At 39.2% G+C, this 956,714-nt stretch overlaps 72 protein-coding genes and 9 long non-coding RNA genes across 195 annotated transcripts; 38 read left to right on the forward strand and 43 right to left on the reverse strand.

Moving 5' to 3' along the window:
• The first annotated feature begins 21,244 nt into the window (after positions 1-21,244).
• RpS11 (ribosomal protein S11) lies at positions 21,245-22,744 on the forward strand. Its single transcript, XM_031977646.2, has 5 exons — positions 21,245-21,379; positions 21,641-21,766; positions 21,855-22,060; positions 22,256-22,402; positions 22,599-22,744. Exons 1-4 carry the CDS (start codon positions 21,368-21,370, stop codon positions 22,377-22,379), a joined length of 468 nt encoding a protein of 155 aa, XP_031833506.1. The 5' UTR covers positions 21,245-21,367; the 3' UTR covers positions 22,380-22,402; positions 22,599-22,744.
• A 78-nt stretch (positions 22,745-22,822) lies between these two features.
• LOC116427374 (lysM and putative peptidoglycan-binding domain-containing protein 3) lies at positions 22,823-25,324 on the reverse strand. 4 transcript variants are annotated; one of them, XM_076369917.1, is made up of 4 exons: positions 25,035-25,295; positions 24,666-24,750; positions 24,185-24,395; positions 22,823-24,111 (listed from the first exon to the last, which is right to left on the reverse strand). In XM_076369917.1, exons 3-4 carry the CDS (start codon positions 24,389-24,391, stop codon positions 23,575-23,577), a joined length of 744 nt encoding a protein of 247 aa, XP_076226032.1. In that variant the 5' UTR covers positions 24,392-24,395; positions 24,666-24,750; positions 25,035-25,295; the 3' UTR covers positions 22,823-23,574. The 4 variants fall into 4 exon arrangements, with proteins under 4 accessions (XP_076226032.1, XP_076226033.1, XP_031833503.1 ...); XM_076369918.1 differs by lacking the exon at positions 24,666-24,750 and having other exon boundaries at positions 25,035-25,324; XM_031977643.2 differs by lacking the exon at positions 25,035-25,295 and having other exon boundaries at positions 24,666-24,810.
• On the forward strand, positions 24,826-25,477 carry LOC116427378 (cytochrome c oxidase assembly factor 5). The gene is made up of 3 exons (XM_031977647.2): positions 24,826-24,976; positions 25,144-25,245; positions 25,318-25,477. Exons 1-3 carry the CDS (start codon positions 24,869-24,871, stop codon positions 25,357-25,359), a joined length of 252 nt encoding a protein of 83 aa, XP_031833507.1. The 5' UTR covers positions 24,826-24,868; the 3' UTR covers positions 25,360-25,477.
• A 510-nt stretch (positions 25,478-25,987) lies between these two features.
• On the reverse strand, positions 25,988-40,653 carry LOC116427369 (uncharacterized). The gene is made up of 13 exons (XM_031977623.2): positions 40,499-40,653; positions 39,599-39,936; positions 39,376-39,516; positions 39,237-39,296; positions 39,063-39,127; positions 34,244-35,373; positions 29,241-29,541; positions 29,039-29,175; positions 28,744-28,965; positions 28,491-28,672; positions 28,209-28,401; positions 28,064-28,145; positions 25,988-27,969 (listed from the first exon to the last, which is right to left on the reverse strand). The coding sequence occupies exons 1-13, from the start codon at positions 40,503-40,505 to the stop codon at positions 27,768-27,770; spliced, it is 3,060 nt and encodes a 1,019-aa protein (XP_031833483.2). The 5' UTR covers positions 40,506-40,653; the 3' UTR covers positions 25,988-27,767.
• On the forward strand, positions 26,538-27,489 carry Saysd1 (SAYSVFN motif domain containing 1). Of its 2 annotated transcripts, XM_076369920.1 has the most exons (3): positions 26,538-26,762; positions 26,827-26,950; positions 27,166-27,489. In XM_076369920.1, the coding sequence occupies exons 2-3, from the start codon at positions 26,849-26,851 to the stop codon at positions 27,487-27,489; spliced, it is 426 nt and encodes a 141-aa protein (XP_076226035.1). In that variant the 5' UTR covers positions 26,538-26,762; positions 26,827-26,848. The 2 variants fall into 2 exon arrangements, with proteins under 2 accessions (XP_076226035.1, XP_031833505.1); XM_031977645.2 differs by lacking the exon at positions 26,538-26,762 and having other exon boundaries at positions 26,786-26,950.
• Positions 30,207-33,865, forward strand: LOC116427373 (uncharacterized). 8 transcript variants are annotated; one of them, XM_031977641.2, is made up of 7 exons: positions 30,207-30,341; positions 30,802-31,030; positions 32,263-32,393; positions 32,901-33,038; positions 33,107-33,277; positions 33,349-33,525; positions 33,598-33,865. In XM_031977641.2, the coding sequence occupies exons 3-7, from the start codon at positions 32,283-32,285 to the stop codon at positions 33,655-33,657; spliced, it is 657 nt and encodes a 218-aa protein (XP_031833501.1). In that variant the 5' UTR covers positions 30,207-30,341; positions 30,802-31,030; positions 32,263-32,282; the 3' UTR covers positions 33,658-33,865. The 8 variants fall into 8 exon arrangements, 7 of the variants coding, with proteins under 7 accessions (XP_031833501.1, XP_031833495.1, XP_031833502.1 ...); XR_004235064.2 differs by lacking the exons at positions 30,207-30,341; positions 30,802-31,030 and adding an exon at positions 31,037-31,198 and having other exon boundaries at positions 33,598-33,709; positions 33,807-33,865; XM_031977639.2 differs by lacking the exons at positions 30,207-30,341; positions 30,802-31,030 and adding exons at positions 31,055-31,198; positions 31,276-31,619.
• LOC116427364 (uncharacterized) lies at positions 35,269-36,174 on the reverse strand. The gene has a single exon (XM_076369915.1). It carries the CDS (start codon positions 36,172-36,174, stop codon positions 35,398-35,400), a length of 777 nt encoding a protein of 258 aa, XP_076226030.1. The 3' UTR covers positions 35,269-35,397.
• On the reverse strand, positions 36,254-37,621 carry LOC143174791 (uncharacterized). Its single transcript, XM_076369913.1, has one exon. The coding sequence runs from the start codon at positions 37,493-37,495 to the stop codon at positions 36,254-36,256; it is 1,242 nt and encodes a 413-aa protein (XP_076226028.1). The 5' UTR covers positions 37,496-37,621.
• A 157-nt stretch (positions 40,654-40,810) lies between the features above and the next one.
• RpA-70 (replication protein A 70) lies at positions 40,811-45,369 on the reverse strand. Of its 7 annotated transcripts, none has more exons than XM_031977615.2 (14): positions 45,263-45,369; positions 43,959-44,011; positions 43,637-43,778; positions 43,526-43,573; positions 43,252-43,448; positions 42,881-43,041; positions 42,715-42,802; positions 42,483-42,645; positions 42,213-42,417; positions 42,027-42,139; positions 41,563-41,964; positions 41,409-41,492; positions 41,148-41,342; positions 40,811-41,063 (listed from the first exon to the last, which is right to left on the reverse strand). In XM_031977615.2, the coding sequence occupies exons 3-14, from the start codon at positions 43,664-43,666 to the stop codon at positions 40,950-40,952; spliced, it is 1,800 nt and encodes a 599-aa protein (XP_031833475.1). In that variant the 5' UTR covers positions 43,667-43,778; positions 43,959-44,011; positions 45,263-45,369; the 3' UTR covers positions 40,811-40,949. The 7 variants fall into 7 exon arrangements, with proteins under 7 accessions (XP_031833475.1, XP_031833473.1, XP_031833472.1 ...); XM_031977613.2 differs by having other exon boundaries at positions 45,227-45,276; XM_031977612.2 differs by lacking the exon at positions 45,263-45,369 and adding an exon at positions 45,122-45,242.
• A 95-nt stretch (positions 45,370-45,464) lies between these two features.
• LOC116427368 (uncharacterized) lies at positions 45,465-58,514 on the forward strand. 4 transcript variants are annotated; one of them, XM_031977621.2, is made up of 8 exons: positions 45,465-45,629; positions 52,920-53,056; positions 53,132-53,256; positions 53,690-53,829; positions 54,700-54,911; positions 55,582-55,798; positions 57,231-57,493; positions 57,634-58,514. In XM_031977621.2, exons 1-8 carry the CDS (start codon positions 45,620-45,622, stop codon positions 57,862-57,864), a joined length of 1,335 nt encoding a protein of 444 aa, XP_031833481.1. In that variant the 5' UTR covers positions 45,465-45,619; the 3' UTR covers positions 57,865-58,514. The 4 variants fall into 4 exon arrangements, with proteins under 4 accessions (XP_031833481.1, XP_076226027.1, XP_031833480.1 ...); XM_031977620.2 differs by lacking the exon at positions 45,465-45,629 and adding an exon at positions 49,682-50,000; XM_076369912.1 differs by lacking the exons at positions 54,700-54,911; positions 55,582-55,798 and adding an exon at positions 54,217-54,243.
• On the forward strand, positions 45,645-49,352 carry LOC143174792 (uncharacterized). Its single transcript, XR_012999143.1, has 3 exons — positions 45,645-46,813; positions 47,017-47,066; positions 47,142-49,352. It is a non-coding gene; the product is annotated as an uncharacterized LOC143174792 (long non-coding RNA).
• A 242-nt stretch (positions 58,515-58,756) lies between the features above and the next one.
• Positions 58,757-61,864, forward strand: Mon1 (vacuolar fusion protein MON1 homolog). Its single transcript, XM_031977619.2, has 7 exons — positions 58,757-59,266; positions 59,506-59,828; positions 59,898-60,141; positions 60,243-60,527; positions 60,608-60,798; positions 60,876-60,978; positions 61,044-61,864. Exons 1-7 carry the CDS (start codon positions 58,994-58,996, stop codon positions 61,182-61,184), a joined length of 1,560 nt encoding a protein of 519 aa, XP_031833479.1. The 5' UTR covers positions 58,757-58,993; the 3' UTR covers positions 61,185-61,864.
• Positions 61,865-61,906: 42 nt separating this feature from the next.
• Positions 61,907-63,265, reverse strand: Prp38 (pre-mRNA processing factor 38). Its single transcript, XM_031977625.2, has 3 exons — positions 63,025-63,265; positions 62,443-62,810; positions 61,907-62,375 (listed from the first exon to the last, which is right to left on the reverse strand). The coding sequence occupies exons 1-3, from the start codon at positions 63,186-63,188 to the stop codon at positions 62,002-62,004; spliced, it is 906 nt and encodes a 301-aa protein (XP_031833485.1). The 5' UTR covers positions 63,189-63,265; the 3' UTR covers positions 61,907-62,001.
• Positions 63,266-63,378: 113 nt separating this feature from the next.
• Positions 63,379-78,955, forward strand: Lhfpl (LHFPL tetraspan subfamily member 5 protein). 8 transcript variants are annotated; one of them, XM_031977628.2, is made up of 7 exons: positions 63,379-63,473; positions 63,565-63,779; positions 67,838-68,055; positions 68,697-68,891; positions 74,343-74,430; positions 75,035-75,189; positions 75,772-78,955. In XM_031977628.2, exons 3-7 carry the CDS (start codon positions 67,839-67,841, stop codon positions 76,002-76,004), a joined length of 888 nt encoding a protein of 295 aa, XP_031833488.1. In that variant the 5' UTR covers positions 63,379-63,473; positions 63,565-63,779; position 67,838; the 3' UTR covers positions 76,005-78,955. The 8 variants fall into 8 exon arrangements, with proteins under 8 accessions (XP_031833488.1, XP_031833490.1, XP_031833494.1 ...); XM_031977630.2 differs by lacking the exons at positions 63,379-63,473; positions 63,565-63,779 and adding an exon at positions 64,408-64,510; XM_031977634.2 differs by lacking the exons at positions 63,379-63,473; positions 63,565-63,779 and adding an exon at positions 65,529-65,570.
• Positions 78,956-79,259: 304 nt separating this feature from the next.
• LOC116427426 (cilia- and flagella-associated protein 36) lies at positions 79,260-85,136 on the forward strand. Its single transcript, XM_031977754.2, has 5 exons — positions 79,260-79,610; positions 80,266-80,441; positions 80,860-81,050; positions 81,987-82,275; positions 83,822-85,136. Exons 1-5 carry the CDS (start codon positions 79,334-79,336, stop codon positions 84,083-84,085), a joined length of 1,197 nt encoding a protein of 398 aa, XP_031833614.2. The 5' UTR covers positions 79,260-79,333; the 3' UTR covers positions 84,086-85,136.
• A 6,855-nt stretch (positions 85,137-91,991) lies between these two features.
• flfl (serine/threonine-protein phosphatase 4 regulatory subunit 3 flfl) lies at positions 91,992-97,328 on the reverse strand. 2 transcript variants are annotated; one of them, XM_031977597.2, is made up of 6 exons: positions 96,097-97,328; positions 94,392-95,990; positions 94,156-94,307; positions 93,947-94,047; positions 93,645-93,844; positions 91,992-93,132 (listed from the first exon to the last, which is right to left on the reverse strand). In XM_031977597.2, the coding sequence occupies exons 1-6, from the start codon at positions 96,292-96,294 to the stop codon at positions 93,046-93,048; spliced, it is 2,337 nt and encodes a 778-aa protein (XP_031833457.1). In that variant the 5' UTR covers positions 96,295-97,328; the 3' UTR covers positions 91,992-93,045. The 2 variants fall into 2 exon arrangements, with proteins under 2 accessions (XP_031833457.1, XP_031833456.1); XM_031977596.2 differs by having other exon boundaries at positions 93,645-94,047; positions 96,097-97,327.
• A 1,388-nt stretch (positions 97,329-98,716) lies between these two features.
• LOC116427476 (uncharacterized) lies at positions 98,717-101,399 on the forward strand. The gene is made up of 3 exons (XR_012999230.1): positions 98,717-99,002; positions 100,917-101,117; positions 101,310-101,399. It is a non-coding gene; the product is annotated as an uncharacterized LOC116427476 (long non-coding RNA).
• sip3 (septin interacting protein 3) lies at positions 100,149-103,524 on the reverse strand. Of its 5 annotated transcripts, none has more exons than XM_076370214.1 (9): positions 103,333-103,524; positions 102,768-103,043; positions 102,480-102,572; positions 102,181-102,333; positions 101,818-102,108; positions 101,528-101,742; positions 101,214-101,431; positions 100,757-101,129; positions 100,149-100,660 (listed from the first exon to the last, which is right to left on the reverse strand). In XM_076370214.1, exons 2-9 carry the CDS (start codon positions 102,894-102,896, stop codon positions 100,354-100,356), a joined length of 1,779 nt encoding a protein of 592 aa, XP_076226329.1. In that variant the 5' UTR covers positions 102,897-103,043; positions 103,333-103,524; the 3' UTR covers positions 100,149-100,353. The 5 variants fall into 5 exon arrangements, with proteins under 5 accessions (XP_076226329.1, XP_031833730.1, XP_031833729.1 ...); XM_031977870.2 differs by having other exon boundaries at positions 102,768-103,049; XM_031977869.2 differs by lacking the exon at positions 103,333-103,524 and adding an exon at positions 103,044-103,290 and having other exon boundaries at positions 102,768-102,988.
• Positions 103,525-104,026: 502 nt separating this feature from the next.
• LOC116427472 (uncharacterized) lies at positions 104,027-108,486 on the reverse strand. 2 transcript variants are annotated; one of them, XM_076370213.1, is made up of 6 exons: positions 107,617-108,486; positions 107,381-107,543; positions 106,969-107,143; positions 106,752-106,824; positions 105,938-106,668; positions 104,027-105,849 (listed from the first exon to the last, which is right to left on the reverse strand). In XM_076370213.1, exons 1-6 carry the CDS (start codon positions 108,310-108,312, stop codon positions 104,601-104,603), a joined length of 3,087 nt encoding a protein of 1,028 aa, XP_076226328.1. In that variant the 5' UTR covers positions 108,313-108,486; the 3' UTR covers positions 104,027-104,600. The 2 variants fall into 2 exon arrangements, with proteins under 2 accessions (XP_076226328.1, XP_031833727.2); XM_031977867.2 differs by having other exon boundaries at positions 107,345-107,543.
• A 238-nt stretch (positions 108,487-108,724) lies between these two features.
• Positions 108,725-111,290, forward strand: LOC116427475 (aldo-keto reductase family 1 member A1). 3 transcript variants are annotated; one of them, XM_076370216.1, is made up of 8 exons: positions 108,725-109,036; positions 109,555-109,643; positions 109,736-109,900; positions 109,957-110,166; positions 110,249-110,365; positions 110,433-110,827; positions 110,900-110,963; positions 111,145-111,290. In XM_076370216.1, exons 1-7 carry the CDS (start codon positions 108,907-108,909, stop codon positions 110,946-110,948), a joined length of 1,155 nt encoding a protein of 384 aa, XP_076226331.1. In that variant the 5' UTR covers positions 108,725-108,906; the 3' UTR covers positions 110,949-110,963; positions 111,145-111,290. The 3 variants fall into 3 exon arrangements, with proteins under 3 accessions (XP_076226331.1, XP_031833734.1, XP_076226332.1); XM_031977874.2 differs by lacking the exon at positions 111,145-111,290 and having other exon boundaries at positions 110,900-111,049; XM_076370217.1 differs by lacking the exon at positions 111,145-111,290 and having other exon boundaries at positions 108,726-109,036; positions 109,542-109,643; positions 110,900-111,049.
• LOC116427473 (DNA replication licensing factor Mcm5) lies at positions 111,136-113,990 on the reverse strand. Its single transcript, XM_031977868.2, has 8 exons — positions 113,738-113,990; positions 113,407-113,662; positions 113,151-113,323; positions 112,720-113,054; positions 112,289-112,635; positions 111,787-112,220; positions 111,445-111,716; positions 111,136-111,365 (listed from the first exon to the last, which is right to left on the reverse strand). The coding sequence occupies exons 1-8, from the start codon at positions 113,893-113,895 to the stop codon at positions 111,136-111,138; spliced, it is 2,205 nt and encodes a 734-aa protein (XP_031833728.1). The 5' UTR covers positions 113,896-113,990.
• Positions 113,991-114,237: 247 nt separating this feature from the next.
• Positions 114,238-118,366, forward strand: LOC116427461 (uncharacterized). Of its 4 annotated transcripts, none has more exons than XM_031977841.2 (4): positions 114,238-114,359; positions 114,724-114,914; positions 115,078-117,627; positions 117,713-118,366. In XM_031977841.2, exons 3-4 carry the CDS (start codon positions 115,099-115,101, stop codon positions 117,920-117,922), a joined length of 2,739 nt encoding a protein of 912 aa, XP_031833701.2. In that variant the 5' UTR covers positions 114,238-114,359; positions 114,724-114,914; positions 115,078-115,098; the 3' UTR covers positions 117,923-118,366. The 4 variants fall into 4 exon arrangements, with proteins under 4 accessions (XP_031833701.2, XP_031833703.2, XP_031833702.2 ...); XM_031977842.2 differs by having other exon boundaries at positions 114,248-114,359; positions 114,804-114,914; XM_031977843.2 differs by lacking the exon at positions 114,724-114,914 and having other exon boundaries at positions 114,243-114,359.
• LOC143174813 (uncharacterized) lies at positions 118,216-123,604 on the reverse strand. Its single transcript, XR_012999188.1, has 2 exons — positions 123,437-123,604; positions 118,216-120,962 (listed from the first exon to the last, which is right to left on the reverse strand). It is a non-coding gene; the product is annotated as an uncharacterized LOC143174813 (long non-coding RNA).
• A 24-nt stretch (positions 123,605-123,628) lies between these two features.
• LOC116427352 (Hexamethylene bisacetamide inducible) lies at positions 123,629-125,391 on the forward strand. The gene is made up of 3 exons (XM_076370054.1): positions 123,629-123,795; positions 123,862-124,058; positions 124,364-125,391. The coding sequence occupies exons 2-3, from the start codon at positions 123,876-123,878 to the stop codon at positions 125,336-125,338; spliced, it is 1,158 nt and encodes a 385-aa protein (XP_076226169.1). The 5' UTR covers positions 123,629-123,795; positions 123,862-123,875; the 3' UTR covers positions 125,339-125,391.
• Positions 125,392-126,214: 823 nt separating this feature from the next.
• On the forward strand, positions 126,215-131,857 carry pic (DNA damage-binding protein pic). Of its 3 annotated transcripts, XM_076370052.1 has the most exons (6): positions 126,215-126,370; positions 126,468-126,725; positions 126,800-126,948; positions 127,231-129,977; positions 130,050-130,446; positions 130,529-131,843. In XM_076370052.1, exons 2-6 carry the CDS (start codon positions 126,656-126,658, stop codon positions 130,610-130,612), a joined length of 3,447 nt encoding a protein of 1,148 aa, XP_076226167.1. In that variant the 5' UTR covers positions 126,215-126,370; positions 126,468-126,655; the 3' UTR covers positions 130,613-131,843. The 3 variants fall into 3 exon arrangements, with proteins under 3 accessions (XP_076226167.1, XP_031833697.1, XP_031833698.1); XM_031977837.2 differs by having other exon boundaries at positions 126,215-126,725; XM_031977838.2 differs by lacking the exon at positions 126,800-126,948 and having other exon boundaries at positions 126,215-126,725; positions 130,529-131,857.
• On the reverse strand, positions 131,334-131,966 carry LOC116427462 (ADP-ribosylation factor-like protein 16). The gene is made up of 2 exons (XM_031977844.2): positions 131,760-131,966; positions 131,334-131,654 (listed from the first exon to the last, which is right to left on the reverse strand). The coding sequence occupies exons 1-2, from the start codon at positions 131,964-131,966 to the stop codon at positions 131,334-131,336; spliced, it is 528 nt and encodes a 175-aa protein (XP_031833704.1).
• A 74-nt stretch (positions 131,967-132,040) lies between these two features.
• On the reverse strand, positions 132,041-148,763 carry LOC116427459 (uncharacterized). Of its 5 annotated transcripts, none has more exons than XM_076370048.1 (8): positions 148,625-148,763; positions 135,564-147,305; positions 134,804-135,010; positions 134,612-134,731; positions 134,255-134,512; positions 134,059-134,175; positions 133,915-133,986; positions 132,041-133,819 (listed from the first exon to the last, which is right to left on the reverse strand). In XM_076370048.1, exons 2-8 carry the CDS (start codon positions 147,135-147,137, stop codon positions 133,748-133,750), a joined length of 12,420 nt encoding a protein of 4,139 aa, XP_076226163.1. In that variant the 5' UTR covers positions 147,138-147,305; positions 148,625-148,763; the 3' UTR covers positions 132,041-133,747. The 5 variants fall into 5 exon arrangements, with proteins under 5 accessions (XP_076226163.1, XP_076226164.1, XP_076226162.1 ...); XM_076370049.1 differs by lacking the exon at positions 148,625-148,763 and having other exon boundaries at positions 135,564-145,006; positions 145,061-147,892; XM_076370051.1 differs by having other exon boundaries at positions 132,048-133,819; positions 135,564-145,187; positions 148,625-148,681.
• A 557-nt stretch (positions 148,764-149,320) lies between these two features.
• On the forward strand, positions 149,321-152,816 carry LOC116427363 (dihydrolipoyllysine-residue succinyltransferase component of 2-oxoglutarate dehydrogenase complex, mitochondrial). 2 transcript variants are annotated; one of them, XM_031977602.2, is made up of 10 exons: positions 149,321-149,500; positions 149,931-149,955; positions 150,096-150,147; positions 150,255-150,325; positions 150,408-150,535; positions 150,607-150,954; positions 151,058-151,233; positions 151,305-151,755; positions 151,835-151,974; positions 152,065-152,816. In XM_031977602.2, the coding sequence occupies exons 1-9, from the start codon at positions 149,426-149,428 to the stop codon at positions 151,967-151,969; spliced, it is 1,461 nt and encodes a 486-aa protein (XP_031833462.2). In that variant the 5' UTR covers positions 149,321-149,425; the 3' UTR covers positions 151,970-151,974; positions 152,065-152,816. The 2 variants fall into 2 exon arrangements, with proteins under 2 accessions (XP_031833462.2, XP_076226168.1); XM_076370053.1 differs by having other exon boundaries at positions 151,835-152,816.
• A 308-nt stretch (positions 152,817-153,124) lies between these two features.
• On the forward strand, positions 153,125-155,250 carry Rpt2 (26S proteasome regulatory subunit Rpt2). Its single transcript, XM_031977687.2, has 5 exons — positions 153,125-153,260; positions 153,519-154,080; positions 154,251-154,637; positions 154,720-154,955; positions 155,031-155,250. Exons 1-5 carry the CDS (start codon positions 153,258-153,260, stop codon positions 155,163-155,165), a joined length of 1,323 nt encoding a protein of 440 aa, XP_031833547.1. The 5' UTR covers positions 153,125-153,257; the 3' UTR covers positions 155,166-155,250.
• Positions 155,251-155,262: 12 nt separating this feature from the next.
• Positions 155,263-156,399, reverse strand: LOC116427399 (uncharacterized). Of its 2 annotated transcripts, none has more exons than XM_031977690.2 (3): positions 156,062-156,399; positions 155,728-155,808; positions 155,263-155,653 (listed from the first exon to the last, which is right to left on the reverse strand). In XM_031977690.2, exons 2-3 carry the CDS (start codon positions 155,739-155,741, stop codon positions 155,263-155,265), a joined length of 405 nt encoding a protein of 134 aa, XP_031833550.1. In that variant the 5' UTR covers positions 155,742-155,808; positions 156,062-156,399. The 2 variants fall into 2 exon arrangements, with proteins under 2 accessions (XP_031833550.1, XP_031833549.1); XM_031977689.2 differs by having other exon boundaries at positions 155,263-155,664; positions 156,062-156,300.
• Polr3F (RNA polymerase III subunit F) lies at positions 155,879-157,371 on the forward strand. Its single transcript, XM_031977688.2, has 4 exons — positions 155,879-156,029; positions 156,214-156,832; positions 156,900-157,061; positions 157,142-157,371. Exons 1-4 carry the CDS (start codon positions 155,950-155,952, stop codon positions 157,214-157,216), a joined length of 936 nt encoding a protein of 311 aa, XP_031833548.1. The 5' UTR covers positions 155,879-155,949; the 3' UTR covers positions 157,217-157,371.
• Positions 157,372-157,813: 442 nt separating this feature from the next.
• Positions 157,814-165,638, forward strand: Acf (ATP-dependent chromatin assembly factor large subunit). 7 transcript variants are annotated; one of them, XM_076370183.1, is made up of 14 exons: positions 157,814-158,303; positions 158,730-158,868; positions 158,943-159,154; positions 159,343-159,553; positions 159,627-159,856; positions 159,923-160,593; positions 160,665-161,120; positions 161,195-161,688; positions 161,779-162,552; positions 162,626-162,840; positions 162,908-163,089; positions 163,237-163,383; positions 163,887-164,238; positions 164,707-165,638. In XM_076370183.1, exons 1-14 carry the CDS (start codon positions 158,191-158,193, stop codon positions 164,909-164,911), a joined length of 4,401 nt encoding a protein of 1,466 aa, XP_076226298.1. In that variant the 5' UTR covers positions 157,814-158,190; the 3' UTR covers positions 164,912-165,638. The 7 variants fall into 7 exon arrangements, with proteins under 7 accessions (XP_076226298.1, XP_076226299.1, XP_031833617.2 ...); XM_076370184.1 differs by having other exon boundaries at positions 164,719-165,638; XM_031977757.2 differs by having other exon boundaries at positions 163,237-163,350.
• Positions 165,639-166,300: 662 nt separating this feature from the next.
• Positions 166,301-167,333, reverse strand: roh (reduction of Rh1). Its single transcript, XM_031977768.2, has 3 exons — positions 167,170-167,333; positions 166,563-166,736; positions 166,301-166,480 (listed from the first exon to the last, which is right to left on the reverse strand). The coding sequence occupies exons 2-3, from the start codon at positions 166,732-166,734 to the stop codon at positions 166,404-166,406; spliced, it is 249 nt and encodes an 82-aa protein (XP_031833628.1). The 5' UTR covers positions 166,735-166,736; positions 167,170-167,333; the 3' UTR covers positions 166,301-166,403.
• Positions 167,334-167,415: 82 nt separating this feature from the next.
• Gnpnat (glucosamine 6-phosphate N-acetyltransferase) lies at positions 167,416-169,321 on the forward strand. Its single transcript, XM_031977763.2, has 5 exons — positions 167,416-168,053; positions 168,288-168,408; positions 168,485-168,547; positions 168,628-168,755; positions 168,830-169,321. Exons 1-5 carry the CDS (start codon positions 168,039-168,041, stop codon positions 169,070-169,072), a joined length of 570 nt encoding a protein of 189 aa, XP_031833623.1. The 5' UTR covers positions 167,416-168,038; the 3' UTR covers positions 169,073-169,321.
• Positions 169,304-173,079, reverse strand: yata (N-terminal kinase-like protein yata). 2 transcript variants are annotated; one of them, XM_031977761.2, is made up of 12 exons: positions 172,929-173,079; positions 172,488-172,634; positions 172,246-172,374; positions 171,968-172,179; positions 171,640-171,730; positions 171,091-171,573; positions 170,800-171,021; positions 170,473-170,725; positions 170,210-170,380; positions 169,866-170,137; positions 169,685-169,790; positions 169,304-169,600 (listed from the first exon to the last, which is right to left on the reverse strand). In XM_031977761.2, exons 1-12 carry the CDS (start codon positions 173,040-173,042, stop codon positions 169,449-169,451), a joined length of 2,352 nt encoding a protein of 783 aa, XP_031833621.1. In that variant the 5' UTR covers positions 173,043-173,079; the 3' UTR covers positions 169,304-169,448. The 2 variants fall into 2 exon arrangements, with proteins under 2 accessions (XP_031833621.1, XP_076226304.1); XM_076370189.1 differs by lacking the exon at positions 172,929-173,079 and adding an exon at positions 172,816-172,925.
• A 257-nt stretch (positions 173,080-173,336) lies between these two features.
• Positions 173,337-174,947, forward strand: LOC116427436 (centrosomal protein CCDC61). Its single transcript, XM_031977769.2, has 7 exons — positions 173,337-173,505; positions 173,581-173,663; positions 173,726-173,877; positions 174,036-174,232; positions 174,291-174,587; positions 174,664-174,741; positions 174,816-174,947. The coding sequence occupies exons 1-7, from the start codon at positions 173,337-173,339 to the stop codon at positions 174,890-174,892; spliced, it is 1,053 nt and encodes a 350-aa protein (XP_031833629.1). The 3' UTR covers positions 174,893-174,947.
• Positions 174,228-176,576, reverse strand: LOC116427351 (optic atrophy 3 protein homolog). 3 transcript variants are annotated; one of them, XM_076370192.1, is made up of 3 exons: positions 176,291-176,576; positions 175,976-176,175; positions 174,228-175,827 (listed from the first exon to the last, which is right to left on the reverse strand). In XM_076370192.1, exons 2-3 carry the CDS (start codon positions 176,115-176,117, stop codon positions 175,304-175,306), a joined length of 666 nt encoding a protein of 221 aa, XP_076226307.1. In that variant the 5' UTR covers positions 176,118-176,175; positions 176,291-176,576; the 3' UTR covers positions 174,228-175,303. The 3 variants fall into 3 exon arrangements, with proteins under 3 accessions (XP_076226307.1, XP_076226305.1, XP_031833447.1); XM_076370190.1 differs by having other exon boundaries at positions 176,278-176,576; XM_031977587.2 differs by having other exon boundaries at positions 176,258-176,573.
• A 480-nt stretch (positions 176,577-177,056) lies between these two features.
• Sptz (zinc finger FYVE-type containing 26 spastizin) lies at positions 177,057-187,477 on the forward strand. The gene is made up of 13 exons (XM_031977755.2): positions 177,057-177,220; positions 177,355-177,520; positions 177,602-178,201; positions 178,263-179,597; positions 181,014-181,160; positions 181,230-182,057; positions 182,142-182,672; positions 182,745-183,932; positions 184,004-184,507; positions 184,594-184,958; positions 185,066-186,642; positions 186,733-186,986; positions 187,058-187,477. The coding sequence occupies exons 1-13, from the start codon at positions 177,057-177,059 to the stop codon at positions 187,223-187,225; spliced, it is 7,827 nt and encodes a 2,608-aa protein (XP_031833615.2). The 3' UTR covers positions 187,226-187,477.
• Positions 179,536-180,984, reverse strand: LOC116427437 (uncharacterized). Its single transcript, XM_076370193.1, has 3 exons — positions 180,522-180,984; positions 179,894-180,453; positions 179,536-179,830 (listed from the first exon to the last, which is right to left on the reverse strand). Exons 2-3 carry the CDS (start codon positions 180,441-180,443, stop codon positions 179,622-179,624), a joined length of 759 nt encoding a protein of 252 aa, XP_076226308.1. The 5' UTR covers positions 180,444-180,453; positions 180,522-180,984; the 3' UTR covers positions 179,536-179,621.
• A 45-nt stretch (positions 187,478-187,522) lies between the features above and the next one.
• On the reverse strand, positions 187,523-189,399 carry LOC116427432 (uncharacterized protein C14orf119). The gene is made up of 4 exons (XM_031977765.2): positions 189,384-189,399; positions 188,933-189,234; positions 188,562-188,845; positions 187,523-188,326 (listed from the first exon to the last, which is right to left on the reverse strand). The coding sequence occupies exon 4, from the start codon at positions 188,316-188,318 to the stop codon at positions 187,965-187,967; it is 354 nt and encodes a 117-aa protein (XP_031833625.1). The 5' UTR covers positions 188,319-188,326; positions 188,562-188,845; positions 188,933-189,234; positions 189,384-189,399; the 3' UTR covers positions 187,523-187,964.
• Positions 189,400-189,440: 41 nt separating this feature from the next.
• Positions 189,441-190,561, forward strand: Srp14 (signal recognition particle 14). The gene is made up of 4 exons (XM_031977766.2): positions 189,441-189,869; positions 189,930-190,002; positions 190,080-190,192; positions 190,272-190,561. The coding sequence occupies exons 1-4, from the start codon at positions 189,846-189,848 to the stop codon at positions 190,386-190,388; spliced, it is 327 nt and encodes a 108-aa protein (XP_031833626.1). The 5' UTR covers positions 189,441-189,845; the 3' UTR covers positions 190,389-190,561.
• Positions 190,562-191,038: 477 nt separating this feature from the next.
• Positions 191,039-194,935, forward strand: LOC116427446 (uncharacterized). Of its 2 annotated transcripts, XM_031977803.2 has the most exons (11): positions 191,040-191,410; positions 191,504-191,566; positions 191,657-191,716; positions 191,837-191,919; positions 192,046-192,187; positions 192,257-192,557; positions 192,633-192,735; positions 192,811-193,074; positions 193,341-193,662; positions 193,741-194,084; positions 194,164-194,935. In XM_031977803.2, the coding sequence occupies exons 1-11, from the start codon at positions 191,395-191,397 to the stop codon at positions 194,407-194,409; spliced, it is 1,944 nt and encodes a 647-aa protein (XP_031833663.1). In that variant the 5' UTR covers positions 191,040-191,394; the 3' UTR covers positions 194,410-194,935. The 2 variants fall into 2 exon arrangements, with proteins under 2 accessions (XP_031833664.1, XP_031833663.1); XM_031977804.2 differs by lacking the exon at positions 191,837-191,919 and having other exon boundaries at positions 191,039-191,410.
• A 194-nt stretch (positions 194,936-195,129) lies between these two features.
• Positions 195,130-196,794, forward strand: LOC116427448 (RRP15-like protein). 2 transcript variants are annotated; one of them, XM_031977808.2, is made up of 4 exons: positions 195,130-195,474; positions 195,663-196,122; positions 196,205-196,421; positions 196,513-196,780. In XM_031977808.2, the coding sequence occupies exons 1-4, from the start codon at positions 195,420-195,422 to the stop codon at positions 196,633-196,635; spliced, it is 855 nt and encodes a 284-aa protein (XP_031833668.2). In that variant the 5' UTR covers positions 195,130-195,419; the 3' UTR covers positions 196,636-196,780. The 2 variants fall into 2 exon arrangements, with proteins under 2 accessions (XP_031833668.2, XP_031833669.2); XM_031977809.2 differs by having other exon boundaries at positions 195,452-195,575; positions 196,513-196,794.
• A 931-nt stretch (positions 196,795-197,725) lies between these two features.
• LOC116427447 (uncharacterized) lies at positions 197,726-204,582 on the reverse strand. Its single transcript, XM_031977806.2, has 6 exons — positions 203,029-204,582; positions 202,636-202,928; positions 202,130-202,554; positions 200,601-200,948; positions 199,518-199,752; positions 197,726-198,838 (listed from the first exon to the last, which is right to left on the reverse strand). Exons 3-6 carry the CDS (start codon positions 202,206-202,208, stop codon positions 197,977-197,979), a joined length of 1,524 nt encoding a protein of 507 aa, XP_031833666.2. The 5' UTR covers positions 202,209-202,554; positions 202,636-202,928; positions 203,029-204,582; the 3' UTR covers positions 197,726-197,976.
• A 128-nt stretch (positions 204,583-204,710) lies between these two features.
• LOC116427449 (lysophospholipase-like protein 1) lies at positions 204,711-205,968 on the reverse strand. Its single transcript, XM_031977810.2, has 4 exons — positions 205,594-205,968; positions 205,403-205,527; positions 205,064-205,324; positions 204,711-204,992 (listed from the first exon to the last, which is right to left on the reverse strand). Exons 1-4 carry the CDS (start codon positions 205,679-205,681, stop codon positions 204,771-204,773), a joined length of 696 nt encoding a protein of 231 aa, XP_031833670.2. The 5' UTR covers positions 205,682-205,968; the 3' UTR covers positions 204,711-204,770.
• A 336-nt stretch (positions 205,969-206,304) lies between these two features.
• On the forward strand, positions 206,305-265,621 carry pnut (septin 7-like protein pnut). 9 transcript variants are annotated; one of them, XM_031977798.2, is made up of 12 exons: positions 215,966-217,088; positions 217,433-218,613; positions 248,715-249,192; positions 251,698-251,905; positions 251,984-252,236; positions 252,614-252,803; positions 252,913-253,078; positions 253,554-253,595; positions 254,164-254,299; positions 254,537-254,700; positions 256,358-259,698; positions 259,770-265,621. In XM_031977798.2, the coding sequence occupies exons 2-11, from the start codon at positions 218,527-218,529 to the stop codon at positions 256,515-256,517; spliced, it is 1,884 nt and encodes a 627-aa protein (XP_031833658.1). In that variant the 5' UTR covers positions 215,966-217,088; positions 217,433-218,526; the 3' UTR covers positions 256,518-259,698; positions 259,770-265,621. The 9 variants fall into 9 exon arrangements, with proteins under 9 accessions (XP_031833661.1, XP_031833658.1, XP_031833651.1 ...); XM_031977791.2 differs by lacking the exons at positions 215,966-217,088; positions 217,433-218,613 and adding exons at positions 221,609-222,237; positions 223,780-224,256; XM_031977793.2 differs by lacking the exons at positions 215,966-217,088; positions 217,433-218,613 and adding exons at positions 222,266-222,854; positions 223,780-224,256.
• LOC116427450 (uncharacterized) lies at positions 218,468-220,862 on the reverse strand. Of its 2 annotated transcripts, none has more exons than XR_012999200.1 (3): positions 219,912-220,862; positions 218,717-219,102; positions 218,468-218,617 (listed from the first exon to the last, which is right to left on the reverse strand). It is a non-coding gene; the product is annotated as an uncharacterized LOC116427450 (long non-coding RNA). The 2 variants fall into 2 exon arrangements; XR_004235070.2 differs by having other exon boundaries at positions 218,717-219,159.
• Positions 265,622-267,583: 1,962 nt separating the features above from the next.
• Positions 267,584-272,107, reverse strand: Rab19 (RAS oncogene family member Rab19). Its single transcript, XM_031977648.2, has 5 exons — positions 271,671-272,107; positions 271,304-271,388; positions 271,126-271,224; positions 270,864-271,021; positions 267,584-270,789 (listed from the first exon to the last, which is right to left on the reverse strand). The coding sequence occupies exons 1-5, from the start codon at positions 271,878-271,880 to the stop codon at positions 270,682-270,684; spliced, it is 660 nt and encodes a 219-aa protein (XP_031833508.1). The 5' UTR covers positions 271,881-272,107; the 3' UTR covers positions 267,584-270,681.
• Hmgs (hydroxymethylglutaryl-CoA synthase) lies at positions 267,990-269,735 on the forward strand. The gene has a single exon (XM_031977750.2). It carries the CDS (start codon positions 267,990-267,992, stop codon positions 269,349-269,351), a length of 1,362 nt encoding a protein of 453 aa, XP_031833610.1. The 3' UTR covers positions 269,352-269,735.
• A 6,891-nt stretch (positions 272,108-278,998) lies between the features above and the next one.
• Positions 278,999-279,819, forward strand: LOC143174755 (uncharacterized). The gene is made up of 2 exons (XR_012999053.1): positions 278,999-279,233; positions 279,334-279,819. It is a non-coding gene; the product is annotated as an uncharacterized LOC143174755 (long non-coding RNA).
• Positions 279,600-281,321, reverse strand: P32 (complement C1q binding protein P32). Its single transcript, XM_031977749.2, has 5 exons — positions 280,998-281,321; positions 280,624-280,774; positions 280,307-280,521; positions 280,130-280,218; positions 279,600-279,905 (listed from the first exon to the last, which is right to left on the reverse strand). The coding sequence occupies exons 1-5, from the start codon at positions 281,206-281,208 to the stop codon at positions 279,756-279,758; spliced, it is 816 nt and encodes a 271-aa protein (XP_031833609.1). The 5' UTR covers positions 281,209-281,321; the 3' UTR covers positions 279,600-279,755.
• On the reverse strand, positions 281,280-336,900 carry TTLL5 (Tubulin tyrosine ligase-like 5). Of its 4 annotated transcripts, XR_012999052.1 has the most exons (16): positions 336,727-336,900; positions 313,540-313,709; positions 311,513-311,596; positions 311,312-311,435; positions 290,704-290,810; positions 290,251-290,464; positions 288,706-288,962; positions 288,389-288,588; positions 287,911-288,140; positions 287,647-287,842; positions 287,403-287,565; positions 287,187-287,327; positions 286,931-287,081; positions 286,699-286,865; positions 282,307-286,618; positions 281,280-281,378 (listed from the first exon to the last, which is right to left on the reverse strand). XR_012999052.1 is itself a non-coding variant. In XM_031977668.2 (15 exons), exons 1-15 carry the CDS (start codon positions 336,730-336,732, stop codon positions 286,399-286,401), a joined length of 2,430 nt encoding a protein of 809 aa, XP_031833528.1. In that variant the 5' UTR covers positions 336,733-336,900; the 3' UTR covers positions 281,715-286,398. The 4 variants fall into 4 exon arrangements, 3 of the variants coding, with proteins under 3 accessions (XP_076225734.1, XP_031833528.1, XP_031833529.1); XM_031977668.2 differs by lacking the exon at positions 281,280-281,378 and having other exon boundaries at positions 281,715-286,618; XM_031977669.2 differs by lacking the exon at positions 281,280-281,378 and having other exon boundaries at positions 281,716-286,618; positions 313,540-313,713; positions 336,727-336,898.
• On the forward strand, positions 288,036-288,882 carry LOC143174756 (uncharacterized). Its single transcript, XR_012999054.1, has 3 exons — positions 288,036-288,177; positions 288,264-288,624; positions 288,750-288,882. It is a non-coding gene; the product is annotated as an uncharacterized LOC143174756 (long non-coding RNA).
• On the forward strand, positions 300,327-311,226 carry LOC116427391 (uncharacterized). 5 transcript variants are annotated; one of them, XM_031977671.2, is made up of 2 exons: positions 300,327-300,511; positions 308,766-311,224. In XM_031977671.2, exon 2 carries the CDS (start codon positions 308,783-308,785, stop codon positions 310,523-310,525), a length of 1,743 nt encoding a protein of 580 aa, XP_031833531.1. In that variant the 5' UTR covers positions 300,327-300,511; positions 308,766-308,782; the 3' UTR covers positions 310,526-311,224. The 5 variants fall into 5 exon arrangements, with proteins under 5 accessions (XP_031833531.1, XP_031833535.1, XP_031833534.1 ...); XM_031977675.2 differs by lacking the exon at positions 300,327-300,511 and adding an exon at positions 307,772-308,297 and having other exon boundaries at positions 308,766-311,226; XM_031977674.2 differs by lacking the exon at positions 300,327-300,511 and adding an exon at positions 308,326-308,407 and having other exon boundaries at positions 308,766-311,226.
• LOC143174766 (uncharacterized) lies at positions 318,260-323,026 on the forward strand. The gene is made up of 3 exons (XM_076369679.1): positions 318,260-318,505; positions 320,117-320,282; positions 322,521-323,026. Exons 1-3 carry the CDS (start codon positions 318,260-318,262, stop codon positions 322,925-322,927), a joined length of 819 nt encoding a protein of 272 aa, XP_076225794.1. The 3' UTR covers positions 322,928-323,026.
• A 274-nt stretch (positions 336,901-337,174) lies between the features above and the next one.
• Positions 337,175-339,872, reverse strand: Mocs2B (Molybdenum cofactor synthesis 2B). Of its 3 annotated transcripts, none has more exons than XM_031977660.2 (9): positions 339,478-339,872; positions 339,240-339,278; positions 339,016-339,162; positions 338,645-338,948; positions 338,030-338,330; positions 337,832-337,917; positions 337,522-337,769; positions 337,391-337,444; positions 337,175-337,327 (listed from the first exon to the last, which is right to left on the reverse strand). In XM_031977660.2, the coding sequence occupies exons 1-9, from the start codon at positions 339,496-339,498 to the stop codon at positions 337,256-337,258; spliced, it is 1,272 nt and encodes a 423-aa protein (XP_031833520.1). In that variant the 5' UTR covers positions 339,499-339,872; the 3' UTR covers positions 337,175-337,255. The 3 variants fall into 3 exon arrangements, with proteins under 3 accessions (XP_031833520.1, XP_031833521.1, XP_031833522.1); XM_031977661.2 differs by having other exon boundaries at positions 339,240-339,323; positions 339,478-339,870; XM_031977662.2 differs by having other exon boundaries at positions 339,240-339,326; positions 339,478-339,870.
• Positions 339,873-340,535: 663 nt separating this feature from the next.
• On the forward strand, positions 340,536-372,601 carry pasilla (RNA-binding protein Nova-1-like protein passilla). 9 transcript variants are annotated; one of them, XM_076369807.1, is made up of 7 exons: positions 340,536-340,679; positions 340,763-341,380; positions 346,160-346,306; positions 346,374-346,531; positions 346,698-347,049; positions 347,159-347,914; positions 351,722-352,902. In XM_076369807.1, exons 2-7 carry the CDS (start codon positions 341,347-341,349, stop codon positions 351,799-351,801), a joined length of 1,527 nt encoding a protein of 508 aa, XP_076225922.1. In that variant the 5' UTR covers positions 340,536-340,679; positions 340,763-341,346; the 3' UTR covers positions 351,802-352,902. The 9 variants fall into 9 exon arrangements, with proteins under 9 accessions (XP_076225922.1, XP_076225919.1, XP_076225918.1 ...); XM_076369804.1 differs by lacking the exon at positions 340,536-340,679 and adding an exon at positions 343,803-343,986 and having other exon boundaries at positions 341,265-341,380; XM_076369803.1 differs by lacking the exons at positions 340,536-340,679; positions 340,763-341,380 and adding an exon at positions 343,384-343,986.
• A 5,917-nt stretch (positions 372,602-378,518) lies between these two features.
• LOC116427387 (putative maleylacetoacetate isomerase 2) lies at positions 378,519-381,613 on the reverse strand. The gene is made up of 5 exons (XM_031977667.2): positions 381,439-381,613; positions 381,047-381,098; positions 380,630-380,778; positions 380,347-380,551; positions 378,519-380,274 (listed from the first exon to the last, which is right to left on the reverse strand). The coding sequence occupies exons 1-5, from the start codon at positions 381,454-381,456 to the stop codon at positions 380,045-380,047; spliced, it is 654 nt and encodes a 217-aa protein (XP_031833527.1). The 5' UTR covers positions 381,457-381,613; the 3' UTR covers positions 378,519-380,044.
• Positions 380,949-383,873, forward strand: LOC116427388 (uncharacterized). 5 transcript variants are annotated; one of them, XR_012999110.1, is made up of 5 exons: positions 381,647-381,716; positions 382,488-382,519; positions 382,614-382,710; positions 382,802-382,988; positions 383,067-383,873. XR_012999110.1 is itself a non-coding variant. In XM_076369822.1 (4 exons), exons 1-4 carry the CDS (start codon positions 381,299-381,301, stop codon positions 383,168-383,170), a joined length of 384 nt encoding a protein of 127 aa, XP_076225937.1. In that variant the 5' UTR covers positions 380,949-381,298; the 3' UTR covers positions 383,171-383,873. The 5 variants fall into 5 exon arrangements, 1 of the variants encoding a protein (XP_076225937.1); XM_076369822.1 differs by lacking the exons at positions 381,647-381,716; positions 382,488-382,519 and adding an exon at positions 380,949-381,361 and having other exon boundaries at positions 382,681-382,710; XR_012999109.1 differs by lacking the exon at positions 382,488-382,519 and having other exon boundaries at positions 381,614-381,716.
• On the reverse strand, positions 383,195-385,660 carry LOC116427385 (protein salvador homolog 1). Of its 4 annotated transcripts, none has more exons than XM_076369820.1 (7): positions 384,957-385,660; positions 384,770-384,846; positions 384,582-384,709; positions 384,226-384,459; positions 383,931-384,173; positions 383,561-383,698; positions 383,195-383,487 (listed from the first exon to the last, which is right to left on the reverse strand). In XM_076369820.1, exons 1-7 carry the CDS (start codon positions 385,045-385,047, stop codon positions 383,385-383,387), a joined length of 1,014 nt encoding a protein of 337 aa, XP_076225935.1. In that variant the 5' UTR covers positions 385,048-385,660; the 3' UTR covers positions 383,195-383,384. The 4 variants fall into 4 exon arrangements, with proteins under 4 accessions (XP_076225935.1, XP_076225934.1, XP_031833525.1 ...); XM_076369819.1 differs by having other exon boundaries at positions 383,561-383,866; positions 384,957-385,652; XM_031977665.2 differs by having other exon boundaries at positions 383,561-383,866; positions 383,931-384,146; positions 384,957-385,650.
• A 259-nt stretch (positions 385,661-385,919) lies between these two features.
• On the forward strand, positions 385,920-387,309 carry LOC143174778 (uncharacterized). The gene is made up of 2 exons (XR_012999113.1): positions 385,920-386,046; positions 386,247-387,309. It is a non-coding gene; the product is annotated as an uncharacterized LOC143174778 (long non-coding RNA).
• Positions 387,310-387,821: 512 nt separating this feature from the next.
• wdb (serine/threonine-protein phosphatase regulatory subunit widerborst) lies at positions 387,822-440,079 on the reverse strand. Of its 3 annotated transcripts, XM_031977656.2 has the most exons (10): positions 439,543-440,079; positions 438,720-439,433; positions 390,678-390,874; positions 390,403-390,597; positions 390,193-390,323; positions 389,982-390,099; positions 389,625-389,900; positions 389,313-389,542; positions 389,027-389,181; positions 387,822-388,876 (listed from the first exon to the last, which is right to left on the reverse strand). In XM_031977656.2, the coding sequence occupies exons 2-9, from the start codon at positions 438,856-438,858 to the stop codon at positions 389,031-389,033; spliced, it is 1,437 nt and encodes a 478-aa protein (XP_031833516.1). In that variant the 5' UTR covers positions 438,859-439,433; positions 439,543-440,079; the 3' UTR covers positions 387,822-388,876; positions 389,027-389,030. The 3 variants fall into 3 exon arrangements, with proteins under 3 accessions (XP_031833516.1, XP_031833515.1, XP_031833517.1); XM_031977655.2 differs by having other exon boundaries at positions 438,720-440,079; XM_031977657.2 differs by lacking the exons at positions 438,720-439,433; positions 439,543-440,079 and adding an exon at positions 391,729-391,750.
• Positions 440,080-440,111: 32 nt separating this feature from the next.
• LOC116427455 (JNK1/MAPK8-associated membrane protein) lies at positions 440,112-443,418 on the forward strand. 2 transcript variants are annotated; one of them, XM_031977822.2, is made up of 5 exons: positions 440,112-441,558; positions 441,622-441,788; positions 441,863-442,032; positions 442,102-442,178; positions 442,257-443,418. In XM_031977822.2, the coding sequence occupies exons 1-5, from the start codon at positions 441,316-441,318 to the stop codon at positions 442,470-442,472; spliced, it is 873 nt and encodes a 290-aa protein (XP_031833682.2). In that variant the 5' UTR covers positions 440,112-441,315; the 3' UTR covers positions 442,473-443,418. The 2 variants fall into 2 exon arrangements, with proteins under 2 accessions (XP_031833682.2, XP_031833681.2); XM_031977821.2 differs by having other exon boundaries at positions 440,122-441,788.
• Positions 442,563-447,120, reverse strand: CD98hc (CD98 heavy chain). 2 transcript variants are annotated; one of them, XM_076369802.1, is made up of 10 exons: positions 446,947-447,120; positions 445,802-446,258; positions 444,940-445,315; positions 444,618-444,859; positions 444,414-444,539; positions 444,107-444,333; positions 443,837-444,020; positions 443,536-443,762; positions 442,870-443,019; positions 442,563-442,782 (listed from the first exon to the last, which is right to left on the reverse strand). In XM_076369802.1, the coding sequence occupies exons 2-10, from the start codon at positions 446,024-446,026 to the stop codon at positions 442,707-442,709; spliced, it is 1,833 nt and encodes a 610-aa protein (XP_076225917.1). In that variant the 5' UTR covers positions 446,027-446,258; positions 446,947-447,120; the 3' UTR covers positions 442,563-442,706. The 2 variants fall into 2 exon arrangements, with proteins under 2 accessions (XP_076225917.1, XP_031833679.1); XM_031977819.2 differs by having other exon boundaries at positions 445,802-446,304.
• Positions 447,121-447,280: 160 nt separating this feature from the next.
• On the reverse strand, positions 447,281-449,105 carry LOC143174777 (uncharacterized). 2 transcript variants are annotated; one of them, XM_076369824.1, is made up of 3 exons: positions 448,237-449,105; positions 447,740-447,903; positions 447,281-447,642 (listed from the first exon to the last, which is right to left on the reverse strand). In XM_076369824.1, exons 1-3 carry the CDS (start codon positions 448,328-448,330, stop codon positions 447,640-447,642), a joined length of 261 nt encoding a protein of 86 aa, XP_076225939.1. In that variant the 5' UTR covers positions 448,331-449,105; the 3' UTR covers positions 447,281-447,639. The 2 variants fall into 2 exon arrangements, with proteins under 2 accessions (XP_076225939.1, XP_076225938.1); XM_076369823.1 differs by having other exon boundaries at positions 447,713-447,903.
• LOC116427458 (uncharacterized) lies at positions 447,900-715,022 on the forward strand. Of its 2 annotated transcripts, XR_012999112.1 has the most exons (4): positions 447,900-448,306; positions 478,995-479,041; positions 562,563-562,625; positions 708,343-715,022. It is a non-coding gene; the product is annotated as an uncharacterized LOC116427458 (long non-coding RNA). The 2 variants fall into 2 exon arrangements; XR_004235071.2 differs by lacking the exon at positions 478,995-479,041.
• LOC116427454 (maltase 2) lies at positions 449,397-453,921 on the reverse strand. The gene is made up of 9 exons (XM_076370007.1): positions 453,750-453,921; positions 451,472-451,651; positions 451,243-451,397; positions 451,045-451,179; positions 450,766-450,971; positions 450,492-450,687; positions 449,957-450,411; positions 449,748-449,888; positions 449,397-449,673 (listed from the first exon to the last, which is right to left on the reverse strand). The coding sequence occupies exons 1-9, from the start codon at positions 453,919-453,921 to the stop codon at positions 449,472-449,474; spliced, it is 1,842 nt and encodes a 613-aa protein (XP_076226122.1). The 3' UTR covers positions 449,397-449,471.
• Positions 486,525-727,881, reverse strand: Calx (sodium/calcium exchanger 3). Of its 3 annotated transcripts, none has more exons than XM_076369801.1 (10): positions 725,816-727,881; positions 717,546-717,818; positions 662,993-663,085; positions 658,031-658,047; positions 600,438-600,629; positions 579,599-579,763; positions 524,186-524,344; positions 499,502-499,673; positions 490,976-491,279; positions 486,525-487,921 (listed from the first exon to the last, which is right to left on the reverse strand). In XM_076369801.1, exons 1-9 carry the CDS (start codon positions 727,156-727,158, stop codon positions 491,075-491,077), a joined length of 2,619 nt encoding a protein of 872 aa, XP_076225916.1. In that variant the 5' UTR covers positions 727,159-727,881; the 3' UTR covers positions 486,525-487,921; positions 490,976-491,074. The 3 variants fall into 3 exon arrangements, with proteins under 3 accessions (XP_076225916.1, XP_031833671.2, XP_031833672.2); XM_031977811.2 differs by lacking the exon at positions 658,031-658,047 and adding an exon at positions 620,942-620,962 and having other exon boundaries at positions 662,994-663,085; positions 725,816-727,880; XM_031977812.2 differs by lacking the exon at positions 658,031-658,047 and having other exon boundaries at positions 662,994-663,085; positions 725,816-727,879.
• Positions 727,882-729,978: 2,097 nt separating this feature from the next.
• LOC143174779 (uncharacterized) lies at positions 729,979-731,960 on the reverse strand. The gene is made up of 3 exons (XR_012999114.1): positions 731,905-731,960; positions 731,140-731,262; positions 729,979-731,049 (listed from the first exon to the last, which is right to left on the reverse strand). It is a non-coding gene; the product is annotated as an uncharacterized LOC143174779 (long non-coding RNA).
• A 522-nt stretch (positions 731,961-732,482) lies between these two features.
• LOC116427350 (uncharacterized) lies at positions 732,483-735,973 on the reverse strand. Of its 3 annotated transcripts, none has more exons than XM_076369814.1 (6): positions 735,813-735,953; positions 735,448-735,690; positions 735,022-735,387; positions 734,058-734,417; positions 733,127-733,844; positions 732,483-732,725 (listed from the first exon to the last, which is right to left on the reverse strand). In XM_076369814.1, the coding sequence occupies exons 2-6, from the start codon at positions 735,459-735,461 to the stop codon at positions 732,711-732,713; spliced, it is 1,473 nt and encodes a 490-aa protein (XP_076225929.1). In that variant the 5' UTR covers positions 735,462-735,690; positions 735,813-735,953; the 3' UTR covers positions 732,483-732,710. The 3 variants fall into 3 exon arrangements, with proteins under 3 accessions (XP_076225929.1, XP_076225927.1, XP_076225928.1); XM_076369812.1 differs by having other exon boundaries at positions 732,484-732,725; positions 734,058-734,494; XM_076369813.1 differs by lacking the exon at positions 735,448-735,690 and having other exon boundaries at positions 732,491-732,725; positions 734,058-734,494; positions 735,813-735,973.
• Positions 735,974-737,228: 1,255 nt separating this feature from the next.
• On the reverse strand, positions 737,229-741,357 carry LOC143174776 (podocan). Its single transcript, XM_076369818.1, has 2 exons — positions 741,193-741,357; positions 737,229-739,768 (listed from the first exon to the last, which is right to left on the reverse strand). Exons 1-2 carry the CDS (start codon positions 741,288-741,290, stop codon positions 738,445-738,447), a joined length of 1,422 nt encoding a protein of 473 aa, XP_076225933.1. The 5' UTR covers positions 741,291-741,357; the 3' UTR covers positions 737,229-738,444.
• Positions 741,358-741,791: 434 nt separating this feature from the next.
• On the reverse strand, positions 741,792-748,213 carry LOC116427349 (uncharacterized). The gene is made up of 4 exons (XM_031977585.2): positions 747,848-748,213; positions 745,921-747,231; positions 743,317-744,676; positions 741,792-743,110 (listed from the first exon to the last, which is right to left on the reverse strand). The coding sequence occupies exons 2-4, from the start codon at positions 747,217-747,219 to the stop codon at positions 742,995-742,997; spliced, it is 2,775 nt and encodes a 924-aa protein (XP_031833445.2). The 5' UTR covers positions 747,220-747,231; positions 747,848-748,213; the 3' UTR covers positions 741,792-742,994.
• A 1,381-nt stretch (positions 748,214-749,594) lies between these two features.
• Positions 749,595-752,938, reverse strand: PNPase (polyribonucleotide nucleotidyltransferase 1). The gene is made up of 7 exons (XM_031977815.2): positions 752,647-752,938; positions 751,626-752,534; positions 751,372-751,545; positions 751,108-751,301; positions 750,881-751,038; positions 750,493-750,804; positions 749,595-750,397 (listed from the first exon to the last, which is right to left on the reverse strand). Exons 1-7 carry the CDS (start codon positions 752,802-752,804, stop codon positions 749,999-750,001), a joined length of 2,304 nt encoding a protein of 767 aa, XP_031833675.2. The 5' UTR covers positions 752,805-752,938; the 3' UTR covers positions 749,595-749,998.
• Positions 752,939-753,009: 71 nt separating this feature from the next.
• Positions 753,010-754,546, forward strand: CIA30 (complex I intermediate-associated protein 30). Of its 5 annotated transcripts, XM_076369821.1 has the most exons (4): positions 753,010-753,028; positions 753,132-753,210; positions 753,284-753,855; positions 753,942-754,546. In XM_076369821.1, the coding sequence occupies exons 3-4, from the start codon at positions 753,563-753,565 to the stop codon at positions 754,462-754,464; spliced, it is 816 nt and encodes a 271-aa protein (XP_076225936.1). In that variant the 5' UTR covers positions 753,010-753,028; positions 753,132-753,210; positions 753,284-753,562; the 3' UTR covers positions 754,465-754,546. The 5 variants fall into 5 exon arrangements, with proteins under 5 accessions (XP_076225936.1, XP_031833690.2, XP_031833691.2 ...); XM_031977830.2 differs by lacking the exon at positions 753,010-753,028 and having other exon boundaries at positions 753,036-753,210; positions 753,656-753,855; XM_031977831.2 differs by lacking the exon at positions 753,010-753,028 and having other exon boundaries at positions 753,036-753,198; positions 753,656-753,855.
• CLS (cardiolipin synthase) lies at positions 754,530-756,523 on the reverse strand. Of its 4 annotated transcripts, none has more exons than XM_031977827.2 (5): positions 755,977-756,523; positions 755,713-755,762; positions 755,242-755,573; positions 754,921-755,178; positions 754,530-754,856 (listed from the first exon to the last, which is right to left on the reverse strand). In XM_031977827.2, the coding sequence occupies exons 3-5, from the start codon at positions 755,557-755,559 to the stop codon at positions 754,608-754,610; spliced, it is 825 nt and encodes a 274-aa protein (XP_031833687.1). In that variant the 5' UTR covers positions 755,560-755,573; positions 755,713-755,762; positions 755,977-756,523; the 3' UTR covers positions 754,530-754,607. The 4 variants fall into 4 exon arrangements, with proteins under 4 accessions (XP_031833687.1, XP_031833686.1, XP_031833685.1 ...); XM_031977826.2 differs by having other exon boundaries at positions 755,717-755,762; positions 755,977-756,522; XM_031977825.2 differs by having other exon boundaries at positions 755,713-755,809; positions 755,977-756,521.
• A 98-nt stretch (positions 756,524-756,621) lies between these two features.
• Positions 756,622-767,632, forward strand: Syt14 (Synaptotagmin 14). Of its 8 annotated transcripts, none has more exons than XR_012999106.1 (9): positions 756,622-756,970; positions 760,040-760,228; positions 760,825-760,959; positions 761,035-761,093; positions 761,556-761,732; positions 761,811-762,131; positions 762,193-762,546; positions 762,713-762,985; positions 764,356-767,632. XR_012999106.1 is itself a non-coding variant. In XM_076369816.1 (8 exons), the coding sequence occupies exons 1-8, from the start codon at positions 756,937-756,939 to the stop codon at positions 762,923-762,925; spliced, it is 1,476 nt and encodes a 491-aa protein (XP_076225931.1). In that variant the 5' UTR covers positions 756,622-756,936; the 3' UTR covers positions 762,926-767,632. The 8 variants fall into 8 exon arrangements, 3 of the variants coding, with proteins under 3 accessions (XP_076225931.1, XP_076225930.1, XP_076225932.1); XR_012999107.1 differs by having other exon boundaries at positions 766,590-767,632; XR_012999104.1 differs by having other exon boundaries at positions 756,623-756,970; positions 762,713-763,334; positions 763,581-767,632.
• A 449-nt stretch (positions 767,633-768,081) lies between these two features.
• On the reverse strand, positions 768,082-769,515 carry LOC116427394 (pre-mRNA-splicing factor ISY1 homolog). Its single transcript, XM_031977683.2, has 4 exons — positions 769,162-769,515; positions 769,067-769,089; positions 768,670-768,988; positions 768,082-768,587 (listed from the first exon to the last, which is right to left on the reverse strand). The coding sequence occupies exons 1-4, from the start codon at positions 769,162-769,164 to the stop codon at positions 768,216-768,218; spliced, it is 717 nt and encodes a 238-aa protein (XP_031833543.1). The 5' UTR covers positions 769,165-769,515; the 3' UTR covers positions 768,082-768,215.
• A 457-nt stretch (positions 769,516-769,972) lies between these two features.
• LOC116427348 (uncharacterized) lies at positions 769,973-923,609 on the reverse strand. The gene is made up of 6 exons (XM_076369800.1): positions 923,381-923,609; positions 798,883-799,165; positions 795,867-796,347; positions 791,593-791,894; positions 785,806-786,061; positions 769,973-781,491 (listed from the first exon to the last, which is right to left on the reverse strand). The coding sequence occupies exons 3-6, from the start codon at positions 796,125-796,127 to the stop codon at positions 779,113-779,115; spliced, it is 3,198 nt and encodes a 1,065-aa protein (XP_076225915.1). The 5' UTR covers positions 796,128-796,347; positions 798,883-799,165; positions 923,381-923,609; the 3' UTR covers positions 769,973-779,112.
• On the forward strand, positions 837,396-841,441 carry LOC116427347 (uncharacterized). The gene is made up of 2 exons (XM_031977583.2): positions 837,396-838,077; positions 840,765-841,441. Exons 1-2 carry the CDS (start codon positions 837,396-837,398, stop codon positions 841,439-841,441), a joined length of 1,359 nt encoding a protein of 452 aa, XP_031833443.2.
• Positions 923,610-933,147: 9,538 nt separating the features above from the next.
• Positions 933,148-937,192, reverse strand: LOC116427345 (uncharacterized; the record flags this gene model as incomplete). Its single annotated transcript, XM_031977582.2, has 3 exons — positions 937,144-937,192; positions 934,651-934,941; positions 933,148-933,389 (listed from the first exon to the last, which is right to left on the reverse strand). Coding segments are annotated over exons 1-3 (582 nt in total), but the record flags the coding sequence as incomplete, so codon positions are not given.
• Positions 937,193-937,925: 733 nt separating this feature from the next.
• Positions 937,926-945,688, reverse strand: LOC116427344 (uncharacterized). Its single transcript, XM_031977581.2, has 4 exons — positions 945,548-945,688; positions 941,300-941,665; positions 939,175-939,601; positions 937,926-938,448 (listed from the first exon to the last, which is right to left on the reverse strand). Exons 2-4 carry the CDS (start codon positions 941,658-941,660, stop codon positions 938,058-938,060), a joined length of 1,179 nt encoding a protein of 392 aa, XP_031833441.1. The 5' UTR covers positions 941,661-941,665; positions 945,548-945,688; the 3' UTR covers positions 937,926-938,057.
• Between the last annotated feature and the right edge of the window lie 11,026 nt (positions 945,689-956,714).

Below are 956,714 nucleotides of genomic sequence, written 5' to 3' on the forward strand. Positions count from 1 at the left end.
CGTCTAAAAGCCTAATGGCCGTTTCCTAGAGACGCGCCAGCCCGAATACAGAACGAATTAGAATAATTCGTTCCGTCTGGCTGCGTCATCGTTGCCAGATACTCGCGTCCTTCTCTTCCACCCTCGTCTTCGTCCCATTCCCAAGGAATTGGTGATTTCACTACAGTCCCGCCACACTGTTTCATGTATTTTTTAACCGTTCGCACTCGGAAGTATTTCACTGGAAGTGTTTGAACATTTTCTGACGAGATACAGACGATATTTTGTGAAATTACATTGAGGAACAAGGATAGTTTATTTTGATATTTCTCGAATTGATACGTTATACGAGATATAATATTAAATATCAAATTTTATAGGTTTACTGTATGAAATCGAGAGGTGAGAGTCACCTCTCGAGTGCAAGGGGTTGAACTAATTTAGATTAAATTGTCGTTTCTCTTATATTATTCAGCAGCGCGTACCAGGAAAGAAACAATCCCAAATGTAGAAGTGTCTTTGATAAAACAGAGAATTTCAGTAAATTTCTCATCAGAGAATCAAACGGGGACGTCTATTCACTGTAAATTATTACTGTTGGTATATATTATTTGCATAACACATCACAGTTTAACAATGTACATCAGCAAAAGGAAACATTCCCAAATGTAGAAGTGTCTTCGATAAAACAGAGAATTTCAGTAAATTTCTCATCAGAGAATCAAACGGGGACGTCTATTCACTGTAAATTATTACTGTTGGTGTATATTATTTGCATAACACGTCACAGTTTAACAATGTATATCAGCAAAAGGAAACATTCCCAAATGTAGAAGTGTCTGATAAAACAGAGAATTTCAGTAAATTTCTCATCAGAGAATCAAACGGGGACGTCTATTCACTGTAAATTATTACTGTTGGTGTATATTATTTGCATAACACGTCACAGTTTAACAATGTACATCAGCAAAAGGAAACATTCCCAAATGTAGAAGTGTCTTTGATAAAACAGAGAATTTCAGTAAATTTCTCATCAGAGAATCAAACGGGGACGTCTATTCACTGTAAATTATTACTGTTGGTATATATTATTTGCATAACACGTCACAGTTTAACAATGTACATCAGCGAAAGGAAACATTCCCTTTAGGAGTGGTTCTCGAATTAGCGCGGTCCGCGACGCGTTAATACGTCCCGCGTTTTTTCGCGGCCACCATTTTCATCCGGCCGCGCTTTTTCATTAAAAAACGCGACATCGCGCCGACCGAAAACGGTTGTTTCGTCTTTCGCCGGCGCTCGCAGCTCGGAACGTAAATATTTGATATCCGCGAAAAGTGGTTTTCCCGTGCACCGGCGGAGATACTCGTCCTATCAGATCAGTCGGCCCCGTTGCGTTTTGTTTCCTTCCAAATTAAACCGTGCGTTAAGAGAATTCTAGACGAGTATATTTCGAATAGAAACGCGCCACGAATGATGGAAATTTTCAAATCAATTTCCAGTAAACGTAAAACCGTTTGATTTCCTTAGTTTCCGTTTTCCAAGCTGCTAATGAAAAAAATAAGTATAAACGATTAGGAAGAAAAATAAATAAATATGTAAATAAAATTACATCTCCCTCTGACTTACCAACAAAACTTTCCGTTTAATCCGATGAATGAAGGAATGAAGCGAAACATGGCGAATGATGGAAATTTTCAAATCAATTTCCAGTAAACGTAAAACCATTCGATTTTCTTAGTTTCCGTTTTCCAAGCTGGTAATGAAAAAGATAACTATAAACGATTAAAACAAACAAATAAAGTCAATTTAACCCTACGAACCCATAGACTGTCACTTTTAGACAGCACGTAGCAGAGTTTAATTTGACTCACAATATCAGACTCGTGACGAAAATTTTCATCTGAATTTCAGAAACCTAAGTACTCATTTTTTCAAAATATAAATTAACCCTTAGCACTCCAGATTGTTTTGTAATCTATCAGCAACTGCAACTAATTTTTATAATATGCCTAGCGACAATTAGAATAATTTTAGGGTAGTTTCTTTAAGATTCATTAAAATATTTAATATTATAACTGGTGCAATATTGGAGCCTACAGAGTTCAAAGGATTAAGTACTACCATTCTATCAATAGTTAACCTTTGGAGTAAACGTAGACATAGAATAAACATCCAAATTTCCTTTTCCTACTAAATTATTAACGATAAAGTAGCTGTATCAATTATACCTCAGAAATAAATAATAGAGCAAGGGGTTGATTAGCGTAACAAATAAATTTTTACATCCTCCGATTTACCAGAACTTCCTGTTCAATCCGACGAATGAATAAACGAAGCGAGGAAAAAAATAAAATTGAAGAAGCATATCAATTGTACTTCAGAAATAAATCATAGGGCAAGGGGTTGATTAGCGTAACAAATAAATATTTATATCCTCCGATTTACCAGAACTTCCTGTTCAATCCGACGAATGAATAAACGAAGCGAGGAAGAAACTAAAATTGAAGGAGAATTCGATATCGTGGACGTTCTTGGAAAAGCCAGGCCATTCCCGAATGCCCCGACGATCCTTTCGAGATCGAGATCTCCCTCTTAATTTCTAATTTCATTACGGCTACTCGACCGGCCCCGTAATGGGCTCCATAAACCCATAGGCCATCTGGCACGATCTTCGGGAGGATCTGTATATCTACATACCGATCGGATATAATCGATCAAGGATCGATCAGCGGAACGACGTCTAGCTGGCTGGTCACCGGGCCGCCCGGCCGGCCGGTTCCACCCGAAACCCCGTGTAATCATGCTGCTCGATCGAATTTACATGGCAAATTGCGCGAACCGTCCCTTTCCTGCGGTTCCACGGCGAGAACAACGATGGATCCGGTCTGCCGAGCAATGACGGACGCGTTTGCGGAAACGCGGATTCGACTGGCACTCGAATGTTCCTTCGGCGCTTGACGTTTCCCAGTGAAATACAGATTTTACCTTCTAACCCTTTGCGCTCGAGGGATTACAGTCGCCATCTGATTCGACGCAGGAAACTTATGAAACGTTCGATTCGATGTTAAACCTTGTGTAATGTATCAACACGTGAAACATCGAAGTAAAATAGTTCTGTCTCTTAATTTATATAAGGTAATCGATTGTGTTAGTTCCGAATATCGTTAATATTTAATCAGAAAGTAATGAATATTTTTAATAACAAAGACAAATGATATAAATATAAATATAAATATAAATATAAATATAAATATAAATATAAATATAAATATAAATATAGATATAAATATAGATATAAATATAGATATAAATATAGATATAAATATAGATATAAATATAGATATAAATATGGATATAAATATAGATATAAATATAGATATAAATATAGATATAAATATAGATATAAATATATTTACATATCATACAAATATAATTATATAATTAATATAAATATCAAGTTTTATAGGTTTACTGTATGAAATCAAGTGGTGAGAGTCACCTCTCGAGTGCAAAGGGTTAATAAGGGTTATAAAGGTTTTCTTTAACAATAATCTCACGCAAATGCTACGTGGCACTCGTGGTGGGAGAGAGCCGTACAAAGTGGGGTAATTAAGACACGCGGCTAGTCTGGGTCACATAGATGAATTGGGTCTAATATTTTCTTCAAAGCGTATGACATACGGTTTTAGAGGAAACGCTAACGCAATTATTACGTAACGTAATTATAAAACCTGACACACAGAACACCGTTCGAAGATAACATAAATTACTTCATTCGTTACATCGACTTACTAACAAGTAAAATTCGACGCTTAACATCTTATATTAACACTTTAAGCATTGAATATTTAATTCATTATCATTACCATTATTATTATAATTTTCAAGTTACTGATTTACAATTCAGTTTGCGTACTGCTGAATTACTGTCTTCAATCATTTCTCAGAGAAACATTTGTTATCTGTAATCCCGTGTAACTTTGAAGTCACACATCAATGGACTGGGTTAAATTGATTTATTTAATTGTTTCTTGCAAAATGACGAATGACATTAAACGATTAATCGACATAAACTTTTATACACGCAGGCGTTTACGTTCAACGTCGTTGCAGCTTCAAAGTTACAAAACATACTCGTTTTAATGAAACTATTAAAACTATCGAATGCATTTTTAATTTGTGTTCGTACGTTGATATTGTGGGAGAAAGAGAATTTTATTAGAAACAGTATGATTAATAAAACATTAACTAACTGAAACAACGCACACGCTATTTATATACTCAGATGCTCTTGTCTCACTCACACACTTTCTAGAACATTCTTTCATTGTCATGCGTTAACTTCACATATATTTCGAATATTCTAGATTCATAAAAAAAACGAACATTACTAACATATAGAGAAAATCAATATAATCTAGAATATTCCAATGCTTTGGACATTCATTCAAAACGCGCTCGCACACACAGTCATTCGTCTATCGCACACAGATTCATCACTCATCGATATATCTATTCGCACACTCAAACACGTCCATTCCCACAATATTTATTAATTTCATAAATTTTGTTATAATCACGAAAGAAAATTCGGCCCACAGAGGTTCAATAACTGCAAACAATGAACAACGAGAGTGGGTAATTTTGAGCCGTCCGGTAGTTTTAGCGTTAACTAGCGAAGAATTCGAAAAAAATAAAAGAAGGAACTCTCGTTCCAAGAATCGGCGTTCAACGAATCCCGCGAAGACCTCGATCGTCGAACGATCGAGGACACGTGCAAGATTTAAAGGATGCCTCGTCGACGGAACGAAGATAACGAACACGATCCGAAAAGCTGCGGAGCAGGAGGGGCCGGGGAGTGTTGCGTTCCGTGGCCACGGAGCCGCTGAATAAGACTTTCTTCCAGGGTGGGACCGTACTGGACGCGGCCAGGAGTCTCGCGGGCGTGTCGATAAGGCACACATTAATTGAAGAACAACATCCGGAGCGAGGAGCCGGTGGCCGGCCGTCGGCCGCGTGACATCATTGTTTACGGCGGGAAGAAAATGGAAGTTAAACGAAGCCCAGCCGTCTGACTGATTATTCGGGGCAGGAGGTAATTTTAGAGTGATAACGGTCGCGGGAACCGCGCGACAACGTCCTGGAAGCCGATTTACCGAGAACCGTGGCACCGTTCGCCCGTCCGCATCGACATCGCTTAGACGCCATTCATGCTTCTCTCTTCGCGGATGTTCGTTCGAATTCACCTTTCGAAACTAACCAGTTAACCAAATAATTAATAATAATAATAATAATAATAATAATAATATATTAATAATTGTTAACCAGTTAACGCATCGCGTACCGGCTAATTTTCAGAAAACTGAATTGCGGAGGGCAACTTTCACTGAGGTCAACTCATATCACTATACATAGAAAAACTTAGATATCATATTGTTGTGTAATATATTTTAAATAGGTAATCAATTCGAATTAAATTTTAAATTTTTCAATGCTGCGGTAATTGGCGAAGTTGCATAGCTAAGTGTCTTTGTATAGAAACGAGATTTCTCGTTACCGGTCAGCAATGTGTTAACTGTGTTTGACGAGTATACGCGTCATCGTAAAGCTTGTCATGACACTAATTCTTACAGCGATGAGTTCTTTTAACACTTTTAATACTAAAACTGTGCAGCATTTAATATGGTTGACATGTGATCCTTATAAGGACTGCAACAATAGAGTATTTTCAGGTTTTTTGGATATTTCTTAGAGAATTCAAGTGAAACCATTTATTTTCAAGATCACTTCGAATATATAATACTTTGACACTAGAACTATACAGCATTTAATATGGTTGACATGTAATCCCTGTAAAAATTGTAATAAACAGATTGTTTTCAGTTTCTTTGGATATTTCTCAGAGAATCAAAGAGTTGCAAAAAATATCATTGGCATTTCATCCGAAAGTAATGAATATTTATTGAGAGAAATATTCTCGAGTGCCAAGGGTTAACAAACAAAATTGGTGTACATATCAGCGTTATACAGGTAAAAACAAAATTCATCCAGTTAACCAGTTAACAGTGTTTGACGAGTATACACGTCATCGTAAAGCTTGTCACGATGCTAACTCTTTCAGCGATGAGTTCTTTATTTCTCCACATAAACGTGTAATTCTTCTTTGTTTCGCTTTGATCTTTCATTAAAATATACTCCACGTGCGTTCGTCCTGCGTTCGACGAGTACACGCTCCGTTTTTCGATTTTATTGCGCGCAGAACGAGAGGTTTTTCCAACTAAATTCCACGGTTAACTGGTTAACACATTGCACTCGAAAATTTTTTTACTAGAAATATTCAATATTCTCCGATGAGATACAGACGATGTCCTTTGAAACTAATTAATGAGAGAACATATATAAATTAAGAAGGAAAATTATTTTAATTCAATATTCCATATATTGATGCATCATATAAAGCTTAATATTATATATAAGACTAATTTTGCAAATCAAATTAAGTGGTGACTGAGAGTCACCTTTCGAGTGCAAAGTGTTAACTTAGTTACGTTATTAAACATTTTGATTTGATGTTGATTGTCTTCCATGTTACGATTGTTTTCAAATAATTCAGAAGCGTCATTCACCGGTGATTAATGTGCCGTGTAAAGTGAACCGTTTGTCCTATGACTTCTCTCGCAGCTGTGCTTGGGTTACGCCAGTTGCAAAGCTCGCGAAATAACAAAACAACTCCCACTCATTTTTTAAAGTAACACGAGATGGACCACGAAGCGTGAACAGCTTCGATTATTCTGCCGCCGGCGGTTCGACCCGACATATTTTTAGCTAAAATAACATGCTTCGAGATGATTGTAGAAAATTTCTTATCAACCCCTTCCTCCCAGAGTTGTCAAGGTTTAGCGAGAGTTTCGATGAAAGTTTAATTAAACTTCGTGACGAAAGATCGATTTCAGTTTTGATTTATTTTAAACTCGATCCATTGATGTTCTATATCATTCGATACGGCTGTCTCGTACGGAGTATTCTTCGGATGCAATTTCGTACGACAATGGCGACTTAAAAAGCTCGACAAATTGGATAGTCGTAACAATGTAACCTCGTTACGAAACGGCGAAACGTGGAACACTTTCTAAACGGTGTATTTACATTTTAACAGGCTCGATCATCGGTTCGCCGATGGTCGATCACGAGGTTCGATCAGATCGATGCTTGTCCACCTGTCGTATCCAATGGCGGAACTAATAGTTTCGCAAAATAGTGCTCGTAACGTCCCTCCATTTAATTACGAAACTGTTTCGCGTGCGCTATTCGGTTTCACGCAGCTTTGTTACTTCGCCAATTCGAGAAAGACATCGACGCCTGAACTTCCGAACAACAAACTGATTCAGATAAACGCAAACTAGAATATAAGGAAATCGAACGCTCGATGAATATATTTTATACATTTTATAAGGAAACAAACGATCGATTCAACTGCTCGGCAGTTCTAGCGCTAAGAATGAAGAAATTCGAAAAGCGTTCATCGATTTAACCGGCGAGCAGCTGGAAATGTCCGATCGCAAAGGTGCGACGGGAACACGTCGGTTCCCTGAAAATCGAATCGTCCGATCGATGTATTTGCGGCGCGCGATCGCGTTCGTGAAGAACCTACCGAGAGCCGAAGGGGAGAAAGATAGTTTCGCGGGCGAAGCCACGGCGGGAATGGTTAGTGCCTATATATGTGGAGCAACCGCGTTTCAGGGTCGTCGAAGAGGGTTCCAGTTTTACGAGCTTCTTTCGACCGACAGAAGCCACACGATCTGCGCGCTCGTTGGGGATCGGCGAGAGAATGGGAGAGAAACGGAGAGAGAAAGAGAGGGAGAGCGAGAGGGAGCGAGGGGAGCGACGGAGAGAGGAAGGAGGACGGTGATGAGGAAAAGAGTTGGGAAGCCCCGGCTAGAACCGAATGGCTCTGCCAAATTAACCATGATTTATGAGAACCGCCGGCCAATATTCCATTCTATTAACATCACATTATACGTCCCGTGAAATTACACGGCAACGACCCCGGTATTCGGGAGTCGGTCCCCGGGCACAAAGTAATCTCTTCACGTTAATGCGGTCGTTCGCGTTCCTCTCGACGACCGGCTTCTCGCCTCCCGTCTCCGTCGATTGATCCCTTGGCGAAAGGATCATTGCTGGATCTAATTCTCTGTAATCCTAGCATCGATATCATTTAAATTTCCCCTACAATCAATAAAGAAATAGAAAAATATAAACATAGAAAAATAGGAAAGAGTCATCGACGAAACTAGCTGCAGCAAGTTCATCGTCTACCCCAAAAAATCTGAGGTACGATTGGTGGTAGCACGGTTGATCAGCTGGGTAGGGGGTCAAATCTGAGTGTCATTTATTTCTTTTCATAGGGATTAAATATTAGATTTCAATTGTTAATCGTTAAGGTTTTGAGTAATCGCGAAACGCAAATATCATTGCCAGATTGTTGATTTTTCAGAGAAACTTAATATTTCATGGAATCGTTGAACCTCTTAACTGGTTTCAACATTTAACTCAACCTCTTCACCTACAATATTGTATCAGGCTCGTGACGAAGATTTTTAACTGGATTTGCCAAATCTGAGTGTTATTCATTTCTTTTAATAGGGCTTAAATATTAGATTTCAATTGTTAATCGTTAACGTTTCGAGTAATCGCGAAACGCGAAGATCATTGCCAGACCAGAGTACTCCTCGAGCAGACTATCTCCGATACTTCAGTAATTACTTCTCACACCCGCGACAACGAAACAAAGAAACAAACTCCTCAAAACATGAATACCGCACTAACGAGATTCCAAAAAAAGAGATCAACCGATCGAATCCGATAGTTTCTCGATTATTCAACACTCTAACGACCATGGCGGGCGTATACGCCCTTCCGAAGCCGATCGCGCCGCTGATAATCGGCCGAAATCGGTCGGCTTCGTGAGCGGGCGTATACGACTGCTGTCTTATTTTCGATTTTACCATGAAAAACTTGACATCTCTGTGAAACTTTCATCTCGGGCATTCAAGAGACACTATTTCTAGATCGTGTGAGTGAAAATACGTGTTGAGCCCAGGTGATGGTTTTGCAAATTTAAGATTGTCGTTACAGTGTTAAATCGCGACTATCCATCCAGTTCCGTTCATGTGTCAATTAACCGTTTGCACTCGAAAGTTTCTCAATGGAAATATTCAACATTTTCCGACGAGATATAGGTCATATTGTTTGAAACTAATTCAACGACAATTCATAGATAAATTAAGCAACAGAGGTGTTTTATTCAAATATTTCACGTAGCAATGCACACTTTCATTTGAAATATTAACCCTTAGCACTCCAGATGATTTTGTAATTGATCAGCAGCTGCAATTTCTATGGTATCTCCAGTGAAAATGAAAAATGCTATAGCATTCCTTCGATCTTTTATTTTCCTTCTCAATACAAAATTTCGATGCGTGGAGAATCTAAGAATTTTAGGGTAGTTTCTTTGATTCATTAAAACATCTCATATCATAACTGGTGCAATATTGAGGCCTACAGAGTTCAAAGGGTTACACATTCAAATTCATAGTTTCGTTGCATAGAATCACGTGGCGACTGAAAGTCACCCCTCAAGTGCAAAGGGTTAAAAAATATCAATCGGATTTAACGAATTACCGCGTGGAAGCCGACGATATTGTTTATCACTGCCGGCGGTGGGGCGTGTTCGATGTACGATTACGGATCGCGGGGATCGACGGTTTATAGTCTCGAACGAAACCCCCTAGCACCTCGATAATTACCTTTCGCGCCCTTGACAACGAAACGAAGGAACAAACTCCTCGAAGCATAAATACAACGCTAACGAGTTTCGAGAAAACAGATCTGCCGATCGGCGCCGACAGTTTCACCGCGGGGAGCTCGATTATTTAAATCGCGACTTCTTTTCCATCCGGTCCCGTTCGTGTGTCAATTAAAGATATCAATCGGATTCAACGAATTACCGCGTAAAGCCCGGCGATATTATTTATCACTGCCGGCGGTGGACAGGCGTATTCGATGTACAATTACAGACCAGGGGGATCGACACTTTATAGTCTTGAACGGGGTTCCCCGGCACAATGTTGCATTCTATTAGTCGGGTACGCGTTGCAATATTATACGCGCACGCGGGCCGAGCATCGAATTGCAGGCCGGACGATGCGTGCTTGTGTTCAATTAATTCCCTCATATCCGGTCCGACACGCCACGTGCGACTGGTTCCGTCCGCCGAATTTCCAAACGGCGGAATAGTAAATATTTCTGTTATTCGAATTTTCGGGGTGGTGATTAATTAAATTCGATACAGTGTTATCGATTAACCGGATTAAACCGGCGGTGGCCGCCGGACGCGAAATAATGGAATCTTCGTGGTCGCGGAACGAATACACTAACGCGACCCTGTAACGATGATAACGATGACGGCGATGACAATAGATGGTAGTCCTCTGTGTAACTTCGAATAGTTGTGTACAGTTTCGAATGGATATTCCATATTACCTGCTATGAGGACAGCGTTGTATTAACCCTTTGCCGACGAATGTCGGCATTCCGCCGAGAAACTTCCATATTTAACACCAAGTGAACAATTGAACTACTCGAACAGCAAGGAATCACGGTTCCTATGGTTTCAGCGTTCAGTTTAATTTAGCAGAATCTGCGAAAGATTTTGCTTTCGCCAATCTTAACGGTTAACCGAGATGAAACGATCTTGAGTGATTCCATAGAATTCCACGTTGCAGATAATTACACGCGAGTAGCCCCAAGTAATAAATATATCCGAACTAATAAGCGCCAAGTGTATAATTGTTCAGGCGTAATTAAGTATATTATATCAATTCACGATCGCACGGTAATGCAACGGATATTACACGAGCACAACTGAAGCTCGTCTAATTACGGTAAATCCTAATTAGCGATCGCGCGTAGCTCGCTATCATTATACCCGGTGTCCAATCAAACGTTTCGACTGTTCCACCCCGATCCCAGGAATCGTTTTCCAGTCCTTAAATCGTCTTGCAACTGAAATTCACTCGACTGCGGACACGGAGTCCAAGATCTCGTGCTCTTTGCGAGATAATCAGGTCCGATAGTCGCCGAAAAACCAGCGTACACGTCGAAACTGAAAAATTTCGGTCCGATCGTGCCGGAACGGCGAGGAGTGGAGCGAAGGGAGCAAAGGCAGCGTCGAAAGGGGCGCTTGTAGTTTGCGTCGGGTGCCCACCGATGCGGACGGTAGCCATTTTGAGCGAGGGGCCCGGTTTCGTTGCCTCTTCTTCTTCTTCTTCTTCCTCTTCTTCTTCTTCTGCTTCTGCTTCTTCTTCTTCTGAGCTGCGAAACGAGGAGAGAGAGAGAGAGAGAGGGAACGCGAGGATGAGGGCACCGAGGGTGGCTTCTAGCTCATTGGTCAGCCGTACAAATTCGTCGCGACGTATCCGTGGATTACGTGAGGGGGCCCCCGTAACGTTGGTCCCCCCGATGTTTCGGTACCACTTCGGGCCAGGAGAAAGGGACACGGTCCCCCGTGCGCCCCCTCCACGCCACTGGTCCCCTTATCTTGGACATCGGGCCCGAGCTTCCTTCTTAACGGCTGATCGGACACGAGCTACACGGATAGCCTTTGAGTCTGCGAGTACACGCTTGTAAATCGATGTGTGCGTGTGTAGAATTGCGTAATTTAGAGAGTAACGATCGTGTAAGCTTGGAAACGGTGTTCGTCGATTGGGAACTGGATTGGTGGAAATGGAGGTTCTTCGGTTAGCGTTTAGCTCGTATTGTGGAGTTTCGGTGACTTGTGTTCTCAGCGTTTGTTTTAGGAAGCTTCGTGGGTAGAACACTTTGTAGAATCCGACGAATTGTTTTTCTTGGAGAATAATAAATTTCAGCAGTAATCAATTTCATCGCGCAGGATACGTATACCCTTTGCACTCGGAAGTTTTGTACTAGAAATTAGAATGTACTTTAACATTTTGGATTGAGGTAATTGGTGCATTACATGAAGTATAAGATTAAATAGCACATTTTACAGTTTTACTGTATGAAATCTAGTGGTGAGTGAGAGTCGCCTCTCGAGTGCAAAGGGTTAATTGCACTAATAACTAATTCTAACCTTGAACTGACTATACTTGACTTCTAGTCAATCGTAGATCATTACTGAATCACAATTAAAATTCTCGGAATCACGGTGTATCGAATATTCGATTAATCTTATCTACTGTAACCTAATCTATACGTCTTAATTCTAACTCTCGATAATCCCAGCATCGATATCATCTAAATTTCACCTAATATTAAAAGAAAAATAGGAAAACCAGGAGTCATCGACGAAACTAGCTGCAGCAAGTTCATCGTCTACCCCAAAAAACCTAACCTATACATTTTAATTCTAATTCTCTGTAATCCCAGCATCGATATCATCTAAATTTCCTCTCAAATGAAAAGAAAAATAGAAAAACCAGGAAAGAGTCATCGACGAAACCAGCTGCAACGAGCGAGCTCATCGTCTATTCCAAAAAACCTAACCTATATATCTTAATTCTAATTCTCTGTAATCCTAGCATCGATATCATTTTAATTTCCCCTAAAATCAAAAGAAAAATAGAAAAACGGGAAAGAGTCATCGACGAAACTAGCTGCAGCAAGTTCATCGTCTACCCCAAAAAATCTGAGGTACGATTGGTGGTAGCACGGTTGATCAGCTGGGTAGGGAGTCAAATCTGAGTGTCATTTATTTCTTTTCATAGGGATTAAATATTAGATTTTAATTGTTAATCGTTAAGGTTTTGAGTAATCGCGAAATGCGAGGATCATCGCTAAATTGCCGATTTTTCAAAGAAACTCAATATTTAATAGAATCGTTGAACCTGTCAATTGACTGGTTTTAACGTCTGATTTAACCTCTTGACCTATAATATTGTATCAGGCTTTACGATGAAAATTTTTAACTGGATTTAACAAATCTGAGTGTTATTTATTTCTCTTAATAGAGATTAAATATTAGATTTCAATTGTTAATCGTTAAAGTTTCGAGAAAAATAGAAAAGAGTCATCGACGAAACTAGCTGCAAGTAAATTCATCGTCTACCCCAAAAAATCTCAGGTACGATTGGTGGTAGCACGGTTGATCAGCTGGGTAGGGGGTACACGGTGGTCCAGTTGAAAACGAGCGGCAAGGAGGGGGCGGCGGAGGTCGGTCGTGGAAGAGGGACTGAGGTGGAGGGAGGTCCATCGATGGTGGGAGAGAGAAAGGAGAGCACGGAGCTCGTGTTTCCGGCCGGGTGAACAACAATGCCCGCAGACAAATGAGCATCCCGCCTCCATTGTTCGCTTCATCGGCACGGCGCAGCCTCTCCCCTGGTATCCACCCCGGTTCCGCTTGCGCTCCCTTCACCCCGCCCGTCAACGCACACCCGCGACTCTCTTTCTCTCTCAATCTCTTCCTATCAATTCCTTTCTCTCTCTTTCTATCCCTCTCTTCAATCCTCTCTCTCTCTTTCTCGCTGTCTCTCTGAATTTCCTTGTCTCCGTCAATCTTTCTCTTCCTCTCTTTTTTAACCAATTGGCTGTTTTTACCAGTCACGAAAGAATGACAAGATTTTGAGATGCGACGTGTACACTCGTCGGAAGTAGTTACCATTTAATGTTTTAATTGCGATTTTAGTGGAAACAAAAATGTATTTCCTGTCAATGTTCAAATTGCGTAAATAGACTAATGTCAATGACAAAATTAAAAAATAATCTTTCCCTTCAATCTCCCTCTCTCTCTTTCAATCTTTCAACTTTTTCCAATGCGTCTCCTCTTTCGATGCTTCTCGTTCAATCTCTCTGCCAATCTTTTTCCAATCTTTTTAACCTCTCCCACTTTCTCCTTTCCACTCTCCCAATCTCTATCAATTTCTGTTTCCTCTAATCTTTCTCCCCCTCTTCCCCTCTCTATCAATTAGTCGCTTTTTCTCTCGCAATTCCTTCGTCCTCGCTCACTCTTTCCCTATCAATTTCCCCCCGTCAGTTTTTCTCTGTTTCAATCCCTCTTTCCCTCTCTCTCAATTTTTCTTCCTCCCTCTTCCTCTCCAGACTCTTGTCCTCAACGTCGTCGTCGACGTCACAGCCGAACACCCGGTTGTGGGGGGCCCTCGATCAACCTGATGCGGGCCAACACCGATTAAACATCTCTGCTTCGTCGAATCTCCGTCAACGGGACCCCCTCACGTCTCCCGTATATAACCGTCGTCCGTCCGCCCGTCCCGCGCCCATTCTTTTGTCTCCTCCTCCGGCGAGATATTCTCTTTCTCTTCTATTAACCACTTCAGCTGGAAATGAATTCCGAAATTTGGCAAAGTCTGCGACGAATTTTGCCTTCACCTATTTTACGCTGATACGTACGCTTATTTTGCTTCTTAATCGTTCTGTATAGAGCGATACACTTCGAAGCAATCTAATAGGCGTAATGCAACAGGATTATTAACCCTTTGCACTCGAGTGGAACTATAAAATTTGATACTCGATATTAAACTTCGTACAATGCATCAATTTATGCATCAATCTAGTGTTAATGGAGAACTTTGCGAATACGTTGGTTGGTGTTACAAGGTTTTATAAATATCTTCAGATGGTACTCATTGAAACTACTAAATTAATCAGTACTAAATAATAATTATACATTTATATAAAATTTGATATTTAACATTATACCTTGTACGATGCATCGATTTAACAAATATTCCATAGTCGAGAAATAAATCGTAGGGATTAACGAGAAAGTAGTTCTATCGAGCGCAGTTTTGCGACGTTACGAAATTTGCATTGAATAACTGGGTTGAGATTGAAATAGGTGTTACAGTTGGAAAATAAATAAATTAATAAATAATTCAATACATATACGTTAGAATAGAGATAAATTAATTACAAGGGGATATCTGAAAACAATGAAGTATTACACTAAAGAATTTAAAAACATACATACGTAGAGGCAAATAAACGAACAAGCAAATGAATAAACATAAAAATAACTAAATTAATAAATAATTAAATAAACAAACCATCGTAACAAATGGAAAACTTCGCTCGAAACCAGGTGGATCGCAAAGGAGAAACTAATAAACACATACACAACCGTCGCAGCGCGTCGTGACGGATGATTCGGAACACCCGCTAACTTTGCAATCATTTTTCAAGAAGCTGGAGCTACGCCAGTGACACGGACGAATGTCCCCCGTTTCCCGCGAGATTTGTCAACCTAATCCGCTCCCTCTAAACGCCCGCGTCGTGCGTTTAAAGATGCGCGCTGGAGTGGCAGTAAAGAGGGTAACGCGAGAGACCCGCGGACAGAGGAGCAAGAGGAGGGCCAGATGTCGTGTAAGGATCCTCAGCATCCTCGGGCCCATTCATGGCTCCTATGGCAGGGGGTACCTCGCGTCGGACCGAACAACGTCGACCGCCTGCACCACAGAAATTCGATACTCCTCGGAACCACGGAACCGTGAGTTATATCCCGCTCATCTATATTCTAACTTGTTCCAATTTCCAATTCCACAGGTCGGGAGCGGCGACTCGGCCGAATACAACGCGACCGGTATCTCGGAACCGCCGTGGCCCCGCGAATAACTGGACCGGAGGTTTCCAAACTGTGGCGAACCGATGTATCCGATTCGACGGGAAAATGGCGGAGCGCGGGCCCTCGTATTCTTTCGTCGTTCACTTGTTAACGCTAAACGTACCGCGAGGGGTCGTTCGACCCTTTACGAGATAAACGTTGATTTCCAGAAAGAAATTCCTAATTTATTTACCCTTCGAGAGTATCTGGTAACAAGGCTAAATTTCAGCTACTAACAACGCGAGGTGATTACATTGATGCATCTTTAAACATTGGACCAAAATGTCTACGGAAGAGAACGAGGAATTCGATTTTGTAAATTTCACTTTGTATCTGTGTTGTACATAGAATGTTACATGAACGCAGCAATTAAACGATAGACTAAATCCCGCATTATCGCGGGGCCGGCGTTAAACGTGTTAATTGATTATTTCGATTATAGAAATAGTATGTGTTCGATTATTTGATTAGAAATCAGAAATTATGTTGCGAATTATCGACTTCAACCCTTTGCGCTCGGAAGCTTTCCACTAGAAACATGCGACGATCTCCGATGAGACATAGACGACGCTATATTCATAAACGAAGCTGTTTCATAGAAATATTCCACATATTGACGCATTATACGAAACTTAATATTATACATAACACTTTGTAACTTTATTATATCGAATAAAATGGCGACCGAGAATCACCACTCGAGTGCAAAGGGTTAATGAAATTTGTTTCACTTGATGGATCATACTAAAAGTTCATTCTCTGTTTGCGTATGTTTATGTTACAGTGAATTTCCCTAATCCGCCAATTATACATAATGTACATGACCCCCTGGAAATTACGCATAATCGCCAGTAACATTGGAGAATGATTATACGTAATCACCGAGGGATTATGCGTAACCCCTTTATCACATTGCCCGGAACATATAGAACAAGGTGATTATAGTCATCGGGTAAAGGAACATCGTGATATTTCTTGTTTCCTTTTGCCATCGTTTTACGCTTTATAGTATTTTTACTATAAAGTAAATAATAAATAATAAATAATAAATAAAAAAATTAATAAATAGTAAATAATAAATAATAATAAAATACTACTTTATAGTAGTTAGTTTATCTTCAAAAGTTTTCACATCGTTCATCAGTTCTTCGTATGGCTGTTCCACCGTGTCAGCGAATTCCGAGCACCTGTCCGAAGGGAAAAGATAAATAATACAATTTCACTTTGTTTTACTTAGAGATAATTCGAAGTTACCTGTCGGTGGCCTCGACGCTGCAAAGTTTGCAGACTTCGGTTCCTGTGAGCGCCGCTTTGTCTAATCCGTGCTCCCGGAAAAGCCTGAGTTGCTGCCGCCACATTGTTTTCGGTAACTCTGGGGCATGTTTGCCGTTATCTAACTTCTCCGTGCGATCTTTATCTGAAAGTTTCAATAACCGTGAACTGTAATTAACGCGTTGAACGCCGTGGGGTCACCGGTGACCCCAACCAAATCGAATTACTATAGTTCGTTCGATTAAACGATGGTTATTCGAAAATCTTTCTATATTACGAATAATGCTACCTAATACGGTGACATTCAGCTAGATCACCGCGCAATAATAACAATGCAATTCAATCGAAGGATTCAACCCTTTGCACTCGGAAGTATTTCGTCAGAAATATTTAATTTAAAAAGAAAGATTTACGAAACGAGTCAATTTAAAGATTGAGAATTTATTTGACGAATTAGAAGAATCTTCTAAGTATTTATTAAGTATAAATTAAAAAAATATTAAAGATAAATTTACAGTTAACACTAGACTTACGAAACGAGTCAATTTGACTCGTATTGAATTTTATAAATATTATTTGGTCAACATTTGGATGAATTTTACAATTACACGAATGTATACTGATCGTCTACTTTTAACCCTCTAATCTCTGAAATCTAAATGAATGGATATTCATTCTTCTAAGAACGATGTAACAAACTGTACAGTAAATGTCAGTATACATTTAACATTTTCTAACTAGACACAGACGATATTTTTTGAAATTAACTCAACGAAAAATTGCAAGTGAATTGAGAAACAAAGCTTTCTTATCCCAATATTTTACACGCCGATGCATTATATACAGTTCAACGTTGAATATCAAATTTTATAGCTTTACTACGTGAAATCAAGTGGCGACTGAGAGTCACCTCTCGGGTGCAAAGGGTTAATATCACATTTTTTTCATTTTGCGTATTTTACTGTACAATATTAACCCTTCGCGGACGAAAGTCGACGTTTCGGCGACATGAAGTTTTCGTGTTTCGAAGAGTAAGTTGCGGCCGAATGATTTAATTACTCAAACAGCAAGAGATCAGCATGTGGTCTCCTTTTTTCATATTAATCAAGCAGTTGATAGGTAATTCAGTTTCATCTGCTGAAGCTTTTGTGTATTTCGAGAAATCTTCGTTAAGAAACAAAGCTTTTTCATCCCGATATTTCACGCACAGTTCAATATTGAATATCGAATTTTATAGTTTTACTGCGTCGAATCAAGTGGCGACTGATTATCACCTCTCGAGTGCAGAGGGTTAAGTATCCAATAATTAACGAGAAAGAGGATACACTAATTCTCTGAAGAGACTGTGTCCGATAGTCTGAAATACCGATCGTGTAAAACGAACACGTTCGATGTGCCGTTCGACACCCAAACGAACCGAATTACTATGGTTCACTCGATTAAACGATGATTACTCGAAAACATTTCTAGATTCTAAAGAACGCTACTTTATAGTAACGAAATACTTAACCCCTCGACGTACAAATAAAATGCGAGTCGACGCGTCCGAAGAATATCATTTAATTTCACTCAACTGGACGCTCGTGTGCAAGCTTAGAAACAGAACGTTTTATTTTCAAATTTAACATTCAATATGGTTGATGTATAATATTAACGTACAATAATTAACCATTTGAGTGCTGAGGAACGCTATAGCGCTCTTCTTGTTTGTTCTTCTTCCTGTTTATCAGTATCAATTATAATTCTCTTACTATGTTTTTCAAGAAACAGATCGAAGTAAATTTATTTGAATAAATGTTATTTTTTGATATTTTTTTGTAATAACACAATATTTGTGATCTCATTAGATAAGTACTCTTGTTAATTTTTTTGCATACACACCCAATCACTACCGCATTTTTGGTAAACATCCACAAAAGTTGTTTAGCATCCAAACGGTTAAGTAATACTATGAAATAATAATTTAGTAGTTCTGTAAAGTGTGAAACATCTCAAAACATTTTGAAATATGTGGAGCACAGTTCTTGGCGTCTCGGAGACGTCAAAATCTACAACGGCACATGAAATGAATGATGTCTCCGAGACGTCATTGTATGTCAAGGGGTTAATTAATTTTTTCTCAATAAATATTCATTATTTTCGGATGGAATATCAATATTTTTTGCATAAATTCAGTGACAGAACTATTTTACTTCGACGCTCCATGTGTTGATGCGTTACATAAAAATTTAATATTGAATTTGGAATTTTATCATTTTTTTAGGTCAAATTAAATGGCGACTGAAAGCCATTTTCAAGCAAAGGGTTAACAGATTTCATACTACTAGAAGAGATACGAGTCAAGCTGAATCTAAACTTGATCGATTGATAAATTTGTTAAACAAATGGAAGTTGGAATCTGAATGTGACACAAATGTAAGTTAGAATTGAGACTAATACCTGCGGATACAGTGTATGGCTTCAAATGAGTCTCGGAGTCGAGAAATCTCCAAAATTCTTTGACTTTCTGCCGTTGACTGTAACTAAGCCGTTGATTGAACGATAATTTCATGTAAACTTTATCGCTTTCCGACATGACGCTTCAAATGTGAACCGCCAATTCTATTAAACCACTAAATGGCACTTCCGTTGCACGCATCCCTAGGCAACGCATGTGAATCGGTGTCTGGTTACTTTCATTTTCACTCAGTCGGCAACGCAGATTTTCAACTCGACTTGTATACTTACCGAAAGAGAAAGGAATTTTTTAAAGAACGTTGGAAGATTGAGAATTTATTTGACAAATTAGAAGAATCTTCTAAGAAGTATTTATTAAGTATAAATTAAAAAAATATTAAAGATAAATTTACAGTTAATACTAGATTTACGAAACGAGTCAATTTAAAGATTGAGAATTTATTTGACAAATTAGAAGAATCTTCTAACTATTTATTAAGTATAAATTAAAAAATATCAAAGAGAAATTTACAGTTAACACTAGATTTAGAAAACGAGTCAATTTGACTCGTATTGTATTTTGTAAAGATTATTTGGTAAACATTTGGATGCATTTTACAATTACACAAATGTATACCGATCGTCTATTTTTAACCCTGTAATCTCTAAAATCTAAATGAATGGATATTCATTCTTCTAAGAACGATATAACAAACTGTACAGTAAATGTCAGTAAATATTTAACATTTTTTAACTGGATATAGACGATATTTTTTTAAATTGATTCAAGGTGAAATCGTAAGTGAATTAAGAGACAAAGTTTTTTCGTCTCAATATTTTATACACAGTTCAATATTGAATGACAAATTTTATAGTTTTACTGCATCGAATCAAGTGATGACTGAGAGTCACCTCTCGAATGTAAACAGTTAAGTATCCAATAATTAACGAGAAAGAGGATAGACTAATTCTCTGATGAGACTGTGTTCGATGATCTGAAATACCGATCGTGTAAAACAAACACGTTCGATACGCCCTCTACGATTTAAAGTGGCGAGGTTAAAATTTATATTCGAACCGACACAGACTCAACACTAGACTACCGAGTAATTCATTTCGATTTTCTAATTTTCCTATGGAAACTCCAATATTGTGTCTGTTTCAGTCGATTTGTAATGTGGGTTGCGTACTTTTAACACGTAGAATGCCAAGTGGGTCACCGGTGACCCCGACCAAAAATCATTTAAACGGTGATTATTTGCAAAAATGTTTATATTATAAATTATGCTATCTAATGCGTTGAGATTCAGCTAGATAAACGTGCAATGATAATTTTTTTTTTATATAAGATAATTTATATAATATTTATATAATACAATATTTATATAATTTATATAATAAATCTAAATGTTGTAATTAATTGTCCATTATCAAGTATGTAGTGAATATTTTATTAATAACACAGAATAGTCGTGAGTAATCTATTAAAAAGCCGTTAAGATAATAATTTTTAAAAATACCGACACCATAAAAAATCCTTAGCGGACTCTACCTAAATTAAGTTAACTTACTGAACTATATAAGACTGCAACATGAAAAGTATGTACTTGAAAAGCCAATTTTTAGTATTACCAGTTCTAAAAATTATATTATTATTAAGTTTGCAGAATTATATAGTCCCTCATCAGTGATTATGGTATTTTTTATATATCAATAGCATTTGTAATTTTTTGTGTAACTTAGATTATGGAACATAGATGGCATCACTACTTATTTCTGTACAATTGGTAAATACGGTAAAAAGGTAAGATATTGTTACGTTATTCAATGCTCTATGACCTTTTTTGTAGACGATATTCATACTCCACTAAAAGTAGTGTACGATTGTAATTGCAAAAAGTTTTTCAAATAATTTAAACCAAACTTAAATCTGCAGGTCCTGTTTACTGACATATTACCATTTTATGTTGGCTGACCTGAAGATTCGAATATGCAATATGACATTGGTCGTGTTTCCGGTTTCGGTCGTTCTTTCAGTAAGGCAAGATGGCTGATCAGGTACGTGTTGATTGTTAACGAGAGTAATGTGTACAATATTTCCTGTTTAATTGAATTCCTCGCTAAATATTCTTACTGTTGTCATTACTGTTAATATAACTGTTCATAATGAGAGAAAAGAATTTGTTATCTCAAATTCCTATGAAAAGGTTATTACCTTTTGCATAAACGCTACACGTGGTTCGTTTGTTGAACCAGTCTACGCGTTTGATAATTACCGGAGAAGGATGGTAGACTTTAAAATATATTTTTCTGTTTTAGAGTGAACGTTCGTTTCAAAAGCAGCCCACGATCTTTCTTAACCGCAAGAAAGGTCTGGGCCCTAAGAGAAGGAAGCCCATGAGATACAGCCGTAATGTTGGTCTTGGATTCAAAACACCTCGTGAGGTATGTATCCTGTTTATTCATTCGAAAAGCAACATAATTTAAAGAATTCTAAACTCTTTTTAAACATTGTATTATCAATGTTTTCTAGGCTCTTGAAGGAACTTACATTGATAAGAAATGTCCATTCACTGGCAACATCTCTATCAGAGGACGTATTCTCACTGGCGTTGTACAAAAGATGAAAATGCAAAGGACCATTGTTATACGTAGGGATTATCTGCATTATATTAGAAAGTACAATCGGTTTGAGAAACGTCATCGTAACATGAGTGTCCACCTTAGTCCTTGCTTCAGGTTAGTATCAACGCATTTTGTAATGTGTAATTATTTTACTTGAATGTATGTATGAATTGTATGATGATATTGACGACGGTCTTCTGAAGAATGTTTTGAAAGAGATAATTCGTCTACTGAATATTGTTTCTTTCTATATTCATTTAGTTAAAAATGGTTCTATGTTGTTATTGCTATTATTATTTTCTACTACAGAGACGTGGAAATTGGTGATGTAGTCACAATTGGAGAATGCAGACCCCTCAGTAAAACAGTCAGATTCAATGTTCTGAAAGTATCCAAGGGAACTGGATCAAAAAAGAGTTTCAAAAAGTTCTAAGATTGCAGGAAATACAATCAGTGGTCAGTAAGATATTATAACTTCAGTATTAACACTTGATATTAACAAAGTAACTACAATATGATGAAACTAACGACGGTCTTCTGAATTTATTAGATTGAACGATATATCGTGTTCTGAATATATTATTAATTACGGTATTTTTTCATTTGTTTACAAATGGAAAACTTTGTTTCACCTACATTTCATTTGTTATAGCAAATCGCGGAATGAATATAAAGTGGAAATAGAAGGTGAGACACATCAGGCTGATAAAGTTACAACATACATGAATCACCACTTTGATTTGTAACTTATGACTTAAAAAATAAATAAAGAAATAAGAAATATTTCTACTGAAACAATTTTGGACTTATTTAGTTTCTATAGTATAGTTCATAACTAAGGAATGAGTGACAAAGGATAGAATAAACGAAGCATAATTTAATGTTAAAAAATATATTTCTTAAAGTTTTCAACAAGAAAATATCAAATGCACAATTTACATAATATCGAATAAAATAGTTATTGTCATGATTACATAAAAATGTTACCATATACATAGATATTCCATCCAATTCCTATGATTTGTTTATATTTTATTAAAGCAAACACAATATTAAGGACATAAAACAGTTGATTTCATCAGTGTTAATCATATGTATATATATATATTTTTTTAATACTGATAATATAAAAAAGTGCAATTAAAAGTCGTTTAATATCATGTGTGCTTGTCAAGGCTTTAAAAAAGAATATCTCGTATTTTTTTCTGTACAAAATCCTTCTCAGCAGTTCAACTGCCAGTGGATACATCTTTGGCGATCTCTCAATTATATGTACAGTACTCACATAGTACTCAGTTTAACAATATATATTCATACATGCAAAAACATTCACAACTTTTTTATACAATATTAATGGATTTAATGCTCGCAAAGGCACTTTAACTTATATATTGTAAAACTTATTTACCATTCAATAAAAAATATATCCTGTTTATGTACTATTAATATAAGAAAATAACATTTTCAGATCTTTCACTGAATATCTTTTTCATGCTAAGATCAGTCATGTAATGGCAAGTAGACAGAGACTTTAAATTTATTATTTTACTATAATGTCATTGATATGAAAAAGCTCTTAATATTATGTCATTGTTGCAACCTTTGTGAATACTTTTGTTAAAGTATTATTAGTGATTATTGGTTGAATGATTCTTAGATGAGAATTCTGCTATATAAAGTATATATATAATAGGCCCTGCAAAACCTAATAATAGGGAAAACCCAAGGAGCTGTGTCCAGGATAATCCACAGTCGTCGCCAGAACATTTAAATGTGTCTGTTACATGAGTGCCATTTGAATTACTATCTGTTGAAGTAAGCAATTGGTCAGATTCTGCGCTAACTATCTCTAAAGAATTGCTATTATTGTATGACGATAAAGGCTCACATACTGAATTTAATATTATTGCATTAATCTCTGCCTTTGGCAACTGAGTTACAACTGGATTCTTCATTATATTCAATAATGGATTTTGTATAGATGTACTTATGACCTCTTCGTTAGCAGTAGACATACTTACTTCACTGGAACCTGCTTGTTCACTTTGAATCTCTTCCACAGTTTCAGTTAACAATGAAAACGGTTGAACTGGTATCTTTATGAAGCGCCTTGCATGAATTTCATTCTCTTTATGAATTTTGTTAATCCTTTTTATCTCAGATATCTAGAAGCACAATTTATAGATCATATTTATTAGCACAATTTATATTTGATATATTTTCCTTTTTTATAATTACCGTGCATCTGTATCTCAATGCCAAAGCTTGTAAAGTATCTTCCGATTTCAATTGCACATTAATGACTTCCACCTTACGTGGTAAGGATGCAGTCTTTTTTCTTGGCTGCAGAGGAATGTTATCTTCATCTTCACTAGTTTCATCATCGGAATATAAAAACACATAATGTGGGGAGCCCTCCCTTTGACTTCCACGTTGGTAAACCATTTGTCTGAAATAAATGGTGCTATAGGTCATCCTTAATAATACTACAATGACATAAAAAATGCAACAGTGATGAAGAAATTACATAGCGAAATGAATATGAAGCAAAAATTTGTCGAGAATTATGTTAATTTTTAAATAATCCAACTTGATGCATTAAATATGTGAGCTGTCAAACGTCATCAGAAAAACAACCAAAACTGTCACTGTCGTCATTTACATTTAGCCCTTGTTATTTCTTATCACTCGTTATAAATGTTATTTAAAAATAAATTACATTTCAAGATTCGATAATTATCCGGATCTCAGCTCGCTCGAGCACTGAACACAACTGCTTTCCGTTGACCATATGTGTTGTGTTTCTATCAGAATTTCGTCACAAAGTAAGGTTAGGTTTCCGTCCATGAATAAAAGGAAACATAATCAGTACATAATATAAACAATTTTTCAAGAGCATTTTAATACCAAGTAGTATTCAAAATGATGAAATTTTCGGCAGAAGGTGAACAACTAAAGGACAAAACAAGATGTGCGCATTTACGTGCAAACTTAAAAATGTGTTTATTAGAAACTGATTGTTGCAAAATTGTAAGTAATTATACTACGCGCTGATAGATATTCTAACCTCCATGATTATATTACATACTTAGAAGTTTGTATTGATTCGTTTACGTATGCAACTTTTTATCGTTAGGTAGACAAAGATATGATTTGAAACAGGATAGTTGGATGATAATATTATTAATTTATTACAGCATAGAATTACACCCAAGCAATGCCTCTTACAAGGGCACCCATCTGTGCCCGATGAGTGTTATTCATTGCGTCAGATGTTTTTTGAGTGCAAACATTCAATAGTAATTATTAAATCATCATTTTTTATATACATGACATAGGCATGATTATATATATTCATATATATGTTTTAGATTGATGGAAGAAGAAGATTCAGAGGACCAAGGGGTTACTAAAAATACGAAACGTATAAGTAATATCTACGTATTCTAAGTTAGTTTTAAATTTCCTACTTATAATGTATATTGATCTTGCTGCTTATAGTGAAAATAAAATTACTATTAATAAACTAAATCTATAATTTCTGAATTTCTTCTGTAATGTTTTTAAATAACCATGGACTGTATAAACTATGGTAAATAATTTATTATAATTGTCCCAGATTTTTTATAATATACTATTAAACAAATTCTGGGTCTTAATTGTTATACAATCATTTATAGATAATAATAATAATTGTATTATACAATTATGTATAATGTTATTTATTTATCTGTTCCAATATTAGTGTTCTTCAAATAATTGTTGTCCATAAGAAGAAGTTGTTGTAATCAGTCTGAAAATTCTAAGTCGATAAGTTAGTCTGGTATGGTTCACAGAAATCTATAAAATGTTGGTATGCAAGTACTTGCTTACATTACAGACGAGGTATAGGATAGCATACGTGCAATGTAAAATTTTACCCTTTACCATTTTCATATCACGCCCTATCATATCGACTAAGGTTGTTTTGCATGGCAACGCTATGGGTGATAGGAATGAGAATCAAAAATATTGAAATTTTAGATAACAAGTAATACAGAATTGCCGATATAAAATATTCTTTATTGATTAAATTGAATATCGCGACGTGACGTTTCAGCATTAAATTAATACAGTAACTTAGAACCAGTAACAGAAATTTAAACACAGTTAAACAAAAAGGAGAATAATTTCAATATTGTTCACCTGTAATTATGGACATAATGTAGAACAATTAAATAAACGGTTACCAGACATAGCAAATAAACGGATTTTAATGATTTATATAGTTTTCATAAATAAATGACATAAATGAATCTTCCATAATGAAAGATTTGTATTTTGACATTTGAATGAATTCACTCTGTTAAAAGTAATAATCAACATTGGATAAACTGTGATATTACTCAAATTTATTATTAAAAGCTTATTAAAATCATAAATTAAATAAGAAGCTATTGGTAAACAATAACCTATTATGATCGAGTAAAATATTCAGTATGTATTTCTATACAGAAAAGAAATAAAAATGTTTGTGTCGATGTAATAATTTGTTAACGGTGTATCGTGAAACGAATGGAGTTCCAATTCTCCACACTTTCTGGATATATGGGAAATATAGACATGTGACTCCTGATGATGGTTTGAAAGTATTGCTGTGACGACAATTATTGATTTAGTACATAGATAAGGTGCAATGAACGACTAATCGATTGGGTTCCAAAGTAAATTGAAATTGACTGTAGAATGTTCTGTATTCGAATTAATTAGCGAACTTGTGTACGAACAGATGATTTTTGGAGTATGAACGTAGCAACTCGATTGATTTGACAAGTAGGCAAGTAACGTCAAGCGGTCGTTATGAACGAGGCCAGTATAAAAGAGAGACTCAATGCTTATAGACGTCAGAAATTCAGGGAAGGAATGACGGAATCCCTTAAACACGCTATACAGACTGTTTTACCATGGAACCAAAACGAAGATGCCAAAGAATTGTTGCTGGTAGCGTCACCGAACAACGTCGAGGTAAGGTTATACTACTTATGCGGTGCGTTAAAGTAAACTTGAAATGACAGTAGTCTGACAAACGTATTTGGCATGTATGTGGAATGTATATTGTGGTGATTTAAAATTTGAACCTTTAACATATAATAAACTTTCCTCGTGAAACGAAACTAAAGTGATATTTATTGTGAAACAAACACGACAGATTGGTGTGGTTAAGTATTGAAAGCTTACAGGATCTCCAGGATACAGAAAGCAGCTGTTCGGATGATAGCATAGACCAGTCTCAATGTACGTTACTCAAGACAATAATGTACCTGCTCTGCTTCCTTCTCTGGGTTATCTTATATGTAATTGCAATTGAATTTGAGTTCGGAACGGTATATTTGGTCTTATCTATGTTAATATTTATTTGGATAAATACTCACACAAGACCAAAGAAACCAGGTGAACTGAGTGCTTATTCAGTTTTTAATCCGAACTGTACAGCTATTGAGGGAACCCTCGAGGCTTCACAGTTTGAAAGAGAGATACGGTATGGTATAGGGTATGTTCGCTGATACAAATTTTGGAACTCTTTGCATCATCTTATTTATCACAGGCAGAGTAATACATGCTTTGTACTTCCTTGTATATTTATAAATGTGTATCTGTGCAATTAATAATGATATACAAATGGAAAATAGGAACTACTGAATGTAAAGTTAAACTAGGCATATGGTAAAAATGTTGAAAATTATACATCAGTGTGCTATAGGTTTCAGTGGTAGTCTGCAGTTACCACAGTCATTTTAAAAGAGAATTTTATACCTAAACTTTTTATATTTTTGCATTTTTCCTATCTATTTTGTAATAACTGAATTACAGTTTCGTAACACTTTACCATCTCTTTAAGATACATTAAGCTTATGTTATAAGGCTTGTGATTTAGACTAAAAAATTCTGTCCAATTAGTTTTGGATCGAAAATTTTCATCAGGGCATAGAAGAGCTCTATCCAAGTCCATCATTAAATCATTTAATATCCTTGTATTGAATGTACTGTAACATACAAAAAGGATAGATTCTTTATTTTCTTGAGGTATTAATATATTTATAAATACTGTAAATTTATATAAACACTAAAATTTCGTACTTGGTGCTATCAATTGTGTCAATCCCTCCATTTAAAATCTGAACATTATTTAACAGTTTGACTGAAGTTTCTTGTATTTTTTCTAAAAAAAAATATAATCTTATTTAATGTTTTCAAACCTGTTTTCTCTAAATATCCCCAATACCTTTGGCTTCTAAAAATTGCGAACTATTTATAGATTTCAATGCATTTGAGACGGTATCATTAAAATAACTTGGATCCCATTTCATGATTAAACATTCAGACAGTCTCCAAACAGTTTGACTAAGAATTTGCGCTAAAATTACTTTATGTAACTCATTTTGATGATCATCATCATCGAATGTAAAGCTGTTATTCTATTATCATATAAAAACAATATTAAACATCATAAAAAAAATTTAAATTACATACTGCAATAATTGCACTTATTATTGCTGTTACCTACCATGAATGATAATACTGCATGAGGTATATCTAATGCTAACTGGGAAATTGTTGAATTGTAATACATATTATTTAAAAATACCAATTGATCATCGTATGAATACAAATTCTTTACAACTTTGGCAGCTTGTAAAGCAACAGATTGTACTACATCAGATCCCGACAAAACCAAAGGACCTCTACCTACAAACAATTAGAATTATATAAAAGAATCCCAACGTACATCCTCATGATACAAGCCAATGTTACCAAACCTTGCAGTGCTTGATAAGGAACCGCGATATAAGCTAGAATTCTGTGTCTCATAAAACCAGGCAATGTTTCAACGCACGGATCCACAGGACCAAAGAACAGACAAAAAACAAGAGATCTGCGAGGTTTCCAGCCATGTTCCCTTTGAATATCATTAAAAATTTTCGCCAATTTCAAAGCAATACTGACACCCTCGTCGCTCGCTGACAGAACGACATACCTGTCTAAACATTCAACACGAAATGAAACAAAACCTTTAAGAATCCAAACTACACCAAAGTGTAGACTTTCAATCACCAGGTTCTCTGGATCCTTGAACAGTTGCAACGATACACGATCGATATTCTACGACTCTGTGAATCATCGAGAAATTCGACAGGATCCCATTCGCTCGGTGCACATCGTCCTCCCGCGAGGTGAATGATTTCCATGTTCTGTTTAAATGAAAATAAACACACTTAAATCCAATTAATAATTCATAAATAAAAACTGCACGTACACTTCGAAATCGTCATCGAGTGGGGTCGATTTCAGCTTCTCGAGGATCAAACGCTGCAGGTACTCGTTGCTGTCCAGGCCATTTCCCGCTAATTCGAGGCGTTTCTTTTCCGCGCGAAACTCGAAGGCCCTTTGCGTGGCAAAACGACCCAGTAGGAAGCCGCAGAGGAGACACAGAAACCCGACGGAAAAGAGGAACGAAAAGCACATTCGTTTCGTCACTAACTCGCTGGACTCGGTGAGCCCGCGAGCCATTTGGAAGCTAAGGACTCGCTGCATGTCTGGCACCTTCTTCGAAGGAACTCAACGGCTCACAAAGATCATCACTAAAGATCACTGACCGGTTTAAAACGCTAGTTTCAATCAATTAATTTGAATTACTTATTTAGGATACGACGACTGGTGTAACGTCGCGAAACACGTGGTGTCTCAGTGTAACGCGTTCGAGTGAAATCCTTCCATGACTGCAACCCCAAAGTTGTCTTCGGTTGGCTACTTGCTTTAAAACTGCGTGGGACAGGACTGATATATTTGTCAGTCCGTCTCGTCGTCGTCGGGTTTCCACCACTCTGTCGACACGGCGATTATTATATCCCGATTAAACATGTTGGAATCAAATTTTTGATGGACGCTGGATATTAACACTAGAATTGCCAGATGGCTCAAAATCACTTATTTCTGATTTCTTTTTTTATAATTACTGAGGAGGTACGGATACTTCTATGAAGAATTATTAATGAAGCTAATTAAGTAATACCAAAACTGAAATATAGCTCAATTGATACCCTAACACGTTCGCGAAGTAAAAATTTTAATGAGCTGCAAATATGCAAAAAATGCAAATTTAGTTCTCCGAAAGTAAAGTGCATTATAGTTTCAAAAAATTAAGGTTGTATAGAATTAAATGCGTGGTAATGTGGCTTATAAATTTAAATGTTATAGCATCCGAGTCATTTGGCGTCACAATGAAGATGATTGCTATAGCATTTCACGTCCGCGAACGTGTTGATGAACGCACGCTTATGGTTTTTATAAAGAAGTTTGTAAAAGTCAGTTTTAGTGATCAGTAGTTTTAGTGTTAATGATTATTATTGTGAACACCGTGCGTATAAGTAGCTAAACAACACAGTGTCATGTGTCATCATATTTCAAAGGGGACGAGACAACACGAGTTTTAGTATTTATTTATTTATTTGTATTTACTTCGCTTATTCTTATTATTTGATTTTATCTTTCTCTACCTACTTGATATTCTACTCGGTGTATTTATAAAATTTTGTCTGACTATACTATACTGTGTACTACTGTATTTTATTTTTACTACAGTATATTACATTTTTTTTCGTTTCGTTGCATATATCATTCAATGTTGCTCATAGGTTTTATTTAATTCTGTATTGGCAAATTTATACTTATATTTACTATATTATTCTATATTGTATTAAATCATTTATTATTCTATTCTCATTACTACATTATCATTCTATTGTCTCCTTGCTATTTCTAAATTGTATTCACCCCCAGTAAGACCGAAGACGATTTGAAAAATAAATTGTTTCCAGATTGGTAAAATCGATATACAATCGATTCGAATTCCGCGGTGGCGGAAGTGTCAATTCACCGCCAAACCTATAACTTTCCATCGTCGTAACATCATCGATGACTTCATCATTTGCGAGAAAAGGAAATAAAAAAAAAAAAGAAAAATGAACGTCACATAAATGATATTTTCGATCGTAACACCATCGCCGCAACGTTAACGTCAAGCAACTTATTTCGGGCAATAATAAGGTGACGATGTTTCGCGTATAAATAGTTTTCGATGTGTTACGTGCACGTGCAAGGTTGTCTCAACTATATAGATGTGCCGTTTCAATCTCGAAATACGCGAAAACCACTTATCCAGACTTGACGGTTACCCTCGTGTTCCTGTTCCTCGAACAAAGGGAGGAAACAGAGGTATTTTCATGGAACTACGTTCACGGTTAACATCGCAATTTCCCAAACGTATCATGTTTCAACGTTGTGTCGTTCAGGTATAAAATATAATTGCGGCGGGCGCACGGTTGACATTGAGACCATTTCTCAACAATGATATTTTTATTTTACGGAAACGGACGCGCAAGGAATCCTATATATGCTATTCGCGGGCACTTTATTATTAGAGCGAATAGTAAAAACAAACGCTTGTAAAGCAATGAAATGAGTTACCGTTGCGGCTCTCGGAAGGGAACAAAGCTCATGGATTTAACCGGAGGAAGTAAAAATAAATTTCGAAACGAAAGATTTCCGTCTCTGCAAGAACGCCGGCTTAACGGTTTCCCGTGGCGCACATAAAAATACATTTCGTCTTTTAAGTATTCCCCCCAACGAGAGAAAAGTATGTATATAACGTACCACTTCGGTTTCCTTCTTTGTTGTTTCCACCTTTTTTCCTCCTTCGACAATTAAATAATCCTCGTGACGTGACACTGCATCCGTTTAACCAGTTAATTGCGTTTGACGAGTATACGCTTCAATTTGAAACACAAAATTATTTATTTTTTCGGATGAACATGTCAATCTTCGTTTTGCTTTAGTTTTCCGTTAGAATATTCTATATTATATGTGATTTTATTGCGCGCAATGAGAGATTTCGGAAACTCACAGTTAACAGGTTAATCTCTTACGACTTCTTTCTGAACCGTGATCGATTTCACTACTTTGTTATTAACACGTTGAATGCCGCACGATTTTATAAAGCAAAATACACAAAATGGAAAAATATATGATACTGAATCATTTGATTGAATTGCATTATTATTATTGCACGTTCTAGTTGAATGTCACGGAATTAGGTAGCATTATTTGTAATATAGAAATGTTAGAATAATCGTTGTTTCTTTGAATGAACTATAGTAATTCAATTTGGTTAGGGGTCACCGGTGACCCTCACGGTCTTCAGTGTTAATAATTTATTAAAAATAGAATAACGGAGAATAATGGAAAGGACTGCTTATTGAAAACATGTTACTCTTTTGTAGCGAGAGTCTTGTTTTCACGGATGTTAGGAAATCCCTCTACCGGAAGATCCTACGACCACAGAAGCCTTCTTTCATCCCGGAGCTGCTTAAAAGCACCACGTGGGTGCACATTCATCGTTTACAAAAGAGAAGTATGAATCTATCGTTTGTCACTTGAATTCACGAATTCAGTTTTGATTTTGTTTATATCAGTTGCTATTTTGTTGTATTATTTACGTATTAATTTAGATTTTACGTGTCAACGATGAATTTAATCGTAACGTGCCCGTATGATAACACGCATCGACTTCGCAAAGACACGTTGCCTTATCATCTTGTACGTTGCAGTAAGAATAATTCGTTAAAAAAAAAACAATGCCCCTTTGATGCGTGCCATATTATTGACGAGGCTTATTTTGAGGTATCAACAAATTTATTTAGATCACTTTTGATTGCCAAATACACGCCGATTGAGACCGAGTTCAATATTCCATGTTTATTGACCTCTTTCCATTCTTAACGTGATTAAGTGTAAACATTTTCCATTGAAAAAAATGGATGTAATCCTATTTGTTTATATTAATTGGTACAATCATTACATAGAATATATTAGATTGCATATGAATGATATGAGAATTAATGAGAAAATTAAATTTTAGAAACATATTATAAACTGTGCAAGTAGTGGAAATATAAGGAGATTTATGTATAATTTAGAACCATCATGCGAATTGGGCACAGTACCTTTAGAATCAGTTCGGAACCTATCAGTGCCTATTATGAAAGATTGGATAGAGGTTTGATGAGTATTTAATATTCGTTTGGCTTGAGTACAGAAATTAATTCAGGTTGTTTAATATCTAAGGAACCTGTAGAAACGTACGATCCTTGGAAAAGTACTGAGAACAGAAATGTTATACGTTGTAAAATAGGTGGATCAAAGTCACAGAAAAAGCAATATAGATTGGCAGAGCGAAAGAGAATAGAAACTATTCTGAGAGAAAATGCATTTAAACCAAAGTTGGCAACACGTCATGTAAGTTTCATTTCTTAGCTGTGAAACAATAGGTCTATATAACTATGTTCATATTGCTTGCTTACTTTCAGAAACCTAAAATGACAAAACAATGTTCAAATATTTCACAACTGATTCAAAGCTTAAAAAGATTATCTGTGGAAGACTTTGATGCTCTTTTAGAAAGTTTTAACTTCAGTAATTTATATATTAGTGACATAAAAGATACCTTGAATAAGCGAAAATGCATATCACAAGTTATAAACACGGTAACAAATATCATGTTACATTCGAAAAAATATGATTACTTTAAAATAATAATAATAATAAAAATTTGGCAGACATTGGCGACGAAGTTTAAAGACATGCTGCTATACCGTTTGAAGGAAAGTATTTCTTAAGAAAAACACAAGAAAAGGGGAACTACAGTGTTATGAAAGTATTACATATTAGGTACTGGATTACCTACCATAAATTATATTTTTTTATTTTTCTAATTTTTCACAGTTATAACGTTACCGAATGAGTTACTTATTATTAAAATTTATAGGAACTAGCGTTGCTTCTTAATTTTGTTTTATCCGAGTAAAAATATTAATTATAATAAGACGAGCATGAGAGTCAATTATTCATTGTAAATGTACATGATTCTACATTTCCCCGCGATTACCGTATACTATTTGTATTGATTTTAAATTATTTATTACTATTTAAATTATACACACTCGATACACGTTTGTTCTATTCACCAAACAAACTCGAGGCAAGTATCAAATGTTCTGGACGCAACAAGGTCGAGGTTGTACAAAACAACACATTGCTACCATGTAATTCAATTGGTTTCCGGTGTGTAATTATTCTGAACAATCTTTTATCGTACAAAAGTCACATAACAAATACAATGCACGTATCTGACTGTACAACTGTCTCACATGATATTCATAAAAACAAGCTCCGTTCTAAATAACAATCAACGACTCGCGTTTCAGTTATTTCCCAGCAATTCCTCCAGCAGCCAAGAAGACGCCTCTTTGTGATGTTGTTTTATGTGATTCCTCAGGTATCGTTTCTGCCCGAATTTCATACCGCAAATACAATCGAACGGTTTCTCTTCGTTGTGTATCGCGCGGTGTCGAACCACCTCTCCTTTAACCGAGAACGTTTTACCGCAGATCTCGCAGGGGAATGCTTTAATGCCCGTGTGCGTAGTCTCATGGTGAGTCAGCCTTTGCCTGCTCCTGAAATACTTGTTGCAGTACGAGCATTTATGAGGTTTGTAATCGGTGTGCACACGATTGTGAATATAAATGGAATTTAAAGTCCGGAACATTTTAGGGCAGTGTTCGCACGCGTACGGCCGCTCTCCTGTATGGATCCTGCGGTGGTCATCTTTCGTCCCTTTATTCGCGAACGCGCGGCCGCATATGTCGCAGGTGTACTTCTTCAAACCCTCGTGAACGTCTCTTATGTGCCTCGCCAGATCCTGCTCGATCCTATAGGATTTCCCGCACAGGTCACATTTGCACGGTCGTTTGTCGGAATGAACGCGAATATGTCGCAAGAAGCCTCGCTTCGTGAATATAACTTTCTTGCAGGTGTCGCATTTGTAAGAGACGCGGTCGTTGATCATCTGCTTCGCCTTATTCACCAGCTCGGTCTCGTCTGGATTCTCGATTCGGTTCACGTCGAAATGTCTGTTTATATGCTTCTTCAATTCCGACTTCTTCGTGAACTCTTTCCCGCATAGGTTACAGGTAAAGAAGCATACAGGTTCCTCGGCGATCTCCGTGACAGGAGGTTCCACGTTCTCTGCCGTTCCTTTTTTCAAACTGGCCGTCAACCCCATCTCATCCGCAACGGTACTCGTCTCCCCGACGCCGTCGTTGTGCATCAACATGTGCTCTTGGAAGTCTTTCTCTCGGCTTTGGTACATCAGCTTGCAATACTGACAGTAATGCATCTCGGCCTCGTGCACGGTGTTCATGTGCTCAATGAAATACTTCATGTTCACGAAGACGACGTCGCATTGAGTGCACTGGACGTACTCTACCTCCTCGCCGTTCGCGGTATCGTTAACCGTTGGTAATCGCGCAACGCCGTCGGCCTCGTTCTTCCACCTGCAAAACAAACATATTCCGACATCATTCCAGCGAAACCGAATCCTCGTGGAGGTTCCTCGCGTGGCTCTTCAGGTAACGTTCTTGGCTGAATCTCGCGTTGCATACGGGGCAAACGTGCGGCTTCTCGTGATCGTTACCGTGGATACGTTTGTGACGGCTAACGCAGCCTTTGCTACGGAATCGTTCGCCGCAGACCTCGCAAGCGAACGGCCTCTGTGCAGTGTGGCTGTGAACGTGCTTATCTAACTCCTGCTTTCTAGGGAAACACCGACCGCACATAGGGCACCGGTGCGAGAAGCGTTTCGAGTGGAACAATCTGTGAACGTGCAGAGATGCCTTCTGTTTGAACAATTTCCCGCAAGTCTCGCAGACGTACGGCGTTTCCCCGGTGTGGATGCGCCTGTGCTCGTCCCTCGAGACCTTCGAGGCCAGACAACGACCGCATATGTCGCAGGCGAATCGTTTTACTCCCGCGTGAACGTCGCGCGTATGTCTGTTCAGACCTGACCCCGAGCGGAAGCCTTTATCGCAGACGCGACACACGTACGGCTTTTCTCCGGTATGGGTGTTCCGGTGGATCAGAAAGTTGTACGACGTGGACAGCGTTTTCCCGCAATCGCTACATTTGTAAGACATGACTCCGTCGTTGGTAACTTTCGCACGTGCCAGCTCGTCGCGTTGTTCAATGGTTCGTTTTAACGGCCGGCTACTTTTCTCTGAAATGGTTCTTGGATCCTCACGAGCGGTTCTAACGTCACTGACCGGTACGCGGTCCCTTGGACCAGCCTCAGAGACCATTCGCGCGGCGAACCTATCGTTTGATTTCTCATCGAGCCCGGCCGGCCGATCTCTACACCTGAAAATAGAGTTGTCCCTGTTACTCGACGGCCGGCGTGAACCGATACGTATGATTAATTCTCTTATGATTAACTAAGTAGCGTTTCTGCCGGAAGGTGAGGTCGCACTCCGTGCACCGCCACGGTTTCTCGTCGAAATGGATCAACCGGTGGCGTTTCAGCTCGTATTTAATGCGGAACCGGCGGTCGCAGATGTCGCACGCGTGCGGTTTCTCGCCGGTGTGCTTCGTTATGTGGACGGCGAGCGGCGGCCTCGTGCGGAAGCTCTGCTCGCAGTAATTGCACTTGAACGGGAACACGTCTGAATGTGTTCGGTTGTGCACGAACAGGGAGGCCTTCTGCTTGAACGATTTCCCGCAAACGTTGCAGACGTACGGCCGTTCGCCGGTGTGTATCCGCCTGTGATCCTCCGCGTTCCGTTTCGTGGTGAACATCCGGCCACAGATGTCGCAGGGGAAGTTCTTTATGCCGGCGTGTGTGTCCTTCAAGTGCCTGGCTAGACCCTGGTTCACGCGGAACTGCTTGCCGCATAGGTGACACGTATAAGACCTTTCGCCAGTGTGTATCCGTACATGCCAGTAGAAGGTGTACGGGGAATACAGGTTCTTTCCGCACTCGTCGCAATGGTAGTACACTTTCCCGTCGACCTCCATCTTGGCGCGCGTCACCAACTCACGATCGGCGCACCGCAGCTTCCTGTCCTTCTTCCCAATGAATTCTGCGTGAGACTCCATTAGATGAACCTCCAACAGCTTCTTCCTCTTAGACGTGTAATCGCAGTACATGCACGGGTGCGTCTCGTGTCGTTTCCTTTTGTGCCTCTCGTACGATTTCCGATTTTCCCTGTCGTTCGCCTCGATTTTACTCTCGTTTTCAGTCGAATCCTTTGACACGCTCTCGTCCGTTTGGTCGATACTATCTGCCGTGCTGTTTGTACATTTAGAAGAGTGTCGTGTCAAGTGACATTCCCTTTTAAAACTTCTTTGACACGTCGCGCACGTGTGGAGACCGTTGTCTCGTGAACCAACACACTTCTGTGTTAACGGTACCGTTTCTCTGACGGAGTCTTTAGGGGAAAGCGTGGACGTCGTTACAGTGGATACACTGAACTCTGAAGTAGCTGAATTGCTAAACGAGTCGGTGCTGTCTTCTTTGCGATCTTCCTTCGCCGCATTCCCTTCACCGATCACTTCGACGAATTCCTGAGGAACTGTACATTTGTTATTGGTCTGAATAATATTATTTGAGCGCATCGCTGTCATATGCCACGAGCAGTATGCCGCGAGGGATTTCTTCCGAGGTAGACCAAACCTGGAAAAATAATAAATGTACCAGATTTGATTGTTTCCGCCTCGTTTGCGAATAGTCAGACTATCTGTGTAGGATATTCTAAGGCGCATTATTAGCATGCTCGCAATGTTTCAACGTGTCTGCTTTTAATGTGATTATTCAGATATCGTTTCTGCCGGAAAGCGAGGCCGCATTTCACACAAACGAACGGCTTATTTTCGGAGTGGATCAGCTTATGCCTAACGAGCTCCGACTTCACCCTGAACCGTTTCGAACAGACGTCGCAACCGTAATTCTTCTCGCCGGTATGCGTGGTCACGTGGGCCAGCATCTCCTGCCTTCTGCGAAACTTTTTGTTACAATAGGAGCATGGATGCGGGAACTCATTTGTATGCAGTTTACTGTGAATGTAGAGAGAAGCTTTCGATTTAAATGTCTTCCCGCACGAGTCGCAAATGTACGGTCTCTCTCCTGTGTGCGTTCTGCGATGGTCCTCCCTGGTGGCCTTCGACGCAAAGGATTTCCCGCAAATGTCGCAAGTGAAATTTTTCAGTTTCGCGTGTACGTCTTTCAAGTGCCTAGAAAGGCCACCGGAATCACGAAATTGCTTTCCGCATACGTGGCAAGTGAACGGTCTTTCGTCTCTGTGAATCCTCATATGCCTTAGGTACGAATCCTTCAATTTGAAGCATTTGCTGCATTCAACGCATTGATAAGATTCTTGAACCTCGCCGGAATTCTTTTGTTTCACGTGCTCACAAGGATCTCCATTGTTTCTGACATCGTTGGGACAGAGCTTACATTTCCCTCTGATTTTTTTGTCGCCGTTCCTTTCATTCGAAGGATTCAGTTTATTTCTATCGTCTTTCAATTTGAATTTTTCTAAGCTGTTCGAATCGTACAGACGGGAAGCCTCTTCTTTCACGTCGGCATCGTTATTTTGTGTCAGATGTTCGGTCACGGCAGACTGATCGAGCGGTGAATTCATGACACTGATCCACACCGAATCGCAATCTCCGTTGTCTGCAGGCTTTCTTTCTCGTAGCTGGTATTTTACTCTGTTTGGCTTCCGAAATACATTCTGCATGTCTAAGAACACCTTAAATGGTGTCCGCATATTACTGGACCTGCAAAACAGTCAGAACTTGACTCCAGATTTTGCAGTTGTGGTCTATGCAGAAGTTTGTTTTCTTGTTCAACCCATCTTTACAGTCGTATCTATACAAAGTTCCGTTTTTCTCTGTCTTGTTCCATATTTCGTACTCGAATAGGTTATAATTATCCATATTTCAAACAGGGATAACCAACGTGTAAAGTTTTCATTAAGAGCATTCAACTCTCTGTTTCGTACAGTGAGTATATTTTATACAAACGAAAAGCTTACTTTTATCGTACTATTATGCGCGGAAATGTTTGTACATATTTATTATGCTTAGATATATTTATATAGGGCATGTTTTCTGCACGTTCGATTGCACGTATTTAAGCTCCAATGTATTATTAGTTTCTGTGTTTTCTTTAAATAAAGAGAGTTATTACCTGTTCAAGTCATTCTCAGCCACTTCCCCACAATCTTCTTCCTTCACAGTTTCCTGCTCTTGATGCTACAATTAAACACGTTATTATACTATTAAGATAAACAGCACGGTTAATTGACATAACAGAGACCGCATGTAAAATAATATCAATATTAAATATCATTTTCACACTTACCAGAGATTCCGTTACATTGGATACCGTTGTATCTACTGATACTTCTAGACCTTCTGAACTCTGTAAAATTATACATATCAAAGAAACATTATTTTCATATATTAAAACTTGGAGTAGTAGGATACATTAAAAAATATACCTGTTTCTCCTGCAGACTATCCTGCATCTCTAATAACCGTCTTTCCGCAGTCAAGCATCCTTCTAAGAGTTCGTGCCACGCTAATAACGTAGCAGCACAATGGTAACACAATTGCAATGGAAGCACATCTGTCTCGGATATCTATAAGAAAAAATTAACAAGTTAAGAATAATATTCTATATATGCAAACCTAAATTAATTGTAAAACTACTGAAGCACGTACATGTATAGGTAAATATTTATGTATTTTATTACTCAGGTCATGTTGCAATCCTTCCCCTTCAAATATTGGAATTAAATGATCATTGGTATTAGCACATATTCTGCATAAGTTGGTCCAGGATATTCGTTCGTCATTTTCAGTTGCAGCTGATTCTTCATTACATACTTCTATTATATTTTGTTGTGCGTCTTCAACATCTGTCACAACAAAAAACTCCTCTTCCTCGCTTTCCAGTTCAGCACGTACATCCTCTGTGACTATGTTTTTCACAGTCTGGATTAAGATTGAATCATCTCCACATGATTCCAACATAACAGCACTTTCAGATTCCATTTTATCTACAATATTCAATGTAACACTGTTCTTGTTAAAACCTGATCGAAAAATATCATTTCACTGAATGTTTATACGAAACGTACTTATTAAAAGAGAGTAATACAATTCATCAAACTAAGTTTCTTTGCGGCAATAAGATAAAGGAGATACGTTAGACACTTTGCGTGCGTACAACTAAGTAAGCACTCTTAATTACATTTCTCTTTTGTTATTTCATTTCCGGCTAAACGTTACAGAACACTGCATCACTTTAAATTCCAATTATTTGATACGGTATTCCTTCGAAACACAAATCGCCATTTTCGCGCCTGTTTCCTCCTGACTCATTCCAACCGAAAACAAATTCTTTTAGTACTTTCTAATTACCTGACAAATATCATAAATATTTACAAACGTTAAATTGCTCGAATATCATTTTTATGTTGTTCACTTTCGTTATATAACCGAACAGACGAAAAATAATTTATTGTCGTGTAAAGTACAACGTATGTTCTTCATTTATTATTAAATGAATTTCAGTTAAATGTTACACTTTATGTTCCCGTAAAGTATTTTAAAGCTTACGAATCATCGGGGACGCCAATATCTGCTACTTAAAGGGAATACAACTAGATTTCTCTTCTTGATTGCTGCAGCGATACGTGCTAGTATTATAATAAAATCCCTAGCAAAATAATTTAAAAAGAAAGGAAAGTTCCAATAGGCCTGCGAGAATTACGTTATGAAATATCAGAGGAAATGAGACATTAAGATGACAGAAAAATCAAATAGAATTGTGACTATGAAAATTACGTGCTGATCAATAAAAATTAATATCATAATCAAATACCAAACTACTCAGAAAACATTAACTGATTTCATTTATAATTAAGCTGGGGAACATTTTAGAGATCACACATCTGTTTTTATTACATACAAAATGAATTAATAATATAAAAAATACTCGCTTTATAAATACAAAAATTGAACTTAGAATAATTATACAGCTGTATTACAAATACAAATAACCAAAGGTTTAAGCCTTCCCGATACCAGCTAGTTCCTTGATTTGAGTTAATAAGTGATCATTATAGACTTTGTAATCCACCGGGGATACACCGAGGCAAGTTGCTTTCAACCTCTTTTCATCCTATAAGTACAAATCAATCAAACATATTTTGAACCCATCTGTAATCTATGTTTTTGTATGTAATACTTTTATCAATAAACTCACGTTGAATTCTTCCATTTTAACTCGTAACTTAAATATGAAACTCTTAAACGTTGCATTAGCGAATTTTTCGAGAAATGCTTCATTATCATTTTCTTTTAATTCTCCAAGTTCTTGAGCTGTAATACCAATCATTTTTTCTGCCTCCTCACTGAATGCTGTGGCCCATTGATGACCTGTCCAGTCTGCTAAACTTAACTAAAAACATTAAATACTGATAAATGCCTTGTTCATTGTAAAAGGTAGAAACATTCCCATACTTACGCTAGCTAATAAACGATATCTGTAATTGGGGAATTCTTTATCACATTTCTCGCATCTGTACATATCGTTAGCTTGATCAATTAACTGTAAAGTGCAAGCAGTTAATTAGCTTGGGTCTTCTTATGCTACAAAATGAAGTTAACAAAACGGTTACCTTCTTTTTACAACTCTCAGTAGGGCAGGATTTGTAAAGAGAATTTTCAACGCGAATCATATTCACAGTTGCTTTGACTGTGTATACATCAGGACCATTGTAACCTAACTCTTTGTCTTTAGCTTCCTTGAATGTGAGGAACGGTCCACTTACACCACCCCCAGCATCTCCAAGTCCTCTAGAAATTGCTCTGATTTCTTCATTGCGGCCGACTGTATTGAACCAACCACGTAATCTGTGCGCCTCTGGGATATCTGGATCAACTTGAAGAACTGTGGAACTAATAGTAGATAGATTTTTCCCTCCATTAAATTCACCAACTCGAGCTCCTTTTATTGCTAGAACCGGATTCATGGATCCATCAAAATCTTCAGCTTGTGAACCCCACAATGTAAGACATACCTATAAATGTATAAAATGTTTCTATATACTTTTTACTCTCTGATAGTTAAATGAAGATTTACCATCGTATTGCTTTCATCTACAAGATTAACATCTTTCTTTTTCATTTCTCTACCCGTGGTTCGTGAAGTTAATACTTGAAGATCACTACAAGACTTAACAACACCCAAAATATCTGTAACATATCAATATTACATAATGTATGTAGTGAACATTTATAAATCATAATCAAATTAGTATATAAATACCCATGATATCATTTTTTTCTTTATTTTCGACTTGACTTATTGGCATAAAGTCAAACCGAAGGGAAGGAATTTCATTTCCAGCATCATAACATGGAATGATTTCTGAGTCTCCGATTAGAGTCATTTCATAATCATTTTTAAGATTGTTAAACTGTTTATTCGCTGTTTTTAAAGTGGCTCTAGAAATATAATATACTTTTCCAACCTGTAATAGACATTCTATATTATGATTTGCAAAGTGTATATAATAACAACCAACAAATAGCATACCTCAAGCATATCATAGAATTTATCGCACTGATCTCTGAATGCTGTACACCTGATTTCCCCACTCTCATCAACTATATCCATGGAAAATAACTTTCCTTCACCACGTGAGTTGCTCCATGTTCTAATACCAGATTTACTAACAACTCGTGCTTTTATTACCCATCTGTGAAATATACTATCATTTAGACTACTCTGACATTATAAAAATACAGTAAGATCATATTAAACTTGCCTATTCTGATAAGGACTCAGTGCAACAATTGGAACTGTTGATATATCATTCGTAGAAGCTTGGTTTGTGCTACTCTTTTGTGCATAATCTATTAAAATAACAATATAACTTGTAATTAGTTTTTATCGACAAGGATTATTTAAGTTAGGTTATTAAATTATAGTACTATTTTTTTGCTTGGGTGGAGACTGTACTGATCGTCCTGGTTGTGCTGATTGTGCTGGCTTAGAATCACCTTCAAAGTCAGCATTAATTGGATTACCAATTCTATGGCCAACTTCATTACCAGGAACCTTTACATCGATGTTTAATATCACCATCACACGTCTAAATACAGATACATACATAATGAATTATAATTTTGTTTTACAATTGTATCAAAAAAATTGTCTACCTCTAAATAAGATGAATCAATAAAATGAAATAGGATAAGATCAAATAAGACAAAACATTTAACATAATATTAAAAACTATTAAAAACAATCTGATAGATACGATTAAATGTTATTATTATGATATCATATTAAGAATACGTACTTTTGTTTCCCAGCATTGTTCACCATACTTATTGCATATCTATTTATCTGACAAATAGAAAACTCAGTTAGTATATTATCTGTGATCATTGAATTTAACTGAGTAGCTAACATTGAAAATGAGTTTATGCTTTTTCCATCGGATACAAGTAGTCTATAGCGTTCCCCACTATTTGTACTTGCAAGCTTTTTATGTCCCTGTACATAAGAAATCAGAAACATCAATAAAGTAATTAATTAAAAAATATATACATACCCTAATACAAAATATTTACCAAAATTTGGAGTACAGGCTTATCAACATCAATGCCATTCATTATTTTCTACAAGTAGAAATCGTATAAAATAAATAAATTGTTAGAAACATAATAGATCGAAAAACTTACATCTAATGCTCCTTCGGTAAGCGAATGCATTTTGAACAATAACAAATAACAAAACGTGCTCAGAAATCAGTGATGTTTTCACCGGTTAATGTATAACTTTTTGATACGTAATTGAATGAGGTCAACGTGATGACAGCTCCCCCTACGAATCATACAAATAAGTAGTACCAAATTTATTGTTAGTTTTAGAAGAAGTTACCTACATTACAAGTAGTCTCTTCTTTATGTAACTTCACAGGACTAACTAACAATCATATTTCTTAACAACCAAACTATATGAGCAAATAATAAATAAGAAATTAAGGTTCAGTAAAATACTTACACTTTTAAGATACATTTCCTAGGTTGGGCATATTGATTAATATCACCAGGCGGCTAAAAGCAAAACATCATATTAAAATTCCCGCCAAATTTATTGGCGCCAAAATCCCTTCATTAATATTTGTGCATATATTATACATAAATGTCATAAAAGTGAAGACTGCAATAGAAGACGTAGTAATTACTAACACTTCTTTCAATGTTGAAATTTATGATAAGTCAATAAATATTATTAACCAGATCATGTTAACTAACACATAACCTAATTGATTCTAATACCAAGATTTCCAAGATTATTGTAAATGTCAAAATGAATTCAAAATTTCAAGCTGTAAAGTTTTTTGAAATCTACTTTAAATTGGATGAAATAAATTTATATTAACTAAAAGTTATTTTGAAAATATTTTGACAGTGATGATTTAAATAAATATCTACATTATTACAAGTCGATAGTCTTACTTTGTTACATAAATTAAACGATAATTGTAATATTTTTTGATTTTACGCTAGCATTACGAATGTACACATGTATATTGAATTATTGTTTTGAACTACTCAAGAATCACCTATTTAATATTGATGTTTATACATGGATTACACATTATGAGTATTCGATTCCTTATTGGTTTCCTTTATCAATAACCGTGACTTACTGTCAAGCACATGAAACCACATGTCAAACAATTCCATGTATAATCTTACAGCGTAATATAATCTATTATAGATTCTATGGCGCCTACGTATTCGGAATGACTCATTGGAATAGTTATTACGTAGTAACGTATTATTGTTTGACGAGGTCACCGAAACTATGAATATATGAAATTCACTTCGCCAGTGAGTTATACACTGCTATAATTAATTTCTTCGTAAACGTTCTATATGATTATTAATTTACGCAAATGCATTCGAGTTTGCTGGATTTTAAGTTATTACGCGTTGCCACCATAAAGATGAACCTACATATATACGCAAGCAGATCTTCACTGATTTTACGAGTGCTCATAACAATGACATCATTAATATTTCCGTCATAATTGAAGCAATCTAACGACTGAACTGATTAGTCGCGGTTATATTGGGATGTTAAGTAGTGCAACGTGTGCATTAATTATTTAATATACCATGGTAGACACACATATAATACAGAAAAATATTGATAACCTTCCTAATACTTTTTACGTCGTCAACACATAAGTTGCTTACGGTAATCCTCAGATGCTAACAACATGATTAAAAGAAAATAAATTGCATTTCAATGAATCATACCGCACAAACATTCACCGGCAACATTGAACCACTCACCCGTGCTGCAGTAGTTATAAATACTATAACGGTAACCGTTTATTAATTGCATATATATTTCATTATTAAAATATTCTTCTCTAAATATATGTGCACACTGGCAAAAATAATATTCATAAAATTTGTTTTTAAATTTAAACGCAAATTTGCATTGATAATTTATGACTCATCCCATTCGCCTAATTATCACTTGCAAATTACCGACGTTTACGATGCGCAATGCGCATGCGCGTCCAGACCGTTTCGTAAAGCGTCAAAGCGACGCGGTTTAGCGCAGTACGAATTTAGTCCTCGAAGTGAGTTCGTCGAAACCATTCCGTGTTAAAGACTGTTTATCGTTCCTTTTAAAAAGGCAGCATGGCTATCTGTAAGTACAATTTCATTAATAACAAAGTTTCTCCCTAAATATTTTACACAGCAACGAAAATCGTAAAATAATTAATTAATCACGTTTGATCGCCGGTATCGCCAAAAGTCGTTAAGTCCGAATGTACTTTACGAGTATATTTTATATAATTATTTTACAAATATATTATTTATACCATATGTTCCTTACGATTAAGTTTAGTAAATGATGTTAAAGTATCGCGTATTAATGTTGCGTATATACAAACCGCAACGGTAATAACACACCAAACAAGTTTCCTTATTTGAACATTCCTGTTACATAGTTTAGTTGCACGTTCTACGTAGTGGACCACTGGTTTCCGGGTACCTGATTGTATGCAGCAATACCCTAATCCGGTAAATGACGCTTGCCCCATAAATAGGTGATTATCATCGTACCACTTAAACGGATGAGAACATGCAATATTTTCGGAGGGAAGCGGTGACCCAAGAATTCCTCGCGTGACTCTTGGAACTTGTCTATATTTATCAGATGGATTCAATATTGCATTGAATTCCAGCGTGCCACGACTATGCCCTATTTCTTGCAACACGAACCATCCTGTGCGACGGAATTATTCCTCCACGAAATTCTCTGTATAATTTTCAACATTGTGTTCATTCTTTTTGGCACTTTGCTAAAAAACAGGTACCCAAATTCATTTCGTTTGTGGCACCATCGTAGATGGCAAAAATCATGCAAGTTACAGTTTACATTTCAAGTGTAATGATTATTGCTAGAGTTTATGTAACTTTGGGATTTATTTGAAATGAGTTATGTCATATCGATCCATTGGTTTTATAGCTACATTGATCATTGGTTTCTCGTTGAGAAGGAAGAGCACCGTTACGATTTACACGCGAGTGCTTCCGTGGACGGTTCCCTTTCTAGTGTTCAGCTAAATATAGTAAGCGGGTGCGGTCGTGTTGGTTTGACAAGCCGGCCGGCCGGCCGGCCGGCTTTCTTTACTTGCAGTACAATTTCACGGAGTCGCCTTCCAACGGAAGCGTGTCCATTAACCTAGAATTCTAAAATGTCGCGGGAACATCTTTACAACTGCAATGGCATGCAGTGGTTGTCACGCGTTCTTCAGTCCCGTTACAGCGATATTCCGATTCCTCGGGACCGGATCAGTGCTGGATAGTCGGACTATAGCTACACGCGTAATAAAAATGGAATATATCATTTGAAAGCAATGAGATGATACGTATTTAAGAAAATCTGTGGTGGAAAACATTTTTAAATTTTCTTTGTTCATAGAGTACGAGGCAAAAATGGAAAATATCATTTGTCAACAATGAGATAATACATATTTAAGAAAATATGTAGATGTAAAAGATTTTTAAAGAATTTTCTTTGTCTACAGAGTACGAGGAAAAAATGGAAAATGTCATTTGAGAACAATGAGATAGCACAGTAATATGATTTATTAACGAAAATCAAATATGTAGATGGAAAACATTTTCAAACAATTTCTTTCTTTGTCTACAGAATACGAGGCAGTTTGAATATCGCAAGACGGCTGTTTAAATAATGTCCTTATAGCCAGCAGAATTAGGTTCAACATATCACCGAGGAAATTTATTTTTAAATAATTTATACAGAGAGTTGTCAATCGAGGTCGGTTGAAATGACGGTCAAAGCGATCATTCCAATTTGGCGTCACCAACGCTGTCGCTTCTCGGCGTCTTCTAGATTGTTTCGCAACAAGAGATTCCACTATTACCGGTAATCTTGCGTTCCATCTGAAGTCCTGGCCATAACCGTGTGAATTGTCCTCGTGGTGACGTCATACGTGCCATTGAATTCCTTGGCTACTTTTTTTTTGTTTCATATTTCTTCAACTACTTTGTTGTCGAACCTCTATGTCCACGTATGTTTCCAGCCTATTGCACGGATATTATGGACATGTTATGAATATATTTTTATTTTCATGTAACACATGACCAAAGGGCAACTGTATTTACAACGCGCTTCATGAAACAAATATCGTTCAAGGAGTATTTAGGTTATTTCATTAAAAATTTGATATTAATCGAATTTAATTGGCGTTCCATCAGTTTAAATAACTTCTAAGAATTTAGTCGTTTGTAGATGAGAAAAACATAGGTGGAGTTAATCGACCTTTCGCCGACTGAAATTATAGCGGCTCGTGGCCACCGGCCATGTGTTCACCTGGCTAGCAAAAGGAAGACAGTTGCTATGCGAGGTGAATGACAGAGAATTGACGGTGGACTCGATACGTTAGCAACTAGCTATTGCCAGTTGTTTTTCTTGTAATCATTACAATAGATTCGTTAACTAGAATCGCTGCAATTTGTCGCATCGGTTATTACCCGAGCAGCCATTTTGATTATTCAGAGCACCTGTTGCTGCAACTGCCATGGATAGATGAACTCATTGGCAAATCGGTGAACTCTTTAAATAATTATCATTACCGTACTTTTTATGTAGCCAAAAAAATTGTTCTTATTTCGCAGCGCTGAACCCAATAATATTTTATAAAGCAAAATACACAAAATGGAAAAAATATATTTATATATAGCATTATTTGTAATATAGAAATGTTTCCAAATGATTGTTTCATTGAGTGAACTATAGTAATTCAATTTGGTTGAAGGTCACCGGTGACCTCCACGGTATTCAACGTGTTAAATGTAAAAGGTCAAGCTACAGCTTGGATGATAAAATTTCAAAAAATTTACTGTCAATCGATTTGGCTAACGAGCGACTCATATTTGTAATCCGTATAACCATGTTAATGCCGAGTTCAGTCGAATTAATCGAATGAATGATGATCATAAAGAAATTTCGAATAGCATCGGTCGATCGTTGAAACGAATTCATCGAGATTCGTACACCGTTAGCAAATTACGTTAGCGGTGACGACATAACCTGGCGAATGGTTGCGTAATGGGAAATTGACTGAATGGTTCTAATTTTCGCATTGTTATGTTAATTGTAACACGCCTCGCGCGAATGCAGGCTCCAGTCTAATCAGTTCGCCGGGATATTAACATTCTGCGGCCGATTACGATCTGGCCTGCCATCTTTGCGTTACACCGAGGCCGGAAATTAGCGGTAATGGAATCGGAAGAGCGACTCGGCGGGCACGAGAGCGGGCGCGAAATTTGCTTAAATTCGCGTAATTAGACACACGCGAGGATTAGACGTGCAGGTTAATGACTCATCGGCCACGCGAACGTCTATTTTATTTTGTATAGAGGGAAGCCGATTATAGCCTACCGATCTCCAGAGGAAATCTCTCGGTTTCTAACTTCAACTCTTTTGGAATTATTTCGAACGTCTACCATAAAAATCGCATTAATTCGTTGACTACTTGGTTACTTTGTTACAATCATAATCAACACTGTTAACACGTTAAATGCCATGTCAGTCACCGATGACCGACGCTCCTGAATTACTTGAAAACAATCGTAACACGCAAAATAATCGATGTCGAATCAAAATGTTTAATATCGTAACTAAGCTGATAATAATGTAATGTAAAGATTGTAACGCGAAATAGTGAATAATTGTTGTTACTTTTCTTCGCTAAAACGCTTAACGCGTTAAGAAGTAAAATTATTGATTATTAGAAACCGGTTTAGCAATACGCGAACTAAATTATATATGAATTGCAACCTCGATAGAAAAAAGTCAATTTAATTTCTCGGTAATTTCAGTGTTAAGAATGTTCTCTAGATTATCGATCGCGACCGGAACGATCTCGCTGTGAAAGTTTGCCGCGCCGATCGGCTTGAATCATCCGCGTACCATGATGTGAGGTAATTGGCATCGAAGTAGCAATGACATCAGCTCAATGACGTTTCCAACACTGCTTAACATTGCTTTCTATTATCTCTGATTCCGTTATCGGTTCGACCTGCAATTTTAATATATGTGGGAATCATGAAACAACATTTGTTATTTATAGCAACGTCCGATGACTACTGTTCAGCGAGGGAGGGGGCCGTATACGACCCCTACTTAACAAACCTAACCAATTTGAGCCGTGAACACATCGAATCGGATAGTCACGTAAATGTGGACATTTTTCTTGGTATCCTTCATTTAAACTGTACCTTCGTACCAATGATCACAAGATCATCTGACTCAGACTAATCCTATGAAGGAAGCGAATCAGTTCGAAATTAATTCTAACATAGTTAATGTAGTTAATTATAATGAACTCTCGAGGCAGTAAACTATTGGACTTTTGCCGTCACGTGTTACCAGAAAACTTTCTATTGAAAGCCGTCATAACGGCGATGATTTTTTACTTCACGGATGTGGCCAATCAGTTGCGATCCTCGTTCGAACCTTATTCACCGGCTCTTTGCTCAGCAGGTAAATATTTATCGTCAACTTCCTGCTGTCTCGATCAAATGTTAACATTCGTGTACTCTTCAATTTTGTATTAATTATTATCTCGTTTATTCACTGCTTCATTAATTTTCATGAAACTGTTCGTTTAATTGCCTAGAGGATTTCGAGCTGATCTAACATGTTGACTCTCATGGTGGTCAACGGAGCTTCCAAATCGAAAACCAAATTCTTAACCCTTAAGAAAAATTCGATACTTCAGGATGAAAACTAGACGATGTTATATGAAACGAACTAATGAGAAAACATACGTAAATTAAAAAGCAAAGCCATTTTATAGAAACATTTCGCATATTGATTCATTATACAAATTTTGTTGTATCAAATCGAATGGCGAGAGTCACCTCTCGAGTGCAAAGGGTTAATTATTTCTAATGCGAGTTATCTTTGCTGTGAATGAATGTATAATATTACATACAGAAATCTTTAAGCATTTCCGTGACTATCTACGCGTTGACTTAACATTATGATTATTAGACTGTGAATTCGCATTGATGAGAAATTTGAAAAATTGCGCGGGGTGATCCCGATGTGAAGGAATACATAGTATCATTTTCCATCGTGATTCTAATCTTCTGATTATATTCCGAAAAATTCAAATTTCCATAAAGATCTACAGTCCGATTATTATTTTACCTTCGCAACGTTGACAAACGGACCCGTGGCCCGCCGAAGGTTAAGCGCGTTAACGTTCATCGCTCGGACATCGTTCAATCGTAAAAACGGATATTTACTAATTAAAGTTCCTAGTCCATTCCGTACGTCACGGACAAGTTGAATTTATGACCGTACGAAATCGCTTGCAGCCGGCGTTTCAGCTTGGAAACAAGCAGATAAAGAAGATGAAGATGATGAAGAAGGAGAATCTGACTCGTAGACGCCGGCATTCCATTTCCGTCGAAGAAAACCCGCGGCGTTTAATTAAAGACAATCAAACTCGTGGACGTGAATTCCGTCGCTGGAACTAGAAATAGAAAGGATCGAGATCGGATGGTGAACTTGTAACTGAACTGAATGAACATCTTTCTGGATCAGCTTCTCAATGTTATTCGTTTAACGATAGGACTAACGAGCAGTCGAATCGCTTGAAAATCATAGAAATGCATTTATTAACCCATCGCACTCGAGAATATTTTTCTCGACAGATACTCATTATTTTCTGATAAAGTATCAATGATATTTTTCGCAACTAACATGGAGATATACCTTGTACAAATTAAATGAAATATTGAATTTTCAATTTTATCAGTTTGCTGGGTCAACTTAAATGGCGACCGAAAGTCGCCTCTCCGCAAAAGTGTTAATACTAGACATTATCTCATTTTCTTGTAAAAACTCGAAAACAGATGTAGTATTTCTAATTCATATTAATAATCTGCATCAGCGTTTTTAGCAACAACGGCATGAAGTGTACAATAATTGTCCTTAAACCTAGTGTTAACCCTTTGCCCTCGAGAGGTGACTCAGTCACCACCTGATTTGATACAGCAGAACTATGAAGTTGAATATTTAATGTTTTAAATTAAACTTTGTATTGCTATGGGAAATATTGGAATAAAATAGCTGTGTCGCTTAATTTATCTGTGAATTATCGTTAAATTAGTTTCAAGCAGTATCGTCTATGTCTCGTCGAAGAATGTTAAATATTTCCAGTGGAAAACTTTCGAGTGCAAAGGGTTAACGCACCAGCAATTTGTAAAAACTTCGTAAAAGAAGGAATCCAAGATGGATCATTTCGATCTGACAGGTAGTTGTAGCGTAGTCTTATCTTAGTGTTGAAATTGAGCATGAAATCATCATCCCGTTTTCTCGTCCTTCAAGCCTCGAGCACGCTTGGCCAACCTTCCGACCGTGTCTAGATCATCAACGAAGATTTCTAATCGCGCGCGATGTGATTTAGACGCGCTATTATCGCGAGTACGGGATATTGATCGATCCCAGTCCTGCATTGTCCTAGTTCCGTTCGTTGTGTCGACTGAGTGGCGTCCAGACGTCTGGAAGTTTCGTGGAAAAAGCCTTGCCCCAGTTTCTTTCGCTCGAGAATTGTCCTGTTTGCGCGGACTGAACGATAAATCCTTACGCTATCTAGGACGACGGTCGTTATTCATTTATTAGACTCCGAAATTCGAAAGATCGTTGTAAGATAATGTTGACGATATTTTAATGGTACTACTGGCCTTGGAGAACAATATTCTTCAAAAGTTAATGATACTGAACTAATCTTGTATTTATTTAGAGATACTAGATGCAACATTATTGAAAGTAATAGCTGCATTACGCTGTAACGAAGCCATCAATCCTTCGCACTGAATAGGCGACCTTTAGTCATCACTCGATCTGATGCATTATAAAGTTATAAGTAAAGTGAAAAATTAGAAAGTTCAATGTTTACTAGTAAACTTAGTATAATGCATCATTGCGCGAACTATTGAAGTAAAACGATTTTGTTTCTTAATTTGTGTTCAGCTAGTTTCAAAACACATTGTCTGTGTCTCGCCAAGGAAACGTTGAATATTTCTGGTTAAAAACTGTCGGGAGCAAAAGGTTAATTTCGATCGAATTCAGATACGGTGATGAGAGTACACATTACTGCGAGGATCGATCGAAGCCTTCCAGGCTTTGAGACCTTCCGCGTGATGTTAACTGGTAGCTGTTGATGACGAAGTCGAGACTTGTTCGATTACAGTTCTTGTATTTTTATTCTTCGTTAGAATCTTTGGATGTCTGAAGGGACTCGATCTTCCAGTGATTCCGTCGTACGATTTCTCTATAATTGGAATGGGAATGTCGAGAAAGAAATTCCATTGAGGACGAAGTCCTGTGATCAAGTGTGACGATCAAGATCACACGAATGTAACAATTGGTGCAATCATTTTGTTCCAGCACTCTCCACCGAGGACAAATTGCAATATAATTTCTACCCGGTTGCCAGTTGGCAAATTCAGTTTCGAGTGAAGGCGGCCAATGATGCTCACATCGCTCTTACCACCGGCCCTGAAGAAGGAGAACCCATGTACGAGGTGAGTAACACTTAAAGAAACACCCGTAAACCTTTTGGATTAACAATAAACTTTAACATCGTTCTTAACACACAGGTTTTCATCGGTGGATGGAACAACGCCAAGTCCGTGATTAGAAAGAATAAAGCCAAGCCTGAAGCCGCAGAGGTAGAGACACCGGGTATACTGAGTGCCGACGAATTCCGCGGTTTTTGGATCAGGTGAAGTGTAGATTAATGAATACTGATATTAATACCGGGAATCAGGAGAATGTTGTAATAATGTGGATACTGTAGTGTATAGTGTAGATAATACCAGTATATATACTGGTTATGGTATAATTTTAGTTTTTATTTATAATTATGATTGTAGTTGTATTATTTAATCGTTAAATAATACTATAATTATATATTAATATTCTATCAATAAATACTGTATTGTATTAATATCATATTAATTAATACTGTAATTATATGGTATACTAGCGTACAGATATACCATAAGACGGCCTCTAGCGGCTAGTCACGGTTTACCACGCATTGAAGTCTCCAGTACTGCTATATTTCTGTACCCGCTTTATTAACACTATTCCCAGCTGCTGAACTGGGATTGAACGATTTGAAATTGGTTTCTTATTTAATGATTTTTTTTTAGATGGGGCGACGGTGCTCTTTCAGTGGGCAAAGAAGGCGAACCAAGCGCATTCCTCTATTATACTGATCCAGAACCCTTCGGAATCGGTTACTTTGGTGTGTGCACTGGTTGGGGCGCGACCGGCGAATGGCAGATCGAAGGTAGAACATCCTCTTGATCTTGTTCTTGATACTTTCCTAGGGTTTAGGAGGTTCCTACTATAGTTGCTTTCCTTCTCAGTTCTTTGGTACACTTCGATTGTTCTATTTAAAAAGTACTCTCTTTATTGAAGCACAGGGATCCTTTCTTGTACCTTGATAGATGCAATTGAAAACCTCAATATCGCGAATGAAAGGTATATTGTTCTGCTGCTTTGGATAATGTAGAATTACTTTCGCCAATAGTGTATATTATAGTAGACATGTCGTAGCAGAATCGGGTTTTTCGACGAGATATTTAAGTACCTATCGCAATTTATTAACACAATCTTGTTCCTGGTTCTTAATCGGATGTCGGATGGATCTACTAATACATCATCGTCCATACAGCCATCTGTGTTGGTGGTCAGGAGCGTTGTACGTATAGTATATAAAGTCTGGTCGAAAAACGTAGTTGCATCCCTTAGATACTTTCAGCTTTTCTGCTCGAGTATGTTTGATATGATCCAAGCACGTTGCATCCTTCCATATTTTTTTTACAAATCACATAGTGCTGTGATGTTATTTAATTCGGCATCGTTCAGTTCCATTAAAACGGTACGTATGCACAAGAAGTGCTTGTTTAGCGTTAGTCACGCTTATCACTTCAGTCCCCGTCGTTCACATTCTTGTAAAATCCTACAAAGTGTAAATGATTGAGGTTAAAGGCAACGGAGAGTTAATTGGTTACACAATTAAGACTGAAAGATGCCTGGAAATGTAAAAACAGGCGTTACCGAAACACCAGAAATAATTCCATTGAATCCCTGGTTGATCAAAGCTTTCTCGTTTAAGTGCTTCGAGTTTTATTCCATTTTCTTTGGTTTCTGCAAGGACATGGCCCCATATCAACGCGGAACCAGTTAGTGTACCAGTTTCGAAACATACCCAGCGGTTCAATCCTAGTCGACGTGAAGGCTAAGAGCAACGCTCACGTTGCCTTGACCAACAAAAAAGGCGAATCGACCCCTATGTATGAGATCATGCTCGGGGGTTGGGAGAACACAGCATCGGTGATCAGACACGATCGCAAGCAACCCGACAAGGTTCGAAGCTGAACTTGAAGCAACATTCCTTTAACCCTTCAGTTCTGTCTTTGACTTTATATATTATATATTTCATAACAGCGTTTTAAATGATACTTTGATGTGTCCTCAGCAGTGGCGGCTCGTAGCTAAAATTAGTGGGGGTGCTGCTCCAGAAAATGTTTAGCCTTTAGTTTTAAAATGTTTGTATCTTTTTCATAAACTGGGAGATCGTTACTGACATTAAGCTTAAGGATTATATATTGTACAAGTATAAAGAAAGAATTCAAGAAAAAAGGACTCATTATATTAAATGTTATCTATAATATCAAGCCGCCACTGGTCCTCCGGGTATAAAGAATCAACCCTTTGCGGTCACTGACACGATCATTTTGAGCTTTGATGTTTAAAGTCGAAATCTGCGAATGAATAATTCAATTATTTAAATAGCAATAGATTGATACATGATTTCTTTCTTTCCTTGTGTTTAAGACTTCGATGCATAATTCAACTTTTCATGAAGAGTTCCCTGAAGCTTCAAAGGTTTTCGACCGCGAAGGGTTGAGAATCATCAAACCTTTGTCAGGCAGGCGCGTTACCAAAGTAGAAAGGGTTAAAGGAATCCACATAGCCGCGTTTCCTTATGTCGCGGGGAGTCCCCTGTCCTAAAAGGCTGATTCTACACGGACAGGTGCGCGTGAACACGCCAAACCTGCTGAACGAGAACGAGTTCAAGAAGTTCGCTATCTCTTGGCGCGACGGTCTGATCACGGTCAGGACTGGTGATCTAAACGGTCCCGTGATCATGGAATGGCGAGATCCTAAGCCGATTGGCGTGAGCTACGTGGGCGTGCGCACCGGTTGGGGTTCAACAGGGAAATGGCAACTTCGTACGCCCCCAGTGAAAAGTAATTTTGCCTGAACATCTTTTTTTTTTGTTTTTTCTTCAGTGTCGGGACTTGATCATCGAATCGATAATGCGAATCTTTCTGATCATCGCTGCGAGCACACGGAAGCTTCCTGATCCAGAATACTCTACAACTAATGATCATCTCTTGAAGACTAAATACAGTACAGTATTGCCTCGTTATTGGATGTCTCCGAATGTGGAATAATACAACGAGGATGCTTGATATCTTTCTGAAGAAGAACTCTTGGAAATGTTAAAAATTTCAAAGAAGAAAATATATTAACGCTAGAACTACTAGATGGGTCAAAATGAACCATTATTAAATTCTTCTTTTACAATTATTGAAAAGCAATAAATCCTTCTCTAAGAAATTTCTAAAGAAATTGTTTCAGTAATACGCGAACTGAGTTTTGAGTGATGGAAGTCTCGATAGATGCACTCTTGGGTTTTCTGTAGAAAAAGTTTGAAAAGTTGACTTGACTGCTTGGTAGTTCTAGTGTTAAAAACACGGGATTGCGTAACGAGGGAATACTGTACAAATTGAAGGAAGAGATGGGATTCTATAAACTGAGAAACACTTTTATACACTTTTATACAGTTTCACACACCTAATACACTTTTTTCTATTTTTTAATGAAAATGTGTTAAACGTGAAGAGAATCCTATTTCGGGGTCCAGTTTTCTTTTTCACTGAACGTTCATTTACTGTACATTATACGAAGATGCCATTTGTATTCCCTGCTTTCCCTTCTGCGGTGCGTCGCAGGAACTTAGGATCATTGAGCAAAAAAGAATTGTTCTCGCTTGGGTAGCGACGCGGATTTAAACGCCTTGTATGGAAATGAATTCTGCGAAAGTTTAATATCGCAATCGCTGGGAACGATCAGGGGATATGGTCTTCAATGGTCGATTGAGTTTGCTGTGATTGTGTTTGACATACTAACCGCACGCTCGACCGCATTTTTCTAACATCAACACGTTGCGTTGTGTGCGCCGAGGTCATCGCTATTATCTTTCGCAGACATGACATTTTCATCGTAACTTTCACTCGTTTTAATGTGTTCTCCGCAAGTCATCTTATCGTTTTGTAATTTTTCAGTAGATTCCGTTAATGTACTTAGAAGATTAAATGGAAAATAGCCGGGATTATTTGCATCGATATTCATCCATCAATACTTTACTGTCATCATTAATAGGGGGTTGCTATATTCATAAATGTTTTTGTTCTAATTTTTCTGTAGCATGTTTGTGAACAGAATATCGAGTTTTAAATCGGTGGTGAAACCTCTCTTTCAATCATTCACTTGATATTTCAAGTTGGAACAGGGATCAAGGTCCTTGGATCCCGTTTTCGTTGTCTGTATTACACCACCGATTATTTCGTTCTCTTCTGAATGTATACATTAATGGGTTGATGCACCTTCTTCTAGATTCAAGCCCATCTGCCCCATCTGCCCCATCTGCCCCATCTGCTCCTCCGGTACAAGGTTTGGAAGTGGGCCAGGAGTGCTGGTGTGACGCAATAGGCGGGATTGTGCCTCCAGGTGCAGTAGAAGGCGGAAATGACGGTGAGACCTTGTACGTAGGGAGAGCTTTCCACGAGGGAGCTCTTTTGCCAGGCAAAGTGAAGCCTAGCCACTCCGTTTGTTACGTTGCTTGGGGTGGCGAGGAGCATGGAAAGGCTGAGTATCAGGTAATACTGGTAAAATAATCTACTAAAACATATAGGATGATTAATCCGCCCAATATTCCTGTCTATTATATAATTACAGAACCTAGAGAGCACCTAGGAACAAATAAATGCAATTACTAAAATCAAATTATTCTTATTAGGTTCTCTGTGGCTGTAATCCCGCATGGGTACCAACTAGCGGAGGTAGCATTCCTCCCAATGCGATTCCGGGTGGCGAAACCGAAGATGGAGAAGCTCTCTACGTCGGCCGCGTGAATCATGAAGGCACCGTGACAGTTGGCAAGGTGCAACCGTCTCATAGCGTTTGCTACATCCCATATGGTGGGGCAGAAGTCGCCTTCCCTGAATACGAAATCATGGTTTCAAAATAATCGAGCAGACATTACATCATGAGAAAGGAGAATTAAACACCGCACCGACTTGTCGATGAGTTTCAATAATTGTTTCAAATATGGTACTATTTTTGAAAGGCTGTATTGAATGTTAAAAAGGAAATTGGTAATATTAGACAACACTGACAGTATTAACGGAAATATTACAGGAAAAGATTATTTACATGGAAAAAGTATCTGCAACTAAGCGATATTGTTCCCTTAAACTAGAGAATCTCAGTGGTCTGTTGATATTTTTATTAAGAACTGGAGTGGGGGAAGTAGATTAGAAGACTATAAAGAATCTCATATGTGTGCAAACTAGTCTAGTTATGAGCGAATTTATCGACGAGTCGGTGCGGAACATGCGTCCACTTCTGCACTTGAATTCTTGATGTAGAACGCGCAAATCAAACCGGCAATATATGTAGCTCAGCTATATATACAGATTATTTGTTAATTCCAGTTGGATGTGTATGCCGTTTAAATGATCGTTGCCTTTAAATCGTTCCTACTAGCGAACGAGAGCATCGCTAAAATGTATATTCGACAGCCACATAGTTTTTTATCGCACGACACTTTTCGCTTTATTGAAGTTATTTTTGGATTCTATATTGTTATGAAACAATAAATAATATAAATCAAATAAAGATTTCAATTCTTTGATAGGTATCCTGTACCCTCCATAGAATAGTATCTATCTTAAACGCCGATTAATTTTTTCAACCTTACAGTTCAGTATGAAAGAATCTTGAAAATATTAATAAAGTAATATTCTTATCTTTTCTATATAATTTCTATATTAATATTTTATTTATGCAAAAGACAATTGTTCTATTTCACAAAGTGTATTATTGATTAACACAGTTTCAAGTGCATGAAACTAAGAGCAGTTCAAAATAATTCAAAAATATGCAATTAAAGGTATGACCAATTTTTTGGTTTGTACAATTATAGTAACTTTTTTTCAAGGTCTTTAAGGCTGGTCAGACTGTTAGTCGGCCTGTGTGTATTCTAAATAAGCCGGACTTCAACAATGGCGGCTGATCCGTCACGACTAGCCGTTAAATGTCAACTGGAAGAGGAAGTTTTAAAATAGTGGTAGGATAGTAGTGTTTTATTGAGAATTATGGCAGCAAAGGAACCTGCTACTATTGACGATGAAATCGCTGAGCCTGGCATTGAACCAGGCGCTTCTGCGGAAACGATGCTTGTCACTACTGATAGTTTTGAAGAATACGAACAAGAGATCAGCAGTAGCATCGACGATAGACAAATGAAAGAAAGCACTACGAGCACCATCTCAGAAATTCAAGAAGACACGCAAGACATTCCAACAACGCCCACCGCAACAAATTCACGAGATCTTCAGAAAACAGCTTCTCTTGATGATTCGGAATTAGTACGTTTTATAACCTCTGTCGTAAGAAATGCCGCAGATGCATTAAACTTAAAAGCAATTCATCAAATAAAGATGACAATAGTCCGTTAAAGTAATAGCCAGAAGAAGATGTTGACTATCATTGAAAATTATGGGATATAGATTGTTATCTGTTTCCATTAAGTCTGAGCTACATTATTTTTTTTTTGCGGTAACACCCACTTACTAATGTCAGATACTTGATATCCTTTATGTTTTAGGAGGATGTCACCCATCGGTTAGGTCAAAGTAGTTTAGAGTCTGATCCCTTACGCTGCAAAACATGGTTGGCTCAAAGGAAACACATATTTATATTGAGCCAGGCTGGAAAACCCATATACTCTAGATATAGTTCTGAAGATAAACTAGTCACAGTAATGGGTGTCATGCAGGCCCTAGTTTCATTCGTCCAAGCAGGCAGTGATATGATCAGATCTGTGCATGCAGGAGATACTAACTTTGTATTTGTTGTCAAAGGTCCATTAATATTAGTTGCAGTTTCAAAAACACTTGAAAGTGTACCTCAACTTACATTGCAGTTAACGTATGTGTGTCACATTAAAGCAAGCGCCAGTCCGTTTTATTGTGTTTTAACATATTTTTGTCATTTCAGATACGTATATAATCAGATAGTCTCTGTGTTAACACAGTCACAATTAACTAGAGTATATGATCAACGTAGGAATTTTGATTTGAGGAGGTTGTTATCTGGTAGTGAAAGACTGATAGATCATTTACTAAATTTCATGGACAGAGAACCAGCATTTTTTCTAGGCGCTATTAAATGTTTACCTTTACTTCCTTCAATGCGAAGTTCCATTGCTCAGACTATCATTCAGACGTGTGGTAAAATCAAGGTATATTATATTCTCCAAATGAAATTTTATGTTCACCGTAGAATAGAGTACACTGTCCTTCTTAAAGATCATACTAATAAGACTCATCTGACACTTTCCAGAATTTAGTGTTTGCAATACTTCTAGCTAATAATCAACTGGTAACATTAGTCAGAATGAACAAATTTTTTTTACATCCAGTGGACTTGCATATAATACAAAATTTGGTCGACAGTTCAGAGTCACTTAAAACAGCCGAAAGCTGGACACCAATATGTTTGCCGAAGTTTGACGCTAACGGTTATATGCACGGGCATGTATCATACTTGGCCGAGGATTGTCAAGCATGCCTATTATTGCTTACGGTCGACAGAGACGTATTTTTTGTACTTTCTGAAGCAAAACAAGTAAGCGAGTAATTAAAGAATCTTTCATTTGATATCGATAAATGTTTCAGTGGAAAATACTGAACAATTTTTCTTTCTAGAAAATTGTAGAAAAATTAAGGCGGACAAACTGCTTAGAAGCGATTAACGAATCCATGAATAAACCACCAATTACAACGGCTGATATCGGTTTGCCAGAAATGAGACACGTTTTGTACAAATGTAAAAGTACAGCTCAGTTTTGGAGTCCTGGACTTCAACCTCCATACACAAAGGACGAAGAAATCGAACGGTACGTACAATATATTTTACAAAATAATATGTTTTATAAATTTATAAAAAACGATTGATATACTTTGTTCTTTTCAGATTGTTGGGTCTATATCAGTGTTTACATCACAGATTGTATGCTCCTAACCGACCACTGAAACTTATATTCCAACAATTAGATAAAGAGACCATGTTGGCATGGGTAAGTTGAAATATATTTGTGTAGTTCACAATGTTTGTTTTAATTAAATTAAATATATATTCCAGGTAACAATAAGTTTTGAACTCTATGTTACATTTGAACCGTTGGTAACCAAAGCCGATGCCATTGAGGCAGCGAGTAAACTGATAAAATGGATTAAAAAAGAGGAAGAAAGGTTATTTATTTTAAATCCACCAACATTTTAAAAGTCCTATAATAGTGGTGATATTTTTAAAAGAAAATTCATTCGTCAGACGAATAGAATTCGAAATGTGCAGTGCATTGTTTGATAGTGATTTATATTGACTAGATGGAGTATTGTTACAAAATAATAGAAAACACAAACTGCATCGTGAGTTATGTGATGCATTCATGTTTTTTTCTCTCATATATCGACACTATACTTTTGCTCATTATTTTTAATTACGAAAGTACTGTGCAATATAGTACTATGTGGAAATGTATATATTTAAAAACACTACGCGTGTAATCGTATAGATTATATTTATAGACAGGCTATGACATTACCAATTTATTTTATTACATGGTGCTCGAGGAAATTTGTCATTGTATTGTTAAGGAAGTCACTTTGGAAAGCATCTTTTTATAGTTAAGAAACGTATCCTTGAAACAATTCTTCATCAACAATCGCAATGATAAATATTCTCTATTCTTTTGTAAATAATACTTACATTGTAAGGTTTGAATCGAAAAAAAAAGAAATGATTCCAGAACAAGTGAATAGTGTAATTTTATGATGAAAAAATATTGTTACTAGGAACGCGTAACGTACGGGTACTTTATGCTACTATGTAGCGTTTCTATCGACGAGTACTATAATTTTAATATGAAACTATTCCCTGTAAATGTTACACGCTACTGTTAATTTTGACCGAAGTGCTGTATACTGGATAAACGAATTCAAGACTTGTATCACGCAGATTTTTTTATTCGTCTGATAATTAGAAACGTTTGTTGTTACATTCAGTAAAAAAAAAAATAATTATGCCACAGCATATAGAATTAGTGTCTAGCTCTGTCGCGGTCCCGTCTTCGATCCCGATCTCTGTCTCTGTCTCTGTCCCTGTCGTCTCTTCTATGTCGATCTTTATCTCTATCTTTATCCTTATGTGACGAGGAATGACTTTTCGGTGATTTACTTCGCTTCCGTTCACGTCTGTCTCTGTCTCTATCTCTGCTTCGTGATCGCTGTTTTTCTCTGTCAGATTTTTTGTCTGATCGTGAATGTCTCTTGTCCCTGTCTCTATGTCTGTCTCTTTCTCTGTCGTGATCATCTGTTCTCTTTCGTGTGTCTTCTTTGATAGGTGGAATATCTTCGTCCTCTGAGGTTTCTATACCTTCATCCATATCATCCTCTAGTGCTGACACTTTTGCTTCTGTAAAAATATTTTGATAACCATTCGTTCAAGTATAGTAACAAGTTCTATATAAAAGTTTAGTTACCTAATTCATTATTTTCTTCTAAAACATGCCTCTTCTGTATCCTCGGTAAAATAACATCACAAGACCTCTCTTCTCTTAATAGTTCGTCTATGAATTCATCCATATGAATCAATTCAAATTTACCTTGCTTATTCTGTTTCCTTAGCTTTCTGTTGTCATTAAATAATGGTTCCAAGTATTTATAACAATCCAGGGATGAGCCTGTTAATCTCATATATAATGCTCCTAGTGCACGAACATATTTGAACTCTTCATTTTTTATAAATTCTACTATAATGTCTTTTTCTGGTTGGATTTGTAACATTTTCAGTATGAGACAAAGGAATGGCGTTGGTTTCACATTTCCACCAAATACACCACCTATAAACCTAAAGTAAAGCATGATTTTTAATTTACACGGAAGCAGGCATGTTTGTTTACATTAATGGGAAGCTACATTTTATCAATTATTAATTATTTATATACATCTAGTCGATTCTTATCTACAGTATACCTAAGAGAAAAGCAAGAAAATAAAATAATATGCAAGTGAACATAATTATACGGTTTAGAACGAAAAATTCAATGAAAACATTAACTAACCTCAATTCCATAGCTTTGTCTACTAAAAGTTCTGCAGTTAAGGCGAAACATTCTTCCTTCCAATATTTTGAATCGTACACCCGAGATCTAATGATTTTCTCCACTAAATACTGAGGATTCGTACCTCGAATCGATTTCGCATCTTTCACAGTTCTATTTGCCATTTTTTCTCACTTTAAGGTTAAAAGTCTGTTTTGAAACTTGCTCGAAAAACATGGATAGATGACACGATACTGGTATTCTGTAAATTAGAAAAATATGATTGGTGGTGACATCTAATCAGAGGAACGGTGCACTATTAAGAAACTTGGATATTTTGCCGTAGATGGCGCTAAATGTAGATTCCAACAAATGATCACTTACAAATAAATTAACTCAGCAACGACTCGACTTTCAAAATTGTAGAAATCGGAGCAAGGAAAGTCGCACGTTTATGCTTGAATATAAAGGTACACGTAGCAACATCTTAACGATAAAATTATACTAATGGCCAATAAAGCTTAAAAACTATCTCTTTCCACGTCGTCGTTGACATTTCAGTTAAATCGCGGTCTATCTCTGAATCCCAATGAAATTGATGAAACTCTCTCAACTGTACGGTTCAACGGATCGCGATAAAGGCGTGCAGCCAGCATTGTCAACGCGTCACCATAAAAGTATGCAGAACGCTGTACCGCCCAAAGAACAGGTTGCAGAGAGTCTGTGCGACTGGTGGATTTTGAAGCGGATAAATAAACAGCTGAGTGGTCAAATAGGTCAACTGCACTTTTCGAATTTTTAAAATTTTATCATTCAACTGTTCGATTGACTTTGAATATTTTATAGTTGAAATAGGTTTCATTATTATGCTGGGTTTAGTACCAAGAAATAACAATTCTATAATGGTTATTTAATTTTAAATTTTAGGGGAGTTTGGAAATAACAATTCTATGTTTATTTAATTTTATATTTAAGGGGAATTTGGAAAGCCACTGTGAATACAGAATTGCATCATTTCTCTTTACGTTTCGTTTTGGAGTTAACTGATTCGGCAAATAAGTGGCTCAACTGGACAGTATAAAATGTTTCCTGGTTATTTATTACCACATAGACTGCGGAATTTCATGGGAATTACAGATGTTACGATTTCAGTTTTACTATTTCCGCCTTCCACTAATAAACCAGTAGCCTCCGCCGTTCGAACCCATCAGAAACTTTCTTCTTCCGTCACATCTAGTTCTTCTCATGATTTCCGTCGATGTACAGTTCGTTACATCACATGTAAACGTTAGTGTATTGTTAGCTGGTCACTGGAAATGCAGATAATCATGCAAAGTTTTATTTTCACGGTTCGTTCGAGCGAAACCGGTTACATGGAAAAACAACTGCTCAAAGTTGACGTTACCACGACAGCGGTCATATTGTTTTTGATAAAAGATACGTCCAGTCGTCAATGTTCGGACAAAATACGCAAAGTATCAAAATATTAACAATTCCAGTGAAGACAGTAAGTGGCAGAAATCAAATTTTTCAGGGGAACGTAATAAGTTATTTCATTCGATACTAGTTATAAAATTGGATTTTCTTTTTGTCGCTAAACGCGACTAACAATGCAATGACTCGAAGTATAGCACAGTATTTTCTTTAAATAACAAATACCGAATTCTATATTCTATAATAATCCCGAATTATTATTATTATTACTATAACTATACAGGACAATTACCATTAGAATTATCAACTACTACAACTATACAAGACGATTACAATTTCTCGCGATATTAGGCATTTCCTCAATTATTGAAGATTATCAGTTATAATCCTTAATTATTATTATTATTACTACAACTATACGAGACAATTACCATTACAACTACCAACTACTACAACCATACAAGACAATTACAATTCTCCATGAAATTAAACATTTCCTCAATTATTAAGGACTGTCAATCATAATCCTCAATTATTCTCATTACTACAACTATACGGGACAATTACCATTGCAACTACCAACTACTGCAACCATACAAAAAAATTACAATTTCTCACAGAATCAAACATTTCATTGCTACCAAAAAAACCAGCGTATCTCCATTTACCGTTCGAGTGCCACGGGTCTTTGCAAAAACCCGGTCGAAAAGCGCCAAGCGGCGCGATCGAGCTTCTGTCGCTTCAATTTAGAAACCTATTTACGCTTTCCTATTTTTACATGGAAAGACTGTAAGTAGCGCGACCGTTCCGTTTACCATTTCCAAGCGGGTAACAACAAAAATGAATAATTAAAAGGAAGAGAAACAAGTAAAGCCAATTCGATTCTACGAGCGGATCGAGCGACACATTTAGACAGTGCAACGTAAAAGCGCGATCGCGCCGTTTACAAAACGCTGCAGACTTTCGGCCAGCAAAACGGTTGCCCACTGCGCGACGTCCCCACCGGCCTATCGCGTTCGCGCCGCCTTTCTCTCGGGCCCCGTAAGAGGCCCCATTCACAGTCCCCGTCTCTTTCTTCCGTGCGCCCCCAGGCTTCTCGCGGCTGCTCGGCTCACCTGGACAGCCATCTTGAGGTGTGTTGTAGTGGTACGCGCAGCGACGATCGCGGTTCGCGTCCTCTTTAAGACGTTATTTCCCATTCGGCCCGTGGTGATCAGCCGCGTCGACTCGCGCCGCGATGCAACCCGATGCAACAACCGATTGAAACGATTCCGTCGAGGCTGGTCCAGCTTCTTCCCGACTTAGTCCCCCGCTGAGTGTCACCCGCGAGTCTGTGATCGGTGGACCTGGTGCGTCGATGGTTACCATAGTGTCTTGAAGAGGATCGATCAGCAAAACGAAGAAGGTACGCCCGGACTGAACGCTTCAGGGATTTCTAAACGATCTTGAATATCGTGCACGAGCAGTGTTTCGGTACGCACGGTACAGTTGCGACTTGGTGTCTAGAATGGCAGGGACGAAGAGGTGTCCTATTAGTCCAGAGTTTCGATCGGTTCACATCGACGGTAAATCAGTGATCGAAGATAGAAATTAGGAAACAATCAAATTGGATACGAATAAATACTGATCGATCGGTAGGATTTCTTAACACTAGAACCACCGAACGGTCAAGTTGACTTTTCGAAATTTTTCTGCAGAAACTCCGTCAGTGGTACTATTGAAATTTCTGTCGATTTGTAATTCAGTTTGTCTATCGCTGAATCAATTTTTACAGTAACTTCTACGTGAGTTATCTGTTATCTTTGTGATAATTGTAAAAGGGAATTAGGAATGGGTCATTTTGATTTCTCTGGTAGTTTCTGTGTTCACCTAGTCGTTAAGTCACCTCACTATTGGCAGAGTGATCGAATCAGTGATCGGAGATAGAAATTAGGAAACAATCAAATTGCGAACAAATAAATACTGATCGATCAGCAGAATTCCTCGGTCGAGTCGTTGACTCATCTCGCTGTTGGGAGATGACTTGGTGTCTAGCGGAACGACACAGAGGCGAGAGGTGTCTTTCGTCGAGTGTTTTGTTTACGGTTCCGGTTGCTTGCGTGTAACCGACGAACAACAAATCGGCGATTGAAAATGTCAAGAGTTAAGGAATAAGACCTATAGGATAATAGGCAGAAAGAATGAAAACTGACCAGTGAGAACCGCATTCCTCGGCGTCAAGTCAGCTCACAGCATTACATAGAATATTCATTTTCATAACTTAACGCTAGAACTACCAAGCAGTTAAACTGTATTTTTGAAATTGTTCTGTAGAAACCTCAACAGTGTAACTACTGAGACTTCAATTGGTTTGCAATTCAGTTCGTGTATCGCTAAACCAGTTTCTCTAGTACTTTTTCAGAGAAGCATTATCTGTCGAAAAACTGGAGAAAATGAAATTCGGTAGTTCTAGTGTTAAACCATTAAAGAATTAAAAATAAATGACTCATGTGTTGCTAATTCTGTGTCTCCGAAATGTCAACATTCGTCCTCGGAGTATTAATAAACAATGTCCCGAAGACGTCCAATCAGCACGTGATAAGCAATTATCCAAGAATCCAGTTTATAATGATTGTATATCTATCTTGCTCGATGCATTAATTATTCTAACACGAGAGATGAACGATAATATTCACCCTTTTTCGTAGTTAAACGAGTAAACGATGATTAGGTTTGTTTTAATACGGTCGTTCTATTAACATATAATCGCGTTCCGATCTTCCTTGCATCGAGCCACGAAACTGAACGAACCGATCGACGGCGAACGTGCCGATGTAAATGTCACAGGCCTCGCTGGCATCGTTTTTAAACGTGAGAACCGAACGCCCCTTCGTCGGTGATCACGATCGTGCCGGAAGTCCCAGAGATTCGCGATACGAAGAAAGGGAAAGGATTTTTCCCTTCGATACCACGCGGAAACTATTCTTTGCAGTTAGAATTAGCTTCAGGGATCCTCGGATGTCGATATCGAAATCAACATCCGTGGATTTTGCCACGAAATTCGGTCACACCTTCCCCAATCAGTCTTTCTAATCGATTTCTCTAATTTATTGTTAACCCTTTCCACTCGAGAGGAGACTCTCAGTCAGAAAACTATCAAGCAAAACTACGAAGTTGAATATATAGTGTTTTAAATGAAACTTCGTATTTCTATAGGAAATATTGAAATAAAATAGCTTTGTCGCTCAATTTGTCTGAGAATTATCGTTAAATTAGCTTCGAACAATGTCGCCTATGTCTCGTAGAGAAATGTTAAATATTTCCATGGAGAAACTTTCGAGTAAAGGGTTAATTATCGAAGAATTTTGGAATTGCTGGAACTGTTGAAGTGACAGTAGAATATTGTGGTTTCTGTGAATAGAATGGGGTCGAAGATAGAGTACGTGGAGTCCTCCCATATGTACGCGACGAATTACATTCGCAATTCGAAGGCTATCGGTGTCTTATGGGGTATCTTCACCATATGTTACGCCATTATCGGTGTCGTCGCGTTCGTTACGCCGGAGTGGCTCGGCGACTTGGAGCACGAGAATCCTGGGAGGTTTGGTCTGTGGACCAGATGCAGCTACGGTGGAAATGGTAAAGATTCTCTCAATTATTATGTTTATAGTATATTTCTTATTAATTATTTATTATGAATCAAGAGATTCTCAGTATATACATCATTTATTTATATCGTGCCATACCAATTTTTCGAGTAGACTTCAACAGTTCTAAATGTCATTCGATTGTACTCTGTTCGAATTAACACTAGAACTATCGTACCAGTTAAAATTTATAATATATTTTGCATTAATTACTTATTACGAATCAAGAGATTCTCAGTATATACATTATTTATTTCTTTATTATCTATTTATATTGTATCATAGCAATATTTCAAGTAGACTTCAACAGTTCTAAATGTCATTTGATTGTTCTGTATTCAAATTAACACTGGAAGTACCATACCAGTAAAAATGACTGGTTTGAATTCGTTTGTTTCGGAGTATTGATATCTTTAAAGCATTGAATATCCGTAATAATCTTGAAAATAAATAGTTCCACTTGAATACTATAATGAATGCCCGAAGAACATACATATAATCATATTAAACGCTCGGTAGTTCTAGTGTTAAATATTACTTTTCTCTTGTCAACCGTTGATCCTCGTGTTAAACATAGTTTTTCCTTGTTCTCGCTTGTCTCTTCTCCTAAAAAAGTACGTGTCCGTTTCTCAGGTGAGCTGGGCGAGGAATGCATCGGCAGATTGGACGACCTGTCGACGATCGTGAACGTTCCATTCAGGGCGAGCACGATTCTGGTGGGCGTCGCAGTGATAATAGCATTACTGACGATTTGCGCGATGCTTCTATTCTTCTTCTGCCAAAGCACGACCGTGTTCTACCTCTGCGCCTGGATGCAGGTCGTGTCAGGTAATAATTGTCACCCTGCTTCACCCTTTTTCGCTTTCGACCCTAAGCGGACCGAACGGTTTTTCCTCGAAAAAAACAATCATTCGTTGTTTCCAACAATACGAAACCACCACAGTAGAACCTTCATTATCCTATCGGATTGATTAATTACCGGTTCAGATGAACAGACACTTGAAAAGGAAAACAATAGGTACAATTCAATCATTCGGAAATAACGAGCTATAATCCAAGTAACATTGGAAACAAATGATCACGCTGCCAAAGGAAATTTACCCTCGAGATCCGGTCTGTCCGAGGTTAATCCGTTCCCAACCGGATTAGTTCTACCTACTACAAGCGGATTAGCCCATTGTATTCTAATTAAACCACAACAGAATTAAAATAAAAATTCCTTTTATTAGATAACGAGTCCCTTCTCGAGATACATGAGAATTAGAATTATAGTTAATTTGCGCTCGACAGGCGACTCTCAGTCATCATTTGATTTACAACGAAATTACAAAGCGTTGTATATAATATTAAGTTCTGTATAACGCGTCAGTACGTGGGATGTTTATATAAAATAGCTTTGTTCCTTAATTCACGTGTTTTCTCGTTAGTTCGTTTGTCTATGTATTTAGTGTCGTCTATGTCTCATCGGAAAGTGTCGAATGTGTCCAGTGAAAAGCTTCCGAGTGCAAAGGGTTAACATTATCCGAAGAACTACAGAATTCTAGTCGATATACATGTTTTTAGTTTGAAGTTCCGTGATCGGCGACTACTAGAGTTAAACATTGAAACCAGAAACAGGTGTAATTGAATAGACAAATTGTGCTGGACGATCAGAGCAAATGAGTTAATCTCGCGAGGAAACGTTTACCGACGTCAAAGAAATGCCGTTGATGAATCCAGTACATCGTTATCTTTTTATTGCGCGTGAAAGTGATCACGCCGCGCGGCGCGTCATCCGTGACGGGTTCGGTTAACGCGATGACCGCCACGGTCATCGATGACCGGAGCGTCCAAATTACTTGAAAACAATTGCAAGAAGAAAATCGATGCTGTATCAAAATATATAGTTACGTAGGTAGCTGAATAATAGTAGAACTTAACACTAGAACTGCCAAGCGATTAAACCGACTTTCCCAAATCTCTATATAAAACTTATATTTTCTAACTTATATTACTTCATAACGTATAACTTACATATTTTAACTCATCTTACTTTATATTTCAGTGTAGATATCACTAAATCGGCTTCTTCAACGATTTCTCAGAGAAGCATTTGTAACTTCTCGGTAATTGTATAAAAGGAAACCAATTATGGGTCATTTTGAACCATCCGGTAGGTCTAGTGTTAACTATGATACCAAATCATTAATAACTAAATCTAATACCATTTGACGATGAGACCGACATACGAAATCATCGCGGCGCAATCGTTTTCGTTTCCCATGGCGCCCGCGACAACGTAACGGGAAAGGGTTAAATTATTTCATTGAATTGCGTTATCATCAAGTTTGTCTCGCTGTCATTAGGTAGCGTTCATTATAACACAGGAATCTTTCCAAATAATCATCGTTTAATTCCGAGATGTTCAGTAACAGAATTTCGCCGGTGTGCTGGCAGGATAAGTAATGTCGTACGAAACATTCTAAATTCCCATAGCGGTGAACGTGTTAACCGACGATGAGACCGACATACGAAATCATCGAGGCGCAGTCGTTTTCGTTTCCCATGGCGCCCACGACAACGTAACGGGAAAGAAACGCACGGACACGCGATTCAACGTGATCGCTCGGGGTTGCGTAAACCGGCGCGCCAAAGGCAGGGGCAAAAATTCACGGTGACGCTTGTCGAGCACCGTTTTAGAAAGTGTAACGCGCGCCGCCCGTTCGCCCCGCTGCGCCGGCCGGCCGGCCGGCCGTCGTTGCGGTAATTTTCGCGTAATGCCTTATCAGCGCGCGGTGCAGCTGAAAATTGCAGCGATGCACCGCCCGGCCCGGTGCCAACGGGTCAGGAAGTGACGCAATCGTGTGCACGCTCTCGTTGCGACAGACCGCCCATTGTTGACTACCACGCGTACGAGTCCGATCCTCAGAGACACCGTTAACCCCTTAACTCGATCGCTGCCGGAGAAAACAGTGGAGCTACCAGTTAGAACGACTGGTTTCCTTGTTTCGCAATTATCGACGCCTTTGACACGTGAAACGCCATGTCGGTCACCGATCACTGACGCTTCCGAATTGAGAACAATCACAGGATAATCGATGTGGAATCAAAATGTTTAACGTTGAGTGCACGGTTTCATAGAGGAAAGTATGCAAAATGAAAATAATCAAAGTATGTTATTGGGTTATTATTATTGGGTTTATCTTGTCGAATGACGGTACATTAGGTAGTATTACTAGTACAGAAAAGTTTCCAAATAATCGTTTAATTGAGTAAGTTATAGTAATTTTAATTGAGCGTTAATAGCGTGACTGAGTTGATAATTTTTGCTAAAAAGAATAACTGTACAAATAGTCAAGATCCTCGTGAGTAGTTTACACTGTCTACCATTTGACGGCTGAACTCTCAGAATTGATGGAAATATTGAAATGATCGACAAGTAAATCAATGTTTAACTATATAGTAACGTTCTCTAATTGTCAGAGCATTTGAAATGATAGAATAAGTATATATTTATCCATCGAACGCTAGGGGCCTGTTTAGGGTTACTTCCGGCGGAGAGTATTCATCATGGTGATGATGATGAGTCGATAATATTCAATATCATCGAGGAACGGTACACCGGCGGCCGAACGACCAAAGCGGCTACTGTCGTTTGTAAAGTATGCCCGCGTGTACCGTTGACCCAGTTGACGAACACTGACACGCTCGATTCGTCCTGCAACAAGTTACGTGCGCAACGTTCGCGCTCCGCTGAACAGACGGTTTCATGATTTCCTGGATGATGGGGAATCAAGTGGCTCACACGCTGTGACGGGTGCGACTGTTCGCCAGCCTTCTAATCGTCGGCTCACGGGCTCGCACAAGTTCCGTTAACCCTTCGCGATCGGCACATTTTTCTCGCGACTGTACCAACTAGTTGATTTTAAAATGTTTTTTTTCTATAGGCGGACACTTCAGGCAAGTGAAAAGTAACTCTTCGAGTTCTTCGAATTTCTAGAGAATAAACTGCAAATTTCGGGATATTCGAATCTATCCAATTTCAGCTACTTTGCTGAAGGTGTCATGGAGGTTCTTATAGGTTTCCGAGATGCAAGCTACGACATCTTACGAATTTCTGATATTTCATCGACAGGAATCTTTAGTATTCAGCTGGGAGTCTAAGTGAACTTCCGAATTTTTAGATAAGAAATTATTCGTTTTTAGATACGATGATCAATTTCAGATACTTCGCTAAAACTCTTCAAGCTTTTGGAGATCCGAGCTTCCAAATGGTCCAATTTCTTAAGCTTCCAGATAAGAAATTACTAACTTTATAGTCTCCAAGTCTATCGAATTAGAGCTACTTTGCTAAATGTCTTTTGGAGATCTGAGCTACCAAATGTTCCAATTTCTTAAGCTTTCAGATAAGAAATTACTAACTTTAGAATCCCCAAGACTATCGAATTAGAGCTACTTTGCTAAATATCTCCTAGAGGTCTTCGCAAAGATCCAAGCTAGCAAATCATACGAATTCCCTATGTTTTATTAAAAGTCCGCAGCAATATTCATTTTCCCATCTATCTCTATCAACTCAGAACGCGACGCGATGTTGTAAAATCATTCTGATCGCGAATTAAAGGAGAAAAGTAAACGGACTGCGGGTTTTACGTAAGAACGGCTGTGATCGCGGCCGTGATGAAAGTTGGGAGGCCCATCGGTCGTCGATCGTGGCTCGTTCGTACGCCGTCAGTGAAAGTCACCGACTCGAAATGTGAAGCAGCTCTGTTCAAGAGGAAAACGGTTTCACCCAGAAGCTGCCCGGCTCATTGTAACGCGCGCCCGGCGATCGTGGAATAGGAAATGAACACTTCCTGTCCGCGCGTAACCGCTGGCTTCCGTAAGATCCCGCTAAGAAAGTTTTGCGATTCGATTACCTTTGCACGGGAAGACACGCTTTCCACTGTCGGGTCAAGTTTAATTACTTGCGCGCTTTCTCGTTTGATTTTATTTTCAAATCTCTTCTCCGAACGCTGGAACTAGTCAGGACTTACTTATAATTTAACCCTTCGCGGACGAAGATGCTTTCAAATATACAAAACCTTCAGCAGATGCAGCTTAATTATACATCAGTTGCTTAAATAGAAAAGAAAGGAAATTACGTGCCGACTTCTTGTTGTTCGAGTAACTGAAACATTTGTTTGCGACTTAGTCTTTCGGATGTAAAAATTTCATTTGCCGAAATGTCGACGTTCGTTCGCGAAGCGTTAAAGAGAGACGTTTTACCAAATTCCAAGCTATTCCCAGTGTTTATCTGTACAGATACGTCAATCATTTCAATGAGTTCTTACAGAGGCAACTATGCAATTCGAATAATTGCGAAATAAACGGTCTAAACTGAGTCCGTTCGAGCTGCTCGGTAGTTCTAGCGTTAAAATGTTTCAAAGGCACTCTTGTCTTTAGTGGATCTGCTCAAATTGTAACTGGTTATCCGACATTCACGCCAATCTCCGATTAATCGATCGCGTATTCTGTTCTCGCGGTAATTCAACAACGCCCGAAGATGTTTTCCTTTGTTCGGAGAAGAGAGATCGCGCGGGATAGCCGGGAATTCCTCGCGAAAAGATAATGAGCGGAGGAAAAGCCAGCGGTTCCAGCTAGATACCTTTCACTGTTGACCTCTCGTTGTGCGTGCAACATCCGCGAGGAGAGAGACTGTTCGAAATGCCAGCGGTGTTACGCGTTTGAATTCGACGATAGCTGTGCAGCCATCGGGAGAACGTTGGTGCCCTTTGGCACAGTGACCCTTTGACAATCTTTCAACGCTAGAACTATCGAGTAGTCAAACCGATTATTCGCAATTTTGTTATGCAAACTATAACTATATAGACTTATATCCATAGTGCACGTGTTACCGAAACAATTTATTCCGTTATTCCTAAGGAAATCGTTTGTATCTTTCCAATAATGGTAAAAGAAGAAATCCAAAATAGGTTATGTCCAATCAAATTCTAGCGTGTCTAGAAACTCTTCTTGTAAGAAACTGAATCATTCATCGAAGTTTCGAATGTTAGGAAAGGAGATCATCTTCATACCGACCTCTTTTCACTCGAATAATTAAGTTCATCGTTTCAAGCTTCTAGCTTTAGGCATCGGAGCGCAGAGTCGCCATTTTGTCGGCGGTCGTTCGGTAATGGCTGACGTATACGGAAACTCTCCGCTGGAAAAAGTAATCTGCTCGGTCTACTTAATGGAAAATGAATATTCTATAAGTGATCGTGTTTTATTTAATTTAGCTAATGAGTTATTGTCTTGTTACAGCGATATCCATGGCCGTTGGTGTCTGCGTTTATCCTCTCGGCTGGGACTCGACGATAATCCGAGCCGTTTGCGGCGCAGCTGCATCCAGGTATCGATTACACGCCAACACGATCCCCAACAAACACGTTCCAACACGAGAAGAATTAAATCCGAATCATGATTGCTCGAAGCGTTACCGAATAGAGCGTTCCTATGCGAATTTAAATGAATTCTTTATCTATTTCGAATTCTTCGTTTCGAATTCAGTCGATCGAGGTGTCCTAGTGCATTAAAGGTGCCAGTCTACTTGTAGAGCCAAATTAAGTTTATCTATCTACTTTACTTTCAATTATTTATTTCTATTTTCTTTATTGCCATACCCATTACAAATTACCAAAAATGTTCAAATTAAGTTTATGTATTTACTTCACTTCTAATTATTCATTATTTTCTCTATTGCCACATCAATTACAAATTACCTTACAAAAATGTTCAGGTTAAGTTTATGTATTCACTTCACTTCTGATTATTTATTTTTATTTTCCTTATTCCCACGGCTGTTATAAATCACCTTACCAACGTTTTCTAAAGGAAAGTTCTTTCGTTTCGATTACACGATTCCCTACGGGTTAATCGCAATACAAGTACCACGCGTAGGCTTGTTAAGGGTTAAACGACAGGTAAAAAGAAATAAATAAATTTTCCTTCGACAGGTACAATCCGGGGGCCTGCGCCGTTAGATGGGCGATACCGTTAGCAGCGATCGCGGCCCTCGACGCGGCCACCTTAGCCGCGCTTGCTTTCATTTTGGCGTCGAGACACGTCAGACTCCAGCCGGAGCCTTTCAACAATGGCTCCCTGTACAAAGGTACAATTCCCGAAGAGAATAATTTTACCTTTCAACGCTACACCTATCACATAACTGAAAACCATCTATCTATATAACTTCTGTAAAAACATAATGGATGCTTCTCCAAAGAATCATCGAATCCTCCGCAGAACAAATCGAGAAAGTTGACGAAAGTTGAAGCTTACCAGCTGCTAACACATTTATATAGATGTTGCTATTAGAAATTATAAGCTACAACGTTATACGTAGGAACTCACTGACTCAGTTTCACTTTTCCGGAGGAGACCGTCACCGAAATAGTGGCAGCGAACGTTAACACTAGAACCAAGTCGACTTCAAAATTGTCCTATAAAAACCCCAAAAGTGCATCTATCACTCTCATCGCTCAAAACTTAGTTTGCGTATTGCCAAAGCAATGTCTTTCGAAATTTCTTAGAGAAGGATCTATTGTTTTCTCAATAATTGTAAAAGAAGAGTTTAGAAATTGGTCATTTTGAGCTATCTGGTAGTTCTAGTGTTAATCAATGCTTAGTAGATACAGTGCTCCGAATCGTCAGGCCAGTCACGTTGAAGAATCCTGATTTCTCTTGTGGTTTTCAGGCGAGGTGAATCCAGGATACGTGAACGAGGCGCAGAGCGTCGCTGGATCACGGAAGTCCTTGTCCCTGAGACCGGTGCTGTTGGTCGCGCCACCGGAACAGGACCGCTACAGCGAGCTGTCCAGAGCGAAGTCACATTCCCACCATAGTTTGTACACGCCCGCGCCCTCCCATCCGGCCCACACGATGTCCACGAACACTTTGAATCACTCCCAGCACAATTTCCAATTGTAGGATAATTGTTAGTGAACGACGTTAACGCTGCAGCCGATGGACAACGTCGGGAGCCGTGCTGGCTTGAAGCCTGGATCAATCCTTCGCGTTTCGAATCGAGTTACTCGCTGGTCAAAGTGGTCGACCCCGTTCTGATAACGCTAGGCTTACGTACATTTATTACGGTTCATCGTTCGTCGAAAAATTGACGGTCGTTCGTCTCGATCTTGGGAATTAGGGGTTTAACACGTTGAACGCCGTATGATTTCATAGAGCAAAATACAGAAAATGGGGAAAGTGTAATATCGAATCGTTTCATTGAATTGCATTGTTATCAGTACGTGTTCATCTAGCTGAATGTCAGCACACTGTATAGTATTATTCATAATATAAACATGCGTTTCCTAACGTGGGGGAATTTGATTTTTAAGCAATTCGAAATTCGAAGTATCACTTCATGTGTTCCACAATGTTTACGCGCGTAAACAAAATAGCAGAAATATTATAAATATTATAAAAATATTATAATGTAATACTAAAAATTATATATACATAGGGGGCATAAGAGTTTTAGAAAGGCTCGAGTGGGGCATGGCACAAGAAAGGTTGGGAAACACTGAACTATAGTAATTCGATTCTGTTGAGGGTCACCGGTGACCCACGTCATTCAACGTGTTAAGAATAGACAATTGGGAAACGTACTCTTGTAATTGCATTAGTCAAAATCAACGTAAACATTTGGCAAGTAATATTTATAAAAGTCGATATACATTAAATTGACACATTAAGACTTAAATGAAATGATGTCTATTCGGATATTTTCTAATGTTAGTAACAATCGATCGGCTCTTTATACATTAAGTTTCTTAAATCTTTATCCTTGAGTTCTGTAAAAAGTTCACTTTGGCAAGTGGACGGCTCGATTGCGTTACGCTCACTTCTCACTGCCATTTCATTGACTGGAGAGTTCTTCAAGACTACTCGAATAACTGATGCGATCGCGAAACAGAAAACCGAAGGACGTTTGCTTCTCGGCAGTGCTCTCGTGAAAATGGTACTCAAAGGGTACCAAACAGCGCGCGAAGGATTCATTTAGGAATAATATGTTGCTCGTGAACCGAATGCATTTTCTTTGTTATCAAGAACTGTATCATCTATACTTGGTGAATTATAAATTATAATTACACAGCTGATTCACTTCTCGCCTATTAACAAGCTCGATTCACCGAGTTAGTCGCGTGTTGTACATAATGTTTTCTTGAACTCACAGGAGCGACCGGGAGTGTTGTACATAAGAGTTCTCGTAATCCTCATGTGTATCAGCGTTTTCTATTTTGTAATCGATTTCGTATGAATTAATACTCGTTGAGCGTTCGGAGACGGTGGCCCGCAGGAGACGTGCGCAATTGCGGCGTCGTCCTGCTGACGATAGTAAATTTCTTACTGATGTGTCGCGTGTATGTACATATGTTCACCGATCCTGTAAACCGACGCGTGTAAAGCACTTGACACGTTGATAGCCTCGAGAGTCTGGAATATTCGACGAACAGAAACATGTATGGATTATTTGCTACCATTTACTCTTACGTTACACTATCATCTAACCGTTTACTCTATTAAACGTTTTTATTCGACGAGAGTCGTCTCAGATATTCGAATTCTTCTCAAGCAATTTGGAAGTGCTGATCGTCAACGTGTCAACTGCTAATTAAGCCAACAGAACTACCGGATAGTTAAAAATATCACTTCGGATTTCTTTCAGATTATTAGAGAGATGCAAATGATTTTCTAACAAATTATCGAATAAATTGTTTTAGTAATGTATAGACTAGAACGTAAGTCAATCGGAATTTCAATAGACTCTTATAATTTGTAGAAAAGACATTATAGTCTATTCGGTAGTTCTGGGATTAATTCACCCTTATACACAAATGTTTACACGGTATCCATTCGTCGAAGTGATCATCTCCAATAATGAAAACGTGGGATCATTGATGACAATTATACATAGAATCGTCGAGTGTTTCAACATAAAAATTGAATAAAAATTCCGAAACTGGAGTTGGTCACTTTGACCACGATTTATACACCTCCTTATTGCTGTTTCCCCTTTTGTTCTCTCTTTTTTTTACTTTTATTATAAATATGTAATATAGAACGTTACTTTACAGAGAATGTTACCCAACGATAGAACATGAAACGCCAGACCTCGACCTTGCGTTTCACACGCGAAAAAAAACGTTGTCCCAATAAATGGAAATTAGTAAATTTTCAACTAAATATAGACAATTATATATGCTTCAAATAAATTCCGGTTATTGGATATTACGAATAAGCATCGCTAGAGTAAAACTCTGACCTATGTGTGATTGTTACTTAAATCGAGTGAGTTAAACGTTCGAAAGTTCGATATTTAATATTGAGCTTTACAGAATGCATCGATACGTGAAACGTTTCAATAAAATTACTTTAACGATCGCACGTAAGTTAAGGGACAAAGTTATTCTTTTGAAATATCTCACATATTTATAGATTACTCGAACCTTCATTCCTTGGGAAAGACTTTAAAATTTCGAATTAACCCTCTGTTGGCCCATGTAACTTTGAAGTCACCCATCAGTATATTGGCATCTTGTTGATTTATTTCGAATAAATTATTTTGAATAAAATTAAGTAATCAGTTAACTTAAACTTTCATACGCTCAGAGAAAGCTTAACGTCATTGTAACTTGAAAGTGACAAAATATATTCGTTCGATGAAATTATCTGTTGAATACATTGCCAACCCTTCGCACTCGAAAGTTTTTCACTCGAGATATTCAATACTTTCTAATTAGATGTAGACAAGATTCTTTAAAATGAACTTAACAAGAAATCATACATAAATTCGGCGACAAAACTATTTTCTTTTAATATTTCACGTACTGATACAGTATACAAATATTAATGGTAAATACCAAAATTTATGGTAGTATAGTAGTCGCCTGTCGGGTGCAAAGGGTTAATTCGTATTCGTATGCGGATATTTATTAATTTTCTACTGCATAGATTTTGTTATAATCATGAAGAAAAATTCGGTCCACGGAGGGTTAAATGACAGTCGCCTGCCGAGCGCAAAGGTTTAACACGTTGACTGCCGAATAAACGCTCAATGAAACTCTCATACAAGCGGAACAGTTTTCTTAATAGAACGGAAAGCAAAAAGTCAAGATTCTTCGTAACAATTGTACTGCTGTCACTTCTATATCCGAGAAAATTCATTGTTCAGTTGATGTATAGAACGCTGTCACGCGAATTCGGGTGACGCAGCAGTCAAAGTGTTAACAATCGAATTCTAACAGTCAAATCGAATGTATTCGTCATTCCCGATTCGTCGTTTCGAACAACGTTCGCCCAACGCTGCGCGCAAGCTTCTGGTCAACGTGTTTTGCCATTTGTCGCTATGGCTACGTTGCGACGAAGGCGAACGTACGCGCACCGAAGTCTGCGAATTCTGTGGATCATTTTCGTGCAGCGGAATGAACGACAAAGACGACAGCGCTTGGGTCTTCGACTCGTTGATCGGGTTCCTCCAGGGTCCGATCTGGTCCGCGCCCTTGATCACCTTCATAGAGGAGAAGTCGTTGAGTAAGTTCCATTCGTCGACGTACCAATACGAGCCGAGATGCTGTTTCACTCTTTCCGTCCGTTTACGTAATGATCGATTGATAACTGATAGCACGACTGCGGATTTTCTACGTTTCAATCTGAAACACGTTCACGCGAATTCTGATTTACGGGAGATCGAGAACTGTACGGATTCGAACGTCTATGGAGACTAACGCGTTAAATGCCGTGTCAGCCACCGATGACTGACGCTTCTGAATTGAAAACAATCGTGACGTACAAGAAATGCTTAATAACGTGACTAAGTCGATGATATTGTAATGCAAAGATTGTAAATAGTGAATAATTGTTGCTACTTTTCTTTGCTAGAAAGAATAACGGTGCAGAGAAATGGTCGAGATTTTGCGATTAACGTTGTTAAATTTTCTTCGAAACTGAATCTATCAGGAAGATTAGAGTCTCCCCTTTGTCAGGTTCACTTGGTTAACTTGAATTCGACGGATATTCGATTTTGCAAGCATTATTTCGTGAATGTACATTTGTGAATGAAACGAACTCGCCTTTGAATTGCCTTCGAAAAGAGGAATCGGAAGGGAAGGGTTTCAGGGTTTTCGATTATTCCGATCATTCGTCCTCGAAGAACTTATTGACTTACTTATTGAGTGATTCGATCAAGTATTCGAAGCGGACGTCGAGGACAACGATGAGTACCGTAAGATCTACCAGGAGTATAAGAACCTGGTGGACCTGTTACTCGGCTGTTTTATGGAGGACATGAGCATCACGCCGGAACAATTCGAGCACGCCTGCACTGTGAACAAATACACGAGGATGCCGATACAGTTCCAACAGGTAATCGTCGAAGAGTCGTCAACTGCCTCGAATCATCCTAGTTAGAGCTACAGGCAAAACTCACACTCTAGCGAATCAAATTCAAATTTTTACGAATCACCCCTTTGCAATTCGAATCTGTAGCGAATCATTCAACTATGGATCTTTATACAAATTCAAATGTTTACGAATCGCCCCTTTGCAATTCGAATCTTTGGCAAATCATTAAACTATGGAACTTTATGCAAATTCAAATTTATACGGACAAAATCACCGCTATCCGAATCTTTTTATAAAAATACGTTGCCAAGCTATTTATAAGGAACATAAAATCCAATAAAAAGTTTCTGCGAATTGCCTCGAAACGAACAATTGCATTGCACGCGCGTAACAACGAACTTCGTCAAAGATACCTGCGTATTTATCGCGCGTGTTTCAGAACCTGTTCGAGCAGATATGGGCGGCGAACGAGTACGAGATATTCAAGAGGATGATGACGCAGAAGAACCTGGAGCTGCAGCTGCAAGCGTTGAACATGATCGAGCAGAAGTACGGGCTGACGCCCGCGTCGCTGGTGTACGAAGCGGACGGATCGAGCGACGACACTTTGGTCATGGAAGAGATCATTCAGTAAGCTCTCTGAATACTCCCCCGAACCCGAGAAGTACAAAACAATGTAACAGGAAATTGAAATTCAATTATGTTCCGCCGAGACTGCGAAGAGCGCGATAACGCTACTTCGAATCGGTGAAAGTTGTCCGGTAAAGCTCGTTGCGTTTGCGGAGCATATGATTTTTGTTTTAATAATGTTACATACTTCAAATCGGTAAACAGAGGAGTTACACGTTCAAACTTAACCCTTTGCACTCGAGAATATTTTTCTCAACAAATATTCGTCACTTCTTTACGAGATATCAATATGTTTTACAACGTAGAGAAATACCTTGTAAAAATGAAGCGACAGAATTATTTTATTTCGAAGCAAAGGGAGATGAATTCTATACAAACAGTTAGATATTAGCTATTATATATATAATGCACGTTATATATTATATGTTATATATATTATAATATAATAAAATTTCTAATGAGAAGTTAATGTTCACACCATAATATGTACAAACAGATAAACTCCATATCATAACGTAACAGTACAAATTCACTGAAGTAACGTTCATTTTGTAATAAAGTTATTACTTGAAACGTGTCTATATTATTGTATCTATTAAAAGATAGGGAGAAAAAAAATTTCTTTTCAGTTTAAATAATATTGAAAATATAGTAAATACTGATATCTCGCTGTTCGAGGAATGAAATAATTTATCTGCGACTTCATATTGCAAATACTGCAAAGAAGTCTGCCGTAAAGGCTCTAATCTCGAATGGGTTAATGACGTTTTACATTGTGGTTCAATAATGAGTCATTAAGAAAAAGAAAACACGGGGGTGCAGATGTTTGGTCATTCTAGGCGCTGAACGGCTGATCTTGGCAAAAGTGATCCCTTCGATGTCGCAATGCAGTCATTGCGATTGGGGTCCTGAACTCATTGATCGTTTCTTTTATAGGAAACACGCTTTGGAGGATGATCCAGACGAAGATCGAGATTTATCGTCGGAAACCTCGCTGATCAAAGAACACGAACGCCTGGCGGAGAAGTACAACAACGAGAGAGCCTTATTGGAGGAAGCTTTAAAAGCCTCGCAGGAGGAGAAGAGTCCAGAGACTGATTCCCTGTCGCCACCGGCGGAGGAAGAGGAAGTGGAAGATGAACAACCGAAAATCATTGGGAAAATCGAAAGAACCACAACGCCTGCCTCGATTTCCCCGGACGAGTCGAAGCCGGAGGAACGAAACGTATATACTGTTCTCGAAAGATATTCTTGAAAATCTTCCTGGGAAAAAATAGGAACTCTGAACTGATAAAAACTTTTTTAACACGTTAAGAAAATCTTAAACATTTCATCGTAGGGTTCTTCTTTTGTAGCAAACAAGAGCAGGAACAATTATTGATTATTTAATGTTACAATGTGTGCATTACACTATTATCGACTTAGCCACGTTATTAAACTTTATCATTTCACATCGGTTCTCTTATATGTTACGATTGTTTTCTAGTCGTTTAGAAGCGTCGGTCACCGGTGACTGACATGGCACTTAACGTGTTAAAGGGAAATCTAGAGTTGCGTGCAATTTCAGGCTCGTATTGGTTTAACCCTTCACGAACGAGAAATCTTCGAAGTGCTCGAAACCTTTAACGAAGGAAGATAAATTGTATAGAAACAGTTAGATATTAGAGAAAGAGAACTGCACTCGTCTCTTGTTACGCGAGCAACTGAACTATCCGCTTGCAACTTTGTATTCCTATGTATAATAAAGAAAAGATTCTTCCTTCGCTAAAGGCTTCGAGCACTTCAAAGATTTCTCATTCGTGAAGGGTTAAACCGATATGAGCCTGAAATTGCACGCAACTCTAGATTTCCCTTTATAAAAGTTTTTAGAAGTTCAGAGTTTCTTTAAAATTCTGAACTTTTCTTGGGAACAAAGAAGCTCTTATTAGATTGTGGATTTTTAAGTAAACTCGAACTGTTAACCCTTTGCGGATGAAGATTCTTCGAAATATCAATTGCCTAATTAATAGAAAAAAACTACATGCTGATCTCTTGCTGTTCGACTAATTAGATCATTTGTTCACTGAAACTATTATACATTTGCGATTTGTAATTCTGTGCATTAGTAATATTTCTAGTAATTCATAATTTAATCATTCATGATCACGTAATGTTTCTGATAATTCGTAATTTAATAACTCGTGATTACGTAATATTTGTAATAATTCATAACTTAATAATTCATGGTTACGTAATATTTCTGAAAATATGTAATTTAATCATTCGTGATTACGTGATATTTGTAATGATTTATAATTCAATAATTCACGGTTGCGTAATATTTCTAATTCGTAATTCAATCTTTCATGATTACGTAATATTTCTAATAATTCATAATTTAATAACTCATGATCACGTAATATCTCGGATAATTCGTAATTCAATAACTCATGATTAGGTAATACTTCTAATCATTCATGAATAAATAATATATATTTAATATTTCAAATATATATCATTAATTAATAATCACGAAACATTGACACACTTTTAATCCTGTGCAATTCCGCGCTTCCAAATTGCCTGTAAACGCATGAAAATCCGCAGTCTAGTTACGCGCCTCGACACGGTGACCCAGTGACCGACTAACCGGTCAACCAATCTACCCAACAATGAGTGATTTTTTCTGTCAACCAAGCATGCGATCCTTCGTTAACCGTTTGAGTTGAGAAAGTCTTCGAAAAACAGTCTAGCAGGGAACGTGTTAAAGATAATGTTCTCGCCTGTCGCAGGTATCGGAGGAGGACATCAAGAAGAGGCAAGCCTACCTGAAGGCCAGAAGGGACAAACTGGTAGCCCTGAAGAAGGAGGCAAGGAGTCACAGGTTGGAGATGAACTCGACGAGGCCGAGTTCCGCCAGAACAGTCGCCGAGGCGACCATAAAAGGGGAACAAGAGCTAAATCTACCGGAACCCCTGGAACCGTCCATCCTCCAAGTGCGCAAAGCGCTGGCAGCTCGCCTCCAAGCGGAAGTAGTTCGCAATCAAACGAAATAATAACGACCCGACGAAACTGATCTATTCTAACACGTTGAATGCCGCACGATTTCACAAAGCAAAATACGCGAAGTTAAAAAAATAGAATATTAACACTAGTTTACGGTGAAATTGACGCATATTGGATTATAGAAATACTATTTTGTAAATGTTTACGCCGATTTTGATTGATGACACTGACATGTACACCAGTTACCTATTATCGAATCTCCAGTTTCCACGATCTAAACAAACGAGCATCAATTCTTTTAGGAATAATAGAATGAAGTGTACAATAAATGCCCGTGAACCTAGTGTTAAATCATTTGATCGAATCGCATGATTATCACACGTTCATCTGGTTGCATGTCAAATTAGGTAGTGTTATTTATAATATAGAAATGTTTTCAAATAATCATCGTTCAATCGAGCGAACTACAGTAATTCGATTTTGTTGGGGGTCAACGGTGACCCCCGTGGCATTCAACGTGCTAAGCGGAACGATATCGTTTCACCGGGGCATAACAATAATAATAGGGTAATTCCCGGCGAGATGGCCCCTCGTTTCCATCGCCAAACGTCTATTTTTTACGATTGTACGCTGAATCTTGTATAGAGGCCTATTTAACCCCTTGAAATTTTGAACTGCGTTTGAGAAATCTGCGTGTTATTTGGTTTCTTTAAATATAAATTATTACTTTTCTATTGTCAATCGTTAACTTCTGGAGTGAACGTAGAGATAGAACGAGCATCGAAATTATTTCTTTTCCTAATTAGTTTCTACAATTATTAATGATAAGTGCAGTCGAAACTATTTTTTGATAAAGCAGAAAGTTAAGATTCTTTTCTGGTAGCTTCGATTGCCTGGTGTCTTCGTGCCTCATACATCCAAGAAAATTCAGTTCTATATGAAAATTAATGTTAAAGTTTATAGTGTGATATTAAGTTTATTTATCTGGCTTAGTGGCAGTCAAAGTGTTAACTGTTTTTCCTGTATGTTTGCTTTTATCAGTATAAATTATATATTATATATAATTAATATAATATATAATATAATATAATATATTATATTATATATTATATTAATTATATATAATATAATATATAATATAATATATTATATTATATATATATATATTATAATATATATAATATATTATATTATATATAAATATATATATTTCTATTTTTAGGTGTCAATGATATTTATGAAGTAGTGCTTTTAAAAGAGTGGGCCATCTCTCCCAGATTTACCGTATTCCTTAGAACATTACCAGGGTGATACAATAAACAAGTTGATCTCGTAGATTCTACATAGAACGCCTTAGAAATCAAAATCAGATGAATCAGAGCTGAAGGTCTATAAGAGTTGAATCTTATACAAGTCGTTTCATATTCCTCGTTGTTTGTAGCTTGTAGATGACTGTTAAGTCCCTCGCAATCCAGATTAATCATAATATAAAATAAAACGGATGGTAAACGAGTGAGGTGTCACATATTGTTTTCTTTAACACTAGAACTACCGAGTCATTCAATTAGATTCTTTCATTTTCCTATAGAAACTCCAATATTGTCTCTATTGAGATTTCAATCGATTTTAAATCAATTTCATTGTTCACTTCCCTACGAATCATCTGTTACTTTTCAATGGTTACAGAAGAATCTAGGAAAAGTCATTTCGACCATTCGGTAGTTCCAGTGTTAAACATAGGCGAATCGTTTTCGTTCAACCCTAGAACTTTCAGACCTGCTCGACCATTAAATCAACTACAGTAATCTAATTCCTTTTATTATTGTATCTGTACAAGTGTACAGAATTATCTTACAATTTCAGCATCACTCATAATTTCAATAATTGATAATTGTGTAGTAACAGTTTTCAAATGGTCTGATAGTTCTAGTGTTAACCCCTTGCCCTATGACATATCACTATACTTCTCTATATCATTATTACTATTTTACTACGTTAGTTCTTTCAAGTCCAAATTAAATATCTTTCCATCATCAATTGTAATGCTTTAGAATGAATGTAAACATAAAAGACGCATGAAATTTTATGAAAGCATAGTGCAAGGGGGTTGAAACCGATTCCTTTGTTTCAAGATCACCATAACAAGTTGACAGCGTGTCGGTGGAATGAAATCGAGATACAGGATAAAGTCCATCTTTATAATAAACATTTGCTATACAAATAAAGGAAACAGTTGGCCTACCATTCGGATATAGCGCTAACTCACAGAAATCTCGTCCAATTCTCATCCCCCCCCCCCCTCTCTCTCCGTCTGTTATAATACAATCATCTATAATATATATATATATAGTAACGCAAAGTTAAAGAACACACCTCGGAAAATAATCAGCGTGGATACGTTGGAAAAGTCATATTTTTTTTTTACATATAATTATCTAGTAATTATCATAAATTGTATAAATCACAATGACAAGTAAAAACTAAAACCGGTCGAATAAGATTTTCCATCCATACAAAGGAAACACGCCCTGCTCCTCCTCCTCCTCCTCCTCCTCCTCCTCCTCCTCCTCCTCCTCCTCCTCCTCCTCCTCCTCCTCCTCCTCCTCCTCCTCCACCTCCTCCTTCGGTCACCGAATTGAACATTGAGGTAAGTTACAACTCCGTTCGTGGACCAATTTCGTCTAATTTTAGGTTTTATTTAATTAAATATTCTCCGCACTTCTACAACACACTTCTATTCCGCGTGGCGCACATTTATCTCCATTCTCGCTCGTCTTGGCTGTATCCAGATTACCGAAAACACGGGATTGAATTTGCGACGAAACGGCGCGGTGTCGTTGCAATTAAGCTAAATTTAAATTAAGTTCAAACAAATCACTCGCGAAACGTTCAGAGACAACGTTGAACGCATCGTTCGCTCCTATCGGTGAACATTGATCGGTTTCACGGTTTAGTACGTTCGTATTCAACATTGGAACCACCAAATGCACCGGGATGATCTAATTTTGATTTCCTCTTAAAGCAATTGTTAAAACAAAAAAGATAAGCGTCCGACAGAGAAATCTAAATACTAAATTTAACTTAGTAACAGTCGAATCGGTACTACCAAATTGAATTCGGTAATAGTCCAATTAATATACAAGTGAATAGAAACGTTGATAAACACGTTTCTACGGTTTCTATAAAAAGTAAATGAGAAATAGAAAACTCGCGTGCTTGGTAGTTCCAGTGTTAAACGAGAGAAAGGTTTCAAAACGTTCGACGTATTCGAAATCCGCCGCAAATTCAACAGTTTCCATCGTTATAGCTCATTCGATCAACCATACCTTTTTTCTTTTTATCGGAATAAAATGTAAAATATTTTTCACGTGTTCTCCATTCAACTATTACCATACTACACACAGAACAGTTCATGTATTTTTTGTTTGCCCCTTATACTTGCTCTTAATTCACATATCTTTATGAATAGCTTCTCATATAAAAAGGTGTCTTTTTCTGTGTATATATACGTATGAGTTTTTATATATTTATATGTATATATATATATATACACATACACATATGTATGTGTATAAATATATATATATATATTTATTTATATGTATACACATACATACACATACATACATGCATGCATATATGCTTGCATACATACATTCATACATGCATTCATACATGCATTCATACATACATACATACTTACATACATACATACAATATAGATACATACATACATACATACATGCATGCATATATGCTTGCATACATACATTCATACAATATAGATACATACATACATACATACAAACATGCATACATACATACATACATAGATATATATGTATACATATGTATATAATTAGAACGCATTATATTATTAACACGTGGTATTGTACAATGTGTGCAATGCTTTTTTTTTCATTTATCATGTAATTAATATTACATCGATGTGACGGCTGTAAACGTTTCTATCTTCCGCGAACCTCGGCACTGATCTTACACAGAATGTTTTAGAGTTTTTCTCCATCAGCAAGGAAACACCGAAACAAAAGGAACAATCGTCAACAACGTCGAATCGGGGGCTCGGTTACGTGTTTACCAATCACTCTCTGGAACAAATAATTCCGTATACCGTGTGTAATGCAGTGTTGGGAAAAAATTAATCGCGTCAACAATCAACAATTAAGCGACGACACTAATCGAGGCTGCAATTGACTTTGCGATTATCGAAAATCGTTAATTGTTAATTGCACATCAGCAATTAATGGTAATTAATAGAGTTACTTATAATTACAAATCGAACGTTACAATTCATTTCAAAGAGATATATTCTTTAGGATAAACGCAAACGTTCACTAAATTATGTACAATTATATCCTCGCGTATACGACAAGCAACTTTTAGTACAACAAACACGTTTCTCGAACATTTCACCAGACGCTTGTTACTCTAGATAAAGGAAATCCTCGTTAGATCGTTAACCGTCGATGCAATTCATTTTGCCTAACGCTGTTCACAATTAACAATTAAATCTTTTTTTACAGATCAACCCCTTGGCCTACAATATAGTGTCAAACTCATGGCGAAAATTTTCAATTGTATTCGAGAAATTTAAAAATGTTACTTATCATTTTAATCAATTAAATATTACCTATCATCGATCGTTACCCTGTAGAGTAAACGTAGACATGGAACAAGCATAAAAATTCTTTCTTTCCCTGATAAACTCTTAACGATGAAATAGTTGTGTCGATTATAGTTTAGAAATAAATCATAGGGCAAGGGGTTAACCGAGACAATTGAAATCCAGTCGCGACCGAATTTCATTGCATTTCATTGGGTACAATTAATCGATTGACAAATCACAATGGATGTTAATTAATTGTTGCCCAACACTGTGTGCATCTATACGGTTGAGTACAGCTTCGGTTTCCAAAGAAACAGAATTAAGGGAGGATCGGATCCATGAAACCCTTACTCGCGTATACACGAACAAAGACGAACACGATTTTTTTTTTATCTACCTCAGTCGGACAACGAATTAACGCAATGATCTGCAAGGGTTCCGTCACGATGTTCACGCAGTTCGCACGCCGGAAAATGAAATGTTCCTCGAAGCAGGCGCAGCGCGAGTCGTGGCGTCCCTTCACGGAGAAAATCAACGCTGTTTTCATCCCTCCAGTCCCTTAGTGCTCGAATACTCGAGTAACGTGTTCCTCTTAGTAACATAGGGGAAGCTTCAGCTTGCACCAAAGAACGCTTCATCGGTGCGGGTAAAAAAATATATCAAAGAAATGATGAATCATTGATTACGCGGCTTGAAAAGCACCGGCAGAAGCACGGGCACTATCACGTTAAGGGGTCTTCCTGCTTCAGGCTGAGAAACGGAATCTTCTTTTCTCTTTCTTAACGTTGAAACTACCAGTCACAGTGACTCGTTTGAAACTCCTTCACAAAATTAGGAAGCGCACACATTCCTTGAGATTCGAAGCTCTTCTCCATCGTTGTGCCAGTACAAATGTGTGAGTTCATCTTGACATTTCCCATGAGAACATTTTCACAATACCAATTTAACACTAGAACTACCAAGCACTTAAACTGACGTTTCCCAAATTTCTTTATAAAACTTACAACTGTATTAAGGATTTCAATTGGTTTACGTTTCAGTGTAGGTATTACTAAATCAGCTGCTTTAATGATTCCTCAGAGAAGCATCTGTACGTTCTCGGTGATTGTATACAAAGAAATCAGGAATAGGTCATTCTGACCCATCTGGTAGTTCTAGTGTTAATTACAAATGAAATGGAAATTTTGAAATTTATTTTGATATTGTCTGGTAGTTCCAGCGTCAGTACTCGTTTGGAATCGTAACAGCGAAACGTTAATATCAAAATCAGCGAACGACCCTCGGGTTCTCTTAAGATGCTTCCAATTAAACAAATTCTTTATATCCATGTTCATCTGAAGATTCTAAAACACATAAGGAGATGATTAGACGGTGATTTTAATTGTAGGCATTGAAGAAGATTGTTTGAAGAATGAGAAAGAACGTGTGTAACATTTCAGAAGCCTCCAGTTTTCATTGGAAAGGAACAAAAAAATTCGAATCAACGAGCCATCCAAGTTGAAGTAGGAAGACCGCTTAAATAAAAGAGCAATGAAAGCGACGCGACAACGAACAAGTCTGAAACACTCCATATAAGTATTGTGTTAAATTTAGCTTAAATAGCGTACACGCGCTCTTTTACTCTAGTATCACTTAGATATCAATTCATCGCCCCTTTTCCCTCTTATTTTGTCTCTCCTTATTACTTACATATCTCCGTCCTTACGCCCAAAGCGTAATACGTTCATCTCTTCTCTAACTTTTATCGTTTCGTCCCATTTTTATCGGATATAAATTGTGAATATATGTAAAACACATAAAGAACAACATTACTCGATATCCTCTTAATCATATTAATAATTAATTAATTAGCTTTTTGTTATATTCCACTCTCACCTTTATTTCTTTCTCTCTTTTTCTCTCTCTCTCTCTCTCCCTTTCTTTCTCTCTAACACACATTCTCTATCTTTCTCTCACTCTCTCACACTCTCTATTCCCATTTTTCTCTCTGTGATCAGTCCAAGTTGCACTCTTCTTTTTTTTTTTATTTTATTTTATGTACATATATATCGTATTCAGCTCCAGTGAATTTGCCTACTTTGATATTCACAGGTTCTGCCTCTATGACATGACTGGAATTAACTTCTAAGATTCATCGTTCAGAAGTTAATATATAGGGTGTCCCAGGTTCTAACTGTTGGCCTGTTCCAGTATGATCTACAGGTGTGAAATAAAGAGAACGTTACATAAATACAACTGCGTGGAGTGAGATCAAACTTTTTTTTTTTCTTGAGACTTTTGATCGTCTCAAAGTCGATTAAAGTTTTCATTTTATCTTTGATCTGATGAGAGAAAATTGAAAAATGGAATAATACCTGGAATAAGACAAGAGAAGAGAAATGTTCAACTTTGTCTCCGTGATGTGGAAAATTGGTCTATGAAAATTGTTAACGAACACTCATAAGCTCATCTTTATGTATCTTTTTCCTTTTATTTTTATCCATAGAGCATACTGGTGTGGTTTGAACGTTAAAACCAGCAAGACTCTATATATGCATATGGGTTTACAGACGTATGTATGGTATTTACGAAATGTTCAACATACATACAGTTCTAAAGCAGTCTTAGAAACTCTGTTCGGTTTATCAGGGCGTCGTGAAAAATCTATACATTAGCTTATAATACTTATCTCATTTTTTTTTGCTTTGTCTCGAGTTAACTCAATCAGTCTGGGCGTGCGTTGAAACAATATTCAGAGAACAGTGAGATGAATTGTTAAATTAGAAAAAAAAAAAGGAAAGATAGCGTAGACTCTCAATACCAGCTTTCTCGGTTGTAACAGTAGTTATTCAAATTAAGTAGACACTTTTATCTGGAGCTGAGTTAGATCAATGAACTTTTTGTTTTATCATGATATGACAATCGGCGTGTTAAAAATAAATTTTGGTCTAAAAGATCCACCTAAGAATTTCATGGTTCGTCCTTCGTTTCGATCTGAGTATTCATTGAATCTTTGTTATTGTTAATTAAAAGAAAGAAAACGTTTCGTATTTCGATTGAAAACAATTTAGATGGAACTGCGTGATATCATAAACGATATACACAACGTAATTTCACAAGGATGAAGTTACTATAAATAATTGGATCTTCCTTTCTCTTTGTAATGCACATTAACGAGAAACGGCTCTATTCTGCCCATTATAATTTACGAATAATTTATACGAATAGGATAATTCATATTTAATGCTTGAAAATTGCAAGACACTTTCGCGTTATACTTCATTCGTTTGTTTTGTTCGTTTCTTTACATCGAGGAGTAATATCGGGCATGAAGTGCATAAACTGATAAATATACACAAATCAAATGTTTATTGTACAATTTCTACTACTTACATTGACAACCGAAAAGCTCGTTGAAAGAACCTTAAAAGGGAACTGAATGTAGTAAAGGAATCGCATTATACTCTGCTTAACCCACGAATGGTTGTTTTACAATCGTTACAAATATACATATATATACAAACTAAATACTACTTCTGTTTTAAATTGGATAAAGTTTCATGATGTTTAACCCCCTTTCATCGAGGATAGGTCCTTCAATTGCCTATCGACATGAATAAGAAATTGATGGATGGCGAAACAAAACACTCAGTTGTTTTTTGTGCGGTACATCATGTACTTTTACATGTGATTTTTTCTGTTGTTTTTACATAATAAGTTTCTTTTTTTTCCTTAATAGATGTGTGTATAACATACAGCCACAATCTTTCTTTTTCTTTAATTATTACACAAATCTAAGCACACGCTTAGAACTCTCTGTACTCGTAAGAACCACTAGGCCTGGCTAGAGTTTCTTAGCCTATAAATCGTGAAATAATTTCTCCTAGTACAATGTGGGGTGTTTCCAGACAGCGTGGAATGGACTATTTCATTTTTTAAAATCTTTTTCTTTTTTTTTTTTATACCGTTAACACTTATGTGGTCATACAATATTTATGCCACAACTTTTACCATCGTATGTGCTTGTGTAAAGAAAGTTCTATCTTTCTTTGTATCGCGTATTGGCTCGTCGTTCGTTCCTCTTTTTTGTTTTCGTTTCTCAATTCTATACGCCTCTCATTTCTTAGACCCTTTCACCCACCTGCGTGTTCAATACCAATTGCTTTCATGTATAATATACACAACCCAACACAAAGAGGTATATCAATTTTGTTCCACCACTTCATTTTAAAACACGTGACTCCTAAGTGTTCACTCACTTAAGAAGAACTGCTCTTCTTTCTGTTAAAAAATGTTGGTTGATTGTACGATCTCTTGATCGAGTCCTTTGTGCACGTAAGAGGGCCAGAAATGGTAGTAGCGATTCAGAAATCACAAGTTTCTTGATCGTTTCCTGTTTGCCTACTATGACAATCTTTGCCGCTTTGGGGAAGGTGTAACCTCAGTGTCCTCGTCTTCTTCGTCTGAATCTCCTTCGTAATCGACCAAACCCTGGAAATTAATTTGTCGCATGTGCATCTTAAACGAATAGAATCATCTTAATCACAATATGAGAAGTGAAACTGCATCATGCAAAATGGAAGGTGTACAAATTGCAATTCATTATTGCGCTTGTTTCTTTTCTAAAGTTATTAAGTTAATTATGCATCTCGACACAATTTATTTTATTTAATATTTCATAAACACGTTCAACTTTTAAGATTCAGGAGCAAACCTTGTGTCACCCATAGTGGTGTTAGTATGCAAACCATTGCAGTTCCAATGAAGCAGTTGTATTACCCTAAGTTAGCAGCTTTGGTATCGAAACTAGTAATGAAACATATTTGCAATTTAGCTTTGTCTATCTTTGAATTGTTTTATTTGGTCTTCTTAAAAGAAGTCGTGTGCTCGTTTTTAAAATCTGTGTTGGAGTAATTCGAGTCGCCTCTTTAGATAAAACTAAGATACCCTAAGGCCTTCGTGATGAAGATAAAAGGTTCTAAATACGATGAAAAGAAGTATACCTTTTTAAATAATGCAGTACCAGTTTTCTCCACTGTGCCGGTAGCCGAATTGGGATTTACTTCCGAGGTAATCGGAGATTCGTTCGTTGCTGTTGTACTGTTGTTGATTTGCGATTGCTGCGAGGTAATGTTATTGTTAGCAGTGTTATTGTTCAATACGGACTGCTGTTGCTGCTGCTGCTGGTGATGGCTTTTAGAATCTGCAAGAGCAGGATTAAGTGCAGAATTTGAAGTTGACGACTGTTTCTTAGCAGAAGCCGGAGGCACAAGATCTGCTGCTGCTGCGGGTACGACCGCCTCACCCTCATCAAAGTCTTCCTCTTCGTTAAACCACATTTCCTCCTCTTCATCTAACTGTCTCTGGTCCCTTCTGTATCGACTATTTCTCAATATGGATGGAACACTGAACAACCATAAATGTTAATATATTAATTTTACATTATATTCTGATAAAATTGATTAAAGGTTAAAATTAGTTAAAATTATTGGCAAAAGAAGCGAACATATATACCTGTCAAGAGCTGCTCTGTCTCGATCCTTTAATTTGTCTTGATGCTGTTCGTACCTTAATTTCAGAGCTTTAAACGTTTGTACATAATCAATTGCTTCCAGTTCTTTGGAGAAATTCTCGACAACGTGTGAACATAAAGATTTAATGTCCTCCTAAAATAGAGTTAACAAAGATATTAAGTAATCAAGACACACTGACTTCTACAAAATATTCTATAAAAATTTGTATATACTTACCAATTTAATGAACTCAAACATTTCAAGAATAGCTGAATCTAATAGATTATATCTACCATTATTCCTTACAAATGCATCGAATACAGGTGCAAATAAATTTCCCTTGATAATATATCTATTATAAAATTCATCCTTCAAAGCTACGATTTTCCTCATAAACCTTAATGCGCACAGCACTAAAAATGTATGCGTTGATTTCATTAAAACCAGTATCCGTTTGAGCAGATCCTTATTCAGTATACAATTTTTGATGTGGTACGTATGATGCTCTACGCAGAATGATAGTAATTCTAAGATCAATCCTAAAAGCTGTACTGTTCTATAATCTTCTCTCGCTGGTCGATCTCCAATCGTATTTGCCAGTAGTGGTGCTATTAATGTTCCAATACTATTTTTGTAGAAATAATTCAAGAAATCAGTCTTTTCTGATTTATTAACGGAAGCCAACATGTTCTCTGGATCAAGGAGCAGACGTAATACACCAGCTAATTGTACTGCTCCACCCAACTCTGGATCGCTGTCGCCAACGAGTTGAGCAACTATTACATTTATTAACATTTGGTCCTGTTCTGTATTATTTATTTGTTGCAGTGTATAATCTCGAACAACGCTTGGAGAATACTCCACTATGTAAGTCAATATATCTATACTGGCCGTTTTCGTTTGGGCATCGTTCATCGCCAATGTGATTTCTAGTGCTGGTAAAATACCAAGAGCTGTTAAAGTTTTATAAAAGGCCTCCTTTCCTTGCGGTTGCAGATTCTGAGAAAAGTTACAAAACTCTTTTAAGAAAAGAACTAGATCACGTCTTTTACTATCCGATGTTGCTTCGTCTGTCAACTGACGAAATAATTCAGTAAGAAACTTCTCATCATCCTGTATGAGAGTCACTATTTCAACCTTATTAAAAAATATAAAGCTGCTCAGTGTGTTTAACGTATTATCCTCAAATACGCTTGGTGTTGGTAAAACTACATCCTGAATGTATTGAACTCGATACGTCTGATGAATTTTAGCTAGCAGTTCAGCATTTGTGATAGGAATCGCTTGCTTAAATCTGGCTAACTGTCGCAGGTATTCTCTATGCCTCTTTGGCTGAGGTAATGTCGGCTCATACTCCAAGCATCCAACAACATCAAAAATCGTATCATCGCTAAACATAACTTCAAATAATGTGTTCTTATTAAGTAAGAAAATATTCTTAAATATGTCATAGAGATGATGCAATCCTTCAATGTTTTCCAAGTCTTCGCAAGTATGAAATAGATTCAATAGCTTCTTGATATAGCCCTCCGATTCTAATGCTAATGCCAACTTATCTTTTCTCATTTGAGAGGATAAACAATTTCCTATTAATTCATTAATATCTTCCAATCGACTCAATTCACAAGGAGGCAATTCTATAGGAGGCGCGGTATCTGACATATCATCAAACCGTTCATCTTCAGATTCTTCTACAATATCCTGGGTAATTTCAACTGAAGGATCTTTGCCCTGGACTTGACAGATTTTCTCCCAAATCTCATCACAGCCAGCCTTTTCTTGGAAACTTAGGGCTAAATCAAAATTATCTCCTTCCGACCAAACTATTAATGTATCCTGAAATAAAACACAAATTACATTCTTTACCCATAATTTATTTAATTCTTCATACATTAATCAATATGTATTTCATATTAAAGGAACAGTTCATAATAATAATTACCTGCTGTTTTTGATATGCAGTATCAGGTTGTATTCTACTTTCCAACAAAACAGAACCGTCGCTCTCAGCTCTGACCAAAAGTGAAATTCCTTTCAATCTATCTACGTATGAAGAGGATACATGACCTGTGCCACGATCATCCCACTGTCTATCCGCATTGAGCGCGTATAGCTTTACTCTTCTACGTGTATCCGTCATATTGTAAAACTAACTTATGCACACTATTCTATAATATCACCAACAATCTCGCATCCCTTTCGAATTCCGCAGACTCTTTGGTTTTCTAAACTATCCGTATCGATATTACCTCAACTCTCCGATAAGTAGACAAATGCGCAACAGTCCACATATATCGATCCGTTGATTGCTCTCTTGTAACCCATTAAGACTTATTAAAATATCTATCGTACAAGTCACAAACAACTGTTCAATATATGGTTCCCTTAAGATCTGTGCAAGCAGTTATGCTTGCCTGATGATTCCAGCGAATCAATGATACCAGTTTGAATGAGTAAAAACTCCATAAGAGAATCCGTTCTTGTTTGCAATAACAGTCACTGACAGACTCTGCTAGCCTATGCTCGTCCACTTACTTTATTATTATTTTTTTTTTTTTAATAATTGTAAAATACCTCCTGTTTGCACGATATCGACAATTTCGTCACTGTCAAATTACAATGATACGATATGAGCGACGATGAGCCGTCACGTAGCTCGCATGCCTCGGGCCTCGGTTGACGGAACGGGATTGTTTACCGTAATAGATGTTTATGCGCTCTTCGTTGCATAAGCCTTGATTCTTGCGCCAAGAAAAGCTCACGGGACGCGCGGGAAAACTTCACGTCGCGCGCGTTTTCGCTTTCACGTGTCGTGGTTACGCGAACCTAAGGGACCACGAATATGCGTGGAATCGTTTCCGCAAGCCAACTCGTTCTCGCTGAAAGCCGGGAGAGAATTTCGTTATTGGGAAGACGGCACTCTGCGTGCTCTCTCGCCGCTGTGTACAGTTCCCGCGACAAACAAGATCCGAATTAACGTCGATTCTTTCACGATACAAATGCTCGCGAACGCACGACTATTTCGCTCGATCCTTCGCGGTATCGTGATCGCCGACCATGGCAGTTTCTTCGTTCTTATTAAGCAGAATCACTCTAAAATTGACATAGACACCGAACAGCCACAACACTACACTCCGCCATGTTAGATCACAACAACGCGCTACGGGGTTCGCCTCGTGTGTCTCAAGGATTTCAGCGCGCAATTCGATATTACGTACGTCTATCGTAATGATTTTTAATATAATTATTAATAATCGACCTACTGAGCCGTTGAAATTATCGGTTAATTTGGATGAATTATTAAAGCGCATTTTTTAACATTTTCCATGACTTTCGGGCTGTTACATGTAAACAGGAATTAATTTATTTACCAATTTACGACGGAAATACTTTCACAATTCTAGCAATAAAACAAGAAATTGTTCGGCTTAACTAATCAAAATTATTGCAAAATTAATGTAAATTATTCATTGTTTGGAATATTATTTTTTTTATAAGAAGTTCAATTATCTGGGAGTATATTTTGTAACATTCACATATACGAAAGTAACTTCACACGATTGCACAAGTATGCATTCGTCACTTTATTTGTTTGAAACAATTCTGGATTATTTACGAGTACGATATTACAAAGTCAAAAGAAAAATAGAGAAGTATTATATATCTATCTGCAACAACAAAATCTATTGGTATTCGGATATTCATGGGATTAAATGAAATTGATCAAACAAGAAACAGAAAATTGTTGAAAAGAATCAGCGATGACAAATGAAAAGTGAAGAAATTTATTTACAGAATATTTTATGAAATTATAGACAATATAATGAGAATTTTACGTTAGTAACTGAACTTTATCATTTACCAACATTTTTGCATGTATGCATAATTTATCCATTTGTATGCATTTCAAAGCGTTTACGTATGTCAAATTGAGAAAGTATTTTTCTTTCGTCAAGAATGATATTTATTGTTTATAAATAATAAAAAATAAACGTAGTACGAGATCGGATCTACTTTCTATACGTTTACATGGAGTTTGCGCACCTCCGATGTAGAAAAATGAGGTTATAATTATCTATTAACTGATCAATAAAAGTTGGCGAATAATACTGATTGTTTTTATACATTTTTTCTATCATTCTTTAAAATATGTAGATATAAATGCTGCAAACACAATTGTGTTGATTTTAAGCTCTTAATGCTAATTGCAAAACAAATGTATTTCATATACTTAAATAATATTATAGAATGCAAAGTATTATTTCGTTTTCTCGTCAAAATATATGTATGTAATCATTGTACGGCCTTCTTAATGATTTTAAAAATTGTTTTAATCCACTCGGTGTCGTAGTTTCTCGTACAAATTTTACCAGTGCGTCCCACAAGTAAACATAAAATTAAAATGTCTTGTAACAAAGAATCCATGAAATGCTTTATTAAAAAATTAATGCGTAAATATCAAACATAAAAAATACTACAACACATCTAACGTGTAACACTTTTAACAATAATACATAATATTCTTGTTTAATGCGAAATAAAACGAGTTAGGTAATGTTTATGTTGTACCTTGATATATGATATGTTTACTGTTTTTATACATGATTTGTAAGATGACAAACATACAGTGTTCACAGTACGAGGTTAATTTCAAATTCATTCTGGTTTTGTAAACCAATAGCTTACGATCTCATTGATGCTGAAATATTTAAGAATGAAAAGTATATAAACGTGCATTTGTATACATGGTTTGTGTGCTTGAAGTTCTGAGGTTGCTGGTAGAAAGTACTGTGAAATTATTCCTAATAAAACAGTACTGCATCGCATAATATTTACTACTATTTATCGGCAAGTACATCAAACGGGTCCTTTCTATCCACTGTGACAAAAAGGAAATTTTTAGTTCTACACGATCAATAACAATCCGATATAATCTTAAATTATTCGAGAAATCAGTCAATGGAAAGCATTCATTATCAAATGATTTCATTAACAAAAATAACTTTCTTCCATCACAAGTATTATGGATTAGCAAGGCTATGTTCATACGAGAAGGCATATTTAATAATTCATGTATAGACAGAACAAAATTTATTTGTTATACAACGAAAATTATTTTATTAGTGATCTTTTAATTAGGCCATATATTCTCCTTAAGTGATTGATAGAAAAATCTTTTTTTTTATATTTTTAATGAACGATTTACGGTATTGTTGGAAAATGGGTCGATATCACTTTCGTATCGATAAAGACGTTCCATTTTTTTCTTTTCTTAAAGGCATTTTAATCTTATTTTTATTGATAAAACTCGTTATCAACGTTTGTATAGAAAGTTGTAGATCATCCTATATTTATAATTTAAATATTAAACAGATTGAAATTTCTAAAAATAAAATTGTATTTACCCTAATATGAGTATGTTCATTATTTTTTAAATAATATAATTTATTTTATTTTTATTACATTCTATAGTCTCATTTAGATTTATTATTTAAAATTATTGCAAACATTTTTTTTTCTTTAATGAACCATACAAATGGTGTATAAATCTATACAATGAAAATAAAAATATTATTGAAGAAATAAATTTATTACATACAATGATAGTTATCTAAAATAATTGTCTGCTCAGTCATGTTATACTGACTGATATTACCACTCTCATTTATAAACACAAGTATTTCTTACAAAATGTAATGACTCACAAAATCTGTATTCTGATCTGAATGTAAAACAATGAAAATCTGTTAAACATTTTAAGTTAAACTTTTAATATAAATATACAGGATTGAGAGTGATGAGTTTTAATAACTATCAGACAAATAATACAGAAGCAATTTAATGAATACAAAAGTTCATTCCGTAAAACACTTTGCAGAAATCTGTACCATTGTGTAAAGAGTTTATATACACATAAACTAACTGGTACACAATGTATTCATTGAAATAAAAATTTGCCTGGTTATTTTTTTTCTATAACAGTTTATATGTATATATGTATATGTAAAAAAAAGATAAATTTATTTCATACACTTGAGATTATTGATATCGTAAAGACAACTTTGAATTTGAATTTCAAACTCTTAACCATAACCGTTACACATTTCTCAAATATTAATTACATCTGCAAACCATGCCAGTCATTAATTGAGGTACAGATTATTATATTACACAAGTTATCACATAATTTTATGAACTTTTACTCTGTCGTGAGTTGAGTTGAAAATTTTTGTAGCCTACGTCTCCGCAAAATTTCTGTTACGGCTGTTGGTTCGGTTTCATTACTAACTGATGATTCTGGAGTTACATCATTACCCTCTGTACCCGATAATGTATTCGTACTTTCACTGGGTGTAGTTGTAGTACTAGGAACGTTTATGTCAACTTTACTTTCTGAGTGAACATTCTCAACTTCAGAACTTGTGTTTTTAGATGTCCCTGGTTGTGCTAATGAAGAAACATCTGTTGTAACATTCACATTACTTGTTGCAGTTGGCACTGGAATGCTGTAACCGCGAATATTAAAATAGTTATGTCTTTCAATAAAATTATTGAAAAGTTACATTATTATTATTATTATTAAATACAAAATTTATACAAACTTAGCAGTAGCTGCGGCTGTTTGATACTGGTTCATCATAGCACTGGCAGCATCTAGCAAGAGCTGAATTCGCTGCAATGTTTGCATTCTAGCTTCTACAGCTTGTCGTAAATTACCCTCCATTGCTCTAAGCTCTTCTTCACTCAATTCTGTTAAATTAGGTGGTGGAGTAGGAAACGGTGGTAATGGTACCATAGAAGGAAATGGTGGTGGAAACAGTGGTACACCACCAGCTGCTAAATTTTGGAATGACGTGGTAGGAGTGTTTGTAGTAGTACTTTGACCTTGTTGTTGTTGCGTTGCTGGTGGAACTTGTTGTTGCGGTGCAGCTCCTGGAGCTTGTAGCCCAGCCCAGAATGCTGGTAAGACTTGAACTGTATTTAATAAAATATGAATGCAACAATCTCTCTCTCTCTCTCTCTCTCTTTCTATATATATATAATACATAAAATACATACCAATTGGATTAAATCCTGGTGCTTGAGGAGGTTGAGGTACTTGTGGTCCTGGCTGAGGTTGATTTTGTTGTCTATTGCCTTGATTATTGTTAACAGGTCTTAAAATGTTTAAACGGCAAGTGGGACATGTTTGCTGACGTTGAAACCAAGAACGAAGACATGCAGTATGAAAAATATGATTACATGGTAACTTCTTACTTGCCGAAACCATTTCTTCCCTTCAATATTAATATATATGTATATATAATATGTAATGGTGTCTATGCCATACTTATCAAATTTTATTTTAGAAAATGGAATATTTTTGTAATTACCTGCATATTATGCATACATTGTCAGCAGCAGCTAATTCTTCTGCTGTTGCATCTGGATATAGTGTATTCATGTTTCTGATAGCTCTACGAGACATTACAATGTCATGGAAAGCTTTTTTGAAATCTCGCATTGTATAATACATTGGTCGAAGTGCGAACAACGGTAAAGTATATAATTTTATCATCAATGTAACAAAAGCAACATATAAAATGACCTTAAACGAAATATATTATTGTTAAACATTAAGTATACAGTTCAGATACGATTAAAAAGAGAAATAATCTCTCACCTTCAATAACCCAATTATCAATTCAGTATATAATAGAAATACTGGTTTGTTATCCCATGGATTTTCACTTTGTAGATCTATTGTATGCAATATATACTTTATTTCTATATTGAACACGACAGTTAAGAGGATCGCATATTCAAAACCGAATACTAATTGCACGGAAGGACCTTTTGTAGTTGTTGTATTATATGCATAACGAATCATAGTTAAATTTATAGCAAATAGAAGAGCTAATAATGTACCAACTCTAAGGTGAAACAACCATGTTATCACCGGACTTCTTTCCATCTGAAAAATTAATAAAATAAAACATTAAAGGTATTTGAATAATATAAATTATATAAATGTTATATTACGTACGTAGTCCACACGATCTTCTGCCAACCAATGAAATGATTTTAAAAATAAAAGAAGCGTAAATAATGCTATAAATTTGGGACTGAAGTCATCTCTAAATACGGTAAATGCTAGACAAGTTTCAGTTACTGCATACCATACTCTTTCTAGTAGATGCTGCAAATAAATAGCTGTTAATACAAAAGTATATTTTGCTTATTATAAAAATCATCTATTAACAATATCTTTATACATAAAAGATTACAACATTTTGACTTTCTTAGGTACTTTACTTTTAAGATACAATACATAATTTTGCTTACCTCAAGTTCAGTAGCACGTAGTGTACCAAAAAATATTTTTCGAAGAAAAGCATTTAGCATAAATACTAGAATTAATCCTTGAGCATAAATCACCTAAACAAAAAGCAACAATAAGATACATGAAATCACAACATTATTCAGAATACATTGATCCATTTCTCCTTATGCACTGGGCAGTATTAAAATTAAATTTCAATGTCTAACAGACCAATAAAGTGTTAAACATTTTATTTCTGAACAATAAAATTTTGAAAGAATATTTAAAAATAGAAAGATAGTTAAACTTACTGTCATACTAGGATTGGATTTGGTTATGTGAACTACTGTCGGATAAAATTGTTTTCTTTGATAATAAGCATTGCCAATTACAGCGCATGTTAACGCTGTACTTATTAGCATTATACCAGCTTCTCTCATTTTTGTGCCGGTTATCGTATCAGGCCAGCGGCTATGTTTCTGAACGAAATATTCAGTGACACTTTTTCTACCAATAATTTACGTATCAACAGCTGTAAGATTTAACTATGTAGAATGAACAAGGCGCTGCTATCAAAACGACGATACCTGTAACTACCAACGAATGCATTTAGAAGCGATCGCTACATTTTATAAGGAGAAGCGTTCGTTAAATTCTACCACTCCGCCCAAGTTTCCGTTATTTTCAATTAAACGAAGCTTCGGCTCACAGAGAGTGCAAGATTTCTCAGTCATAACCGTCTTGTTTAAGTGTAATGAACGTGTACTGTTTCTACTCGATAGAGTCCGGTGGGACAGACGGTACAATCCCATTGGTGGAACGTGAGATAAACGTTATTACCACAGAAGAGATATATGGATAGACATTACAACTTACGGGACGTCATGCACATGTTCTGAATTACCGACTATGGAAAAAATTACAGGTTTTGCTCTGCCCTGTACACCTAGAGAACAATAAATAGGAAAACTACATCACAAACTTAAGATCCTACAAACGTTGCTGCTTATGGAAATTTTTGTCTATGGCTTCGTGAGTCCTCAGGACCCTTGTACAATTTTGGTATCACGCTCGACATTACCGATAATACAAGTATTCAGGCTTGTTAGCAGGAATAGGATTAAGTGTATACTTCATTTTTGCTACGGATGTGTCATATGATTTAATGACAACAAATGTATAAGATGCGTACATTTAAATGATGGAAGTAGTATTTACATAACTCTCCAAACTCAACACAATATAATTTTTAAAATCTGCACAATGTAAAAATTGACCTCCCAAGACACACACTTTTCATGTTGCAGTCTTACATAGTTCAGTAGTTGACCGTTTGGTTCGGGTAGAATCCGCTAATGTATCTGAGTATTTTCGATAGTGTCGGTATTTCAGAACAGTAAACGAAAAATACATTGTATGCACAGTCTGTACACATCTTAAGTCTGTGACTACATCAAGCAAAATAATCGAAGGTGACCTTTGACCCTCGAGAGCTTTTTATAAAATTTTACGCAATGTTTGTCGTTTTATTTTCACTTATCTTATAGGAAAGAATTTAAAAAACAGTTAATACAGTAAAAAATATATATACATATATATTAATGATTTAATTAAAGTCTAGCAAAATACTGTTACATTAACATAGTTGAAATACATGGCACAAATACAGGAGTACTAGATAGCAGTATCTGAGTTAAAAATTAAAATATTTTTGAACATAGTTAAACATATTATGTATAAAAAAAAAACAAAAACGAATACAGTATATGTATATAAAACATTATGTAAAGTTTTGCAGCAAGAGTTCTATATTTTTATACAACTCTGCAATTGATTGAAAGTGCAAATTTGTTTGCTGAATTTAAAAAATTTTCAATGCTTTTATATTGAAAAATTATTCCTCTTACATACACAAGTATGTTCGTACTGAAGAATACTGTAATATATCTGATTCAACAACCACTTACATTGTAAGTATAAGAAAAATAGTATTTCTGTTAAAGTCTAAATTATAAGTGTCACTGTTGTATTTATATTATAGTTATGGTTCAATATAATGTAAATCATTACTTTGAACATTCAAAAGCTTAATAGCATAGATTACAAAGTTGAACACAGTTTTAATAAATTTGTACATTGATAGCTCAAGCATGTCTAATACTCCTTGGTGTTTTCAAGATACCTTTGGGGCTCTGATATTTTGGAGTACCTAATTGACCAACAGCCTTTAACGGTGTTCTACGAGAATCTACTATAGGCCTTCTCACTAATGTTCTAGCACTTTTTGGTGTTTTTATGGTTAATGATTTTTTGATATGTGGAGTTCTACAAAGTGAACTACCATCTGGTTTATACACACTTAATTTGGAATCATCTAAGATCGTATTGATAGGTACTTGTTCCAACATTGATGGTGTTTTCACAATCACATTTTCTTTCTGACAACGTGCTACGTTAGATAAAACATTAATTTGCATATTCGTTATTACTCTCGGCGTATTAACGATTATCTCTGAATTCTGCGAAGTATAATATGGTTTACCGTCATACTGATTTAAAGGCGAGATGCCTGTCTCCACAGTAACATGAGACGGGGAGTTCTTACATAATAATTTTGTATTTTTATGTTTTACATTTTTACTCGATTTCCGACATACATCTGTCTTTTCCAAACAATGTTTTAAATCGTTTGAATATTGATTATCATTTATATTGGACCAATTATGCCTTTTATTTGGTTCAGCATTTTGAGCATACATTTTTGTTGTACATTCGTCAAATAATTTTGCTTTGGCTAGTACCATCCCAGCATTCTGAGTTCTCAATTTAGCGATTGACGCACGACCAGTTTGAGTTACTGGAGTATTAGTTTGATTTGTTGATTTGAAATATCCTTCAGCATCTTTCCATGACATGGCTGATTTCTTCCAATCAAGTTTGGGAGTTAATGTACCGATAACAGGTGTATTACACACAATGTTTTGCTGACTATTCGTTTTCTTTAGTTTTTCAATCTTCTCATCAGAAAAGATATTTGCAGTATTCATTAATTCGTTGCCATGAAAAGACGATACCCGTCGAACCGTCGCATGTGTTCTATTTTTTATTGGTTGCAGTACTTCAGTTCCAAGAGAAGTTAGACTATGTTTTGTTGGACACGTATTTATACCATTGAACTCTTCGCGTACGTTGTTTAGAATAACATTATTTTTCTCCTCTTCCCAAAGAGAAGTGGATACAGGTCTTAAATAAATCTCGGTGTTTTTACAATTCGATGAAGAAGTGTTTTGGTTACGATGGTAACTGTTATTTAATTCCTGATCAGATGGTATTTGAGTGTGTACATCTGATCCATGAGAAATGTGCCAGGAAGCAGTTCGTCTAATGCGTTTACTGCGAATTTAAAAATGTAAACCAAGAAAATAAGAATGAAAATGTTAAAATTTGTATAGATATTAAAAATGTTGGATTATAATTTTACCTCATAACCCTCTCCTGCGATCTCCTTCTTAGATTACCTATCTTCCGAGCACTAGGAGATCTTATGATTTTATGTTCACCGGATCTTCTAATTTTAAGCTCCTTTCCAAGTTTTCTAGCTAAATAATCTGTACTTGTTGTGTTTTCTATGCTAGCCTCCTCCAGAGTCTTTTCATATGCAGTTTGAACTTTCTTTACGGAAGGTGGTGACAAACTAACGTTTTCTTCATTATCCACGCACGCAAATTCTTGAGAAAGGCGAGATTCAATTGCAGAAACTCTATTTTTAATATCTTCATATTCACTTTTGGGTATTGTAACATATTCTTCAGATTGATTGTCCATAGATGAGACCTCGATGTGCGAATATGTTTTAAAATTATTTAAAGTTAATCTTCTTCTCAGTGGGTATGAAAAGTTATCTAATTCCTTTAATTCCTCTGAACTTGAACATTTTCTAATGTTAATATCATCAGCTTTTGTTAACAAGACCTGCTCGTCGCTATCATCTGATAAATTAACATCTGCATCAATGAATAAATTGTTATATTCCTTCTGAAGTTCATTTGTTACTTCGCTGTCTTTTAGAATTAGTTTCAATTGCGATGAATCATTGCTATATGTTCTGTAGTTTCTTTGCGAGTCACACGCGTTTGAAATAGAACTCCAACGGCGTTCTGTGTAGGTATTAAAAGCGTTTGTATATGATTCTGGATCTTCATCAACGGTTTTCTAAAAAAATATTAAAATGTTATATAAGGTAAATCATATAATAAATGCTTGTATTATCACATGGGATATAAAAATGTTCTTACTGGTTTCCTCGGTACAAAACGATCTAAACTAAGTCTTAGTTTCTTAGATTTATCTGATTTATCTACAACTCTTCTGCAACACAGATTAAATTAGAAATGCATAATTAATATTTATATATAATGTATACCAGGTACGCTAATAAAAAACAGCTTAAAACAACCCTTTATTAAGAAAGGTTTCAAGCTTTTGAACAACAATGTACACTTTAATACACACTTTTTCTTGGTACTTGATGGATCCACTCGTTCAGCAACTTTCCTTTTCTTTGTGTACTTATTATTTGACACATGTAATGGATCACAATTTTCAGGAACTTGTTGGTTATCAAGCATGTTACCTTCTTCAGATACAGCAGCTTTACCAACAATCTTCTTTAATCCATTAAACATTCCTAAATATACACATTATACACATGTAATAAAAGCTATATATATTTACAAATGTATTAATTAATTAAGCAAATAAATTGGTGAGTTAGTTAAAAGATGTATGTGTTAAGTCAAACTATTTGGTTTTATATCAATTGCAATGTAATTTTATTGATGTTAATAGAGCAGAGAATAAATTATTATTAACAGATTTACAGACATACTTAGATTGAGGTTGGAGGCACTTAGGTGTGGCTTACGTGTAAGACTTCCACTGCGATGTTTCTTTTTCCTTGATTTGAAACGCGAATGATTATCATATACATCTAACTCATTATCCGTACTTCCAATTGTTTCCATAGAAATGGCTTGTGTTATATGAACTGGCAAAACACCGATATTTTCTGCATTTTCAATTAGAATCTATAATATTTTTAAAATGTATTATGTATTTATTATATGAAATTTATATAATATTTAAAAAGAAATCTATTACCTTTACAACAATCAAATGCAATTCAAGACGCATCTGCACAGCGGACATGGTAGTTTCTTGTAAGGGCATAATATTTGGCCCAATGACCTTTGCTAAGTTATCAATGCTCATTTTATTTTGGTTTTCATATAATGATATTTTTCTTAGGAACTCCATAAAAAATGCTAAGGTATTAAGATGATGCGGTGGTAAAAGAATGCAGGCTAATAATAATGCTTCTACGCGATAGCTTTTGAGCATGGCACAATGTATGAATAGATCATGATACGAGTAAGGAATCAATGGCTCTGGTAGATCTCTGAAGAAGGTTTTTAAGCAGTTAGCCACATCAACTGCATGATGTTTCTCTCCTAAAATCCCACCATTGTCCAAGCGGTTTATTAATTCTTTTTGTCGAAGTTGCGATCCTGCTTTTCTAAACAATCCTTCTTGAGTGGCATGCTGCTCTAAAAAGGCAGATGCTTGACTAACGAAAACGGGTACGTGTACAATACCACCTGATGACAGATTTACGACATCCAACGATTGATAAGATAGAGGCGTTTTAAATATTTTCTTCGTGATTTGCTTAATTCCCTCGAGCCTTTCAGTTTTGAACATACTCTTCTTGAACCGGTATCTAACCCCATAGTTTCGAAGCTCACTAACAACGGAATGATACACTGTTTCCTTGTGTAAAACATCGTATATCAACATGTTTCTACTATGAAAATCTAGATCATCGAGTCATAAATTATAGTAAAATATTTTGATACTGAACTACGACCGAGTAATCCACTGTTTTCATAATAAGTTAAAATGTAATCAAACACACATTTGAACTGAACTACATCATATAACTGACACGCAATGGTGCCAACTATTTTAAACGAGTTATACTGCTGTATGTTAATATGGAACTTCTTCACAAAATAAATTTATATGTTATAATATTTTTTCCTCCTTATTATTACATAAATTAATATACATAATCATGTAAAAAAAACAATAAAACTGTTTTTAATGAATACAACTGTAAAATAATTGTACAAATCCCTTTATAGTTTATCTTATTGTACCATCCTTTTAACTTCTTCATGTTACAGATTAAATAATTAGTATTATAAACTCTAGAATCATTAAGTTCTGTGCCATCGAAAGTCAAAGGAAGGATATTGACACAGAAATATTGATAAATGTCATTACTAAGAATATTGTAACGCGGGAAAGATAATTTCATGTATCTTATTTTCTGTTTATAAATCATTTATTTTAAAAATCATAACTAGTTAATATTTTCAAACATTAATCATGTATGTGAAAAGTATCTTTCAATATCAACAACGCTCATTTCTTAGACCAATATATCGATGTATAAAATATCAGTTTGTCAAATGTTTCTTTGTAATAAATCAACAAGGATACTCGATTAAATCAATGTGTACGTATTAAATTTAATTTATTTAACTTCTTCAATTCTGTTATTTGTTTAGCAACTTTTCACCTATTTTAAGTGTTCGGCAGGACCTAAAATACTTCGTGAATCACAGTCGCTTAACCGGGTGATTTAAATTTTCTTTTTCCTTTATATACAATAATATTCAAGAATATTTTAATTTTGAGGATACAAAAGTCGGTTACCGTATAAACAATGATTTTCTAAAACGTTTAAATTGATATTACGTATAAAACTCGCCACAGATCAATACGTGACTTCGCGAGATATATGCGACAACCCCTATTTCTCTACAAACGTGGACTTATGTATTCAGAACAGTACAAGACTGATCTAACTTTAGAAATTGATTTTATATTTAAATAGAATCATCAGGAAGTAGGAGTAGTTAATTCTTGAATACTTACAAATAGTATTTTATAGTAACCATATGAGTAGTTGTAATCTTATGACAGTTTATAATATAAAACATTATTGAAAGGATATTCAGACTTACTTTGCAGCATTAGGTCAGTCAAAGAAAAGGACAATGAATTCAGTACGATTGTTGTCTGGATACGATATGCCTACTGTAGGCTTAGGTACATGGCAGGTAACTAAATATTAAATAAAATTATAGTCCAAATTATTATTTAAAAGAGTAAACTGTACTGACACTACATTATTATACATTAAACATTATAGGCCAAGCCCGATGAAATTGAAAATGTTGTGACAGCTGCTCTAAATGCGGGATACAGACATATTGATACTGCATTTAATTATAACAATGAAGATGCAATTGGAACAGTATTAAAAAAGTGGTTTGCAGAAGGTGGAAGACGAGAGGATCTCTTTATTACTACAAAGGTGGTAGAGGAATGAATTCTTTTATGTGGATTCAAAAAATTATTTATTATTTTCAGTTACCCCACTATGGTAACCGGCCATCAGAAGTAGAGAAATATATTAAGTTATCTTTGGAAAAACTTGGTTTGGATTATTTGGACATGTACTTAATACACATGCCTTTTGCTTTTAAACGGGATGAATCTGGCACCTATCATGCCCCAGCTACTTCTGAAGATGGAACTTACATATTAGATCTTGATATGGACCCTGTCTCAGTGTGGAAGGTTTTACATTAGACCAAAATTAATGAACAATATAAGTGAAGCTTAAAATATATTGCAAAGCAATTTTGTAAAAAATTTGTAGGAAATGGAAGACCAAGTAAGAAAAGGTCGTACAAGATCCATAGGTTTAAGTAACTTTAATGAGAAGCAGATATTAAGTATATGGGAAAATGCACAAATTAAACCAAGTAACTTACAAGTAAGTACTGAATAGAATAAATTCTGCAAAAGAAATTACTGATACGCGATTTCATAATTATTATTAGATAGAGTTACATGCCTACTTGCAACAAAATTCAATTAGAGAATTGTGCAAAAAGCACAATATTATTGTAACTGCCTATAGTCCCTTGGCATCTCCAGGAGCCAAAGTACACTTCAAAACGAAATACAATATTAGTATTGAGGAATATCCAGACCTCTTGGGACATCCAGTAGTACAAAAATTAAGCGCAGAATACAAACGAACAACGGCACAAATTTTATTGCGTTATTTGTTACAATTAGGCGTCGTTGTAATTCCGAAAAGCGCCTCTCCAGAAAGGATCAAAGCGAATATTGAATTATTCGATTTTGCATTAAACGAAGATGACATGAAACTTTTGAGTACCTTGGACAAAGGTACACGTGGGAGAATTTTTAATTTCCTATTCTTTAAAGGGTAAGTTTGATATACGTTTCATTCTCCTATAGAAATATAGCACTATAACGTTTCTTAAATTAATTCTTTTAGAGTTGAAAATCATCCGCATTATCCATTCAAAGATGAACTAGTATCATAACTGAAAAAGTTATAAGTACGTAGTTTGTGTTCATATATATATGTATATTTATACATTGAAAACTAATGAAATACAGTACAAAATGAGAAAAACATATAATAACGCATAAATGCACAAGATCATTATAATAAAACAACAAGTATATAGTATGCTAAATAAAAAAGAAAAGAAAACTTATAATTACATTTTAATGCAGTCTGTACAACATTTTACGTTGCATACGATGTTGGAGTTCCCCGCGACGTATCATTGTGTGTATAACTTTATAAACCGCACGTTCCGGATATGCTTGTTTTACGAAATCTTTGACAATATTCTGTTCTGATACTTGATTCCCAATAGGGAATCTACGTTTCAATTGTTTCTCAATACGAGATAACATTTCGTGATCCTCGTCCGAGGTAAATCCTTCCGCTCCTATTCGGAAATTAGATTATTTAGAAATAAGTAACACAGGTATACGTGCATACATATTAGTTGTTTAATTCTAGATTACCAGCTAATGATCCGGACATCGCAGCATCCAAAGTTGAGACTTGAAACAGTCTTAGCGCTTCGTTGACATGGACCTCCGTGGCAAAAGCCTGTAATTGCATTTTAGCTAACGATTCTGAAATTCTTATAACGGCTTCCAACTGACGAACAGTTATGGGAATAGATAGTCTCTTCTCTGTATCCTTCTCATGCTCTTTGGTGCTAGCTCGCATTACTACGTAACGATTTTTCAGTTTTTCTCCTGCTTCTACACTAAGTCTCGGGCCGCAGCGTCTGTGGAAGGAAAGGTTAATTCAGAATAAAGAATGTGACTCTTCTATATTTTAAGGTAACAGGATCTTACGTTCTACAATAATGAATATATTTCTTTAGTATATGCAACGGCAACTCTCCTTCTGCAGACTGTTCTGTAACCTGACCAGCATTAGTATGAATGCTCATTACATGTTTTGCTAATGTTACGTCCTTATTTTGATCGTGTTCGTCTTTAACAATAAATATCATATCGAACCGCGACAATATAGTTGGCATGAAATCTATGTTCTCTTCTCCCTTTATATCATCCCAACGACCGAATATAGAATTTGCAGCCGCCAGAACAGAACATCGAGTATTCAATGTTGTTGTGATCCCCGCTTTCGCAATTGATATTGTTTGTTGCTCCATAGCTTCGTGTATTGCAACTCTGTCGTCCTCTTTCATTTTATCGAATTCGTCTATACAAACAACTCCGCCATCCGCGAGAACCATAGCACCTCCTTCCATAACAAAATTTCTCTGTAAATCAAACGAATAGAAAATAGATACATTTTTATATATAAATTAATGATAATTGAGTGATTTACCGTAACCGGATCTCTTAAGACCGATGCTGTTAAACCAGCAGCTGAGCTTCCTTTTCCAGACGTATAAACTGCTACAGGTGCGACCCTTTCGACAAATTTTAGTAGCTGTGATTTGGCTGTGCCAGGGTCACCTAACATTAAAATGTTAATGTCTCCTCTTCTACAGAGACCGTCGGGCATTCTCTTTCTGGCTCCGCCGAATAATAAACATGCTATGGCCTTTTTCATATCTAATGCACCAAAAATGCTTGGAGCTATACTTTTTGCAATCCTTTCATATATGTTAGAATCTGCTGCTAAACGTCTAAATACGTCTTCTTCTTCAATTGTAACACATGGTTGAGTACCTGAAACCATGCAAATTAAAATGAGTGAACACAATCTTACGAAAAGTTCTGTAGTTCCATGGTGTCTGTTTATTGTTAACGTACCACTGCCTGAATTTTCTCCATCTACAGAAATACCAATGACTCTTATATATGGAGCTCGAACACCAACCAGTGGTTTCTCTTTTCCTGTGCCTCTACCACCAGTTTTGGTAACCTTTTTAATAGAATATATTCCCAAAATAAGAACTCTATTGCCTGGTACGACTCTGTCACACAAATAACGGTCGCAATACAATTGTAAATGGCGTGGCATTTCACCTTGTGGAATATGATCTGGCAGTTCTTGCAATTTAAGAACTTGAAAATCTACACAGTGACATTTGTCTGGCATTATGAAAAACGGATCCAATGGACATTTTGGTCGACCTGCTTGTTCTCTGTTGTAAATTGTTTATAAATACTTTGAATATTTTTCATATGTTATATTTATAAATATAAAATTGATTTTAAAATATACTGTTAATGAAACATACGTTGTACATTTTCTGGGTAAAACATATCCTTCTAAGCCAGGTTTAATGGAAATATTGGTTTGTACACTTCTACACGACCGACATTGTATGGCAATCTTTGTTGCTTTAGCTCTAATTCCAGATGCAGAAATAACGATACCAGGTATTTTGATGAGTTTAGAAACTGCATCGGGCTAAGCAAAGATAAACAAACATAATATAACAACTGTTGTATGCTTTGTTATATATCCAAAAAGATTTTGAAATCTAATCATACTTTCATTCCCCTTAATGAACTTGGATGTGCATCTGAAGACAATAACACTTGTATATCTTCCACTTTTTCTTCACCTTCAAGTCTTGGAGCAGTAAGTTCATCAGCCAAGTCTTTTGCAGCTTCTTCCAGAATTGGCAAATATTCTGTTGGATGTTTATAAACTTTTTCTGCCAGAGATTCATCAAAAGCTGCTAAATCTTCTAAATTAACTTCTACCCAATACTGACCAAGATTGTAATTTCGCTTTAAAGTATCTCTAAACAATGATTACATTATTAACATAGTTAACGTTAATAATAGTGAAGTAAATAGTGTAATATATTTAAAGTACCTGTATTTATAATTGAAGTTTCCCTCGTGAAATTGTCTAATAAATTCCATAAACTTCTTTTTGTAAAACTGGAGATTGGTCTGTGATTGAGTTTCATTAGTATCACCCACTGAAAAATTGTCAGAAAAGAATATTCCTGGATCATCGAATCCTTCCATTTTTTCAGATAATTTGCGTTAATTCTTAATGTAAATAAAATTAGTATTCGTCAGCGACAATTTGGCGGGAAATACTTAAAGTATTTCTATTTAACGTACCGGCATAGAATAAGAATTCTGAAGATTCATTTCCAAGAGTAAATATAATAACAAGAGTAAAATATAATAATGATAATTTAATTTTCTAGAAAATTATTTATTTTATAAATAACTTTAAACATATATATGTTTGTAACGAAAAAAATGAAAGATAAATTTTAATGGTAAAATACGTCTGAAAATGTTTAAACTTTGTGTGTCGTATTTCCAAAGCTATGCATTTAGTATTTAATGTTGTCACATAGCGACGCCACTGATGCTTCGGACATGTCGGTTACTTATATACTTAGTCATACTTGACGTACGCAGTATTTAACCGGTTTTATTTGCGTCGTACGAGCAAACATCGTCGGTTACAATGAAAGGTTCTTTTTGTGTTTTGTTTGTCGAATGTGGAATACTTTGTGTTGAATGCTCAGTGTCGAATCGTTTTCAACGTATATAGAAGAACCAGTCAGCTACGTGATCCTATTGAATATCAAACGAATCATTACATATAACCTTACTTCGAATAGCGACATATGTTTCTGTTGATAATACTGTTTTGGTATTATTATTTCAAATTTATAAATTCTTTAAGTCAAACTATCGGTATTAACAAAATTAATTTATAAAGAATATTACGTGGGATTACTTTCTGTCATAAATGTAAATTATTAGTGATGCCTTGGTTCTGTTGTTAAGTTGTTGAAAACGCGGGAATAATGTAACTTGCTGGTTTCCTCATAGAAATTGACGCGAACATTTTATTGGTGTTACATTTTTAAATGATGTGTGTTTTAATGTGATTTTAAAAAATCATATTAAAGAAATTCGTGGAGTCAATGAATGATGACATGACACTGTTACGTCACATATTACGCCGGATCGTCGCATTTGGATTTTAACATTTTAATTGAAAATATTTACTATTTACACTGGTTGGTAATTACTGAATAATATAATATAATTATTAATTTTTATTATTGTTGTTTCATATATTTGTATGTTTAATGTATGTTATGTTGTTGTATGTTAAAAACTTTTGTAGAATTAATAAAGAATTGTACCAAATCATTTTTATTAATGCATATTTTTTTTCAGATTTATTTATGATATAAAGATATGGGTCCTTATTTAACACGAAAGCGTACTTTGTCGACAACAGAGTCTCAGAAATCACAAGAGAAGAAGGAAACATTGGTTACGAAAACAATATCAAAATTGAAATCAAATACCAAGAAAGAATCAGAAACAAAAGATGGTCTTAGAAGAAAAAATACAAGAGCAACTGCTTTAAAAAATTCATCAATGAAAAAGCAAATTGATCATTCATCAGAAACAATTAAAAATGATCATAAAGAAGGTAAAAGGATTACTAGAAGAAAAATTATTGATAAGAAAGAACCTGAACCAGCTATTGAAATAGTGACAAATAATAGTTTAAGCACAAATAAACAAGAACCAAAGAATATTAAGAGACGAAAAATTAAGAAAACATTAAACAAAAATGTATATAATTTAAGACAAACATCGTTAAAAGAATCCTTTCTAAATCAGTCAAAAAAGAAGTTGTTGCGTGCTAGAGAAAATATAAAGTCATCTGAAAATGACTTGCCATTGATAACACAACATCTTTCACCTAAGAAACAAAATAGCGTAGTATTGGTAAAGAAATTGAGTACAAAGAAAGAAAAGGTGCCAGTTTACAAGTGTATTTCACCTGAACATCCTGTAAAAAATACAAGTGAAATATATGAATTCAATTTCGATGTTAATGATTCTAAGGAAAGATTACCTAGAAAACAAAGAAAACGAGTAATCGCAAAGAAAACATTACTACCCAAGAAAAAGAAAATTATTTCCAAAAAATACAATGTACAGAATGTGGTGGATCACAAAACAAAACCAAGTAATGTTGAATTTAAGAAAGGTAATATTAAATCTACTAATGTAAAACCCAAAGAAAGTGATACTGGATCTATTAATGGAGCACCTAAAGAGAGTAATATTGAATCTACAGCATGTACAGAAAGTAATATTAAATCTACTAATGTAGTGTGTAAAGAGAATAACATTAAACCTACTAGTGTTACATGTCAAGAAGTTAAGGAAAAGAAACTTGATCAGCCATTACAAGTTAACATTTCTATGGAACCTTCAAATGAAGTTCCATTACCGGAAAATGGTGAGAAGAGCATCATAAATAATACAAAGTTAAATACAGAGCCATTAGCACATCCTATATCAGATGGCACCAACACAGAATCACCTGTAAATAATATAATTAAAAAACTAACAATTGTATCTACGCAAGACTTAAGTAACCAAAAAATTTCTATAATGGATAATTCACAATTCTCCAAATCGAATGATTTTAAACCATTTAGACCTACAAATATTTTTAATAATAAGTTAACAGTCCATCAAAAAAATTCATTCAATAATTCATTGTTTGAAAAATCGTTGTCGCCCATCACTAAATTATCAGAAAATTGCGAGTATAACAGCCCCTGGAGAGTACCACCTCCTTTGTTCACGTTTTCTCAAGTAAGAAATGTGTTTCAAAGTACACCACAAAATAAGAAATATGACATTTTTAGAAAAACACTATCACGGGTAACAATGAATGAATCTAAGAATAATGAAAATGCTGCAAGAGGAAAAGATGTTTCATTAAGGAACAATGAAAATGTGAGTCTAGAAGGATATAAAAATACTAACTATTCCAGAAAAAAGAATTCTACAACATCAAGAAAGTTCGGTACAGAAATTACGAATATAGATCATTCTGTGCCATCCAATGTAGGGGAAGAAATAAGAGAACGAATATCAAATGAAATAGAAAATGTACAACCAAATGTTCAATCGTCGAATAGGGTTAATACTAGTGTAGATCATTTTTCTACACATCATAATATTGAAAATAGAGTAAACAATGTAATCAATCCTCGTTCACCTAAAAAAGTTGTTAAAATAGACAAGAATAAAATTCGAAGTCCACAGAAGATTGTAGAAAACATACAAATGCATGATCGAAAAGAAAATTTGGATCCTCAGCCTGGTCCATCAGGTTTGCAAAAGAATAGAGTTCTTAGTGAACAGAGGAATGTATTGAGGCAATCAAACTTAAATAACTTTTTAAATATCATGGACATGCCACAAAGTACGTCATTTAAAACTGCTCATGGAATCTTTGATGATGGTCCATCAACGCCAATTAGTGCCAAATCTACAAAACAATCCAATAAGTCTAATTTAGATGTACAGGATGCATTTGGTTTTAGCGATGATGATTCTAATGAGGATATATCCCCTGTTAAACATAAAATCACAACAAATGAAAGCCAAAAGAGGAAACCTTTTACAACAAATTCAGAAAATAATGAAAAACTGTTTACTAAGTTCCCAATGAGTAAAATAGAAAATAAATTGTTAGTTAAAAACCCATTAAGAGATGTCACACCTGTAAAAGATATAAAAAATGAAGATGTAATTAAAAAAGTACCTCTTAAGGCAAAACAAGATATGCACATTGATACTTCAAATTTTTCCGATACGTTTGATGTTCTTTCTGAAATGGGTGAAAGTTCAATGGTAAATACATCTGAACTTCCATTGTTTGTTGACCCAGAACCATCCCATTTTACTGAGGTATGTAATTTAGTTACCTACTTAAAATCAAATTTACATAATAAATAACAATGATTACATATATGTACTTATATATTTGTTGCAGCCTCCGAAACATTCGTATAAACGGAAACGTAATGTAAAATTCAGTTTTTCGGATGAAGAGTATGACGAAGAGGAGTTACCACAGTACGAAGTAAAACGCATGAAAACACACAATATGAAAAAGAATCAAGAGAAGAGATTAATTGAATGGGTTGAGAACATTAATAAAACGTTTGATGAGATAGATCAGTACGAGCTTTTGATTGAATAAATATACAACCACAAGAATAGAAGACATGTGACTAATAGTATTCCTAAGGAACCAGTAAGTGTATGTTCTGATTGTATTTTATAACAATAACTTTTAACGTTTTTGAATGCACATAAATGCCCATTTTAGATCTTATATATGTAAATATTTTTTTGTATTAATGTATAAATTTACAAAGTATTATAATGTGGCATTTAATATTTAATTTCTGTATGTATGTGAAGTAAGAATATCAATTATATTTTGGTTTATATTTGAAGGCGAGATACTAGTTTATATTGTAAACTTTATGCTTTTAATACGCGAAGGGATTACAAATTTTTTTTTTTATAGTCGATTATAGATTTCAATATTAATACCGTGATATTAAAGTTGTATCTTTTACATGATTATACATTTGCTAAGCATATATGAATGTAAAATAAAATGCATCCATTTAGATAATGTTGTATCTATGTATATCATTCTACCTTAATATAAAATTTATTACCGCAATAACGTGGCGTTTAACTTTTAAATTGCCCCCGGTCAGTTGTCTAACAACGCGTTTCCATTTTTTTCCTACAGATAGCAGTATACCCAACATTTACATTAAAAAAAAAATTTACTTTATATACATTATGCGTCATTATCCAAACGAATCACCGTTAAATCTTATAGAATTATTCGTGTGAATATCTATCTCTGTATTCGTGTATGTCTCTGCATATGCATTATATGTAATCGTATTGATCTTAAGCAAAAGGTATTCGTAACGTGTGCACATGCACACAAGCTGCACGTTATCATGTAAATTTACACACATATCTATTCTATGCTTGTTTTGCATAAATGTTAACTATCGGGCTTAATTTCCATTGTCCATTATTCCTTTGTTACAATTTTTAAAATAAATGTTTGGACGCATACAGTAATAATATGCAATAAGGGAAAATATGCGATGTTATACGACAAGCATTGATAAAATCGAAATATTTGTTTAGGTTACGGCACAAGGATTCGGTAAGCCTTGCCAGAATATCGTATATCGCCCGATGATCAAGCTATATTCTCATTCTCTTTAATTAAATACCACGAATTATATTGATATCAATTCAAAAAATTCCATTTAAGATTACTTCTACATAATTAATCATAAAGCAACTTCCTAAATTGATTCACAACATTATATACCGTGTTCGTGCCATAATAATAATAATAATAATACGTTCCACAAGAAACGGCGACTTCGTAACACCGCGTATTAACGCGTTTAGTTGTAATTTATTATCATTCCCAACGAACTGGTTGTTGACCTTATACCTGTTACAAGTCGGACTACAGTATACGCGTGTCCATTACATAAGAAATAATCGGTGGGTTAAGGATAGTATTTCGGAAAATCGAAAGTGCGATTTCTAAAAAGACTCTGCTCCATGTACAATTTCTGTCGTTTTTACATGGCGGAGGGGCATTAATGAAGTCAACATTATTGACGATTGTTTATGCACAGATCCTTTTGATTGCTCCTTAACACTATTTCCACCGAAGATGTTAAAAGACACATTTTGAAGTTTTTAAAATTATTTTCTCAGTTTAATAATTTGTCCTCGATTAAATTTTTGACACTTTCTGCAGTTGACTTTACAATTGTTATTCGAAAAGTCGAAAAGTCAATTCAATATACAACTAAACTCGGAAAATAATTTTAAGAGAAAATTTCAGGTGCCATTTGACACTTTCGGTAGAAATGTTAAATAATACACGAAATATACCAAAGGAAATATTTGTATAAATAGAAAAAAAAAATAAAAATATCGTTACGCGTTTGTAAAAGGGACAAAGATACTTGAAATACAAAATTCCTAAAAGAAAAAAACGAACGTTTTTAAGTTTTGTAACCGGTCGTACTGGTACGATCCTTCGTCCAATGGAATTACGCGTATAATTCATGTCGTGGCTGGGTCTTCTTCCGATTACAATTATGTAAGCTGGAATTACATTACGAAAGTGGGAGGATAGAGGGGATGATTTCTGTGTACGGACTGAGAACTACGAACGGTGCATTTTGCACGGAACTGTAACATTCGACTCTTGACGATTAGCTACGGAACAGCTTGTTCTCTGCTCCCTTCCACTAGAATGTATTTACATCGAGAGAGCTCGACGGAAAGTAGGTTCGAAACGAAGATAGCGCGTGGAAGAAGAGGCGCATTTATGTATAACCAATCCACTCCGGTGAAGTGGCTACTACATGTACGTAGATTGCACCGTGCGAGACAGTATCTCACGCATTTTCTTCGTTTCGTTCATCGTGGCGTTCCATGGACTTTAACCTTCTTATTCTTGGACACCACTATGCCACGCTATACTGGCTGTCGAATATTTACTAGTCAGTAATTATAGTTGTACTACTCGATAGTTGTTACTAGTGGTAATAGTTACCAAATTTCATAGTAACGAAGACTGAGCAATAACTAAGCCAAATTTTGATACTAGTATTTACCATAATATTATTTAATTTAATATTTAACATTCATCCAGACCAAGCAATTTGATAAAACTCATTTTCCTGAGCAGTATAAGCGCAGTTATTTTTGGTTCCAATCGCTGCGTTTAAGAATGCATTTTTGCATAAATAATTCACGTTAATATGAACCTGAAGATAAACTTCGTCAAAGATCATTGATGTTATTACTATATCGTGTTTACCAAGCTTGTGCGCTGTACATATAAAACGGTTCTGGATCTGATTATTAATTCCGATGGCAGCAATAAATTGTGGATATTATGCGTGAGACGAGTGTAACACAATAGTGTGTACCACCTATTCAAGGATGGAACAACACTCGTACGTGACTAGCGCAACTATAAATACGTCTTCTATGTAGGAGACTCCTGTACCACCTTCCTAGGACTTTTTTCTTGAAATGTAAATTCTTTGTGCTTGAATTGGTCGCGTTACGTGCGCGAATATATGTTTCGCGCTTAAGTTGCTCGCGTGCCTGTACACTTATATACACAGATATACACGTGCAGGTACAGAGACGTATACCAAAATCTGAAACGTTAAATTAGCATATACAATTAATGAATGATCGTACACTTAATCCTACGTATCGTTGAATAATAAAAATCTATATTTATAAAATACGACGCAGCGACAATTACAAATGAACAGAACGCAATGTTTTCATTTCACGTTTTTGCAAACACGTTTGTCTTCCATTAAGGATGAACTGTTATCGAGTTAATTAATCGATAAAAAATAAATGGATATTAATTTATAACTGGGAAACGCGAATCCTGGTGTACATTTCTGTTTGTTCTATAGCTCGGGGAATAAATTGAAATTTGCATTTACAATATCGATGTTATTCGACTGAATTTAACATTAGTTAGAAGAGGAGGTACAAAAGGAAATGCACGCTCGTCGGTCCGCGTACGCAAGCTCAATGTTTTCAATTACGTAATAGAAACATACCAGTTATGATCGATATTTCTATTAAACAGAAGGGCAAGCAAACCGTTGGCAATCATTCCCCGTTGTTTCTGCGTTTAAAGTAGAAAAGCTCATTATTCGGAATTACACGGGAGCAAGTATGGAGCAAGTGCTGGCATGCATACGATCGATAATGCTCGTATTGAGCGGACTCAAGAAAATCTTTCACGCGCACTCGCTCGTTTTCCTTCCGAAAACGTGAAAGCCTGTTTGTTATTTTTCATTGTACGGAGGCGAACGTGTAATTACCGCGACCCGCTTGACTGGAGCGAGAATTTCATCGAATTAACATTTCAAAAGGAAAAAGTATTTAGCTGCTCGTAAGTACATTGTGGATTATGATTTCTTTTGTTATATTATCGATTCCAGCGTGTACGAGACTACTGACATTACAATTGTTATTATTAAATTATACTGTACCATTAAATTGTATTATATCAATGTTAATAAATCGATTATTATTAAATACAAACGATCTATGTTGAAGAATTTCGTAGGAATTTCCCTGTCGAAATTATCATTTAATTATGCTACGTGTAATATTCGTTCTACATTTTGGACAGCCTATTTTAATTTTGCTCTTGCTACCGTCTGTATGTTTCCACGCTGAATACTTGTCACGGGTTGCTTCATCGTTGCTTACGTTGCCATGTGACTTATAACAATGTTGCGTCGAACATTTTCGATTGTAGAACGTTGTTCATTTGTTTCATTTATTTAATTCGATCGAATTAAAAATTTCACTTGACACTCGTGGTGAAATCATCAGGTGACATATCGTTTAGATTGTTCTACGGGAAAACAAGACGTCTCAACGTCGCTAAATCAAAGCTCGAATCAAAGATATTGTTTCCCTGGTACTCGTGAAAGGAAACACAGTCCGCGGACCTATCCGATTGCAGGTACGAAATTGAGTAAGTGTAATATGCTATAATATAATTATATGTAACTGCGTGCAAAGTAGGTCGACTCGTATGTGTCACACGAAACACACCATTTCGAATTAGCGAACGATTTAGCTGCATCATTTTACCTTTAAGGAAGTGGTAACACTACTGAGGGTTCGCCACACGCATACGGTATACAAATTATCAAATTCGGTGTTTGGCTCGCTAGAGCCAGTTGTAAATTTCAATTAAAAATATATAAAAGAAAAAGAAGTTTACCTTCGAGGTAAGCTACTTTTAGGTATGCTACCTAATCCTCGTTTCTACGGTTCATGACCTTCCAATCCCGTTCGTTCTGCTAATAAAATTGTTGATTAAAACAAAAAAAGAACAAGGTAACTAACATTTACAATTTTCGACGATTAGTTCAATTAGTGTGGGAATCAACTAATGTTTACTCTTTGTTATCACACGCGAGCGATAAAATGGAGGGAATAATCAGAAAAACTATTTATATTTGGAAAAATATTAGTCATCGGTAGTGGTTACTAGAAAATGTCTCGAAAAACGAATTTCCACGAATGTCGACGGTATGGAAAATTAGGGAAAAAGCGTTTATCGTTCGAAATGTACTGAAAACATGAACGAAGGAATGCGACTGCAACGAAGTCGATTCTACGTTGTTTTGCACAAGATTAGCAGGTGTGTTGCTTCTAATCAAATATCAGTAGCCTCGTGGAAAGACAGCCACTTTCTATTTGCAATTTACGGGTCGGGTTTGCCTAATTCAATCACGCATGAATTGCTAAAACCAAAAGTTACAAGGCAAGTGTAGTGAACCTAACAGACCGATGCCTGTATGTATCAAACGCACAAATAAATGTAATTGGATAAATAACGTCTCAACGACCGTGTCTCCAAGAGATAATGCTCCAATAAAAAAATAGAAAATAAAAAAACAAGGTATAAGCCGACGTGTTTGCAATTATCGATATGACAAATTTGATTATCGATCACTATTCGTTACCTGTTTCATAATTGTACTGCGAGTTAAACCTGTATTTTATATATATGTATATATACATATATATATACATACGTGCATATATATATACATATATTAATATAATTGTATGAAAATCCTACCAGTATTCTAACATGCTACGCACTCGTGGTATACGCTTATCGTTCACTTCGTTCTCTCCTCGTAATAAACATTAAATTAACGGTGTAAGGGTGCAGCGTGCAAGAGACGAGTCGCCGCCATGGTCTCTCAGGGAGTCGAATCTGAAGGATGAGTGGGGAACACTAGAGAAGGAAGGGAACACGATGGCGACATATACGTTTCCTCCCTCCCTGCTACGACACGATCTCCCTACTCCCCTGAAACGTTAGCACGTCGCGCTTCGCTATCGCACGGAATCACGGACAAATCAAACATGGCGATTCAGTCGCTGTTTGCGGTGAAGGTGTACGGTTTGTGGAACGGGAGTGGATAGATATCGGTGGGTTCGGACAGTGTTTTTTAACGGTAACGTGCATCTGTACCACTGTAAACCGTTGGATTTCAGTTAACATCACGAACATGGAGGATCAGAATGACAAGACGCCTGTGGAGAAAGTGTCGGTCGGCGTTGACGAGGTACATGACGTGAAGGGCGTAAAAGCGGAGCCGACGCCTGCGGCGTCATCGTTGCCAGCTTCAGAACAAAAATCGCACTCTACTGGCGAAAACATCAACGAGGGCGCCTACATCAACGGAAAAACTGTAAGATACATGTCACACCGTTCAAAAATATTTCTACGAGTACAATTTGAAATGTTAAAGTCCCGTTGTATGAAATTTTGCGAATTAATTTTTTTTTATATATGTATATATAAATATATATGTATATAAAGTATCTTATCCGAAATCGGTGACGCGACGAATAATTTTTAATCATAGTAGAGAGCAATATGTACATTTTTTTAAATGTACACTCGATTCGCGCGCGCATGAAGTTCTTATTTGACGGAGTTTATAAGATTTATGAAATGAGATATTGATGATAATTGATCTTTTTTATGTTTCAGTGTGCTAAAACAATAATAAACCGAGCAGGGAAAATTGAGAGTGGTAGTGGTAGTGGAGATCAGGAAGGATGTCATCATGAAGATGGGAAAGATAACACAGCTAAAAAAAGAAAAACTCGCAGAGGTAAACCTAAGCATAGAAAATTAAAACCGTATTCAAAACAGCAGTTATACTATCAACAACAGCTACGGTATAGATCAAGAGGTCGATTAGAAAAAGCTGGTAGACAACCTACAGCACCATATAACACTACTCAGTTTCTTATGAATGATCATAGTGATCTTCCAGACCTTGATCAAAAGCTTTCAGAAGCTGCTTCGACAGATACACCTGCTACATTTCAGAAACCATCAGCTCCATCTCGTACTAGAGACTCTAGTTTTAGCGTAGATTCTGATGAGGATTATTTTTATTCGTCTCCAGAGGACGAAGAAGAATTTTTAACGAAGGAATTCTCAACAGCATATGAAGATCTTCATGCTGAAAGGTTGAGTACGTTAAGTAAATCAGAATTAATACAAGAATACCTACAGTTAGAGGCCAAAGTAGATTTATTGACGAAACGGTTACGCGGCAAAAATTTTCATCAACCTGAAGAGAGAGATTTAGAAACCCAAAGTAGTAGTACAGATTCAGAATCGACAAAGAAATTAAAAATCTGTCAACAACGAATCGATGATTTGATGCAACAGAATGAACAGCTGAAACGAGAAAATGAATCATTGAGAGCTCAAAGACATGGTAGTCCAGTTTCAAGTGTTGATAGCGAAAGCGACAGTGACAGTACAAGTAACGGAAATAAAAGCAGATGTGATTGTCCCCTTTCAAGTTCTAGTTCTTCTTCGGAGCATGTAAAACCTCGGTTTATAGTAGAAAAAAACAATTTGGCAAGTACCTTGTATGAGAAGTATAACATGACATATTTGAACGATCATATTTATGATATTTATGATGGTTATGATTCCTCCCTGTAAATTATAAAGAGCTGTTTTTATATTAAAAGTCTATTCAATGTTTTGAAAATCGATGTGCAAGTCATGTTAAAAATGTAATTTGTCCTACATATTTGTTTCAATCCTACCAATTTAACAAGACTGGCTTGATTTCATTTGGTTGCTGCATTTAAGCAACGAGCAGACCCATTTCTTAATATCAGTTATACATTGATTATGCTCTTACAATTTACTTCCCATATATCTTTTAAGACTGTTTTGTATAAAAAGAATATGTAAGAAATACATACCCAATCTATCGAAGGACAAAATTTATGTTTGTGCAGTTTATATTGTTACTTGCTTAATGAAATTAGCAACATTTGCACACTTTGTAGTATATATTGTATAATATTACTTAATCGTACTTCATTTGGTACTAATCACAATGCAGTGGGACTAATTTCTCTTTGATATCCCATTCATTTTAAACTGCCATTTAAGAATGTAGAATGTATAAATTTTGCGTTTCACAGACCATCAGCTAATGAATTATAATATACCGATCTAGGTATACAGCAAAAAAATACAGTGATGTGTTAAAATGATGTAATTATGTTATAAAAATTAAAATACCATTTAATTTTACAATTGTATAGATTTATGATGTAAGATTAGGTCTTAGTTTATGGTCTGAATGTACAATGAATGTACAAAGTATTTCACAGTTAAAATTTTTAATAAATTAAAGATTTTTCTTTCTTTTATATGGTTATTTTCCTAAAATGTTGTACAAAGAGAACAAACTGCATTTTAAAATTTTGTACCGTAGGGATATGTTCAGATATGAAATTTCTCAGATATTATATTTTTTAATGAAACCATAGTTCTTAAAATTAATAAAAACGTTTTTAACGTCTTAAATTATTATGAGCTACACGTAACGTAAAATTGCCTTAATTCTTAAAGAATACATTAAAAATATGGATAAATGGAAAATATTTTTACCAATTGATTATGGTCATAAGATTGACTTAAGGATCAAATGACTATCATGCATTTTCAAGATTAAAGGTATTCAGTGAATAGAATTCCATCATTATTGATAATTTTATCATTCCTATATTTTCTATTGCCAGTATAATCATTATTTAAGTCTTCGGTTGAGCAGGAATGATACCTAGAGGATCACCTTAAAATATTTGTGACCGTTATGTGAACTAGGCTTAGTTCCTTATAAAATGTTGCCAACTTCATGGCGCGTCAAAGTAAAAACCTCGCAAGGCCAGTGTTTTGTCGTGTGTAAATCTGCTCTTGAATTGTTAACAAATATAGAAAAGTTGTGTCGGATAAAATAGTATGAAAGCAATGTCTCATCATTATGTTGTGACGGCACATAAGCCTACGGCTGTCACTGCATGTGTGACAGGTGAGTAAGAAAGTTTTTTCGTTAAGTGTAAATGAGTACGATAATAAGCGATTATTTTATTTTTACCAATCAAGGTAATTTCACTTCGCCCACGGATTTGAATCTGATCTTGGCAAAGAATGTCCGATTAGAAATTTATTTGGTTACTCCAGAAGGTCTAAGACCAGTGAAAGACGTTGGAATTTACGGCAAGATTGCAGTCGTTAAATTTTTTAGACCGCCGGTAGGGTTATACTAGCATTCTCATTTTAAGATTATTATAAATTATGTATTTGTCTCGGTATTTACCTATCAAAATTCAGTTTATTAGTATTTATTTGTTATATTGAATGTTCGTTTTCAATTTGAAAATAATATATCTATTTAATTACCCCTATTGTTGTACATGACAATACATGAAAGTGTTAATGTATAAAACTTTCATGAATGAAATAAGTAAAATATATTGTTTAAAAAGGATGATGAAACAATAATATATAATTAACGAATTTCATTATTTCTACAGCATGAGAAAAAAGACTTGTTGTTTTTATTGACCACAAGATATAATGCTATGATTTTGGAATGTGTTGGTGAAGGAGAAGATATAGAAATTATAACGAAAGCACATGGAAATGTGGCAGATCGAATTGGTAAAGCTTCAGAAACAGGAATTAAAGCTGTAATCGACCCCAAAGCGCGTGTGATTGGTCTTCGTTTATACGATGGCCTTTTTAAAATTATACCACTTGAAAAGGATAATCCAGAGTTAAAAGCATCATCGATACGTATGGACGAACAACAAGTACAAGATGTAAATTTTCTTCATGGATGTGCTAATCCAACCTTAATTTTAATTCATCAAGATATTAATGGCAGACATGTTAAGACCCATGAAATTTCTTTGAGGGATAAAGAATTTGTTAAAATACCTTGGCGACAAGACAATGTGGAACGTGAAGCTATGATGGTTATTCCAGTTCCTTCCCCTATCTGCGGTGCAATAATAATAGGTCAGGAAAGTATATTGTACCATGATGGAACCACATATGTTGCTGTTGTACCTCCAATCATTAAACAAAGTACAATTACATGCTATGCTAAAGTTGATAACCAAGGGCTTAGGTATTTATTAGGTGATATGGCTGGACATTTATTCATGTTGTTCTTGGAACAAGAAAAGAAACCGGATGGTACCCAAGTAGTGAAAGATTTGAAAGTTGAGCTTCTAGGAGAAATTAGTATACCAGAATGTATTACATACTTGGACAATGGTGTGATATTTGTTGGTAGTCGTCTTGGTGATTCGCAATTAATTAAATTAATTACAAAAGCAGATGAGAATGGTTCATATTGTGTTCCAATGGAGACTTTTATTAATTTAGCACCAATTGTTGATATGGCTGTAGTTGATCTCGAAAGACAAGGTCAAGGACAAATGGTCACATGTTCTGGAGCTTTTAAAGAGGGTTCTCTTAGAATTATTAGAAACGGAATAGGTATTGAAGAGCATGCCAGTATAGATTTACCAGGCATTAAGGGTATGTGGGCGTTGAAAGTTCGCGGCGGCAATTTTGACAATACTCTAGTTTTATCTTTCGTTGGACAAACTAGAATATTAACATTAAATGGAGAAGAAGTTGAAGAAACAGATATTCCTGGTTTTGTTGCTGATGAACAGACGTTCCATACGGGAAATGTTACGAACGATTTATTTATTCAGATAACGCCGAAATCTGCCAGATTAATATCACATGAAACGAAAACAACTGTTTCTGAATGGGAACCAGAGAACAAAAGAACCATCAGTGTAGTTGCTTGCAATGGAACACAAGTACTTTGTGCAACTGGTAATGATTTGTTTTATATGGAAATTACGGATGGACAGATTGTACCAAAAGGGTTTGCAACTTTGCAATACGAGGTGGCATGTTTAGATATATCTCCATTAGATGGCAATACTGATGCAAAAATTGCTGCAGTAGGATTATGGACAGATATTTCTGTTCGCATATTAACATTACCTGTTTTAGAAGAAATCAATAAAGAATTACTTGGGGGTGAAATTATACCAAGATCTATTTTAATGACTTGTTTCGAGGGTAATACATATCTTCTTTGTGCTCTTGGAGATGGTAGTATGTATTACTTTACTTTACACAAACAAAGTGGTATGCTTTCCGATAAGAAAAAAGTTACTTTAGGCACACAGCCAACGGTCCTAAGAACTTTCAGATCACTCTCCACCACTAATGTCTTTGCGTGTTCTGATAGACCTACTGTAATTTATTCATCAAATCACAAACTTGTGTTTAGCAATGTTAATTTAAAAGAAGTAAACCATATGTGTTCTTTAAACGCAGAATCATATCCAGACAGTTTAGCATTAGCAACTGACAGTACCGTGACAATTGGAACAATCGATGAAATACAGAAATTACACATTCGAACGGTTCCTCTTGGAGAATCACCGAGACGCATTGCTTATCAAGAAAGTTCTCAAACGTTTGGAGTAATAACAATGAGAGTTGATATTCAAGACAGCAGTGGTGTCAGTATTGTAAGACCCTCTGCATCTACGCAAGCAGCTTCAACATCTACTCAAGCAACCTCTACATCTAGTAGCAGTTTAGTTATACCGCACAATAAACCTACAGGACATACTGCTAGTGAAATTGGCCAAGAAATTGAAGTACATAATTTACTCATCATAGATCAACATACTTTCGAAGTTTTACATGCTCATATGTTAATGCCTACTGAATATGCATTATCATTGATATCAACTAAATTAGGAGATGATCCTACATCTTACTATGTAGTTGGAACTGCACTCATTAATCCAGATGAAACTGAACCAAAAATGGGTAGAATACTACTATATCATTGGAATGACGGAAAACTTATTCAGGTTGCTGAAAAAGAGATCAAGGGTTCGTGTTATTCTTTGGTTGAATTTAATGGAAAACTCCTTGCTAGTATTAACAGTACTGTACGTTTATTCGAGTGGACCGTAGAAAAAGAACTTAGGCTGGAATGTAGCCATTTCAATAATATTATTGCACTCTACTTAAAAACAAAAGGAGACTTTGTTTTAGTTGGAGATCTTATGAGATCTCTTACATTGCTACAGTATAAAACAATGGAAGGTAGCTTTGAAGAAATTGCAAGGGATTACAATCCAAATTGGATGACAGCTGTTGAAATTCTAGATGATGATACTTTTCTAGGCGCTGAGAATTGTTTTAATCTGTTTGTTTGTCAAAAAGATAGGTAAATTTTTAAATACGTACATTAGTTTTTATTATAATGTTATACACTTACTAAAATATACATTTTTTTTAGTGCCGCAACTTCTGAGGATGAAAGGCAACAAATGCAGGAGGTTGGACAATTTCATTTAGGTGACATGGTCAATGTCTTTCGGCATGGGTCATTAGTGATGCAAAACTTGGGTGAATCAAGTACACCCACACAGGGTTGTGTATTATTTGGAACTGTTAGTGGAGCGATTGGTTTAGTTACACAAATTCCATTCACATTTTATGAATTTTTACGAAATATCGAAGACAAATTAACCAGTGTTATAAAGAGTGTTGGTAAAATAGAGCACAACTTTTGGAGAAGTTTTAATACCGAGTTAAAGATTGAACAGTGCGAAGGATTTATAGATGGGGATTTAATCGAAAGCTTTCTTGATTTAAGCCCAGATAAGATGGCAGAAGTTGCTATGGGTCTTATGGTAAACAATTTAATTTCTAGTCAATTTGTATTTATGTATGTTGTTCTGTACTTTTAACTCTGTATCTTTTTCATCTTTGCAGATTGATGATGGTAACGGTATGAAGAAAGAAGCGACGGTAGATGATCTTGTAAAAATAGTAGAAGATCTTACAAGAATACATTAAAAATTTATACTTCATTAATTTGTATAGTTTATTATATTTTGAGAAGTTTATAGATGAATAGATTGATAAGAAAACTCGAAAAATATTTGAGAAACAAATGAAAAATGTACATACAATTACCTACTTATCATTGATAGTACAAGAAAGCAAGAAAGTGCATTTCCTCTTTTTTCCAGTGAAAAATTATTTTTTATTCGTGTGCATTTTTGCTCTTGTACTCTGATTCGTATTACTCTTCTATAATAATGTACTTCAGTTACTTGTATATGTGTATGTGAAAGATTTTCTGAAAATGTTGACATACATCAAGAATGCATTCTTTATACAAACGTATGACCTAGTTCTCTTACAAGTATTTTCGAATTCATATAAATAATAACGTATTTTTTATGATATTAAATAACAATCGCGTAATAGTACTTACTATTAAAAATGTTGAAAACTTATTAATTAATAATTATTTAAAAAATATCAAAGGCACGCTAAAAATTTGTAAAGTTACTATGGTATGAGATTATTAAACGATTACTCTTTCCGCTCAGCACTAATTATCGAATTTCTGGTTTGACGATGTTTTTATTTCTGAACGTAATAAACATGATAATGCGATACACAATTGGTATAACAAGTTATTTAAAAACAGCATCCGTAGAATGTTTGTAAGATCGAGTTGAACGAATATATAATATATAAAAAGAAATGTCCACTTGTTATAATAATTTTATTTATTTGCGTTGATTGCAGCTTTTAAAGTGACAGGATCGAATAACCAGTTTCTTAATTCTTCTATACCTTGACCAGTCATACCACTAGTTTCAAATACAGTGAGCTCTTGTGTAACTTCTTCTTGTAGACGTGAATATTGAAGCATTAATAAGGCTTCATTACGCATTTGACGATAAGAAAGATCCATTTTATTCAGCGTTAATGCGATTTTTATATTTTGCAATTTGGGGTCTACTAGCAGAGTATAAAGTAATACTCCTGCCGCACTTATTTGACACAGATTGCTTGTATCCACGACATAAATGATTTTCCCTATCTAAAAGTTAACATATAAATATTGAAGAATATTTTCAATGATCGATCTGAAATTACTAGTAAATTAATTCAATTTATTATATTTTTTTTATCCATTAATATTTACCTTATCAAAATAATGCTTCCATATTGGCGCCATACCACCACCAATTTCTTTAATAATGATGTCAAACTCTCCGGTGCTATTTTTTATTGTAAAAAGATTTATACCATTAGTGTTAACGGTATGTGTCGCATCGTCCATTTCATCTCCTTGTAAACGCTTCAACAGAAAAGTTTTGCCAGATTTAGCAGGACCAAGACAAATACACATTTTGTAACATTTATTAAATCCAAAAATTCTTGATATCTTGTATTTTATTTATTATAATTTCATTATAAATTGATGATTCGTTTTATGTATACATGTAGAAAGCTTATTGATTTAACAAATGTTTCTCTAGGAAACACGCATAATTGTCGGACTATCAAAAGTAAAAACCATAAAATATATATTTTTGTACATTCTTTAATTAAAAAAACAAAAAATTGTAACAATTCATGGTATAGGTTCCTTATAAAACTTTTTATAACGCTTTTGTACAATTTAATATACAAAATTTTAAAATTGTGTACAATGCTATTACTATTTTACATAGAAAATACGTGTCTGAGAATAAATGCTACAAAACTTTGTCTCAGATGTGGGAACAATTTTATTATTACACGTAACAAATACTAGATACACAATGAACTTATACAAACTACAACACAGTGTAATCATTGGTTTGCAAATGATTGTATAACTTTATAAGTACAATGTGCATTGGATGCAAGGATATATGTTGAAAGTAAACCATACCAGAAAATATCGAATCGTATACAATTTCTTTACATCTGCTATTTTCTTTAAAAATTTTACATTTCATGTAATTCATGATGTGGACAAATTGTCTTAACATATACATTTCATCACAATCACATTTTAAGGTCTCCCACTTATAACACTGGTAGAAACGCATCTTCCTTTGTTTTAATTAATAAATAGAAAAAACCGAGTATTAACAATTGAGAAATACTTTTCATTAAGCGTTGCCTAATTTAAAATTACGCCACATGGTAAGGAAAATATAAATATTTAAAAATATTTAAAAATATTAAAAACAACAAACATGTCATAAATAGAAATCGACAAAGAAGAAATTAATCAATAGTAAAAAAACATATGAACAAGTTAAGAAATTTATGAGCCTATAAACAATCACAATTTGAAACAATAAATATCTGAAATGATACCTAAGAATTCTTTTGAAACAATCAAAAATCAAAAGAAAATTATTTGTATTTATGTTATTGAAGTATTAATTTTACATTAATTGGTAATTATATCAACCTTTGCTCTCATCAAACAAACTATGAAAACTATTGCATCACCTATGAGTTTGTTATAAAATAACAATTAATCTAGGACTGACAAGATACTGTTTTACTGCTTACTAAGTATGCAATATCATATTAAGAGAACATCTTAGTTTCGTGTCTAAACGTGTTTGCAAGTATAAAAGAAACAAGTGCAAAGGTTCAAAAATTCCTTTTCTCTTATGGCAATGGGTGCATTTTTTGAAGTTGCGTTTACGTTGTTTGTGTATTTCCTTTTTCTTTTTTTATTAAAGAGTTCCAAATAAAAAATATCTTGCAACGCGCACAAGGCACAGGAGGTTTGCCCTCGGTAGCGCGAATCGATAAATTGGAATAAAGACCTTCCTACCACTTTTTTACAAACAAGACTCTAGTATGATTCTTGACTATACTGTAAATATTTTAATCTTTCCGCAATACCAATAATTTAATTTACCTATGTTTCTGTACAAATGTATTTATACCGTTTATGTGCATTTTTCGTAAATAAGATCGTGTGTGTGTATATTTATACTTCATATACATATATGTATATACATATATGTCATATGAATATATATACATACACATCTTACAAATTAAGTTCTCTGAACCTGTACAGTTATGTAGAATGTACTCCAAAGTTAATCAAGTTAATCTTTCTTAGGAGCACGACTAGACTAGGATATTTCAGTTCAAGCCTTGATTCTCCAACTTTTAGAGTAAAGCTCGCACTTGACCTGACATTTGCCATGACTGCAAACGTTTATCTTTGCTACCAGCTATGATCTGGAAAGATAAACGTTTATATTTGATTAAATTGAAACGTAGACGACAGCGTTATGAAAAATATAGAATCATTATTTAATAATTAATTCAAATACCTTATTGTCTATGATTTCCATACTTAAAAGCATGTTTCCGGGTCCAGGTATGCTGCATACAAGTCGATAATCCTATGAAAAAAGTGTGTATCTTCAAGCATTGTTATTATCGTCTTTTGAATTTTATTTTAATTTGGTACCAACCTTTGTGTCAAATATATAAATATTCCCATCGTAACAACCAGCAAATAATAATTGTTTATACAGTCGCATACATACGATTCCTACTCCAGCGTCGTATTGTGTAATTTGTTCACCATTCTGAAAGACGGAAATATAGTGAAAAATATTGTTTATGCATAACGTAATATTAAATTATTTATTGCAATTTGTTACGAACCGTGAAATCAAAGACAAGTATGGATGTGGTGCTTGTGCCACAATAAATTAGATTATGATCACGCATCAAACTGTACACCGTATGACTTTTTTGACCACATATAGTGCGAAGAAATAGGCCGTTTTGTGCATCACGTATTGTTATCGGTTGACTACGAGACGCTACAATGAGTACTCTTCGTGGACCCTCGTTAGTTGCTTTTAAAGCTAGTACAGACTTATCTGAAAATTGTATGCTATTCCCTTTTATAACTCCTGACTGAAATAATAATCAATTGTATCTTATTTTATACGAATATCGTGATTGTTATACTATATGAAAACATTTGCATGGAGAAGATACATTTGTTTAACGTACCTTTATATGATAACGAGACACATGACCAGATTTAGTACCTATAAAAATGATTCCCCAAGCTTCATCCATACATTGTATCGGACTACCTATATCTGCAGTGTCCCTCAATTGAAGTCCAGTCTAATAAATTTATTTATAGTATGTAATAGTAGTATACAATGGCAAACTTTATTGTAAATAGATTTTACTTACCGTTATGTTGTAACACCTTAAGGTTCCATCCAATGAACCGGAGAACAACCATTCTTTGTTAACATCTGTGCTATTTGGATTATACACGTATAAACAAGTTACGGCTGCTTTATGGCCTTTATAGATGTTTAATATTCCATTTGAAGCTTGACTGTATCTATATATTCTGCCATCCTCGCTTGCAGCCAGAAATGAATTCTCGAAAACCTAAAAGATATTTCTTTCTATAATTAATCTACAGAATGAAGTAAAATCTTAAAGTTTTAACATAGACTATCAATGTACAGCTACAACTTATTTTTAGAAACATTCAATTGATTGAAAAGTAAATTAAAACATAAAACAATAAAAATTTATGATAAGGATTAGAAATATCTATAAATTAAAGCTGAGGTGAAGGAGAATAATAAGTGGAAAGCTTTGAAACTAGAAACATTGGTGGTTTTATTAATACTACTCCTAGGTAATTGTACACAATAAATGCAAAAATAGGTTCATTTAGAGGCAAAACCTATCAGTAAAAAATTAGCAAAATAAAAATTTATAATTGAAATATGTTATACCCAAAACATAAGTATGTTTCATAGAAATTCAATTTACACAGTCAATTTTAATAATAAAAATATTTATCTATTCTATATGGTTGAAAATGAAATCATGAATAAAGCAAAATTTATTTAAACAAGAAAATCAAGAACAATCATGCACTGCTTTAATAACGACATCTTTTTCTTCTGTCACGATACGGTCGGTCCTTTACCTTAATATCTAAAATAGGACCTTTATGGACCGTATATTGCGTCCTTGGTATTTCCTTATCATCCTTTGTTTCTATCACAGTCAACATTGATGCGGAATCATTTTGATGTTGATTCTTGGTAACTATCATTTTCTCTTCCACAATTTCGATATCCGGTTTCTCACGAGCCTGAGAAATGTTTATGTCCTGTTCCTTTGTCAAAATCTGCATAACTTGAATATTAGATTCATCTGTAAAATCGTCGTCTTTGTCATCTACGGGCAGATTCATTTTCATAGATTTTGGACCTCTTCTCACTTTATTAAAATTGTCCAAATAATTAATGGATTTTGTTACATCCTCTGTTTTTCTAATTAACTTCGATACATGACCCTGGGATGATTCAGTTGTCGAAGTTGCACGCTTTGCACAAGTCAATGAGTTTTTTAATGTAGACTCTACAGTCAAACAGGAATGATTTACCTGATCGGAAGGAAGTTGTGTAAATAAATTAATTGCTGAAATTCCATATTTTCGTAATACATTAGGGTGTACATTTGGTTTCAGGATTGTATGTTTACTGTCCACCAATCTTACTTTGCAATTCATCATTTCTGGCATCGTGTGTTGTTTACATTTTTTAATATCTTTCAAATCATTGCTCGAAGTTGATGTATTTAACTGAATTTCAATTTCTGAAGGTATACATCGTTTCCTATTCACAGCCGTTTTCTGACTACGGCTTTTCCTGATGTTTGATGATGTATTTTCAGTTTCCTCGTCGTACGATGACAATGACGTAGGCGACATACTAGAGAATTGGACTTGAATATTTTTTTCTTGAGATTCTTGCTCTATAAGCTGAACAGCTGTATCGACTTCAAGTTTTATTCGTTTTGTCACCTCCTCTGTATATCGTGAACTCCTCCGAAGAGGTGTCCTACTACTTCCCCTCTTACGTTTAGGTAGCTTCTTACTCGACACTTCATCCCTTCTGAACGAATCTGTAGTTTCACCGAGAAGAGGAACGGGAGTTCGATTACGATTATTATTTTCTTCGCTGGAAGATTTATTAGATCGTTCGGATTCTCTTCTTTTTTTCAGTGCCTTATGATCCTTCAAACTTATGAAGTGTTCATCTTTGGATGGATCACTTCCTCCTTCTAAATCATCTGCTGTATACTCTTTTTCATAATAAGTTTCTTGATTTTGCGAAGAATCTTTAGATGATTCTTCATTCATATTTTCAAGTTCACAATTAGAACTTTTATTTAAAACATATGGAGGAGTTTGACTAATAGTTACCATAATGCCATTATTGGGTTCAGTTACATCATCATCACTTCTTTCAAGTGTATCAGACATTGTTGCTACTTCTTCAGAGTTTATGTGTTTTGTTTTATTAAAATCAACAATTTCTTCTTGCAAGAAAAACGCTTTGTCCTTTCCATCTGTGTTTTCTTCTTCTATTTTCTCAATATTTACATTGACTTCAATATTATTTAAAGTAGGTTGATTATCAAATGCATCGTTAGCACCTGGTTCCACCAAACATGTAGTTGGACTTTTTATCGAAACGGTCTGATTAATTTCTAAATTCCTGTTTTCTGTGGATTGTTGTACAAACTCTACTACATTTTTTTCAGTAGTCATTGATATCTCAAGTGGTGCTTCTATTTTCTGTGTTTGTACATTGATCAAATTTCTTTGAGGCTGTTCTTCATTATTCGTTAGAGCTTGAGTCCTATTAAGAGATGTTAATTCTACATAATTATTTGCTTTGATTTTCTCACCAGAAGATGTTGGATTCTTAGAATGTTGAGTGTAAGCTTCTTCAATACTCTTTAATGGGACAGAAACTACTATTTCTTTTGCTTCTTCCAGTAATACTTTGGGGGGTTCTGAGTTTGATTTCAGATCGCTAGTCTGTTCCTCATTCATTGATGTGTTACCTACATGAAGTATGTTAATTTCATTGTTTTTATGTAACTGTTCTACTGAATTTTCTATATAAAGATCTTCTAATCTGTTTTCTGCTACAGCATTTATTACTTCGTCAACATTCTTCCAAAGTCGTTGATCATTATTTCCTTTCTCCTCCTGTTTGTCCACAGAACTAATTTTCTTCTTTAAATGTAATTTTTTAACATATAATGCAGACAATGGTAATTCCTCTTCCTCAATGGTCAGAGGGCTTACAGATTGTAATAATTCTTGCATTCCTTCTTTCTTTTTCTTATTTCGCAATTCAGTTTTTATTTTTCGCGTTTTTGCCATTTCCTTCCTATATGTTTCCTCCAAAAGTGCAAGACCAGTAGTTGATTTTCTTTGATCGTCACTATGAACCTGAAGAAATGAATCCCAAGTACTGTCATCTGAGTATATAGATGATCTTTCTGGTGTTCTATTCTCGTGTGCTTTTGTCGTAGAATTTGCTGTATCTGCATCACTGAACAACAATTTGTCATTAGACTGTTCTGTTATTGATTTACCAACTTCATTGGAAGAAACTTGAAATTCTGTTTCTTCAACAAGCTTTTCATTTTCTTTACAATTAAGTGTAGATAATTTATCCTTAGGAGATGAAGATTTTGGATTCGATAACGCATCAGCTAGTATGTCGTTTAGATTTTCTTGAGATCTAATTTCATTAGTTAGTGCCTGATCAAAGTCTTGTTTAGTTCCCTCTTGTTCAGCGTTAACCTTTTTTGCAATTGATTTTACTATATTGTTGGCTTGTTTTTCTTCTGTATTAATGTGTAATATCTCTTTAATACATTTAGACTTATTCTCCCATTTCACTACTCTTTCAGGTCCTCTTTGTTTCTTTTTCTTTTTGGAAGGTGAACTTGTGTTAGTATCAATAACCTGATGTATGGACTCTTCATTTTCAGAACTGCAAGTACTAATACTGCTAATTCTTTTTTGAATATGTTGCTCACATCTGGACATTTTAAATTTGTTTGGTTGGGCAGGATTCATTAGACTATCTTTCGCATTCTCTGTAGTTGTTTTGGCACATTGATTAGTTACAGGACTAGTTTCTATATTCTGAATTAATTGTGACATTAACGCGGATGGAGTTCGCGGTCTAACCAGGGATATGTCGGTTTCTTTATGTGTATATCCTTCATTATTCTGTTCTAAATCATTGTTTGTTGGTAAAGCATCATTTGTAATCATTTGATACAAAGTCATTTTCTCTGTCATCAATTTGTGAATTTCAACATCGATTTCTATCATCCTAGCCATGATTGCTTCTTTAGAAGTTGGATACTTGGTTTTTGCTACATCTGTTGCTATTGCTTCTTCTATCTGATTTTTGGAAACATTGCACTTCTTGCGCTGTTTGGATTTCATTTTAGGCGTGTTTTTTATTCTGTGCAATGTTTCATTCTCTTTTTCTTGACTCAATCTGTTTGCATGTTCTGTTTCAAATATGTCATGCAACTTTTGTATTTTCTCTTGTTCAACGGTTATATTAAAAAGTATATCTTGATTATCGGATATTTTTGTATGAGAAGACATTGAAATTATTTTAGCCTTTTGTTCTTTCTCATTATTTTTGTCAGAACTACTAAATTCTTCATTCAACACTGGTAATTCAATACTTGTTTCGGATGTTGGCACGTTAACCAAAGACAAATTCTCCAATGATTTTCGCAAAGCAATTTTCTCTGGAATATCTGACTTTGCTGATATTTTGAGACATAGCGAAGAACCAAAATGATGTGTACTCCTTTCCATTTCCGTGGATGATTCATGAGTTGAAGATTGTCGAGGAATATCATCGATTGACACATCCTTTTGTGAATATGCTTCAAGAACTTCTGAATCTATTGAAACCATTAATTTGGATTTTTGTAACGATTGCACATTTGATTCACTGTTACTTGACTCATTCAAAGAAAAAGAAACATCTATAATCTTCACAGTATCTTTTTCTTTATCTTTAAACGAAGTTGTATTCGAATTTGTTTTAGCCTTTGTCTCAGTGAATGTTTCATCACTTTTATCAAAGGCTTCTGATAGTTCTTTAAAATCAATTGAATTGAAGTTCGGTGATCTTAAGTTGTCTATAGAATTTTTTTCATCTTGCTTAGATTTGCTAGCAAATGCATCAGTATCTCTGGCAATACAGTCTTCTAGATCCAGCTCAAGATTACTTAATTTTCCAAGAGATCTTGCCTCTGTTTCGTCTATGTACTCATCCAACACAATAAAGGGTTCTCCATCTTCATCAAATGTGTCTTGGCTAACTAAATCATGAGCTGTTGAAAAGTGTGTCTCCATGACTTTAGTTTGAGATTCTTCTAATACACTTATATTTTCCAGTTTTAATAATGCTCCATTATTCTCTGTAACATTGGAATTATCATTGATCTTTTTCTCAACAGAGCTGTTTTCTGTAATACCCGGCTGCTCTAAAACCAACTCATAAGTTAATGTTGGTTCATCAGACTCCTTTACTTTTTTAAACCGATTATCATGATTTTTATCGTCATTCTCTTTCACGTGAAGTTTATTCCTAATATTCATCTCAATTATCTGCTTAGAAGTTTCCATTACACTTTCTATTTCATCCTTATTTTCCATTTGTACCCCATACAACTGAGATACTTGAGGATTATTATCTTCAATGGACTCCACAAAAAAACCTTTAAATGGACTACCAGAACTATCAGGAGATCTTACTTCGCTTGCTTCAATTTTATTGCAAGTCCTTAAAGTCTGGACATCTTCAATTATTTCAGCAATTGATTCATCCTTCTCCTGATTTTCATTTTCCACTCCAATTTCTAAATTTTTCTCATTTTCAAAGCCATCTTTTATATTCTTATTTATATTATTGGATTTATTTTGTTGTGGAGTGAAATTATTATCAGTTACAGCATCCTTTGAATCATCTTTATTATTTAAGCAATCATTTTCGTCTAAAGGACATGGTTCTTGATTATGATGATCTGTATCCATTATGGAAAGTATTGTATTGCTTGTAGGTTCACCTCCAACAGAAGCTAATGAGTTATTGTTTATAGCTGTCATTTTTTCCATTACAATTTCCTCTCTATTTAATGTTTCAATCATTACAGATTCACCTTGTACTGCATTTACATCAGAATTTTTAAGGCTGTTATTTTCAGCATTCTTAGTACTATTTTGTTCAGTTTTTGAGATTAATAAACATTGAGTATCTTCAGTCTTTAGTTCTCCTTGCTCCATACTCTGTACTTCTATGGTGTTCTTGTTAAGTGAATCTACTATTTGTTGATTATTAACATTTGTTACTTCTTTATTATTATCTGTAGGCTTTTCATTGCCCTTTCCTACCCTAAAATTAGTATTAGTTTGTTCCTTACTCATTTCAAATGTACTACTAGTCTCTATTGTAACGTTTTCAGCAGGCATTGGTGATTCTCCACTTTGTGGTAATTCAGAGGTATCATTATCATTCATCTTTTCAATTTCAGTATGGTAAGTGTCATTTGCATTTATTGCCACTGACTTCTGTATTTCCTCAGTTTTTTGTGAATGTTTCAAATCTTTTTCTCTTGTCGAGGACTTTGATTTTGTCGATTTTTTCTCCATTGATTTTCTCTCTTTCTTTAGTTTTAGTTCTTTGCTTCCCTCCGATCGGATATTTTTAAATTTATTAAATTCGGCTGTGGTCAATTTCTTTAACCTTTTCTCGTCCCCTTCTCCTTTAGATCCAATTTTGTTTTCCACTTCCCGTTTAGTTATCCTTTCTTGTGAAGATGATTTATCATCATTTTTGCGGTCTTTTGATTTAATAGGTTCTTCAAGAAGATTTGTACTAGGATCCAATTGTGTTATCGTTTTTTCTTTATCCCTAATTTCTACTGATTCATTGGTATTCTTCAGTTGCGTAAAAACAAAAGGTTCTTTACTTTTTTTATGCTCTTCTTCAAAATCAATTTTTTCCTTTACCCCTTTTTGAGAAGGTAACCAAGAGGAATCTATTGATTGAATCGATCTTTCTTTAATTAATCGTGGATCTTTCAAGAGAGCATCATTTTCCACCTCCGTTGCCTTAACTTCTTTTTCTAAGTTTAATTTTTCAGTTTCACTATGAATCTTATCAATGGGTAAAGCAGATTGAGACAAATCTTGTGACACAGAAATAGGATTTAAATATTTTTCTTTCAACTTAGCTTCCTCTTGCAAGCGTCTCTGGAGAGCACGTTCCTTATATGCCTTTATATCTATCTTTCTGTATCCACTTTTAGTTTCTGTTGACGAAGTACCTCCTACATGTGTTTTTTGTTCACTTGTCTGATTATTTGCATTCGTCTCAGTAGTAGGATGTACACAGTTACCAGATGTATTTGGTGCATTGGTGTTACTAATAACTTCTGTGTGTGATTGCTCGATAACATTTAAAGGTACATTGGTTTGAAGTACAGAGTTGCTTCTACATATGGAAGTATCCACACAATCATTGTTATTTTCAGTTACTTCATTATCCTTACTTTCTTCCATATGCTCATTCATCTTTTCACCATCAGTGTTCGTTACTCTACTTTCATTAATTCCACTCCCTGCTTCAGCTGATTTCTCCGTGATTTGATTTTGTTCTGATTCACTGGATTCTGGCATTTGTTTCAATTGAGCCTTAGTCTTTGGTTGTACAGTCATTGAAATGATTGCTGTCTTCTTCTTAGGCTGCATTGATGTCTTATCACAAACAACTGTAGGAATTTGTTTTTCCATTTGCAAGTTTTGCAATTCGATCCATGACCTAGTTACTGCAATTTTATTGCTAATAGTAGGATCCGATTGACTGCTGTTAGCTTCATTATTAAATCCTTGAGAAATACTATCTTCAAATGTACTTAATGGCTCTTCCTTGACAGTTACCTCTTTTTTAATCTCATCCTCTGTTAACAAACGGAACTCTTCAGAGAGTTCACTAGACTTTGATGTGTTGGAATGAGAATTTCTCTTCTTCTTCCTCTTTTTCTCCTTCTTTCGTTTTTCCCTTTTATCCTTTTTCCGTTTCTCACGTTTGCGAAATTTGCGTTCCTTATATTTACTCTTTTCCTTCCACTTTTTCTCTATCTCAGCTGCCACCTCGTCTCTAATAGTTTCGTTAAGCGACCTTTTCTTAGCGATTTTCTCCTTCTCTTTAATCACTTTTAACAATTTTGTTACATTAGGAGCAACGGTCTCTTCGTCACTATCACTTGAACTGGTTGTACTAGAATCGTTACTGCTTTCAGACCGTTCTATTGTTTTTGATTCCTCTATTTCGTTACAACGAGTTATGCACCTATCCTGATTATGCATAGAAACAGACTCGTGTGTTAAGGGACTTATACTTACATTTCTCATTGGTGAATCTGATGAGCAATACCTTTGAGATTGGTAATTTTTACTATCTCTAGTTAAGTTTTCAGCACTGTTGGATACAGTTTTCCATATAGTAGCTGATGTTACAGAAGCATTCATTGTTCCATACTTAGCTTCCCATTCTTCTTTAGTTAAATTCCTGAATGAGTCTGGATCTTCACGTTCCTTTCTACTCCATTTCTCATATCGTTCACTTCTAAAAGTATTTCGATCTTCGGAACTTGATTTCCGTGTTCTTGAAGTATCTAATTCTGCATTTTTGTTAAGTGACTTAGCTCTTGCGATACCTGCTGAAAATATATCATCGAGGTCAGCTACTGTTGCATGGGAAATCTGCGAAAAAGTATTGTGCTCAAAAGTTTCCCTCGCTGGCTGCATCGAAGTTTTGTCCCTTTCTATGCTAGTCTTTGAAGTTGCATTAGGTAATGATTTTGTTCTCTCTGTCACTTGAGATAAGATGTCATCCAGATCAGCTTCATTAAATAATGGCTGCTGTCTTTTATGTACAGTTTCTGTTTCAGAATTTGACTTATTCACATTTGACTTCCTCGATGAACTGTCTTGTGAAAGTTGTGTGTTTAGAGAATAATGAAAAGGTTCTTCTTTTGTCTGCGAAGACTTGTTTTCTACTTTCTCTATACATGTATCTTCATGTTCTTGGTAACTACATGGTTGAATTTCCATATTTTCTTCATTGAAATATTCTGAGGTACATATTTCTGAATTATCGCTCTGACTTATAGTTCTAACTTCATCAATATTTGTATTCTGTTTGTCAGATGACTCGAGATCGGAGGGCATAGGATCTAATTGTAAAACCTCGCTTAAATGATGAATAAATTCAGTGGGTAAATCTGTAATACCCACCACAGCACCTGGGTCCAACATTGCGTTTAATTGATTCATGAATTCTTCTCTGTCATACTCTTTCATTTTTTCATCCTCAGTATTTCTCATTTTTAAGGATAGCGACGACCTTCGTTCTTTCACTAAATGTTTCATTGCGATATCAAATTTACGAAGACTCGAATTGTTGACCATATTGCAAATATCATTCTTACTCATTTTCAAAAAACGACTGATTACTCTGTTCTTCCACGATGATTCAGAGGTAGGGGCTCCTAATTTTTTATTCTCCTTCTTAGACTTTTGATTCTTCTGTGTGGCAATATCATTTGGCAATGTTGCTGGTGAGGAGCGTATATCAGATTTCTCTGAACTTCTGTTAGGATCTTGACAATGAGATGTATCTGTTGATTTTTCAGACACAGGAGCTTTCGCAATTTCCACGCAACGTATTAAACTTGACTTAGGATTGTGTTCTCTTTGTGGAGTTTTAGTTTGATTATTTCTCTTGCAGTCAGAAGAATACATTTTAGCTTGCCTTCGTTCTTTTTGCGAATTCTGATGTGTGACTTGCTGAGAACTTTCTTTATCCTCAGAAGTATTCATAGAAGGCCTATGCCATTCTTCTGGTTTTTGTAATACTTTTGTTTTGGAACTTAAATTAAATACTACTTTTGGCCGAATTTGATCACTTGTTAACAGTACATCCTCACTAGTTTTACTTTGACTTTGCGTACTCTGTTCATCATTCGTTATCTGAGTTCGTTCCTGTTTTTGGATATGTTCTGGTTCACAAATTGTATTTTGTTTTCCTTTTTTACCTTTACTTTCCTTCTTCTTCTGTTTTTTCCCAGTATTTACAAGTAGTTGATTTACCAACAATGCGCAGGATACATCCTCTTTTGGTATAGGAATTTCTGATGGTGTGAATTGCATTTCTGATAACGCTGACGACGCGCCTCGATTATTCTTCGGCTCTACCGACATATTCATTATTTGCTTTGCAAATTCCATTGCTTCTTGCATGTCTTCTAATCCATCATCCATACTTATACCTTGCTGATTATTAGAATTTTTTTCTAATGGAACTTCCTGCGGTAAGGGTGGAGGAACTTCGGTCATGTTTATAGATGGTGGAGGCAATCCAAAATCTTGCAGCATCATTTGTCCATTATTTGTTTGGGGTAGAACAGGTTGAAAATTTACCGGTAGACTAGGCATAAACGGTGGTGGTTGTGAAAAATTTGCTGCAACAGGATTTATATTAAAGTCTAATTGCGATAATTCCATTAAATGCGTACCTATCATGTGAGATTCTGAAGTGTTTAGTGGAGCAATCAGCTTAGAACGTTCTTGAGAGGACAGCCGTGGATCGAAGATTGGCGGTGGTTGAAGAAGTTCATCTTGTTTGTGAATTTTTGGTGGTGGCTGTTGAGGATTAAATTCAGGTAACTTTTCATTAGCTTTAATTGGTGAGATCCTAGGAGGTGGTCCCCTAGGATCAAAAGAAGGAGGTGGTTGCGTAATGTCCATACTACTTTGAGAAACACTTGTTATTTGATTCCTTGAATCTAAAGGAGACATAGTTCGCGTAATTTCTTGTCTATTGGATGATTCAGTCACTGATATCGAACGTATATTTGGCGGAGGTTCACTGGGATCGAACGCAGGAAGTAAATCGTTCGAAGAGAATGGCACTAATGTATGGTGCTGAGAGTCATGGCTCGAAACAGGTACATTGTGTGTAAATGGCGGTGGTGCGCATGGACCAAAAGTAACTGGACCCATGTCAGGTGGTTTGTATGGTGCAATGTGTCTTGGTAGAGGCATTCGATTTCCATGGAACGGTAATCTTTGTGGTCCCCTAAAAAATATATTTTTCCCATTTTGTTGAAATGACCACCTGCATCTAAGTCCAGGAAGAACTCTTGGAGCAAATCTAGGAGGTGTATTAAATGCCCTTGAGTGAAAAATAGGTGGATTACATAATTTCGTGTCATCATTGAATTTATGTACTTCATCATAAGGTGAACATGTTGGAGATTTAGAATCGAAGGCAAAATTTAATTGAATTTCTTCATTAGATGATGGATGAGTAATTGAATTATTTTGAGTTGAATTGGATATGCTGCTTGTTAATTGACAAGCTTCTTCTTGAGACACGTTTACTTGTGTGCTACTACACTGGTTCACATTTACTTCTAAATGATCATTTTCATTTGTATTTTGTGCAATAATTGTATTTTTATCATGCAATGTGCTCTGATTTTCCAAAAATCCTACTTGCAATACATCCTGACCATTTGAAGTTGATACAGATGTGGGAATTGTCTCTGCATTGTTAAATACTAAAGCATTTTCATTTATTAGGTCATTCACTTCTCCCGCATTTAGATTGGCATCGGTATCCAAATTACAAGACTGTAAACCTTCCGAAACATTGTCATTTTGCAAATGCAAGTTTTCCAAGTCAGAATTAGGCACCTCGTGGAACATCTGTTCTTGGCATTTGTCATCTTCCAACATACTCGATTGATTTAAATTATCATTATTCTGTAAAATTTCTGAAATATTTAGGGGATTTTCGTGATCTTCATTTATGACAATAATATTGTTTGTAGCTGCAGTTCTATGTACACTATCATTTTCACAAATGATGGTAATATCATCATCGTCCTCTCCATCTTCTATATTATCAAATTTTGAATTATTACAGTCTACCCTCCCTATATCTCTAAAGTCAGTAAAAGTTAAATCAAGTTCTGGAGGTTCATGTCTGAGTTCAGGAATACCCTTTTTCACAGTAATTCCTTCTTCAGAGCTACTATTTGGTAAAAAGGATAAATCGTCTTCCCAAAAGTTTGTAAGATCTTCTTCTGTTATGGAAGATAATTTTTCTTTTAATTTGTCAGCTGTCTCAGTAATTTTTTGCTGACGTTCTTCTTCAGATCCAAGCAACGGAGTCTGTGGTATCATCATAGACTTTTCTTCTTCTTGTATTATTTGTTGTTCTTCTTGGGGCAATGGTATCCTGGGCCCAGGATTTCTTGTAAAACCCATACAAAATTGAGGACCTGGTGGTCTACCAGGTCCAGAAAACCTTACAATTCCCCTGCCATTAGCTGCTCTACCCCTAGCATTTGGTCGAAATGATAAATTACCCCTATATTGCGACCTTGGAATAAACTTGTTGTTCTGTTGCCATGGAGCAAAATTTGGACCGTCTACCCATTTGTCAGGTCCAGATAATCTGTGTGGTGGCCTTGAGTGATTAAAATTAGGATGTGGAAACCGGGGTCCGCTAAAGCCATTGGGTGGACCATTCGAACGTGCACCCCGTGGTCCAAAGCCTCTTCCTCTGAATCCACTGCCGCTCATCACACTGTTAATTATGATACTCTAATTTCTATTGCACATTTGAGCCTACAGTTCTTTTAACAGTTATGCGACTCTTGAAACGCACTAACTTGCTTGTACAAATGTTCACATACCGCATAGTTTATTTTGTTATAGTCTCATTGTCCCATAAAGAAAACTTCTTATTACCTGTTTGACAATTTGTAATAATGCACATTTTAAAACTGTTCGCGGCTACAGCCACAACCATTTGAAAAATTATAATCTAGAATAACGATTTAAAGCCGTCCAAGAAGTAACATCAACATACAGAAGTATGTTCTATCACAATATTTTTAACCTTTCCGTGTAAGATTACTTAGTTATTGTGAACCTTACACGCAACGACACACAACACGATCAATGCATATGAATATTTCATATGCTATCGTAATGAAATATATGGAATCTTCCCGATTCAAATGAAATAATAACAAAACGACGTGCACTTATCATTCAAATATAATCGCCATGTTGCACAATAAATCTCGTCAACCTCAATAAACAACGCACACTTCGCTGTCAAACAAATATGTTCTGCGAAAAAATGTTCTTTAAATACTTTGATTTTCACGGGATAATTAACAGTCAAACCCTGTCGCGCGTTATGTTCATAACAAATCTGTTCCGATACACGATCATTGCTCCGTCCTCGATTCCATTCAATTAGATCTTCGCTATTCACGCGTTTAAAAACCCAAACTTGGTCACGAACTCATGAACCTAGTGGAGTTCATTCGCTGTACCTTTGAACATTGCGTTGACTCTGTGTTAATCTCTCGATTAAAAGATGCTCACAGGATTCATTTATGAATTGATTAATTTAGTATAAAATCAGGCGTAAAATAATTAATCATAGGTTTATTTTAAGTGGAATCTGTTTTCTACGATTGAACGGTGTGAGTTGGTAATCTACTTAAGAAATAGTCTCAGAAGTAACCTTAGTGATATGATTATCACCATCAGCTGTTACAATTCGCACCATTACATTCGATTTAAATTATAGCGATTCTTTTGCAATATTTAATCATGTAACATCAGGATCGAATAATAAAGCAGTTTCTACAATTCTATAATTTCATAATGGATTATTAATACGATAATATTTATCATAGATAATATAATAAAATCAAATGTATTCATTAAATTACAATTTAATCGCAAAACTATTCTTGCTTCTCGGAGACAGAAAACTTTATTTAGGCTTTTTTAAAAATTTCTTTCATGTGAATTGTCATCAACAGATTGTTGATTCAGGCAGAATTTCAGAAAATCAGTGAAATTCGAAAATTCAAAGATTTTAAAATTAATATGTATGTATTAGAAAAATGATGCCGTTCATAATCATCTTCGAACTCATTGAAATCCATTTAGGCTCTGATATTACGTTATAATAAATAGGATAAACGATACAGAAACTTAAAACAATTTTATTGAACAAATTCCAAAATATGCATATATGGTCTTACCCTTATAACTTCATAGTTTTGCAACTCCTTCAACATTTCATTTCTATGCTCGGTGTCTGATGCCATAATCTGACTTCGAGAAAAAGGAATCATGAGAAGTATCAACGATCTTCTAAGAATCATTGCAAAAAATAGCATTCGTATCTATGATATGATGTTTTGTGGTATAAATTGCGAGGCATATCTTTGCATAAAAAGTCTCATCGGAAATGAGTTCGCTAAATTTCAACTTTCCATTTCTGCATGCTTTTATGAACATACATCATTTTTATGTATTAACTATTTAAATATGTATTTTGCGTATTTATCCTTAATTATATTTTTCATATTTTTAATCGTATTAACACATTTTGCATGTTTCACATATCACATTTAAACTGTGTATAAATAAAAATGTTATATTTAACACACGATTTAAAATTGATTATATAAATTATAATTATAATTATATATAATTATATTATATATATATATATATATATATATATATATATATATATATATAGTACTTGTAACCAAATTTTTTTTATCAACGCTGAAATTCCTCACTGAATTTTTAAATTTGAATAATGGTACAGCAATCATAATTTTTTTTGCATTACAATTTATACCATAGAACATTATATTATAGATAGTCATACTGTTTTTCGCAACATTTCTTAGGAAGCAAAGGTGGGGCAGGTTTATTCTATTTTGTTCTGCAGTGTAGCCGTAGCCCCCACTGTTCGTACGGCCCTACACTGCTTCCTCGCCGTCACGAAAGTCGTGAACGAACACCTGAGTATAATCTTCTGTTTGAGGATGGCCGCGATGCTGTCTAACTGTTCGCGGCTTATGCCTCGTGCAATAACCCGAATTAGTATAACACGCACGAAGGTGAGTTCTTCTTTGGAATTATCAAGTACATTTTCCTATTAGTCTTGAAACATCTGTAACACATACATTAGGTAAGAAGTACCGAACGCCCTTTTCAAGTAGAATCTGCCAACAAAATTGTTGCAATACTACCCTTATCTGTCGCATCGATTATATAATAGCATCTTAACGCATATCATTCTCTTGGTCCACCCATATGATCTGTCAATGAAATAACGATTAATTACTTGCAATCGTCAGATACATGTAAACTCAAATGTCTAAATATCGTCAATTGATTCGTTGCTGGTCAATTTCTAGTTATGATTCTTGTTTTATCATTTTCTTGTTATCCCGTACGATTATATTTGAAATATATTAAAAGGACACTTTGTTAGGATTTACTTTGTTTAATTGGGATGGAACTTAAATGTAACAATGATTTTTTCAGGTTGTGAGATCGTTTAGTAGTCAAGGTAAGAGCAGTCACAGATAATACATTAAAGAAAGTGGTGAGATATGTTGAAAATCTAAACATTGTCTTTATAGAGAGGCATAGCAACGTTGGAGATAACCATGAACATAAACTACTAATTGTATCAAATCATTTTTGTAGGGCGCATACTATTTATCCACACCGAACATGTGATCAACAAGAATTCTGAATTGTAAGTGGAAAAGTATACGTACATATATATGTGTATATTTTTTCTAAGAATGATTCATGAAATTAATACAAGGAAAATTTTATTTTAATTTCAAATGAATCATTTAGGTGTACAAAATATAAGAAATTTAATTATTGGGTAGACCAGGCAAGACATATTCATTCAACACCTTCGTTATGTAAGTCAGTTTCGAGGCATTCAAGAACTAAGCTAAAAATAGTATTCTAAAGTCATAATAATACTCTCGTCAATGACAATAGGGGAAATAAAGGAAGTTGTAGTCCCGGCATTTGCGGAAAGTGTAAGCGAAGGAGATGTAAGATGGGAAAAGAAAGTTGGTGACCAAGTTAAAGAAGATGATGTCCTGTGTGAAATTGAAACAGATAAGGTAAAATTCTGAATGAAACAAATAAAATATTGAGTCTTTTAACTGATGAATTTATGGTAATTTTTTCATAGACTTCAGTTCCTGTACCGTCACCTGGTGGGGGTGTAATCAAAGAAATTTTTGCTAAAGATGGTCAAACTGTAAAGCCAGGACAGAAATTATGTACCATTGACATTGGTGCTACTGGTGGAGCTGCACCAGCAGCGTCGAAACCTGCTGCAGAAGCACCTTCTGCACCTCCTCCTCCTCCTCCCACAGCAACTCCTCCACCTCCTCCCACAGCAGCTCCTCCACCACCACCACCTCCACCACCACCACCACCACCACCATCAGCAGCTGTACCACCTCCAGCTGCTAAACCTCCTCCTCCACAAGCACCTACAGCCTCAATGCCAGTTGCTGCCATTAAACATGCACAGGTAATAATTACTGTACAAATATGATTCAACTTTAGTAACACACAGTATCTTGTCAATCATTACATAATTCTTTGCACTCTAAAAATTAAAAAACTTTCTTCAGTCTCTAGAAGGCGCTAAAGTTCAATTACCTCCTGCTGATTATACACGCGAAATAATTGGTACTAGGACAGAGCAGCGTGTGAAAATGAATAGAATGCGACTACGTATTGCAGAACGATTAAAGGAGGCTCAAAATACGAACGCTATGTTGACGACATTTAATGAAATTGATATGAGGTTGTTATATATTGTATTTTCTTCATTCTTTTTTATTATCACCGCCTAATTAATTTTTGTTTCTTTTACAGTAACATTATAGAATTCCGTAAAACGAAGCAAGAAGGTTTTACGAAAAAATATGGTTTAAAGCTTGGATTTATGAGTCCATTTATTGCAGCAAGTGCCTATGCTTTAAAAGATCAACCGGTGGTAAACGCTGTAATAGACGGCACCGATATTGTTTATAGAGATTACGTTGATATTAGTGTCGCAGTTGCAACGCCGAAGGGTCTCGTGGTACCAGTACTTCGTAGTGTAGAAAACAAGAACTTCGCTGAGATTGAAATTGCTCTAGCCGCGTTGGGCGATAAGGCAAGGAAAGGCAAAATATCAGTGGAAGACATGGACGGCGGAACCTTTACAATAAGTAATGGTGGTGTCTTTGGTTCCCTCATGGGAACACCTATTATTAATCCACCACAAAGTGCAATTCTTGGAATGCATGGAGTATTTGATAGACCTGTTGCAATAAAAGGCGAGGTAGCCGATAAGTTTTATTTTCAGATTGTAATTTTTCTTTTAATAATCATTATTATTAATATCATAATATACATTCCAGGTAAAAATTCGTCCAATGATGTACGTAGCTTTAACATACGATCACCGATTAATTGATGGACGCGAAGCTGTATTGTTCTTAAGAAAGATCAAGGATGCTGTAGAAGATCCCAGAATTATTTTAGCTGGCCTTTAAATACTGTAAACACTTTCATTGAATCGCTTCGAATACATCTGTCATCACTTCTAAAATGTTTTCTGAACACGTTGTATTATATTCTGTTCATCTAGGCTTTTGTTTACAAACTGGAGATACTCTTGAATATATTTACCGATCATTGTGATAAGCGAAAGTACGGAAAAATATCACACGAATACGAAATAGCATCTGAAATGTTTTTATTCGAGAACTTTACCATGTATCGAAGTATTATTTTAAACAATTGATATCTCAGTATTCAACTTTGAGATCTCTATGACACGCGTTACAATGCAGTTAAACTGATATATATATATTTTTTTTTTTATTTCAGTTTTATGCTCTAAGAGCGCTATGTAAAAAAATTATATTAGTATCAAATGTGTACTTTAAAATTCTTGTGGCTCAAATTTAGAATACACTCTGTAAGAATTAAAAGATAGCAAAGAAATGAAATATAATATTAAGTATCTTTGAATTAAAATAACAAAATAAGTGAATAATATAAAAAAAATTTCCGTTTTATAAAATATTTAAAATTCAAACCTAACTATTGTCTCATGAAATACTGTTTTTTATGATTGTCAATCATATTACAATTGTGTTTATTACCGTTATTTTTCGAATCTCTTATATTGTCGAACAATTTTTGTTATTCCAATTTTACAATATGTGATACAGACACAGTGAAATAGTCTCTTTTCTAAATGTGTTTTTATTCGAATGATTTTTAATTACCAAGATGTTAGTCAAAACAAACAAACGTTAGTAAAAAAATTAGGAGATACTTTATTGCAGGAATAAATGTACCAAAGTAATTGAAATAAAATTTCATGAATACGTATGTTGTCACATTGTTGAAAGGATAAAATATAGAAAAAATCATTTTTATATTTTCTGCACGCGTGATATTAATTGAAAGTTTCGCGCCTTTTTAATGATATATATATATAAATATATATATATATAGTGTAAATTATTATTGTTACCAAATAAAAAACCAATGCTAAATCAGTCCCACTATAAATTACCCAATTTTAAAATACATTATCGAGAATTCTTAATAAATTGTTTAATTATTATTAATCAAGTATATTTTTAATAAATATTATGTAATGAATCCGTCGATATAATTTTAAAAAGTTGCTGAAATTTTCATCTTCGAGAATATCGCATTATTCGATACACTACAGAGGAAGAATATCGAATTCAGTATCGATTCTATTCGTACATACACTGTGGATGACTTCGCCGTTTCGCTTAATGGTCAAACAGTGAACGTGAAATGGTAATACTTACAATCTTTGTTATTTCATTGCGAATCAATTAATTATATATTTTATTCAATTGTGCGCAACGAAATGTTAAAATTCTCGTCTGTATAAAATATATATTTTGTTCTCGTTTGACATTTTAGGTTAACTTTGTGTGTAGTATTAACTTTCTCGTGTTAAACTGCATGTTCTAATTTTTCAAGCAAAGTACTTTGTACATTCTCAGATATACTGAAATTTAATGTTTTTTTCTGTAATATTAATCAAAACAGGGGCAGAATCAATCTGGTACTGGTGGTACAGGGGGTGACAGGAAGGATGACAAGGACAAAAAGAAGAAGTATGAACCCCCAATTCCAACAAGGGTGGGCAAGAAAAAGCGACGTATAAAAGGACCCGATGCTGCTTTGAAATTGCCACAAGTTACTCCTCATACACGTTGCAGATTAAAGCTTTTGAAGCTAGAACGTATAAAAGATTATTTATTGATGGAAGAAGAATTTATCAGAAATCAAGAAAGACTGAAACCTCAAGAAGAAAAGAATGAAGAGGAAAGGTCTAAGGTCGATGACTTAAGGGGAACTCCAATGTCTGTTGGAACATTGGAAGAAATAATTGATGATAATCATGCCATAGTTTCAACATCTGTTGGTTCTGAACATTATGTATCAATTTTATCATTTGTGGATAAAGATCAGTTAGAACCTGGATGTTCCGTCTTATTAAATCATAAAGTTCATGCAGTTGTTGGAGTTTTGGGTGATGATACAGATCCTATGGTTACTGTAATGAAGTTAGAAAAGGCTCCACAAGAAACTTACGCTGATATTGGTGGTATGTATTAATAATATTATTAGAATTCAAAATAGACATATGAGCTCATTGCTTATATTTAAAATATCCTTACTCTTCTATAGTCTTTTAAATTTCTTACTTTCCACAATAGCATTATATACTTATATAAATGCTTAAAGGAAAAACCTATAATATGTTTTTGTATTCAGGGCTTGATACGCAAATTCAAGAAATCAAAGAGTCTGTTGAATTGCCATTGACTCATCCAGAATATTATGAAGAAATGGGTATTAAACCGCCTAAGGGAGTCATATTGTATGGACCTCCTGGAACTGGAAAAACATTATTAGCCAAAGCAGTAGCTAATCAGACATCAGCTACTTTCCTGAGAGTTGTTGGCTCTGAACTTATACAAAAGTATTTGGGTGATGGTCCAAAACTTGTGAGAGAATTGTTTAGAGTTGCAGAAGAGCATGCTCCTTCAATTGTATTCATAGATGAAATAGATGCTGTAGGCACAAAACGATATGATAGCAACAGTGGAGGAGAACGTGAAATACAGAGAACCATGTTAGAACTCTTGAATCAACTTGATGGTACATAGTAATTCTAATCTCATTGTATTTTATAAAAATGATATATTTTAAGTAATCATTAATATTTTTTATATTCGTTTAGGTTTCGATAGTAGAGGGGATGTTAAAGTTGTAATGGCAACAAACAGAATTGAGACCTTAGATCCAGCATTGATCAGACCAGGTCGTATCGACAGAAAGATAGAATTTCCGTTACCAGATGAAAAAACAAAAAGAAGAATCTTTAGCATTCACACCAGCAGAATGACTTTAGCACCTGATGTTAATTTGGCAGAATTGATTATGGCTAAAGATGATCTTTCAGGTGCAGATATAAAGGTAATGTTCTATCTGAACAGTATCTTGATTGAAAGGAACATATATAAGACAATAAAATTCAATTCTCATTTGCAGGCTATTTGTACTGAGGCTGGTTTAATGGCACTACGCGAACGCCGTATGAAAGTTACCAGTGACGATTTCAAAAAGTCTAAGGAAAGCGTTTTGTATCGGAAAAAAGAGGGTTCACCAGAAGGATTGTATTTATAAAAGTATTTCGATTAATATTCTTTACTTCCAATTCAATCATAAAGTGTTACAAATACTAATAAAAAAATATACAAAAGAATACAAATTGAGTAGTAATTTAATTATCATTGGATAGATTTGAAATATCATTTGGTATTTCTAATACATTTGACTCGTTAATATTTAATTTTTTCACATGTGGTTGGAAATATTGACATAATCTTTGGATTACTTCTGTAGAATGGTTTCTTTGTTCATCAATGACTTGTGAAAATGGTTTCTGTGTCTCATAGTTCACATTTTGAGATTCCATTAAACAGATGTTACATACTCCTCTTTTAGTTTTATTAAGTATTTCCTTTATATCTTGAGGATGCTCATTAACTTGTGGTACAGTATTTAATAAACTTTTAAATTTTCCTAAAATGAAGCCGTTTTTAAATCCTTCTTCGTATCCTTTATCAAAACCTTCTTGAAAGACAGAATCTGATCCATTTTCTAATCCTTCTCTATAACCGACCTTAAAAATTAATAAAATGTATGAAGTAAATCTATAATTTATATAATTATGTATAAATAATACCTTCTTAGCAGCATTTATAACCCTATTCCAATTTTTACCAGCAATGTCCAAAGATTCTTCAGTCTCGTACATATTTAAAAACTGATTCACAAATATAGTGTTTAATATCTATTTCAATTAGTAGTTGTTATTTAGAAATAATTTAAAAACACAACGATATAACCTAGCGACCATAATAAGTAATCAGATAGACATTAAAATTGTTTACGCTTAAACAGTTCAATGGAATCGGAACCAAGTACTTCGAACGAACAAGATGGAAATACTACAGAAACGAATTCAATGGATACGATTGAACAAAAGTAAATTTTTCTGTTTCTTTACTAAATTATACCTTACTATTTGTTCATATGACTTATAGGTTATGTACACTATTGTTTATACATAGAATAAACCAAATAAAAAATGACATAATTATTTTATTGCATAATATAATATAGTATAAAGTTTATATGTCAAGTTAACATGTTTTATTTAAAATTTCAGAATTATTGCATTGGCTCAAACTCGACCGAAAGGTATATCTGACAAGGATTTGACAGCTGAAATGCCAAACTTACAGCCTGCTCAAAGAGCTCAAATTATAAATAAACTTTTATCTCAGGGTCACTTTGATTTATTTAAACAAGGTGGTTCCTTATTATATCGTTTAAAAGATCCTTCCAAAGCAAAAGTAGCTAAAGGTGCAGACAACGAAGAAAAAATTGTATATACCATAATCGAAGAAGCAGGAAACAAGGGGATATGGATTCGAGATATAAGATTTAAGTCTAATTTAATGCCAACTCAATTAAACAAAATCCTAAAAAGTCTGGAAACTAAAAAGTTTATTAAAGCTGTTAAGTCTGTGGCAGCAAGTAAGAAGAAAGTATACATGTTGTATAATTTGGAACCAGACACATCTGTAACTGGTGGTGCTTGGTATCAGGACCAAGACTTCGAAGCAGAATTTGTTGATGTTCTTAATCAACAATGTTATAGATTTTTAGAAAAAAAACGAGAACAAATAAGTTCTTGCAGAGGTGGACCAATTGCAGCTAGAAATATCACATTTGCTTCATCCAAAGAAGTATGGAAGTTCATTTCTGATTTAGGAATTAGCAAGGTTTGAATGCTACAATGGTTGTCTACCAATGTATATGTGATTATAGGTAAAAGACAATTATTTATAGGTAAAATTATCAGTTGAAGATTTGGAAATGATATTGAACACATTGGTTTATGATGGGAAAGTTGAACGTATTCTTTCAGAAGATGGAAGTAATTTGTATAGGGCAGTAGAACCTTTATTACATGCACCCGGATTAATTAAATCTACTTGTGGTGTCTGTCCTGTAAGTACTTAAGAGCTTCAAATATAATTTTAATTATAAGATTACTTGTTTAATTCTACAATAAAAATATTTACATGCAGGTAAGAAAAAACTGTTGTGACATAGGCGACATTACACCTACAAAATGCCAGTACATAACACAATGGTTGGAATAATTTCTTTGAATAAAAATGTATTTTAAATAATAATTTATTCGTCTCCGAATCTACACTTTCTATTACTTAAATATAAAATGTTCAGTAATTAAATCGACAAACGTCAAAAATATTATTAAAAGTAAAGAATATTACACAGACAGTGGCTTGATTAACATTCTTTCATATTCTTGGAACGTATAATATTGATCAAAATAAGTAATAAACAATCAGACGTATTTCATTGATTCAATATCCATGTAATAAAAAAATTACATTATACAGACTTCGGGTAATTATATAAGACCCGAATTAAAATTTTCAAAAATAAGGTCAAACAGATTTCCACGATCATCCGTTCCCGCCAAATTTACCTACGTTACATGTAATCCGGATACCAGCTACCAACGGCAAAAAAAAGTATCGCATTTATTCCTCCATGATTTTTTCACGAGAACGTACCGTATCGTTAATATTTTCGCAATATACGAGAACAGAAAAACCTGTAAACATTTAAAGAACGCGAAACATTTAACCTATCGATAAAAAAAAGAGCGTACCGACGTTGTCTCGGTTTCCCGCGTTTTGAATCGCAATTCAATTAAGTTGGCAGCGTTCACTTTTTATTGGTTTCCGGCTTCGAAGTGCCAGATGTGAATGTGCGCTTCCACGAGCACCGTTAAATTGTGCTTTTGTGTAGAACTCAAGAGATGTTACGCGAATTATTTTCAAGATTTCACGTTCGCAACGTGTGAACGAGTCGAGTCGCGGGAATTCGCCGCGTTCGTCGATCGATCGTGACGCGGGGTTTCCACGGTGGTCGGTGATCCTTCAAGTTTACGGCTGTAAATTGGTCGCGTGCGTTGCATGTGCCTGCGGTGTCCCGGAAAAAAGCGTAGTATACCGTCTTCGACGACGTAGAATTGATTTCCCTGAGCGGTTCGGCACCGCGCGAAGATCTTGGTTTGGTCGTTGACGGGATAGAGAACGTTGACATGCCGTTGCTCCGTAAACAGCCGTTTCAACGACTTCACGTCTCGTCGGATTTCAAAGACGACGATGAGGTGTTCCATTGCGAGGTTACCAACGAAATCTTCAAGGACTACAAGTAAGACCATGACAGTCAAGACCGTTCCGAGACGTGTCCCTTAATCCGGTCGACGCGACACATTAAACGCGATTGTTTCGTTTTCTTTCGGCCTCGTTTTATTCGGTATTAGTTGTGCTACCGAAAAAATGCATAAACGTGTCATAGTCGTTGTTTTCGTTCTCGTGTATTTTGTTGCAATTTTCAGCAAACCGTTGAGACGCAGTTTGTCACTTACAACGCGACTGAATATTTGTATACATTGCCATTGTTTAAACGTAGATCGACCGTTCGAATGTACACGTGTTGTGCTGACAGTCCGTTTTGGTTTTTGAATGTTTGATAATTGACGTTTGTTGTTCAAGTATTTTTGTATTTTGAAAATTTCATTTTTTTCCTCCGCTTCTCGGTAATATTATTATTCTCTTTCCTGTTTTATGATTGCAGTGAGTTCTGCGAGAGAATTATTTTGTGCAATTCACTTATATGGTCATGTAGCATTACTGGGAGAAGTAACATGACATTCGAAGAGGCGTTACAATGTGAGGAGAACGCGAAGAAAAGTCTTAAAGAATTTCCTATGGAGGTAATGTGTATTATCAAAAATGGGCTTTCATGTATTTTTAGCATAGAGCGTATAATGTGTATTTTATATTGCAGTTACGCATTCCTATATTATATCTTGCCAGTAAAACGAACAGATCTTCTTTCAATGAGATGATAGAGGATGTGTATCAGTTTGCAAGGGATCGTTATTTTGTTGGGGAAATGGTAGAAGCAAGTTTCACAGAGGATTCCTGGTGTGAATGTCATGTACTCCAAGTTATTGCGCCTTTAGAGCAGCAAATAAAAGCATATATAAAAGAAAATAGGTATTAATATATTTAGTTTGTTTGTAATGTTTTTCACCGGTTCACAATATTAGTAGATTTGTGTGTTCAGTAATTGTCAGTATATTGAAATATTAGTGATTTGTCTTTAATAACATGAATTGTCAGACAGAGTTGTATATATAATATGTATTGAAATAGAATTCTAATATAATGCTCACTTCTGTCAGAAGTCCACAAGAACAACAGTATCATCCACCAGCGAAATTGTTTCGTTATGAAGTGGAACAATTAGACTGTGGTGATTCTGATGTCAGTCAACTAATGATTGTAGAAGCAGCTCAAGTAAGAAGGAGAAAGCAACATTATAGCAGAGAACGTAACAAAATATTTCTACGCCAATTGTGCGAGCAGAATGATAGCGGCATATGGATTGTTAAAGTTAGTAAGTTTGTTGTTATTGTATAAATTATTTACATAATTTATTAATAAAATGTTTGTTATGTAATTTCAGGATAGTGTTTTACAAAAGTATGGAATTAATAAAGTACGTTTCGATACCATATTTGCTGGCCCTCCTCCTGATTTCACGTCGCGCATTAAAAAACCTATAAAGCATAAACAAGAATCGATAGAAAAATTTCTTACCGCGGACATTTCGAAACAAAAAACAATGGAGAAGCCAGATCCTCTAAAAAAAGTAAATCAGACAGGGGTAGACATAAAAAAATTTAGAAAACCAAGGTAAATAATCTAGTTGTATTAAAAGTATAAACTTCTATCAGTATGTTAATGCTATAATTTATCTAGAATGAATGGAAAATTCAAAGAGGAGCTTAAAGCGAAAGCTCTTGAAGAAAAAGCAAAACGCAAAGAGGAGAGAATATTAAAGAGTGAACAGAAAAGGGAAGAGAAGCAGAAACTAGCCGCTTTAGCTGCATATGTGAGACAGTGGAACAAACCCAGAGAAGACCTTGAATGCGAAGATCTTTCTCCAATTCCACAACCTGTACCAGTTAATACTGTGATACCAAATGACAAGTTTGGTGACTGTTGCATGATTTTAGAGTTTCTAGAGTTTTTTAATGAAGAATTGGAAGTTTCTTCATATTTTTCAAATGGATTTACTTTGGATCTATTGGAAAAAGCATTGTTAACTAAGGAAGCATCTGGACCTTGGAGTGATCTCTTACAATTGCTACTATCAAGCATCTTCAAGTATCAATCAGATGAGGAAGATGAAATTCAAGCATCCGATACAGTAACAAACGATACTACTACCAATGAGGGAGTGTCATCAATAACAAAAACAGTGAAACTTACTACAGTTACCTCTACTTGGAGTCCAACGTATCACGGTTCTAAATTATCAGAGCTAACATTGGATCATTCGACTTTGAGCGAGATCTTGAGGCAACATTTATTAAGTTCCGGTGAACGAATTGGCGAAGCTGCTTCTAAATGGAGATATTCTCAAAGAGGTTGGCTTTAAAACGTGATTAACAAATTGAAATGTTACAAACGTTATATAATATAATGGTTTCTCTTCTAGGTGGATACACGAATCAAGACGATCCTGCAGTTCTGATGAGAAAGAAGGAGGCGCATATTTTGAGACTGTTAACCCATCGTAGCGTTCACGAGCTTGACTTCGACGATAAATTGAAAGTAGCCGCATGCCTCATCAATCAGTTACTCACTTTCGCCTCAGTACGAGATATGATTGAAGAGAGACACGAGAAGCTTCATCAAGCAAAAAAAGAACTGAGATCTTTTATACTAGCGGAGCAGAAAAAGGAGAGGGAGGAAAAAGAAAAAATGCGAGAGCGCGATAAGGATAATAAAGACATGAAAAGTGCACCGAAAAAAGTAACACGTGGTAATTGCGACGAGGAGAAGAAAAAGAAGCTAAAAGAACTTCAGGAAGCATCCAAAGATGACCAAATGATGCTCTACTTGGGTTCCGATAGAGCTTACCGTAGGTACTGGAGACTCTTGTCGGTACCAGGTAATTACATATTTCTTAACTTATTGTCAAAATTGAACAATTACATTGGATAAGTTATTTTTTTTTCTGTTCAGGAATATTCGTGGAGAATGATGGATCTGGAGTAGGTACCTGTCTCCCCGAGGGTACACCTTATCAACCTGAATTGCAAGACGGAGAATCTACATATGCATATTTAAGGAACAAGTTTGAAGATGAATTCAGTGATAAGGAAAATAGCTTTAAAAAGACGAAGAAATCTCCTAAGAAGGTTTCGTTTTCCGATAAAAACGGACTTAAATCTCCGAGGAAAGATGTGATTCCTAGGAATGAATTTAAGCAAGAACTTTCCGATGTGAGGAGGAATTTAATGGCTTGTACAGGGGATAAAGAATGCCCGGTGCATTGGAAAAGACCAGAACCAAAATGGAGTTTCTTCGGAACGCAAAAGGACATTGAAACTCTGGTGAACGGTTTGAGTAAACGAGGAATTAGGGAAGGTGAACTTAGAAATAATATTATCCAAGAAATGACAAGTGTGATGTCTGTTATCGAAGAATGCCCGAGGCATAAACTCAACCCTGACGTAGTGAGTATTTTATGACGCGCTTAGAATTTGAATACGCTTGTAGTGTTTCTTAAAGCACAGTTCAACGTTATGAACAAACTTTGGATACAGTTTTCAGATCCGATCAAGGAACATCCTAATAAAACGACAAAGAAAAACAAATATGAGAACGCTAATTTAAACTATCCTTCTGAGGTGCCTGTCGGAGATGTTTTTGAGTTCACTTTGAGAGACTTTATCTTAGACCTCGAAGATAAAATAAAAGCCGGTTGTTTGGGAAGTTTGAAAGTGAACAATCGCGATACGTGGAGGCATACAATTGATAGTAGATCCTACGGTAAACAATGTGATAAATTAGCGTACGGTACAAATGAAATAAATACAGATAGTCCCAACGGGTCACAGGATAAAGTTAAAAACGAGACTAAACATACTAGGTCGGATACTCCAAATTCCGAGATAGAAGGCCTTACTGTAAAGACTTACAAACACTCAGAGAAATCGTTAAGTACACTAAATGAAACTGACTTACTCCCTGACCCTAAGCAACAAGAAACCATTAAACAGTTGGCTTGCGCTATTTTGCAATTATCTCAAGCCATTGAACAGAAGTACTTAGTTAAACCGCGAGGCGTTAATGAGAAAGATAGAAAACACTTCACCGAAGAGAACAGAGAAAGATGGGAGCAATCACTTCTTGCGTCTACAAGCTGGTCACAGTTGTTCTTGCATTTAACCATTTTAGAAAATAACATTGCTTGGGATAAGAGCGCACTAAATGCTCAATGTTACATATGCAGACGACGTCGAGACGCTGAGAAGATGTTACTCTGCGATGGTTGTAACAAAGGTCACCATTTGTATTGTTTGAAACCAAAACTCACTGTAATTATCCTGTTTCTTATCCTTAAATGCGCGGTCCTTTAGATGCACCGATTAACATTGCGTATGCTCGTAGGCTGTACCAGATGGAGATTGGTATTGCAAAACATGTAAGCCACCGGTTAAGTCAAAATCGAAACTTAAGAAACGAAAAAAATTCGAGGACGAATTAGAAGAAGAAGTAATATTGACCAAAGAAACTCGACACAATCGAGCGAGACGTGTTCTCGAAAGTGAAGAGGAAGAGGACCGTGAAGACGATGAATTGGAAGATGAGAACTTTGAGACCATGTAAGAATTTTTTTTTTACGTGTACAGCGAATTGTTAATGTCAATCACGATAATGATAATATTTCAGGAGTAGTCAAATGAACGTGTGCACTGCCTGTAGAAGCGGTGGAAAGTTAATCAATTGTGATTTATGTTCGAACTGTTATCACATAGAGTGTATAGATCCCCCTATAATAAGAGCACCACGTGGAAGATGGATTTGTTCAGATTGCAAGGACAGGAAAGATAGACGGACCAATATAAAAAACGGTAAATAAATAGAAATGGTAATAAAAACACAATGATAGCAGAAACACTGTAGTAAGTCTCGAGAAATCTTTATGTACCACGTAGTATACTATTAATGTTAATTGTTAATATAATAAATCAGTTTCTTAGTTTTAATTGTGTTCTTAGTGAGGGGGCGCGAAAGGGAAAGGGACAAGGAGAGACTGTGCGCTGCAGCAGCACGCTCTCGCATCCATGGCTTTGCCAAGAGCCTCCTCACTACAGAATCGACAGACTGGGACGGTCTGTATCGAGATTCTATTCTACTTTCTTTTGGTATTCACATTTTTTTGTCTAGAAATTCACTAATGTTAGGAGCATTGTGTAGTTCTACACATTCATTCGTTATTTGCTAATGCAATGTACAGCGAATGACAAATAAGTAAGGCTTCGTTGCATGTCTTGGTTAGAAATCGTTGTTTTGCTACCAAAGTAAAGTAGCGAAGAAATTTACTTGGTTTATCTTTTCTATCGGACAGTGCAAGAAAATGTAAAATTCCTTTTAGAATAATTTTCGGGGTTAGAGTATGTATGTTTATGCAACAGAAATGTATTCATTTGCATTAAAGGTTTTGTCGAACGAACGATATCTATTGCCCTGTTGCAATATTGCAGATATACAAAAGCCAGATGATAAAAGAAATTTGTATTCTTTGTCGTAAATCGATTAACACATTTTTCGTACACTTGTGGTAATGCTTTGCCTGTACCATTAATTGTGTTCAAATTGTGTTTAGGTAAGAAACTTATGGTTTAACTGTAATCAATTTAACATGCAGACAGCAGCAATTCAGAAGATACTGAACCGAGACAGACTAGACGGGCTGCGAAGAGGGCTGCTGAAATAGAACAAGTAGAGGACAAGGGAACAATTAGAGGATCTATGACACGATTGCAGGATTTACTTACCGACATTAGACACCACAGAGATTCATGGCCTTTCCTGTCACCCGTTACAAAAGACGAAGTACCAGATTATCATGATATTATTTCTAATCCAATGGATTTCGGTACAATCAAATGTAAACTAAATAATGGGGAATATGAAACATTGGAACACTTCTTTAGCGATTGTCAATTAGTCTTCGATAATTGTCAAGCTTATAATGAAGAACACAGTGCAGTATACAAGTAAGTATGAATAATATAATGACTACCTGTATATAGTTCGGATGCCAGAGATTGCGAGATAAGCTTGCAACATTGAAATACTAGATTCGTACTGTTTCTCCCAACCATTAAAATCCTATTACGTAACATGGAAATTCAATAAATTCAATAATGACTTAAAATATAGAATATACAAAAATTACAGACATTTTAAAATAAAAACAAGTGCTTTATAAATATATATATAACTGTTTAAATGTATCATTTTAATGTCTCTATTGACTTTTTAACTTAGAACCTTTTCTTGAAATTTAATATTTAATACACGACTTGGGTAATTGTGAAACTGAAAAAAATGAAATCAATGAACGAAATTCTTGTAACGAAAATGTTGGTCAGCAGTCGCGAAAGTATAATCAAAATCTTTGGCCTCCGAACATTCAAAATAATATAACGTTTAAGAGTTCGACTATGTCATTTTAAAATCAGTTACGTATACAGAGCAGGTATGAGGCTGTTGAAGTACTTCGAGAAACGGTGCAAGGAGCTCAGTTTGAATTACGAAGAAGAAACAGCGGTACGGCCACCGGACGCGAAAAAGCCGAGAATGATGGGAATCGATGTCGATAGCAGCGAGGAGGAAGACGAAGAAGATGAAGAAGAAGAAGAAGAAGAACTTCAAAAGACAAGATAGAGTCGGAGCATATATTCCAATGTTATATACTTATTGGGTATTAATTTTTTTTATTCCCGATACGTAAATTGGATGTACCTTGAGATTGCGTGCGGGTTTTTACACTAATGTCGAGAACAGTGTACAAATTCGTGTTACAAATGCGAAAGTTGTTCTGTAAATTATATATTACTGAAAAGACTTCATTTCCTAAGGATTAGAAAAATGCTATAGATATATGTATAATTGCAAGCTTCACATATGCGTTTAAAGTCTCTCTTCTTTCTTTTCTTTCTCTCTCTATCTCTCTATCTCTCTGTCTGTCTCTATCTCTCTATCTCTCTATCTCTCTGACTGTCTCTATCTCTCTATCTCTCTGCTTCTCTAAATTTCTCTAAAATCTTTCTATCTCTATTTCTAGAACATTATTTATCGAATATGCTCTGAATTATTTTCTTAGGCTTGCTAAAATAAAATCAGGAAAAAACATGCACAGTATTATTCGTAGAATTTTACTCATGGTGTAATTACTCTTGCGTACTTGTAAGAGTCTTTAAGCATAGAGCATTTTATATAGAGTGAGCGAGCAAGCATGCGGAGGCGGTGAATTCTTATCCGCTCGAGCCAGTACAAGATACGAGTCCTCTTTTTTTTTATTTTGAATTAGTATTATTACAGAGAAAACAATTTTTTGTTATACCAGACAAGTCTTTTTACACTATAATAATTATTTATTATTTTAGCACTACTTATATGATTGTATCTTATGTTCTTTTTTGAAATGTTTCAATGATTCTCCTAAATGTAGTCCCAGAATTTCAACACATTTTACGCATACGTAGTCCACACATTTACAAAATGTGTTATATTCATTGCCTTCCTTTTAGATAGTGTATTTAAAACATACCACGTGCGATAACGTGATCTGTGACTGCCTTTTTTTATTATGAAAAGTCATATATATTTCAAATGAATCCAAAATGATACAACACTTTTGGTACATTTACTCTGATATTTATTCAAAACAAAGGTAAATTTTACTTGAAATTCAAATGCGTCACAATATTGCACCATATATATTGGTAATAGGAAATTTTATTTATATAATTCGTGTGTTTGACGTTGCCAAATTGTTAAATGTGTTAAGTGGTACTTATACCTTTTTTCTTTTTCTTTTTTTAATTTTGTTCTAAACCGTCAGCCTATTTTAAGAAAGTTTAAAGGTTTAGGCTGGCCCTACAAAAAATCTACGGTACAAATTATTATTATCTTATATATTGTACAGCAGTTGTAGCTACAGTTCTTTGTAATCATGTACGTTTTATACGATTAATTTGGTAATAAATTTTTAAAATAGATTTATAATTGAAACTTGTTCATAACATAATGCTTTAAAAAATATGTAAAAAATATTGGAAAATATTACTAATTTTAATGTTATTTTGTAGAGGTTACATGTATTTTATTCATACACTCTTCTTACATGTCATACTAACAAACTTTCAGGTATTACTTAATGATGCATCACCTTCCCTGAAAATTGTTCCCTTCTGACTTCTTCCCATTTCTTTACATTTTCAGGAGAATAACCTTAAGTAATAAAGGGTAAATTACAATATTATCTCTATAATGATAAAAATACTTTTAAATGCTGTTACAATTAAATACTTACTGAGTTTTTGTATTTTATAGAATATGGGCAAAGTCATAAGAATACCAAGTGGGAAAAATCTAAATAACCAAGTATTTTTATGAGTTAAATACAATTTATATGGAAACTGGGCAATCTTTGCTGATAATGTGTATGGATATATCATACGCCGTGGAACTTCATCTGCAGACATGTCTGAAAACAATTTCATATTTATTTTTATTATTAAATCTCTTCAAATTCAATTCCAATTTGGAATTAATATTAAATTTTCAAAATTGATTTTTGTGAATACGTAACGAAATAACAATTATCCTCCTTTTTATTATACATATAAAAATATTTAATATATTCATTACTTGTAACACTTTTTAACATTTTTACCTGTATGAAATATTAAAATACCTTTTTATTTATGATAAATATATCTGCATTTCATTACAAATTAGTATGGTCTAAATAATTAGATACGTAAATATATTACTGATACGTCTACGTTAGTGTCATTACGTTTCATTACATTTTTATGAAATTTCTATTAAATAATTCAATTGTAATAAAATAATTCGTGTCTACACTAAACGGTTCTTAAACGCTTAAAACCTAAGAAGAAAATTTGCTACGATACCTGGTTATGTCTTAGACAAGGCAGAATTAAAAATCGTACTCCCAAACTCTGCGATGTGCACGCTCAGCAGCCATAGAACAGTATTACATAATTGGCATTTTACTAAACATATCGAAAGATACCGAATCGAAAATTCTTGTCGATTGTGGTTCGAGATGTAACAATTCTATTGGTTCAAATTTGGATGAATTTCAAGAAAACGTAACGTTGAGAATTGTATAGTACAGTTTTTGGAAAAAATATATATTCTTCGGATAATTACTGCAAATTAGAAATAAGTACATTTAATTTCTTATCGTGACAATAAAAATACTGTTTTGGTATTAAATGATTATATTCATCATGTATTTGTATTTTATGAATATTTTTCATAATATTATGCTCAGAGTGATATCATTTTTGCATTACCATTAAAATCAGTGTAAAAGTTCCAGCAGTTTATTAATAAAATATACCACGTGTATGGTACATTGAGTTCGCCTTAAAATACTTTGTGTTATAGATGGGAATCTCACTTTTTATCGCATCCTACGGATAACAAGAATTAAGTATACATTAAAACAATATATATTGTATTCAATCGTGAATTATTAGATTATGTTTAAAGGTGTACAGTTATCCATTCACTTCGCGTTGATAAAAAAAAAATTAAAAATTTCAATGTCAACATGATGTCGAGATATCGGTAGTAAAAGACAAAAAAATATCAGATACTACCTTGTGAAAGTGTCAGTTTATGCTACGCAAAGATACCTGCGAGGTATTCGTATAGAACTATATGGATAACAAGATCCTGAACGAACGTGATAAATACAAGAATTGAATTGAAATCAATTAAGTGCAAATCTGGAAGTGTGCCTGCAGTAACCATGAATACTATACAGGTTGCGCATTTTCTTATTTAATTTTGAATTTCAATTAATAAATAAAAATTAATAAAATGTAATTTACGCGGTAAGTAGTTGACAGTGATGTTAGCAATATGTTAAGCATGATGTCAAAGCATGATGTCAATATGTTAACAAATTCCTATCATTTATGAATTTATGATGGTCTTGTTTCATCAATTTTATGATTCATATGTTAGCATTTTAACTGACATTGAACATACTTTCCAGGGTCCAAATATTGGAGATGCGGAAACTGAATTGTTTAATGCAAATATATTGGAGCGATTATCACTTTCTCAGATTGAAGGCTTTTTAATTAGACCATTGAAATCTGGAGATTATGATAGGGGTAAATGGATTGTAAAAGAATTTTTTAATAAGAATATTTGTTCAAGATCATTAACATTATTCTATTCGTTTAACAGGTTTTCTTCAGCTCTTAACTCAATTGACGGAAGTTGGAAATATTAGTAGAGAACAATTTCTAAGTAAGTTGATTAAAATTTAATTTTACTAACAAGCAATACTATTATGGAAAAGTGTGTGACATTGTTGTTTATACATATAGAATGTTTTCATATGATGAAGAGCACTGGTAGCTATTACATAGTTGTAATAGAAGATGTGAACACTAAAAAAGTAATAGTAAGCGCGACGTTAGTTACAGAACAAAAATTTATTCATAACTGTGCTATGGTATGTATCCTATCTTTTTTCATTTTTCTTGTTTCAATAATACTTATATAACTAAGATAGTACATCTCTTACAGAGGGGACGTTTAGAAGATGTGGTAGTAAATAACAAATATCGGGGTAAGCATCTAGGAAAATTAATAGTGAAAATAATATGGCAGTTAGCAAATTATTTGCGTTGTTACAAATTGTCATTAGAGTGTAAAGATCATTTGATACCATTCTATGAAAGTATAGGTTTTAAACGTGAGCCTAGCAATGCTAATTACCTCAATATGAGACTTCCTAATGACAGTACTACAGAGCAATCTCACTTATGACGATAAACATTGAAATACGATTTACAAAAAATTGTTGTTCACAGAAGAAAACAATAAAATCTTTTTACCATTTTCATAAAACCATGAAATTCATTTTAAACTTTATTTTGATCAGTCTGAATAAATGTTTATATTCTTTTATACAAGAATTATGAATGAAACAAATTGTAAAAATAATATGTAATTATATTTTATTGAATAGATGTATAATATTTTTTAAGAACATATAATAAACAATGTTGCAAATAATTCAGAATCGACCTTTTCGACAGTAAAATCATAGCATTAACAGAAAAGAAATTTCTGTCACGTCTAATTCGTATTTAAAATTGTGTTGTGTATACCTGAATGCAATTAAAAAATGATGGAATTTCAATTAAATTTTTTTTGCGGTGACGTTACTTCTTAATTTCACTGCTCTCTTTGCTTCCATTTGCCTTTGCCTGGCTAATTTGCGTTCTTCTCGTTTCCTTCTAGCTTCCTCTAATTTATTATTTCCACTAAGTGTATTGGTACTTTCGGTATTTCCTTATAATAAAAAAAACCAGTTACATGTAAATAATTATGTGTATGTTGTATAAATGAAAGTATACTTTATTGATACAATTATACCTGGTTCCAATGGTTGAAAATCTTCCAAAGGTTGAAACTCCGAGTCCTCCCAAACTACCTCGGAAGATTCATTTTTGTCTTGTACAGTTTGTGCCGCTTCTTCTTCCTAAAAATAACATTGAAATTTTATTTCTTCTCGGAGGTGAAAGGAATGCATATTTAATCTATCAAAAAAACAAACCGGTTCTTCCTCTAAATTTGTCCACTGATCATTGGCCTTCGGAGAATGTGACGATGGTGAAATGTTAAGCGTTCCAAGTGTAGAAGTGGTGGAAGATTGTTGCTCCATGTCACCCCAGTTGTCAGCGTCCCAACAGTCCCAATCACAATCGGAATTGGTATTTGCAGCGTTTTGTAAATCGTGTTCATGATCGTGATCTAACGATGTCATACTTGTAGCACTACTTGTCGTTGCTGTTGTGCTAGCGCTACTTTGAGAACTGCTGGCTTGTTCTGCAATTCAATTGCACATTAACGATAATGTACAATGACTGCGTGCGATATACAATTATGAATCATAGATACCCAGAGATGCTGGTTTATTTAATAAAATTCTCGATCCGCCATGAGGATTTGATGATTTCGGTGTGTCCGATTGACTGCGATAAAATTTGGCTGTTACTGCCGTTACAGCCCATCCTGCCCATGTAGCTGCTGCATTACTAAGACTAGGTGTTGCTGTATTTACATCTGCCTCTAAAATCAAATTGTTTAGATTTAATGAGGTGTTAACAATTGCCTCGTAATACTTCCTATTTGTGTAACAATTTTAGTTTTAATGTAAGTACCCATAGATTCCCGTAACCCAGGATCTTCTGATACCCTTTCAAGCTTCGATAGAAATCCTCGAATGGTTCTAAATGCATTGTCCCTCACTCCTTTGTCTACATCCGTGGTGAGTGGACACAAAGCTGGTAAAATCCGATTCGCTACTTCTTGCAGTAAAAAGTATTGTTGCGTCGCAGCCAATGCTAAAATACCCGCAGTCCTAGCTGGTGGAAATGTGTCTCTTGTACCTCTTATAAATGCTCCAATCAATACCTATAATTGTATGATAATTAGACTTTAGTCTGCGATAACTTGATCAAAGAATTTCATATTTAGATTTCAAATACTTTTTGTCTAATCTGAGGATGAAGATGTTGAGCAATTTTCCCTAAACAGACTGTCGTATTAGTGCGTATACCACCATGTTCATCCTTGGATTGAAGTTTAGCAAAATATCTTAACGTTTCCACGTTAAGATTATTATAGTCTAATTTTGGTGCTAAATGTACAACAGACTTTATTGTTTGTTCCCTAATCGCAGGATTTGTATCTAGAAATCCTCTGGCTACCTGCAATTAATATTGAAATATATATCAAGTATTTTGTATTGTTCGATAATAACGAGAAAAAATAGTGACCTGTGGAAATATAGCTTCATTAACTGTTGCTGGTTGTAAATGGTCGACAAATCTGTCCAACTGCTGCAATAATCTCAATCTGGTTGCCCTATCGTTTGATGCAAATAATTTTATTACACACGGTACAACTCTTTTCTGATATTCAGCATCAGGTAATTGGCAACCTAGTTGCAAAAGAGGTGGTAATACCGCGCTTCCAGCATCACCAAACTCGAAGGCTGCCAATAATTGAGGCAGAATTTTGTATCTGCCAACACCGTCTGGAAATGATTCTAACTGACCAGCAAGTTGAGAGAAAAATCGACCCTTTTCTCCCCTTTCTTTCATTTGAATTTCTTCTAAGAACAGAAGTGCGTCTACGAGATTATTCTTAAAAAATCCCCCGTTACTACGACAACGCGCTATCACATCAGCAGGGTTTGGTCTTCCTTCTGCATTGCCGCTTGTCAATTCCCGGTATACTACTTGCAACTGTTTCGGAATCTAAAATAGAAATTCATATTTGTAAATCGACAGTTTGAAATCGTGAATTTTAGTTTAGTTTCTTACTTTGTCCGTGTTTTTAAGTTGTGTACTTGTATTTAGCGAACCATTATATGTCTCCCAGATCAGGCATCCAAGTCCCCACATGTCAACCGAGCTGTTTTTTTATTTATTCATCAGTTTCATAGCGTTAACAATAAACCTAAATGTTTACATATAGAAAAGCTAGTATTGTAATGTAAATTTTGATCAGGAGACAACTAATTTTTATTATTTACCAAACAAGAGAATTTACATTGTCAATACTTTACATTTGAAATAAGTGGTATAGCTACAAATAAAAATAATTTAGTTTTATGGAAAGTTGTCGCTTTTTCCAAATTCAAATCTTTACCATTTAGTAGCTGGCTTTACATTTTCTTTAGCATCTGGAGGATAGTATGCTTGGAATGTTGATGGTAAAGTAATATAAACAGCATCTACAGTTGTCATATATTCAACTCCTCCCAGTTTCCATTCTCCACTTTCCTCATTTACAAAAACTGTCCATAAATTGACATTGTTATGTCTTAGATTACCATCATTATTTAAGAAGTTCAATGCTCTCTGTCAACGTTACAAATTAAAATTTGTATTTTATGACATCAGGAATTGTTTTACTTTGATACATACTGTAATTTGAAATATTCCCCAAGAAAAATACAATTCTTTTTTTGACTCTTCATCGTTCTCCGATTTTCTGGTTAAGCGGTTATACAGAGGCTCTACACGTTCAGTTGCTAAATAAATCATTTTGTCAGTCTAAAACAATAAAAAATATCTGAAACATCTATTTCTTAAAGATATTACAAATACAACTATTGGACAAATTTCACATTCATTTAATATAATATTTCATAACATTATATTTATACCTCAAGACTATCAAGATATGCAAGTATACTAGGATGCCTAAGAGTCTTTAATCTTTTCACTGCTGAGCGTGCCAAATCTAAAAAATATTCATTACCACTTTTAGACTCAAAGACAAACACGGAAACATCTTCGCCTCCTCCAGAACCCTGTATAAAAATATTTTATATTACATATATACATATTTTTTCAATAGAACAAGAAAAAATATAATAATCAGACAACGGAGGTTCTGGCGAACTTCGACGTTCATAGATTTATCACAATTAAACTAGTACTAAAAAAACATTCATTCTGTTCTATTAAATGAAATATAAATTACAAAATTACGCTCGTTTATTAAACTTTTTTCTATTATCTTTCACATGCTTGAAAGTTCCATAAATACACAAAGTTTGCGATTTAATAATAATTTAAGATTGTACCGCGTCAGGTTATGGTACCTTTTTTTTGGCTCTGTGCAACGTCCAAATGTTTTTATCATCTAAACCCGGAACTGGTTCTCCAATTTCATATGGAAAGTCTTTGGTGGGATCTCTCGAGAAAAATGACCACATTTTGGCGGTTTAACTATTTGTTAAAGTATAAATCAGCTCATCCTTCGACTAATACCACATTGTGATGTCATTGACAGCTACGCATCAACATGTCTTCAACTAAGTTGCTACTTCGCGACGATACGTTCTCATGTTGAGTGTGTATCGACGTTGCGTCAATTAACTTAAAATTTCAATACGTGTGCTGATTAATTTATTTTATTCTATTTCTATGCCATAGAATTCCTTTAATAGTTTTCTTTCATGTTCATTCATGTTTAGTGCTCATTGTCGCATTAATGCTCGTCTTTCAGTATGAACGAAGTTGGCCCATCGTTAGTGACAACTTACAAGTTCAAAAATGGCAACGAGTATATTGTCAAGATAAAAGTTATTGCTTTTAAAGGGTGCCAGCGAAATTTGGAACTGACTGTTACTGATAAATATACCGGCGAAAATTGGCAGTCCTCCTATGACGCTGCATGTTCGTTATTTAAATCTTATGGCTTATACCGAGCGCTTATTGTTTTAAGGTTATGATCTTTCTTCGCGTTTTAAGATATCGAAAAGTTGACGCACAAAACTGGGAATTATAAGCATTTTGATGTATTCCTTGCTATGTTGCAGTCAGGATTGTTAAAAGTAAAATTTATAACCTAGGAATTTAAGCAAGGTAAATAAAATTTTAAAAAAGTTAATTGCAGACTAGTGAATGTATTACCTTGGATCTCCTAACATTTGAAGATCTAGAATTCTTGCGTACACGTAAACTTGAACGTACCTCGAGTTCAAATTTGGGTAATGTGACAAACAATCGTCGGTATCTTATTTTAACTTACACAGTAGAGTTCGATCGGTATGTATTAGTTTTACAGATTTTGTGAAACCTTTACACAGTGACTGTTATATATGTTTTTTTCTGCATAATACATAAATACTTTAAGTGCAAAAAATTTAAATAGAATTTTTATAAATGAAAAAAGAAATGTATGTTAACGTAATAACTTTCTTAAGAATTCATTATCCATTACCTTTGGAATACTGTGGTTTACCTGATCCAATAATATTGCAAACTACCATCAGAAGATTACAAGCTGAAATCGAAAAGTTACAATCTGTGGAAATGCATAAAAATTTCCAGAAACGTATAGAACAACTTACAACTGCAAATCAAAAACTTATTCAAGAAAATCAAAGACTTTCAACTGGAGGTAATTTCAAATGTATTAATTTTTTGTAAATGAATCTTAAGTACATATTAACATTTAGGAAAAGGTTTAAGACACATATTAGGAGCTATCAAGTCCTTAGAGAATAGTGTTACAAAAGAACGTATATCTTTTCGGACACAAATTCAAAAACTTAAGGCTGAAAATGCAGCCCTATTATTAAAAGTACAACAACTAACTGCATCTGCCAGTAGAAAACCTGGAGATGGTAGTTCTGCATTAAAACATAATAATCATTCTTCTATACGAACAAATGATGCAAATTGTAGACAAAGCAGAAGTCGTTCTTCTTCCATTTCTAGTCACATTAAAACTTATAGGTCTAGTTTATCACCAGGTATTGATAAACACAAGAATATTTTCCTTAACAGAAACAAAATTTAGTTTTGATTATAACATATTAATATGTATAGGCAGTTCGGTGGAATCATTTAGAATTCATAACTCTTCTTCTCGAAACAAAAAAAAGTTTAACAGAGCAAAAAATTCAAGTTAGTATTAAAAAAATATAATAATAATAATATATGAGATTTCTATTCGTAAAATAAAAAAATTTTCTTTATAGAAATTGATTTTGAAAATTTGGAATCAAGAATTCATACACTGCAAAAAATGTTAAAGGAAGGAATAAATTTAAATTAAAAGTATTTTTATTAATATATGCAGTATTGAGTATGTATATACTGAAACACACTGTTGTTTTTGTCAGTGTTGTTATTATACCAGAACGACTTTAAGTAAATTGGCAGAGCTATAAACAAAATAATTTCTTATTTAAGCCATTATTTAAAATAACATCACTTTAAAATGTATAATAAAAAAGAAATCAAATATATAAAGATACAAGTAGAAAATACTGGATATTTTCTGAACTATTATAAAGACATTTCTGCATGAAATTGTACCTTCAATTATATACAAAATCTTGCAATGTATGTACTGTGGAAAATATTTCTTATGTACATTGTAGCATTGTAAATGTATTTGTTGTTTTCAATAATACCAGGTTACATCTCTACTATCATATTTGTTAATAAAATTATAAAATTACAGTTAATTAAATTTATCTGCTTTTACATCAGTTTGATAATATACTATAGCCTTCTCAACCAACGACTGTTTCTCATTTTCTCTACCATATATTTCCATGTTTGTTCTTACATTTGTACTTGTATCTTGTTTTCCATTTGTATAACTTTGATCTTTTGGATCACTTGTTTCTGTGATTATACGTTTGGAAGGCAATTTGTGTTTTGTATGGTTTGACAAAACTTGAACAGCTTCTTGTAGGTATTCTATTTCAGCTTGTTGTCGAGATGTAATTTTATTTAAATTTTCAATATCATCAGTAAACTTCTGTATCTGTTCAAGACGCGCTTCTTCCTTTTTCGTTTCTTTTGCAACTTGACGATTATATTCTAACACTAAGCAACCACCAGCAACACTAAAAATGATAACCTCACCCATCAGATTTGCCCCTAACTCTATTGCCATAGCCTCGTTTAGTTTGGCAACTTTTGTAGGTTTACCAAGATTCATTACATACATCTTGGTTTTAACTTCAGCCCAGTGATAAACTGCAAATAAATTACAATTACAAAATATTTAATTATACAATTATGAAGTATTCTCATAACTATTATTATTAATGACATCAATGTAGATTACATCACAGTAATATCAAAAAACCACTCTTCATGTACCTTACAATATTTTGTTACTTACACTGTGCTGGAGGTATAATAAAATAGGTTCTAAATACAGGATGATTTTTCGCTTGACTAACGAGAAACTTTGCTATAGGTTTACTAATTTGTTTAACAAACAACACTCCTAACTTGAGAGCTGGAAAAACGCCTACTACCATTTTTACTTATTATTTTCACTACCGCTTAATGGTTTGCGTAGTTACATCCGATAAATATCTATAAATTATAATGAACATGTGAAGAAACATTGTAATGTTTCAAATGTATTATATTTGTAGCTGATTTTCATAATAAGTACATTGATCGTTTTTAACGCACATGTCACTCTTACTTCAGAGTGTAGCAGACGGCCACCATGTCGTGTCAGGGAGGTCGTGCAATCAATGTGACCCGCAATACTGTAATTATCTATTAAAGGTTAAGAGAAATTACTAGATATATATTATATATTTTGGTAATAGAGTAGTTCAATAGATTTATTTCAATGAAAATTGGCATATGATTTTTTGCATCTCGATAATGGAGCTGCACTCATTGTTTATGTTAGAGGTTTTAACTTATTCCCCTCGCGTTAGTAACTTGAAAATAATGTTCCCCACTACCTCTACTTTAATAGCTAGCCGAGATTGAGTATGTAAGCAGTTCTATATGATGTTCAATACAAACAGGTAAAAGTAGGTATGAAGAGGGAAGCTTTTCGTGAGGGGAATGTCTGTGGTAACGCACAATCTACACCACAAAACTTCATGATATAGATGGCAATACCATTTTTCGTATATCTCTTGGGAGATAAAAGTGGCGCGAAGTGTAACTCTACATAAATGAAAACCATGCTTGCAGTGATTAATCTGAGAATATATTTAATTTCTGATTGTTTGAAAAAAAGTAATCAATTGCTCAATACTGTAGATCAACAAGCAATTATTATTTGAAGAAATTATGTCTGAATAAAAACTAGTGGGATATAGAAGTAAATATTTACCTTATTACGAATGCTAATTGAAAATTCATTGTTATCTGTTCCAATGTTGACGTATGGTTAAAAGAATGCGTATATTATTTACTTCTTTATGTCATGACAATTAATATTTCGAAAAATGTCGGAACCTGTGGAGATGTTACAAATAAATAAATGTGTTTTATCAAAATTATGGTATACATCTCTTATTGCTTATCAAGAAGCCAACGGTGATAAGTCTTTTTCCTGTCAAAATGATATTATAAACTTCCTTGAATCTGAATTGTCAATTGAAAAGTTAATGTAAGTATAATAAAAGTGTGCATACAATACAAATAAATTGTTGTATATACAATTCTAATGTAACATAAAAATTTGGGTACATTATGCATATATGACAATTTTTTAATTTACTTTTATTTATTTAATCTTTTTAGCTGTGCTCAAGAAAATAGTCAACAGCAATGGATCGTTCAGATATTATTTCAGAAACTTATTGGCAACACAGCTTCAGATATCAAAAATATAAAGAATTATTCCAGTTGTATGCAAATGCTACACGCTCTGCAATTATGTCAAAATTTAACAATAGATTTGCAACAGGTATTTCAATAATCATTCATTCTATATGTCCTTTCGATGATTAATAAGATTTTTACTACATTAAAAAAATATATTTTATAGAGATTATTGATGATATATGAAAGTAATTCAAAACAAATAAATTCAGAAGTATTTGAAAAACTACGTGAAGAATGTTTCGTATTCTTAAGAGAAAACATTTATGATAATTCAGTCATTATTTGTTGGATCATTAATGAATTATTGTCTTTATATTTTGATATATCATCCAATGTTTTTCATAGTTTCCAAGACATTTACATGTCGTTTCTAAACGAATTAGTGGAATATAAACCAACAAATAAACAACTAATTGACAATTCTCTTGGATGCGCATTATGTATTATATCTAAAATGAATATAGTTGACTCTAACACAATTGAATGGTTAAAGTTATGTTTTCCTATGCTGTTAAAAGTATGTAATATCCAAGATATTGAACTTGCATTGTATTCAAGGATAGAAAGAAACCCTTTTAACGCGTGGTGCACATTTTTCAATGAAATATGTGGACGTTTTAAAGTTATTGAGCATTTGGATGATGCATTGAAAATCCAAGACGTATTATTCCATTATACTTCTACGACAGTTCCAGTTGTAAATATAAGTAATCTTGCAGCAAGAGTAGTTAATATGAAACTGCATTGGGTAACAGATATTTTGGTACGTAACAAAGAAATAGATTATATCATCATTACATCATCTGATATTATGTTTGTTTCAGGATATTTGTTATATCTTAACGATAAATGGAAAATATGATAATGTTACGTTGATATTAAGTTGTAAATTATTTAAGAATTTCTGGCCAGTTTTACTGTTTAAAGTTTTAAATGATTGTACTAATGAAGAAATTGTTTCAAACAAATCTGAAGAACATCATAAAATGATATGTAACTCAATTCAATTTTTAACATTAAAATGTAATTTTGATACATTTTATGATTCTCTTTTTCAAGTACTTAACGTTTCATTGAACAAATGTGTTAAAATTGTGGAGTACATCATAAATTGGATGAAAGATAGTTCTGGTATGAATAATGATGATCAAATTCAAGAACCAATTAAACAGAGAATTTCCATAAAACAGATATTTAATCTTCTACTACATTTTAATAGTCTTTCAGTACTGAAAATGACAACGAATATTCATGAACAGCAGTATGATAAAATCAGAAACTTATTACAGGATCTTTCAGAACCTGAAAATATTTTTTATGCATATTGCAGCGTTCTTAGCGCTTTAAAAGCTATTTTATTATGCGACAATTACGATACAAGACGAGATATTATTACATGCCATTTTTCTGATATGAAACATTATGTACAAATGGTATATCCACTGAAGTTGCGAATAGATGTAATAAAGGATATATTTTCTTTACTTTTCTTGAGACATGAAGACTTTGATCATTCACAAAAGAATTATAATAAGAGCAGCAAGAGTACCTCGAATGAACTAACAAATTTTGAAAATAAATGGTTGGAATTATCTTCAACAGGTTTTTTTTGTAATAAATATATTATAAGAGATATGTTATATCATTTGAAAGAAATCATGTTAGCCACAGAAGTTGAATTTACAAAAATGAAAGATAGTTATACAGAAGTAGATCAAATTCAAAAAGACATCTCATCTATTAATGCAGCAATTGCAGATGCTAGATGGAGGCTGGAAATTTATACAAATTTACAATTTACAGAAGATATTAATATGTGTAAAGATACAAATAAAAATTTGTATACTAAGCATAAGATTCTGTTAGATGGAAAATTAATTTTAAATCGTTTCAAAGAGAATGTGCTTTTTTACCAAAAAGTTAGTACATCGGATGATACGAAAATTCGATCTGACAGTAGCTCAGAATCGGAACCAACACATAACAACATTAAATGGAAAAAACGTTCTAAAAATACAACATTGACGATAGATGCTACGGCAACCAAAGATGTAACACACAAACCAATGTTTATAAACTTTATGTTAGCAACTAAAGAAAGCCTGGTTATTCAATGTTTGTGGAAAAATGATTATGTAAAGGCACAGGATATTATTGAGGTAAATAATATATGTAAAATATATTTATATATTTCTTATTACAGTTTCAAACTGTTCGAACGTATCTTCTTCAAATTCAGTAGGTTCATATGTAATCAATTGTTGTGTTTCACCTTTCTTCTTAACTTCAGTGACTAAAGTACCAGGAGGATTAATCGCGTAATACTGTTTCGAGAATAAAATTCTTTTGTTAGGGAAACAAAACTTGCAACGAAAGCAACAGCAACACCAACCTACAGAACAATACAATGCTTTCATAAATTTGTATTATTGTATTAAAAATAATTGCAAATTACCTTTTTGACACCAACACGGAATTGCAAGACATACATAAATGAAGAACCAAACTCTAATAACCAACCACATTTTCTGCACAGGTTTTTTCAATGCAGGTGTTTTATGTTCATAATTATATATTAAACAATCTATAGCTTTAATACCCAACTGTTTCGACGTTTCCGTGCAATTTTTGAAATCAAGTAATTTTTGTAACATGTCTTTAGGATATTCTTCCGATTGCTCTTTATAGGTATAATTCAATAATTTGTTATCAGTTAAGTCTTTTCCTAATTGTTCTTCATATTCTTTTTTAAAATTTTCATAATTGTATTCTTCTTCACCTGGTTCTGTTTCTTCTGTGTATACTGTAATGGCTTTCATATTAACATATGTATTTTGTGGAGGACTGTTTGTTATTTTATTATAGTCATTGGTGTTAGGAATACTATTTGTTGTTACTAATAATGAAAGATCAATTGGTTGCATTTGGAAAAAATCTTCAGGTTTAGTTTGATACTGATATCGCTTACTTTTACGTTTTATTCTAGAGACTTTTTTGTTCTTCATCTTTTATAATCTGAAAATAGGTAATCATCAGAAGAATACTAATTATTTTATACCTTTCATCAAATGATCTTTAAATACTTTATCTAAGTCTTCTTTGAAACCAGCCACGAATGGTTCATCATTTTTTGCTGTATTGAAGCTTTCCCATACAACTGGTTCGAATTGATTAAGCGTACCAGTAATTTGTGCTTGATTTATACTATTACGTTTATTATAGCTTTCTACTAAAGAATGCAGTGGTTTGTATCTATTTTCATCTTCCATATAAAGTTGGAGGGCTACAAGATCTACAGGTTGAATCATTTCATTCTCATTTTGTTCATTATAGTCTTTAGTATCAGATGCAATCTCAAGTACATTTTTATCCTGGAAATTAATCTATATAAAAGCATGTTAAAATAGTATTTATATACTTCTAAGTAGTAATAGTTAATAAAACAGTATTATTCGTTAATACTCAACTTTATATGACGATGATGAATTAACAGTAATAAGTAAAAGGAATAATGCAATTAACATTTTTTCGAATAACATATTTGATGGCATGTAATATCTTTTCTTACATTGTAGGCATCTGATATGAAAAATAATAACTTAAATGGAGAACTACAATTTTCTAAAGCATTATACATGTTTAGAGAAAATATATATAAACAAGGAAATACTTTACAGGATAAAAACGAATTTAAAAAAAACTTACAGCCTTCTACATTAGAGGTATATTTTATATATTCACTTGTATTAATTGTAGGAAACGTATTTAACGTAAAAATTATATTTTTGTAGAATATAAGACAAGTTGCACAAGAAGGAATACTTTCTTCTAGACAAACTAGTCAACTGGAAACTTTCTTGGCATCTCAAGAAATTAATTTACGAATGTTGAACATGGATATCCTCAATAGTAATGAAATATTAACAATATGTGTACTAGATCTGGCTTTAACTACAAGTCAGATTTATTCTATTTCAAACAATCTTTACGACGTCGCAATGAAATATTTGAAATTATGCAAAACATTTGACAATACAGAATATGAGCATTTCTTTTCTAAAATTTATCAGTTGTTACATGAAAAAAAAGATGAGATAACTGTGGAAAATATACTCTGTGATGCGAAAGTTCCTCTCACCATAAAGGAATTCAAAGAGACAGAAGACTTTTGGCATAATATCGTGATCGAGCATCATGAATTTAAAGAATCTCAGACAAATAAAAATACAATTAATAACATTTTGAAAGATGGCCATTACTTGTCAGGTTTAAAAATTCTGAGCAAGATGACTGTTATCTCCAATGAAACTGAGAAATATATGCAAATAATCTATCTCCATTTACAACTTTTGCATACAATTATTCCAACTGATCAACAGATACTTACAGTTTCTGACTTACTAAAATATCCATTACATTATTATTTTGGTCATCAAATTTTTGATCTTAATGTTGAGCCGGATAAGCTTGAAATAGTTGCTCATAAATTGCAAGTTAATTTAGTGTATAGCATTCTTACCAATGCTTGTCCTATATTTTTGTATAAAAGAAATATAAAATATCCTATTAATAATAAAGAAAGTGGATGCATTATTTTGAACAAAGCATCGTGCAAATTGGTAGGTGGTAATTATCGAAAGTAATTCTATAAAACGGTAAGAGAAACCGTAGAGAGAGTTAAAAAAATTCTGTTGTTATTTTAGGATTTAAACCATAAAATACAAGGTCCAAATCAGTGTGCTTCAGAGGTACTAACAGAACTTTTACAAGTCTTAGAAAGTATGGATGTCGATCAATTTTCCTTGAATCATGACATTTGTAAATCTATTTCAAAAAATCCAGCTATTCAAGATGTATTAAATAAAACGTCTCGTCTTATAAACTTAGATTTGAGTGAATTATCCACAGGAGATGAAACATTGACTTTTCTGTTAAATGTGTGGAATCTTATGTTTCTTCATGCCAGCTTAATTATCTGGGTGGATCATCCTCCATTAAATGATTTGGAACATGCGATTTCATTAATGTCAACTGGTTATTTAATTGGTGATTTGGGTTTAGTCACACTTGCTGCGCTCAGATCGAAATTGTTCAATAATATGATATTAGATGATACATTTTTTATGGAACTGGAAGAACTTAATGAACCAGTGTGGCAAGATTTAGACATCACCCATGACCCAAGAGTAATTTTTATAATGGCCAGTGAATTTTATGGAACACCTTGCATTCGAGTAAGTTACATTTCTATTTTTAGCTTTAATTATATATTATAAAATAATTCGTTCACGTATTCGTATTATTAGATCTGCAGTCCGGAATCGGTGAACGAAAGTCTAAGGAAAGCTTTCCTGGAATATATTGATTATTATTCACAGAGACTCGAGAAGTCTGAACAAGTCACCGAAACGCAAAGAGTAATTTTATTACCTGATACTGTGAAACAATATCAAAATTTTATTTCTGAGAATGGCAAAAACAATATTTACGATATTCATAATACTGACAATTTATTAACAGTAGATGATTATTTTAAGCATTTTAAGGAGAATATAATAATACAATACATGGCACCTTCGTATTCGTATGATGTGATATTGAAGTATAAAAATGTATCTTATATGCAACATCAGAAACAAACCAATTTGAATAAGAGTATTCAGAAAGTAGATACTGTACGACCAAGTTTATTACAATATTTGGAAAACTATTGTTGGGTTGTTTCTTATCTTCTACAAAGAATATATAATGCAAATCCAACTATTTTAGAAAATAACTGTGATAATTTGAAACGTACTGCTTGTCTTGAAAATCTGTTAAGTTCATCTTGGGTAAGAGATATGAAACCCCTTTTCGAATGTAATCAAGCTCTAGTAGCTATTCTCGAAATAATACCAATACAGAAACTATGGTCACATTTCGAGGTGATGCTAAAAGCAAATGAATGGCATAATTGTTTAAAGCTTATAAATGCTTTGCCAGATAATCTGGTTTTAAGTATGGAATTGCAATATTTTAAAGATAAAGTTCTAAGTTATATTGTTTCCAAAGAAGAAGACTCCAAAATATTGCAATATGTGTATCAAATCAAAGATATTTATATATTAAGTCAAACAGTATTATATAATGTCAACAAATGGCACGTGGATATTTGTGTAAATGCTTTACTTCATTCAGTGCATCACGTGGATAGTTACAAGTTACCTACACACTGTAAATTACAGTTAAAAGAAATTTTACATAGAGTTCTCCTATTTCACAGAATAGTTCCATATTGTATGACTCGTGGCTCTTGTTATAACATTGCCTATTGCACAGACAAAATTGACCCACTTCAACTTATCAAATCATTAATAAATGCAAATAAATTCGAATTATGTTTGGAATGGTTAGAGAGTCAAGCATTTTCTTTAGAAATACACCTTTCTATGGAACAAGATATTTTGATGGGCCTCTTAAAAAATGAATCTCAAAGCTTTAATCAAACGTTAAAGGTAAAATATTGCATGATTTTATTATAACAACTTATCCGATTACTCTAATTAATGCTGTTTTTTTTTTTCAGTTTCTTCAAGCTTTACCTTTGAATCAATCGGTTAAACTATGCGAGACTGTGTTAGAAAAATTGGAATCTATCAACGCATTGCAGTTTATTTGTAATTATTTACTGGAGCATTGTAAAGCAACTGAGACCATCAAATATAGACAAACGTTAATAGGAATTGAAATTTTACACATGTTGGAAGCTCAAGAAAGATCATTGCATATTCATCTCATAAAAGAACCATTATTAATGTTGGAACAGTTGTTGATGAATTGTAAATTTGACAGTATTCAAAAAATACTAAATAGAATCGCAGACAAACTACCGCAAGCAGATATTTCAAGGGACAGTTTAGATAAGATTATAAGATTTTATGCACAGAAATCATTGGATTGTCGTGTATCTTTGCAATGTGATAACATTGAAAACAAATCCAAACATGTACAGTATTTAGAGGCAGGAAGTAATGAATTTGTTATGCCCGTTCTGGTTCCTACTAAAGAAGAATGGGTGCCCAATGATAAGGTACATAGTTACTATACATATATTACATTGTTTCGTACACTTATGATATAATAATAGATCTTCTAATTCATATTTTCCTGTAACAGGCTAGGGAATGCAGTTGTTGCAAAACTGTTATATTTTCCATGTTCAACAGACGACATCACTGTCGTAGATGCGGCCGTGTTATATGTGCTCAGTGTTCTCAACACCGTATGCAAGTACCTGGTTACCCGTCGTCTGTGTTAGTGCGTGTATGTGATGACTGTAAACGGCTGACAGTACTACAGACACGAGCACATCAAGGAACACCATCTACTGTCAGTAGCGAAACGTTTGACTGTTGGAGATTAACGAAAGATGAAAAACACAATGAATCCATTAGAGAAGAATTTTCATTCGAGTATGCACCAAACATTTCTTTGTGTTTGGCAATTCTTAATCTACATTCTGATCATAAAACATATGCCAGGTAATAATTATATCTCTAATTATCATTTATTGTAAATTCATTCTACGAAACAATATATTCTACATAGCTTTTGAATAATATTTAGTAAAACTACATTGTCATTACAGCTTTTTATTAGACCGTTGCGATGAGATGAAACGTCTTTTGCAACCTGTTAGCGGAGGAAAAGTAAATCCAGAAGTCGATCATACTGTAATCATCAAAATGATACGTTCCCTGTTGGTTGCTGCAAAAGTTAAGTGTGCCAAACTTGGTCTTAACATTGGATTGGTACATTGCGATCGTTTTTTGTCGCAAGTAGACCTTATCGCTAGTTTGGTTCAGTCTGACTACCTGCATCTTATACCTTCCGACAATTTGGATGGGCGTGCTTTAAGAAAACTTAGAGATTTGCTGATTGAAAAAGAACAGTGGACCCTTGCTCTAGACGTGAGTACCAAAGCAGGGCTGGATACTCAAAGTGTATGGGCAACCTGGGGTAAAACATGTTTAAAAACAGGATACTTCGATCAAGCTCAGGAAAAGTTTTGCCATTGTCTTGATAAAGTCCAGCATGAAGATTTTGACGATTGGGTGATTCTATCATATCCGAAAGATTCGACAACTGAAAGCAGAAGAGGAAACCAGAAGTCAATGACTGAAAATAAAACTGATAACGATAAAGAGTTTACAATGGACGAGTTAAACATAAGAAAAGCAGAATTCTCGAAAAATCGTCCATTAAAAGATCCACCATTACTTACGGAAATTCTTCAAATATTGGACACTTTGAGCACATACAAACAGTACCCGCATTATCCGCATCAATATAAGTCTAGTGCCCCACAAGAAATATCAACTAATTTTGGATACCTTAAAGTGACAAATCATGGACAAAAAAATACACTCTCAGCCATGCATTATGTTTATTATTACGAAAGTTTGTATTATTTGTTAACATATGGAAGTTTTAATTCGATTCTGGAATTTTTCTTAAAACACAATGAATTTAGCGAATGCTTGACATTCACTTTGGAAAATGATTTGGAACCTGATTTATTTTTCAATGCGATTTACTTGTATTGCTTGAAAAATGGAAAGACTGAAAAACTTCACGAAGCTATGAAAAATAAAGATTCTAGTTTACTAATTTGGAAAAAGTATTTAATATATATTTGCTACAACTTGGAAAAAAAACAATATCTGCATATTTTGTATCAGTTGCAGTTATTCATGAAAGACTCTATAAGAGCTGCAATGACGTGCATTCGTTTTTACCGTGACGAAGTAAGTAATTACACAGATTTGTGTGTCAGAGGGAATTTCTTGCTCGATGCTCAGAAACACTTGGAATCTGAGCTACAAATTGAAAATTTAAATAGAAAAAGGAAAAAGAGTACAAGTTCCATGCACAGCAATCAAGGAATTTTAACGATGGAAATGGAACCTCCTGAAATAGATAAACATATAAACACCATCTGTAGACAAATGGAAATTACAAAATTCCTAGCAACTTGCGAGAAAGAGGGCAGGGCACCGGTTCAGTTTTTAAATTTGTTTCCGGGTAAAGATACTGATAGTAAAACTCTCGAACTACCAACGTTATTTGGCAACCAGCAGCAGAAAATAGATCTGGCTGTTCTAGCAATACTCTGTGGTCACAACATTGAAGAAGGATTTGGGATCGCATTCAGAATAATACAAGGTTTTCCGATAATTACACACAATATAAATACCTTCTGAATGCTATAATATATTATTTATATTAGTGATATATATATATATATTATTTCAGATTATAATCTACCACAACAGAAAGTGTATTCTTTAGCTGGTCATATCTTGACACTGAGATATGATATTCCTGGAATAGAGCAATTGATTAAATGTTGTCACACTTCTGGAATACCAAATTCATATATTATATCAGATTATGTTCTAACACATTGTGTAAAATTGTTATTGAATCGGTTACACGGAGAACTAGAATCAACTTCGAAAACTGATGTAAATAATCTTATCAGATTAATAACCGACATAGAACTTAAAGTAAGATTGCAGTCTGTACATTATAATATTTTCATATTGTTCAGTGCATCATTTGAATTTCGCAATTGTAGATAAATGCGTATATCGAATGCAAGCAATTAAAAGCTGCATATTTATTAGCTGTGAAACATGCAAGAGCACAGGATATAAGAAAAATTTTGAAAGAATCTGATAGACTCGGTCAAAATGCTATTAAAGCAATATGCATGAAATGGCTTCAACAAGAACCAAAATCATGACTTCAGACTGTCTTATAAAAGTAAGTAATACATTTTAAGTTCCTTTATTATACATTTTTAAAGGCTATTGAAGAACTTTATACAAACATTAGTTAAATAACTCTAAATATCAAGTAAAAATCTTCCATTGCATTCCACAAATATTTATATTGTATAATATATAAAGCGATTTCACTTTTTACATTTCTCCTTTCTTTATAATTGGAAGAAATATATTTTTAGATTATTATGCGATAAAAATTCAAAGCTTTTAATTAGATAATAAGATGAAAGATTGTAAGATGAAAAGTGCAATAGTTGCAATGTTTGATGAAAATTTATTGAAGTATATGTATGATAATAAATAACATTGAAATAATTAATAAAATATTTTCATACCTATTTTTATAAGCAAAATAATACATCTATCTAATAATTTGTAATCATAGTGATTACAAAAATATATACTTAAAAAATCCTCTTTCCTTGCTCCTATATGTGCAAGAAATGTCTAATAAAAATTTAATGTCATGAGATAGTGTTGGAATGTACGTATACATATTAGAAATCCTATGTTATAAACAAATTTTACAATGCGTATAAATACTTTCAATTACCCTTTACAATAAATTTCATTAAAAGTCAATATACCTTCCATTTTATAAATATAAATAAGAAATCCTCTGATAATAAGTCTTTTCAATTTAAAGATAAACCTATTTTACAATATGACAGAATATTAGTTATTCTACACATTTATTCATGATTTTTTATCTTCACTCACTAGAGCTGACAGTTTTTCTTCGTACTTTTCTGCGAATACAGGATCTGTATTCTTAATTGAAGAGAGTAAAGAATCCTTTTCTTGTTGGGACCAATTATTGCTCCATTCTCGAAACAGTTTCACCCGACATTGAAATATACTTGGAGGTCTATCAGATCCTTCAGAACACCCCAGTGTTTCCATTCTGGAAACTAATCCGTTCACAAGACCTGTTGGTCCACATTGTTCCAAAAGTATACTCAGAAAATCACTTCTCTGCATTTCTGACCATTCTTGAAACCATTCTGTTACATAACGCAGCTGAGCTTCATTCGACAGTAAAGCAGACATGCTTTATTCTAAAAAAAAAGGAAACAATGGTCAACTAATTAATTATAAAATACTACATTCAAAACATGATTGATATTTATTTTAAAATTTACAGAGGCAAGAAAAGTGAATAAAAACTAAGAAAAAAAAGTATTGTTCAAAAATTAACATGACATATTAGACTGCATGAAACACAACATTTTTAACCCTAATTATTATTATTATACACTGTTAAAATTTATACGATAAAAAGGATGTATTTACCGGTGACGTTTTCTTTTACCAGTGATGTAATTCTCGTTCACTTATAATCGATTTATCGCTTTTTGGCATCACAAAAATTTGGGGGCAAGTTACTTGTCAACACAGTTGTAATGACAAACTTATCATATTTGATGGAAAGAATCTGTATATTACTTTAAAATGCCATAACAAAGGGTAATAAGTAATTACAATATACTATTAGTTGATCAATTTGCATTTCTTAGGGTTAACTTCGATCTCTTCATCAAAATCCGACTCGCTTTCCGATCTTGGCAAATCTAAAACTGATAAAAATTTATTAGTTTCCACGATCTGTCGGATAAATAATTTAGACAAATGTGCATATGTATATAATTTCTGTGTTTATTTACGTTCACTATTAGCAAGGCTGTCTTGTTCTTCTATAATGCTAGTCAAAAAATCATTAATTTTGATTTGAGTCTGCTTCAAAGACAAAATTAAGCTGCTCAAATTATTTTCGCTCGGCTCAATATTACTATTATTTTCATAAACGCACTTATCATTTTCACTAATTTTTACGGTCAAAGTTGTACCAGTCATTGTGATCTATTTTCGTTAGTTTTTCATTCGTTCGTAGAAATATTTACATTGATAAATGTACAACTTTTATATCGCAAAAGTTTCGGCTATCTGTTAACGGCGCAGTAGTTTTCTATAATATTCAATCATTTAAATAAAAAATCTTGGATCATAAGAATTTGATACAGAAAATTACTGAAGCTTTTTTAAATGATCGTTAAAAAGATATAACGTTTTTAATTATTTGAATACAATTTTAAAAGTGTAAATGGAAATACTTGCAATAACATGTGAACGCGCCATAAAGTTATATTTGCTGGATCCCAGCGCCACTTATATGTGGCCATTCTGTAAGTAAATGATTCATTCGTTTAAATATTTTATTTCTAATATAATAAAATTTCTTTGACTTTTAGGATAAATTTGTGAATACTCATCATAATATTATATTTCCTTTATTATCATTTTTGTAATAGCTTTATTGTTAGTATAAAAGTTTACGTTCTTTTAATTTGATCAATAATTAAGTAAATATTTAAACGAATCAATTACGAACAGAACAGTCACAGAATTTTGTATCACAGACAGGAATGCTGTTTTTCGTAACACTTCTCAGAAAACAAGCATGAGTTTGAGAACTAAGTATTATGTTCAACCGCACATAAATATACTTTATAACCTGTAAGGCAGCTAACTATACCTTGTACTTGACAGACCATAAAGGCATATGTTAGGATTAGCAAAATGGTTCTGCTGGAGAATGATGTGGTAATTTTTGGAATCCAAAGTGTTATTCTTTTGTACTTTTTATATTAATTTTAATTTTAGTTTCTAGTCGAGCTAACACGACTTTTCGATAAATCTCGTCTTTCTGGTTCAGTAGTACTCACTATTAAACGATGTAAGTATTAGTATTGTTACTTCTTTATATAGTTTTAATATTGTGTGTTCTATAAATTATTGTTATTGTCTATTTAGTTAATGGACACAATAAACCAGTACCCAGGAAAGGCAGGCCGCCCTTACCAACACCAAGTGAATTTCTTTGTTTAGTAAGAGCTACCTTAAGATCTAAGAAAATATCTACTGTTGTACGTATCATTTTACATTCAAATTGTTATAAAAACAGGAATAAGGAATTAAACCTAAATTATATATTTTGATTTTCAGATTCATTCCAAGGATGTAAATAAATTTCAACAAGCGTATTGGAATCTATTGAAATCAAATGTCAATGGCCTCAAGAAATTAAAGAAAGTAAAATCTGCAAAGCCAAAAGTTCATTGACAGTATAACATAGATTATTTAACAATTATATATTATTATTATAATTATAATTATTATATATATATATATCTGGTATAGTAATAGTAATCATAATTACTATTGACCTCTTGTATGACACAAAATACATTTTTTCTAATGTACTATATGATATTGTCTAAGAAATAAATTACATTTTGTGTAAATAGTATCAAAACAAATGATTTAGCAAACTTGTTTACTTGCTTTATACAAAATATAACTATAAACTATTCACCTTTATAAAATGTTTCAAAATAAAAACGTTTCTTAGGATACCGAGATTTTTGGAACACCCTATAGAAATTAAAGACGCGTCAACTCACCAATCACCGATCGGCAATCAATAATACACCATTTATAGTTGAATTTGTAATTTTCGATTTTGTAAACGATCTTTAAGTACTTATGCAAATTGCATTATGATTATTAAACGTTTAATTCAAAAACAATTCTAATTCAAGTAATTTTAAAAGCAACATTTTACTAAATCTTATACATTTTGTAGTAGTGCAAAATTAATGACATTTTTTTCATTAAAAAAAATAAAAGAGAAAGTTTATTTAAAAAATAAAAAGCTGATATTTATGTCCCTGGAATAATTTTAAATAAAATTAATCACAATTTATAAGAAATATGTTGGACAAAAATACGTAAGGCGTGCCCCTTGACGTAGGCCATTTTGTTGTGCGTTCAGGCTTACAGGGATTATCCCTTCAGGGGCAATTGAAAATGATCGAAACAAGTTTCGAATGGTAGTGTAAAAGTGTCATTGGTTTATTGGAGAAGGTGATCCTACTTTCGCTCTTGTTTTAAAGTGACGATTTTTTTTAATAAAAATATAACCGTCGAGCTATGAATACAATTGTTATACGCGCATTATAATTGATGTGCACGCCTCGTAATTCCGACCTGTGATTACACGATTACATTTTATTCTCGAATAAATCGGACAATCTGTTTTTATTCGTAATTATAAAAAAGAAGAACGATGGAAGAAGTAATGGGTATGTAAAGCTTTCCTTTTTTTATCGAAAACATTATGTGCTTCGTACCAGATGATGTCTAGTACACTATAATTTTTATAATTTTTGTTATAGAAATTGTGAAAGTTGAAGATATTATATCAATGAAAGATACATCTTCGGTAGACAATTTATTTGGTAATTTTTTTACCTTTGTATTTGTTTATTAGTTTGTAATACTTATATATCCATGATAATAGGTTCAGTATTAATTCTTGATTATTACAGTTACGGATAATGTAGAAGAGGCCATTGTAATAACCACTGATACAGAACCCAATATGAAAGGTATACATAAATGAATGTAGCTTTTCCTGTAATAATATGTAGAAGAGATAACTTTCTGTTTTATGGTACTTGCTCTGTTTGCTTTATTTATTATAGTACTTTCTTATTACATTTTTACAGTTATTACTGACGGTGATCAGATTATACAAATTATAACGGATTATGAATGTGTAACATGCCGGCGAGTCTTTAGGTCTCAGGATGTAAGCTTTATATATTTCATTTGACAGTACATACCAATGTTAATTTATAACTCTTTTCGGTATAAACAATGTAAGCAATTATATTTTATATGAAGTTTCTAATAAAGTTATTAATCATTTTTATAGATGTTAACGGAACACTTAGATACGTGCAGAGAAGAAGATGACTCTATGACTCTTGTAGAACTTCGTAATGTAGACCATTATGATTCAGAAGAAGATAAAGACGATGATAATTCAGAATGTGTTGATGATATCAGCATGGAAGGTATATTATAGTGTAAATATTATTTTATTATAATAACGTTATTATTATATTGTAAAATTATAATTATAGATTCAAATTCAAGCAAGCAAAAAAATAATCGCAGACCACCTAAACCAGTAATTATGCCAGTACCTGAATCCCAATGTCATTGTTGTGCAGAAGACTTAAGTACTGCTCACAGTGGTGGTGAACATAAATGTTCAGAATGTGACCTCTCATTTAAGAAAAAATCATCTTTAGACAGACACATAGTAGTAATTCACTGGAATTATGATTCTTGTGTTTGTAAAGAATGTGGACATTCATTTAATAGTAGGAAAGCATTGAATAAACATCGTTACACTACTCATGGAGATAGAAAAATTTTTAGGTATATATAGATTTTTACTAAAAAATAGGAAAGGGATAGTAATGAACTATGTGAAATAATTTGTTTTAACTCTAGATGTGAGCCTTGTGACACTTACTTTTCTCGAAGCTACCATTTAAATCGACACATAATGCAATCTGGTTGTCATGGTAACATTCTTAATACATTTAATTGTCAAGTGAGTGTTTTTATTTATTATTAAATATCGATGCATAAGTAAATGAATTATTTAATTTTATACGTATTGCAATAGGTTTGCCAAAAAGGTTTTACACGTAAGGATAATTTACGTGAGCATTTACGTACGCATGCTGGTGAACTTCAGAGACCGAAGAAACCATGTAAATACTGCCCTAAGGAATTTCACACTACTCAACAATTAGTAATTCATGAACGTGTGCATACAGGAGAACGTCCAGTTCAGTGTGATTTATGTCCGAAAACGTTTTTATCAACTCTCGCACTAAGAAAACATAGACGCGTGCATACAGGAGAAAAGCCATTCGAATGTCATTATGTAAGTATTGATTTCATAACTAAAGTTTAACTTTTACTGGTAGCAATTTATTTTCATTTGAAAAATGTGACGTCAGTTTTTAAATCTCTCGATAATAATTTTTTTGTATAATTCTATTACAAGCATACATTATGGACAGGGAGTATTGTGTAAGTTTTAGCAGTTCAGAAATATTGAATATTTCCAATCTGGAATGCAAAATTAATACAGAATTTTTTTAATTGAAATATTTCTACCTCCTATAAAATGCTTCTTACTTATTTTAGTGTCAAAAGAAATTTGCTGCTCGTGAAACATTAAATCGTCATGAGAGAACCCATACTGGCGAAAAACCTCATGTTTGTCAGTATTGCAACAAGTCATTCATTCAAGCAGCTCAATTGAGAGCACACATATTTCATCATACCGGTGAAAACGGTTTTTATTGTGATGTATGCGGAAAAGCGTTCAATCGGAAGGCTCGCTTGAATGTTCATAAAAAGTTTGTCCACGAAGGAGCGACCCCATTCACATGTGAAGTTTGTGAGAAAAGGTTTATAAGAAGAGAAGATCTTGTTAAACATTCATTACTTCATACAGGCATTAAACGTAAGCTACAATGTCTTTGGTTTGAATATTATAATTTTGATGTGTCATGTACATAAGCGGATAATTTCTTTCATATAGCTTTCAAATGCGACAAATGTGAAAAAGCATTTTCCACTAAATCCTCTTTGCAAGCTCACTTAAATACTCACAGAAGGGAGCCACCACAATCTTGTCTTGAGTGCAACAGAGTGTTCATTCGGCAAGATTGTTTAATGAGGCATATAAAGGCAAAGCATCGTGAATTGTTAGAGGACGTTATGAACGAAGTGGAAAAGAAACATTTGCAAACGCAGCTGTACAATATTGCAACGCTTGCAGCCGAAAAAACGAAGAATGGTGAATCTAAAGAACTCTCTACCGATGAATTATTAACAGCTATTTCGGATCTATTAAAAATATTAATCGATGATGAAACTCTCCAGGTATGTAATAAAATAAAAAATAATTTTTAATTATAATGAATGTGTAACATAACATATTTAATTAATCTTGATTTTGTAGCTGTTCGGTTGGCCTGAAGCTCCCATTCAAGATATCCTTGAGGCCGTAATTAGAAGGTGTGGTCATTTACCAGTTACATCAGATACCAATTTTTTCTTCACCGAGCGGTTAAGAGAAAACGTCAAACTTTTATTCAGCGTTGTTATAGAAGACGATCTAGTAAAATCTCTTTTAACAACGAAAACAGTAGACGATGTAATTTTACATGTTTTGAAACTTTCAAAAGAATATACATCGAGTTCGTAATTGTATTAAAAGAGATACAATATTACTTTCCTCATTTTTAATGAATATGCGACAAATTCAACTTTTATAAACAAATGAGATGTTCCATACAGTGTGAAAGAAATGGTACTAATAGAATTGGAAAATATCGCCAAGCTGAAAAATTACAGAGGCAAGAAGAATCAAATAGTGTCCTAATACTTGCGAGCAGATCAATGCATAGTATAATTTACTCCATATTACTGTTATGGTGTACTATATAATGTTATGATTATTAAAAGATTACACATATCTAGAATATTTTCGTGATGTATTTTTGATACGAGCGTTTACTTTGTTTTTATTGGAGATCTTTTGAACCATTATCGTTACATGGGAATCCATACTTACGTTACCTAGGCATTTTATATTACAGTAATATACATTTTTTAGGATGTACGTGATTACTTGAGAACTACACCTATTTTAATGGATTGCAAATGGTGTCTTAATTTCTGTATTTAATTATTCCACATTTTTCATTGTTAATAAATGCTCTTGAAACATTGCAACTGTTCATTGTTTCCATGTCACATCATAAATTATATTTTTCTTATTAAGGGTGAGATATTTGTTTCATAGAATGCATACTACTAACATCAAATTGTTAATTGAATTACCATATTGCAATATGATAACAATTATTGTTGTATTCGTAGATTAATATCTTAATAATTTATTAAAGTAAGAGCAGATGTGCTAATAGTTTCAGTATTATACTGTCGATGGCGCCACGTACACTTGTGTCTAGTTTAATAATTTCTTATAAAAAAGTTAAATGTTCATAAAAAGCATTAAAACTAGAAATTCTTAATATATAAAATTCATCCAGAGATATATAACAAGTAATTTTACAGCATCGTATAAGATATATAATTGTAATTATCTTGATTTTGATTCCAATCAAGACAGATAACACGTGAGATTATCTGTTTATAATTTGAGCTGTGCATTGTTGATATTTGCTTATATTGTTTATATTTAAATCAATAATGATTGCATTGGATACATCAGTCAAACTTGGAAAATCTCCAAAAAAACCACAAGGTTTGAAATCAAATTTATGTAATTATTATTTTTATGTCAAGAAATATTGTTCTATTTGTCTACTTAACCTTTTTGAAATTAGTTTGTGTGTTAGCGTACTGGTAATATATTTTCAAATATTAAACATCGTAAAATAGAAAATTAATAAAGTGAGTTTTGAATTAATAAATATTATTTATTAAACACAGTTGAATTACGAGAAGAGAGTGATGACAGTGGGCAAGACAGTGATGATGATACCATGGAAACAGAAGCACAAGAATTGGAAAGTGCAGGGAATGGATTCAAAGAAACTGAATTCAAAGAAGATGAACACAACAATCACAAAATTGGTGGAAATCCTAATTGGGCAGATGCTATGCAAAAAATTCTTAGAACAAAGAAGCCAAAACGTAAAAAAACAATAGTTTTGTCTAAAGCTAAAAAGTTATGCGATGTTATAAAGACAGAAAAGAGTGAAGAGCTGTCTTTTGAAATTAAAAAAGTGAAAGACGAGAAAGAAGTTGATCACTCAGAAGACATTGATAATAATGTAGAAAAGCCGTTAAAACAAATAAAAGAAAAAAGGAAAGATCATTTGGGTATTAGAGTGAAGCCAAATATAAGAGATAGAGAACGTGAGAGAATGTTACAAAAGATTGCAACAAAGTAATTACATTTGATTTTAAATGTAGAGATAGTACTTTAATGATTTAATTAAAGCATTTTATATTGTTTCAATTCTTTACAGAGGTGTAGTACAGTTATTTAATGCTGTAAGACAACAACAAGGTGAAATTAGTAAAAAGTTAGTAGAAGCTGGTCCATTGGAGAGAAAACGTGAGCAAGTACTTAAACACATCGATAAAAATTCATTCTTGGATGTTCTTATGGGTGGAAGTACAAGTATTCGAGTAGATAATAATGTGAAGGATAAAGAGGAAGTTCATGAAGAAAATAATGAAAAGGTAAATATATCATATTGTATATAATATTGCACATCGTATTGAAATATTATTATTTCAAACTAAAACTATAATAAAAACTAATCATTAAAAGGAGAAAGAAACATGGAGTGTTTTGAGGGATGATTTTGTAATGGGGACAAAGCTAAAAGATTGGGACCGCGAAAATGAAGATGAAGACTCATCAGCACCAGAAGATATGGATAGTGATAATTAAATTGTATAAAAATAGTTAATATTTGTGCAGACTTTAAAGAATATTTGTATAAAAATAATTTAAAGGTATGTTAATATTTTTCATCTTATAATATAATTGTTATCCAGTATGGCAGAAAAAATTGAGTAAAACTATTATTTTAATATTCCTTGAATATATTATAATCCGATATATTATTAATCCGATTTTTATTTATCCATTTGAACGTATAAAATAGTTGTCTTTTTTCTCACAACTATATGGTATAAAAAGGAACGAATCATTGATTTCATATTAAATTTTTTAAATTTATATTTGATATTTTTTGAGCTACCCAACAACAGTAATAATAACGTGTACAATGTATAATTTCTCATAATTTACCATATGTTTATAACGCATACATGATCCTATCTAAAATTAATTCCTAACGTTAGTTTATTTATGCCACATAATTATGGCTGCAGAATAATGCCATAATAGTTTTTTCGTTAAAGTGACACAGTGTATTCCTTGTGTATTGAAGCCACAACTTTAGAATAATTAATTCAATTTAGGGATATGGTGACATATACATAATCTGTACATAGGATTTAATGTGTCCAACAGTTATTCTATACACATTTTATTTTTATTTGTCTTGTCTCCGTCATTTTTAACGATATTAACATGTTATTGTTTCAATGAAGACGCACGAATATAAATTATAAGCACCTCGTGCTGTTTGTATGTCACATATCCACCATATTATATTTTATAGTAAAGTAACGCGAAAAGCAAATATATATATAATAAATAGGTTTTAGCATGATTCACTAATAATATGTACAAAATATTTAACTTGATTTGTGGTGATTATTTTCTTAACATATATTGAACCTAGTGTGTAGATTAACCCTTGGACGGACTGAACTAACTTTACTTTATCATTTCCTTTCAATTATTGTGCCACAATTAAATTGATTGTACATTTTTTGTATATAAAATTATGTTTAGAACTTTGCTAACACTACAATTCATGATTGTGTTCGGTAGTTGCAGATAACGTTCAATTATCCGTACGCTTTGTAGTAGGCTTTTCGAAGATATCAACAATTACTGGAACAACCAATTTAAATATTTTCTAATCCTTTTATTTAACGTTCAAATCAACAGCAATTAAATTCAGTCATGAGTTACTACCATTAAATTTCATTGGAACCTGCAATTCAGAAGATCAATTGTTATAAGCACCAGTGTATTCTTTCGTGGGGTTCAATTATCAATATATATATATATTTGTCAGAGTTCTCCGTGTCTGACATTGTTCCGCGCACATTTTCAAATTAAAATAGACTTCTCTAAACTCGTACGTTTCGCACATTATACCCGACTTTCACGGATATCCGCGAGAGCTCCAAAATTCCTGGTTTCCTCGTCGGAGTAATTTGACTCGGTTTCCGCCCCCTGCGATCTAGTTGCATCGTCAGAGCTTCTGTTTCTAATATAATATCCTGATACATTAGATTCGTTGTTGCAATTAGTTACGTTCATTTCCTGTGCACTCTCAAAGTGTGCGTTCCTAAGGCCGGATGATTCTTCCTGATCCACCTGCGACCTCAATCTATCAGTCTCATTGCACCTGTTTTGCGAGGAGGATTGGCTATGACAAACTCTTTGCGAATTCTCCGCATTGTTTCTGCTTTCTTGGCTGATCCTCGACATGCTGCGCACCAGGTTCCTTGTATTCATTAATTCGTTACCCGGGTTTACGTTTCTGGACATGTCGTCCTGGTTGCTCAGACCTATTCTTTCGTTGTTCCGGATAGTGTTATCAGTCGCACAGTGGTTCCCGTTGTTGGACAACGGCTCGTCGTCCCGTTGCTGGTTCTCGTTCCCATTGATCACGTGAAACGAGGTTTCGTGCTGGTAATTTCTAAGGGCCTCGAAGTTCGCGTTGCTGAACACTCGCGGCACCATCCCTTGGCTCATACGGTACAGTTCCAGCTCGTTGTCCACGTAATAACTGTCCAAAGGGTTGCTGATGATCGACGGATTCCTCGAGACGTTCCTCCGCGGAAAGCTTTGACTAGAGAAGTTCGTTATCGTCGCGTACGGATACGCCACCGTGTTCATCGGATTGCCTAGTATATGAGGACATCCATCCAAGCTCTGCATCTCGATCTCCTCTTTACCGTCGTGGCAATAATTATGCATGTCTATCTCGTGTGGAAGATTGGCGAACCTGCGAGGAAGATCCAATTAGATACAAAAGAAAAGGAGGAAGGCAAAATTACACGGTATTTTGAACTGGTACGACTGAGCAAAAATTGTGCAACAATCCACTCGGGCTCATTATAAAGGAAGATTCTGTTTTCACAGTTCTAAGTTCGTCTGCCGTCAAGATGCTCTTACATCGTGCAACGAATAGAAAAGAGAGGATAACTTTCATTTTCTGAATTCTACAAATTCGAATGTCCAACACTAGAACTACCAAACAGTTAAACTGACTTTTCCAGATTTCTTTATAAAACTTATACCTATTTATTAAGATTTCAATTGGTTTATATCTCAGTGTAGGTATTACTAAATCAGCTTCTTTAACGATTTCTCAGAGAAGCATCTGTACCTTCTCAGTAATTATAAAAGGAGATCAGGAATGGATCATTCTGACTTATCTGGTAATTCTAGTGTTAGAAAGGCTGACGAATTTTTTGTACGATCGAATTCGCCATGATCTTGAAGATTGAAGTTTCCTCTTTACAATGACACCCTGAAGCTTGTGCAATTTTTCTGTTCCGCCGAGTTTATGGAACTTTGAGTGTACCTGAAAACGAGGAGAACTCGACAAGATCTTAGAATTCCTTGAACTTTTGTCGTTCAATCCCAAACTTCTCTTTAATTCGTAGTGTATATACATATACCTGTGCAACAAAATGTCGGAATACGATGGTGGCATGTCCGATTCCTCCTTTCCGTAGATACTTTCGTACGTCGGGGGTGGAAAGCATCCTACGGAGCCTAGACTATCCTTGCTGGGCGTTTCCGCGTCCATCTCTAATATGCTACCCTGGCTGTTCTGTAACTGATGTCTGTTTATACTTCGCGGATTCCTTTGCGCGCGGAGGACGCTGTCGCCGAGTTCCACCAAATCTAGACCTGATGGGAAACGACGAGTAATCACAACTAATCAGAAACGCTTCTCGAATGATGAAGACACGATGTAAATATTCTACACGATAATTCCTACCGCCGTTAACCCTTTGCACTCGATAATCTTCAGACGTAGACAACATCTTTTGAAACTACTATTAAGAAAACACGCATAAATGAAAAAACAGATCTATTTCAGCGTTCCACAATTTATACTATACGAAACTTAACCCTTTGCGGACGAAGATTCTCCGAAATATGCAAACACCTTCAGCGGATCAAGCTAAATTCTACGTCAATTGCTTAATTAACAGAACAAAAGGAAACTATTGATCTCTTGCTGTTCGAGGAACTAAATCACTTGTCTTCGACTTAGTCTTCCAAATATGAACATTTCATCTCGCCGGAATGTCCGCATTCGTCAGCGAAGTGTTAATATTATATACAAGACTTTATAATGCTGCTATATCGAACCAAGTGGCAACAGAGATGCCTCTCAAGTGCAAAGGGTTAACAAAAAGCGTTCTAGAGTCGTGAACGTGATCGCCGAAGGAATTCTTTGTATGCATTCTTCTTGCACGTGTGAGAAGCTATCAGATACTAGTATAGGGGTGACATGCCAGTGACTTTGAACCGAGAAAGGAGCGATACCTTCACGTGCGAGGAAACATGTCGCAACCAGGGTCGCCTTAAGGTCCTCGTTAGGTCTTAAACCCTGTGACATTGTATTTCAGCTCATAAGGTGACGGTGGTTGCGACTGTACGTACGCGGTTACGATACTCAATGCATTCGAATGTCCAGGATCCAAGGTGTTGACGCGCCGACAAAAGCTAATATCCAGTTGCAATCTCACCAGTGGGATCGGTTTGGAACTGCGTGAAGATTGTGCCGTCCACAACGAGCATCCTACCGTGCGGCAAGAGGATGATCGTCGGTGTAGCGACCATCGCCTGATCGCTGTTGCCGAATCGGGAGTCCGGCTCGGGATCCTCGAGTCGGCAGCAACAGTGGCGCCTGCACAGCGACCTGCAGAACGGCGCGCCCCAGCAGCAATACGCGAAGATGAAGCACAGAACTGCCAGCATCACTAACAAGGCAGCCACCCCTTGGCCTTGCTGAGCCGCCGCGAGTGTTGGCCCGCCGGCGACACCGACGCCAACGCCGACGCCGAATCCTAGCCCACCGCTACTGCTCATCTCGCCTGGAACGTCACCGAGAATTCAGTTCGTCGATTAACACTTTAACACGTTCGTTACCAGCGTCACATATTTGTAACGGCCGTAATCCTATATTTTACATAATGAAAATGAAATTAATCCTATAGATACTGTTACTAGAAATTATAAACTACAATATTATATTTAGGAACTGAATGACACGTTTCTGTTTCATTCTTCTAATATTTTGTTCAGAAGATTCATTGGATTGAAGAAAATATCATAATTGAGAAGACCGTCGCCGACATGAGCGCTGGTAGCGAACGCGTTAAAGAACTTGCGCTGTCCTAATGGCCGCGAAGTAGGCGAAGTTTGTAGATCTGGAACCGAAAGTTGCAATCGAAGAATTCGATGGCTAAATTAGTAACGCTAATAAATAAGTAAATTTTAATTTCCAATATCTAAATGAATGATCAGTTTACGTGGGAACGATAGAAATACATTTTTTATGAGGGTCGCAGTCCGATCTAGGTTTCGATTAATTTTTCATGAGAACCGCGAAGGACATCCGAACCATCCATTGCTCCTCGTTCCTGTTGGTCCCGCGATTACGTGATAACGATGCGTCGCGTCTCGCGAGTGATAAAATACTTGAATCCGCAATGCGGAGTACACGGCGATACTAACGCACGCGTTCCTGGCAATAGTCCAGTGATGATGAAGTTTTCTAAGCCTGACTTAAGCTTGCTCCTCGTTCGTCGTCATTGCTGGTCTTACTTGTCCCGCGCGAAGACAACGCGCTTCTTTCTCCTATGAAAGTGAGCGTTGCTTTCGGGCTTCAAGCATCACTCTCTCTTATGCTAATAGAATAAATTTCGTTTTCGACTCGGAAGAAAAGCGAGGTGAAAGTAGAAGAGTGTGATAATCCAGTGATATCGTAGTTGACGGCAGTAGGTCACCCGTTGAAATCTTTGAAAAATCGTAAACGGGTTCCAGTTTGATTCCGATCTGATCCAGTTTAGAACAATTTTAAGATCTCGCTCTATCTCCATGTTGAGGACACCCTTCACGGAGCGAACAAGTTTCTACTTCATCCTAGTGTCTATGAATTTGATCTACAAACCCTACCCCGTGTACATCCATAGGTTATAAACGTTGCCCGAGGCAAGCCGAACGTGTATCAAACGTCAAGATAAATATTAAAAGAAATAAACGCTCCGTTTACCTTGGGTGGTGATGTTGTAGAGCCAAGTGGTGCCGGTCGTGGTCGCCGGTTCCGTTGCCTTGCGCGTCCCGAAAACCATCTATGCAAGAAAGTCCTCTCGTATCCCCCGAGAAAACAGATAACCCTTCTCTTCTCAACGGTGTTGAAACGTGACGCGATCACATTGACAGTCGTCGCGTGTCACGGCTCGCATCACGCGGTTCCATCCGAGTCTCTATACCCAAAGGGGACCCAACAGTCGGAGGAACGGTACCAAAATTGAATATGGCGCGGCGGCTGGATCTTTAGTCAGTCGACTCGATGGCACGTTCCCAAGTCCCGTCCCATCAGCGCTATCATTCCTCTCCTGATCACTCGATGTCCTTAATTCTGCGAATTCTATTCTTGCCAGGCGATGATTACTTTCCCGCGATTAAACTGGAACTCTGTAAACCGTAGAAGCGCAGTTAACGACATGGTGAACCGTCGATAACTAGAACCAATGGCTACCGTAACGTTATTCGTACCTGTCTTTATTTATCTTCTTCTTCAATGATTCTGAGGTCGGGTCCGTGGAAGGGTCAATTCACGAGGAGACGGTGGGCTCGAATTCGAACAGCCGCACGCTGTCATTGCGAAGACACTCTTGACCCATTTCAAAGATCTCCCCACTTTACGTCAGCCCGCCGGTTTTCGCCTTCGACGCCTCTATTTCGCAACAGGGAACCTCCTTGTCCGGTCGGCTCAATACGTTTCTTCATCTGTCCCTTTGGCCTGCCTCCATCTCTCAACGGCCGCCTTTGTTCTTCGTCCTCGAGATCTATTGTTATGACAGAATATTAATTCCCTCGCGCTCTCCCCCCGTTACCATTTTCTTGCTCCTTCTTCCCTAACCTCCCCCCGCTGCTTCCCTCTCTTACCATTCGAGCATGTCCCTCGGGTCGCAAAGATTCAATCGCTGATGAGATTTAGACGCATTGCAGTGTTTAAATGACATCGGGGTTGACGGCGGCCCTCGTTCCCGGCGATCGGGATGGCGTTGCTAATTTTCCTTGTCGCGTGATAAACTTTACGGAACACTCGATAACGTCACGTATATCTTCCATCTGATATATATTTAATTTCTCATGAGTACTGTGTTCTATATACTGTCACCTGTTATATCTGTACAGGTATATACATTTTTCTGTACGTCACGCAGAATTTAGTTTCTCGTTTATCCAACGAGTTACTTTCCAGTTAACATACGTGTCTTTAATTTACAATGTTCAACGGTCTCACACGGTGAAGAGTTTCTCTGCCCCTGAATGTCAGGCATCGTTCAACCGTTCCCGTATCGAATCACTGACAACCCCTTGCGTTTCGTGACTTTGACGTCACCGACTGCAGATGAAGCCGCGCCATATTATTTACCATCGATGCATTGTGCGTTCACGCGATACGCCTTCGAACGACTGCCTCCTGACAGCGATGCTCGATTACCGCGCGCGGTAACGATTTAGGCATTTCGCGACACTGTCATTTAGAACCGAACGAAAATTCGTCCGACGCTCGCCACCCCTGATGACGATGGTCAACAACCCCTTCGACGTTAACATCGATTTAATCACAATATCTTGTCTTGTCTTTTCGACGTGTGCTCGCGAAAATTATCCACACGCACACGTAACGATCACCCGTGTCCGAAGGGATGTTCGCACTATTCCCACGTTAGGTCCATCTACGCGGCGCCCCGATTCGCGATTACAATTATGGATTCCGAGGTACTTAAATGCTCCGCCGATACTTTTAACCTAAATCCTTTTTATTTTCGTTCGGATACACGTATGCCTCTGTTTCTTCGTTGAAATAGAAGGGAATGTTGATCACGATGATTATGTGGCACCTTTGTCGCAGGTTTGTTAATATGTGGGTTACCATGGGGTTTACCAGGCCAGTGTGTCAAATGTGCGGACTACCCTCGAAATTCTGTACAGTTTGTAGGGCGCAGCAATCTTCCCACAGCCCCTCGAGACACTGGCCAACGATTCGTCGATGGCCTCCTCGGTGGCGCTTCTTTTATTTTTCCCACCCCTCTGCACGGGATGAAAGCGGCCGTCACTATACCATTTCTTTCACCCCTTCCTTGCTCACCCCCTCTTTCACCCCTGCGTCTCTTAGCTAGTCTTAAACCCCACTTTTCGTTAACCTGTTAACCCGGCCTCGAACGCGCATGTGAAGATGCGATTAACTATAAGAAGTCCAAGCCTCCGGAGTAAAGAAGTTATCTATATAAGGCAGTGTTCAGTTCCAACGATTTTTTTATTTTAAATAACGTCTTTGTCAATGTCACTGTCGGAAATATAAGCGACGATAAATGATTTTTTTAAATGCTCGGGTAGCTGAGATGATACGACACCAGAAATACGCCGGGTTAACTGCATACTGTTGGGTTTGCAAGTTGTGTTTAATCATAATGTAGATAGCGCTATCGTTTACGTCATTTCTATTTGAAAAACGATAATTCGATCTTATCGGCATGAATTATATCTTAGCGTTTATAAATGTTTAATAATAAGTGAAAGGTATTGAGATGGTGAAATTTACTTGAGATATCCATTACTATGCTTGAGAAGTATGTGCATACTTGTATTTTATATTGCTATATACAAAAAAGGAAATTTCATTTTTCTGGTAAAATTCCTAAAATCCAGTCTCTGAAGGACTTTACTTCAGATTCAACTAATTCGTGGTCAGCACCATTCAGTTCGATAAACCGGCCACTCACACCAAGTTCTTTTAAGTTGGCATAGGTTTCTTCTCCCCACTTTAGTGGTACCAATTCATCTTCTGTACCATGGTATTGAAGGAAAGGTGGTGTTCTCCCTGAATTTGCTCTTAGAGACTGAAAAAGTGATTGTATTATTATCACCAGGAAAAGAAATATTAAAAAGCTTTCTTTAGTTGCACGTATACCTCGTATACTACTGAATTTTTATTAAGGAAGCTAGACATAGCAGTACATCCAGCTAAAGACCTTTTGTATCTATATGCCAAATGCATTGACAACACTCCACCCATTGAAAAACCAGCGACAGCAATGTTTTCATATGGAATTCCTTTAAAGACCTCTGCATCTATCAATTCCATTACATTTTCGCACATTGAATTTATGGATTGTACTTCCTCAGCTACTTCGATGCTTATACTCTTCCGGTTGAACCATACATTGGTGGACTAAAATAATAATTATTTTACACAAAACTATTAGTTCTTGTTTCACAGATTGAATTACATATTCCACAGTTAAATCACCATTCCATAATTAGGTGTATATGGCTGTGCTGGCGCGGTAGGATAAACAATTTTTATGTGTGGAAACTTCAACTCTTCCCTGAGCATTATATCAACCCATTTTTTCAGACTATCCCCACAACCTCCTACAATGGAGTTGCACAAAGAACAATTAAAAATAGGATCCTCATACCTAAGTAATGTCACCTTACCTGAACCATGAAAGAAAAATAAGGTAGCACTGTGCGCTTTTGTAGCGTTCACAATATTAAACTTCCGTATCTTAGTACTTCCAGACATATTTCCTCATCTATTGTTACATAAAAGCCCATGGAAAGAGCAAGTTAATCGACGAATTATCGCTCCGTCTATCATCATGATCCGGTGTTTGGATTCGCGTGAAGCATTATGTCCAACGTTCCGATATCATAGTTCCCAACTGAACGTAGTCAAATATTCCTATGTCTTCAAGGTAGTCCGCATTGCGTAATATCATTTTTCCTCAAAATAATGTTACAAAATAGTAATGTTGTCACAATAAACAATATAGAAAATTAAGAGAAAAAGCAGGCAATATGTCGTCGCAAGTGTCAACGGAATTCCCGTTGAACTTCGACTTAAACGGTGACGTAAAACTGTCGCGTTCAAATTTCAAACGGAACCTTGGTGCGCGGCTAAATTTACTTCGTTTATTTGATATGAAAATATCATTAAACGAAACACGTCAGTTTCTGTCGTAACATTTGAACGACGAGCAGCTCGCGGTTAAATTTAATCGTGAATTTGAACCGTTCCGCGGTAGATTAGTGGAGGTCCAGTTGTTTATGGGAAGTCGTTGCTCCGCGAGACCGTCGGCGAGCCGTTGACACAACAGCGTTCCTGCGCACGCATGTCTCGATTTCTGCTCGAGCCTCTTCGAGATCGTTTGAAAACGCTTGCCAGACGGACTAGCCGTCGCTGTGTTGTAGCACGAGTGCACACGGTTGCGTTGACAAGGATACTGGTGTCGCGTCAATGGATACGTCGGTGGTGTCTCGCTGATCCCCGTCTCTCACGTTGCCCGGTCGACAGAGTTATGTTTAATGAGTCGCCGTAACGATTCAACGAAACGATGCAGAGAAGTGGTGAGTAACGAGAAATCTCGTTCGATTCCGTGATAATCGTGGAAACTCGACGGGCGGCGAACGACGACCATTTTGAAGGCGCCAAATTTTTGTGTCAATACACAGCGCCGTGGACTGCTGCCCGGTCAATACGACAGCCAACCTAACCTACCAACTTAATCTACGAAACGGTCTACGTACTTTTAATTCAACCATTTACGATCGTGTCACATTTCCATTGTTTCACGACCAGTTTCCATGATCTCTGATTCAAATATCACCCTCAAGCTCCGTCGTCTCGCGTCGTTCGATGATCATTGGTTTTTTTTCTTTCTTTCGTGTATCATGCGCATCGTGTTATTTTCTTTCTACCTTGGCTCGGTGACCAGATGAATTTCACAGGAATATTGTATGACAGTTGTGCCACCGTGACTGGTTAATGATACGCGAAACATCGCTACGCAATAAGAAATATTTTTTCCCCGTTGCCATGGACTTTAGTTGAGGGTATTACGACATCGATTGCATCCTGCAGCGGGCGAACACCTTAAGCTGGGCTGGGCAATTTGAACTTGACGTTTGCAAGGACCCTCATCTCTGACATTTTTTTCATTGGGAGGGTTGGATAGTTCACCGTAATTTTAACCCTCGTGAACTGTGCCCTGTTATTCAAAGTTATGCTTCCTACCACTTATCGCCGACACTTATTTGGCCGTGTGCGAGTAGTCTAAATAGCCTGGCGTAGATTACCAGGCCGACTCAGGCGGAAGGGAAACCAAAACAAACGGCTTCGGAGCAAGGATCTCTATCGCCTTCCTGTTTATCTCGAGTGGATTCTTGTAGTCTCGACCCGCGCGACCGTAGTGGCATGGGATCCGAATGCGTTTTGAGAATGCATCACTATGGTCAGTGAATTTTCCATTTTTAAATAATTGTACATATAATTTGAAAAATATTATCGATGGGCGTAACGATACGAACGATATTTTAACACGTTGAGTGACGCGCGATTTTATCAAGGAAAATATAGAAAATGAAAATAACGTAATATCAATTCAATTGAATTACGTTATTATTATTGCAGGTTCATCTCGTTTAATGTCACTGCATTAGGTGGTATTATTTATAATATAGTTATTTAATTTTTTTTGTTGAGGTCACCGGTGACCCCCATAGCATCCACCATGTTAAGTAAATCATATTTTCCTGGATATACGAAAAACGCGATCGGTAATGTCACCCACGACATTTTCGCTTTTGCGTTTCGCTAGCCTAGAGCTAGGTTAGAACCGGGCTGGTTTCCTTCGACGCGTGAAACATTAAACTATTATTCTACGTGGACCGGTGAAATAGGATCTGTCTCCTGCGCGCCTTGTTTAGAAGTAACGCAATAAGCGACGGCGTGCATGACGTCTCGTTACAACTGTATTTTCGCTTTCTTCTAGAGAAAGAGGCGCGCCCGTTCGTTTCGCAACGGAAGAAAGCTGCGCGTGTGATTTTTACGGGCGCAGATCGCTTTTCCGTTTCGCGATGTGAAGAAGCCAGGGGGCACGAAGACGACGGCTGGCCGACGTCGTTTGTCCGCGGCGCATTCCGGGCATAGTTTATTGTACACTCATTTATCTGACCTCGAAGCTGGAGTTGAATGAATAGCAATCTGTATTTTAACCAGTTAGCTGTGTCGCCCTCTTTTAAAAGCGCGTGGCTAAATTGCCTATTGTGTACAAAGTTACTTTATAATGGTCATATTTATTTATATAATACAATATACATAATGATTCATCCGTTTGCACTCCGAATATTTTCGTTCGTTTCTATAGCGAAACGTTGAAGAAAATTTCGTTTTGGAAAAGGGAAATTACAGGTATATATGGATTCACGTGTTTTAATTTGTTCTGTCAATTTGCTGTATTCGACAAGAAAGAAGAATTTTAGAATTTGAAATTAATGTAACATAATATCTTTGATGCAAATTATGTCTCCATGGCAGAGCCAACGGAGTGCAAAGGGTTATATAATTTATATAATATAAATAATATAAATATACAGTTTCTTTTTGTTCATTCTATTTCGTCTCTGTCCGTAAGCATTATAAATTCTCGAAACTTACGAATGTATTTTAGCTTTCATGGAAATGTTCATTTTAACAGCAAATGGTAATTACTTTCAACGGATGACGAATATACTCGTCGTAACGTAAAAAATTGTTATCTCTTCGTGACGAGTACACTTGTACACTTCTAACTGGTTAAGATTATCTCGGCGGTCTCGTCGCGTATTCCAGTTACATCGCGTCGGTTATCTGTCACACGCTGATAACCGATTGATGTGGGCCGTTGAAATGCCGATCACGAAATTCGTATTTACGTTTCGCGCGTCGTTACGTTCACGATCGCGGTTGCAACTCCGATACGAATGCAGTCGGAGCTGAAATTCCGAGTGTGACCGCAACCGCAACGGTGACCGCGATTTCCAAGCGCAGTTGCAACTGCGATCGCGATCGCAATTCCGACGGGCAACTCCGACGCGATTACCATCAAGATCCACGGGGCAATTCCAACCTGCAGCCACGATTTCGACGCGATTCCCAAGGGCAGTTGAAACCTCGATCGCGGTCGCGATTCCAACGTGCAGCTGTGCCGCGATTACCATCTAGATCCTCGGAGCAATTCCAACGAACTGCTGCGATTATCATCGCGATCAGTGTACAAACTTCTAATAAATGTTCTCGTGATCGCGATCACAAGATAGGATAGCCATCGCAATTCCAAACTAAACCGCGATCTTCAGCGCGATTCTAACTGCAGACGCGCCGCGGTAGAAAAATCTCGAATAGCTCTCTGCCAGCGCGGCGACAAAGTGGAGTTGCGATCGTGATTCCATGCGCAGCTGCAATTGTAATTCCAGCTGCAATTGCGCGGTCGCAATTTCAGGCTCGCGCGCGATGGTATCCGAGCATTGAAATCTTCGCGAATCCCGGCGACTGAACGCTGGAACTACCGAGAGCAATTACAGCTGCTTACGATTCCCCTTAAAAATGAAGATTCCGTTTTCTATGCGACCTGTAGCGGCTCTTATCGTTGTGCTCATTCAAATGTATGACTTTATCTCAGCTGATTTCAAAAATTTTACACATAAATTTGTTTCACCGTTTTACATTTTTTTTTTTTTTAATATTTCCAACCGCGTCGTTTCGACCTATCCAGTGGTTCTGTCGTTAACCCAACGACAGTAATCGCGAGAAAAAGAACGATCGCGACGCCTTGCGCAGGGATTCCGGTGCCATCATCAGGGAAAGAGAGGATCTCGTCGAAGACGACGAACGGTACACGCGTTGCTCCCACCGTGAAATCGAACGAAGGGAAGAAAGAAAAGGGTCTTACCGTAGCGGGGATCAGAGAGGGGGGGGGGGATGGGGAATAGTACCGTGCGTTTAACATTATAATTGTCTCGCGGCTCGGAACGGTCGTGCACTTCTTCGCCGGCACGTGAAACACGCGGAGAGGCCCGAGAGGAGGCCGGCCGCCGATCGTGAACCCCGCGAGAGCCTCGAGATTTTAGTACACTTTCTGTATTCGACGTGTAAACACACCTCGGGACCGATCGTTCGACGACACGCATGGTAGACACTCGGTCCGGGCCCTCGCGTTCGCTCGTGTGTGAACAGAACAGAAGTTTTTCCTCGTTTTCGCTCTCTTCTGCTTCTTCTTCTTCTTCGCTGTCCTTACCCTGTCCCACCGCCTGGTGTTCCTCTGTGCGCGTATTCAGTCGGAAAGACCGGCGACCGCTACTCGGGTCCGCAGACTTAGCTACTCCGCGTTGCTCGGGAGAAGAGCTTTGAAAGTTGGATTCCGCGAGTAACGAAACGACACTGGGTCCGATCAGTTGTAGTGAAACGTTCTTTCCGAAGTGAAGATCTCCTCTTCTCATGCGTTCTGGAACTAATTTGCTGGCTGATATCGTTATATGGTGAACACTATAGCTACCTGATAGGTGAGATCACTTGCTCCTGAATTCTTGTTCTGTAGCTACTGAGTGGATGATTGCTTCTTGGGGAAATTAGTTGGAAGACTGATTTAGGAATACGATTGATATTTAGTTATAAGTAATTCGAAAGTACAGTAGACTGATCGGTAGTTCTAGTGTTCATCGATACCACGAACAAAACAGAGATCTTTCCAGCTTCAGTGCTACCCGGGTGCCAACTCCCTATCAACGCGCGGTAGCCGGCTCGCTGATCCCGCAGTGGTGTCAAAGGACCCATTCGTCGCGCGAGCCTAAATCGGAGCAAAACACTAGCATAAAACTGTACACTGCTAGGAAAAACCTCGCTGTCCCCCTGTGCCTTTGCTCTCGAGTGGATCAAAGGGTTCAAAGTATCGACTGGAACGCTCGTATCCGTTTCTTCCATTGAACGACGTAGTGTACTACGAGTTCCTCGACACTTTAGACTCGATACACGTATCGGTCAGGTCTCCGATCAAATGTTTTTTACATATTTTTATTTAAATAAACATATAAATATTCTTTAAGTAAATACTCCAAACATTCTGAACCCTTTACAGTCCTACGTCGAGTTAGACTCAACATTTATTTTACCCAAATAGTTAAGTAGTTGATGAATTCCCTAAAATTATTTGTAACATCACAATTACACGATATATAACTACAATTTAAGCTTCTAAAATGTCTTCAAATAAACAATCGAAGTGAACAAACGACACCTACACTCAACTTAAAGAACATTCATACAAGGTCCAGTGAATAACTAAGAACTGTTCGAACCGCAAAGTGTTATACTCTATCAAATATTCTTCTTCAGTTTACAATCCTTCTGTCCGCACTATGAATCTCAGTTCAACCTCACTTTATCCTTGCTCGTCGAAAACGATAGGCAACGAAAGAATTTTCATCGAACCGATAGCGTGTATCGAGCTTCATCGTTCTTCCGCTTGTTCCCCGTTCACGTGACCCGTGCAAAAAGGTTTTCGCCGCGGCCTGCTCCCGTTCCCTTTAATCCAATTTCAACTTTCCCGCTTCCGCAGCGCCGCGAAACCTTAGGAGAACCTCTCGCGCGACTCCACCGCGGAACAGTTATCCTGGTAGCAAGCGTGGATGCGTGTCGGGACACTCGAGATCGATCGTCTCGATCACGCGCCGCGATCAAGATCGTTCCGTCGCTTCTTCCCGGCTCTCTCGCGGACGAGTCTTCTCGGAGCACTCGGTACATATTCGCGCCTCCTTGTTCCTGCGCTCGTCGAATCGCTGGAGTGCTGGCCGGGATTCCCGACGCGTTGACTGCCACGGGAATTTTCATTTCCAATCATCTCTTTGTATTTCAACTTGTTCTTTCTCGTTCATCTCGATTGACACGTTCGCTGCCAATGTTGAACTGTAGGGGATCATTCGATGGCTAGCCTGAGGTATGTGAGTCCGATTGGTCAGTTCTCGTCTCGTTTACGATGTTAATTTTCTAGTCGTCAGTACAGTTAACCGATCGAAGCTAAAAACGCGAAAGGCCTCTCTTGCTTATGTGCTAGGTATCCAGTCATCTGCTAACAATTTAGTCCTGTACTTTGGTGAAAGTAAAGATACCGTTGTAGATGTTGTTAGTCGAAGATAATAGATACATTATATTCGGTAACTCAATTGTTTCTAATTTAATTCTTTCAGTATTCTATGTCGCAGACTTGTTTGGCAATCGAATATCACAGATCATCGCCGAAGCGATCGGTGGTAGTTAACGTGTTAATCTTGCTCGTTCTCGGCAGAGGTGGAATGCGTTAGAAATAATTGTCAATTCGATAGCACAGTTCTTGCGACGTTCAATCGCTTGCGTCGCTAGATCATTTTATCCGATCGATTGATCGGTGACCGTGGCAATCAACGCGTTAACAGGGCCCGGATTGTCGTCTACCAACCAGCCCGGTGTTCTTTGGACTTTCCAGGCCCTCTGCAAATAAGGCTACGTGGTGCGTGGTCGTCGCCATTCGTTCGAACGAACGCGACGGGATTCAGAGGATACTTGAGATCCACCGGCGGACCCTCGCGGAATTTTCGCGGTTCTCTTTACTTTTTGCGATATCTATTTTCGGTCGGTGGTTTGCCCGCGGCGGTCGCAGCCGGTGCTCCTCGTGATTCCAGCGGACGCGAAGAGAAAAAGGTTCGATCCGCGCGGCCCGATAAAAGGGGAGTCCCCGCTGCCTCATGATCGAAATGGAGACGCCGGCCGTGGTCCTCGTCCCGCAGAACACACGTAAGCTTTCTTCCTATGGTCTCGTTACCCCCTTGCCGCGCGATAACGAGCGGCGAAGGTTGCCGACTCGATTCGACGGACATCAATGTTATTGAATTCGTTCGTTGAGAAACGAGAGATTATTTTGGTATTAACGAAAAAAGTAGGTTCGGGCTAATTCGGGGTGATCGAGACTAAGGTGGTTCGAATAGTTGAAAAGCACAGTGGAACCTTGATCATCCGAACTAATTGGGACCAAGGTTCAAACAGTCGAACAGTACAGAAGAGCTTCGATTATCCAAAATTGGCGCTGAAGTTTGGTCGGTCAGTATAGTAGAACCTTCGTTATCCGAGATGATCGGTACCAAAGTGGTTTGGATAACAGAGGCCTCATTTTGAGAAGCAAAATAAGAACACGTTGGTTGGTCTGAAAGTATCGTTCGTTCGTTACGTGTTGTGAGCAGTATCGTTTATCGGACGATCGGTTAATTGCCATTAAGTGCCCCGCGAGAGAGTACCATCACAGGGGAGAATTAAGGAGATATTCAAGAGTAATCGCGGCGCGATCTTGCAAGCTGACTTAACGTTCCGCCTCGGGCCGTCGTTTCCGCGGAATCGAGCAAACACAGTTTATTGGTGTTTGTCTCTAATCGGGACGAACGGACGGATGGATGGACGGAACGCGGTGCATTATCGGTATTTCGATTAAATCGTTCGCCCCGTGGCAACGTTTCAGTCGAGCTTTTTAAACGGCTCGTCGTCGCGCTTCGTTACGAACCAAGGTACATTTTAACCCTTTACGATCGAGCGTCGCTGTAATTCTTCGTGCCTCGACACTTGAAACCGAAATCCATAAATAAATAATTGAATTATTCGAATAACGAGAGATTCGTGCGTGGAGCTGATTCCTTTCGAATATTTCACACATTAACGCATTATTTGGATTTTTATGGAAAATATTGTCAATTTGAGAAATCTCAGAAATGTTTGAGAAGTTCTCGACCGCGAAGGGTTAATTGACGCTAGGACTACTTAAACAGACTTTCTCTAATCGAAGTGTGTATTCATTAAGATTCCGACTGGTTTATATCTCGGTATTACCGAATCAGCTTCTTTAATCATTTCCGAAGGAAGCGTCTGTGCCTTCTGTTGAATCGTGTGAATCTCTGCTTTGAAAATAAACAATTGACACGAAAGTATTGTAATACTGGAGTTCGAACGAATGCAAACATATTAATTGCTAAGTCAATAGCTAATCACTCTACCAGCGTTCGTGTTTCCCTTCGTTCCTGTGTTCGGTGGGAAGCATTCGTTGTCCAGCTTGTTTGTCTTTATTTGATAGCCAATCATTCAACCAGTTACGATAGCAATATGTGTATATACAGTAACGATACGTCCGGCGTTAGTGCACGCCGATCGCTTCGGTGTTCCGAATAGTTTCGATTTTTCTCATTTTCTTTCGATTTCTATTCATTGTATCGGAACGACGGGAGACTGTTACTTACCTTAGCCGGATAAGGATCACCTCAACTCATTGCCGGCACCGATGACCCCGTTTTCAGCTAGATCGAATAACATCCGTCGGGTTAACGGAATGGTTCCTGAACGTTTATCGATTTCGCTCGCGAACGAGTTGGACGTGTTCACTTATTAACCCGTTAACCGGGGAACGCGAGTTCACGCTACATAGTTCCAAATGATCCATTACTGACTTCTAATTTCGCAATTGTCGAAAAAGGTACAGACTTCAAGGGATCATTGAAGAAGTTGGTTAGGTCGACAGCCGCAAGAATTTTAAGGGTTTCGTGTAACGTTACTTATTCTCTTAAGCAATTGATTATCAATGATCAATTGATATTAGAATTAGGTTACAATATTATTCAGTTATCTACGTTGCCAAGTATTTTGATTCAACATCTAGTCCTATAGTCTCCACACAAACATTCGCAAAAATCAATTTAACAGCTCGATAGATCCAGTGCTAACTCATCATTGTGTAACCGATCATTTATGAACACAGCAGAGTATGAAATTACGAGTGAATTCTCGTCTTTCCTGGTTAGCAAAGGAACACTCGGTCATCTGCTGACATAACGATATTTTTTATTACAAGACGCGTCAAGGTTGCATTGTGAGGTTCAAATTGTATTATCTCCGTGTTAATGATCTCCATCTATAAAATTTACATTATACTTACTTCACTCTGTACTTTACCTTTTTTCGAAAGCAAATACACATAAGACGAGTAGCCAGATCTGTAAAATATTCAGTTTACCACGATATACAATCAACGATTTAAATGACATCGAGCCATCTTACTCGGAATTACTCTACTCCTAGTAATCGATCGAATCATACGTCTAAAGACTCGTCTAAATTTACTCGTCCGCCGCAAGAATCTCGGGTAAGGGGTATCAATAATTAATATCGATGCCAGAACGCGACCATTTCTGGGTGACACGATTACCCCCTTTGCCAGCTAACGCGTTAAGTGCCACGAGAATCTTAAGCATTTTACATAACACTTATTCTTTCGTAGTAAAGACAAACAGCAGCAGTTAATTACTTCTACCTCGATTCTTATCTTTTCACTCAACACCGATCATCTTGCATATTACAATTGTTCCCAAGCAATTCAGAAGCATCGGCCATCGGTGGCCATGTCAACGCGTTAACCCTTCGCGGCGCTACTAATTCTTGCTGCAATTACCTGTAGTATCGTAATTGAACCCAATAAATTATTATAATCACATTTCAATTATAATTGTGTTCAGTGCTTCCCAAGTGTTCTCGACGATATTAAAGAACTACATTAAATTATAACTTCCATTAAATAACGTCGATGTAAGCTTCCGAATGATTAATATAGGACACCTTGCACTGCGAAGGGTTAACACTGGAAACGACACGGAAAGATAGAGAAAGCGCACCACGACTCAGGACTAATTAAAATCAATCCTTCCGATCCTTGCCCCCGTTCGATCTCCCTTTTGCCTTCGTCCCTCTTATCACCTCTGGTGTGTTCTCTTATCATCCATCCCCTATCCTTCTCCTCTATCCTCTATCGTTCTGTTTCCGGTTCTCTCGCGGATGTTGGACAACCGCACGCACGACGATAATCGGTTCCACGCCGACGACTGCGACTACGACGACGACGACCACGACGATGATGATGATGATGATGATGATCATGACTGCGGGAACGTCACGTCGGTCGCCACGGCAGCGGTAAGTCCCACTGATAAGGCTAGTCACATTCCAATTGCCGAGCGACACGCGCGCTAGCGCGACACCGTGATCGAAATACTAAAATCGCGGCGCGTTCCGTCGGCCGCTCGTCGATCGACCGTCGAGAGGGAGCCAAAATCATTTCGCCATTGTTCCCTTGCCACTGGCCGCCTCTCGAAACTCGAAACGGAGCCGATTTAAGTTCGACCGAGCGGCGGACTAAGTCGCGCCGAACGCGTTTGCTGTCCAGTCGCGATTATTCTTTTCTTTTTTTTTTCTTTTTTTTTCGAGGATCGTCGTTTCCTCTTGGAAGAGAAGGTATTGAAATTTCGGAAATTCAAGGAGTTACTAAACTTCGCGGGTATGTGGAGAAAGTCTAGCCTAACGTATAGCTGTTTCTCATTTGTGCCGAATCTCTGTTTTGGAGAGTGTGAAACCACCCCTTGAGGAAAATGAACAATTCTATTTCATGTAGATCGTCTGGGTGAATTAAGAATCGTGAGGTATAGAAACTAAGTTTATCGAAATGTATTATTCGAAATTACCAATGAAGATATTTTTGTATTGCCAACTCTTATTCTGAGTTTCGAAAGCTTCGAATTTTTCGATAATTGTTCAGAGCTTTGTGGATTAGAAAAGTGATGCATTTTTTGGTTAATTCTTTTTTTAACAACTCTCGTCGTTCTTGAGAAAAATTCTTCAGATAAAGATGAAAATTCTTTACTTTTTCTCAAGGTATGGTTTCACCCGCTAAAACTGAAATTTGGCACGAATAAAAGGTAGCTATGTGTTATGCTCGACTTGCTCTACGTACAGACGAAGTTTCGTAATTTTTTGAATTTCCAGGTTCGATACCTTTCCCTGTCAGTTCGAACGTTTGGAAGACTCGCCCCGAGCCTTCGAATGGGCGTTTCCCACGCGAGGAGCCAGAGATTCTTTCGACCTGTTAACTGGGCCGGTTATTCGATTGTCTTTTAGAAATTTATGAATCATCGCTAAGGACTTGTTGATCTATCTTTCAATGGCAATAGTATCGAGTATCGTAATCTAATCGCTTCTTTGGGAATTCAACACTACAATCGTCGAGTAAATCGATTAACCTTTAATCGATAAGAAAGTGGATTCATTGAGATTTCTAATAGTTCGTAATTTGATTTTTGATTAAAATTTGACTTCCATTTGTACAGTTGCCCTTGTAATAATAAAAATATAATATTTCTTTCATTGACAAAAGAAACTCCTTTTTAATACTACGAATAAAAATAAAGTAAAATAAAACGATAATAAATGTAATAATAGCAACAATTGGATCTGTAATAATTTGGTCTGCCCGGTAGTTCTAGAGTTGATGATAATGATAATGGCAGAAGCAAATGACAATGAGAATTTGATTCGTTTTTCGAGTAAATGAATGCAAAATTGACAATCAATGTTGAATAAAAAGAAACACGCTGGACGAGTTAACTCGTTTTCCTCGGTTAACAGGTTCACTCCGCAGTTTCCGCGATTCCTGCTGACACATTTAATAGCATTCTTGGAAGCCGATCCTCTAAACTGTGATTCACCGATCGACGAATGATCAAGGCGACTGACTAAGGTTTAAAGCGCGCCGGTTGTGAGTTTTAATTTAAGGGATAGTTCCTGTAGTGGGAGCGTGATAACAGCGATAATTGCGCCGGCAGTGTAATCTTTCGCGAGATAAAGGACGGCGAAGGCACAGTGTCCCGTGGATCGTTGTTTCGTAGCAGGGTCGATTCGCGAGTGTTCGTTGAAAATTCCGCAAGTGTACGAATTCGTTCGAACGATACACGTGAACAGTGATCCGTGTGTGTGTTTTCTATCGTATCTTAACACTAGAACTACCGTTATCATACAATTGTAATTCTCACTCGTCTCACAGAATTTTAGAAATAAATTTTATCATATCTTAGGTCATCCCATAAATAATACAGTTGTCGTGCACTTTTACTTACAGAAACTAAAACACAGACAAAACTTTTTTTTAATATAATTACAATATATAGATCGTCTATACGTAACGAAGGAAAATATATTTTAGATTGAACAAAGTTTCTTTCGTTCCAATGTTTAACAACCATAAGATTAACAATTTTGAATTAATTACATTAAAAATTTAAGATTTTTTAAGTATACAGAACCGTGTTGTTTATATAATTACGTAATAATGTACAATTATCTGTACAATTCTCTATACAAGTTTTATCGTTATAATCAGCTTTCACATATCAACGTGATAGCAAAGTATCGGTACTCGGTTACTATGCATTGAATTTCAACACAGTTTCGCGAAAAGATTGTTAATGTAACCGTTGTGTGAACGGAACTTTATAGTTCGAGTTTTCTGATTGCGGATGAGATTGATCGTTTCGATCTGTCTGGTGGTTCTAATGTTAACGCGGTACACGGTGCTACACACTGGGTAGTTCGAAACGCGCGCAGCAGATTCGTCTAGAAGAACCCGCGGAATCGGTGTTTGCTTCGATGATCGCATGGGATCCTGACAGCGAGACCAACGGAATTAATAAAGCAAACGGGAACGGTGCCGTAGGATCGTTAAAATGTCAACACCGACGGCAGTGAGACGTCGTTTGAACCCGGCGGTCCTCGCCAGATACAATAGCCAACAACGCGGTCCCTCTCAACAGGTAGCTACAACCAGAGCAAAAAAATGTATTCACATGAGACACGATATCTTTCTCCAGGCAACGATTAAACTTAAAATTATTCTCGTAAAATGAAAATTCTTACACAGCTAACATCATAATACGTATAATCCTTCTTTCTTTCGATTTTGAGAAAACAGGTGACTATGTCGCTATTGAATGAATACATTTTACTTTTATTTTTTGTTTACACGCCTCTCATGAACTAAGACATCGAAATATAGCTAAGGTTTCGATTAAATGTTCTTAAATTGCTGTTTTTAATATTCTACGCACTTTGGTTGCTTGTGAATGCGTAAAATCTGCCGTTCGTTACTTCTATATCGTTGGAATATCTTCCTGTATGGTCACAGACTGTTATCGCGGACGTACCACTGAACCACATTCGCCAATGACCAGTGATATCATAAATTATACAATGATTCAGTATCCATCAGTGACTCCTTTTGGTGGGGATAAACTTCCTTTGGCCTGAACGCAAATCGTCCCATGATTGAACCGTAAAGTATACTACCAGGCTGCTAAGAACTGAATATGAACTTATTTCTCGGTTACTTTAGTTGTACTATTTATTTTAGTTATAGAAAAGGAATAAAAGATATTAGCTCTAACTACACGAGTAATTGTGAACTCATTAACACTAGAACTACCAGAAGGGTCAAAATGACTCATTCCTAAATTCTTTCACAATTATTGACGAAATAATAGATGCTTTTTTAAGAAATTTCAAAAGAAATTGTTTAGTAATACGCAAACTAAGTTATGAGTGATCGAAGTCTCGATAGATGTACTTTTAGCGTTACTACAGACAAATTTTGAAAAGTCAACTCGTCTACTCTAGCTCTCGTAGTTCTAGTGTTAACCCTTTGCACTCGAGGGGCGCCTTTCAGTCGCCATTTGATTTGACCGAACAAAATTATAAAATTTAAAACTCAATATTAAATTAATTTATGTTAGTTGTAAAAAATATCGTTGATATTTCATCAGAAAATAATGAATATTTTCCGAAAAGAATATTCTCGAGTGCAAAGAATTAAATGAGAACATTGGAAAGAGAAGAATCTGCCGCTATTCACACTGCGCTTATGACCTTAGCGGCAAGAATATATTGCACGTCAGTCTTGCAGTATTCACTGACGCGTCTGATTCTCATACCACATTTGTCAGAAGCTATTTTGTTTCTCATTCATTTTCACGTCACGAATATTAGGACAGTGACGGATAAAATAATAGAACATTGGAAATAATTTAATGATAAAAAAGAAAAGAAAAATAATTACTGTTCGGGAACGTTTGGTTATCTTGGAGGACGATTGTACTTTTCGAGTGTCCTTCGCGGGATAGCCTTAACGAGACTGATCCGCATCTTCTTGTGCAACTTCATTTTTTACGGTGTCAACGGTCGTCGTCGGCGTTCCCTTGCTTGGTATTCCAGCGCGACACTAGGAAGTACGCGGCAGAATGCATGGAGTATCATTCTGGCCTTAATTGGACTCCGAGCTAATAAGAGCATCGAACTATTAAGCTACGTGTATCGTTGTGTTCGCGAACGCCACCTGCATTCGCTCGCGTGCTATTTCTGCCGCCTCGGTACTTCCCCTTCGTGAACCATTTCCCTTTTCTTCCTATTTCGTTCGGGAATGTCGCACCGAAACATTGTCAGCGTTTCAAACCTGCCACGCGTTCTCATTTATTCATGAGAAATGTCTCCGACTTTGAAACGACTTCAAACAGATCTGGAAATCAATAATTAAAACGTACGATCGTTAAGTTAACCCCTTGACGTGTTATTCACTTTCTCTGCTAAGCTCGTTTAACACTTTGCTATCAGCCATTTGGAAGAAAAGCAGCAAAATTTTCTGCTTTACGCAGAAATTTCATTGGAATATATTACATTGATAATAGCAAAATAGTTTTTTGCTTCGACCCGTGAACAATGAACAATATTGTTTGTTAAATTAATCTAGAAATCTTCATCGCGAGTCTCACTCGTCATTGTACGGCAAGGGGTGGAGGAAGTTATCATATTTTTAGTTCAACCATCTGATCAACAAAATCAATTTTCCTTCGCTTGGGAATATTGATTTTCCAAACAATGTGCTGCGGAGTTGGAAACAAAGGGTGAGGAAATTTTGCACGACTGAAAGTGCAAGGTGTTTTTAATTGCAACGCGCCCTTCGCGCGTGACATTCTCGCTTGTTAACGATCGAGCAAGAAAAAATCCCCGGCTAGTGCACAGCGCCACCAGACTCGACGGCTGTTGCGGGAACTTATATTTTCCTCTGCGTTCGCGAAAACGGCCGGTAAATGAGAGCAACGTCTGGCGTCTATTTCCATTGTTTGACCTATATCATGCTGAACGGTACTTCTTATTCTCCGTTATTACTCATAGTTCATAGTAGTCATCCTCAACTTATCATCTTTACTTAAAATTTCACCTGTGTATTTGAAATCTCGACAATCAGTATTCAAAAAGTATTATCACCAAAGTATACTTTCATTAACCACCAGCAGAAAAATTCAAATAAAAAATAGTATCGTGTAACCAGTATTAACAAATTAAGGGGCTGCCAAGGATTCCCGTGGAATCATTGTGGCAAGCGTCCCGTGGTCGTTCAGCGATGCGTCACTCGACGGAAAAGTGGTTGGCTTGCCGAGAACCTGAAAACAAAAGAAAAAGGGAAAATCCTCGGTTGCATTCGCACGGCAGATGCGTGCTCGGTTTCGAGCGTAGATAAGCGATTCGAAGGAAGACGATTCGTCGTGGAGAAACTGGCCAAGCTGTGCAGCGAGAACAATATGCTCCGTGATCCGGCAGGCTGCTCGTGGCGGCGCGCCGCGATTGGTCCGCGTTACTCCGCGAACACATGCGCAGAGAAGAGAGGCAGCCTCGTTGGTTTATTCGACGGAGCACGGACACCGGTGTAGTGGATTTACCCCCACCAAGGACGGTGGCTGCGTCAGGCGTGGTCGTTCGTTAGAGACCGCAGTATATCCGAGTCGGGCGCGTCGTATTTATCGGTCCGCTGTCGCCTGTCTCAACTTTGTTGGGCGAAACTGTGTGTGTGTGCGTGCGTATGAGAAAAAGCGTGAGAAAGAGAGAGGATAGATCTGTGTGTATATACATACGCACGTACGTGACGCGCGCCCGCGCGCGCGCTAGCCGGTGTACAGTGTGCGTGGTTCGCTAAAGGTCGTTTAACTTCTTCTCCCCTCCCCTCCGCCCCCACCAGTCCCCCTCGTTGTTTTCTTTGATTTTCCGAACTGTGATACGAACGAGTCGAGGCCCGTTGCTCGGTTTAATTCGCACTGGTAGAAACTCGCTACCGGACAATGAAACAATGCACAGAAAAGTGAGAGTGAACGTGGCCACGTTCGGCCGGTTCGCCGACAGCGTGAATCACCAGCAGCACCGGCGTTCATGAGCCCACGCACCCGCGACCCGATGCACGACTTCTCTCTTTCTCTTCCCTTGTTTTGCGCTTTTTCGTCTACCCCTCCCCTCTCGCGTCCCGCCGACGCGAGTGTGTGCGTGCGTGCCCGTGGCACACGCGACGCGAATTTTTCCTTCGGGCCCGACGGATCCGGCGCGTGAAGCGTGTACAAGTGAGTAGCCTGTTGTTTTCTTCCGAACGATTAACCCCTCGAACAAGACCGTATCGAACACGCGCGCGAATACCTCTGTGTGCGCGAGTGCGTGTATATCCATTGCGTTCAGTTCAATTTGCGGGTTCGCGCTCGTCGTGTAACATTATACGCCGAAGTCTATGACCGTGATACGGTTTCTGTTGATCCTAGCCGAAGGCGTTTCCAAGGGCAAGCCGCGGTGGCTTTCCAGCCGCGCACAGCCGAGACACACCGTTTCGAGGACTCTCGAGCTTGCACTCTCTCGGCCCATTGTTTCGGCTCCGTTGGACCTGTTTGCTTTTCTTTTTCTTCTCTTGTCTCTAGCGTTTTTTCTTTCCGGCCGGGGGAAGGAAGGGACGGTTTACTCTTGTCGCAAAGTTGCGAGTGAATGACTGGCACGGACGGCTCCGAGCCCTGACGGCGTTGCGTACGATAATATTTCACGGGGAATCGATCATTGTGCTTCTACGTCTTTGTCGCGATTCGGTGAACCTCTCGAGCAACAGTTCCCCGGCTCGCGGAAACCGACACGGAGAGTCGGTCGGGCAATCGCGTGACATATTTCTGTCCGTTACGGCGAAAGAACACCTTTTATGGTAGACACGCCCGTTCGTTTTCTTACGTTGCCCCTCGCGATTCCGCTTCCACGGAATCGGCCCAATAAAAGCGGTTACCTTTGCGCGATGCGTCCATTGGAAATACGCCTTCACCGAACTCTACTAATCTACGATTCTCCTTTTGTGCTGGACATTAATGGGACCGATGAAGTTTTTTATCGGAATTTTATTTTTTCATTCTTAAGGGTAATTTTGAAATTTATAATTGGAATATTGAAAATTTCATTAAACATTGGTATGGATTGAATATCGGCGTAGACTGAACGCGTTTGTTCCCCTTGGAGACGCTTGTTTTCTAGAAATATAGCTGGGAGATTTGAATTTGGGTTGCAGCTATGTGCTAGAAGTGCTTGAGACACGTACTCCGTAATAGTACCGTTTTAAAACCCTTTCAGACTTTCCGTAATTCTTTCTCGGATGGATCTTTCACTTGTTTATTAGAAGCACGGGAGTTGTTACTATTTTCCATAGAAACGAAAGCCAATAGGGGAATAGATTACTAGGGTTTGTTTCCATGAAGCGTCCGATTCGACGATGCTGCCCGTTCAACTTTAGATTACAGCAAAACACAACAGAACCACGTGACTGTTCGAATCACGATTGTTATCGTTCCATATTTTGCATAAACAATGCCCGGTCCGTTGAGAACCGGTTCGCGCGAGAGCACGAGCATTCTGAGCGGAGCTTCTCTTGTTAATAATTAAATGCCCGTTAACAACTTTCGCAAAAGTTAGCCCTGTTCGTTGCGGAATGGACCAGTGAGTGATCCGTCACGTGACCAGGCTCGCCGCCATTGTTGTAGTGTTTTGCTGTGATCGTAAACCGAATGGACAATAAATCTGCTCGATTAAACCGAAATAAAAGGGAATATCGAGAGAATGCCAGTTTAATCGTTCTCCGTCAGTTTGCCCCGCAATAGAAAGGAGAGAGAGAGAAGGCTGCGCCGGTGAAGGACAGGGGGGCGAGAGAGCGAGGGAGCGGACGAGAAAGAGATAGAGAACCGTGTTGGCCCTCGAGAATAGTCACGTGACACCGGTTGAAAATGTCGACCGAAAATCAAAACGGTTCCGCCGGCACGCAGAGCAACGGGATAAAGGCGTCGATCGGCGTGACGTCGACGACGAGGACCGTGGCGAACAATTCCTCGTTCCTGTACAGCAACAACTCGATGCTGAACCGTGATAAGCCGCGACAAGTGCCGCCGCCGACGTTGCCGAAATATACGTCCAGCTTCAACGCCGGTTCCAATGGCAGCGGCACGACTGAACGATTGAACAGAGATCGTGACGTCGGCGGTAGTTACAGGCTGACGAGCCTCGACAGGCTTGCCCTCAGGCAAAGGATACTAGACGGGGAAAAGGCGAACGGCGACACCACGTCGGTAAGCTGGAACATTTTTCCCCGCCATTTTTTTTCCTTCTATTTTCCGTTTATCTCGCGCGAGAAGAGAACCTCGCAACGGGTACACTTCGTTTAACGAGATATTAACTTTGTTAACTTTGTATTGCGCGGTTCGATGTGCATCTATGAGTTTATTACGAAGTACTAGATCTATTCGGTTAACGTTTCTCTTACGAATTACCGCCTTAACCCATTGCCCTATGATTTCGTTCTGAACTGTGACCGATAAAATTACTTTGTTATTAATAATTTATTGGAAATAAGAGAAAATTCCAGTCTTATCCTATGCGAACGTGTGCCCTAAGGTGTAATCCTTGATAACAGAGGAATAATATGTAATTTGCATTCAAACGAATTGAATAATATTTATGTTTGACATGATAGCGTAACACAAGGGGTTAGGGTTTAACACTAGAACTACCAGGTGGGTCGAAATTACTTATCTCCGAGTTCTTCTGGCATAGTTATTGAGAAGGTATGGATATTTCTACGAAAAATTATTAACAAAACTTCAGTAATAGCAAAACTGAAGTACAACCTGATTGAAGTCTTAATAAACGCACTCTTATGGTTTTTATACAGAAATTGGCAAAAGTCAGTTTAGTGATCGGTAGTGCTAGTGTAAATATTGCTAGATCAACTTTTTTAACGATTTCTCACAGAAGCATCTGTACTTTTTCAATAATTGTAACAGAAGGAGTCAAGAATGGATCATTTTGATCTATCTGGTAGTTCTAGTGTTAAAATTCATGAAGATTGTGGAACAGTTCCTTTCGCCCACTCAATCAGCGGAAAATGAATCCTTAATCCAGATCTAGTATCGATCAAATTCTGGCACGTTTAACGGATCAGGTCGTGAAACTTCTAACCTCAGATATTGTGCGAGTACTTGTCCCCGTAAATCTAAAATCGATAAGTCTATAAAAACCAGAGGCTCTTTAATTATAACCGGGATCAGTTACCTTAACCGGAAATTGTAGTGAATTTTAAATGCAAGCGCGCAGCGAGGGGCAGATCTAGCGGTATTTTCAGATACCCCGATTAAAATGGCGATTAACGACATAACCTATTTATATGCTAAACGATTCCTTATTTAAAGAACAATTTCCCCTTTGCTTTAAGCGTGCTCAAGCAGTGTAGAAATATGGATCTTCACATATTCGATCAACAACGAGTTAACAGATTGAATTCAAACATGTCTGCTTGACAGAAAAATTTCACTTAAAATATTAACCCTTTGCACTCGGAAGTTTTTCATTAGAAATATTGTAACATTTTCTGATGAGATAGAGAGGATATTTCGTGAAATTAAACGAGAAATCATACATTCAGGGACGAAGCTATTTTGTTTGAATATTTCTCAAATTGATGCATTATAAGTTTAATATTAACCCCTTGGTATATTATCTACTTTCGTTACTGAGCTCGTGTAGTATTCCACTATTGACAATTTGGAAGTAATATAACAAAATTTTCTGTCCTACTTTCATGGAAATTTTATTCGAAGATAAATTGATAATAGCAAAATAGTTTTCTTCTTTTGATCCGTGAGAAATGAATATTGAGTTTTCTTAAGTTAATCTAGAAATCTTCATTCGAAAGGTTAAGTATCAAATTTTATAGTTTTACTGTATAAAACGAAGCAACGAGTGAGAGTCACCTCTCGAGTTCAAAGGGTTAAGTACTTTCAGGAAACAATAGTCCAACACGAAGTTGCAACGTTGATTACACCGTCCGTTACAAGCGGAGTTGCAAAATCAACGTAGTAACACGGTGTAGTCGTAGCTCTGTGAAAGTTTTCAAATGTGACCGTTATAATGGCGGGCTTTTTGAACGTGACTCCGGGGAATACGATTTCCGACGAGGATCGTTAGAGATTTCGTGCTGCGGGGAGTTCTGTCGCGTACCTCGTGACTCGGTAACTCAATCCCGCTTCTCGAAGAATCAAATTTTATACCCCTGGCGCGCACACAGCGGCGATGGTGGTGGTCGTGCTCGTCCCGGTCGCTCGAGGACCCCGCATAAAGGACCACGTGATCCTCCCGTTTATTCCGTTCTCTCGTGGCTCCGTGAGAAAACGGGCTATGACTCACGGAATCCAGTCGAGTCGAGTCGAGGTCTCGACGACGCTCCGCAAAAACGACGAATTGTATACCGTTTCTCGATCCACCTCGATATACATATAACCATGTACAGGGTGTCCATTTTAATTCATAAACGCAATTACCTTTGGAATTACTGGCTTATTTATAACATCTCTAAAATGCAATTTTTCCTATTTTGAGATGTTTGGTTTGGTTAGTTTTATTTGGTTCGTTTGATTCATTTATTTCGTCTCTAGGCGATGTGTGCTAGAGGCATCGAGGTCTCTACTATTTTTTCAAGTAATAGCCCACAATTTTTACTCGTGTAACAATTCATTCATCACTATTCAGAACTAATAGGTTTTCTACTGATTTCGATGTATTTTCGGTTAGTGCGATACTTCAAACAAGATAAAAATCTGGACCGTAGACCTTTCAGCAGATTAAAGTGCCCCATCCCTTTCCTCAGTAATAAAAATTGTACTCGATGTTGCATTGAATTCGCCGTAAATCCATAACAGTATTGATAGACGACAGGATCGTTATCAATTAAAGTCTAACGATTTATGGTCGCATTAACAGAGTAATTGCACGACGCGGATGACTCAGAGAGAGAGACTGATGAGAATCTCTGTCACGAACACGTGGCAAGTTTACCCTGCTTGGCCCACTCTATCACGCTGTTGTGCGCAAAAGAGCGAGGGAGAGTGGTGTTCCAGAGCGAAGAGAAAGAGAGACACACATACGCGCGCACACACACACACACACACACACACACACGATTATGCACAAAGCGAGGGTGGGAAGGAGAGAGAGAGAAATGATCTACCAGTGGGATACAGTGCAGAGTGACGGAGAAACTCGGCGAGGGAGGAACATATGGCTGCGTTCTTATCTCAATTTTCATGGGCTTTTGCGAGAGGGACTTAGCTTTTAATTCCTCTAGCCGGCTCTTTCGCGTCAAGCATGTGCTCTCGATTCTTTAAACCACGCCCCTCCAGTGTTATTTTTACTCCCTTTGGAGAAACGCTCTTTCAATCCCGGCCTATTTATTCCGGGAAACGTTCGTTCTGTTTAGAATCAGAGGTGATTGAGCGTTCGGTTCCTCTTAATTCGTCGAGCACCTCGCAGAAGTCGAGTGCACGCGTCGACCCGTCCGCGATCGAAGCGCGTGAAATATTTTCCGCGCGAGCATCGAACGAGTCGTTCACTGCTAAAATTGTTTACCTTATGTTTGTTTCTCCTATTGCTCGAGGTTTTGTTGACAGTCTCCAGTCAAATTCGAAACAATTGTGATGCGATTGAACTGCGATCGGTGTATGAAACCTCTATGTCGAGTTCGAACTAAGTGTATCGAACCTCCTTCATTCGAAAATTTGATAAGACGAAATCAGATTTTCATCTGTTGAACCTTCTTTATCACCGAAACTCGATAAGATAAAGCATCTACAGCTCGAACATCTTAAGTCATCCCTTGCGATTCCACTTGTCAAGGTTTGATAGTACTTCGTGCGATCTCTCGGGACAACTGTTCCGAAGTTTTTTCCGATGGCACAGGCAGTTTGGAATGTTAGCAACTCGCAGCGCCTTTTCTGTCTGGACTCGAGGTTGACAACCACTAGCGGAGCGCACATGGCCACCCCTCGCCGCATATTCGGTCGAAGGGCCCCGGTTCGTGTAACCACGGGGGCGAGGGTCCCACCCTGCGTCGGAGAGACAATAGGAAAGTACACTGTAACTTTGTGAGTCACGGGACGAACGAAGGTGATCGAAGCACTGTCGGTCAAATAAATAGATGTATTCTTGCACATCGGAGGGTTGGTATCCACAGAGAGAAACAGGGCTGATTCTTTTTCGGGAGATGGGTTCTTGGATGAAAGACGGATTGGCATGAATCGCGTTGATGAATCGCGACGAAGCTGCTAAATTTGAAGACTAAAAATAGAAACTGATGTAACTGCCATATGAATGGTTCATATAGAAAATCGATTAGCTCGACAAAACGAAAATAAAAAAAACGATATTTTCCAATTAAAACACACAAGTGTTTGAACATTAAAGCCTGAAGACATTCAAGAATTTTATCATATTTGACGTTAAGTTTATATTTATTCGATTTTGCATTTAAAAGAAAGTGTTGAGGATCAGCAAGTGCTAACGTATCATTGATTTTCTCTACTTCCCATTTTATGAAGATAACCGATTTGGTCAATAAATGACTCATGTGTATTTCCTGATCATTATTTTCTGGGCTTCGTGGAAAATAAAATATAGAGGCTTATCCCTCGATAAGGAGGAACATTCACGCCGATAGCTTGATTGCCAGTCGCTTCGATCGCGCGTGGAAAGACGGCGAACGCTTTATCGCGGCGAATGATCAACCCTTACGACTCTCTTACCGGCCACGAAACATGTACCGATGATGAAACGGTCGGATATATGTACAAGTTCCACGAAGGACAGAGAAGGCCCGGCTGTGTGTCGATAAAATGGAAATTTATGACTTCCGTGGCCTCCGTGGCTCTTAAACGAGATCATTGTTCTGTCTTTGATAAGGGCGCCCTATTAAAACCGTTTTTTCTTTGGTAGGTTGCTTTTTCTTATCGGGTTGCTGTGAGATTTGGAGCATGTACAGGATGTTCCGTACAAATTCGTGGAATTTGAGAACTGGGCTGCGGGAGTATCGATCGTTTTAGGGGATGAATAGTCATAATAGTAGTCGTCACTTGATTTGATACAGCAAAACTATAAAGTTTAGTATTTTACATTATACCTTGTATATAATGCTATGTAAAATATGAAGTAACATAGTTTTATACCTTAACTTATATGTGAATCACCGTTCAGTTAATACCAAAGAACATCGTCTGCATTTCATCATAAAATTTCGAATATTTCTAGTGAAAAACTTCCGAATGCAAAGGTTAAACTTGACTTCGCTAACTAGGAGTGTTCAGGGTTCAAATATTCACAGCACGAGAAATACCAGGAAGAATTGGTAAAGATTAGAGGGTTTATCACTGAACTAGCAAGGTTCAATGAAATAAATCCCGATTCTTCGAATTCCTCGCAATTCCAATTCTTCCTACGTTCGTTTTTCTAATCCTAGTATACCGGAGGCTGTAGCAAAGGCTACAGAAATATCCTCGTTAAGGAAGGTACACAATGAGACGGTAGCTTTCATCGTCGAACGCGTAACAGTCTCCGAGAGCCAAGGATTAATTACAACGCTCAAACCCTCTGACGAGAGGTCGAGCCCTGGTCGTTACCTTTTCTTCCTTCCCCCATTTCTCCCTTTCTTTCTCTTTTTCTCGTAAGAACCTTGAGTTTGGGTTTCGCACGGGGAAAAGAGAGCAAAACCCCCTCTCTCCCCAGAAAAATGTGTAAATGCATGCGAGCGACCCTGGCTGACGATCCCGCGGAACACTCGAAGGGAAACACAAAGTACCCTTTCAGGAAAGCAGGCCGCGTCCCACTTTCTCTCCTCGTTTCTTTTGCCATTCCCCAAACAACGCGGGGATTTTTCAACCCCCTCGGAACCGCTTCGCATCGCGTTTGATGCTGGCTCGTTGCGGATCAACGCTTGCCAGGGTTTTCGCTTAGCTACCCAGTCTTCCACGTTTCGCGTTGTCCAAGCGGCATTAGTTGCTCTGGCTCGGTAAATGTTCTCTAATATTATGCAACATGTTCTTTCCTCGTTCAGTATCTAGGAATAATGAATTAAAAATTATTCAGAAGTACTTCCAACCCTCTACGAGGACTTTGCTAAGTGTCCAGGATCTTCAGCTGGGAGCTAAGCTACACGTCGAACTCTTAAATAGCAAATCACGTTATTTTTCTAACAATGGAATTATTCGCAGCTTTTCATACTACATACCAAATTTCGATGTCCGTAAACTGCCAACATTCGTCTTCGGAAGGTTATAACATCCACCAGAACGGCGGAAAACGGTTTCCGATGCATGGATAGCGTATGGAAACGAACACGAATTGAAAAAAGAAGGTGTAGGGGGTGGGAGAGGAAAGATTGCAGCCACCCCCGATTTCCAGGATCGCGCGGTGCTGCAGCCGACGGAGCGGGGGGGATTTTTCGCGCGCCAGATCCAGCGAAGCGGATTTTTCGCGTGGCGGAGCCCAGCGGAGAGGGATTTCTCGCGCGAAACAACACCAGTGCCAGGGAAAAGGATTTCTCCGTGAAGTGGAATTCTTTTTTCCATTCTTTTCTCTCGTTTTTCAACGAAACAATCGCCGGAGATTTTTCGCGCGAGCTAAGCTGCTAGGAGAGGATCTCTCTATGGGAAGCGTTTCTAGCTCGAGGAACGGCGGGTGCGCGCGTAATTGAGCGTTTTCTGGCCTGGCGCGTTCCACCCGGCACCCTCATTAATGTAAACGTACTCTCTCCTATCTTCGAGTTACCGGAAAGTTATCTTCGCGCATACCTCCGCGCAATTTGCGAGCCCGGCGAGATGGTTTCGCTGTTCGCGGAACAATTATGCCGGCCGAATGATTATTGCCGGTGGTATTTCGGTTCACCGACCGGTTTCTCGAACCTTGCGACTCGGTTGAACGTTTGTTTCGTATTGTTCCTTTGTTCTCGGCGCAATATTCCGCGAGTAATGGAAGAAATGGGGGAATTTTGGTGGTACCACCTGTGTAGGAGAAATTGGGAGTTTGAAGATAATTTTCATACAATAGGAACACGTGGGGTGGTAATAAGTTGTTTCTAATATTCTCGACTTAAAATTGTAATTATCCCAGAAAAATATGACCCTAATTTACTCGTAGAAGACTAAACTAATTTAGATTACGTGGAATCTAGATTGATACGAATTTGAAACAGAAAATGATAATATAGATCAGATATAACTTAAATCGCTAATTCAATAATAATGTCTGACAGTCTAACAATCGCTGACGAGATCTTGATAACTTTTCCCCGCGCCAGGATTGAAGCACTCAAACGTGGATCATGGTTAGTGCCTATTATAACTAATTCCGTCGCTCACGGTAATACTCGGCGAATGTTTCGACACCGTTACCTTAATCGGTCGTCTACGTAACGGGGGAACAATTCATCAAAGATTGACGAGACCATTCCGAGGAGGCGCGCCGCTTAATCTCGCAACCGTGGCTCATTTGGAAACGCCTATGTCCTCTAGGGCTGGATGTTAATTGAACGAAATTAGCCAAGACGTTGCGCCGGCACGCGTCTCGCCCGGCAGAGAATTTCACGGGGGCGTCGCGCCCTTACAAAAGAGCTTTAATTAAGAAGATATTCGTGTCCGGGTCGAGGACACGGGAAACGCGAGACGACTCCACCTCGCAGAACCTTTGACCGGACCGAATTTCGAGCGAAGTGGGTCGCGCATTAAGAACTTCCCTTGGTTTGCCTGTGAATTTGAGAATTTTTTTAGGCGAAACTCGCGATGTTATCAAATTCGAAGTCTGGGGATTCATTTATTGATCTTTGGGGAATACGTAGGAATTTTTTCGTGCGTTAAAAATGATTTTGACAAGACTAATAACGATTTTTTCAGAGTACTTTCCAAAGTTGTTTGTTCCTGTGAATGTTGCAGTTCCTAAGATATCGGAATTTTTTAAAGCGAAACTAGCAATGTTATCAGATTCAAACTTTGTAGGTTTGTTTGCTAGTCTTTGAGGAATGTGTAGGAATTTTTTCATGCGTTGAAAATGATTTTGGCCCAATTTACAGCAATTCCATCGGGGTATCCAAAAAGCAGCTTGCCCTACGATACACGTAGCATTCATTCGACTCACCAAAGTACCAAATATTCAAATTGCTTTTTTAATTCGACCGTCGTCATCGTCGGAACCGAATGAATAAAAAACAACGAACGGTAAACAAATTTATCCCGTACAGCGGGGTCGGGCGTTTGATCACAGGGGATCGGAGCACATCGCTCCGAAAATTCCATTAATCCCCGATGAGAGGGGTGGCTGCTAGATCCGTGGAAAAAAATTGGAACGAGGGCGGTCTGGGTTCGGCTCTTCTCGAAATCCTCCCAAATTCATATGAGTCACCTTACGCAATTCATTCCACGTTATGAACACCCCGATCGATTGCGCGGACTTGGAACATATTGCGTTTCAATATTTTACGTCTAATTATTTTAGACAGAATGTGATATTGAATGTTGAATGTTATAGTTCTGTAATTTTATAATTTTTTCAATTTCATAGTCTTGTAATTTTATAGCTTTGCGATTTAATATTTTTGAAATTTTATGCTCTTGTAATTTTATAATTTTCGCAATTTTAGTTTGCCATATCAAAGCAAACGGCGGCCATGAGCCGCCGGCTTTCCGAGTCCAAAGGGTTAATCCTGGATCAAGGGATGATTTGATTCAGAAACAAACGGAAAAATTTGATTTCTCTAGTACGACGCGAGGTGTTATCGTTCCACGTTTCAGAATCGGGGTTTTTCGGTGCGCGGCGCCTAGCCTTTCGGGGGCGGACGCGCGGCCAAAGGGATGGGAAAAATTGAAGAACGCTGCGGGTAAGCGGGGTGGCGCGCCAGTTATTGGGTTACGAGGGATATATCGTGTCCCGGAGCGTGGACCTATTCGGCCGCGTGGAAACCGGACTGGGCACAAAGGCGATTTCGAATATTCCCTCTTCCTTGTCCGCGATCGCGAACGTGTATCGATCCTGTGGTTGTGCGGCGATCATCCACACGCCGCTGTTGTTTGAACAACGAGTCGAACTCACCTTGCGTTTCCGGTTCGTTGCTGTGTTTCCCAAAGACACACGGACCATTCTGTCACAAAAACTGCTTTTTTTCCTTCTTTGTTCCAATTTTATGTGTTTTTGTTACGCTATAAGTTTCCCTTTTATTCGATGTGACGTCTACTAGACGAATTCGCCGTGTACTTTTGGTTGGTTCTGAAGACAGAACATTTTGATACCACAGAAAATGTTTGTCATTTTAATTGTTTGGCTCCTTCGTTGCTCAAGGTTGAAGATCAGGATGAAAACTACCCCTTTTACCTGTTACAGCGGTTGGTGCAAGGATCTATACTTGGTGTTTCCGAATTTTACAGGGGATCTCTGGAAATTGATTATATTAGGAATTTTCTATCTCCTTTCTTGTAATATGGTAAACTAATCTTGACTGATATGTTGCTTTACGATTCTATTCACAATTAAACGTTCCTCAGAGAACATTAGGACTCGACGGATTAATCAACATCGACCTAACTAGCAAATAATTATGTTAAAAGTAATGGTAATTAAATCGAATTAAAAATAATCCAGTGATATTTATTTAAAGATCTTCGTCACGCGTCCGACTCGTTATCGTAAGGCGAGGGGTTAAGGGAGCCGATTCGGAATTCCAGCAGAATCTGTCCTTATCATTGCAGCGCAGCAGGTCGAAGGTTCCCGGCGGTGGGGGCTCGTAAATCGGCCGTGTTCCCCGCAATTATCATTGACGGCCGCGTGACTCGGATTTATAGCGTGCGCGGGTCCCGTCGCGGTCGTTTAATTCGCGCGGAATTCCACGGGAACAGTGGATTCCGCGTTCGTCCGGTGTGCACGCCTTCAGGACACGCGCGTATAGGTCCATTTGTATTACCCGACCGGACGCGGAACTGTTGTCGCATGGTTTGGCTCGGACAAAGATATTTAGCGTTTCTATTATTTTGTACATTTATATCCAAGGTAGAATTATATTTGTACTGTTAACTTACAGTCGTTTGGGGCTTTTGGGAGTTAGCCGTGTCTAATAGGAAACATTTTTACGTTACGTGGTTGTAGTTGGATGCATTAGGAAAACTGGCAGTGCATCTAGAAAATTCTGTGTAGAGTATTATATGTAATAACAGTGTAGTAATAATAATATAGTATTATATATAGGAATAGTGTAGCACCGTAATAGTAATATAGTGCAATACACAGGGATAGAAATAAAATAGAAATAAAAAGCAATAATATATTGTATCATAGATAGGAATAATAATAGCATAGTAACAGTAGTAATATAGTGTTGCATATAGCAGTAGTAGTATAGTACTAGAAATAATAACAACACAGACGTTGATAATAACAGTTCTTTCACTCAAAACATAGTAATTATAATGTGGTACTATACATAGTAATAGTGACAGCACAGAAACAGTAATATACCACTAGTAATTACACGAACGTCGCAGACTTCAACAATAACAATTGTCTTTCAGTCAAAACCCAGTAACGTAGTATTAGTAATAATAGTAATGATACAGACTTATCCCCATTAACGGTACACGCAAACAATCGCATGCCCTCCAAGAATTTTCCCTCGCAACGGATCCGGTTAATAGAAATCAGCCTTTAAGCCCTGCGCCGTGTCGAATCGATCCTGTCGCGCTTTTCGAAAGTCCGTCGCGCGAATTCACGCCCCGTGCCGTCGCCGTGGCGACCAGCACGCGAAAAGAGTTCGTCGCGCGCGACTTTTGCCGCACCGCGCGGCTCCTCCTTCGCCTGCAGTTAATTAGATCGCCGGTCACGTCGGATTAAAGGCGGCCGGAGATAAAGGGGGATCGACTCGAGGATAACGTTGAAAATAAAAGCTCTTCCGGGGGTTTTAAAGGTTTCGCTACGATCACGGGAACCCGGGGCGCGGTTTCCCTTTGAAAACTAGATCAAAGCTGCACGGCTTCTGCGCTTCCGAACATTTAACCCCTTGCCCTGTGATCTCTTTCTGAACCGTGATCGATCTAACTACTTTGTTATTAATAATTTATCGGAAATATGAGAAAATTCCAGTCTTATTCTATGTCGACGCGTGCCGTAAGGTGTGAGCATTGATAACAGAGGAATAATATATAATTTGCATGAAAATGAATTGTAGGGCAAGGGGTTAACGCCATTGGTCAGATTATTTAACATTACTGTAGAACGAATTTCGCGTGAAATTCCTCTTTCGAATACTGGTCCAACTTGTATTAATTTATCCTCTGTCGTATCAGTTCCTTATGGGAAATGTGACTTTGATAGTAATGTGCCGACGATTTTTTAAATCGCATTATAGGGGATCATACTGTACTCTAACCGGTGGTACCAAAGTTTCATGCATTAAATGTAAAACTGCAGCAACTCAATTATTCAAATGACCAAAGATTAAAGAGTATAATCCAGTTAGCTCATAGTTCTTCCTTTGATATTTCAAAGTTCGATCATCAGAACAATTTAGCTTCCTCCACTGAATGTTTCGTATACACCGACAGGGATTAAATCATTCCCAAAGGGTTAATCATGGAAACGTACAAATCATCTTGAATCAAGAAGGAAACTACGTACTACTACCAATAAAAATGTAATGAAACGAATCTTGCAAGAATCAATAGTGTTCATCATTCTATATCCAGCATGCAGGGTGTGCATGAAAATTCATTACACCGTTCAGTTAACGGAGCATTGTTCCTCTCGATGATAAATAAGCGTGAATTAATCGGGGCCGATTGTACAGGCAAACAAGCGCGTGCGTGCACGCGCCCGTTTTCGTGATCTAACCGTTCGTATCTCTCGTGCATAATAATTCGCGTCACATCGTCGGCTATTATCGCGTACCAATGACGGTAATGGGATCGCGGCGATGATTGCGAGGCCTGGATTTTTTCGCGGTGACGTTTATCGAACGCGCTCCACATCGGTCCACTGTCACCGTGTCATTTTTCGCGCCTCGGCACGCGCTTCACGCCCTTTTTCCGTCTCCCTTGTGCTCGGAGGGATTGAAGAGGGTAGCTTCAGACCTTTCCCTCTGTTGGGTCGCCGTTCACCTTGCGGGTAACTGGATAACGTGCTGGGTATTCGTTTCGACCCTTTTATTTGGGAAAATTGCAGGAAAGGAGGTTAAGGGAGTAGTATCAGGGATGAATTTCTAGGGGAATTTAGGTGTTTTGGAACAGAGAGAATTCTGCTTCGAAGTGTGGTTGTCTCGACCCTTTTATTTGGTAAAATGCCAGGTAAGGATGTTAAGGGAGTAGTTTTAGGGGTGAACTTCTAGGAGAACTTGAGTGTCTTTGAACAGAAAGAATTCTGCTTCGATGTGTGTTTGCTTCAACCCTTTTATTTGGGAAATAAAAGGAAAGGAGGTTAAGGGTGTAGTTCTAGGGATGAATTTCTGGGAGAATGTTTGGGTGTTATTAAGTAAATGACAATTCTGTTTCCAAGTGTGTCTGCTTCAACCCTTTTATTTAGGAAAGAAGAAGAAACAGAGGCTGAAGGGGTAGTTTTAAGGATGAATTTCTAGGTGAAGGTTTCACGTGTCTTCGAATAAAGAAAATTCTGCTTCGACTTGTGTTTGTTTCAACAATTTTATTGTGGAAAATTAGGGAGCAGTAAAATGGGTAGTTTTAGTGATCAGTTTTCAGAATCTTTCGGCAAAAGCAGAGTTCTGCTTCAAAGTGTTCGTGCCAGTCATTCGCAAATTCATAGCATCAAATTTATACGAATATAACAACATTTATATTTTTCAAGCCGCGTGAAAAGACATAAAATTTCCGTATAAAATCCTCTGACGAGATTTGAAATGTAATAAAGATAGTTTTGTCGATATTGTTACACGAAACACCCTGTATTTATCGTCGAGAGACACGATGTATCGAGTTCAAGCGCGTCAACCGGATTATCCGATCGATTCAGTCTATCAGCGTGAATTGAATCTGATCAGGATTGCATCTACACAGTGTTCGGATATTCCTATCAGAGATGTTTCCCGAGAATATCCACTCGACAAGGATCCGCAGGATCCCACAGCGTGTTTGCACGCAAAACTTGCTTCGTTTGTCTCGTTCCTCGGAATTTCCTTCGAGCAGTTATCCAAGATGTTCGTTTAACTTGTGCGTTGCTCACGAAACTCGGCAAACTTTGATAACAATCCTTAACCCTTCCAACATCGATTAAAATGATGGATTCTTAGAGAAAATTCATTGTTTTCGTGTATCTTTCTGCTGCACACACTTCTAAATTTTATAAATTTTTGTGAATTCAATATTTTACTATTTCGATATTTCGATATTTTAATATTGCAATATTTTATATATAATTGATTTTATGAAAAATATTAAACCAAAGACTGAAAATTGCGGTTAATAATGATATTTTCTGTCTATTCTTACTCCTTCTCCCTCAGTTCCAGAGATACCGGGTTACCTTTGACCCGTGTTTTCACCTGTTATCCGCCGGAAAAAAGAGTCGAGATTGCATTATCGTTTAGTAGTATCGCGACCGGAAATTTTGAACTTCCTGGCATCGCCCGGAGCCCCATTTTCCCACGTGCGCGCGGAAAATCACGTCGCCTGATTTTCCCCGGGGAAATCGATGGAATTATCGGAATATTTTCGCGCGGACGTTGCATCCCGCCCGACATCGCCGGGATGTTTGCGATCGCTGATGAACATTCAGGATAATTAGTGGACAGTTTTATCTTGACGATGCTCATTCGATCCGGTGAAACGGGATAAACAGAGATATGAAATTCAGGGAACGGTTGATTTTTAATTTTTTGACACGTGTAAATTAATCGCATTGGTAACATGTCGAGTTATCAAGAAACGTACAATTATATCAATTTCAAATATCTGTGTCATTCCCAGCTTTTTCACAAAGTTGCTATTCGAATTTTGAAACACCAACATTAGATCTACCCAGCGGTTAGATTACCTTCTCCTAGAATAAGTTTTCCTAGAAAATACGAGAATAATTAAGATAGAATAGAATACACTAGAAAATTTGTCAAGCTTCGAAGCTAATTTCATTGTTCCATTTAGATACATTATTTTAACAATTTGTCACAAAGGTATCTTCATAATTTCAGTAATTACGAAGCAAAACGTGCGTCATTTTGACTCGTTTGGACCTTCTATTCGCTGAACAAGTTGGCCAACAACTGATCAAAGTTTCAATTTCATCTTATAATTCAACGCTCTTGCAGCCAAGCTACTTTTGCTCGCGTTCACTCAACATCTGCCCGAAAACTTAACATCTGTCCAGTGGAAACGCGTGTTCGAGAGTCGAGAACGCGTGCCTTCGGCCTTATCTGCGCGCACCTCGCCGAGCAGAGAGAACGCGCGCACGACAGGTGTTCCGCGATCACGAAGCCCATCTGCGCTCCCGCCTGCCGGCCTTTCGAGGCTCCATTGTGTCCACGATATCAGAGCCACGGAGTTTCACGCGTGACGGAGTCACGAGAGGAACGAAACTAGTTCCTCGAGTAACCTCGTGCGCGTCCACCGATCGCTGGTACGACCTTTTCGCTGTTTTCCGCAACTTTAACGCCGGAACTACCGCCAACCGATCGAAATAACGGGTTTCAAACTTCTTGTTCCGCTTTCACCGAAGCACAAACCTGTCGGATATCCGAAATTATGTTGAAAATTAAGAGTTTCAGTTGCGGAAAGCAATGCAAGTAGGCTAATAGTGTCTGTTTCTATAACAGACGCCACAGCGATGGTATTTTCCTGAATTCAACGTTTTTTTCTTTAATTATTGAACCCTTTGCGAACGAGAAATTTTCAAAGTATTCGAAACCTTCAGAGGAAGCAAAATTATAAGTTGAACTTAAATATGAGAGAAGAGATCTATGCAGGCATCTCTTGTTAGTAACGCAATTAAATTATTAATTTACCACGTTCTATTTCAAATATGAAAGTTTGATGTCACCCACTCCGCGATATACAAAAATTAATCGAAGGTTTAAAGAATGTAAGAAGGTTTTTCGACAAGAAATAGTGGAAGAACTGGATGAACTTTTCTCGCGTAAAGTGCGATATAATGCAGCGTTGAAAACCCGACTGTTGTCTGTCCGTGTAACGTATTGTCCGGTCGTGACGACGGATCCAGCAGAGAAGGAAAACAGCGAACGTGAATTATTTAACCCGACGCGCCGGATTCCTTTTCTTTCAGTATATTTTCCTGCGGAGTTACGTGTGGCTTGGACGCCCCGACGCTCCCCGCGCGGCCCGCAGATCTGTATTACAAATTACGGGAAGGAAAAATGCGATTCAACCGCAGCGACCGCTAAAAATAACATCCTCCGCGGGATATTCGAAACTCCTGCGGATGCCGCGAAGAATCGTCTCGCATTTTATGTGCTCGTCTGCCAGCACACTCGTCGACTGCACTCGGCTAATCATTACCTAATGGCGGGACCATTGAATAATCGACTCGGCTGTTTTGTAATTTTTCACGACAATTGGAAAATTGTTTTTTCGTAGATTTTTCGTAGAAACTTGGGGGAAGATCTGGTAGACTCCGCCCAGATCAGTGGATTGGTCGCTTTGGACCAATGATGTGGCATGGTATGGTGGAAGGGGAACCAATGCACCGCCTTTAGTCACGTGACCTGTCGCACATGCGTCTTGGAGCTGCACGTTTGTTTTGTTAGATTGTAGTGATAATTATTCAGGTTTATCTTTGAAAATATGTTATTAAATCATTAAATTATCAAATTATCGATTCGCTAAATAATCATATTACTAGATTACCGAATTACAAAATTTTCAAGAATGTAAAAGAATATTTCGTTCGCGGTAAATGTACATTCACTATATAGCTGAAGCATCGATAACGATAAAATAGTCTTTCACTTCGATCCGCGTGCAATGAATAAATATTAATCATCCTCGGATTGACCTGGAAATCTTCGCCGCGTCATTGCACGGCAAGGGGTTAAAAAGGTTGCTAGCAAGGGCTTGCCTCGCGGCCGGTTATTGTCCCGATTATTATTCGCGGAGCTGAATCTGTAGCCGCGAGTCGCGTAGCTACGGGAAATCTGATAAAACCCGGCCGATTCCCCTCGAGGGTAAAGCTGCTTTCAGCTGACGGTGCAAGAGTTAGAGATTTAAGTGCAAAAGACAAGTCCGCTCGAGTGACGATACTCCTCGTGTCGCAGCGGTACTCCTCCGCTCATTGCCAAGCGGTTTTTTCCGGTGAAAAAGTGGTCTCGACGAACAGGCTTAACGTTTCTCGACGGAGTAATCCGGACGCTAAACGTTCCGAGAAACCACGCGACTCGATGGACTGATCATGGGCATTTGTTAACCCTGGCAAGAGTAGGCGGACGGATTTCTTGACCTCGCCAGTTACGAATTATTAAGAACATATTACTCTCCTCGAGTGGAATATTTTAGACAGGTCATTTACATTGGCTTGAGCCGTCAGGATCGCAATTTGTCTGGGTTTAATCCATAACATACGAATACTTTTTAGCTCTAGAAAGACCATTACTTTTCTCACGTAGAATACTTTAAACGGATCATTTATTTTCACTTGCACCGCAAGGATCTCAATTTTTCCACGTTCATCCCATATCAAATGAACGATTTGTTAGCCCCATAAACACAGAATGAAACTCACAACCTTATTATTTGCAGACCATTCAGAACACACTTCTCTTATACAGAATACCTCATACAAACTGTTCTTTGCAACCTGCATCATCAAAATCCCAATGTTGAATCTTCCCGAAGCCTAATACACTTTTCAACCTGGTTTCGATCAGCACAAACAGTTGATGCACCGATTGGAAGTGGAATCTAGGGAAATAATCCACTGTCGAGTCGCTGCACTGAACCGAGGATCGATTCACTGGCAAAGGCAGCCAGTTCTTGTTCATCCAGGTCCGAGTCCCTTTTGTCCGCGAGCCTCTTCTCGAGGAGTGGCTCTTTCGTTCCAATCCGCAACGATTCTCGGTCGAATCTAGCAAACTCTTAATCGTCAATTAAGATATTCAATATTAAATCCAACCCTCCCTTCGCGTTGCAGCCGTTTCATCATCCCGCTCGACCAGCCCCCTAACCGACATCTTATTCCAACGTAAACGTCACCGATTATTTATTAGGCCGTGAATCACCGCGGTTGCTCGAATAAAAGTAGCCCCCGAGATTGCGCCGTAACGGGAAACACGCTCGGATCTGGTGTCCTATTTTTTCCCTTCACTTCACTCTTTTTTTTCCCTAACAATCTCTTCTAACAAACGCTTCTCGCACTAAATGCCTCGTGAAATGGGACTCCTCTTCCTATTACCAGGGAAATTTATCTCTCGAGCTGCTTCGTTATTCGATTTCTCCGAGCTGCCTCGAGCTTCAGCAATATTCTGTTCCCTGAAATGTAACCCCATCAACTTCCGTCTTGGAGAACTCTATTTGCGGAGGAAAGGGATTTTTGATGTCTCCGAGAAAGGTATCAGTTGATGAAATTGTTCGTTGTAGTGTAGTCTGGTTTCTTCTTTGCTTTATCATTGACTTATTACACTTATTATTATTTATTATTTATTAAGTCGAAGCTATCGTAAAGAATATTTTCTGGTGTTTCTATACGCTGCTCCACAAAGTTTACAGGATCGCTAATTAACTCGTATTGATTCTTGGCGACTCCAGTTGTAAATTCGAACTTCAAATACACGGTGTAACGTATAGTTGAAAATGGGTTAACGTAAATCGTGAACGGCGTTCTTCGCGGTGAGAACGATTTCCGCGGAAAAATCCTGGGGAACGTTGATTACGACGAGGACGGCCTTTATTTACGGGACAATGCGACAAAGGGGACGCGGCGCGCGTGTTTTATTCCGGGAGGCATCCCTGGGAAGCGTCTGCGGCTCCTCGTTCGAACCGAGTGCAGCATCGCGGAACGGAAACCGGTCCAGTGCGCAGAACAGGCTGCAACGCGAGAGACACGCCAGCCAGCCAGCCAGCTAGCCAGCCAGCCAGCCAGCCTCCTTCTGGAGTCGCTGGTTGAACAGGGTGGAATCTGTGGAAATAGAAAAGCGCAGACTTCGAAAGGAAGGATGTACGATTGGAGAGCGATAGGTGTGCGAGTAGAGGGATAGGGATATGTCTGTGAGGAGTGGCTGTGCTGTGAATCGAGAGAGTGGGTCTTAGTTGTAGAGACTCGCGACGTTGTGCGAATAAAGGATGCAGAATGCTATGAGTAGAAAATAAAAGGGAAGATGAGTAGACATGTAGGTGAGTGGATGAGTAAGGAATAGATGGAATGAGTTTGGGTTGGGCGAAAAATAGAAAGAATGAGTAGATGTATGGATAATAGAGAAGATAAGTAGGTGTGAGTGGAGACTAGAAAAGTAGACGAGTAGATGGCTGGAAGGTACAATAGACGAGTAGAGAGTAAAGAAGATGAGCAGGCAAGTGAATAAAGAATGCAAATAAATAGAAGACAATGGCACACGCGAGTAAACGATAAGAATACACATAAGAAGAAAACAAAAGAAGACACGAGCAAACGATAAGAGAACGTATGAGTAGAAAATACTGTATAATTATAAAACGAAAAGCTACATTTGATAAAGTATGTGAACAGAAGCAAGACCGAAGCGGCGAAAGATATTAGCCCTGTTCCGTTATGATTCCTTCCTCAAGCTACTCATCTCTCCCAGATTACACCCGGTACAAGTACATGTCCGATGGTTGTGGACTCGCCACGACAATTTACGACTGGCTTCCTCTTCTCCGAGAACCAGCCAGAGAAAGAGATGGAGAAAGACAGCTAGAGAGAAGCTGTGCGCAAGCTAGAAGCACGGAACAATGGAAAATCTTCACGGAATGTAAGAATATTCCAATCTACTCTCCGCCCCGCGCGCCGCCGCGGCTTGGGACGGTCGAGGATGAGCTTTCAGACGAACAATGCAGCCGGTGACTGTTACGTAACCCGGCCCGCGTGTCGGCGCAATCAACGAAATGGTTAGAGGAGAATAAATCGTGCTAATTGCCGTAAACTGATAACCGTGCCACTCATCGCCGCCCGACCACTGAGTCAATAAATTCTTGAGTATTTGCGCGACGCGACGGCATTCGGTGATCCGTTCCGTCGTTGCGTGTAAACAGTCGTCCGCGTAATATTCCGCGCGTCTCGCGACCGTAAATCTTGTTTGCCGGATTAAAATTCGCGCGTCCCAATTGGCACAGTTTTGCGGACGCTTTCGCGGGAATTGATGCTGCAACTATCGTACCCATCGAAATGGGCTTTTGAAAGTATTCAATATCCGAAGTGATTTTGAGAATAAATACTAAATACTGTAACGAATACCTGAAGAAATCTTAAACAAATGTACCGTTACAATTTTTAGAAGGATCATACACCAACCCTAATAAATGCTTGAATAAATAAACTGTTCGAAAAATAGAAAATTCAGTGGAAACTTCGATAATAAGTCGTCTATTTGAAACGAAGATAATCGAATACGATAAACACAAAAAAAGACTCGTTTGCATGGAACAAATGTAACACGGAAATCTCGTTCGCTCGTTCACAAGAAAATCGGATAAGAATGTACTTCGGCAGCGTGGTATTGAATGGAACTCCAATGTCTGGCCATCGCTCACCTTTTCTACTTACGGCACACACCGCCACGCGAGTAACCGGCGAATCCTCGAACTCGGTTCCCGACAAAATGGCGTCTCGCGTTAAATAGTTCCACTCTGGATTTCCTATCTACTTACACTGCAGAAATCATTTTCTCACTAAAACGGCGAATGAACTAAACCACTGAACTGCAAAGTTACAAATCGTTCAAAAAAGAAATACGACTAATCACAAAATTGTATTTTATAAATTAACAACTTGGAAATTGATCATCTTCATCAATTCGGCATCGTAGTATTGAACATTTTCGAAGTTTCTATTAAAATTTCATTTGAACTCACTAAAAGGATTGCTGCTGGCTGATATAGAACACGAAAGATAGAACAGTAGCAGCCGGAGGAGCGACGATTCAAATCTAATCGCAACTTGCTCTAATTTTGTTGCGAATGGCCTGGCTGCAGCACGGTCGAGGAACGAAGTTCCTCGGCGGAGATGAATATTTCGAAAATCGATTGCTCCACTGGCGTTTCGTCCGTGAAAGTCGGCGCGGTTGTACGCCCACACAGGCTCGTGTTTCTTTTCCACTTTTTTTTGTCAAGTAGCCCGCATCGCGGCCGCAGTCTGCCGTCGACTGCGGCGCGTGCACGTGTAAAATACCTTTAAAGTGCAATCGTCGGTTCGTTGACTCTGCGCCGCTTCCGTAAGCAAAGCGTTCCTGCCGAAACGGAGTTTTCATGTGCGCGACGAAACGAACGACACATGGACACACATTCACACACACCGACACGCTTTCGTCTGCTAGCCGAGGAGTCGAAAAACTAACGAACTCCTTATAGAACGATATTACCCATGGATTAACGATCAATAATCGAATGGAAGTGATTCGAATGAACGTTAACTTGTGTGGAAGAAAATTATACGGAAGTGGGTTCCACTGAATGATGCTTATTACGAGGGAATTATATTCGCACATGGTTGGTCAAAGGGTAATTCATCAAAATCGTTTTGTAGCATCGTTGGTACGCTTCGTGTACCGAGAGAATTGGTTCAGTTTTAATATAAAAATTTAATTCATTGACGAAGAGGCTGCGAATTGTTGCTAATGAACTTAGATTTCACTCGGAGTTCAACATTGAATAGAAATGAATGTTTCACAGGTAAAAATGTGGTCTTTGAAGATAGAAAACAGTCCTTAAAAGTAGAAAATCCATTTTTCTTAGCTCCTAAGTGACTACGTCCTTTTGTAATTTTCATTCTGCGAGCGCTGAAACACAGGAATTCAAGCTCGAACAACAAATAAGAGCATCAAAGAGGATCTTGCAAAAGCGAAACCGAAGAAGGAAAACGAGTTGACTCATCTAGCCTCGATCAAAGGTTGAGTCGTGCTCAGCTGTTGCTTAAAGGAATCGTCCCTTATTTGCAGTGTAAACGAGAACAGTGTCCATACTGTCGCTCATTTCCATCTTGTCAAAGAATGTCCCTTAAACATAGAAAATCAATCTTTTAATCTCCCAATTCACGAGAATCTCAAACCAAGCAACAAAGAAAGAACAATGTCAAAAGAGATCATAGAAATCCCAGATCGAATAACACATTGATTAACACGTTGACCGCCCCAATTTTCGTATAACATTACTTACCGCATCATAACCAAAACAAATCGTATTAGAATTAATTATTACTATTATTTAGTTACATTAAACATTTTAATTCGATGTCAGTTTTCTTGTAATTGTTTTCTATGGCTTTGAAGTTCTGCTCATCGGTAATCATCGTAACAGTCAACGTGTTAACAGAGGTCGAGCCATAAAAAGCTTGTGGATTACTCTGGACAAAACGGGAGTAGCGTTCTTAGACAGTGTCCATATCGCTGGTTTCCGTCTTGACCTGACACACGTTCAGCCGCGCCTTAACGAGCCCGAAACGGCTACGGCGATTTATATTCCGCGCCGGTAGGCCACGATCGAATCGTAACGGAACACGACCGCGAGCATTATGATTCTCCACGCGCGCGTTTCCTTTTTTTCCCCTCTTTCTCTCTCCCTTTCATGCCACGCGTTCGGCGTTAAAACGACGGCTGGACCACAGGAAAATTTTTCTTTCCTTTTGTTCCTGGCGTGGCACGTCTAGAGACCGGCGGTCCCCTTTGACGCTGCGAGAGAACTTCACGCGGAAACGCTTTCCGCGGAACGGCTCCTTTATTTTCCCTCTCTTGTGTTCTCCGACGTACCCATTTCGGCGTACGTGATGCGAAATTTCCACGTCTCCAACATATATTCGCGCCGAATGTGCGAAACACCGCGCGAATTATTGTTGTCGTGTCTCCGTCGCGTGGGCGTTCCTATTTTTTAATCTATTCTCTGCGTTTGCCAGCCTCTCTTGGTCACCTTTTCAGTTCTCGAGATCATTAAGGTTGCTCGCGGATTCGGAAATGCGGCGAAATCCTTGTTTTTAATAGTGCAACTGCTGGATAGACCATAATGATGTAATCTTGAATACTTCTTTTACAATGATTGAAAAGGCAACAGACACTTCTATAAGAAACAGATCAAGAAGTCGATTTAATAAGCAAATGGAATTACAAGTCAATATCTTCATAGTCACATCTCATTTAGCTCTCAATAAATTAACTCTTCAGATAAAAGTAGCGCAGGAGTCGAGGGATAGAACTATTTTATTTCAACACCTCATGTTTCATTCCATTGTATACAATAGGATATTATGGCTTATAATATAACTAAATAGCATATAACTAAATGGTTAATAGAAAATAGAAAATACTCGATGAATCCTCATCAGACCTAACACTAAAGGAGACAAGCTTGCTACCCCCGAATCCTATGTAAATTTCGCGAGCCTCGTGCGTCCATCATTCGACCGCGTCTGATCCGCCGTTGCCCGCGAATTACACGCCAGAGGATTGTCGAAGCGTTATTGCGGTCCTGTATTTAGCGTTTCGGACGGTGGCCACTTCCGGCCGGATGTTCATAAGACACTGCGCCACTCGAACCTGACCCACAGCCCGCCAACTCCGCGCCTCGGCTAGCTCGTCACATGCAAAGCATATCGATCGCTGGCAATGCCGAGGCAGGTTGCCTCCCCGCGATGCAGTGTTATCTTTTTCCCTTGTTTGTGTGCTTTTTGCGCGCGTCTGTTGATCCTACGCCGCGATACTAGTCGTTCCTCCCGTGCACGCGATTAACCGGCAAAGAAAAAACGAAGGGATAAGGCAAAAGGAGAAAAATCGGGGAAACCGACCGCCCCGGACGGTGGCCGGGCAACTCGAGCGATTTTTTTGCTTGTGGCAAGGTTCTTTTCCCTGCATCCGCCTGTTCATTAGTAGGCTGCGTAAATTCTATTAACCTTCGCCCAAGTAAATGGTCTGACAGCTAGTTGATCGATCGAACGCGACTGCCAAGGCTGATTCGTGTCGCTGGCGAATGAAGAAAAAGTGCGGCGCGAAGAAATTAGCTGCCGTGCCGTGGAATCCCGTCACGAAAAACTTCAAGATTGGAGAGAGAACTTGTATATTTTAGGATTCACGATCCTCGAGAAACAAATTGATCGCTAACGCAGGAATGAGAGAGAGTCTTGAGAAAGCAAGGAGTTCCGGGAAGCAATTATTGATGAGAATTGGAAGATTTGTTCTTTGGTACTTGAAGAAACTGCTTCCGATTCTAGCTCTTCGGTGAAGAGTCGAAGGAACTGGTTTTTCGTCTCGTTGCGTTTTAAAATTGAATTTTAACATTAGATTTACGGAACGAGTGAATTTGACTGACATTGAATTTTATGAGCCTTATTTGTTAAATGTCGATTTTTATTAACGCAGTTATGCAAATGTGTATCCTAATTGTCTACTCTTAAACCTCTAATTTCTAAGATCTAAATGAACGGATAACAATTTTTCGACGAACAATAGAACACATTGTACAGTAAATATCAGTAAATCTAGTGTTAATCGTAAGACGATAAATTTGTAAAGCTGACTAGACGTTAGTCTAAGTATAGTTCAAAATTGGAAGATTTATTAACTCTGCTACTGACTCTAATTCTTTGGTGGAGGTATAGAGGAAACGATGTTTCGTCGGAAAATGATTCCAGTTCTTTGGAGCGTGTTCTATGCTCCAAGGTTCACTACGTAGAAGCGGTAGAAGCTAGGCACGATCGGGACCGACATAATTCGCGGCAGTTGGATCAATGTTCGCTACTGGGTTAACGCTATAGCGGTCTGGAAACAATTGTACAGTCCTCTGTACGAACAAACGTCTCGTTATGCAGTCTGAAATGAAACCGGCATCGAAACTAGATCAAACGCCATTCTGATTTCATTAAAGCAGGCGGAAAGGGGCGGCGGGGGTTGGCTTGGTGGTAGAAGCGGGGCGTCGGAGGGGGTTGAAACACGGTCAGATCGAGCGTGACATTTGCTTCGTTGCTGCGCTAGTTTCGTTCGTCGTGGTACGTCTTCCGCAAATTCGATTTTCCGAGGGCTGCTTCGCGAGACGTGCATTTGCTGCCATTGTTTACGCTTGTCCGCCATTTTTAATGGGATAAGAACATCGAGTACGATAGGGAATACTGTTATCGCCATTGCAAATGAAATTCGTATCAAATCTTTATAATATTAGACGAATCCCCAGTAAACAAATATTTTAACGTTGATCGCCAAATTGTAATTAACGGAAATCTCACAAAATAGAAGTAGATAATTGTACTTAACAAAGCCAAAGAAGACTCATTAAAATGCACAAAACTTGCAGCACATGAAATTAAATGGTACATCTCGCCAAAATGTCGACATTCGTCTACAAAGGGTTAATTTCTTTACATTGCCGTGTCTTATAGATCTAAATGAAACTTTCCTTCAATAAATCACGAAAATTCATTTCTGGATGTAACGAAGAAGTTGTCACTCGAATCCCGATACCAGGTGGATAATAGAATATTCAGTAGAATCGATTCACGAAAATTTAAGAAACCATCTTGTACTTTCGACCCACCCGGTGTACAAACATTTACAAGGCTCCTTTGCTTGCAGATATCGACGAAGCGTGAGCTGTTCTTCAAAGGGGACAACGCCGGACTAATATCGTCGCCGTCCGTGCCGTCGGTGCCGCCGCCCCAGCCGCCGTCGCAGGCACCGTCGTCGGTGAGCACCTCGTCGACGACCACCACCACGACCACAACCCTCGCATCCCCTAACACCGCTCCGCCGGTCGCCTCGTCGGTCTACACGAGCGTAACATCGTCCGCGGCACCGATCACCAAGCCCAGGCTACCTCCGTCCACGGTGATCCTCAACCAGAACGATGCCACCGAGATCGACAGCAACAAACGGGACTCGAACAGGACCAGCAACGACACGAACAAGGAGGCCTCGGTGCTACATCATCCGCGGCCGACCCCGCCGACCAAGCCCAAAGAGCTCGACGGCTACGTGGGCTTCGCGAACCTGCCGAATCAGGTCTACAGAAAGGCGGTTAAGAAGGGTTTCGATTTCACCCTGATGGTAGTAGGTCAGTGTCCGCTCGGCCATGCGAATTCGCCTTTTGTCTTAACGCTAGAACTACCGAATGAGTCAAACTAACCTATTCCTGAATTCTTTCCTAATTATTGAAAAGATAACAGAACTTTCAGAAATAGTTTAGTACTGTGCAAGCTGAATCATAAGTCGATTGGAATCTCAGCAGCTGCACTCTTAGGGTATCTATAGACAAACCTGGAAAAGTCAGTTTGACTGCACGGTAGTTAGTGTTAAAAGTTTGCGCGCCGTTTAGGAAGAATAGAGATAAGATATAGTTAACGTTATTGATTGTATTTCAAATGAACTGTAGAATTAAAGAACGAATTGCAGAATTGGAGAGTTATCTCCAACAATACATTATCTTTCGTTTGCCGGGTGAGAACTACGGAAATAGGAGGTAGTGTTTAAGAATTCCTGTTAATGCGCTTCGGTTCTATCGCTGTCGTTTTAATTGGATTGGTGATGTATTCGTACACGGTATTTGATAAGAACGCTATTCTAAGCGGAACAATTTTTGCGCAGCAACGACGAGTGACTATTATCACGACGATTAGCCGGCACATGTATTACTTGGCGAAGCGTAGTAGAGTTTTTTTAAACGGAGTGAGTTGTGTGTGACGATTATGACTTCTTTTCCTTGTTTATATCTTTCTCTAATTTGATTTTCTGCTTATTCTTGATCGAGAATCGTTTCTATCTCACCGTAGATTAACTTGTTGATAATTTACCAATAAGTGTAGGTCTTGAAGAACGTCCCTGTTTTTCGAGGGTCAAAATCGTCCACTCGGCCCCGCGAAGCCGTGTGCTCTGTTTATTTTAAACTGAATTCATTTTCGCATATATACTGGAACGCGGCGGAATTGCATCGCACGACGTCCTGCGACTCCCTTCATTAACGTCCATTGTGTAAATGGACGTACAATGGCCGTTTGTGTTTTTTTTCTTCTCCGAGCTTCCCGAGATCGAGAGACAAAGAGATCGCCCTCCCCCCACCGCCCCTGCCCGGTTGGTATTTCAATTTCGTCGAGGATATTGCCTTATGAACTTCCATCTGCTTAACACGTGCAGAACGCTCGTTTCACCCGGCTGGATTAGGGCTGTCTTCAAGTAGCAGGGGTTCTCATTTGCATTCCCCGTCGTTCCTTGTAACTCGTTAACCCCTTGCTTTAGGATTCCTTCAGCAATTTACCTCGTTGGAACTATTTGTTCATTAACTCTTTCCACCTGAAAGTTGTTGCCATGTATATATGTTCATTAATTTCTAATAAGGCATTGCTTAAATCATTGTAAAATAATTTAATCTTATTAGATAGAAATGATAGATGGATCAATGAATAGAACTATTTTGTTTCAATGTTTCATGTCTGATCACTACATTATACAAAATATGATACTGAATGCTGAATTTTATAGTTTTGTTATGTGAAAGTAAACGGTGATTGTGAGTCAGCTCTCGAGTGTGAAGGGTTAACGATCTACTAGAAACAAAAAGGAATTCCACGGTTACCCGATGGCTATATTTACTCCGGAGATTGACAGTTGATGTAATAATGTAAAAATTGTTCCGCGAGTCGTGTATGTTTATATTGGCAGTGTCAGGGGACAATGTACAGAGCAAGTTCATCGTTCTCTTCGGCGTTCCCTGGTACCGTTGATCCCGTAACGACGGGCACACTGGCGCGAAAGTTATCGCGACGAGCACTGGCCGGTATGAAAGTTTGAAATTTGAGAATATAGGCGGTCTGCGGCTATTATTAGCGCCGTTATAAACAGCGCCGTTTCTCCGCAAATAGAGCAATTGAAGTGCTTAGCCTTGGGAGAGAGAGAAGGCGCGGCACTTTAGACAGTTCAAGGTACGCCAGCCGAAAGGTCAGGGCACCGTTTGGTATTTAGAAATCGTGCCCCAAAAAAGAAGGGAACGACTGGACCCTCGGTGGACTGCGGATTTTATGCGTCCGCGGAGCATACTAGATTGTCAAGAATTCAATTCTGCAACGAATTCTAAAAAATGCAACAAATATGCAACGATTTAATACATACAATATTATAAAATTTCATATTTAACCCTTCGCACTCGAGAGGTGACTCTCAGTCACCACTTTATTTGACACAGCAAAACTATACAGTTGAATATTTAGTATTTTAAATTAGACCTTGCTTTGTTGCTTAATTTATCTGTGAATTATCGTTAAATTAGTTTCAAACCATGTTGGCTGTAGCTCGTCGGAAAATGTTGAATATTTCCTGTGCAAAAACTTTCGAATGCAAAGGGTTAATATTAAGTTCTGCATAATACATCAATACGTGAAATGTTCGTCTATATTTCATTAGAAAATGTTGAATAGAAAGGGTTGATCTTGATAGAATCATTTAATATCATGAGCGAATTTAATTATTGTCATTGTAGAACAGTCTACGAAAAAGTTATATTTGCATCATGGTTCTAACGGTGACAGTGCGGTTGCATTTTAAACTTTTGTTTTGTGTACGTTTTCAGGGGAGTCAGGACTAGGTAAATCAACTTTGATCAATTCAATGTTCCTCGCCGATATATACAGCGCAGAGTACCCGGGTCCCAGCCTTAGGATTAAGAAGACTGTAGCCGTAGAGACTAGCAAAGTGTTGCTGAAGGAGAACGGTGTGAACCTCACATTGACTGTTGTCGACACACCGGGTTTCGGCGATGCGGTTGACAACAGTAATTGGTAAAATATAGTCTCATTGTTTATAATGAACTGCGACAATTTTATTCAGATACTATAAGAGATGCATCCTCGTTGCAGTTGGGTGCCAGTGATCGAGTACATTGAGTCAAAGTATGAGGAGTTCCTGAATGCCGAGTCGCGGGTAGTCAGAAGACAGATACCGGACAGTCGTGTCCATTGTTGTTTGTACTTCGTTGCACCCTCGGGTCACGGTTTGAAGCCATTGGACGTTGAATTCATGCAGCGTCTTCACGACAAAGTTAATATTATACCTGTCATTGCGAAAGCAGACACCATGACACCCGACGAATGTGCTCACTTCAAGAAACAGGTATGTACCTTGCCATTTCCAAATTAAGATTCATGCTGTATAACTTTCTCTTTATATGTGAATATAGGTCAGCTTCCATTTAAATGTGCCAAACGTCAATTAACACGTTGACTGCCACGAGAATTTCTAGCGTTTTAAATAGTACAAACAAATAAACAAAAGCAAAAGAGATTGAAAATAATTATTAATGATTCAATATTACAGTCGTATTACGCTATGATCTAGCTACTTGTGTTACTGAATATTTTTATTTAAAATCATGTTTTGTATTGTAATTGTTCTTCAGCAATTTGGAAACTCCGGTGATCAGTGATCACCGTGGCAGTTAACGCGTCTCCATCAGCAAAATCAAAACTTTTATTTTCGTTTCTTTTTAGATTTTGAATGAGATAGCGCAGCACAAGATCAAGATCTACGAGTTCCCCGAAGTAGAGGAAGAGGAGGAGAGTAAACTGCACAAAGTTCTTAGAGATAGAGTGCCATTCGCAGTGGTGGGAGCGAATACCGTCGTTGAACAGGACGGTAGGAAAGTTCGCGGAAGAAAGTATCCTTGGGGAGTCGCAGAAGGTGTGTTTTGATGAATTTAAAATCGACTTGGAGTATGATAGTATTTTCTTCTTTTATATTATTATTTTTTTAAACTTCGGAGCAACTCATGTTCGTTTTCCTTCAATAGTGGAGAATTTGGAGCACTGCGATTTCATCGCTCTCCGAAATATGGTAATCAGAACGCATTTGCAAGATTTGAAAGACGTAACGAACAACGTGCACTACGAGAACTTCCGGTGTCGCACATTGGCGGGCGTCGGAGTGGATGGAAAGCCGACGAAAGTCTCAAATAGGTAAGCGTATGCAATATTCAATTCGTACCTAAGGCAAACATTGTATACGTCCGTTGAAAAAAATGATACCATTAAAACATCGTTTTCATAAATTAAATATGCGCATTCAGGTAATCAATAAATACAGAACAGATACAATATGAAAAGTGTAACACTATGATGGTCCTGTAACAACTTGATTACATCAATTTACGTTACTGTTTTTTTTTAGCGCAAATGATTGGTTACAAATGCTTGTAGCGTGTTCGTTTTACGTCTCGTTTTTTTTTTTACTGTGAAAATTTCAAAAAAGCTTGTGCATGCAAACTATTAAGAGGTAAAGATCACCTTCGTACGTTCGAATCGTCGAATAACGTTAGCGATCTCGTTAAGGCGTATTGTATAGAATAAGCTAGAAAGGAAAGCGCTCCTGAAAATACATTTTTTGATAGTACATCCTCTACTTGAATTTTAATGCTGATTTCTTATTGGTTAGTTTGTGCCCCCCAGGAGTGATGAACAGTTTCATGACAGTGTGGTAAGTCTTTCAATAAGGCCAGGGTATCGTGTAATATAGTTTTGTGTGCACAAGCCTTGTCCAGTTTCCATTTACTGCGTATTAGTTCTAGGTGTATTTAGTTTAAGGGGGATTCACACCAAAAATAAAGCACTTAGATTTACACTGTTTCATGGAATAGACGATTGTGCTTATTCATTCAGAAGATAGATGAATTACATTGGTAGTGAACCCTCTAATCGAGCGTTTAGTTTCTGTAAGTAGATTGCATTAGAGAATATTTTTCATACCGTTCGTATTTTCGGTTTATCAGACAATATATCACATTGCTGGCTATATTTAACAGTGCTAGGTATATCATACGAACTCTGCTTGCTTTCTAATTCACACTTCAACTTAGTACTTCCAAATGAATTCCATGATGCCCATACAACCAATACAATTCTTACTCTTTACCCATCCCCTTTACGTGTAGATAGATCATTCAAAATACACATATACACAAAAATGGAAAGATTTATAAGAAGAGAAATAAATACCTGTGTAGTATGGTTACTTCGAATTTAAATTATGTTTATCTATTTTGTAGGAACCCTCTGGCACAATTAGAGGAGGAAAAGAGAGACTATGAGAATAAGATGAAGAAGATGGAGATCGACATGGAACAAGTGTTCGAAATGAAAGTCAAAGAAAAGAAACAGAAGCTGAAAGATTCGGAAGCAGATGTGAGTATCTGGTATCCCTGTAACGAATGTACTAGTGGCGGTCTACTTGTGGGAGTTGAAAAGGGTAGAACCAGTTCTTTCAGAGACTCTTGTCTAATAATATGATTACTTAAATATGCTATAACCTCTCAAGATTTACCAATCTTCAGATTTAATATTTTCAACTTCCATCGACTACCATATAATCCTTCAAATGTAGACGGTTCCTTAATGAAAAAGAAAAATTTTCTTTTTCAGTTGCAAAGAAGGCACGAGCAGATGAGACGCTCTTTAGAACAGCAGGTCCGTGAACTGGAAGAGAAAAGGCGAGCATTCGAAGCTGAAAAGCTAGCATGGGAGCAAGAAACTGGTCGGAGTATCGAGGAACTACGTAGACGCAGTTTGGAGGCCAATTCAAAAGAGTAAGTATTATTCGACTGTAACAGGTCCGCTTTTTAGTTGTTCAGATTCCGATGATCATAACGTTGCCCATTCCTATCGGCGTAAAAGAAATATTGAGAACTGAAACGAACTGCTTTCTGCACGGATGGAAAGGTATTTTAAGAAGGGCACATAGCTTTATCATATATTGTATATTCATAGGTAAATGGACAAACTGCTTCGATAAACTGTGTATTTACAAAGATCAATTGTTTGCAAACATACGGATTAGCTTGAGTCTTTGCTTTGGAAAATCATTCAGCCAAATATGTGCAATAAAAAAGCATTTACAATTCAGCTTGCAATATAATTAATTGTATTTTATCATATTTCACTGCTACTAATCAGCTGGACATAATTAAAAAACAAATCAGAATTCTGTAGAAGTTGTTCCATGGCATAGCTTGTAATTGTATTTGTAATTTGCCTCTAATAGCAGGAAAAAACTAATAATTATTAATGAGCATGTTTAGTATAACCGTCTTTCTAATTAAAGTCAATTCAATGAATATTATCCATGAATGTTGTCTCGCTCTGAGTCAATCAGTTGCAGTCGGTTAAACCTGAAAACGTCCTAGTCCAATATGTTTTTGTTTCCATAATATGAGAAAGAAGGATCAAGATTGGACGTTATTTTTTACAATAAATATTATTTTCCTAGATTGTATGTCATGTCTGTTCAATATTTGCACTACGTAACGTGAAACCGCAAAAGACGTATAGGACGGATTCAGTATTTTGCGTGACATGTCCTGAGCTGAAAAATCTAGCGCTCGTTGCGACATCTGCAAGGAATTGCGTTGAGATTAGAAACTAAATTTCATTCAACAGCTACAGCTTCTCTGAACCATAAAATTTTAATAAACTTTCATCAATTTTAACATCATGAATCTGTCCTTCACTTCATTTGTGGGAAAATTACGAAAGATTTCGTGAATACACGGTGTCTCAGTAATCATGTTACAACCAAAAATGCACATATCATTTTTATAAAAAAGAAAAATTCTCTTTAATTTTGTTCACACTTGAGTAGTTCCCCATTTTATGGAAAAGTTCATTAAACGTTCACAAAAGTAATTACACCAAAATTGCTAAGACACCTATGTTCTCCGGAACGCTTCTTTAAAAGTTAGCCCTGAATGTCTCGTGCGGTGTAACACGTACATAAATAATACGCACAATGTTCTTTCAGCAAGAATCAATTGTCTAGAATTTCCTAAGTCATTCTGCAATACAGAGAATACATTTTTCCTTAATATACTTTCACCTGTATGCCTTTACATTTTTATATTTTACTGTTATCTTTATGCCAGTCGTATCTACATCATGACTGATCATGACTGATCATGACTGTTCAAACAGTGCATATATTCAGAGTAAATAAATTCTTCCAACAATCCTGAAGACATCAGTTTCTGTAACTTCAACCAAATTTTAATGCACTCGATTCATAATGATATTTTCGTGAAATTAATACTTTCAAGTATTATTACAACTCAAAGGATTAATTTACAATACACGAGAGAGCACGGTGCGTATTCAAGAAAGCTTTTTTTTTTAAAGGTACGAATGTTAAATGTCATGCTTGCGCTTGTTTGTTTGTTGTGTGTATACCATATCGGGGTGTCCCTAATTTAGGACGGGATCAGTGTCTTCCGAGGGATCTGGAGGTGGCGGGGGTACATTGAGGGGTTCCCGAGGGATAGGAAGTCTCCTACGTCGTCACACCAGTTTCAAATCACCTCAAGACAGCCCTACACAGATACAGCTTGTCATACAACATCCCGAGCATCCTTAGTAGATCGTAGAGAGAATCTGTCTACATTTACTTACAAAAAAGAGAGGGAGAGAGAGAGAGAGAAAAAAAAAGAAAAACAAAAAACATATGAGCTGTAACGCCGCTATGTCGAAGAACTCGAGACAATTCGAAATCCGAGAGCAACGTCGATCTCAAATTCACAGTACACGTTCGATGCGCTTAACTAATCTATCAAACGGATATCAACGATGCGTACACTTGCTCTGTTCTCTTTTGCTCCACAGCAACAAACAGTTACTCTAACGTGGCCACACGAGAAAAAGAAAGAAAACAGTCTCGAACGTCTTGATTTTTTCTGTTTCGTTTAACGTCGGTTTAAGAAAAACAGTGAAAATGGATCTCTACAGTTTTTCTGTTCACGTTGCGGGCAAAGAGATGCTGTTGTGACCGAAGCTCGTTGAGGATCCTCGAACGCTATGGCGTCGAACTTGTCGATGCTATCAAAAAAGAGTTATCGGCGTGCAGAACACCGATTACTTATAATTATCAGCTGTTGTTCACGTAAGAGACGACGTTTCGTCCCGATCGATTCGAGAATTGAACGCAGACGAGAGATTTTTTTTCCATTGCAGCGACTAATATTCGATAGTTGACGACATTTATGTACGGAACGAAAGGGAGGAGAGGTGGAGGAGTGTAGGAGACTTTGTGTTTTTGCGTGAGCAGCTAAACTTTAGATTTAATAATGCAAAGAAACAAAAGAGAACGAAAACACGGAATAATTAAGAAAGTTCATATCGAAGGGGGAAGAGGAAAAGAAACAAAAATGAATTTCGATAGCATACTTACGTTAGCCCTATAGATATATATTTAGAGGGGCGTATTTTTGGCACAAAAGTTTGATAAACTTTATGTAAGAGACGCGGAGGACCTTTATATTCCTATATGAATGTCACTGTTTTTTATATTCATCACTGCAACTGTTTGCGTTACGCTCGTACACACATAACCGTCTGTATCAAACCCGAGTAACACATAACAGAACACATTGTTAGAAAGTACGGAGAGCTATTGTAAACTCTGACCAAGCTGTCTACAGTTTTTCCTGTTTCTTTTTGTAATATTTTTTTTTTTGTTTTTTCTTTTTCGTTTTGTACATTCCAGTGTTTACTGACACGCGTCGCCTCATTCCCGTGTAATTGACGCGTTGCATCGCTGACGAACGTTCTCTTATTTTTTTTTTTTTTTTTGTTCTTCCATTGCGTACACATTTTTATTAATACGCGACTGAGAGAGAGGGAGAGAAAGAGAGAGAGAGAGAGAGAGAGTGCGAGAGAAAGAAAGAGAACGAGAGAGACAGCTTGATAAAGGGTAAACGCCAGCAATTACACGACCAATAATAAAATACTCGCGCGAACGACTTATTATACATTGTTAATTGACAACAATTGAATCTTTTTTTCGCAAATAAACGTAATGCTTTCCTAAAACATCTACTAACCATTTTCGTCCTCATTTTTAGCCTTTCTGCAACATATTTTTTACACGCGATACCCACGGACAAGATGTCGGAGACGCATTATCCTACGCTTAACTTTAACCTGTTAACCTGGGAGGACGAGTTGATCCGTCGCACGTGTATCATTTCAGTTTGTTACTTAATTGTTTATATTGCTGCATTTCATTGTACCGTATCGTTGGCCGATCAGGATAAACTGTACATTCTGTTCATATTTTGTTGCAGCGGAATCGTCAACGGTTGGATCCATTTGCTTCGTCATTGACTATACAGGGTGTTTTTTTTATTAACACTTGTGACCTGCATCTTACGTAGAAACGCTAAAGCAACGAAAGAAATCTTTTATATAAGCGTGTGCCACTATTCGACTTCGTATCGAGGTTACAGCCATCTTTGTACCGTGGTATAGTGCAATTCCGTATAGAAGAAATCGAAATCTGCATAACTGAATCGAGAAAAAGAGGCCCGATTAGATTATCGTTGCGATCAAGGTGTATTTCTTTATTAACTGTTAAGAACAATCTCATCAGGATTATCTCGCACCTGGGAGATTAGTATTTATGCGCTCGCTCTTTTAGATTGTACCAACACGATATTTTTTTTTGCATTTATTTAACCTTGTAGAGTGTACGAATAGCTGATTTACCCCTTGCATAATGCTGTATGCAATTAAGAATCACTGAAATGCAAAGCATAGTTGTAACTCGTAAACGAAGTCCAAGGGCACATGTTTCTATGAACTGTTACCATTGTTTTCATGTTCTATTGAAATGAAAATGATTTGTTCGAAGCACCCTTTATAGACACTCATGATAGAGAAACCGTCCAATTAACAGGTTAACCTACCTCCGTAACTATTAACTCTTTGCAGGCGAGTATATCGTCAAATATCATTGTTATTCATTTCATGCGAAACATAATTGTTTTTTCTTAATTAAATCCGTGACATTTGCCCGCAAAGAGTGAAACTGCAAGAAATCGCAATGACTCTCCGATATTGTTTCATATTGCGTTTTTGTTTGTATACTAGATCGTCGCATAAAAACTAGTTCAATTCTAATATTCATTGCATCGCTTTAATAATTTATTCGAACCACAGGAAGCTGCTGCGGACCGTCGTAAAAATAAATCATACTGCGAAACGAAAGTTTAGTATGTTTCCAAGCACAAACAGCTCATTAACGTTAGCATACGAGCGATCGAAATGATAACATTTTGCCAAAGAGCATGGCGGTTTTAATGATCGATGGCCCGTGAAACATCGTACATTTCTGAAAGCATGATTTTCGCATGATTAGACGTTTGTTTTACATTGCTGTGTTCACACGATCATAGACCAGAGCGCACGATTCCGCCGATGCTCACCCCCAAAATATTTATCATCGCCGATGAACAATAAGGTGTAATATACGAACGGCCCCGCGTTTGAACGTTATGCACAGCGAGTTCGCAATGAGATTCAAATTCGTTCTGCGGATCACAATCGATAAATATCCGAGTGTATTCAATGTCGAATTTGCCTTTGATTCTAACGTGTCTGCTACTTGACGACCAAACGATAGTGTGTGTATCATGTGTACGTATAGGAAAGTATCAGTATTATTTAAAAAAAAAAAAACAGAAAAAAGGAAAAGGTGTGCAACCCCTATGGTAGTAAACAAAAACAAAAAACAGAACTGCAACTTGTAATTCCTTAACACTGTAAGTGACGCTGCAATCCGATCGCTCCTGCAGTGAGTATCCTCTTCTACAGATAGTTTCCTCTTTTTCAGGGCCGTCGATGGTAAGGATAAGAAGAACAAGAAGAAAGGACTCTTCTAACTCGACTCTGGAAAGGCAACGTGCGAAGAGCGAGCTTTTCTCGGTGTAATCAAGCAGCGAATTTTTTTACAGCTGATCATATAGAAATAAACATGACTCGCTATAAGATAAGTTGATGGATTTGTTGATCGTTTTCTGAACTATCAGTCTGTCGTATCGAGATCTTTCACTGCGTCGTTCGGTTACAGTGGCGGGTCACAGAGAGAAGTTCAGGATACTCTAAAAGAGCTTCGTAATTTTACAGTTGCATTTTACATTGCATTTCTTTTTTGTTTTTTTTTATATATATAAATAATTACTTTTTTTGTATGATCTCGTATTGGTGTAGGAATAAAGGTAATTATTAGAATCAACGAATGCACACGAACGAAGGAGACAGTCGACGCGTGTTCATTATTTTATTGTATTATTTACGTGCCATGTCAACATAGTCGTACGAACGAAAAGATATTTACGCTGTACAGAACGACTGGAATCGTTAATACTCGTGGACACGAATGTCAATTTGAAGCATCTCCTTTGACCGCCATTGTATGCCAATCAGTGCTACTTAAAATTATAGATGATGGAGCGTGGTTCAGAAGATTCGTTAACAAATGAAAGGGTGAATGTGTGTTGCTTAAAAACACAGACACAGAGTCGACGCGTATACTGTGTATATCGCTCCCACGTTTGTACCGCTTTCTCGTTTCTCCACGCGTAACCGTACGGGTTATGCTTTCAGGAGCGAGGTGTGAAAGAGTGTTTCTTCTATCGTGTTCGCCTGTGCTTCTTCGCGCTTCCTACTATTACTACTCAAGAAATCACACTAGCATAATTCGAATTATGATACTGTACAAAATGTAGACATAACTTCTGTGAACGTGATTTTTGTTTAACAAGAGCGATCAAGGTACGAATACGTAAAGCCGGGAAAAGAAATTCAATACTCTACGAGTCATCTTCTTTTAGAAAATTCTATACATCTCGTGTTTATCATTGTATTGAACATTCGGCGGAAGGTATTAACGGATCAATGCGCTCTGGAAACTGATTATTAATGTTTCAAATAGGATAGCAAAATATTACAAACAGTTTTGTATTGTCCGATGGAAAAAGGTGACGATTGGAGTCGTCTGCAACTTTCTAGAATTCTTATCGATAGTCGAACGCTTTCTCCGGTGACTGTTTGAACGTTTCATTTTAAACTTGGTGCGCAAAGTTTCAGTTTGTTTCTTTCGTCATCGATGAAATCATATTTTACGTTGACAGAAAATCAAGTTACCTTCTGCCAGGGTTGCCATGCAAATTCTCTATGGTAAATGTATCAACGACGGTGAAGCCAATTCGATGGGACAGTGTGTTGATCGCTCTTTGTATAATCGTGTGTACCATACATAATCAGAGTAACAAGTCCAGGTGATCGTGAATTCGTGTGTCTTCGCCGAAATCGTTTCACCGTGGAACCTTACCGCATGGTCTGGACACTCGAGGACAAAGACGTGCGATATATCGTCGACCTAAATGTAGGTGTGCAAAAAGTCTCTATGTCTAGGTATAGAATAAACGAATCGCATCGATGTTTAAATATCATTTTCGTATCGTTTAAGGTAATTAGAGAGAGAGGTCGGTTAAATGTAATACTTGTCTTAAGGAACAACAAATTGTACAAAGAATTCTTTCGCCACTGATCGCAAATCTTCCATACTCGGTACGCATCTTGTAACGACTGCGATGGATCTATTGTCGAACTAAGCGACGTCAGGAGTACTTCGAAGTGTACCATCCCCGGCAAAAAGTACTTCGTCACATAATCAAAGCATTTGTTAGAGAAATTATTGTTACGTTGAGCGCGAAAAGTGTTTTCAGCAACGGTAACGAACAGACTGCGGATTTTATGCACTTATAGCATGCGCAAACATATACAATACATGATGAAATAAAACGATTTTACTGAAATTCCAAATAGTTTTTATATTACTGACATAATAACGACACCCACGGTAGCGAAGTAAACTTCTAGTCATCCCAATTTTCATGAATCGGTTCTTGCATATTTGTATTCGCGCGGCGAATCCGCAGTCTGCCTAATGGGAACAGAATCGACTCCCCGTTTTTTATGTGAACAAAGTATTAACGCAACATTGAACATCTTTAGTTATTTATAAAATACAAGATAACTATTGGTGAACCACCTTCACTGATCACGCGGAACAATTTTAATTCAGCACATTTCGCGAAGAAAATGGAGCTCGCGATCGAGTATTACGCCCATTTTCTTTTCGTTCAACGACAAGCTCGTCGTCCCGCGACGGAAGGTTGAATGTAATTATAAAATAAACGCAGTGGCCATATATATATACATATTATACATATATACATATATATACATATAAATATATATTTATGTATAAATGAATCGAGGGAAATCTTAAGGATAAGTCCGATTCGTGTAAATCTAAGTTGTATCGATAGGATGGAAAAGCAAAATTGATCGCGGCTAAGATAAAATTGTATAAATATATTCTAAGTGTGATTTTTTTTCGTCGTGGTCCGGGACGGTGCGTTGCCATATTGTTTTATTTTTATCGTTACGTGAAATGTATTTATCTGTTCGTGCCCGATAAGGATAAGAACAGAATGTTCAAATAACGATTGAACGATACATGGAACCTCGTTAGCCCGTTAATCGGTTGACTTTTGTACTTGTATTGACTTTGGAAATCTTCAGTCGTGCCGAGAAGCTAATTCAGGAACGACTTCGATGAAGTTATCTCATGGTAAACGTCAACCTAGTCGCCGACACTTTGAAGGGAAAAGATAATTGATCGGTTAATACGTGGTCTCCGATTAACGGGCAAAGAAACGCACCGTCTCGAATCCGTTCGCGTATACGCGTCGGTATCCGCAACAAGAATGGGCAAATACGCGTACACTTCTGCTGTAATTTTTATAATACGCGCGTCGAACAAATTCCTTTCTATTTTTCTTCTTTCTTTATTCCCTTCGTTCGCCAATTTTCGCCGTCGCTGCGTCTCAAGACTCGTTTGCCCACTCTTGGTCCTGTACTCTAAGCTAACTGAATTACTCGTGTGCCAAGACGAAAACGGAGAAGCATTTTCTAACGCTAGTTACGTGAGACTCTTCAGTTACTTGTAAAATAAGATCCGCGCGGTTCTGCGTAAACACGTCTCTGAAATTCAACAGGGATGAACCACGTGTCACATTCCTATTTTGTACGCGTTTTTCCAGTTAACCCGTGTCGGCCAGATGTTCGCGCGAAAACTAGAAGCCGCGGGCAAACAACTTTTTGCGAAACGAACGTTTTACGACGTTCTTTTATGATCGAACAATTCGCGTTACTCTGCACTGATAATGTTAAGCTCAATCGTCGAAGTTCAAGGCTCGCCGAGCTACAATATGCAGGGTAGACTATCTTGCACGCATATCTGATGACTCCTAAATCACGCGTTGACGAAAGTGTCCAAGACCAGCCTTGGATAGTGGCTGAAATCGCCGTGCGTTTGAAACGTGACCCGAAACAGTTTTTCCCGTTCGGTTCGTCGAAATATTTTCAATTTCGACGGATTGTCTGTAACGTTTGTCCGGCTGACGCTACTCAGGAATGATTCAGGTGTACTTAGTGGATGGTCCACGCTATATATTTTCGTCCAGACACGCGCTAAACGCACAGAATTCGCGACATTTCTTTCCCATTAGTCGCGTAGAAATTCAGATTCCTGGAAGAAGATCTTGGACAACCAGAGTATTTACTTTAATGGCGATTCTAAATGCAATTAAAACCATACGTTCGAAGTACAAAGATAGGAAAGGCGGAGGTTAAGATTTTCGTGAGATAACATTTTAACTTCTCTAAGGTTTAATACAGCGAAAGGTCACGTACTTAACTTCAGTTTTTCTGGCATTCTTTTTCTCTTCTTCTGAAGTCCAAAATCAAAGTTTAAAAATGGTTATTAGTTTCAGTGGATGTACCACTATTATTGTTAAAAGTATTACAAAAACTGTGTTGTATACACGACGCTTATATTTTTTCATTTACACTCCTTTTAAGATGAATTTCTTTCCTGGGAGCTTATCAAGATCAATTATAAAATATACTAATGAATATAAGGGAATAATTTCTCCCTTAAAATCCCCCAAGATCTTCTCTTTAGGGATCCAACAGTAGGGATTCTTGGTGTTCTTATCCTCTAAGAGAGGTCTCAAATAATTTCTGGGTTTTCATCAATCCAGTAGGACCACTTATAAATAAATAATTTTAATAGAGCTTCTAAAGGTGAGCATGACAGGCTGAAAATAATGAAAGATGTGAGATAGATGCAACGATAAAGTAATTTATTAAAATGATAGGGAACCAAGGAGCAGATCAAAGACCAACAAACATCATCATGTGCAGATGATTCACATTTCATTTGACTGATTAGTTCCACAGGTTCTGGTGTGGACTTGAAATAATTGGGACCTCTTTTACTAGGATTAGAGACAGCGGTGAATTAAAATGAGTGTCTAAACGCAGTGAATCCTTTGTATAAGTCTTGATTAGAATCATGACTACTTTGTTTCAAGATGTACTTGTAGGTAACAATATATTGGGATAGTAAAACACACTGTGACCGTAGGACGATCCTTCATCCGGATCCTGCTCGATTTACTATCTCAGTGTATTTTTACCTTCAGGTGCACATCAGATCTTGTACTTTAAAGTAGAGAGAATCATCGATATTAACGCTAGAACTACCGAGTTAAAAAGTACGTCTGAACAATTGCAAGGCTGTACCTTTTAAGATTCTGTTATACTTTGTTTCGTACGAACACAATCAATATTAATCCAATTAATTCATAAAATCGGAATACAACAATTCTCTAATCAGCACAAGACTTGTGATCTCGCTGGTAGTTCTAGCGGTAATATAAAAGATATTAGGCGACCTAATATCATCTCGGCAAGAGGGAGAAGGTGATAGCGCTTATCCCGTCGTTGAAACGGTGTCATAAGACTTGTCTGTGGTCCCTACGCGTACGCTTAAGTTCACAAAAAAAAAAAAAAAATAACGAAGCTTTTAAAATACGTTTCGGTGTTTCGTCATGATCAACGTTAGCCGTTAAGATTCCGAAGATCAACGAAACGGAACCGTATCGATTATTGTATGTTGTACTTTACTCGGTGACACTTACAATATTACCATAGCTACTCGTCACGTTCACATTGAACAGAATGGCATTTAAAATCACACGTGTTGTATAACAGAGGAAGAAAGAAGCATTCGGACACCCCGGATTGCTGCAATTGCACTCCAGTTCAAGAGAGTTCTGATAAAGTTAACGCCACTGCTTCCCCCAAGTGTAACGGTAAATTAAAAATCATTTGTACCAGGCCGTCTCGTAGGAACTGAACTCCCCCTGAAACTAAATATAGTCAAATGAAATTTCTGTTTGATTTGCTGATACGAATAACGTATAATTTAATTCGTGATTTGAAAATCGTATCCTTCATTATAAAGAAGGGCCAGACGGTGTGCGAATACTTTTTTCTCGCAGTGTATGTGCTCGCGTGAATCACAGAAAATCGAGACGAAAAAGTAGATAAAAGACAAAAAAAAATACAAACTATATTTTGCCGTGCCAGACGAAAACGAAGCTGCCGCCGCTACTTGTAGAACACATTGTAATGATGATAATAATAATAATAACAACAACAACACAACAACAACAACAACAACAACATTAATAATAACCATGAGATCACGATTAGTATATTATTATACTTTAGGATTATGTATTCAGTAAATTATATATAAAATTATCATCAGTGTTTTGAACCGTCTTGACCCTAACGTCACGTTTGCCTCTTTTTAGCATAATGATATTGCCTACCGTCTTCGTTAAGGGCAATACTTAAATATAAGTATTCTTTGGTAATAAGTTTGCTTCATATCAAACATTTCAATTGAATTTTAATTATTCAGGACCTCGGTTGTTTTAATCACCTTCTCTTCGAGGCCCACTGCAACTAAAAATAAAGTGAAAGTCTTTTTAAAATACATTACCTTATTCTTATCTTAGTTATTACAATAATACAAACATTCTTTTAGATAAGCAACTATTGTTGCAACAGAACTTGCTAATCAGTTTAAATATGTCACTAATTCAAGGCAGTTTTAACATTTTGTAATTATACATTCGTTTGTTTTTATTTTTTTTTGTACTTCCGCTCTTATTTTCCATATAACTTGGCGAGTACAATGTTTGTTCGTCGTGTCAGCTTGCACGTCGTGAATTACCACAAGAATCCTCAGTAGCGGGCCCAACGTTCTCGAGGCATTTGCACTCTGACACGGATGGTCCCACGAAATAAACGTTCAGCTTCATCCGATAGTATTCAGGTGCAAAGCGGTCTAGAAAAAACATGGTTTTTTAACAATTTTCAACTTCTATTGAATTATTTATATTAGATGTTAATTCCAGGATACATATATTTCCATTCAAATCGAGAACGCGATTTTAAACTTCCTTTAACTGCGCCAAGCAAATTTATATTAATATTGATGAACCCACCTAGAAACACTTATCTTCTACTCTTTTTGTAACACCTTCTCATCAAAATTTCCGCTGTTCTGCAGTAATTTTATTCTCAGCATATTTTTTTTTTTTTCATAGAATTTCCGTCATTGTTGAATCGGCTCAATTATCATCGAGACGACTCTGCTTTTAATTGATCGAATGCCACATTGCCTTCTTGACCCAATTCAACCACCGTAAAAAGTCCCGTAGATCCAAGTATGAAAAAAAAAACATAGAGCGCGTAACATCTTCCGTCGATAACATTGAAGTATGCATAGTGAATGTGCTAATTTTAAATTCAATGCAGAAGGTAATAATAGCCGACGAGCAGCAGGACCACCGTAGTAAAAGTGAGATTTTTTTCAGGACCGGTCTAACGTTTAATTCCATTCGGATGGGAGACGCGGGGCGGTCGCTTCCATCCAAGGTGGTACCGTTCGCTTTCACGAAAATTCATTCCACACGATGCTTGCTTATTTTCATTAGTACCGTTACGTGTTACGTCAAAATGTGAGTCGCGGTCCAAACTAAAATATACAAATCTATAATTAATTCCCATGAAAATCCTCGGTGGAAAACCAAGACATTACCAAGACAGACATTACCAATAATTTCCTTTGGCGAACTCGACGGCAACGTGTAACGACAAATTCACGTTTTCCTCCGAAATTGTTTTCAAACGCCTCGTGTTCCATCCTCGTAGCTTGACCTATAGTCCCGAAGGTGTTCTACAGCGGTTCTTATGAAAATGGCAAAACATTCAACTGATAATTCCAACAACGAAATATTGTAATTTTCAAAACGAATAAATATGAATGAATTATCATTGTTTTGTACGCGGATCGTGTCAAATGATTTTTATTCCTCGTTACGACGCCGTGAGTCAAATTCTAAACAATACATATATCCCTAAGAATGTTGGGATTATAGAAGCGGTTCATGTAAAATTCATATCGAAAATTTCGACCAAACCTTTTTGACGTACTCTCCGCATAATAGTACCGCAAATACGATCAAACGAATTTGTTATCCCCTCCAAACGATCCAGCAGTTGGTTGAATAAGTGGCGGCAGCTCGGAGAGCAGCATTTGCGCGTGGAACGTTAGTTTGTAAATTCACGTCTTTAGAAGACTGATTTAGTCGGGCAAGTCTGACGAGTGAGAAACGAAGGACAGACGAGCTTCAAAGCACGCAATAGGAAACGATTCGGTGACCGTAATTTTCACCTGTCGAGTTTCACTTCTAACCTGAATTCATCGGTGTGCTTGCTTCTAGTAGTAGACTGCCCGCTGCCCTCGAAGCACACATTTTCTTGGCCGAAAGGTACGAACCCAAAGAAAGGAGAATTGCTCGTGGCCAATATATTCGAAGGTACCCCGGCTAATTTCTCTGTTACCATCATCATTATCAATTGCCAGTGAGGGGCATTACATAAACGCAACAAAAAGTTCGGACGTCATTTCTCAATCAACCGGTGCTACGTGTATACATCGAAAACACGTTCGCAGTGTGTTGTCATGAATAGAGGTTTTTAGTAATCGCAAGAGGAAAACGTTTTTCGAAATATTCTGTATCGGTTGCGAATAGAAAATCAAGGAAAAGCAAACATCATGTGGCCGAGAAACGTTGGGATCAAGGCGATGGAAATATACTTTCCTGCCCAGTATGTTGACCAAACAGAGTTGGAAGCATTTGACGGAGTGGCTGCTGGAAAGTACACCATTGGATTAGGCCAGTCTAGGATGGGTTTTTGCAATGACCGTGAAGATGTTAATTCGCTGTGTTTGACAGTGCTGCACCGACTAATGGATAGGTATGACATAAAACCAAAGGATGTCGGCAGATTAGAAGTTGGAACAGAAACGATATTAGACAAGAGCAAGTCAATAAAATCTATCCTTATGCAGTTGTTCCAACCATTTGGTAATGGAGACATAGAAGGAGTGGATTCTACCAATGCTTGTTACGGAGGTACTGCTGCCCTGTTGAATACTGTGTCTTGGGTAGAAAGCAGTGCATGGGATGGCAGATTAGCTCTAGTTGTCGCGGCTGACAATGCTGTGTATGCTCCTGGAGCAGCTAGACCTACTGGAGGTGCTGGAGCTGTTGCTATGGTGGTTGGTCCAGATGCACCTTTAGTAATTGATCGTGGAATACGATCATCATACATGGAACACGCATACGATTTTTATAAGCCAGATTTAAAATCTGAATATCCTATCGTGGATGGACAATTATCAATTAAATGTTACCTTAGTGCTGTGGATAATTGTTATCAGACTTATCGTGAAAAGGTCAAGAATAAGCATAAAGAAAATATAAGTTTAGATAGCTTTGATGCATTCTTGTTTCATTCTCCATATGGTAAATTAGTACAAAAGTCATTTGCTAGAATAGCTTTTAATGATTTCCTAAATATGCCTAAAGATAAAGTAGCTGAGCAACATCCAGATTTAGTAAAGTTTCACAGCAAAAAGCTTGAAGATACTTATTTTGACAGAGATGTTGAAAAAGCATTTGTAACGTTAAGTAAGTCAGCATTTAATCAAAAAACCCAACCTACATTGCTTATATCGAATCAAGTAGGAAACATGTACACTCCTTCTGTATACACTGGATTGGCGTCTTTACTTATTACTAGGCCGATAAATGAATTAGCAGGTTGTAAAGTAGGATTGTTTTCCTATGGGTCAGGTCTTTGTTCTACTATGTATTCAATAACAATAGCAAAAGATTCTGCTGGAAAGTCTAAATTGTTGGAAATGATCACAGCCTTATCATATATAAAAAATCAGCTGAATGCTCGTCAGAAAGTTTCTCCTGCAGATTATACAAAAATTTTGGAATGGAGAGAAAAGAATTGTCATACTGTACCATTCAGTCCTATTAGTAGTATCGATAATATGTTCCCAGGAACATATTATCTTGTTGAAGTGGATGAAAAATATAGAAGGACTTACAAGAGGGTATGAAACTTTCGATAGTCCTGAATATTTAGCTAACTGTTAGATAATTTAATTAACGTGGTAACAAAGGAATAATTGGGGGCCTCAAACATTATTGATCACAAATTTTAAATGGTGCATAACTTTGTTTATTTATGAAATCTGAAACTGGTTACTGTTAAATCAATATTTCCTTAGCATCAAGATGGTACTACAAACCTGTACTAATACGCATTAAGTTAATATATATATATAATATATATATTATATATATACGTTTAATTTTTTAATTATTTTATAGATAAAAAGTTACTAAATCAAATTATTTTTAATATACATGTAAAGAAGATACAATTATACAAAGAAATGTAAAAAGTACAGAAAGTATAAATGTTATTCTTACAACAAGAATTTGTTTTATACGTTTGTTTGTTATGTACATTTTCGATCTATTTATTATGTACATTTTATATTTTTAGTAAAAAAAAAACAAATATTGAAATCAGTGTCTTTTATTAATATGGAAACATTATTATATAAATAAAACATACACTATATTTATGTGAACTGAAAAAAGTACTTTGTGTAATAAAAATTCCTAATAATGTATTGTTTCTTACAATACTTTGATTGTATCAAGGTGCTACAGAACTGCCTTAAAATGTTTTACACGTGAAGCATACTTCTTATCCTCTAGCAATATGATAGAATTAAAGCAGTTAACATGTAAAAAAGTAATTTGGTATATTAATAAAAAGAGACCAATTATTTACGAATCATGTGGTGATGCAGTTTTATGATAATATTGTTTTTATAATACTTAGGAAGATGTTAGTAAATAACTACTATTGTTTAATACACATACCAAAGTTTTATTCCAATAAAATCAATGTTATAACAATATTTAAAAATTGTACAATAGTGAAAGATTCACCTAAAAAAATATATTAATATATTAGTTTATATTTTGAGATTCACCATATACATACACATATGTATATATAATCCATGAGTTCATATTTACAAGAGTGTGTTTTAAATATTTCATCTAAAATCTGTGATAAAACTGTATAGTCATTCAGCAATAATTTATCAAATGAGTATATGTCTAGATAATTAGACAATAATTAGACAAGAAATATGTAAAGTACTGGTTCAAAACTATTGTCTTTGACAATGTAATCATGTGTAGCCCCAACACCTTATTCCATCTAAGATATTGGGTACAGAACGTTTGAAATAGTTAGTATCACATTTTTTTTTAAATGTTTATAAAAATATTGTACTTCTTTTTTCTTATTAGGTACAAATTTGAACTTCAAAGTGATATGGAAGTTATTTGTTCAAGGGCCATTGTTTAAAATATTTTGTAAGAGCAACCAGAGCAAGAAGACAATTTCCTTCCTGAACCAAGTCTAACAACTTCATCTTCGTTAGCACTTATTTGTCGGTTCTCATGCCGTCTCTAGAAATAAAGGAATGAATGTTTTACATCTTCATTTTCTTCAATACGATTAAAAACAAAAGCTGTTAACTCACTTTAAGCTCTGATGCCAAGTAAAAGAATACAAAATCTATGTTGGTATTTTCTTTGGCTGATGTTTCCACTACTTGTAACACTTCAGGAAGATACTCGCGTAGAGCTTCTGCCTCTTCTTTTTCAACTTCGCGTAAATTTTCTAAATCACATCTATTACCTGAAGTATTACACACGTGTCCACACATACACAGAGACATATATATCGATCAGATTCGATTGATCATATTGAAATATCTTGCATAATATTGAAAATTGCCTTACCAACTAAAACTAACAACACGTGTGACGAAGTATACCTTCGTACTTCTTCAACCCAATGTTGTAAACTTAAGAAAGTAGATCTCTTTGTAATGTCGTAGACTAAAATGCGCACATGCCATTATAAAAACGAAATGTTCGACAAATTAAACTTTATAAACTACAATTATGTGTTACATACCTACAATAACACCATTGGCAGATCTGTAATAACTCTGACGTATCGTGCGAAATCTCTCTTGACCCGCTGTATCCCATATTTGTAACTACAACATTAACGAAACAACTTTGCATTATTTACCGAAACAATTGAAACAATTTACCCTTTCGTTACAAGCATGTTAATATTAATAATATAGATCGTCATAGTCGGTCGATCGTGACATACGATCTGTGCAGAGAAAAAACTTGTTTCCAATGCAAAACATACATTCTCTTTTCTTCTATGTACAAAATAAAAATATCATTTTCGGTTGATTTTCGATCAACTTGCGTTAAGTATTAAAACGCTTGTAACAATTGATCGAGCATAGATCGTACGGACTCACCTTGACTTTCTTGTCATCGATCAGTACAGTTTTCATGGAAAAATCTACACCGATTGTGCTTCCGTGTGTCTCGCTGAACGTACCAAATCGAAACCTTTGAACGAAACATGTTTTCCCTGTACCACAGTCGCCGATAAGCACAATTTTAAATAAGTAGTCAAAATTTTCGTCATTCGTAACCATTAAATTATCCGGATCACGGTTCGACATTTCTTTCTGATCGTCGACACAATTCGCGAAATCGACGATGCTCTTCGTTCGCGCATTCAGATCTACTATGAAGAGCTGGAAAGTTGGTGTGTCTAAGGTAGTGGTGTCTATAACTTAATCCCCTCACGCTAGTAACTCGAAACCACCGTTTCCCCACTACCACTACTCGTAGAGTTGGCTAAGACCACAGACGAGGTACATGCAATGTAACATTTTCTCACATACTCTCGGGAGGTACTAGTGCCCCTTACCATTTCCATGTCACGCTCTGTCGTATCAGCTAAGGTAGGTTTTGCATCGCTATAAGCGATAGGAATAAAAATCAAAAATATAATTTATTAAATTAACAATAAATTAAATAAAATTAAATGTAATTTATTAAATTAATAATACATGAAATCAAATAAAATATAATCCATTAAATTAATAACAAATTAAATTAACTATAATTTATTATATTCTTTAAGTGCACTTTATATGAGTACATACTACAGCAAGAATTATCTACTCCTAAAAATCCAAGTTTTTGACTGGTGGCGCCATCCGTGTCAAAACGCTCAAACTGGTAAACAAATGTTACCGATGTGGAAATTCACACGGAATGACTGTGGCGCCCCCCGTGGCAAAATGCTCAAATTGGTAGATAAATGACCGATGTGTGAGTTACATGCCCCATGCAAGTGAAAAAAACAGCAAAATCGACAGCAAATTCATTAATAACTCGTTACCCACGAACGATTCGTTAACATGTGCCATTTAGAATCATAGAATAGATCTTCCCCCACCTTCTCCTGTCAGTTTCGACGGGATTTTGTGGCGTGTTAATTATTTACTAATTATTTTTCGAGACGATGATCCAGGATAACGTAGAATTTTTTGACAAGTGTTCAGTAGATAGTTAAGTTTCTCACTTAAGAGGCATAATTGGTCAACATTTAAGACTGAAGAAATTAAAGTTGACTCTTAGGAACATATTAGTAGCAGCTTCAATAAAATTTGAGTTGTAATTAATGAGTTATTAGCGATTTTCGGAAGTGTCGATTATGTTCCGTAAGAACGCAACGAATAAGGCAAGGAATGGACTATGGGAGTGAGAAAGACAGTGATATTCTCGCGTTTCTTTACTCAACATATTTATCTATGTTCGCCATCCACGGTAAAGTGGTCAAAATTAGACGGCAAATTTTATCTTCTCAAATAAGATCATAATATGAATAATATAGTTTTCTAGTTCTCTTTTTCATTTTCATTTTTTTTCCTACCTAGCAGTAAGAACTTCATGTTTTAGATTTATAATTATTCATCCAACCGTTCTATGTCTAATTAATAAAAGAAATCAAAGTTCCTATAATATTATCGAGCAGAAATTGTTAAACGAGGCATTGTTTTCAATGTTGACGTCAAGGAGGTCGCGACTGAGGTGGGGATCTTCGACCTTATAAGGACAGTCTTGACAGCCGAGGGCTCAGTCCGCCGCGAACTCCCAAACTGGGAGGATCGGGGAGGACCAGCAGACCCTCCTGAGGTCGCCTGGCCTACCATGGCCTACCTTCGGCTACCCTGGCCTACCCTGGCCTACCTTCGGCTACCCTGGCCTACCCTGGCCTACCTTCGGCTACCCTGGCCTACCCTGGCCTACCTTCGGCTACCCTGGCCTACCCTGGCCTACCTTCGGCTACCCTGGTCTACCCTGGACTACCTTCGGCTACCCTCGACTACCTTCGGCTACCCTGGACCTCTCTGGTCTACCCTGGACTACCTTCAGCTACCCTCGACTACCCTGGACCTCTGTGGGCATCAGTGGTCTACTCCTACCTTCACTCTGAGGCACTGGTGACCAGTACTGACTACCACCGATCAGTAGAGAGTAATGCAGATCCATGGTGGCCAGTACTGATGAATGCCAATGGTCCTCGGCTCCTGCTAAGCTACGTACCGATTGCGAACAGCGATCGGTGAGTCGCATGCTCTTTCTTTTTAACTCCAGTCACCGATCATGTCGTAGGACGAATGGTTCGAAACGACACCGGTGACTGGTAGTACCATTTTAGTAGTTTTTGATTTTGTGAGTGCAGTGACCTCGGATATGCCTCTCGAGGCATAACTGAGAGTAGTAGCATTTTTTGATTTATTTGTTAGATAGGATAGGGTTTTCTTGTACGTCGCGTTTAACGTTAACTGCAAGTATTAGCAACAATGCTCTGAATTTTTATCGGATTACAAGTAACGTAACTTAAGACGTAACAACATTGAATATTAAGATAATATGACTGAGAACTTAGTGGTACATTAATTGCATCAATAGGTTCGGTCTAGTTTTCGGTTCCTACAGTTCGACTAAGATACAATACATTGAAATGATTGATTATTCGCGTTAAAGTTAATTTACTCGCTGGAATATGATAGTAAATATCGTACAAGAAAACATTTCGCGACGGGTAGGTCTCTGAATCGAAGCAACTACTTGTAAAACATTCGTCCTATAGTAGAAACAGCTGCTTCGACAAAGGGATCACCCGAGGATTTTTGAAAATGTGTTAAAAGTTTAAAATAGATTCATTCTTATTGAAATTGTACTTAAAGTCTCATTTTCCATTAAATTTCAATCTCTCTTATTCTTTTTTTGCATATTACAGTATTGATATATTAGTGGTTTTATCATTTATAAAGTTAGAGAATTAAATTCTTAATTCTGAGTCAATTACAGTCACTATTAAGAACCGAAGAACATTAGTCCGTTAGAAAAATCAGAAACTAAGATGATTTTATAGCTAGGATTTTCAGGATATTGTTTCCATGCTCGTTGCTCGATCTTTCTCACGTGCCCAGGTGCTACTTGATTGAGTGAGAGCAATGGGCATGATGAAATTGTTATTATTTAAACATGTGAGCGATGGGCAATGGCTAACGTATCGTGTCCGACGTATTATCCACTTATGTGTGTGTGGTTAGGAAATGGGAATGCGTCGGACTTTATAATATAATAAATGCTCTTTATACGTATATATTCCAGTTACTGTAAATGAAATAAATCAATTATTTATGGAATATATACACACTTTTCCTTATTCCCTTACTCAGTAGAGTACGAATATTAACATATTAGAATACTTTGATCGTCCATACGTTACCAAATGACATAAAGAACAGTAGAATTATATTAATTTCGATTAATTGTTCGTGTCAAGTAAAATATTTTCTCAAAGATCGTTAGCCATTGCCAGTCGATTTCAGGAATCGATAAATTAGAGTATGAATGTAATTGTTAGCTAACGTCCCGGGACGTTCTCTCTAGTCGTTAGGTTCTTTCGCACTCAGGTGCATCAGTGACAATCGTGGAATGATGTGTGTTTGCGAGAATGAGTCTTTTGCTCCTTTTTTAAATATAGCTATAGGTAGGCAGGTAGCATACTCTCTGGAATGAATGTTAGATTTAAGTAGGCAGGGGCCGGTGCTGGCCGTCGTTTCTGCACGATGGTCAGTTACCGGGGGACTTGAAAAATCGGTTCAAAGTTGGTAGCAAAACGGAGCATGCCGTTTGCTGATCAGCCTTGACCTCGACTTTTTTAGTTCCACGTAAATTCCGCGGTCGCGATCGGTACTAGGCTCGATTAGGCGAAACGTTCGAAATTGCTCGATTGCACTGTCGAATGGTCGATGGCTGCTCCCGAGCCATTGGCCATTCGCTAGCGAGCAAGATCAGGGTTTCAGAAATGGCGGACGGCCGAAGAAACGAAGAGGCGTATGCCGAAGAGGCCCCGACAAAATGTCGCTCAAGAGGGCAACTATTAATGGCGCTCCATCTTAGCATGGAGATGGAGCGTCATTGTATGTTACTACTTTGTCACTGCACTCACTTTAGCTTCAGTAGAAATAGTAGTAGTAGTAGTAGAAAAGTAATTGTAGTTGCATCGGGCTAGCCATAGCCGCCCCAACGACCAGCAATGAGCATTTCGCGATTTTTAATTAGCGTTGCGAGACAGACATTACGGTTTGGATTAGAGTTGCGAATGATAGAATCGCGATTTCGATTAGAATTAATTTTTATACTTGCTTTTTGAAATTACTGTAAAGATAGCTTTGCGTATGACAAACGTCGATCGCGTTTGATTTTAATACTATTAAATATAAAGCTCAATTATGTTAACTAACACGTAGTTCTCTTGATTTTGATGTAGAGTTGCGATTAATTGAATAAACGTGTTTGATAGAATACACTTTATTAGATATAATTCTCATTGATTAAAGTAGCGTTGCGATACCGATCTTTCGCGTTCTTCTTAATGTGGCGACAATAATTTATCGCGTTGCCTTAGAGTTGCGTTGTATTAAATGCTCAAAAATATGCTGGAACCATAAGAACCACAATGCAGTTTGCATTACTGCGAACAGTGGTTCTTCGCAGCTGAAATAGCTGCACATTATTGCCCGCAGCGGAATTGGCTGCCCCACGATCTTAAACGTAGAGTTGCGCATAATGAAACTGGTGCACGCGAGTTATTCGTTTTATATTAAATAAATTAGAGTTGCGATAGATACTGAAACCCCCGCGTTTTAATTTTATGACATTTCTACACTAGCGTTGCGATTAATTATACAGTTTTCGCATTTCTTACTGAAATCTTTGCATATCTTATTAATTAGCGTGGCGAACAATAACGCACCCCTCGTGTTTATTATTGAAATATTTTTATATTCCCTAAATTAGTGTTGCGAAAGAAATGGTCCACTCCCGCGACTTTCATAGTACATATAATATACCTAGTGGACAGTCCCATTTTTTAAACATCCCTCCTTCTATTCAATTTTATGTAATTGAACGAAACTTACTATATAATGAAGTGAGTTTCTGTTTCAGAGGAATTTGAGAGGGATACGAGATGGCATTCTATGGGAAAAGTGGTATACATTTTAATTTTTATTTTCACTTAATTTATTTAGCCCTTTGTGTTTCTGTTTCAGGGAATATTATAAATATAATGGTAGGGAAAGATTGTAACCCTCTTCTTAGGTTCCATTTCTTAAATTATATTCATCTACTAATCGAATAAGTCACTCTCTGTTGCAGAGAGGACTGAGAGGATTAGAAGATGGCATTCTCTGGAGGTAGAAGGCAGAAGCAACGATTTAACATGCAACTCGGCTGTTCGAAGAATACGCTCGGTCGAAAGTTCTTTCCCTTTTTATCTTCATTTACTTTAATCGTTTCTGTTGCAGGCGACAAAATGTGTTACTACATATACACTTGTAACATTTTAACATTGACATATTATTAACTTATTGCGAATACAATTCTTATTTAATGTTCTATTTCAGAATAGGCTCAAGAAAGAAGACAGCCGCCGAGGGATTCGTATAATATTAACTGCGATAGGAATAAGTGCGTTAAATATAAGCGCGTTAACAATAAGTGCGTTAAATATAAGCGCGTTAACAATAAGTGCGTTAAAGATAAGATTTAAAATTAGAACGGGAGGTCGGTGGAATTGAATGTCCACCCACCTCCCAGGGTCTCCTCGCAGCAACCTCCACGTGGTGAGACCTGGGCAACTAACATTCTCCTGAGTAGAATGTTTCCTATGAAGGATTATGTTAGGCTAATTGGCTGCGATAATATTGTAATTTAAATGCAAAGTGTGCAATCATCGGCAGGGAAAGTATTTACACAATATCTACGTTTTTCGTGGATGATGGAGAGAGTTGTTTAACTTGCTTAATTTTTAGGACATTCACTATTCCGGTACATAATTAAAATAAGCTGCGAACTATGCAGTTTACAGATTAGTAATTAAAGGAAAAGAATTTCACGGAAAATAATTTTCAAAACTTATATTGGACAACGCTCTGATTCTTCGAAAAACGATAAGAACTTCGCCGATGATATTATTGAAGTAAACTGTGTTCATTTTCAGTATTCCTATTATACTGTATTATATAATATATAATTATACTATAATATTTTTATCGACCAACTTCTGTGACAGCTTGTTTCTTGCTAACAATTTACAAAAAAAATATCACGAATATTAACAAAAGAATTTTAACATGTATAATTAAACGATTTATAATAACATTGGCTATAAGAACGCGACTAATTCGCCGTCTAGCGATAGAGCATTTTCAAAGCTTCTCCCTAACCCCGTAATGTGTAAGACAAAGACAGAGCTACTGTCTGACAAGGACAGAGACAGGTTTCTCGATTCCACCTCGTTCGAAAGAGCATCTCATCGGTCCCTGGTACGTATGCGCAAAGCATCAGGACCAAGGAGGTATTCGACAAGGACAGACTTATGCGTTTCTCGATGTAAGACAAGGACAGAGATATACATGCCGCCATCTAGCGGTAGCAACGTAGAATTATATGCGTCTTGCAAATAGGAAAAAACAAAGGGATCAGCAGCTAATTCATTAATAACTCGACTTCCACGAGTGATTCGTTAACATTTGTAATGTCAAATCATAAACTGGATCTTTCCCTACTTCCTCACATCGCTTTGGATAGGATTTTGTGCCGCGTTAATTACTTATTAATTATTCTTCTGGACGATGGTCAAAGAGAATCCAGAATTTTTTGACCGATGCCAAGTGAATTGTTCAGTTTCTTACTTAATAGGTATAATTGTTGAACATTTGCGATTGAAGCAATTAGCGGGAACTCTTAGAAATATTTCAGTACCAGTTTGAATCATATACGAGATGTAATTAATTAGTTATTAGCGATTTTCGAATGTGCTGATCGCGTTCCATAAGAATGTACCGAGTAGAAGGAATGTTCTATGGGAGTGAGAAGGACAGTGATGTTGTACCGTTTCTTTATTCAATATATATTTGACTTCAATGTTCAATAAATTATAATGTTGAAATATTTTTACTACCAACTCCTATGACAGCTTGTTTCTTGCTGACTATTTACAAATAGAATATCACGGATATTAACAGAAGAATCTTAAAATATATAGTTAAACGATGTATAATAACAAACATAAATTGACATTATTTGCAATTTACATTATCGACACGTTAGCCACAGCTTATGACTCGTAGCGCCATCTATGGCGAAATGCTCGAACTGTTACATAAAAAAGTTCACGCACTTCACAGGAGATGGCGGTAACATATCGTTGCGAATTCAAGACGCAATGCGAGTGCAAACGTTTAAATAACACATTATGTTCCATGGCGAGTGTAAATATGGGGCCGATACAATGTGTATAATATATAATTCTATGTAGCGTTCAATCACACAGATAAAAGTTGGTATGGAGAGGGTAACATCTTGTGAGGGGAGTGACATTAGAGTGCCTACGAGCACTGATTTAGCATGCTTGGTCTAAAAAATATGGAATTTGATTGGTTAGTTGGGCACACCTACAATCCAGGGCAAAATAGTAGCCTCTTTCAACATAATTTAATTGCTGTTTATTAAATGATGTAAATTTATTATTTTTTATAGGTATATCTACATGCAATAAATTCTGACAAGTAGTTAATATTTCTGATCTACAACTGTACAATTGTTTGTTAGTTTTGAAAACATCCATAGTACAGTTTGCCTCTTCCCATTTGGAACTTGCTCTTTGGAACTTGGACTAGATTTTTATACGTTGTATGATATGATTGATAACAGCTGCACTATCAGTTATTGGAAGCTATTGTAATGATAATTTACATTGATTATTTTAATTAGTATGATTCGATTTACGCAATGAGGATAAAGAATCTGTTGAATTATGTTTATTTAAGGGCTGAAATTATTTAATGCAATGGAACAAGTACATGAAATTATCATATATGATTATTACGAAGAGAGTCTTAAACAACTATGTACTATTTTTAAACAGTTAAAAATATAATGGAAATTTTGTGACTGAGAATTTACTTTCCTGAAGTAAACTTAGAAAGACCTTCTAGCAAACTAACATATGCTGTGTGTTCATAATTTGTACTAAGTTCAATTAATTTCTCTGCGAATTCGTTTGAAACACCCTTCTCTTCTAAGTAGTTCATCAGCAAATCATACAGATACTGGAAACAAAAATATCATATAAATATTTGAGTATCAAAATTGTTAAACGTGAAATTAATTTGTTTGTGACATCCTCTAAGTGTGATCTTTTTAAACACAATAAAAATCAACAAAGAAGAGAATGCATTACTTTTCCAAAGATTAATATTCAAAATGGTTATCGAATATTCCACTTTGTACTCAACTCTTTGGGCAGAATAAAGTAACTAAAGCTTTGACTTACCCCATCAATAATTTCACCAGCTACTGCATATATTTTGTCGTTATGCTCACCTTCGTACAAAGTGATTTCGTCTATGCCAAAGATATCATCTGGAATCAAATATTTCTGTGAACTACTTTGAACAATATAATTAAATGCCTTGTAGATTGCAATTAGTAACAAAATAATTATATTTACTGTAATTGTCACTAGCACCAGATGCACCAGGTTCATTGTTGTATGAACAGGTGAATCCAAGTGTCTGGTTTCCTCTTAGTATATCTACAGTGAAATTTGGTTTACTTTTCATTTCACCAATATTTGCTGAATCATCAATAGCAGTTCTGTTTATGTCAAGTTGTTCGTCAGGGTCGGTATCCACAGTATGATTTATGTTGAAAGATATTTTAATTCTAAAATGCATATTATTTATAAAGTTAGATACATACTTCGATTTAAACACTTCACTTTTATTACTATATATTAATGTTTAATTTTAATCAAATCTGCCTCACATTTCATTGCCTTCTTTTTTCTCTAAATTAACATCAGCTCCATCAAGGGATACTTTGAAGCCATGTAGTTCGGTGGGAATAGTTTTCAACTTCTGTGCTTTCTTTTCTGCTACTATTTCTTCTGCTAAGAATTCTACCAGTTCCTTTTCAGCTAATAAAACAAAGACAATTCTTCATTTAAAAATACATATCTAAAGTTTACGATTATAACAAAAACTAAAACTCATTAAAATCCGTTTCTGAAACACATTAAGAGTTTTTTTCATCGATTCGTTATACCAAAATCACCGAGATATTTAATATAATAGAATAATAAATTTCATATTATTATCTCTACAATAAATAATATTACACTGTAAAAAACATTTGTATACCTTTTGTATGACTGCCTCTACAACTGTTACAATTGCAGAGGAAATGTTGGTGCTTCGTTTTCGTTACACCGAAAGTGGTTAGTTCAGTTTGCCGTGAACACACTCTCCATAATGACCTCAGTTGATTTTTCGCGACTCCTGTTCTGGAGGATGATGAAATAAAATTCCTAACTATCGCTGACCGCAGCGTATTCCTTATAATACCGTTCATTTTATTTCTTTCGTTTATTAAATCCTCACCACGAGATAGCCGGTTCAGTTACAAAATGGCTTCGTAGAAGTGTTAGGCACGAGGAAGGAACAATTGCGTCATTGATCAACCAAAGTTTTGATTCATTGCCAATTCTAATTTCCGTAACGTAAAACTTTCCATGATGCTCCCTGGTGGATATATAGGGGAATTGTAAATATATAATTTTCATTAAGCGATATCATTTTAATTTAATTATTAAGTACATTTAAAGTCATTTGTATAAATGGAACGTCTGCTTTCGTTTCTTGCGAATACAATTTTGATTCCTAGTAACTTTTTGTTTGGCAAAGTGATTGGAGCAAAAATAGATAATACGTCGTACATATTCTTCTTAATTCTGATTTATTTTTAAACAAACAGAAAATAAATAGTAGGCTTCAGGGTAGATTTACTTAAATAAAAGACCTCCTGACATTAACTTACATCAAAGGTAAAAAATTGTGGCAAATTATAAAAGGGAGAATAAATTCTTTCAGAATCCCTGAAGTCTTAGAATTAAATGAATATCCTTATTGGATACAATCATTTTGAATAATCATCCGAGGAACAGAATTTTTGCATAAATAATTCTTACCATTATATGCATTAGGTATTTATTATAGATACCTGAATCAATAAATATTATAGATACCTAAATTAATAAATATTGATTTAACCCCTAGCCCTACGACTGATTTTTCAACTATGATCGACGCAACTTGTCATTAATAATTTATTGAAAAGAGAGACAGATTTTAGATATATTCCATACCCGTTTGATCTAAACGGCAATAATTGATAACAGAAGAATAATATTTAATTTAAACTCACAAACATTGAGTAATATTTTATTATATAATATATATTTTATTTTATAAAGCAAGGGGTTAAAAGCTGAATCCTTGTAAAATAAAAATACTGGAATATATCCTCATAATTAGGATCACGGAATCTCCATAGCAACCAAAGGAGAGAAGGAGATCAAATGGAGATTCCGATTTATTAAGTTTTATTCTGAGTACTTCAATTCGAAGACAATTTTACAATGCGAAAATACGTATGCTCGTAGATACATACAGTCGATGCACTTTAATATCATTCAAATGTGTAAGTTCTAAGAAGGCTGCGCAATATTCGGGCCTACAACAACTGGCGAAGCGACAAACGTTAATGAACGGTAACGAACATTCCGTTTGATCGCCACCCCCACCCGCGCCCCCCACCGCACGCACAGTTGTCGAATGTCTGAGTAACGGTCGTAATATATACTTGATTATAATAAAATAGTTGTACACAGCAATTGTTTTATTTATAATAAATGCAGTAAGCTGACTAGTAAATTTTACAAATCACAGGTAGGAAGGGAGTGTCGCGTACGCAACACAGAGGTATATTATTAACAATTTCTTTTCTTTTTTTTTTCTTCTTCCTTTTATGTACATCGGCTGATTTTCACCGCCTTGAACAGTTTCGTTTTGTCGACTTTGATTCAATGTCTATCTTTCTCTCTTTTTTTTGTTTCTGTCTCGGCGATCGAGTATTTTCCAATGTCTTCCTCTACTATGCTTTTACTCAACGAATTCGTGAAATTCACCGCTGAACAGGGAACAGACTGAAAAATACCGATACAACAAAACCATTGATTACACCGACATGATCTGCAAAGTTTTACGAGCGGTCGCCCTCAAAATGGATTAACTTACTGCATAAGAATAGAAAAAAGAAAGCAAACATCGTCGTTGTTAAGCATTAATTCGCGTGTGTGCTTTCCATTGCATCTTAGTTTAGCACGAGTCACATTCGAACACAACAATTAGCTCGCAGAAGAACGCAATAATTACAAAAGGCTTCTCTTATCCACTGAACGGTTCGCGGAATACTTAAGCAAAATAAATAACGTGTAATATAAATTCCGTATTTGCGACACATTTAAAAGCTACGTTGATCCTCGCGCGTTCTTCGTGTCCGCTTAAACACAACGGACGTTTAATCTACTAGACTCGCAACGTAGACAATCTTTAATTATCTATGCGTGGTCCGCGTTCGATCGGGCACCCTATTTGTCACTAACGTACATTTTACTCCGTTCGGTCCGCATCCTAGCCCTTACGTATGTGACTCGTTCGGGAAAGTTTCACAAAGAAAATCGGAACTGCGGTAAGCGACTTAAAATTAAGAATTGAAAGGTGCCATTTCGAGTTGCTGGTATCCTCGCGTTTACCGTTGTCTTATGAAACGAACATCGTACAATTAAGAGCCTATCTTCCTTTCCTCCTACGAATGAAACAATAAATCTTAAATTGTACAAGTACACGTTTGTGCATCTCCGCACGACTCGTACGACTCGCACGCACGCACGCGCGCCTATGGTACTCAGAAACGTGTCCCATTCAAATGAAATCGTCCGGGATATAAAAGATATCGTTTAGGATAGATAAAGGAAAAAGATATGTTTTATAAAAAGAATGGCAGTATGTACTTTACGCGTGATCATCTTAATTTAAGACGTCAAGCTCTTACACATCTATAATGGACGCAAATCTCGAAGTGGAATCGATATGCCTGTCGTTTCAAATAAATAATTCCCGTGCAGTTTGAAACAATACGCTGATCCCAGTAATCGAGCTATGAAATGCAACGAATCAGCTACATTAGTAACGACAGTGTGTCCTATGGATCACGCGACCGTCTGTCCACGAAGATATATTACTTGCTCTGTTATAAAATAATACTTTGTCTACACTATAAATAATACAATGGATTACTAAAGATAAAGAGAAAATGAGAGTAATAATACCTAACGCAACGGAAGAAGGTGAGAGTGATCAATGCGCATGTAGTACCATACTTTTAAGTCTACTCGTTGTATCTTTTCTTCGCATGTAGGTTTTAGTCGGAAATAGATGATCGCAGTGTTACACTGAACTGATTACAACGCATCACGCTATTAATATAGTAACGTTAATAACCAGGCCACGGATGTTTATGCATTCACAAGTACAGGTGGTAGTGTAACCGTATTTAAGATGCACATCTTGATAAGATGGAATTCTTCTTTTACTCCCAATTGTCTCAACAGGCTTGATGGAAACTATAAATTTCTGTTTATCGTTTCATCTTTTCAAATGAACGTAATGCACAAACATTCGTGGCCCGATAATAACAATAACCATTCATGGTTCAATGAATGTAAGTAAGTATCTCTTTGTGCCTAGCAAAGAATAACGTTAGAACCGTTTTTATTCGTCTCGCGTGAGATCAACTCACCCGCGACACAACGTGTAAATATATTGAACAATTACGATGCAGGATACTGCGTTCAACTAATTGATATTCGTGTCGACGCATGCATTCGTATCACAGCAAACGAGTTGAATTTCTTTTTTTCTTTTATCTCTTTTCGCCGCATTGTTGTTCGCCAATCGTCCGGATTCGAATCCGAATAATACGAAATGAAAAAGTGTACGGCCCTTTCCGGGCGCGGATATTACAAAGCCCGTAAAACGCGAATGAAATATATATGTACCCAATTTTTTTTTTTTCTTTTTCGGAAGTAGAAGCTGCATATCCTTGTTTATTAAATACTGACGGCATTGCATGGATGGATACGATCTATGGTAATTTTATACTAACCGATTGGTACCTGCCAACCATACCGACAATCTTTCTCCGATGCATGGTGCAACTTAACATCATCGAGCGTTGTTACGTGTTACTATGTAGTACCCATGACGTAAATCATTGTGCGAACAGGTTTACCATTATTACTAAACTGCAGATTTTATACGTTTGCGTGTCGTACATTAGTGTCTAACATTTGTCACCGGTGGTAAAAAATTTAGCGATGTTTAACGAAGTTACTCCTTGGCGGTGAACAGATATTTTTATTGGATTTTAATTACTGTAAGTTAAGCTAGAAATATATATGTATGTATATATATATATATTTCTCGCATAAATATCTGCAGTCTATTTATTGCTATACACAGTACAATTTGTATCCTACAACAACTCTTGTTCGATTCTCTCAACATCCTTCTTACGGTTATTGCACTTGAAAGGATTGACCCCCCAGAAATTCTTAATCTGACTCAACATCACTACAATGTGCTCGCAATAATTCAATTCGTTGAACGTTCCATGTGTAAATTGTTTTAGCGTCTATATCTTATGCCTAACTACTGTATCCTTCTTGGACGAATTCAATGTCTCAGAGGAGCTGTTGTTAAACAGTACACAATAGAACTTGAGAAGCAACAAATAATAGTAAAAAAGAAAAACGAAGTTAAAACACAGTAAGATTCATGCGCCTTTGCCGTTTAAGTTGACTAGACAAGGAAAGGCTTTCAACGAAACATATACGAATAAAAAAATCGCTTGCATCAACCAAATCAAAGTATAGATTAATTAGGAACATGAACAGTTAAACTATTAAACATAATAATTATAACTAGTAATCTGCCTCTGAAATTGGTGGTACTTGATTAATTGATAAACGGGTAAAGAAATCTATACGCCCTACGGATCGGTTTAAACGAATCATGCTTATCTAAAATACAAAGCGACGCAAATCGTTTGTTAAAAAAAAAAATAAGAAACAACTAAGAAGACTCGATAAAATATAATCATTAAGTTCTAAGAATTAAAATTAATCACCGTCAAGTATGCCGATACAATACGTCTTCGTTAAACTTTAGTAATTGATACGTTCACTTTTTAAAATATCTTGCTTTACCCTACGAATGTTTCAATTTTAATTGGCCACCTGTTTCGTACGATAAAACTCGAGAAACCCAAACCCAAGTCACTTCTACCATCAGACTACTTCTATCTAGCTTCGACGAATCTTTGATGCTGAAGACTAGCTTCCAAGATTAAAACCGTGATGTAAACTTGCATCAAGAAGGCTCGATATTATTCGTTGGAAGTATCGTGTAATGAACTTTTTCTAGCTTAATAAATACAAGCGAATATATTAAAGCGCTTTCAAAGCGTACCCAAAATATTAGTTCTGTGACGGTATTTTCTGTGCAATATTCGAATGGGAAACGTTACGGTTACGCGTGGATGATTGTCCACCGGTACTGGAAAGAAGTCCTAGGCAGCCGTACTTAAATACCTTAACCAACAAATGTAGCGGCTAGAACAGTGTATCCACATACTGCGCAACTATGTACACGACGCTTTCGTAGGCCTTGTAATGGACTGATTGCATTTACATTGCTCGCTATTAGCAGCATTCGAGAACACACGTGATGTGATGTGTGGCAGAGAGCCTAATAAGTTAGGACCTGGTAGGCTACCTGCGAATCCGCTTCTGCCCAGGAAGCTATGAGCACATTTGTACAACCTCGTTTGAAGGATCAATATGTCATCCAAATCTTCCTCGCTGTTCACGAATGAAATTTTTAAATGAAAAAGATACGACGTGGAATGGAACGTAGAAAAAAAATTCAGATGTGAATTTACCTTGCAGAAGCTAGAAATTTCTGAAACAGCCGATTCGGAACGGTACGAGGACGGTCTACGGTGTCCGCGTAAAGATCCGTATCCCGATTGTACAGATGTAAAAAATCAGATAGTTGTTTAGCGGTTATTGCGGCGCGATCCTTGTCGCTGAGTTTACTGCTCGGTAACTGCACGTGAAAATAATGAAATCAGAAAATACTATTGCACGAGAAACGATATTCGTACAACTTACCGCAAAGAAGAAAGGCGTTCTTAAATTACTAGCCGACTGCTGAAGAAATTTCATCACGAGATCGCAACACGCTGGATCCGCGTTAGGCTGTGATATCTTGCGCAATATATGTCCCAAATATAAACCAAAGGCTTTTCTAGCTTCTCCGGGACTAAAACGGTAGAATTACATAATAAACGTGTCTTCGTATTCGTTCAGAAACATTTGTAACATTCTTCAATACTTTTATTCCTTTAAACGCTTAACAACGCCTTACCTAAGTTTATTTCCGTCGTGCATGGCTTGTACCACTTGACTTTTATATTTATGCTTATCAATATCCATATTTTCCTTACTGTCGCCACGATCTAAGCTCTGCTTATGCCCTTTCACCAATGCTCTCTCGTACCTTTCGTATCTACGGTGAATTACACAAATCTTGTACCACACTCGAGGAGAATTTATGAACCTGCCAATGTTTTAACTTAAGTACCTGGAGAGTCTGTCCAGTGTGACTTCAGGAATGATGAAACCGGTCGTACGACTAGCCGCGGGGAATAATTGTTCGTGTAACATAAGATTGTGATTCGTGTTGATGTGCTGGGCTCTGCCGGGTCCTAATGGATCTGAGACCACCGGTATCCCCGTCGCTGGATCTACACATAAAGTAATATTCTTTGTGAAATCTAATCAAGTATAGTATACGATAACAAACGGCAGAATGACATTCGATTTACCCAGATATTGCGAGTACATCTCCCACGACTTAGGACTGGGGAATATTCGAACGAACCCTCCCCTTCTTTCAAACTGTGCTTTCGCCGACGCCACTATACGCTGCTGCTCAGTAGTCAATCCCGACTTGTTGATGTTACTTTTGCTAACGTTTTTCTTCCTTTGCGACAACGTCTCCGCCGAATGTACTCTTCTACACTATACAAAAAGACAAGTCACTATCGTGCACCGATCGCTGTGAAAGAAAACTACAAGAAATCGCTTACGCTAGCTGTCCTCTTAGTAGTGATGACTGTCGATCGGTTTAGGTGCGTGGTTTGCGGCCGCGACACTGGATCCACCGCTGGCACGCCGACCAGGGTAAGCAGATCAGCAATTAACGCTGACTTCAGTCTGACGTCCAGCGGCGAATCACATCCTAACGACGGTGTCAGATTTACCTCCAACAGCCACGGTTTTAGCGTGTCGTCGATTAAAATATCGAAACCGAATAGCTCTGGAACCAATCGTCGAGTATGTCAACGTCTAATCAGGTACTATTCGACTTTCAATTGAAATCTCGACATTATTGGAGTCTATAAAAAATTGTCAAAAACCCAATTTGACTTCTTAATTCTAGTGTTAAAGGTACGCGACGACCCGGACAGTATGGAGTAATATCTAAATCGACCAATAGGCCCTAACAATTTCTACAACCGTTAGGGACTTCGGGTTTCCCAGACAATCTAAGTTAAAGATAATTACCGAAGCAAGTCTCCGGGTGCTTAACAAATTGTTTAATGCCGCTGACGATGCCGGAGGCGGTCGCAAGGATTGATTTAATTATAATATCTTCGATGCGTTGCATCAGCAACTCCGTGTCTTGTCCGATGGAGCGCAGGTGTCTGAGCAAAGCTGACAGTGTCCATTTATGGCCTACATCCTCTGCGTCTGGATCCTCGCTTCTAGACAATTGAAAATAATCGAACAGTCAGTGAGATGTACGCTACCTCTCTCTTTCTCTCTTTATACATATATACATATATACACATGTATAAACTACACGAGGGAACAATTCTCACTTCACGTAATCCACGTGGAATTTATTGATGCTGTAATTGCACAGATGCATGCAGGGATTCCAGACGTACTGATTGCCGCCGTCGTATTTCACCGTGGCGAACCTGACCAGGCCCTCCTCGTACAGGTATATCAACAGCGGATCATAATTCGTCACCGCAACGTACAACCGTAGATCGCATTTATGCCCGTCGACGAGCAGAGGATTGTTTATGTATTGTGCGACGATCACCGACTCGTCCGTGAGGATCTTCTCTGGCTGGAAGCAAAGGATTCGATGTCATCAGTTAGAAGCTGCTAGACACTTAACTGTTTTCAACACTAGAACTACCAGACTATGTATAAAACGAGCCACTTCAGAATTTCTATTCCACGATTTTATTTACAATTTCATTCTACCTTCTCTTCGAATCTCACTGAGCGCGCTCTTCTAGTTTCGATAGAGAAAAGTTGTAAACAATTCCCTACAATTGCTAGGTGGTTTCAGTGTCAATTAAAGAAGCGAATCTCTCGTTATTTGGATCTCACGAGACGCACCTGAAGTATATAAAATTTGTATCGATCAGAATGAAACTATGGTAGCGATCGATGAACAGTGGAGCTCGTGAGTATCCACGGCGAGCCAAGTCGGAAGCCACAAGGAGAACGGTTAAACAGAATAGCCATGGATTCATTGTGTTCGAGTTCGGTGGAGTAAGGATTGAACTTAAGAGGCGGTGGCAACGTTTGTTGAGATCCAAGAAACGGTAACAGAAATTTCTTCAGCGGCCGGTGACGAATGCAGCCGAAAAAGGTAGTGAATCACCGAGATATCGATGCATCTAATCGTCGACTTTCACATTCGAACGTGTACGGAAACGCGAACGAAGCGGCGAGGAGCAACTAGAACACGATGAACGGTGTCACAGAGGCAGGCGGGAACGGGCCAGCCTCGCTGGCGATGCGTGGAGGACAGAAGCATGTGGTGCGTAGTAGAGCTGTTACTTATGAAATACCCGGGTAGAGTAAAATTACATAGGTGCATAGTAGAGCTGTGACTTATGAAATACCCGAGTAGAGTAACATTACCTGTCTCATGAGTCAGCCGAGTACCCGGGTACCCGAGCATCTCATAAGGTTTTGTAACTGACTACTACAGCTATTGCTACCCGATCCAGGATAATACAGAGTGCTTCAGTAAAATGTACCAAGGGACTTTTTGCATATTCGGGTACCGTGCGAGTACCTGAATACTCGAGTAACCGTGTGACTCAGTGGGTCGGATAGTCAGATGCAGTAGCCAGTTAGAGGATCTCTAGAGATCAGCTAATTCCATTGGGTAATTTTGCTCTACTCAGGTACTAGGGTACCGTTCCAGTACCTGAATACCCGTGTAACTGAACGACTCAGTAGGTCGAGTAGTCAGATGCAGTAGCCAGATAGAGGATTTGAAGACAGGTGATTCCATTAGGTAATTTTACTCTACTCAGGTACTCGGGTAAAAGTAGTAGCTCCAAAGTCACAGGCCCACGTACTCTAAACTTATACCTAGAAATTCTTATGCTCACACTGTTAACGATATAAATGCCACGCCCGCGGGAACTGGCTTTCGGTTTGACAATCCAGGGCCCGCGATACCTGAAATGCGCAGTGAGCAGTTCCCGGGACTCGCTGGGCAGCAGGAACGTTTGCGGTATGAAGTCCAGATTTCTGAGACCTTTGCTACGTTGCATCGCCTCGATGTTCTTGTACAGACGGTCCTTCCTCGTGATCTCGTACGACCTGCGATGGGAACAGCGTGTTAGATTCATCTCTGAGAACGGAAGTAATGAAAATTTAACACATCGACTGCCACGAGAATCATTTTAAACAGAACGTAGGGTCCATGATTCGACCAAGTTGGTATTTGGCAATTAGAAGACATTTGTTTCTTTACAAAAGTAGAAGTAGATCATTAAGAGAGTTTCAAATCTGGGACACCAGCTTGCATTTTTCTTAGGGTGCGTGTTGTGTCTGAGTACCTAGGGAAGTGGTTGACTTTCTGATGCGCCATTAGGTTCCGCAGAATGTCCGGTTTAGGGTGGTTCCCCATCCAGAGGATATTAAACTCCGTTTCGTTCATAGGCACCTGGAACAGAAGCGATTAACCCTTTGAGCATCGTGAACTTAGCATTCGAATATGAAAGTGTAACTTCATTGGTTGTCAAACTTTAATATCCTAAAAATTATTATATCCTAAACATTAATTAATATAATTCAATATAATTATAATAATATTCTGAAAATTATTGTATCTTAAATATTGCGATGACGCCAGTAATTGATAGATTACAGTATAACAGACTGAGAGGCTGCGAAAGTAATTAATAGACAATGCAAAGGTGATTTCAGATAAATTATTGCATCATAAATGTTGTGATGACGCCAGTAATTAATAGGCTGCAAAAGTAATTAATAGGCAATGCAAAGATGATTTCCGATAAAATTAGACTGTCCCCGTTGATCCAGACTTTCTCGAACGTCTAGCTGGTCGATACAGCGATCGAAGTTTACCAGAACGTGGAAGTGTTCCCATCACGCGCGACTTTTTAATATTCCAGGTGCATCGGCGTTCACGTGTATCGCCTCCGTCGACCTTGCGGTCACTTTTCGTCGGAACAATATGTGAATACACGCGGACAGACTGTTAATCGGCCGACTGGACACGCTTTTGTCTGATAACAGCGGAGTGGCGCGAACATGATGACGCACTGAGTCCTTAAGACTTCCTTTAGTCGCCGGTCTTTTAAGGTGTCGTAACGCTTCGACAAAAAAAAACATTCTATCTTGATCCTTGGACCATCTTCTTTGAAACGTGTGTTTGGAGACAGTCCTACCGGTCTTGGAAATATTCGAGAGAGAAAGAAAATGGAGTGAACGAGGATTCCTTTTGAGGACTCGTTCTATGGTATCGGTGAAAAGTGCAAATGATAAATTAATTGTTGTATTTCAAATTGGTTCGGAGATATACAATATTTTAAGATTAATATTTTGCGACATTGAATGTTTCAAAGAGAACATCTTAAAATATGAAATATTTCAGAGTTAATATCTTGAGATACTAAATATTTGAAACTGAACATCTTGAGATATGAAATATTTGAAAACGAACATCTTGAGATATGAAATATTTGAAAATTACTATCTTCAGATATGAAATACTTGAAAATTACTATCTTGAGATACGAAATACTTCAAAGATAACATCTCAAGACATCGAATATTTCAAAATTACTATCTTGAGATAATAAATACGTCAAAGATAACATCTTGAGATATTAAATATTTCAAAGTTAATACCCTGAGATATTAAACATTCCAAAATTACCATCTTGAAATATTAAATATTTCAAAATTAACATTTTTAGATACCATAATTCTGTAAAGGCCACAATTAAACACCTAAATTCCCTGGAAAGAGAAAGTACGATTTCCAAATTGAAACGCCGATATTTCTCAAAAACTGCACGATCTTTCAATATACCGATTCACCCGTAAACATCTCTAATCTTTAACGATCCGGTATCGCGTGCACGCGATCATTTTCCACGTGCTCCTCGCGACTTTCCGGTGCAGCGTTCGGCGTAACGAGATTTAAAGTGAACGCCGCGGATCGGATTAATTAACAAGCCGATTTTAATTAAGACGGAACAATCGAACGCGACGAGGGAAAAGATTAACGGGCGTCTCGGCGGCGATTAAACCGAGCAACGATAATCAGCCAGCAATTTGCGGGTAATATATGCTGTACAGTATCGTCGAGCAGCATATCCGCGGTAATTGCTATTTAGATGAACTGGAAACTTTACAATCCGGGAAGCGCCGCGTTAACCAGCGTTTAACCGTTGACGATGTGTTAACGTTCCTATACATCAACCATTTCTATCCCGCGAGCAATTTCGTTTCTGAGAAGTTCGACGAAAATAGCTTTTCTCTTCTGATCGAAAGCAGAATTTAAAGAATAATATATTTCAGTGTTCCGTTCGTTCACAAAATTGAAATATCATCAAAAGAGGAGAACACGGTGTAATAATAAATTGAAAGTACCTTTAACAGAACTGGAGATAATTAAACGAACAGAAAGCTCCTACGAAAATGAAAACGTGATCATCTCCATTATTCCAATTCGAGTTGACGGTGAATGCGTTAATAAATCAAATAAAATCCAACAATTTATATAGAAAATTCTGTCATCGCAATTTCAGTCAACAGTTGCGAATTGCTAACGAATGAAAATGAAATTACAACAAATTATGATGAATTCTTGGGACAATCGACCGGATACGGTTCGCCATTACGAACAAGCAAGTCGCAGGCAATTTCCATGAAAATGGTACGAAGTAAAAGCTAAGGAAAAGAGAAGGATGGAGGAGTCATAAAAAAGGAAGTAAATCGAGCGTAGAGATAAAAAATAGCTCGAATTCCGCGTAAATAACGCATGCAAAGCGAATTCGTCACGTGGAGGTCAACGTGTTAAACGGTAACGGCGTGTCTAACGTCCGCCACAATCGTTTTTCACGTTCGTGTATAGCGTGGTAATAATGACCATAAATCTGCGATGGATGCTCGCCGTCTTCACGTGAGTCACGTCGGTGCGGTGGTTCCCCGGGAAAGTTTCGCAATTCGAGCGCGATACCATTCGCGAATTCAGAACCGATGATCGGCGATGGGAATCCATCGAACAGCATTGGGGAAAAATGAATCGCATCGATTCAGTGATGATTTTAATTGGAATTGTAACTAACTTTGCAACTGTTTTTACTGCTAACCGTAGGTCGCATTTTTCCTGTTAATAATGGATAATTGGTCATTCTAATTGCAACTAAATGCTACTGCATAATATTAGTATTTGCAATGTTGCACTGTTATAATGTTATAGTATTAGACATTTGTATTGTAATATTCTGGCCTCGCAATATTGGAAATTTATATTATAATATTGAACATTTTTAATATTGTAATATTATAATGTTACAATATTACTGTTGGTAATATTATAATGTTACAATATTACTGTTGGTAATATTATAATATTATAATATTACAGTATTACTATTTATAATATTACAATATTATAATACTGACAATACTATTATAAATTATTATTACCATTACAAAAGTTATTATTATTTGCATAGCCGGACGTGATCCAGGCGCCTGGCGCATTTGCGTGTGACGACCTTACGGCCTGATAACGGGCGCGACATAGATCGTTCACGTGATCCATCCGCGAATGTAGATCATATCAATTGACTCCGATGAAGATCGACCTCATCGTAATTCGATGCCGTTCGACGGCGATTCGACGGCGACGCTCGGAGATTTTAATTGAACCTCTCAAAATCTTACAGCAACCTTTACAGACAAGTGTCAAAAATGAAACAAAACTCGTTCTCAGTTAACACACAATTGACCGGTCACGAGTCAACTCGTGTTTGCACTTGCATTGGCTACATCAATTTATGAAACGCAGGACGATACAGAATGTTGCAAAAGCAAAATATTAAAAGTAATATAAAACCGGTCACATGAGAACTTTATAATTCTGCTATATCAAATCGCCTCTCGGGTGCAAAGGGTTAACGTTACATTATAGTACTTTAACCCTTCGCACTCGAGAGATGATTTTCAGCCACACGATTTGACATAGCAAAATTATAAAGTTTGTTATTTAATATTAAGCCTCATATCGGTATAATAATTATTGAAATGAAATAGCATTGTTCTTTAATTTTTTGGTGATTTCTCCGCGAATAAAAATTATAATGTTACATATAGTACTTCATAATTTTTATTCACGGAGAAATCACACACAAATTGTGACAAGTGACTTGTAGTCAGAATTACCAGTTAATCCAATATAACAAAATTCTACAGTACTATATGTAACATTAGAATTCTGACTTTTGTTACATATAGTACCTCAGAATTTTGCTATAGAATTAGAATTCTGACTTTTGTTACATATAGTACTTCAGAATTTTGCTATAGAATTAGAATTCTGACTTTCGTTACATATAGTACTTCAGAATTTTGCTATATTGAATCAACTGGTGATCAATTCTGGCTAAAAGTCACCTCTCAAATCCAAAGGGTTCAACCCTCCCTCTTCCATCATAGCCCCACTAGAAATGTCCTCGTGCAGAGGCTCGATTTTTCGAGCATCATCCGATGTTATTCACAGCATTGTCCTCTTCTCCACCTCTCGCGTAGCCTGAGGCCTCTGTCCTTCGCGGTGTCCCTCTCGCCGTGCACGAGCCCTCCCATTTTTCCGCGTTGTCCCGTTCCTCCTCCTCAGCTCCGCGGTGTGGCTCGCTTTGTCCATCTCGCTGGACGCGTTAATGGTCCCCGGGTTCAACGGCACAGCGAGCGGAACGACTGTCTCGCTCGCTCCGTTCGCGAAACAAGACGATGTTATAATTCGGGTGTCGTATCCGTCGGGGCGGGGAACCACCAGGACGGGTCCGTCGTGGATCGCATGCGGCGCGAGCGTTCGATCGTTTGACCCTTTCGCTGCCAATCACGAGCAATGACTGAAGAATGATTAGGGAAGTGTCTAGGATCGTCAACACGAGTATCTTCGCTGTATCAATGAATTCGCTTGATTTTTATCTGGCACAGGGAAATTAGAAAGTCTGATAAATAGTATTAAGGTTTGTATAACGCATCAATACGTGAAATATTTAGATAAAGCAGCTTTGTTTGAATGTTTATATCTCGTCGGAAAACGTTGGATGCTTCTAGTGAGAAAGTTTCGAGGGCGAAGGGTTAATAATGGTAATGACGAGGGTCATTACGATAAACGACATTGTTGAGCAGTAGATAAATAAAGAAAGAAAGAAATACTTAGAGTAGTTATTTAATTAATTCATAAGTAAGTGAAATATTGGAATAAAATAGCTTTGCTCCTCAATGTACTTGTGATTTCCCTTCGAGTTAATTTTAAGGAATATCGTCTTCGTTGAAAAATGTTAAACATTTCTAGCGAGAAACTTCCGAGTGCAGAGGGTTAATAAACGAGTAAATAAGTAAATAAGCGAATACGTAAGTAAATAACTAAATGAATAAGACCCCCAGACTCGAATGCTCAATCGAAAGGAAGAACGTCGTCGTTCATCTGGAATGGCACCTCCCAAGGACCCAGCGTCGACTCGATTCGACTCGAAGGTCCCTGGCCCCGTCACCAATCCGCTCGTTTCCAATCGGTGTCGAGGATCGACGATCGAAAGGAAACGGCCTGGGCCTAACGCGGAAATCGAAGGGGAAATCCGACAGGCCCCGGCCAGGGACGTGGTACACATCGTGCGTTTTCAGCGAGTCATCGGTTAGCTTTTCAGTCACGGACCTTCCCCGAGCGACGCGTGACCCTCAAACCTTATCCCCCACCAGGTGCATGTGGTGTCCTCACCTGTTGTCCGCCATAATCTCGACGCAAGAACCCGACAACGCCGGCGTTCGGAAAATTACGATCGCTTTTTATCGTCTTCCATGCGTTCGGCGTTCCTCTTTTACAGGTACACCTCCTGTTTTCTAGTGGGTACTGATGTTTTTCATATTTTTCAATTATATCGACTTGTACGTGATCCTCTTTCTAACTGGGAGGTTGCATACCGTGACTCTTGTGTTGCCTGTCATCCCCAAAGATAGAATTTGCTAATGATTCCCTTAGCTACTAGTCGCTTAGGTGGTTTAATCACTTGCGCTGGAAAAACGTGCCACGCATGTCGAGACGTTTCTATCCCAAAATTTTGTGTCTTTTACACATTGATAATCTTATTACGTTACACCTATTAGATTACTTCGAAATGTATCTCTCTACACAGAATGATTAACAAAGTTAGTGTACATATCAGTGTAAAATAGGTAAAAACAAAATTCATCGTAGGAAACTTTGCCAAATTCATTTCCAGCGCCAGTGGTTAAGGCATTCGTGATGATTCAGTAATGTGGAGTTTGAATTTGAGACATCTTCACGTGTTGAGTAACCGTGTGATTCTGATCAGATTCGAATTTTTCGAGTGACCATTGACTTCTTTGACAATTTCCTGGTTAACTTGGAATTGATCTTATTTCTAAATAGGGGGTGTGCACATTCCTGCGTTGTCTATCACCCCCAAAGTTAGAAGCTGCGAATGATTCGACTATTAGTGGCCTACGTGATCGATCTTCCGCGACGATTCGCTCGTACCATTGGAATTCAGAACACACACGACGACTATCAGCGTCTGCAAATCAGTTTTCGAAGGTTCACGACGTGTAGTTCGAAGAACCTCCTCGAAACAAACAAACCAGAGAACAGTTATAGAAGGACAACCGCGAAGACGAACAACGAGTTGACTCATCCCGAGACTGCCTGCTAAATAGTTGAAATCGTGTCCACAATTCCCGGAAGATAATAACTGAATGCATATTCAGTTTCCTAGATCACGTCGGATCACTTTATCCCTACACCTGGCGATTCTCGCCACGCGGGAATGCGTTTTCCTTGTCCGAACGCGGCGTCCAAGGAGACGACGCGTCACTCGTTCCGTGTTCTGGATCCGTTTTCGCGATTTATTGCGGACTACCAGTCTGACGAACGTCGCAGACGCGAGAAAAATGCATCCCCACCGGGAACGGGCTGCGTAATTGGCACGAGAAAAACGATCGGGTCGGAAACGACGCCGAAGCTAACGTTGTAAAATGCTTGAGTCCTCGAAGCTTTAAGTCTTAACTTTAAAAGCTGAGTCTTGAAGACTTGGAGTTCGATAAAGCTTTAACTTAGGAAGCTAAAGCTTGAGAAGCTAATGCTTGGGAAACTAAAGCTTGGAAGCTAAAACTTGAGAAGCTAAAGCTTGAAATAGCTTTAACTTTGAGAGTTAAAACTTGAAATAGCTTCAATCGTGAAAGCTCAAAGATTAAGCTTCACCTTGAGTCTTCAAGCTTACGAAACTAAAGTTTCAGAAGCTAATGCTTGGGAAACTAAAGCTTAAGAACCTATAGCTTGGAAGCTAAAACTTGAGAAGCTAAAGCTTGAAATAGCTTTAACTTTGAGAGCTAGAACTTGAAATAGCTTTAATCGTGAAAGCTCAAAGATTAAGCTTCACCTTGACTGTTCAAGCTTAAAGACTCAAGCGTTGAAGACTTCACATTTTAGTGCTCAAGGCTCGAGTCGCGACTACAGCTCTCAACAAAGCTCGAGGCTCAGAGCTCGTTTTTACAATACTAGCCGGAGCATCTCGACGGAGACGTTAATGCTTTGCGTATTGGTTCGCCGCGCGCTCCGAGCGGTCAGCTCGTTATCCTTGATCGGTAACGCAATATGTGTCTCACGTAAACCCGGCGAGCCGAGGCGGTAGGCGGCTCGCGAGTCACGTCTGTGCATCGACAGCTTCCTTCGATCGGTCTCGATAGGACGTCCGATCGTCACCTTCGCGGCCATCATTCGATCACCGTCCGTCAAGTAGACCGGTATCCTTCGATCATCGGAAAAACAGTCTTTCCCTCTTTAACCATCGACTAGTCGAATTCTATATTCTTAAGGAGAATCGAAATCAGAGAAATTAAAATGATCAAGGACAAACGAAGAAAATAAGGAAAACGTCTAAGACTAGCTGTAAAGATATAGAGGTGAAAGGTCTTTAATACGACACTAAACGAAGGTAATGGCTGCACCCTTTGAAATTCTATAATGCCACCGATCCTGTCAAAAGAACGAAGTTGTCTTTAAAATAAAACAAACCTAGATCTTCGCTGTCGCAGCTCTGGTACTCTATGTTTGGAGTCTTCCGGACTTTTTCTATTCCCTTTTCATTTGTTTCCGATAATTTCAATTTCTCTGAGCTCTCTATGAACGCAGAACACGACTCGAAGGTTAGCTTAGAGACTAGATCGGTTCTTTGATCAAAAGGTACGCTTGCACCTTTGAAGCTACAGCTCTGGCAGCTCCTCTATCTTCTCCCTTTGTCCTTGATAATTCCAATCCCCCCGAGTCCCCTAGGAATGCAGAATCACAGAAGCTTCCGTTCACCGATGGAACACCTTCCGAGCTTCATTCCCTTCGCCGCGGCGCGAAAATAGAACGGAGGCATGCGAACGCGGCAAGACCTTGCCGCCAAGTCCCGAAATAGTCGAATAAGTCCCGAGGCTTTCGAACCCTGCAGCCTTGACTCGGAAACAGGCCAATGGCGACTGAGCTTTCGGCGCGCTGGCAGCTCCGAGACCTTTCTAAAGCCGCGGAGATTAAAGACAATGGGAAAGCTGTCGGGCTTTCGGGCCACGGTGCCCCGAAGCGAGATTCTGGACCTTGCACGGGATGAATGGCGGAGCCCTGGGCCAATCACCGCGGATCGTTTAACAGTTTAAACAAGCCCGTGGCTCCGCGAACGAGGATTTCGAAGCAAGAGTCAATTTTAGATGTTCCTTGATATCGGGTGAGCCGAGAACGGTGATGTAACACACTCCAGACGTCTTGGAAACGTCACGCTGAATTTGATTATCCGCAAGGTTTACGCTTCATCAAGTTGATCGATGCTCGTAAGAGTGGAATTAATTTGAGTAAAAATGATTTGCAGCGGTTTAACGCGTTGGACATGGACTCGGTTGTCCTGACATTAAGGTAGTAAATGTCAAATGTCTTGACCCGTTTTTCAACGCGGCGTCTGTGTTATAAAGTAAATCAAAAGACAGGAAATTTCTCGAATAAAATATATAGCTCGATGAGGGTTAATTGGATATTAATAAAGACAGCATCGGAGAATGAAAGTGGTTAGAATATTAATATGTCCGCTGTAAACGTGAATATCAGCAAAGCAAGGGTAAGGGTGCTTTGATCACCGTCGCGTGCTTCGTCCCAAGTGACTGGTAATTAACGCGCTTTTCAATCTATCGCTATGAATCACGATACACAACGCCGTATGGTCTCGGAGATAGATGGAGCTGGCACTAATCGCTATCGGGGCATCCGCGGAAAGCCAAGCACTCCTCTAATTCGATATTAGGGCAAAGTCGAGTTGAGTCACGTCTGACACGAAAATTCTGTTGTGCCTCTAATAGCTTGTCTCCGATAGAAATTGAAAGTAACTTCTGTCTACCCTGAAGATCAATGTTAACCTTAGAACTAACATTCTCAGTGATTCATACTTTGGACTGCTTATTGGCAAATCAACCTTTTATAGTTGTAACTAATGCTATAACTATTGCTATAACTACATCAATATAACACTATTGACGCAACTATTAAACAACTACATCAAATAACCATTACACTAACATAGATCAATAGTTCAATTTCAATCGATAGTTCAATGAATAGTTACAATTTTTCAGCATATACATCTGTACAACAATCGCAAAAGAAGAAATCCCAAAACGAGTCATTCTGATCTATCCACCGCTGTAGCACCGAACATCTAGAATCCTCTAAGTACCCTACAGCTCTGTCTACAATATTCCACGTTCATGGCTGATTTCGCTATGTCCCGATTAAGCTAATTAGCGCGATGAATGGTCCGTAGCGCGAGTACGCGGATCGCGGGAGACAACAAGCGGCGCGCGTCGGTAAATAAACGAGGCGAGCGTATTTTTAAGGTGTTCAGGGTCCGGGGCCCGGGACGTAGACGCGTGGCGTGGCGTCGAGCCACGCCGTGGCCGTGTGCGTGACTCCGAGCAGAAAGCTCGGCCCGACGACGGAGGTCGCAAGCCGAGCCGAGCCGAGGCGAAGCTGGCCAGCGTGTGCGGTTCGCTGCGCGGCGGCAGTCTAGCACGAGCCGCCGCTCAGGAGACACCCGTAGGGGACTTGCTTGTTTCAAGGTAGGCAGCCAGACAGCGAACACACCTGACGCACCTTCAGACATCTCCTTTACACCTGTCTCTAATCACTAACGACGCGCACTGGCCCATTAATTGTATCCTTTTAATCCTAAATAAAATCTCATTGAAGGTTTTTGTGGTCGTAGAATCTGATTCTAAAATTATTCTTTCACTGGGATGGAAAGCTACTCTTATAGAGGGTGTTTAATTTAACTAGGGCGTTCTAACTTAAGAGAATACAATCTCGCCAGCTGATTTAGAACGTAATTCTAAAAAAATAATGTTGTATAAGCTTATCCTAGAAACTCGACAGAGTTATTGTTAACGAAATTTTAGGCCCCTGCTGATTTGACATAGTAAGGCATAATGAAGCTACTGTGTTGTATAAACTACACTTTACTGTACTTTCCACTTCAGCAAGAAATTTTTACGTGCTTAAGTATACTCCGACGAATACACTCATGCAAATTTCATCGTAAACTCTCGTGAACTCCGCTTTGTAGATGTACATATATAAGAAAAAAGAAGAGAAAACAGGACTTTGCGAAAAGGTGTTTAACATAAAAATAAGAATATTTCAATAAATTTTGCATACACTTATGGGTAAAAAAATGTCTTTTGTCACTGTATCATGAAGTTAAACGGGACTGTTACCTATGAGGAAATATCATATGACGAAGTACGGTGTTTACCGAAAAACATGTGATCTTTCTGAGACAGGCATTTTTCCTCAATTTCGCTGCTCTCTTAATCAATGTCGAGTGAACTGTGCCATTTTTACACCAATAATTACTCTCTACATTGAAAAATGAACAGCCTAAGTTTCATTAATTTCTAGCAAAGTTGAAAATTTGACTTCTGTGCGTGTTTTGACGCTTTCGGAACACTGTGCGTGTTTTGACGCTTTCGGACCACTGTGCGACGCTTCCTCCTGCTAACCGGACCGACCACTATTCTCGGACGTGTAAATACAACAGTGGCCAATAAAATTGCACCATTGTCATGCACTTGCGATATAGCCGAAAACGGGGATACTTTCGTTTCGAATGTTCAGTGATCCCTTGTGATTAAGTGGTCACTACTAATTGCTTCGGAATTTCGGTGATTCCATGCGACAAGGTGATCATTACTAATTGCTTTGAACTTTCGGTGATTCCTTATAATAATGCGGTCACTAGTAATTGCTTTAAAATTTTGGTGATCCCTTGCAATAAGGTGACTTACAGCTACTTCGAAGTTTTAATGATCCCTTCGAACGAAATAATCACTTCCAACTACTTCGAATTCTTTGCGATCCCTGATAGCAAGTTATACTTTCCCTATCGCGTACCAAACCTATAATACTAGAACTACCAGGCGGAGAAACTGACTTCTAATCTCCATCTTCTCGACAACATTGACACAAGAAATCAGGAACGAGTCATTTCGATCCAACCGGTAGTTCTAGCGTCAATGCCCGATAACGCAGATTGCCACTGTTCACCTCGATAAACTCGAAAACCATGTACATTTTGAAAGTGGTTCAATTTCTATAGCCATTACTGCGTGATCTTTGCTCCGCGCAGAAAGACCGGCCGCCGCCGATTCATTGAATCGGTCGCCGCGCTCGGTTTTCCATCCTCCTCGCGGCCACCTGTCGAGCCTGCCTCGCCTCCGCCGTCGATCTTGTATTTTCCTTTTCGTTTCTTTTTCCTTCCCTTTCTTCGCTCGATTAAGTACTCCGAGTTTCTTCCTCTCTTCGTCGATACTCTCGATCGTTGGTGTCCGCGAGGCCTCGGCCGCTGGTAATTGGAGCGACGGCGCTCGATCGTGATTGATCGATCCTGTCCCGGTCGCTTTAAGGATCTTCGCGCGTTAGAGGATGGAGTCCTGTGAAATGAAGACTCTTAAACGCTGATGAAAGAGTTGATAGGCTTGTTTACCTGACGACAGTGCTTGTCTGGGCAGACAGCTTCTAGCTAACCGTGTCTTCGATTACCTCGGTCCTTGAAAAAGTGAATTTGCATGTGGGTTTCTTCCTCTTAGCGTTGCCTGGCTTTTCGAATCAGAGGATCGAGCAGTTGGTTAGTGGATCATCAACTCCTGGCACTTGCGGTGTTCAAAAAGTTGTCAAATACGATGAACAGGATGATTTAATTTCTCGGTGAGACGCGACGCTTCATCAAATAAATCAAAATTACTCATTTCTGTTTTTTTTTATCAATACCTTATCTCTTATCAAAACCTTATCTTGGAAACCACAAAATGAGATTTCACGATTCAAACTAGAATACAAGTCAATACAAGTCAGAAGACAAAGGGAAGTCAATTTGACTGCTCAGCAGTCTCAACGTTAACTTACATTGGAGAGGCGACTATCAATCGCTATTCATCAAACAATAGTTATAACAAATAAACGTTAGAATTCAATATTAAATTTTGTACAAGGTATCAACATACGAAACATAACATTAAGATTGCTCTGATCCTTATTGTATGGAAGATTTGTCTTTATGTTACTTGCAAATAGTATTATCAATATTTCATCGGATCATAATGAATATTAATAATGAAAAACATCGTCGAGTGCAAACGGTTTAAGGAGTCTCGCAATCACGTGAGAAAATCATGACTCTCGGCTTCCGTTTCGTTAGGAAAATCGCTTTCCTCGTCCGCGTAATTTGATGAATAATCTGATCGACGATGAACACGTTGAACGCGTCTTCGTTCGCCGAAGGTATCGCACCTGGGTTCACGCGGGATGCGTCCGACCGCAGCCGGAGATGCCGGTGAGAAAGAGAGATCGTTATCGGCCCGTTAAGAAACTCATTTATACCAAGATAGGAAATAGGAAAGCTGATTAGATCGCGAAGGGTTAATCGCCGGCGGTAATCGACGTCGGCCGGACAGGAAAAAAATCGGAACCCGTCAAGGTAAACGGTCCCCGTCCACGTGCACAGCACGAAAGACGCGGCTCGACCTGTTAACCAGAGAGAGAGAGAGAGAGAGAGAAGTCTGTTAATCGCAGCCGACATCGATTATCGCTTTCTTTTTTACCCGATCAATGATCCTGTCGTTTTATCATGGCCACTGCTAATGGAAACTGTGTCGAACTTGGATTTATTGAGATTGAACTTGTATCGATGTTGCTTGATTCAGCTGCAATTCAATGTGATACTTTAATCCTCGTTCCTCTAGATATAGAAGTCTACTTAGACGCGATACAACAGTAATATCGTGAATAGTTTTCACAATCATTGGCAAATTCTATTGTTTTAAGGTGGCTATTAGCAGAAACTGTGTCGAACTGGCATCGATGCTGCTTGACTCGACTATTCTTCCTTCCGTCACTTTAATCTTTCGTTCCTCTAGATCCTCTAGATTCCTCTACGATCGTACTTAGAGAAGATGCAACAGCAATATTCCAAACAATTACAATAAAACGACGGTCGCGTTTCGATCGATGGATCGTCTAATTATTCGAAGCCGAGACGCGCAGGAGACACGTGCACGCGCCGTCGCGTCGGGTACTTTTAAATACCGTTACTAGAAAGTAGCGAGTAGACTGTACGACGGGAAAAAACGGGGGAAAAAGAAAAGAAAAGAGGAGAAAAGAAAGAATGAAAAATGGTCCAGTGAAAGTGTCGCGGCGGTGTGTTCGGATTCGGTTGTGTTTGCCTTTATGTAACTGGGAACGTGTGAACGACTGGATCGCGACGGCGCGCGCGTGTTCGCGTGCCTTCTGTAGATTTCGTGGGCAGCCTGTCGCGTGCGCGGCTTGTGTTTTTAAGTTCGGAAAGCCGAACGACCCTGGATCACCTGGCATCGGCGCCGCTTCATTCGATTTTCACTCATATTCAAGACGCAACAATTCCGACGCTTTCCCGGAGCAAGCAAAAACGTCATTGGATTCATTTTTCTCTTCGAAATTAAGTTTTTAGAATGATGGAACAGATAAGTTTATAAAACGATGAAAATTACATGGTAAATTGAAGAATTAAAAATTATAATAGAATAATTACACTGGAGGCTGATACAAGATTATCGAACGATAATACATGATTCAGCGAAGAGCAATTTACATAATTCAGTGAGACTCGTATTCAAACTTCTTAGACAAATGCTAGAGTCTATCTCCAGCTTATCTCTAGCTTACCCAGCTCTAATTTCCTTTTCCTTCGATAAAATTTCACCCCTTGGCGTCTCGAAGGTTCCGTAAGAAAGTTTCACGAGAACCGAGCACGAAGGAGAGATGGAACTCGGAAAAATTCGAGAATCGTCGGATCTGGCGATTTGTTTTCCTTCGCGGAGCTTACGTAACGGCGAAACGAAAAAAATTGCTTGTTATTCTTTATTTCTACTTCTGTTTATTCCCGCCGAGGCTCCGGACGGCATAAATTCAGCGTTACGTCGCCGCCTGATCCCGTTCATGGGCACAGATGGCTATCTCGCGAAATTACATTAAAGTCCGAGGCGTTCGTTAATTAACGAAAGGTCGCGCGAAACCGTGCCGCTGCCGACGACCGTCTCTTCCTCTGTTTAAGACGTTTTCACAATTACGACCGGTGCCACCTTCCTATCGCTTCTACGACAAATCCGCGGGATAGAGTAATCTCGAGTGAGATGACTCGATCTCGTTTCGATCGTCGAATGTCGGTGTTTTCTATTGTTTTTAGCGGTATACTGAATCCTGCGCGCAGATCTATTTAACCGTTTGCTATCGAATGCCGCCGTAATGGCGACTTCGAGCTTTCGTATCTGAACGGGAGAACGATATGTGATTAAGACTTCATTTTCAGTGTTTTATGGGAAGAGGTTCTAAACATGTTGACACTAGATTTACGGGACGAGGTAGTTTAATTCATATTGAATTTTATAAATATTATTTGATACATTTTCACATGGTTAGTTGTCCACTTTCAAACTAATTTCCAAGATCTAAACGAACGAGTATCAATATTTCTAACAACGATAGAAGAAACTGTACAATGAATGTCCGTAATTATAGTGTTAGGAACGCTGGTCCGCAAAGGGTTAAAGTTTAACTACAAAAAAATTTGAAATTGGTGAAATTTACTCGAATCTCTTTTTTTCTTGTACCGGGGCTCACAGAATTGGTCGTTCAGCCTCAGACACGCGAACCGGTATAAATAGATCGGCAATGATTCCAGTGATTTCCGTACTCGAAATACGTAGAATCTATATTGATCCCGAGCGAGGAATCTGTGGCGATCGCTGCGCAGATTTTCTCAATAATTCCTGTGATTGTCGTTGCTATTCCTGGCGCCGCGATTTCGCGGATATCTACTGCATGCTTCAGTTCATCAACCAGTGTTACTCTTTCATCTTGTTGCCATCTTTCTTGTTACCTGAAGCTTCAATTTACAGTCGGAAAGAAGCCGGACCACTCGAAACGACTTGCCTCAGTGTTCTCATTTTCTTAATTATTGATATTTTCAAGGCATTAACTCGTTAACTGCGGTGGTCACTGACGACCGACGCTTTTGAATCGCTCGAAGACAATTACAGTGTTCTAATACGTTTAATGATGATTAAAAATGTTTGATATTCTGAGTAACTAGATAATAGTGTACCGTAAGAATTGCGGCACGAAATAGTTAATAATTGCATTGAGAATAATTAATAGCTGTGTTAAACATTCGAAATGATTTTGATACTCTTGTTACTACAATGAATATCCCCAGAAATCGAAGAAATCTGTTGTTACAATTTTTGTAAGGATTACGTGTATCAGTCGTACTGAACACTCGGTGGTCCCAACGTTAATTTGTGAAACGCTACGTCGTTAACAACGTTGTTACAACGTTAAAACGTCTCGACCACGTTTTCCAGTTTCCCTGATTGATGTGACGTGCAGCATCGACTCGCGAAGGAGAGGCGAGCACGTGCGCGGCTCGCATGCGAGCATTTAGCAAGTAGTTGATCTCGAATCGATTGATTTCTCGTTTGTTCTTGTTGACTACGGAGTCAACAGGATGTTTCGTTCATTTACGATACTTTCTCGTTAGTAAATACTAACAGTACGATTGTTGATCATTCAAGGACTTTGATAAAAGAGCACCAGGCATATTAGAGTCTCTTTCTTTTGTTTCATTCGACACAGATTTATTGTAATATTTGTTAATGGTGCAAGTTAAAATGATGCTAAGGTCTTAAAATAACGTGTCCGTCTCGTGGTGAAGATTTTAAACAGAATTTAACACACACGAACATTACTCGATTTTGAATCCGAATTGAATATTATTCTTCTGTTATCAATTATCATACTTTGGAGTAAAGGTTGATATAAAAAGTGCTTATCATTTTATTCTTTTTCTTAATAAATTATTGACGACAAAGTAGTTGTATCGATCAATGTTGAGAAACAAATCGTAGGACAAAGGGTTAACTGAAAATGAATCGAAAAAATTTTAATGATCTAAACAATATTATGGTAACATTCTGACTAGAGATGGCTCAAAAATGATCTTGGTAAGAATCCTCTTGTACATTCAGAAGGAAAAGCGTTTATGAATGGCGGAGGAGCGTGACCTCCTAATTGTCCCTAGCAGCAACATCGAAAGCGTCGTTCGGCTCGCTGAGCGAAAACAGTCAAAGCATAAATTTACATTTTAAGTTAAATGTCAAGGTACTGGTTTCGTTGTCTCGTTGAAAAATCGTCTATAATGCCAGCTGCGCGCGTATCCGGCCAGTTTCACGTATGCGGTAACTGGTTTTTAACCTGTTAACCGGCAAAGACGAGTTAACTCGTCGCTTACGATTCACCATACATTTGGATAATTCCGTTTCTATCGTTGTACCCACAGCCCTACTAATTAAAGTGATGTTTATATAAAAATAATGACCGTGGATCATTTTTATCTATCGTTTAACCCTCCAAGATGGTGGCTGGGTCCATCTCGATCGAAATATTCAAGAAATATGTTTATCCTTACAATTGAAAACGATGAAATTGCAGTCATCGATTATTTGCGTCAGATCTCATAAGAAAATTGCATGAAATTAACAGTCCAAAATGTTGTATATTTTATAATAAGGAATACGTGTAACAGAGCTAACCTAGACACTAATTTTACGTGCACTGTTTCTTCCTCGATGACTATTTTTCGTCGCATTGATAATCTCTTTGCTAATCGCTCTTTTCATAGACAACGCAACGATAAGCTAGCATGGATAATAGGGCAAATTACTTTTTAAACTTGGTATTAATTAAATATTCAATGCCGTTGCAGGCTGTTAGAAGTCGTAAGATAATCAATCATCGCAAATCACCTACTATTAACTGTGGAAAACACGGTCTGGTCGAGCAAGCGTCTTTACGATCTCCTGGTTGCTCGTTTACTTAATAAATAATTCTTGCATTTATACTGCACGGAAATGTCTATGCTAGTGTAAACATTTCATTCATGCTTAAATAGTATAACAGAAAATGGCAGGGAATAGCAGTTAGGTTAAATAGGTTTCGTTTGTCTGGCAGGAAGCCTATATACAGGGAGGAGAAATGTTTTTGCACGTAAATGATTCTAGTTATCAATTAAAATCATTACCTTCGGTATACATTATTCAGTTGAAAATGATTATTTTCTAGGTATTTTGTATTATTCTAGAGTTGTATCGTAATTACTGTGTAAAACAATATTGTTGATCGATAGTAAGTTACCCTAACTTCGTCTGTTCTTTTCGAATCGATAAAGACAAACGTTTCGGGAACAATGCTTTAGAAAATTAATCTTTGGTAAAGGGAAAATGGAGGAAATTTGATTATGAATATTGTCAACCGAGGACGGTAATTTCAGAAAACAATGCATACAACTGTTCGAGAAAAAGCGTCGGCGCGTATAGTCACGCGAAAGTTTACTCGATTGGCAACAACAGTTTTTTACTGCTGATAATTACGTATGAAAGTTGTTTGTGTGGCTTCTTTCAATTAACACTGTCCTGATAATATGTTCGTGGCGTTTGATGTGATGCCGGAAAAGGAAACTCGTGCCAAAACCAACTTTATATCGCGGTTGAAGCATAGTTAACCTCAAATTCAATCCACTAACATTACTTCAACCAACGATCATGCATGTATAATTTCAAATATCCTGTAGTACTTAACGTAGATTATTTTTTTTAAATTCTAACATATGGTACTCTCTGATTAAAAGAGTCCTGATTAACAAGTTCTAATTAATTCTCTTAATTGAACTTTATTGTTTTTAATGCGACTTTCTTTTATCAGTTCTGATGATTACAATAAATATTACAGTGAATGAACAAGAGAAGATGCCTGGCCACCGTCAGCCTAACTCCCTAGAGGGACTTAGTTTGGGACGTGTGTGTCAACAACTCGACGGGACGTGCCGAAGGCTACAGGTGCTTTCACAAGAGTCATCAGCAGCACAAGTTTTGGCTTATGCGAAGCAGACTATCAGGCCATATTACATAAATGCTCTGCCAGCTTGTTTACGGTCTCAAGTTATAGAAGAAACTTCAAAAATGTTATATGGACCTGCATCTGATGGATCAACTTTAATATCTGGACCAGCACCCTTATATCTATTAGCCCTCCTGCTAGGACACGATATAAAGCAGTTGAAAGTGTATCTGTGTTGCTACTATGGATGTAGTCATCAGACATCATTGTTAAAGCTGCTCGCATCTGAAGGAATTGGACTTGAATCTTTGAAACTGGCTCGTTCTGCTTTGCTTAGATTAGACTGTAAACTACTGAAATCTGCTCTTATGAATATGAAAAATCTGATAAGTCTATCTCTTCGTAACATAGCCAGTGATGCTGTACTTCAAGTAGTGGGAAAAGCTTGTCCAAAACTAGTTGTTCTGGATGTTGCTTGTTCCAGACAAGTCACAGATGTAGGATTGAAGCAATTACTGTTGCAAGTAGAACTCAGAGACAAAGTGCCTCATGCTGCTATGCAAGAACCCACTAGTTGGTCCCGTTTAAAAATATTATTGTCAAAATTGAAGATGAGGAATTCAAAATCGGAGAAAAAAGAAAAGCAAGGAGTATTGTTGGAATATTATGAAAGTAGAAACCTTCTCTGTGATACACTCAGAGTACTTAATGTTGCTAATACTGGAGTGACCAGTGCAGGAGTATTGTTAGCTTTGGTGCATGTGCCAAGATTAGAGTCCTTGGCAGAATATTGTCACATGGGAAGAGTAGTGGAAATTATGAACAAAAGACTGATTGAATTTAAAACTCCATTTAGTTTGACTCAGGCAAGAAGTTGTAGAACTACACCAGTTCGTTTGGAACTTTTGGCACAAGCGTGTCCAAAAGTGGAAAAATTACATATCTCAGAGCCTCATCATCCCCCTGAAGCATTAAGACTATTTCCCTATGTTACCTCCCTAAGTGTGCGCAATATTCCATCTCAAGGAGAATGGCTAGATGGGTTCTATGAATATCTTCGTACAAACGGTCACAATTTACACGAACTCAATCTCAGAATAACTCAAAACGAAAATCCTATTCAAGTGGACCTAAAAGAAATATTTAGCAGCTGTTGTAACCTTAGAATATTTACTAGTGATGGTTCCAATATAACTTGGAAAGAAGGAAATGATCCACCCCCACTCAAATATTTAAAAAGAATTAAACTGGGACGGATAGTGAGTGCTGTTGCCATTACCAAAATCCTTTCGTTAGCACCAGAATTAACAGCATTACATGTTCACAGTTGCTATGATTTGACAAATGAACACTTAGAAAAATTATTGAATGTATCCGCAAAACCAAAAAATCCACGAAAGTCTGATAAATGTGAAAATAGTCTAGTACAAAATTTAACATGCTTTTACATATACGAAGCTAGTAAAGTGTCTGCAACTACTGTGCTAAATATGTTTCAAAACTGCAAGAGATTAAGAAAAATTGGAAATTTAGCCAATTGGGGCTTAGACTGTGAAGGTATTAGGATGTTGAGAACAACACTGATCCGGACAAATTTGGATGTGGATTTGTGCCCAGGAGAACATTGGTTTTGGAGTAACTGTATCCAGTGATATATTTTTCACATTTCTATACTAATAGAAACAGTTATAAAAATGTTGAGTCTATGACAAAAATAGACTGCTGTTACATTTGAATCTATTACACTCTAATAGACTGTAAAATTGTCAGTATTAAAAGTTATCTTAATAAACATAGAACAATTTATATTTCGGAAAATTCAAAGAAACATTTATCGCATATTAAATGAACATGCACACAAAGAACTAGCAACAGTAATTGGTCATCTAATTAAGTCAGAATCAATTTATTTGCATAATTATACATACACTTATAAGCACTGAAGTACTATGCAATAATAATGTACTGAATATAATATAAAGAAAGGAAAAGTATATTTTTATGCCATGTTAAACAACTTACTCCACAGTAATGTACTGTTCTAACAAATAAATCAAAGTATATAACAATAAGCTACTATGCAAGTTCTTATATTACTAGTACCATTGTCTATCCGTCTAACGAATGCCAGTAATTAAGCAGATTCGTAAAGTGTAAACTGTACAACTATTTTTTAATTATCTAATAATAAGTACTTAAAACTTCAAAGCAAGGAAAAGAAAATGTTAATTTGTATTATAAAAAATGATTAACTGCAATGCAAATTTTATATATATATATATATAAATATATTCATATTGAATTAAAAATTATACAGCACAGACTATGCATGTATATTGCGGGTTCTGATTACAATAAAGAATTCTTTTTAAGAAAAAGACCCTTCTGTTTTATTACATAAAATAAATTATGTCGATGAATACACACAAACGACTTACCTCGGTTAAGCCGTGGGATTGCAACAAAAGATTGATGAGCTTCGTGTCCGTTTGAAAAATTTTATACGTCATATGCAATTGTTTCGCAGGTGCTTCTTCCGGAGGAGTGGCTAACGCGGAACACCTGAAAAATAATAAACATTCTTTTTACGTGTCGCACAGGTAGGGCAATACAGAAAGATGCTATCTTTCAAAACTCACTTGAAGCGTAAAATGGATGCTTTATTTCCGGTTGGTCCGTTCAATAGCCATTCGTTGTTCGGCGGACTTTTGTCCTTCGTTGTGCTGCAAAAATATATTACACAAACAACATTAACGTGCCGCCAGGATTTCACGCGGGAAAGTACCCCTACAAAACTAAGGGCGGGAAATTTGAAATAATCGTCGCGACAACAGAGACACCTACGAAACCTCCTGAAAAAAGATCCCGGACTGTAGCGCCATCAAACACTGATCCACGGTCGGTAAAATAGTACTCCCACGTAATTCGAGTCGTTACAATTCAATTTCACTTTTCCACGATTCTTATGATCGGTAAAAGAGCGATAAACGTAAAACAGCATCGTGGAAATGCTGCTACGAAACTCGGGTCGAGTGTGAACGCCACTGTAAGCGAGCCATAATCGTATCTTCGTGCATTTTACAATCAGCCGAGAGTACATTGCAGTGAAATAAAAAAACGATCTAACAAATCTTTCAAACACGTTGAATGCCGCACGATTTCATAGATCAAAATACACAGAATGGAAAAAATACAATATTGAATCCTTTGAGTTGCATTATCATTGCACGTTGATCTAACTGAATAGCACCGCATTAGGTGGCATTATTTATAATATTCAAATGTTTCCAAATAATCATCGCTTAATTGAACGATATAGCAGTGTTTCCCATCGTGGCAGGGCAATTTGAAATTAGAAATATCACTTCGTATATTTCACAGTATTTACGCCCGTAAACAAAATAACAGAAATACTATAAAAATATTATAATATAGGTGGGGCATGGCACAGAAAAGGGAAACACTGATTTATAGTAATTCGATGGGGGTCACCGGTGACCCCCATGGCATTCGAAGTGTTAAATTTTGGTTTCAACTCTACCGGTTCGCGTTCACGTTGTTACCATGATTATTCAAATAACGTGTTCGTTAATTTCCATGTTATAGTTCGCGAACGATCGTTAGTGCGCTCCGCGAATCGCGCTTTCTATTCAGCGCTGTGGCGGCGGAAGAAAAGGAACGAGATAAAGGGGATTCGGAACGAGACGGGCTAATAAAACAACGGGCGCGTTTCCTGCTTTCTGAAATCAATCTAGAAAGTTCGGATAACGGCGTACACTTTCGCGGTGTCCGGTCTTAAACCAATTGTATCGCGCGATTATCGCGTTCGACGATTGTTCGCGGCGCATCCGACGTGGCCGGTCTCGTTAATCTCCCTCAATTAGTTCGAGCACACGTAGCCGAGGAATAATTGGACAGGCTTTATCGATGCCTCGGACGATAACCGGTAGCAGTTTACCTTGTCCACGTTAATTGGATCATTTTTTTCGAGACCCGATGCCCGTACGAGCGTGACTAACGGCCGAACGCGAACGATCCGCGAATCGGACCCACGGGAAACGTCGATAAATTATGCGCCGACGATCATTGCCGCGATTATTGCCGTCCAGATAACACCGGGGAATCCGTAGGTTACGGGTAATTATCGTAGAAATAAAGTTGGACGCAAATGAAAAGGAAATCTTCACGCTGATAATTAGCGAATGGATTACATCGAACCGTTTTCTACGTCTTCTTTTACGTTTGTCGGGTAAACACTGTCATTAAGTAGATTTAATGTCCAGTTAAACTGCAAACGAATCGAAATCTCAATCATTGTTGCAATTGGAGGGTGTATGACATACAAAATGGCCGATTTGAATTAGATCGAACCGCTTTTCCTCGTTTTCTTTTACGTTTGTCGGGTAAACACTGTCATTAAGTAGATTTAATGTCCAGTTAAACTGCAAGCGAATCGAGATCTCAATCATTGTTGCAATTGAAGGGTACATGAAATACAAAATGGCCGAATTGAATGTAGTTTTAGTATCGAAGCAGTAGGGCTGGCACTAGGTTACACCGATTAACAGATTAAGGGCGCCTAATCGTGCACGAAGAACGGGTTCCGGTGAAAGTTCCCTAAGTGTTTATTGGCCGAACGGTCCCTCGAACTTTCGTGTAGGCGTACCTTTCCGAAGTTTCCGATTTGTGCGGTTTATGTACAAGGGGCTCCAGAGTCTCCTCGCTGCTGTTCGACAGTTGCGACATCCCGGATAGGCTGGAGGACGACATCAGCTCCTTCGGCCGTTTGCCTTCCAGTTTTCCAATCGTGTTTGTTTTCATCTGGGACAGCATAATCTATCTGAAACAGAAAGAATGTTCGGTCGATCCTCGGAGAAGACAGAAACTGGTTTCGTTCTTGATCAAGGCGGCAGACGCGGAGGAACTTTTCCTCGTCTTTCGTTCAGGTTTAGAATAACTTTAACACTAGAACTACTAGTAAAATTGATTGTTCTGCATTTTTTAATAGAACTTATAAAAATACATTTATTAAGTTTTATTAAGTTTTTGTATTTATCTAAATCAATTTCTTGAATGATTTCTGAGAAAATCGTCTGCGCCCTTCCCCATAATTGCGAAAGAAGAGACCCAAAATGGGTCATCTTGACCCATCTGGTAATTCTAGCGTTAAACTAGAACTACCGAGTACTTAAACTAACTTTTAAAAATTTCGTGAGAGCCACAAATGTGTAGTTGCTAAGATTTCAATCGGCTTATACATTAATTTAGGTATTACCAAATCGATTTCCGCAATAATTTCTGAAACAAGTATTTGTGCCTTTTCAATAATTCTAAAAGAGGGAATCGGGAATGGGTCATTCTGACCCATCTGGTAGTTCTAGTGTTAAAAGGTCCTTTTCTCTTCATATTTCGGAGCATTCGTATCTATTCAAATGCCGAAAACTTCGTGCGTATACACGACACGAACCGGCAGCGTGTATCATATGTGTCGCACGAGACGCGGCAAAACAGAACGATGTGCACATATGACGGACGAGACAGTGAACGCGTTAAATAATGCATAAGCTGGTTCATAAAAAAGCCGGTCGTATTTTATATTTGAGGAAGGATCAATCGGATCGACCGAGGAACGGCCGTTTTAATATTTCCACCGGGTCAGCGTGGGCGGCGGGTCTTGTGTCCGTAACGTAACGCATTCAATCATTCAGATAGCTATCAAGGGAGAAAAGGAACTCGGCTGGACCGGGGGAGCTAATTTGGGACACGTGAAAACGAGAAATGAAAGGTCTTGGCATTCCTTTTTTCTAGGTTCCGTTGGATGACCAGTCACTGTTTATTCAGTGACGATAAGTCGTGCCATAACAACTGAATCACAGCGACGTCGACGTGCGGTCTCTTGATCGTTGAATCATCTGGGAGCCAGGTACCAAAGCAGAATTGTACCTTCGCATCAGCCCTTATTCAAGGTTCGAATCGTGTTGTCTAAACCAGTCGAAATTAGGCGGTACGTCGACTGCGTATTACCTTCACACGATAAACCTATATTCGAACCGATTCCCATGTGTGAAAGTGCGAAGGTCGCGTTCATTTCAAAGAAAGCAACAAACAGTGGACGAAGTTTCTGCTCATCCTTGCTCACCGAGAAGCATGGAAAGAAAGTTTCGAAATCGAGCTTCGCGTTTCATGCTCTTTCGCAGCGCACCTTGATCCGATTACCCACATAAACTTAGCGAGACTGGTAGGAGTCAAGGCGCATCTACAACGCGGTTATATTTGCTGTCCATTAACATTCCAGCATCGAGAGATTAAAGTGCACGGCTACGCGGAAAATCGATGCTGGTCTATAATTATGGAGCCCGCCCTAAGAAAAGTCATGGCTGCGGCGGCGTTTAGCGCGCGTCGATTTCGGTTTCGTTCGATTCGCGGCTTTGCGTGCGTCGATTGACACTGGAACTATCGACTGGGTCTGAATCAACCGTTTCTGAAGTCCTCGATGGTCGTTGTAAAGATAACCGATGATTCTCGGAGAAATTGGGAAAGGAATTGGGTTGGCAACGAGTAAATTGCATTATAAGTTAGTCGAGGTTTCGGTAGGACTGCTTGGTAGTTCTAGCGTTAAACGTTTCGGTCTGGGTTAAGTAAATTTAAAGTTCTACCTTAGGAGCTTTTAAAGTTTTCATAGAAAAATTGAAGTCAATTTGTCTGGTCGGTAATTCTGTGAAAGAATTTTTCTAATGTGAAAGGTTTAAGTTAGGCCTTGGTTAGTTTTTAAAGTTCTACCTTAGGGATTTTTAATTTTCTATAGAAAAATTAAAGAAGCCAATTTATCTGGTCAGTAATTCTAATGTGAAAGGTTTAAGTTAGGTCTTGGTTAGTTTTTAAAGTTTTACCTTAGAGACTCTGAAAGTTTCTATAGAATAATTAAATAAGTTAATTCGTCTGGTCAGTAATTCTAATGTAAAAGGTTTAAGTTAGATCTTGGTTAGTTTTTATGAAAAAATTGGGAAAAGTCAATCAGGCTCTCCGATAATTCTAGTATCAACGCGTTCTAGACTTCGACAACTGTCTGAGGCGCGTCGGTAAAAGTTTGTTTCCCTGATTTTCACTTACCGGGTTATCGACGTTTCTGTCGAAAGCGAGTACCACACGTTCCGCGAGAGAACAATGAGGAAAGTCGCGCGAACGCTAATGCTCCCTCGTTACGCTCAACCTGTTATCTTTTCGCGTGTCACAAAACCGAGCGCCGTTATCCGTCTTTGTCACGGATGGGAAAATCCAACGTTGGATAGTCTTCTCGCGAATTCCGATTTTCGATTAACGTGGCTCGATTGTGGTTAATAATAGCATGTATGTCGTTTAAACGAAACGGAGGCGATGGCGAAAGAGGAAGAAATTGTACCGTCTCTTCGGGTATGGTTTACATTGCAATCTACTGGAAGACTTGAATACTACGAAAGAAGAACTCAAATAGAAGAGAAACTTTACTAGAAGGCTATTAGAAGAGAAAAAGAGAGGAGCTCGAGTATCTACTAGAAAATAAGAAATGAAGGACTGGAATCTTTTTTCTAGTAAATATTTGCGTTTCTCCTTTTCCTCTTTTGCAGTGGATATTAAAGTTCTCCTGTTTTAAAAATTATCTGAGTTCTTCCTTCCTTCTTTTCTAGTAGATATTTGAGTTTCTCCTTTTCCTCTTTTGTAGTGGATATTAAAGTTCTCCTGTTTTAAAAATTATCTGAGTTCTTTCTTCCTTCTTTTCTAGTAGATATTTGAGTTTCTCCTTTTCCTCTTTCCTAGTAGATATTAAAGTTCTTCCTTTTTAATAATTATCTAAGTTCTTCTTTTCTAGTAGATCTTGAGTTCTCCTTTTCCTCTTTTTGGTAGACGAAAAGGAGCACTCCTATCTCCTAGAAAAGAAGGAAGAAAAAACTCAAATACTTACTAAAAAACGAGGACTACTAGAAAATAAGAAAAAATCTCGAATATCCATTAGAAAAAAGGGAAAGCAGAACTCAAACAACAAATGACCCATATACAGATTTCTCGTTGTTCAAATGGCAAAACTCTTCCCAACTTTATGTACCAAACATGGAGATCAAATGTCGTCGATAGAGCGATATTCGTCCACAAATGATTAATACGCAGACAGGTATCCACCGTGTACTACCGCACGTATCGAAGTACTCGTACGTGTGTACGCATCATCGAAGTGGACTCCCTTCGATCAAGCCCGGTGTATTACGCACGCCCGACGCGTGGCCATTAGAGGCACGCACACACGCTCGCCGAAAAAAGCGGAATTCGCCGCGTTGTTACGGTACCCCACGGTCGACGTTAACGGGAACGAAAACCGGGCAACGCGGCGAATGGTCAACGCGTGAGTCACTGTATCGTGATTTTCGTGATCGGCGAGGCTCGCGCAACAATGAAGGGAGATTGCGATCATTCGGGAATTCAGGCACCGTGTGCATTACACGTGCGGCGCGTGCTACGACGATGACGAAGTTTATTTTTTGAATTTACCGCCAACCGCTGTGGGAAGATTGACCGAAGTTCTGGGGAGGCAACGCTTTGGAAACTTGTTGCACTGTATCCGCAGTGTTGCCTGTAATATTTTATCAAATTATGGAACAGTTTCATGATTTTAATGGTATTTCCAACGTACGCGATACAGAGGAACATGTAGAGTGGTTGGAAGGATTTTGGTAGTCGTGTTAAACAAGCTTGCGACCGATTTCTATCGAAAATTTGGAACCGTTAATAATACTTGACGAAAATTATACATAGATATATCTGGCAGAGAGATATCATTTTGGCGATTGAATCAGCTGAGCTTTCGACAGTTCTATTCCAATTTACGAATCCCCATTCACCCTCGATGCCCAACTTGATCTTTGCATCGAGGGTGAATGGGGATTCGTAAATTGGAATAGAACTGTCGAAAGCTCAGCTGATTCAATTAGAAAAATTGTATATAGATATATTTGATAGAATTCTGTTCCAATTTAGGAACACCCATTCACCCTCGATGCCCAGGGTGAACTTCGCGGATAACTAGGTTCCAAAATTACCAAGTGTCACCGTCGAATACTATAACAGAGTACAGATGTCCACTATAGATATCGATAGAACGTTAACATCTACTAGCCACGAATTCGATAATTATCGTTCGAACAAAACAAGATCGATGCATTCGGGCAACGTCAAAATTCCCAGTCTCGTCGCGGTAACCCTAAAAAAACAGAGAACCCGAATATTTAACTCGGCCAGAGGAAGTGGTTAGGCAACGGTGACCGGAAGAATTCGCGGCGACAGCCTTCGGCCGGTGTACAATGTGAGAGCCGGCAGGCCAGCGCGTTGGCAATGCCGGAAATGGAAACGCAACGAGAATGGACGACGAGCTTGCGATTACACGAGAGCCCATTAGGAAGCATGCCAGAATTGGTAACAAGTGTGACGCGCAGCCTGTGGATTCGACGCGGCTGCCCCCGCCCGTTGGAATCGCTTCGTTACCGGTGGAAATTATTTTCGTGATCCTGTCCTATCTCACCAACAACGATCTGCGTGCCGTTCGACGCGTGTCCGTCTTCTTCGAGCGGATCGCCGGCGACCCGTTCCTCTGGCGAACTTACGAGGTACGCACGTCGATCATTAACCCTTTGCACTCGGGAGGTGACTCTCAGTCACCGCTTGATTTCCTACAGCGAAGCTATAAAGTTTGATATTTAATATTATACTTCATATAATGCATTGATCTGAGAAATATCGACGTAAAATAGCTTTGTCCGCCAATTCACGTGAATTTCTCGTCGAGTTGGTTTTACAAAATATCGTCTTCATCTCATCAGAAAATGTTGAAATATTTCTAGTGAAAAACTTCGGAGGTGACTCTCAGTCACCACTTGATTTGCCGCAGTAAAACTACAAAGTCTGATATTTCACGTAGAACTTCGTATAATGCCTCGATGCGTGAAATATTGGAATAAACTAGCTTTGTTACTCAATGTATTTGCGATTTCCCTTAGAGTTAGTTCCAAAGGATATCGTCTTTGTGTTGTCAAAAAATGTTAAATATTCCTAGTGAGGAATTTCCGAGTGCAAAGGGTTAACGTTAGAACTAGCGAGCACTTAACCCTTTGCCCTATGATCTCTTCCTCAACTGTGATAGATACACTTTACCATTGAACATTTATTGGACAAAGAGAAAAATTGCAGGTATATTTTGTGCCCGTGTCTGCTTTAAGGTATAGTGATTAATAACACAGGAATGATATTTAATTAGAATTCAAAGGAAAGGAGTTAATTACCGGACATACGATCTGTTCGACTAAAGCGTGTCAGATTGACGACGATGAGCAACGGCATTTAGATCCGCCGATGATCGGTTCAGTAGTTGTGTCATCGATTAGTAAACATTGACGGAATTCGCGCTGTGGCTTCCGTTAGCACATCGGGCTTATCTCCAAGCTGTATTGATAACGACAGCCTAGCGATGATTTATGGTTCAAGTGAAATTCGCTATCTTCGTTTATGGGTGGCTAACCATTGTTTAATTGTCCGGCTCGAGGACACTGAACAACGGCTCCTTTAACGAGGATCAGAAAAAGATAGGATCAGCAGAGAAACTGGTAAAAAGGGGATGACCCAATTTAGCTACAATGCAGTACAGACTAATCTTTCCGCAAAACCGGAGGATACACCAAGTCACAGAATATTAAAAATCGCACTATTTGTCTGGAAGTGTACAGAACTCTTTACAAAACGATTGTAAGATTTCTCGTTAAATTCCACAAACATCGCCTTTCGGACTATAAATTCCACAGACTCACTTTCATAGTTACTCCTCGGCAATTGTTTAACACTAGATTTACTGGCATTCATTCTACAGTTTGTCCTATTGTTCTTAGAAAACTTTTCACCCGTTCATTTAGATCTTAGAAATTAGAGGTTTAAATTAAGGCACATATTTGCATAACTGCGTCAATAAAGTTCGACCGAAACGTTTACCAAATAATGCTTATAAAATTCGATACGAGTCAAATTGACTCGTTTCGTAAATCTAGTGTTAAACAGTTTACAGGAGGGTGCACTGTTCGTTAAAAATGATTGATCGACGGCCGTGTCTTTCGCTGCTAAAAGACGAGGGGATAGCGATTTCACTGGAACGTCAATGTGCACCGAATCGAACTGAACGGTTGAAAATTGAAATTGAATAACAGAGCAATCGTTTCGCGTCGGTGAACCAGGTGACGAACGACGAGCAGACCACGACGGATGTGCTGATGGAGCTGAAGAGAATGCCGATGCTGAGGAGGCTCAGCATAAAGATGCGGCCGGACTGCGACGATATCCTGCGGCAGCTCTCGGTGACGAACAAGAGCCTGGAGGAGCTGCGCGTCGCTAATTGCACAGGTCCCTGTCTCCGCGTCGTCATCGTCTTTTGCTCCTCTAATTAAATTTTTATCCGCCGCGGAGTGGTATCGACGAGCCGGCCAGCCGGGAAACCCCCTTTTGGCTCGGGTTCAAAAAACTCTGCCCGCCGGAATTCCTTTTCCCCCGGTTCTCTCTCGTCTTCCCAACAGCCACTACTCTTTTTCCTCTTAGCCTAGCCGGGTCCGTCGTGTCCGTTGTCGCGAGGAACCGGTAAAAATGATGAAAGAGACGGATACCGGCGGAAAATAGAATAACAGGGCAACGGGGCTGGGACGGAGAGGGTTTTGGCCGCGCGTCAAACGAGAGAAAGGGCGCATCGCTGTAGTTACCATTTCCTAATGGCGCATCGGGCTTCTCTTTTTGACGTAGGCCCAGATTTCTTCGTTTCGCTAACATAATATCGGTGATCCGACGAAAATGATTTAAACGTCAGGGAGTAGAAGCTTTGTTTCGTATGTAAGATGCCCGGATATACGTACAAACGGGAATTGATTCGAAACGTTTGACACGTTCACTACGACGGCCACCGATGACGGAGCTTTTAAAATGCTTGGAAACAGTTAGATACAGAAAGCTGATGTCGAATAAAAATATTCAATAACACGAAGCACCGAATAATAGTCTAACTCGAGAACTACGATACCAAAGCATTAATAAATAATTCCAATGCTTGCCTTCATTACGAAAGACCAAGTAATATATTATACAAAACGCTCGAGATTCTCGTGGCGGTCAACGTGTTAACGCCTAGAACTGTCGAACAATCAAATAGGATTTTATTTTTAATCAACTAAAGATTCTAAGGTTTCTGAAGTGTCCTGTAACTTCTCGTTTCTAACCCATCGTAGGATAAAGGTTGCTAAGCACTGATACAAGCTGGTAATAAAACATTTCTAATGTAATCGCTGAAGTAAAACAGCAAACAGGATAGTTAGTGCCTGGCAAAAAGCTACACAGCCAGTGAAATGTAACAACGAAAGGTAATTCCGATGCTTGTTCCCGGTGACAAAGGGTATCGCTTTAACAGGGAGGGTGCCAATTTGGGGACACGGTCCCCCGCAGGGTCTTCTCGCCGGCAACAATGCCGCCCCCGGTTCTCGCGAGGGGATAGAAAATTCGTGGCGTATCGATTCGCAGGGTGTTACCGCGCGTATGATTCACGAACGCGATGCACCGTCTCACCTGGCAACCGTATTTACCGCGGGTTCAACGTAATTAGCATACGTGCCGGCCGCCTCCGTTCGTTGCATTCGTCCGCAATCTCCTGGGACGCGGTCTTCGCGTGGCAAGGTAGCGAACAGACGCGGTTATCGCATCACGCGACGAATTCTTCACCCCTCGAGCACGGAATAAATCTTAATTTAGGGCGCGGCCCAGTCCGAAGTCGAACGGTTTGTCAAACAACAGGCGACCCCTGATCGATACCGCGGCGACAAATTCGCGAGCAACACCGTGAACGCAGGAAAACCATCTGTCCCCATTTGCATGCCAGCCCAATGACTAACGAAGTCGAACGCCGAGAACACCGCGCCGCGTTTGCATACATCTCCATACAATCTCCGGCCGAATGCGATCGGACGCTCGGCTGGGAACTCCGAAGCCTCCGTTTCCTCGCATTTCTCGCACTCGTGACTGGGAAACTTGGACCATTAGTCTGACGCGGTATCTGCATACCGTAGGATCCTTAATATCGACGTTCGATCAATTTGATTTCATCGGATTTTACAAGGAGAATCGGCACGATCTCTAACTGTTCGAGTAACTCTCGTTCTTAGTCTCGCAACTTGTCTGAAGTGTTTACAGACCCTAAACGCTGCGCCTAGCGTGTCTAAGAGATAAGATAGACCTAGCCCAGAAGATTAGAAGCAACAACCAGCTCTAAAGCTACACGCCTACAATCAAAAGTCAAATCGACCCAGTTAATCCTCCTTTCCCACTCTACTTTCGTAGCTCTCGCAATTCTAAACTCCTCGTAGACCCTACACACTGCGCCACGTCCGAAGAGTAAAACCTACCCCTAAATGCTACTCGACAACTACTTCCAGACCTAACTCTTCGAGGCACGATTAGAACAAAACATCAACCGATACCGAACGATTCCGAAGACACTGTAAACTCTGACTCATAGTTACGCGAAAAGACACCACGATAGTCTCATCGCGCACTCCGTTCACGGCAGACAAAGCGCTAATGCGTACCCTAAACTTTCCCCCGTAGGCTCGACGTCCAAATTGTACCTACGCTCGAGCTACCTGATCCGCATACTGGAGAGGTGCCGCAATTTGCACACGATCAATATACTCGGGAGCAGATTCCGCGGACGGAAGTTCTATCGGCTGCTAGGCGCGATGGGCCCGCGGCTCCGCGCGGCGTGCACGCCGGCCACCGGGCTGCAGTTCCGCACGTTCATCGAGCACGCCCGGCAGATCGGCGAAGTCGACCGCGAGAAGATCTGTTCGATGTGCACCGGCGCGAAGAGTTGGGCGCCTTTGTACTACCTGGTCACGAAACAGGCGAGCCGCGTGTGCACCGCGCTGATCAGCTACCTGCACAACGACGTCGTGCTGATCAACGGGAACAGGCCCACTCGCAAGCTCACCGTCGCCGAGGGAACTGGTCCCTGAACACCCTACATTTGTCCCTGCTTCTGTATCGCGTGTATTTAATTAACCCCGTCAGACCTAACGTTACAATGCACACTGTGTTGCTACTTTCAGTATCCGATAAAATATTAGGTCGATGCAAAAGTTTGGACGTTTTCTTCTTTTAGAGGAAACACGAAGAGTTCTCGACTGTTCGCCGGCTGAATGAACGCTGAGTAGATAAAATAGATGGAAGTCTACTTTATGCAGATTATCGTAGTCTGAAAACAGATGTTATTCGCTTCGAAGAATAAAAGTTGTTTGTTAACCGTGTGTAAGGGACGTCGAAATTCTTGCATCAACCGAATATTGGAACTACGGAAGGCAACACCGGCGGGCACCGACGTTTCCGAATTTCTTCGGGAGAATTCACATTTGTGAGATGATTGATGTCGAATAAAAATGTTGAATAGTGGAAAAGTGACTAGATAATGGTTGCAGAAAGATCGAACCAGAGCTGTTCGCGTGAAATGCGAAAATAAAGTTTGATAAACTAGTTGTTGGGTCGCCAGACACGGCGATCGTTTGACGAATCGCGTCGTTTCGTGTTTCTGGTTGCCCGAAACCGTATTTTCCATTGCGTCGTTACGTGTACACGTGTATACACGTGTTTCTAAAAACGACTCAATTTCGTTCAATCGTTTCCGTGATCTAGGCTACGGACAATCTTCGCGGCGATCTACGGGGATCGATCCGTACGGTAACGCGGGGCCGGCACGACGGCGAGTTTCCATGAGATTTAAGGGTTTCTCGAAGCGATGTGAAATACCTAGCCGGGGATTACAATTTATTCTTATTCCAGATATTACTATTATTTTTATTTGCCTCGAACTAATGTTTTTCCTAATGCGATCGTGAAATATCGGAATTTCGACTGTGGAAGCATAATTGCAATGCTGCCAGTAGGAAAACAAATCGATATTTTCCACGGCTAAGAAAAAGAGAACTCGGGTTGGCGTTATAATAAAAATTAACGATAAGACCGAGGGATTAATAATACGAGAAAAGATTGATATTAGGTAATAACGGTGAGAATAAAGATTAATATCAATGAAAGTAATGATTAATACTAATAAGAATAAGAGTAAAGACTAATATTAACTACGAAAATAAAGTTTACCTGTTAATCACAGAAAACCAACGTTTAATTCCAACTGAACCGACACGATACAAGACAAAGGGTTAAACGCAACACGACTGAGCGCTCGTGACCGGTGAACACCGCATTAACAGGAATTTTTCGCATCGATGTGAACGAACGGGTAATTGCCGCGAATAATCGGTTTACCGTGGATCCTTCGAGCAAATAAATCGAACGAGGAAGCCCGCGAACGCCGATACGAGACAAGACGGGCGAACAGCGAACGTCTGACCATAGGTGTTTCGCGAATAATTACACGACCGGTTTAACTCGGACCAATTACGGTGTAAACGTGCCGTGGAAATCGGAACGAACGACGCAGGAGAAGAGGATCCATTCCTTCCCCGAAGAAAAGCTAAAGGCTTTACTTCTTTAACCCTATCCATGGAGCTTTCAAATCATATCAACAGCGACTAGTTCCTCTCTAACAGTTGAGTTACAAATTCACTAAATACAGGCATTCGCTTATAACTAATCAATCAAATATTAACGTACCTATTACTATTTACATAATAAATAATTATACGAACTGCTTTAGATTAATTTAACATAGCAAAACTTCTACAATTCCTCTCCAAAAACCTGCATAAAGATTCCGCAACCCTTTACACTCCTACGTTGAATATAACTCAAATGAGTTTTTCAATTGTACTTTCAATGGTATTAGTAAGAAGAATTGTTTACACTGTTTCTTATCAACTACCTTGAGAAATACATTTCGAATAAGATACTTAAAAGAACACAGAACTTATTCGAATTTAGAAAGACACTCGAAGCGCGAAGGGTTAAGAAACGAACGACCGGCCATCCATTCTCCAGGTGTTAAATCCGAAACGCGATCCGTGTCGCGTAGAATCCAAGGTATCCTATTCGAAGCGGACAAGTAAAGGAGACAAGGGAAAAAAAAGGGAAGAGGAAGTTTTCGTGCAGTCTGATACCGGTCTATTCAATTAAGTGAATTGTTAGCGGCGCAAGGAGGTCGATTAATGGGGGCTGTTAGACTCCGTTTTCGACGGGTAATTAAAATCAAACTTTCCCCGATGGTCGGGACACGCGATCCTTCAGCCTCCCGCCACCGTTCCGGCCAAGAATTCTCGATCGATTTTCATTACGCGGGCCGAAACGGTAACCAGTTACGGTGAGATATTCGCGGTTCGTCGACCCGCCCCCGTCTATGATCATTTGCATAGCACCATGCACGATACACGGTCAGGTAATGGCCGCGGTTTATCGGACGAAACGTGTATGGACGATTTCCATATTACGGCTCTTCCCGGCGATATTTCACGTGCAATTTTCGAATACGCCGGCGTACAACACCGGAGCACGGCAATCTCTTACGGGGAACGAGCGCGGACCGCGCGGGCGTGTTCGTTTCACAACGAGGACAATGGAGGGGGTCTTTAAAGATGAAGAATCAATTTCAGTTGGATAAGTTCGGGAATTTTAAGTTCAGTGAAGGGCCAGTGCGGAAGAGTTTCCTGTTCGAGTGATTAGTAGTTCCACTGTTTGCTGAGTGTCTGTAGGCTTTATGAGGATGATTGGAAGAGATGATTGATTGCGAAGATCGCTGGATAATTAAAAGCAAGTAGGTTTAATTTAAGAGCTTTTAAATTTTTAATTTGTAATTTTTAAATTCTCAAATTTTTAAATGTTCAAATTTTCAAATTACAAGTTTCAAAATTTAAATTATAAGCTTCAAACTTCTAACTTCTAACTTCTAAATTCCTAATTTCTAATTTCTAATTTCTAATTGTACATTTACAAACTTCAAGTTTCTAACTTCTAACTTCTAACTTCCCAACTTCACAACTTCCAACTTTGTACTTCAAACTTTCAATTCTCAACTCCCAATCCTCAGTCTCCAACCCCATTTCCCAACTCTCACCACAACGAACTCGAGCACGCCCAGCCAAAAGAGACCACGGGAATATAAAAGGGGTTAACCGGACGATTCCATCCGTGGAACTCGAACGGTGATCTTTCATACACCCGGTACACGTGATCCCCGAAACACATTCGATTACAGGACACCGAATTGGCTGGCGTATGAGACTGCGGCTTGTCTTGAGGCCGCAGTACACAACACAGAGAGAAACTGAAGGAAGAAGGAGACATATCGATTGGTGCTCGCTTTTCGATTTCCGGCGTGCGGAAACAGCGGCGTCGGCACGCGTGTGTATCGCCCTACCGTTCGGGGCCGGGAAATTGTCGCAACGCGTCACTTTCCCCGGCGCTTTTCCACCCCCCTCCACCGTCTTGTTCCCGTTCGATCGTTGCCATTAGCTCGTGGCCACGCGTCGAAATCGCTAACGAGAGCGACAGTAGGAGGACTGGCGAGATAAAATGGTTTTTCACGTAATCTACAGCCAGTCGACCATCTTTCCTAACGGAATAGTTAGGTACCTACGAACATCGCAAGGAGTTATCAATTCTCATGAATTTCTATTTGTAATAACGGTGTAACTAACGCTTTCAACTCTTCGGTAGCTTACTGATTTATTAATCAAATTAATATTATTTAAGCAAAGTTTCGTTTGATAGAGAAAGAAATTGACACGATATAATATTATTTCCAAAATACTCGCGCTTCCTCCGAGTCCTCGTTAACTCCCGCTTTCCACAGACCTCCCCCTTCCTCTTTCGACCGCATCGCGCTCCAATAAGTCGCGTTTTAACACGTCCAGGCGCAATGTACGTCACCGCGCGGACTTCGGAATCGATGTCCTTTGTACTTCTTTTTTCGTAAAGTAAGGAAGTGAGTAAGTGAGTCAGTATGCGAGTAAAAGGGAGGGACGAAGCGGGGGGAAGAGTAAAATAAATAAGAGAAGCGGAAAGTGTAGGTCGAGCCTGGCATGCAGGGGCAGGCGGCGGGGATCGATCGAGGCGTGACCCAAAAATTTACGCCCTACGAGACGAAAGAAAGCCGGTGTAACGCGTGTTTAAGCGGCGTGGGGTAGCGTAATTAGCGAGCGTCGCACGATTAAACGGGGGCGGAGAGGGTCGGGGCCGCTGCTTCGCGACGCGACGCGGTAACTACGTGACGGGACGGGCCTCTCGTCGAGATGGAACGCGGGGAAAGTCTGGCTTTTCCTTTAGAATGGAAAACTTGCGTCATTTCGCTGCGCAGCGATGGGCAAACACTTTCGAGCCTGTGGCTCGGTACTTTTTGGAGCGTAGAATATTCTTTCGGGGAACGTTCGACGGTTGAGTTTCGCGGGAAGATTATAACGAGAGGGGGTCGAGCTTTCTCATTGGGTGCCGCGTTGGTAAGCTTTAGAGAGGAGACCGTGGTGTCTGTGGTCTACTGAGAAGCTCTCAATGAGAGGATTTTGTTGTTTGTTGGTTGAAAAGCGTTTAACGAGAGAGGATCACGTTTTTCGATTGTGTTCCATATAATCTTTATCAAAAGATCCTGTTGCATGATAAGATCAGTTGGAGTAATGACAGAGAATCGTATAAGAAGCCGTTGATCAGAGAGAAGCCTCTAACGAGAGAGGGCCAAGATTTTCGATCGGACAATGAGCATCCTTTAACGAGAGAAGATTGCACCGCCTGCTTCGAGTAGTCAGAAATATGCTTGATAAAAGAAACTCGTACTAATGACAGTGGACCGAAGAGAAGCTTTTAACGAGAGAGGACCGCGAACATTTAGGAACGAGTCACAGATTCACACCGCATATCGCGCAACGTGTCGTGCATCGATCATTTCAAAGCTCGGATGTAATTACACCGAAAATACCGAACGGCGGCGGATTAACACGAGTGCCGGCGGCGGAGACCACAGGTGCTCGTGGATAGCAATATTAATCAAAGGCAGTTATCGCCGGAACACGGTATTAAATCAACGTTGCAGCGGATCGGGCGCCTCAAAAGTGGTCGGTCGGCCGTAACGGTCGATCGAAAAAGGCTCGACCCGGTTGGAAGGCCGAACAATTTCCTGTATCCGAACTGTGCTCGTATATGCGATGGTCCAAACAAACCCTAGTGCATCGCGATTACAAAAACCGGAGACAAATCAGCGTAAAATAATTGAATCACAGGGTCGAAGTTTCGAAATTACTGGACAATCAGTGAAAACGTTTGTGGTTCAGATCAGTTATAACTTTTCACTGTCAAGTGAATTATGAATTATAATAGTTTGGAAAGAAAGATCATATTTTTAGCGCTGTTACGTTATTTCCCTGAGATTTGCATTAGTTTTCGTCTGTTGCACCTACAAGCTGCTTATAGTAGCACACTGAACGCTATCGGATACAGATCTCTCTCGTGCAATCAAGATCGTCACGTTACTCCGTCGATCTTCACCTCGCTTTATTCATCGCTCGAGTAAATCTCTCGTCGATTTTGCAAAATTGTTTCGCCCGATTTCGCGACCAGAAGTCCAACGCCATCGATTCCGATATAAATAGACGGGGACCAAGGTCTCGACACTTCGTGCCAAAAAAAAACTGCACAACGATCCGAACGACCCGTTCCGGAACGATGAAGACATTACGCAGTCGCTAATGAGCCGAAGACACTGCTTCGTGCTTCGCGATGTAAATCCTGCAGAGGATCGGGTCGCTGCTTTACATTCGAATCGCTGAATTACCGGAGAATACCTGCGCGCACTTTCCTACGTGAAGACTCTATTACACGAAATCCACATTTCCCGCGGATAATGGTTTAACAGGGCTTTTCCCGGTTCAGTCGAACGAAAACCATAGAGGAATCCTATCGATCACGCGCAAAGACACGCGAAAAATGCGGCGTTTCATGAATATGCGGAACGTTTCTTCCCACGGCAACCCCTACGCGTCTGAGTAATCTCGTCTCGATCGAGGTGCCAGTTGAAACTGATCGGGGCATCGATCAGTTTGCATCGCTACCGATAAACTAGGCCGCGGATTCTATGCGTTTAAGAGGAACACGAGTGAGTGGAGCGTGAAATAGAGAAGTTTTTGTAAAAACTTGAAAATAGCGTTGCTGTACTTTTAGGATAATAAAATTCTTGACATTAGAACTAGCAATCATCTACCTCCAATTTCTCATGAAAGTTAATAGAGTACGTTTTTTCTTGAGATTCGAAGAGATTCAGTCTAGAATTCCTAGCAAAGCCAACTGAATTTCAATAACCATAAACTAGAAATTTTCAAATGGCTTGTTTCGATTCGTGTAGTAGTCCTAGGTGCCAAGAAATCAATTTCCATTTAACTCTTATTTCCCCAAATTCAGAGATGACCGATTCTAAGCAAGCAACCGTACGGTCTAGCACGATCGCCATGCGATACAAAGCCGAAAATCCCGAGTGACACATGCTGTCCTACCTTGTCTCCGTTCCCTGCGTCAGGTCCCGTTCCTCTCGCAACTGGAGTTCACGAAACTATCGATCACCGGTCGAGATACGGCCGTAGGAGAACGCGAGGCGGCCGGTTTCGGGCTTGCGGGTTATCTATGCAAATGCGGCCGGGATCCCGGTCGCGGCGGTCGCGACGATCACGGCAGCCCGTGGCCCGCGATATAGACATCGAATCCTCCCACTCATTCACGAGACCGCCAACAGGTATTTCCGATAGCTCCTTCGTCGAATAACAAAGTGCCTGGCGGCGGGAACCGTGTAAACGGCCTTTGCGACCGCCTGCTCCTCCCTGTTCCGCGTTCGGGCCACTGCGGACTGGCCCGGAAGTGGGCAACGGTATAACCGCTTCGGGTTACATCATCGGATGTGTCCAGCGATGCTTCTCACGGCGCACAATTAACTGTAACCCGTCACCGACCGGTCAATCGGATCGCGCCGCCGTTTCATTTCCGATTTTAGGTCGGTAGCAAACGCGTTTAGCAGTGATGAGCTGGCGCGACGACATAGGCTTTACGTAAGTCAGTTTCCATTGTATATAAATAATAACCTTTCTGTTGACACGTTGATCGCCGAATGAATGCTCACCTAGATTCCATACAGAGAGTTTTGTTCATGAAATAGAAACTATAGAAGTCAAGATGTGCTATAGCTACAGCTATTGTTCCACTTGTCTCTGATACACCATCAAAATTCGGTTCGTTCGATATGTTATGAGGTGAATTAATTTTGAAACCTATGCAAACATATTTTTCATCGGAATTCGGGTGATGTGATAGTCGAAGTGTTAATGAATTTAAGTATTTAACACCGGAAATAATGCATGGGTTGTCTTCTAGCTTTTAGAAGAAATGCTAGGTTATTCTAATTGCTCGATAGTTCCAGTGTTAGATATTAAGTATTAAGCATTGCGTTGGTCGCATGGAATATCACTTCGACTTAGGCCACTGTAAAAGGAAGGTTGCTCATCACAGGTGTGTAGTATTCAGCTGTCGTGTACCCTCACAGGCAAGGTGTGTAGCCTATCATGGAACAGGTGCAATTCAGGCGAGGCTCGCCGAGATCATACACGAGATTCGGGCGCAACCGGGGCGCATTTCATGTAGGAACCTTCGAATCGTGGATTTGATTGCGTGGAAAGGAAGAAGATGATCAAAGAATGGGCGAAATGGTGAAAAGAGGCAACAATTGTGTAGGGTGGTGAAAAGAATAGACAGAAGTGGTGAAAAGAGACAACGATCTTTCAGAGGATATGGAGGGAGGTAGAAGGAGTGATAGAAAAACTAGGGGGCGAGGACAGTAAAGAAGAATAGAACAGGACGATAAAGAACAGGAAGAAGAAGAAGATGATGACAATGAAGGACCGCGGACAATGAGCGTCGCGTTCGAGAATAAAGAACAAAACGCTCGACAGAAAAGCGACTCACCCTCGTTGCATCCACTCAATGGACCGCACCGAGTCAACGGATCGCGAAAAAATATTTCGTCGAGTGCCGTTAGGCGAGGTTCTCCCTGCGAAGAGGGAAATCGAGATTGCATAGAACGCAAACGCATTTTACATGACCGCAACCTTGGAATCTCTCTCGAGAACGCGCCCGATAACCATAGCAGAACTAGGGACCGTTTAAGAAAATTGAGCCAGCGATGTGCAGCTTTTACGAGCCCGTCGATACGGCGTTCCGCGGGGACGAGGCCGTCGACGGATCGATTCAATTAAATAATACGCGAGGTTCGTTCGCGAGACGGTTACCGCGGTTGAACGGGTAATTAGCTTTGATGGTGCGCGCTTCGTACGTCCGATTAGCCGGCGGCAAACGAATTTGCGCGATTAACGCGCCGAACGCCGGCCGATTTCACCGAGCAAGATGCACGAAATGAAAGGGATACGATATCGCGTTATTTAATTGAGCTAAGTTGTCTCTATTGCGCGTTTATCCGGCAGAGTACCGATACTTCTGGATTGCTTGAAAACAATAATAAGACGATTGATGCTGAATAAAAGTGTTTAATAATGCAAGTGAGTTGATAAGCGTTATATTAACCTTTCACACTTCAAAAGTATTTCACCAGTATTCGACTTAATCAGAAATTATACATAGATTAGGTAGCAGAGTTCTTTGTTTGAATATTGCAGACGATGCACTGTGCAAAGCTTAATATTAAATATTAAATTTGGTAATTTCGTATATACGTATAAAATAATATATTTTATATGGAAATCAATTGCCATTTGAGTGCAAAAGGTTAAGTTATATTAGAGCTTATTAAGATCTAAGTATAATAACTGTATTAAGCTCAATATTCTCCTGACGATCAACGTGTTAATCGAGCGAATGACAGTAAAACGATTTGGCTGGGTGTCACTTGAGAATTGGCTCGCGGATGAAGGAGCAATAAGAATGTTCACTGGTTTCGCGGTTGGATCGTGAACAGCGAGAGATCATCGTGGTGCTTGGTACCCCGGTCTGCCACCGTTCCATTATTGAAATTCTGTTTACATCAGCTAGGTGGAACGCGTTACGCCACTCGCGCGTTCTAGCGTGCCGTGATTAAGAGAAATCATGTTTCCACCCGTGGCGCGGCCGCCATTAGCCTATTCAACGACTGGCCGTTGTAGGAAAGAAAGCGTCAGCGGCGCGCTGACGTTGTTGTTAACAATCACGAAGGCAGCGCTGTGCAATTCCCGGTGGAAATACGGTAGCAGCGTGGCCAAACCAATCGCGGTTTGCTGGCAACCTTCTCCGCGATGTTGATTCCCGTTCAAACGTTCTTCGCTGAAGAACTTCGCAAGATTGTGGCGTGCCACGTAATTTCCGATGGGAAAATGGGCATCGTCGTGTCTATGACATTTACAATTTAGTTGCAACCTTCCGCGCAATGATTGCTTTGACTCTAACGTTTCTCTAAGGAAACTTAGCACAAAGTTGCGCCGGGACAAACAACTCCGACAAGGGAACGAGTAACGATTCTGCTTAAAATGTTGACAAGTCGATCACGATCTTTTCTGCAACGGTTATATCCGTTTCAATATTTCCATAAGGAAACTGTACAGAAAGTTGCGCTGAGGTACACGATTTCCAAACGAAAAATGAATAGTCTTCTATGTAAAGCGCCCGCAATTAAATCGTGACATTGTCCACGATGATTACTTCCATTTCGAAGTTCCTTCAGAGGAACTTAGCGGAAAGTCGCGTTGCGTTACACAATTTCCGAAAGGAAAAATTGGTAGCTTAATCTGAACCGTTCGCAATTCAGTCGCAACCTTTTCCACGATGATCACTCCCATTTCAACGTTCCCTCGGCGGAAATCGGCGACCTTTTCCACGCGCAACGAGTAGGTCGTCGTCCACGGCGTCAAACGGAAAGGAAAACGACGCGGGGCGTGAATTACATTCGCGGCGCCGCGCGTTTCGTGTATCCGCACGCGCCCCGACGATTCGATCCGCCGCGGAAAGGTCAACGCGCCTAGGGACTCCTGCCGGTGGAAGAAAGCTCGTTGCCGGTCCCTTTAAATTTCAGGTGGAGTCGAACGAGGTCTGCGCTGGCCCCCAGGGGATCCGCTTTTGTTAAAGGGGAGCCTCGAACGAAACCGTGCGTTTAAAGACGTTGGAAACTCGCGAGAAATTCTCGGGTCTGCCAAAGATCCGATCTGCTTCGCTGCAGCCGTAAGTAGACTGCGGACTTTATGCGTCCCCAAACGACGGAATTGAGCGAGGATGGATGTAACAAGGAGCTTGACACGATATGAAGAGATTTTCACTGAAAAACCATATTTTGTATTCCAGGTTTTAGCGATTGATTCCTGGGAATCGTGTTTACGTAAAAGTCTCTAGCCCAGTGATAAGGAAATATATTAATTAAAAAGCTCGAGCGTCATTCGCTCTTGTAAAAATCGCTAAGGTAGTTCACTGTTCATCGACTGTTGCTGAAATTAATTAAATAAACGGTCAACTAACCGATCGAATATCTTTGGAAAGTAATATACAATGTGCCTCTGTCGTTCGAAGTGTTAAAAAGGTAACTGTGCGATGAAACGAGCCAAAAATTTAGCTTTCCTGTTCCTTGCTTTAGCGCGGCGCGTTTGCATAAGTGGACTACGAGATTAGGCTACGCGATACGCTATCAGGTAATAAGAAAGGTAAAATTCACGTGTACAGTCTGGCCTGGCGAAATAAACTTCGCGAGACCTGATACAGATCAACGGTCGGAATGAATCCTTTACGTTTAAAACTTTTTGCTCTGCATATACTCATCAGTTCCTAATAAAGTACCGATTAAATCTTGATTTATCACGAAATGTTAACGTTGATTCTACTGTATTAAAATAATACGCGAATCTATGGTTAGAACTGCTTTATTTCGATATCTCGTGTCGAATCACATCGCACAAAATACGGTGTCGAATATTGAATTTTATCGTTTTGCTACACGGAGGAAAGGGTTAACTTCGCGTGTAAGAATTCCCGCGAGCATCGCGGCGCGGAACGATAACATTCGAACTTTCGAATCCCTCCAGGAGATTCCTATCAAGATATGTTGTCGCGATCCGCGGATAAAGCTCGAATGGTAATCGAATCGCGCGACGGCGATCGTTTCGTGACCCTTTGCTTCAATTAGAATCGATTAACTGCACGAACGGATCGCGCTTGTCTTTCCGTGCGCCGAGAATTCCGTATTGGCCTAGTGCGGGATGTGGTGGTGGAAAGAAACGCGGAAGAAACAAGGAACGGGGATACCGTTTGTCGTTTAAATCGCACCACGTAACACGTTTTCGCGAAGGGTTTCCTCACGTGACCCGCGAAACATTTCGCGTTACACGGTAACTCATTTTACGAACGGCGAACGCCCGACCGGCCGGCACGGCGTTCTCCCCGCGCCGGTCACCGCATCGCGTTCCCTTCCCTTATTTTTATTTCCTCTTTTAACGCGTTTGAGTCGGTAAAACTTAAATTTGCACAATTTTCACGGTGGTCTATTGAATGTTCTACACTATCCTACAGATCCATAACCAGATTGAAAGATCTTTCATTCGACGCGGCTCCGCAATTCAGAGATATTGCTAAATTAATTATTTCTCCAACATTCAGTTCTTGTCGAAGTTTAATAACGTCATTTAAAATTGATTGGAACGTTTTATCTTCTGTTTCATGGAGTAAATTACAGTAGGACACTACTTTAGATTTTTTCAATTCTTTTTTCATATTGAACTCATTAGAATCGTGAAGAAATGTTTGACTGTGGTGCTCATAGAAAGGTAGACGTTCTGTATTTAAAAAAACCCTCTCCCTTAAGATCAATTTCTAATTTAACCGTACGAGGCACTGATCAATTTAATATACAAGGTAGACTTTATTTTCAGTTGTACTCTGTTTTATACAAATGTCTATTACTTTGCATGCTACTGATTGAAATACTCTTTTCTCTTATCAGAAAATGTGTATAGTTTGTTCTGTGGTTATTGTTTCACAGGCACATTTCTATTTTCTAAATCGTGTGCTCACAATGAAATTATTGTAGATGAGATATGAAATATCTTCGTCTTGAATAATAATAGAACTTATGGACGAAGGATGAAATACCTTTATCTCGAATTCTCATTTCGCAAGCCTGGTTTCGTAGGTTGCAGGCACGGTGCTTAAAGTGTCTAACGGATAAGATGGCCTTGCGAAGAACTCTGGTGCAACGCGGTAGAAACTAGAGGCACACATGCACCGACTTTACTCTGGCTAGCTAACGTTATCGTCTAGGACATCGGTTTTAATTGGCATTGTTGCAAAATTTAGGAAACCATCATCGGTAAAGAAAACAGGCCAAGCGAGTGTTGTTTCGTTTCACCCTCTTTCTCCAGGCCCACGCTGAATACGAAGAGGGTTAATTGATTCACCGGGGTGAATTAATTATTCGCGTTGAATTTCCTAGGAGAAAGTCTTATTTATACAGGCTTGAATATTAAACGAACGAGAAGAGCTCTATCAACTTTCATATTAACACGTTGAATGCCACGGGGGTCACCGGTGACCCCCAGTCAAATCGAATCACTATAGTTCATTCAATTAAACGATGATTATCTGGGAACATTTCTACATTACAAATAATATATAACGCGGTGACATTTGGCTCGATGAATATGCAGTAATAATAATGCGATTCAATCAAATGATTTAATATTAAATTCTCTCCATTTTGTATATTTTGCTCTATGAAATCGTGCGGCATTCAACGTGTTAACGTGACGCTTAAGGTGTCTCGTGAGGCCGATTGAGAACCCCTGCTGAAGATAAACATGGCGTTAAGTAACATGTTAAAAGCGATGGTTTATGTCAGTCACGGAGAAACAATAGTTGGCTAGGTGGAATGCTGTTCCAAGTGATGAATAGTAAACGGTAAACAGTGTTCGAAATCGTGCATTCATCATTCAAAATAAAAGAAAATAATCTGGCTTTTTCATGACAACATTCGAATAATAAAAGTGTCGGTGCAGCAAGGTTACGCACAAACGATCGTGCCCGAACTACGAATAGATTAATAGCATTGAAAACTGCGACGCTTTCCGCGGGGAAACTATAACAATAGGTACGCTTGTATTTATGGACACGTTACGTTAAAAACCGCCCCGGTTTTTGCTGTATCTCGTGTTTGTAAACACGTGCCTCGTTCATCGTAATTACTGACATTCGCCCCGTAAGTACACGTTCCTCGAACCGCTCCTCTATGCCTTTGTTTCGCGAAGGAAACGGGCGGCTCGTCCGCGGGATCGTATCGCCGAAGAAAATTCGTGACAGGATCGGCGGGTCGCGTTATTTCTCTAACGTTTGAGAAAACTGTTAGAAGAAACCCATGTGCCAGGACGGAAATAGATCGCGTAAAAATAAACGATGCTTTTGGACGAGGACGTCGGATACAGGGAAGCGTGCGACGTCAGGCGTTTCGGGGCGGGATAATTAATTTAATTAGGGTGGGCAAGGATAATCCGACGACTGGAAAATCTCCAAGATGGAGAAAAATCGAAAAATTCGTCATAGAAAAATAAGGGTGGCTGTACTTTGGCGAAATGATAGCTCGATCGGGCGTGCTGGTGTGCGTTGACGATACGCGTTTCTTTCAATGAAACGCGTCAAGTCGAAGCCGCTCGAGGAAAACGGGAAACGCCGCGAGAAAAACTAATCCGAAGGAAACGGTCCATTCGGCCAGCTGAGAGGAAAAAGGATGATGCTTGTCAGCCTGGCAGACGACGTGCAGCCCGCGTGTTCGGCGAACACACCGAAGCCGATGTATTTAAAGAAATTTTCTGACAGTACTCACCAGCATACGAGAGCACGATCAGTTTTTATCGAGCCGCCGGACAAGTAAAACATCACTATCAATGATTCACTTTAATTTATAGCGGGATAAGGAGAAAACTTGGACGAACCGCAGCCATACCGTATGGCAGCACGACGAAGACTGCCTCTAGCAACCGAAAGACGAACTAATGCGAGTACATGCCCGAACAAAAGTTCTGACCTTGTTGTGGAAAGCGGTAGCCCCGCCTTTTATTGTCTGTGCGGCAATGCCGACCGCTTGCACGATGAAAATTGTATTTATTAATTTATCGGAAATTTCTGATGCGATCCATAGTAACAGCTATAGATTATTGTTTCGTTAAAACGAAGTACAGTCACTTGCAATATTGTCCATTTTATATATTTGATTATTTGGTGGGATAGATAGTGGGGATGGTATTTAAGGAAACTGCTTATTCAAAATGCTATACGATATGTATCTTTATTATACGTGAACAAGAATTACAATATGTTTACAGGGAATATATTAATGGTTAATTAAATATAAATTATTTCATCTTTTTTGCATATTTGTCTTCTAGTTCATGTAATTTCGTGTCTAGTTCTGCCATGGAGTAGGTCTGAAATTTATTAGTTATATGTTAAAATTTGGTATATAAAATCAGTGTTAAAATTATACTTACTCTTTTTCTAATCGGTTTAAAGGTTCCTTTCAGGCTATTAATGTCTTCTGTCCTCTATAAATAAATGATATTCAAGGCATAAATATTTTGAAGCAAAGTAAAATCATTTTCGTATGTATTCAGAATGTTACCCAAAAGTCTTTATATTCTGGAGAAATGCCTTCTAAGTATAGTATTCTGTCCTCAATATTTTTTAGTCTTTCATACACATCTTTGGGTACAGGACGATTGAGCCCAAGAATTCTTTCAGTAGTTGAAATTCTGTCATCCAACACAGATGAATAATGATTGTTCATTTGACTTATTCCTGACATGGTTGCCTTACGGAAAATTGATTGATCAACCGTTTGTGGTCCCCATGTGTTAAGCACTCTATGCACTAAACATGTATGTTTAAAATTTGTAATATTCGTAAATGTAACTATAAATATTTTCACATACCTTTGACATGGCTTTTAGAATCCTTTCGTCTAATGAGAATTGCATCTACCCTTGCACAAGAATCCTCGTTTTCGTCGTTTTGATCTCTGCATGTAAAAATATTAATTTTATCAATGTTTTTAAGAAAGAGTATCTACTTTTTAAATACATTTACATACTCGATATTTGTGTTGATTTCAGCAATAATGATGAACCAACCTGTGGTAACAAAATTCTTGTACGTTCACCATATTCACTTGTTGACGTTTTCTTTCAATAAAAGATGCTATTCTATTGTTCAGTTCCTCATTTGTAGCACGAATTTGAACTAAACTTGGATCTATCTCAATGGTAGACGCATCTTCCTCTTCCTCTTCCTCTTCCTCTTCCTCTTCCTCCCCTTCTTCTTCTTCTTCTTCTTGATTTTCATGTACTTCAATATTCTGTATCACAGTATCTTCAGTATCACTCAATATAGTAATTGCATTTTCAGATACTGGGAAATGTCTTGTATCAAGCACTGGTAAAAATAAGTACTGGGTGTATAATCTCACATTGCATACAATTCATTGAAGTAAAGGATAATAATTATTAGTACAAAATGGGTAAATGGTAATAAAGTTATAAACGTTTCATTAACGATTTATTAAAATTTATATAAACTTTATATAAAATTTACCTGTCCCTTTTAAAATCTTAAAATGTTACAATACATTATTTAAACGTAACATGCATTATTCTGCAAACAAATGCTTTAACTTTAGACAACTTTGGTGTCTTTATAGGATGTTGATACTGTTAAAAATGAAGATAACAAATCAAAATATTATTTACTCTTAGACCAGGCACATTCTTGATTTTCCTTCCATTGAGCCTCCTGCGTGTCGTACACTTCTTTTTTCCAAATAGGAACTGAAGCTTTAAGTGTGTTGATAGCATATTCAACAGCTTTTAATGATTCGTCTCTGTGAGGAGATGAAACAGCAATTACTACACTTGCTTTGGATACAGGTACTTCTCCTAATCGATGATATATAACAATATGATGAACATTCCACTGCGAACGAATTTTTGCACAAATATTCTTCATTTCCTTTAAAGCCATCGGCTCATAAGCTTCGTATTCTAATTTTAAAACCTGTAATAACACATGTATGTAAAACTATGCTTACGATTGTACTTAAAACTTAAAAAAATATATGTACCTTTTTATTCTCAAAATTATCCCTAGTAATGCCAATAAAATTTGATATGGCTCCACAATTCGGAGATATTGCTAAATTAATTATTTCTCCAACATTTAGTTCTTCTTGTTGGAGTTTAATGATGTCATTTGGTTCTCCCATCTTAACCTGAGAGTGCCATGTTTCTCATGAATACATATAATCATTTCTATATTCTATATATTTATATAAAAAACATAACAAACCTCCACTAAGCGGCGGAATAATAGCAATTTCGTCCTTCCCTGAAAGTGTTAAAGTAGCGTCCGGAAGTACAAATTCTTCGTTTACTGCTAAGATTAAAGTGTCACGTATACTTTCCAATTTGAAATGATTAACTACTTTATCTATTAAATCAGCATATGACACCTTCCGTGGAAGTGTAATTCTACATTCTTTTTTACCCGTCAGTTCTCTGGCTTTAGCAAAAAATAGAATCTTCACCTGTGTCTCAACGTCATCCATTACAAAGTGTTTGGTTGAAGTAACAATGTAAGATTACGAAATACTCGTGCATCTTCATCACTAGCATTCTAAAATATATGCTATCAAGATATCAGGTTACATAATTATGTTATTAACCAAAGATTACTACTACTTTATCTGAAACTTGAAACATGGTTATGTTTTCCATCAGCGACTCGCTGAGTCAAAGTAGCATCTACATAGATTGAAGAAAAGGTTTTGGAAATATTTTATCAAAGAATAACACGTACGTGTGTGAATGCAAAAACAATTAAACATTATATGCGTGCGACATACATTGGGAATGAATTTTTTTATTATCATTCACGAATAGGAGCAAACTGTGAAGATTATTTGTACTTTGGTTGTATACAGAATATACGAGCTATTCACTTTTACGCGGGTAGGATATAAATTAATGAAATACTTAATTACAAGAAGAAAAACCGTGTATTCTTTTATTAAAATTACATTATCCGTCAAATACATTCCAAACATGATAAAAGTATACTCATGTGGGAAATAGGTTCCCGAAAAGCTGATAGGTACTATATAGATCGACTTGGAGTACCTTGTGTGATATTAAGGTCAAACGAGAAATGGGGTCAACGTAGCAAGGAATCGTACTGTTCCGCTTGCATAATATTCAATGCACGGAAACTAATATATTTGGTAAATTGCTTTACTCGATTACACCCCAAAAAATGCAGTTTCAGCCTGGAATTCAAATCGTTATTCCATTTTGTGAAATATCCCAGTCCTGTACATATTACATCACTCTATGATATAATAATATAATTTCTGTAACCAGAGTCTAAAACGCATGAAAATCTAATCAGAACAGCATCAGAAGTGAGAAACTTCAATCGAGACATGACCCACGATTTTACGAGTATTGTATTAACAGTAGTATGTCGATGTGTCAGTATGCAACGGCCTTGGATAAGCATTTAAATGTATGCATCGTGCGTGCAGCACAATATGCGCTCACGCTTAAGTATAGATGGACAGCCTGCTAACCCGGAGTCTAAAAGAGTGCAAGGGATCTAGCTCGTTCACTCGAGTCGGTGTGGGACAAGGACAATACGTTAAAGGAACTTATGTTCCTTTAACGGTTAGGTAACAGTCTCCTGAGAACCATCTACGTATCACAATCGGAAATCACATCGCACTCTAAACCGGTTAGGAATAGTTGTACATATATATGTATATATGTATATATATATGTGTGTATATATATATATATATATATATATTTATTTAGAGCCACCTCATCCTAGCGCTGGACACATGACGCAACAAAGAGAAAAAAAAATTCCAAGATCGTTACTCAATCGCCAAGCGGTTTGAAAAGGCCAATGTCTCCGTTTAAGTTTTCTGTTTTCAAACATCGTTAATCGTTAATTTCCCAAAGAAAAGTATTGGTCACATCGGGCCGAGCACCGTCTAGGAACGGCGGGAATGTAAAGAATAAAAGTTTCCGAGCGGGACTGGTGTCGTGCGCCCGTGGCTCGGCGGTGTATATACCTCGCGCAAAAGTTCGAATCGGCAGCGAAGCTCGGTGCACGTCATACGGGAGAGAAGTGCAATCGAGCGAGGTCGTGCAGTGATTATATACCGAGCAACGCTGCTAGGCTCCCATCGCTCGAAAAATTCATGACAGCATACGTGTTACATGCACCTACACTAATGAATTCGGGGAGACAACCGTGAGATTCCGTACACAGGAGCGAGAGCGGCGGTCGGTTGGTCGGTCGGTCGGTCGGTCGGTCGGTCGGTCGGTCGGTCGGTCGGTGCGTGCGTTTGCGCCTCCAGTTCGAACGAACACGAGGACCTGAACAGGAAGCGATGGGGAACGGGATGGACAAATTTGTTCGTACAGGTGAGACCGAAGATCTCTCACGGCGGGACATCGTGTGCGCGCGCGTGTGTGTGTGTGCACGCACGTGTCGGAACGTGGTTCCTCCTGGCATTATCGGGTGAACGTTTTAATAGCACTCAGGAGCCACCTCGTGGCTTAAAGACAACCTTTCGGTAGGGAAGAGCCCGCGCAATTCACGAATTGTCGCTGTTGTCGATTCGACGACAGCCACGACGACTACGTTGCATTCACGGGTAACAAGTAACAGCATTGCGACACGCGACTGTTGACTGAACGCTTCTCTGTGTGTATATAACGCCGTCCTCTGCTCGCAGGGATTTGTAAGACTATTTGTAATGCGAAATAAATTTTTATCTGCGCAATTACGTATCGCCTGACGTCGGCTGCAACTTCGGACTTTACTCTATTCGATAGTGAATCAGTTGCCGTTCGGAAGAAAAACTACAGTGTACATATTTTATCGGGCAGCTAGATTATTTCCACGTCGAAATTCCCGTCGACACGTCTCCAAACACGTGTGCGTGCAATCGATATTAGAAAATAATACGTGCAAGTTCACCGACGGCCGCATTGTTTCTGCCTGTTGTTGCAAAATAAAAACACCCATTGTGCCGTAGCAGACGTAACTCGATCGTGCACGCCGATAACACGATAATTATTGCCAATCTTCTTCCTCCGCGCGTATCTACTACGTCGATTTTCAGCCTCATGGAAAAGGAAAGGAAAATTTTGAAAAACGACCCGTCGCTTCACGGCACGCGTGGACGGTGAGGATTCACCTGACGCTCCCGTTCGTGGATCTTTCTTATTGAAAAGTTTTATTTTTACCTACGCGATTTGTTGAATATTAATGGAATACGTTATCTGCGTATCTTTCTGAAGATAAAGGTTTTAAAAATACATTCTTGGTAACATGAACCGTATATGCGGCCAATGAAATATTCGTAACGAACTGGTGCGTACACTGTATTCTACGATAGTCGGTTTCAAAGAAAAATGATCGTGCTTCCCCCTCACGCTGTCGATAGATAAGGAATCATGGTATCTCGTAATTTACGGTTAACCGATATTTCGACCAATGGCACGTTCATTTCGAAGATATACTACACGAATGTTGCGCTTAGAACGGAACTTCGTCACGACAGTGGACAATTGCTCATCTATAAGAGAGTAACGAACGACGACGTGCTATTAACCGAAGTTGTTATAACACGCTGGCATACGGGTAGATAAAAGGCAATCCAAACATCGAACCCGATAATCGCCTCTACGTTTCGTATAACTCGAGCCGCAGCTAGAAAATCAAAAACATCTTTTCTATCCGTTTACACACGCGGGCCATGATGTCATACCGCAGTGCGCACCAACGGCAACGAGATTAACGGCCTTGGCGGGGAAAATAGTTTTTACAGCGAAGACAGTTTTCCCTCGTCCACGGGCAGGACGGATTAATAAACCGGACAATAACTACGCTATTCCCCGATAAAAACCTATGAATCGCTTATGCGCAGTATAGAGTCCGCGGGCAATTCACGAGACAGACGGTTAACGATGAAATCAATCGATAGAGCAATTTATCGATCCGACTTCGTTTCACGAAAGATCAAGTTCCGTTTAACGGCGGGACGCGATCGTTTAATCGTTCCATCACGGAACGCGTATCTATCGGATCGGTTGGGCAAGCTTGCGAAAGCGGCGAAGCGGTACTAATAAATTATATAATATAGAATAATGAATCCTTGATCGTGAGGAACATGCTAATCGCCGGGTAGAAACGTTTTTCGGATCGATGTCGAGAACGTACGACGGGCCAGTCTCTAACGGTCGATTCAAACGTTCCGTTCGAACGTGAAAAATCCGGATGAGAATCGACGCGTCCGAGAAGCGGCAAGGTAAGACGCCCCTGGTGCAGGTCGAACGGTACGTCCCTGGTGCACGGAGCCCGCGAGGGCTGGTGGGAAAGAGAGAGGCGGACTGGCGATCGGAACCAATAGTGGCGAGAGCGAGACGGAGGGAGCGCGAGAGAGGAACGCGAGGGCCGAGGCACACACCATCGAGTATCAACCAGCTGGTTGGCAAGGGAGCCGCGAGCAGTCGCCAGTGAGACGCGGCACCCCGCGAGACAGCGTCCGTCGTTTGTTCGTCCGTACGTGCGTACGTACGTCCGTGGTCGGTCTCCCTCTTCCTTCCGTTCGAAACCAGCAATCGTGGTCGTGCGTACGTTCGTTCGTTCGTTCGTCGTTCGGTCCGTGAGTGGTGCGTCTCCTCCGCCTTGCCTCTGCTTCTTTGGACGACACTTGCCCCCGGTCGCGGCCATCGTCTCTCTCTGTGGTGTCGACCAAGTATATACATCTCCCACTATCTGTCTCTCTCTCTCCTTCTCATACACACATACACACATACGTGTACACACCACATACAGATACGTTCACACAGTTCGCTCCCCGTTTCACTCGTCTTGTGTGTGTGCGCGAACGAACGAGCCAAGATGGCCGCCGACTCAGGAATGGAGACGTGTCCCTCCCCGGAGATTGCAGACTCCAGGAAGCGGCCGCTCGATTGCGACACGGAAAATGGCGCGACGAAGAGGTCACATTACGGATCAGGTATTTCCATCGCGCGTTGTCAACCGCTTTTATCTATTTTCCCCGACGAAACGGATTCTCCCATGGTGCCTTCCGTCAATCGTGTCCCCCACCAGCATATATACCATACACATATATCCCAACCGATAAAATATACATGTACAATGATTTTCTCTGTCTCCTTCTCTCTTTCTATCCTTGCTAGCTGTTCATCCATCCCTCTCCCTCTCTTTCTCTCTCTGTCTCCCTCTTTGTTCCCCTTACATATCGTCGCACTCTTTACTCTCTCTCGCGCGCCTTTGACAATCTTGTCTTGCTGGTGCTGCTGCTGTTGACACAGCGAGCGAGCGAGCGAGCAAGCAAGCGAGCAATCGCTCGCTAGGCCGTTCCCTTTCGTTTCCCACTTCTCGAACGGCTGGCGAACGCGAACACGGTGCACCGCACAGCGGTTCGCGCATCCTCTCGTGCCACGTCTCCTTCTCTTTTCCTCTGCCTCTCGTATCTCCCCTGTTTTTTTCCTCGATCCGTTCGAGAGCCCGCTAATCCAGTGACCGCGAACTTTATATACGCGCGGTAGCCGTAACGGTGGTCGTCATTTTTCCCCTTTTTCCTCCCGCATATTTTTTTTTTCTCTTCGCTCCCCCGTTCATACATTGACGTTCGCGCTTCGGTTCCCTCGTCAACGTCATCGTTGTCATCGTCGTCGCCTCCCCCCTCTCCTCCTCCACCTCCTCCTCCTCCTCCTCCTCCTCCTCCTCCTCCTCCTCCTTCTCTTTTCCTTCATCTCCACCCTTGTCATCGTCATCGTCAACATCGTCGTCGTCGTCGTCGTCGTCATCGTCGTCGTCCTATTTCTCCTCTTCGTCTTCCTGATCGCCCCGCTGTCATCGTGACCGAGCCCGTTGCCGTTCGTCGTGTTCCTGCGTGGGCGGTCGTGCCTCTGTGGACGTTGTTAATGGAGAATCGCTGCCGTGGCGGTGGCCGTCGATCACTCTCAGTGACTCTGCAACTTTGTCCCCGCCGTTGTCCCGTCGGGCCGCCAACATTGCGGCGAGAACGGGTCGGAAGTGGTTCTGTATCGCGTTCCGTCATCCGTAACCTGTACTCTACGCGACCGTCGCCGCCGTTTTCTCGCCGCGGCGCGGTTCCCGATTCGCGGCCAGTGCCAGTGCCCATCGCTACGCCCGCGAAAAGCCCCGCACGAAGGAACGCGGTCTCTCTCTCTCCTCCGGGCCGTTTCGAGCAACGGTTACTAGGATGTGGCGTATCGGTGAGTTGTCAGGCAGGCAAGCACACCGTTCCGCTACCGAGGTTGCGGGTCAAGGTCGCCGCGCGAAGCGAGCGAGCGCGAGCGCGCACAGGGCTTCCATCTGTCAAACAGCTGTTCGCCCTCGACGCAGAAGAAACTTCGCGTAGTTCCGCGTCACGCTCGCCGCGTTATCCTTTGCTCGCCAATTACGCGACAACCCGTCGAGGCCCGTGCCCGTCCGTGTTTTCATTGCCGCCGATCCGTACAGCCCGCGTGCCTGTCACCCTGCGCGCGTCTTCGGCTTCGAATCTTCTCGGGACTGCTCGCCGAACGGATATTACGCGTTGCTTCGACACCCCGTGTCCTGGGGACACTTTTGGTGTACCGTGTCTCACGAAAATGCTACCTTCAAATACGCTTTTATCTCATGATGAACTTTCACGGTGTTCGTTGCAACTTCATGTACGTTTGTGACCTAATTATCGAGGGATTGCGCTTCTCACGTGGTTATTTGGGGATATTTGAATTATTTAAGGTAGAAATAGGCAGTGAACTATGGGAATGTTAGAACTGTGGTCGTAATGAGTTAAACTTGAATCAGTGTCTGTAGATTTTTGTAGTTTTGGAGCTTGAATACTATATTTGTTTTTCATTGGTGTATCCGTTTGATGAAAGTGAGAAATATTTATGCACACCTCTGGGATGTTGTTGTATGTTTATTCCTCGTGACGGATTGGTTTGTTTCCTTGTACAAATTAAAGCAAATGAAACTGTACACTGTTTCCTGCAGTACTTGGCTGCCGATGGCAAATAAATCTGGTATAAGTATTGTGGAATTGAATTGGATAATAAAAAGTGGAGTGTGTTGTAAATGTTTCTTGCTTAATTGAGTACCCTTTGAATCGAGTCGTTTAATGGTTCCAATGTGAATTTGATATTTCGTAGGAGGAGATGGATCGTATCACCTCAAAGTATTGGTTCCCGGTGTGGCTGCAGGAGCTATTATTGGAAAAGGTGGAGACACGATTGCCCAACTACAGAAAGATACAGGAGCCAGAGTCAAAATGTCCAAGTCTCATGACTTCTATCCAGGTATTTTGAAGAAATGCATGCGCAGAACTGTTATCCTTACAGAAATACAATATACTCTGCTTTACAGGAACCACAGAGAGGGTATGCTTGATAACAGGCAGTTTGGAAGCCATAATGGCAGTTATGGACTTCATTATGGATAAAATTCGTGAGAAACCAGATCTCACGTTAAAAACAACTGTTGATTTTGAATCTGGAAAAACCACAGCAGAGAGGGATAAGCAGGTACAGATATAGCCCATTTATCTTTTTGCATATGTGTTTTTATTGTATTGTAATATCAGCATTGATAATCGTCTGCATATCATGTTGGCTTGTTCTTGTTAGCAATGACCTAGTTCTTAAGTGTTTCATTAGTAGTCTACATAAAATGATTGATTTATTCTTTCAGGTAAAAATCCTAGTACCTAACAGCACTGCGGGAATGATAATAGGTAAAGCTGGGAATTATATTAAGCAAATTAAAGAAGATTCTGGCTCTTATGTTCAAATAAGTCAGAAAGCGAAAGATGTATCATTACAAGAAAGATGCATAACGGTTATCGGAGAGAAAGAAAATAATCGTAGTGCGTTAATGATGATATTAGCAAAAGTGGCGGATGATCCACTAAGTGGCACATGCCCCAACGTTAGTTACGCTGATGTAAGTGGTCCTGTAGCTAATTACAATCCCACAGGCAGTCCTTACGCTCAAGCTCCAACAAGTACTCCCACGTATACTTCTACAGCCGGCATTAACACAGGTAAGGCTCCAATAGTTTGAAACAAGTAACGTTTGTTTAGCGGAAGACGAACGGCGTTCGCACGAACGAGTGAGTTTAATTATCGTGATATTGCTAATTTTTATTCCAGTAAGTCTCTTGAATGGTGCTGGTCTCAATTTGAACTTGGACTTGGAAGCTGCAATAACAGCGGGTACAGCACCTGTAAGAACACAGCTGTTGGAACACATAAAGTTAAATTTACGGACTATGGGTTTTGTGGAACCAGCTGCTACCGAAATTTTATCAGCGTTTGCGACTCTTGCTAAGTATAACATTCTTGGGATGACCATCGGGATGCCTTCCAGTATGAGTTACCTTGGAAACCCTATGGACAGTACTACAACAGCGAATGGCTCCAACAATAACGGCGGTGTATTCGGGCCAATTGGAACGGTTCCTGCTCTCGGATCCACGTCTCCTACACCACGCAATACACTTGACAGATACGAGCCGTTTGATCCATTCAGACAAAACAACACAGCCGCCAGTGCTATTCATCTAAACAACAATTCGTTTGGCCTGGGCACTAACCAGATATCACTTGTAAGTAAGAGTCCTACACAGGTAGACGCCAACAGCAAGGAGACCAAGAAAGTAGACATGGAAATTGCAGAGGTTATAGTGGGAGCTATTCTGGGACCCGGTGGTCGTGCCCTCATTGAGATTCAGCACCTAAGTGGCGCCAACATACAAATCTCTAAGAAGGGCATGTTCGCTCCTGGTACCAGGAACCGCATAGTGACTATCACGGGTTATCCTAATGCAATCGACACTGCTCAATATTTAATTGAGCAGAGGATCAGCGAAGAGGAGGCAAAACGAGCACGTCAGAATGCCCTCGCCAGTATGATCCATTGATTTCAAGTACAGCACTTTTGTTCATCCCCATTATTGAGCTCCGTTATTCACCTCTTCGCATCTTGAGATGATGCTGCGGTAGCTCTCTTCTCCCTTCTTTAAACACTCGCCCACCACCAACCACCACCTACCACCCGTTGTCATCTATCGCTACATCACTATAGCGCTTGCATTCTCACATCACTGTTCATGCATCCATCATGGCTCGTCAACATTTATCTATCTTTTAAGATTATTACGATATATGAATATTATATGTTATATGATAACTACTACAATTGTTCTGTGATACACCACGTTACGGGGCTTTATCACGAATAACACAACACGTACCACATCAGAGTCACATAATATATCTAGTTGTATGGTATAGCATATTGAAAGATGGCATGAGTAAAATCTATTGTTACATTAGAGACGATATGGCGCAATTCGGCCATAATATTGTTCTTGGAAGATGATCGAGTCGGAGATGTTAGAAATGGGTAATTGTTTCGTTTGTGAAAAACAAATCTTTTCTTTTTTTGTTTTCTTATATATACATATATAGAGGCATAATCTAACTCGAACACACTCTTAGTTACAAGGTCATACAGAACTCACAATTGAATGACTTCAATCAGAGGAATTAGCACCCCATATATGTCTACTTACATTCGTTTTTATAAAAGAATTCCGCGACTTATTGTATTGAACTGTTCCTTGAACTACGAAATGATTAGGCTGTTTTAAGCGACCTTACTCTTGCTTAAATATGTACTGTTTGAACACGCTTCTCAAGTACAGAGCAACACCTTGGCAAAACCAAAGATCTTACATTTATGAAGCAGAAATAACTTGGCTGGAAGATGAATATACATATAAAGGAAGATCTATTCTACGTATAAACATATATTTATATATTTACAATGCTGGCTGGTCCAGCAAAAATGAATAACATAATAACCTTATTGCCAAGTTTTATTCTCAATCCCAAAGCCTTTATTTCTCAAAAATCTTCATCCATCTATATCTCGTAGCGTTTAGATTAATGTACACAGAAATATATTAGCGTCGAGTATCATTCTTTCTTACGTATGCCTTAAGAATGAAGAATTTATTTTGCTAGGATGCTGGGGGAAAAACCACTCGACTTTATCATTTAAAGAAGGTCCTCGAGAGAATAGTTTCCGTACAGTTAACAATACGACACTGTAGATATACATCATACACTAAAACATTTCGTCTAATTATTTTTAGTTTCAAGGTATATCAGTTGAATACAATTCGAATTTAATGCAGTTTTACATTCGTCGACACTTTTGCCGAGGCAAAGGCTGCGACATAGAAACCTTGTTTTCGTCATTCCTTTATGTTATAGTTGCACGGATACAGTTTTTATTATCACGTTGAAATATTTATATTTATATACATGTGTTTTGCAATAGTTTAATCATCAAGTGTCTTTCTTCCTAATAACATATTCGTTTATCGTTTTCCAAAAATATTTTACCGCAGTTTTTATTAGCGACGTATAGATATTAATCGATAAAACACATAGAAAAGGAAATGTTTCTCTGTTCAGTAAATATTTCTTTTCTGTGCAATTATTAAGTACCTTAAGTGTGAAGTATGAAGATTGAGATTATTTTATTACACGTGTTTACTCTTACATAAAGTGTCTGCTGTGGTCGGCAGTCATGTCATACATCCTTGGGTTCTGTATGATACTGCTTTATATCGGATTCTATTTAAGCCAACCAAATCTGTAACGATTGCACTTTGACATTGAATCAAATCATTAGTTAGAAAATGGATTTTTAGATAGAAATCTTGTTTATATTGATAACCCGTCGATATAAATACAGCTTTTACTCCGTTGCTAGATGAGAGGAGAATTTACCATCTAGTTATAACAAACGTTTCAAATCATTGTTTTTCGTTGGGGGGTAGGTATTAGGAAGGGGTGATATAAGGGATAGGCGGTAATCAATAATGGGTTTAGTTAAAATAATTGAAAACGTTAGCTGTAGCGTCAAATAAAATATATAAGTGTACATGAGTACAATTCATAGCTGGAGGCGCTGGCTCACCGCTCTTTAAAATAACTTGTATATTTATAAATATCGCATAACATGAGTAATAATATATTACACAGAGAGAGAGAGGGAGAGAAGAGTAAATATGTATATGTATATATGTATATATAATATATATATATATATATATGTATATACATGAAAGGTTTGAATTAGATTATTACAGAAAGAGAATTCGTATATCTAAAGTATAAACATACATATATATATATATATATATATATATATATATATATACACATATATATATATATACATATATATATACATATATATATATATATATATACATATATATACATATATATATATATGTATATACACATATGTGTAGTACTATGTGTGTATATATGTATACACATGGAATGGAATGATATTATAAACATTGTTGACAAAATATTTTTGCGTCCGCGAACGTGAAACATGGTTTTAAGTTTATCCATAAATTCTATGTGAACTATTATCAATGAACTTCACTGTGTTGCCCAAAGGCATTGAAAAGTCACAGATTACGATAAAGATGCAAACTATTGTTAGGTTGCTGTAGATAGATCTATTCGAGAAAATTTGAATAGAGCATGTTATGAGCGTCGCATATTGTAATTAACTTAATTTATAAATTGATTTATTTTAATGGCCGTCGCGCTGTTAAACACTAATGACAGCATAATATTTCTTTACCATAATTAGGTACAATAATTTTGTCATTAATTACTCGTATATCATCACATTAGATCTATCCATTGGATATTAATGAATCTTGTATCCTGTTGCCACCACTTTCTTTCTACTTCTACCTTGTATAATTCACACATCCTGACCGCCGGTAAGGCGACGGGTGTGTTCTAAATAATTCTGAACAGGCTAAGACTTACCAAAAGATTTTATATTTCGTTCATTTATGCGTCGTTTCATCTTTTCGTCATTTTGTAACGCTCATGGATGTACTAGTGTACCTAAATCTAGTATTGCACGAAGTTTGTACATTACAGAGTTAGATTAAAGGAAAAAAGGAAACCTTACATTCGCTTTAACGAGAATTTTTATATATTTTGTGCTTGTTGCAAGTAACACTGATCTTATCACCGTGAAAATGAAACAATTAGACTTTTATCTCATAACATTTTTCTTAAATCTCCTCTCTTTTTTGCTTCTTTATAAGCAGCAAAATGTTCTCGTTTCATTAAATATAAAGAGTACATATTACTATCGTCTAAACATGTTTCTAGTAAATAGATTAACATTTTTTGTGTTGCATCGTTAGAACCACAATGTTTCTAATATTGTCGCTTCATCGAACAATCATTCTCATAACTTTTCCTTTCTTTTCTTTTTTTTTCCTATATATATATATATTTTTTTTTTTGTTATCTCATTTCCTTTGTTATCGAAATCGAAGCCATTAATTATTTTTATTCAATTCGATTAGGATATAAATATGAGATCATAACATGCACATTGATAAAAAAAAAAAGAAGTAAGAAAAGCTATATCTTGCAAGTAAAATCTCTATGCCAAACAACTTGTAGGTAGCACACAATAATTAGACTAGGTTACGGTTTTCTCAGTAAACACATTCCTTAGTAGAACAGATTACGTATATAAGACTAGCTGTGATGGAGTTGAGGGAGAGGGATATGTTCGTCAGCTGCCAGTACGTGAAAAATGCCACGATACATTGATAGCGTGTAAAATTAGAGAATTTATTTGCGCAGGAGAAGAAACACGATGGCATACAATAGTTCACCAGGACAAGGAGATGCCGAGAATACGGATGCTTCTTTCTGTTGCATGATCCGACAGTGTTAGTGTTTAAACGTGCAAAATTACAATTACACCGTAATGAACAATCGTACGGTTGAACGTTATCGGGACGTTATCTGGAACACTACAGTCTCCTTGTGTTTGTGGTGAGAGCTAAGAAGATACGTGTACAAGCCATAGCAATCAGCCACCTTAAACTAAGTATTTTCCTTTAGCAGTTTATACATCTGTACAATGTTTAGTATCTTAAAAGATCTTGTTCATCTGTTATAAAAAGAGTGTTCGTACAATTAATACAAGTGAATGTTGATTAGACAAACTTTATCATCATTCGAACACTAGATCAGAATACGAAACCGCGTTCGAGTCTCTTTATAGAATCTTTCTGTCCTATTTGGTTCAACATAATTGCCTTGTCGCTTGTTGTCCGGGACTCCCGTCTTTCCGATAACGAAGACAGAGAAAAAGAGAGACAGATAGAGAGAGAAAAAGAGAAAGGAAAAAAAAAAGAAAACAAATTAACAAGGTGAAGAAGACGAAGAGGAAGAAGAAGATACACAAATACCTCTATGCAAGTGGCAAAACAGTATTGGTTGGCCAGTCAATGTTACCTACGAGTTGTTTAACAAGAGGATACACACTGTTAGTCTAATTAAGCCTGGCAGTCGCCAAACACGTTTAGAGAGAAGGATCTTATTTCGTATGATGCTTTTGTTTTTGTACAGTTCAGAGATGACACATATATTTCATTCGCTCATTTTCCTCTTAAGGTTAACAGACAAATGGAAAACGACGGTTGCGCGACGCGACGGGAGTGGTTCGCGGCCGCGGGCTAGGTGTACACGATTAAATAGGCGTAGATGTGTAGATAGTGTCTTAAATCTCTTATAAAGGACAAAAAAAAAGATAATTAACAGTCGTCATTACAGGTTCAACATTTCGAATCCCAATTAAATCGATCGATCGAAGAGAAGAGAAATATTTACGGAACGGTTGAAAGGGGGGCGAGAGGTAGGGATAGAGAGGGAAAGGAATAATCAATTACACTTTTTTCGCGCGTGGAGAACTTAGAGTGTAGTAAATAAATAAATATAATCAGGGGAGTATCGAGAGAGAGAGAGAGAGAGAGAGAGAGAGAGAGAAAAAAAATAACGGGGGAAACGCAGAAAAGGAGAGAAATGAAATAACAAAATAATAACGACGAATTAAAGAAACAAAACAAAACAAAAAAAAACTGTAGGAATTGCATTGACTCGCCTCGATTCTAATTATGACTATTGTTAACAGTAACTGTAATTGAATTTTTGACGCACGTGCCGCCGCACGGTGCGGCGGCTTGCGTGTCGGCGTTACTTGGCTGTGTGTGCTAGGCTACATCGTATAATTCATGTTCCATCATCCATCACTCCACTCGCATAGACTCCATTTTACCTGTATAGAGCGAAATAATACACAAAGATTATATTCGGGGGTTTAGAGTTTAGCGAACAAAGCATGCGTCGACTGCCACGAGGATATCGCGCGTGTCTCATGTAACGCCGCTTATTCTTTTATAACGATGATTATGAATTGTATTTAAACGACATGGAAAAAAAAAAGAAAGAAATAATTACCAATAATTTGGTACCACAGATTTTTATATTACACTGTTGTCTAGTTACTTGCGTCACTGCGTACGCTTTTATCCAACATCGATCTTCTCATCGCGGTCATTAGCCCGCGGACTTTTACGCGTTCACGGAGAAATCGGAGAGCGCGAAGTTACACAATGTTTTTCCTCTGTTTCCTCCTCTTTTTCTTTTTTTTCCTTTTTTTTTTAAGAAAGAAATCATTTCCATCGTAATTCTGTTCCCTCGAACATCTTCGTTAAAGATTTTAATTCGCGCGAAAGTCCGCGGTCCAGTGATTCCATCGTCAAGCGATCCGGAAACTCTCCGCCATCGACGGCCGCCGTGGCAGTCAACGCGTGTCGAAGGGGGGGAGAGTAGAAGAAAATAAAACGGGGGGAACTCGGGGGAAAGTCGGAAATTGCGTGAAAGAGACGCGTGAAGGGCGACGACGATTTATCATTAACGTAAATTAAGTAATTCTCGGGGAGAGGGAGAACCGGAAATGGAAGGATCGGCGCGCGTTTATCATTTGATACAATAAAGATGTCGGGAAAGAGGAAAAGCGGGGGGGAGAGAGAGACGAGTAACACTTTTTTCTTGTTTTTTGTTCGTACGACATTCACACGAGACACACACGTACACACACGTACACGTACACGATTTCATCCAATCACTTTAGTGCCATATTGATATCCCATCAGCCACACTTGTTGACGTTTTGACGGGGAAACGGTGTTGTTAAAGATGTGTATATTCTGCCGGTAACGAGCGGCAGGTTGTTTTCTCGAATAAAGTCGGAGAGTACGTTTTATTTCACATTGAATATGTATATATAGATATATATATATATTAAATTATATTACACAAAAATATAAAATTATATATATATACGTATATATATATACAGATAAAAAATCGTTAATGAAGTATTATAAAATCATTACTACACCACCAACCACCACCACCACTACTACTACCACCACCACCACCACCATCTTGTACATTGCTTATTTAGGTTCTCGCCGGGTGTACAAAGAATTGTTTCACAGCTGCGGAGGAATTTAAGGGAAATGAAACTGAAACGGAACAGATATATGTATATATATACATACGTGTAGAGATAACGATCACACCACCAACACGACGAAACACGGAGAGCTGTTCGCGATCGCTGGCCCCTAAAAGTTCCCTCGAGCCGAACTTCTTCTTTACGATCATACGATATTCTTTGTTGGAGGCGTGGAAATTACAAGGGAAATATGTATGGAGGAACGAGGAGCGTGAAACCTGTTGGTTGGGTATCGGGCGAGCAACGCGTGTTGTTTGTTCGACGTGCCGTTCTCGCTGGCGTTAGGCAGATGGAAAAGCGTCTCGCGTGCTCTTTTTTCTCTTGGATCCTTGGTTTTCGCGGTTTTAACGCGTTGACTGCCGCGAGAATTTTAATATCGACGCTGAACGACAATATTATTGGTTTTAATGTTATCCAGATGAATATAGTGGGAATATTTTAATGTTAACGCGGATCGATAGAATTGAGGTATTTTAATGTTATCGGAGTTCATGTAATTCAAATATTTTACTGTTACACGGGATCAATGGAACTAAAATATTTTAATGTTATACAGATTGATATATTTAAAATATTTTAATATTGCCCGAATGAATCACTATGCTGTTCGTTCGCCCGCAACCGAGGCGAATTCTATTAGAAACAATAATTATCGATGTAAGAGAGAGAGATTATCAGTAATTTCGTGTCGCGGCTCGTTACACTGAAATATACATTTCCATTCGACGTCGATCTTCCGGTCGCGATTATTTCCAAAATCTCCGGTCGCCGCTACCTGTCGCAGTCAACGTGTTAACGAAAGTCCAAACTCACGTACACACGCACATACATATACACACGGAAACGATGATCACGAAAATTAAATGGCTGTGTTGTTGATGGCCTAACCGCAACGATCGAACGTTCTCGATCGACAGGGATCGCGGAAAATCGGCACGTTCTTTCCTTTGGAAATGCTTTCTCCGCGCGGGAGCCGAAACGGTCGCACTCGATCTCGGTGTCCTTGAACGGTTTCCTCCTTACTGCCATTTTTCGCGATCGTTCGCCTGATAATCAAACTGCAAGCGGAGGAAAACGACGGCTCGCTATCGGCGACGTCGAATTAAGATGAACGGGACACGTCGACGTGGGAAGCGTCGACTGTCATTGAAGGGACGCGGAGGAAAAAGGACACCGTCGCGAGAAACGATCGAGCGAAACGCAGATTCGAAGGAAAACGGTAACCGATCGCGTTGCGTCGAACCGACAATAGAGCGGAAGTTAATCGTTAAACAGTAGGGAACGAGAGTGAAAAGGAGAGAGAGATAACATTGGAGGAATAGAGGAAGAAAGGAGAACAAACGAAGAGAGAAAGAATCGAAAGAGGAAAGAGCAGCGAAGGACGCTTTCGTCGGTGAGAAGAAAATCACCAAGTTCGTCTGGATCGCGGAGCTCGTTCACCGGGTGACTCGATTGAAAGACAAACGCACCCAGGAATTTCACGCGAACCACCATTGTGCGTTGCCATTTTGTATACAACCGGGAAACCGAACGAATCTCGCGTCGACCGATCGGAACAGCCGGAGAAATCGAAGGGACTCCTTCGTTCCCATGGAGAATCGCGTTGGCCTCGGCCATTTTCGATTCTCCCGTGATACAGGGCGTCGCTACACGTTCGAAATTCGACGATTATCGCCTGGTTTTTGTTTTTTCGCCGATCGCCGCGGGAATCTCGAGCTCGTTTCCATCCGACGAGGCTGCGTTGCCCTTAGACGAGCGCGGATGTCGAGATCAAACGGGGAAACAAGAAGAAGGAATAGAAAAAAAAAAGGGAATACACTTGGCTGTAAATATTTTATATAAAAAGATGAAAGAGTTGTTGTATAGAGAGAAAGAGGAGGGGGTGAGAGATGGGCAAAGTGAAAACCGAACGAGGAGAAATTCTTATTTTTGTGTAACGCGATAGAATTCCTGGCTTTGCTCGATTTCAGCGGATAAGTGTGTTCACCGATAAAGTATTATCGAATCGTTCGCTTGTATACGAACGAGCAGGCACATACACGATACACGTTAAATGAAAACAAGGTAGGAATCAGAGGCTCTGGGAAGCGTATTCAAAATAGCAATGCATATACCGATCGTCGAGGGAAGTCTTGATCGGTTTGTAGATCAATTGATCGATTCGTCGATTTTAGTCATTTTTAACGTGCCGACTGCCAGGAGGATTTTTAACGTTTCGTATAATAATTAATTCATTCATTCATTAATGATTTGATATCACCGTGTTCGCGTTACACTATTGTCTAGTTACTTGTGTCGCCAAATATTTTTAATCGATGTCAGTTCTTTTTATTGCAACTCGTTGAATATATTCTAGAAATTGATGTCTTAGACGTTTTTTCTATCGCAAACTTGCCCGACATTTTTGTAATAGGAAACGTTCAGAATATCAATTTCTACAACGCAACTGAACTTTGTACAGCTTGTTTTGTTAAAAAAATCTCAACGTTTTTAATATTTCATTAATATAAGTGAAATGCAAGTTCGACATCATCGTTGTACCACTATAATTACAAAAATAGAATACACTTGCTATTTTATCGAAGATCGTTTCCGCGGTAAAGTAAATTCCAACCTAGCTAGTTAAAAATCACAAGAAATCGGTGAAGGATCAATTGATCTACAAGTCGATCGAGGAAACACGACGATTTTCCTCGAGACGATCGCTACGAGAAAGCAAAATCTATTTCTATGGGAAACGCTGGAGGGAACGTAAACGGGAACGCAAACGCTGACGCGGAACACTTCGAGGAAACGGCTGGGGCGCTCGTAAATTAAGGGGGTTGTACAAAAGAATTAAAGCAGAAAATAAAAGAAAAAGAAGAAACTCGTGCGTAATGTTATTTTATTGGAAGTGAGACTTCTAGAGTTTAGACTGTTAATACACGCGGTAATATTATTTTGGGTAAGCGTCGTGTAATTGAATAGTTGAAAAGTCGCTGTAAACAGGACAAGGAGAAAAAAAACAAAATGATGATGATTATGATGATGATGATGATGATGATGATAAAGAAGATGAAGATGATGATTATGATGATGATGATGATGATGATGATGATGACGATGATGATTATAATTATGATGATGATGATGATGATGAAGAAGAAGATTATGATGATGACGATGATGATGATGATTATAATGATGATGATGAAGATGATGATGATGACGATTTACGATGACGATGAACACAGAATACTATGAGGAGTAATGTTAAACGAGGAACTTGGATAATATGGGGGATCGTTGTTGTTCGAGGTAGAAGTAGCGCGTAGCAGCTCGGGGGATTCGACGAGGAGGGAAGAGATGATGAATATATTAAACAAAAAAAAAACTATTAAGTACCTTGTTGAGTATAAGTAGACTAATAAATCGCTAAGTCGCGAAGTGAAAGAAAATATTATCGTGCGCCCGACGGCGGTGCACTTGTGCACATTCATGTTCATTAAGCTCGACTCGACGTCATGTTCAACGCCACACTCGCTCACGTGAAACACACAGAGGACACACACACACACATACATACACAAACAAACATACACGTGGGGAAGAAGCAATCGGACGTAGAAAACGAATTCGACGGTTCGACTCGAGTAAAACCATCAGCCGTTCGCAAGACGGAATACGTGTTTTCTGCGACTTCGTCCCGTCGTCGTAGACGGAACTGGAAAACCTCAAGGTAAACCGAAGGAAACACATTTGAATTTTAAATCGTCGCGCGATCACACGAAGCCGTCGAGTCCGTTTCCGCGTCCGACGCGCCGACACAAGTTGTATAACGCGAAATATTGCATGCCTATTACACCTAAATGAAAACAAAACCACAAAAAAATAATAGATGAAGAACGAGAAAGAGAGACAGAGAGAGTGATAGGGAGAGGGAGGGAGAAAGAGGGGGAGAGAAAGGAATACGATTAAATAGAGGAATTTCACGCGAAACGCAGTGCCGCGCGTTGTGCTTTACCTTTGAATTAAGGGTCGCGTCCGACACGACCGACGCGAAGATTGCGTCGTTCACGTTGGACAGGACCGAGTAAATAGCATTATCTTCCACGAATATTTCGAATTATCGAGAGCAGCTGGCTGCGAGTAACAAAGAAAAGAAAAAAAAGAGTTCTTAGGAAAAAAATAAAGAGAGAGAGAGAGAGAAAGAGAAAGAGAGATGGGGGGGCAGAGAAAGAGGTACCGCGTATATTAGATGGGACTCGTTCGTCACTGATGATGGGAATATACGATCAAGTATTGTACCTTAACATTCCTTTGGCTATAAAGTAAAGATAACGATAAGGAGAGAGGTGCACGACGACCGTGCGCGCGCACCGCGTTGTTCCAATTAGAAAATCGTCCCTCAGCGACGGAGAAACACCTTCCCTTTCGAGCTTCGATCACGTGACCGGGGGGGTCGGGGACGTTTCGGAGTGGGGGGAGTGGTCGACTTTCGTGACCTTGAACGGGACGACTTCTCTCGGCCGAGCTACAGCGTTCGCGTTCCCCGCGCGTTACACTTTACGGTCCGCCATCGTTGGGGCAAAATCTGCTGGCAACTTTAATAATTAGGATATCTAATCTCACGATTGATCCAATTAGAAAGTGAACGCTAGAACTACCGGATGAATCGAAACGATTGAATTCTGATTTCTTTGGGATTACTGGAAAGATGTGGATGTTTTTTCCAACACGTTCCGTGCCACGGAAATCTCGCTCATATTTTGCTTACGAACTGTATTGATTTTTTAAATAAAATATTCAATTATATTCAAGTTTTTTTTTTAAATTTTGTATATTTTGATATTGTTTCTTGATGTTTTCGGTGTTTTGTAACGAATGCAGCTATCCTTGACCATGTGTCCCTTAAAAATATTTTGTTACAAAAATTAACGTGTATCACACGTGGCACTGGACGTGTTAAGGGATTATGGGAAACATTGATTTAGCGATGAAAGCACGCTTATAGTCTCTGCTAAAGTTTAGCGCTTGGTGGTTCTAGTGTTAACGCGTTGACTGCCACGAGAATTTTGAGCGTTCTGTATCAATTATTTCGTCATATCGAAAGTAAATCAAAACGAGTTACTAATGATTTGGCACGGTCCTTAGGTTACACTATTGTCTAGTTATTCGAGTAAATATTTTTGGCAAATATTATATGCTCGACCACTATGGCAGTCGACGTGTCGAAATTGTTTGAATTGATGGTTTTAGTTGTGAAATGTTTGTGCTTTTGTTCTTCTGAAAATATATCAATATCGCTGACACTAGAACTGCCGGAGTCAAAATGACCAAGACTTCTTATTCCGCTGTGGTTCAAGATACAGAAGTATACTATCAAAAGAAATCTTTTCTGAACGGAATAATGAAAATCATAAAATCTCGAGAAACGTGGAACCGAGTTTTCCGAACTGCTGGTTCCAAACACTTGGTGGTTCTAGTGTTGATTTCAAAAGCTAGAGCACGCTATTTAAATATTCACCTGCTGAGGGAGAGGCGAGTCGAATTGGTTCACCGTTTGCGTCTGTCCGACCCTCGTCGAGGGTTTGAACAAAAGTGATCCTTTGATAATTGTACATTTGTTATAGCCGAGTCGCAGATACAATTTTCCCCTTACCGTTAACCCTCTGCGGACCGAATTTTTCTTCACGACTATAACAAAATCTATCCAGTACAAAATTAACGAATACCAACGAACAATATGAATATTCAATAGCTTCAAATATATCTTGCAACTTTCAAGTTACAACGTTAAACTTTCACGCCTCGGCGTGTAAAAGTTCAAGCCGACCGATCGCTTAATTTCATTCGCCGCTTCGAGCGGAAGATGAAAGAAATCAACGAGATTCAACAAAAATCAATCGATTATGTAATTTCAAAGTTACACGTGCCTACAGAGGGTTAACTTCGACCTCGAATCCAGTTCACGCAATGCAGTGTTCCCCTAAAAGTACTGTAGAAAACGGGCGAGGGTAGTTAGACGATTTTGCTCCAGTCGAATAGAGGCTGGCACAGCTCGCAGACGTGTCCGTCGTTGAGCGGCTCAATCGGAACCAAAAATGGGGCAAAAACGGAGGCGTAAGGGCAACGGAAAATTGGAGAAAAAATTCCGGTCGCGTCGTTCGCGAAAAATAAATGGAGGACAAAAATACATAAGACAAAAGTGAAGGGCAGTTTTAGTCGACGCGCGTGTTAGCTGCACGGTCGATCATCCGTGTTTCTGTTTTCCGCGTTTGATTTTTTCCTCGTCAGGATACATAACCTTTAAACCGGAGAGATAAGGGGAAAACGGTGCATAAAAGAGCAGCGAGCAAAATTGTATTTTTTAATATATATATATATACATAGATTATATATATAGAAAGAGAGATATAATATATTCCGAGGGTCTCACCTCCGAAAAAGGGTATTGCGATTCAGCTTTGAGAGAGATTGATAGAGAGAAAGGGAGAGAGAGAGTGAGAGCGAGAGAAAGAGAGAGAGAGAGAGAGGACGGTTCAACAAGGAATTTTAGATTTAATTGAGACTCTATATATATATATATACATATTTGATTAATGGTTAAGTTGACGGCAAAGGGAGAGAGAGAGAGAGAGAGGTTAGTGCGTTGTTCTTTCAATGATATTGATGATAAACCACGTGTGTACATATTATACTTATATACATATTGTATGTGTGTATATACATATAATATGTACACCCCGACTACCATTATACATAACACACACACACATTACCTATAGGCGTGTAAGGAAAACAAACTCTCTCGGTGGATAAGATTAACTATCTCTAGGGCTGTTAATTCATTCTGAGGATCGTCTGGCGCGGTCATTTTAGACGAGAATCGTATATATATATATATGTGGGATCTTACGTGCACGCGTGTCGTCGATCTTGCGAGGAACGTGTATACCGTACACGATATTACCTGTCGTCCGTGCATACGTTTGCGTCGCGGTCGTTCTATAAAAATTCACGACACACGAAATCGAAAAGAAACTTCACGAAGAGGGGGGAAAACATAGTCGCGCGTAGGTTTGGATAATAGTCACTGCGGGAAAGGAGAATATGAAGGAACGAAATGAAAGAGCAGCACGTTTAGATTGTAAAAGAAGGCGTCCCGCGTTGCTTTCGTTTCATTTCGTTGCCACGCCGCCATCGTGATCCGCGCGAGAACGATGACCGTTCTTTCGTCGTTTTCCGTCGTTTCTCATCATTTCGAAACCGAGCCGCGCTCCTCCCGGCGGATATGTACGCGTGCGTGTACCAGGTCATCCCATAAAGTCATGGCGAGGCTTCGTTCACCCCCATTCACACCCAGTGTTCCGAGTTTCCACTGGACTGCCATTTTTTATGCATCCGTTGCAAGCCGAGGTGAACGTTTCTCGAGACTTTCCGTTGGAAATGTTTACTTGCCGCGGAAATAAGTTCGGCGTGCTTCTGACCTTTCGAACTCTGATCTCTTTTATGAGAATTTGGTACTTCTGATTAACTTGAATATCAACCCTTTGCACTCGGAAGGTTTTTAGTGGAAATATTTGAACACTCTGACGAGATGAAGACGATATTTTGTGGAGAAGTTACATTTGTGTCGAGGAACAAAAATATTTTATTTCAAGATCTCAACAATTTCGTTATAGGTATAATGTTAACAATTGGCTCCACGGTGGTTTCCGGAACTTCGAAATGACTCGGAAACAATTATAATTCATAGCCAACTGACGTCGGGTAAAAATATTCGGCAACGTGAATAACTAGATAATATAACGTAAGAATTGTGGTAGCATGATTAATGACTATTCCTATTTATCTGTGTTACGAAGGTGTCAGTGGAACGTAAAACGCTGTTTATCGCGGCAGTCGACTAAACATCAAATTTCATAGTTTTACAAGGTGAAATCAAGTGATGACCTCTCAAGTGCAAAGGGTTAATTACTTTCTTCATCGTCAATTGAACACATTATAGTACGAAGGTTCAAAATAAGCTTACTACTCGCTCGCAGGTAATGTGTTTTTGAATTCTTGAAGCATTCAATTCAAAATATACCTAACCTCGATCAATCAGATGCGCCGAATTCATTTCTAAATTGAATGTACGTACGTTGACCTTTTCGCAATCTGTTATTTTCCTCGATATCTCATAAAAATCTGCAGTCCATCGAGAATTCCTTCTTATCGACGACGCTGACTTTTCGAAAGTTAATTAACAGTTCTGCAGGAATGAAGTGAAGGGCATAAATAATTTGGGTGTTAATGGCCGATCGGATGATTCTCTAGACTTGTATCGACGAGTTAACTCGTCGCGCCCGGTAAACAGGTTACATAAAACACTTGAATCAATAACCGATGGCTACCTCGTAGTGCCGCCGAGTAGTCGCAGTAGACGCTCGTGGCCGAGAACTGTTCGGTCCCATCGATTCACGGTCAAAGGTACATCCTCTCGAATATTATAGCTCACCCGAGAACTCTGCATGCCTCCGAAACTGTTCAAATTTCAACGCGTCGAACGATTCTCCGTGCACGTAACATCGTCGGATTCCGTCTGCTTTCCATCCCGCGGAGTTAATCAATTTAGCAAATAAACGGCTCAGGCCCAGTTGAATTTGACAATTGAATTCATATCTGGCTATTAAACGATTGACGTCATCGGTTCGCCGTTCCGGCGGCGATAAATCGGTTTCCATTGAACGGCATTGAACGTGTCTCGTCGTCGTTGCCCATTTCAGCTTTTATTGATTCAATCTCACCGTGTATTGGGAACGGGTACGTTCCGTTACCGGGCCGCGAGCCAAACACGAAACGTTCTGTGATCGTTCTTTTCACCAGGATTAAGGAAACTGTGTACAAATGATCCCGGCACGAGCTTATGGGACGACCTGAACGTCCAGCGAGAGAAGGGAGCACTCGCAGACCGCTGTCCCATGATTTCCACTGAAAATACAATCCACCCACGATCGATCGTGAGATTTTCCAGATTCGTTCGACCCCTTGTATTTGAAAGATGGCCGTCAACCGATTCGATACGACGAAACGAAGAATATTTTATCAATGAAATAGTAAACTTTGAAGTTCTGTTCTAGAAGAAAATGATACAGTTCTACGAGTAGAATTCCTCAGGAACGCAGCGATATGCATTGTCGGAAGGCTTACGATAAGAATAATTTACGATCCATTGGATCGGTATTCTCAGTTAAAGCCAGGGGACTACTAAATTACTCCCTCCTCTCGCTGCGCGCGTAGAAGAGCGAAGAATGGTGGTTCGTTAAACCCCTTACCTTATCCACGGAATTTAACGAATATATATTACTCGATTCTTCTGACTTCTGTTTGCCTGTTATCGATATTAGATGAACATTTACAGCGACATTGATAATCCAGAGTGAACGCGAACGTAGAATTCCTCTTTCTTCTAGGATGTTAACGATGATGAAGTAAGCTCCGGCGAGCGGCAGTTGCGAAAGGAATCGTAAGGCGAGGGGTTGCTTGTGTGTCCGATCGTTTCGTTGACCGATCCGCAAAAAACAGCGACCGTTGCGAGAAAGAAAAAAGAAACAAGAGAAGTGTGAGCGAACGATAAGCGAGAGAGCGAGAGAGAGAGAGAGAGAGAGAGAGAGAATGAAAGAAAGAGTGGGAGAGTGGGAGAGAGAGAGAGAGAGAGACGGGATCGTTCTCGTTCGCGATTCTTTGTCGATTCGACAAGGAACGAAGAGGACGTCGTTTCGCGACGCCATTTTTGCTTCCATGTCGACACGATGAGAACTGTGCGCCAATGGATAAAAAACTGAAAAAGAATAAACGAAAGAGAAAGAAATATCGGAGACGAATTCGACCACGAGTATCTGAAGGAAATTGGAAAAAATGGCGCCGAACGGACGAATAACGAACGGGATTGCGAGCTAACACGGAAACGACGAGAGGAACACGCGTGTTCGTTCTATCGCGCACGCGCGAGGGCTAGAGGTGGGTTCGAATTCAAATTCTCAACGTTCGAAATTCGAACAAGGAACTTTTGAAACCTTCGACATTCGAATATCAATGTTTCCGGAACCTTCGGGATTCCAACGTAGAATCGTCGAGACCTTTGAAATTCACGTTCTTGGAGATTCGAGATTCGAGCGTGATATTTTTTCGGGACCGTCGAGGTTCGAATATGAATATTTTCAAATCGTCGAGATTCCAATGTAGAATCGTCGGAACCTTTGAGACTCGAGTATGATATATCTTTTGAAACCTTCGAAATTCGAATATGACAGTTTTCAAACTTCCAACGTTCGAGTATTGATATTTTGAAACCTTCGAGATTCCAATGCGAAACCGTCGAGACCGTTGAAATTCGAGTGTGACATTTCGGAAACCTTCGAGATTCGAGCATGACGCTTCTCAAGCCTTGTTAAATTCGAGCATGACACGTTTTTGGAAACCTTCAACGTTTGAGTACGAGACTTTTGAAACCTTGAAAATTCAACTACATTTCCGAGACCTCTCGAAGTTCGAGCATGAAATTTTTCGAGACCTTCGAAACTCGAAACGCTGGTTTTTTTGTTCGCCGATTGGAATATCGTGTTCAGTCAACGTTTCCTGCATGTACCTCCGTTGACTCGATAATGCAAAGGAAAATATAACAGTGTCAACAAATGTCTATAATTCCGATTTTTGTTTAGCATTAACATTCACGCTACGAATCATTCTTTGTTCGATTTTGTTCTTTCGTTTGTCTCGGTCTCAGGAGAGTCCTCGAGTGACGGAACGAAAATTCCAAATTCTCCTCGAAATCCGTCGAATTGTCGGGTTTCAAGGTTTCGGCCGACCCGCCCTTAGTAAGAGCAACAAACGAAACGACGCGTTCGCTTTTCTTTCTCTTTTTCCGCGGTTTTCCTTCTTTTTCCATCGGAGAGAAAAAAAATCGGACAGCTTTTTCGCTTGTTAACCGTGATAATAAAAAGAAACAGAAAAGAAAAGAAAAGAAAAGGAAAGAAGAGACCGATTCGCGGAGACGTTCGAACAAAATAGGGTCACCCTCCCCGCCCTGACCGAGTGACCTCTTTGGGCACCACTATTAATATATACGTGCGTATACATGTATCGTCGCACCGGTCAAAATGTACATGTATATACACGTATGTAATGTGTATATATATTATACATATACATATATATATACACACACCACACACAAAACACATAGACACACATTTACATACCCACACGCACACACATGATAAAACTGCAGAAGATTTTAATTTTCAAGAGAAAACTAAAAACAATGAAGCATACATAGAACAAACAAACGAACTCTTTCGAGAAAATAGAAACGGCGTACGAGATACACAGACGAAAGAAAAAAACAGCAAAGAACACACGTTGAAACGAATGAGTAAGAAAAAAAAAAAACAAAAAAGAAAAGGGAAGAACATACGGTAATTAAGGAGAAGACGGTAATTAAGAACTTTACTTTTAGACACTCTCTAAACCACATTTAGTTGCATCCGCATTGTCGAATTGTTAATTCTATTTCATCGTCGAAGTTATTCCATTTCAATGTTAAATAATTATAAAATACGAGAGAAAACAGGAGAGCTCTATTGCTGAGGGAAAACGCTAAAAAAAAAACAAAGAGATACAAACAACAAAAACAAACATAATATATTAACTATTTTCACTCATGAGAAAGCATCGTTACCTGTATGACAAGTGACCATAAGAGCATAATAAACAATCGCTCATTAAATGCATTCTGTTGTTCTTCATTTCATGACCTGGCCACACACGTCCATCCATTTGCTCCATCGATCCATCCATTTCTCCATTTCAGTGTCGCTGTATGATCATCGTACACATATATTCTCTTTCTCTCTTTCTCTCTCTATCTCTCTCTTTCTTTCTTTCTCACTCTATCTTTCTCTTTATCTATCTCTTCCCCTTTCTTCCCATCTTTCTCTCTATAGCTGTCCGTATATACCCACTTCTCTACCCATCTCCGTTTCTCACTTGTAATATACTTCTATGAATCTCGTCGAGATTCCACGAGTCCTCTCCATTCGTCGACAGCTTCTTTCTCCATCTCCATCTGCCTATTAGCCGTAGAAACGAATTCGGTGCCCCTTTAACCCATCGCGGACGAATTGAAACCCATTTCGATGAAGTTCTCATGTTTCGTAGATCAAGCCATAAATAATTTAATTACTCGAACACCGAGAGATCACGTGGCTTCTGTTTTTCCTATCGTTTCAGTGATTCATGTATAATTTAGCTTCATCTGCTGAATATTCTGTATATTTCAAAGAATCTTCGCCCGCGAAGGGTTAAACAATTTCTTCTCTCGACCTTATCTTCGATAACGAGAAGTGTTCCCAATCTCCCGAAACTGGCGAACGAATTCTGGGATAATCGTTGAAAGAGCACCGAATTCATTTCCACGTTTAACGTCTATCTTCTCTGTTCCCCCGATTGAGATCCGATGGTTCAATTGTAATTCCGTCGAGGTTCGAGAACGTTCATCCTCGCGTTCACCGTTTCTTTCGCTCCGTCTCTGTTAACGAACGAACGATGGACCTTCTCGAATTCCGATCGGAAGAGACCGTTCGATTAAGCTCGACTGTTCCCGCAAACCTGTCGACTTGTGCCTCGTACTCGACAGTTGTAGTTGTTACTATTATTCGTAATTGTTCGTTTATTTTCATTCACCCGACACCGAGGGTACACGAACAATCGATTGTGTTTGCCCGTGCAGATCACTTCTATTCATTCTCATTCGCCGCTTCGCCTCCCGGAAGTCTAGCGACAATGTATTGAAAATTCTTCGGATAAACTGATTAACACTGGAACTACTAGACCGATGAAGGAAGCCATTTTGAATTTCCTTCGTAATGATCGAAAGGGTACAGACGTTTCTTTAACACGTTAAGCGTGAAAATCTTGACCTCTGTAGAATCATTCTCTTAGCAAAGAAAAACAATTATTAATTAGCATTGCAATCTTCGCATTAGACTATTATCAGCTTAGCTACATCATTGACACGTCGAATGCCGCGCGATTCGAGCAAAATACGCGAAATGGTGAAGATATAGTATTAAATCATTCGACTGAATTATCATTTGCATATTCGTCAAGCTGAATGTTATATTAGATAGTATAGCAAATTTACAAATAACCATCGTTTGAGTGAACTGTAGTCGCTCAATGTGGTTGCGGGTCACCGGTGACCCCACGGCATTCAACGTGTTAAACATCTTCATAGGTTATCCTATATATTACAATTGTTTTCATTCCATTCAGAAGCGTCGGTCATCATTAACATTAACGTGTTAAGAAACTGTTCAGCTAAATTGATTCAACACGTACTCTACATTCGAATGAACGCCATCTTGCAATTTGTATCAAAGAAATACATATAATTAAATTGTTCAGTAGTTCGTTGGTCGAAGACTAATCGTTATGGCCAACGCTGGAACTAATTAACTACCGAGCAGTTGAATTGTCTTTCTGGCATTGTTGTAGAAACCTGAACAGTGCGATTATTGAGACTTCGGTTGGTTTGCAATTCAGTTTGTGCTGAATCAATTTCTCCAGTAGTTTTTCAGAGGCATCCGTTGAATGACTGGAAAAAATGAAATCGGGAGTGAGTCATTTCGACCCATCCGGTAGTTCCAGTGTTAAAAAGATTGCAATAAGTTTCCGGAAACTATGACGACCGGTAGGTAAAGCGTGTCGATGCTAACTGCACACGTTGACGCCCAGTTGACAGGTCGAAGCAGGTCAGCGATGCGTGTGTACCTGTATGCGCGGAAGATGCGACGATTCCGATTAGTTTGTAAGTCCTTTTATACAAACGAGCCGCTCACTGGCCAAATCTGTTAACTTCGATTCAAACATTCTCTTGACCTTTTAACCCCTTGCACTCGAAAGGCGACTCGATTCGACATGGCAAAACTATGAAGTAGAATATTTAGTATTCTAAACGAATCTTGTTACTGGAATATTTAAATGAAACAGCTTTGCTTAATTTATCTGTCGGTAACACGTTGAATGCCGTGGGGTCACCGATGACCCCGAACCGAATCGGACTACTATAGTACTACTATAGTTACTCGGTTACTATGATTATTTGAAAAGATTTCTATGTCATCAATAATGCTAACGCTGTGACGTTCAGCTGGATGAACATGCAATAATAATAATGCAATTCGATCGAATGATTCAATGTTATATAATGAAACGATTCAATACAATAAAATCGTGCGGCATTCAACGTGTTAAATTTCAATCGTCTATCATCAGAAAATCTTGAAATCTTAGAAATAAAACGAAATCTTTATCTTCCATTCGAAGGGAAACACTTGAAAATTCACGCGCCATTTTTCAACTCTAATCTAGACCTAACCGAGACGTCGCAAGGCCAGATTCTCTAGGAACAAAGCGCTTTTATTTTTCATTTTATCGAGGTCAACCGATTTGGCCAATGAACGGTTCACACACACATATACACACACACATACACGCGTGAGTACACGCACGAAGGGAACGAAGAAGGAAACAAGAAACAAAGAAAATGCGTTTTGTATTGCGACACGGCGAGGTGCGTCCTATTTCTCGTTTAATCTCGTGATCTAACGGTGTCCAAGGACGAGTTGAGCGGCGCGACTCGAATCTCATATCTAGGCGCGAGTGTTCTCGAAAGACGAGGCACGAATAGAAAAAGAGGAAACGACGCGGCGGATAATGGAACGCGGAGGTACATTAGAATCTAATTAATATTTAACGCCCGCGTGGGCGGGACACTCGGTCTTGCCCGTGCTCTCGCGTTGTTGTCCGTTCTTGTTATTGTTGATCGTCGTCGAACGTTGTTGCGTGTACCCCGCGTTCGAAATTAGCATATCGTCCACCAATTTCCTCGCGCGCCTTCTTTCCGTCTACAGGGAGTTTCAAAAGTACGCCACGACTGCTACAACGGGATTCTACGGTTTCTGTTTAGACGGCGATGATGAAAATGGTTTATCGCAAAATTCATTGTAACGTTAACACGTTGAATGCCATGTCACCGGTGGCCATCGAATCGACTTTAGTTCGCTCAATTAACCCTTTGTCTGCCACGTAAACGAAACTATCGTGTACTTGAAACAGTTTTTTCCACTAACCAGAAACTGAGAAATTAAAATTCTTAATAATTGCTCCACTATCTTTCTCGTATTTCATGTATCCAACGAAATTCGGTTTGTTCGGTGCGTCATCGAAAGAATCGATGTACAAGTTTCTGTAAAAACTGTCACCCGAATTCGGGTGACGTGGCAGTCAAAGTGTTAAACGATGTAATGCAATTCAATCGAATGATTTATTCCATTTTTTCCATTCTGCTGTACAATGACGAGTGAGACGAAGATCTCTAGACTAATTGCCCTGCGATTTAGTTCTCTGTGATCGACAAAACTACTTCACCGTTAATGATTTACTGAGAAAAGAGAAACTTTAGGTATATTCCATGCCTATAATTGCTTTAAGCTGTAATCATTGATCACAGAAGAGTAATGTTTCGTTTGAATTCACAGACATTGAGTATTTATGTTTGTTGAGTTCTATTTCAAATCTTGCTAAAAGTATGTCACTGTTTCCATTTGACAGCGAAGAAGATAATGGTTGATCGCAATATTCATTCTAACATTAACCCCTTGTACAATGACGAGTGAGACTCGCGATGAAGATTTCTAGAATAATTTAACAATCAGTGTTGTATATTACCCACGGATCGAAACTGTTTTGCTATTATCGACGTGTTATCTTCAAATGACGATTTTGTTGCATTTCTTAGAAATTGTCGATGGTAAAATTACACGAGCTTGGTAAAAAGTACGTCAAAGTACGTTAAGTTAAGGAACAAAGTTATTGTTTCTACATTTCGCGTGTTTGTGGATTGTACCGAATTTAACCCTTTGCACTCGGAAGTTTCTCGCTGGAAATATTTGAACGTTTTCTGATAGCGAAAGCGAACGGTACGCCGAGGGGTTAAGGAAAGAGGTTAACCCTTGACCTACATCGTGTCAGGCTCGTGAGAATTTTCAATTTCGAGAAACCTGAATATTATTTGTGTTTTTAAATACATAAATACTTTTCTGTTATCAACAAGCAACAAATTTTATTTTCCTAATAAATCGATGAAGTAGCGTCGATCGTAGCTAAGAAATAAATTGCAGGGGTTAACACGTTCGGTGCCACGAAGAATTTCCGTAAGAGAATATTTTTAACCAACAAATCTTCGACCAAATCGAATTACTATAATTCATTCGATTAAACGACGATTGAAAACTTTTCTATATTACAAGTAACACCACCTAACGCAGCCACATTAAACAATTCAAACCTGCGACAATAATGTAATTCAATTACACAAGTTGATGCTACGTCATTTTCATTTTCTATACTTCTCTCGGAAATCACGCGGCACTCGACGTGTTAACAGTTTCCACCGAAAGTATCGAAAGTCATCTGAAATTCGATTTTAAAATTATTTTTCAAGTTCAGTTGCACGCTGAATCGACTTTCCGACTTTTCCGACGACAGCTATGAAACGAACCACGGGAAACGTCGAGAATTCAACGACTGAGAGTCATCTCTCGAGTGCAAACGGTTAATGTCGTGTTCCTCCCATTTTCTGTATTTCGGTGTGCATCGCGCAACATTCAACGTGTTCGCCTAATTGTTAAACGCAAGAAATTCCTGCGTATTGTTACATGTAGCGTGACACTATTTTGAAACACCCTGTACAAAGCTGCGGCGCACGAAACGAAGCAGGGAAATCCCCGAGCGAACGGAAGGAAAAACTAGAGGAGAAGATGGCAAACCAAAGAATGCTGTTCTAACTAGTCAAGTTGTAGGACGATCAGGGAATGTATTTTTTTACACGATATGGATTTGTAATAAAGACAATTGATAAACGAAAACATTAAGCGTCGATGTTCAGATGAACGGGACGAGACAACGACGAGAGATTCGTCGCGTGTCACTTGTTCTTTGACTTTTGTTTCTCTTTTCATGCGAAACGCCTCGACGGAGGAAGCGTCGTCGAGCTTCGCCGTCGACGTTGCGGAAATTCTTTACTCGGTACCGTTCCTCGGTGGGACACGGATCTTTGTTTTTTTTTTCAGTTTGAAAATTCGAAACGCTCCATGGCCGGAAACCGTGCCGAACTTCTGTTGCCCGGGTAAGTTGCATTTTAATTTCAGTTTCACGCTTATTTTCATTCTCTGTTTTCTCTGTGCTCGGTCCACCCATGATTCCGGTTTCATTTTGTACATCGACGTCGGATTCGGAACGCTTGAAACCCTCTCGGACATCCGGACAGTTTCTTTTCTCGTCGGAAAGACAAGCTTTTCCGTTTCGAGCATCCATTGCTGAAGTTTCTTTTCATTCCAAATAATACGAAATCTCTCTCGAGACTTCGTTTCCCTGGGATTAACACTTTGCACTCGAAATATCAATGATGCTTTATGATTAATCTTAACCGTAATCGTGCCACATGACTCTCGGTCACTTGCGAGGATAAAAGGAACGATGTTGTTTTTGTTTATAGGGCCGAAATTTTAAACCTTTGCGGACGAACGTCGACATTTCGAGATCAGATGTTCATGCTTGCAACACTAAGTCGCAAACAAACGATTTAATTACTGAAACAGCAGGAGATCAGAACGTAGTTTCCCTTTTCGAATTATCTAAGCAACCGATATATAATTTAGCTACATCTACTGACGGTTTTCTACATTTCAAAGAAGCTTCGTCCGCAAAGGGTTAAAAGCCCAAGAAAATTATTGGAAATGCTATATGAAATAATGAAAAAATTTCAGTAAAAAGTTCAAATGTCACTCAAAGTCGCATCGTGGTCCGATTAGGGTTAATATAAATAATATAGAAATTAAGGGATGGAATTATTCTATTTTAATATTCCATGGATGATTAGGTTAAATGGACTTTAATATTGAACATGAAAGTTTGTAGTTTTACTGTATCAAACAAAACGGCGGCTCTTGGTCATCGCTTGATTTGATGTAACAAAATTATAGAATGTCATATATAATTTAAGCTTTCTATATTATATCAAACGTGAAATATCAAAATAAAATAGCTTCGATTCTCCATTTAAACATGTTCTCTCATTACTTAACACTAGAACTACCAGATGAGTCATGACATATTTCTGATCTCCTCTTTTACAACGACTGGAAAGGTACAGATACTTCTACGGAAACTAATTAGAACAACTGATTCATTATAGAAAAACTGAAATGCAACTCAATTGAAATCTCAATAAATGCCTACGGTTTTTATAAAGAATTTTTCGTTTAGCAATTATTGATATCTTCGAAGCATCGAATATTCGAAATGATTTTGAACATAAATAGTTTCATTTCAGTACTATAACGAATGTCTGAAGAAACTGAAAATAATCTATTGCTACAATTTTCACAGGAATTGCGTATTAACCCTTTGCACTCGAGAGGCGACTCTCAGTCACCGCTTGACTCGATACAACGAAACTATAAAGTTGAATATTTGATATTTCAAACGAAACTTCGCATTGTTACGTGAAATATCGAAATAAAACACCTTTGTTGCTTAATGTATCTGAATTATCGTTAAATCAGTTTCAAACAATATCACCTATATCTCGTCAAAAAGCGTTGAACATTTCCATTGACAAACTTTCGAGTGCAAGGGGTTAACCTTTGACTCTCAGTGACTCTCAGTCACCACTTGTTTTGATTTGCAAAATTATAAAGTCTTATATATAATATTAAGCTTTAAGGAATATCGAAATAAAATAACTTTCCTTCTTAATGTACATATGTTTCCCCATTAATTAATTTCAAAGAACATCGTCCGTATCTCATCGTAGAATATCGTACATTTCCATTGAAAAGCTTTCGAGTGCAAAGGGTTAATCGCATTAAATCGGTAGTTCCAGCGTTAATCTCAAAGTATGTTGTCCTCGTTCCACAGAAAAACGTTGAATATTTCCAGCGGAAAAGCTTCGAGTGCAAAGGGTTAATTCTGGCAACAGCGACGAGCTAGACTGACGCAAGAAATCGACGCGAAAGATTGTATTTCACGTTCTCATTGTGCTTCGGCCGAGTTGGAACCGGTCGCGAGCCTGTTCGTGACAACTGTAAGCGATGAATGTACCGTCGACGTGTCAGCATCGCATTCGTAAAGTTAATTAATTAATCGATATAACTGGACTGCGGATTTTTATGCGTTCACGGGGTAATTAGAGATTAATAACGTTCGACAACATCCACCTGACACAGAGAAATAAACGATAGCAACATAAAGTATCATGCTTTTTATAATTCCCATTACGAACAATCATTTTCTATCGTTATTCCATATTTATCCGATAACATCCGAAGAGATCCGAATAAAATCCCACGGTCCAGATATAACCATACGTACACTATGACACAGAATTTATTATTCCTCGTAAGCAGCGAACGTACATAATTCAATTTTTCACTTACAAAATATCTATGCGTATTTATATTCGTATTCGGTCTGTTTTCTGTTTCCGTTCAGTGTATCCATTCGTGTGTCGCTTCGTGTCTGTTAATTATTATACATAATCGGATCTCGCTTTCTCTACGGAGGCGGTTTCACCGCGCGTCCATTTACGAACGGTACGCGCCACTACCTAATTAAACTCTACTTAGGACCGTCGGTAAACGAACTTCGAAAAGAATGGCTGTCCCTTGTTGCCCATAGCCTGACGGACATACACGGAAAGTAATATCTCATTTTCCGTTCTCGATTCGGTGTCCCATAAACCAGTTTCCATTGTGTGCAGGACCGACCACGCAAACAGGAACGCCTAAGTGATTCTGTCGTTCCTAGATGAACGAGCGAACGGTTTAACCCCTTGCCCTATGGTTTATTTTTTAACTGCGATCGATGCGATCATTTTATCTTGAAGATTTATTCGGAAAGAAAGGATTTCGATATTCTATGTCGTTTACTTAAGTTTCACGATTGATAATAGAAAAGAAATATTCAAGTTAACCTTTTTCAGTTCGACCCATGAAAATGATGAAATTTAGAATATTAAATTTTTATATAATGCAACACATCGAAAATAGTTCTGTTAATTTATGCAAGGTATTTCTTCGTATTAGTTGTAAAACATATTGATATTTCAGAAAATAATGAACGTTGAGAAAAATATTCTCGAGTGCAAAGGGTTAACAAAGAAATAAATAATACTATGTCTGCCCTGAGGTTTAACGATTGATAAAAGAAAAGTAATATTCAAGTTATATTTAAAAGAAATAAATAATACTTAGATTTTCCAAATTCAGTTTGAAATCTTCGTTACGAGTGCGACACGATATTGTAGGTCAAGGGGTTAATCCTTAGTCCTTGCATCGTTCGGGTTTGTTCGATGTGAGGATCGAATAATAAGATATATTTTACACAATGAGAATGATTCCTATAGGTGTTGTTATTAGAAATGATAAACTACGACATCGTATTTAGGAACTCAATGACTCGTTTCAGTTTCATTTGTCTAATATTTCGCTTAGATTCGTTGGATCGAAGGAAATATTAGAATCGAGGATGATTCCGGAATAATGATAGCGAACGTGTTGACGCTAGGTTTACGGGCATTTATTGTACAGTTTATTCTATTGTTCCTGGGGAAGTTGATATTCGTTTTAGATTTTGGAAATTGTAGATGTAGAAATCAATCAGATCAAAACATTCACCAAATAATGTTTATAAAATTCAATCTGCGTCAAATTGACGCGTCCCGTAAACCCAGTGTTAAACAATGACACTGAAACGTTCCCGTTCGCGTGGCACACCTGTACAATGGTAAAGACATACCGAAGTAGAAACTGCAGCGAAACCATAAACGAAACCTCGTTTCTCAGCTACTCGAAGTCCTCCTCAAGGCCAGGACTGTCTCCATAGTTTCAGAAATTGTTCAGACCGTAGGAAAGTGAGCAATTGAACACGTTGACTGCCACTGTGGCCACCGGTGGTCACTTCCAAATTGCTTGGAAACAAGAAAATTGATATTGAACGAAAATAGTAACACGAGAAGCTAACAGTGTAACATGAGTACCGTTATACCAAAACGTTAACCCTTTGCCACTCGATTTGACACAAAACTATAAAATATTTAATATTGAACTTTGAACTTGATAGATTGGAATAAAACAGCTTTGTTCATGTACTCATGAGAAATCGTGAAATATTTCTAGCAAGAAACTTCCGAAATTTTTCACTGGAAATATTTCAACATTTTCTGACGAGACGGACACGATATTTTGTAAAACCAACTCGACGAGAAATTCACGTGAATTGACGGACAAAGCTATTTTACGCGAATATTTCTGATGCGTATGAAGTGTAATGTTAAATATCAAACTTTATAGCTTCACTATAGGAAATCATCACGTCCCGAGTGCAAAGGGTTAATGATCACTTCTAACGCTACTTCCCTCTGTTACGAAGGAACAAATACCGTAACAAAACGCTCTGAACTCTTCAACGTGTTAAAAAAGCCCTGGTCCGCGCATCATTACAGTTTCTCGTTTGTCAGCCATGGGACCGAAGCTCTGACGGTCCCGCCAGCTTAGCTACTCCGCTAGATCTTTACTTCCAAGTATGTTCCCGTCGGGCTTTCGTGTGTCTTCAAGCCGATAGCAAGAAGGAAGCGGCGTGTACGCCGAAAGTAAGCCGTCGGCACTCCATCGGAAACGAAACTCGCGTTGTGCAGAGAAATGGAGAATTCGTGTGACCGATGATCGACGGTCTTCCGCGAGTTCTGGGATTCCTAGACCCGAGTCGTCAACGTTCCCTGGAAATTATCCATTTCTCGTTGCGCTCGATATTACAAGAGAATAACGAATATCTCACGACATCTATGAAAAGAAAACGAAGAGTTCCCGGCTGGTCGTGTAGTCATTGGGTCGCAACGAATCAAGCATTATGATCTCTACGCTACGCGAAGCTACGCCACGCCTAGCGGGTACCGGCGTGTGAACGAATTAATCTGGTTCCGTGCGATTACGATCGAAGGGTGTCTACTTGTTTGCATTCCTTCCTTGTTGCCCCCCTATTCGAACTGTACACCGTGTGTGTGTGCATGACGTGCGAGATCGCTGTTCGTCGACGTCGGCGGTGGCACGGACGGCCGTTTCGATCGGCGCGGCTCAACTCTGCACGCGACAGTGCACTCGTTCGAACGTCTTGTATAAAAATTATATATACATTATTATCTAATCGCCCCACTTGTACGATACACACATCTACGTATGAAATGTATAACTCTCTGTCATCTCTCTTCTCCGTCGTATATAGTTATAAATTATAACAATTCCTAGCCGCCTAGTCGAAGAAGCATGCAAACAAATACCCCTCCGCTTATCACCCACTACGGTACGGTATTCCTCGTGTGGTTCCCAACGAAGAACGTTAAACGAACAGTGAGTAAAGAACATTGTAAGTGATCGAATTACAAGAAGGGCCGCCGTCGAAACGTTCGATTCGGGTAGATACGGTTTTCTCGGCAACCTGTTCACCGGCGCGAACCGACTCGCTCGCGTTCGCCTCTCGGCGACTGCTGGTTGCACGCTCGACGTGTTACTCTTACGTTCTACTGTATAATATTTTTAGTTAGAATGCACTACGTTGCATTCGCACCGGTAAATGTTCGTCGAGTCGGTTTCGCTTTTGTTTCACCCCTTAAGTGTCGGCTCGGTGTTCGAGTATAACCCTTTGCACTCGAGAGGCGCACATTTCATACAGTAAAACTGTGAAACTTCATGTTTAATGTAATTATACTGATTATATAATGTGAATTATACTGCGTACGATGCATCAATTTAGGAGACATTGAAATGAAGTAGCTTTGTTGCTCGTGATTCGAGTTAGTTTCAGAAAACATCGCGTTTTCGTCAGAAATGTTCAAATGCTTCCAGCGAATAACTAGAGTGCAAAGGGTCAACCCCTTGATTTTCAACGTGATTCGATAAATGTATATATTACTCGGTTCGTTCGGATTCGAAGTGAATATTATTGATTATTATTATTATGATTAACTATTATAATTCGAGGGAAATACAAGCGTGTGGTTAGAATTTGTCTTCCTTTCCAGTGAATTATTAATGACAAAGTAGTCGTATCGATCAGAGTCGAGGAGGAAATCATAGGTCAAGGGGTTAACTTCGATGTTGACAAAATATAGGTTAACACGTTGAATGCCGCGGTCACCGATGACCCCGATCAAATCGAATTACTATAGTTCACTCGATTGAACGATTATTGTCTGAGAATTAATTAAGTTCAATTAATTCGAAACAATTCAAAATAATTCAATTCAACGATTTGATGTTATATTTCTTCCATTCTGTGTATATTGTTCTATGAAGTCGTGCGGCGTTCAATTGTTAACTTCAACCCCTTCACGTATTATTCACTTTCTCCGCTGAGCTCGTGTAACATTTCACTATCGACAATTTGGAAGAAAACCAACAAAATTGTCCATTCTACTTTAAGCGGAAGTTTAATTTGAAGACAATACATTGATAATAGTAACAGAATCTTCTGCTTTGATCCGTGGCCAATGAACGACATTGATTTCAGTTAAATTAATCTAGAAATCATCGCGAGCCTAACTCGTCATTGTATGGCGAGGGGTTAATGTTGCTAAAATACAGGTCAATGCGTATAATCATGAAACTCGATAGAAATTTCTGTAGCGACATGTGCAACGCTACATTTCCGTTCGAATATTTGTCGCCATTTTAAAATGTATATACAGAGCAAAATCTTAAGGGGTCCGAACGAGATCATCAGCCAGTTAACAGGTTAACGAGTCGAGTATTCGCTTTCGCGGGAATAATAATGGCAAGAAGGAACCCGGCAATAAGGAACAGTGTCAATAGATCAAATCATTGACAACGCCTGATACCGCAATTCAGTCATCTTTGTCACGCATAAAACGTATTAGCTCTGTGTATAAAACTACAAAATATATAGACGTTATACAATTACAGACGATACGATAAAAAATTGTATCTCTATATAAGATTACGTCTCGCAAATGATACAGTAGAAATTATACAAAGTGTGCTCAAGATTGAAAGACGAATACACTCGGAGGAGAACTTTTCCGAGTGGAAACTTGAGTCGTCGCTTTCTTTCAATCATTTTCCGTTTAGTCGGCGTATGGAGATCGTATGGAATGCATCGGAGGTATTATTGTCTTCCATTAAACTGTTAACCGTGCGCGTGCAATTGTACATCATCCTATGGCAATCTGTTTCTCATTCGTTTGCCTAAAAGATTAAACAATTTAATACCTAAGTAGCTACCATTTAGTAAGTAGTTATTATTTTTTTGTTTGTTTGTTTTATCTTTAATTATGTACGTATAAATATCTATCGTAAAAGAAAAATATCAGCCGGTTAACAGATTAAGGTACGCGGTACGAGATCTTTGATGGGCGTCAACGTCGAGCACACCTTCGTTTATCTTCTCGAGCTAAAAAATACTCGTAGAATCGAAAGTTACATTGTATCTAGTATATCTAGTAACGCTTACTCATGGACTGACATAATTTTATCAGGGGAAAAATGAAACGTACAGAACGAATAGAAGTTTTAGAAAAGGAATTTCATTTGTACTCTTCATTCCTCAGTATTTTGTATGGAGTTTCTTTTTTCTTTCTTTTTTTTTTTGAGCAGATTGCATTCCCTTATTTGCACGTTTCCTTTTTCTTGTTTCGGTCAGTGTACGCGGGTACGCGCGCCACGCCACGATGTTCAGATCTGCTACATTATACACTCGGTAAAGAATGTCCAGTTATTATCTAGTATTATTTAATAGCAACACTTCTTCCTTAGTCTATGTAAGCTAAAGTAATCGAAAAATTATATTATCGTAAGTATAAAAAGTAAACTTTTGATTTCAGACAACAGAACCTATTTATAATAGGTCGATACACTTTACAAAGTAATGCGTAAGTACTGTACGAAGACGAATTTTCACGGTAATTTTGATTGTGCGTACGAACCAATGGAAAAACATAACAAAATTAAAAATAGGCCAACATTCCTATCATCTGAGTAAGTACGGAAATGGAACAGTGTTCTCCCTCGTTATGGAATAGATGGCAGAGGTGCGTGGTTTTAATTTTATAATTGAAAGTTATAGAGTTGAATATTCTACTCTACACTGTTTACCATTTCAGTACCTAAGTGTGTAGTTCGTAAGTGATAAAAGGTGTATTCATCTCGTATATCACAATCCAGAAAATATTTCAAATCATGATTAACATCGGATAATATGTTTAATGATCTTCCGAACGTGTAACGCAATTACTAAAAAAAATTGCATCTTTAATTTTCAAAAAATATATAGATGCTAATTATTATCAGATTCTAATAAAAAAAAAAGCTTATGTTATTAGTTGAATAAAAATAAATTTGCACCACCTTTTGTCACTACAGAACTACCAAATTTGGACCACCTCCTTTCTTACTTCTAAAATCTTAGAAGAGAAAGAGGGTGGTCTGCCTTGCTTGCTACTTGGTCGCCTCTGGAGGGCAATCAGGCTGATTATTTGGGTGAGCAGCGGTAAACGCTGGATGATTCTCTAAATGTCGATCTACCCTTAAAATTGTAGGGAATGGTCTGAGATCAACAAGAAACCTCCTTGCATTAAATATCTGTGGTATCAAGCAGCAGTCTGCTAATGTAATTTCATCCCCTACACAGTACTTTCCTGCACTCGATGATAATAATTTCTCTACAGCTGAAACGGAATAATTTTGGTAATTCCCATACTGTCACTAGCTCCTAACTATTTATTCGTTTCTATCACTACCTGTCAATCCTCTGGTAATCCAATGTTGTGCCCATTCTTTCTTACGTTCCTCTCCAACGTATATCAATACAACTAGATTCTGCAGTGGTTGAATGCCACTTGCAATTACTTCACAAATCTCTCTGACCCTGGCTCTTTTCACTGGATCTGCAGGCATCAAAGGTCGATGTGGTCTGGTCTCCTCCAAATATTGTAGAATATTCAACTGTAACAAATATGTATGCAATATTGTCTATCATTTTTTATTAACAAGTAACCACATACAATTACTGAAAGCACTCACAGACTCTATTAGGGTATGATTGTCAATGTGAAGTGCAGGCACCTGCTCCATTGGATTAATTTCACGAAATTCATTGGAATGCTGTTCTCCTCCACCCTTGATCAAGCTCACTGGTTTTATATCGTATGGAATTTCTTTCAAATTCAGTGCTGCACAAAGATATTTCAACTTACCATCAAATCTAATTATTACAGATATTTCTTAAACTATAAATTAAAAAAATTAATTCTCTCAAATATCAATAAACATTGACTACTATAAATAGATAAAAAGACATGCTACAATAATTATATACAAAATAAAGAAGAAATATATTTAAAAAAAAAAAAACAGAACCAACAGTCAATTACATGTTCATCCAAAAGGGAACAATATTTACACAATCTCGAAATCAACTAACATTTATTTTTCACTTACCAATTCGCACTCTCCATGAACACGAGCTCCGCCAATAGGAGTAAAGAACCGGCTGTGAATGAAAGAAGTGGTGAAATAAATAATTCAGCAAAAATTTAACGATGTTTACCGGCTTCGAGCGGCACTTTGACAAAGCTATCGTCAGTCCGCTTGAGACCGGTGGAACCGAAGCTTGATTTCGATAGTTACGAAAGAGAACAACGTCCGCGTAGAATGGCAAGCGGATCGTTTACAAGCTGTACGAGGAAATGAATGAATTGCAGAATTAAGGGAATCCTAATCGAACAACAGTGGCAAGAGTTGGTCTCGCCGAAGGTAAGGAACCATAAAAGCGAGACCTCCGGCACGGATGTCGGCATCAGCGGATATCAAGTGTATTAATTTATTCCTACCTTTCCCATCACGGACATCTCGTTAACTTTTCACGGACGGACTCGCCTGCACGGTTCTGTACTCGATCAATCGACAACGACAAAGCTGCGGCTTGCGAATCTCTTCGAAATTATTCGGAATCCGTTCAACGCGCGAAATCACTCCTCCCTCCCCTTTTATTCGATTGCCAGACTTCCCATTCCAATACCTCATTCTGCTCGGGGTTCGCACAACCAATCACCGTTCACTTTCCGATAGAAGGCAGTGCTGTACAATACGAACAATATCTCCTCGACGGGTTCGTGAATTTTTATTAACCCTATCCATTGTATTTTATTAGAATTCAATTGTTTCGTATTTATTCGCAATTCCATTTCTTGTTGAATTCATTATAGCTGAAAACATCGTAGTTTCCGATAGCTTGTACGCGAACGTTAATTTTGTATCTTGGTAATGTACACGTATAGCGAGTTCGTATTGATGGGATACTCTTGTATTTATCGGTTTATTCATAGAACAAGATCACATTTTTTTCCTGATAATTAGAAATTTTAATTTTCCTGTTATGCAACGTGTTGTTTGGTTCTAGATCATTAGCTGAATTAGAATTAATGGAACGTTTCCGTAATGATTGAGGTTTTAAACTGGACACATGCGAAATCATTGGTTTTCGTTTATGATATGTATGATTGTGTTCGATATAAATATCTGCGTAACGTTTTTCGTTTGAAGGTAGATTATAATGATATATAAATATTAAATGTCTTATTCGGAAGAAATTTTTCAAATATTGTCCGTTAAATGCAGTATTTAGCATGTAACTATGAAGAAGCTATAATGAATTAATTCTAATCAGTTATAGTGAAATCTTATTGCTAATTCAATTTATTCTATATAATAACAGCTGATAGTTATTTCACCTCTTTTATATTTTATTAAGAAAACTAGACAGAAAAACGAAATCACGCGCTATGAATTCCCTACATTTGTTAGATATCACAATTATACTGTTGTCAAGAGAAAATTATACTAGATAACTTTCGTTTTTATGTTGTTGACCTTTGTCCAGGATAAAGATACTGTCTTTGTATGCGAGAGCTGGTGAGGGCTTACAATTATAAGTTTGCAATAACATGAATGATAGGAAAAAATAGTGTTTTCAATTGATATCTAATTTTTTCATGCTAAACGAAAGATATGTTCAAGGAAACCTGTAACGCCATCTATAGTGAAACGAATAAACTAAAATGTACTGTATGTAGGAGTGTCCATCATGTAAGCATGATTCTATGGTAAGCATTTATTTACGAAATTACTATTTTCAAGAAAGGTTAACTATTAATGTTATCACCCTTGAAATATATGGTACGTAATAAATAATAGGAATTTCATCTCAATATGGAAAATGTAAGACATATAATAAAGTGGTTATGCAAGGAAAGAGGTCCAAAGAAGATATCAGTCAGAAAAATTGCAGCCGTGTTATATGGTATCATTTCATGGAATATGGTTATATATATCCTGTATTGTAAAGCAAAGGAGGACGGAGTCTTAGGATTTGAAGACCAAAGTATATGACTTGTAATTATACTTTATTATTTCTCATGTTAGAAATGATCATATTTAAAGTAAATTATATCTGTTACAGAATCTAAACTAATCAGTCACCGCCCAGATGCGAATATCCATGTGATACGTGGTAAACAATTCAAAGTAGTAGAACAAGAAGCAATAGTTCCGGAAAGTGTTTAATCTAAAGAAATATCTGAAGAAATATCTGACAGTTATTACTAATTTATTAAATGATAATTTATAAAATAGATTAAAAAAAATATAATTTTACTAGGTTTATCCTATTTATATGTATAATTGTAACAATATCCTGGTCTATTTCTTTCTCTTGCATTGCAGGAACTCTTGTCAATTCATAAAATATAAGAAACCTTAAAATGCTCTTTGTTCTTATTCATGGAAGAGATTGTCGTAGGGCAATTGCTCCAGACGAGGAACTAGAAGTTTCAGGATTTAGTTCTTTTAATCTTTGTTCCATCTCGCATAACAAAGCTGACCTAAATAAACAATATTAAAGAACACAGTGCCTTGTTTACCACTAGTCTTAGCGAAACAAGATTTTCAACAAACCTGTATTCTTCATAACGCATAACGACTTCCTCTAGTTCTTGTTTATACAATCTTGTAAGCATGGCATTGAAACAGTCGAGTTCAGGTAAACGAAAGAGTTCCCATCGCAATTTACGATCTAACGCTACCGAAGCTCTGCTATATACATACAACCAATGAGGTATTTCTTCGTTAAGATAAGGATTAGCTGGGACTAAGACACTATGAGAATGAAAATGCGTATGGCGTGGCGGTGACACAACGCGGACTGCTTGTATTTCATGTGGATAACACGGATGCTCGTATTGCGCTTGTCGTGTGATATGACTGAAATTAAGCAGTTAACTTCGATCACTGTTCACTTTAAAATCAGAATTTTCATTATACTTACTTAACATAATAAACACCATATTCGGGTGACTCTATTCTTTCCCAACCTGTGGGCAAACCTTCTTTCTCAAGAGGATGAGACCAGTGGGTAGTTTTTGTATTATGATCTATGTAATACTTTCTACCTCTAAGGGTAAAATCAACAGACCATCCGGGTGGTAGAGGAAGTTCCTCCTGTTGTTCATTCCTAGAACTGGATCTTTCTGAGTGACATCGACTGTATCTTAAAAAAATAGTGAAACAACTATATATTTTTTTTTATCACAACTCATCTGAATATACTATTATTATTATACCCTGTATTTTGACGATATACAGAGTGATTGTACTCTTCATAACCTGAGTCGATGTCAAAGGATTTATAAGGCATCTGTGGTGTTTGAACTCTGTCTAAGTGGTATTCAGATCCTGCATATTGATTAACATAAGTGTGTGATATAGCAGGCGATAGTCCAGAATGATACATTGGTGTCGCTGTACGAGATGGCAATCCATCCCTTGTACTTGTATTAACAGAGAGACTGGCAAATCTAAGAAAAGTATGTAATAGATTCTTTTTAATCTATGCAGACATTGATGAATATATTGGGGATATTATGCATTTATAATATCGATGATTATATTCATATAATATAACCAACTCATAAACTACCTCTGAGCCAAATCTGGAACTGAACTATTAGGAGTATATTTTCCCTCGTGACTGCCTAAACCTACAGCACTCATTGTTGTTTTAGTGTTTCCAAACTTTTGTACCATACTGGGTTGTTGTGGGATGGACTATACAAAAATGAATGTTTATTCTCTTACAAAAATTTGATGTGCACGATTACTATTTACCATAGATGTGGGAATAGTTGGATGATTATTACGATTCCTTGTTCTTCTATTAGGTTCTGTGGTCCATACATTAATAACTAAAAGTATAAAATAACTCAAAAAACAAGGAGACTGATTCGAGTAAAAGGTACCATCAACATTTGAAAGTAATACATACGTAACTCGAACGAAAATAAAAACAACTTACTGGGCATTTCAGGCGGTGTTTCCTTTTTAACATATTTTCCAACAACTCCTTCCTTGATTGTTCGCAAATCTTTATTTTTCCGCGACAACATAACGACAACGAATAGATCGAACGTCAAATCAATAGATCCTCGATATTTAAAAAGAACTTGTAACCTATATAGGTGCAACGTTACTAATGTCGCATCAATACAAGCGTATTTAACGTGTCCAGTACCGAAAGGCAATTGTTAATTTTTACATTTTTACAACGATTTATTTTTCGGATAGCTCCAATCTGTTGGAGCTCTTTAAACACCGTGTTCAACGAAGGCACATAATCTTTCTTTCCATGTTACGAACATTCGTGAAAGATTGGTACTACCCATGAGTAATCGATCGTACATTTGGTATGTCGACAATTTAAAGTACAGAAAGCCAATGAAAAGTTTTCGGATTCATTTTAATCTGCTAATCGGTTGACTTTTGACCGTACAAATCACTACTGACAAATTACAGACGAATAAAACCTGTCCGATGCCACTCAGTCCGTAATGAACGTGTTTACGATGTTATTTAAACTGACGCGGATATAATATAATTGTTAACATGTTTACACAAGCAAAGGAAAATAAAAGAAATTATGGGAGAATAGCATCTGGGTTATAACTTATATTTGTTTATTAGTCTATTCTTTTTTAAAGCTTAACCTGTTAACTGCGTAATTTTTTCAACTTCAATGTTTACACGAACATTTTAAAAGATGAATAAAAATGATTTAATGCTTTTTACTTAAACAAAAAAAAAATGCGAATATGATGTAATTTATACTAGTATATGTATACAAGAATTTGCAAAGAAATGAATTAAAAAATAATCGGTAAAAGATATACGTAGTATATACAGAACTAGATATAGACGATGAATTAACTTGTCTTTTTTGATTAACAGATTAAAATTAAATGCTTTCGGCATAATTTAAATGTTACATTTAAGTTATTTCGACTGATTTGTCAATGAATTGTTAATTTGACGTACCTACGAGACTCTAATTATTTCATGAAAGAAATACTCTGTCTTTCAAGGATCCTATCAACGAATGATAAATAATAGTAATTTTTGTTAATATCTTCCGATGTTTTTAAAGACACGTTCCTCTCTATATACGTGAGGACTTACTCAAAACTTTTTGCTATTTTGTCTACATATACTACTGGTTTTTTTAAATTTTTATTCGCGAATCATAACCTATCTCAATAATTAGTATACTATGAAATAAAATGTATAAGCGCGTATATTCACTTGTTTACAGGATATACAAGGTTTCGTGTATCAATAATATACATGTGGCAATAATATGTAGACTAAAGGATACTCTATTGGTTGATTGCATGATAAAATTTCCAAAAAATCCAAACAAAGAGAAAGATGTTTTTTTTTTTCATGAATTCAGCCATGCAGCGACAAATTATTAGATAAATTCGTTAAGACCTTATTGGAAAAAGTACCTTGATTGTTCATGTAAGTAGATTTCTTTTTTTTTTTAGAAATACTCATCACCTTTAGTTATAATTATTTTAACGTGTACAAATAAAGATAATAATCTTATTTAATTACTGCACTTAAATTTATTATACGAACAGCTAATCACTCTTATGCTTAATATGATAAGGATAAATTAATCAACTTTCATTTATGTTACTCTTTTTTACATTCTAAAATCAACTGTACAACTGTTGGTTTTCTAACAGTGATTAATACGAGTATCTGAAGTATATATCTATTAAATCTATATATACAATGAAATCATAATCGTCACCATAATTCATACTAATCATAAATGTAGTGAGGTTGCTGGGTCGTAATTTGCATAAGGGAAAAAATCTAATTATAATAATCGCTAATGATTGCGTTTTGACGATAAATACGTACGATAGACTATCACAGTGTAGCTCGGGTTTGTATTCGTAGAATCTCTATTGTTCTAGCCTTTTGATTATATTCCCATTTTTCGCAAACTGTGGAAGTATATTTTGTTTGCAAACGTGGCGTATCCGATTCTTGTAATCATGCTGTCGTACAAATGCGGTTGTCACAATATATAAAAAAATACTAATATATTATCAAGAATTCATTGTTATAATACATTTGAAATAGCACTAAAAGCTATGTTAGCCCAGAACGTAATAGTTATCAAAATGCTCTATATATCAGTATGAAAAAGGGTGGAGAGGGATACTTTTGCGAACTTAAAAGAAAATAGGCCACGACAAACAATTAGCAATCTACTGATGTTCGACTAAGCAAAGTGTTGAAAAAAATAAAAAAAAATAAAAAAATAAAAAAAAAATAAAAAAAAGAGAAAAAAAGATAATTAGAGAGTAGAAATAAATTAGACGTTCGTTTAATAAAGTGTCTATTTATGCGTATAGAACTCTTATGAATTTATCTATGTTGTTCTTCTCGAGTCACATTACAGCATTTACAATAATTATATACTTCGATTTACCTTTGAACTAATTTTCATGAAGTGGAGATAAACAGTGTACAATGTAAACAAAGTGTACTATGAGTAACGAGGTAAACATATTCGACACAAGAAAACAAAGGATGGAAAAATAAAATGTAACAAGTCTCTTCTCGACTACTTCATGAAAATATGAGCAAGCACTCACTCATTTTGTTAATCACCTATTTATTAAGAGCTACTATTGTTTATCATTATTATGCAATGGTAAGAAACTTTAAAAACGATCCCACGTCTCTGCGGTGGCCTGTGGGAGCACAGCTCCGAATAAATCTTATGCATTGTATCTCTATTATTTATTATATTTATAAGCAATGGATATTTTGGTACAATTAAATTTTTTTATTGTATACTTGCCCCTCGCTTCTTCTATTTTTTTTATTTTATATTTTTTATTTAAAAAACAACATATATTTTTACGTTTCTTGTTTCAATGAATTAAACCTTATTATTCAATAATATTATTTTTTGATATGCTCGTCGCATATCATCACGGTTCTCACCTTCCTCGAAAACATTTATTCCATTTGCTGCGGGCATACAGTCAGCGTAATGTTAGTATTTGTAGCACATGGGTCTGTACGTTACACGTGTTAACCACAGTTCGGTGTATTCGTGTATGTGTGAATGTGTGACTTGTCGTATCGTCAATACTACTATGTTTTTATCATATATTTATTTATGTATATATATACATATATATGTATTTTTATATATATATATATGTACATATACATATACATATACATATACATATACATATACATATACATATATATATACATATATATATATTTATATATTTACCTAATTTTATTATGTTTTGTTATAGTTATCATTATCATTAATACGAATATATGATACATTTCAAACAACGCCCCTGCTGGCTCCGTTGGAGGCGAGAATCAGAGTAAGGTGGGTCAGTCATGAGAGGACATTAGCCGTTTAATAACCGAAGCGAATGTCACATGCAAAAATTAATATTATAACGATATACTTCATCTATTCGAATTTACACCTTGATCATCGTCTCCTACCGAGCACAGCTGAACCTTAGTTAAGAAGGGACTAACATCCTAGTATTACGTGCTGACACTGAGTACATTATACAACTTAAATCATTGCTGTCAAAGAAAAAGGAAAAAAGAAACGTGGAAATTAATGTACACAATAAAAATATTAGAACTCATCAATCATCAAGAACAATATTGTGATTACTGCTTCCTTCTTTTTTTTTTTTTGTTTCTTCTCCGCTTCGCCCTTCAGGCGTAACTAATAAAAGGAATTACATTACGTCAAGAATGCCATTGTGAAACACTTTGCTTTGCTAACAACAGTAATTTTTGCATGTAGTATATGGACAATCGACGTAAACTAAGGACTAATGATCGGGCAGCGTGGTAGTGTATTTCCACCTGCAATTAAAAAGTATTATGGTATTTGGAACATATTTATTATTCATGTTTATTGGAAACATTTACAATTTTTCTTGATACTGTAGGCGTTAAATTGATTACCACTGATGTGAGTACTACCGGAATTATTGAATGAGCACGTTTACTCACCAGCTCAGGGGCGGACTTGTGTCGTAGGTGCGGTAGTGGCAAGAACTGGAGTGTTGAAAGAATTGGAGTTCACTGTAAGGGCATTACGTCGTTCTACCTCCAATTCATTCAGTCTCTTCCACATTTCGTCCCTTTCCTTTTCTCTCTTCCTTTCTCTGACAAAATAATATATTTCTATAGATAATGTGAAAACTATCCGCACCCAGTATGTTTTATATTAAGTAAAGAAGATAATCACACCATTTACTTTATATAAATTTTTAATTGACAATGAACCAATACTTACTTTTGCCTTTCAGACTTATAGCTGGCAGTAAGTTCATCAAAAAGCCTGCTATTCATTTCCATAAATGTTTTAAGAACATTATAAACAAGAGCTACAATTGTAGGATTCCAGTGTTCCTTGCTAATTCTATACAAGGCCGGGAACATAATTCCCATTATAACATGATTGTTTTCTTCAATTAAAGACATTATATACTCATTATTCCAAAGATATAATGCTCTTTCAGCAACCTGAAACAATAATATTTTAATCATTATTTCGAATTATTCATTATATTTGTCGCTTATGGTATTAAATCGATATTTCTCGTACCTGAAAGTGTGGCGAGGATACGCAACGTGCAATTTGCCTAAACAAAGGTTCTTGTATTTTAACAAATTGGGTAGGTTCTATGACATCCAAGATTTCTTCAATTTCACCAAGGAACATTACCTCCTTCTGGCTATATGTTTTAGGCCAGAATTTAAGGAGGCCTCGTATAACAGGTTCTGTTAAAGTAGCATCCTTTTCAAGAAACTGTACCACACAATAAGCTAACTGTGCATGGTATAATGATAAGCACTTCACTTTATGTAGTGGTAACAGCACCTGAACAATAACAGATTTTTCATCAATCTTCAAAATCTATTTTACATATTACATTCTCGTCTTTATACAAATAGTTTTTACCTTAACCAGGAATTGCTTATGCTCAACTTTTAAAGGAAGAGCAAATCCGTTTATAATGCTACCCAAAATTTCAAGAAGTTCTGCAACTCCATTGAAATGCTCCGTTTCATACACAAACCTGAAATAAAAAAATATACATATATATATATATAAGTGAAAATCTATTATCTACACAATTTTATAATTATAAGAAAAATACATATACACATACCTCAAAAAAATATTATTGATCTGTTTGCGTATGAAGGCTCTAAGGCCAAGGAACTTCCCATAAATACGATGCAAGACAGTTTTTAGCAACTCCCTTTCTCTAGGATCTTCAGAATCAAACAACTCCAATAACTAGGAAGGAAAATGATTTATTACAAAAATATTACAGAAAAGAATATTATATATCGTGTATAAAGGCTATTACTGATACCTGTAAAACAAATTTTTGGTCAATAACTCTTTTGCCAATTGTAGGTTGAAAATCTGAAGATTCAAGGAAACGTAGAAAAAATTCATAAACCGGCTGAAGGTGGGGCCAGCTCGCCTCCAGTGTCGGATCGTCCTCTTCTGGATCAAAATCTGGATTTTCACTAGGTGGTAATGTGCGAAACAGATTTGCAGAAATCTGAAACAGACATAATTTTATATTAATAATATTTCATTCTTAGCTTAGACTACAGATGCTAGCTCTCCCAATGTGCTTACCATTTTAATGATTTCTGGGTAGACAGGTTCAGTAAGGACTCCCCGGCCAGTTGTGATGTATTCCACCATTTCAGTAAGTGTACTACGTTTAATTTCTTTACCCCTAAGATCTGATGTTGCATCCATAAAATCGAAGGTCACACAACATTGTCTGAGCTTTTTGATGAACAATTCTTCTTGCTCTGATGATACAACATCTGCAAAACATAAATAATTTCATGTAAATTCAATTTATGTCATGTTAACTAATGAATACTCATTATATGTATCATAATCATTCAAATAATCAATTTTTTCTATGTTAAAAGTTATTCCATTAATTATTCCAGAATCACTATTGATTTAACAACCACCCAATCATCCCGAAAAGTGTTAATATGCTGTAGGAATATTTTTTATTGACTAATACCATCGTTTTGCCATTCGCAATATTAATCATCCGATATGCCACCTACGAAGAAGCACGTCAATCCCGGTATAGTGAGATCAGCAGGCTGTAGAGTTATTTTTGGGTTTGCCTATGGTCCGCGGTATAAAATCCTTAGGATCTACTGCGAGTACTCGGCCCAGATAGAAATCGGGACACCGGTATCGAGACCTTCTTCTAACTATCAAATGGATCGACGTGACCGATAATGTGGCCAGGGTTAGGTCTGGGTTAGGTTACATTGTGTTTCGAAGGTCATGAAAGATATTTCATTATTGTTAATTAAAAGAACTCTATGTGTGTACATAATTTTATTCTAAATGATGTGAACTTGAATAATATTACAGTCCAAGGATAGTGGATACTTCGACGCATATACAAAAGTAGAGGACGTCTACGTGTACGTTACGCTTTCCACATCGTCGAAGTTATATTTTTAGTTGCTCGAAAGTAATAAAAATTTAATTTTAGGCATTCTAAAGTATAGTTTTGTTTCGAATAGAGCCTTAATAGCGTATAAATATAATAAAAGCATGAACGCGAAAATTCTTGTGTTTCCGATAACCATTTTAAACATTTGTTTAAAGTTTAGCAGTAGTTCGGATGAAATTTAATTCCGCTTACTTTCCATCGCTTTACTTTAAAATATTCGATATGATTCGCAAATATTATCCGCCTAATTTAAACTAGCCTGGATGATGACTCTTGGCACAATTTCACGTGAATACAAGAATAATAACTTGTAGGTTGTAGACAATGGCGTGGGTGGTTGAAAATTCTTTTATTTTTTACTTCTTATATCTTATAATCGCATACTGCTCGTTTTAATTTAATCCTATTGAAACTGCATCAAAGAATCATTACTAAACCGTAACTACTGCATTGGCCATTAGAATCTTATACCAATTGTGCTTATATCTCTAAACAAAATAGACCTAAATAAACTAATTTTTTATCGAACTGTTGACTGAACATAATCTTATAAATATATTTATAAACGCAAACGCACGATAATGGTTTCATAATATTTTGATGCCATGCCGGCAACATATATGCAACGCTCTCTTTGAGGTTATGTCGGATAAGGTTATGTCGGTTGAATCAAGCAGCACGAGCGCCATGTGGTATTCGTGTGGTGAACCGTTGGTAAAAGTGCAGGCATAATACGTTTCTTCAAGTATTTCGGTACCTTTAAATACAAGTTTATTTATTTAAATATAAAATTTTAATATAGATTCAAAAGTTCGTATTAATAGGAAAGGGAACACAAATATTCAACGAAATGGAACTCCCCACGTAACACGAGGAAGAACGACATAAACCATTTTGTTCTTCACTGAGCCATTCCAAGTGACAAAAACGTTCATCAAGATGCAACCAACTCGATGACGTCTCATCGCGAAACTTTATTGGAGAATTTCTTACGAGAAAATAGCCGTGGTGTAAATTACAGGTCTATATTAGCGTGTCCATTTCAGAGGTCGATCGTTTTCCTATTGGATTGAGTTTTCATTCACATTATGGAGAGCAAGGAAGAGGGGCAAGCAGGATAGAAGATGGAACAAGATTCCTTTTCTTCGTTTTCCATCTCTTTTTCTCCATTCGTCAACCCCACTCTTTCATTTCTCGATTTCTATCCCTTTTTGCTCGTGGCGTATTGATTTGCCAGGCGCTGAACTTTAAATTCGCATCTCTCGGCTCGTACCCTCATTCATCTTCAGGCTATGATGAAAGTGTAATGAAAATGGGATTCGCTGCGACAGAGATTAGCCAAATTAATCTGTTATAACCCGGATGAACGAGTTAACTCGTTTTTCGTGTCACGCCTTATTTCTCGGTAACCTTTCATTCTCTTATTTATTCAATGAATAACTTTTCGATGAGTTATATTTAAACTATTATAGAGGATCGTTACGAAGTCTTTGTAAATGTGGTAGTGTTGTTCGTGTTGAGTTACGTTTCGATGACTGTACATTTGAATAATCATCTAGATAATAGGCTGACACGTTACCTATATTTTACGTAACCTATATTTTACGCAATGAAAACGAAATTAATCCTATGGATATCGTTATTAGAAATTATAAACTACGACATTACGTTTAAGGACTCGATTACTTGTTTCAGTTTGATTTTTCTAATATTTTGTTTAGACGATTCAAAATTGCTTGACGCTATTTCTATCGGAGGTGTCAAAGGACACCTTTTGAAGTTTTATTTTAAAATTATTTTCTTAGTTGAATTATTTGTCCTCGATTGAATTTTGGACATTTTCTGTAGTTAATTTTATAATCGTTACTGGAACAGTCGGAAAGTCAGTTCAGAATATACGAAACTCGGAGAATAATTTTAAGTGAAAATTTCAGGTGTCATTTGACAGCTAGAAATAGTGTCGAATACAATTACAATAAGAAAATTGATGTCGAATAAAAATATTTAGTAACACAAACAGATGATAGTGTAACACGTGTACTGTGATACTAAATCATTAACCCTTTGCACTCGAAAATTGTTTCGCTAGATATATTCGTCATTTTCTAATGAAATATCAATAACTAATATTAATATAAATAATGTAGAAAATAAAATAGTTTCACGGATAATTACGTCAAATGAACTTTAATATTACAACTTTGTAATTTTGCTGTATCAAACAAAATGTCAAAAGGATTAATAATTATTTCTAATACCATTTGCCTTTGCGACGAACATCTATCGTTACACAGAACGTCCGAAATTCTCGTGGCAGTCAAAACACTTAGGCAATCGGCTGAAAAGGACTATGACTTAACCTTCATTACCTTCAATTGAACTTCAACTGATTTTATCGCGAACATCGTTCCATAAAATCGAGGAAGATGTCCGACAAATTCCAAATAACTCGAATTCAATATTAAATAACGAAAAAAGAGAACTGAACAAAATAAAAGGCAATGCGTTGCCAAGGGAACAACGGGAGATCTCCTAAGCGTTAACCAATCGAAACCGACGGAAGAAAATACATGTTCACTTCCGTTGCCTCGAGACGTCGAAACTCGCTAAGATAAGCGACATCGATAAAAGTGTAAATTTATCCTGTCGCTGTACATTTTGATTCTTCGTTGGCTCGCTGATCCGTGTCGAGTCAGGGCACGAGACAGACCCCGGACAGTTCTATCGAGCCGATAATCAGAATTCGATGATCGTATCGTCGCCGAGGCGCAAATACGTTCTCGCGAGAGCTTTTGAATCGTAGATTGCGCTATCGGACAAGATAATTAACGTGGAAGGCCGTAACGCTGAACCAATGTCGCTATTTGCTCGTTAAAGCGAACTTCCGCGATCCGCCGTTCTGTTCCCCTTTATTACAATATGGAATTCCGTCCCGCGAAACCGCGAAACGTAATAAGACGGACGATTAATTCCGCGCGTGCAACGTCACTTCCGCCGATTAATTAATAAACACTCCGATCCGGGACCTGCCACCTGAAAACCAGTCGTTCGCGATATAAATCGAAAGCTCGACCGATGTCCGTCGGTCGAGCTCGATTGGACGACTCGCGCGATACGTATCGTGTCACTTGACATAACCTCAAAAATAACGGAGAGGTTATCGTTATTTCCCGTTCGATTTTCATGGAAATCTGGGATAATTGAATTCCAAGTGAAGGACGTTACGGTAGAACACGATCGATACGATTTCGTAGACTGCAATCGAAGCGTCGGTTGAGGGAAGAGTAAGGTTATGCATCAATATGCCATGCCAGTTGTACATCGCGTTAAATTAATCGAAGTAGAAACGTCGATATAAGATATACAAATTTATATTTCAGTAAGTTACGTCACCCGGGGGGGGGGGGGGGGGTAATTGTAATGGCATGTGTGCAATGTAAGAAAATCGATAACGTAGTTGCATGTTTATAGGCCATCTCACGGATGAAACGACAAACACATAAACAGACGAGAAGGTGTGCGAGGGGGTTAAGTTCCAAATTCAATTTCCCGATTTCCTTGTGAACCGTGTCATCGAACTTGCGAAATAATTAAGTCACTGTGAACAGTACCGATTGGCGCATCGACGGAACAAGGGGACATAAGAAAATCAATCGACGGTCGGCGAATGCAACAGATTCGACTGCAAACGACGCCAACCAGCTTAACTCTTTCGGTCATGGCGTCATCATATAAGGACGTAGTAAATAAATTCTTGGTGTATCTGAATTCTAGATTGTATTTCATTAATATCTGATCTAAATAATAAATTATATTTAATTACCATATAATCGAAATAATAGATTATATTTAATTACCATATAATCGAAATAATAGATTGTATTTGACAATGTTGTCGACCTCTCTTATCAAATTGTGTTATCACAAAATAAAACTACTTCTATTTACATCTGATTTCTTCTTTTACAATTACTGAGAAGGTGCAGATACTTCTACGGAAAATTATTAACGAAACTAATTCAGTAATAGCCAAACTGAAATGCAACTGAACTATATGGTTTTTTGCAAAGAAATTTGTGGATGCTGTTTAACACTAGATTCACTGACATTTACTGTAGTTTGTTCTATTGTTCTTAGAAAAATTGTTATCCGTTCGTTTAGGTCTTAGAAGTTAGATTGTTTAAGAGTAGACAATTAGGATACGTATTTGCATATCTGCGTTAATGAAAATCGACCCAAAGGTTTGCCAAATAATGCTTACAAAATTCAATATGAGTCAAATTGATTATATCATTTTCAATATTATTAGTAAGAAGAATCGTTAACAATGCTCTCTACAAACGAACTATTTTTTCAAATGCATTTCAAATAAAATATCGTAATAATACAGAGTTATCGAGGAGAAGATGCAAAAGAAATTTCCTGATTTCTGTTTTTGCATTTATTACAAATATAACAGATGTTTCTCTGAGAAATTATTAAAGGAACCGATTTAGCTGTACGCAAACTGAATTGTAAATCAATTAAAGTCTCCATAGATGCACTCTTTGAGTTTCTCTCAAAGCAACACTTTGACTGCCACGTCACCCGAATTCTTGCTGACGTATCGAACAAAGTTTTATTGACCGTATGAAATATAAGAAAAACAGTAAACTAATCATTACGAAGAATCTTGACTCTTTAGTTTTTGCTTTATTAAGAACACTGTTTCGGTTGCCTGGGAGTTTCGATGGTTATTACTTCGGCAATCAAAGTGTTAAGCGATCGGTAGTTCTACTGTTAACTCAGTGAACTATAATAATTCGATTTGATTGGACGCCACCGGTGACCCCCATGACATTCGAAATGTTAACAATAGAACTACTGTACCTGTCAGAACGACTGGTTCTGGTTTCTTTGTTTCGCAATTATTGATATCTTCGAAGCAATGAATATTCGAAATGATTTTGAAAATAAATAGTTTCACTTGAATACTATAATGAAAGCCTGAAGAAACTCAAAATAATCTATTGTTACAATTTTTCTAAAATTTACATGTCAATCGTATTAACACTAGAACTACCATTAACACTAGAGCATTTAATACGATTAATATGCAATTTCTATAAAAATTGCAGCAATAGATTATTTTCAGTTTCTTCAGACATTCATTATAGTACTGAAATGAAACTATTTATGTTCAAAATCATTTCGAATATTCCATGCCTCGAAGATATCAATAATTGCTAAACGAAAAAATCGAAACCAGTCATATCGACTGGTACGGTAGTTCTAGTGTTAAAGTGACTTTCGCAAATTTCTTTATAAAAACCGTAGGCATTTATTGAGATTTCAATTGAGTTGCATTTCAGTTTTTCTATACTGAATCAGTTGTTCTAATTAGTTTTCGTGGAAGTATCTGTATCTTTTCAGTCATTGTAAAAGAGGAGATCAGAAATAAGTCATGACTCATCTGGTAGTTCTAGTTCTGGTAGTTATTTTGTTATTTCACGTTTGATATAATATAGAAAGCTTAAATTATATATGACGATCTATAATTTTGTTACATCAAATCAAGCGATGACCAAGAGCCGCCGTTTTGTTTGATACAGTAAAATTACAAAGTTTCACGTTCAATATTAAAGTTCATTTAACGTAATCATCCATGGAATATTAAAATAGAATAATTCCATCCCTTAATTTCTATATTATTTATATTAACCCTAATCGGACCACGATGCGACTTTGAGTGACATTTGAACTTTTTACTGAAATTTTTCCATTATTTCATATAGCATTTCCAATAATTTTCTTGGGCTTTTAACCCTTTGCGGACGAAGCTTCTTTGAAATATAGAAAATCGTCAGCAGATGAAGCTAAATTATATATCGATTGCATAGATAATTCGAAAAGGGAAACTACGTTCTGATCTCCTGCTGTTTCAGTAATTAAATCGTTTGTTCGCGACTTAGTGTTGCAAACATGAACATCTGATCTCGAAATGTCGACGTTCGTCCGCAAAGGTTTAAAATTTCGGCCTTATAAACAAAAACAACATCGTTCCTTTTATCCTCGCAAGTGACCGAGAATCATATGGTGCGATTACTATTTTCTTGGGCTTCAGTGTTAAAGAAAGAACATTTAACTTGAGCGTTCCGGTTTCCTTCGGTCGATGATCGTTTCCTATAAAAATCTTTACTGAATGGATTGGTAACTGAAAATCGTTCGGAGCGTTCAGGCAAAACGGAATTGGCGTGAACCTGCAGCTACGGCCGTTGAAAGGTAAAAAGCGTGGATGCTTTGACACTCAGGAAAAATACGAGAAAGAAGTCGGGACGAAGAGCAGAAGAGGGAGAGGCGGAGAGCAAGTGAAATGGGAGCGGAACCTTGACAACTGTTAGGGCTGAAAGGATACCGAGGTTGTAAATGACGAAAGTTGAGTACACACGGGTTGTACGGGTTAGGTCGTTGAGTCGTGTACCAGCGGGAGAGTGCGCGTGCACGCGTGAACAACGCTACGCCGCGTGCAACGCTGCACCGGAATCATTAAAAATATTCTCTCGCCAGAGATCGCTTTAATCGTTTCACCGTGTACCTAGCGTGGAAACTATTCGATCGATTTAACCTATTCGTCTAATTAATTAACCTTCTGTAGACGAAGCTTGTTGAAGGCACGCGAAACCTTTTGCAGACACCGCTAAATTAGATACCGAACGCTTAACATTAGAAGAACCGAGCACTGACGCTGACTTTTTCAAATTTCTGCATAGACATTCTAACACTTAGGCGACCGCTTAAAAAGAACTATAACCACAACCTCCTCCATTATCTTCAATTGAACTCGTTCAATCAATTCGGTTAGAAACCGTGTTTTGTGAAAACAAGAAGCGCATTCGATGGACTGCAAATAATCCGACTTCAATACTTACCGAACAACAAAAGAAAAGATAAACGGAATAAAAGGCAATACGTTGCTAAGTGAAAAATGGGAGATCTCCCCGCTCGGTCGGCTAAGTGTTAAGAGTGTATCTATTGAGGCTTTAATTGGCCCGTGATTCAATTTGCGTATTGCAAGGTCAATCTTTTTAATAACTCAGAGAAGAATCCGCTATGTTTTTAATGATCGCGAAAAGAAGGAATCAAGAGTCATTTTGACTCGTTCGGTAGTGCTAGTGTTGAATCGTAGAGAATAAGAAAACTGTGTATCGATATAGTTCAATCGTTTGTTCAACTTGGTATTCGAAACATGGAATTTTTATCCCAGCGAAGCGCCGACATTTGTTGGCAAAGGGTTAAATAATCCGAAAAGGGAATATTAACGATGAGATAATTAGTTTCTCATCGGATTAATACGCCAAAGCGAAATACTCGCCAGGAGATTCGACCGATAATTGAATATTTAAATGCAGCACCAAGTCGATTGCGATAATTGGAGGCATCGTTCCAAAGTACAGAACTTTTGCCACGTGTCGAACCATCGATTTCGAAAGTGGCGGTTGGCTTTCACGAGCGATGCTTTTAAACTTTTGCTCTCGCCTACGTTCACGGTCGATAGAGATATTCGGCAAGCGTTCAATTATTCAGCTGTTCGATGGTCCAATTATCTCCTAATTAATTGCCAGAAAATTCATTAATGTTTTTTTTTTTCAATTTTAGGAAAGTATCGGATCCCGGCTATTCCAAGGGACCAACCGGTCGCCGCGTTAAGCGTTTCATTAAATAACGAAAAAACGAAGGGGAAAATGGAGATGGTAAAAAAAGAGGTACCTCGAGTGCTAGCTTCTTTCATGCGTTCAGACACAACCTCGGCATTTTCGTGTATTTCCAACCACGAGCACGGCCTCCGATTATTTCGCTTCATTTATTTTAGGCCCCGGTGAACGCGTCGCTCTACTGGCCGACATTCTTGCGGTAATTAAAAAAGGAAGAAACGGAGGAGAAGAAGAAGAAGAAGAAGAAGCAGAGAAACAGAAGAACAAGGAGGAGAAGGAGAACACGAAGGAGAGGAACAAGGCGAAGGGAAAGAGTAACGCGGGGAGGTACAAAGCGACAAAGTTTCGCAGACCAGCGACGCCGAGTTGTAACAATCGAGAGCTTGAACCAGGGGGACCTCGATCGTCGATTAAATTGGTTTCACTTTATCGACGCATCGTCGAGGCATAATAATCATCCTCGGGGAATGGACCATCGTATCCCAAAGTAACTTTGCTTTCTGCGAGGCCGCGGCGCGGCCTCAATGAATTTATCGGATTACATCGACTCCCCGCGCCACCCTCGCCGCCCCGTCTCTGGCGCGGCATAATAGACTCTCACGAATGCAGAACCTAGTTGGTTAACTGCCGCACGTTAACCGGCAACGTTGAAAAAAGCGAGGAACGCCGTTAGACGCCATCCCGAACTGTCTTTGTCCGATGACCCGCCGCCGACCAACACGACCTAATTTCCATCTAGACCTCGGCTTTCGTATCTTCCAAAGATCACTCTGTTTTCATCTTCATTCACCTTCGTCAGGTTGGGCGCTATAATGGTCTTCGATTTATTTTTGAACAGGTAAATTTGGAAGAACCGGAATCGATCCGCACGCTGTTCCCTCTATTAATAGTTTCAATGGACCAAGAACGATCTAAGCGGCGCGCGAGGTTTAACGCTACAACTACCAGATAGGTGAAAATCACCCGTTCCTGAATTCTTCCTTTACAATTATTCGCGAAACGGTAGATAGTCTTCTAAGAAATTTCTAAAGAAGCTGTGTCAGTAATACGCGAACTAAGTTGCGAGTGATCGAAGTCTCGATGCACTCTTGAGGTTTCTACGGACAAATTTTGAGAAGTCAACTTGACTGCCCGGTAGTTCTGGTGTTAACTCTTCGCGCTTGAGAGGTGACTCTCACTCACTACTTGATTTCATACAGTAAAACTATAAAATTTTATATTTAATATTATACTTCGTACAGTGCGTCAATTTGAGAAATAATGAAATACAATAGCTTTGTTCCTCAATGTACGCGTGATTTCTCTTCGAGACTCACAGAATATCGCCTTTATCTCGTCGGAAACTGTTCAAACGTTTCTAGTGAAGCACTTCCGAGTGCAGAGGGTTAACCCTTTCGCGACGGCGCACCTGTACCATTCTTCGCTACTTTTCGGAACAGTGCGACCGACTTTGTCACTTTTTGCGACGGCGAGACTGACCATACTTTGTCGTCGTTCGCGAAAGCGCAAGTGAACCATACTTCGCCACCAACGTATTTATAGCTTTATTTTGAGTTCGCTATTGAAATAAAATAATAATATAAAAAAAACCAACAGGTGACTGCCGTATCTAGACTGCCGAAGTCAGCCTCCGTGGACCAAAAAGTGGCTGCAGTATATACACGGCGTCAGCCGCTGTGGTGCACCAAGTGACTGCCGTATATACACGGCACCCGTCGCGAAAGGGTTAAGGGATCCATGGTCCAGGAGCAATGTTGCGTTTCCGGCCAGTCGACGAACGCGCGTGCACGCGACATTGGAGGAAATCCGTGTGCGTCCGCGTCTGGCGAAGAGAGGAGAGATCCACGCCGGAGGGACGGATCACGGGGGAAGAAGGGCGATCGATTGCCGTGATCGAGCGTCATCCACGGATGACGACATCCGCGGCACGGGAATTGACACTGTGCCCGGAATGAGTGGTTGCGACTCGTCCAAAACATAATTAGAATTTCGCCAGCGCCACGGTGGCTGCGGCATGCGGCATGCAGCACCAGCACGCGGCGTCGCATGTCGGAAGCGTGATTTTATTATCTGTTAACCCGCGAGGCTTGAATTCGCGGAAAACGATCCGGCCGCGAGCGAGACCGGCCTCGTCGACGTGTGAACCGCCACGGAAATTTCTGGCGTTACGCGTGTCGCCTACTTATTCGTATCCGTACCGAAGACAAACGTCTTATCGCAACTTGCGAGCAATTGTAAGCGCCGGTGACCGGCGACCACCGTGCCAGTTAACACGTTAAAGTGGCCCATAATCAAACGCGGCTGTGATTTGCCGAGCAACCGAGTTGCGCAACTTTCTTCGATCATTCCGGCGATAATTGTAACGCGAGGGTAGCGTTCCACCGCAGTACGGCTCTGTCGTAAAATCTGTCGTACTGGAAATGTACGGTCAACATGCATGGTAGATTACACCATGGCAGTTCCGCATTTTAAAATACCTTCTAACCCTTTCCACTCTAAAAGTGTCTCTCAGTCACCACTCGATTAGTGCATCAAAATTGTAAAATTTCGTATTTGACGTTAGGTCTTGACTAATCTGTCGATACGTGAAACGAGGAAATAAAATACCATTGTTCCCTTTATATTGTGAATAGATTCCACGTTAAGTTCGTTGAAAGAAATGTCATCTCGTAAAAATAAGTTGGATGTTTCTAGTGACAACTTTTTGGAGTGCAAAGGGCTAATTCGACCGACCACCCACATCTTCGAACCTCAAAGTTTGTTAACAGGCTCTAGTCACTATGTCTGCTACGGTTCAAACTTCAAAGCGGAAATGCAATAACTGTTTATCGGCGAAATTTCGAGCTTGCAAACCCGATCATCGCCGGATCGGGAAAGAAAGATTCGCACTTGCGGAGAGACGCGTTGAAGAGAGGCAGATCGCAATCGGGTCACCGATTCGACTCGATTAAGAGGAGAGCGCCGGATCGATCCGAATTTTGCGGCGAAACTCGAGGAACCGGAATCGGCGGTCGCGAACCATTCCGAAAATAGAGTTAGGCGGCCGTGCGCCGCTCGTTTCCCGAGTCACGTGAACGATCATCTAGCATGCCACGTATTTATAATTCCATTCATAACGCGAACGCCGGTACTTTCACGTAATCGTGCCGGCCGTAGTACAACGTTCCCGCGGCCTTGCAGCGCGCGAACACGTCGGGTTTTACGATTATTCGGCCGTCCCCGCACCGGTGCGTTGCGTTTATCGTCGGACGCTATCCCTTCGAATCGTTGTAATCCACCTTGAATTGCGCCGCGCGATTAACCTTCCGCACCAGAAAGGCGACTCCCGTTTAGTCTCGGACGTCCCTTTAATCGCTTCTTTCTTTCTTCCGAGCAAAGTTCGGCAGGCAATCGGGAGGAAACAAGATCCAATTACGTTTATTTACGAGTGCCGGTACCTCCGCCGGCACGAAAACATTGGGCGAAGCTTGACTCGGAGCTAAGTCATCCGTCGCGAGCAGATTAATAGAGCTAAGACCGTCGACGAACGAAGAAGAACGAAGAGAAACGAGGAGCAAGCGTGGCCTCGCCCTTTCTCTTGTTTACTGAAGTCGCTGGGAACGAAAATCGGTGGAAAATATTACATCAAGTAACTGCGAATAACGGCGCATAGAGATTGAGCGAAGACTGATAGACTGATAGATTCCTGCTGAGAACAGTGTTACGAAAGCAGACTGCGGAACAATGAGGATCGCGCGTCAAGTGTACTTAGCGTTCGGTTTAACGGAAACGGTCGGACGGGCAAACTTGCGGTAGCTAGCGGGTTCAACTCGAAGGGCGCGACCAGCAACGATGGTCAGAACGACGAGAAACTTTGCCCGGGGACGGAACCCGTTCATCGAATTTTCGTTGCTCTCGCGAGGATCTGGCTCCGACGCTCAATAGCCGATACTCGGGACCGGAAGTCGATCTGCCCGCGAACGGGGGGGCTAGACCGGGCTCTAACGTAGATTAAATTTCGCCGGACCGTGGGGTGCATTTAAGGACCATTCCATACTGTTCGCTTAAGTGCACGCGACTTCCCCAAACTTCACAACCCCGATTCCAGATCTACCGCCTCCGACCCCTGCGCGACTCGCAGAAGTCGCCCGGCGAGATGGAAACTCGATCAATCCTCCATTCACCTATAGACGAAGAGCGAGCGCGCGCCGACACGGCTCTAAGATCCGACGATCAAACGGATCCACTCGGGGAATCCACCGGAGAAGGCTCGAAGACACTTTCCAGCCAGAATCGTACCGAGACGCACCGCGAGACACAGGAGCAATATCTCCCGGCCCCGTTTTAATATTCTCGAAGGAGCCCCGGGTCGGGGCGGCGAGCAGAGAGGAAGCGCGAAACTCGAGGACGATCGCGAGTCTGAAATCGGGGACGAGCCGAAGGGGTGAACGAGCAATTCGTGGTTTAGTTAGGACGAGGGCGGAGAGGCGTCGCGCGAAGACGCGGGCGAAGAGGAGAGGACGAAGAGCAGCGGCGACAGGAATAGTTCAGGGGCCGCGGGGCGCGGACGTGGAAGGATCGCTCGGGAGGCGGGCGGAGGGGAGGAGGAGGATAGTGAAAGAGAAGGCAAAGGAGTAGCGCGGAGAGAGCGTTCCAGGCGGGCGGTCGCCGGCATTCCGGATCAATACTCCCACCGCCGGTCGCTCCTCTGGGGGTTCGTCGGGTGTCCCGGCTCTTTCTCTTTCCCTCGTTCCCGGCCGCCCGCCCGCCCGACCCGCCGTTTCTTTTCCTCGCGAGCGCGTGCAGCGGATCACGGATCGTTCCGCATCACCCTGCCGCCCCAGCTGGAGATCCCTCGGTGATCCTCTGCCATCTTTTCCGGGATATCTTAGCATCCAATTCCGCGTCCCGCTCGCCCCCTGGTCGATACACAAGCTTACCGGAAAGTGCACGGCGACATCATGCATTTTCAACGACTTCGTGACAGGTTGACCCCTGGCGTGCACAGGTTCCCTGGGGTCAGGACTGCCTGACTAGGCTGGAGGGTACGGCAATGGGACTCGGCTCGCAATCATCCATGTATGTCGATTTCTGGATTAATGTAATTGATACTGTCGGCCAACCGAATGTTTTCAGCCTGCTGTCTGATGATGGACTCCGTTGCGCGAAGCGCGATTGATTGTGGCTTTTATGGACTTATGTTAACCCTTTGCGGAGGTCGACATTTTTCGAAGATTATGTCGCGAACGAGTTATTTAATTAGTCGAACTGCAGGTAATCGGCACGTAGTTTCCCTTCTTTTTATCGTTTAAGTAACTGATGTATCATTTAGCTTCATCTGCTGAGGATTTTGTATATTTTGAAGAATCCTCGTCAGCGAAGGGTTAAATTTGGAAGTTTTGGTTAAATTTGGTAGTTTTTATAGTGTTCACTAGGGAGAATCTGTTTCTATCGTATGTCTACTCTAATCACGCCCTTGCCACTAGAATTACCGAGGACTTAGACTGTCTTGAGAATTTCTTTGTAGGAGCTGAAAGTGTGAATTTATTAAGATTTCAGTTGGTTGTATTTCGGTCTAGGTATTACTGATCGAATTCTTCAGTCTTTTCTTAATGAAGTGACTGTAGCTTTGCAGTAATTGTAAAAGAAGGGATTAGAAATTGCTCATTTCGACCCACCTAGTAGTTCTAGTGTTAAGCATTTGAGTTTGCACGAAGAACCGCAGTCTAAAGATTAGGTCGCCATGCAGCTCCTCGGTTTGACCAAACTGAATAACGCTAAGAAGCAGAGAATTAGAGTATGTACCTCTGTAATTGCGTTAATTAACACGCCGCCGCACAATGTCACAGAGCAAAACACACAAAACGGACAAAATATAATATTAAATCATTGGATTGAATTGCACTATTATTATTGCACGTTCATCTGGCTGAATGCTACTGGATTAGGCAGCATTATTGATAATATAGAAACATTTTCAAATAATCATCTTTCAATTGAGTGAACTATAATAATTCGATTTGATTGGGAGCGACCCCCATGATATTCAACATGTTAAAATCGACGTAGACCTCAAATAATGCTTATAGAAACTAGCGTCCGCCAAGTTCTGCAAATCTAATGTTAGCGTTCTATACATCAGACACTATCCCTTCATCTCCCTGAAGGTGTTGCCATCGGGAATCCTATAATAGGAATTATTTTCAAATAATCATCGTTTAATCGAGTAAACTATACTAATTCGATTTGACTGGGGGTGACCCCCACGGTATTCAACATGTTAACACTAGGTTTACGGAACGCGTCAATTTGACGGATATTAAATTTTATAAATATTAATAAACGTTTATGTCCGTTTCGATTGACGCAATTCCGCCAATATGCATCCTAGCAATCTATTTCTAAATCCCTAATTACCAAGAAATCAAATACCAATTTTTCTAGGAACAATAGAATAAACCGCACAGTGAACGTCCGTAAGCCTAGTGTTAAAATCGACGCAGGCCTCAAATAATGCTTACAGAAACAAGTGTCCAAGTTAGGTTCCGTGAATCTATTGTTAGTGTTCTACAGATCACGCATTATCCAATCCTCGCACGAGGAGGATCATCTCCGTGAAGGTGTCTCCATCGGGAATCCGATCCCGTTCCACCGAAACGGCTCGAAGTCGATTCGGAATGCGTAGTCCCAGTGGACGGAGTCCACGCGTGCCGTTACGTAATTCTCATTAGCGGAACGGGACGGGACGAGACGAGACGACGTAACGCGAGACGAGGAGATCGTCTCCGGGATATCTCCGGGAAGGTCGACGTTCCGATGATGTCACCGGCACCGGTGCACTCGCCGGCTACCTCTTTCTACCCTGTGTGTGTGTGCACGCCGCGCGATCGATTCCGCGATTCAACCCTCTCGGTCGGCTCGGATCTGGGTTTACCGGCTTTATTGCCCCGGCACGGTTAACCCGTCTCCGGCACGGGACCTGACCTCGCGCGCCGGCCATCCGAACGGAACGATTTTTCCATTCGGTTTCGCGGCTGGGATGAATCCCGCTGAAACAACAAACTAACGCAGACCCTGATTGACTCCTGAACCTACAAAAAGACTTCGCTGGAAGGGAACTGTGACGCAAGAGTCTGAAATTGGGGAAAGGCGCTACACTGCATACGGGAAACGGGCGATGAAATAATGAAACAATACATTCTACAGTGTGACTTTATTGTAACGACTTTGGAAAACTCTGTAGCTCTCAAGTTCTCGAATGCGAATTCGAACGCTCGGAAGTCAGTTGGAATTCGCTTTTCTTTGCAAGACCCTTTATGGATTTGCTTGGGGAAGAGTCTCTTGACATCTGGCTGCCTTTCTATCGCCTTTGGTTAGAGTAAAGATGTATGCGCGTTGGGCATTTTTGCTTTTGCTCGCTTAACATCAGTAATAATTCACTGCACGTTCGGTATTGGGGTAAATTGGGGAGGTGGCTCACTGGTTTAACCCTTTGCGGACGAATGTCGGTATTTCGAGATGAGATGTTCGTGTCTGGAAGACTAAGTCAAGACGAATGATTTAATTACTTGGACAGCAAGAGATCGGTAGTTTCCCTTTTCCTCTAATTGCTGAAGCAGTTGATGTAATTCAGCTTCATCGGCTGAGGGTTTAGTATATTTCAAAGATTCTTCGTCCGCAAAGATGAGTACCACATATGGTACACGTCGATTTTAAGGAAATACTTTCAATGAATACGTGGTCACGGATATCGGTGTACGCTATAAACAAACAATATCAAGAGAAAAATTACCGAAAACTCGAATGTAACTTGTTATTTCATTTAAAGAATCAATACAGTTCATAAGCAAAACATAACCGAAGTTTCCGTGGCACGGAACGTGTTAATGCGAAGAAATAGATGTAAGAGGAACAGTCGAGTAGGTTCAGTGTACCAAAAACAGTTGAAAATATAATAAATAACACGACATAGGACCATCTCACCATCTTTCGCGAATTTATCGGTGAGTGTTATTGACGCTTGATGTCCTAATTTGCGTCGAAGAATGATTGTTCACATAGAAGTCCTTTGTTTCCAGGGGAAATATCCCAACGATAGATTGGATAAACGTTTTTTTACGAGAAGACAGAATGCCTTTACTCTTTGTTCTAGGTCTGGGTTATATTCTAAGTGTACGTTAGAGGTCTCACCGCCATTCCCGAAAAAGAATGCTCTTCCAGCCCTGACACGATTGATCAGCGGTCTAGATTAGGTCTAGGTTACGCTGGCCGATCGAATACTACGCCGTACGCATAGGCAACTCAGTAATTTAGTAGTTCGGAAAGAGTGTATGGAAGGGAGCGCGGTTCGCGGGATAGAAGCTACCGCAGCGAAACGGTTAAGGTTTCCGTAAACCTTAAGTAATCTTGTTATTGCGATCTTGATCTTAGGATCAATGCTGCGTAACTTCCGCGTACTAGAGATAAACACGCGTTACTCCGAAAACTGAACCGTCCCACGCCTAAAACGGCTAATGGAGGGAACGATCCTGTGTTCGCGAGACTCAAGGATTCCCGGGGACCCATTACGCCGCCGTAAACCGCGGAACGGCTGTTCCTTTGTTGTCTTTGACGCAGCCGCCGCCGCGAGTATCTTTTGTTTCGAGCGCTGACTATGAGGATCGTGACTCCGCCGCGTTAACCCTCCGACGTTATCAAACGACATCGCGATAACGTTTTCCGGTAAAGAAATCAAGGTCGCTTTATAAGATGATCGATGTCTTTGTCAACGAACTTGGACTGTCGTCCAAGGAAGAAGCGTTACTCATTAACGCCTAGACCCGGGAGACTGTGATCACGGTCTTGAATAGAACAAACGTAGAAAGCGAAGGAATGCAACCTCAGTGCCACTGACGCAATAACTGGATTTGCCAGCTACACGTGCGAAAACAGTGAGACCACCATCCTACGAAACGTTGAGTTCACCCAAGTGCTGGCTCATTGTTCCGAGCTCTAAACGTTGTTCTAAGGGTGCAGGATTTCAGCTAAACAAGGCGAAGACGTCGAGAATAGCGCCAGCCTGTGGAGTCCGAGGTTCAAAGTTCTTGCGCATTCTTTGAACCGTCAAACGTTCAAAGGGACGAATTTACCTAAACGAGGCGAAGACAATCGGAACACCTAGAACTGAGAAGTTCAAAGTTCTGCGCCCATTCTTTGTGCCTTTAACCCTTTGCGGACGGATGTCGGCATTTCGATGAGATGGAAAGTTCAGATTTGGAAGACTAAGTCGTGGACAAACGATCTAATTAGTCGAACGGCAAGAGATCAGCACGTGGTTTTCTTTTTCTCTATTACTTCAACCTGACCCAGGCCGAACGGTTAGGTAACTTCACCCTTCGAACGTTTAACTCTGCGGACGAGGATTCCTCGAAATGTGCAAAACCTTCAACGTATGAAGCTAAATTATATATTCTTAAAGGTTTTGCATATTTCGAGGAATCCTCGTCCACAAAGGGTCAAACGTTCAAAGGGTGAACAAGTTACCTAACCGTTCGGCCTGGGTCAGGTTCAAGTCAAGTCGCACGAAGGAGCCAAGGGTGCAACCAAGGAAAAGACGAGAGACCGTTCGCTACTGCGTGTTTGCGGAACGAGTTAGCATTCGCCTCTTTCGCGAAGGCAGCCAGGGAGCACGGGGAATCCCTGACCTTCTTCAATTAGGAAAGCAACGACAAAGTTAACGGGCGAGAATTAACGAGCCCCGGCCGCCCGTTCACGAGGAACGCGAAGCCAGCTCGCGGATCACTCTATTAAGATCCTCGCCTATCAGCGTCCTCTTTCCCTCTGCATCCTCTTCGCTCTCCCTCTACCCAGCTGAACAATTAATCGTCCGCGCAGTAAACACACCGCGTAATTCTTCGGAGTAACAAGCGAGGAGCAACTCCTCTCACCGATCCTCTGCCGATAATCGCTCGCTGTCGTACGGTAAACGTTGAGCGTCAATGTTTCCGGATCATTTCTCTTGTTTCCAGTCGACACTCGAGATACCAAGGAATCTCCTGCGATTTCTATACACGTAACGATCAGCTTCTTTTTAACCCTTCGCGCTGCAATGGCTACTTCCTGTGGCCACTGGATTTCACAGTTTAACGAAACTGTGGACGAATGTCCACGTTGCCGTGAGATGAAAATTTCATGTTTGAAAGACTGCGTCGCGGACGAATGATTTGATTATTCGAACAGCAAGAGGTCAGTACATAGTTTCCCTTTTGGACAATTAAGCAATTGATAGGTAATTCAATTTCATCCGCTAAAGGTTTTATGTTTTATAGAATCTCCGTCCGCAAAGGGTGAACCCTTCGCACTCGAGAGGCGACTCACCACTTGATTTCATACAATAAAACTATCAAATTTGATATTTAATATTATATTTCCTATAATGCATCATTTTGAGTAATATTAAAATGAAATAGCTTTGTTCCTCAATGTACGTATAATTTCTCTTCGAGTCAGTTTCACGAAATATCGTCTTTATCTCATCAGAGAACGTTCAAATATTTCTAGTGAAAAACTTCCGAGTGCAAAGGGTTAAAGAGTATAGGGGATCAACCCTTAGCACTCGACGATATTTTTCACTAAAAATATTCATTACTTTCTGAGTAAGTATTAACGATATTTCTCGCAACTAACGCACTTGATTATCATATATAAATTAAGAGACAGAACCATTTTACTTCGATGTTTTACGTGTTGATACATCACTCGAGGTTTAATATTGAATTGAAAATTTTATAAGTTTGCTGCGTCGAATCAGGTAAGGCGCCCCTCGAGTGCAAAGGGTTAAAACAGACTTATCGAAAATAGGGAATCCAACAATGAGAATGTTTTATTTTCGAAGCCCAAATCGATAATCGTCGAAAGAATTGAAATCTGCAGCGATCCATACAAGAGAATGTAAAAAGTATAAGGTTAATGAGAAACGCGAGGATCAAATGAATCTGTAATCGGCCCGAGGGGAAAGTATTCAGTTAATTGACACTTTTACTGTTCCATCCGCATAAATACACGAATTTGTTTAATAATTTCCGTAACCGTTCGTTCCGACTGGTAACTCTATTGTTAACGATCACTCCGAGCCGCGAACGGACCGAGTTCTAGATATTAATACGCGTCAATGAAGCCCGGCGTCCGCTCGAAATGTCAGTTAATTAATTCGCGGCTGGGTCGAACCGGTGACACGGAGGATCGAATTTCGGATACAGTCGAGTGTATCGAACCTGCGGGATTAAACGTAATGCGCGACACGGTAAGCGGAGCCGCGCGCGCGACAGCATATGTGCTCTCCAGTCAGCGATAAACAGATACTCCGATAAATAACCGAGGCCCGATGATAAATGCGCTGCGCGTTCTTCGCGATTGTAGGCTTTGTACGGTTTCTCGGTAGTCGCAGCGTTAAAACGATTAGGAAAGGTTGAAGAGCCTTCTCGGATCTCGCATGAAACGCGATTCTATTCGCGACAGAGGGAACTGCTGTCGAACTTACTTCGAAATCTGACTATTCCTTGATCGGAGATTAACCCCTTGCACTCGAGAGGTGACTCTCATTCACCACTCGAGATAAGAAAGTTAGAAGGTCTTACGTGGAGTATTCAGTTTTGTACGACGCATCGGTACGCGAAATACTGAAACATAACAGCCTGTTTCCTTAACACTAGATTTACGGACGTTTATTCTACACTTTATTCTATTGTTCCTAGAAAGTTACGTGTTCGTTCGTATAAATCGCGAAAGTTGTAGCTTCGAAAGCAAAGCATTACAACGCGTATTCGTATAATTGCACGAATCGAAATCGACTTAAACTGTTACTAAATAATGTTGAAATAATGTTCTATTAGTTATAATTCAAAGAATGTCGTCCATGTTTCATAGGAAAATTTTGAATATTTCCGGTGAAAAATTGTTCGAGTAACACGTTGACTGCCACGAGAATTTCGAACGTTTTGTGTAACATATCCTTTCAGGACAAAGGCAGATGGTAGAAATAATTATTGATGCCTTGGTACAGTACACGTGTTACACTATTATCTAGCTGTTCGCGTTACTGAGTATTTTTAATCGACGTCAGTTTTCTTATTGTAATTGTATTTAAGCAATTTTGAAGCTCCGGTCTCTGGTAACTACCGTGGCAGTCGTGTTAACACGTTGAACGCCGTACGATTTCTTAGAGCAGAATACACAAAATGGAAAGGTACAATGTTAAATCATTTGATTGAATTGCATTACTATTGCACGTTCGTCTAGTTGTACGTCGCATTATTTGTAATACAGAAATGTTTCAATTAAACGTAGATAATCATCGTTGACTGAGTGAACTGAGTGAACTATAGTAATTCGATTTGGCATTCAACGCGTTGAAGAGTTTTATTCGACATCTATCATCTTACATATTACAATTGTTTCCAAGTAATTTAAAATTCTCAGTCATCAGTGTATCACTTATTCTTCCCATATCAAAGATACAAAGCAAGAATGATTAATTCTTTGATATGAAAATTCTGATATTACCCTATTGTCTAGTTATTTAAGTCATAATTATTTCCTTGTAATTTGAAATCTCCGGTCGTCGGTGACCCCCATGGCAACCATGTTAATGGTTTTTTAATAGTTGTGTTAGAGACCTGTGCGAGCTAGGGCCTCGTTCATAGTTAGAGGCCACTGCGTTCTTGGAAATTCCTCGTTTACTAGGATTTATGTGTTTTTAATAGGTGAACTGGATCTAGGTGTGCTGGAGACTGTACTTTGATCGCAAAAATTTGTTTTTCTAATCGGTACGTTAGGATCTTGATCATAAAAGATTGAATAAAAAATATTCAATGAGGTAAATAACTAGATAATATTGTAAGGAATTGTGGTAGCAAATAATTAACACGTTGACTGCCACGGCGGTCACCGGAGCTTCCAAATTGCTCGATAACAATAACGATAAGAAAATTCATGTTAAATAAAACTATTCGGTGACACAAGTAGCTGAATAACAACGTAATAAGGGTACTATAATACCAAATCATTCATAATTATTTCTGTTACCATTTGCCTCTGTTATGAAAGAATAAGTATTACGATACAAAACGTTCGAAATTCATGGCAGTCAACGCGTTAATAATTATTCCTATTTGTCTTTGTTAGGAAGGTGTAAGCGGTACGTAAAACGCTGATGTTTTACGTGGCAGTCGACGTGGTGACCCCTTGCCTTACGATTTAATTTCGTAGATGCATTTCTTAGAACTATCTATCATTAACCCCATGGCGTACTATGTACCTTCGCTACTAAGCTCGTGTAACATTTTATTATCGACAATTCGGAAGAAATGCAACGAAATTTTTGATTCTACTTGAAGTGGAAATTAAATAAGAAATAAAATTAAAATAGTTTGAACAACATCGATCGTTGTTAAATTGGTCTAGAAATCTTTATCACGAGTCTCACTCGTCATTTTACGGCAAGGGGTTGATAATACACTGGTAAAAGAAAACATTCCATGCTCTTTCTACGTCTAGATTCAGTATAAACCATACGAATTGCTAACAACGACAATAACGTCTTATTTAAACTCGACACAACTCGATGACATTTAACCCTTTGCACTCGGAAGTATTTCGCTGAAAATACTTACCGTTTTCTAACTGGAAAGACGATATTTCTTTAAACGAACTCAAAGAAAAATCACAGAGCTTTTTTATCCGAATATTTCACACACCGACGTATTATACACAGTTCGATATCGAATATCAAATTTTATAGTTTTACCGCATCGAATCAGGCGGTGACTGAGAGTCACCCCTCGAGTGCAAGGGGTTAAACCGTATTAGAAATTTTCGCCTCGTGCCTGACACGACATTGTGAGGCAAGGGGTTAATAGGTGAACTGGATCTACGGGTATTACGGTCTTCCTCGTAGTTAGAGGCCCTGTGTACCTAAGGATTTGGGGAGCAGGTGGAGCTCTCCGAACAGGTGGGCCCCCAGGAGTTGCACTCCGAAGGAATGAACAAGTGTTGCACTTCGAATTTCCATTAGCTTCACTTTAAAAATCAATGTACCGGAAATGGGATACCGTGTACAGTCGAGTGCAATAATGCCTTCCAGGTCAAACCTCAAAACTTACCGCTTCCAGAACGGCCTGCTGCCTCTGTTCCCCAGAGCCGTTGGCCTCCGGCTGTACGCGTTTACCAGCAACGGGACAGACTCAATTGAAACGCTGACTTTTTAATGAGCTTCCGCGGGTTGATAGGATTTACCGTGGAGCCCCCCGTATTCAAACATCCATTATTAGATCGCGGATTTTATGCGCTCGTATCATTCTTATAGAACTCGAGACAGGTTATTTTAATTAAAAGCATTTTATGTTATCGTTCCATTAACACGTTGAGTGCCACGGTGGTCACCGGTGAGCTTCCGAATCGCTTGAAAACAATTGCAATGAGAAAATTGATCAATGAACCAAAATATCTTGTAACAAGAAGCTAGATAATAGTGTAATATGAATACTGTAATATCAAAATATCAATAATTATTAATACTATTTTCCTCTGTTATTAAGGAATACTATAATATCAAAACATTAATAATTATAGTTAATACTATTTCCCTCTATTATAAAGGAATACTATAATATCAAAACATTAATAATTACTAATACTATTTTGCTCTGTTATAAAGGAATACTATAATATCAAAACATTAATAATTATTAATACTATTTCCTTCTATTATAAAGGAATACTATAATATCAAAACATTAATAATTATAGTTAACACTATTAAGTGTGACACTCATGATAACAACTAATGATAACACTCTATTAAGGAATAAATCTCACTATAACAAAACGCTCGAAATTCTCATGGCACTCAATACGTTAACGAAACGTACAATAATTAAAGAGAATCTTCGATTATTCTTTACACGCATTGCTCACGAGAGGACATTTAATTAGATCTACCATTGAATGATTTACGAAACGAAAGTTGTATTTGAAGCCATTCGATTACAGAGCTATGAGGCTAGGCAAAGGTGACCCTGTTACAGTGATTAGGCCACAGGTATCATTGTTTAGAATAAATTCCTTTCATTTTCCACAATGAATTTCTCTTGTTGCAACACCATTCCCACCTATCCACTTCCTTGGCGTACGCAAACGCGGAAGGGACGACTGAGAAGCACATTCAGGACAGCCCAAGAGTTTGGGGGTCTGACCAGCAAGACGTTATTGCTCTCAAGTACACGGCCCCGCTGACTTTACTGCCCCACAGTGTCGTTACTTCCGAGCACGCACGGTGCATACCCCATTTACCTTCGCTGCTCTCGACCCGTGCAAACCGAGACTTCGAGAAATCCCACCCCGTGTACGGGGTGTCCCACTTAAATCGATCCACTCGAATACTCACGAAACCATTTATAGCGCAGGGAAACGTTTAGGATAGAAGCTGAACAGTGTCAAGGGGCACGTGACGTGACAGTCTCTGTCTTGCAACCGTAGGGGTTGTACGGAGGTCAACTGCACTTTTCTATAATTTCACGAAGTTCGTTATTTACTGTAAAGTATTAAATTGTTCGCGTTAACCATCAACCCTTTGCACTCGGAAGCTTTCCACTAGAAACATAGACGACACTATTCGCAGCGAACTAATGAGGAAACACACGTAAATTAAGAAACAAAGCTATCGTATATAAATATTTCACATATCGATGCATTACACGAAACTTGATATTAAATATGACACTTCGTAATTTTGTTATATCAAATCAAATGGCGACTGAGTTACCTCTCGAGTGCGAAGGATTAATTCAAGAGATATTTTGATAAGAATGTAATCGACCTTCGTACCTCTATACACAGCAAAGAGAACTAGCGTCATTTTTCGTTTGTGCTTCATTTTGTGCTTTCTTGTATTACAAATGAAACAGCCCTTTGCACTCGAGAGTTTTTCACTTGAGATATTCAATACTTTCCAGTTAGATGCAGATAAGATTTGTTCGAATTAATTTATCGAGAAATCACACTGTTGTCTTTCAATATTTCACGTATCGATGCAGTGTACAAAGGTTAACACGAGTTTATCATTTTGTTGTATCGGATCATCCGGCGGCTGGGAGTCGCCTCTCGAGTGCAAAGGGTTAAACGGGACACCCTGTGTATCTCGAGCCCCCGGCCGTGTTGTTCCTCCGAAGAACGGTCAACCGCGATTAATCGCGTTTGCGTTACGCGCCGGCATAATCACGAAGGGGGAAGAGGGGGGAGAAAGGGAGGTGTAATGTCCTCTCCCTGATCGTTGCTACACGAAGGGGACTCCCCGCTGAAAGGAAGTCCCTTCTGGTTCCGCGACGAGTGTGCCATTGTTAATGCTAGTTTCACCGAGCGGTCGAATCGGTGAGATTTTCCTTCTTCATTGAAACGAAAGTGGATTCATTGACACTGGCTTGTCTTTCGGTTTGCTTGCTGGTACGTCAACACCGTTCAACCCTTTGCGGACGAACGTCGACATTTCGACGGGATGAAATGTTCATATTTGGAAGGCCTCTCGGTCACCACTTGATTTCATATAATAAAACTATCAAATTTGATATTTAATATTATATTTCCTATAACGCATCATTTTGGGTAATATTAAAATGAAATAGCTTTGTTCCTCGATGTATACGTGATTTCTCGTCGACTTAGATTCGCAAAATATCGATTTTGTCTCATCGGAAAATGTTAAAATATTTCTAGTGAAAAACCTCTAGGGTCACAAAAAGGTGACTCTCGGTCACCGCTTGATTTGATACAGCGAAACTGTGAAGTTAAATATTTAGTATTTTAAATTAAACTTTGTATCGCTATAGGAGGAATTTAAATAAAATAGCTTTGTCGTTTAATTTATCTGTGAATTGTCGTTAAATTAGTTTCAAACAATGTCGTCTGTATCTCGTCGAAAAATGTTGAATTTTTTCAGTGAAAAACTTTCGAGTGCGAATGGTTAATATTCTTCTTCGTCTGATAAAACGTTGATGATACTTGCAATTAAAACGCTGAGCGCCGGGCTCCGCGATAATGCGGGATTTTTATCTTTTAATTGCAAATCCTACGTTCGTGTAACATTTCAGATATGTATAACTAATTATTCTTATTCTTCTTATTATTATTATTATTATTATTATTCTCTTCTGTAAGTTAAAAATTTTGGTTTAATCGATGTTTAAAAATGTATCAATATAATCACCGACAATGTGTTAATATCAGCGAGAACGGTACGATTAGGGACAGGTTTAGTTAATTGAGATTCAATAGAAGAATCGATTAAAATATAACAAGAATCTGAAGCAAAGGCAATAACAGAAAAGACAGGAATATAAAGTAAAGTAAATTATTTCAAGATTCCACATGAACCGCAATCGAAATACGGAATCATTGGAACAAAGTAGAGTTATTAACCCTTTTCGACGAGATGAAATGTTCATATTTGGAAGACTAAGTCGCAGACAAATGATCTAATTACTCGAACAGCAAGGGATCAGCACGTAGTTTCCCTTTTTTCTATTAATTAAGCAACTGATATATAATTTATCTTTATCTCTGGAAGGTTTTGTACATTTCAAAGAATCTTCGTCTGCAAAAGGTTAACACTAGAACCACGGGTTGACAAAATGGCAGTTCCCGATATGTTCTCTTCAAATTTGAAGGGTGACAAATGTTTCTCAGAGAAATGAATGAAGCAATTGATTTAGTAATAGGCAAACTGAATTCCAAACGAATTATACAAAGAAATTAGGAAAAGCAGTTTAGCTCGGTACGTCTAGTATTAAAGATGTTTGAGCGAACTTATTACAGGACACATTTGGTAGCTTCAATGTTAATGTATTCATTGCTGGACGTAAAGTTCCAGTTGAAGCGCCGAGATTCTTATGCAACGGCGACTCGCCGCCGCAGAACGGCAGATATTCCGCGAATAGTGGTTAATCGTAGTAATCGGAGTTACGATAGTATCGCGTAATCGCTGCTATCGGCTCTTATCGACGCGGGAATGCGAAGGAGACGTGTTTTCTATCGAATGTGCTCGATTTTCAGACTGCTCGAGCGAGCTTCGCTCTTCGGGAGCTAGAGTCCACCGGTAGATACACGTAAGTAAATTTCAGTCCACTGATCGCGATATCGAGGATGATTTTCTATCAGATGCATATCTACGGGAACTTGTTTCCGAAAACTGGAAATCTAACGTTCACATCTTACTCGCGATCTACTTAGCGTCAACCGTATAACAGAGATTTCTAACAAGTCTACAGTGATCTCCGATCTTTTCACCGATCGGCGCCAGCCAACCCGTAAAAAGCTAAAGTCACTGAACTCAAACCGACCTCGATGCTTCTGAATCTTCCTGGATTCACTCAACTTCTCGAACTCTAATCTCCAATACACGTTTCCGAGACGATCGTCGAACAGGAGCCAACGACAAGAAACCAATCAGCTCGAACCAACCCCTAGAAATCCACGAAACTCGCAGAGTCCGAGCCAGACCACAATACCCCCGGTTCTCTCGTTACACAATACGGTTATAGGATATCGCTTCGGCGACCCTGAACGATCAATCGATTGCATCGGAACGAGGAGCAGGTGTGTCGCACAGCGTTCCAATATCGAGCAGCCTCGTGTCCGTCTGTCAGCGGCGATGTACCGAATTTCATAACGACACGTCCGAGCGTCTCCGCGTCTCCTCTTCCTCGTGTTCTACGACGTTACGAGATTATCATCGAGACGGAGATCCTTGACCCCGTGTCGTGGCCGGGCGTGTTGCTCGGCCAATACGTTTGGACCGGGTCCAATCTTTGATCAACGTACCGGCGCGGCGGGACCGGGGGAAGGGGGTGGGGCATCTAGATACTCTTCTGGGGAAGCGGTGTTCCGCGGATGGACCGCTTCCAACGCGGAGGAGAACGCTCGCGACTACAATGGGGCGTGATTGCGGAAGAAACGGACCGGATTTACGAGGCGGCCGATTCCGCGATCGCTGCTGCTCCCTTTTAGGCCGGGACCACACGGCCCTTCGTTGCGACTGGCGTTCGCCTCGGTGGCAAATATTCGTAGTTGCAATATTTTATTCGCCCGTCAACTTCCGGCGGCGTCTTGAAACCACGTACTTCGATACCAATGAAATCATTCGCCTCTTCGTTACTTTGGGCACGAATCGAATGCAATTCTTCTATTGCCAATTGTTATGCTCTAAAGTACAGCGAGGAGGTGATTTGATATAGTTTTAACAGTTTTAACGCAACAAATTAGAGTTACAGAGGATTAACCCTTTGCGAACGAAGATTCTCGGAAATATACAAAACCATCAACAGATGAAGCTGAATTATACATCGATTACTTGAACAATAGAAAAATAGAAAACTACGCGCTGATCTCTTGCTATTCGAGCAATTAAATGATTCGTTCACGACTTAGACTTCCAAATATGAAAATTTCGTCACGCCGAAATGTCGACGTTCGTCTGCGAAGGGTTGAATGAGAAAGGATGGAGACTGATCGATCAGTTTGTTTATTAGGAACCATAGGACAAAGGGGTTAAGTATCGTGCATAAAGTGATGCAACGTCGCTGGTAGGCCGGTGTGACCGCGGCCTTAGGCTTCGGAGCCGTCGCCGCGATCGCGACACGGTGCTCCACTTTTTTTTCTCTCTCTCCTCTTTTCACCCCTTTTCCTTTTGTCACCGGGTCGAGGAAAATCGGGCTCGGCCTCTCGAGCGTCACCGGCTCCGTTTCGACGATGCCGCCGCCGCCACCGCCGGTATCGACGAATATCGCTCGAAGAGGGGAGGAGAAGAGACCGACCGATCGGGTCGCAGGCTTTGACGCGTTAATTGCGATCGCCCCGCTCGAGTGGAAGAAATTGGGCGACGAGGAGGAGGATCGATCGATCGACCGGCTCCCTCCGTCCTTTTTGGCCCGTTGAATCGCTGTTGCTCGCTCGGCTTCCGGGGAAATTCGGCGAGATGCCGCGAAAATCTCGTTTCAAAGGAGTCGTGATGTTCGACTTCTCGCCGCATTGTTTCTTGGCCGAGTGTTGACATTGGATGAGATGCTCGTAGCGGCATTTTAAACTGTGGCACTGAGAATTATGACCGATAATAGCATCTTTTCATCCGGATCGTACTGATAATGTTGGCATTAGGGATGATTGTCGTAGTACTGTGATATTTTTGTAATAAGCATTGTAATATCGTTATAGTTACGGTACTACAGTTATCATGACTAAATATAGTAGTATCATAGTTATTCTGGTGTTAAACATTATATTGTTAGCTGTGATTCTAGATGTTATAGCGTTAAACATCATAGTGTTATAGTTAGTACAGTGTCGTAGATATTATTGCGTTAAACATTATAATGTTATAGTTATTATGATTCTAGATATAATACTAAACAATATAGTACTGCAGTGAGTATAGTGTCCTAGGTATTATTGCGTTAAAGATTATAATGTTATAGTTATTATGATTCTAGATATAATACTGAACAATATAGTACTACAGTGAGTACAGTGTCCTAGGTATTATTGCGTTAAAGATTATAATGTTATAGTTATTATGATTCTAGATATTACAGCAGTAAACATTATTTAGATATTAAAACAGTTCTTCTGGCACCATGTGTACAATACAATAAATTCCCGCGACATTATAAACGATCGAATGGAACATCCAAATTTTCAATAAAGACAGATGAAAGATTTACCAGTACAAAGCATAAAACGAGCGTTTACGTGGGCGATCGACGAATCACAAATCACGAAGAAAAAAGAGAGACGCCAATGGGAAATAACGCGGAGTCGCTAAAACGGAGGCTATAATAATAAAAACCCCTCTGTTCGCTGAAACTGGAGAGGAATCGACGAGTCGGTTCCGAATAACTCGTAAACCGTCGCATCGGCCCGATCCATCGCGCGCGTCTCCCGTCTATTATTCTCCGCGTTAATACGGTTTCAGATGCAGAACAGTTTATTGTCTACTAGCCGGCGAAGCCGTGCTTAATCTTCGGACAGGCGGAGGGGGATTAATTGCTTAAACCCGGTGATCCGAGTTGCCGCGAGATTTATTCCTCGACTTCGCGACCGATTGCGCTCGATCGATGCTGACGTACCGTAGACAAAGGAGAGCCGATCGATCCACAGTCCGCGGAGCTGGGGAATTTTAGGGCCTTTCCGGGACTTTCAGCAATCGTATCTTGATAACCTGCCGATTTCCTGCGGTGAATCACGCGTATCATTGATCGTTAACTCGTGCTTTGTTCGCGCGGAGTAACTGCCAGATGTCTAATCACCTTTGGATAGAGGATATTGGCCGAGTAGAAAATGTTTCTGCTTCCACACCTTCGGATCCGTTGTTTACTAGAGATTCGTGACTAATGTAATTAACGGGGACATTGATTGCAGCCGGAATCGATAGGTTACTGGGTTGAATAGAGTTTAGTGTTCTAGGATTATCTTAATCGATACGATTTCCCTCTGTTAAAGAGAAAGGAGGGAATGGAGAAAAAGCAGGACGACTGTGATGTCGATTAGACGTCGGATGATGTTCAACTGATTGTTTGTTGCCGCTATTATTTTCTTCTTATTTTATTGTACTTTACGGATTGTATTTTTGTGATTGTAAAGCCACGGGACGAGCTCAAGTAAAGAACATACATAATTTCATCTTCTAAGGTGCACGCTCTAGAAGTTAGCTCATCGATATCGAAGCGTTCATGTGTTTCGTCAGAATAATTCCATTTTGAACAGTGGATAATAATATTACCGGAAAGCGTGGCTTCTGCGCTTTGCTGTCGGCTAACAGCAACAGCAACGATAACAACATCGAAGTCTAACCCTTTGCACTCCAAAGGTGCGTCTCAGACGCCACTCGATTGGCGCGTCAAAATTGTAAAATGTCGTATTTAAGTAATTAAGTCTCGAGTAATCTGTCGATACGTGAAATGTGGAAATAAAATGCCATTGTTCCCCCTATTTTGTGAACAGATTCCTCGTTAAGTTAGCTTTAAAAAAATGTCATGCAAATCTCAAAAATAAATTGAACATTTCCAGTGACAAATTTCTGGAGTGCAAAGGGTTAACAAGTTTCTGGATCTCGAACAGCGACCGAGCCAAGGATAAACATGGCCCTATTTCGTAGCTCCGCGACCGGTATGTCCCGTGACACGAGAGATCCGCCGCTGACATTCGCGAGCCACGTCTGCAGCCGTGACACGAACAGCTGCAGCTGCTGCTCCGACTCGAATGTTGGCTATCGGTTTGACCTCGGCAGTGACTCACGGGTCACCGGTGCCGATCGTTTCTCTTTCACCTAGCCGCAGGACTCCTCTGCCAAGGATTCGAATAGCTTGACCCAAACCTGGATATAACCTAGAGAGATCACGGTGACCTTAAGAAGCAGCGCTGTAAATGGAAGATGGAGGAATTGGGAAACAGTGTGTAGATAGGTGAGAGCGTTTCGACTGGGATCCATTGTCCGTGTACTATTTGAAATCTAGCGGGATGGTACAGGGGCAAGTGGAGTCTCACTGCGTGTTTATGATTTTGATTAATCGCGTGTAAACCGTATCGACGAATATGTACATTGATATCGAGAACGAGACGAGGGAAGATGAAAACTGACCAATTGGACTTGCATTTTATAAATTGGTCATTCAATTGGTAGACGTGACAATATCGGACTCATCAGTACGGTGTCTTGGTATAGTAATTTGTATAAATTACTGGAGGACTGAGCAGTAGCGAGAAAGACTCGTGAGTCTCATAAGTCTCGTAGGTTTCGTAGCCTTCTAGCAAGTGCTAGGAGTCACAAAGACACGTAAGGATTAACTAGTCAGCTAATGAGAAAACATGCCTAGACGAAAAGACAAAGCTATTTTATCTCGATATTTCGTACATTAACATTACACAAAGCTTTCTGACTTTGTTGTATGGAATCAAACGGCGGTCTCTCGACTGCAACCGATTAATTGCGTTGGCTACCTAACCTGGACTCCAGTGGCCATCCAACTGTCCAGCTCCTCCGAGCATTACATAATATCTCGAGTAGCGAAATGCCCAGTGCGATACTCGAACGGTACCGGGCAGGCCGCAAGAAACAGAGAAACCGATGGAAACGTTTGAGTCACGCGAGGCGTATCAATGTTTATATCTGGAAAAGCAAACACAATGTTGGCCGGATCAGCTCGCTTTTTCTTGGCTGGCCAGGTTCGAGGAGAAGAGTCCAAGGTGACGCAGATCGGAATCGAAGCTCGTGGACGAGACACGCGCGTAGATCGCCGCGATGAAAACCGACGAAAATTAGTAGCGAGCCAGTGGCTCGGAAGTCCTCTTTCGCTGGAGGAGAACCGTCCAAGGCGAAATTAGCTGCCGGTGATCGATGGAGCTGATCCCGCGGATTGTTTCTTCGTAACTTTGTTTTCACTGGAGCGTGAAGAATGTTCAACGCGACAGTTGTCCCGACGTTTCGACATCATTGCTGGTCCCTTCATCGGGCGTCCAAGATGCAATGATACTGACAGCTAATTTAGGACCACCCTGTACACGAATATCGATGAAAGAGAAAGAAGTAGGCCACTACAATGGCGTACCGTTCGAAAAGATGGCACCCGCGGAAGCTACCGTAATGGCGTGCGGTAAAAAGAGTGACACATTTGCGACTGCACGTAATTTCGAGTGTGCAGATGAATGTAATTCCCATTCGAATGTATATGAATATAAAAAGTGTATCATAGAACTACTTCCACTAATTGAACTAATTTCTATTATATAACTTGTCGGTACCAGCTTCGAATGAATGCAGAGTTAACCCGCGGACGAAGATTGTTGAAAGTATGCGAAACCTTTTGCAGATTCTGCTGAATTAAACACTGAACGCTTACATCATAGAGAATAAGGAAACTGTGTACTGATTTCTTGCTGTTCGAATAGTTCAAACATTTGTTCGCGACTCGCTATTCAAACTATGAAAGACCGATCTCAGCAAAATGCCGAGGGGTTAAGCGAGGGCATTCGGAAAAATGTAAAATTCCGCGCCAAAGGGGGCCGCATTGAAGCAAGAGATTCATTGAGAAGCGGAACTGGCGGAACGAGTGCGACGTGAATCCAATTGCAGCGAACATCGCGGTTCATGCGTGCCAACGGAACAGCGTAGTAGCGCCGCGGAGCGGAGGAGAACGTTTGTGTACGGAAACCGAGAACTTCAGGGACGAGGCGCGATAAGGGGCGACGGTCGTTATCGCGAAGGGGGAAAGGGCGATAAGCGGATAAACGGGAACAGACTCGAAACGGAGTCGATCCGCGAGCGGTTTCTTTTTTCCCCGAGACCGACAGCCGCTTTGAATCCGCACCGGGAATCGCGGAGAGGCTGCTTTCGCGGACGGTTCGCCCGACCCTCAACGTAAATAGCTCCGTTCTCGTCGGGGCTCTTTAACCGTTCGGATTCTAAACAACTTTTGTGGATATTTACCAAAAATGCGGAAGTGATTGGGTGTGTACGCAGAAAAATTAATAAGAGTACTTATCTAATGAGATCACAAATATTGTGTTGTTACAAAGAAATATCGAAAAGTAACATTTGTCCAAATAAATTTACTTTGATTTATTTCTTGAGGAATACAGTAAGAAAACTATAATTTATACTGATAAACGGAAGCGCCTCCGCGGTTTCCGCAATTTTGGCACAGCACAAGAGCGCTCCTCAGCACTCGAACGGTTGAGAAACAGCTATTTAAAGCTTTAAAACTATGAATATTTAGTATTTTCAAAGAAACCTTGTATTGCTATGTGAAATATTTGAATAAAATAGCTCTGTCGCTTAACTTACCCTTGAATTGTCGTTGAGTTAGCTTCAAGCAATGTCATCTATATCTCGTCGGAGAATGTTGAATATTTCCGAAAATGTGAAAAACTTCCGAGTGCAAAGGCTTAATATTATATACAACGCTCTGGTTAACAGTAAGAGCACCGACACACGGCTCGTGTATCTCTATTCGAACCAATTAAATAACTGGTTAGAAAATAAGGGCGAACAAGTTGGATAATCAATTTTCATTCGCGAGAACAGAAATATATGATTATATATAATTACGCGCTATTAATGCGGAACTGATTATATACCACGAAATAAACTGTTCATTTTCGTTAAACTTTGCAGCTAGTCACGTTCGCCAAACTACACGCGATTTACCTAAAATAATACCCGCGCCATGTGCCATCGCAGCCGCCAGCGTGGCCAGGATTCGCCGGTTCTCATCGGTACTCTGAAAACAAACCGACGCGCAGAGCGTCGACCGAATCGAGTTCAATTAGCGTAAGCTCGACACGCCGGTTCTATTCACGCGTTTCCCGCGACAGCTCGTTGCGTGCATTGATTGTTGCAATTATTGATGACAGATGATTTCTTGAGAAATTCCTGCACAAGGTGGAGCGGGGTAAGTGCGCCCCAGTTTTTAGTAAGTTTGACTTTCGACCCATATATCTTTAATTTGTTTTATAACACTTTTCACTTGTGTATTTTAATTTTTTTAAGAAAATTGTAAAAAATCCAACAACTCTGCACTTTCCCCGAAAATGGGGCATGTGCACAGCCGACCATTAAAACCGATCTGAAGCCTTTTATCACATGCTACGAGTATAACTATTGACGTGTTGAAATATTGATACGATACGCATTGAAATATGTTGTTTAGTAGTGTATAATCTATTTCGTAAGTAGACGTGCTCTTTACGTGCGGCGCTTTCGAACTGGTTGGCATAAATTGGGGATTCCTCTCGCTAATTGGGCGACATCTGCGCGAATAGTATTAACTTTGAGTAGATTACTACATATTAGATATTGCAATTTCTCTCATATTATATCAATAAGAGCCCGTTCATGCACTTACCCCGCACCACCTTGAATAGATCTCACGATGCCACGAAATCTATGGAGATTTCGTGAGATCTCGGTACATCAACCCCTATAATTTCTACAGAACAATAAGAAACAGCCGTTTGGAGTTTCTCTACTTCCAATGTTACTGTTCATGTTTTACCGTCTTCCCCTCGGCGCCAGCGTAAGTGTTTTACTTTCAAGGCGAAGCTCCGCGACGAACCCGAAGTTCCTCTGTGATCGCGCGAATTATTGAAAGTAAAACGAACGCCACTATAGTCGCGGGGAAAATCGTTCGGCAAGTTTTCCCATTCTGAATGGGAAATGATTGGCTGTGAGCCGCGAACAATAGCCGCGTTATCCGCACGTCCGCAAACGAGGACGACCGGCGAAGGACCAAAGGAAACACCGAGTGGGAGGCGCTGGCGGAAAAACGCGCCGCATACGCGTCCGAACGTCAATGCGGTCCCTAACCTGACGCATACACGTCTTCTCCCCGACGTAGCATCGCGTTAGAATAGAAGAGAGGCAGGTGTGAATGATTAAAACGGGGAACGCGGGTGAAATCTGTGCTCCTCGGACTAGCGACGAATGGAAGGATGAAGTTGCTGCTGCAAGATAGATCAAGATCAAATCGTCTCTTTCATAACAAAGGCGTGAAAATACTTAACGAGTTGACCTTAAAAAACCTTTCGTTTTAATTAAATTTTGTCCAATTTCGTTTACAATTAATGGAATTATCGAGAATACATTAGAAATTATGTATTATACGTATATAATTTGATTTCCTTTTTACACGTACGCCTGCAGGGACTGTCATGGTAGTTAACGTGTTAAACGTCATTGACAAAACTAAAAAAGGACGTTTAAATCCTTCGTTTGCGAATAAGAAACGATAGTATCTTGTTCCGATTCGATGAGGAACAGTATCATAAAGAGTCAGTCTGTTGTGATATTCGAAAGGATTTGATAATGGCAACTTCAGTACTATTTCAATAGCTACAGAAATATAATAATATAATATAGTAATACCGAACAAGCTTTATCGATCTTTAACCCATTAACCCCTTGCCTTATTACAATGTGTCAGACTCGTGATGACGATTTCAAACAGAATTTAATAAGCATAAAACTCGATTCTCTTGAATTTAAATTAAATGTTATCCCTGTGCCTAGAATTTTTGTCTTCTCGATAAATTATTAATGACAAAATAACTGTATCGATGAAAAATAAATCGTAAGGCAAAGGGGTTAACGGCGAAATTTCAGTTTAAAATTCTTCATTCGCACGTGTAATCGTAAACAAGATGGTTACGCCCGTTAAACGCTGTTAAAGGTTGACAGGAGCGTCGAACGAGCATCGGTAGATGACGTACAAATTTGCCAGAACTTAAGTAACTGATGCAACGGTAGCCCGAAGTGACCGTCGCGCGTTGCGGACGCGGCTTAACGATCGACATGCCGCCCGCCGACGACTGCTCGCCCGATCTCTCCCTCTACCGCTCTCGCCCACTCCCTTCGGGAGCGGAAAACTGCGCCATCATCCTTTCTGCACCACACGATGATCTTGACAGTGACCGTGGCGATCAATGGCGCCGTCAATTAGGCGAACCGCGTACCTACTCGACTTTGCGGCCGGCGAATCGGGGGCGGCGGCGGCCGCGCGTCCCCCGGAAAATGCGGGGGACCAGGCAGAGCGGTGCGAGGTTGGTCTTCGTTTTCATTTGCCTGAGTTGCCGTTAAGTTTCCGAAAACTTGCGGTTTTTATTTTAGTCCGTTAGAGTTGACATTGCATTTTAGGAATCTTTTGGTTCTTCGATTAAACTTAGCGCTATCCTTTTGTGGGAACTTTTCGTCTTCGCTTCGATTTGCTAGAGTCAGTTCACTTTCTGGAAACTGTTGGTTTTTATTTCGGTTCGTTAGAGTCGCTGACTTTCTAGGAACTCGGGTTTTTATTTCCATTTGTCAGCGTTACCTTTTGGAAACTAAAACTCGTGCGGCCATTAGAACTTTGGTCGCTGGAGCTTAGGTGGATCAAGTTGAATAATTACCAAGGTCAATGATGAATGGTAACTAATCAAGGAATTGTATCCAATCACAGAAATCGTGTTTGTTGCGACAGACAGCTAGCATAATAGCTCCTTTAGAAAACAGCTTCGCAAGTTGGAAACAATGGACTGTCATGCCCTGTTTATAATGCTTCCCTTAAAAAGCTACGTTCTCATTACCCACTCATTAGAACCCTTATTTTTCTCAATCTTTTCAATCGCCGCGGCAATGAACCGTTTCTCTATTTGTAACTTCCATGAAACGCGGCAAACATTCTTCCCCTGTACACTCAATCAATTATCTTCCTCTTTCACTATTTTTTGCGAACGTGTTACCAATCGGTGAGACATTCCCGCGTGTTCCTTTTTCCCTAGGCATTTCCACCCGCGAACCGCTCGACAAACAAGCCCCGATTCCGCCCCGTCCCGTACCGTCCCGCTGCGGAACAAAAATGATCGCGCGCTGTACACTGTTGATTTTTGCCCCCGCCACAGGCGCACGGTAAATAAACAAGCGACACGGAAGAGGCGTCTCTCGCCTCGCCACCCTCTCGTGTACCTGATTTCAGCCCTCTCCCGCTGCAACGGCCAACGATACATTAGAACCTTGTTTATGCCAATCAAAATGCCGAACCTTCAACCGTTTGCGAACGAATATTAGCATTTCGCCGAGGTCAAACTCTCATATTTGTAACGCTAAGTTGCACACGAACAATTTAATTACAAAAACAGCAAAAGATCGGTACATTGTTTCTTTGTTCTCTGTTATTTCAGCATTCGATGTGTAATTCGTCAGGATCTGCCGTAGGTTTCGTATATTATAAATAATCCTCGTCCGCAATTCCTAACCTCTATCATCCGAATTACTGCCGAGCGTACTCTTAGTTATACGAACGAGTTATTCCATGCACACGAGTAAAACGAAAGTAAGGCTCTACATGTGAAAAACGAATCAAACATGTAAACAACCTAATGTTTGAACGACAAGGATAGAGTTCCTTTATCGGAACAAATAAGATCAAGGGGTGGGGACAGTAAGCCAGCCTCCATTATCTGAGCACAACTTGTCCTCCGACGTGTTCGAGTAAGCGAAGTTCCACTGTAGTCGTTTAGAAGCGTTCTCCCGTTGTCCCCGTTGTTTCATTTTTGCCTCGTTTATTCGCTAATTAACGCACGTCTGGTTTCCTTCTCCCGTATTCGCCGCGTGTATCGCGGCGATGTCTTTTTGTTCCGTTCCCCCGCCGCTCTTTCCCTCGCGAATCTTTTTGATTCTCTTTGGTGCGTGAAATGAAGACGTTGCATGGTTATTGCGCAGGCAGAGCCACGTTCATGGGAATATTTGAATATCTTTAGCCGTAAGGATGCGTAAAGGCGCCCCTCTTTGACCCAGTTTTTCGCAAATCCATGAAAATATTCGGCGTTCGCGTGCTTCATTCCGTGCAGCGGGATTTACTGGAATACGCATTGTTTCGGCGAAATACCGTCTTAGGTTATTCTTTAAAGAGAAACCAAGAGGGCTTTATTAAAAATTCTATGGCAGAATTATTTTGAGATTTCTAGTCGTTTCATTTCGTCGATACGTTTCATTATTCTCTCGAGGTTTCCAGTTGATTTCGTTAAAATTTCGAATTATTTCGTTGTTCCCGGTTATTCTATTTCGTTAAGCCCCGCAGTATTTCACCTCGCGTGTTACCAGACCGATTCACTTAACAACCTTTCAGAAGAACAGCTGTACCCATTCAGCAATCGCAAAAGAACAAGTCAGAGGCGAGTCACTTCGGTCCACCTGGTAGCTCCGGTGTTAAATGCGGCTACTCCCCATTTTTTTAATAGCTTTAATTAAGATAGCAGACTCGAAGACGCCAGCAGATACATTCCGCGATAAATACTCCCGACGCCACGGAATTACCGTTTCGCGACGGCGGCGAACGGGATGATTCTAACCGAAGCAAAGGGGTTAACAACCCGGCGGATCTCGTCGACGCGACTGTGTCGAATGACGGATTAACGAGGAAAATGATTGCCCCGAACGAGCCAATGAAACTCTAATTACCAATATCACTTCTCGATCGTGTAGGAGTGTATGTATTTGCAGGGTGTTTAAAAAACTTGTCGCAACTACCATAGCGCGATACATTTTGCATGTAATGCAAAGGAATGTAAGCAATTGGTCGCAAAATTTGCCTTGAAAAAAGGGTTGAAATCTGTTATTACTGCACTTTAATTACGAGGTAAATAGTGTAAAAGGAACTATGGATCGGAAATGAAATCTAGTGCCCTTTCCGACAAATCTAAACGTTACGTATTTATTTTTCATATAAATGAGATGTTATCTGTTCATCGTCAATCTTTAACCTTTAGAGGGAACGTAAATACAGAATAACTATAACGGTTTTTCTCTTCCTACTAAATTATTCATGATAACGTAATTTTATCAAGCACAGTCGTGAAAGAGATCATAGAACAAGGGATTAACTCTATAAAATTAGAGCTTCAAACACGGAGAATGAAGATTCGTACAGTTGCACTGATCAACAATCGACGCAAACTTCCACCAAACGATGTTTGTTAAAGTTAATATCCGTCAAATTAACAGGTTCCACGAGTCTAACGTTAATGCGCAGCACGAGTCCGCTCATCACTCGTTTCAATGAATATCGAATGATCGTAAACCCTAACACCTTGTCCTTCGGTATTGTACGAATCGCGTATTAATTATGCAAATGCATTCACGCGCGACAGAGACGCCAAGGAGGAAAGAAAACCGGCCGGTTAACAGGTGAAAACGTTCGTCGCCTCCCGTCGCGATATCGTTCGACCGGTCGCGTACCCGCTAATGCACGGTCACAGTTTGTTCCGCTTCTCGCGTAATAATGTTAATGCATCGCGACTTGCTTTTTCTTTCGCCCACCGCGTCGCGCGGCCTTCGCAGCCGCGGCGAGAAGCCGGAATAGGCGAGAGTCACGGCGTTTCTTTCGACGACACGCGTCAGAGAATCATCGGATCATCGCAGCAAAACCTTGTCCCCCGATTCGACAGCCTTTTTTCCCGGTGAAACGAACGATCCTCTGGGTTAGATCCTCACGATGCAGTGGCAGAAGAGCGCGACAACACGAAATTGTTCGAGATCTTCGAAAATTTTTAGGATTAAGCGGCGAGGAACCGCGTTCAGATTCGTTACGGAGCGTCTTGAAATGTCCATTTAGTCCTTAATCTTCCGGACTTTTGGAAATTTCGAGTATTCTCGGGAACTTCGAACATCAGCGAAGATCCTGGAACATTCGAGAACCAGTTCTGATCCCGAGAAATATTCGATGCTCCGGTTTAACCCGATATTTTCGGGTTCTCGCGCACCTCCGGGCAGAAGGATGCCGCGTGAGAACCCTACAGGAAACCGGAAGTGTACGAAATTAGTCCAATTTCGTGCGCGACAAGTGGAAAAACGTTTGCCGGTGGACGCGACTGGACGTCAAGGACACGCGCGTGTCTCACCGGGAATCCGCCGAGCGGCTCACGCGTGTTACACGCTTCGAGGACGAGATTAGCCTTGCGATCCAACGGTTTCTTGCCTCTTAATTATCAATTGATATTCAAGATTTTAATCTGACACGATTGTTCGCGTACAATTCCGCATCAGCATTCTTAGGATGCATCGAATGAACCAGATTTTCTTGGATCTACAATATTCAACAAGGATAATGAAGCAGTTTCCAATTTACTTAGAATTTCACACTATTTCTAATTCACACTTTAGTCTCCGATTAAATTCGACAATTATTTGGAAAAGTGGTCTAACCGATCTCAACGATTCTTGAAGAAATTAATCGAGAGAACGATCGGGAATTATCAAAGCCAGTGAAGAAGCCCTGAATTGAGGGGTTTTCTGAATAATTTCTGTTCTAAACAACTTCCTCGGATCCGATTTGAACGATGTGCTTTCTCCCACAGCGATACTCCTTTGATTGATCCACCGTGGAAGCAATAGTTTGTCCCCGGGCAAAAGGGAAAAGGGACGGAGATCGATCGAACGGGAGTGTCGCTCGAAACGCGAGTTCCGTTTTATCGTCGCGTGCGTAGCTGCGCGACGCCGGACGAGCCGTTCTCGCCGCGGCGATAAATCTGAGGCTTCTTATCTGTCCACAGTCGATTATCGCGATCGTTCGTCGGCGCAACGGCGACGATACGGCACGAACCGGCGATGATACTTGACCGTAGACTTTCTTTTTGAACCGACGTCGTCTAGGAATGCGGGCTCGCCTTGTGCGTCTTTGCACTTTGGGGCCTAAGGAAATTTCAAGACCCGCGCAAGCTGATCGATAAAGTAGATTATACTTGATATCGAGTATAACATTCATTATCCGATTTGACTCTGCAAATGACTCAGATGTTTTTCGATTTCTGACGTAGGATATTATGCATGTTTGTAAAATTATTTCTAGTTTTAATATTTATTCCAAGGTAGCTATATTGATACATCTATGGGAATATTGGCATTACATGACATTAATATTGGCAATATCATCGACAAAATGGGAATAGAAGATATGAAAGATAGTAGAACAATTAACACTAGAACTACCGAGCACTTGAACCGTCTTCTGAACATTTCTTTATGGAAGCTGTAATCGTGAATTTATTAAGATATCAGTTGGCTCATATTTCAGTTTAGGTATTGCTAAATCAGCTTCTTCAATTGTTTCTTAAACAAGTATCTGTACCTTTGCAGTAATTCTAAAAGAAGAAATTAGGAATTGGTCATTTTGACCCATCTGGTAGTTCTAGTGTTAAGAATGGAAACACTCAATTTATGAGACGTTCATTAACGGGACATCGAATGACTACGACGTATTAGTTATAAGATAATAAAGCAAACTTCATTGAAACTCATAGTTCGCAGTGATTGCTGTTAGCATGTTAATCAGAACAAGTTTTCGAGTAACGTTCGTCCGTTTTTAGTGACGCTGGGTTCCAGAAAAACGCCTAGGGCCAACGGAAACTTGGTACATCCTTGACCTACGGCATCAAGTACTGGAATCGGATTCGTCACCGAGCGTGAAACGAAAACGCAAGCAAAATTTAGCCCAGCGTTTCAAGCGTTAACCGTCGTCCCGACGTTTCTTTATTTGCGATCCGACGGGTATTGATCAGAGATCGTCGGCATCGAGAGGCGAGCTGCATTGCTCCTCCGGGGGTTGTGCTTCATGAATATTCCTCGCGAATTTAATCGGCCACGGTAACAGCCGGCACATAAACGTGAAATATGGAGATCGATCAACGACTCGGACGACTGTTACATCACCGCGAATCCATAACCAACGAAACGATCTCTTAAAAGCAACTACTCTTGCACCTGGTTAAATTCCTTAATAAAAACTGATATTTTTACAAAATCTAATGACACCTCGTAGACCCCACCTGACCCCGGTAGGGGTTAAAACTGTTCGCTATTAACACTAAACCTACCGATTAAATTGACTTTTTGAAATATCTCTATAGAAACTCCAAGAGTGCATCTGTCGAGACTTCGATTGATTTACAATTCAGTTTGCGTGCTGCTGAATCTACTTCTCGAATAATTTCTCCAAGAAACATTTATCTTTTTAACCCTTTGCACTCGAGCGGTGACTCTCAGTCACCACTCGATTTCATGTAGTAACTATAAAATTTGATATTCAATATTCAACTGTATATAATGCATCGGTGTGTGAGATAATGGGATAAAAAGCTTTGTTCCTCAATTCACTTGCAATTTTTCTTCGAGTTAATTTAAAAAAATATCGTCTGTGTCTAGTCGGAGAATGTCAAATATTTCTAACGAAACACTTCCAAGTGGAAAGGGTTAATAATTGCGAAAAGAAGATACTAGGTATGGGTCCTCTTGATCCGTCTGGTAATTCTATTGTTAATCGCGTACCCACGCTTCTTAGACTAAACACTGCTATTTTATCCTCGTCGAACGGCCATAATCTCGAAGCTCCCCGGTGCGAACAGCAACTTCGCTATCTTTTCAAAAAGATCTCCGTGCCAACAACGATCTTCAAGTTTATCGGGATACCGACATACCAATGCCGCATTGTACCTACTATTAAAGGGTACCTTGTTCGCACTCCGGATCGATAGCCGGCGAACAGAGATTTTAATTGGTCAGCTGAACAATTACAGAGGCCCCGACACTGGGAACTATGAAGCCACCATACGCGGAAGCCTTGGATCGTGGGGTCGACCCAGTATTTTTCAAGAGATAACGAAACATCCCGTGAAGATCGGGAGTTTCGACTCGATGTTTCGTTTCGCATTAACAATCGGGAAGCTTTGAAACGCTGGTGCTCGCTTTCGGTCCAGTCGAATCCGATTCAATTAAGGCGAGTTTCGACGAGCGAAGTTTCCCGGCCGGAACTTCGGAGGACCTGGATGCAGCTGGGCGATCGTGAGCCACGCGAAACGTAGGCAGATGCCGGCCGCACACCTACGTGTTTCTAAATAAGTCTTATTCGTAGGTTGGCTGCACCGCGAACCGCGAAACGCGCGTCTTCGCCGATCCTCCAGCCGGTCAACGGTTCCACCCGATCGTTACTATGTGGATCTAGAAAATAATTCGAGAAGGATATCCATCGGCGATCCTAACGCAACGTATAGAATCCTGTGGGACGATTATCGTAAGAAGAATCGAGTCTTGCACTCGGAAGCTTCTCACTCGATGAGACACAGATGACACTATATGAAACGAACTAATGAGGAAACATGCGTAAATTAACCGTTTGAATGCTAAACAACTTTTGTGGATATTTACCAAAAATACGGAAGCGATTGTGTGCAAGAAAATTAATAACAGTACTTATCTACTGAGATCACAAATATTGTGTTATTAGAAAAGAATATCAAAAAGTAACATTTATTCGAATAAAGTTACTTTGATTTATTTATTGAAAAACATAGTAAGACAATTATAATTGATACTGATAAATAGAAGCGCCTCCGCGGTTTCCACAATTTTAGCACAACACAAGAGCGCTATAGCGCTCCTCAGCACTCGAATGATTAAGAAACAAAGCTATTTTATAGAAATATTTAGCATATCGATGCATTATACAAAACTTAACCCTTTGCACTCGGGAGGTGACTCTCGGTCACCGCTCGATTCGATACAGAAAAACTATGAATATTTAGTATTTTCAAAGAAACCTTGTATTGCTATGTGAAATATTTAAATAAAATAGCTTTGTCGCTTAATTTACCCGTGAATTGTCGTTAAGTTAGCTTCAAGCAATGTCATCTATATCTCGTCGGAGAATGTTGAACATTTCCAGTGAAAAACTTCCGAGTGCAAAGGCTTAATATTATATACAACACTCTGTGATTTTGTTACATCAAATCAAATGGTGATTGGAAGTCAACTTTCGAGTGCAAAGGGTTAACACTAGAACTAGCAGTTAAACTTTTATAGCAAAAGATTTTTTAACCTGTTATTCGGTTCTATAACTGAATTTTGTAGTTTTACCGAGTCCAATTGACAACATCACGTTTAGTAAATAAACTATTTATCACAATATAGATACTAATTTTTCTCTCGGTTAATTCTAGCAAGACAATGGAAAAATCTCTGTTTTCCATGTTTATATTTGCGAAGCTTTCACCGATGAATTCCATGAGACCTCTCCGGTGAAAATGGGACCAAAGGCGACGTCATTTGAATAACTTTCTGTTCTGATAATATATGGTTCATTGAATGCCGTTAGCGATACAATTTTCATTCAAAATCGTTCGAACAATGATAAAACGTTTGATCCCGTTCTCACTGGGAAAACCTAGTTAATTCATCGGTGAAAGTTCCGTAAAAGTGTAACACCGGGAATTAGAAAATTCGCACGAGAACATCAACTGTTCATAATCGTCGATAACTGGAAACAATGGATAGCTCGTTCCATTGAAATTATCGTGTCATTTCAATTATTCCCAAAAAATCGGTTATCGTGGGCCGCTGGCATTTCTACGTAAGCGGTCTTTCTGGAAATCCTCTCAAGCATCGCAATCGTCTGTGCCGTGCTCCCCCGAGTACCTAACCGGTCCGAAACACATTTCCCTGCCTTGGTCTTGCACCGCAGACTCTATGCAGTACATAAATCCCGCATGAGACCCGGCTTACCTACGCGAGCGACCCTACTACCCGGAGGTATTACGACCCACCACGTAACACGGAACGTCTGTCGCGACACGTATAATTCTGAATTAATAAAAAGCCAAACAGAACAGCCGCACATGCAAACCATACACGAGAATTCGCTGGCAGAACAATGATAAACTCTCGGTCTGTTCTCACGAGCGATTTTGAGGTTAGCTTGATAACCGACTCGCTCGAAATCCTGCGAAGCACGATTATATAACGTTTTCTCAGTATTTTTAAACCATCCGTTGAAATCTCAGTCATCGTTCAACGTTCAACGAACGAAATTATGATTCTGCGAACCATAGAAACGAACCGTTAAGTTTCTTGAATTCGTCTGCGCGGGAAGTTTGAATTGCTTTCGCGAGTCGGTTGCTCTACAATATCGTGTCAGACTCGTGGTGAAGATTTCAAAATTTAACAAATGTAAGTATCGTTTCACTCTCTCGTGTCCGAATTGGATATTATTCTTCTATTATCAATTATAACGCTAAGTAAACGTAGACATAGAATAAGCATAGAATTTTCCTTCTGTAACGAACTACGAATAATAAAATACATCTGTGGAGCGCAATTGGGAAAGGAATTACAGGGCAAGGGGTTTAAAATCACAATCCGTTGAAATCTCAATCGTAGTTCAACGTTCAACGAACGGAATGATATTTCTGTGAACCATAGAAACGAACCGTTAAGTTCTTGAATTCCTCTGGGCGGGAAATTTGAATTGCTTTGGCGAGTCGGCTACAGCGGGGACGAATTAGTTTGTCGTTTTGTGTTCATCGTTGAAATCACTTTTAGTTTTCTTTGATTGCATTTGCAGAGGCGGTTTTCGTCGGAAGCTGTACTGGATAAGAGGTCAATTCAATATTTACCCGGTTTGTAAAACGCGTGGCACTGCGTGTCAATTGGCAAAACGCGTACATGATGCTCGAGAGGGAAACACGTGCGTATAGGTTATGTACGCAACGCCGTGCGAGAAAGAGACGGCCGAGAAACTAACGTAGAAGCGAAGAGACAGGAAACAAGTGCGAGAGGAGAAGGAGAGAGCTAGAGGAGGCAGTGCGCAAGCGAATGGCCGAGAAAGATAGACTAAGGACTACTGCCGTTTTATTGGCAGAGGTGAACGACACTGCCTACTGCAAGGTGGATGCCTGTATTTCGCATAACCGCTCGTCGTTGGAACGTGCCACAAGTTTATGGGTCACTACATACTGTTTTCAAGTATGCCTTCATGCGAAAATAGTGTGGCTTCTCTTTGAGCTGGTCCTAGACGATGATGATGATAACGGAGGTTACTTTGTCAATGTAACCCTTGCTCGCTCATTTCTGGATCAGTTTTCACCCATCCCGCGTGTATGTTTATAAACAATTAAATATTTATTTCTTTACACTGTTGCATTGTTTTAAGGTCGATTGGGAGCTCGTTTCATTTTTTTAAACTGTGCAGATAGGAGATAAGAAAAATTGATTTTCTTAATCATAAATGACTCGGCGTCAATTTCCTGCGTCAGTCGATTGGTCGTTGGCAGATATTTATTAATTTCCATGCGAAATAATAACGTGTAATTAATTCGTTATTGCGTTCATCTGCGATCTTCAAGTGTTGTTTATTTTCTTGTTTATTCGCGTGGAAGTTCTACAATCGATTTTCGTGTAGTACAGAATGAATTCTTTATAATCATATTATATGAATATTCATGGTTAAGAGGCACTTTAGTTAACGAGCGAATATTTCTATTTCGAAATCGCGAACCCGATAACGTGTTTTCTGTAGATCAACAGCCCATGCTGTACGTGACGTCCAACTGTAAAAGCTAATAAGCTTGTACAGGTTATGTAAGAGTGATTCGAAGGACGAGCAGAAGGGGAACGGCCTAATCAACAAGAGCGGAATCAGAATTCACAGCTAATCTGATTTTGCAGCTAACCAAACGCCATTCCGTCATCGTACAGGGTTTACGAAATGCACAAACAGAATCCCTGGCCGCATAATGAAAAAGAAACGTGACGTAAAATGACACGCACATGGCGCGATGGAAATTTGCAAGTGGCAAAATGTAAATTTCGGTTTTTAATTCGTCGAATTATACGACATCGCATATATGAATTGGAAATGACTTTCAGATCAAAAGCTGTTCGGAATATAATTCTTATAAAATCGACATTTTTTTCTGTATCTCATAGATTATGGTTCATCGAGAACAGTTCGAAATTTCTGTTCGAGGAAAATCTCGAGTAACGCGAACTGACCTCTGCTTTACTACTCCTCATCGATTTTCAGAATATACGTCAATACGAACATACGCCGAACAGTATTCACAGAGCGGAATGCCATTGCTTAAAATAGTTAATGGATTTAACTTTCGGTTCTATCCTATTCCGATTGTATCACGTAAACAGAAATAAGCGAGAAACTTTCGTTTTCGGTATGAATGGATCTTTCCCCAAAATTTTGAGGTTAGTTTTAGTCGTTTCGGGCATCGGTATACCGAGCAATCCATTGCATCGGTCATAAATACAATATCGCATAAATGTTATCTGTGCATGTCGTTTAATATTACGTAACATGGATTATTCAAACAATTTGATAAACTTAATACATGTTTCAAAATTATCCCAAGTATGGAAATAAATCTGTGAGTTAATATTAATTAGAAATTACTTAATCATTTGAAGATGGAATAGTAAATTATTTTATAATTAACTCATTACATATTTCTACTCAGTGGTGCAATTAGTTGAAACAATTGCAATTGCATAAAGAAAGATTAGATTGGAATGTATCTTGAGAATGTACATGTTGAAATCATTAACATATCAGGCAGTAACTTTGTTTACTATCAAAATGTAATTCTACCTCATTTATATATACTGATTGCTTAATCTTAAAATGACAAATGCATTGCCAATACTCAGGTTCAAGGATGCATGCATCTTAAGTTTGTCTCTGATATAATAATACAATAAAGTAATAGCAATCATTATTGTTGAATATATCACATACTATTCAATGAAACAAAAGTAACTCTATGAAAAGAAACAATCTCATTTCTCGAATAATATCACGCAGGACAGATATCAATCTAATATCCAATCATGAAAGTAACTACAATAGGACAAACTGATACTGTTACAGAAGTTTAACTTGTTTGAAGCTATTGAAATATTATAATACTGCGTATCAGCTTAGAAGCAAAGAACGAATCAAGACTTTCATTAATATACCTAAGACTATGTAACAAACAATATTACCTCCATTCAAAGACTCAACGTACTTCGCTTTTAGAGTTACTATATCAGCATTCATAATCATTGTCCTGGTGACGTTATCACAAGAACTTGATCGTAGGTAATTAATATACTATACGAAACATAGTACAGCAACCGTAACAAACCTTTGAACTGCGGTAACTGTGGAAGCTCAACTTCTTGGCAGGTACGATAGCGTGATGAGCCCTGTGACCTCTTGGACCTCTTCTTGAGAGATTTCTTGGAGAAGGGATCTATCCGGTCCACAAAGTTCGCTGACGACATGTTGGTATTAGCAGAGGCACCGTGAGAGCTGGAGGGAAGTTGAACGCTGGAGATACGTTCGTTCCTCTGCTGCCCTTTACCGGCGCTGGACGTGACTAAAGAGGCTTGCGTCCACCCCTAGGAGGCCGCATTCCGCGTAGACGAGGATAAACTCACTACACTCACAATGGGACAAAGCGACACTGCACGAGTTACGAAACCGCACGTGGTGTGTCCCTGGACACGGTAACCTACTGTTCAGACGTTCCTGAGCCGGAGAGGGGTGAAACTTAATGATCGCGCGTGCATAGCACGAGGATATTTTTCCGTGCGGCAGGACAACGTGCTGGCCGAGGGTGACTTGCTCAATCGACGAGATCCATTAAGTTTACAAGTTCGATCGAAATTCGCAAGGGAATCGCCCGGCACGTCTCCTTGTATCGGGCTGCGAGTACAGGGGCGCGATCGCTTGTTAGGCGTTGTCACACGCGAACGCACGCCCCGTCGTCGTACGTCGAATCTCCCACCTACACCGTGCTGCACAGAGAAGCGATACCGTGTCTCTCCTCGCTGGTCGTACGTGGATTACGCGTCACCTGAAATCCAGACACCGGTGATGATACGTTGCAGTGCTCAGCCACACAATTTTACGTATATTCGATTCACAGCGTTGGAGAGGAGAAAACGGCTGTGTAGCAGGCTTACCGTGTTGTGCCTGCCTGCGTGTCGGGTTCCGAGAGTCGCGCGAGAGAAAAAGCACCGTTACGAAATAGCTCGTAGACCCGTCTAGGAGGCGGTCCTCTCGCCGACGCAAAATCTATCTTTTAGCAGAATTATCTTTCTCGTACCGCACGCGGTAACCGCACTCCGTACGCGCAGCCGAACGCACACACTCACTTAAACGCCGCGATGGGGGACGACACAGAGGCTTGAACAGCACTCGGCCGCCATCAGCTGCTCGGACCGACGAGCTTCTTTCATTTTTGCCGGAACCGACCGACAGACTGTTACGCGTTAAGCATCGACGAGATTTCCTCGAGCATCGTACGTTTTATCGCGTACGCACCCACAGCCCACTATAATTTCAGCATCCACCGCACGTAAAAATTTCAATGAAAAAAGGAAAAAAATCCAGGTCCCTCGCACCGTCGCCCTCTTCACTTATTGAAAACCCGTCAAGAGGTGCCTTGTGTGCCTGAAAATAGTAATGTGCGCTCGGCAATCGTCGGCCGGAGATTGCCGATCGAACACGAGTCCGCACGAACGTCCTAGGTCGCGCCACTTTACAAATCTTTACCCTTTTGCCATTGCACCGTTGCTTTTTCCACTAGAAACCCTTTACGTTTGTATTTACATTTAACCGATCACCGTACTAACATTATTCGATATTGCGAATATTCTGTGTGTGCTTAGGGCTCTGTGTATATTTGTATATCCGCCTTAACGACCCTTGAACGTTGCATGTTCGCTTTAATATTACATGGATATGGGTGCTAATTTGAATTTAATGTAATATTTTCATTAGAGATAATAGATTCACGTCGTGATTGACCTACTATCATTATTAGGATTATTATCTATATATTTTCAAAATGTGTGGTATTAAATACTATTGTTTGTATTTATTTTAAGTATTCTTGTGGTAAGCACTATATTCCTGAAAATTCACGCATTAGATGATAGTGATAAGTTTTTCATGTATGTAGTTCATATGTTTTAATCGCTGTTTATTGTTATTAAGTGCTGTGCATAGTATCTTAGTAATTTTACTTTTATGAACCCGCCTTAAAGCAATTAGATGTGGGGTATTTTAAAATCAATGAATCGACTTGAATTCGTAAGTCCCAACCCATAAGTTTGGAATAACTAGACTATGAATGTCTGCTTATTACTCAGTTTTTAAAATAAAAATATCTATAGTCAATATACAATAGAAATGTATTTTTTTTTGTTTAATGAGTTTCACGGTTATTTTATTATACATTTATGCGCAGACGAATACGCTATTAAGGCAATTTCGTATAATGTTTATGAATGATTGTTTCTATCTCTCTTTTTAACTCGGTTTTTGACGTCCGAATCATAATGCAATTAGCAACGACCATAATTAATACAACGCATGTGATTTTACCGATTTCCAATGTTTACACTATTCGATGTTTAACCGTGAGATGACGTTGCACACTTCACCACAGTTTACAAATTTGATTGTTATAACGATCTATGATATTTTAAAAACAGATTGTATTTCTAAGCTGTGAGCCAGTGAATTGATATAATAAATTGCAACATTTACAATGTAAATGTTCATAAAATTATGTCCGACTGCTGTGTTTGTTATCCTTCGCGTTTAACCTTAAAGTATTTATACCGCGCCGCTGTTGCGTTCGAAACATGTATTTGTAATAATATAAATTGACATACAAGGCAAAAAATATTTGACACAAATTTTATTGATCTTGTCAAAGCAAAACCTAGATGTGTTCAATACCAAAGGCAGATGCCTTGAATTCATTTACACGATGTCCTGGACTGTACTGTGGAAGGGAACTGTTACCTGATGGGAACTGGACAGATTGCGGTGCATGTCCTAGAGGATTTAGGGCAAATACTTCTTCAATATGTGTGCCTTGTAACGATGAACCTATGTTTTATGACTGGTTGTATCTTGGTTTTATGGCATTGTTAGCTTTAGTGTTACATTGGTTTTGTATCGATAAGGTATCTATGCGACGAAATATACCTAAGGAAGTGATAGCATTGTATTTGTCTGCCTTATTCGAGGTTGTCGCTGCATCACTCATCACTTTGCAAGTAACTGAACCTATAGGTACTTTCAGAATTACATCATGTAGAGCTACTAAACTCTCAGACTGGTATACATTGTTGCATAATCCTAGCCCAAATTATGAAGAATCTCTACATTGCACACAAGAAGCTGTTTATCCATTGTTAGTACTCATAATATCTTCAAATTATTAGATACCTCTCTGTTACATCAATCTATTAACCATTTAACTTTTAGGTACACAATGGTCTTTATTTTTTATGCTCTAGGAATAGCTATTATGTTATTGATAAGACCATTAATAGCTAAGAAATTTTTACCAGTCCAAGGGAAATTTTCAATTTATGCTGCTCTTTACTTTTATCCAATTTTAGCATTGCTTCATGCAGTTGGTGGTGGTCTGATATGTGAGTAAGAAATATTATATATCATGGAAAAAAATATATTTATCTAAACATCTTCATTCTTTTTTATAGATTATTCATTTCCACATATAACAATAATATTATCTGTTTTATCTAATGCAGCACACTTTGCATTTAAATTAAATCAGGTATAGTTTTTATACTTACAGTTAAGTACATTCAAATATAAAGTTTCAGTTATTACATGAAGTATATGTTTGTTTTAGACAATGAAATCATTATTGGTGAGTTCTGTATCGAATATGAAGAATGTGATAGTTATTCTAGGTCATTGGCTCTTACACGGATACGGTATCGTTTCCATCGCGACTTTGTACGGTCTCAACATTCATCCAGCGATGCTTGCTCTAGTTCCGTTACCTGCGTTATTTTATATTCTTACAGCCAGATTTACAGATCCAGAAAAACTGCATACCGAATAAATATTGTTCTAAAAATTGAGTACCAACATAATTGCACAAAATATAATTATCTTTAAAAATAATATAATGGGAAAATCATAACACTTCATGTCTTTGCTATATGCATATTTAATTATACACACTTGCAGTTGGCAAAAAGAATACATGATTGGATTAAATAAATGCCATTACATAAATATATTAAACAAGTGGTTATGCTTGATAAATAGAATGGTTCATCACACAGCGATTAACTTAATTCTTTGGCACAAATGTTAGAACAACAGTGCTCTTTCCAGATATAGGAACCTTGTTAGAGGACAGCTTTGTTCTGAAACAAAGGATGAACGTATTATACAATAATTATTTTTTATTGTTTCGAAAAGTAAAAGAAATACATAGTTGTATAGTAATTTACCTTATTGTTTCACCCTCTTGTACATAATTAGGGCTGTGTGCTACCACACTGACTTCAGACGAAACTTGTGGTAATGTAGACAAATCCACTACTGTGGGTTCTTCTGCTGTTTGATATGCTACTAAGTAGCCAGGATTGCCACTCTTCAACCTAAACATTTAATTATAATTGTAATATTAATTTAATAATTTGACAATAAACGAAGAAAAACAATTAAAGCAATTAATTAGATTAATTTACATGTATACTTGGTTAATTAAAACGAAGATTATTACACAATTATTTCTACAAAAGATGGATTTCATGCAATATGTTAATAAGTTAGAACTCACCAGCTCCTGTGTAGTATAGAAGGAAGCGTGAAACATGGTAAATTAATCTTTGGTTAGCAAATTACATAATACATTTTTGTAAGGTGTATGTTACTTAAGCTCTAGGTATTATTGTTAAACGATAATTCTAATGTTTGTAGCAATTGAAATTTAAATCGGTATAATATTTTTCTTATGTATGAATAAATTTAATTAAGTCAATTCTACCTCTTAAAAATAGTTAATGTTATCTATAAAGATTTAATTTATGTTACTCCTTATTATTAAGTTATAAAGAAAATGTAGTGCATGTGATGAATAATTTTGAATATTAATAGTCAATTTTTTACATTACCTTGTGTACGCAAATACTGTTCCGTTAACAGTCCGAGGTAACGTCTCTCCATAAAGGAATGTTACACTCTCACGTGCTTTGGATAAAGTTGCAAATGCATCCTTTGCAGATAAAGTATCGTTTAAGGTGAGTATTGGAGTACCAGGCAAAAGTAAAGTCATGAGCGTTAAACTGTCTGCTATATCTGCAGGCATTCTCTGTCTCAAAGTATTTCTTTTACCATTGAGCTGAAATGTGTATACAAGATTATAAACTAAGGATCACGATTGAAATCTTATCGACAGATATCACAGAAACTTACATCCCAAGCAGGCCATGAAGTGAATTCTAGCCAATGCGAGATACCTTTATGTAAAGTTGTGGAATTTATACTACTATTAGCAGTTATAAGAAACTGAGAACTTTGTGGGATGTCGATCAGTCTTTTCTTCTCATTGTAAACTTGTAAAATATCAGTTCCAATGTCATCTTGAAGAGCAAACAATCTGGCAAAAAAATATTGTAATTATAGATTTGTTATAAAATGCGTTTAGTAAGCGCAATACAGTTTTCATTAAAAAAAATGGCTGACCCTTTATTGTCTGTTTCATTATAAACCCTTTCCTGCCATTTTGATAAGATTGCAGCATTCTCTGGGCGATCTCTTGTATAAGCATGTATTAACGAATTATAATCGTCTGCTTCAGTAGGAATAGTACTTCTGAATTCATCATTAAGTTCTGGATGCACAGTTAAGTATTGAGTGTTTGCTAACCGGAAACCACTGATTCCCAATTTTACCCAATGATTCAGAACATCCTATATCAATAAAGATGTTAATTAATGTAATATGAGATATATAAGTACATATATGTGAAATATAAGGATAATTGACTTACAGCAAATTCAGTAACTACAGCTGGATTATTGTAATTCAACTGAGGTTGGCTGCTATTGAACTGATGCAAATAATATTGTCCTCTTTGCTCATTCCATTCCCATGCAGACCCTCCAAATACACTTAACTAAAGGCAGAACACATTCATGAAAAACATAAGTTGTAACTAAATGATAAACAGATTTTATTTTAAAAAGTAACTAACCCAATTATTAGGTGGATTACGTCTACCATCAAATGTTTTTTCATCTGCCCAAACATAGTAAGATGTGAATGGATCTTCTTTCTCAATAGAACGTTTAAACCAAGGATGTTCAGTTGATGTATGAGTTGGATCTAATTCCAAAATAATATGTTGATCTCTTTCTTTTGCAGATTTTATAAGAGCCTCTAGATCATGGATAGTTCCAAATTCTGGTTGAATATCTTTCATATCATCTATTCCCCCTATATTTAAAAGTACAATGCATTAATCTTTTATTACAAGAACATAATGAGTTATATATTACAAGTACATCAACACATACTTGGACTTCCTTTAACCACTGATGCAAGGGAAATTGCATCTATACTTTGCCCTTTCAAAGTATCCAAAAGAGCTTCTACACCTTTCAAATTATGTGTGCTAGTCTCAGCAGGATCTAAGTGGACAATAGGACTTTTCTCCCACCATTCTTTTGGCTTCGGTGCTGAACATTTTGGAGCCATTACCACAATAGCTATTGCACCGAACAACATAGCAGCCCATAATAACCAAAAGGTAATGAACAAAAACCATCTCAATCGAACCCAAAATGGATCATTAGCAAACTTCATTAATTCCTCCTTGCCCATTCCAGAAAGAGCTTGTTTAACTGTTTCGATATCGATCTTAGTATCACCATTCTCAGAAATAAATTTCACCTATTTATAAAAATAATCTATTACTACAAAAATATCATACAAATATACATCTTACATTGTTTACTTAATCATACAATGAATCACGGTGAAGTTCCCCAGGTTAAACCCGAGATTTTTCCTCCAATTTAAAGATGATGCAACAGGGAGAAGCTGTTACTCGTGAACACTATATTTATTCCGGTACACGACAGTCTCAACATACTTACAACGAACGTTGACAAGAAAATTAGAAAGTTGTTCGAAATCGTATCGATCGTATCCTACCGAGCGAACAATTGATCGTCGGAGCGGAGCAAAGTGCACACGAGACAAAGGAAATTCCTTAACAAGTGTCACCCAAATATATGAATAAAAAGATGATCGTACAAAGACAAAAGGTAGATTTTTCAAATTGTAAACGTGAATAACATAACGTCTCATTGATCTCACGCGGGAATAGGCGTGTCGGCTAGAAAGCATGCTCATTTATGGATTTACGGTACTCACCTCGGTCGCATCTTTCGTGTTGGAAATTTTATTCTCCTCATTGAGCATCTTCTCGTGCGCCCCATCGTTGATCTCGTTTTCATTGTTCGGCTTACCCATCGCGGTATTTTCTGTTGAGTCGCGCTTGTCGTCGTCCGGAAGCGGCTTATACGTGGCAGCAACTGCCGCTTCTTTCGCGACACCGTTCGCCTCGGCGCTATCTAAATCCAACCTCCCACTCTCCATTGCGACCGCGGAACAGATTCCAAGGACGTGTATAAAGTCTTACGCAACGGGGATGCTCAGAAGCAAGGAGAAAATCCTTTCTCTTTTGGCGAAGACTCGACGACCCTTACGCACCACCGTCCCTCAACCTTCCAACGCTAAGAATGACCGAGCGAATGCGTTTTAACCCTCCCGAGATTGCTGGTTGGTTCCCTCGGCCCCCTTTTTGTCCTGGACCTACTTACTTTTACCACTACAAGCGCACAGCACGAGATCACAATCAGGGCCGACCCTTGTCCCTAAAAGGTTCCGTGGCTTTGAGGTCCAAATATTTATTTGATTGTTCAGGTACAGTCGCGAAAGTATGTTTAAGTAAAATGAAGTATTTTTTCCAGTTTTTTGCCATTTAATGTGTTGGTATTTCCGTGTTTAAAAGGGGTGGTTGGTTTTAACAATTAGATGTAAATAGAAGTAGGAAAAGATATTAGTTTACCAATGTTTCTTGGTTTCCATTGATTGTTAGTATATTAAAACTTCAAGAACAAAGGGAACATAATTGGACTGAAACGAAAGGATCAACATTGAATTGACATTAAAAATTGTTCTGACCAGGGTACCACGCTACCGTAGCCCAGAACTGATAGTGCTCTGATTTCGATTGAATCGATTCAAACGACGAATGGGACAGTTGCTTCGAGCAGCACACCAACGCAAAATGCCTTTTCAGCCTTCGGACGTATCATTTATATTTACAATTGTTAATTTCAATGCTATCTATTTCAATGCGACAATTGTATAACGATTAAGGGTGTCTCGCTGCGACATGATTCATATGGAAAAATACATTCGCATTTGGGGTAGCGTATACTTTTCCATCCAAAAAGAAAAATGGGCGTGACTATCAGAGATTTAACGAACAAAGAGAATCAGTTTATACGAACCTTAATTTCCAAGATAATCGATTTCTCGAGATCTTAATCGATCGAACCACTCCAGAGATTCCGATCGAAAGGAAGCACGTTGGACCGCGATTAAATACCACAGTATTAACGAGCAGATGTCGATTATGAATTCAGTGTAGTATTAACGTGCAACTGCACCAGACCAATTTTCAATACTAAGCACTTTTACACGAGAGTACGCGCGTTACGTCACAAATTGAAACTTTGTTAAGCGAGCGTCCGTTTTCCCCCGCGCGTTTTTAAAATCGATTATTTGCCCGGTGAGTTGTGATTCGAATGACAGGTTTGTATATATTTTTCATTTATTTTATTATAAGAAAACATACAATACATATGTCCCGCAGACTATACTACATAATCCGTATATTATAATCACTTATAAAAAATAATTTCTTATCCTAAGAAATTCCTCTACTTTCTTTACTTATATGCTGTTCACTTGCTTTCAATTATTTACCTCATTCCATTTCTTATTTCGCATTTGCGTTGAATGCTAGCTAACGCGAGCAGAGGAATCCAATGCTTATCTTCTATCGTGCTGATAGCACAAAAATGCTACATTTATCGGTCTAGACATGTACACTGTTTGTTGGTAGACTTATTTGGTAAGAGATTACAAGCTGTATATAAACGCGTAGTACATATTTCGCGTAGTTACGATGTCCGGAATACTCACTGCAACAACGTGGTAAACATAAATATTTCCGTCAGTTAAAACCCGTAGAAAACGCTCGTGTATACTCACTGTGTTTGTCGTGTTCGAGATACGTACTTCGCCAGATCTTGTGCAAGTTTGCGGCAGCAGGCAGCAGTAAGATAAAACCGATGCAATCAGCACTACTATTAACATGACCCACAGAAACCAGAACACGAACAGACGAACGTTCATCCAAACCGGATTAATAGTGTAATATCGGAGATTGTCGTTCATCGATTCTGAAAATAAGTGCGTTAAGTTCGGTTAAGTTCCAAAGTGCGTCAAATGTAAACAAGTCAATCCAATAAGTTTTATATCCATCGAGTTTGTTTCGTTATATTTTACGAGAGTGATCGAGCATCGAAATTCGTCGATATTTTGATTCGTAACTTCACTTCGACCGATCGAATTTCAATAAACCGACGCGTAACAGTGCGCGGGCATGCAAACAATAGACAGGTGCGCGGTGATTGGTCGAATTCAAATTCGCGACTTTGGGAATCCGTTAACGACTCGAGCGTCGCGGGAACATTTCACGGTGATCGTATGTGGTGATGATGAGTATAGCAAACCTGCGTCCCATCGCTTCTCTTTGGTCCCGTTGATTCGTATGGCGTGGTAGACGGGCTTGCCGCAGAATAGGTGAGTGGTTTCTTTGGATTCCATTGTTTTCACATGCTACCTTTCTTCTGCCGTGCTCGCCGTTTACTATCTGAGTGGCCGACTAACGGATTTCTTGAATCATCGTCTCTTCCGTTACACATTCGTTTGTTTCCCGATATGACGACAGAATATATACATATGTAACGTTCAGTTGTGTTTACGAAAGCCGAACCGATTTGGGCTGACCGTCGACGATCGGTCTCGCTTAATAGAACAATGAAGGCGGACGCGTACGCACGAGATAAATATAGGCACGAATAGATACCGATTCAACGGCGAAATTGCTTTTGCCACCCCTATTGTTGTTTTTCCGTTACTCTTATCGGCGCGCGAGATACGCTCGCGGCGTTTCCAATATATTTGCGTCCCGTCCGACTCGCCGCTTCAATTAGAAGACGCTCGACTCGTAACAGATAATTTTAGTATACGATGTTTTTAACCCTCGTCCACTGCAGATACCGAGTCGCTCTTGACCTGTCTCTTTGTGTTCGAATTGCTGCGATGTTAACCGTCGAACCACCTAACTCGTGGAACGTAGATTTCACTCGTTTGTTTTTCACGTTTTTAATTGCAAATGCCGGTTGTATGCTTCTTTTTTATTGAACCGACGTTTAATGGTCGGCTAACGTATAATTTTATTATTATCGAGTTTGTTTCCAACACGGTTTCTTGTGTTAGACTGATTTACATTTTGAACAGTGGACGATGCATTCCTATCTGTACTACTTGAATATCTACACTGTCGAAATATCATGACTGTTCATGATATTGGTATATATGCAACTGGCTTCTGAATGACACGTGCCAGCAAGTCAGTTTATATAACATGCGGTGCTATGAGTCATTTCACACATTCTCGAATTTGTGAGTATACTTAGATAGTAGGAGTATTTGTGTTATCATTGATATGGATTACAATGGCAATGCAGACTGGGGGGTTCAACACCTGGGGCCAATGTCTCGCAACAAAAATAGATTCATTATCTATAGATCAACGTGGGCACATGTACTACAGGTGTGGAATGAAATATGAATTCATGTACTGTGGTTCTTTTTATAGTTACAAGCGTTTAATGAAGAAATACTTTGTCCACTACAATTAATTTGATTCTTATATAAGGAGGATTTATGCGTATAAAAATATTTAACATTTAAATAAGAATGTTACAGCTAAAGTTATGGTTATTATTAATTGTAACATTGTCGTTGAATCAGCAGCAGAATTATGCCCTGGCTTTTTAGTAGTCGATGTTGGAATTGTTGGATCTGGCTCCATTATTTCTGTAACTTTTAAAACATATGCAGCATTGGCACTGAGTATCAACCTTTCTGCAGAAACAGTTTTCCTAGGGAATGCAATTATATGTTACTTGTAGGTACCACAAGGTTCATAATAGATTGAATGCAAAGTTCAACTTACATAGTTACAACAGCATTGCTAGAGGCAACAACAATCTCCATGGAATCCTCTATGTTTGGATATATTGAAGTTAAATTAACTGTCTCTTGCCGCAGTCCCAAATTAACAATAACAACATAAGTTGAATAATTCTCCAAGAATCTAAGCACAAATGAAAGAGGCTCATTATTGAGCATCTGTATTTGAGTCTCTAAATACTGCATACAAACCTTTTCAAAATAAATACAGAATCGTTATTTATGGTTGTTAACTCATAATTGCCATGAGTGAACTCTTTTCCTTTTCTGAGAGTAGAAAGTAATTTATAAGTGTTCAAGTTACTCTGGTTCATGTGCTTTTGCAATTCCACATTTCTTGTTGCATAATCAGGATGTATAGGAAGATACGTATTCTTAGTGGTTGAGAATCCTCCAGATGTACTGGAGTCCCATTGCATTGGTGTTCTTGCTGGGTCTCTAGAGTATTTTTCATAAGTGTTTGGTCTTCGCGATTTACCCATAGGATCAATCGTGTCAGCCCATGAAATTTTCCTATCTAACATTGCTATTTCTTCTCCGTAATAAGTGTATGCCTGGCCAGGCAATAATAAATTAAGCATATTGAGACCATCAGCACGATTTAATCCAATTCTCGAAGCTGCTCTAGGATTATCATGATTGGAGAGCTGAAAATATAGAAAAAAATATGTCCTTTTTAGACCAAATACACAGAACAGGTATGAATTATGATCATATATCTTTTTACCACCCAGTTTGTGCTTGCGTTATTGGGAATCATTTCAAGCCAGTCTTGTATAACACACCTGATATCCCCAGCTGTGCTAGTATTTTGAATAGAGGTAATAAAATGAAAATTAAATGGGGGAATCCCCTTATTATTACGGTTACCATAATATTTCACTAATGTTTCATCAGAATCAAAAGACTCTACAATCAGCAATCTACAAGCAAACAATTATGTTAGATTAATATCAGTACCAAGAAAGTAATTCCTTACAAATCAACATCTTTGCATATACTTTGAAGTACTCTTGAATTTTGCTACCCAATTATCAATATACGATCGAATTCTGTATACAAAATCCCTGCTCTCAGGTAGTCCTTTAGTGTAATTTCCATTCCCGGCAACAGGTTCATTTCTTAAATCCTCATCTTCGAACAAATATGACACAGCATCAATACGAAATCCATCAACATGTCTTTCCAACCAGAAGCGAAAAACACTCTGCAACGTTGAAAGCATATCAATGTCTAATCGACTTGCAAAGTGTAATATTATCATAGCATTAATAATATACCTCTAATTCTTTTATCACATCTTTGCTTCTTAAATTGAGATCAGGTTGGGATTGATGAAATTTATGATAATACCACTGTTTCCTTATTCTATCCCATGTCCAAGCAGAACCCTCCTCCTCGCTGTAGGTGCTCACCTGAGATAAAGAACAAGAGTACCAATATTACACCTTCTAAAATTATCTCAGCATGTGGCATACCCAATTATTAGGTGGTATCCGTTTCCCCCATTCCACAGATCCGTCCGCCCAGACATAATAGTTGGTATATGGTTCGATTTTATCAACAGACCACTTGAACCACCAATGCCTGTCGCTAGAATGGTTCGGTACTATGTCCAAAATGACTTTTATATCTGCGGAACAGTACCTCGTACAGAGCAATGCTTTCTTCAATTTCAAATGGAAATTGTTGACACACGAAACTCACCACGCTCGTGCGCCTTCTTTATCAACAAATCAAATTTATCCAAGTTACCAAAAACTGGATTTACGTCGGTGTAATTTGAAACGTCGTATCCAGAATCGATTAAAGGCGATGAGTAAATAGGGTTCAACCAGATAGCATCAACCCCAAGTTCTTGGATGTAGTCGAGGCGACTGATGATACCTGTATTCAGAATCCATACATTTCAGGGTCAACTTAAGTATACAAAAAAATTACATAATTCTCCAAATTTTCGTTAGATCGTCGTTCGAGCTATATAACATTTTGTGGATCGAACTCCGGAGATAATCAGCTTCAGAAAGATTAAACTGAACACTGACCATTGTTAACCTTCAATTTTTTTTCTTGAGTTAAAAACAATCCAGTAATAATCTTGAAGATACAATGTAAATTTTGTGTATTTCATACGAGAAGAAAATATAGTTTCAATGTCTTGTACTCATTATTCATAGTGTAGAATCCTAGAATAACTACCCCTTCGGTTATTTTAGAGGTAATCCTAGCTCGAATCGTAGGATCATAATTTTTGTAAATTTCGACGTTTTCAATTGCGAATTCCTTTCGTCGAACGCACCGGGAATAACGATTCCCGTCGAACGATAATGTATCGATGCCTCGTTATCGGTGACTCGCCGGGAATGCTGAAGTAACTTCAATTGGTACATTGACCAGCGAATGATAAACGAGACCGACACGGCAACCCCGTTCTCGGAGCGACCTGATACCCCGTCGATATTACGAAAGTAGGCTGGCCCGATCGGCAACGTTAGTTTAAACTTCTCTCTCGCGAAGGTTGTAATGTTTCTATTTTATCGAAGACTTTTACCGTAAAACATTTCGTGGAAATTAAAACTAGATAAAGATTAACCTAATAAGCGTTTCGAAAATTCCTCTATATCGTTTTTAAGACTACCGACCAGTTAAATTGACCTATATTAATTCTTTTTAGTTCGAGCGATTATATAATCAACTAGTTCAATGATTTCTCAGAGAAGCATTTATGTTTTTCAATATTTCTGGCCCATCCGGTAGTTCTAATGTTAAGCAGTTTACCGTATTAAGTTGCGAGTGAAATAGGTCCATTGAATTTTCCTAAATATCAGACTACATTTCTACGCAATCTCCAATCAATTAACGACCATAATTAACTGTTCCACAATTATTGTAAAACACAGTGAAAATCATCGGTAATTCAACCAAAATCCATTCGTCCATTTGCGAGTCTCCCAATATTCATAGGGTAATTTCATTGGTCCGCAACGTACGATCGAACACCATCTATTACTACTATTGATTAACTGGCTAAAGGACTCTTTGAAATGCCAGAGTAATTACACTAGATCACGGGGCATTATAACACCTAGTTAGTTTCAACTAGCTACCTAACTAAGCACTAGTCAGCTAGTCCTTCATCCACTTTCTCCTCAAGATTACCATTCAATTCTCCTCCATTTCTGCCAACAGTTACATCAATCAAACATTCATCCCAAATTTTGATGGAAAATTCTCGATCGTAGACTAGCAGTCAGAAATTTTTAAGGTCTCGGCCACGTATCCGCTGCTCGGACCTAGCCGAGGCCGTTTCCGCTGAATCGAGCGTCCGAGTCAGCACGTCGACACTAGGTTCACGATGTCAGCATTCTGGATGACGTTCCTTTCCATAATCTGCCTGAAATGGCATACCCTACCCTCTCATTACGGTGTATCTATACGTTGAGTAGCGAACTCCGAGTAATGTAGTACCTGATGTTGAGACAGAAAACAACTCTGCCAACTTCTAAGAAGCAGTCTCTGTTTCCGGGTTGGAGTTTCAAGCTCTTCTAACCGTAAATAATGAAACTACCATGCACCTACTGCTGCACACTTAATGTAATTCCGAGTAAGATGGCCTGATCTCGTTTACATCATCAAATTTCTCTATTTTCATCTTCAGTGGTATACTCAATCTTAGCTTATACACCTACTTAACTATTCTTATCTAGATTTGCTATCATAAATATACATCTTCTTTCTACAGCAATGATACCTATGATCATTCTTCCAAAAAAACAACCATCCCTCCCCGACTTATTTCCCAAAGATAACAGAAACCACGTTAAGCCTCCTAATTTAAGCACTACATTTTCACCGCACGTTACTGGAGTTCCCCCATTTTCGAGCCGTTCGTTCCTCGCGCCGCAGCCTGCGCTTAGCTACCACACGAAGGGGTTAGGCGTTTCTAGCAACACCTGTGGATTCCCTGGTGAACCGTTCCACGTACCCTCCAAGTCGCCCTCGCCGTCTCCGTCGCTGTCCTGGAAGCCCCTTGGCCAGACTTGATAGACCAGCGCGGTTTCCCACCATTCCTTGTCAGCGATGTTCTCCGTTCGGCAGTCAACGCAGCACAGCGCCGCCAGGGCCAGCAGCAGACGTAATACGCGGCACCCGGTCATGTTCCGGCCGAGGAACGAGAGTTTCGCGGCGACCCGCGATTTCGTCCTGTTATATATTTTCGCTGGGCACTGGGTTATCGAGCTTTATCTCCGCTATCGGCGATGACTCCCAGCGCCCTTATCGCGCGCCTGTTCCTTGTCCCCGAATCGACGAGGCCGCGCCATTGTTTACGCTCGAAGCGTTTCTTCGACGCTTTGTCCACAGTGTCGGCCGAATTTCGGTGACGTAATGTTTCATAGATCCCGAAATGGATCTTCGCGTTCACGAGTTCGGCGAAGAAACGTTCGGGATCTGTGAGATGCGATTGACCCTTTGACTACAGCAGCGAATGGGCTTTTATTGCCAATCGTTGCGTTTCCAAGCGAACGTGGATGTAACTGAAATTTCTTTCTAGTTTCAGTGAATTGTCAGCGAGACAGTAGTTCTAGAGTATAGTCGTGAAGGAGGTTAAGGGATGAATCGTCATTGGAATCTTGACTTCTCGGTTTCTGGGTTGTAAAGGGGATGGTATCGGTTGTCAGAGGATTAGACGAAATGTGTTTTCCTAATCTTCGTAAGAAGTTAGGAAGAATGCTTGAATCGTTCATTCAAATGTTAGCTGCAAGTGTCATGGAATGATGGATAGGGGATTGCGGAGATTGGGGATGAAGGAATTTGCTGGAAACGCTTTCACCTGCTGATCTTCGTTGCTGATGGAGTACAGCTGCGAATTGCTGTGTTTTAATCTAGGTGTATCAAAGTTGCCTCTGTAACTTGGTTTTCATCTGGAATCTTTATTATTTAATCTATTCGTTAATTTATTAGTCAATCGTTGGAGTACCTTGAAATCTAGGATACCCTATCGGAATACTGTCCAGAGAGTTTGCTCGTGAAATCTCGTCATTTACTGTGTCGGTGAATTGTTCAAATATTATCGCAAGTGGCAGTGCAGCGTACTCGGTTGGAACGATTCCGCAAACATTGCGGTTCCTCGCGATTTATACCGATTGAATTATCAGAACGCTTCTCGAACTACCAACGGCATAGCAGACTTTTGTTTCGGGCACCTATCTGCGCGATGCGATCGCAGGGAGCACGGTCAAGGGGTATCGGATGTAGGAACGTAGTAGCGAAGGCTCGCGATTCTTGCCAAGGGGAAGAGATCTCTTGGCATTGTAGATCTTGGCGCCTGTCCTAAGTAGTTTGGACGCGGGCACGGACGATCGGATTGCATCTCTCGGGGCTCCTCGAAGGAACGCACGAGATAACTTGAACGATAAACAGTCTCTATGGAGATAGACACTAACATCTAATAATGATTAGAAACGGGTTGTTGGTTATCATAGAGATTTAAGTATTGTAATTAATTAAAGAATCGTTACGTTCGTTACGTATAATAGTTACAATCAATTGCAGAAATATTTATTAAGTTCCATTGAAAATTTGGTACTTCAATTTCGACATTTCAATTCTAATATTTCCAACATTCTAACTTCTATATTTCAATTTAATAGTATTGTAATTGATTAAGGAATTGTTATGTTGGTTACGTAAAATAATTACAATCAATTATAGAATTATTTATTCAGTTCCACTGAGAATTTTGATATTTCAATTTCGACATTTCAATTCTAATATTTCCAACATTCTAACTTCTACATATCAGTTTAATAGTATTGTAATTGATTGAGTAAAGCAATTAATTAAGGAATTGTTATGTTGGTTACGTACAGTAATTACAATCGATTATAGAATTATTTATTAAGTTCCGTTGAAAATCTTAATACTTCAATTCGCATATTTCAATTTTAATATTTCCATTTCAACATTCCAACTTCAATATTTCAATCTAATAATTACAGAGTTTTAATAATCATCACACCACGTTAATTCGGACAGACTTCAACGGGGACTCGCCGCGAAAAAAGTTTCCGCCAGACAGGCGAGACGTTGGGAGCTAACCAGAGCGCACGAACGACGAGTTAACTCGTCCCCTTTACTCCGCAGTCCGACCGCGAAGTTCCTTAGCCAGGAAAATGAATCGGGACCTCCGGCCTCCGTTTTTCACCGTGCTCGGTAGCATCGGCGGCACCGAGCGTCGGCCGTAATTAATTCCTGGGTCCGCCGGTTAATTAAAATTCCCCGCGACTCGTAAAAACGATGCGCCGCCGTTTGAACGGCCCACGGCCCCGAGCTGTCGTACGGAAAATATCGCCCGTATTTCACCGACCGCCCTTAAACGGTCTCTGAAATAATTCATAGCCGCGGTTAACCCTTTGCTCGCGGTCCAAGGTGGCGCGCTCTGAATACTTCGACCACAGTGGCGCGTCGGGGGTGCGTTTGCGGCGGGTCTGCACGCGGAAACATGTATTCTTTTGTTTTCTAATGGGAAGTAGCTTTGTAATTTACGTTGGAACACGAGTAGCTACGTTCAGCAATCGATTAAGGATATAGATAATTGCATGTCGAGCGCATTTTTCGTTCGCAGCAATCTTTTCGAATGATGAAACGATAAATAATGATTTAACGCGTTGAATTCCGTGGGGGTCACCGGTGACCCCGACCTAATCGAATTACTGTAGTCCAATTGAACGATGATTATATGAAAACATTTCTATATTATAAATAATGCTACCTAATACGATGACGTTCAGGTGGATGAACGTGGAATAGTAACAATGTAACTCGATTAAATGATTTAATATTATGTTTTGTCCATTCTGTGTATTTTCCTCTATGAAATCGTGCGGCGTTCAACGTGTTAATAGCAATTTTTGTTTTGTGACTTGATGGCGAAGGGAATGAGGGAGAAGAATGTGAAAAATTTGGCACGTTGTAATGATTAATAATTGTAATATTGGTAATGTTAGTTGTTGGTAATCGTAATAGTGGAAATAATTGTTAGTGATAATCGTAATTAACAATTGTAGTGACAATTATAGTTGTTAGGAAATGTAATAGCTGCGATAACAGATATCACCAATTACATTAATAGTAACAATAATTATTCGCAAATCGCAAAACAAACAGCAATCGCAGAAACAACAATAATTATTAGTAATTATAAAAGAAATAACAATAGTTATTAACGATTATAATAATAGCAATAACACTTATTAGTGACTGTAATAATACCTATCGACATCGTTCGATAAGCATCGTAACTTCGAAAACGAACGCGTCGAAGATATTTCATCGTCGCATTGATCGCCGATACAGCTCCCTTAGCTTCCGTCGCAGCTCCGCTGTAAATCCGCCCTAATTCATCTCCTCGTGCAAGGACATAGGCGCGGCCTCCGTTATTTACCGGGCCAGCGAAAATTATTGTAAATTGGGGGCCGATGCGGCACGGCTCGTATCTCGCGAGGATCGTTACGTCGGGATGGTTAGTATTTCCCGGCGAACGGTTAGTTTATCGCGCACCCATCGCGAATCGCTGGACGATGGGTCGATAACGTAACGCGTTTAGTTAACCCGGTGCAACCTTTCGCGGGGAGTAAAGCGTCGCGACGCGAGCGTGCAATTAGAGTTGTTCGGCGTACGAGTTTCGCATTTTCCGGCGAGTTATTATCGTGTATATTTTATTGTTCTACGTACAGTTGTTATACACGGGTTGCCGCGAGAGTTTCGGGAAAGAATGAGAAATGTCAGATAAGAATAAACTAATGATTTGATTGTTTCTCAAAATGTTCTTCTTTAACATTAATGCATTTCCAATTGAGTTGTACCATTACTTCTTAACTTAAAAATGTGAAGCATTATGAAAATATATGGTGAGGCTAGAAATGGATTCCGAAACTTCTGCGGCAACCTACGTAGTAATACTGTGCGGTTAATGTAGCAACGGACAGTTTAAGTTTTCAAGCTTAAGGACTAGAACATTGAAGGTTCATAAGGGTCAGGTTCAGGTTTCGAAGCTTTAAGGTTGAGTCTTGAAGCTTCGGTCACTCGAAGCCTAACTTCAATCATTGCTGTAACAGCGAAAAGTAGAACAGTAACTCTGAAAACGGTAGAAAGCAATAATTTTGATATAAGATGCAGAACAACGAAGGGGGCAAGGATCAGAAAAGAAAACTTCATCTACAAACTGTAAGTGTTAGATATCGAAATATGTCTTGCTGACATTTATCTTCCCGAAAAACAGGGACAAAACTCCGCCATTTTTAAATATTTTGAAAAACAAAAAATACGTTGTAATAGAGAAAGAATATAATAAATGATAACCAAAGTTTCAAAAATGTAAAACAATCCTTTCCTGTACAAAAAAATTCATAGAGATAAGCTCGTTTTCATCCGTCTAAAGGTATTTCCCCCCTTAATTCTTGAGAAATCAAGACCCATGGAAAAGGGTAAAAAGGGTATTCAAGCCGCCGATAATTAATCGGCAGACCCAAGCGTGCGCATGAAATATACCTGAATAAATTCTCGTGCTAACTTCTCCTCCACTTTCGAACCCAATAAAACCTTTAAGAAGTTTCCTAAAGGCAGGGATATTTAAAGCCTTCGATCGAGCCCGTTTCAGTGAATCGAGGAGTCTTTTACCTCCGAGACGCTTACCTTCCGGTTAATCCCGCTTCGGAGATTAGTCCTAATTTTCTCTTGCATTTCCAGATGTCCAGATGGACAAGCAAGATACGTCGAAGCTGAAGTCTGTTTACCGTCAAGCGCGTTCAACTTGACGAGACAAACTAATAGCGAGTAGTGTAATCTGATTTGGACTTAGAACTATGACCTGCACATCTGATATGGTCCTGTAGTCGTCTAATAAGGCTGTGTAGTAGTCGTAAACAAAAGATTGAAACAAAATGATCTAAGCACAACACGCTTCGCCCTGCTCCACTCCGCTCCGCCCTGCCTTGGCCCATTGTTCCTCTGACCGGCAGGCTCCACCTCCTAGAAGTTTGGGCCCTTCCCCTTCCTCAGTTAGCTCCGCCCTCTGGAGGTTTGCTCCTCCTTCTGGGCGGCTGGCTCCACCCCTACAGCTTTGGCCCATCCCCTTTCCTCAGTTAGCTCCGCCCTCGCCTCGCCTCCTTACCAGTTAACCCCTCCCCCTGGATGGCTTGCTCTTCTTTCTAGGCAGTTGGTACCCCCCTTTCCCAGTGTATACCCCTTCTGTCATAGCAACAGCCTTACAATGCACATTAACCCCTTTGCTTCTCGTGTCACGGCGCCATACGCTTTCTGCACAGAATTTTTTCCATAAAAATCGAATGTAATTCCCATAAATTGTCTACATCATGGACAAATACAAAATCAGCGCGTTTCATTTTTTAACGCACCGCAGTTGAGTGGTTGAGGTTTAATAGAGGGAACAAATTTTATACGACAGTATGTATAATTTATATTAATAAATTTATTGTTACATGCCATATAGTTGTATATTACTGTATACGGTTGTATTACATTCTCGTATTTGTTTGTAAAAGGTCGATGTAAACCTCTCTTTAATTTCGGCCGTTCTGATGGAGCAAATACCACATTGCGTCGGTTAGCGCTTTTCGATCGGAGGATCCTCTATGTCCATCCGGACACTCGACGCACACGCGTAGTGTGCATCGGGATATCGCTCGTCTCTCGGCGAACGGCCACGGAAATATAACGATGTGCAATTTGCATAGCTAGCCGGATAACGACGGGCCCGCGAACGATCACCGCCGCTTATTTATTTCCCCGTCTGTCGTTTCGAGACGAAGCGAGTGGCTCTTGAACGGAGGAATGGGGGTGGAGCGACTCGGAGACAGAGGGTTAATCGTATTCCAGTCAACTTGTGTGCGGATCTTCTTCGTTAATTCTTCGTCTTGGGCTGAACAGATCAACGAACGACAAGTATACTCACTGTCAATCGCAGCATTGTTTTGTTCCCCGTGTATAAATATTATTCGGGTCCTTTCTTTGGGTAACAAACAAGGGAAAGAAAGATTGATGGCTACCAAACGAAAGTTGTGGTTCGTTGCACTGAAATTTGAATCATTTTCTCATCACCTTTGGATTATTCTTTTGAGAATCTCTTATTTAAAAGGAATAGTTGGGTGCTATTCATTATATTTCTACCGATCGAGCATCTTCATTTTCTGTCGAACCAAAGGTGTTCTTGGTTTTTAGAGAAACTGAATTAGCCAAGCTTCAGTATGCTTGGCAAGAAATCTGAAACGCCGTCGTTTCCCGCGATCCAAGGTCTCTAGTTTCTCGAATTTCCCGGAATTGATAGAAAACGATCATTCCGTCGAACGTGGAAAAACCGCGTCGGAAAACAGTGCAACGTCGTCGCAGCGGATTGCTAGTTGGCCAGAGTCAGAGGTTAATTCGTTTATCTGTCGGTGTCCGCGCGAAAACAGCCCGCTTATCTGTTTTCTCGGCGCGCCCCGTATCTCCGAGCAATAACGCTATCTTTCCATAGTTCGGCCAATAAAACGACCAGTTGGCTGACTTGTTTGCGCCCGGGGGATGGCGAGGAATCGAGAATTCTGGAAAGTCTTCTGACAGAGAGACCAACAAGTTTCTCAGAATTTCTGATTGCGAGAAATCGAACATTTCTGACGAATTTCCGGCAGCAAGGAATTGAAAAATTTTGAAAAATTTCTGAAAGCTGCGCATATAACTATAGTTATACGAATTGTAGCTATGCGGAAGTATACGTTGCGTATTTCATTCGAAAATGTTCTGTCGTCTTTTAATTCGTCAATCAGCAATGTTTATTAGAACATTACAGGTAATATAGACGCAGCATCGCAAAAATAAACGACAAAACGTTTCAGCCAACCTAATAGCAATTGTGCACCCCGTATATACAGAGTGGCACCTGACAACTTTATAACCGGCGGGACGGGCTCGTTTTCGCCGCGGCTTTTCGACAAACAATTCATCCCTCCTCTGTCGGCCTCTTTTTTTCGGATCTCGGGCAAATATCGAATCGCTCGTAATTAAATGGAATGGAATGAAGAATGAGGGATGGGGGGTGGGTCGAATTGAAAACTTGTGGTCCCGTTGATCTCGATCGCTCGGCGTTCTCGATGGATTCGATCGAAGGGTCGCAGTTCGGACGAGTATGAAACTTGAAAACCGATTCGACACGAGTGTAATTTTTCTCGGTGAATTGGACCGGACGAAGGGTTGTCAAATGAATGTTACATTTTCAGCGTGAAACTTGAAAAATTGTTCGACGTGTGTTTCATTTTTCAGCTAGTCGTATTCGAAAACTGCACGCGATTTCCGGCGATACGTTCAACCATGTTTGTTTCGTTCGTTTTGAAAATCAGCAGTTGAACTTCGGATTCGTATGGACGTCCAAATGTTCACTAGAAAATAGAACTATATAATTATACACATAACTGGAACTACAAGAAAAATATTGCCGAGTACAAAGGCTTGATATATGCACTTTCGTCATTTTCTCGAGAAAATAGTAGATTTTATTGCTCGATACTTCTGTTAAGAATACAATAGAGAGACTAAAATTATTTATCCCGATAAACATTGCACAAACATTCTAAATACTCGTTATTTATTATTCCCTAATTGTCTTACACGTTCGTGTTACACGAGTCGCGTGTGCTTTTCGGCGCAGAATTAAGCCGCTGTAAGCGGATTATTGAAAGATTCATTCGTTTAAGGGGCGCGTTAGGTAATTTCGGATTTCGGGGATCGTCGGGACCTAGGCAATCAGCGGAAACATGATTTGCCACGCGGCGGAAAGCGACGAGAAGCCGATGAAAGCTGTGTACGAATACTTAAGGGTGGGAGCGCGAGCTCAGACGGATTAACCGTGAATAACTCTCTCCGTCGAGTGTCGGCTTATCTTTCTATTTATTTATGTAACTTATCGTGAATTATCTCGCGACACGCTCCTCCGGCGAATTCTTGGTAAAATGAAAAAGAGAGGAAAGTGGAAATGGGGGACGGAAGAGCGCGCGACGGTGTTCCCTAATCGCCGAAAATTGAGATCGGCCGCGCCGATATCGCGACCGTGCAACACAGGAAACTACTTAACGATAAAAGAGCGGCATTCTTCGCGAACCTCGTTACCTTCCTTATTATTTATCGGAGAACTGGTTCAGCGATGATATAATAGCTGGATCGACGGCTAGCGATGGGACCGACTGGATCCTTCGGACATTGTGGTTCTTCGATGTTTCTGGAAATATTTAGTCAGCACTGGTACGAATATAAATCTAAATAAATTTATTAAACAGAAGTTTAACGGTATTTTTTGGTTCAAGTACGTGTGAGTTGTTTTGGTATTTTCTCGTTTGATGTGAAAGATATCTAAACATATGAATATCCGAACGTTCGAACGAACAAACGTCCAAATATCCAAGTAGCCCAAGATCCAAAGATCCAAGCATCCAAGTATCGAAATAACTTCTATAATACTTAAAGAAAAAGGAGAAGGTACATCTGGATTCACTTTAGCAACCAAATACCGAATATTTAAAGGTCTATCACTTGTAAAGCATTGCCGAAATAAAAAGAAGTTACAGATGAAGATTGCACTATCCACAGAACCTCCTTCAGCTGAAGGTTATAACTTCTCTAAATAACTTCTCGAGTTCTGGTAGCTAATGCATATTCTAATTGAAAGACCAAGCGACCACAGAGTCTTGCAGCCTCAGTTTAGCTGCGGCAGCTACTCAGAAGTCTCCTTGATCGAGACCAAGCGGACGTTTGATCCCAGTCCTAGCCCGGAGAGCTCTGTAAACCGTCCTACATATTATATTGTGGAATGCAGGCGATTCAGAGCAGAGGTCTATTGTCCGGGCAGCACAATGGGGCCATTTCGACGCCAATCAGGCCTTTCTGAAAAACAATTAGCGCTCTCGTCGCGACACACCGGCCGACTAATTCGCGAGTCCCCCGTGTGACGACGAGCACCGCGGTAGAATCGCATGAAACGATTATTATCGTTCAACGTCTATGACGTTACGTTGAACAAAAGACACTCCGAGCGGAGAGCAACGAAACAATCCGGCCGGCGCGACGATGCAATCGATTCTTTGCCGCACAGTCGGTTGTTCCACCGATCAGCCCGGCCGAAAGATCATTTGAACTATTTTACCTGTACCGAAAAATTGTTGCTGTTCGAGATGGCTGAATACGCGGGGAACGATGTTCCACAAATTTCTTTATCCTTGGAACATTCGAAATGTGCCGAGCTATCCCGAAAGTCAGGCATTTTTCGACGCGTTTTACTTTTAAATTTCGTTTAGTATCAAAGTTTTTATGTAAGTATACGTTCTACCTTTAATGGTTTACCTTTTTACCATGAATCTTTATGCAAATCATCGATATTTCATTCAGTCGTGCAATTTCACGAATGATCTTGTCACAGATCAGGTGTCACGATCTGCAGTGTTTCGAACAGATATTTTCTAAGGACGTAAGGTTTAATACTTCGAAACGAATTTTTTATAAATTTATGTCACTTTCAACTTCAGCTATTTCTCAGCAGAAATGTTGTGATTCTTTAATTTGCTCAGTAGTATGGAGAAATTGCAGAAAATCAGTAAATTAAAATCGGTAAATGCTTCTATGAAGCTGTATATGATTTATATCAATAAATTTATTGCTGTATGCAATATAATTACACACTATTGTATACTATTACATCTCATTCTCGTATTCCCTCGTAAAAAGTCTATATAAACCTGTCTTTAATTTCAGCCGGTCTGATCGAGCAAATACCCCACTGTGCGCCGGGGACACGATTCGTTAACTTTCATTCTCTGCAGAAGCAGGTGATTTAGCGACCCGTGAGTACGTATCGTTCGGTACAGCTTCAAAGTTTGGATTGCTTCGTTAAACCATTCGCATTCGGATGACGTGCTCGTACAGTAAAAAAACTCGTCGCTGGTTTCAAACTGCGCTCGCGACATCACGAGCACACCTTTTGATTTCGGTCGAATATATTTAACGATCGTTTGGTGTCTCAGATCGATTTCAGACCTCCATTATAGAGCTCGAAAGTTCTGGGTAGTTGTCCAGGCGAAAATCACGAAATGTTCGATTTCCTAAATAAATCGTTGTCACTCAGAGAATCCAACGTTAAAACAAATATCAAGAAAATTAATGTTCTGCCTTCTGAAATTATTATTCGACGCATTCGGAAGCTATAAAAAGGACTTTTTAACCCAGAAAAAACGGAGAAACTAGTAATAACTAATAATCCTTTAATAACTGAACGGAAGATTATTTATCTCATTAATCCTTTGCACTCGGACATCCTTTCACTAGAAATATTCGACACTTTCCGATGAGACATAGACGACGCTATTTAAAACGAAGCAATGAGGAAGCACACGTAAATTAAGAAACAAAGCTATTTTATAGAAATATTTCGCGTATTGATGTATTACACGAATCTTAGTATTATACGTAACACTTTGTAACTCTGTTACATCGAATCAAATGGTGACCGAGAGTCATGTCTCGAGCGCGAATGGTTGAAATCGACAAAAATCAGAGAATATCAAAAAATCGACTCAACACCGTGGCTTCTGAGCGACTCGAATGTATCTGTGCATTCTCATCGTCCGTTCTGCTAACAGGATACCCACCTTCATTGAACGAGACGCGCAGATTCAGCGTCAGGTTGCTTCGTTAACAGCACTCCGGAAGTTAGCCCGTCCGTCGGACAAACTGGTTGTCCGCGGAAGTTCGAGGACGGATGTGGGGATCCGATTGTCGGGACAGGGTAATTAAGCCGCGCTCGGCGGCACCACCGAGCGCGGGCTCTTAATGAAACGGCAGCTGATGTAAATAACATTTAATTGTCTGTATATTTTTGCACTTTCGACTCAATTACAACGAATTGATTCTTACGTCGGTCGCTCGTCACGCTTCTCACTGATTGCTCGCGCGCCACCTGCGATCGGGCAACGAGGTCGGAAAACCGGAAACGATCGACGCGTCCTGTAACCTCTTACTGGCAGCTGTGATCTACACCCGGAAATAATAAGTTTTTGTACATGTACTAATTGTATATTTGATTTTTAACCGATTAACATAGGTTAAAAGTACATTTTGAAGCTAAATCTCCACGATTAAGTGATCAAGATCCAGTGTTATTTGCTTGTGACTTAAGTGAATTTTGCAGCATCTGTATACGTTGTGTATTTAATTAGTATATTTAATTACATCGTGTCGTTCTGTGATGATTCCGTCGTCCCATAAGTAACGTCGTTTCTCATCTTGCCGTGTAAGATTGTTCGATGCCACTTCGAGGATGCCATTGGGAAAGTAATCGAGAAATTGGAATGGGTTCTACACAGGATGGTCAATATGTGGGAGAGTAAGGAAAGATAAGTATTCATTTTCCATACTAGAAGTTGGCATGGAAACGACATTGTTTATGGGATGACTTAACAAACAATTTGTGGGGCATCACGGCTGAGGTTAGAATTTAGAGCAATGCGAATCTCGTTAAAGTTCTCTCCTTTCCGATCGAGCGCCTTGCTGTTCCTATTAATCGACTCGCTTTTAATGATCCATCGATCGCTCGTTAGACGGTACGTCCTCCATTTTGGAATTTCGTTTCGCCTCGTTGCGCCGATAGCAAGCGGCCGCCATCTTTCTCGAGGAGCTTACCTCGGTTCTAGTTTTCTTAGGGGTTCTCAACGAGATCGTACATCAACAATTAACACGTGTCGCCAATCAATTGGTCGTTCGATAACTCTTACATCCTTTCAACGCCGGAACTACCAAGAAGACAAATCGATTCTGTAATTTTCCGTTAAGAACTCGAAGAGTGCGTCTATTAAAATTTCAATTGACTTCGGTTTCCATCATCGCCGCATCGAAACGTTCAACCATAATTGAAGAATATCTATTTCTGTGATCTTTCGCATTGCAAAACTGCATTTTACGATACATTTCCTGTAAATGTGATTTATATATTTCGATTAATATTGAATATAAATCTAAGTTCTTCTTTCAAAGCGATTTAAAATTGAAATCTTCAATCTTGTTCCGTATGGTAGTTCGAGCGTCCATTGAAGAGAGAAGTCTTTCTCTTTTCTCTTTTAATTTTCGTTCTGATCGATTTCGAGGAGCCAACGCACGACCAATTGGCAGCTTAATAATGCCAATAATAATGAGCATAGGCATAAAACGGCTTAACGTCTCACAACGATTTTACAAGGGAGACCCGGTCGACCCGAGTGCTCCCACGCACTCCTGTACAGTAGGAATTATACATAGAAGACGGAAGATAAAGCTTTGTCGCTCCGTGGTAAGAAGAACGCCGCGGGAAGATCGATACCTCGCGTATAATCGGACTCCGTTCGAGGCGATCCTCGCGTGGAAATATTCTCTCGCTCGTAATCCTTCGGGAGATGTTTTATTATCGGTGTTCGCGGATTTGATTCGCTTGCAAAGTGGATTTTTAATACTCGCTGCGAGCTAAGATTACGGGACACAATGATTTCGTCGATGAATCTGAGATTCGATGGAGTGGACTTTCTTTTTGGTACCAGCGAATTGTACATTGTAATGTGTAACTTTGAATATTGGTAATGAAGAAATAAAAGAGAAAACGAATTTATTTTTTAATTCTAACTTCACTGAATTGCACAACTTTTAGTATTGAAAAAGAAGAAGCAAAAGTGAAAACAAATTTATTTTTTAACTCTAGCTTCAATGAATTACACAACTTTTAGTATTGAAAAAACGGAATAAAAGAGAAAACAAATTTATTTTTTAATTCTAGCTTCAATAAATTACACAACTTTTAGTATTGAAAAAGAGGAAGCAAAAGAGAAAACAAATTTATTTTTTAACTCTAGCTTCAATGAATTGCATAACATTTAGTTTTGAAAGAGAAAAAATAAACGAGAAAACAAATTTATTTTTTAACTCCAGCTTCACTGAATTGCACTGTAAGACTTCCAATATCAAGAAAACAAGACGCAACTCTTCTGATAGAATAGACGCATCCACAAATTTCCGGTTCGTGACCAGTTTATAAATTGAAACCTGAAGCATACTATGAATATCAATGAAATTTCAGTATAAATGTTAAATATAAGCAAATATAAATTTAATGTGTAACATCGTAATGCCAACAAAATGTTATATACCAAATTTCCCTCAAATTCAAGCATGTTCCATTATCTATCGAGTTGCAGGAAAATCCTCGAGGTAGCTGCATTATGATCTAGACGCAGCATCTTGCTTCTATCGATGATCGTTTACAACGTTATCCCTGAAGGAACTCTATCAGCGTTGCCGATAAGTCTATTCCGCGCGATAAGCCTCGACCTTCCCGTCTTCGGGTTAGTTAAACAATTTTTCCCGGTGATGCAAGCGATACGTAGATGAAAACGTAATCGCATTTCGTTGTACGGCGCGAATCGTCGCTGATAACGGAGGTTCGTGCGTGACGCGTGTGTCGAAAACACGGGCAGGGTTGGAACGGAAACGACAGGGGGCAGGGGGAAGATGGAAAAGCGATTTGCTTTTAACCGCTTGCCTTGCGATCACCGATCGTGCAGACTTCGAATCGAATTCAATAAAGGAACTAATCGTCGAGTCCGGCAAATGCTTCAAAACAGATGAACGTGTCGTGGTTCGGAAATGTTTCATAGTTTGTCGCGTAACGAACGCGTTGACTGTTGCGATGGTTATTAACGAGCAGAGCTTTCGAATTAGTTGCAAGTAATTTAAAGAATAATACGAATGTGAGATTGGAAACAAGAATACTATTGACGAATGAAAATGTTTAATGAAATAAGTAATTGGGCACTGGCGCGAACTCAGGAGAGTGATATCAGGTCGACAGTATTTGTTTCTGATTTATTTATAATTTACCTGTGCCATGAACAAACATTGCATAAAGCACTTGAAATTCTCGTGGCGGTCGACGCGTTAACTTGGCACTTTCAGCGAAGGAAATGGGGATAAATGGCACGACTGTGCGTAAATGAAGCTACAATTGACGGGAAATGATGAAACGAGGATTATAAGCGAGCAACTACGTTATCTTGCACTTCCTTCTGTGCTTTTAGATCGAGACCGGTTGAATATTCAATTGTTAATATTATATTTGAGCGACAGATTGACTCAATCGTGGAACCGTCGACTGTTTCAACGTTGCTTCGATGTCGAACATCTCGTAGAAAATTCAAAACGAGAGGCTATATGTAACAGAATCTTCGAGCAAATCGCAAGGCGAGGGTTTAGCAACGATTCACGTGAACGTTGAGGGGCCGAGAAAAAAAAAGCGGACAAACGTACGAAGATCGAAAGCGTAAAGAACAAACCGAAGATACCGTGAAGTGTCGACCGAAAATCACGGACAGCGTACATAGTTTCTGCGATGTCGTTCGCCACATAATCTCGTTCAACCGCGCGTTCCTCCTTCCTCTTACAATGCTACGTTCAACTTCTTGGTTTACCTTGGCTAGGACTTAATCTATCGGAATTCCTTACACGCTAATCGGGACCTGGCGTCCACCAGTGGATCTTAGCAATCGATCGAACAGCGAGAATATTCGAGGCCTCTGAACGACCTGCGAAGAAACGGTCAACGAAACGACGAATTCCGCGTGGTCGACGGGAAACCGGCGGCAGCTGTTCCCTCTGTCGCATTCCCCAGGGTCGGTATCTCTTTATTCTCAACGGAGACGGCCAGTGAACTGCAGCTCGCCTCTCGCTTGATTAAAATCGAACGATCGGGACACGTCGCGTTCGCCCCCCGGTTTCCCGTCCACGCCGCGCTCTATCATAAAATCAGCGATTTTTCATCATCTATTTACAACAGGACTATTTATATTATAATCTACAATCATCCTAATCACCGGACAGACGATCCTTATGGCGAGGAAGAAGAAGGATCGAACCGTTCCAACGTTTTCACCGAGAGATCGTCTTGCTACGATCTCTCGCTGAAGACGGCCGCGGTTCGTCTCTTCGCGATAACGTGACCTATCGTTAACTTTAGGCAAATAATGCAACAATACAATATATATTATATATACACGCGTGTGATGTCTAACTACTGGCGAGCAGAACTTGTGTTGTGTTTCGCTTCACGGTACAAAACTCAGATACAGTGTGCAACATCCGTCTCGTCTCCTCTCGTTCTTTCACCATGTTCGCGTTCGCTGAGCGCCTCGTGGAAGGGCTAGCCCCTTCCCGCTATGTTTCCTATACTTTACAAACTTCTCTATATCTTACAGCGTAAAGTTCGGCTCGCGGAGACGCCGCTGAAAAACGCGACCGCTCGGCGACCGGGCTTCCCTTTCATGAAACTTTCATAAACCCAATTGGTTAGCCGGACGATCGCGACCGCCGCGGCGAGAGACAAAACAGCGGCGAATGATTGCTCGCCGGTCTCTAGTCGAGATCATTTTCTTCGGGCCGCAAAGTTTCGGAAACACGGTGGATCCGGGCTGAGCACTTCGGGAAGATAATCTTCTCCTCGACGCGGTTACGCTTTTTCTCCGCGAGAAAGCCACTGTTTGTCTCTCGGACGAAGTTATTTCTCCGCGCGAGCAATCCGAGTTTCTTTCGGGACGAGATGTTTTCTGCTTTCTCAAGGTAGTTATCTTTTCCCGCCGCGAGAAAACTACTGTTTTTACTCGCGAGAGGTTCACAGATTGCCTCCGTGAGACAGCTATTGTTTTCCTCCGCGAAAGAGCTATCGCTTTTCCCTTTAAGAAGGCCGTCGTTCGCTTCCACGAGAAGGCTAATATATTTCTCCGCGAAACAGCTACCGCGTGTCTCCTCGAGGAAGCTTCCGGTTCCCTCCGTCAGAGCGCGCTCGCTTTCTCCGCGAAAGAGCAACAGTTCTCCGCGAGAGAGCCACTGCACCATTTCGCATCGTCGAAATTCGTATCTTCGCTCGCTTCCGTGGTTATCCCAATTTTCATTAGATCCACCATTCCTGGAAACCCACGCCGAGGTCTGAAACTTCAGCTTTCTCGCGCAGCCCACCGCAATTCGAAGTGGAAACGGTCACTCACCGGTCGCCCCGCGTTTCCAGCCGCAATTCCGTGGCCCGACGAGGACGAGGCCGACGCCCGAAATCTCGGGGGCGGTCTTCCGCGCGTTTAACCACTTGGCTTGGAATTTAATCGGCAACTATGCGGGCCACGTGCGTCTATTTAATTTTGCTTCGTTGAGAACGATCGTCCAACGTTTCCTTCGCTGCAAGCGGATAGTGGACGAACAGCGCTGCTCTATGTCAAATAAATTGAAAAAGAGAGAACCGCAGGGACTAATCGACTCCAAGCCACGCGGCCAATCGCGCGCGCTCCTCCTCCTCTCTACGAGTTTATCGTGCAAAGTAGCGTCGCTGTGGAGTCGCGAGCCGAGACAAAAGGACTAGAACGACAGATCAAAGAGCGTAGAGTAGAGTAAAGTTTAGAGTACAGTAGAGTAGAGTATTTATATTTGGTAATTAGAGCATAGGGATACGTAATCCATAGGTCCGCCGTGCGGAGAAAGAGAGACAAAGTGTATTTTATGTATACTCAAGGACCCCCTCTCGGTAAAATCGAATAGAAACCTCGATACGTGTTTCAGAATGGGTCGTCGTGTATTTACAAAGAAGTACATGGCCAGCCCCCTGGTCGATCATTCATTGTCGACGGATAAACCGGTTAAACAAGGGAAAAAATTGTTCCTTTCGGTTATGTTTCTTTCGTTTTTCTGCTCTAACGCGGCGCGGCCCGGCGCGTCGGAACCTCTAGGGGGTTCCGCGCGCGGCGCCCTTTTTTTTCTTATTCTTCGTTTTTTCGTTTCGTTCGTTGGTCCGGATCGAATGTTTCGCAGTGGAAGTTGGTCGTTTCGCGCGTACGGTCTCGACTAATCGCGCAAGAAAACTCTAGAGCGTACATTTGTACCGAACGAGCTAGTTCTTTTTTTTTTTTTACGGAGAACAGACGGTTCCTCTTTCTTCAGTCGTGCGAATTGCGAACTGAGGGCAGCGTTGTAAAAACGAGTCCTGGCCGCCGAGTCTTGAAACCTGTAGAGCTTCGGGCTCGACACCGGAGTCTTCGGCGCTCGAGTATTTACTTTAATCGTTAAACTTAGGAAGGTTAACGTACTTTTTCGGGGGAAAGCCATTTTTCTCCACGAGAGAGCTACTACTTTTCTCCGCGAGAGAGCTATTGCTCGCCTATATTAACACTTTCATTTTTAAACTTTAAGCTTGAAACTCTTGAGGCTTCTTCTGTATTTGAACACGAAGACACGAGCTTCATTGAACTTTAACCATTAAGGACTCAACTTTTAAGGTTACACCTCGAGACGACGAGAACTCTGTCGGTTCACAACGCTAACCGAGGCTACTTGTTTTTTTGCGTTTTTTTCCTTGTTTTTCGTTAATTTGGTTTACGCGTAAACTGGTCCAGGCTGTGCGTATCACCGTTACGTGTTTTTGATCTTGATCGTTTCGGTTGATCGATGCAGATACTACTCTCTCCCTCTTGTTTGTCTTCGTATGAACTGAATCGAATTGAAACTGGAAACGAATCGTTTCGTCGCTGATCAAGCTCGATCGTTCTTCTTTCGGTTAAAGGATCGCAACGATAGACAAAACACCGAATACAACCAAGTGAACAGGCGGCGATAATCGGATTACGTGATTATCCCACCGACTGTGATTCTCTTAATTGATTACAATAAATTGATCCTTGTTTGATTGTCGTATAAAGAGGTAAGAATTGAAATCTTCACTTAAAGGTACGGGAGACTGAACTATGGTGAACAGAGAACGCATCGATCGTTTCCTGTGATGCATATCGATGCATCTGTCTAAAAGTCTATCAAGCCACGCTTTAATTCCAATGGACCGGGCAATAATATCAACAATAGAATCAACAGTTCATTTATATTTACCTCACGCTCTACTTATTACGTTTGCTTTCATGTTTTTCATCTTTTTCCCACTGCAATTTTTCCACGAAAATCATAACCTTCTAGGAAATAACTTATCATTCTCGTAATCCTTCCTTTAACACGCGTTTCCCTAAAAAATTACAATTATCCAGGAATCAAATCCGATCGTCACGAATCATTTTATCCATACAAAACACACATAAATGCCACTGAAAACGATGACGACACGTGATTCGTACGACCGTCCCAACAAACGACCGACGCGTTTCCGTCTGTGTAACAAGAACATAATAGCTACCGATATGTTCGAGAATGGTGGCAAGTGTTCGGTCGAGAAAATTCGACAACGATCTGCATCTACCGCGACTCGTCGCGAATCGGTCCGGTTCGTCCCTCGAGCGACAACGAGACCGCGAACTCCTTTGCGAAATCTACAGTCGCCTATAATCAAATCTAGAATCGCCAATTATTCTAAACTAAAAGTCCTCCTCCGAATTCTAAATCGTCTGGCCTACTTCGACGCCGGTGTCAATTACGTTAAGTTATGTCGATTAACGTACGCTTCATAGAAAAACATTAGAAAAACCAGTTACAAGTAGAAATTACGGAGTGCAATTAGCACGCTCGCGACCACGCGTCACGTATGCATGACACACCGATCCGTTTAGAGACGATTACCGTTGCTATGACGATGTCGCCGCTTTGGCAACAGATCGAAATATCACACATGCATGACATTCGTGTGAAACACTTTGTCTGGTTTGTTTGCTACACTTTCAATCTGTACAAATTATACGAATAACGTGTCACGCGAAACAATTGCAAGAAGGACGCGATCCATTTGAGATTTGACCGTGGTCGCGAACATGTTAATCCCCAGCGAGCCAGATCGCTTCGCTGCACCGTGTTTAGGTAAATTTGGCAAACGGTTCGTTCGCGATCGTGTCCGATCGTGTCCCGTGATCGATCGATCGCGAACCGCTACTGTGTATCGTTTCGACGTCGATCACCCGGTTGTCGATAGAGATTAAATAGGGCTGAGGGGCTGGCCACGCGGAACCGCATCCTTAGGTTCGAGCAAACAGAACTGCCTTCGCTCAGTTTACGGTCCTACTTGTCTACGTTTAATTAGTTAGTGTTGCCGGGCTCACTCGGTGGGACCCTCGAGCGTTACGGTTCTACCTTCGGACGATTCAATTTTCAACACCGATCGATACCTTTGGTTGGCGTTTTCTCAGAGATTCTAGCGATCAGTTGGGTTCGTCACTTAGATCTAACTTATATTGTTACCTTAATTTGTAATCAATATTTCAATATCTACCCCTTTGATTCCTCGCTTTATAGTATCGAGTGGGATAGCTGTGGAATTGAATTTCTCAAACGTAAATGTCATCCTCCTCTTTCAAGTCGAAATTAAGCATCTTCCTCTCGTAAACGTTCGAGCGTTTTAGAGTCAAACTTTAATCTATTTAATCATTAAGCATCGATGAAATGTGAAGTTCTTCTTGTTCTACATATTCATTAACCCCTTTTCCTAGACTAGTCACAGAAATTTTCAGAATTCAACAAATCTAAAAGCTACTTATCTTCGTTTCAAACGAGTGGAGTGTCAGTTGTCTATTATTAATCTTGAACTGTTAGAGCGAAGACACAAAATAAGCATCAAATTCTTTTCTTTTTCTGATAAATTATTGATGACAAAGTAATTCTATTTTCACGGTTGTGAAAGAAATCGTAGGATAAGGGGTTAAAGATAACGCAGCGTCGAACAGAGCAGTTGCCAAAGAAATCACGGTGCCAGGGGTTAAAAACCTCGACCTTTCCTCCGCACCTCCATTGCGAAAGGAACGGGTCGAACTTCCTAAAAGAGACGCGGGAACAGGAAAAATGGTTATGTCTCTTTGCGATCGTCCGTCGAAAACGCGACGAATTTTCTCGTTGGCCGGGACCCCGGCGCTAAACGGATTACCCGAAATTCCAATCGGCGCTCGAGCCGTCCCACCACGACCCGGCTCCCGCCTTAATTCTACCGAGCGAAAATATTTGTCCGCGAGCTGTCGTTCGTCGGACGCGCGTGGAATTCTCTATCCGAACGAAAAACGGCTAGCAAAAAGCGGCCGGAAAACGAGGGAGGGGCTGGGAAAATAGAAAAAACGAAACATTCGGTCGTTCCCGCGTGAAAATCAAAGGACTTTTAACGGAATTAAGATAGCGGGATGAACTTCTTTTTAAATGAAAATTGAAACGCTGCGAGACGAGAGAAAAACACGCAAAAACCGCGACAATTATGTATTAATCTTGAAAAAATTGATTGAAACTTTGCCATTGCAACGCGTGGCTGAATTCGGTGAATCGAATTCAGCGTTCAAACATTTCTGAAAATAAACCTATCGAACGAACGGTAATCGATTGAACGAAAAGTTCACCTCCATTAAAGTAGATAGTCGAACCTTCTTCCTAAAAGATATCAACCTCAATCAATTTTTATTCCCCACCATCCCAGCTTTCATTTCAAAAAGATTCTTCGCTTTGTTTCAATTCTATCAAAAGTTCTTCGACTTTCACGTATGACCTGACGCTCCCAGAATTTCACGAGCAGGATCGAACTCGTTTGTTTCGCGGGGATCAAATGAAAAAAACGCGTGCCACGAGCATGAAGGGGAAAGGATGATCGCGCTGTCTGAGGGGAAAGTGAAAAAAGGGACAATCGCCTGGCGAATAAGGCTGCGTTCACATTGTAACGAAGAGATCGTTGATCACAGAGTCGGTAGAAACTGTCTATGATAGCTTCCCATGGTGCATTTATAACGGAGCTGCGATGTTGCGTGGTTTCAGTTATTAAGTCCATATAGTAGACCGAATAAACATGTAATCGGTTAATTCATTTTTTGGCAATTAACTTTCCTGCGTCCGTTACGAAGACCACCGGGGCTAAAAAGTAACAGGCATCGACGCTTGGATCGCTGATCGTCGCTTCAGTTGCGGTGTGTGCGCAGCCTAAAACGAGCGTGGTCGAACGGCCGAGTGCGTAAAGATGGCGGCTCGTTCGGGCCTCGTTCGATTCGTTTCGCTCGCGGCCGACCGCCCCTGTCGGAGTTGAAAGGACTCGCGCGGTGAAGAGTAATTGGAGTAAATGCACGAAGAAGAGAGATCGTACGTTCCCTGAAATTCCCGGTGACGCCGCTGGACGGATTTGATCGTCGCGTTTCGCCGTCTACGCCCGTTTTATCCCTTGAGTTTGGAATTGAAATGTTCACGTCATATGCTGAACCAACCCCGGAGTTTCTATGTTTCAGCATTGATTATTCATTTTTAAATCGTGAGTTGACGTAATAGTTGAAACGTAATTGTCGTAATTCGAAAAATGGAGATCTGATGCGTTTTTGTTAAGTTATCGCGAGAACGAAAATGTGTGCTGTCGGAAATATTGCTGATATAAAGTCAACCGCGGTGTATTGGGTTCTTGGTGTTACGAATACTTCTTAGGAGACATAGATTTGTTTGTCCAACGAGATGATGCAGTAGACACGAGCAAAATATTCGCGAGCTAAGCACAACAATCGACTGACACGCGTGGTTATCTCAGTCGCACCTAGCTATCGCTTTTGTTTGCTTCCATTGTTTCGTGTTGTTGGACAGACTCTAGGGAAGGATTTTAATTTCCATTGATGTCTGTAGATTGGATAATTATCTGTCGAATAATTTTTCATTCCGTGCTGAGCGATATTTGCGATTGACGCAGGGATTGGACGAGAAAACCGACGCGACACGTGTCCTGTGACCTGTTAACCGCGTATTCACCCTCGTGAACGTGTAATGCGATTAACCCCTTTGTGTTAAGGGTATCTGTTACTAAGTGGAGACCATTTTATCGCCGTTGTTTCGCTACAATCGCGAACGAAGCAAAGAATTGTTGTATCAATTTCAAGTTTACGAAACGTGTTCGTGTTCTCATTGTGCTTCGTTTCATCGTGATTTCCGAAAGACCATCGATCTTCGAGCAAACGTTTGCGAAACAATACGCTACGGTTCACCTTCAAACGTGATAAAGATCTCACTGATAAAATAACATAACGAAACGCGAGAGTTATCGATCTCGCGCGAATAAACGAAGAAAACATCGAACGAACAACGGAGCGAACTCGGTTAACAGGTCAAGAAGAAATGCGAAAAAATGATCGGCCAGCAGCAGGGCTCGACGGTAGAACTACCGGGCAGTCGAGTCGATCAATCATTATGTCTCAATGGTAACGATGAAGCTGCATTTATCGAGATTTCGATCCACTCATATTGTAGCTTCAGCGTTGCTGTGTCAATCCCTTTACTGGCATCTCGGAAAAGCATCTGTTATCCTTTTAATAATTATTACAGACTGCGGATTTCTATGCACGGGAAAAGTTGGACAGTTTGGGAAATTTCCATTTGAAAAATATCCAAAGTATACTGCTTCCTATAAAATCTGTTAGGTAACGCGATTCCTCATCGTAATCATATTTCTGTAATTACGTTTCTAAACATATATTCAAATCAATTATACAACAACTCAGATACCACTTCTCTTAACCCTTTAACTGTGTTTTATGATTATACTCGTGAATATTCTCAATTACACAAGAAAACAGATAATTTAAAAATGAGAAAGTATAGAGTAGAACCTCCAATAACGCGATTAAAGAATTATTGAAAAATAATTATGAACCTGCAATTCTTCGTTAGAAAGTGATACGAGAACGACGTTGGTTCGATATCAAAAAATGAAATTCAACGCGAGATTTCTGAACAGAATTCTTTAACGTCTTGTCTTATCTTTCGTAACTGTGTCTGAAATCGCTGTTTTATCGTTAATAATTCAGTAGAGAAAGAAAAGTGTTCCACGCTTATTCTGTGCCTGCGTTTACTCCGTAAATTGAAGACTGGTAATAGACAAGTAATATTTCAGTTCTATTAAAAATAAATAAATAACGTTTAGATTGGTCGAATTCTACTGTACACGTCGAACACTGCTAACGGGTTAAAGAATGAACGACTTGTTTTACTCGATTGGTGTGTAGTTCCATCGTTAACGGTCTGCTGCCGTCGAAGTCGTGCGTCCGATGCGCCGGCTGGCCTGCACGCTGCACTTTTTCGAATGAATTCCGTGGAAGGGCGGACGCGTTCGATGAAAATGGCATCAGGTACATACTCGGTAGCGGAACGTATTCGCGGACGCGTGGGCCGAAGCGGCCCGTTTTTTTAACGTGAAGCGTGTCGGCGGCTTAATCCCCTTGCCGTACAATATCGCGTCGGACACTCGTGAGCAGGATCTCAAACGATACAACCCTTTGCAATTGAGAAACGAATTTAAATTGTCGCTATAACAGAAATATGAAATTTGGAGCTCCGTTCTGTATAATTCAATAATATAGGAAATATTGAAATCAAATGTCGAAATTTGATATTGGATACTAAATTTTGTATGTTAGATTCGTAAGGAAATGTTTGAGACAAATGTGATAAATATCACTCAGTTCCTTCGAATTCGAATGAAACATTCTTCTGTCATCGATAAATACTTTAGAATAAACGTAGGAATAGAATATACCTAGAATTTTTCTAATTTCTTACTAGTGGCAAAGTAATCGTATCGATCATAATTGAGAAATTCTGAACGATGTTCGTCAAATTCCAACCATCGAGTTTATTTCTTTGCAATATTTATTATAGTATAATTCAGTGGTTCCCCAGAAGGACGTCCATGTTTCGAACAATCGTAAAAAGGGGCAGACAAGGTCGGTCACTTCGATCCAGTTGGCAGTTCGAGTGTCGAGGCAAACGTGGGTGTGGGTGAAACGTGAGGTGCTGCTCTGTTTTCGGTAAATTAACAACAACAAAGTGATTCCAGCAAGCGCGGCTGTGAAAGAAATCATAGGGTAAGGGGTTAAGTGATCGCGTCGGTTCTCTACGTCGACATCTCGCGTCGACGACGACGCCGGCGAAGATCGTTCCACCGTTTTCTTCCGTCCAGCGCGCGAACGTCGGGAACACGGCAACGTCCCGGATCCCGTTTACGGTTTATCACTTCAACGCTTTGCTATTGAGTGTTCGTCTATTGTACGTCCTACTATACGTACATATATTCATATATGTATAATATACATATATATATATGTATATATATTAAATCTCTTTTGAACGATTTCTCTTATTAAAATATCTATGCTCGTGTGTATATACGTACACTATATACTTCTTTTTCTCTTTTCTCTCTCTCGTTTATACATGTGTCCGTACCGGGTGTCCCTTTCGAATGAAACAAAGTGCCACCGCAAAAAATCATACCGGAACGCAACGAAAATACCAGTGGTTCGAAACGTTTTCAATGAAAATATCCAATGGAAACGTTTCTCCAATGAATCTAGTTTTTACCGAAAGCGCGGTGCAACCCCGATTATCCGATTTACTTGTATCAACGGGAGATTTATCGAAGTATAATCTAGAAATCTGAGTTATCGGATGTATTTCACCGATCAACGCTAGAACTACCGACCGTTTGATGCGATTAACGTGTGATCCTTATAAAAATTGTAACAATAGATTTTTATCGTGTATGTTTTGGATTCTTCACCCTTTCGAGATATCGGTAATCGCGAAATAAACTGGAACGCGTTTTAATATAAATTGTACCGTATTAATTATGACGCTGCGCGCGTTACGCTGTATCAATTGAAACGTTACAGAAATTGTATTTCAATTCAGACGCGGGATCGAAAACTCCGGTGGTCACTTTCAAAAGGGACATCCCGTGTATTTCTCTGTGTGATGTTCGGCTGGCGTCACGACGACGTCGTCTCCCCGATGTTTCCACTGCTCCTATCGTATATTTCATCCCCCTACTTTCGCGCCGCTATCAAATGGAGTGCTAAGAATCGGAATTATGTAATCACGCGATGCATCCCTCGGAAAGGTGACCCTTTCCACATATTCTTACGAATCCCCGGAAGTATCCGGGACCTTCGGCGGAACCAGCTGACTCACTGGACCGTGGATTTTCATGGGTTCCCGAGGAATTTGAGAAATATCTAAAATGTCCGAAGTGCAGCGCTTCTCACGGTATTTCCTTGGAACAACTATTTTCCGTTGTGACTTCGCTTCTCCAATTATATTCGGAAACATTCGAGTTTGCACGAAGACCAACAGTTTGTGAATCACCTGTCGTTGAGAACTAGACTTCCGGAAGTTTCGGAATAATTAAATCATCCCTTGGAACTTTCTGTTCCAGATGCGAAAGTTTGATGCCACCTGGATGCCGTCCTCGAAGGGGGAGGGGTGAGTTTTTCTGCCTCGGTTACCAGAAACTCGGGAAATATTCTTTTCCCCGAACGGATGTTCAGCGACTGGTTCAATTGTGAAATACCGGTCGCCGTTGGAATGAATATAATTAAGAGATAGAATGAATAGAGTTAAGAAGGACCGAAGGTCATCGTTTTCAGAGGAGAAAATTCCCCTCGTCTCGGAATGCTTCATTTGCACCGTAATTCTTAGCAAGCCAAATTTCAAGTAGCTTCCCTCTAAAACGCGAAGTCCGTGGAACGAGCTTCCTCGGGTAATTGGCGGTTTTTTGGCCCATTTGGGAGCCATCGTTTGCAGGCAGACAGGAAAGGGTCATTTGAATGTTTTTAATTTCCCAGTGGCCGCGGTACTCGAAGTTTTTTTCGACGGCTAATTACCTATTTGCACTGTATGTGCTCCGCTGCTGCTCAACGTTTATGGTATTAAACGTTGAAACGCATAAATTTGAAGAAACTACGAGATCATTGCATTCGATGTGCATGCAAATGTCTTACGAAGTGAAATGTAAAATCTAGCATAACGAATTTGATAACATCGTTGAATTGAAGAATCTAAATGAAATAATGAGGTAATGTAACATAAGATAATAGTATAACGAAATGATATAAAATAGGAAGGTAGAAAGATTATTCTAACCTGGTCGAGGTGGATTTCGCGATTCTGATTTGCGTCTCGAGGAAATCAACGTGTCAGTCGTTAGTAGTCTATCGGTGCGTCGTGATTCATTTTTTTCAGCAGTTTTTCGTCTAGCGGATTGGTTTCGCTGTGGTTTCTTTTTAGAAGAAGAGTCGCAGACTACGGCGACAATGGCCATGCAATCTATTTGTGTTGTCCACAGCTTGTAGCGAGGGAGGCGGGATGGGCAGCTATTGTGACCGGAGTTAATGCATTCATAGCATCCCTCGACATGCACAATTGAGTCGGGTTTAATTGATGAGAGCAGAAATTGCAGCAGTCGCTTTTTATCTATGTTTCAGAGAGCTACGAAGAACGTGAAATAATTTAACCAGTGTTTCAGCCTGTTGTTTCTAATCCGATTAATTCGCCTCGCGTTTCGAAGTTTCAAAGTTCCCGAGTTTCGTCCCGATTTATTTGGAACTTTCATAAGATTCAACGTTGAATGGATCTCGCTGGAAAGTTAGTCGAATCGAATCAGATCCCGCCGAAAACGAAATTTAAATATTCTCTTTCATCTCGATTTACTTGAGAGTTTCAAAAAATCCAATCTTACACGAATCTCATGGCAGAGACAACCAAATGATAAAACAGAATAAACAAAATCGAAAAATCCCAAAATCTGCATCAATATATTCCTCTTCATCTCGATTGACTTGAGATTTCCGAGGGATTCAACCTTACATAGATCCCATCGCGAAGTTAATCAAATGAAATCAAAGAACACAATGAACAACAGAAAAATCCCAAAATTAGCATCAATATATTGTCCTCTCGATTCACTTGAAGTTTCCAAAAAATTCAATCTGATGTAAATCCCATCCTTAATCGTATACTCAAAGAATATAAGAAACAACCGAAAAATCCCAAAATTAGCATCAATATATTGTCCTCTCGATTCACTTGAAGTTTCCAAAAAATTCAATCTGATGTAAATCCCATCGTTAATCGAATACTCAAAGAACACAAGAAACAACCGAAAAATCGCAAAATCTGCATGAATATATATTTTTTCATCTCGATTCGCTTGAAGTTTCGAGAAAGTCGACATGATATAAACCCCATCGTGAATCTAATCGCTGATGTAGCTTCATCTAAGATTTTTCCCTTGGCAGGGCGGGCAACGATTCCCAAACGATCGATCCCCGGGATACAGGATAAAAGGAAGACTCTATCCAGTGTGCGTGACGTTCGTCACCGTTAACGGCCGTTACCTCGCGATTGATGGATCGTTCGAGCGCACACAGAGAGTGGCCCGCTGTCTTCCGCCGGAGCGGAACTACGCGATCCGCGTTGTAGATACCCGCGACGCTTTAACATCGGATTCGTAAAGAGTAAATGTCTCCGTCGCGTCGGCTGTGTCGCCGGGACATTGAAAGGCATCGGAAACGGATATTCGATCGACAAGCGGCGATTCCGGGGATTAACGGGGTCGCGAGGTCCGAGCGATGATCGTCCGTAAAAATCCGTCGCGTCCGTAAACGGCGTGCCATTCCGTGTTCCGTCGATAAAACGGAAGCAAAACCGTGAGCCACGCGTAACTGACATCGCCGGCAAGACGATCGGCCGGAAATTTCGGGATTAAAAGCGATCCACGGGTCTTTATGCGCGAATTATGGGAGGTTCGTGTTGGTTCGACAGTTTGCGGATGAGGACCCCTTCACAGTAGGTTCACGGTACGAGTCAATTTGACTGATATCGAATTTTACGAGCGTTACTCGACGAATCTCCGGGTCGATTTTGATTGATGCACTTATGGAAATGTGTACTTTAATCGTGTACCTTAAGCTTGCGATTTACAAGATCTAAGTGGACGAATACCGATCTTTTTATGTGCGATAGAACATAGTGTCAGTGGATGTCTGTGAGTCTAGTGTTAAAGCGTTCGATGTTGCAAGAGTTGGACTGTGTATCGAACTCCGAAATTCTGGAATGGAAGGAAATCATGAATTGAGTTGTTGAGGTTTGAATGATTGAATTATAATAAATTGATAAATATACACATTATTCGCGCGTAGAATAGAATGTTCTGAATAGGAAGGTGGAAACGTCACGCGACTGGACTTCTGAAAAGCGATCTTTTCATCCTTAGAATCTTTTCCAGATTACGCTCGACCAGGTTTATCATATTTAGATTCGCAGGTTAAAAGGATTCGAAAGGAGGAACATCTTCCAAGCGGAATCTTATGTTAACGCTTCCTTCCGCGGATATTTACGCGAATTGAAATATTCCGAGGCTAATCTGAATTTCTTTGCTCCATTGAAACCTTCTATCGTATTAAACCGTACACAATCATGGATGCTATAAATGTGTCAAATCGATTCAATGCTTCAAATAAACATGTAATCCCTTTCCATATTGCTCTAGATTAAAAGGGAATTTTCTGCCTTTAGCTTCCGTTAAAAACGTATTCCAGCCCCCGAAGGTTTCTAGATTAATTCAATAAAAATTCGTTATCCACTGAAGCGAACTGCTACTACCAATTCATTCCCAAATCAAATGTGCATTCACAGTAGAAAATTTTGTCCTCCATCTTGTCGGCAGTAAATCGTTGCACAGCGAAATAGCACGCCACGGTGTTAACGAAAAGAAATGTTTCAGACTAGATTTCACGATCGACAGGTTAAGAACATCTTGCGCACCCCAGAAAGAACGGGAAAAGCGGGGTCCACCGGAAGGGGATGGTTCCGAGGCGAACGATTCGTGGTTAGTTCGATTTTCCAGCGAAAACGGGTCAGGAACGGGGTCGACGGGCGTCTTAACCGGAAATCCGGCGTCCCGGGGATCCCCGCAAAGCCCTGTACCGTCGTTTCTCGCTTTGGATCGCGCAAGTGACCCGCGTTTATCCCGCTGATACCTTTTTTTCCCCCTTCCGCCCCGTCCGTTTCCCCTGCCTGCAAACGATTTCGAGGTCGCGCCCGATTGATTCGTCCCCCGTGAAAAACGGTCCCCGTACGTTCCCCGACTGTCTCCCACGGGAATTTCCTCTCGACTTCAATTTCCTCCGCGCAATGCCCGCCACCTTTCGCGCGGAACCCTCTTAGAGGGTGGCCGGCGGGCGGACTACACGCGTGCACCGCGTCCGGAATGATTAACCCTTTGTGGACGAGGATTTTTAGAGGCATTAAAAGATCTCACTCGGGAAAATTGTAGAGTGGACTTCTGAAGTAAATTTATTCGGATGGGTTAAGTCTCCGCGAGTGAGGATTTTCAGGGGCATTCAAAGATTTCATTGTAGCAAACCGTACGGTGTATCTTTGAAATGAATTTGTTTGGAAGGGTTGTCTCTGCGGGTGAGGATTTTGCGGACATTGAAACATTTTGTTAGGATACTATAGGGTGTTTCTAAGTTTTTGGAATTTCCTTTGGGAGGATCATCTTTGGCTGAGGGTGTTTTAGAGGTGTTAGAACAGTTTGTTGTAGGAAACTATAGGGTGGTTTTTTGATATAAATTTATCCTCTGTTTAAAATCTCGTGTACCTTGGAATCCTCGAAATATTTTCTATTGATTTTACTGAATTCGTTTCTGCGTTCGGTAAGCTAGATACTGAACTCTTGAATTTTGAAGGATAAAAAAGGAGCTATCGATTTGAGTCGATTGAGTCTAAAACTGAATGAATTAGACGTCGATCTTTCGAATACTAAGTATAAAAAACTGTCGAATCACTGATATATTAGTGTTTACACAATCAAATTCTGTGATAGCAACCCTCGGTTCTAAATCTCCAAACCTGACGCACCCAATAAGGCGACATTCCTCCCCAAAGGGTTGAAAAGTCGATTCGAACGCTGCCAGCCGTGAATAACGCTAGGTTTCCGCCCTTCCGTTTCGCTGGATGTGCGAGGAATCTTCGGCGATTCTTCGGAAGAACAGGTATTAGACAATAGGAGTTAAAACGGACGAAGAACGGTGGCCGGCACGCGTGAATGCAACGGAATTCCTCGGCGAGGATCGGTCCCGTTCTCTTCGACGCGTGCTGGACGAATTCGGGAGGATAATGCTGTTGGGAGTCCTGCCAACTCTAAATAATACGATCGTCCTTCTTGCCGAGTTCTTCCGTTTTCCTTCTGGAGTTCGCTTTTCCCCTCGGTGGCGTCGATTGCCCTGGAACCGTTCGACTTAATCGAGGATTAGTCGATTGAACAACTAAGACTCCGAGACTGAGCACTCGCTCTCGATCGTTCGAGAAACAGTGTCTGCTAAATTGGAGACAATCTAGATATTCGAAATTCAGATATTCAATTCGATTTTCGATTTACATTTAAATTTATATTTAAAATCAAATGCGTAAATCCCGATATTAACCCTTTGCACTCGAAAGTTTTTCACTGGAAATATTCAACATTTTTGACACTGTTTGAAACTAATTCAACGATAATTCACAGATAAATTAAGCGACAAAGTAATTTTATTTAAATATTTCCTACAGCAGTACAAAGTTTCATTTAAAATACTAAATATTCAATTTTATACTTTTGCTGTATGAAATCAAGCGGTGACTGAGGGTCACCTCTCGAGTGCAAAGGGTTAATAAAGATGTCAAAGATTCTAACTTTAATATCGGTAGATATCAAAGATACTAAAATATCAATAAAGAATTTCTCTCGACCCTTTCCTAGATTTGAGAATCATCTCGAGGAACTATCATTTCTATTTAAACAATCTTTCTCCAGTTTTCCGATACACTTGTAATCTAAACCAACAAATCAAGCTTTCCAATTGTTCCTTCCAAAGTTTTCCTGCACAGTGCTTCGGGAGTATATTTAGCACCAGAAGGGTTGAACACCAGGAATATCTTCGATATTTTGTACCTAGTTCGAAGGATCACCTAGGTCCTAGATCTTTAGGGTTAATCGACTCCAGAAGTCGAGAGGAGATCCACCGATCCCCTGATCCTTGGGGCTCAGCCGAAAACAATGGAGAGAACTACTCGATGATGGTCTACAACCTTTGCAGTGTCGGTGGGGTCGGTTGGCTGTTGCCAATCGCGGGATTCATCGAATTCTGTGGTTCTCACTGAGAACATTTTTACGCGGCGACGCATACCGTGACTCTCTTCAACATCGAATCGGTTGGATTGGGTAACATCGTCGCGCGTTGCTGTGGTTGGGATAGAGCATCGGTCGATCAACCCTTACGCTGCTGTAATCACTTCTTTGGGCAGTTGCGGTTTTCGAGAGAAATATTAGACTGTAGAATATAGAAGTTGAAACTATGAATATTTTTCTATTCGTTGCGGTATCCAATTTCGAGAATCGTTACACTTTGAAAATAGCGTTACAGTTCGGAAAGAGAAATTGATTTTTAAAGTAGAAAATCTTTGTAAACGATAATGTAGATTAGACAATTGACTGAACGTGATTTTGTAATTAGTTAATGGATACAGCAGAAGAATATTTCATTTCGAAAGAACGTTGAACTCGTTTATTTTACAACCTAATGTTATTTAAAGCTCATTCAAGACTCGGATACCGAATGTTCACGTAAATTCGATGTTTCGCGGCGTAAGGGTTCTGATTATGAGACCGATATTCCTTGTTTCAGTGGCAACGAGAGTTGTCTCCTTTTTGCAGTGTTGCACGCGCACAACGTGCGTCCTAGAATTTCCCTAACGACTTTTGATAAGCGCGACCCTCGATCAAAGGCAGTGTACACCGATGAGAACCTAGACGTTCGAGCGAAGGCCGCCTGCAACGGTTGCGAGTCGTGATCCTAATTAATTATGTTCATTGGGCTATCCTAACGATCCTTCAACAAACAACAAAAGCGTCGCGCCGCGATTCGATGGATGACCGAGTCGACGAACTTCTCAAGTTAAACGTTTTTGAGTTGTTCAATTTTCAAACTTCCGAACTTTCAAATTTTCCGATCAGATTTTCAAACTTTCATACGTTCACACTTTCAACCTTTGAAATTTGTATACTTTCAACATGTCAAGGTTTCACATTTTCTAATTTTCACTGGTTCAACCTATCAAAATTTCATATTTTCAAATTTTTACGCTTTCAACCATCCTAGTTTTGAAATTTTCGAATTTCGACATTTTCAATCTTTTAAATTCTCTGTTTCAACCTTGCAAATTTTGGTTCATCTTCAATCAAAGCTTCACATTTTCAAATTTTTATAGGTTCAACATTTCAAATTTTCGTATTTCCAAATTTTCACACTCCCAAGCTTCCAAGTTTAAAAATTTTCGAATTGTCACACTTTCAAACTTTCAATCTTTCGATCTTTCAAATTTCACTTACGAACTCCCAATTAAAGAATAAGTAAATTCCCCGTCGAAAGCAACGATCTCACCCCCGATTAAACTTCCCCATCCCTCTCCGCATAAACCTCGTTCATAAAACTCCTGGATCCCTTTTTACGACCCAGTATTCACAAAACAAGATTCCCTTTCTCGGAACTACTTGGAAAGCGATTCAAAGGAATCCCCGCGGACTGATTTTTACGATGCCCGATCTCTTTTTCAATTCTCCGTCTCCGTGAAAAAATTCCAGCGTCGATTGCACATTTCCCGTCGACTCGTTCACTGTTCGAAACTCGCGGCGCTCGGACTTTGCGATGCAAATATCGACGCGATCCGATGAAATTCGGCCTTGCCCGGCTCCTTTTCCGACAACGCATGGTCGCCGCATCGCGGAAAACCATCGAAGAGCCACGACAAAGCCCATGGAAAAGATCGGCCCCTAATTGAGCCGTTCATTTGTCGAATCGATGAAGTCCACCGAACGAGAACTAGAAAAATCATCGTTTAATCGATCTTAAGAACAACCTATTAATTCGATCAAAATTATTTAGTAGATACTATTCGTTACATCCTCTGACTCGAATCATTACCTAAATTACAATATAACAAACAATACGACACGATCGATGAAGCGACGAAACATTGTACACGCTTCAAATTTCTCGCGTTCAATTATGAATTCCAATCACTCTGGCTTCTAAAACAAATTGAAATTCGTATACCACCTGAAGAGGTCATCGTTCGAAAAACTTCGACTTCGCAGAACAAAAACAATCCAGTGACTGAATATCAACTCATTTAATCTACGAAAATCACTAATCGAATTCATGAAAAATCTAACAAAGATTCTGAACGTGAACTCGATCGATCGCTGTGAACAGCTCAACCGGTAAATACACGTTTATAGAAAATGAACATCGTTCGCTACTAAAATACCATAGAAACCTGTGTTCCTCGTGTGACTGAATAAACAATACGCTATTTATGTGTGTTCATGTGTTCGTGTACGCGTCTACATACGTGTCACATGTACGTTAACACAATATATATATATATATATTTATATATCTTCTATACATATATCAATATATTAATATATTTTATATATTACATTAATACTTAACCGTTTGGATGCTAAACAACTTTTGTGGATATTCACCAAAAATGCGGAAGTGATCGAGTCTATGCAAAGAAATAAGAGTAGTTATCCAATGAGATCACAAATGTAGTGTTATTGCAAAAAAAATATCAAAAAATATATTCAAATAAATGTACGATTTATTTCTTGAAAAACATAGTAAGAAAATTATAATTTCGGCACAACGCGAGAGCGCTATAGCTCCTCAGCACTCAAACGGTTAATAACGACGCAATATATATATCAATATATCAGTATATTTATATTCAGATTTCACTCGGTAACCGCCGTGAACGTACGAGGCACGGCTCCCAAGACTAGATCGCGTTTTAACCCCTTATCTACTTGATTCCTCCGGTAACTCGTGTACCCGTTGGATTAACGTTAAGGCAAACTCACTGTTCTTCCTCACACGTTTCTCTCGTTTTTCCGTTCGTCGTCGTCGTCGTCATCATCCTCTTCGTCCTTTCCCTCTTCGATTTCTCCCTCCGTGATTTCGCCCCGTAAGTCGCTCGATATATTCATACTCGGAACACTCAGGCACTCGTTTTCGTTCGTTCGCTCGTTCGCACGTTCGCTCGCTCGCTCGCTCGCTCACAGAGATTGTTCATTGTACACGCAGTCACGCACTCGCACACTGTCCTCACGCGATCCCGTTCGTTGTTGATTCGTCCCGGATACGGGGGATGGGGGTGGAAGCTAACAGCGGCGGAACGTGCTTCCGGCGCGGGGGCGGAGGGTCCGTTCGCTCGGCGGGAATCGCACCCCTTCGATTCCGCTTCCCTTTCGTCCTGGAATCAAAGCGTTCGTTCGTTAGATTAATCAGTGTTTCTTTGTGCTCCCCCTTTCTTTCGGGCAACGGCACGTTGAATTTACGACAGCCTTTCAATGAATGATGGTCTCATATGGAATTAGTGTTACGTGAAATGTTGGTGGCGATCGATATTATAGTGTACGATGATATTAACGGTGTGTCGTCGACACTAGATTTACTGACATTTAGTGTACAGTTTGTTCTGTTAGAAAAATTGTTAATAATAATAATAATTTCGATCTTAGATGTTAGAGGCTTAAGGGTAGAGAATTAGGATACGATTACCAATGCTTGTAAAATTCAGTATGAGTCAGATTGACTCGTTTCGTATATCTAGTGTTAATATAATATCGTTACTATATAATTAGGATTCAGATGGTGTTGATATTATTATTAGTATAATTATTAGTATAATATTATTAGTATATTAGTGTCTAACTAATCCACATTTCATGAAAGCTTATCCTCTCGAGACCTCAGAAACAGAAATTGAGCTACTATTATTCTAAATTAAACATCATTGACCTTTTAACGTAGTCATCATATAATACCACATAGTTTCATTAACTGTTCTTCACATTCCACTATTAATATCTCGAGATCTTATCAATATTCTCCAGATAAAAGATATCAATGCTCATCTTCCATTGACAGTATCATTTACTTTTGTTACCAAGCTCGTGCGAAATGTTTCTATCAGCAGTTTAGAAGAAAACGCAAAAAGTTGTCCACTGCACTTTATATACAAATTTACTTTCAAGATAATATATTGGTAATAACAAAATAGTTTCTTGCTTCGATCCATGTTTATTAAACTAATCCCGAAATCTTCATCACGAGTCTCACTCGTCAAACTTGACTCCTACGAGCAACGAACTCCATCTTTGCCAAGTGTGAGTCAAGTTGAATTGTTTCTATTCAGAATTCCCGCGTTAAACGGAACGTGAAAATGTAATATGCATTTCTACGAGGGAATCGTAGACAAAAACTATTTTTCCCGGTGTTGACGAGCGGCGCGGCGCGGCGCGATGCGGCGCCGCTATATTTAAGTCCGCCGCAGGCAGGAGACAACGACGCGAATAGCTCGAAATTTTTCGGCGCGACCGGCTCGTTAGCGACCGGCTGAAAACCGTGGGCCACGCGTTCCAGCGGCTGCGAAAATAGCGGCGCGAATATAGGACATCGCCCGTTGTCCCGACACACCTTCCTGCGAGCCATTAAAACTCCGCCGCCCCTGTTGGACTCGTTCTTTCAGCGTTCTAACGCGGAAACTTTGAAAATTCGAAAGAAATTGCTCCATGTTCCATGCACCTGCACATTTAAGTTCACTTTGGAAGTGAAACTTACGGGACGCTTTTATTTTCGGGCTCGTTTAACGCTAGACGCCGCGAGCTTCTTGGCCAGCGGACTTAGAGGATCGGCTTACAAGCATTCTAGAGCCTGAGGTGAAGCCGTTGGCAATTAGAGGATTCGAAGAGTCTTTGTTTCTTTTTGCGAGGCAGTCGATAGTCTAGATCTAGCAGTTTCAAACTGTCACGTGAAGAAGCAGTAGATATTATAGTAATAAATAACAAATATTGAATATTCTTTGGATCTTGGAGATACTGAAGCTATGACGATTGAGGTAAACAGGATATAAGATACATAAGTATTTTAGGGAACTACCAAGTTGGTTAGAATGGTTCATTTAACGTTCTTTGAAGAAGCAATAGATATTACAGTAATAAATAATAAATATTGAATATTCTCTGGATCTCGGAGATACTGAAGCTATGACGATTGAAATAGCAGGTCGTAAGATACATAAGTATTTTAGGGAACTACCAAGTTGGTTAGAATGGTTCATTAGACATTCTTTGTTCCACAATTATCGAAATTGTAAAGATGTTTCTTGCAAACGGTGAGTCATTCATAGAGTAATCGAAGTAGCCCCTAGAAAGCTACATTCGAATTTTCTGTGAGAAGTTACGTATAAGTTGACACTAGAACTACCAGATGGCTCAAACTGACCAATTCCTAATTTCTTCTTTTAGAATGACTGCAAAGGTACAGATACTTCTGTATCACATTAGACAGTGTTGGCTCATTAGACGGTGTGTAGCATCAAATATGTGGCTCGTCAAGTGGTTTGGTAATTAGAGAACATTGCCACATAGTTGAGAATTAATTTACTTATTGATCATTTCAATATTTTTATCAATTTTGAGAATTTAGTCACCAAATGGGAAAGAGTGGAAATTACAGCGCCGGTGTGAACGTGTTAAAGAAGTTGATGTAGCAATACCTGAACTGAAATCTTAACACGTTCAATGCCATGGGGGTCACCGGTGAAACGATGATTATACGAAAACATTTCTATATTACAAATAATGCTACATAATACATTCAGCTAGATGAACGTGGAATAGTAATGCAGTTCGATCAAATGATTTAATATCATATTTTTTCCGTTCTACGTATTTTCCTCTATGAAACCGTGCGTTGTTCAACGTGTTGACCCTTTGCACTCGGAAGTATACCGCTGGATGTATTTAACATTTTCTAACTAGACAAAGACGATGTTTTCTTAAACGAACTCAAAGAGACATCACAAGTGAATTGAGAAACAAAGCTTTTTCATCCCAATATTTCACACACCGATGCATTATACATAGTTCAATATTAACCCTTCCAAAGGTTCCTCTCAGTCACTCGATTGGTGCATCAAAATTGTAAAATTCCGTATTTAACATTAAGTCGTGAATAGATTCCACGTTAAGTTAGTTTAAAGAACTGTCATCTACATCTCATCGAAATAAATTGAATATTTCTAGTGACAAATCTTCAGAGTGCAAAGGGTTAAATATCAAATTTTATAGTTTCACTGCATCAAATCAGACTGAGAGTCACCTCTCGAGTGCATAGGGTTAATAAATTCACGCTTGTATCTTTCACGAAGAAATGTAAGACGGTTCGAGTGCTAGTTCTAGTGTTAATTACTCGGTGGCTCCGATATCGAACTGTAACAGAAATTAGAATTATTTGTACTTGCCGAGAGAACGTTTCGTTGAGCACACGCCTTGGCGGACGCAAAGAGTTAAGATATACGCGCAGCAGCGGGTAGGCCGACGTTTCGCGCCTCTCGGGCTCCTTAGAAGCCCTCGATCACGCCGTAGGCCTCCAGGGTCGACATCACGAGGTAGAACACCCACAGGAAAAAAAGGATGCTGGATGTAACTATCTTCGGTACAAAAGGCCCGCCCAGCTCACCGCCGATGCTCTTCGTCCGCCTCAGCAGCAGCACCAGGATCACCAGGCAGGCTTCCGTGCAGAACAGCGTCACGGAGAACGCCAGGCTGCGGCAACAGACAATTGCATCTGATTATCGTTTCTCTCGCCACTTGGACAATCCTCTGCATGCAGCAATTTTAACCCTTTGCGGACGGACGTCGACGTTTCGACAGGATGAGATTCCCATGTTTCGAAGATCAAGTCGCGAGCAGATGATCGAATTACTCGAACAGCAAGAGATCAGTACGCAGCTTCCCCTTTTTTATTATTTAAGCAATCGATGTATAATTTAGCTTCATCTGCTGGAGGTTATTCGTATTCCAAGGAATCTTCGTCCGCGAAAGGTTAACTTATAATCAATTGCCGTATAGAAATTAGCGGAATAGTCTTAGAGTGGATGAAGGATTTAGGTATTTAGGCTTAAATTAATTTAGCCCTTTGAGGACGAATGTCGACAGTTTGCCGAGATCGATGTTCGTATTCGCAACGCTGAGTCGCAAACGAATGATTTAATTACTGAAACAGCAGATCAGTACGTAGTTTCGCTTTTCCAATTATCTAAGCAGTCGATGTATAATTTGGCTTTACCTGCTGACGGTTTTCTATATTTCGAAGAATCTGCGAACGAATGTCGACATTTTGGATGAAATGTTCGGATTTGAAACATGATGATTGATTGCTTAAGCGATTGATGTATAGTTTAGCTTCATCTGCCAAAGGCTCAGTGTATTTCAAAGATTCTTCGTCCGCAAAGGGTTGATCAGTTAATAGTCTTAGAGTAGACGAAGGCTGAATGCAGAGAATTTTTGGAAAATTTGCAGCAGTCATTGGATCGGGTTTATTAGTATTATATCAAACGTCTACCGATCTGTTTCATATCTAGGTTTGTCTGGAACGTCTACGTTATCAGTAACAGTTTATTAAACAAGAGGAAACTTAATCTTTGTCACAGATCAGAACTTAATCTCTGAAAGTTAAGTATTAACCCTTTGCACTCGAAAGGTGACTCTCAGTCACCGCTTGATTTGATACAGCAAAACCATGAAGTTGAATATTCGGTATTTTAAATTAAAATTATATCTTGCAATGTGAACTATTTAAATAAAATAGCTTCGTTGCTTAATTTATCTGTTATCGTTAAATTAATGTCGTTCAGACAATGTCGTCTGTATCTCATCAGAAAATGTCCGAATATTTCTATTGAGACACTTCCGAGTGCAAAGGGTTAACGCTTCACACTCGAAAATTTTCCACTAGAAATATTCAACGTTTTCTGATAAGATATAGGCGACGTTCTCCGAAGGCAATAAGAAAACTTACATAAATCAAGAAACGAATCTACTTTATTCCAATATTTCACGTATGCATTATACAAAGCTTAATATCATGAGCTTATAATTTCAGTACATCGAATCGAGTGATGAGAGTCACTTCCATAGTGCAAAGGGTGAACGCAAGGAGAACAAAGCAAGATTTCTCCTATAAAGTGAGATTTGTACAGCTAGTCTGAATGTAAAAGTATGTCTAGAGCGTTACGGGTCAGGCGAACTATCCCAAAGGTCAGCGAATCATCAAACAAATCCGTCGATCTCTGCACTTGGGACTCGTTGCACGATTATCTTCGGCAGTTCATAAACATGGCACGATTATTCGGTATCTGGAGCATTAAGTTGTCCGTTTATTGTGCAACGATCGGTGTCAACGAAGAAGTCCCCAGTTTATCAGACATTTTTTCAAATTCCGCGGATAACTTCCGGTACCAAGATCCTATAGAAATGGCGGCCGGGTCGGTTCGATCGATACATCCCGATGCAAACGATCGAGGACACGACGGCGCCATCTGGGTTTGCCAAGAGCAACTGCGATCGCGTTTGCCCGCGGAAGCATCTGTTGCAGCTCGAATGATGTATGGCTTTGCGACGGCGGATCAACGTCGGACAATCTCGCGCCGGGGATCAATCACGCCGATGCAGCTGACGCGTCAGCTCTTTTTTGTTCCCCTCGCTAAATAAACAGCCCCTGGACAACATCGCGTTCCACTGCGCTACGGCTTTTAGTGATCGAGCGTTGCCGATCAGGGCCCCATTTAGCTCAAATAGGTCCACTGTTCTGTTGTATAGCCGTTTAACAGGTGTCTGTGTTCGGTAAATTCTTCAGTTGTGTCGATGGACGGCAGATGGCAACGCTTACTGGTTAATGGAGGCAATCTGCTAGATTAGATTTGGAATACTTGGATAATTGAGTAACGGGTTCCTTCCAGTGTACTTGGTGGCGCGAGTTTAAGTGTTCCGAATTATACTCGAACGTGTTGTTGTCTTCGAAATGTTCTTTGGAAAGATTCGAAGATTCGGAGATTCGAAGACTTAAACACTCAAAGACTCAAAGACTCAAAGACTCAAAGACTCAAAGACTCAAAGACTCAAAGACTCAAAGACTCAAAGACTCAAAGACTCAAAGAATCAAAGACTCAAAGACTCAAGGAATCAAGGAATTAAAGATTCGAAGACTCGAAGACTCGAGGACCCAAGGACTCAAAGACTCAAGGAATCAAGGAATTAAAGATTCGAAGACTCGAAGACTCGAGGACCCAAGGACTCAAAGATTCAAGGGTTCGAAGACTCAAGAACTCAAGGACTCAGAGACTCAAGAACTCAAAGACTTAAAGAGTCAAAGACTCAAGGAATCAAGGACTTGAAGATTCAAGAACTCAAGAACTAAAGGACTCAAGGACTCGAGGGCTCAAGAACTCAAAGACTCAGGAATTCAAGAACACAAAGACTCAAAGACTTAAAGATTCGAAGACTCAAGGACTCAAGAATTCAAAGACTCAAAGAGTCAAATCTACTCGTAAATAAATCAGTAACTCGCCTAAGACTAAACAGCAAGCTTCCATTATGACAACATCAACGAAACGATTTCCCCGAGAACCGGAAGCATCAATAAAACTGAACTTCCCCTCTTCCGCCTGGGCGCAGTTCAATCATTGCCCGCATCATCCCCACAGGCAGACCTCGTTCCGAAAACTGCTCCCTCGACCCAAAGACATCGAAAGACTGCGAAAGACACTAAATTCCCGTATACGCCTTGGGACACGCTTAAAACGTCTAATGGATAAGACGATTCTGTTCGCGACACGTTGACGCACAGCAGCGGCTCGGTGTTACGAGGATACGGGGGCGTGTTTCGGATAAGACGACCGAGATACGTTCTCCCCGGCTCGTGAAACTCATGCGAAGCCGGATCTCCCAGCAGCGAAGCCGGCAGCGGGGAAAATTGAGCGAGCCGTGGAAACGCGTCCGCGGTCTCTCTCGCATAGGAAACGGCTGATTACCCGGAGCTGAGCCACGCCGGCAGTCTGCGCCGCGTAAATATTCATCACCGAATCGCCGGGTCGCGAACTTTCCTTCCGGTTCCCGGCGGGAACAAGCGGATTCGACACGCGTACCGATTGGCCGGTCGCCGATAAAAACCGAATTACTATTCCGCGCGAGGCGTTCCCGCGGCTGGATCTTATCTAAGATGGATCACGCTGATCCGCCGCGACTTTCGATGGATATCTGTATACTTCCCAGAGTGTTTCGAGTTCTTTGGGATTGGTCCTCGGGGATAGACGTCGAGGAATGGATAGGGAAGTGGGGGATAACGTGGGAGTTCCAGATTAAAATAGAGATACGAGTAGGGGAATATGAAGATGAAATGAAGAATGGGGAAATGAGTATAAAGAGAAACTGGAAAATAGCGGAATAATATGGAAAATAGGGGATGATCGTGTGGAGAATTGGAGAATAGGAAAATATAATTACGAAGTGGGAAACAATGAACTGCTAAGTATGAAAATGGGAAAACAGGCCGAGGTCGAGGAATGGATAGGGAAGTGGGGGATAACGTGGGAGCTCCAGATTAAAATAGAGATACGAGTAGGGGAATATGAAGATGAAATGAAGAATGGGGAAATGAGTATAAAGAGAAATTGGAAAATGGCGGAATAATCGTATGGAAAGGAGGGGACGATCGTATGGAGAACTGGAGAATAGGAAAATATAATTACGAAATGGGAAACAATGAACTGCAAAGTTTGAAAATGGGAAATGATCGAAGGAAAATGTAGAAATGAGAAAAAAGGTCGAGGTCGAGGAATGGTTAGGGAAGTGGGGGATAATGTGGGAGTTCCAGATTAAAATAGAGATAGGAGTAGGGGAATGGGAGATGGAAGGATGGGAATATGAAGATGAAATGAAGAATGGGGAAATGAGTATAAAAAGGAATTGGAAAATAGGGGGTGATCGGAGAATTGGAGAATAGGAAAACATAATTACGAAATGGGAAACAATGAACCGCAACGTTGGAAAATGGGAAATGTACAAAGGAAAATGTGGAAATGGGAAAATAGGGAAACCGGAGAAACAGAAAAATCGAGAATTGAAAATAAGTTCAAGTCAATTTTCCCGACACAATGGTAAAGCATTGTAATGTAAATAATTATACTCATACGACAATGCATCCCTCTGTGCACCCCTAAAAATTCTCTCCCGCTCTCTATACTTAACCGTTTGAGTGCTGAGGTATAGCGCTCTTGTGTTGTGCCAAAATGGCGGAGGCGCTGTGTATCAGTATCAATTATAATTCTCTTACTATGCTCTTCAAGAAATAAATGAAAGTAAATTTATTTGAATAAATCTTATTTTCTGATATTTTTTTGTAATAACACAATATTTGTCATCTCACTAGACAACTACTCTTAATTTTTTTGCATGCACGCCCAGTCGCTTCCGCATTTTTGGTAAATATCCACAAAAGTTGTTTAGCCTCCAAACGGTTGAATAAAAAAACCTCCACGTCGTTCTACTCGAGAATAAAAGAAGCTTTCAGTCCCAGCGACGTCGAATCCGTCAGCAGCTCGTAATTCGATTTCCGTCGGAGCGTGACACTCGATCTTCCCGGCAACAATATTGCCTCGCAGTTCAAACTCTTCGAGAGGACCAGTCACCCGTCCCAATATCGGACGTCCAGGCGACGTATCGATATCGCGCGCATTATGCCCTGCAGAATATTCCTGCCGATACGTTGGGGATAACCGTTTCCAAACCGACGGGTAGTGTCGTCGTCATTGGCCGCGTTCCGACGAACGGTAACGCGAAACCAGACCCAGCGTTTGCTAACCCTTTGTACTCGAAAGTTTTTCACTAGAAATATTCAACATTTTCCGACGAGATGTAGACGACATTTTTTGAAACTGACGTATCGAGAAAACAGACGTGAATTGACAAAAACTATCGGACGGGTCAAAATCACCCATTACTAGTTTCTTCTTTTAGAATGATTGAAAAGGCACAGATACTTGCTTCAGAAGTTATTGCGGAAACTGATTTAGTAATACCTAAATTGATATATAATTGAAATCGTAGTAAGTACACATTTGTGGCTTTCACGAAGAAATTTTCAGTTTAACGCTAGAACTACCGAGTATTTAATACAATTAATATGTAATCCCTATACAACTTGTAACAATAGATTATTTTCAGTTTCTTCAGACATTCGTTGGAGTATACAAATGAAACTATTTATTTTCGAGATCATTTCAAATATTGAGTGTTTTTAAGATATCAATAATTGCGGAACAAAAGAATCGAAATCAGTCAAATGACCAATTCCTGATTTCCTCTTTTTATGATTATTAAAATGGTAACAGATGTTTCTGAGAAATAGTTAAAAGAATTGATTCAGCAATACTCAAGCTGAATTGTTGATCAATTCGAAGTCTCAGTAGGTGGATTTTTGGAGTTTGTATAGATTCATTTCAAAAAGTCAATTTAATCCTTATTCCTTATTATAATTTTTATTCCGTGTTATTGCTCGGTAGTTTTAGTGTTAAGGAACGAAGATACATTATTCCAATATTAACGCATTGTGCGAATTATAATATTAACCCCTGCTTTACGATTCATTTCTCAAGTATGATCGATCCAACTATTTTGTAATCAATAATTTATTAAGAAAAAAAGATTCAGAGGCATATTCTATATCAATCTTTGCTGCAACGTATAATAATTGATAATAGAAGAATAATATTAAATTTGAATTGAAAGTAAACTAAATGGAAACTAAATTATATATTAATTGCTCAACCTCTTGCCTTATAACAACACGTGAGACTCGCGGTGAACATTTTAACTAGAACTTAACAAACATAAATATTACTTAATTTCTTCGAATTCAAATTGAACATTATTCTCCTGTTATCAATTATTATATTGCAGGACAAACGTGGACATAGAATATGCATAGAATTTTCCTCTTTTTTCAATAAATAATTACTGACAAAGTTGTACCGATCACAGTTGAGAGATAAATCATAGGGCAAGGGGTTAGATAATAGTAAAAACAGAAACTACATGCTAACCTCTTGTTGTCCGAGTAATTAAATCATTTGCCTGCTACTTAGTCTTCGAAATATGAAAACTTCATCTCACCGGAATGTCGACGTTCGTCCGCGAAGGGTTAAAATCTACGCTACGCGACAGGTTATTGTAAGGCAAGGGGTTAAATGTCAGACTTCATGATTTCGCCGTATGAAATCGAAGGGTTAGAAGGTCGTTGACCCCTGTCCTGGAGGGTACTCCGGTGCTAGAGAAACTGCTAACGGGAAACGACAGCCAGTTATCGTCGCTGCGTCCGACTGATCCATCCGATATTGTTTCGTTTCCAGTCGTCCCGGTGTCTTATCCGATCCCGTCGCGACGAGACATCGCGGCACTGATAACTATCAAGAACTTTAAATCTACCTCCTGACGTTCCCGTGAAACATCAATCTTGCAGAAGAGCTCCGGACGTGATCGTCGAACTGCGATTCGTGAAAAGTGGGCTGCCAGATTTGAAAAAGTACTTCGACGGTTGTTTTATGATGAATTTCAGTGATAATCGGACACGACAAAATCTTGATTACCCGAATCAAGCGATCGGCAGGCCAGATAAACGAAGGAGACCGGTTAGTGGTAACGCGAGAAATTGTTTTCGAATATTGAAATTGAATGTTGGCACTCGAATTTTCCAGCGTATTCGTCAAGCTTGATTTTATCGGTCGGGACTCTGGACGATCTGGATCAAGGGAAACGAGGGCGCGACGCGACGGTGAAGTGTCCTCGACGTTGTTATAATAAATGTGAGTTCTGTGAAGCGCGTTAGAGTTCTCGCGAAACTCCGGGCGAAACGAGCGAGCGAGGAGTTGACGTCGAGCGTCGATCATCTTTCTCGAGGAAGTTCGAGAAGATAGTCGTCCGCGGAAGTTTTCTCGTTTTCGTATCGGTCTCCTCGCGAAAATCAACTTTGGAGGGCCCACGTGGCGGGCAGCTCTGTCTCTTTACGTTCGAATAAAAGAAAGAGTACCTCCGAAAGTTTCGATTAAGTTTCGAGGGTAGAAGGCGCTTCAAAGTGCGCGACGGGTTACCTAACGCGAAAATACGATAGGAAGGTAGAGATAAGATGGTGGAGGAAAGATTCTTAGGCGTTAAGGGAAAATTTAGGTATAGCGTGTTTCGAAGTCTGTCACATTCTAAAGGGGCGAAGCTAAGTGAGCTATGTGTATTTTGAAACATGCTGTACAAAGAGAATTAGTTGAAAAGTCAGGGGCAAGTAGCGCAAGACGCAATTTCAAGAATATTAAGATGAAGCTCCGATGTATAGGAGGTTCCGAAGTATATATTTCAACGATACAGGGGGTTCCATAGTTTACAATATTCTAAAGGGGCGGAGCCAAGTGGATCACGTATACTTTTAAACATACTGACTAAAGGATTTTAAGAAAAATTAAAACTCATCGATACAAATAACAGAGTTAAGGAATATTAAAATTAAATTCCAACGATACAGGGCGTTCCAGAGCTTACAATATTCTAAAGGGGTGGAGCCAAGTGAATCACGTATACCTTGAAACATACTGACTAAAGAATTTTTAAAAAGATTAAAATTCGTAGATATAAATAACAGAGTTAAGGAATATTAAAATTAAATTCCAACGATACAGGGCGTTCTAGAGCTTACAATATTCTAAAGGGGTGGAGCCAAGTGAATCACGTATACCTTGAAACATACCGACTAAAGAATTTTTAAAAAGATTAAAATTCGTCGATATAAATAACAGAGTTAAGGAATATTAAAATTAAATTCCAACGATACAGGGCGTTCTAGAGCTTACAATATTCTAAAGGGGCGGAGCCAAGTGACTCACGTATACTTTGAAACACGCGGTACAAAGAAGCATTGAAAACAGTAAGGCTGAATCGGTACTGACTTGCCGGGTTCCACTTCGAACCGCTCGCCATGGCAGGCATGGTAAATGGCTGCGATGCTCCACGCGATGCCGATCCCCAGGAAGACGTTCACCGCGTTACTTCCGGTCACGTTCCCCACGCTCGCATCGGCGTACTTGTCCTGGCAGGCGGCCACCTTGCTCGCGAACGTGTCTGCAATAAAAGTCACATGCTCAGATTTTCCCTTTGCAGCGGCCGCAACTATTTGCTTCCGTTTTGTCCCCCGGCTGCCTCTTTGTGTATCGATTTCTATGGACCAGTCTCCTGGCTTTCCTTTCAATTTCTGAGACTCTATGAGCTCCTTACAATAACATTCTCATTCAATAGCTGCACGATACTTAAAACTGATGACACCCAAACTTACACCTTCACCCTTCGCACTCGAAAGTTTAACTCGAAATATTTAAACTTTTGCACTCGGGAGGTGACTCTCAGTCACCACTTGATTTGATTTGAAAAATTCTGAAGTCTTATATATAATATTAAACTTTGCATCATGTACCAATACACGGAATATTGAAATAAAATAACTTTCCTTCTTAATTCATATGTTTTCTCATTAATTAGTTTTAAAGAACATCGTCCGTATCTCATCGGAGAATATCGAATATTTCTAGCGATAAACTTTCGATTGCAAGGGGTTAATACTTTCCAATTAGATACAGACAAGGTTCCTTAACACCAGAACTACCAGAGACGTCAAAATTTAAAATTCTCTCTATAATTATTACGAGGATAACATAATTCTCGTCGAAATTACCGCAGAAATTGATTTACAGGCAAACTGAATGGCAAATCAATAGAAATTTCAACAGCACTGACGGAATTTCTACAGAAAATCCTCGAAAAGTCAGTTCGACTATTCGTTATTTCCACTGTTAAAACGACTTAATCGATAAATTACGGAACAAGCTCAATGGTAACCAGCGGAGTACCATTCCGCAGTATCAAACGATCCGGCTGGGAGTCGCCTCTCGAGTACAAAGGGTTAATCCTCTATCCGACATGAATTAACGTCTACAAACCCTCGGCGCTGCAAGCTTCTACAATCCCGCCGATTAAACCTCAAAGACCTTTCATTATCCTTGTCAAGATGCACGCGTAACGCAACAATTTCAGCCGTCCCCGTGTTTTCCCGACTATCCAATACCAGAAACGTTACCTCCGTTGCGGCGGAGTGCAAAAGGTTAATTTCAAAGCTAAACCACTTCCCGCACGATCCGCCAAGCTCTCGTTCGTGGGGCCAGCGGCTTCACAATCGAACGCAATTACATTTCACCGGGGACCACTGGAAGAAGCCCGGACACAGTGCTCTCCGGTTACCCCCTGAGCCAAATTGAATGGTACTCCGGGACAATACGAGGGGCGATGGCCGGCCACGAACGCCTCCAGGAACAGAGGCACTGTACATCCTCGTTACACGATACTCGACCTTCCGTCCTCTGCCTTCCACCCCCCCCTCTTTCCGGGTTCGCTTTAGAGGCTAACGTACGACTGTTCGAACACCGTCCAGGCGTCCGTGGCACAGAGGGCTCGCCGTTCGGAGGTGTAGCGCTAAAGCTTGCGGCGCGCCGCGATTTGCGGCAACACCTTCGCACAACTCGAACACGTCGTCCGTGCCAGTTTGCAGTTTACGGTCAGCGGCTCGTCGCGTTTAACTAGGCGTGCAAATACGCCGAGCACTTGTTTCAGTAAAAGCTTCCGCGGTCGGTGTACTGTGGACGTTGTAGCCGTCCGCGCGGCGCGGCTGTCACCTTCAGGAGCAGATGAATTTTGAACGTTGGATTTTCTGAGGTTCGAGCAGTTCGGAGGAAGGTTTAGGTACTCGAGATTCGAGAGTAATTGTCGTCGAGTGCTATCTTTGGGAGTGTACAGTGGTAGTTTGATAAGATCTGGTAGCTTAAAGAACTGTAACTACAACTTTCGTTATCTTCAATCGGACGAGTTCGATTGATTTGGTTGGAAACTTTGTTTTTACAAACTGTATTCGATTGCGAATAATCTCAGTTTAAGGCTCGCTAAACGACAAAAGAAAGGATAAACAGAGTAAACGTTGCTAAGTGAAAAGTGGGAGATCTCCCTAAACAATTCAGTTTCACTTTTCAATCGAACATCGAAGGTCTGTAAGTTTGGATGTGATTGGGCGTGTATGCAGAAAAATTAATAAGAGTACTTATCTAACGAGATCACAAATATTGTGTTATTACAAAGAAATATCAAGAAATAACATGTATTCAAATAAATTTACTTAGATTTATTTCTCGAAGAACATAGTAGGAAAATTATAATTGATAAACAGAAGCGCTCTCCGCAATTTCGGCACAAAGCAAGAGCGCTATAGCGCCTCAGCACTCAAACGGTTAACCCTTTGCGGACGAATGTCGACACCTCGCCGAGATCTAACGTCGATGTTTGTAATATTAAGTAGCACACAAATGATTCAACTACTCGAACAGTAAGAGATCAGTACATAATTTCCTTATTCTGCATCATTTTGGCATTCGATGTGTGATTTGGCAGAATCTACAAAAGGTTTCGTACACTCTAGAGAATCGTCGTCCGCAAAGGGTCAATCTATGCGGATAATCAGTCCTCTAATACCTGTATCTAGTAGCTTAACACTTACCCTCCTAAAAAGAACTAACTACAACCTCTTTCATTATCTTCAATCGAACTTATTCAATCTGGTTAAAAATTCTGTTTCGTACAAATAGTCTCAGTTTGAGACCCACTGAACGACAAAAGAAAGGATAAACAGAGTAAAGGGCAATACGTTGAAAAGTGGGAGCTCTCCCCAAGCAATTCAGTGATTCATCGATTAGTGAAGTGAATCTATGTGGATAATCAGTCCTCTAATACCTGTAACTAACTGACTACCTCTTCCCCAACTCGGTCCTCCCAAATATTTACTAATTCAGCAGCAGAATGCACTCGGATCGAATAAAAGCAGCCGCTGCCAATTCACTTTTCCCCGATGCACCGGGGGCCGTCCTCGCAAATACCATAACGCCGCTTGGCAAACGCATAAAGCTTGATCAAACGGACGTCCAGTGGCATTGCCAACAGCCCCGGAATAATGACACGCGGGAACGTGCGACGAACGCGTAATAACCGACCGCACGCAGCGTAAATTCGTTAGGCCGGGTCCGCGCGGCTGATCAAACCGCTCTTCATCAACGAGCGGCTCCGCAGCCCCGCCGCGGCGGCCGGATGTTATGGAACATCGGGACAACCGGCCAACTTCGGTGGACCGTTGCCCGGAAGAAACGGGATCGGGTTTCCGGGGGGAGGGAGCTCCGTCGCCGCGACATAAATTCCGAGCGGCGCGAACAACTTTCAGATTTACGGAAAGAAACTTACAGATAGCCACCCCCGGAACTTTTAAAACGGCACCACGGTTTTGTTTGCGTCTCCGGCCGCAACTTCGGCGTAACGGCGCTCCTTCCGCTCTTACCTCCGCGATTTGTCATCGCGCCGATACGATACTTTCGAGCTCGATGCGCTTCCCGTTTCCAGACCGGCATGCCAGCCGGCTCGGATCCGAGTTTAATTCGATGGTTACTGTTGTTCCACTAAATCTTGCTCCTGATCGCCTGATCCTGCGGCTAGTTCATTCAATTTGTTTTTTTGGAGCTGCTCGTGGTCTACTTTTGCTTCGACCCGTTTGATTTACGTAACTGCATCCTCGGGTTATCGGTGTTATCCGGTTTAACCCTGACGAATGTCGGCGTCTCGTTAGAGGAAATTTTCATATTTGGAATACTGAGTAGTTCCATTTTTTACTATTGAATTCGATGTATATGTTGCAAGCTTCGCGCACTTCAACCCAATCACCACGTGTTGTAATGAATCGTAGTGACTCTGTCACTTGTGAGAATAAAATGAATGAGTAAAGTGTTACTCTTTTTGTTTATAGGGCTCACGTTCTAAAAGCGAAGAATTCTAGGAAATGCGATATGAAGTAATCAGAGAATTTAAGTAGAAAGTTCAAATGTGAAGTCCGTGGTCCGATTAGGGTTAGTGTTCGTCCGTAAAGGGTTAGTCTTTCTGTCTATTCTATTTTTCATAGAATTTTTATCTTCCGTTCTCTTAGTGTACCGTCTAGTTTCTTCGTTCATTAATGAACGTTGCTCTCAAACTTATTTACGTTTTACCCTTTACGCCTCGATATTCAATTTATCGTTCGCTTTGTCTACCTCACGGAAAGTCGATTAATCTCTTGTCGTAAATTAACTCCGCCGTTACTTTCAGTTAAGGAGAATATTGTTATTACTGTTAGCTACTCGCTGCAGGCATCAATAGGTTAGTACCTCCGTTTAATCGCGAGCTGCGCCGCGGCTCACGCCCCGCAGTTTCCGCTCGACGCCTCCAGTTATTGGCCATTGCGCCGACTAGAACGACTTGTGTATTTATGCGCGCGAGAACCGGCTGACGCGAACGCCGGAATGCCTTTAACTCGAGGTCGTATCGGCATCGCGCAGCTCGCGTGTACTCATGGATTAACCGTTTGCGGACGAATGTCGGCATTTTGCTGAGATCAAACTTCCACGTTTGTAATACCCAGTTGTGAACAAATAATTTAACTGTTCGGACAACAAGAAATCAGTACACGGTTCCCTTATTCTCTATGATTTAACGCTATTCCTACCGCGACCAGTCAAATGACTGGTCTTTAGCACAACTTATATTTTTTAATATAGAATGAGGATAACAGCCAATTTGACAGTATACAAATATAGTTTCTTTTATTTAGAAGTATATAATTTACATTTTATTCGTCTTCACCGCATTTTTTACAAATAGGTTTGTCGATTGTACATTTCCCACACACGTACTTTTTACATTTTAGACAGATTTCGTTAGTCTCATTGTTCGTGCAATATCTTATTTGGCATGGTTTCCGTTCGCGTGAACCTCTACTTGTATTTGTGACGGGTGTTGCTTGATTTTCTTCGCCTAACTCTAGTTCTTTTTGATATTCAATGGCGAGTTCTTCTGCCAATTGAAAGAAAAATTCCTACCTCGAAATCTCTTCTCCCGTGGATTCTCTATATAAAATCCATGCATTTATCCCGGCTAAATCTAGGATACTGAAAAATACCTGTAAAGGCCATCTCCGACATTTAGATTTTACCGATTTTACCGAGGCCGATAGGCGAGCGGGAAAGGCACTTTTTGGCTAAAAACATGCCGCAACTGCATTACCTTTCGTTCGTAACGACTTTATAGTTTCGGAATTGAGTCTTTGAGAGAATACTATTACAAAAAGATATAAATCGTTCTACCGGTCAAACGACCGGTCGTGGTTGGTAAGACAGACTACAAATTTCTCTCGGAAAATAAACAATAAAAAAAGGGGTGAATATTGAGAAATGTTTTATACATATATTTTAGGAAAAGTCGTGAAGTATAAAGGCGATTCAATTGCGTCCTATAGGAAATTCTAATCGAAATTTTGAAAACAGTAATTCGACTGGTCGCGGTTGGAATAGTGTTAAGCATTCAGTGTTTAATTTAGTAGAATTCGCAAAGGATTTTGTATACTTTCAGCAATCTTCGTCCGCAAAGGGTTAAAACCTGCGCCAGGCGCGCGCCGTGTCGTTTTTCAAGGCTCGAGCGAAGAATTTTCTCCTTTGGGCATCGCGAGTGGCTTAATTAGTCGGCTCTTTGAATTGGAGGTTGATTGGTTAGTGATCGTCAAAGGGGAATCTCGTTTTTATTGGTCTTGCGAGAGGCATCGGACAACTTTGGCATTTAACCCTTTGTACTCGAGAGGCGACTCTCAGTCACCTGATTCGATGCAGTGAAACTGTAAAATCTGATATTTAATATTGAACTGTACATGAAAAATAATTAATATTGAACTGTGGCTAAAATAGCTTCCTCAATTCACTTGCGATTTCTTTTCGAGTTAACACTAGAACTACCGGATGGGTCAAAATGACATTCCTCGACGTTTTCTTCCGCGACTACTGAAAAGTTACGAATACCTCTTTGAGGAGTTACTAAAGAAACTGATTAATACCTAAGCCGAAGTTTAAACCGATACGAACCTAGATAGATTCACATTTGTAGCTTCTGTAAAGGAATTCTCAAAAGTTAATTTAAGAGCTTGGTAGTTTCAGTGTTAATCTAAACGAACGTCTTTGTCTAGTTAGAAAATGTTCTAACGAAATACTTCCGAGCGCAAAGAGTTAAGTTTGATAGTTTAGAACGTTGCAGTTGTTATAGTTAGGTGTTTGATTTTCTATATATTTAAGGCAGTTGACAGTATCACGTTTTGTTGCTGTATTAACGATCGCGTAGAAAATATTTGAGTTTCGTTATTAGAATTTGAAAATTCTGTGAGAAATATTGCACAGTTCTGTCATTTAAATTTCGAGATTCGAAGAGTCGCCGTTATTAGATTATAGTTAGGTATTTGATGTTTTATATTTTCAACACTGATGACATTGCTTTGAAAAATTCAGTGGCGCGATAAAACCAGATATTCGCCGCGCGGTTTTTAAGACGTGACATTTCGTTCGGTGGTACCGGCGTTCGAGGGCATTAGTTTAAACAACGACGGGTATTTTTTAAGCGCGAGCTCGCCTCGATGATAAACGACCGCGCATAATTCGAGACTCGGCGAACGTTATGGAGTTGGCCCGTGGCAATCATATTTCGTTTTTATCGTGCGTGCAATGCCGGTCAGAAATATGAGAATCCGGAGTCCGGGTGATTAATGAAAGAGAATGGCATATTATTTTTTAACCGTGCAACGAGACGCGCGCGTCAGATTTTTATATAATATCAACGATTCACGAATATCAACAAACGAACTGAGATAATCCTGCTAACAAAAATACATTATAGCCTTCTAAAGCTACCGATCATCCAGATAATTTCTAACATCGAATCTACTCTACTCCAATTACGATGTTCGTCACAAATAGGCACCTTTTCTACTTTCCTCGAGATAACTTGCAATTTGTCCGCGAGAACATTAGCTGGACTGATATAACAAGTTAGATTACCAGCTTGTAATCATACTTTCACTACTTCATGACACGGAATTAATAGATTCACGTAAACGAGCAATCATTCAATCTAGTACTCACAAACATAACTTACGCCGCGATCAAAACGAACGATCAGCCACAACAAACAACAATAGCACTAACTTCTCTCGTTAATAAATCGTGAGTACATCGCGTTTGCAGCGTTAGCCGGCAGCAGAAACGTGCAGCGACGTTGATTACGCGGACACGCGAGCCAACGCATTTTCTTTTAAAGCAAGGTAGTTTGTAAATTAACACTTCGAGGCCATCGAGTCACGGAAATTGATCGTCGGGATACCGAAAATCACGGTCGATCCAGGGACCGTTTTAACCCTTTGCGGACGAAGATTCTTGGGAATATACGAAACCTTCAAGAGATAAAGATAAATCATGTATCAGTTGCTTAATTAACAGGGAAAAGGGAAACTACGCGCCATTCTCCAGCCGTTCGAGTAATTAAATCATTTGTCTGCGACTTAGTCTTCCGAATATGAACGTTGCATCTCGTCGAAATGTGTTCGTCCGCGAAGGGTTAAGCTACCGTTCGCATCGCAAAGCGTCAGAGCGTAGAAATATTAAATGACAAGAAGACAGTAGAAACAGTAAACAAAGTAACATTTCAAAAATATTTCGATTAAAGTTATCATAACTGAGCAGTAGCTCTCTCGTGGAGAAAAATGGCGTCAAGCAATAGCTCTCTCGCGGAGAAAATCGGTAGCTCTCTCAGGAAAAGATTGTTTCCACTAAGCCACCTTTCATACGCATAAAATGCAAATATTTATGTATCCCTCATTAATAATCATTATCGAATACACACCCTGTAATCCCAGCGCAAATAAAATTACAAATTCCCGACATACTCGTCGATCTAAGTACTTTTCGCGATCCTTTTTTCTATCGCTGATCTCGTACATATTTCATCGCCATGATCGATGCTCTTTTCCTTGGCATCGAAGCTGCGACGTTGAGCGCACCCTTATCCGCGAGCCGTGTTGTTCCTTCTATAATTAAAGTTATATCGGCCGGCGGTATCCTGAAACTTTAATTTAATCGCTCGGTGGAACGGTACGAGCAGGATTATCGCGGCGATTTGCATATTCCGTGACTCCGCGGCGTCGTTTCCTCGTACACGCTCGTAAAAATCCATGGAAAATATGTGCGCGGGCGCGCGCCTCCGATTTTTTCGTTCCGCGACGGTACCGCGACGATTCGCGGACATTCATGGCCTCCGCACACGAACGACGCGTGCTCCCATCGATTCGCGACAATAATGATATATATATATATATATGTAGTGTCTAGAATTTTTCAGCGTAGGTTAAAGTATTTTTAAGAAGAGTGAATGTAAGAATGAGTGTGAGCGAAGGACAGGCTGTAAAACGGACTGCAGTATCTATAATAATAGTAACACCACTATATATGTGTCTCTTTTTTCTCATTGTGTACGTTGCGTAAGATGAAATTTGCTCCGTGTGTATGGTACATGCACGTAAAATCGTCAGCGTCAACGACTGGCTTCGCTCGTGTGCATAGACCCTTAGACCGAGCGAAACTATGTCGCTGACCGCTCGTTCGCTACCCCTTTCTCCCCTGTTTTTGTTGCGACGAGTCGGCCGACCGAAAGGCGGCGCGACGTTTTTGTGCTTGGCCCCGGTTCTTTGTCCCCCGACTGAAATTGCGCAGGAAATTCCGGTTTCGGGGGATGGTTTCGGAGGGAGCTGAGGTTATCGCGTTAAATGCTGTGTCGGTCATCGATGGCCGACGCTTTGGATTGCTTGGATAAATTACAATATGCAAGATGAGTGCTGTCGATTAAAAATATTTAGTAATACAGATAAGTTGACAATGGTGTAATATGATTATTAGGTAAATAATTAATAATTGTTCCTATTTTCCGACGTAGGAAGGAACTATGCGTAGAATGAGATTCTCGTGACGTTGTTAACTCGGAACGATCGAGAGCTTTTGGTGTTCTGCTTTGTAAGATAACAATGTTTGATAAATGTGGAGACGTTGATGGGGATATGGATGTAATAAAATAAGAAATAATTAATTGCATAAGTGGAAGTGAGAGTTGAAGCTTAAATGAAAGTTCTGAGGGACGATTTCGTTGAAAATTAAAGTTACCTAATGGAAGTTATCTCAGATTCTTAGTAATAGCTCTGTGAAATGAAGATTGGTGAAGTGATGAGGAAACATTGAAACTTTTAATACGGTAAGTGAGAAGGTACATTGCAGATTATAGTTGTGGTAAATAGAAATGAAAGTTGAAGGTTAGAAACTCCAGTTTTCAGGGACCACTTCGTTGAAGGCTTTATAAACGGATGTTCGTAAGATTGTTCATATAACACAATATTAGAAAACAAATCAGAAATGAAGTTAGTATAATAAATACTAATGAAAGCTGAGGGTGAAACGAAAACGTCAGTGTTTAATTTAGAACGAGCGATTACGCTCGATCGAAAAAGGAACGACGTTCGTGTCGAGGTTCGTTAGGGTTTTCCTTTTAATTGGTTCCACTCAATCGCGTCCGATGTAAATGCAAACGATCCGCAGTCTATCACCTTTAACCTTCCATTGAAATTCCCTTCTTTTTCGATCTGCAATTCGTTCCGTTGTTTATTTTCCCCTTCGTTCATTCTCTTTTTCCTCGCGCGTACATCTACCCTCCATATTTCTCTGACGCACGATTTTAATTGTCATATAGTCTCACTCCACAAACTCCATTTAATCATTCACAATCGACAGAAATGGAAACAAACTATTCCCATGAAAGAATATCCTTCCTCCAGAAACGAATCAACCTACAGCTTACATAATTACAAATCGAACAAAGTGAAGACCAAGAAAATCCCAGAAAATCAGAATTCTACATCGATACCTAAAATACTAACAGAAACGAACAGAAAGGCCTCACATCGATCCCTCGTTATTCAAGCAATTAATCCTCTGTGCACGAAGATTCCTTGAAACGTACAAAACCTTCGGCAGATGAAGTTAAATTATACATCGATCGCTTAATTGACAGGAAAACAGGAAACCACGCGCTAATCTCTTGCTGTTCCACTAATTAACCCTTCGCACTCGAGAGGTGGCTCTCAGTCGCCGCATGATTCGACAGAACAAAACTATGAAGTTCTATATTTAATATTTCAAATGAAAGTCCGCATTGTCACGTGAAATATTTAAACGAAACACTTCTGTCGCATAATTTATCTGTGAATTATCGTTAAATTAGTTTCGAACAATATCACCTATATCTCGTCAGAAAGTGTTGAACATTTCCATTGACAAACTTTCGAGTGCAAGGGGTTAACCTTTGACTCCCAGTGACTCTCAGTCACCATTTGTTCTAATTTGCAAAATTCTAAAGTCTTATATATAATATTAAGCTTTGTACGATGCATCAATACGTGGAATATTGAAATAAAATAACTTTCCTTCTTAATTCACATATGTTTCCCCATTAATTAATTTCAAAGAACATCGTCTGTATCTCATCGTAGAATATTGTACATTTCCATTGAGAAACTTTCGAGTTAAGTCATTTGTTCGCGAGCCAGTCCTCCAAATAACGTCCGATCTCGCCGGGACGTCGACATTCGTCCGCGAAGGGTTGAACTCTTCCATTTCCAGCTCTCGATCGTAGATATCGAAGCTCTCCCCGCCACGTCCTGTTTACCGCCGAGCGAAATCGCGCACGTGCGCCGTTGTCCTTGGAGTTAATGAAATCCCAAGGCTCGAAACGGCCTCGCGTCGCGTCGCGTCGCGGCGGCTGCATGCGGACTGCGTCCCGGTCGTTCGAACCAATCGCGCGTTTGTTCCCGCTCGTGATTCGATATGCCGGTGGAATTTCTATAATTCACGGGCCGCCGGCATTATTTAAAGAACCCGGTCGGCTTCCGAGCGCCGCTCGTGGCTTTCGCGAAGCCAGCCGAAAGTCCCTCGAAGAGCTCATCAATATTTATGCGGCGAGCCAAGATCCCGATATCGGGGCTGTATCGGTTCCCGTGGGCTCGCCGCAATCTCCGAACCGGGGATTCCCCGTTATCGTTCTCGTGCCATCGCCCGGCTACCTTTCCAGCAGTTTCCGCTGTAGACCGTTGCGACGAAACGCCTCTAAAGTCCTCCGAGTTACGAGCCGCGCAAGCAATTTCTGATTTATATGGCCGACATTATTGCCGGAACTTTGGCCACTGATGTTTGAGATCGTAGCTGATGGCGCTTTCGGTTCGCGGGGGACGGGGCTCGAGGATTGTTGATGTTGGAACGGAACGTTGGTAGGCGAGGCGTGTTACCAGTCGTTCGTAGTGGCTTCCACGGATGTTGGAGACTGTTTGTAGAAAGTTACGGTGCTTCGTGCTAGATTCGCCTGAGCGAAGGGGATTTCTTTGGATATGATGGATGGCCTTTGAGGATAGCTGTTGGATAATGATAACGTATTGGATCGGGAAGCCAGAGTGTGTACGGAGTACTATGAAGTTTGGAGTAAGTTTAGTGTACGGTGGACTATGAAACAGCTTTCAGGTATATTCTTAATTAGCACGATAACTATGCTAAGGTGACAGTTAACACGTTCCGTGCCACGTGTACACGTGGTACACGCCAATGTTTGTACCAAAATATTTTCAATTTTATGGTCACGGTCGGTGTGCGTTGCAAAGCGGTGAGAACATTAATAATTATATTTAATACTATTTTCCTCTATTATAAAGGAATAAATCTTACTATAAGAAAATGCTCGAAATTCTGGCAACGTGTTAAAACTCTAGCGAAGACCTGAGTGCGAAGAGTTCAAATGAATCATCTCGATACTTGAAGTATTCGAATAAAATAACTTCGTTCACTATGCTTGTGATTTCTCTGCGAGTTTCAAGGAATACCGTCTTCAAACAATATCAAACATTTCTAACGAACTTCCGAGGGTTAAAATGAATGTAACCAATGAGACCTTCAGTCCGAAGGGAAAAGATCGAAGTATGTTCAAAGTCGAGCAGAATTCTTTTACAGAGAGCCTTCGATCATTCGCAAACAGTTCTCATCCTCGTGCGACCGATAGGTCTCAGCATTCCGCAACAGTCGAGATCCAAGACATACATTCCCAGGGAATTCGAAAGCAGGAAACTATTATCCTTCCGCCGCAAACATCGAGTCTCCATCGAACCGAGCCACTCAGCTTCCACCGTGACAGCCCGCGCAGACCTTAATAATCCTCGGAGCTCCCAGGTTCCCCGAGACCAATGTAAATGCGAAAGTCTCGTAGCAACTTCCCCCGAGCCCTCTTCCGTCGGGGAAAGGAACGCAACGATTGATCGATACAGCGCGCGAATCGTTAGGCGGCGCGGTCCCGTCCTCGAGTCCGAGCCGCATAAAATTGGATAACCCGGTTTCGGACGCCGCAGCCCGGAGCGAATTCGTTCGGTTAATGGTGTCCCCGATCAAGGACGGCTATAAATTCAACGTCGAATAAAAGTTGTCGAAACGGGCCGGCCGGGGCTTCGATATTATTTCGCCGGGTAGCTTTTAATAAACGTTATCGGGCTCGGCGCCGCGCGATTACCGTGGAAACCGGCGGTCTAGCCGGATCGTTTCGCTTCAAATCAACCGGAAAACCGAATTAAACTGCCGGCGAAATCTCTTCAAGCTCTGACCCCTCGTTTTCGTTTTTTTCCTTTTTATCTTTCGTTTTGTTTTTCAACAGCCACCGGCGTGGCGGATGATGTTCGACAGCGGTGTTTATTTCGACACTTCGATACCGAACGGTTCTTTTCATTTCAATATGGCGGACTCAATGGAAGGATTAAATACGTTTCACTTCCAATGTGGATCGAGAAAGGGAATTATTTCACTTCGATGCTAGAAAATACGTGCTAGATTCGATACTGAATATTCTTGATCGATCGTCGTTTATCGGAAAGGGTTAACCCTTTACGGACGAACGTCGACACTTTGAGGAAAGCAAATGTTCTTATTTAGAATATTAAGTTGTAAACGAATAATCTAATTACTGAAACAACAAGAGATCGGTACGTAGTTTCCGCATCTACTATTGTTCAAGCAATCGATATGCAATTCAGCTTCATCTGCTGAAAGTTTTCTATGTTTCAAAGAATCCTCGTCCGTAAAGGGTTAATAATTCTGTAATTTGTTTGACGAAATTTAATAGAATCTCGTATTAACACTAGAACTATCGAGCATTTAATACGATTGATATGCAGTTCCCATAAAAATTGTAAGAATAGGTTATTTTCAATTTCTTCAGACATTCATTATAGTACTGAAATGAAACTATTTATTTTCAAAATCATTCCGAATATTTAATGCTTTGAACACTAGAACTATACAGCATTTAATATAGTTGACATATAATCTCTGTAAAAATATTTAACAATAGATTATTTTCAGTTTCTTCACATATTCGTTATAATATTCAAATGAGACTATTTATTTTCAAAATCATTTCGAATATTCAATGCTTCGAAGATATCAATAATTTCTAAACAAAAAAATCGAAACCAGTCATGTTGACTGGTAGTTCTAGTGTTAACCCTTTGAACCCTGTAGGCTCCAATATTCCAGCAGTTATAATATTAAATATTTTAATGAATCAAAGAAACTACCCTAAAGTTATTAGATTCTCCACGTATCCGAATTTTGTACTGAGAATGAAACTAAAAGATCGAAGGAATGTTATAGCATTTTTCATTTTCACTGGAGATACCATAAAAATTGCAGTTGTTGATAAATTACAAAACCATCTGGAGTGCTAAGGGTTAAGATCAGTTACTAGGTAGAGACAATATAACTTCAGATTTTAAATATAATCGATGATCCATCGTTTAAATTTCCTATTGTTCATACGACTTACTATCCACTTATCAAAACTACTCGATCATTTCTTCCCATTTTTTTCTATTTCTCGGTTCATTAGTCGACGGACAACAAGAGTCTCAGATTTTCCTGATGTTCGTGGCTTTTTAAGGAGACAGTTCTTCTATCGGCGATTCGGGGAATGTCTCGGGTAAGATTTTCTTCGCGACAACGTTTCGAGAATACGTTCGCGATACGACTTATCGTCCTCGTAAATCTACCGCGGTTAATTATGTTGCTTTCGTACCGGGCAGTAAACGCGAACTCGCGAAATTACGGCAGTAAACGCGGGAACTCGGCTAATAAAAGATCCCCGCGCCCCGCGGATCCTTATTTATTTTCTGAACGGAAGATTTTCGCCTTCAGCCGATACCCTTGTTGTACCTACAACATTTACGAGCCTCGCCCCTCGACATTGTGTCGAAATCTTTTCACCCTTATCTGTCCTACCCTTCCTTCCGCGTGATTCATCTTTCGCCTGTCTTCGAAACGATGATCTTGACGTACGACGTATTTTTTCATGTCGACACGTTCGAGAGGGATCCTTTGAAACGGAAGTCTGTTTAGAAACGAAACTGAATAGGTAAAATATCTTCTGGATAATTGCCATTGTCATCGACTGAATATGAAAAATATGCGTGAAATATTCGGACAAAAAAGCTTTGTTCCCTGATTTAATTTCAACAAATTTCTCCGTATAGTTGGAAAATATTCGAAACACTTCCGAAATTCATACGGTGCAACAATAAAATTTCATATTCAATGTCATACCTTGCGCAACGCGTCAGTTCTATAAATATCGAAATAAACTCCGTTCTTAAATATCCATACGATTTCTCTTCCAGTCAGTTCCACAAAATATCGTCTTTGTCTCATCGGAGAATGTTGAAACATTTCTACCGAAAAACTTTGCGCCGAGGGTCGATCGCTCGGACCGCCAAGGAAATCGCCCCGAGTCGTCCCGAGAAATCCGCGGTCCCCATCGTCACCGCTCAATTAAACGAGTTCCCGGAGCAAGCTGTAGGTACGTTCGAGAAAACATCATCAGGCGAACGGATCGTTAACTAAGCACCGAGAGAGGATCCGGCGTGGATCCTCTATATAACCTATAAACCGAGCTCGACGGCGCTATCCGTCTCCGGGGGTTAATAAAATTTTAGGTGCGCGCCCGGTCCGCGGTGATCCCGAAATTCGAGCGTCTCCCGGCGTCCCCTTTTATCCGGGGGAGGTTTCGAGTCGACCGACCCCCGAAACTTCGGTCGCATAGTTCGCCGGACGGGAATTGATCGTGACGCCCACGCGCCGGTCGAATAACTTCTTACGCGGCCGGGTTGTCGAGGGTCGACGGACATTCTTAGCCGGGCAATATTGAATCGACCGGGCACCCTGCATCGCCGGGGGTGCAACGGGACTGCATTGTTCCGCCGCACAAAGAGCGACGAGTAATAAATTATCGGCACGCTATGGCCGCGCGTATTATCGGGCCACGCTCCGGGTGCTTCTGAAATGCCGGCTCTGGCCGGGATGGGGCTTGTTTTGTGTGACGGTGATATGTGTATTTAATGTAATTACGTGATATTGTGTTTTATGCTGCCGCGTTGTCTTCCGTTGGGTTGTTCGAGGAATTTGTATTCCAGCGAAAGAAATCGTATTAGGTTAACCCGGAAGTTTTTCAGTAGAAGTATTTTAACATTTTCCGATGAGATAGAAACGATATTTCGTGAAACTAACTCGGAAGAACAAAGCTATTTTATTTCAATATTTCTCAAATCGATGCGTTATATAAGGTATAATATTGAATATCAAATTTTATAGTTTTACAGTGTGAAATCAGGTGAGCGAGAGTCACCTCTCGAGTGCGAAGGGTTAATAATTGATTGCGATTTCTTAGATACCAATTATTAACCCCTTGCGGGCGAAGATTCTTTGGAATGTACCAAACCTTCAACAGATGAAGCTAAATTATACAATTGTATAATTGATAGAACGAAAGGAAACTGCATGCTGATCTCTTGCTATCCCAGCAATTAGGTCATTTCTCTGCGACTTAGTCTTCGAAATATGAAAATTTCATCTCGTCGGAATGTCGAGATTCGTCCGCAAAGGGTCGAACGCGGGACAAGCGAAACCGGAAGGCAAATTCGTTAATAATTCACTTTAATCGCCGGCCAACCGTGATTCCCATTAGCAAACGTTCCGATCGACCGGCTCCGCGCGATCGAAAAGGAATAAAAAAGGGGAGTAAATATGAAAGAACGAAAATTCACTCGGCTCTCGTTTAAAGCGGTCTCGACGAGGAAAGCGTGGCGCTCGACTGATAAGTGGTGGTTTACGGTGACGCGTGTTTCATCGTGTTTTATCGTGCGGAGTCGGCCGCGGCCCCGGTTTTTCGTTTTACAGGACTCGCTGGGCGCCGAGGATACGGTTAATTTGCCGCGGCCGTATCGACGTTGCGGTTAAATATTAGATCACCGCGTGAAAGCGATGCAATTGGCCGCGACGCGACTATCTATACAAATTACCTTCCCCCTTTTTTCGTTTATCCTGCGCCGATTGTCCGATACTGTTCCCCAGGTGCGCACGTTGGCTCCAACTGCCGGCGAACACCCCTGGCGCGCGGAGAATTGAAATCACGAACCAACTTGTTACTCGCGTTACGCGTAACATTCGCTCTCCCGCTCTTTCGTGGGACAATCGTTCGGCAATGGGACGAATTGTTCGAATGACAAAAGAAGCAGGAAGGCTCGACTAGAAACGAGTGGTTCCTTGAACTTCTGTGCTTCGTAGACGAGCCGTTCATAAAATAGATCAAACTGTAACCTGTTAATCGTTCGGATGCTAAGCAACTTTTGTGGATATTTACCAAAAATGCGGCAATGATCGGGTGTGTATGCAAAAGAATTAATAAGAGTGGTTATCTAATGAGATCACAAATATTGTGTTGTTACAAAAAATATTAAAGAATAACATTTATTCGAATAAATTCACTTTGATTTATTTCTTGAAGAACATAGTAGGGAAATTATAATTGATACTGATAAATTATAATCTACCAAAACTTACGATCTCATCGAATTTCTTTACCCGAATTCTCAAAAATCTGAAGAATCGCTGAAATTATATAAATAAAGGACCAATCGAATGTTTCAGCGATGTGAAACCGTAAAACATGGCGTTATTCGCGTGATCTTCATCGAAATACACTCTGAATATCCTTTGTCATTTTAATTTCATTAACCGGTTAACTGTGTTTGACGAGTATACACGTCATCGTAAAGTTTGACACGATACTGATTCTTTCAGCGATGAATTCTTTATTTTTTCACATAAACGTGTAATTCTCCTTTGTTTCGCTTTGATCTTTCATTAAAATAGACTCCGCGTGCATTCGTCCTGCGTTTAACGAGTGCACGCTCCATTTTTCGAGTTTATTTCGCGCAGAACCAGAAGTTTTTCCAACTAAGTTCCACGGTTAACTGGTTAAATCGTTTAAAGATTTCACTTACTTAAGGATTTACTAGAAATCGATTTTTAAGCTTATTATTCTTTAATATACGTTACGAGAGGAACAATGTTTCCTAGATTTTATCCGCAAGGAACGGTTTCGGGGACGATACGCGCGAATAAAGCGGATTTCACGCTCGCGCGGGAATCGGTGTTTCCGGTGTCGGTTTGTTTTCCCTGGCGGAGGCCGGCCGTCACCCGGAAACGGGCCGAATCTCGTCCAGGAAGCGCGTCCTTCCGTGAAAACTACGACCGGCCGTGTCGGAGTCTTTGTACGGTTCAATGGGCTACTTTTGTCGGGCCGGTTGCGGCTACCGGTATGAATCGGGTCTTTGTCGAACCGTGAGTCCATTCTTCGCGGTTCATCCCTTGCGTCCTATTTTCAGGTTGGCGTTTGTGCGGATGAACTTTTAATCCTTCCGCTAGATCAACTAATAAGACTCCCTTTTCACAGTACCTTAAAATGTTTGTGCATCAAATCTTCGCCTTTAATGAATCTTCTAATCATGTTTTTAGGGTAGCTTTTGTATGGATACACTTTCAGCCCCTTGCCTTATAATAATATCCCTGAATTCCTTTGAATGTAATTATTCTTCTGTTAGTAATTATTATAGTTCAAAGCAAATTTAGATATAGAATATACCTAGAAATTGTGAAATAAATTACAGAAGAAGGGGTTGGTTCTTCCACTAGATTAAGATTTAGATATTGGCATCTTGTTGATTTATTCCATTAATAAATATCCACATATGAATACGAATTAACAATATATTCAATAGTTTCCATAATTTCATCAAACGAATATATTTCGTAACATTCAAGTGACAATGACGTTAAACTTTCACGCCTGAGCGTATAAAAGTTGCAGTTAATCCATTACCTCATTTTATTCGCCACTTTGAATGCAAAGATAAATAAATCAACAAGAAGCCAATATACTGGTATGTGACTTCTAAAGTAATGTTCAAATTTTTTTTTAATTTTATATATTTTGATATCGGTGGTTTGTAACGTATACAGCTATTCTTGACCATGTGTCCCTTGAAAATATTTCGTTAGAAAAATTAACGTGTACCAGATGTGGTACACGTGGCACTGAACGCGTTAACGCGTTGACTGCCACGATAGCCACCGGTGACCGGAGCTTTCGAATTGCTGAAGAACAATTATAATAAAAAACTTGATTTTAAAGAGAAATATTTTAGCATAAGTAGCTAGATCACAGCATAATGTTACTCTGATACTAAACTATTGATAATTATTTTCCTTATTTGCCTTTGTTATTAAAGAATAAATATTACTATTTACGCTAGAAATTCTTGTGGCAGTCAACGTAATGATTGTACGACTCGAGTGCTACATCAATCTCACGAAAAATGTTGGAATATAAATTTCGTCTCAGTCAACACCTTAACAACGGGTTAAGATAAATCTCGCACGCGCTGCTTCATCCGCATCGTCCGAACTCATTCAGTCATTCCTCGTCCAACCTCGTAGAAAAATTCCGCAACACTTCTCCCTGCTAACCGCGCGCGAGTGCCTACCCGCAACGGCGACTCGAGCCTCTCTAAACTGTTTCAAAGACTCTCCAGCCTTTTCTAGCGAAGAATCGCTCGAGTGGCCGCGCGGCCGAGGGAAAAATCCACAATAATACGGAAACACTGTTCCCGCGTACGTCGACGGGGTAAACAAGCTACGCCGCGTATAATCCACAAAGCCCCTAAAAAATCCTCCGTCCGCCGGAAGTTTCGAGTAGCGAACAAACGGCCGGGAAATCCTCGAGTAGCCAGCCGGGTCCGCGTTCAAAGGAGCTGAAAGGCCGCGCCGCGATTTTCACCGCTGCTCCCCGCACGATAACTTGATACTCCGCCCCGTGAAAAGCCTTCCGGCCGGTGAAAGGACGCGTCTTGACCGGTTACAAATCCCTCGAGCTCCCTTTCTCTCTTTCAAAATGGCGGGCCGAACCGCGCCGGGTCGAGCACCTCCGTGAATGGCTCTCTCTCTCTCTCTCTCGCGGCTCCGGAGATTCTACGCGGTAATTAGACTGCGGATCTTTTTATGCAAATTGAAGAATGTAAATGTTACATCGTGCCCCATTGCTGCAGCTGTTTATGTATCGTTATGCGTAGATAGCATCTTGGAGTATCCTCTTTTTTCTTGTTCTCCTTGGTCTTTTTCTTTGTCTTCTTATTATTATATGTGTCGTTATAGATAAATTCTTGGACCATTTTCTTCTTCCTTGTTTTCCTTGCTTGTTTTCCTTACCTTCTTATTATTGTTATACGCATCGTTATGAATAAATTCTTAAACTATTTCCTTTTTCATTTCCCTTGTCTTCTTCTTATTGTTATATGTATCGTTATAGATAAATTCTCGAACTATTTTCTTCTTCCCTGTTTTACTTTTTCATTTCCCTTGTCTTCTTATTGTTGTATGTGTCGTTATAGATAAATTCTTGAACTATTTTCTTTCTTCTTGTTTTCCTTGTTCGTTTCCCTTGTCTTCTTCTTACTATCATTATCAATATTACTATCGCTGTTATTATTATTCCATCGTCTTTCCTCAGTCGTCATTTTTAGTAATTCAGAAACTTCCTTACCGCGTTATAGGTTTTAATTATACGTTCTAGTATTTTTATTTGTGTTCGTATGCTTCTTTTTGAAATTGCGATAGTCTTTTGGTATCATACCAGCTGGCAATAGGATTATTATTATTATTATTATTATTATCATTGTGTTTATTTACGTTAGGTCGCGTTGACACGTTGGCCACGGTGACCAGAACTTCGAAATTGCTTGAAAACAATTACAATAAGAAAATCCTATAGTACTCTAATACCAAATCATTACTAACCCCTTCTAATATCATTTGCCTTCAGTACGAAGAAATAAATATTTTATTGAATATTTATAATAATAGACTGTACATTGTTCAGAGAAGGTTAAAGACAGCATTATTTAATTTTTTGTAACGGGTTCATCTCAGAAGAGGAGTTTTGTCAGGAGAAATTATTGTTATTCTCATAATTGTTATTATCTTTTTCACTAACATTCCAGCTCGACGAATTAACGAAAATTCCAGTTAACGAAAATAAAAATCGTTGCACGTGTTTTCTCGTGTTTCGAGAATTCCCCAAATCTCCTTTAAATACATTAAAATACGTAGTCCGGTTGCACCGTATGATTACGAAAAAAGCTCGCCGCGGAATTGTACGAGCGATTCAGCTAGAGCTGTTCAGGCTCTCCGTTTTCGGGGATTCTGACAGTTGAATGTGGAGCAGCGGTTAGGGGCGAGTGCGCAGGGGATGCTGTTTCATTTATGTACGGACGGGCGATACGGTATCCGCTCGAGTGCGCTAATTCACTCGTTAATCCGGCCATGGATCGCGGATGGAGCAGTTCCGCGTTGCGAGATGGAACGCGCTCCCATATAGTTTGTAATAATTATTGTTGCTGGCCTGCGTATAGCCCCTTAACGACGGTCTCCACGCTCCGCGGATAGATATTTGTGACGGTACATGATATTTGGAACGATGCTTCGAATCTCTCGTGGAGACTGCAATTTTTGTAAATTCTCCTGTAAAACGGAACGTGTAATTATTGGAAAATGAACTTGGTCTGTTTAGACAGACATTGCTCTCTTAACCTTCTCGTATCTAATAAATCCAATAGAATTTTGTTCGTCCGATTTGCCAGCGGGAAAAACGAATTAAGGGACACAGTTGTTTTATTTCAATTGTCCGATAAGCTTTGTAATTTAGGTTTGTAATTTTCGATTACTAGCTTTACAATTTAGCAGCTTTTTAATTTTCGATTACTAGCTTTACAATTTGGTAGCTTCCTAATTTTCAATTACAAGCTTTACAATTTAGTAGATTCCTAATTTTCAATTACAAGCTTTACAATTTAGCAGATTCCTAATTTTCAATTACAAGCTTTACAATTTAGCAGATTCCTAATTTTCAATTACAAGCTTTACAATTTAGCAGATTCTTAATTTTCAATTACAAGCTTTACAATTCGGTAGATGCCTAATTTTCAATTACAAGCTTTACAATTCAATAGCCTTATAATTTTCAATTACAAACTCTACAATTTACCCGCTTTCTAATTTTCAACTATAAGCTTTACAATTTAACAGCTTTCTAATATTCAATTACAAGCTCCACAACTTAGCAATCTTCTAATTTTTAATTACAAGCCTTACAATTTAGCAGCTTCCTAATTTTCAATTACAAGCTTTACAATTCAATAGCCTTATAATTTTCAATTACAAACTCTACAATTTACCCGCTTTCTAATTTTCAACTATAAGCTTTACAATTTAACAGCTTTCTAATATTCAATTACAAGCTCCACAACTTAGCAATCTTCTAATTGTCAATTACAAGCCTTACAATGTAGCAGCTTCCTAATTTTCAATTACAAGCTTTACAGTTCAATAGCCATATAATTTTCAATTACAAACCTTACAATTTACCAGCTTTCTAATATTCAATTGCAAGCTTTACATTTTCCAAAGGGGTCAACTCTGTTGAGCCATCCACAAAGGTAAATCGCGTTTGCCCGTGATATTTTGCTAGACCCGAGGTCAAATCCCCAGGGAAACGCGGTCACGAGCTAGAACCAGGCCCGAATTCGAAGGTCATCCGAGTCAAGGGACCACCGTTCCTTTTCCTCGTTTTACTTTCAGTTCCAGCACGTTTTCACGATGAATCCCTCGTGTGGTCGGTCTCCGAAAAGCCGATGCCCGATGTCAGCCGAACGGAGACCATTCAGAAAACCGCGAGACGGAAAATTCTCGACGGCGAAGCGATATTGCGAGAGATTTATCTTGCCCGGCCGATTTTCGACGGTCTCCTTTGTTTCTTTCGCCTACTGACCTGACCCTTGTTTCGAGGGCGAGGGCTCGAGGGGCAAAAAGTCGCATGGAAAAGGGTGGGATTTCCGTGGAGTAATTCGCAGATGACAAATGCATCGTTGGGATAACTCTTGACAGTTTTGTCGTCGTTTCATCGCCGAGGCGTGTTGCTTCCACTGTCATTCTCTCGAAAAATAGAATCCTCCCTGTTTCCCTTAATCCTTTGGGAATTTGTCAAACTCTTAGAAACCCTGTCTATAACAAATTTAATTATCCGTCGAAGTGTTGTAAGAAAAAGACGCATCAATTTCTCACCGTTTGAATAATTGAAGTCGTTCGTGATCGTGGATTTTAGATATTACAGCTCGAACTCGTCGTTAAGGTGACGTTAGGACGAAAGGTTAATGTACACGAGATTTTTGAAACTTATGAGAACTCGTCCACGAAAATGTTGAGTAATCGATGCCTTAAACGCTAGAAAAAACGAAAGCCACGTATCTCTCTCGTTATTCGAACAATTGAATTATTCATTTGCAGCGTTCGAATTCAGATATCAAAGCTCGAAGGCGCCATGGCATTCGACCGCAAAGGGTTAATGCTTAATATTTGAGAAGATGTAGTTATGTAGAAGGTAATGAACTTTTAATGCTCTTTTTACGATTGCGAGAGGTAAACAATGAATTTGTGAAGTTGGTAATTGGCTAACGAAGGAATGGAACTGGGAATGGTTCGGAGTTTGCGGTTTGATTTTCGTGAGCATCGTGTTTGATATTAGGACGATTAAATATTGGATTAGCATTATGTTCTGGGAAAGTTACTTCTAGTACGCTCTGTTTGTTCCGTTGAAGGTATTTTCTTTACGCAAAGCTGGTTAAAGGTCGGTGATCTATTAGGCTACGGAAATCCTGTTAGTTCTTTGGAAAGCAGCTCTCATATTATTTCCCTTTCCACGGTTTTAATGAATGAATACGGGTCAAATTGAATTTCAATTCGAACCGTTTGTAATTTACTTAAATATTGTGTATGTTATTATATTTCCTATTTCTATTATTTCATATTCTCTTTCCTATTCATACCCATCGCACATTACATTCTACCTTTCTTCCTTCACTTACGTAATTCCGCTAATTTTTCACATAATCCTGCTAATTCTTTTCATAATTCTGCTAATTTCCTGTTTCTTTCTTCACTTATTTCCACTGCTTATGCCTTTCTCCCCTTCTGTACTTACTTTCATTACACATTCCTCCCTTCACCTCCCGTTTCTTACCACCATTCCTTTAACCTTTTAGGTACGGCGCGCCTGGCCGCGGATGGCACAAAAACCGTTCATAACGATTTCCACTGCGACATTACTCGGGAGAGTTCTAAATGAATATATTATGATTTATTTATATGTTTTCAGCTAACGGCATCGAAAAACTTTATTAATTAATTATAATTAACATGTCGCATATAATAATAATAACTTCTGATTTTTACTGGGTGTACAACTGTGATCTTCTCGTTTATATTTATACTTTTTCTAAGCCAAAATTCTTCAAGAAGATTAGGAAAGGAAAAAATTGATTCCTTCTATACATCTAGGCGATGTTCTTACTTTTCAAGCTTGTTCTTATTTCTTTAAATTATTTCGGAGATTCCATTTACACGACAGAAGTTATTCGACGTTGTTTGATTATTCTTGCTATAAAAATCTTCAGATCTTTGGATTCATGAGGATGTATTATATTATGCAAGAAATACACACACGCACAGTAGGTTATTCAATGTTATACTTTACCAAAGTATAAAGTTTAAGAATCAATTTGTGCCAATGTTCTGACAACTATAAGACTGTATTCAGGAAATAATAGTATAAGCAGTCAAATTTATTTAAAGAATCATATATATTAAATGAAATTATCTAAGAACAGAATGTATATAAACAAACTTGCGATAGTAGTTACCTAACGTGTGCAAATTCTTTGAATATAATACCGTCCAAAATCATGACATCCACGAAAGTCACTATAGTGGCGTACCGTACCTAAAAGGTAAAATCCGAAAAGTTCATCCCCGAACATACCGAAAAACAACCAGCTCGACGGAACTTCCAATTAATCCTCCAACTTTAAGAACACACCGAAGTTACCAACGAAACACTACGACACCCGCCGACGAGCGAATCTTGTTAACGCGAATCGCGTCGACGTCGTCGTCGTCGTCGTCGTTCGAAGCGACTCGCACTTAATTAACGTTAATTGTCCCCGCCTCGGCGGTCGTTCATTGAGAACAGGACTTATCGCTTAACGGGATTTTATCGCGCGGAAAATAGTTGTCGGCTCACGAGCTGTAAATTACACGCGTTTCAGGGGTTGCGGGGGCGTGAACATTGAGTGCTCGACTTACCGGGGATGCTGGTGCCGAGCGCGACGAACGCCACCGCGGTGACGGAATCCTTGATCCCCAGAGTGCACCCGAAGTAGGATGCCACGTCGCCGATTACCGCCGTCACCACGCCGATCCCGCATATGCTCACCACGAAGCACAGGTAACCGCCGGCGATATCTGCAATCAAAGGGTTCGACTTTCAAACTGGCTGTTTCGCTTCTCACGATTCTCTACTGTTTAGTTTGAGAATTTGTGCGATTCCTATGGACCTTTGTAGACGCTTCTGGAATAAATATCAGGAGGAAGGGTATACTCGATTTTATGTGGTTCAGTTCGAGCATTTGTACCGTTGCAATGGACGTTTGTAGGATTCTTGGTCAAATATTCAACGAAACTAACGCTGCAAACGGCATAGAATGTCTTTTTGGCAAGAAATAAGTCTAATTAGAATAAAATAGAGTGTACTATTTAGAAGGAAGGGTATACTCGATTTTATGTGGTTTAGTTTGAGCATTTGTACAGTCGCTGTGGACGTTTGTAGGATTCTTGGTCAAATATTGAACGAAACTAACGCTGCAAACGGCATAGAATGTCTTTTTGGCAAGAAATAAGTCTAATTAGAATAAAATAGAGTGTACTATTTAGAAGGAAGGGTATACTCGATTTTATGTGGTTTAGTTTGAGCATTTGTACCGTTGCAATGGACGTTTGTAGGCTTCTGGGTCAAATATTCAACGAAACTAACGCTGCAAACGGCATAGAATGTCTTTTTGGCGAGAAATAAGTCTAATTAGAATAAAATAGAGTGTACTATTTAGAAGGAAGGGTATACTCGATTTTATGTGGTTTAGTTCGAGCATTTGTACAGTTGCAATGGACGTTTGTAGGCTTCTGGGTCAAATATTCAACAAAACTAACGCTGCAAACGGCATAGAATGTCTTTTTGGCAAGAAATAAGTCTAATTAGAATAAAATAGAGTGTACTATTCAGAGGGAAGGATATACTCGATTTTATGTGGTTCAGTTTCAACATTTGTACAGTCGCTATGGACGTTTGTAGGTGCTTCCGGTTGAAAACCTTTTCAACCAGCACACGTGGATTTTAACATTAACCGTACCGAGAACCGATCAAATAACCGGATTTAAAATTCCATGTTTTCTTTGTGCATGTAACATTAATATTAATTCCTATATTGTCTATTCAGTTTCTCAATTCCCATCCTATTGTTTCTGTTTTCGCTACAAAACATTGATCCAACCTGTCTATCTTCATTTTACAGCCAGTTATTTGACTGGTCACGGCAAAAGAAATGCCGGTACGGTTAGCGTTGATGAAACTTCTTTGAAACAGTTCCCCAGAATGTATTTCTCACGTATTTTTTCTTATTGGCCAACGTCCACTTTAAAGGCGTGAAAACATCCCTCGAAGAGGACTGAAAGTATACTTTTGTATAAACCAGGGAGTGCAGAAAGAATTGTCCAGTTTCAGAGATATCCTAGAAGAGATAGTAAAAATTTGTGCTGTTTTCTATGGATTGGTTTGCCATATTTGTGATATATTTGCTATCGACTAATTTTATTTCTGAATATTTCCGACAACACTTGTTACAATGACGAGACCCCCGACTTCCATTCTCATCAATTTATCGCAGGCATTTACAATACATTTGTGGCGTCGGTTATTATCATCGTTTATCATCAATTCCCATTATCCGTCGCATAATACACGAGTATATAATTACTGCACGACGGTAAATCTCCCTTCAACAATTTCAATAAATCGAAACCACGTTAATCCGTAGGTTCACGATTTATCTAAAAACTTGCCAACAATAATTCCTCCCCACGATATCCTCGTAATTCCTCGGCGCGGGGAAAATCTTGCATAAGTACTTATTGCAGAAACTTATTGAACAAACTCTCCCTCCAATGGGCATCTGGAAATAAGAATTCCCTCGCTGGAACCTCTTAACAGTTCCCCGTGGAATTTCACTTAAAAAGTCTCTCGTGAAATAGGCAAAAAGAAAATTGGCAACAGGGCTTTGCCAAATCTGAATGAATTTCTCGCGCAGGTCACGCTGGTCTTTGCATCCGTCAAACGCAGCAAACTGCGTTAACTATGTGTTCATCGATTAATCCTTACCATTACGATTTAATCGCGAGACATCGTGCATGGCTACAAATTTCTCTCAGAAAATAAACAACAAAAAAGGGTGTGAATATTGAGAAATGTTTTATACATATCTTTTAGGAAAAGTCGTGAAGTATAAAGGCGATTCAATGACGTTCTATAGGAAATTCTAATCGAAATTTTAAAAACAGTAATTCGACTGGTCGCGGTTGGAACAGTGTTAATGAGTCGTGGAATGGACGGAAATGTAGAACAAAACGACCATGGAAGTCGTTCGACGTGGACAATGGTAACCCTTTATCAGAGATATCAGCGGTGCCACGGGGAAGCCGCTCAATGTTTGTTTGCGTAACGCGCTTGCACGCCGGCGCGAGCGGGTTAAAGCGTTAATTAAGCTCCCCGAGCGGGGGCGTGCGTTTTTTCCCCGGGGCCTCTTGTGTTTTGGTTAACTACGCGTTTCAGAGGTAATTAAGTCGCTCACGATTAATCTCTGTCTCCTCTTACGGCCCCCGCACGCGATGTTGATACTGCGAATTACGAAACGTGAGGAACGTTGGCCGGCGGATAGTCGTGTTACCTGTTCTCATCTTTACTTTTCCTTTTTCGTGAACGTCTGATCCTGACCCCTGACCTATGGCTTCGTCCTCTCTACGTTCGGCCACCGTCGCTCTCGGAAAATCAGATTACTGCCTTCCGCGGCGTCGAGTGGCTGTTTTTGCCGTTGACGGCGGAGGATTTTTGAATTGATCTTCACTGGATTTAGCTGATGCTTAATCATTTCTATTTAAAAACCGGCATTTTTCGTTTAGCCGAGTAAATATTGAATGTAAATATTCGAAACGTACTTTTCAATATTCATGGTTCAGTGTTTTATTATTGATATTCATTTTCCAGTTAATACTCTGCACTCGAGGGGTGACTCCCTGTCATCGAAATCATAAAATCTTACATATAATATTACGCTTCTTATAATCCATACGAGAAGTATTGAAATAATAACTTTTTTTCCTAATTTATGTATATTTCAAAGGGTTAAATTTGAAGATTTCGAGAGCTCCACTCGATATTCGTATGCAAAGTTTCATTAGACCCCTATTATTTAATCTTATCTCTAGATTCAACCCTTTATCACGAGTTTCCACGGTATCTATCATAGATTAATAATATCAAATAACACTATTCAATATCTATATTAACAAACTGTCCATTTTGTTTGTTTAATACTAGAACTACCAGTCAGAATGACTGGCTTCGATTTTTTGCTCAGCAATTATTGATATCTTCGAAGTACTGAATATTCGAAATGATTTTGAAACTAAATAGTTTCATTTGAGTACTATAACGAATGTCTGAAGAAACTGAAAATAATCTATTCTTACAATTTTTCTAGGAATTGCATATTAATCGTATTAAATGCTCGGCAGTTCTAGTGTGAAGAATCATTCACTTTCATTTCATTCAAAATTTGTACAAAGCATCAACAGACGAAGTGTTCCTAAAGTTGTTCCATCCCTTAACTTGCACGAAAAATTCCTTTGTATCAACTACAAATGATATCATCGAAGTTCCATCAGGAAATAAGGAACATTTGCAACAAAAATGATCGCCGAGTGCAAATTCGTTTAATCTTATCTCTAGATTCAATCCTTTATCACGAGTTTCCACGGTATCTATCATAGATTAAGAATATCAAATAACATTGTGCATCTACAATATCTGCATCAACAAACTGACCATTCTCTGTGTTTAAAAATCATTCATTGAGCATCAACGCACAACTAAAGTAGTCTCTCAACTCGCACAAGACACTCCTTCATATCAGCTGCAAATGTTATCATCGAAGTTCATTCAGGAAGTAGGGAACATTTGCAACAAAAATGATCGCCGAGTGCAAATTCGTTTAATCTTATCTCTAGATTCAATCCTTTATCACGAGTTTCCACGGTATCTATCATAGATTAAGAATATCAAATAACATTGTGCATCTACAATATCTGCATCAACAAACTGTCCATTCTCTGTGTTTAAAAATCATTCATTGAGCATCAACGCACAACTAAAGTAGTCTCTCAACTCGCACAAGACACTCCTTCATATCAGCTGCAAATGTTATCATCGAAGTTCATTCAGGAAATAGGGGACATTTGCAATAAAAATGATCGTCGAGTGGAAATTCGTTTCGCCGATGAATCGACGAGCGAAACTCGCGAGCCAGCGAACGAATGCTCGCGACGACATTATACGCGAGCACGGCCTCGGCCGGTTTTGATCAGTGCAAACTCCGGCCGTGTGTTTGCTAATCAGCATAAGCCTTCTGCCTGTTAGTTCAAACTGAGTGAACGCGGCCGGTATTAAGGATTCCTCGTTATCTCGACGCCCGGAGAATGATGCCGAACTCCGGCGCGCGTCAAACACCGGATAATATCCTGAAATTCGCTGCGACTAAGCTGTTCGCAGCTTCCCGGCGCTTGTTCCATCGGCGCGGGCGTCGTTAGGAAACGAATTATCTTAACAAGCTCCGGGTTAGCGACGTTAATGCGCTCGGGACGCTGCGATCTTGGGTCTGGCAGCGTTGGATTACGGAGAATGAAGATTCCGGGTGGAAAGGTGTACTGCTCGCGGACTTTTCTGTCGTGAGAGTGTTTGGGTAGGATCGGGGAGGTTGTGATCAGGTTAACCCTCTATAGGCTCGTGTGACTTCGAAGTCACACATCGATATACCGGGTTGAACTCGTTTATTTAATTTTTTATTGCAAAATGACGAACGACATTAAGTAACTCAAACTTTTGTGCACACAGGCTCGTGTGACTTTGAAGTCACGCATTAATGTACCGGGTTAAATTGATTTATTTAATTTTCTATTGGAAAATGACGAACGACATGAAATAATTAATTAACTTAAACTTTTGCACGCACAGGCATTTACGTTCAACGTCATTGTAACTTCAAAGTTACAAAATATATTCGTTTCAGTGGAATTATTAAAGCTACTGGATACATTGTTGATTTGTGTTTATATGTTGATATTTATTAATTTTATACCGCATAAATTTGATTATAATCACGAAACAAAATTCGGCCGATAGAGGGTTAATATTGTGATGATAATGTTCGGGTATTATATTCTTCGGGCAGTGGGGAGTTTAATCGGTGATTGATGGATTGGTGAGGGTAGTGAGTTAGGTATAGATGTTTGATGGGTGGCTGCTGTGGAAGATGTAATTGTGTAGCGATTGTGTAGAGATAGGGTACTGGAGAGGTAGAGTTCTGTAAAAATAGGGGTCCATAGGAACAGAGTTTTATAGAATTAGCATTTTATGATAATAGAGCTTCATAGGAATAGAGTTCTATGGAATTGTAGAGATCTTTAATAGTAGAACTTCATAGAAATAGGGTTCTGTAGGATTAGAATTTTATAATAATAGGGCTTCATAGAAATAGAATTCTACAGAATTCTAGAGTTCTGTAGTAATAGATCCGTATTATATAGATGTATCCATAAAAATGAAGTCCTATAAGAGTTCCATAATAATAGAGCTCTATAGAAAGAGAGTTCTGTGGAATTAGAGCTCTATGAAAAGAGAGTTCTATAGAATTAGAGCTCTATGCAAAGAGAGTTCTATAGAATTAGAGCTCTATAGAAGGAGAGTTCTATAGAATTAGAGCTCTATAGAAATAGAGTTCTAATAGAATTAGAATTTCATAATAATACAGCTTCATAGAAATAGAGTTCTATAGAATTCTAGATTTCCTTAATAACAGATCCCTGTTATATAAAAATCTATCCATAAAAATGAAGTCCTATAGAATTAGAGTTCCATAATAATAGAGCTCTATAGAAAGAGAGTTCTATAGAATTAGAGCTCTATAGAAAGAGAGCTCTATAGAATTAGAATTTCATAATAATACAGCTTCATAGAAATAGAGTTCTATAGAATTCTAGATTTCCTTAATAACAGATCCCTGTTATATACAAATCTATCCATAAAAATGAAGTCCTATAGAATTAGAGTTCCATAATAATAGAGCTCTATAGAAAGAGAGTTCTATAGAATTAGAGCTCTATAGAATTAGAGCTCTATTGAATTTGAGCTCTATAGAATATCTATACCTTTTCAATATCTATAATAATAGTAACCACTATACTACCAGATACCAAAATCAAGAAGAACAACTGTAGAATTCTTCTTCCAAAAAATCAAGACGCGCAATACGCTGTTTACAAGCAGTCTCGCGAACATTGTTTCTCAAATCGAATGTCCGATACTTCCGAGACACCGATAACCGAGTAAGAAAACTATAAACAGTCGTTTCGACTGTTACGGCAGTTCTAACTGCGAACTGCACAGCGGGCCGAGCCGAATGTCGTGCACCGGAGCGCTGCGCCAGCTGCATTCGTAGATGCGCGAGCTTCGCGGAGCAGCTACCAGAGCGTCGCTCGTGTAACGAGCTTTTTCCACGAGCGTCATCGATTGCGGGAATGGTACGGTAAAAGCGCAACCCGTTGCGAGCTTTCGTGTCCTAACGGTAGTGAAGAATGTTCGTACTTAACACGTGTGTTACTCGAACTCGGTGTAACTGCGATAAAAATGAGGGGGAGACGGCGGGGATGAAATGGTTTGGCACGTAAAGAATCAAGTAACAAGATGATAGAGATGATGTAATTTGGAACGTGAAGGATTACTGTAGAGAATGGCGAAGTTAGGACGATAATAATCGCGAGGAATATTCATAGTTAAAACGCGTGATGTATGAAATAAGAGAATCTGCAATAAATGTAGCAAGAAAATGATGGAAATGATGTCGTTCGGAACGTAAAGGATTACTGTAGGGAATAGTGAAGCTGAAACGGTAATGATCGTGAGGTACATTCATAGTTAACACGTGCGATATTTCAGGTAAAAGAGTCTGCAATAAAAGTAACAGGAAAATGATGGAAATGATGTCATTCGGAACGTAAAGGATTACTGTACAGAATAGTGAAGCTGAAACGGTAATAATCGTGAGGTACATTCATAGTTAACACGTGCGATATTTCAAGTAAAGGAGTCTGCAATAAAAGTAACAAGATGATAGAAATGATGTCATTCGGAACGCGAGGGATTACTATAGAGAATAGTGAAGCTGAAACGGTAATAATCGTGAGGGATATTCATATATAACATGTATGAGATATGAAATAAGAGAATCTGCAGTAAACCTAACAAGAAAATGATGGAAATGATGTCATTCGGAACGCAAAGGATTACTATAGAGAATAGCGAAGCTAGAACGATAATAATTGTCAAGAACATTCACACTGAATACTTGTATTACTTGATTATAAAATCTCCATAATGAAGGCTAAAATGAAAATGATAAGAACTCCTATATCTCAAGACTTACAGGTTTACTCTACATTGATACAATTAAGAAATAATGTAGTCTAAAACCTACTGGATTATCCTGCAATGTATATTGCTTAGCAAAGTGAAAGCCAGAGCAAGACGGAAAAAAACGTTCGATCCTGTTTCTATAGGCCCCGGACACCCAAAACCTCCTAATGGATGGAGGCACGCCTGATCGATGTAACCGCAGGGATTAGGAGCGGATTCCTTGCGCCGTGAACGCGGCCTGGTTGTATTGGACCTGTCCTCCGCTTAATCCCCACGATACCTTGGATCCTGATCCCCCCCCGCCAGGGATCCGGCTAATGGAAAATTCCCCGGAAACAAAGGAAAATTTCCGAGATAGGAACCACTCCAGTTGACAATCTTCGCTGTACTTAGATTAGGCAGGAGTTGTCCCCGTGTTTCATGAAATATTTCGATTTAATGAGATGTCTGATCTTGAAATATCATTTGATTAGATTAAACGTCAATTTTAACCCTTGGCACTCCAGGTTGTTTTGTGATCAGCAACTGCAACTGATTTTTATAGTATTCCTAGCGAAAATTAGGAATGCTATAACATTTCGGTCTTTTATTTTTCTTTTTAGTATAAAATTTGGTTGCGTGGAAAATCGAATAATTTTAGGATAGTTTCTTTGAGATTCATTAAAATATTTCATATTGCAACTGGTGCAATATTCGAGCCTACAGAGTTCAAAGGGTTAACACTGAAACTACCAGACCGGTCAAAGTGACACATTCCTGACGTTTACTTTTCACAATTATTTAAAAGACGAATGTTTCTCTGAAAAATTATTAAAGAAATTGATTCGGCACCACACAGACTGAAATCTAAACCAGTTGAAGCCTTGACAGATGCACTCTTGGAGTTTTTATGGACAAATTACGAAAACTCAATTTAACTGCTCGGTAGCTTTAGTGTTAACGGGAGAATTATATACTGAGTATTTAATGTGGTTGATATGTACTTATTATAGAAATTGTGGGAATAGATGGTTTTCAGTGTTTTTGGATGTTTATTGTAATATTTGAGTGGAACTATATTTTTAGAAGCATTTCGAATGTTTGATGCTTTTAATGGTTCAACTACTGAGTATTTAATGTGGTTGATATGTAATTATATGTAATTATTTCTTCGCTCTTTTATTTTCCTTCTCAGTACAAAATTTGGATGTGTGGAAAATCGAATAATTTTAGGGTAGCTTCTTTAACCAGTTAAGCGTGGAATTTAGTTTGAGAAATGCTGAAATGTATACTCGTTAGATGCAGGCGAAATGCACTTAAAATATATCCCAACGAAAAACTAAAGCGAATCGCAGAAGAATTACACGTTTGTCTCAAAAAATAAATAATCGTTGAAAATGTTAGCACCACTAAGAGTTTTAAGATGACGTGTATACTCGTCGAACACAGTTAACTGTTTAAGATTCATCAAAATATTTCGCATTACAACCGGTGCAACATTCGAACCTACAGAGCTCAAAGGGTTAAAGATTCAGCATCGAAACACTTGTCACTAGACTTCCAATGAACGTCTAGCCGACGATGTAGACGTTGGGCAACGTGTACACGGTTCTCGAAGTTCGTAAACAGACTCGGTTAACCGGCGCGGCGCTGTTCTGGAATCCGCATCCGACGTCTGATCCTCCCGGAGATCCTCGGGATCCGGCTCGGCCGGGGCCAGCAACTTTCTTGCCGGGCTTCGAAACTTCGTAACGACCGTCGTTCCCCCGACCGCGCGAAAACGGCGGCGCGACTGCTCGAACGGAACAATTGCTTGATTCCAAGTTCGGAGGGGAATGCGGGGAACGACTCCGCGCGTCCCGGATAAATCATAGCCGGCGCTGCGGGGCTGAGATTGTCCGGCGAAGTTCGCGTCGGGTGGCTGTGTCTTTATTAATATCGGACGTCGGACTCCGTGTTCCGACGTAACGGAGTTCTCAAGTTTTTCCCTGACGATCTGGACAGTCGGGGGAAAGTATCTTGTCGTGGAGATTTGAATTGCGGGGTCCGCTTCTTTTGCAATGAGATTGGATTGTGCAGTGGAGCTACTGCGGAGGATTACATCGCTTCGTTGTTCGGTTCATCGTTTGTTGTTAACGCGTTGACTGCGAAACACTCATCGGAACACCTATACGGTGAAAATAATTTTCTTAAAGTAGAAACTGAAAAGTCAAGATTCTTTGTAACGACTGCTCTGCTGTCCCTCTTATATCTCATACGTGCAACAAAATTCGGTTCGTTCGAAACGTCACCGAGAAAGTTGTTTGAGTTTGTTGACGCTCGGTGTTCTACACTGAAACACCGTCAACGTTCCTCTAAATCTTTCAAGGGATCGTAGCTCGAATAACTCTATGAAGCCATCGACCATTACCTTCAACAACCCTCAGCTGTTCGAGGATTAGCATTTTCACATTTCAGACATTTACTCTTTGCATGTTTCATTAAGGTCAAGGCGCTTCATACAGTTTTTTACCTGCTACGGTCGAGGCACGCGGAGTTTCCATGACGTCACGCGAAGGTACTCTCGATACCTGCAGGTGACCGATGGACTTGGAGGCGGTCAACTTTCCGGTGACTGTCACCAATCAGGAAAAACGGCCTCCTCCCTGTCCAAAAAGTAGAACTCTAGGAGACCACCAATCCGCGTGTCTCATCCCCCGACGCTACCCTTACAGCCACCTTTTAAGGGTAGATCTTAGCACACAACGCCGAATTTCTAACCGAGAGTTCCACGGAGTCTGACGAAGAGTTCCGCCACAACACATATCGACGGAATTTCTCGTCAAGAGTTCCACAACGCACATCGACGGAATCTCTAACCGAAGAGTTCCACCAACACGCATCAACGGAACATCTACCGAAGAGTTCCACGAACAACACGAATCAACGGAATATCTAACGAAGAATTCCACAACTTAACGTATCGACATCGATCCAATTACAACTCATCGAAAATCTCATTATTTCATTCAGGCTCGGCATCGCTAATCTGAAACTGAGCCAGAGCATCGCCGTAACTAACTGCGAAGCTCAACGGAGTTTATGTAAAAAATTATGTCACAATCAAAGTGTTAAGGTGGAGTGAGGCGAGTGCACCCCAGTTTTTAGTTTGACTTTCAATATTTCGTGCTGCACACCGTCTAATGAGCCAACACTGTCTAATATCTTACTGCGAGCCACCGGTACACGCCGGCGTGAACGCGTTAAATAACAATTCCTAAGAAAATCGCGATAACGGAACGCGAGCTTATCCGCTTTCTCCCAGCATAATCCAGGCGGACTGCAGCCGAGCGAGAACGAGCGCGCCCAGTTTTCGAATCGATCTCATTAAACGCGGGGCTATTTACCGCGGACCGCGGCCGCGCGTGTTTACGGACACTTCCGGCGTGTTTGCCGTTTCGTCAGTCGGAACACGACCGCGGCGGAATCGCTGAAATAATTCTGCGCGCTCGTCACGTGAGCCAGGCGCGAAATCCGCTTACCGGAAAACGGCTGCGGCCGTTGGAACCCCGGAACCGTCGAACTCGCGGCATTTCGTCTCTAGTTTCGAAAGTTTCCTGTTGCGACGGATCAGGGAATCGCGCGTGAAACGTGTCGACGCACGGCATGATCGTCTGTGGACGAAACACTAGAATTCGACTATTCGCATAATGAAAATTTATTTATTTATTTAGTAGAGGGGCTTCAATCCTTTGGTACACGAAAAAAATAAATAACAGAGACAGATGGATTGTACAGGAAGGTCGTAGGAGGCTAGAAATCGCACGGTATTATTTCTAAAATAAGGGAGGAAGAAAAATTGAGAGAAGAATGGAGTCTATTGACGTTGATAAAAATTCTATTTAGACTATTGAACTGACCGTAAACTAAACCAATAGACTATTGAACTGACCAAAATATAAACCAATTTTATAAATTGTTTGGAATACATTTTTATTTACCTATATACGTTTTTGAGTAATTATTAATATTAGAATGAAATCTCACTATATATATATTTTAATAAAAATTTCGTATTGATCAATTTTTCATTAATAAAATAAATCCCCTTAAATTTCATGAAATCAAAATATAAACCAATTTTCTCACTATATATATATATTTTAATAACAATTTTTTATCGATCAATTTTTCATTAATAAAATAAATCCCCCTTAAATTTCATTAAATGAAAATATAAACCAATGTTATAAATTATTTAGAATACATTTTTATTTACCTATATACGTTTTTGAGTAACCATTAATATTAGAATGAAATCTCACTATATATATTGTAATAAACATTTCTTATTGATCAATTTTTCATTAATAAAATAAATCCCCCTTAAATTTCATTAAATGAAAATATAAACCGCTTTTATAAATTTCCTATGCCGGGAACATAACCTACATCCGCGTGAAACTGTCGAGCGTGGCGCAGATGGATTCCAGCGGATCCAGAGATCCGGGGATCCCCTCTGTCGTGTCCGTCGCAGTCTTCTTTCGTTTTTCCCCGATGACGGGGCCAAGGGGCGAGTTTCTCGCGTTGTCGATAAGACGACGAGTTTTCTCGTTACACTCGTCTCCGAAGTTCGAACGACCGACTCGCAGGTGTGCGTATGTTTCGAATTGACAAGCGGGTACGTCGAGCAGCTGCGGTCTCTCGGCAGACCTGCCACTCGTTCGATGAACGTGACCCGATTGCATCGTATAAATTATACCGGGCACACGTGACGGCCATCCCAACCCCGTGTTATACGGTTTCACTGATGCCGGCCATCCGGTCCCCTCGATCTCGCCTTCGGATCGCCGATGTTTACGCGAACGAGACGTCTATCAATCTATCGACCCCTTTACGGACGAAGGCTGTTTAACCCTTTGCACTCCGGAAGTCTTCCATTAGAAATACTCAACGTTTTTTAATCAAATACCAACGACATTCTTTCGAACTGACTTAACGAGAAATCGCACATAAATCAACCCCTCAACTTGTACGCCTTAATTCGAGCGCGCTAAACAGGCCAAACTGTGCACACTCGATTCTAACAACCCTTCGATCTTTCATTTCCCTTCTCAATATAAAATTTGAATGTATGGAAAACCTAAGAATTTTAGGGTAGCTTCTTTCATTCGTTAAAATATTCATTACATCTGGTGCAATATTAGAGCCTACGAAGTTCAACGGGTTAACACTAAAACTAGCAGACCGCTCAAAGTGACCCATTCCTGACGTCCTCCTTTTGCAATTATTTAAAAGATGTCGAATGTTTCTCTGAAAAATTACTACAGAAATTTATTCGGCACCACACAAACTGAAATCTAAATCAGTTAAAGTCTCGACAGATGCACTCTTGGAGTTTCTGTAGACAAATTACGAAAACTCAATTTAACTGCTCGGTAGTTTTAGTGTTAACGGGAGAATTATATACTGTGTGTTTAATATGATTGATGTGTAATTATTTGTAATTATTCCTTCAATCTTTTATTTCCCTTCTCAGTACAAAATTTGAATGTATGGAAAACCTAATAATTTTAGGGTATCTTCTTTGATTCGTTAAAATATTCATTACATCTGGTGCAATATTCGAGCCTACAGAGTTCAAAAGGTTAACGCGTTGACTGCCACGAGAAACATCAGCGAACCCGCGTGATTCTTGGAATAAAAGTGGAGTCCGGCTAATCGAGAATCAATTGGTAGATCAGGAATGAACTTGAATTTCGTCGTAACGACGGCGAACGCGAGCATTCATCCGTTTCGTGTAAAGCCAGCGTAATATCGTGTAATTCGTGGGCGAGAACCAAGGGCGCCGTCACGCGACAGAGGGTTAGGGAAATTGAGCGTCGCGGCGCGATTTATAAGGCGAAGTGGATATCCCGGTCGGCCGGCGATTACGATCGGTAAATGGGCGTGAACACGTCGGCAGATGATTAGTACCTTGACACGCTCGAGGACAAAGCGACTGCGTGATCCTCGGCGTTGCCACTCGAATAGATGGCTATCTCGTTAATTGTATCGGTCGGCAATACGTTATCGCTCGAGGTGTGTTATTCTCGTTGTAATTACAGGAATTATTCTCTCTGCTTTGAGAATCGCTGCACAGTTATTTCCAGACACGTCCGCTTCTTTGGGTCAAGGTTGCGGGTCCATGTCGATCAGGATGATAAAGGGACCAACGAAATTGTTGCAGCGTTGCCTGTAGATCAAACGTTAATTTCTTTCGCTGTGATTTCAACCTTCCGTCCGCGGATTCAACGCGTTCACTGCCACGAGAATTTCTAGCGTTCTGAATAGTAATGTGGAGGAACTGGTGAAGGCGAACGAAATGAATTATAAAAATACCTCGACACTGTCGCTAAGGCCACTTACAGCCTTCCAGTTTCGTTCGGGTCTTTAGATCACCGTAGCTTTAGATTTGTATACATTTTATCTTTCCTTGAGAATTATTTGCACATTCGTTATGTAAAGTATTCCGTAAAGGCTTCCGAGTGCAAAGGGTTAAATTTGAAGATTTCGAGAGCTCCACTCGATATTCGAATGCAAAGTTTCATTAGACCCCTATTATTTAATCTTATCTCTAGATTCAACCCTTTATCACGAGTTTCCACGGTATCTATCATAGATTAATAATATCAAATAACACTATTCAATATCTATATTAACAAACTGTCCATTTTGTTTGTTTAATACTAGAACTACCGTACCAGTCAAAATGACTGGTTTCGGTTTTTTTGTTTAGCAATTATCGATATCTTCGAAGCATCGAATATTCGAAATGATTTTGAAAATGAATAGCTTCATTTGAGTACTATAACGAACGTCCGAAGAAACTGAAAATAATCTATTGTTACAATTTTTATAGGATTTGCGTACTGCAAATAATAGAGAGCAACTCAATACGGCATTACAATAAGAAAACTTAGCAACTAATAATACTGCGTTACAATAGAGAGCAACTGGACAACAAAACCGACAGTCGACGCTAACTTTCACTTCCACCGACAAAGGTAACGTAAGAAGACAGACTCTACCCATCTTTCGTTGAATTTTCCACTGAGTAACTACGTTACGTTAGACTGCAATGTGCACGGCTATCGATGACAAAGAATTGAGTCGCTGTTCATTCTTCGTTCGAAAAAATGACGTAGATGAAAGCCACTATAGTGACGTTTCGTTCAAAAAGATGACATAAACGAAAGCCACTATAGTGACGTATCGTTCAAAAAGATGACATAAACAAAGTCATTATAGTGACGTGCCGTTTAAAAAGATGATATAGATGAACACAACTACAGTGACGTACCGTTCAAAAAGACGACATAGATGAGAGCCACTACAGTGGCGCACCGTTCAAAAAGATGACATAGACGAAAGCAACTAAAGCGGCGCACCATTGAAAAAGATGATACACACGAAAGCCACAGCAGCACACAATATCTAAACGTTTATACCCACAAACTTCCACCTTCCAGTAACCATCTAAATTCCGCTCAGCCTGTGATACTAGGATCTTCGAAAGCGGCAAGCCGCGAGCAACAACAAAGCTTCCGGCTGAATACAACGATGAACAATGCAATTTAAACGGCGGCGATCCGTCATTGGTTCCGGGGCACCGGCGGACAATCGAGCCGCGCGCGATTATATCTCGAATGGATATTATCGTCGGCCGGCCGCGAACAAACGGCCACGGCCCGATGAATTTTAAGTCGGCACGATGATCGTTTATCCGACCGATGAATCCGCGATCCCGGCGTGCCCGTGGGAAAAAGTTTGGCCGGCCGATGATTGATGACGCCGATGATCCGACCGACGCCGCCCGGCTCATCTCGTTCGCCGTGTTCTCAGGTCGGCTCGCGCGGGCTATCGATCTTCTAGCTCGCGCCCCTGAATATTGCTCGCGTCGATGGGCCAGCTTGATTTATCGGATCCCGTGTCCTGATCACCGGCGGATTCGTCCTGGGAGGATTCGCGCGCCGCTGCACGTCAATTACGCCTGTTTGGCCGAAGCAGGATCGATGGGCGGCCTGGTGAACCCCGCTAATGAACTACCGCGCGACACACCGTTGGAAAATCGAGGGACCGTCTGGGGGAAAAAGGTTCCAGGTCGGGGACACGTAATTTGATCGAGCATTAAAGTTCGAATGACGGGGACACGGCCTTCCGTTTGTTCGACGGTTCGCTTCGAAACTCTGTGACTGTTAACACTTTGCGCTAGAGAGGTCAACTGTATACCGTGTTTCGAAAATACATATACCACAAACACTGTAACATGATTCTACAACTTTCATTCGATTGAAAACTATATGATGGAGTGATTGGAAAATTCGTCGTGACCTTAGGAAGAAGGGTTAACCCTTTGCTTTCGAGAGGTCAACTGTATACGGTGTTTCAAAGAGACATGTGCCACAAACACTGTAACATGATTCTACACCTGTCATTCGATTGAAAACTATATGGTGGAGTGATTGGAAAATTCATCGTGACCTTAGAAATAAGGGTTAACCCTTTGCTTTCGAGAGGTCAACTGTATACCGTGTTTCAAAGAGAAATATACAACAAACACTGTAACATGATTCTGCACCTGTCATTCGATTGAAAACTATATGATGGAGTGATTGGAAAATTCATCGTGACCTTAGAAATAAGGGTTAACCCTTTGCTTTCGAGAGGTCAACTGTATACCGTGTTTCAAAGAGAAATATACAACAAACACTGTAACATGATTCTGCACCTGTCATTCGATTGAAAACTATATGATGGAGTGCTTGGAAAATTCATCGTGACCTTGGAAAAGGTTAACCCTTTGCACACGAGAAGTGACTCAGTCATCGGTTGATTTCACACAGCAGAACTATGAAGTTGAATATTTAGTATTTTAAGTTAAACTTCGTATTGCAATGGAGAACGTTGTCGCTTAATTTCTCTGCGAATTGTTATATTAGTTTTAAACGATGTCTAAACCTCGTTGGAAAATGTTGAATGCTTCCAGTGAAACACTTTCGAGTGCAAAAGGTTAATTCATTGATAGATTTTAGTGACAGTGTTTGTTAACCGTTTGTCGGGTGTTTACAGAAACCTGGTCGAAAAGTGGCAAGCGATCGCGCTTCGTTTCAATTCAGAAACTTCCGTCTTTATACGAAAAGATTGAAAATAGCGCGATCGTTCTGTTTTCATATTTCTAAGCAGGTAGTAAAAAACGAATACTTAAAAGGGAGAGAAATAAATAAAGTTAATTTGATACTAGGAACCAATAGAATAAGGAAGTTAGACAGCAATAAGAAATGATGCGTTATTGAACCGACTGTCGATTACTTTTTATCAGTTCGATCAGCTTGGTCTGCGATTGTAGACCAGTAGCAACTGAAATTATCGTCCCTGATACGTAATCGAGTTACATTTCAACCACAGTTTCAAGTAACGCGAAGAATCCGTGGTAAGCGAAGACACATGGTAAGAGAACCTGCTGTGGAGTCGAATGATCCGAGTAATGGAGAGACCGCCACGAGAAAAATTCCGTGGAGCAGGGAAAGCTGTACGGAGCATATTACAAGCCGACGGTGCTATTTATCCTGCTCGTTCACCCCTAGCAAAGGTCTCCCCTACCTATTTTCCCAAGTAAAAGCATGTAGCCCAAGGCCCGAAGTGTTCCAAGGGTTGCTATATCCAACCCTAAACGATGCTAAATGTTAAAGGTACATGAATCTAGGTTTACGAAACACACCCAGCATCTCCCCGTGTTCGAGATTAGGATCTACCATCCGTGGCTCGATACCTCGTATCGGTGGTTCCCAAACCATAAAAGCCCCAGGATATTATCAGCTATAAGAGATTTAACCCTTTCCGGGCGAACGCCGACATTTCGACGAGACGAAGTTTTCATACTTAGAAGTCTAAGTCGTAAACGCATGATTTACTTAATGGAGTCACTAGAGATTAGCACGTAGTTTCCTATTTCTCTATTGTTCAAATAATTGTTATATAATTTAGCTTCATCTGTCGAGGGTTTTGTATATTTCAGAGAATCTTCGTCCGCAAAGGGTTAAATACGTACAGGGTGGAGATTATAAAGCGTTGCAGTCGAATATCTTCGAGAATATTGATTGCACGCAAAAATGTTTCAGACGAAAGTTGTTCGATACGGAGGGGGACATGTGGTGGAACTTTTAGTTTTCCTGGTGGACACTCCGAGGTGAGGTGAAGGTCAACTTTCTTTTTTTAAAGGGAATGACACGTTTCTTTATCCACCGTCAAATAGTGAGTTTCAAGACGATTTCAATGGCCTATGACTCAAGGTCATTCAAGGTCAAACTTGCAGGGAAATGGAGAAAGGGTGTGAGTAGTTTGGGAATGTTTGAGTAGTGTGATGAGTAGTCTGCTTTGGTGGGATGGAGAGCTGATATTTGGGATTTATAGAAGTCTCCGTTGTTGAGTGTTTTTTTAAGGTTGCGACGAGTAGTGATTGGTACTAGTTTCATTAGTGATTATAGTAATTTTAGTTGGTAGACCAATGGTGATGGTAATAGTAATAGTAACTTGTCATAATGATAGTGATAATATTATATTAATAATGTAACAATTAGTAGGATTACTAGTACTAGCTTCATTAGTGATTATAGTAATTTTAGTTGGTAGGCCAATGGTGATGCTAATAGTAACAGTAACTTGTCATAATGATAGTGATAATATTATATTAATAATGTAACAATTAGTAGGATTACTAGTACTAGCTTCATTAGTGATTATAGTAATTTTAGTTGGTAGGCCAATGGTGATGCTAATAGTAACAGTACTTGTCATAATAATAGTGATAATATTATGTTATCGTCGAAGACGATTCTGGGAGGTGCAGTCAGTACAGACTAAGAAGTAGAAGATAGCAATTTCGATCAAGCACATAGTACAAGATTACAGAGTATCAAGTCACCGCAAGAGTCAAAGTCCACTTCACCTCCTACTCATTTTCCAAGTTTGTTCCCGATCATGTCGGGTGGTCGTTCGAGACGTACAAGTTTTCTAAGTCGGCACACCACGCGCAAACGCCTGCAAAGCTCGATCACCATTACGGTAACCACGAGTACCTAACATATACTATAGTAACGCTATACTATTTCAAAACACGAAGTCCTCTCATTTACTTCATGAACATCGTCCACTCGCAGCCAAATAAATCTTCAACTTCACATTCCGCAGCCGACCACGGTACGCCTACACGGCAAGCGGTGTCTGCGCGCGACCGGAAACTGTCCCCAGTATAATCACCGAATTGCCGGGACTCGAATTCCTCGATCGCCCGAATCGGAAGCGTGAACACCGTGTCGGCGTTGTTCGCTCGATAAACAAGCGTATTTCACGACGATCGTCCAACTTTCATGAAAGTTTAATACGTTTTCTTGCGGCGCGGTCGCGACGGCCGCCAGCCAGCCAGCCGGCGCATTAACTTCGATCCCCCGATGAGATTGAATTTGCATGTTCCGCGTGCTCCCCGAACGAGACCGGAACCAGCCTCCTCTTCCCCGCCCCCCCGCTTTCCTCTCTTTTTTCCCGGTACCGGGGACCATAAATCTGCCGCATGAAAATTACTCGAAAAAGACTCGTCGAGCGCGCCGCGCGATAAATCCTCGGCGAGATTTCGGGGCGGGACGCCGTTCGTTGGGTTCTCTTTACGCGTCTCGTGAAACGCGAGACGAGGGATTTGATTGGTTGCGGGATAGGGGATGCCGGTGTCTTCTAGCAGGCGCGATATGGAAATGAGAGAAAATTTTCGGCCCGGTAGAGATGACTGACGGGTAGGAGAAGAGCGAGAGGGAATGAATACTAATGTGGGCTTGAGTTGAGATTCAATTATAGAGACCTGTGATGAGGTGTCTGCGCGATTTAGATGTCAAATTTATTAATTTGCTGGTTTCGAGATGAATATTAGTTGGTCAACTGCTCGAAACTTGCTTCTTTAATGCCTTTGGGGTGGATAGGAGTTTCTAAGAGTGAATTCCTTTGGGAGTTACAGTGAAGTGGAAAGTGTATTTGAGAACTGCATCTTGGAAGCGGTATAGTTGTCTTGGGATAGTGTTGCCTTCGGAGATACAGTGTGATCTTGGATCTATAGTATTGTTTTGGGGCTGAAGTATCATCTAGAGAAATACTAGTGTAGCCTTTGGAACTATAGTCTTGTCTTGGCAGTTGAAGTATCATCTAGAGAAATACTAGTGTAGCCTTTGGAACTATAGTCTTGTCTGGGGAGCTAAAGTATCACCTAAAGAACTACTACTCTAGTTGTTAGAGCTATAGGATTGTCTTGGCAGTTGAAGTATCACTTACAGAACTACTAGTGTAGCCTTTGGAACTATAGTCTTGTCTTGGGAGCTAAAGTATCGCCTAAAGAAGTACTATTGTAGCTTTTAGAGCTATAGTCTTGTCTTGCTAGTTGAAGTATCATCTAGAGAAATACTAGTGTAGCCTTCGGAACTATAGTCTTGTCTTGGGAGCTAAAGTATCACCTAAAAAGCTACTGTTGTAGCCTTTAGAACTATAATCTTGTCTCGGGGGCTAAAGTATCACCTAAAGAACTATTACTCTAGCCTTTAGAACTATAGTATTGTCTTGACAGTTGAAGTATCACCTAAAAAGCTACTAGTGTAACCTTTAGAACTATAGTATTATCTTGGCAGTTGAAGTATCATCTAGAGAACTACTAGTGTAGCCTTTTGAACTATAGCATCGTCTTTGGAGCTAAAATATCACCTGAAAAGCTACCAGCGTAGCCTTTAGGACTATAGTCTGGTCTTGCCAGCTAAAGCATCACCTGAAGAACTAATACTCCAACCTCCAGAACTGTCACCTTAAGATCTACATTGCCTTCAGCATTACATTATCACCTCGGAAATCACACTACTTTCAAAGCCACCACTTCAAAGCCACATCCAACCAAAAATTTCAACTCCTTTCGCAAACCTCCAATTCCATCTACCCCGAATCGACTACCCTAACGAACCAAAAGGACACTGTCACCCAAGCAACCACCTCACACACCATCCCAACTCTCGTCAAAAAGTAGGTCCGGTCACTTTGGGAACCGCTGGCCAGCCCAGCGTCACCGGTGCCTCATCCGGCGTCGCGATTCCCGGCTTCACCCCTTCCCAGAAGGGTAGAAAGCCGCCGGTCCGCGCGGCGCGCGGCTGCATTCACCGCGCGACGTTGATTTATAGAGGACCGGGCGGCGTCTGCGACTACGACCAGCGCCGAAGAACGGGAATAAACAAAGTAAAAGCTACGGCAGCTTGATACAGTACTTTCGAGGGCTTTTGCCAGTTCAGCGGTCTCTCGCGCCGTTGTCCGATTGTGCCCGGCGGAATAAAGCGCGGCGTTCTGCGCCGCACCGACCGGCTCGGTATCCTTCGCTCTTTTCGACGCCCTTTCTTTGCCATCTCTCTCCCCTTTCCGTTCGCCGGCGCTCGGGCTCGGGATTCCTCGGGGGAAGATGTATTATTCACCCTCGTGCACCAACCCCACGCGTTTTTCTCCTCTTTTTTTTGCCTCCCTGTGTCTTTGTCCTTTTCTCCTCCTTCTGGGGGCTAAATCGTCGGTCGGTTCTGAAGGAATGTATGGTGTATCGTGGATCGTCGTGTTGTCGGTGTCGAGTACAGTTGAAGAAAATACTTGCAGAGTATCGGAAGCGTCGATCCGAACGTAACGATGCGATTAATTTAGTGTTTTCTTGTTGCTTTCTCTGTGGTTAGATTGTTGATCGATTTCGAAGGAATGAAAAATGTGGGTCGTGTTGTGGGTGTTGGCCAAAGTTGAAAATGAAACTGCGGGGTTGCAAAGTACCGATATCGTCGACTGGAACGTAGTGATTCGATTACTTTACTCTTTCCTTGCTTTTTCCGTTATTAGATCGTCAATCGAGTTTAAAAAGGAAACTAGGGAAATTGGGTTAATCAGTATTGACAGTAACGATTGAAACGTGTATGTTAACTGCCTTAAGAACTGTCTCCTCCACTTGATACGATTAATTAGTGCAATTCAGTACATCTAGCTTGAAGACTGCAAGTTAGATAGAATTAACAATTGCAAGTAACTCGCGAGCTAAGTCGATCACGTTCCCATTCAACTCCAATGGGGATCGTCGAGAATTCTCCAATAAGAGATCAAAAACAGCTCCCGTATCGCGTATTCAATCAGCTAAACAGGAAAAGTTGGGAAAAGTCGGTAAACCCCACATTTATCAATGTCACCAAGCAATTCGGTAGAGCGAGCGATCGGTGACCACTGCGACAATCAAAGTGTTAAAGTATCAGCTCCCGTCCGGACGGGTTCAATCGCATTTTTCCGCTCCCCCAACCCCAGACGGTGCTGCGCGGACCCGAAACTCCGTTCCCGAAGAGTCCAGCCCCGTGGCTGGTTCAATATCCGCAAGGAACCGCATTGTGTATCGGGAGCCGGCTGGCCGGCTATGTGTCCGACACAACGCGCACCTATACCACTGCCAGAACCCGTAATAAGAGAAAGACGAGTACGGCCATCGGCTCCTTTGTCGTTTGATCCCGCGATTTCGTTGGGACCTCGGCTGAAATCGTATTTGCTGGACGGTGAACTTTGGTAGTAGCGAAAGCAAGGGGACACACCGAATATATGGGCGGCGAATGACAGTTCAGAGTATAATAGTGTCGTTTCCAGTGTCCTTTGCGTGTTCAGTTCGTAAGGCGACCAATTATCTAAATGCATCCGGGCGAACGTGTAAGGATACAATTACGATACTTAATAATGTATAATCACTCTCCACACCCTTGATCCTCATCACCAGAAAATAAGCGACAACCATATCGTCTCAAATTATGTCTTAATCAATTCATAAAGTGACCAATCATCTAAATGCATCAGGGTGAAAATATAAGGATCCCAGACTTACGATACTCAATAATGAATAATCACTCCCAATACTCTTAATCCTCATCACCAGAAAACAAGCAACAACCATGTCATTTCCAGTTATGTCTCTTTTACATTCAGTTCATAAAATGACCAATCATCTAAATGCATCAAGGTGAAAATACAAGGATCCTACAATTACGATACTCAATAATGTATAATCACTCTCCACACCCTCGATCCTCATCACCAGAAAATAAGCGACACACGAAACGAAAATTGCCAGGGCACTAACGCGTTAACAGCTCAGTGTCCTGGCTAGTCTGCTCGCCACCGAATCCTCGGCACGAACCACGCGGGGAATGGAACTCGAAGCGAGAACGAGAATGACGCGGGACGGAGAGATGGGAGGGGTCTCGAGACGAGGAGAGGCCCTTCATCCATTGTGTACCATGCAATTAGCCCGGCGTTTACGTCGCGGCGTTCGGGACCCGGTGCAATCCGCGCGAACGCCTCCGCCTGTATACCTCTCGCAGGACACAGGATCCTGACATACCGTGCCATTCCGGGCAGGCGCTACTGCCATTGCGTCTGCTACCGCCGCTGGAACTATTGTCGTGTAGGTATGCTCGTCCTCCGCTGTGTTACCACTGGATATCGCGTATCAGCACGGGCCAGCCAGTTTCCGGGACTGCGATAGGTATAGCGATCATCTACCGATTAGCTGCTCGAATGGATTCGTTTGTATTATTTGTTACTTACGGCGTTGAGCATCGCAGTTATTTACAGTTTCAGACTAGCGATGCCGAGCCTGAATGAAATAATGAGATTTTCGATGAGTTGCAAGTGGATCGATGTCGATACGTTAAGTTGTGGAATTCTTCGTTAGATATTCCGTTGATTCGTGTTGCTCGTGGAACTCTTCGGTAGATGTTCCGTGATGCTTCTTCTTTCTCTCTTTTACTCCTTTTATATTTTTCTCTCACACTTTCAAGCTTGACTCTTTTATTCTTGTATCTCTCTCTCACACTTTCAAGTTCCTCTCTCTCACTCTTATATTTCTCTCTCACACTTTCATGTTTCTCTCTCTTTCTCTTATTAAATGTCTCCCTTTCACTTTCATGTTTCTCTCTCTTCCTCTTTTCACATTTCTCTCACATTTTCAAGATCCTCTCTCTTACTCTCGTATTTCTCTCTCACACTTTCAAGTTCCCGTCTCTTATTCTTTTCACATTTCTCTCTCACACATTCAAGTTTCTCTATCTTTCTCTTATTAAATGTCTCCCTTCCACTTTCATGTTTCTCTCTCTTCCTCTTTTCACATTTCTCTCTCACATTTTCAAGTTTCTCTCTCTTCCTCTTTTCACATTTCTCTCTCACATTTTCAAGTTTCTCTCTCTTCCTCTTTTCACATTTCTCTCTCACACTGTCAAGTTCCCGTCTCTTACTCTTTTCACATTTCCCTCTCACACTTTCAAGTTTCTCCCTTTCTTATTTCTACTACACTTCTCTTTCCCTTTTTCCACATTTCTCTCTCACCGTTCGTTTCCCCCACTTCCCCGACCACCCAAAATCCCACGATTGACAACGATCTGCACGTACATTCAGAACCCAGTAACTCAACAAATCCTACCTACAATTCTACCAGAACGTACAACCGTCCCGACGCACAGTCCCAACGAACATCGCAAAAATCACAATAATAATCGCAATAATCTACAACAAAGTAAAACGATCCGCTCCTTCGACCGCCGCCGACACCTGCACAACGGACGCGCTTAAAGCCGATGGAACATTGAACGCGAGATGAAGGGTCCGGCTAAACGCTTCACGCTCCGGCTAGTTTGCGGACTGGACGAGCTGTTTAGCGAGTCTTGGTCAATAGACGCCCGGAAGATGTGTACGCTGACACGAGCGGCCGTTTAGGGCGAATGTTTATTGAACGCGAGGCTCTTGATACGTGAACTTCGCGCATTACCGGATGCCTTCGAGAATATTCTCTCGAGAATCGTCGCGCAGCTGAGTAAACTATACGTTACATCGGCGTTGCATTCGAGCGAACTTTACAAGGACCTCCACGATCGTGCACTGTTTTCCAGCTTGTAACGAGCAAGTGTTTGCTCAACATGCTTCCTCGAGAAGAATGGCTTTCGACGAGCGTCTCCTGAAAGTATTTGTACAGCGTGAGACCTGGGACAAGAGGAAATTGTAGCAAATTGTCTCTCCAACTCCGCGAGAAAATGAAACGTCACCGCAATTAATTTGCTTCGCCGAACTGCAAATATAGTGCACGATCTGAGAATCAGCTGCGAGTCGCGGCGCGTCGTAGTCAAAGCGTTAACCCTTTCCCGACATTTCGGCGAGATGAAATTTTCATATTTGGAAGTCTAAGTCGTAAACAAATGATTTAATTACTCAAACAGCGAGGGTTCAGCGGGTAATTCCTACTTTTTCTATTATCTAAGCAACTGTTATATAATTTAGCTTCATCCGCCGAAGGTTTTGTATATTTCAAAGAATCTTCAAAGGGTGAACTACCGAGCATTTAACACTATTAGCATGCGATTCCCATAAAAATTGTAACAACAGATTATTTTCAGTTTCTTCGAGCATTCGTTACAGTACTCGAATGAAACTATTTATTTTCAAAATCGTTTCGAGTATTCAGTGCTTCGAAGATATCGGTAATAGCTGAACAAAAGAACCGAAGCCAGTCATTCCGACTGGTACGGTAGTTCCAGTGTCCATCGAGATTCCGTAGCGCCGCGTTTTTCGTCCGCTGCAGGTGAGAATATCGGTAATCCTCGGATTTCAGCGTCCGCGATGTGTCTATCTCGCTGCATCGCGCTGTGTTCATCCTGTAATCGCGTGGATCTGGCGCCAGTGTCGCGTGTCGGGGTCGGTTCCGTCCCATTTTTCGCGACACGAAAGAGTTATCCGATCCTTCGCGAGACTGCGCGAGATTCGCGGCAGCGCATACGGAAAATTCCTCGCTCGCTTTCGCTGGATTTTCAACGGAACGCCGGATGCGGGTTGAGTCGAGCTTTCCGATATTGAAACTAGCGACGAAGATTTTAATCGTTAACCAGTTGACGGATACAACAGCTTCGTCCGTAATGACTTATTGGGAAAAGGGGAAAATTCTGTGTGCATCCTATATCTACGTTTGCTCTACGATATAATAATTAATGACCGAAGAATAATGTTTCATTTGAATTCAAAGGAATTGAGTAATGTTTGTGTTTGTTGAATTCCGTTTAACCAGTTAACTGTGTTCGACGAGCATACACGTCATCTTAAAACTCTTAATGGTGCCAACTTCTTCAACGATGGATTATTTATTTTTTGAGACAAACGTGTAGTTCTTCGTTTCGCTTTAGCTTTTCGTTAGGATATATTTTAATTTTATCGCGCCGAATGAGAGATTTTTCAAATTGAGTGCCATATTTAACTGCAGGTGGTTTTGTAATCTATGGCGGAAATTTGAAAGATTGATTTGTCAAAGACATTTGTTACATTGTGACATCATCTCCTAGATTTTTGATCTTTCTTCAGACGAATCATTCCGATTTGTTCGTAATATTTACTGCTATAAATAATGTAGTCTACACAGTGTCAAGGGTTAAATTGAATTTAGAACATCCGAATGTCACTTGTTCCATTTGAATTCTAATTTAACCTTTGCACTCGAGAGGTGACAGTCACCGCTTGATTTGATGCAGGGAAACCATGAAGTTGAATATTCAGTACTTTAAATTAAACTTTGCATTGCTATGTGAAATATTTGAATAAAATATCTTCGTCGCTTAATTTATCTGTGAATTATCGTTAGATTAGTTTGAAACAATGTCGTCGATATCTCGTCGGAAGGTATTGAATATCTCCAGTGAAAAACTTCCGAGTGCAAAGGGTTAATATTATTTTATTCAGATTGTTTCTAGAGTAAGAATATGCTGTATAGACTGACGATCGAATCATCTTCAATTATGTCTATTGCGTTCAAGTATTCACTTCGAAAGTCACGCGGTGGAACTAGATATCGCTGGGGCTCCCAATGCAATTTACGAATTTGCGATCGGCGTTTAAATTCAACTTAGACACGAAACAAGCACGGAATCTTCCCTTTGTCTATTCGTTATACGTTTCCAACTGGGTTCCTTGTCATGTGATTCTATGCTACCAGCAGCGAAACACCTCCAGCGAGTGCAGTCAATTTCGAGCTGACGGAAGGTTCGTTTCTTTGACAGCATCGGTTATCGCTTCGCTGCCCGCCTCGCGCGTGACGAGCAAAACCCCGTCACGTAAAACAGAATTTATCGTGGTGTTCGCTGCCCCAGGCCGGCTACATTCGCGGGCTTAGAACACGACGAAATTGAATACGTCCCCGATGGGATAGGCGACGCGATAAGCAGGCAATAACGTTCGGCAACACATGGCAGGTCACCTCTTGTACGCAACTGTACACGGTGTTTCAAAAATATACATGCCGCGACCAGTATAACGCGATTCTACACCTTTCGTTCGATTGAAAATTATACGATAAAATGCTTGAGAAATTAATCGTGACCTTGGAAAGGGTTAACCCTTTGCTCTCGAGAGGTCAACTGTATACGGTGCTTGAAAAATACACGTACCACAACCATAACATGATTCTACACCTTTCATTCGATTGAAAATTATACGATAAAATGCTTGAGAAATTCATCGTGACCTTGGAAAGAAGGGTTAACCCTTTGCAGACGAATGTCGGCATTCTAGCGAGATGAAATTATTGTATTTGGAAAACCAAGTCGCGAGCAAATGATTGAATTAGTCAAACAACAAGAGATCAGCATGTAGTTTCCTTCTTTTCCTGTTAATTAAGCAATTGGTGTAGAAGGGTTAACCCTTTGCACTCGAGAGGTCAACTGTATACGGTGTTTCAGAAAGACATGTATCACAACTACTATAACACGATTCTACACCTTTCATTCGATTGAAAATTACATGATGGAGTGCTTGGAAAATTCATCGTGACCTTGGAAAGAAGGGTTAACCCCTCGCACTCGAGAGGTGACTCAGTCATCGCTTGATTTGACACAGCAGAACTATGAAGTTGAATATTCAGTATTTTAAGTTAAACTTTGCATTGCTATGGGGAATATTGAAATGCGATAGCTTTGTCGCTTAATTTATCTGCGATTTATTATTATGTTCCTAGTGAAACACTTCCGAGTTCGAAGGGTTAACACTTGTTATCTAAGTCTCTATCGAATCTATGTTGAAGTGTCCATAGGACACTGAAGGATAGCGATATCTAGTGTCTGTTTCTGTTATACGATGATTTACTGGACACCGTAAAACTTCGTCCTGTATTGAACTGTGTCATATTTCGTCATTTTGCACTATAACGCAGTCGTTGTACTCCACATTCGGAGTAACCGAGTTTCGTAACGGAAAATGACATTGGATATCCTTTATGACAGTGACTCGCAAGCGAATTATTCACTTCTGATATATCCAGATGACAATCCAGTGATAACAAATTCTATTTAAAGTCAAGATGAATTGGGGTATTTTATCAACCCCTTGCCCTACAATATTGTGTCAGACTCGTGGCGAAGATTTCAAATAGAATTCAACGAACATAAATATTATTCAATTTATTTAACTGCAAATTACATGTTATTCCCCTATTATCGATCATTACATCTTCAAGCACACGTCGACGTGGAGTAAGACTGGAGTTTCCTCTTGTTTCCGATGAATTATTAATAACAAAGTAGTCAGATCCCAGGGGATCTAAGTAGCAAGGGGTTAAGTAGCTTTATGTAGAATGGAAAACGTGGAGCCGTGTTGCGGTGGTTATGAGATGTATTTTTGATACGGCCTGTACAAGCCTTGACGTTTTTTCCTTGTCGATGACGGCGCGCGCTGCACGCCATCCAGCCGAGCCGTAATGGGATTCGCGGGTACGGTCTAGCTGCAGAGGGAAGCGTGGAGGATTTTTAGCCTCCTTTCGCTCTGTTCGCTGATCGATCGATCGATGTGTTTTGAAATTGCAGCTGTGTTTGCTGAGCCTGGCGTTGAAGGGTACTCGGGCTAGGTTGTCTCCGCTTGGAAAAGCGAATGGAGGCCTGGCGTTGCGAGTATTGTTCCGTTTGCTGATTGTTTTATCAGTCGTGTAGGGTATCACTTTGCTCCTTTGTTTGTTCCTTTGACGGTGGTCTCTCGCTGGCGGTGTTCTTGAGTGCGTGGTGTTTGAAACGTCGCTTGTGGGGTGGCAGTCGGCGGGGAAATTGGAATTGGAGAGATTAAAACTTGGGGGCTGCAACTTGAAGAGTTATGGCTGGAGGCGTTAGAATTTGAGAAGTTGTAACTTGGGAAGCTAGAAGCGGAGGTAGCAGAACTTGGGAGATTAGAACTCGAGAGATTAGGAGTTGGGAGTTTAGGATTTGAGGAATTGTAACTTGAGAAGCTAGAAGTGGAGAGATTAGGACTTTAGAGTTTTGAACTTGAGAAGTTACGACTGGAGGCATTAGAACTTGGGAAGTTGTAACTCGAGGTGTTAGCACTTGAGAGATTAGAACTAGAGAGTTCGGAACTCGAGACATTAGAACTTGAGAGTTCAGAACTCGGGGCATTACAATTTGAGAGATTAGAACTTGAGAGTTCAGAACTTGGGGCATTAGAACTTCAGAGATTAGAACTTGAGAGTTCAGAACTCGAGGCATTACAACTTGAGAGATTAGAACTTGAGAGTTCAGAACTTGGGGCATTACAACTTGAGAGATTAGAAGTTGAGAGTTCAGAACTCGAGGCATTATAACTTGAGAGATTATAACTTGAGAGATTAGAACTTGAGAGTTCAGAACTCGAGGCATTAGAACTTGAGAGATTAGAACTTGAGAGTTCAGAATTTGAGAAGTTAAAACTGAAGGCAATAGAACTTGAGAAATGACAACTCAAGATATTAGAACTTGAGAAGTTACAACTGGAGGCATTAGAACTTGAGAATCTGTAACTTGAGAAGTTAGAACTCGAGGTATTAGAACTTGGGAAATCACAATTCGAGATATTAGAACTTGAGAAGTTACAACTGAAGGCATTAGAACTTGAGAAGTTATAACTCGAGGTATTAGAGCGTGAGAGATTAGAACTTGAGAGTTCTGAATTTGAGAAGTTATGACTGGAGGCATTAGAACTTGAAAAGTTAGAACTGAAGGTATTAGAACTTGGGAAATCACAATTCGAGATATTAGAACTTGAGAAGTTACAACTGGAGGAATTAGAACTTGAGAATATGTAACTTGAGAAGTTAGAACTCGAGGTATTAGAACTTGAGAAATCACAACTCGAGATATTAGAACTTCAGAAGTTACAACTGAAGACATTAGAACTTGAAAAGTTACACCTTAAAAAATTACAATCAAGAAAAACGAAACCACATACACTACTGCCATAAAACCACAGTCTCAACCATCCTTGACATCAATCCTACCATCATCCAATCCCCCAGAACCTTCCCAAAAACTCCCAATCTTTATACTCCCTCTACCCAGAAGAGAGCCGATGAAAGTAACCGGATGAAAGCATCGTGAGCCCTTGTCTCTGCAGCTATTACAAATATTGTACACCGAGGAGTCCCTGAACCGGAAACGGTTGGAGTTTATTAGCATGCCACGGAGAAATCTCGCAATCTGCATTAACAAGAGCTTTCCGATTGATCGAGTAACGAACCACAGTGGTACACAGACCGCAGCGGAGTGTACCGGATGGGACGGATTCGTAATCGCCGGGATATTTTTCTCAATTAAAACCGTAATTCCCCTAAGGGGCGTAAAAATGAGCGGCGGCGGTGGCGGTGGCGGCGGCGGCGGCGGGCGTTCACGGGGAAGCGCCGATCGATATCCGGCCGGCAAGCTGGGATTGCGGCCCGCGCGGAAATTACCTGCGGAAATTTCATTTCGCCGGGTTAGGCCCTAATACCGTCCAGAAGAGGTATTGCTGTACACTAGATCGTAATAGGAAGATACGATGGACCTACTCCGTCGGATTATTACTACTTATCGTTCGCCGGAACGATGCGAATTTCCTGGCTGCGAATGGACCCGCTCGAGCCGATCGGCCGTCACCTTGCTTGGATGTTTTCGTTTAACACGTTGACGTGAATGGCGTCTGTAGACGTCCGTTGCGTGTGCTTGTAGATGCAAACGACTTCTACAGCAGTCCTATATTTTTAGTATTGTATAAAACAATTGAAAGAATGTATATCACTGTTGAATTTATTACCCACTAAATCCTCTAGCCTTCTTTTAATAATTGTTGAAGTAAAACATCAGTTGAAGGAAACTCATACAACAAAAATAATTCGTAGCCATTGTAAAGTGCTGAGGCGTTCATGTAAACCGCGGCAGTGGGCACGCGATGAACGAGGGAGCATTGTCTGGAACGCGTTCGCTCCCGTGTTTTTTGTTTTGTTTTATTTTTTATTTTTAACTACAAAACTACCAAGCTACCAAACTACCAAACTACAAATCTACCAGGCTACCAAACTACCAAACTACCAAACTACCAAACTACCAAACTCTCAAACTCTCCAACTCTCAAACTACCGAACTACCAATCCCCCAAATTCCCAAACTCCCGAACTACCAAACTCCCAAACTCCCAAACTACCAAACTACCAAAGTACTAAACTTCCAAACTCCCAAACTACTAAACTACCAAACTACCAAACTACCAAACTACAAAACTACAAAACTACAAAACTACAAAACTACAAAACTACAAAACTACAAAACTACAAAACTACCAAGCTACCAAGCTACCAAACTACCAAACTCTCAAACTCTCAAACTACCAAACTACAAAACTACCAAACTACCGAACTACCACTCCCCCAAACTCCCAAACTCCCAAACTCCCAAACTCCTAAACTCTCAAACTACCAAACTACCAAACTACCAAAGTACTAAACTCCCAAATTCCCAAACTACTAAACTACAAAACTACAAGACTACAAAACTACCGAACTACGAATCCCCCAAACTCCTAAACTCCCAAACTCTCAAACTACCAAACTACCAAGCTACCAGGAAACTAGACCATTAGACCAATAGATCATTAAATCACTAGAATACTAGACAATTAAACTATTAAACCAGTAAACTATCACAACACTAGACTATTAAACCACTAGACCCCTAAATTACTAGCTTACTAGGCATTTATAAAACCATTAACTGCACTGTTACAATACGCTTAACGAACCAACTAATCTCCACTTGACAAACGAATGAACTCAAGAAACCTTCAGAATGTTTACGATGATGGCTAGAAGCTGAACAGGAAGCTGACGAAATACGTGTTCTCGTCAGGGCCGTGTCACTCCGAGAAAAGGAGGCTAGACGTAAAACTGTGGCGAACGGTCATCGCCGGCTGGCCCACGAAATTTCCGGTTTCTGAAGTAGTAAATTGCGAAGCAGCTAACTGCTCGTTATTCGCCTCTCGCGCCGGACTTCATTAGCAATTCCGGGCTGGCTTATGATAAACCGGTGGATCATAAACCCTGCTGGTAACTAGGCAAAGGGGAGGGGGCTAGCTGTCAGATAACCTGCGACCCTGATTAAATTCAGCACCGGGTGTCACGGACGACGCTAGAGTTTTCGTACCCGCTATACAGGGTGCGTCCGAATAACGTGTCAAGATGGCGATTTCTTAAAAAAAAGTATGAAAACTGTAAAATAACATTTCTGTCTAATATTTAATTTTTGAAAAAATTGAATTATGGAATTCACTATAATGATCATCGATGAATTCTTCCTTCATCTGTATATTTCTTCTGTTTTTTGTTCTTTTCTCTCACACTCAGAACTTTTGAACTTTCCTGAAGATTTATTGATGCACCCTCCAATTAGTCACGCGTGAACACAGTAACGTTATGAAATTCGCTATGAAAAAGTTCGATCATGAAAAAAACAATGTTGGCTATGAAAAATCGACAAAAACTAATGGTCTAGTTGCCTGGTAGTTTGGTAGCTTGGTAGTTTGGTAGTTTGGTAGTTTAGTAGTTTACTGGTTTAATAGTTTAATTGTCTAGTAATCTAGTAGTTTAATGATCTATTGGTCTAATGGTCTAGTTGCCTGGTAGCTTGGTAATTCGGAAGCTTGGTAGTGTGGTAGTTTGGTAGTTTGGTTGTTTAGTAGTTTACTGGTTTAATAGTTTAACTGTCCAGTAATCTAGTGGTTTAATGATCTATTGGTCTAATGGTCTAGTTGCCTGGTAGCTTGGTAGTTGGGTAGTTTGGTAGTTTGGTAGTTTAGTAGTTTACTGGTTTAATAGTTTAATTGTCTAGTAATCTAGTGGTTTAATGATCTATTGGTCTAATGGTCTAGTTGCTTGGTAGTTTGAAAGTTTGGTAGTTTAGTATTTTTGTAGTTCTGTACTTTTGTAGTTCGGTAGTTTGGTAGTTTGGTAGTTTGGTAGTTTGGTAGTTTGGTATTTTGGTATTTTTGTAGTTCTGTACTTTTGTAGTTCGGTAGTTTGGCAGTTTGGTTGTTTAGTAGTTTACTGGTTTAATAGTTTAATTCTCTAGTAATCTAGTAGTTTAATAATCTACTGATCTAATGATCTATTAGTCTAGTAGCGTAGCAATCTAGTGGTTTAGTGATCTAACGACCCAATGGTTCAGTGACCCAGTGACCTAATAGTCCAGTAAAATACTAGACTAGTAGACTAGTAGACTAATAATCCACTAATCTATACTCAGAATTTGCTGTTCTCAAATGTCCGCGGGACATTAAAATCCTCGTCCACTTGACAACAACACAGTCGATTTGCCCGACGGCGTAAAAGGTCCAACAGCCGCAAACTATCCCGCGCGGAGGCCGTTAAAAACGAAAGAAAGCTTCGACCCCGTTGAAATACGGGCCATGAATTTCGCGAGCGTACCGCGGGACGTTTACGCCGTTGCCGGTTCCCCGGGAACATAAATCGCCCGGACGATCGACAACCTATTTTCCCGTGCAAAGAATTCGAGGCCGGCGTTCAAAGTAACGGGAAGATTGCGGGAAATATTATTGCATAATATCGCCGCGCGAACGACCGCCCAGCGTGACCGTAAATCTGCGGACAGCCTTACGGAACCGAACGAAATTGGAGCAACGATCAAACGTTCGATCAAACATATCGTTAACCGGGCTGCAACTTGAATTTCGAAGAATTATTTTTATCGTTGCGCACTTCGAACCGGGGGCAACGTTATTAACGTTCATTTTATCACGCCGCGCCGTGTTCCCTAGAGCGTCGGTAGTATCTTGATTAACCCTGTGCACTGTAATTGTTTCTCTAGCTTGTTCTCGGGCAGCTTTCGTTTTGTTGTCGGGTATCACTGAAGTTACGAGATGATCATGGAAAATGTTAAAACTCCATCATTCTTCCTGTTAACCCTTTCGCGACGGGTGCCGCCTATGGCAGTCTCTTGTTGGCGAATCATAATTATATTGTAGTAGAATATTTAGCGTAGATCAAAGTATTGTAGGATGACTGGTTTGTTGTGCGTGCGTAAGGGCGACCAGTAACATTCACTGCTTGACCAGCTTCATTTTGAAAAGGAATGGTCCAATGATGCCTCCAGCCCAAAATCCGTACCGAACAGTGACACGTTGATGATGCGTTTCTTTCGACAATCACATGTGTGTTCTCTGAACCCCAAATGCAATTTTGACGATTAACACTAGGTTTACGGGCATTTATTGTACACATCATTCTATTATTCCTAAAAGAATTGATGCTTATTTAGATTGTGGAAACTGGAGATTCGATAGTAGGTAATCGGAGTACACATCAGTGTGATCGCATCAATCAAAATCGGCGTGAACATTCACAAAATAATATTTCTAAAATCCAATATGCGTCGATTCGACGCGTCCCGTAAACCTAGTGTTAAAGCCATCAAGCTGAAAATGTGCTTCATCGCAGAAAATGATTTTCGAAAAATCGGCATCCATTTGCTTTCAATACGTTGTTCTATCGTGTAACGCTCCATTTTTACCAACCCTAAACTATCAACTACCAAATAATCCTTTCAATAGGGTTGTAAACACTACTGCACGAATGGCGGCAAATTCGAATCTTTCCCGAATCTCGGGACACCCTTTACAACCCGGGGAACAGAGGGTCCCGGGAATGAAATCGCGACCGGTCGCTTCCGTTCGTTTTTCCCCGGCGGTCTCCCTTTTATCGCGAGGCTCGCGCTCGGCGCTGCGTTTTTTAGCTCGTTCGCCCGTGTTCCCCGTGTACCAAATAATTTATGCCCTTTTGTTTCACCCTCGGCGTCGCCGGCCGTTCATTTCCAGGTTATTTTATTATACTCTAAATTCTCCGGCGCTCGCAAACAGCTTCCTGCGCGTGTCAAAGGCGACGCTGTTATTCTTATTGTTGTAATTACCGCGGCGACCGCCGGTCCCCTGGCACACGCGCCGCGTTTTAACGTGGCGCGTCCCCCCGCGGGTCCCTCGGGCGAACTCGTTCACGGTTCACGTGGCGGGCGCACCGAAGATCTCCCTTTCGGAGGTTAGCTTCGATGCCGGTTTCAACTTCCGTCGAGCTGCTGTCGATTTATCGTTGCGCTCGCCCCTTGCGCACCTGGGATTCGTGTGTTCGCCAGTATCGATATTCATCTTCGCCTGATGGAACGTTCGTGATACTTGTAATTAATGTCGGCGAGAATCGTACGAGAGGTGGGTTTAATTAGTTGAGATTTGATTGGGGAATCTATTAAATGTAACGAGAATCTGAAGGTTTTTCTGCGATCCTTCTCTATGCGATTTTTTTCATGTATATGAATTCCATCAATGCTGTTGTTTCTCGAATCACGAAAGCGACTTTGAACCAGTTCATCGCAAGAAGATAAAAATCATGAAATCAACCATAGGAAACATCGAAAAATTCAATCGAGGAAGAATAATGAAACTAAGGAAATGATTTTAACCGATTGCGAACGGATGTTGGCATTTCATCGAGATGAAATGTTACACAAATATTAGAGTTAATTAACAATGATTTCGTATTGTAGCTCTCAACTTACGCTATCGTCCGTGTACCTACACAACTAAATACTCGGACCATATACCAATTTTCTTCTTCGAATTATTTCCAAGTAATTTAACCCATTGCGAACGGATGTCGGCATTCAGATGAAATCTTCAAATTTGCAAGACTGGGTCGTGGACAAATGATCTAATCAATCGAACAGCAAGAGATCAGCGAATAGTTTCCTTTTTTTCTATTAATTAAACAACTGATATATAATTTAGCTTCATATGTTGAAGGTTCTCAATTGACTTTTCAATCTTTCCAATAAAAATGATAAAATCAACCATAGGAAACATCCGAGGAATCTTCAAATTTGCAAGACTGAGTCGTGGACAAATGATCTAATTAGTCCAACAGCAAGGGATCAGTAGTTTCCTTTTTTTCTATTAATTAAGCAATTGACACGTAGTTCAGTTTCACGTGTTGAAGGTTGTATGTTCAGAATCTTCGTATGCAAAGGGTTAACCCTTTGCACTTGATTTAATTAAATTAATTTAATTCTTTGGACGTCGTCATTTCGGTCGGAATGCTCGTATTTGGAAGACTAACTCGCGAACAAATGATCTAATTAGTCGAACAGCAAAAGATCAGTGGTTTCTCTATTAATTAAGCGATTGATACATCAACGAAAACATCAACAAAAAATAACAGATTAATTTTTAGTATTACAATCGTTATCGAACAAGTGATTCAAACGGAATAATTCTCTTTCAGCCTGCTCGATCAGGTTGTACATTCGTCGCGAACACCATCGAATTCCCCCGCAACGCGTCTAGTTAACGGGGGAAAAAGGAGAGCGCGGAATTGGCCGGGTCGCTCGGTTCGCGCCGAAGAAGCTCGCGCGTAAATACACGGGGCTCGTTCTCGCGCGGATCGGAATTTTATTCGCTTAAAAAGCGAGGTAGCTCGTTACGGTAACTGCGATGTCGCTCCCGCGAGACGGACGTACGGACGAGCTTCCCTCGTTTTTCGGCCCGCCGAACGTCCGGGGTGGTAAAGTATAATATAAATAAAAGTAACGAGCGTCGGTGCACGCCGCAGAAATTAGAACGCGGCGTGTGTGCGCGCCAGATTAACCCTTTGCGCTCCTGTGTCGAATGTGACTCGACAGTAGGTTTATTCAGAGGTGTGACGTTTTTTAACCCTTTGCGCTCGTGCGTTGAATGTGACTCGACAGTAGATTTATTCAGAGGTGTGACGTTTTTTAGCTCTTTGTTTTTCTCTTGTGTCAACAGTGACTCGACAGTAGATTTCTTTGAAACTGTGTCGTTTTTTAACCCTTTGCGCTCCTGTGTCGAATGTGACTCGACAGTAGATTTATTCAGAGGTGTGACGTTTTTTAAACTTTTGCGCTCGTGTGTTGAATGTGACTCGACAGTAGGTTTATTCAGAGGTGTGACGTTTTTTAACCCTTTGCGCTCGTGCGTTGAATGTGACTCGACAGTAGATTTATTCAGAGGTGTGACGTTTTTTAGCTCTTTGTTTTTCTCTTGTGTCGAATGTGACTCGACAGTAGGTTTATTTGAAACTGTGACGTTTTTTGACCATTTGCGCTCCTGTGTCGAATGTGACTCGACAGTAGGTTTATTCGAAATTGTGACGTTTTTTAGCTCTTTGTTTTTCTCTTGTGTCGAATGTTACTCGACAGTAGACTTATTCAGAAGTGTGACGTTTTTTAACCTTTTGCGTTCTTGTGTCGAATGTGACTCGACAGTAGATTTATTCAGAAGTGTGACGTTTTTTAACCCTTTGTGCTGCTGTGTCGAATGTGCCTCGATATTTGCTTAGACATTCTTAACTCTAGATTTACTGACATTTACTGTGCAGTTTGTTCTATTGCCTTTAGAAAAATCGTTCATTTAGATCTTGGAAATTAGAAGTTTAAGAGTAGACAATTAGGATACATGTTTGCATAACTGCGTTAATAAAAATTCACCCAAACATTTAGCAAATAATGCTTATAACATTCAATATGATTCAAATTGACTCGTTTCGTGAATCTAGTGTTAAAATAGATTATCCTATTATATTATTTTCAATATTATTAGTAAGCAGAATCATTTACAATGCTCTCTGCAGATGAACTATTTCTTCAAATGCATTTCAAATAAAATATCTTAATAACACAGAGTTATCGAGAAAAAGATGCAAAAGAAATTTCCTGATTTTTTTTGCAATTATTACAAATATAACAAATGTTTCTCTGAGAAATTATTAAAGGAATTGATTCAGCTGTACGCAAACTAAATTGTAAATCAATTAAAGTCTCCATAGATGCACTCTTTGAGTTTCTATAAAGGAATTTGAAAAACCTGCTGGTTTCAGTAAAAATATATCTTTATTCCGGTTTCTGAAGTAACTAACGCTTTGAATAATTACCGACTGTCTAGGAATTCTATAGAATTGTTTATAGCCACAGAATTAACGGCAGATTTACGGGTAATAATTTATCGCTATATTTTCGAAACTCTAATTTCCATATTCACGCGAACGAATGCTTATAGTTTCAGGAGCGGCGCGTAAAATAATTATATCGAAAGTTTTCGAATCGGAAATGGATATTCAAATAGATAAAACGCGGGTTAACATAAAACCCGAGGCTGAAACTACTGAATAATTCTCTAAATGATAATTTATAGATTCACATATCGTTTCCTCCTCGCTCGAACGCATTCGAACGGGAGTTAAAGCTACCGGACTGGCTGATAAACTTTATTTCGGAGAAGCAAATACAATTTTCCCCGTGTAATAAATATGTCTGCGAATTTCAATGCGACCCCTAAACTTTTACGGTCTAATATCCGAGAATTAATCACCGTTGGTAATAAAAGAGCTACTTGAAAATTTCGGTAAAATTGTTTCTTTTATTGCGCCGCGCGCACTCGTGGACAGTAAACCCGTAGGATCCGTAAATCACATTATAATCCTAAAATCGTGCATTTTTATAGGTTAGCCTGCAGTGGCCCGGAATAAAAGCGAGGGAGAATTGAAGATTTCTCGTGGAGGACACCGTAAGTGGCAAAACTAAACAAATTTCTATGGTTCTGGTAGCTTCGTCTCTTTATTAGAGAGTTTTCTTTCTTTCGTTCGATATAACTCATCGAATTTGGCGTTCATAACATTAATCCTTTGCACTACAGAAGTTTTTCACCGGAAATATTCAGCATTTTCTGATGAGATACACACGACGTCTTCTTAGATTGAATTAACCCCTTGTCCTACAACGACGAGCGAGACTCACGGTGAAGATTTTCAACGTGATTCGACAAATATACGATATGTTCAACGTGTTAGAGTTGTCAACTACTGGTTTCGTGTTTTTTCGTCTTCTCCAGCACGGTTTCTTGGATTTCGGACTGATGGGATTAGGGTATTTGGCTAAAGTAAGGCAAGACGAAGGCTAGTAGCTGTTTCATTAGCGACCAAGCAGGATTAGAGTATGTTTCGATCGATTTCCATGGTTCTGGTAGCTTCAACTCTTGATTAGAGAGTTTTATTTCTTTCGTTTGATGTAATTCATCGAATTTGGCGTTCGTAACATTAACCCTTTGCACTGCAGAAGTTTTTTATCGGAAATGTTCAGTATTTTCTGATGAGATACTCACGACGTCTTCTTAGATTGAATTAACCCCTTGTCCTAGAACAATGAGCGAGACTCGCGGTGAAGATTTTCAACGGGATTCGACAAATATACAGGGTGGAGATTATAAAGCGTTGCAGTAGAATATCTCCGAGAATATTGATTGTACGCAAAAATTTTTCAGACGAAAGTTGTTCAATACCGAGGGGGACATCGCGTGGTGGAACTTTTATTTTTCCTGGTGGATACTCCAGGGTGAGGTGAAGGTCAACAGTCTCTTTTTAAATGGAATGACACGTTTTCTTATCCACCGTCAAATAGTGCGTTTCAAGACCAATTCAACGACCTATGACTCAAGGTCATTCAAGGTCAAACTTGCAGGGAAATTCGTTCATTAATTTTTTATTGTTCGAATGATTTAATTATTTGATTGACGTGAGATTGAATGCTGGATGAAAGGGAAATCATATATTAACTTTTTATTGTTCCAATCATTCAAATATTCGATTGACATTATTTTCTAAATAATATTAGACAAAAACTCAAATGCAATTTACTCTTCTCTACGCAGAATATGAAATGTTGATCTGAGATCAGTGACATGAGATTAAATGCTGGATAAAAGGGGAAACATTCAAACATTTTCTGAATACTGTGTAAGCGAATGACGATATATTTAACGATTACCATTGAAACGCAGGTACTTTTCCATCGTAGGAGCCTTTTTGTAATTACACTCGACATGGTTTATAAAGAATATATAAAAAGTACAGTACGGTTCGTTTCGATGATCTCTGGCTCCGCGATTTTAATTTCGTCGAGGGTGCTTCCGCGTTTTCTGATTATAATCAGCAGTGTACTCGGGCTGGAGATACTTTCGTCGCGAATTATTTTAAATAGCAAGGTTCTGGATCCGTTCCGAGGAGCCAGCAGCCAAATAGAGATCTGTAAATTGTTTTTCGCCGGCGGGAATTAGAATTTCATTGCGCCGTTGCCTAGCGCCACGCTTATACTGCTGGTAATTAAACTTTTTGCCATGGAATTTTGGAACGCTTCTCGCTCGCCGGAACTATTAGTGAAATTTACTACTTTATTATTAGTTTTGTACAGACATCGAGAGTCCGTTCATTGAAATTTTGATTCGCTTGGAATTTAGTTTGTGAATTATTGGGTATAATCATTTTGTTGGAAAGTGGTTATTTCATGTTTTATAGGTAGAATATTTTGTGTCGCAAATATATTAGTATACAATAATGTTTAGAGTCATGATTATTAGTATGTAATACTTAGTGTTAAAATATATTAGTATACAATAATATTTAGTCTCATAATTATTAGTATATAATAAGTAGCACAATATATTAGTATACAATAATATTTAGTGTCACAAATATTAGTATGTAATATTTAGTACCACAACATATTAGTGTACAATAATATTTAGTGTCACAAATATCAGTGTGTAATACTTAGTATCACAATATGTTGTTATACAATAACATTTAGTGTCACAATTATTAGTATATAACACTTAGTAACACAATATTTTGTTATACAATAACATTTAGTGTCACAATTATTAGTATATAATACTTAGTGTCACAATTATTAGTATATAATACTTAGTGTCACAATTATTAGTATATAATACTAAGTGCCACAATATATTATACAAATAACATTCAGTATCGCAATATGTTTACACCAATTTGTTTTCAAAGCGGATCTCGACAACGAGATGCTAAAAAAAAGAGAGAAGAAAAGCAATTTCCTCAAGTTTCCACGAGAACGCGGTGAACTTCATAAAAGAATAGAATAATTAGTAGAAAAATCAATCCTAATTAGTTCCTACAAAGTATACAGAGTCTATAGCCCCCATTGTGCGACACTTTTTTTCCCATCAAAACTTCCACTCCACTGAGCGCCTTATCTCAAACTTTTCACCGTGGTTTTCCTCGCTGGGCCAGAAAACGCTCGTGGAAAATTGCCCGAATAAAGTTTCTATTCACCGGCGCAGCGAGAACGACGCTTTGAGAGCTGCTTATCGATTGAGTAGCCGAGGATCTTCGCAGGGGATAAACGTGCAACGGTGAAAATCGTCGAGGGGACCGTCAGAAGCAAAACTGGTTCATATCGACGTAACGAGAAATCGTTTGTGCATCGAATCCCGGACGAAGATCGGAAAATATTGTTATTATCGGCAGACAAAGAAAGTTTTTTCTTTGTCAGTGAAGTCTGTTGTCTTGTTGTTCATTATTTCTTACGGTTTTCGTGATTTTTATTGGTTTTTATTGTTTTTTATTGTTATCGCGAACAAGAGGAAATCGAAGACGAGTAAAATGAGTATTTCAGAGTTGATCGAATAAGAATTTATTCGTTTGGAAATTATTTATTAATTCGTAATTACGAGATTGTGATTTATCAACACTTTGAAACGTTGTTACTGAGAATCTCGGTTCTAACATTTTACGATTCAGCAGCAATTCGTACCATGATTCCGAACTTCCAGCAATTTGACAGGGTTCCCGGTAATTTAGGGGTGCAGTAAAATGCTAATACACTTCTGTAGAGTTCGCGCAAGACTATAATTCTCGGTGGAAGGGACAGGAACGAGTCTTCGGGGAACAACCGGCAGGAATTGATTACTTTTCACATAAGAATAACAGTACAAAGAGAGACACAAACCTTTAATCCTTTGCAGTCGAGTTACTAATAGATGCTTCTTAATTAGTCGAAGGAAGTGTAATTTGTTGGATGATTGACGTTGAGTAAACATACTTAATTTGTGGTTGAGAGATGACTGTCAGTCGTCCATTTGATTTGATAGAGTAGACTTATAAAGTTTAATATTTAATATTTAATATTTAATATCTAATATTCAGTACTTAATATTTACTATTTAGTATTCAATATTCAATATTCAATATTCAATATTCAATATTTAATATTTAATATCTAATATTCAATATTTAATATTTAGTATTTAATATTTAATATTTAATATCTAATATTCAGTACTTAATATTTACTATTCAGTATTCAATATTCAATATTCAATATTCAATATTTAATATTTAATATCTAATATTCAATATTTAATATTTAATATCTAATATACAATATTTAATATTTAATATCTAATATGCAATATTTAATACTTCATATTTAATATTTAATATGAAACTTCACACAATCCATTCAATTCCACCGAAACAAAAAGCAACTCCAGCCAAAATCCACACACGAGTAATCCTCAAGTTACGTCCAAAACCCATCGCCACGTCTCACCAGTGAATCCCGAGCGTGTCCGTCTCAAAACCGTCGAGTGCAAAGGCCTAATAGATCCATCGCCAGTGAAAGGGGAGAAACCAGAAGAATCTCCGATGGAGACGATAAATCAAAGGGGGAGAAATGAAGACAACGCAGGGAGGTCGCTCGATATTGCTGGTACGGTGGCTGATGACTCGTCCAGAGAGAAAGAAAAAAATGATACGGTAACGGTATCTCGTGATTAACGTGATAGATCACGTTGCCGCTATCAATCACCGCTAGCCCAGGTGCCGCGCGAGGGAAAGTAACCGGCGTAGAAGAGGGACGAGCTGTTTTTTCCCGGCTAATGTCCGTCTGTTCCTCTCTGATCCTCTACTAAGAGAGAAAAGGGTGTTTCCCGGGCGGGGAATTAAATTGATCTTGTCCCGTGGCGGGTAAAAACGGCGCGCCGGAATGAAATATAAGACGAAGATCGGCTGGCTAGGCGGGTTCACGGCTAGATAACCGGTGTACCCTAAAATGATGAGCTTTATCTTCGAGCGAAGTGGCTTCTAACTAGCGTCGAGTAACTCCGCGGCGAGGGAGGATCCTCCGGGGATTTGCGGCCGCTCATTGTCTACTCGGCCGGGCCCTCTGTTCACCGTTTTTGCGTCTGGCAATGATTTAGCGGTTCAGTTTTACGGGCACGGAATAATATTCTGCTGGAGTCGCGTTAACCCCTTGTCCTACAACGACGAGCGAGACTCGCGGTGAAGATTTTCAACGTGATTCGACAAATATACGACATGTCCAACGTGTTAGAGTTGTCAACTACTGGTTTCGTGTTTTTTCGTCTTCTCCAGCATGGTTTCCTGGATTTCGGACTGATGGGATTAGGGTATTTGGCTAAAGTAAGGCAAGACGAAGGCTAGTAGCTGTTTCATTAGCGACCGAGCAGGATTAGAGTATGTTTCGATCGATTTCCATGGTTCTGGTAGCTTCAACTCTTGATTAGAGAGTTTTATTTCTTTCGTTTGATGTAATTCATCGAATTTGGAGTTCGTAACATTAACCCTTTGCACTGCAGAAGTTTTTTATCGGAAATGTTCAGTATTTTCTAATGAGATACACACGACGTCTTCTTAGATTGAATTAACCCCTTGTCCTAGAACAACGAGCGAGACTCGCGGTGAAGATTTTCAACGTGATTCGAGAAATATACAGGGTGGAGATTATAAAGCGTTGCAGTAGAATATCTCCGAGAATATTGTGTGTACGTAAAAATGTTTCAGACGAAAGTTGTTCGATACCGAGGGGGACATCATGTGGTGGAATTTTTATTTTTCCTGGTGGACACTCCAAGGTGAGGTGAAGGTCAACAGTCTCTTTTTAAATGGAATGACACGTTTTTTTATCCACTATCAAATAGTGCGTTTCAAGACGAATTCAACGATCTACGACTCAAGGTCATTCAAGGTCAAAGTTGCAGGGAAATGGAGAAAAGGTGTGAGTAGTTTGGGAATGTTTGAGTAGTTTGATGAGTAGTCTGCTTTGGTGGGATGGAGAGTTGATATTTGGGATTTATAGAAGTTTCTGTTGTTGAGTATTTTTTTAAGGTTGCAACGAGTAGTGATTAGCACTAGTTTCATTAGTGATTATAATAATTTTAGTTGTTAGGGCAATGGTGATGGTAATAGTAACAGTAACTTATCACAATAATACCGAAAAAATAATATTAATATCATAATAATTAGTAACACTTATTACTCCATTTCTATTACTACCTCTATCAACACCTTAATCACGAGTTTTTAGAGCGTCCCATATAACACTATTCACCATATCACAAGCACAAATATTAGAATTAATTAACAATGATTTCGTATTGCTCTCAACTTACACTATCATTCATGTACCTACACAACTAAATACTCAGACCATATACCAATGTTCTTACAATTATTTCCAAGTGATTTAACCCTTTGCGGACGGTTGTCGAGATTTCGACGAGATGAAATGTTCAGATTCGGAAGACTGTCTCGTGAGATGATCTAATTACTCGAACAGCAAGAGATTAGTAGTTTCCTTTTTTCTACTAACTAATCATTTGATACGTAATTTAGCTTCATATGTCGAAGATTTCGTACGTTTCGTAGAATCTTCGTCCGAAAACGGTAAAACGCTCCGCCCACTTGTCGCCTAACTACCACTAAAATCCCATCCCTTTCCGTCGCCAATTCTCACTCAAAACTATTCACAGCGCCCGAAAAGCTGCACGAAATCCTTCGAAGCCCCATCCGTCCCCCTAAAACCACTTTCACCGCGCACTCCGCCGTCCCGTGGAAAAATCCGATGGCAGGACGTGACTAAAATAATCAACCCCCGACCTGTTCCCCGCGACATATTCGCCTTGGCCGAAGATCATCCGATAAGACCCCGCAAACTCCATCAAAGGCGCGTCTCGCTTCGCGTCCGCCGAACGAGACTTCCCCGGCTCGAGAGCCGTCCCAGCGGAAGCCACGAAGCTCGGCGCCTCCGTTTCCGAGCGCCGATACAAAGGAGGTGGACGCGAAATCGCCGAGCCGGAGCCGAGCGCCGGGAATTCGACGCACGGACGCGTGGCAGGTAACTCGCCGCGCGAATTATTACCTGGAGCGCGTGTCGGCAACACACTCGAGCCGCGCGGAGAGCCTCCGTCGAGTGGCTGTCGACCCGGCGCGATCGAGCGCCGATCGAGAACCCACTTCTGCGCGGCGCCCGTTGCATAATCCGCGGGCAACGCCGGAAAAAACCACTTTATCGGCCCGCCAGCCGGAGGCTGGAGCATCCTCCTAGCGCCTAGTCGATCGTGCGTCGTGTTTTATCGCGATCTTTCGTCGAGCTCGCTGTTTATTACGCTCCTCTGCAGTTTGCCGGTAGTTAAACTCTTCGGGGATAGTGGCACGTACCGTGTTTCTCTCGCTGAGGAATGTTGCCGTGTCGGTGAAGAGAGAGAAGAGGCTCGCGAGAGGATTTTTCTTTAGTGGCGATGCAATGGTAGGGGCTGAGAGGTCGTCGGAAATATACGTGACTATGGATTTACGTGGACTTTATTCAGTGTGATTGAGACTAGTTTGTGATTTAATTTCCAACAGGTAGTTTGGTAGTTTGGTAGTTTGGTGGTTTGGTAGTTTAATTGTATAGTAATCTGGTGGTTTAATAATCTACTGGTCTAATGATCAATTAGTCTAGTAGCGTAGCGATCTAGTGGTTTAACGATCTGTTGGACTAATGGGGTAGTTGCCTGATAGTTTGGTAGTTTGGGAGTTTGGGAGTTTGGGAGTTTGGGAGTTTGGGACTTTGGGAGTTTGGGAGTTTGAGAGTTTGAGAGTTTGAGAGTTTGAGAGTTTGAGAGTTTGGTAGTTTGGTAGTTTAGTAGTTTTGTAGTTTTGTAGTTTGGGAGTTTGGAAGTTTGGGAGTTTGGAAGTTTAGTACTTTGGTAGTTTGGTAGTTTAGTAGTTTGGGAGTTTGGGGGATTGATAGTTCGGCAGTTTGGTAGTTTGGTAATTTGAGAGTTTGAGAGTTTGAGAGTTTGAGAGTTTGAGAGTTTGAGAGTTTGAGAGTTTGGTAGTTTGGTTGTTTGGTAGTTTGGTGGTTTGATAGTTTTGTAGTCTTGTAGTTTTGTAGTTTGGGAGTTTGGGGGATTGGTAGTTCGGCAGTTTGGTAGTTTGGTAATTTGAGAGTTTGAGAGTTTGAGAGTTTGAGAGTTTGAGAGTTTGAGAGTTTGAGAGTTTGGTAGTTTGGTTGTTTGGTAGTTTGGTGGTTTGATAGTTTTGTAGTCTTGTAGTTTTGTAGTTTGGTAGTTTGGGAGTTTAGTACTTTGGTAGTTTGGTAGTGCGGTAGTTTGGTAGTTTGGTAGTTTGGGAGTGTAGTACTTTGGTAGTTTGGTAGTTCGGTAGTTTGGTAGTTTGGTTGTTTGAGAGTTTGAGAGTTTGGTAGTTTGGTAGTTTGGTAGTTTGGTACTTGGTAATTTTGTAGTTCTGTAGTTTTGTAGTTTGGTAGTTTGGTAGCTTGAGAGTTTGAGAGTTTGGTAGTTTGGTAGTTTGGTAGTTTGGTACTTGGTAATTTTGTAGTTCTGTAGTTTTGTAGTTTGGTAGTTTGGTAGCTTGGTAGTTTTGTAGTTAAAAATAAAAAATAAAATAAAACAAAAAACGTGGGAGCGAACGCGTCCCAGACGATGCTGCCTTGTTCATCGCGTGCCCACTGCTGCGGTTTACATGAACGCCTCAACACTTTACAATGGCTACGAATTATTTTTGTTGTATGCGTTTTCTGGAGTAACTGTTTTACTTCAACAATTATGAAAAGAAGGCTAAAGGATTTAGAGGGTAATAAATACAACAGTGATATACATTTTTTGAATTGTTTTATATAATACTAAAAATATAGGACTGTTATAGACGTCGTTTGCATCTACAAGCACACGCAATGAAAGTCTATAGTAACAAACAAATCTAACTGAAATTAAAAGTTCCTTCCTTTCAATCTCTCCAGCTTTCATCTTCCCTGAATGTTTACTTTATTCTCACTTCATTAAAACTTGTGTTCCCCGGTACTCTTTGAAGTCTTGCTGCCTTACGCTCTACCCTCGTTAATTATTCATCTCCGGGATCGACCCCTTAATATCTCTCGCAGTAAAAGTTGAATAATATCGAGAACGTCTGTAAAAGTCCAGTTAATCGTCTCTCTCCGCCTTTAACGCCTGATCATTATTTAATCGGACCGCGGGGGTGTCGCAACTGCCGCAAAAAGAATTTAAGAGTCTTGGTACATTTACCAATCCACAGAAGATTTTTATATTGTTCGCCGTCGAGCGTTTTCCCTCGTAAATTTTTATCTCGCCTCGGTTACAGTCTCCTCGGAACGGCATGTAGAAGGACTCTCGGTAGATTAGCGTCCTCCGACGCGAATTTCGCCGGGATTCCTTCGGAAGGTGTCTCTCCCCTTCGACCGTATACTCCCTGGAAAGCATGTCGCAAGCCCGGCCGTGTAAGAGGAATTTTTATCCCCTTCTTAGGGGTATCTTTTACGGCTGGAATTACGGGCTCGTGATCCACCGTCGGGTGGCACGTTAATTTTACAACCAGTCGTTCGTCCCGTTTTTACATCGGGACATGTAAAACATTCCGCCTCCTCTCCTTTTCTCCTCTGCGCCTGCGTCGTCCCTTTTGGCTGGTGCGTTGGTAAGATTCTCTCGATTTTTTGGGGAATATTGAAAGAGTACGGACGAAATTTTATTTCTGCGTGTTGGTGTTTAGGTAGTTTGATGTTTGGATGTTTGGATGCTTGGGTAGTTTGATGTTTCGAGATTTGGACCTCTGTATATTTGTATATTTGTATATTTGGATGTTTTGATATTTGGAGATTTGGAGATTTGGAGATTTGGATATTTGGATGTTCTGACACTTAGATATTTGGATATTTGGAGATTTGGATGTTCTGACAGTTAGATATTTGGAGATTTGGAGATTTGGAGATTTAGATATTTGGATATTTGGATATTTGGATGTTCTGACACTTAGATATTTGGATATTTGGATATTTGGAGATTTGGATGTTCTGACACTTAGATATTTGGAGATTTGGAGATTTGGAGATTTAGAGATTTAGAGATTTGGAGATTTGGAGATTTGGAGATTTGGAGATTTGGAGATTTGGAGATTTGGATATTTGGATGTTCTGACACTTAAATATTTGGATATTTAGATATTTGGATATTTGGAGATTTGGATGTTCTGACACTTAGATATTTGGAGATTTGGAGATTTGGAGATTTGGATGTTCTGACACCTAGATATTTGGAGATTTGGAGATTTGGAGATTTGGAGATTTGGAAATTTGGAGATTTGGATATTTGGACATTTGGATGTTCTGACACTTAGATATTTGGATATTTGGATATTTGGAGATTTGGAGATTTGGAGATTTAGAGATTTGGAGATTTGGAGATTTGGATGTTCTGACACTTAGATATTTGGATATTTGGATATTTGGATGTTTGGATATTTAGATATCCTGATATTCTGATATTCTGACATTCTGACATTCTGACATTCTGACATTCTGACATTCTAACAATAGCTGCCCCGCTATTTCGTAATTTCGTCACTTTGCAACCTAAATACCCTGCCGTTCCCTACTTCGCAACCTCGTCACTTTACCGCTCCGCTACCTCTCAGCCTCGCGACTATGCAACCTATTCACCTCCACCATTTACATTTCCCATGAATACTTATCCAATTCCACTCGCATGAAAACGTTTCAAGTGTCACGCAAAAACGAACCACAGATATCATTCAAATACAAACGAACTCGTGGCCATATCTGGTACATTCTCCGAATTTCAACAACTCCGAAGCGAAGACCGTTTCAATTTCGCTTTATCCATCTCTATCCTTCTTTCTCTCTCCGCACGATAATACAAAAACAAAAACCGATCGATCGTAGAATCGATCAGAAGCCTCGATGGCGAATTGATCACCGGCTCCCCGGGAACTCGCGTTTCGTTTTCGCGTTTGGAAGCAGCGCAGCCTGCGCTTTTCAATTAATTACTCATTCCTCGTCGTTCGAGGCGAGTTTCTTTCCCCGTTTTCCGCGGGAATTAGTGGCGTTTCACCGAAACGAACGGCGGGAATAGTTTATCGTTATCGAACCTCCATAGGAAACCGGCAAGATTGATTTCGCGATTATTGGGAACGGCGTGCCGTCGAATGCGCTGATAATTAGCTTTGTCCTTCGCTACATTTTCATCGAAATCCCCCCTCCTGAGCGAGATAATCATAGCCGGCCTTCTTTGTTCGCGGTCGAACGTGTTCGGGAGTACGTTGAATCCACGGGACGCTCGCTTGTTATTCACTGCGACTGGATTGTTCGGTTTTATCGATGCGTTCGTTATCGTTAGATTGCGGATTGCACATGATTATACCGTATTGTCGCGGCTTTCCGATGGTAAAGCGTAATCAACGAATTATCTCGGCAGAGTTTATTGCGATGACGTCCCGTTTTTATTCAAATCCGGCGATCGCCGTTGGAACACGCGCTTTGCCTTTGTTATCGTTGTATTCGGTATACTGGACATTGTTTGGATATCAAATAATTATAATTAATTTCAGAGATATCATGTCTCCTTGAAATGCTAAAGACACTATCTCTGATATTAATTATAATCATTTGATTGTATTATCGAGTTAACTGCCATTTCATTGCCAACCTATATAATTCGAAATTTCCATTAATACCTAATCTTTCAAATAAAAATCCATAAAATCTACCAGTCATGATTATTCATACATTCATTACTATATTATTACAAATTCAATTACTCAATTCATTCGCAATTGCCATTCAATTCTTCAAACTCTTCAGTTTTCCAGAAATTTATTATTACTCATTCACAATTTGATTTGATATAACAAAACTACGAAATCGTATACATAATATGAAGTTTTGTATAATGCACCGACATGCAATATTTATATAAATAGCTCTGTTCCCGAATCGACGTGTTTTCTCGTTACTTTTCAAACATTGTCTGTGTCTCATCGAAAAGGGTTAACACTTAACCCTTTGCACTCGAGAGGTTACTGCCAGTCGCCATTTATTTTGACACAGTAAAGTTACAAAGTTTGATATTCAATATTAAAGTTCGTTTAACGTAATTATCCATGAAACGTTAAAATAGAATAGTTCTATCTTATTTCTATATTATTTATATCAATATTAATTATAAAACACATCATTGATATTTCATTAGAAAATCAGGAATATATCTAGCGAAATAAATATATCTCGAGTTCAAAGGGTTAACATTTAATCCTTCGCTTCAAACTCCTCTCGATAAATCAGTCAACCAGTACATCCACGAAAGAAACGAAAGTAAAGAAAGTACATCTAAGAAAAATCATTGCGATAGTCGCATCTGCAGCACGCGCGCGTCGTACGAGTGCGTTTCCCTCGCCGGAAGTGGCTCGAGTCGTCAGAGCGGCGTCCGCCGAGCCAGAATTCGTTTCTCGAATGTCTCAGTGTTTTCCGGGCAATGGCGTCTGATTTGCTGCGACAGGAATGGCCCGGCTGCGCCGGTCCTCGCTCGGAACGGTAAACAGCCATTTTCTACGGACGAGCCCGGCCCTCCGATATCGCAGGCTCGTAAACATCCCGTTAGGGCTTCCTTTCCTGCGGAGCTCGCCTCGCAGCGGAGCACTACCGCGGAAAACTTTCCGCGAAATATGGCCGGGCCACCGATCTCGATCGGCCCACGGACATCTGGGTACCCGGCGAGACACTTCGCCAGACGAAAATTACTCGGGAGTATGGAGCACCCGGGAATTCCGTGTTTTTACGCGGTGCCTTTTACGAGGGTAGCCGACTGACGGAATCTTAGCGTTTCAAAGTATACTCCGCGAGTGGTTTTATCATCTGTTTCGGCTGTTTGTCTTTTTATCCAGCGTTTCTTGCGTTTATCGCGCCCTTCTTTATATTTGTCATTGATCGAGTTTGTACGTTTACTTTTCTGGAACATTGAATTTTCAAGTGTTTTGTTGTACGGTGCGATTCATCGTTGCGAGATATCGAGATCTTTAACCATTTGCGAACGAACGTCGATGTTTCGGCGAGATGAAATTTTCATATTTGGAAGTCTAAGTCGTAAACAGATGATTCAATTACTCAAACAGTGAGGGATCAGCGGGTAATTTCTGCTTTTTCTATTATCTAAGCAATTGTTACATAATTTAGCTTCATCTGCCGAAGGTTTTGTATACTTCAAAGAATCTTCGTCCTCAAAGGCGAGATGAAATGACGTTTCGATGCCTAAGTCGCCAACACGTGATTTTATTATTCGAATTTTCACACTTCCAAGAATTCCAATGTAAGCTTTCAACATTTCAAATTGGAAGCTCTAAAACTGTAAGAATTTAAGGTTCCAAGGTTTCAAATTCGAGGCTGAGAAATTGCAAAAATCTAAACTCCCAACGTTACGAGCCTCCAAGCTTCCCCATCGGGGAATCTCGAATTCCAGCGTTGACAACGTTTAACCCTTTGTCGAATGTCGTCATTTCGGTGAGATGAAGTTTTCGTATTTCGAAGATTAATTCGTAAACAAATAATTTAATTATTCAAACAGCAAGAGATCAACTTTCTGGTTTTTCTACTATTTGAGCCATTGGTATATGATTTAGCTTCGTCTGCTGAATGTTTTGTATATTTCGAAGAATCTTCGTCCGCAAAGAGTGAAAGCTCGCGTGACAACGATAATCATTGTTTTCACTTTTCAATAGAGTAGTACGGATTGTCAAAGGTCGAAAGGATTGACTAATATTTCTTCTAATATTGACTAATATATTCTTGACTGATATTTACTGAATATGTTCTCAATATTTTTCAAAAATTCCACAGAAGCTATAAACAACGTTCATAAAATATTTTAATATTCTTCGGACGCGTCGACGCGCATTTTATTTGTATGTCAAGGGGTTGAAAAAATATTATTCTCCTGCAGTCAATTATTATACTCAAGAGCAAACGTAAGCATATTCTATGCTCACAATTCGTCTTTCTCCAATAAATTATTAGCGACAAAGTAGCTATATCGATCAGAGTTGAGAAAGAAATCATAGAGCAAGGGGTTGAAAAAATATTATTCTGCAGCAATCAATATACTCAAGAGCAAACGTAAGCATATTATATACTCACAATTCCTCTTTCTCCAATAAATTATTAGCGACAAAGTAGCTATATCGGTCAGAGTTGAGAAAGAAATCATAGAGCAAGGGGTTGAAAAAATATTATTCTGCAGCAATCAATATACTCAAGAGCAAACGTAAGCATATTCTATACTCACAATTCCTCTCTTTCTCCAATAAATTATTAGCGACAAAGTAGCTATATCGGTCAGAGTTGAGAAAGAAATCATAGAGCAAGGGGTTAACATGTAAATAGCGTGGGATCCCTGCTAGCGGAGTCTGCAGGAGAAAAAGCCGGCGGTAACGGGCGCGAAACGGCAGAATTAGGTGCGCGAGCAGCCGAAGAAGCGGCGAGGGGCGAGGGAAGCAGGGGCGCGGCTCCCGGCTCGAATTTAAAGGACAAACACGGTCGTCCTGGGGAAAAGGGGTGCGCGAGGGGTGGATCCTCGATTTCCATTTCCCGCGGGAAACTCGCTCGCGATAAAATTCTCCCAGCCGCATCGCGAGTCGGGCGTTCCCGCCTGCACACGTCCCGGTAACTCGCTACCTGTCCGCGGTAAAACCCGCGGGAATCCCCCCCGACCCCCCTTCCCGTGAAAGGAATGTCCTAGCTCGCGGTACTTATACTATTCCGTGAGATCGTGCGGATTCCTTGTGCACGGAGGGCAATGAAAGATCGCGTTGAACGGGTTTTCCAACGGTAGACAGTGTCTTTAACACTGAAACTACCAGAGGGGTCAAACGACCCGTGCCTGATGTCTTCTTTTTGCAATTATCAGAAAGGTAAGAAATGTTTCTCTGAGAAATTATTAAAGAAATTCATTGAGCACTACGCGAACTGAATTGTAAATCAATGAAAGTCTGAACAGATGCACTCTTGGAGTTTCTATAGCGAAATTTTCAAAGGTCAATTGAAGTGCTCGGTGGTTTTAGTGTTAACCCTTGGCACTCCGTTACACGTTCGTCAAGCTGAACGTCACTGCGTTATGTAGCATTGTTTATAATATAGAAATGTTTTCATATAATCGTCGTTTTGACTGTAATTCGATTTGGTCGACGTGAGTCAGTCAACGTGTTAACCCTTAGCACTTCGGGTTGTTTTGTAATCTATCAGCAACTGCAACTAATTTTTATAGTATTAGCGAAAATTAGGAATGCTATAACATTTCTTCGATTTTTATTTTGCTCAGCATAAAATTTGGATGTGCGGGAAAGTGAATAATTTTAGGGTAGTTTCTTTAGGATTCATTAAAATATTCGATATAACTGGTGCAATATTGGAGCCTACAGAGTTCAAAGGGTTAACACTAAAACTAACAGACCGGTCAAAGTGACCCATTCCTGACGTTTTCTTTTTGCAATTATTTAAAAGATGAATGGTTCTCTGAAAAATTATTAAAGAAATTGATTCAGCACTGAAACTGAAATCTAAATCAATTAAAGTCTCGACAGATGCACTCTTGGAGTTTCTATAGACAAATTACGAAAGCTCAGTTTAACTGCTCGGTATTTTTAGTGTTAACGGGAGAATTATATACTGAGTATTTAATTTGGTTGATATGTAACTATTGTAGAAATTGTGAGTGAGTGATTAATAGTTCAACTACAGAACATTTAATATGATTGATATGTAAAATTCTTATAGAAACTGCAAGAATAGATTATTTTTAGTTTTCTTTAAATTAACTTCTCGAAGTTCCTCCACAGCAACTCGAAACCTGCATCTATCGAGACTGTAATCAATTGACAATTCAATTCGCTATTACTAAGTCGATTTCTCGAATAATTTCTCAGAGAAATAACCGTTATCCGTTCAATAATTACAAAAAGCATTACTATCTAATAGTTTCATACTTAATAATTGTTAATACACTTAATGTGTAATTCCTACAAAAATTGTGAACACCGATAATTCAATATTATCTAATTAACCCCTTAACTTGCACGCTCGAGTTAATTCGAACGCGCTAAACAGGCCAAACTGTGAGAACAACAATGTGAAAGCAAAGAAAAAAAATCGTTTTATTGATATTTATCATTTATATGGGATTGTAAACTACAACACTTATTTATTCCAGAATAAAATATAGCCTTTTTCCATGGAACAAAAGTGCAGTGTATCAAAATTGATTTTTTTTGGCTGGTTTTTTAAAAAAAAAAAAAACTGTGCGTTAAGGGGTTAATTGTTCGTGTAGATTTATTTTCCTGCCGATTCCATCGCAACTTCGGGCACTCTTTATATACGGCGGTGTGCGAGTTCCGCGAGGATTTTCACGAGCGACGATATTTTCTTATGGGCTGGGATAACGCGACGATGGACCGATAATAACTGTCCGAAGCGGGAATTATGTCTAACCCTCGCCCGGTCGATAGCCGGCCATTTTTCACCCTCGTGTTGAGCGCCGACGAAAGGTTGCGCGCTCGACCTTTGTCCTCGGTCTTTTTATACTTTTTTTTATACTTTGGGTACTGCACGTTGCGGAATGTATTGGAAGAATCGTTAAAGAACATATTGTATAGAGCTGCTGGCTCTTCGAAAAGGGTAATGAGGGTTTAATTTGACTCTGGTTAAATGACTACCAAGCAGTTAAATTGACTTCTCGAGATTCCTCTATAGAAACTCGAAGACTTCATCTACCTAGACTTTCATTAATTTACAATTCAATTTAGGTATCACTAAATCGATTCCTTTAATCATTTCTCAGAAAAACATCTGTTATCTTTGTAATAATTACAAAAAGACGTAATCAGGAAGTCATTCTGACCTATCTGATAGTTTCACTGTTAATTATGTATTATTCCTATCATTATTCTCATTATCGTTTATTATTCAGTGTCATTCAATTTATTATTCTCATTATTATTATTCATCACTATTACTCTAATCTATCATTCTCATTACCATCATCGTTAGACTGCATCTACCTAGACTTTAATTCACAATTCGATTTAAATATCACTATATTCCAATTTCACTGTTAATTACGTATTATTCCTATCATAAATCATCATTATATTATTCACTATTCACTACTACCCTTATATTTCCTATTCTCATTATCGTTTATTATTCAGTACCATTCAATTTATTATTCTCATTATTATTATGCATCACTATTACTCTAATCTATCATTACCATCGTTACTAGCAACCGCCAACCGAAGAAATCCGAAAGTGATCCATTCCCAAGAAATAAAATTCCTCCGAAATCGATCACAGATCGCTGGCAACCACGATATTTCAGCTAGCGCGGGGTGCCGCGTGAATAAATGTCTGCCATCCCCCGGCAGCGTGAACAAACATAACTCTCGCGCGTGCCAGAGCCAGGCGAATGCTCCGCCATCTTTTCCTAGAGCTCGGCAAATTCGAGCCCGACACTCGATACACGTCTAGCATCGAACCAACGTGAAAATTTCGGGGCGAACGATGACTCACCCGTTGGTGGGACGAACGCGAATAGCACCTTCCAGAATATCGTGACGGAGTGCATCAGATAGTCCATGGTGGACGGCGCGGCCGGCTCGCCCGCGCCCTCGTCGTCCTCGTCGCCGCCGCTGACGGTCAACGCCTCCGTGAACTGCTCCTTCCAGGAGCTGGTGCCTGCAAACAGGGAAAAGAATTTCCATTAGATCAGTGTCTCGCGAGGGGTCAATTTGATTTTTAACCCCTTGACTTACTGTAAAGTACTCCGATTGTCACGAGCACTTTTGAGTATATGCTGAGTTTCTCGAAGGACCACCCAATGTTGGGACTAAATGACTGATTGACTGATAGCTGCGCTGATTTCAACTGAGTCTGATTGAAGCTGAGCTGATTCTCAACTGATTCTCACCCAATGTTGGGACTAAATGACTGATTCACTGATAGCTGAGATGATTCTCAACTGAGTCTGATTGAAGCTGAGCTGATTCTCAACTGATTCTGACAGATCTTACTCGAGTTCCGACGAATGTCATTCTATTTACCAAGTAACAGAGAATTCAACGAACCAAAATTCAACTTCCATGTACGGCAAAATCCTCGTAAAGCCAGTAAAGGCAACCAATTCTGCCGTTCGTAAAAATAGGTTTCGGTCCCGCAGATTGTGCTCCCGATTTCAAATCGTAAAGGTTTCCGCAGTGAAAGAGTAACGAAGAACTACGAGTTATAAAGTTGCAAAGGTTCCAGCGAGCGTGTAACAATATAAGCAGCAACATCCGAGCTTCTGGAACGCCGCGCGTTCGATTTCTTTTCGAGTCTCGAGATGAACATCGCCGTCACGGGATTCGACTGCGTCGAACGTCGAGCCAACCCTTTGAGATTCGAAGGTTTGAAAATTTGAAAATTTGAAAATTTGAAGGTTTGAATGTTTGAGGATTAGAAGGTTTGAAGATTTGAAGATTTGAAGATTTGAAGATTTGAAAATTCGAAGGTTTAAAGATTTGAAGATTTGAAAATTTGAAAATTTGAAGATTTGAAGATTTGAAGATTTGAAGATTTAGAAATTTGGAGATTTGGGAACTAAGAAATTTTACAATTTTGCAATTTTGCAATTACTCCCCACATAAGGAATAAAACTGTTATCGAAATGTGGTGACGTTCAGCTAGATGAACATGCAATAATAATAATAACTCACTCGTTTGCGACTCGGTCTTTCAAATATGAACATTTCATTTGGCCAAAATGTCGACAGTCGTCCGCAAAGGGTTAAACTATACACCCTTTCCTTGATAGTTATGATTTTTGCATTATTTTAATCATTGTAAGGCATACTCCAGAAACAAAACGCGGCCTGAACTAATAGTCTTCAAAAAACGGTCTGGCAAGGAACGTGTCAATGCGCGTCGCGGACCGTCATTCTTCCCCAGCTTCGAGTTCCCGCTGAATTTGCATAGTCCCTCGCGTGAAAGTATTCGATCGGCTGTTCGAGGAAACTGGCTTTTAGAGAAATGAAATGTTAATGACCGCTGAGGATTTCGCGTGAGAGCTACTCACGAAATTCTAGAAAGAGGACAGATTATGGAAATTTCTACCTTTCTTCTTGGGTAGATTCTGTTAGAATGTTGACGATTCTCTGGAAATTCAGATTTTAAAATATAATTATTCTATACAACTTCAATAAGGTTATAATTCTATGACAATCGCTTTTGTAATAGTCACAATAATTTCATGGTAATTATAAATAATAAAACTTTGCAACGATAATTCCGTAAGTGATCTTCACATAGCAGTCACAAGAATTTTATACAATTTCGTAAGAATAATTCTAAAATAGTTTTCTGAGTCACAATAATTTGATGACAATTATGCTGTTATTTTAATAATAAAACTTTGCAACGATAATTCTCTAAGTGATTTTCATGTAGCAGTCACAAGAATTTTATACAGTTTCGTAAGAATAATTCTAAAATAGTTTTCTGAGTCACAATAATTTGATGACAATTACGCTGTTATTTTAATAATAAAACTTTGCAACGATAATTCTCTAAGTGATTTTCATATTGCAGTCACAAGAATTTTATACGGTTTCGTAAGAATAATTCTAAAATAGTTTTATAAGTCAACAACAGTAAAGAATAATTCTATAACACTCGTCACAAGTATCATTTGTAATCCGAATATCTTCCAAATTCCTATCACTTCTATAATTACAAGCATCACCTAAATTGCGATGCAAAGAAGGGTTGCCGGGCGAAACGAATGAAAAATCCTCGAATTCCGAGAGATCTCTGACAGATGGGACAGGAGAAGAACTGAAACCACCTTTTCGAATCATCTATCCTTATTTTCTATCCGCTTGTTTCCCAAATTGCCCAATAAACTCCCGTACAAATTATCTGCTCACCCTAGGAGCGTCTACCCTCCGCACACTAGCAGGAATCAAATTCCCCGAGGAACAAAGTCTCTCTATCCCCCGTCGCGCAGCACGGATCACGGGTGATCCACCTATCGCGAACCGTGTCAAGATTGGCTGGAAGCTCCGGAGTTCTCGGAGGTTGAACGCCTCGAAATCGGGGAAGGGTTGGCTCGACGTTCGACGCAGTCGAATCCCGTGACGGCGATGTTTATCTCGAGACTCGAAAAGAAATCGAACGCGCGGCGTTCGAGAACCTCGGATGTTGCTACTTATATTGCAAAATTTCTTAGTTTTCAAATCTCCAAATTTCTAAATCTTCAAATCTTCAAATCTTCAAATCTTCGAAGCTTCAAATCTTCGAATCTTCAAATCTTCAAATCTTCAAATCTTCGAAGCTTGAAACCTTCAAATCTTCAAATCTTCAAATCTTCAAACCTTCTAATCTTCAAACCTTCTAATCCTCAAACATTCAAAGCTTCGAATCTTCAAATTTTCAAATCTTCAAATCTTCAAACCTTCTAATCTTCAAACCTTCGAATCTTCAAACCTTCGAATCTTCAAATTTTCATATCTTCAAAGTTTCTAATCCTCAAACATTCAAACCTTCTAATTCTCAAACATTCAAACCTTCGAATCTTCAAATCTTCAAATCTTCAAACCTTCTAACCTCCAAACCTCCAAACCTCCAAACCTCCGAACCTTCAAACCTTCAAATCTTCAAACATTCAAATCTTCAAATCTTCAAATCTTCTAATCTTCAAACCTTCTAATCCTCAAACATTCAAACCTTCTAATTCTCAAACATTCAAACCTTCGAATCTTCAAATCTTCAAACCTTCTAACCTCCAAACCTCCAAACCATCAAATCTTCAAATCTTCAAATCTTCAAACCTTCAAATCTTCAAACCTTCAAATCTTCAAACTTTCAAATCTTCAAATCTTCAAATCTTCAAATCTTCAAATCTTCAAATCTTCAAATCTTCAAACCTCCGAATCTCCAAACCTCCGAATCTCCAAACCTCCAAACCTCCAAACCTTCAAATTCTCAAACCTTCAAATCTTCAATCCTTTGAACTATATTATTTCCCATCAAGCTCCAATCCAACTTTCCCATCTCCCATCGTTTCTCTATCACCAAAAGCCAATAAAACATTCAAACATTCGAACACTCAAGTCAAAGATGCACCCACACCTAGACACCACCATAACCTACGCCATTGATTTCAATATAAACCATTCCCGACAATCCCCGACGATCTAATATAAGAAGAAATCGCAGCGGAACGTGTTCAGGAAGTGTCAAACTTCCGACGTTCGATGCATTTGCATTCTGGCACCGCGGAAATCCCGTAACGGTGTCGGGCTGATTTATTGCCTCGAACAAAAAGCCTCGCGGCAGCCGGCGGCTGCTGGCAAGAAGCTCCCCAAAGGTTCATCGACGAGCCGTAGGCTTTTTGCTGAGAAATCCGTCGACTTGGCCGTCAGCCGCGGTTCCCTCGATTAGAAAGTTGTGGCGTATCGCGGCTGCAATCCTCTTAACACGTTCTCTTAACAATTGCATTATTATTATTGCATGTTCATCTAGCTGAATGCCACAGCATTACTTAGCATTATTTATAATATAAAAATGTTTTCAAATAACCATGGTCTAATTGAGTTGGAACGTTGAATTAGAATTCGCTAAAAAATCATATACTTCAAAAAGGAGGTACAATATTTGAGTTATTTGATTCGAGTATCTTATTATTTTTGATGATAGGAAGAAACGACGAATGAAAATGAGAAAGTTTAGGTAGTTCAACAATTAAGGGGACACAATATTTATGAATTATTGAAAATTATAGTCTCGAGAATTTATCAAATCTGATTTAGTCGAATGAAAGTTTATTTGTTCGATTGAAACTGCCATTATTGAATTTGAAATGTTGAAAGTACTTCGGCGTTTGGGATACCGAAAATAACGAATTTCACTGAAAGCTGAGAAAGGAAACTTCAATCGGTTCTTGCCGTTTAAAACTTTTTCAGAGCATCGTTGAATTGAATGCAACCTTTATCTTATACATTCTCGCACAAAGAGATTTATTCAATACCTCTACGAGCAAGATTGAAAGACGGTTGTGATTATTGTCTTAAAAAAAGGGGATACCTCTCTCCTCTTTTCCATGAGTAAGAGCTACACTCCTCGAGTACTCGTACTCCCGCTCGTTGAGCGACCGACGATGCACCGACGGAATGCACCTTTCAAGCATCAAGCTAGGAAGGTGACTCCTGCTCGGAGAACGAATTAATGGAGGGCGAAAAAAAGACAGTCGCAGAGTTCAAATATTTTTGTGTCGTGAAACTTTCGTGCTGCTGTCGCCTTGTTATTCCTCGTCACAGTTAGACCATTCAGATGATAAAATCGAGCTAAATGTCTAAATAAATTTCATTACAGTAAAGCTTAAATTGATAATTGCAGGTAGCAACCTGCAATCGAATAAGAGTTGCATTCTAACTGTTAGCCTTGATATGTAAGATTGCTGATAATTATTTAATTATAATACTCGATTAAATTATAAATTACCTATTATCATATTTAGTTATTATTAATTCATCATTGAAATTGATGTAGTTATAACGAATTCTAATTAGTAATTACAGGTGGTGAGTTTCTAATGAAATGAAAGTTTCATTTTAATTGTTAGTTCTAATGCATGATTGCATTACCGACAATTATTTAATTATAATACTCGATTAAATTACAAATTGTCTGTTATAGTATTTAGTTATTATTAATTCATCATTGAAATTGATGTAGTTATAACGAATTCTAATTAGTAATTACAGGTGGTGAGTTTCTAATGAAACGAAAGTTTCATTTTAATTGTTAGTTCTAATGTATGATTGCATTACCGACAATTATTTAATTATAATACTCGATTAAATTACAAATTGTCTATCATAGTATTTACTTATTACCAATGCATCATTGATATTGATATAATTATAATGAATTCTAAGTAGCAATTGCAGGTAGCGACTTTCCAATAAAAGTTTCATTTTAATTATTAACCCTAACATACGATCATATGATCGACAATGATTCAACCATAATAATCGATTAAATAACAAACTATCTATTACAATTTCCAATTGTTACTGATCTACAACTGAAACTGAACCGGCCATGACGCATCTCAATTGACAATTCCATGCAGGAACTCGCAAACGAAAATTCGATTTTAAACGTTAGCTTTAATATTAGATTACACGCTTTCAACATTATTGGATGATAATCCTTTCCAGCATGACCAGGGAAATTGGCCCGCGAGCTGAGAGAAGGAAGCTGAAGTAAGAAACGATATCCCGCGAGGGGATTGCAGGACGCGGGCGAGTTTCGCCGCAAGAAAGCTCGCTTTGAAACAAGGGCCAGGGAAAGATTCTAGCAGGATCCTCGCGTATGTGGGTCGGTGTTTCTTGTGGCCGATACGATCTTGTCCACCGTTGAAAAGATTTAGCGATTCTCCTTTAATTGGGAGGCGGAAGCGGGCTTCTCCGCTGGGATTAATCGTTTCGCTACGAACAGCGTCTGAGTGCTATCTTTGAGAAGCATTTGATCGTCCGTAATAGGTAGTTTAGAATGGAAAAGGAAATGGAGGATTATCTTTATGTATTTTTCATTTGCCACAATTGGGTCGTTTATTAGTCATTATTCAAGAGACGATTTCACGTCTTCGAGTGTCTCTGTTAGGCAAATATTTGGAGGATTCGAGGTCATTTTTTATGGTCGCTTTTAGGAATGTAGTTTTTAATAATTTAGGTTGTACCAATCTGGGTTTCCCTCATTTATGTCTAAGTTTTCTAGAATAGGATTCTTTGATCTAGGTTTTCCTAGTCTAGGATTCTTTAAGCTAGGATTTGCTAATCTATATTTTCCTACTCTAGATTTCCCCAATCTAGATTTTTCTACCTCAGATTTCCCTAATCTAGGTTTTCCTAGTCGAGGTTTCTTTAATCTAATTTTTCCCCATCTAGATTTCCCTAATCTAGGTTTTCCTAGCCTAGATTTCTTTAATCTAGTTTTTCCTGATCTAGATTTCCCTAATGTAGATTATCCTAATCTAGGTTTTCCTAGTCTAGATTTCTTTAATATAGTTTTTCCTAATCTAGATTTCCCTAATGTAGATTTTCCTAATCTAGACCTCCCTAATATAGGTTTTCCTACTTCTGTTTTTCCCACTCTAGATTTCTTTAATATAGTTTTTCCTAATCTAGATTTCCCTAATGTAGATTTTCCTACTCTAGATTTCCCTAATTTAGTTTTTCCCAGTCGAGGTTTCTTTAATCTAGTTTTTCCTAATCTAGACCTCCCTAATATAGGTTTTCCTACTTCTGGTTTTCCTACTCTAGATTTCTTCAATATAGTTTTTCCTAATCTAGATTTCCCTAATGTAGATTTTCCTACTCTAGATTTCCCTAATCTAGGTTGTCCCAGTTCGGATTTCCTTAATCTAGTTTTTCCTAACCCACTTCCCCATTCTAGTTTCTCCCACTTTAGGTTTCTCAAATCTACGTTCCCCTAATCTAGATCCCTTTAATCTATCGTTTTCCTAAACCAGATTCCCTTAATCTACGTTTTAATCTAGCTTTCCTCAGTTCAGATTTCTTTAATCCAGTCTTTCCTAATCCAAACATCTCCATTCCAGTTTAGCTTTCTTTAGTCTAGCTTCTCTTAAGCCAGATTCCCTTAATCTAGATTTCCCTAATCTAACTTTCCTCAGTTCAGATTTCTTCTAGTTTTCCTAATCTAGTTTTTCCTAATCCAAACATCTCCATTCCAGTTTAGCTTTCTTTCATCTAGCTTCTCTTAAGCCAGATTCCCTTAATCTACGTTTTAATCTAGATCTCCCTAGCCTACACCATCTCACATCAAACTCTCCATATTAAACCATCCGCGTCCAATACCTTCTCCATACCCATACAAGCGCATACACAGCGAAAACGAGTTAACTCGCCGGCAGCGAACAACAAACGCCAATTGAACCCATCCAGTGTACTAAGAGTTTCCATATAAAACGCGAGAAACTCGTGAATCGGGCCATAAAAGCGACGAGCTAAATAATTCGATCCCAGCCCGGGGGCGAGACACAGAGTTCACGCGTTTTTACGTGGACCTGCGCTCGCGCGCAACTTGAAAATTACCTCGCCGCCGGCCAGACGAGGGAAGAACATCCGCGCCGGTTCTTCAGCGAAACTCTTTTTTTTTTTCCCCTCCTCTTTTCTTTGCGCTCGCTCGGCCCGCCGGATCGAGCAAGAATCGTCTCGCCTCACAAAGAGCCACTTGCTGCCGCGTTGAAAGGGGACTCTTCAAAGGAACGTCGGGATAAGTTTGAACGGCGCGGCGGATGCAGCCGCGGTGCATCGATGTCCCCGAAGGCTCGTACCCGGAAACGGAATTATCAACGCTGCTTCATCAAATTATTTCCCCGGCCACCTACAGCCCGGCCGTTTCTGTCTCTTGGAAATTACTTCGGCCGCCCTTTAATTCGCTTACCCCGGAAGACGAGTTAACTCGTCGTTCACGTTTACTAGAAACTTTCGGGCAGTTCTGCTTTCGCGTAATGTACTTTGGAGGATTGTTGTTTAATCTGATTCGTGCCCGTTTGTGGTGGAGAATGATTTGTTTGAGGTTTTATGCTTGAGATTTTTGAATATTTACGCCTTCAAAGTTCTTGGTCGTTTGAGTGTTGACGTTGCTGGGTTTTTAATGGTTAACTGTTTAACCCTTTGAGTCTTTAATCTTTTTTTTTGTTTAATCCTTGAATTATTCGAGTGTTTGATGATCAAATGTTTGATCTCTCGATTTTTCAATACTTCAAACATTTAATCATTCTGCCTTTGAATCTTTCAAGTGTTTCACTGTTCAGAAGTTTGAATGTTCAGCACTTCAATTTTTCAACTCTTCAACTCTTCAACTGTTTAATCATTCAACCCTTGAATTCTTCACGTGTATAATTTTCCAAATGTTCAAATGTTCAGTGCTTCAACTCTTCAACCATTTAATCATTCAATCCTTGAATTCTTCACGTGTCGAATTTTCCAAATTTCAAATGTTCAGTCCTTCAACTCTTCAACCATTTAATCATTCAATCCTTGAATTCTTCAAGTATTCAATTCTTAAAATATTCAACTGTTCAGTCCTTCAACTCTTCAACTCTTCAACCATTTAATCATTCAATCCTTGAATTCTTCAAGTGTTCAATTCTTAAAATGTTGAACTGTTCAGTCCTTCAACTCTTCAACTCTTCAACCATTTAATCATTCAACCCTTGAATTCTTCAAGCGTTTCAATATTCAAACATTCAACTCTTCAACCCTCCAACTTCTCAAACACTCAAACACTCACCTCTCCAGCTCTCCAACCCTCAAAACCCTCACCCCGCAACCCCTCAGTCCCTCAACTTTCAAACCTCCAAACTCCGACACTCCCAACTGATCAAACCGCACCGAAGTACGCAAGAACCGCGTGCAATAATTCCGAATCTCGTTCACACGTCCGGCGGTAACCGGTTAAACAGCAAAGAGCAAGTTTATCAGGGAGGAATCCGATACGGCAGCATCCCTCGAACCATAGAAATTGTTCCGCTCCGGTTCCCCCTCGATCGCTTTATTTTATAACGAAACTTGCTACGAAACTTCCCAGCGATACGAGCCCGTGGTGCGTTCACCGCAAACAACAGTAGGCGAGCAGCGCCGAAACTCGAACACGATCCGCGCGTAGTAAAGTTCTTTGACTTTCACAGTTCAACGGCCACTCTTCGGACGCTTCTCACTTTCCGGGCGAATGACGCGCTCGTCTTCCGTTAACCGTTTGAGTGCTGAGGAGCGCCATAGCGCTCTTCTTGTGTTGCGCCAAAATTGCGAAGAGCGCGGAGGCGATTCTGTTTATCACTACCAATTATATTATAATTTTAATATCAATTATATTATAATATGAATATATTATAATATATTATCAATTATATTATAACATCAATATATTGTAATGTATTATCAATTATATTATAATATAGTATTAATTATATTATAAAATAGTATCAATTATATTATAATATATTATATCAATTATATTATAATATAGTATCAATTATATTATATAATATATTATCAATTATATTATAAAACATTATATCAATTATATTATAATATATTATAATTTTCTTCCTATATTCTTCAAGAAATAAATCAAAGTAAATTTATTTGAATAAATGTTATTTTTTGAAATTTTCTTGTAATAACACAATATCTGTGATCTCATTAGAAAACTACTCTTATTAATTTTTTTGCATACACTCTCAATAACTCCTGCATTTTTGGTAAATATCCACAAAAGTTTACCATCCAAACGGTTAAGCAACCGTCGAACAGATTCTCAGGGGACGCTCGATCGAGCGTGGGATCCAGCGTCGCGACGCCTTTGCTGTTTCCGAGCAACACGCCCCGCTGCAGGAAGATTCCCGGAGATTTACATTGGAACTCGGCCCGCGGTGTCGCTGCGCCGGCACGTTCAATCGGAATCGTTAGCGCCCGAGTTTGCTCGCGTGGTTCTCTGTGTCGCGCGGTTTGATCGCGACGAGTGCGTCGGTGTATCCGTTCGATCCGCGACGAGACGCTCTCCTCGTTGTTGCGAGGCGGGCTTGGAACTCCGGGTAGACTCGGTGGAACGAACGTACTCGAGATAATCAGATTCTGGGATAGATGTTTGGAGAGCAGGCAGATGCGTCGAAGAAGTGTGTTGGTTTCTCGTTTCGATGGACTGGCGGGATTGTTTCTTTTTTCAGTACAATGAAATAACCATTGTTCAGACAATTCAGCATCCGAATACTTTCAGTGTTACAAATATTCTCGCTAACTTTTCGTTTACCAGAGAACTCGATTGTTCTGCGTAGAACGAGTCAGAAGTTACAGAACTGAATAACTGAATAATTGAGTAGAATCTGTGTTCACCGAGCAGTATCGACTTCTTGATTGTTCTTCGTGTTTGGAATGTAGGGAGGGGTTCTGATTGTTTATATGTTTATGTTTTAGGGCATTTGAAATAGTAGTTGAAGAAGTATTTGGGGTAGTTTTGAAAGGAGCGTTTGAAGTACTTTGTGAAGTAGGATTTGAGGTACTTTGGGAAGTTGTGTTTGTGGTGTCTGTGTTAGGGTTTGAAATACTTTTGGAAGTAGTATTTGTAGTACTTTTTGAAGTAGTATTTGTGGTGTCTGTATTAGTATTTGAAGTATTTTTGGAAGTAGTATTTGTAGTACTTTTTGAAGTAGTATTTGTGGTAATTGTATTTTAGTATTAGAAGTACTTTTGGAAGTACTATTTATAGTACTTTTTGAAGTAGTATTTGTTGTAACTGTATTAGTATTAGAAGTACTTTTGGAAGTAGTATTCATAGTACTTTTGAAAGTAGTATTTATAGTAATTTTGGAAGTAGTATTCATAGTATTTTTTGAAGTAGTATTTGTGGTATCTGTATTAATATCTGAAGTACTTTTTGAAATAGAATCTGTATTAGTATTTGAACAACTATCAAAGATAGTATCTCTATTAGTATTTCAACAACTTTCAGAGCTAGTATCTGTACTAGTATTTCAACAACTCTCAGAGCTAGTATCTGTATTAGTATTTCAACAACTTTCACATACAGTATCTGTATCACTATTTCAACAACTTTCAGTATTATTTCCATATCAGTATTCTTAATACTAATACACCTTCCGCTATTATTTCAAGTACCACTCACAGCAATCCTCACATTAATAATCCTACTCCTCTCCAAAGCAACATTTCCATATCATATCATCATTTCAATATCATCGTCTTAACCAACACTTCACCTACAACATTCGAATTAACACAAAATCAACCTACAAACTCATTCTCCCCCATCTCTAGAATAAAACATTCATTCCCTACAATCCCCTACAACCCTCATCCCCTATCCCATCCACCTCAAATAATCCAACCACACACACACGTCCAAGAAAATCGAGTTCAAGATCGCTGTCCCAGAAGACGGAGACCCACAAAAAGAAAGCTCCCCAGTGAGAGCAAAAACCGTCCGAATTCCACGAGCAAAATATTCAACACGATCCGAAAGTTCGTCGGAACTCGGTGTCGCTCGGCTCGAGGAGAAGTCGCCGTCCATTACGGCGGCCCGATCCTTTTGTTCGACGGCCCGTTTTGCATTTCACGTCTCGCCCGGCTTTTGTGCTCCGAAATCGCGGCCCCCGGCCCCTCCCCCCGTTCACCCCCGAGCCGCTTCGGTGCCGGGGACACGCCTTACTTCGCGCCGCTCCGATAAACCGCTCCGTTCGCCGATCTTCGGCTCGTCGCTCGTGAATTTTCAGCTCGACGAGCCGAGATAGGCGGTTTCTCCGCTCCTTTTGCAGCTCTTTGGGGCCGCCCGAGGAAAACTCCGGCGTCCCAGCCAGCGAATCGATATGTTTTTAGGGAGAAAGTGTCGTTGATAAGGGGATAGCTCGATGCTGGATGCTTGAAAGCCGGCTTTCCATGGAAAGAGTGATTCGATTTCGCCTGTTCGCGCGAGACTGGCTTCGGTATACCTCGGTTGGCGAGACTGAATCTTTCTTTTCATAACGTTTCGAGTATGTAGATTTTATCTTGGAGCTGATAATAACTCGAGGTGCTGGATTATTCTGTTATTCTCCCTTTGCGTAAGGTGGAGCGGGGTAAGTGCACCCCAGTTTTTAGTCAGTTCGACTTTCAACTCATCTTTAATTTGTTTTATAATACATTAACGTTTATTGAAAACGAATACTTGAGTTAATACGCTTTAATTAACATTGATAGAAACGACAGTTTCACTTGTATATTTTAATTTTTCAAGGAAATTGTAAAAAACCCAACAACTGTACACTTTTCCCGAAAATGGGGCGTGTGCACGACTGACCATTAAAACCGATTTGAAGCCTTATATCGTGTGCTACGAGACAAGAGTATAACTATTTATATGTTTGCTATAAAATACTTCCTATTGTATTCCAATATGTTGTTTCGTTTGGGAGTAAAGCAAATTAAAATAAATAAATAAATACGAAGGAATTAGTGGAATAAAGTCCTAATATAAGAAGATCTAAGATATATTAATAGTAATGGTACAATGTTGAATGTTGAAAAATGATATTTTCGAACAAATGTATTAATCAGAATAATGGTAACGTTGGAACGTAGTTGTATACAGTTTTAAATTGTTTTATATAGTTTTATATAATTTTATATAGTATCTCCCCTTTTTATATTGTTTTATATGGTTTTATATAGTTTTAAATAATTTTATATAGTTTTATATAGTATCTCCCCTTTTTATATTGTTTTATATGATTTTATATAGTTTTATATAGTATCTCCCCTTTTTATATTGTTTTATATGGTTTTATATAGTTTTATATAGTTTTAAATAGTTTTATATACTTTTATATAATTTTATACAGTATCTCCCCTTTTTATATTGTTTTATATGGTTTTATATAGTTTTAAATAGTTTTATATAGTTTTATATAATTTTATATAGTATCTCCCCTTTTTATATTGTTTTATATGGTTTTATATAGTATTGCACCTTTTTATACAGTTTAATTCTCTGGCAATCCTCTCTGTTTCCTGAATACCGTTACATCAATTTGCACATTGAGGCTAAATACATTTAGGATACTGAATCTCGAGCAAACGTACAGAATTTCGATGCCAGCGCGAGCTCACCCTCGGAGTAAACAAAACAGTTCAACCTCTGAAATCCCGAGCAACTTTTCTATCATGGCATCGCAATTACGAGCGTCGCGCGGTAGGACATCTTGATTTAATTGAGCGCGACGCGATGGTCCAATTCCGCGAGCGGAATCGTACTTCGGCGTGTTCCGGCATCGTGACCGAGTTTACATCGGGCCCGGTGTAACTGCCACTCGTTCACGGGTTTCCAAACGAGTTTACGCCTGTCGCATTAGCCGTCACGCTATAAAATTCTGGGGTTAATCGCACGATACACTGGAATATATAATTCCACCAAGCTGTTTACGAGTCGCCGGGAACGCTGATGTTTCCCGGCGAATTCGTTAGCCGTGCTCGCGCCAGGACTCGCTGTGTATGTAATCGTTTGTCGCTCTTAGGGACAATGTAACTTGAGAATGTGCTCTGCTTGTTTGGGAGTGCTGCACCGCTTCATTTGACTGGAGGTGAATTTGAAAACTTGATGGTTGGAATGTTGGAGAGCTTGAGCATTTGGAAGTTTGGAGGTTCAAATATTTGAGCGGTGGATGATTTGTGGAGTTTCAGGATTGGGAGGATTAGTGATTTGGAGATTTAGGGGTGTGGGCATTTGGGGTTTGGGGATTTGAAGGTGTAAAGGTTTGAAGGTTTGAAGATTTGAAGGTTTGAAGGGTTGAAGGTTTGAAGGTTTGAAGGTTCGAGGATTTGAAGTTTTCAGGATTTGGAGGTTCGAAGGTTTGAACGGTTGAGACTTGAAACCCAGAAACCCTGAAACCCTGAAACCCCGAAACTCTGAAACTCTGAAACTTTGAAGATTTGTAGATTTGAAGATTTGAAGATTTGAAGATTTGAAGATTTGAAGGTTTGAAGGTTTGAAGGTTTGAAGATTTGAAGATTTGATGGTTTGAAACTTTGAAACTTCGAAACGTTGGAACTTTGAAACATTGAAACATTGAAACATTGAAACATTGATACATTGAAACTTTGAAGCTTTGAAACTTTGAAACTTTGAAACTTTGAAACTTTGATATTTTGAAACTCTGGAACTCTGAAACTCTGAAACCTTGAAACCCAGAAACCCTGAAACTCTGAAACTCTGAAACCTAGAAACCCAGAAACCCTGAAACTCTGAAACTCTGAAACTTTGAAGATTTGAAGATTTGAAGATTTGATGGTTTGAAACTTTGAAACTTTGAAACTGTGAAACATTGAAACATTGAAACATTGAAACTTTGAAGCTTTGAAACTTTGAAATTCTGAAACTCTGAAACTCTGAAACCCTGAAACCCTGAAACCCTGAAACCCTGAAACTTCGCAACTTTGAAGATTTGAAGATTTAGAAACTTAGAAACTTTCCAATTTCCCAATTTTCCAATTACTCCCCACATTACGAATAAACCTGTTATCGTTTTCAAACAGTTATATGATTCGATTTCCATCGAATTATCACAAGAACGAGTAAGAAATTCCGTGGAAAACAGTTGAAAGACGGGCACCAGGTTGCTAACACCAATATTAATCCTATGCGACGTTGTTGCAGTTTTGCACAGGGTACTGCAGAGCTCGCTTTCAACTCGGGGCGAGCGTCGTTGTCCAATTACGAGCCGGGTAATCGAATTTGCGACGCGCTCTAGTCGCGTAACGAGCCATCGTCCGGGATTCTTTCTTCCGTCGGTGCTCGATATTCGAAGGGGAACTGGACACGTTCAGGAAGAACCGGCTCGCAAAGAAACGGCTGCTTGATACGCGCGGACAACACGGAAGGATCCGGCGAAGGATAAAATTTGAATCTAAATTTATATTCAAATGAAGTCGGACCCGGTTTAAACGAAGCATTGTGATGCGCGGGCCACGTTCTGCTTCGGTCTCTCTGTTTTATGTTCGTGTTACGTTTATGTTTGTATTAAATGTATATGCGTGTATATGCTGACCCTAGGATGTTCAGGATCTCTTCCAGTATTCATAATTCATGAAAGGAAATCGGATGAAAGATAATGTTGTTCGGTATTTTTTTTGCTTTTCGTGGGTTTATTAGATATTCTCTTGTATAATCATTGTGTATGCTGTTGGGAATAGTCGCATTTTGCTTGGGGCTGTTGTATATAGTTGTGCATATCATATTTCCTGGATTTGAAGCATTTGGAGCGTGAAGGCAGAATAATGATATATTTTGTTTAAATTTCCAAATCTCCAGATTTTCAGATCTCTAAATTTTCAGATCTCCAAATTTTCAAATTTCTAAATTTTCAAATCTCTAGATTTTCAGATCTCTAAATTTTCAAATCTCGAAATTTTCAAATCTCTAACCTTTCAAATTTCTAAACTTTCAAATCTCTAAATTTTCAAATTTCTAAACTTTCAAATCTCTAAATTTTCAAATTTCTAAATTTTCAAATCTCCAGATTATCAGATTTCCAAATTTTCAAATTTCTAAACTTTCAAATTTCTAAACTTTCAAATTTCTAAACGTTCAAATCTCTATATTTTCAAATTTCTAAATTTTTAAATCTCTAAATTTTCAAATCTCAAGATTTCCAAATTTCTAAACTTCCAAATCTCTAGATTTTCAAATCTCCAGATTTTCAGATCTCTAAATTTTCAAATTTCTAAATATTCAAATCTCCAGATTTCCAAAGTTCTAAACTTCCAAATCTCTAGATTTTCAAATCTCCAGATTTTCAGATCTCTAAATTTTCAAATCTCCAGATTTTCAGATCTCTAAATTTTGAAATTTTTAAACTTTCAAATCTCTAAATTTTCAAATTTCTAAACTTTCGAATCTCTAAATTTTCAAATTTCTAAATTTTCAGTTCTCCAGATTTCCAAATTTCTAAACTTCCAAATCTCTAGATTTTCAAGCTTACAAATTTTTTAATTCCCAGGCCTCTGAATCTCAAAAAATTCTTAAACCAAGTCCGCCAATTTCCAAACCTCCAAACTTCCAAATCTCCATATCGCAAAACTCCTGAATCCACTCGTTTGCAAATTTCCAAATTTCCGAATTTCCAAATCCCCGAATCCTGAAACATCGCAATCTCAGCAACCATTCGCTGTCTAAGTGGCATCGTATAGCGGATTACGCAAGCAACTCGTTTACACATCATGTGCACACAGTTTTCCGACAAACGCACGAAACATGCAGTGCACGGTAATCGTTGTACCGTTCACTGGATTGTTTCGTCGAGCATCAAAACAGTCTTAACTAGAACCAAGTGGCCATTATATCGAACGACAGGATGTAAAAGCGTTAATATGCTATAATGTCTGATGAAGTAACTACCGAAATGTGTCGCGAAGATACATTAAAGTTATATTAAATGCGATAACCGCGATAATATCGAATGAAATAAATTAACCTACATCCCAGAAGATCTTCTGTGACGTTGATTGCCCATTGAACGCGTGAAACTGGCGAAGAATCGCCTGTAAGGATCGATGATCGTGAGAGTATAATGAAGTAGAATGAATCGGCATTGGTCAGACATCGATCTAGACCAAGGTTTCTCAACGAGAGCCATATGGCTAAAAGAAACTTTTGTGCCAGCTGAAGGAAAGGAAGAATTAGTTATTGAAGAATTAGTATTTAATTATAATTAATCCTTTGCACTCGAGAATATTTTTCTCAACAAATATTCATTATTTTCTGATGAAATATCAATGATTACAACTAACATAAAGAAATACCTTGCATAAATTAAGTAACAGAACTATTTTATTTCGATGTTCCAGATGTTGATGCATTATAGAAAAATTTAATATTGAATTCGAAATTTTATAATTTCGTTGACTTAAATCAAATGGAGAGGAAAATGTGCCTCATATATCACTTATCATTTATAGCAAAGATACAAAGCAAAAATGATTAATTCTTTGATATGAAAATTCTTATATCACTCTATTATCTAATTATTTACATTACGGAAAATTCGTATTCGAAATCAATTAACTTCCAAGTCGTAATTATTTTGTTTTTGAAAGAAGAAAGATTTTTTAATTATTATTTTTTGAAGTTCTTATATCACCCTGTTATCTAGTTATTTATATTACGGAAAATTCATATTCAAAATTAATTATCTTCCAAGTCGTAATTATTTTATCATTTCCAAAAGAAAAAACATTTTTTAATTATTATTTTTGAAAATTCTTATATCACCTTATTATCTAGTTATTTACGTTACAGAAAATTCATATTCGAAATTAATTATCTTCCAAGTCGTAATTATTTTATCATTTCCAAAAGAAAAAACATTTTTTAATTATTATTTTTTGAAGTTCTTATATCACCCTGTTATCTAGTTATTTATATTACGGAAAATTCATATTCAAAATTAATTATCTTCCAAGTCGTAATTATTATATCATTTTTAAAAGAAAAAAAATTGTTTAATTATTATTTTTGAAAATTCATATATTACCTTATTATCTACTTATTTACGTTACGGAGAATTCATATTCGAAATTAATTATCTTCCAAGTCGTAATTATTGTATCATTTCCAAAAGAAAAAGAATGTTTGAATTATTATTTTCGAAAGCTCTGGTAATCGGTGACCACCGTCGCAGTCAAAGTGTTAACCATAAGGGAAAAAAGGGTTGAGAAACCCTGATATAGACGTTTCCGCGAGGAAGCTCCGAGCAAGAGGCTCGAATTGAAGGGAAGTAACCCCGAATGGAGAATTATCCTCGCCGGAAGAGGAAGGCGCGAGACTGACGAGACAAACGCGCGCACAAAGGCCGACTTTCTTTCGTCCAATTGCTCTTCACCGGGGGCATTTCCGTTTCGTCTCGTCGTACGGTAGGTCAGCGGTCTCCCCGAACGTCTCGTTTCAATCAACGTCCATTCAGCGTTGAATTTACGACCGCCGACCGGAACAAGGACACCTTCGGCTCTTATTTAACGCTATTTTTACCGAAACCGTCGAGCCGCTTTCGAAATTCTCACTGGAAAATTGTTTTCCGTGTTGGATCGTGTTCTTTCGATCTCGATCTCTGGCGTGACGAATGTTGTAATGATTATAAAAGAAACGACATCGAGGAATAATTAAAATTGGAGAATTTCCATGGGTAAACATTTGAGAACGTGTCTATAATGTTTTGTGGGTTTAATGATTTTTAGAAGAAAAGTTGTAGGTTCGATTGAGGAATAATTTTTAAAAAATAATTTTCAAATTTTGGATTCTGTTTTCTGACTAGTTTCACGTTTTTAAGATACTAATTAGTCATTGTGGATATTTATGGTGAATATAACAGTAATGATTAATATATAATAATAATGTAATATGATAATGATTAATATATGATAATGATATGATACGATAATGATTAATATATAATAACAATATAATATGATAATGGTTAATATATGATAATAGTATGATATGATAATGATTAATATATTATATTATTATGATATATTTATCATTATCATATTATATTATTATGATATACGATTAATATACAATAATGATATAATATGATAATGATTAATATATAATAATGATATAATATGATAATGATAAATATATAACAATGATATAATATGATGACGATCAATATACAATAATAACATAATATGATAATAATAATTTAATATGATAATTCATGACCATTCAAGGTTTATTCACTATTATTTATAATTTAGTCTAACGTGAATAAATATGATCTAAAATCCACTTTAGATTCAAGACACGCGAACGAAAAACGTTGAAAAATTATAGAACGCCGAGGAATCGAAGGGCTTGCCATTTCCAAAAACTGTTATCGGAGTCAAGGGAAATTCGGCAGAGTCGAGGAAAAAATTTTGCAGGTTTCTCGAAGCTCAGGGTTGAAAATATTCAAAAGTTGGTCAGACCGGGGTGTGTATTTTCGAGGAGCCAGGCGAGATACGAGTTTCGGAGAGTCTGGAAGTTGCGCAGCGAGAGGTTCTTTCCAAAGTGAACACGTGAGAGGGTTGCGAAGTGGCTGTTTAACCTTTCCGCTTCTAACGTCGACTTAACTCGTCGTTTACGGAAGTTTTCGGAACTACCCTGCTGCCGGTAGCTATCGGCTTCATCTGAATTTAATTGACCGGAGACAGAAATTGGAACGTTCCACGTGCGAACTTCTGGATGCGTCTAAATTAACTATTGTAGAGTCCTTTGATTGCGACTTTTGAAAGAATATACATCGTGATAAGTTGTTAGCTATGTTGATTTAGTAATATATATCCTGAAATGTTAGTTAATTAAAATTTCAGTAAATTTCGAACCTATCAAAATGATCTATTTTAGGTTCCTCCGCTTGAAATTTTTGGGAAATATATATTTCTAGAAAATTGTTGTATCTATCGAATCACTGATTCGTATTACAAAATAATGTTAATTAAAATTTCAGTAAATTTCGAACCTATCCAAACGAGCTGTTTTGAGTCCCTCCGTTTGAAATTTTGGAAAATATACATATGTAGATTACTGATTCCATCGAATCACTGACTCATATTCTAAAATAATAATTAAAATTCAATGAACACACTATTTTAGTTTGCATAATGGAACACAAACCAATCAGAATACCCAATTTTAGACTCTTCTCAAACTCATTAAAAACACATACTTCCCCAAGAATCTCCCAAATACATTAAACCACTAATTCAAATTTGAACTTCACTGAAATCAATCGAACTCTCAATGAACACATTTCCCTAATTAGTACAATGAAATAACCATTATCCAGACAATTCAAGAGTCGAATACTTTCAGTGTTACAGATATTCTCACTAACTTTTCGTTTACCAAAGACCTCGATTATTCTCCTTAGAAAGAGTCAGAAGTTGTAAAATTGAATAATAGAAATAACCGGAAACTGTTGCCGTCTCTGTTATGATTCTAAACTGTTTTCTAACTGTATTGATGCTGTTTCTAGTCTGATTCTAAACTGTGTTCTAACTGTACTGATGTTGTTTCTGTTCTGATTCTAAACTCTAACTAATGCTGTTTCTGTTCTGATTCTAAACTGTGTTCTAACTATACTGATACTGTTTCTGGTCTAATTCTAAACTGTGTTCTAACTATACTGATACTGTTTCTGTTCTGATTCTAAACTGTGTTCTAACTGTACTGATGCTGTTCCTGTTCTGATTCTAAACTCTGACTGATGCTGTTTCTAGTCTTATTCTAAACTGTGTTCTAACTGTACCGATGCTGTTTCTGTTCTGATTCTAAACTCTAACTGATGCTGTTTCTGGTCGGATTCTAAACTGTGTTCTAACTATACTGATACTGTTTCTGTTCTGATTCTAAACTGTGTTCTAACTGTACTGATGCTGTTTCTGGTCGGATTCTAAACTCTAACTGATGTTGTTTCTAGTCTTATTCTAAACTGTGTTCTAACTGTACCGATGCCGTTTCTGTTCTGATTCTAAACTCTAACTGATGCTGTTTCTGTTCTAATTCTAAACTCTGCCTCTCTAAAGAGTTTTTACAATCCCCTTAGACCCACTCCCTCCCTCTCGATACACGAAGGTGGTCCTCAGGATCCCAATTCAACATTCGAATACTTTCAGTGTTACAAATATTCTCACTAACTTTTCATCGACCAAAGGACTCGATTATTCTCCGTAGAACGAGTCAGATGTTACAGAACTGAATAACAGAAACAACCGAAAAGCGAATAACTGAGTAATCGAGTAGAATCTGTACTCACCGAGCAGTATCGACTGGTTCGCCCGTTGGACCAGCTTGTCCACGGTGTTCTTGAACTCCTTCGATTCTTTGATCCTGATCTGCGCGCGGAACACCTCGCCCAACTTCGGTTTACCGAGGAGCGCCATCTTCTCTTCGGCGGTTCTATCCTCAGGTTGCTTCATTTCCGCCGCGACTGCGATCCCTGCCTCGGCTGTGAACAAACGGGCAGACTTTGCTAACTAATCGGTGGCACGATGCTCTTCCTCGACGAGACATCGATGTATGATCGAAACGTTGACGCAGAGCAAAGCGCTGTTCGGCAATTTAACCTTTGGAGTACTGAATGCGACGCAGCTGAGCGCTTCGTGCTGTTAACACGCTCCGTGCCACGGAAATTTTGATCATGTTTCGCTTATGAACTGTATCGATTTTGTAAATAATATGTTAACCCCCTATGGGCCGAATTTTGGTTCACGATTATAAGGAAATCTATGCGGTAGAAAATTAATAAATATCCACATACGAATACTAATTAAGAATGTATTCAATAGTTCCCATAATTTCATCGAACGAATATATTTCGTAACTTTCGAGTTACAATGACGTTAAACTTTCACGCCTGAGCGTATAAAAGTTGAAGTTAACAGATTATTTCAGTTTATTCACCACTTTGAATGCAAAATGAAATAAATCAACAAGATGCCAATATACTGATATGCGACTTCAAAGTTACATGGGCCTGCAGAGGGTTAAGTTATATTCAAGCTTTTTTTTAGTTTTATATATTTTGATATCGGTGCTTTGTAACGTATGCGGATATTCTTGACCATGTGTCCCTTGAAAATATTTTGTTAGAAAAATTAACGTGTACCAGATGTGGTACACGTGGCACTGAACGTGTTACCGTTGACTGCCACGATGGCCACCGGTGACCGAAGCTTTTGAACTGCTGAAAAACAGTTACAAATTTCTAAATTTTCAAATTTCAAAACTTTCAAATCTCTAAATTTTTAAATCTCTAAATTTTCAAATTACTAAATTTTCAAATCTCCAGATTTCCAAATTTCTAAATTTTCAAATCTCTAAATTTTCAAATCTCCAGATTTCCAAATTTCTAAATTTTCAAATCTCTAAATTTTCAAATTTCTAAATTTTTAAATCTCTAAATTTTCAAATTTCTAAATTTTCAAATCTCCAGATTTGCAAATTTTTAAACTTCCAAATCTCTAGATTTTCAAATCTCCAGATTTTCAGATTTCTAAATTTTCAAGTCTCCAGATTTCCAAATTTCTAAACTTGGATTTCTAGACTTCCGGTCACCGGTGACTGGAGCTTTCGAACTGCTGAAGAACAATTATAATAAAAAACTTGATTTTAAAGAGAAATATTTTAGCATAAGTAGCTAGATCACAGCGTAATATTACTCTGATACTAAACTATTAATAATTGTTTTCATTATCATTTGCCTTTGTTATTAAAGAATAAACATTACTATTCACGCTAGAAATTCTTGTGGCAGTCAACGTGCTAATGATTGTACGACTCGAGTGCTACATCAATCTCACGAAAAATGTTGGAATTTAAATTTCGTTTCAGTCAACACCTTAACAATGTCTTAACAATTGTTAAATGCCAGTCACCAATGACTGACGTTTCTGAATTACTTAACAATAGTAACATGTATAATCGAATCAAAATTTTTTTTGTATTTCATAATTAGTATAATTCATAATTTGTATACGATATAATATTAATTCATGTATAATCGAATCAAAATTTTTTTTGTATTTCATAATTAGTATAATTCATAATTTGTATACGATATAATATTAATTCATGTATAATCGAATCAAAATTTTTTTTGTATTTCATAATTAGTATAATTCACAATTTCATAACGTAACTAAGTTGATAATGGTCTAATGCAAAGATTGTAATGCCAAATAGTGAATAATTGTTGTTACTTTTATTCGATGAAAAGGATAATTGTACAAAAAAATGGTTAAAGTTTTGTTTCATTTAATTCTATGTTTCTTGACTCGGATTATTGATATATAGCTTCTGAAATGACTAGTACAACTCGTCATTGGTTTCTCGTGTCAGATCGTATATTAATGATTTACAAAAATCAAACTACAAAATTTCTGTAGTTCTTAATTGAGAATAAATTAGCATAATAATTGATAGTTTCTTGCCAGATTACTTTTGATTGATATTCTTTTAATTAAAATAATATGTGAATAATTAAATGGAACACGTCTTTAATAAAAAATAAAATGTTCCTGTCGTGAACAATTTTTCATGATTAACGCAGCACTCTAAGCGTTGACGATGAGAAGCACTGTAGCGTAGAACTTTTTACATGATTTTAAGTTGTTGGTAGCGTGATAAATGCTTTGGCATAAGCTCCTCACTTAATTCAAACGGATTAATTGGATTAGTGAAGTGTGCAAAGCATTTTCACCGAATTTTCAGAACTCGAATCTTCGAATTGTCACACTCCCAAGAATTCCAATGTAAGCTTTTAACATTTCAAATTCGAAGCTCTAAAAATGCAAGAATTTAAGGTTCCAAGGTTTCAAATTTGAGGCTGAGAAATTGCAAAAATCTAAACTCCCAACGTTACGAATTTCCAAGCTTCCCAATCGGGGAATCTCGAATTCCAACATTGCGAACGTTTAACCCTTTGCGGACGAATGTCGACATTTCGGCGAGACGAAGTTCTCATGTTTCGAAGATTAAGTCATAAACAAATAATTTAATTACTCAAACCCCAAGAGATCAGTACGTAGTTTCTGTTTTTCCTATCATTTAAGTAATCGATATATACTTTAGCTTCTACCGCTGAATATTTTGTATATTTCAAAGAATCTTCTTCCGCAAAGGGTTAAACATTCACGATTAGAAATCTCAAACGTTATCAATTGCAACAATTCGAACTTTCAGCCTCCCAAGAAAACTGCGAAAGTAACAGTAAAATCTGAAACGACTTCTCTCCGTCACGATTAACACGTTGACTGCTTTCAAACTGTTGAAGAACAATTACAATTACTTCCAATTTTTTCCAATATAGTTTGTCCTTGTTATTAACCCTTTGCACTTGGGAGCTGACTCTCAGTCACCACTTGATTCGATGCAGTGAAACTATAAAATCTGATATTTAATGTTGAACTTAGCATAATGTCTCAATACATAAAATATTGTAATAAAATAGCTTTGTTCTTTAATATACTTGTGATTTCCCTTCGAGTTAGCTTCAAAGAAACACCTTCGCCTCGTTAAAAAATGTTAATTATTTCTAGCGAGAAACATACAACCTTTAACGTATGAAGTTAAATTACGTATCAATTGCTTAATTAATAGAAAAAAAGGAAACCAATAACCTCTCGCTACTCGATTAATTAAATCATTTTACAAGTTAGTCTTCCAAATACGAACAGTTTATCTTGTAAAAATTCCGACATCCAAAGAATTCAATTAATTCAATTAAACCAAGTGCAAAGGGTTAACCTTTTACAAACGAATATTCTGAACATACAACGTTCAACATATAAAGCCAAATTACGTATCAATTGCTTAATTAACAGAAGAAAAGGAAACTACTAACCTCTCGTTACTCGACAGATTCACTAAATAAATATAAAATAAACAAATAAATATGAAAATTAGATATAAATCATTTCGCGAGTCAGTCTTCCAAATACGAACGCTTCATCTTATAAAAATTCCAACGTCCAAAGAATTCAATTAATTTAATTAAATCAAAATTAATTTAATTAAAGGGTTAACCCTTTACAAACGAAGATTCTTCGAAATTAGATATCAGTTGCTTAATTAACAGAAAAAAAGTAAACTACTAACCTCTCGCTACTCGACAGATTCACTAAATAAATATAAAATAAACAAGTAAATATGAAAATTAGATATAAATCATTTCGCGAGTCAGTCTTCCAAATACGAGCGCTTCATCTCATAAAAATTCCGACATCCAAAGAGTTCAATTAATTCAATTAAACCAAGTGCAAAGAGTCGAAGAATAAGTGTTACCGCGCGAAACTCTAGAAACTCTCGTGACAGTGAACGTGTTAATGAAAACCTTTCGCTGGTAAGTGCGAGAACACGTTATGACGGGCCGTCGCATCGAAATGACAGGCACCGAGTGCATATATCCGGCATCGCGAGGCAGCATACTAAGCAGGTAAATTGCGCGTTTGCTTCGCGGCGACGGTTGCCGCTCAGCTTATGCATTCACCGGTTACTCCAAAGGGCAAAGAATAATCGTTCAATTTTTCATTGGCCGAACATCCGACGACGGCGTATAGATAGAGGCGCAATCAATGTCTCGGGCGCGATAATACGACAACCGCTGATCGATCGTCATTCCTGTATCGTATTCGAGCGTTCATGCTAATTCCGCAGCGCCCACGTCTGACCATACACCGGCTATTACCACTGAGGTGGTATTCCGTCGCTCCAGTAATAGCTTTGTACAGCTTTGCACGTACACCGACTAGCAACAACCAATATTACCGGCGAAAGCGGTTCAATTCTACTGCTTACAATGTTTTTACTTTGCCGCTACCGTTGCCCTTTCATCGCCGCTGTCGGAACTTGCGATTTGATGACGCTTGCAACGCTACGTCTATCGAAAGTGTCGACAGACAGCTTTCGAAATTTAACCTCTTGCCTTATAATGTGCGAGACTCGTGAAGGTTTTAAAGAGAACTTGACAAATATAAGTATTAGTTAATTATTGTGAAGGGAAGTGAAATATTATTATTTTATTTAATCCCTTATCCCACGTTTTGTTTTCCAACTATGATCGACACAACCATTTTGCCATTAATGATTTATTGAAAAGAGACGAATTTTAGGTATGTTCTATGTCTGTGTTTCCTTTGAATTATAATTGACGACAGAGGCATGAATATACTGTGTTGCCAGCAATTATCATTACAATCAAAGGATATTATTAATATGATTGTAATTACAATCAAAAGATATTATCAATATGATTATCATTATAATCAAAAGATAGTATTAATATGATTATCATTACAATCAAAAGATATTATCAATATGATTATCATTACAATCAAAAGATATTATCAATATGAATATCATTAAAATCAAAAGATATTATCAATATGATTATCATTATAATCAGAAGATATTAACATCAATATGACTATCATTACAATCAAAAGATATTATCAATATGATTATCATTACAATCAAAATCTATTATTAATATGATTATAATTACAATCAAAAGATATTTTCAATATAATCATCATTAAAATCGAGAATATTTAATTTCTCTTCGAGTCAGTTCCACAAAATATCGTCCTCAACTCACCAGAGAATCTTCAAGTATTTCTACAGAAAAACATCCGAGCGGAAAGGTTTAATAAACAGAAAACTGAATATACACATAAAACTTGAAAGTATCTTCCACCAGCACTCCTCCAGATCAATCGACCAGAACGAGAAACGACACGCAGCCATACGTGAAAACTTCAAGGGAGACCGGCGAAGAGCTTCCTCCCTGCTGCTCCGCAATCGCGAACTTGCCGCATGGTTATTAGGAGTTGTAAACACTTTTACGAGCCGCTGGGCACCCGGCGGAACTTTCGTTTTTCGTCGCCGACGTTCGGGAACGCCGGGAAATTGTAACTTCGCGGAGTTCTCCGAGTGGAAGTGTCTTCCAAGACGCGGGACGGCGCGTCCTCCGTCTCCGCTTGTCCGTTTCCTCGTTAAAAATGCATCGAACACGGTGCACAGACGATCGAACGTTCCCAGGAGAACCGTCGATTACGGAATCGACGTGACGTGACGCGCGGCGAGCGATTTTACCTCCCCGGATGCGAAGAAGGCGATTAGACTATGGATAGAAGCTCGGTGAGCATTTCCTTTTGTAACGCGTTCGGTGCCGCGTGTATGACGTGTACAGTTGACCCTCGATTTACGCGAAAGTCCATTCCACGTGGGAAATATTCAAAAGTTGGCATAAGTTTTAGGAATACACGAATATTTCGCATAGTTTAATGCTAGAACTACTGTTAGGACAGCAAGACCCTTAGCACTCCAGATGGTTTTGTAATTTATCAGCGACTGCAACGAATTTTTATGATATCTCTGGTGAAAATGAAAAATGCTATAAGATTTCATAGATCTTATATTTTTAAATGCAAGATTTGGATGTGTGAAAAATCTAATAATTGTAGCGTAGTTTCTTCAAGATCCATTAAAATATCTAATATTATTCCTGGTGCAATATTCGAGCCTACAGAGTTCAAAGGGTTAACCCTTTGCACTCGAGAGGTGACTCAGTCATCACATGATTCGATATAACAAAACTATGAAGTTGAATATTTAATATTAAACTTATATTTAATATTTCAGATGAAATTTTCCATTGCTACGTGAAATATTTAAATAAAACACCTCTGCTTAATTTATCTGAACTATCGTCCAATCAGTTTCAAACAATATCTATATCTCGTCAGAAAATGTTGAATATTTCCATTGAAAAACTTTCGAGTGCAGACTTTCGAGGAATATTTGAGAATCTTCGAAAGTGAAAAATGCTATAACATTTCATAGATCTTTTATTTTTAAATGCAAGATTTGGATTCACATTCTTCAAGATCCATTAAAATATCTAATATTATTCCTGGTGCAATATTCAAGCCTACAGAGTTCAAAGGGTTAACTCTTTGCATTCGAGAGTTTACTCAGTCACCACATGATTCTATATAACAAAACTATGAATATTTAATATTTCAGATCAAATTTCCCATTGTTACGTGAAATATTTAAATAAAACACCTCTGCTTAATTTATCTATGAACTATTGTCAAATCAGTTTCAAACAATATCTATATCTCGTCAGAAAATGTTGAATATTTCCATTGAAAAACTGTCGAGCGCAGACTTTCGAGGAATATTTGAGAATCTTCGAAAGGGGATCAGAAGGAGCTTAACAGATGTTTGGGGATGTTTCGTTGGGGCTCACGCGACGCGACCAGCTACGCGACAACGTGATCCTTTCCCGAGGCGAAGTCTCCGTGCGGATTTGAGGCCGACGCTGCACGCAAATCCGAGATAATCGATGGAGGACGGTTGTTTGCTGGACAAACATCGCGGAACCGTTTGTCCATTTCGTAATAGACGCACGGAACCGAGCGGTCGATACTTTCCAGCAGGGATTCGAGATAGTAATCGCATCGGTTCCGGTTTTTGAAACAATTCTGGGGAACGGAATTACCGTAATGACTGTCATTGCAATCTCTGAATACATTAGAGTCACTCATAGTTTTCTGACGGTTTTCATGAAAGTAAGGCCAAAATGTAATTAATATTCATTTCGAGTAAAATAATGTCATGTGACTAATCAATTGAATGTTATAAATTCGGTTTCAAATTTCTAGTTCATCGAATCTGGTAATTGCCATTTTTTATATTCGACAATGAATTGTAATTCTATTAAAATTAATAACAGCATTTAGATTAACAATACATATGAATTATAGAATGAAACATGTTTTTCCGAAGTAAAAATTCAATGGTTACTTCATGTAGAATTTTTCATGATTTAACCCTTTGCACTCGAGAGGTGACGCTCAGTCACCACATGATTCGATACAACAAAATTATAAAGTTGAATATTTAATATTTCAAATAGAAGTTTACATTGCTACGTGAAATATTTAAATAAAACACTTCTGTTTCTTAATTTATCTATGAATTATCGTCAAATTAGTCTCAAACGATGTCATCTATATCTCGTCGGATATATCCAACATTTTCTGATGAGATATAAATGATATCGTTTGAACCTAATCTAACGATAATTCACAGACAAATTAAGCAACAAATTCACAGAATGTTAAAAAGCGTGAAAGTTTAATTTAAAGTAATAAATATTTAATTTCATACTTTTACTGTATCAAATCAAATGGTGAATGTTAAAAAATGTGAAACTTTAATTTAAAGTAATAAATATTTAATTTCATACTTTTACTGTACGAAATCAACTGATGAATGTTAAAAAATGTGAAAGTTTAATTTAAAGTAATAAATATTTAATTTCATACTTTTACTGTACGAAATCAACTGATGAATGTTAAAAAATGTGAAAGTTTAATTTAAGGTAATAAATATTTAATTTCATACTTTTGCTGTATCAAATCAAATGGTGAATTTTAAAAAATGTGAGAGTTTAATTTAAAGTACTAAATATTTAATTTCCTAATTCTGCTGGGGTTAGTCTTACCGGAAGCGGTTAATTGAAGATGTACACATACGTTGTACACTTCCATAGTAATAATATGCATATCGTTATACAGATTGTTCTATTCAGAGTTTATTGTCTGAGCAGTACAATCGTTTCTCGTGTTCCTGATGCGTGAACCCCATAGAAAATGCCTGGAATGTACTGACGTTGAGCGATTTACCTAACATTTATCACTCACTTTCGGTTCTCCATAACAGTTTCAGTCAGGGCCGATGTGTAACAGTTTCGAACAGTTTATTTTTGCAACCTTCTCAGTTCCCGCTTCTCAGGGCTGACACCCGCGCGTAATATCCTCGAACCGCGTTCCTCTCTTCCCGAGTCTGTTTAGGATAGATTTAAGATCTCCTCGTCGCGTTGAATTGTGTCTGCTCGAGAGGCGAACCGAAGTTTCGGGGCTGTCGACTCGATTTTCGGAGAGTAACGCCGCTACTGGGAATATTACCTTGGTAACTTGGTCTTGGGGTTGCTTGATAGTCTAAAAATTCAGGATTAACTGCTAAGGACTTTTTAACCGATTTTTCAATAGGTATTTTCTGTGTATGGATGATCTATAATGAAGTCATGTGGAGTAGCGTGATTTGTTAAAGTGTTTTGGGATTATTGTCTAAAATTAATCAGGTTTGATGATTCGTATTTGATAATTGTATAATTATTTAACGATTTTAGTCATTCTTAATGATTATGAATTACTTAATGATTAAGAATTACTTAGTAGTAATTATTAATGATTAAGAATTACTTAGTAGTAATGGTTAATGATTAAGAATTACTTAGTAGTAATTGTTAATGATTAAGAATTACATAATAGTAATTGTTAATGATTAAGAATTACTTAGTAGTAATTCTTAATGATTATAAATATGAATATTCAATAATAAATATCGGAAATATTAATCATTGTTAATGTTTAATGTTAATAACGAAATTCATTATAAATGTCATTTATTATAAAAGTATTAACATTAATAATAATAGTGTTATTAATATTCAATCTTAACAATCATTATTTCTTAATATTGATAAACCCAACGAATATAATACCCAATATAACAAAGACAACGTAACACATCCACAGAGTCCATAAAATTTAATCAAATGACTCATCACACGAGACAAAAAAATTATGAATATACTATATAATATATAAATTATGAGTATTTGATAACTGTATCATTATTTAACGATTTTAGTCATTCTTAATGATTATAAATATGAATATTCAATAATAAATATCGAAAATATTAATCGTTGTTAATGTTTAATGTTAATAATGAAATTCATTATAAATGTCATTTATTATAAAACTATTAACATTAATAATAATAGAGTTATTAATATTCAATCTTAACAATCAATATTTCTTAATATTGCTAAACCCAACGAATATAATACCCAATACAACAAACACAACGTAACACATCCACAGAGTCCATAAAATTTAATCAGGCGAACCGTTGTCACACGCGCCGCCATATTTCAGTTAACACACGGGGCAAAAAAATAAATCACGTTGCTGTTCCAGAGTTAATTATCCAGGTGCATTTAAAAGACGTGGGTGGCTCGCAGCGGCCGGCAAGGAAATGGACAGGAGTGAAATAAAAAGGAAACTCCAAGTGGGTGACGGTGCGAGTTTAATATGTTGAGTGGATATAAAGTTGCAGCAAGGGGATGCGGATAACACAGGGGGACGGTTAAATAAAGGTGGAATTAATGCGAGTAATGTCTTGAATAAGGAATGAAACGAGAACGCGCGAGGAGCGGCGAGCGGGAATAAAATTAGTGTGAAAGGATTTTCGAATGAACACGAGAAGGGAAACGTGTGGTTTACCGAACACGTGATTAACACTGCAACTGCCAGCGCGTTAAGTCTTTATTAACACGTTCCGTGCCGAGGAAACTTCGGTTATATTTTTTGCTTATGAACTTTGTATTGAGTTTTTTAATAAAATAAGTTATATTCAAGTTTCTGGTTATTTTTATATACTTCTATATTGTTTCTTTATGTTTTCACTGATTTTTAACGTATACCGACCGTGATCGTAAAGTTAAAAATATTTTCTTACAAACATTGGCGTGTACCGCGTGTGGCACACGGAACGTGTTAACCCTTTGCACTCGAGAGGCGACACCCAGTTTTCAGATGATTTGATATAGGAAAATTATAAACTTTAGTATTTACCATTAGCCTTTGTATACTGTGCCGATACGTGAAATATTGAAAGAAAATAGCTTCGTTACCTAACTCACGTATTTCTTGTTAACCCTTTGAACTCTGTGGGCTCCAATATTGTACCAGTTATAATATTAAATATTTTAACGAATGAAAGAAACTACCTATTATTAGACTTTCTATTATCAGTTATTAGATTTTTATTAAAAGAAATATTAAATATTCAACTTCACAGTTTTTGGGATAACCCTTTGAACTCTGTAGGCTCGAATATTTCACCAGGAATAATATTAGATATTTTAATGGATCTTGAAGAAACTACGCTACAATTATTAGATTTTTCACACATCCAAATTTTGCATTTAAAAATATAAGATCTATGAAATCTTATAGCATTTTTCATTTTCACCAGAGATATCATAAAAATTCGTTGCAGTCGCTGATAAATTACAAAACCATCTGGAGCGCTAAGGGTTAATTCCATCTTCATTTAGCCACCACTGTCCGAATTCATTCGTCGCTCGGTTTATTCAAACGTCCGTCCAGCCTAATTTCCGTGGCACCCTTCGGCGTCTCGGTGTATTCTTATTCTACCTCTATTTCCGAGCGTTCCACCCCCTCATATCTTACATGCATTAATTCCGCCTCCACTTAGCAACCCCTATCTGCCTCGCATTTAGCCGAGCATCTCTTTTACACTAATTCTCCCCTTTTACTCTTTACTGTTAATCTATTCTTATCCCACTTCTAATTCCAGACATTCGACCCACTTGAACCTACTCCCCTTATCTACTTACATTAACACTAGCAACTACCGGGTGAGTCAAAACAACACATTCCTGAATATCCCTCCCGTAATGCCTGAGGAATATCGTGAAAGATTCTACCTTGGGAAATATTCTAATTAAAATAATTAGATAATACTCGGAGCAATATATAAGCTGATTATCTTGGTACGTACACTCTTGGAATGAACTACGACCTTTCCTGACGTTCTCCTTTTGCAATTATTTAAAAGATGACGAATGTTCTGAAAAATTACTAAAGAAATTGATTCGGCACCACACAAACTGAAATCAATTAAAGTCTCGACAGTTGTACTCTTGGAGTTTCTACAGACAAATTACGAAAACTCAATTTAACTGCTCGGTAGTTTTAGTGTTAACGGGAGAATTATATACTGAGTGTTTAATGTGGTTGATAGGTAATTATTTGTAATTATTTCTTCGATCTTTTATTTTACTTCTTAGTAGAAAATTTGGATGTGTGGGAAGTCGAATGATTTTAGGGTAGTTTCTTTGATTCGTTAAAATATTTGATGTTATAACTGGTGCAATATTCGAGCCTACAGAGTTCAAAGGGTTAATTGAAACAATAGAAGATGATCCAAAATATACAGGTTATTCTTGATAATTTGTACCATCGGTTTGTTTCGTAAACGGTGAATATTAGAGAAAATCTAAAATCCCTATAAATTAATAAGATTAATTTCTATGAAACTGTAACAACAGATTATTTTCAGTCAAAATCATTTTGGTTCAATGCTCTCAAGGTATCAATAATTGCGAAACCAGTCATTTTGTCTGGTACGTGATTCTAGTGTTAACACATTGCGCACCGGTAACGAGAAATCTTGATTTATATAAAGACACTTAGCTATGCAACTTCGCTAATTACCACAGCATTGAAAAAAATATAAAATTTAATTCAAATTGATTACCTATTTAAAATATATTACATAACAATATGACATCTGAGTTTTCCTATATATAATGATATAAGTTCACCTCAGTGAAAATTGCCATCCGCAGAATTTCCTGAAAATTAGCCGGTACGCAATGTGTTAACCCTTCGCACTCGACAATATTTTTCATTAGAAATATTCATTACTTTCTGACTAAAGATTAACGATATTTTTCGCAACTAACACAATTGATCATCCTCTATAAATCAAGCGACAGAACTATTTTACTTGAATTAGGTTTAATATTGAATTGAAAATTTTATAAGTTCGCTGCGTCCAATGAAACCTTCCTTAAAAAGATATTCCCAGCAAAAGTGGTTCAACTATCATTTCTGTTCGACACTTAAACCAGAATCGAATCCCCAGCAAATTAATTACCACGACCAAAGGAGTGCTCAACAATCAAAGCTAATTGCCACAGTAAAAACTGGCAAGGTAAATATCGTTTTAGTATCGAATTAAATCTGCAATTGGAGCATCGGAGACAATGCCCAAACTATTATTGCCCACTTCCATCGTAGTCCTGCTCTCGTTGAGTTCTTCTCCGTGAGTCGTCGCTAGGTTCGAGCAATAATTCCGCGATGGAAGGAGGAGCGAAGAAGAAGAGGACGGATCTGTGTAAGCGGTTTACGGGGAAATCGATAGGAAACGTGCGATCCCGTTTCCCTCGGGATAATTCGCGTGGACGGGGATAGTGTTATGTTTCTGCTGATACGATTCCCGTACCGTGACTCATTGGTTCTTGACCTGTCGTCGACGGTCCAATCTTCTAGACGTAACCCCCCTAAAACACGATAGATAGCTTCCTAGAAAACGCAGTGCTGCGAGACCGTGTTGCAAGTGACACTTTGTGAGAGCTAACTCTTGTGCTGTGACGGTGCACAACGGTGATAATGAGAAATATAAGAAAGAACTTGCTCTTGTGTTGAATGCTATTATAGTGTTACTATGGTATAAATAATTAAAGGGATCTTGAGTAATCGAGAGTTAGGAATAAACATATGTATTTAATGAAAGTTTAACGTGATTGTCAAAATTCATAATAGAAAAATTAGAATCTACTTCATTAATTCAGAAGTATCTAAAATATCTAGAGTTTATAAGAAAATTTATAATGGAGACCTTAGAATCTACTTCATTAATTCAGAAGTATCTAAAATATCTAGAGTTTATAAGAAAATTTATAATGGAGACCTTAGAATCTACTTCATTAATTCAGAAGTGTCTAAAATATCTAGAGTTTACAAGAGATAAAATTCATAATAGAGACCTTAGAATCTATTTCATTAATTCAGAAGTATCTAAAATATCTAGAGTTTATAAGATAATAAAATTCATAATGGAGACCTTAGAATCTACTTCATTCATTCAGAAGTGTCTAAAATATCTAGAGTTTACAAGAGATAAAATTCATAATAGAGACCTTAGAATCTACTTCATCAATTCAGAAGTATCTAAAATATCTAAAGTTTACAAGAGATGTCTACCTAGGATCACAAATATCTGAAATATGCGAAACAAAAACATCAAAAATCGTTAAGATCGGAATGAATTTTCTTGAGTAATCGAGAGCTAAGAATAAATACATGTATTTAACGAAAGTTCAACGTCATTGTAACTTGAAAGCTACAAAGTATATTCGTTCGATGAAATTATAGAAAGTATTGAATACATCGTTAACCCTTTGCACTCCAGAGGCGCCTCTCACTCACCAAATGATTCGATGCAGAAAAACTACGAAGTTGAATATTCAGTACTTTAAACTAAACTCTGTATTGCTATGTGAAATATTTAAATAAAATAGCTTCGTTGCTTAACACGTTGAATGCCATGGGGGTCACCGGTGACCCCCAAGCAAATCGAATTACTATAATTCACCCAATGAAACGGTGATTATTCGCACATATTTCTATATTATAAATAATGCTATCCATTGCGGTGACATTCAGTTCGATAAACGTGCAATGATAATATTCCAATTCAGTCAAACGATTTAATATCGTACTTTTTCCATTTCGTGTATTTCGCTGTACGAAATCGTTCAACGTGTCAATTTATCTGTGAATTACCGTTAGATTAGTTTCGGACGATGTCGTTCGAAAATATTCGTAACAAGACCGACTGTTTTTTCGCGAGAAGATCGTTCAACCCGAAGATTAACGACACGCATCGGCGGCGAACGATCCAATCGATTTCCCGTCAGTCGCACCGCTCCTCCGTAAACCGAGAAATTGAATTTCGGCGCCGGAAGCTTTCCCGCCCTGCGGAGTGCTCCGATCGCGGTATTCTCATCGCCGCGGTTCAATCTAAATGCGTCCGACCTTGGATTAAACGGGAGGACGGCTCTTGATTCTTCTTGAAGGGACGATTATATTTATCATCCCCAAGGATGCGGCCTCCGACCGTAACCGACGTCGGAGAGCGCATGAAATATTCCGATCGAGCCGGCCAAACGGAACACCGCTTCGTTTTAATCATTCAGCACTCATCCAACGCGAACGAGCGCCGACTATTTTAATTCGACTCGATTCCTCGTGAATATCGAATACCGTACACGCGTTACGGTCGCCCGTTCCTTCGTTTAGAATCACTTCTGTATACAGTCGAACCTGTTTCTGCGCGGTGGGGACCGCATAAAGGAAATCGCGCAAGAAAAAATGTTCAGGAATTTACGAAATAGCGAGACAGCGCTGTCAAACAAAATAAATAATTAAATTACACATGGAATCATTTTAAAAAATTTCATTTCTCACACGTGGAGAAATTTTCATAATGCACGTAATTCACTGCTACTCGTCGTAATCCAAAACGCGGTTCTTGCGATGAACTGGTTCAAAGTCGATTTCGTCACTTGGAAAACAACACCGTTGGAATTCATATACCACATTAAAGTAGCACAAAATTAATCGCACAAAAAAATCGCATAGAAAATGACCGTACAAAGAGAGGTTCGACTCTACAGCGAAACGCCAATTTCCTGAGCGAAACTCGATAAATTAGAAAGTATGAGTGACAGGAACAAATGTTTCAGACAAAAATTGTCGGGTATAGAGCTAGAAATGTGGTCGTTATACTTCTGTTTATGTTATAGAGGTATTTTCCAGTTTTTGCAATGATAACTACTCGTCGTAGTCCATATACCGCATAGAAAAGTCGCACAAAAAATAATCGCATAGAAAAGGACCGCAGAAAAACAGGTTTGACTGTAATTCAACGCGAATTGAGATTCAGCAGGAGGTTTCGTTATACGGGTTTTTAATGCAATAGTGTGAGGGATGATATAGTGGGGATATTTTTTGGGCAGGGAATTTTCGACCTGTGGTGGCATCGTTCTACTTTGACGCCTGGACTTTCAATTTGCTGTGCGTTTGTCGCGTGTGGCGGTTGGATGGTGGGATTTTATGCGGTATCGAAGTATTGGAACTTTGGGACTTCAATGAATTTATCTTGGGAATTCAAATGAAATTATTTATTTTCAAAATCATTTCGAATATTTGATATACAGCATTTAATATAGTTGACGTGTAATGTCTATAAAAAGATTTAACAATAGATTATTTTCAGTTTCTTCACATATTCCTTATAATATTCAAGTAGAACTATTTATTTTCAAAATCATTTCAAGTATTTACTGCTATTAACACTGCAATAGTATAATACCTATAAAAATTGTAACAATAGAATATTTTCAGTTTCTCCAAACTTTGGAGTTTTGGGGTTTCGGGGTTTCGGAACTTTTTAACGTTGGAGTATCGATGTGTTGGAATTTTGGTTTAGAACTTGGGACTTCAGGATTTTTAAACATTGGAATATTAATATGCTGGTATTTTCAAATTTTGGTATTTTGAAATTTTGGTATTGTGGAATATTGTGATAATGGAATATTATAGTTTTGGAACTTTGGAACTTTTAAACATTGGAATATTGACATGCTGGAATTTTGAAATTTTGATATTTTGGAATATTGAAATATTAGGATATTAGAACTTTAGAACTTTAGAACTTTAGAACTTTAGAACTTTAGAGCCTTAGAACTTTAGAGCGTTAGAATTTTAGAGCTTCAGAACTTTAGAACTGTAGAACTTTAGAACTTCAAAACTTTGGGATTTCAGAACTTTGAAACTTTATAACTTTAGAGCATTAGAACTTTAGAACTTTAGAACTTTAGAACCTTAGAACCTTAGAACTTTAGAACTTTAGGACTTTCGAACTCCAAAACTCCAGAATTTCAAAAATAAAATTCCTAGTCCTCTATCAAACGTTCCCAAAACTCAACATAAAATTCTTACAAACTCAATCAACGAACACTCGAATCTCAAACGCGTCTGACGGTGCAAATAAAGAGGACATGTCTCAATTTTTCAACGCGAGTGCTCAAGGAAAGTGTCTGAAGTGTAGCAACGAACAAAAGTCAAGGCCTCCTCGACTTCCAAGCGCGATATCCTGGGGGCACGTTCCTCAGCTCCGTTCGAGCGGCCCGTGAAAGATGCATCGTGCTCAGGTAAGAGATATCATTCCGCTTGCAGCGACTGTCGACTGCGTGTAGCCCGCAGGAGAGCTCGTATCGCCTTTTTCCCCGGAAAAACCGATGCATTACGATTCCCGTGCATCCGGTCAGATTCAATTGCCTTTCATCCGGCGTCTCTGCGAGTGTTTCACCTGTTTCCCGTTCCGAGAAGCGGACGCTCGCGAGAATCGTCCTGCCAATATTGCTTTCTTAGACGAGATGCGTCTAAATTGCTTGTATCTTAATCCTTTGACTGCTAAACACGTATATATACGCTCTCACAAGTCTATCAATATATACGAAAGGCGTAAATTTACATCCTTCTTTTTCAATGTTTTAGCTTTCAAGTTTTCACGTATACAACCTGCGAATTCTCTATTTTCACAACTTTTTGATTTTCGAAACTTTTAGCTTTTAAATGTTGAAATATTCCGGCTTCAGATTCCCTATTTTTACAATTTTAAAATTTTCAAATCTTTTAACTGTCGAATGTTCAAGCATTGAATCTTCACATTTTCTATTTTTTACAATTTTTCAATTTTCGAATCTTTTAGCTTTCAAATGTTGAAATATTCCAGCTTCAGATTCCCTGTTTTTACAAGTTTTAAATTTTCGAATCTTCTAACTTTCAAGTGTTCAAGCATTCAAGCTCCAAATTCTCTATTTTTTACAATTTTTCAATTTTCGAAACTTTTATCTTTCAAATGTTCAAGCATTCAACCTTCAAATTACCTATTTTTACAATTTTTCAATTTTCGAATGTTCTAACTTTCAAATGTTCAAGCATTCAACCTTTAAATTCTCTATGTTTCACAATTTTTCAATTTTCGAATCTTCTAACTTTCAAATGTTCAAGCATTCAACCTTCACACTCTATATTTTTTACAATTTTCCAATTTTCGAAACCGTAACTTTCAAATGTTCAAGCACTCAACCTTTAAATTCTCTATTTTTCACAATTTTTCAATTTTCGAATCTTCTAACTTTCAAATGTTCAAACATTCAACATTCAAATTCCCTATTTTTACAATTTTTAAATTTCCAAGTCTTTTAATTTTCGTATGTTCAAACATTCAACCTTCAAATTTTCCAATTTCTCCAGTTTCCCAATTGTCCAGTTCAACTTTCAAACGTTTCAACTGTCCAACTTTTAAATCTTTTTACTTCCGAACCTCGTAATCCCGAAACACCCAACTTTCGGCATAATGAAATATCCATACGTTCAAACATCGAAACGATCCCTTTGTGGCCAATCAAAGCGAGCACAATGTTTGCCACCACAAACGCTCCGTACTCCACGGGATGCGCTCTCTATAATTCACGTCCAATCAATGCATCACTAAAGGCAACCCAATAATTTCAATAATAATAATAATATTGCGGACACGCGAATTCATGAATACTGGCGGACGATGTTCTTTAAACTGGTACAATGTTCAGCGATGCGGCAATCTGGTACCGATGAATCCGTCGCGCTTTTCAGCGTCTCGCGGCTGACTTGTTCGCTGTTTTTCTCCTGAATTCATCCAGACGAAATCATCGGTGCGACGTGACGGGGATTTAACTTTTAAGTTAACTTTTAAGTTGAAACCAATGAAATTTTCGTTGTACAGTTGATACTATTATATATGTAAAGATATTTAAATAAGCGAAAACAAATAAATTTAATATATTTTCTTTTTAGTTGCCACAAATGAGAATATTTAACATTAATCAGTAACTTTCAGACTTTCTTACTTAACACTAGAACTACAAAGCATTTAATACGATTGATATGTAATATCTATAAAAATAGCAACGATAGATTATTGTCAGTTTCTTCAGACATCCATTATTCAAATGGAACTATTTATTTTCAAAATCATTTCGAATATTTAATACACAGCATTTAATATAGTTGACGTGTAATCTCTATAAAAATATTTAACAATAGATTATTCTCAGTTTCTTCAGACATCTATTATAGGATTCAAATGAAATTATTTATTTTCAAAATCATTTCGAATATTCAATGCTTTTAACACTAGAACTATACAGCATTTAATATAGTTGACGTGTAATCTCTATAAAAATATTTAACAATAGATTATTTTCAGTTTCTTCACATATTCATTATAATATTCAAGTGAAACTATTTATTTTCAGAATGTTGTAAAATATTTAATGCTTTTAACATTGAAATAATATAATCCTTATAAAACTTGTAACAACAAAATATTTTCAGTTTCTTCAAACCCATATTATTCAAGTAAAACTATTTATATACTGATTATATAATTATATATATATATATATATATAATATTCCAATGTATATATATTCGATGTTCTGAAAATATCAATAAACAATTCTGAGACAAAAAACCGAAACCAGTCAGCTTAATTCGTAAGTAGCCGTAGCGTTAGAAGCATGAATTCACGTCCATACTTAAAAGTTAATTAGCTCGGGGAAATTAGCGGTGGCACTTTTTCCATTGACAATCAGGCCGCGAAAGTGGACCGCGACACGAGCGATTCGCGTCCGGTTTTATTGCGAGCCGCTCGTCCCGCGGACGTGATCGATCCCGCGGGAAACTGGCCACCGGCAGCTACATCCACGCTGAAATTAAATTGCGAGTCGGGGAAATGATTGCCCCGCGACACGCAAAGAGAACGGACGTTTTTTTTCCTGTTTCCCTTCCGACAGTGAGCTTCGTTTTATCGGCAGATTCTGACGGGGCGTTTTTGTAAGCCGGTTTTTTCCCCGTGTCGAGTAACTTGTTATTCGAGCTTCCGGGATCAGTAATTTCTTAGTTGAAAGTTCCAGTTGTCTTGCTTTAAAAATGAACGAAAATTGGAATAATTGAAGGGGTTGTGAAATAATCCTGTTTTGTGTTCGTTTCATTTTTCATATATTGATTTCAAGTTGAAATTTTTAATTTCTCAGTTGAAAGATTAAGTTCTCTTGACTTGGAAGTTAAGGAATATTGAAGGGGTATGAAATTATTTTGTTTTCGTTCGTTTAACTATTCGCATATTGATTTCAAGTTGAAATTTTTAGTTTCTTAGTTGAAATATTAAGTTGTCTTGTTTCAGAAAGTAAAGAAAATTGAAGGGGTATGAAATTTTCTTGTTTCTGTTCGTTTAATTCTTCGCATATTGACTTCAAGTTGCAATTTTTAATTTCTTAGTTGAAAGTTTCAGTTGTCTTGGTTTAGAAATTAAAGAGAATTGGAAAAATTGAAAATGTATGAAATTATTTTGTTTTGGTTCGTTTAACTCCTCATATATTGACTTCAAGTTGAAATTTGTAATTTCTTAGTTAAAAGTTTCAATTGTCTTGCTTTAAAACTGAATGAAAATTGAAATAATTGAAAGGGTATGAAATTTTCTCGTTGTGGTTCGTTCAATTCTACGCATATTGACTTCAAGTTGAAATTTGTAATTTCTCAGTTAAAAGTTTCAGTTGACTTGCTTCAGAAATTAAAGAAACTTGGAAAAATTGATAGAGTATGCAATTATCTAGTCTTTGTTCGTTTAATCCTTCATATACCGATTTATCAAGAGTTACGGATGAAGTTATCTTCTGCGTACAACGAAAGTGTTTCTCATAGTTGGCAGATTTGATGGAAGAGTACTTATACAATTACTCTTCCATGATAAGCGATTAGCCGTGTGAACAGTTAATAGGATTAGTGTAACAACTCTCCGAATTCGCAGCCCACTCGCACTAATTCGTTAACCGTTAGACTTCACGTAATCCTTTTCACACTCTGCAACACTAAATCATAAGTGTGTTAAATTCAGTAACAGTTCGTTACTCACTTAATCGTCCTCCCAAAACACCTGAAATTTCATTTTATTCATTAATATTCATTATACGCTAACTTACACATTTCTTCTGTACAAAATCTATGCAGTTCTTAATTGAGAATAAATTAACGTAACAGTTGGTAGTACCTTACCAGAATACTTCTGATCAATATTCTAATTAACCCTAACAATATATTATTGCATTGGAACAAGACAATACATCGTCTTGATGAATACAACTATTAGTATACAACTATTCTTGACCATGTGTCCCTTAAAAATATTTCGTTACAAAAATTCACGTGTACCACATGTGGTCACCGGTGACCGGCGCTTTCGAATTGCTGAAGAACAGTTACAAATTTTTAAATTTTCAAATTCCAAAACTTTCAAATCTCTAAATTTTCAAATTTCTAAATTTTCAAATCTCTAGATTTCCAAATTTCAAAACCTTCAAATCTCCAGATTTTCAAATTTCTAAATTTTCAAATCTCCAGATTTTCAAATTTCTAAATTTTTAAATCTCTAAATTTTCAAATCTCCAGATTTCCAAATTTCTAAATTTTCAGATCTCTAAATTTTCAAGTCTCTAGATTTCCAAATTTCTAAACTTCCAAATCTCCAGATTTTCAGATCTCCAAATTTTCAAATCTCTAAATTTTCAAATCTCTAAATTTTTAAATCTCTAAATTTTCAAATCTCTAAATTTTCAAATCTCCAAATTTCCAAACTTCTAAACTTCCAATTCTCTAGATTTTCAAATCTCCAAATTTTCAAATCTCTAAATTTTCAAATCCCCAGATTTCCAAATTTCTAAACTTGGATTTCTATATTTCCGGTCACCGGTGACCGGAGCTTTCGAACTGCTGAAGAACAATTATAATAAAAAACTTGATTTTAAAGAGAAATATTTAGTAGCATAATTATCTAGATCACAGCGTAATATTACTCTGATACTAAACTATTAATAATTATTTTCATCATCATTCGCCTTCGTTATTAAAGAATAAACATTCACGCTAGAAATTCTTGTGGCAGTCAACGTGAAAACGATCGTACGACTCACGCGCTACATCCATCGCACGAAAAATGTTGGAATTTAAATTTCGTTTAACACACGCGGTACACGTGGCACTGAACGTGTTAATCGTGAAGGTTTCTCCTCCGATCGGAAAACCCTCTCGGAAAGGTCGTCGAACACGAGCACTCCAATTATTTCACTGCCATTTCATTAAACCATCCCCGGAACTTCATTCCGACTCCCACCCCGAATAAATGGCATTCCCCAGGATCCGCAGTCATCTCGAAATCATCGTTTCCCCGACCGAAATCCAACATCCCTCCACAATCTTCAACACCATGGGTGGATCACGGGGCGTAGCGTACGCTACACAATCGTCGTGACATGCACAAAGCGGCCGTGACGCGCATAATCGCGTTAGAAATGCCAACAGCCGAACATCCGACCCTCGCCGCGACCCAGAAACGCTTTTACTTGTCACCCTCTTCGGGCCGCCTCGTTCCACGGCTGAAAACGTGCGCCCTCTTCGTTCTTTAAATCGTCGATCGAATCGTGGGATCGAGGGACCTGGGTTCTGGGAAACTTTACAACAATGGCTCTTAACCAGTTAACTGTGTTCGACGAGTATACACGTCATCTTGAAACTCATAATGGTGCTGACTCTTTCAACGATGGATTATTTATTTTTTGAGACAAACATGTAATTTCTTCTTCGCTTCGCTTTAGCTTTTCGTTAGGATATATTTTAAGTGCATCTCGCCTGCATTTAATGAGTATACACTTCGTTATTTGATTCTATTGCGCCGAATGAGAGATTTTTCAAATTAAGTTCCATATTTAACTGGTTAACTGCAGATAGTTTTGTAATCTATGGCGGAAATTTGAAAGATTAGTCAAAGATATTTGTTTTATCGTGACATCATGTCCTAGATTTTTGATCCTCTTTCTTCAGACAAATCATTCCGATTTGTTCATAATATTTAATGCTATAAATGATGTAGTATATATAGTGTAAAGGGTGAAATTGAATTTAGAACGTCCAAATGTCACTTGTTTCGTTTCAATTCTAATTTAACCCTTCGCACTCGAGAGGTGACTCAGTCACCACTTGATTTGATGCAGGGAAACTATGAAGTTGAATATTTAGTACTTTAAATTAAACTTTGTATTGCTATGTGAAATATTTAAATGAAACAGCTTCGTCGCTTAATTTATCTGTGAATTATTGTTAGATTAGTTTCAGACAATGTCGTTTATATCTCGTCGGAAAATGTTGAATATTTCCAGTGAAAAACTTTCGAGTGCAAAGAGTTAACCCTTTGCGGACGAAGATTCTTTAAAATGTACAAAATCTTCAACAGATGAAGCTGAATTATATATTAATTGCTTAAATAATAACGATAACAGGAAATACATGCTAATCACCTGCTATCCGAGTAATTAAATCATTTGCCTGCAATTTAGTCTTCCAAATACAAAAATTTCATCTCGAAATGTCGACATTCGTCCGCAAAGGTTTAATATTTCTGAATCTGCTACTTAATTTATCTATGAATTATCGTCAAATTAGTCTTTCGAGCGCAGAAAGTTTTTCAATGGAAATATTCAACATTTTCTGACGAGATATAGATGATATCGTTTGAACCTATTCTAACGATAATTCACAGAGAAATTAAGCAACAAAGATATTTAAATTAAACATTTCACATAATAATACAAAGCTTAATTTAAAGTAGTAAATATTTAATTTCATACTTTTTCTGTATCAAATCAAATGGTGAATGTTAAAAAATGTGAAACCTTAATTTAAAGTAATAAACATTTAATTCAATACTTTTGCTGTATCAAATCAAATTTTGAATATTAAAAAATGTGAAAGTTTAATTTAAAGTAATAAATATTTAATTCAATACTTTTGCTGTATCAAATCAAATGGTGAATGTTAAAAAGTGTGAAACTTTAATTTAAAGTAATAAATATTTAATTCAATACTTTTGCTGTATCAAATCAAATGGTGAATGTTAAAAAATGTGAAGGTTTAATTTAAAGTAATAAATATTTAATTCAATACTTTTGCTGTATCAAATCAAATGGTGAATGTTAAAAAGTGTGAAGGTTTAATTTAAAGTAATAAATATTTAATTCAATACTTTTGCTGTATCAAATCAAATGGTGAATGTTAAAAAGTGTGAAACTTTAATTTAAAGTAATAAATATTTAATTCAATACTTTTGCTGTATCAAATCAAATGGTGAATGTTAAAAAGTGTGAAGGTTTAATTTAAAGTAATAAATATTTAATTTCCTAATTCTGCTGCATCAAAGCAAATGGTGAATGAGAGTCACCTCTCGAGTGCAAAGGGTTAATAAGTCAGGAACGTTTCCAGCAGAAGGCTCGATCCGCGAATAATAATAAATTCCTCTTTTCGATTCACTCGAGCCAAGGACGAAACCCTCGGTCCCCTCGTTCCGCCGCGGTTCCCGTTAAACGTCGTCGCAATTAAACCGAGAAGCCCCGGGACTGTCCGCGAAAGGCCGTCATCGGCCACCGATGGAAATACCGTCGCCGTTCCGCAATTACAACCGCTGCCGGCTCATTTCCCGCGAGCTCGGGACGCCTACGGAAACGACGTTACAAAAGTGTCTCGAATAGAAGAACGAGATATCGGAGTAATCTCGCCAAGGCTGCGAAATGATCTCGCACAGTACGGCGAAACGCCAATTTTCTGAGCGAAACTCGATAAATTATACAGAAACTATAAGTGACAGGGAAAAATGTTTCAGACAAAAATTGTCGGGTATAGAGCTGGACACATGGTGGTTATACTTTTGTTTACATTATAGGGGTATCTTGCAGTATCTTCGACGATAATGTATACTTCGCGATTCGATTCGAACGTTATATATAGAGAAACGGAGTGTATTCGCAGAAAATTCTTATTTTTGATGGAAATCATTTTGTGTAGCAGGGACTAAGCGACATGATAATCTTCAATTTCCATGTGTTAGTAGAATTTGAGGTTTTGTCTATAGGCTGCATTGTGTGAGAGGAATCTTCGATTGAACGCTGAAATGTTAAATTCATTCTAAAAGGTTAGTTGTGTCACCGGTGACCCACAGCTAAATCGAATTACTATAGTTCACTCAATGAAACCATGATTATTTGAAAACATTTCTATATTATAAACAATGCTACCTAATGACATATTCCTTCCATTTCAAGTATTTGGTACCATTAGTTGCACTGCTCGGTAGTTCTAGTGTTAAAAATTCAGTGGAAATAGCGTCAACGACAACGCATCGACGCGACGTAGATTCAATTCGAAAAATAATCTCGAAACTTTTGCACGCCACTGTACGCCCGAGGGAACCCACCGTCTGGATCGTACGAAATTAATTTCAGTATCGACGCACCGTCCAAAGTTGCCAATCACCGAAGTCTAAGCACGATCGAGCCCAAAGCAGGCACGCGGTCGCGGTTCCCCGCGGTTCGCAATTAACCGTCGCCGCGGCGTCGAATTTCCAGCACAAAGTATAAGCCCGCGTGCCTGTATAAACGCATTAGCCGCGTCGCAGCCGCGGCTAATTAGTTACAACGTCGGGAACCGGAGTTGGCGCCGCGAATGCTCGCTCGTTCCTTTCAATTACAAAAGTGCACGCTGCACGCGACGCATTCTCCGACCGCGCCGGATCACCTCGTGCTTCTCCAGTTTCAATCTTCTTTTCGAATGCATTGTCCGAGCTGTCTGACGCTTGTCACTGTCAACACTCGTTCCGATTACAATCCTCTGGATTGTTGTCTTATAATATTCACTCTTTGCATTCTATTGTCTTACGATGCTATTTATGGTGTTGTTTGGTTAGTGCTTCGTAGAAACAAGAACAATCCTTTCGATTGCTGTGTTTTATAATTAATTTTACGCTTTTGATTTCGATTTTCGAATCTTTTAACTTTCGAATGTTCAAGCATTCAACCTTCACATTCTCTATTTTTCACAACTTTTCAATTTTCGAATCTTTTAACTTTCAAATGTTCAATTTACATTCTCTGTTTTTTACAATTTTTCAATTTTCAAATCTTCTAACTTTCGAATGTTCAAGCATTCAACCTTCAAATTCTCTATTTTTCACAACTTTTCAATTTTCAAATCTTCTAACTTTCGAATGTTCAAGCATTCAACCTTCAAATTCTCTATTTTTCACAACTTTTCAATTTTCGAATCTTTTAACTTTCAACTGTTCAAGCATTTACATTCTCTGTTTTTTACAATTTTTCAATTTTCAAATCTTGTAACTTTCGAATGTTCAAACATTCAACCTTCAAATTCTCTATTTTTACAATTTTTCAATTTTCAAATCTTTTAAATTTCAAGTGTTCAAGTATTCAACCTTCAAATTCCATGTTTTTACAGTTTTTAAATTCTCAAGTCTTCTAACTTTCAAATGTTCAAGCATTCAACCTTCAAATTCCCTATTTTTACAGTTTTTAAATTCTCAAGTCTTCTAACTTTCAAATGTTCAAGCATTCAACCTTCAAATTCTCGGTCTTTCACAATTTTTGTCTTGTAATATTCACTCTTTGCATTCTATAGTCTTACGATGCTAATTATAGTGTTATTTGGTTAGAGCTTCGTAAAAACAAGAACAATCCTTTCGATTGCTGTTTTATAATTAATTTTACCATTTGTATTGTATAACCTTCGCTACAGTGTTATTTTACACGTTGCACTCGAGGGGTGACTTCGGTCGCTTGATTGTATACAAATTACAAGGTTCAACGTTTATCAGTAATAAAGTAGTTGAAAAATAACGCCAATAGTAAAATGACAAGGAGAATAATGATGTTAATGATGAAACAGTAGGGAGATATTAATATAACCACAATCTCCTCCATTATCTTCAATTGAACTCTTCCAACTGATTCGGTGAAAAACTGTGCTTAACAAAAACAAAAACCGTAACTGATAAATTGTAAATAATCCCCCTTGAGACTTACCAAATAACAAAAGAAAAGATAAACAGAATAAGAGGCAATACGTTGCTAAGTGAAAAGTTGAGAGATCTCGTTCGGTTGGCTAAACAATGGAAAAACGGGGAAAATATTAACATTAACCCCTTGCCTTACAATAATGAGACTCGTGATGAAGAATTTAAATAGAATTCAACAAATAGAAATATTATTCAATTGCCTCAAATTATAATTAGGTATTATTCTTCTGTTATCAATTACTATAAAAACGTAGACACAGAATATGCACAGAATTTTTCTCTTTCTCCAGCAAATTATTAACCACAAAGTTTCTACGTTTCACAGTTCAATAATAGATCATAGGACAACGGGTTAATAATGAAATAATGTAAAAACAATCTATCGTTACAATGTTTACAACGATTACACATCGATCGTATTATTTGCTCGGTTCTAGCGATGAAGCAAGTACACGCCCACGTGCGATCTCATTAATTCACGTGAAATATAGAACAGCATGGATTCCGCTGGAAGCCGAGAATTTTCGAAACGCGTTACCCTCGATTCGCGGAGAGGGTTCGCCACGCGGAGAAGGATATTACTGGAAAAATCGAGGCGATCCGAAAGTTTCGCCCCGCGAGTCGTCCCATTTCTCCGTTGTCGATGCTGGCCGGCCGGTAGCTCGACACCTCGCGTTTCCTGCACTCGTTTATCTTCATTTTTCCGACCGGCTGCTCGCGGAATATTTATCGATGCCGTTCGGAAGAAGTATCGCGGTGTCCGTGTGAGATACAACCGGCTCGTGACGCTCCGGACCGGCGGGGACCGCCGGAAATTTCGCGTTACGACGCTCCGCCGCGAGCTTCTCCGTCGTTGCAACATCGGGGGATCAACAATTAAGCCTCGGACGGTATAAATTAGCTTGGCGAACGTAAACACGCTCCGCGGTACGTCCGGCAGCGCTGTAATTTACGCTCTTTGCCCATTCGCAAAGGAAGTTCTGAGTTTTGCTGATTATGGATTTTTAATTTGCATCGTAAGTACGCTGTTTCTTTCGATTCTCGAAGTTTCGTTTGTGACATGGACAGACAGTTAACCCTTTGCACTCGAAAAATTTGTCACTGGAAATATTCAATTTATTTTTATAAGATATAGATTAGATTTTTTTTTTAATTAACTTAAGGAGGAATCTATTCACAAAATAAGTGGAACAATGATATTTCATTTAAACACTTCATGTATTGACAGATTATTCAAGACTTAATGTTAAATACGAAATTTTACAGTTTTCATGCACCAATCGCAAAGTTTCGCGTTTATTCTTGTTTGATACTTTTATTTACTACAATCGACAGGATTATCGACAGCAAACATTTATTTTAGTCAACTTGGATCGCATACCATAGTCATAGTTCCTGTTAACTAAGAATTCGATGGTTTAGAATTGTTTAGTAGATAATAACAATCTTTAGTACTTATAAACGCTGCTTAATAATCAACAGGAAAGTTAAATAATTTGATAATTTTTCGTAGAATTTAGAAACGTTTAGTGATTAGTGAAATTCAGTTTATTCAATGGTTAATCGATGTTAGAATCACTAACGTTTAGAATTGTTTAGTAAATAGTAGTTTCAACTTGAATTAACTTCAAGTTTCCGTCACCTTACCTCACATCGAATGAGTTTAACTTAATTTCACGTTAACCCTTAGCACTCCAGATGGTTTTGCAATCTATCAGCAACTGCAACTGATTTTTATAGTATCCCTAGCGAAAATGGAAAATGCTATAACATTTCATAGATCTTTTATTTTTAAATGCAAGATTTGGATGTGTGAAAAATCTAATAATTGTAAGGTAGTTTCTTCAAGATCCATTAAAATATCTAATATTATTCCTGGCGCAATATTCGAGCCTACAGAGTTCAAAGGGTTAACCTTTGCGGACGATTCCTTGAAATACACAAAACCTTCGGCAGATCGAGCTAAATTATACATCGATTGCTCAATTAATAGAAAAAAGAATACTACGCGCTGATCTCTTCTTCGACTAATTAAATCATTTGTTCGCGACTTAGTGTTACGAATATAAAGTTTCATCTCGAAATGCCGACATTCGTCCGCAAAGGGTTAAACCGTTGCAAATCCTGTAGATTTATTCGCCCAAAATTCGATCGTCTAATCTCTCTCTCTCTCTCTCTCTCTCTCTCTCAGTCTCCTAACATCTCGTTTTTCAAAGAGAATCTCGTCGTGTTCGGGCTGGTTCCTAATTGGTCGACGTCCGTGCACGTAACGCGCGAGACACAATAGACCCGAATGGGTTAAGGACGCGAGACACAATTGCTCGGTGGCTGTTGAAACTTTCGGACCGGCGCGGGAAGCCTTTCGGGAACAGTTTTCGAAGTTACCTCTGTATGTATGTGCGCGTGTCTGTATTTGGACGGGATAACTCGTCGGCGAACCGTGCACGATACGAGCTGCACACAGGTGAAACGGTGCGGGGCGCGGGCATCGAGCCAACGCGGGCCAAACAGCTTCCAAAGAGATTGGAACAGCCCCGTGACTTCTCTCGCGCAACTTACTTCGAGGAATCATCGTGTTCCGAGGACAATGAGAGCATGGTTCTTTTGACGTTTCGGCGAGAGTGTCGGCGTTCGGATTTTAACGCTGGGAACAGTGGACGCGTTGGAACGAGCCGGTTTTCGATTGTTTTCTCTGTTGCCGGGGTGATCGAGGGATCTTTGAGAGGTGTATAATGCAATGAAATGATTTATTTGTCTCGAGTTCGGAAGGTAGAAGCGTTTTAACCCTTTGCACTCGAAAGCTTTTCGCTAGAAATATTCGACACTTTCCGAAGAGACACAGACGACAGTATTTGAAACGAAGTTATGAGGAATCATACGTAAATTAAGAAACAAAGATAGTTTATAGAAATTTTTCACATATTGATGCATCGTACGAAACTTAATATTATACGTGACACTTTGGAATTTTATTATATCGAATCGAATGGTGAGTGAGTTACCTTTCGAGTGCAAAGAGTTAACATTTGAACTACTGCACGTATAATCAGTCGTAACTGATATTAATCCCTATAAAAATTGTAACAAAAGATTATCTTCAGTTTTTTCAGATATTTATTCTACTACTCCAGTGAAACTATTTATTTTCAAAGTTATTTTGAATGTTTAATGCTTTTAACACTAGAACTATAGAACACTTAATGTGACTGACTCGTAATCCCTATAAAAATTGTAACAATAGATTATTTTCAATTTCTTCGCATATTCGTTATAATATTCAAGTGAAACTATTTATTTTCAAAATCATTTGAAATATTCAATGCTTGTAATACTAGAACTATACAGCGTTTAATATAGTAGACATGTAACCTCTATAAAAATATTTAACAATAGATTATTTTCAATTTCTTCACATATTCGTTATAATATTCAAGCGAAACTATTTATTTTCAAAATCATTTCAAATATTTACTATCCTTAACACTGCAACAGTATAATCCCTATAAAAATTGTACAACAGAATACTTTCAGTTTCTCCGAACCTATATTATACAAGTAAAACTATTTATTTTCAAACTCACGTCGAATATTCAATGCTTTTGAGGTATTAATAATTGCAAAACAGAAGAACCGAAACCAGTCATTTCCAGTGGTACGATAGTTACAGTGTTAACGAAATTTCCGTGAGATTACTTACTTTTTGAATTTATTTCCCATCCTGCATTGAAAATACAGAAATATTTCTATGAATAATTGCTTCGACTCAACTGCGAGTGAATCACCTGAAATCTATATGCCGACTGGATTGAAGTTCATAAATAAATTCCAACATAAATGTAATTATCGCGGTAATAATAAAAATATTACTTCCAATTCCATTTATCACTTTCATTTGCGAACGATGCGTGTAAACGTCGGATCGTGGGACTCGAATAATTTCAACGAGACAGAGAATTAATAATAACTCCATCTTGTTGACAAGAATGTACTCATATCGATATACTTTATCGTATAATACCGGGAAAGCCTCGGGAGACAGCAAATAGACAGTTCGTTCGTGCACGCCGACCAATAACAGGAAGTCATGCGGAAGAAAACTGTCGCGGCCGAGCCACGACGCAACATCCGCGATTCGATCATTGTAGGGTGGCCGGTTCCTTTGTGCCGGCTCGGACCCGTCAAAGGGAAGCTCAATAAAATGATAATAAAAACAATTCCATTGGGAACACGCTCGCCCACCGCCTTTCGCTCTATTCTTCTATCGTAGTTCTTTGCGACGATTTTTCCTTGGGATCCGAACGTTTTTTTCGTCGCAAATATTATTATTATTATTATTATATGCTTCATATTTCATATAATTTCATGCTTCGTAAAGTGAAGCGAAGTGAAGTGAGTAATAAGAAATGTAGAGTAAGCAAAGTGAAGCGGAGGGTAGAGAAAAGTAAGCAAAGTAAGCAAAGTATAATGTAGTAGAATGAAATAAAATGTGAAATAAAGTAAAATGAAGTAAAATGAAGTAAAATAAAGTAAAATGGAGTAAAATGAAGTAAAATGAAATGAAATAAGCAAAGTAAAGCAAAGTAAAGCAAAGGGTGGAGAAAAGCAAGCAAAGTGAAATATAGTAGAGTGAAATAAAATGTGGAATGAAGGAAAATTAAGAAAAATGAAGTAAAATAAAGTAAAATGAGGAATGATAAATTAAAATAAAGTAAAATATAGTAGAATGAAGTAAAATGAAGTAAAATGAAGTAAAATGAAGTAAAATGAAGTAAAATAAAGTAAAATGAATTAAAATGAACTAAAATGAAGTAAAATGAAGTGAAATGAAGCAAAATGAAGTAAACTAAAATAAAAGAAAATAGAATGAAGAATAATAAATTAAAATAAAGTAAAACGAAGTAAAACGAAGTAAAATTAAGTATAACGAAGTAAAATGAAGTAAAATAAAGCAAAATAAGCAAAGTAAAGCAAAGGATAGAGCAAAGTGGTCAATCCAGTCAAAGTAAAATAAAGTAATAAAGGCAAAGTAAAGCAAAGGACAGAGCAAAGTAAAATAAACAAAGTGAAGCAAAGTATACAGCAAAGTAGTCGGGTTAAAGTAAAGTGCAACAAGCAAAGTAAAGCAAAGAATAGAGCAAAGCAGTCAAGCCAGAATAAACTAAAACAAACTGAGGTAAACAAGGTAAAAAGGAAGCGCACCGAAATAAACGGAACAAGAGGGAAAGCGAGGCGAGCGAAACGAGGGTGGAGTAAAAAATCATTGGCTCGACAAGGGGATCACAATAAAAATCGAATGGACCGTTCCAGGGGATAGGAGTTCGCCGAACGCGACCGCGGTGATCGGTGTCCCCGTTTAATCTCCCCGGTTCCCCTCGAAATTAAAGGCGAGAATTCGAAAGGGGTTCGCGGCGGGCGCGCGCGCGCGCGTGGCCTGTATAAATATTGCCGGCCGAGTAATTGCCCGAGTGCGCGTTTTCCACGCAGAAATTGGGTAAATTGGTTCCGGGAATGATTTCAGGCCGCCGGCCCGAAATGCACCGATGCGACTCGACCGGTCGCGTCCCCTTGTAAAATGTGCATCGAGCGTTTTAACCGGCGCGCTGGTTCCTGAAATTATTTATTAACCCCTTCGCTACCAGCGCCGACTACGGTCGACATCCTCGTCGACGAGTTCGCTTTTCTGTACCGTTGCATCGTGCGATAGGAGCATTTGTTACTGTGAATGAAAAGGCTACTGCTGCCTGTCGGTAGAATCGTTGGAGTCTACAGTGCTGTTCAATCGTTTCGGATCGTTTTTGGGATTTTCAGACAAAGGCTTTGAGAACTTTTTGTTATATGTAACAGGTATATTCCACGAGAGGATACTGGGAACAAATTAATCATATATTCTTTGTACATGTTTTTTTAGAGATCGTTGAGGATTTCAAAGGTTTGCATGAATGTTTAAGGAAAATAGAGCTTGTTTTCTGTTATAATAATAGTTTAATATATAGTATTTAATATATTATACCTTGTTCAAAAGTTTAAACGTTCTAGATCGTTTTTGGGATTTTTAGACAATAAAGGCTTTGAGAACTTTTTGTTATATGTAACAGGTATATTCCACGAGAGGATACTGGGAACAAATTAATCATATATTCTTTGCACATGTTTTTTTAGAGATCGTAGATGATTTGAAAGGTTTGCATGAATGTTTAAGGAAAATAGAGCTTGTTTTCTGTTATAATAATAGTTCAATATAGAGTATTGAATATATTTTACTTAGTATTTTGTGGCCACATCCTTTGCATCAATGACAGCAACAGATCGATGTGACGTGGATTCAGTTCCAGAACTTTCGAACGCCACTGTATGCATTCATTGTAGCTGGGTTTATTAGAAGACAGAAAATGCACTGATTACAGAGTGCATCCTGTGCGACGCTGTATATGTAAATAGTACCTATGTTCAAATCACGCATCGGTGATTATCAATCGGACAGCGTCCCCAATCGTTCATCTGTATAATTATTACTGAAACACTATATACAGTTCCTGCGATTACTATCTAAATTACCATTACTACCTTCAGTTCCTATGACAGTTATTAAGATCGTTACTATTTACAATTCCCTGACAATTACCATTCAAACCATCACTCACTACAACAATCGACAACTAAACTCAACCAGCTTCACCTATATTTTCTCATCACCTCCGAACACTATCAGTATCGAGTGCTTCCACTAAAAAACTCGGCAACCCAAACTAACGAACTCATAACGAACCCCATCGCAAACGAATAGTCAACTATAATTAGCACAGTCCGCCGAGTACAAGTTCAAAGAAAAATCCAACCGAACCATTCAACGTTCGCATCGTTCCGTCGTTTCAAACATCTGAAACGCGTCGCATCGAGGAGCCGGACCTCCGAAAAAACTGGAGCACCGGAGCACGCGAGGGGAGCACAAGGACGAGTGTTTCCCTGGTAATTACCGTACGGCCTAAGCACCGCGTCCGTCCGCTCTCGCATCGGAACTCCGCGCTGCCAGGGGAATTAGTTTCGTTTCTCCTTTGTGCCAGTCGTCCTCCGGATTCTTTCGGGATAATAGATCGCCTTTCTCCCAGCGTTTCTCGCGGCGACCCACATTTTAGCGACGCGTGTCCTCTTCCTCCTCTCTCCCCCTCCCTCTCGCTCCCTCCGCTGGAGGGAGCCTTTATGGAGGCGCACCGGGGCGCGCGTGATCCGAGGCTTCGCGCGGCAAGGTCGCGGGGCGAAAGCCACGGCCGCGCGTTTAATGGAGAAATTCTCTCCCCGGGAACGAACCGAACGGCCTCTTATCTCGATTACGAGCCCCGCCCTTACGGCGGAGCTCGGCCGCCGATAAACCGTCGCTGCGACGCGACTTCCGCGGGAAGAGGATTTTACGCGGACGACCTCCCGTTCAGGCCGCTTCACGCTTTACAATTGTATTGTTTTGTTTCCGGAGTATGCCTTACAATGATTAACCCTTCGCGGATGAAGATTCTATGAACTATACAAAACCTGTAGATTCTGCCAAATAACGCGTCGAATGCCTAAATAATATGGAATAAGGAAATTATGTACTGGTTTCTTGATGTTTGAGCAGTTGAATCATCTGTTTGCAACTTAGTATTAGAAACATGAAAGTTTGATCTCAGTAAAGTGACATTCCTCCGCAAAGGGTTAAAATAATACAAAAATCGTAACTGTCAAGGAAAGGGTGTATAGTTTATGATGCATGACACAACAAAGCAATAAATTTATTTTTTTAGGAATTATTTTAACGAATACCTGGCTGAACGTTACTCTACCGAGCGAGTCGCATCCTCGAACATAATATTTTTTATGATGTCTATATTAGTTTAAAATAAAACATTTTAGTTGAAATATGTTTGATATTATATTTACGTGACAAGTTTGTGTATAATCAGGAAGGGATATTACGGTGAACTTTGTTAAAACATGGTAAACGCAAATGTGGTTTATCTACACAATTATTACGGAAATTAAAACAAATCCAGTAGAAAATGATTAAAATAATGCAAAACTCAACTCACAGCAACAAGCGACGAGTTTGAGCCCTTTTCTGAGGAAATATATGTATCAAATATTTTCTTGAGAATTATGTCTTGTTTAAGTTTGATTAAAAACATTAATGATTTAAGATTTAAACAGTTATCCAATTAAAATATTTGATTTATATATTTTCTTGAGAATTACCTCTCACTTAAGTTTCATTCGGACCTTTAATGATCTGAGATTAAAACATTGAAAGATAAGCAGTTATCAAATTCAAATATTTGGTACATATACTTTCATGAGAACTGTCTCGCTTAAGTTTCATTCAAATCTTTAATAACCTAAGATTTGAACATTGAAAGATAAACAGTTATCAAATTCAAATATTTGACATTTTCTTGAGAACTATGTCTCGCTTACATTTCATTAAAATCAGCGTGTGCCGGTCGGAAAGGTTCCCTTGTGAGCTAGAGTACACCAGCGGACGAAATGACATCTTTTTGGTAGTTCCGGATCACTGAATAATACTCTGTGGGATCCTTTTTAGAGCGAAACCAGACGCAATGAATTAATAATGGTATTCAAGCTTTTCTATTGAAACCTTCGCGAGCTTTTTGTCCTTTGCCATGGTACCACGTGAGTATTTACCCTCTGAAATAATTATAAGGATCGTAATCCTTACAATAGTAATAGGAATATTAGCACGCGAGTACTTTGCGATCATTCGCGTTTCCTTTTTTGCCTTTTAAACAAAGAAGCTAATGCAAACGTAACCTGGAACACTCGAATTTTTGTACTCGCTTCTACTTTGTGCTTTGTTCGTCAAAACTCGACACAACGTTTCTTAATGTTTCCTTGTGACTTACTTTCTAAAGCTTCCTTAGTCAATGATTATTATGTTAACACAATTTTTCTTACAAATGAAATATTACTAGCTTCGTCCCTCAATATACTTGTGATTTCCCTTCGAGTTAGTTTCAAGGAATATCATCTTTGTCGAAAAGTATTAACACGTTGACTGCCACGGTGGTCACCGGTGACCTGAGCTTTCAAATTGCTTGAAAACAATTACAATAAGGAGATTGATATCGAATGAAAATATTTAGTAACGCGAGAAGCTAGATAATAGTGTAATATGAATGCTGTAATACCAAAACGTTAATAATTATATTTAATACTGTTTCCTCTATTATAAAGGAATAAATCTTACTGTAAGAAAATGCTCGAAATTCTCGTGGCAGTCAACGTGAAAGACAATATTTGACGATTTGTATATTTCAGAAGGGAAACATTTGATGGTTTATTTATATGGGCGAGTTTAGATTTTTCTATTTGGAGTTAATCGGTTCGGTTCATGTCTCTGTCGTCCTCGCTCATCTGTGATTTATGCCGCGCCATATTGATTCAGCTTCCAAGCAGGATTCCTCGAGGAGGCTTCGGGTTTAATTGCTTTAAAAATAATTTGCCGAGCGGCGAATCTGACGAGTTAACCCCTCGCTTCTCGATTTCTTTTCCAATTCCGCCTGCCGGGGACAGTTCGTCGGTCGTAATTGCCGGGAAGTTTGTTATAACTTGGTTTCATTTTAATGTGGAACTGACTTGGAAGAAATAAATAACGTTCGGAGTAAGAAATACTTGGATGCTTGAAAAATAGCTTAATGAAACGCCGGTGTAGCTGCTGGTACGGCCACGATATTCTTGTTACAATTATTTGTTCAGGTTTCATTCGAATGATTTGTGGAGAACCTAATTTAACGCTTTGCGCTGTGTAGGTTGGTCACTTTGGATTTTTAGTGGTCACTTGATTTGATACAGGAAGATAATATTTTATATTTAATATTTGATACTTGACACTTGATACTTCATGCTTGGTACTTGATACTTGATACTTGATACTTGATACTTGATACTTGATACTTGATACTTGATACTTGATACTTGATACTTGATACTTGATACTTGATACTTTAATGTTTGATATTTGATATTTGATATTTGATGCTTTAATGTCTGATATTTGATATTAGACATCAAAGCATCAAGTATCAATTAGATAGTAAATATTAATTCGTCTATGATTTCTCATTAAATTGTTTTCAAAAAATGTCTGCCTCTCATCAGGAAATGATGAATGTTTCTAATGAAAAACTTTCCGAGTACAAAGGATTAACATCGCAAACCAATAACTCGATATCGACAATATATATTGAAAATAACCGTCAGCGATTGAAAGACATGCGACGGCACTCAACACGGAAACGTCGCATCAATTCCGGCGAAATTTAAATATTCCACGAAGATCCCGGATATCCTTTCCACGCGAAAAGTAGAAGAAATACGTCCGGTAATCGCGGCCCGATCTGGGATAGGTAATTACGGGGGCTTCCTGGGACGAAAGGATGATTTTCCGCGACGAAGTTTGCCGAGTTTCGATAAGAACGGTTTAATTAAAGAAGTGGGCAAAGTTTCGCCGCTTGTCGGTGAGTCCCGCTAAAATCTGGCACAGTTTTTCATGGGAACGATTAACTGCAGCCGCGCCGAAATTCGCAATTCTCCACTCGGCGCCGCCATTTTCGAAATAATGAACGATCGAGTACACGCTCTTGCCTGTTTCCTTTGCGCTCTTTATTTTGGAGAACACGAGGAAATAAGAAGAAATCATTTATAAAAATTATTCAATATGAAAGAAGCATACTACCTACAATACGGTATTAATATTTTCGTTGTCAATAATCATCAGTATTTATACACAATATTTTCCTTAACCCCTTGTCCTACAACGAGTGAGACTCGTGGTGAAGTTTTCAACGTGATTCAACAAATTTATATATTACTCAGTCCGTTCGAATTCAAAGCAAGTATTATTCCTCTGTAATCAACTATTATATTTAAAAGGAAATATAGGCGTAACGTATGCTTAGAATTTTTCTCTTTTTCCAATGAATCATTAATGACGAAGTAGCCGTATCGATCAGAATTGAGAAAGAAGTCACAGGTCAAGGGGTTAATAATCGAATCTAACGAAAATCCTATCAGTCTCAAATTTTCATCGACATACAAACCGCGTCAAACTTTGTAGAGGTACAATAGCTTGACGGCTAATCGCGCCATAGGTAAAAGGTTAACCCTTTGCACTCAGAAGTTTCTCACTAAAAATATTTAAAACTTTTTGACGAAATAACGACGATATTCTTTGTAACTAACTCGAAGGGAAAACGAGTGCATTGAGGAACAAAGCTATTTTATTCAAGTACTTCACGTATCAAGATTAGATTCGCTTTAACCCTTTGCACTCAGAAGTTTCTCACTAAAAATATTTAACACTTCTCGACGAGACAACGACGATATTCTTCGAATCTAACTCGAACGGAAACGAGCACATCGAGGAACAAAGCTATTTTATTCAAATACTTCACGTACCAAGATTAGATTCGCTTTAACCCTTCGCACTCGGGAGTTTCTCACAAGTGTTTAACATTTCTCGAGGCGAAGACGATATCCCTTGGAACTAATTAAAAAACAGAGCTATTCGTTTCCAATATTTCACGTATCAACGTTGAATATCAGATTTTATAGTTTTGCAAATCAAATGACTGAGAGTCACCTTCCGAGTAGAAAGGGTTAAATCGTTCCGAAACTGTTCACAGCGAGTCCGACTCGTTGTGAAGCAAGGGTTGATCGCTGACCCGTGAACGACGCGTTTCACGCTCGCCCTCTTCCACTTTCCTCTCCAGCCTCGTTAGATTTCGACGCCGCGAATATTCGAGCTCGCGCGACGGTCCCAAGCGGCGGCGCAACGCCGGGAACCGCATTACCGGTCTCCCACGATACAACCTAGAACTTCGCCGCTCTTAATTAGAGATAAGAGTCATCCGGCCGCATCGAAGCCTGCGGAACTTCCCTTCGGATACTCTGCGAAAGACACCGGCGCTGGAGAGCCGCCCTCTAAGTACCGGGAGGCGATAAGACGCATCTGGGATATCTGTTATCTAGAACTGGCGAACCGGAACCGGCATTTTTGCGGGTGCCGAGCCGTTCCGGGAACTGGCGGCGCTGGCCTCTGGGATAATTGGAGGGAGTGCTCCTTGCCTCGATCCTTTTGGTGTCTTTATGGGCTCGACTTCGAAGTAATTGGAACTTTCAATGTTTCGTCAGTTTTAGGGATTAGTAGTTGGCATTGTTTAATTTAGGATGTTCGTTAGTAGTGTTCGGTGATTAGAAGACGAATGATATATGGGAGTTTTCATTTAAGGCAAGGGGTTAAGATCAATGTAGAGAAAGAATGAAGATTGGAGGAATCAGTAGAATGTTCGTTCTGTTTGAAAATTGTAATTAGTGTCATACGAGTTTTAAAGGAATAGTAATTTTATTTATTTACTATGGAATAATTGACTTTGATGGAGACTGGAGGAATGAGAAGAATGTTCGTTCTATTTGAAAATTGTAATTAAAGGAATAGTAATTTTATTTATTAACTATAGAATAACTGAGTTTGGTATCTTTATGGGCTCGATGTCGAAGTAATTAGAACTTTAAACGTTTCGTCAGTTTTAGAGATTAGTAATTGGCATTGTTTAATTTCCCTCTGTTCGGAAACTGTAATTAGTGTGAAGCAACGAGTTTGAAAGGAATAACTCTATCCATTAACTACAGAATAATTAGAGTACCCAGAGTAACTAAGATAACTAGAGTAAAAATTGAAAATAACAAAATAAAAATAGTTTTATTTGCCGTCACATATCTACCACAAAACACGAATACTGATGACACTAGAAGTTTATTAAATAAAACTTCCATCGTAAACGCAGCAGTTCCGAAGCAATAATAATCAAATCAAAGGACTATTTCGATTTGACCTTCCGCTAACGATCCATCGGAAAGTTAAACGTCAACTATTGTCGATACTCGTTTGTCGAGTGCGTCGTCACAGAATAAAACCGTTCGCGGAATAAAATCGACGCGGGAAATTCGATCGAATTAATTGGGCCGGAATCGAGGTCGTCGCATTATAAACCGAGCCGGTGATTTAATGGCCGCCGGGTCCTCAGCCTCGGCACGGGATGCTAATGGGGAGCTTCCTGGTGAACTTTTCGAATAACGTAACCGCGATCAAACAAAGTTCCGTCCCCGGCCTCTGTCTGCTCATTGATCGGCCGATGAATCACCGTGAATCGGTGCTTCTCCCCTTTACCGGGGACCCGGTTTCAATCGGCCGCGGAATAATACGCGGACGGCTCGAGGATTCCCCGAAGTTCTTCTCATTGTTCGCGGCTTGTCGCTCGAACACCGCGGCCAATAAAGAGGGGCGGAAGGGTTCACGATAAACTCGTGGCCCACGGTCATTCGACGTCTTATGGTTTCAGTTGAATTTCAGACTTGCGATCGTGGTTGATCGATCATCGGTAATGATCAATTTCATTTGGAACTCCTGGTTAGTTTGATGCCATTAATGCGGACTTTCATTTGAGACTTGTGATTTTAGTGGATTCGGTACTGTTGAGTGGAAATTTCATTAAAAGCCTGTTACTTTGGTTGATTAGTTATTATTGATTCGAAATTGAACTTGAAACTCGTTATCGTTAATGAATTACTGTGAATTGTACATTTAATTAGAAGCTTCTAATGCCGTTAATCAACTTTATGTTCGATTCAAAAGTTACTCAGTTTTTGTATTCGATATTCGCTATCCATTTCTCATTTATCCTTCTTTTACAAATTGTCATTTCTCGTTGATTTGCAGTAGTAAAACTCAAGTTAATTAGTGCCTGTTCTGCTTCAAGAGTGGAATCTTCGTGAAAGTGCACAATTCATTAGTATTATGTGCATACTGAAAAGTCTGGTAAGAAGCTTACGTCTGTATTTCCCTTTAGAAATGTCTAATCCTTCAAATATATATAAACATGTAAATATAGAGATAAAGATATATAAAGATATAGAGATGTGGAGATATGGAGATATGGAGATATAGAGATATAGAGATATAGAGATATAAAGATATGGAGATACGGAGATATGGAAATATGGAGATATGGAGATATGGAAATATGGAGATATAGAGATATAGAGATATAGAGATATAGAGATATATAGAGATATAGAGATATATAGAGATATATAGAGATATATAGAGATATAGAGATATAGAGATATAGAGATGTAGAGATGTTGAGATGTAGAGATGTAGAGATATAGAGATATAGAGATATAGAGATATAGAGATATAGAGATATGTGATATAGAGATATAGAAACATAGAAACATAGAAACATAGAAACATAGAAATACAGAAATATAGAAATACAGACACATAAAAATATAGAAATATATAAATACATAATTATTATAAATACTCAATTAAATATTATCACAAACATTTATATATTTAAAGGATTAGACAATTCTACCAAGAAACAATCACAAGCCTGTCAATAGAGCTTTTCGTATACGTACCAACAAATTGTACACTTCCACAAAGATTCTAATCTCAAAGCGGAACGTATCAATTAAGTTGAGTTTTATACGTATATATAAAATATATAAACCACGTTATATAAATGGGTGGACACTTTAACTGCACGTATCTGTGCCCGTTCCGGCAACCTGCTTTTCTCTCGAAAGTCCGGGTCTTAAGGAGGAGGTCCGATCGTGCGGCGCACGTGCGCCGTATTTTTCAAAGGCTTCCGCTCGCGGGGGCGAAACAGAAAACCAGGCGTTCGTTCGGCCAGTGGAAGAGTTTGAACGTTGTCGGGTCGGATCCGACTCCGTGACTCGCATCCGACCCGGCGACTTTCCTCGTACCAGCCAGCTTCGTGTAGCTCACGGTGATTATTCCCGGTTCCGAGGACGTGACGGGGATTCACCGTTTTCGGCATTCTTTTATCAAGGTCGCAACCCTCTTTCCGGAGCGTCGTTCTTTAGAAATATCAGCTCTGGCGACTCTTCAATCCTCTAATACTAAGGATCTTCGTAGATTTCTATAAAATATCACAGCATCGAGCATATATGCGCGCCATAACTGTAACGTGAACACGAACAGTCACAACATGCCCATCATTACTATGAAGATTCACTGGCCAATATTCATTGAAACTCTTTAAAATTCTCCGGTATTCATTAAAACAAGTTCATCGAAGAAAAATCGCGAACGTTGTGTGGTTTGTGTATCGGAAAGAGAAACCGACGTGAAATAAAAATGTTTAATAAGGCAACTAAGTTGACAATAGTGTAACGCAAACGCAACACCGAACAATTCATAATTACTCCTTTTCTTTGCTGCAAAAGACAAACTCTATGTGTTTAAGATTCTCGTGGCGCTTAACGTTAATTGTTTTCAAGTGATTCGGATTGTCCGGCGATCGGTGACCGTCGTGACAGTGAACGTCTTAGCGCCGGATGGTCGCCGGAAGCTTCGGCATCGCGGAAAATGAATTTCACAGGGGTAATTAGCGTAGTAGAAGCGTCTTGACGGCAAACCCGTCAGCGTGAACGCGGCCGGTTGCTTCGCGGGCTTCTCCCCTCGATCGTTAACGCGCGACGAGCGTATTCGTTATTCAACGTCGGCCCTCCTGGCGAGCGCGCGATGAATAAACGAGGAACGGCGAGCGGAGAGAGAGAGAGTCTCCAGGAATCGGCTCTTAAAATTAGCGTCTCGCGGGCCAGCCGGCGAGGCAACCAAGGCACGGGAATAACTTTTAATGGGCGAGCTTTAATGGACGATGAATAAGAAAACCTGGAGCTGTTCGAGTAGTCCTCCCGCGTACATAACGACTGCTCGCGAGCTCTGCGCTCCTTTCCGTTGAGCGATCGTCTGCGATGTTAACCCCTTCGCACTCGACAGTTTTCCATTTGAAATATTCTATACTTTCTAATCGGGTATAGAGGTGATTCTTTGGAATATTTTGGATGGTTTTGTAATCTGTCAACAACTGCAACTAATTTTTATGGTATCTCTAGTGAAAATGGAAAATGCTATGACATACCTTCGATCTTTTAATAAAAATCTAATAATTGATGATAGAAAGTCTAATAATAGGTAGTTTCTTTCATTCATTGAAATATTTAGTATTATAACTGGTGCAATATTGGAGCCTGAGTTCAAAGGGTTAACAAGAGATACGTGAGTTAGGTAACGAAGCTATTTTCTTTCAATATTTCACGTATCGACGCAGTATACAAAGGTTAACACTAGAACTACTAAGCATTTAATACGATCAATATGCAATTCCTATAAAAATTGTAGCAATAAATTATTTTCAGTTTCTTCAGACATTCGTTGTAATACCGAAACGAAACTATTTATTTTCAAAATCGTTTCGAATATTCAATGCTTCGAAGATATCAATATTTGCTAAACAGTAAATGACAGCAAAAATAATGACGAAAAAACATTATTCCCTATAATTCTGCATGATATCCTTATGAAATTACCAGATTAAAAATACTCGGCACGGATCTCACTCGTCGTTACCGATTAAAAAATCGAGCATTACCTTCTGGATCACGATGTAGATTAAAATCGGCATTCACTTTGTGATCAAAGAGAAACCGTGTTCCAGAAAACGCGTTGATTCCCGATCGTAAGGAACATACGAAAACAGAGACGGATGTAGTTATTCATTCTAGTAATTCATTCCAGCCGGTGCAGTGAATCGTGTAGCTTCAACCTTCGCTCACGGATTATCCGTTTCACCTTTGACCGCGAAACAACCCCGATACCTTTCAGGATCCGCTTTTGCCGGTGATCGCGCGCCCATGGTCCTTTGAATGAACTCTCATATTTTCCACCATTCGCTGACTCGAATTCACCGAATTTTCCCTCGATATTTCGGTCTATACGTTTTTTTATCTGATTTTTCTTTGTACTCTGCGGGAAGCTTTTCCAAAGGGCCACGTGTAACATAGAAAGTGTAATATGTTACGCCTATATTTTCTTTTAAGTATAATAATTGATGGCAGCAGAATAATATTTTTCCAACCCCTTGCTCTATTTCTTTCTCAATTCTGACCGACACCACTACTTTGTCACTAACAATTTATTGGAGAGGAATTGTGAGCATATCCTATGCTTACGTTTTCTCTTGAGTATAATAATTGCAGCAGAATAATATTTTTTCAGCCCCTCGACATACAAATAAAATGCGCGTCGACGCGTCCGAAGAATACTAAAATATTTTACAACCGTTGTTTATAGCTTCTGTGGAATTTTTTAAAAATACTGAGAACATATTCGGTGAATATCTGTAGGATGGATCTCATCCGGAAAAACCCTGCAACATAGTATATCCCGTTTGATGACAGTTTACCGAAGACTTTTGGAATGTCGCTTGTACATACGAAATTCCTTGAATTCACTTCATCTGCATACGTGTCGGACTCATTCGCAAATAATTTATGGAACGCCACAGCGCCGAATCAATCGGGGAATTCTCGGTTGAATCAACACCGGCGGTCATCAGCGTACCTGCGAATCGGATCAACGTGATCACGCGGATATCCGTGCACTCATTATTTATCAGAGGCAAGTGATGCCGATATAAAATTTATTCGCCGGTAATGACTGTCGATTCAGCTGGTTATTTTCAGGTTAACGCGTGTTTTATTATGCATAATGCGCGCCGATGTTGTTGCAGCGACTTTCGAACCGTGGATGCTGTTGTTCCGACCTATATAGTTTCCAATGGTTCAATGGAGTATACTTAATTATTCAGAAACAACATATCTTGTAATTCCAAAATTACGAGATATACTGAATAGAGAAAATCTTGTGAAATCAACACGTCACGGAGGCTTGAAATAATGATCTATTGTTATCATTCCAAGTATGAATTCTGAATATTAACCCTTTGCGGTAAAAGGGTTAAACACGCAATAAAAAATTAATATTATTTAATTCAGACTAAAGGATATCGATGAAAATAATCATTAGTGATGGTATTACTAAAATTAAATAATAATTTTGTATTGCATTCTGTGCGATGTCGAACGCTGAGATTTAAAAACAGGGAAACGGTAAAGGAAAATGTTCTTATGAAATGTTGTGACAGTTATTGCTTGGAAATTTGTTGTACATCTCTTTTTATTGCTATGTATTGAAATTGCACAGTTTTGCTACTGTTCACTATGAATTGATATGTAGATCGTTTACTAGTTGAAATAATTATACTTTCTAAACCTTTCTTAAATCATTGGACGTTGAAGTATTTAATTGTTCGGATCGATTACATTGTTATATCTTCCGGTTAGCGAAACTAATCGCCTGACGGAAAGAATAACTCAGCGCACCGTTGTGTCTCCAGTTGGATAGCTAGAAATTGACACCACCCGCGCTTCACTGAAACAATCGAAAGCTGGGATTTATAGGCACCTGTTTGTCAAACAAATGCCTCTTTTATTTTTAAACAGCAGTTCGAACAATGCATTCGACGTTCGATCGACCGCCAACAGTAAATCCTGGCGTACAGACAAATGGACCACAACCAGTCATCTAGCACACTTCTATATATTCAACCTCTAACAAAACCAATACACCTACTGCATCAATTCGAAGTTTAAACGTGTCACCGCACTGTCTAGTGAAAAAAACTATACCAACCGACGATAACATTCACTATCAATATTATACACACCAAGGAACATCATACTGTCACATAAAATATATTTTATTCACTGATACAATCGCATTCAACCTCTAACTCTTCTCTGGTCTGGCCCAAAAATCTTCTCTAAAATGATAGCGCGAGTTCCTATCACCTCCAAAACACACATACATGAACCAAGGTTGTCATAGATGGATTAGACAAAGTTTTTAACCCATTTCAATCTACCTTCAACATCGTATTGCCACATACAACTCATTTATTCACCGGAACAATCGCATTCAACCTCTAACTCTTCTCTGGTCTGGCCCAAAGATCTTCTCTAAAATGATAACGCGAGTTCCTATCACCTCCAAAACACACATACATGAACCAAGGTTGTCATAGATGGATTTGACAAAGTTTTCAACCCAGTTCGATCCACCTTCAACATCATATTGTCACATACAACTCATTTATTCACCGGAACAATCGCATTCAACCTCTAACTCTTCTCTCGTCTGGCCCAAAAATCTTCTCTAAAATGATAACGCGAGTTCCTATCATCTCCAAAACACACATACATGAACCAAGGTTGTCATAGATGGATTTGACAAAGTTTTCAACCGAGTTCGATCCACCTTCGACGTTCTATGCTGAAAGATTTCACTTTCGCGCGATGCTCCATTAACGTAGCGGCGGCCTACAACCTTCGAGCGCGGCACCGTTCCACGTGGGACGTTAATGACGCGATCGATTGCGTCATTCCCGGTCGGTGTTATTAATATATCGAGGTATCGACGTGTATCGCGGCCCCTCGACCCGTCGTTTTCTTCAACGAAGCGGATCGGTGGGTTTATTAATAATCGACGGCTGTTTCAGCCTCGTTCAGCTTCGCTTCAGCCGTCGCGGCGTTCTCACGCCCACGCGACGAAAAACTCTTGAATGGAAGAGAGCGTAGGGTACAAGGATACGAGGATTTAGTTGAATCGAAGCGGGAACGATTCAGGTGTGCTCGGTTCACGCGGTGAACGGGTGTTGCTATTTATTACTTGGGTATCGAGCAATATCCGTGGCCGAGTTTGCCCGCAGAATTGTTTGTGGATACTTTTATCGAGTGTTTAGCTTCTGGGGAATGGTATTTTTGGAGGGATTGTTTGTTTTTTAAATAGTAATAATGTTTAATTTGTAATTGAAGTGCTTTATATAGTAATAACGATGAATTTGTAATTGAAGTGTTTTAAATAGTATAATGACGAATTTGTAGTTGAAGTGCTTTATATAGTAATAATGTTGAATTTGTAATTGAAGTATTTTAGATAGTTATAATGATGAATTTATAATTGAAGTGCTTTAAATAGTAATAACGATGAATTTGTAATTGAAGTGTTTTAAATAGTAATAACGATAAATTTGTAATTGAAGTATTTTAAATACTAATAAAATAGAACTCACAATTAAAACATTTTAAATATCAATATCTCCAAAACATTTCAATCATAAATTCGAAGTTATCGCTATTTAAAGCATTTAACTCACAAATTCGAAGTAATAACTTTCAACGAACAGTACAAAGCTCCAGTTTATAATTCAAGCATTTTACATAGTAAACATTTCGAATGTATCATTTAAATATTGTAAATAATAACCTTCAATTAATTTTTCCTTCATATCGTCTGTTATCGTACATTGAACCGCAATTCCAAATCCATGCAGCGATATTCGTTTACATTATTTCATCACAGAACTTACTAAACATCCAATCAATTATTCACAAAAATCCATTACATCGATAATTCACCCACTCCCGTCGCCGAGTTCACGATCAGAAGTTCACTGCCAGCCGAGCAAACAAATTCCGCGGACATCAACGGCTCCGTTTACAATTTTATCAACGAGTGTTATCGGACAGCCGCCGTTCATCGTCGCGAGATAAGACGCGAACGGGAAAAAAAGGAGAACTCGGTCACGTGCCGCGTACGATAGTGTTTACCAACTTCATTCAGCGGAACGAACGAGACGGCAATTTGCTCTCTTTCGATTAATCGGCGAACGCGGATAAGAAGTTCGAGACGCCTCGACCTTCGAGTCGCTTTCCGGTTTTCGCGGGTTCGCTCGTTGACCTCGGGTTAAGAGTCGCGTCGACGTCGAGTTTATCTCCGCCGAATTAATTGATAATTAAGTGTAACGTGACTCTCAATTAAGAGGGTCAGTTGGTCGAACGGTATCGAAGAGCTACGGAGGTTATCGATGACTAATTAAAGTCCGATGACTCGAGTCGAGAATCGTTGCGACCGATACAGCTTATCGCGGGTTCGTTGATCCTCGTTGAAACGTGCATTATAGATCGAAAATTAATTACGGAGGATCGAGAAATGTCTCTGCAAATCTGATCGCGAGACTTACAAATTTCCTATCGATGGAAAATAAATTATTTCTGAAAGAATCTTAGCTTTAGCCTCTCTTTTGATAATGAATGTTTTGAAATATGAACGGTTCATGAAATTCTGGATAAATAAAAGGGCATATAGTTTATTCGATTTTTGAGTAAACTCTTCATTATTCGTGTTTCACTTGTTATTGAAATATTTCGCGTATATTCATTATTTCAATGCTTCACCTATGCTCGTTATTTCAATGTTTCGCGTTTGCTCATTATTCCCGCCATTGGTCGCTATTTAATTATTTCACCTTTACTTATTAGTTCAGTATTCAACCTTTACTCGTTAATTCAATATTTCACTCTCATCGTCGCTTAAATGTTTCACGTCCGCTCGTTGTTTTAATATTTTACCTTCAACCGTTATCTAAATATTTTCAAATAACATGTACTAATAATTATATTACATGTTACGTAAGAGGGGACCATGGAAGGGGATGGGTTAACGAGACAGGTCCATTAACGAGCCCAGGGACCGAACGCGACACGAATCACCGGACACTAATCCCCTTCCGATCAGACGATAAAGAAAATCGTGCTCGGTCCTCGAGGTCCTCGTCCTCAAGATCCATTAAGCCATTAACAGTATTTCTACCAAAGGTGTCGAACGACGCTTTTTCAAATTTTAGCTTATAATTGGAATTGAACTTTTATAATCGTTACTAGAAAAATCGAAAGGTTAGATTAAAATTATTTTCTCGGTTTAATGATCTCTCCTCAATTAAATTTTGTACGTTTCCTACAGTTACTTTTATAACCGTTACTAGAAAAATCGAAAGGTTAGGTTAAAATTATTTTCTCAGTTTAATGATCTCTCCTCAATTAAATTTTGCACATTTTCTATAGTTAATTTTGTAATCGTTACTAGAAAATTGGAAAGGTCTCAGGTAGGTTAAAATTATTTTCTCAGTTTAATGGTCTTTCCTCAATTAAATTTCGTAAATTTTCTACAGTTAATTTTGTGACCTTTATCAAAAAAATCGAAAGGTCTCATTTGGGTTAAAATTATTTTCTCAGTTCAATCACTTTTCCTCAATCAAATTTTGTACATCTCCTGTAGTTAATTTTGTAATCTTTATAAAAAAAATCGAAAGGTCTTGGTTAGGTTAAAATTATTTTCTCAGTTCAATCACTTTTCCTCAACCAAATCTTGTACATTTCCTGTAGTTAATTTTATAATCGTTACTAGAAAAATCGAAAGGTTAAGTTTAAATTATTTTCTCAGTTTAATAATCTTCCCTCAATCAAATTTTGCACATTTCCTGTAGTTAATTTTATGATCTTCATTGGAAAAGTCGAAAAGTCCATTCATAATATACGGCTAAACTTGGAAAATCTTTTTGACAATATTTCGGAAGTTGTCTTCTGGCATCTCCGACAGAAACAGTATTGAATTCTTTCCCTTTTATTTTCCTTCCTTTGTCCACTTAATCCCCGACTACCTTGTACAACGAAAGTGCCCGACGAGGAAGTGTTGTTGCGCTCGTGTTTTAACGAGCCTTTGACGGATCGCGACCGCTCGTCGAGTTAATTATTCCAGCAGCCCCTTTTCGGGGGCTAATGGCTGATGGTTTGCTAGACGCCTGCGATCAAAGTTTCATAATATTCGTGATTAGGCTGCGGCGAGTATGCACGTCTTTGACGCGGAGTTTGAAGCAGTCCGTTACCGATCGAGTTTTGTCCTTTTCACGACCGGCTTCCGTGAATTACTGTGAAGCAGAAATTACAGTCAAACCTGTTTTTGTGCGGCAGATAGGGACCGCATAAACGAAACCGCACGAAAGAGAGTGTTCAGAAATTTGCGAAATACAAGAAAGTGCTTTCAAAGAGAATAAATAATTGAATTACGCGTGGAGACTCATACATGGAGAAATGTTCACAATTCTTTGGAATTCGCATTTTTATGCGCATCTTCTTGCGATGAATTGGCCCAAAGTCGCTTTCGTCACTTGAAAAACAACACGCATAAGAAAATCGCACAAAATAAACCGCATAAAAAAAGTCGCGTAGAAAGGGACCACGTAAAAACAGGTTTGACTGTATCAGAATTTGAACATTTCAAGGAGTTGCGATATTTAGATTGGTTTATGCAGATTATTTGATAATATTCTGTCGGATCTTATTTTATTAGATTCGTTGAAATTGTTTAGCGATTGCTTTACGAGAAATAGCTTCAAGCATCAACAGAATATTAGTAAATAGAATTAATATCGAATTATATTGAATATTAGGAGACAGTATGTATCAATAATAATTAACACTAGAACTATGAGCAGTTGATTCGATTCTTAAATATTTTTTCTCTAGAAACCAAAGAAGTGCGTTGACGAAAATATCAGTTATATTGTAATTTTTACATTAATGAATTAATTATTTTAATCACTTCTCGAAGCATTTATATGCTTTCAATTCGTGGAGAAGAATAAATGAGGAATGGTTCGTTTGGCCCATCTGGTAGTTTTGGTGTCAATAATAGAAAATATCGATAGAAAGATCAATCAAATATTAATAAATAATAGCAAATATCGATAGAGTAATACTAAAGAGTGCTAACCCCAATAAAAAATAATATCAAATATCACTAAACAGCAATCGATGCACAGAAATTCTAGGAACAAGTCACAACGATCAGTTCGAAGGTTGAAAAGATAAATAAATGATCACTGAATATTAACACACAGATACAAAGAAAGTTACATAATCCCGTCTTATTTGTCTGAGTTATCATCAGCATGCTATTCCTAGATTGACCTTGCTCGATTATCTCCGTCGTGTTATCATCGTGTTATCGGTCGTTCCTCCGAAGAGCCTCCGCGAACTCTATATCGGAAGTTTATCCGGGAACGGTCGCGTCGCGTGCTCGCTCACGCGACGTCTCGACCTGATTTCTCTTTGCTCTTTTTCCCCTGGCCTCTCCGGTATCGTCGGTAACGCATAATCGACGCGGCGCGGCGCTTCGTGACGAAGAATGTCGTTCGCGTCGCGGAATGCGGATGCCACCGACAACCTCGCTGATTAGCTTGGCCTCGCGACCCGAATCGTCGCGTGGAATCAGCGAAACAACTTTCTCTGTTATCGGTGCAGCCACGGGCTGCAACGTCAACGCTCGCTGTCGCGCGTTCTTCCTTCGTTTCCTTGCTTCGCCTGATACGTTGGGGTAGGTCTTGGTTAGCAAGTAAGATCGTGTATACCAGTGTTTCCCAACGTGGAGCAATTTCATTTTTAAGGGGGCAATATTGGAATTTGTAATGTCACTTCGTACATTTCACAATATTTATGTAATCAAAATAGGAAAAATATTATAATGAATGTTATAGAAATATTGTAATGAATATTATAGAAATGTTATAATGAATATTATAAAAATATTAGAATGAATATTATAGAAATATTGTAATGAATATTATAAAAATATTAGAATGAATATTATAAAAATATTAGAATGAATATTATAAAAATATTAGAATGAATATTATAGAAATATTGTAATGAATATTATAGAAATATTATAGAAATGTTATAATGAATATTATAAAAATAGTAGAATGAATATTATAGAAACATTGTAACGAATATTATAGAAATATTGTAATGAATAGTATAAAAATATTATAATGAGTATTATAAAAATATATATATGTTACATGGGGAGGCATAAAAATTTTAGAAAGGCTTGGTGGGGCATGGCACAAAAAAGGTTGGGAAACACTGGTGTATACAGTGCTCCTTTTGAAAGTTTCGACCGGAATTTAACATGAATTTTTGAAAGTTTTAAAAGTTCATGTAGTAAGAGAAAAGCGTAATAACGTTTAGGAATATTTTATTATTCAGTTTCTTATATAGTAATTTCATTGACTCTAATATTTTTTTAATGTACGGTATTTTTGAAAACACTCACCCCTACGAAGGGGACTATGACAAAACTTACACATATAAGTTAAACTTTTCTTCTTATGCACTGTACAAGCATTAAAAAATTACGACTGCCCAAAAATCAGTGACAATGAAAAGAAACAAGCATTGGTAAGTGTTTCGCTAACACTTAGCGTACGTTCAGCACGAAAGGTATCAATACCCTTCCCGCCGATGGTATGTTAAGAAGAAAGCAGTGTTTCGATTCAGATATTCCTCCGACCAATCCCAAAGTGGTCTCGAAACAGTCGCCGGTGTCGCCGGCGAACGCATACTCGGAGCTTGGAAATTCCGATCGTCCCACGCGCGAGGTTAATTAAACAAGGCGGCCGTGTCGGTCAATCACCGGCAGCGTTATCGCCGCGATTGCCGATTGCCGCCGCGCGGAACTCGCTTTTATCGTTCCCGGTTACGCGAGAACCCGGCTCCTCCTCTTATCTGCCCACGCTGACTCGGCCGTTTCCACGAACGATCGGCAACCCGAGAACGAGTAAATAAAGAAACGGTTTACTCGCCTCGCGGCGACGCGACGCTTGCTTAATCGCTCGTTTTCTTATCCAGGGTCGAGTTCACGGCCGAGTTCGCGTTATCGGCGCGATAATGCACGCGTGCGTGCATACTCGAGATGCAACGTAGCGTGCTGAATGCGTTTGAACCGTTGCCGCCGTGGAAATTGCATTTGACGTTGAGTCGGAGGAATGATAAATTATAGTCGACTCTTTTGACGCTGGATCGCCGCAGCAAAATTCTGTCGATGTCAATTGATCGTTGATTTTAGATCGGTTGGGGGATTTTGTGGAAACTTTGTCTTATTTTATAAGTAATTTCGTTTTTTGTTTTACTTTAGTTTACGAAATTTTGTGGAAACTTTATGTTATTTTATAAGTAATTTCGTGTTTATTTTATTTTAGTTTAAAGAATTCTGTGGAAACATTATGTTATTTCATAAGTAACTTTATTTTTCATTTTACTTTAGTTTACGAAATTTTCTGGAAACTTTATGTTATTCTATAAGTAATTTCGTTTTCTGTTTAAGCTTAGTTAAGAGAAGTTTGTGTCAATATTATGTTATTTCATAAGTAGCTTCAATACGAAATTGCTTAAATACAATTAACCGGAAGTTTTTCGTTAGAAATATTTAACATTCTCTAACTAGACGCAGACGATATTTTTCAAAATTAACTCAAAGAAAAATTGCAAGTGAATTGAGAAACAAAGTTTCTCATCCCAATATTTCACACACCGATGCATTATGCACAGTTGAATATTGAATATCAAATTTTATAATTTTACTACATGAAATCAAGTGGTGACCGAGAGTCATCTCTCGAGTGCAAAGGGTTAATTTTCATACAAAACTAGAAGTAAGTCACACTAATTGCTGGTAGTTTTAGTGTTAACCATTTACACTCAAAAATTTCCCACTAGAAATATTTAACATTCTTTGACGAGGCGAAGACGATATTCTTTAACATTAACTCGAAGGGAAAACACAAGTATATTAAGGAACGAAGCTGTTTTATTCCAATATTTCACGTATCGAGGCGTTATACAAAGTTCAACATTAAATATCATATTTTATAGATTTACTGCGTCAAATCAAGTGGTGACCGAGAGTCATCTCTCGAGTGCAAAGGGTTACTTTCATACAAAACTGGAAGTGAGTCACACTAATTGCTGGTAGTTTTAGTGTTAACCCTTCGCACTCGGAAATTTCTCATTAGGAATATTTAACATTCTCAGAGATCAGCACGCAGTTTCCCTTTTTTCTATCAATTAAGCAATTGATATATAATTCAGCTTCGTACGTTGAAGGTTTCGTGTGTTTCGAAGAATCTTCGTCCGATAAAAGAAAACTGACGTCGAAATATTCAGTGACACAGACAGACGATAGCGTAACACGAGCACCGTGGTGCAAAATCATTAGTACTTATTTCTAACACTCGCTCGAGACGAAACGGGATACGCGGGCGGCGAATGAACGGCCATTGGCAAACGCGATTACCGGGACGGAAGAATCGACGCCCACGCCGCTGAAAACAAATCGAATTTCGCGGATCACGCGTCGCGCTGGAAGCCTGACGCAGCGCGGCAAGTTTTCCAGGGACTTCGGGAAGGTCGCGAACCAGTCGATCAGACTTGGAAACGGGACTGAACGCGACAACGAAAAATTTGTGATAATCAGAGAGCTTCCTCTGTAGTTTCGATAATTACGATAGAATGCATTGACCTTAACGAAGACTAATAGATCTTCCATAGCACAGAAAAATCGAATTCTAGGGCTTAATCCTTTGTACTCGACAGGCGATTCGCCATTTGATTCACTGAAATTGTGAACATTGAAGAACAATATTCAATGTTGTGTATCAACATATAAACCTTAGAAATAAATTAGTTCCTTAATTTATGGAAGATTTTCCTTTGTGTTACTTGCTAACAGTATTCTCTATACTTCAACAGAAAATAATAAATATTTATTAGGAGAAATATTATCGAAAAGGGTCAAAACTAAAAATTTGTCTAAAAATAGTCAATCATACACCGAAACTAAGAGACCAATCATCTAACACTGACAAAATAATCCAGATCAAAAAATATCTAATACTCTAATATGTAAGATTTTCCTTTGTTACTGGCTAACAGTATTCTCAATATTTCAACAGAAAATAATAAATATTTATAGCGAGAAATATTATCGAAAAGGGTCAAAACTAAAAATTTGTCTAAAAATAGTCAACCATACCCCGAAACTAAGAGATCAATCACCTAACACGATAGTCCAGACCAAAAACTAATATTCTCCCGAGTCCCGCTACAACCCATCAACAAATCAATCCATCAATTCGCTCAATAATCTACTCCGCCATCAGAGTCCATCTCCAATAATAAAACTTTATTCCCAGTTTCAGTCTCTCGAAATCCTTTGCACACTCCCCCAGCCCCGTCGTTGACGCTCGGTGTCACAAACTGAAACACCGTTACGTCAACGTTCCTCTAAATCCTTCAAGGGATCGTAGCTCAAACAACTTTACGAAGCCATCGACCATTACCTTCAACAACCACCCTCAGCTGTTCGAGGATTAGCATTTTTACATTTCAGACATTTACTCTTTGCATGGTTTATTAAGGTTAAGGCGCTTCATACAGTTTTTTACCTGCTACGGTCGAGGCACGCGAATTTCCATGACGTCACGCGAAGGTACTCTCGGTACCTGCAGGTGACCGATGGACTCGGAGGCGGTCAACTTTCCGGTGACTGTCACCAATCAGGAAAAACGGCCTCCTCCCTGTCCAAAACATAGAACTCTAGGAGACAACCAATCCGCGTGTCTCATCCCCCGACGCTACCCTTACAGCCACCTTTTCAGGGTAGATCTTAGCACAAAACGCCGAATTTCTAACCGAGAGTTCCACGGAGTCTAACGAAGAGTTCCGCCACAACACATATCGACGGAATTTCTCGTCAAGAGTTCCACAACGCACATCGACGGAATCTCTAACCGAAGAGTTCCACCAACACGCATCAACGGAACATCTACCCGAGAGTTCCACGAACAACACGAATCAACGGAATATCTAACGAAGAATTCCACAACTTAACGTATCGACGTCGATCCGATTGCAACTCATCGAAAATCTCATTATTTCATTCAGGCTCGGCATCGCTAATCTGAAACTGAGCCAGAGCATCGCCGTAACTAACTGCGAGGCTCAACACCCGTGAACGGTCGGGAAAAAATCCCAGTCTAAATTAAACACACCAGAAACAATTTCCCGGGCGTAGTCCGCGCAGTGAAGTCACCGCAGATCCCGAAACGGGGAATAGACGGGAGGAAACGGAAGAATTTCAGCTCCCAGCGGAATAAATACGAGTGTCCGAACGATATAAAAGGACGCGATATTACCCGAGCCGGAAAATGTATGCTAATGCATATGCATGAGGCCGGGACACCCGTTACGCGCTATGCAAATCCAGCTGCCGTCGAGTCACTTCGAAACTGAATTGAACGGCGCCTTCCTCGAGCGGCATCTGCGAGACCGCCGGAGGAAAACGCGGACCCGGGATCCCCGCTTCGATCCGCCGTGAGACTTTAACCCTTTGCGGACGAAGATCCTTTGAAATATACGGGACCTTCAGCGGGTAAAGCTGAATTACATATCAAATCCTTAATTAACCCTCACACATCAATATACTGGTTTAAATTGATTTATTTTTTTTTTATTGAAAACTGACGAATGTCATTAAATAATTAATCAACTTAAACTTTCGTACACACAGGAGTTTACGTTCAACGTCATTGTAACTTCGAAGCTACAAGATACATTCGTTTGTGTAAAGTACTCCAATTGTCACGAGCACTTTTGAGTATATGCTGTTTTTCGAAGGACCACCCAATGTTTGAGTCCCACGAAAAATGCGGCGCGATCGCGCTTCTTCCGTTTCAATTCAGAAACTGAATGACACTTTTCTATTTTTACGAAAACGAGTTTTAAATAGTGCGATCGTGTCATTTTTCCGGTCTTGGGCGGGTAATAACAAAAATGAAAATGAATAAGTAGAAGGAAAAGGTTACACTTTTAGGCAGTGCAACAGAAATGCGCCATTGCACCGCTTGGGGCTCGAACGGTCAAAGAAATTGATTTAGCAATACGCAAACTGAATTGTAAATCAGTCGACCCTTTGCGGACGAATGTCGACGTTTCGACGAGATGAAATTTTCATATTTGGAAGTCTAAGTCGTAAATAAAGGATTTAATTTATGGAATCTAAAGAGATCAGCACGTAGTTTCCTATTCTTCTATTGTTCGAGTAATTGTTATATAATTTAGCTTCATCTGTCGAGGGTTTTGTATATTTCAGAGAATCTTCGTCCGCGAAGGGTTAAAGTTTTAATCGGTACACTCCTGGAGTTTCTATGGGGGAATTTGAAAAAGTCGATTTAACTGCTCGATATAACGCGAGCTTATATTATATGGTATTGGTGAATTAAACCATAACTTCGATGAGGTTACGAGTTTGTCGCTGAGAAGGGTTGTGTAGTAAAGAGTGGAGTGCGTTTTGGTTTGCTTGGGAAAGTGGTTTCTTGGAATATTGTGGAAGTTTTCAAGAGAGGTGGAGGATCTGGGGATTTTGAGATTTTGGGATTAGGGGAATGGAGGAGTAAACTTTCGGTTTTAGGATCTTGGAATATTGAAGTGCTGGTGTAGTGGGATGTTGGGATTTTCCAATTTTACGGTGTTGAATGTTTGGAATTTTTGAAATTTGTATGTTCCAAACTTTGGTACGTTGGGGTGTTGGAATGTTGGAACTTTTGGGTATTAGAATTTTGGAACTTTGAAACTTTGGATGTTTGGAATTTTAGAACATTGGAACTTTGGAAATTTTAAACTTTGGAACTGTGGAACTTTGGAACTTTGGAACTTTGGAATTTCAGAACTTTGGAACTTTGGATTCTTAAAACTTTAGAACTTTGGAATTTTTAAACTTTAGAACTGTGGAACTTTGAGACTTCGGAACTTTGGAACATTCGAATTTTTAAACTTTGGAACTGTGGAACTTTGAGACTTTGGAACTTTGGAATTTTAGAACTTTGGAACTTTGGAACTTTTGGAGTTTGGAAGTTTGGAAGTTTGGAACTTTGAGACTTTGGAACTTTGGAATTTTAGAACTTTGGAACTTTGGAACTTTAGAGCTTTAAAACTTTAGAACTTTAGAACTCTAGAATGTTGGGATTTTGAAACGTCGAAACTTTAGAATATTGAAGCTTCTCAACTTTAGAATGTCGGGATTTTACAACTTTAGAATATTGGAACTTCTCAACTTTAGAATGTTCGGATCTTAGAACTCCGCAACTTTAGAACTTCAGAATTCTACATCTCAGATTACACATATCATCATGTTTACTTCCCCCCATTCAATCTCCACAAATCGCAATTAAAATCCAAGGCATAACATGACTAAAAATATTTCCTCCTTTCCAAAAAAAAAATTCCTTCTCAATAAATCAAGCGTCAAATGGTACCGTTTACAAAGCAGCAAATACGCAAACTCACTGCGCGAATGAATTGCCTTGTACTAACGCACAGCTTGTCTACTGGTAGCGCAAAGGAGGCAGTGATTTTAATCGAAACATGTAGACTTACGTCCAGCCACATCGGGTCCGGTTGCGTCAAATCGCATGAAGCAGTTGCGTAATTAAAATCAGTCGTCGTGACGCCAGTAAAAAATGTGGAGAAAATTGTAGGTGGGGGAAGAAGCCAAAGCTGATTTTCGTTTTTGTTCACCGATAAATCATTTCGTAGTGGACCAGTGTCGTTCCTCCTCCATTTTTCTGCCGGCCGATCGATAACCCCGTAATCACTCGTCCCGGTGGCCGCGTAATTTATGGTTTCCGGGCCGAAAACAATCGGACGCCGGCCAATAAATACTTGGCCCCGTCGCTTTATCTGTCGGGAGCACTGATTACGCGGAAATCGAGTACCGGCGACTTTTTCAGGCGAGAGGGGACGATGTTTTATATAAGATAGCAACGAATTTTTTGTTTAACCGTTTGAGTGTTAGGAAGCACTATAGCGCTCTTGCTTTGTGCCAAAATTGCGGAGAGCGCGGAGGCGCTTCTGTTTAGCAGTATCAATTATATTATAATATCAATATATTATAATATATTATATCAGTTATATTATAATACCAATATATTATAATATACTATCAATTATATTATAATATATTATCAATTATATTATAACATATTATCAATTATATTATGATATATTATCAATTATATTATAACATATTATCAATTATATTATAATATATTATAATACCAATATATTATAATATAATCGATGATATATTATAATATATTATCAATTATATTATAATATACTATCAATTATATTATAACATATTATCAATTATATTATAATATATCATCAATTATATTATAATATATTATCAATTATATTATAATATCAATAAATTATAATATATTATCAATTATATTATGATATCAATATATTATCGATTATATTACAATATATTATAATTTTCTTACTTTTGAATAAATGTTATTTTCTGATATTTTTTTGTAATAACACAATATCTGTGATCTCATTAGATAAGTACTCTTACTGATTTCTTTACATACACACCCAATCACTTCCGCATTTTTGGTAAACATCCACAAAAGTTGTTCGAGTAACTAAATCATTTGTCCACAACTTAGTCCTCGAGATACGAAAATTTCATCTCGCCGAAACGTCGACGGTCGTCGGCAAAGGGTTAAAAGCAAATTATTCCGATTGGCGGTAAATAAAAAGTGCTCGGTTACAGTTAGCCCCAATTCCCGTCGGATCTTTTCCCACAAACGGGCCATTTAACAGCGACCGTGCCCTTTCACTGGAAGAAGCGGATCGCCGTTCGTCTGTCGGATCGTCGCGCTCATTAAGGCCGTGATTCCGCGCAATTAGACAACTCGAGGGCTCAGTTCCGATCGCGTCGATTCACTGTCGCCGATCAACCGCCAATTTCTGAACGGATTGCGATTTGTACGAGCTCGAGAGAGCCAGTTCGAAAGTACTTTCCCGCTGAAAGAGAAGCAACGGGGCGTGAAGAAAGTGTAAGTGGAAAGTGATCGTATGCGGTCAGACAAAGGGTTGTCAGACGCTCGGATCGTGTATCGAAAAATATCTTTGAATTTCATTGTAGACGATGGTAGTCGCTATTGTTAATAATGACACGTTTCCTATGGTGTCATCTACAATAACGATCTATTATTTATTGCACTGCACCGATAAAGCGGAATGAAGGTAGGAGGAAAAATAGAAGTAATACAGACAAGATGGGAGAAAGTAGAAAAATTAGAAAGAATTTTCCAAATTCCCATTTTTCTATTTATATTTTTCTATCTTAGAAAAATAATGAAAAAAATCTGACATTCAATGTCCTATATATAGCAATTATTCATAGATCACCTAATGTAATTGTTCATAATTGTTTCTATTCAATGTCGGTGCATATAAACAGAATTTCCATTATTCAGAAAGCATTTATTCTGTAACTCCAAGTTGCAAAAATGTTCACTTCGTTATTTCAGATTTTATAAATAACTTCTCGGCAGTGCAATCATAGACCATTTTGTAAATTTTCGAAAGTTCAAATGAAGTATAAATTTCGTTTGACTTGTCGCGGTAGGAACAGTGTTAACGACGATGTAGCCGTATCGATCAGAGTTGAGGAAGAAATCGTAGGCCAAGGGGTTAAAGGGCACGGTCCATCGCCGTCGAATCCAGGAAAAAAAAGGAAGAAAAGGTTCACTTCGTTATTTCAGATTTTATAAATAATTTCTCTGCAAACATAGACCATTTTGCGAATTTTCGAAAGTTCAAATGAAGTATAAATTTCGTTTGACTTGTCGCGGTAGGAATAGAGTTAACGAGAATATAGCTGTATCGATCAGAGTTGAGGAAGAAATCGTAGACCAAGGGGTTAAAGGGCACGGTCCATCGCCGTCGAATCCAGGAAAAAAAAGGACGAAAATGCGAGAGCTCGCGCACCTTTGTGCGCCTCGAGCGCGATTCGTCGGCCGGTTTCACGGTGGGGCGAAGGCAAAAACGTCAGAGAGACTCGTCGAAAAGTCGAAACTCGACGCGAGATTTGGCTAATTTCCCGACGTCCCCTTCGGCAACTCGATTCCCGTTCCTCTCTTCGCGATTACTCAGAGAGTTCTGTTTTCAGCGTCGGTGAATCGTAATTATGAGCGCGACGTAGGTTGTTATTATGTTTTCGCGGCGAGCGGTTAAAAGGGAAATGAAAATACCGTGCCGGTGGTTGTATTGTTATTTAATGTGGGGTTTATCAAAATAAATAATGTAACGGTGGGGTGAGGCTGACGAACGCAGCGATAACGGAAAATGGAATGATATTGTTGGCCGTAAAGTAGTTGAGAAATATTCATGTGAATAATGAAATGACGGGGAATATTGATGTTAACGATAAAACAGTAGAGAGATGTGGATATCAATAATGGAGTAACGGAGAAACTGTTAACGATAAATTAATGGAAAAATGATTGCTCGACGGTACTTCGCGTACCGGTTAATTTTCGGAAAACTGAATTGCGACTATCAATTTTCAGTGAGATCAATTCACATCATTGTACACAGAGAAACTCAGATGCATTGTTATGTATAAAATTTCGAATGATCAATTCGAATGAAATTGAATATTGCTTTAAACGCTCTGGTAATTAGCAAAGTTGCAGCTAAGTGTCCTTATTAACACTAGAACTACGTGCCAGTCAAAATGACTGGTTTCGTGTTTTTGTTTAGCAATTATTGATATCTTCGAAGCATTGAATATTCGAAATGATCTTGAAATTAATAGTTTCATTTGCATATTATAACGAATATGTGAAAAAACTTAACTGAAGTGTTAAAAGCATTAAATATTTGAAATGGTTTTGAAAATAAATAGCTTCATTTTAATATTATAACGAATATGTGAAGAAACTGAAAATAATCTATTGTTAAATATTCTTATAGAGATTACACGTCAACTATATTAAAGGCTGTATAGTTCTACTGTTAAAAGCATTAAATATTTGAAATGATTTTGAAAAAAAATAGTTTCACTTGAATATTATAACGAACATGTGAAAAAACTGAAAATACTCTATTGTTAAATATTCTTATAGAGATTACACGTCAACTATATTAAATGCTGTCTATTAAATATTCGAAATAATTTTGAAAATAAATAGTTTCATTTGAGTACTATAATGAATGCCCGAAGAAACTGAAAATAATCAATTGTTATAGTTTTTATAGGAATTGCATATTAATCGCATTAAATCCTCCGTAGTTCTAGTGTTACAAACGAGATTTCTCGTTGCCAGTATGCAACGTCGTTGATAATAAAATACAATACATAAATTCTAAATCCAGAAAAACTTTCCACTTTTCACGAAGTGTTTGAAAACTGAAGTTTTGATAAATATCCAGTATCCGGTGATCAAAGTTGCATTTCAGTTTTCCTATTTTCCCCTTAATACAGGCCTCCGTCTTCGACCTAGTAAACAAACTTCCCGAAACTCGAAATTGCTGTTCTCCCGCGAAAATTCGATTCGATTATCCGCGCAGAATCCGATCGTCTCAAAAACTCGTTGCTACCTGGTGAATTCGATCTCCCCTCCCTCTGCCCGATAGCGTCGGAGGTATCTTTTCTCTAGTAAAATCGATCTCGAACTGGATATCGTTCGAAACGAAGGATTTCCCTTCGTCCTCTCGCTTTGGCTTCTTTATCGCTGGCACGGCGAGATGGAAGCTACAAGGACTTTGTATCCGGAAATTTATTCTCGGGGAAAATCATTTTAGAATTCAAATTAATTCCTAGTTTACCTGCCTCTTTCTCTTCGTGCCAGAGAATCGAATGCAAAAGGTACGCTGGTTTCTTTTTCGTTTAACCCTTGACAATGTTGTATATTGTTTCGTACATTCAGTGATTAGCAATAATTATTAGATAAATAATTGATATAATAAAATATATATTGCGTTACACGTACTGAAGTTTATTAAAATTGTTGAAATAAAGTGACATGGAAGGAAGTTATTGAAAAGTCTCTTTGAAAGTATAATAATAATGTAACATTGCAATATAATAAAATTTGGAATATAATGATAATAGATCATGGTAATAATCTATTATTACTTTCTAAACATTGTGAAATTGTTAAAATAAAATAAAATCGAAGGAAGTTATTACAACAAAGTCTCTTTGAAAGTATAATAATAAAGACAATGTACATTGCAATATAATAAAATTTGGAATATTATAATAACAGATCATGTAGTAATCTATTATTACTTTCTAAACATTGTGGAATTGTTAAAATAAAATAAAATCGAAGGAAGTTATTAAAACAAAGTCTCTTCGAAAATATAATAATAAAGACAATGTAACGTTGCAATACAATAAAATTGAAACTATAATGATAATAACAGATTAGATATATTATAGTAATAATCTATTACTATACTTTCTAAACATTGTAAAATTGTTAAGGGTTATAAAATAAAGTTCATCAAAACTAGAAGACTCAGTGCTCACCTCCTTGCAGCTGCGGCTCGCCCAATTCGACATAAAACAGCGCGTCCTTCTCATACGAGTCCTCCTCAATGATCGACAGGTTGATCACCTTCCTGGAAAGAAAAGAGGAAAAAAGATTTCATTAGGAAAATCTTGTTCCATAGGTCACAGGTTACGGGAACATCGAGGGTAAAGTTTTATAAATGAATCGTCGGTAAATTCCGTGATCTGCAAACGGCATGTTCATTAAAGATAACAATAATGTTTCCGTTCAAACGTTTCATTAGCAGTAAACCTTGAAAACATTCATGGGTTAGCGAAGTTGGACATCGTCGTTGAAAAGTTAATTGTGACGTTCAAAGTGATTCACCGAGTCTACACGACCCAGATTTTCGCCTAAATTCATTTTAAACTTTTTATCCCAGCTACTACAGTTTCCTGTAGCTAGCTATATTTGTCAGCTGATTATACTGGATTTAACCCTTTGAACTCTGTAGGCTCCAATATTTGCACCAATTATGATATTAAATATTTTAATGAATCTTAACACGGTGGCTCACGTTAGACAGTGTTGGCTCATTAGACGGTGTGCAGCACGAAATATGTGGCTCGTCGAGTGGTTTGGTAATTAGAAAACATTGCCGTATAGTTGAGAATTAATTTACTTGTTGATCGTTTAAATATTTTTATCGATTTTGATAATTCAACCGCCAATGGGAAATTATAGCACCAGTGTGAACGTTTTAAAGAAACTACCCTAAAATTATTCGATTCTCCGCACGTCCAAATTTTGTGCTAAGAAGGAGAATAAAAGATGGAAGAAATAATTACAAATAATCACATATCAACCACATTAAACGCTCAGTATATAATTCTCCCGTTAACACTAAAACTACCGAGCAGTTAAATTGAGTTTTCGTAATTTCTCTATAGAAACTACAAGAGTGCATCTGTCGAGGCTTTAATTGATTTAGATTTCAGTTTGTGTGGAGCTGAATCGATTTCTTTGGTAATTTTTCAGAGAAACATTCGTCATCTTTTAAATAGTTGCAAAAAAAGAACGTCAGGAATGGATCACTTTGACACGCCTGGTAGTTTTATTGTTAACCCTTTGAACTCTGTAGGCTCCAATATCGCACCAGTTATAATATTAAATATTTTAATGAATCTTCAAGAAACTACTCTAAAATTATTCGATTTTCCGCACGTCCAAATTTTGTACTAAGAAGTAAAATAAAAGATCGAAGAAACGTTATAGCATTTTATAAGAATACTATAAGAATTAGTTGCAGTTGCTGATAGATTACAAAACAACCCGAAGGGCTAAGGTTCAATAAGGAGATCAAAATATTCTGTGGAAGTATGCTCGAAGAAGTTAGGAAAACTGATAAACCGCATCTTAATAATTCGAGAATTTCTCCCTTGTAAGATTGTTTCAAGAAACTTCGAGGAATTAATTTGTAGCTGCGGTTTCAATAAATTTATCTTGAATCTTTCAGATTTGTAATGTCGATGTTAACGAATTCCTTACTTGAAATCTTCTGCAGATTTAATCTTCGCGATTCGTCGAACATTGCCACATTAACTTCGTGGTCGAGGGCTCATTAACACTAGAACTACCAATCACTTAAACTGACTTTCACTGTTAAAATTTCAATTATTTTGCTATTACTGAATTAGTTAATTCGTTAATAATTCGTCAATTTTCCCTGGAAATATCTGCACCGTTTTAGTAATTGTAAAAGAAGGAATCAGGAATAAGTCGTATTGGCACATTTGGCAGTTCTAGGAAAACGATAGAAAAAATGGAGATTATAAATCATTCGTCCGCAACTTATTATTCCAAATATAAGCATTCCATCTAAAAATGTCGACGTTCGTCCAGAAACGGTGAACATTGAAGAAGATCGATAAACGAACACACGATCAAAGAAAAAAAAAAGAGGTTAGAAACGATGAAACGTCTCGCTGGATAGCCGGTGTGTTTATAAGCAGCTGCGGATGGGACGCTTGCAGCGCGCGTCGACGCGGCTGAAACGTTGTCGAGGCTAGATGGCTCGCCAAATTGATTCGGCAGCTCGTCCGGATCGATTTGAAATTCAAATTCGACCGTCTAATTTGCCGAAAGGCTGCGGGTCGTCCAACCTGTCCAGCCTTTTGCTCGCTTATGACATCGGCCCGCGGATATCCATGCAAATTCATATTTTCTTTCAAACCTAATTAACGGAAACAGCAATTACCATTTACTTGAATAAATGAATACCGAATTTATTGTAATCCTTATACTTCAGTAATATTCGCTCTGAATAATTATAACACATCGCACTTTACGCATTGTTTCTAAGAAAGCCATCTATATCTTCTCAGTAATCTAAAACAAGTTAGTTACTATTAAAATTATTGAAATAGTTCAATATTGATACATAAAGCTAATTATTTCTCAGAAAACCATCTACATCTTCTCAATAATCTAAAACAAGTTAGTTACTATTAAAATTATTGAAATACATCAATATTGATACATAAAGCTAATTATTTCTCAGAAAACCATCTAGATCTTAGTAATTCGAAAACAAGATAATCGTTAGTTACCATTGAAATTATTGAAACAGTTCAATATTGATATCCAAAGGTAATTATTTCTGAGAAAACCATCTACATCTTCTCAGTAATCTAAAACAAGTTAGTTACTATTAAAATTATTGAAATACTTCAATATTGATACCTAAAGCTAATTATTTCTCAGAAAACCATCTAGATCTTCTCAGTAATCTAAAACAAGTTAATTAGTACTTTTTGCTCGCTTATGACATCGGCCCGCGGATCTCCATGCAAATTCATATTTTCTTTCAAACCTAATTAACGGAAACAGCAATTACTATTTACTTGAATAAATGAATACCGAATTTATTGTAATCCTTATACCGAATCTCAGCCAGTAATATTCGCTCTGAATAATTATAACCTCGTTTTTCTAAAGACACTTAGCTATGGAACTTTGCTAATCATGCAGCATTAAAAGAAATATTACGCTTGATTAAAATTAATTATCTAGTTAAAATATATTACATAATAATATATTTCAACTTTTCTATACACAGCGACATAACTTGATCCCATTGAAAATTACTGTCTAATTAGCAAACCCACTCTCTGAAAATCTGCAAAATTCAGTTTTCTGAAAATTAGCCTGTAAGCAACCCGATAACGTCAGCGAAGTCATCGATGTGCTCAGCTAGTTCTGATGATTTACGAATCTGCTGTCGGGGATATGATTTCGAACAAGTTTTCCCTTAATACGCTGTGAACGGAAGTTAGTTCCCGCACTTTAGCTACCACTACACTGGACTCTATATACACGAGCGCGTCATTGTTATAGGAAATCGAAATGTCAGCCGCGGAAAACCGCGATTCCCTCTGGCTCGCGTCGCCGTTCGATTTTTCCGGCCGTTCGACGGCAAAGTACTCCTGAAATAGCTCTGACCTTAGACTTGAAGCCACGACGCGACGATTACCCGTCGACTCTCGGCATACACGACGAAGTATGCCGCGTCGATCGATAAAGTATCGAGTTATTCGCCTGGGAACTCGATCCAATTGTCAATAAGATCATTGAATCCAGTCGATGGCCTCGAATTATCCCTTTTCAGCAGCTACACTGAACTTTACTTGAAAATTCTTCGTTTGAAGAGAATATATTACATTCCAAACACATTAGCATCTAATTACTATCACGGTACATTGAATTAACGACAAGATAATTCGCTAGTAACTCCAATTATCCCAATTCTTCCTGCTGATTCACTCTCGACGCAACTTCTGTCTGAATTAATAATCTTTCCACGGGTAAACTGAGCTTCGCTTCAAAAAGTGTCCAGCAAATGAGCGAAGAATGTCCTACATTAAAAGTACATTAATATCTAATCAGCACCGTAGCACAGTTAATTACAAAATAATTCACCAGTAAGTCTAACTTTCCTAATTTTACCTGATCATCTACCTTCAGCGCAACTTCAGCCTCCGTCGATCCCCTTTTCACAGCTAAATTAAACTGTACCTTGAAATTGTTCGCTCGAATGGTATACGTTACATTCAAAACACATTAGTATCTAATTACTATCTCAGTGCATTGAATTAATTACAAAATGATTCATCAATGATTCCAATTATCACGATTCTTCCTGCTGATTCGCTCTCGACGGAACTTCTGTCCCAATTAATCCTTTTCCCACGGCTAAACCGAGCTTCGCCCCAAAAGTATCCGTCAAAAACGGATATCCCACGTCCGAAATACATCAACGCTCAATTACCATCTCGTCTCAACGATTTCATCGCGAGTCAACCGAGGAATATCCCCGATTCCCCTGATTTTTCCTGTCGATACGATCCGGACAAATCCTCCGCGCCGACTGTTCGCTGAAGAAGATTAAATCAAAGCTTTGGGCGTTCCATCAGTTAGGCGCTATTCAATTCTAAAATGAAGCTCTAATATTCGCGCGCCGATAGACAGCGGCGCAACAGAGACAGAGATGCTGGCTTCCGGTGAACAGTCGAATTGCTTTTAGGCAAGACTCGAAGATTATCGACAGCCGGCGCGGAGAAAGCGGGCTCGAACTTTGTAATTTCGTTGATGGGTTCCGTCGGCAACTGTGTCAGAGAGCGAGCGAGGGAGAGAGAGAGAGAGAGAGAGAGAGAAAGCTCTTCCACTTAATCCGTCCGAATAAATATTGGTATAATATTGTTATCGAGAGATTGAGGCTGCAAATTGCACGGAATCGGGTTCACCGGATTGACATCTCGCGACAGCTGATTGTAATTGGCGCATCCATTCGGTATGGATCGAGTAAACGAGACAAATTGGACGCGAAAAGTAAAAGAGAGGAAGGACAAGAATATCAAGTAAGAGAGGAATGTGTGTGGAATGTGGAGGAATGCAGGGTGCAACGGAAGAGTGATTTGCGACAGATGATAATTAAGAGGAGATTGTTAACACGTTCAGTGCCACGCGAATTTCTGTAGGAAAATAGTTTTAAGGACAATTTCAATTTAAAGGAACGATATTGAAATATATAGAAAGGAACAAAGACTTGAATATGAATTGATATTTTATTTAAAAAGTGAATATAGTTTATGAGCAAAATATAACTGACGTTTCCGTGGCGAGAGTGTTGATGCTTAGTGAAATTAGTTCGGTATGGAGTTGAAATGCTGCTTTGGAATTTTTTTAGAATTGACAGTGAATTTCTGGGATTTTATGGGTTTGAAATTAGAAGTCAGATGTTTGGGGTTTCTGGTTGTAAAATAAAAAATACAATCTCTAAGATTTTCTAATGATAACATCGAAAGATCTCCAAAATTGTATAGTTATGAAATTAAAACTAACTCCTAGAATCCTCCATCTCGAAAATCAGAAGGAAAAACACCAGAATTTTCTAGCTTTATCAAGAAACATATTCAAACACCTTCAAATATTCTCAAAATCAAAACTAACTCCTAGAATCCTCCATCTCGAAAATCAGAAGTAAAAGCATCAGATCTTTCTAGCTTTCTTAAGAAACATATTCAAACACCTTCAAATATTCTCAAAATCAAAACTAACTCCTAGAATCCTCCATCTCGAAAATCAGAAGTAAAAGCATCAGAATTTTCTAGCTTTCTCAAGAAACATATTCAAACACCTTCAAATATTCTCAAAATCAAAACTAACTCCTAGAATCCTCTAGCTCGAGAATCAGAAGTAAAAACATCAGAATGTTCTAGCTTTCTTAAGAAACATATTCAAACACCTCCAAATATTCTCAAAATCAAAACTAACTCCTAGAATCCTCCATCTCGAAAATCAGAAGTAAAAGCATCAGATCTTTCTAGCTTTCTTAAGAAACATATTCAAACACCCTCAAATATTCTCAAAATCAAAAAATTAATAACAAATTACAGTAACATCTACATCCTCTAAAGGAGGATTTTACAAACATATCCAAACTGTAGAACCGCAACACAACGATACACCGGTGCAAACGCGATATCCGAAGCTAAACAGTTACACGTCCAACAACAAATACATTGTCCAAGCTAATTTCCCTTCCCCATATGCAGCAGCCAGCAGTTCGTACTGCAATTCTCGTCGTTCGTCGTTATCCGTCGGTGTCGTTGTTATCCGATCATAATGCATTCAAATGTTATTCAACGTGCGCGCGTGCCCGCGCCCCGCGGGCTTGATGGGGACGCGCATTAACCCACTTTGTGGTGTTTACAGTGCCGCCGTTATCGGCCAAAATAAGGCCCTCTAAGTATCACCGATTATTAACAGGTTCCGGCGCCTCTCGATTGCAAAGGGTTAAACCTGAACTAATTTCGCCGTATCAAAGCTGTTAAGGCCACTTATAGCCTTACCGTTTCGCTCGAGCCCTTAAACCATCGTAGTTTCAGTTTTGTACGCACTTTTTTATCTTTTCTAAGACTTATTGTACATTTTGTAGTTTTTCGTAACAATAAGAGCCCTCGTCCCTTCGCAACTTGCAATCGTCCTTACGTATTACGAGAAGGGACCGTGGCAGCCATAAATCCCTGAACCCATAAGGCCCGCGATTCTTGCTGCAGATTCTCCTTGTCTATCGTTCACATCTGGCGTCCAGTCGCCAGCATTTTAACTCTCTAGCCCGTCTGTTAGCATGTGTTATTAAGGCCAAAGCGTTTCTTGCCTTTACCTGCCACGGTCGACGATTGCAAACGGGACGAATTAGTTATTAACATTAGCAACTTGGAAGACCCAAGAAGGGAGGGGACTGTGTCTCCCTTCCGCAACCATCTAGATCTAAAAGGGCCAACCAGAACGTCTTCACCCCCGCGAAGACGACATTGATAGTTGTTGATACACAGAGTTTGATACACTGTTGATACACACAGTTGGATACACATAGTCAGAAACACAAGTTGGAAGCACATAGTTGGACAAGTATCAACTCACATAGTACATAGCACAGAGTACGGAGTAGGAAGTAAGGATTACAAAGTATCAATTAGCAATTTCGATCAAGCGCATAGCACTAGAGTCAAAGTCCACTTCACCTCCTACTCATTTCTAAGTTTTGTTCCCGATCTTATCGGGTGGTCCTTCGAGACATACAAGTTTATTAGTCGGCACACCACGTGCAAACGCCTACAAAGCTCGACCGCCATTACGGTAACCACGAGTACCTAACGAAAGCAAATGGCGTCTGTGGGTCGCCTCTCTACGACTAACGTTGATATAAATAATTTATTTATTTAGTATACGAGCTTCAACCCTTTGGTACACAAAGAGAACAAACTACAAAGAGACAGATTATATAGAAAAGTCATAGGAGGCCAGAAATCGCATGGTATTTCTAAAAGTAATAAAGGAGGAGGAAGAATTGAGATAAGAATAAAATCTAACGACGCTGATAAAAATTCCATTTGGACAATTGAACTGACCGTAACGAATTCTCTGACCGTTCTCAAATCATTCGTCGCCTCGAAAAAACGGCGAAACGGTCTCGATGATCCGCAGAGTCGTAATCGTTCCGAACGCGATTCGACGAGTGTACGCGTCTGAATAATCCCCGAGCCGTCGAACAACGTTCGGTTAGGACCCATCCATTTGCGGGCCATCTGTAATCAAAAGATGATTGAATTTCGAACGTTCCAATCAATCGCTGTTCCCAAACGATTCGATTCGAGGGGGCCACTCCCGCGCCCGGCCTTTTCTCGCCGGGCTCATTCGAAAACCGCGGACTACGAGTTTCGATTCCATTCAGCCAGTTGCGCGACTTTTCAAGCTGTTGCGGGAGGCTGCACGCTTCGGGCCATCGTTTCGTTTGAATGGGGCAGATTGCGGTTTGGACACTGCGGATCGTGCAGCAAATTCTGACAATTGGTCGGACGGTGTCTGGGCAGAAGTTGAATAGCGCGGGAGAGGAACGATTGAATTTATTCTCGAACGAATGAAGATTAACCCTTTGCGGACGAAGATTCTTTGGAATGTACGAAACGGCTGAAGCCAAATTATATATTAATCGCTTAACCCTTTTCACTCGAAAGATTCTCACTAGAAATACGCAACTGAATTGTTACTATTATTATTTGTTGTTGTTGGACGTATAACTGTTCAGCTTCGAATATCGTGTTTATACGATCACGTGTTCCAGGTTTACTTCAACGATTTGTTGACACTATTCTGAACCATACTCAACTATTGTTCAGCGCGCACAATGAATTTTTAAGCTTTAAATTTTAAAGTTAATTATATGCACGCTTCGAGCGGCGAGTTAATGGCACTCGAATATTCGGGGTTGGTGCAAATCAGTCCTCGCTTAATTTTAAAAATAAAATTTAATATTAAACTTAACATCTTGGTACAGTACCGTTGCACGAATTTACAAGAACTGGTGAGCGTCGAAAACATATTCCCGGCGGGATTTCAGTGGTCTGTTATCTCAGGCATCGGTTAAGGTAAACAGTGATAAGGGACGGCCTGTAATCCCGTGATCTACCCGAAGTTTTCAGTTAGGCAAGGCCAGATCGAAGGCGCAAACGAACAAATGAAAAATCCCGAAATTGCCAAGGTGTCTTTACTTCGGATAATTTCTGTCTGACGGTCTCCTCGAACAATGTTGCTTCCCAACATAGCTTGCGGAAGCATCCGAAACATGTCGCAACGTAACGACTATTCTACTTGATACTACAATAACAAGCAAAAGAGGTCTAACCGTAGGAGCCAATCGAGGCAGACCTTGAGAACCATTCGTAAGAGCGAATCGTCGCTAAGAAAAAAAACGAGAAGAATTCCACGTTCCGCCGGTAGACACTACCGAAAACCATGAAACCGGGAATCGGTCTCGCAGGAATAACTGGCGGCAGTCTCGCTGCCGATTTACGAGCGCGGAAGACGGATCCCGGAGCCTCGATCGGATTCCGCGGACGATTCAATTTTCGTGTCTCATCCGCCGCCTCCTGTTTGGTCAAGGCTGCGCCTCGGCAAGAGGAATGGACAGTTAAATCGATTCGGCGCGGCCTTGTTCCATTACGACGGACGATTTTCGTATTAGCGGGCACGGTTCGGAACCGGCGAGAAAAATGAGACCGGGAGTTTTCGATATTGAACGTTTAGCAGCGATATTTTTAGGAATTTTCGGCGGCCATTGGGAGCTTGAGGAAGCGTCGTTTGATATTGGAGCTCCTCGTGATTCAGGGTATTGGATGTAGAAGTGAAGTAATGGTAGAAAACGGGAATTTAAGGGAATATAGTGATAGATCCACCGGTTCGATTGGATGAAGGTATTGCGTTGGAAGGGTTAACCCAAGGAAAATTGTAAACTTTGGTATTTACCATTGACCTTTGAATGAAGGTGGAATTAATGCGAGCAATGTCTTGAATGAGAAATGAAACGAGAACGCGCGAGGAGCGACGAGCGGGAATGAAATTAGTGTGAAAGGATTTTTGAACGAACGCGAGAAGGGGAACGTGTGGTTTACCGAACACGTGATTAATACTGCCAGCGCGTTAAGTCTTTGTTAACCCTTTGCATTCGAGATGACTCTCAGTCACCATTTGACTCGACACAGTGAATCTATGAAATATGATATTTAATGTTGAACTTTGTGTAACGTCTCGATACGTGAAATATTGGAATAAAACAGCTTTGTTCCTTGATATACTTGTGTTTTCCCTTCGAGTTAATTTTAAAGAATATCGTCTTCGCCTCAAAGAATGTTAAATATTTCTAGTGAGAAATTTTCGAGCGCAAACGGTTAATAGTAGGTAATGATTAACTTGTTTTAGATTACTGAGAAGATGTAGATGGTTTTCTTAGAAATAATTACCGAGTGCAAGGGGTTAATTTTTATACAAAATACTTCAATATTAATGTCTAAACTTAACACTAGATTTACGGGCGTTTATTGTACAGTTTATTCTATTGTTCCTAGAATAGTTGACATTCGCCTATTGAAATTTTGAAAATTATAAATTTAGAAATAAACAATTAGGATATATATTCGTGTAATCGGATGAACCAAGACCGACCGAAACATTTACCAAAGGATGTTTACAAAATTCAATGTGCGTCAAATTGACGCGCTCCGTAAACCTAGTGTTAATAATATCTCAGACAAAGGTTTCCATCTTCTCAATAATTATAAAAGAAGACACTCTAGAGCTGTGAAAGAATTAGCAACGCTACGCATACAAGTTATACGTGCTATTAATTTATGCATGGCCCATAACAACCTTTCTCCTCTCAAAGAGGCTCGGCGAAGCTAAAACGTTGGACACCCCTGGTTCAGAACTTTAAACCAACCGTCTTGGACGGGCAGGCGTTCGCAAACGGATCGTTAACCCGTCCGAGGGGCGGTTTCCGCGAGAACGTGCCTCCCCTTTCCGTCGGAACGAGAAACGCGAGCAGCGAAGAACGCTTCTAGAAACTCCCAAGAAGCCCAATTTACATACCGGAACCCGGTGTTTCTCGGAGAAGCAACATTTCCGGCCACTCCGCCGAAAAAAACCGAATCCCCTTCGACCCTTAATTACACGGGGTTCCGCGATACTGCTCGCGCGCGCGAGTTCGCATTCTCGCATATCGCGCGGCATTGTTCGCAGAACACGCCGCTTCTGTTCGTTTCCGCATTACAAGCTCGATTTCCGGCCACTAGTTGGACGCAACAAGATGGCAGTTCACGGAAGCGACGATGGCATCTCGGTTATCGGTGATTTTGGGTAACCCGATCGCTGTGCTGAGGATTATTTGGTGTTTTCTGGGAAAAGTTTGTATTTTATTTTGGTACTTTGATATTTAGATATTTCGATATTTTGATATTTCGATATTTTGATATTTTGATATTTTGATATTTTGATATTTTGATATTTTGATATTTTGATATTTTGGTGTTTCGATATTTCGATATTTCGATATTTCGATATTTCGATATTTCGATATTTCGATATTTCGATATTTCGATATTTCGATATTTCGATATTTCGATATTTCGATATTTCGATATTTCGATATTTCGATATTTCGATATTTTGGTGTTTCGATATTTCGATACTTCGATACTTCGATATTTCGATATTTCGATATTTCGATATTTTGGTGTTTCGATACTTCGATATTTCGATACTTCGATACTTCGATACTTCGATACTCCGATACTTCGAATAATGGAGTATGTGTATGTGTATTATCTGTTGACAAGATGTTTCGATAATAAGGTTAGAGGAATTTTGAGAATTGACAAGAACGGATGGTTGTTCAGTTTGTTAAGATTATTAGCTTCGACGAAAATACTTATCTCCAATGTCTAAATTTCAATATTTTATTGTACTTAGTTTACTTTAGTCGATTTCCGAAGATAATCTAGAAGTTAGTATAGTTTGAACGACGAAATAATTGACTTTATGATACTAAATGGATCAAAACTCCGAGTTCCTTCCTTCTATTATAATTACTCCGAGGTTATTAAATTATTATTATTATATTTTGTTTACTAATGTACAAATATTAAGTACAGGTAACTTCAGGTTTGAGTAAGTACACTTTTTTAATCTTTTCCATTTAAAACGTCGCGTTTCCCTTGACGATGATCGACGGAACGTTGCTCGAGAAGCTTGGAAGTCATTCGAGAGATCGAAGAATGCGAGTAGAGGGATGAAAAAGCGTGTCGATCCTCGCGAGTAGCTCGGCAAGTTCTTTTTCCCGGGGAATCGACTTACATTCTCGCAGCTACGTGTCCGAAAAGCGAAAGAGAAGCTGGCTTGATTTTTTCCCTGTTCCTTCGGCCGATTTCGATAGGATCGATTCGTCCGAGCGGACCAGCCAGTCCAATCTAGCCGGAACTCGATTTCCGAGCCGCGAGAATCGAGCGGAATGAGCGCGAACAAATAGAATTCACGAGAAGACTGGCAGAGTGGCAAGTTTCTCGTGGGATTACTTCTTTTTTCGATCGCGCTGATCAGTTTCGAGCGGATCGATCAGTTGATTGAGCTGTTCGCTGCCGGTGCAGTGCGCTATGGGGCGCCCGTGAATTTTCTTTGGTCTCCCGTGGCTGATTGTTGAAGCAGATCCTTTGAGCTTGAATTTGAGACCAGGAATAGTAAAAAATTTTAATCAGGAATCACCGAAACTCATCGGATATGGTCTGGGTAGGAGCCTATTGCTTTAGACACTTAGCACTCTTAACGATTGTTCATCATTATCGATAGACAAATTTAATTATTTTGTGATTTCGATGAGTAATTCTGAAAGTAGGTTCCTCAGGCTTCAATTTGACACCAAGATCGTCGAAAAATATTCACCAGAAGTAAGCGATAGTCATCAAAAACCATCTAGGTCTTAGCCTTCTCCTTTGAGCACGTAGCAACTCTAACGATCGGTCACGATTTTAAGTATATCATCATAATTTCTTTTGACTTTCAATGATGTATTCTCATAGTATACCCCTTAAGCTCCAATTTAAAACCAGAAATCTCAAGAAAAGTTCACAACAACCCATTAAAATTCACATCAGTCCCGTCTAGACCTAAATTTCCTGCACCAAGCACTTAGCAATCCTAACGATCAATCACAATTTTAAGTACATCATCGTAATTTCTTTTGACTTCCAATGATGTATTCTCAAAGTACGCTCCCCGGACTTGAATTTACCACCAAAATCATAAAAAAAATTCACGGAAACCCATTGAAAATCACATCAATCCCATTTAGACCTAAATTTCCTGCACCAAGCACTTAGCAATCCTAACGATCAGTCACAATTTTAAGTGCATCATCATAATTTCTTTCGACTTGCAATGATGTATTCTCAAAGTACGTTCCCCGGACTTGAATTTACCACCAAAATCATAAAAAAAATTCACGGAAACCCATTAAAAATCACATCAATCCCATCTAGACCTAAATTTCCTGCACCAAGCACTTAGCAATCCTAACGATCAGTCACAATTTTAAGTGCATCATCATAATTTCTTTCGACTTGCAATGATGTATTCTCAAAGTACGTTCCCCGGACTTGAATTTACCACCAAAATCATAAAAAAAATTCACGGAACCCCATTAAAAATCACATCAATCCCATCCACTCCATCTGCACATTCACCGCTCCCAGCCATCAGCGATGATTCCGAGTGTTATCCTCTTTAATTAATCTCTGAAACCTCGGCCCGTGTGACCGCGCAGCCTCGTAAATATTCCTGGAGAACAGGGCACGCCGCGCCACGCCCCGAATGACCGAAATACCTCGAAACGAATCCTTGTCCCGTGGCTGCGCGGCTTGGCTCGCGAGGATACATTCCTCTAACCGGGATCTAGGACGTGTCCCTTGCCCCCTTTAGCCCCATAAACACGGGTCCAAGAAGTCGAATCGTCCCGTGAGCGTCCGTCGAAAAATTTCAATTGATCCCGTCCCAGCTGAGCGTCGGTTTGATCGCGTATGGGAGCCTTGGGAATACTTAAACCGTCGGGCGAGTGATTTCTCGATATCGGAAACGAACAGGAGCGAAAGAATGGCACTGTCAGAATGGAAATTTTTATGGTGGGAACCGTGGGATTGAACATTCTTTCAGTGGGCATGTTTTATGGAATTCTATAGAAATCTGTGTGCCGAGGAAAGCTATCGAAGTGTTTGTAGTAAGTGTATTCCATAGAATTTTATAGGAATTTATGTAGTAGTTCTTGAATACTTTGTATTACGTTTAGACAGAGTGTAAACAATTGTTTAGTGTTAGTGTGTAAATTAATGGGATGATTTATTAGGATTAGATTCCATTGAATTGTATGTAGAGTGAATTTAATAGAATTTAAAATATTTTAGTGAAAATAGGTCTTTTGTGGTTTGATAGTTTACCTCGTAAGGGTACGGGGATTTGAAAGAATTTGGCTCGGGGTAAATATAGCTATCGATTTAGGTTAAAAGGGAATTTCAGCGATCGACCCTTTTATTGCCGAGCTTTCTCCGTCCATCCTGACCATCGATCACAAGGGATTTTCGGGCGAGAAATATCGGAAAATTGTTTAAGGATCGTAGATTCGATTTCGCGGGGAACAAGTTTCGTCCGGGCTAAGTAGATCAGGAAGTTAGGGTCGGACATCCATTTGAGGGACCCAGAACGCTTACTCTTGTAACCTGCGCACGTTGGTCCGCAGGAAATTCACCTTGACGGCTGTCATCTTACGCCGCAGCTAAGTAACCGATAAATTAGACTGCGGTCGTCTATGCAGATATTAATTTTCGCGCGGCGACTCAACGAAAGATGGTTTCTCTTGTCTAATATGGTTTCTTCCGAATCTGAAGATTTTTCAGTTTTAAACTTTCGAAATGTTGATGTTACGAAGTTTGAATGTTTCAAATCATCGAATGATTGAATTAGGAAATCCTCAAATGTTTAAGTTAATTATGAAATTTCCAAATGATTAAGTTAGGAAACTATTAAATGTTCAAATGCTTTAATTAGGAAATTATAAAATCTTCAAATAATTTACTTAAGAAATTATCAAATCCTTAAATGAATAGGTTAGGAAATTATCAAATCTTTAAATGACTAAATTAGGGAATTATCACACTTTCAAATGATTAGATTAGAAAATTATGAAATCTTCAAATGATTTAATTAAGAAATTATCAAATTTCCAAATGATTTAATTAAGAAATTATCAAATTTCCAAATGACTAAATTAGGAAATTATCAAATTTCCAAATGACTAAATTAGAAAATTATCAAATCTTCAAATAATTTAATTTGGAAATCATCAAATCTTTAAATGAATAGATTAGGAAATCATCAAATCCTTAAATAACTAAATTAGGGAATTATCACGTTTTCAAACGATTAGATTAGAAAATTATGAAATCTTAAAATGGTTTAATTAAGAAATTTTAAAATGTCCAAATGACTAAATCAGGAAATTATTAAATCTTCAAATAATATAATTAGGAAATTATCAAATCTTTAAACGACTAAATTAGGAAAGTATCAAATTTCCAAATTTGAAACTTTCAAACGTCCAAACTTTCAAATTCTTCAATTCTCAAAGTTTCTAAATGTGAAACCTCAAAGTTCAAAGTTCCAACGAGAACAATAATCCCCGAACTTAGAATCTTTCATCTCCTATTGAATCAACTTGATTGAAAATGACATTAGTCCGACACATTCGACAATACGTTCCCTGCAACTAAAATAGGTGATCTATTAAGCACCCGTAGATCTTGGGCCGCTGAGGCACCCACCTGGAACCATCCACAGAACGCACAGACTCGTGATTCATGAAGATAAATGACCTCGCATTGTCTCCCGGTTTTAATCAGCGTGACGACACGCATACGATCTTCCAGTTGTCGCATCGCTTACATAAATTTCCTTGAAAATTATACTACCCTCTCCATCAGCGTTTCTCAAATGTCCTGTTGAAGAACAAACTGTAATAAAAAACCATAAAAAATCGAGCAACAAAAAATACTTTATATTCTCAAAATATATTTAGAATAAATTAAAAATATTTCATATTTCTGCCCATAATTAACGTCATTTCCTTCATCCTCTCATCTATTATAAAAAATTAACCTTTTGTGAACGAATATCATCGACATCAAACTTTGATATTTAAAGTAAAATATCCCAAGTAAATTTTTAATTTAGAATAAAAGAATTAACCTTTAAAAAATTAACCTTTTGAGAACGAATATCATCACATCGACATAAAACTTTGATATTTAAAGTAAAATATCCGAAGCAAATAATTGTATCGTTTAAATACCAAAAGATCGAACTATAGTTTCTCGATATCTAGTATTTAAAAATTCATAATGATTCAAAATGATTATTAACAGTCTATAAATCCATTAATCGACAGTTTAGATACTTCCTCTGAAGTTTCAGAATGAAAGAGGTGATAAATTCTATAAATTTAAATACAGAAATTTTGTAAAAAATAGCGCTTGTCTGCAAACGGTTAATAATATTCGAAGCGCTATGTGGGTCGAGCGGGGCGCGACGCATCACGGGAAACGGTGGTCGTTACGAACCGTAAAAATATGCTTCGCCGCCGGCTGAATATGAATTCCGAGATTTTCTCGCGAATCGTCGCGCCATTGAACACGCTCGCGCACACACCAGTCCGATTCGATTGTTTGTAACGCACAATGGAAAAACGCTTTTCCTAGGTTTCCCGTGAAAGTAGTGATATAGTGGGTTGGATGTTAAACGCCGCTGTTTCACGTGAATTCCCGAGCGTTTTTGCGCTACTGGTGGGCGTAACTTCTGGAAATTTTTGACAGTAATGTCCGTTCCGTGGAACTGGAATGTTTATTATTGAATATTTTACAATTTCCTTCTTTTCTTAAAATTTATTTAAACTCATTCCAGGCAACTCATTTCGGATTTTCTAATTTGTTTGAACTTGGCTCGAGCAGTCTTCTTTATGTTTTAGCCATTGTGAGATAGGTGTTCAAAATTTTCCAAATTCGAAATCTTTAAATTGTCGATCTTTGAAGCTAGATTTTCAAATTCTGAATTTTTCAGATTTTTGAGTTCTTAAGTTTTCATTACTTCGAACTCACAAGTTCTGAAATCTTGAGTTATTTATCTTTGAAGATCTAAGTCTCCAAATTCTCATATTTTCGAATTCGAAAATTTCCATTATTTCAAATGTACAAGTCCTCGTGTCCCCAAGTTCTCAAGTTCTCAAGTTCTCAAGTTCTCAAATTCTCAAATTCTCAAATTCTCAAGTTCTCAAATCTTCAAATTATTTAACTTCAAAGATCTGACCCCCCAAAGTCCTCGTGTCCCAAGTTATCAAAATTTTAAGTTCTCAAGTTTTCAAATTCGCAAGTTCTCAAATCTTCAAATTATTTAACTTCAAAGATCTGACCCCCCAAAGTCCTCGTGTCCCCAAATTATCAAAATTTTAAGTTCTCAAGTTTTCAAATTCGCAAGTTCTCAAGTTCTCAAATTTTCAAATTATTTAACTTCAAAGATCTAACCCCAGAAATTCTTATACTCTCAAATCCTCAAACTTCCATCATTCCAAATCCACAAATACTCTCAAATTCCCAAATTCAAACTCAACTCTTCAAACCTTCTGACTTGAACACCTCAAACCTTCAAACCCCTAACCTCTCAAGTTCTCGAATTCCCATCATTTCAAATCCACAAGCTCTCAATCCCTCGAATTCCCAAATTCCCAAATTCCCAAATTCCAAACCTTCAAACTTCTTCGAACCTTCTCGATCACCTTGTCTACCACTACAACAATCACCCGCAGTTTCCAAACCCTCAACTTCCAAACCTTCAAACCTTCACACTTCTTCGAACCTCCCCGATCACCTTGTCTTTCGCTGCAACAACCGCAGTTTCCAAACCTCTTTCAAACTCATCCGAAACAATCCAATTTAACTTCTCCCCCAGGGACTAATTTCAATCGATTCTACTGCAGTCCTCTAGTCCTCGCTCCCCTTTTTTCGCTCTGCTAGCAGCCGGAGAGGAGGACCAAGGACGAAATCTGCTCGCGCACCGTTCGCTCCGGTGCGTTCTATCCACGCAACCGCCTATTTTTTTTTCAGAGTACACTTCGCTTAAACAGCGGCATATTCCCAGTGTTTTCACGGTCGAGAGTCACTTCGGTGCCGGCGTAAATTCCGGGGCCTCGGGTGTCCGCGACACGAGGGCGCGCTGCTTTTTTTCGCCGCCGAGACTGCGTCAGCTCTCCGAGAGGAGAGGAAGAGAAGCTTCGGTTTAACCCCTTGTCCTACAACAACTAGTGAAACTGAAGATTTTCAACATATACATTCGAACCTTCTAACTTGAACACCTCAAACCTCCAAACCCCTAACCTCTCAAGTTCTCGAGCTCCCATCATGTCAAATCCACAAGCTCTCAATCCCTCGGATTCCCAAATTCCCAAATTCCCAAATTCCAAACCTTCAAACCTTCAAACATCTTCGAACATTCCCGACCACCGTGCCTTCTGCCACTGCAACAATCACCCAGAGTTTCCAAACCTTCAAACCTTGAAACCTCAAACCTCCAAACCCCTAACCTCTCAAGTTCTCAAATTCCCGTCATTTCAAATCCACAAGCTCTCAATCCCCCGAATTCCCAAATTCCCAAATTCCAAATCTTCAAACTTTCAAACCTTCGAACCTTCAAATCGAATCAAAAGAATTTACGAAATCAAGTCACGCACGGTGTTGAAACGCTATCTAAGCAAATATGATCGCGTAACGTTCAGTATTTCTAGCGAGAAACTAGCGGTGGGAAGGGTTACCAGAAAATCCTCGCTGTTCCCCAACAAGCCGTCCATTTAGATCGAACATGCGATCCGAGCCACTCCGGAATGCAGTCCGCTGAATAAATTATCGACGAAACGTCTGTCCGAGGATCGCAAGCGCGAGACGACGAAGGAATAATTACGAATAAACGGGCCCGCCAATTAACAGTCGTTCCCCGAAATGCTCGCGGACGATTAAACGCTTCTGTTACAGCTGAGTGTCTGTCATTGTTAATCGCGCGACTGCTCGGCTGCGCTCCGTCAGTCGATAATAGGTCGAAAGTTCGCGGGATAACGCGACGCTGGATAATTCGTGGTTCGACCGCGACTGCCCGCCATTGTTACGCACTCCGCTGAGCTTCTTGACGGAGCAATCGTTCTCTTATCTTATTGTTCAACTTCGTCTCGTTGATCGTTCAGTTTGACACGTTCTCTGCTAGTGTCACATGTTTCCTACGGTCGCGATCCTATATTTGTGGGAATGGATGTATTTGAATGCGAGAATAGATGTATTGATGATGAATGTGTGTGCAATGAACGAATGACGCGACTGTATGGGCGCGTTTTGAATGAATGTTCAAAGCATTGGAATATTCTAGACTAAATTGATTTTCTCTATATTGATTTTTATGCTAATTATGTTCGTTTTTTATGATTCTAGAATGTTCGAAATATACGTGAAATTAATGAATGGTAATGAAAGAATGTTTTAAAGTATGTGCGACTGAGACAAGAGCATCTGAGGGTATAAATAGTGTGTGCGTTGTTTGATTTGTTGATTGTTTTGTTTCTTTTTCTCCTACATATTTTATATAAAGAAAATGAAATTGATCCTATAGGTGTAATTAGTTAGTTAAGTTACAAGCTACGAAATTACATTTAGGGATTCAATGATTCGTTTTAGCTTCATTTGCTTCAACAGTTTGTTCAGATTTATTGAATTGGGTAAAATATTATAATTGAGAGGATTGCCACTGAAACAGACGCTGGTAACGTGTCAACTCATCGACGTCTTATTTACTTTCTCTACTAAGCTCGTGTAACATTTCACTGTCGATCATTTGGAAGAAATGCAACAGAATCGTCGATTCTGGTTTAAGTGGAAATTTCAATTGAAGATCATTGCTTTGATCATTGCGTTAATGTAGAATTCTTCTGTCACCAGTAGAACTACCAGATGATAAAACAATAGATTATTGACAAAACTATATCAACATTGATAATAGCAAAATAGCTTCCTTTGACCCATGGGCAATGAAAACGTCGATTCCTGTTAAATCTCAAATTCTTCTGTTAACACTAGAACTACCAAATGATAAAACAATAGATTGTTAACAAAACAATAGATCCTCTAAGTAATTTCAAAAGAAACTCTTTCAGTAAAACACGAAGTTTCGATTAATCGAAGTCTCGACAGCACTCTTGCCGTTCCCATAGAAAAATGTTGAATATTCAACTTGACTGGTCGGTAGTTCTACCGTTAAACCCGCGTTTCCATAAAATCGGATTTCCCCGATGCAAATCGAACGCCACAGCCATAGCCCGGCAGAATTAGCGAACACGATTCAGCGGATTTCAGCTGCCAGTTAGATCGCGACGCTTCGATTCCTCGCAAAGATGCAGGATCCCCCGCAATCGCGATTACCAGGCTCCTTTCCCGACCACGCACCGACTAAGGTCTATTGTGTCGTCGCGGAACAATAATCCCCCAGCGGGATCAAGCCCGCGGGATACGTTCCGTCGAGCGTGTGCGCCTTGGAATCGGTTACAGGCGAACAACGATGCGGGATGTAGGCGGGCGGGACAGGTTTTAAAAAGATACGCGGGAGAAATAGCGTAGTCCTCGGACTTTCTCCGGATTTGTAGGATTTAATGGTGTCGTTCCTCCAACTTTGAGGGAGCTTCGGCGGATCACAGGGAAATCCATTGTACGTAACCTCAAGAGGATCCTCGCGTGTGCTCGTTACTGCGTTGCACTGCCACCTGGCAGTTTCTTTATCCTTCTTCTTTCTCTTTGCTTTCTTCGGTTGGTTCTTATAAGAATCTGCGTTTCGAAGGTATAATTTGAACGTGGGTTTTTCTGTTTGCTCGTTTCAACGGGAGTACGTGGTAGATGTTCGAATGGGATAGCGGAGAATTTTGGGATGGATTTAAAATGAGAAGTTGATGAGACGAGTGATGATATAGTAATCAATAGTTATAACTGTAATAGTTATAAGCGAAATATTAACGAACATAGATATCTCAAACCATCTTTTCCAACGGTCCAACCTCTCGTCAAGCTTCCCAACGAAATTATAAATTAACTCTTTGCACTCGAGAATATTTTTCTCAACAAATATTCAAATATTCAAATCTTTAAACTTTCAAGTATTCAAATGTTCAACTCTTTAAACTTTCAAATATTCAAATGTCCAAATCTTCAAATTTTCAGATATTCGAATATTCGAATATTCAAATTTTTAAACTTTCAAATATTCAAATCTTTAAACTTTCAAGTATTCAAACGTTTAAATCTTCAATCTTTCCAGTATTTAAGTCTTCAACTCTTTAAACTTTCAAGTATTCAAATGTCCGAACCTCTAAAAATATTAACGAACAGAGATATCTCAAGAAATCCTTTCCTAAGATGTGAAGTTGTCGATAAGATAAGCAGCGGTTATAACAATAAATAGTTTATCCTAATTCTAATAACTATAATAATTATAAACAAAATACTAACGAGCACAAAAGTATCTCAAACCATCTTTTCCAACGGTCCAACCTCTCGTCAAGCTTCCCAACGAAATTATAAATTAACTCTTCGCACTCGAGAATATTTTTCTCAACAAATATTCATTATTTTCTGATGAATTATCAATGATATGCTTTACGACTAACATAAAAAAATACCTTCTATAAATTAAGCGACAGAACTAGTTTATTTCGATGTTCCATATGTCGATACACTATATAAAATTTGATAGGGAATTCTAAATTTGATCATTTCGTTCGGTCAAATAAAATGGCGATCGGAAGGCGCCGCTCGAGTGCAAAGGGTTAACCCAAGCTTACCTCAGCAAAATTACCTAGAAAGACATGATTCCTATTTCTCTGCGCCACGAATGCGAATAGAATCCAATCGTTGTATCGTAAGATTAAAGCAACAGCCACGACAGAATGAAACACAGGAAAATCTCATACGCGAGTTTTCGCAGCGAACGCGCGACAGAGAGTTCATCCCGAACGTCCCGAGCGAGCGATCATGGAAGAGAGCATTCTCCTCCATCGACGTTTCCATCCCGTTTAATAAAAGCTCGCGAAGATCGCCCCCGACAGCGGGAAACCGCGTCATTTCCACGACAGGATTCCGTGGGCCGGCGTGACTGGCATGTAAGTACTAAGACGCCGCGCCGGAAAATCTCCCGCAGCTCCGAGCCCCGAGTGTCTATTTTCGCGCGGCGTGTCGCAACTTGTCCGTTGACGATGCCGGCCGCGTGTCCCGGGGCTTTCGAGCTTTCCGAGTACACCCTGTGGCCGTGCATAATGCACACGCCGTCCCGGCCCGCTGGTCGCACAGCAGAAACGTTCGGTCGTTCTTGCATGAACGTCGCAGAACTTCTCATGAAATCGAGATAGAGCGACAAATTTCTGTTTAAATTGATGCTGAGATATTGTGGAATAAGGAACAAATGAATGTTCACCTTAAACACGTCGATTAATATTGATATTTCTTGAAGACGTATCGTTTTTACTACTGCAACGTGTAGCTGAACTAATTCTCCACCGATCGATCCTAGTTTTCGAAGCGAAAGCTGATTTTTCACGTTGTTTGTATGATTTTTTCATATTCTAGGATGTTTCAGCTTTGTTTTCAAATAAGAATCATCGCTGTACGTTGATTCTGTCGGAAGTTATTTGATTTTCATGCGTGGACGGTTTTAATGCAGTTCTATTGTGTAGAACTTTTGTGTTTGCTTCTTTGGGAGATGGAGATACTGTTATTGTTTTATTGGAAAATGATTTAATATTTATTCAAATAATGGGATAGTCTGGTATATTAATATAAACATTTGTTTAGTACGATGTTTCGTTTTTGACGCCGTTGGGGCGTTGAACCGAACGAAGGATCCCCGAAATGTAAACAGGGAAGCGGAAGGCGTTACATAAAATGTGCCAGGAGTGCTGGAATAGACGAAATGTGAGGAAAATTGGGACAATGCAATTTGCTCTGGTAATCGCCTTTTGAAGCGGTACAAGGATTCAGGTTGCCGCCGCCGCGGGAACGAGCGCTGCGCCCGGAACTCGCTGTTAAAGTATTTACAAAAAGCGTGATCGTCGACGCCGAAAGTGTCTGCCGCTTCCGCCGGCGGAAATGATCTGGTTCCCGGTAAATAATACTTTCTTAGACCTGTCTCTTCCTTCCTGCTTGGAAACATTAGGAACCAGACACCTTGAACCTTCTTTAGATCATTCAGATTGTTACCTGTGAATTTTTCTAGATACTTCTCCAATCTGTTACTTAATCTAATACGATGAACTGATAACGTATTGAGTATGTATCGATGAAAAGTTGTAGGTACTTTTATTAGAATTGTTGAAAGGAAGGTTAGTAGGAATAGGTGAAAAATTATAGTTAGAACTGTTATGCGAAGGCTATCGGAAATAGGTGGGAAATGAATAATAGAAGTTGGAAAACAGAATAGAGAAATAAAGAAATAGAAAAATAGGAAAATAGGGAAACAGAAAAATAGAAAAATGACACAAATAAAAAATATATTACTCAGTTCATTCAAATTCAAAGCAAACATCATTCCTCCGTAATCAATTAACCCTTTGAACACTGTAGGCTCGAATATTGCACTAGTTCTCATATTAAGTATTTTAATGAATTTCAAGAATCAAATGACTAAATTTGGAAATTATCAAATTTCCAAATGACTAAATTAGGAAATTATCAAATCTTCAAATAATTTAATTTGGAAATTATAAAATTTCCAAATGACTAAATTAGGAAATTATCAAATCTTCAAATAATTTAATTTGGAAATTATAAAATTTCCAAATGACTAAATTAGGAAATTATCAAATTTCCAAATGACTAAATCAGGAAATTATCAAATCTTCAAATAATTTAATTTGGAAATTATCAAATCTTTAAATGAATAGATTAGGAAATTATCAAATCCTTAAATAACCAAATTAGGGAATTATCACGTTTTCAAACGATTAGATTAGAATACTATGAAATCTTCAATTGATTAAATTAGGAAATTTTAAAGCTACCTTAAGATTATTAGATCTTCCAAGTATACAAAGTTTGTACTAAAAAGGGAATTAAAGGTCTAGAAATGTTATAATGGTCCGCCATTGTTATGCGGCCGGGGACTGCCAATCTACAGGAATTTGTCGGAGGGAATCGTCACTCGTGCTTCTCGCGGGGTTTACGCCGGGCAAATTGCCTTCGCGGAGTTCGAACGTTCCCCATTAATTAATCGGGAATCGTGTTAGCCACTCGATGGATCGATCGTTTTCGTCCTTCCCCTTTGCTTTCACCTTTCAATCACTGCCGGCGACTAGACTGGACGGAACGCTTCTTGGGAATCGTTGGATCCTCGAATTGAATCCATTCGCTGCCGGGAAATTAAGTACCCCGACGTCAAAAACTGATTTCGAAGAATACAAAACTACTTCCTTATTTATTAGAAATAACTGATCTTCGTTTCTCGAAAAGTTCTAACGTTAAATATATTTTTATTAAACAGAATTTTCAAGTTTTTATACTTTCAAGTATTCGAACTTTCATATTTTTAAACTTTCAAATATTTAAATTTCTTACATTTCCAGTATTCGAATCTTTAAGCTTTGAGGTATTCAATATTTTTAACTTTTAAGTAGTAGAACTTTGAAGTATTTACATTTTTTAACTTTCTAGTGCTCGAATTTATAAACTTTGAAGTATTCAAATGTTCAAATCTTTAAACTTTCAAATATTCAAATATTCAAATATTCAAATTTTTAAACTTTCAAATATTCAAATATTCAAATATTCAAATCTTTAAACTTTCAAATATTCAAATATTCAAATATTCAAATCTTTAAACTTTCAAATATTCAAATATTCAAATATTCAAATATTCAAATCTTTAAACTTTCAAATATTCAAATATTCAAATATTCAAATATTCAAATCTTTAAACTTTCAAATATTCAAATATTCAACTTTTTAAACTTTCAAGTATTCAAATGTCCAAACCTCTAAACGTTCAAATATTGAAATCTTGAACTCTTTAAGCCTTCAAATATTCAAATGTCCAAATCTCTAAACCTTCAAGTATTCAAACGTCCAAACTTCCAAACTTTCCAATCGCCGTATTAACTATTCACAATGAGCCACCCTCAAGGTGTGAAACTTTCCGCAGGCACGCTCTCTCGCAAGGATTAAAGAGACGCGAAAGATCTTGAAAGCCGTGCACGGCTGACGTTAATTAAAGCACGGTAACAAGAGCGCGCTGATTAATGGGGACCTATCAATTAATCGCCGACCGGGGTTGCAATGACAATTACTTTTCGGGACGGTTATCTGCGCGGACATTTCCAAGTGCATCACTGACACGAGTTCGTTAGCGTCATTCGACGCGACGAGACTGATTAATTAGGCAGTTCGGCGGGAGGGGACTAGCTGGCTTATTTAAACGGGAAATTAATTATCGTCGCGGGCACGGGGGAACGCAATAGCTTGCCGGATAAATACTAAATCTACGTGCAGGCGCGTGCATTGTCTGACTAATCACCGCCGCGTGAATCGAGACATTATGCTTCCCCTCTCGCTACCCCTTTCATCCGCCTACTCTCTTGCTTCTCAATCAACCGAGATCATTTTCGCGAATTCATCTCCTTACCTGATCAATTAAATATGAACTCAACAAGTTAATGTTTCATGTCTCACGATTAACCCTTTACACTCGAAAGCTTTTTGAAACATTGGATACCTTCTAATCAAAATTTAAGATTAGGGAACAAAGGTGTTCTCTTTCAATATTTCACGTATTGATGCAGAGTACAAAGGTTAATGATAAATACCAAGCTTTATAATTTCACTGTATTAAATCATTTGGCGATTGGGAGTCGCCTCTCGAGTGCAAAGGATTAACACTAACTATATCGGCACTTTACTTGCCATAATATTGAAAACAGAAACAGAAGGAAAGGCAAGAATTGGAAAACTGAGTAATCGGACGATACAGGAATCGATATTAAAGTTACGTATACGAAAAGAAACCTAGAATTTTAAAACTAGAACTTCATACTCTAAATATTAGAATTTAATCAACGATTTTGTGACCTAGATTGACGGATTTCAGGATCTAAATTGATAACATATTGATCTAGCTCAATAGATTACTTGATTTAACACTAAAACTACCGAGCAGTTCAATTTTCGAAAATTTCGCTATAGAAACTCCAAGAGTGCATCTGCCGAGGCTTTAATTGATTTAGATTTCAGTTTGTGTGGCGCTGAATCGATTTCTTTAGTAATTTTTCAGAGAAACGTTCGTCACCTTTTAAATAATTGCAAAAAGGGAACGTCAGGCATGGATCGTTTGACCCGTCCGGTAGTTTTATTGTTAACCCTTTGAACTCTGTAGGCTCCAATATCGCAGCAGTTATAATATTAAACATTTTAATGAATCTTAAAGAAACTACCCTAAAATTATTCGATTTTCCGCACGTCCAAATTTTGTGCTAACAAGAAAAATAAAAGATCGAAGAAATATTATAGCATTTCTAATTTTCGCTAGGAACACTATAAAAATTAATTGCAGTTGCTCATTACAGAACAACCTGGAGTGCCAAGGGTTGAAATTCACGCGTTAAGGTCCTCTCCTTCCTCGGTCTACTAAAACTGCTAAACTACTGAACTCTAAAACTCTACTCCCTTACAACCCCCTTCCTTCCGTCCGCTTCCCAACAGTTAATCACCAAACAAACCAAATCACGAGACGACTCTCGTGACAATAACTCTCGACCGGTATTAAAGTCGAGGTCGATCGATCAGACTGACGTGTCCGTTGTTTTCAAGAAGCTTATGGGCAAGCCCCGGCGAGCTTCGAAGAGTTTATGGGTGAAGAACGCGCGATATGCTAAATAGGGAACTGAACGGGTCGCGTGTTGGAAGGGAGCCGCGCCTTCGTAGTTCCAACTTTGAAATCCGTTCGAATAAATCGTCGAAGTAAACCTGAAAGCTTTCCCTCTTTGTGCTTCCCTCATAGTTTCCATCGATTGCGCGTGACCTTATTGATGAGTAGCAAATTAACGCCATGAAAAAGAGACGAAGAGGAGCGAACTGAGACCCACCGATTAATCGATCATTCATTAACTTGAAAACAATTGTAATAATGTAGTATCCAGGATTCTTAGCGTTGGCTAAGGTATTTTTAAGACGCGTTCAAAGATCCAAGCGCAAAGAACAAATTACCGAACGTGACAAATTATTTTCGATTATTATTTTCCAACGAATCGCGAGCTCAATCCACCATTCTACAATCACGCGTTGGTCTCCGACACGTTCAAAGATCCAAGCGCAAAGAACAAATTACCGAACGTGACAAATTAATTTCAATTATTATTTTCCAACGAATCGAATCCATTATTCTACAATTCTACGGTCGAGGGAAAGTGGCCTGCGCAACGTCGCGGACACAAGACTGCAGGGCCAGCTTTCCAGGGGTGCATCCGAGTGTCTGCGACGAGTGCGAGTGAGAAGAATGCTTGTGGGGGAGAGAATGATTTTTGGGAGAGAATGTCTGTAAAAGAGTGGTAAAAGAGTGGTGATGAAGGGTCGTGTGTTGGCCTCCGTGGCATTGAGCTGTATTTTTTACGTGTTGTCCGTGTTGTTTCCATATTTTATTAAATACATATATTTATTCCTAGCTCTCGATTACTCAAGATCCACCTTTTCATTATCTATGATAATAGCCCCACTATAATAGTATCGCTACAATGGTATCTTTATTTGGTGGATTGTCCGGAGAAACCGTCATTCGGCCGAGAAACTTCGTCCTCGTTGAACGGTTCTTCCTCGGTATGGATTTATCAATCCCTACAAGCGATCGGCGGCCACGTTGAGCATTCCGCTGACAGATTCGCCTTCTGTGTGCTTTCCCTTTCGCGGCTGGGGACTTTTGATTCTCTGCTGGCACTGTTGATTTGGTTGATTCGCTGATGCTAGCTAGTAGAACGGAGTATTGCAAGAAATTTGGCTACTGTGGAATTTTTTTTTAAATCTGGATTTAACTTTTTTTCAATTATATTACTTTTCATGAAATTATAATATATAAAAATAGAATAAGATTGTAATGAGCTTATATTTAAACAAAGGGTAAAATTATATTAATTATATTACAGTAGCGTTATATTAATCGAATATCCTTACGTTAATAAAATCATAATAAAATTATATTAATAAAATTATAATGATCTTAGGTTAAAAAATTTAGTATAAAGTTGTATTGATCATATTACACTAGCATTATGTTAATTAAATTCTAATATCCTTGCATTAATAAAATTATAATAAAATTATATTAATAAAATTATAATGACCTCACAATAAAAAATTTAGGATAAATTTATATTGATTACATTACAGTAGCATTATATTGATCAAATTCTAATATAATTGCGTTAACAAAATCGTAATAAAATTACATTACCAAAATTATAATGACCTCACGATAAAAAATTTAGGATAAATTTATATCGATCACATTACAGTAGCATTATATTAATCTAATTCTAATATCCTTGCGTTAATAAAATTATAACAATTTGATCCTTTCGACGAACCTTTCGTAAAATATCAACGCAACGATCGCGTCGACCGACGCAGCATGATTAAAGCGATCGACCGTTCCTCCCGCGGCTATGATCCTCGCCGAGGGCGCATCCGACTATCCGTTCACCTTTAAAAAACCATTCGGCAAATCGAGTAAAAAAGAATTCAATTCCAGCGAGCTCGGAAAAGTTCTACAACTGCGCATAAAAATTTCAGCTGCAGGCCCTGGACAAGGTCTAACGAAGATAAAGAAGTTTCTCGTGCGGTGCATTGCATATTTTGTACTCATTACGCAACGCAGCGATGAAATATTGTTCGGCTCTCCGTTATTCCGCTTCGTTATTACAATTCCTACGCGTGGCAATTACACGTAGCATCTAATTTCTCTGACAATTACTTTCACGATGGGGGGTTTCAATTGGAACGCGAGGATCGCGTTCCGTTATTCGAATCAATTAATTATTGTTATTCGAGTCGACGCTATTAAATGAAATTCAATCTTTAATGGAATTCGTATTAATATTGAAGTACCGACGTTTCCGATATTTTGTAAATACAAACAGCCAATATGTTCAATAACAATATTAATATTAATATTAATATTGACATCGATATCGATATTAATAGTGAATTTATCATTTTCAAAACCAACCTACAATAATCGTAATAAAAGGACCCTGTCTCCCGCGCACAGATCGCGAAATCTTAAATTGCACGAAGATGGCGGCGGCGGTTAAACGTAATTGAAGCGGCCGAGGTAATGAAAATGGAGGGAAGAGATACACGCGAGTTACGATGTACCGGTCGGTTCCATCGGAAAAGGTGGCGGCCGGTGCACTTAAACGGGATGAAAGAAACGGGAGAGCTGCGAAACAAACCGTGCCGAAGGATAAATTGCCGTAACGAGCCTTGAAACTGCGCGCCGCATTGCTCTTTCTTCATCCGCCGCGTCCATTAGGCGAGTAATTATTCCAGAACGCATTTATAATTATAATTGTTTGCCGACGGATAACCAATTATTTCGACTCGCGCGCCCGGAACTCCGGATATTTCGCGTTTTCAAGATCGCGCAATTAAAATCGCTGCGTCGACGGTTGTTCCCGGTTCAAGTGCCACCGTGAACGTTGCTCGTTGGAAGCTTTATGTTCCATTGACTGCTACATAGGCAGCGTTGTGTGCCATATACCTTCAGGTACCCACTTGGACATATCTGAAAATACTTGAAAATATGTGGACATATTTGATGGCACCTGAAACTGCCTGAAACCACTTGAAGGTACCTGGAATACTCGAAGGTACCTGATGGTACCTGAAGTACCTGAAGTCTCTGAAGTCTCTGGAGTATCTGGAGTATCTGAAGTACCTGAAGTACCTGAAAGTATCTGAAAATACTTGATGGTACCTAGAGGTGCCTGAAAGTATCTGAAAATATTTGATGGTATCTAGAGTAGCCTCAAAGTATCTGAAAATACTTGATGGCATCTAAAGGTACCTGAAAGTATGTAAAAATACCTGATGGTATCTACAGGTACCTGAAAGTATCTGAAAGTATTTGATGGTTACAGGTACCTGAAAGTATTTATGGTATCTAGAGGTACCTGAAAGTACCTGCGTATCTCTAAATACCAGGAAGTACCTGAAAGTGCCAGCCTACCAGATCTCAGAGTTTCCATAGAAAGTACAAAGTTCGATGAGATTCTATAGACCTCGAGTGAAAATAATAATATTTGAAATTACACACAAAATTCCATAGTCAGTGAAATTGGAAAATATTCCGAAGGTGTTAATCTTGTCCTGTGAATAACCGATGTTTCTGGTCGACGTTCGCTAAGGCCAATAAGCACTCGAATTCTTCAGATAAATAAAGCAACGTGAACGCGTTTGGCTAGGTCGCGGAGAGCATCAATACTTTGTTACAAAACGTCGCTCCTCAATCGTCATCCGACGTTCCCGCGACAAGTTCAATTCTTTCGGAGCGCGCTCCTCCCCGAAACGAATTCTTCTTCCACGGCGAGCTGTATCATTCACGTTCGAAAGGTCCCGTTCTTTTTGTTTGGCGAATCGTGCGGTTCCCCAGCGTCGTTTTTCACCGAGCTTGATAAATGCGCAGCTCGCGGATCCAAGGATAATCCTCGCGCCGGTGTTCCGTTCGTCCTGCGAAGGCGGGACAACGAGATACCCACAGTTATTTCATATTTCGCTACCGCAAGCCGCTTAAGCTCGCGCACCCTCCTCCCTCTTTCTCGTCGCTTCGGCTTTGAAGAAACAGACATTCCAACGTGGCTGACAAATATGATTAACGGTACGTGTACAGAAAGCGCGCGAGCTAATTTCTGTGTAACTTTACTAAGTCCACAAAGAGTTCAGTTGTGCCTCGCGATAATCATGATTATCGTTTACTTAAAAAATTTCGTCGAGAAATGCCTGAAAACTGGTCGGCCACCTGTAGAAGTCTATTAACACGTTCGCCGCCAGTATTCATTTCGACGATGACCTCCTCGATTGTAATATTCTCTTGAATCCAATGAATCTAAACAAAATATCGGAAGATGAAACTGGAAGTTATTGAGTTCTTGAATACGATGCCGTAGCTTGTAAATTTAAATAACAATATCTGTAAGATTAATTTCGTGTACTTTATAAAATATAGTGAAGCAACCACCGAATGAAGTATTAATATTAACAATAATTTATTTAAACATTCCTACTGACTTATTCGTCCATCTTTGGAAGATCTAATTCTCAGCAGAACAGTTTCTCGCGAACTTTTCCCTCTCCCCGCGAAAGAGCTATTATCTCCATTTTCTCCACGAAAGTGCAATCGCATTCATTTTCTCCGCGAAACAGCCATTTCCCTCGACGAGCCCAATTTCCCCATATTTTCAGTTCGCAGAGGCAAACAGCAGCTTCCCGAACGGAAGTCGTTGTCGGGGATATCCCGAACCGCGAAGAAACACGCATCCCGGAAGCGAATATCGCGAAAAGGTAGCGTTTCGCGCGGAAGTGGGCGGTGTCGCCGGGTTCAGCCACGGCGGCGGCGGCGGCGGAGGGGAATATCTGGCAGCGGGTCGAGGATTTACGATGTCGGGTGATCGTGGATTTATTCGTGGCCCCCGTGTCACGCGGAAGATCCTGCCCGCGAATGTTCGAATTCATTCCCGAAACCGAGGAAAATTATGACCCCGGCGAAAGTCCCGCTCGTAAATTTCGGATGCGCGATCAAACTGCGCCAAGGGTGGCGAGCTACAGGATGGAGAAGGAGGACAGCGTGGGCGTGGATCACCGTCTCTCCCTCTCTATCTTTCTCTCTGTCTCTCTGCGCGTCTGTCTTTCTTACTCTGCCTTTATTTTCCTGGCTTTCCCTCCGTCTTTCTTTCTCTGTCTCTATTTTCCTGGCTTTCTCTCTGTCTTTCTTTCTCTGTCTCTATTTTCCTCGCTTTCTCTCTATCTTTCTTTCTCTGTCTCTATTTTCCTGGTTTTCTCTCTGTCTTTCTTTCTCTCTGTTTTCCTTATTGTCTCTATGTTCCTGGCTTTCTCTGTCTTTCTTTCTCTCTGTCTTTCTTACTCTGTCTCTATTTTCCTGGCTTTCTCTGTCTTTCTTTCTCTCTGTCTTTCTTACTCTGTCTCTATTTTCCTGGCTTTCTCTCTGTCTTGGTTTCTCTCTGTCTTTCTTTCTCTCTGTCTTTCTTTCTCTCTGTCTTTCTTTCTCTCTGTCTTTCTTACTCTCTGTCTTTCTTACTCTCTGTCTTCCTTACTCTCTGTCTTCCTTACTCTCTGTCTTTCTTACTCTCTGTCCTTCTTACTCTCAGTCTTTCTTACTCTCTGTCTTTTTTACTCTCTATCTCTCTCTCTCTCTGTCTTCCCTTCCCTCTGTCTTTCTTCCTGTTTCTCCCTCTGCGTGTTCCTCTCCGCGTCCCTTACCACTATCTGCCCATCGATTAATCTCTTCCGCCGAATTCGGGGATCGCTGCTCGTAATCCGCCCTCTTTACGAGACGATCACGGGGAATTCTGGATCGTGATAGGAATAAAGGGTGTGCAGTCATTGTACAAACTGGAGTCCATGAATAATTGTGGGCTGGAATAATAGATTCGCTGGCTGCTTGCTTTTTACAAAATGGTACTTGATGTTAAGGATTTCGATTTTTAACCCTAACCGGACCACGATGTGAGTTCGAATGACATTTGAACTTTTTACTGAAATTTTTTGATTATTTCATATTGCAATTCCAAAAGTTTTCTTAGGCTTTGAAAATTTCGGCCCTATAAACAAAAACGATAAGATTTTAATTATTCTCTTCATTCTCATAAATGACTGAGAAACATCGCGGTACGATTCATTACAGAAACACGTGGCGTGATTAGGGTTAAACGTGTTGTGAGAGACTCGACAAAGCTATTTTGTTTGAATATTCGTTAAATCGATGCATTGTACGAAGTTTATTATTAAGTATCAAATTTTCTAGTTTTACTGTAAATCGATTGGTGAGTGAGGGGCACCTCTCGAGTGCAAAGGGTTAATAATCCCGTTGCGTTCCGCTATTAGATTACTTCGAAATATATCACTCTGTACAGAATGATTTACAAACAAATATTAGTGTACGTATCAGTGTAAAATAGGTAAAAACAAAATTCATCGCAGAAGACTTCGCCAAATTTCGGAATTCATTTCCAGCTCAAGCGGTTAATTATTTCTAAACGATCTATGCAGGCCTCATTACATCGCTCGATACCCCGCCATTACACCGGCGCGTCGCGCTCGCTACTCTTCCATTCAGCGGCCACTATCCGCCGCTGACTGTGTTAAAGCGATAAAGCCGCACTTTCCGAAGTCCGACGTGCCGAAATTGAGTTCCCAGAGACTGCGAACTTCGAAGATATTCGGTCACCCCGTACATAATACGGATTTCCATGCTGGTGATAGGCAAACTAATATTAATATTTCAAATCGAAAGAAGAATAAATTGATTTTCAACGTAGTCATTCGATTAAATATTACGCAAAAATTAATTGCGTAAATTACAAACGTATAAATTAACTTCCAAAGTAAATAAGCATTAATTCTCCTAATAAATTGCGAACTTAAATATTCATTCTTGAAGATGAAATACGTACAAACTAATTTTAACCCTTCGACGACGTCAAGCTTTCATATCTCGAAGTTATGAACAAACAATCGATTACCTCTCTTTTCCTCCGGCATGCAAGACTTCACTGTATAATCTAATTTCCCTTGCGAAAGGCTTTCAATACTTCAGAAAATCCTCGCTTCGCGAAGCGTCAAACATAATTCGTTAAAATGCAGCAGAATTGTCCATTCTACTTCAAGTGGAAATTTCATTTGTAGATAATACATTAATAATATCAAAATAATATTTTGCATTCATGAGTAATAACATTAATTGCTATCAAATTAGTCTAGAAATCCTCATCGCGAGTCTAAAACTACTGAGTAATTCAATTGAATTTTCTAATTTTCCAATAGTAACTCCAATATTATGTCTGTTGAGATGTCGATCGATTTAGAATTTAGTTCGCGTATTTTTCAATCAATTTCATTACTCATTTCCCTAAGAACCAATTATTCCTTTTTAATAGAAACACCAAAGAAGTTAGGATAAAATTATATTAACTATATAGAGTAGCAATGTTAATCAAATTATAATATCCTTACATTAATAAAACTATATCCCAACAATTTCGAAGAAACACAACAAAATTGCTCATTCTACCTCAACTGAAAATTTCAATTGAAGATGATACATTAATAATATCAAAATAATATTTTGCATTCATGAGTAATAACATTAATTGCTATCAAATTAGTCTAGACATCACGAGTCTCACTCCTCATTATACAGCAAGCTATTAAACAAACCTTCATTTCGTGGAATAAAAAGGAAACTAGACGGAATCCACGTCAGTCACGTGACAACCCAATACAACCCCGTCAAGATTCAACCCCGAAAACGCAACAGGGCGCCAAAACATTTTTGTCTTCGCGAGCCTAAAAGCGCAAGCTTCGGATTAGCATAATCCCGAATGTAAATTGTTGCCGCGGAAACGGCGAGCGACGGGGGTGCAATTTATACGGCGGCAGTAAACCGTCCCGCGGCGGCTGTAAAGTTGAACCGTGCACTCTTCGAGATCGCGACTGCTAGCCAGCCAAGAGGAAGCGCATACGGTGTCGGTCAAGAGCACCAAACCTGGCCCCCGTGTTAACTCTTTGAACTCTGTAGATTCCAATATCGCACCGGTTATAATATTAAATATTTTAATGAATCTTAACACGGTGGCTCACAGTAAGATATCACGTTAGACAGTGTTGGCTCATTAGACGGTGTGCAGCATGAAATATGTGGCTCGTCGAGTGGTTTGGTAATTAGAAAACATTGCCGTATAGTTGAGAATTAATTTACTTATTGATCGTTTAAATACTTTTATCAATTTTGAGAATTCAGCCGCCAAATGGGAAAGACTGGAAATTACAGCTCCAGTGTGAACGTTTTAAAGAAACTACCCTAAAATTATTCGATTTTCCGCACGTCCAAATTTTGTGCTAAGGAAAATAAGAGATCGAAGAAATGTTATAGCATTTCTAATTTTTGCTAGAAATACTATAAAAATTAGTTGCAGTTGCTGATTACAAAACAACCTGGATAACAAATGTTTCTCCGAGAAATTATTAAAGAAATTCATTTGGCGCTAGGCGAATTGAATTGTAAATCAATTAGAGTCTGAACAGATGCACTCTTGGAGGTTTCTGTAGCGAAATTTTCGAAAGTCAATTGAACTGCTAGTTTTAGTGTTAACACGTTGAACACAAAAGCAGAGAAACAGCGCGGAGCCATAATTTCCCGGCGTCGCGCATTTTTATTCTTGCTTCCTTCTCGAAATGATAAATGCCTGGGGAGCATAACGGAACAGCGAAGGTGATAAATAAATATGAAGTCCCGGAGCTTGGATCGTGGCTGGATTCGCGCGCAACTTAATTTACGGGAATTTTTCATTAAATATACGAAGCCAGTTCGCCGTTCGCGAGATATTTTCGTTTATTTCTGAACACCGAGATGATATGCCGCTCGTTTTGTCCGTGGAACGTTCAGTGAATTGTTTTATAGCTTTGTTGTAAGGCAACGAAACTAAATGAAATTATTAATTATTAATTAACGCGTGCTTTCGCAGCGGTTTCCAATCTTTATGCTGCTACGACTTCCTGAAATAATTTGTTTTCCTATCTTTTAATAGATATAATAATATAGACACGTTTTAAATAATAACTTCATTATTTAACATAAACATTACTTCACTAAATTTCTACTGTTACGATATGAAGTTTATTTATTTGAAGATGTTATGGCGTGAACATTAATTTCTTATAAAATTTCGGTTCGAAACCGCTGTCGATTATTTAAATATTTAAAGATTATATAAATATTTATCTATAAATATAAAAATTAATCTATAAATATTTATAGATTGTTAGCGTAAAGGGTAAAATATAATTCACGGAATATTCGGTATCCCGACGAAGGGAAAAGTTTGAGCAAAGTGTATAGAATTCATACATGAAAATTTCTATTTATTATTCAAATATCATTTATAAAGGAAACACTATTTAGCCTGGATTGTGGTAGAACATACTTGAAAATTTCCTTCCAATATAACTCTCGCTCGTGAAACATAGAAATCTTCGAATATTCGCGATAGCTGAGTCGAGGAAAATGATCCTTCATCACGGCAACGAGGGAAAAAATATCACAAGACTCGAACTGAAAAACTCCGCGGTATCCGTTCCGTTCCCAGACGGTGTCTCGTTGGACAATCATTTATTCGGATCACTGTCACGAACATTCGCCTCCGGGGAGAACCGTTGAAACCGTTAAAACCCTTGAGCGATTCGCGGGACAATTTTCCGAGCGAAAGGGCAGAAAATTTCGCGAGAGCGTTCCGTAACGAAGCTGCACGACGAGGAGTTGTCAAAAGAGACGGAAGCTAAACTCCGCTCGCCGCGAAGATGTGAAATGGAAAATAGAAACCGCGTACTCCGCGGATAAAATGGAAATATCTTACCGAACGAGTTGATGTAATATTTAGAAGAGTCATCTTGAAAGCCAACGCGCACTCCTGAAGACTTCGTGTTTCCTTATGCAAATTGCGACGGTGTACATATTTAAATTTCGCGCTGGCAAACCGACTTGTCCGACCATTTTTTCGGGAAGCCACGTGATCCACGGAACAGTATTCTTGCGATATTGTTTCCGCTATAACAGTTACGATTTTGAAATATAAATTAACCCTTTATGGACGAAGATTCTTCGAAATATACGAAAGCTCCAGCAGATGAAGTTAAATTATATATCGATTGCTTAACACTGTTCCTACCGCGACCAGTCGAATGACTGAATCGCCTTTACACTTCGCGACTTTTTCTAAAATATATGTATAAAACATTCTTCAATATTCACTCCTTTTTTGTTGTTTATTTTCTGAGAAGAATTTGTATCTTTTTGTAATAGCATTCTCTCAAAGACTCAATTCCGATACTATAAAGTCGTTAAGAACGAAAGGTAATGCAGTTGCGGCATGGTTTTAGCCAAAAAGTGCCTTTCAGGGACTGCTTTACGGTACTTCCAAGCGTTTGCAGTCCCCGCTCGCCTATCGGCCACGGTAAAATCGGTAAAATCCAAATGTCGGAGATGGCCTTTGCAGGTATTTTTCAATATCCTAGATTTAGCCGGGATAAATGCATGGATTTTATATAAAGAATCCACGGGAGAAGAGATTTCGAGGCAGGAATTTTTCTTTCAATTGCCAGAAGAACTTGCCATTGAATATCAGAAAGAACTAGAGTTGGGCAGAGAAAATCAAGCAACACCCGTCACAAATACAAGTGCAGGTTCACGCGAACGGAAACCATGCCAAATAAGGTATTGCACAAACAATAAGACTAACGAAATCTGTCTAAAATGTAAAAAGTACGTGTGTGGGAAATGTACAATCGACAAACCTATTTGTAAAAAGTGCGGTGGAAACGAATAAAATGTAAATTATATACTTCTGAATAAAAGAAACTATATTTGTATACTGTCAAATTGGCTATTATCATCATTCTATATTAAAAAATATAAGTTGTGCTAAAGACCAGTCATTTGACCGGTCGCGGTAGGAATAGTGTTAAAAGAAGCAATTGGAACAATTTCCTTGGGCTTGAAAGTGTTGAGGTAAAATAACATTGTTTGCTAATCTCAGAATTAAGAAATGAAAAGCATCACTCGTTACAACTCGTTAGTCCGATTAAATAAGAAATGATGAGCATAAAATTAATCGTTACACAAAACGAGTGTTACTTTGTATCAGAAACTAAAAGTAACTAATATGCGTTATTTGTACATATCTCTTCGTTTAAATAAATCTTTTTGTATTCGGTGCGAATACGATATACATTTACACTTTGATCTAACGAAAATAAAACTTAAATACAATACTGTGGCAATGGATGTATTTGAGTGATGAATGTGTGTGCAATAGATGAATGACGCGACTGTGTGTGTGAACGCGTTTTGAATGAATGTTCAAAGCGTAGGAATATTCTAGATTATATTGATTTTCTCCATATGTTAATAATGTTCTTTTTTTTAAGAATCTAGGATATTTCAAATACATGTGAAGTTAATGCATGGTGATGAAAGAATGTTCTAGAAAGTGTGTGAGTGAGACAAGAGCATCTGAGTATATAAATAGTGTGTGCGTTGTTTAACTTAGTTAGTGTTTTATTGTGAGCTGTGATGAAATAATTATACTGTTTCAAATAAGATTCTCTTTCTCCTACAATACTGCAACAAGTAACACCCGCATATTTATCACGCTCGAATAACGTTATCATAGAAATAAACGGAATGACTTTGAACTCTCTTACTGGAAACAATATTCGTCTTATAATTAAATAAAAGGCAATAATAGTAATAGTCGTTTCCGTAGCGGTTGCTCCCTTGAGCCCCTTGCAACGCATGGTGAGAGTGGTGAGCTGGAATTTTGGTTGGAATTAGCATTCGTTGAGGACCTGTATAATGTGTGAGAATATGAAAATACGGGCGTGGGAGAACAGGAAGATCGGAGTGTGGGAAAATAGGGAAATGGGAGGTATGGAAACTGTGGGACAGAAGGATATGAAAATGCGAAAATTGTAAAGTAGGGCGATACGAAAATATGAAAACTGTGAAATGGGGCGGTATGAAAATACGAAAATTTTCAAACAGGACGATAGGAAAATATGGAAAGTGTAAAACAGAACGATATGAAAATATGGAAAGTGTAAAACAGAAAAATATGAAAATATGGAGAGTGTAAAATAGAAAAATATGAAAGTATGATAATACGAAAATTAAAATAGGAAAATGGGAAACGGCGTCGCGAAAATTGGGAAACAGGGAAACATGAAAACTACGAAATAGGAAAATGCGAATTAGAAGAACGGGAAAATGAGAAATAGGAAACGGCGACGCGAAAATTGGGAAACATGAAAATTGCAAAACAGGAAAATGGAAAATGGCAATGCGGAGCATCACAAGACAGAAAAATCAAAAACCATGAAAACCTGAAAACTGAGAAACTAAGAAATTGAAAAATTGAGAACAATGAAATAGATCTCCATTAGAAAGCTAGAGAAACACAAATTGAATTTCTGAATCCTCGCAAAACACTATCGCGCCACACCTCGAGCGAAACGAGAATATAAGAACATCCTGCGCGAAGCAGTTCGCCGGGAACTATGGTACAAACTCTCCATCACTGTCGTTAGCGAAGCTGTCAACGAGAGGCCCGACATCTCTGGCAGCTCAGTTGACTGCGCGTTGCATGTAAATTGCAGGAATTAAAGGCCGGAAGGGTGGAACGAGTTCCTCGACACGTCTCAGCCCGAAGAAAAGGGCAACCTCTCGCGTAAAAGTTCGCGACGAACGAGAATTCCGCCGCGGCGCGACCTCGAACTTTCGACCTCGAACACTTTCAGCTTCCGGGCGAAGTTTCCGCACCATCGGCGAACTTTCCCGATCCGACGGCCCTTTAATGAGCGCCGGCGTCATTAGATCGCATCAAAGCAGCTTCCTCGCGGGGCGGTTCGTTGCGCGTGGATCGCCGCGTTCGCGCTGGAATTGTCTCTTCTCGAGGATCCTGTATCGATTCCGGAATCCCTTTGCGCGGTAGAGTATCGATGTTCGTTCGCGAGCTAGGAGTTTCGAAGACATTCGAGAAGAAAGGGTTTTCTCCTTTGGATCGATTAACGTTGATCATCTTTTAGTGGAGCGGAAGTAGAAGATATTAACCCTTTGCGGACGAATGTCGGCGTTTTGCTGAGATCGAACTTCCATGTTTGGAATACCTAATTGTAAACAAATGATTTAACTACTCGAACAGCAAGATATCATTACATAGTTTCCTTATTCTCTATGATTTAAGCGTTCGGTGTTTAATTCAGCCGAATTTGCAAAAGGTTTTTCGTTATTGTTTTGTGTTATTTGTAACATTTCTATGTTATAAATAATGCCATCCATCGCGGTGAAATTCAGTTTGATGAACGTGCAATGATAATAATCCAATTCAGTCAGATGATTTAAATTTCTTCCATTTTGTGTATTTTGACGTTATTGACAAGTGGACGTAGGAAATGGGAAAAAATGGGAATAGGAATATTGAGAAATGGGAATGGAAATATTAGGAATGTAAATAGAAGATATTAGACAATGTAAATAGAGATATTATAAATAGAAAGAGAAAATATTGAGATATGGAAGTATTAGAAATATAAATAGAAGCTATTGGGAAATGGAAATATAAATTTTATAAGTAGAAAGAGAAAATATTGAGATATGGAAGTATTAGAAATATAAATAGAAGCTATTGGGAAATGGATAAATCTTATAAATAGAAAGAGAAAATGTTGAGAGGAAATGGAAATATAGAAAGGAATAGGAATAGAGAATATTGAGAAGTGGAAATAGAAACATAGAAAAAAATAGAGATATTGTAAATGCAAAGAGAAAATATTGAGAAGTGAAAATGATCATATACAAAGAAGTAGGAATATAAAATATTGAGAAGTGGAAATATAAATATCGGAAGAAATAGGAATATAAAATATTAACACGTGGAAATAGAAACATAGGAAAGAGTAGAAAGTATTGAGACATGAAAATATAAATGCGATGGTACGATATAGAAGCATGACATTCTTTTCTACCATGCACAGAATCATCATTAACACAACCAACCCCTTAAACTGACTATTGAGAATTTCATTACAAAACCTACGTGAATTTAGTAACACGTTCGCGGACAGTACAAATCTTAATGATCCGTAAAAATAGAAAAAAATGCGAATGCCGTACTCCGAGGGTTAAAGTGCATAATAATTCCAAAAATTAAGGCTATAGAATGAAATTAATAACAATGTGACCTATTAATTTCGATGTCACAGCATTCATATCATTTTGCATCGCAATGAAAACGAAAGTATGGAACGTGTTAAGGTTTGAATCGGTTCAAATTTCAGCTTAGGTATTACTTAGTCAGCTTCTTTAATGATTCTTCGAAGAGGTATTCATCATTTTGAGCCATCTGGTAGTTCTACTGTTAACAGAACAATGTTTCCAGTTCCCGAATCCAGCGTGAAATTTCTTGTTTCCCCGTTTCTATCGGAACACGCCGCACGCCACACGTCCCAGACAAATATTCGAATCGATAAGCTGCGCGAAGCCGACTGCCGGCTGGTTTTCGTTCGTGTTTTCTTCCACGGTGACGCTCGAAAATCGAATGACAACTAAAGGGATCAAAGTTTCAGCCGGTCGCGCGTGTGCAACCCGATGCGTAGCACCGGGTTGCTAGGAAGACTACGAGGCCAACGGCGCAACCATTTTTTCGCGACTATACCTTCTGTCAATTCATCTTCAACGATATTTTCACCAAATTCGTTGACAATTAATTCTGAAAATATTAACCAAGGTTTTAAAGAAAAATTCAATAAGTAATGATCTTATTTGGTTTCTTTGGATTGAAACTGTATATCATTTTTTAACATTTTTCCGCGACTATACCTTCTGTCGATTCATCTTCAACGATATTTTCACCAAATTCGTTGACAATTAATTCTGAGAATATTAACCAAGGTATTAAAGAAAAATTCAATAAGCAATGATCTTATTTGGCTTCTTCGGATTGAAACTGTGTATCATTTTTTAACATTTTTCCGCGACTATACCTTCTGTCGATTCATTTTCAACGATATTTTCATCAAATTCGTTGACAATTAATTCTGAGAATATTAACCAAGGTTTTAAAGAAAAATTCAATAAGCAACGATCTTAATCGATTCCTTCGGATAGAAACTATATGTTTGTTCCTTATCAATTCTGACGTTTCATAATAGGCACACGTAGACATAAATTAAATTGTTGTTCAAACATTGTCAAACCATTATCACAATTAACCCTTTGCACTCGGAAATCTTTCATTAGAAACGAACTTATAGAACATACATAAGTCAAGAAACAAAGTAATTATTTCAATATTCCATATATTTATTACACGAAGCTTAATATTGTAAGACTTTCTAATTATATATATATATATCAAAACAAATGATGCCTGAGAGTCACCTCTCGCAAATGAATAATCGAAAAATAACAACATTAGCCAAGCCATTGACAAGTCGAATAAAAAGGTAAAGAATTCTACATTGACTACAAATACATCTAATGCAATTCTAATAAATCAACGTGAACAATACTAACAATAATTATCATCAAACTTCACCTGAATCTTCATCCCCTATACAGAATTCCTACTTTCTCCTCCAACCTCGCAACCGCTCAAGCATTACAAACCACTCATCGAAAGAGCAATTATAAAACATCGAACGAATCTCTCCACATCCAAGGTTCCGAATAACCTTGGAGCCAACTTTATTTCATTTCCCATCTTCCCGAGACGGAAACGCAGCTGAAACCGATCCGCCCGATCCTCGGAGGACGAACCAGATCGAGCGAGAAGGGATTGCATCCGGTTGCCCGGGGCAACGGTACACCGCGTCCTCCCCCAAATGTTCGAAAACGAACAGAGAGGTGCACGTTGTTCGGCTGTTTTGAAGTTTACATAGGGGCGAAGAAGGGCGAGAAGATACGAGGGTGTTTAGCGCTCGAGGAGCGAACGGGGTTGCTCGCGGGACGCGGGCAAGGGGCAGCGGGGCTGCAACACAACGCATTCAGCTGGCTTCCCTCCCCCTATTGGCCCATTTACGAGCTCGCTGCTTTCTTTCTTTCTTTCTTCCCTCTCCCCCACTTTTTCCGACCGTTCTTTCCTACCTTTCTTTCGCGTGTCACCATTGTCACGGCGGAAACGGGAATCGGAAAACGGTCGCCGAGTTTTTCGGATTTACTTTGCGACGACCTTCAACCCCTCGCCTTGTGAATCCTTCCGCGACTGAGCTCGTCGTTGATAGTTTATTAGGGAGAACAGGATTTAACACGTTCAGTGCCGCATGTTTGTATTGAGAAAAATGTACAAAACTAGGAATTTTTTCCGAACGTTTCATTGTGAAAATAATCTAATATCAAATTATGTGAAATGCGTTATTATTATTGCAGATTCATCTTAGCGTTGGGTAGTACTACTAGTAATACAGAAAAGTTTTTAAATAATCATCGTTTGATTGAAGAAATTGTAGTAGTTCGATTTGGTTGAGGTCACCCCCGCGGCATGCGTGTTAATTACAGCACTTGGAGAGTTAACGTTAGATATTAAAGGTTAGATATTGATGATAGAGAGGTAACATTTGATTCGTAATAAAAATGAACGAATAACAGCTAAATTTGTCAGATTCGATTGAAAATTTCTATCGAGTCTGACACGATTTATAGAAAGGGTTGATTTGTACTCGGATGAAGGAAGCAACGTTCAGATTTGTAACATTTGCTTTGGAATTCTCGTCGTTATGCGAATTATCGAGTGCAAGTTTCAAAGAGGATATAATTACGACAGAAGGAGTTCCTTAACCAGTTAACTGTGTTCGACGAATATACGCGTCGTAGTAAAGCTTGACACGACACTAATTTTATATTTTCACATAAACATGTAATTCTTCTTTGCTTCGCTGTGATCTCTCATTAAAATATACTCTACGCGCGTTCGTCCCGCGTTCGACGAGTACACGCTACATTCTTCGATTTTACTGCGCGCAGAACGAGAGATTTTTCCAAGTAAACGCCACAGTTGACTGGTTAATATAACGAGCACTGGATTTTCAATATTTCATTAATTCTTATTTCGCGCGATGTCGCGCTCGCGAATTCACCGTCTTCGGCATTCCGCTCGGAATGTTACGTCGTATCAAGATATTGCAATCGCGAGGATCGCCGTGGAAAGTAATGAAGATATCGGAATGAAAGTGTAACCGTCCGAGAGTTCGAAGATTATTGGAGATCGTATCTGTCGAATAGTTCCGAGCGCGCGTGGTACGACGGGAACTGGATCACGGGAGATAACGAGATAATATTGATATCGGAGGAAGTATCTTGCGTTCTGTTGCGATTTGAATTTCATTTCGATATGGTCGACGCGAATATACACTATTGTACGAGCTCGTGTCAACCCTCTATGGGCCGAATTTTTGTTCATGATTATAACGATATCGATGCAGTACAGCATAATCAGATATCCGCATATCGATATGAATTAACAATGTATTCAATAGTTTCGATAATTTCATCGAACGAATATATTTTGCAACTTTCAAGCTACAATGATAAACTTTCACGCCTGAGCGTTTAGAAGTCTGTTACTTCATTTTATTCATTTTATTCGTCATTTTATTTACTTCTTTTTATTCATTTTATTTACTTCATTTTATTCATTTTATTTACTCTATTTTATTTACTTCATTTTATTCATTTTATTTACTTTGTTTTATTTACTTCATTTTATTCATTTTATTTACTTTGTTTTATTTACCTAGTTTTATTTACTCCATTTTACCCATCACTGTCTGCAAAATGAAAGAAATCAACAAGACGCCAATATACCAATACGTAACTTCAAAGTTACACGGGCCCGCAAAAGGTTAAATTTCATTTTGCACTCAATTCGGAACCGTCCAACGTGAATTCACATCACTATTACACAAGCGGAAATGCAAAAATCTTTAAAAGAATCAAAGGAAACACGGCATTTTCGAAATTTCGCCGGCCATTTTATCCGCGAAGCATATCACGCGTTAACCGTTGCCAGGCACTGGGAACGATTCATCGCGGATCAACGAAAATTCCGTTTCGCGTGATAGAAACGACGTGTTTCCGTTTCATCGCCGCTTCCTCTCGCGGAATGTCAACGTGGAAATAGCAGAGCGGGCGCGGCGCGCTAGGATAATACAACATTCCAGAGGCCCCGTGAATCTGGCTGGTATAATTTTCCGCGAATACGCGAATTGAAGCGACGGCGGGCTCCCCGCTCGTATAAGTTACACCAGATGCGCATGATCTTCCGTGAAATGTCATAACTTACGGAATTACGGGGCGCGTCTCGCGTTTCGTGCGTTGCAGCTCGCGGTCCCGTGAAATTCCTCGATGTTTCCACGTCCGGTGCGACGATGCTTCTTAACCGTTTGACCCCTGAGGACCGCTGTCGCTCCTTTTTATCGTTCGAAATTAATTCGCTCTATTTGCAAAAAGGGAATTCACGCGCTTTGCACAACAAACCACTCGTGTAAAGGATCGTAAAAAATTATTTGTGTTAATTCGACTGAATTATAAGTGCCTTTTACTAATTTTATCCACAAAATGAATTGAAACTAATTTAAGTAAATACATGGCTACTTTTAAAAGTTTCTGTTGTTGCAACGCATATAATGAATTATGAAATTAAATATAATAAAATTATAAAATCAAATATGATAGAATTATAAAATTAAATATAATAAAACCATAAAATTAAAATTATAATATTTAGAAACCATTCCCCAAAGAACTTTACCATTGTTCAAACAAAGTTTCAATGACAAGTAACGTGTCAAACCGGTTTCCTTCTATAAAATGCACACTTATTTAGTTACACCATCCACAAACACAAAATCCCATCGTGTTTCCTAAATTCTCAACGATAAAAGGAATACATCACCCGGCGAACAGCAAAGGAAACAGTGCGCCAAAGGGTTAACCGGCTTGTTCCCATCGAGAACCCAATGACCCGTGACCGAGCAACGTTTTTATTCATCGAGACTCGTTTTCCAGGGGATGGAGAGCTGCAGGGAGCAAGACCGACCGATAAACGCCAAATCCACTTCCGTGCCATTCGTCCGTGGACTCGCGAGGCGTGCATTTTCGTGGACGTGACAGGAGCCGAACGGAAGAAGCTGGCCGTCGATCGAGAGCTACCGGAGAAGCTCGGTTAATGGAGCCGTAAAGTTAAGACCACACAGGCGCTGCGATCTCACGAACGCGAAAGCCATTATCGTTGTCCACTGCCCTCGATTCCGTCGCGTTTCCCAGCATTCCGTTGTTCTACACGGCCTAAAACGCCGAAATCATGGCCAAAAGTCGACAAATGTTTGACTATTGCAATCTTATTTCTCTAATTACAGCCTTGACATTTCGAATTTCCATGAAAACCGGGGTCTATCGATTATGTTCGTGATGAATGTTTGCAAAATGTTATTACAAACCTCTGATTAGCACTATGATTCCGCGCATGGCCTTAAAATCGATAAATGTTTAACCATTGCAATCTTATTTTTCTAATTACAGCCTTGAAATTTCGAATTTCCATGAAAACCAGGGTCTATCGACTATGTTCGTGATAAATGTTTGCAAAATGTTATTACAAACCTCTGATTAGCACTATGATTCCGCGCATGGCCTCAAACGCCGACATCATGGCCGAAGTCGACAAATGTTTGACCATTGCAATCTTACTTCTCTAATTACAGCCTTAACATTTCGAATTTCCATGAAAACCGGGGTCTATCGACTATGTTCGTGATAAATGTTTGCAAAATGTTATTACAAACCTCTGATTAGCACTATGATTCTTATATTGAACGATCAATTGGGTTTTCTATGTCTTCCTTCTGTTTCTGCTTCCACTAAGAAACATTCATCATCTAATTTGTGCATCTCTGTTTCGTATTTGACTAATCATCGTAGGAAATGTGATGGCATGGTTAGCGCTGACATTTCCCTACTCGATATTCCCTAATAAAATCGTTGACACGCGTTTCCTGAAGAAATATTTCAAAACCCGACCAACGAACGCGATTCACTGTCGCGCAATCACGAATTTTCGATAAACAAAGCGCAATGGCGGAAGAACGTCCGTATTAAATTTAATTAAAAATACCTGTCGTCGGCCTCTCGTCAACGACGTTTGTTTTTATTCCTTTTTCCCCCCCATTTTTTGTCTCGTTTTGTTTCCTGCGCGCGCGTGTGTGTGTGTGTTTTTTTTATTTTGTTCGGTCTCTTCGCTGTTTCGCTGTCGCCCGCGTTTCGTCGTTTTTCCATTTATTTATCGCCGAGCGGGATCGTAATTTCGTTAGCCGGGGGTCCGGTTGACGGATGAAAAAAAAAGGGAAAAGAAATGTCTCGATCCACGAGACCGGAGACGTTAATTGTTTCATCGATAATGGAACGGCGCAGGCGACGCTCGAGATTTCCTCGCGTGATTCCGCGGGTTAGACCTTGCGATTTTCTTCTCGGCCGAGATCGCGCGGTAGATCTTGCTATCGATGATCTGCGAGAACGGAGAAATCATCGATTCGTTGCGGAAATTCGGAAGCTAGGTCGAAAATGGAGTGCTTATAGCGTTTACAATTGATTTATTATTTCTTCGATCAACGATCTGGGAATCGTCTTCCAGTTACTCCATATTTACGAATCATTCGATTTACATGCAACAAATAACATTGATGTCTATCGTTATCTTATTGTACCCGATGTGCCTGCATTTAGATTATTATAACAAGCATTCGGGTGATACATATCATCCGAAAGATTAGCGCCCTCGATTGTGTAATTTTTCGATGTAATTTTTCGTCGACGCAATTTACATCCAAGTGAAGTTCGAAATTAACGAAGCTTCGGCTAGAAATTATCAAAGGAATATTGATAACTGTCAGGTAGAATATTAAATATATTATATAACTAATCCGAAAACCTTCGTTACGTGTCCCGTTCGTAATTGCACCGCGCCCAACGTGTTTTTCTCGACGTAAGACCGTACTAGTTTATTTTTTTCCTTCCCTCCGCCTTTTTTTTTTATTTTCCCCGGTTTCCGTCCCAGAGACGCCACCCTTGGGTCTATTCGCGGACGTTATTTTCCTTTCTCTTCACGCGCGACAACCGCCTCCGATCGATCCGCGGTTTATTCCGACATCGTGAATCGCGAGGTCTGATCTGATTCTTTCTGAGATCGATCGAAGGTCGGCATGGAAAGTGAAAGCGGCGCGCCCGTTCGAAAATACTCGCTTCGTTCGACGGGCAACGAACTTTTCTCGAGGGACACGTGACTTTCGCGCCAGGAATTCGTGGCGCGAGATCGTTTCAACCGTGGTCCACGGAACAATATTCTTGCGATATTGTTTCCGCTGTAACAGTTACAATTTTGAAATATAAATTAACCCTTTGTGGAGGAAGATTCTTCGAAATATACGAAAGCTCCAGCAGATGAAGTTAAATTATATATCGATTGCTTAACACTATTCCTACCGCGACTAGTCAAACGTGTGTTTTTAAAATTTCGATTAGAATTTCCTATAGACAACGTAATTGAATCGCCTTTACACTTCACAACTTTTTTTAAAATATATGTATAAAACATTCTTCAATATTCACTCCTTTTTTTGTTGATTTTCTGAGAAGAATTTGTAGTCTGTCTTACCTACCACGACCGGTCGTTTGACCGGTAGAACGATTTACATCTTTTTGTAATAGTATTCTCCCAAAGACTCAATTCCGAAACTATAAAGTCGTTAAGAACGAAAGGTAATGCAGTTGCGGCATGGTTTTAGCCAAAAAGTGCTTTACGGTACTTCCAAGCGTTTACAGATCTCGCTCGGCTATCGGCGTCGGTAAAATCAGTAAAATCTAAATGTCGGAGATGGCCTTTGCACGTATTTTTCAATATCCTAGATTTAGCCGGGATAAATGCATGGATTTTATATAAAGAATCCACGGGAGAAGAGATTTCGAGGCAGGAATTTTTATTTCAATTGCCAGAAGAACTTGCCATTGAATATCAAAAAGAACTAGAGTTGGGCAAAGAAAATCAAGCAACACCCGTCACAAATACAAGTACAGGTTCACGCGAACGGAAACCATGCCAAATAAGGTATTGCACAAACAATAAGACTAACGAAATCTGTCTAAAATGTAAAAAGTACGTGTGTGGGAAATGTACAATCGGCAAACCTATTTGTAAAAAATGCGGTGGAAACGAATAAAATGTAAATTATATACTTCTGAATAAAAGAAACTATATTTGTATACTGTCAAATTGGCCATTATCATCATTCTATATTAAAAAATATAAGTTGTGCTAAAGAGCAGTCATTTGTCTAGTCGCGGTAAGAATAGGTATACTTGGAGTGTCGGTAGGAACAGTGTTAAATAATAGAAAGAAAGTTGAGTAATTGAATCATTTGTTTGCGACCTACTTTTCCAAATATGAACATTTCGTCTCGCCGAATGTCGACGTTCGTCCGCAAAGAGTTGAATAAATGGAGAATTTTCATTGTGTGCACTGGTTTCGATCTGACATGGGAAAGGAGTATAGATCGGCTTTGATCAGACGCGAGGCGAGAACGTTGTCGCTCGTCAAACTTCCATACAACCGAAATTGTTCTATTAACCCTCTGCATTCCAGAAGTTTTTCACTGGAAGTACTCCATATTTTCTAATCAGATGCAGATGACATTTCCTGACATTGAGTTGACGAGAAATCGCAGGTGCATCGAGGGAGAAAGCTATTTTCTTTCAATATATTGGTGCATAAACACATTATATTATTCTGTTATTTTCAGTATTATTAGTAAGAAGCATTGTTTTCGCTGCTCCCTATAAACTAACGATTCTTCAAAATGCATTTCGAATCGAACATTACGATAACACAGAGTTACCGAGAAAAAACTGCAAAAGAAATTCGGAGCGCAAAGGTTAACGCCTCGCGCTGGAAAGACAAAGATGTTTTTCAATAATTGATCGATAATTCCTCTGATAGGGTCAACGGAATTTGACAATAACTATAACATTCGCAATATTGAATTCGTCGATATTTCCGAATCTTCTAAAGACCAGAGGAACCGTCTCGAAATCACGAGAAAGATAATCAAAGAATAATCGACGAACATAGAATGGAAGAATAATTCGAAAGCAATCAAGAAGTAATCAAAAGAGAATCAAAGAACGATCAAGATACTCTCGAAAGATAAATCGGCACTAACCGAAGATCGCGTGATGATCCCCGATACGTCATCCGGACCGTGTCGCGTGCTCGTCCGCGATTTCCGCGCGCGAGCATCGAGCATCGTTTCACGGTCTAATTGTTAGACACCATGCCGAGATTGATAATCATCGATCGCGTCGCGATAACGGCCGATTGCCCGTTTACACACGCCCCGGGCTCGTCGGAATTATGCAACGTTTATCTATCGCGATCGAACGCGACGCGCCCTATTTAAATTCCATTAATCCGCGCCGCGGGCAACGGGCAATATTCGAGTCGACGGTTTTTCGCGGTGATTTACATACATTCCGCCGTTCCCGCGGCGAAATCAAAGAACTTCCGGTAGGATGAGGATAGTGCGAATTCTTGTTCAACACTAGGTTCACGGAACGCGTCGATTCGACGCAGATTGAATTTTATAAACATTATTCGGTGAATGTTTCAATCGGTTTTCGTTGATCGAATTACACGAATATGAATCCGGATTGTATATTTCTACATCTACAATTTCCGAAATCTAAATGAACGAATATCAACTTCCCCGGGAATAATAAAATAAACTGTAGAATAAATGCCCGTAAACCTAGCGTTGAATTCACACGAGGCTCTTCTTTTCGGAATGAACAGCTGTTTCGCAACATTTGGACGTTAATGTTGTTATTGAATGAAATTATTCATTGACGCATACTCGACATTAACAGGTAACAGTGGGAAATTAAGAATTTATGGAGTGAGAATGTTACAATATAATGTAAATGCATACGTGGTGGAATAATGAGAGACAGAGAGTTAAATTTGACGTTTGAAATGTCACTCAACAATTAGTTCCTTTAATGGAGCTTCGAAGCTATTTAAATTTCCAGAAATAGATCACGGTTTGTATATTTAGGATCAGATTGTTAAATCTTTGTAAACCTATCGGCTATCCAATCTATACGTCAAATCAAATGCTTGTTGAATCAATCTAAATCTATTAATTATCTAATCTATATGAGAATCAAATGATTCTTAAATCTATCTAAATCTATTAGCTATCCAATCTATACATGAAATCAAATGCTTGTTGAATCAATCTAAATCTACTAGCCATCCAATCTATATAAAAATCAAATGATTCTTGAATCCATCAGTTAAATCTATTAGCTATCCAATCTATACATCGAATCAAATGATTCTGAAATCTATCTAAATCTATTAGCTATCCAATCTATACATCAAATCAAATGCTTGTTGAATCAATCTAAATCTATTAATTATCTAATCTATATAAGAATCAAATGATTCTGAAATCTATCTAAATCTATTAGCTATCCAATCTATATAAAAATCAAATGATTCTTGAATCCATCAGTTAAATCTATTAGCTATCCAATCTATACATCAAATCAAATGGTTCTCGAATCTATTAGCTTCTATACATATTCTGGTATTCGCATTTTCTACGATTTGTTGCATTCGATAAAATATTGTGCAGCTCGCTAGTAAAACAAACGTTGATTGTGAACGCGTTAAAAAAATATTCGTCGCTCTGTCTCGTCTCCGTGGCAAGTTCTACGGTTTTGACAGTGAAACGACCAAACGTTCTCGCCGCGCGCCGCGTCGGGAATTCGGTCGATCTGATTACGCGATCTGATTCCGATTATACGCTTCTCGTTCCGTTCGTACACACCCTATGATTAATTAATGGATCGGCCTGGACCGAGCGGTTCTGAATAAACGCGCCGTCTCGCTGGGAAAACGGGAATCGGACTTTGAAATGGAATCTTCTAATTAGACGAGGTTCTTTGGAGGACGTCGACGTTATTTGACTTCGTTTTGCTTGCGTTTTATGGGGAACGCGGATATAATATGAAGATCAGGCGAGATTCATTATAGTGAATCGAACTTTGAAATGGAATCTTGGGATTACGGAGGTTCTTTGGAGGATATCGGTGTTAGTTCAGTTCGGTTTGTTTGTGTTTTATTGGGAATGCGGGTGTAATGTAAAGATTAGGAGAGATTTCTGTATGGAGATTGCTGGAGTAACTTTTGTTTTGTTTGTAGTTCGTGAAAAATGTAAAGCTCTGAATTCTCAAATTTCCGAATGTTCAAGTGTTCTGATGTTCTGATATTCTGATGTTCTGATGTCCAAATGTCCAAATTTCCAGATTTCTAAATTTCTAAATTTCTAAATTTCCGAATGTCCAAACCTTCAAATTTCCAAATTTCCAAATTATCAAATTACCAAATTACCAAATTACCAAATTACCAAATTACCAAATTATCAAATTATCAAATTACCAAATTTCCAAATTTCCAAACCTTCAAATATTCAAATTTTTAAATTTTCAAAAGTTCAAACCTTCAAACATTCAACTGTCCAAACGCCCAAATATTCAAATTTTCAAACGCAAGCGTTCTACTATCCAAACGTCCAAATATTCAAATATTCAAATATTCAAATATTCAAATATTCAAATATTCAAACGTCGAAATATTCAAATATTCAAATATTCAAATATTCAAATATTCAAACATCCAAATATTCAAATATTCAAATATTCAAACATCCAAATATTCAAATATTCAAATATTCAAATATTCAAATATTCAAATATTCAAATATTCAAATATTCAAACATCCAAATATTCAAATATTAAAATATTCAAATATTCAAACATCCAAATATTCAAATGTTCAAATGTTCAAATTTCCAAACCTTCAAACATTCAACTGTCGAAACGTCCAAACGTTCAAACGTCCAAACGTCCAAATTTCCAAACATTCAAACGTTCAAACGTCCAAACATCCAAATTTCCAATCATTCAAACATTCAAATTTCCAATCCAAAATGATCAACCCAAACCAAAGCGTCCACCCACTATAATAATCAAACTATATCATCAAACTCAACGCCTAAATACATCTCTCTCCAAGAGTAAAATAATCCACTCCGAAACTCGTGTTCGCCGGTTCCCCAGTAGCGGCGCGTGTCGAGGGCACAGAACAATCGAGAGCTGAGCACCCATTCGTCGAACAGGTTATCCGGTCGCGCGCAATAATAGGCGACGACCGCGTCTTCGATAAGCATCTCGGTTGGCCGTATTTCGAATCGCCTAATTGCAAGGCTGCCCGATCAGATTAGCCGCGGCCCGCGCGTTCTGGAAACACAGAAATGACTGGACGTTTCGAGCTGGCCGCAGCCATGGCGATCCGATTAACTCCTCGTCCTATGATTACTTCGATAACTGCCCTCGATAGGATAACTTTATCCTTAACACCTCGCTGACCGGTGAATTCGCTTACAAAAAACACCTTTAACCCCTTGCCTTACAATATCGTGTCAGACTCGAAGCAAAGATTTCTAATATCATTTAACGCTAGACGACCCATTTCGTGTCACTTCTTTTGCAATTATGGAAAAGGCGGACGATTCAAATCTTAATGAAATTATTCAATAAATTGATTTATATAAATACAAAATAGAATGTAAGGAAATTGAACATTAAATGTATTTTTAATACATTTTATAAGGAAATACAGGATAATCAATTTTACTGCTCGATGTAGTGTTAGGAACTACCGACAAAATGGCGGATTCTAAGTATCTTATGTCGCAGTAATTCGCATGTTAAGACTATTAGATATGCCAATTTATGTTTTAGATATAATTTTCATCTTGACTGCGAATGTATACTTCTTACAAACCTTGCAACAATACATTTCTTCCATTCTGTATTTGTATTTTCTTCTTTAGTTCTCCAATTTCTTTTTCTTTTCCTCTATTTAGCTTTGAAGTCACTTCAGATGTTAAACGCTTCTAAGATATTAATAATTATGAAACAAGAACACTGAAACCCATCGTTCTGACGGGACAGCTTTCGAGTTAATAATTAACCAGAGAACACAGAAAAGTTTCTGATTCGTCGTGTCGTTTCTTTGAAAACTTGTTCGCGAGTCCGCCTCGATGCCGCGCGACAAAAGTTGAATGTCGAGCCGAGAGAATTTCCGACGAACCGGTCGTAGCCGCCGAATAAAATCGGCGAAGCGTTTGCTTTTTCCCCTGGGGGAAGAATTATGGCGACCTGCCCCCGGCCGAATCACCTAATCCAAAGCTCTTTAGGAAGCGGCGTTAGCTGCTAAGAAACCAATTAAGGTCGCCGTTAAACCCGACGGTCTTCGTTGCGTGAAAAATCCTCCCCTTCGAGTTTCGAACGTGTATTCGTATCCACTGCTGGATTTAGACTGACCGATAGCTGGCCATTCGAAATTGTGCTCGGTGCTGAGTTGAAAAATTGTTTCCAATTGTACGACGATAGTATAATATTTCAGGTTAAAACAAAATTTCATCTCTGATCAGGTTGGAGAAGATTTCATACGACAATATTTATTTTTTAATATAGTTACTTTACTATAGTTATTACAGTATTATAATATTACTGTAATTATTTTCTCATTACTAATTATATAGTTGAAGAAGATTTAGTACGGCAATATTTATTTTTTAATATAGTTACTTTACTACAGTTATTACAGTATTATAATATTACTGTAATTATTTTCTCATTACTAATTATATAGTTGAAGAAGATTTAGTACGGCAATATTTATTTTTTAATATAGTTACTTTACTACAGTTATTACAGTATTATAATATTACTGTAATTATTTTCTCATTACTAATTATATAGTTGAAGAAGATTTCATACGACAATATTTACTTTTTAATATAGTTACTTTACTTTAATCATTACAGTATTATAATATTACTATAATATTATTTTCTCACTACTAGTTATACAGTTGAAGAAGATTTCGTACAACATTTATTTTTCAATATATTCTTGAGTTACTTTACTATAGTCGCTAAATAAACCTAACGAACAAAAATGCTGGCAACCTGATCATTTCGTAATGAACGCAGCAGAGTCAGTATTAAAAATTGAAAACCAAGTTGCTCGGTTGGTTCGGACAACGAGAGAGGTTTCCCCTGTGGGAAAGAAAAGAGAGAAAACTTACTCGGTCTGGTTGTCCTCGAAGGTGAGCGATCCCTCGGTGTGCAGGTACTGTCTGCCAGGCTTGGCGGTTCCCTCGACGGTGCGATAAGGGACGACGACGCGTCCCCTGGCGCCGCTGTACCTCACAACCCGCAACGGGAACTGGCCGACGCTCTCCACCAGCTCGACGTCCCTCTCGGGGAACCCGAACACGCCGCTGTGATCGTCGTCGAGGATCATCACTGTGGCCAGGCTAGGGGAGACCAGCATGGCCGGCTGCGTCGCGTTGCTCAGCCTGTGGGCAACCACGAGTTTTCTCATTCCAATGATTACACGAGAACAGATCGATGAACGATTGTTCAATGAGAATGGAAGATTCGAACGCGCGATGCGTTGTAGACTGGGTTTGTGGAGATTTGTTGTGGTTTGTCGCGGTGATTCTGGGAAAATAGAGATATCTTCGTTGCAACAGTTGCGGAATGGAAGATTGTAGAAAGATTATAGAAAGATTATAGAAATATTGTAGAAAGATTATAGAAAGGTTCTGGAAAGATTGTGGGGTTTTAATGACAATGGAACATTCGAACGTGTGATGCGTTACAGACTAGGTTTGTGGAGATTTGTTGTGGTTTGTCGCGGTGATTCTGGGAAAATAGAGATATTTTCGTTGCAACAGTTGCGGAATGGAAGATTGTAGAAAGATTATACAAATATTATGGAAAGATTATAGAAAGGTTCTGGAAAGATTGTGGGGTTTTAATGACAATGGAACATTCGAACGTGTGATGCGTTACAGACTAGGTTTGTGGAGATTTGTTGTGGTTTGTCGCGGTGATTCTGGGAAAATAGAGATATTTTCGTTGCAACAGTTGCAGAATGGAAGATTGTAGAAAGATTATAGAAAAATTGTGGAAAGATTGTGAAAAGATTGTAGGGTTTTAATGAAAATGGAACATCCAAAGGTGTGATACTTTAAAGACTAGGTTTGTAGCTTTATTATGGTTTGTTGCTGATCCTATGGAAATAGACAGATATTTTTGTTACGATTGCAAAACGATGGAGAAAGAGTAGGGGAAAAGAGAAATACAAACAGAATTAGAGGAAGAGGTAGTGAAGGAAAGAGTAAAGAAAGGGAAGAAGCAGAAAGAAAGAGAAAGACAGGAAACTAAGAGAGAGCAAAAGAAAAAGAGAACGAGAAGCAGCAATTTCGTCGCTCTTAACGCGAGTGACACTTGTCTCGAGTACTCGGGAGTACCGTCGACATGTTCCAGTCATCCTATCCCCGTCGTCGCGGCCACGATCATCGTGAAGCCGAATTTCCACCTGGAGAAACGGACGACTGTTCACCTTGCACCGACATTTGAACCTTCGAAGCTCTCGGCGCGTTTCAATCCACCCTTATATTAGCAACCCCAATGCATCAACTCTTTCGTTAACAACCGAAATGTCTACGTAACACTATTTCTTAGCGCTATCTCTACCGAAAGTGTGAAAAGACTCTTTTTGGAATTTTAAACTATCCAAACGTCCAAACATCCAAATATTCAAATATTCAAATATTCAAATATTCAAATATTCAAATTTTCAAATATTCAAATTTCCAAATATTCAAATATTCAAATTTCCAAATATTCAAATTTTCAAATATTCAAATATTCAAATATTCAAATATTCAAATATTCAAATACTCAAATTTCGAATTTTCAAATATTCAAACCTTCAAACATTCAGCTATCGAAACGTCCAAACGTCCAAATATTCAAACATTCAAATATTCAAATTTTCAAATATTCAAACCTTCAAACATCCAAATATCTAAATATTCAAATGTTGTTTCCTCCGTTCAATCAGTTTTCCTCCATTGAATTTTGAACATTTCCTGTAGTCAATTTCACAATCGAAATAACTTGAAATAAATCGAAAAATAATTTCAAGATAAAATTTCCGAAGGTGTCTTTTCACACCTTCGGTACTTCTAATATTAATATTCTATCTTTCATTTCGCACATTCCGCAGCTTAAAACCGTGCGGCATTCAAAGCGTTAAACGGACCTCTGCAGGATTCAGTTGTTTCTTTCAAACAATTGAAAGTGAGAGTATTCGATAATGCAAATCACATCTAGACACCTCTCCGAGAAATACCGCAGTTCGTTTCGAATGCAGAGAGTTAGGTTATGTGAAATTTTATCGGGTATTCGAGAGAACGTAGGAAAAACCGAGCGGAAGAAAATTGGAAAACGGTTGAATAGCTGGCTGTTAACAATGGTTGAATGCCACGGGGATCACCGGTGATCTCAACCAAATCGAATTACTATAATTTCTTCAATTAAACGATGATTATTTGAAAACTTTTCTGTATTACTAGTAATACTACCTAATGCAGTGACATTCATTCCTACCGCGACCGGTCAAATGACTGGTATTTAGCACAACTTATATTTTTTAATATAGAATGAAGATAACAGCCAATTTGACAGTATACAAATATAGCTTCTTTTATTCAGAAGTATATAATTTACATTTTATTCATTTCCACCGCACTTTTTACAAATAGGTTTGTCGATTGTACATTTCCCACACACGTACTTTTTACATTTTAGACAGATTTCGTTAGTCTTATTGTTTGTGCAATACCTTATTTGGCATGGTTTCCGTTCGCGTGAACCTGTACTTGTATTTGTGACGGGTGTTGCTTGATTTTCTCTGCCCAACTCTAGTTCTTTCTGATATTCAATGGCAAGTTCTTCTGGCAATTGAAAGAAAAATTCCTGCCTCGAAATCTCTTCTCCCGTGGATTCTTTATATAAAATCCATGCATTTATCCCGGCTAAATCTAGGATATTGAAAAATACCTGCAAAGGCCATCTCCGACATTTAGATTTTACTGATTTTACCGAGGCCGATAGCCGAGCGAGAACTGCAAACGCTTGGAAGTACCGTAAAGCACTTTTTGGCTAAAATCATGCCGCAACTGCATTACCTTTCGTTTTTAACGACTTTATAGTATCGGAATTGAGTCTTCGAGAGAATACTATTACAAAAAGATATAAATCGTTCTACCGGTCAAACGACCGGTCGTGGTAGGTAAGACAGACTACAAATTCTTCTCAGAAAATAAACAACAAAGGTGTGAATATTGAAGAATGTTTTATACATATATTTTAGAAAAAGTCGTTAAGTGTAAAGGCGATTCAATTACGTTCTATAGGAAATTCTAATCGAAATTTTAAAAACAGACATTTGACTGGTCGCGGTAGGAATAATGTTAATGTAAGGGTTAATCGGTTGGCGAGTGACGACCGATCGGTGTCCCTGGCCGGGACACGATTCTCGGACGTGAATCGAGCACGGCCCGCGTATGATCGAATCGCCGGCTAATTGGCGTCCCCGACGTGCACGTCGGTGCGCGGCGTCGACGGAGCCGCGAATAAGTGGCGTGGTGTCCCTTTGTGCGACGGAGTTTATTCGGTAATGAAATTGCGCGCGCCATCCGGCCCGGGTTAATTGAGAGACGCGGCTCTCCCCGGCGATTATCAATTTATTATCGTGGCGGGCCGAAGGAGCAGCTCTCGAATGGATGCCGCTTCCTGTTTGCGTCCGGGAACTGGGTCGATTGGTAACCGACTCTGATGATTTATTCGCGATCGTTTCTTTTCTCTTATTTCTCCGTTTCTGTTTTCACTCTTCTTCCTCGTTTTGCGCGTTTAAACCTCTGTTTTCAGCTTCTGCGCTCTTATTTTTTCGCTTTTGGCTTGTACATCTTTGTTTTCTATTTTGGGCTTCTACGCTTTTGGCTCCTCGTTTTGTTCCTCTATATCTCTATTTCTTATTTTCGGCTTCCAAGCTTTTGGTTTCTTGTTTCGCGCCTTTAAACGTTTATTTTCTGTTCTGGGCTTTTGCTTTTCTGTTTTGGGCTTGTACATTTCTTGGTTTATATTTCGAGCAGTTGGTATTTCCTTATATCTCGTCATATTCTAGCGAATACTTTCGTAACATATAAAGAAACGAGTAAGAATGACATTGATAACAAAAGAAGTGTCTTTCGAAGTGTCGAAGGATACAGTTGTCGACTAACAGAACTCAATCGAGAATTCAAAGAAGAATACAATGCCACAGAAGAAAATAGCAAACTGGAAAAGGTCACAAGATAAAAAGTCCCGCGGAGACCAAATCAAAGAGATACCAACGTAAAAGCTCGACCAACATCAGTTCCTTGCTTTTTTACCTGCCACGGTCGAGGATTGCAAACGGGACGAATTAGTTAGTAACATTAGCAACTAGGAAGACCCAAGAAGGGAGGGAACTTTGTCTCCCTTCCGCAACCCTCTACACTCAGAAAACCAACCAGAACGTCTTTGGAGGACGTGAAGACGATTCTGGGAGGTTCGGGCAGTAGGAAGTCAGATCACGCATAGCGCAACATTAGAACATAACAAGTCACAAAAAGAACCAAGTTTACCTCAGCGCCTACTCATTTTCGAAGTTTCGTTCCCGATCATTCGGGTGGTCCTTCGAGAAGTACAAGTTTACAAGTCGGCACCACGTGCGAACGCCTACAAAGCTCGTTCACCATTGCGGTAATCACGAGTACCTAACAATAATCATCACTCGTCTCATCAACTTCACATCTTAAACCCATCCCAAAATTCTCCGCGATCCCATTCGAACATCCACCACATTCTCCCGTTGAAACGAGCAAACAGAAAAACCCACGTTCAAATTATACCTTCGAAACGCAGATTCTTATAAGAACCAACCGAAAGAAGCAAAGAGAAAGAAGAAGGATAAAGAAACTGCCAGGTGGCAAGGCAACGTAGTAACGAGCACACGCGAGGATCCTCTTGAGGTTACGTACAATGGATTTCCCTGTGATCCGCCGAAGCTTCCTCAAAGTTGGAGGAACGACACCGTTAAGTCCTACAAATCCGGAGAAAGTCCGAGGACTACGGTATTTCTCCCGCGTATCTTTACACTCATTTTCTAAGTTTTCTTCCCGATCGTTCGGGTGGTCCTTCGAGAAGTACAAGTTTACAAGTCATGGCGCGGAAAGGAAGAAAACACAGCGAATGATCAATGAAAGGGATTCGAACAGGAAATCGACGTGGCCGCGCGAAGTGCTTCCCCGCGTTCGAACGCATCCCGCCGCTCATATCGGGCCTCGATAATCGTTAAAACGACGTCGAACGATTCGCTCGCTCGCGGTCCCTTTTGTTCGGCTCGTTTCTCCTTTCTCGCCGTTTTTATTTTTATTTATCCACCGTTCCGGGCGGACATCATTGTCCCCCGACCTCGACCGAGTTGCGTCGCAAAGAAGCGCGCGTTTTCGTCAGGGTTCCAATCTGCTCTGCGAAACAATGAAACATTTTGCACCGTTTCTCCGGCCTTTTTTTCGCCTTTTTGCCCGCCGCGTTCCAATTCCCAGCCGGCTTCCGCGCGACTCGGCGGTTTCAAGGTCCGATACGTTCGACGGTACGCGTCCCACCTTCCCTCCGACGGAGCCGTCAGTCACGGATGGCTCTAATGATTGGAAACCGCGGGACCGTTGATACGAGAACTGCTGCACGCGGGGAATTCAATGGAACGCGTAACTGAAGTCGCGAATTCGGAAACGGTGGAAGTTCCGTTTTTAGGTTAGCTGTACGAGTTATCGGTGTGATTGTCTTTAATTTCCTCGGACCGGTTTAATCGTTTGCACTCGAAAGGCACCTTTCAGTCGTTTGATTTAACTCGACAGAATGATGAAACTTAGAGTTCAGCATTAACCCTTCGCACTCGAGAGGTGACTCTCGCTCATCATTCGATTTTATGTACGAAAATTATAAAGCATTACACGTAACATTAGCCTTTTACGACTAAATAAAATTAAATAAACGCAGTATACATGGTATTGACACGTTGACTGCCACGAGAGTATCTAGCATTTTGAATAGTAATACCCAGTCTTTAATAACAAAGGCAAATGATATTGAAAATAATTATTAGTGATTTGGTATTACATTAGTCATATTACGCTATGATCCATCTACTTATGTTACGAAATATTTTTACTTAAGATCAAGTCTTTCATTGTAATCGTTCTTCGTTTTTCGATGAGAATTCATCTCCGGTCTTGGTTAGGTCACGTTTGCAATTAAATGAAATTAACACTTTTACAATTAAATAAGATTAAATAAACGCAGTATACATGACATTAAGATGCCTATATTTGACTCTACAATCAATTTTTCAAAAGCTCTTCGTTCTTCAATGAGAATTCATTTCCGGTCTGAACGGAAAATTCAGCATGGGTCGTATACGACCCACGCGGCGCGGGACGTGTTAAGACGACGCTCACCGAGGGTCAAGGTTCTCGAGTACGAAAACGCCATTCGTTCGGAAGTGGACTCAATTTATAATTAGCCCAAGGTGTATTCTACAGATATTTTTAGCTTCCAAGCTCGCGCTTGCCCGATAGATCCAAGTAAACGATTCTACGGATAAACACGCCAACATTGCCCTATTTATTTGTATCCCAAATATCGTTTCGATATTCACAATTTTTCAATGAAATATCGACGACACTTTTCACGGTCGACATAAAGAAGCGTCATGTACGATCTAAGGAACAGAACTATTTCATTTCAATACGTAGAACGGTTTTCTATGTCCTAACTCTAGTTTAAACTTGATGGACTATCTCAATAGAATAGTCCATCGTCTCAACGGAATGTTGACTTGTCTACGCAAAATGAGTTTCTCTTGCATTCTCAAATAACTATTAACACTATAATCCAATCAATCTAAATAAAACATTAGAAAATGCAACTGAAACGAGTCATCGGGTTCCTAAATATAATGTAGCTTATCATTCCTAATAAGAATATCTATAGAAATAATTTCATTTTATGGCAGCGAACGTCTTAACCTCTCAAACATCAAATCTACCATAAATTAGTAAAGACTCTAATAACGAAAGTTATAAACGAAATATTAGAAAAACGAAACTGAAACGAGTCATTGAGTTCGTAAATATAATGTAGCTTATCATTCGTAATAACAATACCTACAACATTAATTTCATTTTATGGTAGCAAACTTAACCTCTCAAGCATCAAATCTCCCCTAAATTACTAAAGACTCTAATAACCGAATAGCTAAGCCCCCCTTTTGCCCCTCGAAGAAGATAATTTCATTAATTTTCTAAGACTACCGCGATCATTCTATAAATGTTGCAACCTTCATCCTATAAATCCCACAATTGGAGGAAGACCCTTTGAATGACGACACTCTGCTACCTTCAAGTACAGGTGGACAAGCATATCGACCACATCAGAGGAAAAGTTAACTCGGTTCTGTGGTTCCGTTGCGTGGCCGATGGTTCGACCGCCGTCGCGGATATTCCGTCCGCGGGGAGAGGTCTCCGTGACCCAGAACCAGCCGGGAATGACCGAGTGCCAAATTCAGTTCGGTCACCGGTCACGGGGACTCCCCGAGTGGCAGTGGAAGCGCGCGAGATCGTTAACGAGGCGCGTGTCCGCGGAAAACGCGGAAACGAAGTTCGCAGATGAACCGATGCTTATGGGTACACTGAGTTTGGATTTTACAGTAAATGACAAATGTTCGTTCCGCGGATTAATCGTTAAAGGTGGCACAGCTTTGACGAGAACAGTTGCGAAAGGAATGGCGAACGAAGGGGTTAACGCGTTCGCTAAGCGAGCTATAATATCTTCTTCGATCCAATAAACCTGAAGAAAATATTAGAGAAATGCATGTTGAATGATTACTGATGCCAAGCTAGCAAAAGCGAAAATGCCGAACGGTCATCTAAAGGCAACCAGATGTGTCTGGATTTTGTCACGCGAAGTCAAGAGACTTTTCTCCAGGCAAGACCATAAACGGTCTTGTCAAGGAAAACGGAGGCCAACTTACTTCTGAGCGTTCGAGTGATTCGCATTCGAGAACTTGAAAGAGCTAGAGTTTTTCAAAGCTGTTACAATAAAGTCGCACTGTAAAATATATACCGCGCCATTATTTAGTCACCCATTTCCAGTAATGCAACTGAAACGAGTCATTGAGTTTCTGAATACAACATCGTGGTATACAATTCCTAATAACAATATCTACAGGATTAATCTCATTTTCATTATGTAAAATATATTACAACTGTCACAACTACGCGACGCGTGTTGAACGATTAATCCTAAAGTGAAGCATCTCCTAGCGAGTCTAGACGTGAGAACCTAAATGCAACCCCATGAAAACGAAAGGAAAGGTGACAAAACGAAAGAAGAAGAGCCATCATCTCAGTCCCACCTGACATAGAAGTGCTCGTCCTCCTCGAACAGCTCGTCATCGATAACGGAGAGCTTGATGGTCTTCTTAGTCTCGCCCGGGTCGAAGGTCAGAGTGCCTTTCGCGCTGATGTAATCGGACCCGGCTTCGGCGGACCCGTCCTCGGTGCAGTAATCCACGGAGCAGGGCTTGCTGAGATCGCCGCCGGCCCTGGTAACCCCAACCTCGAAAGTCCCAACGTTCTCCATGACGGTGTAGTGTCCAGGTTCAAAGAAGATCCTCATAGCGTTCACGTTCTCGATATCGATGCTCTCGGCCTCCTGCCTCTGCAGCTCGGCCTTGACCTCGCTGAGGTCGCTCTGCGCCCTTTCGCTGATCTTCTTGCTGAGGTTGCCGGCGCCGACCATCTTCCTGGTAGCCTGGACCCTGTAGAAGGCCCTGCTCTTAGGCCCCTTGCCCAGCACCTCCTCGTGCGCCATCACCTCGAGCTGCTCCAGGGGCTGGGTAGGGAACTTCTTCCTGAGCTCCCTGAGCGTGTTGATGTAGTCCCTGCGGGTCTGCTCGAACTCCTTCGCCTCGGGCGTGTCCGCGTCCATCATGCTGTGGTGGAAACCGTCCTGCTGCGGCTTGATCTCGAGCTCCACCCCGCCGTCCGAGTCCCCGGCCTCCGCCTGCACGATCACGCCTCGCTTGTTCATCCGGTAGCCTTTGTGCAGGTACTTGTAGATCAGCAGCCTCCTGTCGGCGACGTACGCGGTGAGCACGGTCGCTGGGAAGAAGGAGAACGTCAAGACCCCTTCCCAGACCTCTAACACCCCGGGGCTAGAGACGGCCAAGATCAGGTACAGCCACACGTAAGCGAAGATGCTCCAGGTCGCCGTGACGAAGAACACCCGCAGGTGCTTGATCTTCCTGGTCTCGCCGTTCGGTATGACGAACACGCACAGCGAGATGATCACGAAGAGATTGTACGCTGCTGAGCCTACGATCGTGCCCGGGCCCAGCTCGCCCGCCTGGAAGTTCTTCGCCCAGATCTCGATGATCGACAATAGGATCTCCGGCGCGCTGCTGCCCAGCGCCATTAGCGTCAAGTTCGCCACCGTCTCGTTCCACACCCTGACCACCACGATCTGCGGCTCCTTGCCCTGCCGGCGTACCACCAGCTCCTTCTCCTTCGACGTGATCACCTCGATGGCGGCCATGAACCGGTCGCTGATGATCGACACGCCGATGAACAGGTACAGCAGCAGGAAGAAGTACACCGAGCCGCGGATTATCACGTCCGATAGGTACAGGTTCTCCTCCGGCCTCCACAGCGGCACTACCAGGCCCGGCTCGCAGCGGACCGAGTAGTTACCCGACATCTTGACACCTGGATCCTCCTTAGCGCCGCTTCCCCGTACTGCTCTCCAACTGACGAGCGATCAAGCAGTCGGCCGATGGAGCGGAAACCTTTGTCCCCCGGTTGCTTCGGGACTCTGTCAGCGGACACTGTTGAAGATCAGGGCAGAGACTCTTTTATCCGAACGATGCGGCCGATTTCTAGGCGATCGGCTAGAAAGGATCCCCCATCAAGCGACCTGATCTCTTTGTTCGTCTCGATGACACACGCGCGTCTCAGCACTTGACACTTCACGGCTCGCCCCGTTTGCTCCCCGGAACGTAGAGTGTCGCGAACAGTACCACGAAGAGGACGACGAACCTGAGACCGACCGGACCGAGCGGGGAGGCGGATCCTCTATCGCGGAGCGAGCGGCGGCGCGACAACAACAACAACCAAGGCCGTTCTCTCGTCCGTTAAGGGAGGAACCGGCGGCGCGTGTCACGGTGACGGCCAGGCGCCAGCGGCATCCGCCTGCCACCTTCGGGGAGGATCGCGGCTATCGGGGAGACCTGCCACCGCGGTAGCAGCAGCGAGCTCCCATCACGAACAGGACACTCTCTCCTTCCTCGCGCGCGCACCGGGCGACACAGAACCGTACCGGACCGTGTTCGAACGAACACTGAAAGAGGAGAGAGAGAACCTCGAGCGGCCGTCAGGCGGAGGGGGTGGAAGGACGTAGTGGGAGGCAGAGTCTCGGGCTGGCTAGACCTACGCCGCGCTTCTTCCGTCCTCGTTCAACGGTGGCTGCGCGATTCTCCTTCGATTCCCCTACTTCCCTCGCGCGCCAACCCTCTTCTCGCCCGTTCCTTCTTCTGGCTTCGCGGAGTACACCCCCGTCGGTCGTCTCTCTGTCGGTCGCGATGATGAACAATGCCCGTCTTTCTCTGTGTCAGCGGTTCTCTTGCTTTCCTTATCGTGCGATGCCTAAACGATGTTTACGCAGAGATAATTGTTCCACAGATTATTGCGGAAAATGATTTAGTAATGAGTAAATTGATGTATAAGCCGATTGAAATCTTAGTAACTACACATTTGTGGCTCTCACGAAGGAATGTTCAGAGGTCAGTTTAAGTGATAACACTGGAACTACCGGATGGGTCGCAATGACACATTCCCGATTTCTTCTTTTAGAATCAGTGAAAACGCGCAGATACTTGTTTCCGAAATTACTGCGGAAACTGATGTAGTAATGACTAAATTGATGTATAAGCCGATTGAAATCTTAGTAGGTACACGTTTGTGGCTCTCGCGAAATTTGCAGAAGTTAGTTTAAGTATTCGGCAATTCTAGTGTTAACACTTCGCAATTATGGAAAAGGCGCGGACGATCTTCTGAGAAATTATTCAATAAATTGATTTAGATGAACACGAAGCAGAATGTAAGGAAATACAGAATAATCAGTTTTACTGCTCGGTAGTTCTAACGTTAACGTGTGCGCTGGCTTGTATTGCAGGGATGATTGACGGCTACGCAAAGGAAACTGAGTTCGATCGGTTCTCGACTTTCTTGCGATGTTAGTTTACTATTCATTGATACGATTTACGAATTACCGGACCGATCAAAACTAAGACCAAAGACCCCTAATCTGCCTACAGAACGTCTCCTCGTGGAACGTGTGAGAGTATGATCGGGTGCCCAGCTTCGGACTGTGGGTGTCATTGAGTGACCGTTACTTAGAATGGAAGTTAAACTCGGGGGAAAACAAAGTTAAACTGCAGGGAGTTAACACTGTATCTACCGAAGGTGTCAAGGGACACCTTCATGAAATTTTAACTGAAAATTATTTTCTCAGTCTAATCATTTTCCTCGGTTATGGACATTTCTTATATTTAATTGTATAATCGTTAACTGAAAAAGTCGAATAGTCAATTCAGAACATACGACTGACCTTGGAAAATAATTGTAAGAATTCCAACTGGAACTAATATATAGTAATATTATGATTGCATAAAATCTTGTCCGACTACATAACTAGTATTGTATGAGTAATATTATAGTAATACTGTAACGGCACAAAAAAAGTATTGGTAGACACTAGGGTAAACGATCGGTTTGCAACTAAGGGATCCTCCGATGTGTCGTATCGCAGGACCGAATAGTTTATAGAATACAATATAAAGCACCACCTGTGGTACGCTGCCCGTTGGTTGGCAACCACTGTTCCACCTGTCTCCGTCTATGCCTCCCCTCCCAAGCAAACCCTCCCCGTTCGTTGGTCCTCCTCCCCCGGCCCTTGCCGCGATTCGCTGTCATTGTCCCGCGGCTGAGTCGGCCTCTCCTCGTCGCATCCCTGCCAATGAACGCCAGCCGCGCGCATGCGTCTCCACCTCCTATTCGGCCACCCCCTCCTCCTGCGCCGCGACCGACACCCATGCTCGCCGGGGGTGTTCGCTCGCCTCTCCGCCGCCCCTTGTGTCTGTACTCATCTTCAGCCGGCTCGGCCGGCCTAGACAGGATCAGACCGGACGGCAACCCTCGCAGCATCCTCTTCGCCCGATCGCTGCCTCGACGCTGTCCACTGGCATCATGGCGTTCCGGCCCATCTACGGTGCAACGGGTTTCCCCGGTTTTTGCTATTTGCGTAGTAGATGCTACATTCCAGAGTGGTTTCCGGGTGAGGGCCAGTAGGAATTTGCTCCCAACGTTTCGCCGACATCGCATCTGGCTTCATCAGGCGCTAAAGACACACTGATACTGGCGTCATCCAGCTGCATGACTGGACTGGTTCCGATGTTCTTGTCCAGCGATCAGTAATATCTTCGAAGCATTGAATATTAGGTACCTGGTGCGTGTTCCGGATCAGTCACCAGAAGTTTTTAACACTAGAACTACCGAGAATTTAATACGATTAATATGCAATTCCTATAAAAATTGTAACAATTACTTTCAGTTCCTTCAGGCATTCATTATAGTACTCCAGTGGAACTATTTAATTTCAAAATCATTTCGAGTATTCGATACTTTGAAAATGTTAATAATTGCTAAACAAAACAATCGAAACCAGTCGTTTTGACTGGTACGGTAGTTCTAGTGTTAACTGGTAAGATTAAAAGACAATTAAGAATTATTTTGTTAATTATATTAGTGACTGCTGATCCGGGGCATGAACCAGGTACCTGATATTCAATGCTTCGAAGATATCACCGATCGCTGGAGAAGAACATCGGAACCGGTCCAGTCGTGCAGCTTGAAGCGTCGTTTTAGGTAGAATACGACTTCGACGTTTTTAGCAGTGATCAGCTGTGTAGGGTATTTTGTTTTGTAGTATCTACTATTCAGTCGATCTTTACACATTTGTAGCTGAGCGGAATTTAGATCCGATTCAGTTATGAACTAGAGCTTCGGGAATAACATGAGGTGAAGTAACTTAAACCTAGGATGCCGAATGGTACATCTGTTCAATTTTCTTTTGACGCTTCGTCTGCTGTTTCGGCCGATGTCGATTTTGGTAGTGGAGGACATCTGACAGAAGTGGTGTCGGCAGTAGGTTCTTAGTTTGTTGTCGATCGCCGAGCAGTTCGTCATTTTTACTTGGACACGATGGTTGCAGGTAAAGGCGGTGAAAGAACGAGGAAAGCTGTGTTCAAATCAACCTGTTTCAGGGAATAAACGAATTAACAGACTTATGGTCTTCTAAACTGTGCTCTCTTTATGTGGTCTCGTTAGGACCTTAAGCTTCGATGCGGTCCAAGGTCCTGGAATGTTAATTGGTACTGATTCTGAAGAGTTTGGGTTCTGTGTCTAGGTTTTCAATCGCAGTTACGGATTTCTTCTTCTTTTTCTTCCTCCTGTTCTTCATCTTCTTCGTCTTTGTTTCCGTTGTTCAACGTGTGATCCACGTTCAACGCCCAGCACTTTCAAATACATCTATCTGAAATGCAACAACCCAAAGTAGATTATTAAGTTAACGGAACGTGACGAGAAACTCGATCGTCTTGAACAACCAAGACGCTTCATTTACCCCTTTCAGAAGGTCATCGTTGTTTCTGCTCATCGTTTGTCTACACTCCGAGAATCGCAAGTTCATGATCATGTCGCCATCTAGGTCCAAAGAGGTAAGCTGCTGTTAGAATCCTAGATGTCTCTGCAGAGATATGGAAAATCGAAATAAGAAGAGCCGGGAATCCCCTGTACATGAGCAACGCGAGAAAGATATAGGTTGACGAGTGTGACAAATGACGTGGAGGATTATAAAAATGTCGATTTCGAAAGTACGCCACGAATCGAATAAAAAGTCAATTGTGAACCGGTTCGTCGTGAAAAAATGTTCCGGGCTTGTCGAACGTCAAAAAACATATCCTACTATTCTAATGTCCTAATGTTCTAATGCTGTAATATTTTAATATTTTAATATTTTAATATTTTAATATTTTAATATTTTAATATTTTAATATTTTAATACCCTAATATCCTAACATTCTAATATCTTAATATCATAATATCTTAATATCATAATAGCCCAATATCCTAATATCCTAACACTCTAATATCTTAATATCTTAATATCTTAATATCCTACTATCGTAGTATCCTAACATTCTAATATCCTAATATCCTGACACTCTAATATCTTAATATCCTATTATAGTAGTATTCTAACATTCTAAATCTTAATATTCTAACATCCCAATATCCTAACATTCTAATACCTTAATATACATAATATCCTAATACTTTAATATCTAACTGTTATCCTAATATTCTAATATTCTAATATTCTACTCACGTAATACAACAACTTCCTTCGATTCAAACGACAGAACAATGTCAAAGCGCAACGTGTGCAACGATCGCAGCGAGAACGTGAAATAGGGGCTTCCCCGTCTAGGGACATTTCAGCCGTAGACAGAGAATAGGGACAGCCTGGCGGCGCGCGTCGTGGATACTGAAAACGAGTCTTGAATCTCCGAGATCGTGCTTCTAGCGTTGTTTACAACGGAACGATAACGTTTAAGGTTATAGTTCACCGACTCAGCGTACGTTTCTAACAAACGATGCATTTAATGGTGTTAAAAAAATGATGATACGAATATTTCATGGAAGAAACACGTTTAAGCATTTGCACAGTATGACATATTGATTTATTTTCCTTATAACATGATGTTATAAAATGATTTATTACCAAATGATATTACTAGTTTACTAATAATCGAATAATCTTCACATTAACGATCCAATAATTTAAAAATATTTATACTAATTTAGACAATGACCATTCGTTTCAAGTTCAAGTTGAGTCTGAGCTCAGGCAACGATAAGATGGACTCGTGCGGGAAACTTGTAGGAAAATTCGACAATACAATTGTTATTCATGATCAATGTTTATTTCGTCTCTTCGGCGCTCTTCGTACATGGACGCCGGCATCAAGGCAGATTAATAATTGACAATGATTAATAGTAATTAATACTGTTAAAGCGGATGAATAATCATTCGAGTCGGTGGCCACCGATTGTCGTCGATCGTCGCTTAAATGTTCCGAATGCGGTCCGGTCCAATTGCAGTCGCATCGGGATACTTAGAAACGGGGAACGTTATGTCCAACTATCCTGTAATATCGAAATAAATGTCTCTCAGGCAAATCATTCCAGTGACGAAGCTTCTGTGTTTCGAGTTGCACAGCCGTTCAACACCAGAACCGCCATTTTGGGACAGAATGCCCCGTTCTTGGTGGCTTTTACGATTATTGGAAAGGCTACGGACGCTTCTTCGAGAGACAGTCAAAAGTCTAACTACGCGCTTATCAAAACTGAAATATAAATCAATGGAGATTTCGACAAATGACATCTCAAAGCCGAAGAAGCTGAAGGAACTCAGCGAGTCGCAACAAACAATTAACAGGTTCTCGTCGAACGCATCCAAAGCTGTTTATGTGAACTCCTTGAAAACTTTTCAATCTTTTTCGAAATTTCTATAAAATTCCTATAAAGTTATTTATGCGAATGGTTACCTCGTCGCTGTCCTTATCATCGTCCTTATTCCCTTCATCGTCGTCGTCTGCGCAATATCTCTCGTTCGCGTCCTTCAAGTACAGCACCAGGTGCGGCAGTCGACCAGGGTGCAACATAGCCACCCTCACATGTAGCAGCGGATTTTCCTGAAGATGCAGCTCGAAAATGCTGCTGGACTGCTCCTCCCTAAGCGGGGCAAGGTCCTTGATCTTGTTGTTCCTAAAACGCAACACCCTCAGCGACGGCGAATTGCTTAACAGTTTTGTGGGCAGATCTATGAACTGGTTGCCCGACAGGTCCATCGTCCGCAAACTGATCATCTTTTTGAAATGGTCCACCGACATCCTGTTCAAAAGGTTGTTGGCGAGCAGCAGTGTTTCCAATTTCTTCAGGAACTGGAAGCTCTCGCATGAAATGGTGATGATCTGGTTGCCGCTAAGATCCAGATGTCTCAAATGCACCAACGAGCTGATGCTCGGTACCGACGTCAGACGGTTGTTGCTCAGCCGCAAATCCGTGATCGTCTCTAACGTATGGAACACGAAGCTCGCGAATTTTTCTATTCTATTGCCGGACAGGTCCAACTGTTGAAGGGCCTTCGCGTCCTTGAATGCGTCCTCCGCGACGTACGTGATGAGGTTCCGGGACGCGTTTAGCTTCCTCAGCCTAACCGCGCCGTCTAGGAAGAGCACGGACGAGTTCCCATCGCAGTCGCTCCTGTGTATAGGCATTTGAATCTTAGATTTGGCAGTTTAGGAGCTTGACAGCCTGGGGATTGGGGAGTTCCTGGTTCTGGGACTGCGAGACTTCGAAGCTTTGAAACTGTGAAACTTTGAGAGCACAAAACTCGAGACCTGCGAGACGTTCAAGAATTGAAAGGTATCGAAGTCTGCGCTAAGTGATTCAAAACGATCATAGGCACATCTCTACCTGCACAACTGGGTGATCGCGTTCCCGCTTACAGATAGTTCCTCGACGTTCTTAAGATGATTTTTCTCGATCCTCGGTATCCGGTTGTCATCCATGTGCAGATACGCCAGCGAAACGGGTACGTTCACGAGGAATTCCGTCGACTCTATCCGGTTCCTGTCCAGGTGGAGGAGTCTTAATCGTGGCGCAAAAGTCGTTATCGCGACGCCGAAACGCGAGATACCGTCGTTTCTCAGATACAGCTCCTGCAGTTGCGGCAACGAGCCGCAGATCTCCGACAATTCTGCGTTCTCTTCACGATACTTGTTGCCGTCTAGATACAAGACGCGCAAGAAGTCGTGTTTCCCGAACGAGAGGAGCCTAGAGGTAGAGATCTCGTTGGCGGACATGTTCAATATCCTCAAATTCGGGAGCGTTTCGAACGCGCCGCATGACACCTGATAATGAGGATTTGAATCTCAGTTTCAAAACCGTTCGATCATTTCGGGAATGGTAATGTTTCGATAGGATTCGCGAGCGTTTGAGAGTTTCTGAGCTCGAGAGTTTGAGACCGCGAGACTTTGAAACTTCGAAACTTAGACAGCTTAGGACTTCGGGACTTTAAAGTTTCGGAACTTTGAAAGTTTGAGAGTTTGGGACTTTGACACTAGACTTTAAGACTTTCAGATTTTCAAGCTTTGGGTGTTGAAGAGTTAACGACTTGGGCACTTCGAAACTGCGAGACTTCGAAATTTCGAAACTTAGAGAGCTTAGGACCTTAAGACTTCGGGACTTTAAAGTTTCGGAACTTTGAAAGTTTGAGAGTTTGGGACTTTAAGAGACTTTGTGATTTTGCGGACTCCACGAATATCGAGACATCGAAAAATTAGAGAATACCGCGTTCAATTTGAGGCGATTCAAATGTTTCGCCACGTGTACAGATTCGAAACGATTCGAAACATTGATAACGCATTACTAATGTCACCTCGGTGATATTGTTGTCGTCCAGGTGCAGCTTGACCACTGCCGGGCTACTGAAGGACCCAACGCTGATCCTCCGCAGGCCTGATCGCGTGAATCGCAGCTCCACATTGGGGTGCCTGCAATCAACTGGAGATTCAGTGGTGGTGGCCGCTTTTGTAGGCGGAGACGGTTTGCTGGGAGTTGGATGATAGACGGATAAGTCGTGAGGTGATTCATAGAAGTCCGAATATCGTATCTCATAATTGTTAGGTACAATGTTATTGTTGGATTCACCGCTAAAACCCTCCACAAGATTGCTACTATCATAATTGGCAGCCAGCAAACCGAGCAACAACGTAACGGTGACACATCGTAGACACATCGCCATCTGTGAACACACCGAATCAAAGATCGGCTTATAATCGCTACCACTCGAGAAACGACTTACCGTTGCCATTTCATTTGGTGTAACAATATCACAAAATTCGCATTTTTCGATATCAAACTTTCTATGATCTAATAACACATGAACTATCGAAATAAAAGAGTTCCATCACTCGATTCGTCTGCCATCTTTCTTTACGCTAGTTGGCGCGGTGAACACGTTATCGACAGTTCATTAAGAAAATAATGAATATTTACAGTGGAACAAACTTTAAAAACTGTTTTACGTCTGTTCGATTGTTGAATCCTGTAAAATTCGTGTTAGTTCTGTGGAACATTGTAGCTTTCTTGGAGCAGAAAGGCTAGTTAGCCTAGGACTGACCGAAGATCTGAACGATCTCTCTTTAGACCACCTGTTGTTATACTTACGCGGCTTGCAGAACAGAAACTCGAACGGATCGACCTCGAATATTTCTCGAAACGCGCGGACACCCCCGTTTGAATTAAACGGTACGGACGACTCGATGCTTTGTGTCCTGCTGACTCAAACGGGGCCGGTTATATAGTAGCGATAAGTCCAAGGAAATTTTACACCGGCGCGGTCCCAGGACCGTGACCGAATTCTTGGCGCCTCGAGGAACTATCGCAGACACTTTTCTCGTGTCGCACAATTCTGACTGACTACGTTTCGAAGGTTGAAAAGTTTGAAATTCTTGCAACTTCGGAGCATTTGAACTCCGAAACTTTGGAGTTGTGGAGTTCGGAGCCTTGGAGCTTTGAAACGTTGAAACTTTGTAACTTCGAAATTTTTAAACTTTGAAACTGTGGGACATTGGTACTTTGGAACTTTGAAGTTTTTAAATTTTGGAACTGTGGAACTGTGGAACTTCGAAATTTTTAAACTTTGGAACTTGTGGGACATTGGTACTTTGGAACTTTGAAGTTTTGAAATTTTGGAACTGTGGAACTGTGGAACTGTGGAACTGTGGAACTTTGGAGCTTTGGAATTTTGAAGTTTTTAAACTGTGTAACTTCGAAATTTCTAAACTTTGGAACTGTGGAACTTTGGAGCTTTGGAATTTTGAAGTTTTGAAACTGTGTAACTTCGAAACTTCTAAACTGTGGAACTATGGAACTTTGGAGCTTTGAAGCTTTGAAACTATGTAACTTCGAAATTCCTAAACTTTGGAACATTGGCACTTTGGCAATTTGGTACTTCGGAGCTTGGGAATTTTGAAACTTTAAAACTTTGGAGCCTCGGAACCTTAGACATACTCGACAGATATTCCCCTTAAATTATCATTATTCAGTGACTGTACTTTAACCAACCTGGTCTCCTCGCAAAATGCAAATAATTTTTACTACAAGAAGGTACGGTGTAAAGGTAAAGATCGATTTTCTCACGTCTCGCCGCCGTTTTGTCGCGGATCACGTCGCATAATAAAAAACTTGGACAAAGTTGAGGGCGAAAAATAGCTGTTGGCTCGGCCCTTAGTTTTAAATAATTGCTGAGAAGGTGAATTGTTCCGGCAAGACTATCTCTGCAGGGCTCAGGTTTACAAGAGTGTCGCAGTGGTTGTAACGTGTGTGTATCTGGTCCGAACGGTTCGTTCGCGGCCGGTGAACGCGACAGAAAATGGATGACGCGTCGCAGGGAAACGATAGGAGAACCTCGTTCCTTTTCTTCGACTCTGGACAACAACTTTGCTCGGACACCTCGGATACTCGAGTGAAATCACTTGAATACTTAGTACCCATCGTACACTTAGATACTGTTACTAAATCGCCAATCCGTCGTTGCCAGTTACTTCATTCGCGTAGGGTGAAAAAACGTACGATATTCGATTATCGTATGCATCTATTGTTTATTTATTTCTTTATTACATTCGAATATTCGAAATGTACGTAATCTATAAATCGCGGTATCGAATGTTAATAATATAATAAGTAATAAGAGTTATCGCTTTAATGATAATAGTAATAATAATAATACAATAATACGATTGCTTATTTATTGGCAATCTAGTCTATAAACATATACGCATACTAACGATACAAAACAATTTAGCACGCACCACGCTTCTCGGTAGCGCACACTTAATACCACAGAGATTAGATTCCGGAGGTTATCGCCGCAGACGTTCTGGACGATATTACTTATGTGGGATGAATGGTTCGTTGTGCGTGCGTGCGTAAGGGCGCCGGGTTGTTTGGAGAACAGTGTGACTGCGTTTGGAAAACCCTGAGTGGCCGAAAGAATGCGAGGAAGAGTGTCTGGAACCGAGCGACTGGACCGTGAGAAAAGCGTGCACGTAACTGCGTGAACTTTGACTATGGACGGAAGATGCCAGTGAGAAGGGTGCAAGGGTGAGAAAGACAGAGCGAATGGGGGTGCGCGTTGAAAGCGAGTGGGAATGCGTGGGCGAGGGATATTTTGTGCGAGATAACGGAGGGAGGCGTTAGCGCGAGACTTTGCGTAATCGGCGAGCGAGCGTTTAGTGATCTGTAAAGATCTTGCGACTTGTAAGGGAATATCTCACCACCTTTAAGACTCTCCCAGGATAATTCGTACAATATTGGGGCCTCGTCAGGGATAGTTCCTATATTCATTAGACACTTACGTAATCGAACCGACGGTTCTATTCGGCGAGATTCAGTGGCCAGCGAACGATCAACGATAAGCAGATCGCGAGTCCTGATGCATCTCCGAGAAACGCCGCGGTGCAGTGTCGCGGGAACTTGGAAATACGAATGCTGGGAACCATGAGAATCGTCGACTTCGAAGGTTCGGAACGTTGCGACGCCGGAACGTCGAGAGCGTACAAATTCGGAACTGAGAAATGTCGAAAGCTCGGATCACTGGGACGCTTAAATTTTGGGAATAATATTGTTCTCCTGACGTCGACGATCATCGCAGTAAACGCGGGCATAAGGGAAACATCAAACTCGTCGTTTCTTCTGGTAAAGTGTCAACGGTCAAGCAGTTCTGAGAGTCTACTAAAACTACGAGGACTACCGTACAAACTTGGGAGGAAACTAGGAATAATCGAATAAACCGAACCTACGCCACATGTATATTACAATCGACAGGTAGGGTCTGTATAGAATTCTCATAGATGCTTCCCATAGAATTCTGTTCGACGTACAAATGCTTCAGCGTTGGCGGGAGTTCCATATGTGCCACGGTTGAGAACAGGTTACCCCTTAGACTCAGGAATTCCAGCTGCGTCAGCCCATGCGACCATTCGTGTGGCAGGTATTGCAACCTGTTATACGACAGGTCAAGCTCGTTCAGGTAGGAATGCTTCGAGAAAGCGTCCACCTCGATTTCGCTTATTTCATTCCTTCGGAGGCTCAGTATTTCAAGGGAAGTGGTCGTCACCTGTCTGACGGTCTTTATCGAATTATGGCTCAGCGATAGTTTCTTCAGTTCCCCTAGGTGTTGCAGGTCCGGCACTTCCGTTAACTTGTTATGCCTCAATGCCAGTTCTACTAAATTTGGCACGTTCCCCAACAACTCCTCTGATAAATGGAGCGAACTCTGGAACATGTTATCCGACAAATCTAGCGTTTCTAACGAGATCGCGTTCAACATCACGTTAGACGAGTCGCTCAAGTTGCATCGGCGCAGCGATAATTTTTTCAGATTTCTGTCAAACTCAAGTGTAAAATCACGAATAGAATTCCCGTCTAAATGCAATTCCTCCAAGCTGTTTAGATTTAATACCTTGAAACTAGAGATAAGATTATTTTCGAGATGCAACGTTCTCACCGTTATGGGCATGATACTGTTAAGTATGACATCAGGGTCAGACAGCTGGTTATCTGCGAGGTATAGCATATGGAGGCGAACAAGCGAATGCTTGTTTCTTGATAAGTCTGGTAATTTGTTGCGTGGGTCACAGGGTTCTCTGTGAATTCCATTCAGGTGAAGAACCTCCAAGTTCGGAAAGTATTCGCCCAGCCTTGAAAATAACTCTGCATGACCGCATGTTCTCTGATAGTTCAGGATCAGCTTTTTCAATTGGCTGTGCCCGGAACCTAACGGCATCTCGTAACTCAAAATGTTGTTGTTCGCCAGGTCCATGCATTCTATATTTGGAGCGTCGGCGAAAATTTGAACGGGTATCTTCGTGAGCTGGTTGCCGAATAGAGAGACGGATTTGATGTGTTTGCTGACTATACTTTTCTTTGGTATTGTCGTAAGATTCAGATTGCTGTATGAAACGCCATCCTCGTCGGGGCACTTGTCTGCGTAGAAACGTCTGATGATATTATCATCAAACTTGTCCGGGTGGTAATTCATTTTCGAATCGAACGATACGATCCGAATGGTGAACGCGTCCGGGATCAACGCGATGGAAAGTAACGTGAAGCTGTAAAATCTGGAAAAAGAAGAAAACCATCGGTTGTAGCGCGGAACAGATCTTCAACGTTTGAACTACTGCAACGAACTTCTTAGCGACAAGAAGACCGATCGGTGCGATCGTTTTTCTCTTTTATTTCTCTTTCTTTTCATTGACTCCACTGTAATTTGCAGTTCGCCCCGTAGGGACTTCCGGCGGATTTTTATGACGAAGTTACGCGAGAATAACAAGTAGGCATTTTCCGACCGCAAAGAATCTGTACAATGTGTGATCGTTAGACCGCGGAACAACTATGCGCAAGATAAAATTTTCAATGGCCTCTGAGCGAATTATAAATCAAAGCTGAAGCACAGACAGAAACAGAACCTCTAATTGCAGTGCTGGTGCGTCGCACGTGATACAATTGAAAGGTGGAAAGGGCCTTCGCGCACTTGCGACTCTCGCGAATCGGCTGTATCGCTTGGAGATTAGGAAAATAGAACTACGATGGAAAATGATTTTTCGCGAGAAATGTCAGAAGGAGCGGCGCGGATTCGTCTCGTTCGATTCCAACCTAATTCGGACCGTTGAATTTCCCATAAACGCGTAAATATCCGCAGCCCAGCGATCGTTCCGGCGGAGAGCGTGAAAGTAATTTTCCTTTCCCGGATCGAAACTGTGTTTCGCAACGCAGTAATCGTCGTCAACAATTTGTCCGCGTGACCACGGCACTCGACGACAGTTTTGAAAAAGTTTTATCTAAACGATACGCTATTTCTGCTAACGATCGATGAAAACAATCCGATAAGACGGCCACTCGAATCAAATGTCGCGGCGATTGTCAAACACCCGTTAGAGAAACATTAATCTGCCGGATGTTTGTCAATACTAGAAGCATGTGCAACCGAATGAACGTTTCGTCGACCTCTCACACTCGAAACTTCCCACCCCGGGAATATTCATCATTTTCTAATGTAACATTGATTAAGTTATCGATCGTGTTACCTCTCTGCACGCCGAATTTCTTTCGCATTTTTTCCTCGGTAATTCTACGTTATTACATAAAAAATAATTTAATTCGTAGAGATCAGTCTAAACGATTCTTCTTAGTAACAGCATTGAGAATAACCGGTGAATGACCGATGAATAATACTGATGTCGAGTCACGCTCGACATAGGGGCGCAAAGGGTTAAACAGAAATAATACACGAACCGATGTACAGAATTATCGAATACTACGTTTGTCAACATTAGAACTATCCAACAATCGAACTGGCCTTCCTTTAACCTCTCGCACAGAAGTTTCTGTATTCCGTCGATGTTTCATGTCCAACAGCGTTGCGTGAAATTTGATGCAGATCATCGAATTCGTTATGGGCAACCGTGAATCATCTCTCGAGTGCAAAGGGATCGAAGGAGTCACCCGTTTATGCCAATAAATAAATGAAAAACTGGATACGCACCTGACAGCCATGTTGATGTTGTAGATTTCTGAGGAACAGCAAGAAAGGGACTCGGTAGATCTTTTAGCTAAATCTGCATCCGGACGATCGGGATGCATCTTATAAGGCTCCGAAAATGAACGTTATCCCCTCTACTTCTTCTGAGTTTATCGTATCGAGTCAACCAGCAATCACGTTGAATAATTTCCGCTGAATTGACTGTTGGTAAACGTCTATACAAAGTGCGCTTTATTTTCGGTCGCCGTAAACGCGAACGCTTTGAAATCGGCGCACTCTGATCTAGAAGGCCAGTTTCATAAAACACGGCTCTGTCCCGAATAAAATCATCGTTAATTCACCCAAGAATCCATGCGTGGGTGATAAATGAGAATATCATGAAGTAATGTTAATAAACGAGAGTTTCATAGGAACTAAGTCCTTTCCTTAACACTTTATCTATCGGACAGCCATCAACGCGCCGAACGAGTTACTTGTTTCATTGAACTGCGTTAATATTATTAATCGAAATAACAATAATAATAATATAATGATAACAATAATTATAATAATAATTACAGTAGTAACAATAATGATAATAATATTCTAATTATATAATATATACGATAATGTATTTGTTATCATTGTTCTTATAGAGATAATAATAGTAGCGACGTAGTAATTTATTAGATTTAAGAAGAAACGAGGATAAAGTAGGAACTAATTTCTTTTCTTCGGAATCGCAATAAGTTGGAAATTCATTGATTACGTTCTGCAACCTTATATTCTGCGCACTCGTATTCGTGACGTTAATATAATTCGCTATCTGTTCCAACGTATAAACGGAGTATCTGTACCTGAAATAAAAATTGTTGAAAACGATGCGATAAAGCAAAAGCATCGTTTGCAACGGAAAGATACGAAGAGGAAATAATAAAGTTAAAGATAAAATGCATTCCGCGCACTCGCGTTTCTAATAAACGCAGAATCCGCTGTTCAATAACAATCATTCGTGCGTGGTCATCGAAAACCGAGTTAAAGGTCGTTTATGTGCGATAAACGTGCACTCCAACTCTAGAACAACCGAGCATTTAATATGATTAATATGTAATCCGAATGAAAATTGTGGCAATAAATTATTTCCAGTTTCTCCGGGCATTCATTATAGTATTCAAGTGAAGCTACTTAATTCCAAGATCATTTCGAATATTCGATGCTCTTAAGATATCAACAATTGCGAAACAAACAAATCGGAACCAGTCATTTCGACTGGCACGGTAGGTCGAGTGTTAAAATACACATCGAAGATAAGTAGCTCTCGACAAATATAGCCAAGAATATATCAGTGATCTATGTACGAAGTTTCGATACGTTGTTTGATACTATCAGAATTTAAAGTAATGATAATTATGATAATCCCCAGGGCCGAGCCAACCCTAGGGTGCAACAAGTGCAACGCATCCGTGGGCTGCAACACCAACAGAACGGCAAGAAACAAACATCTGACATTTATTTTACGCATTTATTATCTAATTTGTATTATGCAACGCAGTGTAATCATTGTAAGATCATAATGATGTTTCTCGAATTTAAACAATTTTTTTAATTACATAACTTTATCATCTCCCGTCAGCATTCGATACAACACGTCTCTCGACTGTTCCGTCGGAAAGACTATGAAACGTTTTCAGGCTTAAAATCACAATTGACGATTCAATTGTTTCGGATTAACTGCGGTTAACAGTCGCAACTGAATTCCATCGCGATCCACGCGAACAATTTGTTCCGTTCAATCGATTGATCAGTTTGCACTAGATATTCATTGATTATTGCTCGACGCTGCCTGCAACCGGCGAGGATTCACTTCCCATCGTCTTGCCCGGTGAGAGCAACCCCGTGGCGTCTAGTCGCTCCAGTCCCTCCTCGTCGTCCCCATCCAGTGCTGGATAACATTCGACGAAAGAAATATTTCGAATAACTCACATTCGAGAAGCTCATAAAGGGAACGAAAACATAAGAACGAAACACTTAAAAGTAAAGACGAAGACACCATAAAATAAAAGGAAAACCGAGGAACAGACAACCATAGACTGGAGAGATTAGTGATACCGGTCATTAATCATCGAGATACAACCGCATTTCACCTACCAAGGACTTTACCATCGAACATCTTGCACCGTGCAACTCTGCCCGCTTCCGGTTGCATATAAATGGTGAAGTTCCCCGGAGTGGACCGCATGGCAGCGGTATTAACGTACTGCAGAGGATTCCTCTCGAAGTAAACATGCGTCAGCGTGGACGGCATGGACTGCACCGCGAAATCCAGCAACATGAATCGGTTGCCGGACAGGTCCAGTCGCTTCAGGTTCTTCAGTTGGGTGGCCCAGTCATTTGGCAGGGAGCTCAAATGGTTATCGTTCAAGTACAGCACCTGCAGGTTGGTCTGGAAGCGGAACGAGAACGCGTTCACGTTGGAGATCCGGTTGCCGCCTAGATATAGCGTCCTCAGGTACGGCAGGTTCAGTAGCGGATTGACCGTCAAACGTGTTATTTTGTTGCAATTCATCGACAGGGTGGTAAGGTTCATTATATCCGTGGCGGGGATGTCTTCGAACGAGTTGCCGTCCAGAATGAGGATCTCCAGCTGCTGCAGGCTGACTATGGTGGCTGGTTCCAGGCGCGACAGAGCGTTGTAGGAGAGGTCCAAATGACGGAGGTGCACGGTGTCGTTGAACGTGTCCCGGTGAATGGTGGAGATGCGATTGTTCGCAACGGAGAGGTACCTTAAGCTGAACATGTTGGCCAATTCAAGCGAGTAGTAACCGTTGCCTAGAGCTGCGATATTATTGTTATCTAACTGCAGGAAGGTGAGGTTGGTCAGCTTCTTCGCAGAGAACCGTGAGATGCTATTTCCGTTCAGCAGGAGATGGGTCAAGGATTGCGGCAGCAGGCTGGTGAAGTCCGGGTAGACGATCTTGTTGATAGACAGGTCCAAATGTCTGAGCTGTGGGAAGGGCTCGGTGTACGCGCTGCTCACCCCGTCCAAGCCGGTGTTGCTCAGGTCCAGGTGCCTGAGCTGCGGATACAGGCTCTTCACGTAAGCCGCTCTACCGTAATACCCGACGGTCTGGTTGCTCAGCAGCAAGGTTCTAACTGACGTCAAATTCCCATAGGAGAACAAGTTGCCTGGAGTGATCCTGTTTCCACGGAGGTCTAGGTGCTTGAGGCTGAGCATCTGCTCGAACGCGCCGTCGGCCACGTAGTCGACGAGGCCGCCTTGCACCAGCAAGCATCTCACCGTTGCTGAAGAGATGAACCCTTTCTCCAACTGGCTGCTGGATAGTTGTAGCGTTAGCGTATAATTCTCGCAGTCGGAATAGTAGTCGTCTTCGTATTCCAGCATGAACTCGATCGCCCTAGCTGATGCCAAGGCTGGTGCTGCCGCCAGCAACGCCAACGCGGCGATCAGGAGGTTCATGGCTTGCAGGCCGTGACGAACTCTGAAAGACTAGCGATCGAACTGGTTCAACCCTTCACTTTAGGCGGTATGGACGAATCGGACGAATGCGCGGTTCAGCGGGGTTTTCTATTCGGTAGAGTTGCGTTCTGATCAGTAGACTGCGGATTTTAGTGGTAAAATGGTCAAGTTTGTATAGTTTCCTGTTTCCGTAATGATCTCTTCATTTGCGAGCCGCCGAGTGGGATATTTTGAACGCGATGACAGTAGCACTGTGCACATCTCGAATCGATTCGTTTTACGCGCGTCAGGACAGAATGAACTTTCGCTAAACGGTTCCGCAAAAAGAGCTACGGTGGAAAATCGGTTTCCTCGGGGAATGTTGCCCGGTTTGTCACGATTCGCTGACGATCCGGTGTCTCTGGTAGCTATCTTCGGTTACAGGGAACGGGTGAAAGTGACGATCAACAGTTCCTGAAGAGTTCACGGAGCGAATTGAACGTGGAAGCTTCCTCGCGATTGTTCGTGAACTTTCGCGGGACATTTATCGGCGGCTATCGATTTTTCTGTCGCCGTCGCGAAACGATTTCTTATTTGTTTCTCTTAATGCGTGTACTTACAGAAGTATATAGAACGGATTCCTAGGCGTGTCCTACCTACGGCTACAGCTGCTTTCTTCGGTCTCGAATGTAGCACCTCCTTATGTATGTACGTACTTCTGATAACGGCGAAATGATAACGGAACGATCGGGGAGTCGTATCATTATCAGCAATTGGATATATTGGATGGCAATAGGACGATTCCGCGGTTTAAGGTCGATGTCTATCTCCGTAACGTGAGAACGTTATATAACTGAATTTAACACTGGAACACTCGGCAAAGTGACGGGTTGTAGATTTCTTATTTCGCAATTGTCGGTACCTTAAAATCAATAGATATCCGCAATGACTTGAAAAGTAAATGTTCTTAAGAATTTTTATATCAAGTAGTTAATCATTGTTACCGATATTACTCGTCTTTGGGAAACTCAAGAGGAACCTCGAAGCACTCGATGCAGTGACAATTCCGAAATCGCAGGAAGACCGGGGGAAGGAGTAGAAATAACCATAACATAATAGTTTCTCTGCAAAATGTCAATGAACCTTTATTTTCCGTTCAGTATCAGACATTTCAACGTTGAATATATCTTCCAACCTAATATACACTTTGACCTTTAAACTACGGGGCTTTATGTAGATTCGAATATTCTAGGATAAAATATAGTTTCTATTATCAAATACAGCTCTCTGTGTCAATCAGTGGTGTCAATCAGCGCGGTACCTTTATCATACTTCTCGTTGATCAAATGAATCGTCAGGTTGTCAGGAATTCCTTTGAGTGTATTGGAAGTCACTAAACCGATAGGGTTATCAATTATGTACAAGTGCTGCACACTGAGCATATTCGGCAGTAATACGTTCTCCAGGCGCGTAATGTGATTCCTCGACAAGTCCAAGCGGCGAAGCTGTTCAAAATTTTGGTAGAAATCGTGTGGCAGATGAGTCAGCTGATTGTCATTCAAATTCAGTTCCTCTAACAGCTTCTGATTCTGGAACGTGCCCTCGGACAGGTACGAAATGTTGTTCCAGCCCAAGTCCAGCGTCCTCAGGTTCGGCAGATCGCGGAACACAGACATTGTCAGAACATTCAATTTGTTATCCTTCGCCGAGAGCGTTGTTAGGTTCCTGGGCAACATTGAGGGTAAGTCGTCCAGCAAATTGGAATCTAACAGAAGAACCTCCAGCGACGTCAAATTCCCCATCGTCGTACTAAACAACGTTTGTAGTTGATTCGAGGACATGTCCAAGTAACGAAGATTCACGAGATCTGCAAACGCGTCGGTGGATATTTGCCGTATTTCATTTTGCCTTATTGAAAGATACATTAAACTCTGCATTCCATGAAAATCAAAATATATATAGCTAAGTCTATTTTTGTTTAAAGATAACCACGATAAATTGTTTAGAGATTGTATACCCAAGGAATATATGTCATTGTGGCTTAAGTTCAGGTGCGTCAAACTTTTGAATCCACAGGGATTCAGATTTATATCGGAAATCTTGTTTTGTGATATATCGAGGTGCGTTAGTTTCGGTAAAGCATTTCTCTGTGAACAGATTACTGTTCTGATATTACTGTTTCTCAAGCTTAAATATCGAAGCTCCGGATATGGATTCGTTATCGTTAATAAGTCATAAGAATACGAAACTTGATTGTTAATTATCAACGTTCTAAGTGTCGGAAGGCTTCCGAAGGACATCAAATCACGAGAAGGAATTTTATTATTACTGAGATCCAAATACTTTAAGTTTGGTATAAAACTAAAGGCTCCTGTACGGATTACACTAATTCCACTGTTTTTGATAGTCAAACATTCTATAGTTGGGATAGTGATATATTCTATTATATCGCTATTCAGCTGCATAGTTGCTGTAGTAAAGTTTCTGCAGTCCTCCGAGTTTTCTGGGTACTCATAACTGTTTAGTTCCGTCAGTGTGCCTAACACGCACGATAGGAGGTTCAGTATTGCTGTGGCAGCGACCGACAGTTTCATGGCTACCGAAATCTGAAACCACGATACAAGCAAACAGTTAAATAATTTTAACTAGGAGTGGAATTCGAACGTACTTTCTAAATGTTTGATAGTCATGAAGCCTTCAGAGCCCATTTTTATTTTCGAAACTACTTAACACTAAACGTAGTTGATCGATCAAATGCCCGGTTTCAAAATATTATTTAGAATAGATATGTTTAGAAATCCGAGTGACCGCGTTGTAGAAAAGAACCGAGCGACTAGGGCCGTGAAAATCGGGCGAGAAAACGCAGTGAGTTTCGGCTATGGGTGCAAGGGTCAGAGTGCGAGTAAAAAGGGATGCGCGTGATAAGAAAGAAAGAGCGATTCGTGGTGCAAGGCAAAACTGCGTGGATCTTCGACGACAGATAAGTTTAGCGTGAGAGTTTTAAGCGAGAGTTTAGTGCCGATTTGTTTAGTTGTAGTCTTTCGTTATTTCCTTTCGGACGTTAGTAAACGGCTATTGTTGGTTTTGTTAGAAACTACGAGTTTCTCCGATTAATTGCGATATCTCCCCCGCGAAACGTTCTACAATGTGACTTAAAATTCTGCGTTGCACGGCAACAAAAAATATGATCGGACAAAAAAATAAATAAATTTGTTACGATACCTGGTGTCTTGGTCGCAGATTAGTACCTGGTTAACAAGATATTTCAACAGTTAACTGTCGTCAGTGACGGCGGATTGCAGAAAACTTTGTCTCACAAGAGCACACGAGGGAAGGATATGCCTTGGCGATGTGAAGCGTTTATGTCATGTCCAAACTAACTCATGCCTTATATATCAGCCTGATAACAGTGAAGTCAGGTATCGCTATTGAAAAGTTCAGCAAACAAGAGTCGAAGTAAATGCGCGAGAGCACCAAGACGTTACAATACGGAGTATATACTCGCGATTAGTACCCAATCGCATATCCAAGATTATATAATACAGTCATCATCGCCACCACTGAGAGACAAGTCTCTTCATCAAGCCATGAAGCTCGATGGCTGGGCTAATGTAATCATTGTTCAGTGGTGGTAGATATCAATGAGACAATATTAATGCAATGCTACAAATTTTTACGAATATTATTATTATTATTACTATCATTATTATTACTATTATTATTATATGATCTGATTTTATTGTACTTAACAAAATAGTATAATCGTAGATGCACGTAACCGTTAAACTTCGAAAAGGCACGTTGACAAACAGTCGAAACGACATGTCAACAAGCAGAGTTGAAATATTCAGATGTTTCGGTTGATCGATCAGCCAAACATGAAGTGCCTATATCAGCCTCAGAATTGTTTTTATTAAACTGATTCGTAATAACATAAACACCTCGTTTTTCAGCAAAACGGAAGTTTAACCGTCGTCGTACGCTTAAAATGAAGAATGTCTCAGAGTGTTCAGCCCGTAAGTAAAAGAAGGACTTGGAGTGCAAAGGATTGGACAAACCAACTCGTAGAGAGTTTGGATGGCATCAAAGTGTGCAATTTTCAAAGAAGAACCCGAGAACCGACGTTTCGTTTGAAATTAGGTTTAAGCTTTAATTGATTTATTTAATTGTATTATTGTAATTCATATTCACCGTAAGATTTAAGATGAGGTTTAATGTAATGTAATGCGCATGATGCGATTATTATTGAACTTCGACTCTAACGCGTTGTGTTCTTTGTCGCTAAAGGCTCGCGTTGCAAAAAGAGCAGACCATGAAAACCGACACCCGAACCGAAAACCGAGTCAGCAGCATCCTGGCTCACGATAATTCCATTCAATCCTGCGTTTTGCTTTCGCTTAATTCCACCCGCGAGTTGTCCATCTTAGCCTCGTTGGATTCCATTGTTTTATTGGATGACGCTTCTTGGGTTAACCGACGCCTGTCGTAGCGCAACTGCTGCGACCGATCTTCGTACCGATCTTTTATGTGCATCCAAAGTCTCTGTAGAGAAAGAAACAACGTACAAGAGATTCGTGAATTTGAACGATGCTTCTATCGACGATCGACGCGTTCCTTTTTCGCGTTAATTTCATTTAATTATAACAACGCTGATCGACGAAGATATCCAATTCCGTATTTAATTTTATTTTACAATAATTCAACTATAGAAACTCGTGTTAAAAATAATCGTAAATTATTCACTTTTGCAATTGTACATTGTAAAATTCGGAATTATGACGTAATATATTCGTGACAATTTTCATCGGTAATAATACGTAAATGGGTGACGTACTCCTTCGTTTATCCATTCGAAGATACTTTCGCATGCGTGATCGTAAGCTCTCTCGAAGAAGATCGAGGAAACGACTGCGCCGAGAACAAAGGTGGATGTTCGTTTGAAAAGCTTTTGATAGATAAACCTCAAAGCCATTATCGTTGAAGTTTTACCCTTGTTGACATTTTGATGATATCGGCTGAAGTATGATCCTGAATAATCATTGTGCCCATTCTTCGTTCGTAACTCCTCAAATTCACGTGACTGAACGACGTATCATTTTATACGGGCCCGGCAAATAGTGAAACATTTCAAGAAACATGCAATTAAGTGTAATAATGTTCCAACCATTTTAGTGGTCTGTATAAAATATTATTTACATTGTACTGTTAAAACGATACAGAATATTCAACAGAAAACTCTAAGAAATTCTATAAACTAAACACTTAACGATGTCCACATTCACACGTATTTAATGCTCAGTCTTAAAATGGAAATTGTCTTGTCGGAGTAGAGATTAATCCGTTTACGAAATTGAAAATTTAAGGCGTTTGATATTAATTGTTATCGTCTAACTTCGGAAAGAAATTCTGCGTGTTGGAAACTGGTTCTTGTAACACTTTACGCGATAACCTAACTTGTCCGTTAACCGGATCTCGTCCGAAATATTTCACTTGTATCTCTTGTCCAACTTCGAAGCCGAGTGCGCTGGGATGATGTACCTTACGCCGGTCTAACTGCGAATTAGATAATAATATTGGTTGCATCTGAGGATGTAACGTAATCATAACCCCGGAATCACGGATTTCGATTATTTTGCCAGTATAAATGTCACCGAAAATTAACGTCGGCTCGGCTTGCGTTGTTAAAGCTTCTTGTATAATGTTCTTCGCTTCGTTCATAGCATCTTGATTAGGCGCGAATAAAGAAAATATATTCTGTTCTTTTGCATCTATCTGTGGAGGTGAATAATAACATTGTTAGTGCAGGCAAATCAACATTGATAGCGAATAGATTTGTCCGAATTTAAGTTTCTTGGATATAAACATACATGCACACCGGTTTCCGTTAAAATTTTCTTCAAGTTCAATCCTCCTACTCCAATAAACTTCGCCCTTTGATGGATCGGCACCTCGATAGTTTCGAATACTGGCATATTTTGTTTATTCTTCTCTCGTGGAGACGAAATTACAGAGTTCATAATTTGAATAATTTTACTTTTTCCTTCAGTTGCACATTGTATACACTCCATTATCGCTTTCACAGGAATACCAGGTACTTTAACGTCGAGCTGTAAAGCGGTAAATCCTTTCTTCGTACCGGTCAATTTAAAATCTATATCTCCTAAATAGTCCTCTATACCCTGCAATCCAAAAGGTCAAACATCAATTCTTTCTTCATCGAATATTATATTTATATGTCGATATAAATATAATTACTAGTATGTCTAATAATATCTTGTAATCCTCTATTTGACCGTCCTTTGAGAATTTGCATATTAGTCCAATGGCTACGCCAGCAACTTGAGATGATATCGGTATGCCTGCATCCATTAATGCCATACTGCCACCACACACAGAAGCCATTGAAGAAGAACCTATATGTAATATCGTAAAATATTAAACATCTTGTTTTTCTTTCTTTCTTTTACATGTAAACCACTTACCATTTGATTCTAATACCTCACTTGTGAGTCTTATAGCAAAAGGATAATCTTTTGGTATAACTGGTCTTAATCCTTTTTCTGCTAATGCTCCGTGACCTATTTCTCTGCGATTTACTCTGGTAAGTTTACCAATCTCATTAGTTGCATATGGTGGAAATTCATAATGTAAAAAAAAATTCTTATCTTTTAGTCCACTGTAAATTTAAAAAACGTTATACATACATTTACACAGCATAAATTTTAAAAAATTAGTGTGTAGAATACCTAGCTAGCATTGATATGCTATCCATTTTAAGAGCATTTTCTATAGAATCAAGAGTTACTGTGCACAAAACTTGCGTCTGTCCCCTTTGAAAAAATGCAGAACCATGAAGTGGCTCGAGTAAGTTCACTTGACAAGATATAGATCTCAATTGTCTCAATTTACGACCATCGCATCTGAAATTATTAAATTACACTCTGGACTAATAATAATTATAATTAAAACACCATTGCACTTTTTACTAATAATAGTCAACCTTTTATTTGTTTGAAATATTAAAGATCTGAAGGTGTCTTTAACAAGCTCTTGGAAAGCTTCCATAACAGCTGAAGTAACTTCTGGGTTGTCTTTTGCCACGTTATATAACGTTTCCTTTCTCAGATTATCAAGAGCATTGTCTCGTGTAATTTTATCATGGCTATAACATGTAAAAATATTTTCTATTTCTTTTTCTGCAAATTCTCTTACAGGCTCTATCATACAATTGGTTTCTACATTCTCAGGGATCTGAATCTTACTTCTCCTTACACATTTTTGCAACTCTATTATAGAACTTATGATTAGCTGACATTCCTTGGCAGCTAAACGTATAGCTTTACGGAGATCTTGCTCTAAAATATCATTGGCAGATCCTTCAATCATAACAACTAAATTTTTAGATGTACATGCCACTACAAGATTCAAAATACTATGTTGAAGATCACGTCTAGAAGGATGAACTACAAACTGATTATCGATGAGTCCAATTCTCACAGCTCCTATTGGACCATTCCATGGAATATCTGAGATACTTAGAACTGCTGATGCTGCATTGATGGCTAACACTTCTGGATCGTTAAATCCATCAACAGCCAATAAATTACATGTTATTTGTGTTTCATAACGATAATCTTTAGGAAACAAAGGACGTATTGATCTATCTATTAATCTGCTTGTAAGAATTTCATGCTCTGTTTGACGTAGATCTCTACGAAAATAATTTGATGGTATACGGCCAACTGCAGCTGCTTTCTGTCGATAATCCACTGTTAGAGGAATCATATCACTATGAACTGGTTCATTTTGTCTAACCGCAATAGACATAACTGATGTATCGCCAAATTTTGCAGTAACACATCCACCTGCGAATCGGGCAAACTTTCCAGTTGAAAACCTAATCTTTTTCCTACAAACATATACAAAATGAATCGAACTAAAAATAGTACAAGGAATAACTGTCTTTATACGATTAGTTTACACCGGTAAGATTTAGGTTAAAAAGCACGTGATATCCTTACCCATCGGATAATTGTATTTCAGCTGTTTGTTCTTCAAATTCGTTCGATTGAGTCGCCCCATGTACGTTTCCATTTCTAATGTGATTTCTCTGTTGTAAAAAAATTAAGTTTCTACTTTTTAACAACTTACTGCCGCATCTTAGCAATACCATTTTCATGTGGAATGAAAATGTGATTTTATCATTTTTGTAACAACCATGAACTACAAATAAAACATCTTATCATGAATGCGTGTTAAGAGTTTACTGTGGCCCATTGTGGCACTCTGCAACTATAGAAGTAGAATCTCTCTTATATCCTGATACTCAATGGAATATAATATGTTTTGATTAGTGATGTTATATTTCTTATATGATATGCTTGAATTAAATGTTTAACAATAGTAATTGTCATCTATGACCTTTTTAACTAATAATAATTTTTTAAAATAGATAATAAATAGTAAATGCATCCAATTGACCAGTAGTTTAAATGTTTTGTTATAGATAGCACTACAAAAGTTTTTAGGCTGCTATTAAATATATCAATTTTCCTATGGAATATGAATTTCAAGTAATTTTACGGGTACTTATACATACTCAGAAAATATTTTAATTGTACTTTGTATGACTTTATTCCATTTTTCAAAATATTTCAGATGCCATTAAATATTATCTAAACATTTTATAACTAGTATGCAGTGGAACCGATAAACCCTCAGTGTATTATGTATTCGTATTACACGCCTGAAACTATGTATTTAAGTATAATTCTAAAAATATAAACTATATTGAACTTTATTAAACTTTATTAAACTTTATTAAATTATACATTACGATAAATACCTGGTTTACGTAATGAAAAATATGTAATTTATATCATAACCAACAAATTTGTACTTTTTATGATATCTTCGTGTTTAACTCCCTTATAAATCATGTTTCGTATATTACAATCGCATTTGAGGATTCTTAATAATCGAGGATTTCATAACAGTAGTCGTTGTTTAAAAGACTTAAATGTCTTGCAGAAATTTCAAGAAGGATATAACAATATAAAAGCAGAAAGTTTAATGTTTTTAAAAGATATGCGTGAAAGTATGTCAGTTAATAAGAATATTGTACCGCCAGATGTAGTTGATATTATTTTGAAGTTTGATGGAACAGCAAAGTGTCGGGACCAGTGGGTTTTAAATTGTGATCGTGATCATTCTGGTTATTCAACTGCTAAGTAAGTATCCAATAAGTAAGTACAAGTAATTTTACCTTTGAAGAATTATTTAATATCAAAATATATGTATTTTGTTTTCCTTTTAGATTAGATTTTTCGTCTACCGGTACTGGACTATTTCATGGTCATTTAAGTACTCGTATAATTAAAGATGGTGCAATTACCAGTTCTGGCTTTTGTAATATAACTACTGTACCAAAAAGGAAAGCTTTTCAAGTACGAGATTACTATGATTTTGAATATTACAATTGTTTAGTTTTAAGACTGAGAGGTGATGGCAGATGTTATATGATAAATTTATTACATGATACATATTTTAACCAACCAAATAAGAGTGATGCTCATCACTATGTTATGTATACATCAGGCGGTCCTTATTGGCAGGATATTAAAATACCATTTTCAAAATTTGTGTATGCAGTAAATGGAGTAGCACAACCTAAACAACAATCTTTAAATTTATATACAATTGAACGTATTGGAATTACACTTGGTGATAATAAAAATGGACCCTTTAAATTAGAAATTGATTATATCGGTGTATGTAATGATGCAAGTATTTTTGAAACGTGTGCTTACGAGCCTGAAGATATGTCAGCAAATGCTTAAACATAATTTGTATTTTAAATTAAATAGATATATAAAAGGACTGTATTATAAAGAGAAATAATAAATCTATAAAACATGGTAACATTTTATTTCTTATGATTAATAGTAGAATATATATGATACATTTAACAAGATGGTTTTCTTCAAGTTTTTTTACTTAATAATTTATATGTATTTTTTGATTTTAAATAGCTTAGACCACCTGCTAATGTTGTTAATGCTGTGATATAACACAGGCATCCTAACATTGGATGATTTACAAAGTGAAATATAGGAGCAGCCAAAGTTCCAGCAACAAAAAACAATTGAATAACAGTATTAATTTTACTTATATATGTTGGAGCCAACTGTACAGTTGCATGTGTAGGGTCAAAATATCTTGTCAGGGTTTTCTGAAATGGTTTAATAAATAAACAGGCAAATTTCTTGCTTGATATTATTTAACAGAATACATACTGGTGGAGGTAAAGAACGATATCTTATGTATGAAGCAGCAGAAACCAAGGCAACATCCCTCGAAATTACCAGACATGTTAAAGGAACAGGAACCAATCCTACCGATGCCAATGAGAAGAACAATGTACCAACAAGTAATTTATCTGCAACTGGATCCAAAAAACTACCAAGTTTTGAAGCTTGAGATGTCCATGTACGTGCAATCCATCCATCTGCCAAATCACTTAATCCTGCAATTATTAAAAGCCACAATGCTACCTGTAATAAAAAATCACAATATTAATACAACACGTCATAAGATATTCCATTGTTACATTTTACCTGATAATCCTGTGACAAAATTAAGTAACTTAAATAAGGTGATGTTATAATTCTACCCATACAAAGTAAGTTTGGTACTGTCCAAATATTTTCCCTTTCTATAATTTCCTCTACTTTTCGTTTAGTATGTTTAATGTTTTGAAATATTTGCGATTTTCGAATACGTTCATTCTTAGAAACGTAATTTTTATGATGATTATTAATTCCAGTGGAATATACACTTCCATGATATGTTAAATATTGTTTCAAACATTTTTCTAATAAATATTTATTTAAAGTTGTAGTTTTCTTGAAACGCAATATAGTAAAGTAGCTCATAACTATTTTCTTTCCTGTTTTTGGAACAATATTGAAAAAAAAGAATTAATAACAAATATTAATCTTCAATATAATATCAAAATTGTTATTTAATGTAAAATTACATATATTAAAATATTACAAATAACAAGATCGTACAAAATAGGGTAGTACCTACAACATGAAACAGATGAATTCTAATGCAATAGTATCATATATTTCACCTAAAATTTGAAATCCTTTGAAATAGAAATCGTCCTTGCTTGGATCACTAAAATTAAAATAATTCGTAAGGAGTAAAACTTTCTTTCTGTACACATTTGTTGAATAATGTTTCGACAGATCTTTAATCTAATTCACTAATTGTTCTAATTTTTAAACGAATTAATTTCAATTCGAGGTTATGTTAATCATTCAAAAATAACACGTGCAGCTTACCCTTATCAATTTAAACATTTTCAAATTTCATAGTGTAAGAGTACATGAAGTTGATCTGATCATTTTTATTAACGTTTTCACTATGTCAAAAATAAGAGACATCGTTTGTCAAGAACACTCGAACAATATGGCAGATTGTATGTCTATATAGAGCAGCTGAAGTTATTTTCATTGAGAATTAATAGTTAACAACTACGACGTCGTAGCATGAAAATATCGATCCTATTTCGATCAACGTTAAACTGTACCTCCAATTACTGTATATGTTTTCACGCATAAATATACACATATAATAAAGAAAATTGAACAATATGTATAAACAATAAACACTTCAACCTTTTTTTTTCATTTACACAAATAAAGATGCGTAAATAAAATATTGATTATCAATGGTGCAAACCATCGTTTTTCAATACTCATGCTTCGGTTCCTTTGTTAAAATAACAATTTCAATACATATGTCCCACGATTAACGCTACGATCATTATATTATTTAATTTCATCCCCTTTGATCTTTCGGATGCCGATACCCTAAATAAATCAGTTCTATAGCTCATTGTCAGCGATTTGCTCCAAGTTAATTAAAGAAAAAAAAAAAGAAAAAGAAAAGAAAAAAACATTCGTACATTCACCGCTGAATGAGAACCCCGGAGGATCACCCTGATTGGAGCAACCGAACGATCGCGTGGCGCACGCGTACAGCTGGTCGGGGTATTGCAGGCGCAGAAGTTCCGACGAGCAACAGAGTGCTGTGTGTACAATCCCCCGCCCACGTATTATTATTCGGTCAGCTCGTGTAACCACGCTTCACGAGGATCTCGAACGGCCACGAGAGCCTCGTGTCGGAAACAAGGCCCGCATCGAGCGGATAATGAGTCCATTATTCGCCGTGGAGGACTCACCGCGTCCGATCGACATAACCACGTAAAAGGAAGGCTTTAATGCAACACAAGGACGAGCATGATTTTGGCTGGATCAGACCATTTTCTGGCGGGTAAGTCCACTATACACCGCGTTCAATTTCTGAATCACCCCGATGTGGCATAGCTCGCAAGATCGGGTGTGCTTGATCGATCCCCCGCTCAGGACACGACAATGCATTAATCCATTTGGTAAATTAATGCCGCAGTGCCACTTGTGCTAAACGCGATTTTCACGGTGCGAGTAACGTGGAGGTAGACGAATGGTAAAACAATTCAAACCTTTCATAGTTCCCTAAAAAGTCTGACCAACGCTCTGTACATTCCTGCGCGATCGTGCGTGTTTATGTGTATCAACGAATTCTATGAATTGTCGAAACGTTTCCCTTCATGATTCTATTCTAGTGGAAAAACTCGGAGGGTTACATGCACGAAGGGGCCATTCTTCGACGAAAGCTAACCGTACAAATTATTCTTAGACTCCCTGTCATTGTTTCGTTAAGTACAACCGTGCGTTCGCAAGTTTGCTGCTTAGGGTACATGCCTAGAAGTCTCTCGAGCCTGGGTTAGGTCGATCGATTCGATCAGGACAGCGAGGCACGCTCGTTCTCGTGTCCCAGGTACACGCGTGGATCAACCGTTCGAGACCAATCCCGTGAACCGTGTTCTCGCGGGGATCGAGCGTGAACGCGGCCGTGTCCGCAATGCGCAAAACGTTGAGGCCACCCTCTATTTGGACGTGACGCCCCGAATAATGCCGCGGCTCTTCCGTCGAGGGCGATCAAGATCAATCGTCGCTTTGGACACGAGGATCGGCCGATCGAACGGAAACCGAAACGGAATAATTGTTCGGCATCGCGAGCCTTGAAACTGGCCGTTCACTGCGCAATATTGCGTCGACGGCGGCGACGGTGGCGTCCGCGGTGGCGGTCCGCGAGGCAATTGGAGCGGCGATTAATTATTCCAGGTCGTTACGGCGGCGTAACGTGTCGCCGGTGTTTGAACGCGTTCGATATATGCCAAACGGCGCGTACAACCGCCGGTCGGCATCTCATCGGCACGGGTGAACGCCTTTCCCTGTACCCGATAAAGGATTTACGGTAATAATAATAATGACGATGAACACCTGACAGTCGTTAGACTTCCATGGCACGTCCTTCGCGAAATCGGAGGATCGTTATACACGTTAAACGCCACGCCGGTCCCTAGGGGCCGGCGTTAGACTTTTCGTTCAGGCGCGGCCGGTCCATGCGAACTTTAGGTTCATATTACACGACCGCGCGTGTCGGTCCTTACGCACTGACGTGAGACTAAATATTTTGCTTAGGCGACGTCGGTTTTTGTTCACTCAAGGCTTGAAAAAGAAAAAGAATATAATATTTAAAAAAAGTTAATGTAGTTTATTAAAACAGAGTAAACAGGGGTGTGGTTTGCTTTTACATTCATTGCAGAAGGTGCTAACTTTTTGTGTTAAATTCTTTGCCACCTTTGAATCTAATATTCGGGAATTGTTATTATAACATTGAGAAAACTCCGGTCCTCGAGCCGATATTTCGGCTCGTCCGTCAGTGGTGACGGCCGCGCCGGGCCTGAACGGAACGACAAGCAAGTTGGGCTGGGCACTTAACGTGTTAACTGTTTGGATGCTAAACAACTTTTGTGGACGTTTACCAAAAATGCGGAGATGATTGGGTGTGTATGAAAAAAAATTAATAAGAGTAGTTACCTAATGAGATCACGAATATTGTGTTATTACAAAGAAATATCGAAAAATAACATTTATTCGAATAAATTTACTTTGATTTATTTCTTGAGAAACATAGTAAGGAAATTATAATTGATACTGATAAACAGAAGCGGCTCCGCAAGAAGAGCGCTATAGCGCTCCACAGCAGTCAAACGGTTGAACCGCGATGGGAAAAATTGTCGGACTTCGGATTACTGTGAAGTGTAATATTTTACTATCGACGATTTGGGAGAAATGCAACGAAATTTTCTGTTGTCATTTCAGTGGAAATTTCATTTGAAGATAATACATTGATAATAGCAGAATAATTGTCTGTTTTGGTCCGCGGGTAATGAAGAACATTGATTGTTGTTAAGTTAATCTAGAAATCTTCGTCGCGAGTCTCATTCGTCATTGTACGGCAAGGGGTTAACACTAGTACTACCGAGTAATTCAATACGATTTTCTAATTTTACGATAGAAACTCCAATATTCTGTCTGCAGAGATTTCAATCGATTTAGAATTTTGTTCGCGTATTTTTAAATCAATTTCATTACGCGTTTCCCTGCGAAGCATCTGTTCCTTTTTAATAGCTGCAGAAGAAGAATCGTCGAAATGACCCATTCCTGTTGTAGATTCTTCTTTTGCAGCTATTGAAAAGGAACAGATGCTTCTTAGGGTAACGAGTAATGAAATCGATTTAAAATCTCACCAGACACAATATTGGAGTTTCTATAGGAGAATTAGAAAATCGGTAGTTCTAGCGTTAAAGCTCGTTGCTTCTACTTCCGCTCACCACGCGCCATGTTTTTCCACAATGTTTTTACTCCGTTTAACCCCTTGCCCTATGATTTCTTTCTCAACTGTGATAGATAGAACCACTTTATCATTGAATATTTATCGGAGAAAGAGAAATATTGTAGGTAAATTCTATGCCCATACTTGCTCTAAGGTATAATGATTAATATAACACGAATAATATTTAATACGTTGAATGCCGAGCGATCTCACGCAGGGAAATACACGAAACGGAAAAAAATATAATATCAAAGTGTTTGATTGAACTGCGTTGTCATTGTTGCACGGTTATCTTGCCAAACGTCACTGCTTTAGGTTGCATCGTTACTAATACGAAAATGTTTTCAAATAAGCATCGTTTCATTGAGTGAATTATAGTAATTCGATTTGGTCACCGGTGACCCCCACGGCATTCAACGTGTTAATTAGAATCCAAAAGAATCGAGTAACATTTGTATGTGTTAAACTGTATTTGGAATCTTCACGACGAGTCTGACACGATATTATAAGGCAAGGAGTTAATAGGTGGAGAAGTTTTACGTTTACAGCCTAAAGTATGATTTTCGTTCGCCATTTTATTCCAGCTGGAATGAAGAGTTGTCGCGATTTATGTTCCAGTACCTGTGGAAGCGACTGCATTTCTGGGTGCCGTTGCTGGCTTCGTGGTCCTGCTCTTGGCTTTATTTCTATACCTGTCCCGTAAGTGGTGTTTCACACCGCCGTCCACGACCACCCTCTTCGGCGGCGTATGCGTGCCCCTATGCGAGTCAAACAACAGTTCCACATCTCAGATCACTAAAAATATAGGTAACTCTTCCACATTTCCAACCAATCGACGTAACAATGGACCACGGTCAGCTGAGTCGAGAAGGCTCGCGTCTCTCTGTAACCCTGCTGCGTCCTTCGGGTCTACTTTGACCCAATCACTTTCCCATTTTTCTAGCACCATTTCATTCGTTCAACCCTCTTCGAGTCGATCACGTCCCCATTTTCCCCAAGGTCATTTGAATTTCATAATACTGTAAGAGAACTTGTTACCAGTTTATGTAGCCTGTGCGTTCTTCGCGTTGATCGCGTCCCCATTTTCTCCCAGGTCATTTGAGTTTGAGAATATTATAAGAAAACATGTTAACTAGTTTAAGTATTCTTATTTTTTTTTTTAAATAATATTTCACATGTATAGATCAATTGAGGAGCGCAGCAGGGTTGAAACCCTGGAGATTGCGAGAGCAAATTACACCCAGCACGTGGACGTCTAGGCAAAGAAGCCTGAGAGGCTCCGATGAGCGGCCATAAGTCTGGTTACCGAGATAAAAGCTGTTTAAAATTCTTGCGAGCACAGTGCTTTCCTCTACCCGCGATTCTAACAAATTTACTTCCTCTTGTTCCACGAAATACACCAGGAAAGGCGTTTTCCTATTCGGATCCAGAGACTAGCTCCGACTCGGAGGAAGATGCTCTTCGCCGATTGAATCCGAGACCCCTTCCGCCGCCGGATACTCTGACTATTCAAGCCGAAGATGGTCCTACTATTGTTGGTGAGCGATTGCACTTCCATCGCACGACCCTGAAACGATATCATACCCCTAACGTTTCACTTGTGTACATCTTAGACGCTGGCACCACCTCCAGCAGCTGCACGGAAGAACACACCCCCACCGATCAACAACAGGTGAACCGAACAGAAATGAATACTAGAACCACCAGACAGTCGGATCGAAGCGACCCATTTCAAAATTTTTATTGAACAACCGTTAAAATTACGAATGATGCTTCTGCAAGAAATTGCAAAGGAACTTACAATCAAAGATTTTTCCAAGAAATTATAAATAATTCGTTGTAACTACTCGCCAGTTCTAGCGTTAACCCCTTGTCCTACGATCTAATTTCCCAGTTACACTTGTTAGAACTGTTTATCATAAATAATGCACTAGTAAGAAAGAAATTTCATGCTCTTCCCATGTCTAGAATTACTCTAAACCGTACAAATTGTTAACAACGAAAATAATGTTTCATTTGAAATATTTGTCACGAGTCTAACACGACATTGTAAAGCAAGGGATTAAACCGCGATATGTTAACGCATTTCACGTTGCGTCGCGTGACTCCTAACGGGGAATTGATTTTCGCGCAGTGCGTAGTGGACGTGGGAGCCTCCAGTATCCTGCTCGACGCCAGGGAACAAGAGGTGGAGGTCGAGCAAAATGGTCCGACGACTAACGACGTCATCACGACGATGGGCACGGTCGTCGAGGAGGTTGGCAGCCTCGAGGTTGCGTTCCTGTACGACGCGCCGATGCGCGAGATGACGGTTCGTGTTCCTTGAGATCGAGCGATTGTTATAGATTGTTACACGCTTGTTGTTATATTAGTTATATTCCTCGTTCAGGTACACGTGCTCCAAGGTCGGAATTATCCGGAAGGTATCGGTGGCAGTCAAGTGCGGCTGGTGTTACTACCGTCGAAGAAGCAACGACGCAAGACCCGCGTACGACAAGGCACATCCCCTCAGTACATGGAAAGTTTCTTGCTTCCTCGAGTGAATCCGGAGGATGTAAACGCGATGGGTGTACGACTGCGAGTCTACTTCTGGGGCGGCAGAATGCGTCGCGAGAGACTCCTCGGCGAAGCCAGGGTTTCCTTTGATCAGATCAATCTTCAGCTCGAGACGACTCTTTGGTTAACGCTTCAACCGCCGCCTTCTTCCTCGGTGAGAATCACGTGTACCCGTGTTGATCCTAATACCAGCTAACGGTAGCCAATTCGCGAAGGTGCAGGACTGGGGGACAACTGGTAGTTTGACTCGTAGCGACTCGACGGGATCTCAGCAGTCGGTTCAGTCGTACGCCTCACCCACCGTACCGCCTTACGGTAGCAGCATGAAAGGCGGCAGCGTGGCGGAGATTCTGATATGCTTGTCGTATAACGGGACAACGGGACGTTTATCGGTGGAGATAATCAAAGGGTCGCATTTCCGGGGCGGTGGTGGCAACGATACGAAACCACCGGACACGTACGTGAAGCTGGCCCTCGTAGACAGTAACGATCATGAGATCCAACGTTCGAAAACGGGCCTGAAACGTGCCCAGCCGAATCCTCTTTACAAGGAAACGTTTGTATTCCAGGTAACGTAACGTCTTTCCGTGATCTTATTATATTCGGTGACCGAGCCGACCTTGCCACGCTTCTAAAAATACATTTCACACTCCAGCCTTTGCTTGTCAAAGGAGGAGGATGCAATCGATTACGAGCGCGCGCGCTGTACGAACGTGAAACACTGTCTGCTCGCAGGTCGCTCTGTTCCAACTCGGTGACGTGACGCTCTTCTTGTCGGTGTACAATCGACGAAGGGGAAGCATGGGGAGGAAAGGAAGGGAGATGATCGGTTGGCTGAGTCTAGGACTGAATAGCTCCGGCCCGGAGGAGTTGCAGCATTGGAATGACATGCGTGCCGCAAGCCAGCCGACGCAGGTTCAACGCTGGCACTCGTTACTGCGCCCTTGAAGCGTTCCGGCTAGACAGAGTTCCTGTTCACGGGCAAACATTTTACGTTAAGGACAAACGGTATGCATCTCGATCGACGTGTTGACACGTTGCGGATCGCGGTCGCTGAACCACGCACCAAAACCAGACCGACCGTTTCACAGCGAGACCGGTACACAAAGGCTAGGGAAATTCCTTTTCGCGAGACGAACGATGCCCGTCTCGACCGGATACGTTCGACCCCCGCCCCTGTCTACTGCCCCGAAGTCAATATCGTCGATCCGTCGATCCTGCGAGCCAGAGCTATGATCATCAATTTTACGCATTCGGTAACTCTGAGTTACAGAAACTCTCTATCGATGTACCAAGTACATTAGCCCTTTTTGATACGCCGGACGGAGTTGCGGGTGTTTTCAGCGTACGATACTACGTATGTATATCAATTGACACAACGCACGCGGTATCATCCGACAATGCACACGCACATTGACACGTTCACACGCTCGTACACGCGGATAGACTCGAGGCCTCTACGCGTTATGATGTGTGTCGCAGGTGCATGCGTCGGTACCTAGGTCTCATGATACACGTTTCAATGTGTGTGGATCAGGAATCAGAAGCCTAGGCTGTTTCCTTTTAGTTTTTAATTTCTTTTTCTCTTCTGCAATCATCGTAGATCCTGTTGTTCAAACTGACACCGGGGTCGGAAGAGAAGACATTTCGATACGCACGGAGGCGAACCGAAGCGATCCAGGTTTCACGAAACTTGGCGTCGATGCATATTTCGACGACACGCGCCACAATGTGTGGGGGCCTGTAAAAGAACTACATCACACGCACACGTATACATCGACATACGAAAAGAGAAGGTGTTTTCGTTTACCTCGATCGCCATTCGGCAAGAACGGATATGATGATCCATCGGTCGCCAGCTGATCTTTCAATGGTAGCTTTTCTAACGCGTTGTCCATCGGCAACCCGCCACGTTACCGCGCCGTTCAATTTGCTAGAATTTCCCTGGAGGAATCGATTGCGAATATTGTTCAACCCATTAGCTGCCAGTCATGAATATTCCCGTGATTAGGGATGCGTTTAGCCAACACGAGTGTCTTCGTTGTATTTTAACATGAATTGAAAATACAAATGGAATCACATATTTAAAGGATGGCAACGAATGCGTTAAAATAAGATTTGCCATTGTTCTGGAAGAGTAAGTGAACGTATTAACAGAAAGAAAAAAGGTGATCAAGGTAAACGAAACTGCTTCGTACATGTATAGTACGTTATTAACGCGCGGATAAGCATTTTCGTCGGTGCCGAATCCGATAGCGTGCCGGCAGTCGCTAGGTCGCGAGGAGAAGTCAGGAATAACGAAAACTCTTCGACTCGATATGTGCCTGAGCATACGTTGACCGTTTATCTTTTACTTTGTGCCTTTCACCATTTTTTAGGCCGCGTGTCCGTCGATGGAGAATCGTCGTGGGATACCAAGCCGGGTCGAGGGTTCGCTATGCAAAACGCAAATCCCACGTTCACTTAAGCCTCTCCCTGTATATCTATCCGTCTCTCGGCTCCGCGACAATTTCCAACGGACGGTTTTAAAACGTGCTAGTTCACGCGAGGTCCGTTGCACCGACGAATAAACTCGACGCGTCGACGGCGGCTCGGCGTGTACAACTGGGAGATGACTTGACGCTTAGCGGAACGGCACAGTAGCGAGAGGTGTCTTTCTCGCAGCTTTATGAAGTATTCACTTTTAGGTTACTCATAAAAAATGTCCGAATGAAATGAACAAATTTAATTTTTAAGAATTCTATGAATATTCAAAAATTGTTTATTAGTTTCCATTGGTTACCTGTAACCATATTGGAAAATAGTAAATTAGCGATTGGAAGTATCAGGAATTAGCAGATGAATGAATATGAAACTAGGTAAAAAGAAATGGAAAGTGATCGATCAGCTGAATTCCTTGGACTATCTATCAAGTGATCTCCTAGCAGTATATGCATGGTTCGAGAATGGATTGACATAGCGAGAACACGGCGAGTCGATCCGTTTAAACGAACGGCGAGCAGCGGGCAGTTCGAAGAGGAACGCGAGGCTGTGAAATTCTTGTATACTTTCTTTCGTTTCTCGTTGACACGCTCGTCTCTTGTTCCCCCGCGTCCGGTTCCGCGTCGTGAATCAAACGGGAACGGGTTTCCTTCAACGGTTTGCTTTGGTAAAGTGTTAACGCTGGGACTATCTAGCAGCCAGGTCGACTTCTTTTAACGTTCGCGTAGAAACTGCAAGAGCATGTTTGTCGAGGATCGATCGACTCATACTTCAGAGTAGCTGTTGGCAGATCGATTGACTCGATAATTACTTAGAACGGTATCTGTACTTTTTTAATAAACGTAGAACGGAAAATCTGAAACGGGTCGTTTCGACTGGTGGTTCCAGTGTTAAATAAGTATGTTTAAAAAGGCAAGGGTACGTTTACAGCGGAGCTGCAACGATAACCAAGCGAGGAAATGATTTTTATTCTTAATGAATCGAGTTGTGTACTCGAGTATTTTAAGTATGTACTTAATTTTGTTTCAAACGAACTCGTTTACGTTGAACCGATGTATCGAGTTACGTTCACTTAACTGTTAACTACTCGTCTTACGATATCGCGTCGAACTCGTGAAGAGTTCAAGCAGAATTTAACGTACGTAAATATCACTCGGTTCTTGGAAATGCAAATGAAATATTCCCCTGTTACCATTACACATTGGAACAAACGTGAACATAGAACATGCCGAGACATTTTTCTTGCTTCTCGATAACTTGCCGATGACAACGTAATTGGATGGATCACAATTGAGAAAGAAATAGTAAGGTAAGGGGTTAATCGATCAATGATTCATGCCTCGTGAACTGACACTCTCCCACCCGCCGTCGCAGCTCCGCTAGAAACCTGCCTTTAGGTATCGCGAGTGCTAATATTCTCAGCGACACCTGTGAAATCTGAACGCGCCAATTTGTGCGCATTTACTTAGTGTGTATATGTGTGTGCGCGCACGCGCGTGTGTGTGTATGTGTGCATGAATGCATGATGCGTGAATATACGAGAACGAGAAGAAAGAATAACAGGCGACTCGATAAGAGGGCATTCGAGGGGTCAACCGGTTGGCCAGTCGGAGGATGGACACACCGACGAGGACAGAGACTCACAATTTCAAATGACGCACAATAAACTCGCAAAAAGCGCACCCCGTAAACGCATATGTGATCGTAGAGTTGATATTACTTTAAAAATAAAAGTTAGCGGCATACAACCACACGAGTATCGCGTGAATAACGATATAGACGTAGATGAAATCCGTAAGTAAACGATCCACGCGTTTGTACACATGTATATTAGAAGGGAGATCGGTTCAACTGAGAGCGACGACGGGCGACTGATTTAATGGATAAAAAAACGAAAAGAAAGACGAAAAATGGAAAACAAGAAAAACAGAATTAAACAGATGCTGTGAATCGTTCAACGCTTGACTTTTTCAAGCTTTAGTGTTTTAGGTGATTAACGATGATTAATCCATGCTCGAACTATTCTCTCCCCATTCCGTCTCTCTCTCTCTCTCTCTCTCTCTCTCTCTCTCTCTCTCTCTCTACCTCTATCTATTTAATTATCTGTATCTCGTTTATCTGCCTCTTTTAGGTACAATGTTTAACGAGGTTTTGCAAAGTGCTCGTAAGCACGCGTGAAGTTTTCTCCTAATTGCGCGCGGCTTGTTCTTTTCGCGGTGCATCGTTCGTAGAACGGATGTTGTTCTCGGCGTCATCGAAATTCCTGCAATTCGTAGCCAAAACAATCAATGGCCAGATCGTTTATGCAGCTTATCGTTAGACCGATTTTCAATGTTTCAAACGCGAGAGACCATGGCGGAGAGATGTGGCGTGCGATCGCATTGTTCGCGTCTACATACTAAATACTTTGATAACAACCCTTTGAAAGCGTAGCGCGACTCTAGCTAGCGTTCTTTAGGATACTTTTCACTTTTGAGTCCTGGCGACGTAAATTGTACATTGTACAGTCTGTTTATAAGCATCACGATATCGTATCGCCCCTGGCGAGAAAGGGAGAGAAATGTTTCATCGAAACATCCATACGGATGGATCATGGAGTGTTTCCAATAATGTCAGGAGAAAATATCGAGTGCGCTTTTAATTTTACGTGCACGAACTATTAAGGCATTGGGTGGAACGGAAAGTTTTGATGGTAAACTTAAGGAACAATCGTTCGTTTAGAAAAGATCATTTGTTTCTCAACCTGAACTATGTGTTCCTTAATTTCCTAATCTCTCGAATATATGGAAACAAGAGATACTTGAGGGAGAACGAAAAGATTCCTTGATAAAGTATCATCAATTTATAAGAACTTTCTGTTCGATCCGATAACGGCGAATGCCCTTGTCCGTTCGGAAAATGCGGAACAAGCAAGTTCGAACGGTGATCTAAAGCAACCGAGGAATTTGTCAACGTGAATCTTCAACGTTTTCTGCCAGGGGTAACGTAGATTGCTGAAAGACGTTTGCGACGCGTGTATTTAAATACTTAGCTAACGAGTAATGTATTTTCAGGGTAATGTCTAAGCCTTTCGCCAGTTGTTTCCAATTCGTTGTAACATGGCCACGATAGACTTCATTTAATCTCAAATGAGAATAGTTGGGCACTGCGTTAACAGGGGAAAAAGTGAACGAGAGAAACTCGGTTGAAAACGCTTGAAACATTGGTCACACGGCGGGAACGTATGAACAATGTTTATAAACCTTCGTTATTTAAGTATCATTATCGACAATATATAAATGTACACTCTAATGGACATACTAATTGACATGGTTCCATTTCAATTTTGCCGCTTCGAGTGTCAAGTACTTTTAAATTGTCGATAAGAAAGGGCGAGGAAGAATTTCTATTTAAAACAATTACGAGTAACAATCGCGAGGATTATAAACAGACTATCATTGAATTTTTATCTATATATTTTATCTACAGCACTCTCACTCTCTCTCCCATCCCTCACCCTTTATCTTTCTCTCCCCCTTCCCTTCAGCCCCTTTTTCTCGATAAGTATTAAAATCGGAGTTTGAACGTCTACTGCACAAAATAATTACCTTAATCAATGTTATTAATTATAAATTAATAATAATAATAATAACAACAACAACAACAATTATTATTATTATATTTGTCGCGTTTTATAAAAGTGTACTCTAATACAATTAAACGAATAAACTTACAAAATAGTTGTTATTGAACACATACGGAGAGATAATAAAACCTGTCAAAGTACATATTTCTCTAACAGCTCTTGCTTCTTTCTTGCGAGTAACGCTTCCTGAATATCTTGTTGCGACGGTATCGCTCTTTGCGCCGTAATTTCTACCTCTTCGTCGTCCTGTGTTTCCTTCCTTTCATTTTGCGCCGACCATTCCTGCATAGCTCTCTCTCTGGCCTCTTGTTCCGCTTTCTGTTCCAATGGTAACAATATGCCGTCATCGTCGTCTCTGTAACCATAATAATCGGCGTCGATGTCTTTCATCAATTCCGCTCGAGTTTTCCGAGGAGGCGGTGGAGGCTCTTGTTCAAAAAGTTCTCTAACACCTGGTAATTCTTTCGCTGCCCCGAAATATTTGTAACCACGATTTCCAGGTACCTAGAAAATTGACTTCATCATTAAATTTCATTGTTCATTGCATGTAAAAAAAAAAATGTTTGAAAACAAACGCATGGTTTACCTCACGACCCTCGTGGTCTAACATGCGTGGCCCCACTCTGGAATAATCGGGACCACCAAGCTCCTTTATCTGAGCTTCCCAATGCCTTTTTTCCCTCAGTAACTTATTAATCTCGTCGTTCAAATCTCTGATCCTAAATTCTCCAAGGCCCGCATTTTGTATTTGTGCAACCTTCTTTGCAATTTCTCTAATTATTTGCATTCTCCACTTTTCTGCTTTCCTCAGATCTCTGCATTCAGATGCCAAATAAGGCCTCCTCTCCTGTTCTTTTCTGGCGCCTTCATTGCTTTGAGCTGCTCTCCACCTAGCAAGCGTGGTCCTATAAAAGTGAACCTACATTGAAATAAAGTATTCAAACTCGGGAAGATGAGAAAACATTTCAGTTGTAAATTCTTACATTGCTTTTTCCGCGTTTCTTGCCTGAAAAAGGAAATAGACGTTATTAATACTGATGTTTATATTCATCATAGTAAGATATTTCATAGTTCTTACCATTTTTTATACCGATGATATACAATTCACAGAGTAATTCGATTGAAATAAATTGTCTTTCCCGTAATCTACCAGAATTGCTATGTAATTATATATTTTTTCAATGTGTAACGATTGAATGAAAATCGGATTTTATAACGTAATCATTCGTTTGAGGTTATGTCTGAAGGTTATGTATACACAACAGAGCTACACGTGACAGATGGCGCGTGTAAAAATTACCAAACTTTGTCACCGACGAAGCTCAGAGAAAGTATTACGATTGTTTAGAAAACTTTAATATTAAGGTAGAAAAATAAAAAGGAACACCTTTTTTATTTATTTATTTATTTGTGTACTGACAGCGACGAGATATAGGATACACTAGACATGCAATATAAATTTTTATCCTACAGTCAGGATTATGCGACCCTCTTCAAATTTCCATATCACTTACAACATTACCGACAGAGTTCAATACAAATAAATAAATAAAAAAAAAAAATGCCCCTTTTTATTCTTTTGTCTCAATATTAAATTTTTCCGCGTAAAGGTTAGTGATTTGCCGTTTATTCTAATTATACACCGGAACAGTGAACATACTAATTAAGTCTGTGACAATGGTCTGAAATACCGATTGCATGAAAGGAGCAGACGTTCTGATATGCCCTCTACGATAAAAAATGGCGTCTTTATGAATTACTATCGACAAGAGACAGGAAAGATAGGACATGATCTGAAAAATTGAATATTGGCACAAGAAAATAAAGATGAACACATTTTTCAATCATTTGTTTTTATATTTATTTGTACTTTGTAGGTAAGGTTGTTAGTGACACGATAATGGTAAGGGTCCAGTATATCCTGTCTCTAATCGGTACTAGCGGATATTATTACATGCAGAATTTAAACTGAAGATCCATCTTAAACAGGTGTGATGGACTAATAGCTTGATCATTTTACTGCCGATGGCGCCACGTTTCTATCATACGTGTTAATTAAATTAGTAATATTTAACCACTCGCGCTGGAAAGACATGCCACCGACGTCGTGATGTTTTTCTTCCAAAATTACCAAAGACACATTATACACGTCGATAGTCTTATTGGATTATATATTCCAGATTCTTTTGAAATCTACCACTTTGTACAAATGATTGATAAAAAAATGAGTTTCCGAATTCGTTGCCACCGCGAGTGGTTAAAGACGTTAAACAATGATTAACGCAATACGATGAAATTCAATGAAATTCAGTAAATACCATGGCATCACTTAACACTATTTCTACCGAAGGTGTCACAGGACACCTTATGAAGTTTCAACTTAAAACTCTTTCCTCAGTTTAGCCATTTTTCCTCGATTGTATTCTGGCCATTTCCTAGAGTTAATGTTATAATGGTTCTTGGAACAGTCGAAAATTCAATTAAAAGACACGACTAAACCGGGAAAATAATTTCCAATGAAAATTTCAGGTGTCGGGAGACACCTTCGGTAGAAATGGTGTTAAACACACTTTGTCGCGCGAATGGGGTTTGAATTGCCTGGTTCTTTAGGGTTGTTCAGTGGCAGGGATTCACATCATTGTATCTTCGATCTAAGTAATATATTATATTTCTTTGATATATACAAAAACATATGACTGATTGCATGTCCACTGTACGCTTAATCCCACATCTTTCGATTGTATTTCAAACGAGCAATATTGAACGCTATGCAAACGAACGTATAATACACGCAATAAATCTGAATCGAGTCGGTATGTAGAATCGAGTTCGTCAAATCATCGGTGAAATCATTTTTCGTTGAGGCGACACGATTATCCGTTAATCGTATCTCGACTTTTCGTCACGTGAGTTAATGATAGTACATCAGTTACATTTCACTGCGCTCGACTATTCATCGTAAATCAGAGACGGGCATAATTCCGCGCGAATAATAGCTAGCGACTGGGAGTAATATTTAAAAGCTTCACACAGATTGCAAATGTTCGTGAAAATATACATTTTTATAGACGATATCGCAGACCCTAGAATGACACAGAACTTCTGTCAAGGATCTTCAAAGTTTTCCCGTTCTGCAAAAAATAAAATCCTCTTTGAACTTTGCCGAAGTTTCAATGATTCAAACTTCAATCGAGTCTCTCGCGTCGCACCGGATTCGGTACGCCGGATTTCGATAGAAATTCCGTTTTACACCTAATCGTTATAATACCTCGTTCACCTCGTAAATCGTAAATCACTTACGATCGCAGCGGTTACACTGTCATCTCAATGCGTCACATTGAACGGTAATTAAACGACGAGTTAAGTATACAAAACAATGGCGATGACCGTGTACACGCATTCTCAAGTCACCGGAAATGTTGAACGTGGTTCCACGCAGCGAGCTCGTAAATAATTAAATAGACAGCGGAAGTATATGCAAATACAGGTGATTTCCCACTAATTTTCGAAATACGAAACCCGTTGAAAATTCGCTCGGGCCTTGAACAAAATATCAATCTCATTAAATCTTATAAGCGCTATTTATAAATGCACCAAGTCCGCAACGTAGCAGTTAATAAAATGTTTAACGCTCGCTCGAAGACGAGACTGCCTATCGAAAAGGAACTACCGTTTTATTTTACAATAAAAATCTTCGCGTTCGTTCAACGAAACACTGATGGCCGGGCTTTCATCGTTTGTTCCGTAATTAAAACACTTTGTTTGCGCATACATCTACGCTCGCCCATCTCTGTTGCAAGCACGGTTGCATCGATAAACGATGTTCCATAGGGAACCGTGTCGCCTAGTTCTTCTGCTTTTATTAGAATGTATTTTCCTTATTAGAACGTAGATTTCATCATAAAAATATATAGGTAGGTATCTGCGTACTGCTAGGAGATCACTTGATAGCTAAGCCGAGGAATTCGTCTGATTGATCAGCTCTCGCTTCTTTCTCAGCAAATTTTCCAGTTGTATCTCCTAGTTCTTGATATTTCGCATCGTTCGTTTACTGAATACGGTTACAAGTATTAGGTTGTCCTATAAGTTCGTTTCATGTGCTGTTCTTAACGTTTGGTCTAGCAGATGCTTCGGAAACAGTATTACAAGGCTTCCGGAAAAGTGAAGGCAGGTAATAAATAGGGATGTACTATATATAATTCAATAACATGATATAAACCAGAAAGAACATGCTGAGGATCCATTGTGTATGAATAAAGCGAAAGACTTTCGGGACAACCTAATAATTCATCGGAACTGTAGAACAGGAAACTAGAAGGTCACCCTCTGCCCCTGTGCCGTTTCGTTGGATATCAAGTGATCTCTCAACTTACGCATAGGGTGCCTTCCACTTTGACGAGCGTTGTCGTTTGTTCGCACGTAGATTCGTACGTGGTGAAAGCATCGGAGACCGCAACTGTGATTCGAGCGCCAGGACAACGGTCCATTTGGTTCTTCAACACTCTGCGCACGTTCGAACACGTCGCGACGAACGCGTCGACCCCTAGGTGTCGTGAAATCTTCATCAACGTCAATTTACCTCCGCGCTGATTCTACTGATTTTCCGTTATTCCATCATGAACCCCTCGCTTCGCAATAACGCGTCACACTCGTGGCGAAGATTTCAAACAGAATTCAGCGACCATGAATATTACTCTATCCTCTCGAATTCAAATTAATTATCATTGTTCTGTCATGAATCATTATATCGCAGAGCTAACATTCTACTTCTTCCAATAGATTATTAACGATAAAATAGTTGCATCGATCGTATCTTCTAAAAATCAGGCTCCACTCAAATGTCAATAATGAAACATCGTTTCTCAAATACTGCTTCGTCTAATTAAAGAATCACTATGTTGCAGTCGAAAGATTGCCAATACTTGATCTTCCGTCACTCCGTAATAAAAAGTCTTACAGGATTTTCTTTTCGTTCGTTATAAACCGTGAAGTTTCTATCCTTGCTGTCTGTAAACTATTTCTCCCCGACACATTCTTGCTTCGTATGAGAAACAGGAAAGTGAATAAACTGTTTTATACCCGAACTTTTATGTTTGCCACTCAAAACTGTCGAATTTCGGAGTCGATGCACGCGTCGCGGGACGTTTCGACGTGCGCAGCCTGTTTCACGTTTCCCTCCCCGCGAATGGAAGACAGTTCGCAATCGCATCGTCCTTAAAAGAAAGTTGATTGTACATCGTTTGCAGTCGTCAACGCAGCGGAACGTTCAAACTCGAGGGAACCGCTTCGGCTGTCGTGCAGATCCGAAGGGATCGCTTCGATCTTCCGTGGCAACTAATAAGAAACTACACCCCAGCGTAAATCACAACATTATAAACAGAGACAGCGTCTGTTTCACGTGTTCGACGGGTACAATAAAGTTATTAAAAATGCTTGGCTAAACGCTCGATACAAATACCATTCACAAAAATAAATATTTCATCTGGTCTTCGTCGTGCGATCTCGCCGTCTGCCCTAGACGATCGTGTCGGCTTCTTCTAAACTTTATTGAGCACGCTGCTCGAAACAGTCGAGGAATCGAGTTTTCCTGCGGGGGTGAATACTGTTCGATATGCACGGTAAATTTGAACAGCAGGGCCTCGATTAACCGCCATCATCTGCGATCTGGATCGTTGAAAGTCTTGTTTACGCACGAATTAACGCTGGAACTACCTAACCGGTCGAAGTGACACAGTTTCCTCGTTTCGCAACTATCGATCTCTCGAGACTATTCAATGTTCGAATTGACTTTGAAAATAAATAGTTATTTGTAATCGATATTGTATTTAAAATATAGTTTCATTTCGATGCTACGATGAATATCTGAAGGGATCGGGAGAAAATCTACTGTTACAATTTTCGATAGGAGTTACGCATCGATCTTATCAAACGCTCGGTAGTTCTAGTGTTAAATAGTTCAGACTCTTAAACTTATACTTCAAGATATGTACGATCGAATTCGGCAGACAGGCTTTGAAGAAATTCCAATCAGTCGTCCAATTAAATCGGATAATCCAGGTTCTACTGTACTTGGAGCTTCCGGTGTGCGCCACGGATTTTACTCTCCATCCTTCTGGAAAGATAATCGAATTTCAGCACGGTACAGGCGATTCTCTATTTACTTCGTAGCGGCGGGTTACCGTTTAACCCCTTGCTATACAACGACCAGTGTGATTCGCGACGAAGTGTTCTAGACGAATTTAATAATCAATCGAATAAAAATCAATATTCTTCAGCATGGATCGAACTAAAGCGTTATTTAACATGTTGAATGCCACGGGGTCATCGAATTACTATAGTTCGTTCGATTAAACGATGATCTAGACACATTTCTATATTACTAATAATGCGGCGACATTCAGCTCGATGAATATGCAGTAATAATCATTCAATCAAACGATTTAACATTAAATTCTTTCCGTTTTGTATATTTTGTTCCATGAAATCGTGCGGCACTCAACGTGTTAATCTTTAGCGAAGTATAATATTTCGCCAATTGATTATCTTTAAAGTAACCTGCCGTTTACAGTGGAATGGAAAATATCTCGATAGAATCGTTGATAGTCAGAAGTCGCACGAGAGCTTAAGAAAATAATACGGCAAGGGGTTAGGCAAACAGTTTTCAGGGACTGTTCAAACCGATCGGGAAACTCGAACAGGTGGTTGACGTCCATCTCCGGGAAAAGCCTCTTTCTCTCTCCCCCTCTCGGTCATCAAGGATTACCGTTCATCCGCAAGGATGTACCTTTATTGTATCTCGAGACTAATTTCGTGCACGAGAATGCACTTGAAAATAAAGACAGTTCTATCGTTGACGTCGGAACGGCCCGGAGAACGTCAGGCGCCCGGTGCATCGGGTCACGCGTGCAACGAGAGACCGGTCCGACCGTCGAAACGCATTTTTCCTCTCGATCCAAGATCCCTCGTGCCGCTCGATCAATAAATTAAACGCGTAAACGAGAACTGAACGTGGCCGGGGGCGCGCAACGTTCACCGGGAGGTTCCAACGGTTCCACACGCACACGCATCCACACAGGTGAGCGCAGAAAGTAGGGCTCGCATTGGAAAAATACCGCGGACGTACGAGAAAAATAATTTTCACCTTTTCTTCTCACAGGACAATCCATCTATGAACTTATGTATAAAAGTAGTTTTAATTGGCATTGTGTGGTTGAAGGGACCATTCTGCGCGGCCCTCTGACATTAACGCATCACTCACCGCTGGCTGGTTAATGAACTTTCACGAAACGAAATTTAACTTTCAACCGGCTGCCGACCGGTAGTCTAGAAATCAGCGTTTCGTTGGACTCTGTTATTGACTATCAATCAATGTTCCTCTAAAGGGTACAGCAGGATAGAAGGATGAAAAGTATTCTTTGACTGATTTTTCTCGAGAAAGTTTCCTTTGATAGCTATAGAAAACATTGGATACCAATTTTCAACCCCCTGTCACAACCAGAAGGGTAGTTATAGGGTACATTTGAATTATCAGTGTTTCTTTTATTTACGTATTTAATAGTACGTAAAAAATTGGAAAAAAGTTCTGAGAATCTTTTGAGATCTCTCTGCTCCAAGTCTTTAGCGTGAAACATATGAAACCCCCCGGAAAATGGAGAAATGTCGATTTTGCAATGAAGCATTCGAGCGACAATTGTTTAACTTTTACAGTAGTGGACATATTAGTATGACAGACGTTTTCAATTTTTGTCTATCCTTCTGGTTGAGATACAGAGCTGAAAGTTGGTGTATGTTTTCTACGGACGAGCTGTCGAAAGAAACTTTCTCGAGAAAAATCGGTGCTTTCCACCCTCTTATTTTGTTACACCCTTTGTCAGAGATGGTAGAAATATGCAAATGGAGAATTGTTAAACACAGTCATGTTCGTGTCACCAGTGACAATGGTACTCCATTTCTTTTTTGAAAACCGACGCAACAGCTTCGATCACCCACGATGAATTCCGACAAATTCAGGCTTCACTGAATCCACTGGTACCACCGAGTAATTCACAATCGGCAAGTAATGCGTTAACGTCGTTCGAGATCCGAACTAGCGAAAGCGAACCTTTGCGACCAGCCGATATAAAAGTCGTAGGGCATCGATCCGAGCTGAACGGCGCGCTAATTGGAACGGGCAAACTATCGGGACTATCCACGGTTTGTTACAAAAGAACAGAATCGACCACACTGGGACACTGTTCTAAACTTATTGTTACACGAGCTACGGATCAAAGGACTCGGCGAGAGAGATCGCCCAGCAAGAGATCGGGGTGTCGAAAATGTTTGGTCCTTACGTTCCTTCTACTGTACAGTTGTCTTCGAATAAATTACACTCTTCACGCGACCTAACGCTCCGAGTTCTCGTTTAACCGGTGAACTCTGTTCGACGAGTGTATCTGTCACGTCGAGACCCGAAAGAATACCGATTTTTCCAACGACTAATTACGTATCTTCTCGAACAAACATAGGAATCTTTTTCGATCTTTTTTACTTGAATTCCATAATTTATCGTATAAATCAACATTAACACGTCGACTGGCACGGTGGTCACCTATAACCGGAGCTTCCAAGATGCTCGAGAAGAATTACAATAAGAAAATTTGGAATGAAAATATTTAGTAACATTGGTAGCTAGATAGCGTAATGACTACTGCGATACAAATCATTGGTAATTACTTCTAACACCGTACGCCTTTGTTACGACGGAATAAATGTTACTCTATAAATCGCTCGGAATTCCCGTGGAAGCGGACGTGTTAATGTTGAATGTAATACACATCGGGTGCAATCGGTTCGACGCGTATACTCGTCGCTGGTTAACCTCGTTACACACGAGAGACCAAGTTCCAAGGTTAAACGGAGGCTCGCCATCGGAACAACGATCTCGTCTTAATTATTTTACACTAAAATATCTACAACCGACGCGGTAATATGGCGGCGGGACACGTTACGGTGCACCTAAATATCGCCGATTATCGTGGTGCGTTGGAAAATTTACTCTTCACGCGTGTTCGCCGGATCCCTCGGCAACGAGCTGGTTCTCTCGAACTCGATGCCGCGTTGTTCTTCTGGTTTCATCGTTCTTCAAAGGTCTCGTCGCTTAAATTAATTAGATCAATAAGTATGACTAGCAAAGTGGAGGAGGAAAGAACGAAACGCGGACGATAAGAGGGACAAGATTCGTTGACTGTGCGAATGTCGTTTCAACGTTTCCCAATCTACAATTGTCACAAGTTCCACGGGTCGGCGCACAGTGCGGTCGTCTGTGGACAAAACCAAAACTCGACTATTCGCGTAACGAAAATTGAAGGTTACCAATGTGTTAAGCAGTTCCCGTTATACAAAATGATTTTCACTTGAAAAATACAAATGTACGAATCAATCCCGCTTCTCCATTTATATGACGTCTGAATCCATACACAAAATATCCCCCGTCGTTGGAAAAACTTCGTAATATCACCATAATGTAAACGAAACTATAACCACCATATGTTTAGCTCTATACCCTAGAACTTTTAATTGAAACATCTGTTTGTGACACTCGTACTTTATCTGTTCTTGAGTTTTGTCCAGGAAACGACCGTTTCGCCGCACTGTGTGGCGCTCGGGGCCGCGGGGGGAGAAGGGAATAAGCGGACAGCTACGCTGCTGTAGTGAACTTTGTTCGCCTGCGAATCGACATTAATCAGGTACACGAACGTCAAACACGGCTTGCGTCTCTCACCGTCCCTTGGAAAAGACGTTTCGGTCTCGCGGAACTTGCTTGGCACAGTTTCGGACGCGTGCATCCCTCGACGAGACGCGACAAATGCGACTTTACAGCGCAATCATTCGGTTGCATCGTTCCGACCCGCGCTGACATTAAGCTTCGAACGTCTCGGTTACGTTGAACTCGCCGGTTTGCGATTATATTACACGCTCGCGCGGCGACGTTGATCCTGCGACCCTCGCCAGCGAAGTTACGCGAATTAATTTCATGCTGGTAATCGTTTCGAGAATTTCCGACGGGGAATCCGTTTTTTAAAGCTTCGTCGTCATTCGATGATGAAGACGTTTGAGGATTTGACGAGAGAAAGATTCTGTTACATCGAATTCTCAATTCAGTCACCGGATTTGGAGGAACGATTTGACTAGGACGATCATAGCATAGAAATTAATGTTACCCCAACGATCGATTGTAATTCATCAACGAATACCGAACAAACGAAAGAGCATGGTTCTGTTCGATTTTGTTCATTCATGGATATTACCTCAGGCGACAAGAGTCGAAGGATTAACCGTCGCCCGCAACTAGATTTCTCCCGTTACGAATCTTCCGACCGTTCCATGATCCCGCCGAAGACACGTCGTACTATCACAGACCATCATGAAAGTGCGGTTCCAACAATTCTAGGTAATCCTTACCTATCTTAACGCGTGCTCCCCCCGCTCCCCTGCCCGCAAGCAGGTAGACAGAATAATTTTCCAGCAGGCTGTTATAAAAATACAGGACACGCGATCGCGTCGTGTAAAAATCCCCGGCTCGACGAACAGGCTATAACGGCGACCGGAGGAATCATCGAATCCGATTACACATGTATACACCTCTATTTATATATTTATATACTCGCCAGAAAAAAAAGAACGGCAAACTGTCCCGAATCACGGCTCCATCTAAGTGAAACTACTCCGAACGTTAGGTTCCGAGACTAACGGTCACAGCGTCCGTAGTCCGCCATCGTGTTTACGCGTTCGCTTTTAAGCAAGATGGCGACGGAACAGAACCTAACCTAAAACATTCAAACGTTCATACTTCGCACTGAGTTCGTAAAACCTGAACAGACCGTTCTTCAGTGTTTCCGCGTTCATAACGTTTCCTTGAAATCTCCTCTAGCCCAATCTTGTTATGTTAGAAGACTGATAAGGGTGGCTAAAAAATGTACAGCTCATTTAGAGGTGGCGTCGTGATTCAGATGATTACCAAAAAAAAAAACACGCGGATCGAACCGCTGGTCTACACTCTAACGCCGACGCCGCTGTCGCCTTTGATCTCCGAGACGAACTCGAACGTTGGCGTGCAGATCTCGGTGGGCGTTGGCGTGGCTAGGGGCGCCAATCTTTGGCCCCTTTTGGCCATGTCCTTTAGGATGTAGTCCGCGTTGGGCCTGACTCGCAATCTACTTCGGTGTAGGGACGGTTCGAGCCGCAGGATCGTGCAGGACCTGGTCGACAGGCATCTGTTCCGGAACACGGACTCCGTGGACCTGCTCTGGTGGTAGGCGTCGTTCATGGACCTCTTCAGGTTCATCGTCGACGCGGACTCGTAAGGCGACGTGTCTCGCTCCGAGTCCGGCGTTAAAATGGACTCCTCGTTCTCCTCGAAGGACGTGAAGATCTCCGAGTCAGGCACGGACGGCGCGCTGAAGAAGGATTCCCGCAGCGACGACGTCAACGCGTCGGGACACATGAAGGGATCTAACGACGTCAGGTCGTTCAGATCGCTGCCGCTGTTGCAGACTTGGAAGTTGTTCACCGAGTACGACGACGGGAACGCTTGATGCTCGGTAACGTTGGACAGGACTTCTTGGCTTCTAGAGGACTCTGACCACTTTGAGTCTGACGGTCTCCTCGAGCTGAACCTCGTCGAGTCGTGCTCGGCGAAGATTGGGTCTGGTAGTCTGCCTTCTCTGAACCTCTCCGAGTTCTTGATCAGAGCTTCGAACAAGTCTATGGGCTCCATCGAAGGCGCGAGACCAGCTGATGGCAGGTTGTTCGAGGAACCGTCCCGACTAGACTTGTCAGTCTGCCCACTATCTTCGCTGTAGTCCTCGATGTTTAGCAATACGGATGGTATCACTGGGTCCGAGTGTCTGACTGGACTTCTCCTGTTGCCGAATGGCAGCTTGGAACGTTCGGTGTTCGTAGGAGGATTCGCTGTCTCGTTGTTCTTGGTGGTCTCTTCCTCGAGGGATGCTAAAGGAAGAGGATCTATGGGACTCGGTGGTTCTGAGTGTATTGTCGGGACAGCCAGGCTTTCCATGATTCTGTAAGGTTCCAGTAGCCTGGACTGCGACATGGGTTCAATGGCATTGGTCGACTCGGAATGTCTCAGTATATCAATGTTCCTCCTAGCCTGGAGTATCCTGGTTGAATGATCAACGGTAGGTTCCAAGCATCTCAGAGACGCATTGTCAGGATGATTCAGGTTCGCCAGTTGGTTGGACGTGATCACCATGTGTCTGCTAGGAGAAGACTTCTGCTTCAGACTGTTAAAAAAGCTGGCCACCGTGTTCTCTGGCGTGGTAGGGGACGTATAGCTGTTCTGAAACCTGAGATTCAGGTTCGGACTCGTCCTGCCGAAACTGTTCGGAATCTTCACTCGTGGTCGCGGGTAGACCTGGAACCTTCTATGATTCTCCAGTTGACGCGACAGAATCACCTGCTTCGCCAATCCGCCGTCGCACCTGTTGTGATCCAGGTTCTGCACCGAGTACCTGTGGGTCTCGACCACGTGGCCGCTAACTGGTAACCTGAGACTCGCTTCGGAGGAATGTCCGGTCGCCGCCTTGATATTGGGATCAGACATGGAACAAAGATTCGAGTTCCTTCGTTTAGGATTCACCGGACTTAAAGAGTCGGTGAAGTCCTTGCCGTGCACCATTGGACTGTCCGCGCTCAGGACTGGGTCCGACATGGTGTTCATTTGCAATGTTTTCCTGTTCAATGTCCCGTCGCTCTTTAAGTTCTGGTAGGAGATGAACTTCGGCTCGGATGGTTTCGAGAAGTTCTTGCTGGTGAACTTTTTGTGGTTGAGTCGCCTCAGGTGTCGAATCTTGTTGAACGTCGGGTCGAGAAGGTACTTGAGGTTCTTCACCTTGTCGATGTTGTGGTTCGAGTCGATCATGTGGTTCCTGTCGATGATGTACTTCAGATCGAGCATCTTCGTCAGGTCGTGGATGTCGTCTTCGACGATGTCCGCTTGCCTGCTGCCGCAAGAGCTCTGCTCCATGTTCCTCTCGGGAGAGATGTCGGCGTGTCTGCCCGATAGGTTCAGGCCGCGCCTGCTTGTGTACAGCGCGCCATTTTGCTTCGCCACGAAACGATCATCCGCCGGGTGTCGTCTGCCGTCGTTGCTGTTGTTCACTTCGGCCAGCTCCATGTTCGTGTTAGAGCCCCGCCTCAATGGCGAGCATCCGTATCGGCTCGGCGTCACACCGAACAGCGCCACCAGCTCCTCTGTGATCTTCCCGGCAGCGACTCTCATCTCGCCGTGGTGGAACGCGTAGATCCACGGGTTCACGCCGCTGTGCGCCATTATGGGCAGGCCCAGCCACACCACTGCCCACTCCGACAAGATGTCGGTGCCGCAGAAGATGTCGAGCAGCATGCAGGTCTGTCAAGCAGAGATTTTTCGTCTCGTTAGAATGGCATTTGAAACTTCGTATTTGGCGATGTACTTAATGCAATTGGTAGGTTGAATGGTTTAATCGTCAGACATTTATGACAATTTCAGTTTGAACGACTTGGATTGTAGATTTATACATGTTCGACTATGGACAAACCTTGGAAAGTGAATATCTGTCAAATAAATACTCTTTGCAACAAATTCGAGTGATATCTCCGAGTTTCATTTAATGAAAAAGTTCTTTCATCATTTGATAGGGACGCAAATGTATCTGGAAATAGTTGTTTCAAGTTTCTTCGAGCGAAACAAGTTGTGTAGCTAGATAAAGAAGTAACAGATTAGGGGATCGCGTTGATCGATCACACTGCAGAAACGGCCAAGGTCGGTGGCGCGATCGGGAAGTCAGGAAATTATCTTTACCACCCCAAAATATCTGCTTTTCATTCGGCCGATCCGCGTGGGTGGCTATAATGCTCGTGTAGCATGAACAATACGATCAAACTATATCATGTCGTGCGCGGCGGAATGGGAAGGTTGGGAAACTCGAGCCATTTGTCTTGACCTCCGTCAACGAAAGTTGCCAGGAGACGTTCGGAGCCGAAATCTGTATGTTTGGCGTTCGGCTGCTTTCATCCCCGAGCTGAATGTGAAAAGAGCTTTTTAGTATATTACCACAATTGAACCGAGTTCTACTCTTGACCCTAAGTATTCATGTATGGCTGGAAGCAAACTTGAAGAGGCAAATTTCACGAAGTTAGGAAAGGTCTTTGAATAAATATAGAAGACGCAACATCGAACCGTCAATATTTCCCTTAATATATTACACGGATATTGATTTATAATCTTATTAAATCAATACACACGCGATACGCAATTTGACGATTACAGACAGGACTGTTCCTTATACATTCGAACTTCATAATAAAACGGCCCACGGATTGTAAACTCGCTAGTTAAAAGTATTTGCGGGCATAATCTGCGACCGTCAATGAATATTTTATCGCCGACAGGTAATTTAAACTTTCGCGATATAAATGTTAAGCAGAAAAGAAATTTCTTGAATGAATCTACCGCGTACAGTCTGCACGGTATTTCCAAACTGAAGAATGATACATGCAACCTAATAGCAAACGCAGTTTCCGCTACGAGAACCTACAACACGCGTGACGTCCTTTTCGATACTGCAATGAATACGATGGTTAATCAATTATTACCGTGCTGTCTTCCCCGTTCCTTCAGAACCGAAGTCGATGAAACGCAAACTTAAAACGAAACACGCGGAATTCATTTAGCCTCGAAATAGCTGTTGGAAGTGAAGATAACTCGGGCACCCAAAAGTGACATAATTCGTGGCACAAACGGTTAAAACGTTATCCGCTGAGCCCCGTGATCCCCAGAAGACCAGAAGTCTCGAAATGAAACAGTCGCACCACAGTTTCCCTGATTCACGGATGCAGGTAATTCCCTCGGTTAAAGTTTCTTTAATTAGCCCGGAACAGCGGCTCCGACCGAGCCGGGACAAAATACGCCCGTCTCTCCAGTCACGCGGAATATGAGTTCCAAGTAGATTCGTTTTGCCGCAATGAAAATCGCGCGAGTACAATAGAAAACAAAATACTAGGAAGAGACGCTGGTACACGTTTTACAAATGCACACTCGTTTCACATAGTTTAATCAGCGGACTGCGTCCGACGAGCATGCGCGTCATCCTAAAACGCAGAATGATGCTAATTTCTCTGACGATCAATTGATTTATTTCGCCGGACGAACGTGTAACTTTAAACGGTAAACACGATAAACGAGTCAACGCGTTAACAACAATAGAGCAACGATCGCATTTCCGAAAACGAGAGTTTCATTCGATGTCGCGTGTAAACAGTACCGCGCGAAACAAAGACAGACGCACTGGTTGCGACCGTTCGTAATTGTCGCGGACTTTTCTCGACGGTTCCAAGGAAATCGCCGAGGGAAAAGGATTCGAGGGGAACCAGCTTCGCCGGAAGTTTCACGAAGCCGGCTGCCTCTTTCGTCGGAACGACCAGTCGTCAACGCGCCTTCCCTCGACTTCTTCGCCGCCGCAATTTCGAAAGTTACGTCGTTTTTCACCCTTCGGCGTGGCGGAAGTTTCCTATCGGAACGGGGACGGAGACAGCCGCGTCACGAAAACCTCATTACCACGTTGGCCCTGTCGATCCCCGCAGTATCAATCGATCAGGTACACGTGACCGTGAACGCTGTCCGAGGGACGCTCATTCTTTCCTCCCTTTAAACGATTTTGGACGTCGAGTTTAAATTGGCACCTCCCGATTGGAATTTTACTCGCGCGACGGAAGTTTAATGATTATTTCCAAGTTGCGCGTGTTACCTGAAAGATTCCGTGTAACATTTGATGAAGTTTCGCTGGCTGTCGGTTTCATTTTTTATCCGAAGATTCATTACTGGGACGCGAGATTATTAAGCTCGAAGCGGTTTCTCGTTTTATTGATGAAACGTCGAAGTTTGTGTCGCAAGTGAATTATTCATGCGAAGAGTGTGGAGAACGAACGATAAGAAGGGACGCTTGCAAATTAAATGTTGGTTCTCGTGTTTACATAGGAAGGCTATCGCCTGGCGACTAACGAATTTTGTTTAGTAATTTCCAGTTCCCCGAACTTTTTGTGCATGTAATACGATTGTTTGTTCCGTGTACACGGTTCGAGTTTAATTGGAACTCCTGGTAAATTTAAACACGGTAAATAAACATCGATGTTCTCGCGAGCGTCCGTTGTTGTACCGTTTCGTCGCAGGTTCTCCGTGTTTACATACAGTTCACATTTTTTATTTGTCAACGACGCATGGAACGGTAAACAAATTTCACTTTGTTCTTTAATCGACACCGACGCGAGGCAGAAGGATTCCTTTCGAATCGAGCTGGAATGTAAGTATAAAGTTTCATTCCAAATTCCACGAACCGCGAAACTTTATTTCGCGTTCGAAATAGAAATCGACGGAGAAGTTTTTGCTTCACATTTCTATCGTTTTGACGGGTGAAAGGTTTAATTAACAAACGGGACGTGTGGACGGTTTAAGATGCAGGTTAATTCGGAATTATTTGTGTCGTGTCTCTTACGCTGTTTATTACAAAGTAACGAACTCGCTCTTCCACTTGGCGTCCGTATCGCTTGCAATTTCTCGTTTAACAACTATTGGTCTTGCCTGAGAACTTCGCGTCCCCTGTTACGCCGCGAGTTACTCGTTAGATTCCCCGACCAAACTTTAAATACCACTCTCGCTTACAGAAACATAAATTACCTTTTGATCGTTGCTACTCGAAAACACGCGAGACAAAAATAAAAAGTGAAACAAAATCCAAAAATCCTCTACGTAACATTGAATTTTTCCAGAGACCCCATTTTAACAATATTGTTAACTACGTTTACGATTACTCCATAAGTCTGACTGTATCGTCTGATCATTGCCGGTCGCTTCTACTTCCCTCAGCCGCAAGGATATAATATTTCCCGTTTATCGCCAACTGCGTGATTCTGTACTCCAATTACGTCACGTATTTAAGTCAAACATCTCCGTACAAACGTCTACTACAATTATCTGAACTATCAAAACCGTTTTTTCCAAAAACAACCGTTTAACCCTAGAATTACCTTCCCAATGAAAACGACTGGGGCTTCAGTCTTCCTGCTTCCCAACAATTGATATTTTAAAAACATAGAATATTCGGAATGACCTTGAATATAAAGTTTCCCTTGAATACTATATGCATGCCTGAAGAAACTAAAAGCAATCTATTGCTCCAATTATCATAGGAATTACATATCAAACCTATTAACACTAACCGTACCGTCAAATGACCGGATTTAAAATTCCGTTTCCATTCGTTCATTTAATTTGACATCAATTCCAACATTCTCCTGTTAATTCATTTATCAATTTTCATCCCTCTGTTTCTGTTTCCACTAAGAAAAAATGATCCCCTAATTTGTTCACCCCTCTTTAGCAGCCAGCTATTTAACCAGTTACAGTAGGACAAGTGCTACGGTTATCGTTAAACGCTCGGTAGTTCTAGTTAAATCTCAATCCAAACGATCAGGACCCAAAAGATAGATAAATCATTTCCCCGTCGAGTCTACTTTATTTTGAAATTCAAACGAAGGGAACATATTGCGACCCTCCACTTGAACTTTCGTCCGCAACTGTACGTCGAACGCTTCTCCGGCCCCATCCCCGCGTCGAGCCGGTGTTTACGTCGGGCTCGTCTAGCGCCGATGGTAATGGAGATTTACGACGGTCGCTTGTTTTACTCACTTGAAACGGAAGCCATAGAACGAGGAAGGCGCCGACCGTGACGGCCAGCGTTTGACCGTAACGCGGCAGCGCCAAGGTCTGCGTTTGATGCCTGAACGACAGCTCCACCGTGTAAATTGCGCGTGCGTGTGCACGCGCCACCAGGTACACGTACATGTAGCAGGCGATCAGCACAAGGGCGCTCGGCGCCCACACCGCCACCACCAGGAACACCCTGACCGGGGGCAGCACCGCGGCGCCGAACCTGCAGCTGCCGCTGGAACACGAAACGGATTCGGTCTCAGCCAGAATCGAGTCGCTGGGAAGCCAATACGGTTAACCCCTTTTATTTCTCACCCCGTACAACCTGCATCAGGCACCCCTCGCCCATCGGGGGGCAAGGGGTGCGAGATTTTTGCACACTAAAGCTTCAGGGGTGTTCCATCCTACGGTAACCCCTTGTACTTTAACCCTTTCCACTCTGAATTTCTTTTGCACTCTTTCCTCGCGCTGAATATTTGCTAAATAAATACAACAGAGTTTGATACTAAGCATATATTTATTAATATGTATTTTAATTAGTTTAAGTAGTTAGTATTTAGTTCATAATTTAAATACATGCAAAATAAGAATTTTGAGCTGAGTAAACTTGACGCATTGAAGACTATGCGAAATGTATAAAATAGTATAACAAGGTAGTAGCTTTTATTATTATTACGAGTCTCACAGACGAACGTTATCTCCTGATGCCGCGTCCAATAATAAGGGAATTTATTTTAAATGTAACTATTTTATTCGACGAGACATTGTTAATCACGAATATACTTTACTCGTTAATCGCCGCTTTCTAATAAAGTCGTTATTCGACGCAGGACATTGTCCGAATGAAATTTTATTCGAGAAACTTATTCGAATAATGCCCAACTCCGGCTTGAACTCGTTAGCCGGTTTTCATTAGGTAACCGGTACGATTCAACTTCCGTCTAATTAATTTGAACCTTTGTGCCCGGTCGACTCGCAACACACGTGCGACGTAACCGGAGCGATATTCGAGTTTCCTGAAATATTGCCAGGGCTCGGTGCGTACGAGCTGTTACGTAACCGGTGGATAGCGAAAACTATTGGGTAACGAAAGTGTTTGTTCGTAACGTGCGTATTTAACGCGAAATAAATATTTAATTTGTATCCGCAATATATTTTTGTATCGTTTTGCTTTACGAAGCAATGAAATAACTGGCAAGGAGCGGCGGATCGTTCCTTCGTGCACTTGCGCGAAGTTTCTTCGATTTGATTGGTAATGAAGGAAGTATAACATGCTTTTATCGTGTAAAAATATTACGAACCTTATATACGACAATTTATATTTCAATCAATATTTTTCTAATCATCTTTGATCAAAATTGCCTGGTATTTCTGGAGTATGCGTGAAAATTTCCTCTGGCACACAAAGGGTTAAGGTTCAAATATTTCCCCCTCTCTACTACTAAATTCCCCTTTCTCCGAGTCTCCCTAAATCCTATTAATCGAGAAGAAGGGTAGAATTATCCTAATCATCTCACTGTTAACATCAAATTAACATTATTTCTATGGAAGGTGTCAAATTTTCACTTACACAATCATAAATGTCTTCTGAAATTATAATTGTTTTCTCAGTTTAACAGTTTCTCCTCAATTGAATTTCGGACATTTCCTATAGTCGATTTTATAGTCGCTGTAGAAGTTGAAAAATCAATTAATATACGACTAATCTTAGAAAATAATTTTAAATTCAAATTTCGAAAGCTGTCTTTCGATACCTTCGGTGGAAATAATGTTGAAACCTCGTTTTGACTCGATAAAACACAAAACCTGAGGAACTTCGGCTTTCCTCTGGATCCGGACGAAATCCCTCTTTTCCGGGATCTCCCGTGTGTCGTGGCAACGTAACGTTCTCATTATCACAATTAACAGTTCATAGTAGAAACTAACATCGATATTGACAGAACTGATTGTTTCCCAGCTTTTTCCAATTTCGTAAATATTTGCGTATGGCGAAACGAATGCAGCGCAACCGGGAAAAAGCGCGCGTACACGGGAAAGCAAATAGAAAACGCGGAATGAAATTCTTTCGTTTGAAACCTCGTTTTGGAGAAAATCTAGTTCGTGAATTCGCCGAGCACGGCTTGATGTGATGAGTTGCCGCGAACTGCGTTGGAACTTAATTTCTTTCAACAGAACGCTGAATGAATAAATTTCAGTTGATATTTCAAAGTTCATTTTCCCTGTACAATCACCGTCGTACGCTTACAATATTTTGGTAACGACTTTATATCTCCGGACGCTTTTCTTGCTCAACGCGTGTACTCCATCCGAGTTCGTTCCTAAGTTATAGCAACTTTTATGCCGCGCTAATACGCCGCTGCTCCCTTTACACGAGACGCGATGATCCCATTTGGCTCGGATAAGAAAATGTAGTCGTGGATTCGCTGAATCCTTGAAAACCGCGTTTCACAAGGAAATGTCAATAAATATCTATAGTGCGAACAGCGAGCGCTTCCGTCCAAGTTCGTAAAATCAAAACATTCCCGTTTTCGTTCTGTAAAACAGCATTCCAAGCGTTTCACCTGTAAATATTACCCATCTCTCAGCGCCGGAGCTAGAAGAGCGAGCGCAATTAAGGGGGAAGAGAAGAACTTCTTGCTTTCGAACTCTCGATGGTGCTCGAAAAATTGTTGGCTAAGTGGAGAATATTAAAGAGTGATTCAACTCGAATATTCTACGAGATAAGTTTACAATCGTTCTGCCTCTGACTTCGACGGAATTAGAAGAAACGAAGCAATTTCCTCGAGCGATCTTCGAACGATCACCCTTGTTACACGATTCCGAAGTATTCGTCTTCCCGTAAAATCCTAAATACTCGTTACAAGCGTCCACTGTTCAAACAGTTACTACGTTACTACGTGAAACGCGATTCGACGATCGAATCCGTAGTGTCAGATGTAGATCGTTGAATTTCAACTGCGGAACGGGACAAGAAAATGGCCGCCGTCGTGTGGGCGTCATCGCAGAGACGAATTCATTGTTATTCCGTTAACTTCGGCAAACAATGAAGTTACATAAACCGAACAGATTTGTCTATTGTCCGATGCTCGATGAATACAAAGGACCCGTCCGCTTGTTGCGATCGTGCAAAGCGAACACGTGGCAAGGTTGAATCTACGCTGCCCCTATATCGATCACTTATACGCAATCTATATTCCAACCTGCAAGTTTTACCAAGTTCCCCTCTGTCTAATGCCAAATGCTTCTGGAAATATCTTGGGGGCTGCACGATACGTACATTTCAATGAACTGGACTCGCGACAGCGTTTTTCTAATGTCGGCTCTACCGGGCGAGCCATTTTCACCCATTTCGAACTTCCTAAGGGAAATTACGGAAACGTGTACATTTCCTCCATTTGTACTGACCTTTATCGATAATATTATAGTTTCATTCATAAGATCATTGTGTATAATTATGTCCGTCGTTTTCTCGAGAAAGTCTGCGATTTTGTTTATTGATAAAATTGACACGTGTCGATTCTTAATGTACATCATTCTACATTCTTTTAAATTCTACGGCAAAAGTAACTCGTGCAAAGGGTCAATGTATAGATTAATTTATTACACAGATCTGTTCTCACTGGAAGTATTTGACGCTTTTCGACGAGCCGAAGACGATACTCCTTGAAACTCGAAGGGGAATCGCAAGTGAATTGAAGAACAAAGATATTTTATTCCAACGTTCCACGTATCGAGGCATTGCACAAAGTTCAACGTTGAACATCAGATTTTATAGTTCCTCCGCGTGAAATTAAGTGGCGACCGAGTGCAAAGGGTTAATAGCTGATACGAATTTCCAGGCAACAACGGAGGAACGATGTATTCCCAGTCACCGGAAACGTTCAATTCTGCGTTCCGTTCCGATGGACGGTTTCCACGAGCGAAAGCCGCGGAGAACAATGTGAATAAGCGCACGCAGCTCCGGATATAAACCTCCGCCCGCGAAATGGAATGTTTGACAAACGGGGTGGAAAAAATGTTTGCGCGGTCCCAATGAAGATTTGTTTCGCTTTCTCCGCGCGTGTGTTTGGGATACGTGAGAAAACGAAACGCGGACGGGCGGGTTCTCAACGGGAAACGCGCGACCGCGGAAGTACGCGTCGCGCCGGCCGGCTACCATTGTTTGGGGAACGTGACCGCGGTTAATTTGATTTTAACAATTTTCGGGACGTTTGCTCGAACAGATATCTCCCTCCGAGTTTCCCTTTGCGGCTGTTCATAATCCAGCTGTTCAGTTCCAGCGGTTAAGTGGTATTACTTGTGATACAGACAAGCTTTCAAATAATCATCGTTCACCCGAATGGAGTACACCCGACCCTCGATTTACGCGGTAAATTGGAAGGAGATTTCAGCGGTAGTTTTTAAAGTGTGAATTTAGTAGCAGCGAATAAAATATACTTCCGTTTTCGAGGATGTCGCTGTTATTATTGCTTTTGTTAAAATACATGAGGTAAATATGTATTTCTAAAATTTGTGCCAGCTTTTCTCTTCGATATTTCGTCCCTTGTACCGACATTTACCCGATTTTCGCGTAAATCGATGGTCGGGTCTATAGTAATTCGATTTGGTTGAGGTCACCGGTGATTTAATAATATAGACACGTTCGATGTAATAACAACTTCGTCGCAAAATAAACATTACTTCACTGAATTTGTACTGTTACGTTACGATATTGTGGTATCTAGAATTCTTAGCGTAGGTTAAGGTATTTTTAAGAAGAGTGAATGTAAGAATGAGGGTCGGTGTTGTTTCCATACTTTATACTTTGACCATAGTTTTAGCTTTATTTTAAATACATATATTTATTCCTAGCTCTCGATTACTCGAGATCCACCTTTTCATTATTTATACTACAGTAACACTATGTATATAATAATAATATTCTCAAGATAACTTGTTTTCCTACACAAATTGAAATACCGTGGGTTATCGCAAAATATCCTATATTTTATTATGCGTATAAAAGATTATCCCCAATGAACACACACAAGAATTTCAATAAAACACCGAACGTTCCTGTTTGTTTATAAAATACAAAGCAGAGTACAATATTCGGAAAACACGAGAAATTACTGAGAGAGACGATCGAGTATCGGACAGATTTGAATATTATGAATGAAATAGGGGATGTAGATAAACGAAAGATTTCTTCATCGAGTGCGATGGAACACACGCGGAGACACTGCAGAATATAAAATTAGGCACGTGTCTCTTCGGTGCACTGACTTGCCCTTGAATGCAGAGTATCCACGGTGGACTCGTGAGCAATCACGATTCTACTGTACGCAACGCCTAATGTTAGCTTCATTTTATTAAATACATATATTTATTCCTAGCTCTCGATTACTCAAGATCCACCCTTTCATTATCTCTACTATAGTAACACTATAATATTGTTGCGATGTATCGAACTCGTCCCTCCAGCATGCACGGCTGAACCAACCCTTAGGACCTGAAGGCGGTTGAAATAAACTGGTCGCTAAGGAGTTGGTCAGAGTAAACGAAGACAAGCGAGTAGCCTTCGAGCGAACGCGAACAAGAAGGGACGTATCGAACCAAAGACTACATTGTGCAACATTTGTACATAATTGTGAATAGAACTGTAAGAAGGACGTTGTATAAATGATTATGTCGCGGTCGAGCACCCCTGGACCCACCCAGCGCAGCAATGCGAAGTTTATTTATTCGTGGACATTGTCGTAGACATCCAACGTCGATATATCTCACCTGTGCGGTTGCGTCTCGCCGACAACTTTCGCGTAGATCAGAGGCGAGAGGCCGACGGCGATCGCGTAGATCCAGAACACGGCGATGTACTTCTCGATGCTGCTGTGGGTGATGATGTTCTTGTACCTGAGCGGCTGCGCGAGCGATGTCAGCCTGTCCACGGCGATCGCGACCGTGACCAGCACGCTCACGCTGCACAACGCGATCACGATGCAATAGGGGATGATGCACAACGTGGACACGCCATTCTCCGGGAGACCAGACAGCTCCAGCTGCATACCGAACGGCATGAACACGCCGACCTGCGTGAAACCGTGACAATTATGCAGGCTTGTACGCGTTCGTGGGGAACCTGAATGTGGAAAATTGTCTGACGCGCATACGATGTGAATACAGTATTTTTATATGTCAATTACGTGTTTCCCATAGGCAATTTTATTATCGTTGTTGGAATAGTCGATAGGTTAGGTCGATAGCTTGGTTAGGTTAAAATTAAATTATTTTCACAGTTTAGTGATTTTTCTTCATTGAATTTTGTATATTTTCTATAGCTAATTTTATAACCGTTATTGGAAAAGACTTTGGATAGGTTATAATTATTTTCTCAGTTTAATAATTTTTCTCAATTGAATTTTGTGTACTTTCTATAGCTAATTTTATAACCGTTATTGGAATAGTCGATATTTCTTGGTTAGGTTAAAATTAAATTATTTTCACAGTTTAGTGATTTTTCTTCAATTAAATTTTATATATTTTCCATAGCTAATTTTATAACCGTTATTGGAATAGTCGATAGGTCTTGGTTAGGTTAAAGTTAAATTATTTTCTCAGTTTAATAATTTTTCTCAATTACATTTTATATATTTCGCGTAGCTAATTTTATAACCTTTATTGGAAAAATCGAAAGGCCTTGGTTAAGTTAACATTATTTTATCGGTTTAATAACTTTCCCTCAATTGAGTTTTGCACATTTCCTATAATTAATTTTATCATCGTTATTGGAAAAGTCGAAAAGTCAATTCAGAATATACGACTGAACCTTGAAAATAATTTAATGTTAAAAATTCTACGTATCCTTCGACGTCTTCGGTAGAAATAGTGTTGAAGCAGATTAGCTCGAGTCGCGTGCATGTTAGGTTATTAACGCCGGATAATTTGTACGTCGAGTGATTATAGTCTGTGGCACTGTTTGTGCATTTCCGGCGTTACGTTCAACAAAAGCTGATTTCCAGAGGCTGATGATAATTCTATGTCGTTTGTAGAAAGTGTTGTACCCGGCGCATTGCGTGTTAGCCATCGCACGGTTCATTGATGATTAAACGATCAATGACTGAGGACTTGTTCATTGAAATTTCAATGACAAATGCACTCACGACACGAGTCGCGTCTAATAACATAATCTACTTATTATTTGAAGATTATTATACACAAAAAATGATTACGTTGTTGGCACAAGACTATAAGTCATTGAAAACTTTATTAAAACTGTTAATAAACTCATTGCAAGTACTATGTTCCTTAATTCCATTGCCCCGCGAATTCGTCGTTAATTTAAAATATTAATTTAAATTCATATATTTCACCGTTGATAATTTGAAAAAGGAAATCTATTTTCATCGTGGCTCGATGTTTAATTCAAACTGTAAGTAGGTACTCGGTGCTGCTAAAACGGCATTGGATTTTAATTGAAAAGAAAACGAATTTATCGGTTTTCCCTTCGTTTCGTAACGAGTGCCACTCGATACGATTCCGATACATTCTTCTTAATTGGTATTCGGTCTTGCGGTTAATCGAATGCGATTCAGTTCGAAGAATCCGAAACTGATCGTGTTCCGTTCCTGGATCGCGTCGATTTGATAACATTATAATCGATTCAGATTGAAAACGTTATAAACGACGAACGATACGTTCGAAGGATTCCCGTGGCCCGTTCCTTTCTCCCATGGATTCGGCCGACTAATTAAAATACTCGATTAATCTTGGTGAACAATGGGCCTCTTCACTGTCAATGCCTCTTTTCAGTCTGACGAGGCTGACTGTAACGCTGACGGAACGACCGCGTCGACGGACGGGCCGGGCCTTTCACGAGCATTAACGCGCTAAAATTCGGTTGGCGTGTATCGATTTATATTCACGAATGAACGCGCGGCGTTGCACGATCTCGTCCCGATAATTCTCCAACGATTACACGGGTCGCTGATCGAAGGCAAATCATTTTCCTCGTCATTGAGCCCGTTTCCGTCTATTAAATCAACGGAATTTTCATCCTTCCGCGCGTTCGCATAAATTTCCCGAGATTTTAAAATGATTACCGCGCGAGAAACCCGTTCCCGAGCGTCGTTCCGGCCGTTACACGAAATTCCGGTATCGCGTAACGAACGCATTAAAATAATTGCGTACTTTGATTTCGATTCGATATCGACGCCGGCCGCATGCGTTCGACGCAATTACCGGACGAAAATTTCGTTTGCGCCCGAAAAGCGTACCAAACCTCGATTATCATTTCATTGCATTAATTACGGTAATAATTAATTCACCGGCGCAACGAGATTATACGTGAATTTCATTAACCGCGAGCATTAGAGTTTGTCCACTCGGGAATTTTGTAATGCGATCGATTCGCGTAACGCGCGCGCCCCGCGAGTTCCGTGAACGTATTTTTCCGGTTTCCGATTTCCGAGTTATCGGGCTACCGCGTTCGAAAAGTTTTTTGCTTCAACGGGAAAGTATTTGTACCGCTGAACGCGATCTATTTCAAAATACACCTGTCGCATGCGCGCGAGCGCGGGTTTCAGCGGTTCTTCGTTAACCGTTTCGAGTGATCTCCGCCGCTCGAGTGCAATAAACTTGTGTTGCGCTTTTCTCGATCACGCGTGTGGCGGTAACAGAATTTTCCTGCCCGTTGAAAAGTCATTGCCATTCATAGTGAACCGTATCGCTGCTGTGCGCTCCCTTTGCCGCACAAAGCAATTCGAAAAAAGAGCCGTAAGAACAGCGCTGATTCAATTACCGAGCTACACACTATATTTTGAGTGGTTTGTAGCTCGAAAAATCTATCCAGTACAAAAAGAAATGTAATTTCAATTCCATTCAACGCACAACATACGCAATCTCGCGTTACGTTGAATCTCTTAATCGAATCATTCAAAATATCTTCGAAATCGATGTAAAATCCCTTTCCATCATCCATTAGGTGTAGAAACGAATTCGGTGCCTTGATATTAAATTACTTGTAACTCTGGTTCGCATGTAAATAAGTGTATTTTATAAACTTCAAGCGACACTCACAGTTGCGAAACGTACGACATCTAGTCGAACAGAATGCTATTAGCAAGCAAGATGGCGTCCGACAAGGAAAATGTTTCCGAAGCCGCTGAAATGATTTCCGCTTCGATATACGTATTTCAATCACTGCATCATTTAATAAATACGAATTTTCACATATTGGAAAACGTGCGAAACCGTATCGAGCCACTCGCTGCGTCAAAATCGGCTTCGTTTTCGTCGAGCAGTCAAAAAACCGAATCGAAATCCTCGAAAATAATGAAGCCTATTTCGAAGAACACAGATTGTTATAGATTATAACAATTTATAAAAAATTTAAAGATTATGACAATATATAAAGAATTTAATAAGTTCTTAAGAAATAATTAAAATTTAATTAAAGATTAAAAAGATCTTTAACAGATTATAAGGATTTACAAAGAATTTAAAGATTGTAACAATATATAAAGAATTTAATAAATTCTTAAGAAATAATTAAAATTTAATTAAAGGTTAAACAGATCTTTAACAGATTATAAGGATTTATAAAAAATTCGAAACCTATTAAAGATGTTTTTACCACTAAATTCACGTGAAAAATGCACCGAATTCGCAATTCACGACTGAACTTCCTACCGAACGCATCTCTAAACTCTCTATAAATTCTTACGATCAATTAAAGATCTTCTCAACACCGTTCGCGTGAAAAGTCACCGGATTCGCGATTCGCCATTGAAGCTCACCGCCGAACGCATTCGTAACGGATAAGGAGAATCATTAGCTACCGCATTGGACGCGGCTGAACGGGAATCGCGAGGGGCTGCCGCGGCGTGCAAGGATTTAACCAATAAATAAGCGAAGGCACGATATAAGCGTTTAATTAATTCGAGGCTCTGACAGCCTCGAGAGTCGAGAGAGGTCTCGTAATATAGAAAGGGTGGAGAGAGCGTGGCGTAGACTTAATGCACGCGACCGAGCGTCCCGCATTTCCTCCGCGCTTTAAAGCTTACCCCGAAGTCGCTGATGGCCAAAGAGACCAGCAGGTAATTGGATGCAGTTCGCAGCCTCTTGTACCTATAGAACGCGGTCAGGATAATGGAGTTCCCGGAGACGGTGATCGGCGATAAAATGCAGACTATCGACACCGCCAAAACCACCGAGACGGGATTGACGTCCAGCCGCGTATCGATCTTGGTCACCGTCGGTATAAGCGCGGTCGTCAATTCCCCGGAAACGGTGGGCGGCAGCGGGTCCGTCGCGGCCGTTGACATTGTAACTTCCAAGGTCCCGCGGATCTACGGTCGGCTTCGCCTCCGCTTTGCGTCTTCAAGTAAGATTCCGCTCGTAAACGTGCCCCTCGTAGGACGACATGACGCATCCGGACGTCCCCCGTAACCAACCCCCAGGCCAACCTCCAAGTGACTTAATCGACCGCGTCGCAGGTGGGATCCGGTCGGTCAATCTTCGTCGTCGTGTCCACGCCTTGGTATTCTGGAAATTTCAAACGACCGTTTGACGACGAATTCACACGTTTCGTTCTTTCTTTAACCTTTAACACTTTGCGGACGAAGACTCTCTGAAGCATACTAAACCTGTGGATTCTGTCATCGAATTCTTAACACTAGAACTACCTAGCGTTTAATACGATTAATACGCGATTCATATAGAAATTGTGACGATAGATTATTTTCAGGTTCTTCGGACATTCGATGTAGTACTCAAGTGGAATTTCTTTTCAAAATCATTTCGAATATTCAATGCTTTGAAGATATCAATAATTGCTAAACAAGAAAATTGAAACTAGTCATTTTGAGTGGTACGTAGTTCTAGTGTTAAGTAATATAGAATCAGGTTCATTATGTACTTTCTTGTCGTTTGAATAGTTGGATCATTTGTTTGCAACTTAGTATTACAAACGTGAAAGTTTGATCTCAGCAGAGTGTCGACATTCGTCCGCAAAGGGTTAACTACCCGCGCCCTGAATTTTCATCTAACGCGGTGTATTCTGTGCACATCGTCTTGATGAAGTATGTTATTTATTAGGAATATATATTTAATATATATAATAATCGATAATAAACAAAGGGAAACTGATGGAATTGATTTTACGTTGTTATTCTTTTTACGCCAGCGCGGGTAGTCAAAGGTTAAGACCTTGTTCAGATCGTACGAGGTGCACGACTCACACTTTTACAATAAAATAAAATTAAATAAACGCAGCACACGTGATATTAAGATGTCAATATTTGACTCTACTTTACTTAATAGTCAGAACTATTTATCGTTAACACGTTAAGCGCCATGAAAATCTTGACCATTTTTCTGTCGTCTTTTCATTTGTCTCTTCATCCTTTGTAGCAAAGAAAACTATTAATGATTATTCACTATCTCGCGTTACAGTCTTTGCATTACACTATCAACTTAGTTACGCTATTAAAGATTCTGATTCGACATCGATTATCTTGCACGTTGCGATTGTTCTCGAGAAATTCAGAAGCGTCAGTCATCGGTGACTGATACGGCATTTAACGTGTCAATAATGTACCGGTAAACCAAGAAATTCCATGCTCATCCTATCTCCAAATTGACTCTAAATCATATAAATTGCTAAGAAGAAAAAGTTGCATTTGAACTCGAAAGGACCGAATGAAATTGCTACTTGTTGAACCGCATTAAAAATCATCGCTACAATTCTAACACGACATCGTAAGGCGAGTAAGTAGTTTTACTTCGTTTCATTGGTCGCTAACGATATTACATTAGAGAACTGATATCTTGAAACACACAAAGTGGTGCTTTGCAACCTTGACTTATAAAATTACCAGCGACCGATGCTTGAGATTAAAAACAATGCTATCAAGAGGAAAGCAATGAAATTACGAATCGCGTGAGAGGGTGTAACAACGAGCATATTAGATTCGAAGGACGCAGTTAACTTTTCAAAATAGCTAAAGAAATAAAGTACATACTACAAACCACAGTAAAAGCTTCATTGTAATAATTATTATGTCATTATATCTTACTATAACTTATTAAAAGGTGGAGTCGGGTAAGTGCATAAACGGGTTCTTATTAATACATTTATTCTGATTAATACATTTGTCCAAAAATATCATTTTTTAACATTTAACATTGTACCGTTACCATTAATATATTTTAGATCTGTTTATATTAGGACTTTATTTCACTAATTCCTTTGTATTTATTTATTTGTTTTATTTGAATGCGGTAAAAAGTATTTTATAGCAAACATATCGATAGTTATACTCTCGCCTCGTAGCATATGATAAAATGCTTCAAATCGGTTTTAATGGTCGGTTGTGCGCATGTGCCCCATTTTCGGGGAAAGTGCACAGTTGTTGGATTTTCTACAATTTTCTTGAAAAATTAAGATATAAGTGAAATTGGCGTTTTTGTCAATGTCAATTAAAGCGTGTTAACTCAAATATTCGTTGATTTCAATAAATGTTAAAGTATCATAAAACAAATTAAAGATATATGGGTTGAAAGTCGAACTTACTAAAAACTGGGGTGCACTTATTCCACTCCGCCTTACATCTTATTACATAATTACAATAATTATCATTGAAAAAGAAAAGATACTATCTTTATGTTTGATGGTTTCTAGTATGTATCGTATTCCTTCACCTATTTTGAAAAGTTAATTATATATAACTTTTAGAATCCCTTCAATTAACCCCTCGACAATATCGTATCCAACTGAAAGTTAACCGAAATTCAACGAATCTACGCTTATTTTCGTATAAATTGAACGTCACCTTTCTATTATCAATCTATTCTATCATCTACAACATGTTTCTATTATTTTCTTTACCCAATAAGTAACTAGCAATGCAGTAATTCCATCGATCATAGTTATCGAATAAAACGCAGAGCGAGGGGTTAATAGAGACGAAATCCAATGCACGAAATGTCTCGTCGCATTCGAAAGCGTTTCGATCGTGCGTCCTGTCTCAATTGTCGGAGACGTACTATGCATGCACGTCTCGCTCGAACTTTACGAACCGTCCATTGCTGCGCACGAGTCCGCCGTTGCCATGGCAGACTCCGATGTCCGCCGCTAATGCGGCCGCTGTTTCAAATCGTGATTTAAGACACCGCCGATAAATCCCTCGCGAAATCACCATCAATTCACGGCGCGGCGGTTGCGCATCGGCACGGTGTCCGGAAATTACACGATTTCGGTGAGGCTCCCAGCCTTGGCCCGGTTCCTCTCCATTCCGTCGATGTCTTCCGCCGCCATTGCCACGGTTCCCCGCCGCTCTCCCGCCGTTCCCCGTCAAACTTTCTGAAACAAACAACCGCGTCCCGTTGCGATTACCCGCCATCGTGAAACGGTTTTTAACGGCCGCGCCGCCGTCCCGTCGCTCTTTCGATAAATCAGAGATCCGCGCGATTAAGCGCAACAGCTGTGCACACAACACGCTCCGAGTAACGCGCTCGTAGATAATCTAATTGCCCCGGGTGTCATAAATCTCTTCTGTCCGATCATAAATATTAATAAACGATTACGCGCGCGTCTCGCTGATCGACGTCGATGCGTTTCGACATTCTTCTCTGTGTGCGATACCACTTTCTAATGGTACGTTTGCGGGTCTGTTGTACAGTTTATTCTATTCTTAGGGTAACTGACGTTCAGCGAGATCTTGGAATTTAGAGGTTTAACCCCTTGTGTTATTTACTCTCGCTGTTGACAATTTGGAAGACGCGCAACGAAATTTTCTGTTCTGATTTCAATGGAAACTTCATTTGAAGATAACAGTAAAATTGTTTTGATATGTGGGGAACGAACAACGTTGAGTTTCGTTTAACCGTTTGGGTGCTAAACAACTTTTGTGGATATTTACCGAAAAGGCGGAAGTGATTGGGTGTGTATACAAAAAGATTAATAAGAGTACTTGTCTAATGAGATCACAAATGTTGTGTTATTACGAAAAAATATCAAAGAATAACATTTATTCAAATAAATTCACTTTGATTTATTTCTTGAAAAGCATAGTAAGAAAATTATAATTGAAACGGTTAATATAGAAATCGTCAATCGAGGTCGATGTAAATATCTAATGAATAATTATAACGTTCGGTATGCGTTAAACTGAGGTGTTCTTGAATTTTTGAGTTTCTAAATGATCGAGGACGTCCGATTTCCCACCGATGTTTCGCTCGAACGAGCAATTTACACGTACGCTCGATGAGTAATTTTTATTTCGAGATCCTGCACGATCAAGTACGTCTCGATGTAGGTAGATTTTTTGTTACACGAAGGTCGGGGCATTCGATACGGAGCCATTAGTAACTCGACCCCCTTTCGATTCCGTCGAACCGATATTGGACTTTTAAGGCGCACTGCTGCGCATAAAAATTGCAACGAAAAAAATTCAACTGAACCGTGTAATCCGTTTCCCGCGTGTATTTCGATTGGGACGGTGTAACGGTCACCGGAAAAACAACCATCCCGGAGGAGCTGCTTAATATTCATTAAAATTCTCCCTAGCAAGGGAGAAACGTAACACCTCCGTTAATTCATGTTTTCTTAGTGTTATGGCTCCCACGGTTCCCAGTGTACTACAAACTTTCAGCCAGAGATTCCGGACAAGCGGTTGCATTAATTTCATTGTTATGCGAGTTCCTTTGCTCTTGACTTCCTAAATGCAAGCACGTACTAACAGCAATGCGAAGGAATAATTTATTAAGAGAAGCTAAAGACGTGTATTATTAATTTATCGATAAAACCGCAGCGAATGTTTTCCTTTAGAGAAATTGTTTTTCTCTCGATAATCGTCCATACAGAATCACCTTCTACTCCCAACTGTATTTCCCTTCGAAATCTCCAAAATATGTTCAACAATACCCAAACATTCTTCCAACATCCAACAATCTACTAAAACAAACGCCTCGCTGAACTAATAAACCGTTCATCGTTTGATGCTCGATTCAACCCCATCGACTCCGAAAATCCAGCTCGCGAGATTCACCCTTTCCCCAAATAACATCGTGAACTCCATACAAACGTCCTCCCTTGTACATCTTCCACGGAAACATCTGTTAACCCCTTAACTGGAAATTACGAGTCTCTCCCGCACGTGGTCTCCGTAGAAAAATCGATTTCATAAGGAGTGAGACTTGTTTGCTTTGATCCGTGGGTAATGAACAACATTGATCGCTGTTCAATTAGAAGTCTTCGTCACAACTGTTCTGCTATTATCAATTTGTTATCTTTAAACGAAACTTCCACTTGAAGTAGAGTGGACAATTTTGTCTTTGGGTGGCACGCAGTGGCGCCTTTATGGCGAAGGCACATATATATAAATATATAAATATATCTATATATATTATAAATAGATATCAATATTTTCAGTTGCCTAGGCAATCGTGGCTATACAATACTTATGACATGTAATAGACAACAATAAATAAATAAAAATAAATAAAACTAAATAAACATAAATATAAATAAGTATAAATAAATAGAAGCAAAATAAATATACATAAAATAAATATAAATAAATAAATAAAATAGATAGCTATATACAGATAGTTAGTTAAATATATGGGTCTCTTTCATAAAGTTTCCTAGTCTATAAATAAATAAATAAAATAGATAGCTATATACAGATAGTTAGTTAAATATATGGGTCTCTATCACAAAGTTTCCTAGTCTATAAATAAATAAATAAAATAGATAGCTATATACAGATAGTTAGTTAAATATATGGGTCTCTATCACAAAGTTTCCTAGTCTATAAATAAATAAATAAAATAGATAGCTATATACAGATAGTTAGTTAAATATATGGGTCTCTATCACAAAGTTTCCTAGTCTATAAAAAAATAAATAAACTAGATAGCTATATACAGATAGTTGGTTAAACATATGGGTCTCTTTCACAAACTTTCCTAGTCTATAGTAAACACCGAGCTTCAGTTTAACTCTTATTTCGCCATTGAACCGCCCACGTCGTCCCAGCGATGATGAACTCGTAAGGTTCGACGGCCAGCTTCGCGGGACCCGATCTCCATAAAATGGACTCCACAGGACGCCGTCAAAGAAACCGTTGCAGAAGGGGAAGAAGCGACGCGGGGGGGAGGCGGAGCTAGTTTATATTCACCCGCACGTCTTCCATTATCACGAATTTGCAATTCGGATGCGGCCCGGTGTTAAAGCTTCCAGAGACAAATGACCGGTGGCAGGGTTAACCGCGCCGACCGGCAAGAACGTTTCGAGCTTATCAAAATCAACGTCCCGCTCGCGCTGGCCCGTTCTTTTTCACGCCGGCTCGTTTAATTAATTCCATGCCGCGGAAGCGTGTTTTCTCGCGCGTCCGTCCATTATCCGGCGGGTTTCCAGCCAGAAAGGCGGGACATTGTAATTAAGGTACGCGGCGCGGCCGGCGGCCGGCCATTTTCGCGGGATTTCAGTAACGGCGTCATTTAACTCGGCAACAGGGAAACGCCGCCGGTAATCGAACATCCCCGGAAACGCGTTTCCGCGGCGCGAATTTATTAATAACGCCGAGCGTTACTCGAGATTTACGGGGATAAATAAATACGCGTTAGCCGGCCGACGCGGCGCGTTATAATGACGAGGCGTAACGGGGGAGCACGTATCGCGGAGATTTATTAATGGCCGCGGAGGTTTTATCGCGGAGGTGCTCGACGGATTGATTTCGGGCAGAGCTGGACAACCTTTTGCATAATATACGCGAGTTTTGTTGATAGACAAGTAAAGACGCGCCATGCGACTCGAGCACCTCTTCGACTTTCCTGCGTTCACGGTTGGGGTGGGAAAATAGGGATAAGGGTAGGATCTGCTTCGCTTAGGGGAGAAAAAGGGGTAACTCAATCTCGCAATTCGATTAATCCTACATCTTTATTTCTACCGGTGGTGTCGGAACGCACCTTTTGAAGCTTTAACTGAAAATTATTTTCTCAGTTTCGTGATTTGTCCTCGATTGAATTTTGGACAGTTCCTGTGGTCAATTTTGTAATCGTTATTCGAAAAGTCGAGAAGTCAATTCAGAATATACGGTTAACACCTTGGCTTATGATTTCTTTCTGAACTCTGATCGACACGGTTGCTTTGTCATGAATGATTTATTGGAAAAAGAGAAAAATTCTAAACATACGTTATGCCTATATTTTCACTTAAGTATAATACTTGATTATAGAGGAATAATATTTACTTTGAATTCGAATGAACCGAGTATTATATATATTTGTTGGATCGCGTTGAAAATCTTCATCACGAGTCTCGCACGTTGTTGTAGGACAAGGGGTTAAACTCGGAAAATAATTTTCAGATGAAATTTCAGGAGGTGCCATTCGACACCTCCGGTGGAAACAGTGTTAAGTGCGCTTAAAAAATATTAGAAAACCATTAAAGAATGAAAAGATTGTTCAGAATCGTAGCCGATATAACTATTAACCCTTTTGTGCTCGAGAGATGACTCTCAGTCACCATTGGATATGACGTACAAAATTATAATTTTACATATAATATTATGTTTCGTACAATGCATCGATATGCGAAAGATTCAAATAAAATAGCTATGTTCCTTAATTTTCGTTCTCTCGTTTATTAATGTCGAAGAACGTCGTTTACATCTCATTGAGGTATATCGCACGTTTCTAGCGAGAAACTGTCGAGTGCAAAGGGTTAATTGAGTAGAATTAGAACGGTGGATATAACGGGAACGGTACATCAGCTACGATTTCATTCGAGAGGGTTTGAAAAAGCGGTCGACGTCGATCTTCTTCGAGGAGCCGCCATTGAAGCGGCATCAATGAGTGAAACGGACCGGCAATTCTTCACGGGGAATCACGTTTCTCGCGTGCGTTTGCAACTGTAGCTTACTGTTATCGAAAGATTGATTAAGAAATCGTTTGCTGTTGATTATTCTCTTTTAGCACTATTCCTACCGCAAGCAGTCGAATGACTGTTTTTAAAATTTCGATTAGAATCTCCTATAGACAACGTAATCGAATCGACTTTATACTTCACGACTTTTCCTGAAATATATGTATAAAACATTCTTCAATATTCACTCCTTTTTCTATTGTTTATTTCCTGAGAAGAATTTGTAGTCTGTCTTACCTACCACGACCGGTCATTTGATCGCTAGAACGATTTATATCTTTTTGTAATAGTATTCTCTCGAAGACTCAATTCCGATACTATAAAGTCGTTACAAACGAAAGGTAATGCAGTTGCGGCATGATTTTAGCCAAAAAGTGCTTTACGGCACTTCTAAGTGTTTACAGTTCTCGCTCGCCTATCGGCCTCGGTAAAATCGGTAAAATCTAAATGTCGGAGGTGGCCTTTACAGGTATTTTTTAATATCCTAGATTTAGCCGGGATAAATGCATGGATTTCATATAAAGCATCCACGGGAGAAGAGATTTCGAGGCAGGAATTTTTATTTCAATTGACAGAAGAATTTGCCATTGAATATGAATAAGAACTAGAGTTAGTCAAAGAAAATCAAGCAACACCCGTCACAAATACAAGTACAGGTTCACGCGAACGGAAACCATGCTAAATAAGATATTGCACAAACAATAAGACTAACGAAATCTGTCTAAAATGTAAAAAGTACGCGTGTGGGAGATGTACAATCGACAAACCTATTTGTAAAAAATGTGAAAACTATATTAAAAAATATTGTGCTAAAGAGCAGTCATTTGACTGGTCGCGGTAGGAATAGTGTAAATAGACTTAATCGAGCAGGTTTTAAAATAACCCCTGGATGCATTTCATCGACGATCAGTCTTCTGCGTGAAATTTACGCTGTATATATGTATTTTACAATGAATACGATTCAGCGCAGAGAATAATAGGGAAGCGTATAGATATTAAGAAGCTTGGGCAAGATTCTTTGCTGCAGGCAACTTGGCACTGTCGATTGATGCTCGTCCGGAGTACTTTCAATGTTCAGCATCAGACACGATATTCTAGGCAAAGGGTTAATACGGTTAAGATCGCTAATGCCCTGTTATCTTCAGAGAATATCAAAAGAAAATCTGCATCACGGTGCTCGGCGCGGCGCGGCCCCTTTCATCCCCGGCGATTGTCTTTTTGCAGCCGGAGAATATGACGATTTTTTACAGCGTAAGGTCTCCGCGCAAAAATTCCTCCTTTCAGCGCAGCGCGCATTATTTCCATCCTAGGCTCAGTCAATTATCCGAGCGAGCGAGCGGCGCGCTTCGATTATAAATAGAGACGCCAGGAGGATTTTTCACGGCGATCTATTACGAAGAGCCGCGCGAAGTTCGGTGTCTTCGTGAAATTGTCAGGGTTCCGCCGTTGTTAATCGTCTCAGTCGTTATTAAGCCGTCGACCTCCGCGCAGGAGACGTTTAATCCGAACTTATTAACACCTTGAATGCCATCGGTGACCAATCGACTCGAATCACTGTAGTTCACTCAATTAAACGACGATTATTTGAGAATATTTCTGTGTTATAAATAATGCTACCCAATGCGGCGACATTCAGCTAGACGGGCGATAATAACGCGATTCAATCGAACGATCGAACATTTCATTTTTTCCATTTCCTGTACATTGTTCTTTGAAATCGCACGGCATTCAACGCGCTGACAATGGAATTTTTGCTTCGATCGTCGCTTTGAATCCTTCGCGATCGCTCGAGAATTTCGAGGGAAAGGTCAAAGTAAAACCGCTTCTGTAAGCCACGCTGTTATCTCGTCTTATCCCGTCCTCCATGGAGTTCCAACGTCATTTAAATTATCTCGCGCAAGTTCCGCGGATTCTGAACAAAATTATTCTTCCTGGACTCCGCTTCTCCACGCTATGCGTGTTTCCACTGTTACGCGTATCTTAATCTTCCTCCGTTTAACCAATTCGCGTTGTATTCCCCGTTTTCTGAGAATAATTACGTTCAAATCAAAAGTAAATCATCGAATGAATTACACCGGCGTTGCAGGCATTATATCACTCTCCTCCGAACAATAGGAGAATCTATCGTTGCTCACTTTGGAACAACGAAACCGCGAGATTTTCATTCTACGTGTAAAAAGGCGGGCGCGAACGTGCCGCGAAGATGGCGAGCACGAACAGAGTGAAGACGACTGATGACTACGCTCGAAGAGGAAATGTTGGGAAGGAAAATTTAATCTTAAAAGGAAAAATCTAATCGACTGCTCGCGGTAGGAACGGTGTTAAATCATCCGCACGAATAATTCCTGTATACAGATAAATATTGTAGGATTACCGATCAGCTGTCGGTCATTCGAAACATAAACAACCGAAAGAGTGAGTGATCGAGAGAACGAGTGAAAGAGAGTGCGAGTGTAAATAAGAATGAGAGCGAGACATTAGAGGCGATGATCGCGGGGTCCGTGTGCGTGAGTATGTGAATGAGTGACTGGTGTATTGGGAGGGATGCATGGGGAAAGGCGCCTTTTGCTCTTTGTCTTTTGCCATTTTGATTTTGTGTCGGGCGTGAGAATTGCGAGTTGGAGCAAACGAAGTAATACAGAGAGTATTGAGAGAGTATTGTGAGCGTTACGAGTATTTAATTATAAACTGAAATTAAACTTGAGATTTACTTTAAACCTTGCCCTTGATTCGTTACAAATCCCACAATATATTAGGCAAGCTCGCGATCGTTCGTATTCGATGCTGCGTCACAGCACGATCCAGTGTCAAACACTTCCGCGGCGCGCGGTTTCCTGTAATGTTGAATCGATTTTGGTTGCCACGCTCATTTGCGGAATAAACACTGGCGAACAACGCGGCTGGTGATTTAATTCGCAAACGAATTTCAGCTAATTTCATTTCGAGCGCCGGTGCACTGCAATTTGCGAATGAAATCTCATTCCCCCGCCGTTACGTGAAACGTCTGCAACGCTCGCGCTCGCCCGCGGTCAAATCGTGATACGGTTGACAATACATAAACAATAAATATTTATATACGGCACTTGACACGTCGACTGCCGCGAGAAACAACAGCGTTTTACGTATCAGTTGCCCTTTTGTATCAAAGATGAATAGGAAGAATTATTTATTATTTACTTATTATTTACAGTTACTTACGTTATTGAATATTTATTATACAATGAATATTTATATTACGTTTACTTGTAACGTGGAACGTTTGTATTACATTTATTAGTTACTTACGTTATTGAATATTTATTGTACGTTGAATATTTATATTACGTTTACTCCTAACGCTGAATATTTATATTACATTTACTAGTTATTTACGTTATTGAATATTTATTGTACATTGAATATTTATATCAAGTTTACTTGTAACGTTGAATATTCATATTACGTTTACTTGCAACGTTGAATATTTACATCAAATTTGCTTGTAACGTCGAATATTTATATTAGATTTACTAGTGTGGTATTAATGGTTTTTATATATGTTTATAAAGAAATTTAGAAAAGTCAATTTAAATGCTTGGTAATGCTTATACTGAAATATAAGCAAACTGAAATCTTGATAAATACACAGAAATTATATAAAGAAATTTAGTTAATAAATCGTTCCCTGAGTCGAACCTCGTCAATTCTTCCCTCCCCAAAGATAAAAGCGCTTTATTTTCAAGAAATATTCCCCGGGCCTTACAAAGTTTGGCTGGGGGTAGATATACAATAGCGCATTTTGGCGGAGACAAAATGTAATAAATTATAGTATAATATACAGATATACATACGTTAGCATAATTAAATGTGTGGTTGTGGCTATGTTATGTTCCCTCGGTCGAACCTTGTGGATTCCTCCCTCCGCGAAGATACTACGCCACGAAACTCCCTTAAAAATAACCTCCGCGTTACATCAATCCGAAATTTTCTTCTCCAGCACGTCACCCGTTACCCAACAGTTCCGCGCGCAATTTCCATTCGCCGCGCGCAATCGGAATGGCGGAACTTCCTGCGAGTGTGCCGGATAGAAAACCGTCGAAGACACTCGACGCGGATTTCCTTTCTCCCGTAGCGCTCGCCGCCTGATTTCATACGGTAAAACTATAAAATTCGATATTTAATGTTATACCTTATAACTCATCGATTTCAAAAAATTCGCTCCTCGATGTACGTATAATTTCTCCTCGAGTTAGTTTCACAAAGTATCGTGTGTATCAGAAAATATTAAAGTATTCCTGGCGAAAAACTCCCGAGTGCAAGGGGTTAACAAAGAAATTGATGTAGCAATCGAAAAATTGAATTGTGAATTAGTAAACGTCAATAGCTGCACTCTTGTGGTTCCTATAGAAAAATCTCAATCTATTTACTGCCAAATTACATACACTGTTCCTGCATTTAGTTTCTTATCAATGAGTGCAGTTTACACGTAAACATTCGTAACTTGGAATACCCGCTTAAAACAGGTTTTCTCTATTCTTTAAGGATACGAGATATAATTCAGCCTAATCTGCTGAAGGTTTTGAGTTCTCTGAAGAATCTTCGTCCGCAAAGGGTTAATAATTCTATTGAAACAAATATATTTTGTAACTTTGAAGCTACAATGACGTTCAACGTAAGCGTTTGCGTGTACAAAAGTTTAAGTTGATCAATTATTTAACGTCGTTCGTCGTTTTGCAATGAAAAATTGAATAAATCAATTGAACCCAGTACATTGATATGTGACTTCGATGTTACATGTGCTTACAGAGGGTTAATTTACAATTGCGGGGCGGTTCGTTTCCCGACGAAATTCGCTGGCCGTCACTCTCGGATCGCCGGAGGTCTAGGCCGAACCGGCCGGATCGTTCATCAAATATTCACCGCCATAAGGCGACATCGAATATTTTCGTGTAGGCCGCCATATGGCGCGCGAACGGACAGATATTGCCTTTTAACTGATCCACCCTCGCGTCCTGTTCCGGAAGGTGTTCACGATTAACGCCTCGGCGGGCGTGGCTTTAATTCTCTGAGAAATATTCACGCGTTGTGCGATAATTAGCGGTTCGTAATACCGCGATGATCCGTTCTAAATAAACGTTGCCAATATTGGAACACTCGCGTTTGAATAAATCTCGGTTATAATTTATTGGTTAACTAACTTGCTTTATAATTTATTCGACAATTCTGCGTATGCTTTCGCAATCTATCGCAATTGTTCCATACAGTATAATGATTCCGTTGCGCTGCTTCCTAAACGACTAACGATCATTAACACGTTGAAAAGCAAACTGGGAATCTATATCAGTATTTTTATTTGAGAATCTGTTTGTAGAAAAATTAAGCTTGAATATTAGTTTCATGATTATAATCGAACCTTGCGATCGACGGATAATTACACGTGGAAACACGAATAAATTTCTGCTTCCTAAACGATAAACGATCATTAACACGTTGAAAAGTGTGATTCTATATAGAAGAGCAAACTGGGAATCTAGAATAGTATTTTTATTTGAGAATCTGTTATTTGAAAAATTAAGCTTGAATATTAGTTTCATGATTATAATCACGAGTAAATTACGCGGAACACAGTCCTCCATCGAAACATCCGCCGGTTGCCCGAAAGTAAGAAGAAAATCCGAAACACTCGCTTATTCCGCGAGTTTCCAAACGATTACGGCTTCCGCGACATGAAAAAACAGAGACATTAGATAATCGCTGACGCTTCTCCCCGGCTGGTTCTCCGGGGCTCCCGTCGCGGTCGCGCCTCCGTTCATCGGAGGGCTTAATTAAATCGCGGGAAAAAGAGTTGAACGCGAATGGTGCAAAGGGGAGAAGAAAAATCGAAGGGAGGCTCCGCCGCCGACGGGATCAGCGGGCGGCCGGATTGGATGTTCAATCTCAAAGTTGATTATCGAACCGTCCACCCCTCCCCCGCCCTCAATCAAGCGTCAGTTATATCGGAAATCGAAACGGTTGCCGTAGTCGGAGTCAAAAATACAATCGGCCGACGAAAAAAAGAAAGACTCGGTGGGAGCACCACCGCTGACACCAATCTGTTGTGCCGTTAGTAATTCCTACCGGAAAAATTCGTTTTCCGTCCCGATGATTGGTTCCGCCGGTCCCTTTGTAAAAAATTCCGGCTCGAATGACTTTTGAACCGGTGAGCGGGACGTGGGGGAAAAAGAAGGAACGACGCGGAGATTAATTGATAAACGTTCCTGTGTGTAAGGGTTTTCATTTGACGCGGCTACATCGGCATTTTGTAATTAGCTGATGCCACCGATGCCTGATGCGCCGCTCGTGCTTTTAACCCTTTGCACTCGAAAATTGTTTACTGCGAATATTCAATATTTCTCGGTATAACGTAGATAACATTCTTTGAGATGAACTACTAAGGAAACATGTAAATTATTTCTTTGCACTCGAAAGTTGTTTACTACGAATATTCAATATTTCTCGACGTAATGTAGATATTCTTTGAGGTGAACTACTAAGGAAAATATAAATTATTCCTCTGCACTCGAAAGTTGTCCACTGCGGGTATTCAATATTTCTCATTGCAATATAGATAACATTTTTTGAAATGAAATACCAAGGAAACATGTAAATTATTTCTTTGCACTCGAAAATTGTTCACTACGAGTATTCAATATTTCTCGATGTAATGTAGATAACATTCTTTGAGATGAACTGCTAAGGAAAATATAAATTATTCCTCTGCACTCGAAAGTTGTTTACTACGAGTATTCAATATTTTCATCGTTACGCGTATTAGCAAAGAAATAATTTACATGTTTCCTTAGTAGTTCATCTCAAAGAATGTTATCTACATTACACCGAGAAATATTGAATATTCGGGGTAAACAATTTTCGAGAGCAAAGAAATAATTTATATTTTTCTTGGTATTTCATTTCAAAGAATGTTATCTATATTGCAATGAGAAATATTGAATATCCGCAGTGAACAACTTTCGAGAGCAAAGAAATGATTTATATTTTCCTTAGCAGTTCATTTCAAAAAATATTATCTATATTGTAATGAGAAATATTGAATATTCGGAGTGAACAACTTTCGATTTTCCTGTTCTTCGCCCTTTGCCCTACGATTACCCTGGCCGCGCAGTCGATGATCGAATGACGGTCGCGTGCTCGGAGCGAATCACGTTAAACCTCGCCGGGTCCCGTGCAACAGAACACGGAAATTGCGCGAAGATCGAACGACGACGGAAGAAACGACCGGCTGGAACTCGACGGAGACGAGATTCCTCTGTGACACGGGATCGCCGAAACGACGGGGTAACGACAGGGAAATGACGTGATGCATATGCAATGGAGATTGTTCCACGGATCTTGCCCAGGGATCCGATAAGATCGCCGATTCCCTGGCATTCGGCCGAGCGCTACGGGAAAAAGGAAATCCGCGTCGAGTGTCTTCGACGGTTTTCTATCCGGCACACTCGCAGGAAGTTCCGCCATTCCGATTGCGCGCGGAACTGTTGGGTAACGGGTGACGTAACGCGGAGGTTATTTTTAAGGGAATTTCGCGGTGTAGTATCTTCGCGGAGGGAAGAATCCACAAGGTTCGACTGAGGGAACATAACATAGCCACAACCACACATTTAATTATGCTAACGTATGTATATCTGTATATTATACTATAATTGTATATCTACCCCCGGCCAAACTTTGTAAGGCCGGGGGAACATTTCTTGAAAATAAAGCGCTTTTATCTTCGCGGAGGGAAGAATTCACGAGGTTCGACTCAGGGAACGATTTATTAACACTAGAACTACCAAGCACTTAAACTGACGTTTCCAAATTTCTTTATAAAATTTCTAACTGTGTATTTATCAAGATTTCGATTCGCTTATATTTCAGTATGAGTATTACCAAGCATTTAAATTGACTTTTCCAAATTTCTTTATATAATTTCTAACTGTGTATTTATCAGGATTTCAATTCGCTTATATTTCAGTATAAGTTTTACCAAGCATTTAAATTGACTTTTCCAAATTTCTTTATATAATTTCTAACTGTGTATTTATCAGGATTTCAATTCGCTTATATTTCAGTATAAGTTTTACCAAGCATTTAAATTGACTTTTCTAAATTTCTTTATAAAACTTCTAACTGTGTATTTATCAAGATTTCGATTTACTTATTTTTTAGTATAAGTATTACTAAATCAACTACTTTAACGATTCCTCACAGAAGCATCAGTACTTTTTCAATAATTGTGACAGAAGAAATCAAGAATGGGTCATTCGCACCCATCTGGTAGTTCTAGTGTTAATTCTGAATAATCTTTTCATTTTTTAATGGTTTTTTAATCTTTTCTCAGTGCACTTAACACTATTTCCACCGAAGGTGTCAAATGGGACCTTGAAATTTTCTTAAAATTATTTTCCGTTTAGTCGTATATTCTGAATTGATTTTTCTACTTTTCCAATAACGATTATAAAATTGACTACAGGAACTGTCCAAAATTCAATTGAGAACAAATTATTAAACTAAGAAAATAATTTTAAGTTAAAGCTTCTGTTAATATATAAGTAGTATATGAAGATCTGTGTTCAGACAAGTAGTGTACATCGACGAATAGTCCCACAAGTACAATATATAAATCAACAGTCAGACAAGTATTATATACGAGTGAAACAACGGTGGAATATCTACATCAACAACCAACGAAGTAGATTAAAGGTATCAATGGTCAGACAACCATCATGGAATCTATACAAGTGGTACAAGTAAATCATTGATAACACAAGTGACACAGTAAACTTTGCAGAAACAATTAACACGACCAATTAGAAAAATCCTACTTAACCTCAAGCGAACCTACCAACCAATTATACTAAAAATATTTATTAAACCAATTGCAACACTTAATCTTACAATAACTTAATACGTTGACTGCCGCGAACGCGGTACCGTCGACAATGCTCCGCACGGTTCGTATTTACGGCGTCGCGAAGGACAAAGGGAAATAAATTTATACGCTCGTGTACCGCGGAAATTGAAACACCGGCATTCAGATCATGCACGGGAAGAAATGATTTGTAAGCCCGCGAGCGTTCGCTTCGCTATTTGCCTGTGATCGTTTAACTGTTGTTCCAATGATTCGATCTGACCTTCTTCGGTGACTTTGTGCAAGCGATTTATTATTATACTTTTACATAAATAATTACTTTTGCAACTTCGGTAACTACCACACCGTTCTAGAATATTAACCCTTTGCCCTATGATTTCTTTCTGAACTACTTTCTTACTCATAATTTATTGAAAATAAGAGAAAATAGTCTTACGCTACGTCAATGTACGCTCTAGGGTATAATCACTGATAACAGAAGAATAATACATAATTCGCATTCAAACGAATTGAATCATCTTCTTGTTGTTGAATTCTGTTTGAAATCTTCACCACGAGTCTGACACGATATTGTAGGACAAGGGGTTAATGACAAAGTAGCCGTATCGATCAGAGTTCAGAGAGAAACCATACACCAAAGAGTCGATCATTTCCCAACGAAGCGTCCGTACCTCGGCAACAATCGTAAAAGAAATTCGGAACTGTTCATTTCGACCCGTCTGGTGGTTCCGGTGTTAATGCCATTCGCCGAGGACGTCCTCCATTCGTAATCCGGATGAATATACACGTATTCACAGGGTGGCTCGACGCGCCGTGAAAAACCGAGTTTTACGTCGTTTACATCGACGTGACTTTCGAACTAAAGTGGACCAAGCGGAGTCCGCGCTTCGGTACGGAAAATTAATGCGGCTACGTGAGGCAAACGCGGCCGATGATAACCGACACGTTCCGCTTTATAAAGTTATCCAGCCCATCACGTAACTGCACGATCTCCGCGTGATTCAGTAACTTCGTTGCGGTCTTATTAAATTTTCTTCACCCGTGAATATACTTTGCCGCCAGTCGATGATGTTCGCGTTATATTCGGAATTTCTTGAGTTTCAACAACAACCAGTTGAGTTACTTACGCGAATCCTGTAGTTCCTTCAAGATTCATTGAAATATTCTAGTATCATGGTTTCAACCCTTTGAACTCTAGGCTCCCGCAACTTCGGTAACTGCTGCATCTAGAATATTAACCCCTCGCCCTATGATTTCTATCCGAACTGTGATCCAACTGTGTTACTCATAATTGTAGTATCTAGAATATTTATTGTAGGATGAATGGTTCGTTGTGCGTGCGCAAGGGCGACCAGGTCGTATTGCGAGGGACCGGCGCCGGGATGTTTGGAAAGTAGTGTGACTGCGTTCAGAAAATCTCGAGTGGCTGAAAGAATGCGAGGAAGAGCGTCTGGAACTGAGCGACTGGACCGCGAGAAAAGCGTGTACGCGACTGCGTGAATTTTGACTATGGACGAAAGATGCGAGCGAGAAGGGTGCAAGGGTGAGAAAGACAGAGCGAATGGGGGTGTGTTAAAAGCGAGTGGAAATGCGTGCATCGGGACATTTTGGTGAGAGGCGGAGAAGATTTTTGTGCGTGATAGAGTCGTGTGTTGGCCTTATTGTTTCCTAATTCTCTTTTTACCGAAGATCCACCTTTTCAATATCTATAATAATAGTAGCCCCACTATAAAATTGGGGGCTCAGCCGGGATTACTATATAATTTATTCAAGAGACCGAAATTTGTAACGGAATTTCGAAGGAATTACAGAATCACGGGAAATCAGGCGCTCGCGAGACAGCGGTTCGCCTTTTCACGCCCGTGCTTACGTGGGAAAGCGATTCGCGCCTACGAAATTGCACTTTTACTTTCCACCCTCGTGGAGGAACCCGGCGGCCGGACGTATCGTTTGCATGTATGAAGTGCCACGAAAGCGGAGAATTTTGCGACGCCGGCCTCGAGGTAGGAGATAGCACCGGGAACAGCGGAATATAACGACACCGAGGGGCTTGTTGCAGCGGCAGATAAGAGTTTAATGTCCCCGCATGGAGGACAGTTTCGCGTCGCTTCCCACCGAAATGAGACGACATCGTGTTATTATTTTTATCACGCAACTCGGGCCGCTGTTGTTGAAACAGACCCGGTTTAATGGAAGATTCAAACGCTGATACTGATGTCCGCTGAGAAGGAAAATAATTTTAACCTGTATTGTTAACGCCACCTTAGAACGCGGAATGATACTATTTTCAACAGTTGATCATCCATTTTTTTAAAGGAACGAATTCTGTCTTATTTTCCTTTGGATTTTTGTTTTAGTCGAATAACGCACGATTTCGTAGAGGAAAATATACAAGTGGGAAGAATTAAATATGTAATATTAAATTATTTGTTTGAATTTTATTTTGGTTAAATACCGCAGGTTTTTGCAGAGGAAAATATACAAAATGGAAAGAATTAAATATGTAATATTAAATTATTTGTTTGAATTTTATTTTGGTTAAATACCGCAGGATTTTGCAGAGGAAAATATACAAAATGGAATGAATTAAATATGTAATATTAAATTATTTGTTTGAATTTTATTTAGGTTAAATACCAGAGGATTTTGCAGAGGAAAATATACAAAATGGAAAGAATTAAATATGTAATATTAAATTATTTGTTTGAATTTTATTTTGGTTAAATACCGCAGGATTTTGCAGAGGAAAATATACAAAATGGAAAGAATTAAATATGTAATATTAAGTTATTTGTTTGAATTTTATTTAGGTTAAATACCGCAGGATTTTGCAGAGGAAAATATACAAAATGGAAAGAATTAAATATGTAATATTAAATTATTTGTTTTAATTTTATTTTGGTTAAATACCAGAGGATTTTGCAGAGGAAAATATACAAAATGGAAAGAATTAAATATGTAATATTAAATTATTTGTTTGAATTTTATTTTGGTTAAATACCAGAGGATTTTGCAGAGGAAAATATACAAAATGGAAAGAACTAAATATGTGACATTAAATTATTTGTTTAATTATATTATTGTTGCACGCTGATTGTTGAATGTCACTGCAGTATGCATTATTTGTAATACAGAAATATATTTAAATAGTCATTGTTTAATTGAATGAACTATAGTAACTCGATTTGGTCGGGTCACCGGTGACCCATGTTCAAAGTGTTAAATGTACGTAAGATACATTCGTCCTGAGTTTGACGTGTACGCTCGTCATTGGTAGATTGTATTACAGATTTTATTCTAGAGATTCGCATAAGATTGTTTTCGATTATATTGATTTTTATTATTCTGGTAAATGTTGTTTTTCATTGATGCTATTATATATTCCGTCTGCGATAAAGAAAGCGCATTGTTTTACTTTCCTGTTCTTTCGTCGACTGAGACGATTCTGGAAAAACGAGAGGAGAAAACACAATGGTGGCACAGAATAAATGCAGAAACGAGAACATGAAAATAAACGTGCAATTTTCAGATAAGAGGAAATTGTTGTAACTTCCATAACATTGCGAGTTCGTTGCTAGACGCGTTTGCAAACAGTGAAATGCAATGACATCTGGGACGTAGCGGTGAGGATTATTTTTAACTGCAACGATGAGATGGCCAGCTAATGTAAATATGATCCTTGGGAAAGTTGGCGGTTTCATGGTAATATTGAACAGAATGTGCAACAAAGATAAAATTACACAACGCGGTAATGCAAATTTTACGCACTCGTTACAGTCTCAACAAGCCGAGTCTACATATAAAACTGCAGTAACAAAAGAATCTTCATTCTTTCAGTCGCCGTTTCATTTAATTCAACAAGATTATAAAACTGAAAATTCAATATTAAATTTTCTATAATTGAAAAAGATAATTCCCTCGCTTAAACTATGCAAGGTATTTACGTTGTAAAAAGTACCATTGATATTACATCGGGAAATAATGAATATTTATTGAGAAAAATATTCTAGAGTGCGAAGAATTAAAATTCAATATTAACCGTTTGCACTCGAAAGGTGATTCTCAATTGCCACTTGTTTAAACAAGATTGTAAAATAAACAATTTAATATAAAATGTTGAATAAGGTGTTATCACACGGAATGTAGAAATAAAACAATTTTGCCTATAATTTACGCAAGATGTTCCTTTATGTAAGTTGCAAATAATATTGTCAATATTTCGTTAGAAAATAATGAATATTTATAATATCGTCGAGTGCAAAGGGTTAAGTTTTACAATTCTACTCTATTGAGTCAAATGGCAGCTAGAAAATAATGAGCAATATTATTTTACTAATAATAACTAACAATATTATTCATATTTCATCAGAAAATAATGAATATTTATAATATCGTCGAGTGCAAAGGGTTAAGTTTTACAATTCTACTCTATTGAGTCAAATGGCAGCTAGAAAATAATGAGCAATATTATTTTACTAATAATAACTAACAATATTATTCATATTTCATCAGAAAATAATGAATATTTATAATATCGTCGAGTGCAGAGGGTTAAGTTTTACAATTCTACTCTATTGAGTCAAATGGCAACTAGAAAATAATGAATAATATTATTTTACTAATAATAACTAACAATATTATTCATATTTCATCAGAAAATAATGAATATTTATAATGAAACATATCGTTGAGTGCAAGGAGTTAAGTTTTACAATTCTACTGTTGAACCAAATGGCGGCCAGGAGTCGCCTCTCGAGTGCAAAGGGTTAAACACGGTTCGAACGGCGGCCGACGACAGTTGTAAGCTCAGGTGACAATAGAATATCGACGTTCCGCTCGGAGACGGGGTTCAATAATCGCCGGAGAGTCCTCCGGAGCTCTCAAGGTGACGTGAATGCGGGCGACTCGGCATGCAGGTGCAAGAATCGAGCCGTTGCGTACACTAGAATCGTGATTGCTCACGAGTCCGCCGTGGATTCTCTGCATTCACGGGCAAGTCAGTGTACCGAAGAGACACGTGCCTGATTTTATATTCTGCAGCGTCTCCACGTGTGTTCCATCGCACTCGGTGAAGAAATCTTTCGTTAACCTACATCCCCTATTTCATTCATAATATTCAACTCTGTCCGATACTCGATCGTCTCTCTCAGTAATTTCTCGCGTTTTCCAAATATTGTACTCTGCTTTGTATTTTATAAACAAACAGGAACGTTCGGTGTTTTATTGAAATTTTTGTGTTCTTCCTTGGGGATAATCTTTTATACGCATAATAAAATATAGGATATTTTGGGATAACCCACAGTATTTCAATTTCTGTAGGAAAATAAGTTATCTTGAGAATATTATTATTATATACATAGTGTTACTGTAGTATAAATAATAAAAGGGTGGATCTTGAGTAATCGAGAGCTAGGAATGAATATATGTATTTAATAAAATAAAGCTAAGACTATGGTCAAAGTATAAAATATGGAAACAACACTGACCCTCATTCTTACATTCACTCTTCTTAAAAATACCTTAACCTACGCTAAGAATTCTAGATACTACATATATATTATTATAGAATGTTATTATAATATACATAACATCAAAATTCTTTCTCTAATCAATCCCACAAAACAATCTATAAATATTCATAATTAACCCTTTGCGCTCGAGAGGAGCCTCTCACTCACCACTCGATTTCATACAGTGAAACTATGACATTTGATATTTAATATTACACCTTACAACTCATCGATTTCAAAAACATTGAAATAAAATAGCTCTGCTCCTCAATGTACGTGTGATTCCTCTTCGAGTTAGTTTCACAAAATATCGTCTTTACTTCATAGGGAAATGTTACAATATTTCTAGCGAAAAACTTTCGAGTGCGAAGGGTTAATAAAATTATTTCCTCAGTTTAATAATTTGTTCTCAATTGAATTTTGGACGTTTCCTGTAGTTAATTTCATAATCGTTATTGGAAAAGTCGAAAAGTCAATTCAGAATGTACGACTAAACGGAAAATTATTTGAAGATAAAATTTCAAGGTCCCATTTGACGCCTTCGGTACAGATAGTGTTAAATGCACTTAAAAAAGATTAGAAAACCATTAGAAACTGAATAGATTATTCAGAATTGTAACCATTACAACAATTAACCCTTTGCGCCAGAAAGGTGACTCACCACTCGATTTCATACAGTGAAACTATGACATTCGATATTTAATATTACACCTTACAACTCATCGATTTCAAAAACATTGAAATAAAATAGCTCTGCTCCTCAATGTACATGTGATTCCTCTTCGAGTTAGTTTCACAAAATATAATCTTTATCTCATCAGAAAATGTTGGCAAACAAAAATTCAGCGTTGGCAAACGAAACATCCGACTGAGGTTCAACAAGAATCGCTATTCTTCTCAACGAAAAAGTAAATTCCTAACGAAGATGCAGATTTCGGTGTGATCTGAATAATCTACACTGGCATGAACATTTGCAGCGTTCTCGCGGTCTCCAAGAAAATATTCGCAACGATAATTGCGTCGACCTTGCTTGCATGGAACGCTTCCGACCGATTTCCTCTTCCCTCCGGTCGGATTTCAGAGGGAAAACGCGCGAGTCGGTTACCGATCTTCCCCCGTGACGTGACATATTAAGTTAGAGCCCGATTTAATTTCCATGACAGCATACCGCGTGGGTGCGCGGCGACGAGCGAAAGTCGATCGCTTAACAAGCGGAGCAATTAAAAGTTTCTCACGTAGCGTTCGGTTATTTTCCACGTTCGGCTGCCTTGAACGTGAACCGAGGTTTCTGTTTTTGCTCGCGGTTAGTGACACGTGGAGTTCAGTACTTTGACAGTTCAACCCGGTCGCGTCATCTGGAGAAGTGAAAGATTGGCCCTTATCGGGAGAAGTGTTTTCTGTTGTAAAATGAGTTCGACAGTTCTAGGAAATTCGAAGCAAAGTGAAGCGATTCTCAAAGCGAATCGTTGCTTTATGATTTATTTTTCAACTGTGACGCAGATACTTTGTCAGAATTTGTTAAAAAGAGATTTCAGGTATGTTTCGTACCTATGTTTGCTCTAAACTGTAATAATTGATAATAGATAATTTCAGCAATATATTCATTGATGCATCGATCCGTATTTATTAGAGATTATTTAATCAGGTTGTAAATTCTTAGATTAAATATACATAAATGTAATCAAACATGTTTCACCTCAGTAGGAACTATAATTAAAAAATATTATCTTCTTCATTCTTCATTTATATTAGAAAAATAATCGAACATTGTAATATTATCAGCTTGAAGCAATTTTGTCAAATGTTCTCATAAAATCAAATGAAGAAAAGTTCCCACATGATGAAGGTTAATTCGCTGTCAGGATTGACATTCGTTTCTGTCAACTTTCGTCCGAAATCTTGATTGAACGTTACAAGAATCATTTTCGATGTTTTATATATTTATTGATACACTGATCCGTATTTATTAGAGATTATTTAATCAGGTTGTAAATTCTTTTTATTCATGATTCTCATTATTGAATATTCATTCATTTTTTATCTCAAATTATTTTTCTAATATAAACGAAGAATGAAGAAGATATTTTTTAATTATTGCTCCTGTCGAGGTAAAATATTTACTTTATCTTCTTCATTCTTAATTTATATTTGAAAAATAATCAAACATTGTAACATTATTAATTTAAAGCATCATAAAATCAAATGAAGAAAAGTTCCAACACGATGAAGGTTAATTCGCAGTCAGGATTGACACTCGTTCCTGTCAACTTTCGTCCGAAATCTTGATTGAACGTTACGAGAATCATCTTCGATGTTTTTCAGAGTAAGAGTTGACGCGCGGATAATTCCGCGATCCATTTACGGTGTCAATCAAAACTGATTATTTGTGTTCCCTTTTATTATTCATGGAATGTACGCTCGAGAATTCCGTCGTAGGCGTTCTTCGGCGCCGCAGTGCTGGCAACGTAGGCGTCGAACTCATCCGCAACCTCTGGCAAGCCGCAAACTTGATAGCGTGTAGCGAATGAGACGAACATTTCGAGAATCGATCGTATCAAAAGAAATATAACATTAACCGTTCGCAAACGCGAGAGTATCCGTTATTTCGGTCTTCGACATCGCGATTCACGCTCGGACTCTACGTTTCACAGTGACAGGGTTAACGTTGAACTGGTTTGTTCGTTTTAACGAAAAATATAATTTCACAATTCAAATTACAAAATGTTGAATTAAAACATTTAGTGTAACGATACCTTCGTACATTCCGACAGCGTCCAAAGGAATTCACTGTCAAATCTCAATGAAACATAAATTCCCGCGATAAAATTGCAGACCGCCGAGTAGAACACCGCTGGAATTTTATTAATAAGGATCCCGGAGTGTCCATAATTCACATTAGCTCGCGTCGCCGCGAGATCTTTCCGTTATACCCGGAGAACACGTCGGCGCGCAGCGTGCGCCGGCCTGCTCTTCTTTCAGAAATCCCCTCCCGCCCCGCCCGCCGCGGTAATTGGAGTTAAAATTCTCTTTCCTCCGACAGAGGACCGAAACGTTGGCCAGAAAATTTCATTACGGGACACGCGGGGGAAGAACGCGCCCCTGGAACGGAAGTGAACGTTTCATTTTTCACGGCGCATCGGGCCTTCAAGAAAATTAATCTTGACCATGGGAACCTGCCACTTAATTATTAATCGTTCAATTTTTCCTTTTACCTCCGTCGGACCACGCGGATATCTGCCCGGCGAAATTGACCGTCCATCGGTCAATAATTACATATCAACCACATTAAACACTCAGTACATAATTCTCCCGTTAACACTAAAACTTCCGAGCAGTTAAATTGAGTTTTCGTAATTTCTCTATAGAAACTCCAAGAGTGCATCTGTCGAGGCTTTAATTGATTTAGATTTCAGGTTGTGTGGCGCTGAATCGATTTCTTTAGTAATTTTTCAGAGAAACATTCGTCATCTTTTAAATAGTTGCAAAAAGAGAACGTCAGGAATGGATCACTTTAACCCGTCTGGTAGTTTTATTGTTAACCCTTTGAACTTTGTAGGCTCCAATATCGCACCAGTTGTAATATTAAACATTGTAATGAATCTTAAAGAAACTACCCTGAAATTATTCGATTTTCCGCACTTCCAAATTTTGTGCTAAGAAGGAAAATAAAAGATCGAAGAGATGTTATAGCATTTCTAATTTTCGCTAGGAATACTATAGAAATTAGTTGCTGATCGATTACAAAACAACCTGGACTGCTAAGGGTTAAAAGCGTATCAACACAATCACCGACGCTCGCGTTTTTAGTAGCTGAAATTCAGCAAGCGTTCAATGTGTTAATATTTTATTTAAAACATCGATACAGTTCGTGAGCGAAGTATGACTGAAATTTCCGTGGCACGGAACGCGTTAAGTAGATACTCCAAGTGCTGCTCCATATTCAGGGACAAGTTCGCTAAGGAGGGTTCGTTTAAGGAATCCGACGGATTCGCCTCAGCATTATCGCGAGGTAAGACTGTATCGGGGGTGGTTTCGTCCCGTCGGCACGGGACCTAATTAATGCACGGCTCAGCCATCGATCTGCACGGAATTCGATGTTACATTCCTGTCCGCCCCCGGATCCGCAATGTCCGACATGGCGTTTCGAATTTGCCGCGTGTCTCCGTTGCCCGCGGTACCGCTTCGGACAGATCAATTCGACAGCGGCAACATATTTCCCGCGCGTATCGCCCTCACTGACAACCAACAAACCGCCCACCCAATTGTTCAGCATCGATTCTGTGGACGCTGTCTCGTTCTCCTTCGGAAATCGATTTACAAACAATCGTCGGGAGCAATGTGATAGTCGACTATTCGAAACTTCCCGCCATTTTCGTTTCGCAACGTTCAGAGTGAAGCGAGTCTTTGATTTTAGATTTTAACCCTTTGCGCTTGGAAACTTCCCGTTAGAATCATTTGACGCTTCCCGATGAAACAGACACTATTTTTGTTCATGATTATAACAAAATCTATGCAGTAGAAAATGAATAAATATCCACATATGAATACGAATTAACAATGAATTCAACAGTTTCAATAATTTTATGAAACGAATATATTTTGTAACTTTCAAGTTACAGTGACGTTAAACTTTCACGCCTAAGCGTATATAAGTTTAAGTTAACTGATTACTTGATTTTATTCACCACTTTGGGTGCAAAATGAAATAAATCAACAAGATGCTGATATAATGATATGTGACTTCAAAGTTACATGGGCTTGCAGAGGGTTAAGAAACGAAGATATTTTATAGAAATATTTCAGATATCGGTGCATTATAGGAAACTTGATATTATATATAACACTTTGTAATTTTGTTGTATTAAATCAAATGGTGAGTGAGAGTCACCTCTCAAGTGCAAAGGGTTGAAATGAAGATTGTGGTTGAAGGGTTGAAGTTAGAAACAGGTAAGTAATTGAAAAATTTCAGGGACCTATAAACTCGTTGTTTACAGATGTTAAGTAATTGTTTCTATTTCATTAGCGTAAGTTGCGACTAGAATAATGGAAAACGTTAGAAATTGCTATAGCATTCACGTCAGCGAACGTGTCAACTAAAAGGACTGTTCACACTGATTCCTACAAACTATTCTTCAGAGTGCATTTCAAATGAAACATTTCTAATAATACAGTTACCGAGAAAATCCTGCACAAGGAATTCGAACTGCAAAGGGTTGATGGGATGACGAAGTACTTCTTCGAAGTGTAACGACAGCGTAGGTCGCACATTTTATCTTCCCGCGTCGGTCACTTGAAAACCGACTGTTTTTCAAGGTGCATTTCAAATGAAACATTTCTAATAATACAGTTATCGAGAAAATCCTACACAAGGAATTAGAAGTGGAAAGGGTTGATGGGATGACGAAGTACTTCTTCGAAGTGTAACGACAGCGTAGGTCGCACATTTTATCTTCCCGCGTCGGTCACTTGAATCGCGATTCAATTCAATTAAAGGGTCGTCCCGGCGGAAGGGGGAGGAGGAACTTCGACCCACCCTCTTACACGAACGCCCTTTAATGGCCGGCAAACACGCGCGAGAAGTAATTCGCCCGGAATGTCTGCAAAGTGCGCGAGTAATTTGCGTATCTAGTTCGTTGTTTAGCTATGTTTTGCATATACAGTCTTAGATATAATAAGTCTTACATATAATATTAAGCTTCTTACAATCCATGTATATTTGAAATATTGAGATAACAACTTTGCTTCTTGACTTAGTTATCTTCCCTCGTTCAATTCGTTTTAAAGGATGCCGTATATAACTCATTGGAAACTGTTGAATATTTCCAGTGAAAAACATCCGAGTGCAAAGGGTTGATAGCACCGAGGACCGTGCTCGTTAATTTCGGGAACAGGGTTTGTACTCCGTTGATTTCATTGAATTAATAACGGTGTCTTCTGACGGGGAACGTTCGTTGGACGAAACGGATGTACGCACGTTGAACCACTTTATAATGCGATTTTGAATTGCGACGGAGCTTTATGTGGACAGCTTTCAACTTGATGTAACGAAATGGCGTTGACCCCTTGGCCTATAACCAGTGAGACTCGTGAAGATTTTCAACATGATTCAACAAATATATATAGTACTTCATTCGAATTCGAAGTAAATATTATTCCTCTGTAATCAACTATTATATTTAAAATATTGTAGAAGAAAGAGAATTTTATTAGAAACAGTATAATTATTTCTTGACAACTCACAATAAAACACTATTTATATACTCACATGCTCTTGTCTCACTCACTCACTTTCTAGAACATTCTTTCATTACCATGCATTAACTTCACATATATTTGGAATATTCTAGATTCATAAGAAAAAACGAACATTATCAACATATAGAACAAAATAAATATAATCTAGAATATTCCAATACTTTGAACATTCATTCAAAACGCGCTCACACACAGTCGCGTCATTCATCTATTGCACACACATTCGTCACTCATCAATATATCTATACACACTCAAACACATCCATTCCCACAATATAGATATAACAGATTAGAATTTCTCTCTTTTCCCAATAACTTATTAATGACAAAGTAGGCGTATCTATCAGAGTCAAGAAAGAAATCGTAGGCCAAGGGGTTAACCCGTCGGTCGTCAATGTAGCGATTCCCGTGAAAATCCAATTCGAAAACGGAATGTTGAGAATTCATTTCATTGGACGATATGACGGATTAGCGAACATTGAGTAGGAAGTTTAGTAACAGTTGCAGCGAGCTTTGCGTGGGCGAGCTGTTAATTACTCGATAAAATTCGCGCTTCATTTGTTGTCGGACGTGTCGGGGTTATTTGCGTTCCGACCTGTTGGCTGTTTTCACTGTACACGATTAAAATGGTTGGAGCAACGTAAACCGCGCTTTTGTTTGCAATATTGCCAGTGACTCGCTGACGAAAACGAATGATTATTGGATTCAATCTATACATCCGGCGCGGAGTTCTTGAAAATACTGTTCGCTTGCTCGCCGTACCAAGAATAAGATTACGCGGCAGCAGCATTTCGTTGCATTCAAAGTTTATCTTCGCATTCGTGTTTACGCAGAATCGTGTTCGTGCCTTTTGTCATTTTTGTTTACGATCGACGCGGGGAAAAACGAAGTTCGGGTTCAGAATTCCACGCGGTGTTTCTGTGCAACGTTCAAGCATAATTTGATGCGATTTTATTTGCACTGCTTCCCGTAGATATGTGTTCTTGCGGATAAATTGGAGTTGGACGTTGTCGATGATATTTTGACAGACGAAAACTGGCGAATATTTTGATAAATGGGAGCTTTGTTATTATACCTTTGTTCTCTTCCTTAGATGTTTGAGTTTTGTCATTTTTGTTTACGATCGACGCGGGGAAAACGAAGTTCGGGTTCAGAATTCCACGCGGCGTTTCTGTGAAACGTTCAAGCATAATTTGATGCGATTTCATTTGTATGCTGAAGAGTGACGAACAGTGAAGCTGCGAGCAAACGGTAGCAAGGTAAACGAAGTTCCGAGTAAGAGAAAAGGAAACAGAGAAAGTTGCAGAAAAGTTAAGGAAGTTAGAAACGCGTATCTACGTTGTGCCGCTTGATGGAACGGTGTCATTCAATTACATCATGAAGAAGTGACACTAGTTTTTTTGAAAATTATTTGTATACTTGTCGTACAACAAGCTGTAGTTTTTCGAGACGAGTATACTCGTCGTCACATAACAAAACTCTCATTCCTTCGCGGCGAGTATACTCGTCACTACAAAAAATTGTCACTTCTTTGCGACGTTACACAACAATATTCTCATTTCTTCGCGACGAGTATACTCGTCGTTCACAGCTGAGAGGCGCGAAACTCCTCAATAAAGTGGATTCCGTGAAATCGCAGTGAATCGGCGGTACGAAGGAAACCGTAGCGAACGATCGCGTTTCGATGAAGCCGGCGGCGCGGATCGGCCGAGTTCAAAGCCTCCGAGGATCAGAGAACGAACGTCTGAATGAAATCTCGAAGGTTAGGTTGCCAGGCAAAAGGAAGCAGCGGCGCGGCGTGCCGGCGCCGAGCGTTACACGAATCTCGCGAGTAGAGGGAGGTCTATTAAGCGATGTTAAACGCCCGGCATTCTGCCGCGTGATGAATGGGCCACGCGAGATTCCTGCAAGGCCGCCGCCAACTGAATACATCACTCGGGTAATTCGATATTCGTTGTCTTATCGTTCCGGGAAGTTTTTGCCCGTCCCTGGCACCCCCGCGAGCAATTAGTCTGCCATCGAGGAACGAGAATTTATCGTCCGCGCCGATAAACTCGTCCGTCGAACACCCTTAGCCGGGGCTGGCTTCGATCTTACTAAACGCAGAGTGGCATTTTAACGATCCGCGTTCACCTTGTTTAACCCATTCGAGACCAATTACAGAACAAACGCGGCGCACGGTCGAATAGACTCGTTATGTAGGAGTTAATCCTTTGAACTCTATACGCTCCAATGTCGCACCAGTAATATTAAATATTTTAATCTTGAAGAAACTACCCTAAAATTGTTCGATTCTCCACACATCCAAATTTTGCATCGAGAAGGAAAAGAAATGTTATAGCATTTCTCATTTTCGCTGGGAATACTATAAAAATTAGTTGCAGTTGCTGATACATTACAAAACACGTGGATGCTATGGCGATTTTCATTGTGATGCAAAATGACGTAAATGACAACCTTGAAATTTATAAGCCACATTAGCAGGAATTTCATTCTATACAGCCTTAACTTTTTGAAATTATTATGCACTTTAACCCTCGGACTACGGCATTTTCAGTTTTCAGTGTTAAGGTGAATCATGTTTACATGGGAGAATAATTACTTTTTAAATTTTCAGTAGGAAAGAAGGTCTAGGCTCTTAAGTGTCTCACGCAAAAATTGCGATTAATGGGTTAATACTAGAATTCTTGTACTAGTTAGATTAGTTCGAAGATTAGTTAGATTCACTAAGATTTTAACTAGTTCGCAGTTTAGAGAACAAGTGCATTCGTTCAACATTGTCTGACACGTGTCTACATTTAAAAATTATATAACAAGATTTCTACAATCACGTTGATTTATTTAATAACTCCAGCGTCGAAACTCAAAAGTTTCCGTTCAATTATACAATTAATCGCTCGCGAATCCGCGACTGTAATTTAAACCGATATTTATTAATACAGTTTATCGCGCAGTTATTTCATATTGATAACACCTGTAAATTGAATAACGGTTAACAAATCCTTCGGAAAAATGCGTTCCAGAGTGAAACTGCGTGGGCGGTTCGCTGGGAACAGTCGGTCGAAAGTTATTAAAATCTTAAAAAGTAGTTGAAGAAACTTCCCGATTAGATAATCCGCGAACCTGCTGTTTCACCTCTATAAAATGCCTTCCGCCGGATCTCGCAATGATGAACTGTCACGTATAAGATCGATAGCCGCGAATGCATAATTCAATCATTACGGTTCTCTTTCCTCCTAATATTCAAGATTTCGGTACGCGATTAAATTATCCGATGAAAATATTTTTAAACGTTTCAAAAATCCTCATCCACGTTAATTATTAATTACACTTCGTAAAGACGATATGTTCTTAATAAAATATTGTGGCATGTGTTTGAATGTGTACAATAGATGAATGACGCGACTGTGTGAGCGCGTTTTGAATGACGTTCAAAGCATTGGAATATTCTAGAGTATATTGATTTTCTCTATATTGATTTTTATGTTAATTCGTTTTTCATGAATCCGGAATATTCCAAATATACGTGGGGTTAATGCATGGTAATGAAAGAATGTCCTAGAAAGTATGCGAGCGAGATAAGAGCATCCGAGTGTATAAATAGTGTGCTCGTTGTTTGATTTGGTGATTGTTTCATTGTGAGTTCTCATGAAATAATTATACTGTCTCAAATCAAATTCTCTTTCTCCTGCAATATCATCGCGGAGACCGTATCGCAGAAAATGCTGGTAGCGAACGGGTTGATTTCAACGTAAACGCCGAGCGCAGTGAAAGTTACGCTCGAAATTTCACAGAAGATCGCGGTAATATTGATCCTAGATGAGGAGACAGTTCCATTACACCTAATCCCCGATTTACACGGCAGATTGGTTCCCCGAAAATGCCGTGTAAATCGAAATTGTACGATTCGAGTCTATAATTTACATCGAAAGGAAATGCACGCGTAATGAATTCAATAAATTCGTGTGGAACGGTATTATCTATTTTTCGTCAAATAAAAAATTGTACATATATTTTCAAGTAAAGATTCGTCAATCCAACAAGACAGCATACGTAACTGACAAAACAAAACTCAAAATTACATAATTAAATTCGAATGCCGCGCGAATCGAGGACAAAGCGAAGTATCATTTGCCGAGAATAATTGCTCAACGCTAAGAAAGTTACGCGAACGAGCCGGCCGGCGTCGAAACTTAACGGAGCCGTTATTAATATTAGTTCACGGTAATAACGGGGAAGTTAAGGGCGTGTAATGAGTTACAGACGAGCACCGCGGACCAAGTTGTTGCACTTTCATCCCTCGCGTAATCGATAACGTCGATGCGCCGCTAATGAATACTCGACGAGCTGCCTCGTCCCCCTCGGGGCCGCCTGTTTTCCATTTCCCGCGCGAAAAGGGAAACGCTCCGACGTGCGCGGGAGTTTCTTTATCTCGTTTCCGTTTAATTTACCCTCCAGCGAGCCGGTAACTCGCCGGGCAAAGGTTGCCGGTCGAAAACACGTTCGAAATTAAAAGGAAACGCGAACGCGACCGGCGAGGCTGAACCTTCGCGCGATTCCCAATAATCCCGGCGACTCGACCTTCGCCGTGAACGCATTGCGCCGCGGAAACGCAGATTTGAAGTTCGAAGTTCAAAACGGTTCGTGTCGCTGGCTTTCGATGATGCCGAAGTCTCTTTCATTATTCTGTCCTTTCGCGATCGTCACGATCGAGCTCTCGCAGAAATGACGGGCACCGTTTAATCGGCGTCGCTGCTGCTTCGATCGTTGATTAAACGAATATCGATTGAGTAACGACGAATTGCCAAGGTAAAAAGAGCAACAGAAGGTTCGTTAAAGGGATCGTTATGGTTTATTTAATTCCACCGGGGGCAAGTGGATGACGGTGTGTCTCCGAAGGAATTTGCGGGACTTTCCCTTGTCGACTCGGCGCGTTCCAGCTTACGATTACGGCGTGGAGTATAAAAGAGAGTTCAGAATCTTTGAGCCGAGCCGCGAGCTCGAAGGAACTCGGAGATTTATTTACGGAAATCCGCGGTGCTTGCCTTCCGAGGCGAAGACGGAAATAAACTGCACGCGAGAGTTGAAGCGGTGCGAATGAGAAAGCTCGGTGGAGTGTGAATCGTTGGATGTTCGTTGTTTATATAGCGTATGAATAAATCGACGAGTTATTTGGCATTGTTCGCGAGAAGGACGTTCCGCGCGGCGAAAGAATCCGCTCTCACCGGCGAGCTATCGCGCTCTACGGTCATGAATAAAGTGAATTCATAAGCGGGGCGAGCAAGTGTTGAGTAACATTCCTCGTCAACCTCGCGGTGTGCGCATGGCACACGCTGCACAGCGAACGTATGCAAATAGATGCATTCTCCGTGCCTCGCACACGGTCGAGGGCATAACTTACGGTGCACAAGAAATGTTCGGCGTTATTCGGGTATAATACACCGCAATCCGGGAGATGCTGGTTCCCGAACAGCATACCTGCTAGGACCATCAGACAGTTCGTGCTCGATTATTCTAGTATATCGCATCGGTTACTTGGTCATTTCTTCGTAGATCTTTTCCGTAGCCTTGAAAATGAGGATTCCGAGAAATGGCTGAAACTTGAGGTACTTCTGTCTCGATTGATCTATTGTCTAGCATTGTTAATATTAGAACTATCGAGCATTTGAACCGTTTTTTGCACATTTCTTTATGAGAGCTATAGTGAATTTATTGAGATTTCCAGTGTTAAAACAAAACTTGCAACACATGGCGCTGAATTATATATCAATTGCTTAATTGCTAGAAAAAAGGAAAACTGCGTGCAATTTCTTGCTGCTCAACTAATTAGATCATTTGTCCGCTTAGTCTTCGAAATCTGAACATTTCGTCTCATCGAAATGCCTTCGTCCTGCTCTTGGTTTCTCGCTTTGAGGTTCACGTGGAGTTCATTCAATTACAGCTTAATATGACGCTCTATTTATTCAACAATATTTAGAAGTCGTTGAAATGTTACCTTTAAACGCTACAATCGCGACACTACAGATAAATACAGAAAAAATTCTTAAAACAAATAGACGTTGCAATAAAATAGTCCGACTCGACACAGGACTGCTAAGGGTAATCATCGAAACTCCGTACAAATCAATCAGCATACTCATCGCACCGTGCAGCGCGATGCATTGTATCCGGAGTAACGAGCGCTTTATTTCGCAGCGTCCGGTTTCGAAGTTGCACGCGCGAGTCTCGCCTCCTGTTGCCATAAAATTCCCTCGCAGAAATTGGAAAGCACCCTCTTCCGTCGGTTCGACGTCTGCAATCCAGTCTCGTAACGGCCGGGACGCGAGCGCGTCGTTACGCGGTGCCGAGGGAAGACGCTCGAGCGACGAGCTCGCGGGAGGAAGACAGTGTGACGCCCGGCGCGCGTCTGCGCCGGGCGTCCTTGAACCGGCCGCGAATAAGCGTGCATCGCCGGTGTTTTCCCAGATTTCCCAGAAGGCCGCGGTCACTCACTATCGCCGGCATTCGCTTCGATTATCGACCGGCCGGCCCGCGGACGCGGGGAAATGTGCATCGAACCGACCGCCGTTAATTATTCGCCCGCGCTCGCCGGGAACACCAGCCGCGATTAACGCGAGATTCCATTGTCGCTCAAAGTGTGGAAAAACGTACCTCCACGCGAGAAACGCGCGTTTCGTTCTGATTCCGATAACGTTCCTTTGTCCGACGATCGCCTCCGATCGCATTGTCCGTCGCCGGTTCGAACTGACGTTCGTTTTTGCGAAACGCACTCGTTCCTCCGCAACAACCCCTCGGCCTACGATATCGCGTTAGACTCGCGATGAAAATTTTAATTCGAGAAATCTAAGCGTTATTTATTTTCTTCAACGCGTTGAACGCCGCACGATTTCATAGAGAAAAATAGACGAAAAGTTATAATATTAAATCATTTGACTGAATTGGATTATCGTTGCATGTTCATCAAACTGAATACCACAGCAATGGGTACTGTTATTTGTAATGTAGAAATGTTTGCGAATAGTCATCGTTTAATTCAGTGAATTATAGCAATTCGATTTAACGTGTTAACCGTTCGGATGCTAAACAACTTTCGTGGATATTTACCAAAAATGAAGTAATTGGGTGCATACAAGAAAATTAATAAGAGTATTTATCTAACGAGATCACAAATATTGTGTTATTACAAGAATATCGAAAAATAACATTCAAATAAATTTACTTTGATTTATCTCTTGAAGAATATAGTAGGAAAATTATAATTATATTGATGAAAAGAAGCGCACTCAGCACTCAAACGGTTAAATATAAATTAAATATTACTTTTCTATTATCGATCGTTAACCTTTGGAGTAAACATAGACACAGAAGCATCAAAATTCATCTCCTAATAAATTGTCAATGATAAATTAGTTGCATCGATAGTTAATTCGATAGTTTCGGAATAGTGTTAAACCAGTTGCAGCGATACACTTCGTTCGGAACAATTGTTGCCTGTTTTCGAAGCGTGTTTTATTGAAATTTCCGAGGTTTGTTGTGTTTTGCTTCTGTACTATTTGGTTTAGTCGCGTATCGTTTATATTCTTGTTTTTCTATTATCCGTTATGTAGGATAGTGTCTTGTTAATACTCGAATACCGTGAATATTCAACGGAATATGGAGATTTAAGGGAAATATCAATTTGCTGTTTGTTTTGTTAGAGCGCGGGATTCCTCTGTGCGACGTATATTTTAAGTGTTATTGGCCACTTTGTATAATAGAAATAAAAAGAGGATAGCGGCGAAGATAGATTGTTATCAGTGGTGAGATCAGGGTGTGTCCGATGATCCGATAGGATGATACAGCGACCTTGCTCGTTCGACCCATTCGATGCTTCGAGACGACCATAAAGGGGCAACCTCTGAGCATCTGTCTCAATTCCCTAAGTCAGTACGTAACCAGGGTTAACAAGGATGAATGTGGACACTGTAATATTTGTCTTGCCAATTTTACGCCTCTATTGCTGTCGCACCCGAAATGAGAGGGTCGGACATTAATTAGTTGCGAGTGTATTGTCGCATCCAAGCTCTGAAACTTCATGTTGTTCCATAACGTTCGATAATCGCTGAAAATTATATCGTAGGAACTACGGTTGCGACGTTAGACATTTTTATATGAAACAATCCTTCAAAGTAGCATAAAATATTTCACTCGACAATATTTTTCACAATAAATATCCATTACTTCTGTTGAAGTATCGATATCGGTATCAAGAGTGTCACGCGAAGCGAACGGAAAAACGTATGCAAATAACGCGAGCACGACGTGAACCGTAACTCAGACGCGAAACAGGCATCCCCTCAGGCTCGATTAGCCTGCGTACAGTTCGAACCGTTTAACCCTTTGCGGACGAGGACACTTTAACCCCTGGCCGTACAATGACGAGCGAGACTCGCGATGAAGATTTCGGAATTGGTTCGATAAACATGAATATCGTTCAATGCGCATGGATCAGAGCGAAAAACTATTTTGTTATTATCAATATACTATCTTGAAAGAGAATTTCTACATAAAGCGCAGCGGACTTCTTTGCGTCTTTTCCTGCTGATAGAAACATTCTGCACGAGCTTAGTAGCAAAAGTAAATAATACGGCGAGGGGTTGAAGTACACGAAGCTGACAACATATGACGCTAAATTATACACTGAACGCTTAAACAATGGAGCAAAAGGAAACTATACACTGATCTCTTACTATTCAACTAATTAAATGATTCGTTTGGAACTTAACACTTTGCACTCGGAAGTATTTCGTTAGAAATAACACTTTCTAACTAGAAGATGATATTTTCTAAAATTAACTCAAAGAGAAATAACAAGTAAATTGAGAAACAAAGCTCTTTTATCCCAACAATTCACACACACTATACACGGTTCAATATTAACAATAGGTTTACGGGCATTTATTGTACACTTGATTCTATTATTCCTAAAAGAATTGACGCTCGTTTATTTAGATCGTGGAAACTGGAGATTCGATAGGTAATTGGGGCACATGTCAGTGTGATTGCATCAATCAAAATCAGCGTGAACATTTACAAAATAATTTTTCTAAAATCCAATATGCGTCAATTTAAAATTTTATAATTTTACTTCGTCAAACCAGGTGGTGACTGAGAGTCTCTCGAGTGCAAAGGGTTAATACTCCAAATACGAACATTTCATCTCGCCAAAATGTCGACGTCCGGCCGCAAAGGGTTAATCGCTCGCGCGGCCCGTGTATCGGGGAAGACGCATCCCACTGACAGCAGGCGGTCAGGCAAACGGCGAGGGAAAAAGGAAATTTACAACTTCGTAGAAAGTTTTCCTCGAGCGGAACCGTCGCGGATCAATACCACGTACCCGCCGAACGTGGTCCTCTCCGTTCGCGGCCGCTTCGAGCCCGATTGAAAAATAGCTCACGCCTCCCCGGTCAACGCGAGGTTCAGGACTTTCCGTTCCTTTCTCCTTTTGTTCCCGTCGCCGTCTTCCGAATTCCGCACGGCGAACAAGAGGAAAACTAGGAGAAAGGGACGCGACAAGCGTGGACGCGTCGCGAAACGATAAATCGCTTTACGCGCCGAACGGTCGCGCAATGGCCGATTCGGCTGTTTCAGCCAGGCGAACGACAATTTCAATGATTCCATTTGAACTTCGAAACCTCTGCTTCCCGAGGTAGTGGACTGCGCGAGGAGTAAGGTACCAATTGCTTTCCTTTCATTCGCGTACTCATAAACTCACGTGCTTCGTTGGAATTTTGGAGTTTCCGTTGCGCACGATTTGTTGTGATTCTTGGAAATGTTGTGTGAGAGAAACTGTGCACGCTTTTCTGTTTCTTATTTCAGTGTTGTACTATACTTTCGATAATTTGATTCTTTTATGGTTATGATGTATAATCAATATTTCTTACAATTGTAATATTTTGTGAATTACTTTGTTATGCTGTCTTGAGAGGTCCGGCCTTCTTTTAAGGACTATGATATTTGGCAGAGGTTTGTGTTTATTATGTACCAATAATTTCTCCGCCTTCTTTTTAATTAATATTCTTAACATATTCTATACCGTATAATTGATTTTAATGAATTAAGGAAAAAAAGTTATTCTGTATGTCACATGTTTATGGATTATACGGGGTTTAATATTGTGAGTAAAACTTTATAATTTTAGTATATCAAATGGATTGGCGAATAAAGGTCACCTCTCGATTGCAATTAATGATGCATTAATATTGATCTATTTATTATATACTTCATAACTGACTCTTATTCTGTATTGTCATATATGTAGTGATATCTTGTCGAAAAAATTCGAAATATAACTAAAACGGACAAAATGGCCACTGCGGTAGGTCCAGCATTTCAGGACACAGTGGAATTGAGTTTGGGAATCGAGAATTAATGATGCATTAATATTGATCCATTCATTATATACTTCGTAATTGATTCTTATTCTGTATTGTCATATATGTAATGATATCTTGTCGAAAAAATTCGAAATATAGCTAAAACGACCAAAATGGCCACTGCGGTAGGTCCAGCATTTCCGGACACGGCGGAATCGAGAATTAATGATGCATTAATATTGATCCATTTGTTATATACTTTATAACTGATTCTTATTCTGTATTATCATACATGTAATGATATCTTGTCGAAAAAATTCGAATAGCTAATACATCCAAAATGGCCACTGCGGTAGGTCCAACATTTCCGAACACGGCGGAATCGAGTTTGGGAATCGAGAATTAATGATGCATTAATATTGATCCATTTATTATATACTTCGTAATTGATTCTTATTCTGTATTATCATACATGTAATGATATCTTGTCGAAAAAATTCGAATAGCTAAAACATCCAAAATGGCCACTGCGGTAGATCCAGCGTTTCCGGACACGGGAATCGAGTTTAGCCGACACGTTTCGGTCGGGAACCCGCTCGCACGTGCGCCACGGCGAGGACGACCGTCTCCGGCGAACAAAGAATCGAGACGCGGACAGCTTGGCTAGCTGCCTGGCGCACTTGACCCTGCACTTGCACCCGGTCTCGCTCGTGAGCGCGATGCAGGAGCCTCGCGCGGAGTCACGGACGATTCCTGTATTAACCGTTCTAGTGGCACGCAGCGTCGTTCGGATTTCGCGTCGAATAACGCCACGTTCTGCGGCGATTCGATCGACGGTTGTGATTAGATTGTAGCCTGTGCTTCTCGGAAACAAATGTTTCATGATATTTTATTTTCGAGAACGCTGCGTTGCGATATCTCCGATGAAAGTGATGGAGTTGTTAGTAGATTGTGGATTCTTATGTAATAATTTAGAGCGCACAGGATGTAGGGAATTATCAAATACTTGAAATCCAGAGATTTCTATGGTACTCATTAGGGAAAACCATTCTCGACCGTAATTCTGTCTTTCCAATTGTGTTCTTAACACTAGAACTACCGTACCGGTGAAAATGACTAGTTTCAGTTTTTCTGTTTCGCAATTATTGATATCTTCGAAGCATTGAATATTCGAAATGACTTTGAAAAGAAATAGTTTCACTCGAATACTATAACGAATGTCCGAAGAAACCGAAAATAATCTATTACTAGAATATTCATAGCGATCACATTTCAATCGTATCAAATGCTCGGTAGTTCTAGTGTTGATTTGAGTTTACTGGGTCATCGCATACAATGTGATTTATTCGTGTTTCTTCTATTATAAGGAATTCTATTGAATTAATTAATTTCTTCTATTGAAAGAATCAAGGTAAGCATCGCTGAATCTTATCAGAATGTATAGATAGGCAATCTATACACGATGAAGGATATTTTAGATTAAAACACCATTGTGTAATTTGTACATCGCAAAAAAGGAAGATACATTTAATGAGCGTCATAATTGCCATGCGGCTATATAGCCTTTTACTGTTTCATACGTTGCGAATTTTTATTTTGATGCAATCGAAACATTTATGGACCACTTTTTCGTACGATGCAAATGGGTTAAAATAGAAGCACAAAGAAAGCTGTATTATCTACGGGACGACAAAATGAGATCCGCAATCTGCTTGCCGTTGATTGCTAATTAAGTTTCCAACTGTCTCTAGAATTAGTGCTCTCACGTGACTATGGCTCGAAGTGATTCCTTCGTCGCAGTTCAGCACGTTCGCGGTAACGTGAACGAGTGAATAAATTTTGAAAAATAAAATACGTTCGTACTCGCAATATTTATGGACTACCTAACATAAACACACCCTAAAGCGGGGAACCTAGACCGATATCTACGCGGGCCGCTTCACGTGACGCGACACGTGCGAACCGACCCTCACGCGTGCACGCAATCCTTCGCTCACCTGCGACTGACGCGAGTACGCCGGTTTTCTCGGTGAAAGCGAAAGCAACGGGTCTCGACGCGGCGGACCGTTGTCATCGATTGTTTTGGCGTTTGGAGGACGACGGATCTGCGTAGCGGATCATCAGATTCATTGAATTGAGAAAAGTATTATAATTGAAAGGATCACCGCTGAGAAAGTATAGAAAAATATAAAACATAAAACATTTAAAAGTATAGAACATTTTGTTCTCCAACGAATGATCATGTTCATAGAAATAGCACCATAAAACTACACATTCGCCACGATACCTATTCCACAAACTAGCTTCCCCAAAGAAAAATCATTAAACCCATCCATTATTCACGCCCCGCGACGCGATTCCGTAAGAAGCGACTGCTCCCACGTCCATTATCCAATTTCCAGCCGCCATTTCCTTATCAGCGATCGAGCCCGAACAATTATCCCGCATCCTCGCCACCCCTAGCCTATCGCGTCCAATTGAAACATAAAACCGAGGCGAGATAAGGGTGGCAGTCGGTCGGTTCCCGGAACGGTACGTCAATTCTCGCGGTCCCGATAAAATCACGCCCGTATATATTTCCGCGCGCGCGTTCCGCTCCCCATTCCCGAGTCGCCCGGCCGAGGAGCCGCTTCTGCCGATAAGCATCGAGGATGCTCGCCGAACTCCATCTCCTGATCTCCGCGACCCTGACGGTTCACGGGAGCCGCGATTTCTTCCGTCCCGCGGACGTCGTTGGCGCCGAAGCCGTCGTCGCGTGCGCGAACGAAGCCGCCCGGAGTCTGTTCAACCCCGAAAGGAGGATCGACGTGATCGACCTCGACGCCGGTGACCTGGGCAACGCGATCGCGCGAACCTTGACGAGGGACTCCGGCATTTTCGTCGCGAACAGGTGGCGGCCGGTCAAGAACGAACGGATACCGGGCTTCGTCGTGATCGAGCACGGCGGATTTCCGAGTTCCCGGCGGATGCTGATGCCGGGAGAGCCGGCTTTGCGCACGCTGCAGTTCCTGTTCGTGACGAGAAGTGGCGTCGACGCTGTGCGCTCTTTCGCGGGAGATTTGCGGGACGCGAGCTATCGGGACGTGGCGTTCCTGGTGTTCGACGAGGCGGCGGCCACCGGCACTGTCGTCCGTGCGAACTCGACGGGAAAGGAGATTACGTTGAGATCTGTGGGATCCTGCGGCCCGTCCGGCACCGACGCCCACCGAATTCCGGCGTTCACCGCCGACGCCCGCCGCTACTGCCCCTCCGGCGGCTGCTCCGTCAAATATGGAATGGTGGCCGACCAGACCGTCAGATTCTGGCGCAAAGAGGACACGCTCAAGCTGAAACGTGAGCAACCGCGCGATCCGATTGGCACGCGAGCGCTCCTCGGGAGTCGCCTGGTATTCGGCTGCATCGCGAGGCGCTTTTCGCAATAAGGACCGGAATGGACGGAGTGGGTTCTATGGGATATTGTGGGTTTGATTCTTCGGGTTATCGGGGGGCTGTGGAATTGTCACGTTCAACCCGGCGTCAACCACCGGTCCACACGAATGAAACAGTTTTCTACGTACTAATATAGTAATCCCGGCTGAGCCCCCAATTTAGTGGGGCTACTATTATTATAGATATTGAAAAGGTGGATCTTCGGTAAAAAGAGAATTAGGAAACAATACGGACAACACGTAAAAATACAACTTAATACCACGAAGGCCAACACACGACTCTATCAGGCACAAAAATCTTCTCATGCACGCATTTCCACTCGCTTTTAACACACACCCCCATTCGCTCTGTCTTTCTCACCCTTGCACCCTTCTCGCTCGCATCTTTCGTCCATAGTCAAAATTCATGCAGTCGTGTACACGCTTTTCCCGCGGTCCAGTCGCTCGGTTCCAGACACTCTTCCTCGCATTCTTTCAGCCACTCGAGATTTTCTAAACGCAGTCACACTATTTTCTGAACATCCCGGCGCCGGTCCGTCGCAATACGACCTGGTCGCCCTTGCGCACGCACAACGAACCATTCATCCTACAATAAATATTCTAGATACTACAATTATGAGTAACACAATTGGATCACAGTTCGGAAAGAGATCATAAGGCGAGGGGTTAATATTCTAGATGTAGCAGTCACCGAAGTTGCGGGAGCCTACAGAGTTCAAGGGGTTGAAACTATGATACTAGAATATTTTAATGAATCTTGAAGAAACTACAGGATTCGCGTAAGTAACTCAACAACTGGTAGTTGTTGAAACTCGAGAAAATCCGAATATAATCACAACAAACCATTCATCCTACAATACTTTAACCTACGCTAAATAATTCTAGATACTACACTTCTTTACTGCGTTTTTACCTTCGCCGCAGTATTTTTAAGAACTCGCACAATTGCTCAGACTCTGATGATTGGTACTGATAAAGTGGAAAGTACTGAAGTAAACAGATGAATAAACAACTTATCATTTTGTGTACGCCGGATATAGAGACTTCGAAAAAATGCGCCGGGTTGAACGTGTGAAGTCTTGCGTTTCGTTTGGGGAAGAGAGGACGGTTGAAACGTTTATAACGAATATTGTAAGAATATTTTTAATCAGATTCTGGGACGCGTAACATTCCCGTAGCGGTCCGAGCGATGAGATACAATTCCTCGGGACAGGAAGAGGACCTCGTCGAAATGTCGCGACTCTTCAGCGTTTCCCCGGATTAGACCGAATAAATGGATATTATAAAGCTGTTTCGGTCCAAGGATCCCATATCTCTTCCGCGAAAATTCCCGAGTGTAGCTTGTTTCTATTGTACGATTTTATCCCGCGCCCACGACACCGACACGCGGACCGTGTTTGAAAAATGGCCGCGCCAAGGCCGCCTCCTTGGCAATGAAATCGCTCGCGACGTCGCGAACAGTACCGAAAATGGAGCTTACTCATTCGGGCAATTTATCACGGCGCCCGGGGAGCGGGATGCATCAATTATTTTCTCGAGACCCACCCACGCGGCTGAATATACATCCCGATGACTTGACAATACCGCTCTCCGTCGTGAATTAATTAAATCGATTAACGGATTGACTATAGAAGAAACGCTGATTGCATCCAAGGATGCCATGAAACGGAACAACAAAGAAATTCACTGCTTTCACTAATTATTTCGTTACCTAGAATTCGCACTGTAGATCTCATTAATACCTTACTACCATCAATCTCTAATTAAATCGATTAACGGATTGACTATAGGAGAAACGGTGATTGCATCCAACGGAACCAAAGAACAAAGAAATTCACTGTTTTTACTAATTATTTCGTTACTTAGAATTCACACTGTAGATCTCATTAACACCTTACTACCATCAGTCTCCTCAACATACTACCGCAACGACTCATCATCACAACAGAAACACTTCACAACATAAAAACACAGAAGTTTCATACTATTATCCACAATACGTTGAAACCGCAAAACTGCATGTTAAGTGAAAGAAAAGAACAATAAACCAGAACTACAATAGGATTAAAACAGAACTAGAGTCCATCATTCTCTTCAACATTCCACCGTAACGTCTCAACAATCATCACAACAGAAACACTTCACAACATAAAAACACAGAAGTTTCATACTATTATCCACAATACATTCAAACTGCAAAACTGCATTTTATTTCAAAGAAAAGAACAATAAATCAGAACTACAATAGGATGAAAACAGAACTAGAGTCCATCATTCTCTTCAACATTCCACCGTAACGTCTCAACAATCATCACAACAGAAACACTTCACAACATAAAAACACAGAAGTTTCATACTATTATCCACAATACATTGAAACCGCAAAACTGCGTTTTATGTCAAAGAAAAGAACAATAAACCAAAACTACGATAGAATTAAAACAGAACTAGAGGAAAATGTGTGCGAAAGCAATCCGCCTCCCACGTATAACAGTTCGACCCGACATCCCCGAGTGTAGATTAGTCAAAGGGATCGTCCGGCCGAGTTTTCAGTGGAAATACTTGAACGGCTGATTTTCGATTCCCTGTTAGGAAAGGACAACCTCCGAGCAGTGGGCGCGTTGCTCGTCGAGCATTTCGGGGATTACTATAACGTCAGCGTCGATTCGAGCGCGGGCAACAGCATGCCGTGGGCCGACGCGATCGCGAGGCTCATTAGCCGCGACATAGACGTAGTAATTGGCCCGAGGCTGTCGGATCTGGCCACCCTGGTCGACATGGAGATCGTTTGCTGGTACATGTACCGAAACATGCTTTTCGCCGGCCTCGTCCGCTTCCGGGCCATACGAAACGACATTTTGTTGCTGCTCACACCGTTCCATTATTTCATCTGGATCTGCGTGGTCGTTCTTCTGGTAGCTTATATTCTGCTATTGATCGCGCTGCGGCGACTGTTCGCCGCGGGGCTGATCAAGGAACGCGTGAAATTCGAGTACGTCTGCTCGATCATGCTGGGCCAGGGCGTCACGTTCCCGGGGAACTCCGGCCTGCGGCTGGTGATGCTACTCTGGATGGTGTTCTCGCTTTATTTGAGCATCACTTATAACAGCACGTTCACCAGCTCGCTGGCGGAAGTCGAGACCGAGGACCTGCTCAAGAATCTGAAGCAAGTACGTGACTCCGGCCAGCCGCTCGGAGGCCCGGCCGTCATCCTCTCCTATTTCAACGACTCCAGCGACCGGGCTGTGCAGCAGCTGTACTACAGGTAATCTTATCGGCCCGCTGAATTCTTTAACCCCTCGCCCTGTTATCTATTTTTCAACTGTGATCGGTACTTCGTCGCTAATAGTTATTGAGAGAAGAGAAGAATTCTATGGTTATTCTGTCTACGTTTGCCCTACAATAGAATCATTGGTGAGAGAAGAATATCTAATTGCAATTCAAAGTAATTGAGTAATATTTATGTTTGTTAAATTCTACTTTAATTCTTTACCACCAGTACGCGTTAGTGTAAGGCAAGGGGTCAACATTTTTAACAATAGTTCAACAGATTGTTGAACAGTATTCTTTGGAATTAAGTTACAATAGTTTTCTCGGTTTAATCATTCTTTTCTGTTGCATTTTGGAGGTTTACCATAGTTAAGTTTGTTATTATTATTGGAAAAATCGAAATGTCAAATGTACGACTAAGCTTGGAAAATAATTTTCAAAACAACGAATATTCATTAATTTCTGACGAAATATCAATGATATTTTTTACAGCTAACATAAAGAAATACCTTGCATAAATTTACAGAACTGTTCTGTTTCGATGTTCCATGTTGATGCATTGTATAAAAATATAATATTGAATTTGAAAATTTATCACTCTCTCGATACACTCGTACACTCTGAATTGATTTTTCGACTTTCGACTCAAGTTACAATGACGTTAAACTTTCACGCCTGGGCACATAAAAGTTAATCGATTACTTAATTTTATTCACCACTTTGAGTGCAAAGTGAAATAAATCAACAAGACGCCAATATACTGACACGTGGCTTCAAAGTTACATGGGCCTACAGAGGGTTAAACAAAAATCACTGTCAACAGAAAGGTTACTTTCCCTTTATTCTCGTACATTTTCCACTCGCACCGGTTCAGGTGAAACATAGAATAAATTCGCACGCTATCTCTTCTACGCCCATAATTTTCAAGCATTTAAACCTTAACCCGATGATTAAGGGGTTCATCTCACCCTCGACGCCCTTTTTTTGCAATATACTGATATATGACTTCAAAGTTACACGAGCTCATAGAGGGTTAATTCAGTAGAATCTGCAGAAGCTTTTCTATACTCTCAACAATCCTCGTACGCGAAGGAATCGCCATCGCGTATGGTCGGCCTGATTCTGATTTCTCTTGCGCTTTCAACAGTTACAAGCCAATGGGGCCGGAAGAAGCTCTGGAAACAATATTTTCGAGGAACGGGCTGGCCGTGTTGCAGCAGTTCACCGTGTACAGGATGAACTGGGACAACAGAAGCAACAGAAGTCTCCGTCTGTACACGCTGCCGAAGCCCATGTTCAAGTTCCCGGTGTTCCTGTATTCGAGGAGAGGGTATATTTACAGGAGGCCCCTGCGTCATCTTGTCACGAGGTACCGGGAGATCGGGATGATACAGAAACTGGAGAACGTGTTCGTGATAGACGAGGACAAACAGATCGGCCCTCGTCAATCCTCGGACGGGATACTAACCATGAAGCATCTCAGACCTGTATTCGAAATGTACTTCATGTGCCTGGGTGTCAGTTTATTAATACTCGCCGTCGAATTGTTGCACGTTCGAGTTTTCCACCGTTCGCGGACGGACGTCGACGTTTCGGGATGAAACGTTCGTATTTGGAAGACGCGTTCGCTCGTGTTTGTTGTAGGAACTTTACACGAAGGATTTCTTGCGAGTCTCTAAGTCGGAAATAGTTCCACGGATGAAGTGATGTAGTAGTCGTATCGATTGTAGGCACATACGGTGTAAATCAATTTTTATCAACGAAATTTTATAGTGACAGCATCGGTTGCATGTGCATAGTGTAAATGAATGTTTAAATTTTTGATTTTTCGAAAATTGGCTCGCTGGATGTATTCTTCATTCTCTAATGAAGTATCAATAGTAGGTTTTATAACTATTATTGATATGAATAATATAGAAATCAAGGTTACGTTAAATGAACTTTAACCCTTTGCAGACGTATGTCGGTATTTGAGATGAAATGATCGTATTTGGAAGATCAAGTTGCAAGCAAATGATTTAGTTACTCGAATAGCAAGAGATCAGTATGTAGTTTCCGTTTTCTCTAGTTTTTTAAGCAATTAATGTATAATTTAGCTTCATCTGCTCGAGGCTCGATATATTTCAAAGATTCCTCATCTGCAAAGGGTTGAAATTCTGCACCCCTTCATATTCTGCACATTATTTTACAAATCTGTCACATCCAAAATGATTTCCTTATTTCCATAGATAAATTTCATTGTATTTCTAATACTACAATTACCTTTATAATAACTGTATCTATAAACTTCCAACAAAACTGAGTATCGCAAGCAGAAACATCCAAGTCAAAGTAAATCGTAAAGCAAACGATTAATAATAGAGTGATCAATAACATATCTTCTGAATCTATAAAATATAGAACATACGAACAACATCCGTATTTATTCGATTGGATTAGAAAAGATCATCATTCCTCTGATTCACTATCTTCAGTCGAGAAATTAATCCAAACAAGTCCACGTTCGTACAAACATTCGCAGATATTTAGATTATTAACAAAATTTGATACTGTTCAAGCGGGTACTTTAACATTTCAATACTGAAGAAACTTCCGTCGAAAATAACAATAGACTACAACGTGTTAATGAGAGAAATGTATCTCAAACGTCTTCAAACCTCCCCACAAATTTTCTCACGTCATTTTCTCACTTCCCCGCAATTTCCTCTACTACAAAGGAATAAATCTGACTATGACGAAACGCTCGAAATTCTCGTGGCAGTGAACGTGTCAGAAGTCAACAAAGATTCTAATGCCTCCGCGCACCTGTACGCAACGAATGAAATTGATTTACCACGGTATCAGCCGCAAATGCGAACGATTAATAGGAATTCAGTAGGATGGGGTCGCGCAAAATTTGATACTGCTCGAGTGGGTACCTTCATATTTCAATGCTGAAGAAACTTCAAAGAATAATAATAAACTACAACGTGTTAATGAGAGAAAAGTATTTCAAACATCTACGAACTTTCCCCACAAATTTCCTCGATGGCGATCATGTTTTTGTCGCGGCGTGACGCGAAGGAAATTTATTTGAGAAAGAATTCGGTTCGGATCTAGCGCGCGAGATTTTATACACGTTACGGTATCCGGAAATTGCCCTTGAAACAAGCTCCCGAAGGTTCGCGACGGTGTTGCGTCATGTACGCCGAGGATATGCGCCCACGGTACGGCGGTTCGCCAATCGCGCGTGTGTCTGTGCATCCCGCGAGATGCATTACCATAAAACGCATACCGTTGAATTTTACGGTCGTTCTTGACCGTCGCGCTGCGCGACGAAAACTTTCAATGAAACGAGACAATCGTTCGTAGCGATCTCGCGACACGTCTGATCTTCTGAATGTTGTGCCGAGGCGCGGATGGACTGGCAGGTGATTTGACGATTGAGATTAGTGACGACAAATTCAATTTAGTTGCGATGGTAATAGGATCAAAGAGGAGGGAATAGAATGGAATGGAACAGAATGGAATGGAGGAAGAGAAACTGGAGTAAAGTGACATAAAACGAACGAAAATAGAATGAAATAATAGAAAACGAAAGAGAAAGGAGAAAATAATAGAAAACGAACGAAAATAGAATGAAATAATAGAAAACGAAAGAGAAAGGAGAAAATAATAGAAAATGAAAGAAAATAGAATGAAATAATAGAAAACGAAAGAGAAAGGAGAAAATAATAGAAAACGAACGAAAATAGAATGAAATAATAGAAAACGAAAGAGAATGAAATGAAATAATAGAAGACGAAAGAAAATAGGATAAAATACAATAAAACGAAAGAGAATAGAATGACATAATAGAAAAGGGAAGAAAACAGAATGAAATAATGGAAAACGAAAGGGAAAGGAGAAAATAATATAAAATGATAGAAAATAGAATGAAATAATAGAAAACGAAGGAGAACAGAATAAAATAGAATAAATCGAAAGAAAATAGAATAAAATACAATGAAACGAAAGAGAATAGAACAAAATAAAATAAAACGAAACAGAATAAAATAAGACAGAACGAAAGACAATGCGATGGAATAGAATAAAACAGAAGTGAACACTTCTGCAGGCCGCTGTCAGAAGAGAACGTCACAAATTTCTCGCACAGTGTCAACGTCTGTACCTTTGAACTGTTTCGCGCGGAGCATTCCCGGGAAATGCATTCGATTCATTAACCCGGGCATTTCATCTAATTCCGATCGGTAGTTCCCGGCGTTTCACGAACAAGTGTAAACGAATTCATCCGTTCGATCGTTGCCTCGGGTTTTACGCTCGCAATAAACACCCGCGTGTGGACGTTTTCGAGAACTTTTAATTGAATTAAACCTACCCACCATCTCTTAGTTTACACACTCCACGTAGAAGCTCAAGGCGGCGGTTCCTTTAGATTTTTATATTCATCGCGGCTAAATTCCGCGAAACAAGGGAATCGAGATACAAAGAAAAATGTCTTCGCGTCGAATAAGCTAAATAATCGAACAGTCGGATGAATGAATAATTAATTATTCTTCACCGAAACATCATTGTCTCGACACCTCCATTCGCTTCCTAATTATCCTCGCAACAGTAGCTTAATTACCTATAAAAAGGTTAATTACCTATAAAAGTAATCACGTTCCTCTTCAATTTGTCCCCTTAGAATAATATTTATGTTCATGGAATCCGAAGCAGTCGCAGATAAATAATCATAGAAATTAACGCGTCGACTGCCATGAAAGACATGAGCGTTTTATGTCATCTTTTTCGTTTGCAGCGAAGGTAAAAAGTGATTATCAATCATTTGGTGATACGATTCGTAAGTTATGTTATTATCTACGCTGTTGAACATTCTTATCGGATGTCGGTTATCTTAGGAGGTATAATTGTTTTCAAGTCATTTGGAAGCTCCGGTCATCGCTGACCACCGTGGCGGTCAACGTGTTAATCGTGTTTAACACTACCGTACCAGTCAAAATGACTGGTTTTTCTGTTTCGCAATTATTGATATCTTCAGAGCATTGAATATCTGATATGATTTTGAAAATAGTTTCACTTGAATATTATAACGAATACGCGAAGAAACCGAGAATAATCTATTGTTAGAATTTTTATAGAGATCACACATCAATAGTATTAAATGCTCTGTAGTTCCAGTGTTAAACCCGTCCTCGAATATTCCGCGCCGATGGATTCTTTCTGTCATCCGTCACGCGCGATCCTCCTCAATGTCCCATTTCTCTCGCAAACACGACCTGTCCGGCCATTTATATTTTCGCTGAATATACGTCGGCAACCACCTGGGCGCTATCTTTATCGGAGATCCATATCGGAAGCCCGAGAGAGGTTTCGGCGGTTGATATTCTAACGAAGAAAAAACGTCATCTTCGCTAAGTCCTCGCGTCCTCTCCGAAGTTGCCGTCGTCGTCTCTCTCGAGTTTCCCTTTTCCGGCTATTACCGACCACTTTCAGCCTCCTTCCTCGAACGCCGAAGGCCAAGGTCAAGGATTAATTCCCCGAGTTGGACCCTGTCCAGAGTCATTTCGCGGAGGGCCGCTCGGTAAACGGAGACGTTCATTCAATCGTCCTGGTCAACAGCTCGCGGAAAATCGACGTTGCGATTAGCGCGCCGCGAGGGCGTGCGCCCTGTTTCGTCCGATGGACGCTATAGTTATAGATTCACTTGTACGAAACTACTTGTTTATCTTCCACGGCGAGTCACAGAAGTGCTTTCGTTTCTATTTCATTTTTATTTATTTCATTTTCTTTTATTCTATTCTCTTTTGTAGCGGATTGCACCGTTTTTGCGAGTGACATGAGATCGAAGGATACGATGTTTCTCGAATCGAACGTTTATCAAATAGTGTTTATAAAATTCGATAAATTGACTTGTTTAGTGAATCTAGTGTTAAACGACGATCATCTAGGAACATTTCTATGTTACAAACAATGCTACGCGATGACGTTCAGCTCGACTATGAGATAATAATGCGATTCAATGATTAAATATTACATTCTTCCGTTTTGTGTAGTTTACTCTATGAAATCGTGCATTCAGTTCAGCGTAATATTTTGCTATCGACAATTTGGAAGAAACGCAACGAAACTTTCTACTTCAAGTGGAAATTTCATTTGAAGATAATACATCGACAACAGCGAAACATTTGCTTTGATCCGTGGGTAACGAACATTGATTGTTAAATTAGTCTAGAAATCTTCATCGCGAGTCTCACTCGTCATTGTACGGCAAGTGGTTGAAGTTACAAGTCCCCCAAGATTCACGCGTTGTAAACACTCGAAGTTCCGCGGTCCAATTACGAGCTTTTACCGTATCCCACGAACGGTCCCCGAATTTCGGAACAGCTGTGCGGGAATATCCCGGTAGTCGACCGCGTAACGCTAATGCCAGAGCTTTCTGCCGCGAACTTTTTTCACCCTGCCTTCCTGTTTCCCCCGAACGGCCCTTATTAGTTGCGAATTCCGCGCGGGCCATTTTGTTCGCTGCTTGTGTTCCTCTGGAACGAGAGCCAGCGGACGAGCAGGGAACTTATGGGGTCGGAGGAACGGCGAGAAACGACGGCAACGTGTGTAGCGTCGATCGATACAACCCTTTCGCCCGTTCTTTCGTTCGTAACCTTTCGTTTCGGGTCCCGTCACGAAGGTCGGCCATTCGTCAGCCTAAAAATACCCGCGGCTGGATGATGGTTCGCCGGTGTCGGAGTGCTCGCGACGCCATGTCTGATTTTTATCTTCCCCCGTCCAGGGGTGGGCTTGATGAACCCTGCGGTGTCTCGTAAACAAGTTCCACTAACCGATAGTTTCTCGAAGCCGAGCGGTCCGCCATGGGAGGAAAAGGTGGGAGGGTGCGAGATGGAATTACTCGGGGATCTTCCTGGTTGTAACTTCCTTCCTCGACGTGGAGCATTATTGAGAGAGGGATGGTATCAACCCTTTGCACTCGAAAGTTTTTCGATAGAAATATTCACTGTTCTCCGAAGAGATACAGACGATGTTCGAAGCTAATTAATAAGAAAACATGTATGAATTGAGAAGGAAAGTTATTTTATTTGAATATTCCATGTATTGATGGATCATACAAAGCTTAATGTTATATATAAGACTCTGTAATTTTGCAAATCAAATCAAGTGGTGACTGAGGGTCACCTCTCGAGTGCAAAGGGTTAATCGCAGAGAATTTTAGATGATGGAGTTCGTTTGGTTTAGTATTTTCTTTTAACTTGGCCTGATTTTGAGGTGTCGCATTTAGAGTAATGTTATTAGTGGTCGTTGACGTTTAGATATATTAGTATATTGTTACTTGTATTGTTTGTTACTTGGTTTTTTTATGTGGAGCATTATTGGAACGAAGGGGTGGTATTGATCGTAGAGAATTTTAGATGATGGAATTCGTTTAGCATCGTCTTCTCTTTTAATTAGGTTTATTTTACGGTGGTTGCATTGATAGTAATGTTATTAGTGGTCGTTGACATTTCGATACATTAGTATATTGTTGTTTGTATTTCTTTGTAACTCTGTTTCTCGATGTGGAGCGTCGTAGATGATGGAATTCGTTTAGCATCGTCTTCTCTTTTAATTCCGGTTTATTTTACGGTGTTTGCATTGATAGTAATGTTATTAGTTGTCATTGACATTTGGATACATTAGTATAGTGTTGTGTGTTCCTTGAGCTGTCTTTTAAAAAAATATTTGAAGGTTTATTATGATATTATAATGTTAATATAAAGATATCTCCATTCATTGTAATGTAGTAGTGAACATAGTCTCGTTGGTCGAGACGAGAATAAAACGCCAGATGAACTTTTCGTGCCTTTGGTATGCCAAGAGCCTATGGTATTACGATATCTGGAAATAGTAGCCCTGATAAGCTGGTCATGACATCATGCTAAAATGTGCTATTTATAGCAACTGACGCCTACCAGACATATGCATAGCCGATGAGTTTTTTCTCTCCATTCTTCGTTCAGTGACTTCGTTCGTGGGATATTAATGAGGATCAGTCTGGCACGGTAATAATGTTTGACCGAGAAATGTGTATACAAACAGATTTAGTATGAAGCGGTCGAGAAGCACACTTTATTCAAACTTTTAACCTTCCTAACCTGTAAACTTCATTAAAATTTCATCAGTACTCGGCTTTCAGTTCTTTATCCTGCGAAATGATTAACCAGTTAACTGTGTTTGACGAGTATACACGTCATCGTGAAGTCTGACACGATACTAATTCTTTCAGCGATGAATTCTTTATTTTTTTCATATAAACATGTAATTCTTCTTTTTCGCTTTGATGTTTCATTAAAATATACTCTATGCGCATTCGCCCTGCGTTCGATAAATACACGCTACATTTTTCGATTTTATTGCGCGCAGAACCAGAGGTTTTCCAACTAAATTTCACAGTTAACTGGTTGATAGTAATACTGTTTATTATGCATGTATACTAACGATGAATAGTAAATACTTTCCCGCCATTAATTCATTCCACTGAAAATCCATGTGAACAACTTGATTAACTATCGAAGTTACCAAGGGTTCCTGAAATTTTAACATAAAATTATTTTCCAAGCTTAGTCGTACATACTTAATTGACTTCTTGAATTTTGTGGTAATAATTATAAAATTAACTATAAGGAACGTCGAAAATTCAATCGAGGGAAAATTATACTGAGAAAACGATTATAAGTTAAAATTTCAAAAAGTGTCTTTTAACACCTTCGGTAGAATTAGTATTAAGAGAGTCGAGAAAGATTCAAATTAATTTTATAATTAATTAGAAAAGATCATCATTCCTCTGATTCACTATCTTCAGTCGAGAAATTAATCCAGACAAGTCCACGTTTGTACAAACATTCGCAGATATTTAGATTATTAACAAAATTTGATACTGCTCAAGCGGGTACTTTAATATTTCAATGCTGAAGAAACTCCGTCGAGAATAATAATAGACTACAACGTGTTAATGAGAGAAATGTATCTCAAACGTCTTCAAACCTCCCCACAAATTTTCTCACGTCGTTTTCTCACTTCCCCGCAATTTCCTCTACAACAAAGGAATAAATCTGACTATAACGAAACGCTCGAAATTCTCGTGCCGGTGAACGCGTCAGAAGTCAACAAAGATTCCAATGCCTCCGCGCACGTATACGCAACGAATGAAATTGATTTACCACGGTATCAGCCGCAAATGCGAACGATTAATAGGAATTCAGTAGGATAGGGTCGCGATAGGGCGATCGATGATGATAATCAAGCCCGTATCGCAGCGTCCTCCGCTTAATTACGGATTACTGTGAGTGCCGCGTAGACGCGGAGTCGGCTCGGGTTGACGTTGCCACGTGTCGCGTCTCCGGTTGATGTTTAGCCGTTTCCTAATCCTACACGTGTACGTCTGCCGGTAATTGCGTCAACTTTCCGTGTAATGGCTGGCTCGATCGACAGACGGGCTCAACGAAATTAATTCTTGATGCGCTCATGGCACGGGAATCGCGCTCGGGGAGCCCGGCCCGGAATACTCCTCGCGAATTGATTACAGAGGCCGGCGCCCTCGTGTTTGCTCGCGTTCAAGACGATCTGAATATTCTATTCGCAAAGCGTTTCCTTCTTCTCGCGGAGGTTTGCCACGTTAATCGATTCCGAAGACAGTCGAACCTATTTTTGTGCGGTTTCTATGCGAATTTTTGCGATTTTTTAATACGGTGTATGAATTCCAACGGTGTTGTCTTTCAAGCGACGACGTTGAACCAGTTCATCGCAAGAAGATGCGCGTTTTGGACTACGACGAGTGAGTTACGCGCATCGTGAACATTTCTCCGTGTATCTAGGAACAGAATTTTCGATATCCGTCCGTTTATTAACCCTTTGCGAGGCGCCTTTCAGTCGCTGGAGTCGACCTGTAGAAATTTTGAGGTTTGTATCAGAGGTGCAGTGGGCAGAAGCAGTAAAATTGCTATAGGAAAATAAAGAATACGTTTATCGAGACACGGTTTGAAATACTAGAACTATTCCACGCGATGGTTCGGCTGTGACCGAGTGCAGCCAGCGATGGGACACTTAATTTATGGACCATCGAGCCACGTGCTTTAAGCGGTTCTTAAAGAAAACAGTCCCGTGTCGCGCCAGGCGCTCGAACCTAATTACAAATTTGGAGAGATCGCCTTCTGACACGACACGACCCAACAAAATTGTAAAATTTCAGATTCAATATTCAATTTTATACAGTGTATCAACACATGGAACATCCAAATAACATAGTTTTGTCACTTGATTTGTACAAGGTATTTCTTTATGTCAGTTGTAAGATATATATATTGATATATATATCTTAAATATATATATTTTGAAAAATATATCAAAATATGATATATTTTTCAGATACAATACATTATTATGTTATTTTCAATGTCATCAATAAAAAGAATTGTTCTCACTGATATCCGCGAACTATTCATCAAAGAGCATTTCGAATAACACGTTTCTAATAATACAGAGTTATCGGGGGAAAAAACTTTGAAAGGGAAGAGCGCAAAGGGTTAACGGAGCATACTATTCATTCGCCCCCGGATTATGCAATATAAATGAATAAAATCAGTGTCAGTTTGAAGGTAAATATTCATGAGAGCTTCGTTATCAATTGAAACGCTTTGCGCCGCCTTTGAAGCTCCGGAGTGTTTGTCGGAGAACAATTGTAAATACCAGGTGATTCCAGGGTAGGATTACGTTGTTTGTAGATGATTCTACACTTGTGTATTAATAAACGTTCCTCTCATTCTGTGTACATTTAGTTGTATCATAGTAAGGGATCGTTACAACAGAACTATGGAACAAAGATTCACCAGTCGTTACGGTGTTAGGGTAAGCCGCGTAGACTAATTAGCAGGAACAATCGTCTATTCGATTAACCCATTGCGAACGAAGATTCTTCGAAGCATAGAATATCGTCAGCAGACGAAGTTAAATTACATATCGATTGCTTAGATAATCGCAAAACGGAAACCACGCACTGACTTCCAGCTGTCCTAATTAAATCATTTATTCGCGACTCAGCGTTGCAAATACGGACATCTGATCTCCGAAACGTCGACGTTCATCGAAGGGTTAATTCGACTAATGAACAGCATGCGAAAATTTATTATTATCGAGCGGGTCCATTATTTCTCACAGAATCTTCCTTTTCATCCGCGTTCCGATTTCGACGTTTAACAGACTGCCGAATAAAAAGGAGGATTAATGAATCGGATATCCCGGCCGATAAGAGAATCCAAAATGGCCGGTCCGCCAGCTGTTCCGGCCGCTAAGCCACCGGAACGACCGCTCTCATCCCCCGAATTCATATAACGCCGCCCAACGTTCCGCGTTCGGCGATTTTCGCAAAAACTCCCGAACCTTTCCATCTTCCTTGCGGAACTTTCGCGCGAACTTTACATCCCGGCCAACATTATCTATCCCTTCGCCTTATTGTCGGCGCCATCAGTCATCCCCTCCCTCGCGCTCGTCCGGCGATTCGGTTTGATCGACTTGACCTGGATCCTCCCCTTGCCCGCCGTCTGAATGATCGCGGGCCGATGGAGAGAGAGAGAAAAAAAAGAAACTTCCAGCGCGTCAAACCACTCGTCCATTATCGGCCCTGTCGAACCGAGATTAGAAGTGGCAGCGAGCGGTAAACAGACTGAGGCACGGGTCCCGCCCACGCGGGAAGACCCCGTTTCGCGTCGAGGTGTCCTTAGCGTCACGGTGCTCCGACATTCACCCTCGCGAGGTGCAACTGTTAGGACAATTACGCAATTGCTGTACAATGGAGCTTCGATTAGTCGATTTGACCGTTCGTCGAATGTCGCTGGAATTGTAGCTTCGAATCTTGATGTATCGATGAACGAATAATTAAATGAATAATTGAAGGATTTGGATGATGAGAGATTGACATGTAGGTTTTTTCTTTTTTGAATATTTTGTACGTTGATACGCACTAATGATGCTCCATTGTACACTGTACTGTAGATTCGGGTCTTGATGTATAATAAATAAATAAATAATTGAAGGATTTGGATGATGAAAGGTTGATACGTAGGTTTTTTCTTTTTTGAATATTTATTACGTTGATACGTCAAGATTCGAAGTTACATTCCAGCGACATTCGAAAGGTTAAATCGACTCATCGAAGCTTCATTGTACACTGTACTGTAACTTCGAATCTTGATGTATCAATGAATAAATAAATAAATAAATAAATAAATAAATAATTGAAGGATTTGAATAATGAAAGATTAATACGTAGGTTTTTTCTTTTTTGAATATTTAGTACGTTGATACGTATTAATGATGATTGTACAATATGCTGTAGCTTCGAGTCTTGATATATCAGTAAACAAATAATTAAATAAATAATGAGGGATTTCAGTCACGAGAGATTGATATGTGGGTTTTTTCTTTTTGAATATTTAGTACGTTGATACGTATTAATGATGATTGTACAATATGCTGTAGCTTCGAGTCTTGATATATCAATAAACAAATAATTAAATAAATAATGAGGGATTTCCATAACGAGAGATTGATACGTGGGTTTCTCCCCTTTTGAATATTCAGTACGTTGATACATTATTCGGTTTTTTATGGAAAGAGTACTTAGAAGTTTAGAAAGTTCTCAACCGCAAAGGGTTCATCAAGAAACGAATAGTTAGACGAACTGGGAAGATGTGTCTTAAATATTCTTGTGAACTTCGATCGCGTGTATTCCGAGCTGTAATTTAACGATTCGAATTACCGAGTCCCCATTTAAGGAAGACTGTTCATTATCTGGATCGTAGAAAATTTGAATCGATTAATTTTTACAAAAAAAATTTCGTGTCTCTATCGCTTACGAGATACAGCAGATATTTCGAATGTCGATTGGTTACTGCGTTCTGGACAATTGTTTCGCGAGATATACAGAACTACGAAACATTACGGAATGTAAGTACGAGAATATTCATCGAAGAAAGTGAAATCTGATGTTTCGTGGGCGGGAAGAAGAAATAATCGAAAACTTGCGGTAGCGAAATACTTCTGGAATTATTGAGTTCTCGTAAGAGAACGCGAATACAGTTGCAGATAGCAAAGCGCTGTGGAGAAATATTCAGCCGCGATCGATATCGTCTTATTATTCCTTAATTCTGAAGGATTATAAGTTCCATTCGCAATCGTCTTTATTGACGAAGCGATGTAACAATGTTTTCGCATTCAAACGGTTCCCCATCGTTCGCCCGTTGCTTTCTGCCGCTAGGAAATTTTACATTGTGCGAGCGGTCATGTTGAATATCGACAAGTTTACGGTATATTCATCTACAAACACAATTCCCGTGCGATTGTAGTCGGGCGGGCTCGCGTGACGAGCTGTTCTTGTCACCACAATTGTCCAATTACAGGTCTATGGAGGAAAAGTAAAGCGTGTACAGCTTTCATCGAGCGTGCACGGCTCGAACGAGGCTATTCTCCAATGTAGCATTTTATTGGCTAGAAATTTAAGCCTACGATTGACTTTTTTGTTATTACCCCTTCATAACCTTTACTGTAACCTTTACTCTTATAAGATCACTGTTCAGATAAATCGTTATAGAGGGACAAAGCAATGTTTCGCTAAATGAAAATGTCACTTGCATCAAACGGGACACTATGAAAATATTGTTGAGGGTAAGTTACTACATAATGTAATTACTACATGTTAACCCTTTGCACTCGAAAGTTTTTCGCTAGGAATATTCAACATTCTTCGATGAGAAACAGACGATGTTCTTTGAAACTAATTAACGGGAAACATTTCAATTTTATTTCAATATTCCATATATCGATGCATCGCGCAAAGCTTAATATTATATATAAGATTATAATTTTGCAAATCAAATCGAGTGCCGACTGAGAGTCACCTCTCGAGTGCAAAGGGTTAATATACGTTTTATATTATCAATGTTTAACTTATATTATGTATTATATAGCATGCGAATTAATGATATATTCTATAATTTTGACTATTTCAATTTTACATTGGTTCCCTTGTCGCTGCTGTCATCTTTCAAATTTAACACTAGAACTACCGAGCATTTAATACGATCAATTCCTATAAAAACTGTAACAATAGATTATTTTCAGTTTCTTCAGACATTCATTGTAGTACTCAAATGAAACTATTTATTTTCAAAGTCATTTAGAGTATTCAATGCTTCGAAGATATCAATAATTGCGAAACAAGTAAATCGAAACCAGTCATTTTGACTAGTACGGTAGTTCTAGTGTTAACACGTTGACCGCCGCGGTGGTCACCGATGACCGGAGCTTCCAAATTACTTGAAAACAGTAATAATTCGTAGGATGATTGGGGTTGAATGAAAATGTTTAATAGCATGAATAAGTTGATCAGTAACCTAATAATCGTGCACCAAATAGTTGACAATTGTTCCTTTTTATTTTTGCTACAAAGGAATAAGCGATACACAAAACGCTGAAGTTTTTCGTGGCAGTCAATGTGTTAACAGACTCTAAGGTTCGGTGTTCAATAGCATGAATAAGTCGATCAGTAACCTAATAATCGTGCACCAAATAGTTGACAATTGTTCCTTTTTATTTTTGCTACAAAGGAATAAGCGATACACAAAACGCTGAAGTTTTTCGTGGCAGTCAAAGTCTTAACAGACTCTAGGGTTCGGTGTTTATAAATAGCGATTCGAAGAAAAAAACTCGAAAGGTCAGGCAACTGTCAGCGACCAGATTTCGTAACCGGTGATTTCGACAGTGAGTCGTATGGGAAATGTGACGGACTCGACGCGGATATTCAATACGGCGATCGGGTAATTAAGTCTCAATACAGGAGCCTTGACATTTACGCAAGAGGTAGGTGTTACCCGATTGCGGGCGCGCGAGCGGGGGTGAAAAAGGAATAGAATTGACGTACCGATGACGGCCGTTCCTCGGACTGTTATAAATATGGCTGATTCACGGTGACACGGGCCAATCCCCGGGTACGTTCGAGACTTTTTTTCCTTTTCGGTGCACCTTACGGGGCTAATGGTGATTGATGCGGACGATGAACGACGACGGGATCGGAGTGACGCGACTCGGAGACTCGTGACAGTAAAAATACCGCTGCTTTACGCACAATTACGGGAAAATATGGTTGATTCCGGTCGTAGTTTCGTCCCGGTGGAAATTGCTGTTTGCGAAATGTTGTTTTCAGTTTCACGCGGGACTCTGTGCGTCCGTGTTTGAGAAGATCAGGTGTTTGTTCGTTGAAGTTAGTGTTTTGTTATTTTAGCACTTTATTATTTTAGTATTTTATTACATTACTATTTTATTATTCCATTATTTCGTTGTTTCATTGTTTCATTGTTTCATTATTTTATTATTTCGTTGTTTCATTGTTTCATTGTTTCGTTGTGCCGTTGTTTCATTATTTCATTATTTCACTGTTTCACTATTTCACTATTTCACTATTTCACTATTTCACTATTTCACTATTTCACTATTTCACTATTTCATTATTTCACTATTTCATTATTTCATTATTTCATTATTTCATTATTTCATTGTTTCATTGTTTCATTGTTTCATTGTTTCATTATTTTATTATTTTATTATTTCGTTGTTTCGTTGTTTCATTGTTTCATTATTTCATTATTTCACTGTTTCACTATTTCACTATTTCACTATTTTACTGTTTCACTATTTCATTATTTCACTATTTCACTATTTCACTATTTCACTATTCCACTATTCCACTATCCCACTATATTACTATTTTACTATTCCACTATTTCACTATTTTACTATTTCACTGTTCCACTATTTTACTACTTTACTACTTCACTATTTTACTACTTCACTATGTCACCATCTAAATAGCTGTGTACGAAGTCAATATTTCCCCCTGCCAACGGAGGAATTCAAAATGAACGAAGACAAGGTTCATGTCGGTTAACACGAGCAAAACGAGGCTGCGTTTAAAAAAGCAACATCATCGATCGGTGGATAGTTTATAGAACATTTCCATGCCTCGAAAATGAACTTTTTATTATGGTAAAGGTGTGGGCAGTCGGATAAGTCAGCACCTGCGGGAATGTATTTCTTGCGCGAGCGTTACGTGTGCCACTTGTTCCATTAGCTATCGTTCTGCAAGGAATATCACAAACTTGGAGCGCTGCCAAATCGGCCGGGCCATCTGGGCGCAGGACCACCCTCGCAAACAACAATCCTATTTTTCATTCCGGCTCCGATGAACGTCGATTACTAATGAAGTCCCCTTTTCGAAGTCGGAGCATCTGTTTTTATTTGACGCTTCGCTGGTCTCGCTTATACCTTCGAGGGCCCAGAAGCGTGCAACAATACGAACACTGCAGATTTCATGCGTTTATCTCGAAAATAAATGAATTAATAAATGTTCGAGTTTAACACTACGTTTACGGACATTTATTGTACAGTTTATTCTATTGTTCCCGGGGAAGTTGATATTCGTTCATTTAGATTTCGGAAATTGTAGATGTATTCATATTCGTGTAATTGGATCAACGAAAACCGATTGAAACATTTACCAAATAATGTTTATAAAATTCAATCTGCGTGAAATTGACGCGTTCCGTAAATCTACTGTTAAGAACACTGTGATTTGAAATTCAACGTGTTATAATGTATTCCTAACCTATTATATTAGGGAATATGGTCAACACTTCTAACTCTTTGCACTCGGAAGTTTTTCAGTAGAGATATTTTAATATTTTCTGATGAGATACAGACGATATTTTGTGAAACTGACTGGAAGGGAAATTATACGTACATTGAGGAGCAAAGCTATTTTATTTCAATGTTTTTGACATTGGTGAGTTATAAGGTATAATATTAGATATCAAATTTTATAGTTTTACTGTGTGAAATTAGGCGGCGTGTCACCTTTCGAGCGTAAAGGGTTAATTGTCGTAATGGTTACATTTCTGAATAATCTTTTCATTTTTCAATGGTTTTTTAATCTTTCTTAAGCGCACTTGACACTATTTCTACCGAAGGTGTCGAATGGCACCTTGACATTTCATCTTAAAATTATTTTCCGTTCGGTCGTATATTCCAAATTGACTTTTCGACATTTCCAATAACGATTACGAAATTGACTACAGGAAATGTCAAAAATTCAATTGAGAACAAATTATTGAACTGAGAAAATAATTTTATTAACTCTTTGCACTCGGAAGTTTCTCACTAGAAATATTTGAACATTTCCTGGTGAGACGATATTTTGTGAAACTAACTGGAAGGGAAATTATACGTACACTGGGGAGCAAAGTTATTTTATTTCAATACTTTTTCAATTGACGAGGTGTACAAGGTATAATATTGACACCTTGATTGCCAAGTAAAAACTCATCGAAACTCCTACGCGATCGAAGGAATTTTATTAACGAAGTTGAAACTAAACGGTCAATATTCTCCATAGAAATGTCGAGCAAAGTTGGAGAACCATTAAGAAGAAGAATTAAGTGCACTGAAGTGAGAGGTAATCATTTTGAACACATACTAAAATAAATAAAACGATCACACTTTTTCTCCATTTCCCTGCAAGTTTGACCTTGAATGACCTTGAGTCATAATTCGTAGAATTCGTCTTGAAACTCACTATTCGGTGGACAAAGAAACCTGTCGTTCCATTTGAAAAAAGAAAGTTGACCTTCACCTCACCTTATTGTCCACCAGGAAAAATAAAAGCACATGATGCCCCCCTCCATATTGAACAACTTTCGTCTAAAACACTATAATCAACATTTTCGGAGATATTCGACTGTAACGCTTTACAATTTCCACCCTGTATATTTCGCATTATTCGAACGTAAGTCGAACACATTGAAGCACAGCGGAACATCCTTAGGCGGACTGGAACATGATTTCCTCCTGGAGCCAGGTACATTTGTTTACATTCGTCCGACACGTTTGCTTCCGACAAGACATCCCATTTATTTACATGTAGCGGTGATGGATCGCGGGCATAACGCGATTCGATAGAATTCGTGTGTACACAGGAACGTGTGGGGCACGTGTATCTTATCTCGCCGGTGCTCGTTCCATCCATCAAGTTGCTCGGCAAGGACTCGCAAAACACGATTACGTCCTCCTGCAATCGCAGCCCCGGTTAAAGAGCCCAGGGACTATGATAAAAGCTCTCGTGCTCGCGCTAATCCCGCGCGGGATGATAAAAAATTAGCGTACGCGAGAAAACTTTGCAGTGCCTTCTCCACTTAACGTTTCCTCCACCATGGCGACCGATCCTCGGGATCCAAGGACGCACGCGGAAAAAGTCCAGACATCCCCTGGCTCTCTGACTGCTTCGACATCGACGTCGCATATTTCACGGCTCCATGCTCCGCGTGAAAAAAGGGGCGAGCGGTTTTATGCTGGTTTCGAGAGGTCGCAAAACACGGAACACTTAAGGGATCAACAAATTTTCTTCCGTAGGCATTTCTCGGTATGCGGAGAACGCGGAACACTTCGAATTGAATTCGATAAATATTATAGTATAGTGTTGGCTGTTATTATAGATAGATATTGAAAAGGACCTTCGGTAATCGAGAACTAGGAATAGATATATGTATGTTGCATTAAGGTATTTACAACTCTTTTCTTCAATTTGTTGAATAACTTTCATTAATTTGCGTCTCTCTCACTAATCGTTCGCCATTCGTCCGTACATGCATTTTCTTTCTCTCTCTCTCTCTCTCATCTACACTCATCTCATCCGCTCAGCCATACACTCACTCGGTTGCGCTAATTTTGAACGGTCCTATTTATTTAATGAAATACAGAAACAACACGGACAACACGTAAAAAGTACAGACATTCTCTCCCAAAAATCATTCTCTCCCCCACAAGCATTCTTCTCACTCGCACTCATCGCAAACACTCGGATGCACCCCTGGAAAGCTGGCCCTGCAGTCTTGGGTCCGCGACGTTGCGCAGGCCACTTTCCCTCGACCGTTTTACAGCCTGTCCTTCACTCACGCTCATTCTTACGTTCACTCTTCTTAAAAATACTTTAACCTACGCTAAGAATTCTAGATACTAGAATATCATTTGGTAAATACGTCGATTTTCATCGACGCGATCATACGAATGGGCGATCGTCAGTGTTTGAAATTAAGGTCTAAGTTAACATTCGTTTGGTGACGATAGAACGAACAATAGAATATTAACCCTTTGCACTGCAGAAGTTTTTCACCGGAAATATTCAATATCTTCTAATGAGACACAAACGACATTTTCTTAGATTTAATTAAGAAATCTCACATGCATCGAGGAAGAGAACTATTTTCTTCCAATATTTCGTATATTGATGCACTACAAAGTTTGATATTAAATATCAAAGTTTACAGTTTTGCTATGTCAAATCATTCGGTGACTTAGAGGCGCCTCTGGAGTGCAAAGGGTTAATTTATATATAGAATATAATATTTTTCACTGGAAATATTTCAACATTTCCTAACGAGACAGAGACGATATTTCGTGAAGCTAATTCGAAGAGAAATGATACGTATATTGGAGAACAATGCTGTTTTATTTCAATATTTCTCAAATTGATGCATTGTACGGAGTACGATATTAAATATCAAATTTTATAGTTTTGTATGAAATCTAATGGTGAGTCACCTCTCGAGGTTAATAAAATATTACTGTGGCAACTATTATCTAACAGGGGCTCGAATAAGTATCTATTAACATATTGACAAATTATTCTATTACCAATCTCGTTATCGGTCCGAGCACAAGGGGATCGAATGATTTCCTGGCTGCCAGAGGAGGCGAATTTTACTGTCAAATAAAGAGCACTCGACGCGGAATCCGTTCGGAAATACGGAGAGCACGTATTTTTCATGCGGATCCGATTGTCAGTTGAACTGTGCCAGTTAAAATGGCAAAGAGTATCGGATATCGGCGGTGCGAGCGTTCCCGCGCGATTACCGATCTCCGAAATATCGTGCCGCCGACGGGAAACATTGTTTGGCATCGGTGCAGCGTTCCGCGCCGTGTATCGCGACGAGCGAATGCATTATGTATGCTCGATGGCGCGTCATTATCGGCTTCGAACTCTGATACGCCTTTTACAGCTTCCTGCCTCATCAAAAATTACTAAACTTCCCTGCTCCGTGCCGCCGTTACGGTGCTCGTCTAAATAAAGATGCAGATGTTGACCTACGCTGCACTCGATTGATGTTATTAGTTGGCAAATAAGTGCATCGAGATTACACAGCCGTTATCTCTCTAAAAGCACCGAGGTGGTAGACGATATCACCGGTGAACTACATAATCCTTCCACCACTTTTTAACCTTTCCCACCGGAAGAACTGAATTTCCACGCGAGAATACACCTACGTTCACTGTTTCCACTAATTATTCATTCACTAGTAGGCAGCATCTAGGAAATAAACGTTACACGAAGTAAATCGAATAAATTAAGGAGAATTTAACACTTAAATTCTCACTGTGCTATTTCTCACAAAGCAACCTTACAATAGCAAACAAACTGTCTATTAAATAAATATCAACTTCAAAAATTAAAGAAAACAAACGGAATAAATCGAGTAAAATCTAAAACTCAGATTCTCGCGCTACCATTTCTCACAAAGCAACCTTACAATTTCAAACCAATCTATTGAATAAATATTAAATACCACACAAACTAAACAAAACAAATCGAATAAACCTTAATACTAACATATTGACTGCCACGTCACCTAGCTTCCAAATTACTCGACAGTAATTACAATTCCCCAGATAACTAACGTCGACCGAAACTATTATAGCGTAAATTACTAGACGACAGCACGATATAAGCATTGCGGTACCAAATAATAATTACCCATTCCACTTTACCGCTACGAAAGAATTATCGATAAAACCGAAGGTTTCCGCGACAATCGCCGTACCAACATCCCCAATATCCTCTCCCACACTCGCGCCACAATCATAAACCATCAACAATTACAATTCTCCTCAATACCGAGAACCTCCAACGAGATCGTAAAATCGTTTCCACCATACACCGCGAACCGCATCGAGCGCCGAACACTTTTCCAGCTGATCAAGTCGGTTTTATTCAAAACACCAGCATACTCTTTCGCATTCTTCGCTCGTAACCGCGGAGCTCGGCCGCGTACGCGTTTAATCCCCGCGCCTCGATGAATCCGTATCACCTTGACGAATGATTAAATTTCCACGCGGGTACACACCTCTTTTTCCTTCTCGTTTTGTAGTATCTAGAATTCTTAGCGTAGGTTAAAGTATTTTTAAGAAGAGTGAATGTAAGAATGAGCGTGAGTGAAGGACTTGCACTCGAGAGGTGACTCACCATTAGATTTCATAGAAAACTATAAAATTTGATATTTAATATCATACTCCGTACAATGCATCAATTTGAGAAATATTGAAATAAAACAGCATTGTTCTCCAATATACGTATCATTTCTCTTCGAATTAGCTTCACTAAATATCGTCTCTATCTCGTTAGGAAATGTTGAAATATTTCCAGTGAAAAATATTATATTCTATATATAAATTAACCCTTTGCACTCCAGAGGCGCCTCTAAGTCACCGAATGATTTGACATAGCAAAACTGTAAACTTTGATATTTAATATCAAACTTTGTAGTGCATCAATATACGAAATATTGGAAGAAAATAGTTCTCTTCCTCGATGCATGTGAGATTTCTTAATTCAATCTAAGAAAACGTCGTCTGTGTCTCATTAGAAAATATTGAATATTTCCGGTGAAAAACTTCTGCAGTGCAAAGGGTTAATATTCTATTGTTCGTTCTATCATCACCAAACGAATGTTAACTTGGACCTTAATTTCAAACACTGACGATCGCCCATTCGTATGATCGCATCGATGAAAATCGACGTATTTACCAAATGATATTCTAGTATCTAGAATTCTTAGCGTAGGTTAAAGTATTTTTAAGAAGAGTGAACGTAAGAATGAGCGTGAGTGAAGGACAGGCTGTAAAACGGTCGAGGGAAAGTGGCCTGCGCAACGTCGCGGACCCAAGACTGCAGGGCCAGCTTTCCAGGGGTGCATCCGAGTGTTTGCGATGAGTGCGAGTGAGAAGAATGCTTGTGGGGGAGAGAATGTCTGTAAAAGAGTGGTAAGAAAGTGGCGAGAGAGTTGTGTGTTGGCCTCCGTGGCATTGAGTTGTACTTTTCACGTGTTGTCCGTGTTGTTTCCTTATTTCGTTAACCCCTAAACAGGCCAAACTGTGCACACTAGAGATAATTCGAGCGGCGTTGTATTTCACATTATAATTTTTCACACTCGAGTATAATCGAGAATTGAAAATAACAATGTGAAGGCAAAGAAAAGAAATCGTTTTATTGATATCTATCATTTACATGGGATTGTAAGCTATAACACCTATTTATTCAAGAATAAGATATATCCTTTTTCCATGGAACAAAAGCGCAGTATATCAAAATTGATTTTCTTCGGCCGGTTTTTTTAAAAAAAACTGCGCGTTAAGGGGTTAAATACATATATTTGTTCCTAGTTCTCGATCACTGAAGATCCACCTTTTCAATGTCTATAATAATAATACCCCCCGCTATAGTTTCGCCTGTCTTTCGTTCCCCCCGCGCGACAGAGAAAGAGACCAGGTGCCGCGCCGATGTGACTGGGGGCTCGTTCACGTATATCGCGCGTGGCGCCCTTGGCCGCGGGCTATCGAGCTTTTTGCCGGCGCTTCCTTGCCGGATCGAAACGTCCTTAACGCGGCTCGCTATCGCTCTCTGTTATGTTATCGGCTATAACGAGACGCAAATGAGGGAAACAGAAGTCCTTGCGCAAATGCGATTAACGTCGATGCTCCGGGTAGGGGAATGTAGTTCATGGTCATGGCGGGAACCGAGCTGAACGACGACGCCTATAGGGGAAGCGGATCGGCGTGTTTCTGTCATTCGGGAGATTGCTTTTCTGTTTACCAAAATCGACCGCCGTAAATCCTCGAATTCAACTGGGGAGCTCGACCGTCGGTCAGCGGCGTCTTCTTTCGACGGAAGTGCTCGCTATGATGTCAATGGGTTTCCACGTGACGCGTTCACTTTGCGAAGGGATCCTGGTGAATTTGAGGGAACTGTTTAGCTTCTAGTTTGAACCTTTCGCAGTGCAACGGTGTAGTCAGCATTCGATGTATCGAAATTCTAATGGTTTATACACGATATTGAACTCTGATTCATGAACGTGCGAAATATAGAGGCAACTTTGTTTTTTATCTTTGATTGCTGTTTCAAAGAAGACTCATTGGAAAGTGGTGAGTATTTCTAGTCGAAGTGCGAAGGGTTGAAGTAGAGTGGTTTCGACAGTGTTCTGGAATATTAATCAAATGATGGTACTTTTAAGAATATTATGTTTGAAATGGAGAAGTTAGCTTTCGAACAGTGGATAAGGGTTTGTACTACAATTAACCCTTTGCACTCGAAAGGTGACTCCCACCACCACTGGATTCCATACAGTAAAACTATAAAATTTTTAATACTATATTTCCCATAATTTTTTAATACTGTATTTCAAGTGAAACTATTTATTTTCAAAATCATTTCGGATATTCAATGCTTTGAAGATATCAATAATTGCGAAACAGAAAAACCAGTCATTTTGACTGGTACGTAGTTCTAGTGTCAACCCTTTGCACTCGAGAGGTGCCTCTCACTCACCAATTGATTTCATACAGTATAAAATTTGATACTTAATATTAAACTTCGTATCATTTCGAGAAATATTCAAATAAAATAGCCTCGTTCCTCAATGTACAAGTGATTTCTCGTCTAGTTTCACAAAATATCGATCTTGTCTCATCGGAAAATGTTAAAATATCTCTAGGGAAAAACTGCCGAGTGCAAAGGGTTAATAACAGCCACGTATATAGCATTTCGCGCTGTTCCTCGTCCAGAGAAATCTACGTTCGTCCCTCATGGTTGTTTTGCTTCCGTCGAAACGGAATTCGAAGCGCACGACCCGTGTCGGGGACCGTCGAAATCGATGTCCGATCGATAACACGCGAGGACTTCGTTTACGCAGATATCGGCCGGAATATGTAGTTCAGGGGCGGAACGATAAACCGTGAACACCGCAGGCGGAGCGGAGCGGCGCGGGACGTGTGTCGCTTTTGAATCCCGCCGTTTCGTTAACCGGGGAAATTCAATGATTCCCGCAGATCCGACTTTGTCCCGGTTGTTTCGTTGAAAATTCGCTTTAATGGAGTCGGCCGAGCCGCGGAGCGGAGGTAAAATCCCGACCGAGAGGCGAATCGAGGAGAGTTGTCCGACGAAAAGTGAATTCCAAAGGACGTCCCGGGAAATTCACGATGGAAGGGAACTGGGCTTCCGGTTAGCTGGCCTGATTGTTTGGTAATGGACGGATGGAGATCCTTGGAATGGGGTTAGGGATCGTTTCTTTCGGTTGTCGTATTTACGAAATACATTACCGAAGGACGGAGCACCGGCCACTTACCGTCCCACGGAGATAACTAATAAATTTCGTATTACAGTATAGTCGAGCGGACGGCGGAACTTCCCGAGAATTTCGATAACGACGTCGCTCGTCTTTTTCTCATATTTTCACGATAGTTTTCAGGATCGTTCGCTTTATTCATTTTCCAATTGCCCTCGAAGTACCGAGCAATTGAATTCACTCTTGTGTGGATAATAATAATAATCATAATCATAATAATAGTAATAATAATAATAGTAATAGTGATAGTGATAGTGATAGTGATAGTGATAGTGATAGTGATAGTAATAGTAATAGTAATAATAATAATAGTGATAGTGATACTAAGAATAATACTAATAATAATAATAACAGTAATAGTAATAATACTACTACCACTACTAATAATAATAGTAATAGTAATAATAATGATAGTAATAGTAATAGGAATAGTAATAGTAATAGGAATAGTAATAGTAATATTAATAATAATAGTAATAGTAATAGTAATAGTAATATTAATAGTAATAGTAATAATAATAGTAATAGTAATAGTAATATTAATAGTAATAGTAATAATAATAGTAATAGTAATAGTAATATTAATAGTAATAGTAATAATAATAGTAATAGTAATAGTAATATTAATAGTAATACTAATAATAATTATTATTATTCTTAGTGTCAGATTAATCAACTAATTAATACAAAGGTTCAGTCCCATGTTCGCGAACAATCTCTTCATTCTACTATCACAACGCTCAAGTTCCCCACACACAAATACGACAGTCAAATTTTATTGTTACACCGTTTTCGCGTAAATTCGTTATCTTCGAAGCAAAAGTCTACGCAAAGCGTTCACAGTACGGAGATTCCAAGCAATTCCGTCGAGTTCTCGCGAGAGCGAAGCGGGTTTGCGCGGAAGAAAGTTTTAAAACGGGCGCCCGGTTGGTAACGTAAGGTTTAACGCAGGCACCGTCGAAAATCAACAAGGGCTGCAACTAAATTAGCGACCGGGTCTAGATCAGGCGGCGAGATTCAAGCGGGAGAAGAGCAGGAAAGTTCACGGCGGAACGTAACAGGGCCGCGGGAGAGAAGCGCAAACGCAATTTCGTCCTTCGGGCGGCCCGCCCCCTTTCTTGCAGTCAAAGGAACCTAGAACTGGAGAACGGCGCTTCCGAGCGGTTGAATCTCCCTGCTCGAGGACCAAACCCTACGGCCGGCTGCGGGAACGTTTGCTCGTTTTCGTATGAAAACCGAAGAACTTTTGACACAATTAACGCTGGAACTACCGAGCATTTAATGCGATTGACATGTAACGTTCATCGTAGTATTCGAGCGAAACTATTTATTTTCAAGGTCATTTCGAACATTCAATGGTTTTAAGTTATTGACAATTGCGAGACAAGGAAATCATTTTGACTGGTACCGTGGTTCTAACGTTGAGGAAGACTAATGATTCTTTTTGACTGAAATTTATATTTGACATAATATTTTTGGCTATGTAGAACATTGGACCATGGGGCTGAAATAAGTAATCTTAAGGAAATTAATTAGACGTTTCAAAAGACTTCGTTTACCTCGTAGCATGATTGAATTCTGTGATCAGATTTGAACGGAGTACTTAGAAATTTGAGAAAATAGATTTATCGGATGAAGAAGTTTGGTTACTAAAATAACGGTCGTTTGTTTAAGAAATATCAAATTCAATTAATTCAACTCGAATTGAATGAAATATTCATTTTAATCGGTGTCGAGACTTACGCTGCCTCGCTCGTCTCTCCCATATTTCGCATTTTAGCTTCATTTCAAAGCAACTCACTGTTCTATCTTAATTCTATCAAAAGTTCTGATTCTGGCAGAAAATTAACTGAATATCCCGACCTAACGCGAGATCATTTTCGGTATCTGTGTCAGTCAGCCGTTAAACCGACGGCGGCGGCGGCGGGAACTGGAGCCTGCCCCCACTGGAACTTCGTCCGCAAACGACCGAGTGCCGGAAGTTTGTTTTAATGAATCCCCCGAAATAATAGGGAATTATGGGATCGCGATAAGCGTTCAATTTCTGATCCTACCGCTTGGCTCCGGCACATTCACTCTCGCGAGCAAATTTGAATTTCGCCGCTTTGACTCTGCCCTGGAACCGACTGACGTATAATCGGAGGACATTTTGGTTTTTCGAGATTCAGAAATTAAATATGAACCTGGAGAAAAGGATCACCATGGACATCAAGTTTGCGAAGCGGCTACGAAATTTTCAATAAAGATTCTCCAATGTAAAATACTTTCGAAGATCAGACACAAAAAATCAGCTTCGCCTTTTACAGCTTTATTACCAATTTCAGTGACAATAAAGAATTCATGTGTCCAATGGATAATCGATTGGACGGGCGGTGGTGGTAAAAGAATTCAGATTAATCTCGAATACTGATAGAAATTTTTAACAGGCTATCCACGTGTATAATATTCGATCCGAGGGTGAATGATTCATAAATGGAACGAGTCCCGATTTCAAATCGTCGCTGAAGTTGCCTGTTAATCTCCCTTCCTGTTGTTAATATTTCACCGCAAGGAAACGGCCAGGGAAAATCCACGTGGGAGGGAGTAGTCGGTTAACTCTCATTTTATTCATTAGAGCGAACGCACGTCCGTTGAATAATGAAAAGGCGTCGAGTGAAGAACGCGTTTAATAGAGGCCGGCAGCCGGTTGAGGCTGCGGGCGAGAACAGGAGTGAAAAATCGACAGGTCTCGATGGGACACGGTCATATTATCGCTCGCGATTTAATACGCGGCCAGAATGCACGCCACTTTAGATCGAATCGGAGCGTAAACGGTTTTGACGTGGCGATCCTCGGAAGTGGTGATCTTGAAAACTGGGTCACTTTCGCTTCGGGCAGGGTTGACCGATTACGATAAGGTCTCGCCCGGCGTGGGCCGCGAAATCCGACCGTTGAACAAACACGCCGTTTTCCGATTTTTCAACCCGCGGAAAAACTTGGCCGCACCGTCTATAAAACATATTTCATCCGCGAGTGTTCGGTTACAATAACGAAACCGCTGACAGAAATTCCTTCCACATCGAGGAAACGAATTGTCGACACGATGCTGGAAACGAAAGGAAATTTCGTATGTTCTTTTCCTATTAACACGTTGGATGCTAACTTAACCAAATGGAATCACAATTCATTCGATTAAATGATGATCATTTGATAACTTTCCTATAAGTACCAATGCACTGACATTCGACGATTCAAACATGCCTGATAACAACATAATTCAATTACATAAGTTGATATTAAATTATTTTCATTTTCTATATTCGTTAACAGATTGCGTATCGACTAATTTCCAGAAAACTGAATTGTGCGGATGGCAATTTTCACTGAGGTCAACTTATATAATATATTTTAAATAGATGATCAATTCGAATCAAATCTAATATTTCAAATACTCTGGCAATTATCAAAATCACATAGCTGCCTATATGAAAAGGAGATTCTTCGTTAATCTCCATTTACAAAATCTGCATATACTTTTCCTGCCAATCTATTAACTTCTAGAATAAAGAATCCCCGTTCCCCGCGTTTCACCTCGAAACTTTCAAGATTATCTCGCGCAAGATTTACCAACGAATTACGTCGCTCAACGTCCGACGACCCCGTTTTTAAAGCAGTCACTCGGTCAGCGACGAAAGCGTCGACGATGTGAAGTCCGATCAACGTTCCGATCCGTTCGATGACGTCCGAATGTCTCCCCGTTGACGCGGGGACCACGCGCGCCCCCTCGGAAGGGTGGATCGCCGGCGCGCGGAGCGAAAGAAGGCGCGCGTCCGGTCGCGAAAATAAACGTTTCGGTTGCACGGCGCGTCGGGCTATTGTTTAAGCTCGCGCATCGGGGTCAATTAAACAAGTATTCGCCGCGCGGCGGCCAGGTGTCCCCCCCTGCACCGTCGGATCGGCGTATCTTGCGTTCGAGGGGCATGTGTGTCAGGGTTAAATGATGCGTGCCGCGTGAATTTTCAGCGTCGGATGACGCACACGCGATTACGCCCGGTCCGCTCGGCCCCCCTCCTTTAATTCGAGGATTCCATTTTCCAGATTCGAAGTTATGGCTCCGGCCAAACCGGGAATTTACGGGATCGCCACTGTAAATAGCAGCGGCGCGCCGTTTCGAATTGTGCATCGCGAAATTAGACCCACGGCGCACCGGTGGGACTGCTGATCTCGCGGATCGCAATGTTCCACGGTACCAGGGGTAAGGTGGAGTGGGGTGAGCGCGTAATCGGGCTATTATTGATACATTTATTCTGATTAATATATTGCTTCAAAAATATCAGTTTTTAACATTTAACATCGTACCGTTACTGTTAATGTATTTTGGATCTTTTCATATTGGGAGTTTATTTCACTAGTTCCTTTGTATTTATTTAGTTATTTTATTTATCTGCTTTACTCCGAAACGAAACAACATATTTGAATGCGGTAAAAAGTATTTTATAGCAAACATATCAATCGGTTTCAATGGTCGGCCGTGCATGCACCATTTTCGGGGAAAGTACACAGTTGTTGGATTTTTTACAATTTTCTTGAAAAATTGAAATATACAAGTGAAATTGGCGGTTTTGTCAATGTTAATTAAAGCGTATTAACTCAAATATTCGTTGATTTCAATAAATGTTAAGGTATTATGAAACAAATTAATGATATGTGGGCTGAAAGTCAAACTTACTATAAACTGGGGTGCACTTACCCCACTCCACCTTAAATGAGTTAAGGTTGTCGGAGTGGCTGTTTGAATCGGTTGAGCCTTTGCTCTCGAATGTTTCTTTGTTGTACTCGGTGCTTTGTGAAACGTTGGTTGGGATGTTTGTTGTGTTAACCATTTGCACTCGAAAGTTTTTCACTAGAAATATTCAATATCCTACGATGAGGTACAGACGATGTTCTTTGAAACGAGTTAATGAGAAAACATATGTAAATTAAGAAGGAAAGTTATTTTATTTCAATATTTCATGTATTGATGCATCATGCAAAGCTTAATATTATATATAAGATTTTATAATTTTGCAAATCAAATCAAGTGTCTAAGAGTCACCTCTCGAGTGCAAAGGGTTAAGTAGAGATTGATGGAAGTATTTTATTTGAATGTTTTGTGTGTTGTTGCGTTGTGTAAAGTGTGATATTGAATATTGAGGTTTATCATTTTGTAATTAAGTAGGGATGGATGAATCTATTTTCTTTGAATGTGTTGTGTATTGTTGTGCTATGCAAAGTCTGATATTGAATATTGAGGTTCATCATTTTGTAATTAAGTGGAGGTGAATGGAATTATTTTATTTGAATGTTTTGTATAATTATATTATGTAAAGTGTGGTATTGAATATCAAGGTTCATCATTTTGTAATTAAGTGGAGGTGAATGGAATTATTTTATTTGAATGTTTTGTATAATTATATTATGTAAAGTGTGGTATTGAATATCAAGGTTCATCATTTTGTAATTAAGTAGGGATGAATGAAACTATTTCCTTTGAATGATTTGTGTATTGTTGTGCTATGCAAAGTGTGACATTGAATATTGAGTTTTATAATCTTTCAATTAAGTAGAAATTAATGGAATTTTTGTAAAACAGGGTTATTACAAAGAGTTAATACAGAAAGTGTTATTTATGTTACATAGGAAATGAAACAAATTTTGAATTTGTAGTAGGAGTAAATATCGTGCGTTGTTTATGGAAGGTGAGAAATTCGCAGTTCGACTGATTTTAATATATAATCGATCTCGAGTTAGGTGAAAACCCGTTGTAACGATAACATAATTATACCGGGGAAGCTGTTGCAATGCCGTCGAGCATTGTTAAAACACGCTGCACATAGTGTTTACGAAGTTAATTCACCGCGGGCGTCTATTTGATCCTGCATGCCAGCGACTGGCCATCCGGCAGCGTCTAATGTTCCACCGTAACATTCCCCGCTGGAAGTTTTCACATTCGCGAAATTCACGGGACTTCATAAAAGCTCGGGTTTTACACTCTTCAAAGGAGAACTTCGAGATTCGCTGGTTTACGACGCAATATATTGTTAAAGTATCGTTTACCCCGTCGCACTTCGAGGGCAAGAAGTTCTCGGCAAAGTTTCCGGAAAATGTTCGAAAGAAGAAATATAAATAAATCGAGAAACATGTTCAACATGAAAATGTCTCATAGTGTAAATAACTAGATAATACTGTCACGTAAGAATTGCAATGCAAATAATTCATAATTTTCCCTTTTCAACTTCGCTACGAAAGAATAACACTCTGGAACTCCGTAACAGTCGACGTGTTGACACTAGCACTAGCATTTACTACAATCGATATGCAATCGCTATAAAAATTGAAATATTTTCTGTTCCTTCAAATATTCATCATAGTACTCAGGTGAAACTGTTTATCTTCAAAATCGTGGTGTTTCAATAATCGTAGAACAATCAAACCGAAACCAGTCATTTTGATTAATACGTAGTGCTAGTGTCAAGGAGGAATTCATATTACACGATATCGTGGTACAGAATATTTCTTGCCGACGGTGTTCCGAAGCTGTTCATTTAGCTTCTAATTTACGCAGCCCGAGCGTGCAATCTTAACAGCAATATGACGGAAGATATTGACGGTAAATACGTAGCATGCAATGCCTCAGGCGGCTTCCCGGCCCAGCCACGAGAGCAAATCCGACCTAAAACTTTCAGTGCTCCAGAAAATTTTGATAAAAGTGGCTAAATTTAGCAAGAACGCGGTACCGAAGTTCCTCGGGAAAACCATTATTACTATGCATACCTCCGTGTCTCGCTTCGCGGAGAGTTTCTATGCATTATTAGACAGAAAGAAGCGAGGTCCTCGCCTCTCTTGTTGCCCCATCTTCTACACCGTAAAACTTCAATAATTAAAAACTCAATTTCACATTCATTCCCCATCCGCGGGAATATTGTTCTTTAAACGAAAGGCGACACTTCGCGTGGACGCACGAATATTATCCAAGCAACTGAACTGTCTCGTGAATTCTTAACGTCGGCGTTTCAAGCAATTATTAAACGTCGAGAAATAACGACGGGAACTAGTAGCGAACGGGACAAAAAAGTTCCGAGGAGTAGAAGATCAAATAACACTTTACGCCTTCGAAAGAGGAGCTTAATTTGAAAGTCAAACAGTTCCATCCTCCGTCGCGTTAAAACCATTTGCCCCCACGCTCGGCCCTGTAATTATTCCAACGGGGTCTTCCATGTTCGATAAAAATTAGGCGTCCACCGTGGCCAGGACGAATCGGCGAGGAAACCTTCGGCGCTAAGCCGCTTTCCGAGCGACAAGTAAATTGCTCGTCCTGAAATAGGCCGAAGCATTAAAAGTTTCGGCGGGGCAGCATCAATGGCGTTCCATCCCCCTGCGAGGGTGAACGGAATGTCGGTCAAGGCTAGCGAACCCTATGGTTTCCAAATAAAACGGGCCGCTCTGCAGTCGACGAAATTTAAAATAAAATATCGGGGCCATCCCCTCGCTCGACGTCCGCCGGCTAAGCTTCCTTTTGAACGGAGAGGAGGAATAAACCGTCGCGAGCGACGAGGGGATCGCGAGGAAATCACTTTTCGTCGAGTAATAATCCAGCCTGGAATTTCATCCCCCCATTTTCGCGACCGGGAAGGAAATCTCGATTTTCTTTCGGTTTCACGGTCTGAGGAGTCCGTTTCCCCTCGTCAGATACAGAAACCCGCGGCGGGCGGGTCGTAAATCAAATTTTAGGACTCGCAACCGTTCGGGCCGCGCGCCCCCGAGCGTTCCTCGAACTGATGCTCTTATCGTGCCGGGGAAACGCTTCCCGAAAAGCGGGAGGAGAATACATTCGGTCGGGGGTGAAATTGAAATTGATAGGAAATCGATGACAAAAGGCACCGTAATAGTTTATGTTACGCGCGGATATAAAATACCATGGACGTCCAATATTTGCGACGGGACAAATGTTATCGGCGCGGTTTATTTAATGGAACACGACGTGGCTTGAATCGTTCGCGTCGGTGTTTCCGTTGAACGATAACAGACACGATGCGACGGGCTTTTCGAATAAATCATTTTCGTAAATACCGGCGGAAGTGTGGACCTTTAAAGGAATTCCTTTTTTAAATCGCCAGGGCGCCGGTTAGTTCCTTTAACGAAGTAGGTGACCTCCTTTTTATTCTACAATTCTAATTCAAGTAATTTTTCTGCGCATTCATTCGATGGAACAGCGGACTCAACTTTCACCCTCAGGGAGCTGCGTCCGTGAGAACGGGACTCCTTGAACTACCGACGTCCCCAGGGAGCAGTAGTGATAACAACTGATCACCGAAGACCATGACCGAATAACCAATGTTCCTTAGCAATTAAAAATCGCCGGCGATACAGATAAAGAACAGCAGAGGACCGGAATCGGCCAGAAATAGCCGATGTCTAGTACCAATTAAGGATCAATGAAATGGAACGAACGATAATTCTTACCCGAATCTCACCGTTGTCTCCAGTATTTCCTACTACTTCACGAAACGTTAACTCAGGTAAACATAAATCACATGTCTCGAGTCTTAAATTATCTATAATTTCCAAAAAAATCCACAAATCCAACGATCACAGAAGGAAATCACGGTTAACAGTCAACTCCGCGGGAACGTGAAACGCGTGATCCACCGGGAGGTGGCGGTCCGGGAACGGGATATTGCTGTAGGCGAAATCAATCGTGGCAAATTGGAGCAGCTTTCACGACCGGCGTTGTTTCGGGTCGGCGTGTATGGTTACCGGAGGGGTCGGCGAGGTGGAGGGTCACCGAATCCGAGGAGCCGGCCGCACATACGAAACTGCTACCCCTCGAACGTTTAACTACCCGTGGAAACGATCGCTTCGCGGATAATCGTGGAACGTATCAATCGAGGCATCAGCGAGCGCGCCGGCGACCGGCGGCGGCTCAATTAAACGCGAGTTACCAGCCGCTCGAATTTCAATTAACCCGGAGCACCGGGTTCCCCGCGTAGGGTTGCGCGTGACGGCGACGCCCACGCAGGTCGACGAGCTCTGCCGACGCAGGTCGACGGTACGAGGCGTCCTGCGACCGGGGAAATACGGGTCAGGCTATTCGGGTCAACAGGAAACGTCCTTCGTTGCCCCGCGACTCCCTTCGCGCGTTGCATGGCGTGTCCATGGTTATTTCTATACGCGAGGCTGCTTGTCCCGTGCAACGCCGGCTGGGACGCGGCTCTGTCGAGCGACCCACTGGCCACCTCCGTCGCACGGCGGTCTCGATCGGCGTCGACGCTTCAATTATCGAGCATTTTACGCGGGACGCACAAGAAATGAACGGTAAAATTTCATTTCCTGCGTTTACTCGCTGTATTTAACACTTCGACCGCCGAGTAAATGCTCGTTGAGAGTCACGTGCAGTTGAGACAGTTTTCTTAATGAGGCGGGAACTGAGAAATTAAGATTTGTAACGATTGCTCGTTACAATCCACTCAAATTGGGATTAGTCGATATATTATAATTTGTGCGTAGGAGGTAAAGCATTGACACTGGAACGTCGTTCCAGCGTGTTAAGTGACAAAAGGCTCTGCATTGAACTCTTTGTAGGCCGAATTTTGTTTGAACATAGAAACATGTATGTACTGTGAAATTAAGAAGTATCAGTCGTAACAGTGTATTCGATGGTTTTAATGATTATGTTAAAACGGATACATTTCGTAACTTTGAAATTATAATAACACTGAACTTTCACGCCTGAGCGTATAGTTTGAGTTAATTATTTTTATTCGCCGCTTTGCAATATATCTGTATGTCACTTCGAAGTTCCTAGAGATCGTCTTTCATAAATTAGACTATAATTGCATACCTTACACGTATATCTACGCTGTACACTGCCGCGTCACACTGCACGCCGGCCGCCGCCATTTTGTCGGGCGCCGAATATTCGCTCGTCAGTATCACGCGCGCGCTCTTCTCTCCTTCTCATCTTCACGGCGCTCGTTGCTCCGATTGTATTTTTAAAAAGGTATTCGCGATTGTCACGGGATCGTCTCGGATCTCGTCGCTCCTAATGAAACGACGGACTCGAGACTCGTTCCCGACGAGGACTTTTAACGGTATGATCAAGTTCCATTTCGTTGGGCGTCCATTTGCCACGTGACTCGACCTCTTTTTCCTTATCTGTCCCTTTTGCCACGGTTTTGTGCAAATTTAACAGCATTAAGCTATCACTTCTGCTTTTTCTGTGTACGGGATAGTTGAAACCTGTATAAATTGTCGTACGTTCGTCGGTCGTTTGAAAGAATTTGCAGTCAGAGAATTTTTATCGACAACGAGCAAGATGAATTTGTTAAAGATCGGAGATTGTAGATTGTGATTTTCGATTTGACTTTGTTGACCATCGAGCAGCATTGCTATTTCCAGAGAAGTTTAAAGGATCGCTTCGAAGAACAGAAATGGAAACACATTCTTGCATGTTATCCGTTTCCAGAATCCGATATTACATATCCTCGATTCTTGTATTTTCTCTTTCCAGTTCTGTGAACGTATCCAGCTCACTGCGAATTTAGACACATAAAGAGGAAGGAAAGTCTCGAGCGGCGATTTTTATAGCATTTCCATTCAAAAGAAGTATGTTCCTTCGAAAAAATAGATCTACCCTTGCAAGAGCAAAATGCATTCGATCGACATTCTTCGCTGTTCGCCTTTGAAAGCGACTTTAAGGAGATCGCACCGAACATTCCGAAACGTCTCGTTGAAACTGCAAAAATGGCTCACACGATGAAACGGTCAAAATAGCTCGAGCTTCCTGTGCACGAGCCATATTTATCCGATCGAAGTTCTTCGCTACTTGCCCTTGAAAGCAAACGGATCCTACGCGTAGGAGAGGCGTGAATTTCATTTTACTAGAACTTCAAAACGAACAAACTTTGAACTTTGAAACGATCAAACGATGTAAATCAACCGATAAAACTAAGTTTAACGGAATGCGAGCTTTCAAGCAAACCGATGAAGCCTTGCCACATCGATGTTCACATGCAATATTTAATTTCCACCCGCAGAATAATCTGACGTTCAATTGTTTCACGTCTGCGTACCGTTGCAAACAATTCGGGAGGCAAACTAAATCTGAACTTTTTTTCAAACTGGGAACGGAATTTCATTGTATGTCAAATATTGCCTTAACCAGTGCACAGACGTATACGTCGTTCGACGAACGAAATTCAAACCGAACGGTTTCATCGGTTCGGGTGTTGCGATAACAGTTCTTAGAATAGATCGAGATCCGAATTATGCACTTCCAATGCAATTGTTAATTAACGCGGATTCTCTGCCTTCGATTTCTCAGGTAGGGTTTCATTGTGCGCAATTTTCATTTTTACCTCATTCGCTGGGAAATAACGGACGGCCAATTGCTCGCGTATTTGTATCAATTTGAGGTTCGTTTGCGGCGCGCGGAACGAACGAGTTGATCGTATAAGCGGACGCTGATGGAAACTACGAAATGATACGCGGACTCGTGTAGTTTGAAATTTATGCCCCGGCCAGTTGAGCAAACGCCAAGAACTCAGTTTGAAATATTATCAAGCGAGAACCACCGGCGTATTTCAAACGAAAATTAAGAGCACTCGAAGGCGTCGTTACATGTAATTACGGGATTTCTTTGTTGTGACTGTGCATGCTACTTTTCAGTCGTTTCACGGTCTTGTTTGTTTTTGAATTTTCTTCGGTTTCACTGGTTTTCGTGTTCATATCAAAATATATTAACACATTGCATACTGGTAACGAGAAAACTTGTTTTCGTAGAAAGACGCTTAGCTATAATTTTGCTAATTATCATAGCACTGAAGAAAGTATTCAATTTCATTGGACCTGATTATCTATTTAAAATATATTACGCAACAATATATTTGAGTTGTTCTATGTACAGTGATGTGAGTTGATTTCACTGAACATTGCCAACCGCAATTCAGTTTTCCGGAAAATAGGTACACAATGTATTAATGTTGCAGCGTAGCGTAAGCTTGAGATATTTAACCCGTTGCAGTTGAGAGGCGATTTATAGTCGCCTTTTGTTTCAACACAGCAGAATCATAAGCGTTGAAATTTAATATTAAATTATATGCCAGTCACCAACGTATGAAGCATAGAAATAAAATAATTCTCCTTAATTTATGCAAGATTTTTCTATATGCTAGTTGCAGATATTAGTATTTCGTTAGAACATAATGAATGTTTACAATCGTAAAGTATATACCAGTGTCAAAAACTCTATTGATAAATATTTGGATAAAATCCAATGATTTTAATACGTTAACTTTGAATTGTAAAGAATATTATTTGCGAATTGTTAATGTTGAATATTTGGTTCTGACGAAGTAGATAGGAATCTTTTTATTGCGCTACGTAATATTCATATACATGCAAGTGGTCACGTGGAACAGCTCATTATAATGGCGCACTATTCAATTAAGAAACAATGACACGGATATTAATTCGACGTAGACGATGCATCAATTTCCACGTAGACCGTTAACGCTTCAGCTTTGTTAATGGATCGTGTCGAATTTCAATTCCCCATAGTTCGACCTACTTTCCGATGATGGAGGGCGCTCTCCGAATTCATGGAGAACCCATTTTCCTTTCAGCGAAAGCTGCTCGGAACGCTTCTAATTGCCACGGAATCAAACTGTGATTTCCACGGACCAAACCGCTCTGACGCTTTCACTGCTCCGGAGAATTGTCTGTAAAAGTATACTTCCCTAAATGCAACGGGAAGTCTCTTTTTTTCTCGCAGCTAGCTCAGACAATCATTTTAGTATTTCCGTAGAAATGAAAGCCGAGAAACGTATCGCGCGTTGAGTTTCATTCGTGAATCACCGGACATTTACGATTTATCGATGTTTCAACTTTGAATTCATCGTTCAATGATCCTATGCTTAGATTTTTAATAATATTAAATACAGGTTCTTTTGAACATCACAAATTTGATTATCGGTGTATCTGCCATTTTTCGAAATTCTAACTCGATCTATGTAATTATTGGGATATCAGACGAAATTTCGGAAAAAACTTCGTATTAATTCTACTCGCACCTTTCCCGAAGATTAAAGAGCGGCTTCGAATTCACAAATGTAAACGATGAACGTCAAGCAAAGCGACGAGACCCTTTCAAAGGGGTTACAACTAAATCACAGTTCAAACGGCCGCGACAATCGTGCGCCCGACGGGTTACAGCGGTTGACCGAGATAGTTTAATCATATTACGATTAATTATGTACGCCATTGAACGTTCCCGCTTCAAATTTCATTACAGTGGCACGAGCGACGAGCAACAAGTTCAACATAGGACCGGGATCGTTTAAATCGACGCGGTGACGCGACTTTCAAAATTTCTTTTCGACAACTGAGATAATCTGCCATTAATCCACTATTCTCCATCAGATTATAAGCAAATCCTAATATCAATGACCTTGATCGGAGCAGTACGCTGTTCTACATTTCAACCCCAATGGCACAACATTGAGGCAAACCTACAATGCGATGTCTCCTATCATAAGATCTATGCGATCAAACAGTGAAAGTGAAAGTTTAACGCCACTTCGACCAAAGCTGTCAACAGACACTTCTGAAATTTCAATTCAAAGTGATTTTCTTCGTTTGACACGTTCCGTGTCACGGAAATCAGTTATATTTCATTTATGAGCTATACTGATTTTTTAAATGAATTAACTTATATTCAAGTTGGTCATTTTTATATATTTTGATATTCTTTTATGTTCTCGCTGAGAACGTTCAATATTTCTAGTTATCCCTTTGCACTCGAAAGTTTTTTCTAGAAATATTCAACGCTCTTTACTAAAATATAGACGATGATTGCTACGACTAGTGTAAATAATTTATTCGATAAGTTAAGGGACAAAAGTACTTTGATATTTCACATAATGATGCGTTGTACAAAGTTTAGTATTAAACATCAAACTTTATAACTTTATCAAACCAAGTGGTGACTGAGGGTTGCCTCCCGAGTGCAAAGGGTTAAGTTAGAATTGCAGGCGTCGAAAGACAACCGTCTGTAGAAACAGGGTTGAACAAGTACATTTTACTACGAGCAAATTGGCCACGGCATGGTCGTCGAAGGTCGTGGGATATCCTCGAAAGCTGCGGTCCGTTTCGCGAAAGTTCTAATGGGGGTGAGCGTAGACCGCGATGGCGGACCCGGGGGTGTTTGACATTACGGTGACCCCGCGACGAAGGAATAAAGCTGACGTCAAATTGCCTCGTAACGTTGCCCGCCGGTTTCAAGGAGGGAAACATCAACCGGTATTAATTCCGCTCCACTCTGCAGCCTCGATTCTTCCGTGCTCCCTTTTACGAGATAGAAAAGCCGCCACGGATGACATTCAACACGTTCACGCCGGCGCTGCGATTCACACTCTTTACCATCTGACGGCTGAATTCCCAAAATCGATGAAAATATTGAAATTATCAATAAGTAAATCAATTCTCGAATATATGGAAATGTTCTCTAATTAGCACAGCATTCGACGAACCACATATTTGATGGTACACGCCGGTGCGAACGTGTTAAAAACCGCGCGAGTCGTTTTCGAAATTACACGTTAGGTGTGTACCTCGATATTCGCGAGGATTTTTTAAATTCCACCGAGATTTGAAGATTTCCGTTGCGCAAATATTTGCAATGGAAAGTTTGGATTAACGTGCACTGGGCAGGTTAAAATTCTCACTCGATACACTAACCCTTTGCACTCGAGAATATTTTCGATAAATATTCATTATTTTCTGATGAAATGTCAGTGATATTTTTTGCGATTAACATAAAGAAATACCTTGCATAAATTGAGTGACAGAACTATTTTATTTTGATGCTCCATGTGTTCGTGCATTATATACAGTTTAATATTGAATTTTCAATTTTACAATGTTCTTGGAATTCTCGCTTGTTCTCGATCGATAATCAACAAAAATTTCAAATTAATTGACGGTGGACGTTGAACTCTACGTTATTACGCAACAAACGCATGAAATAACGATTGTTCATTGCGTTTATTGACACGCTGAATGCCGCACGATTTTCAGCTGCAGAATATGCGAAATGAAAAAATACAATATTAACCCTTTGCGGACGAAGAATATTTGAAATGCACAACACCTTCAAGAGGATAAAGATAAATTATACATCAATTGCTCAATTAATAGAAAATAGGGAAACCACGCGTTGATCGCTTGCTGTTCGACTAATTAAATCATTTGAACTAAATACGAACTTCTAGATATGAACACTTCATCTCGTCGAAATGTCGACGAAAGGGTTAACGTTTTGCGGTCCGAAGTGCTCTTGGTTTCTCACTTCAACACTGAAACTACCGAGCAGTTCAATTGACTTTTGAAAATTTCGCTACAGAAACTCCAAGAGTGCATCTGTTCAGACTTTAACTGATTTACAATTGAATTTGCACAGTGTTAAATGAATTTCATTAATAATTTCTCAGAGAAACATTTGCTACCTTTCTAATAATTGCAACAAGAAGACATCAGGCATGGGTCATTCGACCCCTTTAGTAGTTTTAGTGTTAAGGTTCAATTTAAGGTTTAATATGACGCTCCATTTATTTATTCAAGAATATTCGGGAAATGTCTTTAAATGGTGCAATTGTGATACTACAAATAAATACAGAAACTTTCATCCGGAAACATCGTCACTAGTCCGACTCAACGTTGCGCGACAAAGGGTTGAAGATCCGCAGTCTTCACGCTGTACACAGAGAGGGTAACAAGTTGCTGCCCGATGTGACGGAAAGAGGGCCGGGTAATTACACAATTACCTCGAAGACGCGACTTGTCGTGAATGTTTCGCACTGGCGCACGCCTATTGACCTTAACTAAGTGGCCCCCGTCCGCCGTCTCGGGGAAACTTTCCCTCCGTCCCTTTCCCTCGGCGAGAAGAAGCGGCACCGAGGCGGCTGTATACTTATTTACTTGTACAGCTCGGCAAAAACTGTCACAGCGATAATCACGCGTTTTTCCGGCGCGCTGCAGCGTTACAGCTCCCGCTCCTCCGGCTAACGAGCACACGATTTCGGTGGAAGGTCGTGTTTCCATTTATTTCTTGCCTTTAATTTGCAGAATCTCGCGTAATTACCGCCGAGCAGAAGAGACGGCAGCGAGTCGAAGGTTTCGGGTTAAATGATTCCCCCGTCGGACGGGATTAAAAATACGCGCGCGGATCGCGTTAGATTAATTTGAGAGGTCGGTCGAATTTTCACGCGAGTGCCGGCCGAAAGGCTCGCTGCTCGGCCCCGTTGTTTATTTATTTTCCTGCGCAGCAACTCAGCGGAAAATACACGTGGTGGCTGATCCCTGTCAGTCCGCCAATGATAATAACACCGTATTTATTTATTTCAGCTCCGATCGATTGAACTGGGTCAGTGTATAAATCAATCCGCGTTACGAGATAAAAATGATTCCGCGATTGAAAATAGCGGATTGGACCGCTTCGAATGGGACTCGGCGAAGATGATGAGCTCGAAACGCTCCGTGGGATATGCGGCGGTGCAGTTCACGCGTTTAGACCAGCGGTTTCCAATCTTTGTGACTTCCGGGAAAAAGTTTTTTTTCCGCGCCTTACTACATTTTAATGGATATAATAATATAGATACGTTTGACATAATAATGACTTTATTACAAAATAAACTGCACTGAATTTGTACTGTTACGTTACGATATGAAATTTATTTATTTCTAGATATTGAACATTAATTTTTTATTAAAAATTTTGCCGCCGCCCTATCTTTTAATAGATACAATACTATAGACACGTTTGAAATAATAATAAGTTTAATACAAAATAAACGTTACTTAAGTGAATTTGTAGTGTTACGTTACGATATGAAGTTTACTTATTTCTAGATATTGAGCATTAATTTTTTATTAAAAATTTTGGCGCCTCCCCTGGGAGCCGCACCTTCCAGGTTGGAAACGGCGGGTTCACACGGCATGGAATTCGCGCGGAGTGCCTTCTTGGAGCATGACAACGCGACAAGTAATAGGGTTTAAAGTATCCGGAAGGTGAGAGGTGAAACCGTTCCACGCGTTTCCGGGGAAATCATGTCTGACGGAGGTGTCGGAATCTTTGTCGGTAGTACTTTTTCAGGGTTCATTTAACCCTTTGCGCTCGGGAAAACAGTTCATAACTGGACAAAGACGATATTTTCTTTATTAACTCGAAGAGAAATCACAAGTACACTGAGGAACAAAGATATTTTGCTCGAATATTTTACATACCGATGGATTGTACACGGTTCAATATTAAATATCAAATTTTATAGTTTCACCGCATCAAATCAAGTAACTGAGAGTCACCCCTCGAGTGCAAAGGGTTAACAGATGAGAACAAATCAGTGTAATTATTATTTAACACTGATTAATTTAGTAGTTTCAATGAATACCATCTTAAGATATTCATAGAAACTTGTAATACCAACCAACGTATTCGAAAAATTGTCCATTAACACTAAATTTATGGACATTTACTGTACAGTTTATTCTATTCTCAGAAAGATTGATGTTCGTCCGTTTAGATCTAGGAAATGAAATGTTTAAAAATGTATCATTAGGAACCATAATCACGTAACTGAGTCAATGAAAATCGACCCAAGCATTACCAAATAATGTTTATAAAATTCAATATGAATCAAATTGGTGCGTTCCATCTAGTGATAATTCCGCGAACGCGACTCTTGGTACTAACAACGTGTTACACGGGGATTCCCCTATGCGTACATGTCAAAGCTAAAAATATTTTACTCATCTCTATCAGTTGCTTGGCAATAGACAGGAAAAGCAAAGGCAAGATGATTTTATAATAACCCCTTGTCCTGCAACAACGAGTGAGACTCGTGGTGAAGATTTTCAACGTGATTCAACAAATATGTATATTACTTAGTTAATTCGAATTCAAAATAAATATTATTCCTCTAATCAACTGTTACACTTAAATGGAAATGTAAGCATAACATATGCTTAGAATTTTTCACTTTTTCCAATAAATTATTCATGCCAAGGTAGCCGTATCGATGAGAGTCGAGAAAGAAATCATAGGTCAAGGGGTTAAGCACCAGTGATTTTTATCGAAAACAAGAAGGCACGATGTGTCAGGGGCCACAAGTGCAATGCGCATGATCCTTAATCACTTCCGGCGACCGTAATATCTGTCAGAGGAATGTGCTCCGTTTGAAAGCTACAACCGTCCGAGGAACAAAAGTCTCGCTCGCAAAGGCGAAGTCTTATTCTTTCACGATTCCTATAATGAATTCCTCGGTACTCGGATGGCAGAGCGATTCAAGCAAAACGAGGAGAGCCTTTCGAGTTCTTGTCCCTGTTTCTACAGCTGTGAAAAATTCAGGATAACGAATAGTTCCAGTCGCTCGAAAATGTATTTGGAGAGCACGAAGCGTGCAACTATTTAAATTTCCTCTTCAACATCTCCATTTACGAATACTAAAGACTTCGAAATCTTTATACGAACGATCTACGGAATATAAAAAACATTGATCACAATTTAGGAACGTATTCTGCTAATTATTAACCCTTTGTGAACGTAGATTCTTTGAAATACGCAAAAGCTGAATTACCTATCAATTGCTTAATTAATATAAAAAAGGAAGCTGCGTGCTGATCACGTGCTGTTTAAGTAATTAAATCATTTGTTCATCAATTAGTTTTTCAAATACAATTTCATCTCGCCGAAACGTTGGCATTCGCCCGCAAAGGGTCAAAAGGGAGAAAAGTTTTAGGAATTGATAAAACACCGTAAGGACAGCGACTTAACGACGAATTTTCTTTAGAACGCGTATTATCTACTTCGCGCGAATCCTCGCTATCAGTGTTGGGAATTTCGATTAAATCATTTGATTGTATTTCCAGTTTATTTCATTCCAATTTACCGGGGAGTGGGTTTTCAAACACTCTAGAAGTGCAGGTTGTCGAACAGTCGGGAAGAACAAAGGGACTTTCACACGTCTTTGGCAATCGGTCAGACGGCGCTGAGAGGCTTCCATTCTTGCGCGAGGAAGCCATTTTGATCACTTCTTCCGAATCACTGGATCAGGATTGAAAGTCTGCTCCGTTCGCTTCTAACCGTTCTCGCATTAAACAATCGCAAATAGACTGACCAATAAACGAAAATAAAAATTCTATGAAATATCTTATAATCTCCTCGACGATGTTTCTGTTAACCTTTGCACTCCATAGGCGCCTCCGTCGCTATACGATTTAATAAATCAACATCATCAAATTTAATATTTAATATTAACCCTTTGCACTCAGAATTTCTTTTGCACTTTTTCTTTGGTAACTCTGTATTGTTACAATATCTTCTTTGAAATGCATTTTAAAAAACAGTTTATAGAGAGCAGTGTACACGATTCTTCTTACTAATAACATTGAAAATAACACAACAATATAATCTATTTTAAAAATATCAAATACTTTTGTTCCTCAATTTATGTGATTTCTCCAGTAAATTTCAAAGAATGTTGTTCATTTATTATGCGTACTTTTAGTAAAGAACTTTCGAAGTGCAGAAGGGTTGAAAATATTACAAAAACCATCCCCTGAGATCGATAACCGTTCGCTGCGTTTTATTCCCAAGAACTCCAAGCGGAGAAACAAAAATTTGAATAATCGACCGTTCCTTGTTCCACTCGAACCGCGCGGTTAATACGATAAGATTGATTACAACGTATCAATTTCAATCAACCCCTTTTTCCGAAACTGTCAGCGCTGCATCAGAATTAGTTCCCTTCCGTCAGTGTCGCAGCGTTTCAGCGCGTTTCGAATTATTCCGCGTGGATTCCGCCGCGAAGTTTCACGTCGATGCCAGCGTTAAATTACCGGCGCCTAAGGGCACGTTTACAACGGAGCTACAGAAGCTAAGGGAGGCGAGCGTCGATCGGGGCGGCGACGAAATATCTTTCTTTGATGCGTTTACCGTGAAGCTGCGATAGTAACGGGGTTACATTCACCCGACCCTTTACAAAGACAAATGAGCGATGCGACGAGCGATAGACTGAGTCACTCCGAAGGGGAATCATTATCACCGTCGAGCTTTGGAAAGTGTTATACCGTGAATATACGTTTCACCATTTCTTTCCACAAGTTCCATGACATACATAGCACTCAAAGAAAATAAATCACAAAAAATGGTGGTTTTGATTTTTCCAAAGTTCCACGACCCACGTTGCACGCAAAGAAAATAAATCACAAAAAATGATGGGTTTGAGTTTTCCAAAGTTCCACAACCCACATTGCACGCAAAGAAAATAAATCGCCAAAAGTGATAGGTTTTATTTTTCCAAAGTTCCAGAACCCACATTGCAAAGGAAATAAATCGTATAAAATGATGGGTTTGGTTTTTCAAAGTTCCATGACTCACGTTGCACTCAAAGAAAATGCATCGCCAAAGGTGATGCGTCTGAGTTTTCCAAAGTTCTATGACATACATCGCACACAAAAAAAATAAATCGTATAAAATGATGGATTTGATTTTTCAAAGTTCCATGACCCACATTACACTCAAAGAAAACGCATCGCCAAAAGCGATGGGTTTGATTTTTCCAAAAGTTCCAAAACCACATAGCAAAGAAAACACGAAAAAGGCTCGAACCCGTCGCTTATCGCGCTGCTTGCATCGTCACGCGTCTCAGCGTGGGTGCCTTGGCAGTAGATGCAGGTGCTCCCGAGCACCGCCTTCCGAGTTTCGGCGGCGACATTAGGTCGCGTGGAACGCTGTTCCGCGCGAATTAACCGCGGTTGCAACGGCGGATATGTCGCAGCCAGGCTCTGCGCAGTAATGCTTCCGCGGAGCGGTCCGTGGGGTGGTAGCGTTGCTCGAGACAGATGTTGGCCGACACTATAAATACTCATTGCGATATTCCCACGGAATGGATTTCCCGTATTCGCCGTAGCAGCGTCGCAGCACGCGGCCCGTGTAAACGTCGCGCTGGGTGGCCGCTCGCACGACCCTCGAAATTAAACTGGCGAAATAATTGAAGTTTTCGCCGGCGGTTTCCGGAACGGAACTCGCGTCGGAGATGCGTCGGTTTCGCTGGTCGTTTCGTTCTATTTATTCGCGGAGTACCTTCAGCACGTTAATCGCCACGAAAATCTCGGCCGTTTCGTAGTTATTCTTTCGTAGCAAGGAAGACAATTATTAATTATTCGGCGTTGCAGTCGTTGCACTGCACTATCGACTTCGTTACATTATTAACCCTTTGCGGACATTTTGCCGACATCGAACTTCCATTTTTGGAATAGCAAGTAACAGACGAATGATTCCACTCAAACTGCAGGGAATCAGTACATAGTTCCATTATTCTTTATTATTTAATCATCCGACGTGCAATTTGGCAGAATCTGCAGAAAGTTTTGTACAAAGGGTTAACCCTTTGCACTCGGAAGTTTCTCGTTAGAAATATTGAACATTCTTTGACGAGAAGACGATATTCCTTGAAACTGACTCGAAGGGAAGTCGCAAGTTCATTTGTCATGTATTTATTGGTGTTCGATTCAGTGCACTGTTTAATTGATAGCTTGACATTTCTATAAAGTATAATCGAATGGAAATGATCAATTGATCAGCTTCTGTAAGTTATAATTCAACGAGTTCCGACACGCTGATACAGTGATCATCTAATTTCATACAATTTGACTTTAGCTTAGAAATCTTGCTATTCTAATTATCGATATTGCACCATTTCACTACTAACAAAAAGTTAGTTTTAGTTTAGTTAACTAAATACACACTTCAATATTAACCCCGTGGCCTATGATTTCTTTCTCAACTCGGATCGATACTTTGTCATTAATAATTCATTGGAAAAAGAAAAAATTCTAAGCATATGTTATGCTTATATTTCCTTTTAAGTATTAACCCTTAGCACTCCACATAGTTTTGTGATACGTCAGCAACTCCTACCAATTTTGATAGTAGTCCTACTGAAAATTAACAATGTTATAACATTCCTTAGACCTTTAATTCCCTTCTCAGTACAAACTTAGTATATTTGGAAGATCTAATAACCTTAAGGTAGTTCCCTTAAAATTCATTAAAATATTTAATATTAGAACTAGTGCAATATTGGAGCCCACAGAGTTCAAAGGGTTAATTGATTACAGAGGAATAATATTTACTTCGAATTCGAATGCACTGAGTAATATGTATATTCGTTGAATCACGTTGCAAATCTTCACGAGTCTCACTCGTTGTAGGACAAGGGGTTAAGTTACATGAAACGTTTCGAATTGAAAACAAAGTAACGCCGCATCAAGCATCATTAACCCCTCGGCGTACTATTTACATTCGCAACTAAGCACGCGTAATATTTTACTATCGACAATTTGGAAGAAACGCAACGAAACTTCCCATTCTACTTCAAGTGGAAATTTCAAAACATTTGCTTTGATCCGTGGGTAACGAACAACATCGATTGTTAGATTGGTCTAGAAATCTTCATCGCGAGCCTCGCTCGCCATTGTACGGCAAGGGGTTAACTTCACTCGGCGAAGGTTATCTCCGAGCTGCATTGAAAAATGCATAAGGACCTTCTATCTAACCTAATATGCTTAATTCATCTTTAACTCGGTCTTCATTTCCAAATGTCAAGTGCAAACGACGTGGTCGTCCGGCAACGGCTTCCTGCGTGGATTTATTGTCCGCCGGACGAAACGGATCGAAACGGCGTTGAATTATTGAGCGGGTCAAACCACGGCTATATCCACGGTCGGTCGGATGCAAGCGTAACCCTGTCGCATCCTATCGCGCGGGCAATTAATCAATTCCGCCGGTGTACTAGCTGCCAGTCCCCGGGTTTTAATTATACACGCAACGACGAAGTTCAACGGCGGACGGATGTCTCGTTCGCGGGAACGAGACACGTCTTGCGCGGCCACGGTCACAATGTGTCACCTTCCTCCACCTCTATCCGTCTCTATCCTTCCGGCTCCACGAGGAGAGTTAATTACCCGAAGTGCATCGCGCCGGCGGTCTCTTTCGCGCGCGCGCCAAATTGGCCGGCGCACAGGTGGTTCCGACGAACGGCGGATCTTTAATGGCACTCGGCTTTTATATCGTCGGCGTTTCTCCGATTCGACCTCGACAACGGGACGTTTAATTCCGAATCAACTACTCTGACGCTCGAAGTTTCGTCTGCTGGAAGATTCTTCATCCCTTAGCGTTCGATTGCGATCCTTGTAACGTCGATCGATTTAACGAAGGTGAAAAATGGCACCTGAAATTTGAACGCTTTGCAGAATATTTTTCGCGGTAAATATTCATTATTTTAATTCCGAATCGACTACTCTGACGCTCGAAGTTTCGTCTGCTGGAAGATTCTTCATCCCTTAGCGTTTAATTGCGATCCTTGTAACATCGATCGATTTAACGAAGGTGAAAAATGGCACCTGAAATTTAAATGCTTTGCAGAATATTTTTCGCGGTAAATATTCATTATTTTAATTCCGAATCAACTACTCTGACGCTCGAAGTTTCGTCTGCTGGAAGATTCTTCATCCCTTAGCGTTTGATTGCGATCCTTGTAACGTCGATCAATGTAACGCTACTTCTGCCGAAGGTGAAAAATGGCACATGAAATTTCAACCATTTGCAGAATACTTATCTCAGCAAATATTCATTATTTTTTTATGAAATATCAGTGATGGCTTTGCATAAATTAAATATAATTGTTCCATATCGATGTTCCATGTTGACGCATTATATAAAAATTTGTTATTGAATCTCAAATTTTCTCTTTCCCTCGAGTCAAATCAAACGACAAAGGCGCCTCTCGAGTAAAGGGTTAACTTAAAATTATTTCCCAAGCTTAGTATACTCTGAATTGACTTTTCGACTTGTTTAACCCCTTGCCATACAATGACGAGCGAGACTCGTGATGAGGATTTCTAGATTAATATAACGACATTCAATGTTCTTCATTCGCCACGGATCAAAGCAACAAGCTACTTTGTTATTATGAATGCATTGTCTTCCAATGAAATTTTCGCTTAAAGTGGAATGGAAAATTTTGTCGTTCCTCTTCCAAATTGTCGGTAGTAAAATGCTGCACGAGCTCAGTAGCGAAGGTAACTAATACGGCAAGGGGTTAATAATGATTATAAAATTAACTATGGTGAATGTCCAAAATACAATTGAGGAAAAACGATGAAGAAGATAATTTCAAGTTAAAATTCCACGTGTCTTGACATCTTCGGTAGAATTATTGTTAAACATTTAACGAAATATCTCATTATAGAATAATCTGTAACATTTCGAACGTCGTTTCCCTAACAAACCGGATGCTCACGAAATTTACGCGACTTATTATAACCTAGTTCAGACATCGTATTCCCCGAATCAACTCGATATTCCGACGATATGGTACCTCGACGATTAAACGATTTCTACCCTGTTAATCACAGAAGCTACAGTTCAGACGTTCCCGTCCGTTCCATTTGTTCCATTCAGTCTTGCCTATTACATGGAATGCCTTCTAGATCACTGATAAAAGGACCCCCGAAGTGACGCTCCCTTCGTTACGCGGAACAAGCGAAGCGGAAACGTGGGAACCGGTCGAAAGGCGGAATCGATCGGTCGCCTCTCAAGATTCCGAGCACGGCCGCGCCGTTCGTCTTCGTTTCCTCCAATGTGATCATCGAAATCGCCCCCGCCCGGAGCGCCGAGGGTACTCGCCGGAACTCGCTGGAAAGTTGCCCGCCCTTAAATTGTTAACGTCGCAGGTAACTTCTTCCCCGAGACAGTTTGATTGTTGCCATCCGGACTGTTTTCGTTCGACTCTCCCGCAGAGTCCCTTCGAACTTCCGGTTTGCACCGGCAACTCGGGAGGTCCCGGCGGAACTTCGATGTTTTCCCATCCGACGCTGCGGCAACCTTATTTCCCCGAAAATTACGTCGTTAGGCCGGATTCCTCTTCTCCGCGGAAGAATGCTTGTCCCTAAGAATCCTCTCGACGCCTCGTTTCAATCATTTCCCCTTCCACCGGCGATCCGAGCGATTATTCGAACGAGAGGTCGCGACATCGATCGATCCCACCCTTCCTCGGGGGTGTAAATATCGGGGAGGCTCCATTAATGGCTGCAATTAACCCGTCGGACCGACCCGGTTCGAACTTCTGCCGCAAGTTTCGCGGAAACCGACGACGATACCTTCAAGGTGGAGAATTAAGGCCGGCGCCGGAAGTTTAAGGTGAACAGGGAATTTAACCCTTTCCGTTTACCTGTTCGCTAGCGATAAAGAGCAAAGACTTCTTTGATCATCCTATTATATTGAATAGTTCGTTGGAGATTAGTGATTGATGCTCGAGGATTTCTTAATGGAAGTTTCAAGTAAACTTGAATTAACGAATGTATATCTAATTGAGTATGAGGGAAACAGTTGAAGAGAGCTCGGTGTTTCTAGCATTTTATTATTTTGAGTGATAAGGGAAATTATAGGTGTGTAGCTGAGGCGTCATTTAATGTTAGATATAAAAACCTTTGCTGCTTATGGATAAACGAAATGTCAAAATCACCTATTTCTATTGTGCTTCCAAGATTGTATAATCACTTTCCGAGATTCTTCTCTGTCAGAGTTTTTACAAGATTTTCCGCTCGATGCATGGAAATTAAGAATCGCGGCGCTGCAGCGCGAGCATGGATGCTTCATTCACGAATGAAATTTTGATGTTCAGAATACTCGGTCTGAACGAAAATAAGTCCAAGATCTCGTTTAATCCTGGGAGATGAAAGACATTTATTATGTACGCTTACCCGACCCCATTCATCGTGCTCCTTTCAGATTTTTTAGAGACCGGTATGACGAAGAAGGGACCATGAAACGAAGGGAATTTTTATATCGGAGCGATTAATTGAAATTAGAATGCTAAGAATGTCTCCGTTGCTGTCGAAGAAATTTATTATGCAAATTTATAACTGTGCCCTAATTATGAGAGTGGTCGTCAAAATTAAAAGAACGAGTTCATCAGTTACTTCATGTCACAGTATTTTAAACTAAATTGAAACGAAAATATAATTTGGTTATGTCTTGCTTAGCATGAAACGAAGGGAATTTTTATATCGGAGCGATTAATTTAAATTAGAATGCTAAGAATGTCTCCGTTGCTGTCGAAGAAATTTATTATGCAAATTTATAACTGTGCCCTAATTATGAGAGTGGTCGTCAAAATTAAAAGAACGAGTTCATCAGTTATTTCACATCACCTTATTTTAAACTAAATTAAAACAAAAAGGAATATATGACTTAGATCACTTTCATAATTACAGACACAATTACATAGAATTGCGTGCGTATAGATTCAGAGCACAGAAAATGGTTTCCGAAATAGTAGAGAAATGTCACAAATTTTAATTAATCTCACCACGGTAATTAACGAAGTGCAGTACCGTCGAAAGCGAATTCTATTCTCGATACGCATTTCACACTGTTGCGACGTACCGCGAGCTCATAAAAACTGTCGATCGAATTAATATCTGCGTATTAACGCGATACGATTTGATCGAGAGTCTGTCGATGGGCTTGATAGATTGAGCGTAACGAACCTTAATCACGTTCTCGAACTCGTAACGGATCAGCATGGCAGAAGTGACGATGTTGGCGCATGGTTCCTGCCGGCGACCTCCAGTTGTCCTATTGGCGAAATCAACGAATCGATTAAGTTCATCTACGTGCAAATTTAACTACCCCGTTTTACGCGCGTCTATCATCCATCTTATAGCCCATTTGTAGATTCTCCAGTAACCGTATAAACGGTGGTTCGAAGGTCTCAGTGATGAATTCACACCGCTGAAGGTTGGCCATCGATAACGACCGCGAGAACTGTATGCACAAGTCGCAGAATATTTTTACTGATTCCAGTACTTTAACCCTAATCATTCCACGATGTGACTCTCAGTCGCTTACGAGGAAGGGAATGATTAAAGTGTTATTGTTTTCGTTTAGGCCCAAATTTCAAAAGCCCAGAAGATCTTTTGGAAATGCAGCATGAAGTAATCGAAGAAAAGTCACATCGTGGTCCTGTTAGGGTTAAAAACTGCTTGGACAGTGAAGTAACAGGAATTTACTGTCGAATTTGAGGAAAGAGTAAAAATTCATGTTTCTCTTGCATTGTACTTATCAATTTTTAAAGAAAATCTTCTTGAATTTTCGTGCAATATGCGATGAGATCTGTAGATACATTAACACTAAAACCAGACGAGTCAAAATGTCCCATTCCTGATTCCCTCTTGTGATTATTAAAAAGATGAATGTTTTTCGGAGAAATTATTAAAGAAATTAGTTTTAGCATAAACTGAATTATAAATCACTTAAAATTTCAACAGATACTCTTGTAGTTTCCATACACAAATTTCAAAATGTCAATTTATCTGCTCGGCAGTTTTAGTGTTAACAATCCCTATTCTTTAAATAATCTACCTTATTTTCAAGTTAGCAAAGTTTATGGATTATTATAAATACATCGCAACGTTTATCGTTTGAAATGCGTTAGAATAACGTAAGTGGCCGCAACGTATCCGTTAATATCAGGAATTTCACACATCTGCGATCTAATTAGTGTACGCATAAATTGTGTAGAGTAAATGGTGGATATTTCGTACGGGCCCGGCTCTAATGAAGTGCTATTGATCGTGATATATGTGAAACGCGTCGCATTTAATATCGTCATGTTCAAATCGGATTGCGCTTGTGATTTATGTGTTCCGAGTGAATTATAACTTAATTGGCCGAATATAATGAAGCGAACTAAAACTCCAGTTTAGGAAGATGTCGCGCGTTTCGCATCGAACCGATCGCGAACTCTGTCATTTACCGGCAGAAACTAATTCCCCGAATGTCCATTAACAATTATTTCTCTCGTTAGCAATAGGAAGTTTCGCGTTCAAATGAAAATTTCCATTTCTCGGTGGCTCGGTGTTCGCAGTTCAGAACAGAGGATGTTTCACTTAACATCATTTACTTAGACAGATATCCGTTTAGCGTATTACTGTTCGTACTCGCGTCTGCGCCGAGTTAATTGTGATAGCACGAGACACGCGGAGCACCGAAAACAAAATTACCTGCAGCTGTTATTCCGCTGGTCCGAAACGAGTTTAATATCATTTACGTCGCCGGAACTTGTTCCAAATATTCCCATGAATTTCGCGACGCTACCTGCGCGAAAAGGCCACGTTACAAATATATCAGCTCCAACGTTTTAAACGTGGCGTTCACATTAACCCCCCAACCTGAATACGTTAAGGGAAACCAGTTTATTCGGAGACTCGAGGGGACGTTTATATCGCGAAATTTCTCATTTCCAGAATCGTTCGTCTCAATCCTGTTTAGCTGGAAAGTCATGTACCGTGAAAATTCATGGTCACTCAAGAAAATTCACTGGAAAATTCCTTTCGCTATTTCAAAAATTCTCGATCAGCGTAATTCCACTTCTAATCGCTAGTACAATCCCATCGTACAGCTCATCCATCGTTCAATCCCTCAATCACTCCCTCGACAATAACCGATCCATCTAAATCACCAATAACCCGAAACAACGGAATCCTAGAAACGTTCATCTACGTTCACTCTAAATCACAACGAAAAACACAAAAACAACCAGATCCTAGAAATCTTCATCCACGTTCACTCTAAATCACAACGAAAAACACAAAAACAACAGAATCTTAGAAATCTTCTACATTCACGCTAAATCACAACGAAAAACACAAAAACCAAATTCTAGAAATCCATCTCCATTCACTCTAAATCACAACAAAAAACACAAAAACAACCAAATCCTAGAAATCCTCATCTCCATTCTCTCTAAATCACAACAAAAAACACAAAAACAACCAAATTCTAGAAATCCATCTCCATTCACTCTAAATCACAATGAAAAACAAAAAAACCAAATCCTAGAAATCTTCATCTACCTTCTCTCTAAATCACAACGAAAAACACAAAACAACCAAATCCTAGAAATCTACCTTCTCTCTAAATCACAACAAAAAACACAAAAACAACCAAATCCTAGAAATCCATCTCCATTCACTCTAAATCCCAACAAAAAACACAAAAACAACATTCGATCAATTCAATAACACCAGCGTTCAATTACACATCATTTGCCATACACCAGCAGCGAAAGCGTTGACGCCAGACAACGAGGAAGCCAATGCACACCCGGAAAATCCTCTCACCGGGAACATTCGCCCGACACGTCCGTTAAGCAGACTAAGAAAAAAGGAAAACAACAATGTCTCGTCCAATTTCCGCGGAAGTTCCCGCGTAGGGGAGTAAAATGGCGAGCGACCCCGGTCGGCTTTATTTATTCATTCCAATTCCGGTTGTAGCCCGAGCTTTTCAGCCGGCGCGCGCCCGTTAACCCCACCCCGCGATTTATAGACTCAATAGCCGCGACCTTCGCGCTCGGCCGCGCATTATTTGTAATTACGCGTCCGCGGGGGATGTCCGCGACCCGCCGCGGACCGAATTCAGCCGTTGTTTCCGCGCCTCCCCGCCGATTAAACGAGCCGCCGTTGTTTCTTTTCTTCGAACAGGCCGTTTTCGAGGGGACGAAGAATGGGGAGCCCGAGAGGACCGGGGTCGCGGAAGAAAAGGGAGGCCGAGGAGAAAGCCGCGCTACGCCCCGGTTACGTAACTCGCGGCTGCGTCGCGCCCCCGCCGGTTTCCAGCTGCCTGCGTTTCAACAAAGATTATCGCGTCTATCCTGGTTTTCGTCGCTTTACCCCTCCTGTCGTTAACCTCTTCAGTGGAATTGACGAGCTGTGGCTGATTTTTTTGATCATTTTACGAACATGCTGTGTCGTAATTCTTTGATTTTCATAGGTGAACTTCGTTGAACTTGTAACGTTACGATTTCCTTTATAGCAGCTGTATTTATAAAATTGCAGAGAAACTGAGTATCGCAAGCAAGACGTTGTGGAGAATTTTGTTTTCATTAGTATTTGTGTTTTGTAATGACGGTTTCATTTAATAGCGCGCGCTGCCCGCGCGAGAATTGATTTTGATTATTTTACGAACATGCTGTGTCGTAATTCTTTGATTTTCAGAGGTGAACTTCGTTGAACTTGTAACGCTACGGTTTCCTTTATAGCAGCTGTATTTATAAAATTACAAAGAAACTGAGTATCGTAAGCAAGACGTGGAGAATTTTGTTTTCGTTATTTGTGTTTTGTAATGACGGTTCCATTTGATAGAACGTTGTAACCGCGGGGACTTAGCGAAAGAAGCAGAATGAAATGAGTATTTTACAGAATATCGTAATATTCGAGTTTCTTAATGAACTCAACGCGTTGATTGCCACGAAAAATTTCAGCGCTTTATGTATTATTCTTCCGTAGCAAAAATAAAAAGGAATAATTATCAATTATTTGGTACACGATTACTAGGTCAGACTATAATCCAGTTATTTGAATTATTAAACATTTCCATGCGACGTCAGATGTGTTACGAATTATAATTGTTTCCGAGTAATTTGAAAGCTCCGGCCATCGGTGACCACCGTGGCAGTCAACGTGTTAACGAAAAGTTTGTCAAAGTAGAGTGAGACGTTTACAGGATCTTTCTTTCTAGCTTCTCTCAACGTATTAATAATTTAAACGAAGTAACGGGGAATGTGGTACGCGAACGACAGAACCGAATTTCCGTTTCTTAATTGAATCTCGCGGCAGCACAAGGGAGCGCGATAATAAATTACTCGAATTAACGCAGCGCTTGTCAGTGAATTAGATAATAAAAAACCCACGTATCTCATCTAACTTCAAAATAGTTCCTCCATAAGTACCACAGTCGATCCATTCACGAAATTCCAATTCCATGAATTCTCTAACGAAAGTCTTCGTTGTCACAAATACTAGTGCCACAGATAACGCAAATAACGATGAATATAATATAAAATCGCGCTCATTAGACGGGCCCCGGATGAATTAACGAAATAATTCTTTGACCCTTTGACAGCCGAAGCCGTAATTCGATTGTCGCGATTTTAATTCGACTGAAATTGCCGTTCCATTAAGCGTCGAGCGACGCGTGAAATCGCGAGAGGCCGGTTGTTCCGTCAGAATAACGAGAGGAAAAATCGATGGGAATTAGGAGAACCGTTTTAATACCGTCGACGATGGAATCCCTCTCATAACCTCCTCGCCGAGATTTTTCAATGGGACGGCGTCGCCGATGGAGATCCGATTCGCGATCAATTACGGACGATTAAACGGCAGCATTGTAAACGTCGCGGCCGCGCCCGGCCCGTTAACGACCGCGGCGACAGATTTTAATTGTCGTAGTCGCGTCAAACGGATCCCCGTCAATTTTCGTGTTACGTGACTCCTAGCGCGACTCGGATCGCCGAGCGAATTATAATTAGCACCGAACTCTCTCGGGCACGTCTGGTTTCATTTACGCCGCCGGCTGAATGCACTCCAGATGAGCTGTCGCGCGCTCCGTTGGTGCACCAACGCCGTTCCCGTTTGTATAAACACGACGATCATTTTTGCGAAATATCCCGAGCGACGCGACAGTCCGATCAAATCCGATTCTACGATTGGCGAATTATTCCACGTGAAATAACGAGACTACTCGCCGCGCCGTGCGCTCTCGTTAACCCTCTGCGGGCCCGTGTAACTTTGAAGTCAGTATATTGGCATCTTCATTTATTTCATTTTGCACTCTAAGTGTTTTGTAAACTTAAGTAATCAGTTAACGTAAACTTTTATGCGCTCAGGCATGAAAGTTTGTCATTGTAACTTGAAAGTTACAAAATATGTTTGATGAAATTATTGAAACTATTGAATACATTGTTAACTCGTATCCATATGTGGATATCTGTTAATTTTGTACTGCATAGTTTTTGTTATAATAATGAACAAAAATTCGGCCCATAAAGGGTTAACCCCTTGGCGTACTTTTATACGCTCAGGCATGAAAGTTTGTCATTGTAACTTGAAAGTTACAAAATATGTTTGATGAAATTATTGAAACTATCGAATACATTGTTAACTCGTATCCATATGTGGATATCTGTTAATTTTGTACTGCATAGATTTTGTTATAATAATGAACAAAAATTCGGCCCATAAAGGGTTAACTCCGATCGAATGGGCCTCCAACGATGGGGATTCCAATAAGTGAGGATCTATTCTAACCTGTTCGGCGTTTGTTTTAACAGCAGTTTTCGTGGTTACGATATTTCGTTGACTTTTAGTTAACACGTTGAGCGCCGCCTGATTTTACCGAGGAAAATATAGAAAATTAAAATAATGTGACTTATTCTGGGGTTTTCAAGGCTTCTGTTCATCAGTATCAATTATAATTTTCTTACTATGTTTTTCAAGAGATAAGTCGAAGTAAATTTATTTGAATAAATGTTATTTTCTGATATTTTTTTTTGTAGTAATACAATATTTGTGATCTCATTAGATAACTACTCTTATTAAGTTTTTGGCATACACAACCGATCACTTCCGCATTTTTGATAAATGTCCACAAAAGTTGTTTAGCATCGAAGCGGTTAACGCTTAGCCAACCAAGTAGGGAGATCTACTTTTCACTTAGCAACGTGTCGCCTTTTAATCTGTTTATCTTTGCTTTTGTTGTTTAGTAAATCTGGAAGTGGGATTAATTTGCAATTCATTAAGTACGGTTGTTGTTTCTAACAAACACAATTTCTAACCGAATTAATTGAATGCCCAAGTGTTAACCCTTTGAACTCTGTAGGCTCCAATATTGCACCAGTTATAATATTGAATATTTTAATGAATCAAAAAACCACCCTAAAGTTATTAGATTTTTTTGAATATATACCCAACCGCTTCCGCATTTTTGGTAAATATCCACAGAAGTTGTTTACCATCGAAACGGTTCGAAAGAGATCTCTTCGATTTTAGCGTGAAACGATTGAATTTCCTTTACGGAGGTTGCGAAACGCTGAGCGTCACGAATATGCGATGACAAATCTGCAACGAATTTCACGCGCACGATGAACGAACGGGAAACTCCCCGTGTTTCGGTGCATAATTTTTCTCGGAGGTCCCTCGAGTAGCCGCATCAATATGCAAATGCCAGCACTTCGTATGCAACAGTGTAAAGGCGGCTGGCAAATTCTTTAATCAAAGAACTCCAGAAACTGATCGGCAGATTAATTCACGAGGATACAAGTCAGCGCAAACACCGACGACCTAGTTGCAGTGTAGCACTAATCCTCAAATTTGAGCTGCAGCTCGCGCACACAACAATAAACTCAAATAAGCTGGTAAGATCGCCAACTAGAAACCGTAGGGAATACACGTGAAGCACGAATATGTTCAAACTGAAAAAAGCTTTGCTTCGCGAAGCACCGAGGCAAAGAAAAAATTTACCAGCGGAATATCAACATTAAAACCATCGAGCAATTTCAGTGATTTATTTCCAATTTCTTATAAGAATTAGAATAATAACGTTTCTTGAGATTCGAGAGGTCTGTGCAAATACGCGAATTTAACCCTTTGCACTCGACAGTTTTTTACTGGAAGTATTCAACGTTTTCCGAGATACAGACATTTTCAACGATAATTCACAGATAAATCAAGCACAGCTATTTTATTTAAATATTTCACATAGCAATACAAAGTTTAATTTAACCCTTTGCACTTGGATGTTTCTTACTAGAAATATTTAACCCTTTGCTTTAGATTATAGAGTTCGACACTTAATATTAAACTTTGTACAATGCATCGACACGTGAAATATTAAAATAAAACAGCCTCTTTCTTATATAATATCACGTTCTATAGTTTCAGTGTCAAAGGGTTAAAATACTAAATATTCAACTTCACAGTTCCACCGTACCAAATTAAGAGTCACCTCTCGAGCGTTAAGCGTTAAACGAAAATCTTCCGCAGAGACACCTTCATAATTGAAATACTCGCAAAACAAACATTCCGAAATAAATCAATTTAACTTTCCCAGTATTAAACAAACGACAGTTTCCTGTTCCCTCGACGGTAAGGGACGCGACGCAAAAAGAGCTAGAAGTAAACGGAAAATAAACAATTTACCTCGGTATAAAAACGAGGTTCCAGAAAGGGGGAAAAAAAATCCCCGGGAAGTGTAGAGAACATCCATTAAAACTAATTTAAGTCACCGGATAAATAAGACGTGAACGAGGTTAAGCCCACCGGGGGCAGCCGTAAAAATGGCGGCTGAAAAAACTGTCCGCGAGATACATATTCCCAAGTTGGTCGCGCGAGATTTAGTTAGGAACAATGGTTCTCGAATTATCCGGCTTTTAAAAGATTCAATGTCGCGGTTTATCCCCTTGAGGAACGGATATCCGTTCTTTGAGCGGCGAGAGGAACGCGTCGCGCGAGCTAATTCCATAATGGAGGATCGCTTCGAGGAGACCGAACGACGTCGGACAACCTGTTAAAATGGTCTAAATAGTTAAATAGTTAACGCTAGGTTTACGGGCATTTATTGTACAGTTCATTCTATTATCCCTAAAAGAATCGACGCTCGTTTATTCAGATCGTGGAAACTGGAGATTCGATAGTAGGTAATTGGAGTGCGTGTCAGTGTGATCGCATCGATCAAAATCGGCGTGAACATTTACAAAATAATCATTCTAAAATCCAATATGCGTCGATTTGACGCGTTCCGTAAACCTAGTGTTAAGAAATATTTCGTACCAGGATGATAACTACAATGATCGTTAGACTCTTTGATCTTTAATCTTTTTATCCTTTCGCCTTGCGATTTATTTCGACTCGAATGTCCCTGCTCGCAATACTTAGTTTTGTCGCAATTTTATGGACATAGTTATTGTGAAGGAAATTGTAATGTTACGAGTTCAATGAAATCTCCTTGTGAAAAGAAGATTATTTCGGTTACAATCTGGCAGATTCGTAAAGTAATGCGAGAAATGAATTTTCGCGCGAGCGAGACTCGTCATTTCCGTTCAAGGGGTTAACAGGATAAACGAATCGAATTTCTCCGTGAAGATTCCGATTAGACGAAGATTCTGCGCGACGAAAGGAGCCCTTTCACCTTTGCTCTTCTCGAGCAGCTGAATGGAGAAGAGATAGCGGATTTCTTTCCCTTTAAACGTCGCCGCCCTCCCCGACGAACGAACCCGCGCGTATCAATCTCTTTTAACAATGCGCGATACAATTTCATGAAGAGCGTAATAGGATTCCGGGGAAATTCTATTCGAACGCTAATTAATTTGAGACTTGTACTCGCGTCGATTGCTCTAATGATTAGTCGAGTATTTAACACCGGAACTACCGAGCAGTTGAACTGATTTTTAAACATTCTTTCAGAGAAACCATAGAATTTCGTTGATTAAGATGTCAGTTAAGTTATATTCTAATTTGTATATTAATAAATCAACTATTTTAATCATTCCTTTAAGAAGCATTTAGCTTTCAACTATTATGAAAGAATAAATAGGTCATTTTGACCCATCTGGTAGTCTAGTGTTAAGCGAAACTATTAAAATCACTTCACACAAGATACTTCTAAAATATCAATAAAACCCGTCATTTTGGTAGTTCTACTGTCAAATATTCCACCATTCTAATTCTAAAAGTAATCAACAACCCATCTGGTAGTCTAGTGTTAAGCGAAACTATTAAAATCACTTAAGACGCAAGATACTTCTAAAAGATCAATAATCTCGAAGTAAGCGAACTAAAACCCGTCATTTTGGTAGTTTCACTGTGAAATACTTTATCAGTTCTAATTCTGAAAGTAATCAACAATCCATCTGGTAGTCTAGTGTTAAGCGAAACTATTAAAATCACTTCAGACGCAAGATACTTCCAAACTATCGATAATCTCGAAGTAAGCGAACTGAAATCACTTTCTTACGATAGTTCTACTGTCAAATATTCTACCACTTCTAATTCTGTTAAAACCAACTCGTCTCTGTAATTAGCGATCCAATCGAAATCTCAACCATCAGTTTAGCTTAACCGGATGCTAAACAACTGTTGTGGATATTAACAAAAATGCGGAAGTGATTGTGCGTGTACGCAAAAGAATCAATAAGAGTAGTCACCTAACGAGATCACAAACATTGTGTTATTACAAGAAAATATCAGAAAATTTATTCAAATAAATTTACTTTGATTTATTTCTCGAAGAACATAGTGAGAAAATTACAATTGATACTGATAAACAATTTTGGCACAACACAAGAAGAGCGCTATAGCGCTCAGCACTCAAGCGGTTAATCATACGACAGTCGGAACCTAGTCGCGTCTCGAAAAGCGAAAAGCGAGCGCAACGCGATTGTAATGAAATTGAATTCCCGCTCTTCGCATCCCGACGAGCGGACCTCGGTAAGAAAATATTTATAAGAAAACATAAACGGTTACGCTTAAGTACAATTAGAAGCTCCGTCAAAGGGACGTTAGAGTCCAATCAGCTTCGCAACGGTTCCAATTCCTCCTTCGTCTCGGATATTTCCACATTTCTCCCCTCTTTATTTCCTACTCGGCCCGACGATTCTAGCCGCGGCGTTCTTTTCACCCAGCAACGCCTTCTTTCTCCTCGCAAATATCAACCACCCTTAAATCCATCACCGTACCCCCGCATCCGACTCGTGCCGCCTTCACCTTGGACTGTCTCTCCGTGTGTCTGTCCGCGGCAGCGATACCAAACTCGTGTGCAACCACGAAATCCTGTCCGAAGCACGCGCGGCGGTGAAATATGAAGCACTCGAACTGCGCGCGACTCAAGAACGCCGAGGAACCCAAAATATTTCTGTCTTCCCGTGAAACAGCGCGCAAAGGGCGCGGCACCGGAACGAAACGTGACCAACCCCTACCACCGTCGAGAATTTATTTCGGATCTCCGTTCGGACATGGCTTCGCGACCCCTTGTTTGTAAATTCTGTCAACGTGCCTGAGTTTTCCCTAATTCTCCGGTGAGTTATTGCGATAGGCAGACTGCGCATGCTCGTATAAATTGAAATTTTTAAGGGTGTCACTCGGGAAATAGAATTATGACGGAAAAGGACTTTTTCTTAACCCCCTGCACTAAACGTGACTATCGTTCACTATTCGATTTGATACAAGAGAATTACAGAGTGTTGTGTATAATATTAAGTTTTGTATAAAATGACTTTCTTAATTTATTTATTTACATAATGTCGTCTACGTCTCATTGGAAAGTGTCGAATGCTTCCAGTGGGAAGCTTCCGCGAAGGGTTAATAAACTTTGCGGACGATATTGTCGAAAGTTTTGTTTCTTCGTATCGTAAGAGTCGAAGATTTCATGTGGAAGATCTATCCGTAAAAATTGATTCGACGTTCCATTGTTAATTGGATTATTAACAGTATCAAAAGCGTCGCATTATGTCGCTTAATTCGCAATTTTGTAAGCATTTCCTGTCGAGCAATCATGAATCGATAGGTTATACGGTGCACGTAGCAATTATTCATTGACATGTGTTTCCTGGTAAAAGACACGTGCACCTACATAAATATTATATTAATTATTATACCGTCGCCTTGGGAAGTAAACTGAAGTTTCCATAAAATCCGTCAATGGCCAGAATAGAGCAAATGTAATTTAAATACAAACAGGAAATGTTATTGAAATGTTGACATGTTATATTGAAGTAATAAATCAAAATAATTCTCATTTTCATTTTCTATAATGGTATACTATAATATCCTTCAAAGGCAGTCATTGCACCGTTCGCCTTTCAAGCGTTTGGATTTTTAACAATATTTCTATCGAAGCTGTCAGAATATGCCTTTTGAAATTTTCCTAAAATTCTTTTGTAAACTGTACTATTTATATCAATGTGCTAAACCGTTTACAAGGTATAATAAACATTTTCATCTATCAATAGCCGTGTTATTTGCAGAAATTTTCCCAGCAACGTTGGCACTCTAAGGGTTAATTTCTCCTCGATTAAATTTTCGACATTTACTGCAATTAGTTATATTCGTTATCGGAAAACTCGGAAAATTAATTCAGATGTTAACACGTTGACTGCCACGATGGCCACCGGTAACCGGAGCTTTCGAACTGCTGAAGAACAGTTACAAATTTCTAAATTTTCAAATTTCAAAACTTTCAAATCTCTAAATTTTTAAGTCTCTACAGTTTCTAATTTCTGAATTTTCAAATCTCCAGATTTCCAAATTTCTAAACTTCCAAATCTCTAGATTTTCAGATCTCTAAATTTTCAAATTTCTAAATTTTTAAATCTTTAAATTTTCTAATTTCAAAACTTTCAAATCTCTAAATTTTTAAATCTCTAAATTTTCTAATTTCTGAATTTTTAAATCTCCAGATTTCCAAATTTCTAAACTTGGATTTCTAAATTTCCGGTCACCGGTGAACGGAGCTTCCAAATTGCTGAACAGTTACAATAAAAAGCTTGATTCTAAATAAAAATAATTACTAACATAAGTAGCCAGATAGCGTAATATGACGACTGTAATACTAAATCATTAACAATTATTTTCAATATCATTTACCTTCGTTATTCAAGAGTATTACTATTCAAAACGCTAGAAAATTCTCGTGGCAGTCAACGCGTTGAAATATCAACTCTTTGCACTCGAAGGGCGACTCTCAGTCACCATTTAATTCGATACACTAAAATTTTGAAGTCTTCCACAAAATATTAAGCTTCGCGTGATTCATAAATGTGTGGAACATTGAGCTAATAACTTTATTTCTTAACTTACGTGTCTTTTCTCATTCAGTTCGTTTCAAAGAAGCGTCGTCTCTAACTCATTGGAAGACGTTGAATATTTCTAGTAAAAGACTTCCGAGTGCAAAGGGTTCAACGAAGATTTAAAAAGGTGCCTTCCGACAGTTTCGAAATAATTTCGTATTAAAGAAATCCATTATTCTCGAAATTTTTGCGGGCTCCCCTTCATTTGCAGTGTCCATTCCTTTCCGTGCGCGCAGACACGTTTCGCAACGATATCAAAGTTGAAATAACTTTCACCCCCGCACGGATTTGTGTACACTGGCTTGTGTACCTACTTCTGGTATGGATTCATGAAAACTCGAATCACTTATTGTTCCGAAGCCGGGAAAGTACACAAAGGAGTCCGACAAAACCTCAGACGCGGAAAGAAGTTTCATTTAATAATTCATCTCCGCTGCGGCGTTCTCGCGCTATTAGAGCACCCATTCCTCGAGGCAATCACGTCCCACGAATTCCGCTATCTTACGATGCAACGATCAATTCCCGAGCACGCAACTTCCTGTTCCGCAAAAATGGCGTGGGCAACGGTGCTCTGTTAACAATTTACCGATCCCTTAACCCCTTGCCATGTAACGACGACGGACGAAGATTTCTTAGTTAATTTAAGAAATATCAATGTTATTCATTGAGCGTTGATCAAAGTAAAGAATTATTGTGATAGGATTGACTTATTCTCTTCAAAGAAAATTTCTTTGCGTAGGAATGCAACAGTAGAGCAAGTAGTTAAGTCGCCATGGTCAGCAATGTGTTAGTAACACAGTAACTAAATAATAACATAAAATAAGAACTGTGGCCTGTATTATTATTTCCACCTTTGGGAATAAGAATACTTAAACCTCCAAAATCTCTCTATAAACAATTAATTACATATCGAGGCCTCATATCCTAAGAAAGAATAAAACCAGTCTCCTATCATTCGAATATTAACCCTTTGCGTTCGAAAGACCTTTCACGGTAAATTACTTTCCGATGAAATATCAATAATATTTGTTACAACCGACAGAAATCATAGATACAAAAATTGGTAAACAAGGGAACAGAAGTATTTTATTTCAATGTTTCACGAATTGAAACGTTATACATAATTTAACCCTTTGCGCTCGAAAGACCTTTCACGGTAAATTACTTCCCGATGAAATATCAATAATATTTGTTACAACCGACAGAAATCATAGATACAAAAATTGGTAAACAAGGGAACAGAAGTATTTTATTTCAATGTTTCACGAATTGAAACGTTATACATAATTTAACCCTTTGAGAGGTGACTCAGTCACTACTTGATTTGACCCAGTAGAACTATAAAATCTGATATTTAACGTTGAACTTTGTACAATGCCTCGATACGTGACATATTTTAATAAAATATCTTTATTCCTCGACGTCCTCGTGATTTCCCTTCGAGTTAATTACGAGGAATATCGTCTTGTAAAATATCGCTAAATACTTCTAGCAAAACTTCCGAGTGCAAGGGGCTAATGAATATTAAATTTCACAATTTCGCTACATCGAACCAAGTGGCGACCGAGAATCCCCCGAGTGCAAAGTAGTTCAGCTACCCATTCGCGGTTTCCGATTTTAATCTGAAAATTGTCCTTATTGCGATGCCTCGCTGCGTTTCCTTTTGCAAAGACAGCGGTACCGAATGGACGGCAACCGGAAGGGCCCTGGCGATAACACTAGCGGCCGTGCGAGAATCAAGGAAACGGTCGGAGAGAGTCGTACGGCGGCGTACTGAAATCGTCGGCGTGCTCTGAGCTTCGTGCGTGCCAGAAATAGAATCTGGGTTTACAGTGGAGCAATACCCTCTTTAAGTATCGAACGAGCACTGTCACCCCTTCGAGACTTTTCCTCAACTTTTTTCCGTCCCCTCCCCCTGCGCCGCGTCGCCTGCCCCGCCGTCGTCCAATTCCTGATAATAACTTCCACGTACCGAGCTCCGAGCGTTTTCCGTCCCTTTGACGGACTCGTGGGCGGTGTTGATTCCTTTAATTATTGTCACCGCCGCGACGAAACAATATCCCGGGCGGGCGCGAATAAATAAAACGGAAAAGAGTACGGCGGATCGCGAAGATTGCGAAGAAGATTACGCGAATAATGGAACAGCGAGTGGGAAGCGGAAGACTTAAGGAACCGAAGATGATTTCCCGTCGTCGCCGAGAGAAGAGTCGAGCCAACGCGAGGCAGGGTGCTGATATCATGTTTAATGGTGTTTTCATGGCGCTCGTGCCGAAGGTGACAGACGCAGAAAATGTCGATCACCGACGATGAGACAACTTTCGGCATGGTCTAACCAAGACCTAACCTTGGGAGAGCTCGCGTAACAAAGCGAGGTGGATTTTTCCTCGGAAACGTGGACGCTCGGGTGCCAATTGAGTCGTTTTACTCGTAATTACGTCACAATATTACTAACGAGGCGACGCGAACGATTGACGATCGACGAGGTGAGCTCCGTTTCCTGGAACGAGAACAATAATATAAATTAGCCGAGCCTACCAGAAGATTCGACGCGTAATCTGCCATTTTCTCGGGACATCGGTTACGGGTGGATGACGAGGCAATGAATAACCGACGAAGAAAGTTCCATGCTCCCAGAAGGCGAGGGATAATACAAATTAATCAGACTCATCGAAATTTTATTGGCGTACGTTGACGAGGCTTTGACGAACTTTAATGAGCTTCCACCTATTGACAGATTAATGAATCACCTATTGAGTAGATTGATTATAGTAACAGGAATTTAACAGAAAATAAAAGAAAATTTAATTACTTTGGAACATCACGTTGAATTTAAAACATCGCTCGATTCATTTCAATTCAAATTAAACTCTTCTCTTATCAATTATTATACTTTAGAAGGAATAAACATGGATACAGAATATGCCTAGAATTCTATTTTTCAATAAATTAATGACAAAATCATTGTATCAGTCGTAGGAATGAAACGAAATCTTTTCGAGAAAGGAATCACAGCGTGTTAATTATTTCAAGGTTGAGTGTTTCCATCGTGCGGGGTAAATACAAACGAAAATCTGGAGAAGCGTCTTGAACGATTCACAAGGTAAACACGGCTAATTAATCGACACGAAGGTTTCGATGTCCTTCGTGCATTAGCCGCTCGTTTTCACCGTTCTAATTCTCCTAAGCTCAAAGAGCATATCGCGGAGTCTCTCTTAACCGTTCGAGTCCCGAGCGGCGCGATGGCGCCTCTCCGTTACGCTGCCTAAAGTTCTTTTCTTTCTAATTATTCACTGTCTTTGTTATCACCCGTCTAGAATTAGAAAAATGTAACGATCGCACTATTTAACCTCTTGCGGTGGAAATGAATTTAGAGATTTGACAAAGAATGAATTTTGTTTTTACCTATTTTACGCAGATGTGGACGTTACTTTCGTTTGTTAATCATTTCGTGTAGAGTGATATATTTCGAAACAATCTAATACGCGTAATACAAGATTATCAATGTGCAAAAGACATCGTTGACCATTTTGAATTTTTTTGACCATAATGAAAACATTATTTTTGTAAAAATAGAAAAGAGTCATTCAGTTTCTGAACCGAAACGAAAGAATCGCGATCGCGCCGCTCGGCATTTTTCGACCGGGTTTCTCTGCAAAAACCGGTGGAACTCAAACGGTTAAAGTAGCGTGCGTAAACGATTCTTGCGGTTGCACTCTCGACGAGCCCTAATTAGTGGAACTTCGAATGCTTTCAAAGCCTCCGTCGTCGTGTTAATTAATTTCGCGGCCGGTTATCTAGAATGCATTTATCTGGCCGCGCACCGACGATTTCTTTCGCGCGAACTACCCCGCGGTAAGTAATTAGGGATGGACTTAATGCTTCCGGCAATTCCCGCGGTAATAAACCGAACTCCTAATTTATCGAAAACAGAAAAATTCTATACATATTCCATATCCACGTTCGCTACAAAGTATAATAATTGATAACAGCATAATAATACTTGATTCGAATTCACTAGGATTGAATAATACTTACGTTTGTTGAATTTCGTTCCAAATTTTCACGAGTCTCGCGTTATCGTAAGACAAGGGGTTAATACACGCCAGAAATTTCAAAAATTCCTCACGATACTTCAATTGATATCATTAGTGTCGTAAATGAATTATTTCTTGCAAATCAGTGGAAAGAGTGAAGAATGAAAAGGCTAGGCGTAGTACTTCTTTAAGATTTATCGAGTTACGCGTCGCATTTAACCCTTTGCACTCGGGAAAACAGTTTATAACTGGACAAAGGCGATATTTTTTTATTCACTCGAAGAGAAATCACAAGTACACTGAGGAACAAAGATATTTTGCTCGAATATTTCACATACCGATGGATTATACATGGTTCAATATTAAATATCAAGTTTTATAGTTTCACCGCATCAAATCAAGTGCCTGAGAGTCACCCCTCGAGTGCAAAGGGTTAATAGATGAAAACAAATCAGTGTAATTATTATTTAACACTGATTAATTTAGTAGTTTCAATGAATACCATCTTAAGATATTCATAAAAACTTGTAATACCAACCAACGTATTCGAAAAATTGTCCATTAACACTAAATTTATGGACATTTACTGTACAGTTTATTCTATTCCCAGAAAGATTGATGTTCGTCCGTTTAGATCTAGGAAATGAAATGTTTAAAAATGTATCAGGAACCATAATCACGTAATTGAGTCAATGAAAATCGACCCAAGCATTACCAAATAATGATTATAAAATTCAATATGAATCAAATTGGCGCGTTCCGTCTGGTGTTAATTCCGCGAACGCGTCTCTTGGTACTAACAACGTGTTACACGGGGATTCCCCTATGCGTACATGTCAAAGCTAAAAATATTTTACTCATCTCTATCAGTTGCCTGGCAATAGACAGGAAAAGCAAAGGCAAGATGATTTTATATTAACTCGTGGTGAAGATTTTCAACGTGATTCAACAAATATGTATATTACTTAGTTAATTCGAATTCAAAATAAATATTATTCCTCTGTAATCAACTGTTACACTTAAATAGAAATGTAAGCATAACATATGCTTAGAATTTTCCTCTTTTTTCAATAAATTATTCATGACAAAGTAGCCGTACCGACGAGAGTTGAGGAAGAAATCATAGGCCAAGGGGTTGATCGCGTTTTCTGGTTGTCGCTAGGTGTACCCGGTGTCAAAGGCCGACGACCGGACAACGGGTTATCGCTCCGAATTAAGTTCCGTTTAGTCGTGATCGAGGGATACGATCTTCTCTCCCCTTAACAGCGGTCTCATAACCTTCATTAACGCGAAAATATACGCCGTCTGCCTCCGTAACGCTCCCGTTGGAGGTTAGAGTTCCCCTTGTCGCGTCGATTATGCCATCCCCTGATCCCCGGGGTAACTCGTTACCGGTTAAAAGTGGAGAAAAAGTTACTTTGCTCAGACGCCGGTGAATATGAGATCCGAGGAGGCTTTTCACTCTCGCCAGCCGTCCATTTTATGAAATTACCACGGACTACGGAACGTCTGAGCGGCCGGCTGAAGGTTAACTACAGATTAGAACGCGGCGAGAAACTTCTTAAGTAAAGACGATCCGATGATACGTTTTAACGATATACTGACACGTCACTTCAAAATTACATGGGCCCACAGAGGGTTAAACCACTTACAAACCTCTGATACACGAGAATGTTCGAATTGTAACTCTTTATTAATCAAAATCTGCTTTCAGAAAACAACGATCAACGAGAATATATCAAGATAGTAATTAGAATCCTTATCATAACACTGACTACAAGATAACTAATAAAATTCAGGTGCCAATACGAAAAAATACCAATTATCCCGAATTAACAGTCCATTATTCAAGTTATTCAAACGTCAACTTTTCGTTCATAGATTCAACTAAAAGATTTGATGTATTTACCAAATCTCACGTAACATTCCCGTTAATTCCATTTTATACGGTTGATCAATTTAACCCTAATCAGACCACGATGTAACTTCGAGTCACATTCGAACTTTTTATTTAAATTGTTGGACTTCATATTGCAACAAAAATCACTGTCAACGGAAAGGTTACTTTCCCTTTATCCTCGTACATTTTCCACTCGCACCGGTTCAGGTGAAACACAGAATAAATTTGCACGCTACGATCTCTTTCACGCCCATAATTTTCAAGCATTTAGACCTTAACCCGATGATTAAGGGGTTCGTCTCACCCTCGACGCCCTTTTTTTGCATCCGCCGTGCAGCTTGTGTGCCAGGGGATGTTTACCCGACCGCGAGACACCGTAGGAATGTATCGATTCATGGTCGACCGCGTGTCGTTAAATGCGAACCACGGCGCACGAGGGTCCGGGTTTCGGTCGGGGTTGATAAGCAGACAACGGCTCGTCAAAGCGGTCTTCATCGCGTCCTGTCTCTTCCTTTGAGCCGTGGTAGCGCCAACAGCACGGCGTGTATTGGCCAGATAGAGTTCTCGCTAAGAACATAGCGTCTCGGAGATACGCCCCAAGCGTTTTCGCTCCAAATTACACATTGTTATAGCGGTGCTCGTACAGATGGAACGAAAATAATGTCGTCGCTGCTAACAATCTAAAGGGAGTATATAGGAAAACAAGATTTTCCCCTTTAAGAGCAAATTCCTGATTCCTTCCTTTCTTTCAGTTGAACATTTTCTTTCTGTATGCAAAGGATAAACTTGACAAAATGCAATGAAGAAGAAGACTGAATAACTGCACTCGACAGAAGACTCTTAGTCATCATCGAATTTGAGTAAAGTTCGATATTATCAGGTTCTGCGAAAAGCATCTATGAAGTATCGAGATAAAATATCTTTCTAAGTTCGCGCGTGATTCATAGATAAGTCAGTTACAACAATGTCTGTCTCATCGGGAAGCGTCGAAGATTTAGTGAACTTCCGAAGGGTTAAGAAATCAAAATCTATACTTCCATCCGATTTCCGAGTGTCCGTAATGAATTCGATCGACTCTCTGCTCTCGCGTCGTATAACCCGAAATGCGTTTATAATCCACTTACCGATACCGAGTCGTGTAATTCAATAAAGCCGGTCTAAAAAGCGGCGGCCGGAGACGGTGCCTCCACCATAAACATTTTACCAACACTCCGCCGGCGTTTACGGTGGACGTAACGAACTATTGTTCAACGGCACCGGTTCGAATACTTCCGTCACAGCACGTATTGACCCCGACTCGACACCGCTTCGAGCTGAATTTTCATGGCTCGAACGCGCCGCTAATGGTCCCCCGATACGATTTATGATATTCATTTAAATTCGCGACCTACCCACGGCTACAATAAATTTCAACGGGACCGACTTGAATTGCCCCCGGCATAAATTCACTTTTAAATTTAATTCGAGGCCCGGACCGAACGTGTAGGACGTCGAAACGTTTACGCGGCTAGGCGGACTCACGGGCGGAGATTAAAATCACGGGACGATCCACGCGCCGAGAACTTTGCTCGGGAAGCGAAAGCTTGTCGCGACGGAAAAACAACGTGCATTCAACATGGTCCTTGTCGAGCCGTTTTTGAGCGAGCGTCGTTTTGTCTGGCCGCGTGTTCCGTTCTACGGATATGGTACTAGGTTCGGCGAATATATTAACCGTTCGAGTGTTGAAATTGTATCCTTCGTGAGTGCTATATCTTGCTCGAGGATTGAATATTGATGACAGGGAGATAGTATCTTATTTTAATTATCGAAGATTTATCGTTTGAATGCCGAGGAGCGTTGTAGCGCTCTTGTGTTGTGCCAAAATTGCATTTTCTTACTATGTTCTTCAAGAAATGAATCAAAGTAAATTTATTCGAATAAATGTTATTTTTTGATATTGTTTTCCGTGGTAACACAATATTTGTAATCTCATTGGATAACTACTCTTATTAAGTTTTTGGCATACACGACCGATCACTTCTGCAGTTTTGGTAAATATCCACGAAAGTTGTTTACCATCGAAACGGTTAACGCTTAGCCAACCAAGTGGGGAGATCTACTTTTCACTTAGCAACGTATCGCCTTTTAATCTGTTTATCTTTTCTTTTGTTGTTTAGCAAATCTGGAAGTGGCATTAATTTGCAATTCATTAAGTGCGGTTGTTGTTTTTAGGAAACACAATTTCTAACCGAATTAATTGAATGCCTAAGTGTTAACCCTTTGAACTCTGTAGGCTACAATATTGCACCAGTTATAACATTCAATATTTTAATGAATCAAAGAAACTACCCTCAAGTTATTAGATTTTTCACGTATCCAAATTTTGTACTGAGGAGGAAAATAAAAGATCGAAGGAATGTTATAGCATTTTCGTTTTCACTAGAGATACTATAAAAATTAGTTGCAGTTGCTGATAGATTACAATACCGTCTGGAGTGCTAAAGGTTAACACACTGAGTGTCTACGAAACACTGGAATAAAGTGGCCTTGTTGCTCGAGCCACCTGTGATTTCCCTTCGGCTTAGTTTCGAAGAATAAAAAAATATGAAATATTTCTAGTGAGCAACTTCCGAGCGCAAAGCGTTAGAATTGTTAACCCTCAGCACTCCGGATGTTTCTGTAACCTATCAGCAGCTGCAACGAATTTTTATAGTATCTCCAGTGAAAATGACAAATGCTATAACATTCCTTCGATCTTTTATTTTCCTTCTCAGTAGAAAATTTGGATGTGTGGAAAATCTAATAATTCTAAGGTAGTTCCTTTGATTCATTAAAATATTCAATATTACAACCGGTGCAATATTGGAACCCACAGAGTTCAAAGGGTTAATAGAGTATCATTAAAAACATAAAGTGCAGCAACAACAAACATAACTTCCATCTACGAAGTATTCAAGAGTAACAACAAAGTGAGACAACAGCATCGCGTAAATATCACTTAGGAAAATGAGGTCTTAGCTTGTCCCGTTTCCGTGACATTTATTTAACCGAGCCACGTTAACACTACATTCATGAAATTTATCGCCCATTCATTCGCAGAAAAATTCATCGAACCTCAAACTCGGAGCCTCGACAAACAAAGAATTAATCCCTCGCACTCGAAGGCTCCATCTCAAGGAACGTTCACACGTAACATTGAAATTTCCGAGTGCAAAGCGTCGAAAACCTCCCACACAGTCGCATCGATCAAAATCAGCGTTTCTCGAATTAACGTAAATCCCGGTTAGACAATTCAATATCCGTCAAATCGACGGTTCCGTGAATCCAGCGTCGAGGTGGTTCAAGTTCCCGGCGATTATCGAGAAATAATCCGCGTTCCTCATTCGCGCGCGCGCGCGCGCGTTTACGCCCGCCACAGCTGTGGCCTGATTTACAAACTTTTTTTATGGCGCCATCTTTCATAGAAAAGAGCAGCGTGTTTCCCATTCTCTCTGGCGCGCTGTCGTCACCGGTATTGTGTTATTGTTTCAGCGACGCGTAGAAAGCAACAGAGAGACTACAGAGCGGGACCATCAATGAAACGGCGCTGATTCGGTAAAAATAAAGTTTCGCGCGACCCCGTTCGCCCTTCGGCCCCGCGCCCCTTTTGAATGGCGCGCGCCTCCCCGGCGAGACTGTACCTAATTTCTGAATCGCGACCGGCCACCAAGTTACCGGGCGAAAGGGAACTTTCCGCCGTTTCAGCCGAGTTTCCGAACTGTTTCAGCCTCCGGGGCGCGCCGGGGGTGAGAATGGGGCGGCCGGGGCGGGGGCAACTATTCGGGAACGTTTCGCATTCTAGATTACTCCCGTGTCCTTTGAGGGATTCGGCTCATCACGATTCATTGTCCCCGCCGCGAACCGTGCATTAGAACTTCCGGGATCGTTCTTTTTTCCCCGTTCGTTTTGTAAAGGGAAAACACGGCTCGGATTGGTTCCTTGTAGTCTTTCCCGGACGCGATTGCCACTATTTGCTCGGCTGCATCCTGTTTGCGATGCTGTTCGCTCTTCGATTCGGTGGGGATTCTTTTCACGCGGGGAATGAAGTTCCCGGCAAACATCGGACGGGATTCGAGACTATTTTCCGCTGCTCTCCGCGGCTTTCGATCGCTTTGCGCCGCTCCCTTTTTTCGTGCTCGTTTGGCCATGGTCGGCGGAACGTTGCAGGAATGTTATAGGGAACGCGTGGAATGGATAAAGTAGTTTAGTAATGGTGTTGGAAATGTGTTTTGAAGTTTGAAGTTTCGTAGAGGTGCGCACTGAATTATTAGCCCTTCGCACTCGAAAGTTTTTCAAATATTCGATGTTCTTCGATGTGATGCAGACGATGCTCTTTGAAACTAATTAACGAGGAAACATATGTAAATTAAGAATCATATGAAGCTTGATATTATATATAAGACTATAATTTTGCAAATCAAATCAAGGTGACTGAGAATCGCCTATCGAGTGCAAAGGGTTAGTATTGACGAAATGGGAATGATGTTCAATATGTCTTTGTAAATAAACTATTAGCTATTACCTGCTGAAGTGAGACTAATATTTTAACCCCTTGTTTTAGAATGTCGCGTGAGACTTGTGGCAAAGGTTTCAAACGGACTTTAACCAGTTAAGTGTGGAATTTAGTTTGAAAAATTTCTCATTGCGCGAATAAAATCAAACAATGAAGTATATACTCGTTAAATGCAGGCCAAATGCACTTAAAATATATCCTAACGAAAAACTAAAGCGAAACGAAGAAGAATTACATGTTTGTCTCAGAAAATAAATAATCCATCGTTGAAATAGAATAGTTTCACCATAAAGAGTTTTAAGATGACGTGTACACTCGTCAAACACAGTTAACTGGTTAACGAACATAAACATTACTTGACTCCTTTGATTTCGAATGAAATATTATTCTTATAGTCAAAATTTCTCTTTTTTCAATAAATTAGTAACAAAGTAGATGTATTATCACAGAAAAAGAAGTCATAGGTCAAGGAGTTAACCTTATTGTTTCGAGCATCGTTCGCCAGTGAAAAAAAATTCTATTTCGTCCGTTTCTCCGCAGTTCCGAAAATCAGTGGCATCATCGTTACGTTCAAAGATCGCATGACCAGATCCCGGTGAACCGATACGTGCTGTTTTTCGCTTTCGCTCGACATGCCATAAATCTTTCACCTGGATTGTAACGAATTGATCGTTTCTGCCAACCATTCGAACTATGGACTTCTCGGAAGTCCGCCGAGACGAATGAGGATGGCGTGATTCTTTCGCGGGAACAACGGCAGGATAGAGTTCGTGTCAGCCGCACGCCCGTACGAATGAAAATCCGTGTAACATGCATCTAAATAAATTCCGCGTTCGATTCTATCGACACACAGTTTTCAAGTGGAACGTTCGAAAAATGTTCAGCCGCGTGTGAAAATTAATTTCACGCGGTTCCGGATTCAAACGTCGCACAAGCGTTCGCCGGAGAAACGATCTTTGGTGACAATGGAAGACTTGATTCCACGAATGAAACGATTATAAAAATTATTTGAAGAATTTCTAGATTAAATGAGTCCTCGACAGCATAATCATCCCTTTATTTCTTCACTACCCTTTATATAATTCATTCTTCGCTACACTTAATTTAACTTGTAATAAAATTAGTGCCATTAACGATTAACCTACCAGACTGTTTAAATTGATCCATTTCAGAATTTTTAGTTTGCAAGTGTTCAAATTATAATAAGGCTTTCACGAAAATTTTTTAAATCAATTTGTGTACTCCTGTAGATACAACAATAGAGGACCCACCAAATCTCGAGAAATATATTACTCTAATTTTTGTAAAAACTTAGAAATAAGTCACTCTAATTACTCGGTAGTTTAGTGTTAATATAAATTCATACGTGACTTGTGCATAAATGTTGTTGTGCCGAATAATTTCATGGGTACCTGAATAATTTTGCTTTACCTGGATTTCTTGTAGGTACCAGGATCATTTTTCTCTATCTGGATTTCTTATGGGTGCCAGAATAATTTTGATTTACCTGGACTTTTTATAGGTACCTGGGAAATTTTGATTTGCCTGGATTTCTTATGGGTACCAGGATAATTTTTCTCTACCTGAGCTTTTTACCGGTACTAGGGAAATTTTGATTTACCTGAATTTCTTATAGGTACCAGGGAAATTTTGATTTACTTGGATTTCTTACGGGTGCCAGGGAAATTTTGATTTACCTGAATTTAGGTACCAGGGAAATTCTGCTTACCTACATTTCTTATAGATACCAGAATAATTTTACTTTCCTTTGATTCCTTATAGGTACCAGGATCATTTTTGTCTATCTGGATTTCTTATAGACACCAGAATAATTTTTCTCTACCTACATTTCTTACACATACCAGGGAAATTCTGCTTACCCACACTTCTTATAGGTACCAGAATAACTTTACTTTCCTTTGATTTCTTATAAGTACCAGAGTAATCCTACTCCACCCAGTTATCATCCGATTGTCACCCGACTAATTCTGCTCTACCCAGGTATTTCACAGATAGTCGGGCACTCGGATACCCCGTATCTCGTATTCCCGGTTAAAAGTAGTACCGCCTCTAATATCCACCCCCGTCGCACCAGTAGTACGAAAAATCACCAATATACTGCTTCCTATTCAAAGTTTCCCGTGGGCGACACAATATCTTCGGAATGAAACGTATTGCGCGCGCCGGGAACGATTGCTACTGAACATGCAATTTGTGCAGTCTTCGGCGTCGTCGCTTCCGGCGCGGGCGCGCCTCGCGACGACACGTGTCCGTCCTCCTCTCGACACGTAAGCTCGTGACACGAGAGCTGGAATTACTCCCGGTCCGACGGAAAATTGTCGCCGTCTCGATTTCAGGCCGTCTTTGTTAAGTAAATTACACTTTATCGGATTGCCCCCTCTCTCTCTGTCTCTCTCTTTTCTATACCCATCCCAGACGTCCGTCGCAATGGCGGGCAGGGCGCACGCCATCAAACCGGGCGAGCGGAACGGGGGATTAAATGACGGAAATAAATTTCGGCTGGAGAGCATCGGGTAATCAAGACGATACTTTGTTGTCGATGTTTCGCTTGTAATATCGTTCCTCGCTAGCCTCGGACCTGCCTGTCAGTGTTCTCTGTTTCGTGCAAACGAGTGTTTCCTAATTAATTGTGTTCTCGGACGTTCAAAACGAGTAATAGAAATGTTACCATCGGGTAAGATCGAACGAGGTTTAATGGGATTGAACAGTGATTCTTCAACGGATATATGTAAAATGAAACGTTTAACCAGTTAACTGTGTTCGACGAGTATACACGTCATAGTAAAGCTTCTAATTCTTTCAGCGATGAATTCTTTATTCTTTCACGTAAACGTGTAATTCTTCTTTGTTTCGCTTCGATCTTTCGTTAAAATATACTCTACGTGCATTCGCCCTGCGTTCGATAAATACACGCTATATCTTTTTATTTTATTGCGCGCACGAGAGGTTTTTCCAATTGAATTCCACAGTTTACTGGTTAATTATAGTGTGGATATTATAGAAATAACGAGTTAATTTCAAGGAATTATTCTTCTATGTATCAGATTAATAATCTTTTGTTAAATAGAAGATTCTATTTTATATTATTAAATATAACGATTGCAAACGGATATATGTAAAATGAAACGTCGTTTAATTATAGTGAGGATATGATAATAACGAGTTAATTCTAATGAATTATTCTTCTATGTATCAGATTGACAATCTGTTGTTAAATAGAAGATTCTATTTTATGTTATTAAGTATAACGATTGCAAACGCACTTCATATTTCCTCATTTCCCCACGTTGCCACCCTAATTGCTAATTCAGAATGTACCGTGCCGCGTGCAAGAAAGCATCCCAGTTTCAAACTGAAACACTGGTCACGGTATCAACATTTCAGGGACCCTCTCAGGAAATATGGATTCACAGTTCTGCCTTATTCAGAACGCCATCGCAATATATTAGTAATCCAAGCAGAAAATAATCAAGATAACGGTTCCAAACTCTCGTCTGTGAAGTTCGGTAGAGAAGCCTCGGCGTAATGTACATCTACCAGACTCCACGCTGGTATTATGTAGCATCCGAAACGTGCTCTTAAACTTTAGACATTATTCTCGCGCGATATGTTACAGCTGAGCGACCCGGCTCTTCGCCTGGCAGTATCTTTCGGAAAGCACTTTCCCTGCGAAGGTAAATGGCAGGTACCGCAACGTACGATGCAGCGCAGGGATAAAATTCAATGTTACAACCCACTGAAAAGGCTTGTGCAATTTAATGTCGTTTAATGGCGTTTAAATCTCCGTTGATGCGCCAGTTGGAGCCATTAGATGTTAGTTAATTATAAATTATCGTATTTTATTTTTACTAAGAATCAGTGGATTAACGTTTTGCGAACGAAGATTTTTAGAAACATGCGAAACGTTCGTTAGATGAAGTCAAATTATACATCGATCGCTTAAACAATAGAAAAAGGGAAAATATGTGCTCTCTTGCTGTTCAAAGAACTAATCGTCTGTTAAATAATTAATCGTCGTTTATCCTGTAATGTTGGGTGGTTGAATCTCTGATTCCACTGTGTGTATTAACACGTTAACTGCCACGATGGTCACCGATGATACTTCGGAATTGCTCGAGAAGAATCACAATCTGTAAGATGATCGACACCGAATAAACATGTTTAATAGCATAAATAACTAGATAATAGTGTTAAGTAAACATTGTGTCGAATGATCAATAATTGTTTCTATTCACGTTCGCCAAGATAAGCAACATATAAAACTCTCGGAATTCTCGTAGCAGTCAACGTATTAATACAGATACAGAAAGTCTTCTAAAATTCTCCAAGAATTAAAAGAGTTTCACTAAATCACCTTGTATCGCAGTAACAGGAGTTCCAAACAAAAATCAGTGAACATCGAAACGATTAACCGTTTGGATGCTAAACAACTTTCGTGGATATTTACCAAAAATGCGGAAGCGGTTGGGTATACATTCAAAAAAATTAATAAGAGTAGTTATCTAATGAGATCACAAATATTGTTACTACAAAAAAATATCAAAAAATAATATTCATTCGTATAAATTTACTTTGATTCATTTCTTGAAGAACATAGTAAGAAAATTACAATTGATACCGACGAACAGAAGCGCCTCCGCGCTCTCCGCAATTTTGGCACAAGACACGAGTGCTTAATTAAAATAAGATACTATCTCCTCATCAATATTCAATCCTCGAGCAAGATATGGACTCGCGAAGGATATAATTTCCGTTCTCGCGAGTCGTTAATGATAAATGCAGCTCGGGACAACGAAGCCGTGGAAGAAAGCGCGAGACAGGCGAGCAGACGTTGATCAAACTATGAATGAACCGTTTAATTTTTCAGCCCGGCCTGGAGCGTGTCTCGGGGAACTGTGGCGGACGAAACGAAACACTCGGGAAAAGAAGGAACGGCGAAGATGAGCGATCGGGACAAGTTGAAAAGCGTCGTGCGCGCGGTAAACGTTTGAGAGTATTTGCTCGGCGCCGGTTTATTGAAATCGCACGGGCGTGCGTATCGTCTGTCGAGCAAATGGGCAAATATACTTGCCAGCGCGGCGTACGTGTCGCGCCTCGTTCTCCTCGGTTTCTATAAAACAGCGAACGCGGACCTCCAGCAGAATTCACCGGCGGACCGTCCGACGATGAAAAATCGAAGAGTTCCGAGTGTACACGCCCGCGGAAATTCCTTCGCTGACGCTTTGTGTCCCTGTTAAGCGCGCAGTCGGGAGTCGCAGGGAAACTGCTCCAGTTCCGCGACAGGCCGACACGAATTCGTTAACCCTTTGTACTCCGCAAGTTCTTCACTGGAAACGCTCAATATCCTCCGATGAGATGCAGATGATCCTAAAATTGTTTCTCTCGGCACTTTACGTATCGATGTGTAACGCGAAATTTAATATTAACCCTTTGCGTACGAACGCCGACATCTCGACGAGATGAAATTTTCGTATTTGCAAGTCTGAGTCGTAAACGAATGATTTAATCGATGGAATCGCGAGAGATTAGCACGTAGTTTCCTGTTTCTCTATTGTTCAAGTAATTGTTATGTAATTTAGCTTCGTCTGTTGAGGGTTTTGTATGTCTCAGAGAATCCTCCGCGAAGGGTTAATTCGGACCACGACGCTTTGAGTCACATTTGAACTTTTCACTGAAACTTTTTGATTATTTCTGCATTTCCAAAGGTTGCTTTGGGCTTTTAAACTTTGGGCCCTATAAATAAAAACAGTAACACATCAATAACATCTTAACCCTTTGCACTCGACAGGTGACTCAGTCACCACTTGATTTGACACAGCAAAACAGTGAAGTTGAATACTTAGTATTTTAAAGTAAACTTCGTACTGCTATGCGAAATATTTAAAAAAAATATTCAAACAATGTCGTCTATGTCTCGTTGGAAAATGCTCGATATTTCCAGTGACAAATTTTCGAGTGCAAAGGGTTAATCGTTCCTTTCATTCTCACAAGTGAGTGAGAGTCACATTGTGGTATGATTCGTTATAAAATCACGTTAAGATTAGGGTAAAACATGAAACTACAATTTCTCTGTCTAATCAATTGATCAAATAGAATGTTCAGTTTTACATTGCAGTGTATTTATATCGAGAATATGCACATTAGAATTGCAAGTTTCGCTGTTGATCAGAAAGAAGTATCGTTTCATTACCATAACGCAGTAATATTCCTAATGGACCGTTTCCTTGCTCAAGGAACGGTAATTATTTCGAAAGTTACAAACGTGAGTTAAAGTTCCGAACGGCGTAGTGAGTTCGAGTAACTTTCCTTGTAACGATACGTATGAAACGTACACATTGTTACGTAAGAATTGAATTACCGTCCCGACTTTAAAGGACCTTCGCGGATAAAATTACCGTGTCCCCTTTAATCTCGCGAATCGTTTGAACTCCGTCGAATAATCTTCCTCCGAAGATTCTTAATCGGGTACCTTTGAAATTCATCTTTACGGCCGAACGGTAAACAAAGAATTCAATTTTCCTTATTCGACGTGAACGTTTAACAACATTCCTTTTCCAATAATACCTGTCACAGTGGACTACTTTGAAACGGTACAGTGTCCAAACATCTGCTCCGCATCGGGAACTGATAAGATAGTGGGATTAAAAATTAAAAACAAAATCGCATGCAATTTAAACTTCCATCGAAGCGAAAGAAGCAGTTACATCTTTATTCCCTCCTACGGTAAAGCACAAATAATCTACTGATCCACATTCAACGAGGATCGTTCCTATTAATAAACATTAAGATCCATCGATCTTCCCGAAAATTGAGAGGAGAATCCGGAGACCCCGTGGGAAGCGGTTATGTGCAACATTTATCCAAGCACCGTGAACCTTAATTCGCAGCTCGCGTTCGACAAGGTTGCATAAATATTAACGAAGAGAAGGGGCGCGACAATTTGCGTGATGACGTGATTCCGGAGGGAAGTTCTGGGACCGCGCCGCACGGAGGGCGGTTCCGTTGAATATTTTAACTGTCGCCGGCTCGTTTAATTAGTAAACATGATAAGGAAAGCACAGGGCGAATGATCGATATTTAAATTTATAATATCAGAATTCCTCTCCTCGACGCGGGGCTGCACGGTACGCGCGCGCCGGCGAGGGGCGGCGAAGGGGCGCAGATGGCTCGGTTCGCGACGCGAATTTTCAAGGTGGAGAGCCAACGTCGGATTCTCGGGCCGATATACCGCTCCAATATGCATTTATCGGGCAGAAGTCGATAGAATTGCATAGAAGTCACCAATTTACGGAAGAGACGCGGCCGGAATTATCGGATTTTCCGTCGGCGGAACGCGATACCGCACGTCGCTGGAAAGTAAACGCGCGTCTCGTCGTCCCCTCTGCAATTTTCCTTCTCTGTTTCGCCCGGGATCCGTCGTTTCTCGTTCCTTAAACAGCGCCGGGATGGCCCCCGGGTTTACCAGATATCCCGGGGAACGGGAGAAAGGAAGGAAGGAAGGAGAGACGGGAGCGAGGAGGACGTCGACGGGGAATCATTCGGAAAATTAAGGTTCGCCGGGTTGGATCTGCCGGGATGTGTAACGGCGAACGGATTACTTGAAAGAGGCAAACGAGGACGACGGCCGGGGCAATATTTTCCGGATGCTGACCGTTGGATCAACGGATCAAGCTTCTTATCAGCGTCTGATCCGAGAAATCCGCTCTACGATAATCTGCATGCAGCGCACCCAATTTTCGACGATTTCACGTATACGTGAGATTCTCGGATGCATGAGAATTGGATCAACGAAAGCTCCGTTTACTTAGATACTCGAGCATCGTTAAAGATTCTCCGAGATCGAACAGGAACCGGTGAGATCGAGGTTGACGAGTGCTCCCTCCCCTCAGCGATCATCGCGAGCGGTCGAATCGATAAACCGCATCTGCCGCGTTCGAAGCAACGCGGAGCACATGGCTGGAGCCTCGAAAAGTCGCTGCGAACGCGGAAACAAAGGAACTCGATTTCCACGGACGCACAGTCGAAATCAATCGCGACCTTCCCGTTCGTCGCTCGCGAATAAATCGCGGAAACGGAACCGTGAACGCTCCGACTTCGTTCTAGCTCCCCCTGACAGCTCTTTGTTAAGTAACCTAAACAAACTTGACAAAGATAACAGAAACGAACGGTACTTACCGGGGTGTGACACAGTGACAGTCCAAACAAGCTCGGAGGAATCAATTGTTTCGGTGGGAAGAAAGAAAAAATGGGGACCGTCGAGAACAAGCAACCCCTTCTGGCCCACTGCACGTAAAAAATCTTACTCGTCGAAATCACTGGACACGATCGGAGTCGCGACGATGATCCACGGGTGCGCGATCTCGCGTAGGAACGGGCAGACGCGCGCGATGGCTTGTGTTGCGACGCCGCGTGCCGACTGAAGCCGACGTTTTTCCTTCTGGAGACTCGATTCCGCGAGGGGAGCGGGCCGGTAGGGGGGGCCGGGTGCTGCCGCCGACACCGTGGACGCCAGCGTCCCCCACCAGACACCGTCGACCTCCCACCCCTTGCCAGACGCAGTCTACCCCTATTATTCACCCCCTACTGGCGCGAATTCGGATCCACGTGGTGCGCAATCGTCGACCGGTCGACGCTCGCGACGTCGCGCCGCGTCGCGTCGCGTCGCGTCGCGTTGGCTCGGCTCGCTCCGAATGCGCCCTTGATTTTGCTTTTTGATCGCGTCCTCTGTGGCCAGACGGCTGTTGCGGTGGCGATTCTGTTTTGGTAGCGATGCGCCCGGCGGATTGTAACGTGGACCGTGTCACGTGCTGGTAAACCGAATGGATGGTTATGGCACAGTTCCCTTTGTTGCTCGATGGAATTTCTTTCAGCTAGGACTTTTTGTACGCTGTCGCTCGGTGGGAGGGTTCATTTGGTTTCTAAATGGCCGAATGTTTGATTGTTTAGTTAGTTCTTTGTCTTTGATTTGGTAGATAGCTAGTTCTCTGTCTTTGATTTGATAGATAGCTAGTTCTTTGTCTTTGATTTGGTAGATAGTTAGTTCTTTGTCTTTGATTTGGTAGATAGTTAGTTCTTTGTCTTTGATTTGGTAGATAGTTAGTTCTTTGTCTTTGAAGTGGTAGATAGTTAGTTCTTTGTCTTTGATTTGGTAGATAGTTAGTTCTTTGTCTTTGATTTGGTAGATAGTTAGTTCTGTGTCTTTCATTTGGTAGATAGTTAGTTCTTTGTCTTTGATTCGGTAGATAGTTAGTTCTTTGTCTTTGATTTGGTAGATAGTTAGTTCTGTGTCTTTCATTTGGTACATAGTTAGTTCCTTGTCTTTGATTCGGTATAGTTAGTTCTTTGTCTTTGATTTGGTAGATAATTCTTTCAGATTTCAAAGGGAGTAATTACTGCTCGCCGTTTATTGAAATTTCAGATTGAACTTAAGAATACAGGAAATCACCTTCGCTTGGAAGAGACTCCTTCCGACGAATATCGTATCGATTAACTTACACTCTTCGTACATTCTCCCTGCACGGATCTCGCATCGACACGTACAACGCAGACTCAACCATCCACATCAAACCTCCCCACGGAAACATTTCGAAGAATAACTCCAGTACTCCCGACACTCAGCCTATCCCGAAGAATCACAGAAACCTACCATCCCCTCGAACACATCGAGCCAGCCCCTTTGAAATCTAGGAAGAAATTCCGAGCGACCCTCGAAACATCCGAGTCAGCGGCGCGGTTACCGTTCGCGGTTATCACCCGACGTCGCCGATCGAAAACACACCGGGGGTGTGCATTGTGCACCGAAAACGTCGTCGGCGGTGTGTCGTGGCCGGCGATGCAGCCGGCGGATCGATCGGGTGCAGTGCGTTCCGGCGAGCGACGAGGACAAAGCGCGCCGCTGGATAACGGGATAAAAAGAGACGGGCTGCGCGCCGAGGGGATGACGCGAGGAACGAGAGCCGAGCAGAGGAGGACGGGACTCCGCTCGTAAATTTTGGGACTGGGTTCACGGGCTGGTGAAGGTCAAGTGCTCGCCAATGGGGTTACTGCCAGGGGTCGCGGGGCGAGAGACGACGCGGGTCCATCGCCGCGCCCGCGGAACGCAGTGTTTTCAGAGTTAATTTCGTAAGTGCTTCCGCGAGGTAAACTGGATTACACGCTGCGACCGCTGGCGATGCACACCGGAACCTGTACAATTGTTCAACCCTTCGCACTCGAAGAGGTTTCCACCGGAAACACACACATCCCGATGAAATGTGGTCAACGTCTCTTGAAACTAGCTTAACGAGGGACTGTACATAAATTAACACTAAAAATATCAACACTTCAAAATGACCTAATTTCTTTAGGTTATTAAAAAGATAACAGATGTTTCTCCGAGGAATGATTAAAGAAATTGATTCAGCACCACGCAAACTGCATTGTAAATCGATTGAATTCTCAACAGATACTCCCCGAGTTTCCATAGAGAAATTTCAAGATGTCAATTTAATAGGTAGGGTGTTTCATTTGAATATTTAACATTATTCTTCATAATCTTTCCGTACCGAATCGAGTGGCGACTGAGGCGCCTTGGAGTGCAAGGGTTAACTCCATCTCGATTGGTAGCATAGATAGGTTATGGATATTTTAAATGACTAGGTAGAAGCTTAGACAAAGGGAAATTGTATCACCCTGAGATCTTTGCTCAACTGGTCATCAGCTGTACATGTTCTGCTTGATTAGCGCGGAGCCGCGAGTTTCTTCCCAGAAGATTCATATTGAAAAGAATATTCAGAGACGAAAGGGTTAAGGCGCCTCAGTATTCCTGGTCGCCCCATCTCGTGAATATAAAAATCGTTCCTGTGAATTGGAAAGGGTGACTCGTGCGTGTAGTAAACGATGAACGGTGGGGTAGAGGTTCTTGAACTCTGGCTGAATGCCTGATACACTCCGTAGGGTTTCCGCGTCTCTGCTCGATGGCTCGTTCCTGATGATCACAGCGAGGGTGTTTGATTTTAGAGAGTGGAGGGGAATCGTGGTCGTTCGAGTGTTTTTTTCTTTGGATTGAATGTGACTCATCGACGGGGTCCGAGGAATAGCGGGTTCGTTGTCTAGGTGACAAATTTGATTTCATTCGGTTGTTACTGATTGTGCGAGTTGGTCGACGACAGATGCGGTTCGTGGTTCTCGCAGGAAATTGGGAATTAGGTAAACACGTGTCCGGAATTACTATACGTGTTCCCGTGTAAATTATAACTTTCGGGCGCGAGTAATTAAACACAACTTCTACGCTTTCCCTCGATGAAGGGGGTAAATTAGAGTGACCGCAAGGAAGTTTACGGGCGCAATTAGAATCGTCACGTGGACCTTCTTTAGCCCTCAGTCGGGCGCAACTGATTTAACAGGCGCAGCCAATGTTTGTTGTTCTGTCCTACCAAAGCGAGTGCTCGTTACTTTTTGTGTTTACATTCTGCAGAGACCTATAACGTGCGGTACGCATTTGAACATTGTGTGTGCGAGTCGCAGCACTTCGTGCCTGTTACGCACATTGCGCCCAATTGTAGTAGAACCATTATATGGACCGTTTATTTTGAAAGTGGTCCATTTTTAAAAAAAATGAGATATCACGTAATTCATGCTTAATTTAATGTAAATTTTTTATGTATAGCTAGTTCGTGTTTAATTTCTTAAAAAATTCCCATGTTTTGTACAATTTAAAATTGGTCGGTAAATGAAATTGCATGATCATCGATTATGAAAGTGGTGTAAGTCCAATTGATCGGTAGCCTGTTATTTTACATTTGTTTTATATTACGTGTAACGCAATGTAGAAAACATGATAAATTCATTTTACATGAAATGAAATGAAAATTATTATCTTATTACATATTATGTCTGTGATTACATTGGTAGCATCGGTGATCGCATTCACAATCAAAACTGAAACGATTTCGTAATTGTGAAAATAGAAGTCGCTTATCAAGATACGAGTGCAGCAAGTGTAAACGTGCATTATGTATGGAACATGCTACTTTTTATTGTAATAAACGCTCAGAAATTGCTTTCGCCAATGCCGCAGAGCAAATGGAATAATAAACATGTTTTTATTTGAGTAAAAAGTTTGTTTTTGTAAAAGTGACCTATTACGCACAATGCGCCTGACCGTGGGTTAGTAAGTGATGTAGCGATGTTACTGCGATAGTCTAAAAACAACTTGAAATCGTTACTTGAGAAAATAACTACACCTGACACTCGATTTACGCGACAATCCGTTCCACGTGGGTTCGTTCCACGCGAGCGAAAATGAAAATGAAAACGAAATATTGAAGAGAGAAGCTGGTAGATGTTTTAGAGATACATAATTATTTCACTAAATTCAGATCGCGTAAACTGAGATTGCGCGTAAGAACCACCGTGTTCCAATTTACCGCGTAAAACAGAGGCGCGAAGGAAATCGAGGCCCAGGTGTACAGTTTAACGTCTGAAAAAATAATATTTTCCAACTAGACGATGGTTGTTTTCGAATGAATTCAAAAAGAAATCATAGTTCAATATTAAATATTAACCAGTTAACCGTGTTCGACGAGTATACACGTCATCTTAAAACACTCAAGGGTGTTAACTTTTTCTACGATAGATCGTTTATTTCTTGAGATAAACATGTAATTCTTCGTTTCGCTTTATCTTTTCGTTAGGATATATTTTAAGTGCATTCGGCCTGCATTTAACGAGTATAAATTTAATTATTCGATTTCATCGCGCGCAGTGAGAGATCTTTCAAACTAAATTCCACACTTAACTGGTTAAATTTTCTAATTTTACCGAGTCGAATCAAATGGTGACTGACAGTCGCCTTTCGAGTTCAAACCCTTTAAATACTTATTACATCACCGTACCGTCGTAAACAAGAATACTCAGCTGAATTTCTGCAGGTTTCTGGAACCGCTTTATCAGTAGCACGCAGCGGAAACGTAATAAATTAACATGTACCCGGAAAAAGGGCGATAAAAGTCAGAGGAAACAAGCCGCGGAAGTAGCGGCCATGTTTATATTGTAGTAAACGCGTCTCTGTCTCGTTCTGGCCGGGAACCATTGGCGTTCCAATCCAATCAAGGCACAGCCACCCTTTTATACCCCCGGCAGTCGGGCTTCCGCATGCGAATCGTCGAATGAATCACGCCGGTCGCCTCTCGATCCTCTCTTGATCACCGATATCGGAGTCTTCCGCGTCCTCCGTCGTCGCGCGAGCGAGGGACAGCTGTCAGAGGGTGTCCGGCCCGGCTAATGGGCAATTTCATTCGGACGCGCCGGGCTTACGTTCGTTTATCACGGTTACCGGGGCCGGGAGATCCAGTTCAATATGTGCCCATGAATCCGAGTCAATTACAATACCCCGAGTTTCGGTTCACGAGTTTCGGACAGTGGCCAATACCGGGTTATGACCCATCGATTATCATTTCAGGCTGGCTCCGGACTGAACAATGAAACGGTTTCGGAAATGTACTTGTGAATACATCGTTCATTTATTCACCCTAATCGCCTCCCGTGTTTTTACAACGAATCGCACCGCGATGCGACTGTCGATCACTTACGAGAATAAAGGGAACGATTAACCCTTTGCGCTCAAAAGTTTTTCAATGGAAATATCGAGCATTTTCGAGACGTAGACGACACTGTTTGAAACTAATTTAACGATAATTCACAGATCAATTAACACTGACTGCCAAGTAAACACTCATCGAAATTCGCATGTACTCGAAACAGTTTTTTTCTATTAACCGGAAACTCAGAAATCAAGATTCTTTTTAATTCTGCTCCACTGAGGAGCAGTTTAATTTTGTACTGCATAGATTTTGCTGTAATCTCGAACAAAAATTCGGCCCATAGAGGGTTAAGTATCTTTTACAATTTAAAATCAATGGTGTAGACGCGTAGGTTAATATTGATGTAATGGATGTGTGTGTATATCTATGGGTATAACGTGCGTGTATTCGTTGTTTTGAATAAACTCGAAAAAAAAGATATTTGAAGAAACGAAGTTTGTGTTGACAACGTAAATTAATGAATTATCATCGTTCAAGTAAACGTCTATAATGGAAATTCTAAGTCTGTTTATTATATTATCAATATTTTCTGCGGAATTAGCTCAGAGAATGTTCGGTGGTAGTTTCAACCCTTAAGTTCTATCAAAAAAGCCAATACAATTAAGTCGATTTTCTGATATTTTCTGGTTTCCGTCAATTTTAGTGGAATAAATAATATTCTGTTATAAAACTCCGTTTTTTCTAAGTTAGAACGCCCTTTTTTTCTGAATTGTATAATCACTTCATAAACCGAAACGTTGATTTTCTCGATTTCTCTTTTCCAGGCTTAACACTAGATTTTTGAAGCCCCTCGAGGGTTTCGAAACCATTGAGTTAAATTTGAACCTATTTACGATGTACCTTATCCCTTCTCTATTAGTTATCCATGAATCCACGAGTCCACGTTCCGCTCTGCTGGCCCTGCCCTCTTTCCCTCGCACACGCCCTACGAAGGAACTCTCTTAATAATTCCATCAGGGGTCGTTTACCCTCGTGCAGGGCGTCCGCAAACGATCACACTCGTGTACTATAAGCTCCGAAAGTACGTACCTAGAGCCAGGCAAGTGAAGAGACCAATTTCTTCCATCTAATTCCGAATGTCAGTCGATTTAATGTCCAACATAAATACATTTCATTGGATTTGATTCAGCAGTACTCTTAACGATCAATCGTTGTAATGTTTTTCTCGATATATTGGCTGATATTTTGCGGGAACGAATATAAATGGAAATTATATACATGTACCGCATTCGGTAACATATTCATTGTTAAAAATGCTTTTGAAAATGTAAGGTAAAAAGTATTTAATCTTTATAGCCGAGGATCAAGAGCTCTAAGTTATCAAACATTGTTTATCTTCTAGTTTTCCCTGGACGTATCTTGTTATACCCGTTTATGAAATCGTAAACTGCGTATTACCACAGGAAAGCAAGTACGTGTGCATAAAAAAATGCTTCCACAAGTTTCAGCCATAAATCCCGACCCCTTTCATCCTTTCGCTATTTATATGATTTAAGAAGCGACGCCTTGAACTCGCGTAATCCTCCGAGGTCGTCGAAGTATTCGCGCAGAAAGAATGGCTTAATAAAACTTCGCCTATCAACCGTCACCGGGATTTCAGGCGCTTTTTGAACTCCCATCCGTCCATACGGTACCGAATTTTACACCCTCTTCGATATGTTATCGATCATGCGGACAAGTGGTGAATCTCTTTTTAAATTTGAGAACTTGAGAATTTGGAAATTTGGAGATTTGGAGATTTGGAGGTTTGTAGGTTTGAGGATTAGAAGATGCGAAGATTTGAAAGTTTAAAGATTTGAGAATTTGATGGTTTGAAGATTTGAAAATTTGAGAGTTTGAGAGTTTGAAGATTTGAAGATTTGAAAGTTTAAAAGTTTGAAGATTTGAAGATTTGAAGATTTGAAAGTTTGAAAGTTTGAAAGTTCGAAGATTTGAAGATTTGAAGATTTGCAGATTTGAAAGTTTAAGGATTTGAGGATTTCATAGTTTGATGGTTTGAAGATTTGAAAATTTGAAACTTTGAAACTTTGAAACTTTGAAACTTTGAAATTTTGAAACTGTAACTTTGAAGCGTTGAAACTTTGAAACTTTGAAAATTTGAAGATTTGACGATTTAAAAATTTGAAAGCTTGAAGAATTGAAGATTTTCAGATTTAAAGGTTTGAAGGTTTGAAGAGTTGAAGATTTGAAAGTTTTGATAGAGATGTTAAAAATTTGAAGATTTGATAGTTTGATAGTTTGATAGTTTGATAGTTTGATAGTTTGAAGACTTGAAGAATTCAAGATCTCAAGGTTTAAAGATATCCAGATTTGCAGATTTGACGATTTAAACATTTTTATAATAATAACCTATCCTGTAACCTTCGATGCCCTGATGTAATCTGTATATTCGATGGGTTCATTCTCGTTACATTCCCGCGCAACTTGATAGCGGCCGTGAAATTTGCATACATATGCGAACAGACGTGGTGATGCAGAACCTGTCGATATCACATTAATACAAAAGATGAATTGTACCGTGTACCAGCCAGGTTCGAATTGCTTCCGTAATTGACGAAAATCTGTGCGCAAACGAACCTCACAGTTTAGCTCGGTTTTTCCTGTGATTTACTCGCAGTAACGAATTTATTGCTTTCAGGATTAGCATTCTACGACTTGAAATTCCGTGGGTATATTTATTTAAAGATTGGTTACTTGAGGTGGAAACCGTTCCATATAAAGTGCACGGTACTCGGGTGGCACGAGAGAAATTTCTAATTATAATGTAATTACTACTTCTAATTATATCGCAACTACCGAAGGTATAACGCACTTAATCGACGGAGTAGAGAATACGCAGCAGGAACGTGTTATTGTACTATTACGGATTTATTGCTCGAAATATATCTATAATGATGATGTACACATAAATAGACCACGACCACTAGTTATAAAAATAATAATACAACTGCAGATCATGAGCACTTTCAACACCCTAGCCTTAATTTATGTTTCCCTACATTTTAAAAGGAATTCAGAGATTTATGCGCGATATTTAAATTTTAGGAACGTTATCAATTTCTAGGCCGACTGCGCTACTACGATTTGTTCGTATCGTCTTCCTTTTTCTCGTCTTCGTCCGTCTCGTCCTCGTCCATCGACAAATCCGAGCCATCCTCTATCCCTTTAGTTGTTTTCTCCTCGTCCGACTGATTCGATCGGTCATTTCCTTCTTTTCGGTCCACGTTTTCCGTACTACTCCTCTTTTCCGGCTGGTTATCGGACTTGTAATCGTCGTCCTCTACTACCTCCTCTCTGTTGGCGGACCTGAAATTTTATTAAACGCTTTTGTCATCTACGTAACTGTTTATTACAGCGATAATCCTCCGCGAAAGTGGAACGATAATTCCGACGCCGTTCGATCGTAATCGCTGGCCATCCGGAAAGTCCTGAATCGCTTCTTATTTTCACTTTACTGCGCTCGAGATCCCTTTCGAATTGAAAATTTGTCCTTGGTATTACTACCAACTTTATGAAACCGGAATTATGTTAGTATCCGTGCTAATTAGATTCTTGTAACTTTTATGGGAAATATTCGAGCGTGAATGTTTGAAAAATTGAGGATTCGGAAATTTGGAAGTTTGGAAGTTTGGAAGTTTGAAAGTTTGAAAGTTTGAAAGTTTGAAAGTTTGAAAGTTTGAAAGTTTGAATGTTTGAAAGTTTGAAAGTTTGAGACTTTGAAAGTTTGAAAGTCTGAAGCTTTGAAAGTTTGAAAGTTTAAGACTTTGAAAGTTTGAAGCTTTGAATGCTTGAAAGTTTGAAAGTTTGAAGCTTTGAATGCTTGAAAGTTTGAAAGTTTGAAGCTTTGAATGTTTGAAAGTTTGAAAGTTTGAAAGTTTGAGACTTTGAAAGTTTGAAGCTTTGAATATTTAAAAGTTTGAAAGTCGGAAGCTTTGAAAGTTTGAAAGTTTGAAGCTTTGAATGTTTGAAAGTTTGAAAGTTTGAAAGTTTGAAGCTTCGAAAGATTGAAAGTTTGAGACTTTGAAAGTTTGAAGCATTGAATGTTTGAAAGTTTGAAAGTTTGAAGCATTGAATGTTTGAAAGTTTGAAAGTTTGAAAGTTTGAAGCTTTGAATGTTTGAAAGTTTGAAAGTTTGAAAGTTTGAGACTTTGAAAGTTTGAAGCATTGAATGTTTGAAAGTTTGAAAGTTTGAAAGCTTGAGACTTTGAAAGTTTGTAGCTTTGAAGCTTTGAAAACTTGGAAACTTGAAACTTTGAAACTCCAAAGTATTTACCTGCTGCGTCTCCTTCGCTTTCGCCTGCGGGAGGACCTTCGTCTCCTGGAACCACTGCCAGATCGCCGCCTCCTGTGTGATCTTCGGCTCTTACAAGGCTCCTGCACCCCATAATCATCCAATTTAATCTGCGTTCGATGTGGGCTTCTGTCCCTATCCCGTGAAACAGCTCTATCCGAATTCCGACCATCCCTTACGTAATTGCCGTCGCTCACAAGATCCGAGGACACGCGTAGCACTTTGTACGCAGTGTCCTTTGGTATTAGGTAACCCGATTCTACACCGAAGTCTAAGGCCTTTTGTATATACATTTTCATCCTGTCTATCCCTGAAAAAAAACAACAAGCATCTATAAAAAAATTTGATAATAGAACAAGTGTATTACATTCGTAAGCATTTAAATCGAAACTGATGGTATATTTACAGATAAAAGCAAACGTGAATGTAATATTATTTAAATTAATACGTTCCAAACCTCTATTAGAACACTAAGAAATGGTAACTTCTAAAATACAATACAATTATAACCACCTAAGCACAATAAAACACATCCACAAATATCAAAATAATAATCCATCTATCATTGTCCATATAATAAACACTGCCAGATACAAAACAATCCACCAAATCTAGACGATTCTAAATTCCCTGCAAAGGACAAAGGCAGCAAAACTGGGTCGAATATTCCTATACGATAATTAATTTCAATAATTCCCAAAGCAACGATAACCTCCATCATTGTCCACATAATAAACACTGCCAGACACAAAACAATCCGCCAAATCTAAACAATTCTAAATTCCCTGCAAAGGACAAAGGCAACAAAACTGGGTCGAATATCCGTACACGATAATTAATTTCATTAATTCCCAAAGCAACGCTAACCTCCATCATTGTCCACATAATAAACACTGCCAGACACAAAACAATCCGCCAAATCTAAACAATTCTGAATTCCCTGCAAAGGACAAAGGCAACAAAACTGGGTCGAATATTCGTACACGATAATTAATTTCATTAATTCCCAAAGCAACGCTAACCTCCATCATTGTCCACATACTAAACACTGCCAGACACAAATAATCCACCAAATATAATTCTACCTTTCCCTGCAAAGGACAAACACAACGAAACTCGGTCGAATGTTCCAACACGATAATTAACACGTTGAACGCCGCACGAATTCATGGTACAAAATACTTGAAATAGAAGAAATATAATATTAAATCATTTGATCGAGTTACATTGTTATTATTGTAGGTTCATCTAGCTGAATGTCGCCACATTAGTTAGCATTATTTATAATATAGAAATCTTTTCAAATAATCATGGTTTAATTCAGTAAACTATAGTAATTCGATTTGGTTGGGGGTCACCGGTGACCCCCGTGGCATTCAACGTGTTAATTACAATAATTCCCAAAGCATCGCTACCCTTCATCATCGTCCACATACCGAACACTGCCAGATACAAAACAATCCCCCAAATCTAAACAATTCTAAATTCCCTGCAAAAGACAATGGCCACGAAAGTTGGTCGAATGTTCGGACACGATAATTAATTACAATAATTCGCGAAGTAACGCTAACCTTCACCGCCGCGCTTGCACATGCAGGAAGATTTAGCGGCATCCCTGTCCGTGTAGCCGCGTTTGATCCTGTGCGCCTTGGAATTCTTGTTAGACTCCTTCCGTTTGTTAACCATATTTCTAGTGCCGGCGACTTGGGAATTCAGGGAATGCCGGAGCTCTTTGCGGCGTTTCGGCGAGTGGGCGGTGTCCTGGTCGTAGGCAGGCGGTGTCCTCGGGTCACCCGGTCTGCCGCCTAGGCTAAGGAACTTGTAGACCAGCGCCGCGATGTTCAGCTTACGGCGTCGGCCTTCTGTAACGCGATCATTTTTACATCGCCAAGCGGAACGACCTCTGTAACGCAGCGTTCCTCCTTCCGCTCCGTGAAAACCTCCGATTCGCTCCCCATCGGGGTCATTGTGGAACTCCAGCAACCGCAATTTCCAGAATAATCAAAATTGATTTGTTACGTTTGGTAACTCGTTCTTTGCGCTTGGATCTTTGAACGTGCCGGAGAACAACGCGTGCTTGTGAAATGGTGAATTGAGCTCGCGATTCAAGGCGTTCTCGGGCGATTCAAATAGTTCTAACAAATGCACCTACGATATTAACCCTTAGCGGACGAAGATTCTTTGAAGTATACAAAACGTTCAACAGATGAAGCTAAATTACATATCGATTGCTTAAATAATGAAAAAAAGGGAAACTGCGTAGTAACCTCTTGGTGTTTCAGTAATTAAATCGTTTGTTCGTTATTTAGTGCTCCGACTATGAAAATTCGATCTCTCTGAAATGTCGACACGCGTGCGCAAAGAGTTAAAAAGGTCCGCAACAGAAGCTAAATAATATATCTGTAAATGTTTCGTGCACTAGATTATTTACGCGCAATGACTGTTCATATTATATTAACCCTTTGCGGACGAACGTCGACATTTCGATGGAATGAAATGTTCAGATTTGGAAGAGCAAATCGTTAACAAATGAAATTCATGTAACAGCAAGAGATGAGCACATAGGTTCGTCTTTTCCTATTAATTAAGCAATCGATGTATAATGTAACTTCATCTGCAGAAAATTTTCTACATTGCTAAGAATCTTCGTCCTCAAAGGGTTAACCCTTTGCACTCGGAAGCTTACGAACTGTATTGATTTTTTAAATAATATTCAAGTTTTTTTTTTAATTTTATATATTTTGATATTGTTTCGTAATGTTTTCGGTGCTTTGTAACGTATACAGCTATTCTCAACGATATGTCCCTTAAAAATATTTTGTTACAAGAATCAACGTGTACCACGTGTGGTACACGTGGCACTAAACGTGTTAAGCTTAATGCCAGTAATTCAGTTTACGAAAAAGATATAAACATTTTAAAGCAAAGGCTACAAATTTTCTGGAGCAGCGCCCCCAGTAATTTTAGCTGCGAGCCGCCACTGCACCCCGCTCGCACTTGCGAGCTTCACGCTAACAGGAAGCTCGCGAAACCGATTGTCCAATGGGTCGAAACAATTGACATTTTTGAAAGTGAAATTTTGTGCGACGAGAGGGATAAAGGTTAAAGTGACTTTTAATGCGAGCACACGAACGTTCAACTTTGCGGCTTCCAGATTGGAAGAGCATGGGAAATATTCCGCTCTTTTCGAATTTGCGGGTACGCCTGGCTAACGGGATGGTTTCGAAAGCTGGCAGCCGAGGCGACTTAAATTTGGAAGCCAAAATTGACGTTGACCTTAACGGATTATCCTCGAGCACCCACTAAATTTAGCTTTGTAATTAGATTCGCTTAAAGGGGACATATTAGAAGATTAAACCGTGTATATTCGCAACGACGGAAGATGAAATTTTGGGATTCCAACCTGAAGCTTGTGACCGTGACAAGATTCGGCCCTGAGTGCCTTAAATAAATGCGTTCTAATTTCGTTCGGTGACGTTAGGGCGACAGATAAGCTTCTTAAATAATAAACGGATTTGTAGAATGCATATATGTTTTCTCGAAGGAGAAAAGCGCGAAAACGTTTACCGGGCGAACCTCGGAAGAAACCGACGCGGAGAGATGGGAAAGTGGTAGTTACTTCGTTAAATATAGCGAGGGAAAGGATAATCGAGCGACGGACGGCTCGATTTGTAGAATCCGCGGACGGCTAAAAAGTCGGTCAATAACGACCCGTAATCGAGACCTTCTCGGGCGCGGAAAAACATTCGGCCGAATTACGGAAGCGTCGCGGAAGATTAAATTAACTACGTCTAGGACATTTCAATGAGATTAAACCGGCTACGTCGTTTCGTTAGTGTTTAATTAAAAGCTTTTTAATCCGTTCGTCGGGATTTTCGTCGCTGGAATTTAATTACATTTCGGACACCGTGAACTTTCACTGCATTCCCGCTTTGCTTCTCGTTTATAGGGGCCCTTGTTCGTTTTCTTTCGCGAGGTACGCGCTCGACGAAAGCGTCATTTGTGAAATTAAACGAAAGAGTCGTTGGATCGACGTTTTCTTCTGTTGCAAAATGATCACTCACTGATCTTGCGGCGGCTTCGCGCGTTTGGACGTCCCCTTAGATTCGCCATTTTTTGCTTACTGTCGATTTCGTAATTTCTTCGGGCTTCAGCGTCTTCGATGGCGCTCGCCGGTTAACAAGAATTTCCCGATCGGCCGTGGTACGGAATTTTGTCTAACTTTTGTCCAGGATATCGATGGAAAGGAGCGAAACACGATCGGCGACTGCCGATCCGTCCGTTGCCTTCCTTCTGCTCTTTTCCGACGCGAAACAAGGAATCCGCGCGCTTCTTCGCTGTTCCTTCGCTTTAGCGGCTCGCGCGGTAGGCGTTGCCTTCGCCTCTCATGTTTATTTACCCGGTTCATTATTTGAAGCGAGATACGAATCACGTGGCAATTGGTTCATAATTCTATAAACATATTTCTGCCTTGTTCGAAAATAGTCATCGCCAATTGACTGACATCGCGTGGCTGCATTTCCTACGAAAACGCTAGTTGCGTTGGAAAATAATCGCGTTCTATCGCATTTATTTTTCAATCTTAACCGTTCGAATACTAAACGGATTTTCTGAATATATAATGTACGAAAAAGAATAACAGTAGCTGTCTAATTAGATTACAAATATCGTTACAAAAAAGTATCGAAAAATCACATTTATTCAATATTCACTTTGATTCATTTCTCGAAGAACGTAGTAAGAAAATTATAATCGACACCGACAAACAGCGGAATAAGCGAATTCAGACGATTTCCAATTTATTCGAAAACACCGATTTCTCCATTGACACGCATCGAAATGATCGACAGTGCAGAACGCTTTAAAGCTCTTCGCTGCCTTTATTCTCACGGTGCAATCTCAAATTTCTCGAAGCCTACAAAGAATGTATATCCATCGAAATGACAGTAAAGCGAGTAGTAAAAATATAATCGGTTCGTTAATGTGCGTCCTCGATCGGGTTCTTGTCGTTCTCGTCGTTGGTCGGCAGTTCCATCCGTTCCTCGACTTCCCGCGTCGGATTCCCCGGGTGCGCATTGGCGTCCGCCAGACCGTCCTCGCTGGATCCCGAATTTCGTCGTGCCGTCACGATTTTCCGAGTCGCATCGTTATCGCTGGACTTCGTGCTATCTTCCTCCTCGTCCGTTAAATCCTCCCGGCTCCTCGGAATATCGCCTTTCGGTTCCCTGCTCGCGTACGTAGATTTCTTCGGGCGATTCCTCCGAATCGGTTGTCTCTCGACCACCTCGTCCTTCTGTTTAGTAGACCGACCCTTTCCCCGCAGCGTCTCGCTCCTGCGCGTGACGGAGGACTTCTGAATTACTTGTCCTCTGAAATGCATACGTTGATTCTCAATGCGATGGAAATCTTTTTCCATGGGAAATCTGAATAGTGCGTTTAACCGATTGAGCGCTAGGAGCGCTATAGCGCTTTTCTTGTGTCGCGAGAGTGGTTATCTAATCAGATCACAAATATGTTATTACAAGAAAATATCAGAAAATTTATTCAAATAAATTTACTTTGATTTATTTCTTGAGAAACGTAGTAAGAAAATTATAATTGATACTGATAAACAGTTTTGGCACAACACGAGAAGAGCGCTATAGCGCTCTATTAGTCACTACTGATTAATATTAATATTACTCATTGTAACACGTATTATTTTATAGTATTAATATTGTAATTATTAGTATAACATTAATAATATTATGTTATAGCATTAAAATTATAACTGCTATAACATTAATAATATTATGTAATAGTATTAATATCCTAATTATTGGTATAACATTAATAATATTATATTATAGCATTAAAATTATAACTACTATAACATTAATAATATCATGTAATAGTATTAATATCCTAATTATTAGTATAACATTAATAATATCATGTCATAGTATTAATATAATAATTATCAGTATAATATCAATCCTATTAATATTAACACTAACAATTACATCAGCATTCGACTAACCCAAAAACATCTCGCAAGACCTTCTCAAAACCTCAAAGATAATGTTACCAGAAATCTTTCGCAAAATGGTACTAACTTCTTCTTCGCCAGCTCTTTTCTCCTTTTGTTCGCCGGCGAGTTCTCCTGTCGGGCGACCTCCGTGTCCTTCTTTCTCTGGCCGGCGTAGTTCAAGTTGAAGTTCATCCCCGGGTATCTAGTCGCGGAAGTCTTTCTCCGTTTCCGCGGGACCATCCGGTCCGGCGATGCTTCGCGGCGCGGCATTCTTTTGGCGGGCAAGGGCGGGGTCGGCCGACGGCGCTCCTTACGTTCGGCAAACGACAGATCATCCTCGCCTTGTCTGGCCTTTCGCCGTCTCCTACGTGACTCCGGGTCGCTTCTCCTGGTTTCCGCGAGCGTCGGCGACACGCGAATCACTTGACCTTGCGGATCCTCCGGGATTAAGTATCCAGACTTCACGCCGAACGAGAGAGCCTTGCGTATGTACTTCTTGGCTTGCCGTTTGCCTGCGACACAACGATGCTTTTAACCCTTTGCACTCGGATGTTCCTTACTAGAAATATTTAACAGTTCTTTACGAGGCGAAGACGATATTCTTCGGAACTAACTCGAAGGGGAATCGCAAGCGCGTCGAGGAACAAAGCCATTTTATCCCAATATTTCACGTATCGGGGTATTGTAGAGTTTGATGTTAAATATCAAATTTTAGTTTTACTGCGTCAAAGGTTTCTAATGTGATTTGACCAGTTAACTGTGGAATTCAGTTGGAAAAACCTGTCGTTCTGCGCGCAATAAAATCGAAAAATGGAGCGTGTATTCGTCGAACGCAGGACGGATGCGCGTAGAGTATATTTTAATGGAAGATCAAAACGAAACAAAGAATTACACGTTTATGTGAAAATATAGAGAATTCGTCGCTGAAAGAATTGGCATCGTGTCAAGCTTTACGATGACGTGTATACTCGTCGAACACAGTTAACTGGTTAACAGACGCAAATGTCATTGAGTTGTGTTAAGTTTAAATGAGATATTATTGTTCTTGTCAGCAATTTGTGTGGTTTATTCTGAATCTAGACATAGAAGGAGCGTGGAATGTTTTCTTTTACTGGTGCATTGTCAAGGATAAATAGTTCTAACAAATGCACCTACGAAATTAACCCTTTGCGGTCGAAGATTCTTTGAAATGTAGAAAACCTTCGACAGATGAAGCTAAATTATATATCGATTGCTTAAATAATAGCAGAAACGGAAACTACATGCTAATCTCTTGCTGTCCAAGTAATTAGATCATTCGCCCGCGACTCAGTCTTCCAAATATGAACGTTTCGTCTCGCCGAAATGTCGACGTTCGTCAGCAAAGGGTTAAATCGTAAGGCAAGGGGTTAATGGGCCATCTAGACGAGAGGTTCTTGATACACGGGGATCAAGTGCCTGCGTCGTCGCGCGGCACGTTACATGGAAAATATTTACACTTTCTTGGGGAATTGTAGGTTTTACTGGCGATTCGTTGGAAAATAATCAAAATTGATTTGTTACGTCTGGTAACTTGTTCTTTGCGCTTGGATCATTGAACGTGTCGGAGAACAACGCGTGATTGTAGAATGGTGGATTGAGCTCGCGATTCGTTGGAAAATAATCGAAATTAATTTTTTACGTTTGCTGCTTGTTCTTTGCGCTTGGATCTTTGAACGTGTCGGAGAACAACGCGTGATTGTAGAATGATGGATTGAGCTCGCGATTCAAGGAAAAATAAGAGGCAAAATTAATTTGTTACGTTTCATTAGCATTTCTCAGAGCTTGCATCCTACGAAGAACAACGCGTGATTGTAGAATAATGGATCGAGCTCGCGATTCAAAGGAAGATACTAATGAAAATTAATTTCTTATATTTCATTATCATTTCCTTGAGCTCGCATCTTTCAATGTGTTTTCGAATAACGACGAGTTCTCATAGAATAACAGGTTAAACTCTTTCATTGGAAGATAATAATTAAAATTAATTTATTAAATATTCTAACCTTTTCCCTAGGCTTAGATTTTTTAATATATTCCGAAGAAGCTTTTCAAAATCTTTAGTTCACGCTACAGCCACAGAGTTTCATTTTATTCATTAAAATGCAAATCATTGCGAGTGAGAGTAATTCTTTTCTATGAATTCTATTGCAGCGAGGTTTTCGAAGAAACAGAATCATCGAAACTCCTACCTTCCTCGATGCCGGCCCTAATGTAATTGTTGATGATCTGCACGAGGGATTTTTTCTTGAGCAACGCCCTCGTCTTATCGATCGAATTCGCGAGGCTAATCGGTTCCACGGAGAGATTCGATACGCTACTGTTCGCGGAGCCAGAGGTCCACGAGCCATTTGTGGTCTCCATTACCCTCGACAGGTTCTCCATAGAAGTTGTGGCGGATTTTGTGTACCCGGACTCAGTGACGGACGCGGAGCTTTCGTGAACGGACGAGGTGTCGTACGATGGCTCCCTGAAGTCCTGATATTTCCGAATTTTTTCGCGATAGCCGCCTCTGTCGTTGGACCTCCTTCCTATGTGCTCCGACAGCGGCATCGTTGCTGGCGAACAACGTGAAAACTTCAATTATTTTATCATTTTCGATATAATATAATAGTATTATTCGTATAATTATATACTATTCAAATATATTATTCAATATAATAGTACTATTCATATAATTGTGTACTATTCAAATATATTATTCAATATAATAGTATTATTCATATAATTATATATTATTCAAATATAGTATTCAATATAATAGTACTATTCATATAATCGTATACTATTCAAATATATTATTCAATATAATAGTGTTATTCATATAATTATATATTATTCAAATATAGTATTCAATATAATAGTACTATTCATATAATTGTACATTATTCAAATATATTATTCAATATAATAATATTGTTCATATAATTGTATATTATTCAAATATAGTATTCAATATAATAGTATTATTCATATAATCGTATACTATTCAAATATATTATTCAATATAATAGTATTGTTCATTTAATTGTATACTATTCAAATATATTATTCAATATAATAGTATTATTCATATAATTATATATTATTCAAATATAGTATTCAATATAATAGTACTATTCATATAATTGTATATTATTCAAATATAGTATTCAATATAATAGTACTATTCATATAATTGTATACTATTCAAATCGTATAATTCAATATAAAAATATCATTCAATATATATATATATATATCATTCAATAACACTCGACTAGTATCTAAGCAAAAATAAAAACAAATGGAACGAGAAAGATTTATTTAACACTAGGTTTACGTCAATTCGACTCATATTGAATTTCATAAGCATCATTTGGTAAATGTTCGGGTCGATTTTTATCAACGCAGTTATGCCAATGTATATCCTAATTGTCTACTCTCGAACCTCTAATTTCTAAGATTGAAATTCACGGATCACAATTTTTCTAAGAACAACAGAACAAACTGTACAGTAAACGTCAGTAAATCTAGCGTTAAAACACGTCGTTGGCTTCTGTCCAAACACGAGAACGAGAGTAAAGATCGAAATACAAGTGAAATAAATTGTAAACGATATCCCGATAAAAACTATCTAGAAACTAACGTTGGAATATTATTATCACTACGAATCACATAAATTGCGAATTCCATGAATAAATATTTCCAACCGTATTGCACGTACAGATCGATAAAATCTCAGATATAGATGGTATATTAAATTAAAGCGGAGAAACTTAATACACAATCTATTCTCCTTCGCGAAGCAATTTGCCTGTCTGCCGATCGCGGAGAACAACCTAGCCATGGAAGACATTTACCGTTAGCCAGGTTAAAGTCTTCCAATTCTACTCTTCGCCAGAAGGGCAAGAAACTTTTGACATTAAAAGGAGGATCAGTATAGTTCGCGTCGCCCACAACGACAACCTCGACAGTGAGTAACACTCGGTAACAGTTTATTAACACTTTACAGAGAACGTTTAACACTAGCACTACCAAATGGGTCAAATTGACCCATTCCTAAATTCTCCTTTCCCAATTATTAACACTAGGTTTACGGAACTAACGGAACTCTATAGGGACTTTAACCGTTTGTGTTGTGCCAAAATTGCGGAGAGCGCGGAGGCGCTTCCGTTTATCAGTATCAATTATAACTTTCTTACTATGTTCTTCAAGAAATAAATCGAAGTATATTTATTTGAATAAATGTTATCTTCTGATATTTTTTTGTAATAACACAATACTTGTGATCTCATTAGATGACTACTCTTATTAATTCTTTTGCACACACCCAATCACTTCCGCATTTTCGGTAAATATCCACAAAAGTTGTTTAGCATCCAAACGGTTAAATCATAGAGAATAAGGAACCTATGTACTAATTTCTTGTTTGAATAGTTCAATCATTCCTTTGCAACTTGGCGTTCCAAACGTGGAAGTTCGGTCTCGTCGAAACGTCGACGTCGGTTCGCAAAGGGTTAAAAGTTCCCCCGCGACGTGAAATCATTTCATGCGACACGGATGCTCGGCGTAATAACAGAAATCGAGCACCTTGGTTATGTTTGTCGGTGTTCAGCAGCCTGTAGACTAATTCTGGCACATTGATGGCCCGATGGGTCTGCGCTCGACGCGAAATTTCGGGCCGTTTACGGTGTTGCCGATAAGGATAACGCGGCTGTATTATCCGCTCCGTGCCGCCCATGTTCCTTGGTTTCCTCTTTCGCGGCGGCGCCATTATTCGGCGGTTTTATTCCCTTTTCTCCGTGCCGTCGGGGGAATTCCTGCTGAAACAACGGAGTCGTGGCTCGGCGTACAAAAGAAAAACGCCCGATTTTCTGCATGCGATGCGGTTAACAGTCACGTCGCCGTTTCCTCGATATCGAATCGGCCGTGATCGATACCGCCGCGTCGCCGAATTCAGCGACCTCGTTATTTATAAAAGAACTTTCCATTCCATTGCTCGGCCCTGGTAAAAAAGGAACTATGTAATTGAAGAGTTCCTCTCGGAAACACCGACAATGCTAAATTGATAGATTCTCTTTTCATTAGCATTCCGCGGTATAGAAGTTAAGCTCGATTTTCCTTTTAAGTAGTCGTTAGCGATATGCGTAATTAAATGGAGGATCTTTATGAATTTAACATTCTGTGCATTTCGTTCATTGAATTTTATATCAATTTCTATATTGTCCTGTTCTGCAATTTCTTCCTTGTTTCCACTAAGAAAAATTCATCTAATTCTTTTTTGTAGCTAATTATTTGACTAGTCGAGGAACTGTGCCGATTAACATATTGTACGCGAGAAACATTTTATTTCATTTATATTTTACGCCAAAAGTAAAAGTTCAATTTTTGCGTATAATTGAACGTATTTGCAATCGAAGATCCCGGAAAGATATTGAATAATAAATGAGTTCATAATCGGTATACGTTGAAACGAGCAAAATGGCCGCGTAATGTGTTGAAAGAATTTATAGTTTATATATTTTATATATGTTCTTCTGCAATTTTCCACTTCCAAATTTTCCATGGAACCACAAAGAACCGCAGTCTACCGATAACTCTGAGAAATCGCCGTACTACAACATAACGACGGAATAGATTCGGTAGCGTGCCTCTCGCTCGTGGAAAATTTGAAGTTTCGCCGCTTACAATCTTTTCGACGCACGGCTGCTCGTCGATTCAGTTCCCCGTGATCGAACTTCGATATCGCGGCTCGGTATTCATTGATTTTTTAACGAGCTTCCGCGACCGTCCAACCCCGCGTTCCTTCTAAAAATATTTCCCCGTCCGCCTGGCGGAGATCTATCGTGAATTAGTAAATCTGGATCGGAATTTCATTATCGGCCGCAACGATTCTCGACGCTTCGAGCGTCCGGCTCCGATACATTCCGCGACAAAGCTCGTCGGATTAACGGAGATCCGAAACGAGTAGACGGGAATTTTGTATTTATTTAATGGACCTCTCCCAGAGCTTTTTTGGATTCTGCTGTGACGGAGATCATTGGGATTACACGTCGTAAGTGTCAGATTTCATTATTACAGTTCCCCATGTCAGATTTCAGAATTTCATAAGTCTGATGTCGACAGTTCTCGTGTTTCTGGGAGACTATTGATCGTAGAGTCAGAAATGTTTCAGAAATGTACAAAGTATAAGTATTTTCTACAATTCCAGAATTACTTAATTAAAGCTAGTTAACTTCTATAACAACTGAACTCGAGAATTCAACGAAAAAGATATACTTCTGTAGCACATCGCAGGAAACATTTTCAAAAGCGTTTGCCCGGAGAACTGTAGTTGTAGACAGAGTTACTAATTCATAGTTAATATGCATAATAGTTGCCAATCGATAGTTCATACGCCACGAGTACTTCTCTGGAGGAAACGTAAAGACTCTCGATCGAAGCGATATTTCTATTACCTCGTTAATAATGCATGAATCATCTCTCGAGCCATCGCAATCCAGTTTCATGAGTCGGCTTGTCTCTCGCGTCGAGTGTTACAATCCAGTAATGCCAAAGATCGAATCCCCTGGCCGGTAATTCTTCAAAATCGAATCCCGCCGTCTTCCGAAATCCATTGAACCCGTTGCTCGTCGCAATTACATGCTCGACGGGCCGCGACCCGACCGTTTCCATAAAATCTTCGACGGCTGGGGCTCCGTGATCCGTTTCCCCGGAAGTTTCCCAACAAATCCTGCTTAGCAGGTGTTGCTGAAGTTCACCGTTTCGTCGAACACATCGCGGACCTCGATTTATCGTAGTTTGATTGTTTTCCCGCGGGCAGTTGCCGAACGATCAAACGATCCTCGTTTTCAACGCCGTTTTCTGCATCGATCACACGAGCGACGATGTTGTCTCCGCCATTAGGAAACTTTCGCGTGGTAATTCCGATCGTTAAATTAACCCTTGAACTCTGGAGATGCCGGTCAACCAAATTGATTCGATATAGCAGAATTGTTGTAATCATTAAACCTTGTATAATGCAGTAATACGTGGAACATTGAAAGAAAGGTTTTCTACATTTCAAAGAATCTTCGACCGCAAAGGGTTAATTTCGTAGGTGCATTTGTTACTATTTATCCTTGACAATGCACCAGTAAAAGAAAACATTCCACGGTCCTTCTACGTCTAGATTCAGAATAAACCATACAAATTGCTAACAAGAACAATAATATTTCATTTAAACTTAACTCAATGACATTTCCGTCTGTTAACTAGTTAACTGTGTTCGACGAGTATACGAGTTAATTACACGCTCTACACCACCGCAGAACGCTAAACTAACGAATTCGAGTTCTTTCGTGGTTTCGGATTAACGTTGACTTCCGTTTCTTTCCGGCCAGACCGTCCAATAAAACTTCAACCGTGAAGGAAAATGGTGCATGTCCGACTGGTTCGGTTCTTTCTTATCGAGAACGTCGGTGGCTGCCGCGTTGTCGAAAGGGGAAACTGGTTTTCAAGGTTTCACGCGATCGACTTGGGGATGACCATTCAACGCTCGGATAAAGTTTTTCGCTTCGACGGTGAAGGCCGTCTTCAAGGGATGAGATCGTGTTTATCAGAAATCAAGGGACATCATCGGCGCAATTGGATGTTTATCGTGCACAGTAAAATTTAGTAATAACTATCGTATTTAGTAGCTAGAGTATACTATATAAATTGACGTGGCAATCAAACGTTCATATATTCGGCTCGAAGAAGATCGAAAACGTATTGCAAAGCAATTCAATATTTTACATTTGAAATGAAGATGTTTCATTGAAGATACATTTTACTGACATTTTGTACTTTGAATGTTTTGTACATTCTTTCCTCGAGAATTCTGTATTATTGCGTTACTTTATTTGAAATGCTTGAAAAATAGTTTGTAGAGAGCAATGTAAAGGATTCTTATTAATAATATTGAAAATAGCAAAATAATATAGTCTATTTTCAGAATATCTTAGGACACAGCGCAAAGGATTAAAATTCAGAAATAGTATATACAGTAATTTTTCTGTGTCAGTATGTCGTAGGTATCAATAAGATTGGTGAATTATCAGAGATATGGCATAATTTTTTCAGGATTCCGCATAATTTTCTCTTATTCGCGAAATTGCACGTATTTTGTCGTATAATCCGGATTACTGGACCGCGATTTCGATACCCGAATTCAACGCAGAAACGTTTACAGAAACCGTTCCGAGGGGCGGAAAGCCGATGACCAAGATCACCAGCCTGGAACGATGGGACCCAGTCCGGCTCAAATGTTCCGAATTTAACGGCGCATCCCTCGGAATGGGGTGGACTACATCAACCTTGAATCCATTGCGTTGGTGAAAAAGTAATGTCGGCTCGCTGCTGTATCTCGCAGGTGCATTTAACTCCAAAGTCGTTTGGAGTTTCCCTAAATGACCTGGGGCCTTGGTTTGTTCTGAACATTTCAGAGTGCTCTATATTCATCGTATCGCATTTTTCATTGGTAGCCTTTATTCGGAGAAATATGTTCTTATGTTTGTATTAAGAGTTATTACTAATCGATAATAATTACTCATGATAGTTATCACTAACTGATAGTTAATAATCGGCAATTAGTATTAGTAATAATTAATACCAATTGATAATTATTACTAATCGATAATAATTACTCATAACAGTTATCACTAATTGATAGTTACTAATCGGCAATTAGTACTCACAACAGTTACTACCAAGTAGCTACCACTAATCGATAATTATCACTCATAATAGTTATCACTAATAATAGTCGTTAGTAATCAACAACTATTATTCACAATAATCACCACCAATTAATACTACTAAACAACAATAATCACTCACAACAGTCAACACCAATAGCTAAAAATCATGCTAAAAAAACATACCGAAAGCATAGACTTCCATACAAAAGAAAACAAAAGTTTCATCCGAAGGAAACAACGAACTCATCTCTCACATCACTATTTTATCCGTTTATAAAAATTCGCTGAACATCCGCTTTATTTTCCAAAACGAACAACTATCCCAATTTTCCTGAAAGAGCCGCATCGAACCTTCCCGGCCAAGTTTCAGAAACCCGAACGCCAATAACTGTGCATGCACGATTCGCCGCAGCGTCCTCCGATCACCGAGGACCACAGAGTGGCCGTTTATTTGCGTTTCACCTCGGCGCCATTCGAAACGGACATTACTTTCTCCCCTTTTTTTCGGACAAGCCTGTAGAGTCTGGTTTTTTTTTTACAAAAGATCCCTAGAGCAGTACTCTGTAATTAAAAAGATACCTCGTGCTCTCTACCCTTTTAACCCTTTTCGGACGAATGTCGACACATTACAATGTTCAGTAGCGATCCTTAGATAATTAATAAACTCATTCTGATTGGATATTAGAATCTCTTACGTATCACGAGTTAATACTAACCGAAGTAGCTATTGGATCATCAGTAACGTCGTTTTAGTTGTACCAAATCTTAGTAAAAAGAATTAGCATTTGTTCTTCAACATATCGAAAAATATCTTAGAAAACGCAAGAAACTATACTTACGAACCTAATACCTTACAAACGCCTCCTTGCATTCCTCCGACCCTTTTAACCCTTCGCGGACGAACGTCGGCATTTCTGAGAGACGAAGTGTTCATATTTGGAAGACTAAGTCGCAGAGAAATGATATAATTACTCTGACAGCGAAAGATCAGCTCGTAGTTTCCTTTCTTCCCATTAATTAAGTGATTGATATTTAATTTAACTTCAGTTATTGAAGACTTTGTATATTCCAAAGTATCTTCGTCGGCAAAGGGTTAATTTGAGAATTACTGGTTCACCAATAGGGGGGTTCTGTTTAGCAGAGCTACTTTGATACTTGGAATATAAGAAGAGTTTCAGAAAACTTATAAAAATCGTTCACAAGTTAATTGCAACATTAGTATAAGGAAAAGTAGTTGAGGACAGCGAAACGGACATTACTGTAGTATCTAGAATTTTTAGCACTGGTTAAGGAATTTTTAAGAAGAGTGAACGTAAGAATAAGTGTCAAATCAACTGATGACTGAGAGTCACTTCTCGAGTGCAAAGGGTTAAGCTACGTGTAATCAATTCGTGAAATATGGAAATGAAATAGCTTCGTTTCTTCGTGTACGATTCCTCAATAATTTCATTTTCCAACGTGTTGTCAACAGAAGACGTTGAATATTTCTAATGAAACACTGTCGAGTGTAAAGGGTTAATTAGAATATTCAGAGGAAACTAAGTTACAACGCACGGAACCGTTTTTCACATTTTCCATAAACAATGTTATCTGCTAAGGTCTTGAACTCCATCTGAGAATTAACCCCTTCAGATATCGAAAAGTTAACCATTTCTATTCATCCGTTTATCATAATTCTGCATGTTCCCTATATAAAAACCGACCATAAAATTAACATCGAAACGTTTCACATTCACTCACAACGAGACTCAGTATATATATATATGTATTTTATACATATTTATATGTATACTTTCCGCCAAGCCAATGCTGCCTTTTGTATCGAGAATTTTGTAGGCGAGCGATTCGGTCGTTGGGGCCCGATCCTCCGCGCGATACGCACTCCGAGGGGCCAGACGGCAGGACGCACGAAAGTTCGCCGTGATCGCGGCGAAAGCAATGTCCCGTGGTAGTGTCTTCCTCCGCTGTTGGATGAAATCGTAAAGCCGAACGATGGGAGGAGGCTGCGGCTGAGGTACGACGAACTAAAGGAAGCCTCGGAGCAGAGGGATCCTCGTGGGAGGCTTTTCTTTTGCCGCCGCGGGCATTAGAGGGCGGTAACGTTCCTTTCTTAAGGTCGACACTTCAACCTGCCGGGTTGTGGAAATAGGTCAAGCGTTCTGCAACGTAATGTCGCTTATCGTAAACGGTTAAACGGGAACTCCGTCGCGCCGGAAACGGTGCTGGGACATGGACACTTGGTCGATCTGCTGGATCAATTAACCTTCTGTCCCGTAACTTCTTTCTCGACTATGATCGATGCGACTGTGTGTACACTTTGTTATAGATGTGCTTAGAGTAGTTTAGAATTTGTAAATCGAGACAACTGGGATTAGAATACTGATTATTAAGCGTTTACTAATTGGATGTATAGATGTGAAATAAGCAACGTTTTGCCTTGACAGACTCACAATACATCGATGTAACTTTGTATATACTTTGCCATAGATGTGTATAGAGTAGTTTAGAGTTTGTGGGAAATGGAGACAACTGGGATTAGAGAACTAATTATTAAGTGTTCATTAATTGAATATATAGATGTGAAATAAGCAACGTACAACACATCGATGCAACTTTGTATATACTTCGCCATAGATGTGTATAGAGTAGTGTAGAGTTTGTGGGAAACGGAAACAACTGGGATTAGAATACTAATTACTAAACTTGTCCCCAGAAGTTGTTTACAATACACGAAAGGCTTCAGTTGGTTTATGTGGCTTCTAATCATGGTGTACAGGTATTAAACGAACGTTCCAGTTTCCCAGCGAACACGGGAAATCTTACATTGTCGGCAACCAAACTGCCGCCGAATAATCGTCCGGTCTATTTTCATTGCACAGCATGCCTGTTGAATATGCAGTCCGCGTATTGTTTGCAAACGACAATATATTCGACAGCAGACGTTGCAATTATTTTGTGATAGCGGCAGTCCGATCGAAGTTCGCCTTTTAAATAACTAAAAGTTCATCGATCCGGCCGCCTATTTCCCGCCATAATTGTTTTCATCTGAATCTTTTACACGCTGAAACTATCGATGAACACCGACGCCGCCGATATCGAATTTTGTGTTCGCGTATTGGCCGGGGCCCGACGAATCGCGAAAATCTCAGCGGCCGTTGCGAGACGCGAAGAATCCGCGCGCCGCGCGGGTTATTCGTCTGATTAAGCCAGTCGAAAGTCTATTTTACAAATTTCACCTAAACCGAATAATTGTTAACGTTTGAGATATCTGAAAATGCTAGGAATAATGTGCTACGAATTTTTCTATCCTCGGAATACTCGAAAAGTGACGAGCTATCCCGAAAATTACGCATTTTCCGACTACGTTTTACTCTTCAAGTTTCTCGCAACGCTTCCTATATGTTTTCGAAAAGTTGTTCGGTATCAAAGTTTCCAGAAGTATACACTTTACCTTTAATAGTTCGTCGCCTTGTCACCATGAATCTTTGTGTGAATATCGACATTTCAACGTAATTAGTAGATCGTCGATGTTTCATCGATACTTCTTTATTACACCTTCAAGAATGATTCGTCATAGATCAGAACGCGTCCCGGCATTCTTTCAACTACAGTTGTATTCAGAGAGGTTCTGAGATCGTTATCTAAAAATAAAATCCCCCGCAAACTTCCGGGTTTTCGTTCTGGATCGATTCGTTCACCGACGCGCGCCGCAAATCCAGCGTCCGCCTTAATACTTGGAAAGAAATTTTTTGTAAATCTATATCACTGTCAGTTCCAGCAATTTTTCAACAGAGATATTGTGAATCGTGAATTTCGCTACTATAGAAAGTTTGCAGAAAATCGATAAATTAAACAATCGTATATTATGTACGCTGTATTATTACGTATTATACATTATATTATTGTATATTACATCGTGTAATGTATGATATATAAATATCTATTTTTTCTGTATAATTATATGAAATTGTTTATAATTCGTATTAATAAATTGATTATATGCTGTATGACTTCATGTTATTGTATATCATTGTATTAGATTCTCATATTTTCTGGTGAAAACTCGACGTAAACCTGTGTTTAATTTTGCCCGCTCGGATCGGGCAAACACCCCACTGTGCGTCGGTTAATTCACGACTGGCGCGTCCCATCAAGCTTTCGCTGATTTATGGCACACTTGTGGCGCGAACTTTGCCTCGAGATTCAAGGACTGCCTCGATACATGGTCGCGGGGAGTCAAGTTCAATTACTCTTCGATCTACCTGAACGGCCGTCGACGGGAAAAGCGTCTCGAACTGATAGCTTTATTGCCCGAGGAAAGTGCGAGCCGGGGAGACGAAATTCTCGAGAATAATTCAATATTCCGGATGGAGGGTGATCGAAGCTAGACGATCGAACCAAGGGAAACAGCGCGGCAAGCTTCGAGGCAAATGAATATATCTTTACGCTGCTCGGATTGGGATATTTAACCCTTTGCGGACGAATGTCGGCATTTCGAGATGAAATGTTCATATTTGGAAAACTAAGTCGCAGACAAATGATTTAGCTACTCAAACAGCAAGAGATCAGCATGTAAAAAGGGTTAAAAGGTTTAATACTGAACTCTGTATACTGCATTACTATGTGAAATATCATAGTATAATCTTTCATCCCTTAATTGATCGTTTAAATTAGTCACGATACTCGCAACGAGCATCGTCTATATTTTATTAAAGAGCGTCGAATGTTTCAATCAAAATTTTTCGAGTGCAAAGGGTTAAAAGGTTTAATACTGAACTCTGTATACTGCACTACTATGTGAAATCTCATAGTATAATACATTTACCCCTTAATTGATCGTTTAAATTAGTCACGATACTCGCAACGAGCATCGTCCATATTATATCAAAGAGCGTCGAATGTTTCAATCAAAAAACTTTCGAGTGCAAAGGGTTAAAAGCAGCCATCGCTCTCTCGCAGCGCGCGTTAGCGCTGTGAAGGATCAGGTCGATCGATCATCGGAATAATTCCGATTCGAGACAGTGCTGCTCCGCGAATGGGAAAAGAGGAGCGGGTAAACAATGTCGCCGCGGACTTTATACGTCGGTACAGTCTTGTAATAAAGCTGGCCGCGTTGTTCGAGCTCGTTAGACAGCAGAAAAATGAACGTAATGACAGGAGAGCGTCGCTGGGACGTCGTTAACCGACGATCGCAATTACAGCCTCCCGTTTAATTACGCGGAGGATGGCTGTAAGTGTTGCGGCCCGTTTGCGTTTTACCTCGCCACCGACATAGCCGAATGGGATTGTAAGCCGACGCCTAAATTACAGCGACAACTTTGGTTCGGCATGCGGTCGCATCTTAATTAACCCGTTGCCTCGGCAAATAATTTAACCATCGGCCATTCACGTAATCTCGCCCGTGCATGTTTACCTTTTCCGACTGCCGACCCGCGGCGTGGGCGTCGCCAGTCATTCAGTAGATTACGCGAGCATTAATTCTTATCGATCGTATTCGATGTAATTAACCTATACCATAACGAGTCACGAGCGTCTTTCGCGTTCGGGGAAACTGGGAATCGGACGAACGGACGTTCTGCGATTGGAAGTTTGTCTTACGATGAGATATATATGGAGACTTTATTTATTTATCTTTTAGATACTTTTCTGTGGAACACTTCTCGCGATTACTAGTTGAAAATATTGTGAGATATTTGATTAATTAACACGTTGAATGCCAGACACGGATGTACTCGTAACAAGAGATTGTCAGTTTGGTACAGTCTTGTATTTGAAACGTATCGTAATATAAAGCAAAATAAATTGAAAGTACCAATGAAATCACACATTTTATGCTAGCAGTGGGTTACTATAAGATTTGTCATCGTTATAAAAGAATAAGGAATATTGTATAGAATGCCTAAAATTCTCATGGCAGTGAACGTGTTAACACGTTGAATGCCAGGTCACCTGCAACCAAATCGAATTGTTAGAATTCAGTTAACACATTCCGTGCCACCGGAAATTTCGGTTATATATTGCTCATAAAGTGCGTTGGTTTTTTAAATGATAGATGAATAATGGACTTTTCGCACATTTTAATATTATTTAAGTTTTCGTTGACGTGTACTATTCTTTGACACATGCCTCGCAAAGGACGTTTCCTTAAAAAAATTCAGCGTGTATCATAAATGTATCATAAACGATACATGTGGCATGGAATGTGTTAAACGATTAATTTATAAACAATGCTACCCGATGACATTCAGCTACATCAACACGCAACAATAACAATACAATTCAGTCAAATAATTCAATATTTTATGTTCCTCGTTTCCTGTATTTCGCTCTATAAAATGTTACGGCCGTGTTAAATATGATACCTAATTAGAGTAACGAGATACCTCGTCATTCATTCGCGGCCATTTAATTTCTCTTTATTCATAACACGCTGTAAGTCCGACCGAATGCATCAGAAGTCCTATTCAATTGCTTTATTCGCTGTTCGTTCCTCGTTAACGACGCTATCCGTAATCCTCCGAGGATAATGCCACTATTTTTATCAAACGAGAAGCCGGAGGCAGAGAGCGCGGTGATATTGATCCGTGATTCCATTCCGCTAACTTTATGTAACAGTTTTTTTAACGCGAGCAAGGGATTCCTCGCGGAATCTCGTTCGGTGCCAGATTTTTCCGAGGCAAGAACGTTAGTCTCGACCGTGAAAGAAGCGGCGCGCGGCCGCGATCGCGTCGGTCGAGTTACACACAGGTCTACGTTCCATATTTACATTGAAACACATTAAACCGGAAACTCTCGCGTCTACAAAGCCCGCCGGGATATCACCCACGCTGACCCAGTTCGACGTGAAAACCGGATTACGCTCTCGACCGTTACCCATCGAATTTTCAATAACGAAAACGCGTTGTAGAATGTTTCTCGGGCTATCGATTTCACGGCTGTTGAACGCGCTTATTTCATGGAAACGGGACGGGGGAGAAGAATGGAGACGGACGGACAGACGGAAAAGGGACGAACGAACTTACACGAGTGACGGATTCCTCGTTCTACGAGCTAAGTCTAGGATTAATTGTATCTCGTTAAAAGTTCCTCGCAGTAATTCCCGTCATTTCGCCGTCAACGTGCACACCCTGGACATTTCAGGCTGCCTTTAAGAAAAACTTCGTTTGCATATCAGTGACGTAACCGTGTCTCTCTGTGTCCGCCGGTCTTGCTTGAATAATCACCGATTCTTTTTTCCTTCGGAGACGAGGATAGCGTGCAGCTAAACTGTGCCACGTTTTCGCTTCTTTGGAACCCTTAAATTCATTTTGTCGGGTCATTCTATAGGTAATGTCGTTTTCTGTGAATGTTTCAATGGGAAATCGTAGAGTTTTGTGTAAAATGGAATTAGGAAATCGATTGGAAACCGGAAAGGGTGGGCGTTTATTTTTGATGGTAGAAGTGAGGGTGGAAACGACGTTATTTATGGGATAATTGGATGAACTACATGTCTGTAATAATGAGTTTATTATAGCAATTAATATTAAGTTGACTAATTTAACGTATACTTTCTTAATACGTGTCAATCCCAATTTTCAGATTGAACTACCCCGATTCTACATTAGTTGACACAATGAAATATAGTAATCCTATGTTTTACACAATAAAAATGAAATTAATCCTATATTATTAGAAATTGTAAACTACGACATTTAGGAACTCACTGACTCCTTAGTTTCATTTGTCTAATATTTCGTTTAGATTTATTGGATCGAAGGGAATATAATTGAGGTAATCGTCGCTGAAATAATCCTTTGCGGACGAATGTCATTTCACCGAGATCAAACTTTCACCTTTGCAGTACCAAGTTGCAAACAAATTATTTAACTGCCGCGACAGCAAGAAATCGGTGCATAGTTTCCTAATTGTCTAGTATTTAAGCATTCGATACCTAAATTTCGTATTCTTCACTGAATCCTCGTCCGCAAAGTGTTAATTGTACACGTTAGAGACACTGAGCTCCTAGATCAGAAGGAACAGGTTATTTATCAAAGTGCCACTCGTCGATTATCATTTGTCAGCCTTCAAACGAGCCGAGTAAACGCAGAGTAAGCGAAGGCGATAAAGGAATCTTCAGAAAACTGTTTCCATTCCTTCCGGATCGAAAAATCGACGGTCCAAGTTTCGCCCGCGAACGAGACCGCCTTCGAAACGTAAACTTTCGCACTTCGAACAGCTTAAACTCTCGAAAGAGAGACCGAGCGAACTATTATACCCGGTGCACCCGAGAATCGCCCGAATTCGCCGAGAATTTCGAGGGTTCCCGGAATCCGACGCATAAATCACGCGAGCCGTTCGGAGGAACGGGAATTATTAATTTTCCAGTGTTTCGACGCCGCGATTAGACGCATCGCCACACTTTCTCCGCTTCCGTCTCGTTTCCCCGCGATGATCGTCGCTCGCTCGTGGAACTTTCTTTCAGGAAATCCTGTCGCGTGTCATTGGGAGCGCGATCAAGCTTGCGAGACGTTCGTCAAGTTTTCCTCAAGGACATCTTTTCTTCACTCGCCTCGCGATCGTTTATTCGACGACCGTTGTTACGTTACACCACTATTTCTTCAGCTTCGACGACGGTCGCAGCTATTGCGACGGGATCTTATTAAATTTCTTATTAAGCGACCCGTTCAGAGATGTCTGTCGCCTTGACACTTCTTCCATTGTAACTTCGGACGGCCCTTAAAAGGTTTTCTGCATAATTTAAGTAAACGATGTCGCAGCGACAGCTCGTAACACGGTGTTCCACAAATACTTGTTACATCACCATCATATTTGCACTCGGGAATCCGGGGATTCGACACCTCCCGATGACACATGGACGTTATTCGAAGTAATGGGAGAACATACGCAAACTAAGAAACGAAGCTGT

The sequence above is a fragment of the Nomia melanderi genome, chromosome 8 (assembly GCF_051020985.1).
Source record: "Nomia melanderi isolate GNS246 chromosome 8, iyNomMela1, whole genome shotgun sequence".
Lineage (NCBI taxonomy): Eukaryota > Metazoa > Arthropoda > Insecta > Hymenoptera > Halictidae > Nomia > Nomia melanderi.

Coding starts and splice junctions, on each gene's coding strand:
- RpS11 (XM_031977646.2), top strand. Junction 21,767..21,854: donor GATTCAAAACACCTCGTGAG/GTATGTATCCTG, acceptor AATGTTTTCTAG/GCTCTTGAAGGAACTTACAT. Junction 22,061..22,255: donor CACCTTAGTCCTTGCTTCAG/GTTAGTATCAAC, acceptor TTTCTACTACAG/AGACGTGGAAATTGGTGATG.
- LOC116427374 (XM_076369918.1), bottom strand. CDS start 24,391: ATGGTTTACCAACGTGGAAGTCAAAGGGAGGGCTCCCCACATTATGTG. Junction 24,112..24,184: donor CATTGAGATACAGATGCACG/GTAATTATAAAA, acceptor TTGTGCTTCTAG/ATATCTGAGATAAAAAGGAT.
- LOC116427378 (XM_031977647.2), top strand. CDS start 24,869: ATGATGAAATTTTCGGCAGAAGGTGAACAACTAAAGGACAAAACAAGA. Junction 24,977..25,143: donor AAACTGATTGTTGCAAAATT/GTAAGTAATTAT, acceptor AATTTATTACAG/CATAGAATTACACCCAAGCA. Junction 25,246..25,317: donor TTGAGTGCAAACATTCAATA/GTAATTATTAAA, acceptor TATATGTTTTAG/ATTGATGGAAGAAGAAGATT.
- Saysd1 (XM_031977645.2), top strand. CDS start 26,786: ATGAACGAGGCCAGTATAAAAGAGAGACTCAATGCTTATAGACGTCAG. Junction 26,951..27,165: donor CGTCACCGAACAACGTCGAG/GTAAGGTTATAC, acceptor GAAAGCTTACAG/GATCTCCAGGATACAGAAAG.
- LOC116427373 (XM_031977635.2), top strand. CDS start 31,102: ATGTGCCGTTTCAATCTCGAAATACGCGAAAACCACTTATCCAGACTT. Junction 33,278..33,348: donor CAAAGTTGGCAACACGTCAT/GTAAGTTTCATT, acceptor GCTTACTTTCAG/AAACCTAAAATGACAAAACA. Junction 33,526..33,597: donor TATCACAAGTTATAAACACG/GTAACAAATATC, acceptor AAAATTTGGCAG/ACATTGGCGACGAAGTTTAA.
- LOC116427364 (XM_076369915.1), bottom strand. CDS start 36,174: ATGGTCTCTGAGGCTGGTCCAAGGGACCGCGTACCGGTCAGTGACGTT.
- LOC143174791 (XM_076369913.1), bottom strand. CDS start 37,495: ATGACAGCGATGCGCTCAAATAATATTATTCAGACCAATAACAAATGT.
- LOC116427369 (XM_031977623.2), bottom strand. Junction 39,517..39,598: donor ATAAATATTTACCTATACAT/GTACGTGCTTCA, acceptor TTTTTCTTATAG/ATATCCGAGACAGATGTGCT. Junction 29,176..29,240: donor CTCGATGACGATTTCGAAGT/GTACGTGCAGTT, acceptor TCATTTAAACAG/AACATGGAAATCATTCACCT.
- RpA-70 (XM_031977615.2), bottom strand. CDS start 43,666: ATGCATTCGCTTACCGAAGGAGCATTAGAT. Junction 43,574..43,636: donor TTACCGAAGGAGCATTAGAT/GTAAGTTTTTCG, acceptor TTCTACTTGTAG/AAAATAATGAATGGCATTGA. Junction 41,343..41,408: donor GATATCGTTTATTAGCTAGC/GTAAGTATGGGA, acceptor TAATGTTTTTAG/TTAAGTTTAGCAGACTGGAC.
- LOC116427368 (XM_031977620.2), top strand. CDS start 49,838: ATGAACTCTCGAGGCAGTAAACTATTGGACTTTTGCCGTCACGTGTTA. Junction 53,057..53,131: donor AAGGAGAACCCATGTACGAG/GTGAGTAACACT, acceptor CTTAACACACAG/GTTTTCATCGGTGGATGGAA. Junction 55,799..57,230: donor TCGTACGCCCCCAGTGAAAA/GTAATTTTGCCT, acceptor ACCTTCTTCTAG/ATTCAAGCCCATCTGCCCCA.
- Mon1 (XM_031977619.2), top strand. CDS start 58,994: ATGGCAGCAAAGGAACCTGCTACTATTGACGATGAAATCGCTGAGCCT. Junction 59,267..59,505: donor CTCTTGATGATTCGGAATTA/GTACGTTTTATA, acceptor TTTATGTTTTAG/GAGGATGTCACCCATCGGTT. Junction 60,528..60,607: donor TACTTTCTGAAGCAAAACAA/GTAAGCGAGTAA, acceptor TTTTCTTTCTAG/AAAATTGTAGAAAAATTAAG.
- Prp38 (XM_031977625.2), bottom strand. CDS start 63,188: ATGGCAAATAGAACTGTGAAAGATGCGAAATCGATTCGAGGTACGAAT. Junction 62,811..63,024: donor GACAAAGCTATGGAATTGAG/GTTAGTTAATGT, acceptor GCTTTACTTTAG/GTTTATAGGTGGTGTATTTG. Junction 62,376..62,442: donor AGAAGAAAATAATGAATTAG/GTAACTAAACTT, acceptor ATATTTTTACAG/AAGCAAAAGTGTCAGCACTA.
- Lhfpl (XM_031977628.2), top strand. CDS start 67,839: ATGGGGTCGAAGATAGAGTACGTGGAGTCCTCCCATATGTACGCGACG. Junction 68,056..68,696: donor ATGCAGCTACGGTGGAAATG/GTAAAGATTCTC, acceptor TCCGTTTCTCAG/GTGAGCTGGGCGAGGAATGC. Junction 75,190..75,771: donor CAATGGCTCCCTGTACAAAG/GTACAATTCCCG, acceptor TGTGGTTTTCAG/GCGAGGTGAATCCAGGATAC.
- LOC116427426 (XM_031977754.2), top strand. CDS start 79,334: ATGTATTCGTCATTCCCGATTCGTCGTTTCGAACAACGTTCGCCCAAC. Junction 79,611..80,265: donor CATAGAGGAGAAGTCGTTGA/GTAAGTTCCATT, acceptor GATTCGATCAAG/TATTCGAAGCGGACGTCGAG. Junction 82,276..83,821: donor CGAAGCCGGAGGAACGAAAC/GTATATACTGTT, acceptor CGCCTGTCGCAG/GTATCGGAGGAGGACATCAA.
- flfl (XM_031977596.2), bottom strand. CDS start 96,294: ATGACGGATACACGTAGAAGAGTAAAGCTATACGCGCTCAATGCGGAT. Junction 94,048..94,155: donor GACAGAGCAGCTCTTGACAG/GTATATATGTTC, acceptor ATGGTTGTTCAG/TGTTCCATCCATATTGAGAA. Junction 93,133..93,644: donor GTACTGCATTATTTAAAAAG/GTATACTTCTTT, acceptor ATTAATTTCCAG/GGTTTGGTCGATTACGAAGG.
- sip3 (XM_076370214.1), bottom strand. CDS start 102,896: ATGAGAGAAGCTGGTATAATGCTAATAAGTACAGCGTTAACATGCGCT. Junction 101,743..101,817: donor TGATAATTGGGTTATTGAAG/GTGAGAGATTAT, acceptor ATTTCGTTTAAG/GTCATTTTATATGTTGCTTT. Junction 101,130..101,213: donor ACCAGGATTTAATCCAATTG/GTATGTATTTTA, acceptor TATTAAATACAG/TTCAAGTCTTACCAGCATTC.
- LOC116427472 (XM_031977867.2), bottom strand. CDS start 108,312: ATGTTGATATACGATGTTTTACACAAGGAAACAGTGTATCATTCCGTT. Junction 106,825..106,968: donor CCATCAAGTACCAAGAAAAA/GTGTGTATTAAA, acceptor TCTGTGTTGCAG/AAGAGTTGTAGATAAATCAG. Junction 105,850..105,937: donor TCGCAGGAGAGGGTTATGAG/GTAAAATTATAA, acceptor TTAAATTCGCAG/TAAACGCATTAGACGAACTG.
- LOC116427475 (XM_076370216.1), top strand. CDS start 108,907: ATGTATGTGAAAAGTATCTTTCAATATCAACAACGCTCATTTCTTAGA. Junction 109,901..109,956: donor ATCTCTTTATTACTACAAAG/GTGGTAGAGGAA, acceptor TATTATTTTCAG/TTACCCCACTATGGTAACCG. Junction 110,366..110,432: donor TTAAACCAAGTAACTTACAA/GTAAGTACTGAA, acceptor AATTATTATTAG/ATAGAGTTACATGCCTACTT.
- LOC116427473 (XM_031977868.2), bottom strand. CDS start 113,895: ATGGAAGGATTCGATGATCCAGGAATATTCTTTTCTGACAATTTTTCA. Junction 113,324..113,406: donor GTTCATTAAGGGGAATGAAA/GTATGATTAGAT, acceptor ATCTTTGCTTAG/CCCGATGCAGTTTCTAAACT. Junction 111,717..111,786: donor TATATTCATTATTGTAGAAC/GTAAGATCCTGT, acceptor TTCCTTCCACAG/ACGCTGCGGCCCGAGACTTA.
- LOC116427461 (XM_031977841.2), top strand. CDS start 115,099: ATGGGTCCTTATTTAACACGAAAGCGTACTTTGTCGACAACAGAGTCT. Junction 117,628..117,712: donor AACCATCCCATTTTACTGAG/GTATGTAATTTA, acceptor TATTTGTTGCAG/CCTCCGAAACATTCGTATAA.
- LOC116427352 (XM_076370054.1), top strand. CDS start 123,876: ATGGAGGATCAGAATGACAAGACGCCTGTGGAGAAAGTGTCGGTCGGC. Junction 124,059..124,363: donor CCTACATCAACGGAAAAACT/GTAAGATACATG, acceptor TTTATGTTTCAG/TGTGCTAAAACAATAATAAA.
- pic (XM_031977837.2), top strand. CDS start 126,656: ATGAAAGCAATGTCTCATCATTATGTTGTGACGGCACATAAGCCTACG. Junction 126,949..127,230: donor TTAAATTTTTTAGACCGCCG/GTAGGGTTATAC, acceptor TTATTTCTACAG/CATGAGAAAAAAGACTTGTT. Junction 130,447..130,528: donor AAGTTGCTATGGGTCTTATG/GTAAACAATTTA, acceptor TCATCTTTGCAG/ATTGATGATGGTAACGGTAT.
- LOC116427462 (XM_031977844.2), bottom strand. CDS start 131,966: ATGTGTATTTGTCTTGGTCCTGCTAAATCTGGCAAAACTTTTCTGTTG. Junction 131,655..131,759: donor GGAAGCATTATTTTGATAAG/GTAAATATTAAT, acceptor GTTAACTTTTAG/ATAGGGAAAATCATTTATGT.
- LOC116427459 (XM_076370048.1), bottom strand. CDS start 147,137: ATGAGCGGCAGTGGATTCAGAGGAAGAGGCTTTGGACCACGGGGTGCA. Junction 134,732..134,803: donor TAAGGTGTTACAACATAACG/GTAAGTAAAATC, acceptor TAAATTTATTAG/ACTGGACTTCAATTGAGGGA. Junction 134,513..134,611: donor TGTCTCGTTATCATATAAAG/GTACGTTAAACA, acceptor TTATTATTTCAG/TCAGGAGTTATAAAAGGGAA.
- LOC116427363 (XM_076370053.1), top strand. CDS start 149,426: ATGGCCGCGATGCTGTCTAACTGTTCGCGGCTTATGCCTCGTGCAATA. Junction 150,148..150,254: donor ATCAACAAGAATTCTGAATT/GTAAGTGGAAAA, acceptor TGAATCATTTAG/GTGTACAAAATATAAGAAAT. Junction 150,536..150,606: donor GTGAAATTGAAACAGATAAG/GTAAAATTCTGA, acceptor ATTTTTTCATAG/ACTTCAGTTCCTGTACCGTC.
- Rpt2 (XM_031977687.2), top strand. Junction 154,081..154,250: donor AACTTACGCTGATATTGGTG/GTATGTATTAAT, acceptor TTTTGTATTCAG/GGCTTGATACGCAAATTCAA. Junction 154,638..154,719: donor ACTCTTGAATCAACTTGATG/GTACATAGTAAT, acceptor ATATTCGTTTAG/GTTTCGATAGTAGAGGGGAT.
- LOC116427399 (XM_031977689.2), bottom strand. CDS start 155,799: ATGTACGAGACTGAAGAATCTTTGGACATTGCTGGTAAAAATTGGAAT. Junction 155,665..155,727: donor TTATAAATGCTGCTAAGAAG/GTATTATTTATA, acceptor TTAATTTTTAAG/GTCGGTTATAGAGAAGGATT.
- Polr3F (XM_031977688.2), top strand. CDS start 155,950: ATGGAATCGGAACCAAGTACTTCGAACGAACAAGATGGAAATACTACA. Junction 156,833..156,899: donor CTGATTTAGGAATTAGCAAG/GTTTGAATGCTA, acceptor AATTATTTATAG/GTAAAATTATCAGTTGAAGA. Junction 157,062..157,141: donor CTACTTGTGGTGTCTGTCCT/GTAAGTACTTAA, acceptor ATTTACATGCAG/GTAAGAAAAAACTGTTGTGA.
- Acf (XM_076370183.1), top strand. CDS start 158,191: ATGCCGTTGCTCCGTAAACAGCCGTTTCAACGACTTCACGTCTCGTCG. Junction 161,121..161,194: donor GAGACTCTTGTCGGTACCAG/GTAATTACATAT, acceptor TTTTCTGTTCAG/GAATATTCGTGGAGAATGAT. Junction 163,090..163,236: donor ACGGACCAATATAAAAAACG/GTAAATAAATAG, acceptor TTGTGTTCTTAG/TGAGGGGGCGCGAAAGGGAA.
- roh (XM_031977768.2), bottom strand. CDS start 166,734: ATGTCTGCAGATGAAGTTCCACGGCGTATGATATATCCATACACATTA. Junction 166,481..166,562: donor CTATAAAATACAAAAACTCA/GTAAGTATTTAA, acceptor TTATTACTTAAG/GTTATTCTCCTGAAAATGTA.
- Gnpnat (XM_031977763.2), top strand. Junction 168,409..168,484: donor ATCTGGAGATTATGATAGGG/GTAAATGGATTG, acceptor TTCGTTTAACAG/GTTTTCTTCAGCTCTTAACT. Junction 168,548..168,627: donor TAGTAGAGAACAATTTCTAA/GTAAGTTGATTA, acceptor TTATACATATAG/AATGTTTTCATATGATGAAG.
- yata (XM_031977761.2), bottom strand. CDS start 173,042: ATGTGGTCATTTTTCTCGAGAGATCCCACCAAAGACTTTCCATATGAA. Junction 170,726..170,799: donor ATCCTCAGATTAGACAAAAA/GTATTTGAAATC, acceptor ATACAATTATAG/GTATTGATTGGAGCATTTAT. Junction 169,791..169,865: donor CAAATTTAGAGGAAGAACCG/GTTTGTTTTTTT, acceptor TGTTATTTTTAG/GAAGAAGAAGCGGCACAAAC.
- LOC116427436 (XM_031977769.2), top strand. CDS start 173,337: ATGAACGAAGTTGGCCCATCGTTAGTGACAACTTACAAGTTCAAAAAT. Junction 173,506..173,580: donor GTCCTCCTATGACGCTGCAT/GTTCGTTATTTA, acceptor TCGCGTTTTAAG/ATATCGAAAAGTTGACGCAC. Junction 173,878..174,035: donor TACACAGTAGAGTTCGATCG/GTATGTATTAGT, acceptor AACTTTCTTAAG/AATTCATTATCCATTACCTT.
- LOC116427351 (XM_076370192.1), bottom strand. CDS start 176,117: ATGGTAGTAGGCGTTTTTCCAGCTCTCAAGTTAGGAGTGTTGTTTGTT. Junction 175,828..175,975: donor TATTATACCTCCAGCACAGT/GTAAGTAACAAA, acceptor ATTTATTTGCAG/TTTATCACTGGGCTGAAGTT.
- Sptz (XM_031977755.2), top strand. CDS start 177,057: ATGTCGGAACCTGTGGAGATGTTACAAATAAATAAATGTGTTTTATCA. Junction 182,673..182,744: donor ATGGAACACCTTGCATTCGA/GTAAGTTACATT, acceptor TCGTATTATTAG/ATCTGCAGTCCGGAATCGGT. Junction 183,933..184,003: donor GCTTTAATCAAACGTTAAAG/GTAAAATATTGC, acceptor TTTTTTTTTCAG/TTTCTTCAAGCTTTACCTTT.
- LOC116427437 (XM_076370193.1), bottom strand. CDS start 180,443: ATGAAGAACAAAAAAGTCTCTAGAATAAAACGTAAAAGTAAGCGATAT. Junction 179,831..179,893: donor TCCGTGTTGGTGTCAAAAAG/GTAATTTGCAAT, acceptor ATTGTTCTGTAG/GTTGGTGTTGCTGTTGCTTT.
- LOC116427432 (XM_031977765.2), bottom strand. CDS start 188,318: ATGTCTGCTTTACTGTCGAATGAAGCTCAGCTGCGTTATGTAACAGAA.
- Srp14 (XM_031977766.2), top strand. CDS start 189,846: ATGGTTCTGCTGGAGAATGATGTG. Junction 190,003..190,079: donor AGTACTCACTATTAAACGAT/GTAAGTATTAGT, acceptor TTGTCTATTTAG/TTAATGGACACAATAAACCA. Junction 190,193..190,271: donor CTAAGAAAATATCTACTGTT/GTACGTATCATT, acceptor TTTGATTTTCAG/ATTCATTCCAAGGATGTAAA.
- LOC116427446 (XM_031977803.2), top strand. Junction 192,558..192,632: donor GGAGATAGAAAAATTTTTAG/GTATATATAGAT, acceptor TTTTAACTCTAG/ATGTGAGCCTTGTGACACTT. Junction 194,085..194,163: donor TCGATGATGAAACTCTCCAG/GTATGTAATAAA, acceptor TTGATTTTGTAG/CTGTTCGGTTGGCCTGAAGC.
- LOC116427448 (XM_031977808.2), top strand. CDS start 195,420: ATGATTGCATTGGATACATCAGTCAAACTTGGAAAATCTCCAAAAAAA. Junction 195,475..195,662: donor ATCTCCAAAAAAACCACAAG/GTTTGAAATCAA, acceptor TATTAAACACAG/TTGAATTACGAGAAGAGAGT. Junction 196,422..196,512: donor ATGAAGAAAATAATGAAAAG/GTAAATATATCA, acceptor AATCATTAAAAG/GAGAAAGAAACATGGAGTGT.
- LOC116427447 (XM_031977806.2), bottom strand. CDS start 202,208: ATGGTTTTCGGGACGCGCAAGGCAACGGAACCGGCGACCACGACCGGC. Junction 200,949..202,129: donor CTACAACATCACCACCCAAG/GTAAACGGAGCG, acceptor GTGACGTTCCAG/GCGAGATGAGCAGTAGCGGT. Junction 198,839..199,517: donor TCCGACATTTTGTTGCACAG/GTATATGTATAT, acceptor TCTTCCTCGCAG/GTTCGCCAATCTTCCACACG.
- LOC116427449 (XM_031977810.2), bottom strand. CDS start 205,681: ATGTCTGGAAGTACTAAGATACGGAAGTTTAATATTGTGAACGCTACA. Junction 205,528..205,593: donor ATTTTTCTTTCATGGTTCAG/GTAAGGTGACAT, acceptor ACTCCATTGTAG/GAGGTTGTGGGGATAGTCTG. Junction 205,325..205,402: donor ATACACCTAATTATGGAATG/GTGATTTAACTG, acceptor TTATTATTTTAG/TCCACCAATGTATGGTTCAA.
- pnut (XM_031977791.2), top strand. CDS start 223,918: ATGTCGACCGAAAATCAAAACGGTTCCGCCGGCACGCAGAGCAACGGG. Junction 252,804..252,912: donor TCCTTGGGGAGTCGCAGAAG/GTGTGTTTTGAT, acceptor TTCCTTCAATAG/TGGAGAATTTGGAGCACTGC. Junction 253,079..253,553: donor CCGACGAAAGTCTCAAATAG/GTAAGCGTATGC, acceptor CTTATTGGTTAG/TTTGTGCCCCCCAGGAGTGA.
- Hmgs (XM_031977750.2), top strand. CDS start 267,990: ATGTGGCCGAGAAACGTTGGGATCAAGGCGATGGAAATATACTTTCCT.
- Rab19 (XM_031977648.2), bottom strand. CDS start 271,880: ATGTCGAACCGTGATCCGGATAATTTAATGGTTACGAATGACGAAAAT. Junction 271,225..271,303: donor TGCCAATGGTGTTATTGTAG/GTATGTAACACA, acceptor TGCGCATTTTAG/TCTACGACATTACAAAGAGA. Junction 270,790..270,863: donor ACTTGGCATCAGAGCTTAAA/GTGAGTTAACAG, acceptor CTTTATTTCTAG/AGACGGCATGAGAACCGACA.
- P32 (XM_031977749.2), bottom strand. CDS start 281,208: ATGAACGGTATTATAAGGAATACGCTGCGGTCAGCGATAGTTAGGAAT. Junction 280,522..280,623: donor AAAAAAGAAGGCAATGAAAT/GTGAGGCAGATT, acceptor TATGCATTTTAG/AATTAAAATATCTTTCAACA. Junction 280,219..280,306: donor TGGTGCTAGTGACAATTACA/GTAAATATAATT, acceptor ATTTGATTCCAG/ATGATATCTTTGGCATAGAC.
- LOC116427391 (XM_031977671.2), top strand. CDS start 308,783: ATGCCTGGCCACCGTCAGCCTAACTCCCTAGAGGGACTTAGTTTGGGA.
- LOC143174766 (XM_076369679.1), top strand. CDS start 318,260: ATGGACGACGAGCTTGCGATTACACGAGAGCCCATTAGGAAGCATGCC. Junction 318,506..320,116: donor TCCTCTGGCGAACTTACGAG/GTACGCACGTCG, acceptor TCGGTGAACCAG/GTGACGAACGACGAGCAGAC. Junction 320,283..322,520: donor GCGCGTCGCTAATTGCACAG/GTCCCTGTCTCC, acceptor TTTCCCCCGTAG/GCTCGACGTCCAAATTGTAC.
- TTLL5 (XM_031977668.2), bottom strand. Junction 311,597..313,539: donor AAATCGGAAACTTCGGAAAG/GTACGCCTACAC, acceptor ATATTTTTGCAG/CACAACGAAGGACAAAAGTC. Junction 288,589..288,705: donor TTCCACGTGGATTACGTGAA/GTGAGAATTGTT, acceptor TCAATTGTCTAG/AAGCGAGGATCCAGACGCAG.
- Mocs2B (XM_031977660.2), bottom strand. CDS start 339,498: ATGGATGACGTTGAGACACAG. Junction 339,163..339,239: donor TATTCCGCCGCTTAGTGGAG/GTTTGTTATGTT, acceptor TGGCACTCTCAG/GTTAAGATGGGAGAACCAAA. Junction 338,949..339,015: donor ATAATTTTGAGAATAAAAAG/GTACATATATTT, acceptor GTGTTATTACAG/GTTTTAAAATTAGAATACGA.
- pasilla (XM_076369804.1), top strand. CDS start 343,869: ATGGCCGCCGACTCAGGAATGGAGACGTGTCCCTCCCCGGAGATTGCA. Junction 343,987..346,159: donor GAGGTCACATTACGGATCAG/GTATTTCCATCG, acceptor GATATTTCGTAG/GAGGAGATGGATCGTATCAC. Junction 346,532..346,697: donor CAGCAGAGAGGGATAAGCAG/GTACAGATATAG, acceptor TTATTCTTTCAG/GTAAAAATCCTAGTACCTAA.
- LOC116427388 (XM_076369822.1), top strand. CDS start 381,299: ATGAATTGCAGAATTAAGGGAATCCTAATCGAACAACAGTGGCAAGAG. Junction 381,362..382,680: donor AAGAGTTGGTCTCGCCGAAG/GTAAGGAACCAT, acceptor TACTGTATGTAG/GAGTGTCCATCATGTAAGCA. Junction 382,711..382,801: donor CATGTAAGCATGATTCTATG/GTAAGCATTTAT, acceptor AATAAATAATAG/GAATTTCATCTCAATATGGA.
- LOC116427387 (XM_031977667.2), bottom strand. Junction 380,779..381,046: donor TTCATGGAGAGTGCGAATTG/GTAAGTGAAAAA, acceptor ATCTTTGTGCAG/CACTGAATTTGAAAGAAATT. Junction 380,552..380,629: donor ATCATACCCTAATAGAGTCT/GTGAGTGCTTTC, acceptor TATTTGTTACAG/TTGAATATTCTACAATATTT.
- LOC116427385 (XM_076369819.1), bottom strand. CDS start 385,047: ATGTTGTCGCGGAAAAATAAAGATTTGCGAACAATCAAGGAAGGAGTT. Junction 384,710..384,769: donor CAACTATTCCCACATCTATG/GTAAATAGTAAT, acceptor ATTTTTGTATAG/TCCATCCCACAACAACCCAG. Junction 384,174..384,225: donor GTATATCGTCAAAATACAGG/GTATAATAATAA, acceptor AAAAATATATAG/TTGTTTCACTATTTTTTTAA.
- wdb (XM_031977656.2), bottom strand. CDS start 438,858: ATGTCGTCAGCGAACTTTGTGGACCGGATAGATCCCTTCTCCAAGAAA. Junction 389,543..389,624: donor TATCCTCGCCACACTTTCAG/GTACGAGAAATA, acceptor TTATTGTTTCAG/GTTGCTGAAAGAGCATTATA. Junction 389,182..389,312: donor TATAAGTCTGAAAGGCAAAA/GTAAGTATTGGT, acceptor TTATTTTGTCAG/AGAAAGGAAGAGAGAAAAGG.
- LOC116427455 (XM_031977821.2), top strand. CDS start 441,316: ATGTGTTCAATACCAAAGGCAGATGCCTTGAATTCATTTACACGATGT. Junction 441,789..441,862: donor CAAGAAGCTGTTTATCCATT/GTTAGTACTCAT, acceptor TTTAACTTTTAG/GTACACAATGGTCTTTATTT. Junction 442,033..442,101: donor AGTTGGTGGTGGTCTGATAT/GTGAGTAAGAAA, acceptor TCTTTTTTATAG/ATTATTCATTTCCACATATA.
- CD98hc (XM_076369802.1), bottom strand. CDS start 446,026: ATGGAGAGTGGGAGGTTGGATTTAGATAGCGCCGAGGCGAACGGTGTC. Junction 444,860..444,939: donor AGTGGTTAAAGGAAGTCCAA/GTATGTGTTGAT, acceptor TTTTAAATATAG/GGGGAATAGATGATATGAAA. Junction 443,763..443,836: donor CTTCATGGCCTGCTTGGGAT/GTAAGTTTCTGT, acceptor TACACATTTCAG/CTCAATGGTAAAAGAAATAC.
- LOC143174777 (XM_076369823.1), bottom strand. CDS start 448,330: ATGGAATCCAAAGAAACCACTCACCTATTCTGCGGCAAGCCCGTCTAC. Junction 447,904..448,236: donor AGAGAAGCGATGGGACGCAG/GTTTGCTATACT, acceptor ACTTATTTTCAG/AATCGATGAACGACAATCTC.
- LOC116427454 (XM_076370007.1), bottom strand. CDS start 453,921: ATGACCGGGTGCCGCGTATTACGTCTGCTGCTGGCCCTGGCGGCGCTG. Junction 450,412..450,491: donor ACGCAAGCACAAACTGGGTG/GTAAAAAGATAT, acceptor CTATATTTTCAG/CTCTCCAATCATGATAATCC. Junction 449,889..449,956: donor TCTGTATTTATTTTGAAAAG/GTTTGTATGCAG, acceptor ATTTGTGCTTAG/ATTCTTGGAGAATTATTCAA.
- Calx (XM_031977811.2), bottom strand. CDS start 727,158: ATGTCGGGTAACTACTCGGTCCGCTGCGAGCCGGGCCTGGTAGTGCCG. Junction 524,345..579,598: donor CGCGTTCGTCCCACCAACGG/GTGAGTCATCGT, acceptor CTTTGATTGCAG/ATATCGCCGGCGGTTACCTG. Junction 491,280..499,501: donor TTCGAAGTGGAACCCGGCAA/GTCAGTACCGAT, acceptor CTGTTGCCGCAG/CCTGGCGTTCTCCGTGACGC.
- LOC116427350 (XM_076369812.1), bottom strand. Junction 734,495..735,021: donor ACGACAACAATATCACCGAG/GTGACATTAGTA, acceptor CCTCATTATCAG/GTGTCATGCGGCGCGTTCGA. Junction 733,845..734,057: donor GCGATCACCCAGTTGTGCAG/GTAGAGATGTGC, acceptor GCCTATACACAG/GAGCGACTGCGATGGGAACT.
- LOC143174776 (XM_076369818.1), bottom strand. CDS start 741,290: ATGCATCCCGATCGTCCGGATGCAGATTTAGCTAAAAGATCTACCGAG. Junction 739,769..741,192: donor AACATCAACATGGCTGTCAG/GTGCGTATCCAG, acceptor TTCTTTTTCCAG/ATTTTACAGCTTCACGTTAC.
- LOC116427349 (XM_031977585.2), bottom strand. CDS start 747,219: ATGAAACTGTCGGTCGCTGCCACAGCAATACTGAACCTCCTATCGTGC. Junction 744,677..745,920: donor CGCTGATTGACACCACTGAT/TGACACAGAGAG, acceptor TTCGATCGCTAG/TCTTTCAGAGTTCGTCACGG. Junction 743,111..743,316: donor GTTCGATGGTAAAGTCCTTG/GTAGGTGAAATG, acceptor AATGTTATCCAG/CACTGGATGGGGACGACGAG.
- PNPase (XM_031977815.2), bottom strand. CDS start 752,804: ATGAAAATGGTATTGCTAAGATGCGGCAGTAAGTTGTTAAAAAGTAGA. Junction 751,546..751,625: donor ATATTTCAAACAAATAAAAG/GTTGACTATTAT, acceptor TAATAATTTCAG/ATGCGATGGTCGTAAATTGA. Junction 751,039..751,107: donor TGAGGTATTAGAATCAAATG/GTAAGTGGTTTA, acceptor TATTACATATAG/GTTCTTCTTCAATGGCTTCT.
- CIA30 (XM_076369821.1), top strand. CDS start 753,563: ATGTTTCGTATATTACAATCGCATTTGAGGATTCTTAATAATCGAGGA. Junction 753,856..753,941: donor TCTGGTTATTCAACTGCTAA/GTAAGTATCCAA, acceptor TTTTCCTTTTAG/ATTAGATTTTTCGTCTACCG.
- CLS (XM_031977827.2), bottom strand. CDS start 755,559: ATGAGCTACTTTACTATATTGCGTTTCAAGAAAACTACAACTTTAAAT. Junction 755,179..755,241: donor TTTTGTCACAGGATTATCAG/GTAAAATGTAAC, acceptor TTTTTATTACAG/GTAGCATTGTGGCTTTTAAT. Junction 754,857..754,920: donor ATCGTTCTTTACCTCCACCA/GTATGTATTCTG, acceptor AAACCATTTCAG/AAAACCCTGACAAGATATTT.
- Syt14 (XM_076369815.1), top strand. CDS start 756,937: ATGATTTTGGCTGGATCAGACCATTTTCTGGCGG. Junction 761,733..761,810: donor CGCCGATGCGCGAGATGACG/GTTCGTGTTCCT, acceptor TTCCTCGTTCAG/GTACACGTGCTCCAAGGTCG. Junction 762,132..762,192: donor AACCGCCGCCTTCTTCCTCG/GTGAGAATCACG, acceptor CAATTCGCGAAG/GTGCAGGACTGGGGGACAAC.
- LOC116427394 (XM_031977683.2), bottom strand. Junction 768,989..769,066: donor AGAAACGCGGAAAAAGCAAT/GTAAGAATTTAC, acceptor TCACTTTTATAG/GACCACGCTTGCTAGGTGGA. Junction 768,588..768,669: donor TAGACCACGAGGGTCGTGAG/GTAAACCATGCG, acceptor TCAATTTTCTAG/GTACCTGGAAATCGTGGTTA.
- LOC116427348 (XM_076369800.1), bottom strand. CDS start 796,127: ATGTCAACGGCCGCGACGGACCCGCTGCCGCCCACCGTTTCCGGGGAA. Junction 791,895..795,866: donor TGGCCATCAGCGACTTCGGG/GTAAGCTTTAAA, acceptor GGTTTCACGCAG/GTCGGCGTGTTCATGCCGTT. Junction 786,062..791,592: donor GGCGAGACGCAACCGCACAG/GTGAGATATATC, acceptor TTCGTGTTCCAG/CGGCAGCTGCAGGTTCGGCG.
- LOC116427347 (XM_031977583.2), top strand. CDS start 837,396: ATGCTCGCCGAACTCCATCTCCTGATCTCCGCGACCCTGACGGTTCAC. Junction 838,078..840,764: donor GGACACGCTCAAGCTGAAAC/GTGAGCAACCGC, acceptor ATTCCCTGTTAG/GAAAGGACAACCTCCGAGCA.
- LOC116427344 (XM_031977581.2), bottom strand. CDS start 941,660: ATGCCGCTGTCGGAGCACATAGGAAGGAGGTCCAACGACAGAGGCGGC. Junction 939,602..941,299: donor TAGGGCCGGCATCGAGGAAG/GTAGGAGTTTCG, acceptor GTTGTGTCGCAG/GCAAACGGCAAGCCAAGAAG. Junction 938,449..939,174: donor AAAGAGCTGGCGAAGAAGAA/GTTAGTACCATT, acceptor TATGCATTTCAG/AGGACAAGTAATTCAGAAGT.